Source organism: Aedes aegypti, chromosome 2 (genome assembly GCF_002204515.2).
Source record: "Aedes aegypti strain LVP_AGWG chromosome 2, AaegL5.0 Primary Assembly, whole genome shotgun sequence".
NCBI classification, from domain to species: Eukaryota; Metazoa; Arthropoda; class Insecta; order Diptera; family Culicidae; genus Aedes; species Aedes aegypti.
In genome coordinates, this window is record NC_035108.1 from 82,002,217 (window position 1) to 83,155,649 (window position 1,153,433).

Below are 1,153,433 nucleotides of genomic sequence, written 5' to 3' on the forward strand. Positions count from 1 at the left end.
CAATTTACTGATTATAAGCTTCTAAAGGTTGTAGCCATCATTTAAGTAGAATATTGAACATTTCATTAACAACAAATCGTACAAAAGTTTTAGTGTCTAATACTTAATATATTGACCAGCATGATTAGTAAAACTTAAAAACAATGCGAATAACAGTACCATCAGTGCACCAGATTCCGCTCATTTAAGGGAAGTTATGTGTTCAAATGTTTATTATAAAATAACTATTGTGTCGATCAACACTATTTTTATATCACAGTGTAGCTCCAAGTAAAGCAACAAATAAGCCTTACAAAAAAGGTCACACCATGGCCAAATTTTCGAAAAATGGACAAAATATCCAAAAAAAAATTGGGTTGTATTCCTAATGTATTAAAATGTTCAACTTACTAATATTATTATTATTTATCTTAATTTGAGTGGCTTTTCGCCCTTGGTGAATTCGTCACTCACTTACTAATATATAAAAACATATTGTTTACAATAATAACTGATGCTTTTTCTATACAATTATTCAATTATGTTTAGAAAATATACTGACATAGGATTATTTTGAAAAACAAAGAGAGCACATTTACCATACAACTGATTGAAATATATTTTATATTTGTATAATGTTTACTAGATGGAAAAAGTACGACAAACAATTATAATATTAACCTAGTAAATTATTATACATTTAATAAATGAATTTTAGTATAGTTAGATGAACAATTCAATTAAAGTTTTAACAAGGTAAAACTTATGGAATTCGATTAATCATTTCAGACTGTTTTTACTTTGTGAACAAACTTTATTTTTGAGCAGCATTGACATAAATTTTCTCACTGTGAGCTGTAAATAGCCGTCTGAGTTCAGCTCGCATCAGTACTGAACAGCAGCAGAAGTAATGCGCTTATTCAGTTGTTGATCAGCATAGCACGTGTTGATTAGACATTGTTGAATAGAAGCTCAAGCAACAATCAGCTACAAGAGGTTTATATTGGGTACTGGAAGGCTGATATATCAATTCAAGGATGGCGCAGATGGTAAGGTATACCGCTGACGATGGGAAGGTCTCGAGTTTGAATCCCAGTATTCAGGTAATTATTAAAAGTGGTTATTAATTCATGGTAAAGGTATACACTGCATTTGATATATACAGTGTTAGCTATTTTTAGTCATTTATTTGTTTTCAATCAATGTTGTGGCAGTTGAATAAAAGCTGAGATGAATGCTTATAAAGCGATTTAATGAAGTCAATATACAACGACACGATTTATAACTTCTCCAAATTTGTGTGAACAACGCCTGAACAAAGGCTTCACTTGGAAATAATTAAAATGTTGTTAAACATTATGCTGAATTAAACTGCAATAATGTAGTTTGTTAAACTAGCGTTGTTAAATCAACAGTCCTTATTAAGCTAAGTGACACCTGAATAAACATCATTACAATATATACAGTCACTAAATGATAAGAAGCCTAATAATTTCGCCAGATTTGCTTGAACAATGTGTGCGTAGCAGCTGCAAAGTAATATAATAAAGCAACTATTCAGTATGTAGTTGTGAAAATTTGCTTAATAATATAAAATAGGCAAATGTTTCTTGGGACGCAGACTTCGTCCTTTGGCGGAGAGGCCTGTGTCATCCGAAAACAAGGATTTTTGACATCCCTGAGGTCAGATATTAAAATGTTGTATAATATTGGTCCCAGAATGCTGCCTTGGGAAACACCAGCTCTTACAGGAAGTCTTTCAGATCTGGAGTTCTGATAATTAACCTGAAGTGTACGATTTGACAGATAACTTTAAATTATTCTAACAATGTATGTTGGAAAATTATTTTTTTTTATAATTTTACAATCAAACCTTCATGCCAAACACTGTTGAATGCTTTTTCTATGTATAGAAGAGCAAGACCAGTAGAATATCCTTCAGATTTGTTGGAACGGATCAAATTTGTTACACGGAAAAGTTGATGAAATATCGAATGTCTATGGCGGAATCCGAACGTTCATTCATTGGCAAAAAATGAATTTTCGTTGATGTGGGCCATCATTCTGTTCAAAATAACCTTTTCAAAAAGTTTACTGATGGAGAAAAGCAAACTGATTGGACGATAGCTAGAAGCTTCTGCAGGATTTTAAATAAATTGGAAATTAAGTAAATTGGAACAACCTTAGCATTTCAGTGTATGTGTCTGGCTGTCGATTGTTGCTGTTAAAAATGATAAGCTACTTCCTGGAAGTTTCTTGATGAGGATGTAGAAAATTCCATCATCGCCAGGAGCTTTCATATTTTTGAATTTTTTAACAATAGTTCTCACCTCTTCCAAATTAGTCTCACAGGCATTTTTGAAAACGTTCTCTTGATTTAGAATATTTTCGAAGTCCTGAGTAACTTGATTTTTGTCATGACAACCTATCTCAAGTGATATTCCTCATGGCTCTGGTACGTTTCACTTGATCGTACCTAAGAGATTGCTGAGCTATAAATACTGGCTGCAGTAAGCGCAGGAGAGGAGACTTCCCGGACTGTGGACTGATTAACATATTATTTTATTCTTTATTTACAGGATATAAAAATTTTCAATTGGACTAGTAAGTCCTAAATTAAAATTGTGCGCACTTTCAAACTGAATATCAAGTTTTTGAGCTTTTTCGCAATTAGTTAGTAATAATTTGTTTTCCTCTTTCAGTGCCGGTATTGGCTTCTGAGGTTTTTTCAAAATTTTAGATAATTTCTAAAATGGCTTAGAGTTAGGGTCCAAATGAGAAATCCTATTTTCAAAATTTTTGTTTCTTAATTGTGCAAAACGTTTCTTGATTTCTTTCTGCAAAACCTGCCATATAATTTTCATAGCAGGATCGCGGGTGCGTTGAAATCGCCTGCTCCTTACGTTTTTACGACGGATCAAGAGTTTAAGATCATCGTCTATAATCACGGATTCAAATTTTACTTCACATTTTGGAATTGCAATGCTCCTGGCTTCAACAATGTAATTTGTTAAAGTTTCAAGAGCATTGTCAATATTAAGTTTTGTTTGTAAACAAATGTTAACATCAAGATTAGAGTCATATTTTACAACTTATTTTCGTAAGATAAAAGGTATCTCCAAACGGGATTAAGTTTTAGAAATGCATAGTCATCATGTTCTGGAAATTAAAAATGCGAAATTTTCATACAGGTATGTTTTTCAGGGAGAACACTCCTCAAATATTGTGATTTTCAAGAACCTCAAAACACAAACATCAACCAAACTATATTAAAACTTTCTCCAATCATAAAATCGTGTTTAACAATAGTTCGTAGAATTGAATAAACTAGTATGTAGAGGTATTTCCTATTAGTTTTGGTGTTCCATTCAGTAGTTATGATTGTTCAAAGCTTGAAAATAGCCCAAAAAAAAAAACAAATTTTCCAAATTGTCTGAAATTTTGACCAGTAGTTCATTTCGACAAGAAAAATCAAAATATTGGTTGACTGAGGAGTTTCCAGACATTTGAATGGGACTACTCTAGATGTTACGCTTATATGAGGAATCATGATTATGACTTCCAGGAGCCACGATTTTGGGTCCATGACCTAACCAAATTATGAATTTCATAACTTGTAAATCATGATTTGGGATCCAGCTTTTTTCCGTGTAGCATTCGAAGACATTTATAGTTAGACTCCTGCTCTAACCGAGATGGACTCATCAAAATCATTTGAGATTGTCTATTATTCTTGTTGCTTCAGTTCCTCCAACCATCCTCTAGTTATTGCAAGTTAAAAAAAAAAACATTTTGATTGTATCATTATGTTGGTACTGTTAAGGTTAATTGCAATGCATAGATGTACAGCATAAAAGTAACACTAGAGTGCATTGAACCAAAACTAAAGCAATAACACTTATTTGTATATAATCCTAGTCAATCAGAAAGTAAACATATGAAAAGTTATGAAACTCTAGAATGATTAAGTTGTAACATTTTCTAAATATCAAGGAGAAGGTTTTTAATTGAGGTGAATTTTTTGAACGGACCATTCCTCCTAGGGAAAAGTTTTTCAAATCGGGAGATACAAACGTGAGTGCGTGTTGGGGGTTTGGCATCTAAGTCCGAAAGAGGCATGGATTTGCGAAAAGAGATGTGTTCATAGTTAGTACTCGGATTCAGTTTGGCTTTCTATTCCGCAGAATCATAAGGTGTTCTGTAGCTTAGTTGGTCAAAGCGCCGGTCTAGCGTACAAGGAGTCGTGAGTTCGAGTCTCACTAGAACGGGTATTTTTTCGCAAATTCATGTCTCAATTTGTCAAACAAACATTCTGATTACAAGTTTCCAAAACTATGTTTCGTACATACTAGTAAATCTGGTATATGCCAGTAAAGGACAAACATTCATTTATGTTTACTGAATCTAGTTGATTTTTCCTCTAGAATATCCAAAAGCTCAGGTTAATGTTTTAATTATTCTTCGCGGCATGTATCCAGGATTTTCTTCAAAAGTAGTCCCTGGAATTTTTGCTGAATAACCCTCCCGCAGATACCTACAAGAATTCCACCAGGAATTCCCCACAAAATTGCGAAGGATCCATTCCAAAATCCCTTCACAAATTCTTTAAAAGGTTGTTGGAAAAATTTCACTACCATTTTCTTTAAAATTCCTCATGTAAGTTTTGAATTCACCTTATCACGAATTCTTCTTGAAAAACTTCTATGAACCCCAACCTACCTCAGATCATACCTCCTAAATCACCTCAAATATGTTTCCCTTAATGTTGCTTTTTAAAACTTTACCCAGAAAAGTTATTTCAAAAAGTTTCTGCAGAAACTTTCCTAATTATTTCGAATATACCTCCATCGCAAACTTGTTCCGTAGATAGGCCCGAACCCAAAATCGTGCCACTGGAGGTAATTTTTCATGTTAAATGATAGTAAGAACAGGTAAAAACTATCTATCTCTAACTATCTCGCAGTTGCATCTTGAGGCTTACTAAGGACACCAGAATGCCATGCTATTGTGGTAGTACCCACCACGTTAATTGAATATTTTATTAAATTATACACATTTGAGATGGAGCTTATCCATAAATAAAAAGAGCCACTTTTAAAATTCATTAATCGCATTGTTTATTTTTGGGGAGCACTTCGGGCTCTCTTTTCGTTTTTTAAAAGTCTTAATCCTACAATCCTACAGTCAAGCTCGTAACAAACTAATCAACAATGAATGTACGTTATTCGATTTCGAATCCGAGATTCTTCTCGGGTTTACAGTTTAAATTTTATGTCTCAGTTAAAAACGAACATTATCGACTTTCGTGGTCATTGGAGGGTGGCTGTGTGAGTACACCGCGCATTTGGGTTCTAATTACTGATCTGAAGAAATAAAAAATCTTTCACATTTATCACATTCTGGGCATATTGAGCGGATTGTATCCAGTTAGCTAAGTATTGGGAAACTTGTGTCCCGATAAAGAACTAAAGCATAGCTATTCGCAGCGAAGTAGTATTCTAAAACCATCTGGTGCTTTGCTTGTCGGTTTTGGTTAAAAGTGTCGACTAGACGTTTTTTTAAAAAGTGACGATTCTTAAAAATAAATAGAGTATTTTTCGGCGAGGAAATCTAATGAAACGTTCTAAAAACTAGAATTGCAACGGTGGAATTCAATGGTAGTACTCTTCGCCACCCTCTTCACCACCATAGGACACTTCACCACCTCCGTAGGTCTGCTCTTCGTGGCCACCGTACGAAGCTGGTTCCTCGTGTTGCTGCTCATGTGCCCTTGCGACCTGTTCCTGAGCTTCATGGGCCAATTTGGCCAGCTCTTCCTCGTGCAGTGGTTTTCCATCGATCAACACTTCAGCGTGAAATCCCGAGTGCTTGTTGGCGGTATACTTGACGACTCGCAGCTTACCGTCCGGCTGCTGAACCGTGTATTCGCCGTGCAATTCATCCTCGTGGCGGTGCTCCTTGCGGTTCTGCGAGACCTTGCTCTTGGGGTCCTCAACTCCGTACTCGAATTGGTAGTCCGGTTTGGCCACGTAATCGATGATGTGCCCATGTCCGTGCTTGTCGGCGATGTGTACTTCGTGGGCGGGGCCGCTAACCGGGCCGCTGAACTTGGCGTACGAGAATCCCGGCTGGTGATGCTCGTGGTGTTCCTCTTCAACGCCGTACTCGGCCACGGCCAACGACAGCAGGGTAGCGCAGATGATGGTCTGGAAGGAGGAAGAGCAGACAAAAAAATGTTGAAATAGGTATAGAGATCGTGTAAGTTATATAAAAAGTTCAACGCATCTCGCAAAGGCTTTGTACTCTGAGCCGAAACGTGACGGGATAGTACCATGACCCCACAGTTATGGATCAAATAGTGTGGAGTCCAACCTATGAAATTCAATAAAACGACATGGAAAACGTGAAATTGTAATTTAAATGCATGAATTGAATCGTTTCAAATTGGAACTTCGGTTAGTAAACTGTTTTTAGTGTAATATTTACATAGGATTGCATAGAAATTAAAAATTGTATCGGTTTCTGAAAACCATATTATGGATCAATTTTCATATTATGGATCAAATTGTGACATATTACGGATCAGTGCGCAAAATCAAGAGATTTTCAACTCAATGCATCTGTATCGAATGATTTGGCGAAAGTTAACAATGTGTCACTTATTACTGCACAAAATAGCAGTGTTAGAGCTGTAAACAAGGGTAAAATGTCCTTATTTTGTGATACTGCGTTGTAGTAACTGAGAAATGAACTGTTTTCGCTCCACATCAAGTTTTCCACCCATTTTTGTCTGCTAAAAAAATAAATTTACAAACCTTGATGTTTTATTAGTCTTATCCTTAGTGCGATTGTCCGAAAATGTCGAATCCAATGCTTAAAATGGAAGAAATCTACATTCTTTGGAAGTGATCCATAACCGTGGTAAACAATCATTTCCTGGACCATATTATGGATCACTAGTTAGAAGTGCTAATATTCGGTATTTAGAATCAACAATCAAGAAAAATGTTTTCCAAAGATGAATTCATACTTAATTGAAGCGAATGAGCATGGTTTATGCTATAACATTTGAATTTTACCACCTGTGGGAGCTTATGAATGCTGACGGAACTTCTTACAGAAAACGACCATATAATGATAGCTGTGTGGTACCAACTAAACATTTGTCAAATCCACCATTATTTAGTGGTTGAATGTTGTGCTTAACATTACAAATAGTTTATGTTTTGAGCGAGTTATCCGATGTTAAACGCCAAAGTGATCCGTCACTGTGGGTGATCCGTAACTATGTGGGCATGGTATTATTGATATGATATTATTGAAAGATGGAAGTAGAATTAAAATGGCGTTAAAGCAGAATACCAAGATGATACGATGCATAACTACAGCGGTACAGCGAATGAGAACGATGTGCCAACTCCTAGTATAGGTGGATAAGCCTTAGACAATAGAACAAATCTTTGAGTTATACACACTAGGAAAATCCTAATATTAAACTAATATTAAAGTTGAGGTAAGTCAATAAACTGACGCAATAAACCAGGTCACAAACTAGGAACAGACTTTTTTTGTGTCATAGCTGATGTAACGTCGAATTGATTCAGTTGATATAGTTTGTCTGGTATTTCTACATGATTAAAAGTGTTCTCTTCGAAAATTATAGCACATATCTTAATTTTAAATTAAAAAAGACATAAATTTATACGACGGTAACATATCAACGACCTACGCATTGTTGAAACATCAAGTTTGTTTACAAATCTTAGTCGGATTGAAATCATTAGATTTATGAACATTTCCTGTGTTTCGTGAAAAGTTTATGTAACAACTTTCTTCCTGCAACATTCAACCGTGTAAAGCTATGAGATGCAGTTACAAACTAAATTGGAGAAGAAAGTGTGACACAGCGAAACTGACGGAGGAAGGAAAAACTGACGGAGGAGGAAATTCGAACGACGGAAGAGGAGAATTAAGTATTTTTAATTTTATTGACGAGTGTTAATGGGATGGTAATAGCAGATAAATAAAGAGAAATATATGTTAAGAAAGTGTTTTTTTTCTTATTCTTTCCGGAAATTGGATGAATATGTGGGCAAATTCATTACAGATTGATTGAGGTTATGAACATGCACATTAAAATTACACGCATCATCTGTGAGGTTGTAAAATTGCAAAGTTCCTCCTTTCCATCATCGTGTGAAAATAAGATTAAACATAATTTTGTGTCATTTAGCTCGCTTTGATATGTCGGTGCTAAATGACACAAAATTACATGTAGTGTCAAATTCACCTGTTCATGAATTTCAGCAACAAAAATGCGATTCCAATCGTTTACTGTCTGCTTTATAATCTAAGGCTGTGAACCGTTTCACTGATTTGTTTAACTTTAAGTTGAAATTTAACGGTCCAATAGTTATTTCTCATCCGGTTCAAAAAACCTTGCTCTGGAACATTGTTAAACAGGACAGTTCAAAAGTTGTTTTCTGCTCCCAACAATTTGAGTAAATCAAAAATAAATCATTTGTCAACTGTGTTTTGATATACTACTTGCCTGTCACAATTCTAATATGTCGACCGTGAATTTTATTTTAACCATTTGAGGGGAATGTTAAACGAATCGGTGAAACTGTTCACAGCCTAAGTATACAAAGTTGGTCTTTTTCAGGGCTATAGATTATATAAAACGTGATGTTACTAGTCGCCACTGAGTGATATGATAGTTTTCAATAATTTATTATTTGGAACGCATAATTTTTAAATTACTTATGCACAACATTTATCTAATTCGGTTTGTCTCAAGTTCGGCAATAATCAATTGTGTTCTGGAGTATTTGTTAATTTGAAGAAAGAGTTCAACTGTACATCAATTTTGCCACTATTTTTAGCATGAATTTCTATTGTTTTCCATGTTTTTGAATTCTACTAAGATTTTTCTGAAAGTTCTGGAATTCATTCACAAATTTTGCCATAATGTTTTCAACAATCGAAAACCTCGATTATACCACAGAAATTTTAAGAAATGCTTCAAATATTTCGTTTTGCACCTCTGGGTCAAAATCTTTAATGCATTTTGTCCAATATGTTCCTCATGAACAGAAATTCCGCTTAAAATTCTATCAGAAGTTCGTTTTCTGGTGTTGTGTTTGATAAACATGTATTTAATAAACTGAAATCAGAAATATACAATAGTAGCATATACCAAGCTAAAATTCGTCTCGTAAAAAATAGAAGTGAAATCTCCAAAACGTCATCTTGTTGTCCATTTATGACAGCCCAGTCTCATCCCAGACAAATAACTGTTAAGAAATAATTCAAATTACTGAAGTTCTCTACTTTCAAAATTCACTCAATATGTAGATTAGTTAATATACACATAGAACGTAATATTTATGACTAATACTTACACTCCCGTGCATAAGTTTGGGTTCACCTCCTTAAAAACATGCAAAAGTGTTCAGTCCATATCTCTGTGATTACACGTTCAATTGAAACTCTCCCAGCCGCATTTGACAGGCAAAAAGTTATTCTTACTTCGTATGTATTTTTCCAAAAACATTCTTTTTACTTTGTATACTAAATTTTTACTTAAAGATGTGACATTTTTCACAAAAAATCCCACTGAAAAATCATATCTAATTTCCTCAGCATTGGATCGACCAAAATTTTAAATCAAAGTGTCATTAGAATTGTAATCTTATATTCTTTGAAGAGACCCCACGAAATTTTGGCGGAAAAATCTGGAAAGTATTCAAAATCAATGAAACAGTCAGTCAAGTCATCGTGCAAAAGTTTGGGTTCACCTCTCAGTATGGTCTATCGTGCAAAAGTTCAAGTTCAAGTTCAAATCAGCGAGGCAAAAGTTCTAGTAAAAAAAATTATATTGCCTAAAACTTATATAGTCCCTGGAAATTTAGCTAAAAATGCCTGATCGTGCGTGAAAAGTCAACAAAACTTTACGTTCCATCTTAGTTTTTGGAAAACTAACTATTTTTTTGTGTACAGTTAAGTGTGGCAAAAGTTCGAGTAGAGCAAGACACATTTGGAAATGTGCTGTTAGTAGACGTAAAAATTATAGTTTTCTGTTGAACTTTCATTGCATGGACCAAAATGAAAAGAAAATTTTATCGAATTTTATATGCAAAGGCGTTTTTGGTATTTAAATAATTTGGGTGCATTAATTTTTGCATAAACGCTTGGAAACCGTTTTTGGCCCATAATGAGGCAAAAGATATCAAAAATCCACGTTTTTACTAAGTTTTGCGAAAAACTGCTATTTTGGGCTATATTTTGGGTTTTAGGCAATTTTTTTATAAAAATTTAGTATGTATTTTTCTGCAAGCATAAGATTATGACAAGACTATAAAATATGAATTAGCAACTGAGAGTTTCGTAGAGATTGAAATAATTTGTTGTCACAGATATTTTTTCAAGTAGAAACGAAGCAAAAACAAATATTTCAAAATTGTAAGAAATTTAAGTGAATTTCAACAATTTTATAAATAACAAAAAAATCAAAATTAACGAATCTATGTAAGATTTGAAGTACCAGTTCTTATAAACTAGTGGTCCCGGCGAACTTTATCTTACCATCAAGTAGGTTGTTGATAAACGTCATGTACATAATCCGCCATACAAAGTGAAACAATAGTTTTCTCCCATTTTCCCGATTATTCCGAAGACTTTTCAATTTTTTTTCCTTGCACGATCACGTCACATCCTTTGTCGAGTACAACAGTGAAAAGCTTACGCCAATCCGTACATCCGATCTCAAAACATTTCGTGACATACAAACTCCACTCCATTTTCATCAACTAAGTTAATCACTCATATTCTTGTTTACGCTCCAATGCTCTTTCGATCGAAAATTATGTTGTATTACAGTTTACGTTCAAGTTGGCCATAGTTTCGAACAAATAGAATTCGAACGAATGTTGGATCCGCCATAAACAAGACTGAGTGTAAGTAAGTAACAAGAGCTCTGTTTTCATTGAGATGATGTTACATTTCGTCGGTGACTGACACTGTCATGTTTTTAAAAACGTTATTGACATGTTAAACGTTTAATACTTTTTTTTTCAGTACACACCCTAAATTGTAGGGTGTTTTATGTATTTTGAACAGAGCGTTACGTGTATATAATTTGGCCACCTCCATTTGATTTTACCGTAAATGGCCAAATTATATACGCGTAACGGTCTGTCCAAAATACTTTGAACACCCTATAATATGTATAAAATTTTCTTGGTTTATTTTTACAAACAGTCCTTAAAATTTAATGAAATTTTCTCGGAGACACTTTTCTAATCCAATGTTTTAAGTTATCTTCTTCTTTATCTGGGTTTACTTCCACAGCCTGATTCTCTGCTTAATGTTCTTATGAAACATTAATTGAGAGCTTTCTTTGCTGACACTGCGGAACCCGTTTTTGTCTCAAGCATCAAAATACCACTACAGGGTGTCCGCAAATTATCCGAACAGCATAATACGGGAAAGATGATCTCGCATTAAAAACAATAACAAATCAATGTCCATGTACCTTTTAGAATATATCTATATGTTTACACAAAATACAACTTTAGAAAATTTTGAAATGATTGCTTGTTACTGAGATAGGCCAATTGAATTTTTTTGAAGACGTTTTTCCTGAGGGCCGCTAGTCATACTGGAGATTTGTTATCCCTAAAATCTAAAAGAGATGAATCCAAATGCCCTATTATTATTTGAAGTATCCTACAACTTAATGGCTTCAAGTTAAACTGGAAATAGAAAATTATACGGTTCAAATCCAGTGGTTTCTATGAACATTTCTCTTCCGTCATAGATCACGAAAAACATCTCCCTTTAAGACACCTCAATGCATTTGGCTTGGTTTCGCAAATATTTGAAATAGGAAATGTGTCAAACTTACTTCTTAAGAATATAATAAGCCAATTATTAAAACCATGCAAGATTTTTGAATTTATTATGCTTGATTGTGTTGAGCCATGTCTTCAAAGTTTGTACGGATAATTTGCGGACACCCTGTATTCACTCAATTAAGGATTGCTGAATCCAATGCCGTTTTCAAAAATATCATAGTACGTCTAGTTTTTGAAATATTGACTGATGAAAATGCAAAATTTTACTATTTCAGCCAACTTGTATGCAAGTTTGCTAGCTTGTATGGTAATTTATTCGCTTGATTTGCCACAGAATTCAAACTTCATGTGTTTAAAAATTATTATCAACAAGTATTATTGTTATCATTATCTGTCAAAGGATACAAACTCTAGTGGAATTAAATGGTATAGTACTAAATTCAGTTTTTTTTCAAAAAAAGATGTTGGTCTAAAGTGCCTTCAGCAGTTCATAATAACATGTTCTAAACATTTTCTGAAGAACGCAATCACAAATTACCTCGAACAAAAAAAGTTTAATTAAAAATTAAAGCCGTAGCGGTAGGAGCAGCTTTTCAATGAAGATGCAAAACTCAATTTCTCTGCAAATATCATACGTCTAAAATTAACAAGAACAGAGAAAAAAGTTTTTCTTGCCAAATTGTCAATTCGGATCATTCTACACTAAATAACCCAGCTGTAACCTTTGCGTACCAGACTTACATTTTAGACGATTTCCAAATCTTCAAATGGACGTCTTGGATTTAAATTACAATGTCTGAAGTTGCAATGCAAGGCCATGTTTTGAATGTGTCTGGATACGAATGCGATACGGTGCAATCAAGAATCTCTGGTATATATTTTGGATTCTTATATATTTTGGACCCCCTGGGCAATTTTCATGAAAATTTCCCAGTTTAAATCAAATTAAACACAATTCGCATGGCATTTTGAAAAATTGGACTATTCCGCACTTGCATAACCCGTTTGTACATAGAACATGTTTTTATTTTATCTGAAATTAATTTAATTTAATCGGTTCATCCCAGCAACTGTTACAACAAGTCAGATTTTTTTCAAATGAAAACAAAAACTTTTTTCAAATTTCTGAACTAAAAGCATAGAACTTATTCGGTTTTCCATTGTCAATCGATTGATTAGACTATAGGCAAGCATATTGTACAACCAGTGTCGTGAACTTTGTCGCCAAACGATAAAAAATGTCGGGTGTCCAAAATATATACTTTTAGCGATCAAAATGTATTGGTGTGTCCAAAATAATGTAAAACAGTGCTTCACAATTCAATTATTTTCGGCGTTTTTTGGATCCTACATGACCGTATGGGCAATTTTATCTCGTAGAGGAAGTTTTCCTCTGCATTTTGGCATGTTCTTTGACTTGGTTGCGCTGTGCAATTAATTAATTGGGACAAAAAACTAAAATTACTTAGGGGGTTCAAAATACGACCGTTACCCTATTATGACGTCTATCGTGTGGTACACAAAAGGCCACTCAGCTAATAACTGAGTAAAGCATAGCAATGGTCAAAATAATTTCAAGTAAAAGAGGTTAACTACATTAAAAGTTTTCCATGAAATCCATGTTTGATTTCTTACACCCTGAATGCTCAAACTAAATTGATGATTAGATAATGTTTTAATCTCGATCACTATATCACTAGAAAATCTCTTCTGCCAACCATTTTAAACGTTGAGATGCACAAGAATTTATTTTATTTTCTGATAAGTATTCACATCAGTCCACATTAAGACACTGCACGTTTTGAAACAAGTAATGCCTCATTCAGTCCCAAAACATTCAGCATAGCATTTTGCATAATCACTCAGGAAAACACGTTACTTAAGATAATAAACTCTCACTGACTCCTTCCTTATTGCATCTCAGTCAATTATTACAAAAAACCAACATCCATCGCAATAACGCCGCCCATAAAGTGGTACAAATGTGCGCAGGCACACAGTCGGTAATTATCCGTTCACTTTTTCCTCGGTATATTCTTTCCATCCATGCTGCACTTGCATCGGAAAGCTAAATGTTTTCCCACACGGAAGTCCATTATCTTTTTTCTTCACTTTGCTCCTATCGTCGTCACTTTTTTGAGTGCTTTGCATTGTCTTATCAACTCTCACTTGCGAAAATTGCGAATCCAATATTCTAGTACTTCACAACCGCATTCACTTACTTTGAACAAGAACGCCATTTCTTCTTCTTTTCTTGCGGGGTGGCTCAGCTTAATCGGAGCGCTGACTATTGTTTCTACACCGATGGAAAACTCACGACTATGATTTGCGTAGGCACTAACAACAATATTTATAACCGGGGGCCGCGGTCGGCATTTCTCCACCATCGTCAGAGCGAAGTGCCCCTCCCGCATCGTACCAATGTACAGTGGCGCCACTCTGCGGCGATCCGCTTCAACCGCAAGGCTCAGGTTCGGTCAATCAAACACACAATAGCTAACACTGGGGATGGCGTAATTTGACAGACAGCGCGCGGTGGCCTAAACCGAAGGTACCCCAAGGCCCAGGCTGAGACGAAGCCCATCGAGGGGAGTTGGGTCCGGGGTCCAGGGTCCGAAACAAAATTGAAACAATGTAATCCGGGAGAAGCAGCGTGCGAAAAGAAAATGTGCGAAAATCAAGCTACTGTCGGCTGCACAGTGTTTCTTGAGGACTAAAATCGTGATCGAAATCGTTTTTTTCTCCGAATATTTGTATTTCTCGCTTAATTTATGATCGCGCCCTGAAAGCCATTGGAAACCAGGTGTGTAGTTTGTAGTTACTGAGCAAAGAAATGGATTTATACGCTATTTAACAATTTAACGAACAAGGGTACATCCTCCTATAGTCCCAGTGGTGGTAGTTTTTAGCTTACAAACAACGAGCTACACACTCTGTTATCAATAGCTTTTAGGGCGAGATCATAAGTTATGCGAGATTTGGATAAAGCTATATTATTATCAACAGAAATATTGGTCATTTCTTGTGAACGATCCCTCAAAGTAACTGCCTACACTTTTTATTAAATTTAGACACTGAAGAAGTCTGTTAGTCGCAGGCCTATCTTTCAATATAAGCAACATATTAGAGTTTAAAGGTATTTGCTCGCCTTACTAGTGATTTTAGTTTTTTTTTTTTTTTGCAAAAGTGAAGTGTTAAAGTTAAATTTGTAGTTTTTCTTTAAAATAAGTTTTTTTTTTGTTATATCCCTGTTTGCAAATTTATATAAACATGAATAATCATAATATTATTATAAAATTATTATATAAATGCTTAATATTGTTACTGTTTATGGTTTCGTGTTAACCTTTCTAATGCATTAAGAAAAAGTTACACATATGCATTAAGGGTAAAAAATCACCAATGACTTTGAAAAGCTCTCAAACATCCATTTTGAATCGATTTTTGTTCTTTAAGCTTTATATGAAAGTTATGAAAGCCTGGATATTTTTTGTAGGTATGGCCATGTTGGACAGGGCACCTGGGACCTGTTTCAGAAGGAACTGGTTCATGTCTTATACAGGAGTTTATACGCATGTATAGTACGACTCTTCAAATTTCACGATATTTCATTCCGATTTACAAAATCATCAAGATGACTAAGAATTAGATTAGGCCAAATTTGGTCGGAATATTCCGGAACCAGAGAGCTTTCATTGCCATTGATCATTTTTTGCATGTGTATATCGTGTGGCAAGCACAAAGATACTATATGCCCACGGGAATAGAGAAAATTTCTAATACAAAAAGATCCTCGTCTCGAACCCACGACACTCAGCTTGGTCTTGCTGAATAACTACGCATTTACCGCTAAAGTTATCTGGACTATCACAGATGTCGGACAACAAACATGAAATTCTTTTTTTTTATTTCTGGCGTTACGTCCCAATCGAATAGATCCTGCCTATCAACTCAGTGTTCTTCCTCCATATTATACCCCCAGTTATTTACTAAGAGCATTTTTGGCTAATTGATCATTTTTGCTCGTGTATATCGAAGATACTCTATGCCCCGGGCAGTCGACCAAATTTTCAACTCGAAAAGATCCACGACCGGAGGTCTTGTTGAAAAGTTGTGCGTTTATCGCTATGGTTATCTAGGCCTCAAACCTAAATATCCCATAATATCCCGAACCGTTCCGTTGCGGTCACATTAAAAAAAAATTATGATATGAATCGGCATCATTTGACAACAAGCGAAATTACGTATTATCTCTGACGAATTCGAACTTCTTACCGCAATTGCAATGTCGACCCCAGTTCGAATAGAGTACACACTCAAACAGAGTGTGAGAGTTCGGTAAATAAAATCAACGAACTTGATCTGTAATTCACTAAATTACAGATGTTTCTGTAATCGAGCAGTTTTTGACAGCAAAACTGCTGAATTTCGGTAAATTGACGTAAATCTGCCATCATTTTTACTGAGGCATCTGTGATTCGTCAGTATTACCGACAACGGTGAAGCATTCAACCGATGTTTCGGTAATCAACCTGTTAGTTTACCGAAATCGGTAAACCCGTAAATTGCCAACATCATGCTGTTGTGTGTTTTTTTTTCTAGTGGGCCTTTGCCAACATTTTGTGTAGAACTATTACGATGAAGGTAAGAATGGTAGTTTTTGATTGATTTATAAAGTAACAAGAAAAAATATTTGCAGTACGACTTCTAAGAACCGCCATGCACTAGCATCTTAGTCCAGTTTTGTCCGTCCCGTAGCGTGGTAGCGACGCAGCTAGCTTTCCCCAAAAACAACGACGGCTCCTTCATCAGACTTGCTTGGTTCGTGACCTATCCGTGTCATCAAACGTGAATAAATATCTACAATTATTGTGTAATCATGGCGATGCAATAAAAATTATGGATGATAATGTATGATTTTGTCTATGTTTTTGATATTACTGATAAAATTCAGGAAAAAGAACGGCTCATGGATTACATTTTTTCAGTAAAAATTACCGAACAGTTGGTAGTTTTGACAGATGCGCTCGAAATTACGGTAATCGGTTCGTTTACCGAACTGATTACCGACCGTTCAGCTGTTGAGATTTTGGTAAATAAACTACCGACTTCGGTGATTTGAGCTAAGTATGTACCAGGAAATCAACCTAGAGTTTCTTCAGGAAACATCCAGAGATTCCTTCAAGTATTCCTCTTGAAATATATTCAAGAATATCTCCAGAGATTCCTCAAAGAATTCCTTCTAAGATCCCTCCGCAGATTTTACCAGAAATTTCTCGAATGTAATGTGTATAATAATCCTTACAGCGTTTTCTCCAGAGATTCTACTAGCATTTTCACCAGATATTCCTCTAGGTATTCTTTCAAGAATTTGAAGTAATCTAAATAAGAAAAATCTCTACAGTAATTCTCTTAGAGATTTCGCGAAGAATTCTTCCAGGAATGCCTCTGCAGTAATTTCTTCAAACTTCCCGCCAGTAAAATCTTTACAGGGATTTCCATAGAAAGTTCCAAAGACTCTTCAAGGGATTTCTCCACGGTTTTGTCAGGAGATTTTTCAAGCGGTTTATCCTGATATTCTTTTAGAGATTCATCTGGTCAATCTTCCAGAGACTGTAGGACATATGTAGAAAAATATCTACAGACATTCCTGCAAAGATATCTTCACGGGTCTCTCAAAAAATACCTTCAGTGATAACACAAGGGTACTCTTTTCAAGGATTAGGGTAAAAATCTAGTCTTCGCTCCCCAAGAAATTTGCACTAATCTTTGCCCCTTCATACAAAAAAGTTTAAATTTGTATGAAAGGGGGCGAAAACTAAAGCAGGGCGAAGACTAATACATCTACCCTACTCCAAAAATTCTTCCATGGGTTTCTTCAAGGATACTTGCAGGGATATCTTCTCTCGAGATTCCTCCAGGAATTATACCAGACATATAATTAGGGATTCCCCCTGGGATCACTTCCGGAATTCTATCAGAAATTTCTCCATGGAGGGTTTCTACCAGCAATTTCTTCAGGGATTCTACAAGAAATAACTTCACGAAATACTCAAGGCATTCCTCATGAGTATCTCTCAGAGATATCAACAAGCAGATCACTAGATGTGTTACTGCAGGGCTTTTTTTTTAAATACACGTTAACGCTTCCAGTGGACGATTTATCCTGTGAAAGAAGCACAACACTAGACTACGTACTAGCATGCAACGCCCAGTGCAGTGCACAGTGGGCCAGGAACAGAATTTAGTCAGACAAAACCTCTAGCGCTTTCGTAGCGCATTTTTTCCAATTGATGTCTTCGGAGACTTAACTTGGAATTATTTTTTCTTTAATTTGATGATAAAAGTTAGTTGGAAATTTCGCCGCATAGGGGGCGCAGCGATTCAAACTTTCTTGTTTCGCGCCCTAGAGCTTTCGCGTCTAAGGCAAAGTTTTAGAACACTTTTAAAAATACGACAAATTGTCGAAGATATAATATTCTAAGATTTCAAATAACAAAGTTATGGTAAAAATTGTGAAAAAAAAATTTTACGTTTATTGTATTGTTAACGTCAAAATCGTGAAATGTTTCATTTTAAACACCATTCGTCAATCAAATTCGATAACATGCATGAGCCGTACGAAAAAAAATCTTGTTGTTATTTGAAAAAAATAATCTTCGAACAAATTATTGTAAAAATATCATTATTTTTAATAATACATTACCTAAATAGTACTCAAAAAGTTGCAACTTTTGGCAAAACTTACCATTGTTCCGAAATACGCCATATTTAATCTACCAAATGTCAAAGTTTGACGGATATACATACATTTTGATATATTTGGGATGTCATAATTCAAAATAATCACCTTTTTTATATGAAAAGAATAGATTGATTGTTGTTTTCTTATATAGCTCATTAAATTGTTAAATTTGCATACATTCTGTGAATTGTGATTAAAGTAGACGAAAACTGTCTCATCATGGTCATCACAGGGTATGAAAAATAAAATATAGTAGGCCACAGCTAAGTTCCAATTGGGCTGCTGCTGAAGGAGTCACAAGAGACAATTAAGGTTTCCCCAGTGAAGCTAAACGTTTGGAAAAACCTACATGAGACCTTGCCGAAAAATTCATGTAGGTTTTCCAAACAATATTTTCTGAAGAATTACTGATCAAATTCTGAGTGCTTAGAGGTATCCCAGAAATAAATAAATGAATTCCTGACGTTATGGATCAAATAAAATTAATTGTGAAAGATATATTAAAGGAATACCCAGTGGAATTTTCGAAGGAATTCGAAGGTACTGTTGGAGAAATTTACCAAAGGAAGTCCTTCGAAGAAACCAAGAACATTAAGCTCATTAGCGAGTAATGATATCTATCAACACCGCTACATATGCAAATCGATTAAAAACACTTTTACATCCTTACACTATACATCCGCATCATGAAAATGTACGATGTCTAAAAATACATGAAAAATACGAGATTTGTTAAACTATGATTATTGCGACATATATTAAATCCGAATCTATGACAAAAGGTCGAAAGACAAATTGTCGAAAGGACAGAAGATCGAAAAACAAAAGCTCGAAAGGACAAATGGTCAAAAAAACAGAAAAAGGGACGACAAAAGGTCGAAAATCTTTTTCCAAAGAAGAAAAAATCTGGAGGAATCCCCGAAGAAACATTCGCAATATATTATTCGTGAAGGAATCTACCTGTGGAAATCCCTGCAAGTATAATATCTGGAGTAATCCTTAAATACATTGTCTTGGAGGAATTTCTGGAGAAAACCAGGGATACATCTTGCAGAGATTTTTCTGAAGAAATCCTTAAAGGAGTTTCTGCGGGGATTTCCGGATGAATTTTCGAAGTAGGGGGAAATCCCCCAGTGCCGGACAGCACCCAATACCGGACAAAGTCGAAACATTGAGAAATCATTGTCCAATCAAGATAGTGTTTTAGTAGAAAAGGAAGCTATTATGTACACTAATGTTTGCATAGAATAACACATCCTTGAAATATGCATACCTTTTTAAAAAAGTAGAAAAGTTTGAAATTTTTTAAAAATTGACGTATCGCCTTAATTTTGAGCCTATTTAGTAAATATTTTGAATATGAAAAAATACTTTGGATCCCGCAACCATGTTCGAACATAATCCTAATTTGATAGTATGAATGTATTTTGTACCATAATTGAACTAAATATGGACAAATTACAATTTTGGTTAAGCACCTCCTGTCCCTCAGTTTCGGACAGCTTGATTTGTTATATGATATCTTTGTAATTATTGCATCAGTGTCTCAAAATACTTTCATTTTTCATGGGTTCCGTCGATCATGGTACCGTTTTGATTCATATTACGGACACTTAAGGCCTCAGTGAAGTATAACTCACAAATAAGCATGTAAAATAAATCACTCCGTATGATTCCTCCATGTTATCGAACCTTCAAACCCCTAAACTTTCGAATGGTGAGTGAAGATTTCGATTCCAAAACATGAATAATTTTAAATAAATAGAAATGTGTGGACTTTACATGATTCTTATTCCGGACGCTTCCTTACTTTTGCCTCATAATCCGGACACTTCGATTCGAATTCCGGAAAGGTCAAACAAATCATAAATAGAAAAGTCAAATCATCAAATTGAATAGTTAAACCACTAGAGAGACGCCTAAAGAAGTTGGCCATTATAAATTTTCATAGATGTCTATGGAGAATGCTTGTTAATACGAGCCTTGAAAGTGAGAACTTTTGAACGGCAAAAATTGAAACATTTCGTTTGAAATGTTTCCCATACAAAGTGAAGTGTCCGGAATTTGAAGCTGTCCGTAATATGAATCAAAACGGTATCAAACATACAATAAAATTAAGAAGAATGAACATTCAGAACAACATCGTAAAACGTGCTCTTTTTCATCATATATGAAAGAGGTTTTTGATAGGCATCTTGCAAACTAAGAATAACTCAAATTATTCTTGTAGATGTTGCAAATGCATTGAACTGGTAATTATAAACTATTCCTATAGTGTACACATTCATTGATATTCAAATTTACAGAATTCGAGGCATTTACAGATCGTGTCCGGTATTGGGTGCCACCTTTCAAGATCGATCAATTTGGTACTAAAATTCATCATCAAAATGCAGTGTCAAAATTCATATTTATATTTTCAAATTTATTTTCGTACACTATAAAATGATAATATTTATCATAAATGGGTAACACGAGCCCATAAAATCAATGTTTTTCCAATTATGAATTTAGTGGCTTAAGTGTCCGGTACTGGGGGATCTCCCCCTAATATCAGGAAAATTTACTTGAAGAATCCTTGGAGGAGTATCTGTAGGAATTAAAGCAATCCGTGCAAGAATTTACGAAAGCGTTCCTGTAGGATTCCTTTGAGAAATTCGTTAACATATTTCTCCAGCAATCCTAATAAAGCTTATTTCAAAATTCCTTATGAATTTCTTTCACAAATTCTTCCATTGTTTGTATTTCAATAATTTTCTGTTATTGATCTGTTTGTTCAACCGTGATTTTTTAAGATATATTCTATCGCTGTAGTCTTGCCGCAACAATGCCTGATCTCGCAGATCACAGAAATCGCAGTTATTTAGAGTTTCCTTGCGCTGGAGTTCAGTATTGAGATTATGCTTTCCTAGTCAACTTTAAAATGATTTGAATGAATTGATTTTAAGGAGTGGCCTCCAAAACATAACCCATATATCTTTTCCGGAGAAACCCTCTCTGTATCATTACTTTTGAAGAAAAGTTCCTCATTGCTAGCAGGAACAATCATAAAAATAATACATTCCGAACAATTTCTGTGAAGAAACATTTAAAACCATCTATTCGTAGGTATAACAATTTCGATCACGAACTTAGGCCTCAGGAAGCACTGTGGGTTGGCGGTGCCAAGAAACGATGAAAATTGCCGCAGTTAGCGAAGGAAGAAATTATAGACGTGATATGAAACGATTACGCTCCAGATTAACAACTAGGTAGCTATGTGTAACGTTTGCGGTCTCAAATCTGAGCTTCAAAATGCATCACGCAGTTCGGGTTCGAAGGGGTTGATGCACTCCGTACCATGTAGTACTGACTCGAAATTACCCAAAATTATTGGTAATCAACATCTGACGCAGAACAGAAGAAGGTAAGTCAAACTTTCAAAGTTCAAAATCGGTAATGCACTTCTGCTTCAAATGCTGCCGAAAGCCATCAAATCGATTCGGTCGCGGTCGTCGCGCATTTTCTCCGCATTGTTTTGTGGGTTTTGGACCGTTGATCAGTTTCTCGGACTCAACCTCAACACTTTCGTGCATATGAATTTATTCTTCGGTTACTCCGCTTCCCACACATAGGCAATTTGTGCATGCCAATCCATGTCAGTTCAGTTGGTTAATTTACGGTAACCGAAAAAATAGCGAGTGAGACGAGAAAAACCCGCCGAAGCACAGCTGATTCACCATTGTTTGGCATTAGGTGAACGTTCCCATTGGCTTTTCTCTTAAGCGACGAACGCGGAGTAAAGCTGGCATTTACGTGACCGTCTCCGGCTGTAACGTAAAATGTTTATCTAAAGGAGGTAGTAAAAAAGTTATGATGCACCTTGATGCACGAAAAGCCCCCAAAAAAGCGCGGAAACTTTATGTGATATGATATGGGAGAAGATAAGTGGTCTAAGTACAGATAATACTTTATTTCGATCCCATATTACTTCACACTGAAATTCAATGCTAAACATACCAAGAAAAAAATGCATAACCGTGTGGGATCAAAATCCGTACACATAAGAAACAATCTTTATATTAAACGCCAACTATTTGTATGAAGTGTACAGATTTTGAGCCTGGATTTCGATCGGTATTCTCATATTGAACCGTTAACGCCTAAGGCATTCCACAATTGTGTTTATATCCCGAAATTGTTATCAATAGTTACGTTCCCATAAAATAAATACAGTTTCAGAAAAAAAAATAATGTCTATGGTGAGGATCCAAGAAAAAAAAGTGTGTCGCCGATATCTGATAGCTCCATAGAATTAATTATGCATTATATAAGGACAAAATTTATGCTAGTTGATTCTTTAGAAACAGTAAGCATTGTAAAAAATATTTTCGGTTGGAAACTTTCAACTCTTTTACTACCACGGGGGAGAATACTCAAACTTACAACAAAGGGTTTAGAAAAAGCTAAAGGTCCAAATTTGGCAGTACATATCTCCGTTATTTTCTAAGCGGTTTTCAAGAATTTTGGAGCAATGGATTTCGAGATCAATATCCATTTAACAGCGAGAAAGAAGATTTCTTCCGACCCGTCATTGGAACGGAAAGCCTTCATTCCGTTACCAATGATAATGGCCTGCGGCTAGTAACCTTCGCTGCTGCTAGAGGGATGGCAATCACATGAAAGAATATCCGCAAACACACCTGGCGACACCCAAGTGGCGATGCTTGCTCCCAAATAGACCACGTGCTGGTTGATAGGCGACATTTCTCATATGTCATGTATGTCAGGACCTTCCGAGGCGCTAATATCGACTCAGATTATTATCTCGTTGTAGCTAAAATTCGGACGGGGTTATCCAGCGTCACGAGTTTCACAACAAACAGAACTCTGCGCTTCAATAAACACTTGGAAAAAACTACCGACTTCGGTAATTCATTTACCGAAATCTCAACAGCTGAACGGTCGGTAATGAGTTCGGTAATCAAAAAATTTACCGGTCAATCAGTAATTTGGATCATAAGGACCAACTGTCAAAATTTGCTGATTGATCGGTAAATTTTACCGAAGCAGGTTCAATGGAATGTAATTAAATTTACCGTAAATCTGTAATTTGCAAATCAATGCTGATCTCTGGAATTACCGAAAATCTGTAATTACAAAAACCACCCACATTTTCGTGATATGCTAAAGATATATTCGATATGAAAAAAGACATGATATTCTGCTAAGATGCTCGAGTTTTTATTTTTCACTTATGAGTACGTTTTCATAAATTCACCACGCTCTCGTAGGAAACGCCATGTGCAACTACCTGACAGTATTCGCTCATTTTAATCCATGCTAAACATTCGTTCCGGTTGCAGTTTATCTGTTGGTGCTTGTAATCATTCCGATGAACAAAAAGAACTTTTAGTCGGAGGGATTTTGCGACACATCGGGGACATTGATACATTGAACAAATATGCCAAACGCCTAGTCAAACGCAGTTTTCAAGCCACATCCAACTATCGGACCTCAATGAACCGCACATGCATCAGACACATCCGAAAAATTTTCTTGCATTACCAGCAACGGGGGTTCTTACTCACGAAATGCGCTCATTCTTCACGCGTAAATGTTTCAGCTCTTGCTCCAATTGAAATTGCACTTTTTTGACTTTAATTTTTTGGAAATTACTTTTTCACTACAGGATTTGCACAGCCAGTTGAAAAAAAACGAATAAGACGGATTTGACAGTTCGTGCTGCTACGTTACCGAACTCGGTAATCAGCGCTTTGTTTACCGAAAATTCAGCTTTATATTTCACCGACATCAGTGCTTGGACTTATTTACTGATTTGTCTATGAAAATATTTACCGTATTCGTCAAATTATAAAAGAATCACTGACGGTCGGCAATTTTATTCACAGTCTTCGGTAAACGAGGTGTTGTTTACCGAATCATCTGTATTTTACTAGATCACCGAATCAAATCTGTAAAAAATGTTACCGAACTCAGAGAGTCTGTTTAAGTGTGTATACCGTAATCCGGGGTATCATTGATCAACGGAGTAACATTGATCGGCAAGACTCATCTCGTGAAAAGTTCGTATCATAATTTATTGATGACACATTTCCAAATCATGAATGGTGCTTCTCTTTTTAATATTTATGAGCTTATGAAAGTGAAGATTTTTGCGAAAATTGCGTTCACCTTATGCGTAAATTTGTCAACTTTTCGAAAAAATGATTTAAATGGGTAAGGATGACACTACCGAAGATTCATGTCTCACATAAGTTCTGAAAACGGTATGAGCAAAGAAAATGCGGTTCTTGCTAAAAGTGACATCGCCGAAAACGATTCCGTTGTCAAAACTTTCATAAGTATGCTCAATTAGGCCACATTTACGAATTACTGTAAAAAATATAGAATTCCCTTAGGAAATTGCCTACCTTTAGGCCAATTCTGTGCTTCGAAGTGGTTTTAATTTTGAAATAACTCAAAAAGTGAATTACTTGTAAGCGTTTGGCCTTCATATTCGTATACTTGTTTTTAAAAATATAAAATTTGCAACATTTGCATTTTCGAACGAAATATTTAAGTAATATTCAAAAAAATGATCAATGTTACATCGGATTACGGTACAACGCTTGTCGACTGATAGGGTAGCTGCACAGTACCGCCAGCAGCTAGACGAGTAGTTGGGAAGAATCAACGTTGGTGGAGATGTCGACAGCCTGTGGAACCCTATCCACGAAGCTGTGACAGCAACGGTGCGGGAAGTGATTGGCACTGGTCAAAGATGAAGACGAAACGACTGGTTCGATGAAGAGTGACAGACATGAAGAATGTCGCCAGAAGCCGTATGCTTGTGGCCGGTACCCGACAGAACAGAGAGCGGTACATGGCAGCGAGGGTCGAAGAAAAGTGAATCCACCGCAGAAAGAAAAGGCAGCACGAAGAAAGTGTGGTAGCTGAAGCCCAAAAAAGCATGAACCGGAATGATATGCGGAGATTCTACGCAACAGTCAATGGTACGTGGCACAATACCGTACCAGTGCCCGCCATGTGAAATGATCGAGAAGGGAATTTGCTGACCGATAAAACGGCGGTGACTGCCAGGTGGAAGGAGCACTTTCAGCAAATGTTAAACGGTGAAAATAGAAATGTAGCGAGGAACAGGATGAACATTTATGATGACGATCAAGCTGTGGTCCCACCGACCATTGGAGAGATTAAAAAGGCTATCAGCGAGCTGAAGAACTGTAAGGCTGCTGGGAAGGACGAGATCCCGGTCGAGCTTCTCAAGCACGGAAGTGAGCAGCTTTATCAGTCGATCCACCGAGTACTTCTAAAGGTATGTATGGGAGGACGATGAATTTCCCACCGGCTGGTTGGATGTCCTCATACGCCCAATCTACAAGAAAGGGCACGGACTGGAGTGTACCAATTACAGAGGAATTACCCTGCTGAATTCGTCGTACAAAATTCTGTCGTGCATCCTGTTTAATAGTCTGAGACCGCTCGAGGAGTTCTGCGTCGGCGAATATCAAGCTTGTTTTCGTGAGGGCCGTTCGACAATGGACCAGATGTTAAGCTTGCGAATGATCCTAGATAAATTCCGGAAGCATAACTTGCAGACTCACCATCTGTTTATTGATTTCAAGGCGGCTTACGACCCAGTGAAAAGAAATGAACTTGGCAGATAATGTCTGAACATGGTTTTCCGGCGAAACTAATTAGGCTGATACGTGCTATGCTGGATGATTCGAAATCAAGTGTTCGGGTCGCAGACGAGGTGTCAACCTCGTTCGTGACGTTAGACGGGTTGAAGCAGGGAGACGCACTTTCGAATTTACTGTTCAAAATTGCACTCGAGGGTACTATTAGGAGATCTGGCGTGCAAATAAAAGGCACTATTATCACAAGGTCGCTCATGCCCCTTTGCGGACGATATTGACCTAATTGAAATCGATCGCAGGTCAGCCTTTGTGCCTCTGAAGAGGAAAAAAAACGAAGTACATGGTTGCAAGTTGAGATAGAGTCAGGCTTGGTGGTGTAGGTGCTGAGTGTTTGATGGGGATGTGTTTGAAGATGTTGAAGAATTTGTTTACCTTGGAACACTTGTGACATGTGACAACGACGTTTCCCGCGAAGTGGAAAGGCGTGTTGCCCTGTATAAAACATTGATTCTTCCGGTGGCTCTCTACGGGCACGAAGCGTGGACGTTGAAAGAGTCAGACCGGAAAGCTCTCGAAGTTTTCGAGCGTAAAGTGCTGCGGACAATACTCGGTGGGAAACTCGAAAATGGTATGTGGCGCAGACGCATGAATCACGAGTTGTATCAAGTGTACAAAGATGCGAATATTATCAAGAGTGTAAAATACGGCAGACCTCAGTGGGCTGGTCACTTAGCGCGAATGCCGGAAGAAAGAATTACGAAAATAATATTCAGCAGGGAACCAGGTAGAGGTCGGCGACATCGGGGAAGACCACGAATACGCTGGCTGTACGCAGTGGAAGAGGACCAGGCGACCCTGAACGTTCGGGGAAACTGGAGAAGTTTCGCCCAAGACCGACGTAGATGGAGCTCTACAATAAGGACTGTTTATTTTATTAAGTAGACACTTTGTTCATGCTATATCTTTTTTATTTATTGATAAAATCGTAATCGGTTTTCTGTGCATCGTTCAACTATTATTCTACAATGCTATGAAAATATAAGCTCTTAGAAAATGCTTTTGGTTGAAGAGCTAAATAGTTTTTTCGAAAACTCCTCAGAAAAGCTGTTCGTCAAAGTTAAACATTATTTTTCGCAAAACAAAAATCCTTATTTTTATGAACAAATTGTATGTTTGTATCCTTTACTATTGTACTAAAGGTATAGCTTTAAAAAAATCGATTATATTCCACCATTCTCTGATATTAGGTAACTTTAGTGATTTACCCATTTATGGCCAAATTTGCTGATACACCATCCTTTCACTCTCAGCAAAAGAGAGAAGTAAAAAGCGTGTTCAAAACTAGTTTGGATTACTGAAGAAAATATATTTGTATAAACGAGAGCTAAATCGTGATTTTAAACCACAGTCTTAAGTATAAATTTTACTGTTTATGGTAGTTGTACTAAAAAGTCTCATACTTTTAAAATCATGTACGCATATTTATCGATCTACAGCAAATTGTAAACGGTTCTCTTCGAATTTTTCAATTGATAATCTGAGAATAATATATTATGAAAATAAAATGTGGAAAATAAAATCGATTTTATTACAGCAGTGTTGCCAATTTTGATGATTGTCAATGTTCTTTGATAGATCTTCTAAGAATCAAGCAATTGTGTTTCTGTTGTGCTTTAAATGTGACGTGGGTACATAATAAGTTACTCTATGAATGCGTAAGTTTTTTTTCTATATTATTACTATATAAGCACTTTCGTCAGGACGTACTTTTAACCAAAAAATTCTACTCATGCTAATACCCTTCAAATTTAAAATATTTTTCTTTAAAAATATACGGGAAAAATGATTTTATTATATCTGTAAAATTGTTGCTCCAAAAATAAACTTGATTTTTTCCATCAGGCTTCTGATTGATGATGCTTTCAAAAACCAAGCCAATTTCTAACAATCATTGATTTTGATAACCTCAAAAAATCGACCGTTCTAATCGTTGTTCCATATTCGTGTGAAATTTCATTATTTTGGAGAATTTTTATTATCATAACATTGTACAATACTATTCGAACGATGTGCAAAAAACCGATTGAAATTTCATTGATAATTGAAAAAGATACAGCATGCACAATGTGTCCACTTTTTAAAATGAACAGTCCTTACTCCTGGCAATGGCGTGACGCAACGCTGTAGCCATCAAGGTATTAAGGTAGGTAGATATCCATTTAACATTTATTTAAAAAGATAGTATAAGGACTGTTCATTTAAGAAAGTGTACACGTATTTTTTAAAGCTAACTGTTTATTTTCGAACAAATTCATGAGTTCTCTTGAAATACATGGAAATCAAAGTGATCTCGACCAAATTCACATAAGTTTGAACATTTATTGAGCATTCCTGGATAATGCTCTGGCTTTTCTCTTGATGTCTTCCATCGGGTTCTGCACAACTTTCTTCGTAACTTTTCTTTGTGTTGCTTACCACATTTTCTTGAAAAAATCCATGGAACTTGCTTATCTTCTTTCCTTCTTAAGATGTTGTTTGATTATTGCCCAATATTTCCAAATGGGGCGTAGTTATGGGCAATTCGGTAGAATCTGCCATGTTTCAATAAATTCGACTTTTTCCTTCTTGATCATCTCCAAAGTAGCTGAAGCATAGTGAGTCGATGCCAGGCCTGGCCAAAACAATGGAGGCTTGTTATACTTTCGGTAGATGGGCAGAAGGCGTTTTTAAATGCATTCAGTTCTGTAATTTTCGCCGTTGATTGAACCCGTTGTGAAAAATGTAGTACTTTTCATACCGCAGGAGCATATTGCTTGCCATAAAAAAACTTTTTTCACAATTTTTTCTGTTCGGATGTATTGCACGTCGTCATAAGCATCTGTTTTCGATACAGTGTTGAAAAATTGGAATTTGGACACTTCGCGATTTAAGAAAATTCCCGGGACGACAGGTTTTCCGAGCACCATTTGTGCAGAATAAATCTGCGTGTCGCCATGTTAAACCGACCTATCGCTTGGAATTTACAACTGTTTGATGTCAACTTTCTTCTGCTGTCAAAATAAACACTTGAGTACACACTGAAACGAAATTTGATTTTTTTTTCCTTGGAATTTTCACACCAAAATGTTAACAATCAGGTGTCCACTTTCTTTAATGAACAGTCCTTACGAAAGGTTTTTTAACTAAAGCTACTTTTTTTTGATCCATTTACCCTACCATGGTGTGACAAGTGGATCATTCAACGAAAATTTTCAAGTCCCTCATACTTACACTCAAAATAATCCACACGTCAAGGCTACGTGGAAAATCACGTAGATTCCAAAAAGATGAACTTTTCTCCAGTTTACCTGACGACGGTAACAATCACCTAGACGTAAATATGTATGAAATGAACCCTTAATAACATTTACTGTGGGAGAACATCACACTTACGTGAAAAGAACGTACGGGTGAATGAACCGAAATTTTGACAGTTCAACTTCTAGTTCATTTTTTGTTATGGTGGGTTTAAAAATGGCCGGTCGTTGGGAGAAATTGCAAGTTCGACATCAAGACCTTCAAAACCGCATACAATATTTAAAATATGATGGTAAGTAAACTTTGTTTAAAATAAACTCTAATTCTCTCTAATTTATTAATTTGTTTTTTGTTTCTTCTGATATAGCTGAGCGGAGAGTGCAGTACTTTTAACGGCATCCAAAAGCGAATCACCTGCAAAGTATCCCGTTTCGGACGAAAGGCAATATCGTCGACACGCCAAGATCTATTTTTTGCAAACCCATGTACCGGATTCAACGTTGGAAGCGGATCTGGTGGCCTACAAACGGGTTGGAACCGGATTGAAACCACGATGGCAGACGAAATCCACCAGTTTTCTCAATGATGAGCTAAAGTGTTTTTTTATTTGTGGTTGAATAAATGTGATTAAGTGTGTAATTGCTTGTTAGTTTCATTTAAATTCATTTCCTACAATAAAAAAAACATATTAGAACAGTGAAAAAGAGCCTGAAATATATGTCTTTTCTATCTAAAGGTCCCGTAAAACATACTGGAAAAAATGGAGTCCAATGAAACGCTCTGTAAAAGGTACGCACATCCCTGATAACTGCTACGTGAAACTCCGGTGGATCGCTAAAAGTTCATTAGCTCGTGAGTTAATTCAGTGCCACCTATGATTCACGTAGCTGCTACGTGAAAAGTGAGATGGAAAAAAAAACTACGTATGTTTTCACGTAGCCTTGACGTGTGGATTTTTTTGAGTGTAATACATAACAATCAGGAAAATCGAAACAAATAACGATTTGAAGTCATTAGCGTAACTTGAGCTTAAATCTAGTGGGGGTTTGTCCCATCCGATAAAAAAGAATCTAATAAGCAAGGTGCATACTTAGCATGAGAGTTTGAATATCCTCGAACTTTTCTGCTTAAACCCCCCTAGTCCCTCCGTATTTACGGTATGTTTGGAGTATATCCATCCCTCATTTGTTATCCACAGAAAAAAAAAGTTAGAATAACATTATTCACGTTAGCTGAACATAAAGATGAAGTTAACTATTGATTTGTCTGTATCCACTTAACCCACGATACCTTACTCTTAGAGTCAAACCAAACCTTAAGAGATAATTGCACCGATTTGCGTCGATTTGCGTGTGCAAATTTTCGCTAAAAGACAATCGATTTTTTAAGCACACCCTGCATATCTTAATGCTTCTGTTGATTTGCGCCCAAAAATAATGAAGAAAAATCTATGCACTAGCTCGCGTAACCGCACATGCCAACTTATATTGCAGCAATAATGCATCAAATCGTAGTTATTTTCAGCATACGGTTGGCGGCACCCTGCGACGACGTACAAACTGAATGAGTGGGCAATGCTACGAAGCCATGACAGCCGGTGGCAGTTTAATGGAAATGCCTTTGATGCTTGGAGCTTTCTTCGTTACCAAAAAGTGCACATCGATCAGCTGGCTGAGCCCGGACCGGAGAAGGCAGAGGAGTGCGTGGATTTATAATATTTGCAACACTTATGGGTCTTTTATTGCACAGCCACAGACTTTTTTTCGTTCGGAATCAGGCCTCCTGTGGTAGACTACTTGCAGGTCTGTTGTTACTGGTGCTCCTTCTGGTGCAACGAATGATAGGCACATATTGTCCATGGACTATGTGCATTGTTCGCGCCAAGTGGAGTTTTCCTACGCGATTGGATTGTGTGAGCATTTTCCTTTGATCGAACGCTTCGTAGTGATACGTGCTAGCGACAATTAACGATAATGATTTGGCATTTTTGTTCAATTATCATGATTGGAGATCAACTGCACAATTGAAATGCTTTCGGGTAAAATCATTGCTCAAATTGAGCGAAATCAACGTGTTGAGGGTAAGGTTTTTGCTAACTTTTTAATGAGCATAGCTTAAACTAATTTGGCGGAGATTGGCGATCAAAATGCATTTCTTCGAAATGGCTGCACAAGGCAGGTTATGCATCTTGACTACGGAGAGTGCGATCTATTTGATTTTTGGACAGTAGCGAACCTGGTGATGGAAGGCGTATTGCGAGCATATGTTGATACTTTTATCAATCCTTTTCACTGTACGGATTTTTTTTTTATTTCTTTATTAGTATCATTTCAGACATTACATCTAATTTTTAAATCTAGACAACACTACTATCCGTTTATTTATTTCAAGGCAGTGTACGTTTCCGTGAAAAGAGCTGTGGCAGATTTTGTCTGAACATGGTTTTCCGGCGAATCTAATTAGGCTCATTCGTGCTACGCTAGAAACGGCACTAACATTACACGGTCGCACATGCTCCTTAGAAGAGGCAAAATAAGTGGAGCAGTCAGGGTATTGAACTGCGAAATATCTTGAAGAGCACTCATCAAATTTCCCAACCGATGATAATCATTCGAGTGTCGAATTAATGCTTAACCACACGCATAGAAAATCCCAATCATGTTCTGATAAGCTCGCGTTGCCGACAACGTCTTGTCTCGCCGAAAAAAAAAACGCGACGCCGCCAGACCGACGTCGTGTAACATGAAATAATTTGAACTATTGAATAATCGTTTCACAGCCATAGTTCTTTTCAGTGGCCAGCACAAATTGTTCCCAAGTGCAAATTCACGCCTGACTGATTGGCGGCTGCTGTCCACCGTCAGCGATATGAAATGGTGGCGGTGCGGCGAATCATTGGAATTTTTAACCATCAAACGCCGCGCAATTCCATTCGCGTGCGCAATAATGAGTACATTGTTTGATCCCTCCTAATTGACAGGGCGAAAAGTGTGACTAGACCACCGTCAAGGTTTTTTCTTTCTAGCGTTTGTTTTATCAATCATTATGAGAGAAAATCGATTCGGCACAAGATCTAGAGCTGAACCAGAATCATTTCCCAAGCTCCAGAAGTTATGCAAGTTTCGGCGCGATTTCCCGCAAGCGCAAAGGAAAATGTGCATTTGCAATGTTGGAATTAATTGCAAACCGCTCTCGCGTGAATTAGTTGTGATCGATGGGGGATTAAATGATCCGTTCAGCTTTACATGCGTTTCGCTTCTTGAATGGTTGTGGCTTGTAGACAGCTTGTAGTGTGAAACTATACGCTTTGGGTGTTGCAGGCAGACACTATTGGCTGGACTGGCCGGCCTATCGCTTATTTGATATAAAAAAAACGCGGTATGATATTACCAAACCTAACAACGGTAACTAACGAGTGCAACATATTGTTTTAATAGGCTTCCCTGCTGTTTGAGCGCGAGTTTTACACGTGTCTTGATGATTTTGTTAGGTTTGCAAATTGCAACGGCGATATTGATCGAGCGGCCGAAAATCGCCTGAAAATGATGATTTGTGAAAATATGAAATGCGATCGAGACGAGTGATTAATTTGTTGCACGCTGAGAGGGTGATGATTTTATTGAATTGAATTGTATGATGGACGGATTCACACATTATAACTATCTTTTTGACAATATATTGATAGGAAGAATCTATAATTACTATATTTACTAGAGTGGTTCAAAAAATCGTTTTTTGCTCCACACCGCTCATTCGACTCAAGATCAAATTCTGAGTGTCCTCCCAAAATTTGAGCTCATTTGGTTGAAAATCGAGACTGCACAAGCCCTTCGAAGTTTATATGCGAATTACTATGGGAAAAGCAAGCAAATCATTCAATCGGTCATAGTGTTTACCCATGTGCTCTTAGGGATTAGAGCTATGTTGGCAACGTATGATAAATTCATCAGCTACAACCTTGTCGAAGACCGTTTTCGAATCGGACGTCTCAGTGATTAGTTATTGATTTTTATTTTTATTCGCGCCAGATGCAGCAATGTTGCCTGTTCAGAAGATAAATGAGCACTGTAGAAGAATTTGTGATTGGATATATGTTCGTTCCACCCCTTTTTTCTTGTACCGACCGGATTCGAGGTGAATACCATTTTTGCGAAATTGTTGTCCGGAAATCTCACAACTTGCCCCGCCCATTGTACACTTCCAGCTTTGGCGACTATCTGGATATTGGGTTCTCCGTAAAGCTCGTGGTTCATACTTCTCCTCCAAATGCCATTTTCACATACTCTACTAAATATCGCCCTAAACACCCGTCGTTCAACAATTCCTAGCTCTTCCGATAAATTGGTCAGAGGAAGTTGAGAGCCAGTTTGCGAGATCCGCAACCTCATCTTGCATCGATGTTCTCTTATCGGGCTGAAATTTTCAGACTTGATTCTTTTATATAAGAAGCATTAGCATAGCTAGGAGATGTCCGCAGTCCGCATCGGGTCCCTAGCTCTGAGGGGCTCCAAAATTTATTTATTTATTTATTTATTTATTGATCTCTTTAAACTTAAGACTGTTGTCATTTATGTTTAAGTGCTGAGGATAAGAATAACATGATTACAAAAAAACGCTGAGAAACACATTAAAAATAAACACAACTTCCAACTTACTAATTAAAATGCTCAAGACACGCCCTTTCGAAACCTCATGAGGAATTAATGGTTTGAATACCAGAAGGTAGTTCATTCCAAAAATGTATGTATCTTACAAAAAATGAGCTCCCGTATTGTGAAGATCTAATGACGGGGGATTTGAAACTTCCTGCCACGCTGACTTCTTAATGGTACTATTTTCGAAAATAAATATGGTGGTGTTTTGGATTGTACAATGTTTTGAAACAAAACAACATTTCTAAGTTTCGTAAACTTATCAAACCTGCAATCAATTAAAAAATGCTGTAAATGAGTCACGCTTGCATATCTGTTGAGATTGAATACAAATCTAACACAACAATTTAAAGCTACTCTAAGTCGATTTATAGTATTTGCAGAAGTTTGCGACAAAATAAAATCACAAAATAAAAAGTGTGGGTAGATTAGGGATTTGAATAGCATCAATTTAGTCTTTGCTCCAAGACATTCACCTTTAATTCTAAGGGTTCGCAAGGTTGCATATATTTTGCCGCATTGTTTTAGAATAAATGTATCCCAATCGAAATTGCTTTGAATGGTTATTCCTAAACTAAGAGTTTCGTTCGAAAACTCTATTTTATCGCCATTTAGAAACATATTAGGTTCGTTTACAATATTTCTGTTACGTGTAATAAGCATAGCCTGAGTTTTTCGCGTATTTAGAAGGAGATAGTTTGCCATGGCCCACCTAGAAACATCAGAAAGACATTCGTTGAATAGATTTTCGACTGCTGCTGTTTCTAAACTGGTACAATCAAATAAGATCTGTAGGGTAACGGTCGTATTTTGGACCCCCTAAGGAAGTGATTTTAGTTTTGTGTCCCAATTAATTTATTGCACAGCGTAACCAAGTCAAAGAACATGTCAAAATGTAGAGAAAAACTTCCTCTACGAGATAAAAATGACCAAATGGTCATGTAGGATCCAAAAAACATCGAAAATAATTGAATTGTGAAGCACTGTTTTTCATTATTTTGGACACACCAATACATTTTGGACCGTCAAAGTATATATTTTGGACCCCCGGCATTTTTTTATCGTTTGGCGTCAAAGCCCATGACACTGGATGTATAATATGCTTGCCCATAGTCTAATCAGTCGATCGACAACAGAAAACCGAACAAATTCTACGCTTTCTGTTCAGAAATTGGAAACAAGTTTTTGTTTACATTTGAGAAATTTCTGACGGCTTCAATTTCTGTGTGTAACGGGTTTTAACGGTTGCATGGATGCACCGATTAAATTAAATTAATTTCAGATAAAATAAACACATTTTCTTTGTACAAACGGTTGATGCAAGTGTGGAATAGTCCTATATTTCCAAATGGCATGCAAATTGAGTTGGTCTTTAGATTTAAACTGGGAAATTTGCAGGAAAATGGCCAAGGGGTCCAAAATATATAGGGGTCCAAAATATATTGGTTACCCTACATCATCAGCGAAAAGGTGCACCAAACAGTTTCTTAAAGTTGAAGGCAAATCGTTTATATACAGTGAGAAGAGCAGTGGACCTAACACTGATCCCTGTGGAACTCCAGAACTGATAGGCAGCAGTGAAGAAAAACTAGCATTATGAAAAACAGTTTGGTAACGATTACTTAAATATGATCTAATCAAACACACAGCAGTATCCAAATTGTCGTTCTAATTTACGACAAAGATTAGTGTGACAGATTGTATCGAACGCCTTAGAGAAGTCCAGAAGAATCATGATAACATGATCATTGCTATCTAAGACAGTTCCTAGATTTCCAGATTTAATATCATGTATAGCGTTGATGATTTCAAATTCCTCTATTTCATTGAACTCAAAAGATTGAGACAAATTCTCATTTCCGCTGGAACTGCTTATCGTATTATTCAAGGAAAAATTGTTTCTGAACTGTGCGTTGATTTGATCAGGAGTGTAATCCAGTGGTAAATTTGTTGTTTTCTTTTCGAGACCTATTCTATCAAATTGTTTCTACAAATCTTTAGAAGACATTTCATTCACAAACAAACTTCTAATGTGATTTTCCTTAGCCGTAGTAATTAGTTTAGTTACTCTGTTACGAAGCCTTTTATAACAGACATGATCCAATTCATCTTGGATCACGGTTTATGATTTCTTTTGATATTTCAGAATTGAACCATGGTTTGTATCTTTTACGCCTTTGAAAAGTTTTCAGCGGAACACACGAATCATATAAGTTTAGGACATGCATTGTGAACTCAACGAGCTGATCAGGATTTTCCATTTCAAAAAACCTATTCCAACCAATCGAATTATATAACTGTATCTACCTGGGTCAAGTTGATTATAATCACGGTAGCTGATTGTTTCAGAAGTGAAACAATAATCCATGTCATAAGATACAAATATTAAGTCATGATTCGACATAAAAGGAACACTCACTTGATTGAACTTTAATATTTTGTTACGGCAGTTCGTCAGCATGAGATCAATTTGCGATGCTCCAGTTCTGTGAAAATGTGTTGGTTCACTTCCAATACATTCAAGAGATAAGTTATTCAAAAACCTCTGAAATCGCATACATTTTTCTGAGTTTATGTTTGATAAGTTAGTATTGAAATCTCCCATTAATAGGAAATTATCATACTGATTACTGATGCTCGATAGTTTCTCATTCAGAACAGCGCAGCAGTCGACCTGAGGAGGATTGTAAAAAAAACCGAAAAGGAATTTTTCATCGTTCAGTTTAATCTCTATCAAAATGTATTGTGTTTGTGGGCTCTCAATTTCTGAACCAGACTTTTCCAAGATTCTGTACTTTAGGTCCTTTCTTAAATAAACAAGAATTCCGTCACCTAATCTACCAACACGATCGTTTCTAAGAATTACATAGTTTTCTATGATCAGCACATCATTTGGGATCGTTTCATTCAACCATGACTCACATACGCACATTACATCTACCTTCGAAATCATTGCAATATTACGGAGTTCCTCAATTTTAGTCATTTTTCTGGCACATATACTTTGGCTGTTCATACAGCAAGCGGAAAGCTTTCCATCAACCAATGCAGATTTCATCACAATACCAGGTAGACTCAAATTTGAAGAGACATTGGCACTAGCCATTATCGATATAATTGCTAAAAGTGGGGATCAAAAAAATATGTCGAGGGAGCATTTTATTACTAAAACTAAGACTAAATGTTATCATATGATTTTCCAAATATATTACAAAAAAAAAATCTAATCATGTACTTCGAACAAACTAACATGAAGATAGTATATCGATCAAAAATCCTTCAGCACGTAATAACGAAACTTAATTTACGAACCACAGCAGCAGGTTATGCAACGTTCAGCAACACAGCAACAATCACCGGCATGACTTTCAGGATGGAATCATGGAAATTAAAGGATGGAAAGGAAGGATAGAAGGAAAGCTATGAAGGAAAGGGTTAATTGTGTTGGGTGATACGAAATAAATCCTCCTCCGTCTTGATGACATGATCTTGATCCGAATTAGGAAGCCTGATGTGCACGATTCCCCCTCGGCAATAAACACTGGACAGTAGACCTTGCTTCTTCAACTCGACAGCTTTAGACTTAAGTTTCCTAGCAGACGGTATCAAATTCTCATTGATGAAAATTCTGTTTTCCGACTTAAACCCAAGTTGTGCCAATGTTAATGATCTGGATCGCAAGTATTTGGTAAAGAAATTGTTCCGCTGATTAGTGATAGCGAACTGAACGAGAATGAAACAGTTTGATCCTTCTCGGAGTGGTGATCTGGATAGACGGCGTAGATCTTGCATAGGCACAGTTGAATCGGCGTATCCCAGGACTTTGCACCATATTCTGAAGTACTCTTGCAGATTTTCAGTCATCATAAACGGTACATTGCTGATGATCAAATCGTTGGATAATGATGATCTTGCAATTTCATCGGTGTTATCGGCTACATTCCTCTTCACTTGCGTCAATCCAATGTTTACTTCATCCAGATCACCTCGTATACCATCCAGTCCTTTGTCTCCTTTCGCAGTTCATTCCCAAGTCTGTTGACTTGGTCCTGCATTGTTTTCCCCTGTGCAGCTATCAAGCCTGCTAGTTCATTATTGGACACATCTTTAGTAGTGTCATTCTTCGCCATCCCGCCTATTTTGCTGCGAAGGCTCACTTGACTCATCGACCAATGGTTGGATAACAACAGATACAAAAGCAGGCAGCACTGTTTATCCGAGAAGTGGAATATCGGCAAACAAATTTCGATTTTATACCGACAACGTCTGATATTTTTCGACGGATAACAGCAACTCCAATACGTCTCAGTTTTATCTCAGCAACAATGATCAGCAATAACAAATTCAGCAATAACTCAGCATATATCAACGTTAATTGTTGTTCTTATGCACACTAGCTATGCAACCACTTCATTCTTACCACTGTTGCCAATTGCAATGAGGATTTCTCATAGCATTTGAAGTTCGACATAGCTTGTAGAAAACTGACAGTTTGTATGATCCCAAAAAGAAACTGAGCATAGTAAGCATAAGTTTAGGAGAAGACTTGGATCAGCGATGCACAGGGGCCTCTTGATTATCCCTTATGTTTAATACTGCAGGGCTAGTTTGAGAGTGGCCGAGGGGCCCGCAAGAACCGTGGCTTTGGGTCCCCACATTTTAGGGGCATTCTGAAATATTTGTTTTGTAAATCATTTTCTTTGTGTTAATAAACATATATTGTATGGCGCGTAAAAATCTCAAACCCCACTCCCCCCATAAACCCTTACGTAATTTATTGACGACCCCATGAGATAACTGAGCCTTATGATAGCTATACTTGTAGGCCTCCAAAAATCTGGAGCAATGAGCTTTGAGCTTGTACACCATTCTCATTGTCATTGTCATTCGTTTTAGAAATTTTATAGAGCCTTTCTCAATAGTATATAAATTACCTTTTCATGCACACGGAGGTCATTTTTAAAAAATAAACTTACTACACAACACTTTGCTCCGATCAAGAATTAATTATTGAAGAACCTCTTAGAACCCTAGCTGACATGCCTGCTTCCCTGATTCTGCTAACCTAGCACGTAGTCACAGGTGGGTCTGATGTCCAATCCAGCGTAGTATTTCATGTGGACCGATCGCAATGCTGCTGACTTCACTGTCTCGGTGCATTCATGTTCGGTCTTAGCTGGCCCGGATGCTCCATCAGGTGAAGATTTTTTATCTCAGACCACTTGGAAGGCCCGAGGCGGGGAAAATATTTAAAGTATAATCTTGGGTACATACAAATAAATTACAAGAAAAAGCTATATTAATGTTAGGGGAAGTGGTGGTAAAATGAACAGGGGTGGTAAAATGAACACCGTGCCATTTACCGAAAAAAAAAACAAATTTCGATGAATTTTTAGCACACACGGACGATTTAGAGCATAAATCTGAGCGTTCGAGTTGATACATAGGTCAATTGAAGTGAAAATATCAACGAAAACTAAGATTTTTTCTAAACGCTTGAAAATTAGATCTGACGTAACTTTTAGCTCGGAAGACTTGAGGTTTTTCAGTGAGGTGAATATCGTTATGATATGATGTCAAATCTGATACCTTTAGAATTCTTTTTGATTGGGTTACAATCATTAATGGATGTATTTTCGGTGGGGCAACAAAAATTTTCAGAAATATTTGTTTTGCTCACGTTTTTTGCACCCACATAGTGCAGGTAAAATGAACATTTGCATCGCTTTTTGATAGCGATGAAAATATGTGAAAATTCTGCTATTTTAGTCTGAATCTATATCGCTGCTATAGATTACATCCCTATTTTTGATGTTATGCGGTAGAACTATACAAATTTCTCGTTTTTTATCAGAAACAAGATGATTTCCTTAAGGTGTTCATTTTACCACCCCTTCCCCTACATTTTTTTTCTTTTGAACAGTGACAGAAAAGTAATGTCAGGCTGTTCATGTTTTTGGATTGACCTTGGGGTCGTTGTTCCATGGGGTTGTTTGACTTTGAAAACGCAAATACCCCGATAGGATTGAACAGAATAATATTGTTTTACCCCCTTTAAAATTTTCGAATTTTCGAACGACGGAAACAAATAATTGAATTAGCCTCATCACAAAATCAATCCTTTAGAGATAACTAAAAATATTTTTCCAGCGTTTCTGATATACCAACGATTTGCTGAAATTGGTTTAGGAAGCTTTTTGATGATCCCTCGATGGGTTTCACTGATCATGATCAATCCCCAATAACTCCTCCATAAAATTAATTATAAATCGAAATTCCTTCAGGCAGGTATTGTTTCTAAATCATCCAAAAAATCTTCCAAAAATAAACCAAATTTATTCTAAGGTGACCTTAAATAATTCATCAGCATATTTCTTTGAAAATTTCTTATGGTTATTTAAATGAAATTATGTCATAGGTTTTACTAACATTTTTTTATTAAACATACCCAGAGTTTCTTCCATTTCTTGGCGATTTCTTGGCGAGCACTTGGCCAAGAAATCTCAGGGTTTTCCCAAGTATTCTTGTACCTATAACAATAACAAATTATTTTATACATATCAAACATAAGCCTTGATATTTATTCTTTTGGATACGTCCTTCACTTTTTTTCAAGTAGCTCTTTTTGGATCAGTATATTACTACAAGGAGTTCTTCAAATGGTAAAATCAATAATTTCCCCAAAAACTCCTTAGCGATGCTACCAGCTTTTTTTTTGTAGAATTATTTTAAATATTCTAGCAAGATTTCTTCTAAGGCTTCTTGTACAGAAAGTTTAAAAAAAACAACAATTTAAGGAATTTTAACAGAGTTCCAAGAAAATATTTTAGCTTCAGAAGAATAACTAAATATGTTTAAGGTACCTATATTCCAAAATTTTCTTTAAGGATACCTGTACGAGGTTCACTGAGAATTCCTCTCAGAAATATCAATAATAAATTCAATTATTTTATCTTGATTGCCTCCTACATCTGCATCGGGAACCACTACAAATTTTCACTGGTTTGCGCAATACTAGAATTTTAGAAATTTCTCCAGCGATATCACCAGATTTCCTTTTTCCAATAAATTGTTCCAACATTATTTTCACGACATGCAAAAAAAAAAAAATATGCTGTTAAAACTACCTGGTAAAGTAGATGAAAAATCCGAATTTAGTACTATACCATTTAATTCCACTAGAGTTTGTATCCTTTGACAGATACGCGTATTTCGACCTCAACTGTAAGGCCGTCTTCAGTGTCGTGTACTAGAATATAGATACATGGATTGTATTCTATGTGATATGAACTTCAAGGTAAGCATGGTATTTAGATTAAAAAAAACATCAATTCAAGAAAAACCTTTTACTTGTTGTGTAAAATTAAGGTGTTTCTAAATCCTTGCCAACCGAAAAAAGTAAAAAAATTAAGGTTAAGTAGCCGGTCATTCGTTTTGGCAGACATGTTGATTATACAGCTCGCCATTTCAAAATAATAAACTCAGTCCTCATAATTAATATAGATATGGAAAAGTATCTCTATATGTGCTTTTATGCAGGAAGTATGCTGATACTTTTTCGGCTATTCAAGTGCGAAAGAAACTAATTTTCATTAAATCGAAATCGTGAGGTGTTTTAGCAACAATCATCAGTGACACATACAAGTTTCAATGACGGCTTATATGACGCAAGGCCCTTAACTAGAGAATATGGAGTTTGGAATGAATATATGAAGCACCTGTTTTCGTGGTGGCGTTGCCGAGGAAACTTTCGAAAAAAAAAATCCTCGAGAAAAGCATTGAACAATCTCTGGATGAAGTCTTGGAGTGATCCCTAAAGAAATGCATAGTTATCATTTCTGGGAAAAAAATAGAAGCATATAGCAGTGATTCTTGAGTGAATCTTTGGAGAGTTCCAGAAAGGAACGCAGGCCATAATCCTTAAGAAATGAATCCATGTAGGGATACTTCGAGAAAGCTCTTGAAGAAATCCTTGAGAAATACTAAGAAGTATCCTTCCTTTGACTATCTATTAGTCTAAAATAGAATTATTTTTATTCCTGAGCTATGAAATTATTCAAAAAGTTCCGAATGGTACTCCGGCAGGGTTGGGTATTAGATAGTGAAAATCCTGCAAACATGCTTCAAGTATTTTCCTATTGAAAAGATGCTAACTAACGGAATTTATAGAAAAATCTCTGGGTGAATACTTAACAACTCCTTCAATGAATCCTTGTTAAATTTTTGTTTAATACCTCTGTAAGGGAATCAATAAATTATTTTATGTAGTAAAAATAACTAGAGGGCTATCTGGAGATTGTCATTCCACATAGAATGTTAAGAAATTTTTAGTAGTATCTGAAATTCGCAGAAATCCCCGTAGAACTATTTGGAGGAGTTTTTGGAGCAATTTCAACGAAAATCCCATACAAATGTTTGGTAAAATCATTGAAAAGATGTCTAAATGAATCTCAGGAAAATATTTAAAGGATTTTTTTTTAAATGTGGAAGGATATCCTGGGAAACTTTTGGTGCAAAGCAAGGAGTTATTGTTCCTTGGCAAGTTCTTGGAACAAAATCTGGAAAAAGCCCTTGAGATTTTTTTAGATTTAGAAAAAAAAATATCGCATGATTGTTTGGAGCAATCCCTGGAGAAATCTATTGAATAATTAACGAATTTCTTTTAAGTGACAACTGAATGAAATCGTGAAATAATTTATGAAGTATTTGATAAAGTGATCTCTGGAAAAAAAAAATGTCTGCAGGGATCTCTGAAAAGTCCGGAACATATCTAAGGAGGAATTTCTCAAACAGTTTGTAGTTTGATCGTTATTAAATCCCAGAGAAATATCTTCCAGTAGCTCTTGAAGAAACGCTCAGTGAATGGCCATGATGTTTTTGTGAAGCAATGCAATGTAAAAATCATTTGAAAAATCTCAGAGACATCCTTGAAGAGAAAATTTTGGAAAAAGTTTCTGGACACAAATCGAGTTGGATTATTGGATTGTTGAAGCATCCACTACTTTAAAAATATCTTGAGGGAAGTGCTAAAGGAAATCCTGGAGGAAGCCCTTGGAAAATTTATGATAAAAGTCCTCAAAAATCAATTTTACACAAGAATTACAAGAGAAATATCTGGATAAATTCTTGAAAGTATGTCTGCAAAAATTCCTAGGAGAACCTATAAAGGAATCATGGAGACAATTTTTGATGGAATCCCTGGAATATTTTTCGAAGGAATAAGTATAAGAATTCATGGAAAATATACTAAATGAATCCCTGGAAAACCGTGCCGGCTAATTTCCGAAACAATCTCTGAAGACATCCAAAAAATTGGAACTGTTCAGGAATCAATCCCTCAATGTATTATATAACGAATGGATGAATCGTTGGAGAAATTCTAGGAGGCGTCCCCGGAAAATTCTCGGAAACGATTCTTAATAGCAGCCGTTGAGCGAATTCTGGAGAAATTCATAGAAGTATCTTTTAACAAATTTTTAAAAGAAAACCCTGTAGGAAATCCCAAAAGTAAGCCTGATTATCGAGAATTATTTTTCGGGATAGGGTGTGAACTTAAGCACAACTTTAAGGTATGGCAGTTAGCTTGTAATAATGATCCATAGTTTTAAAATTTGAGTTTATAAAAAAGTAGCTCTTTGATTTGAATTTCGTTCATTCGAGGAAAGTTGGTTAAAATAACCCCTAATGGTGCAAAAATAGAAAACAATCTAAACCCACTGAAATCAGTAGAAGAACATGTATTTACTTGAAAAGTGAAACGAAGGCTTCTACGCTCTTCAAATTTTTCAACTTTTTAGGAGGGAGATGAAGTATAACCAAAGTCTTGGGATATCTGGGGTAATATGCACCTCCAGGGCAACACAATTTTTTGAGGGTTTCTATAAAATTTTGGAAAAAAAGATAAATTTTCCTAGGAATTTTTCTTGTCAAAATTTTGAGTACCCTTACCATCAGTACCTGATAAAAAATGGTACCCGATTACTTCGCAAAAAGCCTCCCCCTTACGCTTCCTTTGATTTTCCAATATTTTGTATGGATAAAAGTTAATCATAAAACTACTCAAGGAAAACAATGATGCGTTTTTCTTAAGGTGAAAATGAATCGAAGCCATACTTCAAATATTCAAGAGCACAAATCTGGAGAACCACACCCCTGTTTGAGTTGAAAACTTAATCGATGGGTCACCACCAGCCAGTGACCAATCGATTGAGTTTTCAGCTTAATCGGATTTTTGGTTCTCCAGATTTGTGCTTTTGAAAATTTGATCTTTGGCTTCGATTCATCTTCACCTTAAAATGCTTCGATAGAGTGGCCACATTATAGTTGATTCTGGACGACTTTGACGAGTTGGTTTGTGGATTTTCCCAGTGTGGTTGCCGTAGAGTTGCTGTTCAAGTTATTTGAATTCAAGTTTCCACCTTTTTTTTCGTCCCTGGAGCTTGGCTCACTGGAAAACCTTGAGTATAATTTTATTTTATTAATTTATTTCTTTTTTTTTGTTTTCTTTTGTTCATCTCATATTTGATCTTGTTGTTATATTGATCTTTTTGTTTCCGTTATGGAAACTGATGGGGATGAGGGGGGATCAAAAGAGAATTCTGTGCATTGTGTCATCACTTCAATGACCAAATCTTTTCGAGTGAAGGTTTACCCTTCTAGTTTCTCTGGACCCTTTGTTGTCTATTTCAGGAAAAAAGAGAAACCTATAAATGTGTTGCTTATTTCCTCAGAGATTTATAAAAATATAAATCTGTGAAGGAAATTATAAAAATTTCTCTGGATAAATTAATAGTAGTTTTTGGATCACGCGATGATGCGAATGCTCTTTTAGAATCCAGATTATTTTTCAATTCCTATCGTGTGTACGCACCTTGTGATGCATGCGAAATAAACGGAATTATTTATGACGAGTCTTTGAACTGTGATGACAGAAATCATGGTTCAGGCTTATTTAAGAACAAGTCCATTTCCCCGGTTAAGATTTTGGATTGTGTTCGTTTATCTATATTATTCATTGATGGAAACAATTCAAAATATGTACATTTAATTGTATCAAGATTACGTTTCCTGAATCTATACTTCCAGATTATGTAATGGTTGATAATGTTATTTTTCACGTGCGGCTTTATTATCCAAAGCTTATGCACTGTGATCGATGCCTTCTGTTCGGTCACACTTCTAATTTTTGTTCAAACAAGCAAAAATGTTTGAAATGTGGAGAACTTCACGATTCTTCCACATGTAAAATCAATCTGAAGTTTGTATTTATTGTAAACATAAACATAATTCTTTAAATGAATGTGTCGTTTATATTGAGAATCAGTCGAAATTTAATCAAAAAATTAAAAACAAAAACCTTATGTCTTATGCTGAAGCTATGAAATCTTCAGATAACATTGCTTCTCTTAACACTTTTGAAATTTTATCAGGTGATGATAGTGATGAATGTCAGGAAAATGTTGATAATTATATTTACAAACCTCCTAGCAAAAGAAAAAGAACCACCAATAAAAAGTTCAATAAGCAGAACCAAATTTTTGAACCTCAACCATCTACCTCGTTTGATTTAATTTTCCCCCCTTTGAATAACTCAGCTTCAACTAAAAACATTCCTGGATTTCGTAAAATAGAAGTTGACGCATCCAATAATAATTGCCAAAACTCAAACAATTCGCCGAATGAAAGACCAAAGGAAAATTCTGATAATTCAATTCTAGGCATTTTAGAAGAAATAGTAGATTTTTAGGATTAAAAGATTTTTGGAAAAAGTTAATCAAATTGTTTTTACCAATTTTGGCTTCCTATTTAAATAAGTTTAATTCATTTCGTCATTGTTTTCGTCGTAATGGCTTCTACCGTTTTGATTCATATTACGGACACTTGAGGCCTCAGTAAAGTATAACCCAGCATAGAGCATACAAAATAAATCATTCTGTATGATTCCTTAGCGTTATTAAGCGTCGGAAGCCCTTAACTTTCGAATGGTGGGTAAAGAATACGCTTCCGCAACTTGAATAATTTTAAATAAATCAAAATGTGTGGCCTTTTAATGATTCTTATTCAGGACGCTTCCTTACTTTTGCCTCATATTCCGGACACTTTGATTCGAATTCCGGACAGCTCATGATAATCATAAATGGAACAGTCAAATCATCAATTGAAATCGTCGAATCACTAAAGAGACATCTAAGGTAGTTGGGCATTATAAATTTTCAAAGATATTTATGGAAAAAGTTTGCTAAAACGAGCCTCGAAATTGAGAACTTTTGAGCGGCAAAAATTGAAACATTTCATGTGAAATGTTTCCCATACAAAGTAGATTGTCCGGAATTTGAAGCTGTCCGTAATATGAATCAAAACGGTATATCCATAAATAGCATGAATATTTTACAATGGAATTGCCGCAGTATCATTCCCAAAATTGATAGATTACAAGTGCTTATTAACCGTCATAATATAGATTTGTTTTGTTTAAATGAAACATGGCTAACTCCATCAAAATTCTTTCGCATTCCAAAATTTAATATAATTCGAAAAGATAGGGATATTTCATATGGAGGAGTACTCATTGGAATTCACGATGATATTGAATTCAAATATTTAGACTTAGCATTGCATTCGCAAATTGAATACGTTGCAACAAAACAAAATTGCGAGTTTTCTATTATTTGTTTTTATATCCCTCCGAATGCAAGTTTTTCTTTGTCACAAATTAAATGTATTTTAAATGAAATTCCTCCTCCATTTTACATATTAGGTGATTTCAATGCTCATAATTTTGCTTGGGGTAGTGATAAAACAGATGGTAGAGGTTCATTAATTATGGATTTATTTGATGATTTAAACTTACATATTCTTAATGATGGATCATTTACTAGGATTGTTGTGCCGCCAAATCATCAGTCTTGTATTGATTTATCTCTTTGTTCTAATAGTTTGTCAATGAAATCTTCTTGGAAAACTATTTATGATCCTAATGGTAGCGATCATTTACCAATTTTAATTGAAATTCAAAATTCAGGTCGCGGTAATTTATTACATAATTCTCATGTTCCTAACCTTTGCCAAAATGTTAATTGGCCAAAATTTTCTGATCTTGCTTCCTTTTCCTTAATTAATATAATTAATCTGGCTTCTCCTATTGAAAATTACAATAATTTTTCAAAATTACTAATTGATTGTTTGCACAAATCTCAAAATAAAAAAAATAGCGAGTCATAACAAAAAAAAGCGTCCTTGCTTCTGGTGGGATAATGAATGTTCCATAGCTCTAAAAACAAAATCTGATGCTTTTAAAAAATTTCGCAGATCAGGCCCCAGAAATCATTATTTTTTATATTGCAAAGCTGAAGCATTGTTCATAAGACTAACTAAATCCAAGAAGAGAAATTATTGGAAAAATTTTGTTCAAAATCTAGATCAAGAAACATCATTATCTACTTTGTGGTCAGTTGCAAGAAATTTAAGAAACTATCGACTGTTTCTACTGTTTTGGAATATTCTGAGAAATGGATAGACGAGTTTGCATCTAAAATTTGTCCTGATTGTGTTCCCAAATCCATTAAGTTTGAAAATAGAAGTCAAGATCATTTTCCTGAACTTTGTAGTCCACTTACATTAGCTGAATTTAATTTAGCATTGTCAATTACTAAAAATACTTCTCCAGAAATTGATAATATTTAATTTATTGTTTTGAAAAATTTACCTGATGATGGAAAGCTTCATTTACTTTCAATATATAATGATTCCTTATATCAAAATATAATTCCCTATGAATGGCGTTTCATCAAAGTCATCAGTATTCTTAAACCTGGTAGAGATCGATCATTAGCTGATAGTAGGAGACCCATTAGTTTGTTATCATGTTTGCGCAAAATTTTAGAAAGAATGATACTGAATCGTCTAGAATTGTGGGCAGAGAACAATAACATTTTTTCATCTTCTCAATTTCGATTTAGAAGAGGTCGTGGTACTCGTGACTGTGTTTCACTTTTGGCTTCACAAATTCAAGTTTCGTTTAATAAAAAACAGGATGTAGTTTCCACTTTTCTTGATGATTCTGGAGCCTATGATTCTGTACTTATTGAATTACTGTTCGAAAAGATGACTTATCTAAATCTTCCAAATTGAATCTCCAATTTCATTTATAATTTATTTCCTTTTAAAATTATGATTTTTTTTCATAATGGATCCTCAAAATTATCAAGATATAGTTATTTTGGACTTCCACAAGGATCTTGTTTGAGTCCATTTTTATATAACTTGTTCACCAGGGATATTGCATCAATTATTCCAAATGGTTGTTATTTGCTTCAGTTTCCCGATGATAATGTTATTTTTATTAGCGGCAAAAATAGAGAAGTCATTAGACATTTTATGCAATGTGCCTTGAATAATATTGATTCATGGGCTCATGAGAATGGATTTTATTTTCAGTTCAAAAAACTAAATATATCATATTTTCAAGAAAACATTTCAATATAACCATTGATTTGTACCTCAATGGAATTGAAATTGAACAAGTTGATGAGTATAAATATCTTGGTATATGGTTTGATTCTAAATTGACTTGGAACATTCATATCAAACAAATTCAAAAAACATGTTCGAAAAGAATTAATTTTCTTCGCACAATCACAGGTACTTGATGGGGTGCAAATCCATCTGATTTAATAACGCTTTATAAAACTACTATCCGTTCAGTTATGGAATATGGTTGCTTTACTTTTGGAAGTGCTGCACAAACATATTTTGTTAAACTTAAAAAAATACAATTTCGTTGTTTAAGAATTTGTTTGAGACTTATGATTTCAACTCATACTCAATCAACAGAAGTTCTTACTGGTGTTGCTCCACTCAAAATTCGTTTTCTAGAACTAAATTGCAAATTTTTGATTAATTGTTTCTCAACTAATCATCCAATTATCAATATTTTGAAGTCACTATTTGAAATTAACCCGACAAGCAACGTACGTACTAAGGATTGATAGTCAAAAGTCACTGGGAGAATATTTTTATCAATTTTGTACTTTAGTCATCTAAAAAACATATATCATTTTATCCGAGTAAGTAGTCAGTTTGATGAACGATTATCTGCATGAAAACGTAAACATTTGGTTTAAACGTAAAAATATCCGAACAAACACTACAAAAAAGGTATCTTTATTCGGATAAGTGGGCGTATGTACTCATCCGCTTTTATCTAATAATTCAAATATTTTCGAACAAAACGTGTTGTTCGCATGTTTAACAAATGTATTATTAGGTAAAGAATGCATAGCAATGGAAAAATACATTTCAGTCATATTGGTGCTTACGTCGACTATGCGAACATGGACATAGAAAGTTATGTTGTCTGTGATTTGGAGATCCATATGACCCCAAGTCACAGACAACATAACATTTTATGAACAGAGAGAAGATGAAAACTTTAAACAACAAACCATATTTTTTTATGCTTCTTTGAATTGGCGGACGCTTCGAAAGCTTAATTAAACGAAATTACGACCTTTTTATTCTGTCGGTATTCATAAATAAAACGACATCTACGTGCAGCGCTTATAAAAATTGACGAAACAGTAAATTTTGGATACATCAATGTCGTTGTCTGGAATTTGAAGCGACTTCGAATCAACACAGTACTACGGAAATACGTTCTCACATTATGCAAAATGCTACCACGTGGACCGTGTGATCGAAACAATCCAACCGACGATCCCTGAATGGGAACGCATGCGCAGTCATGCAATCCTACTCCCCTTCATTCCTGATTCCATTCGGACCTCGATTCCGTCCCGTTACCATGGGAAACTGGTAGTGGCCAAACAAACCCACAAACACAAATTTTCACCTTCCGGACCGTGTTTCGGATAGAACCATGAACTCCCTAATCGAGGACGATATATACGGCGGATTTTCCGGCGTTACCAATAAACTGTTCAACTACGACATCAAGGAGGACAAAGCGTTTCAAAATGCCGTGAAAACCTCCAGCTACGGCAAGAAAACTTCGACACCGAAGTTCTTCTGGGTAAGTTGGCGTCAGAAGAAAGAGATGTCGTTTTGAAATAGTTTTGTGGTTTTCTTTCCAGAATGGGGACAAACTGGGTTCGGCGGACGCTTCGGCCACAATGGCACGTCCTTCAACGGCCATTCGTGCAGTGGGATACTCTTCGCAGAGTAGCAAACTTTTTGATCCACTGAATCAGGCTGCGAAGAAGATCGTCGTGATGGAGAGCAAGAAAGAGGAAACTCCTGAACAGCGCTATAAAAACATGGAAACCAAGATCTACGCACTGCTGGAAGAATCGATCATTGCCAGTACTGGCCCCAAACCAGACATGTTGGCCGGGCTAGCGAAAGCGAAGGAAGCCTCGGCAATGGATCGAACATTGTTGCGTATGCGAGATCAAGATGGTGGAACGTATACTCACAATTTTGACCTGACGTTCTTCGTCCTGTTCAACCTGGCCAACGTGTACGCCAAGAACGAGATGTACATCGAAGCCTTGAACACATACACGTTGATGACCAAGAATAAAATGTTTCCCAATGTGAACCGTTTGAAGATCAACATGGGGAACATCTACTTTCATCTGGGTCTTTACACAAAAGCGATCAAGATGTATCGGATGGCGTTGGACCAGGTTCCCAGCAATCAGAAAGAGCTCCGGCTGAAGATCACCCATAACATTGGCATACTGTTCATTAAGATGGGCCAGTACTCGGATGCTGCGACTAGTTTTGAGTTTATCATGTCGGAGAAGGGCGATCTGAAGACCGGACTGCACTTGATTTTGTGTTACTACGCGCTCGGGGACGTAGAGAAGATCAAGCACGCCTTCCAGTTATTGCTGGACATTCAGATCGATTACTTGGAAGATGATAAGATTTTTCAAACGAATGTGAGTATTGTTAACTAATGTGTTTACTGTGACTAAAATGGATCATTTATTTTTCCAGTCCAATCCATCGTACGAGTACATCAACGAAATGATCAAGTCCGATGAGCTGCACGTCTACGAACAGAAGATACGACACCTGGCGGAGAAGAACATACTGATTTCGGCCAATCTGATTTCGACTATAATCGACGATTACTTCAACGATGGCTACAGTTGGTGCGTGGAAACTATCAAAAACTCCTACTTTTCCTCTCTGGCTGTAGATTTGGAGCTGAAGAAGGCCGTCATCTACCTGAAACAGGACGATATTCAGCAGGCGATCGAAACGTTGAAGTACTTCGAAAAGAAAGAATCCAATATTGCCATCAATGCTGCGATCAATCTCAGCTTCATTCACATTCTGGTATAATATTCTTAATTTTGAACAATGATGATAATAATTAATTACTTCCCACAATTTCAGAAAAAGGACATCGCCACGGCCGAAACCTACGCTGAAACAGCCAAAAAAATCGACAGCTACTGCCCGGCTGCATTCATCAACAGCGGAGTCTGTAACTTGCTCAAAAACGATCTGGAAACGGCAAAGCTTATGTTTTTCAACGCCCTGGACATTGACTCGACTTCGTTCGAGGCACTGTACAACATTGGATTGATCTTCAAAAAGCTTGGTGATCATAACAACTCGCTGCTCTACTTCCGCAAGATCATATCCAACCTGGGTCACGAGCAACATCCGGAGGTTCTCTACCAAATCGCGAGCCTGTACGATCTGCTGGGTGACGTTGGAACGGCCTTAGAATACCACTTGCAGCTGTTGAGCCTGGTTCAACAGGACAACAAGATCATCCAGAAGATTGGCGAACTCTACGAGACGGATGGCGAAAGACAGCAAGCCTATCACTATCACCACGAATCCTATCGCATTTTCCCCATCGAGTCCAGCGTGATCAACTGGTTGTGTTCGCACTACATCGAGCTTCAGGTGGTCGAGAAAGCAATCGGGTTCTACGAGAAGGCCGTCCTTAAGAACCCACAGGATCCCTATTATCTCCTACGGATCGCAGGCTGCTACCGCCGTATCGGCAATCAGCAAAAGTCACTGAACCTATTCAAGATGATCCACGAAATTTACCCGGAAAACGTGGACTGCTTGCGGGCGTTGATCCATCTGACCCAGACCCAGGGCAACAACGAACTGTGCGAGCGGTACATGAGTGAACTGCAGAAGTTGGAGAAACAGAAAGAAGTTCGCCAACGGATCAACACCAGTAGACCGCCAACCACGGCGAGCAGTTCGCGAATCTCCAGCGGTGAGCACAGTGCTCGATCGGGTGCGGGTGGCGGAGGATCGGACAGCTATCAACCGCCGGGTACTGCATCAGGGGGGAACAAGAGTTCCGACGTATCACCAGGTGAGACGGTTTTCTCAGATATTCTTGTAGGATGCCAAAATAACTGATTCGTTTTAGATTACAACGCAAGTGCGTACGGCTATGCGGATCCTTTGGGACCTCCCCAAGAAAGACCACGCACCGGAGTCCGCAAAAATCTTACGCTGGACGATGATTCCGATGAGGATATAAATCCGTACGATTTGTTGCCGGTTTAAGTGTTTAAGTACTGTGAGAGCCTTCGATCATTTTTAAAATAGTGGTTTTCTTCACAATGATTTACCGAGAATATACGATCAATACGATTTGTCTTTTTGTCTAAAACATCACCTTTTTAGAGTTGAAAATTTTGTCACTATCAAGAAGCTTGTAAAACATCTCCAACTTTGAATGCTTTCAAATCATGAGTTATATCTTAATCAATTGGGTTCTATTCTATGAGACGCGTGAAAATCTCTTTAAATCGGATACTTCTCAAATTTTCAGGGATTAAATAACAAGGTGAATACTTGTACATTTCTCTTAACACTGCTCATGAGATCTTGGGCGAGGCTTTGCCCATCTTTCTTACACAATTTCTCCCAGTTTTTCTTCAAAGATTCATCCGTTTTTAATGTTTTTCTGCTTTTCATCAACTTCTTCTCCATTATCGCCCATAACTTTTCGATCGGACGAAGTTATGTTGTATTTGGCGGGTTCGCCTCCTTCGGGACCACATTAACGCCGTTCGCTTCGTGCCAATCCATTACTGGCTTGGCGTAATGGCTCGAAGCGAGATCCGGCCGGAACAGCGTGGGACCACGGTGAGAGCGGAGGAAGGGCAGCAAGCGCTTCTGCAAGCATTCCTCTCGATGAATCTGGCAGTTAATAGTGCCGGTTGTAACAAACGGCATGCCGTACCGTCCGCACTTGCAGATCGCCTGCCACAACAGGTACTTCTTAGCGAATTTGTCAATCTGTCCATCTTTCTCTTCCGGAACCTCCATGCGGGAGGTACCGACAAAAAAAACTCGAGGCCGAGGATTTGTTTGGTGTCCGCCTTGATGTATGTCTCGTCGCCCATGACGAGACAGCCTGGCTTGACTAGCCACTCACGGTACAGCTGCCGCGCACGCAATTTGGCCACCGTGCTTTGCTTGTCGATCAGGTTTGGCGCCTTCCTGACCTTAAAAACACTTAGCTCAGCCCGCTGCATGGTCTGCTGGACGAATCACTTCGACGAATTGACCGTTTTGGCCACGTCTCGGGCGGAATGGTTCGGGTTATTCTTAAAGTACTGCCTTATCTTCCGCGCCTTCTCTGGGTATTCCGTTTTCGGTTTTCGTCCACTCGATAGTCTTCGTCTCCTGGAACATCTTCACAACGCGGGACACGGTGGAATGGTGGATTCCAAGCCTTTTGCCGATCCATCTGTGCGACTGACCAGGATTATCGATCACCGCGCCCAAGAGTTGCTGGCGTACAAACAAAGTGTCACATTTTTTCCGAGTCAAATTTTACCTGGTTACCAATGGTGTTCGAATGAATTTCTGGAAAAAAAAAAAAACCGAGGAGATTGTGGAGAAACTTTGAAAGAATTTCCAGAGAAATCAAGAAGGAAGTAAGAAGATATTCTCGGTAGAACTCCGTAGGAATTCCCAGCAAAAAATCTGAAAGAATTCCTAAAGGAACTACAGAGGAATTTATAGAGAAGCTCTGAAGGAGTTCCTGGGGAAACTCCGAAGCTGATCTGAATGCCCGGAGCAAATCTGAAGAAATTTCCGGAGCAAGAAACTATGGAGGAAATCCCCGGAGGAACTCTTGTAAAAAACACCCGAAATAATTTCTGAAGGAAATCCCCGGAGGAATTCCTTGTAAAAAATCTTAAGAGGACTAGAGGAATTCCTGGGAGGAATTCCTGGAGCAAATCCCCGGAAGAATTTCTGGAATAAATTTCCGGAGCAATTTCAAGAGGAATGTCTTGACGAAATCCCCGGAGGTGCTTTCTGGAGGAAATCTCCGGAGCAATTCCTGGGAAAAGCCCGGAAGAATTTCTGGACGAAATCCTCAGAGGAATTATCACAGGAATTGCTATTGGGAATCCCCTGAGCAATTCCTGGATAAAATCTCCGGAGAAATTCCTGGTGCAAAAGCCTAGAGATATTCCTGTAAATTCTCTAAAAAATCCCGAAAATAATTCCTGGAGAAAATCTGCTGAAGATTTTTTCATGAATTTCTGGATGAAATCTCAGGAGGAATTCATGAAAACCCCTGAAGAATTACTGGATAACACCTCCAGAGGAGTTCTTAGGGGAAATCCCCGGAAGAATTTTCGGAAAATATCTCAATTCCTAGAGAAAATCCCTGGAGGAAATCTCTGGAAGAATTTTTGGAGCAAATCCCCGGAGGGATTCCTGGAGGAAATCCCCAAAGGAATTCCTGAAAAAAAGCACGCGGAGGAATTCCGGAAGGAAATCCGAATAGGAATTCCTGGTGGAAATCTATGGAGGAATTCCAGGAGGAAATCAATGGAGGAATTCCAGGAGGAAATTTTGTAAGACTTCGTCGAGAAATCTTCAAATGTATTCCTATAGAAATTCGTTTTGGAATCCTTGGACGAATTTCTGCAGAAATTGCTAAGGGAATCCCCAGAGAAATGATCGGATGATCGCCTTCCTTCTCAAATCAATTTTAACTTTTGCACATTAATTTAGGAAGTGAAGGACTACTAAGTTTTCCATAGGAATAAATATTGTTTTAAAAATATCAGCAGCGATGGAATATTGCTCCTGTGTTCACTTGCCTCAAATGAGTAGAAACCAGAGACGGTGGTTGTTTCAGGGAGATAAATCTGCACTTGTAAACAAACGTATATTTTTGAAGGAATTCTAGGATTCTCCAGAATTTACATCAGAAATTCCTCCATGAATAACTATAAAATGTCTTCTAAACATTCATCCGGGGATTATTCCAAGGTTCCCCAAAAAATGTTTCCAGCAATAGGGTTCTAAAGCCCTATTCCAATGTTAGTACCAAACGCATAGGCCATAAACACATGTTTTCGGGATTTTGCCACACCACTTGGTTTAAAATTAAAACTTGGATGTATTTTGTTTTCCGCGTCCCTCCCGAAATGTCACATAGGAACAATCCCACTGTTAGGACCTGAAATTTGTCTGGAAGTTTGTCGGCGAAGTGAACGTCAAATATGATCAAAAATGTCAAGGTTGAAATTTGGACCAATTTTGCAAATTGAAGTTCAAATATAATAGAGCCGTTATTGGAGCGGGAAATTTTGCCAACTAAGTAGCGAGGACATGCTTTGTCGTGTTATTTGATAGAAACAAGCTTTTATCAAAAGTTTTAGGACCTAATACTTCCAGAGTGTCTTCCTAAAATTGCTTCATGAATGCCTTGAAGTGTTACTTTAGAAATGCTTCAAGAGATAGCTCCGGCTTTTTCTTCCTATGATTTCTTCAGAAGTCTTTCTGGAATTACTCCGCAGTTTCAGTCAGAAATTCATTCATGTGTTCTTGAAGAGATTGATCTAGTTTCTGTGATTCTTTGAGAAATTTTTCCAGAATTTACTCTTGGAATTCCTCACGAATTTCTGTTTGAGCTTCATCCAGAGATCTTAACTGTAATTTATCTAGTTATTTTCTCCAGTTTCGTCCAGAATTTACCTGTGGGATATGTCCAATTCCTTCAACAATTCCACTCAGAATTCCTCCAGGTGTTTACCTATAAAAATCGTAGAGATTCATACTAAAATTCCACCAGGGATACCTAGATTTATTTGCCAATAATATTTCAGGAGCTCCGAAGGAATTCATACAGGAATTGAGACGGAATTCCTTAAGAAATTGCCGAGGAATTTCAAGAACTACGCTGGAGGATCTCCCGGAGGAACTCTGGATTATTTCCCGGAGCAAGTCCGAAGGAATTATCAGAGACACTCTGAAGGAATTCCTACATGAATCTCTAAAAGTCCTCCTACAAAAGCTACATACTTGGTTACTAATGGTGTTCGAACGAGTTTCTGAAGGAATATCTGGAGGAATTTTAAAAGAATTCCTAGAGAATCCAAGGAGGAAATATGTAGGAATTCTAGGTAAAACTCAGTAGGAGTTCCCAGCAAAAAATCTGCAAGAATTCCTTGAGGAACTACGGAAGAATGTATAGAGAAACTCTGAAGGAGTTCCTGGAGAAACTACGAAGCTAATCTGAATGCCCGTAGCAAATCTGAAGGAATTTCCGAAGCAAAGAACTATAGAGGAAATCCCCGGAGGAACTCTGAATTTCTGAAGGAAATCCCCGGAGAAATTCCTTGTAAAAACCTTAAGAGGACTAGAGGAGTTTCTGGGAGAAATCTCCGGAAGAATTTCAGGAGGAAATTTCCGGAGCAATTTCTGGAGGAATGCTTAGACGAAATCCCGGAGGAATTTCCGCAGGAAATCCCCAGAGATGTTCCTGGAGGAAATCTCCAGAGCAATTCCTGGGAAAAGCCCGGAAGAATTTCTGGAAAAAATTCGCAGAGGTGTTTCTGGACGAAATTCTCGCAGGAATTGCTGCTGGTACTCCTCTGAGGAATTCCTGGAGAAAATCTCCGGAGAAATTCCCCAGAGTTATTCCTGTAAGAAAGGTCCGGGTAAATTCTCTAAAACAAATCCCCAAAGGAATTCCTAGAGAAAATCTAATGAGGATATTTTTAATGAATTTCTGGACGAAATCTCCAGAGGAATTCTTGGAAATCCCCTAAAAAATTCCTGAATAAAATCTTCGAAGGAGTTTTTAGGAGAAATCCCCGGAGGAATTCTTAGTACAAATCTCTGGAGGAAATCTCTGAAAGAATTTTTGGAGCGAATCCCCGGAATTCATGGAGAAAAGAAAATCCCCAAAAAAATTCCTGAAAAAAACCCGCGGAGGAGTTCCTGGAGGAAATCCAAAAAGAAATTCCTGGTAGAAATCTATAGAGGAATTCCCGGTGGAAATCTTGTAAGGTGCACCGGAGGAAATTTGGTAGAATGCCTGGAGGAACTCCCGAGGAATTGCTGGAGGACCTACGAAGAAAATCTGAAGGAATTACCTGTGTAGCTCTGAAGAACATTCCGGAGGAACTCTATCCTAGAGGAACTCCGGAGCGATTCTCAGAAGAACTCCGGAGGCGATCCTGTAGGATCTCTAAGGTAATTTCTTAAGGAACTCCGGAGGTGGAGCTCCAAAGAAACTACCGAGGAATTGCTGGAGGGATTTCGGAACAAATTATGGAAACATTTCGGAGCAATTCCCAGTGGAACTCAGAAATAACTTCCGAGGAATTGCTGGATGAACTCTGGAAAAAAGGTTGGAAGAAAGGAATTCCTGGAGGAACTCCGGTGGCATTCCAGGAGGGCTCTGAAGGAGATTCGGTACTCTAGGAGAAACTCTTGAGAGATTTCCAAAGGAACTCTGGGAAATTTCTCGGAGGAACAATGTAGGATTCCCCGAAAGAAATCTAAAGGAATTCTTGGAATAACTCAAAAAGAATAGAGAGTTTAAGACTAGGGAGGATTTCCGAGCAATTACTGGAGGAATTCCAGGAGAAACTCCGAAGGATTTGCTGGAGGAGCTGCGAAATATTTTCTAGAGAAACTCCAGAAAATTCTTGAAGGAACTATGGAGGAGACCTCAAAGGAACTCTGGAGAAATTTTTGGAGGATCTCCAAAAGAATTCCAGGAGGAACTTTGAGGAATTTCTGGAGAAACTCCGAAGGAATTCCCGGGGGAGCTCCAAAGGAATTCCCAGCAAAAAATTTGAAAGAAATTTTGGAGGAATTTGTAGAGGACTCCGAAAGAATTCCTGGAGAATTGGTCACTGGGTTGACCAATCGATAAGGCTTTCAGCTCAAACGGTTTTGGTTCCAGATCCTGTAACTCTTGAAATTAGAGGTTTGCTCGATCATCTTCACCTTAACAACTAACTCATTGACGGAGCTACCCGTTTTGCATAAAGTCTTATGCATAAAGCCGTTTGGCATAAGCATTTGTTCATGAAGGTCATTGGCGGCATGAATTTGTAATTGGCATAATGAATCGTTTGGCATTCGCCAACGCGGAATAGAAAAAAAATAGTGCTACTTATTAGAAGAGCTATGGATCAAACGATAGTAGTTTGAATCGTTCGATGAATAGCTGTTAGCATTTCATAAGCCAACTGAAAGAAGGCAAAATATGTCATGAAGAATCATGTATTTACACGATGCCAATTACTCAGTCGTTACAACTGTAATTAAAAGAGACGCTATGATCAAAAAATGTAGGAGTGAATGATAATGCGATCCATCACATGATCACTGGTGAACTCCTAGATTTACCTTCCCACTAATCAATGATCTTTAACTGCACAAATGTGAACATGAAGAGTTATTCGGTCTCAGTAGTCAAGGTTTGTCTAGCTAACATTCCTTCCCTTCCCCGATGACCGTAAGGACGTGGCCGGCGCCGTAATTGACTTTTAAAATTAGAGCTCTCGATTTGTGCACATTGAAGAATGGTAAGCTAATCCCAAGCCCCATTCATGTGCAACTTCGATTGCTCTAGTCAATCACGGAGTAGCAACTACGAATTGTACGGTCATATATGCCCATGCTCATGCTCGGAATGCCTGGAGTAACTCTGAAGGAGTTACCGCAGGAACTCTGAGAGAATTCCCGTATGAGCTCTGGAGCATGTCTGGAGGCATTACTGGAAGAACTCTGATGAAGTTCTTGGAGAAATTCCCGGAGCAACTCTGAAGCGGTTCCCGGAGGAAATCTGAAGGGATTCCTGGTGAAACTCTTAAGGAAATCCTGAAGAGACTCTGGACAAATAACTGGTGGAACTCAGGAAGAATTGCTGGAGAAACTGCGAAGAAAATCCTGGGGGAAATCAAAAGATATTTTTAAATTTTTAATGAGGCATTAAGGCGGTTCAACCTGAATGCCTCATTAACCCTCTCTTTCCCACGACTTTGATCGACTATTTCTTTACGAAAAAAGCGTTTTTATCAAAAGTACTTGAACAAACAATGTTGCAAATGGTCTTAATTTTTCGAATTCGGTAAAAAAGTTTTTGGTTGTTTTTCAATAGTAAATTGATTGTTTATCAATAGTTTTAATATTGAAACAGTTAGTTTACTTTTGGATTAATCTGATGAGTATATAAACATATTCTAGTAACTATTACTAAGTATTCATCTAATTCGGGTTGTCTCCAGTTCGTCGAAAACTAGTGGAGCTCTGGAGCTACCATGGGAAAGAGAGGGTTAAAACTATAACCTTATATTCTTCGAAGAGCACTTACGAAATTATGGTGGAACAATTTGAAAACTTCAAAAACATCAATTAATTTGGTAGAAATTTGATTCTTGGTATGGAACTATCTCAGACAATACATATCTCATTTTGGGGTCAAAACGGATCAACCCCTGATTGGTCCGCAAAACAGGAATGATTATTGTACAGCAGCATTAGCACCTTTTGTGCTTTGCTCCTTTTTATTTGTCATAGATGGGCATGAAATTTTTAGCAACACAAAGATCATACAATAGTAGAAGAAATCTAACAAGAAGCCAGTTGTCACATCTGTGTCTTGGCTTCTATAAGCCGATATCGAGTCATGGAACATTATATCAAACAAAACCTGGGCCTATATCATACTTGTAGGCGATTGATAAAGGAGTTCTTTCAAAAATATACACAGCAAACTGTAAAATCGAATAAATAGCCCTTTGTATTCAACCCGTCAAAAACAAACTGCCTAATCAAAATGTATCACTTGGGATGGAATGAAAAATAGCCTACAATTTGTTTTACTCACAAACCAACGATCCGTCGATCGTCGCCAGGTAACTTCTCCACGGTGCAAATAACTCCCGTTCCTCCGGACTGGTTCCAGCTTTCGTCTGCAGCCATCGTTGCATCAAAAGTAGATGCTTCACCTCGTCGCGATAATGCAACAGCAGAGACGGAGTCACGTTGATTTCCTCTAAGATTAATGGCGGGGAATCGCCGCTACTTTTGCAACGGATAAACTGGGTGCCGCTGGTTCGGAGTTGTTTCATCTGACGAGGAAGATCTTTTTCCAGCGCTGTTAGGTTGACGTGATTGGTTACGGATTGGTTCGTGGGCGATGGAGTAGACGCATGGAAATCTGACTCTCCGGGAGGCCTACAGCCGCCTTGAAAGTATGTTTTCAGAGGGAACACCTGCATGTAGGATTTGAAGGCCGTCAACAGAAGGTTCACATACTGAGGTTGACCAATTTCGTGAGATGATTTCCTCTGCTTTCGCTGGTCGAGGAAAGGAAACCTATCGCGTTCGGTTTGAGCATCCCTCTCGGGCGGATTATCTATCCGGAATGCTTTCCACTTGCCCTTGATCAGATGCTTCAGATAGGAAGCAGCGCAAGGTGTGTCCATCGGTAGCGGAGTTAACTTCTGGAGCAGATCCCCAGCCAGCAGCATACGCAACAGTGGTGAACGCATTTGTTCTATGGTACGCAAACAAAGCGACACACTGTGGTAACCGGAAGTCTCCAGATGGCGCATAATTTGCTGCGCAAAGTAGCGGGTGTTCTGTTTGATGCACGGATATTCGACAGATCCGTCGTACTGGATCTCGGTTAGGTTGATGGCAGTTCCGATGATGGATACCAATCGCTGAAAAGAAAAGAACGTCTTATGAGATGATTTTTAGAGTTTGAGGAATTCCAAAGTCCTTACCGAAAGCGTCTCGATGGCATCCTTGGGGTAATGAACTGCAGTTGCGTTGACGTAGAGAGCAATTATACGCTTAATCAATGAGTTCGTTTCACCAACTGTTGAATTCTCATTCCACAAGAGCGCCGCAATTAGAGGCATCCTGTTAGGATTGATCATATTCTCTTTAACATTGTGAGGGTGCCTGGAATGGGAACGATTATAGAACATCAGATATGGTAGCGATTGAGTGTCTTAAAACAGTAACTTTAGAGATCAAGACTAGATGACTAAAAGAAAACTTTAAAGACCTTATAGCCGACAAGACTGCTTTGACACGTCAATGTTAACTTTCTTTTCCCGACTTGCCTAGATAGCCACGTAGTGTCGGTAGCAGTTGTTTTAATTGGCTAAGAATTAACACTACGGACTATCTGCTTCGGTGGTAAAAGTCCACCTCATAGATGACCCCTAATTCATGTGGCTTTACACTTACCGTGCCTAAGAATGAATGGTGCCTACATTTGGATTTATTTCATCATAGTCCTTCAAACAATCTGTGCCTGACAAAAATTGTAACTGCAGAAGCTAGTCGCCAATTGCCGACAATCCATGAGAATCCCTGCTAAGGATTGCAAACGGAAGCTTCCACTCATCGCACCAACCACCACTTCCGGATTGCAGTTGTTCCAAGCGCCTTCGCCGATCCGTTGGATTCCATGCGAAACTACCGTTAAGTCGCCAGTCACCGTCCGGCCTCCATTCACCGTGCACATATACAGATTCACACATAATATTCATAAAAATTATACAAATTATTGTTTTGTTAGCCAAATAATACAAAACTGATGAAATGAAGTAGTTCTGTTTAATAATGAGTTTTCTTAACACTCTTAGTAGAAACGCCAAAAATTCACATTTATCACAGTAACGTTAGAGTATCAAATTTTCTATAATTTCAACAAGTTTTTGCTGTGGATACTACAAGCAAGATGTATTTCATCGCATGAGCAATGAGATTTTATGCAAATTATTTTTTTATTGTGTTTCAGTTGAAACTCAAATGAATGGACCCTTCTTAATATGTATGGTTCCTATTACAGGTCGGACTCGATTATCTGGAGTATCGATTTTTTTTCACTCCGGATAATCGAATCCTCCGGATAATCGAATCACTAAGAAAAAAAAAAGTTATCTTTGATAAAAGAATTTAAATATTATATTTTTTCGTTATTTTATTTATATGATGCGGTGGCGTAGCCAGAAATTTTTTCTAGGAACGGTAGGGGTCTTTACAAGAAAAAATAAAATTTTGACCAGCATGCACAAAAAAACACTTTTTCAAACCCCTTTTTCTTAAATAAGTTCTAAACTGCAAAACCATTCATATTGTATATTGCAATACCAAATTATCTCAGATTTATGCATAAAAATTGGAAAAACAAGAACATCAAAAAACAAATTCCGGATGATCGAGTCTAAAATTCCGGATAATCGAGTCTCCGGATAATCGAGTCCGACCTGTACCGTGTATTAGTGAAAAAGGCATGAAATTATTGGGTGATATCAGATTTATTGTTATGTCGTGATTCAACTACTATATTCAGTTTTTGAACGAATATGGAATGGTTTGGACAATACAGTCAAACCCACTATAACGATTTTAATGACAAATTAATGATTTAGCCATATTTTAAACTTGTCATGGCTTTTATTGAAAATAACGATTTTAATACTCTTAAAAATAAGTGCGCACACTACTAGTGACATGTTAGTTCCACCAACAATGTTCCTTCAAGATACAAAATTAAATCATGCCGAAAACTATACGCACAGTAAATGGTGCACCATCGTGCACGGTGAATGGTGACATAGAACGGTACGAGGCTACCTTAACATGACATTTGTAAACATAGTTTTTGAGTATTTTTTGTTATGCATCACTGATTTTATATTTTTCCCTGAATTATGGCATAATTTTATGCCAAATTATGTAATTTTTTGGAGTGTCTTCATTGTCTTCAATGCACGGTGAATGGTAGCTTGACGGTATTACCATATTTCAACCAATGGTCTTTCTGTTCTGGAGAGCACGGTGATCATGAAGCAGGTTTTACAGTCTCAAATCTATTAGAACAGATGAAGAACGTCTTCACTGGTGCAAAGTTGGCAAGGATCTTTATACGAGGCACTTCTTCGAGGCCTGTTTGTATTCATCCTGAAGGTGCTTTATAACGAAATCTCGAAAACTTAGTCTCAAGTCAGAAAAGTGAACAAACTTACTTTATTGATTTTATGTGTTTCACAGACGAAATTCCACACGTTCCGCTCTTACCCAACTAGATTATTCACTTGGAGAACGTTTAATTCCGGAATTACAAAACGGCGTAAGTAAGAATTTCAACTTTCGCAACTCAACCGCTACTTTCACCGCTCCGTTGTATGGAGAGACAAAGTGACTTAACCACGAATCAAAACAAAACACTACTTGAGCCGATTTTACACTGGTAGGAAAACGTCGAAAGTAACTGAATGAAACGGCTTTTTATTTTGTTATAATTATTTTTGTGGGATATTATAGAAACTACCTGGTTTTTGAACGCGAGCTGATTGTATGCAAAATTTAAGCGATGTACACGGCGAAAAAATGTTAAAAAGATGATTCATTCTAAAACAGTTTTAGAAGACAGGTTGTGATTCTTCCTAATTAATTTTCTCAAAACCGTGTGAAAGTTACTTACGTCGATTTGAAAAAGTAATCGAGAAATGACGATAGCTAAACCTTAATCAAAATTGTTCTTTTCTGAAAATAAACATTATACCTAATTTAGTAATTTACACTTTCTTCCCTGTTTTTTTTTCTCTTGGGTCGAAAACTCCCCTTGGGCGAAATTGTGTTTAATCTTTTACCAACCGTGTCAACTTGCTCCAGTGGTAATGGTAATTCTAAGATCAAGGACTTTTCGAAACCTTCCCCAAACAAGGAACTTTAGATTCTATCAATATTGAGTACCACACATTTCCAGTCATGAACGCAAGAAACAACGCAAGTCGTTGACGTTAAATCAACGGAAATCGTTAACGTCAACGGCTCGGAAAAAATAACGTAAAATTCGCTAATCGTTACAATCAACGCTAACGAATTAACGAAACGACGAAACTGATTCAGTATGCAAAATTCAAAAAATATTTTTGGGAGTATATCTATGAAGTGAGAATAACTCATTGCCTTTCGAATGCGTCATTCTTCTTCTTGGCATTAACGTCCTCACTGGGACAGAGCCTGCTACTCAGCTTAGTGATCTTATGAGCACTTCCACAATTATTAACTGAGAGCTTTCTTTGCCAAAGTTGCCATTTTCGCATTAGTATAACGTGTGGCAGGTGCGATGACTCTCTATGCCCATGGAATTCAAGGAAATTTTCATTACGAAAAGATCCTAAACCGACCGGGAATCGAACCCAGACATCTTCAGCATGGCTTTGCTTTATAGCCGCGGACTCTGACCAGTCGGCTAAGGAAGGCGAATGCGTCATAGAGAGTTTCAATTGGACGAGTAATCACAGAGATATGGACAAAACACTTTTGCATGTTTTTAGGGGGTGAACCCAAACTTTTGCACCCTAGTATTTATGATTGGAGGTATCGACGTTGAAATGCTGAAATCCATCAAAACATTCGTTAAGAAACTATTGGGGGAATCGTTTTTTTATGGTGTGCTCAGCTGGAGCTGCATAACAGCTTCTTTGTCTGTGCTGGACCCCGTAGTGCAAATTTTTACCTCTACTTTTGCCAATATTTAGACGGAATAGGCTATGTTGCCCGCTTTAACACTATTTTGTTTGAATATTGTGCAGAAGTAGTTTTATTAAATTGTTTTTGCTTCAGTTTCCCTCCCGTTGTCGTGTTTGTATAGTCAGCCTTTAGTCCTGGTGAAATTATGAAAAACAGCTGAATATAAGCGTCAATTCATTAAAATACATGTTGTAAATGAATGCATATCTTGGAAATAACATATAAAGCTATGTTGTAGTCTATGTTCACAAATTGCAGCCCAAATGTCATCTCCAAGCATCTTTTGACATGATAGACAGAGAATGTTAATTATATAGATTGCGGTCGAATTTAAAACGATAGCGATTTGATGGAAGAGCTATTTTCCCGAATGAACGTTATTGAAGTGAAAAACATAAAATGTGCTTCCATCTATACGCGAACAAGAACTATCTGAAGTGTCTCGACATTTTTCAGGTCTTGTATGTCATGTATTCTCTAGTATTTTAGTCGTTTATGCTACTAGTCTGTAACAATGTCAATGATGTGTACCAATCTATTCCAATCTATTGTTCTGATCTATCACAAAATATGAGTCAAAAAAAACGTCTCGTAAAATGGACTATTGGCAAAAATCATATGGCAAAACGGGAAATTCATCAATTGCAATGATCATGAAACATTAAAGCTCGTTTTATTGACAATTTTTATGACAAAAGCATTTTATAGCATTTCGAACTTTTGAAATATACTTTGATGTTATAACTATTTTTTGTAAGGATTTTTTTCTATAACGTCGTTCCTTATGGTACAGTGGTTACACTATCATGAGTCACCCACTATTATGGGTCATTCCCATTTGAATTGCATGTAGAATAGAGTGACTAATAATTGTGACAAGGTGACCCATAATAGTGTGAGCAGTGTAATTAAAGGGTAAAATACATTGCTACAATCAATGTTGACTGTATCAGTAGCATCATAAAGAACAAACTAAAGACATTGAACATAAGCAGTGCTGTTAAATGTCAAAATTTTTGAAAAACTAGAATACTCATAGCACCCTCATGTGCGAAATATCTTATCAGTACATAATGCCAACCGATAGTAGTTTGGAAAAAGTCACCGGAAAAATGCTTTTCCGATGACTTTTTCCACGGGGATCGATGATATTTGCAATATTCAAATGTCAAAGTCACGTGAAACTCATGACATTTAACAGCTCTGAACATAAGTACTTATGGAAGGTTTATCGCTGGTTTTTAATGACCCAGATAGCCCTAGCGATAAACACGAATCCCACCGGTCGAGGAACTTTCCAGATTGGAATTTTTCTCGACTTCCCAGGGCATTGAGTATATTCGTGCATGCCACACGATATACACATGCAAAAATGGTCAGCTGACAAGCTGAAAGCTCTCAGTTAATAACTGTGGAAGTGGTCATAAGAACACTTAGCTGAGATGAAGGCTCTGAACAAGTTGTGACGTAATGCAAGAAAAAAGAATGACCTAATTAGATGGATAAGGAGTGTATCGAAAAGTAGTCGCAAACATTCAAAACAGTCTCAAAAATATTGGGTTGAACCCACAAACATTTTTTTGATCAGAAGTACTTAACAATGTATTTAAAAATTATTATGTGGAGATTTTTTTTGATAAAGTGGCATTTTGTATGATAATTTTTCAAATTACTAACAGATGTCGATGAAAATCTTCCACACCTCTGAAAAAATTGATTTGTTGAAAAATGTGTTGAATTTTAAGAAAAAATGATTTTTGTTTATGCTAATATATTCTGTGCCACAACTCTCATGACATAGTGCAAACAATATATTGAAATATACATTAACAAGCATTTGAGAGCAGATACAAAAATCGAAAAAAGTCGATTTTTAAGGACCTCGGTTTTCGATTTTTTCTTTCTACCGTGTACGCACCAAACTTTGCGCAGTTAAGAAATCAGCATCCTATTTTTGCTTCAAATAATGCTAAAATATGTATTTTTTAATTCAAACTTCTACCAACGATAGGCATTTAACCCTTCAGTAGAACACATGATTTAAAAAGAATAGAAATAATTCATAAAAAAATAAAAATATGCAAAAGGTGATACAATATCTTGTGCCTAACATTGCGCACAAAATTTGAATTGTTCCTAACTTTGCGCATGATGTGCCTAACTTTGCGCATGCCTTAAAATGCTCGTTTGCTCCAAATAATGTTACTTCTTTTACTGGTTTTGTATTAAATAAAAAGGGTACAACTAATATGAGTTTCATCAGGAGTTTTTCCATGAATTTCAATATAATTCAATGTTCATCCACCCCAAACATAGAGTTACCACGAATAGGGATTTACACTGTTCTTCATTTTTTATTATAGTGGTCCCGGCAAACTTCGTCTTGCCATCAAGTAGGCTGTTGATAAACGCTATGGATCGTCCTATACAAAATGACAGTTCCATTCAATCTCGTTTTTACGACTTTCCCGTTGAATATCCGGAGATTTTATACACACAAACACGTCGGAACCCTTGACGAACAAAACGGAGAATAAATCATCCAAATCTGTTGACCCGGTCGTAAGTCATTTCGTGACATACAAACACCATTCCATTTTTATTTATATAGATAGATTCACAAGATTACAATCTGAACAATATAGTTTACAGCTGTAGTTTATGCTTATTTGTTTTCGTACCTTGCTTATATAATTTATTCTCTTGTTTTTTTTTAATTCTTAACCTTCTTCATTTACTTGTTGTATCTGTTTCTCGTTTGTCTTATTTTATTCCATCTTTTTGAATAACTATCCAAATTCGACGTCCGTATTCACTGCTAATGGTCGTGAACGATTCGATTTCGCACAATTTGGAAGCTTTTTTAAAGAAAATTCTTCTCTGCTGTACATGTCATCAGTGGAGAATTTCCAGATGAACTTGACGAGTCTTTAGCAGTGATGTGCTTCAATTGAAGCTCAGGTGAGCTATACTCGAAAATTTTCTCGTTTGCAGTACTGTCAATTAGTATTTCAAGCTGAAGGTTGCTTAGGGGCTGTCCCTTAATGGACGGACCCTTACTTTCCACTGAAATCAAATCCATAGAAAGCATCAATTAATTAGGTGATGTATCGTTGATCACTAGCGATTATTTTTTTTTTTTGCCATACGTACCGGATATTCCATAATTGAAGGGGTTTTTTTGCTAGACAACTGGAAAGTGAATCATTGTCCATCAACTGGGAAGCCAACCGCTAATTATTATTTATGTTTACAGTAAACGTCTCCTCCTGCGTCAATACAGTGGGTTTTCCGAGATTTTTCGATGCATACCTTGCCTTTAGCTTCATACAAAAAGTAGTTTCAGGAATATTATATGTAGCCGTTGCCTTATGGATTGAGTGACTCCTGGTAAGATCGACAGCTTTTAGCATTTGCAATGACGTACATGTATTTAAGATCCATTTCGAATTGCTTGAAGTGCGCAAAAATTAGGACCTTTATGTAAAAAATGGGTCCTAACATTGCGCATCGCTTTTTTTCAAATAAAAATTCGACATATTATATGGAACATTAATTGAATTACTAGAATATTACCGTTTTTGCAAATACACCGCAAATATACTTCTCATAACACAGTTTTGTTCAGAGAAATGTTGATTTTTGGCAGAGCCACTCCTTAGTGCTTGTGCTAAGACGGTGTAAAAGTTGAGGTTTATACGTGTGATGATAAGGTTTTTTGGTTATTTACTAACATTAACAAGGGTTTCTTAGTAAACAAATGTATGTCAAATACTTATTTCACATAAACGAACATGTTGGTGAAACAGAAATGTTGAAAAAATCATTGATTAATAATAATTTTTTCATGCTTGTTAAAAATGCGCAAAGTTTGGAACTGCGCAAAGTTAGGTGCGTACACGGTATACGTTAATGGTAATATCGAACGATTGGAACGAATAAAAAAAATGTTTTGATTGGAAAAGTTTCTTTGCATTTTTATGAAGTAAAGTAAGCAAAACATGGTACTTTATACCATAACCGCTGTATATGACAGAGCTTTAAAAGTTGATTATACAAAAGTGACTTTCAAAAACCGACCTTATTCCAATAATTGAGCTTTCTTAGAGCAAAAATTTATTTTTTTGAATTCCGTTTTACATGCAGTATGAAGTAAACATATTTTCCTATATACAGTGATACCTCCATGAGTCGATGTTCCATAACTCGATATCGACTCATGGAACCATACTAAAAACAAAATTCCATGGTTACTATGATGGTCCCTAGAAGCAGCTTTCCAAAGGATTGCTTTTCCATGACTCGATATTTCCATGAGTCGATGGTCCCTTCAATATCGACTCATGGAGGTTTCACTGTAATAAGCTTTTCATCCTATTTTGTTTGATGTAAATTTTGTTCAATACGAATCATCGAATCTTCAAACATGTAATTTTGTGCCAGATTTTATTTTCTATGCTTTATAAACTTTGTTGTATTTATATTAAAACTGCATAAAATTCAATATTTTTTTAGTTGCTTCAATTTTTAATGACATTATGAAGATTTGCGTGAAAGAAGCTTTTAAAAAGATGAATTATGCTCTGAGATATACCGTTTTGAATGTTTGCGACTACTTTTCGATACACTCCTTATCAGAGCTTTTTTTACACAGATTGGACCTGCTAATACCTTTCCAAACGTATAAAACAAAGTTGAGCAGAGATTTTCTCCGTTTATGTTACGTTTGGGGATGTTTTGGGAAATCCAAAAACATTGTTACCTGATAAAATCCTCAATGAACTAGAATCGGAACTTGACTTCATCAAGTTGGCAATCTAAAGTACCATCAGTGCACCAGATTCCGCTCATTTAAGGGATGTTATGTGTTCAAATGTTTACAGAGGCGTCTCGTGGTCTTCAGCTCTACCTGTTCTTTACAACATAGCTTCGCCTACAGTTGAGTGGATATTGAAGAGACCACAGACTCATGGAAATACTGAGTTATAGAACAAAAATGTTTAGGTTTCATTATAATAAAAAAATATGTACCGTAAAGTGCCGTAATTCAGCGCAGTTAAGGAATAAAACGATTCAAATGGTTACTTAAAAAATAGTATTGCATCAACAAAAAAGCTTTATGGGTGGATCGCTAGCAAACCCATTCTAGATTATGGGAAAAATATAAACTAGACTGTATTCATAATTTACATTCGTGAATTTTTTGAAATAGTTCACTCGTTGAAATTGCCTAATTCCGCGCATTTTTTAAACGCTTTTCCATATTCCGCGCAGAAGAATGCCTAATTCCGCGCACTCATAAAACAATCAAATTAACATTAATTTTGATGAGGGGCTGCATCCATTCGTTACGTAACAATTAAAATTGAAAATTTTTCAACCCACACCCCTTCCGTAACACTTTTTGTATGAGCAAACGTAGAGTTTTGTATGAACCGTAACTTTTTAGTCTACGTTCAGTTTTTTTTTTAATTATTTTTTTGTCTATCACATGAAATAAAGATAACCAATACCGTGGCATTGGTACGTGTGAATTTCGTCTAGGGGAAAGTGGGGAAATTTGGCCATCTTAAGAAAAGTCGTTAGTATTGCAATTTTTAGATCAATACACTAGATATGCACGATTTCCGTTGTCTTAAAAAGATCACGAATGAGTATTTCGTCGATTTAAATATTTTATTCACTGAACTGGAAAGTTTAGAAATGGAATACTCTTATTTGGTTTAAATATGTTTCTTATTGCATAGTTTTAGACAATTCGGTCGAGAAAAAAACCCCATCTTCTTCTTCTTGGCATTAACGGGAATCGAACCCAGACACCTTCAGCATGGCTTTGCTTTGTAGCCGCGGACTCTAATCACTCTGCTAAGGAAGGCCCCTGAAAAACCCCCATGCCTATGTGAATCATTCCACCCCATTGGCGAAACCGCCCCGACTATCCCTATTTGATTTCTGCACTGTTCATACAATACAAGGACTAGTTCGCATTATTGCTTGGAATCAATAAGTTTTAAGCAAATCAATTAATGGTATCCACTAATACTACGGGTAACTGAAACTTAATTTTTTTAAGCAAACAAGAAACCTCAGAAGAACCTAAGGGTCATCCATAAATTACGTCACACAAAATATGACCATTTTCAATCCCTCTCCTCCGTATTATCATACTTTTTGTATGGAGGCTTCGTAAATTATGTAGGGATCGTAACGTTTCCGTGAATCATTCCCGAGAATGTGTCGTAATTAGTGGGGTCTTCTACAAATTACGACATATGTTTTTTTTTTTCCAAGAATTCTATATGGATTGTATAATATAAATAAGAATCATAAACAAGTGTACATTGGCAATGTTATGTGTGGTTCATTATGCTAAGTCAATTTTGTGCGCACAGATGTATTGAGCTCTCACCGAGCGGTGTCACGAACACTCGCGCAAATTTGCTGATTGAAAATTCTGCCGTTCGATTTTGCTGGGAACAGCTGATCTTTGTTTATATTTTCAACCAGCAATCTTCAAGTACTGTTGGTGACATGTAACGTGTATGTACACGAGCGCAGAAACCACTATAGACAATTTTTTTGGGGCTGTGCATAAACCACGTGGTATTTTTCCCTATAAGGGACCGTCCATAAATGACGTAGCATTTTAGGGGGAGGGGGAAGTCTACGATTTTGCTACGAAGGGGGAGGGGTGTCAAAAATTGGTCAAAAAATGCTACAGTCGAAGCTTGTTATAACGACATCGCAAGGGACCGTCGTAATAGTGGATTGTCACTATAGAGGATAGTTATAACATCAAAATATTTTTCAAGGGACTGAAAAATGTCGCTATAGATAGCTTTTGTCGCTATAAAAGTTGTCGTTATAACGAGCTTCGACTGTACATCATTTATGGACGCTACCTAAGAGGGGTTTCCCTATATTCCGCTTGTACATGAAACGTATGTATGCATGAAGTTACTTTTCAGAGAAATAGACAGATATCTAGATGTGAAGACGGATATAACATGTTTTACTTGTCTGTTGTTATACGAAGAACAGTGCGCGGAATTAGGGCATTATGGAAAAAAGACGTAGCCTAATTCCGCGCAATACTTTTTTGAATAAAACTCAATAATTATGATAATATTTGATAAGATTTCATAGAAGTACCATGAAACATATTTGTAGCAAGTAGTTCCATGGAATATTGCATAAAAAATAAAATATTTTTGATAAATAAATCACGTTTGTTGTTGTCCTACAGTCTTAGCACGGACGCTAAGAAAATTAGAAAAATGACGTCTACTCCGACGGGCCTTCACTGATTATTTTTTTATGCCGCGAAAAAATGCCTTATTTGCTTTTATTTGTGATTCAAACTTATGCTAAATCAAAGTAGCCTCGAATAACATTAAAAGTTGTTGAAATATTAATGTGTATTTCCATATATAAATAATTTTGTATGAAATGCGCGGAATTAGGGCACTTTACGGTATTTTGCATTCTCTCAACATTTATTTCTTGTGTTTATTTATACAATAGTGGAATGCGTTTTTGAATACGATTGCCAAACAAATTAATAATATTATCAGGGAATGTGCTCCTTTTTTAAAGTTTGTAACAATTCTCCTTTACCAACCATTCGCATCAAATAAAACAAGCTTTCCTCCCCCAAACCGCGGATGCAATCAGGCAGCGTTTTTCCTCCAACGATCTCATAGAAAACGGCTTTGCCAACAAACTTTCAATAACGCAGTAGAGCACAATTTACCATCTCCATCAAAAATAAGTGTTAATTTTTTAGATAGAAAAGGTAAATTGTGAGAGCTATAATTGAATAATATAAAGCAAGTGTAATTTTACCGTTTAAACGATTCACAATTGGTCGGTGTTCAGACAGACCGGACTCAAGAACTCAAACAGTTCTGATCTTTTTGATACTATTTATAAACAGATGATTTATCGAATAGATAAGTTCCAACATAACAGCAAATAATGCAAAAATTCTATTATTCCGTTTCACTGAAATAATTAAAAAGCACTTGGTCCAGTCTGCCTAAACACCGGCCAATTGATCACGAATGAAAAACGTTTTTCAGCGGAGTTGAACAATTTTGAATACAATGTTATTCTGCCTCCTGTTCCAACCTCATGTAGAACCGAAAAAATAACGTGCGTAAGACACACTTCAAGCTTCCATTCATTCATTCTGAATTAAGTTGAACATTTCTGCACACATGCAAGCTTTCAATTGAAAGCAGCTTTTCGTGTACATGTGTAGCTTTGCTACGTAGTGCTCAAAATCGCTCACACAAACCCAACATTTCTTTGGGGTATTTAATGTTTGATATTTAGCATAGGAAACATTGATACACCGTTTACTCTACAATTTTAATTCATAAAAATATGTTTATTTGTTTTAATTTTTTTCTGCTTTTTAACTGCTAAATACTTTACAATCTATTTTGTTTTACACTGCAATCATTGCATACTTGTGTCATCTATCCTTAGCGTCGACGCGTGTCGAGAATACGAACGAGAGGCAGATCATCCAGTAAAATGCTTACATCACTGCTGTTGGTTCTACATAGGCCAGGGGAAGTGGTTCACCTAGAGTGAATTTATGTCAAAGAAAAAGTAGATTTTGTATGAGATTTGACAGAAAAATGAATGACAAGTTCATCCACTTCTCCTGGCCTATTCGAGGAGAACGTATGGAAGATAAACTGGAGTAAAATGAACTTGGATGAATGCTCAATTTAGCGGTGCAAATGCCTGCACAATCTGGTTTTTGGCAACCATTCCTGTTGTTCTGATGAACTGTCGAACGGGTAGACCGAGAATTGCTAGCAATAATGGTAAATAAGAAAGAAGAGCTATGGAGTACCGTACAGACTCGCAACACATCGCACGCTTTTGCTTCATACGCATGTAGTGCTTGTGGTAGATTGATTGACTTTTAAAGGTGGATTCTTGGGATGTTCGTTTTATATTGTTCTCCATGCACATGGAACGGTCAGGGATACAACAAGCGGTCAAGTTTAGGGGATTTGTAGGTATATGATTCCGCTGTACAACTGAGATTGAATACTTATCAGTGTTTATTGTTTATATTCCATATAATTATAATTTCATTTCAAATACGTACCTGTTCCAAGAACAGGTGGAATAGACGCCTCTGAATGTTTATTATAAAATAACAAGTTTAGGTAGGTGATCAGCGGAAAAATAAAAATAATTTGAAAAACTTTCATAAAAAAATATTTAATTGTATTTGTTACTGCATCTAAGTGTTCCTATATCCGCTCATTTTTTGTTTTCACTAGTGAACGGAATTAGGGGCATGAGCTGATACTGGTGCACTGATGGTAAGTTTTATCTTAAATAAATAAAAGTAAATGAACCGTTAAATATCTGAACTGAACTACCTGATATTTTCAGTTTTTTTTTTTTTTTCAGCTAGTAGCTAATTCCACCCCATTGTCCAAACCGCTCCAACTACCCCTAAACCATATGAAAATGGTTGAAAGTTGAGATAGCTGGAGTTTTCACTACAATTTTCACCAGGGTTCACTGCGAGCAGAAAAGGTAAAAAATTGAGACCATATTCTTTATAAAAAAGAAAAATTAGAGTCCTTCCATTTAAAATATAGACTTTGAAAGGACTTGCATTAATATAGTGACCAAGTATCTAAATACATACTAGTATCTACTAACAACCCTGAAACATTATTGTCGAATAAAACATACAAAACTTACCTAAGAATCCACATTGTTAAGTCGTACTCTAAGATTTTGACCAGTATTTGAAGTACCAGAAACAGTCGATCCAGCTTATCGTCTCGAGAAAGCATGTCGAAATCGTACTTTTGAATGTATGCCTGTTCCCACAGGTGAAAATTGGCCATCGATCGCTCCTGGTTACTCAACGTCCTGCTCAAGCTCGCGCCACAATCTCCCGCTTTACTTTCCACGAATTTTTCCAGCAAAAACAGTACCACTTTGAACAGCCCTTCACTCCGATCGTACTTTTCGAAGCACTCCTCTTCCAAAACTCCAAAAATGACACTCTGATAGGCGCGCTTCAGATCCAACCAACATGGCGGAAAGTGGTCCACCGTTTGATCGAGAATGTCCACCGTTTGCTGAAGCACCGACCCGACACTGTAGTTAGCATTCAGCTGATCCGACGGCTCATTGATGGTCAGTATCATTTCCAAAGCCTTCACGAACAGTGGCCCATCGATGAATTCGTTCCGGAGCAGTGCCTGTTCGATGTATCCCAAAAAGTTCAACGGACGATTCTCGATCAGCATCTCTCGGGTGTCCTGCTGGATGCGTTGGTTTACCTACAAAAATACCAAAAGTAATTCAACTGTACAGGGCTGGTCGCATAAAACTTTAGAAAACCATATCAGGAAAAAAAATATATACCTAGATTAAATTTAATGTGGTCGTTATTGACACTGACAGTCACTGTAACTTGTAAAACCGTGATTTAATTACTAGTTTCCAATGTTTAATATCCAAATTTACTTCGTTCGTTTCCCTGACCTGAGATATAGTTTGTAAACTGACAGGGTATCGTAACGTTAATTAATTACAATTACAATTACCTACCAAAATGAGACTAAACAATCTCGGTAACAATTAGAAACTGAACAAGAACAAAGAAATAGAAGTTAGAATCCTCAGAGAATCCGAGCTGACATTCTTCTAAGAATATCTAAGAATTATAGAGTTTTTTGGGAACATCTCTTGCTCTTGACATTACGACAAATATTATTTTTCATCCTTAAAAATTACCAGGAATTCCTCCTAAGATTTTTTCATGAATTTCTGCATACCTTTCTAGCCTGATTGGTCCGCTTGGCGTGCAGCTTGGCGCACCTCCCGACATTCCTCAAGCAGCCCGGAACATGTTCCAATCCAACCCGATTCGCAACATCAAAATAATGCCTTCCCAGAACGTCCCGCAGCTTATTCTGCACTTCCGCTATCTCATCCACGTCGTTCGATTTTGCTCTCTTCGTAGGCTCGTCCGATTCCTTGCCATTTTGCTGCTGCTCCTCCGCAATCTTCCGCTTCTTTCCGGCCACTTCGACTGCCGTTTGATGATCTACGATGTTGGTAATGTTCTTCAAACGTCGGGAGGAGCGAACTTTCTCGTTGATATGCAATTCCGAGCGGAATTTCTTTACCAGTTGCTGCTGTTCCTTGTCGATGTCATCCTCGGACGAATTGTTTTTGTTGACAGACGGGAGAGCGCTGGAGGAACGCTTTCCCAACGGAGTAGGCGCTGCGCCACCACCTTCACCCGCACACCCTGCCGCTGCAGATTCCGAACGTTTGACAGTTGCGGCCTGTGATGCGTTCGAGCGAATTCTAGGCATAATACACACTATTCGAGGGTAACTTTTATCAGCATCGCAAAACGAGAGCACTTCACTTAAAAATCAATTATTTCCCGGTATATATCACTGCACAAATTAAAGTCTTTATCATAAAACTTTTGTTGTTCCACTTCAACATGAAAAAACTCGTTTAGAATTAAAGTGCCGCTTGCTTGGACGCCTGTTTGGTTTTTTTGTTTGCTGCATTTGTAAACAAGTTCACAGTTGATTGTGGTAAACATCGGATATACTGTGAAAAACTGCAGGAACCGACAAAAAACTCACCGAAAAAAGTAAACTTTTTTATGTACACGGTTAAAATCGAAAATACTAGTTAGCGTGTTTATTATCATGTTTATAATATATTCCTCTTTTAATCGTTCTGAAGATTTTTGAATAAGCTTTCAACTATTTTATTCTATACTTTGCCATGCATATCCGTGATTTATATATTGCTAATGATATGCACTACCTAGCGTTATTCTTGAAACTTGTAAAATCAAACTTGTTCTTTGATCACGTTCTTCACGCCATCGCGCCGGACAGCACCATCTCGCCACGTTTTTGCTGAAATCTATTCTTTCAAAATTACTTAATAAGCAACCACATCATCGCAAAAATAGAAAAAGTTTGAGGTTCCAGAACAACAGGCTTTTCATTGATTTAAGTACAGGACAACAGAAAAATTAAAAATTGAGTAAACATGTGTTTCTGCCCTAAACATAAGCGTTTGATACTAAAATTGGGACAGGGCTTTAGGACCCTATTGGCTTGTTTAGTGGTATCCTGTTTTCAACATATTCTGATTCTACGTTAAAAACTGAGCCAGAATCCAAAGTTTCATATTTTTAGTGCCTTGGAACTATTTTTAAAACACGTTCGAATTTAGTATGGAAATCGCGTTTGAATCACCCCTCGGCAAAATTTACTTCGGGACGAGCTGTAATTGTGTAAAATGAAATGTCATTCAGTCAAATCTGTTTTTATCATTTACTATATCAAAATTAAGATATTGAAGCGCAATAAAATCGTGTTACACTTATAAAAATGTGTTCTTTCGATCAAGCTACAAAAAACTGTAAATTTTTCATCACTACCCAGGTAACCACTAAGCACTGTTATAAGCGGTAAATGGGCTGTTCAACGGTATTTCAGTGCCAACTGGCAGCATATAACATTTTTAAATGCTTTTAGGCATTGTGATCCACAAGCCCTAAAATTAGCTGTATACGGGTATATAACGCTATGTTACAGGGCTTGTAAACCCTGTGCCTATTAGCAGTACACAAGGGCTGTGAATGCTTATAAACGGCTTGGTGACATACGTTTATGACAACATAGCCGAAACAGATTTCAATCAAAACAAATTTAGATTCTGTAGGAATTTCTCGGACTCACATTTTCACAAAAACACAAAGCACATTTATTATATTAGGTTTTATTTTTTTTTCACCATTTTTTTCTTTCTTATCCCGCGTCAACAAAACACTACTATCCTCTAACTCGTCATTCTTCAAACTGACTACCCACTGTAGTAGGAATTCGATGATCAAATTTGGTTAAAATGTATTCTGAACAGCAGAATGGTTGCAGAAGAAGTCCAGAAATTCATGAGTAGTGGAAACAATAAGGATTTGAATGCTTCCGATTTGCAGCATTCCTGATAAAGCCAAGTACGGACCTGAAACGTAAATCACTCAAGTAAAATTTCTCCTTTTTACCGAAGTAATTTTGACAGCTGATTCAGTATGAGCGTAATGTCACTTTTACTTAAGGAATAATTGAGCGGCACATTTTTCCGTTCGGAAAAGTGACAGCTCCCTTTGATTTGTACGGCAGGCGTTACCGACGTTATGAAATCAGCTCTACTTCGCAGCAGCGTACAGCTCAAGTAATTTCGGTAGCGGAATCATTCCTTGACCGTTTCTTGTCCTATCCTTTTGCACAGTACTTATGAACAGCGTACCGGCCATAAAGAACTTTCTCATTCCGAACCATAGCAAGAACAGCGAGAGGAAATAAAAAATGAATCATGAAAATGTTTTTGGCGTTATTCCGCGAGATCATCTCATTGAAAAGAAGGATTAGTTGTTAAGGGATTTCACTTCCACTATTATATACTACAATGTAGTCCGCGGCCTCTTCCATGAGCTTGCTAGCATCCTTACCGGGGCTAACTGGATACCTGGGTAATCTCTTACGCTTTAAATACTATCCTGGGCGAACTAAACCATCAATGCATAGGTGGAGCAGTTGGAAAATCTAGGGAAAATCATGTAATAGGAGCCTCGGAAACATAAGTTCGAACCTGGATCACGTAACAAAAAAAAACAACTCTGATTAGGAACATAAAAAGGTAGAAAAGGACGGAAAATAAACAAACATTTTTTTTTCCTTTTTCTTCGACCCATGTGCTATAAAATCTTGACACTTCTCACTTCAGAGACTTGGAACGAGTAGGCCGTTTATCAGCCGAATAATTCGCCAAAAGTGGCTCTATAGCAGCTCTTAATTGCGATATAGTTCCAATAAGCTCTGATAGCCAAGCCTTTAAGTCGACTATAGAACCAACTTGGTGCCGTTTTATACGGCTTAGTGGTTATTTGGGTAAACAACCCAATTTGTGCAGTCGTGAATCGTATTCAATCATTGATGAGTATGTGTAAGCGTGATTCGCGAAAATTCAGTGAGCAGTGAGAGACCGAATAGTGAGCAGTGAGAGACCGAAAGTAACAGCACCCTTGCACTCACACAGTGAAGATTAAACTGTCAAACCAGAATTGAAATTTGTAAACATGGCAAGTGGTGTGGATCGACTACCGCAATCCTTGGACTGCACAAATTTATCGAAAGAGTGGCCAAGATGGAAGCAAAAGTTCAACATTTACATGATTGCGAACAACAAAACTGGCGAAACAGAGAGAAGTAAAATTGCAACGTTTTTATGGCTAGTTGGTGAGCATGGTGTGGAAATTTATAACACTTTGTTTCCGAATAATGGTGACGTCGAAAGTATGTTCGGTGGAGGAGCGGCCGGCGGCGATCAGCCAGCTGGAGGAGGCGAGGAAAACAATCAACCAGCCGCCGTGGATCCTGCTGCGGGAGCAGCACAACCCGAATAAATATGAACCGTATCAGTACTGTTTCTCATACCTTGCTAAACCATTTCCAACAGTAGCTGAACCATTTTGTATAGTATGCTGAATAACAATATATCCACCCTTCGGCAAACGGTTTTAACAATTCGGCAAACAGTAAATAGGAAAATAACAATGTGGGAAATAGGCGGTTAAGTTATGTAACAATTTAGAATCGTCGATTTTCTCGAACAAAATTTGTGATCAACAGTTTGCCGAAAGGTAGAAATATTATCCATTTTTCGCTAAATTTATTATACGACAAACAGTTGCGAAACAGTTGAACCATAAACTTATAAAAAAATAAATAACGTATGTGTAATTGTTTGGTTACGGTTGTTTAGTGTATTTCAACCCAATACTGTATTGTCATGTGAGATTTTATTATATGAAATTGAATAAATTAGAAAATAAAATGAAACAAGGAAATATGTATTCACAATACGAACACATTTTTCCTTGTTTCATTGTGTCTTATAAAGGATACAATTAAAAAAAAACTTTGTTTAATTTGATTATTTCCATTCTCTTCCTACAGCTGGTTTTTATTTGGATTCTTCGGAAATTGTTTTAAGGCTAATCATGACTTTTTGTATTTTCTTCTCACTTTAAGCATTTAAAATAAATCATTTATCATTTGTATCATTTATTTCCTCATTACGAGTTATTACATTATAATATTCATACTATACCTCTTTTCCTTCTAATGATACACCGATAAACCGTTCGCTGACTTTCGGTCGACTAGTGGTTCATTCACTTCGGAGGCTTCGAAGTAATCCATTTTCTTTTCTGCCGTACTTTACCGCTAGAAAACATCTACTACTGGACGCCACCCACCCAGCATGTGGAATTTGTTGGTAATGAAACATCCAGTTGTTGGTCATCACGGGAAAATCCTGGTGGCGCTTCCGGATCGACATTGAGAAGGAGCAAAGTTTGAAAGCAAGCCGTGACTTACGACACAGGAGTAATTTTAGGAATCATCTGCCGGAGGGCTTAGAGGCGCTGCTGGCATGTTTCCGTTATGCAGTAGGTTAATCCATCTGTCTCCGTAAACCTTTTCTAAAATAAACTTAAACTTTTTTCACTTCCACTCTAATCCTGAAGCAACTTCACTTTGGTAACGAAAACAAAACAAAACAAAAAATAAACTGACGAAAATATTACACGCTCCAAAAATTGCTCACATATACCGATGCATGTAGCTATTCGCCAAATTGTTGAGCATTGGTAAAATAAAGTAAAATGCAGATGTGTTAGTATGATGCACAAATTTAAACAAAACTCATTTGCCAAATGGTGGCGAAATATTTTCACCATATCCTTTAAAATGTCATCTTCATATTATTTAACGATATCTCAACAGTATATTATTCTGTTACTGTTCGGTATGGATTATTTGAACAGTTTTGAATAGTAATGTGTTTTGAGATCCATATTGTATTATATCAAAACTACTGTTTGTGGTACATTAACCATTTCAGTTAGAAGAAGTTTACTGTTCTCAATATAAGACGAACTGTTTTTTGCTATGCGGGAAGTACGCACACTTGCGCAGGTGATCAATGCGCTTGATGCTTACTGTCTTCCCCGGAAAAATCTGGCAGTTGAGACGTTCAAGTTTAATTTGATCATGCAGAAAGAAAAGCAACCCTTTGCTGAATTCGAAACAGCTCTTCGCACCCAGCTGGCATATTGTGAGTTTGAATGTGAAGCTTGCCATACTTCGTATGCAGACCGGATGTTGCGTGACCGGATTATCATCGGAATTCAAACTGTTGGATGGAAAGAATGAGCCACTCGCAAACATTCTTGAAATGTGCAAAGTTTACGAAGCCGCTGCCGAAAATAAACAACTGTTGGAACGCAAGGAGGTGCATAACGTAATCGATAAATCTGCAAAGGCGAATGGTGAGATAGCAGCTTTGAAGACATTGACGTGCTACAATTGTGGTCAGCCGTTAAATGGACGTCATCGGCGTTATTGTCCAACTATGTAGTTTGTGACGGATGCGGACGGCGTGGCCACTTCAAAAAGTACTGCAGAACAACCAAACACGACAACAAGAGCGGTAGCCAGTACAGCAGTAACGGAGGAGCGCGTTCGTCAGCGGGATCTAAGCACGACGTGAAGCAGGCAGCAGTCAACACTAATGTGCATATGGTAAACTGGGCTGATGCAGGTATTTTTTTTTTTTGTAGCGGATTCGAATAACAATCATAGTAAATGTAGGTTTCCTGGTAGATCCATCTCTAACTATAGAATAGATTTGAATACAACGTCAAATGGGGAGGCAGGTGGAAAATGGACCAAGCGATATCTAATCCAGGACTGGCCGGTTAATTTCAAGCTCGATACCGGTGCTGACGTTAATTGCATACCACTGAGTGTTATTACCCGTATGAACATCCCTGTTTTAAATAAACTATCTTTCAATGTTGTTGACTACAGTTCTAATGAAATTAAAATACATGGTTTGGTTACGCTAAAGTGTGTGGATGAAGGTAAGGGTTTAACTCATATGGCGGATTTCCTCGTTGTGGATGATTCGTTTGAGTATTATCAGTCCTGTGGATTACCCTATAGATTGGGTGAACAATATGCAGATAGTCGAAAAACCAAACAATTCTTTGCGTATTTGTTTAGATCCTAAACCTTTGAACGCGTGTATAAAGAGAGAGCATTTTCTTATTCCAAAATCTGAAGATCTCCTCAGTCGTTTGTCGGGAAAGCGCGTTTTTACTGTGCTGGATCTACGTAATGGCTTCTGGCAAATGGAGTTGGATCGCCAAAGCTCGGACTTAACTACATTCATGACCCCATTCAGCCGGTTTCGCTGGAACCGTCTTCCATTTGGAATAAGTAGCGCGCCAAAGCTATTTCAAAAAAGAATGGTACAATTATTTGGAGATATCCCAAAAGTTGAGGTGTATTCTGATGATGTTGCGATTTCAGGAGAAAATTTTGAAGAACATGACAAAACGTTAGCTATTGTTCTTGAGCGAGCACGTAAGAATAACGTAAAGTTCAATTCTGTCAAAACGCAATACAGATCTGATGAGGTCAAGTTCATGGGTCATATTATCTCTGAGGGGCAAATACGACCTGATCAATCGTATATATCTGCGATTCTTGATATGCCCAAACCCAAAACTAAATCGGATGTTTTTCGGCTGCTTGGATTACTAAAATATATTGGAAAGTTTATTTCTAATTTGTCCCAGCGCACTGCCGCTCTCAGAGAGCTGTCTCGAAATGATGTCGAATGGTCGTGGACAGACGTTCAGGAACGAGAACTCAAAGATCTATTAGGCTCTATAACTACAACACCTGTGTTAGCCATATTTGATCCAAATAAGTCTGTTACTGTTCAAACTGTTAGTTCAAAGGATGGTTTAGGAAGTGTACTAATGCAAGATGGAAAGGCGGTGGCTTATGCTTCTCGAACACTGTCGAATAGTGAGAAGAAGTGGGCTCAGATTGAAAAAGAGCTTCTTGCTATTGTGTTCGCTTGTGAACGATTCCATTATTTCCTCTATGGTAGAGAGTTCGTAGTACAATCCGATCATAAGCCCTTGGAGTCATTGGTAAAACGTGATATCGATGACGTTACGCCTCGTCTTCAAAGGATGATTTTACATTTGTTGAAATACCCGGGAATGAAAATAAAATACACGCCTGGTAAGGATATGTTGATTGCTGATTGCCTGTCTCGTGCATCACTTCCAGGTGGCAAGGATTTGTCTGAGGAACTTTCCGGTATGATTCATGCCATAACTCGTAGTGTATGCTTATCCCCTGATAATTACAAACTCTATATAGAAACCTTGAACAACGATGAACGTTATCATCGCATTATTGGCTACGTGGATCATGGCTGGCCATCTTATCAGGGATGGTACACAAATTATGTCACGCTAAATTTCAACTTTTTTGACCACCTCCCCCCCCCTTGTCACGTTTTTTGTATGAGTCTTCCAAAATTTTTGTAAGACTTGTCACGCTTAACTTGACCCCCTCCCCCCCTCGGAGCGTGACGTAATTTGTGCATGACCCCTCATCAGCTGGATGATCTTGGTCAGCTTTTCTTTAACATCGTCATTTACTGCATTTCGAAAACGGATTGCTGTTTAAAGAACATCGTCTGGTTATTCCAACATCACTGCAGTCGACAATATCTACGTGGCTACATGCGCCACATTTGGGTGTAGAAAAGACTCTTGCACGCGCAAGAGCTCAGTTCTTTTGGCCTGGAATGTCTAACGATATCACTGAACTAGTCAAAGAATGTAATGTTTGTGAAAAGTTTACTCGTAATATCCAAAAGGAACCTCTCCACCAGGACTCTCCTCCCTGCGACCCTTTTCAACGTGTTGGTATTGATTTGTATGAGTATGCCAGGCATGACCATGTGGTAATTCTAGATGCTTATTCGGGATATGTTATATTCAGACAGTTGAATGAGAAGTCCGCCCGCCATGTGATTGACGTTCTTGATCGAGTGTTTTGTGACTATGGCTATCCTACACAGATTAGGTGTGACAACGTACATTTTAACTCGTCTGCATTTGATTCATATGCTAATGAATGCAACATAGAATTTGTGTTTTCTAGTCCTTGATACCCACAGAGCAATGGTTTGGCAGAAAACGGTGTGGCTATTGCTAAGAACATTCTTAAAAGGTGTTATGAAGCAGGCGACGTGAAATCTTTTCGTTATCGATTGTTTGAGTACAATACTACTCCTGTAGCGAGTATGGGCCTCACTCCAGCTCAACTATTCTTTGGGCGCCAACTCAAGACGTGGCTACCAATATCCAGTAACTTGCTTTTGCGAAATAATTTGAAAGAAAACCATGTTGCGGAAAAGATAAAACGTAAACGCCGGTATCAGAAGCAGTACTATGATCGTTCTTCTAAACCGTTGCCAGTCCTGAATGTTGGTGATAAAGTTATTTTTAAAAAGAACGGTAAAGAGTGGCACTACGGTCAAATTGTGCGTATTGTTAACAGTCGATCATACATCGTTAGGGACGGTTCTGGAAATCATTTCCGACGAAATAGGCGGTTTATTGCAACAACGCAAAATCAAAGCCCAAATGACAATGAGCTGTTTTTTGAAGAACACATTGATCGACACAATCGTCCTGATCGATCAGTTGTTAGGTCACACCATTTTGACAGTTCCAATCCAGATCAGCAGCCTCCTGTTAGACTTGAACTACAGGATGGTGGTAGATCAGAACTACAGTCACCTGATACATCGCTGGAAGTTGATCCCGATAGCTCCTATACAGCAAGTGATTCAGAGTCCCCCATTGACGTTGACTTAACGAATAGTATGTCTCAATCTGATTCGGATGATTCTTCTATAAATGTACCTTATAAGACGCGTAGGGACGTTTTGTGCGCCCTCCGATCAGATTTGATATTTAGAGGTAGATTAGGATAAGTATTTTTTTTTATCATCAAAAGAAAAAAGAGAAAGCGTGTAATAAGTTGTTAAGTTTCAGAAAATCTTTCAACACTTGTATTAAGGCTTTTCGTGTTGTTTCTAGAATGTTCTGTTGTATTTGCAAAGTCAGTTCTAATCTAGCCATCAGGTTGATCGGGTCGAATAAAATTGTTCTCGTTAAATCACGTTGTTTTTCTAATAAGTCCGATACTTATTACAGGAGCTTTAGAGACTTTTAAGAAAACACTGCTGACATATTCCCGCTGGACCTCCAGAGGATCTTCGCGGAGGAATTTCTGAAGGAACACTCAGATCAACTCTGGAGGATTTCCCGGAGGAACTGTGGAGTATTTCTTGGAAGAAATCTGAAGGAATGCTTATATAAACTCCTGGAGGAACTTCGGAAAAAATCCTCGAGGAACCCCGAATAAATTCTTGGAGGAACTTTCGAGGAATTGCTGGGAGAAAATCTGAAGGAATTATCTGAAGGTGAAGCTCCGAAGGACTTCTCGGAGGAACTCTGAAAGAATTCCAGAAGGGACTCCAAAAGAATTCCTGGAAGAACTGCGAAGAATTTGTTGGTGGAACTTCAGATTATTTTTAATATTTTTTAGAGAAACTCTGGAATTCTCATAAACAAAACATAGAGGAACTGCAGATGATTCGGTAAGGGAACTACGGAGCGATTATTAAAAGAGCTCCCGAGGCGTTCTTGTAGGAACTCCACGGTAATTGCTTGAACTACTCCGGAGAAACCGAAAGAATTCTCGATGGTGCGCTAAACGAATCACCTACGAATTGCTGCAAGAACCCCGGAAGAATTTATGGAAGAATTTCGGAGCAATTCCCGGTAGGCCTCCGGAGGAACTTGCAAGGAATTGCTGGATGAAATCTAGAAGAATTGCTGGAGGAACTCCAAAATAATTTCTGGGCGAAAGGAATTCTATGATGAACTTTGGATAATGTGACCATATGTGTCCCGTGAAAAAAATCCGGGACGCTTATTAGACCTCAGCTTCAATGGAACGCTGCCTATATTTGATGTGCTATTTACATTTATATTCAACGTAAGACATGTACTATATACAAATTAAATCGAAATGAAAAGTATTGACACTGTACTGTCAAGTTTAAAATTGTTCTGTCCCGGATAATCCGGGATGTCTGGTCACTTCAACTTCGGAGGGATTCCAGTAGAAAATCCCCGGAGGAATTGTTATTGGAAATCCCCTGAGGAATTACTGGAGGAAATTCCCGGAGGAGTTCTTGGAGGAATATATGGTGGATATCCTCGGAGGAATATTTCAAAAAACCTCTGGAGCTAATCGCCAGAGAAGTTTTTAAAGGAATTCCTCGATGGCATCCCCGGAAAAATTTCTGGAGGAAATCACCGGAGAAATTTTTGAAGAAAATCCCTGGAGCAAATTGTAGAGGAAAGTCCCCGAATAGTTCCTGGACGGAATCCCTAGAGGAATTTCTGAGAAAAATCCCCGGAGGTGTTCTTGGGGGATATCCCAAGCCTCGGAATAATTTCTGGAGAAAATCCCAGGAGGAATTACTTGCCTAAAAAGGTCTAGAAAATCAATTATCTTTGATTGCAGTTCACAGCTGAGACGAAATGTAATTTCAAATGGAGCTCTCTGTATAAAGTTCAATTGACACATTTGTTCAAGATTTTTTTTTACTTTTCTTGTGCGAAACAGCATAATATGCTTTGAGCCTGATTTGCTGCTGAACAGAAATCACTAAAGAAATTTCTCGCCGATTCCATGCAGAAATTTTCTACAGCAATATTGTGAATTTCCTTGGGGCTTATTCACAAATTTCATAACGCTGAAGGGGGTGGGTGGGTGTCTTCATGATGTTACGGCACATACAAAATTTGTAGAATATTCATACAAAAAGTGTTACGAGGGGGTGGGTGGGTGTCAAAAATGGTCATTTTCAGCGTTATGAAATAAATGAATGAACCCTTGGAAGATGGATTTGAAGGGATATTGCTTCAGCTGGTTTGAAATCAGCGGTAAATTTCAAGGGGCACTCCAATACATTCAGGCGGTATGTATATCCTCTAACTTAATAGGATTGTGGCTCGCAGTTACTCACAATTCACATAAAACATCTGTGAATAGACGATTCTAGATATACTGCTTCGCGACTAAAAATGGGTGACCCAACGTGCGAAGTTCCATTTTTGACCAACTTCTCCGTGTCGCGAGTCACTTCGCTATAGTGCGCATCTATGCCCTCCACCGTGTGCATTATGCGCACTATTGAGAATAGAGTTGCGACGCGGCGAAGTTGGTCAAAAATCAAACTTCGCACCTTGGTTAACCCATTTTCTAACGCGAAGCAGTATATATCCATTACATTGAAGTCCAGTTTCGAACACATTTCTAAATATTTGATAGAAATTTAAGTAATTGAAAACTTTACCAAAATAAAATGTTCCAAATATGCATCAAAACGCCCCTCAAAATATGCTTCCCTCCAGCTCGTAGCATGAGCAACATAAAACAATTGTCAAAAGGAATCAAAACAAACCACACAAAAATCGTGGTAGTGAAAAGGCAATCTTGCGTACGTGTTGCACCAACGGCAACGGTGTATACAAAAATGTCAGAGAATCAGTCGATTTCGAATACATCTCTCTCTTTCATCGACCGACGATTTGGACGGCGATTTGTGGAACGGCGGTTTAGAACCGCCGTGTCCATTCTGGAAATCTCCGTACAATAACAGCAAATAAAATAAAAAGATCATTCGGCGAGTTTACTGCTCAGGCAAACCCCTTGCACCAGCACCACTGTTGACTATCGTCACTCGCATTCGACCACAGTAGTTATGAACCATCAAAACCAATCCGTCAAAAAGTTCGATGTTTTCCCACGCACACACCTGCACGTGGACTGTTCCTACACGAGCCCGGAACATTGCATCAAAACAAAACAAGCAAAACCGTTTGTCAGTGTGCGTAATGTTTTCAAATCTCAAACTCACACCAGCATAGCAAAACAAAACATCGCACGACGGAACGATCTTTTCGAGTTTTTGACGCACATCTTCGTTTCGCGTGTGTTTCTGTCGTCGAGAACCGTGGGCCGATTCTCACTTACGGCAGAGAACGCGATTCGTCCGGACGTGCGGATCTCCGTGTTTCGTGTGTGCTTACTTTACGGTTTGTGGCTTCACCTGTGAATTTTGTGTCGAGGACGACGCGCTTTTTATCGGGTGTGAATTCGTGAGTGACGAGTTTTGAGTGCAAATTTCGCCGCCGGGTTTAAATAGCAATCGATTGGTTAGATCCCAGTAGACTGGTGTTCGCGGAAGTTTCCGCCGTCGTCAAGGATATTCTCCAATCGAAGTTGGCGAGTGCGAAGGAAAACATCCGGAGCTGTCAGAATTTTTTGGGTTTCTGAGTTGATCGGACGATTTCCGGAAGAATAGTGTTTCCAAGATTTGAAATTCATTGAATAGAGGGAGATTCGTCTGAAGGGGAACGGATTCAACTGTAGGACATTCCTACGCATTCCGGGAAGATTGGCATTCGGTTGTGTGTTTGTGATTATCCTCGAAAAGTTCGAATCAAGTGCTGATGTTTTTGTGCAATAATTGGTCAAAAAAGTGCATCAAGAAGAAGTGTTTGGCGAAGTGAATAAATTAGCTCAAAAAAGCATTCGGTCGAAGAAAATCATTTCTGAGATTGTTGCGTTGAAGAATGAGTGCAAAGTGAAGCAATAGAAGAGTGGAAGCAAAGAAAAGTGTGGTGTTTGGTCAAGGTGAGATTCGTTTCTTTTTCGAGTGTGGGCAAAAGCAGGACGGCGATATATAAACAAAAGAAGCAAAATAACGTCGCACCGGCAGACGGAGCGAGAGAGCCGTTAAGAACGACTTGAAGAAGGAAGATTCCAGCCCAGAGCCGCATCGATTTTGACAGCTCGGAAATGCGTTGAAAATGTGAGTGTGTTGGTGCGTTTTTGGTTTATTACATCAGGATTGGATTGGCTTTTGTGAAGCGAAGGTGTTTTGTTTACTTTGGGAATTTTGTTTCGCAATGATTGAAAGAGAGGACATCGAAGGATCAAAAAGTTGCTGAACTTCTGCCACCAAAATGGACCGATTTATAATTTTTGAAAATTATTTTATTGCTAATAGTATAACTTCTGTGCAGTAAAGTGATCAAAACTGAATATAAACGAAAGTTTGATTTGGAGTTAGGTGCGGCCAATGGTGCATTGCAGAACTAAACCACGTGTTGAGATGGAGTTCGAACCCACGACTCTTGTATGCTAGACGAGTGCTTTACCAACTAAGCTACTGAGCTATTTGAAGAGGGAGTTGTGGAAAGAATCTACGCGCTAAAGTGTGATTCAAACCCATGGCTCTTCTAAGCAAGAAACGAGTGCCTTACTGTGTGACAGTGAATGTACATGCCATAGATGATCCTTATTACATATATCAACCAACATGACCCGGAGAATATAGCATCAGATGGCACATCAAACGAGCTAGTAGACATTTCAGCTTCTAAGCCGCCCTGCTCCTATAACATCACCAATATTTCAAGTTCTTCTTGGGGCTCTCGACACTGAGCCACTTGATGAAGCTGCAAAAAAAAAATCTTCGTTCCAAGATGGGATTTGAACCCACGTCTCTTGTATGTTAAAGAGCGCTACACCATTCAAGCTACTGAGCCACTTGATGAGGCTAGATTAGGGATTAAGGAAGTGCAAATACATCTACATAGCATCTAAATTAGATGAGTTTGAACCCACGACTATTGTATGCTAGAAGAAGGCTTTATCAACAAAGCTAATGAGCTACTACTTGGAATGAAATCCCATGACTCTTGAAAGCTGTGCTTAACTGATTAAGCTAGTGAGCCAGTTGGTTATGGATTTGTAAAATGAATCCACAAGGTGGGATTCGAACTCATGACCATCGCATGCTGAACGAGTGCCTACTGAGCCATGTGGTTAGGGAGCCTTGAACGAGTGTGTAGGAGCTGTTCTTAAACCACGTGGTTTTTTTTCCGATCCAAAATCTGCTCCCTTCCCCATTTTGATTTTTGTTCAAACAAAAATTTTAAAACTTGTATAGACCGTTGTCTCTCCTACCCCCACAGATGACCTTGTAATTTATAGAAGGCTCCTTACCAAATAAGCTACTTGGTATGGAATTTCGAAAATAATCCCTGGAAGATTCCTTGAAACAACAAATCTTATCAGAGATGCAACAAAAATTCCTTTGGGAGGATTCCTTCGCAGCGATGCTTTACGAAAGAATAACAAAATGATTTTCGTAAAGCATCGCTGCGAAGGAATCCTCCCAAAGGAATTTTTGTTGCATCTCTGATGAGATTTGTTTCTGATTTCAAGCGAAGTCTGCTGATTTCTGGTAGAATTCGCTTTGAACTTGGATTATGTTTCTTGAATTTCGATGCAGTCCAAATTAAATTCTTTATATATTCTCAGCATTACTGTTGCTACTCGGTTATAAGGCTGTTCATACCGCATTCTAAAGAAAATTCAAAAACGTCAATTACCGTGTAAAAAAAATCCTAATTATTTACACACTTTACCAAAGCAATGCTTTTTATATTACGTAAGTGTAAAATATAATTTACCTCAAATCCATTATCTTCGGCCCATCAGATAGCATAATTCAGACTATTTACAGCCTGGTGATGCTGATTTTGCTCAGGACGCCTGGGTTCATTGACTGCATCAATCGTTGGGATGTCTGATTGATTCAAATCTTTATCATCTCCATCACTGTCATCTCTTTTGGACAATCTTCGTTATTAACAAAGGCCAAAATGTCTGCATCTGAATGGTCCTCGATACACTAATCTTCATCTGATGAATTTGATGGTGCCACCGGTTGGAAGATGCTGGATTTTCGATAAAACATGGATAACGGGACATCTTCTTAGAATTACGTCATCACTGGGACAAAGCCTGCTTCTCAGCTTAGTGTTCTCATGAGCACTTCCACAGTTATTAACTGAGAGCTTTCTTTGCCAAAGTTGCCATTTTCTCATTCGTATATCGTGTGGCAGGTACGATGATACTCTATGCCCATTGAAGTCAAGGAAATTTCCATTACGGAAAGATCCTGGCCCGACCGAGAATCGAACCCAGACACCTTCAGCATGACTTTGCTTGGTAGCCGCGGACTCTAACCACTCGGCTAAGGAAGACCCCGACAGGACATCTTAATGTATCAATTTTGAGCCCACAAATTTGCCAATATTTCTCCACGCCTGCTGCAGCACGTGCTCTGACACTTCTGTCCATGCTTCGTGGAGCCAAAATGCAACATTTTTCAGGTCGATAGTCTACAATTGTTTTGCACTATCCAAAGACGAGAAAGTGATCTCCTGAAACAATTTGTCTCTATATTTCAGCTTAATCGTTTGGATTGTATGCTAATCCATTCGACGGAATAAACATTACAGATATCTATCCATCAGCTAGTATTCAAAATGTTGCGCAAAGCCTTAGGATCAATTGCAACACGTGCTGAATACTAAAGCGTTATAGAACTATGATTGAAAAATATCACTGGTCCTTCACGAATTCTTAGAATAATCGTATTGTAATTACAACTGAATGTTCTTGAATGGCCTTGGATTTTTTGATTTTCCAATCGGCTCAATGTTGTCTCGATCACTTGACAGTTTCTCTTCGGATATTTTCAACTTTCGGATGTTGAATCGCTTTTTGAAATTATGGATCCACTTCTTGCTGAACTTGAATTAGCTTGAAATTTGCAGCTTAGAAGAAAATTTCCGAGCTTCAAGCACAATCAAGCTTGTTGTAACAGTTTCATGATTATTGCGCATTTTTAAAAACCAGTAGAAAATAACCAGTTTAGGTTTTTTATGCTTCCCGGAAGAAACATATTTGTTTTTGGAACATCTTCCTCGCATCGAAGACGAATTACGTATAAGTTTCGCTTCATGCAATTTATTTTCTTGATCGTGGCTCTATCTACTTCGAATTCTCTCGCAAGTTCTGCAGTTTGAGGTGTTGCAAAAGTTCGGTCCTTTGTTTTAGATTGAGGCTCCGTCTTCGCTTTTTCTTCTGAAAACTGTCCATTCTCGCAATGAGCTCTATAAATTATTAGCCTAATTTGAGCCGAATATGTTCAAAATAAAAAACATATATGTTGCCACTTATCCGATATCGAAAAACCTCCATTTCTTCTCAAAACATCAATCCTTGTTTCCGAACCGATCCATGCACATCCTTTCGTTTGGACGTTTAACAGAGCTTTGAAGGCCTTATTTATGAGCAGTCAAATGTGAGTAAGTACTAACTAAACAGCTTGAATCCATAGTTATTTTATATTCGGATTATTTTGAAATGCTACGTTCATTTTTGAAGTCCTTAGAAACAAAGGATAGTCATACATTTAATATGATGTCAAAAGAACACTTTCTCTTGGCAATCAAAATTGTTTTCGATCTAATTTCTCGTCTAAATTAAAAGCAATTTATCACAAGGACGTCCCTAGCAACCAACAGCAGTTCGGATATTACTTGATAAGTGAACTCAAAAGTTCAAATAAAGTTGAAATTTGGTTTCATGTAACTTTGTTGCTGATTAAAAAGGAAACGTCTACACTCAGAACTTGATTCTCAAAATAGTACGGCGTTTATTCATTGGAAACTTAAAAGTACTATTAAATTCGCCTTCATACTTTCAAATCAGCACTAAAGTTCACAACTAGTTTTCGAATAACTCGTTAAGAACTCTAGTGCAAAGTTCAGAGAAAGAATTTACCGAATTCAAATCAAACTTTTCTCAGACTTGAAAATAGTAATAAAGTTCGAATGTAGACTTCGCAGCCATTTGTAAAGGTTTCAAACAAACCTGCCTCGCACTTCCAACACTCTGTTCAGTTAAGCTGCTAACCGAACTTACTATGAACATCTTGAAAACTATAATAAGAATAAATAGAAAGTTCACTTACATCTTATAATCTCTAAGAGATCTATTTATTCGTCTACCCAGTATTAATACTGTCGCATGAATAAGTTTCCAATAGTTCTCGTTGACTAATGAAACAAAGAAGGGCAAACAAACGCGAGATGTAATGTAGAGCATAAGTTAGAGACACTTTCTTTTCTCGAGTTTCGGAGATTTTTATCAAACACTTCACGATCCAATATTTTATTTGACCTACTTGCATTGGTAAACTGTGTTTAGATGCAATATTCTTATATTTTGATGGAATCTATATAAATAAAAATGGAATGGTGTTTGTATGTCACGAAATGACTCACGGACGGGGCAACGGATTTTGATGATTCTTTCTCCATTTTGTTCGTAAAGGATTCCGACGTGTTTGTGTGTATAGAAGTTCCAGGATGTTCACCGGGAAAGTAGGAAAAACGGGACTGAACGGAACTGTCATTTTGTATGGGACGATTCATAGCGGTTTTCAACAGCCTACTTGATGGCAAGACGAAGTTTGCCGGGACCACTAGTGTAGAATATTTAGGAGCACCGCCCAATCCACCATCAAAGTGAAGTCCATATTACCGTCGTTCTCCGGCAAAATCCAGAACGGTGCTTTAGGGAACCCTTCAGCTACATAATTTGTCTTCTTTCACAATGTTCAGCACGTGCGTAGCGTTAAGATTTGTATTTTTTTTATGTATTTGCCATTTTTGATCAAATCACTTGCATTTCAGTTGAAAAAGGTAAACTAATGAGAAACAAACATATAAATGTCAAATGATTCAAGTTTGAACTAAGCTCCGTGTGAACTTCTTTGAACTTTCAGGTAGATATTAGGTTCCAAATTTACTTCGAAGAGAATTTAAAGTTCGAAACAAGTTTGAAAATAGAAATGCTAAAGTCCGCACCTAAGAAATCAGCACATCAATTAAATTCATTAGCATTTGCACAACACCTATACGGAGCAGCGGTATTAACTATGATTTCAACGAAGAGAGCTCGAGTTCGAGTATTGCAGCGAATGTATTTATAGAACAAGGTATGCAATAAAAATTGTTCCCCTATTCCACTGAGAGTTAATAAATTGCATGGAAAATGTGTCGGGCTTACAAAGAGTTTTTGTTTCCTTTTTTTGATCTCCATATTGAAATTTATTCTTAAGCTGAATTGCATTCTGTACAGCACCTCAAGGAAACTTTTGGTGAACTGAAGTTCAGATAATTACTTAAAAAGTGAGCAGCATAGCAAGTTCTCCATGATATTTTCATTAGGTGTCTGAGCTTTTGATTGCTTGGGGTTTACTCTAGAAATACTTATCATCACCATGAAGTAGCGATACATAGAAAATTGTTACTTGAATACTGTGAAATTTCATATGGATATATTTCAAACTATTGCCTAGCTGGATTGAAGATTTAGTGTCAATTGGAGCACTGGAAGCCGAGATCCAAGCTGTCTCCAGAGAAAATTACCGATAGATTCCTTAAAAAGTAATTGGGAGCAGCATTACTGCTGGAGAAATTTTTGAAAGAACCTGAATGAATGCCAGGATCGATTCCTATACGAATTCCTGCAGACATATCTGCATGGTTTTATGAGGAGCCTTGATAAGATTTTAAGGGTCGATTTCTTCACCTTGGCTTAGTCGTTAACCACGTTTACCCTTGTATTTAAGGCTAAGTAGCCCGTCATTCGTTTTGGCAACAATGGTGACTTTTCAGCTTGCATTTCAAAGTGATAAAACTCTGTCTTGATATCTTGATAATGACTTGAAAAAGTATCACCGTACGCGCTGACATGCATAAAGTATGCTGATACTTTTTCAGCTATGTCATTGTAAAACCAACTGATTTTCTTTGATTCGAAATCGTGAGATGAATTAGCAACAATCATCAACGACGCGTACAAATTTCAATGACGGCCTTAAGCTACATTTATGCCTTAACGTGGTGAAGAAACTGCTTTCATAGGATTATCATGTGGACAAATCTATCGTAACTTTTTAAAAATCAATAGCACTGCGATGTATATTTAAACGAGAGTCTACAAAATTACGAAAAGATTTGCCAATTCCCTCGAAATTTGTTCGAAGAGCTATATATATATACAGCCATTCCATGAAAAACCGATCTAGTGGGTCACCGAATTCCGTGAAAATTTGCTATTTTGTTCCTTATCCGAAATAAGGATACACGTATTTTTGGATTTTTTTATTAGGGTGACCATTTCCAAAATAGGGTGACCAGAAAAATCGCGATTTTGCAAAATTTTTATTTGTAAAATAATTATAACTTTTGAACCGTTCGACTGATTTTCAATCTTTTTGAATGAAATGAAGGCTAGAGATTTTGACTTTTCAGGAAAAATATAAAATTTCACAAAAATTGTGTTTTTTACATGGAAAAACTCAATAGTTCCCGTTTTTTCGTGTTTTGAAGGCCTCGGGACCAAAGGGACTATTGCTGTTCTCATTTGTTCTTGAAAGTTCAGAAAAGTTTTACGTTTACTGTCAAATTTTCAGCGATGTATGTTTTTTTGTTTTTGAGATATATTTTTTTGAAAATAAAAAATCAGTCATTTTTCATCGGCACACACTGTAGATCTCAGCACATTAAATTTTTAATGTTTAAAAAAAACCATAACTTTTGAACAGCTCAACGGATTTCCAATCTTTTTTTCTGAAATGATAGCTTGAGATTTCAACTTTTCAGAAAAAATAGAAAAAAATAGAAAACTTTGAAAAGTTATTTTTTCTATTAAAATATATGAAATTTTTTTAAAAAAACTAGATTTTTTTATATTTTTTCACGTTTAAACATATTTTTTTCAGATTTTTCAATTTTGTCTGAAAAGTTGAAATTTTAAGCTTTCATTCCATGAAAAAAGATTGGAAATCGGTTAAGCTGTACAAAAGTTATGTTTTTTTTTAAATAAAAAATCTAATGCGCTGAGACCTACAGTGTGTGCCGATGAAAAATGACTGATTTTTTATTTTCAAAATATATATCTCAAAAACTAAAAAACATACATCGCTGAAAATTTGACAGTAGACGTAAAATTTTCTGAACTTCCAAGAAAAAATGAGAACAGCAATAGCCCCTTTGGTCCCGAGGCCTTCAAAACACAAAAAAACGGAAACTATTGAGTATTTTTTATGTAAAAAACACACTTTTTGTAAAATTTTATATTTTTCCTGGAAAGTCAAAATCCTTAGCCTTCATTTCGTCCAAAAAGATTGAAAATCGGTCAAACGGTTCAAAAGTTACAATTTTTTTTTTTTTAAAAGTTTTGCAAAATCGCGATTTTTCTGGTCACTCTATTTCGGAAATGGTCACCCTAATCAAAAAATCCAAAAATACGTGTATCCTTATTTCGGATAAGGAACTAAATAGCAAATTTTCACGGAATTCGGTGACCTACTAGACCGGTTTTTCATGGAATGGCTGTAAGAGCAGGCCTGCCCAACCTTCTTGAATTACGAGCCAAATATCAGATACAATATTATATGGCGAGCATGTATGTAGCAATTTGAAAAGTTTTGGAGGTTCAAATGAAAAATAATTTCTTTTGAAGAGATTGAAAATCTTGCCAAAAATTCTGTGAGAATTATGTTCAGGATTTCGTCAGAATCCAGCCTAGGATTCCTATAAAAAATCTGCACTGAAACTTGTGAGCATATTGTCCGGGATTTTATAAAAATCATTTTCAGAATCCTGTCAGAATTTTTTGAAGAATTTTTGCAGAATCTTATGTGAGGGGCACAAACGCAAAGGGGTGTAATAAATATTTTTGTCGACTTTAAGTTGCATACTCTGAAAAATTCTACTGTTTACTAGCCATCGGTATTTTTAGGCAATTTTTCCACCTAAAAGAAGCAAGCAACATAATTTGTGGAGGATGACGAAAAAAATCACGCAAAACTATGTTTTCGTCACCCCGGTGCTTCTGTATTGCTTTCAATCCCCTCATCTAATATTATTTGAGATCCGTGCTTTTCTTAAATTGATTTTGTAATCCTTCGGATTTCGTCAGCACTCTAACAAACTTCATTTTAAAGCCTTGTTCTGTAATCTGAAGAAGTCTGTTCTGCTTAAAATTCTGGAACTAGTTATTTACAAATTGTTACAGAGTTTCTCCAGCCCACGATAATTTCTCGGATTCGATGACGACTAGAACTCGGTCAAATCCTACTACGGATTCCGTGATACTATTGCCCAACTTTTGTTGAGTTTCATTCCCAAGTTGTTCGTGAAATTTACATGAGAAAGCTGTCTCAAAATGTATAAGCCTTCAATTTGTCTTCATGGTGGAGAGTCTGTGAGAATCCACCTTACTATTCAGTGATATTGTATTTGGCATTCAATTTTAGGTCGACTACTACTGTTCGAACTTTAGTCTATTTAGTAGAGAGGTTTCCTTAACTCAATCCTCTCCAAATTATAGTGTCTTTTTCCGTGAAAATTAAGCGTCTCGACGATTCAATAATAAATCAAACAAATTTGGGATAAAAATAAAGTATACAATCTTTAAAATGAAAATAAACTTTGAATTGAAGAAACCTAAGTTGTAATAAGAGGCATTCACATGTTCAAACATAAAGCTGGAAGAGCAGTAATAGGGTCAGATACAAGAAGGGTCTTCAAGCTTTCCGCGGGCCGTACGTTGGACAGGCCTGATATGGAGGATATATACTAAAAAACTTCGAAAAACTTTTAGTGAGTAGTTTAAACATTCTGTTTCTCAGGAATCAGTAAAAACAACTCGTGGCCAAAACGCAAAAAAAATATAAGTGATCTTGACTGGATTTGAACAAGAAATACGGAAAGACTAGCCAAAATGCCTTCATTTATTCTTAGAAGAAACTCTCTTATGTATCTTTCATTTATCAAGAATAACTCAATAGTTTAGCAAGAAACCTGTTTAGGATCTCAGGATCTGCTAAAAAACTGATTAGGATCTGATCTGCGAATGCACTAAGATAAAAAGCATATGATCCTTCATGGAAGCAGTAAAGAACCTCATGAAGATCTCATAAAAGATTTGGAGAGAATTCTCGAAAAGTTATTCATACAGACTCAAGTCTAAAAAGTATACAAACTTACTTTATCGATCCTACGTGTTTCGCATACAAAATTCTACACGTTTTGCTCTGAACCAACTCGATTTTCACTTTTAGAACGTTTAATTTCCGAATTTACAAAACGACGAAAGTAAGATTTTCAACTTTCGCAACCTAACCACTACTTTCGCCGCCCCGCTGTATGGAGAGACAAAGTGACTCAACCACGAATCAAAACAAAACACTACTTGAGTCGATTTTACACTGGTAGAAAAACGTCGCAAGTAACTGAATGAAACGGCTTATCATTTTGTCATCAAATTTTTGTGTGAAATAAAAGGAACTTCTTAGTTTTTGAGCGCGAGCTCATTGTATGCAAAATTTGAGCAATGTGCACGTCGAAAAAATGTTAAAAAGGTGATTCATTTTAAAACAGTTTTAGAAGACAGTTTGTGATTCTTCTGCATTAATTTTCTCAAAACCGTATGGAATTTATTTACGTCGATTTGAAAAAGTAATCGAGAATTAAAGAATAGAACTGTAAAAAATCGCTCAAAAATGATTGAGATCGCAAAGTTATCAAAAAAGCGTCGATATTCAATTTTATTCTACATCAGATTATCTTCAATGATCGTTGTACATAATCTTAAAGTGGTACAGCCCAGTACTACCTGAAGATGATCAATGGCTTACTGAATAAGTCAAGATTTTCTGACATAAACTCACTAGGAATCTTCAAAAGATGTTATCAGAGCTCAGCCATGAAGCTTTCTAGATGCTATTCAAGGATCTCATCAGTAATGTTGCTTTCCTTAGCCTAGTGGTAAAATACGTACCTACAAGGTACAGCCATGTTGAAGGTGTCTTGAAGGGTTCGATTCCCGGTCGGTTCACAACCTTTTCGTAATCGAAATTTCCTTGACTCTCCAAGTCATAGAGTATAATCGTGCCTGCCACAAGATATACAAATGCAAAAAATGGTAAAATCTGGCTCTCTTGCAGTGAGGACGTAATGCCTAGGAGAAGGAGATTAGTAATCTGACAAGAAATACTATAATAAATCTTTTATCAATCAGAATACAACAATAGTTCTGCAAGAAACCTGATAAGGATTTCAGGAACTGCTTAGAAAACTGAAAAAAATGTCTATGAATGCACTGAAGATATAAATCACATGAACCTATATTAAATCAGTTAAGATACTCAGTACACCTTGAATTTAGGAATAAACCTGGCAAGACACACTCTAGAAAACTGATTGTGATCGCAAGTTATCAAACGTGCGTTGATATTGAAGTCCATTTATCACTTGGTTATCGTCCACGAAAGGTTGACGAGCAACATTTTAATCGTGAACCAATTGGCTGTGAGCTATCGTGATAATTTATCGTTCAACAATCCAGTGTGCCGATCAACGATATTGTGAAGTATCTCATAGGATTTCGGATAGAATACACCATGACTCATATCCGAAATTCTCCAATGTTGATTCATCTTGTCATCATCATAGTCTTACCATTCGAAAGTTAAAATCGTTTTCTTCCACATCAATGCGGTGGATTATGTCGAAAGATTATATTCCAAGTGAAATTTCGTTGTTCATGACCTCATTCTCATGAACCATGAACTCCCAACTCTTGCAAGATCAACCAGCCAAAATCGCTCGCAGCTGGAGTCCGCCAAAAATTCGCGCACCAAAGCTAATCGCTTTTCGCAAAATCCCATCCGTGATTTCCGGTTCTGTTTTGTTCTGCGTTTTTTTTTTGCCCTTGTTGCTTATTTTCAATCATCGCGTTCGATTGTTTAGCCCGCTCCGGTCGTAATTAGGGGGCTATTTGCGCTAATCAGCGCTCGTTTTGCACCCACCTGGTGGCCCCCCTCGTATGTGGTGGTATCAGTTGTTGGATAAGTGACGCCGACAAAAGAGTTTACTCTCCCTCTCTACTCCGGGTACCAGGCACAGCAAAGCGAGTGGGCAATTTTTTTATGTTTCGTGTAGGATGGCATGGTAATGCTCACCGTATGATGGGGTAACTTTGATAGATATTTTAAGGAAAAATATGATTATTGATGCACGCTGTCTTGAAGATTTTAAGTTAAAACATATGAAAATCCACAACCAACTTGGAACTGTATTGCAGAATTCAAATAGAGAACCTGAATTATTTTTTTTTCAATAAAATACAGAATTCATAGAAAACATCACCTACAAAAGGAAGGTATGGATTGTTAAGTATCGTAATAATATAATTGTTTATATTTTCTCATAATCGCATAGGGGGCCTTCCTTATCCGTCTTTCAATGAACGAAACCCTGTTTTCGCGATTTTTATTGATTTCTTGCAATTGGAATGTGCAGAAAATATGGAAATAAAATTTTACAACTTTCGGAAAAAAATCAAAAACCTGTTAAATTTTGTTATTTTTTTTTTAGTAATTTATGGATCCAGCACTATCAAAGATACACCTTTTTACTACACCGTGAGGCGGACGGAGCTCGAGATGAGGTCGATTCGGTAGGGACCGGTTTTTTTTTTCTCTGAGCTGAGTTCGATTTCCGAGACCCGGCCGACGATACGCATGCTGCCTGCCTAGCGTAGGTTTCCCCGAGGAACCGGATCGAGGGTCGGAACGCTTTGCTTTGAGAATCGTAGGAGTTAATCGATCGGAAAACGAAAAGGGCATATTTGCACGTGGTTTCTCGCGGGGGTTGTGTGATGCGATGGAGGCGAGGAGTATAATGGGAAATCGTTTGAGCCTCGAAGCTCGAAGAGATTTGCTACCGAAAGGAACGTAGGTTTCCTCTGGCAATGACTTTGACATTTGAATGGTGGTTAGTCTCGGGCACATATGGAATTTGATTTGCACGTAGAAGGTGAATGATGCGTTTGAAACAATGTTTGGGTGCAAAATTCCTTTATGGTTCGATGGAAAAATCATCTTTCCATGGAAAATCATTCGGATTGAATGATTTGATAGAGATTCAAATCATTTGGCAACTTTCCATGATTATTTACATGATTGTATGTTTATGCAATTCTCGCAAAATATATTTTAACAGTTCAGTCGTCGCGCTGTGGTATTTTGTACAACACTGGTGAAAAAACCTCGCTTTTCGATCACAACAGCAGCGTGGGGCTAACGGTGGCCAACCACGCGACGACTGGAAGGTTAATGTAAAGTATAGACTATATGTTCCAAGAATATTCTTATAGTCATTATTGCAGATGAATGTTGGTATCCTTCGAGGAAAGTCTACAAATGTTTATTCCAGGGTTTAAAAGAAATGCGTTAGGGACTTTTTATTGAATCTAACAAAAGTTCCTTCGGGAGTTCTGTCTTCAATTCTAATAGTTATAAATTAAGCTGAAACCAGAGTAATTTCTTCAAAGGGGAATTCTCCCAAGAATAACTTCAGAATTAAAATCGGACAAATATCCTGCAGCAGCTTCTAGCTGTCCTTCAAGCAGCTGACTTCCCTCCTTTGTACTAAGAACAAGATTTTGATCTTCAAACAAATTTTCAGGCCAGCCATGTTGTCTGCTGTACCAATATGGACTAGTTGTTGTAATGCCAGGAAGAAAGCTCTACAGCGACAAAATTTTGAAAATGATTCTGAAGAATCCTTCCTGCTATAATACCAATGAGGTACATAGAATATCCAATGTCGAAACATTGGAACAAATGTCAAATAAAAAAATAATTCATTCAAGAATTTGCTTTTTTTCTTATGCTGTACGTATATTTGTCTCGCGGTCCATAAGGTCCCATAGAACATGGAACAAGTAGGCATAGAAGGGCAGTGTAGTTCTTCAAAATATTACTTTGTAGATGATCTTCAAGGATCTTCAAGATAATTTTTCAAAATATTACTTTGTGGATAATCTTTAAGGATTCTGCCCTTAATTTCATCGCCAATTTCACCAATGATGATTCGGGCTATTTCTTTAAAGATTGTTGATCGAATACGAGTCTGTCGATTTTCAAGAAATCGCTTTAAACATTTCATCTGCAATTCATTCTATGTATATTATTTCGAATTCTTCGAGGACTCACAAAATATAATTTTTTTCCGTAGATTCCATAGCAATTTCACCAGACATTTTTCTAGGAATATCCCTAAGAACTGTGTACTAAGGAGTCCTCGAGAAAATTTTCCCGTAAGCATCCAGAAAATGATCCAAAATTCACGAGTCTTACAAGATATGGACCAGAACCTATTATACATCTTGAGTGCTTCCGCGAATTTCTTGACAGATTTTCAATATGCTTCGCAAAAGATTTCTCAAGGCAATTTCTTCTGGATATTTTTAATTAGTTCATTTAGGGTACTAGTTATTTCAGTAACCCTTACTATTTTATCTATACAAATTCCTTCATGAATTCCTCTGAGATTTTAAGGGATTCTTCTAGAAAGTTCTGCATTGTCATTATTTATTCAGGCATTTTAATCTAGAAAGTTTTCAAACAAGTGCATTCAAAGATCTTTGTAGGAGTTCTTTACTCCTATTTAACCGGCATTTTTCAAGAAGTTTCATCACAGATTGTTCAAGGATTTTTTTTTTGGAAATTCAACCTGCACTTTGTCTTTTTTTCCAGCAATCCCTCCAAAAATTTTTGAATAAAAATCTTGACAATTCCTTACATGCATTCCTGGAAATATGGCTGGAATACTTTTATGACGAATCTTGACGAAACATCTGAGAGAATCTCAGGAGCAATAACTAAAAATTTCTTCAGAGGAATTCTCGCTTCAAACTATAAAGATACTAGCTTACTCAGCGTGGCTATTCATGTTCCAACAGAATTTTAAAGCGTAAAGCTAATGTATAATCTTTCAAAGATTGATAATGTCTATGTTCAATTGCAAAATGATAACATGAACAGATACATTTCTCTGTTGATAATCATGCAAGTGATGTATGAATAATAAACCGAGAAGCAGACCCATTGGCGATGTAATGGAGATGTAAAATAAGAAGTAGAGGATAATGGTTATAATTTGATCAAAATCGACATGCATGATATTAATGAACGCAAAATTGCCTAAATTTATGCTCTAACCATACTCCATAGAGTACGTTGCAGTAATGCCGTTGTAATGTTCTGAACTGAAATAATTACAGCCTTCAATGCTGTTGTAATGTTTCTTCTGTTGTGAAATATTTCTAATGTTCCAGATGCTTCTATGAATTAGAGAGAAAAATCTTACTGAAAATTATCGAATATTCTTCTGAATCCAGATCAACCTAGATAGCTGTTGCAGTGTTCTATAATTTATTGTAATCTTTCGAAATCACAGTTGTAATGAAAGGACCATTGACTCGTGGAAATATTGAGTCATCGAACAGGAATATTTGGAAAGTTGTTTTGGGGGACCATCTTAGTAACCATAAAATTTTATTTTCAGTTCGTATTCGTGAGCCGATATCGAGCCATGGAGCATCGACTCAAGGAAGTTTCACTATAAATTTAAAAGAAATTCGAATGTTCGGTGCACATTCACAACATTCATGTTTATCTCTTGAAGTTGGTTTGTATACGTTTTGATCACCGACAAAGTTCACAAATCCAAAAACTACAATGAAAAGCTCGAGACTATTCTACGAATTAAGCTAAGTATGCTGTTTCGCTCAAGAAAAGTAAAGAAATTCCTTGACTGAAAGGGTCAAGAAATTTCCTACAGAGAGCCCCCTTTGAAGTGACATTTCTTCTGAACTGCGTACTGCGATCAGAAAAAAGTGATTTTCTTGACCATTTCTTGGGAGAAATTTTCCACGCATCGAAATAGGCGATTTCTTTTCTTGTCAGTAGCAAACCGGCCTTTAGGAAGAACAATGTTCAAAAAAACTCTAGAACAGGGGTTTTCAGCCTTCTTAGCTCGCGGAGCACATTTTGAAATAAAATTGTTGCGCGGAGCACCCGTTCTTCATCATTACTCCGTATGAAATCTTTATATTTTTACACACTTAAATCGATCCCATAATTCCTACGAGAAACTTGAAGTGTAATTTAAGCTGCTCAATCCCTCGTTAATTTAGTTTTTATTATTATATTTTAAATTTTAAACTATGACAATTAGGAATCTATGTAAAACAAAATTGTTTTTTTTTTGCCAAATATTTTGAAATTCATTGTTAGAAAATGTTCCTACTTTTGTTGTTTTTTCGAACAACTGAGCGAGCTTCTGTAGCGAAGTATTTTTTAGGCCTTTCTTAATATGTCTGAATGGCATAACCACAAGTTCATCACTCTCGGAATTATACATAATTTTGATGAAACTCGTAATATATACTTTATTTTATATCACAGTGTCAAAAAAAATGAATTTCTACAACCTTTAATTTTCCATGTTAAATTAAAGAAAACCCTATTTTGCAGCAAAAACTGATCCGTATAAAGAGTACGGGAAAATTTTCACCAACAGAAAATTTTTAACCTTCCAATTATAAAGTCTTAGCACAAAAACTTAAAATTTTCATAAAAATATCAGAGGCAAGTGGAAGTTCAATAATGATCGAGATTTTGTATATGAGACTCGTAAAAACGATGTATCGTCTTTCACCATAGCATTCAAAACAACATAAGGAGAAGATGAATTAAAACTATCTCTAAATTATCGAGAGCACAAACCTAGAGGACAAAACCAAAATGGTCACAGCCAACGGATCAATAATTGATCAAATAATCAGTGTGATTAGTTGTTATGTACTTTAAATTTAATGTCTTGAAAGTTCTAGTTATAACTTTGTTTGGTATACATTAAAATGGTGTTTTAAAAAAAAAGTTGAGATATTTTCAAATTTTCAAAACTGTCCCGGAGCACCTGCTAAGGCTTCGGGGAGCACCAAGTGCTCCGCGGAGCACGATATGAAAACCACTGCTCTAGAACATCCAATCAAATAGTTGTTGTAGTGCTCCACAATTTGAAATTGTAACGTTGTATCATTCAAGTTGACTGTTGTAGTGCTCTTAAATTGTCGTTGTAGAGTTCAATGAAATATTTCGGCGAAACATTTCAAAGCGTTACTGACAGACAGACAACTTTGGGATTTTATATATATACGATTCTAAACCAAAATAGTGAAGACAACATTCAGATTCTCTGAGGAATCATTATAATACACTAATAGTGTATGCACGCTCAAAAAAGAGAGCTGGAAAACGTGAACTGTCAAAAATACACCATGAACTACCACAAACAATCCCATAAACATGATCTAGTTCACGGTGTATTTTTGCTTGTTGACGAGTTCACGTCTGCTGTTCACGGATACGAGAACGGATTTTTTTCTGTGTGCTAGTTTGTTGTCCAGTCTCATTTTTATAGATTCAATTGTTACCAGCCTTTGCAATACTGTCACGAATTACATTTTCTTGTTGAAGAGGCATTAATAGAATGAAGCAGTCCTGCATTGAAACTCAGCTTGCTTTTACGAGCATTTATTTATTGTATTTATTATTTTGTTAATCTTGCTAAAACCAAAGCTATGTTTTTTTTTTAAAAAGACACTACACGTTAATGTTTCCAGTGGGCTATTTGCCCTTTGAAGGAAGCACCACACGGACTAGCATGTAACGCCCAGTGGCATAGCCGGAAAACATGCCTCTCGAAAAGTTTTTCGACCTGAGGCGGGAATCGAACCCACACTCCTTAGCACGATGCGGCTAAATGCCTCGGTGACACTAACCGCACGGCCACGAAGCCCACAAAATGTTAATGCCAAGAAACAGAGAAGTCAACCAATGTCCTATTATATAATTTGGAAATTCCATAATTCAATATGTCGACAATGCTATTACTCTGGGATTTGTTCTTCAAAGCAATCTCGAATGGAAAGGGCACATAAATGCTCAGTGTTCAAAAATATATAAAGGGCTTCGTGTACTTAGAATCACTTCTAGTACCTCACCAATCTCGGTGAAATTAAAACTCTTTAAATCATTGCTTTTGCCGCACTTCATCTATGGAGATGTTCTTTTATTGAACGCCTCTGCCATAGCCATGAATCGTTTACGTAAAGCTTTAAACTCATGCTCATGCGATATGTGTTTAATCTTTCTAGATTCTCAAGAATTTCCCATTTACAACCACATCTTTTGGGTGTCGTTTTCAAGACTTTCATAAAATTCGTAGTTGCAATATGTATTCAAACATGTTACCAAAAGGTCTCCTAAATATTAATACACTAAACTTCGCTCGTTTCAAACCAGTTGGAATCGCAATTTTCTTCTTCCACGGTTCTGCACGTCTCATTATAGGAATACACTATTTGTCCAGGGTATAGTATTTTGGAACCATCTTCCTTCCGTTTTGAAAAACATGAGTGTAGCGGATTTCGACAGGAGTGTGTCGCATTGTTCAGCAATAGGTTAAGATGTTTTATTGTATATCATTAGTTCATTGTCAGTTTCTGATTTGTTATATTAGATTCCATGAATTCAACGTGTAGTATCAAAAAAGTAAGTTCCACCGAGCAGCCATGGTAGACTATAGGTTCTGGTCATATCTTGTAGGGAATTTGCTTGAATTTTTATCATACTATTCAAAAGATTCATCAAATTAATTTTAAAAGAATCATCTTGAGAATTAAAAAGAGGACACCCAAGAATACAAATGAGATAAGATAAACTTCGAGTAACAATTTAAAAGGGAATTCCTGAGGAAATTCATGGAGGTGTATTTAATGCATTTCTAAGATGAATGTTCAAAGATAGCCTCGATAAATTGACAAATCATTAATTCGTTGAAAAATCTTTCAATGAATTCCTGTATAAAGAAGTTTTTGTTTGGAGGGTTTCATTAGCCTAGTGGTAGCGTCGGCAGCTTAAAAGCAAAACCATGTTGAAGATATCATAATTCCATTCCTGGTCGATACAGGATCTTTTCATAATGGCACTTTGCTAGACTGCCCTGGGCATAGAGTATCATAATGAAATCAATGTAAATTGTACTACATTCGCAAAGTAGGCACACAGTTAATTACTGTGAAAGTGTTTATAGAGCACTAAGCCGACAAGCAAACTGCCCGGCGGAGTATTACCAAAAAAGAAGAAGTTTTGTGTTTAAATTATTTTTGGGAAAGGCTTAAATTCCTGGGTGAACTTTAAACAAATTTTGTATTCAAAATTCTATGTTTTGGAAATTTTTAATTTCTTTTTGAAAACCATGTTTCCTCATTATTTTATTGAAACCTAGTACAAGACGTGAAAGCTCAACTAACCCTGCCCTGTTGTTTTCAGGTTGATAACCTTGACGATACAATAGTCAATGCTGCCAGTATCCTTTTTATATGAGTCTTGTGAACAAATTCAAAGGTTAAGGCTCATGTCTTGGTTGTTTCTTGTAAGCTTTATTAATTTAGTGCAATAGAGCGTGTTAGATTTTTTTAAATCAGATTTATATTCAAAACTATCCCCGATTTTTAGAAGATATCGACACAATTTCCATTATGTTGCTCTCAATTAAATATTTTTCATTTATTTTGAGCATACTAGGAGCACAAGCGGTAAACTTATAATCGATTATATATAGATATGAAAAAAACAGATTTTTTTTACAATTTTTGGTAAAAACTCTGATTTATAAACTAGCAACAAAGCCGGACTTGCAGCTTAGTTTGCCAAAACGACCAATAATGGTATTTTTTTACAGGTAATTGGTTTCGTTATTGTACTTTGATCTGACACTTCTTATATTAATCAAATGCTTAATCAAATGCTTAAGTAAATACAAATTTCAAACTATTTTTGTAGCCAAGTTTATTAAAAATCCATTGGCCAGAAAAAATAGGATATGAGCGCCAATATTTCTTCAAAGTTATATCTAAGTCTTCCAGGCGAATTGTATAAGAATGTACACCTGGATCCCAAACATGAACCTGAATGATTTTTCACAATAATTGTAATTTCTTGATCACAAAAGAATATTTGCACACATTCCTACGTTTTCAAAAAAAATCCAAACGAAACTTCCATGTTACCATCTGAACTGAAAAAAAGTGCCAAACAGACCTAATCAACAGAGTATTTAATCAATCGGCTCGACACTGATTGGCGTAAAAACTTGACTAAACAGGCCATTGAACTCTCCGGCGTTAAGAACGTTTCAATTTGCTCGCAATTTTCCACCTTATTTTTTGTCATCGCAAGCACAAACAATCATCGTTAATTTTAATTCGTGAAAAAAGTAGAACACGACCAGAATAAACAACGCCTTTATTGCCTCTCTGTGTTGCGACCGAGCTCACGCGATCGGAGACGCCGGCGTTTCCTGTGCGACTAGGATTTTTTTTTTTGCTGGCTCTTTCATCGTATTCAATTAAAACGTGCCGATTCACCGTCGACGTCGTCGTCGTCGTCTTTGGCTTCGTAGGATTACTCAGCGCGAATTTTCCGCTCCCCCCGAAGCGAACGATGAAAATTCTGCGACTCGAAAAACAGGCAGGCAGCCCAAGAATGCGGGTGGATGATCATATGAAATTCCTGCTTCAAGCGCGCGAACATCACTGAGCTGAGCTGTAAACACATCAAGCGAAAGCATTCACTGTCGACGAGAGTTCGGTTGGCTTGAAAGTGAACAGCGGAGGGGGGTATCGAAGTTGCGAACAAGACTAATCAGACGGAGAATCATGATGGTTCTCTGTCAGACCAACTCAAGGTCGTGTCGATTCGAGATCGGGGGCTGTTTGTCTTGTCGTGTGGGTTATGCGTGTATGTGGAAGGAATGTGCGATGCTGACGAGTGAAGGCAATAATGTGAGCGAGCAAATTTAGCAACAGCAGCAGCGGCAGATGTCGGTCAACGCTGACCAACGTTATGGCTTGTTAGCTCATTTACGATGACGCTAAGCATCTACGAGGGGCGGAGGCCGGTGATCAAGTTTCGAAATTTATTGGGATGAGTATTTTGTTGATAATGTTTACATGAAAGTTATGAAGTGACTGATTAGTGTCGGAATTCGAGAAAAAAAGTACCGTTCTCGAATACTTTTTCAAATTAACGAATTCTGCCCCAGTTCAGAGCGATTCAGGTTTGAATTTCTTTAGGGCTTTTTCTTCCTTATTGTATTTGGAGATTACTCCTCTAATCTCATCCAAAGATTTATCGAGTAATTTCTCAAATAATCTGACTATAAATTCTTCTAACAGGGTGTCGACTACCCAGAAAATCCGGGAAAGTCAGGGAATGTCAGGGAATTTATTTTTGACCTGGAAAGTCAGGGAAAATCAGGGAATTTCACTTGAGGTCAGGGAAAAAATATCAATACTACAACATCAAACGAGTTTATTGTCTGCAAAGTAATTGATCATGCTAAATCAATACACCTTCAGCATGGCTTTGCTTTGCAGCCGTGGACTCTAACCACTCGACTAAGGGACCAGGACCCAGAAAATTCTCCAGAAATTCTGAGGATGATTCTCAAAGTTCCCCGATTATTTTTAGTAATCCAGAAAATCATTGAAACGCAGAAATTTCAGGAATATCATTTGAAATAATCTTGATAATCTATTGACCAGTGCTGGGAGTGGTAATAGTAGTAGGCTTGAATTTCGCGAAAATCACGTGGCTTTCCCAGTACAGTAGTTCAAAAACATGAATCTCATAAAGTAGCCTATGTTGGGTGCATGAATTTTCTAAAACGTTAGTGTCATTGAAGGCTCTTAATGTGGGAAATGCAGCGGAAAATAGAACATTTTTCTACAGTAATTTTGGGTTGCCCTTAGCAACGGGTGTTTTGCAATTTCCAAGGCTTTTTGCCTACAGCAGCGATGGATGTGAGTTTCACTGGCTTCGCTGACTGTGATTGGCTTTGTTTGGCTACTGTTGAGTGAATTTCAGATTTTTGCCCAGCCCTGCTATTGACAATTTGTGATATTACTTAAAGATACTCGTAGATGAATTCTTAGAAGAGTTCCTCGGAGCATTGCTAAAGGTACGACAAGTACCTACAAGAGAAACATTAGAAACATTCTAATCAGCGCATTGTTCAAGCCCTGAATGTATTCTGTTAAGAATATTTAGATATTTTTTTTCGGAGAGAAAAAATAGGGGTAATTCATATCGACATCCTAAAATATTAACTGTAACGAATCATTGTGAAGAATTATCATAGATATTCTAAGAAAAAAAAAAAATGAAAACAATTTGGAAAAAAAAATATGTTATCCTGAAAAATATGTTTATAAGCATTCCTGAAATAGTTCTAGGAAATCCAAATGCTATTTTTAGAAATATTTAAGACTGAAAGAAATTCTCTAACAATTTTCAGAGAATCTTGGAGATGAGGAGCTTCTGGAGGAAATCTTTCAAGAGTTCATTGAGAAGTATTGAATGAATATCTGGAAAAATATCTTAAAAATTTCTGAGCAATCTATGTGGAATTCCTTGAAGCAATTCTCCAAGAAAGTTCTATGGCATTGGCTAGAATTTAGCTTGGAAAATGAAACAGCCAATTTTGAGGATAGCTTTCTTCCAACAAAAAAGTATGGTGGATGATCGTAATAGTGTTGCCTCTTGTATAAAAAAGTTAGGGAGGAGTCCAAAATTTCGTTCATGCCTAAAATTTTAAATTAGGTCTAAGGTAGTTCACTAGCCGAGAACATCTTCGTTCATACGGATCTTCAAGTTTGAAAAGTAAATAAATTCTCAGTTGTTCGTTTTTATCATATCAACTTGAATAAACGTTCAAGAATGTCATCTGGCAGGTACATATATCTCAAACGCTCATAAGACCGGTAGTCCTCTATGGGCATGAGGCTTGGACTATGCTCGAGGAGGACTTGCAAGCTCTTGGGGTTTTCGAACGCCGAGTGCTAAGGACGATCTTCGGCGGCGTGCAGGAGAACGGCGTGTGGCGGCGAAGGATGAACCACGAGCTCGCTCAACTCTACGGCGAACCCAGTATCGTGAAGGTAGCTAAAGCTGGAAGGATACGCTGGGCAGGGCATGTTGCAAGAATGCCGGACAACAACCCTGTAAAGATGGTGTTCGCCACGAATCCGGTCGGAACAAGAAGGCGTGGGGCGCAGCGAGCTAGGTGGATTGACCAGGTACACCAGGACCTGGAGAGCGTGGGTCACAGTCGAGGATGGAGAGAAGCGGCCATGAACCGAGGGAATTGGCGAAATATTGTTGGCGAGGCTTTATCAAGATAATTGATGTAAAGCCAAATAAGTAAGTAAGTAAGTATATCTCAATAAAGTAAAAGCTTTGGATCAGTTTATTCATACGACCTATAACATAACGAATATGTATCTTCTTGTAAAAATCTTACTTATTTCGGTTAAAATTGACCAACTCAGTGGTCTGGAACTTTTCTGGAAAATGACTGGAAGGTCAGGGAAAGTCAGGGAATTTTATTTTCAAAATTGAGTCGACACCCTGTCTAAAGTTCATTTAGATTTTTGAACCTGAAAATGCTAGAGCAATTATTTTCTGTAATTTCTATACAAAATATCTCCAAGGGTTCCACCAGATTTTTTCAGTAATTCCTTCAGAAAATCCTGGAGGATACAGCATTTTTTTTTTTGAATAATAACGTTAGCCAAAGGCGCATCCACGTTCGAAACCATGGGTAGAACAAACGTTGTCAAATATGTTGTACACATTGAAGCTAAGAAAAAATTTAACCCTATGGAATCCTAGAACTTCAAGTGACTGTATTTGAAGGGCTCAAACGACACCCCTTTGCATGACATTTTGGTTGGTTTTGAGTTGAGTAAATTCTTCTGTTTCCAAGAGTTCTAATGATATTTTCAAGTGAAGAAAAATAACATGATTCTAAGAAAACTGGCTTGCTTTTTACCCTCATACAATTTTTACACACTTAAACAGGCTGTGAGTGTTCGGTAAATAAAATTACTGAAACTGGTCGGTAAACCTTCAAAATACCGACGATTCGGTAAACGACCACTTTTTGACAGCGTACCATCACTAAAATTACTGATTTTCGGTGAATCACCCCACCTTACTCTACGTTAATGCCACAGACATAGAGTAAGGTGGGGTAAAAGTTCGACCTTAGTGGTATAATCAATGTTTCCAGAAAAACAATAGCAGTTAAAACAAAACAAATACCATACAGTGAACCTTCAACATATTGGCTATAATTTTGCTAAACAAACTTATGTCAAAATATTTACCCATTTTTAGTTATAACAGTTTCAAAATTAATTGTCTTATTCGAACTTTTGCCCCACCGGTGGGGCAAGAGTTCGAATCTAGTGCGGGGCAAAAGTTCACTGGCTAAAACACAAAATATCAATCCTTTTGTGACAGGCATACTATACACCAGCCGTAAACTTAAGTTTGACGAAAAATTCACACTAAATTTTCATCAAAAATCAATTGCCCAAAACCGGGTTGATTGTAATATATTTAAAAATAGCAGTTTATTGCAAAACTAAGTGGAAATGTAAAATTTTGGTGACGGTTTTCACACGATCAGACAAATTTAATTAAATTTGAAGATAATATGTGGATTTTAGGCAATTCGCAAATTTTTCCGTGATTTTATACATGGGTCGAACTTTTGCCCCGCTGATTCGAACTTTTGCCCCACTATGGGCCAAAAATTGTTTTCAAGCATTTATGCAAAAACTAATACACCTCAAAGCAACCTTATGATAGGCCTAGAAACGCCCTTGCATAAAATATTGAAAAAGATTGTATCTTCAATTGGTTCCATGCAACGAAAGTTTGACCAAAAATTACAATATTTACGTCGAAAAACAACAAGTAAGTAGCCATAACTTTTCCAAATCTCAATCGATTTTTATGATATTCGGATTGAAAGTCTCTTACTTGAATAGCATTCGAACCACTATGGCATTTATAAGATTTGTTTTGAATTGAGCTAGAAATCTTAAAAAGAAACTCTTACCCCACTCGAACTTTTGCCCCACTTTACTCTAACCATCACAATCACTTCAAATGCAATTTCAACAATTTACCACCACTATGCAATTTTTCAAGTATCATTATCACGATACTTTAAAAATTGCATAGTGGTGGTAAATTGTTGAAATTGCATTTGAAGTGATTGTGATGGTTACGTTAATGCCACAGACATAATAATAACAGTATGCATTTTGCACTTATTTCTTCAAACAAAAACACTATTACCTAGCTCTTTACACCTTAACAATGAAAGTGTTCATAATAACAGTGAGTGCAAATGAAGTGATCGAAGTAATTTTTTTGTTACGGTCGTTGTGATAATTCGTAGTTTAATTAGGTAGGTAACCAGTTAAAAAAATAATTTAATGTAATATTAGTGAAACTTGTAGCTGTGATAGTGGAAAGTGATAACGAATGTTCATGAATGATAATCGGTTATAGAAGTGATAGTGTCGACAGCAAAAGTATGGCAATTATGTGACAGTGAATGATAAAATGAAATGGGGAATGAGGACCTTTTAATAAAACTATTTCGTTCTTCACTTTAACCACTCTAGTAGCATTTCAGGCCTTATCATAGTTTGATAGTAGTCTGAACTACTAGACTGCAAAACTACGGTAAGGGCTGATTGCTGCTAGGGTACACAGTGACCATTTGAGCAACATTGTTTAGGAACGTCTGTGTGATGAACGTAATAGAGGCTTATAAAAGCAAATGCTGGGAAGGAGCTTAGGTCAGATTAAAAATGGCAGTACTACCCCTATCGCTACTGACAAAAAAAAAAAAAAAAAATAGAGATTTCTCTTAATATACCTTCTGCAATTGCTCCAGAGATTTCTTCTAATGTTTTTTCAGAAATTCCTCCTATAATACTTTTAAATTTTCTTCAGAAAAATGCCAATGATTTTTTTCTGAAGAATAAATCCGTGAGGCACTTCTAAAGAAAATCCTAAAGTAACCTCATAGAAAACTAAGGACTGTTCACTTTGTAAAGTGAACACCTTGTTTTTGCAACATCTTTTTTATTTATTGATAAAATTGTAATCGGTTTTCTGTGCATCGTTCAACTATTATTCTACAATGCTATGAAAATATAAAATCTCACCGAATGCTTTTGGTTGAAGAGCTGAAAAGTTTTTCTAAAACCTCCTAAGCAAAACTGTTCATCAAAGTTAAGCATTATTTTTCGTATAACAGACATCCTTATTTTTATGAACAAATTGTGTGTTGGTATCCTTAACTATTCTAATATAGGTAGAACATAGAAAAAAACGATAATATTCCACCAATATCTGAAACTAGATTGCTCTAAGGATTTATCCCTTATGGCCAAATTTGCTGATACAGCATCCTTTTACTCCCAGAAAAAAGTAAAGTACAAAGCGTGTTAAAATTTGGCTTAGATTACTAAAAAAAAACTATATTTGTATAAATGAGAGTTAAATTGTGAGTTAAAATCGCATTCTTGTGTATAAATTTTACTCTTTATGGTCGTTTTATCGAAAATTCTCATACTTTTAAAATCATTTTGGAAAATTTATCGATGTACAGCAAATTGTAGGCGTTTTTCTCTAAATATTTGATTGAAAATCTCAGATTGACATATTATGAAAATAATACGTGTAAATTAAATTCGATTTAATAGCAGCAGTGTTGCCAATATTAATGATTGTCGTTGTGCTTTGAGCGGTCTTCTGAAGATAAAACATTTGTTCTTATATTGTACTTTGAATATGAAGTGGGGACTAAATTAACAACTCTATGATGGCATAGTTTATTTTCCATGTTAATACTATATTTGTACTTCCGTCAGGACGTACTTTGAACCTAAAAATTACATTTATACCAGTTACCTTTCAATCTATATAAATAAAAATGGAATGGCGTTTATATGTCACGAAATGGCATTAAAACGGGTCAACGGATTTGCACAATTCTTTCATCTAGGGTTCCGACGTGTTTGTGTAATGAAAAAAGTTGGAAAAGCCTTCGAAATAGTTGAAAAAAATGACGAAAACTTATCTGTCAATATGTATGGGAGAGTACATGCCGTTTTTCAACAACCTACTTGATGGCAAGACGAAGTATGCCGGGACTACTAGTTATTTATAAATAAAATCACTATGATAATTCCTGAAGCTATTTCTAAGGAAATCTGAAACGAATTTCTTGAACAACATGCTGGTCCCGTTATAGTCTCTGAAGGTTTCTCTGCAGCCTGTGCAATTTTTCATGAGGATTTAATGCTAGCAGTACCTATTAGGAAAAAAGGGATGGTACACAAATTATGTCACTCTATATTTTGACTTTTCCGATAACCTCCCCCCCTTTTTGTCACGCTTTTTGTATGAGTCCTCTAAAAATTAATAAGGCTTGTCACGCTATGCCTGACCCCTCCCCCCCCTTCGAGCGTGACATAATTTGTGTACGACCCCAAAGAGACTTGGAGATCATTTTTTCAAATGGAGACTTTAGAGACCTCCCATTAAAAATAGAGACTTTTTAGAGACTTGCATTAAAAAGGGACAACGTCTCTAAAAAGAAAACTACTATCAGCCCTGTGTTTAGGATCATTTATTGTATCAACTTGTGTTATTATTCATATTAAAAAAATATGAATAACCTTTACATGTATATCCTTTTTAAATCAATTTAATTAAATAAATTAGACAAAAGTAGTGCTTGTCTTTACAACCAATCAAACTGTTATTATTTCCTAGATAACAAATTGGCGAACAGCCAAAATTCTGTTAATTTATGTTGTTTTTTTTTCGCACCGAAGTTACCCTAAAGTGACTAATAGGCGGCGATTTTGGCGACGGTTTCAATGGTGATGATTACAAATCGTCGCGTTCGATAAATTCGTCGATAAATTCAGTAATACTTTGATAGATTATATCGAGTCAAAAGTGATTCAGAAATCGCTAGCACTATCACACTCGTGCTGTGTATAACACGATGGGACTGAACAGATGATAAATTGTTTAATTTATTTCTAAAGCTTTCTGCTGATCTTGTTTTTTTTTTGCTAAATCGTGGGTAGGACAATCCTTTGACTGTCCTACCCAGGTGTTTTTGTGCGTAGTACATGTCCTACCTGTCCTACCCACTTCCCACGTCATTGACGTTAGCAATTTTCGTGGCGAATCACCCAAGATTTTCTCAAAAATACAGAAATTTCTTTCAAGATCTTTGCTGGAACTGTATTCTGTATGAGTTTGTATTGCACCAGGAGTTTCGTCAGTGGTTATTTTAGAATTTCGTTTGAAAAACTTTCGAATTGGATCCCGGAATTCTGAAGATCTTTGAAAACTTTCTGGAGAAATTCCATGTTGAATTTTTGGAGAAATCTCTTGAAGAATTTCTGGATAAATTATTTAGGGGCTTCTTTAGGAAGTTTCTGGAAGATTCTGTTCCTGAATTCTTGTGGGAAACTTGTGAACTAGCTAATGAGTAATCTATGAAGGTATCTTTTGAGAAATATCGGTTTCAATTTTTAACTAAACACTAAAAAAATCTCACATTAACTTCTAAACTATCCTTAGAAAAAGAACTCAGCGAGAATTTTTGAGGTATTACTACAATGAGCTTAGTGAAACTAACGACTTCTGGAGGAAACTGAGAAATTTCTGGAAATACCTTTCGAGGAATTTACTAACAAGAAAAAACTGTTATGACTACTTGGGAAATCCCAGGAAGGATCATATTATGAACACCTGAAGAAATTTTTGGAGTGATATTTGAAGAAAACCTCAGGAGGAAATCAAGAGAAATACGCTTTGAGAAATGTCTGGTCGAAGTTTCAGAGGAATTTTTATAAAAGTTTGAGTATTTCGTCCCTATTTGGTTTCTTTTCGGTTCCTATTTATTCCCCTTTTGGTCCCTTTTTCCAGTCATATATTTCCAAAAAAAATTATTCTTCAAAGTAAAAATAGCTTTTCAGTATTGAAAAGGTCTTGCTCAGTGCTGGAAAGCGTCAATGTAAATGGAGTGTGTTGCGCGACTTTTACATATATGCTTCTCTCACTGTCACCAGACGGCGAGACAATGACAGAATTTTCCCTCAAATTTCATTTTTCCGTCGCTACGGCTTGTGACGGAATTGCAAACTACACTATTTCTAGTTTATTAGTTGGTATGATTGTTATTTATATCGCTGGAATCATGAAAGGATATTCATTTTACTTATCGAATACATTTGCTTCCCGAAATTCTCCAACATGAGATAGAAATTTTAAAAGCAAGACAACATTACAATTGCTCTCGTGAGAGCCCCGTCATTGTGACCTGACGAAGTGAGCACATGAAATATAGTTTCGCCTAGTGACAGTGAGAAGACTGTTTTCGTCAGTGTCGCAAGCCGGTCATGATTCTTAACAGCCCTGGTCTCGCTATTAAATCTTGTCCGACGTTTCGTGTACATTCAGGGATTCGATTTTTTACGTTTTTTGTCTAGTGGATAAAAATCTGTAAAAATCTCTATCTGGAAAAAATCCTTATAGTGACCGACACGTCGGGCAAGATTGAATAGCAGTATTTGGATTTCATCAAGAGTAAAATGAAATTCTCATTCTGTATTGAAAAACTGAATGAAACGAGCTCACCATTAGTACGAATACTACAACTTGCAAAGTACTGCTAAGTTGTAACTCACCTGGTAGAAGAAGTTTCTTCGATACATGTAACCTCTTGCAATTATAAGCAAGTTCAATGATGTTATGTCACGAAAAAGATGTAATTTCAAAATGTTGTAGAATTTGGAGAAATATTGATTTATATTTATTAAACTTTTGACCGTCTTTGTCTCTCATCACCAAGAAACTTCCTCCACAAAGTTTTCCGACCCCTTCTGGAAGTGCAACTCCGTCGAAAATCCCCTTTGGCAAACACGTGCGCTCACTTTTTCGTAATGTGTAGCAAATTCCGAAAAAGATCACATTTCCTTCTTCCTTCGTCGTTGCGGTCGTAAAATGCAGAGAAAACGTCTTGCCTGTCCGTGACCGCAACTTCGAGCACATGTCATTCGGGTCTTTTTTTTCTTTCTTGCTCTAGCTCTTCGTTCGATAGGAATTCCTTCCTGATGACGATGCAAGGCCCAAAGCCAAGTCAAAAACTGGCTTCCTCTTGAATCTTGAACACTCTGTTCATAGAGGGGGGATACGAGGAAGAGAATGAAAATAAAGGTCATGAACCCCATAATGGGAGGTGTGCAGAACGGCTACCTGAGTCGAATTGGTCGTATGCCCGCTCAGTGCGGAAAACACGGACATACACAATGACGATGACGACGGACGTAAAGTAGGATTACCCTCGTCTTCGTCACCGTCGTACAACTTCATGGACGTAGCTAGGATTTTCTGGCAAGTGATAGGACGATTTCATGCATTTCTTCTAAGAATTCCTTAAGATAGATTCCATCAGCTATTCTCCAAGAACAACTCCAGAATTTCTCCAGGCATCCCTCAAGTAGTATTCGTTTGAGGAATCTTAAGAATGTGTCTTGGGATTCTTGTACAGATTTCTGCAGCACTTGGTCTTAGTTCTGCCTTCGGGTATTTTGCACTCTTCAAGGATCTCTGCCCTGGAATAAACCTTTGAGTGATTATTTAAGAAATTCCTTGTAGCATCTTCTTATTCTTCTTGGCATTACGTCCTCTTTGGGACAAAGCCTGCTTCTCAGCTTAGTGCTCAATGAGCCTTTGTGCTTCCTTTGCCAAAGTTGCCATTATCGTATTCGTATATCGTGTGGCAAATACGATGATACTCTATGCCCATGGAAGTCAAGGAAATTTACATTACGAAAATATCCTGGCCCGATTTGGAATCGAACCCAGACACATGGCTTTGCTTGGTAACCATGGACTCTTACCACTCGGCTAATGAAGGCCCCCTTGTAGCATCTAATATCTAGAAGGATATAGAGCGAAAGCCCTGCAGGATATTTATGGAACAATTCAGATTCATTGACGAATTCTTCAAAGAATCTCTAGATGAAATCTTTTCCAAATAATTTAGTAGATCCTTATTATGAACTTTTTAGGATTCGTAACAAACCTTCGAATGATTTCTGATAAGAACTTTGGCAAAAGTCTTACTGTTTGGAGGATTTTTCTTAATTCCAAATAGTAGACGCAATTTTATAACAAAATATTAATATTCGTAGCAAACAAGTTGCTTTCAAATTAGTTTTCATCGGTCAGGGGAGGGGCGAAAGGTCTCACTGATCCTCTCTGCCTACACTCATGCACAAGTGTGCTCCGGAAAACCACATTGCGGTTCGTTGAGGGTGGATACTTGACGAAAGGAACAGTAAGGTGTGTGGTGAGCTGAACTTGTGCTCAGACGATGATGATTGGCAGACGATCGAGTTTCCGGCTAGCCACAGTGGCGACAGAAATGGTTCTTAAGGCGATGGTGTGTGTGTTGCGTGAGTGTGTGTGCGTGTGCCTTCAATGTGGAAGCCATCTGGAAAATGAGGATAATGTAATTTAATTGGTTTTGAGAAGGGACACTCTTTGATGAGTCAGTTAGTTCGGGGGTTAGTATTTCTGAGTGGGAAATTGGATTAGTGGGTGATTAGGACACCGGTTCAGGTGAGAATTATCACGAAGCAGGAAAGTTGTGTCTGTGAGACAGAATTAAGTTAATCTGAAAATTGGTTGACACGTCCCAGGCAGACCAGGCAGAAGTAATACGATATCCACAATATAGATGCTCCAATAAAAGTGTCATCGACACCATTTAAATAACATAAAAAACACATTGTTTGGTGCTGTATGGAGCTCTTGTTTCGGCCGGGTTCAAGTGGATTGAAAAAACCAACAGCAGATGAATATAAAATTCTGGTTTACGGCAATGAAAACGTGTCATTACACGGCTGTATAGCTGTGCTGAATGTATTTAAGTCAGGTGCTTTAATACTTATAATCTTCATTATGGTGCAATTCGTTTTATTGATTCAGCTTATGGTGCACAACAAATGGATGTCCTTTTCGCGTTGGAACAAGGATTACAGTGTTAATTTTGCTTCATGAATGGGAATTATATGGATCATTTACTCTATACTGCATAGCCAAATTGAAGAGTACGTTATGCAGGGCTGAAGGCAGGTTTTTTTTAGAGACTTGGTCGCTATTTTAATGCAAATCTCAGAAAAGTGCTTATTTTTTAAGAAAGGTCTTTGAACACTCGTTTTGAGGAAAATGGTTTCTTGAGCAATATTTTTCGTTAGGCTACTGAGACTTTGCCATAGATTCTTCATGAATTCCTCAATAGATTCCTCGAGGAAATGCTTCATGAAATCTGCAAAGATTTGTTCAAGAGTACATTCAGAGACTTATCTAGCAATCCCTTTTAGAAATCCATCTATGGTTCTAGAAATTTTCCCTGGAATTGCCCCAATGATTTGTCAAGGGATGCTTAGATGAAATCATTCAGGATTTGCTGCAAGCAACCCTACAGTCTAACACTGGTATCTCCAGTAATTTCTACAGGTATTATTGCTGCGTGGCCGCCCACACCGTACGCTGACGTAGATGAGGAAAATGCCGGTATACAAGTGTCTAACGCCGAGCTGATAACGGTTGCGAAAGGATTGAAGCTGAACAAAGCTCCCGGACCAGATGGTATCCCTAATGTTGCGCTAAGGGCAGCAATCTTGGCGTTCCCTGACATACTCAGGACAGCGTTGCAGAAGTGTCTAGCGGAAGGCTGCTTCCCAGATGGAAGGTGCAGAAGCTGGTGTTGCTGCCAAAACCGGGAAAACCGCCAGGAGATCCTGCTTCATATAGACCAATATGCTTGCTGGATACTCTTGGCAAACTTTTGAAGAAGGTCATCCTCGGCAGGCTGACGATCTACACGGAAGGCGAGAACGGATTGCCGAAAAGGCAGTTCGGATTCCGTAAAAAGACTTCGACGGTGGATGCTATTCGGGCAGTCATCGCGTGCGCGGAGAAAGCGTCCAAGCAGAAGAGGAGAGGCAATCGATACTGCGCAGTGGTAACAATAGACGTCACGAACGCGTTCAACAGTGCCAGTTGGGAGGCTATCGCCGCAGCTCTACACAGATTGCGGGTTCCCGGATATCTGCGTAAAGTTCTGCAAAGTTACTTTCAGAATCGGGTACTGGTCTACGATACAAACCAGGGACGGATGTCAATTGAAGTCACGGCGGGAGTTCCACAAGGATCCATACTTGGTCCAACATTGTGGAACATGATGTACGATGGAGTGCTAACCTTGTCACTGCCGAATGGAGTCGAGATCGTCGGGTTCGCAGACGACGTCGTTCTTGCGATAACTGGTGAGACTACGGAGGAGGTGGAGATGCTGACGGCGGATTCGCTAAACACCATTGAATCGTGGATGACTGGAGTCAAGCTGCAGTTGGCTCATCATAAAACGGAGGTGGTGCTGGTCAGCAACTGCAAGGCGGTTCAGTAGTTAGAGACGTCGGAGGGTTCGCAATCCCATCGAAGCGCTCTCTAAAGCATCTTGGAGTAATGGTCGACGACAGGCTAAACTTCAACAGCCACGTAGACTATTCCTGCGAAAAGGCAGCGAAAGCTGCTAACACCGTAGCCAGGATAATGCCCAACATTGGAGGATCAAGAAGTAGCACGAGGCGTCTTCTGGGGACCGTATCATCATCTATACTGAGGTATGGAGTCCCGGCTTGGGCTGCAGCATTGGGAAGCAAACGTAACCGAGATAAGCTGGCAGGTTCGTTCCGGCTCATGGCTGTACGTGTGGCGAGTGCCTACCGCACTATATCATCGGAGGCAGTGTGCGTTATCGCCGGAATGATCCCCATCTGCATTACTCTGGCTGAGGACATCGCATGTTACCAGTAAAGGGACACCAGGAATGTGAGGAATACCATTAGGTTAGACACAATGGCCAGGTGGCAGCAGGAGTGGGATAACTCGGAGAAAGCAAGGTGGACCCACAGGCCTAACGGGTCGGCGTGGACGACCAGAAAACATGGAGAAGATAACTTATTCCTGACCCAGTTTCTGTCAGGCCATGGATGCTTCCGGAAATATCTGCACAGATTCGGACACGCAGAATCTCCATATTGTCCGGCCTGTCCAAATATCGAGGAGACACCGGAGCACGTTATATTCGACTGCCCTCGATTCACGGATATACGAAGCGAGATGATGCCAGAAACCGCAAACGTCCTAAATCCGGACAACATCGTGCAGAACATGTGCCAGCATGAAAGCACCTGGAATGCGGTGAACAGGGGAATAACGGCGATTATGTCGTTGCTGCAAAGGAGATGGCGTGAAGACCAGAGAGCTTCAGGTCGCGATCGGAGTAGGCTAGATCCTCCGTCAGGGACTAGACCGAGTAGAGCGGGCGTAGCGTAGTATCGGTTAATAATTGTCGGGGAGCTTGCAAACCGAAAGCTCCTCCAACCGGAATTGCAGAACCGACCCTCAGGCACTTGGCCGACCAATGTCGAGTCGGAGTAGGCTGAGTCCACCGCCGTGTTCCAGCTGAGTAATTCGCGAAATAGCACCGGCAAATGGTCGTCGATGCGCCTATGAACCAAAGGTTTCCCTCCGCCGGAATCGCAGGACACACCTCGGCATCTACCCGGCCAGCTTCGGAGTAGGCTAAGTCCACCGCCGGAGACTAGTTGAGTAGATTGCGTTGTTGCACCGGCAAATGATCGTCGGGGCGCCTGTGAACCGGAAGCTTCCCTCCACCGGAATCGCAGGACCGACTTCGGCATCTGCCCGGATGGCATCGGTTCGGGAGATCTTCCGCCGCCGGGGAAATCTTCGTCGGAGTAAGATAGATCCACCGCCGGGGACTACTCTGAGTAGTACGAAGCGTATCACCGGCTTGATCGACCTCGGCATCCAACTGGTCAACCAGGAGAGCTCGAACAGCAGCAGCGGAGAACGAGTCGTCGTAGAGTAACGAAGTGCACATGAGCGTCCAGAAGAGGTTCAACAGGGCTCTGACGCGAGGCCAGCCCAAGGGAGGTATGCCTTGTCGCACAGAAAGCTGTCCAAAACCCCGGCGAGATGTTCAACCGCCAATTGGGCAAAACGAGTAGCAGTAGCACCGTAGAAATGTCATAGTGAGCAGCGTTTTTGGCGAAATTAAGTTCCAACTGATTTTAAGTTTTTTTTTTAAGAAATTCATTAAGGGGTTTTCCAGGACATCTTACAAGGATTGTGCCTGGTGTCTCCAAGTCGATTTTTTTTTATCTACGGTTTGTCCCAGGCATCGCTTCAAACAGGGCTCTAGGGCTTATTTCATGAAATCCAATACGAATCCTTCCAGAAAATCTGGAGCGCCAAGGATTCCTAATGATGTTACTTAAAAAAACTCTAGAAAATTTATCCATCATTTCATACAAAGATTACTTCTGCTGTTCTTTCAAACATTTATCGAGATATTTCTTAAGTAAAACCTCCATAAACCTTCAAAATTTCAGTTGAGGTCTCACACAATTATGACAGTAATTCCTCTGAACATTCGAATACAATTTTTACAGTGACTTCGTCTGATGTTTTTCTAAAAATTTCATCAGAAAAAATACTCCAATAATTTCTGAAAACAATCCAACAATTCACGATTTTCAAGATTTCTCCCAAGGATTCTTCCAGGAATTTCTCAATTTATTCTTCCAGGGGATATTTTATAAAATCTACTGGAAACTTTTTGATACATTCCTCGAGGAATTTGACCTACGATTTCTCATTTTTCTATCGAATTATGCAAATCTTCCTCAAAGGTCCAGGAGTTTTTGAATTATTTCCAGAAAAACACATTGACTGTGAAAGAAAAAGTAGATTGAATGATATTCATTTCTCAAAATTCCATGAAGAAAGAATGTCGAAATTGTAGTTGCAATGCAATGATCGTTTTTGCGTGAAACTCGTAAATGAACTTCGCAGGTTGCTATTCATTTAGAAATATTTAATCAATAGAAAATCCCAGGAAATCGTCCGAAAATTCCTACAGCAATTTTTCTAGAGATTCTTAGTAGAATTCCTTCACATTCAACGTTACTATCTTCAGCAATTTCCACAGAGATTACTCTGAAAATTTTCTTAGCTCCGGCAGCTTTTACAAAAATTTTTGGGAGAAAATTTTCCAACTAAAATCTTTGTGGCAGCAAATACTGCCACAGTTATTTCAGTTGAACATGATATTTTCCAGGGAATAAATTTGTATGCTTTTTGATGATTATCTCATCAATATAGGAAATTCTTAGAGTCTAGGAGAGAGCGGTTTCAGAAAAGCTTGCAGGAGTCCATAAGGAATTTCTATAGACGTTTCATCAGAGATTAAGATATCTTTTTAGAAATATTTTTCGGATTTTTGCAGATTTTTTTCGTATATGTCTGAAATGTTCTCGTAACAGTTCCCTCAAGAAATCTCTGAAACAATTTGTGGATGAATTGGGCTTACTTGGGAAATTTCTGTAAGAATTTCTGAAGGAATCTTATGATGAATTTCTGACACAATTTCCCTAGGTATCCTTGTAGAATTTGGAAAAACCTGCAAAACCTGAAATTATCAGGGAATTTTATTCAACCTGGAAAAAACCTGGAATTCTCAGGGAATTTCGATCACAATTCAGGGCAAATATTTTGAGGCAGTAATTCATGGAAGAATATGTTGACGACAAAGGATCTTTGCGTCAAAACTTAGAGCAACCATTATTTGCAAGAAAATCGTTTTCAATCAATTCCATTTCTCCAGAATTTGCTTTAGGAAATCCTCGAGCATTTCAGTATTACTACCTCCATTTATTTTCTGAGGGTTACTTTGAACAATTTTCCAAAAAATATCCTAGGACTTCCTCCATATATTTTTCACTAACTTTTCAACCGAATTCTTCAGTCGCTACTCTCTAAGAGATAATCCAATGATTTTTTACAGATTTTTAAGGTTTCTTTTGAATATAACTGAAAATTTGGAATTGTTAGCTTCTTTATATTGGAATAGCATGCGTTAAGAAATGTCTTGAAGTGTTTAAATTGCTTTTAAATCAAAAACACTTTCAAATTTATCGTTATTTTGTTTCAGCCTTTAAAACTTAGAGTTTTTCTTGAACCTGGAATTATTTTGTGAACCCTGGAAAAAAACTGGAAATATCAGTGAATTTCATTTTGGTTAACGAGTAAATCTTTGGGAGAATTCCCGGTGGATTCTCTGGGGTTATCCTTAGAAAAAAAAATCAGGTTGAATTCTTCAAGATATCTTGGAGGGATCCCTCAGGAAGTCCGTAAAAGAATCACTTAATGAATTCTTGAAAAAATCTTCAAAAAAGGATTTGTAGGAGTTTGCCTAATGCAGTGCTGTAAACATGCGACATTCTTCGCAACGTTCGTTTTGCTTCCATGGTCAGCAGTCAAATGATTTCTTTACACTCTACACACACTGCATAAGTGGTAGAATTATCATCGAGAAACACAACAAACCGTGGAATGAATGTCGTTTGACACGATGACATTAACATAAATTATGAATTTTGCACAGATTTCAGAAATGTTCGATCCTAAATAACAAGAATAGTTTAATCTTGCTTGTTATGTCGAATGTGACACACATACAATGAAAGTAGCTCTTATTTCGATAGAATGGTAGAAATAAACAAAACCGTACCATTTTCTGGTGACGCCATCGTGGTCCGCTGCATTCCATTGACATTTTTCTTTTGTACGTTCGTTTGATCGGTTGTGTTGAGAATGCTGAAAACAAAGGCTGTCGAACGTCAATGAAAACGTGTCGAATACCGTGATTGCTAACAACTCCGGCCTAGTGTTTACATGAATTAATACCTGATTAAATTCTAGCAAGAATAAAAAAACACCTATAATTACCCTTTGGTCTCTTTTAGTCGTTGCCTGCTTTGTCCATGTTTTTCATTGCCTTTTAAATCTTATAAAATTAAATCAAATTCACATAGAACAGCAAGTTTTTATTCCGCTCTTATGAATTCTTACAAATTTTCATTATTGTTACGTATATGTTTTCTAGTATACGTTTCAAATATCCAGAATTACGTATTAATATTGCTTCACACATCTTCTAAGTAAGTTTATGCTCATGCATCATGTGTAAATTGCTGTCTAAATTTCATCAGAAATTTAATTTTTTTTGGCGAAAGGGTGATGATGTCTAAGAACGATGATGACAATCAATCACATCGTTTTTTCTTCTCTGGAAAAGCATAACCGTCAGATGTGGTTTTCCTCCGAGATAACGTATACGCTTGTGAAAAGTGCCATAAATTTGACGAACGCGCCAAGTAACTGTCGAAAAAGGATTGCTACATTGCTGATGCGAGCATCATGCTCAAGTTCAAAGGAATGCAATTGCCTAGTTAGGAAACTCGTCAGTATTCGACAGGGGTATCCATTCCACGTTTCACGATCATTTTTCGCCTCGTCACAGCCGAAAAAGTAATCATATCTGGCAGCCGCGAAACCGCGATACTTGTCGTCGGCGATAGAACACACATATGGAACATCAAAGCCAAAGATTCTAGGGGATATGGGAACAAAAATCTTGCCTTGTCATCACCTAACAGCTCATTACACGACATCCGAAAACGATCAGCCGCTCAGATTATGTTCCGTTGATGATAATGGGCGTTGCGTGACGCTTCGGTCTGGAAGCCATTATCTCGTTAACTGGAACTGGAATATGGTCAATCGATTTTGATTTCGATTGCGGTGGGAAAGTGTCGCCGATGAGTTGACGGCAATGGTTTTGGAAGAGAAAAAAATGTTTTCGTATCAAAATAGATGACCAAAATTGTTGTCATCCACATAAGTCCGATAAAATTTCAAGAATGTTAGTGATTGATTTCAAAGAGAAGCTGCGTCTGTATATATTTTTTTTGTAAAAAAGAAATCATTGAGAATTTCCTTGATAAAGATTCTACCCCATTACCCCGAATGCCATTTCCCAGAATGCCACCACCCCGAATTCCATTACCCCCAATGTACCATTACCCCGAATTCCATCACCCCGAATGCTTTTTCCCCGAATTTACAAGTATCTTCACATGATGATATTGATGACATTTCCCCATGATATTGGGATTCGGGGTAATGTCATTCGGGGTGATGGATCATTCGGGGTTTTGGAATTCGGGGTAATGGCGTTCGGGTTAATGGCATTCGGGGTAATGGGATTCGGGGTAATGAGGTAGAATCTCAGAGCTGTAGCAGAAGATGATAAACAGATTCTCATGATGTGTTTCGGATCACGATTGTTACATAGAGCGATAAGCGAGAGATACTATCATTTTTTCCGAGTTCTATCCCTCGTCTCGGGAGAAATGTCTGCTCGGATTCTATTAGGAAAGTTTTTAACTAAAAACCTTGCGAGATCACTTGGAGCAAGGGCAATTTTGTCATAAATTGTTAAGCGGAACATTGAGATGTGTGTAGAACTACCATTCTCGTAATTTTCCTACTAAAAACACAGTACAGATGATAAGAGCAAGAATGTCCTTCTTTTTTAGATCTGGTGTGAAAATAAGGAGTTCGGAACATCTTCATTACAATTGCTACACAAAAAAATAAGTGTCAGTAACAGCTCGGGACTCTAGTAAAAACAACTCCTTTATTTTCGTGATATTTCTGAAAACAAAACATTGCATGGGTAATGCTAATTAGCATTTATTTGTAAAGAACCCTGCTTGAACCGACTATTTCAGTCTTTGATTACCGAAATATAAAACAACCCCACGACCACACCTTTCCCGTATTCGATGATTCATTTCCATTTCGATTCCCATTCCTCTTTTCCATAACCTCGAAAAATAGGTTTGCTCTGAGTTGTCGTGTCCTTCCTACACGTTGCCTGTCGCAACCTGTACCCCCTCTTACGATTCACCCCCTCAATTTCGAAATCCAAACGACCCCAGCTCACGTTCCAGTGAATCATAAAGCACCCACTACCGAATCAACTTTGTAATCCAGACGAGCTATAGGCACTGCTGGCTGAACTGTTCACCAACAACCACCGAACCAGACCCTATGCGGCCGGGTCGTAGGCTGCTATTCATCACCCTCCTCGATTTCTGCCTTCGCGCGTCGCCAGTCTATCGCGCGCTCCAACAAACTGATTATGCTTCGTTCTTTTTAATGACAAGCACATATCCTCCCCGGTATTTTTTTCCATTTCATAATCATAAAAAACCCTCTCCTCTTGCATGGTGTTCCGAATACCAGACGACCGAATTGTTGGGGTAGCAGCTGGCATTTTTATACGGAGGCGCGCGTTGTTTGGATCAAGAACCAGGTCAGGTCCATATCGCACGGGGGCTCAGTTTTCTGAAAGGCTGACCATACTCTAATTCCATTTTTTTCATTAAGGAAAATCTCATGACCCACACTGGACTCCCAGGATCCATACTGGATTCCCAGAAAACACAGTGGAATCCCAATTCCCTCTTGAATCTCAGGATCCACACACTGCAATTCTAAGATACACTCGGGAATTCCAGTATCTACTCTACAGGATCCTCACTGGAATCAAAGGATTTTAACAGGAATCCCAGGTGTTACACTTGAATCCCAGGATCTACACCAGAATTCCTGGTTTTCAAGGAATTCCACGATCCACATTGCAATTCCATGAAACACTCTGGAATCATAGGATCAACTATTGGAAACCCAGAATCCGCACTGAAATCACAGAATCCATACTGGAAACCCAGGATCCACAAGAAAATTCGTAGATCCACGTTGAAATCCAGGATCCACTGGAATCCAAGGATCTACGTTGGAAACCTAGGATCCATACTGGAATCCAACGAGCCACTATAGAATCGTAGGATGCACACTTGAATTTAAGGATCTACACTGCAATCCTAGGATCCATGCTGGAATCCCAGGATCTACACTGGAATCACAGGATTCACATTAGAACCCCAGGATTATTCTTACAGAATTCAGAACAACTAACACACTCTCTTAGGGGGGTCTTTAGCCTTGAGATTACGTTTTCGCTTCATAAGCGGAAGGTCATGGGTTCGATTCCCAGCCCCTCCACAAAAAAACCGTCGAGCCACCAGAAGACGCCTCACGGAGGACCGTGCTTTGGGGGAGCACATCCATCCTCCGTTAGTATCAGATGGTGACTGAGACAAACTGACCCTCTTCGCAGGCAGCTAGCCTCACTAATAGCAGAGCTCTCTCCTACCTGCTCGGTGTGAGAGTAAAAGAGTAGGAGAGCGTGAAACTAGATGTAAATCTCGAAAACTTATTCTAACAGACTCAAGTCAAAAAAGTATACAAACTTACTTTATCGATTCTACGTGTTTCGCAGACGAAATTCTACACGTTGCGCTCTGAACCAACTCGATTTTTCACTTTTAAAACGTTTAATTTCCGGATTTACAAAACGACGAAAGTAAGATTCTCAACTTTCGCAACCTAACCACTACTTTCGCCGCCCCGCTGTATGGAGAGACAAAGTGACTTAACCACGAATCAAAACAAAACACTACTTGAGCCGATTTTACACTGGTAGAAAAACGTCGAAAGTAACTGAATAAATCGGCTTATCAGTTTGTAATATTTTTTTTTGTGGGAAATAACAGGAACTCCCTAGTTTTTGAACGCGAGCTTAATGTATGCAAAATTTAAGCGATGTACACGGCGAAAAAAAAATTAAAAAGTTGATTAATTTTAAAACAGTTTTAAAAGACAGGTTGTGATTCTTCCGAATCAATTTTCTAAAAACCATATGAAAGTTACTTAAGTCGATTTGAAAAAGTAATCGAGAAATATAGATAGGTTGAAAATAGATCTGTATCGATAAAGAAGCTACAGATCAACTGAGTCCGGCACAGTAGTGGCCACGAGCACGGAGTGCCTATGAAAAAAAATAAAATAAAATAACACACTCTTGTTTTGTTGATGCTTAGCATTTGCATCCGAAGATCTCGTGAAGTTTGTTTGCCGGTTGTGAAAATCTCGGTTAACATAAACGGAGATTAGGCATTCTAAATTAAGTGTGTATTTCATGCGTCCAGCGCAACCTAGTGGATTGAATCTGAATTGAACATCCTGGTATTGAGATTCTTGGCAACTTTACCTTTGTCTTTCTTCCAATTTATCAAATAATAACTGTGTTTATTGAAATATTTGAACTCAAAATAGATCACTGGGCGTTAATGGGTTAAGAACACATACAAAAAATTATAATTGGTCTTCTTCATATTGGACTTTATCCAAAAAACTTTTGGACATATTCAAAAAAACTTGTGCATAATTAGCATTTTTTAACCTTATTCTATGCAAATCAAATGATGCCCAAACAAGGTCTGCAACTCTGAAAAATGACCAAAACTTGTAAAATTTCGGGAATGCGTAGTTGTTGCCATCATTTCCTAATCCTAGACCACTGTGCATGTGATCGTCCTCTCGAAGGGGTAGTCGGTGGTGGCAACTAAGAGCTTTAATTTGTATTTCCACTTGCAATGATGGTCCTCGTTGTCGTCCGGATTCGAGGCTCTAAACAAGAAAAATGTGGAACCCGGTCGATGCGCTGGTAGGTACTTGTGGTATTAAAATCCTTCAAGTGTTTCTCTAGCGTTTTCTCTAGCGCCCGGTCGACCACGTGAGGCGTCGTCAGTTGTGGCTCGTGAGAACCTATGCCCGTCACGACCCCGTCACGAACAGAAGGAGATTTTTGTTATGGTATTGTGAAGTTTACCAGAATGCTTACTGAACTCTATCCTGTTTGGTAGAGTGTCGTCTACAAATGTTATTTCAACGTACTCGCAATCCGGCAAAAATAATTCGGAATTCTTCGGAATTAGGAAACAAAAAAATTGGAATTTTCTCAATTAGATCCTGATTTTAATCATTTTTGGAAATTATTAAAATTCAGAAAAAAAAACATCAAAACCCAATTCTGGCGTTGAAATAGGAAAATAAAACACTGCTTTTACCTAAGTTTTCCTCCATCAATGAACATTTTGAAAAGGTCATTTTAAACAGAATGTTGGCCCACGTCAACGAAAATTCAGTTTTTGCCAATGAACAGTTCAGGTTTCGTCTTGCACATTCGACCACTCATCAACTTTTACGTGTAACAAATTTGATTCGTTCCAACAAATCTGACGGCTATTCTACTGGTCTTGCTCTTCTAGACATAGAAAAACCATTTGACAGTGTTTGGCATGAAGGCTTGATCGTAAAGTTAAAAAAAAAACTTTAATTTTCCAACATACTTTGTTAGAATAATTCAAAGTTATCTGTCAAATCGTAAACTTCAAGTTAATTATCAGAACTCCAGGTCTGAAAGACTTCCTGTAAGAGCTGGTGTTCCTCAAGTCAGCATTTCGGGACCAATATTATACAATATTTTTACATCTGACTTACCTGAGTTACCTCAGGGATGTCAAAAATTCTTGTTTGCGTATGACACAGGCCTCTCCGCCAAAGGACGAAGCCTGTGTGTCATATGTAGTAGATTGCAAAATAGTTTGGATATTTTTTCTTCATACTTGCAAAAATTGAAGATTTCTCCTAATGCTTCCAAAACTCAATTAATAATACTCCCACATAAACCAAAAGCTCTTTATTTGAAACCTTCAAGTTGACATGTTGTCACGATGAGAGGGGTCCAATACATTGGTCAGAAGAAGTGAGTTATCTAGGGCTTATGCTAGATGAAAAAATTACTTTCAAAAATCACATTGAGGGCATTCAAGCCAAATGTAACAAACATATAAATTGTCTTTTTTATTTATTAACAGAAATATTCAATAAAATTTTGAGGATGATTCTGAAGCTCCCTCCTTGTACTATACCAAGTACTAACTCAAAAAAGCTAGAACCAACCATACATAGATGGTACAAATCTCAACCGCGTTCTGTACCGTCGTCTCTCATACACGACTGTTTGTTTCTCTGATGTTGATGCTGGTGAGGGCAGCTCAGTAAGGGTACAAAGAAGTTTGAAATTAGTCTTATAATACCAGCGCTGCAGTAGGGCACTCGGCGGATATGGCAGGCAAATTGCTAATCCGATTATATTTGCTTCAAAGAAGGAAAGCAAATTTTTTTCTCGGAAAGAATTCTTATGAGTTGAAGGCTGATGCTGGGGGAATGGGCAATATGATATGACTTTAAGCTGGTGGTTCTATGAGAATCAGCTATTTTGACATGGAAAATTTAAAATAGCAAAGCTTAGTCTTATGTGCGATGTTTCGGGTTAAAAAAAATGTTGTGACAAGTTATAAAGACCACCGTTCCCATTTATATGTTTTGGGTTTACATCTAAGTTAAATCAAAGATTCGTTGCTTTATCTTTCTAGCCAATTTAAAAATTGTGAGTGTCTCTTATCAGCTAAAAATGAGTTTTACCAAAAATCAAATCTCAAGTAACCACTAGACCGCTAATTCGCCTTTTTGGGCTTATAGGGCTATTACACAGCTAATATAGTGCATGTCAGCTGTACAACAGCACTACATTAGTACGCAGGGAATTAACGTGCTATTTGGTAACTTGGGATGCTCATTTAACATATACAGGGAAGTTTTGTCGAAAAAACATACAACTGATTCAGTGTTGATAGACAATCAATAAGCTCTTCCGCGAGAGCAAACTCATTGGATAGCTTCAAAAATTATCATACTTGAGTTTTTCGTGTAAAATCAGTGCAAAATCAAAAATAATTCAGCCATAAAGCCCGCCAAAAACGGTTCTCACCGAATGTTATTGTTTTCGTTAGAAAGGATTACTATAAACTAACAAGAAAGTATTGCTTTGTGTGAGTTAACTGTGGAAATATGAGCCAATGAGTCAAATAGATGAGTCAACTCATCTATGATTTTTTTTTAGTAGTGAGTTGCGTGAGTTTTCACGCATGAAAAAAATCAATCGCAAGTTATGAGAATTTGAGTTTCTCACAACACTGGACTGACTTTCATTTTAAGTTGAAGTTAAAGAGCGCAAATCTGGAGAACAAAACATCCGTTTGAACGGAAAACTTTATTAATTTGTCACTCGCTGGTGGTGACCAACTGTGTCATGCTGTGTCATGCTGTCATGCTATGTCTTTATGTGATGAGCTAAATTGTTTACAGTAAACAACAAATATGCTCAATTTTTCATTATTAAATTTTTGATTTTGATTTTTGAATAACCATGAACTCACTCAAACTTAACAACAATTTTTGTAAACACAAAAGTTCAGCAATAATTTTCTAGAAAACTATCTTGTTTATACATTTTGTCCTGATTGTCAATTAATGTGCCTACAATTCTTCTTTGCTTAATGCTTGTTCAGAAATGCATTAGTTCACTGAAAATTATAGAGAGGACTTCCAGTGAATTGCCATGGAAGTAGAAATGTTAGCTGGCGAAGCAGCTCTGGAAAAAATGATTCATATATAGCTTCAATAGCATATTCTGCTAAAATTTGGACATTTAAAAAAAATGTTTCGGGATTGATTTTGAAATTTTTGATGAAAGAAATTCCTTAAAAATCAATAAATTTGTCCAAAGTTTGCTTCAGATAAATTACCAAATAAACCACAAAGATTTCTTCAGGAGTTAATTTTGTGATTTTCACGAACTTTCTAAGAATTCGCCATGAATTCCTTCAAAGATTCTTTAAGAAATTTGTCAAGAAAATCATAAGTACTCCAGGAATGTTTCCAATGATTTTACTATCGTTTTCTTAAAACATCCACCAAAATTTCCGTTTACAACATCTTCAAGATTGCAACTAGTATTTTCCGTAGGGATTTTCTAAAATTTCCTTCAGCAATTACTCCAGAGATTGTTCCTAAGATTCCTTTCCGACGCGTAGCCATAACCCACGTACATATCTCAGGCTACAGAATTTTTATCGTACTCGTGTATTCACTCCTCGGAATGCTACATTGATGCGAGTATGTTGTGGAAAAATGAAGCAATTTGGTGCAGCCGTCTTTGAGTAATGAGCATTTATGTTAATGAAAACTCTAAAAAACCTCATATCGTAATTTTCAGATTTCTCCAAGAACACTGAACCGATTTGTATGATTATTTTTTTAGAGAAGCTCCTTATTACCTGGCATTTTATAGTATACATTTTAATTTTTTTTGATGAATTGACGAAAAACAAAATGGCCGCCAAAGAAATTTTATATGGCGAATTTCGATCCCCCAAGGAACATTGGAATATCTTCAAAACTAGATCACCAATGATTAATATCGACACGGATTCTGAAACTAGAAGAGTGTTTTGAGATCTTATGAAAAAAGTTGCAAAAATAGCGAGAAACAAAAAAGGTTATCGCGATTTGAATATTTTTTTAGCGGTAAAAAATGAAGCTGCCGGTAGAAGGATTAAGTTTGAAAGTAACCCTCGATGAACTCGCACAAAGTTTTCTGAAAAAACTCCTGAGCTCTTGATGAAGTCTTGAAGAATTTCGTAGACAAATTGCTCAGATGATTTGAATCACTAGAATATTTACTGTAGCTGGTGTGAAACCTCAGATGAAGTTTTGAAGAAGCCATGAAGATTTTTCTTTAAAAAAAATACACGAGAAATTGGTTGGAAGTACTGCAAGAGTAATTTCACATGAAATGTTGGAGAAATCTTTAGAGAAATTTTTGAAATAAAAATTTCAGGCCCGGTGCGGACTGAGTCGGTATGATTTATTCTTGATTCAGTTCTGTTAGTTTCAAATTAAACAAATTTTCCTGCCTGTATTGCATGAATATTATTGTTCCTACCAAACAAAACAGAAAACAGTCGATTCATTATACGACCGTTAATCGACGCCAATATTTCCTTTTCCTGTGCGTGTTCATTCAATGGCAGTAAAGCGAGGCAAACGAGGCAAGTCATAAAACATTGAGTCTCATGAAATATTTAATCGATTAGAAACGTACGGTAAGGGCATTTTCCTGTCCTGTCCTGATTCGACAATGCTTGGAAGTGTTTATCACATTGTGGTACCAGGAAAGGTTGAAGAATATTTCAGCGAAAGTGACTTCCGATAGTTGAGGTTAAAATGGTTAAGTATAGACAGGATTTTATGATAGATAATCAAACAATTCGTAGTTGCTACTCCGTGATTGACCAGATTAATCGAAGCTGCACAGAGATTCAATAAATGTGACTTGGAATTAGCTTACAATTCTTCATTTGCACAAATCGAGAGCTCAGAATTTAAAAATTAATAACGGCGCTGGTCATCGAGGAAGGGAAGGAATGTAAGACAAATCTTGTTACTAGAGACCGAGTGCATCTCTGCATCTCCAAAGTTGTCATGGAAAGGATATTGGGTTAGTGGGATAATTTAATGATCTCTGAGTCACCTTTGATTGGTGATACGATTTACGATATTCAGAATCAGGCATTGCAGAATTTGTTCTCATTTGAGTATGGAGTACGATCAAAGCAAGCAAAGAAAAACATTCCATCTGTTGCAGTCCACGATCGTCAATGTATCGCAAGTTGTAAAAAGTCTGATAAATAGAAGCAGCGAACGAGAACCCTAAAGAAAGAGCGATGATAAAATCCACTTTTTTTCGCTTGTTTACCGTTGAGGGTAGGTGTTTTCCTTACTGGCACGATAAATAATCCACGAACTTCCAATAGCAATAGTGTCCCTCAGGTTTGGAGTTTTATCATGCACTACTATCCCCCCAATCTGATCAAAATTGTAGCAGTATACGATAAACAGTCTCTCATAATGTGCAGCTTATTATGATAGTTACAGAGAGCGATACGTGAGAAATTCTCTCAATTTTCTCAAGATTCAATCCCTGTTCAGAATTATGACTGCGAGAGAATTTTAAAAATCCGATATCCACTTCTCAAGCGAACTCGTGACATACAAACAACATTCCATTTTTATTTATATAGAATGAAAGTAAAGCCCTACACAAAAACTGTATTCACCAAACTTGTTCATATAATCTAAATCTACAACTTTGCTGAAGATATCATAATAGCATCATTTTTGTAAATTATTTTGTAAATTATGGCCATACGTTAAAGTTAGTCAACAAATTCACCTTAGTCAAACCGTCTTTGCTTCTCAACTCGTGATTGGAAAAACACTTCAAAATATATCATTAAATTCAAGTTTCGTGCGAAGGATTGTGAAAGTTTTATTCAAATAGGTCCATAAAGAACAAAGATCTAGTCTTCTAAAGTTGACCATTTTGTATGGAAAATAAAAAAAAAACTTTCAAATGTATTATACAACCATTTTTTGCAAGGTCTATCAACTCTGGTTGAATTTTTTGTAAATTTGCCAGAATCAAACAACGATCAAGTTATTTCCCTAGCATTACCCATTTCTAACTCAGCCGGTTATTGGCCAATTCGAAATGCGACAATTATGACATAACTGAGAACTTCTCCCATTGATTGAACCGACCTGCACTGCATACCACATTTCTTCTTCAGCTTGGTCGTACTCTGCCGCATTCCCAAACGACGACGTTCGAATAAATTATATCCATCCAACAACAACGGCAACGCAACCAACGACCGAACTACGCAGGCGTTGTTCCATCAAATCATAAATGCTGATATAGTTGTTTGGTTGTTTTATTTTTAAGGGGATGGATTGATGGAGCATGGGATGTGTGTGAATGACGTGGGAGGCAAAAGGGGAAGTCGAACATAAAATGTAAATAAACTAACATTCAACCTGTCGTTCCTCGTTTATCGCCGGTAGCTCTTCCACTGCATAGTGGGTTCGAGGGTGGCCAAAACTTCGAAAATAAGAGTAGTTTAATCTGATCAGTAATATTTTGGATCAGTTAACTCTTTTGTGATTTAAATACAAAGTTTGAGATATATTCATTGGATTTTGAATTTCATATCACTCTACAAAACCTTGGGATATATACATTTGTTTGGAAAATATGCCAACTGAATACATTTGATAAATTGGCGATACTTTCATATTTTTGAATTTTTTCAATAATAGTTTTCACTTCTTCAGAATCAGTCTCCCAGTATTTTTTTAGAACGTTCTTTTACTTGAGAATGCTTTCGAAGTCCTGAGTAACTTGATTTTCAATTGGACTAGTGAGTCCTAAATTAAAATTAGGCACGCTTTCGAACTGCATAGCAAGTTTTTGAGCTTTTTCGCAATTAGTTAGTAATAATTTGATTTTTTCTTTCAATGCCGGAATTGGTTACTGCGTTTTTTTAAATTTTTTGATGATTTCCAAAAGGGCTTTGAGCCAGGGTCTAATTGAGAAATTTTATTTTCAAAATTCTTAATTGTTAAAAACGTTTCTTGATTTGTATCTGCAAATGCTGCCATATAATTTTCATAGCAGGATCGCGAGTGCATTGAAATTTCCTTCTCCTCACGTTTTTCAGACGGATCAAGAGTTCAAGATCATCGTCTATAATCACGGATTCAAATTTTACTTCACATTTTGGAATTGCAATGCTCCTGGCTTCAGCAATCGAATTTATTAAAGTTTTAAAAGCATTGTAAATATCAAGTTTTGTTTGTAAAGAAATGTTAACATCAAGATTAGAGTCAATATATGTTTCATATATATTCCAGCCGGCTCGAAAATAATTGATAGTGGAGCTGATAGGATTGAGAATCGCTTCATGGGATATTGAAATGATTAGAATCAAAATCAGTTGGTTACAAAGGTGACTAAAGTTGGTTAAGACCAAATCAATCGTAGAAGGGTTTCTAGAAGTGGTCTAGAAAAGGAAAAACACGTAGGGCTATCAGGGTAATTAATTGAGAATATTCCGAAGAGCTCTTATCAAATAGAATTCTGCCGTTGGAAGTACTTTGTGAATCATTCCATGACCGATGTTTGACATTAAAGTCACCAATGACAGAAAAAAAATGATTTTTTGCAAGTCAACTTCCGCAAGTCAGTTTGAAGCAAATTAACTTGCTGCCCAGTGCATTGGAAAAGCAAATAGACAGCCATTAAAGTATATTTACTATGCTGTGTTTCAACAGAATCATCCAAAGATTCAATTGTTTTGGTTTCAAATGACGAAAAAACTTGTTTTATACGCCTATACATGATAAATACTCCACAACATGCTTCATCCAAGCGATCATTTATTTATACAAAAAAGTTTGGATCCCTTTTAAGTTTGGATCCAGGTTTCTAATTAGTTTCAGTATACTGCTGTATGTTATTAGCTGTTAGAAAATTGAGGTTTGAGGTTTTGGTCGCCATTTGTTTCAGAACGCATCACTATCCACTGACTGTCTGTCTCTGGTTCGCACTGGGCGGATGGAAACGGTTGGTAAGTGCTAACTTTTCATCGTTGTTGTAGGTAGTTCAGAGTTTGGCCGTTTGTCGTGTTTATGTTTGGATACACTTTCAGTTTCCGGTTGTGTTAATTCTTGTTTTTTCGCAAGGGAAGGGGTTTTATGAATTGATACCCCCCTAGAAATTGTCACTCGTGCAGCTGAGTTGGGGAAATTTGCTATATCCTCGATGGAGTTTCAGTTTTTAATGCAAATTTCAATCATCCTACAAGTCAAACAAATTGACTGGATACACGGAGACAAAGTTTTCAGCGTCGGAGTCTTGTCACATAAACCGATGATTTTGTCGACAAAGAGACACATGGTTAGGATGGATACTTGCGCTCGGCCACAAAGCACAGATCCCGTTTTGTCTGGGCAAACAGTAATAATTTGATTCCTCGTTATCTACTCTCCGGGCTTGAGGTTTTTTATTCTACGTCCGGATGCTGGAGCTTTCTGAGTCTGTCTCTGTGTGCAATTGGCACGTATTTGCGCGCGCGAGAACCGGAAAGGATAGTGGTGGGACATTTCCACTTTCAAACTGTGAAGTTTTGCAGTTAGAAAGGAAGAGGCGTACGTGCGACCGAAGCAGTCAGTACGTAGGATTTCGAGATGCGGAAGTGTAGACCAACCAGGAGCAGTAAAATCAAACATCGTTGTTCACGTTCCGTATGAAGATTGCACTGTTTTATTTATTTTGAGAAGTTGTGGCACTTTATTTGAATATGATTATTTTTTAGCATTTAAAAGTGATACAGTTGGATTCATATGGTTTTTTCTTTCTATTTTCAGGTAAGACTTCGAGTGAAGATTTCTGTGGAAGGATACTTTGTTTCAGTATTCAATAATTTCAAAGCCTATCATTTAGTTTGAAAACGGTGCAGTGCCTATCAAGTGAGTAAAACTTATTAAGCCTTAGTTCACGAGAATATTCACCAGCAGCAGCTCTGCGTACACAAATTCTCTCTGCTCTAGGAATTTTTTACACTACCTAAAGCATTAAAACAATACCCTTCAGTGCTACAAAAACAGTACTTTTGGCAGAAGATCTTGAACTCCATTAGGGGAAACAAGGTTTCCTTCCAAATCGCAAAAAAGGAGGCTGTCGCGAATTATCGGAAACCCTTAAAGATCGCGAACTTCTTCTCAAACATCTTGAAAAGAAGAAGCTCAATTTTTGTTTTACTTATGACGGCAAAACTGAACGTTTGGTCAAAGTTTCTCAGACACTTAAAAAGATAAAAAAATATAGAAATGATTAACTTGGATTTTCTCCCGTCCAAAAAATCATTTTGAAAAAAAAAACAATCTGGCACTCTTCGGAAAGGGCTTTCTCAAAAATATTATTTAGTTCACTTTAACAAAAAAGATCTAAATAATATAAAAGCTTTAAAAAAAGCAATACTCATGTTCGATGTCCGTGTGACATGGGAACATTTCTAAAAACTTGGAGGAAATTTCCAGAACCCCACTCAGTGCCGTCGGTTCCAAAAGAGGGGTCATAGTACAAAACATTATCACATAGATGCTAAATGCATGATTTGCGGAGGTTCTTCTCACGCTAAGGACGTCTGTCCTATGAAGGAAGATACCAAAAAGTTTGTATGCGCAAACTGCGGGGCAACCATAAGTCAATTTTTTGCCCTTCATGTAAACGAATCGTCGAGGCTCGTACCAGGCTTTACTTTCCTCCATCAGTAAACTTTTTGAAAAGGTCGTTTTGAACAGAATGATGGTTCGGATTCCGACATGGACGTTCGACCATACATTAACTTTTACGTGTAACAAATTTAATTCGTTCCAACAAATCTGAAAGTCATTCTAGGTCTCTTCTAGACATAGAAAGACAAAGAAAATGCATTCATTAGTGTTTGGCCTGAAGGCTTCACTGTAAAATTAAAAAACATAATTTTCGAACATACATTGTTAGAATAGTTCAAAGTTATCTGTCAAATCGTACTCTTTAGGTTAATTATCAGAACTCCAAATCTGAAAGACTTTCTGTAAGAGCTGGTGTTCCTCAAGGCAGCATTTTGGGGCCAATATTATTCAACATTTTCATCTCTGACTTTCCTGGGTTTCCTCAGGGATGGCATTTTTTTTTGTTTAAGGATGACACAAGTCTCTCTGTCAAAGGACGAAGTCTGCGTGTCATCTGTAGTAGATTGCAAAATAAAGTAGGTATTTTTTCTTCATACTTGCGAAAATGGAAGATTTCTCTAATGCTTCCAAAACTCAACTAAAAAAAAGTCTTCATAAACCCAGGGCTCATGCTGGAATCCTATAAAATCAAGGAAAGTTTTTGATACGGTTCGATAACTCTTCGATAAACACGTCATATACTTCTAGCAGTCCATTCATTCATAAGCTAACTCATAAAGCACCACAAATCAACCTACACCTTGTGAAATTTTATGACTTGCACCATATTTCCCCATCACACGCTTCGCCAACTCACCAACCTAAACGCAATCAAGCAAGAAACCGTCAAACAAAACGCCCATATCCAAAGAACTTTGGTCATCAAATGACATAACTTGGTACACCAAATCCGACGACGACGACCGATAGGAAGCGACGTGCTCACTTCATGCGCTAATCCCTCGCCAAGAGCAGCAGTGGTGATTCACAGAAATGGCGGCTCAACTTGAGCATCAGCAACGTGCCATTCCTCCTGTGTATTGTGTCACACCGCACCGGTCGAAAAAGCCTGCTCCGACAGAGGAATAAACGACCACGTCCCGTAAAATCGTTCTTCCGGGCAGCAGCTTCCACCTCACATGGCAACCTACACAGAAAAAAATATTTAATTTTCAATGTGATGTAAACTGAAGCCTACTGTAAAAATAAATCAAATTCGTGTGTTATTACAGTATCATGTAAATTTAAACTTTTATACATTTAATTTTCAACTAGAAATGGTTGAATATTACATGATCGTGTACATTTAAAGTGAATTCAATTGAAAAATAATGGATTGGTCGTTGAAATTTACGTTTATTTTGATGCTCCAAATATGTGCATGAAAATAAACTTAAATTTACAACATATTTTTAGCTGTGTACTCCGGTCCAACGAATTTATTAACATTCAACGCTCTACGTCGTCGTCGTCGTCGCAACTTTGATGCGAAACGATAATCCAGAACGGCACGACAAATCTCCTCGGTGTTGTTGTCGGATGCCCGACCAGGATCATATAACAAGATTGAAACATATTTATGTCGACAGCAGTTAAGAATCACAGAGTTTAACACCGTTTCTACACCCAATCCCGACCAGAATCACATAATGAAATTATGACACATTTCTATCAACAACATTTTCAATTCATTAGAACAGTGGCATGGAACGAGCTCACCAGTTGACAATCCATCCTCGTCTGTTCAAGAAGCAGCCCAGCAAAACTCAAACTTTCACGCAGGCGATCCCAACAACGATCCCGCTTGCTTAGGGTTTACGAAGCGCACTAACTCTCCAGATATTACCCGAACAATTCTTAAAGAATATATCTAGTGCTTCCATTATTTCTAATAGAGTTTTTCACACGATTAATTTATCCTGCAAGAAGGCCTCCAGAGACTGCTATAGGAATTTCTACGGAAATTTCTGTGTGAGATCTTTGAAAAATTATACTATTTTATGGGAAAAAACCATGAGTATTCAAAATAAAAACTTGTAAAAGAATTCATAGAAGAAAACATGCACAGAATTCTGGTGTTAATCCCTAGATTTCTTCCAGATAATCCTACAAGAATTCCCCTTGTTACATTACAATGTTTCAACCTTGTTTCATCCAGCCAGTCGGGTGTTCTCAGTTGGTCCACACAGCATTCACTCTCAGCGCTTATATAATCCGGAGTTTTTCCCCGTACCACACCGGGACCGGGGTTCTTGTCATCACCGTCGAGGGAATCAAAATTCTCGCACGCTTGAAAGCGCCTTATCGCCGCCGCTAGATCCATTCCTGCTGGACCTGGTCCACCAGAGTGCACTGTTTTGTTCCAAGATTGGGATTATGAGCGCGCGGTGTGGCCTGTGGCCTGCCCGACAAAGACACAGAGCACCGACCGACCGCCGGGACGCATCTGGAACAGGGTTGGTAGTAGGTCTCTTCTCAGGGACTCGGTCTCTAAAAAATATCAAAAATATTCTCAAGTCACTATTTTTCTTTTTCTCCTTTTGATCCAGATTCTTCATATTAGATGCTCCAGAGAAACTTTCAGGGACTTTTACACGATTATATTTCTTTTCAGATTGCTCGGAGGAAAACTTTAGGAATTCTCCTAGATTTCTCGTGAAATACTGTCATCCCTCGAAACTTTAGAGATTCCTCACAAATACTTCTAGAAATTGGTCCAAAAATTCTTCCAGGATTTTTTAAGGAATTATTAAAGAATTTTCTCCATGAAATCCAACGAAAATATCTCCAGTAATTTCCATAGTATTTATTCTTACAATTATCCCAGGATCTTTCCGAGATTTTTCCACTGATTTCTCCAGTTGTTCCAGTAGATTCGATTGATTATTTTTTCATAAAATATCTTGGCAATTTATTTAAGAAACACTATGACTTCCTCAAGAATTAGTAAGCCCTTCGAGCTCTGAAGGGCTTTCAAGAATTCATCAGGACGTTTCAGCAGATATCTCTAAAAAATGGTTTTAGAAATAACTCCAGGGTTTTAGAGGACTTTCTCCAAAATAATTCTTAACAACTCTGTGGAGACATCCTTGGAAACATTTCTGGATAAATTCTTTGTGTACACCGCTCACACTATTATGGGTCACCTAGTCATAATTATAAGTCGCTCTGCTCCACGTGCAATTCAAATGGAAATGACCCATAATAGTGGGTGATCTATAAAAATATGACTACCTTTCGAAATTAATCGTATGTAGAATACCTAGGTAGTAGTACCTAGATTTTCTGAAGGCACCTTGAGAGTAGTCTCTGGTGTAATTTCTAAAACAAACTATCAGAAATTTTTGGTTCAAAACTTGAAAATTTTTTAAGCAAATTTTAAGAAATCTGTGGAAGCATCGCTGGAGAAATTACTGGTTGAACTCCTTCTTCTTAGCATTACGTCCTCACAGGGACAAAGCCTGCTTCTCAGCTTAGTGTTCAATGAGCAATTCCACAGTTATTAATTGAGAACTTTCTTTGCCAAAGTTGTTATTTTCGTGTGGCAGGTACGATGATACTCTATACCGAGGGAAGTCAAGGAAATTTCCATTACGAAAAGATCCTGGACCGACCGGGAATCGAACTCTAACCACTCGGCTAAGGAAGGCCCCGAACTCATTAAGATGTCCTAAACAGAAGTCTTGGACAAAATCATAGATTGCTGGCATTTCTGTGCCAGATTTAAAAATCAGTTTCATTTATATTTCTTCTAACCGTAGTAATTCAAAAATCTGATGCGATACTGGAAACACTATGATTTTCCTCGCAGCGTGCTTTCGAAAGCACCTTTTTGCCAAATTTGTGCTCGAGTATCAACACCGGAACGTGAGCACACTAGAGATAATATTGCTTATAATGTGCAACTCTCACTGATTAGAAGTGATGTCAGTTTCAATTTATGAGATTTCAATTGGATTGTTTAGTGATGAAAAATGTACAATTTTTCTTACCTTAATTGAAAACCCTTTTTTTATGTATAATACAAGTTTTTTGCGCCTCAATATCTTAATTTTTATATTATAAATGATTAAAAAAGATTTCAACCCGTAGACTTAAAGAGATTTCAATTTACATAAAGACAGCTCGTCCAGAAGTCAAATTTGCCGAGGGGTGATTCAAAAGTGATTTCCATACTAATTTCAAACGCGTTTCAAAAATAACTCCAGGGCACAGAAATATTGAAACTTTAGATTCTGGTTCAATTCTTAGCGTAGATTCAGAATATATAATATACTGGATACTCTTAAACAAGCCAATTCTTTGGATGTTCATACGTTAATGATGGAAAAATGACTCCTGAAAAACTTAGGATTTACTTGAGATATTCGTGAAAGATTCTTCGAAGGGCATGGTGGTGTAACTGCTGAAGTTAAATTGTATAAAATCTCTCGTAGGATATTTTGAACGAAATTCATGGCGTATTTCACTAAGAAAAAAAAAATGAATTGGATTACTGTAGATATATTCGGAGTCATACCTGAAGGAAACCTTTGGCTAAAACCTGAATTAGTTTCTGATGAAATTCCTGGAAAAAAAAACTTGAAAATGCATACAGTTCTTTTTATGCTTCTTTCTGGCGTTACGTCTCAGAGCCTGCTACTTACCTACTTGTCGTAATACCACGAGTAATAGGATAAAAAACTATTTGGGCTTCTATGTTTTACTTTGGCAAGGTTTTTTGGCCGATATACCCGAAAATTTGCAATAAGGAGCCCTTTAATGCAACGGATTTTGTGGCATAATATAAGCCTAGTAGTTTTAAAAACCCTACCGAAATGAATGAACAATGTTCCTTTTTGTCCTTTTTTAGTTCGATTTTTTTTTGGTCCCTTCAGTATGAGGTCTGTAAACTTTATGTGTTTAGGACATTATTTCGCTACCAGCCCTGCTTCAAGGATTCCGTCCCATGTTTTTCAGAAATTCATTCAGAAATTTTGCGTGATCTCATATATATTTTTTTTAAATTTATCTAGAAAATATTCTTGGGCTTCAAGACACCAGAAGTTTTTTCAGAGATTCTTGTGATTACTTTAGAAGCCAATCAAGTTCATCAGGCGTAGTTAGGGGCCGTCCATTAATTACGAAAGGGCTTATGGGGGGAGAGGGTGTTCTGAAATTTCTTACTAGCCATATAATTTATTTTTAATTTACATACAATAAATCTTTTTATGGGGATGGGGTAGTTCAAAGACATTGAAAATTGTCTTACGTAATTAACGGACAACCCTTTACGTATCAATTATCTTTAGAAATATACCCCGAATTTTTCAAAATTTCCTTGACTTTTCCCTGGAGTCATTACTAGAAGAATCCCCAGAAAAACTCTTCGAAGACCTCTCTGGATAGTTTGTCAAAGAATTTCTTGAACAATTCCTGAAGGCATTTTAATTAAGATAAGTGTGGAGACGAATTTCATCCAGAATGAGTTGAAATTATTAGAAATCGTGCCTTATGGTCTTCGATTTGGATTGAATTTCGCACATGTTTTCTGCATGGTCGAATAAATGTTTTCCATAGGAAAATCGATAATTATGGCTCTAGAATAACTGCTGATAATGGCCTATGAGTTTTTGAATGCAATTTTGTTTGAGAAATTATAGCTCTGAAACTGTCCGTTTTAAAGAAAAACATTCTATCAAGAAGTTGTAGTGAATGGTTTGGGCTACATGAAAAAGATATACACTGAAAAATATTTTTTTATGATAAAACACATGAAAAAATCAAAATGAAACCACAGTTTTAAATTACACAAAAAGTTTTGGTTTTTGATGATGATCGAATAAGAATCTTGGAACCATAATGATTATCATGACTTGATTATCATCACTTCTCTACAAACAGCTATTTTCGAGTGATTTGAAGTTTAATGCAAAAAATATTAATTAGGTAATAAAATAGGCCACTTTAAAAAGTTATTCGTGATTCTCCATCAAGAACATAAAGTCAGTATAGAGAAAAATTACATATACTCTCGAAAATCTATTGTTCTTGATGGAAAATCACGAATAACTAATGAAAATGACTTATTTCATGATTTATATTGAAACAATTTGCATTAAATTTTAAATAACTCGTAATTGGCTACTTCTAGAGAAGTGATCATGGTAATAATTATGGTTCAGAATAATTTCAAGATTCATATTTGATCATCATCAAAAACCAAAACTATCAAGAACCGAAATCATCCAGAAGTTGTCCTTAAGATGCAGATGAATGGAAGCCAAATCTTAAATTTTCAAGAGCACAAATCTGGAGAACGAAACATCTGATTATGTTAAAAACTTAATCGATTGGTCCCTAGCTGGTGTTGACCAATCGAATAATACTTGTTTTTAATTATGAATCGTGGTTTACGACTAACCAACCGAGCAGAAGTTTAACAACTACCGAAAAGCTAAACATTACATATAATTTGCAATTGGATTAGATGGACAAATTGATGTGAAGATTTGCGAAAAAAGTTACACGTCTTCTCAGTGAGAATCGAACTCACGACTCCCTGATCTCTAGTTAGGGCGCGTTACCCCAACGCCATGAGAGGACTCATGAACGCAGAAGTTAACCTGAATTCGATTTCAGCTCAATAATCACGTGGTTCTTTTTCGCAAAGTGCACCTCTTTCGGAAGAATTAGATGCCCATCCAAACACAACGCTTTCTATTCATATCCAATGCCTAGCCCGAGAGCGCATCATTTTTTAGGTATTGAAATAGCACACTACACTAGCCAGCAACTGTGCTGGCTGAGGTTTCTATTGTGTGGGCTTCCAATGGGTCGCTACGTTCTCAAACGACCGGTAACGGAACATGAGTCCGTTGCTTGATTTTTCGCAAATCTTCACATTAATTTGTCCATCTAGTCCAATTGCATATTTTATGTAATGTTAAGCTTTTCGATAGTTGTCAATCGACAAAGTTTTCAGCTTAAACGGATGTTTGGTTCTCCAAATGATGTTTGGTCGAATGACATTTGGTCGAACGGACATTTGGTCGAACGGACATTTTGTCGAAAGGACATTTGGTCGAATGCCTTTGGAACGTCTAGTCAAACGAAATTTGGTCGACCGTACAATTGATTGAAAAATCATTTTGTAATGGTTCATTAGGAGATAATTTTATCCAAGCTACTAAACTGCTAAACTGGATATTTTCCAAAATTGATTAAAATTGGGTTTTTATCAATAAATAATGAATCTATCTATATGATATTACATACGCTCTACAACTTGGTTAGAATATATGCCATTGTCTATATAGGATTAATATTTTTTGTCAATTATTTTATTTTCAGCCGTTTTGAATTCAAAGACGGGACGTGTAGAACCCTGAACAAAATTTTGTCAAATGCTATCGAAATAGTTTTCCTACGTTAACCAAAATATTCAGCTTCTTAAATCTAGAGTACTTCAACATTGGAAACATAAAAATATGGTGAATTTATTATTCTTCCAGGATATCATCATTCTTGGAAATGATGTCTCGCAAATACTTTCGTTGCTTAGTTATTAAAGTTTCAAGCACGATAGAATACATTATTCTTAAAAAAATGTCATCGTTCTTTATACATAACTGCTGATTTTTATTGTTAGTAATATTTTCGAGTTTCAGGTCTTAAAGCCTGGTCTTTAGACTTGAGAATTTTAAATGTGGTAACCAGACATGAAACGGTTAGGCATAGAACTGTTTTTTCAGCTCGGATTGTCGAAGATACTTAGTTTTATTCTGTGTGGGTGCAGAAGTTGGCTGCTTCCTTATAAGATCTGCTCGTCGCGATTCATCCGAATGGCAGAATAAGCCTGAATGAGTAAAATGTCAGCAAGAAACTTGAAAAGCAAGGAGTCAATCCATGCCGTGGGGGAGTCTGATTAACTGGATCCCCCAAATTTCGCTTGTCGCATAATGAAGGCTTGAAGAAGTTTCAGATTTACAACAAAGATGATTTATTGCACTCGCTCATGTAGTTCTAGTAGTACCATAGGGTGTCCGACCATTTGGCCGAATGCCGTTTGGCCGAATGCCATTTGGCCGAACGGGTCATTTGGCCGAATGCCGTTTGGCCGAATTACGAACGAAAAAATCAAATTTTGTCAATGCTGATGTGTAGCATTCATAAATGTGTCCTCAATAACTGATCAGCTAATTAATTTGTTGATTCTTATGATGTGGCGGGACGTCATGTTTGACGCTATAGAAGTGTCCAAGATGATAATTAATACGATTCTTTCATTCAGGACGAAGTTGTGAACTTGCGTCAAGGCTGTAAGCTGATGGTTGATTCATCTCTGGATTACCAACGATATGCTAGGGGTTGAAGTGTTCTATGATAATTTCATCATGAATTTGAACTTCTTTTAAGGTGAAGATGAATCGAAGCCAAAGTTCAAATTTTCAAGAGCACGGATCTGGCGAACCAAACATCCGTTTAAGCTGAAAACTTAATCGATTGATCACTAGCTGGTGGTGACCAATCGATTAGGTTTTCAGCTCAAACGGGTGTTTGGTTCTCCAGATCCGTGCTCTTGAAAATTTGAACTTTGGCTTCGATTTATCTTCACCTTAAACATAAGCTATTCTTCCGATTTGTACTAGTTTCATTATTATTGGCAATAATTTAGCTTATATTTTTATTGGGAATTTTACCTTCTTTAAATGATCGACAGTTCTTTGTAGTTATACTGATATGACAATTATTTGCATTACACTTGTTTAAAATTTTATAAGAGATTTTTTCTTCTTTTGGCCATATGCTGTTCTTTCAAAACGAGTGAACTGAACTCTGCACCGTTTATTGCGTATATCAGTATACCAAACGACTGGGTGAATACTTTCGTTAAAGATGCTCACTCTTTCTTCGTTGTGAAGAAAGAGCAAAACTTGTGGTTGCTAAGAAAAATAAATTACTAAGCACGATCAGAATGATTGAAGTAAATCGCTGCTACAGAAGGATGAATAAGTCGTAAACCATTTTAGTAACTGTCAAAAGCTGACTACAAATGCAAGGCGAAAATCTATGCTTGCAGCTATTACTGCTAGCAAAGAAGTAGATACTTTCTTAATTTAGGATGTTCTTCAAAACTGTTCTTGGAATTTCAGCTTTGTAATTCATTACAAATTCATGCTATTGTTTTCAATTTCGGCCAAACGGCATTCGGCCAAATGAATCGGAACCGTACCATAGGCAGCATCAATTTCTTACGTAACGCTAAAATTGGAAATTTTTGACCCCTCCCCCTTTTCGTAACGCTTTTTGTATGATTGTATTGATCTCTGAGATAAATTTCTGGTCGAATTCTCGAATGTATCTCAAACGAAATTTTTGAAGGAATTCCTTATAAAGCTTTGAGCAAATATCAGAATTGATTTATGGTGACATTATGAAGAAAATCACGAGAAAAAAAAATACATATAGGAATACGGGCTGTAATACTGGTCGTAAGGTTTCGAAGAATTCCCTTAAAAGTCTTAGAAATATCTTTAAAAAAATGACTGATCAGATTCTTTGAAAAACTCCCATCTTCTGGTTTGTTTTCATGATTTCTATTTGGTCTCTTTTCCCAGAGGTCTCTAAATGGCCTTATTTTCAAGCCACTCAGTCGCTACCAGCCCTGCCCAGAAGAGTTCTGGGTGGGGAAAAAGACCCCTCATTCGTTTGTACCGCAAGCAAACGGTGCAAGATAAATATTTTCATCCAGAAAAAGCACACAAAGCTCTTAGCTGGCACTGCTTTGGTCGGTCGAGCGGGGCGGGAACACAAATGAGCCGCTTTGCTTCCGTTTAATCTCCGGTGACGGGCGACATGACAACGGCTAGTGGAGCGTTAACGTTGAAGAAAGAAACTACAAAACTTGAGGCGCCGTCTCCCGTATTCTTCCCACACATCATGGCAAAAAGGCGCAACCCTTCCAGTTGCCTGTAGCGCGCTATCATCTGGCAATTAATTTATAATTGCCATCATTAATGCATCAAACGTGTCGTGAGTTTATCGCGAGCTCGCGCCCCGTTTATGACTAGCTGGATCAAAGGCTGATGGAGTTTACGCGCCGGGGCTAGTCCGTATATAATTGTTTGCACTGTGATTGCACCCAGCTGGATTGCGGGAAAACCGACAACTTAAAAAGGAATTAATTTGAAAGTGTTCTGTGTGCGTGATATAAGGCAGTTCAGTTGGTTACACATTTGTGTATTGAATCCAGGCTTGGGAACTGTGACCACTATTTATAACAGTTCATCGATTCTACCTGTCAACCAAAACACAAAGCAGCAGCAGCATCAATACCATCAGGCGTTGCGCTGCTGACGGTCCACACACTGCTTGAATGTTTTTGTCTCTCCACTCTGACCGTTTTCGGGCAGCTATCTCGAGGTGAATGATCGAAAAAAATGTTAAATAAGTCAATCGCTAATATTTCACTTGTGTTTTCAAGTAATTGAAATTTATTAGCACTAATAGCAATGATTGTGCTCATTCCGTTGCGATACATATAAACAAGTTCAATATCATGCTGCCTTTATCTAGCAAAAATGCAAAACCCTGAAAACCGGAAAAATCGTGTCACCACTGTGCTCGAGTCATTTCGCATTCGGGTTTGAAAAAACGTTGGGAAGAAGAAGATTACAGTTTTGAAGAGCCGTGACATTTTTTTGTTTTGAACGGTCATGGTTAGCTTTGGATTTTGATGGTCGTGTAGAAAAATGTGAATGTCGAGGTGGTAAATGTTTGCGACAGTACATTTCCCATCCCTGATTGAATCAACCTGATTGCAGGATGAAAAACGCTTAATAAACTTAATAATTGACATTTTTTCTAATAATTATTCCGAGTTTTCATTTTGACAGATGAATTTGAATATATTTTTTCAAAGTCCAGGGTACAATTGAGAAATCTTATTTTCAAAATTGTTGTTTCTTAATTGTGAAAATTGTTTTTTAATTTCTTTCTGCAGATCTTGCCATATAATTTTTATAGAAGGATCGCGAGTGCGTTGAAATTGCCTTCTTCTCACGTATTTAATGCGGATCAAAAGTTTAAGATCATCGTCTATAATTACGGATTCAAATTTTGCTTCAAATTTTGGTATTGCAATGCCCCTGGCTTCAACAATAAAATTTGTCAAAGTTTCAAGAGCATTGCACGCTCAAAAAAGAGTTCTGGAAAACGTGAACTGTCAAAAATACACCATGAACTACCACCAACGTTCACATAAACATGATCTAGTTCACGGTGTATTTTTGGTTGTTGACGAGTTCACGCCTGCTGTTCACGGATACGAGAACGGATTTTTTTTTCTGTGTGTCACTATCAAGTTTTGTTTGTGGAAAAATTTTAATATCAAGATTACTATCGATATACGTTTCATATATATTCCAGTCGGCTCAAAAATAATTGAAAGTGGAGCTGAAAGGATTGAAAATCGCTTCATGGAATATTTTAAATGTAACAGGGACATGATCAGAATCAAAGTCAGAATGAGTAACCAATTGGCTACAAAGATGACTAGAGTAGATAAAGACCAAATCAATCGTAGAAAGGTTTCTTGAATTAATTGAATTAAGAAATATTTTGAAGAACACTCATCAAATAAAATTCTTCCATTGGAATTACTTTGCGAATTATTCCATGAGCGATGTTTGGCATTAAAGTCACCAATGACAAAAATTTTTGACTTATTGCAAGTCAATTTTCGCAAATCAGTCTGTAGCAAATTAATTTGCTGCCCGGAGCATTGAAAAGGCAAATTAGCAGCTATGAAAGTATGTTTACCAAGCTGCGTTTCAACAGAAACACCTTAAGTTTCAAAAACTTTGGTTTTAAAGTACGAAAAAAGTTGGTGACGTATAAATCTATGGATGATGATAGCAACTCCACCACATGCTTCATCCAGTCGATCATTACGATAAACAAAAAAGTTCGGATCTCTTTTGATTTTAGAGCCGTTCCCGTTCATCTGCCTGGTAGTACCAGTAGAACATAATACAGTCGCCTCTCCACATCTCGATATCGAAGGGACCATCGAGATAGGGAGAGATCGAGACATAGAACAAATTTTTAACGAATACTAGATTGAAAACCACTCCGTTGCCAGGAAAATAAAAAACAAACAGATGTCATTTCGTCTTCGCAATTATTTTTTAATCTTTAAAATCTAGTCCAGTAGCCGTTGATAATGGGCATATCGACATACGGAGAGAAAATTGGGAACGAAAATCACATCGAGATAGGGAAATATCGAGATAAGGAGGACATCGAGATATGGAGAGTGAAAATGTATGCAGATTGAAGGGACTGAACAATATCGAGATGTAGAACATCGAGATGTGGAGAGTCGACTGTAGTACGATACTCACTGTTATCCAGATCCGTTCTCACACACGGTGACGGTGACCAAAATTGATTTTTCTACTGCTCCTCGTGTGCCCAGAACAGGCACGGGTGCAGATATCTAGGTCACGGTCTTTTAATTGTGTATCCATGGAGTGGTTATTTTTAGCGTACCCACAGACTAAGGGGAAAATAGTTCTATGCATAACATCATCATCATCATCTTCCGAGCTCGCTGATGTTGGCTGCTAGGCTAACCGGCTGGTTCGCTTCCATAGTTGCTCTCATCGACTGAACAACAGCAACTGCCTGTTCTTCTTTGTTTCTGGCGTTACGTCCCAACTGGGACAGGGCCTGCTTCTCAGCTTATGCTCTTATGAGCACTTCTACAGTCATTAACTGAGAGCTTTCTTTGCCATTGACCATTTTTACATTCTATATCGTGAGGCAGGTACGAATATACTCTATGCCCTGGGAAATCGAGAAAATTTCCGTTGGGAATCGAACCCACGACCCCCAGCTTGGTTTTGCTGAAAAGCTGCACGTTTACTGCTAAGGCTAGCTGAGCCCCTGACTGCCTGTTGTGCTGCTGGAATATCCACCAGAGGGAATAGTCTCGCAATTTTGTTTTGACGGCCGGCACGCAGCGAAGTGGGCGATTGAGTTGTTTTGCACGACGGAGGAATTCTCGGTATGTGATAGATTTTCAACTTCGGGAAAATTTGTTTATCTCTGGTAAATTTGGTTTGGAGTTTCTCAGCTGGAGGGTATTGGTAGGACAGCAGCTATATAAACATTCTAATTGGTTGATAATGGCATGAACGTGTCTATTCTCCTCAGTCCCAAAATCACGAAAATGCTTAATTGGTCAAATATTATTTGACTGAATCATAAGCTAGGTTTCACACACAATTCTGGAAGGAGATTTTTAAAGAGGCCTGGACAGAGTTATCACAAATAATAGGTGGACTTCTCATAAAATGCTGATCAGGATTGTAAGAGAATCTTCGACATGATCTTCACGGAAAATTTAGGAAGGACACACCTTTAAAACTAAACATATTTTTTTATAAATATGTTAATATGGCTTGAAAGAATTCTATTTCCAATGAAAAACTTTTATCACATGAAACAAATTTATGTCAATACCAAGATACTGAATTTCAAATCAAAATTACTCCCATAAATGCATCGAACATAAAGACTCACAATTCCATTACTGCTCTCTACCAACTTCGTCATTTCCCTTGTTTCTAATATGAATACCGATTGTTCCTAAATTGATATGCTTTTTTTCCCCCGCCAGCAAAAGAAATCCAGCATTTCCATTTCCGTTTCCCATTCCTACTATCGTAATAAAATTGCCAATGCATTCAAATCAGAGCGCTTGATTATCGTTATTGGAGAAGACCAAGCAACTCGAACGAGAACGAACGAATTTCACTCCCCTTCCGAGATTATGCAAGAGCAACCCCATCAAGGCTGCTCTGTTCTAGCTCCAATCCTTCCGGGCCACAAAAAAAAACGTGAATCCGGACTGACTTTGATTCTCTATCATATTCCACTGGCACCTCTCGATTTCCTTTTATTCGACTTCCACAAAAAAAAATCCCAGAAACCTTCGGCGAAAGTTCGCTTTTGAATAAAAATCGCATTATTGTGTTGTGATTTATCGAACGACGATGATGGTGGTGATGGTGGTAGTGTTGGCTGCATATGTACACACCTTCGGACAGTCCCTAACTCTGTTTCTGTGTCTTTCATCAACCTTCGGTGTCCGTCCGCACCCACCCTGAAAGGGATCGAACATCAAGGATACGAATCTCGTGGTATGTGAACGGTTACGGGGCCTTGTTGTCAATGGGAAATTGGAAATTATATTTGATTTTTTTTCTTTCTTGGAAAGAAGGATTGCTTCTACAGCGCTTAACAAAGAATGCGTCATAAAAATTTTCTGTTGCCTATTATTTCTAGAATCAAAAATTACACAAGGAACCGGTTCATCTGCACTCCATCTTCCATCACTTTTTTCGATTTGTTCACTATAAAGTCACTATTCACAACGAGATGTTACTAAACTCATTTTTTCATCAATGTGGTCACCAAAGTCAACATTTTAGGGATAAAAAAGAAAAAAATATCTACTGTAGTTTTTTGAATTCAGTTGTCAAGAAATGAAGGAATTCTAGTTTAATTTTTTGGTGGATCGCAAAATTTTTTGTCGGGGACCTAGAAGAAATTTGTGAGAAAAAATCTGGCGATATTTCGAAAAAGATTTTAGGCTGAATTTCAATTAATTTTAGCCGAAAACAGGACGATTTTTGTGTATGTCCTGTTGTGTCCTTAGCAGAAAGCTAGATGGAATGTTCGACCTATCTTATGAAGAAATTTATACAAATACTCCAGAATATAAATCAAAATGTCCCTAACATTCAATCCGAAAAATATTTTAAGAAAGCTTTAGCAACAGGCTAAAGTTTAAAAAAATTACGATCATTGACACACAAGCCATGATTTTATCCCATTTATCCGCCTTCATTCATACAACACGCATCACATTTATCGTTCTTGGAACATTTTCTGTCCTATATTTACAAACGAAAGGCCAGACAATCGTCATCGTCAAATGGAAAAAGTCGGCGGCGAAACTAAAAGAAGCATCGTCATCGTCACTCAACCAGTGTCGGATGACGATTTGCCGCAGAGAACCAGTCACATAGGCTCGGCGTCATGACGAACAAATACGATTCTTTTATTACGGGTGATTCTTCGTTCGGAAGAGCTGAGCCAACTAAAAATATGAATCAAGAGCTTTTTTTTATAAATAAATAAAAACAATAGAACAAAACACGTCTGAAATCGAACAAACGATCTCTGCATCGTCAACTTCACGCGCTTACCGACAGAGCTATTGTAGATTCATGAGGAGATCGGGTTAAATTGTCAATACAAGCAATTATGTGATGGCATTCGTTGATTGGTGCGAAGCAAGCGAATATGCAGTAAACGCTTTCGCGGAATGAAGAAAAATTTGCTCGATAACGGTTTTGGATTGAAGTTAGTCGTTCATTCTTTCGTCGATGACGAGACGACCTGCCAGAGTTATTATACTGGATGACGATGACTTTTTTTTATTTCGTCATCGAACGAGTCTGACGATTGTCTGCCCTGGTTTGATGATCCAATAGATTGAAATTAAATTGTTTAAGAAAATATGGAAGTTATTATAAATTGTATGCAAAACATAAATCATCCGAATGGCTCGATACGGCTGTAGTCTGTGCCAGTTGCTGCTCTTGAACCCCTCTCTCGTCACGTAGCAAACGAGAGAGTGAATAATAACATTCATAATAACATTCATAGGGATTGCGATATGCCACGAATTATTATGGTTCACGAATTGTTACACTCTCTTACTATGGCTCGATCGGTTTATTCGGATCAAAATCCAAATTCCGAGTTTCACTTAAATTAAAATAGAACAGTTTCCGTGCGAACTTATTTAGGAATTTATCCAGACATTAGCAGTTATTTTTAGCGTAAATCGTTTTGCACTTCTACATTATCATTTTCCATTTAAGGCAATAACTTTGTTATAGGGTGAATTATTAAAAATTGCACTAAAACACGCCTCTTACAATCCATTCATAGGCCCTCTCCATAAAACGGCCAATAAACGTTACCCTCTTCATCAAAAGGTCCTAGTTTCGAACACATTTGCAGACTGTCATTGGCCTTAGCAAGGAGAGAGATTCTCTCTCGGCCAATGATTTTCTCTTGTTCATTCGATGTAAACAACGGCCAAGCATTGGGCCAATGCACGCTAACAAAATCAAGTTAGTTTTTTAAAAAGGCCACTGACCATTTTAAAATCGTTAACAAGCCAAAGCTAAACAAATATGCTTTGTCCATCTTTTGGCGGTTGAAAGATAAATTGGATTCTCAATATAGTAACATCAAATCACCGTTCAACAAGAATGGGGTTGTTTGGGCTATCTCCAGAAATCACTCTGAAAATATTCCCAATACTATTCCAGGATTTCCACTAGAGATTTTTCCACCATTCCTCCAATTCATACGCCGAATTTTTCAATACTGACTCTAACAGATATTCCAAAGATTCATACATGAGTTTTTTTCCGAGGTAATCCTCAAAGGTTTATTCCGAAGTTGTTAAAAAAAATCGTTGAAGGATTTTTCCAAGAAACTCTACAACAAATCATCAAGGAAAAACTCATTCTTACGCCAAGGAAGGAAGCTGTTATTCTTCTAAAATTCCTCCTAAAATTATTCAGAAAATCTATAAGAAACCTCTCCCAGGATTCGAAGGTTGAATATCGAAAAGATAAAAGGTCGAAAATATTTCAAATTGAAGGAAAAATCCATTTAGAACATCGTTTTCGACCTTTTGTTCTCTCGACCTTTTGTCTTTCGAACTTTTGTCCATAAACTTTTACAGGAAACCTATTAAAAACTTTCCCTCAATGAAGAACCAGAGATTCCTCATTATGTTCCTTTATTTTTTTATGAATTTCTTCAACATTTCAACCACGATTTACCCCTGCAGTTCTTCCAAACTATTCTCGATTGTCGCGCCAATTTTTGTAACGCGAGTATAGTCTATAGTCGCGCGTTGTACTTTGTACAACACCCTCGGTTTTTCATGCTCAACATGAAAGACCTCGCGATCTAGATTGAATATAGAAAAAACATATTTGACAAAGTTGTTTAGGAGATCAAGGGCTGACATGCGATCTTTAGTCAGTTTCGGAATTCCGCCACCAGGCGTCGCCAGTGTGCATGAAAGTTTAGTTTGGCAAATTTCTCAGGAGCCTGACCACTTAGAAAGATGGCGTCTTCGGCAAAGTTGTTCAGTAGCTCAAAAGCTGTCATTATTGTAGCTAAGAAATGGCAAACAGATTGCGCTAGTGCGCATGAAACTGTTTTGCGGATATCTCAGGAACCTTACCACTTAGAAGATGGCGTATTTGGCAGAGTTGTTCAGTAGCTCAAGGACTTAGGCCTTGAAATTGAAGATTGACTAAAATATTGATAGCTCGTGAGCTACTTACTGAACAACTTTGCCGAAGCCGCCATCTCTCTAAGTGGCCGGGATCCTTAAATGTCCTCAAAACAAAAGTTTCATGCCCACTAGCGCCGCCTGATAGCAAAATCTTGAATCTCTTGGCTAGAATGATGATAGCTTTTGAGTTACTGCACAACTTTGTCGAAGAGGCAATCTTTCTAAATACAGTATCGGACATATAAAATGCACCAAAGCCGTTTTCCCATGCAAAATGGTCAACTTCAGAGAGCTATATCTCCGCCGCTTCTCAACCGATTCTTTTCATTTTTTCTGTGACGAACTACAAATTACCTCAATTTATGATTTATGATTATGATTTATAATTTATGATAACTATTGGAAATATTTTGTGAAAACTGTTGGTTCAAAAGTTACAGTTAGGTTGAATTTTGACATAAAAAATGCACCAAGACGAAAAGTGATGTATCATACAAACTAAGCGTCGTATCCTTTCGGTGTCTTCAGCGCATTTGGTCTTTATCACTCAATGAACAAATGCGCTGAAGACACCAAGATGTTACGACGCGTAGTTTTTCTACTACATCACTTTGTGTTTTTTTGTGCATTTTTTATGTCAAAATTCAACCTATCTGTAACTTTTGAATCAATAGTTTTCACACAACTTTTACAATAGTTTTCGAAAATTGAAGAAATTTGTAGCTCGTCACAGAAAAAATGAAAAGAATCGGTTGAAAAACGGTGGAGATATAGCTATCGGAAGTTGACTATTTTGTATGGGAAAACGGTTTTGGTGCATTTTATATGTCCGATACTGTAGATCCTGAGATATCTGCAAAACAAAAGTAAAAGTTTGATGCACACTAGGGCCACCTAGCAATCAAACTCCGAATTAAATGCAGTATCATCAGATAGTGGGATTCCGTTTTTGGCATGCTCCGTTTTTGGCATGCTCCGATTTTGGCACCCCCCGATTTTGGCAACAAAATGGATCCGTTTTTGGCAACATTTTTCAATACCATTAAAATTTGTATTTTTTTGTAAATATTATCGTGTCTGTTGCTTTAGTCATTTGAATAGCACGTCAACTCCACACCAATTACATTCCAGAGCTCCATTTTCGTCGATATTTTCCCAAATCTCACCAACTACTAATGATTCGGGTACGCGCTTATTTACTTCAGAATGGTCATTGGTTGTACATTGACAACGTTTTATGAGACCAATAATCTCCACCAGTATCTCAACTAAAGACCAATCTTTTTTTTAGGCATTCATATCGAGTGACCAGCCCACTTGAGTCTGCCAGTAGGTGATACAATAAAAACACTTTTCTTCAGATTTGGAACAGCTTGTTTGAACAAAGCACCAGCACCGACATAAGAGCAACAAAAAATCTATGACTCACACAGAGTTACAATCATAAATCTTGTCTCATCTTCTTGGCCCTCTGTCTTCATTATTATGCATTTACATACATTGCGCATGAAATAAAAACCGCAATAATAGATACAAATATGTACAGCAAAATGTCGTTTTTAATAAATTTCATTAAATAACATGACAAATGCGAGTACGGTTAAAACTACAATTTATTCTCAATAATATCATTGAAGCGTGCGATAACTACGGTGGTATTGGTGTGTATATTGATCTTTCTGCGTCAACTATTTAAAGCTACGTTCTCTCTTTTCTATAGGCTCTGTAAGGCGTTAGATATGTTAAGAGACGATCCAGAATTCTGTACAAGATTGTTAATCAAGGATACGGGCCTCAACAACATCAAAATGTTCCTTACGAGCTGAGTCTATGAGTTTCCTAACTGTACCCTGGAGAATCGTTAAGGAATTCTTGGTTCTTGTGGGACTTTTCAGAAATGTTATCGAAATCATGAGGATATCTGCAGATTCCAAGTAGATCCCAAATCTGGATATATAATAAACTTTAAATGTTTTTTTATCGGAGACTTGAGAATTTTCAGCAACATCGCAGCGGAATTCTAAGATATTTACTTCTAGCAAAATCCTTACCAAGATCCTGAGAACTCTATGCGAGATCCTAACGATGCTTGGCAAGATGCTTTAGAGCTCAAGCGTTTTTTTTCTGTAGATCCCTTATGAGAACCTGAAGATTCCTTTAAGGTTCTTGAGGTTTCATAACAAAATCCTGTAAATTTCAGTTGATTTCATAAGGTAGGTGTCAAACATAAATCAAGCTCAATTTAAAATTATTTAAAATAAAAACTAAATTCTACAAAATTACGAGTCACGTTTATGCATCATCTCATATTTATATTTGCCCTTTTGATTTCAGTCAACCATTCATTATAAAATGTTTGACTTTATCAGAAACATAAATTGAAGGAACAATTCTAAACCGCCCAAATTTTTCAAATTTTACGTTAAAGTACAAAAGTTAAACTAATTTAAAATGTTCATAGAATTCGAAATAAAGCTAATGTAACTTTGCAATACCCAGCGCTTTTGATTCATAAATACGTCTTTATAAGAAAACAAATAATTTTTTTTTCGTTTTCTCTCATAGTTTTAAGAAAATGCCCAGTTCTTGAATAAAGGTCACTTACGCGATTATTGGTTTTACAAGGCCCTCTTATACAAAAATTATACTTATAGCTTCTAAAAAATAATTGAAGACATTGAGGCGTAAATACGCCACCAGAAAAACGTTTGCCAGATTTAACATTACGGGGCTATAGATTCATAGCATAGTATAATCCTTCGAAAAAAATGCTTCGAAGTGAACCTTTTCGAAGTCTCAATGCCTTATGATATCATAAAAATTATGTATTAACATTGTAATGATGTTTTCAAAACCAATAGGGTGATGTGCTAGTATCCATCGTATTAAGCATTGGTCAGTGAGAACTGCAATTTTCCCAGTATTGCGGTGAATGATGCTGATACAAACCGATGCCAAACAATTCTTTCTCAAAACGGCTTTAGCATTGTACAATAACATTTTGATAAATCTTGATATCTTTTTGGAAATAATGCAAAGAAAATGCATCTTACCATATTCTCAGTCCGTCGTATCGTTTTCAACTCCGTCGCAATCAGTTTCCAGATTCGTTTCACAACTTACGGCTCACTGTGTGTATTGAATGGTTAAAATACAACATATCAACGCTATAATAAAATGTTTTACTAGAATATATAGATCTACGGGCATCTCCCTCCATTCCTTCAGCATGATGTAACATACTAATTTCCTTTAAAATTAATTGTTCGTCATCATAATTCAGCCCAAACATATGAACACAATACTTTTTGACCGTATAATTATGGCATTTGCTCACAGTACAGCAAAAACAACACAATCAAAGGAACCGTATTTTTACGTCGAGCGTCGCGCACACATTGATGCGCACAAGCTTTTCTTTCTCAGTACGACGGATTAAACTTTGTTTACATTCTCAATTATACGCGGCGGTTGAGGAAATTTCGTAAAATTTGGTGATTTATTGAAGTTTTACGGCGTGTGATTGGAATGAAATCCTTCAGTGAAGAAGTACGAAGGTTTTCCATAGTGAAAATAAGTGCCCGGCAAAGTAAGTCACCCACGGGGGCGGGAAGAAACTTGTATTGGAAAGTGGTGTGGCTCAGTCGATCGCTAAGCATTTTTCTCAAATCGTGTTCGTCCATGCGATTTCGGTGAAAAAGTGCAAAGTGGATAATTGAACTGAAGTTATTTACCGAAATACAGTAGTTTTATTGCATTTTTGGTGTACAAGTGTACAAACCATAACAGCTTTCACAAAATTACACTTAGATAATGAATCTATGTTGCAGGTAAGTTTGAATATCCGCCGTAGTGGAACATTTAAAGTTTGATACGACGAATAGTAGCGCTTACGACGAAGTAGAACAAAACCCTAGTTGAAAAATAAAATTTAAAATATGGGTTCCGGTTTTGGCACGGTTCCGTTTTTGGCAACTGAAAATTTCAACTTTGTTGTCAAAAACGGAATCCCACTGTATTTCAAAATGTAGTCTACTCGAATTGTATACAGTTCGTTCTTTATTATGCGACTTCTATGTACATTTGTTTATTTTAACGCATTATAAAGGGCCATACTGTATACAAAAAAGTTGTTGAATTTTGTTCTTAAGGTGAAGGTGAATCGAAGCCAAACCTCAAATTTTCAAGCGCACGGATTTGGAGAACCAAATATCCGTTTAAGCTGAAAACTTAATCGATTGGTCACTCGCTGGTGGTGACCAATCGATTAAGTTTTCAGCTCAAGCGGGTGTTCGGTTCTACAGATCCGTGCTCTTGAAAATTTGAGGTTTGGCTTCGATTCATCTTCACCTTAAGAAGATTCATGAGGAATACATTTTGGTTTGGTGTCGATAGGTGTCTTTACTGTAGAATGATAGCATATAAATCACAACTGTTGTACAGCGCGACAGCCTGAAAGTTAAGTTCTTCAGGAATTGAATTGAATTTGAAATTTCAATTTAAATTTCACACTAACAAATACTACAGCAAATGATCCCACACGATTTTTTTTCAGGGATTGTGTCTTATGTTTTTCCTTAGAACAAATCCAGAAATTCAATTAATTATTTTTCAAAAATTATCTTACAAGTTCTAAGAAAATTTCCCATGAAATTCCTGTATTTTTTGGAATTACATCCCCATTGGGACAAAGTCTACTATGCAGTGCAGTGTTTTAATAACCATTCTATAGTTTAGAAAACTAATTAAATTTCAACACTTCACTTCAAGGTTAATAAAATAATAAAAAAAAAAAAACACTAGTAAGGTGAGCAAATATCGCTAAACTAGTGTTGTGACGCCTATCTGTCACATCTGCGACTTACAGACTTCTTCAGTGTCGAGTGCGCGACAAGTAATATTTGTCGTAAATAAAAAAAAAATGAAATATTCATACAAAAATGACAAGGCGGATTTTCTAAAGTTTTGATGCAGCACTCTGTACGTTCAAACTACGCTTTTGTTTTACCTACTGATTCATTGATTGAGAATCGTCAGCTTGCAATCCTTCTCTTTTAGGTTTACTCATGTTCCATTGTTGGTAGCACAGGTGCGATATTTGATTTTTATGGAAAATCCCCAACACCCATCACAGGGCTGGTAACAGTTCTCGTTTAATAGATTTGGTCACTATTTTCATGCAAGTTGCCTAAAAAAATATATTTTGAATGGAAGGTCTCTATAGTCACTGTTTAAGCAAAATGGTCCCAAAGTTTTTTTTTTTCTTTTGTGTGTAAATCTGAAGATTCCTACGAGACTAGTCATTCATTCTACCTAATCAACGAATAGAAATCTTTGTGCTTCAATTGTTTTTCATTTATTAGTAAAGTAATTAGGGAAAGTGTACCAGTTATGGCCATAGTAGTTCCCTATTTGGCCATATGTGGAATTTCGAAAACTTACACATTTTTAATATTTTGGAATGTATTAACATCCAGATACATCCTTTATCTTACTCCTGAAACACACAAAAAATTGCAAAATGTGAATAAATTAAAGTTATCATGTATGGCGAAATAGGCAACCCCTATGGCCATAACTGGTACACCTATCCTAAATCAACTAGTAGATGTGAAATTAAGAGTTGTCTCTGATTATTTCACAAATTGCTCTACAGAACTTGTTTCAGGGTTTCTCCAGAGATTCTTTCGGATATCAAACGGCAGTCTTTTCCTAGCAATTTACATTAGTATCAGACCAAATACTGTTGCCGTCGTCGGTAACATCAATATTTTAAATACCTGCTGAGGAAATTCAAATTATGTTTTGATCCATTTTCTCCCCTCTGGGCCATTGTCCCAGCATCGTCGGTACATTATTCTTCTTATTCCTCCGATCCGTAAATTTCTCCAAAGATTCCTGCTGATGTTGTTCCAAGGATTCCCCTAAAAAATCCTGCGGGATTGGGTATCTTTCTGAATAATCCTCTAAAATTTCCGCAAAAGTTCAGCAGTTAATTCAAAGTTTTTTGCAGGGTTTCTTTCCTGCAGTGTTTTATCATGTTTTTCATCTGGAGCCGCATATCTGTTAACTTTAAGATGTCACAATTTCCAATTTGAATCTTGGGAAGCATGTATGGAGTATTTCTTAATGTGCCTTCAGAAAAAAAATCTTTTTGAAGTCTTAAAGGAATTCAGATCGAAAATTTCAAAGGAATCCTAAGAAATTCCAGGTAAAACCCCCTGGAGTAATGTCTGAAGATATCTTAGGAGAAATTGCTTGTCAATTTTTTGTAGAAATCTTAAACAAAAATCTTGGAGGAAATCATAGAATGAATTCCGGGAGTGTTAAGGTCTTCCTATTCTCTATACCTCTAAGAAGAGCATTTAAACTATTTCCTAGACGTAAACAAATTTTGAAGGTATCCTTAGAAAAAATCCTAGTTGATTTCTTCAAGGTATTCCGAATGCAAATCTTAGAAGAATTCCTAAAAAAGTCCGTAAATGAATCACTGAAATAATTCCTGAAGAAATTTTTAGAATGGTATCCGAAAAAAAGTTCAAGCATAAATCTAAAATACACACAATTGAAAATTATTGAAAATACATAGAGTAGACAATAGGTCGTAACCAGTCCTGTCATCATCGAGAGAACAAACCACCCACGCGGTGTGCTGATGGTAACCCACTATTGGAATGGCGCCGCGAGCACAACAGGTATCCCCGCGCCGCCGGGTGGTGAATTTTCTGAGTCATTTAATCGAAACGACCGAACGCCGAAGAAGAAAAAAAACTGTATTTATCGAAAGCAAATTTGCAAGTTTATTTATTGAAATTAGAGGTGCTTATGGTCCAATCTGCTGTTTCATTTTTTCTCGTTTTTCGTTGAATGGATCGGTGCTTCTCGTTTTTATTTTTGGTTCTCGTGCTTTGTGCTTTTTGTCGCCGTGCCAGGTGGAAATATGTTCTGTTCTCTGCACAATGAGACACATAAAAGCATCCGAAATAGCGCGTCGTCATCGACACGTCGGTACTCATATTAGCATTTTGTAGGAAACTGATCGGTTTCCTCCTGTTTCAACGAGCTCATCTGCATAAATAGGCGCTTTTTGCGAACGGATCGGGCGTCAGATGGTCGATAGGATATTGTTGTGGCCATTCATATTTTTTTTGCCAATATTGGATTATAGTATTATGCCAATGAGTACTTTCGATTGAGCAACGGCATAGGCTTTGCGAATAGAATTGTTCACATGGTTTGTTCCAATGTCAGTATTAAAACTTCTCTCTTGCGTTTATTTCTTGTTTTTCAATTGTGTGCTCTCTTACAACCTCTTCGTTTTAACGTATTTCAAATAGAGCAAAGGCTCTCTAATTCTTTTCATATTAACTTGATGGGCGCAGTTTTGAACTTACATTACAACAAGTAATGTGCTGTTAAGTATCCATAGCATCCAAGCAGTTATCCAAAAGCACAGCCGATAAGCAATGTTGAAGGGGAATGATTCGAGTTCCGGTTCAATCAAGTGAGAAATAAGATTTACCACAATTCACTTTACCTGCGCTGAATAAATGCACTGCGCCGAATTCTTCTGTTAATTCTACGTCATGACATAATGATGCTGAACTCAAAAGCCCTCTACGCCTACTTGTCCCATGTTCTATGTAAACCTTATAGACCGAAGCAGCCGTGTTTTATGGTTGCCACATTAGAATGCAGATCAATGAAGGGATATAGAGGAATTGATGTTACATTTAAAACTGGCCCACAGTAGACCTAATATAGCCCTGTATCTACGCCTGTTCATGCGGGAATGTAAAGGGGTAAGGCAATTTTATGGCATAGAAGATTGCTTCTGGTTAGCAGCCTGCCTATGAATCAAGCGCAAGGAAAGGCATGCTAGAATGCTGGAAGAATGGAAGGGTAGGGAAGCGGTTTCTTGTCCGTCTCTGGTTATAGCAATTGCTATGAACGGAGGATAGAAGCAAGTCATAGATGCAACTAACGAAAAACGATTAAAGGGACGGGCTTGGGATTAAACCCATGATCTTCTGCTTATGAAGCAGAAGCGGTAGCCATTAGACCACCAATTCCGTCATACAGTTAGGCATAGGCAATACATATATAATAAATAGATAGCGTTGTGTTTGGATGGGCATTTAATTCTTCCGAAAGAGGCGCGCTTTGCGAAACAGTACCACGTGGTTATTGAATTGAAATCGAATTCTGATTAACTTCTGCGTTCAAGGGTCGTCTCGTGGTGTAGGGGTAACGCGCCCTATCTAGCGAACAGAGTTTCGTAAGATCGATACTCACCGAGAAAACGTGTAAGTTTTTTGTAACGTGTATTTTTTTTTGTTAAAATTTTATTTCAATATATCCATTTAATCAAATTAAAAAATAGTTTTAGTTTTTCAGTAGTTGTTAAAATTAATTATACTCAGCAACACTCACTCATGTATATAGCATGATAAATCGTTTAAACATATCAACAATCTTTCTAGATAAGAAATCAAGTTGTAATAGCGTCGAACAATCCAGGCGTTTATAGCAAACCATTTACACCATACAATCAAGATTTTTATGAAACTATTTCCATCCAGTTTGCGAGCCCGTTTCACGTTCCAACCATTTTTCATGATATCGCTTTATTCCTCCTATAAAGCATCCTCAACCGACCAATCCCCACTGAACCAGCAATGATTTAGGGCCGCTCATAATGAATTTATTCCACCATAACACCCTGCCGCATGTTTGGGCATCGAACCAAGGCCAGTCAGTGTTCGAAAGGAAAAAAAAATAAGGCCCCCGAAGGGGACGTGTATGATTTTGCGAAACATTTTTTTCTTTATTTGTTTTCATATCAACCCACAGACACGCCAGGCGGAATGTGTGTCTTCCGTCTAGCTAGGCCCTTTCGTCCTTCTCGAAAACCGGGATGAACGAAATGAACGAGAGAAGTCCGACTGAAAGAAACAAAAGGACGATGACGCCGTCTAAGATGGGCTCAATAAAATTTATATAGGAATCCAACAAACCATATACGAAATGGTCCCCAGTCAACGGGATTACAGCAGCATAGAGTAAAGTGAGGCAAATTATTCTTATTAAGATTTTCTGTTTAATTCAAAACGAATGTTATAAATGTCATGGTGATGCGAATATTGCCCAAGTAAGAGACCTTGACGTCAAATATTATAGAAATCGTTTGAGATTTGAAAAAGGTTATGGTTATTTGTTAGTTTTAGACCAAAAAATTGGAACTAAATAAAACTAAAACCTCATTCGTATTTTATGTAAATTCGTTTTCGAGCTTATCATAAGAAAGCCTTGAAAAGTATTCATTTTTGCATAAATGTTTAGAAACCATTTTTGGCCTATACTTAGTGGGGCAAACGTTCGAATAAGCGAGGCAAAAGTTCGAGCCACAATTATCGTAACAATTTTTGCGTATGATTGGGATCAAGAACAACTATATTTTTTCTTTACCCGACGTTTCGGTCCTTATTGGACCATTTTCAAGGAGTCAAATCCCAACAGACTGAAAAGCCAACAACATAAAAAATAGCACTAGCAGTCGACACATTAGTGAAAAATCACGTAAAACCTTGAAAATTGCCTTAAAATTTAAGCATTATCTTTCAATTTAGTGGATTATACCTGATGTTTTGTAAAAGTCACTGAAATTCTTAGTTTTACTTAAGTTTTGCGAAAAGATGCTTTTTTAGGTAGAGTGTGTTTTGTAAATTATTTTGATAAAAATTAGATGTGTATTTTTCATCCAATAATAAGTTTATGGTGGATATAAAGTACGCCTGCCATAAAAGTATCGATATTTCGCATTTCAGTCAGCGCAATTTTGTCCCACACTAGTTTTGAACTCTCGACACACCAGTGGGCAAAAGTTCGTTTCAATCAATTTTGAAAATGTAATACTTAAAAATAGGTTAATATTTTTACACAAGTCTGTTCAGCAAAATTGTAGTCAATATGTTAGCGATTCACTGTGGTATTTATTTATTTTCAAATATTATATACGGTAAAAATTTTGCCCCACCCTACTCTATAATAAGAGCATGTGTTCAACAGTATGCGTTAGGCGCTCTCTCGCCGAGGAGGATGACTCGTAAATAACTTCCCCCCAGTTTTTTGGGGACAAGCCTTTTTCCGGAGAAAAGGAACCCGACATCATCGTGTTGGCACCGTTGCTCTGTTGTTGTTGTTCTTTTTGTCACTCCTCGGAAGCCTATAAACAACGTACACAATAAATTATACAACATTGTCGCGATGGTACTTTTCGGGTTTTTGGAGTGTTTTCCTGGAGTGTGAGTGTGTTGATCCGCTTTCTGGTAGGAAGGTGTCTGGCTGGAAAGTCCTTCCGAGAATGTGCGGCTGCTTGTGGCTTTTCGTTTACGTTTTTGATTATTTAAAGACGACTGTTTTGACATATGTGGAGCTGCATAAATTATGGCATTTTTGTAAAACGAGCAAAAACTTTCACTTAATCCTTTGGTTTCTGAAAATCTAGGATTGCACGCTGCACATTATGTAGTGGACCTAAAACGGTCGCTTATTTCGTTCAATCGAAACCACTGCGAAACAATTTTTTCGCTAAAGCACTAAAATATCTCAATTCACATAATTTAGGATTGCTGAGTCCATTGCCGTATTGAAAAATATCACGGCACGTCTAGTTTTTGAGATACTGGCTGCTAAAAATGTCAAATTTGACGAATCCAGTCAACTTGCATGCAAGTTTGGCAGCTTGCATGGCAATCAATTTGCTAAATTTGCCTCAGAATCCAAACTTCAGGAACCATTTCGAAAAATTACGTAGGAATTTCCTCAAAAATTTCAACATCTACTCCTTCAAAGTCCTTAAGCAACGGAAATACGGGATCCTTGAATTCCTGAGAATGGCTGTCACGCTTACCAAATACTTTTTCGATTGAAGCTTCCATTCACAAAATATTTGAAGTTAGATGGCTTTTCCCATACAAAATGAAAAGAGAAAACTTCTGCTGATCAACTGTGGACAAGATCAAAGCAGGTAATCCAAAAATTTCGAAGCAAGATCAAAGCAAACGGAGAAAAACATCGTATCTGTATCAGTCGATGATCGGCAATGTTTCGCAAGTTGTAACTAGCTTGATAAATAGCAGCAGCGAAAGAGAGCCCCAATGAGAAACCTGAAGTTCGTAGACAAAAAAAATCAATTTGAACAAATTGAGGGGCCTTCTTTAGCCGAGTGGTTAGAGTCCACGGCTACAAAGCAAAGCCAAGCTGAAGGTGTCTGGGTTTGATTCCCGGTCGGTCCAGGATCTTTTCGTAATGGAAATTTCCTTGACTGCCCTGGGCATAGAGTATCATCGTATCTGCCACACGATATATACGAATGCGAAAATGGCAACTTTGGCAAAGAGAGCTCTCAGTTAATAACTGTGGAAGTGCTCATAAGAACACTAAGCTGAGAAGCCAGCTCTGTTCCAGTGGGGACGTTAATGCCAAGAAGAAGAAGATATCATGATCCCTTCGATTTATAATCAGAGCTGTAGCAGTAGACGATAAATAGACTCTCATGATTTGTTGCGCATCATGGTTGTTACAGAGAGCGATAAGCGAGAGATATTCTCAATTTTCTCAAAATTCATCCCCTGAGAGCAATACAGTTTTCTGCTGACATATCAACATATGACCTCACTTGATCTTGAAATATCAAACAATCAATTTGAAACAAAACGCATACTTTTTCGATGAAATTCATGTCCATTGGACTTCATGTTCAAAACAAGATAAATCGAAGCCAAAGTTTAAATTTTCAAGAGCACAAATCCTGAGAACTAGACTGCCATTTATGCTGGAAACTTTATCGATTGATTACTCGCTGGTGGCGATCAATGTTTTAACTTCGATCTGCTATCTGCTTCTCTAGATTTGTGCTTTTGAAAATTCGTGGTTTGGCTTCGATTAATCTTCTCCTCAATTGAACAAGATTAAAGTTCGAAACTAAACGCTCGACCTTCAGTATTGCGTAAGAAGCACGGTTTCGGCACAAAGAGGAATTTGCTCAACCCTTTCGCGAAAGAAAAAAAACTTGCTACAGCAGATAAACACTTGGTTGATCCACCTTACACAACATCTCCAAGAAACAGTAATCAAAAAAGCCTTTCCATCCCCGAAGAATACAGCCGAAGAAAAGCATTTTATGGGAAAAGATAACACCCACCACCATGCTAGAATGCCGAAGAAACGTGCGGAGATTGGAGGTAGAATTTTCCTATCGAAAGTTATGTAACACCTACTCCCACCTGCGTGTATTATGTTTCTACTTGGTGGAAAAGAAGCATCCCTGCATTCTCTTCGATGCCTCCGACTGTGGATGGCTTGGTATCTTGCGTAGGTTTCACGATTGGGTCCCGTGATTTTTCCCGCCCGAAGCCATTGAATACATAAGCAGTATCGTAGATACCCACGAACGCTAATTAGCTTGATGATGACTTCCTTTCATCTTTCATAGTCGTCGCAATCGGCGGTCGGTATCGAGAAGGGAAGGAAAACGCTTATCGGGCATTCCTCAATATTATAAACCAAATATTTGCGAATCGATTCAGCGTATGGTGCCCCCTGAAAGCCATCTTCTTACATCACGACCTATCGCCCTATATTAAACCAAGCGGAACGGCTTTTCTCCGGGGGTATTTATCAGCTATCTGTTCCCAAACAAGCGAGTGGATGTGAGGTATGTGTGTATCATAACCGCACACAGAAGCGATACCAGTGTAGCGTGGGCCGTAGGCGTGTTTTTGATATTGAAAAGAAGACACGAAATGTGTTATTATTGACAACAATCTTAAATACTTGATTCGTCTTTGCAACGTTCAAAAACATTTTTTTTTCTGGATTGAGAAATAAAAATTTTGAAAATATTATCTCCCATTTAAATCTAATACTTTTTGAAATTTTTTAAAATTTTTGAAGATTTGCAGAGGTTTTTCTAACGCTCCTTTGAAGCAAGGTACCAAAAAGTTTGCATGCGCAAATTGCGTGGGCAACCATAAGTCTATCTTTTGGGATTGCCCATCGCGCAAACGAATAGTTGAGGCTCATAACAGGCAGATGAACGGCAACGATTTTCGTGGCCGTAAATCCTCAGGCATAATCTCCAACAATTCTTTCGTATTGATACATATTGATTATGAAATATAGGGATACTATCCCTTCAAATAAAATCCAAATACGCCCACGTACTTTCGCGACCTCACTGAACCCCTTTTGCAGAGGATGCATTCTCCTTTCAGGTCAAAGCCAAACGCCACCGAAGCGCATCGATTTCTATAACGGTCGGTCATAACAGCAGCGAGAGCGGTATATCGATAGCAGCATGCATCCCTTCGTACAAGATCGACCGGAACGTTGCCGGCGATGACCTGGTCTACCCACCCATGCTCGCCATTCAAGTGCAATCAACCGTTCCACACTGATATCGGATACATTACCCGTTCGTTCTGTTTATGATTTATTTGGACCAAGCGCTTTCTAAGATCCAACGGTTCTCGGATGCTTTCTCGGTCCAACAACGAGCTTCGGTATGCGATGAAGCATATGTTGGCTTTCCTCATTATAATAGGACTATGTTGCGCTAGCTTGCTTGACTAGTCGCCGCACAGCTGGGACCGACCTTCCCAGAAGTTCATGCCTCTCGTCGACCGAACTCCAGGGCGAACCGTGAGATCAAATTAAATTAGCACCCTTCGCGCGGGGCACTCCAAGGCCCAAAACACATAAAACCCTTTCCGAACGGATTTAATGACTATTTACAAGGACCTCCCACTGATGTTTATGATGACTGACCGGCCGGCTATCAAGTCTCCGAGAGGAAGAACCGGGAGGGAGGAGATAAGCCGATCAAAACCTATACTTTCGTTGGACTGCCTTAATTGCTGTTTTCTTTCTCGATTTGTTGAACTATGTGAATGGTCCGGCTCTCACCGTGTGTCATTTGCTTTGGTTGCGTTCTCACCACCTTCCTTTCCGAACAATTGAGGGTAAAACACAGTGAACATGTTTTGAACATATTTTATCTATGCGATGTAAATTTTTAAAGGGCAGGTAAACATTGAACAGTAACTACTCCAAAAAGAGTGAAAGGGTGCGATTGAATTAAAATTTATAATTTGTTTTAGTATCAGTTAATACTTACTCAATATTTTACTATGAATATTACAGGTGCTGTAAATTCGCAGAACACTTGAACGCCTAATATTGTTCAAATTCTCATACCAATGGAGTAGAGCTTTTTTTTTTCTAGAAAATTCTTGAAGAATGTTTCAGTATTTTTTGTACAAAACCAATCAAACTCTCCACTAAGAGTTTATGTAAAGACTTTTTCAGAAGATCCGCCAATAATTTCAGATTCAGATTCGTACATTAATGGCTCCGAGTGTTCTTTCGCAAATCAAAAAAAAAAAAAAAAAATACTTTAAAAAATCTTGTAGAAATCATTTTTGAGATTCTAGAGACCAATCCATCAACTGATGAAAATAAATAGAGTAACGACTTCTTACATGCTTTTTAAATGCTGACCGTTGGCGCTAGCGGCAAAAAGTACAAACAAAAACCATTCGAACATTCAGTTTCTGTCACTGGCCGCCGCCGCTCGGCCATATATTCCATTCACTGGTCGCGCTCGCTACGCTAGATTCTCCAATTTCTCAAACTTCCAACTCAAGTGCATGGAAGAATGGTAGTAGAGAACTGTCAAAACGTTTGGAGAATAATTAAAAACGTAAATTACTTGCAATAATGAAACTGGATCTAAAAAGTAGAGGATAGACATCAAGTGTAATGTAAATATATAACTTTTTGTGTTTAGTTAATCTCGCGTGATGCTTTCTTTGCTTCACGATTTCGTTTTTGCTACCACTTAAAAAAAAACATCTATTGCCTTTTCAGATTTTAATATTGCTCTGAGGCATTTTCTAAAAGGTTTTGCTGGAATTTCTACAAGAATTTAAGGCGCAAATTTCCTGAAGCTCCTGAGTTCTACAGATGTTTGATATGAAATTGATTTTGAAATTTTGCATCTGGTTCAATAAAAAAAAAGATATCACATATGACCACATCAACCAATTAAATGCTGCTGTTTAAATTTAATTTCATCGATAACATAGTTGCGCCTTGAATAATTGAATTGATATGCTTAATAGCAGTGTTGCTAGTAAAATAGAATTATACAAATAATAGAAGAAAAACAAAATTTAGCAAAAAGTCGCGAATAAATAGTAAAAATTGTCTTAAAACAAGCTATAAGACAGAGATATTAGAACACAAGGTAACTGTTGAGAAAATGATGACGTTAAGATAACTTAATCATTCTTAGTTAATATATTTAATTTTTTTTTCAGTTGGCATATTTTCCTGACAAATGGAAAAATGCTAAGGTTTTACCAATTTTAAAACCAGACAAAAATCTAGCTATCTTCCAACCATTTTGTTTTCCTCTCATCATCTTTTACGTGTAACAAATTTGATTCGTTCCAACAAATCCGAAGGTTATTCTACTGGACTTGCTCTTCTAGACATAGAAAAGCATTCGACAGTGTTTGGCATGAAAGGTTGATCGTAAAATTGAAAAAACTTTTCCAACACACATTGTTAGAATAATTCAAAGTTATCTGTCAAATCGTACGCTTCAGGTTAATTATCAGAACCCCAAGTCTGAAAGACTTCCTGTAAGAATTGGTGTTCCTCAAGGCAGCATTTTGGGACCAATATTATTCAATATTTTCACATCAAGCTTCCTTCCAATGAGGTACATAGAATATCCAATGTTGAAACATTGGAACAAATATCAAATAAAATAATTAATAATTTCAGGCAAAAATCGTTACAATCTTCTGTTGGCACGATTAATGCGCTATATATTTAGGTTAAGTTAGGTTAAGTACATTGAAAACATGTTTTATTTTCTCTTATGAGTAGGTGAAATCAACTCACCTGTAAAAAAATCTGAACTGCTAAGGCAAATGAAATGTAATATGTTGGTACAAGTATAAGTCATACAAATGACTAGAAATGAAAATACGTTCTATCTACATATTGGGTGAATTTAGAATGAAGAAGGTTGCAGTAATTTGAAACATAGGAAGAGAACTCGTAGTTTATCAAATACATGAATTCGGGAAACAACTTGATAGAATTTTTAACGAAATTAATATTTATGACAAAATTAATGGTCAAAATTAAAAATAAAGGCACAAAACGAATTTCTTGGAGCATTTTTAACGAATCTGGGAAATAAATCGAGGTAAAATTTTCTATTGTGGACAACATTGCGACGGATTTTCTAAGAGAATATTTGAATGAATTTCAGAATATTCTTTAAAAACGAATCTCTGTAGAATCCAAAAAAAAAACAAAAAACAAGCAAAACATAAAAACTCAGGCTAAATTTGTGGCAAAATATCTGTAAAATTTAACCCTCAGTGACGACTCGTAACCTCTCGTTTAATCTGTTCTATGATCCTGAAAATGGAGAATTTTTCATATTTTTGTTATACAGAAAACAGTAAACGATTAAAATCATCCTTTTTAAGAAATCTCTATTGATTTGATTCATACTTGTTGCTGAAACTCATGAACATGTGGATTTGATTTTAGGGTATCAACGATGTTAGAGTATTGCATTCGTTATAGAAACGTGTATTTTGTATAGAAATAGTTGACCGAAGTCGTGGAAAAAAAACAATAAGGATTAATCAATGAAGAAGAAAAAAAAAAAAAAATATATATATATATATATATATATATATATATATATATATATATATATATATATATATATATATATATATATATATATATATATATATATATATATATATATATATATATATATATATATATATATATATATATATATATATATATGAATTTTTGGAATGATTTCTAGCAAAATTATTACTGCTTTTTGAAGTCCTGGACGAGTTTCTTTCAGAAGGCATGTTAAAAATTCCTTATATAGCCGCAGATTATTGCTGAAACTTCACTTATGATTTATTCAGCACCCGAATTCTTTCACAAAGTTGGCAAGGATTCCCTATCTCTCTTGACACTTTGATTTTCAAAATACACTATATTTGTCTTTATAATATCAATAATAACAAATAACTATTTCTTGCTGTATGTGTTTGAAAAGCTAACCCAGCATTTCATATCATCAGAAAACAAAAAATAGTGACTTTAGTGACAATTTTTCTAAAAAAAACTTTTAGTGACTTTTTGTTGCAAATAGTGCCTTTTTTGTGACCAAGTCACTGAAGAGTGACTCGCAACCAGCCCTGGGTGTACATAAATCCTTCGTTACAGCACTGCCAAATAAAAATCAAACAAAACTCAACATCTCAGCAATTGAATTATTTTTACCAGTTTGGAAGGACGTTGAATGGTATATCACTCCACTCAATCAGAATAACCAAAATAAAGTGAAGAAAAAGAAAAAAAATTCTAAAATATGAAATCATTACTCAAGTACAAAAAAAAAACAAATAAAATCGACTAGGGTTTTCAAATTGCCCGGGATTTGATATCCCGGGAAACGGGAAATAAATTTGCCATTTCCCGGGAAATCCCGGGATCCCAGGAAATTTTCAAAAACGTGAAAATTAAGCAAATTTGATTATTTTTTTCTAATTATTTGTATTTTTGTTATATTTTTTTATACCAGTAAACTTGTATGGTACCTACATTCTCTTTTTTAAGTAATTTATTGATGTTTCTCAAAAAAATCTATCGATTTCGTTGTGTACGCTAGGTTTCAGAACAACACAAATTATGATATTGAGTCCATGTGGAGATTATTCTTGACACGTCGTATGAAGTTCAAATAATATGTACAGGACGGATTCGATTATCCGGAGTTTGTTCTTTGATATTCTTGTTTTTGAGATTTTATGCATAAATTTAATTTGGTATTGCAATATTCAATATGAATGGTTTTGCAGCTTTGGATGTAGGTAAAAAAGGGGGTTTGAAAAAGAGGTTTTTTGTATGCCGGTCAAAATAATTTCTTCCCAAGACCCCTAATGTTCCTAAAAATAACTTCTGGATACGCCACTGCATTATACAAACAAAACAACGAAAAAATATAATATTTAAGTTCTCTTAATGCAGATTTTATTTTTTCTTTTAGTGATTCGATTATTAGGAAGATTCGATTATCCGGAGTGAAAAAAATTGATACAACGGATAATCGAGTCCGACCTGTACCAACATTAAATTGAACCTTCTAAATACTAGAATAAAAACCAACTAGAGTCTAACGATGGAAAATGTGATGGTTAAATCCATGAAAACTTTATGAGCGTACTCAATTCATGGATGATCCCTCGAAAAATCCTGTATTTTGTATAGCATATAATCTATTTTGGAAAAAAACATATCGTCAAAGAGCTATCAATTTTATCAACAACTATTTGATTACAAAAAAAAACAACAAATCAATATCTAAGTATAGCTAGTGATCTAGCAAGATAATTGCATTGCATTGGTAAGACTGATATGAAAGGATACGATAGTTGGATAGATAGATGGTCAATCCTTTTTCAATAGAACTACCCGGGAAATACAGAAATCTCGGGAAATACGGAAATCCCGGGAAACAGGAAATCATTTCCCGGGAAACGGGAATCCCGGGAAATCTCATTTCCCGGGAAATGTTCCCGGGATTGAAAACTCTAAAATCGACTTCAATATTTATGCACAGATCATTCTAATCTTCTATAGATTGCGTGTCGAATGTACTTCAACGTATCCATTCAATGTTCAATTATTCCTTTGAGACAAGAGACAATTTATCCAGATAATCAATCAGTATTTCTATTGAGATCCCTCAGAGATTTCTTCAAGGATTTCAAATGAAATTTCATCAAGAGTTTTTCAACAAGCTTTTTGAGGGATATATTTCAAAGATCCTTCAGAATTCATTTTAAAACTTGTTCCAGAATTTCAAAAACAAATTCAGTTATTTCTCCTGAGATTCCTGCAGATTTTTACCACAAAATTTCTCCAAAAAAATTTGAAAAAAAAACTCTTTAAAAATATTTTTTAGAAGATTCTTAGTTGATTTCTGTTGTTGATTCTTTCAGCAATGAATCAAAGATTTTTTCCAAAATACTTTAAGCGTTCTAACAAAACATTTCTTAACTTAAATCGATAGATGAATTTTTCCAGAAGGACCTTCTGGAATTTATGCTAAAATTATGGCGTGAATACTGATAAAATTCTACAAGATTTCTTGTGGAAAAAGATTCTTAATTTTTTACTTCCAGGAATTCATCAGAGGGTTAAGTTTTTCCAGAGACTCTACTATATTCTACAAGAAGTTTTCACGAATTGAGGCTGTTAAGATTTCTCCAGAGATTTAATCTGAAAGCAGTTAGTAACTTCCCCAGAAGTTTATGCTAAGAATCAAGCCAAAATTACAGAGGAAAATAGTTCATTAGGCAAGTTCTACAAGTATTCATACAGGATTTTTAGTAGACGTTAGCTATTGTTTTAGAGAGTTATTCAGGAATTGCTTCGGAAATTTTACCTTTAAGGTTCAACCGAAGATTTCTTCAGAGATTTTAGTTGTGGAATTTCTTCAGATTTTCCTATAGAACTTGTGTAATATTGTGAAAATTCTTGCTGGGATACGTTTGCCACATTTTGTTTAGATTGAATCAGAAAAAAATTCATAGCAATGTTCTCAGAATATTCCCTAGCAAATTTTGAATGAATTTCTTTCAATGTTTTTCAAAAATTTATGACGCATTTCTTCAGTGGAATTTTCAGCACAATTTATTCAGCAAATTGAGCATATGAATAATTTTCGTTGAAATCAGGCCACTATCGACACATATCGCTAGAATTTCAAATCAGCTTAAATTGGCAGGTCAGCAAAGTGAATAGAAAATCATTTGGAACGGAAAAACCTGGCAGTCATTTTTAATTTTTTGGTTCTACCCTTTCATTTTGTTGGCACTCATCATGTTGAATTATGAGGCTCCTGTTGAAAAAACAAAAAAAGTTCTTTCATTCTACAAATTTTCGTCTTTGCATTGCGTCCCTTTAGCACGAAGAATTAGCACGTAGGAACGTTACACAGCACCAGGAAGAAGGAAGCAAACAAATTATCATCACTTCCAACATCCAATAAATGCAATATAAATCTAAACGATTTGATACATTACACCACTCGGGTACCTACACGTGTAGCAAAGCATTCATATATTTCACCGGGCTTGCACCGCACACACCAACCCACAGTTCACACGAACGCCCATTTGATGGCTATCTTTTACGTGTTTTGATCCACCCACTTTTGACGCACCGCGTGCTGCGTACCTTTTATATGCAAGGGAGTCCTAAAACCGGGCAGGTATGGGAAGGAGGCTGGCGGCGGAACAGATACAAACACCCAAACGAATCTGAACTCTGAACGATAGTGGATGGTAAAGCGATGTGCTCCATAATAAAAAGATCAACCCACGTAGCATGGAGTTGAAATAGCGACGAGCGGATAGGTAGACGGTGGAATACGCGCGGATGCATTTTATTGCGCCGGGGCGGGAGGTGAAAAAGCGTGGAATTGGTCTATCAAAAGCGACGAGGCTTTTTGGATTTTTTTTCCCTCGCGCTTTGACTGACGGTGCTGGGAGAGGAATGTTTTTGTAATAAGCTTTATATGATTTAGAGAAATGGATATAATTTCGGTGTGCGGTTGATGTGGCGTAGGAGTTAAAACGTGGAAGGGCACGTTTCGTAAGTTTTATGATAATTTCTCTTTCTGTTTGAAGAATACCATATCACAACGATCGGGAGAATGGTAATTTGAAGAACTTTATCTAATGTTTAGATGGAGTGCCACAGATATTTAGGTCGAATTTATCACGTACCTACTACGTTTTGAATTGATCAGGTTAGGAAAGTGAAATTTAATCTAAATGCTCCAAAATTGAAAAGATTGCTACTAGACTTCTCCGAAGACTTTTGTAAAATCTTTTTTTTTAAGTTCTACCCTTGACATTGTGAGAATAATTGTATTAGATTTTCTTAGAACTACAGTTAAACCTCCATGAGTCGATGTTTCATCACTCGATATCGACTCATAGAATCATACTAAAATCAAAATTTCATGGTTACTTTGATGACCCCCTTAAACAGCTTTTCAAGTCATTTCTGTTCCATTACTCGATATTTCCATGAGTTGATGGTCCGTTCAGATATCGACTCATGGAGGTTTTGTATACAAAAAAAACTAGCTGTCTACCAGAATCCAACCCAGTTTCAAATAAAAATTGTACTTAGGATTTTATGAGAATGCTTGCCATGATTTTATTAGATTCCTGTCTAGGAAGTTTTGAGATATATTAGTATAATTCCAGAGAACATCGCTTGTTTAAATCCTGTCCTGAAACTTATAAGAATGCTATTCTGTAAAACTCTGCCTGGAATTTCGTGAACATTATAACATTATGTTCCGGACTCGTTGGTAATCCTGACCTGACTATGAATCTGTAGAATCATCATAAACATATTTGTTTAATCTGCCCAACATTCTTTGAAAATGATGCCCAAGATTTTGTGGTCCAAAAGCACAAAACCAAACCAAGTAATAGCATGAAAGTGAATAATTAATTAGGAAGAATATTCAAATTTTGAAACTTATATCCAATCTGTAAAATATCAAGTCGGATGATCAAAATTTGTCAATCATTTAAAAGTAGTTTTATATTTTATACAAGGTGTTAGAATTTTGAAAGGATGTGAAGCTTGCCCAAGGGGGGGGGGGGGTTAGCTTTGTCAAGCTTCTGGGGAAACTTTGTCAAGCTTCTGCGGAAGTTTTGTCAAGCCTCTGGGGAAGCTTTTTCAAGCTTCTATTAGATGGGGAATCGTTTATGCGTTGTATTGGACTGCTTCTTATAGCAAAATTTTAGACAACTTTGAGATTAATACTAAAAGACTATTTACAAACTATTACTGATTTCAGACGATGTTTTGCTCTTCAAAAATACAACCTCTACAACTGTTTGTCCACCTCATCGTCGGATCGTTGATAATCAATACTTCAACAAATTGTGGACAATCTTTTCGCTAGATTACACCCGACGGAGAAGACATATATTTGCTCACTTCATTTCTCATCTACAATCTTTCCATCAGCCAATATAGTAGCATCGTAACTTATCTGTCGTCGCGAACGTGAACAGCGAGCCTTCTCCATGCCGGTCAGCGCACACGAGCGATACACAGTTCTTGCTCACTCGATGTCGCGACTAAACGTCGTTCCACATCGATAAGGTCACCATCACCACCATCACCGTTCGAGGTAATAATCGGCGACTACAATGAATTTGTTTGACAAGTTCAGGTCTCCTTTTCTAGCAAATGAACAACATTCACCTCATCAATCAATCTATCAATCACATCAATGCGATAGTTAGTGCGTTGACTCTCTTGGTGGTTGCACAGCGAGTTGCAAGTGTGAATAACGCGATGTTGGTTTTTGTGAGTTTTTGCTACTGATACTGAATATCACTCGTTTGACAGAGGAATGCTAGAAATTAATTTTAGTGAGACTACTGGAGGCACAAAGTCCACTTTATTATTTGAACTTTAATTTGAGCTGTTCAATCAATCCGGTAATAAATCGTCAGACTTGCAGGATTGCTATATCTTTTGGATAACCATGACATTTAAACTACTCTGAAATTAAGGTCTTTAAGGCCTATAAGGTCTACAACTACTCTTGGTGGTAATAATTCTCGAAAGCCTCAAATCAGAACAGCAAACAAACTTAGTTTATCTATTCTACGTGTTTCGCAGATGAACTTCTACACGTTCAGTTCTATACCAACTCGATTATTCACTTTTAGAACGTTTTTTTTTCGCTTCTACAGAACGACGTTAGTAAGATTTTCAACTTCCGCAACCCAAGTACTTTCACTGCTTCGTTACATGGAGGGACAAAGTGACTTAACCTTGGATCAAAACAAAACACCACTTTATTCGTTTTTTATTTTGGTACAAAAAAGTCGTATATAATTGAATAAAAGGCTGTATCATTTTGTCATCAATTTTGTGTTGGAAATATTAAAAATTACCTAGTTTTTTTTCAACGCGAGCTAGAAGTTTTTGCCATGTTGAAAAACGTGATTCATTTTAAAACAGTTTAAAAGACAGGTTGTGATTCTTTTTAATTAATTTTCTCAAACCCGTATGAAAGTTACTTACGTCGATTTGAAAAAAAAAAAACGAGAATTAGAATGAAATAATAAATAATAAGAGCACAAGAGTTTACAACGACTTCTCCAGGCTATTATCCAGACTATTCTTCCTTCCTTCTTTAATACAACCCATTTTCTTATGAGATGAAATCTCACAATATTGTTTACTGAAATCTTTCAATTTCTATTTTACGAATTAAATATTTTCACCAGCTTCATCAATTCCCCAGAATCCTGAAACAGTTTAAACGGAATCTTCACCCGTCGTCGATTGGAACGCGTCATTATTGATGGAAGTCAGCCGGTGGAAAATTCGCTTCTCGAGATTAGACTTAATTAACGACTTAAAACAATGGCTGAAGTGACGCGAATAAAAAGAAGAAACCGGCGACGTTGAAAATTAAAAAAAAACCCTGAACCTCCAATGGAGATTGAATGCTTCGGTCCAACAATGCAAACTAATGGATCGAGAAGGCCGCGGCAGGCGGAAACTGTCGATGAAACATTCTTTTTCAAAGAAAATTTCTCCGAAATTTTCCCGGGCTTCTGCTGCCAACCATCCACTCACGATTTTCCACCCGGATGGCCATTTTCAAAGAATTTTTTTCGCTGGGCTGTATGTACTCGCACTCCAAGCACGATGAAGAACCAGCATCAGTGAGAGTAAATTTGCTTTTGCTTTGTTTTTGGTTGGTGGTCCTTGGAGAGTCTCTTCATGGTCAGACTTGGTGGAACCTAGATGAAAGTGACATCGAGCAGAAGAGGGGGTTTCCCCGTTTTTCCTTCGGCTAGAAGCCCTAGAATTGTGTAAAAGAGTTTCCTCTCGGAATGAGTTTTTTTTTTGGGGAAATTTCCTGCTGGGCTGCTTTAGGACTTGTGATAGAAGACACACTTTTGTGGCCATTACGCTTTTTTGTTCCATTAATTATTTATTATGTTTTCTTTGTTCGGCGTATCGAGCGTGACAAGTTACGCCACTTGTTTGAAAAGCTAGAAAAAAGTAGAGTTCAATGGTCGGGTGGAGCTTGTAATTAGTGTTCAAACGGGTCATGCTTTTGGGCAGATAAAATCGAGTAGTTGTAGACTAAATTAAGGATTCATACCAAAAAATGAAACCATTGTGGAAACAAATAATTGAGAAGGTTAATGTGACCTTGTCATACATATCAAATCACCCATATAAAGTTTTTTGGAACGTTCTTTAAAAAAATTAAGTTTCCATAATAGTTCAACGCAAAATAAAAAAAAAAATCAAGTGTCATTTACTTAACGTGTCTGCAGTTTCCATTACTTTTTTACCAGTACTTTAAAACTACCTTTTTGTGTCGCATCTTGCACTAGCCAAACTAAATTTCTTCTCTTGTTTCTTTTTCTTCCAGGTGAGTAATTAAGCGTGACTTTCGGACGCTTGACAACGCGTAACTACCCGGAATAAGTGATTGCCGCATCACTGGAGTGGCAAAGCAAAAGCATAAAAACTATTTCTTCCTGGTTCTCCTTGGTAACGTGCAAATTATCCCGAGTACAAGGAGGATTCGAGCAGAATACTGACCTTAATACGTGATAACATGGTATGCTGTTCCAATTATACAATTAAATAGCAGAAATATCTCGTTATGGAGACTTCGAGTCGAAGCTCCGGGAGACTTTTAGTCGAAGGTCCGGGAGACTTTTAGTCGAAGCTCCGGAAGACTTCCAGTGGAAATAACGGGAGACTTCCAGTCGAAGTTCCAGGAGATTTCCAGTCTAAGCTCCGGGAGAAATCCAGTCGAATTCCGGGAGACTTCCAGGAGAAAGTCCGGAAGACTTCCAGTTGAAGTCCGGAAGACTTCCAGTCGAAGTCCGAGAGGCTTCCAGTCGAAGTCCGGGAGACTTCCAGTCGGAGTCCGGGAGACACCTAGTCGAAGCTCCGAGAGACTTCCAATCGAAGCTTCGGAAGACTTCTAGTTAAAGCTCCGGGAGACTTCCAGTCGAAGTCCGAGAGACTTCCAGTCCAAACCCCGCTAGACTTCCAGACGAAGTCCGGGAGACTTCTAGTAGAAGTCCGGGAGACTTCTAGTAGAAGTCCGGGAGACTTTCAGTCGAAGTCCGGGAGACTTTCAGTCAAAATCCGGGAGACTTCCTGTCGAAGCTCCGGGAGACTTCCAGTCGAAGCTCCGGGAGACTTCCAGTCGAACCTCCGGAAGACTTCCAGCCGAAGCTCCTGGAAACTTCCAGTCGAAGCTCCGGGAGACTTCCAGTCGAAGCTCCTGGAAACTTCCAGTCGAAGCTCCGGGAGACTTCCAGTCGAAGCTCCGGGAGACTTCTAGTCGAAGCTCCGGGAGACTTCCAGTCGAAGCTCCAGGAGACTTCCAGTCGAAGCTCCGGGAGACTTCCAGTCGAAGCTCCGGGAGACTTCTAGTTAAAGCTCCGGGAGACTTCCAGTCGAAGTTCGAGAGATTTCCAGTTCACACCAACCCCGCTAAACTTCCAGCTGAAGTCCGGGAGACATCCAGTCGAAGTCCGGGAGACTTCCAGTCGAAGTCCGGGAGACTTCCAGTCGAAGTCCGGGAGACTTCCAGTTGAAGTCCGGGAGACCTATAGTCGAAGTCTGGGAGACTTCCAGTCGAAGTCCGGGAGACTTCCAGTCGAAGTCCGGGAGACTTCCAGTCGAAGTCCGGGAGACTTCCAGTCGAAGTCCGGGAGACTTCCAGTCGAAGTCCGGGAGACTTTCAGTTGAAGTCCGGGAGACTTCCAGTCGAAGTCTGGGAGACTTCCAGTCGAAGTCCGGGAGACTTCCAGTTGAAATCCGGGAGACCTATAGTCGAAGTCCGGGAGACTTCCAGTCGAAGTCCGGGAGACTTCCAGTCGAAGTCCGGGAGACTTCCAGTCGAAGTCCGGGAGACTTCCAGTCGAAGTCCGGGAGACTTCCAGTCGAAGTCCGGGAGACTTCCAGTCGAAGTCCGGGAGACTTCCAGTCGAAGTCCGGGAGACTTCCAGTCGAAGACCGGGAGACTTCCAGTCGAAGTCCGGGAGACTTCCAGTCGAAGTCCGGGAGACTTCCAGTCGAAGTCCGAGAGACTTTCAGTTGAAGTCCGGGAGACTTTCAGTCGAAGTCCGGGAGACTTCCAGTCAAAGTCCGGGAGACTTCCAGTCGAAGTCCGGGAGACTTCCAGTCGAAGTCCGGGAGACTTCCAGTCGAAAGTCCGAGAGACTTTCAGTTGAAGTCCGGGAGACTTTCAGTTGAAGTCCGGGAGACTTCCAGTCCGAAGTCTGGGAGACTTCCAGTCGAAGTCCGGGAACTTCCAGTTGAAGTCCGGGAGACTTCCAGTCGAAGTCCGGGAGACTTCCAGTCGAAGTCCGGGAGACTTCCAGTCGAAGTCCGGGAGACTTCCAGTCGAAGTCCGAGAGGACTTCAGTTGAAGTCCGGGAGACTTTCAGTTGAAGTCCGGGAGACTTCCAGTCGAAGTCTGGGAGACTTCCAGTCGAAGTCCGGGGAGACTTCCAGTTGAAGTCCGGGAGACTTCCAGTCGAAGTCCGGGAGACTTCCAGTCGAAGTCCGAGAGACTTTCAGTTGAAGTCCGGGAGACTTTCAGTCGAAGTCCGGGAGACTTCCAGTCAAAGTCCGGGAGACTTCCAGCAGTCGGAGACTTCCAGTCGAAGTCCGGGAGACTTCCAGTCGAAGTCCGGGAGACTTTCAGTTCGAAGTCCGGAGAGACTTTCAGTTGAAGTCCGGGAGACTTCCAGTCAAGTCCGGAGACTCCCTGAAGTCCGGGAGACTTCCAGTCCGAGACGTCCGGGAGACTTCCAGTCGAAGTCCGGGAGACTTCCAGTCGAAGTCCGGGAGACTTCCAGTCGAAGTCCGGGAGACTTCCAGTCGAAGTCCGGGAGACTTCCAGTCGAAGTCCGGGAGACTTCCAGTCGAAGTCCGGGAGACTTCCAGTCGAAGTCCGGGAGACTTCCAGTCGAAGTCCGGGAGACTTCCAGTCGAAGTCCGGGAGACTTTCAGTCGAAGTCCGGGAACTTCCAGTCAAGTCCGGGAGACTTCCAGTCGAAGTCCGGGAGACTTCCAGTCGAAGTCCGGGAGACTTCCAAGTCGAAGTCCGGGACTTCAGTGAAGTCCGGAGACTTTCAGTTGAAGTCCGGGAGACTTCAGTCGAAGTCCGGGAGACTTCCAGTCAAAGTCCGGGAGACTTCCAGTCGAAGTCCGGGAGACTTCCAGTCGAAGTCCGGGAGACTTCCAGTCGAAGTCGGGAGACTTCCAGTCGAAGTCCGGGAGACTTTCAGTGAAGTCCGGGAGACTTCCCGTCGAAGTCCGGGAGACTTCCAGTCGAAGTCCGGGAGACTTACCAGTCGAAAGTCCAGGGAGACTTCCAGTCGAAGCTCCGGGAGACTTCCAGTCGAGTCCGGGAGACCTTCCAGTCGAAGTCCGGGAGACTTCCAGTCGAAGTCCGAGAGACTTTCCAGTTGAAGTCCGCAGCGACTTCCAGTCGCAAGTCCGGGAGACTTCCAGTCGAAGTCCGGGCGACTTCCAGTCGAAGTCCGGGAACCATCGCAGTCGAAGTCGCGGGAGACTTCCAGGTCGAAGTCCGGGGGACTTCAGGACGTCCGGGACTCCAGTCCCCCCCCCCTAAGTCCGGACTTCCAGTCAAAGTCGCGGGAGACTTCCAGTCGAAGTCCGAGAGACTTTCAGTTGAAGTCCGGGAGACTTTCAGTTGAAGTCCGGGAGACTTCCAGTCAAAGTCCGGGAGACTTCCAGTCGAAGTCCGGGAGACTTCCAGTCGAAGCTCCGGGAGACTTCCAGTCGAAGTCCGGGAGACTTCCAGTCGAAGTCCAGGAGACTTCCAGTCGAAGTCCGAGAGACTTTCAGTTGAAGTCCGGGAGACTTTCAGTCGAAGTCCGGGAGACTTCCAGCCAAAATCCGGGAGACTTCCAGTCGAAGTCCGGGAGACTTCCAGTCGAAGTCCGGGAGACTTCCAGTCGAAGTCCGGGAGACTTCCAGTCGAAGTCCGAGAGACTTTCAGTTGAAGTCCGGGAGACTTTCAGTTGAAGTCCGGGAGACTTCCAGTCGAAGTCTGGGAGACTTCCAGTCGAAGTCCGGGAGACTTCCACTCGAAGTCCGGGAGACTTCCAGTCGAAGTCCGGGAGACTTCCAGTCGAAGTCCGGGAGACTTCCAGTCGAAGTCCGGGAGACTTCCAGTCGAAGTCCGGGAACCATCCAGTCGAAGTCCGGGAGACTTCCAGTCGAAGTCCGGGAGACTTCCAGTCGAAGTCCGAGAGACTTCAGTTGAGTCCGGAGACTTTCAGTTGAAGTCCGGGAGACTTCCAGTCGAAGTCTGGGAGACTTCCAGTCGAAGTCCGGGAGACTTCCAGTTGAAGTCCGGGAGACTTCCAGTCGAAGTCCGGGAGACTTCCAGTCGAAGTCCGAGAGACTTTCAGTTGAAGTCCGGGAGACTTTCAGTCGAAGTCCGGGAGACTTCCAGTCAAAGTCCGGGAGACTTCCAGTCGAAGTCCGGGAGACTTCCAGTCGAAGTCCGGGAGACTTCCAGTCGAAGTCCGAGAGACTTTCAGTTGAAGTCCGGGAGACTTTCAGTTGAAGTCCGGGAGACTTCCAGTCAAAGTCCGGGAGACTTCCAGTCGAAGTCCGGGAGACTTCCAGTCGAAGTCCGGGAGACTTCCAGTCGAAGCTCCGGGAGACTTCCAGTCGAAGTCCGGGAGACTTCCAGTCGAAGTCCGGGAGACTTCCAGTCGAAGTCCGAGAGACTTTCAGTTGAAGTCCGGGAGACTTTCAGTCGAAGTCCGGGAGACTTCCAGTCAAAATCCGGGAGACTTCCAGTCGAAGTCCGGGAGACTTCCAGTCGAAGTCCGGGAGACTTCCAGTCGAAGTCCGGGAGACTTCCAGTCGAAGTCCGAGAGACTTTCAGTTGAAGTCCGGGAGACTTTCAGTTGAAGTCCGGGAGACTTCCAGTCGAAGTCTGGGAGACTTCCAGTCGAAGTCCGGGAGACTTCCACTCGAAGTCCGGGAGACTTCCAGTCGAAGTCCGGGAGACTTCCAGTCGAAGTCCGGGAGACTTCCAGTCGAAGTCCGGGAGACTTCCAGTCGAAGTCCGAGAGACTTTCAGTTGAAGTCCGGGAGACTTTCAGTTGAAGTCCGGGAGACTTCCAGTCGAAGTCTGGGAGACTTCCAGTCGAAGTCCGGGAGACTTCCACTCGAAGTCCGGGAGACTTCCAGTCGAAGTCCGGGAGACTTCCAGTCGAAGTCCGGGAGACTTCCAGTCGAAGTCCGGGAGACTTCCAGTCGAAGTCCGGGAACCATCCAGTCGAAGTCCGGGAGACTTCCAGTCGAAGTCCGGGAGACTTCCAGTCGAAGTCCGGGAGACTTCCAGTCGAAGTCCGGGAGACTTCCAGTCGAAGTCCGGGAGACTTCCAGTCGAAATCCGGGAGACTTCCAGTCGAAGTCCGGGAGATTTCCTGTTTAAGCTCTGGGAGATTTCCAGTCGAAGCTCTGGGAGATTTCCAGTCGAAGTCTAGGAGACTTCCAGTCTAAATCCAGGAGACTTTCAATCGAAGCCCTAACGACTTCCAATCGAAGTTCGGGAGACTTCCAGTCGAAGTCCAAGAGATTTCCAGTCAAAGTCCGGGACACTTCCAGTTGAAGTCCGAGAGACTTCCAGTCGAAGTTCAGGAGACTTTAGTCAAAGTCCAGGAGACTTTAGGGTAAGTCCAGGAGGTTTTAGTCAAAGTCCAGGCGACTTTCAGTTGAAGTCCGGGAGACTTCCATTCAAAGTCCGGGAGATTTCCAATCGAAACTCCGGAAGATTTACTTGGAGACTTCTGGACTTCTTTTGCTTTGAACTAACATTAAAATTCGATAGAATTTTGCTACCCGAATCGACTCGGGAAGTTCTCCTATCGTGCTCATTATCAATGCAAGTCTTTTTCTGCCGTTCACCGGTCCGACAGTTCTTGTGTGTGTGTGCGCGCAAAGTAAAACAGAAGAAGGTTAAGGTGGTTTTCCGCTTGGCACTTGCCTTTTCGTTTTTCATACGAACACATCGCAACGAGGATAGGATAGGATATAAGCAAGTTGTGTTTGGCTTATGCTTTGCAGAGTAATACATAAAAGAGGGAAACTGCTTGAAAAAGTGGGTTATCAGTTTCTGTGTGAAGTTGGAGCTTGCTTCTCGGCTTTCCAAATTGAACAAAGCGAGTATGTTAAAGGAAGTTTTTTGTTAACAGTTTGCTTTGTGTAAAATACGCCTTTTTCTTGGTGGCGGTAAATGTCATTATGCTCAAAGTATAACAGTATAGACTCAACCATTAGGATCACTTTTTAGGGTGCGAAAAGTTTTCTTTTGAATCATTAAACATATTTGCATTCATGTTTTTGTTCTTCCTAAAAAAAGGATTTTTTTTTCAAACTAGCCAAGTTTCTCCCAGAGTAAGATAGCCATAGCCACTCAGAGATTTTAAACAAATCTTGCCGTGTACCTTCCAGAGTACGATAGCCGTAGCTACTCAGAATTATTCATAAATCTTGCCATGTACCTCCAAAAGTACGATAGCCATAGCCACTCAAAGCTATTCAAAAAATCTTTCCATGTACCTCCCAGAGTACAATAGTCATAGCCACAAAGAGTTATTCAAAAAATCTTGTCATGTACCTTACAGAGTACCCCATGTGTAGACACTTTTGAAGATTTTTATGTGTAGACTTGTAAATTCCTATGGAGATCCTTGTTGAGATTCCTGTAGAAAACTCTGGAGTAATATGTGTGGAGAGCTTTGAGAAAGTTTGGAGACCGCTATTGAAACCGCCGTAATCGTCTTGAAAATCCTTTGAAGATCCAACCTCTAAGGAAACATCCTTAGCGAGGAACGTAAAAAAATGGTTTTACTGTATAAGCAACAGATCAGTCTCAATCTAAATGCTAAAAAGTATTACTTAAGTTTTATCAAGACATTGCAGAATTCGTTCTCAATTGATTGCGAAGCACGATCAAAGCGAGTAAAGATGAACATCGGATCTGTATCGGTCCATGATCGGCAATATTTCGCATGTTATAACAAGCTTGATGAATAACAGTAGCCAAAGAGAGAGCGTTGATAAAACCATTTTTTCCCTTATTTACCAGAACTGTAGTAGTAGACGATAAATATTTAGGCTCTCACGATGTGTTGCGCATCATGATTGTTATAGAAAGCGATAATTGAGGCTTACTCTAAATTTTCTCAGAATTCAACCCCTGGTTTTAACTAAGCATGATTAGTTAAAATTAGAGGATCATTAAAGAATTCGATCATTTACCGTCAAAAATTGTGAACCCAATTAGCTTTCCACTCCAAAGAATACCCCCTTATATGCAATTTCCACCTCCCGTGTGTGCCTTGACTTTCAATTGCACAATTTACAGCTTCGTCAAATGGTTGTAATGCATTTTGTTCGCTCGTAAACTGAAGCGATCTATTCACCGCACCAATCAACACTATAGCACCACACCCAATTCAGATTCTTTCTCGCCATCTTCCAGCTCGTTTCCAGCTAGCTTCGATTTGCACTTGAGCAAATTGATGGCTGTGTGGTTCTACTCAGAAACCGATCAGATGGAAAAACTAAGATTGCAACAAAATTGTATGATTTTTTCATATCAACGGTTGTCATAGTCAGTAGTAAAAATAACTAAAAATTCTAATAAAATTTTAACCAAATAAAAAACAATACATATAAAATCCTATTATAATTATCATAAAATTATTACAGAATGTGTTCCAAGAATGTTCAAATATAATAAAAAAAAACTGTTCATAGCTTTGGATATTGTTGAGTTTGATTGGCCGCCCGTGGTTGCTACTTCAGTATCGCCAGATCGATTGCACTTATACAAGGAAGTATCCAGATGAATGCTTGAGACTCACAGACACCCTCAGTGTATAATTGCTAGTTATCTTCTATTTTTGGACAACAATGGCACCTGCTACGTCAGAATGCAGACCAATGAGAGGAAGGGGGAGGAATTGATTTTACATTATAAACTAGCCCACAGTAGACCGGATATACCCCTGCATCTACGCCTAGTTCACGCGGGAAGGCATAGGGTAATGTTATTTTTATGGCAGAAACGCTTGCTTTATTGGTTAGCAGACTGCCTATGTATCAGACGTATGGAAAGGCGAGGAATAATGATGGAAGAAAAGAAGCCTAGGGAAACAGTAGAAGCATGTGATAGATACAACTCCTAAGTACGAGGAACGGGAGGACCTGTGATTGAACCCATGACCTTCTGCTTGTGAAGCAGAAGCGGTAGCCATTAAATTAGTTACAAAAAATGTTACCAACATGTTGTTAAAACAAAACTATCTTGATAATTAAATTATATCATTTTTAGTAAATTTTAACCACAGACAAACAGATGTCACACTCTCATCGATGTCCATCGACCAGCTTTTTAACGGTCGATTTGAATAAATGGTAGGTGGCCAACTCACCACCCGCAGCGCTCGCGTCGTTTTTGTTCGTGTTTGACGTTTACACACTACCGCCACCTGTTGGCCGATCGGCCAAACACACCGATTTTAGCATTGGGCGTATATGTTCTCGCGACTATGATTTTTATCGAAATTTGTTCTAAGTGTTACGTCTGTTTCTCTGTGTTTTAACTGTTGTCTATAAAAATGTGTTATAATCTTGTTATGCGATCCTGTTCAGGAACCCAATGGAATTGCTGGATTCCTGATCGATGACGACACACCGTCGTCGACGACGTTCATTTGAATTCGATTCCCAACCATTTTTCTGCTGCGAGATTGTTGATTTATGGCGCACAAATTTTTCCCAAAGCATGTTTTTTTTCTGTCCGGGAGGGAACGATCACTTTTCGCGAGGAAATTGAACCTTATCAGTCACATCACCGCGAAGCCACGTCCCGAGATGATGATGCTGTGGTGGCGGTAAGCTGGTGGCTGTTGCTTCGTCTATTCGATATCCGCTGAAGAGTGCTTTTTTGCAGTTCTATACTCTCGAAATAGGGATGTGATATACGAGATAAAAAATAATGGAAACCAAAAACCACATCCACGAAACGGAGCGCGAAACGCGCACTTGAAATGGGAAAGATGTGATTGTTATACACTGCCGAGGAAAAAATTTGGGATTAACGCTGGATTTAAGTTAGTTCAATCTAAATTTAGCTTAGGCCCTCAGCACACTGTTTGTCAAGTGTGCAAATTTTTCCGCACGCATAAACCAACATGCATACATCGGTCTCAAAAATGACAAAACATCTGAAGTGTCAAGTGGATATTGAAGTGTTAGTTTATGCGTGTGGAAAAATTTGCACACTTGGCAAAGAGTGTACTGAGGGTTTGAGAATTTATCAGTCTTGCAGGGCTGGTAGCAGGTCTCTATTTAGAAACTCTCCTTCTTTATGGCGAAAATTATGAAAAAAATACCTACAATACTACGAGCAGTAATACTTGCAATTATGTAACGTAATTACTCAACTCGAAAAACAAAAAAAGAACTTCTATTCTCAAAGTCGTTTTTCAGGTACTAGGTCCATAGTTATTATTTTTAACACATTCGCTACCAGCCCTGGTCTTGTTTTTGAAATCTGTGCTTTTTGATTGTCTGAGCTTTTGTAGGTCCTAAAACATTTGCCCACTGCTGTAACATGTGACCCAAGTGAAAGAGTACTCCATCGTGATACGGAAAATAGAATCCCTTCCTCCGTCTTAAGAAAAACGTCTTCTCCATGTAACGGTGTTATGGTTAGGCGAATCCAGCGATGGTTGTAAGTGAAATATAAACTGGCTGGTGCTCTCAGCCACGCTGCTGCAAGGATATCGAAAGAGCGTGCGGAAGCACGGTGGCAACAATCCTTTCACCGGGACAATGCAAGCCGAAGACGAACCCGGATCAAGACGCTTGGTTCGGGGTTGTCTGGTAACGAGCTAGCTAGTTATTGCCACCGCGCTGTATCTTCTTGGCAGTAGAAGAATAACCTTGCCGAAGAAAATTGGATCCTTTTCTGCAACAAGGTATGTAAGAGCATGGAGAGCCACCTACTCTGATACACACGCATGTTATTAGACACGCGATAATGACTTGTGCTGTATGATGGTTGCGAGCTTGCACATTACAGTATTGGACAATACATTTGCAACTATTTCGATTTTTCATACAAAATGATCAACTTTGGTAGGCAGGACCTCAGATATTTATGGACCGATTTGAATGAAATTATCTCTGCCCTTCAGATAAAACATGAATTTCAACATATATTTTTGAGTAATTTTTCCAATTATGAGTTCAAAAGTAATAACGATTTGACTAAAGTGAAAATTTTGACAAGCAAATTTGTCCAACTAGTCTATATCTGCAGCTGAATCTATAGCTGAAAATATCTTAAACCTAATTTTAATTTTTTTAAATTGTGTCAATTATTAAATTTTGTCAAAAAAATAATCACTTTATGAAAACCTTCACTGCTTTTTAACTCATGATTGGAAAAATCACTCAAAATTTCATGTTGAAATTTGAAAATTTTGTCTGATGAACAGTAAAAATTTAATTTATATCGGTTCATAAATTCCTCAGACCTTACCCGCTGAAATTGACCATTTTGTATGAAAAATCGAAAAAGTTGCAATGCATCATACAATACTGTATCCAGATCGGTAGGAGCACGTTGGCGATGATTACCATGCTCACAATCAGTAGCGATGCTAGTTAACTGAAATTGTCGCGATGTGGGTGGGTTAAGGTGAAGACGTGGGGTGTGCTATTTATAATGGCGACCGGTAAATATTCGCGATAAGATGATGGTAGATAATTAGCAGAAAAAGGTATTGAATTTCCCTTTTTTGTCTTTTTTAATCTTTTCGTTCGTATGATAACGTAGGATAACCTGATTTATATCTATATTGTGGAATAGTTATTTGCATTGACGTAGAATGTAACACTTAGGAATGTAACATCATTCAAAATAATGATAAGTTTCACGATTCTATGTTTCAAGAAATCTCTGCTAGACTTTTCATAGGGGATCTTGGGTATTTCTTTTGCTATAAAAATTATTACTTCTATCAAAAATCTATTGACAGCATAATCAGGAATATAAGAAATAATCTACAGATTTCTTCGGTATCTTCGGTATTCTTTTATCTTTTTAAAAAGATCAGTGTGAAAAATATTCCTCTAAAATTTATTCCAGACTTTGTCAATTCACCTTTAATTTCCTTTATTTTCTTTTCTTACTAGCTTCTTCTGAGAATTCTTCGATGAAATTCTAAACAGAAAAAGATTGTAATAGTGTAATTTTTGCATATTAGTCCTATCGTACTTGTGGTGTACAATTAGTTGGATTGGTGATGAAAAGGTCACTGTTTTTTGTACCTTAGATGAAAAAGTACATTTTTTATTATAAAAAAAAAAAATTTGCTTTTCAATATGCAATTTTGATATTATGAATGATTTAAACACACCTCAATCTATAGATACAATATCATTTCAATTTTTCAAGCAATTTTTAGTTCATTATATGGAACGATTGTTTCTTGTATCGCTGAAACCATGAAAGCATATCCCTTTATGTATTGAATTAATTAAATTTAAGTAATACTTCCAAAAAATTCATCTAAATAGAATAACAATTTCAATAACAAAATTGCTCTCGAGAGAGCTCCGTTATTACGATATGTAGCATACTCTCTAGAAAAAACTTGTTTCGTTAATGTCGTAAGCAGGTCAAGATACTCAAAAGCCCTGGTCGTGACCTTTATCTCTCGGACATCTTACTTCGCTGAAAAAACGGCATTCAATCTTAAAAATGTTTTGTGATGCAACTCAAAAAGGGGTGTGTTAGCTTTTATCTCAAGCAATCCGTTAACGTTTCAAGTGAAGTATTACTAAAAACTGGAAGTAATAATCCAACAATCGATACAGGCTAGAAATCAAGATGACTGAACTCATTATGCCAAACGACTGTTATATTAAATGACTTACTACCTATTTCGTCATTCATGCCTGAATTTGAAAAAAAAATCCTTCAAACATTTCTCATTGAAATTATCTCAGTTTGGGGTTGCATGCGATTCCTTGCATCGTTAAAATAAAAAAAATAAGGACAATTCCACAAGTTCACAATTTACAGAAAACATAAGTGCATTTGTAGCGTTCCCAATGTCCCTTGTGTGGGGAACGACTATTTCAGAGCCCTATGGGATGACGTTTTATTAAAAATGTTTGGGTCCTGGAGTAAATCCCGTCAATACTTTTGTTTTATTAAGGTGGATTGCTTTTAGTCAACAGTTGCATGAACAGTTTCTGTCCTCATAGCTGAAATTTGATCTACACGGCATCGCGGATCTACTCAAACCTGAGTTGTTTCAGCGCAAAACCGTAGTTGAGCTCAATAACCGTAATTTGGCTAAATTTTCAAGTCCTTCAATAGGTACTTTGCCTATGAAACCATAAGAAAAATTTACTTAAATTTGGTTTGATTCAACGCAAAATTGGGTTCATTCAACCCAAGCTTGAGAATAATGCATTTACCCAAATTCGGTTTATTGGGCCGAACTATCCCTATTGGGTAGGTGCAGCTCAATCTATTTTGACAACATTTGTGGGGAAGAGAGAGTATACCGAGAGATTTTGGAATTGAGAGATTAGGTAAACTGTTTTTTCCGTGTAGGATTCCTGAATCGACCCCTTTGGACTCAACAATTTGATGTCTGGGGTCGAAAAGCATTGCAATTGGCAAACATCTAATGGCACACAAATACTAGGTCTTAAATGTATTGCCTACTTTCAGGCAATTTGGCCATGTGCTCTGCTGTTTGATTTCTTCGATAATTAATTAAAGTACTTTTATAATGTTTCATATGGTTACCTTGGAGGACTTCTCTATATTATTTGTTTGTTTCACATCAATAAACATACAGTTGACAAATAACATTTATTGTAACAAATTAGTCGTAACAGCATTTTTCTAAAAATGGTTCCAAGAAATTCCCGTTGGCGTATGAAGACTTTTCTTCTAGAGAGAGCCTAGTGGAAGTCCCAATATGCAAGGATCAATCATCTGTCAAGTAGGGTGTGGCTTATTTTTCAAAAGTTATCAAAACCGTGGTCGTGGATTCGAATCCCGCTGGTGGAGGATATTTTCGTAAAGGAAATTTTCTCGATTCCCAGGGCTTAAAGCAGGGTTTCTCAACCAGTGGTCCGCGAAGCTATTTCAAATAAGCGTCTAGTTGCTGTACAAATATTTCAAAATTGGAACTTATATTATGTAACTTTCAAGAAGGCTAGTGCTGATAAAATACATTCAATATCAGTTTGTTTATAAGAGTTTGTCAGGTTAAATTACTATTTGTGTAGTTGTTCGGAACTTTATTCTCCTTGCTTGATTTTTATTCCAGCGTGAGCTTGAAAATAATTCTAAGCTCGTCTCCAATGAGGTATGAATAGGAATGTCCTTGCATATTTTGGTTTCAAAGATCTTCAAAATTCCTTGGGACTCTGATACATTATTGGAGGGATTGAAGAACTACGATCTCTTTTTAATTTTTTTTCCATAATATTCGTGGAATCCACTTGAATCTATCTTCAGGATTTTTGGGGAAATTTCTTAAGATATCTATAGTATGGCGCGGTCGGCGTGTTTTTTTTCAGTTAGCACTTTATTCGTTGGTTCCCTGTACAATTTCGATGATTCTTGTTAATCACGGAGTAGCAACTACGAATTGTACGGTCATCAATGTTCATGCTGATGCTCATGCTCAAATTTCCTAAGATATCTATAGTAGTATTAATTGGCAGGAACTTCGTCAGATAACCGTCGGGAACCCTTGAAAGATTCTAGATAGATATCTGACAAAGTTTTCGGAGGGTTCCCGGAGATTTGTTCAACGAATTCTATCCACAATAGTTGGCTCTTCAGAACACATTTGTAAATCTTCCACGAAATTTTATTTAGCAAACAATTTTGCTGAATAAAAATTAAGTAACTTTTAAACATATTGTGACTGAACCAACTTTTATAAAGCTTACTAATGTTACTTGGGGTGGGAATATTATCAGCAGAATTTTATGTTGGGATCTTGACCTACGATTTTTTATTCAGGGTTTGGACAAGATACTTTCTTGAGATTCCTTACCAGATTCTTCGAAAGATATTTGTTAAACTCTTGACTAGTCTTAGTGGACTTCTTCCAAGGATGATAGCAGAATTCTTGTATTATCTACTTGTTTTGGGTATGACTGCCAAGAATATCTATGGATTTCAATATCAACCATTTTCAGGGGGCCGTGGGATGTTTGTAAGACTCCAAAGGGGGTCGCAGCCACAAAAAGGTTGAGAACCACTGGCTTAAAGTATCTTCGTACCTGCCACACGATATACACATGCAAAAATGGTCAATCGGCAAAGAAAGCTCTCAGTTAATAACTGTGGAAGTGCTCATAAGAACACTAACCTGAGAAGCAGGCTTTGTCCCAGTAGGGATTTAACGCCAGAAAGAAGAAGAAGAAGTACCGCAAGCGTCTTGAAGGTTAATTTTAAAGTTTTTAAAAATGCCCTTCAGTGAACTCACCATAACTTCGTTATTTTCTAACCAATTTTGAAACTTTTAGCACCATTATCTTCAGAACTGAATGTATTAAAACTTTGTAGAAAATCAAACTTGTCTAAAATTGAAACTAATCTTAGTTAAAAAAAAGTTTTCTCCAAAATTTTCCCCATTTTACTGAAAAAAAATAAACATATTTGTTTGCCTAAAACTTCAAAATACTAAATCGATTCCAAATAGTTTTACATGTTTATGAAGTAAACAACTAATTTCAAACTGTTCATTCAACACATTTTTCTCAAACATGATTTTGACTTCGTTTTTTAACAAAAACATGATTTTTTATCTAAATAATCAATTTGTTTCTGTTTTTAATATGTGTAAAAATAATTTTGTTTCAAAGATATTCAAGAATTAATGTAAATTCCTTTTCAAAGTTCAACAAATGAGAAAAAACAGTTTCATCTTGTGTGATAACGTTTAACTGGCATAAATTTGAATAATCTGCCAGTTTCCGTGGAAAAATCATGTTTTTTGCAGTTTTTGTTGAATAACTTGGTTAAAACAATTGTTTAGTAAAATGTGTTGTATTAAAAGTTTGAAAACAACTGAATTAGCTTCAAAAGCATATAAAATGATTTGAAATCGGTTGAGTATCCATTAAGTTATGGTCAAACAAAAATGATTTTTTTTTAGTGAAATGAGGATAAATTTTGAGTAAACTTTTTTAACTTAGACTAGTTTTGATTTTAGACTAATTTGATGTGCTGCAAAGTTTTAATAAATTAAATTTTTAAGATAATGGTGCTAAAAGTTTGAAAATTGGTTAAAAAATAACAAAGTTATGATGATTTCACTGAAGGTTACGAATGTTTGGTTTTGAAAACTTTTGAAAGATAAGCCACACCATAATGTGCAAATATGTTGATATTGCAAATGTTGGTTAATTCATTACATTGTTTAAGTATAGAGAAGTATTTAACGAAATTCTAATAGAAAATATTTGAGATGTTTTTTTTTATGATTGAGGGAATTATGAGTTCGATAACAAAAAATGTCCATTACAACATGATAAAGTTCTAGCGATTTCTCAGAGAAGAGCTTAAGAATAGTTTGTTTTAATAATGTTTTTTCACAAAGTTTTCTGAGATGCAGCCCACTTTGAAATTCTTCAAGTGTATCTCGGCCTCAATGGAAAATTTTTCGAAATTTCAATAAAATATTAATGACAAAGAAGGATTGATCTGAATTGCAGTCAAACCTCCATGAGTCGATATTCCATTTTTCGATATCGACATATGAAACTGATTTGCCAAATCGAACCTCTTTCCAAAGAACTGTTGTTCCATTGTTTAATATTTCTATGAGTAGATGGTTCCTTCGATATCGTTCGAAAGAAGTTTGACGGTGTAGTCTTTTATTTGGGTTAAACAAAAATTAAAATCAATGTCGGGAAAATAATATTAATTTCCGTAAGGGTCATTTAGACAAGAATAATGATAGTACACCACTGAGCATCTTACCAGAAATCCGAAAAAAAAATCCATAAGGCCCAAACGCAATGATAGCGGAACGGCAACGGAAAGCGGAGCCAGTTCGCCAGCATGAACTATAACATGTCTGTCGATTCAGTGTTGGTTAACTTTCATTCGTTGACAGCTCAATCGAGATGGTGTGATTCTTACTGGCGAACCGGTTCCGCATTCCGTTGTCGTTCCGCTATCATTGCATTTGGGCCTATAGTTTCTGTTCTCGCAAATCTTTGATGTATTTTTCCCAGGTATCCGATAGTAATCTTTCCAGAAACTTATCCAGATTTCCTTAGCAATATTTTGAAGATATTGCCATACTTTATTGTATTAGGTTGGATCAACTGTTTTACAAAATCTTTTGTTCGACAAAAACTTTTCAACGATGGTAGTGACCGACTCCTCTAAAATTTACTACAATAGCGGATATCTGAGACAGAGGCAGAATAGGGTGCAAGCTTCATTTTACCAAAGCATCCTTTTAAATGTTTTCCGTATCATGGTAACACTTGTTGAAAAAAAAAACTAACATATCGTTTGATACCCTAGTATGTGAGTACCTACATGAGAAATACAAAAATATGTGTTGTAATACATTATGAATGACTGCAGAGAATTTTCTTCTGTTCTTCGACTATTATTTCTGCAACTCTCTCATAGGACTCCCGAAGATGGTCGCTCTGTTATAGTTTGGACAAAACTAAATTTAAATTCCACGCGAAAAATTATTCATTATTTATGAATGAATTATAAACAATCGACTGTAATTGAATAAAAATCTCTTTGAAGTTGGAAAAATCTGTTTTTGGAAATTTTGTTTTTGAAAATTAAGGAATTTATTAGAGAAAATAAAAAATCCTTCACCAAAATAGCTGAAAATGTACTTTAAGATATGCTTATTCAAGTAGGTAGCGGGAAAGGTTTTGAAATTTTAAGCTTTGTTACGTGAGAATGTAGCTTGGGAACCACTGTGCCGGAGTTACTTGTGTTTGTGTGTGTTTCATGTTTCTCTGTCTTTCCCGTTCTGTCAACCGCGTCACACAACAAAGTCAGTGGAAACATAAGAAAGAACTGGCGCAGAGAATTCAACCTAATCTTTGTGAAGAAATCACTGTATTCGTATGTGTGTTATATTTATGTTTTATATTTAAAATACGTCTTTTCAGCTTTGTAGCATGCGGCAAATCAATCTTTTTTTTTTTGTTCTGCCTTAATTTCGTTGACCCAATCAGTCCTGTTTTCAATAATATAGCGATCAACAACAACAGAGCAGAGCCAAAAACACCGGGTTCGATTCCCGCTCCAGTCGGTGGAAACTTTTCGTCAAACAAAACATTCATCACTGGGCTACTGGGTATTCAGGGTTGTCCGTTGCCTAATGTCGGTAATTGTTCAGTCTGTGCAGTCTTTGGCTGAAGACGGTGTAAATTGTCTTTTTTTTTTTTAAATGCTCAGGGCTTCATATCACCATTCTCACGTAACATCACAAGCAACAGAAAAGTATCAACTTATTCTGAGATGAAAACACCGCAGCTGTAAGTTGTTCAGCTTTATAGCATGTGGCAATAGAAACTAGTGTGTTTAACAATATTGCCCTGCTGAAAGATCGGTGCCTTTCGCTGTTTGGAACACGCTTGAAAAAGTGGATTCTTAGAGGTCTTTAGGTCTTCGTCTTCAGAGAAAATGTGTATTTTGCTCATATATAAAACTCATCAGAACATAGTAGGCCTGGTAATTTGATATTTTCGTTAATATTGAGAAAAAAGCTAAAAATTCTAAATTTGGTGAGGAAACGTCGAATTATAAAACGTCGAATGTCAAAAAGTCCAAAGGACAAAATGTTGCAAAGAGAGGAAGGAAAAAAAATTCGTCAAAGAATGATTCTCTTTCGAAAGAACAAATAATTTACTATGTGCCAAACGCACATTTAATCTTATATCTTATCTAAATCGCTAGTGAAATTTTACTACTTTCGACGTTTTGTCCTGTCGACTTTTCGTCCCTTTCGATTCGACGTTTTTTATTTCGACGGCTTGGCATTCAATGTTTTATCCTTCGATATTTTGTTCCTAAACTGATTTTTGCCACACGTTCGAAAATGTTATGCTGCCAAATGTGCCAAAATTATACGGTATTTTTGTAGTGCATTCTAAATTGAATTGGAAAGTTATCCTACAATATTAATTTTGATCAAATTGTAGATATTGGAGTGAGTAGATGGAGTCAGAAATGTAAACCGTGATAAACCAGTAGCTGTGAAAATTGTGTGGATAAGTTCAATTGGGTTTTGATGGGAGTTGAGATTATATTGGACGACAAATGAATTCCAAAATCAAATATTGAATATGTTTTCAGCCTCGAAACTATTAAAAAAAAAATATTTCAAAATTTCGAAGAAAATTTTTAATATAGACAACATGGCATTTACAAACTGCTCCATATTTTTACAGACGTAGTGTTCATCCTTGCACCATGGCCTTCTTTTGCAATAAGCCATTTTACGAGACGTTTCGGAACAGCTGATCGTCGCAACGGCGTCAATTAACAGGAGATTTGGGAATAAATCCAGCGTGATTTTTAACAACGCCTCATTTTACCAAATGGAGACAAAAAAAGAGATCCAAAAATGTTCCTTACAGCAACATTACGCCTAGTTATTGTATAAGCTAACTCTTTGTTATCCATATTTCACATATAAAGGCACTTTTGTGATCAGAAATATTTTAATAATTTAACAATTATAATCTATGTTTTCGCCTGACGATAGAAATGCGCACAGTCATCAACCATCATCATCGCGAAAACTTATGACGATCATTGAATTCTCCCAGGTCTCCTGTCATTTGACCAGCTTCGTAAAAAGGCTCATTCGTAAACACACTGTGCACGATAGACAGAAACCACTGGATGTTATGGTAAAAAGTGAGCTGCCATTAATATTGTTATTCGTCTTTCAATGAGTGAAATTTTATTTTTGCGATTTTTATTGATTTCTTGCGATTTAGATGTAAAAAAAATTGAAAAATAAAATGGCAACTTTGGCATAGAAAGCTCTTAGTTAATAACTGTGGAAATAGTCATTGAACACTACGCTGAGAAGCAGGCTCTGTGCCAGTGAGGACGTAATGCTAAGCAGAGGAAGAAGAAGACATGACACTAGACCTGTTAACTAAGTGAATCAACGGTAATAGTGAAAAGGAACGAAGGAAATACTAGCATTACCGGCAGTTGTGCATTAGCATTAAAACATTTTTTTATCCAACAAGAAGACTTGAGACAACGAAATCAGAGAAGCGTATACAGTGCCACTACTCGCCGAAGCGATACTACCTTGTATAAAATGTCACTTAATTATTTCGAATCATCCTTCCAACGAGTTCCAACTAGTTCTCCGTCAAAGCAGTCCCAGCGAAAAACTGCGCTAGCATAAATTTGCTGACTAAGTGTTGCTACACAGCTGCAATTGCATTCCGCAGCAGAACGAACTAACTGTATCAATGAAACTGCACAAACGATGCGCGATTCGCACTTTGTGCCCCGCTTCAGACTCGCACCTAGACCTAGGACGACTCGCAAAATGGTTTTTTGTCTTCGCTTCCAATTACTTTGGATGAACGGCCGTTTGATTCTTTCCTGCTCGACGACAAATGGGCATTGTTGATTGTTGGTCGCGCGCCATATGCCTAATGAACCCAATTTTGTTGCAAGCTCGGTGACTACGGGATGCCGCGATGCTAGATGAGCGTGTAAATTACAATCATCTATTTCTCTTTCGATTTGGAGCGGAATGTGGCAACGAGACGAAGAAGGGTCGCCGTCATCGTAATCGATGGGGCAACATTTATGCTTTGGTTATAGGAGTGCGTGGGTGCTATTGGAAGTGTGGAGGAATGCTTGGGTGAATGGGTTAGTTTCAATTCACACTTCTCCTCAACAGCTCGCACATCATAAATCAAGCCAACATGTGTGCGCTTTGAGGCAGTAAATAAACAGCTATTTGCCGGCTGGTTGGTTCTGAAGTTCTGGATGATGTTCTTGCTTTTTTGTTGCTTTGTCGATAGATGAGCTAGTAACATGAGACTAATCAAGAAGGGGTTTACAGGTATGTTGTTCGAGAGATTATGCTTAGTGATGTGATTGTACGACTTTTTTTTTACAAAAAAAAAAAAAACAAGGTGTGAAATTTAGGTCATGAAAAGCTAAAACTTGTCACTTGAGTTCCTCATCTAGCAACCTTTCTAGGATTGATTTGATCCTATCTGACTCTAGTCACCTTTGTAGTCAACTGATTATTCATGCTGATTTTGATTCTGATCATGTCCCTGTTACATTTCAAATATCGCATGAAGCGATTCTCAATCCTATTGACTCCTACTTTAATTATTTTCAAGCCGATTGGACTAATATGAAACATACATCGATAGTAATCTTGATGTTAGCATTTCTTTGCAAACAAAGTTCGATATTAACAATGCTCTCGAAACTTTAACTAATTCCATTGTTGAAGTAAGAGGCATTGCAATACCAAAATGTGAAGTAAAATTCGATTCGTTGATTATAGACGATGATCTTAAACTCGTGATCAGTCTTAAAAACGTGTTGAGAAGGCAATTTCAACGCATTCGAGATCCTGCTATGATAATTATATGGCAGGATCTGCAAAAAGAAATTAAAAAAAGGTTTTCTCAATTAAGAAACAAAAATTTTGAAAATAATATTTCTCAATTTGACCCTGCCGCTAAGCCGTTTTGGAAATTAAAATTTTGAATGAAAAAAAAAACTCAGAAGCAGATTCCGGGGCATTGAGAGAGGAAAACAAATTATTACCAACTATTGCGAAAATATTCACAAACTTGGCATGCAGTTTGAAAGCGCGCTTAAATTTAATTTAGAACTCACTAGTCTAATTGAAAATCAAGTTACTCAGGATTTTGAAAGCATTCTCAATCGAGAGAACGTTTTCGAAAATTCCTGGGTGACTGATTCAGAAGAAATGAGAACTGTTATTAAAAAAATCAAAAATATGAGAGACCCTTGGCGATGATGGAATTTTTCACATCTTCTTCTTCTATCTGGCGTTACGTCCCCACTGGGACAAAGCCTGCTTCTCAGATTAGTGTTCTTATGAGCACTTCCACAGTTATTAACTGAGAGCATTCTTTGCCGATTGACCATTTTTGCATGTATATATCGTGTGGCAGGTACGAAGATACTCTATGCCCCGGGAATCGAGAAAATTTCCTTTACGAAAAGATCCTCGACCAGCGGGATTCGAACCCACGACCCTCAGCATGGTCATGCTGAATATCTGCGCGTTTACCGCTACGGCTATCTGGGCCCCAATTTTTCACATCCTCATCAACAAATTTTCAGAAAGTAGTTTATTATTATTCGTTGAAATATTTAGCAAATGTTTTAAGTTGGCATATTTTTCTGACAAATGGAAAAATTCTAAGATTGTACCAATTTCACAACTGGACAACATCGTGCATAAGCTTCTAGCTTTCATTGTATTAGCTTGCTTTCCTCTATCGGTAAATATTTTGCAAAAGTTATTTTAAGCAGAATGATGCTACACATCAACGAAAATTACATTTTTGCCAATGAACAGTTCGGATTTCGACATGGGCATTCGACCAATCATCAACTCCTAGTAATATAGTGTACAAATTCAGAACAAATATTTTTGAATAGTAATTACTAGCCAACACAAAAAAACATCACGTTTAGGAGTATTGTCTCAACCATAAAACTCTTTTCCTTCTCCCATCGGAGAACGTCAACACAATAGTCACTCACGTTCTCCGGAATCGAAAAGAATTCCATCCTCAGAGGCTTAATTTTAAGAGCATCGAAAACTAATGATCCGTCACTTCTAGGGACTTCCCTTACCCCTCGGGAATCTCCTCAAAAATAGTACCAATTCAGTCACCCATCATCCAACGGTTCCTCATCGGCTCCACCGATAAAAACTCGTCAGCAATTAAGTGTTCCTGTACGTATGTAAATTACTCGGAAGGAAGCGGAAAAAATGTCCACCGGCATTCCGTTGCATCGTCACATTCTACAGCGCTTGTCGTTATTGGTTTTAAACTGTTGCACAGAAATCCCCCTCTGACTCTGACCTCCACTCGTCCACTTGTGACACATTAGCCATCCAACGTCGAAAAAAAAAAATGTGTGAAACATAATAACGTGAACCGAATGAATTAATGGTGATGGCACATGAAGACACATTCGTAGCGAAAGAAGAATAAAAAACTAAGGAAAAACATCAAGAAGAATGCTCATGTATGTAAATTGAGCATCGTTTCCACGCGACAACGTGGATTTGCAGGGATGGTAGCAAGTCTCTTTTTAGAGACCCTGTCTGTATTTTAATGCAAGTCTCTAAAAAGTCTCTTTTAATTAGGGAAGGTCTCTTAAGTCTACTTTTTTATCAAAATGTCAGAGATTACTGCAGGATTTCATTTAGAAATATTTCCCGGATTTTTCTCAGAAATTTTCTTCAGCGGGTTTAAACAAATCCCTGATAATTTGCTGGATAGAGAAAGAGACATTCTAGGATAAATATTTCAAAATTTTTTAAGGGATTCTCTGGAGTTATGTCAAAGTATTCTTACAGAAATTCCTGACTGAAATCTTAATGGATCCGTGGATCCATCTCTGTAATTTGTTAGAAATTTTTAGAAAATTCCTAATTTGAACTGTTACAAAAAAATCCATAAGAATCCATTTCAGAGGGAATCTTAGATAAAATAACCAACCGAAAGATAAAAAAAATAATCGAAATTGAATTATTGTACCATCTTTGGCGACATCCTTGGAGGAATTTCTTAGGTGCGTAAAAATCAATTTACGAGCCCTTGAAGAAATCTTTGCAGTAAATGAAACTTTTGTTCTTGTTTGGTCTAGTTTGGTTTGGTTTGGTCTTGTTTGGTTCCTCTCTGGTCCCTTTTTTATCTGTTTTGGTTCTTTAAGGCATTAAGTCTCTTGAATTTCTATTTTCAAGACAGTCAGTCGCTACCAACCCTGGACTTGCGGATGATGCGGCAAGAAGTACGGTACGGTTCGACACGGCAATGGCACGTGGAACGGAAGAGCAAAAGCGATAAAGACATGCATAAATTTGAATACAGCTACTAGGTACTTGGTACCGAACCCGAGAGCGTCTGGGACCGAAGTGGACTCACGTTCCTTTCGCAGTTCGCGGGGTGAGGTGTGCGATACAATTAAGAGTTTCTCAAATACTTTGGAAATTTTGATTTGAGATTAGTTTGTTATTTATTTTGCAAAATGGGCTATCTACAATGTGTGGAACACTATGAAACTCAAACTTTCAAATGGAACAAACTGAATTTGAGTAGCCAGTATGCCCAGTGATTCCTCCTTAAGTTTACTCGAAAACATCTCCAAAAATTGATGACCGTACAATTTGTAGTTACTGAATAATCGAAGTTGCACAAGGAACCAAAAGATGTAGCTTGCATCTCCAGTGTACATTTTCAAGAAATCCAAACATGAAAAGTCAATAACGGCGCCGGCCACGTCTCTACGGTCATCGGGGAAGGGAAGGAATGTTAGAGTGATCTACATTGTTACTAGAGACCGAGATCACCTCTGCATCTCCCTGGATGTCATGAGAAGGAGTTTTGTTTGTGGGGAGGAATCATAACTGCATTCATTTAACCTCAGTTCGAGAAATCACCTATCAGTACTCTAAAGACAATGAGAACATACGGAAAGTCGACACTTTTTTTTTTGCGTCGAACCATTCGAAGGCTATTCTAGAAACTTCTTTGAGCACTGCCTTGGAGAATCTCTAGTGAGTTTCCAGAGCAATACCACCATAATTTTTTCAATTGATTCTAAAATAATGTTTTTGTCAGGAATTTTTAGTGGTTCTTCAAGTAATCCGTTCAGGGGTTCTTGGACGAACAACTTCAGGCATTATTAGGAGTTCCGCGAGAAAATATTCCAAGATGTAATTCTATTAAGAGTTGCAGATATACATTCTACCTTCTGTGCAAGTTTTTCGAGCCGTCTCTAGGAAGGTCCTTAGAGTATTTGATAAGAAACTCCATTTAATACACCTCGTTTTGATGACATGAGTTTGGATGAGGATTTCAATGAGCGATGGATTCATCAAGCATTTTATCTTGATTGACTCCTTCCTGGTAATAAGGACGAATTACTACATTTTTTTTCAGTTAAATTTGTTAGTAGTTCTTATTTGGGAATTCGTCAAGCAATTTCATCCTTATTTTCCTATGAATTGCTTCAAGTTTTTTTCTTATATTTTCTAAAAGTACGCTAAGCACACTTCTATAATTTATTCCAGATTTTCTTCTTCAATTCTTACTACAAAATTCATTTAAGAATACCTTTAATGATCAATCAAAAAGAAAAAGAGAAACTTCATATATTATTCTTGGCTTTCAGAAAAAGTTGCGCCAGAAATTTCTGTATAGCTTGTTTTAATTTGTTGTCTTGAAAATCCTAGCAATAAAATCCAATTTTTTTCGAGAATTTCTCCAGATTTTCCATTTAGCTCCTACCTATAAATTCAGCAGGGATTACTCAAGATGCTTGTCTGTCGAGAAAGTAGAATTCCACTTGGAATATCATCAAAATTATCTGACATTTTGTGGTAGGTACTCATCTAAGGATTTCTATAAAAAGTTTGCTGAATTTACAACTTTGATTTCAATAGTAATTTCTACAAAACCTCCACGGATTTTTGCAGAAATTTCGATGCTTCTTTTCATAAATTGCTCGAAAATTTATTCAAAAGTTTCTGCATGAATTTCTTTTAGTATTATTCTAAGGATTTTTTTAAATAAAGAATTTCCCCATGTTTGGCTTGTTCAGGAGTTGTTCAGAAGAGAATATCCATAATAAAATCTCGAAAAATTCTGGTAGATTTTTTTCTGGAGGAATACTGACACAATTCTTGTACGTATTGTCTGGAGTATCCATGGGGTCGGTGTTCCAATAGCCGCACATGTTTACGTTATTTGCTAGCTTTTTATCTTGGTTTTGTAGATAAAATATAAAAACTACGAAAATTCATAGTTTTGTGTTTAATTTCGCTTGTGCCACTATAGAAACACTGTGTCTATCACACCTATTGCGTTATGCGATGATTATTTGTGCAAATTTTCACGTATAAGTGTCGCCAAATAATTGTGCTTATTAAAATCTGGAATGATTCGGTTCCTTGGTACGCTCACCTCAATATCAGAATGAACAAACGCGGATGTCTTCCAAGGCGCCGCTGACCTTCACCTGATTGATGCAACTTATTCTTCCGGCATTCGCTCTAAATGACCAGCCCACTGAAGTTCGCCTAATTTATTCGCTTAATTGTTTTCACTCCTGTTCTCAAATAAATGTTCTTAAAGAGCCAAAAATCAGCGTTTTATACAGGGCAAATTGACATAGAAATAATTGATCTATGAAGCCAGAATGCCTTTATCAAGCAACAGTGTAGAAATAACGTTTTTACTACATGGGAAACATCATTATCATACGTCACAGGTCTTATATGGCTCTTCAACAACTTCTTTATTCTATCCAGCACTGCCTCAGCAGCACCAACACATCCGAACCTGCTTCTTTCTCTTCATACAACCATATTCGTTTGGGTAGAGTAAATGGTATTACAAGCCTAACCTTTATGATTTTAACCTGTTCTACTGCACTGCGATCGATTCCAATAAAGTCATCGTCTGCAAAATCAAGGAGTATATGCGACAAAATGCAATATTGAACAGTAAATTCAGAAAGTCATCTCCTTTTCATTCTATGTAATTAAAAAAAAAACTTAAAATAGGCTTTATTTAGTACTATACCATTTAACTCTAGTGGAATTAAATGGTACAGTACTAAATTCGGTTTTTTCATCTGCTTATAAAATAGGCGCCTCGTCCACAATTCTTACACTTGATTGTATTTATCAGCTTAATCAGCTTCAAGTCTTGAACAGGATATTTTTACGTAAAGTGCTGATGGCAATACTCGGTGGAAAACTAAACGTAAACATCAAGAGTAGTATCAGATGTACAAAGAAGCAAATTTTATTAGGCAAAATAAATACGGCAGACTTTGGTGGGCTGGTAAAAGTCGAAAAAAAGCCTTGAATTATTAATATTTAGCATTGAATGTTACACGTTTATCGAACGTAACAACAATTGTATATTGAAATTTATTTCTTAGAACTAAGTTTACTGGTTTAGGCCATGTAAAAACTTACTTGAGCCACTCTGGTAAGTTAAGTCAGTTGCAAATATTTTTAATTTTAACAACGATTACAGATGTATTCCTGTTGAGAACAATTTGATCAGCTTTTCGAGAGTTTTTGTAGGTTTTTTCAGTGCTATTAAATAATTTTAATATGGATTATATTGAATTTTTAGGTCAAAAACTTCAAATCAAGATTTCTCGAGATTCCTCCTAGGGTTTTTTTAATTGGTTCAGAGGTGCAGAATGACTTTAGGAATCGAGCCCTGTGCTCAGATTTGATGGACATTTTTTTTGCATAATATTGGTCCAATTGGGCACCTTGCGTACCATTGTCCAGCAAAGAAATTCTAGTAGGGAAAGTGTACCAGTTATGGCCATAGTGGTTGCCTATTTGGCCATATGCGAAATTTTCATAACTTTCACATTTTTAATCTTTTTGAATGTTTTAACATCAAGATATATCTTAAATCTAACTACTACGCCACACAAATCAAAAATTAGAATTTGAAAACATTAAAGTAATCACGTATGGCGAAATAGGGAACAACTATGTCCATAACTGGTACACCTACCCTAATTCGCGTATTTTTTTAAAGAAAAACAGAAGTTCAATGGTCCGCCTAGTGTCGCGTTTCATATATAAAAATAATATTTTTATATAGATAGGTTACAGAGAATATTAAAAATGGTATTATTGCGTGGAACAAAAACAATTTTTGGAAAGTGTAGTTAGAATTATGTTTAATGTTTAAGCATAACTAGCATATTGACCTCTTATCAAATGTAATGACTCAAAAGACGAATTCCATGTCAAATCGGTTAGTCGCCGAACTCGATCATTTTCAATCTGCACTAAATTGTGCACATGTCTTCGGTACGGTAGAATAAGTGTTTAACATAGAAAAAATCGATCATTTTGACTCAAGAATAACTTTTGAAAATGGCGTATAAGTTTTTGTATGCAATTTATTTGAAAAATTGTAACTCCGAAACTGTTGATTTTGGAAAGAAAAGTTCTGTTAAGAAGTTGTAGTGAACCATTTGGGCTTTAATATTGTACTTTAAGAATAAATTTATGTAATTTTTTTCACGAAAAATTCAAAAATGAAACTTTAATTTCAAATTACACAAAAACCCCATTTTAAATATTTTTTTTCAGATTTTCGCTATAGAATTCTAGAATCAGTGTTTGGGACAAAGTTTTATAATGGAGAAATTTTTAATAAAAAAGTTTTTCTAAGAACTAATTTTCATAAATTTTAAAATTTTAATATTTTGTCAAAATAAATACCTTCTGATGATACAATAAGAACCTTGAAATCATTCTAAACCATAATGATTATCATGATTACTTCTCTGAAAATAGCCATTTTCGAATTATATCAAGTTCAATGCAGAAAATGATTATTTAAATAATAAAATAGGCCATTTTCATAAGTTATTTGCGATTCTCCATTAAAAAAATACGTTTACGAGAGTATAGCCCATATAGGGTGCAGAGCTACTTGGGCACTTCCATGATTCACTTTGGCATGGAGGGTTTTTCTCGGCCGAATTGTCTGGAGTTTTGCAAAAAGAAGCACTTCAATAGGACGCATATTACGGTCAAATATGAGCTCGATAGATTTCAAAAAACCCCACTGCCGAAGTGAATCAATAGTGCCACGAATAGGATCCGGCTCCCTGTATCTCTACTTTTTTATTTTTATATATGGAGAATCGCGAATAACAATTGAAAATGGCATTTTTTATCATTTATTTCATATTTTTGTATTAAACTTAAAGTAATAATGTAACTCGAAAATGGCCACATCTAGAAGAGTGATCATGATAATCATTATGGATAAGAAGGATTTCATGATTCATATAGTATCATCAAAACATATTAAATCAGACAAAAATATAGAAAACCGACCAAAAGTTATTGAAAAAACTTTTTTACTAAAAATTCCTCCATCATGAAACTCTGTCCCAAACATCTGTTTTCTATCAATATTATATGGTGAAAATTTGAAAAATATAAAAATAGGGTTTTGTGTAATATAAAATTACTTAAATAAATAAAATATTACTCTTTTATTTTTCATAAAAAAATGTTTTCAGTGTGTATTTCTCTCTTGGAGTCCAAAAGGTTCGCCACAACTTGTTCGTAGCACATTTTTCTCTGAATTCTGAGTTACGATTTTTCAAATAATTTGCATGCAATAACGTATAGGCCATTTTCAAAAGTCATTCTTGAGTCAAAATGATTGATTTTCTATAGAAATTACTTATTCTACCATACCAGAAACATGTGAAAAATTTAGTCCAAATCGAAGATTACCGAGCACGATTTTTTTTCGGCTCTGTCTGGTTGGAATTCGTCATAAGGCTTTTAGCGCTCTTTACCATTAGTTCATACATTGGGCAGACGCACCGGTTTTGGCCATACGCCAGTTGTAGCTATAGTCGATTATACACCGTTTTACATAGCCATTCAGCATGAAATCTCTTGTGTACACTAGATAACATTCATATGATTAAGCTACATTCATTTACTCTTCTGAATTGATTCCTAATTTGGCCACTCTCAAAGAAATCAATGCGATTGGCCAATTTGGGAACCGAAGCAAAATCTCTGACCAAAACTAGTGCTGACAACCTATTCTGACCAACGAGATTTTCAAATCGTAAGAAAGGTTTCGGCACAATTCCGATATTTTCCATACTTAACATGGATTGAAAGTTTGCATTTGACATATTTGCAGTATAAATAGGGCTTCCCATATAACTTTTAAAGACATTTTCCCTTAGAATGGCTAAAACCGATGCGTGTATCCTAATAATAATAAATAACCTAGAAGGTCGTCCATATACGAATATAAATACTAATGATTTTGAACTAATTGTACATATTTGCTTTTAGTAGTTCCGCTAGCTTAGCTTAGCTTAGACTGACTACACATATCAATGGTTGCTATTTCGTGACTGACCGAAGTCAGTGAAGATGCATAAAGAATCAACCAGAAGTTCGGCTTGGATTGGCCATCATTTTCTTCAGTGTGCATAATTCAGTGCCTCTATTTATACAGGGTCAATAACGGCGCCGGCCATGTCCTTGCAGTCAGGTGGGATTGGGGGAAGGAATGTTAGTGTGCAATCTTTGCTATTTGGAAACCGTGTTTACCTCTGCATATCACCAAATATTACTGGAATGGATGTTTGTTAATAGGGAGGATCGTTGGGTTATAGGATTCACTTTGATATGCGATTAGACCATGATAAATAATTATTTGAGAGATATAAACATGCTAATAAATATAATATTTTCATTTGATATGAAATATTCCCAAGTAGAAGAAAATAATGACGACAATTAAAGTGACGAACAATTCAAAGTTTGTTGAACAAATAGCTAAACAGAAAATTCTTACAGATGTCAGGACGAAAGCATGTGTTATCATATTTCACTCATCTGAAAAGAAAAGAAGACACTCGATTGGCTGGACCATCATAGAACACTCTTATGCCGACACTTACAGTAGCGAGCCATTTAAAGTTTGTTGTATAAAGTGAATCTTTTGCAAATCTACACTTATGGTGTCGAACCAGTCAAAGTTGTATTTAATTACAAAAAATAAGCGTTTTGGAAAAACAATATTAAACCTAAATAACTTATGGAGAATAGTTTATGCCGACAGTAATCGCAGTAACGATCCTTTCATAGTTTGTTGAAAAAATCATTTTTACGTTCCACCGTTGTATGATGTAAATGTGCAGTCAAACATATTTTACAGATTTGAAATAGAAGCACCATGCAAAAAAGGAGCATGCAAAAGATTGAACGGATCAAACACTACATCAATGCTTTCACAAGTTCCATATGATAAAGGTTGAGAACCTAGGATGCAGTCAGTTCTTCAATCCTGACTTCCGGTCAAATGCACCGGCACGGATTCAGTTGCATATATAGAGCCAGGAATGAGGCGGGATTCCTGCAAGCAGTGCCAGCACCATTAACAACAACAACTCTTAACCGGTGACGATGATGGGGATTACATGTATTTAGCCAAAGTGAAATGGAAAACGATTTTAAATTGCAAATTGGTTGAATAAACTAGTATACCGAGTACATACAAACCTTGCCTCGAAGGTTCTGCAGTGCTGCACTCTTATGCCGAAGCTGCCCATCTTCATTAAATACGGTGCTCTTGTTGGCACCGCACAAGCACTGAGCAGCACATCTGGCCGGGGACTAATGAAAGAATTTCTCCGGAAGGAAGTGAGCGAGAGAAAGTCAAGAATATTAAATTACCATCCCACGCTCCGGTGAACGGGCGAGGGCGGGGTCGATCCGGTCCAAAAGTGAATTTATTATTATCGTAAATTCAGCGTTGTCCGGCGAGGATAAGACAAGTTACGTGAATAGTTAATTTGCTCGGTTTGCTGCAGCAGCACTAAAGTTACAACAATGTGATAACGAAGGGAATTAGTTGCAAGTGAAATGGAATGCAGAAGTCATAAGGTGGGTATTTTCGGTGGAAGAAATCACGTTCAGGATCTGCTGCTTTACTATGTATGGATATTGACATTTGAAAACATTAAGTGGCAGCTGAAAAAGAGTTGATAGCATGTCTGGAGTTTAAACATAGATACCCGAGTAGAAGAAAATAACGACTGAATACCAAATTGAGGTATTGCATACCAGATAATTTCCAATACTTACAACCTGAATGAGGTATGAATGAGCCCTGCAAATGCTTCTGCATTTTCTACAAATACCAAGCTGATAATTAGATCAGGTATTCTTCTTCTTTCTGGCGTTACGTCCCAATTGGGACAAAGCCTGCTTCTCAGATTATTGTTCTTATGAGCACTTCCACAGTTATTAACTGAGAGCTTTCTTTGCCGATTGACCATTTTTGCATGTGTATATCGTGTGGCAGGTACGAAGATACTCTATGCCCTGCGAATCGAGAAAATTTCCTTTACGAAAAGATCCTCGACCAGCGGGATTCGAACCCACGACCCTCAGCATGGTCATGCTGAATAGCTGCGCGTTTACCGCTACGGCTATCTGGGCCCATCAGGTATTGTAATACCTAAATAATACATGATGGATTTTCATATAAAAGTGATTTTTTTCAATAGTAGTTCAATACCTCCAGCAGTCCTCAATAGCTACCGAATACCAAAATGAAGTATTTTTAATTGTTTTAAACATTTTTTTCAAAAACCATTGTTTTGCCCAAATCAAAAATATGTCTCTTTTATACATACAGTCCACCCATGTATTCATTTTATATTCACTCACACAGAACAATTCGAACCATTTTTATAAAAACACTATTTCTTTTAGAATAAAGTGAACTTTCACCCCGAACGGACGCAAGCTAGTTTTCATTCTCGGTCTTCAATCACCGAAACTGTCCATGTGAGCTTTTTGGAGGAACATTTGGTCCATTCGACCGGATTTTTGGAAGGACATTCGATGGTTCCCGACCGGTGTTAACGGGATTTGAAAGTAAACGCGAAAAGTTTAAAATTCGGCGCGAGTGCCGTGCACAAGCGATACGAAACACGTACCCGCGTGTTAACCGTGGACGCCATCTTGGCGAATCGATTGTTCGCGAAACAAAACGGAGCTGCAGCGGGATTGGAAATCCATATCGGACATAAAAGACAGTGGAACACTCAAAGAACAGTGAAAAGTATTGGTGTTCGCGCTGAAATAGTAAAAGTGGCATGCATCGCACACCAATAAAAACGAGGAGTGCTGCCAAAAACCAGAGTGAATACACGGGTTCGGACAGTGACTCCCAAAATCAGAACATACAAAGTGAAGAAGTGGAAAATTCGAATCCGTTCTCAGTGAGTGATCAAAAGAAGCAACGCACGCTTAAAGAAGAAAGAAAGAAAATGGAAGAAAAAATACAGATGCTGATGAAGAAACGTGAAACAGTACGACGAAAGGTGCAGAGGATTTATACGGCTATATCGGAACCGGAAAATGCAAACAACCGGAGTAAGCACTATCTGCAAGTACAAATCGAGATGCTGACACGATGCTACACGGAATACAACGAATTCCAGAATGAAATCTACGATTTGATTACCAGCGACGAACGCCAAGCTACAGAAGAGATGGTGTACATCGGGTTCTCCGACATTACCCGGAAAGCCATTACCCGGAATGCAATTTACCGGAATACCATTACCCGGAAAACCATTTACCGGAATGAACCATTTACCGGAAGACCATTACCCGGAAGGACCATTTACCGGAAAATTATTTTTCTATTTCTCGCCTTTTTTATCACGTCCTTTTAACCGTTTTGCGGTCATTCGGGTCAGTATTTTGTAACGATAATGGACAGGGGATGTTCTTCCTTCAAAATTCCTAAGCATCGAAGAGGAGTCTAAGATATCTTCATACTTGATCATGTCAATATGCACCATCTTCATATATTTGAATTTCATAGATGATTCACCCTTCTTTTAAAAATAAGCTGTTCTTTCAACTTATCTTTGCAGCTTGTCTTGGCTGAACTGGCTAAATTTGGTTACAATTATGTAACTTTACTTTTGACATTCGACCGTCGGTTCTACAAGCGTCCAATTGTTAATTAATGAGCAATGATTAGAGTTTTGAACACGATTAGTTGTGCTCCTTTTCGCCGAGTGTCAATCCACCGAATGTCGTTTCTGTAAACGTCAATAACCGAATGCAAATCCTCCGTATATTCCTTTTGTCTAGAATGACCCATTTCAGGCCATCTGATATTCACCCTTCTTTATTTGGTTGGCGGTTCTTTCGAAATCCACCGATCTTGGCATTTTTGGTGAAATGTGTTTAGTCGAAAATGACCAAATTTATGACAATATGATTGCTTACTGTTCTTTCTAGCATATTATCCTGGCATTGGATTTGGGGTACAGACATTCAGAGTTATGACATTCGTAGTATATAGCAAAATCAAGCAAATTCAAATGAAAAGTAGATCTAATTAGGTTCAATATTTCGGAATCCAAAGATGGACGTCACAATGGCGAATAGTGTCTCTACTCTCAATCACCACTCAGGCATTCTTAGTTTCGTTTTGATGTTTTGACGTTGACGTTTAGATTTCCTCTAAAGGCTCCCTTAAATCAAGGCGATTTTTAACGGTCACAGCAACATGCACATGCGCTGCATGCACAGTTTGATGAGCGTGTCTAAGCCACAGCGACGCAATTTCGCAGCTATTTTCGTCGTGTCGATCTAGATGGTTCCATATAAGAGTGCTTACAGCGACTCAACAACAATCGCGTCGATTTGTTGTCGATGTCGCTTAAAAAATCGTATTGATTTGGGGGAGCCTTAAAGCTAAAATGAGAATAGCACTGTTGTATGTCCCTTCTCTCGCAAGATTAGAGTTTTTTGTGATACAATATTTAAAATGGATTCTAAATTGTTATTTGAAGGGAATAAGAAAACCATCATAAATCCAAACATTTTCAAATGCTGAGATTTTCTATTTACAATAATGCACCCAACTATAAGGTGACTATACATCGAAGCCAATCCTTAAATTTTCAAGAGCACAAATCTAGGAAACCAGGCAGCGGTTCGAGCTGAAAACTTGATCGATTGATCACACGCTGGATGTAACCAATCGATTAAGTTTTCAGCTTGAACGGGTGTTTAGTTCTCTAGATATGTGCTCTTCAAAATTTGAGGTTTGACATCGATGCATCTCCAACTTAATCGTTAGGCAACTTGCGCTCTCGGGCTAGGCATTGGATATATATAGAAAGCGTTGTGTTTGGATGGGCATCTAATTCTTCCGAAAGAGGTGCACTTTGCGAAAGAGGACCACGTGATTATTGAGCTGAAATCGAATCCAGGTTAACTTCTGCGTTCATGAGTCCTCTCATGGCGTAGTGGTTAACGCGCCCCAACTAGAGATCGGGGAGTCGTGAGTTCGATTCTCACTGAGAAGACGTGTAACTTTTTCGCAAATCTTCACATCAATTTGTCCATCTAATCCAATTGCAAATTATATGTAATGTTTAGCTTTTCGGTAGTTGTTAAACTTCCACTCGGCTGGTTGGCCGTAAACCACGATTCATAATTAAAACAAGTATTTATCGAGCAACGGACTCATGTTCCGTAACCGGTCGTTTGAGAACGTCGCGACCCATTGGAAGCCCACACAATAGAAACCTCAGCCAGCGCAGTTGCTGGCTAGTGTAGTGTGCTATTCCTATATCTAAAAAACAATGCGCTCTCGGGCTAGGCATTGGATATATATAGAAAGCGTTGTGTTTGGATGGGCATCTAATTCTTCCGAAAGAGGTGCACTTTGCGAAAGAGGACCACGTGATTATTGAGCTGAAATCGAATCCAGGTTAACTTCTGCGTTCATGAGTCCTCTCATGGCGTAGTGGTTAACGCGCCCCAACTAGAGATCGGGGAGTCGTGAGTTCGATTCTCACTGAGAAGACGTGTAACTTTTTCGCAAATCTTCACATCAATTTGTCCATCTAATCCAATTGCAAATTATATGTAATGTTTAGCTTTTCGGTAGTTGTTAAACTTCCACTCGGCTGGTTGGCCGTAAACCACGATTCATAATTAAAACAAGAATTTTTTTCGATTTATATTGACCTCGTTAATATTTGACATCAGATATACAAAACAAAAATAATTTTCTTCAATCTTTTTATCCTTGCCTGTAATGTTTAGTTCTACAGCCTAAATTTGAAGACATAGTTTTCATAGATCTATAGGAAGCTTTGGCACTTTTGATTCACTTCGGCAGTGGTTTTTTTTTTAAAGCTACTTAGTTTATATTTGGCCACAATGTGCGTCGTATTGTAGTGCGTCGTACTGTAGTGCGTCGTACTGAAGTGCCTCTTTTTGCAAAATTTCAGATAATTCGGTCGAGAAAAACCTGTGGAAGTGCCCAAGTAGCTATACACCCTATCAGGCGATTCCTTTCTAATAAAATCGCAAATAAATGACATGTGCAATTTAATTTTGGTATCGTAATATTCATTGCGGCAAAGTGCAGCTATTCATAATGATCAAGCTAAGGTTGGTAGAATTGAATACCGCCGATTCAAAATTATTTCTAGTTGGCAAATTTAACGACGTTTCAGAGCTAGAGAACTTATATACTTGTCAAACTATGTAAGAATGCAAAAGTGGTCAGCTATTAACTGTAGAAATTCTACTAGAATTGCTTTGTTCCTATTGACTCGTAACGCCGGCAAGAAGAAAAACATATTTGGTCCATAGCTGTTTGAATTTGTCTTTTGAAAAAGTGTTTATAGAAACCGAGGGAGTCAAGAAGGTCCATGGTTAGCGTGACATAATTTGTGCTGAGCATCATTGAAAGAGAATAAAAAAAATATACAAATGTACTGAAAATGGTCGTCGAAATTGGAAGATTTGGCTTTCCGGGTAATGGTGCATTCCGGTAAATGGTACATTCCGGTAAACGGTTTTTCCGGGTAATGGTACATTCCGGTAAGTGGTATTCCGGTAAATTGCATTCCGGGTAATGGTATTCCGGGTAATGGTATAGAATCGTACATCGAATTCGAACGGGTTTACGGACACTTGTTGGCTCGTTTGACTCAAATGATGGAAGATGCGACGGTCAAATTTCCACTGGCCTCCTCTGTCCCACTTCAGGAACAGTCTGTGAACCAGGTTGCTCTACCACCATTGAAAGTACCACTGCCAACTTTTGATGGCTCCTACGAAAATTGGTACGCCTTTCGCAGCATGTTTGAAAACATTATGAACAGGTACAACGCGGAATCGCCAGCCATCAAGTTGTACCACCTACGGAACGCTTTGGTAGGTTAAGCTTCTGGAATAATAGACCAGGACATAATCAACAACAATGATTATGTCGCAGCCTGGAACACACTTCGCGATAGGTTTGAGGACAAACGGCTAATTGTCAACAAGCACATTGAAGCTATCCTAAACCTACCCAAGATGACAAAGGAAAGCGCAATCGACCTGCGTAAATTGATCGACATTTGCAATAAAAACGTCGATGCTCTCACCAATCTCGAATTACCTGTTGTCGGATTGGGTGAAATGGTGATTTTGAATGTTATATCCTCAAAGATGGATTTTGAAACACGTAAGGCTTGGGAACTGGTACAGAAACCGGGTCAGCTTCCTGAGTACGCGAAGACAATGGATTTCCTGAAGGACAGGTGCAAGGCACTGGAGAAGATTCAAGTCAGCACGAAAGCAGTTGGTCAGATCGTAAAGCAAAATCGACCGGCTGTGAAATCAGACGCCAGAGCACATTCGCTTGTCACCACAGAAGGACAATGTTTCCATTGCAACGGATCGCACCCGATTTGGAAGTGCGACACTTTCAAGAAGGCTGATTACAATGCACAAAAAACCAGCCTAATCAAATTCGGAGGATGCTTCAACTGCCTTCAGAAGGGGCACACAGCAGGCGACTGCAAATCAACGCACACGTGCAAGAAATGCAGACAGCGCCATCACACGCTGATTCATCGTGAAGAGCAACAGCCATCTACGTCTGAACTAGAAACGACTAGTCATCAAAAGGTTGCTGTCAACTCCAACTCTGCGTCACCGACTGAAAACACAGCAACTTCTCTTTGCACCATCGGAAAGAAGCAAAATCTAATTGCAACTGCCGTGGTGTTCGTCCATGGTAAAGGTCACTCGAAAGTTGCTTGTAGAGCGGTGCTCGATTCAGCATCCCACTCCCACTTTGTTACTGAGCAATTTGCAACTTTGCTTGGCTTGAAACGGAAATCTGCTTGTTATGTTATCTCTGGAATCAACGGGCAACAAGTACGTATCAAGTTCAAGTTGCAGACGCAAGTGGAATCAAGGATCTGTGAATACACTACCAAACCATTAGAGCTGCTAGTAGTTCCGAAAATTACTGGAGACCTGCCCCTAACGAAATTTGATGCGAAGGCTGTCCATATTCCGGAAGGCGTTGTGCTTGCCGATTCAGCTTTTAACATACCGGACACCGTGGACCTATTGATTGGTTCTGAAGTTTTCTACAAGCTGCTTGAGTCCGGACAACACGATTTGGGAGATAATGCTCCGTTTCTCCAAGAAACCAAGTTCGGCTGGATTGTGAGCGGTCTAGTTCCCACCACACACAACACAGTAGGAAGTAGTTTGACAAGTGTGGTTGAGCAAGATGATTTGAGTGAGATTCTTGCTAGATTTTACGAAATCGAGACGTACACGGAACCACCTCATATTGAAGACGAAGAAGAAACATGTCTGAATCACTTCAACGCGACTCACCAAAGGGGCTTGGATGGACGCTACATCGTGAGGATTCCATTCAACGATCTCAAGGCGGAACTAGGTGATACCAGACAGATGGCGGAAAAACGATTCGCATCACTCGAACGGCGGCTGGATCGAGAGCCGTTGTTGAAAGAACAGTATAAGGCATTCATTCGTGAATATGAAGATTTGCAGCATTTAAGAGAGATAATTCCATCCAGCTATGAAGAATCCAGCGGTGCCTTTTACTTGCCGCATCACTGTGTGCTGAAACCGTCTAGTACTACGACGAAGCTGCGTGTAGTATTTGACGGATCGGCGGAGAGTGCTACAGGGATTTCTCTCAATCAAGCGCAGTACGCAGGACCCACTGTGCAGAACGATCTGATTTCCATCTTGCTCAACTTCAGATCGTATCGATATGCTGTCAGTGCAGACATACCCAAAATGTACCGTCAAGTGGTAGTACATCCTGAAGATCAGCCGTATCAGCGAATACTTTGGAGGGATGACAACAGCCAGTCGTTGAAGGTGCTGCAATTAACAACAGTAACGTATGGCCTGAAGTCTTCGCCATTTTTGGCGACGATGTCGCTGCTTCAACTAGTGAAAGATGAAGGAGACGCATTTCCTTTGGCTGCTCAAGCTATCACGAAATCGTGTTACATTGACGACATGCTTTCAGGCGCCGACAGCATTCCTGAATTGTTGGAATTAAAACAACAGCTGATTGATTGTCTGGCCAAGGGCGGATTCAATATCCACAAAATCTGCTCAAACTCCAACGAATTGCTCGAAGATACTCCAATCCACCAGCGAGAGACTAGTCAAGAGATTAACGACCGAAAGCTGCCCACCAAAACTCTGGGAATAACATGGGAGCCACAGAGTGACGTTTTTCGAATTAGCATTCCATTGCAACTTGGTCAGGAACTTACCAAAAGGAGCATTCTCAGTCAAATAGCCAAAATATTCGACCCTCTAGGATTCCTAGGACCAGTTTTGACTACAGCAAAATTACTAATGCGTGAATTGTGGATGCTTAACATCAACTGGGACGACCCAATCCCGTCGGCTATAGCATCACGCTGGAAAACATTTCGCGAAGAACTGTATTCACTCCAAGACATGGATCTTCCTCGACGTTTCATTGTGGATGGCGCCATAAAGGTCGAGCTGCATGGATTTTCCGATGCTTCGGATAATGCCTGTGGAGCTTGTGTGTATGCGAGATCAATATTTTTGGACGGATCGTCACAACTGCGATTAATGTGCAGCAAATCAAAAATTTTGCCGGAGAAAAAGAAGGGAAAACCGAAATACATTTCCACGCCACGCGCGGAGTTAGAGGCTGCTTTGTTACTCGCCAACCTTGTCGACAAAGTGACCTCTGCACTGGATTACGATTTCGATTCAACAACATTATGGAGTGATTCGCAGATTGTACTTGCTTGGATAGCCAAAAGACCGGAGCAGCTTATGGTGTACGTGGCTAACCGAGTGAGAAAGATAAATAATATCACGAACGTAAAAAATTGGCAATACATCCCTTCGGCGTCAAATCCAGCTGACCTAATCTCCAGAGGGGCTGCGCCGATGCATATCATCAATAGTATCCTGTGGTGGAACGGACCACCAAGTTTGGGTAACATCGAACCTCCATTGCCTCTGAATGAAGATGAACTCCCGGAGATGAAACAAGCATCTTTAGTGGCAACTGCGAAGACTCCTCCCAGGCTGGCAATTTTCGATCGTCTCAGCAGGTACCCGATTATTGAACGAGCAATGGGATACGTGATAAGGTTCACTGACTACATTCGAAGTCATCGAAAGGAAATGACAAAAGGATCGCTTACTGTGGATGAGCTCAGGCGAGCTAAGCTTCTGGTTATTCGATTAGTTCAGAGTGAAGCGTTCCAGCCTGAACTTCAACTTCTTAAGCAGGACCAAATCGCTCGTCATCCATTACGCTGTCTTAATCCTTTCATCGATCCCAACGACGGAATACTTCGAGTAGGCGGCCGAAATAAGCATGCCATTATTCCCTATGATAGCAAGCACCAAATGTTGCTACCCGAAAGGCATCCGTTTACAGTTAGCCTCATTCGACATCTCCACAATAGTAATCATCATCTGGGACAACGAGGATTGTTAGCAGTAGTACGGCAACGCTTCTGGCCTATTAGAGTGAAGAACATCATCAAGAAGATAATCCATCACTGCGTTCCGTGTTTCAAAATGCGACCGGTGAAGGCGACTCAGCTGATGGGCAACCTCCCGGACTACAGGGTTCAGCCAGCACCGATTTTCGCTACTACAGGTGTTGATTTTGCCGGTCCCTTCATCTTCAAATCGTTGACCCAAGCAAGGAAGCCAATGTACACCAAAGGCTATGTCTGCGTTTTTGTGTGTATGAGTACACGTGCTTTACATCTGGAACCTGTTTCAAACTTGACGAGCGAAGCTTTCTTGGCAGCCCAGCAACGATTCGTTAGCCGCCGTGGTCTACCTAGCAAGATGATATCCGATAACGCGACTAACTTCGAGGGTGCATGCAATGAATTGGAGCGTCTTGCGGCACTTTTCAAGGAGGAACAATTCCAGAAAAAACTCGATCAGTTTTGCACTCAACGAAGCATTGAGTGGTCGTTTATTCCACCTCGTAGCCCCCACTTAGGTGGGATTTGGGAGGCCGGTGTGAAATCGGTCAAATCACATCTCAAATTGATTTTGGCAGAGCACAAGTTGACCTTTGAGGAATTCGCCACGGTTTTATCCCAAATTGAAGCCGTTTTAAATTCTCGACCGTTGGTGCCATCGTCAGACGATCATCGGCCGCGAGTTCCAAGCGATACCTGCACCATCGTATGAACATATTCCGGTTGGAAGGCTGTCGCGATTACAATTCTTGCAGGACCTGAAACAAAAATTTTGGAAAATTTGGATGACAGATTATTAGCAAGAACTTCAACGTCGGCAAAAAGATTACAAGATCACACAGTTAAACTGGCGCACTTGTGTTGATTGTTGACGACAATCTTGCACCTCTTCAATGGTGTTTGGGACGGATTATCGATATGCATCCGGGTACTGATGGCCACACGCGTGTAGTAACCTTGAGGACGAAGGACGGAACGACGAAGCGAGCGGTCAAGAAGATTTGTTTGCTTCCTTTGGATGGCGAAGATGTCAAAGAGTGATGTTTAGAAATGAAGCCATTTCAAGGCCCCGGGATGATGTTTTGCCCAAATCAAAAATATGTCTCTTTTATACATACAGTCCACCCATGTATTCATTTTATATTCACTCACACAGAACAATTCGAACCATTTTTATAAAAACACTATTTCTTTTAGAATAAAGTGAACTTTCACCCCGAACGGACGCAAGCTAGTTTTCATTCTCGGTCTTCAATCACCGAAACTGTCCATGTGAGCTTTTTGGAGGAACAACCATTATAATACCAAAATGAGGTATTGACAACTGAACAATACCTGAATATGGTATGATACCAAAATATGGTATGTATAAGTTATTGCGAGTTATTCTTTCCTCCTCGGGTAAATACTAAGATAATATTCAGAAAAAGTTCTTATTTTTGAGGACTGGATAATTTGGAATCACGGAAAACGTTCTATATTATTCATATTGATCTAAATTGCCTAAACTGTCAATGCTTCCATGATTGACGTAACCACCAACATTATCATTGCTGCGAAAATGCCTTTTTTCCATTCTTTAATCTGTTAACAGTTTCAATCAAATAATATCTGCATTTGCTGAAGATTGGAATTGATAAAATGACTGAGGAAAAACAGGAAAATGTTGAAAATTGTTGTAAACTTACGTCCACTTGCGATAAAACATCCTTAAAATACAAAAACACAGATCCCGTCTGCTCGAAAAATGTGTTTATAATGCAAATTTCAATAAATGAATGTGCTTCTATCATTTGAGTTACAAACCAATATCGATTCAACAGACTTCGAAACGTATCCCATCTCAGAATTTGACGAAGCTTCATTAATTATATTGCGGCTCGCTATGTTACGTTGGCGTAAAATCAACGCCGCATAATCACGTCAGTTCCACCGAATGTGCAAACGACAACGATGACGATGGCGGAAATTTTCTGCGCCTACACATGATCCCCAAAAAGCTTGACGAACAAAATCAAAAATAAGAGTCTCGGGTCCAATTCGTGTGAACCCGTCGTCAACAGAAAAAAAATCCCCCTCGCATACCGTGTAGGTATGCTATTAATTGTCTCAAAATGCAATTATTGTTTCATTTGTCTGGTACCTTTTGGAAGTTCATTTTTCTTCGAAACGCAACATGAAAACGATCATAAACCCTTTGCTCATTCCAGCGCAGCATATTGCGACGCAGCAGGAATCAATCCGACGACGATGACGCGGCGGATCGAATTTTGCGTGGGTGTTTACTGCTCGCTTCATTTTTTTTTCTGAGTGTGTCGCCCTGCATTCTCATGTCGTGGCTTCTCGAGATTGAAGTTGTTAGCCGAAATCTCGTACCATAAACATAATTTCTCTTCGGAGATCCATTCGGCGTGGGGATCATTTGACTTTTCGTGCATCCCACACCTTTTTCGGCCGAAAAAAAAATCTCAATCGATTCACTTTTGGGCGACTTAATGTGTCTTATAATAAGATATGCTGTATGATCGAACTGCCGGACGCTTAGAAAGCCGGACACTGGCTGTGATTGATCGGAACTAGTGAGAACTGCACTTCGATCCAAATTAATAATGGGAAAGAGCAATGTTAGGGTGTAATGATTGTTGCTCGTAGAGACCGAGCATACCTCTGCATCTCCACAATCATCCTTCTCGTGTTGATTAGTAAGTGAGGGAAGAGATCTGGGAGACACCTTTGGTCGGTGATGGGATCCATGGATAAGACGCAAAAATACGACTCTAACTCAAAACTAGTTTTGCATTTTTGTCTCGTGATGAAAGTATATTGATAGAGACTGTTAGAAATAAAAAAAACTACGTTGACATTTATAATGTCGAACCAAATAAATGTTATTTGTAGTTATGATAAAAAAGAAAGCTATGAAACAGGAATAACTCTTGTAGTGACGAAACGTCCATATTTTGTTTGAAAATTACATAAATATAACGTTGCCAAAAAAATATCATAAGCATGAAACGAGCTCACCAGTTGGTAATCCATTCTCGACGGATCACGAATATCTTATCGCACTCTAACAACGCGAACCAAACACGATTATTCATGATTCTGTCGCTCACCCACGAGAGCATTCAACGAAATCAATGGATCACTCTTTCAAATCAAATCTGCTAAGTAATTTTCAAGCAGTCCAACAAAAATCTTGTTAGGTCAATACTAATAATCAAATGCAACGAAATCAAATCTGCTAAGTAATTTTCAAGCAGTCCAACAAAAATCTTGTTAGGTCAATACTAATAATCAAATGCAACGATTTTCTAAAATTCCTCAGGAAGAGCATATTTCTTATTCAAACGAAACGCAATACCTTTCATGTTAAGATATCATATCACTTGAACCAAGACGACGACCCACGCTTCCAAAGCGACGCGCACATTATCGATGAGTGGTAATTTATATATATTTTTCTCCCTCTATGTTCTCATCTCCTCGATCTCTGGGTCTTGGAGATCAGTTTTTATGTTGCCATTGCATTGCTCGACGAGACAGGTAAGCCTTAGGAGAGGTACCTACTTAGTTTGGCGTGCACGTAAAAAGTGCTCTCCAATCGGCGCGGGGTGATGATTTAATGCCCGCCTGCCTGCTCGATGATGGTGGCGTTCGAGCTTGAGTGGAAAATGAGTTGAGTTGAGCTCTCTTCAAATAGCTGCAAGCGTTTGTCAGTCGCACTTAACAGTTGGGTATAACTGGATTTGTGAGGTAATTTATGCGGTCCAGAGCTGAAAACCATCTTTGCGTCTTGCGGCTTTACAGCCCACAGAAGTGGGCGCTCTCTGGTGCTCGTTGTAGCTGTCAAATTATCTGATCGGATTCGAGTGAGCTTTCACATCTTGGATTAGAGGTCGGGATTGTCATTGCAGTGAGGATGACGAATTGGTTTGGTCCAGGGAGTGTATGTGGGTGTGCAACAGGTTCGATGGTTCTTGTGCTTGAAGTTGTTTTTACGCCGAAAAAAACAATTTATGCATTTTTGTAGAAAACTATGTAGCGTAGTTCGCCAGAATACAAAGAGATGAACCAGCCTCTGGCTGAAAATCTCTCTAATGAAGATAAAATAAAAATAAAAAATGTAATCTCCAGTTATGAGGTATTGAGTATTCGTTTTGATCGTTTGAATATAATATAACATATCATATTATTTTTATCGGCTTCTCAGATGAAAAAAGTTCAACTTACTAAAAATACACCTACTGATTTAGTGATGTTTCAAGAAACTAGCATCTCTAACTATTGTTGAGAACTCTATGTAAAAGTTATAATTTTGGCATTCGCATATTATGTGACTAGCACAAAAATACTTTATGCCCTGGAAATTTCCTTCAATTTCCCATCCGCAATGGTTTTAGCTCGTAGAGAATTCAGACTCAGACAGCTTCCGCATTGCTTTGCTGAATAGCTACATACGTTACCATTAGGCTAAGAATGACCTCCGAATTCACATTAAATATTTCTTGAATCTCAAACTTATTTCTTTCATAACATAAACCCTAGAATATGTCTATTTACACTGCTTCCAAAATACTTATTACTAATACCTAATCTTATTTTTCTTTACAGGTAGTGAATGTGGTTCTACGTCTACTATAAGGTAAGAAGATTACTGGTGTAGTATACTCTTTAGCGTGTTGAAGCATTTTTTTCTTTTAGGAAACAAGCCTTGATGCATAGTAATTGTATACTTCGGTTTTAAAAGCGCATTCCATTTGCCCATTGAAAATTTCCAGAAAATTCTTTCGAAAAAATTCTAAAAGGTTCCCGGGTTTCGGGGATCTTTAGATGAGTTCCTATTTCTTCTCTGGAGTAATTGCTCACTTGGTTGAATCTTAAGGAATCTTAAAGACCTTAAGGCTAAGTAGCCCGTCATTCGTTTTGGCAACAATGATGATTTTGCAGCTTGTATTTCAAAATGATAAAACTCAGTCATGATAGTTTATATTGACTTGAAAAAATATCACTGTACGCGCTAACATGCATAAAGTATGCTGATACATGTTCAGAAGGGTGCGGCTTATTTTTCAAAAGTTCTCGAAACCAAAAATTCGTGTGCTTTACTGAACTCAAATCACATTGAAAGAGAAACCTCAATATCTGAGCCAAAAATATTTACATTTAGACGTGGCGCAAGCGCCTTGAAGGTGAATTTTCAGGTTATAAAAATGACCTTCAGTGAAGTAAACATAACTTTGTTATTTTTCAACCAATTTCAAAACTTTTAGCACAATTTTCTTCAAAATTAAATTTATGAAAACTTTATAGATTGATGTTCTAAAATTAAAAACTAGTATTAGTTCAAAACACTTTTATCCAAAATTTTCCTCATTTTACTAAAAAATTCAACTTTGTTTGATCAGAACTTCTTAAGTACTCAATCGATTCCGAATCTTTTTACATGTTTTTGAAGCAAATTCAGTTTTTTTAAAACTGTTCATACAACACATTTTCTAAAAAATGGTTTTGACTAAGTTATTGAACAAAAACTACCCAAAAACATGATTTTTAAATGAAAAATAAAATTTCTTTTGATTATTTATTTTTTCGTCGGAAATTGCATTTTTTCTATAAAATTTAAATTTATAAAGCATCTTGCCTTAATTACAAGTTGAATAGTGCATATATTTTTGAACATATGTGAAAATACTTTTGTTACAAAATTATTCAAAAATTGTTGCAAAGTCCTTCTCAAAGGTTTAACAAATGATAAAACCTGTTTTGCTCTAGAAATAATATTCAACTGGCCAAAATTTGAAAAATCTGGCATTTTTTGTTGAAAAATCATGTTTTTATGCAGTTTTTGCTAAATAACTTGGTCAAGACATTTTTTTAGTAAATTGTTACGTATGAAAGGTTTGAAAATAATTAAAATAGCTTCAAAAGCATGGTAAAAGATTTGGAATCGGTTGAGTAATCATGAAGTTATGGTTAAATAAAATTGAATGTTTTTAGTAAAATGAGGAAAAATTTGGAATAAATTACATTTAATTAAAACTTGTCTTAATTCTAGACAAATTTGACTGAAAATTAACCTTCAAGACGCTTGCGCCACCTCTAAATGTTAATATTTTTGGCTCAGCTTTTGAGGTTTCTCTTTCAATGTGATTTAAATTCAGTAGAGCACACGAATTTTTGGTTTTGAGAACTTTTGAAAAATAAGCCGCACCCTAATGTTCAGCTGTGTCAGTGCAAAACCAACTGATTTTCTTTGATTTGAAATCGTGAGAAGAATTAGCAACAATCATCAACGACGCGTGCAAAAATGTTTATCATTACTTCCTCTACAAGTTTTCTGAAAACCATATTCACGTAAAAATGAAAACAAAATAGTTTTACACAATACAATTGATTTTTGGTCCACTTTAAGTTTAACCTCTTAAATTAAAGCTTTCATACTAAGCTCAAATGAATAGTTGGATTAAGAGAATCATCAGCAAAGTTGTTCATAATTACATTTTCTAAAAAGTTGGTAAAGTACCACCAAAAATTCCTTAACACAAAAGTTTGGTTCAAAATTGGAATCTAAATAAGGACCACTCTCTTATTATTATTTTTTTCTAGGAAGATACAAATCCAAATCCAAACAACTTCTCCAAAGAGAACGTAAAATCAACGAGAGCAGGGAAAACACTTTTTTCTTTTAAAATTAATTAACTCATTACGCGTGGTAAGGATGGATAAATTAAGGGTAAAATCATGAAAAAAAATACGTGCTCAGCTGGGATTCGAACCCAGGACTCTAGTTTGCTAGACAGATGCTTTACCAACTAAGCTACCGAGCCATTTGATGACACAGAAGGTAATATGTTTCGAATTAGGGGATTTGAACTCGAAACTTGCAAGTTACTGGGTCACTAAGTGGTTCAATAGCTTGGTTGGTAAAGCACTCGTCTAGCATACAAGAGTGCTGGGTTCGAATCCTAGCTGAATAAGAGGATTTTATCATAATTTCACCCATAATTAATCCATCTTTACCACGCTTAAAGTGATAAAAAACCATGCGGATTGGACTACCGAACAGCTGAATATACTTTTTTTCCTACTAAATTGACGATTCGGAGCATTGTGCAATGGCTTAAGATATCTATGATTTCTTACTACCCGAGCAGAAGAAAATAACTACTGAATACCAAATTGAGGTATTCCATACCAGATAATTTCCAATACTACATACCTGAATGAGGTATGAATTAGCCCTGCATAAGAGGTAAAATACCTCAAATAATATCTCAAGCATATTCTACGAACACCAAACTGATAACTAGATCAGGTATTGTAATACCTCAATAATACTTGATGGATTTTCATATAAAAATGAAATTTTTCAATTGTAGCTCAATACCTCCAGCAGACCTCAATAGCTGTTAAATACCTCAATGAAGTATTTTTAATTGTTTTGAAGATTTTTTTCAATACCATTATAATACCAAAATGAGGTATTGACATCTGAACAATACCTAATTTTGGTATGATACCAAAAAATGGTATGCATAAGTTATTGGGGAGTTATTTGTTCCTCCTCGGGTAGTGTCCTTAAAGAAATGTCTTGTCGATTCTTCGAAGATCCCTTTTAAAATATAACTTTTGGAGTATATTATGGTTCCAGAAAAGACATCAATTTTGTATTCCCATTTGGCCGTTTTATAGTTTTTATCATTGAAAAGGTACCTTATGAGATTCCACAATGACCTACTTCAAGGAATACCTTATGAGAATCCGCAATGGCTAAATCTTCTAAATTCTCTAAGAATTCTCTCATGGGTTTTCTTCGAGCTTTTTTACGGATTCTTGGATTCTTCTGTTATTCCTCCAGGCATTTATCTATTAATCGCTTCGAAGAGTTCTGCAGGTAGAAAACGATTCCTGTAGAAAACACTCAACAATTCTTATGCTTATTTCTTCATGAGCATCTCCAGTTATAGTCTCAAGAACACCTATCGAATACTTGAGCTTGAGCTTGAGCTTGATTGGCCGCCCGTGGATGCACTCCAGTATCACCAGATCAGCTGCACTTACACAAGGAACCAACCGAATGACTGCTTGGGACAAACAGGCATCCTCAGTGTATAAGTGCTGGTGATCTTCTATTTTTAGGCAACAATGGCACCTGCCACGTCAGAATGCAGACCAATGAGGGGAGGGGGAGGAATTGATGATGCATTGAACTGACTCCCACGTAGACCGTATATTCCACTGCATCCACGTCAGTTCATGCGGGAGTGTATGGATTGGGGGAAAGGCATGGCAGAGAGGTTTGCTTTTGTGGTTAGCAGACTGCCTATGTATCAGGCGTAAGAAAGGCGTGCGCGTGGAAGTAGGAAGCGTTAGGGAAACGGTTTCTTGTCCGTCTCTGGTTCTAGCGTTTGCTATGAACGAATAGTTTGAGTGTGATATATTTAGAATGGAAGATAGAAGCAAGTGAGAGATATACAACTACAAAGTACGAGGAAAGGGACGGGCCTGGGATTGAACCCATGACCTTCTGCATATGAAGCAGAAGCGGTAGCCATCAGACCACCAACCCCGTCCCTCAAGAACACCTATCGAATACTTGAGAAAAAATCTCCAGTTTCCCGCACGATTTCCTTCAGTAATATTCTCCTCCAAAAGAAAAAAAAAGTTCATGAATTCGTTTAGGGATGTCACGAACAATTATTACAGGAATTTCTTGTAAAAAAATCTCGAAAGATTTGTTTATGACTTTTTTCATGTGCTCTTTAGAATTTTTAGCAATGCTAAGGTATTCCTTAAAATTGTGGCTGACCAAGAATTGTCCTAGAAGCGAGTTCATTTACTACTACTTTAACATTCAAGGATCTAAAAAAATCCTCTAAGAAATTCTGAAGAAATCCTCTAATGAATTCAATCCTTTAGGAAATTCCTGGAAGAATCTCTGGGGAAATATCTGTAATAATCTATAAGGGAATTTCTGGAGAAATCTAGAGTTCTTAATAGATAAATTGTATAAATGCTTGAAGAAATCTATTGAGAAATGATTGTACAAAAACATTCCTGAGAGAATTTCTACAGCAAACTCTGGCAAAATCCTTGGAAAAACTCTATGAAACATGTCTGGAGAAATTGTTTGGAGGAATCTCTGAAGATAATCCTGCTGAAATCATTGAACCCTAATCACTTTACGTAACACAATCGTTCTTCACTAGTTACAATTTTATCATTGATATCACAAAGCTAATACTGCAGATACTCCTTATAGGAAACGTTCCTATTTTCAACAAAGCTCACCACAGCTTCTTCGTTCCGTAAAATGTGCTTCCTGGCATATATAGCATTATGCCATATAAAGCAGAGAACAAGAGCAATGTTGAACGACTCTCAATATTTCTCTAGAATGCTTCCTAAAATTGCTCCCAGTATTTGTGCAGTAATTTTCTTATAGATTCCCCCTGAAATTCTCTAGGTGAAGTCTAAGATGCACTTTTTAAGGAGCTCCCGAGTGATTTTTTCCATGCATTGATGAAGGAATCTTCGAATTGTCCTAGGAAAAATTATTGTAAAATATCTGAAGATGTCATTAGAAGATTTTTTTTTATTTATTCTTTAAGAAATATCTATAAGAATTCTTTGAGTAACTGTCAAGAACATAGAACTATTCAATAAAACCATACCGAGGGGCCTTCCTTAGACGAATGGTTAGAGTCCGCGGCTACAAAGCAAAGCCATGCTGAAGGAGTCTGGGTTCTATTCCCGGTCGCTCCAGGATCTTTTCGTAATGGAAATTTCCTTGACTTCCCTGGGCATAGAGTATCATCATACCTGCCACACAATATACGAATGCGAAAATGGCAACTTTGGCAAAGAAGGCTCTCAGTCAATAACTATGGAAGTGCTCATAAGAACACTAAACTGAGAAGCAGGCTCTGTCCCAGTGCTCACATCACTGATGGAAATTGACGAACGTGTCTGATGAACTGGAATGGGAACAAAACAAAATGCTCGCGAGCACCAGAGTGCATTTACTCGCATCTGACGTGCTCGCGAGTAAACGAAGCTAAAATGATTCATGAACGTGTTCGGAGCTGCTCAGAGCCAATTGCGCTTTTGGAAAAAAGCTTTTTCCCTCCAAGATTTCAAGTTTGAAAAAGGTTTATTACTACAAAATAGTAGTGTCCCCTTGATAGATAACACCTGAGTCATCTGTCAAAACCATAATAAATCGCACCTTGTTCAGTTACTCGCGAGTCTATGTTCGCGAACTTCTTGCTCTTTCTTGCTTTCTTTTATGTTTACCCGAGCAGACGGGTGCGAACTGTCGTGCTTGATTTGCGTTGGTTTACTATTGTGAGGAGCTTCGTGATGCGAACTTTTCCACTGTTGGTTCACATGATGCTCCGTCTGAGAATATTCTCGGTTTAGATTTCACCGGTATGTGTATCTTCATACCTCCCACACGAATGTGAAATTTTACTCATTTGTCTTCAAAGCTGTTGATTGGCTAATAAAGCTTCTAGCTTAAAACTGTGCTAATGCTTTTAGAACACATAGCTGAGATGTAGTCTCAACATCACTGGGTTTGTAAGAAAATCTAATGATTTTTCGATCTGGGTTGAACACCACATATCGACAGTTTTCCGAGTATTCAAAGGATAGCCTTTTTTAAATGAATGTATGTTGAATGTGTATTTCACTCGTAATAAAAATTCATAACCAAAAAAATCGCAAAGCTCCGCAACAATGTTGCTCTACCTTCAGCAAACACTAATTTTTCATTACATGTTTGTGCAAATTATGACCGGATCGATTCCCATTTCAGCAATCATTAAAACGTAATTTATTCATATCAAAAACGCAATGCTTCCGTAGATGGACCTCCGTGGAGAAAGAAAGCTACCGCAGCAGTAATTATACACTGTTTTTTTTTCGCCGAAAAAAAATCTGTCCATTAATTAAGCTCTTTGAAAGCAGCTTCTCGTTCTCTGCTGGCTTGGTAGCGCCCGAATGGAATTGCTTTGCGGGTGCGGTAATTGCGTAGCATCTGTGGCTCAAAATAGCCTTGTTGGTGTTCGATTCCGCTCAAGAGGGGAGGGGGCTCCAATTCGTAGCACCGGCCCGTGGAAGTGCTGATTGCTTTTTAGGGGACATTCACCGCGGGTGGCAGGGAGTGCCAGTGACGGCAATGGAAATTAATTATAATTTCATTTTGATTGGGGCCGATATCCCTGGAGCTATCATCAGTATCAAACCAAAACCTACTTCTCGCTCGACTGGGCCTCAGGACCTTGCTGAACACTTTCCACTCATTGTGCAGGACGTGTTGTAATTGAGTTGCTCTTTTCGCCCCGAAACAAGTTAATCCCATTTTGATGGCATTTGCTGCGGGCGTGAAGATGTGCAATATGTCTATGAATGGAACTTGTTTGCTCGTTCTGCTGATAACAATGCTGCCCGAGAAATCCGAATCGGCATCCACAGTGATCATCTTTCTTATCAATCAAATCGTCACGTCTTTAATCAGAGCTCTAATTCTCTGGAAAAAGTGTTCAATCAACAACAGACTTCCGTTCGAGTTGCTGTAGGTAGCAAGAGATGCAAGGTTTCTAAGAGGGCTCTATGACACTACCCCGAACGTCATTACCCCGAAAGCAAATTATTTTGAGATTGATATTGTCTGTCTAATGATAAATCCACAACCTTCCATTTATTTTAACCCCTGTTTTAGTGACAACATGTCTACTTCATGATTTCAAATGAAAACTTTTGGCACTTTGGGAGCATTCGGAAAAATCTTCCATTTCAAGTATGAAGAAAAAATACCCCAACTTTTTTGCAATCTACTTCAGATGATACGCAGGTTTCATCCTTTGGCGGAGAGACCTGTTTCAATCGCAAACAAAGATTTTTGACATCCCTGAGTTAACTAAGGTAAGTCAGATGTGAAAATATTGTAAGACATTGATCCCAAATTGCTGCCTTGAGAAACACCAGCTCTTACAAGAAGTCTTTCTGATTTGGAGTTCTGATAATTAGCCTGAAGTGCACGATATGACAGATAACTTTGGATTATTCTAACATTGTATGTTGTAAAATTAAAGTTTTTTTTGTTTTACAATAAAGCCTTCATGCCGCACATTGTCGAATGCTTTTTCTATGGCTTGAAGAGACCAGTAGAAAACTAAACCACTTGGGGTAATGGTCCATTCGAGGTAGTGCCTTTCGGGGTAATGTGGTTGAGCCTTCTACCACGTCCAACCAGAGAATCGATTTCATCAGAAATCGAGGAAATCAATAGCCCTTATACACATCGCCGTCCAATACGTCCAAAGTAGAAAGCAATAATACACTCCATGGGCGGCGAGCTGGACCTCCCACCGGCGTCGTTTGCAAAATTACAGAACGAACTTCTTGCCTAATGGTAATCACATTATGCGCGCCCATAGGCCGTCGTCTCCATCATCGTCATCATCATCATCAGCATCAGAGTCGACGTTGATGGTGATTACCTTAGGGGGGAGGGTCTAGAACTGCGCTAATCTGGTGTGGCCATTCCACAATGCGTGGAATTCCACACGAGGCGGCACAAATCTTCCAAAATTATGTGTTTTTTTTTTAATGCGCCTAATACAACATATTCTTCCGATCCTTGATTAAAATTGCTCTACAATTCAAATTTATTTTTTACTTCTATGTCTTTAAATAGGTTTGAGAAATTATTGTTTATACCAAATTAATTTAAATTTTGTTTATCCACCAGATTTTAACAAACGTGATGAAATACAATCAAAATTTGTGTTTGTAATCAAATTTGATGCAATTAAATACTGTTTAAAAAAAATACGTTATATGTGAACAATCCTTTCCAAAACAATAAAACAATATTAAGAATAGATATTTTATCGATTTAGGCGATAAAACTACTTTTGGCTAAACTTTATGTTTTTCGAAACCATCGTGTGCATTCGTTGTCGGTTCGTATTGTGTGTCTGTTTGCTGAATTTTGTTTCCCTCTTCTGCTATTGCTGTTCCTCCTAAACGAGAGCGCGGACGCCACGTTGCATCGTAATTAGGGGGACTGGGGGTAGTTTGCCCACGTTAAGGAAAACAGCGATTTTATATATAAAAACATTATCTTATGATCTTATGATTTTTAATGATGATCGGATAAACTAACATTTTTACTATCAAATAGTAGAAACAGCTATCCATTTTAGCTTTTCTGGGTTTTATAAATCAATTTTTAAAAAATGCTTTCTTAACTGCATATGTATTTTTTTGCGGGGTAAAACGCCCCGCTTCAGTTCGGTGTTAGCCATGCTGTAAACGTACGCACACTATCATGCTTGTTTATAGGTTGCATACATCCGGACGTTTGTTCAGATGTTATTGTTCAATAATAGTATACATGCTGATGCGAAAAATGCACATTTGTAAGGTTCCAAATTGCCCGTAACTTCAATATGTCATTACGCTTGGTAGAATTTGAATTCAAACGGCTGTTTTGGTGTTATGAAATAGGGGTGGGCGTTTTGCCCCCAGAGTTGATTAAAGAGTAGGTCCTTCAATAAGCTTTTTAAGGACATATTCAACATATTTTTTGCATGTTATACAAACTACGACAGTGCACAAGTTGGCTCTCGGCGCCAGTTTCAGAAATTTGGTTATTTATCGACCTAAAATTTGACCTTGAAGATCGCACAAAATTGCAACGAAAATAGCGAAAAACGTTTTTATACGTTTTTTACGATTTTCTTGAGAAAAACACATAAAAATATATTAAGAGAAGCATTTTTATCCATTTTCTATAATCTAGGATAAAAAAAGTATTCTAAACCACACCGTTCGTCCAAATCGAGGGTGGCGCGTTTTGCCCCCTATGGGCATATTACCCCCAGTTCCCCTACGGACTTCCGAGCTTGCGAGAGACACGAGAGACACACGATAACCGATAACAATGCCTCCAAATCCGATGAGCAGCTTTTGTTGGCACTGATGGGTCCTGATTGTGGCCTTTTATTGTTGCTTGTTTTCTGTGCAATAATTTAATCAACTTTATCAACAATGGAAATAAATGGTGGAATGCAAGATTTGATAGAGACAGTGGGGTACGAAATGCTTCAATGGTCTGCGTGATTGTTGTTCTTCACATTGTTCTTCTTCTTCTTGGCATTGCGTCCTCACTGAGGAAAAGCCTGCTTCTCAGCTTAGTGTTCCTATGAGCACTTCTTCCACAGTTATTAACTGAGAGCTTCCTCTGCCAAAGTTGTCATTTTCACATTCGTATATCGTGTGGCAGGATAATTCGAGCGAGCATTTAGCATCAAAATTTATGCCAGAGTGTCTGTGATTTTTCACCGAGTTCTTAAGAAAACATTTGTGGTGAATATTCTGGGAAAAATCGGTTAATGAAGTTTGTTTCAAACCCAGGATGTATCCTGACAGACCTGTTGATCGATTTTCTAGCAACATTTCTAAATTAATCTTCTACATATAGTCAAACTGGACCTTTAAAAAATCAGAAACAAACTAGATTTGAGTAGTAAAGGTGTACCGGTATTCGCCATGTTCTAGTTATTCGCCACCCTGGATTATATACTGTTTTACGACATATATGGTAGCCAATTGTGTAGTGTTCGCTAAATTGCTTTAAGATGATACAGAAACATTCGTAGAAACTTCAAAGTTTGCTCAGAAAATAATAGAAAAAAATTGATTTTCCTAAAAAAATGCTCCTTTGCACCTTGTTTCGCCATGGTGTCCCTGATTCGCCACCCTCCATAATAAATCAACGTAGGTGGCGTATTCAGGAACCGAAATTAAAAACGTGGCGGTCCAGTATTTGCCACCCCATTTTTTTTTTAAACAAAAACAAAGTTTCTGATTAGTTTTTATGTATTTCCTGCTGAGCATGGATTGAAAGCTTTCGTTTAACATATTGACATTTGATTGACATCTTTTGATTTATATATAAACATTATTATTCCTTAGGGTGGCCAAAACTGGTACACCTCCCCTACCTTATACCTTTTAATTCCACCCTAACTGCTTTATCTACTCGTATTAGTGGATACGAGTAACTGAGACGTTTATGGTAGTATTAGTGGCAGTCGAAATATGCGTATCTGTCAAATATAAGCCATTAAGACGGAATTAAAAGGTACAAGGTACTACAGTGCCTTCCCAATTTTGACAACACCCGCTTTGGTCTACCCCCGAGCAAACCCCATTTTTGACAACATTTTTTTTCAGATTTTGGCAATACATTGAAAATTATCTTCAATTGATAATTAACTACTGAATTATAACATTTTGAACTAAACAAAGAGAAATTACATCAAACTGAACTGTATAAATTATTGATACATAGTTTAATATTCATCATAAATTGGTGGAACGCGATATTAATCTACAGTAAAAGCGACTGTAATAACATCAAATGTTAAGGTGAAGATGAATCGAAGCCAAACCTCAAATTTTCAAGAGCACAAATCTGGAGAACCAAACATCCGTTTAAGCTGAAAACTTAATTGATTGGTCATCACCAGCTAGTGACCAATCGATTAAGTTTTCAGCTTAAAAGATTTCTCCAGATTTGTGCTCTTGGAAATTTGAGGTTTGGCTTCTATTCATTCACACCTTAAGATAATCAGCTATAAAAATGTTGTAAATTTAATTTGGTTTATTTTTAGAGTAGACTTCAGTTTACTCTACATTGAAATTTAGATATTTTTTCTGTGTATGTGTTCGCAAATGTTTTGTTGTTATTGTGATCGTGAAAATGTTTTCAAATTATCTCGTGATTACTGATTAGTTGACCCTTCAAAATATTGTTTAATTGGTGAGTGATTTCTTTTAGGTATTTATGAGCATTTAAACAACAGTTGTTGATGAAAACATTGAGAAACTTTGTTCATAACTCTGGATGACAATTTGGGCAAAATGTTGAGAATGGGTTTTGACGTTGTCTTTGAAAGACGTTTGTGGAGGAATTCGAATAAAAGAACAGCCCATGTTAAATATTATTTGGATATTGTTAAAAATTGTGTGGTTTTTTCCTTTCCGTTACATTTATCTAATAACGACATTTGGAAATTAATTCTAGTAATCTAGACCAGCTTGACACTTCTTCAGCAATAAAGATTTTTTTCTGACCACATTGCGAGAGCTGGAAGGTGGTTTAGGAGAATATTTGGATGTTTACTATAGACATTTGCAAGTGCCTCTACAATTAAAAAACACCTATCTAAATCTATTGTATTTTCATCAAAAGCGTCAATTTATGGAATCCATGAGAAAATTCATATGTGCTAAAGAGAGTTGGCAAGCAGCTTCTTCAAGATTCCGTTAAAAAAAATCTAACGGTTTTCTTGTGAAAAATAAACAAAATGAAGTGAAGAAAATTGGAAATTTCAATAGCGATACTTTCAACAATTTTCACTGATATTTAAGGTGAAGATGCATCGAAGCCAAACCTCAAACTTTCAAGAGCAGAAATAATTTTCTTATTTAGAAATGTATGGGATTTCTGAAAATTATTCGCTCGTTTCCTAAAAAATTTCGTCAACGGAATTCGTGAATAACCATATTTGTTTATTTATTAATTTACTTGTTCAAATCAAAGTAGCATAAGGAAAATTCTTTTTAAAGCGCTGGATTTCTCTCATAAATTCACTTTTAGGGTATAAATATCGTTTTCTTTTATTTTGTTCGAATTGAAAATGTTTAATGCATGAATCAAAATATAACTCTTTTGTGATTTTACCTGAAAATCCCAACAAAATCGATCGAACGATGGCAAAGATACAGAATTTCGAAACTTTGATGTCGGCATCCTGTACTTTAAAGGTTCTTCTATTTTAGCCATATATCAGGCTATATAATTTTCCTCATGTTTTGCTATTTGCTTTTTGAAACAATACTTTGATGTGAATCTCTTTTTAAAAAAAAATGATGCAAATCGGTGTTAGACTGGGTTTGTGGTCTTATGGCCACCGTATTTGCTTCATAATCAGAATGTCTTGGGTTCAATCCCAGGTCCGTTACTTTCCTCGTACTTTGTAGTTGTATCTTTCACTTGCTTCTATCTTCCACTCCTTATCTGCCACAGTTAAACTCTGATTGTTATTGTTAGAAAAACTAGCAAGATATTTGAATGGCGCTAGTCACATTTTTGTTAGTGATGGCGTTCCCGTCTCTTCATGGGTATGTTTTTACCCGATTACATGGTTGATGATACCAGCAGAAGAAAAAAGTTCTTCTCAACCTGCTGATCTTATTGTACTTGAAAGAATTTAAAAAATGTTGAATGAGCTACTTCCAAATGTGGCGCTAGGAAAAACGCAATCAAATGGGCCCAGCGACAAATTTCAAAGATGGTAAACAAACTAAAAACATATGATACGAAACGTCTTATAAAATGGCTTATCGCACTAGGAACTATACATACTGGGGCAGATCGCTGTTTTCGACGACCAAAGCATCTACTACAATGAATACGCATCCTAGAGATTTGGTATCTTCGACAAAATATTTTGAAATAATTTGTACTACATTTTGACTGCTTCGAATTGGATTTAAACATGTTAAAACTGATTTAGGTTAGCAAAAAAATTTCTTCTGTAAAGTTGTTCATTGGGGCATTTTTGACATTTCTTCCGAAGACACTTGTGCTCTGTCACTGACGTAGAAGACGCTTTATGACATTTTAATTAGAACAGTCAAAATATCAAATTCGCCACTTTTTGTGCAAAAAGTATGTTAAAAATATATTGTCATCATACTTTTAAAGCTTAATAATGACAAACTAAATTTATATAATTGAAATTTTCTTATTCTATGATGCTTTCAATAAATAGAGCCCAATAACAGTTTACAACTAATATGTTGTCAACGACTAGTCAAGGTCTTTGGCTCTCATTGTCCCGAAGAAAGAAAAGTGAGACCGCGTGGCGCTTTTTTGCAAGAACAATTTGAGGACCAGAAAATAACTTATTTCAATATGTGATTTAAAATGAGGTTTTTATCATTCAATCTACTTTCAGATTTAAAAAAAAATTGACCTCAAACATTAGTTTATATTCAATGATTTCTTGAAAACAATCAGTCAACATTCAATATATTTTTATTTAAATTTGAAGTATACAAATATTAACATATTTTCATCAAATTTCAAACGGTTACAAGTAAAAAAGCCCTACGAGACCCCACTTTTATTTCTTCGAGGCAATGAACCCAATGTTTCTGATTACTCGTAGACAAAAAATAAACTGCCGCTCTCTTCCGCTTCATTTTGTTAAACACTGTTTTTTGGACTTTCTACTAAAAGTATCATAAGTTCTGATTTTGTTTTGTGAGTGATAGCTGAACCGTCCTAGGCGGAGTGTACCGTAAAGACGCCATTCACCGCTCATTTAACAGCATTTCAACACATTAAATTCTGTCGAAAATCAGGTTTTCGATATTTTTCGCAACTTTTTGCGCTAGACGCAAGTTAAAACATTTGTTTTTGTAGGAAAGAAGTTGAAATGTGAACAACGAGTGCTTCGTAAAGCCCAAGCAGGACAGTTCGGTTTTGCGTCGTCCGATAGATTTAGCTCAAGGTTTCGCGCGTGTTTTCGTCGCCGGAGATTTTTTTTTCCTGTTTTGGAGCGTCTTGCTGGGTAGTGCTTCGTGAAGCCCAAGCAGGACAGTTTTTACATTCAGAAATGGAACAGTGAAAAGTGAAAAATGAAAAAGTGATTTGTGTGCTCAGTACTGTTGGTTTTTGGCTGCCCTAAGTTCACCGAACCATCCGGAAGTGACAGGCAGCACATAAATTTAGAGAATCATCGTTTTTGTCCGCGTCGTGGAACTTCTGATCGTTTCTTGAACGGAAAATGTTATTTTCGGAGTTTGATAATTATGTTCAGATTGCGCATTCTGTCCGGGCGGGTGTTACGCAACTAACAATCGGTTGTGGATGCTTTTTAACCGTTCGATGACCCTGGAGCGATCGATTCTGCTTTTCGTATAATTTTGAGCAGAAAAAAACCGGCTGTGTTATCCTAGGGTGTTTAGTTCGAACGCGCTTCCTTTCGTTTTTCGATTATCTAAAAATACAGTACCACCCAGTACAGTTTTTCAATGGGCACAGTACAGTTTTTCAATAGGCGTGATTTTTTTTTTTTACGCGTATCGTTATTTTATACAATCCGATGACCCTGGAGGGATCGGTTTTGCTTTTTACTGGTTATTGAGCAAAAATATTACTGCACAATCGACAAGCATTTCGCGAAATACTATTTATACTATAAATAAGCTATTGTTTTCCCTTTTGATTGCCGGCATTCAAAAGATTAATTTGAAAACGCTTAAACAACAAATATTTATGGTCTATCGCCAGCTTTCTAGGCGAATCCTGACAATATACCTTCCCCAACCTCCAACTCCGTAGCACTTATGAGGGTGTCGCTGAGTCGGTGGCCTCTCATTAAGTAAGTGCTACATCAACATTTCCTTCCCCTATTCCAAGTTACGGTAAAGATGGGCGTGGCCGGGAATAGCGATATTCATGCTTTTAGTATTCTTGTTTATGATTTGAACAAGGTATACTCCCCTGCCTTGTTCTTGAAAGTAGTCAGGATGAGATTATTAAAAAGAAACATGAATGTTGCTAGTATCCAATCTACGAAGTATACCGTAACTACGCTAACGCTAACGCTAACGCATAAGTTCTGATTTTGTTTTGCAATAAATGATGTAAATTTATTTTATTTTTGTAAGATTTGTTTTTATTTTTGTAAGATTTGTTCTTATCTTTTTTTAGAAAAAAGGTCAAAATCGATTTTTTGCTGTTTTTTTAAGTGTCGTACAGCGGCTTCCATGTTAGTGCTGAAATGTCAAAAATGACTCAATGAACAACTTTGCATAATTGTTGTTAGGACGCTCCTATCAAAAGATAAAACTATCTAGAATCTAGAATCTAGATCCAGATCAAGAATGTTTTAACTTATCTAGATCAAATCCGAAGCAGTCAAAATGTACTACACATTATTCCCAAATACTTTGTCCAAGGCACCAAATCTCTAGGATGCATATCCAGAGTATTAGAGGTTATGGCCGTCGAACACGGCGATCTGCCCCAGTGTGTAGCGTAGATGCAAGGGTATGTCCGGCCTACTGTGAGCCAGTTTTAAGATAAACATCAATTCCTCCCCCTTCCCCTTATTGGTTTGCCGTCTGACGTGGCAGGCGCCATTGTTGCCTAAAACTAGAAGACCACCAGCACTGATGGTGTCTGTTAGTCCCAAGTATTCATCTGGTTGGTTCCTTGTGAAAGTGCAGTTGATCTGGCGATACTGGAGTCGCAATTACGGGCGGCTAATCAAGCTCAAGCTAAAAAAAATGAAGCAAATTGGTGCAATTGTATCTAAATTATGAGTCTTTAGGTTTCTGGTCGCCAATACAATACGCCCGGCAATGGCGTGACGCTACGCTGTAGTCATCAAGGTATAAATCAAGGTAGGTAGGTTTCAGGTCGTATGAAAATAAAAAATAAAAATTATCATTATATGATTTCCATGGAAATCAAATAATGATAATTTTTAAATTTTTAAATTTTGTTTTTCATACGACCATAAAACTGCAGATTTCTTGGAGACAACTCAACCTATTTACATGATTTGTTTAGAGAAGCTCTGTTAAACCTTAATATTTTTAGTCCATTTTTTTTTTAATTTTGATAGTCTAGCTAAAAACAAAATGACGGTCGAAGATTTTTTTATGAGAAGTTGAGGACCCCAAATCAGTTTAGGAATATCTTCAAACATTGACCCGTAACGCGGGTAGATCACCTTTTCGAGGTGCGTTACGTGGTAAGATCTACCATATTGTACTCTTGTTGTATCTGTTCTTGTGAATACTTATAAGTTACAGTCGGAAGAGTATAAGAGAGTAACAAGTCACTAAGACCCACCTATTTGTCCTAGATGATGAGGAGGTTGAAGTGGAAAAATGGCTCAATCAGCATCTGAGGTTGGTTTCAACTCATGGGACAAGTTCTTTCCGAGTTCAAGAGTTTATCTTTCGATATCTAGGAGGGAAACGATTCCGAATCAGTGGAGTAGCAGACCTCCTAACTTCTAAAATAAGCTTCTTGTTTCAAGGAATCTAAATGTCTCATGCGATGAAACCTGTTCACAGATTCAAAAAACGACTTTGAAGCTTATAAGTAGAAGCAATAATTTGATACGCTAGAGTACCGATGCATGGTCAAAATCAGTATCATTCAACCAGCATAGTGGCCGAACCTGGTTAAGGGGCGCGCTTTTGAGAGTTTAATGGTGACAAACTGTTTCCTCCAAAAGGTATAAATAGCGGTATCTTTTTCTAAAGAGGCTCTATGCAAAATGGTAAAGAATGATATTTGTATAAAAAACGACTGCTTCATTATTTCTCAATAGTAATGGAGTAGAACGACATGCACTAAACAAAGGACATGGGTATACCACAAAAGATCAAAGAAAACTGGTCGCAGTGGTTCATCCCGAACAGAAACAGAAAAAGAAAAAAAAATCTTCAAAACAAGATTACCAATAGAAATAACGACAGAGATTTTAGAAATCGGAAAGTTTTTCAGAGCAAATATACGCGTCAATTTTCAAAAATAAAAGAGTCAGTCGTGATTCTATCGGTAGAGGGGTTAATTGATTCATCATATGATTTATAGGTGCACTAAAATTTAACATTATTCCTCTTAATTTCCACATCCTGGATAACCGGGAACCGCATCCTATGTGCTGATTTTAAAACGCCATTCTCATTCGATCCAAAAACACTGAAAAATCCTGGAACTGACCACCGGCGGGGGAGTCAAATTAACGCCTCTGTCAACACACAAAGAGAATGCTCCTTCCGGTCTTTACTGGACCATCCACTGCCAGCGAAGTAAAAAAAATCCTCACTCAATATCGATTCAATTATATTGGTGTAATTATTGCTCCGGTTCCATCACAGCTCAGCGCCAGCATCGCCAGCAGCAACATCATCATAAATAATAATAATGATAGTATTAATCGAAAGCAACCGTTCGTCGTTCGCTACCTGTTATCTGAGGCGGGGAAGGAGCTTTTTTTTTCTGCGGTCGCACATAAATGCACAATCAGACAGAGGGAGTTGGTAGAAAAATTGCACACCCACAATAAAGATAATTGAATTCCGTTTCCGGAGGGCGAATCGCTACCGATTTGTAGGCGACGCCTGTCTGATTGAATTTGCGGTACACTGGTGTGATTTTTAAATTTTTAACAGCTGATGACTGCTGTTGTTTGAACTACTTGTTTTTCGTTACTCATTTTGATGTGAACAATTTGTTCGTGATTTTGCTAGCCTTACGGTGAGGTTTTTACTTTTCATTAGTTATCATTTGAAAAACAGGCTAGATAAATTTTTGAGCAAGGCTTCCTTTAGTTTATTGGTTTTATTATATCGTATATTTCACTAATCTTTATAGTGATATTTGCTCAATTTATTGACTTTTTTCTGCGAATCTGAATTCCTTAATAAGATAAATTTCTCCCACCTAAACTTTCATGCAGTGATGACTTCGTCTAATTAACGCAAAACTTATAGCTTCAAGAAATTTCCAAACACAGGAAAAGTCCAGTGACCATAAATATTTAAGAATATTCTGTTGCATCATGACTGTGAGTGTTCAAGACATTTCTCCTCCGACGCTTTCTAGGGTGGGGGCGGGGGCTCGCACAAACTTCCAAGACGATTTATCATGCATCTCGGGGTAGTAGACCAGCTCAAGCGTTGCAGATTGGACATAATCCCGACGGCAGTTGCCTGTCTGTTCGTTCACTTTCGCATGGTTGAATGGCACCGTATCAGAGATAAGAACTGCATATAAGAAACTGTTTCCAAAGTGTTCCCTCGCAAATGGAGAGGAAGACAACGACGACGACGACGATCCCAGTGTCGATGAGACAGCAGAGCGTACACGACGCACTATGGGAAAGAAACCTACTTTGGTTGGCAAAATTTAGAGCTTAATTTCAGCTGTATTGAATTTGATCTAGATAGTTTATAACTTATCTAGTTCAGATATGTCTTTGATAGAAGCGGAATTTTATTTTTACGATTTGTATTGATTTCTTGCGATATAAAGGTGGAAAATATATTGTCGTGGAAAAAAAATAGTTCAGAAATCGAAATACGTGAAACATTTTCGGTGGTTTTCCAAACCCCTTCCTTATTATTTTTTTAAAGTAAATTTCAAAATAATTTGTATGGCGCGTTAGAAATCTCAACTTCTTTCCTTCTCCAGCAATAACCTATTATGTAATTAACCCGGTAAAAAAGGAAGCTGCCGGTAGAGGGGTTAATGGACGGCCCACGATAATTTGCAGAGAACATCAAATCTTCAGGACGCATTTTCAGAGGATTTGGTCAACCAAAGTAGCTTTCTGCCCCACAGTGCGACGGTACGACACTTCTTATCCGTTTCTTCATCCAGCGCCGTTGTCAGATGCAGACGGACAGATATCTTCTCCCGTCAATCCCGTTCACGTTCAGTAGAAGACGATATCCCAGGCAAGCGTGAGAGCAATCATTTAGAACTCGACGCCCCTGCATACTGTCAAGTGTGAAAATTCATTGCGTTCCAACTCTCTGTGAAGTGACAGAATTCGCGCCCGCCCAGATAGGGGCGTCAAACCCGTGGGGAACATGTCGAATTCTGCCGATGTTAGGTGATTTTGTCTCATCAATTTGCATCAGAATCTGAACGACATCCCCTCCTAACATTATCTCAATCGACGTTTTATCGCTGTTTGACTTGGGTACTTAAGCCCGCAACACCGATTCCATTACCTCAACGGTAAACGTTCTGACAACATTCGTTCTGACCTCATCAACCGACAACTAATCACTTCAACTGCCTCCGTTTGCCCCTGGATGGAACATTAACCTAAATAGCCGAAATCATCGCTTTTTCCTACATTGGCGGAATTAGATTTTTTTAAGGATGGTTAGGGGCAGAAATTCTTGTTCTCGTTCTTAATGAATTTTAACCTCAGATTTTTTTCTGCTAATATTTTTGTAATGCTTTACCCATTTTTCTAGAATTCCTCAAAAATAGCTAAAATTCTTCAGTGATTCCTGAAATTCACTAGACGCTACTTCAAAGATTCGTCTTACCATGGCTTTTTTTTTAACCCTTTGGGGCCTGATGTTTTCCAAGAACTATTATACAGTTTTTTGAACGCCTTTCAATAGTTTTGGTGCTCAAAATGCTAAACATAACAAGAAATGATGACAAATATTTTTTTGGGAGGTGCTAGGTCTTCCAAACTGCTCTTCAGTTCATAACTTGATGTCTATGCTTGTAATAACAACCTTGTTCATCATACAAGGTGATGAACTGTAATCTACCGTATATTCTGAACCTTCTGAGTGTTCAGCATATATTATCAGATCATTTCGAATGTTCTAGATTATCTAACTTGTCGGGATGTTCAGTACATAAGATCTACAACGCGATGAGAGTCAGGATTTAGTGGTAATAAATTAATAACCACGAAACGAAGCACTTCCGAAACATGGTGTATTCGATAAAGTTTCCAGCCATAATTAGCGACATCTATTGGGAAGAATCCATAAATTGCTTTTCATCTTTTGTTTGAGAACAATTTGTGAAAACGTCAGTAGAGTCTAAATGCGTAAACGAGTAGAACACGTTTTGCATATATGTGTTTGTCGACGAATCTTCTTCTTTTTTCTTGGCATATCGTTCCCACTGGGAGGAAGCTGGCTTCTCAGCTTAGTGTTAGTTTAGCACTTCCACTACCTGAGATCCTTCTCAGCTAATGACCTTTTTGCATGGATATATCGTGCGGCAGGCATGCGCCCATACTCTATGCCCAAGGAAGTCAAGACTCTTTCCTTTACGAAAAGATCCGGTAATCGTCGTACAAATCTCGAGCTCTACTTCTTTTTTGCAATCGTGCAACACGACTATCCGTGTAGAGGCGTCACTACTGTACTGTCACAGACAAACAGACGTAACACTCTTGAGAAGCTCATGGTACATGCGTTTAACGATGAATTTGAATTTCATTTGACCGACGCGATCGTTCCACCAGAGGCGCTAGTGTTCGATCGCTTTGACTTTTGATAGTGTACACGTTGCTGAATGATGCGAACAAAACTTACAGGCAATTCGTGTAGTAGTGTGCGTGTTAGGCAAACGTCAACTAAAAATCCATCATGGCAGACAGTGCTTCGCGCGGTTCTTGCAACAGATGGCAGTGTGGACTATAAGACTATCCATGAGGACACTTCGCGATTGGGTTGACAGCTCAAAGTGCAAGCACAGTGAACACTAAACTTACCGAAATTACTAGAACAATTGTAGATCTGAATTTCTGAACTCCGGGGTAATCTGGGTGGCTCGGAATACCCCAAACGTTCCTTGAAACAGCTAATTGATCCGTGAGAAAATTCAGTGAACATGTTAGATTTTATAACTTCACTCAGTTTAGCGAGATAAATTACTTGAACAAGTGCAGACCTGAAGTTCTGAACTCCAGGGTAATTTGGAGGGACTTGGAATATCCCAAACGTTCCTTGAAAGAGCTTATTGATCCATGAATGGTTTAGTGAGCATGTTAGATTATATAACTTCACTCAATTTAGCGAGATAAATTACTGAAACAAATGTAAACCTGAAGTTACGAACACTAGGGTAATTTGGAGGGCCTAGAATACCCCAAACGTTCCTTGAATTAGCCTATTGATCCGTGACAAGGTTCAGTGAACTTGGTAAGTTATATATCTTTACTCAGTTTAGCAAGAAACAATACTGGAATAAGTGTAGACCTGAAGTTCTGAACTCCAGGGTAATTTGAAGCACCTATAATATCCCAAACGTTCCTTGAAACAGCCTATTGATGCATGAGAAGGTTTAGTGAACAGGAAAGATTTTATAAATTCACTCAGTTTAGCGAGATATATTTCTGGAATAAGTGTAGCCCTGAAGTTCTGAACTCCAGGGTAACTTGGAGGGCCCGGAATACTCCAAACGTTCTTTAAAACATCCTATTGATACGTGCGAAAGTGCAGTGAACATGGTAGATTATATAATTTTACCCAGTTTAGCAAGAAATACTACTGGAATAAATGTAGACATGAAATTCAGATTTCCAGGGTAATTTGGAGGGCTTGGAATACCTCAAACGTTTCTTGAAGTAGCCTTTTGATCCGTGACAAGGTTCAGTAAACATTGTAGATTATATAACTTCACTCAGTTTAGCGAGAATAACTACTGGAACAAGTGTAGACCTGAAGTTCTGAACTCCAGGGTAATTTGGAGGGCCTGGAATATCCCAAACGTTCCTTGAAATATCTCTTGAGATTCTCAGAGGTTGGTAGATTCTATTTGAATTTGTAATGTTATTGTTTTTAACCCAAACAATTACTGTTACGGTTGTAGATTTCAAAGAGTGTGCTTCAGGACGTCCTCGAACATCCCAGGACATAGCAAAGCAAGTGAAATAGTGTTTTCGTTAAGCGAGTAATTCTGTATTATCTAGCCTGAACATCATTTATGTTCACAAACAGCATTACACGCTTCATATGTACTTATAGTTCAATTTTCCAAACTTCAGGATGTTCAGGATGTTCTAGGTTGTCAATTAGGTCATAAAGGCATATACTTCATATTTTTCTCTGATAAAAGAGTATATTTGGGACAACTTTGCCGAAGACAGTATATACATTTGTTCATTGGTTCTTTTTTTACAGCCTTTTTTGTACTGCGGTCATATATGACCGCGCCGGCCCCAAAGGGTTAAGGAATCGTGCAAGATTAATTTTGGGATTTTTGTTTCTAAGGGCCATCAGCATTTTATTTTTATTTTTTATTATTTGTTGATTACACTAGAAGTTTCTCGAACAGATGTCGGCCGCACCCACTTAAATTTTTATGAAACTTTCTAGATGTGACTAACTAAGCCACTAAGTATGCAATAGTGTTTTTTCAAAATTTATCTGAAATATTTTTTATTTTTTTTTTTTTTTTTTTATTTTTCTAGTTTTTTTTTTTTTTTTTTTTATTTATTTGTTAGGCACTCCGTGCACTTGGCCACTACTATGCCGAGGATCATATTTACAGAATCTATTTATATCCTAGTTCTTATTGCTATTTCTCTCATACCGAGCAGGTAGAGGAGAGTGCTGCCGTTGGTCCAATCCATATCCATATCGAAGTCCACTGGTGTGCGGTGGTTCATTTTGCCATGTATATGTATCGTGTGAGGCAACAGCCTACAAAGAGGGTCAGTGTGTCTCAGTCACCATCCGATACTGACGAAGGATAGATGTGTTCCCCTATACACAGTCCTTCGTGCGGCGTCTTCTGGTGCCTGGACGGAGTTTTTTGTGTGGGGGGATTGGGAATCGAACCCATGACCTTCCGCTTACGAAGCGAAACCGTAACCTCGAGGCTACGAGACCCCCCTTAAATATTTTGTTTTGAACCAAACTTTTCCACCCGTTTTTTTTTTTTTCAAAATAATGACAAAGTTTTTGTTGGAAAAAAAAAATCTTTTAAAATGTTCATCTCTGGATCTTTGGACGGTGCTCAATGGTCGAGCTCCATATATAGGGGCGGCCAAACGAAGCTTTTTTGAGATTTTTTTTTTCATTTTGAAATATACCTCTTGTTTTATATTATTATGATCCTTTAAATTTAAATTTAATTTAAATTTAAATTTCTTTGACTTTTATGACGTTAAATTGGCCGAAGTCTAAAAATTTAAAAATTTAACAATAAAAAAAAGTACAAAAATTATTTTTTAGGAATGCAATATTTCCCCAAAGTTACGCACTATCTAAAAGCTTTCGATACTTTTATCGGGCATGAGGATGGAAAAAAAATATTGGGTTGAAGTTTTAATACTATTCAATATTACACTTTATTGATTTTCATAATTTTGAACATGAAAAACAACTCTTGTCGCGTCATGTCGCTGCCATTTCGAATATTGCACATCAAAAAGCATCCTTATTACAATAACATTTGTAATGAAAAAACCTTTTTTAAGTTACTTAATATGTGAGTAACCCCTTCTGAAACAAAAAAAAAAACGCCAAATCTTGATTACTTTTTCAAATCGACGTAAGTAACTTTCATACGGTTTTGAGAAAATTATTTAAGAAGAATCACAACCTGTCTTCTAAAACTGTTTTAAAATGAATCACCTTATTAATTTATTTTTCGCCGTGTACATTGCTTAAATTAAGCATACAATCAGCTCGCGTTCAAAAACTAGGTAGTTTCTATCATTTCCCACTAAAATAATTATAACAAAATGATAAGTCGTTTCATTCAGTTATTTTCGACGTTTTTCTACCAGTGTAAAATTGGCTCAAGTAGTGTTTTGTTTTGATTCGTGGTTAAGTCACTTTGTCTCTCCATACAACGGAGCGGTGAAAGTAGCGGTTGGGTTCTTCTTCTTCTTTCTGACGTTACGTCCCTACTGGGACAGAGCCTGCTTCTCAGCTTAGTGTTCTTATTAGCACTTCCACAGTTATTAACTGAGAGCTTACTATGCCAATGACCATTTTTGCATGTGTATATCGTGTGGCAGGTACGAAGATACTCTATGCCCTGGGAAGTCGAGAAAATTTCCAACCCGAAAAGATCCTCGACCGGTGGGATTCGAACCCACGACCCTCAGCTTGATCTTGCTGAATAGCTGCGCGTTTACCGCTACGGCTATCTGGGCCCGTTGGGTTACGAAAGTTGAAATTCTTACTTACGCCGTTTAGTAAATCCGGAATTAAACGTTCTAAAAGTGAAAAATCTTGTTGGTTACGAGTGGAAAGTTTGGAATTTCGTCTGCGAAACAAGTAGGATCGATAAAGTAAGTCTGTTCACTTTTTTGACTAGAGACTATTTGAATAAGTTTTCATTAAATAACATATATGGATCACATAATTCATCGATTAAGGTGATAAAACTAGTTTTGGCCAACATTCATTTTTTTCGACCATTGTGGATTTGTAGTTAACACAATTACCTAGCTTGAGGAATAAATTGAATCAAATTATAAATGGGCATTTATTTTTCATTTTAATTTAAATTTAATTTCAATTAAAACAAAAACTTTGTTTTCAGTGTAAGCCACAAATAAGACACTCTTTATGGAATTCTCGATTATTTAAATTCAACCGTTTAGATTTAATTGACTCGCTTATTGAGCTTCATTGACTTCTGAGATAATTGTAGCTTTCACTTGTTTAGTTTTGTTGGAAAATGACTAGCTAAAAAATTGAATATAAGACAAGACAGAGTTGTTCTAAAACTTTTTTCTTCATAGTTCCCATCTCGCGATGTATACACGGATGGTAGTTAACATAATTACCTATCTTAAGACATAGTTCCATCAAAATAAAAAATTACAATTTTTGAAATCGCCTTTAAATTTTGAAAGCCAATTTTTTCAGTATAAGCCAAAAATCAGATTTTTCAGTATTTTTACTCAAAAATTAAGATAATTAGCACAAGTTATCCATACAACACTTTCCATTGTCCAGATAAATTAAAGAAAAAACTTATAATGCAAGTTGGCTAAGTTAGTCAAGCTCTACATATCCAGAATGTTTCATTGAAATAAGAGAGTGTGCTGCCAGCTCGGAATACAATTTGGTGCGAAATGGATCTATTGTGCCATTGAAGTTCTCTAGAACTATCTCTGAAAATTCATATTTGAATTCTTTCCAAAAATCTTCTTTCACTAGGAATACAAAAAAAATAATAAACATCCATACATAAAGCCTAAAGGAATGCTTTGCGTTGTTTTTCCAAACATGATTTGGCGATTTTTCTTTAAATTCCGTTAACAACTTCTTTAAGGCGAAGTAGGCCGTCATTGAAATTTGTACGCGTCGTTGATGATTGTTGCTAATTCATCTCACGATTTCGAATTAAAGAAAATCAGTTGGTTTTGCACTGACACAGCTGAAAAAGTATCAGCATACTTTATGCATGTTAGCACGTACTGTGATACTTTTTCAAGTCAATATAAACTATCAAAACTAATTTTTATCACTTTGAAATGCAAGCTGCAAAGTCATCATTGTTGCCAAATCGAATGACGGGCAACTTAGCCTTAAGAATATCTACTAAAATTTTCCATCTTAATTCGATCGAGATTTCATTTCAGGATGCGTTCACCAGTCATACAAATAAAAAGGTTGAATCGATCAAAATCCAAACACTGGGTCAAATTCTATGAAAAATCAAACTTGCATGTTCTAATTCCTGTTATAATTTTTTTGTGTTTCGTTTTTTTTTTGCTACTATTTCACCTTTTTTAGCTTCTTTTGGTTCCTTTTTAGTCTCTTCTTTCAGGCTAGAGGTATCTTAAGTTATTTTTTCTTCAAGACATTCACTCCTGCTACGCCTATGCTCTCCTGGCATCCAGATTCCAGTATCCTATGTTGCTTTATTTCCTCAAACAACAATGACAATGGGCACCCATTTTGGCGGTCGCAATCGCAACTAATGGCGCACCTTCCTCTATTAGGATTTGGTCACATTTTTATTATCACCTCACCTTATATCAGTGTGGCGGCATTTCCATCAGAATGGGGGAGATGCCTAGCTATTGACAATGGGTCCTGTGCCTCCTGAACTCTTCTGATTACTATCGCACAACGAAAACGTTAGAATGGGTCTCCCTCCCTGCGGTTTGACACAGTTAGCTGTGCACAGATAGCTATCAGCCTGATGCTGGATGTGGATTAGGGTGCGGCTTATTCATCGAAAGTTTTCAACATCAAAAGTTCGTAAGCCTTACTGGATCTAAATCACATAGAAAGAGAAGGGGGCCTTCCTTAGCCAAGTGGTTAGAGTCCGCGGCTACAAAGCAAAGCCATGCTGAAGGTATCTGGGTTAGATTCCCGGTCGGTCCAGGATCTTTTCGTAATGGAAATTTCCTTGACTTCCCTGGGCGTAGAGTATCATCGTACTCAATTTTAAAGATGGTTCAAATATACTCAAACTTGATTAAAAAATAACAAAGTTATTGGAATTTCATATTTTATAACTAGAAAACTCTCCTTCAAGTCGCATGCGCCACATCTAAATCTTCAAACTTCAAGGTTTTTTTTATGTGATTTGAAATAAGTAGAGCTCTTGAACTTTTGGTGTTAAAACTTTCGGAAAAATAAGCCACACCCTAATGTCAATGCTGTGGTACCGTGCGGCCGTCATAGAGAGGACTCACAGCGGGGACCGCATAGAAATGAGATGGGTTCATTAATCGTAATCGTTGTTGGCTTCATTTCGGGGGGAGAATGGTCGATGGACAATTGAGTGGAATGAGATATTGCTCAAATATTATGTTGATGGTAGGTGATCACGGAGAGCATTATTTAGCCTCGGACGCAGATTAGGATGTGTTTTATGGTTAACTTTATTTGATTAAGCAATGTGAGCGGAATTGACTGTTTCACAAGGTAGATTTGCGTCCTTCCTTAGCCTAGTGGTGATGTCCGCGGCTACAAAGCAAATCCATGCAGAAGACATTTGGGTTCGATTCCCTTTCGGTCCAGCATCTTTTTGTAACGGCAATTTTCTTGATTTCCCTGGGCATAGTCTCCATGATAGAGTGCCATTTATAAATAACGTAACGCTCCAATGGTTGACGAGGGGGTAGGCTCAAGCATTACGACTCATACAAAATAAAAAAAAATCAAGGAAAATGAAGGAATATCGATATGTCTCCATCATCAGAAAGCTAATGGCCATAATCAAGATATATCGTATCGTAAAGTTAGAATAGGTTTTTGTAGAACCCAATCATAAATCAAATAAAGACATTCACTCGAACCTCTAAAGATACAATAATTTACAATTCAAGAATATACCTACTGTTTTTTCTTTGACATATTGGTAATAGATGTTATTAATATCCAAAACATGCACTGAAATCAGAACCGTTAGCTCTATTGCCCTTTCCACCACAAATTCTTTGTTCGCCTTTCAACTTAACCAAACCATCCATCCTCTCTTATCTTACCAATTGCCATAAATTATCGGTTGTTTGGGAAGACAATTTGGTGGCTTCCACTTCCGCTCTTCTGTTTTACCTGGTGTCGCTAAGCGCTGCCATTTCCCACAACATCTCTCTCATATGGTGCTATGCTAACCGGCAGACTCTGTTCTTTTCTACACGTGCTTAGAAAGTTCCGCCACAAACTCTACAAACCGTAGCAGCTATTGTTTATTTTATAACTTTATATTTTGAGTGGGAACCGGGCGGACTGCCATCCGCCTGTTGCAATCGACGTTCAAACATCAACAACCCGAAACCTGGCTGCTGTTGGAAAACATATGTAGGGATTGGAGGTTCTCTATCATTTCAAGGATCCATCCTTCAAGGTTTTATAAAAAATGGCGAATTGCACTTCATATTTTTGTATTGCAATGCCCCTTTCTTAAAAATGGAATTTGTTAAAAAAAATATTGGTTTCTGTATGTTTTTTTTTGTTTCTGTTCAGTATATTTTTAATCTCCTCTGTCAAGCATGAAGTCTCTAAAGTTCCTATTTTTAAGACACTCAGTCTCTACTAGCCCTGAATATATGCCCATGTTAGAATTGGATGATCGGATAATTCACAAATCAACGATGATCAGTGAATTTGAAAAATAATTCTACGAGTATTGGTTGATTGCAGAATCAGTTGTGAGCCTACTCATGGGGTTCTTGCTCTACAGTTTGGGAAACACTGCTCTACACCACATTTCCAGGATGATGATCCTGGAATGGGGAAGTTTGCCGGAAATTTCATAACAATAATTCACTCTAATGGAACCCCAAACTCTGCACTGCGAAGTGGGTTCACACAAGGGGGGGTAGAGGGGCAATTGGTTGTTACGTGAGAGTATGTGTGCGTTTCTCATTGTTTCTAGCCAAGTTTAGTGCACTAAACGACGTCGGAGCATGTGTTCTTCTCGGTTAGATATTGTTCCTTCCTGCATACGATGGCGAGGACGACGACGACGCCATAGATAAGCTACTGGAAAGGATGACGATGGTGATGTGCATACGATGATAATCATACATCTTCAGCAGTCTCAGGTCTCGGAATCGATACAGCAACAGAACCTGCATCTGGGAGAGAGACCGGAAAGCTTTATGGTGCTCCATCATTGGTTGGTCTGACGGTGCTTTCGAAGATGATGGCGGTGGTAACGGCTGTGACGTTAGGAGACTGTCTTGATAGGGTGCTGAGGGTAACGGCGAGAGAACTTGAGTGCGTTGGAGTTTTTTTAGCAAGCATATTTTTATAGAACATAATGTTTCTTTTAGCAGTGCTGATTATGTAACTAATGGAGCCGATAATGCATAAGGAAATTGATATCAGTATAATAGCCACAGCTAAAGTTTGCTACTCTAAAAAAATTAACGGAAATTTGTGTTTTATAAAATAATAGAGATTTCTATAAAACTTTACTTGTAATTTCAAAGGTCAGCCGAAAAAATCAATCTGCCAGATATTCCAGAAGAATCTTCTGGGATTCTCGAAGAAACAGTGCGAGATTCACGAAGAGGCTCGGTATTTTTCCGAACGCAATCTACCGGAATCAACCAAAAACACTTCCGAGTTTACCTTAGAAAATCTTTCCGGGATTCCTAAGGGAATCATTTCCACATTCCCATATTTTCCAAAAAAATCTCTTCGAGATTCTCGAAGAAATACTTCTACCATTCCAAGATATTTTCAAAGGTATATTCCGAAGGAATCTTTCCAAGGATTCCACTAAGCATTTGAAAAATTTCCGCGAAGATAGATCTAGTATTTGCTAGAGGAATTTTCCTTTTATTTTCAATCTTCGAGAATCCTGTGAGAATTCTTTTAAGAATCCTGAGAGAATTCTTCCGAGAGTCCTTCCGGTAAGAATTTTCCGAGATTCCCAGGAGGATAGTTCCGTGATTTCTTAGAGAAATCTTCCGAGAATTTTGATGGATTCATTCGAGATTCTTTGGAGGAATCTTTTGAAATTCCCTCCTAGTAGTATTCTTCCGCGAATGCTAGGAGGAATTTTTCGAAACTCTTCAGGGGAATCATTAAAAATTTCTTGAAAAATTCCAGTCAAGATTTATTGGAGTGAACTTTACAAACACCATAATCAGCTTGTAGAAATCTTTCAAGATCCCTCGAAAGATTTTTTTGTTGCCTTGTTTTGTTTGGAGAAATGTTTCGCGACTCTTTGAAGGAATCTTCCATGAGAGGAATCTTTCCAATATTCTGTTAGGAATTTGTTAAATATTTACGAGGAAAATTCCGAAATTTCTAATGGAATCTTTTTTTATTCCCAGCGAAATCTGTCCGAGAATCCCGGAGGTATCTTTGCGATATTTCATATGGGGTTTTTGGGATTGTCAGTGGAATCTTACCGGAATTTCCAGAGCATCTTTCCGAGATTTTACGTGAAATCTTTCTAAAATTTCTAGGAGAATCATTTAAAGATTCCCAGTAGCTTTTATCTGAGCTTCAGCTTTAGCTTCAGGTGAAGATAAATCGAAGCCAAATTTCAAATTTTCAACAGCACGGATCTGGAGAACCAAACATCAGTTTAAGCTGAAAACTTAATCGATTGGTCACTCGCTGGTGGTGACCAATCGATTAAGTTTTCAGCTCAAACGGGTGTTCGGTTCTCCAGATTTGTGCTCTTGAAAATTTGAGGTTTGGCTTCGAGTCATCTTCACCTTCAGATATTCAGCTTAATATCTTGCAAAATCTTTACCAGGCTCCTAGCAGATTAATTTCGATATTTCCAGCGGATTTCTTTCAAGATTCCCAGTAGATTCTTACAAAATTTTCCAGAGTAACATTTTCAAAATTCGAATCTTATCTAATATATCCCAGGATTTTCCTCATTTTTCGTTTATCAGAGATTTCCTTACTCTGTGTAAGACTCCCGACAAAATCATTCTGTAGGAGAAAATAATCCGAGATTTCCGAAGGAATCAGTTCCATATTCCATCAGTTCCGAGATTCCCGGTGTAGTCTGTTCGAGAGTCATGGAGGAATCTTTTCCAGATCCCAGGAGATCTTTGTAAGATTCCCGAAAAAAATTTTTTTTTCAAAATTCCCGGGAATCTTTCTGAAATTCCTAGCAGAATCATTCCAAGATTACCAATAGAATTTTTAGGAGAAAATAATCCGCGTCATAGCGAAAAATCTTGCAAAAATTTACAAGGTAGCTAGCAGATTCATTTTCCAGCGAAATCTTTCTAAGATTCCCAGTAGAGTCTTTTCAAAAATATCACAGGATTTTTTTCGGGGTCTATCATAAATTCTCTTTATACTCTGTCCAAGACTTCTGATGGAATCTTTCTGAGAATCCCAGAGAAATCATTCCGAGATTTCGGGAGGAATCTTTTCCATGTTTTCGCAGGAATTCTGTGCCTCGGAAAGGTACCTCTGAGATTTTCGGAGGTACCTTTTCGAAATTTTCATTAGCATCTGTCCGAGAGTAATGAAGGAATCATTTCGAGATTACAGGAGATGTTTGTGAGATTTCCGGAAAAATCTCCGAAATTGTCGGGAGAATCTGTTCGAGATTTATGGTTGTGTTTTCCGAGATTTCCGAAAGAATCTATCCGATATCCCGGAGGAATCTTTCCCGAATTCTTCTGGGAATTATGTTTAAAAATTCTGAGATTGCTAATGAAATCATTCTTTGATTCTCAGTAAATTCTGTCCGAGATTCTCGGAGGAATATTAGTAATATTCGCAACGGAGATTCCTAGCAAAAAAAAAATAATCGAGGTTCCCAACGAAATCCTTCCGCGAATCTATTGAGGAATCGTATTGAGAGTTACAGACGTAACCTTTCCGAGATTTTCAGCGAAATATTTTTAAAATTTTCAGTCAAATCTCTCCGAGATTCCCGGTAGAATTAATCCCTATAAGACTTATGGAGGAATCTGTTCGACGTTTATAAAGGAATCTATTTGAGATTCCTAGAGTAATCTGTAACAGAGTCCCTCAGGGATCTATAAAGATTTCCATGAAATATTTTTCAAAATTATCGGCACCAAGGAATTTTTACAAAAATATTTAAAAATTAAATTTTTGGATAATCCAAGATTTGCAGAAGAAATCTTTCAAGATTTTCGTGAACAATTTCCAAGAACTTCCGATTTTTTTTTAAATAAATTTGCCGGAAATTCGAAGCAAGGCTCTTAACATTTTATGGAAGAATGTTTCAATGATTTTTTAAAGAAAACTTCATGAGAATCTTTTTGAAATCTCCTGAAAATTTTTAATAAATCTTATGAGAATTTTGAAAAAGGTATTCCTTGTTTTTAAGGACAAATATACAATCAAGGAACGGAATTAACTTCGCAAAAATTTATCCACGGGTTTAAAAAAAAGGTAGGATAATTTCCGGTTTTTTTTTTTCAATTTTTCAATATGAAAATTTTATAGATTTTAAAAGGTTATCTTCCAAGATTTGTTAAAGAAATCTTCCCAAATTTAGAATTTTACAAGACACTCAGAAAGAAATTTTCTGAAATGTTGGAATGGATCATCGGAAAAAATATACCAAGGATCCCGCAAGAAATTTTTCGCAACGTTTTTAGTAATTCCTCCGATTTTTGCTGAAAAAATCTTCAAAAGAAATTCGGAAGAAACTTTCCAATATTTACATATTTTGGAAATAATCTGATGAAAAAAAATTGAGATATTCGGAAGAATTTTTTTTTATTTTAAAATGAAATTTGAAAGTATTTTGAACGAATTTTCCATCATTTGCTGATGAAACTTTGAAGGGTATTCTGAAATTTATGAAAAAATAACCAAGTATTTCGGAAGAAAATTTATGTAGGAAGTAAAATGAAAATAATAATTTGCTTTTTTCCTTTTCTATTTTTCCTTGATTTTTGAAAGATATCTTCCATGATATTCGAAAAAAAACTAACGATCTCATGTAACCTTCTAATTGTTTGAAATAAAACTAGAGATTTTGCAAAAAAAATCAAGATATTTAAAAAAATCCTTAAAAAAAAATCAAAAAAAATTTTAACTGGTTTGAAAATTTTGGAAGAAATATGCTGAGTTTTTTTAAAGGAATTTTTGGTTTTTTTTAGATTTTAGAAGAAAATTAAATGTTCGGGAGAAATAATCCAAGATGTTCGAATATAATCTTCCATGATGCATATTGAAATTTGCAAACGTAACTTTCCAGAGTTTTCACTGGAATGTTTCTTGAGATAATTCTAAAATTTTCAGCCGAATCCTGAAGAAATCTGTTAGATATTCCCTCAGAAAACTACAAAGATTTCCGTGGAAAATCTTAAATTGAAAAATAGTAGATCTTATAAATTATCTAAGATTTTTAGTATTTTTCAAACATTTAAGACGGAAATTTCGTGAAATATGGGAATGAATTTTGGGAATAAATGTTCCGAGGTTTTTGCAAAAAGTCTTTTATATTTTTAAAAGTTAATTTTCCAAGATATGAAGGAGATATTATTAAAAGAAAATCGGAAGAAACTTTCCGATATCTACAATTTTTTTAGAAAAATCTGTCGAATTAAAAAAAAAATAGATAATCGGAAGAATTATTTTTATAGATAATTTGAGATAAAATCTACAAATAATGTTGATTGAATTCTTTCGTCCTTCTCAGAAATAACTTAACGAGATATTCTGAAATTATTGAAAATAAAAACAAGCTCTTGGAAGAAATTTTCACGGGAAATCTTCAGAGATATTCGGAGAAAATCATATAAAATTATAAAAACAGAAACCTTTAAAAATAATGAGCATTTATTTGATTCTACCCCATTACCCCGAATCCCATTACCCCGAATGCCATTAACCCGAACGCCATTACCCCGAATTCTAAAACCCCGAATGATCCATCACCCCGAATGACATTACCCCGAATTCCAATATCATGGGGAAATGTCATCAATATCATCATGTGAAGATAATTGTAAATTCGGGGAAAAAGCATTCGGGGTGATGGAGTTCGGGGTAATGGTACATTGGGGGTAATGGAATTCGGGGTGGTGGCATTCTGGGAAGTGGTATTCGGGGTAATGGGGTAGAATCCATTTATTTCGCTTTTCCGAGATTTTCGAATGGTATCTTCCATGATTTGCTCATCATCATCATCATGGGAAATCATCCGAGATTATCGAATAGAATCTTTTAGAAGAAATTCTGAAAATTTAAGATGAAATCTTCCCATTATTTAAAATTAGAACTTTAGGAAAAAGTACGGAGATATTCGGAGGAAATTTTCTGGTTTTCAGTAAGAAATCATTCTTAAATTTTATGATTGAATTTCCTAAGGAAAAAGCTTTGTAAAATCTTCAAATTTTAGGGAAGTTTTTCTGCAAATTTGTTATTTTCGAGAGTAATCTTGAGAGATTTTATGAATCGAAGATGTAATGTAATGTAATCGTAGATTTTAAAAATATTAATATGTAATGTATAATAGAAGATTTTCAAAATATATGTTTTTAAACTTCTGAAATTCTCGGACTCCGAGTTTGTTTTTTTTTTTTTTAAGAAATTGAAACTTTCAAAAAAAATTTCCAGAACTGTTTTCTTATGAGATTTTTGGAAGAAATCGCTCGAAGTTTTTTTTTTTAATTTTGAACAAAATCTTTTGGATTGATTCTCTAAAGAATACTTCCAACATATATGAAGGAAATTTTCAGAAAGAATGGAATGGATTTTCGGCAAAAATGTCCCGAGGTTTGCGCAGAAGATATTCCGTATTTTTTTTCAATTCCGAAAATGTCGGAGTAATCTATCCGATAGTTTTTTATTTTGGAGATTTGAGATTGTAGGGAAGAAAACCAATCGTGATTTTTAGAATGTTTTTTTGTTTTGTTTTCTGAGATGAAAGCTACCAAGAATTTTTGAATGAATTCTTTCGTCGTTTCCAGAAAAAAAGCTTTGTCAGTATTCTGAAATTGTTTTTAAATTTTTGCAGGGAATCTTTCGAGTTGTTCGGAAGTTATCATTCGAAATCCTAAAAATATCATTGGGAAATAAATGAGGGAAATTTTCCGAGATTTCCGGAAGATATTTTGGAAATATTTGAAAAAATCCCTTGAATATTTTAGAAATAAAAAACCGTCGATATTTCGATATATCTTTCTTTTTTTTTTCTTTTTGACGTAGAAGTACGTCTTTCTTCTCTATACAGGAGTGAAATTGGAATTTCAAAACCAGGAGCGTTACGTTGGCATGAAATATTTTAAACGTTTATAACTTTGCACTGGCTTAACGGAATTTCTTGATTAGCACCTCAATCGAAAGCCAAGACATCAAAGCTTCATGTCGTTTACTTACTGAATCCCACATACCTGTCTAAATAGTTTAATAACTGTTTTAAAAGAGAACGTTGATTTCAAGCAAATCTATAAATAGGGGTGGTTAGAGAAAATTTGACGTCATTTGCTTTTCACTCTCCGATTGGCTCGCATCTCAGCAGGCGACAGATCGGCTTGCTCTGACCGGACGTGCTTTTCAGGCACAGACATCGATAGCGAAGGACGCCCCCGTTTGTCTTGCTTTGCTCAAATCAAACTGTCGAGCGAGCGAGAGAAGATGCCGTCCGAAGCTAAAGCCATCACCGCTGCCGCCGCCTAGAAGAAGAAGAGGAAGCAGTCCACAGGAGAAATTGCGGTCGAACTGTGAACACGGTCGGGCGAGTCATTCTCGCTTTGTGGTTCACTGCTTGTTTGCGTTCACCCAGCCATCGTCATGCCGCCGCAAATTTCATCGGCCGAGAAGCTGTTGACCCGCGCTTCAAAATTTCGACTCGTGATGAAATCATCATTGGTGGTCAAGAAGCAATCCCGTTAGGAGCAAATACCAGAAGCCCCCTGAGTTTTGCTGGTCCGAGCAGTGTTAGTTATCCGTAACAACATCGAAGCTAACAAAGCCATCGGTTCTTTTCAGAGCCATCAAATTTGTGGAAAAGAGTTAAAAGAGAAATATTTCCGATTTTATTTATAACTTCTAATATTCCTAAATCAATTTCACAGCTTCATACAAAATTTCATTTGTCACGAATAATTTATGACTCAACCATTTGAGATTGTACTCGCGGACGCTGCTGCAGTGCCGTCGGGGTGAGTGCTCAACATTTCACAACGATTGCAAAATAGAGTGGCTTTTCCAACAGCGCCTTTTATGTTCCATATTTTATGGGAACACTTTGATTAGGAAAATTATCCCATGTGACAAAATTGCGACATATTTAGAATGCTTTTGAAAAGACATTCTCATTGAACAATTGTAATAATTTTGGCACCCATGGATCAGAAATTTACCGTCATAATAAAGAAAACTATTAATTATCAATAGCTCGTATTGAATATTTAGGGAATGCCAATCATTCCAACAATTCATGTTCGACCAATTTCTCACGTAATAGTATTCTCCGCAATTTTCAAGTAATTCCAAGCCCAACACATTATTGGCACATACCCATTTCCCAGATTGGTCGTTCAGAAAGCGAAGAGCACAAAAGGGAGGAGCATCATCTGCTATTCCAAGGTTATAAAACATGCTGCCTTCGTTGGATTCAGTTTCATTCCATTTCCGCTTTCGAGCTGGTAAGAGCTCCTCCGAACTTGCTTAGCGAGAAGTACCTCGCTGCTAGAGGCTTGCTGAGCTGTTAATCCAGAATCTGGTTTGTGAAATCACTCAAGATTTCAATATTGAGCTACGTTTCCAGATTTCAACTAAATCCCTGTGATCCGCTACCCTGTTTCTGTTGTGCACCCATGAATTATTCAGCTGGTTTGTTGAATAAACAGAGAACTTATTCACATCTTCTTCTTCTTGGCATAACGTCCTCACTGGAACAGAGCCTGCTTCTCAGCTTAGTGTTCTTATGACACTTCCACAGTTATCAACTGAGAGCTTTCTTTGCCAAAGTTTCCATTTTTGCATTCGTATATCGTGTGACAGGTACGATTATACTCTATGCCAAGGGAAGTCAAGAAAATTTCCATTCCGAAAAGATCCTGGACCGACCGGGAATCGAACCAAGACACCTTCAGCATGGCTTTGCTTTGTAGCCGCGGACACTAACCACTCGGCTAAGGAAGGCCCCAACTTATTCGCATGCATTTGCAACTTTTTTGATTTTCCATACAAAATCACCAACTTTGGTAAGTTAGACCTCCGTTATTATGGAAATATTTTCGAATGAAACTTTCACAGAACATCAGATGTAACTTGAATTTTAACATATATTTTTGAATAATTTTTCCAATCACAAGTTTATAAGTAATAACGGTTTGACTAAAGTGTAATTTTCGACGAAAAATTCAAAACTTTTTATCTTAAAATTTCATAGCCTTACACAAAAACTGTCTTGAGCAAACTTATTCATCTCGTCAAAGTCTACAACTTTGCTGAAGATACCATGAAGCTATTCCTTCAATATGTTTAGTTATGTCAATCATAAAAAAATCGTCAAAATATTCACTTTAGTCAAATCGTAACTGCTTTTCAACGTGTGATTGGAAAAATCACTCAAAAACATATGTTAAAATTTAAGTTATGTCTGATATTCTGTGAAAATTTCATTCAAATCGGTCCATAAATAACTGAGATATAGTTTATCAAAGTCGGTCATTTTGCATGAAAAATCAATAGAGTTGCCTTTTTTTTCTCAGCGTTGCCTTTTTTTACCATCAACGAAAATAGCGCGAAAGCAATAACCAATCGCGTGCGAGTAGCGAACGGAGTGACGAAACAACCAAGCGAGAACCCCACCACTCGCCATCGGTGAACGGAGCTCGAGCAAATAAAACCACTGGTTGTTCTGCTCCCAGCTCATTCACAAATCGAACGGCATAACGAACGGATCAAGCAGCGGAGCAGCAAAGAAGAGCGCGTGAAAGCCACAGCAGTGTGCGAGTAGCGAACGGAACCAGAGAGCAACGAAGCGAAAGCAACAACTGAAAATCATTCAGTGGACGGATTAGTAGTCAGCGCCAACCGGCGACCTGTTGGAAACTAACACCAGCGAAATATACACCATCTGCCTCTCCTTACCATTCATATTCTTGTACTTGATGAATTCAATGAAATGGTTTGGTTTGGCGATGGAGCAAAGAGTTATTAAGGATGATTTTACTTAACAAAGAGTTGTTGATAAATATTCCAATCAATAAGAGTTGTTTTGAAAAAGTTCACTTTTATCAGGATTTTTTCTCGGAAAATTTCTGCTTTACCAAAGAGTTGGTAATGAAATTCCTGCAGTAAAGGGTCGAGTTTCTCCCCACGAATATATCCAGCCAGGACCAGTCATGGAGGACAATCCATCCAGAGCATCACGGCCCCCGCTTCCGAAATTCTCGAGTACGGAAATTGGAAAATGTATTAAAATTGCGACATTAAAATCAATAAATTGTTTCTTGACCAATTGTAATGAGCAACTATTGATCTGAATTGATTTTTCAACATGTTGTCTATTGCGTTAATCTGAGAAATAGGCTATATGAAATTGATTTCTTGGCAAGTGATGTACAAGATGAGCATTATGCTGTTATTGCATCCCGACGGCACTGCAGCAGCGTTCTTGGAACATCCTCAAATTGTCGTATTGTCGATAATTCGTGATAAATCAGATATTGTATGATGCTACGAGATGAATTAAGAGATTATAGCAAGTTTTTGGTAAGCACATTAAGAAATATTACTAGCTATATTATCACGAGAAGTTCTTACTAGCTCGAAAGTGTAAATGAAATGAACCGAATCCTGTTGTTGTTACAGAGGGATTTTAATCCGAAGGTCATTCGTCCCTTAAATGACCGAATCTGTCAAAGATAGTATGTTTTACATAACTTGAATTGCAGACGATGCTCCTCCCTTTCGTATTCTTCGCCTTCTTCTGATTGACCAATCTAGGATAAGGTACATGAAGTTGATGTCTTGGTTAGGGATTTACATATCTTGGAAAATTCACATGCGCGTTCGTATGGACAGTAAAAATATCAACATTATTTTAATAGCTTACAATAAATTAAAATCACGCATGATATTCAATAGTTTTCTTTATTATAACGGTAAATTTCTGATCCATGGGTGCCAAAATTATTACAATTGTTCAATGAGAATGTCTATTCGAATGCATTCTTAAAATGTCGCAATTTTGTTACATGTGATTTGCTAATCAAAGTTTTGTGAATTTTGCTAATCAAAGTTTTCCCACAAAATATGGAACATCAAAGACGCTGTTGGAAATGCCACTCTATTTTACAATTGTTGTGGAATGTTGAGCACTCACCCCGACGGCACTGCAGCAGCGTCCGCGATTACAGTCTCAAAATGTTTAGTCATAAATTATTCATGACAAATGAAATTTTGTATGAAGCTGTGAAATTGATTTAGGAATATAAGAAGTCATATATAAAGTCGAAAATATTTCTCTTTTAACTCTTTTCCACCAATTTGATGGCTTTTTCAGGACGATGGCTTGGTTAGCTTTGATGCTCTTACAGATAAATAACACTGCGGGATGTTATCAGTTGATTGCCATGGTCAAACGGGGAATCCTCAACTCAAATGTATAAATTTGAGCAAGTTATTTGCTTATACGACGAACCGAAAGATTCGTGGCGTGGATGACGCACAACAATAACAGGTAGTGGATCACCGGGCTTAAGTTGAAATCTGATGATGGCGGTGATGACGATGGCTGGGTGAACGCAAACAAGCGGTGAAGCACAAAGCCAGAATGACTTGCCCGACCGTGTTCACAGTTCGACCGCAAATTTTCCTGTGGACTGCTTCCTCTTCTTCTTCTTCTTCTTCTTGGCGGCGGCAGCGGTGATGACTTTGGCTTCGGACGGCATCTTCTCTCGCTCGCTCGACAGTTTGATTTGAGCGAAGCAAGACAAACGGGGAAGTCCTTCGCTATCGAAGTCTGTGCCTGAGAAGCACGCCCGGTCAGAGCAAGACGATCTGTTGCCTGCTGAGATGCGATCCAAGCGGAGAATGGAAAGCAAATGACGTCAAATTTTCTCTAGCCACCCCTATTTATAGATTTGCTTGAAATCAACGTTCTCTTCTAAAACAGTTATTAAACTATTTAGACAGTTATGTGGGATTCAGTAAGTAAACGACATGACCCTTTGATGTCTTGTCTTTCAATTGAGGTGCCATTCAAGGAATTTCGTTAAACCAGAAAACAGTTATAAGAGTTCAAAATATTTCATGCCAACGTAAGGCTCTTGGTTTTGAAACTCCAATTTCACTCCTGTATAGAGAATTTTTATTTTACTTTCAAACTGTGCGGCATAATCAAATGCAAACGCATTCAGTTCCCGATGGTTAGCGCCTGTGCTTTTACTGTTCATAAGTCGCAAGGTGGAACTTTCCCCGAGGTCGTGTACGACTATGACAAAAGCCAGGATCAGCAATTGGTATATGTTGGTTTGTCGCGGGTTACTTCACTGCAAGGGCTATTTTTGACAAACTCTTCCAATTTGTTGACGTTGGATAACATCTTACGGCAACATACTGGGGTACAATTTCGAAAAACAAAAAATCGCTCGCGTCACGAAAAGTTGTTAGATTTTGACTTTTAATAACTTACTAACGCCCGGATAGATTTTCAAGATTCTTGCACCAATCGGTTGGAAATCTTTCGAATCTACTCCAACAATGAAAACTATTGATTATCATGATTAAACTATTGAAAAATTGGGAAATATCGAAGCATGTCTTATTTTTTATAGAAAAGCACATTTTTCTTGTGTATTCCTGACACAGACATCATTGCGCGATATCTTAGCCACTTTCGTCATTCAAAGGGAAACGCCCCTTTCGGTCTTCTTCTTACTTCTCTTTATTATCTCGTGTTCAGTTGAAGCCAACCAAACTCGACTTCACGCGCGCATCAGTCAATCGTTGACCAGCAACCGGAGAAGGACTCATATCGGAATAAAATTTACACGTTCGTCGCTGCTGCTGCTGTTTATTCCCAAGCTAAAAGCTGCGGGTTCCGTGTAATTGCTCATCATGGCCCTTGGCATCCAGCTAGCCCATCGAATTCGTGGAGAATGCGTCCAGAAACCTTGATAATTACCGTCGGAGGAGTGAGCAAACCATCGAATACAAGGATGGACAAGAGAGCACAAAATTACCGACCGCATTTTAATTTAATCGTTTTCGGTGATCTTTTGGTGTGTTTCTGTCTAACAATGGAATGAAAACCCAGTTTGATCGACGGTGACTACCACCAACCGTCCTTTTCAGGACGACAATTTCATTTTAAAAGAGTTGTGAGAATTTTCCACCTTGAAGAGCGACATTACTGATGATTGAATGTGATTGATTCAGATTTTGGTCAGTCATGTGCGCGCGCGGGGCAATCCTCGACAGTGTGTGCATGGGTCGGATAAATTGCGAACGGCACTTGAATGAAGAATTCCTCCCGGTTTGTTTCGCATTTAGAGATGATCGCATAATGCCGTTGTCGCCGTCGCTACCTAAATGATACTAGAGCGATCAGTATCAACTCGTCGAACACAGAGCTAAAACTAATAAGCAACAGCTTTGTTGACGTTTCGATTTGGTAAGACATTGTCGAACGAATGGAAATACGCACACAGAAAAGACTGCTACCGCCGCCCGACCCGAACGACGGGAACCTATGTTAAACTTTGTTTGCCATTTATCTCCGTTGAAAACTAATCATCCGAAACTATAATTGATAACTAAATAAATTATTGAATCAATTGTGGCCCTGAAAAGGGCAGTTGTTTGAAATTGTGCTTCAATGCAATTTCAGCACGTTCGCCACGGATACGACGAGTATCGAAAGGCTTCGGAACCCACTTAAGCAATCAATCTTAGTGGGTCATGCGTGGACCTTCAAGCGGAATATTTGTTTGTTGAGCAAAAGTTATCGCTCATGCTTCTTCTTCCATCGACCGGTTGAAGAGTTAATCGAACCAACCAAATAATAACACAAAATGTTCATAATAGGTCAACAATGGCATGCAACAAATAGTGTGAAAATTGATTAGAAGAGCACTTATTTTCGACCTACAAGAATTCTGTGCCAATTTTCGGATTTTCATACAAAGTAGGCCAAAACCGTATCGAAAATCGGTCGAAAGTTAGTGTTGGGTCGAAAATTGGTGCTGTTCTCTCAGAAATCTTTCATAAGTTCGTGACGGTCTCAAGCCAGGAAATAGAAGATACTAATGTTATCCAACGTCACTTTGGCGGTCGTATCTCGGAAACAACCTCTTACTTTTTAAGTTCCATCACGCCAAAGGCAGCAATTCTCTCAAGAGGGTTGACTTGAGGAATGAGCTGCAGCGCTTAGGCAATCATCGATTAGTGACGCTTTGAGACGAACTGCGTGAAATACTGGATCATAGCGGCCAAGCCTGCATATTGATGAGTATCAATGTACAGAGCCTAAATGCTCAATGGATATTGCTACAGACCAAAGCACTGGACCGATTCTATCGATTCTAACGATCGAAGCACCCGAGCTATCAAACATCTAATCTACTGGAGGAGTTTGGCGAACTACAGCTGGAGCCAGAAACCGATCACCCAACCAAGCAACACAAGGAAGCAACGACCAAAAAACAAATTCAATCATCTGGCATTATTCCTGGAACACCAAACAATGGTTCTCGGAACCACAGAACGACAAATGGTTCTTTTCAGGACTACCAAAATGAGTCCAAAAAGAGTATACTTCTGAAAACTTCATCCGATCAATAACAACACAAAACTAGTACACTTACAAATTCATACACTTGACAAATCAAATTATTAATCATCGTAGTTCTACGTCAACCCCGCGGTAATGTAATAGACATTACCCACCCCAATTTTTCTTATATCTGAAAAATCTTTTTTGAAGGAACTTAGGGAAAAAAATAAATTTTAGTAGGAAATCTTCCGAAAAATCCGAGATTTTTAAATTAAATCTTCCTTGATTTTCGGATGAAAATTTTCACGAAATTTAAAATCTTGAATCTTTCCATCCCAGTTGAGAAAAAAACTTACAAGATTTTCGAAACAGATAATGCAAGACTTTCGGTTAAAACTTTGTGAGATCTTCTGAAACTTTTGAAAAAAAAAAACAGAGATTTTCAGAGCAAATTTAACGAATTTTTGTAGAAAATCTTCGAGGTTTCAGGATGAAGTTTTTCAGGAAGAAGAAACTTTGTAAGGTCTTCGAATTTTTGGGAAGTTTGTTTTTTTCGAAATTTACAAATAAACTCTTCTCATTTTTGGAGGAAGTTTTCTGTGAATTTCTAAAAAAATCTGAAGAGATTTTTTGAAGGAAAATTTCGAAAACCTTCTTAAATTTTGAGAATAAGTGCTCCGAGTTTTTCTGAAGAAATCTTATGAGATTTTCAAAAATAAAATCTTCTCAAACTGATTTTTATGTGTTATTTTTTTTTTTTTTTTTTTTGAAAAAAGGGTTGAAGTTTCTCTAAATTTTGGAGAAAATCTCTTAATATGTAGAATAGAAAGAAATTTTCCAACATTTATGAAAGAAATTTTCTGAAACGTTGGAATGGATTTTCGGAATAAATGTCCCAACGTTCTCGCAAGAGATCTTCCGTATTTTTTAGTGTATTTTACGAGATATGCTGAAGAAATCTTTAAAAGAAAATCGAAAGAATCTTTCCAAGTTCTACTGAAATTTTTGAAAATGCTGGATAAAAAAATACGCTGAGATATTCGGAAGAATTGTTTTGATTTTAAGATGAAGTCTACAAAGAATTTTGAAAGAATTATTTTGTCATTTAAAAAAAAAACTTTGTAGAGTATTTTGGATGACATGTGGTTTAGGACGAAATTTTCGTAGGTAATCTTTCGAGATATTCGGAAGAAATCATTCAAAATTCTAAAAAATAACATATGAAAATTATTGAGCGAAATTTTACCGATATTTGTGAATGGCATCTTCCCTGATCTTTGGATTTCATGAAACTTTCCGAGTTTTCGAAATAAAACTTCCAAGATTATCTGGAGAAATCTTTCAACATTTTATAGAAAAAAATCCATAAAAAAAATATTTAAATAGGAAATCTTCCGAGCTGTTCGGGAAAAATCATCCGAGATTCCAAAGATTTCCATGATATTCGGAAGAAATTCTTACGAGATTGTAGGATGAAAATGATGAGAATTTAAGAAAAAAATGTTTCAAGAATTCCGAAAAAATATATTGCAAGGTTTTAGGATAAAACTTTGTGAGATAATGAAATTGTTGATATAATAATTTCAGAGATATTCGGATGAAATTTTTAGAATTTAAGTAGGAAATCTTCTGAGGTTTGAGAATTATATTTTCCATAAAAAACTTTTTTTTCTTGTTATAAATATGAAAAAAAAATCGTCAGTGATTTAAAATATCTTAATTTTTCATATTTTCGGAATAAATCCTCCGAGTTCATTCTGGAGAAATCTTTTTAAGATGTTCAAAAGAAATATTTCCAAACTTTTGAATAATTTTTTCCTGAGATTTTCGGAAGATATCCCTCGAAGTTCTCTATAAATTTTTAAAGGGAATCTCTTTGATATTTCGGATTGAATCTCCAAAATTTTTTAGGGGTTTTTCTAATACACTTTTTAGAAGATTCTTTCCGATTTTTTGAAAAAAAAACTTTTTTATTTCCGGGAGTTTTTTTCCGGTTAACATTTGTAGGAGCTCTGTACAGAAGACTCACAGTGATCCTTATTAGATTTAAGAAAGATTCATGTTGATTTCATTTAAACAAAAATTTGAAATGTTTGCATGCATTTAGAATTGAGTTAAAATCATCGTGCCAAAGGACAATTCAACTCCAATTTTCCATTTCACAAGTTGGTGTGAATGTGAAGCATCTTTCAATAAACAGTTCCACTTTATCCGACGAGAAACGACACTACATGTATTCTCTGTTCACTTGGCTTGTTGTGTGCTGCAAATTCCCAACTGTCTTTTCGCACATCTCTTTTGGCAGTGGAAAATTTCAAGAGCCCGTTCCTAGTGCCATTTTGGGAGCATTCTTCCGGTCTATTCGCATCTGTCGGTTGCTTAGCTGCCGCCGGGCTGACAATTTCTAGGCGAACAGAAATATGCACGTTTCGGAGCGAAGTACGTACTGACTTCGACAGCACAGCAACAATACAGTATAGCACCTAGAACCAGACAATTTCGAGTCGAAAAAGAGCGTCCTTATGGCTTTATATTGGGTGCACTCTGTCAATTGAATCTTGCTTTCGGGTAAATATTCGCACTTCACAGCCCGAACAGAGGGGAATAAGAAAAGGGAAAGGGAAAGTGTACCAGTTTTCGCCTTAGTGGTTCCTTATTTTTCCGTTCGTGAAATTTCATAAAGTATCATCCTACCCGCCACATGAAACATGAATGCGAAAATGGCAACTTTGTCAAAGAAAGCTCTTATCAAATAACTGTGCAAGTGCCAATTGAACACTAAGCTGAGAATCAGGCTTTGTCTCATTAAGGACGTTATGCCTTGAAAAAGAAAAAATGAGGCCTTTTATGTTCATATTTCAAAAACATTGAGTAGCTACCAGCCCTGGAATCAAACAATTCCTAAACCTAACCGAACATTTCGGAAAGAAGCACTTCAATAGTTACACTGTTGTATTTCGTACAACACAGATAGAAATACATCGCTACTCGCACACACCATCAGCGTGGTGCTTCTGGTGGTGGCCAACTGTGTGACAACCGGAAGGTTATAAAGTTATCTACAATATACTCTTTATATTATGTGGAGTGTGGAGACAATAATTCAACAAACTGATAATTGTTAGATTATATTTATCTCAGCTTTCAATTTGGTATTTCTCCCTGTTCGTGAACATTGGTAGTATCCATTTCAGGAAAGGAAATTGCTCGAAAAACGCCATTGAATTCATAGCATTTGGATATATTAACTTTATTTTCTTCTTTCTGCCATTATTTCTCTGCTGGAATGACGCCTGCTGTTCAGCCTAGTGTTCTATACATACTTGCACAGTTATTAATTGAAAGCATTCTTTGCCAATTGACCAATTTTGCATTGGCGTATCGTGGAGAAAACTTCCAACATAAAAAGATCCGCGACCGGCGTGATTCGAACTCAGCATGGTCTCACGGAATAGCTGTGCGTTTGCCACCAACGCTATTAGTGCAGTGGCTACGATGTAGGTAATTTTCGAATATCTCAATTTAAGCGTCTTGGATATCTGATGTTCTATGTAGACTCGATTAAGCTACAGTGAACGCCTTTCTAATCTCTTTCAATCATGGATGTTGTTCTTCCTCGCCTGGTATCCCGAATCGGACCGCTATCAAAGTGCGGAGGCGAGACGTGTGCAAAATTGATCCCCCAGATTTGTCACGTAGCACAGGTTTCGTACTTTTCCTGTTTCCCAATATCTCACTCAACAGAGAGCCAGCCACTTTCTTCTCGTTTCAAGCCTCACCACACAATCACTACAGCTCAGCCGCAGCTGGTTCTGGCATCGATGACTACTACGTTGTGACAGGGTTGTGGTACGCTAGGTGAAGAGAGCACTTCAACCAATGATGATGGTTGATTGCATTATCCGATTTCCAATCCGTGTCGAGAGGGGAATAGGTATACTACTATCAAGGTTCCGAAGCCGGAAGGTATGAAGGTGGTTGAAGAGGGCCGATTTCATAAAAGTTATGATTGTTCGTTGGAACATGCGGGTGGAATCACGGATGATCGCTTATTGGAAATGTCCATGGCGATGACAATCCAAAGTGACAATGGGATTTTCGTTGTTTGTTTGTGTCGGATGCGGGGCTGAAGTCTCCGAGAATAGAACAGATTTATTTATAGAAGTGGAGAGCTTTGACGTAGATGCATTGAATGTCAAATTCGCGGACATCGTTCATTGTTTTCGCATTGATTTGCTCTTGGTTTTTATTTGTTACATATTTTGATACAGAAAAACATTTGTTCGCAGGTTTATTCCTATCTGGTCTATCTCTGCATCTAATTATTGTGTACCACAATTTCATCCATCATTATTTGATATTTCTTTCGGATTCTAGTGTCTAATTTTGTATTTTATTCTCCTTTTTATTTCAGGTGAGATAAACAAATAAATTGGACAACGGTAAACCACAAATTTAAAAAATTGAAATTTGTCATGCAAAACGCTGTGAAAGAAAATCGCTTCTTCAGTTGGTAAATCTTTACGGACCTAAGAAATCTCTAAAATCTAGCAAATCAATGTTTGCTGGTTGATTTACAGGGCTCTACCAAAATTTCCACATAAATTTTCTTATGACCACGCCACGATGTCCGGGATTAGTTGAGATAACTTTTCAGAAAAACTTCCAAGATTCCTAGAGGTTCCCTGTAAAATCTACGGTTTATTCTCTGTGGATTATCTCGGATACTCCCTGTGTAGTCTCCCAGCTAAAGTGTGTCTAATCTGCGGGAGGTTCCATGTCGAATCTTCTAGAGATTCTGGATAATATCTCTGTCATATCGTGAAGAACCTCTCCGAGATTCCCTATATAATTCCCAGAGATTCCCTGTGGAATCATCTTGATACTATTTATGGAATTACCCCGTGGAGTCTCCTTGAGATTCCTTCTGGAATCTTTTGTAGACCACTTGTGGGACCTACTCGGGTTGCCTTGTGGAATCTATTGTTAATTCCTTGTGGAATCAACTCGAGATTCACTGCGGAATCTTCTTGAAATTATTTGTGGAATCTCCTCGAGGTTCTTTAGGAATCGTCTAGAGATTCCCTGTACAATCTCCATGAGATTCCCTGAGGAATCTCAACGAGATTCCCTGAGGAATTCCTTGAGAAATGTCCATGAGATTCCCTGAGGAATATCCACGAGATTCCCTGAGGAATATTAACGAGATTCCCTGAGAAATCTTTACGAGATTCCCTGAGAAATCTTTACGAGATTCCCTGAGGAATCTTTTCGAGATTCCCTGAGGAATCTCCACGAGATTTCCTGAGGGATCTCCACGAAATCTACAAAAATACCTGTAGAATCTCTTCGAAATTTCATGTAGTATCTCGAGGAGGTTTTCTGAGGAATCTTCTCGAGGTACCGTGAGAAATCTCCACTAGATTCTCTGAGGATTATCCACGAGATTCCCAGAGCAATCTCCACGAGATTCCCTGAGAAATCTGGTCGAGTTTCCCTGAGGAATCTCCACGAGTTTCCCAGAAGATTCTCCATAAGATTCCAAGAGCAATCTCCACGAGATTCCCTGAGGAATCTTTACGAGATTCTCTGTAAAATTTCTAAGAGATTACCTGAGAAATCTCCACGAGATTCCCTGAGAATTCTCCATGAGATTCCTAGATGATTCTCCACGAGATTCCCAGAGCAATTTCTACGAGATTCCTTGAGGAATCGCCTCGAGATTCCCTGAGGATTCTCTACAAGATTCCAAGAGCAATCTCCACGAGATTCCCTGAGGAATCTCCACAAGATTCCCTGAGGAATCTCCACAAGATTCCCTGAGGAATCTCCTCGAGACTCTCTGAGGAATCTTCTCAAAATTCCCTGAGCAATCTCCACGAGGTACCCTGAGGAATTTCTACAAGGTTCCCTTAGGAAGCTCCACGAGATTCCCTGAGGAAGCTCCACGAGATTCCCTGAGAAATCTCCACGAGATTCTCTGAGGATTATCCACGAGATTCCCAGAGCAATCTCCACGAGATTCCCTGAGAAATCTGGTCGAGTTTCCCTGAGGAATCTCCACGAGTTTCCCAGAAGATTCTCCATAAGATTCCAAGAGCAATCTCCACGAGATTCCCTGAGGAATCTTTACGAGATTCTCTAAAATTTCTAAGAGATTACCTGAGAAATCTCCACGAGATTCCCTGAGAATTCTCCATGAGATTCCTAGATGATTCTCCACGAGATTACCAGAGCAATCTCTACGAGATTCCTTGAGGAATCGCCTCGAGATTCCCTGAGGATTCTCTACAATATTCCAAGAGCAATCTCCACGAGATTCCCTGAGGAATCTCCACAAGATTTCCTGAGGAATCTCCACAAGATTCCCTGAGGAATCTCCTCGAGACTCTCTGAGGAATCTTCTCGAAATTCCCTGAGCAATCTCCACGAGGTATCCTGAGGAATCTCCACGAGACTCCCTTAGGAAGCTCCACGAGATTCCCTGAGGAAGCTCCACGAGATTCCCTGAGGAAGCTCCACGAGATTCCCTGAGAAGTCTCCACGAGTTTCCTTGAGAAATCTCCACGAGATTCTCTGAGGGATCTTCACGAGGTTTTCTGAGAAATCTCCACGAGATTACCTGAGAAATCTCCACGAGATTCCCTGAAGAATCTCCACAAGATTCCCTGAGGTATCTTTACGAGATTCCCTGAGGAATCTTCTCGAAATTCCCTGAGCAATCTCCACGAGGTACCCTGAGGAATCTTCTCGAAATTCCCTGAGGAAATCTTCTCGAAATTCCCTGAGGGAATCTTCTCGAAATTCCCTGAGCAATCTCTACAAGGTACCATGAGGAAGCTCCACGAGATTCCCTGAGGAAACTCCACGAGATTTCCTGATGAATCTCCACGAGATTCCCTGAGAAATCTCCACGAGATTCTCTGAGGGATCTTCACGAAATTCTCTGAGAAATCTCCACAAGATACCCTGAGGAACCTCCACGAGATTCCCTGAGGAAGCTCCACGAGATTCTCTGAGAAAACTCCACGAAATTCCCTGGGCAATCTCCACGAGGTACCCTGAGGAATTTCTACAAGGTTCCCTGAGAAAGCTCCACGAGATTCCCTGAAGAAACTCCACGAGATTTCCTGAGGAATCTCCACGAGATTCCCTGAGAAATCTCCACGAGATTCTCTGGAAAAATCTCCACGAGATTGCCTGAAGAATCTCTACAAGATTCCCTGAGGAATCGCCACGAGATTTCCTGAGGAATCTCCACGAGATTCCCTGTGGAATCTCCTCGAGATTCCCTGTGGAATCTCCTCGAGATTCCCTGTGGAATCTCCTCGAGGCTCCGTGAGGAATCATTTAGAGATTCTCTGTTGAATCTCATTGAGATTCTCTGTATAATCTCCTCGTGATTACCTGAGGAACTTTCACGAGATTCCTTGAGCAATCTCCTCGAGTTTCCCTATGAAATCTCTTCAATTTTCGAAAAAGATTTCCAGAATAAATCTTCCGAGATCACCATAAGGAGTTTTCCAATACGATTTAGATTGAATTTTAATTTGAGAGAATCTTTCTAGATTGCTTAAAAGAATCGTTCGATGCTCTCTAAAGTAGTTATCCGAGAAAAATTGAAAGGATTCTTCTAGATTTTCTGAAGAAATCTCCCGAGAAATTGATTAATTTTCGTTTTGAGAAATCTCTTTAGATTTTTATGATGCAAGGTTTTTTTTTTTGAATTCAATAAACTTGATTTGATTTCTTTGAGAAATCTTCTAGATTTCGGGATTCTATGAATGAATCTTCCGAGATTCCTTGAGAAAATCTACCATAATTCCCTCAACAAATCATTCGACATGCTGCAACAAAGTTTTTGGGTATATCTCCCAAGTTTCTTGAAGGATTCCTTCTTGATTCCATTAAAGAATCATTCGAAATTCAGAGAATCTTCCGAAATAACTTGAGACATTTTACCGAGATTGATACAGCGAATCTCACGAGAATTTTTGAACGAATCCTTCGATATTTCTAGAGTGAAGCTTCCCTTGTCTTTTGAGGACGTCTTCTGATATCTCCCTGGGGATTTTTCCTGGATTTCTGGAACGATTCTTCTTGAGACCAAAGAATCCCTGGGAGATTTTTATTTTTTAGATTTCTTGAATAAATATTCCAAGATTTCTTCAATAAATCGCTATGGATTCCATGCGAGATTTCTTGGAAAATTCTCCTCGGGTTTCTTGCAGAAATCTTGAAGTTTTCCATGAGAAATCTTCCGAGAAACCTTTCTAAGATATACTTCGGATGAATCAAGCGGTATTACTTCAGGAAATATCACGAAATTCCTTGAACAAAATATATGAGATTTGAGCAAATCTTTCGAGATTTCTTTGATGGACTCTAGCAAGACTTCTTGAAAGGATCTGCTGAGATACCTTGAGTATCTCTATCGAGATCTTTTGGGGGAATTCTCCAAGTCCTCGAATAAATCTTTTGATAATCCTTCTGGAAATCTTCCGAAATTGTTTGAGAGAATCTTTCTGGATTATTTAAACAAACTTTCCTAAATTCCAAGAGGGGCATCTCCCGAAATTGCTTGAAGGAATTTTCAAAGGTTCGCTGAGAAAAGCTTCACAGATTTCTCAGAGGAAATTATTTCGGAGAATCTACCGAGATATTTTGGGGTAATCTTCCGAGATTCATTTAGAGAATCTTCTAAGATTTCTTAGAGGAATCTTCCGACATTTCTTGAGGGAGCCTTCCGAAATTATTTGCGCAAATCTTCCATGATTTCTTAAATAAATCTTCAGAGATTTTCATAAGTTCCTTAAGAATCATTCGAGATTCCTTCCAAGAAATCTTTCAAGATTCCTTGGAGGAATCTTCCAGGATTTTTTAAGGAACTCTTGATCTCTTGATTTTCCAATCTTTTGAGATTCTATGAAAGATTGTGTCGAAATCTTTTGGAGATTGGTTTTAGTGATTCTTTGAAGGATTAATTTAACCCTTTAATACCTAACCCCGCCTTTAGACGGGGTACACTTTAAAATTTTGTGTATTTTCGTAGCTCGGAAATCAAAATGATTTTATTTTTGGCTTAAACCTTGGCTCATAACACGCATATAAGGAAAGTGTTTTATGTCTTTCAGCACTTTTTTGTATTATAAAAAAAATGTTTTAAAAATTGTATTTTTATATAACCTACTAATGATTCATTTACCGTGTAATTCAAAAAAATGGAAGAATCTTCAGAGGTACCTTGGAGGAATCTTCCAAAATGCCTCGAAGGTTTTATTGAGATTTATTGGTGGAGGATTTTTCGAGATTCCTTGGAAGAATATTTCCAGAATCCGTAAAGAAATATTTCAAGATTGCTTGAAGGAATCTTCTAAGACTTTTTGGACGAATTTTCTGATATTCATTGTAGCAATCTTTCGAGATACTTTGGAGGATTGTTTCAAGATCTCTAGGAGAAATTTTCAAGATTCCTTGACGGAATATTTCATGACTTCATGGAAGAATCTTCTGATATTTGTTGGGGCAATCTTTCGAGATTCCTTGAAAGATTGTTTCGTAATTTCTTTGAGAAACTTTTAAAGATTCCTAATTTCTAATCTACTGAGATTTGTTTTAGAAATCTTGCAGGATTTTTTTATTTTCACTGAAATATTGACATATTATAGAACATTATTCGTATCTCTTTTGTAAGTGGATTAGTAACAAGACAATGTAACATTACTTTCTAAATGCCGATAATGAGCTGAATCGGGGAGGACCAGCCAATCGTCCCCCGCTATTCTACGTCGATTTGTTCCTTCGAACCGTAATCACCGGCATCTGTTGACAATGTGTTGCAAACGTTACTTTTTCTTTCCCGTTCTAAACCCCCCACCATCTTAATGACATTTTCCACTCCAGAAACATTTCGCCCCGACAGCAATCCCGTTAAACAACTATAATTAACTTTCCTCTCGTAGCGAACTTGTCGTCTCGCAACGACCAGCAAAGAAGCATTATTACCGCGGGGTGTCGTTGGGAGTCATGAATGATGCCCACGATTTTTGCCATCCATCGAACGTATCGATCTTCGTCGTCAAGGATGGCTCTCTAGAGCGTCAACGTGGAAAACTTTCGCTCTAATTAAAACTATTTATGGAACTACTATGAAAAATTATCCTTGCGAACGCACGCGGAGAAAAAACATGAAGGATTGACAAAACGTTTCCTACAGTTGCTTTTAAATGCCTGAATTAAATGGTTCCAAGCATAATATTGTTTCTTTGACTCTTCCAGAATAATTCACCCACACGGAGAAAAAAGAATTATCCACTCAGTCATACTTGCTGGTCGATAAATCATATTACTACATTGAATTTCAGTCAACCATATATGATTCAACTATTTGTATACTTGATACAACTATTTTGTATAGTTGACTGAACTATACAAAATATTTGAAACAAAGATAGATTTGATTTAATATTGGATCAATCATATCTAATTTGTTGTATAGTTGAATAAACATAACTATAGTTGAATGAATTATATGATTGATCGATCAGCAAATATGACAGACGGTAATTATTTTTTTCTCCGTGTAAATCAGCATCAGCGACGCCCCCTTTAGCAGTAGTGAGGGCACGTATTGCAGTAATAGGGTACTTAAAAATTGTGTTTTAAGCTTCTATCTTGTCGCGTTCGAACCAACCATGCTCGGCTATAGTTGATGAGGCTTCCCTGCAGCTACCGAAAGAGCAGAAGCATCGAAAATCAAAGTTCAAAAGATCAGACCTAGACGGAGCTGTCTCCTCTCATGCCACGCAACTGTAGTACAGTTGGATGCAGAATACTAAAAAGATAAAGTTTGCACACTGTGACCGATGTCGGGAAAAGTTCTGGCTGTCCCGGTACTTTCTGTACATGATTAAGCCAATAATGATATTATGCTGGGGCGAGGTTGAAGCTGGGAAAGTTTTTCCGGGTGTGTATCTTTGCAAGTGTCGACGAAAGCCGTCTGGTCATCTGTGTATTATTTCTGAGCATTAATGATTCAGCTATTCAATTAGTGACAATTATTGGCGCTCCAAGATTTTTCTTAGATAACTTTTACGGATTTTTCTCGGAAGCAAAGAAAGTGATGCACAGAAAATCTCAAGAGATTTCGTGTCAAATCGGTCAGTAACAGAGTTCGACCGTCTTCGATTTGCAGTAAATTTTGAAAATATTTGCGTATTGGTAGAATATGTGTTTTTCATAGAAAAATAGATCATTTTGACACAAGAAAAATTTCTGTTAATGGACCATAAATTTTTGCATGCAATATATTCAAAGAATTGTTGAGAATTGTTTGATCCTTTGAATCTGTTTCATGCTCCATTGTGGGTAAGCTACGGAATCCTGATAAATTGTGTTCGGCTTGCGTATTGTGGCTACGAAAAGTGTATCGGTCATCTATGTTAGTGTTCACGTATTCATTTCAAATTATATCTTTATCGTTTACCAAAACGGATATCTTTAACAATCGTTCCATCTATCCGAACTCCTGAATTCAAATACCATATGGCGACCGTGACAGAATTCAACATGGGAAAGCAGGCAACTGGCATATCGTGAAGCATACCAGCAGGCAACAGCAGGTACAATATTATTCTCAACCAATTTCAATTTCACAGCTATGGATTATCGCGTCTATAAAATTTAAAAAAAACCGTTTTTTTATATATGATCCTCATCGCTAGAATCGAACCCATCGAGCCAATGCATTCAATTGGAATTCAATCGATTCGCGGTTGAGTAGACATTTTTTCCATCACTGATTCGTCTCGCAGCCTACTGTTGGTCAACCTAATTAACACCACATTAGTTTTCATTAGAGCACCCAGGGTCATGGTTGGATTTGGGGACCGTTTATGAATTACATCACCAAGTTTATTTATATTTAATTCATCTCTGATGTTAATAAGTAATGATTCATACAAACATTGTATGGCTTTGCAATTCTTCCGCTTCTCCTTATTTGTGCGTTATTCTTTTCCTTGTTTTGTATCTTTTTGGCCTCTAACTTGTTACATTACTTTGATTGGAAAGAACTTGATATTTAGAATTTCACCAGACTCATCTTTATCAAGTGTAACGTAATTATTGCACAATCTCGAAATTGATAACCGAGGCAGCGAAGCAACCATCGCCATCATCGATCGCCGATAAAATAGACGATGGCGATGCGATAATTACAACAATTATGATAATCATGATGGCTTAGGGCAGCAAACATTACACACAAATGAACAGTCAATAATTAATTAACGTAGCTGCTGGACCGTAAGCTATTGCACCGTTGGCAGCAAAACGCGTTTCAAGCTTGAAGAGTCATATTTTTTCCCAAACGAGATGTGCATGCTGTCCACTAAAGTTAAACAGTCTAAATCACTCTAGTGGGCCACTTTTCCCGATGGTAGAGGCAACATTTAACATTACCCCGATTTGTGTGTGACCGAAAATGCACACTAGGGTGGTCCATAACGGTCAAATTGCAAAAATATCAATGTTCACAACCACTTTTCGGGAATCCAGTACCTGTGTATTAAGGTGTATTGGAGTAGGCCTGGATCAGCCTTTAAATCAATAATGAAAGAAATTCATCGACTACAGCGCCAAATATGGTCAAAAATGTAATTGGAACCAGTTTTCCAATTTATTTGGTCGGTTTTCTTCATACAAACTTCAAATTTGTTCAATGCCCCGTTTAAGTTCACGGATTCCATTCAAACTTTCAGAGTAAGGACTGTTCATTTTATAAAGTGGACACCTTGTGCATGCTGTATCTTTCTTATTAATCAATGAAATTTCAATTGGTTTTTTGCACATCGTTCGACTAGTATTGTACAATGTTGTGATAATAAAAATTCTCCAAAATAATTAAATTTCACACGAATATGGAACAACGATTAGATCGGTCGATTTTTTGAGGTTATCAAAATCAATGATTGTAAGAAATTGGCTAGAAAATTCGATATTTTATATTTTCTATTTTCAAAAAAGGCTTGTTCTTCGAAAGCATCATCAATCAGAAGCCTGATGGAAAAAATCAAGTTATTTTTGGAGCAACAATTTCACAGATATAATAAAATCAATTTTCCCGTATATTTTTAAAGATTTTTTTTTAAATTTGATGGGAATTGATATGAGTAGCATTTTTTGTGTAAAAGTACGTGCTGACGGAAGTCCTAATATAGTATTAATATGAAAAATAACTTACGCCTTCATAGAGTTACTTAGTAAGTCCCCACGTCACATTCAAAGCACAACAGAAACACAATTGTTTTATTCTTAGAAGACCTATCAAAGTACATTGACAATCATCAAAATTGGCAACACTGCTGTAATAAAATCGATTTTATTTTCCACATATTATTTTCATAATATGTTATTCTGAGATTACCAATTGAAAAATTCGGAGAAAACTGTTTACAATTTGCTGTAGATCGATAAATATGCGTACATGATTTTAAAAGTATGAGACTTTTTAGTAAAACTACCATAAACAGTAAAATTTATACTTAAGACTGTAGTTTAATCTCACGATTTAGCTTTCGTTTATACTAATATAGTTTCTTTAGTAATCCAAACTAGTTTTGAACACGCTTTTTACTTTTCTCTTTTGCTGGGAGTGAAAGGATGGTGTATCAGCAAATTTGGCCATAAATGGGTAAATCACTAAAGTTACCTAATGTCATAGAATGGTGGAATATAATTGATATTTTTAAAGCTTTACCTTTAGTAAAATAGTAAAGGATACAAACATACAATTTGTTCATAAAAATAAGGATTTTTGTTTTGCGAAAAATAATGTTAAACTTTGACGGACAGCTTTTTTTAAGAGTTTTTGGAAAAACTATTTAGCTCTTCAACCAAAAGCATTTTCGAAGATTTTATATTTTCATAGCATTTTAGAATAATAGGTCAACGATACACAGAAAACCGATTACGATTTTATCAATAAATAAAAAAGATATAGCATAAACAAAGTGTCCACTTTATAAAATGAACGATCCTTAACTTCTGAGGGTCAAAATGAACAAATTTGAGTGATGAGCATTGATTATTATGGTCCACCCAAGGGCCCACTCTCTTCTGCTCCCGGGCGTAAAAGTAACACGCTCGCCAAATAAATCCGTGCGGTCCGGAACAAAGTTTTGCTCTTGTGACTGCCGTTGGGCACACTATTTGTCAACTGGCCTAGTACCCGGATCCTGCACTAAGCAATGGCGTCGCGTTTTGCCGCGGTTTGTAAATATTTGGCCACTGAACGCGTACTCTTAGTGCGTGAGTCAAGAGTGGTAGCGATTTCAAACACGTATTTTATTAGAGACCGAAAAACGAGAGCTTTTTCGGAGGTCGTGGTTCTGGCGAAATGGCTGAAATGTACAGTTCCGTGCAAAAGTTTGGAGTCACCCCCTAAAAACATGCAAAATATTTTTGTCCATATCTCTGTGATAACACATCCAATTGTAACTCTCTATGGCTCATTAGAATGACAACGAGTTATGTAATCTAACAAACAATATTTTGATTTATGTTTACTCAATTTTTACTTGAAGTTGTAACATTTTTCAAAAATTAAACCGAAAAAATATGGCTAATTTCTTAGCATTGGAAAGATCAACATTTTAAAACAATGTGGTATTAGAATCCTTTTCTTATATTCTGTAAAGAGCATTTGCAAATTTTTCAGCAAAACATCTGAAAACTATTTTGAATTAATAAAACACTCATTCAAGTTATCGTGCAAAATTTTGAGGTTACCCGATGCACGCAAATCAATTTTAATAATATCTCTACCATTTTTCAATCAATTTACAAAATTTACGTGTTTCAAGTAATCTCTAGTGACACCAAAAATTTTGTACAATTATTATTTTGTTGATTGTAGAAAGGTTTTAAAATTTTTCACCAAGGTGTATGTCGCAAGTGGTCTTAAGAAAATATAAGATTATGATTCATATACCGCATTGATTTAACATTTTGGTCGATTTGAATTAAAACTTTAGTGAAAGAAATTAAAAAAAATAGTTAAAATATTCAAAAAGTAAGTTTAACTCATTACCTTTCAAATCAGTTATAGAGCTTCATTCGAACGTATAATCATAGACGTCACAGAGAAATACTTTTGTATGTTTTTCAGGGGGTGTCCTGAAGCTTTTGCACGGAAGTAAATAGCTGCAAATAGTCAGCGAAGTGGCGTGTCACTCTATTTACCGTCGTAAATTACGGACTACGTGATTTGGGAACTTTACACAGTACCCGTTACTGTAAATGGGCGGCTGTTTGCTTGCTGCTGAGGGATTGTGACTGAATTTGATTTGATAAGTTGCAATCCCTGGTGGATGCTGGTTTGGTTTCCTAGATTACAATTAGTGATTTACAGTGTGTGCCTTTTGATGGAGAGCTTGAACGGGGTTGCAACGTTGTATGAGATCGCGTATTGCTTGTTGCTCGATGATAATGCCACTTTGCCTGTTAAATTTTTGTTACTTTTGAATGTATTATAAGATTAAAAGTTCGAATTTCCTCTTTATTTGACGCTCTCAGTGTCAAAAAATGTTGTGACTATGGCTTCATTGTTAATCGAATGTAGAAACTTTATTGTCAACTCTTCGAACCCCAGCTTTAAATTTAAAATTACAATAATTTTAGATCCCTGATAAAGGTCCCAAATACGGACTGAAAAGTCGGTGAGAGACAAAATTAGTTCGTGACAAATTGTCTTCAATTGTCCATATCTCAAAAACCTTATCAGCTAGAAAGTTGGTATCTCCGGCAAAGCTGTACAGCAGATCCAGGGCTATCTGGCGGTGGTGAGTCTTTTTGGAAATATATCTGTGTCTGAAGATCCTTACCAGCTAGAAGGTTGGTGTCCTCGACAAAGTTGTTCAGCAGATCAAGAGCTATCTAGCGGTGAAAATTCTGATTGAGAATTTTCCGCTAGGTGGCGCTAGTGATAAATTTTCTTCAATTGTCCATATCTTAAGATCCTTATCAACAAGAAACTTGGTATCTTCGACAAAGATGTGCAGCAAATTAAAAGCCATCTGGCTGTGAAAAGTCTGGTTGGAAATTCTAGTGACAAATTTTATTCAAATATCTGTATCTCAAGATCCTTACTAGCTAGAAGGTTGGTGTCTTCGGCAAAGTTGTGCAGCAGATTGAGGGCTATCTAATTTAGCTAGTGATAAATTTTCTTCAATAGTGTTTAAACAGATATTTAAAAATATGAGTTCTGTACCTTGAAACCTACCTGACTCGATGGTATCTTAAAAATGTGTATACTATTTACAAAAGCATCATGCGCTGAGCTGTAAATCAGGCGATGCATATATGCTATTGCATTTCGATTATTTAAGAAGAGAAAAATGTATCTTTATACACAATTTGAGTAAATAAATGTGATTCTCAGTATTAATCTATCATCAATCGTGCAGGTTTTGTAACTCTAAATTCAAACATTTTTCTACAAGTGTTGTCTTCAGTCACAAAATTTGCATTTACTTATAGATTTTCTTCAACTCTAATCTTAGCGAGACTATTCCGTTATTGTAATCCAATCCAAACAATACAATAGTTGTTTAGATAGATACTGACTTATATCTCAATCAGAAGTTGCAACTCTTTTTACTCAAACGAGGTATATATATTTATATTCGTCATACAAAATATCATATTTCTTTTAATAAATCAGCGCATCTAACTATGACGAAGAAAAAAAATCACTAGCTACATCTAGAAATAGATTTAATTTATTCATGGTCAGAAAGATATTGTTCACCTGAACTAAAAGATGTTAGGACTCCATCTAGACTATCTTAAGATACAGAAGTTTGAATAAACATCAAACTACAGTCAACTATCTATTACTATATTTTCAAGAAACTACATAACGAAAATGTTGACATATATCTAAATTACAAAATCAATCCAACTGCGCGTCAAGATACTATTAGGGAAGCCATGGAAACCAACTTTTAATATGGTTGTAAAACTCAATACAAAGATTTAAAATATAAAGCTATGGAGAGATAACTGTATCCATCTGATTGTTTCTCAATCAGATCCCACCGTCGCTCACGAACCCTTAGCTTTGCAGTATTCTGAAAAATGAAAAAAAAAATGTTACTAGCGTCATTTAGCCTTTGGATTCTCAATCTGATTTAGGGAGTCGATGCCGGTTATGGACCCTTTGCGTATTATGGACCCCCTACAGAAAAACATAAAATTAACACTCAAAGCAACCTTAAGGGCCGTCCACAAATGACGTAGCATTTTTTCATTGATTTTTTACACCCCCCTCCCCCCTCGTAGCATTTCGTCACAAATGCCGAACAGGAAACATACGTAGCATATCAAGCACCCCCCCCCTCCTCCTTAATATTTTAAATTGTTTTCCTCAGCGATTGGGCTAAAACGAAACATTAAATTCCAGAAATTCAAATTTTGATGTGACTTACTGACTGAAACGTCAGGATATTTTGACGAATGATAGTTTGATATACCGTTGCGCTCAAACATCATTTGGAAAACAGATTAAACTAACTTATTTCCTGTTTAAGTTACATAATTTTGGTTCGCAGTTTAAATTTGATTTGGTTAAATTTGATTTGTAATACTTTTGATATTATAAAAATCTCTTACAAGTTCGGATTGATAAATCTAACAGCAATTAGTAAGAGTACAAAATATTTGAAAATATATTTAACAGACATTTTGTTATATTAGAGTTTTTATATTTTTTATTTTTTCGTGGTTCAGAAACAGATTTCACTGAATATGATCAACAAAATACCTTAATTTGTTAAGGATCTCCGTAATTATTCGCTAAATTCAAATCCATTCAGTAAACTAGATAGAAAAAATAACAATCGTAATATTTGAAATTAACGATTTTTATATAATCAACTTTATTAGTATTTCAGCTAAACTTCAACATCGCCACCTATACTGAAATATTCTTACACAAATTGAAGACAAATAAGTTCAAGTACACCATTTTTATTGGGAGAATTTGTAAAGAAATACTGGATTAAATTTTTAATGCACAACCTAAAAAAAATCACGAAAATCTTGAAAATAATAGTAAAAGAGGATTCTGGTTGTCCTGGGAAGATAATCCAGATCATTATTATCCAGGCTGTTCCATCAAGATCATTGATATATCAAAACCGAATTGTTGAGTACACTGAGTGGAGCTCTCCTGTAACTCTTAAATATCTTGTTTTACTATAATAACGTTAATATTTACTTAAAATATATTATACTCTTTTGAGGAAATAAAGTTCCAAAAAAAATGAGAATTAAATAAAAACAGTTGATTCTATGTCTTGTTAATAAATAAAAAAAAAACAATATTCTCCAAATCAATAATGCATTGATTTTTACTTAACTTATTAAACTTTTAAATTGATAATTTATAAATAAAACAGTTTGGACACAAAAACAATATAAAATTCACATAACTATTTAAGGATTCATAAAATCTGTTTGCTTGTCAGGAGTATTATGAATTTCTTAGATATTTTTTGAATTTTTAATATATATGTTTTGAATGTTTGAATTTTTAACTTAAATTCTATCTGAATTTTTGTGACAAAAAAGTTTGATAAAATACTGTTTATCAAATTTTTCTATTCTTTTTAATGAAATTATTCAAAATGCTACGTCCACAAGTTGGGACCCCTCCCTCCCCCTCGTCACACATCGTCACAAATTCACGAAGCTCCCCTTCCCCCTAAAATGCTACGTCATTTATGGACGACCCCTTATTCCTATGAAAATCCACCGGGGGAACTTCGATTGCATTGTTAGTCAGCAGTTTCAGGCAAAATATTTGGTTCGAGGCGCATAAATACAGATATTTGAACAGTTTTGTAAATGAAACCACACAAGAGGGTCCATAATACGCATTTCCAGGTGGGTCCATAATAGGCTCGTCGGCAGCGATTACATGGGAATCAAATGGAGGATCCATAATACGCAACGTCAAATTTGTAAACAATCCTATTATGGACCCCGAGACGGTCCATAATAGGCATTCGGACAACAGTTTTTCAAATGTATATTTCTCTGGGAAAATCGTATGATTTTGTATGTTGCATGGGTGTACTGTGAAGTAAAGACATTGAATTTGTTATTAGACTCTACAAAACGTATATCTGCCTGATATATAATTGCGGAAAGGCGTCGAGAATGAATTTCAGCTACTAAGGGGTCCATTACTAGCATTGACACCCTATTTATAACCAGATAGCCGTTGATCAGCTGATAAGTATCTTGAGATACAAAAGATTGAAGATAATTTATTTCTAGCGCCCCCAAGTGGCTGTGTTTCTTATCTGATTTTCCATCGAAAGATAGCCCTTAATCTTTTTAAAGGCTTGGCCGTACACGCCAACCTTCCAGCTGATAAGCATGTTAAGATAGAGAATTAAAGAAAATTTGTTACTAGCGCGCCAAGCAAACAAATTCACAAAAAGATTTTTCACCTTCAGATAGTTCTCAGTCTGCTGAATATCTTCGCGCAAGACACCAAACTTTCACCTGACAATGATCTTGACCAACTATATTGTTCAAATATTGTCGCCGATTTGCTACGACCATGCGCCGAATCAGGTTTTGAATTGCCGTTTCAAATCTGATCAGTGTTTTTATGTAGTCAGCTTTAGGCTATGGCATACTTCATAACTGTTTGAGTAATACATTGGTAATAAATTCTGGTTTGCCTTACATTGCCGCCAATATTTTTAATCTCCTGACAGCCCTTAATCTGCTGAATATCTTTACCGAAGACACCAACTTTCTAACTAATAAAGATCTTGAGGTAGAGAAGATTGAAGATTTCTATTTACTAGTGCCACCTGTCGGATGAAATCCCAATCAGACTCTTCAACGCCAGATATCCCTTCATCTGCTGAAGAGCTTCACAGAAATTGAAAAAAAAATTATCACGCGCGCCACCTAACGGATAAATAGCCCTCGAGCTGCTGAACAACTTTGCCGCAGAAACCAACCTTATATCTGGTAAGGATCTTGATGTAACTCCCAATCAGGCTCTTCACCGCTAGATAGCCCTTGATCTGCTGCACAACTTTGCCGAAGACACCAACCTTCTAGCTGATAAGGATCGTGAGATATAGACAATTGAAAACAAATTGTCACTAGCGCCACCTAACGAAAAAAAATTCAATCAGAATCTTCACCGCAAGATAGCTTTTGATCTGTTGAACAACTTTGCTGAAGACACCAACCTTCTAGCTGGTAAGGTTCATGAGCTACAGATATTTGAATAAAATTTATCACTAGCGCCGCCTAGCGGATGAATTCTCAATCAGATTTTTCTTCGCCAGATAGCCCTTGTTCTGCTGAACAACTTTGCCGAAGACACCAATTTTCTAGCTCATTTTGATATTGAGATGTCCGTTAGAGGTAGGCTTATCAGATGGTATCCTTTGGGAGGACATGCCCTCCTTTTCGTTTTCGATCACATGTCCTCCCGTCCTCCTTTAGACTAATAATGTCCTCCTTTTTCAAAAAAAAAAATAAAATATAGATTTATCTTTTAACATTTTAGTTGAAATGTAATCATTTCTGACTTCGTTAAAAGTTCATGAAGTAAGATATAAAGTTAAAGAAGTATCCACCAGTTTCCTAAACACTCTTCAATGTTTTTCAGAATTTTCAAGCCGTTTAATGTTAAGGTTTTTGAGTTTTTGTTTAACTACAATATTCGTTAATTAAATATACCGTCAGCATACTAAATACCATTTCTCTGAACGAAAATATTATGTACAAAATTATTACATAATTTTAAAAAGGACTCTCACAAAATCCAGTACGAGGCTTAGCAGCAATTATCTGGTTTTCGGTATTTCTAAATGAAAATTGCTTCAATCACTGATTTTTGTCAGATTTTCTGAACTTCATTTCAGATTTCAAGCAAATATTTGTGCATTTAAACATTTTGGCCCGCCACACAAAATTGGTTCTGCGATTTGGCCCGCGGTTCAAAAAGGTTGGGCAGGCCTGTCCTAGAGTGATGCAAATCGGAGTCATCCCGGTGATCACACAGAAGACGCCTCCTACTGCTTCTCGAACCATGAGCATGCGGCATGATCTTTGTAAGTGCGTTGGTCGCCTTTGCCGTCTTCTCACATGCCCAAGTGTCTTTGCCCCCCTATCATCACGCCCAAGTATCTGAGCGACCGCTGTGATGCTATGACATGTACCCAGTATGGACCCTTGCGGAACTCCCGCCGGTACTCTTGAATCCTTTCGGCAGGCTTCGGTTGCATACACCAACACCCCATTCTTGAAGTAGCTCAGCAGAATCCGGCACCAGATAGTCAGGAACCTGAATTCTATGCAGCGCTATGGCGATGGCCTCCTAACTGGAACTATTGAACGATTCGTTTTTGCTTCGATGCCTTCTCGGTCCTTCCCAGGACCGTCTGAATTGCGTCTACCGTTGACTTTCCCTCCCGGATTCCGAACTGCCATTCTGGCGGCTCTACGTACATTTATCTAGACTGATTAGAATTTTCCCAGGGTATCCAGCAAGCATATATGCCTGTATGATGATGGATCATCGGGTGATTTCCTGGCTTCGGTAGCAGTACCATCTTGTAGATCTTCCATATATCTGGGAAGTGTCCGTCCAGGCATTTCTGCATCACCTACCGAACCATATCCGGGTACGCTAGGATCGCCGCTTAAGTACCACATTCAGAATTCTATCCGGTTCAGGGGCCTTTTTCACCTTCAATGCTTCCGCCGTTGCTACCTGACGATCTTCGGCATTTGCTTCTTCCTCGTCGACATACGGCGTGCATGGTCACGGTATCAAATAATGCATTGTACTGCCGTAGTTTTCCGCTGGACAATCGTGTAGCGTATCGCCCGGTGATTGCTATGGGTGTACTCTCCGCTTACCCTCCAGTTCATGTTGCCCGCGACCATCCCCTCTACAAAAATGTTAGGTCGATGATAGACTTCCGTCCGTCTTTCCGAAATGTGCTAACGGTGCCTTTGTTGCATAATCGTACGTCTAGCTTTGCTAGAGCCTCCAGTAGGTTTTAACCTCTGATATTGGTTACCCTGCCACCCTGCTCCATGGCCCATGCATTGAAGCCACTTCCAATCAGCACTGGTTTTCGACCAGCTTGCTCGTGCTTAAACACCTCCAATATCCGACTAAATTCTTTGAACGTCCATCTTGGACGTGGCAGCGGTAAAAGGAGATTCCGTTGATTTTGGCGATCATGAACCCCGCGTTTGAGCTGGCAATCACTTCCTGGATAGGAAAGCTATCCGTCACTTATATCGCCGCTGCGCCTGTCGCCTGTGCTGTCCAGTCCTCCATCCAATTGGCATTATCGAGTGATACTCGATACGGTTCAGCTATTATCGCAACGTCGCTGTTAGTTTCTGTCGCCGGGTTCTAACCACGTTTTATCCGAGGTCCTTCTGGTTCGGCTCGTCTTTAAGGCCTTTTGGTGCGTCATCACAAAATGGCTTCTTCCAAAATCATTAACATATTGTTATGATAGTATTGGTATTTGCAACATCGATGAAATATAACTGCTTATCACCTGATTTAATGGATAATTTATGCGAAGAAAAATGCTTCAGGTGGTATTTCAATATTTAATCAACACTTTCAGATACAGCATTATCAATTTAGCGACAATATACATGAGATTTATATTCTCAAAAAAAAATCTCCGATTTCATGCCGCATTTCATTGCCTCACACAACTACACTTGTAAATAGAAGGTGCTTACCTTTTCGATTGTAATTCAGCGGCAAGCATTTGTGTTTTGGATTCCATATTGCGTTCACTACACTTCCACTAAACAAACATTTTATTCACTTTCCTTAAAGGAACACATTTCCACCGGGATTTCAATATTTATATAATTTTATCAACCGCATCACTCAAAACTATTATGGCGATGGTTTTCACTTGTTGCGGATCGACGCCGCCACCGCACACTGCGACATGCCTGTGTTTATAGTCTAAAATATCCAACTGTTTTTCTGTTGTATTAATTTTCATTGCGGAAAGGTTGGGTAAAGCATGGAAACTTGAAACTCATGCGCTATTTGTTTGCGATTCTCTCAAATTACAGAAACCATCTCTACGAAGCATAAAATCATACCAAGTGTTTATCAATTTGGACCACCCAAAATAATTGAAAAGCTCCACAGTGCGATGCGTCGGGATGCGTCGGGACGCTTCTTTCGTGTGTGCACAATCATCGCGATCGTTGAGCGCAGTGATGTCAAAGTTTCTATCTGTAAAATCATAGCATTTAATGTGGATTGATCACAAAAATCATTAAAATTTTATTAAATCAGTGATCTTGTGATGGAAAACTATTTGCAAAATGATAAGTTTTTATAATTTGCAGCAAATGTTCCGAAAACAAGCATATAACAATTTCTAGAAAAATCTGTCACCAATCACCTGGCAACACCGTCATCCCTTGTAAACATAAACCGTACCGATGCATAACAAAACTATGCGATAAATCCAATAAAAATAGAGAAATTCCGTTGCCTTTCATTAAATTGGAATGTTTTCTTTTGATATGTACGATTGAACAGTTGATTTTGATTTCCAATACTCGTCAATCTACTAAATTTCCCATGTGTTTACATAAAAATATGCTTAACACAAATGTTATATTTTTTGTTTGTTTGTTTTGAAAATATACATGGAAAGGCGACACTACTACTGTTACATCAATGATGATTCTAATGATTCTTTGAGTTACACGCCGCTTCAACTTAACTTTTCGAAGGATATCTACGTACGATATTTTGTCGTTTGCCTTAACATGTATTGTATCTCCTTTCAACCACTCACGCTGCGGGCGTGTCTTTGCTTTTTTCTTCCCGTCCTTTTCCTTTTCCATCGTTTGCGTCCTTTTCATGCATACCTTCTCCTTGGGGTCATCCAAAAATGACGTCCATCATTTAGGGGAGGGGGGGGGGGGTCTATGAAAGTGTGACAGTGCATGTATTAGGTATTGGAAAAAGCGTGACACAGGGGGGAGGGGGGTCTAGGAATCCCGAAAAACGATGGACGTCATATTTGAACCGTCCCCTTGCTCGTTGCGCTGCCTTTTTGGGTCTTCCTCTTCTCCTGGTGACTCTCTGTCTTGCTTCTTCGTAGGTTTGTCACCTCGTACTTTCGGGGTCCTAAGCTTGTCAGCCGCTGCTTGCTCCGTAACCCTTCTCAGTGCCTTTTCGGCAAGCTCTGCTCTCATCCTCAGCGCTTTCTGTTTGTTGATGGCAGCGTTGACAGAGGATTTGATGCTCGTCAGTCTGCTCTTGATCGTTGTATGTACATTGTCAAGGATCGGACGAACTGGATTAATTTCATCGACCTTATTCTTCTCCTCTGTTAACCTCGAGTTTTCAGGTTGTTGCAGCGTTGTTGCTTGATTTCGGTTTGTGCACTCCTCGACTCCTGCTGTGTTGAACTCCATTGTATCGGCATTGTTTTGGATATTCTCCATTTTAGCCGCTCTCCTTGCCTGTCATATGTAGTGGCCTTAGTGATCCCATGGTGATGTTTGCCAGCAGTGACGCCATTCTAGAGTTGACCCGGCCCCTTATGGGGTGCCAAGTTTAGAGCCAGATCGGCGCAAGTTAGGAAAGGTTCAACTGAGCCTATTTCCACCAGCTAAAGTGGCGGGTTTAGAACGTACCAGGCTTAAAAAAAGGTAAGTAGGCCTTTACCGGCTTGGATGGTCTTTTTTCTGCTTGCCATTTTTCAGATACGATTTTTTCAAGAATTTCCAATTGTGTGGAATTACCTGTAAGGACCTGGTAGATTTGGTTGATCGATGTTAAGCTTCTCCTAATAGCTGGTTGGTGCTGGTTTTGAAGCAATATTTGGCGGTGTTTGAAGAAGTGAAAACAATTGGTCTTTCCGGTGTTTGTTGGATTCATTTTGGGTTTGTTAAGTATTCCTTTGTATGTATTTGTTATATGATAAGTTTGTTTTTGTTATTAGTTGAATCCCCGTTCAATTTCCACTATGGAAATTGACGGAGGCTTACAAAATCCAGTACTAATAATGATTTAGTACCTTCTACTTCGAAACCATCTATATAAATAAAAATGGAGTGGTGTTTGTATGTCACGAAATGGCTTGAGAACGGGACAACCGATTTGCAAAATGCTTTCACTGTTGTGTTCTTGAAGGGTTGCGACGTGTTCGTGTGACGAAAAAGTTTGGGGAAGTACTCGGTAAAATAGGTAAAACGGGAGAGTATTAATATGTCATTTTGTATGGGCAATTCAATGACATTTTTCAATAGCCTACTTGATGGCAAGACGAAGTTTGCCGGGACCACTAGTTTCGAATAAAAATCTACCCTGCGACTTTTGCTGGTCCATTTCCTGTTCATTTCCGAAAGAAAGATCGACCCATAAATGTTTTGTTGATTTCATCGGAAGTTTACAAGAAATATAAATCAGTTAAGGAAATTAAAAAAAAATCCTTAGACAAACTCAGAGTTGTTTTTGGAACTAGAGATGGAGCCAATTCTCTTTTAGAATCTAGATTATTTAATGATTCTTATCGTGTATATGCTCCATGCGATTCTTGCGAAATCAGCGGAGTCATCTACGATGAATCATTAGATTGTGACGTTATTAGGTCCCATGGCTCTGGCATTTTTAGAAATCAATCGATTTCACCGGTCAAAATCTTAGATTGCGAACGTTTGTCGAAATTATCATTTGATGCAAATGGAATTTCTAAATATGTTCATTCCAATTGTATTAAAATTACTTTTTCAGCATCTGTTTTGCCAAGTTTTCTGAATATTGATAATGTTTTTTTTTCGCGTGAGGCTTTATTTTCCAAAGCTCATGCATTGTAATAGATGTCTTCTATTTGGGCATACATCTGATTTTTACTCAAATAAACAAAAATGCTCAAAATGTGGAGATCTTCATTCTACATCTGAATGTAAATTAAAATCAGATATTTGTATTTATTGCAAACAAAAACATAATTCAATTAATAATTGTTCGGTATACATATCCAAACAAAAAAAACTTAATGAAAAACTAAAAAATCAAAATAAATATTCATATTCAGAGATTTTGAAAACTTCTGGTGATTTTAGTTCACCAAATCTATATGAAACTTTATCTGATATTGAAAATGATAATACATTTGATAAAAATGATAAATATATTTACAAACCTCCAAGTAAAAGAAAACGTCCTAATGTTTCTGCTGTTTATAAAGATCTAAAACATATACTCATTCTTCAAAATTATTTGAACAAAATTTTCCTCCTCTAAATATTGCATCTACTTCCAAAAATATTCCCGGATTTCAGAAAATTAATGATAAAAATGGAGAAAATAATAATGATAACAATATTTCAGGCAGTGAAAAAAATGATTTTTCCATTTTGAGCATTTTAGAAGAAATATTAAACTTATTAGGTATGAGCGATTTTTGGAAAAATCTAATAAAGAAGATTTTACCTTTTCTTGTGAATCTTTTTGAAGAACTCAACTCATTTGGACCCTTTTTGTCTTCATTATTTTCCTAATGGCTTCGGACAATTTCAAAGGATTGAATATCTTGCAATGGAATTGTCACAGTATTTCCCCAAAAATTGATAGGCTTAAAGCCATGTTGACAAATTATGATTTAGATATATTTTGTTTGAATGAGACTTGGCTCACTAAGGATAAAGTTGTTCGTATTCCATCATACCATATTGTTCGTTGTGATAGAAATGTTCCATTTGGAGGGGTATTGATCGGTATCCGTGATAATATTGAATTCAAATATTTGGATATATCTCTCAATACTAATATTGAATTTATTGCTATTTCCGTCAATTATGATGGTTTTAAGTTTTCAATTATTTGTATGTACATTCCTCCGAATGTTTCTTTTTCATTATCTGAAATTAAAAATATTTTAGATAATGTGCCTTCTCCTTTTTATATTCTTGGGGATTTCAATGCACATAATTTTGCTTGGGGAAGTGATAAAATTGATGGTAGAGGTTCATTAATAATGGACCTGATTGACGAATTAAATTTAAATGTTTTGAATGATGGATCATTTACCAGAATTGCTATTCCGCCAGCTCATAATTCAGTTATAGATTTATCATTTTGTTCCAGTAATTTATCATTTATTTCGTTCAGGAAAACAATTAATGATCCAAACGGTAGTGATCATTTACCAATTTTAATTCAAATTTATAGTTCTAAAAGCAATTCAAAATTTGCTTTAGTAAATTCTCCTGATTTATGTAAAAATGTTGACTGGAATAAATTTTCTGATCTAGTTTCTTTTTCTTTAATACATTTTGATTACTCCACAACTCCACTTGAAAATTATGAAATATTTTTGAAGCTTTTAATGGAAACTTTAATAAAATCGCAAACAAAAAAAAACATGGCTCTAAATCTCCTGTTAAAAAACTTCCGACATTTTGGTGGGATAATGATTGTTCATTAGCTTTAAAAAATAAATCTGATGCATTTAAAAAATTTCGAAGGTTTGGTTCTAGGGATAATTACTTTTTATATTGCAAAGCTCAAGCACAATTTACTAGGATAACCAAATTTGGAAATTATTGGAAAAATTTTGTTCAAAATCTTGATAAAGAATCTTCATTATCCACTCTATGGAAGGTTGCAAGAAATTAAAGAAATTACGAATTTTCAACTCAACCTATTTTGGAATATTCTACAGAATGGATAGAAAAATTTGCATCAAAAATTTGTCTTAATTTTGTATCTCAAAATATTAATTTCAAAACTCATCAACCATACAACTATTTTCATGAAGACATGAATTTAGCTCTATCTGTTACTCATAATACTTCTCCAGGAATTGATAAAATAAAATTTATTGTACTACAAAATTTACCATTTGAAGGCAAAGTGCATTTACTATCATTATATAATTCTTTTCTTCTTCAAAATATATTCCCACCAGAATGGCGTTTTGTAAAAGTTATTAGTTTATTAAAACCAGGTAAAAATCCTTCATTGGCTGACAGTAGAAGACCTATTAGTTTATTATCATGTGTACGTAAACTTATGGAACGAATGATTTTGAATCGCCTTGAATTATGGGCTGAGAGGAATAATATTTTTGCTTCATCACAATATAGTTTCAGGAAAGGTTGTGGTACTCGTGATTGTACTGCTCTTTTAGCATCTCAAATTCATCTTTCTTTCATTCAATAGAAAACAAGACATGGTTTCCACTTTTCTTGATGTTTCTGGAGCATATGATTCTGTTCTTATTGATTTATTATATGAAAAAATGTTAAATTTCAAAATTCCAATTGTTTTATCAAATTTCATATGTATTTGGGTTGGTTTGACTTTATTAACGAGATTTTTAGCCCTGGGCTAGTTCATCTCGGGACCAACGGCTTTACTTCCCTTCCGAAGGAAGTCGTCACTATAACTTTTTATGTCATAAGTGACTATGTCGGGGATGGGATTCGATCCCAAGTCCTCGGCGTGAGAGGCGAGTGTTCTAACCACTACACCAGGTCCGTCCCCCCATATGTATTTTGTTTTCTTTCAAAATTATGAATTTTTTTCACAATGGATCTTCTAAAATGGTTCGTTATAGCTATTTTGGTCTACCTTAAGGATCTTGTTTGAGTCCTTTCTTGTACAATTTATTTACAAGTGATTTAGAATCTATTATACCAAATGGTTGCTATTTTCATCAATTTGCTGATGACAAGGTTTTATCCATCAGTGGCAAAAATAGAGAAGTGATTCGTCATTTTATGCAATGTGCATTGGATAATATTTGTAGCTGGGCACATAAAAATGGTTTTACATTTTCAGTAGCTAAAACAAAATTTATAATATTTTCGCGTAAATATTCTGTTATTAACATTAATTTATTTTTTCATAATATTGAAATTGAACAGGTTGATGAAATTAAATACCTCGGAATATGGTTTGATTCCAAATTAACGTGGAAGTATTATATTCAGTATATTCAACTTTATACAACGACAATACGTTCTGTACTGAAATATGGTTGTTTTACCTTTGGAAGTACTGCTCCTGCACATTTTTCTAAAATTGAAAAAAATCAATATCGTTGTTTGAGAATTTGTTTAAAATTAATGAATTCCACTCATACAAAATCTGTGGAAGTTTTAGCAGGGATTGTTCCATTGAAAATTCGTTTTCATGAATTAAATTGCAAATATATTACACAATGTATTTCGAATAATCATCCGATAATCACAATTTCAAAATCATTAACTGAAATTAAAATTTTAGACTCCTTTAATCATTGTATAAATCAAAATATAATAGCTGATTCGTCAAACTTTTTTTATAAATATGAAATTCAAATCCACTCGTTCCAACCTTTAATTGATTTATCTTTACATGAAGAATTAAAACAAATTTCACACAATGACTATCCTCGGTTTGCTAGTTTGTTTTTTTCATCGTAAATTTATTGGTGTAAATGTTGATCAACTTTATTTTTCAGATGGATCTTTAATGAAGGACATTGCAGAGTTCGGAGTATACAATCATTTTGCAGCACATTTTTTTAAATTACAATCTCCATGTTCTATTTTTATTGCCGAATTAACTGCATTATATTTTACATGCAGTTTGATTAAAAAACGTTCACCGAATATATTTTTTATTTGTTCTGATAGTTTCAGTTGTCTTAAAGCCATTAGATCCGTAAATTTTCATGCTAAAACTCTTCATCTTTTCTAATGATAAAACAATTATTATTTGAACTAAATTTACTAGGATTTATCGTTAAATTTGTATGGGTTCCATCTCATTCAAAAATTTATGGTAATGAACAAGCTGATTCTTTAGCTAAATTGGGTGTTCGTTGTGGTATTACATATAACCGTAGTATTTCTGCATCTGAATATCATACAAAATTTAAGAAATCTTCCTTATATGATTGGCAAACGTCTTGGGACTCTAGTGATAAAGGACGTTGGTGTCATTCTATTCAACCAAAAGTTTGTCTAAATCCATGGTTTAAAAATTTATCAGTTAGTCGAAATTTCATTTGTAGCATTTCAAGACTGATTTCAAACCATTATAATTGTAACAGTCATTTATATCGCATCGACATAAAAGATTCAAATTTATGTAATTGTGGACCATTGTATGAAGACATTGATCGTATAATTTTTCATTGTTCAAGATACATTATACCAAGGAATAAACTTTTAAAACAAATTCAAAATTTAAATCATACTACTCCAATATCTGTTAGAGATATTTTAGGAAATATGTGCCTTCCAATATTGAAACTTTTATTTCAGTTTTTGAATGAAATCTCCTATTATGTATGATATTGTCTTTTTTTCGTACGTTTCTTTTCAGCTTTGAAGAACAGTTTTCTATATGTGGTACCTTAACTATTATGGATCTCTCCTAGGACCTTTCACTTCTTCAAGGATATGGCTCTGCTATGGATCAATACCGCTTGAGCCTTTTATTGTTAAGATTGTTTATTTTGTAATGTTTTTAGAAAAGATGAAGAGGTTTTGTGCCGTTTTTGAGAAAGATTTCGGTAAGAAATCACTCAAAGGGGTTTTTCCCTCTTCTAAAATTTCAAGTTAAAAATAAATAAATAAATAAATAAATAAATAAACGTACCAGGCTTGTCATGGTTTTAATGGGACGGGGGCAACCGTACCATTAACCCACTCGCCGTTTCAGGGAGGTGTCATCCATCCTTACTAAGGGTGTAGAATAGCACGGCTGTCAGCTCTGTAGCATGGTTCCTATGTGTGGTCAGTAGTCGGGTCCATGTTTTATGCTGCCAGTCTTCCATAATCAGGATCTCGCTGGCCTGGATCCTATAGCGTACCTGTGGGGTTGTAGGCGTTCAACAGAGCCCTGCATTGAACCGAATCCAGGGCCCAGTCAAGCCATGTGTAAGACATCTATGCGGAACCGTACAGCTGACAGTCTAAGTTGAATAGTTTAACAAACTTCTTTAACTCGACAAGTTCTGTTTGATGGAATGTTTATTTTTCCACAAGCCAATACAAATAAATTTCGTATCCAATACTATTTTCGATGATTAATCAGAAAGTTAAAGCCAAATAAACAAAAGCAAAATAAAATCGAATCGATTTCAAAAAGATAAGTTTCATCGCAGGTTCAATTGATGGAAAGAATCAAAAGTCTATCAAAATAATTCGAACCGTTTTCAATCGAGTGAGCACAACGTTGCATGCAAATTATCGTTCACATGATCACTCATCTCCCAGTTGACCGGGCGGGCTCTATTTTATTCGACATTATGCAGAGGTGAACTCCATCCGAAAAAATCCTCTATTCAATTGCCTCGCAGCGTTTCATCCACCGGTATCCAATCACCTCCCCCACGCTGCCATCGATGCTTATGCTGCTGATTTATTTCAATCACCATCAACCCAAAGCAAGCGCACCGAAAGCTTTGCGCAAAGGTTTTTTCGTTTCCAATCCATTATCCCTAATCCTGAAAATGGCATAGCGCGAAATGCAAACACAACACTCCATGATACCGGTCGGAAAAAAACCGAGAATGACAGCGTGAAACCTGGAAACCGAAGGTGGCAGCTTGCGAAAAAAAAAATCAACAATCACTTCAAGTAGTGAATCGTCACGCAAAGCCGTCAACCAATTTCGCATCAAATTAAATAAATTGAAATGAGATTTTTCTTCACCCACAAAAACGAGAGTTATAGTTGGTTACCCGAGTAAAAAGCAACGACACAATTCGTGTCACCTTGTTTTAGGGGGGTTGCGTTTCCAATGCTACCAGAACTGTTGCGCTTCCTTGTTATCCTAGAATTGCTGGAAGAACTCACAGTGAAGTGCAGCTGCTTTTCGCTAGATTGCACCGTACTATACTAAAGTGTGGTTTGTGTGGCGGCGGTACACTTCCGAGGGAAAACCGTGTGCTTTGGTTGTTGTTGCACTTGTCTGTCTTATGGTTTATGGAAATTGAAATTTTATTCACCAAACGAGGAAACATCCATCTCGGTTGTCTCTGCAGTTCTGTTTGGGACAGCGAGGGGTGTTCGCATTCGGTTGAGTCTAAAATTATTATTCATTTTATTCGACATTTGTTCCAAAGTTTCAACATTAGATGTTCAATTATAGTACTATACCAATCTTATAGAAAGTCTTTCTGACTTGGAATTCATTAACCTGAAGTGTATGATTTGACAGATATCTTTGGATTAGTCTAACACTGTATGTTGGAAAATTAAAGTTTTTTTATTTTACAATCAAGCCTTCATGTCAAACACTGTCGAATGCTTTTTCTATGTCTAGAATAGCAAGACCAGTAGAATAGCCTTCAGATTTGTTTAAACGTATCAAATTTGCTGCACTTAAAAGTTGATGAGTGGTCGAATGCTCATGGAGGAATCCAAACTTTTCATTGGCAAAAATTTAAATTTCATTTATGTGGAAAATCATTTTGTACAAAATGACCCTTTCAAAAAGTCGAGTCTAGTACACGACACTGAAGACGGCCTTACAGTTGAGGTCGAAATATGCGTATATGTCAAAGGATACAAACTCTAGTGGAATTAAATGGTATAGTACTAAACTCGGTTTTTTTCATCTACCTTTCAAAAAGCTGATCGGAACCTGGAAGCTTCTGCAGGATTTTTGTCTGGTTTTAAAATTGGTACACCCTTAGCAATTTTCCATTTGTAAGATAAATATACTAACTGAATACGTTTGTTAAATATATCAACCAAGAATGATACTCTCTGGAAGTTTCTTTATGAAGATTTATACCAACTTGGACTGCTTCAGCCATAGTAGCGGTTTTGAACATTGCATCAATCTTTTGTTATACCATCAAATACTGTTAATCTCTATGATTAATGATATTTGATATCATTGTAATTTTTGCATGAACATTTCTGTTTATCACTCTAACCATTCAACAACCCCTCGTTCCGGATTCCCATCGTTCACCATCTCCATAGTGCAAAATATGCAAACTAAAACTACCAACAAGGCACCGGTCTTTTCCGCAATGGGTTTGACACGAAAAGAGATTCAACTCGTTTCTGACACATCCACCCTCAAAAAAAAGGAGATCCAAAGAAATAATAACAAACATTTCCGCGTCGTTTCTGCGGGAACGCTACGAATTCTACCGGAGTAGCTGAGTTCCGAATGACAGTGTCACTTCACTCTCGAATTCAAACCTGTTCCTCTACATGCACACAGCTCGTGTCGAAGAGGAACGAGACTTCTACCGGCAATTCTTCACTTCTATTCCGATGAAGCGCGGTGACAGAAGTGGTGAAAATTTGCAATCCATTCTAGTTCTGTTGTGTCCTATACGGAAAACCTGTCAACCGTCTGAGAAAACAAAAACGGAGCCCCGAAGAAAGAGAAATGAGTTTCCATTCGACGCGTTTGGTTACAGCATATAGGTGGCTGCAGAACTTAAAATGGGTAAAGGGGTGCGACTCAGTTTAGTTGAAAATATTTAGGAATAGCTTAATTTCGCATAAGTTGATTATTTTTCACCTCTTAGACAGGTTTGATATTGAAAATAATCACAACGGTAAACCCACATATTTTCTTCTAAAATTGTTTTTGTGATAAAAATTATCGTCAAAAATCGACGTTTCAAGGAAATTTCCATTACGAAATGATCCTGGACCGACCGGAAATCGAACCCAGACACCTTCAGCATGGCTTTTCTTTGTAGCCCATAACATGTTTGCTACAATGTTACCATTTGAATGCGTATGAAAGCATTTGATAATGGAAAATTCGAAAATTGTAACAAAACGCACTTCTCATGACGACACCAGCTCCAGTCATCTATTTAAGTTATCTAAAACTGCAGACATGCGTAAATCCAGGTTTGATATCAGAAATTTTCCAAAGAAAATCTATATAAATAAAAATGGAGTGGTGTTTGTATGTCACGAAATAACTTGAGGACGAATCAACAGATTGACGTAAATTTTTAACTGTTGCGCTCGACAAGAGATGCGACGTGTTCGTACAAGGAAAAAGTTTGGGAAAGTCTCCGGAATAATCGGGAAAACGGGAGTGGACTCAGATGTCATTTTGTATGGGGGATTACATGACGTTTTGCAACAGCCTACTTGATGGCAAGACGAAGTTTGCCGGGACCACTAGTTCTAAAATAAAGTTTATAATCTCATAAATAGCAATCAATTTTTACTGTTTTCATTGTTAACATTTTCATTTTTTTAATGATTTCTATTTTATCATTGGCGTTTTTGGAGTGTAAAGTGCTTAGTATAAATTTTTCATTTGTTTTTTTTTTATCCACCTAGTGCTAATTATTTTTCTTTGAATATTGTTTTATTTTAGTTCTAATTTAATTTTTTTATTGTTTTTTTTTTTGGTTTTTCTATTGCTAAAAATGTTCAAACTTAGCTTAGCTTAGCTTAGCTTAGACTGACTACACATATCAATGGTTGCTATTCCGTGATTGACCGGAGTCAGTGAAAATGCACAAAGAATCAACTAGAAGTTCGGCTGGGATTGGCCATAATCTTCTTCAGTGTGCATAATTCAGTGCCTCTATTTATACAGGGTCAATAACGGCGCCGGCCACGTCCTTGCAGTCAGGTGGGATTGGAGGAAGGAATGTTAGTGTGTAACCTTTGCTATTTGGAGACCGTGTTTTCCTCTGCATCTCCACAAAAGTTACTGGGAGGGAAGTTTGTTAATGGGCAGGATCGTTGGGTCACAGGGTTCACTTTGATAAGCGTTTAGACCATGATAAATAGTTATTTGTCAAATATAAATATGCTTTTATGAAAATACAATATTTTCATTTGATATGAACAATTTCTATGTAGAGGAAAATTATGCCGACACTTGAGGTGACGAACTATTCAAAGTTTGTTGAACAAATACCTAAATGTAACATTCCTACAGCTGTCGGGACGAAAGCAACAAAAAACTAGATTGGTTGGAACATCATAGAACACTCTTATTCTTATGCCGACACTTAAAGTGGCGAACCATCCAAAGTTTGTTGAATAAAGTGAACCTTTCGCAAGTCTACACTTGTAGTGTCGAACCGTTCAAAGATTTTTTAATTACAAAAATAAAGATAAAAAGAAAGGGGTGTTTTGAAAACAAAAAAATGTTAAACATAAATAATTCATGAATTAGAGTTTATGTCGACACTCACAGTGACGAACCATTCATAGTTTGTTGAAAAATCATATTTACGTCCTTCCGTTGTATCGATTAAATGTGCAGTCATACATATTTTATGGATTAGAAATAGTAGCATGAAACGAGCTCACCAATTGATCCGTCATCTTTGACTGAGCAGCAACAATCCACTTCAGCTTAACTCGTTTGCTCGGCTATATAAAAGCACTCATAGAAAATAGGCGCACGACCCGAGAGGGAAAACAACTGAGGACTGCTCGGGCTTTCTTGACGCACTGCTAAGGAGCAAGCGTCAAGGTCGAAGATCAAACAGAACTAACCGATCGCTGCACTGTTTCACTTCACTCGACCGACGCGCGACATGTGATCCTGCCCTCCTATCGAAAACTATGGTATTTTAATACCTAAAAAATAATGCGCTCTCGGGCTAGGCATTGCATATACAATAGAAAGCGTTTTGTTTGGATGGGCACTGTACCTAAATGTCATCATTTTGAGAAGATTAAATGTCCAGAATGTTGATCAGGAAACCTTTGGCATTTGGAAATGGAGGTTCACCTTTAAAAGCCCGAGACGAACCTTAAGTTTTTAAATGACCACAACTCAGAGACTAGTAGATCAATTAATCTATCTATCTATCTATCTATATAAATAAAAATGGAATGGTGTTTGTATGTCACGAAATGACTTACGAACGGATCAGCGGATCTGAATGATTCTTTCTCCGTTCTGTTTGTCACGGGTTCCGACGTGTTTGTGTGTATAAAAATCCTAGGATATTCACCGGGAAAGACGAAAAAACCAGAGTGAACGGAACTGCCATTTTGTATGGGACAAACCATAGCGTTTTTCAACAGCCTACTTGATGGCAAGACAAAGTTTGCCGGGGCCACTAGTTTGAAATACATTTTGAGGTAAATGCAATTAGTTGGTCTTACAGTCTTACGCTTCTCTTGGTAACGGAAAAAGCGTGGACAGGAGGGGTCCAAAATTGGTTTTAAACGGATATATCAACATCCAAATGAGCTAGAAGGTTGGTGTCTTCGGAAGAGATGTTCAGCATATGAAGGACTATCTGGCTGTGAAGAGTCTGATTGAGAATACATCCGCTAGGTGGTGCTAGTAAAAAGAAATGTACAATCTTCTACTTCAAGGTTATTAACAACTAGGCAAAGATATTCAGCAGATTTTGGACTATCTGGCGGTGAAGAGTCTGAATGACAGTTTATCCGCTAGGTTGCGCTAGTGACACATGGTCTTCAATTGTCTGTATCTTTACATCCTTCTCAGCTAGAAGGTTGGTGTTTTCGGCAAAGCTGTTCAGCATATGAAGGGATTTTATGGCGGTGATTCGAAATTCTTGAGATACAGGCATATAAGAAAATGTGTTACTAGCCTCATTACGAGTAAATGATTAAAGTGTAAACAGTTTAAATTGAACATAAGTAAAAATAAATGTATATTGATTTTGTAGAATCGTACCATTGTAGACGTTTCAATACAAATTGATGAGGAGACAATTGATCGCGTTCACAAGATTAAATATCTTGCCGTGATAATGAATCTTAGAGCTGCTTGAAATGTCTATAAATGAATGAAAACCAAATTTAGTACTATACCATTTTATTCCATTAGAGTTTGTATCCAGATACCCTAGTGAACCACGTATCGTATAAGAATGTGCATCCAAAATCACATATTCATACGTCGAAAATCAGAATCGTACAAGATGCCAAATTAAGCGTTATCATTGTCAACACAACTTGTATTCATAAATGACAATCTGCGTTGACATCAAAATATGTCGTAAATAGTGCAACATAGAATCGCGTGAAGTTGTACAAACTGTCAGATCATATATCAATACAGAAAGCATCATTGAAATCGCAATAACTTTGTAACGCAATAACTAATTGCAAAAAAATGACAACCAAACTTAGTATCTGCTGACGATGGGCCTCAAAACACAACAAAGCAAGTGTGGCTGTACATGAAACATGCATTAATATTGGAGAATAATCACCCATTTGTTATGTATCTCTTGGTGGTATAGTGGTAAGATGTTAAATTTATAATCCAGCGATTCCGCATTCGAGGCTTGGGGGTAACTTGTTTTTTTTTTTATTTTCATCTAAATTTTGTGACATCATATTTCTGATCGCAGAAAGTCTGAAAGTCGTGCCAAGAGCGCCTTCACTTTGGTAGGTATATAGTCTTTTCATGCAATCTATACGATTCATATAGAATGATATATAACAAAAAATATACCAACCAAAATGTTGACTGGGACGCGTATTTCGACCTCAACTGTAAGGCCGTCTTCAGTGTCATGTACTAGACTCGACAAGTACGCGCCACTGAAGACGTAGTTATTCCTTTTTGTGTGTAGCCTACAAAGGTTTGAGTCCAGCACGCGATACACACATATAAACGACTATTTGATTAATTATAATTTGAATTGAGTATTTAGGCTGTTGGAAGATTGTATGCATCAGTAGTAAGTTTTCTGGTCGAAAGTCAGTTATTTCTTGAAAATTCGAATGTTACAGATAGGTAGTTTTGAAATCAGCTTCGGGGTTATCAATTCTGGCAAAGTTTTCGATTTTGTTCAACTGTTAAAATTACTGGTGAAGTTTATGAAAATTTGTAGTTGAGACCAGCAATATTTTGCCATTTTTATTTTTGCTGTATACAGGTCGGACCCGATTATCCGGAGACTCGCTAAAAGGTCCGGAATATTTTACTCGATTATCCGGAGTATGTTTTTTTTTTGTTTTTCTGTTTTTATGCATTAATTTGAGATAATTTAGTATTGCATTATACAATATTAATGGTTTAGCTGTTTTGGACTTAGGTAAAAGAATGGGAGGTTTGAAAAAGGGGGTTTCCGTGTATGCTGATCAAAAACATTTTTTATTCTCAAACCCGCAATGATCCTAGAAATAATTACTGGTTACGCCACTGCATCATATAAATAAAACAACGAAAAAAGATACAGTCGACTCTCCACATCTTGATATCGAAGAGACCATCGAGATAGGCAGAGATCGAGACATAGAACACACTTTCAATGAATACTAATTGGAAAACCGCTCTGTTGTCAGGAAAAAAGGAAAAACGATAAAAAATCACACGCCATTCCGTTTTTCTACAGACTCACGAATATTTGGTCTAGTATCCTTAGATAATGGGCATATCGACACATGGAGAAAAAATCAAGAATGAAAATCACATCAAGATAGGTAGATATCAAGAGAAGGAGAGTGAAAATGTATGCAAAATGAAGGGACTGAAGAAATCATCGACATAGGGAGAGATATCGAGATGTAGAACATCGAAATGTGGAGAGTCAACTATAATATCTAAGTTCTAACATCGCAGATTTTATTTTTTCTTTAAATGATTCGATTATCAGAAGTATTTGGTTATCCAAAGGGAAAAAAATCGATACCCCGGATAATCGAGTCCGAACTGTACTATGGAAACTTATAAAGCTATACAATAATCAGACCGTTTATTGTTTGCAAATCTGGTTAAAATGATCAGAATAAATTACCCTTAAGATACATCGTCTTGTTCGAACCTATGTGGCAGGACCATTATCATCATCATCCCAATCACCTAGCGAATAAATTCTCAATTAGATTCTTCACCTCCACAAACCATTTTTTTCGCTGAATTTAGCAAAATCTCGCTAAAAATGTCAGCAAGGCAAAATTGTACTTCACAAATTTACTCGTAATGAAGCTAGTGATACATTTCATTCAATTACCTGTGTCTCAAGAACTTCGAATCACCGCCAGATAGCCCTTCATATGCCGCACAGCCTTGCCGAAGACACCAACCTTCTAGCTTTCAAGGTTCTTGAGAAACAGACAATTGAAGAAAATGTGTTACTACTACAAGTCGGACTCGATTATCCGGAGACTCGATTATCCGGGATTCGATTATCCGGAATTTTAGACTCGATTATCCGGAGTATGTTTTTTGATATTCTTGTTTTTCAGTTTTTATTCATAAATTTGAGATAATTTAGTATCGTCATACACAATATAAATGATTCAGCAGTTTTGGGTGTAGGTAGGAAGAGGGGAGTTTGAAAAATGATTTTTTGTTGTATGCTGGTCAGAAATGTTTTTTTCTTCTCAAGACCCCTAATGCTCCTTGAACAAATTCTGGCTACGCAACTGCATCAAATAAATAAAACAACGAAAAAAGGTGATAGGGAGACTTACGGCTTCGGCACCATTCGACTATTATCGGCAACCAAATTTCAAACGCCAAATACACAGTATTTTCTCTCAAAACACATCAATGAAAATATTCAGATGATTCTTTGTTTTGCCCGCTTCCCGCTGACGAGATTTCAGAGACTAAACAAACAATATCGCCAGAGATGTCATCAATTCAAGTGAAAACGCCTCAAAATGCGACTGATTTGGAGCAGTCGAAGAGATTCACCAGCAGTTGTTATGGGAAAGTTGCCGAAGAGAATGAGGGTGCCGACAATAGTCACACTGACAAGAGATGTTCGCGGCGTTGCAAAAACGTTCCCAAAAGCATTTTGACAAGTCTGTCGATGTGAATCGATAGAGGATTGAGCAACGCATAAATGTAAACAGACAAACACGGAATTTCTCTGCTGATGTCCGAGAAAATTACAAAATAAATGCGGCATCAGCTTAGGCTGCCTAGAATACGTAAGTTCCCCTATTTAAGTTCTTTTATCGCAGATTTTAAGTTTTCTCTTAGTGATTCGATTATCCGGAGGATTCGATTATCCGGAGTGAAAAAAATCGACGCTCCGGATAATCGAGGCCGACCTGTAGCGCCACCTAATGGATAAATTCTCATTCAAGCCCTTTACCTTCAATCTGATGAATAACTTTGCCGAAGACACCAAACTTGTAGCTCATAAGGCTGTTGAGGTAGAGAAGATTGACGATTTATTTTTACTAGCGCCACCAAGATTCTTTACTGTCAGATAGCCCTTGAACCGCTGAATAGCTTTGCCGATAACAGCAACCTTCTAGCTATCCAGGATCTTGTGATACAGCCAATTGAAGAAAAGTTGTCACTAGCGCATTTACTTCAAAATGTATTTCAAATTAATTGATCTACTAGTCTCTGAACTGTGGTCATTTAAAAACTCAAAGTTCGTCTCGGGCTTCCAGATTCGGATGGAATCCTTGAAAAATGTGTTTATGGGTGAAATTTTCAAATAAACATTTGAATAATCAATTGAAGATTTTACTTGAGAAATAACTCGAAATATGCTTGGAAGAACTGCAGCACTAGTTTTTGAATTCCGAGGTAACCACAAGAAACAATTGTAGGCGGTTGATATACATGTCGACTTAAGGTGAAACAATTTGGAATCAACTTCAAAGATTGTACTGAAGTTTCAAAGGCACAAATCTGATGAAGAAAGCATCCAAGAACAGTGCACTTTTTATTTTGGCTTTGTAAGCTTAAAATAAGAAGATCAGAACCGTTTGCCAACTATTTCTCCAGTTTAGTGCCTTTTAAGACGTGAGTAGGGGCACAAGTCGGCCATTGTGGCGGCCATCATTGGATTCCGAGATGTTTCACCTTAACTAGTGCTTTACAGTAACCATGGTGGTTATACACACTTAGATTTTTTACACGAGCTCGGCTGTGCGAATCTCGGTTTTCCGATTTTAACCGAGACTCAGCTAACAATTTGTCCGGTTGCTTAGCAACGAAGCCCGATTTACTGATACTCGGCTTTTATTTACTGAGATCCCAGGAAATTTGTTTGCTGACTTCTCGGCTGTGCGGATCTCGGTTAAAATTAGCCGAGATTCGGCATTCAAATTTAAGTGTGTACGTTGTAAAGTAATGATCAAATGTTGCATGTTCTTAGCAGCGCTTTAGTTCCTCTTCTCTATGGTTTATCAATAGCAAGTTGAACCAAAGTTAAAACAACATTGGTTGTTGTTCCATATGCAGTATGCAATTGAATAACAAGCGTTTTCAATATTTAATAACACTTGTTTCGTCATTTTAACAACTCAACTCGTCAACATTACTTAAATGGGTCAAAATGTTAGTGAAAATACAATAATACCAATGTTTTTGCTGTTTAAATTATAAAAAAAAAAGAAATATCGAACAAACCTCTTTTTGTACTTTTATACATTAATTCTATAAATAATTATGATGTCTAGTTCTATTGAACCAAACACTTAAACAGATTGTGTTCAGCTTGTATTTTTGTTGAACTATTGCTGAATAATGTCTACTGTTTTGAATCATCGTAGTAGTAATGGCATCTAAAACTTTCCTTCGACAATTTAGAAATAATTCGTCATGAAATCCTGTTAAACAAACGCCTAAGAAACATTTCTGGATATTCACTGGCTACCTGATGTATTAAAAGTTGAATAAACATTGCAAAGTCTACTTATAATGATACTGCAGCTAAGGTAAGATCATTGAATAAACATATACCATATTACGTTAGAAAAAGGTTGTTGTTGAATATAATTTCCATTTCTGGGCGAAAAAGGCTTGAATAAAAATTTAATTTTAACTTATTCAATCATTAGGCAACAAACAGTAACTGTTTAATAAAATAGCTCTGAGAAACTTTTCTTAGAGCTAAAATTGTTTCTCAGGATGTCCGGAGGAATTTCATGAAGGATCCTTGGCCCAATTAATTGAGGAATTATTGGAAAAGTTTTCAATAGATTTCGTAGAATAATAAATAAATACTCGGGAGGGATCGTGTGTAAATTTTTTATGAGGAGTCCATATAAAAACGGCTAGAAACTCTAAAATATATCTTTGTAGTTATCTTTCGAAGATCTCCAACAGTTACAACTGGAGAAATCAGTGAAAGTATTAGTAGAAAAAATCCTGGGAATATCCATTGGAACAAATTTCAGAGTAATTCCTGTGAAAACTACTGTAGGTAGTTGCATTGGAGTACTCCAGGACTCTTGAGCAAAATAAATCCTCCAAAAACCGCTGGAGAAATACACCATTTTCAAGCAAACCGTGGCTGTTTCAGAATAAAAAAAAATAATATAATTTTGTGAGATAACTCAAATTTCATTTTCATTTTGCAGCGTTTGGTGGGGCAATAAGAGCGCAAGTCAGTCCAAAGCCGGGGGAAGGGATAGGTAATGGCCGTAATAGTCTATGCGGACCACTTGAACACCATCGGGAAGGATAAGAAGGGTTGGGGTAGGGTATAGGGAATGGAGAAGACTTGACACAGTAATGCGATTAATGCTGCAAAATGTAAATGTGCTGAAAGCAATTTAATTTGAGTTTTGAAGTTAGATTTGACTTATTAAAATTCCAAATAGATCGGCCATTGTACAAGTAAGAAAGAATATGCTGATCGCTTTCTAGAAATTTTATAAACAACAAAATAATAACAATATGAGAGTGATGCTAAGGGCTGCTGATGGCACAATGCGACGCTTTAGGAGATTTTGATACTGATTGAACATTACTATACAGAGCGCAATTCAATCGATGGTGATAACTTTACAAACTTTATCTGTTTTTGCCCTGATTGACGATGCTGATTTATATAAAAATATTTGATATTATTAGTTCGTTTGTTTGTGTGATCTAAGTGTTAATAATGGAAAAATTTTACATACCCTTTATATTAATACTTCCCTGATCAGAAATATTATATTTTGAGCACCCTTTTCGAAGCTGTTCTATCCAGGTATCCATGTACTGCTTTCAATCCTGAAATTATTCTTATTGTGCATGCTCATGCATTATATTAGTGATGATCATAATCATGCAACAGATAAGAAGGAGAGAAAAAGAGAATATAGGAACAGTGATTAGTAATGAGTTAATTATGTAGTTTTGTTAGAATTATAAACAATTAAACAGTAGTAAGGCTGATACAAATATTCAATTTCTTTTATGTCCGAGACAACTTGGAAGGTACGAGGGGGGGGATAAAAATAAATAAGGAACAAAATACTAAATATGAAAAAAAAGTTATATTTTCGAATTTTTATTTTTAACGATAATTGTTAAACTTTTTTCAAACGTCCTCTGGATAATTATTTTACTTGTTTTTTACTTTAAGAATTGAAAAAAATCTAACTGATGTCAAAAAAATGATGAAACTATTTTTTTCTCCCCTTCAAAATTTTCGGATTTTTGAAGGGGGGGGGGTGACATAAAAGAAAATTAATATTTGTATCAGCCTAATGAATAGCTTTTAAAATGACTTTGCAGCATAGCTGAGCCTTTCGGATCGTAAGACCGATGTATAAAAATAGTTTGTTTCGAAATTGTCCGCGTGGTCTTCTAGTGCCCCTATTAGATAAGAATCAGTCATAGACATACATACCGAATGCTCGCCATGACCCTATGACCAACATTTGTATATGTATAGCCTTAGCTGATGTGGCTTTTCTAATAGGTAGTTCTTTCACTCATTGATTGTCTTCAAAACCTTGTCAAGTATAGAAAATTGATTTTATTTCATTTATTACTACATTGAAGCTACATTGTACTTATTATGTATAAAGTATTATTTTATGTTTTTATCACTATTGATATTATCAAGGCCAAAATTCCCAGTGAGTGAAGAATTTTATAGTACTAGAACACCATAGAAGTTCGCTAAACATTACCTAATCATGGAACGGCTTTTTGCTCTATTATTTTAGGTAGATGCTATTGATCTCCCTTTGCTCCTATCCGCAACCCGGTGCACGCGCCCTGTTGGTTTTCGAAAACCTCGTAGAAGATTACAAACCGTCAATGGCATTCCCAATTACTACCCCACATTGCACATTCAAGGGTCTGATTGTGCTCCTAACCCACCCTCAGTTCGTAATCTTCTCGCCAGTTTGAAATTATATTTTCCCGAAGTGAAAGTAATTTTGATGAGTGATAGCCTAGTGCAGCCCAACTGCATAGTACAGTAGTTTAACCAGAATTTTTAGGTCAGAAGATAAAATCTAAATTTTGTAATAAAAAGGTTGCCATTGCTTTGAAATTCACCCAACATCTAATCAAAACTACTAACAACAGCGATCAATTATCAAAATTCATCGCTCCCTGGAAAATATAATCCCAAGCCCAGGGTCTATTGCTAAAAATGTTCAAACTTAAGAAATAGTGTCTAATTATTTTATTGGCTAAAACACATGATTGTTAATTCGGCTGCCAATGTTCCATTGAAGGTAACTTTTGCTGCACTAACCGCTTCAAAACAATGACGCCAGCGTATATGGGAATTATCATAGTGACAGCATTGCTGTTCTCTCAAAAACACAAGACTACGGTGGCGCTATCCATGCTTTTCATGGCTACCGTTTTTGTTATTCCAATGATCCATTTATATTAGTTTAGCTAAAGTACGACTTAGTGCTTCGAATGACATTGCTATTGGTATTTCTTTTGTAAGAAATTAATTGTGTAACGTCTCTAATTAGTTTGCTCTCGCGGAAGAGCTCATTGATTGAGATTGCAGCTTGAATCACTCAATACTGGTTCAAACGTGTTATCGGTATTCTTGGATATTGTTCAAAATTACATACATTTATCTCCTTTTTTACAAAATGACCAGAAGAAATACAATCGTGTAATCGATGTTTACGTATTTCGTCTAAATCTCAGATCATTAAACTATGAATTAATCTAAAACTCAATTTTAAGTCCATTTAACTACTTAACTTCTTGTTTTTGCATATTTTCTTGCATTTACAAATATTAGGGGGATTAGGGGCATAATGAACATACGGGGCGAAATGGCCACCCTCTCAATATCTGATAATACGCATATTTCATCAAAAGTTCATTCACTGCATGAAATCTGTAATGCATTTGAAATGTTTGACGGTATAAAAGTTTATTTTTTGCTTCAATTGTTCTTCAAAATATGACTTAAAATTTTTCTCAGTTTCAAATTGGCATATAAGCAAGACCGTGGAAGAATCTAATTTTTGAGCAAAGTAACGAACCCAGAAAGGTTCTTTTTAGCTATTATGATTGAGGGAGAGCCCTTTTGCATATCGGAATGATTGACAGTCATTGAATCTATTGGAATAACTAAATTTCATGCAGGTGTTCATTTCGCCCCGATACCTTTTTACCAGCCTTGTTTTCGACCCAATTTTCTATCTCGCTTTTCTGACATATGATATGATTTTTATCACTATGAATGAATGTGGCACTTCGTACTAACATCAAACTTGAAAACTAGCCGGGGGTAAATTAAAAATATTGCCATTTAATGGTCTTAAAACGAACATTTGCTTAACGTGTCCATTATGCCCCTAATTCCCCTAGATATTAAAAAATAAAAGACCTTCAGCATTTTAAAGGAATTCAGCCGAAGTTCAGAAAAAAACACCAAATTTATTGAAAAAAAAAAACATTAAAAAAAAATACCTAGATGAATTTCAACAGGATTTCCAGGCTTTGAAAATTTGAACGATCATTGAAACACGAGGCATAATTTTATCCCTTGTGTTCGCCCGCATTCTTTTATCCTGGGTCACGATTAGAGATGGGAAAAACCGACCCATTTTAGAGAACAAATACGACCCGAATCACTCATTGAACCGTATCTTTTAAACGGTTTAGGCTTTAGAGACTCAGCGACTCGAAAAGTAAGAAGGAGCTGAACCGAGCGAACAGAAAAAATAGGGGTTCCCTTATGCTAGATTAATCTGGCACTGTCAGGTTTTTAAGTGAGAAAAAGACAAACTACTATACTGCCGTTATACGCATAATTGTCCCATGTTACTTTTTATGCATTTTGACTTTTTGTCATCAAACAGTTTATTTTTACGTATAGTTTTAGAAAACACTTATCAACCATTAACTTTGTTCGGAAAATCAATGAAAAGCAAGCCAAGTCAATTTGTCCCATTGTTGAATTTCCACGCATAACTATCCCACTACTGTATTTCTACGCATAACTGTCACACTATGCAATTTGCTGCGCTAATCTTGAACAAAATATTCAGTTGTGAGTTTTGAATTAGCTGGTGTTTGTGAAAATCGTTACGTTGACTTTACATCCCATGTGGAACACATTCTTCTTACGTTGACTTTGCATCCCATGTGGAACACAACCCGTTTTATGTGTTTGTATTATCTGGATACATTCGTCATTCATGCGAGTCTGACGTCAAATTTGATTTAAATTTTCAATTTAATAGTATTATTTCCCATCGGTTTTTCAATGAATTTCAGTTGAATTTTCAGGGTCAATCACAATTCTTTTCAATTTTTTTGAACCGCCGTCATAGATTAGAAATTCACCGTAATTTTGGATTTATCACGAGGAGTACTGAAATAATCCCACTTGAAGAATCAGTAATTACTTTAATTTCAAGTCCATGGCTTGCGACAAATCAACTTCATAATTTAGCAAACCAAGTCCAAATAAAAATAGTTCGACCATTTTTGGATGACTTGGCCATATGCTGGGTTGGTCCGAATACCGGTTCACTGGAGGAAGTGGCCATTATATTGGCGAATCTGAAACCTGGCTTGCGACATATCAATTTTCATGAATTTGCAAATTAGGTCTACAGGTGGTTCAAATGTATTTGAATGACTTGACCACATGTCGGATTGTTCTGAATACCCGGTTTCTTGGGGGAAATGGCCTCTAAACTGTCGGTTCTGAAACCTAGCTGGCAACATCAAACTTCATAAATTCCCAAATCAAGTCTAAAGAAGGGTAATTCAAAAGTTCCTGGATGACTTGATAACATGCCAGGTTATTTTGGATACCCTGTTCCCCAGAGGAAGTAGCCTTATATTGGCGGTCTTGAGACCTATCTAGCGACATATCAAACTTGATGAAGTCAAAGTCAAGTCAAAAGAAGAATAGGATGACCTGGCCACATACTGGGTTATTCCGCATAGTTGGCTCTTCGGTACAAGTTGCAAATATTTTGGTGGTTCTTAAACTGTATTTGCGATGTATCAAAAATCATGATATGTATTGCAAACAAAGTCCAAAGAAATGTCAAATCGTGTGAAGATTTGTGCCGTGAATTTTGAGTTAAATATTTACTCGGCAGATTAACCTTGAATTCGCAGATGAGTTTCTGTCAAGCCTGCAGCTGGATGGAAGAGCCGATTTAGGAATTTATTACATCTTATAAACTCTCTTACTTACTCATCCACTCTTTCTTTCCCTAACTCATACATTTTCTCACTATCACACACACAGAAAACTTTGCTTTCCATCCCAAATTTGGAAACTATAAAATCGTTTTTTTTTCACTTCTCCACACGTGGCTCCGTATGGCACATGTCACTTGAGCCTTCATTAGGTGCCTTGACATAGTCTTGAGGATATGCGTCCTCTACATTCGGTACAATCTATATGTAAGAACGGTCATCCACAGCAGTATGTTTAGCACATAATTGGTCACTACTCTCAGTGGGACTGTTATGCGTAGAAATTCACCAAAAAAAACCGTATTTCTAGGCATAACAGTCCCACTTTGAATTTCGTAGCTAAATTTACTTTATTCCCATAATACAAACTCTTGACTCTAATAAACACGCTATTCTTTATACTATTGTGAAGATTTCAATTCAATTTACCACACACCTGGTCAATACGAAGCCTAAATGTGTTAAAATCTTCAAACGCGTTTTTCTCGATTGCATATTTTGGAACATGGGACAATTATGCGTATAACGGCAGTATAAAACTATGCTGCCAATAGAAGGGTTAATGACCAGTGTTGATCAGACTCATTTCCCCGAAATTCGAATTGTGAAGCCATGAACTGTTATAACTGTGCGTTGTATTCCTGAGATGGAGGGGGAGGTGGTTGGGCTTGAGTGTTGCACATGGGATCTGACAGTTTCGTTCTCGGTGGGCCGCAATTCAAGTTTCAGTGAAATGATTCGCACTCATTCACTCACTCATTTCATTTCACCGAAACTTGAATTGTGGCTCTCTGGGATCAATATTGATCGATTTTATGTGCAGTACTCAAGCTTAACCATCTGCTTTTCTATCTTAGGAGGATAGAGCATGGTTGTAGTAGTTCGTGTCTTCGTAGTTCGGAAAATGTTATTTTCGGGGAAATGAGTCTGAACAACACTGTTAATGACTACGTGGTTTATGGACGACCCTAAGAAGCCATTTTTGACCCTATCGATCAAGATACCGATAATATTGAGGGCTCAAAAATAGTTTGCGAATCATAGGAAAGGAAACTAAATACCGGGTAACTGAGCGATATATGAATTTTGCACCATTTAAATATATCATTTGATATTGCGATATATCGATATTTTGAATCAATATCTCGGTGGTATTGTATCGCATTAAATATCGTTACTACGCAATATCGCAACGTCCCTACTTTACAGTAGTAACATATTTACAGTTATTCTAATAAACATGATTGTGCCACTAGGCCTCTGTCTAGTAATCAGGCTACGGAAATACTCTTATTGCAGACACAATATCGAAGTTCCATAAATCTTGTACTTTTGTTTAACCTAGTGACTTTGATTACTATACAGTGATATTTTGGCATTTAATTCCCATTTTTTCCCAAATATTCCCGCGCATTAAACAATTTACGGTTACTTGTTTAAACTATAGTAGATTTCAGTTCTCGTTTGTAAAGCTGATATAGATTTTTGAAAACAGACGTATTTTATAGCGGAAATTTCTCTCGGATTCATCGTTTAGGTTTATTTTTTCATAATTATAAAAATTTTAATGCCCAGAATTATTTGTTAATTACCATAGTTTTCCAATAAAGCTTTAAACATTTAAGAAAAGGCAAGCTGAAGTGTTCAAGAGTAAAAAAGAATTTAGATCATTTTTTCTATGTTGTATATTTTTCTTGTTGTTGCGGTTGAAGTTTGGATCATGTAGCATACCTGCATAATGTTGTCTGCCACATTTCGCAAGACTTTTTATTTTGAACTCTCCAGACATTTTCCAAAATGTACTGGCAACCCTGCATAAGTCGTAACTTTCGTGTCTTTCACTCCTTCATTCTTCCCCTGAAACTCACGATATATTCGACCAATTTCCCCTACCTGGACTAAAAGCGAGAAGCACAATGTGCTTTGTCATTCTAGTGCACATTTTCTCTCTATCTTTCATCAGCCTGTATGCAAGTCCCAGGGGCCTAGATAGCTGTAGCGGTAAACGCGCAGCTATTCAGCAAGACCAAGCTGAGGGTGGTGGGTTCGAATCCCACCGGTCGAGGATCTTTTCGTAAAGGAAATTTTCTCGACTTCCCAGGGCATAGAGTATCTTCGTACCTGCCACACGATATACACATGCAAAAATGGTCAACTGCATACAAAGCTCTCAGTTAAAAACTGTGGAAGTGCTCATAAGAACACTAAGCTGAGAAGCAGACTTTGTCCCAGTTGGGACGTAACGCCAGAAAGAAGAAGCAAGTGGGCGGGGCAAATCAGTTGTTATGCTGTTTATACGGTATATACTGAGAGTGCGCCGCTGCAGTAAACTGTGATTGTATGTGTGCCGTGGCGCGCAAAGCAAGGCACGTACCAAGCGTTATAATAAAGCCGAGAAACGAACGAAGGAGAATAGAGAAAAAGAATTGAATCGTTCTCATTCCGAGTCGCCAAAAAAGAGCCTAGGATCCCTCGCTCGTTTGAGTGATCCGGATCTATTGAACGGCTCCGATTATTTTTGCCCATCTATACTCACAATAGAGAAAAAAGACACACACTTCCTTATGTTTGGTGCCGATCACTGTGTGTCACTACATGTTACATTTGTTGACACTCTCTTATTCTCATCGAGGAACAGAAGCGAATATCTGTCATTATCTGTACAATTCTTACAACCAAAGGGGTGTTACATGAACCAATAGATTAAAATTAAGTTGTTTAGGGGGCCCAGATAGCCGTAGTGGTAAACGCGCAGCTATTCAGTATGACCATGCTGAGGGTCGTGGGTTCGAATCCCGCTGGTCGAGGGACTTTTCGTAAAGGAAATTTTCTATTTTCCCAGGGCATAGAGTATCTTCGTACCTGCCACACGATGTACACATGCAAAAATGGTCAATCGGCAAAGAAAGCTCTCAGTTAATAACTGTGGAAGTGCTCATAAGAACACTAATCTGAGAAGCAGGCTTTGTTCCAGTTGGGACGTAACGCCAGAAAGAAGAAGGGTTGCATTACCAGAAAACATGGAAGTTGTGTTACCAATTTTGTTGTCGTCTATGACAGTTAATGCTCTCGAACGCTCTCTTGTCATGTACCATGCGAGAGAGTGACTATCAACATTCATAGGTCTCTCCGAATTCGATGAGCCACGAACTGTTATTGTTATACTCTCAGAATATGGTTCGATTGGCTCATTCGGACCAAAATCCAAACGCTGAGGAGTTCCTTAAAAAATTTCATGGATGTATTCTCTGGTGCCTAGGGTTGAACATCTTATTAAAAAAAGAAGGCGGTATTTCTGGATAAGCTCTAAGAGGTATCTCTTGAAAGTCTGAACTGATCAATGGAGAAATTCCAAGGAACAAGCGTGAAATAATTGATAGATTTTTGACGCAAATTTTTGACATTTCTTCAAAAACTCCTGGAAAATGTAGTGCTTCGTGAAGCCCAAGCAGGACAGTTCGGTTTTGCGTCGTCCGATTGATTTTGCTGACGGATTCGCGCGTATTTTCGTTGCCGAAGAATTTTTTCCCCTGTTTTGGAGCGTCTTTCTGGGAGAGTTCTGTTTGATCTTCCGACCTTGACGCTTGCTTCTGCGGGAGCGGGTGGCGAGGGCAGGATCAAACATGTCGCGCGTCGGTCGAGTAAAGTGAAAAAGTGCCGCGATCGGTTAGTTCTGTTTTATCTTCCGACCTTGACGCTTGCTCCTGCGGGAGCGGGTGACGAGGACAGGATCAAACATGTCGCGCGTCGGTCGAGTGAAGTGAAAAAGTTCCGCGATCGGTTAGTTCTGTTTGATCTACGACCTTGACGATTGCTCCTTGGCAGTGCGTCAAGAAAGCCCGAGCAGTCGTCAGTTGTTTTCCCTCTCGGGTCGTGCGCCTGTTTTCTCTGAGTGCTTTTATATAGCCGAGCAAACGAGTTAAGCTGAATGTGGATTGTTGCTGCTCAGTCAGTGACGGATCAATTGGTGAGCTCGTTTCATGCTACTATTTCTAATCTATAAAATATGTATGACTGTGCATTTAATCGATACAACGGTAGGACGTAAATATGATTTTTCAACAAACTATGAATGGTTCGTCACTGTGAGTGTCGACATAAACTCTAATTCATGAATTATTTATGTTTAACATTTTTTTTGTTTTCCAAACACCCCTTTCTTTTTATCTTTATTTTTGTAATTATAAAAAAAAAACTTTGAATGGTTCGACACTACAAGTGTAGACTTTCGAAAGGTTCACTTTATTCAACAAACTTTGGATGGTTCGCCACTGTAAGTGTCGGCATAAGAATAAGAGTGTTCTAAGATGTTCCAGCCAATCGAGTTTTTGTTTCTTTTGAAATAAGTAAAATATAATAACACATGCTTTCGTCCTGACAGCTGTAGGAATGTTACATTTAGATATTTCTTCAACAAACTTTGAATGGTTCGTCACCTCAAGTGTCGGAATAATTTTCCTTTGCATAGAAATTGTTCATATCAAATGAAAATATTATATTTTCATAAAAGCATATTTATATTTGACAGAAAACTATTTATCATGGTCTAATCACTTATCAAAGTGAATCCTTTGACCCAACGATCCTCCCCATTAACAAACATCCTTCCCAGTAACCTTTGTGGAGATGCAGAGGCAAACACGGTCTCCAAATAGCAAAGGTTACACATTAACCCACCTGACTGCAAGGACGTGGCCGGCGCCGTTATTAACCCTGTATAAAAAGAGGCACTGAATTATGCACATTGAAGAAGATTATGGCCAATCCCAGCCGAACTTCTAGTTGATTCTTTGTGCATTTTCACTGACTTCGGTCAATCACGGAATAGCAACCATTGATATGTGTAGTCAGTCTAAGCTAAGCTAAGCTAAGCTGTTTTGGAGCGTCTTGCTGGGTAGTGCTTTGTGAAGCCCAAGCAGGACAGTTCGGTTTTGCGTCGTCCGATTGACTTTGCTGACGGATTCGGGCGTATTTTCGTTGCCGGAGAATTGTTTTTCCATGTTTTGGAGCGTCTTGCTGGGTAGGTATTTGGGAAGGCCCAAGCAAGACGGTTTGTTTTCGGGACGCCAAGAAGTTTTGCTGTCAGTGTCAGTTTTGTGTTCAGTCGAGAATGGATTACCAACTTGTGAGTTCGTTTCATGCTTATGATAACACATTTTTTCTTGAAAGCGTAACTTTTATGTAATATTAAAACAAACTTTGTATGGTTCGTCACTATAAGTGTCGGCATTATGCTTTTTTCTTATACAACAATAATATACATATATTTTTCTCTTTTTGACATTATTAAAAATTATCTCTTGAATTGTTCGACATTGTGAATGTTGACTTCTACCATATCGAGACAAAATGCACAGTAATACTCATATGTAATTTTCCAACAAACTATGTATGGTTCGTCACTACAAGGGTCGACATTATTCCTGTTTCATTTAAGTCAAAATATATACATGCAATTTTCAGTTTTCGTCATTAATAAAAACGTCTCTTAAATTGTTCGACATTATAGATGTTGACGTATTTTTTCCAAAAACTTCTCGAGACAAAAATACAAAACTAGCTTTAAATACAAGTCGTATATTTCCCCCTTGTCCATGGATCGCATCACCGACCAGAGGTGACTCCCAGATCTTTTCCTCCCTCACTAATAGATACCCTTCCCGTGGTGATTGTGGAGATGCAGAGGTGTTCTCGGTCTCTGGAAGCAACAATCATTGCACCCTAACATTCCTTCCCCATCCCGACTGACTGTAAGGACTTGGCCGGCGCCGTTATTGATCAATAATATTAGATCTGCTAAAATTGCACTTCGAGAGTAAGCGGAAACTCCCATCCCTTATTCATTTGGATCATAGTGCAATTCTTACCAGTTCCGATCAATCACGGAGTAGCAACCATTGACATGTACAGTCAGTCTATGCTATGCTATGCTATGCTTTCTTCAAAAACTCCTGGAAGAATCTAAAAAATACGTCGTTGAGTAATTTGAGGAGAACATTTTAGAAAAAACCTTTAGAACATATTAAAAGAAACTTCAAACAAAACTTCTTGAGGTAAAATTGCTAGTGAAAGCCCTGCAAGAGTTCCTTGAGATATCCCTGAAAGGAAGCCTGGAGGAACTCTTGGAACAATCTCTGGATGAACTCTTGTCTTCAAATGTTGATCTGTGGTGTAACATTGAAGCTTGCAATTGAGGAAGCGGTTCAAAAGCATCTAAATGAGATAAATAATTACTTTTTATAACGTTTTCTACTTATTCGTTCTGTAAATAAACCGAATTAAACATATTTCTTTTTCATTACAGGTATGTCAAGGACACTGCATGCTGTTACTACAGATATCAAGTGCTTTCAGTTTTTAGGCGTCTATTGAACGTATAAAACATTGGGTAAGCATTCATAAATAGCAAGTCTTTTTTTGTATTTTTGAATTTAATTCAAAGTCTTTCACATACGTTTGATAAAATTGATACAGAAATAATGATAAAAAAAAAAAATAAAAATATATAAGGATTATCAACTTATTGTAAACCATAATAATTTTAATAATCTAGTAGTACCCATTTACGAGTTATTTGAAGTTGAATGCATTTTTTCAAACTTTATAACAAAGATGCAAATAGCAGCATTAGTTATTCGTGATTCTCCATCAAGAACGATAGGTTTTCTAGAGTATGCGTCATATTTCTCTAAACTTGCTTATACTTATTATTTCTTTAGATTAACGGGGGTTTAATAAAACATGAGAATTGTTTTCAGTCATGTAGTAAAATACAATTCTAATGAATTGACTATTGTTTCGTCCAGGGTTGACCAGGCCCTACGTTGTGATTATTTAATGGTCCCGAAGGGGCAGACGAATGAACGAACGACTTCTACTTGTACGATAATTTATTGCCCACCACCGAGAGGCAGTGCTCCTGCTCGGTGGGGGATACTGTACGTTACAATCACAACTTACAACTAACATTACACAGAAACGGTGCCTCTTTTATATGGTGGAGGTAGTACGGAAGATCTTTACAATACAAAGGTGTGATGCGCCATCAGGCTAGCATCACGCAGCCCAATGCAACAGCATGAAAGCAATTGGGCTGCTAGCTGCTAGCTGGGACGAAAGGAGTGAAATTGAATGCACACGGCAGCGCTGCTGCTGTTAACGAGTGCGCCTAGCATAAGGGCGCTGCCATAGTAAACGCGTCGAGCGACGCGTCCGCGTGTGCGAGCCCGCAAAGCAGAATATCAACAACAGGAAATCCTTTGATCGCATCGCGTTCGCGGACGCAGACGCGTTACTATGGCCTCACCGTAAGAGCGAATGGGAGATATCGTTGCGGTGAGACCGAACATACTCCCGCCCGAAAACGAATGTTTTCTACTGTAGTCGGCTCGGCGCGAACGACGACAGCTTGCTGCTGGCAGAGTGCGACGGTACACTTTCAACGGAGGTGATGCGCAGTCAGTTCAGGTAGCATTCTGACTACATCTCCGGATCGCTCGGTTGATGGTGAACGGGAAATATGCTTTGGTTTCTCGTTGATTGATTTTGATGACCAAACGCTTGGATGGGATGATAGTTTCACTTGTTTCGTTGATGACGCTTGGGTCCATTGATGATCACGGTTGGATGATTAGTTGCGGGTGGACGCAGGGGTCCAAGGGTCACACTTCTCTTCGGCAAATCGACACTTCGGCTTTGCACTGATGGACACAGGGGTCCTGGGGATGATCTTCTCTACGCAAGTCGACGCTTCGGCCTTGCTAGTGGACGCAGGGGTCCGGCGGGTGGACGCAGGGGTCCGGATGGACGGCTAAGGTCCCACAGATGGACGCAGGGGTCCGGATGGACGGCGATGGTCCGGTGCATGGACGGCAATGGTCCGGCGGGTGGACACGAGGGTCCCAACAGGTGGACGGCGAGGTCCGGTTGGACGGCAATGGTCCGGAATGGACGCAGGGGTCCGGGAATGGACGCAGAGGTCCCAACAGGTGGACGCAGGGGTCCGATGCATGGACGGCGATGGTCCGGCGGGTGGACACTGGGTCCTACAGATGGACGGCGAGGTCCGATTGGGCGACACTTCGGCCCGGGTTGAGTTGTCCGTTGCCTATCCAGTCTATCACTCGTCGATCGTTCCTCCGGGGTGTCCGATATCCTGGTCACGGCACCAATGTTTCGTCCAGGGCTGACCAGGCCCTACGTTGTGATTTACTTTGGTCCCGGAGGGGCAGACGAATAACGAAGCTACGCAAACTATTACTCTCACGTTGATTTATTACCACCACCGAGAGGCAGTGCTCCTGCTCGGTGGGGAAACTGTACGGAACGATTACAACTTACAACTAATATGAATACAGAAAACATGCCTCTTATATACGCTAGAGGTAGTACGGTTGAGAGTAACATTACAATGTAAGCGATACGCCGACAGCTAGCATCACGCAGCCCAAAGCAACAGCATCAAAGCAATTGGGCTGCTTGCTGCTAGCTGGGAGAGAAAGAGTGAAATTAAATACGCTACTGCGCTGGTGCTGTAGCAGAGTGCGCATAGCAATGAATGGGGAGTCGTTGCGGTGAGCCCGAACAACTATTTTTCATTGAAAACATAGTGTTTATTGTTTAAAAAACATCAATGAATATTGAAGAAGTGATTAAAGTGAGTTTTGAGTATGAATCAACAATAAGAGAAGAGTGAGTTCAAGATAAATTGAGTATTTTTGGGTTAATAGTAAGTCAAGAATGAGCCCAGAATACCTAAACCAAAAATAAGTTGTAAGAAAGATATTTTCAATTGACTTTCAAGTCAAATTAGTTAGATTTTCTACCCAATACTTTCTTCTCGATCACCTCTTTCGCACTTCACTTGCCTAGAGCTGCTCATGCAATTTTGCTTTCACACTCGCACTTTGCGTTGATTGACGAGAGTGTCGTCGACCAGAGGCAGAGCCGTCAAACGGATGTAGAAAGTGTGCGCTCATTCATCACGCAGAGGACGATGATGTCGCCTTCGTCGTTGTTGTTTTCATTGCATTTTCCTCTAGAAGTGTGGGAATTAGGGCGTCGCAGAAAAAAAAAACAATGTCCCAAAAGACAACCATGGACTGTCTATTTGTAGCATTTTTGAAAAACAACAACAACTCTCTAAAAAATCAATTTTCTTTCCCTGGATTGATTTATGTAAATAATATTTTAAGAGCCTAATACCGTACAAATGTCCAATAATACTCATAGAAAAATGGATAAGTATTAGAAAAATAGCAGTAAAATAATGAAAATATTTACACAAGACTTCAAAATATGACAATTTTCATAAAACATTACTTCTTTTTCATAATTTTAGAAATTATTATTGTTTGGATTTTAAGAAAGTTGACTTGATCTAAAATAATGCTATAACCAGGTAGGAGAAAAGCACTAATTTTCGACCTACAAGAATTCTGTGCCAATTACCGGATTTTCATACAAAGTAGCCCCTAATAGTATGGATGGGTCGAAATTCAGTACTCTTCCCCTATATATTCTAGTCTATGATTTTCGCATTTTTTTTTCTGGAACACCCTAATGGTGATGCTGGGAAGCTATGCGACTGTCATCCCCTACGCAGAAACCGAGGGGGAGGATCGAAACAAACCTCATTTCTTTCACAGCAACTTCTGCGAGAAAATGCAGATGCGGTTGACGATTGGCGCAGATATGTGTTTGTGTGCGTGTGTTGTTGCAGAGGTGTTGATATTTATGGCAGCAGGTTTCCACCGATTCTTCCGGTTGATGAATGCTTCTTTGTGTCCAGCGGCTGAGAGCTAGGCAGCTGGTTTGTCGAAGTGACTGATAGGGGGCGATAAATTAATTGGAGAACAGTGAACTAGGTGTTGCTCATTGAATGATTTATGTGTGATTTTGTTGAATGATTTGAGTTCCTTAGAAATCGAATCGAAAGCTTAGCAGGAAAACATATACCACTAAATAAAGGAAAATACTTCCACAAAAGTGAGTTTTAAAACTGTCACTAAACGTAGCAATAATGGATGGGCGTTTCTTCGTAATGCACGCTTTCTTCCAAGAGTAGAATGTATAGTGTTGAACTAGCATTTATAAAACCGAGGAAAAAGCTCTGCAGAAGATTCAAAACAAACTTTGAAAATGGAAGCTTCCCCCTGGTACAGTACTAATGAGTTACACAAAATATCCAATGTAGAAACATTGGAACAAATGTTGATTAAAATTATTAACAATTTTATACAAAAATCTATTGCCACGATAAATGCGTTATATATGTAGGTTAAGCTAGGCTAAGTTATTTGAAAGCGTTGTGTCATGTTACCGAGTCAATCAGTTTATTTTGTTTCATTCGAACTCTGCAATATTGCATTGTTTTCATCACTCTTTGAAGTCATATTTCATTCAAATATGTGCTTTTTACATGTAGTACGATCTGAATTGCTCGATCTAAAAACTGACATTTTCTTTGATGTTGTGATTTGCTTTATTAGTTTCAAAGCTCCATACAAATGATTGAAGTGAAAATAATAGATTCTATGCATAAAGCCTCTTCTTCCCATGCCTGTCGATGTAAAACATATCGGTATTCCCATCAAATGCATCGTCGGATACTGAATCGATTTCGTAACCGCAAATGTTTGATAGCAACAAATAGCGACAAATTGATTTTTCAATCGAATTTCGGTTCCTGATGCAATGGCACTCAGATGGTAAATTCGGTTTTTTCTGCCACATTGACAGCAACTTTTCGATTCGATACAGGGCAACATGTGTTCAATTCGTAGTCAGCCCAAGCGCGTTGTTTTCCGAAAATCATTCATATTTGAAATTAACCTCTCCCATCAGAGTGTCCCGTCGTGTGAAATGTGCGAAACCCCCTCGACTTACCCATCAAAGCGGAAATCGAGTGAAAAGTTAATCTTCTAAATGCACTTTCCAGTGATCCATCCAGAGCAAACAATCCGGCGCTACAAACAGACAAACAACAACTTCAACGATGCGAGGCGAAATAGAAGAAAAAAAAACACGTGGGAGGGGCTTAGTGCTCCGAACAGTGGGTTATAACAAAATTGTATCTCTATTATATTCGCATTTGTTACCAATTACAAATTTTGTTTCATTTTTGTTATGAGCTCTCTGAGGAAAAAAAAAACACAATTAAGTATCATAACTTATACTGTATTGAATTTGTTTTGATTTACAACACAATTTCACTCAGACCTCTTTTTAAGATCGTTATTTTGAATAAACTCGACCTGAGATATCTGAAACACAAATTTTTCATGACCACCGGTGCCATTTGGTGGCAAAATCTCGATTCAACTAGCTCGAAAATGATAGCCCTTTGAGTTACTGAACAACTTTGTCAAAAACGTCATCTTTCTAAGGTCGATTTCAACGGTCGCGGGCTATTCTAAATTTTGACAGTTGAATAGACCAAATCAAAATTTTGCATCTCCACAGTCAGCGTTGCCAACCTTCCAGATTTTTCTGGAATATTCCAGATTTTTTAAGCCCCATTTTACCAAAATCTGGAAGATCCAGATAAAATTTGAAATGAATTTGTAAGGTTCTCCATATATGACATAAGCGATCCAGACTTTTCCAGACAAATTTTCAAAATCTTCCAGATTTTTTAAAAATTGACTTGGCACCCCTGTCCACAGTTCTGCTTCAAATGAATAAAACTGTCATACGGTTTCGTTTCATTCTGCGCAATATTTCGAAATTCCAAATTTTTTGAACACTACAAAAGCAAATTGAAATTTGTTCTCTTTGGCGTCGTTTGTGTTGAATATGTGATTCTGATGTTGATTTCAGAATCGATGTTGTGGGCGGAAATGTATGCTATGTTGTATCTGCGGTTTTGTAGAAAAGCGTTAACTTTGCTGCCAAAGTACATTTCTCACATAACTTATTATCTCGCCCTAAAAGCCATTGGTAACCGAGCAAGAAGCTCGTTGTGTTTTAGCAAATCAATGGACCAAGATAAATATTATCATCACTGGGAGTATCTTCTCCTCATCGTAGCATTGTTAATTAACATGTATCCATTCGTTTGACCAATAACAAGAAGCTACATACTTGGTTACCAATAACTTTTTGGGCGAAATCATAAATTAATCAAGATTTGTCCAATAGTTCCTACTGCGTCGTTGTTGAACACATCAACACAATTGCTGTAGGAGTCCCCAAAGTTCTCCAGGAGGAATGTCCAGAGTGATTACTCAAGGAATCAATGAAAAATTCCTAAGGTAGGATTTCCAAGAATAATCGTAAGAATTATTTCTAGAGCGATTAGGGAGGGTTTTCGAAGGAATTTCTGTGGTAGTGACTTAAAGAATAACAGAAAAAAAAACGAAATAGGAAATGTTGGAGGAACTCTTGTAGGATTCGAATGCATCATTGTGAGTTTTCCTGTCAGAATAACTGTTGGAATTGTGGGAAAGTATTCTACAATAACTACTGCAGAAAACGGTGGAAGAATCTCTGAAGGAAATTCAGTAAGCTTTTCTCGAAAAATTACTGGAGGAGTTCCTGTGCAAATTCCTGCATGAGTGGGTGGATGAGTTTCTTGAGGATTTTTTAGCGGAATCCTTGGATGATCCCGTATATGTACTGTATATCATAAAAATCTTCAACGAATCACTGTAAAAGTTTCTGAAGCTCAACCTCGAAAAATCTGGAAGCAATTTCTGAAGAAAAGTGATGTCATGTAAGAATCTGGAGAAAACTCAGTAGCCGTTTTAATTTACAATTGCATTCTTGCAGAAATTTCATCTTGGTCCGTTACCACGGACTAATAATAACTTTTTTTTATAATTCCTATAAACTTTGTTTAAAACAGAAAATGTTGAAATTTTTATAATTTTTAAAACAAGTACTGGTACCCATCGATTGTTATCGTACACTAAGTTCTGTTTTCTACAAGTTTTGAACATGTTTAAAAATTGTTTCAGGCGACACAAGGAAGCAATGTTCAGTAATATTGAAAATAGAGTATCGAACAATGCTCATTTTTCAGTTAACGATCGCTTGATCATGAATCATACCCATCAGGAAGATCATAATCATGCTCATTCACAAACTAATTTTAATCCGTCGGGTAGCCATTCGAATCTTTCTATTTCGAATGTATCTACCCACGGTAAATCCTTTGCCGATATCGTAGCAGGAAATTCGAACTCCTCCCCTGTTCGATCCATGGGTACCCATTCTACTTGTTTCAAATCAAATGGAAAAAACCCTACCGCCACAGGTAACTCCGCTTCTTCGTCTACCGGAAATTCCAATGGGAAATCACATGACATGTCTGCCTCTGATTTTAATTTTCTAACTGAACAATTGAATCTAATGATTGATGCAATGTTCAAAGCCACCACTATGACTGAAGCAGTCCAAGTAGGTGTAAAATTTACAAATCAAATTGTTATTGGATTACGTTTTTCTAATGGATCCAAATAATAATTTAAATATTTTAAATTGGAATGCTCGTTCTCTGAATGGTAAAGAGGACGAGCTGTTTAATTTTCTTACGGTTAATAACGTGCATATAGCAGTTATTACCGAAACGTATTTAAAACCTGGATCTAACCTCAAAAGAGATCCTAACTTTTTTGTTTATCGTAATGATCGACTTGATGGGGCATGTGGGGGAGTTGCAATCATCATTCATAGGCGTATAAAACATCAACTGTTTTCATCATTTGAAACTAAAGTTTTTGAAACTTTAGGTGTTTCTGTTGAAACACAGTTTGGTAAATATACTTTCATAGCTGCCTATTTGCCTTTTCAATGCTCTGGGCAGCAAGTTAATTTGCTCCAAACTGACTTGCGTAAATTGACTCGCAATAAGTCAAAATTTTTTGTCATTGGTGACTTTAATGCCAAACATCGGTCATGGAATAATTCTCAAAGTAATTCCAACGGCAGAATTTTATTTGATGAGTGCTCTTCAGGATATTTCTCAATTCAATACCCTGATAGCCCCACATGTTTTTCCTCTTCTAGAAATCCATCTACGATTGATTTGGTCTTAACCGACTCTAGTCATCTTTGTAGCCAACTGATTACTCATGCTGATTTTGATTCTGATCATGTCCCTGTTACATTTCAAATATCCCAAGAAGCGATTCTCAATCCTATCAGCTCCACTTTCAATTATTTACGAGCCGACTGGAATATATATAAAACGTATGTTGACTCCAATCTTGATGTTAACATTTCTTTAGAAAATAAACTTGATATTGACAATGCTCTTGAAACTTTAACAAATTCCATTGTTGAAGCCCGGAGCATTGCAATTCCAAAATGTGAAGTAAAATTTGAATCCGTGATTATAGACGATGATCTTAAACTCTTGATTCGTCTTAAAAACGTGAGGAGAAGGCAATTTCAACGCACTCGCGATCCTGCTATGAAAATTATATGGCAGGATTTGCAGAAAGAAATCAAGAAACGTTTTGCTCAATTAAGAAACAAAAATTTTGAAAATAAAATTTCTCAATTGGACCCTGGCTCTAAGCCCTTTTGGAAATTATCGAAAATCTTGAAAAAACCTCAGAAGCCAATACCGGCATTGAAAGAGGAAAACAAATTATTACTAACTAATTGCGAAAAAGCTCAAAAACTTGCTATGCAGTTTGAAAGTGCGCACAATTTTAATTTAGGACTTACTAGTCCAATTGAAAATGAAGTTACTCAGGAGTTCGAAAATATTCTCAATCAAGAGAACGTTTTCGAAAATGCCTGGGAGACTGATTTGGAAGAAGTGAGAACTATTATTAAAAAAATCAAAAACATGAAAGCTCCTGGCGATGATGGAATTTTCTACATCCTCATCAAGAAACTTCCAGAAAGTAGCTTATCATTTTTAGTTGATATATTTAACAAATGTTTTCAATTAGCATATTTTCCTGACAAATGGAAAAATGCTAAGGTTGTTCCAATTTTAAAACCAGACAAAAATCCTGCAGAAGCTTCTAGCTATCGTCCAATCAGTTTGCTTTCCTCCATCAGTAAACTTTTTGAAAAGGTTATTTTGAACAGAATGATGGCCCACATCAACGAAAATTCAATTTTTGACAATGAACAGTTCGGATTCCGCCATGGACATTCGACCACTCATCAACTTTTATGTGTAACAAATTTGATCCGTTCCAACAAATCTGAAGGCTATTCTGCTGGTCTTGCTCTTCTAGACATAGAAAAAGCATTCGACAGTGTTTGGCATGAAGGTTTGATTGTAAAATTAAAAAACTTTAATTTTCCAACATACATTGTTAGAATAATTCAAAGTTATCTGTCAAATCGTACACTTCAGGTTAATTATCAGAACTCCAGATCTGAAAGACTTCCTGTAAGAGCTGGTGTTCCTCAAGGCAGCATTTTGGGACCAATATTATACAATATTTTCACATCTGACTTACCTGAGCTACCTCAGGGATGTCAAAAATCTTTGTTTGCGGATGACACAGGCCTCTCCGCCAAAGGACGAAGCCTGCGTGTCATCTGTAGTCGATTGCAAAAAAGTTTGGATATTTTTTCTTCATACTTACAAAAATGGAAGATTTCTCCTAATGCTTCCAAAACTCAACTAATAATATTCCCACATAAACCAAAAGCTCTTTATTTGAAACCTTCAAGTAGACATGTTGTCACGATGAGAGGGGTTCCAATAAATTGGTCAGATGAAGTTAAGTATCTAGGGCTCATGCTAGATAAGAATTTAACTTTCAAAAATCACATTGAGGGCATTCAAGCCAAATGTAATAAATATGTAAAATGTCTCTATCCCCTTATTAATAGAAAATCAAAACTTTGTCTTAAGAACAAGCTGTTGATATTCAAACAAATTTTCAGGCCAGCCATGTTGTATGCTGTACCAATATGGACTAGCTGTTGTAATACCAGGAAGAAAGCTCTGCAGAGAATTCAAAATAAAATTTTGAAAATGATTCTGAGGCTTCCTCCCTGGTATAGTACCAATGAGTTACATAGAATATCCAATGTTGAAACATTGGAACAAATGTCAAATACAATCATCAATAATTTCAGGCAAAAATCGTTACAATCTTCGATTAATGCGTTATATGTTTAGGTTAAGTTAGGTTAAGTATATTAAAAACTTTTTTTTTTCTCTTATAAGCAGGTGAAATCAACTCACCTGTAAAAAAACCTGAACTACTACGGCAAATGAAATGTAATATGTTGTTAACAAAATGTTAATTAATCTTAAATTTGTTTTACCAAATTAGGATGATAGTGTTGTCAAATAACACAGAACACCTAGATATAAGAAATGAATGTAATGTTTGGAATGATACTAATAAAGAAATTAAAAAAAAAAAAAAAAAAAAAAAAAAAAAAAAAAAAAAAAAAAAAAAAAAAAAAAAAAAAAAAAAAAAAATGTAATATTGAAAATAACGTTACTCTTGTCTAATATTGGCTCCAACAAGTCGCATATGTACAATTAATTTACTTTTTCAGTCATTTAAAATTGAATACACCATGAATTGTGAAATACGTCTAAATGCAGGCAATTTCATTGGAAAATTTTAGAATCATTGTAGTGATGCATTGATTTTGCTAAATACTTTTGATAATGGAGTTGTTTTCAGCGTTAGCATTTTAGATGCTTATATTATTTGCAGCACTCTTGTTTATGCCGCACAATATAATCTTCAATAGTGTCATCCATAAAAATTGAAATCATTGTTTCGAGAATTAAATAAATTTAAAGTGGAAAGTAAAAGATATAAAATAAATGGGGCGTCTGCCTGGAGGAAACTGGACGGATTCTGGGAGAATCCCAAGAGGAATATCTAGAGGAAAAACTTGAAAAAATAATTTTTCTGAAGAAATCTACAATTTCTGGAGGAATGTTTAAAGTAAATCCTGATAGAATCCATTTAATATTGCCTGGAGAAATCTCTGGAATAATAAATGTAGGAATCCCTGATGAGAATTCAGATAGATATTCTGAAGGTATCCTTGGAAGTATAACTGTTGTAAGTCGTGAAGAAGTCCTGTGAAAAAATCTGAAAAATCTTAAGATACATTTCTGAAAAAGACCACTGAAGACTTCCAGAAGCAGTATCTGAAGAGGGCAAATTACTGAGAAAATCTAATTTTTTTGCAGAAACCCTTGGAAGCATTTTTGGTGAAATTTCCTAAGGAAAAACTTGCTGCATTCCTGGAGGACTACCTGGTTATATTCCCGTAGCAATTCCTGTTGGAATTCTCAAAAGAATCCATGGAAGAAAATATGTTGAAATCCCTGGTGGAACTCATGTGGAAACTAGGGAAGAATTTAAAAAAAAATACTGACGGAATTCTTAAAGCAATCCCAAGTAAAACTACTGGACCAATCCTAGGCAGAACAATTGAAGGAAACCTTTTCGAATTTCCTGGAAAATACCTCAAGGAATCCCTGGTGGATTTTTTAGAGGAATATCTGATAGAAATTCTTTAGGAATATCGGGTGGAACTTCTGGAAGAATCCCAGGTACAATCGATTGTGAAATCCTTATGTGAATTACTGTGGGAATCCTTCAGTGACCTCCTGGAAGAATATCTTGCGGCATTCCTTAAGAAATCTTTGGCAGTTTTCCTGGAAGAATTTCTGAAAGACTTACTGGTGGAATTTCTAGAGGAATTTTGGCGATATTCCTGGAGAAATTACACCAGGTGTAATTTCTGGAAGAGTCCATGATAAAATTGATGGAAAAAATTCTGTTGGAGTTCTTGAGGTTTTTGGTGGGATTACTGAAGTTTTCACTGGTGGGTTTGGCAAAATACCATAGTTCATATGAACTTCATACAATGTTCAAGGGAATACTATGGCGAGATTTAAGTGGAATTCCGTAAAGAATATCTGATAAAATCCTTGGTGAAATTTTAGAAGGAAACCCTTGTAGAATTCTTGAAAAAATACATTGAGAAATTCTGAGGAAGACCGTTCTTTGGAGGAATCATTGAAGTAATATTCTGGAGAAACTATGAATTGCTTAGTGAAGGAATCCTTGGCGGAATTACTGGGGAAACTCTGAGAGAAATTCCAGGGGTAATCCTCGGAAAAGTCTCCGGAGGTAGTCCTGGAGGAATTTCTAGAAAATGACTGAATTTATTTCTTGGTGAAATCCTTGCAGAAATTATTGAAGGAAATACTGGAATCCATTGAGAAGCTCTCGGAAATATCTCTTATTCCTTGTCAAAATGATCTTAGAGAAATTCCATGAGAAATTTATTAAGAAGCTTATGGAGAAATTCCTGAGAAAAATTCCTGGAAAAATCCTGAGAATTTTCGGAGGAACCCCTGGAAGATTCTCTGGAGATCCTTAAAGATATTTCTGGAAAATGTCAAGGTGAATTCTATGGCGGAACAACTGAAATTCCTGCAGGAGTTTTGGAACAAAAAATCTCTTTATTACTTTGCGTCGAACTTTCCCTAGAGCAATTCTTTGCCAATTCCTGAAGGAGTTAATGGAATTCTGTGGAGAAATCCCTGAAAATAAAAATTCTGGATCCCTTTTTGAAAATATCTGAAATATTTTATGGCGATTTTTTTGAAAAAAAATCTCTGATGGATTTATTGCATTCTTTGGATGAATTTTCGAAAAAATCATTAAATCGTTTCCTGTTGAAACGCTCCTAAAGATATTTGTTGAGAGCTCCCTGAAGGAGCTTCTGGAGCAATTCATGAAAAAATCCTGGGACGAATTCCTAGAAAAATCGTGGAAAACACGTAGAAAAAATAACCGAAATAATTCCTAGAGAAATCACTTGAGGAATTCTGAAGGAATGCCATGGATATTTCTCGGAGGAATCTCTGGACGAATCCTTGAAGAAATTTCTAGAAATTGAATTCATATATCAGTCTAGGTGAATTCTTCGAATGAATCACTTTAATGTCTGCATTATTTCTGTTGGGGTTCTTGAAGGAAATCAGTGGAGAAATGCCTTTGAAAATTCTTTGACGAAATCTTCGGAAGAATTACTGGAGGTTTCTTTATAAGAATTTCTGGTAAATATCTGAAATATTTTTTGGAGAAAACTTTTTGGGAATTCTTGGATAAAGTACTGCAAAGGCAGTGCTTTGAGAAGTCCCGAGCAAAAAAATCGGTTTTAGCGCCTCTGTTCTCGGATTACGCTCGTTTTGCCGGGCAGTATTTTGATATGGCACAAGCCATCAAGTCGGTTTTTGCGTCTTTGTCGTGTTTATTCGTTTATTTAGCTCGTGTGTGTTAGGCGTGTTGCTGACGAAATTGAAAGTTTCTGTTTTGACGATGGGCTATCAAATGGTGAGCTCGTTTCATGTCTAATAAGTAAAATTTGACTATTTACGTTTTTGTCGGCACAACATTACGAATGTTAAGGATATGAAATTGTTTAAAAACAATGAATGGTTCGTCGCTCCAAGTGTCGGCATGTCGGCATTTAATATTATTTGTCATATTGGAAAGATTATGCATTAGCACTTATTTTTAATAAAAAAAACACAAATGTGGATGGTTCGACACAAGAAGTGTCGACGTTTTTTTTACAGCATCGGTGGTGTAAATATATTTTGTGTTCAGTTTTCATCTATCTAAATGGATGACTATTTGAGGTTACATGAATCGCATCAACTAGCAAAGTGAATCCTGATTGTGTAGCTTCTTTTTCCTTCCCACTAACAAAAACTCCTCCCCGTGACAACCATGAAGATGCAGAGGTATACTCGGTCTTTAGTAACAATGGATGTCACACTAACAGTTCTTCCCATCTCAGATGACCCTAAGGACGTGGCCGGCGCCGTTATTGACTTTAAAGTGTTTGGGATTCTCGAAATTGTACTCTGAAGATGGTAAGCTTGGAAGTCTCCGTCTGTTGGTTCTTAGTGCAACTTTGATTATTCTGGTCAATCACAAAATAGCAACTACGAATTGTACGGTCATCAATGCTCATGCTCATTCTTGGATAAAGCTCTGCAATCCCTAAAGAAGTTTTCAAAAACATCTGCAGAAATGTTAGTAGAGAAAATCATTCAGAAATCTCTGAAAATTGCAAATGGAATTCTTGGAGGAATCTTTGGAGAAATTTCTGGAGGAGTCTCTGGAAGAACTGGAATTCATTTTTTTTTACAGACAACCTATTTTCAAAGGTATCATAACAAATGCTGAATTAAAGTTGTTTTAATTTCATAATCATTAAACACTGGCGCAACCTGGTGGCAAAATTTTAAATCAACTGGCTCGAAATATGATAGCCCTTGAGCTACTAAACATTTTTGTCGAAGACGTTATCTTCCTACGTGGACAGGCGACTCCTACAAAACAAATGTTTCATGCTCACTTGCGCCGCCTGTTGGCAAAATCTCGAATCACTTGGATCAAATAATGGTAGCCTGCGAGCTACTGAACAACTTTTCCGAACATGCCATCTATGTAAGTGGTCAGGTTCCTGAGATATAAGAAAAACAAAAGTTTGATGCTCACTAGCGTCCATATAATTTGATGACTTGTTAAGGTATTGATCATTTATTAAATTACACCAGCGGAAAAAAACGCGGACGAGTTAAACACAAAATTCAATACGCAGCCAACACTTCTTGAACAATACTTTCTCAGATATTCGGAAGTTTTTCAGAAATCCTCGCAGGAGTTCTACATAAATTTCATTAGAGATTATGTTTCAGCATTACTTTTCGGATATTTCCTAAATTTCTTTAAAAAATGGGCCTTGTCTTGAGACATTTTCGAAAATATAGCCGGGTAAATTATTTGTGAACTGTCTAGAAAATTTTCTCTAACAGTTTCTGTTGGACTTTCTAAAGTTAAAATTGGAAAAATCTCTGGAATAAATCCTTAAGGTATCCCTGGACAAATTCTTGGTTGAACTCTTGGAACAACTGAACGATAGTTCTGGACGAAACCCTTAAAGATCACTTGAGGCATCTCTGAAGAAATGATTGTTCGGCTTCTTGAACATGCCCGAAACAGAAATTATGAACGAAATTACAAAATTTGTGCAAGAGGAATTGCTCATACATGGGTAGTTAGATTCTATGTTAGGAAAATAACAGATTTTGTTATAACCTACTGATCGGGACTCCATCCTCCATCGTCGTCATTTCCCCTTGGAGAGAGCCCAAGACGAGGTGCGACTTGCGTAAAGGAGGCCCGGAACGGGAATTGTTTTCCTTGCTTGGGACTTGATGCTCAAAGCATTCTACTCAAGTGCTATTGTTTCGAAGAGCGAAGCATTTCAGTTGTGATTTGATGTGAAGGTACACGTATACAACCACCGCTATGTACTGTCGTCGTATCGTCTCGTCACGATGCGGAACAGGATGAGGTGCATTGGGATTGGGACAAGGATAAATCACAACAGCGCTGAAGATGGAATCCATTGTACATCGAGCCGAATGACGTGGCGTTGCGTTTTACGCGCTTGACAACTGCTCGTCGATGAGGAAGATGAATAGACATTGCAATGGAATGGTTTTCTGTTGTTTTAGGTTCTTTTTTCTACAATAATGAACGTTTGTTCTTGTGATTCTAAAGATATGAGACTAGAAGATTTACATCCAGGGATTGTATTCTGATAGATTTGAGAGTATCTCTCACTTAACGCTCTCTGTAATATTCATAATCCACAACACATCATGATAGTCTGTTTATCATCTACTGCTACAGCATACCAGTGCATCGAAATCAATTGCAAACGAACTGTGAAACGAACGTATCTACTTTGCAAACTGCGTTCTACAGAGGGATTGCTATTATGTACTCCCGAAAATCGTGTAAATTTCCCGCAGGAACTATGGAAATGCCTTACTGCTCACTATCACTACACTACATAATGCCAACTCGTAAATCTTCATTATTACAGCAACACAAAATCACAACATTTCCCACTTACCATCAATTCTAATCTAACCGTGTGGAACCTGTTCGGCTCTCGGATCATCGCTTTAAATCTCAATAATTTTTGATGCACGGCCCATTATCCTAACATTCTAACATGGCATCGACAGCAAGCTTCAACCGTTCTGCCAACGACTCCACGCGCTTACCCCTTAAACACAGCCTCCCTCTTCTAAAGGGCCAGTTTCATTCCGATTCCGAACGGAAGTTCCTACATTGGACACCGCTCTGCATCGGCCAGCATTCATTCGGGTGTACTGTCGTCTCTCGTACCTATGTGATATTTATGCACTTGTTCGAACCCAACGACCCATACCAAATCGTGCGGTCAGTTGGACCTCGTGTCGCGCCGTCCGTCGTCGTTCCGGTTCCGAACTAACAACGGCAGCGGCAACTACCTACATCACATACGGTCAACGAGCGCTGTGACAAATCGTGTACCGATTCCCCCTGTGTTGCGTGGTTCCACCACCTCCTGCGCAACTCACCGTCCACGGGATAACCGACGAGGATAACTCTTCGCCTCTTCAACAAGCCCAATCCATGGACGTAGCCAAAGGAGGACAGGGCGAATAATAGATTTCCTGGATATTCTTTGAACCTATTAATGAGGCCTCTGAAACATATCATATCAGAAATTTGCGAACGATCTTCCAAAAATCTGCCATGCATCTCAAAAAGTTTCTGCCAGCAGAGGCACCAAGTAAATAAAAAATCTATCCAAAAATGCATCCAAAAATTATTCAAGAAATCAATTTAAATAAAGCGTAACATAATTCCCATAAAAATTCTTCTAGAAATCCTTTTCATATGTTTCTAGATATGTTAGCCTAGTGGTAACTTCCACGGCTACAAAACAAAGTTATGCTGAATTTGTTTGGGTACGGTTCCCGGTCGGTCCAGGATCTTTTTGTCATGGCAACTTCCTTGACTTTCTGGGACACATAATCAACTAATGCTAAAATAGCAACTTTTGCTAATAAAGCTCTCAGGCATGCTGAAAAGCAGGCTCTGTTCCAGAGGGCACGTAATGCCTAGAAGAAGGATAAATTATTCAAGAAGTTTCTCAAACTAGTCCAATAAGTCCAATTCCAACTCTGGGGATTATTTCAAAAATCGTTCCTCGTGATTATATTATTTTTTCCAATGAGTGTTCAACAAACCTCAAGGTAGTTTTTTATCTTCAAGAATTTTGAAGGGAGCAAACCCATAAGTTCCTCCATGTTCATGGAATTCTGAAGGAACTTTTCCCACACATTCTAGAACAGAACATACTGGAATGTTTTTAGGTATAGATATCATAATATTCTTGTGTTAGCACGTCTAATATTCTTGTCATGGCACGTCTAGTTTTTGAGATATTGACAGTTGAAAATGCGAAATTTGACTATTTCAGCCAACTTGCATGCAAGTTTTCCAGCTTGTATGGCAAATTATTCGCCTAATTTGCCCCAGAATTCAAACTTCATGTTAATAAAAATTATTACCAACAAAGTTCATGATACTTTCAATGCTCAAAAGTTATTTTTTGATGGCTTCGAAAAGTATTGTATTTTGCCATATAAGAGAAATGAAGAATTATGTATGAAGACTGCAAGCGTGTTGGAAATATCGATTTAAACAAAATTTAATCGTGCAATTTCAACCAAATTATATCTGAAATGAAAGTTTAAGTCATATTTTGCATGCTTAGTGGATTGGATAACAAAGAAGTTTGATAAATCATATTTTAAATTTCATGTAAACATAAATAAAAACAGTGTTTCATACAACTTTGGCGAGTTTTGGCCTAGTTTCAGAGTTATTGAAGAAATCCGATCAGATTTTCCAGGAACCCCCGCTACTTGCATTTCTCAAGGTGTTCCAACTCTTCCAGGAACCCCGCAATTATTTTGACCAGGGCATCATTATCAACTTCCTCAAGTATCTAGAAATAATTCTTGTAGTTCTGTCAAACAATTCCCGATTTTTTAAGTCAAATCTCAATGGATTCCTCGGAATTTCATTGTAAGATTTACACCAACAAAAACTACAACACTTATTCGGACCACTTCTACACAAGTTTTTCCAGTGATTGTGTTCTGTTTTTCAAGAAAACCCCAGGATTTTTTTGAATTGATTATTTTTTCAATAATTTTCATAGCAATTTAACTTGAACAACCGCCAAAATCATTCTCAGAAATCCGGGAGTTTTTCAAAGACCCTTTCATGAGTTCATCAGGAATTTCTACAGAAATTCCATAAAAGATTACTAGAGAATTTTTTTCATCACTACTTTCCGGACTTTTTTTTTAGGTTTTTCCTATGATTTCTTCAAAAACGTTCAAAAAATGTCCATAACAATTCCCTTGAAACCTTTCAGAAACAAATAATCCTGGGTTAACTATTTGTGAACTGCTTCGATAAATTTCTCTAAGAATTTCTGCTGAACTTTATGAAGTTAAAATTGGAGAAACCTCTGTAATAATTCCTAAAAGTATCCTTGGAACAATTCTGGAGGGAATCTTGAATTCTTGAAAATATCCTGAACAGTAATCATGAACGAAAACCTAGCAAAACCTAGCAAATTCCTCCAACTTTTCATCCATTAGTTTCACCATAGATTTGTTCCTTAATATCTGCAAGGATATTATCTTCCACATCCAAGTTTCTAGCAGCCTTCAGAGATTGTTTGAGAGTTTTTAATAAATTTGGCCAGCATAGTTTTCGAGGGATTCATCTAGTATTTATTCTTTGAATAAAACTAAGAATTCTTTCAAAAACATTCCAAGGATTCCATCAGGAATTTCCCCCAAGGTTTCCATAACTAGATACATTCTCCAGGAGTTTCTCTAGGGGATTTTCAACGATTTTACCATGAATTAATTCACAAATTTAAATAAGAAATTCAATTAGTGTTTCCTTTAGAACTACTCTGATATTTCATTTTTGAATTTTAAAAGACCACACAATTTTTTTAATTCCCCTTACATTTTCAGAACTTTTCCCAAATAACTACTGACATTTTTCCAGAGAACATGTCATGACATACTTCATAGATTATTCCATGATTTTTTTTCCAGCGGACCCATGAAAGGAGACCACCAATTATTTCTTAAAATGGTTTCAGAAAAATTCTAAAAATTTTCTCGTTTCGTTTAATGATCAGCTTTTAGGACCTTGAAGTGGGTCCTAGTCTTTAAGAGAGTGTATCAGTGTTTAAGTTGTGAATTTGTTGATAATATTAAACGATTTTTCAAGTTAAAAGAACAATTGTGATCATGAATTAGAACAGCCTAAGAATCTCATCCTAGCGTTTAAAAAAGGATCTTTAATACTATAGAAATTCGTTAAAAATAATTCTCACAAAATTTACGACAGCGTCATGTTTTGGAAGCATTTGATGTGGCTCACACATTTGGCTGAGAACCACTCTTCTACAATTTCTTTCAATTATTTTATGTAAAAACAAAAGTGCCTTTTCTCCCACGAATTTTAACAAATACGTAAAATCAAGCCTTCCCGACCTTTTCAGGTCGCGAGCAATTTTGTGCGGCGTTCCAAATGTTTTTACTTTGTTTTGACTAAAAAAAAATAATAATAATAAATGGTCAACTCCAATGACGGGGTTGGTGATCTAATGGCTATCGCTGCTGCTTCATAAGCAGAAGATCATGGGTTCAATCCCAGGCCCGTCTCTTTCTTAGTACTTTGTAGTTGTATCTTTCACTTGCTTCTATCTACCACTCTTAATATATCACAGTTGATCTATCTCAGTTCATAGCTATTGCCAGAACCCGAGACGGACAGAAATAAACCGTCTCCCTACGCTTCCAATCTTTCATAATCATAGCACGCCTTTCCTTACGCCTGATATATAGGCAGTCTGTTAAGCAAACCAGCAAGCCTATCTGCCATAAACATTATTTCTGACTAACATCTTAATGTTCTGTAGAAATTCATTTCAAATTGCAATTGTATCTGAAAGTTTTATCGTTTTATCCTGCGAGCATAGTGTCAATAATGTCATAGAAATCTCACTTAATTCCTAATGCACTCGGAATTCTGCTAACAATATTGAGAAAGTCTTTTTTGCGAAAAATCTTTTACATTCTAGAAAAACCCAGCAAAAGACTTCCCTTAAATCAATCTCAGGATTGTGTAATATTCATACCAAGAAATTAATGTAAATCCAGCTTATGATTATTTGGACTCCAAATGATTACCAGTGATCGAAAAAATCGAAGAAAATTAATGCTCATAATAACCGAAATGAAATAGAAGCTTGAAACTGCGTTAAAGTGGAAATAATCAGATATTATTTAAGTTAACTTCAAGTTGATGGATTCCTTCAAGGAGTTGTTCAAGTATTTGCTCAGAGATTTTTTCAGGGATTCCGTCAGTTATTATTACCAAAACTTTTTAAAGGCAATACCTGCATGTGTTATTCTCGGACTTTTCAATGAATTCCTTGAACGACACTTCTGACAATTTCTTCATAATTTGCATAGTAGCTTTTTGCAGAGTTTGGAGGAGATTTCTTTATATGGGGTCATCAATTATGTTAGACAGTTTTGACAGTTTTTATCCCCTGGCCTTCATGGTAAGATTTATTTTATTAACATTAAAAATAATTTGTATAACACATAAAAAATCCCACGCCCTCTCTCGATCCATAAACTTTTATGTAATTAAGGTGAAGATGAATCGAAGCCAAACTTTAAATTTTCAAGAGCACGGATCTGGAGAACCAAACATCCGTTTGAGCTGAAAACCTAATCGATTGGTCACCACCAGCTAGTGACCAATCGATTAAGTTTTCAGCTAAAACGGATGTTTGGTTCTCCAGATCCGTGCTCTTGAAAATTTGAAGTTTGGCTTCGATTCATCTTCACCTTAATGGATGATCCCTGTATTCCTGCTGTTCAAGGTTCTTTTTGAATTTCATTACGGGTTCCATCGATATAATCTTCGAACATTCCTGAACCTTCATAGGACTGTTCTAGTTCAAATAATACCTCAAACATTCCTTCAGCTTTACTTTGAATAATTTCTTTTCTGAAGATTCCTGGAAAATTCCTACAATTATTCCAGCAAATATATCTCCTGGTTCTTCCACGACTTTTTCAAATATTTTTCCCTTAATTGTTTCTACTTTTCCTCAAGGGATCATTGAAGGAATTGTCTAACAAATATCTAGAATTTCCCAATGTGATCTTTTCAGTATTTGGCTCTGTTTTCGGAGGTTTTTCAAGAACTCAAAATATAAGTAGATGAAAAAACCGAATTTAGTACTATACCATTTAATTCCACTAGAGTTTGATAACTTCTTCGGCTGTCAATGAGAACGGAGTCAAAGTGCAGTGAAAAAATCGAAGTGCTTTAGTGAAAAAAGTGCAGATAGTGATGTTGTGAAAACCCCAGATTAGCGGATTAGTGGATTGAATTGTGAGGTGAGTGTGGTAAATTACACAGAGGCTGTAAAAATGGAGCTAAAGGATGGGCGGGTAAAAATGATCAAAGTGCCAGGAGATGGTAATTGCCTTTTTTATGCAATTATCCAGCAACTGTCCGGCAGAAAAACCTTCGATACGCTTTTTTACAAAGAAGCCATGAACTTGCGTCAAGCAACAGTCGAGTACCTCAAAGTACACATGGCTGAGATGAGGGATGTGATAATATCCGAGATTATCATGGCAGCCAACGAATCCGTGGACCAGCTAACTGATCTTCAATTTGAAGAAAAAATGAACCAACATCTGCAAAATCTAGCGAGAGACGGAACATGGGCCGGAGCAGAGGCGCTGATGGCTATTAAAGAAATTTTGGGAGTGAATATCAGGGTATATAACCCACACTATCAGCCGTTGGAGCTGATACACGGAAATGGAATGGGAAAAACTATTCAAATTTACTACAATGGAATCAAACATTATGATAATGTAGAACAAGGAGTAGAGATTGTTAACAACGGACATCTGATTGAGGAGACAGTGAATAATGATAAAGGAGATAAAATAGAATCATACAACACTCAAACAAAGGAGGTTTTCAATGAACGAGGACAGGATAAAGATAATGGGGAAATTATGGCATATAATGAAAGGAGGAAACAACCAGGATCAGGGGAGAAAAAGGAAAAATCAGGAAATGTGTTCAATGCAGAGCTAGAGAGAGATGAAAAATTAACAAATCGAGTGTGTGATGAGCAGGATGCAGAAAATGAAGAACTGAGTAAGTCAACGTACAGGTAAAACAGAAAGGAGCGAGAAACAGTTAAAATGAACAATAAAGGGTTGAACGTGGAAAAAGCAAATGATGACCAAACAATTGATACTCAACAAAGTTAGGTGATAAATGAGCAAGATAAAGAAATAGAGTTAATAGACGGAGCAGCGAAGCAAGAAATCAAGGTAGTACAAACTGTAAAAGATCCTACAGTAAAGATTATTAACAACACTACTTGGATTAGAATAAGACAATATAGATTCAAGGTAAAGCAAATCGTAAAGGACAATAAGAGCTATTTATGGGCAGTGAGTCATCAGTTAAGTAAACTTTCTCCTGATTTAGAAATATTTAAAGAACTTCCGATAGCGCTTCGACAAGATATTTTAAAATATCCTAATGAAAAAGTAAAAAACAACATAAGGAGTCCAGGGAAAGAAACATGGCAATTTATAGCAGATTTTTTTTAGCAAGGAGGTTATTGTTTACAGTAAGGAGTCGAATGTGATTAAGTACAGACCAATAGGATTGAGAGATAAAGATGAAATAGAGAAAATACAGTTGTGTTGCAGCAAAGAAGGGAACCAAACACAAGTTGATAGCGTTGAAATTGTAACATTGAAAGGCAGAATCGGAGAAATCAGAAACGGTAAAGTTAGGAGTCTTCTTCTTCTTTCTGGCATTACGTCCCCACTGGGACAGAGCCTGCTTCTCAGCTTAGTGTTCTTGTGAGCACTTCCACAGTTATTAACTGAGAGCTTACTATGCCAATGACCATTTTTGCATGCGTATATCGTGTGGCAGGTACGATGATACTTTATGCCCTGGGAAGTCGAGAAAATTTCCAACCCGAAAAGATCCTCGACCGGTGGGATTCGAACCCACGACCCTCAGCTTGGTCTTGCTGAATAGCTGCGCGTTTACCGCTACGGCTATCTGGGCCCACAGTTAGGAGTATCAACCACAAAAAGAAACAGGTGGAAAAGAAAGAAAATAATGTACAGCAAAAAGAGGAAATATACATAGGGTCTCTGAACGTAAGGGGTTGTTGTCTAAAAGAAAAACGATCAGAAATAGATGAAGAACTCTTTCAGGCTAAAATAGATATTGCAGTTCTACAAGAAGCAAATGTGCAGGGAAATAGAGTAAGCACACTGCACTATAATTGGTTTTTATCAGACAGGGGCAACACAAATAATATGAGAGGGCAAGCTATTCTTACCAGGAAGGACGGAAAAATGGATATTAGAGATATTAGAGAAATTAACAGTAATATCATGTCAGCGATTATGAAACATGAGGATCAAAAAGAGGATTGGGTAATAGTTAATGTACATGCGCCAAATAAAAATGCTAATTCTTTTTATGCACAATTAGGAGCTTTCATTAATGGACATCCTAGAAAGAATAGAATGATTCTTTTAAGAGATTTCAACTCTCAGATAGGTAAAGAAGATTCAGATGAAGAAGAAATAATAAGATTAGGTAAATTTATCGGACACAAACAAACAAATGAAAATGGGGAATTTATGAAAAATTTATTGAAAATTCACAGAATGATCATTATATCAATGAGATTCGATGAATCGGTATTAGTGACCTGGTCTAATGGAAATAGAGAATCACAGATAGATCATGTAATAATAGCCGGAGTCAACTGTGAAAGTGAAGTTTATAAGAGCAGCATGGACAGCTATCCAAAATGATCACAAATTATTGAAAGTTGGTATTTATACGGAGCAAAAAAAAGAACTTGGAAGGCTAAAATCCATAAAGAAAAAATTACAACCAAGTATTTTACAGTACGAAGATAAACATAAGAAATATACAGAAAAACTTGAGAAACACAAGAAAATTGAAATAGACAATATAGATACAACTAAAGCTTATGCAGAATTTATTAAGAAAGTTAATTTAAGTGCAAAAAAGGTTTTAGAAGAAACTAAAACTCCATTGACACCTAATAGAAAAAGAGCCTTGAATAATCTTATGAGGGCAAGGACGCAAATGAGGTTAGCTAAAGAAAGAGGTATAGGCACAGAGTGGTATAGGCACAATATAAATATAAGAAGACCAGAATACAATATAAAAGTAAAAGAGCACCGTGAGAAAGAAGTATATAAGTTTTATAATGAGCTACAGGATTATTGAATAGGAGAAAGGATAAAAAGATCGTATCGGTATCTTAAGCAATTCATTAAGGGAAAAGAGTCCAAGAAACCAAATATTTTGATCAAAAAATGGGATGGAGAATTGAAACTAACAGAAGGACAACCGATTGTGATAGAAGCTGATAGAGAAAAATTGACAGAAGGACCAAGCAAAGAGGAGATAATGGAAATTATCAGAGGATTAGAAAACGGAAAAGCAGCTGGGCGAGATGGACTAAGTAACGAATATATTAAATATGCAAATAATGAGACAGGAGAGGAACTGTACAAAATAATTAAAAAAGTATGGGAAACAAACGATATACCTAGTCAATGGAAACAATCAACCCAAATACCTATACCGAAATGTAAAACATCGAAAGAAACTAAGGATTTTAGAAGAATAAGCTTATGTAACTTAGGATATAAAATATACGCCAAATGGTTAATGCAGAGACTAAGAGAATATGCAGGAAATCCAGATTACTATCAAGCAGCATTCACCAAAGATAGGTCTACAGATGATCAAATGTTCTACGCTAGAAGATTTCTAGTTGAGAGATGGAATGGTGGGGAAACAGCAATAGTGACAGCAATCGATTTAAGAAAAGCATTTGACAATGTAGATATAACAACAGTTCCTAAGATACTTAAAAATTTAGCAGTACCAGATCACATTACAAATAGGGTAATGCAAGCACTTAATGCAGAAAAAACATGTATATTATGGGAAGGGATATGCACAGAGGAAAGGATAAAAGCTAAGGGTATAAAACAAGGGTGTCCATTATCACCTTACATATTCACACTAATTATACAGGACTTATTAAGAGAAATAAAAAAAAAAGTATTTCAAAATTAATCTTCTTCTTCTTTCTGGCGTTACGTCAAAACTGGAACAAAGCCTGTTTCTCAGCTTAGTGTTCTTATGAGCACTTCCACAGTTATTAACTGAGAGCTTTCTATGCCAATTGACCATTTTTGCATGTGTATATCGTGTGGCAGGTACGAAGATACTCTATGCCCTAGGAAGTCGAGAAAATTTCCAACCCGAAAAGATCCTCGACCGGTGGGATTCGAACCCACGACCCTCAGCTTGGTCAGGCTGAATAGCTGCGCGTTTACCGCTACGGCTATGTGAATTAATCTGTTAGAGTCTGATAACGATAAACTACCAGTAATCATAGTATTTGCAGACGACACACTTATTATAGCAAAATCGCTAAAAGAAATAGAGAATATTGTTAAAATACTTAAAACAGAATTGGAAAAAATTGGATTAGAAGTAAATTATAACAAGAGCCAAATTATGATTAGAGAACCAATTTCGGACAGAAATATACCGAAACAAGTGAACATAGATGGAGAAGATTATGAAGTGGTGAATAATATGAGATACCTAGGAACATATTTATCAGATACATTAGATAGGCCACAAACTTCAAGGAAGAGACGTAAATTAGGATAGTAGGAAGTAGCAAAATAATGATAGAATTTTTGAGAAGATATAAACCACCCTGGAGCTTAGCGAAATTAATGTATAAGACAGTCATTTCACCAGCAATCACATACGGACTTAAGACAGCAACATTAATTAAAAGAAATAGAAAGTCAATAACGAAGTATGAAATGCAGATATTAAAAGAAATGATTAAGTATTGTAAAGACAGGCCAAAAGGGAGATTAACTGCATCAAAATTATTAGATGGTAAAACAGCAGTAAAAAAGATAAGGGTCATGAGAATTAACTATTAGGGAAACATAATATACAACTTCATATTTTGAAGTGTAACATTCACACAGCTTTAAAAATATTTTGTTAAATTATGTAATCATATGTAATGATCAACTGCGCTCAATCAGTATTGCTGGACCTGGTCAAATGATTGCATTTGATGAGCATCCAAATTGCGTTTGATGAGCATTCAAATGGATTAGCAAAATGACACGGACATTCAACATCCAAGAAGCAACTCGGGTGGCCAAGGTGCAGTTTGATTACAAAAAGGAATTAAAAAAATGTTATATTAATTATATGTATAATAAGATATGTATGTGATCAAGAAATAATAAAGCACACTTACAAAAAATAATAATAATATTATTAATAATAATTACTATAAAAGAAACATAAAAAAAAGAAAAAAAACTAGAACCGTATTATAATGCTTAAAATTTATGTTATGATTAAATGTGAACAGTATATCTACTCCTCAAATGTCCCTTCATAAATTGCAGGTTGAAACAGGGAGGACGGGAGAACGAATCAAGAAAATAGAAAGATGGAAAGAGAAAGACGAGAAGATTGATCCAACGAATAAAAGAAAGAGGGGAGATACAGAGAATCTCAGAGGAAGCTATCGCATCGGAAAAGGAGTGGAAAAGCAGAAAATGGTGAGATCGATTCAATTATATGAACATGCATATTATCATGAATATTAACCAAATACGCGCCAGGTATAAAGAGGAAATCTTTAAACCAGGAAGTGTGAATATATTGCCATTATCCATTTGATAAAGACAATATATACATGCGGGCCTTATTGTAAGTGAAAGTGACTTTTGAATGGACGTGTCTCTCCAGCCATTCTGAAATGGGTCATGGGATCTGCAATAGAGCTATCGCCATCTAACTCCCGGACTAAAACTTTTTGCAAACAAAGAATGTTCTGAAGTGCAGAAAGTTTTCTTCCATAATACCACTGCCGGACAGTGGGGGTTAGAAGGATTACACACACACACATACCATTTAATTCCACTAGAGTTTGTATCCTTTGACAGATACGCGTATTTCGACCTCAACTGTAAGGCCGTCGGTTTTTTCATCTACCCAATTAATCCAATTGCAAAATATATGTAATGTTTAGCTTTCGGTAGTTGTTAAACTTCCACTCGGCTGGTTAGCCGTAAACCACGATTCATAATTAAAAACAAGTATTTATCGAGCAACGGACTCATGTTCCGTAACCGGTCGTTTGAGAACGTCGCGACCAATTGGAAGCCCACACAATAGAAACCTCAGCCAGCGCAGTTGCTGGCTATTGTAGTGTGCTATTTCCATACATAAAAAACAATGCGCTCTCGGGCTAGGCATTGGATATATATAGAAAGCGTTGTGTTTGGATGGGCATCTAATTCTTCCGAAAGAGGTGCACTTTGCGAAAAAGGACCACGCGATTATTGAGCTGAAATCGAATTCAGGTTAACTTCTGCGTTCATGGGTTCTCTCATGGCGTAGTGGTAACGCCCCCTAACTAGAGATCAGGGAGTCGTGAGTTCGATTCTCACTGAGAAGACGTGTAACTTGCAAAAGACGTGCAAAACTTCACATCAATTTAATCCAATTGCAAAATATATGTAATGTTTAGCTTTCGGTAGTTGTAAAACTTCCACTCGGCTGGTTAACCGTAAACTACGATTCATAATTAAAACCAAGTACAAAAGTTTGTTTATTGTATCTATAACTATGGTTTTACGGTATTTATTTCCTTTATCTAGGTAATTTTTCCTCCACTCATCTGAGCACACAAAAAATCTAGTTTTTATAAAATTGATAGGGTTTCGTTCTAATTCGTCGTAAGCGCTATTATTCGTCGTTTCAAACTTAAAATGTTCCACTACGGTGGTGTTCCAACTTACCTGCAACTTAGATTCATTTTCCAAGTGTAATTTTGTGAACGCTGTTATAGTTCGAACATTTGTATACTAAAAATGCAATAAAATTACTGTATTTCGATAAATAACTTCAGTTTAATTATCCACTTGCACTTTTCCACCGAATCGCATAAACGAACACGATTTGAGAGAAATTGTTTATATGTTTCAGCTGGATTTTGATGGCGAACAATGCATTTTAAAGGAAATAAATATATTTCATCATGCTGAAGGAATGGAGGAAGATGCCCGTATATCTATATGTTCTAGTAAAACATTTTATTATAGCGTTGATATGTTGTATTTCGACCACTAAATATATAACAGTGAGCCGTAAGTTATGAGGCGAATCTGGAAACTGATTGCGACAGAAATGAAAACGATACGACGAATTGAGAATATGGCAAGATGCAATTTCATTGCATTATTTCAAAAAGACGAACTAGATTTATCAAAATCTTATTGTACAATTCGAAAGCCGTTGGAAAAGAATTGATTGGCATCGATTCGTTTCAGCACTGCATTACTGGGAAAATTATAGGTGCTCAATGACCAAAGCTTACATCACCCTACGAGGTTGCACGTAGACATGTTTTTATTGTCTTTTCATGTGTGAAGCTTTCGCTATTAGATATCTATCATTTAAACGGTGAGTATCAGCATCAGCAAAGTCTTCTTTTTGACACTTTTATTTTGCAATGCTTTTTTTCATTAAATTTGTTAGTGATCTTTTTAGGTCCTTCACCCCTCTCTGATGAAAATCCTGTCTACGCCCATGTCCCCCCCTTATTGGATACGTGTGTTTATTTGCATGTTATTCGCTTGCTTATACACATTTCCGAGGCCCGTATTATTGACGTGTATGTTCTGGTCGGTATTCGACCACCGCCTCCGCTTACATCCAGTCGCCATCGGGTGTGTTCCGAATCCATAAAACTCAACGACACGTATCGTACACGGGAAGCTCGAAACAGCAGCAGCATCATGTTTCACCAAAGCTTTCAATATATCCATCCCGTCGCTTCGACCACACTACGCCCCTTCCAGCCCTCCGAGCTAACCAACCGATTCCACACGACACGGTACAGGTTCCATACGTTTTGCTTATTTTGATCATATTGAATTATGGGCTCGGAGCCTGGTGCCATCATTTCTCCGGGAGATGCGACTCTTACTCGAAGGAAGACCGCTAACCACAGCCAACCATGTGGGACCCCGTCGGATGTTTGACGTGGGCACGGATAGCAATCCCTAGTCCTGGAGGAATACAGAAGCTTGGATGCTGCTCTACGGATACGGATATGCCAATGAGATGGGATACACGTGGTTCAATATTGGCAGGTGCCTGTATTTGTAGGTTATATTGAGTTCTGTTGGACGGAGAATATGTTACATGTTAATACAATGTAACTTCCATTGGCCTAGTATCAAGAAAGAAGGGCAAGGAGCAGCTCATTCAGAAGTTCTCCATGACATTAACCTTTGGAATACTGGCTAAAAACTCATACCGTCGATGGGGGTGACAATGGGTCTAGGGGGTGAGATTGGGTCAAAACGGAAAAATATGTTTCGTGAAATATTTCAGCTAATAACGCTGATATTACTAAAACTAATAATTCATATGTTAGGGAACATATTATTACACTTAATTCATAACAATAAACATTTTTAGAAATAGTAGTTTTTGTGTACTACATCAATGAACTTGCATGTTGAAACTAGATAAAATTTACAACATAAAATTTCTCCTGTACAAAGTATCACGCTAGAGTACATTAGCCTCTATTGTTGTATTAGTAGAATGTTGAAAGCCTTTTCATTACACATCACAGGTATTTTCCGGAATCTATTTGATTTTCCCAAAAAAAATCATTTTTTTCGGTACGATGTCTAAATCATTGAAAATGGGGGTGAGATTGGGTCAAGCAAGAACGATAGTAATTGAAATTCCAAGTCCACTTTTTTGACATTTTACGGTGCTGGGTGTTCTCTTTTTTCATTAAGATGTGTTTATTCTTTCTAAATACTGTATCTCTGAAACATCAAACAAGTCTACTTGAGTATTTCGTGCATTGAATAACAATACAACGCATTTTGACAACTTCTCAAACCAGCAACTGTGTTTCGTGCGCAGCAACATCGTAAATTTTTATCAAAAGGGTGATTTTTTTCTAAATTTGGTTATTTATCAGTGTTTTCATATTATAGAAACAACTCACGGAAGTACAAATGAGTTGGATCGCTGAAATACTGGGATTATGACGTCAACTTCTGCTTGAAATTTATTGATCGTGGAATGTCGCACCGAAATTTAACTATTTGCGAAGGTTTAAAATAATCACTGTTTCAGTACACCTTTGGGGAAACTGAATGGGCTTCATAGCAATAGGGATGAGACTTTGAAAACAATTTGAGGGAAAAACCAAGAAAATTTATGTAAACTTGACGATAAATGTTGGGTTTACATATTTTTTCTCATAGCTCTTCAATTTTCAGCATAATCTTTCTTTTAAGTGGGTTTATCATACTTGTGAAACATCTTAGATATCTTTTTGTCTTGTTTGCATCGTTTTTTGTCAATATTTTTCAGTTGTGAATGGTTTTGAAATCATATTCTCAAAAACAAGTTATTTCAATTACAGTGACCCAATGTCACCCCCTCTATGGGGTGAGATTGGGTCATTTTCCATTCACTTGTGGTGCCGCTGTGAATAAATATTTCTCTTTAATTTTTTGAACAGTTGTTAATGTGCCATCAAGGTACATACACACCAAATTTGAAGTTTGTTGGAATTAAATTGCGATAGTTATTCAAAAAATAAATCGCACATATCCGTTTTTGACCCATTGTCACCCCCAACGACGGTACACAGAATAGGCTGCATTTTTGTTGCAGCGGTTCAAAAAAGTTTTAAATTTGATAAAAGTAATCCACATACCTGCTGAATATTATAAAAAACTCAATATAATGGACATTTTTAAGACTGGATGTTTTATGCCATCCATAAAATAATAAATTTGAATGCTTCAAATTCTGCTAAGTCAACAGATCTATACTATATCCCTAATTATTATATTACAGGTTGCTATTAGGTCAGTGTCGGGGGCCTTCCTTAGCCGAGTGGTTAGAGTCCGCGTAAAGCCATACTGAACGTGTATGGGTTCGATTCCCGGTCGGTCCAAAATCTTTTCGTAGTATAAATTTCCTTGACTTCCCTGGGCATAGTGTATCTTCGTACCTGCCACACGATGTATGAGTGGGAAATTGGCAACTTTGGCAAAGAAAACTCTCAGTTAATAACTGTGCAAGTGCTCATAAGACACTAAGCTGAGAAGCAGACTCTGTCCCAGTGGGGACGTTATGCCTAATAGAAGAAGAAGATCATAAATATCTGTATGCAATGCAATATAAGTTTAGAATCGATTACCGTATTGAAAGTCAGAGTTCAGCCTTTTCCACCCGAAGTGATACCCAAAATTCACCTAATTTTGAAATATGAACCACCCAGCGATAAAAATCGTTTAACAACGAAATCCTATTTCATAGCCGACCATAATTTACGGCTTGTTGCCTCCGAAGAATGGCGCTTAAGGTCGTACCGCTGGCTGCTGCTGCTGCCGAGACGCCCGCCATATAATCCAAAAATCAGCAGTAATTTGTCAAAACAAGATTTCTTCCACCGTCCCTTCCAGCTGTCGCGTTTCATTCTGACTACTGTCGATGTAATTCAGCTCTGAGCTCCTGGTGCTTCCATCACATCATCAGTGGTATCATTCAGCGTCCGGAAAAAGCTTCAGCGAAACGGCCGGCGGAGGGTTAGAAGGCAAATACAAATTACCACCCATTTCATTGGGGCCAGGAAGCAGCCTGTGCGTGACAGCTGGGCGAAATCGGAGGACTTTCATACATACATACGCAACAGTGGCAAGTGCGTACATCATCATCGTTGTCGTTATCCTCGTGATTCTCATTTTCTCATCGAAAGACGACGGGCGAAACAAGATTGCCTTTATGGTAAACGAGTTTTCACGGTTTTTTTTTCGGAGCACATTTTCACTGGCGAAAATTGAGTTTTGAGCTTTTTTGTTCGTCCAGAAAGGTTTTGAAATCCAGTAAGTTCACCCGAATAATTGACTTCAAAATGTTATTGCATCATTGTCAAGAGCTTTCATATTATTGAATTTTTCAATTATAGTTCTCACTTCTTCCAAATAAGCCTCCTAAGATTTTTTTTGAAATCGTTCTCTTTATAAAATGTTTTTACAAGAACGTTTTAAAATTTGCTTTTTGAAAATGCTTTCTCGTCATGTTTTCAAGACAAATCAAACGTTAGTCAATCATACCAGTTTCACAAGGTGGATTATTCTTAGGGCTTATTCCCGAGGATAAGACCTCTTCCAGCGAGAGGCAAAAAGCGTGAACGATGATTGATAATCGCGTTCAGAGAGCCTTGCTCCATTGGCTCAACCATTCGCAAGGATCCTCTCCATGGACGACTGGAAAAGCCCTCTCCTGCATGGTCCACACCTCTCATCTGGTGCTCGGTGTATACAATCGCCAAATGTTGCTGACCAAAATCCTGGCCTAATCGCCATAATTGATGGCTTTTCAAGCAGTCGAAAAAGTGCGATAGGTAACCCTCTCCAGCTGTGGGATTTCTCGCAGTTTCTTTTTTTCTCGGGTCTATCGGCCGAACCGCTTACATAAATCAACTTGTCCGAAAGTGTTCTTACCGATGAACACATATAATCGTAGGCCGTCCTCAATCTAGACGAAGTTTTTTTTTCAAGGTTTTTGTTGTAGGGTTCCTTTTCAACCTGTATGAATATAAAATCGTACCGAAAGGTTAACAGCTGATTTAAGATTGGATTGGATTTGGATTTGGATTGGATTTGGATTGGAATTGGATTGAATTTGGATTGGATTTGGATTGGATTTGGATTGGATTTGGATTGGATTTGGATTGGATTTGGATTGGATTTGGATTGGATTTGGATTGGATTTGGATTGGATTTGGATTGGATTTGGATTGGATTTGGATTGGATTTGGATTGGATTTGGATTGGATTTGGATTGGATTTGGATTGGATTTGGATTGGATTTGGATTGGATTTGGATTGGATTTGGATTGGATTTGGATTGGATTTGGATTGGATTTGGATTGGATTTGGATTGGATTTGGATTGGATTTGGATTGGATTTGGATTGGATTTGGATTGGATTTGGATTGGATTTGGATTGGATTTGGATTGGATTTGGATTGGATTTGGATTGGATTTGGATTGGATTTGGATTGGATTTGGATTGGATTTGGATTGGATTTGGATTGGATTGGATTGGATTGGATTTGGATTGGATTTGGATTGGATTTGGATTGGATTTGGATTGGATTTGGATTGGATTTGGATTGGATTTGGATTGGATTTGGATTGGATTTGGATTGGATTTGGATTGGATTTGGATTGGATTTGGATTGGATTTGGATTGGATTTGGATTGGATTTGGATTGGATTTGGATTGGATTTGGATTGGATTTGGATTGGATTCGATTTCGATTCGATTTCGATTCGATTTCGATTCGATTTCGATTCGATTTCGATTCGATTTCGATTCGATTTCGATTCGATTTCGATTCGATTTCGATTCGATTTCGATTCGATTTCGATTCGATTTCGATTCGATTTCGATTCGATTTCGATTCGATTTCGATTCGATTTCGATTCGATTTCGATTCGATTTCGATTCGATTTCGATTCGATTTCGATTCGATTTCGATTCGATTTCGATTCGATTTCGATTCGATTTCGATTCGATTTCGATTCGATTTCGATTCGATTTCGATTCGATTTCGATTCGATTTCGATTCGATTTCGATTCGATTTCGATTCGATTTCGATTCGATTTCGATTCGATTTCGATTCGATTTCGATTCGATTTCGATTCGATTTCGATTCGATTTCGATTCGATTTCGATTCGATTTCGATTCGATTTCGATTCGATTTCGATTCGATTTCGATTCGATTTCGATTCGATTTCGATTCGATTTCGATTCGATTTCGATTCGATTTCGATTCGATTTCGATTCGATTTCGATTCGATTTCGATTCGATTTCGATTCGATTTCGATTCGATTTCGATTCGATTTCGATTCGATTTCGATTCGATTTCGATTCGATTTCGATTCGATTTCGATTCGATTTCGATTCGATTTCGATTCGATTTCGATTCGATTTCGATTCGATTTCGATTCGATTTCGATTCGATTTCGATTCGATTTCGATTCGATTTCGATTCGATTTCGATTCGATTTCGATTCGATTTCGATTCGATTTCGATTCGATTTCGATTCGATTTCGATTCGATTTCGATTCGATTTCGATTCGATTTCGATTCGATTTCGATTCGATTTCGATTCGATTTCGATTCGATTTCGATTCGATTTCGATTCGATTTCGATTCGATTTCGATTCGATTTCGATTCGATTTCGATTCGATTTCGATTCGATTCGATTCGATTCGATTTCGATTCGATTTCGATTCGATTTCGATTCGATTTCGATTCGATTTCGATTCGATTTCGATTCGATTTCGATTCGATTTCGATTCGATTTCGATTCGATTTCGATTCGATTTCGATTCGATTTCGATTCGATTTCGATTCGATTTCGATTCGATTTCGATTTCGATTCGATTTCGATTCGATTTCGATTCGATTTCGATTCAATTTCGATTCGATTTCGATTCGATTTCGATTCGATTTCGATTCGATTTCGATTCGATTTCGATTCGATTGGATTGGATTTGGATTGGATTTGGATTGGAGTGGATTTGGATTGGATTCGATTTCGATTCGATTTCGATTCGATTCGATTTCAATTCGATTTTGATTCGATTTCGATTTCGATTCGATTTCGATTCGATTTCGATTTCGATTTCGATTCGATTTCGATTCGATTTCGATTCGATTTCGATTCGATTTCGATTCGATTTCGATTCGATTTCGATTCGATTTCGATTCGATTTCGATTCGATTTCGATTCGATTTCGATTCGATTTCGATTCGATTTCGATTCGATTTCGATTCGATTTCGATTCGATTTCGATTCGATTTCGATTCGATTTCGATTCGATTTCGATTCGATTTCGATTCGATTTCGATTCGATTTCGATTCGATTTCGATTCGATTTCGATTCGATTTCGATTCGATTTCGATTCGATTTCGATTCGATTTCGATTCGATTTCGATTCGATTTCGATTCGATTTCGATTCGATTTCGATTCGATTTCGATTCGATTTCGATTCGATTTCGATTCGATTTCGATTCGATTTCGATTCGATTTCGATTCGATTTCGATTCGATTTCGATTCGATTTCGATTCGATTTCGATTCGATTTCGATTCGATTTCGATTCGATTTCGATTCGATTTCGATTCGATTTCGATTCGATTTCGATTCGATTTCGATTCGATTTCGATTCGATTTCGATTCGATTTCGATTCGATTTCGATTCGATTTCGATTCGATTTCGATTCGATTTCGATTCGATTTCGATTCGATTTCGATTCGATTTCGATTTCGATTCGATTTCGATTCGATTTCGATTCGATTTCGATTCGATTTCGATTCGATTTCGATTCGATTTCGATTCGATTTCGATTCGATTTCGATTCGATTTCGATTCGATTTCGATTCGATTTCGATTCGATTTCGATTCGATTTCGATTCGATTTCGATTCGATTTCGATTCGATTTCGATTCGATTTCGATTCGATTTCGATTCGATTTCGATTCGATTTCGATTCGATTTCGATTCGATTTCGATTCGATTCGATTTCGATTCGATTTCGATTCGATTTCGATTCGATTTCGATTCGATTTCGATTCGATTTCGATTCGATTTCGATTCGATTTCGATTCGATTTCGATTCGATTTCGATTCGATTTCGATTCGATTTCGATTCGATTTCGATTCGATTCGATTCATTTCGATTCGATTTCGATTCGATTTCGATTCGATTTCGATTCGATTTCGATTCGATTTCGATTCGATTTCGATTCGATTTCGATTCGATTTCGATTCGATTTCGATTCGATTTCGATTCGATTTCGATTCGATTTCGATTCGATTTCGATTCGATTTCGATTCGATTTCGATTCGATTTCGATTCGATTTCGATTCGATTTCGATTCGATTTCGATTCGATTTCGATTCGATTTCGATTCGATTTCGATTCGATTTCGATTCGATTTCGATTCGATTTCGATTCGATTCGATTTCGATTCGATTTCGATTCGATTTCGATTCGATTTCGATTCGATTTCGATTCGATTTCGATTCGATTTCGATTCGATTTCGATTCGATTTCGATTCGATTTCGATTCGATTTCGATTCGATTTCGATTCGATTTCGATTCGATTTCGATTCGATTTCGATTCGATTTCGATTCGATTTCGATTCGATTTCGATTCGATTTCGATTCGATTTCGATTCGATTTCGATTCGATTTCGATTCGATTTCGATTCGATTTCGATTCGATTTCGATTCGATTTCGATTCGATTTCGATTCGATTTCGATTCGATTTCGATTCGATTTCGATTCGATTTCGATTCGATTTCGATTCGATTTCGATTCGATTTCGATTCGATTTCGATTCGATTTCGATTCGATTTCGATTCGATTTCGATTCGATTTCGATTCGGTTTCGATTCGATTTCGATTCGATTTCGATACAATCATAAAAATGTATTGATTGTGATCTCAATTTATTTTGTTTTGATGTCGATTCGGTTTATACATTGTATTGTGTTGTTTATATCTTATTTATTGATTTTGAAGAAATATATTAATTGTGCTCTTTTCCTCTCTTATTTCTTTCAGGTATGCGCTGACAACAATTTAAAATAACAACAGACATCCTTTACCATTTGGGTTTCACAAACGTGTTCAAGGTTCTTCGTAGTTCTCCACAGAGATCTCCAAAAATTATTCTTCAGAGGTCAGCAGAGAGGTCTCCACAGGATAGTTCAATATAGTTACAGAAAAATTTGTTGAACCTAGAAGCTACATTCTAGGAAGATCATTGATGGCTTAGAACATGTATTGAATGCTACACTTCATGAAACCTATTTCTCTAAATCTATTCGATTATAGTTAAACTACGTAGACTTTCAGAGAATAGTTATGTTCACTTTTTGATCTGGATACTATATTCCTGAAATTTTTTGTTATTCAGTATTCTCCATTGCTGTCATTGGTTTTTTCATTCATTCTATTAATTAGCCTATAAAGCAAATCGATGGTCGGTCACCGAAGCAACACGATTCAATGATCCAATGACTGCTGTCACCCACCAAACCGCAGCGGAATTCACTCATTTATGTTTGAAATATGAGTCGGATTTTTCCGGTTAACCGCTCCCGGGCTTCCTGCAGCTAAACTGCGTTATCGATGGAAATCATGCCGGGAGAGGAAAAAAAAGCTCCTCTCAGCTTCAAATATGTGGCTCATAATTTTTTTACGCTCATTAATGGATGCCACTTCGAATTCCTATGCGGAATTGTTATGAATACCAACCCGTAGAGTAATGTGGGGCAAATGTTTAATTTATTGGTCACAATTTTACTAAACAAATATGTGTCAGAATGTTTACCCATTTTTATTTAGTAGTTTTGAAATTGATGGCCTAGCTACAATCTAACATTTGAAAAAGCACAGATTGATCATAAATTACAATAGTCAATAAATGCCATAAATTTTCCAAATCTTGACCGTTCTCCATAATTTTTTAGTAAACGTATCTTTCCTGATTAACATTCGAAGCACCATGCAATTGATTTTTTTTGCCTCATTAGAAATTTTGCCCCACCTTACCATATGGCCCTTTGTAGGGGTGGCAGCTCCGAGCGCTCATTGTGAGTGATTCATCAGAAATTTTAATTAAAATTATGGAAACGCACACGATTGATCGCACTTTGGCCGCTTTGGACATGGCGTCGTCAAGCAGGTGGAAATAATGTTTGACGCATGCCGAGGCCCGGAAAACGCACTTCCGGTTGAGTGACCCGATGAGGCTCCATCGGGTTTGAAATTTTAGTGGTGCTGATTTCTATGAATTAATGGTGCGCCAAAACTGGTGGCGGCGGAAAATGGAATTTCCAGTAGCGCAATTTAATGCTAATAGAATGAAAGTTAAAATGGAATTAGAATGGAATGGAATCAATCGGCGAATTGGACATCAATTCCTTTTTCTAGATTCCACGCTTCCAATCGAATTGAATGAACATTTCAACATTCTGTAGGTTTAAATGAAACGGATTCTATTTGACGAGAGTTATCCAAGAATTTCCGATAGTCCTATTTGTTTTTCCTGTGCCAGAAACTCTTGAACGATTGGTTTGATGTTAACCGACTCAAAATGGAATACTCCCTATAATTCAGATCATGTATCTTTTACTTTTTAAGTATCTCATATAATCCCTTCTACAACGTATATGAAACTTTCAAGTACGGTATATCTTCAAAGAGTATTGTTACATCCCAAAAAGTTTTTATTGAATTTAGAAACCAACATTTTGAAAACAATATCGCTAGATTGGATTTCTACTCTAAACTATTTTGAAAACAATTAAAATTTTGAAATAGCGTCCAGAATTTCAGAGTTTTTTCGGATGGTTCATCCAGTAAACAAGATAATGAAGGCTTCTTGGTAAATGATCCTGTTACAGAGAGCCTGAAGTCTTTTATTTTGTCTCAAATGAACCGAGCTATGCTGATCCCAACAAACTTATGCATCATACAACCTCGGAAAAAAGGATAAGCGGTTAAAAATGTTCCATATCCTGAACTTCCAGACTCTCGACAACGGAATATCCTCTCATAACGAGGATTTCCCCCTCGGGTTGCCAACTAGAGACAACAACTACCCCAAACACGAGTATCGACGTAGAAAACGACAGAGAAACGGCTCGAGAACAAATCCTGTTTTATGTTCTATTAAACTAAGTTCCTACTCTCCAAACTCCGGGCGAAAGCGAATTCACTTATTCTGGGGTCCATCCACCGACAGCAGCAGTGTATAATCTTCTTAGCTCGGCTGCCGAAATTTTTATGTGCGTCTCCAACCCACAAACGAATCGCCGGGTAGTTTCTCTCTCGTGTTTGGATGGACGGTAGTGCAATAAATATGGCTGAGAAATGGTTGCAATTTTTGCATACTAATTCGAGTAGGGGGCTCTTCAGAATGTGCTTTTTAGTTCTGTTTTGCAGTGTTTCTTTCTGCTGGTGAACGAGACACTACTGGATTCTAAATGGGATTATGGAGAATTTATTAGCTCTCGAAAAAAATGTTGCCAAGTGTTGCCGTGGAGATGGTAAAGGTTTGGATGAAATTCGAATAAAAAAACAAGAAGCAACGAACTGAATTTGTATATTGTTTTCGTAAAGAGTATATAAGTTGGAAAACATAATTTTTCAAATTGCGATATTGATGCGGTTGAAATAATCGATACAAAGTTGGTAAATAATTGAAAAGTTTTTTTTTTAATATAAAGAGTAAACAAAAGTAATATAGGAAGAGAACCAATTTTCGACCCATTCATACGATTTTAGCCTACTTGTAAGAAAATCCGGAAATTGGCACAGAATTCTTTTAGGTCGAAAATTAATGCTTTTCCCCTATAAAATTGATAAAAAGTTGAAAGTTGATGAAAAAGAAAAAATGATTCAAAACCGATACAAAATGATATAAATTTAAACCAAAGGAATCAAAATCTACACAAAGTTGGTCCCAAATTATTAACAATAGAATCAAAATAAGGCATAAGCATAAGCATTGATGTTGCTACAGCATGATTGACCACAATAACACTGCGGAGCAGATTTTGTCTCAAGCACCAAAATACCGCTATTTTCTTAATTAAGGGTTGCTGAATCCATCATTTACAGAAACATCATAGCACGTCTAGTTTTTGAGATATTGGCTGTTGAAAATGCTAAATTTGACTACCGTTTTGATTCATATTACGGACAGCTTCAAATTCCGGACACTACTTTGTATGGGAAACATTTCACGCGAAATGTTTCAATTTTTGCTGTTCAAAAGTTCTCAATTTCAAGGCTCGTGTTAGTAAACTTTTTCCATAAATATCTATGAAAATTTATAATGCCCAACTACCTTAGATGTCTCTTTGGTGGTTTAACGATTTCGATTGATGATTTGACTGTTCCATTAATGATTATCATGAGCTGTCCGTAATTCGATTCAAAGTGTCCGGAATATGAGGCAAAAGTGAGGAAGCGTCCGGAATAAGAATCATGAAAAGGCCACACATTTTGATTTATTTAAAATTATTGAAGTTGCAGAAGCGTATTCTTCACCCACCGTTCGAAAGTAAAGGGCTTCCGACGCTCGATAGCGTTAAAGAATCATACAGAATGATTTATTTTGTATGCTCTATGCTGGGTTATATTTCCCTGAGTTCTTAAGTGTCCGTAATATGAATCAAAACGGTATTTCAGCAAACTTGCATGCAAGTTTTCCAGCTCGTATGGCAATTTATTTGCTTAATTTGTCTCAGAACTCAAACTTCATGTGTATAACAATACTTATCAACGAAGTTCATAATACTTCCGATGCTCAAAAGTTATTTTTGTTAGTTTAGAAAAGTATTTTATGTTGCCATATAAGAGAAACGAAGAATTTCGTATGGCTACTGCAAGCATGTTGAAAAAATTGATTCAACAAGTGAAATGAAAGTTAAAGTCCTATTTTGTATGCTTGATAGATTAGATCATAATATCTTTTGATAAATCATTGTTTAAATTTTATGTGAACACTAATGAAACCTGTGTTTTATACAACTTTGGCGACCTGTAGCTAAAAATAGTGACGTGCTGGAACATTTCTGAGAACGGCATCAGATTCAGCAACCCCAAATCTATTAGAGACACACAATTTGTTTCTTGAGACACGCAAAAATGTCATTTTTGTTACGCTGTGTAATCAAAGTTGCACAAAGACCAATAGATGTAGCTTGGGAGTAGCTTTTCATCTTCAATGTATATTTTCGAGAACTCCAAACATTAAGGAGTCAATAACGGTGCCGACCAAGTCCTTACGGTCATCGGGGAAGAGAAATAATGTTAGTATGACATCCAAACGAGCTCACCAAATTGATCATCCATGCTTGACCAAGCCTCTGTGAGTCACTTTAATCTGGATGATAATTTCACAAAAGCAAAATATCTCTCCGGAAACGCGAAAACCTAGAATCGATTTGGTACAACTCATCGGTGTTGTGTCGCTCCTAACAACGTTACTGAGCATGAATCTTTGTACGATAAGGTTGCGTGCCGTTGGGCTTGTGTCATCGCTCGTGTATTGTAATCTAGGAGAAATGAAAAGAGAGTGATCATGGTACAAGAATAAGTGAATATTCTAAACCTTGGAAGACATCTCTTCCTTGGTCACCGAAACTCAACACGATTGCACTCAGAACGTGTGCAAACTAAAACGAGAAAAAAAAACTTCTGTTTCAACTAAAAAAACGATTTTCACCAGCCTAATCCAATAATTTGCGGAGACGATAAAAACGTGCCTCTATGATAAGACAAACCATTTTGAAGAGAAAATTTTGTTTTTTGAAATTCTGCAAGAAAATACCTACAGTGTTTTCTTCATCCAGTAAATCTTAACTGGAATTCTTCCTGGAATTTCTCCAATAGTTCTTCCAGGATCTGTTACTGATATTCTTCCAGAAGTACTTCTACAACTCACAAATTCTTCAAGGGGCTGCTCACGAATTTCCTCCAGGAATTTTTCCAGGGTTACCACCAGGAAAATCGCCACTTTCGGGGATTCCTCCAAGAGATCCTCTTGAAATTCCTCTAGAAATTCTCCGATGAATTGCTGCAGGAATTAAATCATAAACTATCCAAAGAATTTCTCCAGGGATAACATTCCCTTCATAAATTCCTTTTGGAAAATCTTTTCATGGATTGCTCCAGAGATTTGTCCAGAAATTTGTCTATGGATTCCTTCATAATTTCTCCAGAGATGCGTCCAGGAGTCCATCAGTATTTAACTTAGATAATCCTTCAGATACACCTACACAAAATTTTTCAAGAAAATTTTTTTACAGGTATTCCTGCAGAGATTTATCCAGCTTTTTTTTCAGGAATTTTTCCAAAGATTGCTCCAGAAAAATCCCTACAAGGTTGCCTCTAGAAATTATTCCAGGAATGAGCTAGTAAAGAATCGACTGTATACTTTAATGAAATATGCCTTTCCCCAAGTAACCACTAGCCCGCTAATTCGCCTTTTTGAGCTTATAGAGTTGTTAGACAGCCATTCCATGAAAGACCGATATATAGGGTCAATGAATTCCTTGAAAATTTGCTATTTTGTTCCTTATCCGAAATACCGATTTTCAATTTTCTTGGACGAAATAGAAGCTAAAGATTTTGACTTTTCAAGAAAAATATAAAATTTTACAAAAATTGTTTGTTTTCTTTCACATGAAACAATATAAAATAATTCCGTTTTTTCGTGTTTTGTAGGCCTTGGGACCACAGGGTGCTGTCACTAAGGACTATTCTTACACTTTTTTAAACTGCAAATTTTTTCGGGGAAACGGGTCATTCGGGAAACTGGCATTCGGGGAAATGACATTCGGCGAAATGACATTCGGGGAAAAGTAGCACAATCTGTTGCCACAGACTATTCCTGAATTTTATATTGGGATTTTACTCCAAATACCTTAAAAAAAAAATCTGATGTAATTACTTTTGCTCCTAAGATTCCTACAGGAATTCTTTTAAGAAAATAACAAAGGTTTATTCTAAAGTTTTTGGATGAAATCATTCAGGGTTTATTTCAGGTAACCCAACATCTATTAACATCCCAGTTGTCGTGCGGTTTTCCACATACTACAGCAGTTATTGCAGTTAATACTCCGATTCATATTCAAATTTATGTTGGGATTCAATCTGAATTATTTTTAGAAATTTATTCAAAATATTCTGCAGGATGTTATCCAGGGATGAACAATTGGTTCGTTTTGTTTTCAATAAATTTCTAAGCAATTTATCTAGGAAACTTCAAAGATTTTCCCAAAAGCCCATAAATTTCAGAATCGACATCTAGATTGTTGTTCTCCAAAAATCTCTGAATAACTTTCTTACCAGACTTTTCTAGAAAAATTCCCTTCAGCATCCTGTTCAGGATTCAGATTGTCCAAGATTCGGCTCAGAAACCTATTTCAGATTCCTTGTTACAGATTTCCTGCTCAGGATTCGGTGCATATATCCTTTCAAAATCCTGTTCAAGATCCTGTTCAGAATTTTGTCCTTCAGAAACCTATTTAGGATTGCTTTTAAAATTCTGTTCCGCATTTACTTCCGAATCCTGTTCAAGATTCCCTTCAGAATCCTGTATAGGATTTCTTTTCGGAACCCTGTTCAGGATTCCTTTCAGAATCCTGTTCAGGATTCCCCTCAGAATATTGTTCAGGATTCCCTTCAGAATCCCGTTTCAGAAGAAATTTCAGAATCTTTTTCAGGATTCCCCTCAGAATCCTGTTCAGGATTCCCCTCAGAATATTGTTCAGGATTCCCTTCAGAATCCCGTTTCAGAAGAAATTTCAGAATCTTTTTCAGGATTCCCCTCAGAATCCTGTTCAGGATTCCCATCAGAATCATGTTTCAATATTCCTTCAGAATCCTGTTCAGTATTCAGTTCAGCATCCTGTTCAGCTTCCGTTCAGAAAACTTCACGATTCGATTCAGAATCATATTCCGGATTCGGTTCAGATTCATATTCAAGATTCCCTCCAGAATCCTGTTCAAGATTTCGTTCAGAATTTTTCTTCAGGATTCCTTCCAGAATCCTGTTCAGGATTACATTGAGAATCCTTTTCAGAATTCAGTTCAGAATCCTGTTCAGGATTCCCTTCAGAATTCTGTTTAGGATTCCCTTCAGAATTCTGTTTAAAATACCCTTCAGAATCCTGTTCAGGATTTGGTTTGCAATCCTGCTCAAGATTCCCTTCGGAATCCTGTTCAAAATTCTTTTCAGAATCCTTTTCTGAATTCCCATAAAATTCCCATCAGAATCGTATTCAGGATTCGATTACGAAACCTGTTCAGGATTCCGTTATGAATCCTGTTCAGGATTCCGTTATGAATCCTGTTCAGGATTCCGTTATGAATCCTGTTTAGGATTTCATTCAGAATTCCATTCCATTTTATTTAGAATTATGCTCAGGTTTCGGTTCAGAATCCTGTTAAAGGTTCGGTTCAGAATCCTGTTCAGGGTTGTCTTCAAAATTCTGTTAAGGATGCCCTTTACAATCCGGTTTCAGTATCCCTGCAGATTCCTATGTACGATTCCATTCAGAATCCTTTATAGGATTCTAGGATTTTCTTCATAATGCTTTTGAGGATTCTAGAATTTTGATCAGAATCCTACATAGAATTCCATTCAGAATCCTGTTAAGGATTCCCTTATAAATCCTGTTCAGGATTCCCTTCAGAATCGTGTTCATGATTCCTTTCTTAATCCAATTGAGGATTCCCTTCAGAGTCCTGTTCAAAATTCTCTTCAGGGTTCCCTTCAGATTTTCTTCAGAATCCTGTTCAGGATTCGATATAGGATCCTGTTCAGGACTCCGTTCAGAATCCTGTTCAGGATTCCGATAAGAATTCTGTTAAGGATTCCGTTCGGAATACTGTTCAGGTTTCCGTTCAGAATCCTGTTCAGGATTCCGTTTAGAATCATGTTCAGGATTCGATTCAGAATCCATCTTAGGATTCCCTTCAGAATCCTTCTCAGGATTCCCTTCAGACTCCTTCTCAGGATTCCCTTCAAAATCCTTTTCAGGATTCCCTTCAGAATCCTTCTCAGGATTCCCTTCAGAATCCTTTTCAGGATTCCCTTCAGAATCCTTTTCAGGATTCTGTTCAGAATCCTTTTCAGGATTCTCTTCAGAATCCTTTTCAGGATTCTCTTCAGATTCTGAAGGGAATCCTTAAAAGATTTCTAAAGGGAATCCTAAATACCTTTAGAAACCTTTTTAGGATTCCCTTCAGAATCCTTGTCAAGATTTTGTTCAGAATCCATTTAATCATTCCCTTCAGAAAGATTTTCCAAATTGTTCATAAATTCTTTCAGAATTGTCATCTAGATTGTTGTTCTACGGAAGTTTCATCAAACATTACTTTCCGCTAGTAATACCTCCTGGAATTTTGCAAGAATTTCCCCTTCTTCTTCTTCTTCTTCTTTTTGGCGTTACGTCCCCACTGGGTCAAAGCCTGCTTCTCAGATTAGTGTTCTTATGAGCACTTCCACAGTTATTAACTGAGAGCTTTCTTTGCCGATTGACCATTTTTGCATGTGTATATCGTGTGGCAGGTACGGATACTCTATGCCCTGGGAATCGAGAAAATTTCCAACCCGAAAAGATCCTCGACCAGCGGGATTCGAACCCACGACCCTCAGCATGGTCATGCTGAATAGCTGCGCGTTTACCGCTACGGCTATCTGGGCCCCCCCCCCCGTGATTTCTAAATTACTTCTTGACAAACTTTTGTAGAAAAATCCCTGGAAGAATTCCTGAAAAATAAATAAATATTCGAGCTTTATCTTAAAACAAATACCTGATGCAATTACAAAGAAAACCCTGGAGGATTACCTGGATAAATCTTTAGAATAATTCATGTTGCGGTTTTCCTTGCGGTATCCCGAAGAGAAATCCTGAATCAGGAATCTCAAGAGTTAAAGTTATTGTTGTAGAACCCCCAGATGATTTTCTGGAATAAATCCTGATAGAATTTCTTGAGCAATCCTTGGAGGCAATCTCAGAAATAATTCCTGTAGAAATATAGAAATTACTGCCTACAAAAGTTCTGGAAAAATCACTGGAGAAGTATCTTAAGTAATCCTTGAAGAAATTGTCGTAGTGTAACCTGAAGAAAGCCTTGAAGACATCTCTGCAAAAATCCCTAATGAGATTTTTCTGGAGGAATCTTTGGAGGTGTTTCTGTAAGAATTTATGGGGGAATATCAGGAGAAATTGCTTGAAGAATCTTTGGAAGAGTCTTTGAAGTAATCTCTGCAAAAATATCTGAAAAAGTTCCCGAAGGAATCGTTGGAGAAATTCCTGGAATAATCCCAGTAAAAATCTATGGTTGAATCACTGGAGGCACTCCGGCAGAAGTTCCTGGCGAAATTGCTAGAAAAATACCTACAAAAATGCATGGAATAATCCTTGGAGGAATCCCTAGAGGAACTCCTGGCAAAATTCCTGAACGAAATGCCGAAGGTATTTCTGCTGTCCTATGATATTTGAGCTGTCGCATGATGTGACTGTATGATATTGCAGCAAAATCTGACCAAATCCAATTGTTGGTCCTGTTGATGCTCTTGTAAACCGAAATGAAACACCATGAAATTTGAACCGTCGTACAATACATGTGTATTCACTTCGAATATGATGTGCCAGATTCTTCTGAAACATGTTACGGGTGCCTTTGTGCATAGAATGGCCATACCCATAAAAAATGGCTGGAGTTCCATTCTAGGGTTAAATATCTTTCAAATAAAACTGAAACAACGAGAATCGGTTCAAAAATGGATTTTTGAGAGCGTTGCAAAATCGTTGGGGGTAGGTTCGGCTTATTTTTCGAAAGTTATGGTCAAACAAAGATAATTTCAATTTTAGTAAAAAAAAGGAAAAATTAAGAGAAAACGACTTTTAATTACAACTAGTTTTCATTTTTGATCAAATGTGTCTAAAAACTTTTTAATAATTTAATTTTGAAGACTAGAGCTTCAAAGTTGGTTAGAAAATAACAATAATATGGAGACTTTTCTTCATAACATGAAAATTCACCTTCAAATCGCTTGCGCCACCTCTAAAACTTAATAATTTTGGCTTAAAATCTGAGGTTTCCTATTTTATGTGATTTCAATTCAGAAGGGCTCACGAATTTATGGTTTTGAGAACTTTCGAAAAGTAAGCCGCATTCTAATGGTGTTCGTTTTTGACCCTTAATGCATAGCTCGTCACTTTTTTTATAGCGCCGCTCCTAGAGGTCGCTGAAAGTTTCTTTTAACATGTAATGTCGGTTTTCATAAGTTTGGAAAAGTCAGAAAATTTCAGATTTCTAACTCTTTTCTCTGCAAAGCTCCTTTACCGTGCCAGTTGGCTAAAAATTACCGATTGGTCAAAAAAATTGTGCAAAGATTTTTATAATATTAAGAGTTTTTTTGTGACTATTTCCATGTTGTTCTTTTCAAATCAGTTGTTCCATGAGATGTTCATTTCCAAAATTTATAAAAAAAAACTCTTACATAACTTTTTGCTAAGTTTTCAATTAGTAAGGAATATTCTACAAAACTTACAAGATTAACAAAATAACATAGATTTACAAATTTTGCATATAACTAGAAATTGAGATACAGAATATCAATTTATGGATAATATTACTGAAAAATTCACAAGATTTTTAAAATTGAGAGAATGCAAAAAACCTAAAATACTAAATTCAAAAAATAACTGGATTTAAAAATTTGAAATTTTAGAAGGCTTAATAGGATGCTTTTCAAAATTAACGTTTTTTTTTTATTTACGTTATTAACAATATATACGAAATGACCTAAATCTACAAAATTGAAGAAAATCACGACAATTATATTATTTATTTAAAAAAAAATAACAAAAACTGAAAATACTAATACTTACGTCCGTCCACCAAAGTTGCCAAATCTCCTAGATTTTTTTTTAAATATAGTATTGAGATTTTTTTGAATGGTATATTTTCAAAATTAGGATTTTATTGAATATACAACATTTACGAAAATTATTGAATACAGAAACTCTACATAATATACATAATACACAAAATTTGCAGAATATTTAAAGTTTACTAATTCCAAACAATTATTTTAAAACGAAATTATGCTTATCGTTCATGGTCAATGTTTGCTGGCAATTTTTCTGTCGAATCTCCTTCATCGTTCAACTTGACAGATTAACTGGTTGATTCGATTTCATTTCCACATCCTTCGAACCGTACAATGAAGAAGGGTAGTGATTGATCGTTGCATTCTCAAAAGATATTATATCCATCCTGACAGAGGCCATCGCCCACATAATCCATTCTCGGGGGTCGATCCTGGTCGATGTGGACAAAGAAAAAACAAGGCGATATACATATCCGAAACAAAAGGTTGAGGTTATGTTTGACATTTTTAACGCTGGTGTTGTCTTCTGTTTTCCAAGTTGGTTGTTTTTTTTTTCGGAATTTGCAAGATAGGAGCTTTGGTGATAGCTAAAGTGGTATCGAAAACAAAACTCAGTCTTGTGAAACAGTTTTTGGGTGAAAAGGATCTCGCATGGTTTAGGAAATAAATGGGAAACTTCTGTTGTGATGGATGAAGGTTGACACGGAGGGCGACAGTAGAGAGAATTCTTTCAAAATAGTTGCTACGACAATTTAACTTTGGTCAATAAAATAGGCGATATTCATTCACACAAATAAACAGATTTACAAGCTATTTTACTTGCATAAATGAGTAAAGTGAATATCAAAGTTTTCTAGGAATGAAACTATGTTTTGTGATTTAATCAGTGTCCTATGAAAACCAGTATTGAGCAGCTTGTTGAATATTGATAAAGCGAATTTCGATCGACATCTAAACGGCACAAAAACACGAGAGAAGAATTTGCCGCTCGTCAGTATATGCCCTGTTGTACTTTTTTGCTTCCCACTCGCGAACAAATCGAACGTGCCTATATTACCAAATTGCTTTAAACCACCTCCACCGAGATTGCATTCTAGTTATAACCAACAAATCGGCACCCAGAAGGCCTACATCGACACATCGCATAGCGAGAGACAAAGTCCTCGTTGAACGGCGGCGCGGTGAAATGTCCATTTTTGCCATTTTTATTACGCCTATTTGTTTTATTGGCAACTGTGCCGGTAGATCGTGGAACTCTGCCTTCGCGCCAGCTACCAGATGGTGTTTCCCACGACCTAACCCCATGGAGCAGGATTTGATGTAGTCATCGGTACATGGCTGACCATCAGCACGTTTAGTTTATGTTTCTATTCCGATGCAGCGTGAGGTTCCAGTAGTTGGAGGCATGCAAAATCCGTTATTGGAATTTGTCGGTTCTTGTTTGGGAAAAAAAGGATTTCATGGTTTTGCTGCTCGATTTTTCAGTATTGTTCATCAAACGAAACAAAGTGCGTTCAAATTGATTAAGCTCAGCTGAGTTGAAAAGAACTAGGTGCTACTCTGAATCCACTTTCCATATTGGCAGAAAAACATCAAAGATACATACACAGTCAAGAATGGAGTCAAAATTTCGGATGAGTTGCAAAAAATATTTGTTAAATTGAAATTCGACAGCAGTGCTGACAATTTCCTTAAAAATACAAAATTAGGGAAATTAAAAAAACATGGTTTTTAAATTGACATAATTTATAAAAATTAAAAAAATAAATTAAGCTATTTTTCAAATCCTACAAACTTTTAAAATTACAAACATTAAAAAAAATCAATATAAAATTTGTAAATTTAGTGATTGATACCAACATTTTTAAAATTTAAAATACATCAGTTCTGAAAAACATACAACTTTTTTTTGAATTACCCAAATTTTTGGTGTTATTTAAATATTGCTGTTTTTATTTGAAACACAAATATCAAATAATTTTCACCTCAAAAACAAACAGCAATACCAACAATTGATTTACTGCCCATAACTGCAATACAGTCACATTCGACATTTTTGACAAAATGGAGTTAATACCATGGAGAGGCATCAAATGATAAATACTTTCGATCAACTTACTGAAATCTGTGAGATTGTTCTAGAAAATTCTAAAAAATACCAAGTTGTTTTGTCACATTAGTAATTATAACCGCATAACAGTCACATTGTGATTATAAGTGGGCCTCGTAATGTGATAGCAATGAAATTGCTATCAGAATTATTTTCTGACAATTCACCCGGTATGCGATATGAGTTGTACAAAATATCAGCCTCAAATAAGCAATTTTGAGTTCCTGGTAATTTTTAGAAAATTTAGTTTCCTCCCATACTGCCATAAAATGCACACTTGGTGTTCCATTTACTCATTGCCTACTTTTGTCGAATGTTACATATATGCAGTTATGGGCAGTTTACTTATGCGTCTCTTATTGTGTGAAAAAAAAAATGAGTTTCAAATCGTGAATGCACACTTTTAAGCTTTGCTACACGGAAATGGAAAATCATGCTATGCAGTATGAAGTATAATACAATAAAATCGGAATGCAGTGAAGCAAGTGGGGAAGAATTTACCCCACCATCGACAACATCTCACATCCGTTGTCGTCATCACCCATCTATCCTTCGCGCAGAAGAACCATTATAACACAAGATACGATGGAGCGAGCGAAAACTCGCATCTAATTAATTAGAGCACCGGTGTTTTGCTTCGCACCTGTATTATCGCCCGTCTCAGGTTGCGCATATTTTTGGAGGAGCTGGGTCGTGTTAAACAAACACTTCTTGCTGACATTCCGGGCTACCTTCGCTAACCTCCCGAGTAGCGTTGAGAGGACGGGACCGGAACGTGTAAAACATTTTAATTAGCTCTAATGGGGATCTCGTTCGATTTTGCTCGCTGTCGAAACGAGTCCACGAGAGGAGGATGGCGAAAAACGGTCCTCGAATTGTTACTTTTTTGAGGCTCTGGAAGGAGAAGAAATGAGAATAACGATTTGGAGGGGATCGAAACGATCTATTAAATGGTTGTTTTTCAATTTGCTTGTCGAAAAAAAAAAAACAGTTTTCGAAAGTTTTCCCTTCATAACCTTGAACAACTTGTGCTAATTATCTTCGTACAACAATGTTGCTAGCCAATCAAGCGTTTTTCCTACCGTGAGTCCTGTAGGTAAACGTTTTATGCAGACGAGGTTGTGGTTTACATCGTGCATGGTTATTAAAAAAGTTACCAAGGAAATTAATTGCATAGCCCGAGGGAACTGATGCACATCCCGTTGAGTAACTGGTATTAAACAAATGCACGGTAATAAGGTTATGAAATACTCTTTATTATTTGAGAAAGGTTGAATATAAAAATAGATAAAAAAGAATAAAAAATACATTACTAGATTTAAAAATAACTGAAGAGGAATGAATAAAGTTAAAATAAAATCAGAAATATAAATATAGAGATTGATCTTAAATAAAGAATGGTAACTAGACAAAACTAGGATGGAAAAGGAAATAAATAAAACAAATAGTGTAATATGCAGACAGCAAACTTATAACAAGGACTGAAAAATGATGAAGTGCGGATATAAAGCATATTAACACTTCAGTCGTCGCGCTGTTGTATTTTGTACAACACTGCTGAAAAATCCTCGCTTTTCGTTCACAACAGCAGCGCGGTGGTTCTGACGGTGGAACATTGAAAATTCACCTTCAAATCTCTTGTGCCACCTCTGAATCTTAATATTTTTTACTAAAAATCTGAGGTTTCCTATTTTATGTGATTTGAATTCAGAAGGGCTCACGAATTTTGGATTTTGAGAACTTTCGAAAAGTAAACCGCATCCTAATGGGGTTCGTTTTTGAACCTTAATGCTTAGCTTGTCACTTTTTTTATAGCGCCTCTAGGAGGTCGCTGAAAGTTTCTTTTAGCATGTAATGTCCGTTTTCATAAGTTTGAACAAATCAGAAAATTTCAGATTTCTATCTCTTTTCTCTACAAAGGTCCTTTACCGCGCTACGACTGAAAGGTTAAGCTACGATAGAAAAACAAAAATAGTAATAGAAAAAAAATTAAATACATTTGACGATAAAAGTTATGTTAGAAAAAAAATCGAATCGAAATCGAATCGAAATCGAATCGAAATCGAATCGAAATCGAATCGAAATCGATCGAATCGAAATCGAATCGAAATCGAATCGAAATCGAATCGAAATCGAATCGAAATCGAATCGAAATCGAATCGAAATCGAATCGAAATCGAATCGAAATCGAATCGAAATCGAATCGAAATCGAATCGAAATCGAATCGAAATCGAATCGAAATCGAATCGAAATCGAATCGAAATCGAATCGAAATCGAATCGAAATCGAATCGAAATCGAATCGAAATCGAATCGAAATCGAATCGAAATCGAATCGAAATCGAATCGAAATCGAATCGAAATCGAATCGAAATCGAATCGAAATCGAATCGAAATCGAATCGAAATCGAATCGAAATCGAATCGAAATCGAATCGAAATCGAATCGAAATCGAATCGAAATCGAATCGAAATCGAATCGAAATCGAATCGAAATCGAATCGAAATCGAATCGAAATCGAATCGAAATCGAATCGAAATCGAATCGAAATCGAATCGAAATCGAATCGAAATCGAATCGAAATCGAATCGAAATCGAATCGAAATCGAATCGAAATCGAATCGAAATCGAATCGAAATCGAATCGAAATCGAATCGAAATCGAATCGAAATCGAATCGAAATCGAATCGAAATCGAATCGAAATCGAATCGAAATCGAATCGAAATCGAATCGAAATCGAATCGAAATCGAATCGAAATCGAATCGAAATCGAATCGAAATCGAATCGAAATCGAATCGAAATCGAATCGAAATCGAATCGAAATCGAATCGAAATCGAATCGAAATCGAATCGAAATCGAATCGAAATCGAATCGAAATCGAATCGAAATCGAATCGAAATCGAATCGAAATCGAATCGAAATCGAATCGAAATCGAATCGAAATCGAATCGAAATCAAATCGAAATCGAATCGAAATCGAATCGAAATCGAATCGAAATCGAATCAAAATCAAATCGAAATCAAATCGAAATCATAGAAATCAAATCGAAATTGAATCGAAATTGAATCGAAATTGAATCGAAATCGAATCGAAATCGAATAGAAATCGAATAGAAATCGAATAGAAATCGAATCGAAATCGAATCGAAATCGAATCGAAATCGAATCGAAATCGAATCGAAATCGAATCGAAATCGAATCGAAATCGAATCGAAATCGAATCGAAATCGAATCGAAATCGAATCGAAATCGAATCGAAATCGAATCGAAATCGAATCGAAATCGAATCGAAATCGAATCGAAATCGAATCGAATCGAAATCGAATCGAAATCGAATCGAAATCGAATCGAAATCGAATCGAAATCGAATCGAAATCGAATCGAAATCGAATCGAAATCGAATCGAATCGAATCGAATCGAAATCGAATCGAAATCGAATCGAAATCGAATCGAAATCGAATCGAAATCGAATCGAAATCGAATCGAAATCGAATCGAAATCGAATCGAAATCGAATCGAAATCGAATCGAAATCGAATCGAAATCGAATCGAAATCGAATCGAAATCGAATCGAAATCGAATAATCGAAATCGAATCGAAATCGAATCGAAATCGAATCGAAATCGAATCGAAATCGAATCGAAATCGAATCGAAATCGAATCGAAATCGAATCGAAATCGAATCGAAATCGAATCGAAATCGAATCGAAATCGAATCGAAATCGAATCGAAATCGAATCGAAATCGAATCGAAATCGAATCGAAATCGAATCGAAATCGAATCGAAATCGAATCGAAATCGAATCGAAATCGAATCGAAATCGAATCGAAATCGAATCGAAATCGAATCGAAATCGAATCGAAATCGAATCGAAATCGAATCGAATCGAAATCGAATCGAAATCGAATCGAAATCGAATCGAAATCGAATCAAAATCAAATCGAAATCAAATCGAAATCAAATCGAAATCATAGAAATCAAATCGAAATTGAATCGAAATTGAATCGAAATTGAATCGAAATCGAATCGAAATCGAATAGAAATCGAATAGAAATCGAATAGAAATCGAATCGAAATCGAATCGAAATCGAATCGAAATCGAATCGAAATCGAATCGAAATCGAATCGAAATCGAATCGAAATCGAATCGAAATCGAATCGAAATCGAATCGAAATCGAATCGAAATCGAATCGAAATCGAATCGAAATCGAATCGAAATCGAATCGAAATCGAATCGAAATCGAATCGAAATCGAATCGAAATCGAATCGAAATCGAATCGAAATCGAATCGAAATCGAATCGAAATCGAATCGAAATCGAATCGAAATCGAATCGAAATCGAATCGAAATCGAATCGAAATCGAATCGAAATCGAATCGAAATCGAATCGAAATCGAATCGAAATCGAATCGAAATCGAATCGAAATCGAATCGAAATCGAATCGAAATCGAATCGAAATCGAATCGAAATCGAATCGAAATCGAATCGAAATCGAATCGAAATCGAATCGAAATCGAATCGAAATCGAATCGAAATCGAATCGAAATCGAATCGAAATCGAATCGAAATCGAATCGAAATCGAATCGAAATCGAATCGAAATCGAATCGAAATCGAATCGAAATCGAATCGAAATCGAATCGAAATCGAATCGAAATCGAATCGAAATCGAATCGAAATCGAATCGAAATCGAATCGAAATCGAATCGAAATCGAATCGAAATCGAATCGAAATCGAATCGAAATCGAATCGAAATCGAATCGAATCGAAATCGAATCGAAATCGAATCGAAATCGAATCGAAATCGAATCGAAATCGAATCGAAATCAAATCGAAATCGAATCGAAATCGAAACGAAATCGAAATCGAAATCGAATCGAAATCGAAATCGAATCGAAATCGAATCGAAATCGAATCGAAATCGAATCAAATCAATGCAAATCCAATTCAATTCCAATCCGAAATCTTGTTTAAAGCATACATAGCATTGAATAACCATTTCATAATCACACAGATCTATCCTTTTATAAAATATTCTCCATCGTCTCATTTCGTTTCAGATCAGGTAAAACTCATCCGGCAGTTAATGGTTTTCGATAGCTACTCCATTGCAGAGCCTTATGTAGCACCTAAGCGCCACCATCTTTACCAAGGTATGCTTTCTTCACCGTAGCACGCGGCTTTCCAGCGCTGCAAAGCGAAGTAATTAGATTTTATTGAGTGGCATTTAATCCGGATTTATCGATGGTGCCCGATGACTGCTATCCGTGGTTCCAGTGCAAATGTAATTGCTTGATTCTGCCGCCACTTGCTGCTACCATTTGGAACTGGTTTTTCTTTTTTTGGTCCAGTCGGTTGGGTGTTGTGTAAGGTTTGGAGAGAAATTGATAACCAATGACTTTTAGTTGCTTATTGATTCAATTAGGATTGCTTCTAGATTTTTTTTTCCATATCTAGTTAATCTCCATTCAAGTTCAGTTTTACTTCCATGACGGTTTACTATTTCATGAATGGTAGAAATAATTCAATACCAGAAGCCAAAATGTGCTATCCTCAACACCATTTAAGCCCTATCCCAGTTCCAACGTTCGATAAACGGCAACCCTTCAGTGTTTAATACCCTCTTGTCACGAAAACTTTGGACAGTGGCGCAAAGCTCCATCTGCACTGCTGCACTGAACTAGGAAAAAAAAACAGATTCCTTCGACCCGTTTCGTAATGGCAAATGACAGGAAAATAAGGTCGGTCGAATAAATCACGGCCGAGGTTTGCTTACAACGCGGAGGTTGCCACAAAATTCCACATGTTTCCCCTAACAAAATTCAATTGCCGTCGCATGGGATTGGAAATGGTGGCGAGTTACTGACTGGAGTTTCTTTTCTTATCCAAAACTACGACGCAGAAGACCGACGTTGAAATCGAAAATCTGAAGGCAACTGATCGAATGGAGGCCCTTTGATTTCCATCTCCATCCCGAACGAAAACAGCTAGCTGAGTATTTCCAGCTCAAAACGCAAATAAAAATGGCTCTTAAACTGATTGTTTTCACCGTAACTTTGAGCATGTAATTGTAACATCTTATTCAATTTTAGCAAAATTTCCTACACTATGATTTGGAAAGGGCTTAAAAAAAGAGATTTTTTTTCAAATATTAATTCATTGAAATGATCTTTTCAAAAAGTTTCAGTAAATAGAAAAAAAAATAGTTTAGAAAAAGCTTGCGTCTACGCGATTTGCGTTTCGAGTTGGAAATACTCAGCTTTCCAAGATGTGTATCCTCTAAGGAGTTCCGAACCTCGGTGCCTTCGAAAGTAGCTTTTCACTTGCTCCGACGGAAGTTACTTGATGTTTTCAATTCTCGTTACGGATGGAATCGTACGAGTGAAGATATACACTAGGGCTGCTTTCCGATTCACTATATGGACCCACCAGCGTTGAGCGTTACAGATGCTGTGTGATGTACATCCATTTCATCCATCTCCAAGCACAGGGGGGTGAAATTGGCAGACTGATCGACATACGAGATAGACAGACAGTCATAGCCACCACTACCACCGGTTGTCAGCTAGGAGATGTGTCCAACTTCCAGATGTGTCGAACTGTGGGAACTATATTTATGAGCTCGAATGTAAAGATTAGACATTTCAATTTCCCTAATGGTCTATCTTGCTTAGAATGCTTGTTGGTTGCAGGAACCATCGATTTACCAATCTTGGGGATAATGTTAGATACGAGGGGGAATCGAACCATGGGAAGTTGACACGAATGTTAAAATCTTACCTCGAACTCGAGTCTCAATTTCTACAAATTTTGTTTTAAGTATCATTCCATATTTGAACGAAGCTAGAGGCTTCAGTTGGATTTATGTATGACATTTTTTCAACGAATTCGTTAAACTACAAACTGACAACAATCAGTTACTTGCCGAAAACATCCTCTTGATTGAGAATTGATAAATTTGATTATACATTCTTCTGATGACACTTAAACTTAGGTTTCAAACGCTATCAAACTGCTGAGTAAGTTTTTGGGCTTCTTCGTTATTAGTAAATTATGTTTTCATCTTCACTGAAAAAACTGGAGTGAGTTCTTTAGGCGTTTTCAATGTTTGATATTTCACAAAAAGGATAAGAGCTGTAACGTTTTACGTTTATTTTACTTTAAAAACATAATTAGGAAGTCACCTAGTTTGCTAATAATTTCTAGTAAAGTTTTACGAACGGTTACAGAGCCAGGATATAAATATATGATATAACAGGTGGAGCTTGATATAGCGACAATGCAAAGATCGTCGTTTGTCGATGATAATTAAAAAAACAACAACTTTGATTTTCTAATGAAAAGATGTTTTCCCCCAAATTGATTTTCCAAGAAATATCGCAAACGTTCTCTTGATTGAGAATTCTTTCGAAATCCTGAGCAGTTTGATTTTTAATTGCACTGATGAGACCTACATTAAAGTTGTATGCGCTTAAATTCAAATTATTGTCAAGGAATTTGAATTGTGCTTTTTTGCCAATACCGCCGTGCGGGGTGACATTGGGCCTAGGGGGTAACTTTGACCGCCTATTTTGATTCATCTCATGATTAGTAGGAACGACAAAAACTAATCTATGATCATCTACTGGCTATCTATAACGTATTCTTGAAACTTGACACATTGTTTTCAATATTCGGCCATTGGCTTGCTGTAAAAATATTGGTCTAAAGTCACCCTTATGGACCAATGTCACCCCGCACGACGGTACTTAAAAATATTTTATTTTTTGCAGCTTTCTTAACACCAGAATTCAGAAAAAAAATTCAGAAACGCTTTCAGCAAGGATGTACTCATGAGATGTTGTTTTCAATTTTTAAAGATTTGACTTTTCTTTACAATAAAAAAACGAGTATTCCAGTTTAAAATATTTGAAAAATTATTTTGAAACATCGGCCAGGACTGGTAGCAACTATGTTTTCTTTAACAACTATAACTTTAGAAATCTCATGCCTGCAAACGTTTGAGAATTCTTTATTGAAAATCCTGGGAAACTGATTTTAACAATTGTTACAAGAAGCTGCTTTAATCGTTGAAAAACAAATTGAACAATCCATGCCATTTTTAATTATTTTATTTATCGTCTTATACACAGCTCGAGTGAGATGGTGCTAGCGATTTCTGAAAATGCGATAACTATTGACTTGATATGATTTTCAAGGCAATTCCTTTAGACCTTCCGCAATTAGTGAGATCAAATTCCCACTGTTATTTGTGGCATTATTCATAAAAATACTTAGAGCAGATTATGACGATCTTCTGATTTTTTTTTTTTGTTTCGCAGGATTGTTGTAGATATTCCAGTGGAATAGTTGATGAAGTTTCTGCGTGAAGAAACATTTTTCAAGAATCTTCAGTTTCTTATGAAAGCTTTTGCTGTTTGCGGTTTTAGAGTAACTTCTGTGCAAGGAAAACCTACAAAAAATAACAGAATTTTGTCTGTTTATTGATTTGTTATCTAGGAAATTCGAACAACCTGACTGGTTGTAAAGTCAATCAGTTCGGTCTACTTTTGTCTAATTTGTTTAATAAAGCTGATATGAAAAGGATATAAATATAAAGGTTATTCATATATTTTAATATGAATAAATACAAGTTGATAAAGTAAATGATCCACTTTTTTAATTCAAGCCTCTGAAAAGTCTCTATTTTTAATGGGAGGTCACTTAAGACTCTATTTAAAAAAATCATCTCTTAAGCATCTTTTTTCCTAATACTGCTTGCATTAAATCCTGATGCAAAACTGCACAGGCTGCAGAGAATTCTCCAGACACTAAAACAGGACCAACAAGCTTTTCAAGTGTTTCTCATAAAAAAGCTTCAGGAATTATCATAGTGATTTTATTTAGATTTTTCTAGGGTCTCCTACAGGTACCGTTTTGACTCATATTCCGAACACTTAAGGCCAACAGGGACTGCAAAAGCATCTGATTGGCATAAATTAGCTGATATATGTTTAAATATATGTTTAAATGGGCCCAGATAGCCGTAGCGGTAAACGCGCAGCTATTCAGCATGACCATGCTGAGGGTCGTGGGTTCGAATCCCACTGGTCGAGGATCTTTTCGTAAAGGAAATTTTCTCGATTCCCAGGGCATAGAGTATCTTCGTACCTGCCACACGATATACACATGCAAAAATGGTCAATTGGCATAGAAAGCTCTCAGTTAATAACTGTGGAAGTGCTCATAAGAACACTAAGCTGAGAAGCAGGCTTTGTCCCAGTTGGGACGTAACGCCAGAAAGAAGAAGAAGATGTTTAAATTTTAAAGTCTTCGCAAAGTCTAATTGTTAGCTGTTGGGTGTACCAATAATAATGTTGATTTTATTAGTTTTATTATTGTTTTTACTTAAAAGTAAGGAACAACATTTTGATACAAATGCCGAACACTGTGATCATTCTGTCTCATATTCCGAACACCTTGAATCAAATTCCTAACAGCACGAATAAATCGTATTCAAATGAATAATTTGGCATTTAAATTAATCTGAGCTTGTTCTACTGGTCTAAAACTAAAAAATCATCACTACTCCTGCGGTATAAATTACATTGGAGACGTTCAAATTGAATTGCAGTTGACTGCCATTCCCTTGTTATTTGGTGACATATTTCAGCGAAACATTTCAACCAAATCGCCATACAAAAATCGAGTGTTCGGAATTTGAGACAAAACGGTATCTCTTCAAAAATTCTTCTAGAGATTTTTCCACAAATTATCCCAGATTTTCTAAAGGATGGTTAGAAGAATTTCTCCAGAATTTGCTCCAGGATTCCTTGAGAACACCAAAGCTACTACCTCCAATAATTTCCTCCGGTATTATCTTGATTTTCTTCTTCAAAACTATCCTAGTATTTCCAGCAGCTTTGTTTTCACTAATCGTTCAACTGAATTCTGCAGTTGTTTCTCTAGTTGATCTTCCTAAGATTTCTACAGAATTTCTCTTGAGAAAATCCTCAAAGGTTTATTACAGAGATTTTGAAAAAAAAATAGTTGAGGACTTTTCCAAGAAACCCTGCAAGAATTCATCCGCCTGTTTATGTGGATTTCTTCAAGAATTCATCCATAATTTATCCCAAAAATCCAAAATTCCTTAAGGGGTTTTTCGAAAAAAATCATTTTTTTTCTAGGTTCTCCTGTAGTTTATTCAAACACTGTTTAAAAAAATTTTCAAAAAAATCCTAGCAATTTACAAAAGTTTATCTAAGTTTTCACACCAATTATACTGCAACAATTTGCCCAATAATTCCTCCGATCAATGATTTTCGAGGAATTCCTTCATAAAATCCTGCGAAATGCAATCCCGAGATTCGATTGATTTTGTTTTTATATTATCTTAGCAAATTATATAGGAAATCTTCTCTAACTTCCTCAAGAGTCCAGGCGTTATTTCAGAGACATTGTTCATTAAGGGTGACTTTAAAACTTCCACTAGAAATATTTCATTGGCATATTCTTGGAAAAATTCCTAGAAAAAAAAAAATCTCAAAGTATTACAGGAAGAATTTCCGAAGAAACATTAGAAAAATCTCTGGAGCAATTGCTGTAAGTATCTCTATAGATATTTCTAGTTGAAATCTTATACTAACTCTCAAAGACAATTCTATAGGAAACTCCTAGGAAGATCGATTAAGCATTGCATAATATGTTAGAGAAATTGGGACTTTCTTAAAAAAATCCACAAAGAATTTTTGGAGCAAATTTGATTTGTCCTTCGAGAAATTCCATTTCTGTGATTCTCCTTGGGTAAATCCACGTTGTATCCAAAACAAAACTTTTGAAATAAAAAATCCCTAGTAAAACTCGTCAAACTCCTTTAGAAATTTTTGAAGTCTTACATTTTATTCAAATAAATTTCAGATAAAATTCGTGGAGAAAAACACGTTATTCCAAAAATTGACTTGGATTTTGAAATGTCTGCTCTGATGCTACGAAGAATCAAACTCTTATCTCCTGGCTCCTGATAGGTTTCGTTTTGTTTTCTTGGTTTCTGTTTGGTCTCTTTTCAGCCTCTTTCTGGTTCCTCTCAAGTCTCTAATTTCCTATTTTAAGGCACTCAGTGGCTACCAGCCCTGTAAGGACGGAAAGCTTTCTTAGTACTCCCGATTCTGTTTTTGTACGGATTTTTTTACACGGCCGTGCAAAAAAAGTGTCCATACATTTTTTTTTTACCAAAACCTTATTTTTGCATGAAACGCGATTGTGTTACTTTTTTTGCACGGTTTTTAAAAATTTGAACTGAAAACTTGTTTTTGCACTGTACGCATCCCCCGTGCAAAAACAGAATCGGGTGTATTAAGGTAATGAATGGTATGAAAATGTGTGGTTTAGAAGCAAAGGGATATCAGTACAAAAAATCTAATTTTAAGAAAATCTACTTCGAACTTTTACTGCATTTTTTCATTCTATACAAATTATATGAGAGTCAAAAAAACAAGTAAGTTTTTTAGTACACGGTGTGCTAGAAACCATTATTAACAGAAAAAAATGTCCAAGAATTTGGCACCCACCATTCGAAAGATATATCACTCAAGCATCTTCTCTGTGAATTTGAAAATATTTTAACGAGGGAATCGAAAGTTATCGTGATTTGAAAGTTTTGAGCTATTTTGGAAGGGAATTTCACATGCTCATAAACATTCCCCAACGGTGCATCATAATTAGCTTGTAAACCAGCCAAGTTATCACCAGCTTTGCATTAAGCAATCAAAACACGTGATATCCAAGCACCTTCTCTGCAAATTTGAAATCATTTGGTCGAGAAAATCTGAAGTTACAGTTATTTGTATTTTTATGATTATTTATATGAAGTTTAAGGTGAATATGAATCGAAGCCAAACTTAAAATTTTCGAGACCACAAATCTGGAAAACCGTGCTCGTTTGAGCTGAAAACTTAATCGATTGGTCACTACCAGCTAGTGACCAATCGATTAAGTTTTCAGCTTAAACGGATATTTGTGATTTGTGCTCTTGAAATTTTGAGGTTTGGCTTTGATTTATCTTCACCTTAAATTAGAGCTTATTTATATGCCTTTGTTATGAAAGTGTACATAATTTACAAATAAAAATGTCTATACGACTGACCCTCAGCATTCAAAAGATACAGTAGTCAATTATCTCGGCAGTTTGTTTGAGAATATTTTATAAAAATACAACATAACTAGAGTACTTTGAAGTTTTGGAGTCATTAAGATTTTTTTTTTCAATCGTCTAAAATAGTGTTTGCAACACGCATTTAATAATTGCGACACAAATTAACTTAACAGATTTGCATTCAACTTGTATCTTTCATTGAAGAAATCCAGTGCTTCGTTAAATCACAAGCAAATGGATTCGTTTTTGTAAATTTTGTTTCATTTCCAGCGTTTTGCGGGGCATTGTTTCGTTATGGCCCAAATAAGCATATTGGTGAACTGAATAATTTGAAAGTGGCACCTTGTTGATCAGTCGAGTTTGGATTATCAGCTGGTGAGATCGTTATAGGCTAGTATTTTAAATAAGCTAAATATGATGGTTCACATATTATTCATGACAGCGAAGGGGATACGTTTATATATGTGTTTGTTTAATTAATAGTCAGTAGGATTTTATTGTATAAATTAACATTGTTTCACGTTTTGCAAAATATGTGAATGCAACAAGCCTTATATTTTGTTTGGTTCCTTGAATTATTCGATTCGACTTTTCCTTTAGATATTGATAGATTACTTTTTTGGATTGATGCTGCATGATTTGCATCATGCAAAATCGTTGAATGGTTCGTCATCAAAGGTATCGTTATATTGGTTCTTCAGTCTTGTTTTGTGCATATAAATATATATTGAAGAGGCTTTAAAATACAATTCATTCGCCTCCCAACTTTTCATTTTATTTTATTCATTATGTTGATGACTTCATCTTGTTTCGAGGGAGGTATAACAAGGTATAACCAGTGAAAATGATGTGATGATCCCTAGGACTATACTGTAATTAAGCGTTTTGTTTACCAAGACGAATCTGTAATATAACCCCTTCCAATTTTCCAAACTCCCATTGACTTCTCGTGGAAGTGCAGAGGAATCCAACGACTTCCTCAAAGATAGTAACACGTAAATATTTATTCCATAACCCCAATTGACCTGTATTCGGACGCAGCAGGACGCGATATTGCTTAGTACAAGAAATGAGAACTCCATTACTTACACACTAAGAGTGCTGCGGTTAATCCTAAGTAGTATCCGTTGGTTCTTTGTGCATGTATTGCTTTTGTAATAACGGAGAGGCAACAGTAGGTGGTCAATCACGCTATTAAATTACATTGATCAACATATCGATAAAATCTGTTGCAATTAGTAGTGGTAAAAGCATTGAACATGGTAATTTAATAATCGAAATATACTTCCAAAACTTCAAAGTACTTTAGTTATGTTGTCTCTAGATAAAATATTCTCGAATTAGCTGCGAAGATGATTGAATAATACATCTTTTGAATGCCGAGTGTCAGTCGTATGGACATTTTTATTTATAAAATCTGTGCATTAATATAACAAAGCTATAAAAAGGCTCTAATTAGAAATAATGGTAAATATACAAATCACTGTAACTTCTGATTTTCTCGACCAAATGATTTCAAATTTGCAAAGAAGGTGCTTGGATATCACATGTTTTGATTGGTTAATGGAAAGCTGGTGATAACTTGGCTGGTTTACAAGTTAATTATGATGCACCGTTGGGGAATGTTTATAAGCATGTGAAATTCCCTTCCAAAATAGTTCAAAACTTTCAAATCACGATAACTTTTGATTCCCTCGTTAAAATATTTTCAAATTCACAGAGAAGATGCTTGAGTGATATATCTTTCGAATGGTGGGTGCCAAATTCTTGGACATTTTTTTCTGTTAATAACGGTTTCTGGCACACCGTGTAATAATCATGTTCTTCTGATGAGCGGAAAAGACATCTGACAATATCGTTAGGACGCTTGGAAACATAAAAATTCCCACAACTTAATTCCGATAAGAATATCACTTAAACAGCTCTTAAATTTTCAGTCTAGGATTCCATAGAGTTAACATTTTTCTTAGTTTCAATGTTCCAACGTTTATTTTAACCAATGTTTCGAACGTAATCGCCCCTCTGAAAGAGACTGATTAGAACCCCAGAAAACGAAAATAGACCATTGTAGATCCTGGAAATAATATTTCTTCAGATAATCCGACCAGTTGTATAAGATCATTTGTAATATTGCTTTTAAGAATTTTTCGTGACATTATGACAAGTATTACTGCTCATATTATGGTATTTATTTTTAATGTTATTTTTCCTGGAATTTCACCAGTAATTGATTAACAAATTTGCCCTAGGACATGACTTGGATAATTTCATCAGGAGTTCTTTTAGTTATTTTTAAACGGACTATCTTTGGAATTCATTTACAAATGTGGTTCAAGATACTGTCAAGAATCTTTATTTTTAGGTAAGAATCTTTGAGATATCTTTAAGATTTAATAGAACTGCTCCAGAAATTTTTCGAGAAACTTACTAATAATGTTCTTAAATAGTTTTTACAAAGATTTCTCTAGCAAACTCTGTCAAGGTAGTTATTTCAACATTACTGGAGAAATTCCTGAAGATTCCGGGTGATATTACTAGATTGGTTTGGTTTGACTTTATTAACGAGATTTTTAGCCCTGGGCTAGTTCATCTCGGGACCAATGGCTTTACTTCCCTTCCGAAGGAAGTCGTCACTAAAACTTTTTACGTCATAAGTGACTATGTCGGGGATGAATTTCGATCCCAGGTCCTCGGCGTGAGAGGCGAGTGTTCTAACCACTACATCAGGTCCGTCCCCCTGGTATTACTAGAGTAATTTCCTGTAAAACAATAATCTGAAGGAATATCTGGAAGAATGTATGGAATTTTGGGAAAATCTTTCTGAATGAGATCCTGAACATAATTCTAAATCGAATCCAGAATAGAATTCTGAAACGAATCCTGAACAGGATTCTAAACCAAATCCTGATTAAGATTTTGAAGAGAATCCTGAACAGGATTTTGAAAAGAATCCTGAAGAGGCTTCTAAAGGGAATCCTGAAAAGAATTCTTAACGGGATTCCTCAACAGAATTCTGAACTGATTTTTAAACAGAATTCTGAAGGGAATCCTGAACGAATTCTGGATGGAATATGATACAGTGTTCTGAAGGAAATCTTTGAACAGCACTCTGAACCGAATCCTGGACAGGATTCTGGTCCGATCCCCGAATATTAAAATTTGAATGAAATTCCGAACAGGATTGTGAAGGGAAGACTGAACAGAATTCTGGAGAGAATCGTGGACAGGATTCTAGAGGGAACTCTGAACAGGATTCTGAAGGGGATCCTGAACAGGATTATGAACGGAATCCCGAACAGGATTCTGATCGGAATCCTGAACAGGATTTTAAACGGAACCCTGAACAGAATTCTGAACGGAATCATGAACAGGATTCTTAAGACAATTCTTAACAGGATTCTGAAGGAAGTCCTGGACAGGATTCTGAAGAAAATCCAGATGAGGATTCTGAAGAAAATCCTGAACAGAATTCTGAAGGGAATTATGAGCTGAATTCTGAAATCCTGAACAGGATTTTGACGAAAATCCTGAAAAAGAGAATCCTGAACAGGATTCTGAAGGGACTCCTGAACAGGAATCTGTAGAGAATCCTGAATAGAATTCTAAAGGGAATCCTGAACAGGATTCTGAAGGGAGTTTTATAGTAAAGGGTGTGAAGGAAGTTGTTAAGAAATTCTTGAAAAATTCCGGGTGGTGTTACTAACGGAAAATCAAAAATAATCTGTAACGAAATTTCTGTAGAACAACAATCTAGATGTCGGAAAAAATCTTTGAATGAATGTATGGCCTTTTGGGCAATCGTTAAAGCTTGTTTGTTAAAAAATCCCATGGTCTTGAACGAACTCATTGATTGCCGATAGTGGAGACAATATTCCAATAGTGTATTATTATTCACCCAGAGATTTCCCTTCTTTCAAATATAATTTATTATTTTGAGTTGCACTATCGATACAAATTTTGGCTCTGAAGCTTTTGATATATTTTCAACAAATTTACCCTTTTTATGAATATTGGTTGTTCTTTTGAGATATGATGTATCAACAACTAAAATTAATACAATTCTTAATATAAGTTCAGATAAATGTTACCTTCTTTTAAACATAGGCTGTTCTTTGGAGATGTATTGTTCCAATGATTATTGGTTTTGAAGCTGCTATTGAACTCCCTACCCTGAAATAATGGTGACAAATGAATACATTAATCTTCCCAAGTTAGTGAAAGAATCAATAAAGAGAAATTGATCGCTGCAATTACTCCGATGATACTAAATGCAAGTTTTTACTGTTTTCTCGTTTGTTTTCAGCTTACAGTTTGTTTTTGGCGTCTATTCTACTAATCTTCTATTGTTTTCTTAATTTATTTTGCCTATTTTTAAATATACATTGTTTTTTAGAGTTTTATTGTTATAAGACAATATTTTATAAAGTCTTGTTTTTTTTTACAAGGATTAAAAGGAAATTTTAACAAGGATTAAAAGGGAACCGATAGATGTGACAAGTAACAGTTATTATCGAAACAACCGACAATAGAAATCATTTGTGTACGAAGCGGACTAATTTCTATATTTAGCAATAAGCATGTGTCTGAAGGAGCTCTTCACTCTACTTGGATTGGTTCTTGTACTTCATCAGGTGAAAAACCTCTCAACGTCAAATCCAGTTGCTGCCCTAATCACAATTTCCAGAATGCCATATCTTCCCATTAGCTTGTCTTAAATCACAATTTAAAACACATTTCAACTTGCGAACCTGGCCCTAAATATAGTCACACTCCAACTTGCGAACATTCTTTCCCCTTAATTTAAAGTTCGCCCATCTGTGCAGAGCGAAAGCGAACCTTCCAGGTACAATTGAAAAACAGAAAAAAGTTTGTCCGACCCCGGCCGTAAAACTAAACTTTTCATGCTCCCGCAGGCCACTGTAAACACGAAATAGACATTTTTACGAACCAACCCCCCGCAATCTGCTGGCCGAATCTAAATTGACTTCTCAACGCCCCGTGTCCTTGTCCCCACGGAGGTTCAAGAAGCTTTCGCGCTCCTATCCAGCTTCTTCAAATTTATTGTGCTTCGCGTAATAACTCATCAATTGTCGAGGCTTATTAATCCTCGATTTTGCAGAGCATTTCGGTGTTCCCGGACGGTTCGTAGGCGTATGTTTTTGACGGTGTTCTTTACGACCAGACGGGAAACTTTTGTTTCTTTTTTGCCTATGCTGGTTTCTTCCACGAAAAATCTCGTATCCTTCAATCGCTGCCCCGACCGCTTGTGCGTTGTTGGTCCAGCTTGTTCGTTTCTTAGAAATGGAAGCGGGAAAACTTTTCCTATTTGAATGATTCTGGGAATGGCTTTATTCTAGTGGCAGCAGGAAGCTTTTTCCTTATCGAAGTTAAACAAAATTACGATTTAGGAAAATATATAGCGTTTTGTGTTAGAAGTTGCCATTTGTGACCGGATTCAGTAGAGAATCCTGAGAAGAAATCCTACTGGATTCTAACAAGTATTTAGAACAGAATTCTAATGAAAATTAAGAACAGAATTCTGACGAGTACTCTGAACAGGTTTCTTACGAGAACTCTTAACAGGATTCTGACGAGAATTCTGAAGGAAACCCTAACCAGGATTCCTACGACAACCCAAGATAGGCTTCTGAGGGATCCTGAACTTGATTCTAAAGAAAATCCTGAACAGGATTTTGAAGAGAATCCGAAGATTCCGAAGAGATTCTGAAGAGAACCTTGAACAGGATTCTCAAGGGCATTATAAATCTCATGAGCATACTGAATCAGGTTTTCAAGGGAATCCTGATCAGAATTCTGACGGGAATCCAGAACAAGATTTGGATGGCAATCCTGCATAGGATTTCGAGGAAAATTTTTAACAGGATTCTGAAAGGAATCCTGAACAGAATTTTGAAGAGAATCCTGAACAGGATTATGAGGGAAACCCTTAACAGGATTCTCAAGGGCATCCTGAATAGGGTTCTGAAGGGAATCCTGAATAGGATTCTGAGGGGAATATTGAACAGGATTTTGTAGGTAATCCTGCACAGAATTTTAAAGAGTATCCTGAACAGGATTCTAAAAGAAATCCTGAACAGGATTCTGAAGGGAGTCCTTCATACTCTTATATTAACATGGTCTAGTTTTTTTTCAGAATTGCTGAATGTTTTTCTTCAACACCTTTAGAGGAATTCGTCACACGTTCTAAAACCATCCTCCACGAACCTCGGCAGAAACTTATTGTATAGCGATTTGTTAGCCTTTCGGGCAAACGTATAAACTCCACCAAACGGACAATAAGAGTGCCAAAAGCATCAGAGCTTCCCAGAGAACGTTTCCCCCATCGAAACCATAACTTTGTGCGGTCAGGTCAGAGGGCAAAAAAAAATCCTCTAAACCAGATAACTGGAAAAACTCATGTGCCAGCCAGCCATTCACAACCGGCTGCCGTTGGCTCTTATCTTGTTGCGCTCCGGTCAACCACCCGCCAGAGCCAAAAAGTTCTACGATGACATTGTCCATCCCTGTAGCAGCAGCTAGAAAACGGACGTGTTTCTGTTTCGCAGTTTTCTTCGGCTCTCGGCGTGGCTGTGGGACCCAAAGCAATACGATTTGATGAAGTCATATATTTGGCTTCTATGTTGGGGTCATGTCTTATCGGAACGTGCCGTCTACCGCGTCGTCAAATGTAACGATCGGAATTAAGTGGTTTGGGGATGGCATTGCGGCAAAGTCGTTTGTTGTGGGGCTCATGAGAGCTTCATCAGAGCCCAAAGTCCGTTATATCTTCCCTTTAGGATTCTGTGTGGACTTCTCTCAGAGTTCTGTTCAAGATTCCCTTCAGAATCATGTTCTGGACTTTTTTCAGAATCCTGTTCAGTATTCCCTTCAGAACCCTGTTCTCGATGCCTTTCAAAATCCTGTTCAAGATTCCTTCCAGAACCCTGTTCAAGATTTCCTTCAGAATCATGTTCAGAATTCCCACAAGAATCCTGTTCATACCCTTTAGAATTCTGTTCAGGATTCCGTTCAGAACCCTTTTCAAGATTTCCTTGACAATTTTCTTCAGCATTCTCTTCAGAATCCTTTTCAGGATTCTTTTCATAATTTTGTTCAGGATTCTCTTTAGAATTTTGTTCAAGATTCTCTTAAGAATGCTGTTCAGGATTCTCTAAACAATCCTGTTTAGGATTCCCTCCAGATTCCTATTCAGGATTAAATTCAGAATCCTGTACAGAATATCTTGCATTATCCTGTTCAGGATTCCCGTCAGAATCCTGTTCAAGATTCCCTTCAGAATTCTATTCAGGATTCCCTACCGAATCCTGTCCAGGATTCTCTTCAGAATCCTGTTCAGAATTCTCTCCAGAATCCTGTTCACGATTCCCTTCAGAATCCTGTTCAGGATTCCCTTCAGATTCCTGTTAAGCTTTCCCTTCAGAATCCTGTTCAAAATTTCCTTCAGAATATTTCTCAGAATTTCCTTCAGAATTCCCTTCAGAATCCCGTTCAGAATTCTTTTTAGAATCCTGTTCAAGATTCCCTTCAGAATCCTGTTCAAGATTCCCTTCAGAATCCTGTTCAGGATTCCTTTCAGAATCCCGTTCAGGATTCCGTTCAGAACCTTGTTCAAGATTTCCTTCAGGATCCTGTTCAAGATTCCCTTCAGAATCCCGTTAAGCATTCCCTTCAGAATCCTGTTAGGCATTCTCTACAGAATCCTGTTCAAAATTTCCTTCAGAATCCTTCTCAGAATTCCCTCCAGAATCTTTTTCAGAATTCCCTTCAGAATCCCGTTTTGGATTCTCTTCAGAATCCTCTTCGAGATTCCCTTCAGAATTCTGTTCAGGATTCCCTTCAGAATCCTGTTCAAGTTTCCCTTCAGAATCCTGTTAGACATTCTCTTCAGAATTCTGTTAAGCATTCTCTACAGAATCTTGTTCAAAATTCCCTTCAGAATGTTTCTCAGGATTCTCTTCAGAATCCTGTTCAAAATTCCCTTCAGAACGTTTCTCAAAATTCCCTTCAGAATCCTGTTCAAGATTCCCTTCAGAATTCTCTTCAAAGTCCTGTTAAGCATTCCCTTCATAATCCTATTCAGGATTCCCTTCAGATTCCTGTTAAGCATTCTCTTCAGAATCCTGTTCATAATTCCTTCAGAATCCTGTTCAAGATTCTCTTCAGAATCCTGTTCAAAGTTTCTTTCATAATATTTCTCAGAATTTCCTTCAGAATCCCCTTCAGAATCCCGTTCAGGATTCTCTTCAGAATCCTGTTCACGATTCCCTTCAGAATCCTGTTCAGGATTCCCTTCAGAATCCTGTTCAGGATTCCCTTCAGAATCCTGTTCAGGATTCCCTTCAGAATCCTGTTCAGGATTCCCTTCAGAATCCTGTTCAGGATTCCCTTCAGAATCCTGTTCAGGATTCTCTTCAGTATCCTGTTCAAGATTCCCTTCAGAATATTTCTCAGAATTCCCTTCAGAATCCCGTTTTGGATTTTCTTCAGAATCCTGTTTAGGATTCACTTCAGATTCCTGTTCAACATTCCCTGCAGAATCTTTTTTAGAATTCCCTTCAGAATCCTGTTCAGGATTCTCTTCAGAATTCCGTTCAGGATTCTCTTCATCCTGTTCAGGATGCATTTCAGAATTATGTTCAAGATTCCGTTGAGAATACTATTCGATATTCTCTCAGAATCCTGTTTAGGATTCCCTTTAGAATCCTGTTCAGGATTCTCTTCATAATCCTGTCCAGGATTCTCTTCGGAACCCTGTTTAGGATTCCCTTCATATTCCAGTTGAGGATTCCCTTCAGAATCCTGTTCAGAATTCCCTTCGAAATCCTGTTCAAAATATTCAAGAATATTTCTCAGAATTCCCTTCAGAATCTTTTTCAGAATTTCCTTCAGAATCCCATTCTGGATTTTCTTTAGAATCCTGTTCAGGATTCTCTTCAGAATCCTGTTCAGAATTCTCTTCAGAATCTTGCTCAGAATTATCTTTAGAATCCTGTTCAAGATTCCCTTCAGAATCCTCTTAAGCATTCCCTTCAGATTCCTGTTCAGGATTCTCTTCAGAATCCTGCTCAAAATTCCCTTCAGAATCTTTCTTAGGATTCCCTTCAGAATCTTTTTCAGTATTCCCTTCAGAATCCTGTTCAGGATTCTCGTCAGAATCCTGTTCAGAATTCCCTTCAAAATCCTGTTCAGGATTCCCTTCAGAATTCAGAAAGTTGTCATCTAGGTTGTCATGTAATAATGCTGTTGATTCTATTTTGACTTGACGTATATGGAAAATTGAAATATATATTGCAATACGTAATATTCTTTGCACTTCCTCAAAGCTTGTTGTTTGATTTTGGATCAGTAGATTACATTTATTAGAAAAGAAGTTAAATTCAGCTTCCAACATTATTCGTTCTTCAAACTTTGCACAGTTTCTTCGAAAACACCTTCCCCATCGCTATGGATTCCCGCTAGGAGAACAATTTCCAACTCGATTAAAAACTCAATATAGCAACCCTTTCGCTTCGGTGAATCTTCCCGGAAAATTCCGAAATTGATGGCGTACCATCAATCAAAACCACCGCCCGAGTTGTGTGTCTGGTTTGGCTTTCCGGCGGCCGCCGCCTTCGTCGCTCGCTTTTGATAATGACGTTGACTCGATTACTTAATTTCTCTACTGGCTGCGCTTACTGAAGCCCACCTGGCGGAAAGCGCACCTATCTTGTCGTGTCACGTACCGTCTCTGTAGATTTAAATGAATGCAGCAGAATTAACGGGGCTTCCTTCCCCCGCTCTAACAGAGTCTAAAGCAGGGTTTCCTTACCGATGCAGCATGGATTCATAGAACTTCGAAGGGGGACGCAGCTTTAAAGAGCTTGAGAACCACTGTTCTTAAAGATTTATTCATGTTGTAGGGCATTTTACTCGAAGAGCATGCTTTTTCGCAACAACCGCATCAAAGGATCAAAGCTTGGTGACGAGCGGAGACGGAGCTGATGACGGAAACGGCGCGGTAAGTAAAAGGCTTTTATGAGTGAAATGTGAACGTAATTCATCCCGTCGTCACGAGCACCCCGTCCGGCGGCAACGACGGTTGACGACGATAAGAAGAGACAGAGAACACTAGCGCCAGGGTACTTCACTCTAATTAGAGCAATTGCCTGCTTTTGAAACTCATTCCACGAATGCGGTGCGACTCGGTGAGAGCTACGCTGCGAAAAGGATGCGTTCAAAGGGGATGGGGCCCAGATAGCCGCGGTGGTGAACGCGCTGCTATTCAGGAAGATCAAGCTGAGGATCGCGGGTTCGAATCAATTGGCATAGAAAGTTCTCAGTTAATAACTGTGGAAGTGCTCATAAGAACACTAATCTGAGAAGCGGACTCTGTCCCAGTTGAAACGTAACTCCAGAAAGAAGACGAAGACCGGAGATAGGAGGGCCCTCGGGCTTGGGCGAAGGAATCCTGTATGGTCTGTAAATCGAGTGCCGGCGGTTGTTGATTTTGATGTTGTTTCGCGTAAGAAACTCTGTTAGATCGTTTGTTTACCGAGTTTCGTTGCCTTTGCCGGTGTTAAATAGTTAATGAGTAAAGTAAAGGAGATATCGTAGCAGTCAGTAAGAGGACGAAACCGCCACTTCACGAAGGGTACAGCTATCCCCCGATGTAGGGCGTATTTAATCTACGCGGTTGCCATGTAGGACGGCCTGATGATTTGGAAAGTTGGTGTATTCTGTTAGTAGTTCAAGGATTTTCATATTTTAACCAGTAGATTTGAGCTGTTGCCTCAAGCCTGCGCTAGTGAGCATGCAAACTTGTACTTGCAGATATATCTTCTATGTCCAGAAGACACAGAAGATGCCTTGGCAAGTTGTTAAGCAGATAAAGCACTTTCATGTTGTGGGTTTTCCTGTTCAGGATTCTTTTAAAATTCCTGATGTGGTCTGTCTTTAGATTTTTTCAGCATTCTGTTTTGAGATCTCTTCAGAATTCTTTTCATAATTTTATTCAGAATCCTGTACAAGATCCTCTTCAGTATCCTGTTCAAAATTCTCTTCAGTATCCTGTTAAGGATTCTATTCAGAATTCTTGTTCTAGATTCTTTTCAGAATCATATTAATAATTCTTTTCAGAATACGGTGTATCCCAAACTTTTTTGACCTTCGCCCGCTTAAAGCCAATGTATTGTTAGAATCGCCCCCTGTATATGTTTTTTTAAATTTTCAATTTTATTTGAACGTTTTACTTTCAATTAATAATCATAAGTATAACATAAATTGGTGAAGTTATCAAGTTCACGATAATTAAAATGATGAACTGATCAGCCATTTATAATGGGCAGTATCTTACTAATCTACGTGTGATACGGGCTACTCAGTTCTTACAGCAATAAATAGACAAAGATATGGGCCAAAACTTTAATGTAATGCAGTAAAATTTTCGAAAAATCGACCATCTATTCAGCAGGATCACCTTTTTTGAAGAAAATGTGAGGTACGTTCGAAATCCCGCAAGGTATTTCGCAACCCGTTCGGTACCCGCAAGGTGCAAATTTCAACATATTTTTACTGATCGATAGCTCATTCTTATCAAAATTCAACATCCCTGGATGCAAAGTGATTTTTAGATGTCGTTAACCTGAATTAATCAACTGTTATTGTTACAGGTTTATCAAATAGTTAAATTACTGCTTCTCTCTACCGTACAAATCTCCGCCACTCATTACGGAAATATCTTGCACAAACACGCTTTCCATTGGCGTAGGAACAGGGACGGCAAGTGAAGAAGGCCATGAGTTCTTAAGATTTTTAAAAATGATTACATAGAAAAACTATTTCCACAGGTTTTTCTACACTTTACCGGGACCGTTGGCGAAAGATGTTTTCGGAACAGCACTAAAAACTCGCGGCGTAAATTACAACAAGAAACGACCGTTTTATTTCAGTTGCCCTTCGTTGGGCCCACACACAAAACTTTATTGCTCGACCGATTTGATGGTACGCAAATTCTGTCCGATGCGGTACGGTACAGAACGCAGATCGAATGAAACTAAACTGCCTCTCGTATACAGGCGATACGATGGGGTCAGTGGATAGTATTGACGATCATTGCCGATCGATAGCGATCGGTGATCTCTACCGTGATAAGAGATGGGGAGATGATAACGTGTGGAAAAATGGGACGACCAATGCACGCGTGTGGAACATATTAGAATGTTGCCAGACAACCGGAATTCTTGAGTTCAAACATGCCGGCCGCCTTGAAATCGCGTAGATTTCAAACTCAAAATAGAACCTAATCTCGCAGTCTGGTATAGTGCACCTATCGCTACCTAAATCTACTTCAACAATTCTTATTAAACCTGTTGGTGTAAACAAATCTTCGGGTTCAACTATGGGAAACACTGATATTTTGTTGCTGCTGTACTGCTCGATGACCTTGACCGACTTTCGATTGCCGACCGTGCTGCTGGTAGACTGCATCAGCTACTTCACTGGGTGCACCGAGCGTGCAAGACGATGAGCAGCTTGCGCTTGGGAAACTGGAGTTATAGGTGGTTGACGATTCATCTTCGGCCGTCTGTCATAGGCCATGGTAGTGGAACACACTTCGTTGGTTGTCTGTCCTTTGTCGTATGCGTTCAGTGATCCGCTGGTGGGTTGAGGCCTCCGGGCCTGGTGAGAGTGCACGATTCTACGAAACATGGGAAGCTTTTTACGTGGAAATGAACAATTTTAACAGAACTTGCCTGGTGCGGAGGCCCTTGCGTCCGGGCCTCCGCGGGTGCCCACGGCACCTCGATACTGCCATCTTTGGCAGGCGAAATCTTTGGCATCACGCGAACATTTAGGTTGCCAGTCCACGGTTGACTGAGGTCTTCCTGACGAGTGATCAATTCGTCTGATGACCGATCGGATGGAACCAGCGACTCGAGCGACGGGCCCATCGCTCTGGGGATGATGTGTGGCGTTACTGTGATTGCGGAGAATTTGAACAATAGGAAGGCAAAATCATGCACCAAAACCTCGGACGGACAAGCGACGACACAGGACAGCCTTCATGCAGACCGGACGGTTAGCGGACTGGGCTGACCAATGGTTGTAGACGGCTCGATGATGACGATCCCGGTGACCGGGACGTCGATGCAGCTATGGGGGATAAACATTCCTTGAATTTTTTGAATAAACTTATAATACAACTACTTAACTGGAAACGGAGGGCCACTCTGAGGACCCTCCGTGGTGCCAAAGCACCTCATTCGAAGAACTACTGCTCTTCTGATTGGGACTCTTGCTCATTGTCCCGGATGGGAAGGATGCAAATTTTTGAAATGCCCCTCCGAAAGACGCCGTCCTGCGTGCGGACGCTTACGACGCGGACGTTTCCGTCGTCACCGTTGAATACTTCGGAAACTCTGCCCAATCGCCACTTTTGTGGTGGAAGGTTGTCTTCTTTCACGAGGACCATAGTTCCAACGTGGAGATTATCGCGTTTTCGAGTCCACTTCGTCCGATTGTGGAGATCCGAGAGGTACTGCGATTTCCACTTCCTCCATAGCTGCTGGACGAAATGCTGAGTGCGCTGCCATTGGGACAAACGATTTTCCGGAACTTCTTGTAGGTCCGGCTCTGGCACGGCAGTGAGAGGTCTGCCAACTAGAAAGTGGCCTGGTGTGAGGGCCGTGAAGTCGGCGGGGTCGTTGCTGAGCGGTGTCAATGGCCTAGAGTTTAGGATCGCTGCAACTTGGTGAACAACGGTGTGTAGCTCGTCATACGTCAATGTTCTGTCACCGATAGTCTTACGGAAGTGGCCTTTGAAGGATTTCACTGCCGCCTCCCACAATCCGCCGAAATTTGGAGAGCGAGGCGGGATGAACTTGAAGTCGATTCCATCTTCTAGTGCTGCATTGACCAGTGCGTCTTGCTGATGATTCAGCTGCCGACGAAGTATTTCGAGCTCCTTGTTCGCTCCTACGAAATTGGTCGCGTTGTCACACATGACCAGTTGTGGCTTACCACGGATTGCAACGAACCGTTTGAAGGCCGCCAAGAAAGCTTGAGTTGACAGGTCGGCGACGATCTCCATGTGAACGGCCTTGGTTGCCAAACAGACGAAAATGCATACAAAGGTTTTTATCGGTGCACTTCGTCGACCTGGATATCGGATGTAGAACGGTCCGCATAGGTCGATACCTACTTTCAGGAAAACGGCTTCGGGTGTAACCCGGACGGACGGTAAATCGGCCATCAACTGCTCGTGGACCTTTGGTTTACTCCGGAAGCAGGGAACACATCGATGGATGGTCCTACGGGCGACGTCTCGGGCACGTGTTGGCCAGAACTTCTCTCTGACGGAACTGATCAAGAGCTGCTGTCCGGCGTGGAACAGTTTTCGGTGGTAGTGATCCATTATCAGCTGCGTCAGGGGATGTTGATGATGAAGAATTAGCGGATGCTTGCGGCTTTCTGCTATGGGAGCATTATGCAGCCGGCCGCCGACACGAAGTACGCTTTCGGCCAAGAAAGGATTCGCTGTAAGGAGCTTCGACGATGGACTGATAGGCTGATTTTTAGACAACGCAGCTATTTCCGCCGGAAAGCTTTCCGACTGGGACAACCGGACCAACTGTAGTTCGGCTTCTTTGAGTTCCGATGATGACAGGTTACCACTGCGCTTGCAGACACGGTTTCTCGGGATTGCGTTGTGTGCGAACCGACGAATCCATGCAACGAGTCGGACTAGTATCGGAAACGATGACCGGAGCAAAAATATCGAACTAGGTGGCTTGATTTGAGCGGGAAGTGATGTTGCTGGCTTTTCCTCCAGCAATGCCTTGTTCAACTCTGGTTGAACAGCAGTTGACTTGGGCCAAGTGGTTCGATCTTGGCGTAGCCACAATGGACCTTCGAACCAAACCGACTGATATGCCAACTGTGCAGGTGTCATCCCGCGGGATACGATGTCCGCCGGATTGTCAGCACCAGCGACGTGATTCCAGACTCCAGACTTAGTAATGTGCTGGATTTCTGATACTCTGTTGGTGACGAACATTTGCCAACGTGACGGAAGTGACGATAGCCAACACTTGACTATCATGGAGTCCGTTCAGAAGTAGGCATTGGCTGAAATGTGGACGCTATTCCGGAATTTCTCGAAGAGATGACTCAGAAGTAAAGCCGATGAGAGCTCCAGTCGCGGGATCGACTGCTTCTTCTTTTTGCGGGAGAGGTCCTCCAGCTGCGCCACGCGCGATTTCGACGTAATGAGGCGGACGGTAACTGAACCATCCGATGATTCGCACCGCAGATACAGGCAAGCACCATATGCTGCCTCTGATGCATCACAGAATCCATGCAGCTCCACCGATACTAAGCTGCTACTGAAGCCTGTCCATTTTGGACCGAGAGTGTCTCGAGCGCACCAGCATTCCGACGAAACTCGTTCCAGACGGCCTGGAAGTTTTCAGGTAAAGCCTCATCCCAATCTGACTTCTGCTTCCACAGCTGCTGAAGAAATATTTTCGCTTGGACAGTAACCGGACTGATGAGGCCCAGAGGATCGAAGATGCGGGCGGTGTCGGAGAGAACAACCCGCTTGGTGATGGTTGGCTCAGAACTCCAGCATGGTACGGCGAACTTGAAAATGTCCTTAGCAGGTTCCCAAGTGAGCCCAAGAGTTTTAACAATCGACGTTGACGAATCGAGTTCAAGGGTGGAGCGTTCGTCTCGAATCTCTGCTGGAATCGTGGCCAACAGATCGGAACTGTTCGAGCTCCACTTGCGCAACATGAAGCCTGCTGAGTTCGTCAGCGAAATTAGATCTATGGCGAGTGCTTTCCCATCGTCGAGACTTTCGGTACCAGTCAACAAATCGTCAAGGTAAAAATCCTTGCGGACGACTTTCGCAGCTGCTGGGTGCGACGCTTCTCCTTCCGTTGCTAGCCGTTGGAGGCACTTGGTTGCAAGATATGGTGCTGAGGCCGTGCCGTACCTGACCGTTGTCAATTCGTACGTCTTGACAGGCTGATCAGGCGAATCTCGCCATAGAATCCGCTGGAGGGAATGATCGGCTTCTGCTACCTTGACCATCCGGTACATTTTAGCGATATCCGCGACTAACACGAACTTCCAACAGCGAAAACGCAGAATGATGGCGAGCAAGTCATCTTGCACCACAGGTCCTACCATTAATCCGTCGTTCAAGGATGTTCCCGTCGACGTTCGACAGGAGGCGTCGAACACAACATGCAGCTTTGTTGTCGTGCTTTCGGGTTTGAGAACGGCGTGATGTGGGAGATAGTAGGACAGCTTGTCATCTTCACTAACGTCAACCTCGCGCATGTGGTTCATGGACAAATATTCTTGGACGATATCGATGTAAAGAGTCCGCAACATGTCGTTGCCGATAAAACGTCTCTCCATCCCGTGAAGTCTCTTAAGCGCGGTGAGCTTGGAGTCGCCCAAATGATTGATAATATGCTCTCTTTTGGGAAGGGTGACGACAAATCTTCCATCTCCATCACGTATTGTCGTCTTGTCGAACAACTCCTCGCACACTGTTTCTTCTACCGACATCGTACTGGTACTGTTGCAGGACTCCAACTCCCAGAACTTAGCAACGAGATCTCGCAGCTCAACCGTGGAATAGGAGTGGGTAATCGTTGAGGGAATCTTGATGGCGTTCCCGGAAACTCGACCAGATACAACCCATCCGAAGACTGTGCTTTGCAGCGTTGGTCCATCTTCGAACAGTTTCTTCCTATCTTCTAGGAGAAAGTCGTAGTAGTATTCTGCGCCGAGGATAATGTCGATAGGGCCTGGTTCGCAGAAATTAGGATCTGCCAGGATGATTTCACTAGGAATAGCTAGCTTCTCGATGTTGACGGGATGAATCGGCAACTCAGAGGTCAGCTTCGGCAGGACGTGAAGCTGAATGTTCGCAGAGTATGATGAAATGTGGAACGACCGCGCAGCTATAGTGGCGTCCACCTTCTTGGTGGATTTCACAACAGATCCTCCTATTCCGGCCACGGATAGGTAGCTGGATGTTTCAGTTAGTCTCAGTTTTTGAGAAAGACTGGTTGTGACGAAACAGTATTCCGAGCAAGAATCGAGGAGCACTCGAGCTAGTTGAGTGTTTCCGTATCTGTCTGACACGCGAACTAGCGCTGTCGACAACAAAACTTGGCGAGAAGAAGTGTGTATGGTGGCGGGTAGGGAATTGCTTGAAAGTGTGCGATTTGTGGTGGCTGGTGGTAGGGGGTGCGAACTTATGTTTGCGACGGGAAATGATCCCGTGCTAGGTGTCTGAGTCAGTGTTGGTTGGTTCTGGGCTTGTGTCTGTGGTTGCTGCGTGTTCGTCTGTGATCGGTTCTGAATCTGTGGGCCGGAGGAATCGTTTTGAGCGGCGGGAATGGCAGATTTTCCACTGGTACCACCTCCAGAGTGGAGGAGAGAATGATGCTTCCTTTGGCAGTGTCGGCAGACGCCAGCCGTACACGCTCTAACCATGTGTGATGAAGACAAACAATTCAGGCACAGCCCGTGCCGTTTCACTTTCTCGTACCGCTCAGGAATCTTCATCTTCATGAACTTCTGACACTTGAACGCTGAATGCATCTCTTCTGAGCAAAAGGGACACCGATTGACTGGAATGGATGTCTGAGCGTGGCTCACGGTGAACTTGGGCTTCTTCGACTCGGTTTGAGCGGACTTCGCTGGTGCTATCGACTGCAGGATAGCACAATGCTTGCGCAGGAACTCCATCAGCTCTTCGTACACTGGCACCTCCGTTGAGGCATGATGCGTTTCCCAGATTCGGAGGGTTGCTGAATCCAGTCTAGAGCACACCATGTAGACGAGAATGGTACTCCATCCGGAGGTGTCTTCGCCGATTTTGTCCAGCATTTGGAGATTACGGTCATACTCGCTAATGAGATGACACAATGCCTCGTAACTCTCCCGTTTCAACGGCTCAACTGCGAAAAGTGCATCGATATGAGATTTGACGATGAGTTTTTTATTCTCATACCGCTTCTGCAGTTGCTGCCAGGCGATGAGATAATTCGCCGCTGTTATCTCTATTCGTTCAACCTCTTGAAGAGCTTCTCCTGCGAGTGAAGATCAGAGATAGGTGAACTTGTCGATATCAGTCAGCTGGGTGTTGCGGTGGATCAGACTCCTAAACATATCCCGAAATGTCACCCAGTCACGGATGTTTCCATTGAAGCTAGGTAACCGAATCTCCGGTAGCTTGACTGTCGACAGAGCCGCTGAACCTCCTTGGGAACTAACAGATGGACCAGAGGAACCTTCTGAGGGCGGTTTGCTACGTAGGAGCTGTAGCGTTGACTTCAGCTCACAATAACTGCCTTCTGCTTGCTGGATGACGATGCTATGTTCTAATTGCCGCTTTTCAACGAGTGCTTCCAGGTTTGCCTTCATCTCTACTGGATCACCCTTGGTAGCCAGCAACTCCTTCTCATCAGCTTCCTCCGTGAGCGCTTCAATCTTCCGACGCAGACAGTAAAACTTCTCCATTGCTTCCTCCAGGATTTCCACTTGGGTGTCGATTTGAGCCTCATGCTTGTCGCGCTTGAATTTCGCAATAAACTGCTTCACTCCCTCAAACGTGCTCCGAATTTGTCGCTGTTGCGACTTCAACTCTTTCAGTTCACTCATTTTGAAAGTTCACTCTCGAACCACTTATTAAAAATTTCAAAAAAGTTCCACTGTTCCCTATTATTTGCACCGCACTGTAGTCTGTAAAGCGAACCGCACAATGTTCAAGTTCACTTGCACTCACTATCACTCGACAACCGCGATTCGCGACTCGACTCGACGGCCCACAAATTGACAGAGAACAGACCGACCAAATTGACAACGACGAGGGGAGACAACCAGGTGAAATAACGAGCCTCGGAAAAGCCAGCAGAACCAAAGACCAACCGTCAACTGAACTCAGGGATACAAATTCGCATGCAAATAAAATCTAATCTGTAACCACCATTTTATTCATATGATCTCCGACATAGAATCATTTGGTGTGCCTCATGCATGGCGCCACCACAAATCACAAGCAATTGTACTTCCCTTGATACTGTCGATCCTGGTTCCTGCAGAAGTCTCCTTGATGGCCAATCTCTACTCCCAATCCGTTGCTCAGCGTCGATTACCGTCCAGTGAGGTGGCTGGCTAGATGATCATCGGCGGGCTCAGCCGGGTGCAGAAGTAGCGCCAAATTCACTTTTTTCGCTCTATTGAGCCACTTCACATAGGCGCTTTGCGCCTTACCGCCAACAATGGCCACAACTGTTCACACTTTCACTCGCCGACGGGCGGATAGTCCACAGTCCATAAATAGTGTACAGTCCACTATCGATCGTCCAACGGTCATCCGGCTCGAAGGACCAAAATGTTTCTACACTTTACCGGGACCGTTGGCGAAAGATGTTTTCGGAGCAGCACTAAAAACTCGCGGCGTAAATTACAACAAGAAACGACCGTTTTATTTCAGTTGCCCTTCGTTGGGCCCACACACAAAACTTTATTGCTCGAACGATTTGATGGTACGCAAATTCTGTCCGATGCGGTACGGTACAGAACGCAGATCGAATGAAACTAAACTGCCTCTCGTATACAGGCGATACGATGGGGTCAGTGGATAGTATTGACGATCATTGCCGATCGATAGCGATCGGTGATCTCTACCGTGATAAGAGATGGGGAGATGATAACGTGTGGAAAAATGGGACGACCAATGCACGCGTGTGGAACATATTAGAATGTTGCCAGACAACCGGAATTCTTTAGTTCAAACAACAGGGATTATCGATAGATGGCTTCAAAAATTGTGCTACTCTTTTTACATTAGTCAAAGAATTTTGTAAAATTTGTTCACACTCCTGTTCATTCTTCCAGGAAATCATTCATTTCTCTTTATACTTTTTATCTTCAAAAGAATTCCGAAATTTCTCAGATTCAACTAAAAATATTTCTTAACATTTCAAAAGATCTACGATTTCGTTTGCAATTTTTCCAATTAATTAAGTTTAGTAAAATTGTACTGAGATATTTTGCTTAAAGATCTATCATAAAATTGTCTCAAATACTTTTCCCAAAAATATTACTAGAAATTCTTTTACAAAGTTTATCAAAATCCCTCTAGATTTTTTTTACAAAATTCGTTCCAAGTTCGTCAATGAATTTTATGGTAATTCTGCTTCAAATTCCCGGTTTTTACAAGAAAAATCTAAAAAAAAGTGATTGAAATGTGTCCTGAATATTTGCATTCGAATGTTCAGTGAAACTTTCAGTTCAGTTGAAATTTTGTTGAAAACACCCAGGAATACTTATGCTTCCAAATTGAGCATAGTGGTAAAGGTATCTGTGGAGAAAACAATAACAAAATAGCTGGGCAGTTAAATTTTCTACTGGAATTACAACATGAATTTATTATGATATTCTTAAAAAAAAAATGTGAAAAATATTCCTCCAAACAGTTCTGTAGTTATTGTTTTAGCAATTATTGTCAAAATCCATTTTTTTGTGATTGAATCCTTGAATGCCCCATTACAGAGGTTTTAATCATCCTCTGATTTCTATTGAAAAATATCAACAATCGCTAATCTTTCACTAACTTTTTCATCGTTCTTCAACATTTTGTTACTTGTCCTTTCTTTGCATGACTGACGCTTTGTTGAGGAGCTTGTAGGAAAATATTCGCCTTAAAAGCTTAAGGTACTCTAAGGACTTCAACTATGAAAATCCTTAGAAGTTCTACTACAGTTTAATAATAATACTTCAACCTTAACAAAAAAGTTCGTGTGTCATTTCCACAAGTAGGAAAACACTGTTTCTGCAGAAATTTTTCTTGGATGTTCGATGCTAGTACCTTCAGCTATAAATTCATATGTATTAACACCACTGTTAAAATCATGGTTTATTGTGAAAAACTCATGTTTCTATAGTTAGTCTAACAAAATCACTTCAGAAATTTTGTGAAACATATTGGCAATTTCATTTAGAAGTTCCATGAATTCTACGCTTAATTTTCAAATTTTCCGACAGGTATTCAAAAAAGTGTCTGTTTTACTCCAGAAATCTATTAAAAACAATGATATGCCTAACAAGAAGTATTGAGGAAATTTTTTGAAACAATAATGGAAACTGGATGGATTTTTTTTAAAAAGAATAATAGGACAAACGTTCGGTAAAATTTCTGGCGTAGTTTCTAGGGCTTCAAAAAGTATCTGATAGAATTTTGTGAGATATTTTCGAAGGAGTTCAAGAATGAATTACAAAATCTTTTAGTAAATCTGTCGAAAAAAATCCTCAAAAATATCTTCTGAAGAAATAACACTAGCGAAAGAACAAACATCCCTGAAAAAAAAATACTTAGATGCATCTCTGCAGAATTGAAATAATCGTAGTACGAAATTCTAAGGGCGCGGCCAGGGTAGACGCGAATTGCGAAGCGAAGCGAAAATTGCACGGGAAGGAATAACAATTATTAATAATGAAATGTCAAACTCCAAAGGATTTTCGCGCCGCTTCGCGTGACGCGTCTACCCTGGCCGACACCTAAGGAAAACAATAATGGCGAAGTCCGTAAGCAAAGTCTTGGAATTTGTTGATGTATTTTCATTCAAGAGTGTTTGAAAGAACAGCTGAAAGTGTTTCTCGCTAGAAATGTTGTAGCTAATTAGGAATGTTAATTGGTTTTAGATAAGGAATTTTCGAAAGCCTTTTTGAATTTTTCTTTCGAGATAGTTCTATTGGATTGTTAAAGAGCTACCTCTTTATGATTTTTAAAGGAATCTAAAGAAAACCTTGGAGAATTTTAAATTAAAAACTGCGGATAACGTCTCGGAGCAATCGATTTTTTCCAACATTACCCCAATTGAATGCGGTGTAATTGTTGATAATATATCAAATTCCATCTCTAAAACGTCTCTTAACATCTGGAAGATTGCAGGAATTCGTACATAATTTTTGCTGAGAACTTCCTAGAGATTAACGGAAAATTTTGGTTGAATAAATCAGAAGAGAAAATTTGGAGAAAACCTCATAGGCAACGTTGAAGAAATTGTTGAATTTGCAGAGAGAATCCTTGCTAGGTGATCCTGAAGACAGTTATGATGAATACTCCTAGAATTTTTTGAATAAATCCTCAGTTATTCTAGAAATTCATAAAAAATTAGTAGAGTATCGACTTGATGGTATTTTAAACTCACAATTGGAATTTATATGTAATAGTCAGAGTTTCCAAATTTCGAGTGCTATTCGGAAGCCCAAGTATGCAGTTTTGTTTTTGTCTCGCCGCAGGTGTAAATGTTCGGTTTACGCGTTTTGCTGGGTAGTGCAATTCGGAAGCCCATGCATCCGGTTTGCTTTTGTTTTCTCCGCTGGAGTGCGGTTTTGTTTTTTCGCATTCAATTTTTCCATTCACGCGTTTTGCTGTACAGTGGTTTGCTAAGGCGAATCAAGCAATTGGAATCGTTTACACCATCCCGAGTGTAGAACATTTTATTTGGAAGGTCAATTGAACGTTGGATTGCAGACAGGATTCAAATGCAGAATTCGGTGTTTGTTCCAATATGAACCAAAATATTATTCATAGGTACCAGAACGACTGCCAAACCTATCCTATGGCCTTTCCCGTCCCATTAATATTTATCAATATTCCGTAACACCTATGAGAGGTCATAGAGTTCTCAGCATCTTTATTAAATAGGTGTTCAATTAACCATCCGTTCCCATTCGTTAGGATTCGCAAGGCCAGGACAGCTCTCAACTGTTGGAGAATGCGTCAATCTTGTCTAAGAGTCAAGGGTTAGTCCAAAATCTTTGACTTCGGTAACGGACGGGGAGGAGGCAACCCTCATACAACGGTTTAGGACTGTACTACTTACGAATTTGTGCGAATTGCTTAATGTTAATGCTAATAGTTAGAGTTTCCAAATTTACCGAGATTTGACTTCCCGGGAAACGGGAAATAAAATTTAAAATCATTAAAAACGTGAAAATAAAGCAAATGTTATGCATTTTTTTAGAAATTTGTTCTGTATTTCCTGCATATTGTACTTTACACCCGTAAACTATTGAAAAAAATGTAAAAACCATAAAATGACTCTTTTTCTAAGTATTTGATTTATGTTTCTCGAAAAAAATCTCTTGGCTCTATTTTGAACAAGAGGTTTCAATATAGAAAAAGTTTATAAAAATAATCAAAATTTCATGCAATTATAGTAATTTTAAAGCTCATTTTTAACAAATCATATTAAAATCATATTAACCAACATTGAATAAATTTTATCAAGCTCTATAATAAGAACCAACAAGAGTCGTACATTGATATTGTTACTGTTATAATAAACAGAAACCATAAACAACATAATAAACCCTAAATTTTTAAAAGTGATCTCTTGAATAAAAAAGGATTTCATATAATTGGAAAAAAATATCGTCGAAAAGATATACACTTCACTTATAACTATTTGAATATCAAAAATATCAAATATAAATTGAAATATAACTAGTGATCTAGTGAGGACATTGGTTGGTGTAACATGAAAAATAATGATGATTAAATCTTTGAACTGTTTAGCGGAATATCTATAAGTAAATACGTTTTTAGTACTATAACATTTAATTCCAACTAGATTGTATACCCTTAGACAAATTTGCGTATGTCAACCTCAACTGTAACCGTGTACTAGACTCCTAGAAGTCGAGTCCAGAATAAGACACTGAAGAGAGCATTACAGTTGAGGTCAAAATACGCGTATCTGTCAAAGGACACAACTTTTATCAAAGGATACAAACTCTAGTGGGGTTAAATAGAATAGTACGATATTCGGTTTTCATGTACTTCAAATTGTGCGATAGTTTTTGTTTCATTTACTTTAAATTTGCGATAGTTTTGAAAGAATTGACCGTTTTGCTTTAGTGAAATGGAATTTCCCGGGAAATATGAGATTCCCGGGAAATACGGGAGTCCTGGGAATCAGAAAACTATTTCCCGGGAACCGTAAATCCCGAGATATCTTATTTCCCGGGAAATCTTGTCGGGATTGGAAACTCTAGTAATAGATACGTAATTTTTAAAAGAATTTATAAACCATTCTCTAGTTGAATTCTTCAAGAGAATTTTATATTAAACATAATAGAGATACTTTAAAAAAAATTATGAGTTCAAGAAGTCTATTGAAACTCAAAAAAAATCTGTTGAATGAAAACAACTAAGGAACCGAACGAAGGAGATTGCTCTTGTCTAAGTTAACCTAAACGTTGTTTTTTTTAAGTTGAGAGCCACAAAATGTATGAAAAAGAGCAATTTTCTAAGAATTTTGTTCTAGGAGAACCAAATAATTGTGACAATGCCCACAATATAGTCTTCGACCCTTTCCCAGAATCATGTTCTCAAACACTTTTTATGGCTAAAAATAGTAAAAAGTAAGGAATGCGGATTTTCTGCCATGATGTGCTCGCCAAATCGATGTGCACTTGATTCACCTATCTAGATCGCTGCGCTACACGCCTTGTTGTACCAACCGGATCCGAAGCGAACACCATTTTTGCAGGCTTGCTGTTGCAAGCTGCCCTGCTTTGGTCACTTTCTGGACACTGGGTTCGTCCTACGTCTCCACACACCGTTCTCCTGCACGCCGCCGAAGATCGTACTAAGCGGCTGGCGTTCGAAAACCTCAAAAGCTTGTAAGTCCTCCTTTATCATATTACACGTTTCATGCCCGTTCCACGGCTACATAACACCTTCTATCGGTCAACAGGCACAAAACCCCATCACCTTGTCGTAATCTCTGGCAGGATGCACACGAACTAGACTGTTCTCCTGAAATCTTCACACACATTGTCGTTTCTATTAGTCTTGTGAGCTTCCTGGGAAAGCTGATCTCGTCTATGGGTTTCCATAGCTCTATGTGGTCGATACTATCGTATGTCTCTTTGAAATTCATGGGAAAGTACCTGATATTCACGAAATTTTGTAATGTTTTTTTTTTGTTCTTGTATGCTTCATTGTTCTTGAACTGATGAATTGCGTTCTGACCTTCCCTTAAAGTAAGGGTTGGTAGATCGCCATCATCTGCTGTACTGGCATGGACACTTCATTAGTAGTATTGTCCCTCACCTATGCTCTCAGCACTATTCAGATGTTCATAGAAGTGTTGGTTTTTACTTTCGATTAGGATTTCACGTTGGAACCAATTACCCGAAATTTCACAAGCTAAAGGTCTTCATCTACACGGCTCACTGGCATAGACGTTTCTTCTGTAGTATTGATCCTTATTACCTGCGTTCCGAATCATTCAAGTGTCTATCGAAGTGCTGCTGGTACCTTTCGATCAGGATATTCCACGTTGGAACAATTACCCCAAATCCCTCAAGTTACAGGTCTTCATTTACATTTTCTCCGTAGTATCGATCCTCATTACCTGCGCTGTCAGCACCATTCAGGTGCGTAGACATTTTCTACGTAGTATTGACCCTCACCATTGACTCATCACCATTCAGGTGTCCATCGATGTGCTGCTTCCAAGTTTAGATCATCATGGTATTTTACATTGGAACAATTACCCGAGATCCCACAAGCTACAGGTCTTTATCTACACGGTTCACTGACATAGACATTTCCTTCGTAGTATTGATCCTCATAACCTGCGATCCTAGCGCCATTCAGGTGTTCATAGAAGTGCTGCTTCCACCATTCGATCAGGATATTCCAAGTTGGAATCAATTACCCGAAATCTCACAAGCTAAAGGTCTTCATCCACACGGTTTACTGGTATAGACATTTCATTCGTAGTATAGACCCTCATTACTTCCGCTCTCTGCACCATTCAGGTGTTCATCGAAATACTCCTTCGATTGAGATATTCAACGTTGGAACAATTATCCGAAATCCAAAAAGCTACAGGTCTTCATCTACTCGGTTTCCATTTAGGCGGTACTAATTACCGTCCTACAACGTGGAACAGCTGTAGCTTTCACCCGTCCGCCTTCTTGGGTACTGTCGCACGCGCCATCAACACCCATCTCCTTAGCACTGCACTCGTCGTCGTCGGTTAGGTGGCGGTGGGCCATCTCACTTATGGAACGGTAAATATTTTATGAGACCCGAGTACCTACTCGCAATCCGGGATCTGGCTTTACGGGGGAAACAACGACCTGGCTTCGGTGATGGACCCAAGTGGGTCCCCGCTCTTGCCGTTAAATAAATCATCTTCGACGCTTTTAACACACTCCACGCCACGTGCTCTGGGTGGGTTGTAAACGGGGTGACCATCGCCCTCGTCGTGGAAAATGGTATTGACTGTGCCAGGCCCGACCGGACAGTGTCGGATGTCGAAAGGTGGGATGCAGCTCAGTGCCCACATAAAACAGTCGTCGGTTGACGAGAGAGAGAGAGCATCACTCTCGAGGGATTTCAACTCGTTGCGCTCGCTGAGTACCATCCGGGGTAGCGTAGGTGGGTTGCTGGCGGGGGATGAGGAGAGATCACCTGAACACGGTAAGGTAAATGTTTGACGATGTCAATAAAGCGAGTTACATGGCCGGCTTTCCTGGTTCCGACGATGGGGCTTGGTGGGTGGACATGAAATTGGCGGCAATTTGTCCTATGAACTTTTGAATGCGATGAGCGGCAACTGGTAATGGATTTGTTGTGTCAGCATCAGCCTCTATACAAATTTTGTCGAAAAGGTTGACACGCGTGGGTCGCCGGTATCGCGCGGGGTTAAATGAAGTTCGTAAATCTCCGGTGATGCGATGTGACAGAAATTTGAAACGGTATAATCGTAGAGTGGGCAAAATGTAACCAGGACGCCGCACTACGGAAATGTATAAAAACAAACGCGCAACTATTCAGCAAGACCAAGCTGAGGGTCATGGGTTCGAATCCCGCCGGTCGAGGATCTTTTCGGGTTGGAAATTTTTTCAACTTCACAGAGCATAGAGTATCTTCGTACCTGTTCAACGATTACGAAATTATCAATTGGCAAATAAAGCTCTCAATTAATGACCGTGGAAGTGCTCATAATAACGATAAGCTTAGAAGAAGGCTTTATCCCAGTCGGGACGTTACGCCAGAAAGAAGAAGCAACACTACTCTGCCAAATGAATTTCGCCCGCGGAGAGATTATATACTTTTCTTTTATCTGGACCGTTGACTTCAACATAAAATTTTGTGATACTTTTGATTATTTTGAAAAATCTACAATTCTCGATTACTTTTTCAAATCGACGTAAGTAACTTCCATACGGTTTTGAGAAAATTAATTCAGAAGTATCACAACCTGTGTTCCAAAACTGTTTTAAAATTAATCACTTTTTTAACATTTTTTCGCCGTGTACATTGCTTAAATTTTGCATTAAATGAGCTCGCGCTCGAAAACTAGGAAGTTCCCATTATTTCACACAAAAATTTAATGATAAATGATAAGCTATTTTATGCAGTTATTTGCGACGTTTTTGTACCAGTGTAAAATCGACTCAAGTAGTGTTTTGTTTTGATTCGTGGTTAAGTCACTTTTTCGCTCCATACAGCGGAGCGGCAAATGTAGTGGTTAGTTTGAGAAAGTTGAAAATCTTACTTTCGTCGTTTTGTAAATCCGGAAATTAAAGGTTTTAAAAGTGAAAAATTTTGTTGGTTCAGAGCGCAACGTGTAGACTTTCGTCTGCGGAATCGATAAAGTAAATTTGTATACTTTTTTTACTTGAGTCTGTTTGAATAAGTTTTCGAGAATTATTACTCAACTTCGAGGTTTATAAAAAAAATAATGTTAAATTTAGAAAGTGCCTAGATATAGATTCTTAGCACTCTTCATTGATGTTGGATTTATTTCACACATAATGCAAGCTTGAGATAATCGATTTGAAATTCACTATGAGTTAAACAAGAATGATTTCTCGCTTATGACAATCTTCTCTTCTATCGTAAATTTAAAGAAAAAATGTTGCGAACAGTCCGAATTGCTCAAGCACTATTGCATTGTTGTATAGGTTGAATTCTTACATAATTTTAAACTTGAATCATGGAATAATCTAATCCAAACATTCTGGGTTTTAACAAAACTTATACAAAATTTAAATAAAATTTGGGCTAAATTTTTAACAGAATAGAAGACACGAATTTGCCGGAAAATATATATAAGATTTTCACAGAATGTTGCGTATAATTTTCACAACAAGATCCGTTAGATTCCTAGTCTATCTATCAGGTATCAGAAGGCCGGCTCCAAAGGCACATTCCCCACCAGTTGGGAGATTTGTGTCATCGCCATATTTGAGCCTATTTCATCATCTACCCGATGGGAGAGGAAAGGGAAGGGAAAGATGGGAGGAAATAGGAGTGGGGTCCCTTGAAGAGGGAAAATCGCATAAGCGAAATGAGAGCATGTAGCTCCATACCACAATGGGTTCGAACAGCGCCCTAAAAAGGGCACTGCAAATCACATGAGTGTAAAGAGAGTCTATAGCTCATTACCACAGCGGGTTAAGAATAACAGGATGTACTGAAGATTCAGGCTTCTGAATTCAGTTTCACTTAATAAGTGTTTACCAAGTAATTGGAATCGCATTTGCGAAAAAACTGGACAGTTACATATCAGGTGATACGAAGCTCCATAATCGGAGTCACAACTATCACACACAAATGAGTCAGCACGCTGAATATTTGCCATGTGATAGTTGAGTCGGCAGTGGCCTGTCAACGCTCTGACCAAGAGACTGCAATTCTGCTTTGACAGATTTGTTAAATACTTCGCCACCTTTGGAGATGGCTCAGTAATGTACAATTTTGTTTGACGACATGACTCCAAACTATTCCAATATTGCTTGTGCTGAGTTATTGCCCAAGAGTTTATCTTAAGCTTCACCCAGCACTTCGAAATTGGAATAGCCGGCTCAGGGCCAATGAAGTCATGCGATGCTCCATCGCGAGCTAGCTCATCAGCCAATTCATTTCCAGCGATGGAAGAATGGCCAGGTACCCATACAAGGTTTACAGAGTTGACTGAATTCAGTTCCTCAATTTGAGTTCGACATACGATAACAAGCTTCGACCTTGAGTTGGTCGAAGCGAGAGCTTTTATAGCAGCCTGACTATCTGAACAGAAGTATATGACTGTACCCATTACGCGCTGTTGAAGTGCTGATTGCACTCCACACATAAGAGCAAATATTTCCGCCTGAAAAACAGTGTAGTTTCTACCAAGTGAGTAAAACTGATTCAGCCTTAGCTCACGCGAATATACTCCTGCACCAGCTCTTCCTTCAAGAAGGGAGCCATCAGTGTAACATACTATATTGTTTGATAGATTGTACCCCGTTTGGCATAAAGTCGTTTGGCATAAGGTCGTTTGGCATAAAGCCGTTTGGCATAAAGTCATTTGGCATAATGGTCGTTTGGCATAATGGCCGTTTGGCATAATGATTGACTTAAAATAAATATCAGCATTTTTTTAAGCTTTTGCCGAGATCAACACCACCGAGCCCATAGCAAAAAATGTTGGTAGGTTCTAAACAAGCGTGGTGATCGTTCAGAGATTTTCCAAGCTAAGAATTTAAAAACATGTTGTGAAATTAGAGAGCATTACTAACTAAAACTCGTGACGGGTCTCTACATCTCAGAAAAAAGAGTATCTTTGAGCTTGTTGCGATAAACATATTTGAAAACAGTAAATTGGCAAAGAAAGTTCGCAGTTATTCATCAAGGGAACGCTCATAGAATATTTCACTGTAGATCAAGCTCTGTCCCAGTTTGGACGTAACACTCGATGATAATTACTTGATAAAAGAATGGATTTTTTTTTGCAAAATATCAAAAGCTATAATCCAAAGATCTATCAATGCGACTTAATGCCAAAATAGCCTTTACACGAGAGCAGATTATTTTTCGTGTAAAATGTTTGAGGCTTTAACGCAAAAAAATCTTTTCACAGCATAGATCAAATCAACAACACATCTTTCAAACAAAATATATGTGATATTGAAACAAGTTTTATTGATTAACTTTTAATTATTAATATTGAAATTATACGGGATTTCCATCAAATATTACACTTCACGCGGAGCAACACTGAAATTCGTACGGTTGCTTTAATATCTCGCGGAACACTGTACTTCATATCTCTCTTGGATCAGTTCATCACTCGTCGTCCGTCTCTTTTCCCCTTACATCTCGGTCATCCTGAGAGGGATCTGGACTCCAGACCCGATACAGCTTAATATGGGACGCCGCAGTTGTTGTCTGCTTTGGTCCCTCGCCGCTTACCTTCTCTACATCGTATCGATTATTCGCCTTAACAGCCACGATCTTGTACGGACCTAGAAACTCGGATGCATACTTCTTTCCAGGTCCGAATTGGGTACGCTTGATGGCCACAATGTCTCCCGCTGCGTAGTTTGTCGCTGGCTTCGCACGGAGATTGTACGCATGCCGCTGTTCATCTTGCGCCTTTTCGATAGCAGCTCTTGCCTTCTTCCGGATCTCGCATCGTTGGTCGTTGAATTGGGCCATCTTTTTCTCGTCAAGTAGCTCGCTCAGTCGAATATCGCCTTCATGTCGGATTTGAACGCCGAACATTGCTTCAAATGGCGACACACTCGTACTCTGATGAACACTGCCGTTTATCCAGCGTTGGATGTTGCCGACATGTTTGTACCATTTGGTTTTATCGTCAACACACAGCTTTGTCAACATGGCCAAAATCACTTGGTTGACGCGTTCGACTTGGCCATTTCCTCTGGGAACTCCTGTGGTAATCTCGATGTGCTCCACATTCTGTTCCGCACAATACTCCTTGAAATCATGGGACGTGAATGCGGCTCCTTTGTCGCTAACTATGCGCCTCGGGTTTCCGAATAACTCACTCTGAAGTCGCAATCGTTGAATCACCTCTGCCGCATTCGTCGTTTTGGTTGGATAAATCCACACATACTTCGTGAAAGCATCTACTACAACGAACAAATACTTGTAGAGCTTCTCGGTAGCGTCCATGGGTCCTACATGGTCTACGTGATAGGTATCGAAAGGAACATCGCCTTTTGGGATCGGCGAAAGAAGTCCTTCCGTTTTTCCTCTTTTCCGCTCAGCCATGATGCACTTCACGCAGCACTCGATCTGCCTCTTGATTTTTGCACTGATATGCGGAATGTAGTAGTCCCGCTTGATTATGTCTTCCAGTTTTTTCGCACCAAAATGTCCATTTTCATGTGCACGTCGTATCACTTCACACTGTAGTTCAGTCGGTACAACGACTACTTCACGTCCGTCCACAATTTTCATCAGCATATCACTTGTCACCACGTAATCCTCGAAAGGTTGGGATTTCAGCAACTCACCGATCGCGCGTAGTCTTTCGTCACGTCCTTGGGCGGATTTAATCACTTCCACTAGAGGGTCGCCTGTCGTAACCATCACCGGCGCGCGACTCAATGCATCGACGTGTTGCATTGCGCTCGATGTTCCACGGTGTAAGTGTACTCCTCTAGCAACAATGCCCATCTGGCCACTCTCGGACTAAGATGCTTCCCTTTTAACGTATGCTGGAAAGCAGCACAGTCGGTCACAATTTTGAAAGGTATTCCGAGCAAATAAACCCGAAAACGTTGCACTGCATTCACCACCGCGAGCACTTCCAGGTGAAAAGCACTGTAGTTTTTCCCTGCACACTTCGTTTTTTGGCTCATATAATAAACGGGATGGAATCTTCCATCGTGATCCCGTTGTAGCAACACTGCACCATACCCTTCCTTACTCGCGTCGGTGTGCACCTCCGTCTCAGCAGCAGCATCATAAATTTTCAGCGCAGGATCCGACACCAAACTGTCTTTCAGATGCTCGAAACTTCTTCTTTGATTTTCACCGAACACGAACGGCACGTCTTTGTTCAAAAGATCGGTTAGCGGTTTCGCAATGACCGCATAACCCGGCACAAACTTCCGAAAGTAACTGGTTAGTCCCAGAAACCGTTGCAGTTCTTTCTCGTTACTCGGAACACGGAAATTCTTCACAGCCCGGATTTTTTCAGGAGACATCCGGTATTTCCCTTCACTAATCAGGTATCCCAAGTACTCGACCTCTCTTTTCAGGAACTGCGACTTTTCCCAGTTAAATTGAAGCCCGTTTTCACTCGCGACCTTCAGCACTTGTCGCAACGCCGCGACATTCTCTTCCGGCGTGTCGGTCGCAATAATCGCATCGTCAACGTAAATGATCAACACTCCACTTCGAATCAAATCACGAAAAACATCCACCACGAATCGACTAAAACTCGCTGGGCTGTTACACAACCCGAACGGCGTTTTGAGGAACTCGTATTGTCCCATATGCGTCACAAAACTCGTGTATTTTTGGCTGGAAGCCTCAACCGGCACGTGGAAGAATGAATTCTTCAAGTCAAGAGTGGTAAACACTTTTGCACTTTTCAGTTTATCAATTTGGTCCTCTATGTTCCGCATTGGGAAACAATCTTTCACTATTTTACGGTTAAGTTGTCGGTAATCAACACACACGCGCAATGAACCGTTTTTCTTCGGTACCAGTGTCACCGGACTGGTATATTCACTAAGGGCGCTGCCATAGTAAACGCGTCGAGCGATGCGTGCGCGTGTGCGAGCCCGCAAAGCAGAATATCAACAATAGGAAATCCTTTGATCGCATCGCGTTCGCGGACGCGGACGCGTTACTATGGCCGCACCGTAACACTTTCGCGCACGATTCCCGATTCCAGCCACTCGTCGATGGTTTTCTCCAACACTTCTTTCTCCTTTGGCCGATGACATACCGAAAGAGAAGAGAAGTGAAGTGAAGTGTTGGCGAAAAGAGAAGAGAAGAGGTAGAAATGATATGGCATATTGGGAGAGGTTTCGAAAGAGTTTCAATGCGCTCCGTGTTTTCATTGATTTTGTGCTTCGGCAGCAGCATGCTGCCTGCGACCAGAGAGAGAGCGCGCACGGCTACTTTATTCGGTTTCTTCTCCTTTTCCATGTCCCATTCGCATCAACAGAGGCCTGTAAAGGCGACTCTGTAGAATGTAGCAAGTTTGTTAAAATCATTTCTCATCAAGCAGGAAGACTGCTTCTCGATGGCGTGCGAAGAAAACCATTTAAATCACTAAGCATGTTTATTTTTCGTCATCATCCGCACTCAAATCCGCTAGAAATTACAATGTAGGGCCGATACAACTTGGATGAAACAAGCAGAAATAGCAATAAATAGCAATCATAGGCTATCATTCAGAGTATATACCATGACCCCACAGTTATGGATCAAATAGTGTGGAGTCCAACCTATAAAATTCAATAAAACTACATGGTAAACGTAATTTAAAAGCACGAATTGAATCGTTTCAAATTGCATCTTCATATAGTAAACTGTTTTGAATGTAATATTTACAAAGGATTGCATAAAAATTAAAAATTGTATTGGTTTCTGAAAACCATATTATGGATCAAATTGTGACATATTACGGATCAGTGCGCAAAATCAAGAGATTTTCAACTCAATGCATCTGTTTTGCTTGATTTGGCGAAAGTTAACAATGTGTCACATATTACTGCAAAAAATAGCAGTATTAGTGCTGGAAACAAGGGTAAAATGCCTTTTTTTGTGATACTGCATTGTAGTAACTGAGACATGAACTGTTTTCGCTCCATACCAAGTTTTCCACCCATTTTTGTCTGCTAAAAACGAAATTGACAAACCTTGATATTTTATTAGTTTTATCCTTAGTGCTTTTGTCTAAAAATGTCGAATCCAATGCTTAAAATGGCAGAAATCTACATTCTTTGGATGTGATCCATAACCGTGGTAAACAATCATTTCCTGGTCCATATTATGGATCACTAGTTAGAAGTGCTAATATTTGGTATTTAGAATCAACAATCAAGAAAAATGTTTTCCAATGATGAATTCATATTAAATCGAAGCGAACGAGCATGTTTTATGCTATACAATTTGAATTTTACCACCTGTGGGAGCTTATGAATGCTGACGGCACTTTTTGCAGAAAACGACCATATAATGATAGCTGAGTGGTACCAACTAAACATTTGTCAAATACACCGTTATTTAGCGGTTGAATGTTGTGCTTAACATTAAAAATGGTAGGAGACAAATAGTATAACATGGGAAAAATATGTTTTAGGTCAACGTTTATGTTTTGAGCGAGTTATCCGATGTTGAACGCCAAAGTGATCCGTCACTGTGGGTGATTCGTAACTGTGTGGGCATGGTACAACATAAAAATTGGAAAAAATATAACAGAATAAATAAGTTGTTGTTAATCTGATTGAATACACGATTGACTATATTAATTAAATAACCAATGAACAGATTTTCGTAACATAGTTTTTAAATATGAATCACTATCACATATTATCAAAACAACTACTAAGAAGTTAAATTAATTAATTCAAGAGAACAAAAATAAATCAAAACATGTTTGGTACTGGTTGTGTATAATGATGATAGCTATCAAGCCGACTGGTATATATATGGAACATAAATTGACTCTAATCTGTTTACATTTCTTTCGAACAAAACATGATATAAACAATACTCTTGAAACTTTAACGAATTCCATTGTTGAAGCCAGGAGCATTGCAGTTCCAAAATGTGAAGTAAAATTTGAATACGTGATTATAGACTATGATGATAAACCGTCTTAAAAAAAACGTGAGGAGAAGGCAATTTCAACGCACTCGCGATACTGCTATGAAAATTATATGGCCGGATTTGTAGGAAGAAATCAAGAAACGTTTTTCTCAATTGAGAAACAAAAACTTTTGAAAATAAAATTTCTCAATTGTACCTTGGCTCTAAGCCCTTTTGGAAATTATCAAAAATTTTGAAAAAAAAACCTCAGAAGCCAATACCGGCATTGGAAGAAGAAAACAAATTACTACTAACTAATTGCGGAAAAGCTCAAAAATCAAGAACTCTAGGAAGATTTCCTGTTTTTGAGGCATTTTACAAACAGTTACTTATCCGATCGAATTGCCCGGAACCCATAATGGCGTTGTTTTGTTTCACATTGGGCTGGATAGATTATTTGGGAGGTGAGGTTGGGACGGAGAATATTGCTTTTACCTTGAATTTCAATTTTCGATGGAAAATCCATCTGAATATTTTTTTTTCAAATTTAGATGTCAGTATTATCATTCTGTATTTCTGTTTATTTGCTGTCAAATCATCTAACAGCAAACAATCTGCTCTTCAAATCAGCAAAATGGAGTCACATAAAGCCAAGAGTACTCTGAAAATTACACAAGAGTGAATGTTCAAACTGATGAAAGTTTAAATCAAAGCCTGAGCTTACATGATCAACTGATCATATTCTTAAATGTCGAAGAATCTCGATTTATGAGGAAAATGTATACAGGAAACAAGACAAATAGAAATAAGGAATAGATGATTGACGAATTATAATTATTCATGATTGTAATAATATTGTTGAAAAATCTAGATATTTAAAAGAGAGATTAGTGCTGAACAAGCAAAATATTAGTCACCCCTGTTCTTGTTTATATTCAAATGCCGTTTCGATCGAAAACAGTTTTTCATTTTCGCCAACAATACCAAGTAGGGATTCTTCCACCACATTTAATGATAAAAGATGTTTTGAAGTAGTTATCAACTGGAGAAAGCAATAAAATATTATAGAAAACAAAAATACTGATTACTGTGATGCATCAAAACCCGGACACCTAAGATGATACACATATTCAAATGCTTGCATACGATTGGTTAATCGTTATTTTATTATGTATTACTTTGAGATGATAGCTTTTAGGTTAGAACTTGATAATTTTCACCAAATTTACAATGAATTGAATGAAAATTGAGTTAATTCTGCATCATGTCGTGTCCATAAATCCGGACACATGAATCAAAATCCGGACATCGGTGCATCAAATTCCGGACACTCAAAAAATCGCAGTAGTTCTTAAAAAAAAAATAAAAACCATTAAACATACCTTGATATCACGATACAAAGATTCATGGATTTGTAAAATTAATGTTGTTCCTCTGTTGGATTATACAGAAACATCATAAAACGTAGGTTTTGAAGTCTTCAAAAAATACTTGTGATTTGTGCATCGTTCCCCCAATAATTACACATAATTTACAAACATTTTCAGTTAATACTATTTAAAATCACAACGGTTCAACATTCAACGAGTTTTCCAGGATTTCGAACAATTATGTTGTATTTCTTTTTGAACTTTAAAAAATTGTATGCTAACACACTGTGTCAGGATTCGAAACCACACATATTAGTATCCGGACAGTCTTCTTCTGGCAAAAAATTACATGTATTTCATAAATTTCTTCGAAACTATTGACTTTACCGAGAACAAAATACAAACAAATCACTACAGAACATGAATCACATATGATAAGCACGTAACACACGCGTGATGATTCGCCGAAACGCGATGGCGCATTGAGTAGAATTTCTTTGGTTATCGTTAATTTTGAAAGCAAACGCGTCCTAGCGGAACAGACTTTTGTTTTTGTCTTTAATTATGTTTTACAAGGCTAACTTGATGTCAATTCATGTTACAATGGTCAACAATAGTTAACATTAATAGTAGGAATAATATTCTCACACTAGGAAGGATATTTAACATTGAAATGATTGAATTTCACCAGAGTGTCCGGATATTGGTCCTGTCCGGATTTTGATTTATCACGGTAACAGTTTATCAATAAATCAGTTGTAATTATGATAAGTTACTAAACTTAATTCATTTAATTATAAAATTCCCTATTTGTGGATTCAATTTACTAGCAAACGTTCTGATCCGTGCTCCATTTACGCTAAAAACGAGCGCAGTCATATCATATTTCTCTAGCGTTCACTAGCGTTCTTGCGCGTCGAAGCAGCAAATGATTTCCACAGATCTCTTTGAACCTCTTTGCTTCGCCTTCAGTATACCAGGTAAGCGCGTTTTCCATATAGTTTGCATTGAGAGAGTTTTGACTCTTTTCTCTTCTCTCCTTTTATCCCTTCTCTACTCCTGCAATATGTCATCGCCCTATGGCGTCGTATTTAATACAACCCGGCGGGACGACGTAAAACGTCATCGACGGAAATTTATCCACACCAACACACACATCGACGTCCACCGTACCACGAGCTGGTGTTTTCGCCGCACCAAATCCACTGAAGCTCATCATGGTAGGGTGCAGATTTGGTTTTCCCACTTTCACGTACACACTCTCACACAGCAAGTTGTGTCGGCTTCCCGTATCGAATAATGTGCGAAGAGCAGAACCACCAACTTGAATCTTACACACCGGCATGCCGTCGGAGAGCGCATTTACTTCGGCTTTCTTTTTCTCACGCTCACAGTCTTTCGCTCGATGACCGTGCTCTCCACAACCGAAGCATTTCGGGCCTCGCGATTTTGTATCACACACTGAGAAAAATCTACACGTCAAGGTCGTGTGTTTTACTTATAGATTTGCGCAATGAGGTAAACCACATGATTTGAGTGTGGTAGCCATATGGATTTTATCATTGATTTCACGGTATAATAACATGTGTATCAACATTAGGTTGTCATGTGAAACAAACATGAATTTCCAAATATTAAATCATGAAAACCAACTGATTTGCTTATTGAATTCGAAATGTAGTAGCTTTAGATAGTCATGTGTGATAGAACATAAATGTCATGGGACTGAAAGAAGAAATTTGGTAGAAAAACTTTTGCTCCCCAAAATATGGATCCGAGGCTCCTCTGCTTGTCGCAAGCTCTCTTGATTTTTTTTTTCAAACCCGTGAGCCAGCAACAAGCGGGCGCCACAAATCCATAATTTGGGAAGCCAGGGATAAGCATATTCCATTTTTTTCGAAACTGAAAGCCAGGAAAATCTGTTAGTGGAATCCGATTTTTCTACTAAACTATACATTATAATCAATGTTTTCTTATAGAAAGGTAGAATTCTCGTATATCGGTCAACTTCACTAATAAAAGAAAAATCGAATTCACAAATTTTCATCTAACACTTTCAGCTTCAAAATTTGCTTCTTCTCTTTGGAAGCATGATGATGACTGTCGTTCGACACGAGGTCCAACCGCAATTCAGTTCACTATGCATCCCATGGGTTGATCACAAACAATTTAGAAGCTTTGAACATGGAAATCGATAGCATAGCTCATGGATTTCATCATAACAATCTCATTGCGCAAATCAATGAATCGACCAACTTGAACATGATGATTATGACACAAGATAACCATAAGCAAAACACACTGAATCCGTGTTGGGGTGATGATCTATGCGTCCATAGGTTGACACATACGAATCTGAAGAGAAAGCTTCGGGAACTTATGTGGAAAAAATATGGAATCCCTGTTGTCGGTTGATGAATCAATCCATGAAGCAAAACACAGGAATTTAATGTGTAACACACACGAAGTTTGCAAGAAAATCATAGCAAATCGATATGGACGTTCATGAATAAATCCATAATTTTAAACACACAGATCGAGCGTGTGGATTTTTATCAGTGCAGTCATTCGCGTAGTGGCCGCGTTTACCACAATTATAGCAACGCACACTGTCACTCACGTTGGCTGTGCCAGTGGAATCTTTCACACCCGACTTTGATTCCATTTTCTCCTTCTGACGGCCACCTTCTTCTTCTTTCTGGCGTTACGTCCCCACTGGGACAGAGCCTGCTTCTCAGCTTAGTGTTCTTATAAGCACTTCCACAGTTATTCACTGAGAGCTTACTGTGCCAATGACCATTTTTGCATGTGTATATCGTGTGGCAGGCACGAGGATACTCTATGCCCTGGGAAGTCGAGAAAATTTCCAAACCGAAAAGATCCTCGACCGGTGGGATTCGAACCCACGACCTACAGCTTGGTCTTGCTGAATAGCTGCGCGTTTACCGCTACGGCTATCTGGGCCCCACCTGACGGCCACCTGTGTTTGTGTTTTTCACTGCTCGGCTACTCAGTTCACACATTTGAATCTTCATTTTTTCATACTGTTTCACACGTTCCTTCAATTCGGCAACGGCTTTCGCGCCATACAGGCACACCTTGTTTACCGAAATGTCGTTCACTCCGTTCGCCACATATTCACACACGGCTTCTTCTTCAATACGGCCTCGTTTTGCAATATTTTGCATATGGTAAATGTACTGCAAAAACGACTCATCGCTCTTTTTCTTCCTGTTCCGGAGAAGTTCGTGGATCTCAGCACTGGACACTTTGCCACCAAACTCTTCTTGGAGGGCAGCTTTTAACTTTTTACAACTGTTCAAACCACTCGAGCTGTTCACAAATAACTTTGCCGTACCCTTCAATAGTCGGCGGCTGTACACAAATTTGTGCGCATCACTCCAGCCAAAGTTTTCACTTGTTTCTTCAAACTCGTCCAGCCAGTCGTGGACATCTCTGTCGGTGCGCTCACCAGAAAATCGTTCGAGGGAGTCACCAATATCATTGAACGTAAACTGAGGCGCACGCACACTGCCTCGCGAACCCACACTTTCATCTTCACTCGACATCTCTGACTCCGATTCCTTTTCGTCGGCCTTCGGAGTTGAAGTAACGATTCCTTTAGCAGTATGGAGAACTGTTTCCTCCTGACTGTTTTCACTGAAACTCAATAAGCGCCGGATCAATTTCTCTTTTTTGCCGGACGTTGGCAAATTTCTCGCAGAACAAAACTCGCGGAGCTGCGGGTTTGTTAGGGCGATGACATATTGAAAGAGAAGAGAAGTGAAGTGAAGTGTTGGCGAAAAGAGAAGAGAAGAGGTAAAAATGGTATGGCATACTGCGAGAGGTTTCGAAAGAGTTTCAATGCGCTCCGTGTTTTCATTGATTTTGTGCTTCGGCAGCAGCATGCTGCCTGCGACCAGAGAGAGAGCGCGCACGGCTGCTTTATTCTATTTCTCCTTTCCCATGTCCCATTCGCATCAACAGAGGCCTGTAAAGGCGACTCTGTAGAATGTGGCAAGTTTGTTAAAATCATTTCTCATCAAGCAGGAAGACTGCTTCTCGATGGCGTGCGAAGAAAACCATTTGAATCACTAAGCATGTTTATTTTTCGTCATCATCCGCACTCAAGTCCGCTAGAAATTACAATGTAGGGCCGATACAACTTGGATGAAACAAGCAGAAATAGCAATCATAGGCTATCATTCAGAGTATATACCATGACCCCACAGTTATGGATCAAATAGTGTGGAGTCCAACCTATAAAATGCAATAAAACTACATGGTAAACGTAATTTAAAAGCACGAATTGAATCGTTTCAAATTGGATCTTCATATAGTAAACTGTTTTGAATGTAATATTTACATAGGATTGCATAAAAATTAATAATTGTATCGGTTTCTGAAAACCATATTATTGATCAATTTTCATATTATGGATCAAATTGTGACATATTACGGATCAGTGCGCAAAATCAAGAGATTTTCAACTCAATGCATCTGTTTTGCTTGATTTGGCGAAAGTTAACAATGTGTCACATATTACTGCAAAAAAAATAGCAGTATTAGTGCTGGAAACAAGAGTAAAATGCCCTTTTTTGTGATACTGCATTGTAGTAACTGAGACATGAACTGTTTTCGCTCCATACCAAGTTTCGACCCATTTTTGTCTGCTAAAAAACGAAATTGACAAACCTTGATGTTTTATTAGTTATATCCTTAGCGCTTTTGTCTAAAAATATCGAATCCAATGCTTAAAATGGCAGAAATCTACATTCTTTGGATGTGATCCATAACCCTGGTAAACAATCATTTCCTGGTCCATATTATGGATCACTAGTTAGAAGTGCTAATATTTGGTATTTAGAATCAACAATCAAGAAAAATGTTTTCCAATGATGAATTCATACTGAATCAAGGCGAACAAGCATGTTTTATGCTATAACATTTGAATTTTACCACCTGTGGGAGCTTTTGAATGCTGACGGCACTTCTTACAGAAAACGACCATATAATGATAGCTGTGTGGTACCAACTAAACAGTTGTCAAATACACCGTTATTTAGCGGTTGAATATTGTGCTTAACATTAAAAATGGTAGAAGACAAATAGTATAACATGGGAAAAATATGTTTTACGTCAACGTTTATGTTTTAGGCAAGTTATTTGATGTTGAACGCCAAAGTGATCCGTCACTGTGGGTGATTCGTAACTGTGTGGGCATGGTACAACATAAAAATTGGAAAAAATATAACAGAATAAATAAGTTGTTGTTAATCTGATTGAATACACGATTGACTACATTAATTAAATAACCAATGAATAGATTTTCGTGACATAGTTTTTAAATATGAATCACTATCACATATTATCAAAACAACTACTATAAAGTTAAATTAATTAATTCAAGAGAACAAAAATAAATCAAAATATATATAATACTGGTTGTGTATAATGATGATAACTATCAAGCCGACTGGTATATATATGGAACATAAATTGACTCTAATCTGTTTACATTTCTTTCGAACAAAACTTGATATAAACAATACTCTTGAAACTTTAACGAATTCCATTGTTGAAGCCAGGAGCATTGCAGTTCCAAAATGTGAAGTAAAATTTGAATACGTGATTATAGACTATGATGATAAACCGTCTTAAAAAAACGTGAGGAGAAGGCAATTTCAACGCACTCGCGATACTGCTATGAAAATTATATGGCCGGATTTGCAGGATGAAATCAAGAAACGTTTTTCTCAATTAAGAAACAAAAACTTTTGAAAATAAAATTTCTCAATTGTACCTTGGCTCTAAGCCCTTTTGGAAATTATCTAAAATTTTGAAAAAAAAAACCTCAGAAGCCAATACCGGCATTGGAAGAAGAAAACAAATTACTACTAACTAATTGCGAAAAAGCTCAAAAACTTGCTATGCAGTTTGAAAGCGCGCACAATTTAAATTAAGGACTTACTAGTCCAATAGAAAATCAAGTTCTTCAAAATAGACTTCGAAAATATTCTCAATCAAGTGAACGTTTTGGAAAACTCCTGGGATACTGATTTGGAAGAAATGAGTACTATTATTTAAAAATTCAAAAATATGAAAGCTCCTGGCGATGATGGAATTTTTTACAACCTCATCAAGAAAATTCCCGAAAGTAGCTTATCATTCTTAGTTGATATTTTTAACAAATGTTTTCAATTAGCATATTTTCCTGACAAATGAAAAAATGCTAGGGTTGTACCAATTTAAAAACAAGACACAAAACCTGCAGAAGCTTCTAGCTATCGTCCAATCAGTTTGCTTTCCTTCATCAGTAAACATTTTGAAAAAGTCATTTTGAACAGAATGATGGCCCACATCAACGAAAATTCAAGTTTTGCCAATGAACAGTTCAGGTTCCGCCATGGACATTCAAACACTCATCAACTTTTACGTGTAACGAATTTGATTCATTCCAACAAATCTGAAGGCTATTCTACTGGTCTTGCTTATCTAGATATAGAAAAAGCATTCGACAGTGTTTGGTACTGAAGGCTTGATCGTAAAATAAAAAAATAAAAAATTCCAACATACCTACATTGTTAGAATAATTCAAAGTTATCTGTCAAACCGTACACTTCAGGTTAATTATCAGAACTCCCGGTCTGAAAGACTTCCTGTAAGAGCTGGTGTTCCCCAAGGCAACATTTTGGGACCAATATTATACAAAATTTTCACATCTGACTTACCTGAGTTAACTCAGGGATGTCAAAAATCTTTGTTTGCGGATGACACAGGCCTCTCCGCCAAAGACGAAGCCTGCGTGTCATCTGTAGTCGATTGCAAAAAAGTTTGGACATTTTTTCTTCATACTTGCAAAAATGGAAAATTTCTCCTAATGCTTCCAAAACTCAACTAATAATATTCCCACATAAACCAAAAGCTCTTTATTTGAAACCTTCAAGTAGACATGTTGTCACGATGAGAGGGGTTCCAATAAATTGGTCAGATGAAGGTAAGTATCTAGGGCTCATGCTAGATAAGAATTTAACTTTCAAAAATCACATTGAGGTCATTCAAGTCGAATGTAACAAATATGTAAAATGTCTCTATCCCATTATTAATAGAAAATCAAAACTTTGTCTCAAGAACAAGCTTTTGATATGCAAACAAATTTTCAGGCCAACCATGTTGTATGCTGTACCAATATGGACTAGCTGTTGTAATTGTAACCAGGAAAAAAGCTCTTCAGAGAATTCAAAATATAATTTTGAAAATGATTCTAAAGATTCCTCCCTTGTACATATAGTACCAATGAGTTACATAAAATATCCAGTGTTGAAATATTGGAACAAATGTCAAATAAAATAATTAATAATTTCAGGCAAAAAAGTTACAATCTTCTATTGCCACGATTAATGCGTTACATATTAAGGTTAAGTTAAGTTAAGTAAATTGAAAACGCGTTTTTTTTTCTTCTATAAGCAGGTGAAATCAACTCACCTGTAAAAATCTGAACTGCTACGGCAAATGAAATGTAATATGTTGTCAATAAAATGTTATTAAAATCTTAAATTTGTTTTACCAAGTAAGGATGATTATGTTGTCTAATAACACAGAACACACAGAAGAAATGAATGTAATGCTTGAAATGATACTTATAAAGAAATTAAAAAAATGATATCTATCAAGCCTACCGAATATTTTTTCAAAAAAGGTTATAATTTTCGAAAATTATGAAATTGAATGCCTTTTTCCACGCAAAATTAAATTATTAAACTTCTGCTGTTATGAACGAATAATTTCTTTAAATTCACTTAACACTTCAGTCGTCGCGATGTTGTATTTTGTACAACACTTTTGAAAAAAAAACTCGCTTTTCGTCCTCAACAGCAGTGTGGTGGTTTTGACGGTGGTGAACCGCGCGACGACTGGAAGTTTAAACAATACACTAATTATAGATATAATATCATGTTTGTATCTTTGGAATGAAATAGTATGTTAATTGCATACCTTTTCTACGAGTACTGTAAATGTTTTATGGGAATTTTTTCTAAGCTTGAATCATCGATATTATAAACAAGATCACGAATGGTTGCAATTGCAGTTAATTTTTAAGTAAATATTGATTTTCTGAAAGGGTAATAATCGATCAAATTTGAGAGCAATTTCCCGCTTTATTAAAGTAAAAGCTATGGTTTTAATGATTGATAACAAATCGACTCTCTTATTTATAAGTCAAGGAACATTGTGGTTTTCTTTTTTTTTTCTACGGAATGGCCGAGTGATAATTTTGAGTTGGGGAATTTTATTGTATAAGATCAGTTCAGTGGTACAAAGCACACATTTTTTTTTTTTCAAATATAAAAAAGAACTTTTTTTTTGTGTTTGTTAATTTAGTTTACTCCCAACTGTTTTCATCAGTTCGAAATTCACGCGCAATATTAGTGCTGCCAATAATAGTTCAAATTATCTTCAAGCGTTTTCGCGCGTCGAAGCACCACACGAACTGCTTTCACGCTTGACCACACTTTCCATCCCTCTTCGCATCGCTTCAGTATGCCAGGTAAGCGCGATTTTCATACAACATGCATGGAGAGACCTTCAACGCGTACGCTCCTCTTTCACATCCTCGCTTTCTATCTGTACTAAGTAATATAGTTTGAGATCTTATCAAACATGCCTTGTCGATTTTTTATATACCGCATTGACAAGTGATCCACAAGGAGCAAGTTTGTTTTACGTAAGCCATAGTGTTGCACAAAATATCTAGATATTTCACAAAATTTTATTGAACTGGTGCTTGATATTGAATCGTAATCAAGAACTCTAGGAAGATTTCCTGTTTTTTGAGGCGTTTTACAAATAGTTACTTATCCGATCGAATTTCCCGGAACCCATAATGGCGTTGTTTTGTTTCACATTGGGCTGGATAGATTATTTGGGAGGTGAGGTTGGGACGGAGAATATTGCTTTTACCTTGAATTTCAATTTTCGATGGAAAATCCATCTGAATATTTTTTTTTTTTTTTTTCAAATTTAGATGTCAGTATTATCATTCTGTATTTCTGTTTATTTGCTGTCAAATCATCTAACAGCAAACAATCTGCTCTTCAAATCAGCAAAATGGAGTCACATAAAGCCAAGAGTGAATGTTCAAACTGATGAAAATTTAAATCAAAGCCTGAGCTTACATGATCAACTGACCATATTCTTCGACATCTTTTTATCTCGATTTATGAGGAAAATGTATACAGGAAACAAGACAAATAGAAATAAGGAATAGATGATTGACGAATTATAATTATTCATGATTGTAATAAAATTGTTGAAAAATCTAGATATTTAAAAGAGAGATTAGTGCTGAACAAGCAAAATATTAGTCACCCCTGTTCTTGTTTATATTCAAATGCCATTTCGATCGAAAACAGTTTTTCATTTTCGCCAACAGTACCAAGTAGGGATTCTTCCACCACATTTAATGATAAAAGATGTTTTGAAGTAGTTGTCAACTGGAGAAAGCAATAAAATAATATAGAAAACAAAAATACTGATTACTGTGATGCATCAAAACCCGGACACCTAAGATGATACACATATTCAAATGCTTGCATACGATTGGTTAATCGTTATTTTATTATGTATTACTTTGAGATGATAGCTTTTAGGTTAGAACTTGATAATTTTCACCAAATTTACAATGAATTGAATGAAAAATGAGTTAATTCTGCATCATGTCGTGTCCATAAATCCGGACACATGAATCAAAACCGGACATCGGTGCATCAAATTCCGAACATTCAAAAAATTGCAGTAGTTCTTTAAAAAAAAATAAAAACCATTAAACATACCTTGATATCACAATACAAAGATTCATGGATTTGTAAAATTAATGTTGTTCCTCTGCTGGATTATACAGAAACATCATAAAACGTAGGTTTTGAAGTCTGCAAAAAATACTTGTGATATGTGCATCGTTCCCCCAATAATTACACATAATTTACAAACATTTTCAGTTAATACTATTTAAAATCACAACGGTTCAACATTCAACGAGTTTTCCAGGTTTTCGAACAATTATGATGTTGTATTTCTTTTTGAACTTTGAAAAATTGTATGCTAACACACTGTGTCAGGATTCGAAACCACACACATAAGTATCCGGACAGTTTTCTTCTGGCAAAGAATTACATGCATTTCATAAATTTCTTCGAAACTATTGACTTTACCGAGAACAAAATACAAACAAATCACTACAGAACATGAACCACATATGATTAGCACGTAACAAACGCGTGATGAATCGCCGAAACGCGATGGCGCATTGAGTAGAATTTCTTTGCTTATCGTTAATTTTGAAAGCAAACGCGTCCTAGCGGAACCGACTTTTGTTTTTGTCTTTAATTATGTTTTACAAGGCTAACTTGATGTCAATTCATGTTACAATGGTCAACAATATTTAACATTAATAGTAGGAATAATATTCTCACACTAGGAAGGATATTTAACATTGAAATGATTGAATTTCACCAGAGTGTCCGGATATTGGTCCTGTCCGGATTTTGATTTATCACGGTAACAGTTTATCAATAAATCAGTTGTAATTATGATAAGTTACTAAACTTAATTCATTTAATTATAAAATTCCCTATTTGTGGATTTAATTTACTAGCAAACGTTCTGATCCGTGCTCCATTTACGCCAAAAACGAGCGCAGTCATATCATATTTCTCTAGCGTTCACTAGCGTTCTTGCGCGTCGAAGCAGCAAATGATTTCCACAGATCTCTTTGAACCTCTTTGCTTCGCCTTCAGTATACCAGGTAAGCGCGTTTTCCATATAGTTTGCATTGAGAGAGCTTTGACTCTTTTCTCTTCTCTCCTTTTATCCCTTCTCTACTCCTGCAATATGTCATCGCCCTTAGCCTCGTTAGCACTTCGCGCACAAACATAACGATCGTTTTTTCACTCGATGAAAAGTATACTTCCTCAGTTCACCAACACAGAGACACACTCTTCCGCACAAAGCACTGTGGAGAGTATTCTCCAATCTCACGGAAACCACGTTCTCTTTGGTGAGGAAACTTTTCTCTGTCCCCGACACCTCACACAGACTCTGACGCTATGACCGCTCTCGATCTAAGCGAAGATTTTCGGACGCCATTTGTAGAAATTTGCAAATTTAGCATTCACCACTAATTTCACACTCGATTCGACTCGAAATATGATGGAAATCCCGGTTGAGCCCCCATGTGATATTGAAACAAGTTTTATTGATTAACTTTTAATTATTAATATTGAAATTATACGGGATTTCCATCAAATATTACACTTCACGCGGAGCAACACTGAAATTCGTACGGTTGCTTTAATATCTCGCGGAACACTGTACTTCATATCTCTCTTGGATCAGTTCATCACTCGTCGTCCGTCTCTTTTCCCCTTACATATATATGGCAAAACTTTTGAACGGTTCAATATTAATTCTATGAATTGGAATATGAAACACCAAAAACATCGTCTATTTTCGAGAGAAGGGAAATTTTGTGATTTAAATAAAACAACAAAGTATAATAATGGTTAACATTTAGCTTTACAAAATAATAAAATTTGAAACAGTATATATATATAAAGAACAGCCTATTTTTAAAAGAAGGCAGAATTTATAATTAAACTAATAGAAGAATGGACGCCAAAAATTATTGCGGCATAATAAAACGAAAAGACATAGAAAGTGCGTTCAGAATCATCAAAGTGATTGTGCTACTTTTCCCCGAAAAGTGGTGACGAGAAAGAACGATAAACAGTCAAAAGAAGGAAGTATTTTAACATTCTCGGTTATACCCATGTTGGCAAAAAAGCTGAGGACGGTAAAACTCGAAAGAACCGCCAATTAAATAAAGAAGGGTGCATATTAGATGGTCAGTTCGTTAACCACCTCGAAATGTATAAAGTTACGACAATTATGAGTGCTAAAAATTTTCTAGGAAGTGTGCTAGTGGGGGAAACGGGATATTCGGGGAACTGGCATTCGGGAAAACGACATTTGGGGAAAAGTAGCACAACCCATCGAAGTAACTGCAGTAATTGATTTCTCATTTCGCTGATAATTTGAGCAGATCAATGTTATTGATTGTCGCCCTTTTTGTCAGTTGGAAACAAAAAAAAAATACTTAAAAAATATATCTCCAAAGAACAACCTATGCATAAAAGAAGGAAAATTTATTGAAATTTAAATCAACAGTTTTCATACCTATAATTATGGTTAACATCATATTTAGAAAAAAAAGAACGATTAAAAGAAGCGTAAATTTGTGCTAAATGTATATAAATCTTCAGTGCAAAAATTTTTTCCAATAGCGAAACTCAAAAGAAGAATTAATATTTGAAAGAAGGGTAATATCTGGATAAATAATAAAATACTTTCGGCAAATTTATTCAAGAGCAAATGATTGTTGAATAAAGTGTATTTTTGTATCAATTGACTCCAAAAAAAAGCCTGATGTCATAAGAAAAAATCAATAGAAACGTAAAAACGAAAAATTGAGAAATTCTCAGACTCATTATGCCAAACGACTATTATGCCAAACGGCTTTATGCCAAACGACTTTATGCCAAATGACCTACCACCGTTTGATATACTTCTTTCCAAATAGCCAGACGTCCACTCGTCCCGTGATGGGAATTGTGTGGTAAATGTCCTGTAAGGAAAGTGACAAGCAATTGTGAGATCACTTGGAGCAAGGACAATTTTGTCCCAATTCACCTAAAGTGGAAACAACGAAGTGTGTGTAGATCTACGATCCACTGGATTTTTCTCCAGTAGATCCAGTACCCATAAACGGTAAGAGCAAGAAAGTGCTTCGTGTTTAAGATATATGTGTAGTGGCGCAACGTCGAAAATGGCCTTAAGCGCTACTGTGGGAGTTGTAGAGAACGCACCAGACATCGCCATCAAGCACATCCTTTGGAGATGGCCCAATTTTGATTGGATTGTTCTCACTTCGCCCTTTTGCCACCATACAAGACATCCATATGCCAATATTGGTCGAACAACTGTTGTGTAAATCCATTTGATATATTTGGGTTTGAGGCCCCAAGTTTTACCAAAGGTTTGCCGGCATTGACCGAAGGCCATGCAAGCTTTTTTGACTCTGAAATCAATGTGAGATGTCCATGAAAATTTAGAATCTAGAATGACTCCGACATACTTTACTTGATCAGTCACATAAATCTCAGTGCCAAAAAGACGTAAAGGTCGAATTCCATCGCGGTTTCGTCTCTCCGTAAAAAGAACAATAGATGTTTTATTCGGGTTAACCGAAAGGCCATATTGGGGACACAAACTCTCGACTACCTGAAGAACACTTTGCATCAGGTCGAATAGGGTGCTTATGCACATACCAACTATCAGAGCTAGATAGTCGTCGGCAAATCCATAAGTTGGAAAACCGCAATTATTGAGTTGCCTCAATAGCGTATCTGCTACGAGATTCCACAAAAGTGGTGACAAGACTCCCCCTTGGGGGCATCCGCAAACACACATCACGGATGTGATGATCGATAATGCGTTCCAGACATTTCAGAAGAAAAGAGGTCAGACTGATTGGTCTAAAGCTCTCCGCTTCTTCATACGACGCATGTCTTCTTTTCGGGATAAACTTTACAGTGATATCACGCCAGGATCTGGGAAAGTACCCGGTAGCAAAACTGCTTACAAGTAGCTTTTTCAAAACATGTTTGATAAACTCCCAATTCCTTTTGGAGCAGAACAGGATAAATTCCATCCGCTCCTGGAGATTTGAAAGGAGCAAAACTTTAAGTGCCCATTGAATCGAAGTTACGATACTGCGAGCCGAGGCCAGAGAGTCGTAACTACATGAAAAGACATTTGGTTCATCCGTAGATGCTATGTCCACACATCCGGGGAAGTGTGTATTGAATAAACATTCTAAAACTTCTTCATCGGAAGAAGTAAAATCACCATTAGGTCAGCGAATTTCGTTCACTTGGAAATCCTTAGATTTTGCAAGGATTTTGTTCAGCCGACTGACTTTACTCAAACTGGAAACATTTGTACAAAGGTTTTTCCAGCCGGATCGTTCAGCAGAACGAAGAACCTTCTTGTAAGCCTTGCGAGCCGACTTAAACGACTCTGATCCAGCTGAACGGCGTCTGTTCCAACTCCTTCTACATTGTTTCCTGAGTCTAGTCAGATCGGAATTCCACCATGGGGTCCCTTTGTAGTCTTTACAGACCGCAGAGGACATGCTTCTTCAAAAGCTTCCATAATGTAGGATGTTGTAGTATCAACGGCATCATCCAGATCACTTGGATTTTAAATGAACGGAGAATATCCATGAAATTTGGTCGCAACCTATTCAATATAGAGTTCCCAGTTTGTTGACCGGGAATTCCTAAAACGCAAAGTCTGCGCAGTTACATTTGAATGTTCAAAGAAGATGTAGCGATGTTCAGATAATGATTCCTCATCTGATACATGCCAATTCGTCAACTCGTGACTGATTCTATTCGAGCAGAGCGTTATGTCTAACACTTCTTCTCTATTAGAAACCATGAAGGTTGGGCGATTGCCTATGTTAAGTAATCCAAGGTCTGTACTACTTAAGTATTCCATCAGACTGGAGCCTCCCAAATTGATATCTGAGCTGCCCCAGATGATGTGATGAGCATTGGCATCACTGCCCACAATCAGCGGAAGGCTTTTTGTTACGCAGTGTACGACAACTCGTTTGAAGTCATCCGTTGGGGATGGTTCATCATGTGGTAAATATACCGAAAAATAGACGTATTTCCTGTTGAGGTCACCAACAGAAACATCGATTGTGACAGCACATACATCTGTGGTAGTTAACTCAGAAATGAGTGTAGCAACGATTGCTTTATTAACGAGCACGCATGCGCGAGGCATGGCGCGCGAGTTTGCCATTTCAAGTTTGCTGAAAGTAGCAAAAACTGGGTCCACAAGGTTACCTAGATAGAAGTTCCCTCTACGAAAGTAGAGTTCTTGAACTAGCGCCACTTGGGCTGCACCATTTTGCATGAGTCTGAAAGATTGATCGTTGCTGTTCTTTTATGCTGAAGATTGATCTGAGCTAACCTAACCGTAGCCACTACCCAAACTAGGCAGGATTAAGCTTTTTGCAATCTCAGCTCGAAAAAGTCCAGCAACGAAAAAACCAGATCGGTATCTATTTAAAGTCGCCAAAGGCGAGAAAGCACAGAATACACTGTGTAAAACGCATAATGCGAATCCATATAGGTGATAATTTAAATTAAATGTCAACATATTCATAATCCCACCCTTATTGAGCCTCAGGATAGAGACTAAAGAAGGGCAGCCGATTATCTCGGCGAAACACAAGGTCACCTGCACCATTGCTCTGGGTAGCACAGGAAGGGCATAATACTGTAGAGGGCGCCCTGGTATTCCATAGGCTCCGTTTGCGGTTAGGTTTTATTTAGACCCCCCTAACCATTCATTCCCAGTTAGCCGTAGCGGTAAACGCGCAGCTATTCAGCATGGCCATGCTGAGGGTCGTGGGTTCGAATCCCACTGGTCGGGGATCTTTTCGTAAAGGAAATTTTCTCGATTCCCAGGGCATAGAAGTATCTTCGTACCTGCCACACGATGTACACATGCAAAAATGGTCAATCGACAAAGAAAGCTCTCAGTTAATAACTGTGGAAGTGCTCATAAGAACACTAATCTGAGAAGCAGGCTTTGTCCCAGTTGGGACGTAACGCCAGAAAGAAGAAGAAGAAGAACCATTCATTCCTAGGCACGGTACGCATCACACCATAAATTAGGGGTCACCTGTGAGGTGGACTTTTACCACCGGAACAGGCAGTCCGTAGTGTTGATTCTTAGCCAGTTGAAACAACCGCTGCCGGCACTACGCGGCTATCTAGGCTGCTCGGGAAAAGGAGGTTAATATTGATGATTAACTCCTGACGTACCCAAGCAGCCCCTCATCGTGCGACGATGAAATCTACTCGCCGAACGCCGGACATCGAGTTTTGATACCTTCCCGTTAAGCCCATCACAATGGTTTATGGACAAAAGGTCGAAAGACAAAACGTCGAAAGGACTAAAGGTCGAAAGACAAAAGGTTGAAAATTATTTGCTTGGTGGGAAATTTTTCCTTCTTTGAAAATAGATTTTCGATCTTTTGTCCCTCCTTTTTGTTCTTCGACCTTTTGTCCTTTCGATCTTTTGTCTTTCGACCTTTTGTCCTTTCGACCTTTTGTCATAGATTCGTCTCGCAGTACAAATTACCTGCTCTTGGAATTTATTTTCAATGTTAAAGTATATAGCATTTATATTTTCTCTCGACTCTTTACACTTATACTACATTTCAACTTCAATTTTTTTACCCCTGTTTTGTTTTCCCAGTCATCCAAACAGACTTAAGCATGAAGAAACCACCACTCGCCTCGCAGTCGAACCAATTTTTCAGAATTGACTTTATCAGCGTGATTTACTGCCTTGCAGCTATCTCCCAACATGCACTAGTTCTTTTTTATCCAATTTATCATTGCCAAACTAATGAACTGAAAAATCTGCTCCATCCTCAATACCCGCACCACCGTCCTTCCTTCCGGCTGCCGATCCGTGATCAGAGAAACTACACGCCGTATTAGGAACCCCATTGTATTCGTTATCCTGTTTTCAGGAGCTTTCTTTCCGATCGCAAGTAAGATTCCGTCGTACACCATCTTCATAATGCACCTTCGTCTCTATAAACTTCACATTAGAGTGTCCATTTCCCGGCCATTTTGTTCGTCCCGGGATTCGGGACAAAAATCTATGCTTGTCCCGGGAAATCCCGGGATCCCGGGATTTTTCAATTTTTTAATAAAATTATCATTTCGGTTGAAATGGAAGTACCAATTTAACAATACAATGTTTTTTTTTAATGAAATAAACAGATAATGTAACTTTTCAAAATAATATGTTATTTATAGTAAATCACATTTCAGATATTCTGATGAAGAAACCTAACAAAAATCAAAACTTAGCTCAACTAATAACGGGTTTGCTATTTATTTTTTCAAATTCTCTATAATACTTATAAATGGAAGTATGATAAAAACTTAAGTCATAATATTAAAGCAATTTGCTTCAAACATTTGAAAATCCGTTAAAACTAGAGCAAAAGAAACGGTCAAAGATCATTGAAGGTATTGTAGATCATGCTAAAAGTTAATTACTGAAAATTATTTACTGAAGTTTACTGCCGTGAATCGCAAGTTAGTGATATCTGCATTTTGGTAGAAATTGAGTTGATAACAGTTTTTATTATATTTTCGAATGATCTTTCAGCTGCGCTAACAAGAAATCACTTTTTGTTCAGTAAAATTAGGAATGAACACCAAGTCGAATTGTCCCATAATGAAAATTTAGTGATTTCACCAAATTCTACGTACATTTCGGGAATCCCGGGATTCCCGGGATAACAGAAATAAAATCCCGGGAAACGGGAAATCCCGAAATTTGTCAAATCCCGGGATTTTTTGTCCCGGGATGTCCCGGGATGGACACTCTACTTCACATAAATCGTTCATCGTTCCGCGACTTCGCCCTCCACCTCCGGCGCCGGAACCTTTCCATTTTGGGGATTTATGACGGTGCAGTCAAGGCGAGTGCCAGTCTGCGAATCCCACGTCACATCAACCTTACGACACCGGAGAGATGTTTAATCTATCTTCTTTATCGTAGCTAGTCGTCCTCTTGGTGCCCTCCTAAGGCACTTTAAGGCAAGGCCGAAGAAACCAAGTGGATGATGACGTCGATGCCGACACACGGTAGAAGAGTCAGCACTCCGCTTTCATAATTGAATGAATAAATCAATTTTCTTTTGTAGCCTATGCTGTGTTACATCCTTATCGGGATTTCCATGGTCCTTCCTTTATAGGGAAGGATCATAGTTTCCCAAACTGTTGGTCGCGACCCCTTTTCGGAAGGGTGTCTATTAGTGAGGGAGGAAAAAGATCTGGGAGCCACTGTTGGTCAGTGATATGATCCATGAATAAGGAGGGGAAATATAATTCTCACTTAAAACTTGTTTTGCATTTTTATCAATCATGACATGGATTATTGTTTTATTTTGATTTCTCTATATTTTTTTTTGTTTCTCTTTTGGTCTTATTTTTACCCCACTTCGCTTTCTTTTCGGTCTCTATTTTCAAGCATAAAGTATTTAAAGCTCATAAAGACACTTAGTCACTACCGACCCTGCCTTTTGTTCAATTGCCATTAATTTTCAATATATTTTGGAAAAATATGCGATAAGATTGCCGAACATTGAAACTTTTGAAAAATTGAAAACTCCAGATTTGTTCCACAATAAATTTTCAGTAAGATTCTTGGCTGGATCGTGCATTCAGGAAGTTTGGGAACCTTTGATGGTAGATGATGTAGAAGACACTGTGAAAAATCTTCGCGCCAATTGAAACCAGTTGTAAATCTTCAAAATTCGCATCCAATTTCCACCAGTGTGCACATGCACATATCTGTGTGTTATTTTCAACGCCTGATTGGAGACCAGGCCGCCGTGTACTTTCCGCACCGTTCGTTCCGGGTTGATGGCAAAGCGGGCCTTCCTCCTAGCCTTGAGGGGATCGTTATATGCGCTCTTTCTCTCCTTCCTCGGTACGATAAGATGCGTTCCAGATTATATCCTCTGGTTGGTTGGTTGGTTGGTCTATTCACTTGACTACCTTTGGGGATGGGATGATTCCTGCCGTTCGAAGCCTTTTTTCTACTCCTGCTCTTGAGGGTTTGGTACACATCGGCAGTGCATACAAGGCAATCTCCAACACGTGATGGATATGAGCCAAAAGTCCCTCCGGTGGTGTTCCACTTCGTTTCTCATATTTGTTGCATGGTAGAGCATGGTTCGGAACCCCTATCAGTGGTGGTAGCTCTTCTTTCGAAGTTAATCAATACACTAAACGATGGTTTATATCCTATCAATAATGTAGGTTTTATAACGGTTTTAAAGAAGTACTTTAACATATAAGTCAGTTGAAAGACCATGATAAAACCACAAATCACCTTTCCGAATTTACTTAACTTGACAATTGAAAGACTTATTGCACTTTCTTGCACTTGACAATTGAAAGACTTATTGCAATTTCAAATTTTCAGTCAGTAAAAATACCATGATAAAACCTAAATCTTAATTGTGACGGCATGTTAGAAAGAACTTGAAACTATTGAGAATCAGAGCTACAGGTCTAAAGCCCTGATAAAGGTGGATAGTTGTGATGGCTATGACCGTGGTCGCCATGTAAAGAACAAACGAACAATGCTGTATCGTGTCAGAACCGAGGAGGCAGCCCTCTAGCACGATGTAGGTAGCGCAACCCTGGTTAAGTGGCCTATCGAAGACTCTTCACCAACCAAGAAAGGCAAAAGTAGAGCAATCGAAATGATTTTACGGCAACAGACCCGGCAACGAAGAAAGGTCTACGATTGGAAAGCTGGATCTTGGAACGTGAGAACTTTGAATGAACCCGCGCGTGTTAAGCTCCTGACTCGTGAATCACGGAATGTTGGCGTGAACGTGGCCGCTATCCAGAAAATACGCTGGCTGAGAACCGGAGAACGTGAATTCCGAGTGGTGGACCCTATTGCCAACACTTCATTCAAGTACCACATCTACTACAGCAGTGGCGACAGAGCAGGACGTGGAGTTGGCTTCATAGTGATTGGGAAGCAGATGAAGCGTATTATTCGGTGGAAACCGGTAAGTGACCGAATCTGTGTGTTGAGAATGAAGGACAAGTTCTTCAACTACAGCCTGATCAGCACATATGCGCCAACGAACGATAAGCCCGATTACATGAGCCTGGATAAGACCTACGGAGAGTGCACAAAACAAGGTGTCAAAACAGTCATCGGCGACGCAAATGCGCAGATCGGGAAAGAAGATTTCTTCCGAAAGCCTTCATTCCGTTACCAATGATAATGGCTTGCGGTTAGTAACCTTCGCTGCTGCTAGTGGGATGGCAATCAGCAGTACCTACTTCGCACGAAAGAATATCCGCAAACACACCTGGCGACACCCGAGTGGCGATGCTTGCTCCCAAATAGACCACGTGCTGATTGATGGGTGACATTTCTCAGACGTTATGGATGTCAGGACCTTCCGAGGCCCTAATATCGACTCGGATCATTCTCTCGTCGTAGCTAAAATTCGGGCGCGGTTATCCAGCTCCAGAACAAACAGAACGCTGCGTTTTAATATACATCGCTTGTCGAGTGATGGGGTAGTTGCAAAGTACAGCCAGCAGCTAGACGAGCAGTTGGGAAGAATCAACGTTGCTGGAGATGTCGACAGCCTGTGGGACCCTATCGACGAAGCTGTGATAACAACGGCGTGGGAAGTGATTGGCACTGGTCAACGACGTAGACGAAACGACTGGTTCGATGAAGAGTGCCAGAGAGTGACACACAGAATGTCGCCAGAAGCCGTATGTTTGTAGCTGGTACCCGACAGAACAGAGAGCGGTACGTGGCAGCGAGAGACGAAGAAAAGCGAATCCACCGCAGGAAGAAAAGGCAGCACGAAGAAAGTGTGGTAGCTGACGCTCAAGGAAGCATGAACCGGAATGAGATGCGGAGATTCTATGCAACGGTCAATGGTGCGCGGCACAATACCGTACCAGTGCCCGCCATGTGCAATCATCGAGAAGGGAATTTGCTGATCGATAAAACGGCGGTGGCTGCCAGGTGGAAGGAGCACTTTCAGCAATTGTTGAACTGTGAAAATAGAAATGTAGCGAGGAACAGGATGAACATTGATGATGACGATCAAGCTGTGGACCCACCGACCATAGGAGAGGTTAAAAAGGCTATCAACGAGTTGACGAACTGTAAGGCAGCAGGGAAGTTCGAGCTTCTCAAGCACTAGGACAGGACGTGACAGCTCAACAAGGACTGCCCCGTTGTTTTTCAATCGATAACCTTGACGATACAAAAGCCAGTGCTACCAGTATCCTTTTTAAGCAAATCAGTTGAACAAAATCAAGTATCAAGGCTCACAATTTGGTTGTTTCTTGCATGCTTCATTCATTTAGCGCAATAGCGAATGCTAGCTTCTTTTTTAAAGTAGGTTTGATTCAAAACCGGCGTTATTTTTAGAGAAAATTGATAATTGAAAGAATTTCTATTATACTGCACTCAATTAAGTATTTTTGATTTATTTTAGTATTGTAGGAGCACATGCGGTAAACCAAACATCGAATATAGATTGATTTGTAGCAAAAAGATTTCATGAAACATTTTCAAACTTTCAATAAAAACTCTAATTTATGAACTAGCAACACGGCCGGGCTAGCAACAAAGTGCCCTGTTGCAATCCAACTAAACGATGTGAAAGTAGGCCTTTGCCAAAACGACCAATCAGAAGTGGTCTTTTTTGACAGGCAAATGGTTTCAAATTTGCACTAGTACCTGACAAGTCCTGTCCTAGCTCAAGCACGGAAGTGAGCAGCTTTACCAGTCGATCCACCGAGTCTTCTGAAGGTATGGTAGAACGAAGAATTGCCCACCGGCTGGTTGGATGGCCTCATCCGCCCTATCTACAAGAAAGGGCACAGACTGTACAGAAATACCCTGCTGAATTCGGCGTCCAAAATTCTGTCGCGCATCCTGTTTAACAGACTGAGACCGCTCGAGGAGTCCTTCGTCGGCGAATACCAAGCTAGTTTTCGTGAGGACCATTCGACAACGGACCAGATGTTTGGCTTGTGAATGATCCTAGATAAATTTCGGGAGTATAACTTGCATTTGTTTATTGATTTCAAGGCGGCGTACGACTCAGTGAAAAGAAATGAGCTTTGGCAGATAATGTCTGAAAATGGTTTTCCGGCGAAACTAATTAGGCTGATACGTGCTACGCTGGATGGTTCGAAATCAAGTGTTCGGATCGCAGACGAGGTGTCAACCTCGTCACGAACGACGGATTGAAGCAGGGAGACGCACTTTCGAATTTACTGTTCAACATTGCACTCGAGGGTGCTATTAGGAGATCTGGCGTGCAGAGAAAAGGCATTATTATCACAAGGTCGCAAGTTCTCCTTAGCTTTGCGGACGATATAGACCTAATTGGAATCGATCGCAGGTCAGTGGAAGAGGCCTTCGTGCCTCTGAAGCGGGAGACAGCGAGAATATGCCTGACCATTAATTCTACCAAAACGAAGTACATGGTTGCAGGTAGATATAGAGTCAGGCTTGATGGTGTAAGTGCTGAGGTAGTGTTTAAAGTTGTTGAAGAATTTTTTATCTTGGAAAACTTGTGACATGTGACAACGACGTTTCCCGCGAAGTGAAAAGACGGACTACGTAGCCAGCTTAGGTCCCGCAGCTTGCAAACGGAAACAAAATTCGCCCTGTATAAAACATTGATTCTTCCGGTGGCTCTCTACGGGCACGAAGCGTGGACGTTGAAAGAGTGAGACCGGAAAGCTCTCAGTTTTTTCGAGCGTAAAGTGCTGCGGACAATACTCGGTAGGAAACTCGAAAATGGTGTGTGGCACAGACGCATGAATCACAAGTTGTATCAAGCGTGTAAAATGCGGCAGACTTCATTGGGCTGGTCACTTAGTGCGAATGTCGGAAGAAAGAATTGAGAAAATAATATTCAACAGAGAACCAGTTAGAGGTCGGCGGGTTAGGGGAAGACCACGAATACGCTGTCTGTACGCAGTGGAAGAGGACCTGGCGACCCTAAACGTTCGGGGCAACTGGAGAAGGTTCGCCCAAGACCGACGAAGATGGAGCTCTACAATACGCCCGGCAATGGCGTGACGCTACGCTATAGCCATCAAGGTATCAAGGTAGGTACAGTCCAGTTTATATTTCTCCCATAACTGGTATACCTACCCTAATATAAATGTGAACAAAATTTTACTAAATAAAATTTTCTGAGTGTTCCAATTACAGGATGATTGTTGAAAAAACAAACATATTTGAAATATATTTGATTAGTAAATCTTCATCGTTCAATAATAAAATTATTTCAGCTCTTCAAGCACATTGTTCAACAGCAGGTGAGACAAATCATTAATTGAAGCATTATTTTTTCAAGAACCTTTGGATACATTCCTTGTGAAAATTCAAATCCAATCCAAAACCAATCAGAATCCAATCCAAATCCAATCCAAATCCAATCCAAATCCAATCCAAATCCAATCCAAATCCAATCCAAATCCAATCCAAATCCAATCCAAATCCAATCCAAATCCAATCCAAATCCAATCCAAATCCAATCCAAATCCAATCCAAATCCAATCCAAATCCAATCCAAATCCAATCCAAATCCAATCCAAATCCAATCCAAATCCAATCTAAATCCAATCCAATCCAATCTAAATCCAATCTAAATCCAATTCAAATCCAATCCAAATCCAATCCAAATCCAATCCAAATCCAATCCAATCCAAATCCAATCCAAATCCAATCCAAATCCAATCCAAATCCATCCAAATCCAATCCAAATCCAATCCAAATCCAATCCAAATCCAATCCAAATCCAATCCAAATCCAATCCAAATCCAATCCAAATCCAATCCAAATCAATCCAAATCCAATCCAATTCCAATCCAAATCCAATCCAATCCATTCCAATCCAATCCAATCCATTCCAATCCAAATCCAATCCAAATCCAAATCCAAATCCAATTCAATCAATCCAAATCCAATCCAAATCCAATCCAAATTCAACCCAAATCCAATCCAAATCCAATCCAAATCCAATCCAAATCCAATCCAAATCCAATCCAAATCCAATCCAAATCCAATCCAAATCCAATCCAAATCCAATCCAAATCCAATCCAAATCCAATCCAAATCCAATCCAAATCCAATCCAAATCCAATCCAAATCCAATCCAAATCCAATCCAAATCCAATCCAAATCCAATCCAAATCCAATCCAAATCCAATCCAAATCCAATCCAAATCCAATCCAAATCCAATCCAATCCAATCATCCAATCCAATCCAAATCCAATCCAAATCCAATCCAAATCCAATCCAAATCCAATCCAAATCCAATCCAAATCCAATCCAAATCCAATCCAAATCCAATCCAAATCCAATCCAAATCCAATCCAATCCAATCCAATCCAAATCCAATCCAAATCCAATCCAAATCCAATCCAAATCCAATCCAAATCCAATCCAAATCCAATCCAAATCCAATCCAAATCCAATCCAATCCAATCCAATCCAAATCCAATCCAAATCCAATCCAAATCCAATCCAAATCCAATCCCAATCCAAATCCAATCCAAATCCAATCCAAATCAATCCAAATCCAATCCAAATCCAATCCAAATCCAATCCAAATCCAATCCAAATCCAATCCAAATCCAATCCAAATCCAATCCAAATCCAATCCCAATCCAAATCCAATCCAAATCCAATCCAAATCCAATCCAAATCCAATCCAAATTCAATCCAAATCCAATCCAAATCCAATCCAATCCATCCCAAATCAAATCCAATCCAATCCAAATCCAATCCAATCCAAATCCAAATCCAATCCAATCCAAATCCAATCCAATCCAATCCAAATCCAATCCAATCCAATCCAAATCCAATCCAAATCCAATCCAAATTCATCCAAATCCAATCCAAATCCAATCCAAATCCAATCCAAATCCAATCCAAATCCAATCCAAATCCAATCCAAATCCAATCCAAATCCAATCCAAATCCAATCCAAATCCAATCCAAATCCAATCCAAATCCCAATCCAAATCCAATCCAAATCCAATCCAAATCCAATCCAAATCCAATCCAATCCAATCCATCCAAATCCAATCCAAATCCAATCCAAATCCAATCCAAATCCAATCCAAATCCAATCCAAATCCAATCAAATCCAATCCAAATCCAATCCAAATCCAATCCAAATCCAATCCAAATCCAATCCAAATCCAATCAAATCCAATCCAAATCCAATCAAATCCAATCCAAATCCAATCCAAATCCAATCCAAATCCAATCCAAATCCAAATCCAATCCAAATCCAATCCAAATCCAATCCAAATCCAATCCAAATCCAATCCAAATCCAATCCAAATCCAATCCAATCCAATCCAATCCAAATCCAATCCAATCCAAATCCAAATCCAATCTAAATCCAATTCAAATCCAATCCAAATCCAATCCAAATCCAATCCAAATTCAATCCAAATCCAATCCAAATCCAATCTAAATCCAATCCAAATCCAATCCAAATCCAATCCAAATTCAATCCAAATCCCAATCCAAATCCAATCCAAATCAAATCCAAATCCAATCCAAATTCAATCCAAATCCAATCCAATCAATCCAATCCAATCCAAATCCAATCCAAATCCAATCCAAATCCAATCCAAATCCAATCCAAATCCAATCCAAATCCAAATCCAAATCCAATCAATCCAATCCAAATCAATCCAAATCCAATCCAAATCCAATCCAATCCAACCCAAATCAATCAAATCCAATCCAAATCAATCAAATCAATCAAATCCAATCCAAATCCAATCCAAATCCAATTCCAAATCCAATCCAAATCCAATCCAAATCCAATCCAAATCCAATCAAATCAATCCAAATCCAATCCAAATCCAATCCAAATCCAATCCAAATCCAATCCAAATCCAATCCAAATCCAATCCAAATCCAATCCAAATCCATCCAATCCAATCCAAATCCAATCCAAATCCAATCCAAATCCAATCCAAATCCAATCCAAATCCAATCCAAATCCAATCCAAATCCAATCCAAATCCAATCCAAATCCAATCCAAATCCAATCCAAATCCAATCCAAATCCAATCCAAATCCAATCCAAATCCAATCCAAATCCAATCCAAATCCAAATCCAAATCAATCCAAATCCCAAATCCAATCAAATCCAATCCCAAATCCAATCCAAATCCAATCAAATCCAATCCAAATCCAATCCAAATCCAATCCAATCCAATCCAATCCAAATCCAATCCAAATCCAATCCAAATCCAATCTAAATCCAATTCAAATCCAATCCAAATCCAATCCAAATCCAATCCAAATTCAATCCAAATCCAATCCAAATCCAATCTAAATCCAATCCAAATCCAATCCAAATCCAATCCAAATCCAATCCAAATCCAATCCAAATCCAATCCAAATTCAATCCAAATCCCAATCCAAATCCAATCCAAATCAAATCCAAATCCAATCCAAATTCAATCCAAATCCAATCCAAATCCAATCCAAATCCAATCCAAATCCAATCCAAATCCAATCCAAATCCAATCTAAATCCAATCCAAATTCAATCCAAATCCAATCCAAATCCAATCCAAATCCAATCCAAATCCAATTCAAATCCAATCCAAATCCAATCCAAATCCAATCCAAATCCAATCCAAATCCAATCCAAATCCAATCCAAATCCAATCCAAATCCAATCCAAATCCAATCCAAATCCAATCCAAATCCAATCCAAATCCAATCCAAATCCAATCCAAATCCAAATCCAATCCAATCCAATCCAAATCCAATCCAAATCCAATCCAAATCCAATCCAAATCCAATCCAAATCCAATCCAAATCCAATCCAAATCCAATCCAAATCCAATCCAAATCCAATCCAAATCCAATCCAAATCCAATCCAAATCCAATCCAAATCCAAATCCAAATCCAATCCAAATCCAATCCAAATCCAATCCAAATCCAATCCAAATCCAATCCAAATCCAATCCAAATCCAATCCAATCCAATCCAAATCCAAATCCAATCCAAATCCAATCCAAATCCAATCCAAATCCAATCCAAATCCATCAAATCCAATCCAAATCCAATCCAAATCCAAATCCAATCCAAATCCAATCCAAATCCAATCCAAATCCAATCCAAATCCAATCCAAATCCAATCCAAATCCAATCCAAATCCAATCCAAATCCAATCCAAATCAATCCAAATCCAATCCAATCCAAATCCAATCCAAATCCAATCCAAATCCAATCCAAATCCAAATCCAAATCCAATCCAAATCCAATCCAAATCCAATCCAAATCCAAATCCAAATCCAATCCAAATCCAATCCAAAATCCAATCCAAATCCAATCCAAATCCAATCCAAATCCATCCAAATCCAATCCAAATCCAATCCCAAATCCAATCCAAATCCAATCCAAATCCAATCCAAATCCAATCCAAATCCAATCCAAATCCAATCCAAATCCAATCCAAATCCAATCCAAATCCAATCCAAATCCAATCCAAATCCAATCCAAATCCAATCCAAATCCAATCCAAATCCAATCCAAATCCAATCCAAATCCAATCCAAATCCAATCCAAATCCAATCCAAATCCAATCCAAATCCAATCCAAATCCAATCCAAATCCAATCCAAATCCAATCCAAATCCAATCCAAATCCAATCCAAATCCAATCCAAATCCAATCCAAATCCAATCCAAATCCAATCCAAATCCAATCCAAATCCAATCCAAATCCAATCCAAATCCAATCCAAATCCAATCCAAATCCAATCAAATCCAATCCAAATCCAATCCAAATCCAATCCAAATCCAATCCAACCAAATCCCAATCCAAATCCAATCCAATCCAAAATCCAATCCAAATCCAATCCAAATCCAATCCAAATCCAATCCAATCCAATCCAAATTCCAATCCAAATCCAATCCAAATCCAATCCAAATCCAATCCAAATCAATCCAAATCCAATCCAAATCCAATCCAAATCCCAATCCAAATCCAATCCAAATCCAATCCAAATCCAATCCAAAATCCAATCCAAATCCAATCCAAATCCAATCCAAATCCAATCCAAATCCAATCCAAATCCAATCCAAATCCAATCCAATCAATCCAAATCCAATCCAAATCCAATCCAAATCCATCCAATCCAATCCAAATCCAATCCAAATCCATCCAAATCCAATCCAAATTCCAATCCAAATCCAAATCCAATCCAAATCCAATACAATCCCAATCCAAATCCAATCCAAATCCAATCCAAATCCAATCCAAATCCAATCCAAATCCAATCCAAATCCAATCCAATCCAATCCAAATCCAATCCAAATCCAATCCAAATCCAATCCAAATCCAATCCAAATCCAATCCAAATCCAATCCAAATCCAATCCAAATCCAATCCAAATCCAATCCAAATCCAATCCAAATCCAATCCAAATCCAATCCAAATCCAATCCAAATCCAATCCAAATCCAATCCAATCCAAATCCAATCCCAAATCCAATCCAAATCCAATCCAAATCCAATCCAAATCCAATCCAAATCCAATCCAAATCCAATCCAAATCCAATCCAAATCCAATCCAAAATCCAATCCAAATCCAATCCAATCCAAATCCATCCAAATCCAATCCAAATCCAATCCAAATCCAATCCAAATCCAATCCAAATCCAATCCAAATCCAATCCAAATCCAATCCAAATCCAATCCAAATCCAATCCAAATCCAATCCAAATCCAATCCAAATCCAATCCAAATCCAATCCAAATCCAATCCAAATCCAATCAAATCCAATCCAAATCCAATCCAAATCCAATCCAAATCCAATCCAAATCCAAATCAATCCAAATCCAATCCAAATCCAATCCAAATCCAATCCAAATCCAATCCAAATCCCAATCCAATCCAAATCCAATCCAAATCCAATCCAAATCCAATCCAAATCCAATCCAAATCCAATCCAAATCCAATCCAAATCCAATCCAAATCCAATCCAAATCCAATCCAATCAATCCAAATCCAATCCAAATCCAATCCAAATCCAATCCAAATCCAATCCAAATCCAATCCAAATCCAATCCAAATCCAATCCAATCCAATCCAAATCCAATCCAAATCCAATCCAAATCCAATCCAAATCCAATCCAAATCCAATCCAAATCCAATCCAAATCCAATCCAAATCCAATCCAAATCCAATCCAAATCCAATCCAAATCCAATCCAAATCCAATCCAAATCCAATCCAAATCCAATCCAAATCCAATCCAAATCCAATCCAAATCCAATCCAAATCCAATCCAATCCAATCCAAATCCAATCCAAATCCAATCCAAATCCAATCCAAATCCAATCCAAATCCAATCCAAATCCAATCCAAATCCAATCCAAATCCAATCCAAATCCAATCCAAATCCAATCCAAATCCAATCCAAATCCAATCCAAATCCAATCCAAATCCAAATCCAATCCAAATCCAATCCAAATCCAATCCAAATCCAATCCAAATCCAATCCAAATCAATCCAAATCCAATCCAAATCCAATCCAAATCCAATCCAAATCCAATCCAAATCCAATCCAAATCCAATCCAAATCCAATCCAAATCCAATCCAAATCAATCCAAATCCAATCCAAATCCAATCCAAATCCAATCCAAATCCAATCCAAATCCAATCCAAATCCAATCCAAATCCAAATCCAAATCCAATCCAAATCCAATCCAAATCCAATCCAATCCAAATCCAATCCCAAATCCAAATCCAATCCAATCCAATCCAAATCCAATCCAAATCCAATCCAAATCCAATCCAAATCCAATCCAAATCCAATCCAAATCCAATCCAAATCCAATCCAAATCCAATCCAAATCCAATCCAAATCCAATCCAAATCCAATCCAAATCCAATCCAAATCCAATCCAAATCCAATCCAAATCCAATCCAAATCCAATCCAAATCCAATCCAAATCCAATCCAAATCCAATCCAAATCCAATCCAAATCCAATCCAAATCCAATCCAAATCCAATCCAAATCCAATCCAAATCCAATCAATCCAAATCCAATCCAAATCCAATCCAAATCCATTCCAAATCCATTCCAAATCCAATCCAAATCCAAGTCCACCGCAATGAAAAAAACTCTTTTCTTCTGTTGAAATGGAATCAAAGCTACGCATTGACGATGTCCGATTTGATCTCAACTCTTTTTGCATGAAATTTCTCACCTATGTGTGATGGATGATGCGTCGTCTCAAGCATCACTCGAAATGTTAGCTTTGTGTAGGCTATATTTCTTGTAGATATCGTTCATCGTTCGGATCTCCTTCACAACGTAATTATGCCAAGTGGGAGGTAAATACGAACCAGAGCCATAGGCACAAGATGTCCAGAGAAAAGCAAGACAAACAAATCAAATCTCGGTTTGTGTTTTTTTGCCCGAAAGCTTTCGTTCCCCATGCTTGTTGTTCATCCATCTCGGCACATTAGGAGGAAACGATTGCATGTAGTGGATTCAAGTTGAAGTGCGTTGAATCTGTTTCCGGAGAATCCGCTTTTTTTGCTTGTATATTCATCGTATGGAGATGGGAATTTTCGACTCGGCCAAGCACGTGAACTGATTTTTGCCCGACAACGCATCATCGTTCACTCGAAAGGGACCTGGTGACTTCCGCTCGGGAACGAAGGAACGGAATTCTTTAGTGCGGTCGTAAATTCCCAGATCTAAGCAATTGGCCGTCCGACGATTGCAAAGGGTCCAAATGTCAGCCTCTGTAAATTGATACTCCGTAGTAAAGATGTCAACCAGGAGACCATTCTTCCCATTAGTTGGTTGGGTGGCAGGAATTGAATTCTCATCGGAGCAGATTACGGTCCGCAGCAATTTTCGACCTCGTAGCTCGTTATCACCGAAGAAGGACCGAATGGAAGCCGTAAAGGAAGCCTGTCAGACGAGGGTATATTTTATGATTTCCGGCTGCTGCAGCGATCCTTAACTAGGGGAGCAATCGTTTCAGTGGCGAAGTCAGGGGTCAGCTCCAACGATCTCAAGAAATCGCCACCAACCTTTCTACGACCCCCGGCGAAAACTCGAAGTCGGAGAGGAAATTATAAGCTTCTTCCATCCTATTCGCCGTCGTTATCTTTATCGCCGAACGAAAGAACGCCTATCGGTGCCGTGCAATCTCGCAACACCCCGATGGAATCCTAAGAGTGCGGCGCTCCGGCTCAAAGCGATTCCATGTTGGTTGGACGGTTGGTCGGTATGAGCGTCCACGGTGCTCTCCAGATCGTTATTATCAGAAAAAAATCTCCATAAAATATGTGCTAACAAGTCGATTTCTATGCAGTCGTTGTCATGAGCACACATTGGATGGAGATTTTTTTTCAAAATAATAACGATTTAGGGAGCACCGTGCCGCTTCTTGTCTTAACAAACGCCCGGACGAACCGCGGCAACAACTTGATTTCTCGCCGGATGTGATCCAAAGCGGGCCGGGGTGGCTGGTGGGCGGCCAGCAAACTTTTTGCCACCCCTCCTTAGAGCGGGAATTTTTCCGACTTCGAGGGTTACGAGCTTATTTCGCACCCTTCTTATCTGTGCTGTTGCTTCGTCGACGTTCCGCATACTTTAACTCCTCGCGTTTTTCCATCCTCCTCCTAGAGATAGCAGGAACCTCCGCAGGGCATCCGTTTTGAATATTTGAAATTGAGAAACAATGTGAAAATCATAAATTAAGTTTTTATTCGTTCAGACAGTTTTTGTAGTACTGCTGTTTTGGAATGCCTCTTGGGGGATAGCAGTTCAGAACGATGAGAAAGACGACGACGACTCTGTACAACCTCGTGAATGTTGTTTCATCCCTTATCCTGATTGAAGTGGCGAGCGAGCAAAAGTTGAAAGGAAAAAGCGAAACGAATTTCCTCCATCGTCGTTTCCTAGCGTGGATTCGAGGAACGGTCGTCCGTGGCTGGGAACGAAACGGATTGACCGGAAGCGAGAAAACGCTTTCGGAATTGCTTTTTTCCTGGGAGTAAGCTTAGCCGACACGATCGATGATGATTTTAGTGGGCGCACGGTTTTCGTTTCGGATGTGAAAGTGTACCCATCAATGTACTGCAATAGATGCCTTTCGGGATTGTTGAATGTCTGATGATGACGGGAACTGATATCGATATGGCTTTACCGTTGAGCCCTAGAAATGGAATCATTCGGAACGCTCTTCCTCAGATTGGCGTTACGTCGCAATGGGAACACAGAACCTACGGTGACAATTATTGAGTTTCCATCATTCACAGGACACGGACATCTTGAAATGCAAATATTTTCGAGTTCGATTTCGATTCTCCATTCTAAATTCTTGATTCATCATTCTAGACTCTCGATTATCTTCTATTCTTGTTCCTCAATTTCGGATTCTCGATCCTTATTTTTCGATTCTTGATTTCATTTCCGATTTCTATTTTTAATTCCAGATTTCGATTCTCGATTTGTATTTTTGATTCTTGATTTGGCCTCTCGATTTCGATTCTCGATCATTTCCGACTTCTATTCTCAATTTCTATTTTCGATCGAATTTTGATTTCGATTCTCGATTCTCGATTTTGATTTCGATTCTCGATTTAGATTCTCATTGAATTTTTAATATAGAATCTCGATCTTGATTTATATTCTCGATTTCGATACTTGATTTTGTTTCTTGATTCTCGATTTCTGCTTTTGATACTCAATTTCGATTATTGTTTTAATTTTCGATTCTCGATTATTGTTTTTGGTACTTGATTCTCGATTTTCGATTCTTAGTTTCAATTTTGGATTCTCGATTTAGATTTAGATTCTCATATTGATTTTTGATATTGAATCTCGATTTTGATTTTCGATTCTCGTTTCCGATTATCGATTTCTGTTCTCGATTTTAATTTATTTTCTTAATTTCGATCCTTGATTTCGACTCTCGTTTCGACGTTCGATTTCGATTCTTGATTTCTTAAAAACTCATAAGAAGTTAAAATATGTTTATTCTGGAAAACCCTTATATTTTAAATTCTGGACAGTTTCAACTTCCGGACACTCTAATTTGTGAGCTAAATGTTTAAATTTAAATGTTTCAACATATGTCATTCGAAAATTATAACTTTGAAGGCATAGATTAGTGCGATCATTTTATACTTTTGTTACTTTTTATATATTATTCATGCTTATTAATAAATTAAAGTCGATTCTTTTGTCGTATCGTTAGCTCTAAAAGAGAATCAAATGCATGAAATAGAGTGAAATCTTAATTTCTCGATATTAACTTATGAAACTATACCTTAATCAAAATTTACGGCTATTTGTGGTAGTCGGTTCAAACGGATTTAAAAAGCTAATTCGATATATGCTTGATTCGTTACCGTCAAAATCAACTCATGAATGGCCGGTCGCCTGCTACTTATCTTTCAAAATGTAATGCTTTATAACTGGTTTTCTTATGAGAAATTTGATGTCTTAGGTTCGTGCTGAACACAAGCTGTAATAAGTTCTCTGCTTCAATCCCTAGTGTTTCGATTAATAGTTATTGAACTTTAACTCCAATCTCCACTGCAAAGTCATTCATCACCATTCCGCATATCCCCATCCTAGATTGGGTACCTGTTTACTCAAAGTTCGACTGCCGCCGTTTATTCCCCATGAATGCTCGGGCCAACAAAAACGCATCCACCGGACCAGAAGTTGCTAATGAAAATTTTATTCAATTTCCATGGTGCAGTAAACACAGTAGGTACATTGAGCTGAGGATCCCATTTTCAGGTGTGCGCCCAGCAGCAGCAGCAAGGACCAACTTTCCCGTCAGGTATTGTCGGTATGCGTTTTCGGGGGTTAGATGTTATTTTCTGCTCTCTTCAGCTCGTCGCTAGTCCTCTATAAAGAGTTTTCCCATTTAGTTAAACTGCGGTGGCCAATGGACCGAATGGAAAGTGATACTAAGTCAATAATTTGAGTAAAAGTATCTTCCGAAAACAATTATGTCAAAAGAAAAATGTTTGTTGAAAGTCATCAAAAATTAAAAATGAATGTTCTGTAACACTTAACGAGAATTAAAATTATTGAATTTATACTGAAACATATTTTTAACATGTAATTAACGTTAAAAATAGGTTTCAATTAATTTAATACTACCCTGCTCTTCTTATGCGGTTGATTGTAGAAACTAAAAACGCATTCAATGAGACTCAAACATTTATAAATTATAAAATGTCGAATTGTCCAAAAATTTGAGAATTACAAAGGTGGTTTAACTTATGTATTTTAACTTTCCTGATAAGCCTATTACAGGGCTGGTAATAGGTCTCTTTTAGAGACTTGGTCTCTATTTTGATGCTGAGTCTGAAGTCTGAAAAGTATCTTTTCTAATGGAGGGTTTGTGAAGTCTCGTTTTTAATCAAACTGGGTTTTTAAGCCATTATTTTCCTCTTCCTTTTGAAGTGATTTTTAATGTATAATCTAGAGGTTCTTGCTGGATTATTTTCCAGGAATTTCTTTTCAGTGCTTCCAGTGATTACTAAAGCAGTTACTCTGAAAATTTTCCCTGATGCTATTCCAGGATTTATTCCAGAGATTTTTCTCCTATTACTCTTGTAGCTACTCTAGCAGATCTTCAAAGAGTTCACGAGAAAATCCATAAATATTCATTCAAGAATTTGAAATGAAACCCTACGAGAATTACCCAAGGATTTCCTACGTAGATTGTCATAGTTTTGTTTCAAGTCTTTTTACATGGATTCCTCCAGGATTTCATCAACAATGTGTCTCAATGAGCAGTTGAAAGTTTTATAAATAAATTAACGAACGAACAACGATGTGTCTCGGGAATTGATCCAAAATTTCTTCAGGAAATTTATGTAAAACTTTTTCAGGAATTTCTCAATCAATTTTACAAAGAATTACTTGTTGTGTAACTCCAATTTTTTTCTTAAAATTTTCCCAACATTTCATCCGTGAATTACCCTTGCAGTTCTCTTGCATATAACATCTTCATGGATTCTTCAAAACGCGCAGCTATTCAGCAAGACCAAGCTAAGGGTCGTGGGTTCGAATCCCACCGGTCGAGGATCTTTTCGGGTTGGAAATTTTCTCGACTTCCAAGGGCATAGAGTATCTTCGTACTTGCCACACAATATACGCATGCAAAAATGGTCATTGGCACAGCAAGCTCTCAGTTAATAACTGTGGAAGTGCTCATAAGAACACTATGCTGAGAAGCAGGCTTTGTCCCAGTGGGGACGTAATGCCAGAATGAAGAAGAATTAATATACCAGGATGAACCTTGGGATTCCTGTGTTGATCTTGTGTTTCCAGTGTGGATCGTGGGATTGGAACATGGATCCTTAGTTTCCAATGTGAATCCTGGGATTCCAGTGAATTACAGTGTAAATCCTGCGAATCCAGTATTAGTCCTGGGTTTCTGGCGTGGATTCTATGAGTTCAGTGTGGATATTGGGATACAAGTGGGGATTTGAAATTCCTTGGATTCCAAGGTGGATCCTGGGAATACAGTATAGATACTATATTTCTAGTTTGGATTTTAGGATCCCAGTGTGGATTATGGTATTCCAGTGGGAATTGTTAAATGATAATCCTAGGATTCCTGTAAGAATCCTAAGCTTTCAGTGGCAATACTGTGGAAATCCTGTGAGAGTTATGTTGAAATACTGTGCAAATGTTATAAAAAAAACTGCGGAAATCCTGCAATAATTGTCAACGTGCTGTGGAAATCAAGTGGATATTTTTAGAGAATCCGGTGTGAGTTCGGAGGGATTTCTGTGAAAGTTATGTTAGAATACATAAGAATCATGTGTGAATTCTACGGGAACTTTATACAAAACCCTAAGGAATTTTCTGGGAATAGTGAATGAATACTGCAGGAATTATGAGAATCCTATGGGAATTCCGTGTGGTTTCTAAGGGCATCCTATAGAAATTTAAAGGAAATTCTGTGGGAATCCGGAGGATATTTTTTATAATCTTATGGGACTCCTGTTGGATTCCTATTGGAATTATGTGAGAAACCTCAAAGAGTTCTGTGGGAATAATTTGGAATGTATAGTTTTTAAAATACTTGTGTGGTTCGAAATTTATTGCAAATGTGGTGTTGGAGTCAATTTTGAACGACGTAATCCGTAAATGAATTAATTTCAGCACCCCAGCTTCTTGTTGTAATAACAAAAAACCTTGAAAGAGATTTTAGAAGTAAATATTTAAAAAAAATAGTGAAGGCATCACTGGAGATATTACTTGTTGAATTAATGAAGATGTCCTAAATTTAAATCTTGTACAAAACCCCTTTCTGTATGGTCTCTATTTGGTTTCAGTTTAGTCTCTTTTGTTCCTTTTCAAGCTTGAAATCTCTAAAGTATATATTTTTAAGGCCTTAAGGACATTTGGTCGAATGGCATTTAGAAGAATGACGTTTGGGCGAATGGAATTTTGACGAAAAAATATGAAATATTATATCGAACAGCATTTGATCGAATGACGTTTCGTCGAACGAAAATTTGGTCGAAATGGTTTATTGGAATGCAACTTTTACTTAGTTTTTTGAACATTTGATTTAAAATTTAAACTTACATTTCAATATTAAAATAATATTTTTTGCATTAAACTCGATATATTTCGAAAATGGCTACTTCTAGAGAAATTATTCAAATAATCATCATGGCTTAGAATCATTTAAAGATGCTTACTTTATCGTCAGAACGTATTTATTTTGACAAAAAAAATCAAAATTTTGAAAATCAACCGAAAGTTGTTCTTAGAAAAACTTTTTTATTAAAAATTTCTCCATCATGAAACTTTGTCCCAAACATCTGATTACTATCAAGATTCTAGGGTGAAAATTTAAAAAATATAATAAATGGAGTTTTTGTGTAATTTTAAATTTAAGTTTTCCATTTGATTTTTTTATGAGAATAAATAAAATATTTTTTCAGTGTATATTATTTTCTAATAGTCCAAATGGTTCACTACAACTTCTTCATAGAACATTTTTCTCTAAAATCAACAGTTTCCGAGTTAGAATTTTTCAAATAAGCTGCATGCAAAAATTTATAGGCCATTTTCAAAAGCGTTAGCGTTAGCGTTAGCGTAATTACGGTATACTTCGTAGATTGGATACTAGCAACATTCATGTTTCTTTTTAATAATCTCATCCTGACTACTTTCAAGAACAAGGCAGGGGAGTATACCTTGTTCAAATCATAATCAAGAATACTGAAAGCATGAATATCGCTATTCCCGGCCACGCCCATCTTTACCGTAACTTGGGATAGGGGAAGGAAATGTTGATGTAGCACTTACTTAATGAGAGGCCACCGACATAGCGACACCCTCATAAGTACTACGGAGTTGGAGGTTGGGGAAGGTATATTGTCAGGATTCGCCTAGAAAGCTGGCGGTAGACCATAAATATTTGTTGTTTAAGCGTTTTCAAATTAATCTTTTGAATGCCGGCAATGAAAAGAGAAAACAATAGCTTATTTATAGTATCTAGCTTTTTACGCTCGCCATAAAAACAATATGCTATAAAATATTTGACAGAAGCTTGCAACCACCACTGAACTGTAACTTGGAAATATATCCTCAGCAAGCCATGACAAACAGTTAATTTTTATAGTCTTCATTATTTTTTTTTTGTCCCTGATTGGGCGGAACTACGAAACGCTAAATTGAAGATTTGGATTTGGGTTGCGGGCGATGAAGCGACTAGAGAATTGAAAAGTGATCGTGAAAGTGATCCGCAAAAGCATCTGCAATGACGGTTCGGTTTTTTGTGGTAATACCATCGATTTTGAGTGCCATGCCTTTTCCCTTGAATGCTATTAACCCTGTTCCAAAGGTCGGATACTGATTGATCATTGTTGATTCCATGTAGGAAATCGGACTACGATTTTTCTGGGGAAAATAATATAAAAGGCATTGTTATATTTCCATGAGTTCTGAAGAAATACCTCCACAGATTCCTCCAGAAAACGCTTCACGCTGCAACGCTGATATCTGATACCCCAGGGATCCTTCCATAATTTCCTCCACAGATGCCACCGGTAATTCTTCTGCCAATTTCACCCTAGAGGAATTCTTTCACAAAAACCTTCAAGGAATCCTCGGATAGTTCCTCGATTTTTAGCCGATTACTTCAAGCATTATTGCTTGAGGTCTTCCAGGAATTCCTACAGAAATGTCTCATGAAAGTCTTAATAAATTCGTTCGATGTTTCACTATGAACTTCCTCCAGCAATTTTTTACATAGATTTTTTTTGTCACAGTTAAAGACACCGACACGTTCATGCTTCTATTGGAAGATTTGCCCTTTGAAAGAAGCAACGCTAGAGTTTCCAATCCCGGAAGAGATCGTCAATTGCTTTTAAATAAAAAAGATAGTATATATGTAAGTCATTGTTTATCTATTTTTGTTGAGCCAGAGGTTGTCCACCGGTTCCGGTACGACCAAAACTTCCGCACCGTCGGGCCCTGACTGCTCGGACAGTCTGTTGGGAATTGTGGGGAATAGGTACTATGTTCCTTGTGCGTCAGTTCCGATGGGAGCTCAAAGAGGACTTGATCTAAATGAAACCTAAAAAAGCAAAAGGCGATTAAAGAGTTATACCTACATGCGAATCGGAATTAGATTTTAGTTTGAGTTGTCACTTAGCAATGAAAATTATCGTTATTATTGATGGGTTACTAAGGATTTATTTTCGAGTTTCAGTTCAGTGGTGTAGTGTGCTTGTGTCAAATATTTTATAGCATGACGAGCGTAAAAAGCTGGATAAATAGTATTTCGCGAAATGCTTGTCGATTGTGCAATAATATTTTTGCTCCATAACCAGTAAAAAGCAAAACCGATCCCTCCAGGGTCATCGGATTGTATAAAATAACGATACGCGTAAAAAAAAAAAAAAATCACGCCTATTGAAAAACTGTACTGGGTGGTACTGTATTTTTAGATAATCGAAAAACGAAAGGAAGCGCGTTCGAACTAAACACCCAAGGATAACACAGTCGGTTTTTCTGCTCAAAATTATACGAACAGCAGAATCGATCCCTCCAGGGTCATCGAACGGTTAAAAAGCATCCACAACCGATTGTTAGTTGCGTAACACCCGCCCGGACAGGATACGCAATCTGAACATAATTATCAAACTCCGAAAATAACATTTTCCGTTCAAGAAACGATCAGAAGTTCCACGACGCGGACAAAAACGATCCGGAAAGCTCACAAAAGAAAAAGTATCATACTGGAACAAACTCACCGGATTGATTCTCTAAATTTATGTGCTGCCTGTCACTTCCGGATGGTTTGGTGAACTTAGGGCAGCCAAAAACCAACAGTACTGAGGACACAAATCAAACAAATCACTTTTTCATTTTTCACTTTTCACTATTCCATTTCTGAATGTAAAACCGAAAGTTGTTCTTAGAAAAACTTTTTTATTAAAAATTTCTCCATCATGAAACTTTGTCCCAAACATCTGATTACTATCAAGATTCTAGGGTGAAGATTTAAAAAATATAATAAATGGAGTTTTTGTGTAATTTTAAATTTAAGTTTTCTCTTTGATTTTTTTATGAGAATAAATAAAATATTTTTTCAGTGTATATTATTTTCTAATAGTCCAAATGGTTCACTACAACTTCTTCATAGAACATTTTTCTCTAAAATCAACAGTTTCCGAGTTAGAATTTTTCAAATAAGCTGCATGCAAAAATTTATAGGCCATTTTCAAAAGTTACACTTAGTCAAAATGATCAATTTTTCTATGGAAAACATTTATTCTACCACACCAAAAACATGTGCAAAATTTAATCCATATCGAAGACTATCAAGCACGATTTTTATTTTTTTCGACTCATTCTGGATGGAATTCGTCAACACGGTATGATTCAGGTAACAAAAAAACGGCTTGCTTCGATTTGGTATCAGCTCTTCTCGACTTACAACAAGGCTGAATGAAAAAGCAGTATGCAAGCAGCAACGCCAAAAACGCAAGTACAACATTTCTCGCGAAACATTACTAAAGGACCTATGTACAAATGAGAGACTCTCTTTGTTTACTTTCTCTTTGATCAATAACTGAGTCACATTAACCTCTTCTGTTGCGTTTTCTGTATGAAACGCTAGTCAAGGAAATTGCCTTTCGATCTGTAGTGAAAAACTTCCCAAAAGCTTTAGTATTCCACTGTTATAATCGAAAGAGAGCGAGAGAGGAGAGAATCTCTCATATGTACATAGGTCCTTTAGTAATGTTTCGCGAGATTTCAATCGATCCTCGCTCAAGTGATGCCCAATGGCGAAATGAGCTTCCAATTAGAATATAAGTGACTTGAGAGTAAAAAAAATAATAACTCTGTGTATTAGCGACAAAATGCGAATTGAACTTAAAACATTGTATCCAAAAAACCGAATTTAGTACTATACCATTTAATTCCACTAGAGTTTGACCTAAGTCGAGTCTAGTACAGGACACTGAAGACGGCGTTACAGTTGAGGTCGAAATACGCGTATCTGTCAAAGGATACAAACTCTAGTGGAATTAAATGGTATAGTAATAAATTCGTTTTTTTCATCTACTCATAGGTATTCTATTAAACAGCTCGAAGATTTATTATCATTGTATCCAAAAACTATTAAGATTCGACCAAATGTCCTTTCGACGTTGGAAATGTTGGATCGATCACATGTTTAATTGCAAAAGAATGGATATGTTATTTTGCAATTAAACGTTTTCGACGAAAAGTCCCTTCGACCAAACGTACTTTAGACTAAACGTCATTTGACGGAATGTCATTCGAGCAAATGTTTTTCGACCAAATGTCGGATTCATTTTTAAGACATCAGTCCTGCTATGGTCCTCCCCTAAAAATTTCTTTTTATCTTTTTAACGTGATTTTTAGCCCTGGGCTAGTTTATCTCGGGACTTACTTCCCTTCCGAAGGAAGTCGTCTCTATGACCTTTACGTCGTAAGTGACTATTTCGGGGATTCGATCCCAGGTCCTCGGCGTAAGAGGCGTGAGTTCTTAACATTACACCAGGCCCGTCCCCTACAAAAAAATATGTTGTTCTAGCTTCTAAAAATACAAAATATCTTAAAAGATGGATAAGCTCTCCCCATTTTGATATTCAACAACGTTCGGGGAAAAGGCACAGTTCAGAACAGGAACTATATTTCATCTCATTTTGGGACAATTTTCATTTTGAAACTTCGACTTGTGTGTTTACCGCTGTCGCCAGCCAACTACCCGAGAGAATCTATTTTGTTGTAATCATTTTTCGGGCGATGATGCGGGAGAGTTATGGGTCCAGTTATCCAGCGGAAACCACATAACAGCAACGTAAAAAACAGGTACTCCGCTGTCTGCCCCGAAATAGTGGCCACATTTTTCCAAACTTTTTGGCCCTTGCCGGTCTGCTGCGCTGCGATGATAGCATGCCCCGAGCGGTGTCGATTACGATAGTGTGTGTGTGTGTGTGTGTGTAACGGCTGAGGGTGGCGGGACTTCCTGGTTAGGGCGCAAAGGTCCCGAAAGGGCGTTCAAACTTTTCCAATTACGAGAAACGTGCGATGGTCGTCGAGGAGCAGTTGGGCACTTTCGAAAAACGTTTGAAACCTGTCATATAATGGCGATGGGGATTTGTGTTTTTTTTTTTCTATCGTGAATGGGTTAGGATTGGTAGTGATGCAGTTAAACCTTCAAGTGATGATATTGAATGGACCAGATGTCTCATTTCATGTGTTTTCCCGATTTATTTTGCGATTTTGACATGAATGATTACTGTTTGAACTACAGTGATACCTCCATGAGTCGATGTTCCATAACTCGATATCGACTCATGGAACCATACTGAAACCAAAATTTCATGGTTACTACGATGGTCCCCTCAAACTGCTTTCCAAAGCATTTGTTTCCAATACTCGATATTTCCATGAGTCGATGGTCCCTTCAGATATCGACTTATGGAGGTTTGACTGTATTAATATTCAAAACCTCTATTCAATCTATTCGTTTCTATCTCTTTTAAATTGAATTTGTTCTTGCACGTTTTCTTGCTCTCGTTTCAAATTATATTGTTGTTTTTATTTTTAGTTGTACATTTTTTTTTAATTTTCACAAAAACAAATGCAGTTTTAATATTTGGATCTTTGTCATATTTTTGTCTCTTTTACTGTTTTTCTGCTTTCATGCAATTTCTGGCTTTTTGACTGCATTCTGCTCTTATTTGAAAATATTTTATGATTAGTTATTTGTTTCATGTATCGTTTAAAATCTCACGATGATTAGTCAAATTTCAACTCACAGCTTTAATTGAAAGCAACACTAATTCAGCATGTCTTTTTCTCCTTTCAGGTATGCATTCACACCCAAAATGGGATGTAATAGGAATGCCAATCAATGAAATTCCAGGTAGGCTCACGCGCAAATTTGTGGGAAAATATCAATTACCTGGCAAACGCTTCCCATTAGAAATGGATTTGATCCAGCTTCCCTCTCCACATCCTAATCGTGTCCTGTTCACTCTTCTGGTTGCCTGAAATCGTCCAAACCGAACGTGGATTCAAAATTAATTGAAATTTTCAGCTAGCTTCGGTTGGTAATTTCGGAATTCCAACTTTGCGCTCGCTCACAGTCAGTTGATAGTAGGGTGCGGCTTATTTTTCCAAAAATCTCAAAATCAAAAGATCTTGTGCTCTTCTAAATTTAAATCATGTAAAAAGAGTAACCACAATGCTTGTTTGATCGTAATTTTATGAAATTTCTAAATATATTTACATGCTTTTACTCTAATAAAGAAAATATTATCGAATTACTACTTCAATCATAAAACAAAAGTGATATTCCACAAACTTTTAATAAATTTAATTTATTAGATAATAATGATAAAGGATTCAAAATTGTTTTAAAAACAATATAGTTATATAAACTTCTCTGGAAGTCGTATATCATATCGAAAATTCACTTTTAATTTGTTTGCGTCACTTCGTTATCTTAATATTTTTTGCTCAAACTTTTAAGTTTCTCTTCTTATATGAGTTTCATCCTGAAGAGAACACGAATTTACGTCTTTGAGAACTATTGAAAACCAAGCCGCACCCTAGTGAGTAGTAGGTGAGTGAGTATTACTTCGCCCCAGTATCGCTACACTGACTCAATTGATCGTCATAAATTGGGGGCGCCACCAGTCGTTTGAAATTTTAATCTATTTTGATCCTTCCCGGATTCCCGGCAGTTTTACGGGGGCAGCCGAGGTTGGTTCTGGCTCCCGTTGCGCAGATCCAGGAGAAAATGATTAACGACCGAACCGGATTGCAGTTGATGGCAAATTGCTGCTGCTGCTGCTGCTTCTACCGGTGCTGGTTACGACTTTTGCCACTGCTGCGCTGACCCATGTTGGGTGTCATGTTCTACACCCGCGTCGTATTCGTCGTCCTCTGGATGCAGTGCAAAACCAGGTACAGTGGATCCTCAATTTACGAACGAGTTCGGGGGTTCGTGAATTGAATTGGAGTCTTTTTGTAAGAAATTGTGAAGAAAATTTTTTTATCATTTAAAAAAAAGAAAATGCTGCTATAATTCATTTGCGTTCTACTATAGTTTTATGACAGTAATTGAAAATACCATCGGTAAATGTTTCGTGGGAAAGAATATTATTTATTAATGTCTCAGGTACCTTTTTAAAAGCATTTTTTTATTACATTTTTTTAATTATGAATCGTGGTTTACGGCTAACCAGCCGAGTGGAAGTTTAACAACTACCGAAAAGCTAAACATTACATATAATTTGCAATTGGATTAGATGGACAAATTGATGTGAAGATTTGCGAAAAAGTTACACGTCTTCTCAGTGAGAATCGGGGAGTCGTGAGTTCGATTCTCACTGAGAAGACGTGTAACTTTTTCGCAAATCTTCACATCAATTTGTCCATCTAATCCAATTGCAAATTATATGTAATGTTTAGCTTTTAGGTATTTTTTTATTGTTTTATGGCAGTTATCAATAACCCATCGATAAAAGTTTCATTGTATACTTTAAGCGTTCTTATAAAACCATTTCAAAGCTAATTGATACAACATCCTTTTCGATTTATCAAAGGTTACATTATGGTTGTCAAGAGCGCCATCAAACGCCGTCAAAAACAGGGTGTCGACTACCTGGAAAAACCTGGAAAGTCAGGGAATGTCAGGGAATTTATTTTTGATCTGGAAAGTCAGGGAAAATCAAGGAATTTAACTTGAGGTCAGGGAAAAATATCAATACTACAACATCAAACGAGTTTATTGTCTGCAAAGTAATCGATCATGCTAAATCAATAATACAACAGTTATTTTTAATGGCATTACGTCCCCACTAGGACATTTTCGCATTCGTATATCGTATGGCAGGTACGATGATACTCTATGCCCAGGGAAGTCAAGGAAACTTTCATTACGAAAAGATCCTGGACCGACCGGGAATCAAACCCAGATACCTTCAGCATGATACCTCGGAGCACTGCTGAAGGTATGACAAATTCAAGGGAAACATCAGAAAACTTCCAATTAGCGCATTATTCAAACCCTGAATGCATTCCGTTAAGAATATTAGGGGAAAGGTATTCAATATCGGCAGATAGAGATATGTTTGCCAAATTAAGTGTAATTGTGGTAACATTGTGCTAAAAGATTATGTAGCCGGCGGGACTTGAACCCACAATTTCCATTCTGTACACGGACGCATTACCAATTATACTACAGCTACGCTACGGTAAACTGAAGTATTTGGCTAATGACCTTTGTAGCATCCCCAAGCCCCACAATCTTGCTAGTCCAATATACCACACTTATCCCTCAAGATTGTGGGGCTTGGGGATGCTACAAAGGTCATTAGCCAAATACTTCAGTTTACCGTAGCGTAGCTGTAGTATAATTGGTAATGCGTCCGTGTACAGAATGGAAATTGTGGGTTCAAGTCCCGCCGGCTACATAATCTTTTAGCACAATGTCTCTATCTGCCGATATTGAATACCTTTCCCCTAACAGTAAAAATAGCTGACTGCAAAAGTCGAAAATAAAAAAGTTAAGAATATTTAGATAAATGCTTCGGGGAGAAAAGCTAGGGGTAATTCATATCGAAATCCTAAAATATTACCTAAAAAAATACCTCTACCGAATCATCGTGAATTATCATAGGTATTCTAAGAAAAAAATTGAAAACATTTAGGAAAAAATCTATGTCATCCTGAAAAATATTTTTATAAGCATTCCTGAAATATTTCTAGAAATTCCAAATGCTATTTTTGGAAATATTTAAGACTGAAAGAAATTCTCTAATAATTTTTAGAGAACCTTGGAGATGAGGAGCATCTGGGGGTATTGAGAAGTATTGAAGGAATATCTGGAACAATGTCTTAAGAATTTCTGAACAATCTATGTGGAATACTTTGAAGCAATTCTCCAAAAAAGTTCTATGCCAATGGCTAGAATTTTGCCTGGAAAAAGAAATACCGTCAAACGGGGCTTCTTTTGACATTATATCCACATTCTTTAACTTTGAGGATTTGTAACTCTTAGAATTATGGATGGATATTGATAATTTTTGCCTATATTTAAGTTGTATATGTACGTACCAAATGTGCAAAATATGAGGCAAATCCATCAAGAAATAACAAAAATACTTGAATAGCGAAAAAAGTGTGTCCTTCAAGACAAAAAAGGGGCTACTTTGGACATTTTCACAATTTGCTAATGAAATGATTTTTCCTTATAACTTTCAAACTGATTCAATAGATTGTCGTCCGCTGTGATGTTATTGAACGTTTTTCATTGATAAACTTAATGTAGAAAATCGCAAAGCTAGAATCAATTACACTTATATGACAAATTTCAAAGAAACATGCCATTCACTATTCTCAGTTTGAAGTATGAAATTTAAATTTTCAACTTCCTCTTAAATGGAACTATCAGTTACGAATGCTCGATTTTCAAGTTGACATAAACGAACGATGTAACTACTAGGTACTGCGATGATAAATGAGTTATGTACAAAAACTCTTTTTTTCTATTCTTACTGTTATATGAACGATATGTAGAAGGATCACATTAATACCGGTAACTTATTTACTACCAGTATGTAATTTTCATTAAAAACGCAATCTATGAAGTAAAGTTTCGCAAGATCGTAAAGAAGTAAGTTTGCTTATGTAATATGCTTTTAGCTTCTTAGCAGTTTAGAGCTGACTTAAGAACAGTTTAATTTAAGCATTTGAAAGATGCAACTGTTCTGTACTACAAATTCATGTAAAATATGACGAAAAATAGTTTTTTAGAGATTATGCTGTGAATTTGGCATTGGTACGTATTGAAATATGTGTGTTTTATGTCTATTCACTTGAACAAACATTTATTTATTTTTTTTTCATTTTGTGAAATACACAAACCAAAACATTATAATAAAATAAAAGTCGCAAAAATAAGACCTTTGATCAATTATTTTAATGAAACAGCAATTTTAAGCAAAATAATTCACAAGATTTTCATGAAACACGACGATTTGATAGTTTTGTGATGCTCCCAATAAGTTTCCACGACATGGGTAAAATTCAAACAATGTTTGTATAGCCAATGTTTTATACCTTGTGAATATTTATTCGAGCATTTTTGAAATGTTTTCTTGTTTATCCTGTTATTGTTGATGTTGTTCCAAGAAAAAAACTTCCACTATTGTAGTATTGCGTCTTGTATAAAAAAGTTATAATCAGGAAAAATTGTCGTTCATGCCTAAAATTTTAAATTAGGTTTAAGGTAGTTCACGAGCCGAGAACATCTTTGTTCGTACGGATCTTCAAGTTCGAAAAGTAAATAGATTCTTAATTGTTTAGTTTTATAATATCAACTTGAACAAACGTGCAATAATGTTATCTAACTGGTACATATATCTCAATGAAGTAAAAGCTTTTGATCAGATTATTCAAACGACCTATAACATAAACATCATGAAAATCGTCGAATATGTTTCTTCTTGTAAAAATCGTACTTATTTCGGTTCAAATTAACCAACTCAGTGGTCTGGATCTTTCCAGGAAAATGACTGGAAGGTCAGGGAAAGTCAGGGAATTTTAGTTTTCAAAATTTAATCGACACTCTGAAAAACCAGCTTCTGTCCTTTAAACTATATTGAGTCCATATCACGCACAATGTATGGAACCTTAAATGTCCCTTGACAGCTTCAGTAAATCTTTCTACTTTTAAATTTGTTTTTCATCCGCCATGAAACAATTTTCCGTTTGCGTTCACTTTTCAGCTCTTCTGAGTTCAAATTTTTGAACTTATCAATGGTCAAGCCTACTTGATCTCTCGTTCAAAAATTTGAACAGGAACGCAAAATGAACGCGTTCAAATGCAACACTGCAATAAAGTCAAGAACTTATTCTTTATATAATTGTTACCACTGAAGAAACGTCTTGCGAAAAGTTTTTCATATAGTTTCATAAAGCATGTTAGGGCAGGAAAAAATCTCGCAGCAGCGTTAGTTTGGCGCAGCTCAAAGCTGAAAAGATCGTAATTTTATTTTAATCCGTTTAAAAACAAGTATCTTCCCCTTACATTTGGTATTGTCTACCGGCTTAGAACTCTACCCGATGACGATTCTGGGCTGTGGCTTCTAATCCATATTTTAAAGAACAATTCACTTAATTATTGTAATCGTAAATAGAACAGTACTCATACCTTTCGCCACTAAATTGGTGATTAGATTGGAGCGATAAAAACTGGTTTAGTATATATTGCATAATTTCCGTATCTGTAGATTACAAACCTAGTGTAACATAAGGGGACTCTAATAATGACTCGTGACGTTCTCAAAGAATTCCTACCGATATACTTTAGTTATGTAGTTCACAATGATAGCAAATATAGTCGACAAGTTAACAATGCCGTAAACAACTAGAATTTCAGAGCAATAGATCAATAAGATAGCAAATAATATTCGACACTTTCAATAAAGTCTACGATCGTGATTTCACTTTCGCAGTTTCAACAATAGCTGTTGTTCTCCTATCAGTCCCCTCTGGGCATCCTACGCTCGATTGGATTCTACACAACATCTGAACCCGTGTTGCCAGAACAAAGCATTTAACGTTAAAAACTACAATGTTTAGATGTTATAAATTTCTCTAAGCTAGCTTGCAATTCACTAAGATCAAATTAAATGCGTTTACAACCTTTAATATTCATTGATGATTTGCCATTCGCTTCTGGTTTGAGCTTAGTAAAAATAGTATGAAATTCTAATTCATTTCAGATTGACTGTTATTTTTTATCAGAAATAAGGCCGGAACAAATCTTAAAATCATCATTTATCACTTTCCATCAAAATGCGTTGAGGGGGCGACAATAAATAATAAAATGGAAATTCAGGTAAATAGACCATTTCCGTCAGATCTAACCCCCAGTTTTTGTATTTTTCTTCGAAAGACAATCATTTTTAATGAATATTAACGCTTTCAGATTTTGTTTATATGCACTCCCGATTTTCTTACAAATTTTTGAAAACATGAATACTCACCACATTTTGAAAAATAATTCGAGATGCGGCACAGTTTGTTCAACCCTATGGGTATCAGCGTGGTGATTTTTCAACGGTTTTTCGATTCCACCCCTGCATTGGGATGCTTGTTTACATTTGCAAACGTCAAATCAGGTGCGCGCTCAAACTGACCGTGATCCTGGTCAGGGCGCCCCAAACAGGAGCGCCACCGAAACTGCGCATACAAACGTTTTTAAACCAGGTTGGAACTGGCGCAACCCGTTCTGAATCACAGTTCCAACTCCAACCCGATTCAAGTCTTCCTTTAGGAAAATTTATTTTCCTCCACAGATTCAAAATTCAAAACCACCCGCTAACAACAAATCTCTCATCCACCCAGCAGTTACGGTACCGCTAGTTCTATTAGAGGCTATTTTTTTACTATTCATGCCGACAAATACCTTAATCTATCTGTTGGCTGTTGATCCGGAAGATTTCCGCCTTGATGCAGCAACAGCCGCGCAAGGAAATTTTGAGCGGATGTTGCTGCCTCTAGGCGGGAATCTTCCGGCATATTCAATCCCTTCAATCCTCGTCGGCACAAAGCAGAGAGATCAGGCATCTGTCGACTACAATCCTTGCGTTACAGAACCGTGTGCGGTCATAACCGGCCGAAGCGGTGAAGGTGGTTTCCGCGGTGATTACGGAGACTTCAGGAGCCGTGAAGGAAGGAGGGAGCGAAACCGCAGCGGAGCCCATTATGATGAATGAAAACATAAACAAAAATCATCTGGTCATGCCAGCTGATCGTAAATTCACCACAACGTGGTGGCAACACCATAGGGGAAAAAGGGGTCTGCATTTTTTCGAGGTGAAACAAATTGTAGGGGACCGAGGGGTGCACTAACGTGCCGCAAGTTTTTCATTGTTTTCGTACAGTTAAAGGCTCCAAAACATATCGGTTCCTTAGGAAAGTTTGTTCAGTAAATTGACAGGAAGCATATAAGCCAATAAAATTTTTTCACGGAAATGGTATATTTATATTTTTTTATTCTCATATGCTGCAAAACCATGTTTTTGCAGCGTATACCTACCAATCAAAACTATTATCACGCATTTTTTTCATATTTCATAACATTGATCGTATTACAGTTTTATAATTAGAATTTCAATAACAACAATCTCCAAGTTTTCCACCCATAGTCTTGTTTTGGTGAGAGAAAATACTAAATTGATAAAATCAACCATAACAACTTTAAAATTGTGTTTCAACTAGTGACCATTTTAGGAAAATTGCGAAAATGTTGCACTTAGAACTTGAAATTAAACTTGGATTGTTTCAATTTGATATAACTTGTATGTTATATCCTAGTGGTTGTAAAAATATTTCACTAGATTTGAAGAAAACTGCCAACATATTTCCCTTCCACGCCCACTTGTGTGAAGTTATTTGGAAACATTAGCGAATGTGAGATAATATGTTCTGAAAAGCAGCTTTGATGACAACTATTCTACATTCAGTTTTATATTTATGAAGCATTTTTCCTCATGAAAATGATTTTATTCTTTAACGAAAAATAAATTCATACCGTTTACACAACGCAATGAAGACAAGGTATAGTAACACATTTGATACGCAGCTTGTGGATGATGATTACGCTTTCAGTATTAAAACATTGACAAGATCTTCTTGGAACATTTATAGAAATGATAATTCATGGAAATCACTAAAATGTTTCATTCTGTAAGGCTAAACTGTTAAGGTAAAAATAGCGAATACATAATTTTAAAAGAAAATTGTTCAAGAAAATTTATTAGCATTAACAGATTTAAAACCAGCAAACTGACAAAAGAAAAATTTCAAGTGTGTTCCGGCCTAATTTCCCTGAGAAAATATTCTAGATTTGTAGGGATAAAACATAACAAAAAATTGTATGCTGATGACCATGGAACGAAATGTTGACAATTGATAAATTCATTCTTATGTCTACCAAATCTGTGTCCATTTAAAATTTAAACTATGATTCATTCAAAGATTGGCTTGATCCCATCATATAAACAAGGGTCAACCTTTTTTTTAACACTGAACTTTTTCATAATAAATTCTTCGATTACCGTAATCTGGGGTAACATTGATCATTTTTTTTGAATATTTCTCAAATATTTCGATTAAAAATGCTAATGATGCAAATTTTATATTTTTAAAACAAGTACTGCCACTCATAGCTCGTGACTATATACTGCATTTTGGTTTTTGAAAGGTTTAAGCATGTTTAAAAAAATGTTTTAAGTGATTTTTTGATTTAGCTGATATGGGGTAACATTGATCACCTATGGAAACAACGTTCGGTAATATTGAAAATATCGTTACTTACTTAAATCATGGCCCCTGAAGCCGAATATGAAGGCCAAACTCTTACAAGTCATTTACTTTTTGAGTTATTTTAAAATTAGAAACACCTCGAACCACGGAATACGCCTAAAGGTAGGCAATTTTCTAAGGGAATTCTAAATTCATTACAATAATTCGTTAATGTTGCCAAATTGAGCATACTTATGAAAGTTTTGATAACGGAATCGTTTTCGGCGATGCCATTTTTAGTAAGAACCGCATTTTACTTGCTCATATCGTTTGCAGAACTAATGTGAGACATGAATCTTTGATAAGGTCATCCTTACCCATTGAAATCATTGTTTCGAAAAGATAACAAATTTACGCATAATGTAAACGCAATTTTCGCAAAAATCGTCACATACATTAGCTTTTGAATATAAGAAAGAGAAGCACCATTCGTGATTTGGAAATGTTTCATCAATAATTTATGATACGAACTTTTTACGAGATGAGTCATTCCGATCAATGTTGCCCCGCTGATCAATGATACCCCGGATTACGGTACTTAAAATGACCGTCGCAAATATCGTTTCATAGATCAAACTGGAATTCAGCAGAATCAATATAAGCCCAGAAAATTTGAATGCGCAGCAAAATATCTAATTTCCGTCTACCCCTAATAGAAATGCTTTGGTTTATGACAAAAAAAAACTCGTACTTAAAAGCCGTTTGAAATGGTAAAAAGTTCACAATAATGTTTCTTAGCATATCATTGAACCGGGAATATTTTTAAAATACCGGGAAAAAACGGGAGAAAACCGGGAATTTGAAATTGACTTTTCACTGCCCACCCTGATATTGTAAATCTTATGTCCAATCTTTCCGAAATTTCTTGTAGGGAGTAGTGTTTGTTCCGTTGAATCTGTTGCATGCTCCTTTGAGAGCGAGCGGCGGAATCCGGATCAACTGTGTCCAATTCGCATTTTTCGGAAGAAAAAAAACGAAAACAAAGTGTGCGAGTGAAAATAAAAAGAATCGACGCGTCAGTAGTGTTTGATCCGTTGAATCTGTTGCATGCTCCTTTGTGGGTGAGGCACGGAATCCAGATCGTGTCCGGTTCGCATAGTAACCGCACTATCGGTATCGATCATTCGTGTATATGTTCACGTATTCATTTAAAAATATATCTTTATCGTTTACCAAAACGAATCCTTTCCCATATCCAAACTCCCAGTGTTTTCTTGTGGAAGTGCAGAGGACTCCTCGGCTTCCATAAAGCAAGTAACACGTCAACATTTCCCTCCCATTCCCAAATTGACCTGCATTCGGACGCAGCCGGCGCCGTTATTGTTTGTTATAATAATGGGAGCACCAGTACTTACACATTGAGGATGCTACTGATCCCGAGTAGTGTCTGTTGGTTCCCTGTGTAAGTACAGCTGTTCTTGCAATAACGGAGTAGCAACTGCGGGCGGTCAATCATGCTCATGCTCATGCTCATGTCCAATCTTTCCGGAATTTCTTGTAGGTTTGAAAACCTTCATTTTGAGAAGTTCTTGGATCAGTAAATTCTCCACAAACAAATTTTCTAAAGATCTCTATTAAGAGATTTTATGAAGCTTAATACATTGAATTACTAAGAGCACGAACTGCATCAATAATCGACCGCTATGTCACCTATTATGTATGTAATGTAGATTCTAAGCCCTATATTCCATGGAGTTCTTGGATGGCTCAGAACATCTCTTTACTACAATACAACAAGATTCAAATAAAAAAATATCTGAACTTCTTTGTATATCTGAAGATTTTCAAAGCTTGTATTAGTGTAGCTCTGGACTTTATGCCAGAGTATTCTGGAGCTTAGAGTTAATACCAATAATGTGTATTAACATTCCATAGATGCTTAGTCTAAATTGAATTCACTTCGTAAAACGAACTTTCAGTGTACCATGGTGGTGGTTCAATCAAACGAGAGCTTTCCGCCTTTTTTGCTGCGGTACGGTCTCGATGATGACGATGATGATGGTGGTTGCCAGTATCGGAATCAGAATCAACGGTTTGGTCGGTCGGTATCATATCTATCTCTTTCCCAATGATGCTGGTCGTCGTCGTGTTCCACTTGTCGGATTGGTTATCGCACATATGCAGAGGATCGTTGGGCGCCACACCGAGTGAAACTGTCAAAGGAAAATTTATTGCATTTTAGTTTTTAACGTCCTGCACGGGTCGAAGGAGGGACTCCAACAGGACTGGACACGTCAGGCAGGCCAGTGTTCAGGACAAGTGTACTGGAGTGGTTTTTAATTTAGACGCGGTTAGTTGGTTTCAGTGTGATTTATGGTGCTTGCCGTCGTTGTTGGGGCGGTTTTGATCACTGGGAATTGATGGGATGCAAATAGTTTAGTGTTTAGCGCATGTTTATGAAGGTTTTCGATGTTAACATGGTTTGAGTCTCGAAAAGTGCTATAAAACATGATTGCTAATTGAAAGTTTTAAGTTTTCATCAAATTTACAATCTGTTTGATTTACATTTCTTTGGATTCAATGTTTATTATATTCAAAATTTACACACCTTGCAAAAAATTACAAAAGTTTAAATATTTACAAATTTTACAAAATTTATAGACATCTTATAAAATTTACATAGATAGAAGATAGAGAAAATATGGATAGATAGATAGATAGAAATTCGTTCTAAAATTGGTACAAAACTAATACAAATGTAAATAAAATTGTCTTGTATTAGTCCACTTCAAATAAGAAATCAATGAATAATTTTTAAATTTTGAGGGGTCTCTCCACGACAGGAAAAGGAAAACGGCAGAATTATGCTTATCTCGATTCGATCCGGCTTGTAACTGCCGATTGACTGAGATTGAAATTGGCATTGGCAGTTTTACCATACTATCAAATGGGTCTACTCGACTGGGTGGTATTTCCGATGCGGTGTGTCCGTTTGGCTTCAGATGTGATTGATTGGGTTCGGTTGGTAGGATGTAGGTGGGCAAATTACATGCTGCCGAGGATCGGACAGACACCAATCCGGTGCCAGCAAATGCCGATTGGTTTGGCGAAATGATTGACTGGCAACAGCAACAGGTGAGCAGAAAGGCGTGAAAACAGGACTGCGATTGACGGTTTGGCACGGTTCGGAATGAAATTACTGGATGGATAAGGAATTGAGGTTAAGTGGGTTGATTTTTGACGGGATATCTTTCTGAGAGTGGGCTTCTTCAAAACAATGTAGAATTTTAAGATTTCAAATGTTAAGCTGCCATATTTTTAAATGAGATTACATTTTTTTTTAATAATTTGGCACCCAACAGAAGTTTAATTCCGTAATTGTAAAGTACTAGAAAGTATCTTTAAGCAAATAAGTTTGATCGGTCTTAATGAGTAGAACAGACAGAGCATCTTTTCTGGGTGAGAATCCAACAACGATCTTTAAAATGGCGTCTCAAAATAAAAATGATTGAATTTTTTATGTACTCTATCACTTATTTTAGTTTCAATCCTCCATTGAATATTTTAATGGAACTGTTTTGAACCGGTAGATTCACCTCAAATACCCAACTCCCAACTCTTTGATTCCATGTAATATGACAAAGTCCTTGCTAAAACAGCCTCTAACAGCGTCATTTAAACAAAATTTAATTATTCATATCCCTCTACATCGATCAAGCTCACATCAATTCATGTCACTTGGTAAAGCCTGTCGTCCCCATCGATTGCTTTATTGAATTTCGATGGCACTCCATCATTCAGTCAACCGGCCGCCCCGCCATTGGGGAAGTTTTCCACGCGCATACTAATTCCTAGTAGCTCCCCTGTGATGACTTCATGTGCCGATATGACAGTCAAAGACCTCTGAAGTACCTGACGTCCTTTTTCATCATCGTCATCGTTGTCGTCATCAAAATTTTCCGCAGTACTAGTCTCACTGACATCGAAATAGGCTTTCATACCTGATTGATTGCGCGATGCTAAAAAATATACTGAGGACGATGACTTTCCACGCTGTGAGTTCTCAAGTAAGTTCTAAGAGGGTTTGGTACCCGACCATCGAATTACGACATAATTGATACACTTTACATTCTAACAAAATATGTTTTAATTTTATCTCTGGTAGTGAAAATAACATAAAATTAACAAGTTTTCCTCTACATATTTAGAACAAGATGTGTCATAACTCAAACATACATTTAACTCATAATAGTGTTTTCTCTAGCTTCACGGCTGGTAGTAGGTATCTTTTTAGAGGCTTCGTCCCAATTTTAACCTATTAACGCCCAAGGTATCCCACAATGGGAATCCAGCTCCATAGTTATTATTCATAGTTAGATTCCTATAAATAAACCTTATTTTATAGTTGGTAAAGCACTCGTCTAGCATACAAGAGTCGTGAGTTCGAATCCCACCTGAGCATGTGGATTTTTATATCTATTCACTGGACTGAGATTTAAACGAATGATACATTTGCCTACTTGCGTTGTTTTTCAAATATTTCTTATTTCTTATTGATTTGATAAACTTTGTCGAAGACACCAACTTTATGTTTAATAACTGGGCTGAGATAATGCAAAAAAAAAAAAGTTTGACGATTAGCGCCATCTTGAGGGAACTTATAAGGTTCTATGCAAATAGGACTCATTTAGGTGATCAATTTGTCGAAGACACCAAATTTGTTTCTCAGCACTGGACTGATATGTAAATTGTTTGCCCACTAGAGCCACCTAGTGAGAATTTTCTGAATAATAAAGTTTCATGCATATAGGTCTCAATTAGTTGATCAATTTAGTGAAGACACCAATTTTGTATCTCATCCCTAGAGTGAGATATAAGCGAAACAAATATTTGTACGCCGAAAATTTATTTCTTCAAGCTAAATGCGTCCTTACTCAAGTAACAATGAAAGCTGAACAGCAAGAGTATTTGCTGAACATTGGCTGATTAATGGTGTACAAAGCTGAACAGTTTGACAGCTGATCACTAATATGAAGAAGAGCTTCTTAAGCGTTCTTATTCAGCAATACACTCAAAGCTGAATATCAAGTTGAATAAACTATTTTTCATCTATAGTTTTCCACTTTTGTTCAGCCATAATATACACACGAAAGTATGGGTCGTACACGAAATTCATTTTTGTTGAAAAACGGTTTCATCAAATTCTTCGAATAACAAATCTGCAAATCGCGAAGCGGACAATTATTGTGATAGAGCCCATATCATCAATTGGTTTATGAATAATTTGCATTTCGAACAGCACACAGTCACTTAGATATTTTAAACGCCAACAGGACTATCATCAGTAAAACAAACTTCTGACTTCGGCATCGATGAGCTTGTATGATAATAGATGAAATCACTAGCACGTTACACTTTTAGTTTACTGAACGAAATGGTACAAATAACTTATTTTCCACATTAACCATAATTATTATCAACTTGCGTTGACAACAATTAAAAAACGATAATCGAAAGTTATCGGAGATTCTGTTAGAAAGCAAAAATCACAACACACCTTTGACAGCTAATTTAAGAGTTTTCGCATAGTATCACTTCTCCAGCCTCAAAGCAACCTTTAATATAACCTTTATTCAGACAAGTCGAAAAGTTATTCTCTTGCTTTAAGTGATGTTCATGCAGTCTCATGTGGAGCAGATGTCAAGGTAAGTGGTTATAAATCGGTGGATCCCAGTGAGAATTGAACTGTTCATAATTTATATTCTTTGTCTATAAATTACACCACATATATCCACTATGTGTTTAAAATTGGTAGTGTCATTGATAAGTTGCAAAACCATGACCCTGTAAATATTTTTTACATATTTTGGTTTATTGTTGAATAAACGATGAATAAGCGATCGTTAAGCTTTCGAAGGTTGACAGCTGCTCCAAAAATAGAATTATAGTCATTCAAGGGAGCTTGGATAAGCGCATGCTAAGCCTTTGTTCAGCCTTCCATCAAGCTTCAATAAAGCCTAAGGCTGAATAAAATCGCCAGAATTAGATGTATAAAAGCTGAACAAAAGTGTGTGGAGACTATGAACAGCTTTTGTTCAAACAAAGGCTGATTTAAATTAGTTGGAAAAGCGTTTGAGCAGCATCAAATTGTTACCTGGGTAGTTGATGTCTGTGAGCCGCCTGGTGAGTGAACATGCAAACATTCACCTTTTGAAAGTTAGCAGTCCTGTGATCAATTTGCAGTAGACAGATTTTTCCTTACTTTTTATTTTCAAAATCTTGGCCCTATTTTAAGGACGCTGGGCGGACATGGGTAGAGATGGAAAGTGACAAATATGTTTGCTGAACTGGAACAAGAACAAAACAAAATGCTCGCGAGCATCAGAGTGCTGATTTACATGCATCTGTCAATCTAGCGAGTAAACGAATCTGAAGCTATTGGGAGCTGTTCAGAGTAAATTGCGCTATTGAAAATAGCTAGTAGTTTTGACTACAAGCTGGTTGTTTACTGTCAATTTGATGGATATTCAACCAAAACCATAATAAGTCACAGCTTGTTCGTATCCAAAGATGGCTGCCACAATGGCCAACTTGTGCCCCTACTCACGTTTTCAGAGGCACTAATCTGGAGAAATAGTTTGCAAACGTTTCTGATCTTCTTATTTTAAGCTTTCTGCTAGTGCACAAAGCCAACATAAAAAGATCACTGATGTTGGATGCTTCCTTCGCGAAATTTGTGCCCTTGAAGTTTAAGTGCAATCTCAGAAGTTGATTCCAAACTTAAGGCCCAAGTAAAAATGGTGCTAAAGTCTAAACTGAAAAAGCAGTTTTCTCTTTTTAAATAGACAAATCGAAGAAAATAAAAACACACAGCTCTTTCATTTACCAAATAAAAAGGCGGTGTGTTCTTATTTTCATCAAATAACTGTTTTAAAAGGAGAAAAGTGCTTTTTCAGTTCTGACTTTTGAGTCATTTTTTCTTGCACCTTAAATATCCGCAATCTTTTTGCTATTCCTTTTGGTACGTTCTCCCGAGCAGGCGGGTGTGAACTTACTCACATCAAGCTTGTTCGCGAGTTTGTGATGCTTGTTTTGGGTTGGGTAACACTCGTGAGTTACTTCGTGATGCGAACATTTCCACCACTGTATATGGGTTAATGCAACTCTCTAAAGAGTATCAATTTTCATTAGGTCTCTAAACTTTAGAGTCTAAAGTCTTTGTTTCAAGACTATCTAGAGTCAATTTTTTAAATTACAATTTTCCTTCGATATTTTGTAGGGTAGATAAAATAATTTCAACTGCATTTTAAACCCAAATTCGAGGACAAAAAACTGCCATTATAATGAGCAAACAAGTCCAAAACGGTACAAATTATCGGTAGTACACGCCATTGGTTTGCACCAATTGATTGAAAGAAAACAGTTAAATTGATCGGTATCGGTCCCATTAACAAATTAACAAATCACTGCTCTGGGCAGTTGGATTATTGCACCGAATTGTGTCGTAAATCCAAAAAGTATCGCCTCATTCACTGATTTTTCGTGAATTCCTTCAAAAAATCCTGGAGCAAATGCTTTTGGAATTTTCTCAGTGATTCTTCCAAAGATTCCTCCAGAAATACGTTCGGGGCACACCTAGGGATTTCAGCGCAGCTACCTCCAGTATTTTCGATAGATGTCGTTTGCGAAAATTCTCTCTGGGATTCTCTTATATTTTCTTCATGAACTAGTCCATCCGTCATTTTTTCAAAATCAGATAATACAAAAAAAAACTTCTAGGAAGGTCTTACACCGATATTTTTTTCCTAAATAAACCTCTAAGAATTTCTAAATGGTCTGAATATTCTTTTGAGATCCTTGTATAAGTTCTCCTCTTGATGATTTCATCAGATATTTCTCAAGGGCTTTTATTGGAGTTCACTGGTATCCTCCTATTATTTTTGTTTATTCTTAAATTTTTATTGTATAAAAAAATCTTGAGGACTTCCTTTGGAACTGTCAGGAGGATTTCGGAACGAAAATCTTCGAATGTATCCCCAGAAGTATCCTGAACGAACTTCCTGGTTGAAATCTTAAATAAAAATATTGGAGGAAATCTCAATAAAAAAAATAGTTGGGGAGGCTGGAAAGATGACGAAATCTCAGAAATAAAACATGGAAAAATCATAATGCACATTTGTGAGACTTTCTGCGGGAATTTTTGAAATAATTGCTGGAGTAATTTTGGATCAAATTATAGGATTAATTATTTAATTATTGAAGGAATCCTGAATGAAAATTTTGAAGGGATTCCTAAAAAAATGACAGAAAAAATAATGGACGAGTTCTTGGTAAAAAATATTGAAATCTGTGGCCTTAAGAAATTCACAAAACCTCTGGAAAAATATCAAGAGATATTCTTGAATAGATAATGGGAATTTCCACGGAATAATTATTGATTACATTCTTGGAGATCTAAAACAGTTTCTGCAGACATCCTTGAAAAAAAAAACGCTGATAAAATTTAACTTGAACTTTATTATACTTCTCGTTGCGAGAATCTCGTCACAAATCACAGAAAACAGCTTTAGGTAGAACTGACTGAAGCCGAATGCAAGGCTTACTACACTCAAATAGCATTAGCAAACTGAGCAAACAACGCGTTGCTACGGAAGAAAAAAAACAAAACAAAACACAATGATGTTGCAGCCTACTCGTGACGGTGTACTGTGCGGTTGTACCGATTTCTAAACATAGGTTTGAACTTTGGTACTCCAAACATGAGTTCGGGTTGGGTAGGGAACCGGATCCTATTCTTGGCACGTTTGATTCACTTCGACAGTGGGGTTTTTTGAAAGCTAGTTATCTCATATTTGGCCACAATATGCGTCCTATTGAAGTGCTTCTTCTTGCAAAGTTTCAGACAATTCGGCCTAGAAAGACCCCCCATGCCAAAGTGAATCATGGAAGTGCCCAAGTAGCTCTGCACCCTACTGGTTCGTGAGCTGCTTCGTGGTTTCGGTTTGAATACGAGGACAGGGTTCGAGGCGAGTACGAAAACACCAGTACAAACGTATTTGATTTTTGTTTGGAAGACTGGGTAAAATTGTTGAGAAATCTTGAAAAAAATTCATTATAAATTTACTCTTTCAGTATATTTCTTGATTGTTGTTTGATCGAGTTTTTTTTTCTGAATGGTCTCTCTTGGTTTCGTACTTGGTTCTTTTTTCAAGCATCGGGTCCTTAATGTTCCCATTTTGTTCCGCTATCAGCCCTGAGTTTTACAAAAAATGATATTTTCTTAACCTCGAAACCGTCATAGTAATTCTCTATGGTTTTTTATATCAAGTATCGAAATTATGTTTCATTTCGAATTACCCCGCATTGAAAGACTAGTGTCCTAACAATGTCTTTCAACAGTAAATTAGTTCATCGGTCTATGGCTTCCTCTACTGCTGTCAAATTGTGATGTTATAACTACAATATTGCTTCTATAAACTGATCTAACTGATTGAATGAGTGCAGCTGACACCTTTGCTAACTATTTGTAAATCGCATGTAGTTGCTCATTACCTGAACTTTCCTTACCTGAACTGCCCTCTGTAATTTTTGTAGTCCTTTGCCCTGGTTATATTCCTGCTTCCTGAGAAGTGCTGTCAATATGATGCTGTATTATTGCGGTATCTCCAAGACAATGCGAATTTGGCGCCTGGTTTGGTTTGCAGTCCTATCGATCCTACTTCACTGGCTGAAACTTTAGGTTTCTAAAGTTGCCAGCGATGTGAATACTTAACTGTGTCCCGGCTCTGGGAGGACGTGACTTCGCGTTTTTGCTGGAATCATCTTGTCTCGTTTCTATCTCCTAGACCTAGACAGTAGTTCTGTAGTTAGCTAGCGTTCTGCGGTGCTCCTTCGACTCATGATTTGATGACATGCAGCGTACGATGATGTATCGGCCCTGACCTCCGTTGACGCCCTGAGCGCCGATTGTCGTTAAACAATAGCTGACGTAATCCATTCGCTGGAACTTCCGTGGTTCAGTTGCCTTACGACATAAACAAGTGTTTTTGTAGATTCTATACCATTACCCGGAATACCATTACCCGGAATTCAATTTACCGGAAGACCATTTACCGGAATGTACCATTACCCGGAAAAACCATTTACCCAGATGTACCATTTACCGGAATGCACCATTACCCGGAAAGCCAAATCTTCCATTTTCGACGACCTTTCATTGATGCGCAGTACAAATTATGTCACGCTAACCATGGACATTCTCAACTCCCTCGGTTCCATAAACACTATTTCAATAGACATCTCAAAACAGCTATGGACCAAATATGTTTTTCTTCTTGCCGGAGTTACGACTCAACTGGGACAAAACCTGATTCTAAGCTGTTCTAGGAGCATTTCTACAGTTATTAGCTGAGAGCCTATGTCAACCGACCATTTTTGCATTCGTTCATAGTTTGACAAGTATGTAAGTACTCTAGCTCTGAAACGTTGTGAAATATGTCAACCAGAAATAATTTTGAACCGGCGGTATTCAATTCTACCAACCTCAGCTTATTCTTTCTGAATAACTTCACTTTGCCGCAAAGTAAGCCTTAAACTATTAACGAAGATTCTATACCATTACCCGGAATACCATTACCCGGAATGCAATTTACCGGAAGACCATTTCCCGGAAAAAACTTTTACTGGAATGTACCGTTACCCGGAAAAACCTTTTACCGGAATGTACCATTACCCGGAAATACTTTTTCGACGACCTTTATCAGTGTATTTCAATACAATTTCTATTTATGTTAGGCTAACCATAGTCATCCACCACTCCATATGAACCAAAAATGTTGTTCTCCTTGCCGGCGTTACGACCCGTCTGGGAAAAAGCCTGCTCCTCAGTTCAGTGTTCTAAGAACATTTCTACAATTATTAGCTGGGAGCCTGTGTCAACTGACCATTTTTTCATTCGTTTATAGAGTGACTAGCATGTAAGTACTCTGCCAACCAGGGTAGCCACATATACAGATTTATCTGTATTTTACTGATTTTCGCGAATATTATATGACCAAGAATCTGTTTATTCAGATTACAAATATTTTGCAAAAATACAGATATACAGATTCTGCATACAGATTTTTTTTCCAAAATTATACAGATTTGTACAGATTTTTGAGAAAATATGAAAATAAATATTTTTGAAACCCTTAGAATTCAAGCTGTGTTGTGGCTATTCTGCATTTAAGCTACAAATGATTAGTATTTTCTTGAATTTCTTGTTAAATCTCATGATTATATCAAATTTTAGGTATCCAGTTTTAAAATACAGATATTTTTCTCCAGGGTACAGAATACAGATATTCCAAGGAAAAAATACATATTTTAATGTGGCAACCATAAATAATTAACAACCGGCGGTACTCAATTGTACCTCCCTCAGCTTGATCTTACTGAATAGCTACCATTTACCGCTATTTTTTTCTTTCTTTATTATTGAGACTTTCAGCCCTAGGCTGGTTCATCTCATTTTTACCACTATGAATATGTAGGTCCTAAGTAATTGACAAATATCACGATACCAAAATTTGATTGTACATGTATTTTGTTTGTGAATTAATATGAAAAAATGCCTATTTTTTATTGGGAAACTATGTTTTTAAATTTAAGGTCATTAAACTAAACATTACAGGCAAGGATAAACGATAAAAACAATGAAAAGTATTATAGTTTAGTTATTTTGAATGTCTAATAATAACGAAGTGAATATGAATTGCCTATCGAATAATGAAGGGTGTATTTCAGTAAATCGGACAATTCAGCATTTGAAAATGTTTAGAGTCGTAACGTTTTTTTATTCTCCAAGTTCAAAAAGTTTTGAATTATATTTTAATATTGCATCAAAATATCAAAACATTAATAAACATACTAAGCGACATACAACAGTGCAATTCTTAATTTTGCTTTGTGACTTGCACAAAGCTCAAAAATAAGATCGAGAATAGGTTTAGTGCCTTGGTAATCGAGAGTGGGAACACAATTCGCCGTTGTGAAGTCTATCTTTTGGTTCCGAGATGTTGCACCTCAATAGATCAACTTTTCCCTTGACCTTTGCTTGATCATGTTATTTATTTATCTACGATTTTCATGTCTCTGAGCGTCTGTATAAGGCAATCTAACGTTTAATCTCCTTTCTCTTGCCTACACACGTACGCATATTAATTGTTTTCATACAGAAACCATTTCCGTATGAAAACAACAAACAAAAATCCCATTTGATCCAAGTTCAGCGTCTTATAACTAAAATTAAGATAAGTTATCCTAAGGATAAGATATTTAATCATTTTCGACTAAATACATATTGCCAAAAAATCCAAGATCGCTGAAACTTCAAAGAACCGCCAATTAAATAAAGATGGGTGCATATCAGAAGACGGGACGACATCTTGGAATGTATAAAGTTAAGAGTGTCAAAACTTCTCGGGAAAATAGGTAATTTGGGGAAAAGGGGTATAGGCATTTGGGGAATTGACGTTTGGGGAGATGACACTCGGACAAATATTGCACATCCAATCGAATATTCTGAACATTGCTCTTTTATTGACATTCACCACTTGAAGAACCGTCGTTCAAATGTTAATGGGAAAGTTGCAAAGTTGAAGTAGTAGCTGGCTAGTTCAACAATCTCAACAAGGGTTCAACAATGCCAAGCGGCACAGATAGATTGAAAGAACAGCTTATCTTCAAAAGAAGGGTGATTCATCTATGAAATGCAAATATTTGAAAATAGTGCATATCGACATGATTAAGTATAAAGAAATCTTAGACTCCTCTTCGATGCTCACATAATTTGAAGGAAAAGCCTTTATTGTCCACAATCTTTGGTGATTATTTCAAATATTTTTTAGTCAACATTGTAGAAAAATAAATTTCCGGTGAATGTTCCTTCCGGGTAATGGTTTTCCGGGTAATGGTTCATTCCGGTAAACGGTGTTCCGGGTAATTGCATTCCGGGTAATGGTTTTCCGGGTAATGTCGGAGAACCATTAACGAATATCACGATACCAAAATTTGATTGACCATGTAATTTTGTTGGCGACCTAATTAGAAAAAAAATGCCTGATATAGATCGGAAAACTATGTCTTCAAATTTAGGCTATAAAACTAAACATTACAGGCAATTGTGAATTTGTTTATCGGCATATCGGTCTATTTTGCTCGAAGTAAGAGGGAGCATGGAGAAGAAAGCAATGAATACTAGATGGATAGGTACCGTAAGGGAACGGCGAGAGAAATTGGATTAGATGTTGAAGAGGGCATACCATATTAAACAGTATTACTTGAAACGTCACTTCCTTGTGGCTAACGTCCCCTATGGGAACGGCTTGGGTGTGTTTTGAGAATGACACTACCAAGACAGCCAAAAGGAAGGAGGTGTAGTATTCATTGCTTTCTTCTCCATGCTCCCTCTTACTTCGAGCAAAATAGACCGATATGCCGATAAACAAATTCACAATAAAATTATCACGGTCGATACCTTTGTATGTAAAATAACAAACGGCTAAAACAAAAAACGCAGTTCATAAATAAATGATCATGTGTGTGGCTTATCGGGGAGAAATACACATGATATGGACAAACCATCCATGATTGTGTAATGATTCCCCAATAATATAAACCATCGATCGATAGAACCTGCTTGATCGCCAAACAGTATTAGGGCGCTTGAAACCTCCTTCCTTTTGGCTGTCTTGGTAGTGTCATTCTCAAAACACACCCAAGCCGTTCCCATAGGGGACGTTAGCCACAAGGAAGTGACGTTTCAAGTAATACAGTTTAATATGGTATGCCCTCTTCAACATCTAATCCAATTTCTCTCGCCGTTCCCTTACGGTACCTATCCATCTAGTATTCATTGCTTTCTTCTCCATGCTCCCTCTTACTTCGAGCAAAATAGACCGATATGCCGATAAACAAATTCACAATAAAATTATCACGGTCGATACCTTTGTATGTAAAATTACAGGCAATGACAGAAAGAATGAAAAGAATTTTTAATTTTCTTTTATGTCTGAGACCACTTGGAAGGTACCATCACTATAAATAGAAATCAAAAAAAGCCTAACAAATAAGATAGGTTGCATTTGAGTAAATGGAACATACCAGCATTTAAAAATGTTTGGCGTTTTGATGGTTTTCTTACTTCCTTACGTTAAAACAGATCAGAATCCAATTTCAATATTGTATCAAAATTTAAAAAAACGCTTAGCTTACGAGGGAAGCAATATACAACAGTTGAATGCTCATGTCAGCTTTATGGTTTGGGGAAAGCTAAAAAAATCAAGACAAAAACTAGGAGTGCCTTAGTGATTTAAAGTAGAGACACTATTCGCCATTGTAACGTCCATCTTTGGAACCTCAATAGATCTACTTTTCCTTTGATTCTGATTGATTGTGCTATTTTTCTCCGAATGTCATAACTCTGAATGTCTGTACCCCGAATTCAATGTCAGTGTAATAAACAAGAAAGAACAATAAGCAATCAAAATAATAAGATATTTGGTCATTTTCGACTAAGCACATTTTACAAAAAATGTCGAAATCGGTGGAACTCGAAAGAAAATAAAGAAGGGTGAATTACAGATGACCCAAAATAGGTCATTCTAGAAAAAGGGATATACGGGGGATTTACAATCGGTTGATTGTCGTTTGCGGAAACGACATTCGGCGAATTGACACTAGGCGAAAAGTATTAAAAATTCTAACCATTGCTTATTTATTAACATTTAGACACTTGGAGAATGGACGGTGGAATATTAAACGTAAAGTTATATAGTTGGAGCCAAATTAAGCCAGTTCAGCCAAGACAAGCTGAAAATAAGTTGAAAGAACAGCTTATTTTTTAATGAAGGGTGAATCATTTATGAAATGCAAATATATGAAGATAGTGCATATTGACATGATCAAGTATGAAGATATCGTAGACTCCTCTTTGGTGCTTAATGACCGTTAAACGGTTACAAGGACGGTAATGAAACAAGTCGAGAAATGGAGATATAATTTTCCGGTAAATGGTCCTTCCGGGTAATGGCTTTCCGGTAAATGGTTCATTCCGGTACATGGTTTTCCGGGTAATGTCGGAGAACCGTTTTTGTATTAAAGTTAGTTTAAGGAAGTGTGCCCCAGAAAAGAAGTTTCAGCACAAATGTTATCAAATTCAAAGTTTATTTAAAATACACATTATTTCAAACTCACTTGTTCTTCGTCTCGGCTGTTTCTCATTACGGCCGTGCGATCCTATGCAACTGACTCTGAATCATTTTCTTTCATCTTCCATTTCGCTTCGTGATCCAAATCGGTGTGCAACTCGGCGTGGTGCTTTCCGTTGCAATGCATGTTGCCGGTTTCGGACACTCCTTTGTTGTATGCCGATGATTCAAGCAGTTTTGGCATAGCAAATGGCCGCGGACAAACTCCAGCCGATCTTGAGGGATTTTCTGCTTAAAACTGCCGCTGCGGTAAAGAAAATGTCGATCCTTGCACAGGTAACACTTTGGAGGCTTTGGTGAGACGTCGTTTTTAGCTACCGTTGTGTGGTCCTTCCTTGCTGTTGATGGTGTTTAAAACCCATTTCCAACTTCAGACTGACAGGATACAGACAACGTTGCTGGCTTCACTTGTTCTTCCGTTTGGGCGTGTATTGACTTCGTTTCAGGTTTTCTCTGCGACTTGTGGGCCTTGATCAAAGGTTGAATAGAACTGAAGCTGGTATACTCTTCCATTTTCAGCTTCCGCTTCATTTCGGCGGCGCTAGAATCCTACAGTCGACAGTCGTCCTTGACACGTTCGCGAAACTCGTTTGCCAGTTCGTAAAGTGCTTGCGAAAGCCGGAACCGGAACCCGGAACTAGCACCGAATGCTTCCTGCATTATTTGGATGGTGAATTTCCGATCACATCCGAAATGGAATAACGCGAGCCAAACTCCCTGCACAAGAAGCAGATGAACGGAGTACAAATCAAAACAACAACGTGGCTGTTGTCAGTGCGCATCGTACCTTCGTGCTGTGCGTACACGAATTCTCTCTGCTCTTGGAAATTTTCTTAAAAACTACCTAAAGCAATAAAACAGTACTTTTCAGTGCTACAAAAACAGTACTTTTCAGTGCTTAAATTAAAAACGGTACTTTTCAGTGCTACTAAAACAGTACTTTTCAGTACTATTTTTCTACTATTAATCCCTTTACGATCCTTGTTTGGACCCGTGCCTTCGATTTTTCGTTGGACCCGTTGGCGAAAGCTAGCGGTGGTAATCCTTCTTGGTCACCGTCTTGGGAAAAAACCTTTCGAAGGTCACGTCTTCTTTCGTTTATTAATTAAACATGGTATCAACAACAAACAAAAGGAAGGGTGAATCTCTGAATTCACTACTTCCTTCCAAAAAAGTGGGTTTTAAAACTGTCACTACACGTGGCAAGAATGGAAGAAAGGACGTTTCTCCGGAATGCGAACTTTCTTCCAAGGGTGAAATGAATAATTGTATCGAAATGAGCAATCAGTTCGATACTCTAGACAAATTTTCCGAACACCAAATCGAAGCAGCCTCTTTGATTCAAGTGAGGAAGCAAAGAGTGCCGCCTATCGTGGTCAGTTTTTCCGAATTTGGGGGATTTAGGCAGGAGATCTTGAACTCCATTAGGGGAATCAAGGTTTCCTTCCAAATCGCAAAGAAAGGAGACTGTCGCGTTTTGCCGGAAACTCTTAAAGATCGTGAGCTTCTTCTCAAACATCTTGAAGAGAAGAAGCACAAATTTTTTACTTATGACGACAAAACTGAACGTTTGTTCAAAGTTGTCTTGAAAGGTCTCTCAAGTGACTATAAATCACCTGAAGAGATCAAAAATGGAATAAATGATTTACTTGGATTTTCCCCAGTCCAAGTAATCATTATGAAAAAGAGAACCCAATCTGGCATTGTTCGGAAAGGGCTTTCTCAAGAATTTTATTTAGTTCACTTTAACAAAAAAGAACTAAATAATATTAAAGCTTTAGAAAAAGCAAAACTTTTGTTTGATGTCCGTGTGACATGGGAACATTTCCAGAAACCTGGAGGAAATTACCAGAACCCCACTCAGTGCCGTCGGTGCCAAAAGTGGGGTCATGGTACAAAAAATTGTCGCATGGATGCTAAATGCATGATTTGCGGAGGTTCTTCTCACGCCAAAGACGCCTGTCCAGTGAAGGAAGATACCACCAAATTCATATGTTGTAATTGCGGGGCTAACCATAAGTCCAATTTTTGGAATTGTCCTTCACGCAAAAAGGTCATTGAGGCTCGTGCCAGGCAGATGAAAGATAATATCCGTTACGATAACGGTCGTTTCCGGAATTTGCCTGGTAGAGTATCGAACAATGCTCATTTTTCAGTTAACGATCGCTTGATCATGAATCATACCCATCAGGAAGATCATAATCATGCTCATTCACAAACTAATTTTAATCCGTCGGGTAGCCGTTCGAATCTTTCTATTTCGAATGTATCTACCCACGGTAAATCCTTTGCCGATATCGTAGCAGGAAATTCGAACTCCTCCTCTGTTCGATCCATGGGTACCCATTCCACTTGTTTCAAATCAAATGGAAAAAACCCTACCGCCACAGGTAACTCCGCTTCTTCGTCTACCGGAAATTCCAATGGGAAATCACATGACATGTCTGCCTCTGATTTTAATTTTCTAACTGAACAATTGAATCTAATGATTGATGCAATGTTCAAAGCCACCACTATGACTGAAGCAGTCCAAGTAGGTGTAAAATTCACAAATCAAATTGTTATTGGATTACGTTTTTCTAATGGATCCAAATAATAATTTAAATATTTTAAATTGGAATGCTCGTTCTCTGAATGGTAAAGAGGACGAGCTGTTTAATTTTCTTACGGTTAATAACGTGCATATAGCAGTTATTACCGAAACGTATTTAAAACCTGGATCTAAACTCAAAAGAGATCCTAACTTTTTTGTTTATCGTAATGATCGACTTGATGGGGCATATGGGGGAGTTGCAATCATCATTCATAGGCGTATAAAACATCAACTGTTTTCGTCATTTGAAACTAAAGTTTTTGAAACTTTAGATGTTTCTGTTGAAACACAGCTTGGCTGCCTATTTGCCTTTTCAATGCTCTGGACAGCAAGTTCAAATTGCTCCAAACTGACTCTCGTAAATTGGCTCGCAATAAGTCAAAATTTTTTGTCATTGGTGACTTTAATGCCAAACATCGGTCATGGAATAATTCTCAAAGTAATTCCAACGGCAGAATTTTATTTGATGAGTGCTCTTCAGGATATTTCTCAATTCAATACCCTGATAGCCCCACATGTTTTTCCTCTTCTAGAAATCCATCTACGATTGATTTGGTCTTAACCGACTCTAGTCATCTTTGTAGCCAACTGATTACTCATGCTGATTTTGATTCTGATCATGTCCCTGTTACATTTAAAATATCCCAAGAAGCGATTCTCAATCCTATCAGCTCCACTTTCAATTATTTACGAGCCCACTGGAATATATATAAAACGTATGTTGACTCCAATCTTGATGTTAACATTTCTTTAGAAACTAAACTTGATATTGACAATGCTCTTGAAACTTAAACAAATTCCATTGTTGAAGCCCGGAGCATTGCAATTCCAAAATGTGAAGTAAAATTTGAATCCGTGATTATAGACGATGATCTTAAACTCTTGATCCGTCTTAAAAACGTGAGGAGAAGGCAATTTCAGCGCACTCGTGATCCTGCTATGAAAATTATATGGCAGGATTTGCAGAAAGAAATCAAGAAACGTTTTGCTCAATTAAGAAACAAAAATTTTGAAAATAAAATTTCTCAATTGGACCCTGGCTCTAAGCCCTTTTGGAAATTATCAAAAATCTTGAAAAAACCTCAGAAGCCAATACCGGCATTGAAAAAGGAAAACAAATTATTACTAACTAATTGCGAAAAAGCTCAAAAACTTGCTATGCAGTTTGAAAGTGCGCACAATTTTAATTTAGGACTTACTAGTCCAATTGAAAATGAAGTTACTCAGGAGTTCGAAAATATTCTCAATCAAGAGAACGTTTTCGAAAATGCCTGGGAGACTGATTTGGAAGAAGTGAGAACTATTATTAAAAAATTCAAAAACATGAAAGCTCCTGGCGATGATGGAATTTTCTACATCCTCATCAAGAAACTTCCAGAAAGTAGCTTATCATTTTTAGTTGATATATTTAACAAATGTTTTCAATTAGCATATTTTCCTGACAAATGGAAAAATGCTAAGGTTGTTCCAATTTTAAAACCAGACAAAAATCCTGCAGAAGCTTCTAGCTATCGTCCAATCAGTTTGCTTTCCTCCATCAGTAAACTTTTTGAAAAGGTTATTTTGAACAGAATGATGGCCCACATCAACGAAAATTCAATTTTTGCCAATGAACAGTTCGGATTCCGCCATGGACATTCGACCACTCATCAACTTTTACGTGTAACAAATTTGATCCGTTCCAACAAATCTGAAGGCTATTCTACTGGTCTTGCTCTTCTAGACATAGAAAAAGCATTCGACAGTGTTTGGCATGAAGGTTTGATTGTAAAATTAAAAAAACTTTAATTTTCCAACATACATTGTTAGAATAATTCAAAGTTATCTGTCAAATCGTACACTTCAGGTTAATTATAAGAACTCCAGATCTGAAAGACTTCCTGTAAGAGCTGGTGTTCCTCAAGGCAGCATTTTGGGACCAATATTATACAATATTTTCACATCTGACTTACCTGAGCTACCTCAGGGATGTCAAAAATCTTTGTTTGCGGATGACACAGGCCTCTCCGCCAAAGGACGAAGCCTGCGTGTCATCTGTAGTCGATTGCAAAAAAGTTTGGATATTTTTTCTTCATACTTGCAAAAATGGAAGATTTCTCCTAATGCTTCCAAAACTCAACTAATAATATTCCCACATAAACCAAAAGCTCTTTATTTGAAACCTTCAAGTAGACATGTTGTCACGATGAGAGGGGTTCCAATAAATTGGTCAGATGAAGTTAAGTATCTAGGGCTCATGCTAGATAAGAATTTAACTTTCAAAAATCACATTGAGGGCATTCAAGCCAAATGTAATAAATATGTAAAATGTCTCTATCCCCTTATTAATAGAAAATCAAAACTTTGTCTTAAGAACCAGCTTTTGATATTCAAACAAATTTTCAGGCCAGCCATGTTGTATGCTGTACCAATATGGACTAGCTGTTGTAATACCAGGAAGAAAGCTCTGCAGAGAATTCAAAATAAAATTTTGAAAATGATTCTGAGGCTTCCTCCCTGGTATAGAACCAATGAGTTACATAGAATATCCAATGTTGAAACATTGGAACAAATGTCAAATACAATCATTAATAATTTCAGGCAAAAATCGTTACAATCTTCTATTGCCACGATTGATGCGTTATATGTTTAGGTTAAGTTAGGTTAAGTATATTAAAAACTTTTATTTTTTCTCTTATAAGCAGGTGAAATCAACTCACCTGTAAAAAAAACTGAACTGCTACGGCAAATGAAATGTAATATGTTGTTAACAAAATGTTAATTAAATCTTAAATTTGTTTTACCAAATTAGGATGATAGTGTTGTCAAATAACACAGAACACCTAGATATAAGAAATGAATGTAATGTTTGGAATGATACTAATTCGAGTAAACGAAGGTACGGTGCTGCCATCTGGGAAAAGTTTGCTCGATGCGTGAAGGGTCGAAAATTTTACCCGGCAAGGTATAGGAAGCGAAATTTCAAATGCTAATATAAAATTAACTACAATAGTTATTTAAAATCTTTTCAGTATATGTTGATTTACTTTTGATGGGCTTTTGATAGGCATATTAATTTTGAGTTTTATATTTATTTCTCAATATGCTGCTGATTCTATAGTTGATCAATAGTCTAACCCCGTACACTTAACAGAATTTAATTCAAAAGTGTTTTGATTTTTTTAGAAGCATTTGAAAATTGACCTTCTATGCTTTGCCATGTAAAATAATCGGAGCTTCACGCATAGGGTCAACTGTGGTAATTACCTTCGTAGACGCGAATAAAGAAATTAAAAAAAAAACGTGGCTGTTGTTCACAGTTTGACATACTGATTTATGTGTTCGCTTTATTTCGCCACAAAGGTCACAGCATCGTATCTTGGGCCACAGTTGATTAGCGCTTCTGCTGCACGCTTATAACTTACTAATCAAGTTGACGATGTGACATCCATTTCGGTGGCAGAATAGAGAGGGGTGATTAAACTTCAGATTGGCTAGTTGCAAAGTTGTTCTTCAGAATTTTCTGTGTTTCCTGACCACTCGAATATAGGCCCGAAACCGTTCACGGCAACTTTTCTTAGTGACGTTTGGGTGTTTTTAGACCGGATATTTGGTCCCACATGAATCTTCTGACCGCAACGAACGACACACCGACATGATCCGGATCGAAGGACCATTTTATGTTCGCACACATAAGAGCGTCGGTCGAGTTGTCGGTGGAGTTCCACAAATGATAATCACTTGGAAGTACGTGGTCTAAATGTCTGATAACTGGGGTTTATTGATCTGTTAAGTCAAGTCTGTAATACACGGATTATCTGAACAACTACACAAATACTTAACTAAACTCTTGGACATATATTTATTGACTTTCACAAACTATCACAGAATTAATATGATCAGACGCGAGATTTGTACTATTGTATACTATTTTAATACTGATTTGGTCTATAATATGGCTGGGGTTAAATACTGTTCGACTGATTATTCAACCTTACATCTCATTGTTCTGTTTGAAGAAAGTGCTTATGTACATGATCAATTATTGCATACTGTTTCAATTGTCACATTGTTACATTTTACCGCACGTACAGTCAAACCTCTCCAATGCGGATCTAAATTCAATTTAAAACTTCAACAGAGCCCATCTCGCGTTGTATGGGCGGTTGGTAGTAAATATAATTACATATCTCACGACAAAATATCATTTTAATGAAAAATGACAAAACATTTTTTGTTTTGTAGAAGTTTCCATTTTTCGGTTACATTATCTTGAAAAAAGAAAAATTGGGTGAACAAGTTTGGCCCTTCCCAAAAGATAGTATTTTGAAAAACAAGGTATGCAATGTGCAACTAGGTATGTAACTTAGTCAAGGTCTACACATCCAGAAAGTTTCATTAAAATCTGAGAGGGGGCTGCCAATATTTGTTCGAATTGGCGCGAATTTAGTCTCTCGGTTAGGCACTTTTTGAGTTGATTTGGCGCCATAACAATTTATGTTTGATGAATTTGCATCTGTTGGGCTAGACAAATTATAGGCGGGTTGAAATTCCCGATCAGAAATAAACTACTCAGTTGAATCACGATTTAATAACACTTTGTAGTTCATATCAAAGTCATATTGACAATTTGCGTTTGAGAGATCTGGAATTTGTTTATCTTGTTTATAACAAATTATATTATAATTGCTCAAAGAAGCTTAGTTAATTGTATCACATTTTGTTATACATTAGTATAACTAATGTATAACAATCCTTGATTCCAAACTCCGATTCCATGAACATATCGCCACGATGACAGCCAAAGCCAATGCAATGCTTGGTTTTCTACGCCGCAATACACTGCTTTTCGACGATGCTTATGCACTTAAGTCACTTTATTGCGCCTTAGTTCGCAGTGTGCTTGAATACGGAGTGCAGATTTGGGCTCCGTATCATGCTGTTCATGTCGAAAATATCGAAAGAGTCCAAAAGCGTTTCATAAGGTACGCTCTTCGAGGTCTGCCATGGAATGATCCAGCTCACCTGCCTCCATATGAGCATCGCTGCGCGCTGATAGGTGTGCAGTCTTTGGCTAACCGTCGAACTCTGCTGCAGAGATTATTTGTCTTCGACGTTATCACCGGCAACATTGATTGCAGCAGTCTGCAGGCAAATGTGCAGTTTCACGCGCCAGCTCGTCAGCTCCGGAATCGACAATTGCTTTGGATACCTTCCCATCGCTCGCTCTATGGGTATAATAATCCGCTCGATTCATGTTGTAGATTGTTTAATGACGTTTGTGATGTTTTTGATTTTAATATTAGTAAATTTGTGTTTAAGAATAGAATTAAGTAAACCTAAGCTCAGTCTGTGCGGCATAATGTCGAAGATGTTGTAAATAAATAAATTAAATTGTATTTAAATCTGTAATAATTGTGATACCAGTCGTATAAATTTTGAACGTAATTCTGCATATGCTTCTTTTCGATTCTTGAATACAATTCTGTCCGAATAATGAACAGGAACCTAATGAATTTCTGAAAAGTTTCTGATCGTGAGTCGCAGAAGTCTTTCAAGATTTTTTCATTTATTTTGGAATTCACGAACAGCGCTATGTTTAAAAATCAATTAGTTTCCTGTTCATAATTCCGACAAAAATCTATTTATGACTCCGACAGAATCATAATCAGAATTTCGATCACATCCTGCTCACCGCCTCGTCAGATTTTTTACGATTCCAAACGAATCCTGTTTAGAATTTTAATTCTGTCAGGATTTCGTCAGAATCCTTTTAAGTCTTCTTTTAAAATCAAATCTAGGGTTTCGTCAGAATCTTGACAAGGATTATAGCAGAATCCTATCCAGTATTTCGACAAAAACATTTTTAGATCCCGATAGAATTATGCCCAGGGCTCCGTCAGAATTTTGTCTAGAACTCCGATAGAACCCAAAACTTCCAAGAATCCCGACAAAATCCTGTCTAGGATTCCGAAGCAGTTCTGTTAAGAATTTAGAAGGAATTCCGACAGACTCCTGTCAAGGATTCCGACAAAATCCTGTTAAAGATTCCGGCAGAATCCTTTTAAGGATTCCGCATGATTCCTGTCAAGGATACCTACAGAATCCTGTCAAGGATTCCGACAGAATCCTGTCAAGATTCCTACAGAATTCTTTCAAATATTCCTACAGAATCCTGTCCGGACTCCGACAGAATCCGGTCCTAATTCCGACAGAATCCTGTCAGAATTCCGACAGAATCCTGTCAGAATTCCGACAGAATCCTGTTAAAGATTCCGGCAGAATCCTTTTAAGGATTCCGAATGATTCCTGTCAAGGATACCTACAGAATCCTGTCGAGGATTCCGACTGAATTCTGTGAATGGTTTCGACAGAATCTTGACAAGGATTCCGACAGAATCCTGTCAAGTATTCCGACAGAATGCTGCCAAGGATTCCGACAGAATTCTGTTAAGGATACCGACACAATCCTGTCGAGGATACTGACATAATCCTGTCAAGGATTCTGGTAGAATCCTGTCAGAGATTCCGACAGAATTCTGTCAAGAATTTCGACAGAATCCTGTCAAAGATTCCACACAGTTAAAAATAATGAAGATTACACGTCATGTAAACTTCATTTATGCGATGTAAACATGACGTTATGTAAATTTAAGTCTGAAATTACATGACATATAATTGAATTTTACATGACATATCATGTAAATATCCATGATATTTAACGCTCCAATTATGTGCATTATATGTCTCAGAAATTTACACGTTTCGTTCGAATTGTGCAACAGAACCCTGTCAAAGATCGCGACAGAATCCTGTCAACGATTCTGACAGCATCCTGGCAAGGATTCCGACAAAATCCTGTCAAAGATTCCAACAGAATCCTGTCAAGGATTTCAACATAATCTTGTCAAGCTTTCCGACAGAATCTAGTCAAGGATTCCGACAAAATCCTGTTAAGGATTCTGACAGAATCCTGTCAAAGATTCCAACAGAATCATGTCAAAGATTTCAACAGAATCCTATCAAGGATTCCGGCAGAATACTCTTAAGGATTCCGACAGAATCACGTAAAGGATTCCGACAGTATCCTGTCAAGGATTCTGGCAATATTATAATTAATTTTGTTTAAAACTGATGAACGGGTTACTTATAGTGAAAATAAATTGGCCAAAAAACCATACCTGTGTCCCATTCCATCAAATATAATATATGCAATTGATACCGCATCCCTTTCTCTATGAAAACCCCAAAAATCCTCCGTGCAATATTTGCTTTCGTTTCGTTTTCCCATATCGAAAAAGAGAGCTTTATTGACGTCGTTGAATTGATTCGTTCCGCTCTGATGGTTCTACGATTTCCAATTTTTGTTTTTGCCCACACTGCTTTGATCTTCAAACAGTCAGAGCGCACGTCGAAAGGAAAACAGCAAATCGGAAATATGCATATTGCTGCTGCACTACGTACTGCAATGAATCACATCCCTCGGCAGGCACCTGACCGCAAACAAACAGACGAATCTCATCGATAAAAATCAATTTATGCATTTGATATTGGAGGAGTCGCCTTGTGGGATTTTTTTTCCCTGGCATGGCATAGGGTTTCAATATTTTTGATGAGTGCGGAAAGTAGATTGAATGGCAAATAATGGCAGAAATCGGTCCGTGACCGCAATTGAGTGGGATGCTACTGGACGTTTACGTTCGAGTGCGGAATGGAAAAAAATGGTGGGTCAAATGAGATTGAGTGCTGGATTTTTAATATGGAAGTTATCAATTAAAGCAAATAAGTTCGATAATCCAATAAAAAATGAACTTATTTAGCAAAAACATTACCAATTAGAGGATCAATAAACAAATAAATAGATTCAAACTCAAACTGACAAGCTGGCAAAATAAAGAAAAAGTTGTAAGAATATAAAAAGGCAAAGAAACATACAGAAAAGAATGACTAACAAAAAACAACGATAAAAGCTCAGAGACATATAGAAAAAGGAAATGAAAATAGAATAAAAGAGTACTTCCAGATAAATATATAAAGAGATGTTCAGGAACAATAAAGAAGAAGAAAAAAGGAGAAATGAACTAAAACTCATAGAAGTAAGGAAAGACGAGAACTGAATAGGTAGCCGAAAAAAGAAATGGAGATTGCAGAAAGAAAGTACGACAGGTGAATAATAATAAAAAACGGCTGATTTAGATTGTTATAACTTTTGACCTTAGCAAAATTCGAAAATGATATCAAAGAACCTCAACAACCAAACAGTTTCCTTCAATGAAGCGTCGAAGCATTGTGGTTTCCTGTGCACCTGCACCGTCGGAAAGATCACTTTCTATGACATAAAAGCTGGAATCAAAGCCAAAACCATTTCGTTCATCTGCTTTTCCCCGGGTTCCGAAATGGAGGCAACAAGCTAGCTAGGGAAAGCATCCAAGGAAAACCACGCTTCTCAGTGGTTCTGCTCGTCTTTGCCGCTGTGTATTGAATGGTGGTGGTTCCGTAGACAAGACGGATAGAATACTGACCACTGTTGCTGTTGAGTGTGATTTTGAAATAGTTGAAATAGAGTGGAAACCGTAAAGTTGGACTCTGGAAGCGGTAAATATTTTCCAGGTGGGAGTGAAAGTGGCCACGGTTTTCTTGGTTCAATCTGCTGTATTCCAACAAGCAGAAACAGAACAGAAGCAAACTCTATTATGGTGTTTGGAAGAGCATCAGCCGTCATTTTAACTGGTTCAGATCATTGGCTAATATCTAGAAAGTGAGAACAATTTGAGAGAGTTCAGGATCTATAAATAACGTAGAATAATTTCTGGTGAAAGTTCTTAAGAAGTTTCTTAAAAAAATATAGTATGTTTGACTAAATCTTGTCGAATATTCCGACAGAATCCTGTTAAGAAGTGCTACAGAATCCTGGCAATGAGTGTGACACAACCATGACAATGTCAAAGATTCCGACAGAATCCTGTATTCTGATAATATCCTGTCAATGAATCCGACGAAATCCTGTCAAGAATTTCGACAGAATCCTGTCAAGGATTCCGATAGAATCCTGTCAAGGATTACGACAGAATCCTGTTGAGTATTCCGACAGAATCCTGTTGAGGATTCCGACAGAATCCTGTTAAGTATTCCGACAGAATCCTGTTGAGGATTCCGACAGAATCCTGTTCAGGATTTCGACAGAATCCTGTTGAGGATTCGGACAGAATCCTGTCAAGGATTCCGACAGAGAGAATTCCTTTAAGGATTCCGACAGAATCCTATCCTTGACAGGATCCTGTCAAAGATGCCGAAAGAATCCTGTCGAAAAATCCGACAGAATCCTGTCAAATATTCCGACAGAATCTCATCAATGATTTCGACAGAATACTGTCAAAGATTTCGACACAATTATGTCAAGGGTTCCACCAGAATCCTATCAAGGATTCCAACAGAATCCTGTCAAAGATTCCGACAGAATCCTGCCAAGGATAATCCTGACACGGATTTTGACAGAATCCTGCCAAGGAATCAAACAGAATCCTGTCAAGCATTCCGAAAAGGATTCCAACAGGATTCGTCAAGGATTCCGTCAGAATCATGTCAAGGATTCCGACAGAATCCTGTTGAGGATTCCGACAGAATCCTGTTGAGGATTTCAACAGAATCCTGTTGTTGATTTCGAAAGAATTCTGTCAAGGATTCCGACAAAATCCTGTCAATTTTTTTTTTTTTTTTTTTTTTAATTTCTTTATTAGTATCATTCCAAACATTACATTCATTTCTTATATCTAGGTGTTCTGTGTTATTTGACAACACTATCATCCTAATTTGGTAAAACAAATTTAAGATTTAATTAACATTTTGTTAACAACATATTACATTTCATTTGCCGTAGCAGTTCAGTTTTTTTTACAGGTGAGTTGATTTCACCTGCTTATAAGAGAAAAAAAAAATGTTTTTAATATACTTAACCTAACTTAACCTAAACATATAACAAAATCCTGTCAATGATTCCGACAGAATCCTGTCAAGGATTCCGATAGAATGCTGTCAAGGATTCCGATAGAATCCTGTCAAGGATTCCGACAGAATCCTGTTGAGTATTCCGACAGAATCCTGTTGAGGATTCCGACAGAATCCTGTTGAGGATTTCGACAGAATCCTGTTGAGGATTCGGACAGAATCCTGTCAAGGAATCTGACAGAATCCTGTCAAGGATTCCGATAGAGAGAATTCCTTTAAGGATTCCGACAGAATCCTATCCTTGACAGGATCCTGTCAAAGATGCCGAAAGAATCCTGTCGAAAAATCCGACAGAATCCTGTCAAATATTCCGGCAGAATCCTGTTGAGGATTTCAACAGAATCTTGTTGAGGATTCCGACAGAATCCTGTCAAGAACTCCTATAGAATCCTGTCATGGATTCCGACAGAATCCTGCCAAGAGTTTCGACAGAATTCTGTCTGAATTGCGTTATAAATTTCTTTCCTATCTTGGAAAATGATTTTCTCTAGAATCCTGATAAGTATTTCATTCAGAATCATGTCTAAAATATTGTCAAGAATCCCTTTTTTCAAATCCCTCTCAGGATTCCATTTAGTTCGAGTTTTCCGGAACAATCATAAACCCTATTAATCCATCATTTGTCAAACATTCCATCCTCATTAAAGCCTCTTTGTTTCCAGATTGAATTCAAAGTGCGTTTGTTCGTTTGCACACGAACATAAAACCCCTATTGAAAAACATGATTTCCATTTTCCAACCTGTCAGAACCAGGTGTTCTGATAAATTAACCGGAAAGTGCTTTCATCTGCTTTACACACTAAAGAAACCTGTTCGCACTGAATGACGGACTGACAGCAAAGGGGTTTGGTGGAAAATGCATTTTAGTGTCCCCAGAGCGAAATGTGTGACATGATTTGTACGTGTAGAAACATGAAAAAAATACTGAACCATTTGACTGTGAAAATCCATTAGCATTCGAATGTCGCACTTCTGACTGTAGTTGATTGAAGGTTTTTCCTCCACCAAAGTCCATTATAATTAAAGCTCCGCGCGGGAGTGTTGGTGGTGGTGGATTTGAATCGCAAATTAGTTCGGTTGCCTTCTCGCAGTTTCATTCCGAGAAGAAAGCTACTTTGTTCATAATTTATTCGATTGTCCTTTCTTTTCGGAGGTTTTCGGCTGTGGGGAATTTCGCTGTTTTTCGGACCATCTGCGATCAAATGAGCCAAAAATTTCCGGACTAATGGACTGGCTGCCTGTTGGTGTAGTTGAATTTTCCTATCGTGCGTAGGAGGAATCCCCACCTCAATGAAGATTGGGGCGAAAAAACGGGCAGGAAATGACCGATCCTACTAAGGGGGAAAAGTTAATTTTTCAACTTGATGGCTTCTTGACGGAAACTGGTGTTGTAGACACGCTACCAAAGGTGGTGGTGACAGCGCTTTTATCGAATTTGCGTGGACTTTGGCACGCACTCAACCAAAGGAATCAAGTGAGATGGAAAGAGTGGACTTTGTCCGGTGAAGTCGTAAGTAAGGATTAGCATGGATTTGGAATTGGTTACTGGAGCGATGACCTGCCAGAGTACTTAATAGGATTAGTGAACATAGCGATGGCAAGATTCTTCGTTGAAAACTGTCCCATAGAGTTTTCATGGCATAGTATGTTCATAAAAGAAACAGTTATATTAATATTTAGTACAAAATGTTCTGAGCAAGATTCTGAACGAAATCTTGAACAGGATTCTGAACAGAATCCTGAATATTATTCTTAACGGAATTCAAACAGGATTTTGAACGAAATCCGGAACACAGTGCTAGCAACAGTTTTTTTTAGAGATTTTGTCTCTATTTTATTGGAAGTCTCTAAAAAGCCTCTATTTTAAATAAAACGTTTCTAAAGTCTCTAAACCTGATGAAAAATTTTATAAATACCTTAAGAGATTTCTACGCGACTATTACACAGGTTCTTCATGATTTGTTCACGCATTTCTCGAAAAATTGCCTCTTGAATTTTTGTCCAGGATCTCTCCAGTAAAATTTCTAGGGATTTCTCCACCAGTTCTCTCAAGAATTCGTTTAGAAATTGTTCCAGCGATTTCTTAAAAGATGCTTTGAAGAATTTCTCACGAATAGTTCTTCGGCACTCCAACGCTATCATCTTTAGTAATTACTCTATTCAATTTCCCAGTTATCGTTTTAAATATTTCCCTAGCATATACAGAGTTAGTAGTGTTTGATCCTTCGACCTTGATGCTTGCTCCTGCGGGGGGTGGGCGATGAGGGCAGGATCAAACATGTCGCGTGTCGATAGTACAGTAATGAAAAAGTGATCGGTTCGTTAGTAGTGTTTGATCTGTTGATCGTGTCACTTGCTCCTGCGTGGACGAGTGACGAACACTTGTTCGGCGTACAGTGCGATTATTAATTTATTTCACGAATCTGGTTAGGCGTGATTATATCATGGATCGCATCATCAAACGTTGGTGACTCCCAGATCTTTACCTTATCCCACTAACCCAATATGCTTTCCATGACAACTGTGGAGATGCAGAGGTGATCTCGGTCTCTAGTAACAACGGTTGTCGAACTAACATTTCTTCCCTTCCCCGATGACCGTAAGGACGTGGCCGGTGCCGGTATTGACTTATAAAATTTGAGCTCTCGATTTGTGTACATTGAGAATGGTAAGCTAATCCCAAGCCCCATTCATAAAATCTCTGTGCAACTTCGATTGTTCTAGTCAATCACGGAGTAGCAACTAAGAATTGTACGGTCATCTATGCTTATGCTTATGCTTACATATTTCTCTAGTATAAACAGGAGAATATTTTTTTGAAGAAAAACAGTTGTTTATTTCAGTTTTATTTTCAGAAATTAGTTTAAAGATTTTTCTAGGGAACCCAGTTAGAATCTCTCCAAGAGTTCCTACGTCGATTCTTTCAGTTTTTCATAGATTTGTTTTTTTCAAGAATTCCACCGTTTTTCTAAGAAATCTATAGTTTCATCCAATAATTTATTTAAAAATCCGCCAGAGTTATTCTAAAAATGTATAAGGAAATCATCCAGGTTGTCTTCACTAAATTAGATCATGGATTCCTCTTGATATTACCACAGGCCTTTCTCAAAGAACTTCTCCATACAGGAACTACTCCTCCAATCTTTCCAAACATTAATTGCTATAGTAAATTCGGAAACATTAGCACACTTACGCATTTTACATCAATAGACAAACTCCTCGAGGACTTGGAACTTCCTTGAGAAATTTTTAAAAATAATTTTGCATGATTTGCTTAAGCATTTTTTGGAGTTATATTTCGAAATTGCCCTTGTAAAAAAATCCAGATTGAATTTTTATGGGTAGCTTGTACGAAATTCTTGGGGGACTTTGATAGGAAGTCCATCGAAAAAATCACTTTAAGAACTCTTGAAGAAATCTTGGGAGTAATGCATGGAATATTTTATTTCTGATGAAATTCCTGGAAAATCATTAGACAAATTTATTTTGTTTATTTCGTCAAGCATAAGAGACTACAAACAATAATTACAAAAACTAATGTATAGAGTTATATGAGAAGTTATACTTGTTGTTATGTCACGAGAAATTCTCAAAATATGTTTGAATTATCATTATAGCAACGTCTAGTTCGATTATTTGAAAAACCTCTTCAAAATATTCGAGTCTTGTTTTCCTTCAGTTTTGTATATTCTTGTTTGGAACCCTGAACAGGATTCGGAACGGAATCCTGATCAGGATTCTGAAAAAAAAATATGAAGGGAATCCTGAACAGGATTCTGAAGGGAATTCTGAAGGTAATCCTGAACAGGATTCTGGAGGGAATCCTGAGCAGGATTTTGAGAGAATCCTGAACAAGATTATGAAGGGAATCCTGAACAGGATTCTGAAAAGAAAATCTGAAGGGAATCCTGAAGAGTATTCTGTAGGGAATCCGGAACACCATTCTGTAGGTAATCCTGAACAGGATTCTGTAGGGAATCCTGAACAGGATTCTGAAGGGAATGCTTAACAGAATTCTGAATATGATTCTGAAGGGCTTTCTAAAGAGAATCCTAAACAGGATTCTGAAAAAAAAAATCTGAAGGGAATCCTGAACACGATTCTGAAAGGAATCCTGAGCAGAATTCTGAAGGGAATCTTGAACAGGATTCTGAAGGGAATCCTGAACAGAACTCTGAACAGGATTCTGAAGGGATTCCTGAACAGGATTCTGAAAGGAATCCTGAATATGATTCTGAAGGGATTTCTAAAGAAAATTCTGAACAGGATTCTGAAAAAAAAAATCTGGAGGGAATCCTGAACAGGATTCCAAAAGGAATCCTCAGCAGAATTCTGAAAGGAAACCTGAACAGGATTCTGCAGGGAATCTTGAAAAGAATCCTGAAGGGAATCCTGAACAAGATTCTGAAGACAATCCTGAACAGGATTCGGAAGAAAATCCTTAACAAGATTCTGAAGGGAACCCTGAACAGGATTCTGAAGGAAATCTTGAACAGGACTCTGAAAGGAATCCTGAACAAGATTCTGAAGGGAACCTGAAAAAGATTATGAAGGGAATCCTGATCAGGATTCTGAAGGGAATCCTGAACAGGATTCTGAAGGCAATCCTAAACACGATTCTGAAAGGAATCATGAGCATGATTCTGAAGGGAATCCAGAGCAGGATTCTGAAGGGAATCCTGAAGCAGGATTCTGAAGGGAATCCTGAAAAGGATCCTACAGTGAATCCTGAGCATGATTCTGAAGGGAAATCTGAACAGGATTTTGAAGCGAATCCTGAGCAAAGTTCTGAATGGAATTCTGAGCAGGATTCTGAAGGAAATCCAAAGCATGATTCTTAAGGGAAATCTGAGCAAGATTCTGATGGTAATCCTGAGCAGGATGTCCAAGAAAATCCTAAGCAGGAATTTGAAAGGAATCCTGAACAGAATTTCAAAGGGAATCCTCAGTACGATTTTAAAGGGAATCCTGAGCAGGATTCTGAAGACAATCCTGAGCAGGATTATGAAAGGTATCCTAAGCAGGCTTTTGAAGGGAATCCTGAATATGATTCTGAAGCGAACCCTGATCACGATTCTGGAGGGAATCCTGAACAGGATTCTAAAGAGAACCTAGAACACGATTCTGAAGGGAATCCTGAACAGAATACTGAAGGAAACCTGAACAGGATTGTGAAGGGAATCCTGAACAGGATTCTGAAAAGAATCCTGAAAAGGATTTTGAAGAGAACCTGAACAGGATTCTGAAGGGAATTTTTTACAGGATTTCTGAAGGGGCCCAGATAGCCGTAGCGGTAAACGTGCTATTCAGCTATTCAGCATGACCAAGCTGAGGGTCGTGGGTTCGAATCCCACCGGTCGAGGATCTTTTGACGTAGGACTACGTCTTTGTTTTCTATATTGGGGTGCACTTTAAAAGTACGGAAAATGAGACATGTAACGAAATTAGGGGAGGTTTTGAGCGTTAATAACTCAGTTGTTTATGAACCAATTATTACGATTTTAGTATCATTCGATCAGAAATGTATCTACGCATCGTTAGTAATATATCCGATAAGTGAATTTTGTTGTTAAACTATTGAAAATTTGATAAATGTTGACCCCTTTCTTATCCAACCAATCACGTTCGAGCACTTTTCGACGGTGTCGCTTCCCACTATAAAAGCAAATGGTCCCTGCTTCTTCCCTCAGTCTTCTTTTTGCGGTCGGACTGTGAACACGGTCGGGCGAGTCATTCTCGCTTTGCTTTTGCACCCGCGTCACAGTCCAATTTGTGTCGTCGGAAGAGGAAGACGCAAGATTGATTTGCGGCGGCGATGACGATGGCTTGGGCGCTTCTCCGAGCGGCAAACTACTACTGCTCGAAGAAGCGTTCAAGCCATCGTCGTCGCCGCCGCAAATTTATCCGCGCTCCCAAATTTCGACCCGTGATAAATTCAGCATCGGCTGTCAAGAAGCAAGCCCGTTAGGAGCCAATCACCAGAAGCCCCCAGAGTTGATGATCCGAGGAGTTGCTGCTAATCGAGCGTCGGAATCGCTCGAGATTCCAAGAGTGAGCATCGTTTCCAGATTTCGACTTGTGCCCGGGGATCCACTACCCGTTGTTTGCGTGGAGGATTTCCCGTTTGACCATGGCAATCAAGTGATAACTTCCCGCAGTGCTATTTATCTGCCATCGGACCTTGTCAGGACCATCAAATTTGTGGAAAAGAGTTGTAGGAATAATATTTCCGACCTTATTAGATCTTATATTTCTCAATCAATCTCGCATTTAATTTGTTATGAATAATTGACTATTCGTGGACGCTGCTGCAGTGCCGTCGGGATGAGTGCTCAACATTTCACAACGATTGTAAACTAGAGTGGAATTTCCGACAGTGTCTTTGATTTGCTATATTTTATGAGAACACTTCGATTACGAAAATGATCACATGTAACAATATTGCGACATGTTTAGAATGCTTTTGAAAAGAAATTCCCATTGAACAATTTTTATAATTTTGGCACCATGGATCAGAAATTTACCTTCTTATTAAAGAAAACTATTGATTATCAATAGCAAACTATTGAATATTTAGTAAATGTCAACCCTTTCATTCATGTTTGACCAATTTCTCACGCATTATCATTTTTCTCAATTATCAAGTAATTCTAAGTCCAACTCATTATTGGCACATATGCATTTCCCAGATTGGTCAATTAGAAAGAGAAGAGCACGAAAGGGAGGAGCATAATCTGCTAATCTAAGGGTATATAGCATGCTTCCTTCGTCGGATTCGGTTTCATTCCGTTTCGACTTCCGAGCTGGCAAGAGCTCCTCCGATCCTATGCAGCGACGTCCGCACCTGCTGACCTCCAAGCTAGCGTTCCAGCGTCTGGTGATGGGTGGTCAAGAAGCAAGCCCGTTAGGAGCCAAATACACAGAAGCCCCCAGAGTTGCTGATCCGAAGAGCTACTGCGAATCAAGCGTCGGACTTATGAAATCGTTCAAGATTTCAAGAGTGAGCATCGTTTCCAGATTTCGCCTTGTACCCGGTGATCCACTACCCGTTGGTGTTGTGCGCCATCCACGGACCATGGCAATCAACTGATCAATCCCGCAGTGCTATTTATCTATGATCGCATCGAGGCTAAGAAAGCCATCGGCCCTTGTCAGGGCCATCAAATTTGTGGAAAAGAGTTGAAAGAATAATATTTCCGACCTTATTACATCTTATATTCCTCAATAAATCTCACAGTTTCGTACAAAATTTAATTTGTCATGAATAATTGATGGCACGACAACTTGAGACTATTCGTGGACGCTGCTGCAGTGCCGTCGGGGTGAGTGCTCAACATTTCACAACGATTGTAAACTAGAATGGAATTTCCGACAGTGTCTTTGATTTGCCATATTTTATGAGAACACTTCGATTACGAAAATGATCACATGTAACAAAATTGTGACATGTTTAGAATGCTTTTGAAAAGAAATACCCATTGAACAATTTTCATAATTTTGGCACCATGGATCATAAATTTACATTCATATTAAAGAAAACATCATTTTGGCACCGATTAATTAGAAATTCACCTTCATACTAAGGAAAACTATTGATTATCAATAGCTGTCTATAGAATATTTAATAAATGTCAACCCTTCCAACTATTCATGTTCGATCAATTTCTCACGCATCATCATTTTCCGCAATTTTCAAGTAATTCTTAGCCCAACACATTATTGGCACATACCCATTTTCCAGATTGGTCGACTAGAAAGAGAAGAACACGAATGGGAGGAGCATAATCTGCTAATCTAAGGGTATATAGCATGTTTCCTTCGTCGGATTCGGTTTCATTCCGTTTCGACTTCCGAGCTGGCAAGAGCTCCTCCGATCCTGTGCAGCGACGTCCGCACCTGCTGACCTCCAAGCTAGCGTTTCAGCGTCTGGTGATCGGTGGTCAAGAAGCAAGCCCGTTAGGAGCTAAATTCCAGAAGCTGATCCGAAGAGAAAAGAGCAGCGAATCAAGCGTCGGACTTATGAAATCGCTCAAGATTTCAAGAGTGAGCACCGTTTCCAGATTTCGCCTTGTGCCCGGTGATCCACTACCCTTTGCTGTTGTGCGCCATCCACGGACCATAGCAATCAACTGATCAATCCCGCAGTGCTATTTATCTGGGACCGCATCGAGGCTAAGAAAGCCATCGGCCCTTGTCAGGGCCATCAAATTTGTGGAAAAGAGTTGAAAGAATAATATTTCCGACCTTATTACATCTTTTAATCCTCAATCAATTTCACAGTTTCGTACAACATTTAATTTGTCATGAATAATTTATGGCACGACAATTTGAGACTATTCTTGGACGCTGCTGCTGTGCCGTTGCCGTCAACATTTCACAACGATTGTAAACTAGAGTGGCATTTCCAACAGTGTCTTTGATTTGCCATATTTTATGGGAGCATTTCGATTATGAAGATTATCACATGTAACAAAATTGCGACATACTTAGAATGGTTTTGAAGAGAAATTCTGATAGAACAATTTTCATAATTTTGCCACCATGGATCTGAAATTCACCTTCTTATTAAAGAAAACTATTGATTATCAATAGCTAACTAGAGAATATTTAGTAAATGTCAAGCATTCCTACTATTCATATTTGATCAATTTCTCACGCATTTCCATTTTTCGCAATTTTAAAGTAATTCTAAGTCCAGCACATTGGTCGACTAGAAGAGAAGAGCACGAATAATAAAGCATGCTTCCTTCGCCGGATTCGGTTTCATTCCATTTTTGCTTTCGAGCTGGTAAGAGCTCTCGAACCTGCTTAGCGAGCAGCACCTCGTAGCCAGAAGCCTGCTGAGCTGTTGATCAGCATCTGGTTTATGAGATTTCGGCTCGTGATAAACTCATCTGTGGTGCAGTCAAGAATCAAGCCCGTTAGGCATCATTACTACTTTTATTAGACAAATCGAGCGTCCGGCTTGTGGTATCGCTCAAGATTTCAAACTTAGGCTACGTTTTCAGATTTCGACTTCAGCCGTGTGATCTAATAGCTGTTGCCGATGTGTGCCATCCACACCACGAAACATTCAACTGGTTGGGGATTCTTTGTTTAACCATGGCAATCAACTGATAACATCCTGTAGTGCGATTCATCTATGACAGCATCCTAGATAACAAAGCCTTTGGCTCTTTTCAGGGCCACCAAATGTGTGTAAGAGAGTTAACAGAGTAATATTTCCGACTTTATTTACCACATTGCCAAGCAATGAATAATATTTCTCTCAAACCATAAGATCAACAAAGCGATGACTGATATAATATACTAATATAATTTCAAAATGATCATACAACCTGAAGTGAAATTTCACATTTTCATAGATAAATATGACGAATTCATCGAATAAAGATAAAGTATATTTGGGACATGATTAAACGTACACTTGGCTGCAAATCGTTATATGCATAAATATTTACGAAAGTTTCGAGAACTGAAAACAGTATGAAGTCAAAACGAGCAACAAGAACGACATCAAATTCAGTTAAATTAACCATCGTGGTCCTACGTCACCAGTTCGTACAACCCCATAGGGATGTACCCTTATAGTTTTTGGGTTGGAAATTTTCTCGACTTCCCAGGGCATAGAGTATCTTCGTACCTGCCATACGATATACACATGCAGAAGTGGTCATTGGCATAGTAAGCTCTAAGTGAATAACTGTGGAAGTGCTCATAAGAACACTAAGCTGAGAAGCAGGCTCTGTCTCAGTAGGGACGTAGCGCCAAAAAGAAGAAGAAGAGGATCCTGAACAGGATTCTGAAGGGATTCCTGAACAGAATTCTGAAGGGAATCCTGAACAGGAATCTGAAGGGTATTCTGAACAGGATTTAAAAGGGAATACTGAAAAAGATTCTTCAGGGAATCCTGAACAGGATTCCGAAGGGGATCCTGAACAGGATTCTGAAGAGAATTCTCAACATAATTCTGAAAAGAATCCTGAACAGAGTTCTGAAAAGAATCCTGAACAGAATTCTGATGAGAATCCTGAACAAGATTCTGAAGGGAATCCCGAACAGGACTCTGAAGGGAATCCTGGACATTTTTCTAAAGAGAATTCTGAACAGGATTCAAGAACAAACCAGCAATAAGTTAAACTGCCACAAATGACATCCCTTCCATCAACCCATATAATTTCTTCCGTCTGTATGCGACACAATTACGGAACATGTGTGCAAATGGCAAAAGCTCTCTGATTATTCCACCCGTATGTTCCCATCATGAGCAAAAACCCCCGATGCAGTTACACATCCAACTTCGTGCAGTTACAAGGTGGCCCCGTCCTCTTTGTTTCTAAATAATGATCCCCGAGGCCGTTCATCAGTCTCTGCTCTGGTACATTGTAGTAGAAAAAGAAGCCCACAACATATGCAGTATTGAACAATACATTAATAACTTTTTCATTTTTAATACAAAAATACCAACTTTGATCGATTAGATCTCAATTATATAGAAATAGATTGGAATGAAATTTTCACAACACTTCAGGAATAGCTTGAATATAGATACATATATTTTTGAGTTATTTTACCATTTGCGAGCTCAAAAGTGATGACAGTTTGCTAAAATTATTATTTTTCTACGAAAAGTGATGAACAATTGATCTCAAAATATGAAAGACCAAAAAAACGTCTTTATTAAACTTTTTCTTGGCATTGTCCTCACTGGGACAGAGCCTGCTTCTCTGCTTAGTGTTCTTATGAGTACTTCCACAGTTATTAACTGAGAGCTTTCTTCCAAATTTACCATTTTCGCATTCGTATATCGTTTGACAGGTACGATTATACTCTACGCCCGGGAAGTCAAGGAAATTTCCATTACAAAAAGATCATGGACCGACCGGGAATCGAACCAAGACAAATTCAACATGGCTATGCTTTATAAACTCATTACGCGTATTAATTATGGATAAATTATGACTGAAACTATGAAAAAATCCACGTGCTCAGGTGGGGTTTAAACCAACGACTCTTGTATGCTAGACGGGTGCCTTACCAGCAGAGCTACCTAGCCACTTGGTGACCGAACAACTCAGAAGGTTACAAGTTTGGAATACAAATATCAACAGTTCACGCAGACTCTTTCATAACCCATAACCATCCATCTCATATATACGCATATCTTGTCCATCTTGTCCATCTTGTCTGAAGACAACTTTGTTGTGGTTTTATTTCATATTTTTTAATTTTTTTAATTAAGTCAATTGTTTAAATTTGTCGAAAAGCTCATTCTAGTCCGTGATTTCTTTTAAACTGTTCAAATGATGTACGTAGTGCTGTGAAAACATAATTAAAATGATTCAGATCGAACCCAGATCTAACTTTGAAGTTGAACATTTTGTATGAAAAATTGAAAAAGTTTCCAATGTATTGGCCAATACTGTATGGAACTCCATTATGATAATTTTACGTTGTTACCGAGCCTCCCCAAGTAAGTCGCACTTCATTCGCGTAACAACGCGACTCACACGCGATTCAGGATTTAACAGTCGCAACCACCTCCCTTACCATATTTCACTTCATTTGATTGTGTGATCAGTTTGTGAGTCGCTAACGCACTGTGGAGCAGACACCTATTTTTGTTGGCCAAAACCTCTAAATAAATCCTCTCTACTTTGTTGGCATATAATTTGATCTATTTGTATATAGTGCGGCAGGTCCGATGATACATATGTCCAGAAAAGTCAAGAAAATTTCCATTACAAAAAGATCCTGGACTGACCGGGGATCGAGCCCAGACACCTTCAGCATGGCTTTGCTTTGTAGCCGCGGACTCTACCACTCGGCTGAGGAAGGCTCCAATCTAAAACTTATGCTTAAAACTTTCTTTTGCAAAGATCACTATGAAAACATTTGAAAAAAACATTTTCTTCAATAGGTGTTTGGCCCTTTTTTACGTGAAAATATTCATTCTCAAACTGTTTGCTTCGAATTTCAGTATAATTTGCCGAAGACATCAAACATCTAGGAAGCATCCCCAGAGCACTAGAAGTTTTGACCAACCAATATGAATTTCTGTCCCATAGTGATGCCGTAAGGATATTGCCCGAACGCATGCAATCGCATTTGACGAGAATGGTTCCGCGAGTAAATCGTTTCCCATACGATTTGTACTGTTTCCCCTCTAGTATGAGTCGATAAATCTCTGGTCGGCCCCCTCACTCGAGGGGATTCCATTTGGTTATTGGCTCCGTAGTCCTCTCTCAATTCTTTGGAACTAAACGACTGCTGCAGTACCCCGACACCGATTTCACGGATTTTCTGGTGAAAGATGTACTCTTTCTTCCGCCTTTCGATGGGGTGCTTTTAGCACCCGTCGTCAATGGAGCTTATGTTCCATCTTTACGGCGAATTTCCCTTTTACGATTATGGAAGTGATTCGGCTCCGTGTTGTTTTGTTTTTATTTCGGCGGGGAAATTGACCGTTTCCAATTTTGCGGCAAATAAGTTTATATGAGATCATTTGAGAGAGTTGATTTGAACGAGTCAAATGAATGTATATTACTGTGATTGATTTTAGTGGTAGAAATATTTTGTGAGAAAATGATTTCAGTTTTTGAGTAAGCATGCCAAAAATTGGAGTTGTCATAGATTACCTGAACCCTCAGATTATGGTAAAAAGTAGTTTTATCTGCGATAGTCACTGCTTTTATCCCAGTTTCAGTAGTTAAATGACATAAGAGAGCATTAATTGTTTGATAGTATTTTCAAAGAGCAAGAAAAAAATGAATAAAACGAGCTCACCAATCCTATTTTACTTTTTGACTTTTATCGTTCTTAACCTTATTATATGAAATTCTTACCGTAGCAATGAACGATTGCAATGGGTATTAGGACAACTCTTCCTCTTTTGTACAATCATGCACCTAGAGTTTAGTTTTTAGGAACACTAGTCAATACAGGAAGTATGTCAGACTTGAGTTTTGATAATGAACCCAAAGTGTATGATTTGATAGAATAACTTTGAATTATTCTAATAATGTTCGTTGGAAAATGAGATTTTTTTTCATTTTATGACATTGAAAACACTGTCGAAGCTATTTCTAAATCTAGAAAACCAATACCTGTTGAGTAGCTATTTGTTTGGATGGCACAAGAATTTCTTAGTGATTCCTATTAGGGTTTGCCCAAAAACTTTTTCTATGCAATTATCTTTATTTGTTCATCCATTTTTTGGAAATTTTCCAGTGATTTCTTCATGAATTTGTTTACAGGATTTCCGGTGGGCTTTTCCAAATAAGTTTCACCAAGTAATCTTTCCAAGTCATTATTTAAAATCATTATTATTGAAAAGATCCCATAATAATCTTTTTTCGAAGTACAGGTCGGACTCGATTATCCGGAGTATCGATTTTTTTTTCACTCCGGATAATCGAACCACTACGAAAAAAAATGAAATCTTTGACAAAAGAACTGAAATATTGTCTTTTTTCGTTATTTTATTTATATGATGCGGTGGCGTAGTCAGAAATTTTTTCTAGGAAGAGTAGGGCCTTGTTACAAGAAAAAAAAAATTGACCGGCATACACAAAAAAACACTTTTTCAAACCCCCCTTTTCTTAAATACGTTCTAAACTGCTAAACCATTCATATTGTATATTACAATACCAAATTATCTCAAATTTATGCATAAAAATTGAAAAATAAGAACATCAAAAAACAAATTCCGGATTATCGAATCCCGGATAATCGAGTCCCCGGATAATCGAGTCTCCGGATAATCGATTCCTTCCAGAAATCTTTCAGATTATGTTTTTGTTTAGATTTCTTCTGGGTTTTTGAAAGGTACCATCTTAACCCTCTAATACCCAACCCCGCCTTTAGACGGGGTACACTTTGCAAATTTATGTATTTTTTTGGAGCTCGAAAATAAAAATGCTTTTATTTTTGGCTTAAGCCTTGGCTCATGACACGCATATTAGGGACGTTCTTTACGACTTTTGAAACTTTTTTGTGTTTTTGAAAAATCTTTGAAAAATTGTATTCTTTTATTTCCTACAAATGCCTGGGGTTAATTTAACGTGTAATATAAAAAATCGTATCTCTAATATTTTTCTACAATCAACCTATCACAGAAGAAGAGCCTGATGGTATTGAAATAATTTCCAATCTGTTTTTCCGTTAGTTACACGGAAAATAAAATATGCTTCAGAAAAAAATATAAAAAATAGTATTTTCAAAAGTACCGTAAAAAAATGATTTTTTATTATTGCCAAAAATCAGTACTCAGGAGGGGCTTCAAGAAAAAATAAAAAAGGATAGGGATGTTCAAAAATAAAAATTATAAAAATCAAAAACCAAAATTAATAGATTTGCGAATAAAAATAAATCATTGCCCAAAACGTGTTTAAAACGATTTTAGATAACAAAAAATGATATTTAGATCGAAAATAAAAATTTGGGTATTAGAGGGTTAAATTTCTCCAAGGATTCTTTCATATATTTTACAGGAGTCTTTGTGGAAAACAATCAAGTAACAATTCCCTAAAATTTTCCAAACAAATCCTGAAGGTATCCTTCTTCAAATCTGAGCACAACATGTCCTCCAGGGACTTCACAAGAATTTCTTTAGGAATTTCGTCATAAGAATAATTCTTCTTCTCCGAAAACTCCTCTATGAATTACTCCAACTTACCTTTGGGAACTCTTCCAGAAATTTCTCTAAGGAATCTTTCAAATATATGACCTCGTTCTCTTCTAGGGGCACGTTCAGTGCTTCTGTCAAGAATGTTCCAAACATTTCTTTGGAAATTTAGGCTCGCTGTTTCATTTTGATCAGGAATGCACAAGGAGGCCTCATGAATTAGTCCACATTACTCCTTTACTGTAGAGCCTATTTTAACCACTGCGTCCATTATTTAGGAATATTGTGGTATGACCCATAATTGATTTGGTGCTTATCAAATATCCTGTCACAACTGAGATGTGATTAGTCCACATACTGAAAGATTTACTCTGTGTATTTCTCCAACGTTTCTCTAAGTTTGCCTCCAAGAATACCTCATATGAAAACCTTCCAGTTATTTCTTTTTGCAATTTTCGTTAACCAGCCACTCTGCGACTTGTTCCTTGTTGTTTCTTCAAGGATTTTCCAGGCATATTGCATAGTTACACCATTGTTTTTTTTTCTAGAGTTTGTTATATGCTTTTCTCTGGGGATTCTTTCAAATATTTCTTCTGCGATTTTACCAGGAATTTCTTCTAAGGTATGCTCTAAGGACTTATCCCAGGACTTCCGAGTAATACTCAAAAAAGTTTTGTATGCATTTTTGTGGAATTTCTCCAAGGATTTTTCCAGAAGATCATCGAGAAGTTTCGCAAGCATTTCTCCATATTTACATGCAAACTTTTCCAAGGTTTTCTTTTTCATGAGTCTCGCCGAGATTTTTCTAATACCTGCAAGCATTTTAAAGGCATTTGTACTAAAATATCTACAAATATTCTACCAGCCATTGTTAAACCAATCTGCAGGCATGCACTATAAATGCAAGCAAGAATCTGTCAAGAATCATTTCTGGCCCTTTGTAACGGTTTCTTGCTTTTATTCAGAGACTGTAAAAAGAATATTGCAAAAAAAATAAGAACTACTTCATACATTACATTAAGATTTCTACCTCTCGTGTAGAATTCCTAACCAGAATATTAAAGGAGATCTCTCAGTTTTCTTTTCTCCTGTTTCCTGTTTGGTTTTTAGAGGCCTGAGACCTAGGCTTTATCCCAATGGTGACGTAATACCAAAAAGAAGTACCAGTTTTTGTATTATGTTGCATATTCAGTGAATAATAATTCTGCTTGAACATTGTAATCACAATAAATATTTTACCGCAAATATTTTCTTATGAAACTTATGATGACTGTACTTGCCAACCTGGCAATGAAGTAAATTTCTCAAGCATCGGTAACATCGGGAAGAACACATAAACCTGTTGACATTCAACATCTTGTTGAATTTTAGTAAAGATTGTGTGTTTCTGTACCCCTCTTCTCACCCAACAGAAATTCAAGAACATCCTGATCAACCACCATTTGCGAAAGTTTTTGGCCCAAGTTCAACCACCCACTCGCTCTCAAACACACACACACCGAAACAAACTCAATTTCGGAAATTAGTTCACCCTTTTCCCTAACTGCAAAGTTTTACTCCACTCCACTCGAACCAAAGCAATTCGGCAGAAGGTATGGAAGTATCCCGTTTGACGACAAATTGCAATTGCCACATTAATTGGAATGGAAGTGTGAAAAGTTCTTGTACCCCTCACCTCAATTGAGTTCCTTCCGCCATCGTCGTCTACGACGCCTTAACGAGAAACTTGTGTCTTCTCGTGAAGTTTTGTTGACTGACTGGGGTAAAATGGGAAAATGTGTAAATATGGGTCGTACCGAGTCGTCATTATTGCGCCATCATTTGACAACAATTCAAGAAACGATTCAACTCCGGCCCCACTGGCACCGATTCATCGTGGATCGTAATTGTTGAGGCGTTGTTGGTTGATGTCCTCGATGATGGTCCGGTGATTTCTGAAGTTATGTTAGAGTTCCTCCAGAATTTGGTCATGCAAGAATCAACGATACTTCCAGTAATATTGGGCCTTCCTTGGTCTAGTGGTAACGTCCTCGGCTATGCAAAAGATCTCTGAGTTCGATTCCCACTCGTTGCAGGATCTTTTCAAAATAAAAGTTTCCTTATCTTCCTTGGGCATAGAATATTATCGCACCTGCCTCCAGATTTACGAATGCAAAAAAATGGAAACAAAGAAAGCTCTCAGTTAATAATTTTGTAGTAAGCTTGAGAACTTCCTCTGAATCATTGAAAAGCTTTTTATTGAAAGCTTAAAGAGCATAATCTTCAAAATTCTTCGTCCTAAATCTTGAGGAGACTTTTACCGGAAGCTTGAGGAGGATTCTCATGAAAGCTTGAAATGTTTTCTATTAGAAGCGCAATGAACTACTTTTTGGAAGCTTCAAGAGTAGACTGGTCCTTAAACAGAGTTCTGTTTGATCTTTCGACCTTGACGCTTGCTTTTGCCGGAGCGAGCGACGAGGGCAGGATCAAACATGTCGCGCGTCGGTCTCGTAAGTGAAAAAGTGGCGTGATCGGGGAGTTCGGTTGGAGTAAGTTAAAAAGTGCCGCGATCGGTTCGTTCTTTTTGATCTTTCGACGACCTTGACGCTTGCTCCTGGGCAGTGCGTCAAGAAAGCCCGAGCTGTCGTCCGTGTTTTTTTTTTTTCGAGTCGCGCGCCTTCCTTTTTTTTTTTTTTTTTTTTTTTTTTTTTTTTTTTTTTTTTTTTTTTTTTTTTTTTTTTTTCTGGGTGCTAGCCGAGCAAACGAGTGAAGCTGAAAATGGATTGTGGCCGCTCAGTCAAGGATAACGGATCAATTGGTGAGCTCGTTTCATGCTACTATTTCTAATCTATAAAATATGTATGACTGCACATTTAATCGTTACAATGGTGGGATGTAAATATGATGTTTCAACAAACTATGGATGGTTCGTCACTGTGAGTGTCGACACAAAATCTGATTCATGATTTATTTATGTTTAACATTTTTTTTTTTTTTCAGAACACCCCTTATATACCTTTATTTTTGTAATTAAAAAAACTTTGAATGGTTCGACACTACAAGTGTAGACTTGCGAAAGGTCCACTTTATTCAACAAACTTTGGATGGTTCGCCACTGTAAGTGTCGGCATAAGAATAAGAGTGTTCTATGATGTCCCAACCAATTGAGTCTTTTGTTTCTTTTCAAATGAGTAAAATATAATAACACATGCTTTCGTACTGACAGCTGTAGGAATGTTACATTTAGGTATTTGTTCAACAAACTTTGAATGGTTCGTCACCTCAAGTGTCGGCATAATTTTCCTCTACATAGAAATTATATGAACAATTATATTTACGTATAAGCATGTATATATCTCACAAATCATTGTTTATCATGGTCTAATCGCTTATCAAAGTGAATCCTTTGACCCAACGATCCTCCCCATTAACAAACATCCCTCCCAGTAACCTTTGTGGAGATGCAGAGGCAAACACGGTCTCCAAATAGCAAAGGTTACACACTAACATTCCTTCCCTCAATCCCACCTGACTGCAAGGACGTGGCCGGCGCCGTTATTGACCTTGTATAAATAGAGGCACTGAATTATGCACACTGAAGAAGATTATGGCCTATCCCAGCTGAACTTCTAGTTGATTCTTTGTGCATTTTCACTGACTTCGGTCAATCACGGAATAGCAACCATTGATATGTGTAGTCAGTCTAAGCTAAGCTAAGCTAAGCTAAGCTTCAAGAGTAGACTGGCCCTTAAACAAAAAAGTTGTAAAACTCAACGGGGCACCCCCTAGATATGAGCCTTAGGGTAAGAGAAACGCTCTCTCAAAATTTCAACTCAATTGGTTGCTCCACCAGCTGGCGCATTCGATTTGAAGTTTGTATGGGATATTCGTCTCAAATATATTGGAAATTGATCCTATGTCACTGTTTCGTTCCGTATACTATTTGTTCACGTTCAAATAAGCCCAGAATGACAAATACACTAGTTGATACCCTAATGAACATAATTGCAGAAGGTTGTATCTGGATTTAATCTCATTTTCATTAACCTTTCAGTTGTTGAAAGTTAGGCTTAGATCAGCACTCCCGTACAGTCACTTATATGCATGCGACATGTGCCTCAGCTCGCCCAGCGTCATAGGTGGCTATGATGCGCTTAGTGGCTACCTCCAAGCTATGTTGAAGAAATACAAGCAGTATTGCATGATATACTTCAGATGGTTAAAACACAAACTTTATTAATTTTGATCATGGTACAATCTTCTACAATATTCTTCGCTATTACATCAAGTAGTGTTTTTGACATTCTGGGTCCAATTGAACGCGATCATTAATTTTCCTGAACCAAACAGTAGATGATGTGCTGTTGCTCATATGTTTGAGCTGAAAATCCCATATTAACTTCAATTAAAATGCGCCAGCTCATGGAACGACCAAATGAGCTGAATTTTTCAGAAAGGCTTCCTCAAACCCCAAGAAATAATCCTGGGGGGTGCCCCGTGGAATCATAAAACTTTATTTTTCTCCCATGCTGAGCTGGGCCAGTCTATTCAAGAGCTTGAAAAGCTTGTTGAAAATTGGGAAGCTTTGTATTGGAAGCATCAAAAGCTTCCACCTGGAAGCTTGAGGAGCATGCTTCTGAATGATTTGGGAGTTTCCTTCTAGAAGCTTGATGAAGTTTCTCCTAAAAGCTTGAAAAGCTTCTGAAAGCTTGAAGGGGCTTTTTCTGGAAACTTGAGAAGCTTCCTCCTGCAAGTTTGAGGGGCTTTCTCCTGCAAGCTTAAGGAGTTGTAACGTTCTTCTCTGCTCCTCAAGCAACGGCTTTAGCGCCACCTTCGACTTCCGATGGACCGTTACTCTGTCTAAGCCCGGTATGAGACCACCCTTCTCAGGGCAGGTCGCAAATAGTTTAATGCAGAAGCAAAAACTCCAAAATGGCACACACGAAAGGACAAATGAACGGAAATTTAACTACAAACCAACTGAAAACCGGAAACTAAACCAAAAAAGAAAAGAAAAAGTCAACCAGAACTGAGCGGCAGAAAAAGTCTTAACTTAAGGAACCAACAAATCTGACTAATAACTAAAAATAAACCTAAAAGAAAAGTAGAGTAGTTTTCAATCCGAACTCGAAATAAATATTATGAAACAAAGTAAATTTAAACGAATTTATTTTAGAAAAAGAATTTAGAGAGTTATTTGCATAGGACCTATTGAAAAAATATGCAAGCTCTCAATTTATTGTGAATATTCATTAAAACCTAGTATTTAGTCTGGTGACGTCACGCATTTAACTTTCTTACTCTATATACACAATTTTCGGATACTATTAATCAGTTCAAGAGCTAGTGTGGATCTGACCTTAGCTGCATCGGTGTGGTGCTCCAACGGCGATGCTTGATCGTCCCTCGACGGCAGAAAAGCTTCGTCGGAATCTAATTGGAACGTGTGCTAGTAGTTTGACTCGCGCGTGGGCACGATCATCAGGGTAGATGCGTCCCTGGAGGTTGGTGGAGTGAGAGCGGGTTGCGTATGCTCTACGCCTCACGCTTTGGCGAAACGAGTCCAATCGTCGAAACACTGCTCGATTTTGGATCAACGACTCGGCCACACACTTTGGGCACAAGCTCACGTCCGAGCTTATCGAACCAGTGGAAAGCTAACTGATTTTCCACCCACAATGGCCCACTAGTCGGAACAGTCTTCGATCACACGCAGGAAGGGACTTCGCACGGGAACACGTGGTACTCAGGTCAATCCAGGAAATCTTGCACCAGCCTGGACAAGCTGCCCACGTTGGATGGGCTTGACGCTGCCTATTCAACGTGATAAATTCTCACTAACATGAATCTCATAATAATTCTTCACTAAAGGCTTACCTGACTAATCACAATAAATTATTCACTTTATTCAATTTACCGGTCAAACTATTTAAACTCTGAAAATTCAAAATACTGAACCACTCGATTAAACAATTTATTCGAATAATTATGGAAAACTCGCGAACTTACTTCGAGTTCGAATTCAAAGCTCACAAATTAACGATAAGTTCACTTTCGAACAAAGACTTTCACTTTTGAAGAAAAGCTTACTACTTCGGAAAATGATCCGTTCACTTTAACTGACTCCACCAGAATAAAATGGAAAGCGCACAATAAACTTGTTCGAGCCTTAAAGCTACGACGTAATTTCCACCTAATCGTGTACAGTCTTTTTTGTACGATCTTTTTTATTGGTCAGCTCTGGAGGACTCAAAATAATCTAAAAACTTTCCACTGAATCGCTTTTCCCGATTGGTGGGTTTTCGAATTTCAAAGGACCAGGTACAAGTTAATTTGCGGAAAATTCCATAACTTATCGATTGTTTCCTAAGCGTCCAGTTCATTCGCCTTTGGTTATGCACCTTGCGCAACACTTACTTAAGCTTTACTCTTTTGGGCACAAAAGCTACTCTTGAAGCTTGCTGATCTTTTGGTTACGAACAAAAAGGAATATTATTAGACTGGCACAAAACATTTAAGTGTTACAGAGTTGCCTCCTGGAAGCTTGAGGAGCTTCCTCCTGGAAGCTTGGAGAAGTTGGAAGTTTGAAAAGCTTTCTACTGGAAGCTTGAAAAGCTAACTCTGGAAAAATTGAAACCTATCTCTTGGAAGCTTGAAAAAAGCTTCTTTCTGTAAGCTATAGGAACATTCTTCTGAATGCATTTAGAGAATTCACTTAGAAGATAGAGTTTTCTTCTAGAAGCATTCAATTGGAAGCTGCAGAAGTTGACTTCTGAAGCCTTCTCCTTGAGAATCTTTCTCGTGGATGCTAGACAATCTGAATCTTTAAGCGTATCCTCCTGGAAGCTTTGAAAGTATCCTCCTGGAAGTTCAAAGACAGCTCTTCTGGAAACTTGTCCTCCTGAAAGTTTGGCGAACCTTCTTCTGAAAGCTCCAGAAACTTCATCCTGGAAACTTGAAGAGCTTCTAGAAGTAGAATTTTCAATGCTACATCTTGGAAATTTGGAAAACTATTACGAGAAATTTGCGAAGCATCCTTCTGAAAGATTGAGCTTTCTATTCTTAAATTCCTCCTGGAATATGGAGAGCTTCTTTCTGGGAGCTTGAGCAGCTCTCTACTGGAAGTTTTAGAAGCTTTCAACTCGAAACTGAAAAACTACCTTTTAAAAGATTGAAAACCTACCTCCTGAAGACATTCTTGCTGGAAGCTTTAGGAGTATCCTTTTGAATGCTTTAGGAGGGTTCACTGAGTAGATGGGGAGCTTTCTCCAGAAAGCTTGAGAAGCTTTCACTTAAAAGTTTAAAAAGTTTACTTCTGGAGCCTACTCCTTAAGAATCTTTCTCGTGGATGCTAGGAAACCTTAGAAGCTCTAGGAGCATTCTTCCAGTAGCTTGATAATTATCCTCCTGGAAGCTAGAAGACAGTTCTTCTGGAAGCTTAAGAAGCTTCATCCTGCGAGTTGGGTGAGCTTTCTACTCTTCAGAAAATTTATCTTGGAAACTTGATGAGCTTCTTTTTGAAGGCTTGAAAATTTGTTTTTCCTGGAAGCTTGCGGAACTTTTTCTTGTGGACTTCTGGAGCTTCTTTCTGAATAATTGAAGAGCTTTCTTTTGACTGCTCTTAAAGCTATATCTAGGAAGAGTGGAAAACTTCTTCAAAAAAAAAAATGTCGGAAGACAAAACGACGTAATGACGGAAGGTCGAATGACAAAATGTAGACAGACCAAACCGTCGAATCGACACAGAAGATCGAAACTCCTTATTCAAAAATAGAAAAATATCTTACCAAGCAAATTCTGGAAGCTTGAAATATCTTGCTGGAAGCTTGAACAGCTTTTGGATGTGTGAATCTACGTCTTAAGTATAAGCTTGAGCACTCTTTTCAGGGACATTGAAAATGTTTTTTTTTTTTAATGCTTGAAGAGCCTAATCATAAGAGCTTGAAAAGCTTTCTCCTAAAAGCTTAAGGGGATTATAATAGGAAGTTTTAGAAAATTTCCCATGAAATGTTTTTCATTAGAAGCATGATATATTACTTCTTGGTAGCTTTAGGAGCTTCCTTGTGGATGATTGAGTAGCTTTCTATTCTTAATTTCCTCTTGTAAGCTTGAGGAGCTTCCTCCTGAATGCTTAGAAAGTTTTTTTCTGGGAGCTTAGGCTTTTAGGAATTTTAGACGATTTCTACTCAAAGCTTGAAAACTACCTCTAGGAAGAGGTAGGTACTTGGAAGCTTCTTCTTCTTCTTTCTAGCGTTACGTCCCTACTGGGACAGAGCGTGCTTCTCAGTGTTCTTATGAGCACTCCACAGTTATTAACTAAGAGCTTACTGTGCTAATGACCATTTTTGCATGCGTATATCGTGTGGCAGCTACGTAGATACTCTATGCCCTGGGAAGTCGAGAAAATTTCCAGCCCGAAAAGATCCTCGACCGGTGGGATTCGAACCCACGACCCTCAGCTTGGTCTTGCTGAATAGCTGCGCGTTTACCGCTACGGCTAACTGGGCCCCGGAAGCTTGAAGACCTTTTTTTCGAATATTTTAGGAATGTTACTTCTGAAGCCTTCTCCTTGAGAATCATTTTCGTGGATGCTTGAAAATTATCCTCCTGGAATACAGTTCTTCTAAATGCATGAGAATTTTCCTCCTGGAAGTCAGAAAGCTTCAGAAAAAACTTCATTCTGGAAGATTCAGAAGATTTCTATTCTTAACTTCTTTTTTTAACTTGCAGAGCTTCTCTCTGAGAGCTAGAGCAGCTTCCTACTGGATGTTTTAGGAGCTTTCTACTCCTTTCTTTACGATCTACATATAGGAAGATTGAAAACCTAACTCTTGAAAACATGAAGCTTTTTTTCTTGAAGCTTTCGGTGAATCCTTTTGAGTGCTTTAAGATCATTCACCTGGAAGGTGAGGAGCTGGGAGGTGGTAAGCTTTCACTTGGAAGTTTGAGGAGTTTACTTCTGGAGCTTTTTTTTCTTGAGAATCTTTCTTGTGGATGCAAGAAATTCTATCTCTTGGAAGCTCTAGAAGCATCCTCCTGAAAGCTTGAGATTCATCTTCCTGAAAGCTTGCGGACAGTTCTTCTGGATGCTTGTGGACAGTTCTTCTGGAAGCTTGAGGAGCTTCTTCATGGAAGTTTGATGAGCCTTTTCCTAAAAGCTTCAGAAGCTGCATCCTAGAAATTTGAGGAGCTTGTTATTTGAAGCTTGAAAGAATTCTTTCTGGAAGTTTTTCGAGCTTCCTCTTGCTGACTTCAGTATCGTTCAAGAGCTTCATCCTGAAAGCTTACTTTTGACAGCTTTAAATGCTACGTCTTGGAAGTTTGGAAAGCTTCCACAAGAAGTTTAAGGACCTTCTTTCTGGAAGATTGAGAAGCTTTCTATTCTTAACTTCCTCCTTGAACTCGGAGAGCATCTTTCTAGCAGCTTGAGCAGCATTTTACTGGCTTCTCTCTGGAAGATTTAGGAGTATTCACCTGAAAGATGAGTAGCTTTCATTTGGAGGCTTAAGGAATTTACTTCTTGAGCCTTCTTTTTGAGAACCTCTCTCGTGGAAGCTAGAAAATCTATCTCTTGGAAGCTTTGAGAAGCTTGACAATCATCCTCATGCAAACTTGAAGACAGTTTTTCTGGATGCTTGGGAAGCTTCCTCCTGGAAGTTTGACGAACCTTCTCCTGAAAGCTTCAGCAGTTTCATCCAGAAAACTGCTTCTTGGAAGCTTGAGAAGTTTCTTCCTGGAAGTTTGTGGTTTGGCTTTCGTTTGGCATCTTTAAAAGCTACAACTTCAGGAGCTTCCTTTTGGATGATTGAGTAGCTTTCTATGCTAACTTCCTTCTGGAAGCTTGAGAAGCTTCCTTCGGGAATCTTGGATAGCTTTCTTCTTGGAGTTTAAGAAGCTTTTTATTGAGAGCTATCTACTCGAAGCTTGAAGAACTACCTCTTGGAAGCTTTAGAACTTCTCCTAGAAGCTTTAGAAGCTTTCACTTGGATGCTTCAGAAATATACTTCTGGGGCCTTCTATTTGAGAATCTTTCTCGTAGATGCTAGAAAATGTATCCCCTGGAAGCTCTAAGATTATCCTCCTGGAAGCATGAATACAGTTCCTGTGGAAGCTTGAGGAGCTTTCTTCTGAACGTTTGTTGAGCCTTCTCCTGAAAGCTTCAGAAGCTTCATCCTGGAAACTTGTAGAGTTTCTTCTTGGAAGCTTGACAAATTTCTTCCTGGAAGTTTGCGGAACTTCCTCTAGCGGACTTCAGGAGCTTCTTTCTGAATCCTTAAAGAGTTTCATCCTGAAAGCTGAAGGAGCTTAAAAGAAAGCTTAAAAAGCTACTTCTTGGAAGTTTGGAACGAGCTTCCTTCTGGAAGATTGAGAAGCTTTCAATTCTTTACTTCCTCCTGGAGCTTGGAGAACATCTTTCTAGTATCTTGAGCAGCTTTCTACGAGAAGTTTCAAAAGCTTTTTACTAACATCTTGTAAAACTACCTTTAGGAAGATTGAAAACCTACCTCTTGAAGAGTTCCTTTCTGGAAGCTTTAGGAGCATCGTTTTGAATGCTTTATGAGCATTCACCTGGAATATGGGAAGATTAATGTTGCTAGAATCCAATCTACGAAGTATACCGTAACTACGCTAACGCTATTCACCTGGAAGATGGGAAGGTTTCTCCTGGAAGCTTGAAAAGTTTTCACTTGGAAGCTTGAGGAATTTTCTTTTAGAGCCTTCTCTTTGAGAATCTTTCTCGTGTATGCTCGGAAGCTCTAGAAGTATTCTCCTGGAAGCTTGACAATCACCTTCATAGAAACTTGAAAACAGTTCTTCTGGAAGCTTCGGGAGCTTCCTCCTGGAAGTTTGACGAGCTTTTTTATGAACGCTTCAGCAACTTCATCCTGAAAACTTGAGGAGCTTCTTTTTGGAAGCTTCAGAAGTTTCTCCCTGGAAGTTTGTGAAGCTTCCTCTTGCTGGCTTTAGTAGCTTCTTTCTCAATGGTTTAAGAGCCCCATCCAAAAAGCTGCTACTGGAAGCTTTCTTTTGACAGCTTCAAATGCTACATTTTGGAAGTGTAGAAAGCTTCCACTAAGAGCTTAAAGAGGCTTCCTTCTGGAAGATTGAGAAGCTTTCTATTCTTAACTTCCTCCTGGAACTTGGAGAGCATCGTTCTAGGAGCTTAAGTAGCTGGAAGTATTAGATGCCTTCTACTCAAAGCTAGAAAAACTACCTTTAGAAAGATTGAAAAGCTACCTCTTGAAGAGCTACTTTTTGGAAGCTTTAGGAGCATTCTCTTGAAAGATGGGGAGCTTTCTCCTGGAAGCTTAAGGAATTTACTTCTGGAGCATTCTTATTGTTAATCTCTCTCGTGGATGCTAGAAAATCTATCTCTTGGAAGCTCTGGGAGTAAGAAGCTTGTCAATCATCTTCGTGGAAACTTGAAGACAGTTCTTCTGGAAGCTTTGAGAGCTTCCTCCTGGAAGTTTAGCAAGCCTTCTCCTGAAAGCATCAGAAGTTTCATCCTGAAAACTTGAGGAGCTGCTTTTTGGTTTAGAGCTTTTTTTATGAATGGTTTGAACGCTTCATTCTGAAAGCTGTAGGAGCTTTCTTTTGACATGTTCTAAAGCTACCTCTTGAAAGTTGGGAAAATTTCCACTTGAAGTATACGCCAACAAGTTCGCTGAATAGTTTCGAATCTATGACAAAAGGTCGAAGGGCAAAACTACGACACGATAGAAGGTAGAATGACCAAAGGAGGACATCGAAGTGGTGGGTAGGGACAAAACGACGAAAAGAGGGGACAGAAGGTTAAAACTTCTTCTACAAAGATGGGAAAACTTCTCACCAAGCAAATCCAGTTCAACTTTTTTTTCTGAGAAGCAGGCTTTGTCCGAGAGAGGACGTAATGTCAAAAAAAAAGAAGAATACTTCCAATAATTTCACAAGAATCACTCCGAAATTCCCCTGGTATTCCTTCGAAGATTCTTCCAGTAATTCTCCTACCAAAATCTATTGGGAACTCTTCCATCGAATGTTGAAACTATTGACCCATGAATCCATATCAAGCATCTCTACCTATGAATTTCCTGCAACATTTCTCCAGGAATTTCTCCGGCATTTCATCCAAGAGTTACTTCTGCTGTCTCTTCGAAGTTTTCTCGTATAATTCTCAAGTATTCTTCAAAAGTTCATTTAGGATTTCGAACCATATAATGTTACAGATATTGTTCCCAAATTTCGATTATTCCTACATTAATCTCTCCAAGGATTCTGCCAGAAATTTTTCAGGGATTCTTCCAGAGAATTAAGCACGGTATACTTCTGGGTTTCGTTTGGTTTATTTTCAATAACTATTTTAGCATTTTTTCAAAACATCCTTCCATGATTTCTTCGAACGTTTAGTAGTTCTTTGCTAGAGCTTAGTCCTGGAGAAGGTTATTGTGTATTTTAACATGATTTTCATCAGAAATTACTTTAGGATAACTTTAAAATGCTGGAATTCCTTCAGAAATTAATAAAATTTCTGGAGGAATTCCTTGATTAATTCTTTGTGATTTGAACTGGGGAAATTGTGGACAAAAATGGCTAAGGAATTCGTAAAAAAAAATGGTGGGAATATTTTTAGTAATTTCTGTTTAAGCCTTTAGAGAAATTTCATGTTGAAATATCGAAGAAATCCGGGCCGAAATCCTTTACAATTTCTAAGGAAATCTTTGTAGTTATTTCTGAACATATTTTTACTGGCAAATCACTAGTTGAATCTCGTAAAAAATGTGGATATATCTGTAAAACAAATTGAAGGAATCTATGAAGGATTTTTTGGAAAATCCTTGAAAGAATCTCTGGAGTAAATTATGAAGAAATCTTCTGAGTTATACCTAAAGAAAACTTTAAGCAAATACCTGAAATACATTCTAATGAAGTTTCTGGAAAAATCACGAAGAAAGTTCATATATTTTAGACGCTTATTTACTTACCGGCCCTGTGGTAGACAAGTAAGCCAAACAAACTGGAAATAGAACAAAATGTGATCCCAATCCATCGATTCAAGGAATTGTGACCATCCAATGGGAACGCCATTCCGCTTTTTGCTTCTACACGGAATAGGTGTTTCCGCAAACAGAACAGAAACGGGTTCAACCTGGAACGGACACGGGACAACAGATTCCTCCGTATGTTTGCATAATGTTCTTGTGCCGGTGAGTGTTGTATACAGTAGTGATCCCCTTGTTGGATGTTGGGTGTGTATGTTTAGCCGTTTTGTTTCAACGTCGCGCCGTTTGTGTTCATGTCGTTTGTTACTGTCACCTGTTTTTTCCGTTTTTTTTATGTATTTGCACTTTTCCATCCGAAGGAAAAAAAAAACAACAAGAATGCCAACGAATGAATGTTCCGTGTTAGGTCATTTGTGCGGAACAATGGATAAGCCTTTTGTCCAACAATTACCACAGCAGTGGTGGTGCGGTCGGTGGCGGCAGTGGTTCGGTGAGATTGAACAATGCATTGACAAACAACACAAAGACGGTGACAATTGAATGCCAGCATTATTACTGCAACCGATGTCGATGGTAATGCTTGTGTAGGAATGCAAACAATAAACGCTGAAAGCCTTTTTGCGGTGCACTGAAAATGAAACCTGACCAAGTAAACTTTACTCAAACAAATGAAGAGCTCCAATCATTAATCTACGAATTCAAATCTGCTCAAAACTTCATCCAAATTTATAAGTAATACAGGATTCTAGTAGCTACATTTAACATACCCGATAACAAAAGTTAACCTTTGTTAACTTGCATTAAATTTGCTCAGAATTTCCTTTTCCATCGTTGACCAGCATTCTGACGTAGAAGGAAACATTGCCGCCTGTAAATACAAGAACTCTTACACTATGTGTGATTCCACTGCTACACTGAGCAAGAAATGACGTACGAATTTCATAAAAGAACGCTTGTGTAGCTTAAGTAGTCGTCATATGAATCAAAATAGTATCTTGCTCAAATGATGTTTTATGTCTAAGGAATCGATTGAAAAGCGATATATTCTTGCCTAAGTTTGCCTAAACATGGTTTTGAAAAAAATTGTGAGCCTCAAAATGCATGGAAAACAGCATTCATTTTAAACTTTGTTCTACGATAACCAAAGAAATGGTGACAAAGCCTAAGACAATATACAACCCTGAAACATATTCCACAACACCTGACATGATCAAAACGTATAAAATATTAGGAATGCATTATTGTTGCCATGATTTATGTATACCTGAGCCACTGTGTGCCATTCACATTGTCCGCGAAGCAAACAATATGATTGGATCTTTAGAAAATCTTTCCTCGGCTGTTTCACCATGGTCTCGATTTGACAGATTACAGCAGTAATTGCAGAATTCGACCGGAATATTTTCATAATATATTGCTCAAATCAGTTCTGTGAGAATATACCGACATTTATTCAGCTGTATAGTAAAGTATGATCTGGCATCTCTGTAGCTCTTGATGGCTAGTTTATGCATTGGAATAGGGTATACGCGTACTTCGACCTCAACTGTCCACAGTGTCTGTTCTTGAAGTGTTGAACGATATCCTCCATTTTCCAGATCGCTGTCTGCTTCGACGAAGACATTCCGTTGTTAACATTAGATTCTGGTTGTAAAGTTTATGTCACCCATTCGATATCATAAAAAGCAAAGGAACAGCATGTTTCTAACACGTTCACCAACGAACCTTTCCTTTTGCTATGTGTCACGTCGCAACCCAGCTAAAAGTATCAATTTCCAGCTGACATTACGTGATTGCAAGTGACATTAGTGCAAAGCATCCCTTCTTCGAGCTAATTATGTGATGCAGAAATTCGTCCCACTCGACTGTCCATCAGCGCGTGCCATCACCCGAACCCTCATTCAAAGACGAGAGGAGCCCGGATAGCCGTAACGGTAAACTCGCAGCTATTCAGCATGACCAAGATGAGGGTCGTTTGTTTGAATCCCACCGGTCAAGGATATTCTCTGATCTTCCCAGGGCATTGAGTGTCCTCCTGCTTGCCACACGATGTACACATGCAAAGAAAGCTCTCAGTTACTAACTGTGGAAGTGCTCATAAGAACACTAAACTGAGAAGCAGACTCTGTTCCAGTTGGAACGTAGCGCCAGAAAAAAGAAGAAGTTTACACCATTTCAGTAATAAACAGAGAAAAAGTTCTCTGTGGCCGGTGAGGACCGAGGGTATGCTCCTGAAAGCTCCTTTGAAGCCCGCTCTGCACCTTTGTTCGCAAGCTCTTTCTTTTACACGCTTCACGGTTCGATACGTCTTTTGGAACTGGAACCAACTGGTGGAAAGTGGCGTATGTCGTTGCATTGTACTTCAAAAAAAAAAAATGTGTGCACCTTTCCTTTGCGCGTTTGACACTGGTGTTGTTGGTCGTTAAGAGCAAGTAGAGGGCATCTCCTGAGAAAGCGATTTCCGACACGTTGTTGATCCGCTGGAAGAAAAAAAAAGAGCTAACTTTCAAGTTGAGCATTACCGGGTGCAGCATTGCGACAAATGTCTTTTCATCTTCGCCTTTTTGTTCTCTTGAGGAGATGGCGTCTAATGTCCAAACGGGGGGAAAATGTGCAGTAGGGTGAGGCTTGTTTTGCAGAAGTTCTCAAAACCCTATGTTCGTGTGGTCTTCGGAATTCAAATCACATAAAACGAAAAACGTCATAGTTTGAGCCAAATATATTAGAATTTGGGGGTGGTGCAAACGACATAACGTTGATACTTTTCAATTACAATCAACTCTCCGTTACTTGATATTCGATACCTCGATATCGAGATAGAGAAAAGTTTGTTTTCGTGGCTATCTTGATGGTCCCTTGGATAACATTTGCACTGGTTTTGTTTTCTACAAATCGATGCATCCCTAACTCAAACTTTGAGATATCTCTTTTTTCTTGTGATTTGAATTCAGAAGAGCACCCGAGCTTTTGATTTTGATAACTTTCGAAAAATAATCCGCACCCTAATGTAAAGCCATCTACAGTCGGGTGCTTCTCGTGGCAGAGGAGCACCTCGAACCGAATGCGGCCATCTGGTTAAAGTGGTGCTAACATTATTAGACACATTTACCCCAAAGGATGAGCAGTTCGTGTGTCCTCTTTTTGGAAGGTTCCATTTCGAATCTGAAGACGGTGACATCGACCAAACTTGGGAGCGTGTGTGAGAAACCTGGAAAATGCATTCCACCTGTGTTTGTCTCAACCGCATACTTGGGCCTTCTGTCTCCGTTCCGACTCAACAGAATGTCTGTTGAGGTTGGTCGATTTTCCGAGACGCTCTTTGGGGTGACCTAATAGCACTCTCAGGGTACTGTGGGAACGTGCACTAACAAGCTGGGACAAGTGTCGCCATTTGGGAGCCATGTGGAGGAGCAATTTAAGAAGGAAGGATATTCTTTTCGAATTATCGTCGTCACCTTGCTGGATGCGGATGCGGATGACAACCTGGACAGTGCGCTTCGGACATCGTCGGCAGGGTTTTGAATTCATTTTCTATTTAATTTGAATTCAATCGAAATATGTCAGGAATATACTTAACCTTGCGGTAACGTTCACGGCTGTTCGTAGAAAAGTGGTGCAACAGTTTAAGAGCAACAAAATATTCTTTTTAAGATTTCAACGTCTATTCAGAATTGATGTTATAAATGACATTGTGGTTAGAATTTAAACGTACTCGAGATCCAGAAACAGAGATTGAAAACGTTTTCTGGCAAAAATGTAAGGCAGGACGTTTCTCCGGAATGCGCGCTTTTTTTCCAAGGGTGAAATGGATAATGTTGATAATTGCATCGCAATGAGCGTTCAGTTCGATGCTTTAGACAAATTTTCTGAACACCAAATCGAAGCAGCCTCGAGCCCAGGCTCTTTCTAGTGAGTAAGCAAAGAGTGCCACCAACCGTGGTCAGTTGTTCCGAATTTGAGGGATTTAGGCAGAACATCTTGTACTTCATAAGGGAAATCAAGGTTTTCTTCCAAATCGCAAAGAAAGGAGACTGTCGCGACAAAACTGAGCGTTTGTTCAAAGTCGTCTTGAAAGGTCTCTCAAGTGACTATAAGTCACCTCTCTTTAGGTGGAATAAAGGATTTACTTGGATTTTCCCCAGTCCAAGTAATCATTATGAAAAAGGGAACCCAATCTGTCATTGTTCGGAAAGGGCTTTCTCAAGAATATTATTTAGTTCACTTTAACAAAAAAGATCTAAATAATATTAAAGCTTTAGAAAAAAGCAAGACTTATGTTCGATGTCCGTGTGACATGGGAACATTTCCAGAAACCTGGAGGAAATTATCAGAACCGCATGTCGCATGGATGCTAAATGCTAAGGATGTCTGTCCAGTGAAGGAAGATACCGATAAGTTCATATGCGCGAATTGCGGGGGCAATCATAAGTCAAATTTTTTGAATTGCCCTTCGCGTATGGTCGTCGAGGGTCGTGCCAGGCAGATGAAAGATAATATCCGTTACGATAACGGTCGTTTCCGGAATTTGTCTGGTAGAGTATCGAACAATGCTCATTTTTCAGTTAACGATCGCTTGTTTAAGAATCATACCCATCAGGAAGATTATAATCATGCTCATTCACAAACTTATTTTATTCCGTCGGGTAGCCGTCCGAATCTTTTAATTTCGAATGTATCTACCCAAGGTAAATCCTTTGCCGATATCTTAGCAGGTAATTTCAACTCCTCCCCTTTTCATACTACGAGTTCCCGTTTGAATTGTTTCAAATCAAATGGAAAAAACCCTGCCGCCACAGGAAACTTCTACTCCGCCTCTTCGTCTACCGAAAATTCTAGCAGAAAATCATCAGATAATGTACCCACTTCAAGTGATATGTCTGCCTCTGATTTTAATTTTCTAATTGAACAATTGAATCCAATGATTGAAATTGAAAACCATCACTATGATTGAAGCAGTTTAAGTTGGTGTAAAATTAACTAATCAAATTGTTATTGGATTACGTTTTTCTAATGGATCCAATAAATAATAATTTAAATATTTTAAATTGGAATGCTCTTTGAATGGTAAAGCGGACGAGCTGTTTAATTTTGTTACAGCTAATAACGTGCATATAGCAGTTATTACCGAAACCTATTTGAAACCTGGATCCAAACTCAATATAGATCCTAACTTTTTTGTTTATCGTAATGATAGACTTGATGGGGCATATGGGGGAGTTGCAATCATCATTCATAGGCGTATAAAACATCCACTGTTTTCGTCATTTGAAACTAAAGTTTTTGAAACTTTAAATGTTTCTGTTGAAACACAGCTTAGCTGCCTATTTGCCTTTTCAATGCTCTGGACAGCAAGTTTATTTGCTCCAAACTGACTTGCGTAAATTGACTCGCAATAAGTCAAAAAATTTTGTCATTGGTGACTTTAATGCCAAACATCGGTCATGGAATAATTCTCAAAGTAATTCCAACGGCAGAATTTTTTTTGATGAGTGCTCTTCAGGATATTTCTCAATTCAATACCCTGATAGCCCTACATGCTTTTCCTCTTCTAGAAATCCATCTACGATTGACTTGGTCTTAACCGAATCTAGTCATCTTTGTAGCCAACTGATTACTCATGCTGATTTTGATTCTGATCATGTCCCTGTTACATTTCAAATATCCCATGAAGCGATTCTCAATCCTATCAGCTCCACTTTCAATTATTTTCGAGCCGACTAGAATATATATAAAACATATATTGACTCTAATCTTGATGCTAAAATTTCTTTACAAACAAAACTTGATATTGACAATACTTTTGAAACTTCAACAAATTCCATTGTTGACGCCAGGAGCATTGCAATTCCAAAATGTGAAGTAAAATTTGAATCCGTGATTATAGACGATGATCTTAAACTCTTGATCCGTCTTAAAAACGTGAGAAGAAGGCAATTTCAACGCACACGCGATCCTTCTATGAAAATTATTTGCCAGATTTTGCAGAAAGAAATCAAGAAACGTTTTGCACAATTAAGTAACAAAAATTTTGAAAATAAGATTTCTCAATTGCACCCTGGCTCTAAGCCCTTTTGGAAATTATCTAAAATCTTGAAAAACCTCAGAAGCCAATACCGGCATTGAAAGAGGAAAACAAATTATTACTAACTAATTGCGAAAAAGCTCAAAAACTTGCTATGCAGTTTGAAAGCGCGAGCAATTTTAATTTAGGTTTTACTAGTCCAATTGAAAATCAAGTTACTCAGGACTTCGAAAATATTCTCAATCAAGAGATTGTTTTCGAAAATGCCTGGGAGACTGATTTGGAAGAAGTGAGAACTATTATTAAAAAATTCAAAAATATGAAAGCTCCTGGCGATGATGGAATTTTCTACATCCTCATCAAGAAACTTCCAGAAAGTAGCTTATCATTTTTAGTTGATATATTTAACAAATGTTTTCAATTAGCATATTTTCCTGACAAATGGAGAAATGCTAAGGTTGTTCCGATTTTTAAAACAAGACAAGAATCCTGCAGAAGCTTCTAGCTATCTTCCAATCAGTTTGCTTTCCTCCATCAGTAAACTTTTTGAAAAGGTGATTTTGAACAGAATGATGGTCCACATCAACGAAAATTCAATTTTTGCCAATGAACAGTTCAGATTCCGCCATGGACATTCGACCACTCATCAACTTTTACGTGTAACAAATTTGATCCGTTCCAACAAATCTGAAGGCTATTCTACTGGTCATGCTCTTCTAGACATAGAAAAAGCATTCGACAGTGTTTGGCATGAAAGCTTGATTGTAAAATTAAAAAACTTTAATTTTCTAACATATATTGTTAGAATAATTCAAAGTTATCTGTCAAATCGTACACTTCAGGTTAATTATCAGAACTCCAGATCTGAAAGACTTCCTGTAAGAAATGGTGTTCCTCAAGGCAGCATTTTGGGGTCAATATTATACAATATTTTCACATCTGACTTACCTGAGTTACCTCAGGGATGTCAAAAATCCTTGTTTGCGGATGAGACAGGCCTCACCGATTCGATTGCAAAAAAGTTTGGAAATTTTTCATTCATACTCGCAAAAATTGAAGATTTCTCCTAATGCTTCCAAAACACAACTAATAATAATCCCACATAAACCAAAGCTGTTTTATTTAAAACCTTCTAGTAGACATGTTGTCACGACGAGAGAGGTTCCAATCCAATAATATCCAATAATATTACATGTAACATATTTATAAAATATCTTCAACCATTTATTGATTCCAGAATGTCATTCAATATTGACCGCAAAAGATATACGCAAGATATTTTTTTTCAATCACCTTTATTATTTCTTATTCCTATTATAAGGTATAATCCAAAGAATTTTGTCTTTAATATAGTTGTGCTATATATTACTTCTTCTTCTATTCCTTTTTCCAGGAATATTTTGGAGAATCTCTCAAGATTTTCCATAAGAGATCAAGTTGTTCTGGCAAACATTGCTGCAAAAACTTACGAATTCAAAATATTTTGCTTGATTTCCCTACAAAACATTTCTATACAGATTACTGTAGGATTTTTATCTATAGTTTTTAAAATAAATCCACTCTAAATATTCTTTTAGAAATTCTTACACCTCTTGATCAATAACTTTTTCATAAATGCATTAGAGGTTTTTTAAGTTATCTCTATCAAAATGAATCCATATGTATTCCGGAGACTCATTTCGAAATTGTTCCAAAAAATGTTTTGAAGAAATCTACAGAAAAATATCCTCCATCTCTAAGGCAGTATATTTCACGTCATTGCTCAAAGAATTCTTCCAGGATTTTGACAGATTATCTTCAAAATTATTCTTAAAATAACTATTTTTATAGAAGAAAAGGCGTTATGCCGAATGCCAATAGGCCTAAAATGTCATTAGACCTCCTTGAAGCTTTGACAGCTCTGCTCCGCAACCCTTTTCAAAATGCTATTTAGGTTGTCAACTGCTTGTTTGGTAATATTCTACAAATTTCGTCAAAAATTAGCACCACTTGTTTTTTTTTAAGAGTACAAATCTAGGGAACAAACCAATCATTCTATAGATCAGAATCCCTAAATCATGATTTTTACTTATGAGATCTTTTGAAAATATATCATCATCGACTCATGATTTAGATTGCCGTATTCAACTCACGCGCTGTGTTTTTGTTGATGATTGTTCGGAAGCATGAATTAAATGCATGACAGTATGACTCGTGGATCCATTGGTTTAAAAAATGAAAAATGAAAAATTCCAGAACGGGGCTTGAACCTAGAACCTTCTGAATGCGAGCTATATTCTTCGTCATGTTGGATTATGGATACTCATACAAATGAGTTGATTCGAAGCCTACCGCTCAATGTTGTCACTATCAGTGGTGAAAATATTTGTATCACGAGGCACCTCACGGATCTAAACCAACGCAGAACAAACATGACAGACTCGCGAACAGACTTGGTGTGAGTAAGTTCGCACCCACTAGCTCAGCAGATCATACCAAAAGATCATACCAAAAGAAAAATTTTCAATTTCATTCACGAATAACCGAACAAGGTGTGATATATTATGGTTCTTCTTCTTTCTGGCGTTACGTCCTCACTGGGACAGAGCCTGCTTCTCAGCTTAGTGTTCTTATGAGCACTTCCACAGTTATTAACTGAGAGCTTACTATGCCAATGACCATTTTTGCATGTGTATATCGTGTGGCAGGTACGATCATACTCTATGCCCTGGGAGGTCGAGAAAATTTCCAACCCGAAAAGATTCTCGACCGGTGGGATTCGAACCCACGACCCTCAGCTTGGTCTTGCTGAATAGCTGCGCGTTTACCGCTACGGCTATCTGGGCCCCCATATATTATGGTTATGACAGACAAATTTATTGTATATCCATCAAATTGACAGTAAACTACAAATTTGTAGTCGGGTTATTGACTTGAGATTCAGAGTTCTAGGACAAGAAAAGATTTTTTTCCCCCTAAAGCGCATTTGTCTCTGAGCAGCTCCAAACACGTTCACGAATTACTTTACTATCATTTATTCACGAACAGCACTCTGATGCTCGCGAGCATTTTCTTTTGCTTTTATTTCGGTTCAGCAGGCTTTCCATACTTTCCATCACTGATTACTATAGATGAATCATGAGTATGACTCCCGAAAAAATCTTTTGATTCAATCATGATTTGTCGTCATGATATCATGACCTAACCAATTTATCGAATTCATGACTTGTAAATCATGATTCAATAATGAGGTTCCTATCAGTATATTTAATTATTTTTTTTTTGCTCAGAGCATTGTTTGATTCTCAAGATTTGTACTCTTGACAACTAGAAGAGCTTTTCTTCGAATCATTTCCACCATAAAATATCCGCAATTATAAAAAAAAAACAATTTACACAGCCAAAGGCTGCTCAGACTGAACAGTCACGAAGATTAGGCAACGGGCAACACGAAACACCCAGTAACCCAGTGATGATTTTTTCGTGAGACGAAGACTTTCCACTGATTGAGGCGGGGATCGAACCCACGCTTCGTGGCATTCACAATTCGCGTAAAAGACTGATGCCGCTAATCGCACGGCCACGAAGCCCATTTATCTGATAAATTGCTCAGTACTTGAACATGCGCTCCATGCAAACTGTTTGTTGCGAATTTTAGACAAAATTAGGAACTAAACATCATAAAAGTAGCAATTTTGACATTTGTAATTAATTTCAAAATTTGTGGCAAAAAATCATATAAAATTCCATTTGAGTGTCGATTTGACGCAATTTATGTACGAAAAAAGCAGTGAATTTTCTCAATTTACAAAAATAACCTCCCAGTTTTGATAATAAATCTTCGAGCTGTTTAGTAGAATACCTATAAGTAGATGAAAAAACCGAATTTAGTACTATACCATTTAATTCCACTAGAGTTTGTATCCTTTGACAGATACGCGCATTTCGACCTCAACTGTAAGGCCGTCTTCAGTGTCGTGTACTAGAGTCGAGTCTAGTACACGACACTGAAGACGGCCTTACAGTTGAGGTCGAAATGCGCGTATCTGTCAAAGGATACAAACTCTAGTGGAATTAAATGGTATAGTACTAAATTCGGTTTTTTCATCTACTCCCAGTTTTGACAGAAAAGAATGCACTATGTATGGCCTTTCGAACGCCGCTAAAAAAATTTCATAGTTATTCTCTTAAATTTGCTTATTACCTCAAAACCACCAGCACTACAAACTCTTCTGAAGGCATTTCACGTAAAACTTAAAACAAAAAAGTTAGGCATAAAAAATTTTTCGGGTTCACCAGAACAGCCACAAATTTCCTCAAACAAAAGAGTTGGAGCCAAAATTTAAACTGAATAAGGTTGACCCTATTCAACTTTTTTTTTCTTGGAAAATGCAAAACTGACTTAAGGCTCAAGAATCCATCATTCAATCATCAGCAATCATCAAAAATTAAAAACCAGTTTTTTCGTTCAAATTTCAATCAATCCTTATAAAAATCTATCATCGTATTCCAGATACCAAGTGTAATGCAATGATAGGTTTTCTCGAAAATTGGTTCAATTTTGAGCAAAAAAACTGGTTTTGAAAATTTGTAAAACGATGATGGTTATTTTCCTCTTAAGAATACTTTCTCTAAAGTGTCTAAAATCGTAGAAAACACTTTTTTTCTGCTGAATTGCCGGTTCGGACCATTGTGCATTGAATAATTGGAAATATCCCAAAAACACCAAAATATACCTCTCTGAAGTTTCCACATTCGTTTGAACTAGTATTGTTTTATGTTGCCTGAAAATTTGAGCCTACGATATTTAGCGTTTTTGGAGTTATAAAAGTTTAAAAATTGCACTATTTTCAGTTTTTTGTTGATGTTTTTTATTATTTATGCACATATTAATAAAATTTCTTTATTAGAGTGTGTGTTTGTCATATTTTTATAAGCAAAAAAAAAACTGTCGTGGTTCTTCATAAAAATGTAATGTCAATGTTTGCTTATAATTCGAGAACAGTAGGCTGTGGAATTTTAATCATGATTAACTTAACGCTTGGTTTTGCTGCTTTGAAGTATGCGTTCCAATCCCGTTCCAATTGTCAAAGCTTTTCCTGAAGAAAATTTTTAGACTGTGGGCGCTACCTGTTAAAATATTGTGGTATTTCTTCCAAAGGGCAAATTGTCCTGTGCAAGCATGAACATTTTGGGGGTGTCAATTAATCACATGGAACAATTTCGACGATTTTACGACCTCTTTCACCCCCACAGTAGATGCGAATGATATAGGGCCATTTAATAACTCATCAATATAAAAGTAGCAGTTTATCAGCACTGTGGTTCGATATAAGGCTCATTTGTTACCTACGTAGGAAAAAATACGAATTATTAGACAAGCAATTCGAAGCGTGTAGAATGAATGCAAGACTTTATGTATATTTACATAACTCGTTTCGGAAAATTACATGACAATAATGAAATCTTCTCTCAAATGACAAAACATGAATTTGAAAAAAAGTGTTATGATTCAGGGTTTTCATTGTTTCATTGGCTGATTCTGTGATGTTTGGCATTCCCTGATGAACGGATAATTTTACGTTGGACATTATGTAAATTGATGTCCTTCGATTTTCAGTATGTTTTTACTAGCACTTACAAAAATATGCTCAACCTTCCAATTCACTTACCCACTTCTCGCACTGGTCCAGGATTCAACAAGCTCCGTCAATTTGGCACAAATCCACATTGAAATCGAGAGCTACTGAATCGAAGCAATAAAACACCCCATTGCCAAACAATATTTCGACTAAAAAAAGAAAAACTTCTTTTTATTGCCGGCAGACGTCTAGACACAGTCTCTTAGTTTGAATGGAAATGTGTTCGTGGAGACTTTGAGAGGAAAATTCGATGGAAACCTCACCTCCGCACGCACACGATTTACAAATGTTCCGTTGTTTTTGAGACAAGGTATTCATAGCTATTTTTGAAGGTGCAAAAACCGTCGCCGAGCAGAGATTTATTCCGGGAATCTTCTCCTGTTTTCCCAGGATCCGAACCGTAAAGTCACCCTTTCCGAGCAATTTAATCTCGAAAGGCTGAATTTTCCCTTTCCGCGGGAGTCAAATTTCTTGTGGATCATCACAAACACCGAAGTCGGAAGCAGCTCCGGGGTGTATAAAAGGTTTTCTTCGGAATAATGGCAATCCCGGTCGTCGGCGTCGTCATTAATATTTAAATTGGCACTTTTCTCTTTGCGGCAGTCAGTGTACAGTACACGAGGAATAAGTTTCCTGCTTTTCAAACACGAAAGCTTCCATACAAATCCGAGCCGGGAAAACGAAAGGAAGACGAGAAAATCTCGTCTCGACTCGAATTGAGCGTTTTCACAATAAATGGTGGAAATGTAAAGGGATCCTCATTTTATATAAAGGGTTCATGTTAATGAATAAAGACTTCCAAAATGTTCTCTTAAAAGAAAATAAAAAAAATATCAATTGAAAGAATTATTAATAAATAAAAAAGGAACGTAGTTGGAATCAAAACACAGTTGAAATCAAAAGTGACCATAAGCCGTTTTTGCCAAACTTAAGGTAGATTGAACACTATCCATATTTATCAAATTTATTTTTTTAGTAAATTAACAACTTTCCCTTTTTTAATGAACATTCATTCCTCTGCATCACAATGCTAGCAAACTGGAGCTGGAAAGCCATTCTTTATTCTCCATCTGGAAATGGGATTCTCCTCGGCTGCCAGGAAACGGCACTATTCGGAAGACATAAACTATAAGATCCTGCTCTAACCGAGACCACTAGCACGTCGGAGATAGAGAAGGGCATCGCGAGGGGAGTCGGCATTGTCTGGAGCACTTTTTAATCGTGTTTGGGTCAAGTTTGTGCCTGGCAGCAGGCAGACCATTCCCTTTTTTTGTGCCATTGTTGAGTGCAGCCAGGAGTTGTCTTTTCGATTAAATGCTAGCCAGAGGAAAAGTTCAAGGATGCTTTATTATTATTGCCCAGGAAATGGGTTTGGGGAAGTAATTCATAGCGAAAATGTTAGGGTACATTGTATCCTAACATGTTGAACAAAAATATAGAAAAGATGTCATCTTTTCTAGATTTCAGACTTCTGTGCATTTTTCCATTTTTTTAATGAATCTTCTTATAGTTTGAACATTTTGCAAAACCTCTAAAATTGTCAAAATTTGTCACAATTTTTGATTATTGTTTCTCAAATTTCGTCATTTTTCCAATCTCTATACTTTTTTATCAGTTCTCTGCATTTTTATTATTTTTGTTCCAATTTTTCTTATATATCTCAGTTTGACAAAGATTAATTATTGTTTCTCAATTTTCCTAATTTTTCCAATCTTTATATGTTTTTAGCGAATTCAAAACAATTTTCGCAATAATGTTATCTTTAATTTCATAATCCGTTTTGGTTATAATTTTTTCGTCATTTTTGTCATTATTTTGTCTAAGAAAATATTAATCGAGTCAATTATGTATGATACGATTCCTGATTTCATCGCTTTCCAGAATTTTTTACAACATCATTCTATCCACACGATAATTACCTCATTTCGCTGGATTATCACACCCATTATCATACACGCCATCACTTAATTTTCCATTTACCCTGCGTCATTGCACAACTGCTCGAAGCCCTTGAAGGACGGGGTGAAAGCGAGTTAATCGATCGCCTCGTAACTGTGTCAGAATTGGCAAAGAATTTCTTTCCATTCATTGGCACTCCCTCACTCCACCATTGCCCTCGTTGAAACCCTTGAAAGCCGTAAAATCCATCCAAATTATCCTTTAATCCGATTACGACATACGCTTTTGCACTCTACTGATGGGGGTTATGGTGGTGTGAGTGTTTCACGCGTTGTTTTGTCCCTCTGCATTACCCCAGTTTTTCGTTTGTAGAGGGGATGTTTGTATTTTCGGACTATTGATTTATTTTTATAACGAAAAGTTTTCGTTTCGATTCGGGTTAAAATACGACCTCGACCAACTGCAATCCAATAAATTAAACATTATATCTATATCAATTTTGTCCATTCTGACAAAACTGACGACAAATTACAGATAAAATTGACAAAATTTATGGGAACATTTGCAATGATATTGAAAGAATAAATTTCAATAATAACAAAAATGAAAAAAAAATATCAAATTGACAAAATTGACAAAATTGACAAAATTGACAAAATTGACAAAATTGACAAAATTGACAAAATTGACAAAATTGACAAAATTGACAAAATTGACAAAATTGACAAAATTGACAAAATTGACAAAATTGACAAAATTGACAAAATTGACAAAATTGACAAAATTGACAAATTGACAAAATTGACAAAATTGACAAAATTGACAAAATTGACAAAATTGACAAAATTGACAAAATTGACAAAATTGACAAAATTGACAAAATTGACAAAATTGACAAAATTGACAAATTGACAAAATTGACAAAATTGACAAAATTGACAAAATTGACAAAATTGACAAAATTGACAAAAATTGACAAAATTGACAAAATTGACAAAATTGACAAAATTGACAAAATTGACAAAATTGACAAAATTGACAAAATTGACAAAATTGACAAAATTGACAAAATTGACAAAATTGACAAAATTGACAAAATTGACAAAATTGACAAAATTGACAAAATTGACAAAATTGACAAAATTGACAAAATTGACAAAATTGACAAAATTGACAAAATTGACAAAATTGACAAAATTGACAAAATTGACAAAATTGACAAAATTGACAAAATTGACAAAATTGACAAAATTGACAAAATTGACAAAATTGACAAAATTGACAAAATTGACAAAATTGACAAAATTGACAAAATTGACAAAATTGACAAATTGACAAATTGACAAAATTGACAAAATTGACAAAATTGACAAAATTGACAAAATTGACAAAATTGACAAAATTGACAAAATTGACAAAATTGACAAATTGACAAAATTGACAAAATTGACAAAATTGACAAAATTGACAAAATTGACAAAATTGACAAAATTGACAAAATTGACAAAATTGACAAAATTGACAAAATTGACAAAATTGACAAAATTGACAAAATTGACAAAATTGACAAAATTGACAAAATTGACAAAATTGACAAAATTGACAAATTGACAAAATTGACAAAATTGACAAAATTGACAAAATTGACAAAATTGACAAAATTGACAAAATTGACAAAATTGACAAAATTGACAAAATTGACAAAATTGACAAAATTGACAAAATTGACAAAATTGACAAAATTGACAAAATTGACAAATTGACAAAATTGACAAAATTGACAAAATTGACAAAATTGACAAAATTGACAAAAATTGACAAAATTGACAAAATTGACAAAATTGACAAAAATTGACAAAATTGACAAAATTGACAAAATTGACAAAATTGACAAAATTGACAAAATTGACAAAATGACAAAATGACAAAAATGACAAAAATGACAAAAATGACAAAAATGACAAAAATGACAAAATTGAAATAAATTGACAATTGTTTGAAACACTTCTATATGTATGAAATAGTTCAATGCAATTAATACGTTGATACCTAATGGTGCATAAAGTAATTCAATAAATTTTCATTAATCGCATCAGTTATTTGAAATGAGAAATTTATCATCCCCTTCGTTTCACACTGAAACCCACTCAACGCTCCCCAACTCCCCCGCATTGTTAATGTAATTAATTAGGACCATAACTGAATGCAATAAACCGTTAGCTTTTGCATCCCGTTCCCATTCGTGGAAAATGGAAATCTTCTCCGGCTAGCTTCTCAATCGGCATACCTAGTCCTAGTCATGGGACGTCTCTTGATGACAGAAGGGAGCGTGGCTGGTCTCCCTACCCCATCCCCCTAATGGAACTAATTTAACTTGACACTTTGTTGCCACGGGGCAGTGCTGCTCTTTGGCGACTCAAAGTCATTCGGAAATTGTGTAAAGTTTTATTAAGATGATAATCACAGTTGGATGAAGTTTTGTTTCTCAGCTGGAAGGGATGGCTTTCGATGGCTCGGATGGAAGTGATTTTTCCTCCTAGAGTTAAAAATAACTTTGTAATTAGCAGTTTTGTTTTCGATAAGTTAGAGAAGTATAAAATTGTTTACAATTACAAACTCGATCCCAGTCTCTAAAAATCGTCTGAAAATCAGTTTCCAGGATAAGTCTGAATCCCTCTCTGGTATTCATTTAAATCCCAGTCTCTAGTATTCGTTTGAATCCCAGTCTCTGAAGCTGGGATTTAACCAGTCTCTCGGATGGGTCTGAGCGTCGGTCTCTGGAATTTGTTTGAAATTCCAGCCTCTGGTATTTGTTTGAATCCCAGTCTCTGGTATTTGTTTGAATCCCAGTCTCGGGAATTTGTTTGAATCACAGTCTCTAAAGCTGAGATTCAACCAGTCTCTCGGATGCATCTGAATATCGTTCTCTGGAATTTGTTTGAAATTCCAGCCTCTGGTATTCGTTTGAATTCCAGTTTCTGGTATTTGTCTAGTCTCTGAAGCTTGGATTCAATCAGTCTCGGATGCATATGAACATCGGTTTCTGGTAATCCCAGTCTCTGGTATTCGTTCGAATCCCAGTCTTTGATATTGAATCCCAGTCTCTGGTATTCGTTTGAATCCCAGACTCTGGTATTCGTTTAATTCCCAGTCTTTGAAACTGGGACTCAACCAGTCTCTCGGATGTTGTATGAATCCTAGTCTCTCTCTGGTATTCATTTAAATCCCAGTCTCTACTATTCGTTTGAATCTCAGTCGCTGGTATTCATCTAATTCCCAGTATCTGGCATTCGTTTAATTCCCAGTCTCTGGCATTCGTTTGCCAGAATTTGTTTGAATCTCTGTCTCTGGAATTTGTTTGAATCCCTGTCTCTGGCATTCGTTTGAATCCCTGTCTCTGGTATTCGTTTGAATCTCAGTCTCTGGTATTCGTTTAGTTCCCAGTCTCTGGGATCCGTTTAATTCCCAGTCTCTGGCATTCGTTTGAATACCAGTCTTTGAAGCTGGGATTCAACCAATCTTTCGGATGCATCGGTCTCTAGTATTCGTTTGAATCCCAGTCTCTAGTATTTGTTTGAATCCCAGTCTCTGGTTGAATTTTCATTCCAACCCCAGTCTCTGGTTTTGAATCCCAGTCTCTGGTATTTGTTTAAAACCCAGTCTCTGGCATTCGTTTGAACCCTAGTCTCTGAAGCTGGGATTTAACCAGTCTCTGAAACTCTCTCGGATGCATCTGAACATCAGTCTCTGAAATTTGTTTGAATCCCAGTCTTCAGGATTCAATTTGAATCCAATTCTGTAGTAATTGAATGAATCTCATTAACATATGCCTGATTCGCTGTTGTAATAAATCCAGTTTATCCAAGCGTCTGAAACTTCTCTTTGATATTCACTTTGATTACATTCTCAGAATGTATCTGAATCGCAGCTTCTGGTAACTGTATGAGGGCAAATCTCAACCTCTAAGAATTCTATTACATTTTTTCTAACATTATATCAATTGTATAACCATTTAATTTTCTTTTCTTTCAGGTAATACTCAACTCCAAAGTATGATCCCAGAAGTATTCTGATATAGGTAATGTGAATGAATTTCAATTTTTCAATCCAATTCTTATTTGGGTTTTTGATTTTTCCAGAAGTTGTCAATTTTTTTTTCCGAGCACAACAGTATATTTTTGAAATTTATTGGACCTTCAAATCAAAAGAAGTCAACAAAAATTTCAAAAATAAAATTCCACTCATTGAAAGATGGATATCATAATGACAGCTCTCAGGTTTTACCATACTTTTGAGTGATTTCGGTATTCAGTTTGTTTACGATTAGGCCTTTTCAGGTGACAGCTCCGTGTCTGCATACACGTTACCGTCATTTCCATAGAAAAACTGTGAGAGTGAGAGTGAGTCATTTCCATAGAAAAACTGTGAGTGAGAGATCAGCTGATTTGTAACGTCCCGTGAAAAGGCCTATACACGAGACTGTCATTTTCATAGAAGAACTGTCAAACGGATTCCTGATCAGCTGATTTGAAACGTTTTGTGAAAAGGGCCTATTGCAAAGGAGGCCATGGTGCAAGGTTGAACACTAGGATGGCAGGACAAATATTTTACAGTTTTTTTATGTCATGTTGTCTAAATTAAAAAAAAATTAAACTCTGTCAATTTTTTTTTTGTTTTTTTTTTGAATAGTTGCATGACTTTAAACGTATTAAAGATTTAGTTTTAGTGTAAATTTCGAAAGAAAAATCTGAGCAAAACTAATCTCAATATTTCTCACAAATCCAATTAATTCAAATGTCAATTGACACCGTCAACTTTTTTTTTAATTCGACCATATCAAAACGCTCTGAATTCCTAATTGATAATTTCCCCCTCTGACCTTGCTTCACTGACGGTGGGGTGGCTTCCAGCTTTTTCCCATTTTTCTTACTAATGTCGATTTTGATTTGTGACCTGAATTCGATTATCGTGGACGTCGCTGTCATCCGAGCTTGCGATGATTGATTTGAATAAAACTGGAAGGATTGCTTCTCTTCCTGGGTACCGGGAATGGAGAATAAAATCATCTCTATTTCTAATGATCCATCCTAGATTGAAAAATTAAGTGACAATAATGAAACTTAATTATTCATTTCAACATGGCAGTTATTATACAATTGATATTACTCTACTCATTTCAGGATGGTTGGGTCATTTTGTTTAGGTTATAATAGAATCTTTGTGCAAAATAATTCGATTGTATTAACACTAATTAATACTAAGCCAATAACTTTCAATTCGCTCTGTTATCTTCTTAGGCAACAGCTTCTGAAAATTTTGTCATAAATTTTAAGTAAACGTTCGACTTATGCCTATATGAAATTAATACTTCAAACTGGCTCGATCATAGTTTTATAATTGACTTGATACATCTTTTCCAGTTATTCACACAAAACGTAAAATCAATTCAACCGCCTTTCAAGCAAGCTTGCAAATTTGAATCCACAATTACCCAGACTTCATCCTCCAAATTGAACCAATCCCGATCCTACCATCCATTCATCGGTCGGCTACCCGCTGACCGCCCGATGGTAATTTAGAATTATTTACAGTTTCCACGTCTCTCACTTCGGGGGGCGGAGTGGCCAACGAAAATCCATTGTTTAAGCCACCCACCCGACTTGATTTATTACTCCCAAAGTGCATCCCCCCCATTCCCATCTGAATTTCCCCCGGTCGTCGTAATTCAGTGCGATTCAATTCACCACAAACCGGCCAGAATGAACTGTTGTTCTCCTGTACCGATGAAAGGATCGACCGTTGGAGGTTGAGGGGGGACGATGCACGCAATCCATTTCAGCTTGCACACACGGAGGTCAATATGCACTTCGAAGAATAAATCATTTGCATGGTTGGAAGTAGCGCCGAGTGGGAATGGGTTGGTGGAGGAAGAGGGAACACAAATGAACCCTATTGCCGAGCAAATTGTATGGATTTTGTTCGATATGGCGTCACGGCAAATAGAGTGGTGGGAAAATATTAACGGTTTTCCAAACAAGGGTTTTCAAACTTATACAATTGACTGAATGACAAAATTGACAAGTAAGTTGATATGAAAATTGGAAGCGAAATTGGCAAAACTACTAACAAAATTTAAAACAAAACTTAAAACAACAGTCACAAAATTGACAAAATTGACAAAATTGACAAAATTGACAAAATTGACAAAATTGACAAAATTGACAAAATTGACAAAATTGACAAAATTGACAAATTGACAAAATTGACAAAATTGACAAAATTGACAAAATTGACAAAATTGACAAAATTGACAAAATTGACAAAATTGACAAAATTGACAAAATTGACATAATTGACATAATTGACATAATTGATATAATTGACAAAATTGACAAAATTTACAAAATTTACAGAATTTACAAAATTGATAGAGTTGACAAAATTGACAGAGTTGTTGAAATAGACAACATTATGTGCAACAATATTGGTAACACAATTGGTTATAACAATAGTAACAATATAAGCATTATAATTGGTACATAAATAGAAAACTAAACAAAGTTGACAAAACTGAGCACCTAACATGTAACCAAATACAAAACTGCCCAAATTGACAGAAATAGCTAGATAAACTATAAAATTTGCAGCAAATTTGACAAAAGACGACAAATTGCCCAAATTAAACAGTATTGACCAAATAAAAAAAAATATACAAAGCTGATAAAATTTTCAATAATAATAGCAACAAAAATGGCCATGATAACAACAAAATTAACAACTAAGTTAAAAACATTCGCAACAATATGCAACCAAATAAGCAATTAAGTAAGCAACGAAATTTACAGAAAATGTGTAACCAAATTAACAAACTAACAATATCCAGAGACAAATTAGAACCAATTGGAAATATAACTCTCAGCAACACAATTGACAACAAAATTTGTAGCGAAATGAGTAAAAGTGAGAGTCAAAACAAGCAAATAAAACATTGATTTTAATTGGCAACACAAATCGAAAAAAAATTGACAAAACAATTAATATTGTTAAATGGTGTGAAACAAAATAAAAATAAGACAAAATTGTATTGTACAAACTAACAAAATCCATAAAACATTAGAAGTACATGATTTTCCAATCAAAAACTCTCAGCAACATAATCGACAACAAAGTTTGCAGCGAAATATGTAAAAGTATGAGACAAAATTGTCAATTAAATGGAAAAAAATATAGATTTCAATTGGCAACACAAATTGAAAGAAAAATGGATCACATGATCACCAAAAAAAAAAAAAAATGTTCAACGATGTGCGAGAAAAAAAATTGAATGCAAAGTAAGCAAATTAACAATGTTCAGAAAAAAATATAACTTATTGGAAATAGAATTGTCAGCAACACAATAGACAACCAAATTTGCAGCGAATTGTGTAAAAGTCAAAATTGGCATCATAATTGGCAATGAAATTGTCAAAAAACATTGTTTTTCATTGGCAACATAAATTGAATGGATCGCAAAACATACAAAAATATTGTTTATTAATGTGAAACAAAATAAAAAAAAATGAAAACATGACGCCGTTCACAAATTACGTAACGCTCTGAGGGGAGGGGGGGGCGTAGCCTCAAGCATAACGACTCATAAGAAAAATTGAAATTTTTCATACAAAAAGCGTTACAGACGGGGGTGAGGGAGTCGAAAATTTCAAATTTTAGCGTTACGGAATAAATGGATGCTGCCCAAAATAAGCAAACTAACAAAATCCTGAAAAAAAAATTAGAATCAATTGAATAAAATTCTCAGCAACACAATTGACAACAACGTTGGCAGCAAAATGTGTAAAGATTTGAGACAAAATTGACAAAATTATCAATAAAATTGGCAACAAACAAATATTTCAATTGGCAACATAAATTGAAAAAAAGAAATCACATAATTACCAGAAGAAAAAAATATGCGAAACAAAATAAAAAAAATATATGACTGACGAAATCCAGAGAAAAAATAGAACTTATTCGAGATAGAATACTCAACAACACAATAGACAACAAAATGTGTGTAAGTATGAAACACAATTGGCAACATAATTGTCAATAAAACATTGATTTCAAGTGGCAAAACTAATTGAGAAAAATTACCACAAAATTGACAAAAAAAAGTTAAATTATGGAAAATAATAAGCAATTCAAAATTGAAAACAAAGTAAGCAAACTAGCAAAATCCAGAGAAATAATTGGAAATAAAATTCTCAGACAATACAGCTGACAGCAAAATCGACAATGAAATGAGCCAATTTTTTTTTAACAAAATTTGCCAATATAATGGAGGATAAAATGTGTAACTGTACATGAAACCAAATTGGCAACAAAATCGGCAATAAAATTACTTATATAGTGAAAACAAAATTATAAAATTTGTATCAAAATAGACTACAAAATTGATAATTTAATTGACATGGGTTTTATATGGCAACACAAATTGAAAAAAAAAATATAACAAAATTGACAAAAAACAATTCTTGTATTATGTGAAACAAAATTTAATAAGCAATATAAAATGGACTACAAATTAAGCAAACTAACAAAATCCAGAGAAAATTTGGAACTAATTGGATGGAAAATTCCTAGACAATACAGTTGACAACAAAATTGACGATGAAATGTGCCAATAATGTTTTACAAAATAGCCAATATAATGAAGAACAAAATGTGCAACTATACATGAAACCAAATTGGCAACAAAATCGGCAATAAAAGTAAGAAAATTTAGAAAAATTGCCATAAAACTTATATTAAATTATGCTACAAAATTGACTAAATGTGCTACAAAAATGTCAAGAAGTTGGCCATAAAATGCTCAATGCAAATCGCCGTCCATAAATTACTTAATGCTTAAGGGGAGTTGTATACTCAAGCGTTACGATTCCAACAAAAATTTTAAAATTTTCTTACGAAAAGCGTTGCGAAGAGGGGAGGGGTCAATTTTAGCGTTACGTAATAAAAGGACACTGCCCAATTGGTAATTAAATTGACAAAATTGGATACCAAATGTTTAACAAAATTGGCAGAAAAATGTGCAATTAGTAATCAAGTTGACAATACAATTGAAAATAATAAATTGGCAATCAAGTTGGCAACAAAGTTGGCAACAGAATTGACAATAAAATTTTTGTCAAAATTAACAAATAAATAAATAACAAATAAATTTACACATAACGCACCGAAGCAAAAAAAAATCAGTGAAAATTGGAAGCTTATTGGATATAAAATTCTTAGACAATATAGTTTACCACAAAATTGGCACCAAAATTAGTAATGAATTTGACGAAAATTCACAACGAAATTGGTCATAAAACTAGCATCAAAATTGGCAAAAAAAAAATGTACATAAATTGCAACAAAATAGCAAGAGATTGACAACAAATTTGGCAACTAAATGTGCAGAAAATTCGTGGCGTAATTTCCACGAAAATGAGTAACATAATTTGCAACCAAATGTGCAAAACAATTAATAACAATATTGGCAACAAAATATAAAACAATATTTGATAACGAAATTGTCAATAAAAGGGACAGCAAAATGTGCAACACAAAAAGCAACAAAATTGATAAAATTAACAAAAATGTGCAATAAAATTGACAAAAAGTACAAAAACTGTGAAAAGATATTTGGCTACAAAATGTGAATCAGAATTTGTATAGAAATCGGCAACCAAATTAGCAACAAAATGGATTACAAAATTGGTAACAAAATTGTCAAAACATTGGCAATAAAATTTACAACAACATCGGCATCAAAATTGACAAAATTTATAGGAAATTGGACATAAAGTTTTCATGACAATTGACAACAAGATGTGCAGAAAATGTGTAACATAATTTTCTACAAAATTAACAGAACTTGCAACATATTCAACTGAATTGCCAAAAAAAAAATGTGCAAATCAATGTGTAACAAATTTGGAAATATAATTAAAAATAAAATATGGAAAAACGGCAACAAATGGGATAGCAAAATGTATAACACATAATAACAATTTGCAATAAAATCAACAAAAAGTGCATTTGCATTTGCAATAAATCAAAAAAAAGTGCAAAAACTGTGTAACAAAATTGGCAACTAAATGTGCAATAAAATGTTACACAGAATTGCCATCGTAATTGGCAACCAAATTAGTAACAAAATTATTAACAGAGTGGCAACAAAATGGATTATAAAATTTGGAATGAAAGAATCAAAACATTGACATCAAATTTGATAAAATTTACATTACAATTGGCAAGAAATTGGACATAAAATTGACAACAGAAGTGACAGCAATATTAGCAACATAATTAACCTTCCTTAGTCCCTAACAAAAAGTTACAAATCGTGACTTAGGGTCGTTTTCGACCCGAAAATTCATACAGCTCGCAAAAATCAGTGTGTTGACCGAATTTAGTTCTGTTGGGCTTAAATGAAGGGCACATATGTCTAGTTTCAGAAACCCTCCCGGAGATCCGGATTTGATCACTGTGGCCACCGGGAACCTGCTACATATGAAAAAAGTCCCTTTAGAGACCCTTACTTTGACGACCTGTAGTTTCGTAACTAAACAAGAAATCTGAATTGTCCTCATATTGTTGAACAGGTATTCACGTGGACTGTGAATAGAGATTCTCAAATCACTTAGTTATTCATACCTGGTTCCGGAAACCCGGAACATCCGAAAAGTAAGTTTCCATCGCAGTTCTGTATATGTAATTCATATCGGCACTATTCGGTTGATGGATATTTTGGCATATTTTTTTTCTGTAATAAGGGACCAATTGCCGGCGCACATTCCCTGAAAAAATCGGTCCAGTATGGTCCCTGCGGAACCGGTTCCTTGAGTCCCGGGAGGTGGCCAATCTGGACAATTCGATGAAATTACTCAGATTTGAATCCCAAAACCAAATGAATTGTCTCCAATTCTTTACGATTTTTTATGTTTGGATGTATTTTGTCAAAATAATGAATGGATGGTTATTTTGGTCCTTTTGGAACACCGGAATGGCCACCGGGAAACCCGTAATATGGGACCACAAAATTTTAGCACCAAAAGTAGGCATGCGACGGCTCATTCTTCATGATTTTGCATCCCTGTGACTCTGCTAGTTCAATTATTGATAAATGACTAGTTTGGTTCTTCTGGCCCACCAAAATAACCCAGGAATGGCCACCGGAAATACCCGTATTGTGGAACATTTCAGTTTTTGTGCCAAAACTAGGCATGCGACGGCTCAATCTTCATGATTTTGAATACCTGTGACACTTCTAGTTCAATTATAGATGAATGACCACTTTGGTTCTTCTGGCCCACCAAAATAACCCAGGAATGGCCACCGGAAATACCAGAATTGTGGGACATTTCAGTTTTTCTACCAAAACTAGGCATGCGACGGCTCAATCTTCATGATTTTGGGTACCTGTGACTTTGCTAGTACAATTATAGATGATGGGCCACTTTGATTTTTCTGGCCTTCCTAAATAACCCAGGAATGACCACCGGAAATACCCGTATTGTGGAACATTTCAGTTATTGTATTGACGGCTCAATCTTCATGATTTTGAATACCTGTGACACTTCTAGTTCAATTTTAGATGAATGACTTCTTTGGTTCTTCTGGCCCACGGAAATAACCCAGGAATGACCACCGGAGATGGCCGTATTGTGGGACATTTCGGTTTTTGTACCAGGACTAGGCATGCGACGGCTCAATAGTCATGATTTTGGGTACCTGTGACTCTGCTAGTACAATTATTGATGAATAACCCCTTTGGTTCTTCTGGCCCACCAAAATAACCCGGGAATGGCCACCGGAAATTCCCGTGTTGTGGGACATTTCAGTTTTTGTGCCAAAACTAGGCATGCGACGGCTCAATTTTCATGATTTTGAATACCTGTGACACTTCTAGTTCAATTTTAGATGAATGACCACTTTGGTTCTTCTGGTCCACCATAATTACCCAGGAATAGCCACCGGAACAACCTGTATTGTGGGACATTTCAGTTTCTTCATGATTTTGAATACCTGTGACTTTGGTTGTTCAATTATTGATAAATGACCACTTTGGTTCTTGTGGACCACCGAAATAACCCAGGAATGACCACTGGAGATACCCGTATTGTGGGATATGAGATTTGTTGTGCCAAAACTGGCTCTTCGCGACTACCGAAATAATTCAGGAATGGGTAATGGAGATACCCGTATTGTGAGACATTTCAGTTGTTTACCAAAACTAGGTATACGACAGCTCAATTTTCATGATTTTGAATACCTGTGACTTTTCTTGTTCAATTATAGATAAATTACCGCTTTGGTTCTTCTTTACAACCAAAATAACCCAAGAATTACACTTTAGATACCCGTACTGTGCGATATTTAAGTTATTGTACCGAAACTTGGCATGCAAAGGCTCATTCTTCATGATTTATCGCATCCGTGAATCGCAAGTCAGTCCCATCTGCATTTTTGTCAAATTTGAGTTGAGTTCAGTTTTCAACATCTCTTCCAATGCTCATTGATCTCTATATTTTTCTCGGAAAGATTTCGTAGTGAAAAGCAAGTTGTGAAAGTTTCATTAAGATTGGAACATGTTCTAATCCTCTGAAATTTTTTGAATATTCGTATGAAAAACGAGTTTGATAACTTCACAGCTCATTTTCTCAATGACTACTTTTTACAAATGGGACTGACTTTTAATACTTGTATAACAATACTTGTAACTCTTCTAGTTCAATTATAAGTGAATGACCACTCTGTATAATTGTTACCACCGAACACCACAGGAATTCCCATCGGTGTTATCTCTATTGTGGGACATTTCAGATTTAGTTCTTAACCTAGACATGTGACGGCTCAATTTTCCTAATTTTCTGAGCACGTGATCCATCTCACATAATAATGAAAAGATGGCCAGTCCGGTCCTTTGCTACCTCTGGAATAACCCAGGAATGTCCACCGAAAAAACCCGTATCGTGGGGTACATTAGATTCTGTACCAAAACTAGGCATGCGACGGCTCAATCTTCCTGGTTTTTCGAGCATGTGACTTTTTTCACACAATAATAAATAAAAGTCATCTCAAGTCCTCAGGTTTCAAGTTGGGCGACTACGCTGTAGAATCGTTACCCGTTCTGTGGCGTAGTTGATTAACGCGCCCAGTCTAGCGTATTGGGGGTCGTGGGATCGAAGCTCACCAGAATAATTTCATTATTTTTCACAAATTTTACATCTCAATATTTCCAGATTGACTTTTGTGTCTGCGTACTTCAGGTTTTATTTTCGGTCGCAATTAGCCAGAATGATCATACGTCTATAATTGAACTAGAAAAGTCACAGGTATTCAAAACCATAAAGATTAAGCCGTCGCATGCCTAGTTTTAGTACAAAAACTGAATTGTCCCACTATTTGGGTATCTCCGGTGGTCTTCTTTTTCTTCCTCCTCTTTCTGGCATTACGTCCTCACTGGGATAGAGCCTGCTTCTTAGCTAAGTGTTCTTATGAGCACTTCCACAGTTATTAACTAAGAGCTTACTGTGCCAATGACTTAACAATGAGCCAGAGTAGTCATTTATGTAAAATGGAACTAGAAGAGTCACTGGTATCCAGAATCATGAAGAATGAGCCGTCGCATGCCTAGTTTTGGTAAAAAAAACTGAAATGTCTCAAAAAACGGGTATCTCCGGTGGTCATTCCTGGGTTATTTCGTGGTAACAATGAGCAATTGTGGTCATTCATCAATAATTGAACTAGAAGAGTCACAGGTATTCAAAATCATGAAGAATGAGTCGTCGCTTGCCTAATTTTGGTACAAAAACTGAAATATCCCACAATACGGGTATTTCCGGTGGCCATTCCTGGGTTATTGCGGTGGGCCAGAAGAACCAAAGTGGTCATTTATCAATAATTGAACTACCAAACTCACAGGTATTCAAAATCATGAAGAATGGGCTGTCGCATGCATAGTTTTGGCACAAAAACTGAAATGTCCCACAATTCGGGTATTTCCGGCGGCCATTCCTGGGTTATTTCAGTGGGCCAGAAGAAGCAAAGTGGTCATTCATCTAAAATTGAACTAGAAGTGTCACAGGTATTCAAAATCATGAAGATTGAGCCATCGCATGCCTAGTTTTGGTACAAAAACTGAAATGTCCCACAATACGGGTATCTCCGGTGGTCATTCCTGAGATATTTCAGTGGGCCAGAAGAACCAAAGAGGTCATTCATCTAAAATTGAACTAGAAGTGTCAAAGATATTCAAAATCATGAATATTGAGCCGTCGCATGCCTAGTTTTGGTACAAAAACAGAAATGTCCCACAATACGGGTATCTCTGGTGGTCATTCCTGGGTTATTTCGGTGAGCCAGAAGAACCAAAGTGGTCATTTATCAATGATTGAACTACCAAACTCACAGGTATTCAAAATCATGAAGATTGGGCCGTAGCATGCCTAGTTTTGGTACAAAAACAGAAATGTCCCACAATACGGGTATCTCTGGTGGTCATTCCTGGGTTATTTCGGTGAGCCAGAAGAACCCAAGTGGTCATTTATCAATGATTGAACTATCAAACTCACAGGTATTCAAAATCATGAAGATTGGGCCGTCGCATGCCTAGTTTTGGTACAAAAACTGAAATGTTCCACAATACGGATATCTCCGGTTGTCATTCCTGGGTTATTTCGTGGTAACTATGAGCCAGAGTAGTCATTCATCTTAAAATTGAACTAGAAGGGTCACATGTATTCGAAATAATGAAGAATGAGCCGTCGCATGCCTAGTTTTGGTACAAAAACTAAAATGTCTCACAATACGGGTATCTCCGGTGGTCATTCCTGGGTTATTTCAGGGGCCAGAAGAACCAAAGTGGTTATTCATCACAAATTGAACTAGAAGTTTCACAGGTATTCAAAATCATGAAGAATGAGTCGTCGCTTGCCTAATTTTGGTACAAAAACTGAAATATCCCACAATACGGGTATTTCCGGTGGCCATTCCTGGGTTATTTCGGTGGGCCAGAAGAACCAAAGTGGTCATTTATCAATAATTGAACTACCAAACTCACAGGTATTCAAAATCATGAAGGATGGGCCGTCGCATGCCTAGTTTTGGCACAAAAACTGAAATGTCCCACAATTCGGGTATCTCCGGTGGCCATTCCTGGGTTATTTCAGTGGGCCAGAAGAAGCAAAGTGGTCATTCATCTAAAATTGAACTAGAAGGGTCACATGTATTCGAAATAATGAAGAATGAGCCGTCGCATGCCTAGTTTTGGTACAAAAACTAAAATGTCTTACAATACGGGTATCTCCGGTGGTCATTCCTGGGTTATTTCAGTGGGCCAGAAGAACCAAAGTGGTCATTCATCTAAAATTGAACTAGAAGGGTCACATGTATTCGAAATAATGAAGAATGAGCCGTCGCATGCCTAGTTTTGGTACAAAAACTAAAATGTCTCACGATACGGGTATCTCCGGTGGTCATTCCTGGGTTATTTCAGGGGGCCAGAAGAACCAAAGTGGTCATTCATCTAAAATTGAACTAGAAGTGTCACAGGTATTCAAAATCATGAAGATTGAGCCGTTGCATGCCTAGTTTTGGTACAAAAACAGAAATGGCCCACAATACGGGTATCTCCGGTGGTCATTCCTGGGTTATTTCGTGGTAACAATGGGCAAGAGTGGTCATTCATCAATAATTGAACTAGAAGAGTCACCGGTATTCAAAATCATGAAGAATGAGTCGTCGCTTGCCTAATTTTAGTACAAAAACTGAAATATCCCACAATACGGGTATTTCCGGTGGCCATTCCTGGATTATTTCGGTGGCCCAGAAGAACCAAAGTGGTCATTTATCAATAATTGAACTACCAAACACACAGATATTCAAAATCATGAAGAATGGGCCGTCGCATGCCTAGTTTTGGCACAAAAACTGAAATGTTCCACATACGGGCATCTCCGGTGGCCATTCCTGGGTTATTTCGGTGGGCCAGGAGAACCAAAGTGGTCATTCATCAATAATTGAACTAGCAAAGTCACAGGTATTCAAAATCATGAAAATTGAGCCGTCGCATGCCTAGTTTTGGCACAAAAACCGAAATGTCCCACAATACGGGTATCCCCGGTGGCCATTCCTGGGTTATTTTGGTGAGCCAGAAGAACCAAAGTGGTCATTCATCAATAATTGTACTAGCAGAGTCACAGGTACCTGGTACGGGTATTTCCGGTGGCCATTCCTGGGTTATTTTGGTGGGCCAGAAGAACCAAAGTGGTTATTCATCAAAAATTGAACTAGCAGAGTCACAGGGAAGCAAAATCATGAAGTTTGAGCCGTCGCATGCCTAATTTTGGTGCTAAAATTTTGTGGTCCCGTATTACGGGTTTCCCGGTGGCCATTCCGGTGCTCCAAAAGGACCAGAATAACCATCCATTAATTATTTTGGCAAAATACATCCAAACATAAAAAATCGTAAAGAATTGGACACAATTCATTTGGTTTTGGGGTTCAAATCTGAGTAATTTCATCGAAATGTCCAGATTGGCCACCTCCCGGGACTCCAGGAACCGGTTCCGCAGGGACCATACTGGACCGAATTTTTCAGGGAATGTGCGCCGGTAATTGGTCCCTTATTACAGGAAAAAAATTATGCCAAAATATCCATCAACCGAATAGTGCCGATGTGGATTACATATACAGAACTGCGATGGAAACTTACTTTTCGGATGTTCCGGGTTTCCGGAACCGGGTATGAATAACTAAGTGATTTGAGAATCTCTATTCACAGTCCACGTGAATACCTGTTCAACAATATGAGGACGGTTCAGATTACTTGTTTAGTTACGAAACTACAGGTCGTCAAAGTAAGGGTCTCTAAAGGGACTTTTTTCATATGTAGCAGGTTCCCGGTGGCCACAGTGACCAAATCCGGATCTCCGGGAGGGTTTCTGAAACTAGACATATGTGCCTTTCATTTAAGCCCAACAGAACTAAATTCGGTCAACACACTGATTTTTGCGAGCTGTTTGAATTTTCGGGTCAAAAACGACCCTAAGTCACAATTTGTAACTTTTTTTATGGATGCTCCCCTAGGGGTCATTCAAAACTTTTGTTTCCGCAGAAACAAAATTTCTTACAAAAAAAATAATTGTCAGAAAGTTTCAAATTGCTAGGTTATTTTAATCAAAAGTTACATTGATTTGAATTTTGAAATGGGTCAAAAAAGACCCAAGGTCCTTACTAAGGTTAATAAAATTATCAAAATTAGCAACAAAAATGAAAAAAAAAACTGTGTAACGAAATTGGCTGCAAAATGTGGCACAGAGTTGACATATAAATGGATTACAAATTTAACAACAAAATTATCTAAACATTGGCAATAAAATTATCAACAACATCGACTTCAAAAATGCAAAAAAATACAATAAATTGGAAATAAATTTATTACCACAAATGACAACAAATGTGTAATTTTCAATAAAACTAACATAACTTGCCACAAAGTTAACAAAATTGGCATCAAAAGGGACAAAATTAGCAATAAAATTCACAAAAAGTACAAAAACTGGGTAACGAAATTGGCAACAAAATGTGCAATAAAATGTCAAACAGAATTGGCATCGTTTTTTGACAACCAAATCAGCAATAAAATCAATAACAAGATGGATTATAATATTATAATAATATAATATTGAAATTATGAAAACACTAGCAAAAAAAAACTTACAGCATCAAAATTGACCAAGTTTTTTCAAAAAAATATTGGCAATAAATTAGACATCAAGTTATCATCATAACTGACATCAAAATAAACAAAAACAAACTAATTAAAATACAAACGATAACGAAATTGGCAACAAAAGAAAACAGCAAAATGTGTAACACAATCAGCAAGAAAATTGATAAAATTTACAAAACAAAAACAAAATTTGCAATAAAATTGTTTAAAAAATTGACAAAAATATTGAACACATTATTGTCAACGAAATGTGCAAAAAAATGTAACGAAATTGAGAACCCATGTAATATTTCTGATTTTATCATTGATTTGAAGACAATATTTGCCCAAGAGGGGAGAGACCTATAAAACCTCGATAAAACCTTCCATATTACTAAGGAAAATCACCCCCGAAATAATCATAAATAATAAATCGATTCATCCAGTAATTCACACCCTATATTTTCCACATGTTCCTGACACACCAGGTTCAGCAAACACACTTCAAACAGGAAACGATAAAAATATCCCCATGGGATAGCAAATAATACTGTTGTTGTTGTTGATGATGATGATGATGAGCACGTTGATACAATGAGCCCATGGTTCGATGTTTCGCAATTTGTAATAAATTGTATCGATTTTGGTGCATCTGTGATCCTGCCTCTCTATTGTGTGAGCATCTGTGTGTGACTATGTGTGTGGATTTGACTTGGACGTGTGCTTAACGTTAATTGATGCAATTGCGATACGTTGTGTGCTGAATTATGGGAAAAATTCCTTTGCCTGTGTGTGCCTTGATGCGATAATAATGTTCTGAGCGGTTCTAAATGGGGTTAATTAAGTGGCTTTTGGTGCTTTAAGGCGATTAAAGGCTTCTGGAGCAAAGATTTAATGTTCAATAGGTGGAATGCAGATGTGTTTTATTTGATTGGATTTAGCTTAAACATATTTGGATTAGAAGATATCATCTATTTAGTGAATTATACTTAAAAAGCCTAATAATTAAACCTAATTGAAATCAATTGCTTCTGGAATCCGCTCCTTTTCAAATACTCAAACTGTAATCGATAAAGGCTTCTCGACCAAATATTTAGTGCTGAATAATTGGAATGCAGATGTGATTTTATTTTTGAATCGATTCATACATATTCTGATGTGAAGATTACACTAATTCAGTGAATCCCTATCCCTTAAAATCAGTAATAAAACCTATTTAAACTATTTTATTTTTTAAGAAAATTTACCGTTAAATGGGGTGTTAAGGACTCGTGGGGTTTTAAGGGATTAAACTTCTCAATCAAGTTCGACAAATCACAGAAACCTCGAAAATCGATATATAAGTCATCTGAAATGCTCGATTTGTTCAGAGCATTGTGAACTGCATTGTGTAATAGGAGCTGTCTTTTAATATGAAGTATTGTGGTAAGGTTATTTCCGAGCTTTTTTTGGAAAATATATAGTGTGAGCGATTCCGCTCTGTATTGGAAACTTTTCGTTAGGATTTCTCCTATCATTCCACTGGGTGTTACATGCAAATCCGTTATTTGGTGTATTGCTTTATTTAAAAGGCACTTATTTTGGACACTTATCCTTTTCACACTTAAAGCTTGTTGAAATTATCCATCTTTTGACAAGTCATGACAAGATTGCTCTGCACTGTTCTAGAATACGAATACTGCATATAATTATAAAAATCTTTTCAAGGCAATTGTGCGATGCACTGATAACTTGCTTGAAAATAGAATCAATAGGTATGAGAGATTTACCAGTTAAAATAAAATGATAAGTGTTTTCAGGAGTTCCAACTTGAATTATATTGAAGTAATATCATCTTTAGATTTAACAAGACCTTTAGAGTTGAATGGACACACAACGATGTTGACCAAAATAATATTTTTTTGCTGTTGGCAAAATATAGTTTTAAATACAAAGCTAAAATTCCTTAACACCCCATTTTGCATTTTCGTCAAAAATCACACATTTTTATGATTATCTCAGAAATCAGCCATAGGATCGTCTTCATTGTAATTGGCTTTTGATATACACGCCGGGAGAATGGTAGGACTGTATTTTGTTCAATTATTGGCATAGGGTAGGTGTACCAGTTATGGCCATAGTGGTTCCCTATTTCGCCATACGTAATAATTTGAATGTCTCCACGTTTTGAAAAGTTTTGTGTGTTTCAGCAGTAAGATATAGGATATATCTTGATGTTAAAACATTCAAAAATATTAAAAATGGGAAAGTCATCGAAATTTCACATATGGCCAAATAGGGAACCACTATGGCCATAACTGGTACACTTTCCCTACTAGAAGTTGCTCGAATTTTAAGTGGATTTTTTTTTCATCCCTTAACACCCCATTTTACGGTATTTCCTTTCAAAATGTAATCGATTTTGTTCAGAAGCTATAGTGAAAAGTCGGTATGAGTAAATCTTCTGCTAGATTACAAATCCTAGACACATACTTAGTTTTATCATGGTTTTATAAACGATATAAAACCATGGTATTCCCATAAAATTTTATAAAAGACGATTTTCTTCCGGAAACGATTTTGCTTCGCTTAAAAGTAACACCAACAAATGTATCGATTTATCTATCAAGTCCTATCTCTTGATAGCTGTCATTTCCTCCTGCCAGAGGTCAGGAAAAGTGCAATAAATCAATTTCAGTGCCACGTGCTTCGTAGGAATAGTTTTTATCGACCTATGAAAATCTCTGTGCTGCATTCAACTGGCTGACAGGAATTGTGAGTCTTACCAATTGACAAACGACGATGGCGATGGCAATGAAGACTAGCTTCTCTATGCGCAGATAACTAACTATATTGCAAACCATGCGATCAGAGGTCCTTCTCCCTTTTTTCCCTATCTCTGGAGTACGAGATAAAATCCAACTCTTACTGTTTATAGTAGTGCCCTTTAAAGCATGTGGCATATCGTTAAGTGGGACAAAAGTTTATCTTGCGGCCGCTTCCCGAGCAAAGTCGAATAACAACCGCATAACATAGTGATAACAAGATGTACATCATGATTTAATTTTGTTATTTTTTGTTATCAATACGAAGACTCTTGTTATCAACGAATTTTGAGCTGTCAGATCGAGGATGCCACCGACGGGTGAATGACGTCAAATATTTGTTATCATAGTTCGATCTTCATAACTAATTGATAACATAATGAGTTAACAATGAGGGAAATTGGCTGCATAACAAAACTTGTTATCAATGTGTTTCCAATGATAAAACAATGAGATATTTATATGATATCTTTAGTATAAACTTTTGTTATCACGTTTGTTATGTTGCCTGCTTATTCAACCAAAATGAAAACAAACTATGTTATCAAATGCTTGTTATCGGATAACACAACTTGTTATCTTTTTGTTACCCAACTTTGCTCGGGTTCGGCATCTCCTGTTGCATCTTTTCGTCCTGTTTCCCAATTTATTTTTTAATGAGATTTTAAATTTTGGAAGCGCAATTCCATCACTGTGCATAATTTCACCACTTTCGCAATCTTCAATTTATACTAATTTAACTGCACTGCAAAGGCTGCCAAAATTAAGAACATCCATTAACTTTTCTTCCAAGAAGGAGACGAAGATGGCAGTGACAGCTTTTCTTTCCTTATTATCGCATATAACATAAATGAGTGAAAGGAAAAATTGTAAATGGTACCAAGAAGAACTGCTAATTTAAATTTGCTAAATCTACAAAAAAATTTATATCGCAAAATTTTTGCAAGTATGTTAAACAAAATTATGAGGATTTTTAAAATTATTCCTTCTCAATCAATAACAACTTAAAAATTATTGAAATTGATAAACATGTAAAAGATATCGCCATATTTCAAATTATTATAGCAAAAAAAAAAAATGAAGTTTTCAAAATCTTTGGATTTTGAAAGTTTTAGTACATATTTTTCAAATCATTAAATTTATTCAAATTTCCAAAGTTTACCATACACACAAAATTTGCAAAATTATCTTAATATACAAAAATCATCAATAATTGTTGCTCTGAATTTTCTTCTGTTTGACTTGAACAACATTTCCTTTGGTGGAAACGAGAGCGCCACTTCAATGTGGAAACATCACAATCCCATTAAACATGTGCCTGTGGCACATTTGGCATTCCGTGCACGTAGCTGTCAGGATCCGTTTTCTCCAGAAAGCTGCAATAACAGGGCGAATAAGCGCAGTGAGTCAGGAGTAGCAAAACAAAAAAAAAAACACCGAAAGTTTTCGCAGATAATGACAACTATGGTGGCAGCCGGGGCTGGGCTGGTGTGCCATGTCAGTGACAGTACTTTTTTTTTCCGAGAGATACATATAATAACGGCAATGGAGTATAAGGAACATGTTATCATCAAAATGAACATAGGTTAGTGGAGGACACTTCAGTAAAAAGGCGGGGTTTTGTTGGGGACGATTAAGAAGATGGTGTTCATTGTGCCTCATCAAGATGCCACGTCTATGAAAGCCAGATGGTACACGATGACGATTGTGTTCTGAGAATGAGAATTAAAATATTTTTAATTATATTTGAGCTTGATTTTTGGGATTGCTTTGGGCTGTGTGAACACGGGAGTTTCTTTCTGTCAGAGTAATGAGAAAATTGAATTTAGCTGGAATTTACTTGTAAATCAGAATGTAAAATTTTCTAATACTTTTATTTGTTAAAGTTTAGAGGGCATCATCAATATCAATATCGGCTATGAAAGTATATTTAACCAGATGTGTTTCAACAGAAACAATCGGAGATTCAAAAAAAATGGATTGAAATGACAAAAAAAAATTGATGTTCCGTATGTCTATTAGTATCTCCACCTCACGCTCCATCCAGGAGATCATTTCGATAAACGAAACAATTTAGATCTGTTTTGAGTTTGGGTTCAGGTTTCAGCCAGGTTACATTTGCAATTTGTACGTTATCATCTGTTAAATAATTAAAAAACCTTATCTACTATACCATTAAATTTTATATCAGCTTGAAATATTCAAAAATTCATTTGAATTAATTTCATTTCAACACTAGTTCTTTTTAATTATTTTGCGTCAAATTTTGTTTGAAAAAAAAAAATTGAAGTTTTTGAAAACTTCAATTTATTTTTCTTAAATAAATTATTAAATTGATGCTATGAGATTCATTCTTCTGATTGTTCGTGGTAGCAATCATATTCATAGATGAGTCGTTAAAAGTTTTTCTAAAATTACCATCGTTAACGAAATTTTACTCCATCTTACAAAAAGAACGATGGTACGAACTTTAACAGTATCAAAAAGTACTGGCAAAATTGTGGTGAAAAATATCATATTGAATAACAATTAATATCTTCGTATAGTTTTATTAACATTGAAAGGAATCGGATTAAAAATGGCCTATTTTATTTGCGACTTTAGCTGGAAATGCTTAATACCCACCATTCCGTTTTAATTCAGCATAACTCATCCCTTTTGTGGTGCAATCCATAAATCTATCTTTCATTTCGCGAAATTCCCACCATTACCGTTTACATTGGTCTAAGTGCTGTCATTTAACTTTATTGAGGATAAAACAGTTTTCCAAATAAAAAGCACAAACAGCATCGCCACCGAGTCGTAACCGAGCATCATCCCACACATAACAGTTTTCAACACTGACAGACAACATGCACTAAAATTTTATCGCTCGACAGCATGATGCTGACTGGTTGTTGGTTGTTATTCCAGCTAGAGTGAGGGAACTGCTACGGTGGCAACGTCAGTTCTGAAACTTTACCACAAACAACAGCGCAGTACTATATCGCGACCGTCGACCGACGACCAGATGGAGAGCATTTTTCATTTCACTAGGACGGACAGTCCATGTCATGCTGCGTTCATAAAGTGAAACTAAAATTGCACACACCGCCCATCAATGCGCCGGTGGCCATTCCTCAAGTCCGATCAGGAATCCTGCCGGCAATGTTTTATCACGGTCCGCCTTCATATCAATTGCTTTATTGCCAACCCATCACCCGCTTTCTCCTACTTTCCTCGTTTAACTAGCTGCGCTGATTTGCACTAGGGTATCCGTCCTATTATGGAGGACTTAAGCACGGTGTTGAAATTAAAATCGTATTGCAGTGTCCAAAATCTAATTATTATAGTATTTTGCAATGTTAAGTGGTAAAACTATCCTTTATCTGGAGTATAGTGAAGTAAAAAAGTAATTTGTGGAATCATACAGACATTTTCTTGACATAAATCTGAAGCTCTACCTCTGTCCTATTATTGCGGTATTTTATCCTATTATTGCGGTAGTGCCGTCCTATTATTGCGGTATACCAAAAATCATAGATTTTATTACATTCTGGATACATTCAATACCACACAATGTTCGAGCATTGAAATTATGCTCCCTCCATGTTAATGACACTGCACGGTACTGTCAGTTTGTGTGACTTTGGACATATCTATGAGGAAAACTAATTCATTACTTTATGTCACGATTCGAAAACAAATCAACAGAATCGAATGATTTTCTGCCGGTTTCGTCTCCTCTTTCGTCGTAGGTGGACAATGTTAAAATGAATAGACAAGGTTCTTCCATCTGAGACCACTAGTCGCTATATAAGAAATGAATTTGTTGACTTAAGTATAACCTACAATTTTGATGCTTTTAAAAATATTTTCCAGTAGCAACACAATTCCAAAGAATTGCTTCCTTGCAATCATCTTATATCTTAGTTTTTTAACATATTTTTGGCATTTGTTCCGATTTTCAGTCAGTTTACGTGATTTTTTGGTAAAACTTTGTATTTATTTGCAAAATATTTGTAAATACGAGGAATTACACGGTAAAAATAAACATAAACCTTTTTTTGACTAAATAAATGTATGAATAACTCAAAATTCTGTCCCAAATTAGTTTCCTAATAATATAATTAATGTTTCCAGCAATTACATTTAAAATGACTATTGAAATATCGAATTTTTGAATGAGATTTACAGATACCGCAATAAAAGGCAAAACGCTATTTTCATTGTCCTATTATTGCGGTATATGCTTTTTCTCAAAAATATAGAACTTTTATTCAAAATTCAATATCTATCATGTAACTACATCTATACTGAACTGATATACCCGCTACATATAATTGTTTTGGTTCTAAACTTAAAAATTTAAGCTTATGAAAACAGGCCCGTAGATAGAGAGACTGGTTAAAAATATAGGCTTTGCTTGATGCATCATCTAAAACTGTTCTTCCAACGATCAAAATCGTTTAATTTTTAAAGCATTTATCTGGTACAGCTTGGGAATACTATAAGCTTTCATCATCATCAATAATATCCATAGAAAATAGAGTTTTCGATTAATAATGAGGGTTTAATTCTTATACCGCAATAATAGGGAATACCGCAATAATGGGCAAATTACCCTATGGGTCAGAAATCCAAAATTTGCTACAAAATTTCAAGCCAAAGTCGCGATTTTTCTGGTCACCCTAATCAAAAAATCCAAAAACACGTGTATCCTTACTTCGGATAAGGAACTAAATAGCAAATTTTCATGGAATTCGATGACCCACTAGATCGGTTTTACATGGAATGGTTGCAAAATTTTTTTTTTTTTTTAAGGCACTCTGCTCGTGGCCACTACTGTGCCGGAATCAGTTGATCTGTAGCTTCTGCTTTACCGCTACAGATCTATTTTCAACTTATCTATATTTACATCTTATTTTCACTCTCTCCTACTCATTTACCTCCCTGAGGGAGGCTGTGATGTCTTCAATGACAGATTCCTCCGGGAAATTCCGGTGGTCCCAAAAGTGATAGGTTCCTTAGGGAACTATAGGAGGTCCCCAAAGTGGCCATTCTAGTTAAATATCCATTTTCGATCTAAAGTTGACCTATTCATGACTAAACATGAAGAATGAGCAGTTGCACGATGAGTATTGGAGCTCAATTCCAATTGTCCCTAATCATAGGTTCCCTAGGGGACACCCGGTAGTCCCAAAAGTGGCCAATTCAATTAAATTCCTATTTTGAGTCTACAGTTATTTTATTTACGACAAGGCATGAAGAAAGAGCCGTCGCATGATATGTTTTGGTGTAAAAACAGAAATGTCCCCAATGACAAGTTCCTCCGGGAAATTCCGGTAGTCCCAAAATTGGCCACTGTAGTCAATTATCCATTTTAGGTCTACAATAGCCCTATTTAGCACGAGACATGAAAAATGAACTGTCGCACGATATGTATTGGAGTTCAATTTCAATTGTCCCTAATTATAGGTTCCCTCGGGGACATCCGGTGGTCCCGGAAGTAGTCACTGTAGCCAACTATCCATTTTGAGTCTACAGTTGCCCTATTTACGACAAGACATGAAGAATGAGCCGTCGCATGATATGCTTTGGTGTCAAAAACGAAATGTCCCCTATGCAAGGTTCCCCCGGGGCACTGGGCGGCGCCATGAGTGGCCAAATCTGTACAAGACTCATTTTCAACTTATAATTGGGTATTTTAAGCTAGGGAGAAAAAAATATTGCGCGACATATTTTGAGTGAATAAATTGTTTGATCCCAATTCGGATCCACTACCGGCACCGATTCCGGGGAAATGGCCATATATTGGTTGTTTCTGGACCAATATTAATACTTGGCGCACCAATCGCTTCAGAATTAGATCTTCTATCTTCATGTGTAGTAAAATTTTGATTTTTTAGCCGAGATCTTTGCTAAAAACACGTCATAATTTTACTGCATAAGACATGCTTCCGGAAATCCGGATTATCACCGGTATCCGGTGGTCATAGTTCATCTTCGTGGATGCACCTCAAAACTAGATTAGTTGACCCGTCCATTACTTCTTAAAGAATTTTTGTCAAATTTTTGTCAAAGTTACAGCATTCCAAAGTTGGCCCAATTTTTGCCTGTCCCAGTTATTTTGACAACCCCCTGTATATCAAATATTCCATCATTTGCGATACTTTAAAAATGGGGAGGGTACAAAAAAGGGGGGAGGGCTCCCTGCAAATCTTATTACAACTCTTCATATTGTATTTAAAGTTGAAAACATTATATGGCACATGAATTCCCCTGTCCTGAATATAAAACACTGTGTCGGTTTATTGATTAGATTAGATTTTTAAATAAAAAATGCAAAAAGTTCAAGTATATTTTAAAAATGACCTGGGGCAGACACGAACATTCTGAAAACGCCATTATTTTTGTTTATTTTTATACTTTCAAGCCCGGGGTGTCCGGTCTCTGTGAATTCATATCGACTTTTTTTGTCGAACAGTGTATTTTTTACGAAATATGAAATCAACTTTCAAAGATATCATGTAGGGGAACTTACGTATTCTTGGCAGCTTAAGCCTATGCCGTGTTTCTTTTGTAGTTTTCTCGGACATCAGCAGATAAATTCCGTGTTTGTCTATTTACATTTATGCGTTGCTCAATCCTCAATCGAATCGCACCGACAGACTTGTCAAGCTGCTTTTGGAAACGTTTTTACAACGCTGCGAACATCCTTTGTCCGTGTGACTATTGTCGGCAGCCTCATTCTCTTCGGCAACTTTCCCATAACAACTGCTGGTGAATCTCTTCGGCAGCTCCAAATCAGTCGCATTTTGAGGCGTGCTCATTTGAATTGATGGCATCTCCGGCGATATCGTTTGCTTAGTCTCGGAAATCTCGCCAGCGGGAAGCGGGCAGAACAAAGAACCACCTGAATGTTTCCACTGATGTGTTTTGATAGAAAAATACTGTGTATTTGGCGTTTGAAATTTGGTTGCCGATAATAGTCGAATGGTGCCGAAGCCGTAAGTCTCCCTAGTTCAAAATATTTACAGTTTGAAGTATCTCAGAATACTTTAAAATGTTTGATAATGTTCCTGATCACAACTTTGAAGCAGGTCGTTAGGCCGAAGACCATTAGGCTGAATGTCGTTAGTCAGAGAGTGTCGTTAGGCTGAAATAACATTTGACCATCAGTGTTTTTCCTTCTCTTAATCAAAGGCTGGTTTTTTCTGGTTATACTTTACAGTGGATATTGTGGGCTTCTAGGTAATGTAAGCTATCCTGATTTAACAACTAACAATCCATTCAACCTAAACATTTATTCGGCAGCTTCTAGGTAATGCAAATTATCCTGACCTACCTTTGTTAGTTACCCATTCGACTTTACGATTAATTAGAACTGTCGGTCATTTTCGGCCGAAGACCCTTTCGGCTTAATGGCATTCGACCTAACAACATTCTGCCTAACGGGAAAAAAAGTCAAAGTATTTATATTATGAAGCTTCTTAGATTGCTTTAACCCTTCAATACACTACCCCGCCTTTTTTGAAGCTTTGTGTATATTTTCTTAGCTCGGAAATCAAAATAATTTTATTTTTGGCTTAAACCTTTGGCCATTACACGTATATTAGGAATGTTTAAGACGACTTCTGAAACATTTTTTTGAAAATTTTTTGAAGAATTGTATTAAAAATATTAAAGCCTTCCTATATCTATGCAATTCGCAATACCTTGCGCAGATGCATAGACTCCACGGTCTGCAGTGGGCAATATTCAATGCATCTTCTCCTCACTGGTCTGCATTCTTACGCGGCAGGCGTCATTGTTGCTTGAAAATAAAGATACTTATAACCAAAAATGATTCAAAATGGCATGTACGATAGACGCAAGTATTTTTTTTTGTTATGATTCTTGCGGTACTTAACTTTGTCCAATGGCGTTGTTCGGGGCCCGGTGCGGAGTTTAATTCGGAGGCCTTTTAAAAAGGGGTGCATTAAGATTTGTGATTGGAAATTATCGGAATTTTTGTTCATCTGTTGTTGAAGTCGGTTTTACCGTCAAGCTTCCATTCACCGTGCATTGAAGAAAAATCTGCATTTCAAAAAATTATAATATTTTTCCAAATCATTTAAAGCAAACTAGAATACCACTACGAGGCGTACAATTATACCATAAGTCAGGGAAAAATCTAAAATTAGCGATGTATTACAAAAATATACTCAAAAATTATGTTTACAAATGTAATGTTAAGGTCGCCTCGTACCGTGCTATGTCACCATTTACCGTACACACTGGTGCACCATTTACCGTGCGTATAGTTTTCATCATGATTTGATTTCGTATCTTGAAGAAACGTTGTAGATGAAGCCACTATGGTGCTAGTAGTGTGCGCATTTACTTATTTTACAGTGAAAGCCATAGAAAGTTGAAAAAATGGCTAAATCATTATTTTTTCAATGAAATCGTTATAGGAGGTTTGACTGTATTGTCCAAACCATTTCATATTCGTTCAAAAATTAAATATGTAGTAGATAAATCACGACATAACAATAAATCCAATATTACCCAATAATTTCAAGCCTTTTACACTAATGCACGGTAATAGGAACCATAAATATTAAAAAGGGTCCATTCACCGTGCATTTGTGTTTCGACTGAAATACTATAAGAAAATCCAATTTGCATAAAATATCATGGTTCATACGATGAAATACATGTAACTAGTAGTATCTACGGCAAAAACTGATTGAGATTTTAATAAATTTGATGCTCTAACGTTAAAATGAAAAATGTGATTTTTCGGCGTTTCTAATAAGAGTTTTAAAAAATCCCATTATTGAACAGATTTCACATGATTTGATTACTAGAACCAGATTTTTCAGAAGGCTTTGTGACAAGAACTACTTCATTCTATAAGTTTTACCTTATATTGCTGACAATAGAATAATATGTGAAAATTGTATGAATATTCTGTAGGAATTTGTATGTGTGCACCAGGCCGCACGGTGACTGGTGACTTAACGGTATTTGTTTATTTAGAAATCAAGATGACAATAAATAAAGGGCAATATGCCGATACGACCCACTTGGGGCTGGAAGCGGATAAGCTTCTCAAAGTATGAGCTTTAGAGATCTCATGCATCATCATCTCATCATCAAAAACGTGACCAAAAAGAGACTGAACAGGAACCACGTTTCAATAAGCATTCTTTAGAATATCCAATAGGATGTGGCTTATTTTTCAAAAGTTCTCAAACCCACAAATTCGTGTGCTCTTCTGAATTCAAATCATTTAAAAAGAGAAACTTCAAAATTTGAGCCAAAAATATTAACATTTAGAGATGGCGCAAGCGAGTTGAAGGTGAATTTTCAATTTATAAGCAATGTGATTTTACGCCAAATATTACTATATGTATGTAATATTTTTTTTTCTGAGAATGAAATTAAGGTATTTGTTTGAAGTTTAAATACTTCTGTCATCATTTCGAAGATTTGTACAGAAATTCATTGAGCGATTCTTTCACAATTTTCCCAAGAAATTCCTCCCAGATTCGTTCGGGATACCTTGAAGATTCCTTCAGAACTTTTTCTGATTCCTTCAAGTATTCGTAATCCAAGGAAATTATTTTTTCCCGGAACTCATCCAACAATTCTTTCCCAGAATTCAGAAGTAACTCTTTTTTTAATTTTTGAATTTCCCCTGATTTTCGTTCAGAGATACTTGAATATTGCAACTAAAAATTTATCAAGATACTTTTTTTTCAGAAATAACTGAAAGAAATTCCTGAGAAAAACTGGGGTAGATTTCTAAACTGAATCCTAAAGTAACATGATTCTGATGAAATGTGTGTGTGTGTGTGTGTGTGTGTGATACAATCCACCTCCCACTGGCCGGCAGTGCTTTTATGGAAGAAAATTGTATGCATGTATTTAATAATACCCTTCGATATCTTTATATCTGCAGACAATTTTAGCCCAGGAGATGAAAGGTGATAGCTCTACTGAAATTCCAACGACCCATTTCAAGAATGGCAGTAAATACACACACATTCTGAGGTCATTTTCATTTACAGTAAGCCCCGCATAAAAACATCCAGATATCAAATGGATATATGCAATGTTTTTACACTTCCCGAATCGAAAATTATATTTTCGACCCTGGCACGTATTTAGTTTGAATTGGTAATAAGTGAGTAAAGTAAACAATAATAAAGAACGATTTTACCAGGATGTGAAGCAGTTTTTCTCCGTCGCCGCACTGGGGTTTCCGTAAAATACTATACACTTTTTCACCGCACTCCACGCGTAACACGTTCGATCCTGACCGCATCACCCGCCCCGCAGGAGCAAGTGTCGTAGTCAAAGGATCACACACTACTGAACCGATCCGCGAGTCACGCCACTTTTTTTTCCCTGCACTTCGCGCGTAACACGTTCGATCCTGACCGCATCACCCGCCCCCGCAGGAGCAAGCGTCGCAGTCAAAGGATCACACACTACTGCAAAACAGGGGAAAAAATTCTCCGGCAACGAAAATACGCGCGAATCCGTCAGCAAAATCAATCGGACGACGCAATACCGAACTGTCCTGCTTGGGCTTCACGAAGCACTACCCAGCAAGGCGCTCCAAAACAGGGGAAAAAAATTCTCCGGCAACGAAAATACGCGCGAATCCGTCATGCAAAATCAATCGAACGACGCAAAACCGAACTGTCCTGCTTGGGCTTCACAAAGCACTCAACATGATTCTGATGAAATGTATGACAAATTCCAACAAGAGAGAAACCTTTCAAAGATCTTCGGTTTTTTTTGGGCTTTTGACGAAGTTTTGTGTCTCGAGAAAAACTGATAAAATAATGATTTGGAAATTTGACAAACAAAATCCTGTATAACTGCATGTAGAATTTTTTTTGCAGAAAATCTCGAGTGGAACTCTTAATGGAATTACAGAAATAATTGCTGTACCATTATGCGGTCTTAAACCCTAAAAGAACTTCAAATTAAAGAATCCATTGAAAATTAAATTAAAAATATTTAAAAAATTTCTGAAAGAACTTATAATTATATAAAAGTATAGAGTAAGGTGGGGCAAAAGTTCGACCTTAGTGGTATAATCAAAGTTTCCAGAAAAACAATGGCAGTTAAAACAAAACAAATACCATACGGTGAAGCTTCAACATATTGGCTATAATTTTGCTGAACAAACTTGTGTCAAAATATTTACCCATTTTTAGCTGTTATATTTCAAAATTGATTGTCTTATTCGAACTTTTGCCCCATCGGTGGGGCAAGAGTTCGAATCTAGCATGGGGCAAAAGTTTATGACAGGCATACTTTACACCAGCCGTAAACTTAAGTTTGACGAAAAATACACACTAAATTTTCATAAAAAAATGGCCCGAAACAGGGTTAATTGTAATATACTCAAAAATAGCAGTTTTTCGAAAAACTAAGTGGAAATGTTAAATTTTGGTGACATTTTTCGCACGATCAGACAAATTTTGCTAAATTTGAAGATAATATGTGGATTTTAGGCAATTTGCAAAATTTTCCGTGACTTTATATATAAGTCGAACTTTTGCCCCGCTGGTTCCAACTTTTGCCCCACTATGAGCTAAAAATTGTTTCCAAGCATTTATGCAAAAACTAATACACTTCAAAGCATCCTTATGATAGGCCTAGAAACGCCCTTACATAAAATATTGAAAAAGATTTTATCTTCAATTGGTTCCATGCAACGAAAGTTTGACCAAAAATTACAATATTCACGTCGAAAAACAACAAATAGCCATAACTTTTCCAAATCTCAATCGATTTTTATGATATTTGGATTGAAAGTCTCTTACTTGAATAGCATTCGAACCACCGTGCCATTTATAATATTTGTTTTGAATTGAGCTAGAAATCTTAAAAAGAAACTCTTACCCCACTCGAACTTTTGCCCCACTTTACCTTAAGAAAGTTAAGTTTGTAAAATAATCACTGGTTGAATTTCTGGGACAATTTTTTATGATAATTAGTGTAGTAATTCCTGAAGGAGTGGTTCTAAAACTGACACTAGAAAAGGAGATCTTTTCGAGGATTTCTTGTTTGATTTTTCGGAAAGTTTTCTGCACGATTTTTTCAACCGTACCCTACCCTATGTTTAATTTATCTGAAGTAGTTCTGTAGCGCCGCTAAACGATTTCATGGAGCAAATTCGAAATAAATTTCTCTTAGTTTTGCTTGAAAATTCATTTGAAAATTCTCGAACAGAATTCCAGAGAGAATCACTAGAGGGTTCTTTATAATAATTTCAATTGGGATCCTTTTATGAGTCTTTGTGCGTATTCCTAAAAACAGTTCACAAAGAGAATTTCTAGAGCTTTTTCATGAGGAATTTGTAAACCTATGAAATAATATCTGGAGTAATCTCTGGAGTACAAACATTGATTTTGAGAGGCTTGAAGGCAGGCTTGGTTTAGAGAATGGCTCATAATAGAAATGAAACTGTGATCTATTATGTTTTGAGTTCAACGCCGATCTAAAGTACTCATTTGAAATCAAATCTTCAGAACTACACGCATGAACTTCGCATGAATTTTTCTTGGTGTATTAAATAAGATTACATTCAATAAAATAAGTCCTATGAAATTTTGAGTTAAACGATTGTTTGTGGTTAGCTAATCAAAATTAGCTTAAGTTAAGTTGAATTAAGTTAAGTCTAGTTAAATTGAGAAATTAACTTCTTTGAGTCAAGTCAAGCCGAATCTACAGGCAAATCAGATATCTCTCAGAGTTTTACGAATAAGGTTCATACTCAAGCATACTCAATCAAACATATTCAATCCTAGGGTTTCCCAATCGGTAGTCCACGGAACCCTAGGGGGTCGTAACAATTTCTCAGGGGGACGCAAAACTATTGAAAGTAAGTGTCGTTTTTCTCGAGTGATGAATTAATTTGAAAAATCTCTTATATTGTTTGGTTTTCTAGAAAGCATTATTATCCAGCGATATTTCTAATATTTTCTAAATGTTCTTTCTTCAAACCAGTGTTGTGAAAAACTCAATTTCTCATAACTCACGCTTTAGATTTATCATGCGTGAGTTGTCAATCACGCAATTCAGCAGTCAAACAATCATGGATGAGTTGGCTCACCTTTTTGACTCATTGTCTCGTATTTCCACAGTTTAATCACACACAACAATAATTTCTTGTTAGTCTGGTAAAATTATAGTAATCCTTTTTAACGAAAACAACAACATTCGGGTTTCACGAGTTTTTGACGGGTTTTGCGTCTGAATCATTTTTCACAGTTTGAGTTGATCGAGTGATTTTGCATCAAAATCTCAAGCGTGAGATTTGCGAAGCAGATCTCTAATGAGTTTGCTCTCACGGGAGAGTGTATTGATTGAGATTTGAGTGTGAGTCTATCAATACTGCTTCAAACTAAAATAATACAGATTAATTACTTGCAATGACAATCTTTTCATAAGAGATTCCTAGCCAGGTACAATCACTCACGAACATTGCTTAGCTCTATTAATATCATACCAGTGCGAATTTGAAAGCAAAACTAAGAGCATTCCAAGAGGTATTCGTAGGAAAATGTAGACACGTTTTGAACTTAAAACTGGGAAAATTTCGCCAGAAATCTTTCACGTCAATATTCTGACTAGATCTTGGAAATTGTTGAGTTATAGGTGAAATTGTAGCATTTCGATAATTTACAATGATTCTGATAAATCCATTCTTTCAAACTGTTTGATAAAATCAGTAGGATGTTTGGTGTCAATTTCAGCTCATATAGTAATTGTTTATAAGTTTTAGCAAAATATATTATTGGATATTTGACAAGGTTTCCCAATAGTTGCTGATAAAAATTTTAACGAATTCATCCTATGTCCCATAGTTGGCTGCTCAGAAGCCAATAGGCAATATTTTGGATTCCAAAGGCGAATAGAAGTAATATTGCGTGTTGGATTGCAGACATAGTTCTGTTGGTTCATTTTATGATTCTTGACAGATTTAGGCTGATATTTCGATCAAGTTTATTCGCTAGATCGCTTTTGGGTATCGAACGATATCATTGGTGTAATCCTTTAGACATTCTTGTTAGATTTCTGAGAATAACTGTGAAACCTGATGAGATGTTGTAGTCATTTCAGTCAATTCAGTTTGATTTACTTATTTTGAGGTGTAAACGGTCTTAGTATTGAGCTTACAATATGATAAGCAAATTATTGATTTTCATTAACTATGGTATCTACAGTATTTAGTATAACAATATTTATTTCCAGAAGCCCGCGAGATTATTGTAGAACTGTAAAGGGGGTCACAGCTTCAAAAAGATTGGGAATCACTGTTCTATCAATTCCTTGAATTTAGTTACTGACTAGGATAATCCCTTGAACACTGGATTTCGCTTTACATTCATTTGGGCTCACTGTGGCCTACTGTGTTGAGAAAATTTGTTAATCTTGTCTAAATCTATAACTCTGCTGAAGCTATTCGCGCAACTTTTTTTGAATGTCATTAACGGTTTGACTACAGCAAATGTCAAAACATTTACTGCAGTCAAACTGTTATTGGTTTTCAACTCGATCACTGTAAATTATATTGAAATTTGAGGTTATGTTTGAGACCACGGTGTCGGTTATTTGCGAAGTATGAACCTCACTACTGTCAGATTTTTGTCTCTACGAGATTGAAAACATTATGTCGAGAACAATTGGATGTCTTGATTTTGAAAGTGTCAAATTCAAGAAACCCAAATTTTCCAGCTAAAGCTGTCCCATACAAAATGTCACAAAATCTTAGCCTAAATGCTGAATGTTTTCGTAAAAATTTGCTAGTAAGATGAAAATTTAATAATAATCGAGATTTTGACACCGAGGAGAGCTGTGCCTAAACATATCTCAGATCCAGCTCTCCTTGTTTGACCGTTTAGTATGGAAAAACGAAAAGATTGCAAACATTTTGTCCGATACTGTGTGTAAAGTTTACTAGGTTTGCTTTTTATCTAGGGAGCCGGATCGGCAGTGAGGTTTTTTGAAAGCCACAGATCTCGTATGGCAAGAATTTGCGTCGTACTGAAGCGCTTCCTATTGCAAAGGTGCACACAATTCGGCCGAGAAAAAAAACTTGTCAAAGTGAATCACGGAAGTAACTCTGCATCCTATGTACACAAAATATCAATTCTTGCCATTTTTACCACAAACAACATTTTCTTAAAATAGAGTGTAAAGGTTTTTTTCTTCTTAAGCTGTAATAAATCGAATAAAATTATCGGTATTCATCTCACATCTTCTTCTTTTTGGCATTACGTCCTCACTGGGACAGAGCCTGCTTCTCAGCTTACTGTTCTTATGAGCACTTCCACAGTTATTAACTTTGAGCTTTCTTTGCCAAAGTTGCCATTTTTGCATTTGTACATCGTGTGGCAGGTACGATGGTACTCTTATATCCAGGGAAGTCAAGGAAATTTACAATACGAAAAGATCCTGGACCGACCGGGAATCGAACCCGGCCACCTTCAACATGGATTTGCTTTGTTGCCGTGAACGCTAACCGCTCGGCTAAGGAAGGCCCATCTCACACAATTCATTTTTATTAAACAAGTTTTTAGAAAAATTTTGATTTCTGGCCCATAGCGTTCTCCGGAAAATTGATTCCTCCCAGAGTTCTGTTGATGCGAGAAATTGTGTTGACTCGAGCGACACCGCTCGTTGTTGCCACCGGTATAGCATTGGTCGCAGCAAATCAAACATGCAATCAGAATTGATCTGCGTGCCTAATCCTGAATGTATGCAATTTTCTACACGTTCGCCGTGGTTCTAATCATCGCGATGTTGTCGCGACATTCGTGTTGGGAAGTCCTCCCGCTACCTTCCTAGCATTTCGCGTCCGTTTTTCATAATGATCGTCGATCGACAACCGGTACGATTTTCATACGGGGTACATTTCCCGAAAATCCAAGCAAGGCATGGCAACCGCGCCGCATTAGTAAGCTAACATCTATGTTTTGAATACACTTCATTAAAAGCGTGGCGATGACGTTTGCTTGCGTCCAGGTTCCCGTGTCATCAGACTGTGGCGGTTTTTGCCATAGGTACACCAAGCCGAGTTTAGAAATGCTTGGGGTTCTCTTTGCTCGCTGATTGCAGCTTTTCGACAGAACGATGCATAGAGTTGCACATGTAGATAGACATAGAGTTAAGCTGTTGCACGTGTTCGTTTATTGTTATTACAGGACTTGATTTCGGTAAAAAACTGCAATTATTGTCGTTGTATCTTTGGAATCAGGTATTAGTCGAAAGGAATCTCCTGGGTTGATGAATTCTAAACGTGAATGAGTGATTTCTCCAAGAGTATTACCTATGTACAAAAAATCTTAGTGCATCATTTTGTAGCATTGTTACAAACCCAATACCACCCCTGTTTTGAAAACTGAATTTCGCATCTACAACTCACGACGGATTTTCAAACAAGGTTCATACTCAAGCTAACTCAAAAAAACATTTTCTCACAAGTTTTGAGTTAAACGATTGTGTAAGGGCATCCAAGATCCTCATTCGATTCGTCTAAAGATACCTCCAGAAATTTCACCATTCAGGGACTTCTTTGCAAATTCTTTCAAAAATATAATAATATATAGAAAAAACGAAACCGATTCCAGAATTTCTGGAACACTTTCTTGGATCATAGTTGGTAGCTGACTCCGAAAAAAAATCCTGGATTTATCCTTTTGAAGGATTACTAGTAGAGGGAGATGAGCTTTGTGAAGGTTCTGGTCAAACTTAAAAATTCCTAAGATAGCATCCATTTATTACATAACGCTAAAATTGGTAATCTTTGAATCCCCTCCGTAACGCTTTTTGTATGAAAATATTCATAATTCTGTTTAAGTCATAATGCTTGAGCCTACTTCCTCCACCCTCGAGCGTTACGTAATTTATGGATGGTGCCTAAAGTGTTATATGGACAACTAACATTTATTTCCTTCGCCGATGATTGTAAGAACGTGGATGCCGTTATGGACTCACAAAGTCTGAGCTATCGATGTTTGCACATTGACTATGGTTAGGTAATCCCAAGCCCCATCCACTGGAGCCGGTGTAACTTCAATTCTGCTGGTCAATCATGGAGAAGCTATTATGAATCGTACCTTTCTTGAACTTCCCGCGAGTGCAGAGTTTGCCATCGTAATTTGCCAGAGTATCATCTAAGACTTTTTCAAGAGAAATTACCAGGAGTTTCTCCGGAGATCCTTGTAGGATTTGTAAGAAGATTTTTATAGAAGTTGCTCCTGAGTTCCGCCGAAAATTCTTCTATCGATTTTCACCGATTTTTTAGTAATTTGTTTCTTATTTCTGTAGGATGCTAAAATTTGTCAATAATTCTTCTTCGACTGATTTTTCCAGTAAATTCTTTGAAGCTTAATGGTCCAAAGCTCCTCCGATCCTTGCAGAATTTGTCTCAAGGTTTTCTGTAAAAGATTCTACAGTACTCAATGACTGACTAGAGTTAGTGTTACTATGATTCTCATTGTCATTGTATGTGTTCCAACGACTTAAACTATGGATAGTATAATAACGTCGCTGGCCACGTTCTCACAGTTATGTGTAAAAAATCAAGAGATATTAGTGAAAACCAGTTTCTGTTTGTAAAACGCTTTCGTATCTCTTAAAAGTTGAAGGAAATTAAATTTTGAATTGGATTTGGTTTACATAAAAGTAGCAAAAATAACAAAAAGGCACTCGTCAGTTCATGATTTACACACAAAATATGTACCAAAAAAAAAACGCCACTCCATCATTCCTACTTAGCATGGTTGCCATTTCTTTTCCATCACAACCATTCACTTTGTGCAGTAACTTTTCTCGAGCGCCACCGCAAAGAATTCCGCTTGTTTTGCATGATCCAGCAACAATTTGCCGTTGCTACTTCCACAGCCACTACTGCGAGACGAACATTTTCCCTCCACGAGCCGCTGGATGCATAATCGGAAAAAGCGCGCGGGAAAATAAAAAATAAAAGGAAAAACTTCACTCCACCAGTAATGGAAGAAAAATTAACTTGCAATCCACTGTTGGTCGGTCGCCACGACGACGGCACAATGCAATGGAAATGCAGCAGCGGTGGTGGAATTTGCATTAACTTGCTTGTGCGTTGGTTTCTTTCCGGAGCAAGTCATGAATTCCATTTGAGATTTTTCCCCCAGCTGTCTCTGTGGCTGTGTCCTATCCCTATTGGAGGGCTAGTAGCGACGTACTTAGCTTAACTTAGCTTAAACTGACTATCAATGCACACTGGTCCAGGGAGCTAATTTAGGCGGACATGAGGTTTTCGTCAAGATTTATTGATTTTAGAGCCATAGTTTATTCTGAGAATATGTTCAGAATTTTCAGTACTACAAAATGTACGGAACAAAAATGTTTTTACGGTGATCGCAATAGTGACGTATACGCCAACTTTTTTATTTTAACGAATCGAAAGTTGGTATGTTCAGCAAAGTTGTAGCAAATGATCATAGAAACAACTTTGCCGAACAAACTTTTTCTCGGTTTTGCTTCAGAGCTGAGATAATTAAGTATTTTTAATAAAAAATCGTTTTTTGCCCTTAAGTGTTTTATTTTTTAGTTTTATTGGCCTACTATGTTCTACAAGGTTTTTATACTTATCATTTGCCACAACTTTGCTGAACATACCAAAGTTATATTTCTTATGGTTTTCTTGTTATTTGAGTTTTTCATCTTAAAATTAGCTATTTTGTATGCCTTGTATCTCAACTATGAGCACCTCAAAAAAATATATCTTTCCACCAAATGATTTTGCAGTCTTTCAAGTACTTGTGAGCAAAATTTGGAGAAGATGATATTTTTCTATCTCGTTTAAAATCGATTTTACTAATAGACGATATGAGATAAATCCATATTTATTGAATATTAATACATGCTCAACTCACAAAAGTCATGGCTACCTAAGCATATCAAACCAAAGGTAACACGTGTATTTATATAGAAATATAAAGTACATCGTTTTTCAGCTGTTTTCGATTAACTTGGAAGCTTCTGCAAGAAATTCATCGTCTTTTCCTCTACCAGTATTTAATCTATTCCTAAGCAAGATCACCGGGTTGGAAGTCAACATAAGCCGTATAAAATACATATACAAAATTTACAGTCCGATTGAATTCTGTGGCATGATTTTCCCAGAATCTTCTGATGGATTCCACGTTTCATGTTTTTCTTTGGTAATGCGGCATGCCGGACAACACCACTTCCGTGCAATAGTTGTAGACGTATCAGTAAGTGTAACAGCATTCTAAAGGATCGCCACGAAAAGCCCTCAAAGGAAGGTTAGGGCTGAGATTGTACGAACCTCTTCCAGCTGGTAGGAACTCAAATGGCCGTAACACGGCATGCCGTGGGAAGTAGATATTGTGTATTTCTTTCACTACTGGACTGCGAAGTGCGGCCTCATAAGTCCGAAAGTGTGAATAAAAGTGAGGGATTGCATTGAATCAGAAATGAGCACTTATTCTTCGATTTACGAAGAATAAGTCCCCCGAAGACACCTACCCGATTTGATTCAATTGCGCACTTTTGTTAGCGTTTCCGTACTTGTAATAACTTCTTTTCGCGGATCTCAATCATTTTAAAAGTAGTCAACTTTAATCGGAAGATTAACGAGGAGGCATTTGAACAGTTTTTGTCAGAAACATACTGTTAGTATCGCCAGTTCTACGATTGGTACGGTGCAAAAACTACTTTCGCATGTAGTAATGTTGTCCGGCAGTGCAAAAACTACTTTCGCATGTAGTAATGTTGTCCGGCAGTGCAAAAACTACTTTCGCATGTAGTAATGTTGTCCGGCATGCCGCCGAAGAAGCATAAAAAATGCGGAATAAATCCATCAGAAGATTCTGGGAAAATCATGCCACAGAATTCTATCGGACTGTAAATTTTGTATATGTACTTTATACGGCTTATGTTGACTTCCAACCTGGTGATTTTGCTTAGGATAGATTAAATACTGGTAGAGGAAAAGACGATGAATTTCTTGCAGAAGCTTCCAAGTTAATCGAAAACAACTGAAAAACGATGTACTTTATATTTATATATAAATACACGTGTATCCTTTGATTTGAAATGCTTAGGTAGCCATGACTTTTGTGAGTTGAGCATGTATGAATATTCAATAAATATGGATTTATCTCATAACGTCTATTAGTAAAATCGATTTTAAACGAGATAGAAAAATATCATCTTCTCCAAATTTTGCTCACAGGTACTTGAAAGACTGCAAAATCATTTGGTTGAAAGATATATTTTTTTGAGGTGCTCATAGTTGAGATACAAGGCATACAAAATAGCTAATTTTAAGATGAAAAACTCAAATAACATGAAAACCATAAGAAATACAACTTTGGTATGTTCAGCAAAGTTGTAGTCAATGATAAGTATGAAAACTTTGTAGAACATAGTAGGCCAATAAAACAAAAAAATAAAACACTTAAGAGCAAAAAACGATTTTTTATTAAAAATACTTAATTATCTCAGCTCTGAAGCAAAACCGAGAAAAAGTTTGTTCGGCAAAGTTGTTTCTATGATCATTTGCTACAACTTTGCTGAACATACCAACTTTCGATTCGTTAAAATAAAAAAGTTGGCGTATACGTCACGCTTGCGATCACCGTAAAAAAAAAATTTTGTTCCGTACATTTTGTAGTACTGAAAATTCTGAACATATTCTCAGAATAAACTATGGCTCTTAAATCAATAAATCTTGACGAAAACCTCATGTCCGCCTAAATTAGCTTCCTGGACCAGTGTGCAATGGTTGCTATTCCGTGGTTGACCGAAGTCAGTGAAGATGTGCAAAGAATTAACTAGAAGGACGGCTGGGATTGGCCTTAACCTTCTTCAGTGTGCATAATTGAGTGACTCTATTCATACAGGGTCAATAATGGCGTTGGCCAGGTCCTTGCAGTCAGTTGGGATTGGGGAAAGAAATATTAGTGCGTAACCTTTTCTAATTGGAAACCGTGTTTACTTCTACATCTACATTTCTACATTTCGTGTTTCGAAGGCCTCGGGACCAAAGAGGCTATTGGTGTTCTATTTTATTCTTGAAAGTTCGGAAAATTTTACGTTTACTGTCAAATTTTCAGCGATGTATGTTTTTTTTAATTTTTGAGATATATATTTTTGTAAATAAAATATCAGTATTTTTTTATCGGCACACACTGTAGATATCAGCGCATTCGATTTTTTATTTAAAAAAAATCATAACTTTTGAACAGCTCAACCGATTTCACTACGGAACACGGTTTTGTCTCAAGCACCAAAATACCGCTATTTACTTAATTAAGGATTGCTGAATCCATTGCCATTTTCAGAAATATCATAGCACGTCTAGTTTTTGAGATATTAGCTGTTGAAAATGCTAAATTTGACTATTTCAGCCAACTTATATGCAAGTTTTCCAGCTTGTATGGCAATGTATTTGCTTAATTTGCTTCAGAACTCAAACTTTATGTGTAAAACAATACTTATAAACAAAATTCATAATACTTCCGATGCTCAAAAGTTATTTTTTGTTAGTTTAGAAAAGTATTGTATTTTGCCATAGAAGAGAAACGAAGAATTTTGTATGGAGTTTGTAAGCATGTTGAAAAAATCAATTTATTCTAAATTTAACCGCGCAATGTCAACCAAAAAAATACAAATACAAATACAAATACAAATTATATCTGAAATGAAAGTTACAGTCCTATTTTGCATGCTTGGTGGATTAGATCCCATTTTTTTTTTTTTTTTTTTTTTTTTGATAAATCATTGTTCATTTTTTATGTAAACATCAATAAAACCAGTGTTTTATGCAACTTTGGCGACCTGTAGCTAAAAATTGTGACGTGCTGGAACATTTCTGAGAACGGCATCAGATTCAGCAGCCCCAAATCTACTAGAGACACATAATTTGATCCACGCAAAAATGTCATTTTTGTTACGCTGTGTTTCTAATTTTTTTTATGGAATGAAAGCTTAAGATTTAAACTTTTCAGAAAAATTATAAAACTTTGAGAAAAAAAATATAAAAAATATATATACAGTCGACTCTCCACAACTCGATGTTCTATAACTCGATATATTCTATAACTCGAAGAATTTTGCGGTCCCTTCAAATTCCCATACATCATGCTCTCCATAAGTCGATATTTCTATAACTCGATGTCTCCATTAGTCGATGCCACGTGGGAGGAAAATTTCCCTCCATAACTCGATATCCATCCAAAAACCTCTGTTATACAGGGAGATATGGACCATTTCTGGTGTGGCAGTGAATAAACGACTTGCAAGTTGTTTTAAAAGTTTAAAAACATAAAAATAAAAAATAAAATTTTTGTAAAAATAAGGGATTTTTCAAACATTTTGAAAAAAGTGTCTAAAGATATTTTTTTCAAAATGCTATCAACAAAATGATATTGTTTTCTTGCAGATGTGATCATAAAACTATTGGAAATTTGAGCCTTTGATTTTAAAATTTTTTGTATTGGTATGTTCTATAACTCGATAATTCTAAAAGTCAATGGTCCCTTGAATATCGAGTTATGGAGAGTCGACTGTATAAAATAAAAAAAATATGTAGAACCGGTTGAGCTGTTCAAAAGTTATGATTTTTAAAAAATATAAAATCTAATGCGCCGAGATCTACAGTGTGTGTCTATAAAAAATAACTGTTTTTTTATCGGCAAAAAAATATGTACCAAAAACTAAAAAACATACATCGCTTAAAATTTGACAGTAAACGTAAAATTGTCTGAACTTTCAAGAAAAAATAAGAACAGAAGAAGCTGCTTTGGTACCGAGGCCTTCAAAACACGAAAAAACGGAAAATTTTGATTTATTTTTCATGTAAAAAAAACATTTTTTTGTGAAATTTTATATTTTTCTTGAAAAGTGAAAATCTTCAGATCTCATTTCGTCCAAGAAAATTGAAAATCGGTCAAACGGTTCAAAAGTTATGATTATTTAAAAAATAAAAATTTTGTAAATTCGCTATTTTTTTGGTCACTATATTTCGGAAATGGTCACGCTAATCGAAAAATCCAAAAACACGTATCCTTATTTCGGATAAGGAACAAAATAGCAAATTTTCACGGAATTTGGTGACCCACTAGATCGGTTTTTCCTGAACAACCACGAGTGGAATCCTTTAAAAAAGTTTATGTAGGAGCTATCACAGGTATTACATAATTAATTGCTGCAACATTTTCTTACGCTGTGTTTCTAATTGAATGCTGATATGACCTTTTGAAGAATCTTTGAAAAATTTAATACAGAAATTATGACTGCAGGAGAAATTCCTAGAGAAATTTCTTAGAAATCCTTAGATATTCCTTGAGAAACTGGTAGTAGGTTTCTTTGTTGAGACACGGTCGCTAGTTCAACGTAAGTTTCTTGAAGTATCTGTTTTGGAGTAGTGTTGGATCCGTTGAGTCTGTTGCATGCTCCTTGTGGGCGAGCGACGGAATCCGGATTCATTTTGTCCAGTTTGCGCTGTGCGGAAGAAAAAAACGAAGTGGGCAAAGTTTCTTGAAGTATCTGTTTTGATTGAAAAGTTTTTGAGGTTTCTTTTACCCATATTTTCCTTCCATTGTACAAAATTCTTATTTTAAATTGCTAATCAGGAATTTCCACAGGAATCACTCAGAATTTTCCAAAACACTATTCCAGGGTTTCCTCCAGAAATTATTCCACCAATTCTTCAACCGATTTTCCAGTAGTTACTCTAGCAGATCAACGAAATATTCCTAAAAGAGTTCTGCCCAGAAAACCCCTGGAGGTCTTTTTCCGGAATTTTTGTAGAAATTCCTTAAGGGAATCTTTACGAGAATTTATCGTGGAGTTCCTAAACCGATTTTTTCAGTTATTTATCCAACCATTCGCATATGAAGTTCTTCGTGACGGTAAAGGCGATTTCAACTGGGTCTTGAATGCTTTTTTTGGATGGCTTTCTCAGTCTGGATGTCGAAAAACGATGTTTTTTACATTCTAGACGTTTCGGCCGATGGTTTTTTTCGCCTTTTTCATGATCGTAACTGGCCCGATTTTGTCTGCCCTCGATTTTGTTTACCACCGATGTGGTCAGCTTTTTGACCCGATTTTGTCGGCCTATTTAGAATATAATATTTTTTGTCATGTTTTACCATGTTAACATTGAAAGTGATCCTATATGATGATATTTGACGCCAAGAAACGTCCATAAATTACGTCACGCAAAATTCAGCTAGAGAATTTGAGACTTCACAAATTGGTATGGATCTTCAAGTATCGCTGATGAGCGTAATGTATGTAATGAACAATCCCTCATGTTGGATATTACGTTGAGTTTTAATATACACTAATATTATTAATATTAACTTGAACACATCAAATATAGTTCAAAATGGGTAAACATATAAAAAATGTACATTATTTTCTAAAAATCGCAATAACTTGATAACGGTTAGGCATAGAAAAAAATTGATATAACATAAGGAAATTTGGTTTTGATATCAAATACCGTTAAGTCTCAAATTTCGAAAAGACTCGTATTGCGTACACTTGATTTTGTATGGAGATTTTGATATAATATTTCACTAAAGTATGTTTAATTTCCTGGAAATGGCGGTCACTCAGTTTCTTTTAGCTATTTTACACACTGAAAGTACCGTTATGCGTCAAATTCCTAACATGACTCATATTTCAAACATTCGACTTTTCAAAACGACTTTTCAAGAAGACCAATGAAATTTCCTCAAAGAACAGTCAACTCTTCTATGATTCACGTCCTCTACATTAAACAAATGTGAAAATATCGATTGCTACCTTTGAAATCGCTCCTATTCGGAATATGAGTCAGGTTCGGAGTTTGAGTCAAAACGGTTCAGAAAATGTCTTAGCTCAGGTTCGATTCTTCCAAAGATTATTCCAATAAAACTATTTATAAGTCTTCTGGGAGACTTTCCAATATATTGGACCAGGGATTTACCATTAAGTGCATGCAGAATTTTATCAAGGAATTTCTCCAACATTTAATCCACGAAATATTCTTGTAGGTTTTTTAAACAATTCTCGTGTATTTTCTCAAGTAACATCTTATTTCAAGTTATTTAGCAAATATTTCATTTAAGGTTTTAAACCAGCAAATACTACAGCTATTATTCCGACCATTTTTTCAACAATTTTCAAACAATGCCTTCTGAAAATCCTGCAGGATTTTATCCAGTGATTTAACCGATTTTTTTTTTTGCAAAATGTATGTCAGCAATTCATCTTCATAAGCCTCCAAAATTCGTCAGATGTAAGGAAGTTTTTTCCTTACAGAATTTTCTTCACAGCAATGCTTTCCGGATTTTTGGGAATTTCTCCAAAAGTTTCTCAAAAATATCCTTAGCCCTCCCCTAGAGACATAAATTCTTTGAGAAGTTGCTTGGAAAATTTCCCAAAGAATTTCCACAAGACTTTTAAGAGAAATCATAGGAAGAATCCATTTCTGAAAGCATCCATAGAGAAATTCTTCTTTGAAATCTTGAAGAAATACTGCACTACAATGCAGGAGGAAATACTAAGTAATCATTGGAGGAATCTCTGGAAAAATTATTGCTTGAGTTGTTGAAAATGTTCTAAACGTTAATCTTTTGACTACATCCTAGGGAAATGGATAGAGCAAACACTGGACGAACTCCTGGAAGACTTGAGATTTTCTTGATTAATTTGAGAAAGAACCTTTTGAAAAAAAAAATCATGGTGAGTAAGACGAGTAGTAATTTAAAGTTCCAATTTGCAGGCACTCAATCGCTACTAGTCATGAATATTTTTTAGTTATATCCTTAGAGGAATCCATGAAGGAATCCTTGTGTTGAAAGCTGAAGGAATCAATAAAAAAGCGCCAAAGGAACTCCTCAAAGAATATATGTAGGTTTTCGTGGAGTAATTCCACATCGAATTTTGTCAACCTTTGAAACGGAATTGGTGGTCCAATGGCTACCGCTTCTGCTTTTTAAGCAGAAGGTCATGGGTCCAATCCCAGGCCCGTCCCTCTCCTCATACTTTGTAGTTGTATCCATTTATTACGTAACGCTAAAAATGTTAATTTTTTTTTCTGGAAGAATGTTTGAACGAATTTCTGAAGGGATCTCTGGAGAAATACCTGAATGCAATTCTGAAAAAAAAACAAAAATTCGAAAAATCCCAGGAGCTTATTGACGATGAATCTGTGTTTAACTTTCTAAAACAAACTATTGAATAGTCTCTTAGGAATCTCTGAAGGATTGAAAGTTTACTACAGGATTAACTACAAGGCGAAAAAGGAAAAACTTAGACCGTTTAGTTTAAAACTAGAGACCTCAGAAAGCTTCCATTGAAAACGGAGACTTTTTAGAGACTTGCATTTAAATATTGACCATGTCTCTGAAAAAAGATCCGCTACCAGCCCTGCTATTGGACTCCTTTTCTGCCGGTCAGCACTTCAGGACACGACGGTGACGGTCATCATTCTGTTCCTGCTGGATACACCGGCCAGCGATCAAGGTGAAATAAATGCGGTTTTCAAAAGTGCATTTCGTTGAGTTACTTTCGACAAAAAAAAAATAGAAAAAAGTAAGAAGGGAAAAAACTTGCACGTAATTTAAGTTTATGCTGGTGAAGAAGAAAAATGATTCGGCTTGTTTTTCATTCTAACGAGAAAGTTGCTCCCCGGGTCGGAACGGAATGAAATCGAATCGACAGTCATCACTTTCTCGAGCTCGAGTGTCACTTTTCAGGTTGATTGTGACGAGGATTGCAGTGTTCCTTTGGATTGTTTGGACGCGTATGAATATTGCTTTCAACGCTTATCCTTATTGTTTGTCATTCAAAATGTGTCCTTAGGTTGACTCAAGGCCTTATATTTTTCCTTGCAACGAACGTTTTGCACAATTTGCCTTATGCTCTGAGAATCCGAAAATAACTGCGAAAGCAATAGACTTCAAATCACGATCTGATTGAAGTTTTTTCATGGATGGATTATTAAAAAAGTCTTCAAGCTGATTGTTTAAATCAACAATGAATGAAATTGCATACAAGTATCAAGATCGTTTAACACCCCCAGAAAAATTCTTGGTGGAATCTTTGGAAGTTTTCGTAATGAAATCCAAAGAAGAGCTTCTGGAAGAATCTCTAGAGGAACTTCTGCTGGAATCCCTGGAGAAAATTCTGATTCTATCTCTGGGGAACTCCTGATGGAATTCCTGAATGAATTTTTGATGGTACCCCTGAAGATCCTTCTAGTAAAATACCTAGAATTCTATAGAAATTCCTAGCGACAAATACCTAATGAAATACCTGCGAGAACTCTCGATGAAATACTTGGAAGAATTCAGGGTGGAATTTCTCAAAAAAATTCTGATAAAAGTCCTCTTAATGGAATCCTTGGAAGTACTTCTGAGGGAATCGCTGAAAAATACTCCTTATGGAATTACTGGGGACACTTCTATTGAAATCCTTAGAAGAACTCCTGAAACAGTCTCTGAAAGGATTCCTGATAGAATCCCTGGAAGGGCTTCTGATGGAATCCCAGAAGAAACTCCTGATAGAATCTCAGCAGGAGGTCCTAATGGAATCCCTTGAAGAACGTCTGATGGAATCTCTTAAGGCACTCCTGAAGGAATCTCTATACGAGCTCCTGATGAAATCCCTACAGGAAATTTTGACAAAATCCTTAGAAAAAGTCTTGTTGGAATCTTTGGAAGTTCTCGTAATGACATCCACAGAACAACTTCTTAAGGAATTGCTAGAGAAACCTCTGATGACATCTCTGGAGAAATTCTTGATTTAACCTTTAGGAGAACTGAAGAAACTACCGGTAAAATACCTTGAATCTACAAATACCTAATGAAATACCTGCAAGAACTTCTGATGGAACACCTGGAAGAATTCTGGGTGAAACTCCTACAGAAACTCCTGATGGAATCTTTAGAAGCTCTCTCAATGGAATCCTTGTTTGAATTTCTGATGAAATCTCTGAAAAAGCTCCTGATGGAATTTCTGTGGGCACTTCTGTTGAAATCCCTAGAGGAACTCCTGAAGCAATCTTTGAAAGTATTCCTGATAGAATCACTGGAAGAACTTTTGATGGAATCTCTAGACAAACTTCTAATGGAATCCTCCTGATGGAGGAACTTTTGACACAATCCTTAGAAAAATTCTTGTTGGAATTTTTGGAAGTACTAGTAATGGCATCCACAGAACAACTTCTGAAGGAATCTCTAGAGGAACTTCAGATGAAATCTCTGGAGAAATTCCTGATGGAATCCCTGGAGGTGCTCCCGATATAATCCCGAAAAAAATCTGATTCAATCCCTGGGGGAACTCCTGATGGAACCTTTGAAGGAATTCTTTATGGTATCTCTGAAGAAACTCCCGGTAAAATACCTAAAATCCTATAGGAACTCCTAGCGACAAATACCTGATGAAATACCTGCAAGAACTCCTGATGGAATACTTGGAAGAATTCTGGCTGGAACTCCTACAGAAAGTCCTGATGAAATATTTAGAAGCTCTCTTAATGAAATTAATGAAATCCTTGGGAGAACTTCCGATGGACTTCCTGAAAAAGCTCCTGATGGAATTTCTGGTGGCACATCTATTGAAATTTTTATAGGAACTCCTGAAGCAATATCTGGAGTATTTCTGATAGAATCCCTAGAAGAACTTCTGATGGAATCCCAGATAAATCTCCTGATGGAATCTCTTAAGGCACTGCTGATGGAATCCCTAGACGAACTTCTGATGGAATCCCTAGACTTAACTAGTGAAATGAATAACCTGAAGGGAATATAGCTTATTCAGAATATTTCAACACCTCATTTTAAAGCAAGTATGAAAGACGACTTTCCACGACTTATGCGCACACCATTATTTTCATTTAGGAACTCATGATCTAACCATACCATCCCATGTGTGACATGCTGCTCAAAATTGTGATGATTTCCCCAAATCAACAATCATCAACTGTTTCTCATGTTCACAAACGTATATTTCCGCTTCAACACTCTCGGTTTCTGGTGAAACTCCGGAGAAAAACTGCTCCATGTTGCAAGCAACCTTTCCCCCAAGCGACAAACTCATAATTTGAACACCTTGTCTTGCAGAGTTTTATCATTCTACAACAAGCAACACACAGAGTCCCTTTGGCCGGTTGTCGGAGTTTCTCCTAATCCCAAAGATCCTTCCGAAGGTAGATAGGTGGGAGTACAGGAATATAAACTCTCCGGTGGCAGCAACATTCCGAAGCATGGTTGTGACTGACTGCATCCAACTCTCTAGCTATCTACAGTTGTGTTCAGAATAATAGTAGTAAAAGCCGATTTTCATAGAAAATTCAAAACTTTGGCTTTAATATATATAAAAAATTAATATGGAATGGTGTTTTTATGTCACGAGTTGGCTTGAGAACGGGCTAACGGATTTGCATAATTCCTTCACTGTTTTATTTGTCCAGGATTCCGACGTATTTGTACGTAGAAAAAAGTTAGGGAAAGTCTTCGGAATAGTCGAAAATACAGTATGAACTAATTTGTCATTTTGAATTGAAAATTGCATGTCATTTTTCAACACCCTATTTAATGACAAGATAAAGTTTGCCAGAACCACTAGTTTTACTATAAAAAAAATCTGAAACATTTGCTAAAAAAAGATGTACCTAGGGAAATTACTCAGAATAATAGTTGATTCTAGAATTTAAACTAATCTCGAATTGTGGACTATAAAATTGTATCAACAATTTAAAAAAAAATGTTGCTGAACCATTTTATTTTCCAAAACAAAATATATTATTTTGAGTGATTTCATCTGGTCTTAACTTTTTATCGGGTTGTTCGAAAAATTTCAAATTTCATGCTTACTTTTTTTTCTATCTTTATTAACGAGAGTTTTAGCTCTGGGCTAGTTCATTTCGGGACCAACGGCTTCACTTCCCTTTCGAAGGAAGTCGTCACTAAAACTTTTTACGTCATAAGTGACTATGTCGGGGATGGGATTCGATCCCAGCTCCTCGGCGTGAGAGGCGGGTGTTCTAACCACTACACCAGATCCGTCCCCATCCATGCTAACAAAATTGATGTAATATTTGGGAAAAATTGTTAAAAAGTCTTGATGAGAATTAAATACAAGAAAACAATAGATAATCGTAACCTTGAAAAAGACTCCAAACGGGTCGAAACGTCGAAAAAAAAATTAAACCTTATTATTAATTCCCAAAACTGTAGCCAAAAAGTGAATCCATACCACAGTTGAAACAAGCATTGAGAATATGTTTAGTTCTTATAAACATTTTATATCACTTACTTGTAACAGCACAAAGTTACAACTCGTCGAAGTTGAGCATTTTGTATATAAAATCGGCTTTCACCACCATTATTCTGCACCCAACTGTACATTCTGCATATCTGCTGCAACAATACGTGCAAATGTTGTGTGTCTCGTTGTTAGATAACAGCTCTCGCCAACATCTGAAAGCATCAGCAAAGGCAACAACAACAGCATCCAGTAGCAAATTGCAACCATCAAACATATGTGCAGTCGGGTGGACCTTTTGCTTGGACTCAGGACTCCTCCGCCAACATAACACAGGAGAGGGGGCCAGATGGGAAAACTATTCTTCCGACCGAATACCTTCGCCAGTTGGTTCGGTTGCTAGGTTAGTTAGTGGGTTGGTTCGTCTGTGTGTTGAGGTTATTTAGATTATCATTGCATGTTTATGAATGCTTCCGTCTTCTCCCGGACGCTTGCCTGTTTGATAGTGCATACGGACTTTGTTGAATGAGATGCTATGGGGAAAAAATTATCATAAAAATGTACTGAGTAAAATGTTATACAGTAAGAAGATTTCTATAGTTTGTGACGTAGGATAGTTTTTTATGTACCATTCTGAAATAAGCTTCTAATCTAAAAAAAATAGCCAAACTGGTCTAAAAATAACACAGTGTAGTAGAACAAAACACATTTTTGTAACAAGAGCTTAACAGTACTTATTGTAAGCTGAAATTTTAGGGTCATATCTTATATTTGATGAATAGACATGTCAGACATGCAAAAAAACGAAATCTGATTGAAATTTCATCACTACTGCATTATGAGAATCATGAATAATCTCAATGTGACTGATATGCGACTATATTTAGCAATGTGACAAAACAATTTGGTAAATTTTTCGAATTATCTAGAACAATCTCACAGATTTTATAAGAATGGTCGAAAGTACCTATTTATGATTTGATGATTTTCCTTGGTACTAACTCGAAATTGTCAAAAATGTCGAATGTGACAAATATGCAGTTATGAGCAGTAAGGTCACTCTCAAAAATGTTCCAACACGACCCAATTTTGAGCTGCAGGTCGCCAAAATTGTACGAAACACTGTTTTTATTAATATCCACATGCAATTTAAAATATTGTTCATTGTATGCAAAATAGAACTTAAACTTTCATATACAATATTATTTGTTTCAAAAAGCGCGAAACAATTTCGATTAAATCACTTTTTCAACGTACCTACAGTCTCCACACAAAATTCTATGATTTTTTTTTTGTATACGGAAAAATACAACACTTAGCTAAAGCTTCAAAATATAACTTCTTTTACACATAAAGTTTGAAACCCCTACGGCAGAACCCACCCCTCCCCCCTACCAGTTTCGAATTCTTTTGTTTTTCTGGTGAAAATCATGTCAATTTAATGAGTGTTTATCAATTTATGTTTATTTATCAAATTGCCATTAAAAAATGACGTTTATATATTTTTTGAGATTTTATGTGATGAATTATGAAAAAGGGTAAAAAATAACGCAAAAAAAGTTTATCCACCCCCAATCGGATACTAAGATTTAAGTGTGTATTACAGTGTATTTAGTGTGTATTCTGCAACTTTCTCGAATGTAAACATTGTGTCTAGCATCCATTTTGTATTTCGTGTTAAAATTGGAGGTTTTTTGTTGCAAAATGCCCAAAAAAGCACAAATTTCGATCAGCATCCGAAATTTGATTGTTGAACACCACAAAACTGACAAAAGCTACCGTGATATTGCCGGAATTGTGCAGCTCCACAAAGATACGGTCGCTAGGAATGTGCAGATGTACAAAAAGCGTGGTTCTATGTTACCAGCTAAGCGATCGGAACGTCCTTCAAACAGTATTCACTCGGACGTCGATGCGTTAACACGTGTTTGTCGGCAGTACTGAGAATTGTTTTTTGTCGCACGTTTTAGTGCATATTATCTTCCTTTATTTAAACGAAATCTATTCTCCGAATAGATTATTAAAAATGGACAAAGTGCGAAAGAACACGTTGAAGGTAGTTTGTGCAAGTGGAGTTCGGGCACCTGCTCATCTGGACGTAATTCGATTCACGGCAAATGTTCTGAAAATCCCAGCACCAGAAGTACATACCATTTACAAGGACGAAAACGACCGATGCTTTTACATCAAATTTCTGGATGAGCCAGATTTCAACTGTTTCGTGTCTGGGATAGAGGAGCAGTATCGCTTTGAGTATGGTGATGGAGAATCTACGTTTGTGAAGCTGGAAGTGGCCAGTCGATTGTTTCGGTATGTGAGGATCTTCAATCTCCCCCCGGAGGTTGACGATAAGGACATAGCTGCAGCTCTTGGCCAATTCGGATCAATTAGGCAATACATTCGCGAACGCTATACTGCTGACTATGGCTACGCGGTATTCAGTGGGATCCGTGGAGTCCATATGGAAATCGCAAAGGAAATTCCGGCAAACATTTACATCAGCCATTTCAAAGCACGCCTTTACTATGAAGGCTTGAAAAACAGGTGTTTCTTCTGCAAACAGGAGGGACATCTAAAAGCCGAATGTCCCAAAATGAGAAGCATGAAGGTCTCAGCTAAACCAGGATCATACAGCGGAAGAGTTGTAGGTGCGGTGGCAAACAATCTCACGAAACCCAGTGAAGACACATCTAGGTTGAACATGACGCCATTGCAGTCGAGAGACAATGGAACCGCTTCGAAAATGAACGACCAATCCGTAACTCAGCCTGGAAGCTCAACAGGAACAGCTCCAAACACTACGAAGAAAAGTTCATCGGAATCTACTCAGCAGGAGAAACCAAATGGAAACGAGAGAATGGATATCAACAACACTCTATCGTCTACGGAGACATCGCAGGATGATGGTGATTCACCCAGCAAGGTATCACCACGGAGAGGACGCTCCCGGAGCAAAAAACAAAACGTGGAACGTCGAATGGAACAATTGCTTTCGTAGCTATCTGGCAGATCAAGGTCCCGTAGTGGGGATAAGCGTGGAAATAAGAGAGAAGGTAAGGGGAATGGAGATCAGGTATAGTGCTTGTCTCTATCGATCCGTGTATCAGCCTTTGTATCTTAAATGACTAATGCTCTGCATAGTGTCGGTGAGTGCAATTTGTTAATTTCGGAACTCACCACTCAATTTGTGAAAAACCAATGCCGTTCATTCGAAGATTAGCAACCATCAACTTGAATGCAATTAACACCCCGGTAAAAAAGTCACTCTTAAAAGATTTCATATGGAACAACGATCTTGACATAATTTTTGTCCAAGAGCTTGCCTTCGAAAATTTTTGCATTTTTAGCTAGTCATACCGCAATAGTCAACATCAGCGAGGATAGAAAAGGCACCGGAGTTCTTTTGCGTAATAACTTAAATTATTCTAACGTCATTTTGAATGTTAACGGCCGCATCACCTCGTTGACTATAGATTCAGTTAATTTTATAAACATCTACGCTCATTCGGGGAGCGGATTTAAAAAGGAGAGAGATACGCTTTTCCGTGAGGATATTCTCATGCATTTGGCTCATGGCAAGGAAAACGTAATTCTGGGAGACTTCAACTGAGTGTTGAATGGGGATGATATGATTGGAACGGTTAAAAATTTTTGTGGTGGCCTAAGATCTTTAGTCGAGTCTCTTGAGTTGAAAGATGTCGAAAAAGTAATTTTGAAGAAGCAAACAAACTACACTTTTGTAAGGGGTGCATATAAATCTCGATTAGATCGATTTTACGCTTCAGAACGTATTATTCAAACAGTGCGAGAGATAAGAACGATTCCATTATCATTCTCTGATCATCACAGCGTTTGTCTAAAACTCGATATAATTCCCAATCAAGAAGCGATATTTACTGGTCGAGGATATTGGAAATCAAATCCGTTTTTTTTTTTGGCTGACGATGACTTTGTGGGTAGATTCGAAAATTTGTATAACTGCTTGAAAACCCGAAACTCATACAATAACCTAAATTTTTGGTGGAATAATGACTTTAAATGTAGTGTGAAAAAGTTTTTCAAACGCGAATCATTCTCGCGAAATCAACAAATTAATAGAGAAAAGAGCTTTTACTACAAATGTTTGAATGATTTGTTCGTAGAACAAACAAACAACAAATCTGTGGATAATGAAATGAAAATCGTCAAATCGAAGTTAATGCAGATTGAACAAAGCAGTTAGCCTTTTACAAGGGGACTTTTCATAGCGATAACATTCTGCAAGATGAGAAATTAAGTTTGTTCCAAATTGCATCTCGGTTGAAAAAATCAACCCCGTCATCAACTGCAGCATTGCGAATCAACGGACGGTTAACTACGGAAGCAAGTGTATTAAAGGCAGGAATATTCGATCATTTCTTGAATACTTTCAAAAAACAAAACAATACATCACTCGATTTTAACAATGTGTTGAGTTGGATTCGAACGTCCTTATCAGACGTAGACAAGGAAAGCTTAAGTAAACCAATTGAGTTGTCAGAGCTCGATCAGGTTGTGCGATGTGCGTCTAAAAATTCTTCTCCCGGTCCGGATGGACTGTCTTATGCATTTTACAGAAAATGCTACGATTTGATAAACATGATTTACTTAATCTGTTCAATCAATATCTAACACAAGGTGAATATCCACCAGCAAACTTTTCAGCTGGCATCATAACTTTGATTCCTAAGAAGGGTGATAGTCACGATTTGAATAACCGACGCCCGATAAGTATGGTCAATGTGGATTACAAGCTGTTCACAAAAATTTTGTGGTCAAGAATACAGCCTTTGTTAAGCAAGTTACTTGGACCAGGGCAGTCTGCCTGTGTTTTGGAACAATCTTGCATAAATAATCTACGTACTCTGAGGAATATTATGCTAAAGGCTAAACAATCAAGACATTTCAAGGGAAAAGCATTTGATCGTGTAGATCACGATTTCCTATGGTTAGTTTTAGAGAAGTTTAATTTTCCGGTAGTTTTTATTGACTGCATAAAAAGACTCTACAAGAATGCCACATCCAAAGTATTATTCAATGGTTTCCTTACAAATTCCTTTTCAATAGAAACATCTGTGCGGCAAGGGTGTCCATTGAGTATGGCGCTTTTCTGTGTATACATCGAACCACTAGTACGCTGCCCATAACTGCATATTTGTAACATTCGACAAAAGTAGGCATTGAGTAAATGGAATACTAAGTGTGCATTTTATGGCAGTATGGGAGGAAACTAAAATTCTAAAAATTACCAGGAACTCAAAAATGCTTATTTGAGGCTGATATTTTGTACAACTCATATCGCATACTAGGTGAATTGTCAGAAAATAATTCTGATAGAAATTTCATTGCTATCACATTACGAGGCTCATTTATAATCTCAATGTGACTGTTATGCGGTTATAATTACCAATGTGACAAAACAACTTGGTATTTTTTTTCGAATTTTATAGAACAATCTCACAGATTTCAGTAAGTTGATCGAAAGTATTTATCATTTAATGACTCTCCATGGTATTAACTCCATTTTGTCAAAAATGTCGAATGTGACTGTTTTGCAGTTATGGGCAGTACGCATGCTGTATGATGCTGTTGGTGGTTGTCTGATAAGTAACTACTTCGTTAAGGTAGTTGCGTACGCGGATGACATCAATGTCCTAATCCGTAACAATCACGAGTTTGACAAGGTCTTAGAGTTAGTCAACTACTTTAGCATTTATGCTAAAATAATTCAACCTTATTGTTAAATCTAAATTCATGCGGTTTAACAATTGCAACTCAGGATCTCATCTGATAGAAGAGGCCGACTACCTTAAAATTCTCGGAGTTAAACTGTACAGAACATTCAATTCGACTGTTGATATTAATCATAACGACTTGATTGCCAAGATAAAATACTCAATTGGCATGCACGAACGACGAAACTTGAATATTTTTCAGAAAACCATAATACTCAATGCACTTGTTCTATCTAAACTGTGCCCAGTCAACATTTTGGTTGGTATAATTTTTGTTATACATCATTCTACATGAACCAATTCAATCGTATAGAATGCATGAAAAGGCTATATACCTATCAAATTGGAGGCTATATGCGTACTTGGCTCGACTTTTTCAGACTTTCTGCGATCAGATATACGATCCCACAAAATTTTGATGAAAATTAAAAAAAAAGTTTCCAGCGAGTCTCGAACACGGGATCAGACACCTTACCACTGTCCCACTAAGGGTTACACATTAACCGGGTGATTATTTGCCAATATTAATACATGTTTCATGTACAGCGACATATACTTTGTTGTTCTTTGAGGCCCATCGTCAGCAGATACAAAGTTTGGGTGGCAATTTTTGCTAAGTTATTGCGATTTCATACGATGCTTTCTGGATTGATATATGATCTGTCAGCTTATATAAGATAACGCGATTCTATGTTGCACTATTTACGACATGTTTTGTTGTCAACACAGATTATCGTTTATGAACCGTATTGGGGATTTATATACAACTTGTATTAACATTGATAACGCCTTATTTGGCATCTTGCGCGATTCAGATTTTGGATGCATGAATATGTGATTTTGGATGCACATTCTTATACGATTCGTGGTTCACTGGGTGGTAGATATCCCAAATTTTTCCGCCAAACAATAAACACATTGCTCAAATACGACAAATTTGCTTCAGATTTTTGTGGAAAGGACATTTTTATTGTGTTTCCAAACACCAACTTTATCTTCCGGTGTACAAAGCTGGATTATCACTAGAAGATGTTGAATGCAAAGCTAAAAGTCTTTTTGTAAGAAATATTTTGTACACACAAAAAGAACAAATTCAAAAACTAGATCAATTCATGCTTCAACAAATTCACAACAGATGCATCACAAGGAATACTCGTGAATGGCTGCTCACTGCTGAGCGACTACAGCAACAAACTATCTTAAATACTACTAGCCTAATTTATGCTTATTTGATTAACGAAAAGAACATAAAACCAAATATTGAAAATAAGATACCAAATGTTGACTGGCACACCGTCTGGCAAAATTTGAACAAACATTTTTTATCAACATCGGCCAAATCAAACTTGTTTTTAGTATTAAATGATCTTATCCCAACAAGAAGTAAAATGTTCAGGCACAAAGTATCTGGAGTCCAGGACTCCCTTTGTGAGAAATGCCAAAGATGCGATACAATGCAGCATCGTGTTGAAATATGCTGTGATTCTAAAAATACATGGAACTGGGTAAACCACATAATTCGGAATTGACTGAACATCAATATCGAAAATCCTGATGAATTGTTATCATTAAATATCGGAGAAAAAGATTACAGAAGTAAAGCAGCTTTATGGCTTGTAATTGAGGTCATAAAGTTTAATTTAAAGACCTTTGATAAAAACGGTAAGGCTTGTCTAAGCGAATTCCAGAGCGTAATACGTGAAGTAAGATGGAACAATAAGGCAAGTTTCGCTAAACAGTTTAAACATTATTTGGACTTATGTTAAAAGAAAAGTGTTTGTAAATAGAATAGACTAGTTATTTGTTAAGATGTATTGTAAAAATTATAATTAGAAAAGAATAAAAAAAAAGACAACTGGCCGAGTTGACAGAGCTATCGTGAAGAAGGCGAAGCTGAACCGGGGACTATCAGCTCCGAAAATTGCGAAACAAATTGAAAGCGAGTTTTCCATTCAGTTGACATCACAATCCGTACGAAATCGTCTTCATAAGAAAGGTCTTAAGGGCAGAGTAGCACTTAAGAAGCCATGGTTGTCCGCAAAAAATATCAAAAAAAGATTGAATTGGGCCAAGGACTACATTCCATGGACCAGTGATGACTGGAATAAGGTGATTTGGTCAGATGAGACGAAAGTAATGCTATTTGGATCTGATGGTATCACAAGAAAATGGCGGCGAACCTGTGAAAGTTTGAAAAAGCAGTGTTTGCGGCCTACAGTCAAGCATGGCGATGGTGAGTTACTTTACCAACATTGATTTTTCAACCAACTGAGCATGTTTTTGATTTTTTTTTTCTGCAGGTAGAGTCATGGTGTGGGAATCTATGGCTACATTCGGCGTTGGAGAACTTGAGTTTATCGATGGAATTATGACCAAGGAGGTTTACTTGGACATTTTGAAGCGAAAACTACCAGCCTCTGCCCAAAAGCTTAAGTTAAGGCACAGATATACGCTCCAACAAGACGGAGATCCGAAACATACCTCAAAGCTGGTTTCGCAGTGGTTCAAGGAAAAGCGTATTAAGGTTATGGAGTGGCCAGCACAGTCTCCTGACCTTAATCCGATAGAACTTCACTGGTCAATCTTGAAAATTAAGGTCCAGGAGCAAAAACCAACAAGCATCCAGCAATTGCGGAAGGTAATCTCAAGTGAATGGGACAAAATCACCCCGGAAACAACTGCTAAGCTTGTTGAGTCAATGCCCCGGCGATGCCGAGCAGTTATTGAAGCCAAAGGTCACACAAAGTACTAAAACTATGTGTGTCAGAGAAAATATATAAAATCGAAAAAAAATTTGTTTTACTTGAAATAATATAAAAATTTCCTAAAAAACTAGAAACTTTCATATAGTTTCATGTATTTTTTTTCAGTGTTTTATATTTTATCTGAAAAATTGAAATCGTAAGCTTTCATTCCATAAAAAAAGATTGGAAATCGGTTGAGCTGTTCAAAAGTAATCATGTTGTTTTTAAATAAAAAATCTATTGCGCTGAGACCTACAGCGTGTGCCGATAAAAAATGACTGATTGTTTTTAATTTCAAAGTAAAAATATTTGAAACTTCTCAAAAATTGTTTATTTTTACATGAAAAAATAAATCAAATATGTCCCTTTTTTCGTGTTTTGAAGGCCTCGGTACAAAAGAGGCTATTGCTGTTCTCATTTTTTTTCTAAAAATAAAAAAACCAGTCATTTTTCATCGGCACACACTGTAGGTCTCAGCGCATTTGAAAAAAATATATAACTTTTGAACAGCTCAACCGATTTCCAATCTTTTTTTATGGAATGAAAGCTTAAGATTTCTACTTTTCAGAAAAAAATTAAAACTTTGAAAAAAAAATTTTACATAAAAATTTTATAAAAAAATTTCTAGTTTTGTAGGAGAAAAAATTGACAGAAGTGTAACATACGAAGAAAAGAAAAGAACTGACGAAAATTTAAAATAAAAAACAAACATAGAAAAAAGATAACCAAAGACAAAAAATAAAAATACTAAATCAGTAAAACAGCAAGGAGCGTTAAAAACATGAAAAACTGACCCATAAATTCTAAATTGAACGCACAACAGCAACCCAACAAATCCTCGCCTACTTATCTGATAACCAAAACGACAACACGAAAGCCACTGATGGTTAATGGCGTAATCCAGCGCACAAACAGTAAAGAGTCACAAAACTCAATTTCGAAAGCGCCACTTTCGCCACCATTGTGTGATCCATTTTCAGTTGAATTTCAGCACGTGCAATGAAAATCCTGTTCTAAATTTCAGCTGGGTAAAATGTGCGTTGGCGTTGGTGTTAGCCTCTGACCAGCACACAGCTGTGGCTTCAAGCACATACAGTCGACTCTCCACACTCTCGATATTCTAAAACTCGAATGGATTTTTTGTCAATAAAGGCCACAATACTTTCAATGCTCAAAATTTTTTTTTGGTTCAGAAAAGTATTGTATTTTGCCATATAAGAAAAACGAACTAAACTAAATTATATCTAAATTGAAAATAAAGGTCATAGTTTACTTGCTTGGTGGATTAGATCACATAAAAAGTTAGTAAATCATACTTCAAATTGCATGCAAATATCAATGAAACCGGTGTTTTGTACAACTTCGGCGACCAGTAGCTAAAAACTATGATGTGCTGGAACATTTCTGAGAACGGCATCAGATTCAGCGACCACAAATTAATGACACATAATTTAATCCTTGCGACACGCCAAAATGTCATTTTCATTTCGCTGTGTCCCTTTGGATATCGAATTACAGAGAGTCGACTGTACCGCCTATTAGAGCAGCTTGGGTGGTCTGGCGATACGATAAGCGCGCACATCTCCCACCAGTCTGGGTCGAATTGGTTAGTCGATTGTTCATTTGGTTTGGTGCGATACTGGCGGCGGCCAGCGTCAGCGGTCTACGAGGGCTTAGTCTAATGGACTTTGTGACCTTAGGAGCAGAAGGAGCGACTCCGGACGACATTGGTTTGAAGGGAAGAGCGTTTTGGTCGCACCAATAAACACTATAAGCCCCTTGGGAATTATGATTTGCAATCCTATTAGTGCAGGTCCAGAGGGTCGGAAATTGGCACGACTCGATGTTGGATGGGGATGGTTACTTCTTGAATCGATTGTATATTAATTATTGGGTTTAGGCTTCTGGTGACACCATGCACACAAAACCGGGCTTTTGAACACGAGTCCTAGGATATTTTTATAAAATTTGACAAGTTTCGATTCAAGAAGCAAAAATCTATATAATTTTGATATTATTGTAAAAAAAAATAAAGAATTTCCTTTTTTATGAAATATGTTATATTATGGTATATGTATATCTTATATCATAATATAACTTATTTCATGAAAAAGGGAATTCTTTATTTACTTTACAATAATATCGAAATTATAAACTAATAAGAGTAAACTTCAACGTGGTGTTGTCAAATTCACATTCTCTGTCTATCGTAGCTCTCATTCAATCTCGTTCATAACCTAAAAAGTTTATAGAGGGAAGTCGGTTTATTCTTCAGTAGAATGAAAATTACTGTCGCAGGACTGATAAGTAGTGATTAAGTGTCTTGAAAATAAGAAATTTAGAGACCCCTAGAGGGCTGTGAAGCCTTCTCAGGACCCCCCAAAAACCGTTTTTTAATAAGTGTTAAATTTTTATTGATGAATAAATGAGAGTAATTTTTTACCCCGCTTATTTTGCAAGAGTTCATAGTCAGGCTTGATATGAACTCCTCTGCGATGCAAAGATGAGGCGATTTTGCCACTGAACTCAAAATTTTCAACACAGATCCTCAAGCGATTCGAGTGCGAGTGTACTCTCTTTCTCTTGTTGTTATTCTTACCTTTACTCACACTTAAAAAGAACTCTTGAGTGGGCCGCCCGAACAGGGGAATTGTGAAGGCATTCTTTGTTGATGGAATTATACTCTGTTGTGTTTTGTGCTGCATCTTTCTCGCTCCTTTTTCTTTGCCTCTCTGCTTAGCATTTTTTTCGCTCCCTCGCAAAGAGGCAAAGGCAGCACGCTGCCATAGAGTATGTCACAGAACTCTGATGATGATGAGGAGTATTATCAAGCCTGTTCATAGTTAGTGGAGTTTTATTTTCAATATTAGAAAAAAAAACTTTTTATTTACGTAATTACTGATAAAATAATTACAATGTAATTATGTCCTTATGGTGTTGCAAGCATAACTCAGTGCAAGCCATTGAACAAAATTAATATCTTTCCTAGCGATAAACGTGAGAAATTCCTGGTATTTTTCAGGGCTCAACCTTGACATATTCCACATAATTTCTTTGTGAGATCCTCAAAAAGTTTTGGGAAATTCCTTAGGGAATTATTCACGGGATTGAAAAAAATGGAAGTATTCACTGTCATAACTCAATCTATTGACTAAATCTTCTTGAATTCATCAGCAGGATTTTTAGTAAGATTTTCTTAAGTTATTCATAGAAGTGATCCTTAAAAAAACTATGCAGATTCTCAACGAGATTTTCGAAGAGTTATTGGCAATATTTTGTCTGATATCTCAAAAGCTCTACAGAAAAGTTATTTAAAATATTCAAAGAAACTCGCAAAGGTCAAATCGTAGCATATTCTCGAAAAAATATTTAAGAGGGCTACGTGGATTCTGTTGCAAATTTTGCTACAACCGAAGAAATTTTTCAAAACTAGTAAAAAAATTACTACGTTTCTCGGGTAAATCTTCATTGTGGGCCTCCGGGTATATTTTTTTTGAAACATTTCTGGAAGAGGTTTTTGTTGAAATCTTCTCAACCAACTGATTTATGGTAGGGTTTTTTCTTTCAGAAGTTTCTGTCAAGAATATCTGTTGATTCATGAATAATCTTTGAAAAGTGTGAACTTTTGTTAAGAGATCAACTTTAGGGGTCGCGGAAAGTGTGTAAAACTTTAGAGGGGGTCACAGCTTCAAAAAGGTTGAGAACCACTGCTCTTGCCTTTAAAAATAGATTAAAAAAGGACCTCTAAGTATATTTCAAAGATGTTTTTAAGAGTTCCTCATGACATTACGACAAGTATCAATGCTCGTATTACTGTATATTTCATTATTTTTTCCTGGAAGTAATTCAAGTATTTGTCTTAAGTTTGGCAGATAAAACTTCAAGGATTTCTTTGGGAGCCTATTAAGTTTTGTTTTAGAATAAATTGATTTCACCTAGATTGTTTCTAAAGATAAACACAGCCCTCTGTGATTTCACCAAGAATTCATCCAAAAATTCTTTCAGAATTTTTTCAAGGAGATCCTAATACCCCCAGGAATTTCTCAAATTATTCTACCATACCGTTTTAATTTTTTTTTAAGTTGAAATATTAAGCTTTTATTCCATAAAAAAGATTGGATTACGGTTGAGCTGTTCAAAAGTTATGTTTTTGTTTTTAAATAAAAATCTAATGCGCTGAGACCCACAGTGTGAGCCAATAAAAAATGACCGATTTTTTTATTTTCAAAAAAATATATCTCAAAAACTAAAAAACATACAGCGCTGAAAATTTGACAGTAAACGTAACATTTTTTAACCTTCAAGAAAAAATGAGAACAGCAATAGCCTCTTTTGTCCCATAGACTTCAAAACTCGAAAAAACGGATTTTTTATTCATGTAAAAAAAAACAATTTCTGTGAAATTTTATATTTTTCTTGAAAAGTCAAAATCTTTAGCTTTCATCTCGTCCAAGATAATTGAAAATTGGTCAAGTGGTTCAAAAGCTATGTAATTTTAAAAGATAAAAATTTTGCAAAGTCGCGATTTTTCTAGTCACCATATTTCGGAAGTGGTCACCCTAATAAAAAAAAATCCAAAAACACGTGTATCCTTATTTTGGATAAGGAACAAAATAGCAAATTTTCACGGAATTCGGTGACAGACTAGATCGGTTTTTCATGGAGTGGCTGTATATGCACATTTCTTTGTGTTCCAATTATCTTTTATTTTCCATTTGAATTGTTGATCAATCTTCTATCAAGGCGTTTTTAAGTTTTGATTTTTATAATTATTCTATAGTGTTTCTTTTTCTGTAGTTTTATTTGTCAAAAAATAGTTTTCTGTTTTGTCCCTACTTTGAAAAAGCCCTAGTCGTCGGTGAGCAACTTTAGGGTTATTGACGAAAATATTTTTGCTAATTTACTATTGTTGCATTTGCATGTTCTTGGAAATCGATGATTTGTAGTTTTCAACCCTAGAGCAGAAATGTATGTCGTTCCCAGAAAATTAGCAAATTCACGAACGACCATTCCAGTGCATCACCTGCAGCAGCAGCAACAATGGTCATAGAATTACCATGTTCACCAAAATTCCTCTACGACAAGCTTTGGCTCCACACGTAACTTCGACGAATAACGACGGTGATAGTTTTAGGTCGATTCGCTGGCATGTGACAAATCGCCTACTGCCTGGTGTTGGTGTTTCATCGTCAGTTCGAACCGGTGACGGACAACCATTTCAGCTCTTTTCCCCCAAGAGAATCAAGTCATTAGGAATTCAAAACATCTGTCGAGGTTCCCGCGCGAATATGTGACCCGTCGCGACACGACGTCGACCATTCGTCGACGCTTGATTCGAGCTCTAATGGGATGCAAGAATTTGGCAATTAAAAACGCGTTCGGTAGCTTCCGTGTCGTTGAAATTAGGGATGGCTTCTGGTGGATGTCAACAAAGTTTGAATGTGTGAAAAATTAATTTGAAACCAATTTAAGAGTAATAAATCAACGATTGATAAATTTATATAGGTACTCGTTTGATTCGTTTCAAAAAATCTGAAGGCTATTCTACTGGTTTTACTCTTCTAGACATAAAAAAGCATTTGACAGTGTTTGGCAGGAAGGCTTGATTGTAAAATTAAAAAAATAAACTTTAATTTTCCATTGCATCCAAAGTTATCTGTAAAATCTTTCTTATATCTTCTATCTGGTGTTACGTCCCAACTGGGACAAAGCCTGCTTCTCAGATTAGTGTTCTTATGAGCACTTCCACAGTTATTAACTGAGAGCTTTCTTTGCCGATTAACCATTTTTGCATGTGTATAATCGTGTGGCAGGTACGAAGATACTCTATGCCCTGGGAATCGAGAAAATTTCCTTTACGAAAAGATCCTCGACCAGCGGGATTCGAACCCACGACCCTCAGCAAATCTTTCACTTCAAGGTAATTATCAGATCTCGAAGTCTGAAAGACTTCCTGTAAAAGCTGGTGTTCCTCAAGGCAGCATTTTGGGGCCAATATTACACAATATTTTCATATCAGACTTACCTGAGTCGCTTCAGGGATGTCAATAATCTTTGTTTGTGGATGACACAGGCCTCTCCACCAAAGGATGAAGCATGCGTGTCATCTGTAGTCGATTGCAAAAAAGTTTGAATATTTTTTTTCATACTTGCATTGCATAAACCGAAATCACTTCTAAAGGTCCTTCATTTCATAAAAAAAAACGAAAAACGAAATCGGCCAAATAGTTTCTCAGTGGAAACTTAAAAATTTGAATAATCTTAAGTTTTCGGATGACTACACCTCTAAGTCGATTCTCCATGGCGCGGCAGTTTGCGTATTTCATCTTCAACTCCTTCGATGACAACCCAGGCGATTATGGCGACACTTTTAACTGCCAAAAGCGAAAACCGTCAGCAGTTTTTATTTGCCTGCTTGAGAATGCCATTGAATCGATTAATAGGTCGTAACAAATGGAATGTTGTGGGTGCTGTCCAAATCTGATCGTGGGTGATAATCAATCAAGCTAATTGATGATAGGTGAAACTGGGAATTAATTCCACCGGTGCTTTGCTAGTCGATTTTGGTGTCTGGGTCTATGATGATTTTGGGATTAGAACGTGGTATTTGCAAGAATGACGACGTTGGGAATAAGTGAAATGGGAATTATTCGAGCTGAACGGAGAAGCAACTGAAAACAAAGCTTGCAAACTTAGTTCAACAAGAAACTTGATCAACGCAGGTTGTTTTGCAGTCAGTTGTTAGTGTTTTGCTCAGTTTTGTAAGTTATTCGTCAACATTATGTAAGTACATACATTTTAAGTGGAAGCATTTAGCTTCACAGTCAACTCTCCGTAACTTGATATCGAAGCATTGTTCATTTATACATTAGTATGAATTAAACCAGCTTAGCGCTGAAAATCTGAGGGGCCTTCCTTAGCCGAGTGGTTAGAGCCCGCGGCTACAAAGCAAAGCCATGCTGAAGGTGTCTGTACTCGAATCCCAGTACTTTACGGGTTGGAAATTTCCTTATTTCCCGATACATGAAGGCGAAATCGCTACTTTGGCAAAGAAAGCTCTCAGTTAATAACTGTGGAAGTGCTCTCGAACTCTAAGCTGAGAAGCAGGCTCTGTCCCAATGAGGCCTTGATGGCAAAAAGAGAGAGAGTGTTGAAAACCTCTTAAAAAGATAATAATAATAATTATTAAAGTACAATTCACACCAATTTGAAGCAGTTTACGATCATTTACAACAATTTTCAACCATTCAAAACAATTTATTTATTTTTTTAAACATCGGACCAAGTTCTTGTTTCAAGCACCAAAATACCACTATTTACCTAATATGAGGTCGTTGGATTGATTGCTGTTTTCAAAACTGTCATAGCAAATTTGGTTTTCGATATTAGTTGATAAAAATGCACTATTTATCACTTTCAATGTTCAATGCAGCTTATATGCTGATTTATTAGCCTAATTTGGGGCTGAAAAATACGAATCAACGAAGTTTTAAATACTTATTCAAAAGGTTATTTTTGATTATTTGGAAAACTATCGTAATCAGCCATATATTAGAAACGAGCATGTTAAAAAAATCGATATTATATCGTCCAATTCAAATCAAAAATATCTCATAAAAAAGTTTAAATCATGTTAAGCATGCAAAGTGGAAGGAAGTTTAATGAATCATAGTTTGAATTTAATTCAAACATCAATGAAACAGAATTTCACACAACTGTGACAACTTTCTACGCAACATTGCAACGTACTGGAATATTTTTAGACAAATAGTTTGATCTTTGAGACACGCGAAAAGGTAACCTTTGTTCCGCTGTGTTACGATTTATGGAGCCTTCCCTAGCTTAGTGGTAATGTTCACGTTTACAAAGCAAAGCTATGGTGAACAATTACAACAATTTCGAACAGTTTACAATAAATAACGACAAAGTATAACAGTTTACTACCATTTTTTTTAAATAAGTATAACAGTTAACGACATTTTTCAAAAATTCACGGTAATAGATAAATATTCAAAGTAATTTAAAACAAAGTACTACGATTTGCAACAATTGATAATATTTACAGCCATTCGTGGCATAATTTGAAAAAAAAAACAAATCAAAAGAGTTCTCTACAATTCACGATTATTCATGATATATTTCAACAACTTATAGTTGTTAACAGCAATTTACTGAGATGTAATAAACCATTAACTGTTTAATAAAATTTCCCACTATTGATAGCAATTACAATTTACTGCAGCCTGTACGACAATATGGGACGCCATTGAAAACAGAAGTCAGATCAGACACTTATACATACAACAAAAAGCAGGCTCTAAATCCTTGAAGAAGGCGAAATATATGTACGCCGAAACGTCGGAAAGTTGAAGCAAAACTCGTTTTAGCTATTCAAAGACTGGTAGAGCCGATAAAATCCACAGAGATATATTTCAAAAAAAAAATCTGCTTTGTAACAACTATCATCAATTCATAATAAATTATAACCATTTATAGTAATTTACGAAAATTAACCCCTCTACCGGCAGCTTCATTTTTCCCGCAAATCGCGATAACTTTTTTGTTTCTCAGTACTTTTTCACAAGTTCTCAAAAAAATCTTCTAGTTCAAGGAGCCATAAATACGATACTGATGATTGGTGATCTGGTTTTAAAGATATTCCGATGTTCCTTGGGGGACTGACATTTTCCATATAAAATGTTTAATGGGGCCATTTTGCTTTACGTCAACTTATTGAAAAAAAATGTGGGCTATACAATGCCATGCAATAAAGAGCTACCGTAATCCGGGGTAACATTGATCAGCGGGGTAACATTGATCGGGATGACTCATCTTGTTAAACGTTCAAATAAAGATTTATTGATGAAACATTTTCGAACCATGAATGGTGCCTCTGTTTCGTATATTCATAAGCCAATGATAATTAAGGTTTCTGCCAAAATTGCGTTTAGTTCATGCGCAAATCTGTCAACTTTTTGAAACAATGATTTCTATCATTTTCACTGACACTACCGAAAATTCATGTCTCATATGAGTTCTGCAGACGATGTGATCAAGGAAAATGCAAGTGTTACTAAAAATGGCATCGCCGAAAACGATTCCGTTGTCAAATCTTTCATAAGTTTATTCAATTAGGCAACATTAACTAATTACTATTACGAATGTAGAATTTCATGAGGAAATTGCCTACTTTTAGGCGTATTCCGCGGTTCAAGGTGTTTTTAATTTTGAAATAACTCAAAAAGTAAATGACTTGTAAGAGTTTGGTCTTCATATTCGGCTTCAGGGGCCCTGATTTTAGTAAGTAACGACATTTCCAATATTAGCGAACGTTGTTTACTTGGGTGATCAATGTTACCCCATATCAGCTGAATCAAAAAATCACTTAAAAGATTTATTTAAACATGTTTAAATCTTTCGAAAAACAAAATAAAGTACATAGTTAGGAGCGGTGGGTGCCAGTACTTGTTTTAAAAATATGAAACTTGTAACATTTGTATTGTGAAATGAAAAATTTAAGAAAAACTTAAAAAAATGATCAATGTTACCCCGGATTACGGTACTCTGAAAAAATCACACAAATTGGTTAAGTATTCTTAAAGATATATGAAAATTACGAAATATTGTTTTTTGAAGTTTTCAAGATCTTTATTTGGCCAACGTGGTACCGGCAACCAAGGAGAAGAAACATTAATCAAAATTTTGATATCGGCCTTCGTAATTGTATGTCTTTCTGAAAAGATATGTTCTGCCACCTTAGATTTGAAATCGTATGTCATCCCCTTGTCTATCGTCTTCTGAGCTTTTCCTATTTCCGCTAAGTGTTCCTTGAATCTAACCTCGAGAGACCGCTTTGTTTGACCAACGTAGACCTTGCTGCCGTCTTCAGTGTTGTGTACTTGACTTGACTTGGTTTGTGTTGTTGAAATCAAAATAAAATATTTCTGGAATGGAGAAACACGAAATATGTTTGAAAAGGGCCTATTTTACTTTTTTTATTTGAACATTTTATATAAATATGAGTATATCTCGAAATCGATGCAACCTAGAAAAAATTTACTCAAGTACTTTTCGATTGCAATTTTTCTGTACTTTGAAATAATCACATAAAAAACTATTGTTTTCCTCTATTTCAATTTTTTTTTTTCAAGATCTGTAATTTTTTAAAAAATCATTACTTTTTTGTCCATAATTCTTCTATTTGAAACATTGAGCAATAAATCACATAAGTTGTCCCCTAAAACATATCCAAAAATAAAAAAATTGAAACTGCGTTTCTGGAGAAAATCGATTTTAAAATTTTGTTTTTGAAATAAAAAATAATCTGCAACTTTTTTTACAGTGCATATTTTTCTCCATATAGTCCTTAGCAATACCTACAACTTTGTAGAAGATCTCAAATCGATCGGACAAACCGTTTTCGAGTTACAGTTTTTAAAGATTTGCTATGCATTTTCCGATACGCCCTTCTCAAAAAGAAGGCGAGGTTCAAAATGGTGGTCTGAAGGTGCAAAATGGCATTTTTGGTCATAAAGAATCTGTATGCAAATTTTCAGGCGACTCAAAAAATACAAAAATTAAATTTAAAAACAAAATCGTCATGTTCGGTGGAATTGCTCAGATATATTCCAGTTTCTTGGTCTTTCCGACTTCGCTGAGGGGTAGAGTCTGCATCCTGTGGATCATGTGGTGAAACGCTGCCATCTTTTGCTGGAACGAATAATTCGATGTGTAAGGGATTACTCGCTGGGTGTTTGTAGGCTTCCTGTAGATTTCGAAGTTGTAAGTTGAACTTTCTTCCCTGGTGACAAGTAGATCCAAAAATGGTAGTTTTCCATCCTTCTCCTCCTCGTGGGTGAACTTGATATCCTTGTGTGCGCTGTTGATTGTATCCAAAATTTTAGCCAGATCGTTCCGCTTGATAACGCTGAAAATGTCGTCGACATATCTCCACCATTTATCCGGTAATACTCCTTGTTTCTTTACCTCAATATTCGCCATGAATAGTTCGCACAAAAACGGGGAGATAGGGTTTCTCATGGGGGCTCCTTTCGTCTGTTTGTAGGAATTTCCTCGAAATTGAAAGTAGTTTTTGTCCATGCACAATCTTGCCAACCTCATGTATGTCCTGACCTTTCCTTTCCATGCTGCATCCGTCCTTTGGGGTAATAACTAGTCCTCGAGAAGATTTAGGGAATCCTTTACTGGAACGCTGGGGAAAAGAGCTGCTACGTCGAAAGAAACCATCATCTCGTCATCCTCGATGTGTCCTGACTCTAATAGTTTCTGGGAGAACTCCTGAGTGTTTTTAACTGACCTATTGGGGAATGGATTCGGCAGACTCTGGAATTCCTTGACTAACCATTTCGCCAGTTTATGAGTGGGGGATCCGTCGGCCGAGATGATTTCTCGCATTTCCTTTCCTGGTTTGCGGATCTTCGGTAGTCCTTTAATCCGTGGAAGAATGGGGGTTGACTCTTTCAAACGAGCTTCGCCAATAATCGCCTTGCAATCCTTCAGGGTTTTGTCCGTGAGCTTGATGAGTCCGGGTAGTGGATCCACTCTCAAATGTCGGTAGGGGCCTTCGTTGATCTTTTTCGCCATTTGTTCGTCGTTATCCGTCTTGTCCATGATGACGACTGCGTTGCCTTTCAACTCTAGTTTTTTAATATTGGGTTTTCGTCAAAGCCGTCTATGAACGACTTGAAGAACTTAACAAAACACAAATATTGATGATATCTATTTTAGTTAGGGGCCCAGATAGCCGTAGCGGTAAACGCGCAGCTATTCAGCAAGACCAAGCTGAGGGTCATGGGTTCGAATCCCACCGGTCGAGGATCTTTTCGGGTTGGAAATTTTCTCGACTTCCCAGGGCATAACGTATTATCGTACCTGCCACGATATACGCATGCAAAAATGGTCATTGGCATGGTAAGCTTTCAGTTAATAACTGTGGAAGTGCTCACAAGAACACTAAACTGAGAAGTAGGCTCTGTCCCAGTGGGGACGTAACGCCAGAAAGAAGAAGAAGAATCTATTTTAGTTCAAAAGTTATTGAAGCTTTTCTGCTTAAAATTATTTATTTTTCAGGGCATTTTATTAGAGTTACAAAAATAACACATCTGTAATTTTGTGATGAAATATACAATTTTATTTTGTCTTTTGAATGCCGTCAAAAGATATTTTATATAATTGCCCCAATCAGATATATTCACAACCAAAGTAGGCATGTTTTCGAGAGAAAAACAACAATAACTCCTAAACGGAAGGAGATAGCGAGTTTCTTCACTCACCAAATTACGCATTTTTCAAAGCTCTAAAAGTTTTTCATAGACTACTTTGATGAGAAATTTGAATTGAAAACTATAGAGCCAGAAAATCAATTTTGTTCGGACCACCTTATGCCATCGTAGGAAAAAAGCTTTAAATCGGCCAATTTTAAAAACACAAAAAAAACTTTTTTTTTGCGAAGTTGCTTGAATTTGAATGGTCTACAACTTTGCTGAAGCATGTATAATATAATTTCTACAAATAAGAAAGTTAGTTACACAATTTTTATGAAAATGTGGTCCTCCTTAATTTTCAATAACACCAAACAAAGGGCCTCACTAATACAAACAACTTTGTAGAAGACCGTTTTTGTCTAATGTTCCATTCTAAAGCTCAAAATGCATCTTTCCGCGTAAAACTGATTCCTGGACCACTGTGCATTGGTGTTGTTTAAAACCAAATGAAATCAAAATGAAATTTCCAAGCACATCTAGAAATTAAGAAAATGAATTTGAACTAATATTGTAATAACCACTTGACACGCACATAGAACCCACTGTGCATACCTTTTTGTAAATAGTACCATAAGTAAATAAAGTCAGTTGAAATCGTCATCCCGCCGCGTTTGCACACACAATTTGTTCGTTCGGTTTTGTGGTGTCCGAATAGTTCCCGCGGGTGAATTACCTACGTTGTCCGTTCGTGTAGTGCAGTGGTGGGTGAAGTTCCCCAAGAAATTGAACCAGGTTCGAAAGAAACCTCGTTTGCGCTGGGAAACATTCCCACGATCATTTAGAGCAAGAAGAGTTGTTAAGTGCTAAACATAATTTGGTCCTTCGAACCGGATTTTGGACCGCCGGTGTAGTGAAAAGAGTCCACCGAAGTGCCTAGAAGAGGCAATAAATAACGTTATTAGGCAGTAAATAGTGCGCGGAAAGTGATTCCCGGTAGCGTCTAAGAACCACCATTGCAGTGCTAATTGTAACAATAGTGAGTGCGATTTCCCCACAAGAATCCCCATTGAAAGATTTAATGCCGTGAAGTGTTAGTCAACTAGCGTAGTCGTTCACTTCGTCTCCGGCGTATGATCACCGACGGCTGTTATACACTGAGAACAGCGTTGCGGTTGAAAATACTATATCAGAGGGTTAAATTAAATACACAACGCCACTTGATTTGTGCAGACTAAATTCGCATTTATTTAGAATATTTTGTGCATTCAATTTTACCATGGCATCATTTGTATAGTAAAAATTACTATATCATGGTTAAAAACTTGCAGCAGACAAGAATCGAACCGAGGATCTGACGATTGTCAAGCGCGAACGCTAGCCGCTCGGCTATCGACGCGGTTGGATAGTGAGGGAACAAAACGCAAATAAAAAGCGTTCATGATAGCTCAATCGTGATTGGAATAGTAAATTTAAAAACACGTTCATGGTTCTCATTACTGCGACGCTTGTTTCAGTGTAGTGTGTAACTCTCTGGTGCTGATCGCACAGTGGGTCAATTTGGCAAAAAGGATCGACTAAACTCAAAGTTTCGGATCTTTTCCGAATTCATTGTGGAAACATTTTTTGGCGTCTTAGTGGTGGAAAAGTGCATAAGTGAAGTTAGCCAACGCTACCGGTGAGTTAAAATGGCGGAAGAAGCGAAGACCATTGATGAGTGGCAGCAGAAAAAACAGAACGTAGTCGACTCCGTAGCCTTGTTGGAGTACTACGTTAAGAACTTCGATAAGGATGAGACCCGAAAAGAGCAAGTAGAGGCTTGGGCTGAGAAGCTTGAGCGGTTTTACGAAGACTTCCATCGTATGGCCGTCAAAATTGAGGCCTTGTCTTCGGAGGAGAACCCCATCGATCTGAAAGGTGAGCGTCAGAAGTTCGATAGTAGATATTATGCTTTGCGTGCTTTCTTTCTTAAGCAAAAGGCGAAGACCACCGCATCCTCATCTTCCAATCCTTCCCAATCCGCTATGTCGATTAATATTCGGCTTCCCGAGATTAATCTCCCGACATTCAGCGGCCGTTTGGAGGAGTGGTGTGTTTTTCGTGATTCGTTTGAATCTGCTGTCGGTTCCCGATGCGATATTGGTCCTGTTGAGAAGCTGCATTACCTAGAAGGCCTAGTTCAAGGTGAAGCAGCAAGGATTCTCGACCCGATAAAGGTCAGCGAGCAAGGTTACAAGGACGCATGGAGGACACTTAATCTGCGCTTTGAGAATAAGCGGCAGCTCATCAAGTGTCACATAAAAACGCTCTTAGATACGCCAGCAATGCACGAGGAATCATCTGAGGAGCTCCTGGCCTTGGTCGATCGCTTCGAGCAGCAAATCTCCGTACTGAAGAGTTTAGGTGAACCATCCGATAAGTGGAGTTCTCTGCTGGTCTACCTACTGACGATTCGTCTCGATCCTTGTACGCTCCGGGAATGGGAGAACTACTGTACCAGGCTCGATACCGACAACATCGCTTCCGTTCTGGGAGGAATCGCTTCGACATCCAGCACTGATGAATCGACTTCCATGCCATCGTATGTCCAGATGGTAAACTTCCTCCAGAACTATTCGCGAGTCTTGCATGCAGTCTCCTCAGCCACGTTCGATTCACCTTTTCACCCAAACATCAAGCATCCGACATCACTCCCCTTCGCCACGCCACCGAAGCAAGCATCTAACCCGATACCTGACAGCTCCAGTCCCAGCAAGCCAGAGAAGCCCTGTGAGATGTGTGGTCAGAGTCATCATCTGTACCACTGTACGCAGTTCCAGAACTTGGACGTTAGCCACCGGACTGAACTGGTAAGGCAAAGGAACATGTGCATGAACTGTTTGCGTTCCTCCTCTCATTTCGCTCGAACGTGTTCGGGCACTCGCTGCCGTGTCTGCACTCGGAAACACCACACACTGCTTCACACGGACAGCAGCGATACCAAGTCCACTCCCAGCACTCTAGTATCTGCTGATTCTACCTGTTGCGTCGCTCTCGAACAAGTCCATTCAAGTCATTCAGGTATGGAGTCATCGAATACCGTTCCACAACACTCAAGTCAGCAACCGTCAACTTCTACTGCTTCCATCAATCGTCATTTCCGTGTTCACGACACTTCCGGGAATCCCCAGTGCGCTCTGGTCTCGCAATCCCAAACCGCGAGTCCAGGAACCGTTTTTCTTCCAACTGCGCTCGTGAACATCCGGAGTAGTAGAGGCCGTATCATCACCGCTCGTTGTTTGCTGGATTGTGCTTCCCAACGAGACTACGTGTCTGCCGAACTGTGCGACAAGCTACAACTGCCTCAAGTTCAACTACCGCTACCGATCACTGTCAGCGGAATTGGTAACACTACCACGCTCGTCGAACATGAAGCTAAAGTGACCGTTTTCTCACGGGTGTCGTCAATATCCGTGGACAGTTCGATGCTGATTCTCCCGTCGATCACCACGAAGTTGCCACATTGTTCCGTTGACGTTCGTCAGTGGTCGATACCACTTCACGTTAACCTCGCTGATCCAACCTTCACTATTACTAGTAACGTCGACATCCAGGATCATGCTGCCCACTTCTTCCATGTTCTTCGTGACGGTCGAATTCCTCTCGGCAACGGTCTGCCCTTGCTCCAGAACACTGAATTCGGATGGGTGGTCTCCGGAGAATATTCGCTGGAGAATCATGAAAATTACAGTAGCTGTTGCATCAACAATCCAGGAACTCTCGGAGAGCTCACCGAGAATGCTCCTCTCTGGTCGAACGGACCGCCATATCTTAGCGAATTGGACCACTCGAGACCACCCAAGCAAGTTTCGGCCAAATCAATCGCTCTGGAAAACTCCGATGACTGCTCAATCGTTCTGTCATTGACTGAGAAGGTTTATCACAAAATGAATCTTAAGTTCTTGCACCCCCAGCTTGCGAACGACGATAAAGCTTGTCTCGGCGGCCGGCTACACCACGCTAGCATTCGGATCGACGAAAATTATCCAATTCTTTCGATCAAGCTTCTTTCGACAGAACGCATCGTGACGAGAGAGCACCATGTTGATTCTGGCTTACCACTGTCGTCCCTTCGGCAGAAACTACAGTCTCTTGGTGGCCGGAACCTCTGGCAAAGCGTCCACCGTTGCATAATTCCCATCCACGTAAAATCACCAACACTTGGGCAACTCCTGAATCAACTTCCTCCGATGCGAGTCACCCAGGTGCACTCTTTCGAATCCATCGGCACCGATCTTAAAAGCGCGCTTATGTTCACCAAGGTATTCAACGCCAGCCTCAGGCAACGCAATCGTCGCAGGAGAAAGTTCGCGCGCATTTACTGCGACAAGCAGCAAATTGTCCGCCAGAAGATGGCCCTCGCTCAGGGAACAGAGTCGCTGGACAAGGTCCCGGCCCTTGCTCAGGGTATAGAGCCGCCGGACGAGTTCCCGGCCCCTACTCGGGGAAATGAGTCGCCAGACGAGTTCCTGGCCCATGCTCGGGGGAATCGAGCGGTTCCTGATTCATCTGTAAAGAGTTAAGCCTTCCATGTGGGTTCGCCCCATGGACCAGACTTAACGCAAGTTAAGTACCACTTCTATCATTTGTATCCAACAATCTGGCCACAGATGTTCCGCTTTTTCAGCAACCATCCTACGTCATCCCGGAGCTGGAGAGTGGCCTGTGCCAGCCGTATCTTGCTAGAACCTGAAGTGTTTTTCCACGAAGAAGCTCAATTCAATCAGAAGTTACTCCGTCAATGACTGATGAAATCCAGAAATTTCATTGGCGGCCGGCATGTTTAAAACCAAATGAAATCAAAATGAAATTTCCAAGCACATCTAGAAATTAAGAAAATGAATTTGAACTAATATTGTAATAACCACTTGACACGCACATAGAACCCACTGTGCATACCTTTTTGTAAATAGTACCATAAGTAAATAAAGTCAGTTGAAATCGTCATCCCGCCGCGTTTGCACACACAATTTGTTCGTTCGGTTTTGTGGTGTCCGAATAGTTCCCGCGGGTGAATTACCTACGTTGTCCGTTCGTGTAGTGCAGTGGTGGGTGAAGTTCCCCAAGAAATTGAACCAGGTTCGAAAGAAACCTCGTTTGCGCTGGGAAACATTCCCACGATCATTTAGAGCAAGAAGAGTTGTTAAGTGCTAAACAGGTGTCTTCGGCAAAGCTGTTCAGCAGATCAAGGGCAATATGGTGGTGAAGAGTCTGATGGAAAAATTTTACGCTAGGTAGCGCTAGTGATAATTTTTTTTTCAATCGTCTGTATCTCAAGATCCTTATCAGCTAGAAGGTTGGTGTGTTTGGCAATGCTGTTCAGCAGTGTGTGGCAGTAAAGAGTCTAATTGATAATTCATGCGCTAGGTGGCGCTAGTAGAAATAAATCTTCAATCTTCTCTACCTCAAGATCCTTTTTAGCTAGGAGGTTGGTGTCTTCGGTAAGGGTATTCAGCAGATTGAAAAACCGATTGAGAATTTCAAGCGTGTGCTAGAATAAGGTCGTAAGTCGCATGATCGATTTCTCTTCATCGATCCTCTCTTCTGTGAATAAATGTGGCAAGATGCAAGTTTGTCACCATTTTTTCACACCAGAACGCAAGATTGAATTGCTGCCTGCCAAGCGGTCTGAATTGAAAGAATGCTGACAAACTTGCACCTTGTCACCTTTATTCACAGCAGAGAGGATCGATGAAGATAAATCGATCATGCGCTTACGCCCTTATTCTAGCACACGCTTGGTTTATCCGCTAGGTGGCGCTAGCAACAAATTTTATTTAATTGTGTGTATCTTAAGACTCTTATCAGCTAGAAGGTTGGTGTCTTCGGCATAGCTGTTCAGCAGAATCTGGCAGTAAAGAGTCTGATAAAAGAGACACAAAATCAATGCAACTGCGCTACAAGAGACTATAAGGAAAGCCATGAAAACTAACTTTCAATATGGTTCAAAAAAATTAAGGATCATGAGATAATGAAGATTTAAGATTTATTTTTACTAGCGCCACCTAGATGATGAATTCCCAATCAGACTCTTCGCCGTCAGATAGTCCATGATTTTCTGAACAGCTTTGCCGAAGCCACCAACCTTCTAGGTGGTTAAGGTCTTAAAATACACACAATTGAAGAAAATGTGTCATTAGCGCACCCTAGGGGACGAATTCTTCATCATATTTTTCATCTACAGATAGCCCAATCTGCTGAATATCTTTGCCGAAGACACCAATCTTCTAGCTGATAACCCAGGGGACACACATGTTATAATTGATGCAGATTAACTCTTATAAGACTATATTTAGTCATATATCAGTTGATATATCTTAATTATAACATGTGTGTTACTCGGGAAGGATCTTGAGATAGAGAAGATTGAAAATTTCTTAAAATCAGCGTCACCTAGCGGATGATTTTCCAATTACACTCTTTATCGCCAGATAGTCCTTGATCAGTTGAACAGCTGTGCCGAAGAAATCAAACTTCTAGCTGATAAGAATTTTGAGACATACATGATTGAATAAAATTTGTCATTAACACCACCTTGCGGATGATTTCTCAACCATATTTTTCATCGTCAGATAGCTCATGATCTGCTGAATAATTTTGCCGAAGACATCAACCTTCTAGCTAATTTGTATGTTGGGATATCCGTTACCTAGAAAAGGGGGAGGGGTCAGGAGGGATGTCTCACCAAGCATTTGCTTAAAAAAAATCATCTGCTGGTCTCCGAAGAGTAACCATTGCAAAATTCAAGGTTCGTCCCGGGATTTTAAAGGTTTAATATATTTCATAGAATTCACTTCATTTTATAACGTTAAAACAATCATGCCATGTATGCAATTTGCAAAAAAATGTATAAACTTAAAACAGTTATAGGAATAACCAACAATTACTGCATTGTTAAAAATAATTAATATTACACGTCATATAAACTTCATGCATTTTAAAGTACGTGATAACAATTTACAACAATTTGCAACTACAATTGTCAAATAAAGATCTATCTAACAATTTACAACTGTTACAACAAAAGACAACAATTTTCAAAAAAAAAACTGTAAACTTCAAGAATATATAGCAAAAAATAACTCTATAATATTTTCACAACTTTAAAAAATCTACAGCTACTTAGAACCATTTTTTTTTCAATGATGTACAACATTAGGGGGAAATCACTCAAGAAATCTGTGTCAATTTTCTGATTTTCATGCTATTATAAAGATTGACAACAGTAATCAATAATGTACAACAGTTTACAAGGATCAGCCAAATTTACAGCAATTATCTTTAAAAAATTTGAAAAAAAAAATGCAATGAATTACCGAAATTTTTGAAAATTGAAAAAATCAATAAATGTTTCAATGTTCATATAAAAACTTCAAACTCTTCACCAGTGATCTCCCTTTCTTAAGCTTCCTACCAGCAAAATCCCTTATCAACCAGTTGTATGCACCTTAAGTTCGAACTATTGCAACCCCTACAGATGAATCTCGCATCACATTTCCGAAGGGCTCAGCGCAGGACTTAGGAAAAAAAAAAGTTATTTATTTGCACTTTTGCAAACAAACTCCGTCGTCGCATGTTTATTGCAGTTTTGTTCCGCTCGGTCACTGCAGTCCACTTCTTCCGTTATCCTGTCTATGTGTGTGTCTGATTGTTGAATTGTTGCTGTCCACAGTGGCCTGCATTTCATTGCCTTCCTGTTCTGTCCGCAGCTTGGCAGCAGATGTTTCCTGCTTTTTATCCCCTAAGTTGAATAAGAGTTGAGGAGTAGGATGAATTGGGGGAAAAAACTTAGTTGACAGAAAGTAATAGTTGTAGAAGCAAACAAGTTTTTTTTTCTTTCGATGTTACAGAATAAAATTGCAAAAACATCTAATTTGGTTTAATACAAATATAAATAGTGATCTAAATAATGATAATAATGATTGCAATAATAAAAATGTAGACAACACCTCAAAAGAGAGTGATTTCAAAGAATTGAACAGTTATGAAAGAACGATTCAAAAATATTAACTAATAACATGCAGAATTAAATAGCAAAAAAAACAATCTAGCTTAACCTAAAATAAACAGAATACGAAAATTAAGATAACCACATTGATAAGAAAAGAACATATTAAATGAAAATAAGAAAAAAAAACAAAGAGATAAAGAACAAAAAACAACAGCAAATGAACAATACAAAATGAATAGTGTGTAAGACAATGAAGAAAAAAACAATCTCTATAACATGTGATAATATTTCAATAAAATTACCCAGAATTTGAACAACGTCTGCCCTACTCTTCTAACAAGATTCCATCACTTTCTTCTCTGTTTTTCCCCACAGGCCAACAAGTTGTCAAAAATGGACGACATAGTTTGGAAGAGATCCCACCAGCCACCAACCCTTTCCAGAAGTGAATCGACAGCAGTGGAACCATAGTTTGAACTAGATCAGTGGAAAAAGTTTGTGAGCGGAAACCAGAAGGAATCAAGTTGCAAAAACATTGCCAAAAGGAAGCGTGAAAACAGAAAAGTGTGAGTTTGTTTTCTTCTGCTGCTGTTGTTTATTTCCATTTGGGGAGAAAACGTGTTGAAAAGAAATCTGACAATAGAGGGTGAAACTTTTAGCGGAAGTGGTCGCCTTATCGCGCAGCGAAGAATGCAGCACTTCAACCCAGTCAGAGTAATTGACGGTGGTGTGAGCGGGACGTAAAACTGTGCTGCTTGACACTGTGAAATTACGGATCACGCGAAATTCGACAGACGAACAAAAAGTGCAAGAGATTCGACTGGTGAAGTTTTTCCGGTTCAATTTGCTGAAAGCTGTTTTCTAAACACGCCTCGCGGGAGCAGTTTTTTGTTCGGTAGTGTTTTTGAACTGCCACAATTCCGGGAAAGGTGTGCCACGTCGTTAGGTAATTTTATTGTTTGTTGAATTTATAAGAACTGTTTGAGACAGTTAGGTGAATTGCGCCAGTGAAAATGAATTCATAATGAATTTCGGCCCCGTAGTGCGTTGCAAGCGATTGAGCCTCAACTAAATGAACTGGGAAGAAAATGATTAATATCGACTTCGAAATCGATTTCGATTTCGATTCGATTTCGATTCGATTTCGATTCGATTTCGATTCGATTTCGATTCGATTTCGATTCGATTTCGATTCGATTTCGATTCGATTTCGATTCGATTTTTCGATTTCGATTCGATTTCGCTTCGATTTCGATTCGATTTCGGTTCGATTTCGATTCGATTTCGATTCGATTTCGATTCGATTTCGATTCGATTTCGATTCGATTTCGATTCGATTTCGATTCGATTTCGATTCGATTTCGATTCGATTTCGATTCGATTTCGATTCGATTTCGATTCGATTTCGATTCGATTTCGATTCGATTTCGATTCGATTTCGATTCGATTTCGATTCGATTTCGATTCGATTTCGATTCGATTTCGATTCGATTTCGATTCGATTTCGATTCGATTTCGATTCGATTTCGATTCGATTTCGATTCGATTTCGATTCGATTTCGATTCGATTTCGATTCGATTTCGATTCGATTTCGATTCGATTTCGATTCGATTTCGATTCGATTTCGATTCGATTTCGATTCGATTTCGATTCGATTTCGATTCGATTTCGATTCGATTCGATTCGATTCGATTTCGATTCGATTTCGATTCGATTTCGATTCGATTTCGATTCGATTTCGATTCGATTTCGATTCGATTTCGATTCGATTTCGATTCGATTTCGATTCGATTTCGATTCGATTTCGATTCGATTTCGATTCGATTTCGATTCGATTTCGATTCGATTTCGATTCGATTTCGATTCGATTTCGATTCGATTTCGATTCGATTTCGATTCGATTTCGATTCGATTTCGATTCGATTTCGATTCGATTTCGATTCGATTTCGATTCGATTTCGATTCGATTTCGATTCGATTTCGATTCGATTTCGATTCGATTTCGATTCGATTTCGATTCGATTTCGATTCGATTTCGATTCGATTTCGATTCGATTTCGATTCGATTTCGATTCGATTTCGATTCGATTTCGATTCGATTTCGATTCGATTTCGATTCGATTTCGATTCGATTTCGATTCGATTTCGATTCGATTTCGATTCGATTTCGATTCGATTTCGATTCGATTTCGATTCGATTTCGATTCGATTTCGATTCGATTTCGATTCGATTTCGATTCGATTTCGATTCGATTTCGATTCGATTTCGATTCGATTTCGATTCGATTTCGATTCGATTTCGATTCGATTTCGATTCGATTTCGATTCGATTTCGATTCGATTTCGATTCGATTTCGATTCGATTTCGATTCGATTTCGATTCGATTTCGATTCGATTTCGATTCGATTTCGATTCGATTTCGATTCGATTTCGATTCGATTTCGATTCGATTTCGATTCGATTTCGATTCGATTTCGATTCGATTTCGATTCGATTTCGATTCGATTTCGATTCGATTTCGATTCGATTTCGATTCGATTTCGATTCGATTTCGATTCGATTTCGATTCGATTTCGATTCGATTTCGATTCGATTTCGATTCGATTTCGATTCGATTTCGATTCGATTTCGATTCGATTTCGATTCGATTTCGATTCGATTTCGATTCGATTTCGATTCGATTCGATTTCGATTCGATTTCGATTCGATTTCGATTCGATTTCGATTCGATTTCGATTCGATTTCGATTCGATTTCGATTCGATTTCGATTCGATTTCGATTCGATTTCGATTCGATTTCGATTCGATTTCGATTCGATTTCGATTCGATTTCGATTCGATTTCGATTCGATTTCGATTCGATTTCGATTCGATTTCGATTCGATTTCGATTCGATTTCGATTCGATTTCGATTCGATTTCGATTCGATTTCGATTCGATTTCGATTCGATTTCGATTCGATTTCGATTCGATTTCGATTCGATTTCGATTCGATTTCGATTCGATTTTGATTCGATTTTGATTCGATCGAGATTTCGGTTTTGTTTTCTTAATTTTTCGAATTTCCGAGTTCGAGATTTCGATTTCTAGGCTACGAATTCGCGATATTGATTTTGATATTTCGATTTCAATTTCGGTCGCGAAATTCTGATTTCAAGATTTCGATTCGATTTCGTTTTCGATTTCGTAATTTCGATTTCGAGATTACATTCCAACATTTCGATTGATTAATGAAGTTCCTAAAATAATGTGTGTATGTCGTCAGAATTGTTTTGCGTATTTAATGACAGCCTCATATTTGAAAATTCGATATCCATCCATATTAACTCTTATCCCAATTCTAATTCAATTTCGTCTCCTTATCTCATTTCAGTCATCTTGTGACATCAAACATCGAGAGCCGAGCAATTAATTAGTCAGAATGTTATCCGAAATAACATCACGTTCGTTGGATTAATCACCTCTGTAGGTTATCGACGGCTTATGGTTAGTGGTGCGTGACATTCGTTCCGTTTCCTATCCACTGTAAAGTACACACTGAGAAAAACATCACGCCGGCGATTGGTTTTCCCGGGCAACGACTCGGACGTCACCAGGTCACAAACGGCCACCGGTGGCCATCATGAAAGGATCCGACTCGAGGACGAAACTATGGAGCACCTCATCCACCGGCAGCAGTCAGCAGGATCTAGCGACGACTCCAACCGCGACAACGAGCACGACTACGACTCCATACAGTGTCCAGCAACAGTTTGCAATGGAAAACGGTCGCTACAGTACCAACAACGGCCTCTACGACGAAGACACCACCTCCAGGACGGGATCTACGGTGAATCTCCTGCTGACAGGTGGCGGTGGAAGTCCTGGACCCGGAGCCGGTGGTGGAGGCCTGAAACTGACGGCGACTGCAGCTGACAAAACGAACCACATCCCGCCGACCGGAAGCGGATATGGGACCGTGCGGTCTGGTGGCGGCTTATCCTGCACGATCCATGGCTTCAACGGTGAATCCGACACCGGCAGCTGCACTGTAAATAGTCATAGTCATAGTAGTCATTTCACGAATGGTGGAAGCACCACCTCCAGCAGCAGTAGTAAGGGCAATTATTTTTTCGGAAGCAGTAGCGGGAATTCCACGGGATGCCATCATCACTCGCAGCAGCAGCAGCAGTATCATCATCATCATCACCCACATCACGGGTCGGGCGGTGGAAGTGCCACGGTTTTCGCCCGGTGTTGTCTGTACCTGACCAAGGGACTGAATCTGCGGTTATGTGCCGGGGCGCTAGTGATAGTAACGATAGTTTCCATGCTGTGCTACAATTACTATATGGACAGTTCGCCGATTGCAAGGTAAGTGAACTGGGTGATGCTTTTTTTCGTGGGTGAAGGAATAAAGTTTTTTCTGTGGAATGGAATGAAACGTATGGATTAGATTTCACGAATTAATTAATAGCAGCTGAGCTAGGCGACCATTGATATAGTACCAGTGTCAGCCTTTGATTTCAGTGCCATCAACAGTTCTAAAGACGGTTTCTCACTCGTTATTTATTTTTAATTTTATCACAATCAAATAAAATCTGAAAATTCCAAAACAATTTCCTTTTTTCTACAAGTGCTTTAGAATGTTAGTTCGTTCTGGAACAAATTCTGAATCAAAACTGCCATCATTGGGCCCATGATTGGGCCCTGGTAATGTTTCACTATTATCATTTTTGAATAAGCGAAATGTTTTTACTTCTTCTAATTGGTTTTCAGTCGATCACAATTTTCGCGTCCGAAAGTGGTCTTTTTATGTACTGTCTCTTGTGTCAAAACACTCAAAACCCATGTCTGAAGAGAACATCTAAGCCTCCGATCTACTCAAGTGATGCGTGCTGAACGTGTGTAGGAGACTAACTGTATCTTGAATTAATTTAATGGAATCAAATTAGTCGTCTCCTCGCAGCACTAATCACCGAGCCGAGCCGAGCCTAAGCTCCTTACTGGACATCCCATTATTTCTGCCAGTAATAAACCCTACCATGTTCGCAAACGACCCACTTCGTGACCATTTTCATTTCTGGAAATGCTCCATTTGCATTATTAACTACTACTACTCAGATGGATACGACCGATGATGATATCGGCTCGCACCGGCAAATTGACCAAAGCTGTCGCTGTCAGCTCCACCACAAATGTCAACTCTCCGTCCTGGCCGCATAAAACAATTCACTCAATTACACGCAAACGCAAAACTACCTCCCACTGTCTCCATCAGTGCTGGGTCTACCCGATGATTAGAGTTTAACAAAATTATAATTAAACGGTGCATTATTTTGTCATTAAGTTTGTGTGGTACTGAATGAACATTGTCATAGATCTTGTCTTCCAACCCTGTTATGATGGCTGACAATCAAAAGCCTGTTGAAAGATATCCGAGAATGTAGCAGCGGATCGAACATCAAACGATCTAGTAGGCATGGCACAACTTTGACGCCTCACTCCTATAGTAACGTCAGAATGGAATGAAAGGTTTTTCGTGGGGCTCCCGCTTGCCAACATCGATTCTGAGCTTCACATTTGGCGATCCTGCCAGAATTTTAAATAATATTTCGTGTTCCTGGAGTGCCTGAATTCGTTAACAAGCGGGAGTGTCCACTAGAAAATGTGTTTGTGTCGAGTGCTTCTTAAATCGCGTGTGAAAATATGTGTTCAGAGTGATTGTGGAGTGAAGTTTGAATCTGATAAAAAGGCATATATCTGTAAGTAAACAGCAATGTGGTTTTTTTTTTCTATGAACAAGAGAAAACTGATTGAAGAGGAAATATGACATGAATATGTATTAGCCGCTTCACTACTCGTTGAAGCAGCAATGTTTCTCTCTGTGCTTGTTGTTGTTCTTATTGAATACCAGCATCACCTCAACTATTTGAGTTGCGCGATGCAGGCTTTGAGGTGAATATTTTGTTTTGCTTTTAAATTCAAACAGATTACTTCGATAAAAATATTTGAATGTAAAAAAAAAATGGAGAAAGTGTTTCATCTGTTTTATATAATTCAAAGATTTTGTTATATCGAACTGATTCATCTATGTTATGAAGTGCGCATTCTGCTTTTATCAAGGACCTATTTTCTGCATAAGTTGAACGGAAGAAGAATAACGTTAGAAACTGAACTATTTTTTGCAGAAGTCAGTTGAACATATCCGTGCAAAATGTATAATAATATGTATAATTTGTATAATAATGCAAAAGAGAAGAGAAGTGTTAAAGTTCTATTAGTGGGTTTCTTGAATGTTAATCAACTTGTATAACTTATCATTTAGTTATATCAATCGTACAAAAAAAAAACGCCCGTAACATTTATCAACTCTGCAAATTTCTATATAAACAATAATAAAATTTCGCTTTGTTTGTATGTGATCATTTTATCGTTTCTTCTGTGATAATACGCACATTTCTATATTTTATCTCTCCTGCTTTCAAATGAAAATAAAATAGTTTTAATCAAGTAAGATAGAGTGAAAAATGAATGTTAGTGTGTGCAAATTTTCCTAGCCATGGGCGATTTTAAATTGATGTTCCAAAAGTAGATTTTTCGTTCCAATTAATCGATTCAGTATTATCGATGTTTTGGTCAAATTTGCCCAATAGTGCACATGATTGTTTTCTTTCCTATTTGCTTCAGTACATTGTGTATCCAGTAATGTTTACAAGTTAAGTGTGAAGCATACTGAATCGGTTATTTTTGTGAATTTTGTGTCGATAATCGGTGAGATCCAAACTATTCAAATCTGCTCAATTCATTATTAGTTCTAAATAAATGCCATGTTAAATAACATGTATGAATGCAAAAAAAATGTCCTTGACGCGACTGGTAGTTGCAATGGAAAAAATGTCCTTAACACAACTGGTGTTTGCAATGCAAAAAAAAAATGTCCTTAACGTGACAGGTGGTTGCAATAAAAATAAATATTCTTGCCGCGATAGGAGTTTGCAAAAAAAAAAAAAAAAATGTCCCTAAAAGCGACTGGTGGTTGCAATATAAAAGTAATGTCTAACGCGACAAATGGTTGCAAAATATATCCTTAACGCGACTGTTGGTCTCAAACTTGTTCCTATCAATCAATGTTATTGATATTGCTAGCGCGACTGGTGGTCGCATATTTGTTCTAAGCAATGGTGGTGTACACTGGCCTCCGCGACTGGTGGTCGCATGGTCGTTTCTATGAAGTGCTATTGATGGTGTTAACTCGACTGGTGGTCGCATACTTGTTCCATTGTGGTGTACACTTGCTACCGCGACTGGTGGTCGCGTATTTGTTCCTAATAACTGCTATTGATGTTGTTAGCTCGACTGGTGGTCGTATACTTGTTCTTAGCAAGTACAGTCGACTCTCCATAACTCGATATTCAAGGGACCATCGACTTATAGAATTATCGAGTTATAGAACATACCGACACTAAAAATTTTAAAATCAAAGTTTCAAATTTCTATATTTCCAATATGCTTGTGATCACTTCTGCAAGCGAACAATATCATTTTGTTGATAGCATTTTGAAAAAATATCTTTGGACACTTTTTTCAAAATGTTCAAAAAATCCCTTATTTTTCCAATTTTTTTTTTTGAATTTTATTGTTCTTAAACTTTTATTACAACTTGCAAGTCCTTTATTCACTGCCAAACCAGAAATGGTTGATGTCTCCCTGTATTAAAAAAGGGTTTTTAGATGGATATCGAGTTATGGAGGGAAATTTTCCTCCCACGTGGCATCGACTAATGGAGACATCGAGTTATAGAAATATCGACTTATAGAGAGCATGATGTATGGGAATTTGAAGGGACCGCAAAATCCATCGAGTTATAGAATATATCGAGTTATAGAACATCGAGTTGTGGAGAGTCGACTGTATTATTGATGTTGTAAGCTCGACTGGTGGTCGTATATTTGTTCTAAGTAATTGAGGTGTACACTTGCTACCGCGACTGGTGGTCGCATGCTTGTTCTTAGTAACTGCTATTAATGTTGTTAACTCGACTGGTGGTCGTATACTTGTTCTTAGTAACTGCTATTGATGTTGTTAACTCGACTAGTGGTCGCATACTTGTTCCTAGCAATAGTGGTGTGTACTTGCTACCGCGACTGGTGGTCGTATACTTGTTCCTAGCAATTATTATAATTGATGTTGTTAGCTCGACTAGTGGTCGTATATTTGTTCTAAGCAATGATGGTGTACACTTGCTACCGCGACTGGTGGTCGCATACTTGCTCTTAGTAACTGCTATTAATGTTGTTAACTCGACTGGTGGTCGTATACTTGTTCCTATCAAGTATTATTGATGTTTTAAGCTCGACTAGTGGTCGTATATTTGTTCTAAGCAATGGTGGTGTACACTTGCTACCGCGACTGGTGGTCGCATACTTGCTCTTAGTAACTGCTATTAATGTTGTTAACTCGACTGGTGGTCGTATGCTTGTTCTTAGCAAGTATTATTGATGTTGTAAGCTCGACTGGTGGTCGTATATTTGTTCTAAGCAATGGTGGTGTACACTTGCTACCGCGACTGGTGGTCGCATACTTGTTCTTAGTAACTGCTATTAATGTTGTTAACTCGACTGGTGGTCGTATACTTGTTCCTATCAAGTATTATTGATGTTGTAAGCTCGACTAGTGGTCGTATATTTGCTCTAAGCAATGGTGGTGTACACTTGCTATCGCGACTAGTGGTCACAAATTGGTTCCTAATAAAAGTGATGCTCACATGCATGCGCGACTGGCGGTCGAAAATGTATCTATAGAATAATATATGTAAGCCCAATGATGTCTAGCAACTTAGTAGATCAAGGTATGTTATACCAAAACAAGTAACAACAGCCAAACAAGTCTTCGAGTGAGTATTTCCGTGAAAGTACGGTGGTTTGAATGTACAACAAGATGAGAGTCAAAGGCTGATGCTACTCTGTTCAACATGTATATGTCAGTTTATTAATAGCAATATTTTGTCCAAAATTAGTTCGTCTTAGAGATGTCATTGCATAGAATTAGCTTGCCGTTTCTAATGAATGGAACGACATTCAACCGATCAATAAGTTCAACACCGTATCCTACAGCGGAAAAAATGTTTCCAAGTCGCATGTACAAGTGAACAGTTGAGATATGAGACAGTATACATCGGGAAAGTTCTTAGCGATGTGAAAGATATATCCTGAATTCCTAAAAGCTTTCGTGATGACGAAAACGATGTGAAAACTCATCACTTAAAACTTTTTTTTTCCTGAGAAGAAGGAGGATGTGTGGTACTGAATGAACATTGTCATAGATCTTGTCTTCCAACCCTGTTATGATGGCTGACAATCAAAAGCCTGTTGAAAGATATCCGAGAATGTAGCAGCGGATCGAACATCAAACGATCTAGTAGGCATGGCACAACTTTGACGCTTCACTCCTATAGTAACGTCAGAATGGAATGAAAGGTTTTTTCGTGGGGCTCCCGCTTGCCAACATCGATTCTAAGCTTCACAAAGTTTTTACGGGACATGATAGTAAATCAGATTTTTTCGCCGCGTTCTGCTGTCATGTAAAGTTTAAAAAATACACGTGAAGGAAAAATGTCAAAATTTCGTTTTATTATAAAATAGACTAAGAAATGAGGTTTACATTTTTCTTATTTTTTCCTCCACATTGTGTGAAATTTTTTTACATAGATTTGAAAAAGTAACCGATAATTCATGATACAATTGCAGATATAATTGTGTTATGCATTTCCGATCGGGCATCGGTCGGAGGGCTGCTCGTCGACTGTCGAAGGGGTTGTTATCTATTCACACTTTTAGCAGCGGGGCGACATCATCGCCGTTGTGAACCATGAGCGAGGGGGCGATCAAGCAACGGTCAGTCCATTGGTCCGGAGCAAGTGTCTGCCCATTATAGCTTTCCGGAGTTGATAAAATAATCAACACGCTTCGGAAGGAGGGGTGATGGTCATTTAGTGCGAGTCTGCACTGGACGTGGGGTTCTAACCGTTCAATCTCCGAGAGAAAGGGGGCTGGAATCGCGCGCGCGAAGCAAACGACCCTAACTAGAACGAAAACTATTATTGCCAGGCCCATGCAAAACGTGATTTGCTCGGTGCAGAATCAGTGGGGGCCATTAAGTGCACTGAAAGTTCTCCTCCCACCACGAGATTCTCCGGCATGGGAGTAGCCAGGAAGAGACGGTCACATTCCTAACCATTCAGTATTCATAAAATATTTACTTGTATCAAGATAGATTTGTTGGAGAATTCCAAGAGTTCATCATACAATCAGGCTTCTGAAAACATGTTGGAAGAAATTATTCGAAGGTTTGCTCAACTTGTTTTTTATCTGTTTACTATTTGAAACAAAGTCACTTTTTTGCATTGTGATTCGTGAAGAATTCGGGTGAATATTTTGTAGAAATTTTCAATGGGAAATTTGAAAGCTTCACAGAAAACTTTTTCGAGAATGTTCTACCAAATTTTAGGAAATGATCTAGGGCTGAATTTTCTGGCCGAGATGTTTAGAAAAGTTTTGTGAAACCCAGAACCAATATATGACAAATCTGTTGAATCAATCTTGGAGTTTGTCATAAACTCGTCCAGAACTTACGTAAAAATTTTAGTTAGGTGTTCACTAGAATTCGTGTTGTAATGTTGCTAATTTTTTTCAGGAATTGCACTAGTAATTTCAACAAATGAGCTATAAACTTCTCCGCTGATAAATTATCTATGTTCATGTTCACGTATTAATTTTAAATTGTATCTGAAACGTAAACCAAAACGAATCCTTTCCCATATCCAAACTCCCAGTGTTTTCTTGTGCAAGCGCAGAGGATTTCTCGGCTTCCATAAAGTAAGTAACACATTAATATTTCCCTCACATCCATAAATTGACCTGCATACGAAGGCAGCTTGCGCCGTTTTTGTTTGTTATAATAAGTACAGCTATTTTTGCAATAACGGAATAGCAACTGCGAGCGGTCGATCATGCTCATGTTAAGACAAGTTTTTATAACAGGCTTTGGAAAATTTAACGATCATTGACACACGAGCCATAATTCCATTCCATTTAACCGCCTGCATTCATACAACACGCATGACATTTATCGTCCGTGGAAGATAACGAGCCATGAACGAAAACAAAACAGACACACACCGCCCACCGTTTGGCGCCGATCACTGTGTGTCAACATTTGTAACATTTGCTGACCCACTCTCATTCTAATCAAGAAACCGAGGCGATTTTTTTTTTACTTTCTTTGCTATGTTTGCAACCAAAGGGGATTGAACACCCCTCCAATAGATTATAATTAGTTTGTTAAAGACTGCATTACCAGAAAACATGAAAATTATTACCAATTTCATGCAAAACATAAATCACCCGTTTGGCTCGATACTGTTGCAGTGTGTGAGAGTGGCTGCTCTTGAACGCTCTCGTGCCACTTACTAAACGAGAGAGTGAGTGTTTACATTCATAGGGCTCTCCGATTGCGATGTGCCACGAACTGTTATGGATCGCAAACTGTTACACTCTCCGAAAGTGATTGGATCGGCTTATTCGGATCAAAATCCAAACACTGCTTTATAATATAAGTATGCCGAATTGGCAATTTTTTGGTTCGTACAGCAAGACGAACGTAAGTTTACGAGTTTTTCCGAAAACTTTCTCTCGAATAATTCTTTCAGGTAAGGCAGCGTCCATAAATGACGTTTTTCAGCCATTTTTTACACCCCCTCTCACATCGTAGTCTATTTTCCCATACCTAATACATGGTTCATCACAAAATCATAGACTCCCCCCTTCCTCCTAAGCTACGTCATTCATGGACAGTCCTTAATTCGGTTTGCAGTAAGTCTCTCATGAGCAGGATTTCACAAAAAATAAAACTACCACGAACTATTTCTTCGATAATCATTGATTTGAATATATTGCGAATTCTCTATCCACTGAAGGAATCTTTGATGGAATTCATGGACTGTTCATGTCAGAGTCCTACAAAAATTACCAGTTATGACTGAAGGAACATCTTGAGTATAAGGAATACCGAGTGTTATTCACGAACGAGTTCAAGAGATTGAACATGAAGGAATCATGTATCATGCATGAGTGGTACGCTTAGAAAAATACTTAGTGAAAAAAGAGTTTTTGTAAATTTTTCGAAATCAGTCTATTTTGTTAAGTTGTTTTTTAATAGTAAATTGATTGGATGATCAATAATATATAATATAATAACAATATTGGGGGACGGACCTGGTGTAGTGGTTAGAATACACGCCTCTCACGCCGAAAATCTGGGATCGAATCCCATTCAAGAAATAGTCCCTTATGACGTAAAAACAAGTGACGACTTTTTTTCGGAAGGCAAGTAAAACCGTTGGTCCCGGTAGTTCATCTCGACCCATGGCTGAAAGTCATTAATAAAGACACAAAAATGTTTTACTATTGAAACAGTTGATTGACTACTGGATCAATTTGTTGAGTATGGAATTGTATTCTATTTATTGCAAAGTACTCGTTTGATTCGGTTTGTCATTCTTCTTCTTTCTGGCGTTACGTCCCCACTGGGACAGAGCCTGCTTCTCAGCTTAGTGTTCTTATGAGCACTTCCACAGTTATTAACTGAGAGCTTACTTTGCCAATGACCATTTTTGCATGTGTATATCGTGTGGCAGGTACGAAGATACTCTATGCCCTGGGAAGTCGAGAAAATTTCCAATCCGAAAAGATCCTCGACCGGTTGGATTCGAACCCACGACCCTCAGCTTGGTCATGCTGAATAGCTGCGCGTTTACCGCTTCGGCTATCTGGGTCCGGTTTGTCATAAGTTTGTCGAAAATCAGTAGAGGTTCCATGGGAAAGACAGGGTAAAATATGTTTGTAGGATCTTATGTAAGTAATTCATTGAAGAATCTTGTCTTAAGGGATGGTACCGTATTCCGGGGGCAAATTGATCACTGGGGCGAATTTGATCAGGTCGGTGCTAAAAAACATTTCCTTTCAAGGATGCTGAAGATTTCATTGGCACCACAGACATTCCATGTTTTCTAGTTTAAAGATGTCTAATGATGATTTTGAACTATTTCGTTTTTATTTGGGCCAGTTTTGCATAGAAATATTTACATTTTTTTAATACAGTTAGAAATGTCTGTTCTAAACTGTGCTGTGTAAGCTAAAGTATGAGCTACTGAACTTATTTTTGATACCATACAGCATAGCAAATATAGTTTTTTGCTCGTAAAACCGTTTGATCTCGAATAATGTGCTTATTTCAAGGGAAATTGTCCACATTTAGGCGTATTAGGCAGATTTTAAAAGTTTAATTTTGCAATAAACTCGAGTTGTAAAAATGGAAATGATGTTATTCCAGATTTAGAAGACACAAATTTAGTAGATACGGAAATTTTTTATTTCCAAATCTGGTTTTTTGATATGGTGATCAATTTTGCCCCAGTGTGTCATTTAATTTTTTTTTATATTGAAACTACTTTTAGGTATGATATGTTAAATATTATTTAGTGAAAAATCGACTTTATAAACTGATGCCATTTCAAGCTTGGTATTTTTTCTATTATTGTTTAGAATCTTCAAAATCCACTTGATTTCAAGAACTATCCAGAAAACTTTATATTCAAAATTAAATATACGCAAAGCTAGATTCTAAGAACGCTGATTTGAAATTTTCAATATTCTAGGAAATGTTTTACTCAATGGTCTAGCTAAATTAAATCTATAAAGTTCACAAAAACAATCTTTTCAATAATTTGATCAATTTTGAAAAGATTACAAGAAAAAAAAAATCTCCCATAACTTTCCTCACTATCTGATAAACAAAACTGAATTTTTATTATTTAACACAATCACGTTGAATCACAAGCAAGACTCTCTCTCTCTCTCTCTCTCTCTCTCTCTCTCTCTCAGAATCCTGGGCATAAATTTTATACAATCTTGAGAACATTTATCAGGGAAAAACCTGAGGAGTCAGGTAATCCAATTTTTGACCTGGAAAATCAGGTAAAGTCAGGGAATTCCACTACACGTTAGGGAAAGATTGTCTATGACATTCACATTGAATACGAAAAATATTCTGGGTGAAATGGGTAATCAAACTTTATAAATAGCAGTTAACCATTGAGAAAACGCCAGGGGGGGCATACAACTCGTATGATGTCCGACAAAAATAATTGAAAAGTAGGCAAATACACGAAAGATTGCAGGAATTTTTGGTGAAAAATAAGACTTAATTCAAAACAAATGTCTTGAAGGAATTTCAAAAATTTAACCTCACCGTGAAAAAGTTCAACAAAATTGACCATAGCTTTTTAATCCAGCATGTAATCCTTTGTGGTTCTGCTTCAATTTTTGAAGTATTATTCACATGATTAAACATATTACTTAAACCCTAAACTATGTTTTTTAACAAGAAAACTTATTATGTTTTAAATTTTACTGACGTATTTATGCTATTTGACTGATTTCTAATACATTTGTAACTAAATGTTTTAGACCACCCTTAGATGTTCCTTGAAGAATTTTAGCATTAGCTTCAGAACTTTTGCTACAAATCTCTTGGAAATAAGTCAAATAATATTGTGAAATTTTAAATACTTTCAACGTGAATTTTTCCATAAGGACAACCATTCCTTGTTTGTCTACTTTTTAGCCACAAATGAAGTCCGGAATATGTTATCGGATTCCCGGGACTAACATAAATTTCCTTTCAAGAGTGCCAAATTTTCCGTCGAATTTGATTTCTTCAATTTTCAGACAGGAATTAAGCAAATTTTTCCGAATCCAATTCAAGCTGAAATTATCCAACAAATTGTTCAGAAATTCTTTCAAATTGTTTTTGTTTGTATTACTCTGGAAATCTGATACAAATGGGACAAAGGACATCCCTGAATAAATTGCTCGGGAATTTTTTAAGTATTTTCGCGAAAGATTTTTTGAAGAATAATTGAGCGAACTCCGTTAAAAACTTTATAAATATATTTGATTTTTTGAAATTAGCTTGAAAACATTTTAAAATGTTTTCTTGAGAGAGCTTTGAGCTTCGGCAAATTGATTTTTAGAGCAATCTGAAAAAAACACATAGAGAACTATCTGTGAAAAATTGCAGATAGAACAGCGGAGAAATTGTCTGAGAAATCGCATAATACATTTTTCCAATTGAATCCTGTTCAATTGCTTATTAAGCTCCTCGTAGAACCATTTATTTTATTTTATTTTTCGAATAAATTCGTGAATAATACTTGCAGCGGATTTTTTCAGCAATCCTTAAAGAATTTTGGAGAGATTTTGTGAGAGATTTGTTGAAGGAATCTGAAGAGAAACTTTAGGAATAATTTCATAGGTAAAGTTGAAAAAAACTTTGGTTGGCTCTCAAAAGAATTTGTGGAAAGAATCCTTGCTTGGTGATTTGAAAGAACATTTTTATGAGACTGTTTAAATTTTTTATACTAGTTCTTGGAGAAATTCTCAGTAATTCCAGAAAATTCCTAACAAATTATTAATGAACAAACGGAAGATAGTTTAAACCGATCTTTGAAATGTATATGTAATAAGTAGTTTTTTAGTAGTTTGATAGAGATTCGAAAACATTCTGGTAAGATCAGGCTAAAGAAACTTCAGAAATAAAATAAAAACTGTTGAATAATAATTTCTAACCCCGCGAATGATTTTCTGTAGGAGTCCTTGGGAAAACTCAGTAAAAACTGGTAAAATAATTTTTGGTGAAAGCACTGAAAAAAGTACGGAAATAATTCATAAAGAAATCCTCGAAGGTATCTTAAAAGTACATGTTTGAATATCTGAAAAGTTCTTTGGAAGAATTATTGATAAATTGTTCACTGAATTCTTGCTCTAATCAGTAGTGAGGTTTGAAGTGAAAATGTGCAGCGATATGAGACAACATCCCAAACAAAAAGAAAATCAACACAGAGCTATGCTAACTACGAAATTTGTTCAAATAATGATTACATTGCATTACATGGCCAATATTACTTCTGTGAAACCAGCTAGGCCCCTAGGCCCCTCCAGAAAAAATCCCAGCTACGCCAATGTGATACGACAAATTTAAGAAAGACGTCAGACAACTTATGATTAGAGCAATTTATTTTTGGGAAAAAATGTCTCAAGAATCACATTCTTCAAAACATCTTTTAAGGTATTCTTGAAGAAATTATTTTACAAAGCTTGTGAAAGAAATTTTAAAAGAGTTCCTCAAGAAATATCGGAAAAATACCTGAACGAATACGTTTAAGAATTCCGAGAAGAAAATCGCTGTTAAATTATTTGAAGCAATTCTCCGAGAAAGTTCTTCGGCAATACCTGGAATTTCACCTGGTAAAATAGCTGGCTGATTTTATGGAGGACCTTTTTCCACTAAAAAGAGTATTCTAGTTCTAGTTTGTGACTTGTATAAAATATAATTACTCAGGTGTCAACATTTTCATTTATGTCTGAAATTTGTGAAATCATTCTGCGGTAGTTCAGTACCTAACTTCTGCGCTTGAAGGATTCAACTAAGTGTCTATTCAGGTTTAACCATTTTATTCATAGGAATCTTCACTTTAACTTTAAAAGCAAAAAAAATCTCAAATGCTCAGTTCAATCATACTAACTTAAAAAAAATCTAACAGCTGTAATAGCTTTGGTCAGTTTACTTATATGCAAAATAGTCAGATATGTATCTTCTTGTGCATATCGTTCAACATTAGTACTGTTCAAACAAAGACAAAATAAACACCTCCATGTTTCGTGTGCAAAATGCAAAATGGTGTGAAAAACTTTTTTATTAAAAATGTCTCCATCATGGAATTTTGTCCCAAACATCTGTGTACTACAGTAAGGACCCGATTTTGTCAGCCTCTCGATGAATTTTAGGCTGACAAAATGGGGAACCTGACAAAATCGGGTCATTTTATTTTGTTCCTGTTTTTCAAATTTTGACGTGTTACATGGTTCAATGGACTTTTGAAAGGGTGATGGACATGTGCGTAGCCAGTTTTTTTTTATCAGGAGCTCCCCCTCCCTTATATTGATAATATCGATTTTTAACACTTAATAAAAAGGCATTGCCATTGCCCCATCTTGCTACGCCCATGCGTGCATGACATCGAACATCATCATCAATTTTAATGTAAACGTGGTAAAACATGACGATAACAATTTTTTGACAAATTTAAAATAGGCTGACAAATCGGGTCAAAAGCTGACAAAATCGGGGGTAGACAAAATTGGGGGCAGACAAAATCGGGGGTTGACAAAATCGGGTCAGTACTGTATTACCAATATAAGGGAGGGGGGAGCCCCTGATCAAAAACAACTGGCAACGCTCATGTCCATCACTCTTTTAAAAGTCCATTGAACCATGGAACACGTCAAAATTTGCAAAAACAGGAACAAAATAAAATGACCCGATTTTGTCAGGTTCTCCATTTTGTCAGCCTAAAATTCATCGAGGGGTTGACAAAATCGGGTCCTTAGTGTAGTACACAGAGTTTGGGACAAAATTCCATGATGGAGACATTTTTAATAAATTTTTTTTTTCTGAGAACAACTTTTGGTCGATTTTTTAAAATTTTATTTTTTTTAAATTGATACGTTCTGATGATACAATAAGAATCATGAAATGATTCTGAACCATAATGATTATACAGTGGGATTCCGTTTTTGGCATGCTCCGTTTTTGGCATGCTCCGATTTTGGCACCCCCCGATTTTGGCAACAAAATGGATCCGTTTTTGGCAACATTTTTGAATTCCATTAAAATTTGTAAATTTCTGTAAATATTATCGTGTCTGTTGCTTTAGTCTCTTGAATAGCATGTCAACTCCACACCGATTACATTCCAGATCTCCTTTTTCGTCGATGTTTCCCCAAATCTCACCAACTACTAAGGACTCGCGTACGCGCTTATTTACTTCAGAATGGTCATTGGTCATACATAGGCAACATTTCATGAAACCAATAATCTCCACCAGTATCTCAACTTAAGACCAATCTCTTTTCATAGGCATTCATATTGAGTGACCAGCCCACTTGAGTCTGCCAGTAGGTGATACAATAAAAAAATACTGATCTTCAAATTTGGAACAGCTTGTTCGAACAAAGCACCAGCTCCGACATAAGAGCAACGAAAAATCTATGACTTACACAGAGTTACAATCATAAATTTTGTCTCGCTGTCTTTATTATTATGGATTTATATACATTGCAAATGTAAAAACACACCGCAATAATAGATACAAATATGTACAGCAAAATGTCATGTATCATAACTTTTTTTTTTAAATTTCATTTAATAACATGACAAATGCGAATACAGTTCAAATTACAATTTATTTTCAATAATACCATTGAAGCTGTGATAAATACGAGAGTGTTTTTACTTTTTGTCTCTGGTATTGGTGTCTATATTGATCTTTCTGCGTCAACTATTTAAAGCTACGTTCTCTCTTTTATAGACTCTATAAGGCGTTAGATTTGTTAAGAGACGGGTCTCAACATCATCAAAATGTTCCTTACGAGCTGAGTCTATGAGTTTCCTAACTGTAACCTGGAGAACCTTTAAGGGATTCTTCGTTCTTGTAGGACTTTTTAGAAATTTTAACGAATTCATGAGGATGTTTGCAGATTCCAAGTGGACACTGAGAGCTTCTTGAGGGATCTTTAGAGTGTATAACTGGTTATGGAGTATTATGTCCAAAAGCTGGTGATTCCTAATAAACTCTAGGGCGTCCTGTAAATTTTAAGCGGGATAATGTGAATTTATAGTAGTTTTTTTTAATATTTCCGGCGAAAGCTTGAGGATTTTGAAAAGGTTCCTAGCGGAATTTGAGGTGTGCTAGTGGTAGCCTAATAATAATAAACTTTTAATTTTTTTCATCGGAGACTTGAGAATTTTCGGCAACATCGCAGCGGAATTTCAAGATGTTAACTCATAGCAAAATCCTTAGCAAGATCCTGAGAACTCTAAGCGAGATATGCTTCAGAGCCTAATATGCTTCAGAGCTCAAGTGTTTTTTCTGTAGATTTCTTATGAGAACTTGAAGATTCCTATAAGGTTCTTGAGGTTTCATAACAGGATCCTGTAAATTTCAGTTGATTTCATAAGGCAGGTGTAAAACATATATCAAGCTGAATTAAAAATTATTTCAAGTAAAAATTAAATTCTACACAATTACAAGACATTTAGGCATCTTCTGGAGGACCTGGAGAGCGTGGGTCACAGTCGAGGATGGAGAGAAGCGGCCATGAACCGAGGGAATTGGCGAAATATTGTTGGCGAGGCTTTATCAAGATAATTGATGTAAAGCCAAATAAGTAAGTTATGCATCTTCTCATGCTCATGTTTGCCCTTTTGATACAGTTAGCCAATCATTATAAAATGCTTTACTTTATCAGAAACATAAATTGAAGGAGCAATTCCAAACTTACCGAATTCTTCAAATTTTACGCTAAAGTAAAAAAGTTAAACTGATTTTAAATATTCGAAAAAAAAAGCCATGCCGTTTTGCAATACCCAGCGCTTTTGATTCGCAAATGCGTCTTTAAAAGAAAACATTTTTTTTTTGTTTTCTCTCATAGTTTTAAGAAAATGTCCAGTTCTTCAATAAAAGTCACTTTTGCGATTATTGGTTTTACAAGGCCCTTTTATAAGTACAAAAAATATGCATAAAACTTCTAAAAAAAATTGTTGACGTTGAGGCGTAAAAACGCGACCAGGAAATCGTTTGCCAGATTTAATATTACGGAGCTATAGATTCATAGCATAGTATAACCCTTCGGGAAAATGCTTCGAAGTGAACCTTTTCGAAGTCTCAACGCCTTATGATTCCATAAAAATGATGTATTTACATTGTAATGATGCTTTTAAAACCAATAGTTGAAAAATAAAATTTGAAATATGGGTTCCGATTTTGGCACGGTTCCGTTTTTGGCAACTGAAAATTTCAACTTTGTTGTCAAAAACGGAATCCCACTGTACGGATAATTTTTCTAGAAGTAGCCATTTTCGAATTATATCGAGTTAAATGCAAAAAAAATATTATTTTAATTTTAAAATAGGCCATTTTTATTAGCTATTCGCTATTCACCATCAAGGAAAATAAGTAAGTAGAAAGAAATAAGGTCTTTACTTAGGAAAACGCATCAATATTGATGGAGAATCGCGAATAATTAATGAAAATGACCTATTTTAATATTTAAATAATATTTTTTGCATTAAATTCGATATAATTCAAAAATGAGTACTTCTATAGAAATTATTCATATAATCATTATGGTTCAGAATCGTTTCAAGATTCTTTTTGTATCATCAGAACCTATTTATTTTGATAAAAAAACATAATATTGAAAATCGACCAAAAGTTGTTATTAGAAAAACTATGGTGAAAATTTTATAAAATATTAAAAATTAGGTTTTTGAGTAATTTAAAATTTTAGTTTTATTTTCCAATTTTCCATGAAAAAACATAAAATACTTTTTCAATGTATATTGTTTTCTTATAGGCCAAACGGTTCACTACAACTTCTTCATAGAACATTTTTCTCTAAAATTAACAGTTTCAGATTTAGAATTTTTCAAATAAGTTGCATGCCAAAATATTTTCATAAGTTATTCTCGAGTCAAAATGATTGATTTTTCTATGGAAAACACTTATTGTATCATACCAAAAACATGTGCAAAATTTACTGCAAATCGAAGATGGTCGAGTTCTGTGACTGACCGATTTGACATGGAATTCGTCTTTAGTAATTTTGATGATTTTGAACATGAAAAACGACTCTTGTCGCGCCATGTCGCCGCCATTTCGAACATTGCACATCAAAACTCATCCTTAGATCCTATAAAAAACGTTTAAATTTTTGCAGCTATTTGCTGATTTGCAAGTTAGAGCTTTTTGAACAATTCAATATTTTACATATATTTTGACGATATTTTTCATACAAAGTTTATTTAAAATATATTGTATCACTGTTCATACACATTTTGATCAGACTCAGTCAAATACAAATAAAATTTGTGCTTTCAGCCCAGTTTTATAACATTTTAAAGAAAAAAAAACTTTTTTCAAAAAATTACGTAATTTGTGAATAACCCCTTCTGAAACAATAAAAACGCTGAATAATATATTCAGATTACATATTTCATCGATTAAGGCGATTTAACTAGTTTTGGCCGAACTTCATTTTTTCCGACCATTGTGCAATGGGCTTAGACGGTTTTCATTAATTGAATTCATTCATTCATTATCCTCGAATTCAGAGATATGTCGAAGAATCATTCGGTTATCAAAAACGCATTATAGCAATCCTTTTAAAATTCCTGTTTAATAAACTATTTATATTTAAGTTGAGAAGCAGGCTCGGTGTCAGTAGGGACGTAACGCCAGCAATAAGAATAAGAGTATACGTAACCTGTTTCTAGTGGTAGCCTCGAAATTCAACATGTTTAGTGAGAGTGAGGGGCCCAGATAGCCGTAGCGGTAAATGCGCAGCTATTAAGCAAGACCAAGCTGAGGATCGTGGGTTCGAATCCCACAGGTCGAGGATCTTTTCGTAAAGAAAATTTTCTCGACTTCCAAGGGCATAGAGTATCTTCGTACCTGCCACACGATATACGCATGCAAAAATGGTCATTGGCATAGTTATCTCTCAGTGAATAACTGTGGAAGTGCTCATAAGAACACAAAGCTGAGAAGCAGACTCTGTACCAGTGGGGACGTAACGCCAGAAAGAAGAAGAAGTGCGAACAAGGTGAAATACTCATTCTACTACTTAAAATCAAGATGGCGTCAAAATCCAAGAAGGCCGCAAGATTTTTTCATTCATAATAATACTCTTATTCTTTACTTGACTCGAAGAAAACACCTTCGATTGAAAGCTTGTTTCTTTGTTGTATGAAAATCTATGTTTACAGTTTTACGTCAAAAATGTAGAAAATGAGCAAATGCCAACAGTTTCTAGCTTCAAACGAAGGCTACATCCTTCTTCTATACGATGCCACTTAGTTCGTTATGTATTCCAAGGGAAACATAAAGAAATACCTAAGATTTAATAAAAAATGGGATTGTTTACAAACTGTTTAGCTAGCTGGCTTACGAGGGGTCCACCAATGTTAAAAACCGAAGCGATCAGTGACATAAAATTGGAATTCAAACGATATGTGCCGATGGCGGCCTGGTTTCAGCGAGAATTGCTCAAGATCATCTATTATGCAAACTTTTCTGTTCGGTATTATAGAGTGTTTTATGTATTTTGGACAGAGCGTTTCGCGTATATAATTTGGCCATTTCCATTTGATTTTGCCGTAAATGGCCAAATTATATACGCGTAACGGTCTGTCCAAATTACTTTGATCACCCTATCTGTATACCTAAACGATTTTTCTATCAATCATTACAAACTAATCTTTCGACGAAATGTTCTAAAGCCATTTGGCCAAATTTGCTTCCGACCAAATGTCCTAAAGACGGGTGTAGGACAGATTTCCGCCCTATAAATGTCAAACCAAAATATTTCCAATTATACGCTGAATAATGTAGTTAGAATGCTGAAATTGTCAATAACGCTTACCTCGACCTTGCGAACATGCTCCCTAGAGATTTTTACTGGATCTATACAGGGTGCTCCGCAGCAATTCAATTTATTCAAGTATTTAACTCATCAACTGATTAACCAAACTAGCTCCCCCTAAGTAAATCCAGTATACACTCAGGTTTCCCTGTAGCGCTTACTAACAGGCGATGTACTATGCAGAGTTTTGCTCGGTATATTATTGTGGGCTGTGTATTATTTCATGGCGTTCTACACCCCCACTCGATCATAAATAGGGCAGACACAGAAATCATCAAAAGTGAAATGGCATGAGGGGTAAAAGAGTGTGGCTGGCGCGGAGAAAAAGTTCACAACGCAAATAAATGACCGCCGTTTGTTTTTATTTTACAACCGACCACGATTATTCACTAAGCGTGATGAAAAATTGGTTCAACTCTGTCGGCCTCGACCTCCATGTCTCCCCGCCCCTCTCGACATCGACTCAAAGTGGCATAATGGTGCGAAACAAATGGGGCGGAAAAAATGGTTCGAATCGGAAAATATTTATTGTCTGTCCACGTGAAGCTCATGGGAGGTATTTTTTTCCATGCCGATAAATTGTTGCTAAAAGGGGCGTTGTGTGAGTCCAGGATACATGATGTTTGTTAAGTTTGCGTGATTAATTGATGGACTCGCAAGTAATTTGTACGGCGTTTAAGGGATTACATGAAAATGACTCGTGACACGAGGTTTTTGTTTTTATTTTTGGGCATGGGATGGCCACTTTAAAAAAGTACATACCGTTTTTAAACATATTTGAGTTTTAACTTATGGGCATTTTTCTATTTTCGAGCAGATTTGATCCAAGTTATGGAAAGTTGACTGTAATACATAAATCTAAACCAAAGATTACATTTTGGAATAAATAGTCTGCGTCTATGTCCAATGAACAGACCACAGAATATTTTAAAGACAACACAAATCTTATCATATAACTATCTCTGGCAAGCAGAGATATGTGCGGAATGAAATCTTAGATCCCATGCAAGCAGACAATAAATGTACAACACTAAATTCTTAGTTATGCATCTCTGCTCGATTGCACCCTCACATGTGCTCGGGGTGGAACTGTTACGAAAAATTCGAGAGGACATCATGCAAGAAACCGGTAAAGAGCGCATACTTCCGATCCACCGAAAAAAAGAGCCAGCTCCCTAGGAACTATTTCCGGAAGAGAACGGTGGCGGGCAACAGGCTGGCTCCTGCAAGTTGTATGCAATAAATGTTCTTTATGTCTTTTTCGCTAAGCATTCCGCTTCCTCCCGCCGACAGTTCGCCCCCCAGAAAGATATTGTAAATGAAATACTAAACGGAACTGCTTCTCCGGGGTTTCGCACATTTCCTCCAAAGCGAACCCCGAATATTGAAAAATGGATGCAGGCAGAGACAGATCGTTTTGGGGCGGGTGAGGCAAATCGTAGGAATATCGCAGCACAATGCGAGAGTGGGTGGAAAGCAAAGTGAATGAAATAAATAATACATGTGCAAATTTACATTATGTCCGGAAAGGAAGGACCGCTTTCGCAAGGCAGCCATTCAACATTCAGTTTCTGCCGAAAAGAAGGAATAGGTACGGGAAAAATCGTGGAAAACGGTTGCATCTCTCTGCTGCTTCCTGGGAAAAAGCTTTGAACGAGCAGCTGCTGCAGCCAGCGGGAATACCAGAGCTCGATTGGAACTCCACATGATGGAGGTACTGTATAACTGGGTGATTTTGATAGTGTTTTTTTTTTTTGAAGAAAATCTAATTATTTCTGCACTCTGTGTTGAAGATTTGTTTTTTTATACTTTCAAAATAAGTACTGGTATAGAATCTTGATTATGGATTGCAGTTTAATGATTGCAAAACGATTCATTCATTCTATATCAAATCTTTATGCAATCATTAATAATGGAATATGGTCCTGAAGGAAATGCCTGGAGGAATCGTTGGTGGAACTCCTTCAGGTACCGTAAATTCGGGTGAAATTGATCAGTAGGGTGAGATTGATCACCGTGTCACATGATTTCTTTCCGACTCATAGAACACCAATATCAATGCAACCTGTGGTTAATTTACGTTGTTTGTCTCAACTATTGTCAAATTGTTTGTTTTGAAGTTTTCCGTGTTACAGAATGATCATTTCTATGAAAATAATATAAAACTCTAGAACTATGTTCGGTGTGGTATTGGCAGACATCCATAAACTTTTAGTCCTGGTGACAGCCTGAAATTTTGTGATAATGCTTAAAATAAATCCCCAATACAGATTGCATCATCCAAATTCGTACCAATTTGCTCATTTTGTAGATTTTTTGTTAAATATTAGGTAATTTCTTTGGACATTGCCTACATTTAGGCGTTTTCCGAGGTATTCTTTAAATTTAATCATTGATTATTCCAGTAAATATGGTATTGTTAAGAATTTGGCAAGCATAATCGGATTCAGGGACCCCAAATTAGTTATGTAGAATTGTTTTCAAAACAAACATTAGTGGCATTGATAAGTGATCAATTTTAACCCGAAACAGGATATCTTGATTTTTTATTTTAAACATGTTTTTTAACACTAAAATCACATTTATTAGAAAACTTTGGTATATGAGCCAATGAAGTTCACCATCGTACTTGTTTTCATGCATTCAGTTGTTTGGCATTGACAAAATTATAGAAACCACTCCTGAAAAATCGTAAAAAATGATCAATTTCACCCGAAACTACGGTATCCTTGGTGAAATTCTTAGAATCTTCTGAAAAAATTCTTGTTAGAAGCATTGGAATTCCTGGAAAAATCTCTAATCCTTAGGATGTCTTTTTTTGGGAAATCCCTGGAGAAGTTAAAGTGGGTTCTTTTTGGAATTTTCGGATAAAATTCTGGTGGAATTCCTAGTGAAATCTCTAGTAGAATTCATGGAGCCTAGTACAATATCTTGACTCTTGAGGAATCCCTGGCAGAAATCCTTTTCTGGAATTTCTGGCAGAATTCATGGAGGAATCCGTTGTGCAATTTATGGATTAAATCCTAATGGTAATCCTGGAGAAATCCTTTACAGAATTCTTGAAAGAATCACACATGTAATTACTGAAACAATCTTTGGAGAAAATTTAAATCGGAATCAGCGAGTGATCAGTGAGTTAAATTTTCAGCACAAACGGTTTTCTGATTCTCTAGATTTGTGCTCTCGAAAATACGAAGTTTGGCTTCGATGCATCTTCACATTAACTTAGTCACAGAAATTTAGTAATTTCATCCAGTAAGTAGTTGTAGTAGTTTTCGTTATCCAAGGCACCCCGTTTCACGGCATACATCTTGTTGCATTTGTGGAGATTTGTGTCATCGTTTTCGGGGAAGGGTTTTGTGGTGGGTGTGTGCAGTGCATTCTTTTTCCAACGAATCTTCGGTATCTCCGGGTGACGTCCCCTGTTCAGTTCGGATGTTGCCCAGGGATTTCGCCTAAGGGGGCAATCTCGGATTTATTATTCATCCGCCACGGGGTTATTTACGACGACGGATGAACGGCCAGGGCTCTACATGGTGAGGCAGTGCACAGTGTACTATTTTGGGAGCGAAATTAAGAAAAAGGCTTCGAAAAAAATCTAAGAAATACTGTCGATCACCAAAAACTAAAGGAATCAATAAATCAGCTACTTGAAAAGCATCTCCATCAATACCACAGCCAAGCAGTATCCGAAATAGTTTGGCAATATGATATAAACAAATCCTTTACGAGTGCTAAGAAGAATACAGTCAACTTTCCCTTACCCGATATGCTGTGTTTTTGTCCACAGCTCGATAGAATGCGCAATCCCTTCAATATAGTGTGCTTTGACCCCTTTATCTAAGTCCATACTTCTCCAAATTAATGTCCTGAGACTCTATGTTGTCTGTTTCAGTGCCCCATACAAGTTTACATTGTGTTGAAATTTCACTACATTCAAAGTAAAAATGATCTTTTCGACTGTATTTTGTCAAAATAACAAAAAGCTCCAAAGTTTAGAAAATATGTGTTCTTTAACTCGATGTCTTCCATACACCATGATCCGTTCAAAATCGTGTTAGGGAGAGCTTACTGTACCTAGTTTTGAACCAGCTTCACCAACGGATTGCACTTATGTTTTTTTTTTATTTTTATAAAATTCACATTTTACTTGAGCTAGTTCTGACTCGTCTCAATATGTAATTTATCACACATTGAGTTTATTTATTACGCTTACAGAAAACGTTCAATAACACTGTGGAACATGTTTTTGTCTCCATCATCAAAATATCTCTATTTACTTAATTAAGGGTTGCTGACTCCATTGCCTTTCACAGAAATATCATAGCACGTCTAGTTTTTGAGATATTGGTTGTTGAAAATGCGAAAATTGACTATTTCAACCAACTTGCATGCAAGTTTGCCAGCTTGTAAGGCAATTTATTTCCAAACAAGGCTGCCACAGAATTCAAACTTTATGTGTATAACAATACTTATCATCAAAGTTTATAATACTTTCGATGCGGAAAAGTGATTTTTTGATGGTTTAGAAAAGTAATGTGTTTTGCCATATAAGAGAAACGAAGAATTTTGTATGTAGACTGCAATCATGTTAAAAAAATCGGTTTAATCTAAATTTAATCATAAAACTTCAACCAAAATGTATCTAAAACGAAAATTTAGGTCCTCTTTTGCATGCTCCGTGGATGAGATCACAAAAAAAATTGATAAAATATACTTCAAATTTTAGGTAAACATCAATAAAACCAATGTTTTATACAACTTTGACGACCTGTAGCTAAAAATTGTGTCGTGCTGGGAAATTTCTGAGAACGGCATCAGATTCAGCAACCCAAAATCTACTAGAGACACATAATTTGATCCTTGAGACACGCAAAAATGTCATTTTTGTTGCGCTGTGTAATCATTGATACCAAAGGTAGTGCTTCGTGAAGCCCAAGCAGGATGGATCGTTGTTGCGTCGTCGGATAGGTTTTGTTCTCGGTTTCACGCGTGTTTTCTGTCGTCGGAGATAATTGTTTCCCCTGTTTTCAATCGTCTTGCTGGGTAGTGCTGCGTGAAGCCCAAGCAGGATGGATCGTTGTTGCGTCGACGGATAGGTTTTGTTCTCGGTTTCGCGCGTGTTTTCGTCGTCGGAGAACTTCTTTTTTCCCTGTTTTCGCGCGTCTTGCTGGATAGTGCTTCGTGAAAACGGTTTGTTTTCGGGACGCCAAGAAGTTTTTCTGTTCGCACTGTGTTGCGAAGAGATATTTGTGTTCAGTCGAGGATGGATTACCAACTGGTGAGTTCGTTTCATGCTTATGATAACACATTTTTTCTTGAAAGTGTAACTTTTATGTAATATCAAAACAAACTTTGTTTGGTTCGTCACTATAGGTGTCGGCATTATGCTTGTTTTACACAATTTCAATATACATATATTTTTCTCTTTTTTACATTATTAAAAATATCTTTTGAAATGTTCGACATTGTGAATGTTGACGTATTTTTTAAAAATTCTACCATCTCGAGACAAAAATGCACAGTAATACTCATATGTAATTTTCAAACAAACTATGTATGGTTCGTCACTACAAGTGTCGGCATTATTGCTGTTTCATATGATTTAAAATATATAATGTAATTCTCAGTTTTCGCTATTAATAAAAACTTCTTTTGAATTGTTCGATATTATAGATGCTGACGTTTTTTTTTTTTTTTTTTGAATCTACTACTAAAAACTTCTCGAAACAAAAATACAAAACTAGTTTTAAATGTAAGTCGTATATTTCCCCCTTGTCCATGGATCGCATCACCGACCAAAGGTGACTCCCAGATCTTTTCCTCCCCCACTAATAAACACCCTTCCCGTGGTGATTGTGGAGATGCAGAGGTATTCTCGGTCTCTAGAAGCAACAATCATTACACCCTAACATTCCTTCCCCATCCCAACTGACTGTGAGGACTTGGCCGGCGCCGTTATTGATCAATAATATTAGATCTGCTAAAATTGCACTTCGAGAGTAAGCGGAAACTCCCATCCCTTATTCATTTGGATCCCAGTGCAATTCTTACCAGTTCCGATCAATCACGGAGTAGCAACCATTGACATGTACAGTCAGTCTATGCTATGCTATGCTATGCTGCTGTGTAATCATTGATACCAAACAAATCGGAGTTATATTTTATTACTACCATGACAAAAAAAAAACGATAATATATAGAATGGTCCGAATTAGATCAGGGTTGGTCTAATTCGGACCTTCTGGAGACATCACAAAACTCTCAGAGAGAAAAGTGTGCGCGCTGAACCAGGCTTTCACGAAAACATAAAACTTTCCATGTATATCATCGCACTGAATAAATATGGACAAAAAACTGTTGCTAGGTCCGAATTGGACCATGTTACCTTATCTTTTTGATCAAATATAATCACTGTTCTTGTACAATCATATTTATTACTGAAAACTACATGTCATTGCTTTCAAACTCGATTATAAAAAGTTATAAAAAATAGTTTTTTCCGTATTTTTTTTGTGAAATAAATTTAGGGTTTTTTATTGCGATTTTTTCACCACCTAGACTTTAGTGATCTGGATTTCGTCTTTCTCAAATTTCGCCTTCGATTTCACTGCCCCTTTTCGATCAATGCAGTTATCATGATGTTCATGACAGTTTTCTCCGGCCAGCTAAATGTTTACAGTCCTCGTCATTGTTTTCTTGCTCCAACTTTTCTTTCCCCAAACATGCTCATTAAATTTCTACACGTGAGCTCAAACAAAAAACATAAATTCCATGGCCTTATATATTGATTTAAAGGCAGAGGGGTTGAAAATCAGAGGCACGTCCACGTTCGAAACCATGAGTAGGACAAATGTTGGCAAAAATTTTGGTGCACAATGAAGCTAAGAAAAATTTGAACCCAGGACTTAAAATCGAAAGTTACTATATTTGAGGGGCTCAAAGGGGTATTAGTGACATTTTGGTCGGTAACTCATTTCCTAGGGAATTTTCCCAAGAATTTTGTTTAGAACAACTCAAGAGTTCAACCTGTATTTTCCCACGGGGAACCACGTAAAGGAAATTTCTCCGAAGATTATTTCAGAATTTCTCCAAAAATTCTTTGTGAAGTTTTTCAGGAAAGTGCTAACCCCTCCAAGATTTTATCCATCGATTTCTTTTGAAAATCCTCCAAGATTCCCGATTGAAATGTCTCCTAAAATTCAATCAATAGCTTCTCCAGAAATTTCTATGGATTTCCTTTAAAATTGTCCTTCAGGATTTGTATAGGATTTCAACTAGGGAGCCTCTCTAATAATACCTTTAGTAATTTTTCCAGAGATTCTTTCTATGATTTCTATAGAAATTTAGTAACTTGTAGTACTTTCCAGTACTTTGAGATTTCCTAAAATAAGCTTTGAAAAAAATCAGATTTTATCTAGGAATGTCTTCAGAGAAATGTCCAAGGATTTTTTTAATTTTAAACAAATCCGTGAGGTATTTCTTAAGAAAATCTTAGAGTAACCTCTGATAAAAGTTATGTATGGTTCAAAAGTCACCTTTAATAAACAAGGATCTCTGAATTGACTCTTGAACTCTCTAGGATGTTTAAGAAGATAATTTTCCTAGATAATTTTCTAAGATAATCGAAAAATCAATCGAATCTCGGGATAGTATTCCGAAGGATTTTCCAAAGAAAATTTTCGATAAAGTATTTGACAGAATCTCTATAGAAGTGTGTAGGAATTATTGGAAAAATTGCTGTTTACACTGGTGTGAAAACTTAAATAAACTTTTGAAGATTCTATGGGAATTTTTTTGAGAAATTTCTTAAGAAATATTTGGAAAAACTGCAGGAATAATACTTGGATGAAATGCTGTTCCTGTTCCTATTAATCCTATTAACAAACTGGAAATATTTTCGGCACTGCAGTCTTAAAAATAAGCTAACACGTGTGTTGCTCCTACGTCCGACGTTTCGGTTATTTTATTCAATAAATTAAATAAAATAATCGAAACGTCGGACGTAGGAGCAACACACGTGTTAGCTTATTTTCAAGACTGCAGTGCCGAAAATATTTCCAGCAAGTTAAACCATCCAGTCGTTAACAATAACCCCCTATTAACAAAAAAGATTTGTTCGATGATCTCCTCAAAGAATTTTGGATTTCGGAGAGGAAACGTGGATGAATTCTTGAAGCAACCCAGATGAACGATGGCTATTCAGCCTCAATGGAAGTTGATCCTCAATATCAGCTTCTATACTCGAATAGCCTAGATAACCATGTAGTGTCGGTAGCCGATGGCAACAAGGCTAGAAATAACACTACGGATTGCCTGTTCCGGGGGAATAAGTCCTTCATACGGCTAAAAGCATACCGTGCCTAGGAATGAATGGTTAGGGGGGGTCAAATGAAACCTAACCGTGAACGGTGCCTATGGAGTACCGGGGCACCCTCCACAGTATTGTGCCCTTACTGTGCTACCCGGAGCAATGGATCAATGCACAAGGCTGCACAAAGTCCTTTCAAAAGACCATTCAAATGGTCTAGGTAGCCTTTAAAAAAGAAGGCAGTTGACTCTTCTGAAACATTTTATGTAATGATGAGAACTCATTTCCCTGAATCGATCCCATCTTCGGATGAAGAACAGGTCTCATATGAGGCAAGACGTGTATGGTCGATAAAAGCCTTCTCAGAAAGCTTGTGGAATCATCACGCCTTCAAAGGTCGAATGGGCATTAAGTACTTTTCAGCCTTTCAAATCTGCCGGGAAAGATGACATTTTCCCAGGTTTACTGCAACAAGGAAAAGAGACGCTTTGTCCGTTCTTAACCGAAATATTCAAAGCATGTGTTGCGCTTTCATATATTCCAAAAGCGTGGTAAAAGTTTCGAGTTGTTTTCATCCCAAAAGCTGGAAGAAAGCATAAAACAACTCCCAATGCCTTTAGACTTATAAACCTTTCCTCTGTTCTTTTAAAGACAATGGAAAAAATAATTGATGACTTCATCAAGTCAACAAGTTTAAAAGATATGCCTCTTACCAATTTGCGTATCAATCAGGTAAATCTACCAAAAGTGAAAAGTGCACTATCGATTGCCTTGGATGCCCTTCTTAATATACTGCCTTTGCATCAATTCATCAAACTGCAAGTTGCAAAAAATGCCTTGCAGTTTATTCGTTATAATAAAATACTAGATGGTGATTTGATTGGTCACATGAAGATCATCGACGAATTCAGTTTGAATTCAGATATGGAAACAAAAGAAGATTGGATGACAACGAAGACCAACTATAATGTTCCCTTTAAAGTGGTTAAACCAAGCCGCTATATTTGAGATTCTGGTAGGCCAAGTTTACGTCCAGGTTCTATTGTATTTTATACCGACGGGTCAAAGATGGGCGACAATACCGGAGCTGGAGTTTTCGGCCCTGGTATCAGGAAGGTAATCGCTATGGGGCTTAGTCCCACTGTGTTCCAAGCTGAAATAAAAGCCATCATTGACTGTAAAAATGTTTGTCTCAAAGGAAACTAAAGGTTTGGAAAGATCTGTATTTTCTGGGACAGTCAAGCAGCTTTAAATACTCCAAAGGCATTCACATGTAGATCAAAGTTAGTGTAGGAATGCATTCTTTCTCTGCAGCAATTGGCCAGTAGGAACGAAGTTACATTGTACTGCCCGGCCATTGTCGAATTGAGGGGAAAGAAAACGCCGACAATCTAGCAAAACAGGGTGCAGTTCTCAACGATTTCCAGAAGCAAATTCTGGAGAATTTCTTCTAAGCATCCTTTGTAGAATCCTTGAAGAATTTATTAGAGATTTTGGTAGAGAAATTTCTTGAAGAATTTCTGGAGAGATCGCTGTAGGAGACCCTGGAGGTATTCAAACAATATCGCTATTATAATTCCTGAAACTTTTCCTCGGGGAATCAGAGACGAAATTCTTGAAGAGTCTTTGAATCCCGTTATAGTATCTGAAGATTTCTTTAAAGTCTGTAAAATCTTGGATTAGGATTCAATGTAAGCGAAATAAGGAAAAAAGAGACTTTAGAAACCATTTTGGTTTATTTGGATTTTTTACATAGCTTTCATTGAAAAATGACTTATTGAAGAATTGCATTGAAATTGAGACCATATTCTATACCAATTTCTCTAAAAATCGTCAAGGGATTCAACAATGTTTTGATAGATCTTATCAAGAGTGATCACACGTTCAGTTAATAGATTAATCCATTATTTTATCCAAAGGTTCTTCAATAATCTTCTGATAGTTAGCTTTGGATGTTTCAGAAACTTCTCAAGATTTACTTCCATTTATGCTCACGGGAATTTGTTCCAAAACAAATGCAGGGTTTTCCATGGATATTTTTAAGTTTATTTTTGGATTTCGGCTTGCAGTCAGAATCAAAAGCGTTGATTGGGACTGCAAGCCGAAATCCAAAAAAAAGTTTACAAAATGCTAGTCAAGATTACTAAGATTTTTTAAGAAACCATTAATTGATTAATTCAGGAATGCCATAGAGGGTTGCTCTATTTGTTTTTCTAACGGTTAAAGAAGTTTCTTGTAACAATAATTACATTTAGAACCCCAGGATTTTCACTATAAATATGGTCAATCGTTCTTCTCGCGAACGAGAACTTTTGGAGATCATGTACAAACAGAGTATCATCGTACTTGTCATACGATATACGAATGCGAAAATGGCAACTTAGGCAAAGAAAACTTCCAGTCAATAACAGTGGAAATGCCCATTGAGCACTAAGCTGAAAAACAGGCTCATCCTAGTGAGAACGTTCTTGGAATTACGTGAAGATTTTTGTATAGAAAATCGAAAAAGTTGCAAATGTCTCGTCGAATACTGTATATGCAATAAAATTATTGGATATGGATAAACTGTACAAAAGCAATACTCAAAATATTATTATAGAGGATATTTTTTCTCCCAAAATAGTACACTGTGCTGTGATGGGGCGCCCCATGATGCATTCCGAGCTCGTCGTCATCTTGCCATCGGAATTGATCGTAAATTTCGTGCTGAAAATGGCCTGATTAAAGCTTTATCGGATATTGTCGCCGAACGCGAGCTGGCGGAAAATGATGGAAAATGATAACTCGTAAATTATTTTTTCTCCGGCAGATATGGCGATTTGTCGGCACTTTTCAATTACGTGAAGATCTCGTTAGATGCAGAGTGATATTTATTACGGTGGCATTTTACGTCGATGTGTTGTCTTTAATCTTTAAAACAATCACCGAAATGCCAAATGCGAAAATTACGCTGCGAAAGGACACTCACCAACAGAGTGGCGATGATGATGGAAAGCGAAAATTAAAAGCCATTTCCCGCCTTCAAGTCGTTGGCAGTCTTTATAAACCTCTTTTTTAATACACTCTCCAGTTAATTATTCTTGCTGCGCGATTCTGATGCACTCTTTCGAGGCTAGCTGGTCCTCTTGTCCGAACCGGAGTCTGAAAGACTGATGATGGGTTCAGGGAGCCCGCTAATTGCTCCGATCACGACGGGCCGCCAGCCACTGGAGTCAAAGAGTGGAATATGAATATAAACTAATTATGCCGTAATCAAGTTGGTTCCACCCCTCGCGGAAAACGCGAGCAGCAAACGAGCAGCGTTTTCAGCGGAGTGGACCACAGTGCGTAAAATGGGAACGCTTTTTGCGGCCACTTATTTGCAGATGTCGATGGCAGGCGTTATTTATTGCGCACATGGACGAAATTTTACTCGTTATGAGTTTTGAAGGCGAGTGGAAACTTTGGAATAGTTGCTTTCCGGTTGAAAGCGTGGATAAATAGCAAAACATTTCTGTGTGCTAATGGGTTTTCAATAAATTATTGAAAACTATTTATCTGAATGTGGTTGACTGAAGTTGGGAAGATTTTTTTTCAGAGAACGCTGTTAAATGACATAATTTAGTGGAAAGGCTGTGAAATCAAATGGAAAGAGACTGGCCCATGATGTTTCTAAGTATCCCTGGCAAAATAACAGATTATTTGTTCAAAGTTTGCTTTTATTTTAGCGGATTAGTGAAGAGATCCTTTTTTCTATTCCAGTGTTTGCAAAGATCTGTGGGAGACACTTGGTTGAAATTTTGCAAATTTATCGTAAGATCGAAGCAGGTTTTTATCTGCCCAAGAAACCTCGCCTTTTTGGGCTTTTAGGACTATAATAGGTTAATATAGAGCGTGTCAGCTGTACAATAGCACATAAGGGGACATGGGGCAAGAGTGCTACGCCCAAATTTTACGAAGAAACAAAACTACTACCTCGCCCGCCAAACCTGGAATTATCAGGGAATTTTGTTCAACCTGGAAAAAAAATCTGGAATTCTCAGGGAATTTCCGCCACAATCAGGAAAATTATTTTGATCAGTAATATGTCGTAGAATTTTTTGTGACACAAAATCTCATCAATTAAAATAAATTTCGGCTGCATCGATGTTAAAACGTTACTTGAGAAGTTCAATCTTTAATTTTTAGGTGATTGTTATTTATTCAGCATAAAACATGTTTAGACAATTGCTTCCTTGCCAGATTAGCAAGTTGGTAAATGCAAGTTCAGATCCCAGTTCCAGTTGGGTTGGACTGATTTTTTTTAATATGTTTTGCCTATTCTACAAAAATGAAAAAAATGTATGAAAAGAGCAAATATTACAACAGGTAAGCAAAATAGTAAATTTCTCAGGTAAGAAGGTCTCTTTTCAGAGTTTTGGTCACAATTTCAATGCAAATATCTGAATAATTTTTAGTTTTATGTAAGATTCCGAAAGTGACTGTTTTCATCAAAATAGTCTCTAGAGTCACTTATTCGCCTTAGCCTGCTTCCAGTAAATCCTGGTGCAAAAATCTACAGAGACAATCACACTACAATTTCATAAGATATTAATGATACTTTTCTCAGATCCCAAGAAATGCTTCGGGAGTTCTAATGAATTGCTTCAGAATTTCATCAAGAAAATCTTAAAGTATTGCAACATTACTTACTTCCTGTAATTTTGACATGGAATATTTTGGAAAAAATTCTAACGATTATCCCAGGATTTCCTGTAGATGTTTTTTTTTTTCACTGATTATTTCATCGATTTTTTCAGTTGTTATTTCCAGAAGGTTTATCACAGATCCTACAGGAATTTTTCCACAACGGTTTACCTCAGAGTTTCGGCATTTTCCAAGAAATTCTACAATAATACCTAGGTGGATTTTTTCATTTTTTTTATTAGGATTCATTTGAAAATTTATCCACGATTACTCTCAGAAATTGATCCAAAAATTTATAATTCGATAAAATCTATTATAAACTATGTATCACAAGAATTCTTGCGGTTTAAACATTTCCCTAATATTTGTTTCAAATAATACTTCCGAACCTCCATGGAGATTTATCCAAATAAAAAAAAAAATAATTCAAGGTTCTACAGCAATTATTACAGGAATTATATCGGAATTTCTTGAAGGAATTTCATCATAGAAGCTTTTACGACATTATTAAGAGATTCGAGTGTTTTGTTTTCAATTATCTCCGCGATTTATTAAGAAAATTGTACGAGTTTCATTAGAGAATCTTGTTGGAATTCATCAGGTTATACTTAGAACTCACACCAGAATGTCGTGGTTCCTGTTAGATTTCTTTTTGTATTCATAATTCATGTTTGTTTTTCTAGACTAGAGGTATTTTAAGTTCATATTTCCAGCCCTGATTTCCCCAAGATATCTCTCCAAGATTCTAAAGTTATGTTAAGAACTCCATCTCATCTGATTTTTGCTATTATGAAACAGATTTATCCTCAAATAGATAAGTTCCATTATTACAGCAAATAATGCAAATATTTTGATTTTTCGAATGCCTGGTGTCAGTAGCGCAACCAGGATTTGGCTCTAGGGGGGTTTTGTAAACTCAAAGTAATGTTTTTTTTTTTTTTTTGAGAAAATAAAACAATTAATATACCTAGGCTAACATTAAAAAAACGAATTAACTTTTGCAAACTGAAGCTTCTCTCTCCAACCCTATGCATACTTTTTTATAAACTTATAAGGAATCTGTTGTAGGATGAGATGTATTTTCGGTAGAGCTCCGAAGCGAACAAGGCTTGGGTTTTGTTTAAGTTTTCGAGTACAAAATTTAAATCAATACTTTTAGCATAGAAGCGCATCTTATTTTCGATATTCAGAAGATTTTTCCGACAAAAACCCCCCCTGGCGAAGAGAACAAAACATCCAAAAATATGAACAAATGGCCAAGAAGGAGCTCTATCTGGTAAAGTTTTCCAATAATTTTCCGAATTTCGTTTGTGGGGGATAGAATAATCTTCAGGTTCCATAAAAAATAGCGAAAGGTTTTATTTTTGAAATATGGAAGAGAACCATCATCTCCCTTGATCTTTTGTGGATTTTTTTTTGTAATCATTAAAAACTACAGAATTTCTTCTCCGGAAATTCACGTGCTCTCTGAAACAAGATTTTTGAAGCGTATTTTGCTTCAATCCGCTGTGTAAACGGTCTCAATATGCACAACGCATACATATCTGCATGTATGTTTGACAAACTTCTCGTCCAAAACATTTATCAAAATAGCAAGATAATTTCTTTTTTATAAAACTATTCGGGGGTCTTGATGAAACACCTGTATTAAAATAGTATCGGAAAAATCATAATTGACGAAGTCTTAAGTTACGAGGCCAATATATGATCTAGTCCGGTCTGTCTGAATATCGATCAAATTGGTAACTCTTGAAAACAAATCTGCTCTGGGGGGAGGGGGGTTTGACCTCCGAACCCCTTCCCCCTACCTTGGTTGCGCCACTGCACTATAGTCCAGAAAGCATTTTACGTAGAAAGATGCATTTTGAGCTTTAGAATGAAACATTAGACGAAAACGGTCTTCTACAAAGTTGTTTGTATTAGTTAAGCCCTTTGTTTGGTGTTATTGAAAATTAGGGTGGACCACGTTTTCATAGAAATGGTGTAACTTACTTTCTTATTTGTAGAAATAATAACTAAGAATAACTAAAAACGTGGTTCACCCTAATATTAAATAACACCAAACAAAGGGCTTAACTAATACAAACAACTTTGTAGAAGAACGTTGGGGCCTTCCTTAGCCGAGTGGTTAGAGTCCGCGGCTACAAAGCAAAGTTATGGTGAAGGTGTCTGGGTTCAAATCCCGGTCGGCCCAGGATCTTTTCGTAATGGAAATTTCCTTGACTTCCCTGGGCATAAAGTATAATCGTACCTGCCACACGAAATACGAATGCGAAAATGGCAACTTTGGCAAAGAAAGCCCTCAGTTAACAACAGTGGAAGTGCTCATAAGAACACTACGCTGAGAAGCAGGCTCTGTCCCAGTGAGGACGTGATACCAAGAAAGAGAAGAAGAAGAACGTTTTCGTCTAATGTTTCATTCTAAAGCTCAAAATGCATCTTTCCGCGTAGAACTTATTCCTGGACCACTGTGCACTGCCTGGGGTATATTTTCCTGAAACTCAGAACAGAATGCCCTGTACAGAAATTTTCTGATGTCCTTAAATCTGAAACCTATTTTAAGGGAAGGGTTTCCTTAAGTTTGAATAGACTATTTTTTCATATCTGGTATTGATGATTAAAGGTACTTTAATAATAAGCATAACTGGTTTTCATGGAAAAGAAAAATGAAAATCGCCATTTGTTTTAATTTTTTTTATATTGTTTAAACATATAAAAAAAAAACATGTTTTTTATTGAGTGAAAAATACTGATTGAAATTTATTGATATATTTTTTTTCATTTTCAAGTGTTTCAAAGTCGATCTACATATCTTTGTAATCTTTGTAATTTGAAATTAATTATTCGTCAATCATTTATGTATTTTGGAGAACTTCTTAGACCTGGAATTACTTTTAAAACCTGAAAAATCCTGGAAGGAATTATGTTCCTGTAAATGAGTAGGCAGCATGTGAACATCTTTCCCAAGCAACGCACATGTTATAATAGAGTATTTTAAAACTATATATGACCAGAACTGGTCATATATCAGTTCGTAATACTCAAATATAACATGTGTGCTATTTGGGTTGATATATTTGTTAAGAGCAAGCTTTGTACAATTATAGGGTTTATTCAAACCCTAATTTTAGATTTTTGAGGTATTTTAGACACAATCTGAAACGATTGCACCTCATTGGCATAAAGTCGTTTGGCATAATGACCGTTAGGCATAATGAGAGATTTAGAATGAATATCGGCATTTTTAGGCTTTTACCGAGATCAACACCAACAAATCCATGGCAAAAAGTTTTCGTAGGTACTCAACTAGCGTGGCGTTCGCTCAGAGATTTGCTAAGTCATGGATGTCAAAAATTGTTGTGACATTAGAGCGCAAAACTAAATAAAACTAGTGACGGGTCTGATGGAAGACCTTTTCAGGAAAAAACATATTTGCAAGAGCACAATATTTTTCGTTTGAAATATTCAAGGCTTTTACGCAAGATAAATCTTCTCACAGCATAACTCGAATGAACAACACATTTTTCAAAGAAAATATTTGTGGCCAAAGTTTTGAAAGATTCAATAATAATTTTAATATTGGAAGTGTTAATCAAATATACCGTATATTATCGAAAGAAGAGAAATTTGTAATTGAAACAATATTTTTCCCAGTATACCTCAGAAGGAGATCATGTGCTTTGTTTAAAACAATCATTTATGTTGAAATATTAGCAGGTTCTAAAGTAATGCTCAATCTAACAGCGCGGCTTGCAAGAATTGATAAAACAGCAAAATATAATTTTTTTTAACATTTAGCTTTACTAAATTCAATCTTATAACTGTATAAATATAACGAACAGCCTATTTTTAAAAGAAGGCAAAATTTATTATTCAAACAATAGAAGATTGAACGCCAAAAATTATTGCGGCGCAATAAAGCGAAAGGACATAAAAAAATGCGTTCAGAATCTTCGGGTTAACTGCAGTAATCGATTTCTCTTGCGCAGATCAATGTTATCGATTGCCGTTCTCATATCAGTTGGAAACAAAAAATATCTAAAAAATATAGCTTCAAAGAATAGTCTTTGTCTAAAAAAATAAAATTTATTTAAATTTTAAATCAACATTTTTTATACCTATTATCATGGTTTTTTTTTTTTTATCTTTATTAACGAGATTTTTAGCCCTGGGCTAGTTCATCTCGGGACCATGGTTGCATCATACTTAAAAATAACATCTGATGTTCGAAAGAAGGGTAAATTTGTGCTAAATATATCAAAATCTTCAGTGCAAATTTTTTTTTTCAATAGCGAACCTCTAAAGAAGAATTTATGTTTGAAAGACGGGTAATTTCTAGATAAATAATAAAATACTATTGGCAATAACTTTCCTACTATGCTTTAATTGATTCAAAAGCATATGATTGTAAGTGTCATATTGATTTGGATCAATTGGCTCCAAAAGAAGCTTGATGTCGTCAGAGGGGTTTAATAGAAACGTAAAAACGAATGTCATCTTAAAAAATCTTTAGTTTCAGATCCATTTTGCCAAACTACTATTATGCCAAACGACCATTATACCAAACGACTTTATGCCAAACGGTTTTATGCCAAACGACTTTATGCGACAGTTTTAACGAGACTCTCGATCATGATTTAACTTTCATGTACCGTAAAATACCCCGTTTGATAATGTGAGTAACTTTGATAAAGTGGAATCCAAACCATACTGAACGAATCTTAATGCAATCTATTAATTGTTATCGATGACTAAGGTGACTGGGGGCCCAGATAGCCGTAGCGGTAAATGCTCAACTATTCAGCAAGACCAAGCTGAGGGTCGTGGGTTCGAATCCCACCGGTCGAGGATCTTTTCGGGTTGGAAATTTTCTCTACTTCCCAGGGCATAGAGTATCTTCGTACCTGCCACACGATATACACATGCAAAAATGGTCATTGGCATAGTAAGCTCTCAGTTAATAACTGCGGAAGTGCTCATAAGAACACTGAGCTGAGAAGCAGGCTCTGTCCCAGTGGGGACGTAACGCCAGAAAGAAGAAGACTAAGGTGACAGTACTTGTTTTAAAAATATAAATCTTTCAAACATAATGCAGATATATTCCGAATTTATTACAAAAAAATATCAAAGTTACCCCGTTTTGCGGTACCTGGGATATTTTAAGAAAACGTTCAGTATTTGGGATAAGATTTCGTAATTGGAAGGTAAAAATATTCTTTCGGAGAAAATTTTCCCATACATTTTCTATGTGACAGTTTTAACTGCAAATTTGAGTTTTCTTGAACTCAATATGAAAAACAACCCTTAAAGTTCAAGAAATTCCCAGACATAATATTATGAAGCTTTCAGGGTGTGGAAATTTTGTTGGTATGCTTATCCTCGTATTGAAAAAAAAACTAAGGTACAAACAACTTCGATAATAATTGAAATTTTGCCATCGTGATACAAAATAAGAAATATATCTAGAGCATCATCAATATATGGATATTATATAGAGTTTAGACACAATATTTAAAAAAATATATTTCACAGAAACAAAAATAGCTACAGAAACTCGCTTAGCAGTTCAGACTAACAGCAAAAGTCTGAAAATTTTAAAATATTTGTCGAAAAGTCAAATACAGTTTGATTTAGTTGCTTAATTGTAAGCTTTATTTAGACGCCCTGTTGAACCTTGAAATAACATAGTTAAAATTATAAAAAAATAAATAAATATAAATCACTTTGTGTGGTAAATATGGATAAGTTATGAGTGAATTATGAAAAAAAAATCAAAATTAAGGAAAGAATGACTGACATAAATCGTACGTCATGATTATTGTAGGAATTATAGGATCGATTTAGGCGTGTAGAAAAACAGATTTCAAACAGAGTGGTGATCAAAAACAGCTGCTCCGCGCAACAACTTCATTTCAAAAGGGCTCCGCGAGTAAAAAAGGCTGAAATCCCCTGATTTAGGTAAAAAATTAACTTAAATTAATTTAATCATTTGAAAAGAAAAAATCTTGATCAACCATCGAAAAAGGGAGGTATCGAATTACAGAACCTAAAACCAGAGCAACTGCGATCCAAGAGACCATAGAATTAACCATGGAAATCATTTTTTTCTTTGGTTTTTTACTCGCTATCGAGATACGGTATATTGAGTAAGGGAGAGTTGATTGTAGTTTTATGAGTGCAACACTATCCTGTAACAAATTTCATTACTTTCAGACAACACACATTTTGTTTTGTGCTTATCTTCTATAGAGTGCTTTCGATGATATTTCACAATTACACTAAATTGTCTTGTTATTGACGACCTTGTATCGATTCTTTGAAATTTGGTTGACAGGCTTTTCTTTACGACGTATTTCAAATGTGATTCAGGACCATGTGGAAAGCTTGTTTTTATTTATCCTATAAAACTTTTATAGCTAACACTACAAGTAATTGTTGCATCCAACTGTTTGAGATACCATGCCTTTCTTATGAGTCATCAAACTGTTAAACTATCAGTGAGGAATTTAACACATTAAAAATGAGATGTCATGTTACTTTCTCCGGAAGGCACTGTCAACTTAATATTACCTCGACGAAGACCACAAGTCATTCAAAACTTGAAACTTATCTTCAATGTTTGTCACATAGACGTTCGTGCTTCAATATGTTCATCACTTCATCTTCATTTAGCATTTTAAAACATCATCCTCAGCAGCAGATTACACCTCACCATCCGCCTTATTATCCACCACCCGTTCCTCCAGCTTACGTACACTCTCGTTCAACCGCCCAACCACATCCGTAAGCTCTCGATTGTCCTGTGCCAGCTTCAGCAGCTGTTCCCGATCGTGACGCAACTCCTGGCCCTGCATCTGGAACAAAAAGTCCAAAACCGTCCGATAGCAGCAGATATCGCCCACCCAATTGTGTCGGCAAATGGCGTCCTTCCGGGCGATCTGGATGCTCCGGGCTTCGATGTGACCCATGGCGAACTCCAACCAACGGCAGTTCCAGGGATTTTTGCGTAGGGATATGGCGTTCAGGGCGGGGAATGATTCTACAAAGTACGGGATGAAGTTCAGCTTGTTCTTGCTGAGGGACAGGGTTTGCAGGTTGGCGAAGCGTAGGCCCAGTTTGGAGTCGAGCGTTTTGATGAAGTTGTCGTAGAGGGAGAGGACCTTGAGGGAGGTGGCGTTGGTGAACATCTCCAGATCGACGTACTCCAGGGAGTTGTTGTAGAGGAAAAGCTTCTCGAGCCCTTCCAGGTAGCGGATGTTCTTCGGGATGACGTTAATGGCATTGTGGACGATGGTTAGCGTTTTCAGGTTTCGACTTTCGGTGGGTTCAACGTCGAACTCGACGAGACCGTTCCGTTGGAGGTTAATTTCTGTTAGATTGCTGACAGCGATCATGAATTTCCGGATGGCGGTGTGGTTGTACATGTGAAGCAGTCGAACTCCAGAAAGTTGGGCGTAGATATCCTTCGAAAAGTTCGGGATGGATCCGGATTTGATGAGTAGGATCTGCTGTTTAGGGAATTCTAGGGTTTTTGCACTGGCGGGATCGCCGATAACTACATTCTCCAGGAAGCAGAAGCCAGCTTCGTTGATCACGGAACATTTGAAGCTTTTGCACAGTGATTGCGACAGATAGGCGACGATGAAGATTGATGACCACCTAGAATTAGGAATCCGTTTTGATGATAATGAATTTGATAATATTGTTGTTCAACACCTTACCAAATATTCATGACTGAGCAGAGTGACTTCAGCACACAGAACTAAGCGACCCGTTGCAATTGATAACTCGAGCAAGACTGAAAGATTGGAATTCTTTACACCAGACGCGTGGAATCCGAACCGTCTGGTTCTTATCAGCAGTCATACATTCTACCGAACTTCGATAAACTTTGTAGTAGCTGTGTGATGTTGTAGTAGCAGAAACGGAGAAAGCGGAGAGCAAAAGGTCCATGCAGCATCCGGTTATGTTGTTCGACGCCTCCGATTCCGATGTGGTTAACGCCCTTTTCCGAAAACACAAACTCATTATTGCCACCAAGGTCGACGGTTTCTGTGGGCTATCAGGCATCTAGGCCGAGTATTCAAACTGCGACCCGTTCGATGTGATGCATTTAGTGCAGTTGAATGAATTAATCAAAATGCGATTGCAGGAAGGGTACGGTGGGGCGAAAGTTCGACCGTAGTAGAAAATCAATATTTTATATAAACTATATTGGCTGACCACAAATAAATACACACGGTGAATACAATTTTGGTGAACAAACTTGAGTCAACTCAGAAAATCTCAATCGATTTCTTTAATATTTGGAATGCTAGTCTTCTTCTTTTTGGCATTACGTCTTCACTGGGACAGAGCCTGCTTCTCAGCTTAGTGTTCTTATGAGCACAGTTATTAACTGAGAGCTTTCTTTGCCAACGTTGCCATTTTTGCATTCGTATATCGTGTGGCAGATACGATGATACTCTATGTCCAGGCAAGGCAAAGAAATGTTCATTGAGAAATGATCCTGGACCGACCGGGAATCGAACTCAGACACCTCTAACCGCTCACTCTAACCACTCATCTGAGGAAGGCCCTTTAGAGTGCAAGCTTCTAACATGAAAAGCGTTCAAACCAACATGACATTTGTAACATTAATCAGTTTTCGTTTCAATTGAGCTAGAAATCTCAGAAAGAAAATCTTTTGCCCCATTTTACCCTACAGGGACAACCCACAGTTTTACACCAGAAGGCAAACGAAGAAGGGGAACATTCTACGAAATCTCTTTGATGTCCATTACTGCTGGGAAGCCAACACGGGGGAGGCGTCGAAATATGCAATTTAGTGATTGGTACTGATTTGTGCATTTTGAAGGCAAGCTCATTGTTAGCATTACTGACCATGCTGAATAATTAATGACACCCTATAGTAGGTCACTGGGAGCCGCTTGATGCTTGTGGACATCAAGCCATTTGACAAGCGAACGTGCGGAATGCTACTATTAGTTCCGGATTTAAATGGGTCGTTTCTAGTGAAACAAACTATCTGTTTGAGTAAGAAATTGACTACAAAGTGATCGAATCGAAATCGAATCGAAATCGAAATCGAATCGAAATCGAATCGAATCGAATCGAAATCGAATCGAAATCGAATCGAAATCGAATCGAAATCGAATCGAAATCGAATCGAAATCGAATCGAAATCGAATCGAAATCGAATCGAAATCGAATCGAAATCGAATCGAAATCGAATCGAAATCGAATCGAAATCGAATCGAAATCGAATCGAAATCGAATCGAAATCGAAATCGAATCGAAATCGAATCGAAATCGAATCGAAATCGAATGAAATCGAATCGAAATCGAATCGAAATCGAATCGAAATCGAATGGAATCGAATCGAAATCGAATCGAAATCGAAATCGAATCGAAATCGAATCGAAATCGAATCGAAATCGAATCGAAATCGAATCGAAATCGAATCGAAATCGAATCGAAATCGAATCGAAATCGAATCGAAATCGAATCGAAATCGAATCGAAATCGAATCGAAATCGAATCGAAATCGAATCGAAATCGAATCGAAATCGAATCGAAATCGAATCGAAATCGAATCGAAATCGAATCGAAATCGAATCGAAATCGAATCGAAATCGAATCGAAATCGAATCGAAATCGAATCGAAATCGAATCGAAATCGAATCGAAATCGAATCGAAATCGAATCGAAATCGAATCGAAATCGAATCGAAATCGAATCGAAATCGAATCGAAATCGAATCGAAATCGAATCGAAATCGAATCGAAATCGAATCGAAATCGAATCGAAATCGAATCGAAATCGAATCGAAATCGAATCGAAATCGAATCGAAATCGAATCGAAATCGAATCGAAATCGAATCGAAATCGAATCGAAATCGAATCGAAATCGAATCGAAATCGAATCGAAATCGAATCGAAATCGAATCGAAATCGAATCGAAATCGAATCGAAATCGAATCGAAATCGAATCGAAATCGAATCGAAATCGAATCGAAATCGAATCGAAATCGAATCGAAATCGAATCGAAATCGAATCGAAATCGAATCGAAATCGAATCGAAATCGAATCGAAATCGAATCGAAATCGAATCGAAATCGAATCGAAATCGAATCGAAATCGAATCGAAATCGAATCGAAATCGAATCGAAATCGAATCGAAATCGAATCGAAATCGAATCGAAATCGAATCGAAATCGAATCGAAATCGAATCGAAATCGAATCGAAATCGAATCGAAATCGAATCGAAATCGAATCGAAATCGAATCGAAATCGAATCGAAATCGAATCGAAATCGAATCGAAATCGAATCGAAATCGAATCGAAATCGAATCGAAATCGAATCGAAATCGAATCGAAATCGAATCGAAATCGAATCGAAATCGAATCGAAATCGAATCGAAATCGAATCGAAATCGAATCGAAATCGAATCGAAATCGAATCGAAATCGAATCGAAATCGAATCGAAATCGAATCGAAATCGAATCGAAATCGAATCGAAATCGAATCGAAATCGAATCGAAATCGAAAATCGAATCGAAATCGAATCGAAATCGAATCGAAATCGAATCGAAATCGAATCGAAATCGAATCGAAATCGAATCGAAATCGAATCGAAATCGAATCGAAATCGAATCGAAATCGAATCGAAATCGAATCGAAATCGAATCGAAATCGAAATCGAATCGAAATCGAATCGAAATCGAATCGAAATCGAATCGAAATCGAATCGAAATCGAATCGAAATCGAATCGAAATCGAATCGAAATCGAATCGAAATCGAATCGAAATCGAATCGAAATCGAATCGAAATCGAATCGAAATCGAAATCGAATCGAAATCGAATCGAAATCGAATCGAAATCGAATCGAAATCGAATCGAAATCGAATCGAAATCGAATCGAAATCGAATCGAAATCGAATCGAAATCGAATCGAAATCGAATCGAAATCGAATCGAAATCGAATCGAAATCGAATCGAAATCGAATCGAAATCGAATCGAAATCGAATCGAAATCGAATCGAAATCGAATCGAAATCGAATCGAACGAAATCGAATCGAAATCGAATCGAAATCGAATCGAAATCGAATCGAAATCGAATCGAAATCGAATCGAAATCGAATCGAAATCGAATCGAAATCGAATCGAAATCGAATCGAAATCGAATCGAAATCGAATCGAAATCGAATCGAAATCGAATCGAAATCGAATCGAAATCGAATCGAAATCGAATCGAAATCGAATCGAAATCGAATCGAAATCGAATCGAAATCGAATCGAAATCGAATCGAAATCGAATCGAAATCGAAATCGAATCGAAATCGAATCGAAATCGAATCGAAATCGAATCGAAATCGAATCGAAATCGAATCGAAATCGAATCGAAATCGAATCGAAATCGAATCGAAATCGAATCGAAATCGAATCGAAATCGAATCGAAATCGAATCGAAATCGAATCGAAATCGAATCGAAATCGAATCGAAATCGAATCGAAATCGAATCGAAATCGAATCGAAATCGAATCGAAATGAAATCGAATCGAAATCGAATCGAAATCGAATCGAAATCGAATCGAAATCGAATCGAAATCGAATCGAAATCGAATCGAAATCGAATCGAAATCGAATCGAAAATCGAATCGAAATCGAATCGAAATCGAATCGAAATCGAATCGAAATCGAATCGAAATCGAATCGAAATCGAATCGAAATCGAATCGAAATCGAATCGAAATCGAATCGAAATCGAATCGAAATCGAATCGAAATCGAATCGAAATCGAATCGAAATCGAATCGAAATCGAAATCGAAATCGAATCGAAATCGAATCGAAATCGAATCGAAATCGAATCGAAATCGAATCGAAATCGAATCGAATCGAATCGAAATCGAATCGAAATCGAATCGAAATCGAATCGAAATCGAATCGAAATCGAATCGAAATCGAATCGAAATCGAATCGAAATCGAATCGAAATCGAATCGAATCGAATCGAAATCGAATCGAAATCGAATCGAAATCGAATCGAAATCGAATCGAAATCGAATCGAAATCGAATCGAAATCGAATCGAAATCGAATCGAAATCGAATCGAAATCGAATCGAAATCGAATCGAAATCGAATCGAAATCGAATCGAAATCGAATCGAAATCGAATCGAAATCGAATCGAAATCGAATCGAAATCGAATCGAAATCGAATTGAAATCGAATCGAAATTGAATCAAGTATGTTTAGTACTTTTTTTTTATCAATAAACAACTTTCATGTCTGTCCTGTACTTCAAGTGCCCGTATTATCGATAAATTACAAAACTCAGGTAATCCGAAATTGAGAAAAGCTACTTATGCAGAAGTAAATTGCCCGTATCTGCCTCTGTTCACCAGACCAGCCTTCTCATCGGAAAACTTTTGATGCGGTTGACCGCACTTCGAGAGAATTATTACCACCCTTTCCCAGTTCTTTGAATGTTTACATCCTTAGAAATTCCATTCTACCAGGACCAGCCCGGAGGAAGTATTTTTAATTGAATTTAATACCATTTTGCAAGCATTCTTCGTTCCGGAAACAAAACTAAGAATCTGCCCGTTTTGTTTGCCAGTGAGGATGAAGGGGAAAACTTTTCCATTTTCGAGTATAACGCTACTACACACAAAAGTGCAAGAGTGTGCAATCTTTGCTTCCCTGACCGGCCCATCCTTCCGTTTCTCTTTGGCCTCGATACTGAAATTACATTCACTGCTCCGGTATTAAAAAGCCATATTCGTTCTCGAGTAAATCAGTGCCCGAGAGCTGGGGGTAAACAAAAACTAATTCCATCCGGTTGCAGCCGGCAACTCTGAGCTTGCCTCTTAGCCCCTTTATTTCCAGAACGAGCCCAGGAAATCTTTCCTGGAAAGTTTTTCCACGTTGTGATGTGAAATAGGCTACGGGTTCTGAAAATAATTCGGTTTTGGCCAAAACCACAGCAAAGATCTACTGGCGGGAAAGCGATAATGGGTGGAAGTAATTTTCGACTTTTTCGCAATGCCACTCACGATCTTGAAGATTAGGTTAGCGAGTCAGCTTGCGGTGATTTTGATTTATGGTGGAAAAGTATTAGGGGAGAAAAAGCAGTTCTGGGGATTTCTAGGAGATGTCCTGAGAACTTCTAGTAGAAGTCCTGTTGACTTCTAGAAGAAGTCTTGAAGACTTTTAGCAGAAGTCCGTAAGACTTTTAGCAGAAGTCCGTAAGACTTGTAGCAGAAGTCCTGAAGACTTCTAGCAGAAGTCCTGAAGACTTCTAGCAGAAGTCCTGAAGACTTCTGGCAGAAGTCCTGAAGATTTCTAGCGGAAGTCCTTAAGACTTCTAGTAGAGCTCCTGTAGACTTCTAGCAGAAATTCTGAAGACTTCTAGCACAAATGCTGAAGACTTCTAGCTGAAGTCAAGAAGACTTCTAGCAGAAGTCCTGAAGACTTCTAGCAGAAGTTCTGAAGACTTTTAGCAGAAGTCCTAAAGTCTAGCAGAAGTCCACAATACTTCTAGCAGATGTCCAGAAGACTTCTAGCAGAAGTTCGGAAGACTTCTAGCAGAAGTCTAGAAGATTTAAAGCAGAAGTCCAAAAAACTTCTAGCAGAAGTCCTGAAGACTGCCAGCAGAAAACCTGTAGACTTCTAGCAGAAGTCCTGTAGACTTCAAGCAGAAGTCCAGTAGACTTCTAGCAGAAGTCCTGTAGACTTCTAGCAGAAGTCCTGTAGACTTCTAGCAGAAGTCCTGTAGACTTCTAGCAGAAGTCCTGTTGACGTCTAGCAGAAGTCCTGTTGACTGCTAGTAGAAGTCCTGTTGACTTCTAGTAGAAGTCCTGTAGACTTCTAGCAGAAGTCCTGTAGACTTCTAGCAGAAGTCCTGTAGACTTCTAGCAGAAGTCCTGTAGACTTCTAGCAGAAGTCCTGTAGACTTCTAGCAGAAGTCCTGTTGACGTCTAGCAGAAGTCCTGTTGACTGCTAGTAGAAGTCCTGTAGACTTCTAGCAGAAGTCCTGTAGACTTCTAGCAGAAGTCCTGTAGACTTCTAGCAGAAGTCCTGTAGACTTCTAGCAGAAGTCCTGTAGACTTCTAGCAGAAGTCCTGTTGACGTCTAGCAGAAGTCCTGTTGACTGCTAGTAGAAGTCCTGTTGACTTCTAGTAGAAGTCCTGTAGACTTCTAGCAGAAGTCCTGAAGATTTCTAGCATAAATCCTGAAGACTCCTTGCAGAAGTCTTGGAAACTTCTAGCAGAAGTCCTGAAGACTGCCATCAGATGTCCTGTAGACTTCTAGCGGAAGTCCTGAAAACTTCTAGCAGAAGTCCTGTAGACTTCTAGCAGAAGTCCTGTAGACTTCTAGCAGAAGTCCAGAAGACTTCTAGCAGAAGTCCAGCAGACTTCTAGCAGAAGTCCAGCAGACTTCTAGCAGAAGTCCAGAAGACTTCTAGCAGAAGTCCAGAAGACTTCTAGCAGAAGTCCAGAAGACTTCTAGCAGCAGTCCAGAAGACTTCTAGCAGAAGTTCAGAAGACTTCTAGCAGAAGTCCTGAAGACTTCTAGCAGAAATCCTGAAGACTTCTAGCAGAAGTCCTGAAGACTTCTAGCAGAAATCCTGAAGACTTCTAGCAGAAATCCTGAAGACTTCTAGCAGAAGTCTTGGAGACTTCTAGCAGAAGTCTTGGAGACTTCTAGCAGAAGTCTTGGAGACTTCTAGCAGAAGTCTTGGAGACTTCTAGCAGAAGTCTTGGAGACTTCTAGCAGAAGTCCTAAAGACTTTTAGCAGAAATCCTAAAGTCTAGCATAAGTCCTAAAGACTTCTAGCAGAAGTCCACAAGACTTCTAGCAGAAGTCCTGCAGACTTCTAGCAGTAGTCCTGACGACTTCTAGCAGAAGTCCTGAAGACTTCTTCAAGAAATCCTGGGAATTTTTAGCTGAAGTTCTGCATACTGCAAGAAAAATCTTGAGTCTTCGAGACTTCTTACATAAGATTTGTACCTAATCAATTGCGTTTCTGCCCTAGTTTGATGAAATCTTTTTGATTTCATTTTTCCAATTGTAGAAGCCCGTATCGACCTGATTTAACCGAGCCCGTTTCTTATTCAATTTTATAAACTCTCATCTCGCTCCCCTATTGAGAAATCCTCGGCAAATTGCATTGACTGTTGATACCACCTTCATTTGCAATGTAGCACTTCGCATCTCCCCATTTGGCACCGATCCAATCTGAAGGAGCTGGCGCTGCTACCAGTGATGGAAAGTGGCAAACGCTTCATCTGAACTGGAACAAAAACAAAACCAAACGCTCCCGAGCGTCAGAGCGCTGGCTTACTCGCATCTGTCGACTCCCGAGTAACTGAAGCTAAAAATGATTCGCGAACGTGTTCGGAGCTGCTCAGAGTCATATTGTGCTTTTGAGAAAAAAGCTGCTTACCCTCCGAGATTTATGGTTTTCAAGGGCTTTTGACTACAAACGAGTAGTTCACTGTCGATATGATGGTTATACAATTAATTTGTCTGTCAAAACCATAATAAATCACACCTTGCTCGGTTACTCGCGAGTAAACGCTCGCGAGCTTGTTGCTACTTCTTTTGACATGTTCTCCCGAGCGGACGGGTGGGGGCTTACTCACACCTAGCCAGATCCCGAGTCTGTGATGTTTGTTATGCGTTGGTATACACTCGTGAGCTGCTTCGTGATGCGAACTTTTCCAGCACTGGCTGCTACACAGGACTTCATTATCTCTACGCCGTACATTGGCGTTAACAGCGAGCAGTGAGTGGCGGAAGAAGAAGAAAATGAACGAAAAAAGCGCATTCCACCTAATATGGAAATCGCGGAACCAATTTCCTAAGAGGATTTCCAATGTCGACAACGGCGATCAAACGCGAACGACGATGACATTGTGCCGCGCAGACTTTCAGTTTCGATGACTTCTGCCGGCTGTTTGTAATCAGTTGCTGCAGCTAACCTGCTTTTTTGAACGGTGGCCAATATTTGACTTTTTTGTAGGAACCAAAGCGGCAGAAAAGGGGTAATGTCAGTTAAAATTATTGTAGTTTGAAAAAAGCATTCCTTTTTTTATGTTAATGTTATGCCTTGAACTATTCAATGACTAACGAATCTACAGGCTTAGAGGCAAAATTTGGAAAGGATCTTGTGACATGTGAATAATTTTCTCTTTTTTTTTGTCCTGGGGGTTTCTAGTACAAGCTCTGAGAACTTCTAGTAGAAGTCCTGTAGATTAGTTGCAGATGTCCTGAAGACTTATAGTTGAAGTTTTGGAGATTCTCAGTCCTGCAGTTTTCCAATTTATGTTTTAGGGACTTCGAAGTCCTGAAGACTGTTATCCACACAAGTCTTGAAGAGTTTCTTCAGAAATCCTGAAGACTTCTAGAAGAAGTTCTGGAGATTTTTGGTCAGGCAAACTTCCAACAGATATTTTTGAGACTTCTAGCAGATGTCCTCAAGGATCCTGAGAACTCCTTGCGGAAGTCCTGAAGACTTGTAGCAGGAATCCGGAAGACTTCTGCAAAAAGTCATGAACGTTTGTTTTTTGCCCTTTTTTCAATCATAAACTCGTTAACTAACCATACAAAATTAGTTAACTAATTTTTCGCTAGGTGGATTATTCAAGGATCTCTTTTTCCACTCTTCACGTGCTTCCTAGCAGAAGCGCAAGAAGGAAATTCAACAGGGGACCTCCTCCGTCCGTTTCCTTCGTAATGGCCTGCACCGGAAGGGTTATTACGGCAAGTAAGTTGCCAAGTAAAGTGGATTTTAAGTTTAATTTTTGGAGAGATTGCTCCACTTTTGGGCCCGGCGACCGTGTGTTCGGTGGGTAATTGCCTTTTGCGAAAGAGGTGTTCTATGCAGGGCGACTAAGGGCATAAACGGTTCGACGAGAGGCTACCATAGTAAAACTGGAACAGAGACAATTTTGTTCAATTGAGATGGATGGGAACACTTAGGAAATTTGAAGCGATGGGAACGCGAAAATTCGAAGTGAGAATTGTCCTAAAGATTGGAAAAATATGAAACTCACTAGCGGACTTTTGAGAAAAATTGTAATTATCAAAGGTTATAAATAATGAAAAAAATTATAATTTCCAAGGTTTAAAGTTAACTATCACGCTTCTGTAAAAAGTCTTTAAAATTTGGGTTATGTTTGAAAAAAAACTGATGTTTTGAAAATTGTTCGCAGAAGTTCTTCATGTTTTCAATTGAAGTTTTAGATACTTAATTCAATTTCCTGAAATTTAAGGTATAAGTCCTATAATACTCAATAAAACAATTTCCTTCCACTAGGAAACTACGGGAACACTACAAAAAAAAAATCCAACACTTATACGAAAAAAATCGCCTACGGTTATTCAGGATAGAAGTCCCAAGACGTATTCAACTAACGGCCCTGAAAATTGTTAGATATTCTAGAACATTAGCTACGAAAATTCAAGTCAAGGACTGCCAGTAGCAAGTTTCTAAGACTTCTAGCAGAAGTCCTAAAAACTTCTAGCAGAAGTCCTAAAACTGCTAGCGGAAGTTGTAAAGACTTCTAGTCCTGAAAACATCTAGCAGAAGTCCTAAAGACTACTGGCAGAAGTCCTAAAGACTTCTAGCAGAAATTCCAAAAACTTCCAGCGGAAGTCCTAAAGACTTCTAGTAGAAGTCCTAAAGACTTGTAGCAGATGTTTTGAAGACTTCTAGCAGACTGCTAGCAGAAGTCGTAAAGACTTCTAGCAAAAGTCCTAAAAACTTCTAGCGGAAGTCCCAAAGACTTCTAGCAGAAGTCCTAAAGACTTTTAGCAGAAATTCTGAAGACTTCTTGCAGCAGTCCTGTAGACTTCTAGTAGAAGCCGTGGAAAGTTCTAGCAGAAGTCCTGAAGGCTTCTAGCAGAAATCCTAAAGACCTCTAGCAGAAGTCCCTAAAAACTTCAAGCAGAAGTCCCAAAGACCTCTTGTAGAAGTCTTAAATACTGCTAGCAAATATTCTGAAGACTTCTAGCAGAAGCCCTGAAGACTTCTAGCAGAAGTCCTAAAGAATTCTAGCAGAAGTCCTAAAGACTTCTTGCAGAAATTCTAAAAACTTCTAGCAGAAGTCTTAAAACTTCTAGCAGAAGTCCTTAAGACTTCTAGCAGAAGTCCTATAAACTTGTAGCAGAAGCCCTGAAGACTTCTAGCAGAAGTCTTAAAGTGTACTAGCAGAAGTCCCGAAGACTAAGTCCTGGACTTCCTGGAGCACCAATGGAATATTTTTGCACCATGTCCTGAAGTTACTTTGATTGCAGTCCTGAATTCTCAACACTACTGTAAATACTGGAAACCTGCACTGGATCCTAAACTTGGTATTGGAAGACTAGAAAACTACTCTAATCAAAGTTCTAAGACTTTTCTGTTTGTATTCTTGAAGACTACACTAATTGAAGTCCAGGAAACAACTGTGCTGGAAGTTTTACGGACAAATCGTCTGGAAGTTCTAGAGACCTCTAGTGCTAGTTTGGAAAAGTCATGAAGGTTTATCTTCTAGAAGTGCAAAACGCTCTTGTACTGGAACTTTTGGACATTTCTCTACCAGAAACATATCTGACTTATCCAATTAATTTCTTCTGTAAATCAAATGGCTTGCACAGTACCTCAAGTAGTACTTATCTGGAAAATTCTATTGGAATTATAGCGGATTTTCACTGGAAATAGAATACTAGAAGTACTAGAGATTTCTTCTGGAAGTCCTGCCGACTTCTGTTGAAAGTACCGGCGATTTCCAATAGAAGTTGATCACCCTGATCAAAATTTTAACAGTTATACAGTAAAACCTCCATTACTCAAGTGTGGAAGTCCTGGAGACTTCTCCCGGGGGACTTCTTCCGGAAGTCCAGGAGACTTCTCCCGGAAGTCCTGGAGACTTCTCCCGGAAGTCCTGGAGACTTGTCCCGGAAGCCCTAGAAACTTCTCCCGGAAGTTCTTGACACATCTTCCGGAAGCTCTGGAAACTTCGTATGGATGTCATGAAGGCTTCTTCCGGAAGCGAAGCCTTGGAGACTACTTCTTCCGGAGGTCCTAGTGCAGGCTCTCAAAACTTATAAATTCAAAATCCTGGAAATTTCATTACCGTTCAGGCTTCTGTAATGGGAGTCTTGGAGTCTTCAAATGCTACATTGACCTTCTACGGCAAGTCTGTCGTACTTTGTAATGCCCTTGTTCTAGAAGTTTATATCTTCAGAGATTCTAACAAAGTAATTTACAGGACATCCCAGAAACTTATACTGCATGTCTAGGAATTTGTACATTTCTACTTAAAATGGGATGCGATTATTCCTGAAGATATGGTAATTGGAGACTACAATTGGAAGTTCTGGAAGCTTCTAACCGGAAGCAGGTACTATATAATCGGCAGAATTCTTTGTGAAGCCTAGATCATTTCTCTTAAGGATGCACAGGACACTTATCTAATAAATCTCTTAGGGAATTTTCTACTAATATTCCTAGTGATTGCATTGAAGTAAGTTCAAATTTCCTTAGAAAACTGTTTTGGGGGATCATCTTTGATAACCGTATGGTTATATGAATCTACTTCCTTTTCTTCTTCTGAGTGGATTAACGTCCCAGTTGAGGCAAAGCCTGCGTCTCAGTAAAGTGCTATAATAGCAGTTTTACCGTTATTTACCTTCATCTAGCCTACATATTTTTTACATGCTGAAATACGCACTAAAATGTGCATAATTTTTATTTCTGGGTGGATTTTGTTAAACTATTCTAGTCTGGTCCGGAAAACTTGTGAATATGGTCTAAGTGGTCTCAAGTCTCAACTAGATATTTTACTGCCAGATAGCCCTTGATCTACTGAGCAACTTTGTCGAAGACACCAACCTTTGAAGGACATTCGTTATTAGGCCACCTACCGGAAAAATTCCCAATTAGGTTTATTACTACCAGTTAGCCCTTGATCTGCTTAGCCACTCTGCAGAAGACACCAGCTTTCTAGCTCATCAGGGTCTTAAGATATGAAAGACAGAAGAAAACTTATTACTAGTGCCACCTAACGGATAAATTCTAAATTAGTTGTATTACTGTCAGATAGCCCTTGATCTACTGAGCAACTTTGCCCAAAACACCAACCTTCTATCTCATCAGAGTCTTGAGATATGGATGATCTGGCCAATTTTGATACCCCAAGACAATCCGAAATCATTACGACCATATTCACAAGTTTTCCAAACCATAAACTATGAGAGTTTTTTCTCGGGAAGTTCTGAAAATTTTAACAAAATCCATCCAGAAACAGAAAAGTTATGCACATTTTAGTGTGATTTTCGGCATGTGAAAAGTATGTTGGCTGGAGAGACTTATCTTAGAGATTGGTGAACAAACCATTTATACATTGATACATCGTATAGCAAGCACGAAGATATGCCCAGGGTTGTCAGCCCAGGGACGTCAAGGAAATTTGCATTGCTTATACCGAAGGTCCTGTCGATTTCTACCCGAAATCCTGGAAAATACTGCTGGAAGTCCTAGAGAGTGCTTCCGACAGCACTCTCCAGGACTTCCTGCAGAATTTGGAGCAGCTCTGGATAATTCTACAGGAAGCCTTCAATTCTCTTCTTGAAGTTCTGAAAACTTCAGTACTGGAAATTTTGAAGACTTTGGTATTGGGAGTCCTGAAGACTTATCTGCTGAAGGTTTTAAAGACTTCTATGCTGAGAATTCTGACGACTTCTCGCTTGGAAATTCAGAAACGAAACTTATTTCCTGCAATTTATATAAACTTCTTCCAGACTCCTTGGGACTTCTAACGGGTGTCTTTAAGACTGCACTGAACTTCTAGTTTCTAGGTTTCTACTTGTTCTAGTTTTTAGACTTTTAAGTTAATGAATATATTTTAAAACCTGGATACTAAAACTCTTACTTAAAATTCAACCAAGAAAACTCATCCATGCAATTGTTCCGTCTTCTAGCATGTTCAGATGGCCATTATATCTTCTAAAGCAATATAAATTAACCGTTGTGAAAGTCTGAATGGAGCAACAAACGAAGAAAGAATCAACAAAAAAAGCTTCATCAAAAGCATTCTTGACTATATCAAATGCACATCCAAAACACGTCAGTGAGTCAGTCAGTCGTTTTCTCGCATAGCTGCGCTAGCAAGGGTAGAAGTCCCGGTTTTGGCCATAGTGCTAATTGTAGTAGATTAAACAGTGCTCTACAAAAAAAAAATCAGCATGAATCAATCCAGGTTTAGTAGACCACATTCACACCATATATTTAGTCGTTTGAATTTGTTGAAAATAAATAAGAAATATCCAATTTTTTTTTTCTTAAAATTCAAGCTACCATACACCTAATTTGGTCAGGGTTTTTCTCAGTTTGGCACTCTCGTAAAAAATCAGATTTTTTGGCCAGTTTAGGAAGCATTATGGCTGAAACTGGTTCTGGTGGCCTCTACATGTTAACCAACGCAATAGCCATAGCATAGCCATAGACTGATTGTACATACCAGTGGTTTGGAATGATACTAATAAAGAATTAAAAAAAAATAAATAAATAAAAATGGTTGCTACTCCGTGATTTATCGGAACTGGTAAGAATTGCACTTAGATCCAAATGAAAAAGGGATGGGGCTTTCCGCTTACTCTCAAAGTGCACATTTTAGCAGCTCTCATATTATTGATCAATAATGGCATTGGCCAAGTCCTTACAGTCTGTTGGACTGGAGAAGGAATGTTAGTGTAATGATTGTTGCTTAGCTAGAGAATATTCTCTGTATCTCCATAATCACCACGGGAAAGGCGTTGATTAGTGAAGGAAAAACAAGATCTGGTCATCTTTGGTAGTTGATGCGATCCATGAATAAGGAGAAAAATACGAATTTTACTTAAAACTAATTTTGCATTTCTATCTCGTGGTGAAAAGATATTGATAGATGATTTAAAAAATAAGTCGGCATTCATAATTTAAAAAATAAGTCGGCATTCAAAGGTTATTTTTAATAATGAAGAAATACAAGGTATATTTATACTCAAATTATATGGAACAAAATAAGAATTTATAAGTAGACAGTTTTTCATCTACTCATAGGTATTCCGCTAAACAGCTCGAAGCTTTATTATCAATAATTTATATATATATATACTTGTAGTGATAAACCATACAGAAATTGTTTGCAAATAACAAATAGCATGAAACGAGCTCACCAGTTGCTAATCCATCCTCGACTAAACGTGAATATCTTTTCGCACTCGCACAACGCGAACCGGACACGATTGGTCTTGATTCCGTTGCTCACCCCACAGGGCTATATTAACCAACGTGGTTTTTAAGGCGATAGAGGGTTCCTGCTCGGTTCGGATATTTTTCGTACATGATCTGAAATACAAGCTTTCATTTGAAGTTTTTGCAGTACGTTTAGGGAACCCCAAATTTAATTTTTCAATATTTTCTCTTAGGCTGACACAAAACCGATGCTTCTACCCTAAAAGTAGTTTCCATGGCTCGTTTTGCATTTCCCTGCTGTGATCCAAGATAAACCGGCAGGAGAAAACTGATTTTGTTGTATTAAGAATTCTTTCTCGACCGTTGTGTTACGTATTTCGGAGTGTTTTAAAAAACTCGTGGATGTGAAGAACTTTCACAATTTCCGAAATCAGTGTTCCACACAGATCTCGGAAAGCTTTTCTCCCACCTTGTCCGTGGCTGCAAGCAAATTTAAATTTGCACTAAGCCTCTGCCCGATTACTTAACCAGGTTTGTTCTGCAGTTCTCGTGCTTGTTGCTCGGCGAGGTGAATAGCACTTGGACGAACCGGGCTAACTCGTTGCTGGCAGGGTTGGCCTAGTTGTATTCAAACAATCGCTTTGAATCGTGTTTCGGTGAAACGAACGAAGCAAAATTTAATTTTCTCCTAAATTGAAAACTCTGATGAAATGCAAGACGAGGTGGACGTATCTGGAAGTTGCTATATGAAGACGTCCGCTTCAGGTTGAAAATATTTTTCGACCTAGTTGGAATTGAATGATTCTCTAGATACATAGTTTAACAATTTATATAAAATCTTTGAAGCTATATTTTGCTTTTTTTATTGAAGAACTAGAAATAGAATTCTTGAATTTTCTTTAACCATCAATATGTTTCATATTAAAGCATCTCATCGTATCAGAATTGCCGGACCTTCCCATACAACCCGAGCTCATCCGAATGCACTGCAAACGTATCGGAATTTAATTAAATTTATCACACACTTTACTCCACTTAAGCTATCAATTTTGATTAAAAACCCCCGAAACAAGATGCAATGGAATTTCATCGGCCGGTCGTCATCGACCGGGTTGTTTCGATACACAACCTTGCTCAGCAGTCTACCCCGACGACTATCTACTCCGTAGAGGGTATGAAGTCTAGAAAGTTTGTTGGAAGTGCATCGCCGATCGGCCGTTGAAACCGGAGAAGGCCGGACCGGAACCACAAGCCGGCCAGACCACACCAACGCAACAAGCACCGTTCTAACCGATGATGATGATGGTGATGGAACAGAGGTTTTCCATCGAGATGACCCAATGGGCAGGAGGGAGACTTGCAAAAGTATGCTCGAAAGGGTTCAAGAGGTCTACCTGTAATTGAAAGCGGTTTCACAGATGAAAAGGTTGATGGCAAAGTGGTGAATCCTTTCGATTTCGATTTCGATTCGATTTCAATTCGGTTTCGATTCGATTTCGATTCGATTTCAATTCGATTTCGATTCGATTCGATTCGATTTCGATTTCGATTCGATTTCGATTCGATTCGATTTCGATTCGATTCGATTCGATTCGATTTCGATTCGATTTCGATTCGATTTCGATTCGATTTCGATTCGATTTCGATTCGATTTCGATTCGATTTCGATTCGATTTCGATTCGATTTCGATTCGATTTCGATTCGATTTCGATTCGATTTCGATTCGATTTCGATTCGATTTCGATTCGATTTCGATTCGATTTCGATTCGATTTCGATTCGATTTCGATTCGATTTCGATTCGATTTCGATTCGATTTCGATTCGATTTCGATTCGATTTCGATTCGATTTCGATTCGATTTCGATTCGATTTCGATTCGATTTCGATTCGATTTCGATTCGATTTCGATTCGATTTCGATTCGATTTCGATTCGATTTCGATTCGATTTCGATTCGATTTCGATTCGATTTCGATTCGATTTCGATTCGATTTCGATTCGATTTCGATTCGATTTCGATTCGATTTCGATTCGATTTCGATTCGATTTCGATTCGATTTCGATTCGATTTCGATTCGATTTCGATTCGATTTCGATTCGATTTCGATTCGATTTCGATTCGATTTCGATTCGATTTCGATTCGATTTCGATTCGATTTCGATTCGATTTCGATTCGATTTCGATTCGATTTCGATTCGATTTCGATTCGATTTCGATTCGATTTCGATTCGATTTCGATTCGATTTCGATTCGATTTCGATTCGATTTCGATTCGATTTCGATTCGATTTCGATTCGATTTCGATTCGATTTCGATTCGATTTCGATTCGATTTCGATTCGATTTCGATTCGATTTCGATTCGATTTCGATTCGATTTCGATTCGATTTCGATTCGATTTCGATTCGATTTCGATTCGATTTCGATTCGATTTCGATTCGATTTCGATTCGATTTCGATTCGATTTCGATTCGATTTCGATTCGATTTCGATTCGATTTCGATTCGATTTCGATTCGATTTCGATTCGATTTCGATTCGATTTCGATTCGATTTCGATTCGATTTCGATTCGATTTCGATTCGATTTCGATTCGATTTCGATTCGATTTCGATTCGATTTCGATTCGATTTCGATTCGATTTCGATTCGATTTCGATTCGATTTCGATTCGATTTCGATTCGATTTCGATTCGATTTCGATTCGATTTCGATTCGATTTCGATTCGATTTCGATTCGATTTCGATTCGATTTCGATTCGATTTCGATTCGATTTCGATTCGATTTCGATTCGATTTCGATTCGATTTCGATTCGATTTTCGATTCGATTCGATTCGATTCGATTTCGATTCGATTTCGATTCGATTTCGATTCGATTTCGATTCGATTTCGATTCGATTTCGATTCGATTTCGATTCGATTTCGATTCGATTTCGATTCGATTTCGATTCGATTTCGATTCGATTTCGATTCGATTTCGATTCGATTTCGATTCGATTTCGATTCGATTTCGATTCGATTTCGATTCGATTTCGATTCGATTTCGATTCGATTCGATTTCGATTCGATTTCGATTCGATTTCGATTCGATTTCGATTCGATTTCGATTCGATTTCGATTCGATTTCGATTCGATTTCGATTCGATTTCGATTCGATTTCGATTCGATTTCGATTCGATTTCGATTCGATTTCGATTCGATTTCGATTCGATTTCGATTCGATTTCGATTCGATTTCGATTCGATTTCGATTCGATTTCGATTCGATTTCGATTCGATTTCGATTCGATTTCGATTCGATTTCGATTCGATTTCGATTCGATTTCGATTCGATTTCGATTCGATTTCGATTCGATTTCGATTCGATTTCGATTCGATTTCGATTCGATTTCGATTCGATTTCGATTCGATTTCGATTCGATTTCGATTCGATTTCGATTCGATTTCGATTCGATTTCGATTCGATTTCGATTCGATTTCGATTCGATTTCGATTCGATTTCGATTCGATTTCGATTCGATTTCGATTCGATTTCGATTCGATTTCGATTCGATTTCGATTCGATTTCGATTCGATTTCGATTCGATTTCGATTCGATTTCGATTCGATTTCGATTCGATTTCGATTCGATTTCGATTCGATTTCGATTCGATTTCGATTCGATTTCGATTCGATTTCGATTCGATTTCGATTCGATTTCGATTCGATTTCGATTCGATTTCGATTCGATTTCGATTCGATTTCGATTCGATTTCGATTCGATTTCGATTCGATTTCGATTCGATTTCGATTCGATTTCGATTCGATTTCGATCGATTTCGATTTCGATTCGATTTCGATTCGATTTCGATTCGATTTCGATTCGATTTCGATTCGATTTCGATTCGATTTCGATTCGATTTCGATTCGATTTCGATTCGATTTCGATTCGATTTCGATTCGATTTCGATTCGATTTCGATTCGATTTCGATTCGATTTCGATTCGATTTCGATTCGATTTCGATTCGATTTCGATTCGATTTCGATTCGATTTCGATTCGATTTCGATTCGATTTCGATTCGATTTCGATTCGATTTCGATTCGATTTCGATTCGATTTCGATTCGATTTCGATTCGATTTCGATTCGATTTCGATTCGATTTCGATTCGATTTCGATTCGATTTCGATTCGATTTCGATTCGATTTTCGATTCGATTTCGATTCGATTTCGATTCGATTTCGATTCGATTTCGATTCGATTTCGATTCGATTTCGATTCGATTTCGATTCGATTTCGATTTTCGATTCGATTTCGATTCGATTTCGATTCGATTTCGATTCGATTTCGATTCGATTTCGATTCGATTTCGATTCGATTTCGATTCGATTTCGATTCGATTTCGATTCGATTTCGATTCGATTTCGATTCGATTTCGATTCGATTTCGATTCGATTTCGATTCGATTTCGATTCGATTTCGATTCGATTTCGATTCGATTTCGATTCGATTTCGATTCAATTTCGATTTCTATTATGATCCTAAAAAGAGGTCGGACTGTAATTTGAGAACACCTGTGTGACGGTATTTTCGATAAAACTCTACACACGTTGTTGTCTACACTGTTTCGTACCATAAGAGCCTCTACATCAGCTAAGGTTATAGAATATGCATCGCACACATTTATCCGATCCTGCAGATGATGAGCTTCGGTCGTTCAGTTCCATGCGTACCTCGGAAGCAGTTCAAGACTTCCGGTCTGGTCATCCCTTCCCCCTTCACCCCACCCACCCGGTGGAAGTGAAGACAACCGAACAAAATGCAATTAGACGACATGATGCGGCAGGAATTTGAGTGTGACCGAGAAACTGTGAAACTGAGACACTTGAGCTCTTGTATCCTCTGGTCAGTGCTGGTCGTCGTCGTGCTCCTGCGGTTTTGTTCCAGAACCGTCCAAGAAGCAGAAGCCTCTCCGACCGGCAAAGGTCGATGAGTTGTAAATTATTCCCAACATGCATTTAATGTCAGGTAGGAATTTAATTTTCCGCTTACCTCACACCACCAAGGATGATGACTCCTGCTGGTGGCAAGACGCCTGTTTCTTAACCAATTGTTAGCGTTTATATGTTCGGCAAAGTGTTCGTGGAATTTTATTATTAGATAAATTGCAGCCTGCCTGCGGTGATGGAGTTCATATATGCCAAACTCAAGCTTCCATTGTTCAAACGACGGCACGATGAACTGCATCTGGTTCTGAGGAAAGACTATTCCACTTGTCTCTGAGCATCATTGGCGTAAACTAGGGGGGACAGGGGTGGCAAGCAGGCAACTGGGAATGTCCCTCTAGAAATGTTTGAAAATGAAATGACGAGATAGGTAAATTTCATGATGAGTATATCTACCTTGAAACCTTGAAAACTACAGCGTAGCACACGGGAATGTATATTTTTATTTCCATGAAAATGACCAAAAGTTATAGAAAACATTTTCTATCTACCACCTCCAATGCGAAGAGGACGTGCCCCCCTCTTAAGGCTATTTACGCCTATGCAGAGCACCACTGCAGCATTTGACTGTTCCATTGCATGTGAGAGAGCATTTAATTGGCTGGAAACGAGAAAATCCTTGCTCGTGACAAATTTGCTGTCGGTAATCATGTTCCGAGAGACGCTAGAAACCCACTGCTATTCTGATTTAGTCATATTCACATCTGACAAAATTTCACTTCTAAATTAACAATTTGCTTTAAAAATTTCCTTCTCTTCTTTCCAGTTTTATGCATCGGGACACCCGGCCGGCTCCGCTGATCCACTGCCGGATGTTGAACGGGAAGGCGGCCATCGAGGCGAGTCCAGCGCCGGACCACAGGTCGGAAGCGCGGTTACGGATCGACCCCAAGGTGCTGGTGTTCGTCGAAACGACCTACTCCCGGCTGGGAAGGGACATCGCCGAGCTGTTGGTGTACAATCGGATCAAGTAAGTGCGAGAATCTGTGTAGTGTCTTTTATATTCCACGGTTTCAACAATGTTTGCAATAAGATTGAAAAGCTCGCTTCTTCTTATTCTTGGCAATTACGCCCCACTGGGACAGAGTCTACTTCTCAGCTGTGTGTTCTTATGAGCATTTCCACAGTTATTAACTGAGAGCTTTCTTTGCAAAAATTGCCATTTTCGCATTCGTATATCGTGTGGCAGGTACGATGATACTCTATGCCCAGGGAAGTCAAGGAAATTTCCTTTACGAAAAGATCCTGGACCGACTGGGATTCGAACCCAAACACCTTCAGCATGGCTTTGCTTTGTAGCCGCGGACTCTAATCACTCGACTAAGAAAAGCCTCGCTTGTCGTACACTATGGAAATTACTATGGAGAAATTTTGAAAAAGTCTTCAAACTGATCATCCTATAGTAAAAAATCATTCTTTTAGTCATAATAAAGAAATTTGATGAAGAGAGAAATTCAATCCGATAGATAGCAAAAGAGATATTCATGAGTTTGTTTGCTATTATTTGGCATAATATGGGATTATAGCCCTGTAAACATCTACAAAAATTCCAAACAAAATTACCTCAAAACAGATTCGTTTCTGCAGCAACATCCTTCATTAAGGTTTGAAGGATGAGTTTTCACTATAGAATGACAAGTTTGTACTTACATTACAATACTAGCGTATTTGTATTTTTTCAGACTTTCTCTATAGTAATTTCCATAAAAACCTACATTGTCTTTGGGCCACCTTTAAATCACCACCAAAAAAGCTGAATATTTCACAGAACTCTATTTTGTTGGTAAGGATGGGCTGTTTTCTCAATGCTTACTTTCTCCATATGGGAAAATTATGCTTTTATGGGCAGTATTGTGGTGTATAACACTGATAATTTAGATAATATTCCTATTAAACCCAAACAGGCAAAGCACTAAACGCGCAGCAAGATCTTGCTGAGGGTTTCGTTTTTTTATTGGCGGTGTGTCTCTACAGAGACAGATCCTGCTGCTCAGCTTAGTGTTCTTAGTAAGCATTTTCACAATTATTAACTGAGAGCTACGGCCGTCTGGATTCCGATGTAACTCAAAAATATCGCGTAGATTTGAAGTGCATTCGATTGAAAAATAATCGGTCGGTCGTTGAATTCTACATTTATTTTGATGCTCAAAATATGTGCATGAAAATAAGATTTGAAAACAATGAAATAATTACGTATGACAAAATAGGGAACAACTATGGTCATAACAGGTACACTTACTCTATATATTTCAATTTTTAAGCCAACACCTTGACACCAGAAATCTCTAACAAGACTAGCTACGTTAAGCTACGTTTGTTTATGTATGCTGGAAGAAATTCTAAAGTTACTCTTCGAAGAAACGTTGGAAATTTTTAGAGGAACCAGATATCTTATTTAATTCAACAATAGTGTACTATAAGAAGTAGCTTAATCCCTCTACTAGCAGTTTTTTTTTTATTACAATGAAAAAAATATTCACATCGTGATATTTTTTTTTTGTTTTTCAATATTTTTGCACCATTTTTCACAAGTTATTAAAAGTCTCTTCTATTTTTAGGATCTGTGTAGATTTTAATTTTTTATTTTTTTCTATTCCAAAATTCCTTGGGGGCTAACGTGTAGCCAAAACCCACTTTAATATCTTAGGCTACAGTTTTCTTTTCGCGCTCGGTTATTCACTTCTCAAAACAATTCGTTGACGAAAGTCTGTTGTGACAAAATTAATCGATTTGGTGCAACCATTTTTGAGATATAAGCTTTCATGTTTGTTGTATCACTTTTTCCACAGAAGGATGTTCAAAACTTCAAAAAACATTATATTATCTTAAGATTTCTTGGAGGCAACTCAACCGATTTGTATATTTTTTTCAGAGAAGCTCCTTATTACTTAAAATTGTAAAGCCCACATTTCATTTTTTTGATAATTTTATGTTCTTCCAAGAAACATCGGAATATCTTCAAAATCAGACAACCAATGATCAATATCGATGAAAATTTCGATAATATAAGAGTTTTTTTGAGAACTTGTGAAAAAATGGTGCAAAAATATTGAGAAACAAAAAAGTTAGAACGATTTGAATATCTTTTCATGATAAAAAATTGAACCTTCTGGTAGAGGGGTTAATCCTGGATCTCTATCTAGTCTGATCTGAATCTTTGATTGATGAAACCGTCACTAATCGAGTCTTCGGACTTCCAATCATAAATAGTCGCATTTGGACTCACTTTAATCACTGTGAAAGAAAGATTAATTTTTTAAACATCATCAGTATACTGGCTTGATATTTTGTGCTCTTCTTACGATCGGTGTTTGGAGAATATTTGTCGTTGTAATTTTGAGATTTCGTCAGGTTCTTCCTCTTCTTCTTCTTGGCATTACGTCCTCACTGGGCCTGCTTCTAAGCATATTGTTCAATGAGCACTTTCATAGTTATTAACTGAGAACTGTTTTGCCAAAGTTGCCATTTACGTATTCATATAGTCAAGAAAGTCAAGAAAATTACCATTACAAAAAAATCTTGTACCAACCGGGAATCGAATCCCGAAACCATCATGGCTTTGATTTGTAGCCTTAAGCTTTACCATTAGGCTAAAGGAAGACCCCTAGTCGGGTTCTAATTCTAAATGGCTGTAGCTCAAGGGAAGAAACTTAAAATAGAAAAGCACAAACAAAAAAAAAATTGACGGGCATAGGATTTTACCGCTTTTTAATTACTGTGACAATTAATTAGAAGAGGTAAGCTCGTCAAAAATCTATCGCCTCTAGTTGTCATAGCGAGAAACTTTTTACAGCCTTTTGATCCAGATAAATGGTTTACTCAAAAGTTATCTAAGACGAAACGTGAAAGACGTAAGATTTCCGCACAATTCACTCACAAGTTGAATTTTCCCATTAATTCAGTCGCACAAAGATTCCGAAAAGTTCTGACTGGACTTATTCAGCTGTCATTACAGTCGTAATCGCAGATGGATGAGTAATTTATTATATAACTTTATTAGCACAATAATATATATTTGGATGAGAAAGGTATCAGTCCTCCAAATTGTCCATATATCCAATCGATTGTAATATTTTGGGCAATTATCAAGTGTAAATCATTTCTTAGTGTTCAGTCATTATAATAGATACACCGTCTGATTTAGAAATATCTCATTTTGTGCGGCCAGTTTCTAAGTGAAACAGTAATCAAAGTCTTCAAAACATTCAAAAACTGCTCTTGATCGTTTGAGTTTCAAATTTTCTGATCTTCAATTTTGTAGGACAAACTATATCATCATATCTTAAAAAATTCTCTTATAAGGGTCACTCTTATTTTTTTTAAGATAAAAAAATGCGTTTTTTTAATAGAAACAAATTTGTAGAACATCAATTTTACTTAAAATCTGAATTGAAGGCGAATGTTACTTCTCGGCTCCTGAACCCCCTAAAACTGTTCGTACACTGCAGATTAATTACCAGAACTCCAAATTTGATAAACTTCCTGCAAAAGCTGATGATCGAGGCCACTGCATTGTACAATATTTCCATGTTTGATTGACCTGAGTTACCTCAAGGATGTCAACAATCTTTTCTCCTCTCCGCCAAATGATAAAGTTTGCGTGTCATCTGTTGTTAATTGCAAAGAAAATTTAATATATTTTCTTCATACTTGCAATAGGGTTTCGTTCTACTTCGTCGTATCAAACTAAAAATGTTCTTCTGCGGTGGATATTCAAACTTACCTGCAACATAGATTCATTTTCCAAGTGTAATTTTGCGAAAGCTGTTATGGTTCGTACACTTGTACACCAAAAAAGCAAAAAAAATAGTCTATTCCGATAAACAACTTCAGTTCAATTATGCAACTTACACTTTTTCACCGAAATCGCATGGACGAACACGATTTGAGAGAAATGCTTGGCGGCCGACACCAGTCACACCTCTTGTACTGTAAAGAGCTCCTTCCCGCCCTCCTGTGTGGCTTTCTTCGCCCGGCACTTATTTCCACTATGGAAAACCTTCGTACTTCTTCACTGAAGGATTGCATTCCAATCACACGCCGTAAAACTTGTGTAATTCACGAAATTTTATGAAATTTCCTCAACGATCGCGTATAATTGAGAATGTAAACAAAGTTCAAACCGTCGCACAGAGAAAAAACCTTGTGTGCATCAATGTGTGCGCGATGCTCGGCGTAAAAAAAAACGATTCCTTTGATTGTGTTGTTTTTGCTGCAATGTGAGCAAATGTCATGGTTGTTCGGTCAAAAGGAATTGTGTTTGTTTGTAAGATGCTCGTAGATCTATATATTCTAGTAAAACATTTTATTATAGCGTTGCACTGTGTTTTATTTCCTCGATTTCATGCGCTTTTTGAATAGCGCCCAAACCGTTGATTTTAACGATATAGTTTGTTCGGAGAAGTTTCTTGGTATATTAAAGCGCAACTTTTGACGAAAAAAGTTTTGTGATCAATCCACCTAGCAGTGAGATAGAAAAACTATTTTTTCAAAACATTCAGATAGACATATGATGTCTTCGGCAAAGTTGTAGAATTGGCAATTTGAAACAACTTTGTCGAAGACATGATTTTTCTATCTCTTATACTTTTTGAGATATATGCCGTTGTATGTGAATGACCCCTAAAAATCATACTTTTTATCATAACATTTTTCCAAGATTTTTAACATTTTTTGTGTTCTCGACAAAGTTGTTTGTTATGAAAAAACCCGTGTTTTTGCTGAACATATCATCACTCTATCTTTTGACGTAACAAAGTTATTCATGAATTACTCTTTTTTCAAGGGGTAGTTTAGGCCTCTATAACTGGCTTCGGCGCAAAATGGCGCAGACAACTCTTACAAATCATGAAAGTACCATATCTCGCCTTTTCGCATTTGATAAAAACTTTTGTCTATAAGCGTCTTTGCATGGGTTTTTACTATCAAACAAATAAGCCTTATTAAAACAAATTCGACTGATAATTCTTTTACTTTAAAAGATAGAGAGGTGCGATGTTCAGCAAAAACATGCGTTTTAAGGTATTCAACAACTTTGTAGAAGACATGAAAAATCTTAAAAATCTTGTAAAAGAGTTACGATTTTTTTAACATAAAGTACAAAATTTGTATGAAAAAACTAGTTTAAAATCGTTTTTGCTCATAACTTTTTATATAAATTTTTAACATTTTTTATGTCTTCTACAAAGTTATTAAACACCTTAAAACGCGTGTTTTTGCTGAACGTCGCACCTCTCTATCTCTTAAAGCAAAAGAATTATCAGTCTTTTTGTTTTAATAAGGCCTATTTGTTTGATAGTAGAAACCCATGCAAAGACGCTTATAGACAAAAGTTTTTATCAAATGCGGAAAGGCGAGATATGGTACTTTCATGATTTGTAAGAGTTGTCTGCGCCATTTTGCGCCGAAGCCAGTTATAGAGGCCTAAACTACCCCTTGAAAAAAGAGTAATTCATGAATAACTTTGCTACTTCAAAAGATAGAGTGATGATATGTTCAGCAAAAACACGGGTTTTTTCATGACAAACAACTTTGTAGAGAACACAAAAAATGTTAAAAATCTTGGAAAAATGTTATGATAAAAAGTATGATTTTTAGGGGCCATTCACATACAATGGCATATATCTCAAAAAGTATAAGAGATAGAAAAATCATGTCTTCGACAAAGTTGTTTCAAATTGCCAATTCTACAACTTTGCCGAAGACATCATATGTCTATCTGAATGTTTTGAAAAAAAAGTTTTTCTATCTCACTGCTAGGTGGATTGATCACAAAACTTTTGTCGTCAAAAGTTGCGCTTTAATATACCAAGAAACTTCTCCGAACAAACTATATCGTTAAAATCAACGGTTTGGGCGCTATTCAAAAAGCGCATGAAATCGAGGAAATAAAACACAGTGCGTTGATATGTTGTATTTTGACTACTCACTATATCATAGTGAGCCGTCAGTTGTAAGACGAATCTGAAAACTGATTGCGACCGATTCGGAAATGGGTACGACGAATTGAGAATACGGCAAGATGCAGTTTCATTGCGTTATTTCCAAAAAGACGATCAAGATTTATCAAAATCTTGTTGTACAATGCGAAAGCCATTCTGGGAAAGAATTGTTTGGCATCGGTTTGTATCAGCATCATTCACTGCAATACTGGGAAAATTGCAGGTTTTCACTGTTCAAAGCTTAATGCGATGGATACTAGCACATCACTCTAATGGGAGATTTTTCCTTATGCTTCTCTTATAATATTCCAACAAAAGCTCTTATTTGAAACCTTCAAGTAGATATATGTCACGATGAGAGGGGTTTCATCAAATTAGTCTGATGAAGATAAGATAAGTCTCTCACTCATGTTCTACATATAATTCACTTTCTGTTTGCAAACCCGATTGTCTTTCTAATGTTGTGCGTATAATTTATTGTATACATAAGGCTGTGTATATTTCATAATATAAAACGAATTTCCTTCGTTTCAAGAAGCAGCACAAAACTTCTTCGAATGCATAATTCCCTGCATGTGACCCGAATCCCGTTCGAGCAGAAAATATGGTTATTTAATCCTGACCCGTTATTTGCATTGAGCCCTCGGAAGTAAGTTACGACCACAGAATCCTTCTTCGCCATTGTCCGGTTCCTAAACAGAGCGTCAGTATTTGCCCGGTTACACTGCCGAGTCAAGGCCACTATGGGCAGTTACCATTACATATTGGCGGCAAAAAATAATTGTTCACGAGCTTCTAGTTTCATTTTAAAGTAACCTTCGAAACAAATTCTAGCCCTTGAAAACTTGGGACAAACAAGTATGGGATGTGTAAAGTTTCAATAAGAAATCTCATCTAAAATACGAATTTTCATTTCATTTGAGTTACTAAGAATGCTTTACGGGTAAGCATTCGAACAGTGTATAAAGATATTTACATAACATTACGTATTCCTTGTGTTTGCATTGAATTCTTTAATTCTAATTACAACTCTAATTTTGACCAACAATTTTAATGGAGCTACAAAAGATCTTGCTCTGATATTTTACTATGGAAAGACCTACAAGAAAAACCTATAAAAACAAGTCATTTTCACGATTGTTGCCGACTTGATCGCCCATAGTGGAGCCCGAGCAATAGTGATGGTGTTTGTCCGTCCGGTGCTAGTCGCTCTGTAATAGTCTCCGATGGCCTCATCTCAAACCTCCAACCTCTTTCTTTCGATGGCCAATGGAGCACGTTGTTCCTATTGACTCAACCGACGAGGAGGACAACGTCGACGACAACGACCGGCGGCGATTCCGTATGTTGTGAACCGGGGTCTTAGTGTGGCTCAAAATAACGTCATGCAACTTCCAGCTGGGCTGCAGCGCGACAATCAGACATCCCCAAGGGAACAGGGAGCAGGGAGAACAAACTCTCCCCAGCAAAGATAAAGAAAATTTACCCACGCAAATACCGGGGACCACACTACTGGCTGAAGACCGGGAGCTTGTTTACTTGTTCCCAGTTCATTGGTGAGGACATTGAGTACAATCGAGGACTCGAGTCCTAGTCGAGCGTACAAAGTTCCTGGATCAACACAGAACGAAACGAGGACGATGCACCACTGCTCGACTCTTGTGCCATTACCCGGAAAAGCAATCAAGTCCATTACGCAAACAGGGGGAGCACAAGTTTTCCGAAGCTCATTTGGACCTGCCCGCATGGGCGTAGCCAGGTTTTCCATCAGAGGAGGACGAGCTAAAGTTTATTCATGCAGTTCCTCCAAGACGTCTCTATGATAGATTCTGTCAGCACTTCATCCAGTAATTATTCCTGTATTACTCCACCTCTCCCTCAGAGAATTTTTCAATGCGTTCCATAAATCAGACAAAAATCCCCCTAGGACGATTCATAATGTTTCTCTTTTAAGAGACTTGGCCACTATTTCAATTTAAGTTACTAAATAAAGTTGATCACCCCTAAACCCAGTTGCATCGACTGTAACCCCTTAAGGGAACTCAAAATTCTTTTTAATCATTAAAATTTGTGTGACGTTACATTATTTGGTAATTATTCTAAATTGCCAATGCATCGTTTGAGATTCAAATTAGCTATACCTACCATAAAAAATAAAGCGTTTTGAAAATGTTTGAAAAAATGTTCAAAAATTCTTATCCAAAAAATGATCATTGCCAATTTCGTGCAAAGGTGCCATCCAAAAAGAAACAGCTTGAAATGCCATTTTCTGCCATAAACAGGTTGCCAGTTTTGAAGAACATTGTCTACCTTTAGGCGCTTTATGTGGTATATTCAGTAATTCACAAAAATGTACCGAGTAAAAAGTCAATCGTAATAGTTTAGAGTCTTGATTCACATTCAGTTACTACTCTACACTATTACTACAACTTTGTGTCGGGCCTTTGATTACTTACTCCGATGAACACCATATCGTACAGGGTTTTAAAATAATTCCATGATTATATATGCATTCTACCAGAGTTTATAAAACAGAATCGCTCAAAAGTGATAAACTTCCCTCCATTTTTACGGTATCTAATTTTCATAATATATTCAATTTTTACAACCAAAATTCATGCACCAAAATCCATGTACACAAAATTGCTTTAAAATAGGATTTTCGGGCTGATAATTATCATCAAAATAAAATTCGATTTCTCTCATTTCTGCATGAAATTGATCACTCGTTCAATTGATGAATTTTTGTTTAAAAAAAAGTATTTGCGCCTAATGTGGTGTATTCACAACCAAATACACTTGCAGAATTTTTACCATTTTAATATTCATGAGAGTATTCTATCATCGAGCATCAAGAATTCTACCTAAATGTAGGCAATTTCGTATGAAATTTCTGAATATATCATAGAAAATTGTGCATTTCAGCAAAATAAACAAGTTTCGGTGACGGAATCTGCATCGAAGATTTCTTTTAGGCATGCTAAAACTTTCAGGCTGTCACTATAGGGTGTCCCAGAAAGTATGGGTACGAATTTACCATACTGCTATTTCGAGACTATTGCAGATAAAAATCTGATTTTTACATATTACATTCTCGCACTTAATAAGAGCAGATTTCGTATTTTGAGCAATTTTAATCGCAACCTGTTTTTTGATGGTTTTACTTTTCTGGAAGCTCCTCTTGTCACTTTTGCACAAACCATGTTGAATCAGAGCGACTTTGTTGTACGATATTTGTGCTATGTCATAAAGAACGTAATGATTAGACTCTTACTTATTTTATTGAAAATCATAAAATTAAGTATATGAAATTTGAAAAGAAACAAAAAATCCGATTTCAGCTGTGGTCGATATTCAAAAGATTCAAAACCACGTCCTTGTATATCCGTTAAAACATGTAAAAAAATATGATTTGTGTTGCCTTTCTCAAAATATAGATGTTTGGCATAAGTAATCTTGAAATGAATAAATGTTATTCATATCAAAAATACTTGAAAAGCTAAGATTTCGTGAAGATATCTTATGTGGGGAGAAAAACTAGCGATTTTTTAGAAGTTTGCCATTTTGTCAAATGTTTCCTAGCAAAGCCAAACAAAAATTCTTGTAGATCATCTTAGATACGATGTACTTGAACTCACCACATCGAAGAATTTTGATAAAAACATTCATAACTAGTTAAGTTCCAACAAATCACAAAAGTAGGGTCTGTGCTGGCTAGATAAGAATTTATCGAACAAAATTTTCACAGGCAGTATCTAAAATACCTCAAGAAAAAATACAAAAATATATATTTGTTTAACACCCTATATGCGTGAATCCATGTTGGGATCTTAAACTGTAAGACTATCTTCACATACCATATCGAACATGGTTCAATGTTATAAGTATTTGCACGTATTTGAACATTTGTTAGCGCATCAAATTTCACTAACTATAAATCGTTAATAGTTATAACAAATTATGCTCATATGGCATAACTTAATTTTCCAAGGAATAGTCCAGCAAATTTTCCCGTGTTTTTTTCGAGGGATTCTCCATTTTTTTTTCCAGAATTTGCTCTGGGATATCTTTAAGCACTCCAAAGCTACTACCTCTATTAATGTATACAGGGATTGCTCTAAACATTTTCTAATGATTCCAACAGAATTTTTTCCAAGAAAATCCACTAAATGTTTTTGAGAGTTTTAAAAAAAATATCAGTCAGAGATTTTTTCATGAAACCCTACAAAATTTCTTACGATGATTTTTTCAGTTATTATTCCAGCTTTTTTCAAATGGATTCTTTTAAGAATTAATCAACAGTTTCTCTCTGTAATTGCTCACAAATTTCCTTCCGAGATTATTCCAGGCCAAATTCTACAAGGAGTTCCTCATGAAGTGCCTTCAGAAATTCCTCAATAAATTTCTACTTATGCATGAATTACTCAGGCAGTTCATTCAAACATTTATGGAAATATCCCATGAACAGAATTTCCACGAAATCTTCAAATATTCATTTATGGAGTAGTGTTCGACCTTCGACCTTGACGCTTGCTCCTGCGGGGCGGGCGATGAGGGCAAGATCTCGGGTTGCGCGCCTATTTCCGCTGAGTGCTATTGCCGAGCAATCGAGTGGAGCTGAAAGTGAATTGTTGCTGCTCAGTCAAGGATAACGGATCAATTGGTGAGCTCGTTTCATGCTACTATTTCTATTCTGTAAGATATGTATGACTGCACATTTAATCGTAAATATGATTTTTCATCAAACTATGAATGGTTTGTCACTGTGAGTGTCGACATAAAGTCTTGTAATTCTTTCATGTATTATTTATGTTTAACATTTTTTTTTCAAAACACTCCTTTTTTTTTACTTTTATTTTTGCAATTAAAAAAAACTTTGAATGGTTCGATACTACAACTGTAGACTTGCGAAAGGTTCACATTATTCAACAAACTTTGGATGGTTCGTCACTGTAAGTGTCGGCATAAGAATGAGAGTGTTAGGGATGTTACATTTAGGTATTTTTTCAACAAACTTTGAATGGTTCGTCACCTCAAGTGTCGGCATAATTTCCCTCTGCATAGAAATTGTTCATATCAAATGAAAGTATTATATTTACATAAAAGCATGTTTAAATCTCACAAACAATTATTTATCATGGTCTAATCGCTTATCAAAGTGAATCCTTTGACCCAACGATTCTCCCCATTAACAAACATCCCTCCCAGTAACCTTTGTGGAGATGCAGAGGCAAACACGGTCTCCAAATAGTAGAGGTAACATACTAACATTCCTTCCCCCAATTCCACCTGACTGCAAGGACGTGGCCAGCGCCGTTATTGACCCTGTATAAATAGAGGCACTGAATTATGTACACTGAAGAAGTTTATGGCCAATCCCAGCCAAACTTCTAGTTGATTCTTTGTGCATTTTCACTGACTACGGTCAATCATGGAATAACAACCATTGATATGTGTAGTCAGTCTAAGCTAAGCTAAGCTAAGAAATCTTCAAATATTCATTAATGGTTTACTTCAGCATATGCTACTGCAATTATTCCTGTTACTCATCCGATCTTTTCCGACGACATTTTTTTTCAAGGATTCTGTCCTACGTTTTTCAAGGAATTCCTTCAGAAACCCCTGCAGGAGTTCAACTTACTATTGATTTTGAAATAATTATCTTGGCATCCTCCTAGACCTTTTCAAGATTTCATAAATTTCATCAAATATTTCTCCGTAATATTGTTTCTGTGGCATGTCTCTATAGATTCTTAATCAAATATTTTTTTCTTCTAAATTTCATTAAGAAATGTCTCTGCCAAGATACTTAGAATTTCTCTTCGATCACTGAAATTAATATAGAGGCTGTCTTGGTAGTGTCATTTTCAAAACACACCAAGCCGTTCCTATAGGGGACGTTAGCCACAGGGAAGGACGTTTCAAGTAATACTATTTAATATGGTATGCCCTCTTCAATATCAGAGGAATCCATGGATTGGCCGAAATTGAAAACTAATAGTGAACTATTGCTAGCATGCATTTGTGATGAATTTCAAAGCACAATTTCAAATTATTTAGTTTATTCTGAAAGTAGGATAAATCATCATCGATACACAAACAATAAGCTTTTCAGTGTTTGTTCAAGAAACAGTCTGTGTTGAAAGAAGAACATCCTCAATGTACGCAATCATTTGCTTCTCTGCTAGCGGTAATAGCTGCCAGCAGAGGGTTTTACATTGTATTTGTAGTCAGCTTTTGACAGTTACTAAAATTGTTTACGACTTCTCTTGTGATCAAAAGAAGGAAAAATCTCTTAAGAAAATTTAATCAAGTGTAATGCAAAAAAAATATTATGTGAGACTAACTAAACAGAACTGCCGATGATTTAAAACATTCATGTAACTAGTATAACTCGAAAGAATAGCCTATGCTTAAAATAAGGAACAAATTCTAATTGAATTATTAAAAAAACACTTGAAACCCAGAGACGATTGCAGAGGCGGCGCTAGTGAGCAATGAGTTTTTGTTTTGCGCATAACTCAGTAGCCTGACCACTTAGAACGATGGCGTCTTCGGCAAAGTTGCTCAGTATCACAAGGGCTAACATTATTTGAGCCGAAAGTTTCCTAATTTTGCCACTAGGCGGCGCTAGTGAGCAAAGAATTTTTGTTTCGCGGATAGCTCAGTAGCCTGACCACTTAAAACGATGGCGTCTTCGGCAAAGTTGCTCAGTATCTTAAGGGCTAACATTATTTGAGCCGAAAGTTTCCAAATGTTGCCATTAGATGGCGCTAGTGAACAAATAATTTTTGTTTTGCGCATAGCTCTGTAGCCTGACCACTTAGATAGATGGCGTCTTCGGCAAAGTTGCTCAGTATCACATGGGCTAACATTATTTGAGGCGAAAGTTTCCAAATTGTGCCACCAGGCGGCGCTAGTGAGCAAAGAATTTTTGTTTTGCGCGTAGCTCAGTGAATAGAAGTGCCTAGATAAAAATATATACATTATTTTATACAATCGGATAAAAGTGTGGCTAGTATCCTGAGGATTCCTTTACTACTCAAATGTGTGATCGTTTGCAATTTATATGAACCAAAGAAAAAATATGTATGTTTATTTTTATTTTGTCATTGCATGAACTTTTGTTAGGTTGGAATGTCAGTCATTACTAATCAATTGGGAAATCCATTCGCTAACAATCTCAATGAGATAACTAGGATTGGCCTTATCTCTTTAGTTACACGAGACTCTTGTTTGAATATTTTCAAAATATAAACCTTCTCTTTCATAACGATAATTCAATCCTATAAAAAAACTTTTTCTCCCGATTTCTACGCATATATAAATTTTGAAGCTATCGGCTTAAATAATGTTAGCCCTTGTGATACTGAGCAACTTTGCCGAAGACGCCATCGTTCTAAGTGGTCAGGCTACTGAGCTATCCGCGAAACAAAAATTCTTTACTCACTAGCGCCGCTTAGTGGCAAAATTTGGAAACTTTCGGCTCAAATAATGTTAGCCCTTGTGATACTGAGCAACTTTGCCGAAGACGTCATCTTTCTAAGTGATAAGGCTACAGAGCTACGCGCAAAACAAAAATTATTTGCTCACTAGCGCCGCCTAGTGGCAAAATGTCGAAACTTTCGGCTCAAATAATGTTAGCCCTTGTAATACTGAGCAACATTGCCGAAGACGCCATCTTTCTAAGTAGTCAGGCTACTGAGCTATCCGCAAAATCAAAAATTCTTTGCTCACTAGCGCCGCCTAGTGGCAAAAGGCCAAAATTTTCGGCTCAAATAATGTTAGCCCTTGTGATACTGAGCAACTTTGCCGAAGACGCCATCTTTCTAAGTGGTCAGGCTACTGAGCTATGCGCAAAACAAAAAATTCATGCCCACTAGCGCCGCCTGTTGGCGTAATTCCGTATCAGAATGACCACCGCATGTCAGCCCTTGAGCTACTGAACAACTCTTCCGAAGACACCAACCTTCCAAAACATCAGGATCTAGAGATATCATATGTTACACAATATTGCATTCTTATCCCTCATGGTTCATATAGTGCAAATCAGAAAAAGCGCCCCTACCGATCAAGTTCTCAACTAAAAGGATGATCCTCAACTCATAAAGGTAGATCGTACTTAGCACTGAAACTTCGCCGAAGACAGTACTGCGCCATCTCTTTTGGCATACGAGATATTCAACGACACCCCCAAAGTGATGAAATCCCATAAGCCCTGGGTCTCCTATAACGTTCTGGTTTGTCTAATAGGAGTGAGCGTTATAGGAGTGCACGTTATAGGAATGCGTTTAATAGGAGACCCGACTGTAGTTTATGCTCACTAGCGCTGCCTGGTGGCAAAATTTTGAATCAATCAGCTCAAACAATGATAGTCCTTGAGTTACCAAACAATTTTGCCGAAGACGCCATCTTTCTAAGTGGTCAGGATCCTGAGATCTGCGAAACAAAAGTTTCATGCTCACTAGCGCCGCCTAGCGGTAAAGTCCCGAATTTCATGGCTCAAATAATGATAGCCCTTGAGCTACTGAACAATTTTGCCGAAGACGTCATCTTTCTAAGTGTTCACACTCCTGGGATATTCGCAAAACCAAGGGTGTTGTACAAAGTACAATGCGCGACTTCTCGCGTTACAAAAATTCGCGCGACGACCGAAAGGTTAAAAACCATTTCCGTTTGACCATAACTTCACAAATCCACAACCGATTCCAAATTGTCCAAATTTTTACATGCTTTTGAAGCAAATTTAGTTTTTCTCGAACTGTGTATACAATACAATTGCATGAAAAAAATGTTTGACTTGCGATAATTTTTTATTATTTTTTTAACAAAAAAAGCATGTATTGCTTAAGTAGTTATAGCTAGATGCTTAATTAACATCAGTTAATTAGTAAAAATGTATTACCTGGCTAAAAAACTTGAACAAACCAAAGAAATGATTTTTTCATTAAATAAAATCATGTTTTTGTGAAATTTGTGTTGTTTAAAAAAGTCAAGACAACTTTTTAGATAAATGTGTTGTATATGCAATTTGAAAATATTGTATAAATTAACTTTAAAAGCATGCAAACATATTTGGAATCGGTTGAGGATTTAGTGGATTTTTTAGTGATTTTAGTGGAATGAGAAAGAAATTGAAGAAAACTTTCATTAACTAAAACCAGTTTTGATTTTAGACTAATTTGAATTGCCTCAAACCCTTCATAAATTTATTTTTGAAGAGAATGTTGCTAAAAACTTCAAAACTGACTGGAAGATGACGAAGTTATGAAGACTTCATTGCTGGTCATATATTATAACTTGAAATTTTGCTGAAGAAACTCCTAGATGAGTTTAGCCAGAAATGAAATAAGAATTATTAAGACAATTCCTTTAATAAATATAATCACTTAATAGGAAATTTTTATATAATTCCTTCAAATGGGGTTGCATAAAAATTTCTTGAAGAATATGTAAAAAAATCTCAGAGATGGCATCTTGGACGAATACTTGAAGGAGCCTATACACTTAACAGTCTGTTCTTTGCTATATTTCTTGGGAGATTTCAAGAAGTTATTCTATTTTTTTCTCGAGTTACATTACAATTTCTTAACTTAGTTTTTTGGGCAGTCTTGAGAAAAATTTTCTGAGCGATTCATACATGATTCCTTAAAAATCCTTAAGGCTTTATCCTTTCTTAAGACTTTTAGGAAACAAATCTAGTTTCTCCTAAAAACGATTTATCAAATTATCTCTGAAGCAGTTATTGAATAATATTTGAAGGAATATAAAGTGGTATCGAAACATAAATTCGCATGGAAATATGTTCAATTTTCTCTTAAGTGATTTCTGGACGAATTCTTCAAAGAATTCATAGATAGAATTCATTCATAGATGATGAATTTATTGACCATATCTTTGATAGAAACCATTTGAGCTGCATAACAGATTTTTGATAGATTTTTTACCAGATTCATTGCGAAATGTTGATCAAACCTTCGAATATTCTTTGGTAAGATCTTTCACAAATACTTGATTGTTTGCTAGACTCCATTTTTTTTTTTTATCAAAAAGTCCTCCCTCTGGCGACGCCCATGCCTGCCCGTCTTGAGCCTCATGCCCCCATGTGTCTTTTCGCAATACCATACAGCCCGAATCTACCCGATTCAAACATAATGAAGGCAATGGAAGCGAAGTATTTAGAGTGGGGACATTTTGGCAGGGATTGCAGGAGCAACGGCGTAAAGAGCTCATGTCCTTTATTAATTTGAAACGATTTTGCGACGAGAAATGTGAAAGTTACTTTGGATTTCGGTTCCGGGTTTTGAGGCCCGGTCAGACCAGTGCTGACGTTGCATTTTCACTCTACGGAGGAATTTGGGAAACTTAGTTGCACTGAAGAAAGCATCCGAAAAGCTTTGTGGTTGCAGTTTAAACAATGGTAATCTGGTGCCTTTGTTAGCGTTGTGTTCTCTCGGGGGAGAATTAGACTGTCTGGACCGAGGATTACAGAATTTTATCGCTTTCGGTTCGGTTTTAGAATGCGGAAGAGAGTTTCCTTTCGTGTAAGGATTTGGAGATGGGATCTACGAAAACATCTTCAGGCTTATTATGTTTTCATGGAGTTACGACGTTATGCTTTCCGAAAGAAGCTGATTACAGCGAAAAGCTGAATTGTTTATAACATATCTTAGGGAATGGCATTGAAATACAGAGCGTAGTGTTTCAATACTCCAATTGCAAAAAAAGGTTTTATTCTTTTTGAAAAAAATAGCGTTTTTATTTATTTTAAAATTATTTTTGTTACAAAAGTCTTTCTATTTGCTGTTCAACTGCGAAAATGCTTCAATATAGAACAGTCTTGAATTTCCCTAAAAAATAAAAGAACGATCGAAAAAAATTTGCTGAGAGAAAGTACACCACGAATCAATCCACACCCAGATGATGCTACAGATGATAGACAAAACACACATTAGTTTTGTGACGCACATTTACATCCATGGCATAAAATATCAAATTCATAATGATGGGTTTATAAATAGTTAGCATCGAACGATAAATCTTTCCTTCGATGAATTTGACCATCACGAAACTGTAAGTTACATCGAAGCCCACATGTAACCGGTACTCGAAAAGCCAGCTTCCAGAGAACAAAGTTTGCACTTATTTGCAGACAACATTGTTGAATCGGATCAATTAACGGCCATTAGTGCTACCAGTTGTGTGAACGAACACTACTGCAATCGATAAACTACCGATTAAGAATGGGATGGGACCTGCTTTAGCCGAGTGGTTACAGTTCGCGGTTACAAAGCAAAGCCATGTTGAAGGTGTCTGGGTTCGATTCCCGGTCGGTCCAGGATGTTTTCGTAAAAGGAAATTTCCTTGACTTGCCTGGTCATAGAATATCATCGTACCTGTCACACGATATACAAATGCGAAAATGGCAACTTTGGCAAAGAAAACTCTCAGTTAATAACTGTATGCACGGCTGAGAAACAGGCTTTTTCCCAGTGAGGACGCAATGCCAAAAAGAAGAGAATGAAATAGGCATAGAGGTAGGTACTACTCTTTCATAGACAAACGAAAAATAACCTACTGCCCATTGTGGGTCCATTATGCACTAATTTGAGTCAATATGTTCGGAAAAAGCAGATAACTTCCATTTACGATGTTGGCCAGCATGAGGATGAGGACGATGTCGATCCAGACCCGTTTCGGCAGGATGAGATTTTACATTAATCAATAGACTGTCCGGAAATGGATCCCCCCCGGTTGGATTCTCGGCACATTCGGCATTAGAGGGAGGTGTGAGGAATGGTTGATTGATTAATACCCGGTAGGAGGGGAGGGAGCCTTTCGATTTGTTCGACAGAATGATGGAAAAATATTTTCGAAACTAAAAGCATCATCGGTAATGCAAATACCGAGCCGGATTTCGCACGGGCGTCTCTAATCGGATGAAGGGTGGGGAAGACCGTTTGCATATTTATGTAACAGAGAATTGGATGCCAGGAACAACATGATGGAAGAGATTGTCTAGTTCAATATTTGAATTAAGCTCGGGAGGACTAACAGGGCAGTGCGGTTAAACGAAGGCAATCGACCATCGATGGATGATTTACCGTTGCATTGCATGAGCTTGTCAGAACCAATTAAATACAAATAGCAGTTTGAACTCGAAGTCTTCCTTGACCTTGTGATAACGCTCATGACTATAAAGCAATATCACACTCAACGTATCTTTGTTCGATTCTATATACGGCTTAGAAATTCCTTGACGGAGAGAAGTCTTGAAAGATCCATAGAACCTTTCCGATAGTTGCTTTGTCAAATAATTAATATATTAAATGGATTAAATAATTTCAAGCATATTGTTTCTTCTACATTATCAATTTTTTTCTTCCAATTTTTAATTCTTTTGTTTCTATCTTTCAACACATCAATAATTCAATTATATAATTTTTGAAACGGGTTTCTTCACATGATCACCTTAAAATGTTATGAGCTCATCTATAAATAACGGTCTTCTGCCAACAAGCGGATTTGTAGTAGATGTAAGTTAAAAGGTTCTCACTTCGAAGAAAGTGGTTTGTATTCTTGCTTTTATGTCATTTTTGCAGTGTCAATGAAGAAGATTCGCACCGGGTTTTACACATCATCAACAACATGGCTGTTATTTTTAATGTATTTGAATATTTCATAGAGTTGAATCAACTACAGATATGGTTGACTGAAATACAAAGCAACGTAATGTAACGTCCAAAAAATATGATTGACTGGATAATTCTTTTTTATCCGTGTTTCCACGACCACTTTAACTATCAAAATTTAACTTTTAACTAACTTATTAAAACACAAAGCTGATTAAAAGGCTTGTATTCCAGTAGGGATAGAATGCTAAGAAGGAGTAAAAAAATAGTTCACATACAGGGATCCTAAACTATTTCAATTAGTATCGATGATCGTTGGTCTGCTAAAACGGTGGCATTGCAGTCGTTAGAGACTTTTCCGACCCAAATTCAGCTTGATTCCTAGAAATCGTTGAGCTTTCCAAAAGCCAAACGTAAACGGTTGCTTGTTTTTCGCTTGACTTCCGGAGAGGGCGAACATATGAATGTTTGTGACAATCGGAGCACTGGAATTGAACGATTATTTCGTGTGTTAAACAATCACCCTCTACTACTGCTCTTCCTGGATAGACTTTTCCCGTTTCCCTTATCTTGAACAACCGAAAGCATATCTCTGCTCCCTGCACGGTTACAGCTTTCCGCAACTGCCTGAGGAAGGAAAGTGGGTTGAAAACGAGGAAGCACTCAGAGCTGTACATTGTTTACAACAAGAACAACTTCCTCATCGTTTTGGTTCTCAGGTATTAAGAAACCGAGAGCTTCTGACGATGACGGTTGTACCGGCAATGGTACACGTGTTCTCTGTCAAGGTGCTCCATATGGTTAGTGCATAGAGGGTAAATTAAAGAAAATTATATCAAAATTTTGGACCGAAACTATAATTTCCGAATGCATGAACAAAAATTGACGAACATATATTATAATTCGATACAATTTGATTCTCACTCCATCGTGTTTCCAATAGGAAACACTTAATTGAATATAAAACATCTAACTCCGTGAAGAAAACATGCCTTCATGTAACTTCTGACGTATTCTATCGCATGTGCTTTTGGTATCTCATGTACTTATCTTCGTATTATCTTCTGAACTTTTGTTTGGTCTATAGTTATTCAAATAATATTTAGAAAAAAGTATTTTGTCAACAGTATTACTATTTTATCACTTATTCTTTTTAAAACTGCTCAAAGGGGTAATTGCAATAGTAGTTTACCTAAATTTTGCGAAACTCAGGTGTCTCTCTTCCCTACAGTAGTTTTAAAGAGCGGATCTCATCAAATTGTCTATGTTGGATGCATGAATTTTCTGAATAAATCGTACTGTAAATAGCTAAAATGCGGGATGTGCAAGGGGGTAATTTTTGGTTGCCGTTAGCAATCGACATTTTTCTACAGCTCGTTGGTCTCAAAGCCATATCTGAAAGACAAAAATGTTAAAAACCATCAATTTTATGTACACGGTGTCTTCAGGAAAGTTTCCTCATATTTTCAGATATTTTTAGTGATGTAGAACTAGTGTGGCCCACATGGTTACATATATATATATATTTTAGGGTTCATGCATCATGCAATGTGTGTCATTTGTAATCAGATGATACCTTACCTTGATACCTTGATGGCTACGGCGTAGCATCACGCCATTGCCGGGCGTATTGTAGAGCTCCATCTTCGTCGGTCTTGGGCGAAACTTCTCCAGTTGCCCCGAACGTTTAGGGTCGCCAGGTCCTCTTCCACTGCGTACAGCCAGCGTATTCGTGGTCTTCCCCGAAGCCGCCGACCTCTACCTGGTTCCCTGCTGAATATTATTTTCGCAATTCTTTCTTCCGGCATTCACACTAAGTGACCAGCCCACTGAAGTCTGCCGTATTTTACACGATTGATAATATTCGCATCTTTGTACACTTGATACAACTCGTGATTCAGATGACTGCTTGGAATTAACAGACATCATCAGTGTATATGTGCTGGTGATCTTCTATTTTTAGGCAACAATGACGCCTGCCACGTCAGAATGCAGACCAATGAGGGAAAGGGGGGGAAGGAGTTGATGATGCACTCAACTGGCTCCCACGGTAGACCGTATATACCACTGCGTTAACGACAGTTCATGCAGGAAGGGTGAAGGGGTGGCATTTTTTATGGTAGAGAGGCTTGCTGGTTTGGTTAGCAGACTGCCTATGTATCAGGCGTAAGGAAAGGCGTGCGCTATAATGATGGAAGAATGTAAGCGAAGGGAAACGGTTTTTGAACCACCAACGCCGTCAATGTTGCAAATGAGCTGAATAGTTCGAAATCTGATTAAAATGTTTTGATTGTTTTTCAATGTTAATTTGATTGTTTATCAATAGTTTTACTATTGAACCGTTTAGTTGACTACTGAATTATTATGAAGAGTATGGAACACCGCTAGCGCATGACGGCTCACCAGAGCTACAGGTCCAAATCTACTTTTTTGTTTCTCTATTGAGATTCTGCTCAGAGGATTCGAATACATTAAAAAAGTTGAAAAAGTGGTTTTATTAGAAACGAATTTATTTTTTTACAATCCGACCTATTGTGCAATGTACAGTATGGCCCATAAAAAAATGCGAAAATCGTCATATCATATTTTTTGGTAGTTTTCACATGGAAAATGTGAATGGAACATAGATATTATTCATTACTTGTATTCTTTAAGAGGAAAATAACCATCATCGTTTTCTAAATTTTCAAAATCAGTTTTTTTGCTCAAAATTTAAGCAATGTTCAAGAAAATATACCATTGCATTGAACTTGCTATCTGGATTGCGATGATAGATTTTTATGAGGAATTCTTTAAATTTGATCGAAAAAACTGGTTTTTCATTTTTGATGATTACTGATGATTGAATGATGGATTCTTGAGCCTTAATCTATTTAGATTCAGTTTTTCGCTTTGTACAAGATTTTTATCTGTTACTTTCACCTTACCAAAGAGGAATTGGAAACATCCATATAAATTTTATCATGCGGACATCGAGTTCTATATCTGTGTGATGAAAGCTTCTAAAACATCAACGATGGCGTGAGATTCTTCACAGGCCTTGTATCCAGCATACGCCCATATCAAATGATAGAATTTGTTCATACCTGGGTCATTGGAGACTTAAACATATTTTCGAAAAAAAAACGGCTCATTTTGGTGAGCTTTGATTGAACCTTCATATAAGTGTGATAAGCGGCTCCGTTTTGCTCAAAATCTATGAAAAACACGTTCTCTAAGAACTCATCCATCCTCTGAAACCAAACAAACTAAAATTTCCAACGATAAAGTGTGATTTTTGAAGGTGGAAAGTTTATCACCAGAATACACGACAATCAGACGCTTTTCTAGCTTTTGGCGGACAAAACCTTTGAACTTTTTTGCTTTATTACATTGTTTAGGACAGTAAGAAAAATATGACAAAAATTGTTCTGGATAGCGAAGTTATGTCAGAATACACTACAATAATTAGAAATTAAATTTTTTAGCAAAAACAATGAAAATTACGCTTGTTGATGCTAAATTTACGTTCAGATAATTTTCGCATTTTGTTTATGGGCCATACTGTACTGTGTACCGGCGTTTGCTTCTCCCTATAAAGCTTCCTACGGTGGCATGACAGAAACAGCTGTGAAATTCTCCTCACCCCAATTCTCATCTCTTGCCTCGTTGAAAGGCTTAAGTGTGATTGGAGAAAACCACCGGTTCTTGTCGTAATTAGAAACGAATGCTGGAAATCTGGTTTCGCAGAATAGTGATACCTAACAAACGAAATGTAACCAATCGCAACTAATAGTAGCTTCGGCACCCGAAATGAGCAACTTTTACATCACCCTCATCGGAAGTAGCTCATACCGACCGACAGAGCTATAGTCTGTGATCTCATCAGGAAACTATCTCCGTAGAAGTTGTTCCACTCGAACACATTTTCGCTTCAACGGAGATCAATAGTTTTGTTTGCTTTTAGAAACTTCGCTTGGTTTGTATAGGACCTAGGACGATGTAGGATAATGTGAATCAACCGAAGCGAAAAGAAACTGTTGATTTCCGCTATTGGACAAGGATTGGATTGACGTTCGGTGAACTATCATACAGTATTGGACAATACATTTGCCACTTTATAGATTTTACATACAAAATGGTAAATTTTAGAGGGTTTGATCTGAATTATTTATGGGCTGATTTGAATTAAATTTTCACAGAACATCAGAAATAAATTAAATTTTAACATACATTTTTGATTTTTTTTTTTATTATCGCATGTTGCGAATCTTTACTATCAGTCCCTGATCCAGCTTTGCCCTGCTTCAATCTGTATAATATTATCTGCCACATCTCATTACTTTTCACTGAATCGTACGTCACAGCTTCATGATGACTTTTAATGCACTTCGATAGCGAGAATTTAAGGAATGCTAAAGGAGATAAAATTCTTACCTATATTCCTGTCCTAAACAAGGAGCGATAAAATAGTTATATGTGAAACTTGTACATAATGTTCGTTTTTATTCAAAGCTATCACAGTAACTTCTGTCATCATAAACTATGATGAATAGATATGAACCAACTAATACCCGGCAAACATTTTCCTGAGGCGCTTGCAATAGTAAAGCACAAACTTGCAGCTTACAATCCCGCACAGGATGCTTTTCATGTATTTTCCCCATTCTTCATAGTTCAGTTCCCACTCGGGGCCCAACTGGAAGCGCAAGTTTATTGAATGTGCAGCTGCATGAAATGTGATGTAGAAGTTGCTACCGCAAGCTAGAAAGCGATTCCGCCGAATCTTGTTTGTAAAAGTTCTTTCGCCTTCTTGCCTCGCCGAACTTTCGACGATGCTTAAAGTTTGATTTACCGACTCTTGAAAGTCAAATTATGTTCTCAATCGCGTTTTTTTTTCTCTCTGCAACCTGTTTGAGACTGATTCCGGGGAAAACTTTCAACCACCAGCATATTTTCGAATTCGACCCATGATTGACTTATGGTTCTCAATTTTAAATGAACTCAGTGTAGACTTTGTGGATGGAAATTAGACGAAGTTTATCCTAAGCTAATTCCTACATTTGTTCACCACCATCAACTGGTTAATGTTTCTTCTGGGTGACAATATACACTAGCCCCGGGAGGGATGGGCGGTGACAACCATATTTACAAGCTCGAAAAGTCATCCTCTAAACCGAACCAACGACTGGATGTGCATCAAGCAAGGCATTCATATATCCATTCCTCTCGGCTCTAGTCAACAGCTTGCTAGACGTCGTCATTTTTAGAGCTCCTCCGGGTTGATTGTCTCTCTATGCGAATATCTTGGCAAGTACGGAACACGAACCGATCCGCCTGTGCCTGTGCATTCGAATCCGTAAACGGACATCGTCATAAATCTTCGGTTACTTGCCCAGAAGCTTAGAAGCAGTGCGGGGCAGAACGAGCCTGATGAAGTCGGAGGACAAGGCTCCGTACAATTGCCACTGGGCTGGTTGTGGATGGATTAAATGGTTCTGTTGCGGAAGATATTGTTAAAGAAACGACCGTGATCGACACAGGGATGTAACACTGTAATATTTACAGACCACCTAAAGAAATATTTACAGACCATCCACAAGATACTACAGAGCATTTATAGAAAATCTCCAGAACATTTACGGAATATTCAAAGGACATTTAAATACCATTTAAAGAATACTCACAGAAAATTTTCAGAACAGTTAAAATACATTTACAAAACAATTTGTAGAACATATACAGACCATTTACACTACACTTACAGAACATTTACAGAAAATTTGTAGAACATTTACAGAACATTTACATTAGATTTACAGAACATTTACAGAACATTTACAGAACATTTACAGAACATTTAAAGAACATTTAATGAACATCAAAAGGACATTTATGGAACATTTACAAAACATTCACAGAACATTTACAGAACATTTACCAGACCTTTGCAGAACATTTACAGAACCTTTATGAAGCATTTACAAAACATTAACCTTTACAATATTGGGTGCTGACATCGAAGTTTAAAAATTCTGTATATTCACAATCGTTCGATAGATTTTGATTTAATGTTCAGGGAAAATCACAAATGAGCTATATAGTTGATTCAGGCATTTAAAAATTATGTGGTAAATGCAAGAAACCTAGCCGTTAACTTTAAAAAATCAATGTAATATTTATTTACTTGACAGAATGTTTCAATGTTTGGCCGTTCTGGTAACATGGTCACCGGATATCGATTTCAGTAGGAATAGGAATTCTAGAGGGACATTTCCAAAATAGCATGAACTGACAACTTTCACTGGCTCAAAACTCATGATTTTCTACCCAGAAGTGAATAAATGCCATGTCACGAATTATGAAGTGGTTCTAACCATTTTCGGACATTCGGGGACAAGTTCCAACAGGGCTTCAAATGGCCACTCTTGGGACTTCTTGAGCAGCTGTCGTGTGACGGCTTGATTGCATGATTTTTCGTTGATGATTTTGATTAAATGTTCAAGGAATGCTGGAAAACACAAATTATTATAAATCTGCCTTTTGTCTTTGGCCTTACGACGCAACCGGTATAAAACCCTCTTCTCTACTTTGTGTTTTACAAGCTCTTTAACATTTAACATGACCATAGACATTCAACCAACATTCAACATGACCCTAAAGCATTAAATCCACCATTTGTAGTATTTGTATGTAATATTCTCCAAACTCCAAACAGTTCATACATTCGGCAAAGCAAATCAATTTCACACAAATTTTATAAAATTATTGATAATGTTTCTTGAATTTCCAATTCGATGTAAACTAGGTATCCCAACAAATTCGAGCCTTAATCTAAAACCATCACTGAATTCCAAATTCTCAATGCATGAATCAAAAATATAACTCATTAGTTAATTTTCCCAAAAATGTCATCAAAATTGATCCGGACGATTGTGAAGTTACAGAATTTTTAAACGACGATGTCGGCACCTAGTACTGTAATGGTTAACGAAACATTTACAGATCAATTGCAGAATATTTACAGAACATTTACAAAATATTTCAGAACATTTATAGAACATTTACAGAACATTAACAAAATATTTACAAAAAAATTACAGAAAATTTACAGAACATTTCTAGAATATTTTCAGAACATTTGCAGTACATTTGCAAACCATTTACGGAACATTGAAAGAACATTTACAAAACATTACAGAACATTGGAAAAACATTAACAAAAGATTTATAGAACATTGAAAAACATTGGGAGAACATCTACAGAACATTGAAAAATCGTTTGCAAAACACCGTTCACACAGACAAGAAGAAACAATTTAAGAAAATCTATAGCAAATTTAGAGAAAGTTTCCATTAAATTTTACACTAACATCATATACACTGAACATTAAAAAAAAAACAGAAAAATAAATGCAAAAATCCATGGTTATTTAAAGATTTAAAAAGGTGACAATGTACACTAAAGATAATTTAAGTTAACAGGATATTCACAGAAAATTTCCAAAACTTAATTGAATAGTTTTGAAGGATTTGAAAGGATTGATAGAAAATTCACAGATAATTGACGGAAAGTTAACAAAAGATTTTTAGTAAAATCAGATGCTCCATATAATATGTATAAGAAATCATGAAATCTAAGCTAAAATTTATAAAAATTAGTCAACAGATTTTTTCCACTTTTAAGAAATAAACAAAAGGTTTAAAAATAAATCAAAGATATCACAGAACGAATTCATTACATTTACAGAACATTTACTAAGCATTTACAGATCATTAACAGAACATTTACATAACATTTATAGAACGTTTACGGAACATTTACAGAATATTTACAGAACATTTACAAAACATGACAGAGCATTGGAAGAACATTAGAAGAACATTAACAAAAAATTTACAGAACTTTTACAAAATATTGAAAACATTGGGAGAACATTTACAGAACATTGAAATTTCGTTCACACCGTTCACAAAAAAACACCAGATTATCTGTAAACGATAATTTTCAGAAAAGTTACAGCTTTTACAAAAAATAAGGCAAATCATAAAAATAATACTAATAAGCAAAATAACAGAAACTTGTTTAAAACTTCAAGCAATCAGCATCTACTTGAACTTTACAGAAAACATATTAGAAAAAATGCAACAAAATCCTGGAACTTTACGGGAAACCGACTGAAAAAAATCCATTGTGATTTACAGATTTGAAAAATTTTTAATTAACAGTATGTTTACAGAAAATTTTCAAAACTTCTTTGACTGTTCTTAAATGTTTGTGTTTGAAAGATTGACAGAAAATTGACAAAAAGTTAACATAGGATTTATAGAAAAAAAACAGATGATTTATATAAAATGTATAGAAAATTCATAAAAGCTAAGCGAGAAATTATAGAAATTAGTTTAACAACTAAAGAGATTTTTAAGTTATAAGAAATAAACAAAAGGTTTAAAAAAATTCATAAATAAATCACAGAAAATTTATCGATATCATAACATTTATAGAATATTTACAAATCATTTACAGTACGTTCACAGAACATTTGACAGATTGACAGAAAATTGACAAAAAGTAAACATAGGATTTATAGAAAAAAAAACAGATGATTTATATAAAATGTATAGAAAATTCTTAAAAGCTAAACGAGAAATTATATAAATTAGTTTAACAAATAAGGAGATTTTTAAATTATAAGAAATGAACAAAAGGTTACAGAACATTGCAAGAACATTGGGAGAACATTTACAGAACATCGTTTACTAAAACACCGTTTACAAAAACACCAGATTATCTGTAAACGATAATTCACAGAAAAATTACAGCTAATATACGAAAAATCAGGAAAACTCATAAAAAAATACTAAAATCAACAGAAAATTTAGAGAAAGTTAACATCAAATTTCAAATTAACATTATATTTACTTGAACTTTACAGAAAACATACAAAAAAAAATGCAAAAAACGCCATAAACATAAAAAAAATCATAGAAAGTTAAAGAAAAAACGTTGAAGTTTAAATGTTTTTGTTTGAAATAATTGCAAAAAAAAAATTCACAGAAAATTGACGAAAAGTTAACCAAAAATTTACAAAAAATACAGATGATTCATATGAAATAAACAAAAAATTCATAACAATTAATCGAAAAAATATAGAAATTTGTTTAGTAAGTTCACAGATTTGTTTTATTTATTAAAATTACACAAAAAGTTCAATCACAGAAAATTTAACGAATTCAGAACATTTACAGTACATTTACTGAACATTTACAGAAAATATACAAAACATTTGCAGTCTATTGAAAGAACATAGGGAGAACATTTAAAAAACGCTTACAAAAAATACCGTTTAAAAAAGGCGAATTATCCGTAAACGATAATTTACAGATAAGAAACACATAGAAAAATAAAAACAAAAATTCATGGAAACAACAGAATTCAAAAAGTAACGATATACGCTGAAGCTGATTGAAGCAGGATACTTACAGAACAATTCAAAAAGTTCTATAAATATTCGGTGAATTTTTACTCAATATTGAATTGTGTAAAAAATCACCGAATATTAACGAAAAGTTACCAAAACATTTACAAGAATATACAGAAGAATTATTAAAAATGTACAGAATATTTGTAAAAACTATAAGACAATTTATAGAAATTAGTTCAGCAAGTTCATAGACATTTTTTTTATAAAATTAATAATAAATAAACAGGATGTTAGCAAAAAAATCTATAAAAATATCATAGAAAACTTACCAATAAATTAACGGAAAATGAATACAAATTAACAGAATTGTTTTTCATAAAAAATGACTGAAAATTTACAACAAATTCACAAAAATATACAAAACGTGAAGAAGAATTTTCTGAAAAAATACAGAGATTTTACGACAAAAAATTAAAGAAAATTTATTGGAAAAATATAAAAAGAATACGAATAGAATAGAATAAAAAATGGATCTATATTTGAACCTTGACACCTTTGATTAGGTTTGACGTTCACTTTTAGACAAAAAACGCCACATGGGCTTTACTTTCTAACACTGGGCTTTACTATTTAACACTGCTCCTATCTGACAATTCGAAAGGGACAAGGAAAGCGAAATACACTCACAGTTTGAGTTTAAAACAAGGGGTGTAACAAAACCTCAAAAAACCGTAAATAAAACTGTTTTGGACTTGAACTAATGTGTTTCTAACATAAATTTAAGCGTTTGGTATAAAATTCAAACAGGGAAATAAATAAACATTAATTCACAAAAAATGCAAAAAAAAACATTTTTTGTTCACAGAATTTGGTTGGTTGGTTTGACTTTATTAACGAGATTTTTAGCCCTGGGCTAGTTCATCTCGGGACCAACGGCTTTACTTCCCTTCCGAAGGAAGTCGTCACTATAACTTTTTACGTCATAAGTGACTATGTCGGGGATGGGATTCGATCCCAGGTCCTCGGCGTGAGAGGCGAGTGTTCTAACCACTACACCAGGTCCGTCCCCTTCACAGAATTTAAACAAATTAATAATATTGTGGAACACGTTTCTGTCTCAAGAACCAAAATATTGCTATAAATAAGGGTTGAGAAGGATTCACTTCGCTGTTTTCAAAAATATCATAGCACATCTAGTAAGATTGAAAATGCAAAATTCGGCTATTTAAGTCAACTTGGATGCAAGTTTACTGGCTTGTATGGCATTTGTTTTTTCTCAATTTGCCACAGAATTCTATCTTCATGTGTAAAACAAAAATTACTAACAAAATTCATAATACTTTCGATGCTTAAAACATATGTTTACGGTTTACAAGAGTATAATATGTTTCCATATAAGAGGAACATAGAATTCACTATGGAATGTTGAAAAAGCGATTCAATCAAAATTGGATAGGGCAATTAAAACCAAATTATATCTTAGATGAAAATTGAAGGTTCATCCACCTGTAGCTCAAAATTGTGACGTGATGGAATATTTCTAAGAACGATTCAGCAACCACAAATCTATTAGAGACACATGAATTTATCCTTGAGACACGCTAAAATATGTCATTCTTGTTACGCTGTGTTATACATACATAATTCTACAGTGATACCTCCATGAGTCGATGTTCCATGACTCGATACTCATGATACTCATGGAACCATACTTAAAATCAAATTTTATGGTTACTATGATGGTCCCTAGAAGCAGCTTCCCAAAGGATTGCTGTTCCATGACTCGATATTTCCATGAGTCGATGGTCCCTTCAATATCGACTCATGGAGGTTTCACTGTATTTTAAATCTCACTTAAATACAAACGAAGAAAAGTTTTTTTCTGATTCAGTAATTGATACAGTAGTTTTCTTACAAAGTTCTCAGAAAATGAACAGTAATTTTGCAGACTTCACTTGGAAAATTTACATTCTTTCTAAATCCACTGTAAATTTTTAGAATTGGAAACAGAAAGATGACAAAAAAAATGAAGAAAACATTTCAAAAAAATATATAGATAGGTGAACTTCTGAAGATTTACAGAAAGTTAGCCAATATCTACAAAAATTTTATCAAAATATCTTGTACGTTTCCAGAAAATTACTTGTTATGTTGCTAATCTGCAGAAATTTCCACAAATTTTGTGGAAAAATAGAAAAAAGAATATTGAGATACAGAAATACAGCCATTCCATGAAAAAAACCGAACTAGTGGGTCACCGAATTCCGTGAAAATTTGTTATTTTGTTCCTTATCTGAAATAAGGATACACGTGTTTTTTGGATTTTTTGATTAGGGTGACCATTTCCGAAATAGGGTGACCAGAAAAATCGCAATTTCGCAAAATTCTCATTTGTAAAAAAAAATATAACTTTTGAACCGTTTAACCGATTTTCAATATTCTTAGACGAAATGAAAACTTAAAGTTTGGACTTTTCAAGAAAAATATAAAATTTCACATAAATTGTTTTTTTACATGAAAAAAAAACAAAAATTTCCGTTTTTTTTTTGTTTTGAAGGCCTTGGGGCAATAGGGGTATTGCTGTTCTCATTTTTTCTTAAAAGTTCAGAAAATTTTACGTTAACTATCAAGTTTCCTGCGATGTATGTTTTTTAGATCTATTCTTTTTAACATTTTTTTACAAAAAAAATATAAAAATATCTGAAACAACTAGAAAATTAATGTATTATTTTATGTAATTTTTGTTTTCAGAGTTCTACATACAAAAAAAAAGATGAAATCTTAAGCTTTTATTTCATAAAAATGACTGGAAATCGGTTGAGCTGTTCAAAAGTTAGGATTTAAAAAAAATAGAAAATCTAATGCGCTGATACCTACAATGTGTGCCGATAAAAATGATCGATTATTTATTTAAAAAAAATATATCTCGAAAACTAAAAAACATACATTGCGTAAAACTTTCTGAACTTTCTATAAAAATAAGCACAGCAATAGCCCTTTTTGTCTTGAGGCCTTCAAAAACCTTTTTTTTTCATGTAAAAAAAATATTTTTTGTGATTTTTTTTTTTTTAAATCAAAATCTTTAGCTTTTATTTCGTCCAACAAAATTGAAAAACGGTCAAGGGGTTCAAAGGTTATAATAAAAAAAAATGAAAATTTGCAAGATCGCGATTTTTGTGGTCACTCTTTTTCGGAAATGGTCACCTTAATAAAAAAAATCCTAAAACATGTGTATCCATATTTCGGATAAGGAACAAAATCACAAATTTTCATGGAATTCGGTGGCCCACTAGATCGGTTTTTCATAGAATGCTGAATAGATATTCATCTGACGAGTTATCAAAATTTTCAAAAATTTTACATATTAAAAAATAAAATTGACAGAAAAATTAGATAACACAAAAAAATCATTAAAATATAAAGTTTATGAGACTTGAAAAAAGCCTTTTATGAAATTTCAAGGAAGTTTACAAAACTTCAAGAATTTACACAATACTATGCAATATGCTTTACATCCCTGACCGACACCATCCGCAAAGCCAGATAGGAAAAGCATGACCACAATCAACTTGCGTCTGGCAAAGAAGAGTAGGTATACAAAATTGTCTCGTAGGTTCAAAACTTTACTCTGTCTCTATATTGAAGCAGGCAAATAATGTCATGTAGATTGAGGTCAGATTTGAGCGAGTGAATCGTTTCCCAGTTAGAGAGCTTGTGTCATTTTTTTGCTTGCAGCAGAACGCAAAGCTTCCAGATAACCAGCAGGATAGTTCACCAACAGTAGAGTACCATAATGACACGACAGTCAGTCAATAACAATTACATTAAAGGTCTCTCTGTCCCTGTAATGAACGCTGATGCGGTGGTGATCTTCCTTGTTTGGTCCAGCAAACTATGCTACGAAGCAGAAACGTGACCCTGCTGCATCTTCGCCCTTAATGATCTCTTCGGTTTGTTGTCCTTCCACATCACCGTATAAATGTCCCCACGTGAAACGAACCCAAGAACGTATGTTCAAATTATCTCACCAAGCGTTAAGTTCGGTTCGGTTCACCCGGTTACAATAACATCGCATTATTAGGAGGAAGCGGTCGGCGACAAAACGGACAAGAAAAGCGAACAATGTTCACTAGGGTGCGGTTGAGTTTTCCGAAAATTCTCAAAACCAAAAGTTCGAATAGCCTTCAGATTTGTTGAAACGAATCAAATTTGTTACACGTAAAAGTTGATGAGTGGTCGAATGTCCGTGTCGTAATCCAAACTGTTCATCGGCAAAAAATATTTTTTCTTTTTTTTAATTCTTTATTAGTATTATTCCAAACATTACATTTATTTCTTATATTCAGGTGTTCTGTGTTATCAGATAACACTATCATCCTGTTTTGGTAAAACAAACATTTTGTTAACAATATAGGGTGATCATAGCATTTTGGACAGACCGTTACGCGTATATAATTTGGCCATTTACGGCAAAATCAAATGGAGGTGGCCAAATTATATACGCGTAACGCTCTGTCCAAAATACATAAAACACCCTATTACATTTCATTTTCCGTAGTAGTTCAGATTTTTTCACCTGCTAATAAGAGAAAAAAAAACACGTTTTCGATTAACTTAACTTAGAAAACTTCAGAATAATTTTCAAAACTTTATTTTGAATTCTCTGCAAAGCTTTCTTCCTGGTATTACAAAAGCTAGTCCATATTGGTACTACATACAACTCGGCTGGCCTGAAAATTTGTTTGAATATCAAAAGCTTGTTCTTAAGATAAAGTTTTGATTTTCTATTAATAAGGGGATAGAGATATTTTACATATTTGTTATGTTTGGCTTGAATGCCCTCAATGTGTTTTTTGGAAGTTAAATTCTTATCTTGCATGAGCCCTAGATACTTAACTTCATCTGACCAATTTATCGAAACCCATCTCATCGTGTTACACGTAAAATTTGCTGAGTGGTCGAATGTCCATGTCGGAATCCGAACTGTTCATTGGCAAAAATTGAATTTTCGTTTATGTGGACCATCATTCTGTTCAATACGACCTTTTCAAAAAGTTTACTGATGGAGGAAAGCAAACTGAATGGACAGTAGCTGGAAGCTTCTGCAGGATTTTTGTCCGGTTTTAAAATTGCCTTTACCTGGTTTTTTTTTTCATTTGCCAAGAATTAAAAAGTTAAATAAGTGAATGTTTGTGGGAAATGAATTGAATTCCGTACAGTTACCGTTTTGAGAACTTTCAAAAAATAAGCCGCACCCTAATGTCCACCTTGAGGTACTTGCGGGGTCGAGTATGTTATATGTTGTAAGACAAGAAGTACTTTGCTTTCGCTACCATAGATGGTTGCCTACCAAGCAACGCGAGAACAATCTTCGGCGTGGCGCAACAGACGATGAAGTGCAGTGGAAGTAGTGCATCAAAGTTCGTATAATCCGAAGGCGTATGGCTACTGTCTTCTCCACCGCAAGATGTTGTAGGTGGTCCCCTTAATGGACACGTTGTTGTAAACAATTCAATTACATTTTGCTTCCGTTTTTTTCGCTTTTCTGCGTCGTTTATGTTGTGTGCCGACTCTTTCTTCCTACGCTTCTTCGGTGTGTATCATTATCGGTATTTATTGCGTTTGGATAAGGGTCATTCCACGCAAAGGTTATGCAGCACTTGTAAGATAATAGATGTATTTTGGCTCAGATGCCACATTATGTTATTGCGCCATATAGAATTGGGAATAAATAATGTTAAACAAATTTCAATATGAATAATGATTCATTTTTCCCTGATTTCTTATAAGAAAAACTACACGTCTAATAATCTTTATGTCTTCAGCGCATTGGATCATTGAATGATAAGGACTAAATCCTCTAAAGACACCAGAAAGATACGACGAGTAATTTGTCTGCCATCGTTTTTTGTCTTGGTGATTTTTTTTCTTTTGTCAAAATTCCAAATATCTAACTTTTGAATCAATAGGTTTTACACAAATGTTTTAGTAGACATCAAAAATTGAAATAATTTGTAGTGTATCAAAGAAAAATGAAAAGAATCGGTTGAGAAACGGTAGAGATATAGCTCTCTGAATTCGATCGTTTAGTATGAGAAAAAGGCTTCGGTACATTTTGTTTGTCCGATACTGTATTTCAGATTATGGTTTGGTCCAATGACACCTAAAAGACGGTACATATAGCGTTTTCACATATTGGTCTTAAGTTCATACTATTTAAATCTCCTTTTCCATTATCTAATTGTTAGTTTCGTTGAATCTGATTGTCGCTTACAGTAAACCCCTCAACGTTAAAAGGTCTTGACAGTCTGTTGGTCCTGACAGCTCCAAAACACATCCAATCTGGTTAAACGCACACGTCTGTTGGTGCAACAACCAGACAACCACCTGTCAACCGCCCGCATTCTGACTGCTCGCAAAGCCACGCGGTTCCATTATCGTCATCCCGTGAGGTGGATTGTTGAACGTGACAGAAGGCATCCCTAACCGCACGACACACTTTGCGGCGTCTTGTCAAACTTAGTCAACTTCCCCAGGGACAAAACGCTTCCACCTAAGCTGCTAATGCTAATGCCTTATCACCGAACAATTTGCACATGGTCCGAGCGCAAATGTGAGCGAAACTTGACTATGCAGACAGTGACGGATTTAGGCCATTGACGAATAAAAGTTGGATTATGTTTCCGAAAATTTGAAAACTGAATAAACTAATTCTGACTTGTAGTCGCCTAAATGATGTAAAATTTGTATGGATTCAAATAAAAACCTTTTCCTACGCTTTCATAACAATTTAAGTTGTCTGACTAACGCCAATTTTGAGTTTTCCAAATAGATTTAGCAAAATTTAACCTTTAACGTCAATGATGAGTCTAGTCAGATCTCAAGAAAAGTCCCTAGATATAGAATTAAGCATTTTGTCATGCCATGAACTGACTTTTTACTTAAATTTTTGAAAGGGATGCTCAAAAATATAAATTAGAAAAACCAAAAACCAAAATTGATAAATTTGCGAAAAAAAAATCATTGTCCAAAACGTGTTTAGATCGATTTTAGATAGCGAAAATGATACTTAGAACGAAAATAAAAATTTGGATATTAGAGGGTTAATAGATATGTTTTTTTTTTAAAGTTAGATATGAACCTTTGCCCCTCATTGCTCTGATAACAGTTTGCTAGGTCTGTTAGTAGGTTGTTCTATTCACTGATAGATGTGAACCACTCGGTTTGAACATTACCAAGATCATTAAGCGAAACCATTGTGTTTTGTGTAGTTCGACGAACGTAAGTACATTATTCTTCATATTAGATGAATACCGCGTGCCGTTTTGTCTCGCACTCCGAACATGACTTATATTTCGAACAGTGGATTTCAGAGATAAGCATTGATATTTTCATAACTTTTAAATGTAGAGAACTTGAATCATAGTACGATTTAACATCTTGTGAAGAAAACCTAGTATTCGGAATTTGATACAAAACGACAGCTTCACACCACAATCGAACGCTGCAATAGACTTCATATGGGAAGGTCTGATTCTGAGTACACGGTCCAAACTGTACCTACTATCGGAAATTAATTATGTGCTGTGTTTCATAGATCACTGCTAATACAACATATTATCATGCGCTCCCATGGAAGTGAATCATCGATGGCAACGCAATGTGCTACAAAATTGCTAGAGAGAACTGCCATAGATAGATTGGATATATGGTAGTCATACTGACAATCATATCGGATGAGATGTGTACGTTTTTGGATTTATTTCTGCTGGTGCATTCATTTCTAATAAGTTTGTGGCTAGTAGTACAAATATCCAACGTACACAACGACTACTTCTGCAACGAGTGGCGTACATTTTTGGTATTTCTGAAATTTTTCAAGAGTTGCTTTCGAGATCTTTCTCCAATCATGTTAAATTTTTCTATTTTTTCCTCAGAAGTTTTTGAGTTTATTATGATATATTTTTCAAGATTTTGTTTTGAAATTGCGTCTAGAGGTCTTTCTGGAGTTCTTTCTTTTTATACAACTTTTTTTTCATTTGTTTCATCATGATTTTATTATTCTGAAATTTCGAAGAATCTCTTGAAATTTCTCTAAAAGTTGCTTCCAGATTTGTTTTATTTTTAAACTTTTAAACTTCCTTCTTACTTTCCTCGTTTTTTTAACTTTCTTAAGAGTTTTCTTATGAAAATGTCTATTATTTTCGTAAATAACTACTCCAAGGCACTAATTAGGATCCTGTTTTGAATTAGGGGTAAGGTTATTTTATGGCAGAGAGGCTTGCTTTTTGGGTAGCAGACTGCCTATGTATCAGGCATAAAGAAAGTTGTGCTATAATGATGAAAGAATTGAAGCGTAGGGTTACGGTTTCTTGTTGTTGTTGTTGTTTGAGAGGGACTTTAACCCGAAGGTCATTCGTCCCTTGACGGTTTCTTGTCCGTCTCTGGTTCGTAAGGACCCGATTTTGTCAGCCCCTCGATAAATTTTAGGCTGACAAAATGGGGAACCTGACAAAATCGGGTCATTTTATTTTGTTCCTGTTTTTCAAATTTTGACGTGTTACATGGACTTCTAAGAGGGCAATGGACATGGGCGTAGCCAGATTTTTTTTTATCACCCTCCCCTTATATTGGTAATATCGATTTTTTTCATCTATCTATATAAATAAAAATGGATTGGTGTTTGTATGTCACGAAATAACTTCAGAACGGGACATCCAATTTGCACAATTCTTTCACTGTTGTCTTCTTGAAGGGTTCCGACGTGTTCGTGTGACGAAAAAGTCTAGGGAAGTTGTCGGAAAATTTGGTAAAACGGGGGAGTACTAATATGTCATTTTGAGAGATTCCATGACATTTTTCAACAGCCTACTTGATGGCAAGACGAAGTTTGCCGGGACCACTAGTTTTTAATAAAAGGCATTGCCATTGCCTCCTCTGGCTACGCCCATGCGTGCATGACATCAAACATCATCATTAACTTTAATGTAAACGTGGTAAAACATAACGATCACAATTTTTTGACAAATTTAAAATAGGCTGACAAAATCGGGGCAAAAAGCTGACAAAATCGGGGGCTGACAAAATCGGGTCAGTACTGCAGTTTGAGTGTAATAAATTAAGAGTGGAAGATAGAAGCAAGTGAAAGGTACAACTACAAAGTACCAAAAGCCATTGGTAACCATGTGTGTAGCTCGTTGTTTCTAAGAGTTTAAATGGATCTACACGTTATTTAACAACTCCATGGTGAAAAAAAGGATCATTCTCTACCTGCCAGTAGTGTTGGTTTAGATGCTTATTCATTCTTTTGCTCAGAAACAACGAGCTACACACGTGGTTACCAATGGCTTTTAGGGCGTTTTCTCAGCTTATGTGAGAATTGTACCATGATTTGTTTTTAATTCTTTCTTGAATTACTCCCAAACATTAACCCTGAATTTCCCAATGACGTAGAAATTTTTTTAAGAAATTCCTCGATTGTTAGATAAATTTCTACTGAACTATTCAATGTACTTTACCAAAAATATTTTGCATTTGTCAATACCTTCGTGATTTTTTTTTTTTGTTTTTTCAAGGATGCCACTTGAAGCTTTTTAATATTTCTCCAAACGTTTTAACACTATATTATTCTAAGTACCCAGCCTAATATTAAGTGGGAAATCATTGAAAAATATTTTTTTTTTTTCGAGGTTACACAAGAAGTTTTCATTAAGAAGCTCTGATTTACGCCAGAAGAAGTTTCATGAGAATCTTTAAAAGCAGTTTCAAAGCAATTTCTGCAGTTAAGCATTGCCCTAAGCATTTTTCAGGAATTCTTCCAAATTTTCAACCAAATATCCTCTGAGGCTGCGTTTAAAAGTTCCCCCTACTTGTTTTCTAGGACTTCCCCACAAGTTTACAAGGAGCTTATTTAAATTTTCTTTATAATTGAAATGTTTTTTTAAAGAACTTAAAACAAAACATTTCTAAAATATCTTACTAGGAGTTATTTTTCATAAATACCTAAATCAATCAGTTTAGGCATTCATTCAAATTTTTGCAGTCACTCTTCCAAAGAACATTAATGATCAATTTGAAGTAGGGTTTTGCTCGACAGGTGTTTTAAGCTAGTGGTAGTCGGAGCAGTTTCGCGAATGGAGTGAAAGGAGCACCTGCATTGAACAAACTGTATACATTCTTGAAATTTCATCAGAAATAGCATGCAGCCCCAACGCTGACAAGGAAATGACGCAATAGATAAGTAATATTCTCGCTGTCTCCTGTCGCAAGAAGGCCACCTCCACTGACCTGTGATCGATTCCAATAAATATCGCCCGCAAAGCCAAGGAGCATGTGTGAACGTGTGATGATAGTGCCATTTTTCTGCACGCCAGACCCTCGATTGAAATGTTGAACAGTAAATTCGAAAGTGCGTCTCCCTGCTTCAATCCGTCTAACGTCACAAAAGAGGTTGACACCTCGTTTGCAATCCTACACAGTACCAAAAAATCATGTGATTTACGTCTTTTGGGATGCACATAAAAGAAGCGAGCCAAATGACGTAAATTTGAGTCGAATTTTAAATACGTTAATGTCTGATTCTGGAAATGTCGCTCACACTTCTATCGTTTTCGTGTCCTTCAACATGTAAAATTACATTTTTGGTTAAATACATCTTCAAGGCCACGTTTTTGTGTCGTTCCATCACTTACATCATGTGCCATTCAGTCACAACTAGAATTACGTCCACAGTAATTTTCATTATTTTTAAGAGTGTAATCATCCAGCGTAACTCGTATCAGCCTAATAAGTTTCGCTGGAAAACCGACGAACGACTCATCGAGCGATCTCAATATGTTAAACAGGATGCGCGACAGTACTTATTTTAAACGCCGAATTCAGCAGGGTAATTCCTCTGTAATTGGCTTACTCCAGCCTATGCCCCTTCTTGTAGATTGAACTTTGAGGCCATCCAACCAGCCAGTGGACATTTCTTCGTTTTCCCATACCTTCAGAAGTACTCGGTGGATCGACTGGTAAAGCTGCTCACTTCCCTGCTTGAGAAGGTTGACCGAGACCTTGTACTTTCCAGCAGTCTTACAGTTCTTCAGCTCTCTGATAGCCTCCTATGGTTGGTGAGTCCACAGCTTTCAATGTTCATCCTGTTTTTCGCTACATTTCCATGTTCGTAGTTGAAGCCACTGCCGTTTTATCGGTCAGCAAATTCCCTTCTTGGTCATTGCACATGGCGGGTACTGGTACGGTATTGTGCCGCAAGCCGTTTCATAAAATCGTCACATATAATTCAGGTTCATACTATCTTGAGCTTCAGTTACCATCAAGGATGGAAATCTAGTGATCATGACAAAATAAACAATGCATCGCGGTTGTTCTTTATCGTGCGATCATAGCAACAACGATTAATCATTAGTCGTCAAGTCCTAACAACAAACTCCGCTCTGCGAAAAATGAATCGCTCGGCATGTGTGCTAACGATCAATTGTTCGCAAAACAAAGTCATAACTTTTGGGGGATTTTTACGTTTTTATTCCGCGATCTGCCTTGTGGTATGTCATTTAAGATTCAAATGCGTATCGGGTATGATCTGAGTGAAAAATTATGCCGTGAACGCGTTCTGATTCATGTTAATCGCGACTTGTAACAACATCCGACAAACAGTACATCGGATGCTCCATTTATCCTTACTATGCACGCGTGATGAGCTGTTCGAATCATGCTTTTGCAAGAGCAACGGCCCTCTTAGACCATTCAAATACTATGTTGTTAGTCGCTAGAGGCGATTTTTTTTCCATCCTTGGTTACCATACTTTCTTCGCGTTGCCTTTTCTTTCTGCGGTGGATTTGCTCTTCTTCGGCTCTCACAGCCCTGTATCGCTCTCTGTTCTGTCAGCATACGGCTTTTGGCGACATTTTTCACGTCTGTCACTCTCGAGCATTCTTCATCGAACCCCAGTCGTTTCGTCTTCGTCGTTGACCTGTACCATTGTACCGTTGTTATCACAGCATCGTGGATAGGGTCCCACAGGCAGCTGACATCTTCAGAAATTGATTTTTCCCAACTGCTCTCATCAGTCGACAAGCGTTGGGAATTCAAGGGCATCGTTCTGTTAGTTCTGGAACTCGTGACGCTGGATAACCGCGCGATAATAATCCGAGTCGATATTAGGGCCTCGATAGGTCCTAAAACCATGACATCTGAGAAATGTCGCCCATCAACCAGTACGTGGCCTATTTGGTAGCAGGCATCGACACTCGGGTTTCGCCAGGTGTGTTTGCGGATATTCTTGCAGTACTGCTAATTGCCATTCCTCTAGCAGCCTTGAAGGTTACAAGCCGCAGGCCATGCTCTCTGGTAACAAAATGAAGGCTTTTCGTTCCAATGACGGGTCCAATAAAGTCTTTTTTCCTGATCTGCGCATTTGCGTTGCTGATGACTATCTTGATATCTTGTTTTAGGCACACTCCGTAGGCCTTATCTAGGCTCTCATAGAACTCATCCTTCATATCATCGGGCTTATAATTCGTTGGCGCATATGTATGCTGATCAGGCTGTAGTTGAAGAACTTGCTTTTCATTATCAACACACAGATTCGGTCGCTTACCAGTTTCCGCTTTATCTGCTTCCTAATCACTATAAAGCCAACTCCTCGTTCTGCTCTGTCACGGCCGCTGTAGTAGATGTGATACTTGAATGGAGTACTTGGAGTGCTGGCGATGCAAACTACCACTCGGAATTCACGTTCTTCGGTTTCAGACCTGCGTATTTCCTATATAGCTGCCACGTACACGCCGGCATTTCGCAGTTCACGAGTCAGAAGCCCAAGACGCGCGGGTTCATTCAAAGTTCTCACATTCCAAAAACCGACTTTCCAATAATTGTCCTTTATTCGTTGTCGGATCTGTTGCGATAGTAGAAGCATTAGCCGTAGAATGCTAATGTCGCGACTGTTCGTGTGACTAACATCTAGTTTGCCACGCTCTGACAGCTTGAGTACCGGGTCTATAAGTGTCAAATCAAATTTTTCAACCATAATAAAACATTCTATACAACATGGCACTAAACAAACAATCAAAAAGTTCAATAGTAAGTATTAATAAAATAATTCTGTTTTGTGATAACAGCGCCACTAGCGTTCTATTACTTATATTTCTTATATTTCCGCCTATAGGCCTATTCACTTGACGTTTCAAATCAGCTGATCGGGAAACAATTTGACATTTCTTCTATGAAAATGACAGGCCCGTGTTAGCACCGGTCCTCCACTGATGGAAACAAATGCATAGGCGGATCTGTCGCATGAAAAGGCTTATTCTACTTTTGCATTTTTTGGCTGGTGAAGAGTCTTCGATAGGCCACTTAACCAGGGTTACTTTACCTACATCGTACTGAAGGGGCTGCCTCCTTGGTGCTGACATGATACAGCGTTGTCTGTTTGTTCTTTACATGATGACCATGGCCATAGCCATCACAAACATCCACCTACATCAAGAATTTAGACCTGTAGTTCTGGTTCTCAATCGTTTCAAGTTCTTTCGAACATGCTACTATGATGAGCCGTCATGCACTAGCAGTGTTATTGAAACCCGTATATGGGCCTATGATTTCAAGCTTTCTATAAAGCATCTTTTTCACCGATTACCTCATCAGCACCAAAGTAATTAAGCTTGCCTCTGTTTTTATCTGCAACCTACTTAGTTTTTACCTGAATTGATATAATAATTTGCAGATGTTAAAACTGAGGGATTCCACGGAGGCATGCAAGTCGATTCTGATCGACCATTTCAAAAATATCTGAAACTTTGCACAGTTTTTCAGTTCCATCTAAATCGTCATTTTCCGATATCAAATCTTCAAGTTGAGTCACGACTAACCTTTCAAAAGGGTGTATATGAAAATGGTTCAAAAATATTCAAAAAGCTGCACAGCAAAAACGGTTCGTTCGATTGTTAGACAACTAAAGAAACAAAGTTAGACAACTAAATAAAGATTCCAAAAAAAATACACACAGTAAAAAATTTTTTTTTTGCATTAAAAAACATCATTTTTGTCACAAAAACTCAAATATCTCAAAACCCTATCGGAATACCAACGTAATTTTTCGAAAACGGTCCATTATATTAGCTATCTACCATAAAAATTTGGTGATGGTAAGCCAATAATAAAAAAAGTTATGACATTTCAAATATTTCACAAATTTGACACTTAGTGAAAAAAATTTTTTTTTTCATTGTTAATTTTTTTTAGGACCGCAGTTTGTTGCTGAATTTTTTGTTAAGGGTACCACATGAGGTTAACAAGTTGTTTTCATGATATTTTATTTAATTATTCATAACTATTATAGCATCTATTAGAAAGTTAGACGCGATCCAGTGTTGTGATCTAAAGTCTTGATAGTGTCATATTTTTTATTGTACGTAACTGAAGAAAAATTCTCTCAATAGTGTTGAAACCTTTTGATAAAAGAAACCTATAAGAAATCTAATATTGAAGACAAAAGCTACAAAAAAAGTTTTCTATACAGGTATACGACTAGTTTACCTGCAAAAAGTTTACCTCGTAGAGAACAAGGCGGGTCTATACCCAGGTGATCTAGTATACGTAAAGCAAGTCGGTTTTCTCGGCGCTGGTTTTCTCCACAAAGTTAAAATCTGATTACACCTGGGTATAGACCCGCCTTGGTAGAGAATAGACTTTGTTAATCATATTTGGGAGAAAGCGAGTAACTTCAACAACATCAAAAACATGATAGGTACATACCATGAACATACTCACGAAAAAGCTAAAAATATACTACCACTATGGTTATAAAAGATTTAATTGTAAAATTTTTCTTCAGTCAAGCAAACGACACCAAACTAGTCAGTAAAAACTTAAAAGTGATTTTGTTTATTAAAATCTAACGAGCAACATGAGTAGTCGCTTTCTCAACTGTTGCAGGCTGTTTGCAGAAAAAAAGTGTTCGAAAGAGCTACTAAATCTCACCGAAAGCACCATAGATAAACTGAAAGCGGCTGGTTATGCTCCAATGTCTACATTGAATACAAATTTACGCATTTGTACGTCCTGCCGTTTAAACGTTGACAAACGGGCAATCTGTACATCATCGGTGGATCAGGTTGCAGGAAGTTCGAAAACAACAAAAACTGAGGAATTACTAGATGCACCGACAACAACTGAGGAGTTACCAGAAGTACCAAGTGCAGATAGTCTTGCCACGGTACCATCAGCGACATCTGTTTCAACAAATCAATCAGAAGATGAGTGCATCCAGAAGGTCAACATCGAACGCTTCAACGAAGGGATAGCTGGAATAAAAGTGACTCCGATTAAATGGACGAAGATGGGTTACGTCAATTATCCCGAGAAAAAATACCGTGAAATCAACGAAGCTGTACGAAGAAACCTCTTCAAATTAGGACCTGAGGATGTGGAAAATACAGACTACGATGAGGTAATTATGAATATGAAGGAAAGGTTCTCGAATCTAGCCACGACAAGGAAAGAAAAGTTATTGATTTTGTCGATGCTGCCAAGCTCGTGGTCTATTCAAGACGCCATTGATGAGTTCAAAACCAATAGAAATACAGCAAAAGAGGCAAAACAATTCAAAAATAACTGTCTTGCAACCAAAAATGCTAGGTCGAGTACTTCATTAACAGATGAGACGATAGAAAAAATAATTCAATATTTTGAAGACGATGAAGTAAGTAGAGCTATGCCTGGCCAAAAAGATTATGTATCTGTAAAAAAAGATGGAAAGCGTCAAGCAATCCAAAAACGATTAATGATGACTACTTTGAAAGAAGCGTATACACGCTTCAAGGAAATTAACGAAAATATTAAGGTAGGTTTTTCCTCATTTGCAAGCCTTCGTCCAAGGCAATGCAAGCTTCTATCCAATTCAGGAACACATAATGTTTGTGTGTGCACAACACACGAAAATATTAACCTAATCTTACATAGTTTGAAAAGAATCAATTTATCAAAGGATATTAAAATGTTAACTGGTAGTCTTTTGTGTGAAAATACAACATCAAATTGCTATCTACGAACTTGTTCGGATTGTCCAGATTCTTCATCATTGGAAAATACTTTATTCGCTGAGTTTGAAGAAAATTATATTGATCAGTTATCATTTGAGCAATGGGTGACCACGGATAGGTGTGACCTAGAAACTATTGTAAAACCTGTAGATGAGTTTGTGTTATTTTTTTGCTTGAAATTAGAAAGTTTAATTCCTCACGACTTTATTAAAACAGAGCAATCCCGCTTTTTAAAAAATACGAAAAATACATTACAAGATGGTGAATTTTTAGTCATTTGTGATTTTTCTGAAAACTATAGCTTTGTATTGCAAGATGAAGTGCAGTCCCATCACTGGAACGTACAACAAGCTACAATTCATCCATTCGTTATTTATTTCAATGGAAGTACGCAAATTGAACATTTTAGTTTTATTGTAATTTCCGAAGATTTAAGACACGACTCAGTATCTGTAAATTTGTTCATTGCCAAAATGATTAACTTTTCACGCGTTGATAAGGATAAAGAAATCAGAAAGATATATTTCATGTCTGATGGAGCAGCATCGCAGTACAAAAACCGTAAGAATTTTTCGAGCCTATGTCAATTTAAATCAAAGTACGGAATTGATGCAGAATGGCATTTCTTTGCTACGTCACATGGCAAAGGTCCTTGTGATGCTATTGGAGGAACCATAAAGCGCATGGCCACAAGAGCAAGTTTAGCCAAAGAACGTGAGCATCCAATTAAAACTGCAAAAGAACTATTTGATTGGGCGAATCGCAGAAAAGAAGAAGATTTAACAAAATTATCATTTTGTTTTTCTACTACTGAAGAGTACGAATTAACGGCATCAGAGCTCAGCGAGCAATATAATAACGCGAAAACGATCCAAGGAACCCTAAAATTTCACTGTTTCATTCCATTGTCAGAAAATAAAATTAAAGCAAAACTATACTCGAACTGTACTGATAATGATGCAAAAGTGTTCGATATTGTAAAAAAATTGAATAACAATAAATAAATAAATAAGTATTAATAAAATGTTTTCATGATCTCATAACGCATACCCAAATCCAAAACTTTTAAAGTTTATATATAACATTTAGAAACTCATCAATCATACTCTAAAAAAAATATCCTGGTAAAAAAAAATTATTTTCGTGTAATCTGTTAATTCATTTTAATTTATACATATATACATATACATATAATATTTATACATATACATAATATTTATACATATAATATACATAATACTAATGAATACATGAAAACGACTTGTTTAATTCACGCAAGGCCCTTAACAATAAAATCAGCAACAAACTGCGGTTCCCGTAATAATTTACACCGAAAAAAAAAATTTTTTTTCTACTAAATGTGAAAATAGTGACATGTTTGAAATGTCATAACTTTTTTGTTTATTGGTTTACCATCACCAAATTTTTATGGTAGAAAGCTAATATAATGGACCGTTTTCCCTCAAAAAATTACGTTGGTATCCCGATAGGGTTTTGAGATATTTGAGTTTTTGTGTCAAAAATTATGTTTTTTAATGCAAAAAAAAATGTTTTTTTTTTACTGTGTGTATTTTTTTGGAATCTTTATTTAGTTGTCTAACTTTGTTTCCTTAGTTGTCTAACAATCGAACGAACCGTTTTTGCTGTGCAGCTTTTTGAATATTTTTGAACCATTTTCACATACACCCTTTTGAAAAGTCACGACTAACTCAACTTGAAGATTTGATATCGGAAAATGACGATTTAGATGTAACTGGAAAACTGTGCAAAATTTCAGCTCAATAGAAAAAAATGAATTAAAAAATTTACCAAATTTTGGTGCTGTTACTTGGAATTGGACAACTACAAAATAGAGGCCGGAGTACAAGTTTTTGTATGAAACCCAAAGGATCTATCTGCAATAAGTTGATCTGTTCTAAGCACTAAAGCATGAATAAATAATACTCAGCTCAATAGTGACACAAGTTAAATTATTTGATCAATCATTCCAGTGCGGTACAAGCATGAATCAGAATGGCATAGCACAGAACAAACTAACCTCTCCGAATCAAAAGTCACGCACCCGATAAATTGCTCTTGCCCGTTGGAAATCGAAACTCCGAACAGGAAAGCTGACTGTGAGCGTGCGAAATACCGACAGTTCGCCACTTGGCCACAAAGCTCACAAGTTTGCCCTTTTGCTATTCATCTTTTGGGTCCAAAGACTAAGCATAAGTTTCCGAAAGGAACATCCTGCCGACCGCCACCACAGTTATGATGTAGTTTGGGCGAATCAACTCGGAAAACTTTCTTCCAATCGAACCTAGACTCTGCTATCTGAGGGAAGGCCAACCGATTCCCTGTGGCCACCACCATCATCATCGGTTCGAACCTTCTAAAGGTGGTGGAGGAAGCAATCAAAAGATAGTGTGTGCGGTTCGTTACCTTGCCCTCTTGGAAGACGTATGGCCTCTGGCCCCTATAATGGAAAACTTTTGATTTATTACATTGTTAATTGAGTGAGGTCAGAATGAACTTCGTGACCGTTAGTAGTAGGACTTTGTCGTTTTATCGCTAATGATTTTCAAATTTTCTTCTCGTTTTCACAGATACAAAGTGGAAGTGGCCGGTAAGAGCGTTCCGGTGTTGACCATCCAGGACAAGGGCCGGTACGGGGTGATAGTGTTCGAGAATCTGGAAAAGTATCTGCAGATGGACAACTGGAACAGGCAGCTATTGGATAAGTACTGTCGTGACTATTCGGTGGGGATCATTGGGTTTGTGGCGCCAAGCGAAGAAACTCTGGTGGGAGCACAACTTCGTGGATTTCCACTGTTTGTACATACGAATCTCCGACTGAGGGATGCTAGTCTGAATCCAGGCTCGCCAGTGTTGAGGTTGACCAGAGCAGGAGACACTGCATGGGGACCGCTGCCCGGTGGGGACTGGGCTGTCTTCCAACATAATCACAGTTCGTACGAACCGCTGGAGTGGGCCCAGAGGAATACGCAGGACTATCCAACTGATGGAGTTCAACCGCCATTGACAACGGTTATTCAAGATCATGGACGGGTTGACGGAATCCAGAGGGTGTTGTTCGGATCTGGTTTGAAGTTCTGGTTGCATAGGTTATTGTTCCTGGATGCATTGTCGTACTTGAGTCATGGTCAGCTAAGCTTGAACCTTGAGCGACGGATACTGATCGATGTCGATGACATCTTCGTTGGAGAAAAAGGCACCCGTCTGAAACCAGATGACGTCCATGCTTTGATTGCTACCCAAAACCGGATACGTGGTATGGTTCCAGGATTTCGATTCAATTTAGGGTTTTCTGGAAAGTACTTCCATCACGGAACTCACGATGAAAATCTAGGGGATGACATGCTGCTACGGAATGTGGAGCATTTTACATGGTTCTCTCACATGTGGAATCATCAGCAGCCGCATCTGTACGACAACCTGACCACATTGATGAACGACATGATTCTCAACAAGGATTTTGCGAAAGAAAAAGGCATCCCAACTGATTCTGGATACTCGGTTTCGCCACATCACTCTGGAGTCTATCCGGCTCACGAGCTCCTGTACATGGCCTGGAAGAAAGTCTGGAATATCAAAGTGACGTCCACCGAGGAATATCCCCACCTTCGGCCAGCAAGACTTCGCCGAGGATTTATCCACCGAAACATCATGGTCCTGCCTCGTCAAACATGCGGACTCTTCACTCACACCATGTACATAGATCGGTATCCCGGTGGTCGCGACAAGCTCGACGAATCCATCCAAGGCGGTGAACTCTTCCAAACCATCGTTTACAATCCCATAAATATCTTCATGACCCACATGTCCAACTATGGGAGCGATCGTCTCGCACTCTACACCTTCGAATCCGTCATCAAATTCCTTCGCTGCTGGACTAATCTCAAGCTAACGTCCGCCCCACCGCTTCAGCTCGGCGAAACCTATTTCAAACTCCATCCGGACGAAACCGACCCCATCTGGGGTAACCCGTGTGACGATCCTCGCCACATCAAAATCTGGTCTCGCAACAAGAGCTGTGACACACTGCCCAAATTCTTGGTCATCGGACCGCAGAAAACCGGAACCACTGCCCTGTACACCTTCCTGAGTTTGCATCCCTCCGTGGCCAGCAATCTCCCGAATCCGGACACCTTCGAAGAGATTCAGTTCTTCAACGGTAACAACTACTACCGCGGTCTGGATTGGTACCAGAATTTCTTCCCGGTGCAACCGAACGGCACCAACGGTCGGTACATGTTCGAAAAATCAGCCACCTATTTCGACGGGGAACTGGTCCCTCGCCGAGCGCACGCCCTACTCCCCCATGCCAAACTAGTCACGATTCTCATCTCGCCGGCGAAACGTGCCTACTCATGGTACCAGCATATCAAGGCCCATGGCGACCCGATCGCCAACAACTACAGCTTCTATCAGGTTTGATTGCGACTCTCGATTCTCATAACACAAATATAAAACCATCCTATTTCCAGGTCATCATGGCGAGCGACTCGGCACCGAAACCGCTACGGGATCTGCGCAACCGGTGTCTCAACCCGGGCAAGTACGCCCAGCACCTGGAGCGGTGGTTGGCCTACTATCCGCAGCAGCAGTTGCACATCATCGACGGCGAACAGCTCAAGTCGAACCCGGTCGAGGTGATGATGGAGCTGCAGCGCTTCCTGAAACTGTCGCCGACGTTCGACTATAGTGAGCACCTGAGGTTCGACAATAAGAAGGGCTTCTACTGCCAGATTGTGAACGAGAATAAGAATAAGTGTCTGGGGAAATCGAAGGGCCGGCAGTACCCGCCGATGGACGACAAGAGCGCCAAGTGGCTGCAGAGGTAAGAGTTGTTGGGGATTTAGGATTTTGGGATTTTGGGGATGGAGGAATTCAGTTACACGATGTAAACTGCACGAAACAGTGCATTCTCGTAAACTACATTCATAATTCCAAGATTCTGACAATGAAAGGCTTTTTGTAAGATTCTTGATTATCTATGCCAGATACCTGGCAAGAGAATTTAGGTATCTTAGTAGGATCCTTCCTTGGGATAATATGTTGGCAGTTACTTTCAAAATATCTAACGAATTACTTGCTAGATATTAGTAAATATCTGGCAAATTATTCGATGAATTATTTCCGAGATTCTTTTGCATATTTTCTGATGATTTTTGTGATGGAAAGTAGCGGGAATCCCATTCCGCAATATCCATTGCGAGGCATCAGCTATCTAATGCCTTGCACTTAGAGCTACATATTCTACATATTTCTCAGGAGCCCATAAATGTACTAACGAGTCTCCAACTAAACCGTCTGTCAGCTCATCGGAATCGCAGTGTATTGCGCTAGCTAGAGGCTAACGAAGCGTGCTAAGTGATCTTGGTCCGGGGAGACTCGTCTCATGCGCTGCTCGGCGCTACAGCGAGCCATCGGTATCCAAGCTGTGAAACAACTGCTTAGTAACGAAGAGCCTCTACAACTATTATCACCTCATCATGCAGGTATCTAGATGGTCTTCTACGTGATATGGTTGAAGACTCGCGATCCAAGAGTTACAATTTTGATTCTTGTTGGAAAATTTTGTCATCACTTCAATTATTGCGCTGACTTTTAAACAGCACATGTGACGGAGCGCATGAGACCGCTTTGAGACACATCTGAAGAAAAATGTGGCGCACCAAAAAGGGTATCACAATGTACAGCGCGCCCATTTGAGAATGTGAAGAAGTGTATAACATAGAGCTCCTTCAAAAATAAGGCATTTTTTTTCAAAGGTTGTGCAAGATATTTAGGAAACGCTCTAAAATGATTATTCAACCCTCAATGTGTGGCAAATATTCTATAGTACCTATTCGATGTACTATGGCTTCACTTGCGCTTTTTTGTGCCAAGATAAGAAAAAAAAATGTTTTAGTTACACTGCGAATCAGCCCATTAGACCATCATACTTGTTATAAATATCGCATGTTTTTACATTATAAGCTCCCGAACAGATTCAAAAACCACCTCGAGCTTGCCCACGATATTTAACTTCAAATTGGTATCGAAATATTGACGTTTCATTCGATTTTGATCTAGATACGGATTTCATTGATTGAATTAAAAAAAAATGTCCTATTTTAAACTAATTCTATCAAATGTACCGGAAATATCGATTTTCTGTTTCACCGACTTCTTCTTCTTTCTGGCGTTACGACCCAACTGGGACAAAGCCTGCTTCTCAGCTTAGTGTTCTTATGAGCACTTCCACAGTTATCAAGGGGACACGGGAGACCGTGTTATTTTCCCTATCTTTTGTCTCACTCTAGCAATTATCATCAAAACTTTGTGGAAGCAAATCTCGATTTTTAGTGAACCGATAAAGCTGAAAATTAATTGGGTTGTGCACTACATTTATAGAATCATAGTGATACTTTTTCGTACCGATATATGGAGTGGTTCTTAAGATTTGCTTCTTCAAATGGATAGGGTGATTATGATGACGTCCCGTGCGGCCTTATCTGAGTGCTTTCTTTGCCAAGTGACCATTTTTGCATGTGTATATCGTGTGGCAGGTACGAAGATACTCTATGCCCTGGGAAGTCGAGAAAATTTCCAACCCGAAAAGATCCTCGATCGGTGGGATTCGAACCCACGACCCTCAGCTTGGTCTTGCTGAATAGCTGCGCGTTTACCGCTACGGCTAACTGGGCCCCTGTTTCACCGACTATTTCTATCAAATTACCTCTAAAAATCATGTTTTCTCAAATAATTTGCATTTTTTAATGTTTTGAGCGAGAGTCGTACTTTTGGCCAGCATTTGAATGGGATGCGGCCACTGTGTGATGTCTTCTGGTCTGAACACCATCTCTTTTGAAAGATGAATTAATCTGTGCAATCCCTTTGTTCACCACAGAGGCACATTTCCTGCACGATGCTGACCGGGTTTATAACGCCTGCGATTTCTGGCAACATCTCGTTTCGTATATCCCTGAATTGAGCCAGTCAAATATAACGTACTTCGGTGTCTCCTCGTTTTTTGGGCAGGCCGAACAATTCGGAGATTATGAGTGTCCGGAATATTTTTGGAGGCATCCGCGACCTGACCGGAATTCGATAATACCCCAACTAACATTTTGTGCAAATGTAAACATTCTCTAGGCCCTCTTTATACGGCTTTATGCTGAGTAAAGGCGCTGTACATACGAACGAAAACTTCTAAGCAATCCTTTTACCAACAAATCTGGCGAATCTACTCAGCTACTTTTGAGCGGTGTTGGCAGCTCTTATTCATACCGATCATTGCTCTATCTCGACAGTTATACGACAAGTAGCGGACTTTGGGGCAAGTGTGCCACCCCTGCTTTTTATAAAAACTACAATATATATTTTCTTTTTGAGCTTAACAATATGTCCCCTTATAGCTCACAATACAATGATCAAAATATGATGAAAATTGCTCTATTTTTCACGTATTTACAGCGACTTGTGCTAAGACAACCAAATTTGAGTGGAATTTTATAAGATTTTGTTGTTGCTAAATAGCATGGTGAAAGGTCAATTATTAACAGATTTTTCTAACGTACTGTACATCATGAAACTATTTAAATGTGTAAGTTATTGTGGCATTTTAATCAAAAAAGTATTTAGTTTTACCAACGAAATCCAGTTTGGTTGAAATGTATACCTATTGGGGCAAGTGTGCCACCTATTTAGTAAACAAAAATTGTTGGAGTGAAATTTATAAAAATGTAAACATCTTCAACAGAATCATAATAATAAACCAAAATGAGGCACCAGTAGTAATTTGTGAAGTATAGTAGGGGAATAACTGACATGTTTGCCCCCTAAAGTGATCTTTTCTCAGAATATTTAATATTCAATACGTTTTTCGGCTTATTAAGTACAGTTTTACATATCTACATCAATATTTTACCGTTATTTAGTGCTGATCTAGACTAATATTATACATATTCGCCGTAATATAAGGGTAATACATATATTGTATGGAATGGAGACAAAAATAACCATTTTAGTTATTCGGATTGAGTAATAGGGAGTTACGCATGTTTTGAATCCTGTTATAAAGCATCCCCTTATTACGGTAAACTAAATTCTTGTTTTTATTATCGATTAGCGTCTGCTTTGTAAGTATTATTAATAGGAAATAAAGAAAATTTCATTACAAGTGGAATTATATACGATTTTCATATGGTGGCCGTCTTGCCCCATATGGGTGGCACACTTGCCCCATAGCAGGGATGAGAAATGTACTGTAGCAAACATTTACCATCACGACATTCACATTTTTCTACACGACCATCAAAATCCAAAGCAATCCATGACCGTTCAAAACAAAAAAAATGTCACGGCTCTTCAAAACTGTAATCTTCTTCTTCGCAACGTTTTTTCAAACCCGAATGCGAAATGACTCGAGCACAGTGGTGTCACGATTTTTCCGGTTTTCGGGGTTTTGCATTTTGGCTCGATAAAGGCAGCATGAAATTGAACTTGTTTATATGTATCGCAACGGAATGATTGTGCTCTTGCTGTTAGAGCTAATAGATTTCAATTAGTTGAAAACACAAGCGAAATATAAGCGATTGAATTATTTAACATTTTTTCCAATCATTCACCTCGAGATGGCTGCCCGAAAACGGTCATAGTGGAGAGACAAAAACAGTCAAGCAGTGTGTGAACCGTTGGCAGCGCAACACTTGATGGTATTGATGATGCTGATGCTTTGTGTTTTGGTTGACTGGCAGAATCGATGAACTGTGGCAAATTGTGATCACAGTTCTCAAGCCTGCCCCATAGTGTCGAAAAATAGGTTATTTTGGATGATATTTGAGAAGCTCCAAAACTAATACTTTTTGAAGTTATTTTCTTTTTAAATGGCACAGTGGTTATGAAAAGATGTAAAACTAACATCATGAGGATAAATGGTGGATTCTATGAGCTTTAGACAAAGTTAGAGAACAATTTGCTTAAGGTGGCACACTTGCCCCAAATTCCGCTAGCTGTGTAACATCTTCGGAAGGCGCTTTCTCAACCATTTCGCAACTGTTGAATAATTATTATACAGCTCCGCTGTATTATCGATTAAATATTATTTTCAAGCTGTTTCACAGCTTCCGAAATTCATATCATAAGTATCTGAATTTAATGTTCCCAACGTTACCTGCCACCGCTTGGAAACGAACTCACGATCTCTGCATCCACAAGTCTCGACGCTGTCCTTGTTGCCACCACAGTCTATATCGAAAGGCAAAGAAAACACACCGTTTTGTTCTACATCGAAAACGGTTCACACAATATTTTATAATGATCGTAAAAGATGCCATAGCCGCGCTTACACCACTTCATCAGGCTGTAAAAGGGTGCGAAACGTCAAACGCAATGTTTACATTCAACAAGCTGAGTAGATGCGCCACAAGTTGTTGTTTTACAGCATACTACTGTATGCTCGCTGTATAACTAACGACAAAGCGCTTCTGAAATATATATTGAGCAGCATAACAAATCATATTGTATAGAAGCAGCCGGATTGATGATGGCGAGTTTTATTCCACATCATTAGGTTGCTATCCTTCATGGTGTTGAGTTACAGCTCAGTGAAAGCAGCAAAAGCGATAACTGACGAAATTAATTCAGCTAAGATTTGTAGCTGCAAAACGTTTGCGTTACAGCTGTATTAACGCTAATCGTTCTATTTTTGACAGCTTTCATTTTTCGCTGCTTCAATTCAACTGTTATACAGCGCAAAGCAAATAATCTTGGCTTATAGCGCTAAAATTGTTAGTTGGGAAGAGCTGCCAATACAGCTTAAAAGTAGCTGAGTAGATTCGCCAGATTTGTTGGTAAAAGGATTGCTTAGAAGCTTTCGTTCGTATGTACAGCGCCTTTACTCAGCATAAAGCCGTATAAAGAGGGCCTAGAGAATGTTTACATTTGCACTAAATGTTAGTTGGGCGCGTTGAAAATTTTTCCCATTGGTCACCAAAAGCAAGCAAGCAATTTGATTGGTAAAGACTGATTTGCTGCTGACAAGAAAAGTAATCGCCTATCGTGATGCGTGGGAAATTACTTGCCTGAAATGGTCAAGAAAATCATTTTTTTATCGCAGTATGCAGCTGAGACGAAGTATAATTTCAAATGGAGCTCTCTTTATAAAATTTCTTCCATTCGGTCTAGGATTTTTTTTTACTTTTCTTGAACGGTACAGCGTACTATGCTTAAAAAGTGCCAAGACTCAAGAGTAGAAACTATCCTATTGGCTCAATTGAGGGGGTTAGCAGCAAAGGAGTATAAGTGACTGAAATATACACGGGAAAAAATTCTGTGGTAAAAATAACTATTTTAGCTGACTACGCCCATTTTTAAAACTACCATGGAAATCCAGACCAATTTACTATGTTTACGGTACACCCCCCCGTATTGCTGGTACGTTTGACAGAAATAATTTACAGCAATCTGATTCCAACTACAGACATGGTAAAATCAAGCGCATTTCTGGTCTGCTGAAAATTGCCGGTGCGAGCGCTTAAGTTAACCCCCTAAAATGGTAGTTTTTACCGCACAATTTTTTTGCGTGTAGTTTTCAGCATTTTTTCATTCCATTCTAATTGAACCAAAAATAAAAAAAACAAACCAATCTTCTACGAAAATTATTAATTTTCTTATTGGACGAAAAAATCACCTAAAATTCCATTGGAAAGCTTGAAGTAGAATTTTTGGTATGTATAATAAAAAAAACAACCAAAGGGTCATTTTATGCGTCTGGGCCCCTCAATTAAAACCGGGAAAATTTTGAAAATTATACCGGGAAAACCGGGGAAAAAGCGGGAATTTCAAAATGGATATTTGGTGGCAACCCTGCTTTACAACACACAATTTGGACATACTTACGATAAACAACGTTCATTCACTGCAGGTTACATTGATATTTGTGCTCCATTAGGAAGAAATAAAATCGAGTGACACAGTGATCAATTTCACCCTACTGATCAATTTCACCCGAATTTACAGTACTTAGTGATTCCCGACAAGGTTCTTGACGAGATTATTGTTAGATTTATATTCAAATACGTGGCATTTTTTTTAATGAGATCTTTACTGGAATCCTAACGAGAATCGAATCGATAATTGACCAGGTTCTTGAAAGATCTTTCTGAGAGATCACTGAATTTGATATTAGTAGATTGCAAATAAGGTTTTTTTGTGGATTTTAGAAAAGATCCTTGTCTAATTCTGCTAGGAATTTTTAGTAGATTCTTGAAGGTTATTGAAAAGCTAAGCGAACAAAATGGCTTATTTACTCATGGGGTTATTTATTCTTGATTAAACCTTCTCTGGGTAAGGTACTAGTTTGACTATGACAAAGGGGCCTCGACGAGATTTTGTCGTTTGAAGGAGATTTTGAAAATCTCATCGAGTCCCCTTTGTCATAGTCAAACTAGTACCTAACCCAGAAAAGGATTAATCAAGAATCAATTTCATAAATAACCACAGAAATTCTTCAAACGGAACTTGGGATTTTTGCAGATTTACAACGAATTCTTCCAATCATTTTTAACAAATTTTATGGTAAGATCTTCGATGAATAAACAGCAAGGTCCTTTATGTACTCATGGCCAGTTTTATGTTGAGTTTTTGGCGAGATTTTTGACCAAATCTTTCAAAGATTACTTGGAAAATTTATGTCAACCGTTTCGCCAATTTTATGTAGTAACAATAAAATATGTTTAGAGAAACGATATTCTTTTAAAAAAGCCATTCCATGAATCCAACATGAATTTTACTAGATCAAGAATTTCTCTAGGAACTAGCCCTGGGCCATGGCTAACGCATTATTCTGAATGCATTTTTCAAAGATAAGGGGCTGTCCATTAATTATGTAAGGCAATTTTGGCGATTTTTAGACCCCGCCCGGTTAGCACATCTATCATCTAATCTAAGTGTACTGCTCCGCTGTCCACCTAATACGAAGGCTCCGTTGATTTGAGCTATCACTAACCTTCTCTTCTCTTTCTGGCACCCAATTGCCATTATCAAAAGAAACTCGATACGGTTCTGCAATTATTGTGACGTAACTCCTCGTTTGTGCTGTCGATTTGCACACCTCATGCTGTGAGGTGTAGCAATGGATCATTGAATGTAGTTTTTGTCAGTGCTCACCGCATCAAAACAAAGGCGCCACTGTTTATGGGATTTAACATTGTAACAGCATTGCTGTTCTGTCAAACCAGCGCTGCCAGATGATTTGATAGAAAATCTGTATCCACGAGGTTAAAAAATCTGTGTCTCATACAAAAAAATCTGTGTCCATACAAAAATTGTTGAAAGAAAATCTGTGTTCCATACAAATTGAATCTGTGTCAGAATAAAAATATCTGTGTAATACAGAGAAATCTGTACATCTGGCAGCCTTGTGTCAAACACACAAGGCTACGGTGGCGCTATCTATGCTTTCCATAGCGGCCGTTTTGGTTATTTTAATGATCCATTATTGAAGTTCATCTGCATTTTTTTGGTAACTCAGTCGGTGTGTAATACTACTACTAGCAGCGGATGCCTGTGGTATCACTGACTATGCACTTTCGCGCTTCTTGCAATTGATCATTTGCTCCATTAGATCTGATCCCCTTTGGGCTACTATCTTCTTGTCGCTGTACAAAGTCGCCTTTTGTAATTCTATGCAAGCAGAAAATTATGTTTAGGGCTGGGTCGGCCTAAGTCAGAAGTAAGGCCCTTTGAACGTAGCGCTTGTTCGGAGCTACATGCAGACACGTGAATTTTTTTAGAGATTCAACTTAGCCCACTGTTAAACCGTCGCTACATCCTGATGGTGAACATTCTGCAGAAGCTTGGCCACCTCCCGAAGAAAGTTCCAGATGACGTCTATGAGTGTTCAAGAAGTTTTATCATTTTAAGACAGTAATTATCAATCGGTTTTAACGATCTTGATTACATTCGAAAGGCAAATTTTGTCCTATTGTTGTTTATTGAACATGATTTAGGATCGATTGAAGAGTTTTTGGTGTAATGCATTTGAAATATGCAAGACCAATACCGTAAAAAATGTCCAAATATGAACAAAAGCTATTTTCGATAATTTGAATAATGATGGCTGGTCATTGCCTGACTGATACAACATCAACTTCCGTATAGATTTTTATCGTTATTGTGAGCTTCTCCTATTCAGGTTCTAAACGCTTCATTTTAGTTTGTTCCAAGTTTGCTGCTTGTATTCTCAAATCAGCAGACTCTGTCCAGTATCAACCTATATCATGTCTCAAATTGATTCCGTGCTGTAATCTTGCTATCACAACCTGCGCTATCATAAAAAAAATTCGAACATTTTAAAAGTATGGGCCCACCTGTAAATTCTTCGGTGTTTTGAAGAAACCATTATTTTTGAAATAGAGTTTCAAGGTTTAACATGTAAAAATTATTAATTAATGAGCTAAACAAACTCAAAAGTCTCATACTTTCGCATTTCTCCTCTTCCAGGTACTACCAGAACCACAACAGCGCCCTGAACAAGCTGCTGAAAAAGCTCGGCTCTCGCCCCATCCCGCAGTGGTTGAAGGACGACCTGTCGACGACATCCTAACAATTACGGCACCTGCAGCACCAGCGTCCGGTGGAGGACCCAGAAGAACCGGACGAAGACGGCGAGAACGAGGTGGTAGCCTCGGCAGCGCTGGAAACGCCACAGAAACGGCCGGAGCAGCAGCAGCAGCCACTGATGATGATCCAGTGCATCCAACGGCGATAGTATAGTGTCCTCCCCCGTTGGACAAAGATGAATCACATTCTAGTTGAATAGATACTAATCTAATTGTATATGTACTACTAATAGGAAGTAAGTGGAGTCCTAGGGCAAGCCCTCCCTGCTAATGCCTGTGTACAAAGTTGATCGAAGTATGAAGTTCGAAGCTGCTTCATCATGCCTGGGTCAGGATGGCCTTGTGGCAGTAGGTGAGCATCGCATCTTGGAAGAAGGCGATCCATTCCCGGAAGTTAGGATAAGATGTAAGGCTTATTGATAGTGGTTAGATGTGTAATTCGCTATAGGTTCGAGCTTAGTTTGAGATGCGATTCAAACGAAATCAAGTATTGTTCTTTTTAGTACTGTGCTAACGCTCTAGCGATTAAGCGTTTTCGCGACTCTTGAAGTGAGAGATTGAAGTCCTCGCTAGGCGGTGCATTCAATGCGCGCCAATAGATGGACATTGTAAAGAGGAAAACGCTTAGACGCTTCATCAGGAGGGATGTACATTATGTCCCTCTTGGAAGTTTTAAATAGTTAATGAGAAAAGTTTAAAAATTATTAGGGCTTATCCTTCACGAAGAACGGGTTCAGTTTAGCAATACGCTTATTATTAGGGAAGGGATTTGTTTTAAATCGATTAGATCGGACACTAACTTCTTTGTTGCTGTCGCTAAACAACATGTTTTTTAGAAAATAAACGTCTTGTGTTTCTCTCATTTCCATTTCAAATGAGATGATTTGAAACTTCGGTTGCCATATATTTAAACTTAGGTTAGGATGTTTCCCTAAAATAAACAAAATTGTACTTATTCTAAAAAAAGTCATGGAAATCTGTGCAAATCGAAGCGAGATCTAATTGTGTACTTACCATGCAAATCCGATTAACGTTAAGAAACCTTGAAGCAAATTACGGACGCAAAGGAAAAGCAAAATTCTACATATCTACAAAACAAACAAAGAAAAATAACTATTGAACATTTGGTCCCAGCGAATCTTGACCCCACAAAAAAAGGAAAGCAAATTAACACTATTTTTAAACACGAGAATAACAAGTTGTAAAAACGTTAAGGAAACGCGAGTATCGAGAGGGCAGCTGGTGGATTTACAAACGCTTTAATTTAATTCTTCAAACTTTACTCAAATTCCTACTAAGGCGGGCATTGTTGGATAATTAACTTGTTGGTATTGATTCGTGTAAATATGAGAAATAAGAAGCCAGAGCTACAACCAACAGTGTTTAGACAGTAAGAAACGAACGATCTAACGCCTGAAGCTGCACGCAAAATCGAAACACAGAACAACAGTGATGAACGGAAACGCCGAAGCGAAGCAGAAAACCGAGCTAAAATATATCTAACATGTAAAACTATGGTGGACTTATTTATGAGAAATCATTCCTTGCTACGCGCTTGTACGAGTTGGTTGACAGGCTACCCGGTCTCATCGCACCAAACTTTCATTATGTTAGTCTCTGTGAGTGTTTGGATGCTTGTAAAAGATGATGGATGATCCTCAATGAAGTGATCACTAAGTGAGTCGATTTTACACTGGTACAAAAACGTCGTATGTAACTGAATGAAACGGCTTATCATTTATTATCATTACCACAAAAATTGTGGTAAACGATAGAAACTACCTAGTGTTTGAAACGCGAGCTGATTGCATGCAAAATTTAAGCGATGTACCGTAAAGTGCCCTAATTCAGCGCAGTGCATAATTCCGCGCATTTCATACAAAATTATTTATATATGGAAATACACATTAATATTTCAGCAACTTTTAATGCTATTCGAAGCTACTTTGATTAAGAATAAGTTTGAATCACAAATAAAAGCAAATAAGGCATTTTTTCGCGGCATAAAAAAATAATCAGTGAAGGCCCGTCGGAGTAGACGTTATTTTTCTAATTTTCTTAGCGTCCGCGCTAAGACTGTAGGACAACAACAAACGTTATTTCTTTATTAAAAATGTTTTATTTTTTATGCAATATTCCATGGAACTACTTGCTACAGATATGTTTCATGTTGCTTCTATGAAATCTTATCAAATATTAGCATAATTATTGAGTTTTATTCAAAAAAGTATTGCGCGGAATTAGGCCACGTATTTTTTTATAATGCCCTAATTCCGCGCACTGTTCTTCGCATAACAACAGACAAGTAAAACATGCTAAATCCGTCTTCACATCTGTCTATTTCTCTGAAAAGTAACTTTATGCATACATACGTTTCATGTACAAGCGGAATATCTGGAAAGCCCACTTAGGCAGCGTCCATAAATGACGTAGCATCTTTTGACCAATTTTTGACACCCCTTTCCCCTTCGTAGCTTATTTTCCCATACTTAATACATGGTTCGTAGCAAAATCGTAGACTTCCTCTCCCCCTAAAATGCTACGTCATTTATGGACGGTCCCTTACAGGGAAAAATACCACGTGGTTTATGCACAGCCCCAACAAAATAGTCTATACACACTTAGATTTTTTTCACGAGCTCGGCTGTGCGGATCTCGGTTGAAATTAGCCTAGATTCGGCATTCTGAATTAAGTGTGTACATCTGTGCGCACAAAATTTACTTAGCATAATGAACCACACATAACATTGGAAATGTATACTTGTTTATGATTCTTATTTATATTATACAATCCATATAGAATTATTGTAAAAACAACATATCGTTCACATGTTCAACAGGTCGTAATTTGTAGAAGACCCCACAAATTACGACACACTCTCGGGAAATGATTCACCGAAACTTTACGATCTCTACATAATTTACGAAGCCTCCACACAAAAAGTATGATAATACGGGGGAGAGGGATTGAAAATGGCCATATTTTGTGTGACGTAATTTATGGATGACCCTTAGGTTCTTCTGAGGTTTCTTTTTGCTTAAAAAATAAGTTTCAGTTACCCGTGGCATTAGTGGATACCATTAATTGATTTGCTTAAAACCCTTTGATTCCAAGCAATAATGCGAACTGGTCCTTGTATTGTATGAACAGTGCAGTTTGCTACAAAGCAAAGCCATGCTGAAGGTGTCTGGGTTCGATTCCTGGTCGGTCCTGGATCTTTTCGTAGTGGAAATTTCCTGGGCATGAGGTATCATCGTGCCTGCCACACGATATATACGAATGCAAAAATGGCAACTTTGACAAAGAAAGCTTCAGTTAATAACTGTGGAAGTGCTCATAAGAACACTAAGATGAGAAGCAGGCTCTGTCCCAGTGGGGACGTTAATGCCAAGAAGAAGAAGATGGGGTTTTTTTCTCGACCGAATTGTCTAAAACTATGCAATAAGAAGCATATTTAAGCCAAATATGAGCTCAGTAGATTTCGAAAGAGTATTTCATTTCTAAACTTTCCAGTTCAGTGAATAAAATAATTAAATTGTTAGATTCTATGGGATAATTTCACATCATAAAATAGGGTGCTCATATCACCCCATCAACAGAAGAATCGACGAAAAATGCATTCGTGTTTTTTTTTAAGACGACGGAAATCGTGCATATCTAGTGTATTGATCTAAAAATTTCAATTATTACGACTTTTCTTAAGATGGCCAAATTGCCCCACTTTCCCCTAGACGAAATTCACACGTACCAATGCCACGGTTTTGGTTATCTTTATTTCAAGTGATAGACAAAAAGTTAATAAAAAAACCTGAACGTAGACTAAAAAATTACGGTTCATACAAAACTCTACGTTTTCTCATACAAAAAGTGTTACAGAAGGGGAGGGGGTTGAAAATTTTCAATATTAAGTGTTACGTAACTAACGGATGCAGCCGCTTATCAAAATTAATGCTAATTTGATTGTTTCATGAGTGCGCGGAATTAGGCATTCTTCTGCGCGGAATATGGAAAAGCGTTTAAAAAATGCGCGGAATTAGGCAATTTCAACGAGTGAACTATTTCAAAAAAAATCACAATTGTAAATTATGAATACAGTCTAGTTTATATTTTTCCCATAATCTGGAATAGATTTGCTAGCGATCCACCCATAAAGCTTTTTTGTTGATGCAATACTAATTTTTAATTAACAATTTGAATCGTTTTATTCCTTAACTGCGCTGAATTACGGCACTTTACGGTACACGGTAAAAAATAAAAAGGGGTTTCTTTAAAAACTGTTTTAGAAGACAGTTTGTAATTCTTAATTAACTTTCTCCAAACCGTATGGAAGTTACTTACTTCGATTTAAAAAAGTAATCGAGTCTTGTCCATTGTAACCTTCATCAGAAAACTTTGTGAAAGGTCAGAAAAGCTAACTCTGGTTCCTCAAGACCTTACTAAGAATATCGACTCTCATAAAAATGCATCATCGTTAGCTTCATTTATCAAATAATTTAACTCTTTCCCACCTTTACTCATCCAAAGGTCCTATGATCCTATCCTAATAAAATTGATTTATTTTATTTAATTTATTAATTTAAACGTCAAAATTGTAGTCACTACATTCTAATCAATCTTCACTGCTCCGATCCAATCGGCCCGACTGGTTGATCCATCTGCTTGTTGCAAAATTTAGCAACCCTCGAGTACTGTTGAAAGCACTCGTACGAGCAGAACTTCCGCTTCATTTTTTGACCCCATGATTTCACCGTGTTGTACGAGGAATTCGTCCACCCGCGTATTTTCTCCATCATCCTATCGATCATTCCGTTGTCCATGTGCTGATTTGGAAGCATGTCTGTCGAGTTCACTGGCACCGGTGTCCAGCGATCGAAATCCATCAGCGTCAGTTCCTCGACATCCGTTGATGGAGCCGTTCCGTACAGCAGCATGTCATCTTGTTCTTCGTAGTTTGGAATGGGGTTGGCCTTCAGAACTTGACTTTCTACTAGTAACATGACAAAAATAAACAGACAAGCTTGTGCGAGGAGCGCCATTTCTTCGATTGATTATTGGATGAAAGTCAGAAGCAAACTGAAATAGTGGCGACGCGAAGAACCGTAGACGCAGATAAGGATTTACATTTTTATTGTAATGATTCATCTGGAAAACGTCTGTAATCAAATGAGCGTTCTTTCCACGTGATAACGGCTCATCTTAAAACATGAAGCTGAACTTTCATTAACCCTTTCTTTCTCACGACTTTAATCGACTATTTCTTTACGAAAAAAAGCGTTTTTATTAAAAACTGTTGAACAAACAAATTTGCCAATGGGCTTGATTATTCGAAATCGGTTTTACCCTTCAATACTCAATTTCTTGAATCGAACAAAATATCATTTTTTGTTATCTAAAATCGATCTAAGCACGCTTTGGCAAACGATCAGAGCAGTAGTGTTGCCTTTGGCATGCCTACTTTTGTGCGCCCCTCAATCAAAGCCAAGCTCAAAAGCTTATCTTTGTTTTATAAAGCTAAGTACTCAAGAGAAGTAAAGAAATTCCTTGACTGAATGGGTTAAGAAATTTCCTACAGGAGGCACCCTTTGAAATAACATTTCTTCTTAACTGCGTACTGCGATCAGAAAAATGTGACTTTCTGGACCGTTTCTGGGGAGAAATTTTCCACGCATCGAGATAGGCGATTCCTGTTCTTGTCAGTAGCAAACCAGCCTTAAGCCTGATTCGCTGCTGACAAGTAATTTCTCGGCCTATCTATGCATGGGAAATTTCTGCAAGGAATCGATCAAGAATGCGCTTTTTCTGATCGCAGTACCTACGCAGTTGAAAATAACTGTCACTTCAAATGGGAGTCGCTGTAAAAAATTTCTGCAAGGAATCGGCGAGAAATTTCTTTAACGATTTCTTTTCAGTAGCAAATCAGGCTTTAAGGATAATTATTCTGGTCATTGTTGTTTTTATTTCTCAATTAAAATAATATTAGGGGGAATTTACGTATTTTTGGCAGTCCAAGCCGATTCCGGGAAGCTGAAAGAACAAAGCATCATCAGAATGTTTTTATTAGTGTATTTTGATAGAAAAATACGGTGAATTTGGCATTTTAATTTTGATTGCCGATAATATTCGAATGGTGTCGAAGTCGTAAATTAGTTTGAAACAAATAGAAGGCTTTTAATACCGTCGGCGCGGTAAAAGTTAAAAACGGTTTCTCACCAAAGTTGATTTTTTCTCAAAATCTATGCGAGATACCTACCTTCAGTAGTGGTGCATAGACCTGTGCGTCGCCACACCACGCCGCCGCCGATCTGTTTTACGTCACGCCGACGTCGAATGAAGAATCAGCGGCGTGCCTTATTAACACTACGCCGATGATTTTGTATTTTCACGCCGATGAATAATTCGGCTTGTAAAATTTGATACTTTTACAAAAAAAAGCTCTACATAATAATTCAATGTTGCTGAAGATATTCCTATAGGGATTGCTACAGAGATTCATCAAGGAATTTATCCAAGTAATTCTTCTATGTATTTCTCTAGGGACTTAAGGATTTTCTAAAGATGATTAGATTTTTAACCATCTTTGGATTTTCTCTATCAACTCCATCTTCAGTGCGCATCGTACCTTCGTGCTGTGCGTACACGAATTCTCTCTGCTCTAGGAAGTTTTCTTAAAAACTACCTAAAGCAATAAATCAGTACTTTTCAGTGCTACATAAACAGTACTTTTTAGTGCTAAAATTAAAAACGGTACTTTTCAGTACTATTTTTTCTACTATTGATCCCTTCACGATCCTTGTTTGGACCCGTGCCTTCGATTTTTCGTTGGACCCGTTGGCGAAAGTTAGCGGTGGTAATCCTTCTTGGACACCGTCTTGGGAAAAAACCTCTCGAAGGTCACGTCTTCTTTCTTGAGCTTGAGCTTGAGCTTGATTGGCCGCCCGTGGATGCACTCCAGTATCGCCAGATCAGCTGCACTTACACAAGGAACCAACCGAATGACTGCTTGGGACTAACAGGCATCCTCAGTGTATAAGTGCTGGTAATCTTCTATTTTTAGGCAACAATGGCACCTGCCACGTCAGAATGCAGACCAATGAGGGGAACGGGGAGGAATTGATGATGCATTGAACTGACTCCCACGTAGACCGTATATTCCACTGCATCCACGTCAGTTCATGCGGGAGTGTATGGATTGGGGGAAAGGCATGGCAGAGAGGTTTGCTTTTGTGGTTAGCAGACTGCCTATGTATCAGGCGTAAGAAAGGCGTGCGCGTGGAAGTAGGAAGCTTTAGGGAAACGGTTTCTTGTCCGTCTCTGGTTCTAGCGTTTGCTATGAACGAATAGTTTGAGTGTGATATATTTAGAATGGAAGATAGAAGCAAGTGAGAGATATACAACTACAAAGTACGAGGAAAGGGACGGGCCTGGGATTGAACCCATGACCTTCTGCATATGAAGCAGAAGCGGTAGTTATCAGACCACCAACCCCGTCATTTTCTCGAAGGTCACGTCTTCTTTCGTTTATTAACTAAACATGGTATCAACTAACAAAAGGAAGGGTGAATCTCTGAATTCACTACTTCCTTCCAAAAAAATGGGTTTTAAAACTGTCACTACACGTGGCAAGAATGGAAGAAAAAACGCTTCCCCGGAATGCGAACTTTCTTCCAAGGGTGAAATGAATAATTGTATCGAAATGAGCAATCAGTTCGATGCTCTAGACAAATTTTCCGACCACCAAATCGAAGCAGCCTCTAGCCCAGGCTCTTTGATTCAAGTGAGGAAGCAAAGAGTGCCGCCTATCGTGGTCAGTTGTTCCAAATATGGGGGATTTAGGCAGGAGATCTTGAACTCCATTAGGGGAATCAAGGTTTCCTTCCAAATCGCAAAGAAAGGAGACTGTCGCGTTTTGCCGGAAACTCTTAAAGATCGTGAACTTCTTCTCAGATATCTTGAAGAGAAGAAGCACAATTTTTTTACTTATGACGACAAAACTGAACGTTTGTTCAAAGTTGTCTTGAAAGGTCTCTCAAGTGACTATAAGTCACCTGAAGAGATCAAAAATGGAATAAATGATTTACTTGGATTTTCCCCAGTCCAAGTAATCATTATGAAAAAGAGAACCCAATCTGGCATTGTTCGGAAAGGGCTTTCTCAAGAATATTATTTAGTTCACTTTAACAAAAAAGAACTAAATAATATTAAAGCTTTAGAAAAAGCAAAACTTATGTTCGATGTCCGTGTGACGTGGAAACATTTCCAGAAAGCTAGAGGAAATTACCAGAACCCCACTCAGTGCCGTCGGTGTCAAAAGTGGGGCCATGGTACAAAAAATTGTCGCATGGATGCTAAATGCATTATTTGCGGAGGTTCTTCTCACGCCAAGGACGTCTGTCCAGTGAAGGAAAATACCATCTAGTTTATATGCTCGAATTGCGGGGGCAATCATAAGTCAAATTTTTGGGCTTGCCCTTAGCGTAGGCGAGTCGTCGAGGCTCGTGCCAGGCAGATGAAAGATAATATCCGTTACGATAACGGTCGTTTCCGCAATTTGCCTGGTAGAGTATCGAACAATGCTCATTTTTCAGTTAACGATCGCTTGATTAGGAATCATACCCATCAGGTAGATCATAATCATGCTCATTCACTAATTTTAATCCGTCGGGTAGCCGTTCGAATCTTTCGATTTCGAATGTATCTACCCACGGTAAATCCTTTGCCGATATCGTAGCAGGAAATTTGAACTCCTCCCCTGTTCGATCCACGGGTACCCATTCTACTTGTTTCAAATCAAATGGAAAAAACCCTACCGCCACAGGTAATTCCGCTTCTTCGTCTACCGGAAATTCTAATGGGAAATCACATGACATGTCTGCCTCTGATTTTAATTTTCTAACTGAACAATTGAATCTAATGATTGATGCAATGTTCAAAGCCACCACTATGACTGAAGCAGTCCAAGTAGGTGTAAAATTTACAAATCAAATTGTTATTGGATTACGTTTTTCTAATGGATCCAAATAATAATTTAAATATTTTAAATTGGAATGCTCGTTCTCTGAATGGTAAAGAGGACGAGCTGTTTAATTTTCTTACGGTTAATAACGTGCATATAGCAGTTATTACTGAAACGTATTTAAAACCTGGATCTAAACTCAAAAGAGATCCTAACTTTTTTGTTTATCGTAATGATCGACTTGATGGGGCATGTGGGGGAGTTGCAATCATCATTCATAGGCGTATAAAACATCAACTGTTTTCATCATTTGAAACTAAAGTTTTTGAAACTTTAGGTGTTTCTGTTGAAACACAGTTTGGTAAATATACTTTTATAGCTGCCTATTTGCCTTTTCAATGCTCTGGACAGCAAGTTAATTTTCTCCAAACTGACTTGCGAAAATTGACTCGCAATAAGTCAAATTTTTTTGTCATTGGTGACTTTAATGCCAAACATCGGTCATGGAATAATTCTCAAAGTAATTCCAACGGCAGAATTTTATTTGATGAGTGCTCTTCAGGATATTTCTCAATTCAATACCCTGATAGCCCTACATGTTTTTCCTCTTCTAGAAATCCATCTACGATTGACTTGGTCTTAACCGACTCTAGTCATCTTTGTAGCCAATTAGTTACTCATGCTGATTGATTCTGATCATGTCCCTGTTACATTTCAAATATCCCAAGAAGCGATTCTAAATCCTATCAGCTCCACTTTCAATTATTTACGAGCCGACTGGAATATATATAAAACGTATGTTGACTCTAATCTTGATGTTAACATTTCTTTAGAAACTAAACTTGATATTGACAATGCTCTTGAAACTTTAACAAATTCCATTGTTGAAGCCAGAAATTTTCAGGCCAGCCATGTTGTATGCTGTACCAATATGGACTAGCTGTTGTAATACCAGGAAGAAAGCTCTGCAGAGAATTCAAAATAAAATTTTGAAAATGATTCTGAGGCTTCCTCCCTGGTATAGTACCAATGAGTTACATAGAATATCCAATGTTGAAACATTGGAACAAATGTCAAATAAAATAATAAATAATTTCAGGCAAAAATCGTTACAATCTTCTATTTCCACGATTTATGCGTTATATGTTTAGGTTAAGTTAGGTTAAGTATATTTAAAGCGTTTTTTTTTTCTCTTATAAGCAGGTGAAATCAACTCACCTGTAAAAAATCTGAACTGCTACGGCAAATGAAATGTTGTTAACAAAATGTTAATAAAATCTTAAATTTGTTTTACCAACTTAGGATGATAGTGTTGTCTAATAACACAGAACACCTAGATATAAGAAATGAATGTAATGTTTGGAATGATACTAATAAAAATAAAAAAAAATCAATCTTGAAACCCTCTTTAGGTATTTATCCTAGAATAAATACACGGATTTCTCCTTGAACTCTTCCAGAGTTTCCTGTATGAAACCCTTCAGACATTATTTCAGAATGCCTTCAAGACCAGACCTAAAAATGTTTGTAAAGATTCCTTCAGTAATCACTCCATGGGTCTCAAAAGATTCCTCGATAGAAATCAAAGTTCCTCCAAGACACTACCAATGAATCTTCATAGGAGTTCCATCATATTATATTCCTCAAATATTGGAGTAAATGTATGCCCAAGAATTATTGCCAAAGAAATTTTTTCAAGGTTTTTTTCTCATATGTTTTAAGGAATCTTCCAGTGGTTGCTTCACAGATATTTCTAATATTCCTCCTTTTCTTATTTCATAAAAATATTCGCTCATAAATTACTTTCGGGATTCTTCCTTCAGTCAGCTTCTGCGCGAATCATTTATCTAAGAAATGCTTCAAAAATTCCATTAGTAATAACTCCGAACGTTGTTACAGGGATTCATCGAGAATTATTGCAAAGATTCCTTCTAGAATTCTGCAAGAGATTTTTTTTCCTTGTATTCTTCATATTTTTTTCAACAGGGAATTTATTTAATATCCTTGTTTGTGTTTTTTAACTAAACCAGAGATTTGTTTAAGAGCCACCCTAAGAACTTCTCAAACAATATTTTAATGATACTTCAATATACAGTGAGATTCCGTTTTTAACATGCTCCATTTTAGGCACCCCCCGATTTTGGCAACAAAATGAATCCTTTTTTGGCAACACTTTTAAATATCATTACAATTTATATTTTTTTTGAATATCATCGTGTTTTTTGCTTCAGACATTTGAAAAACAATCCCGAAATCCAAGCAACTATTTGGGTTCCCGTACGAGCTTATTTACTTCGGGATAGTCATGTATTCACAACGTTTCACGGTGTCAATAATGCCGAAAAATAGTTCAAAAAGAGTTCCAACATCTTTTCTCAGGCCCTCTTATTGTGTGACCAGCCTACTTGAGTCTGCCGGTAGGTACACCTAATAAGAAACACTTTTCTTCAGATTTAAAACAATACGTTCGAGCAAAGCACAAGCATTGCATTGTCTCGCCGCAATGCATATATTTAGTCTCGGCTCTTCAGCCCAGTTTTTATTAGGTACTATAGTGGGCCCGGCAAACGTCGTTTTGCCATCAAGTAGGCTGTTGATCGTCCCATACAAAATGACAGTTCCGTTCACGCTCGTTTGTCCGACTTTCCCGGCGAATATCCTGGGATTTTTATACACACAAACACGTCGGAACCCTTGACGAACAAAACTGAGAAAGAATCATTCAAATCCGTTGACCTGTTCGCAAGCCATTTCGTGACATACAAACACCATTCCATTTTTATTTATATAGATTGTGGAATAGGGTCCAAAGGCCTGTCACAATTTTAGTGCCAAACGCTCAAGTTTAGGTCAAAAGCACATGTTTACTCAATTTTTTTGATGTTTTTGGTGTGTTTAAGTTCAAAATTTTTTTTTAGATTTATTTAAGATTTTGTCACACCCCTTGGCTTAAACTCAAAATTTGGGTGTATTTTGTTTTCCGTGTCCCTTACGAAATGCCAGATAGGAACAACCCCAGTGTTGAAACTAAAACCCCTGTGGTGTTTTTGCCGACTAAGCGAACGTCAAACATGATCAAAAATGTCAAGGTTCGCTTATGGACGAAATGTTAAAATTAAAGTTTAAATATGATATAGCCGTTATTTGAGCGGGTAAAATTGCTAAAGTCGTTACAGTTACATGCTCTTTCATGTTATTAAATAAAAACAAGATTTCATCAAACATTTTAGGAGCCTATTACATGCTCTGCGTTTGTAAAAGCATACCGCTGAAGTAGAAACAAATTGACCCCTCTACCGGCAGCTTCATTTTTTACCGTCAAAACAATATTTAAATCGCGATAAACTCCTCTAGATTAAGAATCTGTGTCGATATTGATTATTGATTATCTGGATCCGGAGATATTCCGAATGATATTTTCAGAGTAGCTCCTTGTTAACTGGTATTATATAGCCCACATATTATTACTTTGATAAATTGACGTAAAAAAAATGGCCGTCAAAGACATTTTATATGGAGAATGTCGGACCCCAAAGAACATCAGAATATCATCAAAACCAGATCACCAATGATCAACATCGACACGGATTCTTAAACTAAAAGAGTTTTTTGAGAACTTGCGTAAAAAGGAGCAAAAATATCGAGCAATAAGGGTTAAGCAAAAAGACGAGTCTCTTAACTTTTATGGACTTTTATGAAATAGATTGCGTTATTCAAGTAAATTTCAGAAGTGTCAACATAAAAACGTAACTTTGTTAGTCTTCGCCCTGCTCTTCGTCCCTTTCATAAGATTTTTGATTTTTTTGTATGAAGGGGTAATAGGGTGCGGATTATTCTTTGATTGTTCTTGAAACCAAAAATTCGAGAGCTCTTCTGAATTCAAATCACATAAGAAGAGAATCCTCTAAGTTTGAGTCAAAAATAATAAGATTTAGAGGTGCCGCATAGAGGTCCAGTTTTCTAAAAAGTTGGCCCAATTTCCAAACATGATTTTCGTTGAAGAACAAAGTCGAACAGTCATCTACAATATCAAATAGTTTGGAATACATACAGCCATTTCAAAAGAAAATTTGTTTTCTTCGTATTATAACCACAAATAAGTGTACATGTCCAAAATCCTTAATTTTTGCTTCGTCTGTCGTTAACCGCATTAAATTATGAGCTATTATTGTACGTACGTAAAATAATGATAGGATAGCTTCTTCATATCATAAAAACTGCTCTCTGCCACTCCCCGCAGAGATATCTTGCCCAAATGCTCTCTTAAGTTCAAGGAATCAAATAGAGAAGAAGAAAATTTCTAAGTTTGCCTTCGTTTTGTGAAAAAGTTGAAAGCCTCAAAATGTACGGAAAACCGCAATTTTGTTGAAAAAATTCTATGAAAACCAAAATATGGTGAATATGCCCTAAACAGGGTCTACAACCCTGAAACATGTTCCACAACACTTGTCATGATCAAACTTGTCAAATATTGTAATTTTTGCCACGATTTTTTGAATCTGGACCACTGTGTGGCGCAAGTAGAAGGTATATTTTCAAATTATAAAATATGATCTACAAAAATTTGTTATTTTCAACTAATTTTGAATCTTTAAGCATCATTATCGTGAAAATTGAATTTATAAAAAGTTTGTGGAACAACATATTTGTAATAAATCAAGACTTTTTTTTAAATAGTTTTTGTTTCATTTTTTTCTTTATTTATCCCAAAAAAAAACATCTTTGACTTCATGAACACTCAACCAATACCAAATATTTATACTTGCATCCGAAGATAATTTGGTTGTCTTTTTAAAATGTGAATCAAATTTAGTCAAAAAAAATGTTTTGACTTAGTTATTTAACAAAAACTGCCCACAACATGAATTCTTAGTGAAAAATAAATAAATTCAAATGTTTGCCATTTTAACGTTAAAACTTAAGCTCTCGTTTCAGCTTTATCTTATTTTAAATATCTTTAATTAGGTTATAACAACTTATAACTAAGGTTATAATGGCTTTAAACAATTCATCTCGAACTCATTCAGGAATTTTCCGAAATAAGGATACACATGTTTATGGATTTTTTATTAGGGTGGCCATTTTCGACATAGGGTGGCCGGAAAAATCGCGACATTGCAAAATTTTTATTTAAAAAAAAAATAATAGCTTTTGAACCGCTTAACCGATTTTCAATTTGATGGATGAAAGCTAAAGATTTTGACTTTTCACAAAAAAATATAAAATTCCACAAAAATTGTTTTGTTTTCATGTAATTTCCCAAAAAAAAAATTTTTTTTACATGAAAAAAAATCAAAAATTTCCGTATTTTCGTGTTTTGAAGGCCTTGGGACAAAAGGGGCTATTGCTGTTCTCATATTTTCTTTTACGTTTACTGTCAAATTTTCAGCGATGTATGGTTTTTTGTTTTTAAGATTATTTTTTTGAAAATAAAAAATCAGTCATTTTTTATTGGTACACACTGGAGGTCTCAGCGCATTACATTTTTTTATTAAAAAAAAATAACTTTTGAACAGCTCAACCGATATTCAATCTATTTTTATGGAATGAAAGCTTAGGATTTCATTATTCAGAAAAAAATATAAAACTTTGAAAAAAATGTCTTTACAAGAAAAAATATGAAAATTTCCTAAAAAACTAGAAATTTTTATATTTTTCCATGTAAAAAGAGAGTTGACTGTAAATCATTTAACAAAACAATATTTTGAACTTTTTGACAAATATACTCTTTATTCAACTCGTAGTTATCACGAGATACTTTATCAACTTCATTATATCAGTAAACAAGTAATTCCTGGTGTGAAAATTCATACAGTACAAAAGAAATAATTGTTTAAAAAAAAACATTCTTTTGAGTAATATTTGTTGAAGTAAAAGTCGAAACAAATTTAACATTTAACTGAGACTAGTTTTAACTTTAAACTAAATAAATATCTTACAAAGTTTTTATAATATATATTCCAATTATAATGATGCTGAAAGTTTCAAAATTAGTTTAAAAAACTAAGTTATGAAGACTTAGCTAAAATTTATATTTTGTAACTTCAAGTCGCTTGTGGCACCTCTAAATTTTAATATTTTAATATTGGCTCAAACTTTGAGGTTTTTCTTCTTAATTGAATTAAATTTAAAAGAGCACACGAATTTTTGATTTCGAAAACTTTCTAAGAATAAGCCTCACCTTAAAAGAAAAAGATTAGTGCAGTTTTTTTGGTTGTGAAAATTAGGTTTTTACTCTATTGTTACAATAAAACCTATTGTATTTTAAGGTGGTGATGAGTCGAAGCCAAATCTTAAATTTAGCATAAATCTAGAAAATCAGGAGAACCATACCTGAGAAGTCACGGAAATTTCTATTACGAAAAGTTCCTGGACCGGATCGGGAATCGAACCCAGACACCTTCAGCATGGCTTTCCTTTGTAGTTTCGGACTCTAACCACTCGGCTCCTTAGTCTCCTACATTTGAACAAGCTGAAAATTTGGTCGAGTGACCAATCGATCAAGTTTTAGGCTTGAACGGATATCTGGCTCTCCAGCTATGGGGTTTGGCTGCAATTCATCTTCACTTTAGTATTTTTTTTATCAAGGCCTACATTAAAGATTAGCTGTGTGTATACTGAATATCCGCCTAATATCAAATAATGTAATATTAGATTACATAGAGTGAATTGCTTGTTTTTTTCAACGTTTCGATAGCGATTCCCCTGCAATGATTACTTTATTGTGCTCCCCACCAGTCTTTCACGTCGTTCCATTTATCGACGACCTTCTGCTTGATCTTCTTCCAGAGGTTCTGCTTCCTCGCTGTTTCCTCCAGCGTATCGTCAATCGAGTTTCCTGCATCCCCTTCCTTCTGCCCAGCGGTGTATTGCAAGTTAGTCAGCAGATGGTCATTGAAGTCCTTCAACTTGTCCACGACGACTCCGATGGCCTCCATTAGGGATGCCTCCTCCTCCGTAACGGTGGGCTCCGCATTTTTGGTGGCGTTTTCGGCATTTGAAGGACTGATGAGAGCTGTCGTCGCTACCACTAAAGTACAGACGCAAACTATAGCGAGTGTGGGTGTTTTCAACAGCATGGTTGACTGATGTGAAATCAATTCTGTATAGTCGCAAGAGAAACTGAACAAGTCCGCTGTTGGTGTCGAAGGTTTTGAGCGACTGTTTATAAAACTGTTTGTTTCGCTAAGTGCGAAAAAGCAATCTTAGGATTCGGTATGGTACAGTGATTAGTGGTTTTCGAGTCTTCAGTCATATGGGAATGTTCAGTTTACTTTTTAAGTCGTGGATTTAAACTGAAACAAAAGCTATAAGCTTATCGGAAGCTTGTACTGCAAAATGCTGTTTCTGAATATCTTCAAATGGGACGAACTGCCACTGAAAAATACGCGTTGTTGATGGAATTACTACCGGATGAGCTAGATTATATTTCAATTTATAGACGGTTTTCGTTTAAAAACTCTTCAAACAAAAATCGTTGTTACTATTTTTCACCATAAACAGAGAAAAAAATAATCCTCCTAATGGCGACAAAAGATTGAGAATCCGTTTGCGCCTTTCAAAGATATCGACATTTGAAAACAATCATTTTATTCGAGGAAAATCTCTGACAACTCTGTAACTATAAGAGATAGATCAATAGTTTTTTAGGGGAAAAGTTGCTCAATCAAAAGTTCTAAAAGTGCTCGGAACAAAGATTTTGTGAGAAATTATCGTATAAAAAGTTATCAAGAAAAAAATGATACCACCCTAACTTATTTGTTCAAAAAAAAAAATCATATTTCGCGAACCATAAGAGAACGAAATTTGAGTTCTTCGGCAAAGTTGCTCCAAATCGGTTGTTCTAAAACATTGAAGAACATTGTATAGGCCTAAATGAGTCAACAAAAAAGTTTATATAAGCAATTCTCGTTGAAACCAGGCCGCCAACGGCACCCATCGTTAGAATTTAGTTTGCGAAAAAGCTCATTTTTTTGATAAATTCTGGGTATTTCTTCACGTGATATGTCTCATATTTTGCTTGGAACACATTACAAAATTATTAGCATCGTATAGAGAAAGTTTAATAAAAAATGGCGGCCATTTTGAATATGGTCGCCATCTTGAATTTAGTTAGAAAAATAGTTTTTTTTCACCATTAGCGCACCGCTCGTTTTGAATTCTGAGATCACCATCAGAAAGCTGATACAAATTGCGTAAGATAGGTTACAAAAACTAGGTGAGCAATGCTATTTACCCTATTAAATGAACGATTTTCTACGACTTTGACGTATATGGCGTGCAATCAATGCAAACATTATTTTTTGTACAACAAAGAAACAAGTTTTCAATCGTTGGTGTTCATTGCAAGTCGAGTGAAGAATAAGAGTATTATTTTGAGTGAAAAAATCTGGCGGCCATCTTATATTTTGATGCCATCTTGATTTTAAGTAGTAGAATGAATTTTTCACCTTGATAGCACCCAGCATGTCGAATTCAGAGGCTACCAATACAAGGTTACGTATACTCTTCTTATTATTATTCTTTTTTTTCCTGACGTAACATCCCTACCGGAACCGAGCCTGAAACTCAGATTAAAAAGTTATAAATACACTTTATTAAATAGGAGTTTTCTTTCATAGTGCGATTTTTTATAACAGAAAATTTTTTTGACACATCTTTGAATTCTGTAATAATGAATAAATAAATTCAATAAATGGAAACCGTCCAAAAACATTGATTGAAATGACAAACACTTTTTTACCATATGCATTGTTGTTCATTGAATGAAGTTTATAGATTGAGCGTTGGGACATTAGTATGTTTTGTTGTAATATATGTAGTTTTAACGTAAAACATTGCCAAAAGTGCATTAATTTATAATGGAAATTGTAAAGTTTTAAGCAAAAAAAAACCCTTGATTTTCTGAGCCATAAAGTAATGTTTTTACTACCGCCCAACATACATGTGATTAATATCGAAATTGAAAGATGAAAAGCAGACTTTGTTCTAATGTGGACGTAATGCCGAAACGCAGGTGTATCATTTTGAGATTGGAAAATCTGGCGCCCATCTTGGATTTCGACAACATCTTGGCTTTCAGCAGTCGAATGATTTTTTAGCACCTCAGCGCTCATCATGTTGAATTATAAGGCCTCCGTTAAAAAAAATCAGATATTTTCTTTCTTTTATTATCTTAGCTGTTCAACTGATGTTCATTTCTATAAATGGTCTTAGATCAAATAAATCCAAGATGGCCGCCAGATATTTTCACTCAAAATAATATTTCTATTCCTCATCTGACTCGAAAAATTGACGGTTTAGGCGCAAACATTTTTGTCTTCCTAGATTTGGCCTTGGGATCAAGGTGCGCTATTTACCTCATTTGAAGTTGTTAGATCATTGCCGGTTTTTTTTTTAATATCTTGGAACGTTGATATGTTGGCTGCTGAAAGTGCAGAACTTGACGTTTTCATGCAAATTGCATGGAAGCTTACCAGCTAGTATGGCGATTTATTTGCTTAGTTGTCCTCAGAATTCAAACTTCATGTGTTAAACAATGCTTATCAACGAAGTTCATAATACTTTCAATGCTCTAAAGTTATATTTTGATGATTTAGAAAAATATTGATGGGTTAGATCACTGAAAAGTTTGATAATTCATACTCTTAATTTCATTTAAATATCGATAAAACCAGGTTTTTTCAAGTTTGGTGACCTTTTTCTCAAAATTGTGACTGGCCAGAACATTTCAGAGAACGGGAACATATTTAGCAACGCCAATTTTCTAGACACACATAATTTGAGAAACAAAAATATGTTATTTCTGTTGTGTAATAAATAACTAACCACTTGGAGTTGATCATTTTGCATGGAAATCAAAAAAGTTGCAAAAATATTGTCCAGAGAGCCAAAATTGTTATTTGTTACAAATTATGAAATATTTGTTTTTCAATTTTGTTGATATCCACAGAAAATCTAAGTTTGTATTAAAAAACAGCTTTAAAGCGAATTTGCAAGCCGGCCATATTATATGCAAATTTGACTAGCTGTTGTAATACCAGGAAGAAGGTTCTGCAGAGAAACTAATTCTGAACCTTTCTCATTGGTATAGAAGGTGTATTAGATAAGATTGTTACGTAACGCTAAAATTGAAATTTTTTGACTCCCTCCTCCCGTATGTAACGCTTTTTATGAAAAATTAAATTTTTGTGTGAGCCGTAAAGCTTGAGGCTACTCCTCCCCTCTCCCTAAAGCGTTGCGTAATTTGTTAACGGCGTCATATCCAATGTTGAAACAGTGGAACCCAAGGTGAATAAAATCATCCATTAATTTTGGACAAACATCATTGTGAACTTAAGTGCAATACACATTTAGGTTAAATTAGGTTAAAAAAGGAATGGACATGCCTAATTATTTCGTACGTAAAGAGTAACCGATTGTTCCTACTGAATCAAGTTGTAAAAGTTAGTATTGGAAGCAAATTTTACTCGTGCGCTCTACTTCGGATGTTGATACATATACCTAAAAACGATTCCTTTTCCGATAAAATGTGTTACAGTTGTTGTTCGTTACAATTTTTATTCGTTACTAATCGTTACTACTTGAATTGGCGTAACGGTGTAATGTAACGGTATGGTTACATTATATGGTGGAATACAAAACCAACTGAGGGTGTATAAATGGCTCACTTATATATCTCCTCAATAGCCGTGATCGTCTAGTTACCATAACCCCACTCAGTCCCGTCGGTGCCAAAAGTGGGGTCATGGTACAAAAAATTGTTGCATGGATGCTAAATGCATGATTTACGGAGGTTCTTCTCACGCTAAGGACGCCTGTCCAGTGAAGGAAGATACCACCAAGTTTATATGCTCTAATTGCGGGGCCAATCATAAGTCCATTTTTTGGGAATGTCCTTTGCGAAGGAGAGTCATTGAGGCTCGTGCGAGCCAGATGAAAGATAATATCCGTTACGATAACGGTCGTTTCCGGAATTCGCCTGGTAGAGTTTCGAACAATACTCATTTTTCAGTTAACGATCGCTTGATTAGGAATCATACCCATCAGGAAGATCATAATCATGCTCATTCACAAACTAATTTTAATCCGTCGGGTAGCCGTTCGAATCTTTTAATTTGGAATGTATCATCCCACGGAAAATCCTTTGCCGATATCGTAGCAGGTAATTTGAACTCCTCCCCTATTCGTACTATGAGTACCCATTCTACTTGTTTCAAATCAAATGAAAAAAAAAAACCCTACCGCCACAGGTAACATCTACTCCGCCTCTTCGTCTACCGAAAATTCTAATGGAAAATCATCAGACAATGTACCCATTTCAAGTGATATGTCTGCCTCTGATTTTAATTTTCTAACTGAACAATTGAATCTAATGATTGATGCAATGTTCAAAGCCACCACTATGACTGAAGCAGTCCAAGTAGGTGTAAAATTTACAATTGGGTCCTAAAATGTTTAATGAAATCTTGTTTTTATTTAATAACACGAAAAGGCATGTTACTGTAACTACTTTAGCAATTTTCCCCGTTCAAATAATGGCTATATCATGTTTAAACTTTAATTTAAAAATTTGGTCCATAAATGAACCTTGACACTTTTGATCATGTTTGACGTTCGCTTAGTCGACAAAAACACCACAGGGGTTTTAGTTCGACCACTAGGGTTGTTCCTATCTGACATTTCGTAAGGGACACGGAAAACAAAATACACCCAAAATTTGAGTTTAAGCCAAAGGATGTGACAAAATCTAAAAAAATGTTATTTTGGGCTTAAACCAACGGAAAACATTAGAAAATTGAGTAAACATGTGTTTTTGGCCTAAACTTAAGCGTTTGGCACTAATATTGGGTCAGGGCTTTAGGACCCTATTCAAATTGTTATTGGATTACGTTTTTCAAATGAATCCAAATAATAATTTAAATATTTTAAATTGGAATACTCGTTCTCTGAATGGTAAAGAGGACGAGCTGTTTAATTTTCTTACAGCTAATAACGTGCATATAGCAGTTATTACCGAAACGTATTTAAAACCTGGATCTAAACTCAAAAGAGATCCTAACTTTTTTGTTTATCGTAATGAGCGACTTGATGGGGCATGTGGGGGAGTTGCAATCATCATTCATAGGCGTATAAAACATCAACTGTTTTCATCATTTGAAACTAAAGTTTTCGAAACTTTAGGTGTTTCTGTTGAAACACAGTTTGGTAAATATACTTTCATAGCTGCCTATTTGCCTTTTCAATGCTCTGGGCAGCAAGTTAATTTGCTCCAAACTGACTTGCGTAAATTGACTCGCAATAAGTCAAAATTTTTTGTCATTGGTGACTTTAATGCCAAACATCGGTCATGGAATAATTCTCAAAGTAATTCCAACGGCAGAATTTTATTTGATGAGTGCTCTTCAGGATATTCCTCAATTCAATACCCTGATAGCCCTACATGTTTTTCCTCTTCTAGAAATCGGTCTACGATTGATTTGGTCTTAACTGACTCTACACTGAAAACAGCATTGTGGTAAAAAATACCATGTTGGTGGTTTAAATTAAATGCACAGCACCACTTTATTTGTGCAGACTTCGCAATGCATTCATTTCGAACACCTTGTGTCGTTGTTTTTACCATGGCGGCAACGCAAGACTGAAACAGTCAAAATTACCATGTTTCATAGTTATATTGATGACGAATAAAAGTTATTTTTTCAACCATCTCTTGCATTAAAAATCACTACAATCGTGTAGTAAATTTTAATGTTGGTCCATGGTAACTATAAACGCAGCTATAAGTGAAATTTTCTACCATCATTTGCATTTAAAATAATAAGAGTTGTGTAGTAGGTTCAACTGGACGCTTCTTTTATTGAATATTATCAAGTGCGATGCCGAGGTCCACGCATGATGCATACAGAATTGTAAATTTGTGTAAAATAATAATTAATTTGAACTTATCATTGGTAATTTGTACAAATTTCAATTCTAAATAAATAATGAGTATACGCAAATAAATATACATTTTGCGTAAATAAAATTTGCGTTTTGTCAGTTTTGAAGTTCCATTCCATAGAATGCTGATCCAGGTTTTGGAGATGATCCGGATACCACTGAAGGCAGTTGACCATCCATGGTCGCCGGCATGACTCTTGGCTGACCTTCATGTACAGTGACTGGTTGTCATGTTCAGACTGATACGATGATGAATATGGTCTGCCTTGAAGAGCGCTATTCCCGGCTCGATGAATGCGTTTTCCGTCAGCTTGCAGAAGCGATGTTAAATCAGGAAGAACGCTGGTTAACGCTGATCTTACGTTGCCTTCTTGGTGGATAATTCAATGAAGATGCCAGAGCATAAAAATCGATCCGAGGGATTTCTGTATTTCACGATAAAGCAAACGAATTCACAACATAACACCAATTCTCTTAAAATAACTATTTCAAAACAAACAAACCTGCAACATGCATTCAAAAATAAAGAAAACGAAATGCATCCAACAGCAACTTCTCAGCTCGATCTTAAAACTATTGGTTCATGAACTGGAAAACAAATCACCATAAATTTGTTGTTGTATTGTTAAATATTTTCGATTATTTTTCTAGTTTGCTTCCAAATAGCTACTGTCTTCGTTACTAAATCAATGTACAAAATGGCGTCCTCCAATGGGAGTGAGTTATGGATATAAATGCACGGTAGTAAAGATTACACATTCTCTGTTTTTATTTTTACCATAAGCATGGTTAAATCGAGAACATTTGCTGTTGCTTGTTACTGAACATGTGGTCAAGTCAACTTCAAGAAGAATAACTGTTGACTACATAAACACAGTTGAAAGTGCACTGCTATAGCTTTGTGAACATGGTAATTTGAACAACATTGTTTTTATTAAAATGATTATTTCATTCAATTTCACAATATTTCGGAATAGTTGTGGTAACAACAATGTCGTGATTAAAGTTACTACAACATTATTTTCAGTGTAGTCATCTTTGTAGCCAACTGATTACTCATGCTGATTTTGATTCTGATCATGTCCCTGTTACATTTCAAATATCCCATGAAGCGATTTTCAATCCTATCAGCTCCACTTTCAATTATTTTCGAGCCGACTGGAATATATATGAAACATTTATTGACTCTAATCTTGATGTTAATATTCCCTTACAAACAAAACTTGATATTGACAATGCTCTTGAAAGTTAAAATTTGAATCCGTGATTATAGACGATGATCTTAAACTCTTGATCCGTCTTAAAAACGTGAGGAGAAGGCAATTTCAACGCACTCGCGATCCTGCTATGAAAATTATATGGCAGGATTTGCAGAAAGAAATAAAGAAACGTTTTGCACAATTAAGAAAAAAAAATTGAAAATAAAATTTCTCAATTGGACCCTGGCTCTAAGCCCTTTTGGAAATTATCTAAAATCATGAAAAAACCTCAGAAGCCAATACCGGCATTGAAAGAGGAAAACAAATTATTACTAACTAATTGCGAAAAAGCTCAAAAACTTGCTATGCAGTTTGAAAGTGCGCACAATTTTAATTTAGGACTTACTAGTCCAATTGAAAATCAAGTTACTCAGGAGTTCGAAAATATTCTCAATCAAGAGAACGTTTTCGAAAATGCCTGGGAGACTGATTTGGAAGAAGTGAGAACTATTATTAAAAAAATCAAAAATATGAAAGCTCCTGGCGATGATGCAATTTTCTACATCCTCATCAAGAAACTTCCAGAAAGTAGCTTATCATTTTTAGTTGATATATTTAACAAATATTTTCAATTAGCATATTTTCCTGACAAATGGAAAAATACTAAGGTTGTTCCAATTTTAAAACCAGTCAAAAATCCTGCAGAAGCTTCTAGCTATCGTCCAATCAGTTTGCTTTCCTCCATCAGTAAACTTTTTGAAAAGGTTATTTTGAACAGAATGATGGCCCACATCAACGAAAATTCAATTTTTGTCAATGAACAGTTCGGATTCCGCCATGGACATTCGACTACTCATCAACTTTTACGTGTAACAAATTTGATCCGTTCCAACAAATCGGAAGGCTACTCTACAGGTCTTGCTCTTCTAGACATAGAAAAAGCATTCGACAATGTTTGGCATGAAGGTTTGATTGTCAAATTAGAAAAGTTCAATTTTCCAACATACATTGTTAGAATAATTCAAAGTTATCTGTCAAATCGTACACTTCAGGTTAATTATCAGAACTCCAAAGACTTCCTGTAAGAGCTGGTGTTCCTCAAGGCAGCATTTTGGGACCAATATTATACAATATTTTCACATCTGACTTACCTGAGTTACCTCAGGGATGTCAAAAATCATTGTTTGCGGATGACACAGGCCTCTCCGTCAAACGACGAAGTCTGCGTGTCACCTGTAGCCGATTGCAAAAAGTTTGGATATATTTTCTTCATACTTGCAAAAATGGAAGAATTCTCCTAATGCTTCCAAAACTCAGCTAATAATATTCCCACATTTATTTGAAACCTTCATGTAGACATGTTGTCACGATGAAAGGGGTTCCAATAAATTGGTCAGATGAAGTTAAGTAGGGAAAGTGTACCAGTTATGGCCATAGTGGTTCCCTATTTGGCCATATGCAAAATTTGGAGAACTTTTATATTTATAATCTTTTTGAATGTTTTAACATCAAGATTTATTCTTTAATTTACTGCTAAAACACAAAAGATTTTTCAAAATGTAAAGGCATTCAAAATATCACGTATGGCGAAATAGGGAACCACTATGGCCATAGCTGGTACCCCTACCCTATCTAGGGCTCATGCTGGATAAGAATTTAACTTTTAAAAATCACATTGAGGGCATTCAAGCCAAATGTAATAAATATGTAAAATCCCCTTATTAATAGAAAATCAAAACTTTGTCTTAAGAACAAGCTTTTGACATTCAAACAAATTTTCAGGCCAGCCATGTTGTATGCTCTACCAATATGGACTAGCTGTTGTAATACCAGAGAATTCAAAATAAAATTTTGAAAATGATTCTGAGGCTTCCTCCCTGGTATAGTACCAATGAGTTACATAGAATATTCAATGTTGGAACATTGGAACAAATGTCAAATAAAATAATTAATAATTTCAGGCAAAAATCGTTACAATCTTCTATTGCCACGATTAATGCGTTATATGTTTAGGTTAAGTTAGGCTAAGTAAATTCAAAGCGTTTTTTTTCTCTCTTATAAGCAGGTGAAATCTCACTTGTAAAAAATCTCACCTGTAAAAAATGTGAACTGCTACGGCAAATGAAATGTAATATGTTGTTAACAAAATGTTAATAAAATCTTAAATTGGTTTTACCAAATTAGGATGATAGTGTTGTCTAATAACACAGAACACCTAGATATAAGAAATGAATGTAATGTTTGGAATGATACTAATGAAGATATTTAAAAAAAACTGGAGCTGGGCGAGCAACGGTTAAGGATTTAACCACGCAATAGGTCTATGACCTTAATGTGAAATTTCTGAAGAAATTTATGAAGTGTAAGATGAGTATCTCAGAATTTGTTTAATATATTTATTACAATTCTATGACAATTTTCCCTAATCTTTGTTTTGTTAGATTTTTTTTATTAGCTGCACCAGACGAGGGTTTAGGTTCAAGTCCTATTCTGTGACAGAGGGATCGGGCGTAGCCAACGACGTACACCACCAGCCACCCTCGCAACCAACGGTGATAACCGAAGCCGGAATTTCAATTGGGTCCTAAAATGTTTAATGAATTCTTGCTTTTTTTTCAATAATACGAAAGAGCATGTTCTTGCAACTACTTTAGCAATTTTTCCAGCTCAAATAACGGCTATAACTTATTTAAAATTTAATATAAAAAATTGTTCTAAATATGAATCTTGACACTTTTGATGGTGTTTGACTTTCACTTTGTCGACAAAAATGCCACAGGGCTTTTAGTTTTAACACTGCACTCTGAAAAAAATCAAAACTAAATAGTTTAGAAGTCATACTAAATCACTACTCTCCTGGTTGACCCCAGACCTGGATTTAGCGCCAACAAAACGGGCTTAGTATAACTTTGGTGAAATCGGCCTGAAGATTAGGTTGCTTTCATCACTGTCTAGATTAAGTTAGCCCGTGCTCTAAAATGGTGTTTCATTTTCATTTCATTTTAAAACAACTAAAGCGATTTTAAGTTCATACAAAAACTACTTTATTTATTAACAAATTTGCTTTACTTCTTGTAACACTAGGTAAAACATCAATCATGATAATTTAACTGCTACTGAATCCATCGTTGCAACTCTAAATTTGCAGAAACTTCGTTGAATCCGGGAAATCTTCCACGTACTACATCCGATGGCCTGCACCAGTAGACAGTGATCCCCTGGTGAATATTGCTGATGCCGATCTTACCCAGCATTCACAAGGTCGCACGACTTCTGGGTAAACCGTTAAAACAAATGTTCTCCGCATAAAACTCCTCCTGCGCTGGTCACCACGTGCCAATAGGGTTGATGTTATTCTTTTCTCAGCGCTGGAATGCCCGGAATGCAACCCAGTAGGAATTTAGCGTGCACACCACTCCCATTCGCTTGACCAGATTTTGATGTTGACTGAGCACAAATTGTTGTTTTCCTGCTGGCCGGAAGTCCTGCATCTCGGTGCCTTCATGTACAACTGCACCGTGTTGATACCCAGGATCATATGACCCACATACAAGAGCATATTGGCCGCGGATACAACGGCAGCTTCCGTAATTCCTGTAGTTGGGTCACCGTTGGGTTTTTCACTTGCGTTCATCGGAAGTTATCGTTCGTTTCCAAGCGTAGCATTTTATGCTGGATTCCATGGTTTTGCACTTCTTTCGCTTGCCATTTCCGGATCCACCGCCGTTGACGATTCCGAATCGAAGCCAGCCTGCTTGTCCCGTTCATCCCGTAGAAAAACTGGATGGTCCAGGGTTGGTAGCGACTGAGCGTGTTAAAGGAAAAAATAAGGAATAAAAAATAGAAGATAGGGTTTTTAAAATATTTTTCAAATAGGGTAGGACAGGATGAGCACCCCTCAATTTTGAGTCTGATTGAATAAATATTATTAAAGCAACGTCTTATACCGGTTAATTGAAGTTCGTCCAACTACTATCCTTGGTAAAAGTTATATGAAATCAAAATAATAAGAAATCATAAGAATCCTTGAAAATATGGGTAAATTATCATTACCATTATCATAACTTGTGAAACCATTTAATTTAATTATAACAAATGACAAGAACCAAATAAGACTTTTGTTGACTAACAATACTTTGGTCATATTTCTGTTTCTCTGCATATATTTCAAGCTTTTTGGAGATTCTTTTACTAAATATATAAACTTTATATATTATAAAGTAAAAAATTATCAAAAAATCCCAACAGATTTCAAGTAATTTTTACAAGTTGTGCAATATAAGCACCTCTCATGGAAATTAGAAAATTATTTCGAAATAATTCAAATTAAATTAAAGTGCTCCGCTCTACCCTAATCCGATCAGGCATTTCTCTAATGATATTTCTTCCGGGATTCCTCCAGGAAATTCTCCGGGTTTGTGCGGGATTCCTTCAGGAATTTTGCCCGGGACTCCTCCAAGAATTCCCCCGAGATTTTCCCAGGATTTTCTCCAGAATTCTTCCAGGAATTTATCCGAGATTCGTCCAGGGTATCCTCCAGGATTCTCCCAGAAGTTTTGTCCGGAACTCCTCAAAGAATTTCCTCGAGGAATTTAACCGGGATTCCTTCATAAACTTCACCGGGATTCCTTTATGAACTCAATCGGGTTTTCCTCCGAGATTACTTCACGATTTTCACTACGAATGTCTTCAGGCATTCCAACAGGTGTTCCTCCAGAAATTCCTCTAGGAATTATTACAAGAATTTTTACAGAAATTCCACCAAGAATTTCTAAAAGAAAATTTCGCAAATATTTTCTTAGGAATTCCTCAAGGAGTTTGTCAATAGATTTCACCAGGGATTTCTCTAGAAATTTATTCAGGGATTCCTCCAAGAAAATCATTGAGGGATCTAAGGATTTCACCAAAAAAAAACCTTTAAAAACTTTGTCCAGTCATTACAACAAGAAAACCATTTATATTATTACCTCCGGGAATCCCACCAGAATTTGCTTTAGAAATTCCTTCAGAGATTCTACCATAAATTCCACCAGGATTTCCACCAAAATTATCTCAGGAATTCCACCAGGAATATCTCCGGGAATTCCTCCATAGATTCCAAAAAAATCTGCAAAAATTCTACAAATTCATACAGGATACCCATAATTTTTCCAGAAATTTCACCAGGAATTCCTTCAAGATATCAACCTGGAATTCTTCCACAAATTCAACCAGGAGTTTCTCCATGAATTTCACCAGGAATTCGTCCAAAAATTCCACTAGGAATTCCTCCAGTAATTATTACAAGATTTCTTCCAGGAATTATTCCAAGAATTTCTCCAAAAATTTACGAAAGTTCACGCATATATTTTCTCAGGAATTCCTCAAGAAGCTTCTCAATAGATTTCACCAGGGATTTCTCCAGTAATTTATTCAGCGATTCCTGCAGGAAAATCATTGAGGATTCTTCTAGGGATTTCACTAAAAAACCTTCAAGAACTTTGTTCAGTAATTATTTTCCTTCAGAAATCCTACCAAAAAAATCCTTCGGGAATTTCTCCAGAAATTCCTACAGTATTTCCATCGGGAATTTCTCCAGGAACTCTAATAGGAAAACATCAAGAAATTCCACCAAGAATTTTTCCAAAATTTAACGAAAGTTTGCGCTGATATTTTCTCAGGATTTCCTCAATAGATTTCACCAGAGATTTCTCCAGAAATTCCATCAGGGATTCATTTTTCATTTTCATTTTGCAGCGTTTGGTGGGGCAATGAGAGCGCAAGTCAGTCCAAAGCCGGGGGAAGGGATAGGTAATGGCCGTAATAGTCTATGCGGACCACTTGAACACCATCGGAAAGGATAAGAAGGGTTGGGGTAGGGTATAGGGAATGGAGAAGACTTGACACAGTAATCCGATTAATGCTGCAAAATGTAAATGTGCTGAAAGCAATTTAATTTGAGTTTTGAAGTTAGATTTGACTTATTAAAATTCCAAATAGATCGGCCATTGTACAAGTAAAAAAGAATATGCTGATCGCTTTCTAGAAATTTTATAAACAACAAAATAATAACAATATGAGAGTGATGCTAAGGGCTGCTGATGGCACAATGCGACGCTTTAGGAGATTTTGATACTGATTGAACATTACTATACAGAGCGCAATTCAATCGATGGTGATAACTTTACAAACTTTATCTGTTTTTGCACTGATTGACGATGCTGATTTATATAAAAATATTTGATATTATTAGTTCATTTGTTTGTGTGATCTAAGTGTTAATAATGGAAAAATTTTACATACCCTTTATAATAATACTTCCCTGATCAGAAATATTATATTTTGAGCACCCTTTTCGAAGCTATTCTATCCAGGTATCCATGTACTGCTTTCAATCCTGAAATTATTCTTATTGTGCATGCTCATGCATTATATTAGTGATGATCATAATCATGCAACAGATAAGAAGGAGAGAAAAAGAGAATATAGGAACAGTGATTAGTAATGAGTTAATTATGTAGTTTTGTTAGAATTATAAACAATTAGACAGTAGTAATGAATAGCTTTTAAAATGACTTTGCAGCATAGCTGAGCCTTTCGGATCGTAAGACCGATGTATAAAAATAGTTTGTTTCGAAATTGTCCGCGTGGTCTTCTAGTGCCCCTATTAGATAAGAATCAGTCATAGACTACATACCGAATGCTCGCCATGACCCTATGACCAACATTTGTATATGTATAGCCTTAGCTGATGTGGCTTTTCTAATAGGTAGTTCTTTCACTCATTGATTGTCTTCAAAACCTTGTCAAGTATAGAAAATTGATTTTATTTCATTTATTACTACATTGAAGCTACATTGTACTTAGGTTAGGTATTATTTTATGTTTTTATCACTATTGATATTATCAAGGCCAAAATTCCCAGTGAGTGAAGAATTTTATAGTACTAGAACACCATAGAAGATCGCTAAACATTACCTAATCATGGAACGGCTTTTTGCTCTATTATTTTAGGTAGATGCTATTGATCTCCCTTTGCTCCTATCCGCAACCCGGTGCACGCGCCCTGTTGGTTTTCGAAAACCTCGTAGAAGATTACAAACCGTCAATGGCATTCCCAATTACTACCCCACATTGCACATTCAAGGGTCTGATTGTGCTCCTAACCCACCCTCAGTTCGTAATCTTCTCGCCAGTTTGAAATTATATTTTCCCGAAGTGAAAGTAATTTTGATGAGTGATAGCCTAGTGCAGCCCAACTGCATAGTACAGTAGTTTAACCAGAATTTTTAGGTCAGAAGATAAAATCTAAATTTTGTAATAAAAAGGTTGCCATTGCTTTGAAATTCACCCAACATCTAATCAAAACTACTAACAACAGCGATCAATTATCAAAATTCATCGCTCCCTGGAAAATATAATCCCAAGCCCAGGGAGATTTCTCCAGAAATTCCATCAGGGATTCCTGCAGGAAAATCATTGAGAATTCCTCTAGGTATATCACCAGAAAATTGATTCCCCAATAATATAAGCCATCGATCGATAGAAACTGCTTGATCGCCAAACAGTATTAGGGCGCTTGAGACCTCCTTCCTTTTGGCTGTCTTGGTAGTGTCATTCTCAAAACACACCCAAGCCGTTCCCATAGGGGACGTTAGCCACAAGGAAGTGACGTTTCAAGTAAGGTACCGTGGGGTAAGTGGATACAGAAAAATCAATAGTTAACTTCATTGTTATGTACAGCTAACGTGAATAATGTAACTCAAACTTTTTTCTGTGGATAACAAATAAGGGACTATTATACTTCAAATCGTCATTTATTTCGATTTTTCTGATTGTTATGTATTGAGTATGGGAGACTTAAAAATTTGCGCCAAATGATCCACTTGCCTCACCATGGTGGGGTAAGTGGATCATCATTAAAAAAAATCTGTTCTCGAAACAAATGTAGTGTGATTATGTTTAATAAGAATTATATTACCCTCGTTTTTGTTATTAGTGCTAGTAATGTTACATTTTAATACTTTAAAATTAAAAAATATCTTTATTTAATCAAGATATAATAAAAGGTATGTATGTATTAGTTCATACTAATTTAAACAAAAAAAAAAAACATTGTAACTAGAAAAATTTGGAGAAAATTCATCCATTTATACGCATAAGTTAAACAGAAGTATTGTAGGATTATTCCTAACGATATTTTCGAAAAACACTCTTGGTTTAAAATATTAGTTACATTTATTTTTGAATACCAAACTGAAATCCTTCTATTTTATTTATGAATATATGTGTATCATCTGTCTAGAACAATTTATATGGTCAAATAAGGTACGATACTATGCTTTCGATTGGAAAATTAGTATATTTTGATTTTTTACAACTAAGCTTAGATAAACCACAAAAAGTTTCGTGTATATTTTGAAATTATTATTCGTTTTTATATTTTTTTTATACCAGAAAGGTTAAAAAAGCTTTTAGGTTGATTAATTCAAATTTTCTATTGTCAATTTGACAAATTCAAGCTGGGAACGGAACAAAATAAAGGAAAACAACATTGTCGGATATTAAAGCTTATTAAAATTCACGTAAGCAGTCTGCCAATAGATGATAATTATTCTTGATCCACTTACCCCACCCCATTAAAAAGTAGGGGTAAGTGTACCATGTCCAATATATTTGTATTTATTTACATAAATTACATATTTTTCATTGTGAATCATTCAATTAGAACTGAAATGCTTACCATGTGTCGAAAAAAATAATAGAATTTGATTTTAGACAAAGATACAATGGATTTTTGATTGATGGAAAACAATTTTCAAATAAATTACTTTTTGCAGCTAACAAGTTTGCTTGTGTTAGTGTACGTGTAGTACCAGTTTTGCAATAGTATCAGTGTGGGTGTAAGAATATAACCTAAAAAGAAGCAATGGTGCGAAAACTTTCAACATGTTCAAGTATTTATGCTTTATATTGACAAATGATCCACTTACCCCACTGATACACTTCCCCCACTGTACCTTAATACTGTTTCATATGGTATGCCCTCTTCAACATCTAGGGTAGGTGTACCAGTTATGGCCATAGTGGTTCCCTATTTGGCCATATGTGAAATTTTGATAAGCTTCACATTTTGTATCTTTTTGAATGTTTTAACATCAAGATATATCTTAAATCTAACTACTACGACACATAAAAATTTTCAAAATTTTCTGACTTTAAAGTTATTACGTATGGCGAAATAGGGAACCACTATGTCCATAACTGGTACACCTACCCTAATCCAATTTCTCTCGCCGTTCCCTTACGGTACCTATCCATCTAGTATTCATTGCTTTCTTCTCCATGCTCCCTCTTACTTCGAGCAAAATAGACCGATATGCCGATAAACAATTTCAAAATAAAATCATCACGGTCGATACCTTTGTATGTAAAATAACAAACGGCTAAAAGATAAAAACGCAGTTCATAAATAATGATCATGTGTGTGGCTTATCGGGGAGAAATACACATGATATGGACAAACCATCCATGATTGTGTAATGATTCCCCAATAATATAAGCCAAGGAGTTCCTCCAGGAATTTCACCAGGAATTTCTCCAGTAATTACTACAAGATTTTTTCCAGGAACTCCTCCAAGAATTTCTCTAAAAATTTACGAAAGTTTACACAGATATTTTCTCAGGAATTTCTCAAGAAGTTTCTCAATAGATTTCACCAGGGATTTCCCCAGCAATTTTTTCAGGGTTTTCAGCAGGAAAATCATTGAGGATTCTTTTAGGAATTTCACCAAAAAACATTCAAGAACTTTATTCAGTAATTACATTTCTTCAGAAATCCTACTTCATCGGGGATTTCTCCAGAAATTCCTCCAGGATTTCCATCGGGAATTTCTCCAGGAATTCTAACAGGAACACCTCCAGAAATTCCACTAAGAATTTCTCCAAAAATTAACGAAAGTTTGCGCAGATATTTTCTCAGGATTTCCTCAATAGATTTCACCAAGGATTTCTCCAGCAATTCCATCAGGAATTCTTGCAGGAAAATCATGAAGAATTTCTCTAGGTATTTCACAAAAAAAAAACCTTTAAGAACTTTGTGTAGTAATTACACCAAGAAAACCTTCACGATTTTTTGTATTACCTCCGGGAATCCCAACAGGATTAATTCTAGAAATTCCACCAGAAATTCCTTCAGAGATTCTACCATAAATTCCACCAATTCCACCAGGAATACCTCCAGGAATTCCTCCATAGATTCCATTAAAAATCTGCAAAAATTCTACAAATTCATACAGGAATTCAACCCAGAATTTTCCAGAAATCTCACCAGGAATTCCTTCAAGAATTTAACCTGGAATTCATCCAGAAATTCAACCAGAAGTTTCTCCAGGAATTTCACCAGGAATCCGTCCAAAAATTCCACCAGGAAGAATTTCTCCAATAAATTACGAAAGTTTACGCAGATATTTTCTATGGAATTCCTCAAGAAGTTTCTCAATAGATTTCACCAGGGATTTCCCCAGCATTTTTTTCAGGGTTTCCTGCAGGAAAATTATTGAGGATTCTTCTAGGGATTTTACCAAAAAACCTTCAAGATCTTTGTTCAATAACGACAATCCTTCAGAAATCCTACCAGGAATTCCATCGGGAATTTCTCCAGAAATTCCTCCAGGATTTCCATCAGGAATTCCAACAGGAATACCTCCAGAAATTCTACCAAGAATTTCTCCAAAAATTAGCGAAAGTTTGCGCAGATATTTTCTCAGGAATTCCTCAAGGAGTTTCTCAATAGATTTCACCAGGGATCCTCCAGGGCTATCACCAACAAACGCTCAAGCACTTTGCCCAGGAATTACCTCAAGAAACCTTCAAGATTTTTTAGGATTACTTCCAGGAGTTCCTCCAGAAATTCCTCTAGGATTTCTATCAGAAATATCTCTAGGAATTTCACCAGAAATCTTATCAGAAATTCCTCTAGAATTTTCACCAGGCATTTTTTAAGGAATTCCAACAGGAATACCTCCGAAAATTCCTCCATGAATTCCACCACGAATTTCTCAGGATTTCCTCAATATATTTCACCAGGGATTACTCCAGCAATTCCATTAGGGATTCCTGCAGGAAAATCAGTGAGGATTCCTCTAGGTTTTTCACCAGAAAACCTTTTAGAACTTTGTCCAGTAATTACACCAAGAAAACATTCAATATTTTTTTGGATTACCTCCGGGAATTCCACCAAGATTTGCTCTAGAAATTCCACCAGGCATACCTTCAGAAATTCTACCAGGAATGCCACCAAAAATTTCACCAGGAATTCCTCCAAAGGTTCCATAAAAATCCTACAGATATTCATTTAAAAAAATCCACAAATTCATACAGGCTTTCCAACCAGAATTTGTCTAGAAATATCACCAGGAGTTCTTCCAAGAATTCAATCAGGTATTCCACCAGCAAATTCACCAGCAATTCCTCCAGGAAGTTATCTCACAAAAAACATCCAAGGATTTACGAGGAAAACCTCAAGTGATTTCACCTAAGATTCCTAAAGGGATTTTCTTAGAAATACTTTTACAGAATCCACTAGTTTTTATCAGGGGTTTTACCAGGAATGACAAAAGTATCTCCAAGTATCCAAGAATTCATCCATAGGATTAATCAGGAAAATTTAATTCTTCTAGGGATTCAATCAAAATATCTATGCAATTTCTATAAGGACTTTACCCCATTTTTTCATAGGGACACCACCTTAAATTCCTTCAGAGACTTTATCAAAAGTTTCGTCGATTATTCCATCATTTTATTTATTTATTTATTTAATCATTTTTTTTTTTTAGATTCTACCTTTTGTTCTTCTAGGGATTTTAATCAGAAACTTTTTCAGGCATTACACAGGAGGAATTCCCCAGAAATTTCTCCTGCAGTTTCAACATAGAGTCCACTACAAACTTCTTCAGGAAAAGGATCAATATTTCCGTGAGGGACTCCCAAGAATGCCTTGAAGTATTCAATGAGAATTTTTTTCATTCTTTACTTTAGGGATTCCACCATAAATTCCTCAAACAATTCCAAAAGGCATTCCTCCAAGGATTCCACCAGTAATTCTTCAAGGGATTCGACGGAGCATTGCTGAAGCTTAAGACAGGTTGAAACCATGAAGAAAACATGGAGAAATTTTTTGAGAAATCTTCGCGGGCCACACAAAATGAAGGCGCGGGCCGTACGTTGAGGTTCATTCAAATATTATGTAACGCAAAATTTGGCAATATTAGACCCCCTCCCTCCCCCACGTAACAGGCTTTGTATGGGAAATTTTAAATTTTTGTATGGACCGTAACGCTATGTAAGACCCCCTCCCTCCCCCTAATGCGTTACGTAATATTTGAACGATCCCTTGGGCAGGCTTGCGTAGAACAATAACTGAAAAAAAAACTGAAGGGAACACTGGGATACTACCATTGAAAGTTATGAGAGTTATTCCTTTGGAAATTATATAAGGTTGATGTGCTGAAGAATTTCTTGTAGAAAATCTGGTTAACTTTCTCTAAGTATATTTTGAAAAATCACTGGAGAAATTTCTGAACAAACACGTGCAAGAATTTTAGAGAAATCCCTAGAAGGGGGACGGGGTAAGATGAGAACCCCTCACTTTCGAGACAATTTGAATGAATTTCATTAAAAAAAAACGTTATACACTGTTAAATTGAGGTTCATCCAACTACCATCCTTGATAAAAGTTATTAGAAATAAAGAGAATTTGAAAAGATGGGTAAATTATCATAATTTGTGAAGATATTGAATTTTATTATAACAAATTACCAGAACACAATAACAATTTTATCGTCTAACAATATTTTGACCAAATTTCTGATTCTCAGTGCTTTACTTGGTTAAAGTTATTTTTATAAGTCGGGGCAAGATTAGCACCCCTTATGGAAATAGAGAAATTATTACGAAATAATTCAAATATGCTTAGTAATGCTTGGAGTAGACGCCTTAGCTCTATTACATTCGTTGGTTAGTTTGTATTCATAAAATTGAGTTATTATATAGACGTTTCCCATCTTTTGCTTCAATTTCTAGTAAAATAAAACAAGTAATGCATTTATATCTCAAAATTGAGAATGGATTCAAGAATTTTCTGCCCGAACAAAATTTGAAATGCATAGGTTGATGCATCAGGGGCCCAGATAGCCGTAGCGGTAAATGCGCAGCTATTCAGCATGACCATGCTGAAGGTCGTGGGTTCGAATCCCGCTGGTCGAGGATCTTTTCGTAATGGAAATTTTCTCGATTCCCAGGGCATAAAGTATCTTCGTACCTGCCACATGATATACACATGCAAAAATGGTCAATCGGCAAAGAAAGCTCTCAGTTAATAACTGTGGAAGTGCTCATAAGAACACTAATCTGAGAAGCAGGCTTTGTCCCAGTTGGGACGTAATGCCAGAAAGAAGAAGAAGAAGGTTGATGCAAAATACACAATGCTTGTGAATGATAAATTATTGGTAATTAAAATATGTAATTTAAGAGAGTGCTCTCCTTGTCCCGAAGGGGTGCTCATCTTGCCCCGTAGTGTATTTAAGCCAACTGATAAACATCTATTTTGTTTAGTCATTTTATACAATTAAATCTTTATTTATTTTTTTAACCCGTTATGTTTATGGATGATAGAAAACATGTTTATGTAAATGATTCCATGTCATTTGAAATAAAAATTATTGGTCACATACAGTAAAAATCGGTTTAACCTTAAGGTGTTCATCTTGCACCACCCTACCCTAATGCTGCAGAGATCCGTAGAATAGTTCCTGAGAGTATTCTTGAAGAAAATGACTAGAATAATTCTTGACGTATTTCTTTGAACATTCCGTGTAGAAATTTCCCTAAGAACATGTGGAATAGTCGCAAGAATCTTTAAAGGCATCTCTGTAGATTCATACAAGAGGAGAAAAAGGGAAAAAACTTTTACTGAAAAAAGAAACTGTTTGGAAACTAGCTTTAAAATAAAGACCAAGCCATTAAGTAAAACGATCAACGGGATTGGTTGAAAGGAAATGATAGTAACAATTCCATCGGAATATAATAGAAAGCTTCTTCATACTAATTATTATCATTTAAAGGAAAACATCCTAAAATCTTACCTCGATTTTGTCGAGAAATCTGGATGTCAGGTACTGGGCGTATTTGGCAATGGTGGTATGCGATCAGTGCGAAATGCATCGACTGCTTCCAGTTTTCGTCCGCCACCTCTGTTGACACTTCGATGCTGTGGCCACCTTCTCCGTCTTGGTCGAGAATGCATCCTGATCCGGCTTAAGTGCCGCACTCTGTTGCCGTACAACAATAATCTGGTGCTTCAGGCTGAATTTCTCGAGGAACAAGCTTCGATGATTGTAGCTGTTCGCGGAGATCCCGATGACGAAGGTCTCTAGACAGTGCCGAACTTATTACCACGTCTTTGAGATCGGAATTCTTGGCAGATTGCAGTAGCTTGTTGGTTGTCTTTATGATGACGAGTTTGTAGCATGCCGCGGACAGTTATTTAATCCTAATTACCGATTCTAACTTGATGTCTGGATGCCGCTGTTGAAGTGGCACTGCTGGACGAGGTAGATTCTGCTTTGATCGAGGACGTTTCCTGCCGGTCGGGACAAGGATGAATCGACAGCCAGTACGGTGCCCTTATGCTGTTGCTGATCTAGTTTTAAATTAAATTAAATAAACAATGTCCTGGGATGGCCAGATCGTCGGAACCGAACTGTTTTAGGAGCGTTTCGGGAAAACGTTTGAAAACGAATCTGCATGTTTACATCCGCGCGCGGCTGATCAACTCGAAGGCGAATACACTGATAAAAATTGTCGCCGGTTATTCACGCCTAGTTTAAATTGTTATACCGAATAAGTTTAACTGTTAAACTGACCTATGTTTATATTTGATAAAGTACAAAACAGTTTCATATTTAAACTTTTTACGTTTGATATTATTTCAGAGTGTGGGGTTGTTTGGAAGGGACACGGAAAACAAAATATACCCAAAAATATGAGTTTAGACCAAGGGGTGTGACAAAATCACAAAAACAATTAAAAAAAACATGTGTTTTTAGCCTAAACATAAGGGTTTGGTATCAAAATTGGGACAGGACTTTAGGACCCTATTGCGATTAATGATAATGAACAGCCCTTATCCAAACGCAGAGACGCTAGGAAGATCAAGAAGCCGCAAAGATATCTCAATGCTGTGAACAATAAGATTTTGTAATGATAATCAATATTGTAAACCATTATAATGTTATCCATGCTAATTTATGCTATTATTAAAGGGGAGGATGTGGTATTCGGATTTGAGTATGAACTGAGAGCGGTTTGGTGGTTTCGGATTCGAAGATGGCGGTGTGGAGTAAAAGCGAGAAATATAGAGTGAGTGCTACTTTGTATAATTGGAAAACATAGTGATTTTAATTATTAATAATAACTGATGACCCTAAGAATATCACACTACGATTGTTATACGCTATACATGTTCAATAATGGGTATATATCTTTATTGTAACTACCAAAATTAGCATTAAAATTATTTGTCTTGTTGAAACATAACATACAAATTGATTGTTTTTCTTTTGCATTACCAAAATTTTAGCCACCCAAAATATTTTTGGAAGAACGAAATCTTCTTGGTGCTGGTTATCACTGCGCTGGCTGCAGTTGTCATCGGCGGAATGTAGTCTCCGTTGTCCACGTCTGCTGGTTGGTATGTCGTGGTATCATAATATGGTGAATCGGTTCCGTATTCTTCCTCAAAGACCGCAGGATCAGCTGTGCGTACGCCGCTTCCACCGAATCGAACCGCCTCAAGTGATTGCACTAACAACACTACAAGCAAAATGCATAATCCAAGTGCAAATCTTTGAACCATTATGGTGGTGTTCTGCAAACGACTTGTTAACTTGTAAAGTATTGTTGAGTGACTGAAACAAACTGAAGCAATATTTCGGATTGGTACGAGTGGGCTTTGCACCGTACCGAGTCTATCACATCAGTTGACCTCTTAGCCATTTTATAGATTAAGAGGGAAATCCCTTAATTTTTAACCAAACACAGAATGTGTCCTACTTTTTAAATAAAGACATTATACTACCATGCCCACACAGTTACGGATCACCCACAGTGACGGATCACTTTGGCATTCAACATCGTATAACTCGCTCAAAACATAAACGTTGACGTAAAACATATTTTTCGCATGTTATACTATTTGTCTTCTACCATTTGTAATGTTAAGTTCAACATCCAACCGCTAAATAACGGTGTATTTGACAAATGTTTAGTTGGTACCACACAGCTATCATTATATGGTCGTTTTCTATAAGAAGTGCAGTCAGCATTCATTAGCTCCCACAGGTAGTAAAATTCAAATATTATAGCATGTTTTATGCTCGTTCGCTTTGATTTAGTATGAATTCATCTTTGGAAAACATTTTACTTGAATTTTTATTCAAAATACCGCATATTAGCACTTCTAACTATTGATCCATAATATGGACTAGGAAATGATTGTTTACCACGGTTATGGATCACTCCCACAGAATGTAGATTTCTGCTATTTTATTCATTGGATTCGTTATTTTCAGACAATAGCACTAAGGATAAAACTAATAAAACATCAAGGTTTGTAAATTTCTTTTTTAGCAGACAAAAATGGGTGGAAAACTTGGTGTGGAGTGAAAACAGTTCATGTCTCAGTTACTACAATGCAGTATCACAATAAAAAGGACATTTTACCCTTGTTTCTAGCTCTAACACTGCTATTGTTTGCAGTAATATATGACACATTGTCAAATTTCGCCATACCATGCAATACAGATGCAATGAGTTGAAAATCTCTTGATTTTGCACACTGATCCGTAATATGTCACAATTTGATCCATAATATGAAAATTGATCCATAATATGGTTTTCAGGAACCGACACAATTTTTAATTTTTATGCAATCCTATGTAAATATTACACTCAAAACAGTTTACTAACCGAAGTTCCAATTTGAAACGATTCGATTCGTGCTTTTAAATTACAATTTTACGTTTTCCATGTCGTTTTATTGAATTTTATAGGTTGGACTCCACACTATTTGATCCATAACTGTGGGGCCATGGTACATTCGCATTGCGCATTGTTCGATCGTGCTGTGCGTACACAGATTCTTTCTGCTGACGGAAGTTTCGAAACTACTGTTTACAAATACGTTAACTTTGAGCATAGAGCATCAGATATTTGAACCTGAATTGTCCTACATATCGAACACAACTGAATAAAAACCTTGGATTCTATAATCCGTTCATGATTTATTGTTTGTAAAAAGGCGTGAAAGTTTCCAATAATCAATCGAATCAACCATGAATATCGATTGTGGATGCAAATATCGTTACAAATAAAAAGCGAATTTGACGCTCGATAGCTCTAGCTCACTGCATTTGTTACTTATCCACTGCTTGGGATTGGATAGTTTTTCACGTTTTATCATACTGCAATGTTATCAAAAATAATATCAAGTCTATTTTTGGTGGTTTTCATCGTGGTGTTTTTGACGATGGCTGTGGCCTTACCGCAAAACTACGGCAATGGGAATAAAACGCCTCCTTCGGATTGGATGCAAAAAGTTGGAAGCTGGTACCAAACGCAGTTCGTACCGGTGCCCTAGTTTACATGAAATGTGACTTGGCGATGGAATATTAACACAACAATGTTTAGGAGCTGATTCAAAACGATGATAACAGATTATTGATAAATAAACTTTAGTTGTGCATTATGGTCGTCATTTTTTGTACAAGCATGAATTTGTCCCGATCCCTGTAAAAATAGGTGAAAATAGTCACTTCGAACGAGGCCTTTCTTAGCCGAGTGATTAGAGTTCGTGGCTACCAAGCAAAGTCACGATGAAGGTGTCTGGGTTCGATTACCGGTCGGTCCAGGATATTTTCTTAATGGAAATTTCCTTGACTTCCCTGGGTATAGAGTATTATCATAACTGCCACATGATATTCTTCTTCTTCTTCTTCTTGGCATTGACGTCCCCACTAGGACAGAGCCGGCTACTCAGCTTAGTGCTCTTATGAGCACTTCCACAGTTATTAACTGAGAGCTTTCTTTGCCATATACGTGATATACGAATGTGAAAATGGCAATGGTAAAGCAAGCTAGCTCTCAGTTGATAACTGTGGAAGTGCTCATTGAACGCTATATAGCGGTTCCACGCCGTTTCGCAAACCCGATTATTTTTGTATCTTTTGAATTGCCTGAAAATTTGCATACAGATTCTTTATGACCAAAAATGCCATTATGCACTATCAGACCGCCATTTTGAACCTCGCCTTATTTTTGAGAATGGCGTATCGGGAAATGCATGGCAAATCTTTAAAAATCTGTAACTCGAAAACGATTTGTCCGATCGATTTGAGATCTTCTACAAAGTTGTAGGTATTGCTTAGGACTATATGGAGAAAAATATGCACGGTAAAAAAAATACAGATTATTTTTTATTTCAAAAACAAAATTTTAAAATCAATTTTCTCCAGAAACGCAGTTTTGATTTTTTTTTAATTTTTGGATATGTTTTAGGGGACAACTTATGTGATTTATTGCACAATGTTTCAAAATGGAAGAATTATGGACAAAAAAGTTATGATATTTAAAAAAAAATACAGATTTTGAAAAAAAATCGAAATAGAGGAAAACAATAATTTTTTTATGTGATTATTTGAAAGTACAGAAAAATTGCAATCGAAAAGTACTTAGGTAAATTTTTTCTAGGTTGCATCAATTTCGAGATATACTCATATTTATAATAAAAAAAGAAAAATAGGCCCTTTTCAAGCATATTTCGTGTTTCTCCATTCCAGAAAAAAAATTATTTTGATTGAGCGAATCGTAGCTAAATCGTTTATCGTTTGATCAAAACATTTATGCTTAAGTATTGAAAAAAGAGTGCACGGTAAAATATATAAACGAAATTTTCAAATGAAAATTTGAAGCTAATACAGTGAAACCTCCATGAGTCGATGTTTCATGACTCGATATCGACTCATGGAACCATACTGAAAGCAAAATTTCATGGTTACTATGATGGTCCCCTCAAATAGCTTCCCAAGGCATTTGTTTCCACGACTCGATATTTCCATGAGTCGATGGTCCCTTCAGATATCGACTCATGGAGGTTTGACTGTAGTTCTTAAAAACCGCAACATTGATGTTTTTAATTTTTGGATATATTTTGGGGTTGTGGTAGGTATTGTTTAGGACTATTTGGAAAAAAATATTCACGGTAAAAAATAATGACAGATTTTTTTAATAAAAAAAATTAAAATCGATTTTCTATGAAAATGCATCTGTGATTTTTATTATTTTTGGACATGTTTTAGGGGGCAACTTATGTGATTTATTGCACAATGTTTCATAATGGAAGAATTATGGACAAAAAAGCTATAATTTTATAAAATATTACAAATTTTGAAAAAAATCGAAATAGAGGAAAACAATATTTTTTTATGTGTTTATTTGATAGTACAGAAAATGCATTCGATGCATGCGATTTTTTTTAAAAATTACAGATTTTGAAAAAAAAATCGAAATAGAGGAAAACAATAATTTTTTAGGTGATTATTTGAAAGTACAGAAAAATTGCAATGGAAAAGTACTTAAGTAATATTTTTCTAGGTTGCATCAATTTCGAGATATACTCATATTTATATAAAATTTTCAAATAAAAAAAAGAAAAATAGCCCCTTTTCAAACATATTTCGTGTTTCTCCATTCCGTAAAATTTTATTTTGATTTCAACAACACAAACCAAGTCAAGTCAAGTCAAGTACACAACACTGAAGACGGCTTTACAGTTGAGGTTGAAATACGCGTATCTGTCGAAGGATACAATAGTAGAATTAATAGGAACAGTACTACTCATCTTTTTGTATATTTACAGGCATTCCACTAAACAGGCTCCACAAGGGTTTTCATCACTTTTGCCTGTGTTAGTAGGTATGATGAACAAACACGTTTTTCCCACTAAACGCACTAAAAATATCGTTTTACATAAATTTGTTTTATTTATTTTTAAATAGTTTATTTTTTATCCAAAAACTTTCCGTTTTGAGGCATTGTGCAAGAAATTACAAACAATATGCTGCAAAACATATCCAAAAATTAAAAACATCAATTTTGCGGTTCTTAAGAACAATGAACTTCAAATTTTCATTTGAAAATTTCGTTTATATTTTTTTACCGTGCATACTTTTTAAATACTTTAGTATATAGGTTTTGATCAAACAATAAACAATTCAGCTACGATTCACTCAATCAAAAGGAATGGAGAAACACGAAATATGTTTGAAAAGGGCCTAATTTACTCTTTTTTATTTGAAAATTTTATATAAATATGAGTATATCTCGAAATTGATGCAACCTAGAAAAAATTTACCTAAGTACTTTTCGATTGCAATTTTTCTGTACTTTCAAATAATCACATAAAAAATTATTGTTTTCCTCTATTTCGATTTTTTTTTCAAAATCTGTAATTTTTAAAAAAAATCATAACTTTTTTCTCCATAATTCTTCCATTTTGAAACATTGTGCAATAAATCACATAAGTTGTCCCCTAAAACATATCCAAAAATAAAAAAAAAATCAAAACTGCGTTTCTGGAGAAAATCGATTTTAAAATTTTGTTTTTGAAATAAAAAATAATCTGTAATTTTTTTTACCGTGCATATTTTTCTCCATATAGTCCTAAGCAATACCTACAACTTTGTAGAAGATCTCAAATCGATCGGACAAACCGTTTTCGAGTTACAGATTTTTAAAGATTTGCTATGCATTTTCCGATACGCCCTTCTCAAAAATAAGGCGAGGTTCAAAATGGCGGTCTGAAGGTGCAAGATGGCATTTTTGGTCATAAAGAATCTGTATGCAAATTTTCAGGCGATTCAAAAAATACAAAAATTAAATTAAAAAAAAAATTGTCATGTTCGGTGGAATTGCTCTATAGCTAAGCTGAGAAGCAGCCTCTGTCCCAGTGAGGACGTAGTGCCATTACATAACTGTGTGATTCTTATAGACAGGCGGATTTCGAACAGGATTGGAGATGTTCTCACGCAACGCCAGGTCAAATTTTGATTAAATCTCGACCAAGGTTTGGATGATATTGAAATTAGCACAGTAACCTAATAAGGATTTTCAAAGAAATATATAACGTTGAAATAAAAATAAGGAAAAAATCAATGAATTTCACATTATTTCTAATAACAGCAATATAATTTATTGGCCCATAGGAATGCCCCACATAGACTTGGATCCTACATTGATAGACGATTGGTTTTATTTTACGAAACGGTTATCAATAGAAAGATTGATTGTTTAATTGATTGTTTTTTTATTGTTTGCATCAAAACTTTGTAAATTTTTCATCCAATCATTTTGTTTCAAATCTATTAGTATTCGATGTTAAGTACAAAGCATGTGTCCATGCAATACTAAAACATATAAAAAATACCTAATTGAGAACAATATTATGGAAATTGTGCCAATTTTCTCTAAAAATATCGCTGGTTTTGAATTTCAACCTGAGTTTTAAACAATATAACATCCTCTATTGCAGTTAGTATATGAAGCGTGCAAGAAACAATCAGATTATGCACCTTGATATTTGAATTTGTTCACAAGATTTGCTCAAAAAGGGTACTGGTAACACTGGCATTTGTATCGTCAAGGTTATGGGCTGAGAAACAACGGGGCAGTCTTTATTGAGCTGTCATGTCCTGTCCTAGAGTGAAAGTAGCGGTTGGGTTGCGAAAATTGAAATTCTTACTTACGCCGTTTTGTAATTCCGGAATTAAACGTTTTAAAAGTGAAAAATCTAGTTGGGTGAGAGCGGAACTTGTGGAGCTCGCCTGCGAAACAAGTAAGATCGATAAAGTAAGTTTGTTCACCTTTCCTACTTGAGACTCCCCGGTATTAACTCGAAATTGGCAAAAATGCCGAATGTGACAAATATGCAGTTATGGGCAGCGCAGCTGCAAAACAAATTCAGTGAAAATTATTGACATTTCAATCAACAATCTTAAATCATTGCCTACTAGACTGAACTATAAAATTGGTAGGCAAGAAATGTTAAAGTCAAATCACCCTCCGTTGTTTTTTTTCCTTTTTTTTAGCTAGCGTAGCTTTTGCTCACGAATCAATTCGTAACAGCTGTAAAATCAACAATATTCACGGTGTGCTGGAATCGTTTTTGAAAATTTTCATTTATTTTCGGCGTTTTGATGGGCAGTGATTATTTATCGTTGTTGCTCTGCCCAGCATGGATTATCGACTGGTGAGATTGTTTTATGTTACTAATCTAAATGATGGTTCATTATTTATTTAGACAGCGAAGGGGATACAAATATAAGTTCAAATAATAGTACGTACCCAAGTAATCAGTAAGCACGATAATGCGGCACGGTAACAGCATTATATGCCCATATAGGGTAATCATTTGATGCATGTAAGTTTTATATACGCATATAATGCTATTATAATGCCAGAAAAGGCGAAATAGCGTGCCATTAGAGTGCCAAGATATAACCGTGCTTCTCTGCACCACTAATGCTGATATAAGACCACGTGAGAAACGTCAGTTGTTTTCGCCAGGTTTTTAGGGCGAATATTTTGTGCTTTCGCGTACGCAGCCAGAGAGCTTTTGCGTGTACGGCCAAGCAACTGGTACACGAGGTAAATAAATGAATGAATGAAAACGGAAACCTCTAATAGTATGCAAACAATGTAATAAAATGATACAGATAGTACTTCTCCGTATCAGACATATTCGTTTTGGTTGTTTTCATCCTTTTAAGGGCTTGCAATTGCCACATTTTGATCCTCGTTATGATGATGAAATTCCTCATTTTACGTCTCGAACCTGCGGCACCTGTATTGTTGAGTTGTTGAAGTTCTGCTCCTTTGCACCTTCGCCCACATAAGATGAATAGTATTGGAAAGAAAAGTGACCAATTTAAACCACCACTTTTCCCCGTCATAAAACCTGCAATTGTAGTAGTGAGAAGACTTATGTTTGACTCCCTCTCACCACTATATGTAAACACAAAGCACGTGGTATATCTGTCAAAACACTGGATGGCATTTAAACAGGCCCTGTATGCGAATATAGAGCCAATATAGTGCTTATTTAATGCCCGTATGCATCAGGCTTAGAAGCATTAATGATGCTGTAATAGGGTTTCTATGCAGCGGAAGTGCTGTTATAAGGTGTGTAAGCATTTGTGGTGCTATTATAATGCATGTACGCATCTATGATGCTGATTAAGGGCTTATTATTAGTGCTTATGGTTACTTGGGTAGTTGTTATTGTCGAACTTAACCTGGTTCCATGGTTCCCACATATTTGAATACAACAAGCCTTATATTCGATATAGTTTTACATAATAACACAAGATCCTTGTTTTTTTTTTGATACTGTAAACACAAGTGTCGACTCTTCCTTTAAATACTGAATCAGTCTTCTCATGAACAGAACCGATGTGCAACTTTGTTACTTACTTATAGCACAAACCATTTAAAAAAGAAATCATAAAATTATGTGACAAAAATCAGGTGCAAGCGTTGAAACTAATAATTACCGAAGATGTTAATCATGCAACTAAAAATACATTTGACCAGGTTTACCTCCAGGTTTTAATAAAAACATATTTTTAAACAAAAAAACATCACGTTATGTTTCATTTAGCTAGACAATGGAATGTTTTTTTTTTGATTCCCCAATGTTTTTTTATGTTCTGGAAAATTAAAAAGCTATTTATTACACAAAATTTCTGGAATTTGTTTTCACAATTTCATACCGATTTAATCAATCCAATTTATAGTTTCGAAATTCAGAAAGTCAGCCAAATTTACTTAGTACACTGAAAACTCGAAAAAGTAGCCTGTAATTCACTTAGATTAGTATGATGCTTGCTATTATAAATTGTTGAAACTCTAAACAACACCCGACAGTCAACCAGAACCTACTACAGGATTTTCGTGTGATTGGGAAAAAGATACTATTAAAAAAAACTACAAGGGGTCGGACACTACCTTTCTCCTAACATAAATTACTTACCAGTCCATTATTTTCATAATTGTCGTTTATTGATATTTGGGAAAATATACCACGAAAGTATTCCAAAAATCTGCAGATAGATTTGATGATACAAAGATATCAATGAAAATGAAATGATATGATTAAGTATATAATGGGTGATATGAATAAAAAACTTTGAACTTTACTACATGTAGCATCTACTCAAAAACAAAATCCACAAAGTTTACTACACTTTTGGTATGAATAAAAAACTTTTCGAACATGTAGTACTTACTACTTTCGAACATGAGCAGTGACTGAAGCTGCACGTTAAGACATTTCCATTCAGAGTGCAGAGTGATTCTGCACGTAAAGAATAATCTATTCAGAGTGACGCTTAAAATTAATACAATCATGCATATGAAGAAAATGCATGGAATCTAATCGATTACGCGACAATTTGCACAAATCATGAAGGTGCTGTTATTTGACAAGATTTGTAGTGTAATTTTGCGATTAGTCTGGTATTCTCTCTATGTCTATGATTTTATGATGATGGTACATCAAATAATATTCTGGGTGGTTTTCGGCCTTCGCCAACGCCGATGATTTTTTAAATACTAGCTTAACATTTATGAAGAGATCTTGAGATTGCAGCTATCAAATTTGGAACCACATATTTTCTAGCACCTTCTAGTACTGAGATTCTGGTGAAATTGCGGTAGAATGTTGATGCTCCTCGTGTGTTTCATGCTGTTATGTTGAATTCCGATGTTCTAAGTATTTCTGTGATATTCTCGTTATTTTGGTGTGGTTTCTGATAGTATCCTTGGAATGTCTAGGACTTAGAATGTAGAGATTTTTATGAGAATTGTAGTTATTCCATTGGTAGTCGTTAGAATTCAATAAGGGTCTCCCCTAAAACACCAGGGTTCCCTTTGAAATTATTAAAATTCTAAACGATTCCACAGAAAATCCCATTGAAATCTATAAAATATTTACCGACATTCAAAACGTTTATATTAAAGCTTTACTTTGAAATTCTAACGGAACTGGAGATCAACGGAATCTTAAAGGTTTTTACAATAATTACAAAGATTGATTTTCGGAATTACACATATTCACACAATAATTCGCAGGAATCCCACCGCAATCTCATAGATTCTTACAGAAATGCCGTCTCAAAGATACCCACAGAATTCCAAGAGATTAATATTCGGAATCCCATTCCCACCCCAATTCTAGAGTTTTTACCAGATTCCTAATATTTCCGCAATACTCCTAGAATGGTATTTAAATTTTCAGAATTATCATAAAAAATCCGACATCCCTATCGGAATCTCAAAGTTCCTACAGGAATTCCGAAATACAAAAGGAAATCTGAGATGTCAGAATTTACACGTAAAATTCAGAATTACTTTATCAATATCTGAATCCCTACCGACATCCTAGAATTCCTAGAAAATAACATAATTATCGTAATGCCTGAATTCACAAGGATATTACAAATTGCTACTGCCGGTAATCTTACCGGAATATCAGAATTGGCGGAGCGAAAGTTTTCGTAACCTCAGAATTCCTTTGCAAAACTCAAAATATCTTCCGATACATCAAAACTCATATCGTTTTCCCATGATTTTTACTCAAAAGTAAATTATTCCATTCAATTCCGCAAACTCAAAGCATGTGTAGCAACCTCTGAAGCAAACTACCAGTAGCTTTGTAGTAAATGCTACCTTTATTCATAGCAATGCGTTGTTTGTAGTATGTTCGAAAGGTGTAGAAAGGAAAATGACACAAACATGTTCCACTCGTGTTCCACATATAGCGTTTACTACCGAGAATGTAGTAAACTCAACTTTACTACATTTTATTCATACGACCCAATATGTTTCAAAACCACATATGTTTAACATATTTACATAAGTAAACTTGATAACTTAACCAATCTTTGATTACCTATGGTAATATATTGATCTGAATTTTAGCATAGTAGAGCGACAAATAGAAATATTTTAAAAACATATCAGGGGGGCTATTCCAAGAATATATTGGCTTCAAGGGGGCGAAAGCCAAAAAAGTAATTGTAGAACAGGTTGTTCGTAAACGTTTCGAAATTGCTGATGTTGCATCAATTTTTAATATTCGTTTATTAAGTCACAAATGATCTCGATTCAAATGCAAATAGCTCTGACATGAAGTGTCTTACTAATATAATATTCTTCACTTATGCATTCGTTTTGCTTAACTGATTAACGACTATTATCTTATTTCGTTTAGTATTTATGTGATGGGTCCCGCACTATCAAAGTTACCCGCATTATCAAAGATGCACCGTTTTACGGTACGTACTTCTGGTTGAACTGGGGAAACCCGAGTTTAGTACTTTACCATTCAATTTAGTGATCCTTTATAAGAGAGATTCGCGTAAGCTGACATTTCTTTCAAAGTGTGAGCCAATGGTCTAATCCACCGGCGTACTAAATTCACTCGGTTCAAGAATTGTGACACTTGAGCGGGGCACGCTCCCGTATGATCCCCACGTGATCTGGACCCGCTCTAGTGTCAAAATTCTTCGACCGAGCTAGTTTAGTACACCAGTGGACTAGACCATCGAGCAGCGAGAGCTGTCAAAGTGTGAGCCAAACGAACATGCGTTATGTTTGTTTTGAACTTTACTTGAGGGGTAATATAATCATCCACTTGAAATTATTTCGGTAAAAGTTGTTTTGCATAGAGCAAAATATATGAAATATTTTCCTTTTTTAATTTTTGTCAATGCAAGATTTAGTTGTTGACTTTTTCTGCTGTTTATTAGTTTGGAAATGGAGCTCAAAGATCCATGACGAAACAAAATGCACTTTTTAACAATGACGAAGTCATGTCCGTGTTACAATATTATTCTCGACGCCTAGCAAACTCAGCACTGCTGTTCTGTTGCCAAATCATTCAATTTTACTTCCAATTTCTCTCAATTTTGAAATAATTGGCAATTAAAATTGTAAGTTCTTAATTTTATTGTGTATTTCTTCCAATACTGGACTGCGAAGTGCAAATATGTAAATAAAAGTGCAGAATTGCATTGAATTATGTTGGTCTCTTCAGAGCACTTATTCTTTGGATTGCGAAGAATAAGCCCACTGAAGACACTGACTCAATTTAATGCAATCGCGTGAAAGAAATGCGCAATAAAAGGGTACGCATTTACCACATTTTCAACTTCGATATCAAGCATTTAGATTTAGAGAGTTGAATTTTTAAGTTTAATGGCAGATACACTTTTGAGAAAGATTATCCAGTTACGTTAAAAGGATATTTCCCGTTAATTATTGTAGAATATTATGGGGCCCTTATAAGGGCCGTTGTATACAGTAATATAATATGTATTGAACTCCAGTCAAAATATCGGGCTTCTCTAAACTGAAGCTCACCGACTGCCGTTTTGTTGCTGCTTATACTGTGAGGTTCCTCAAATCAACGCGATTTATTTGCAGCAACGAAGAATTGTTATGATTTCGTTACTGTTTTGATACATGCACAATTTTAGGAGCGTTTCTAAATCACGGCGGCGTGGTTCTTCATCGATTTTCATCGCGTCGATTATGCTTGTATGGACACAACGACGAGATCGCGGTATTTTTCATCGCAGTTGCTGGATCAAAGTACTTCACTGTGGGTCCTTTGCGTGACCGGCGACGGATGTGGCGCTTCGATCCGATAATGATCGCGCTAGCAGTATTGTACTTGAATGTCGAATCAACATATATTTTAATTAAATATACAATTCAATTCAATAAACAAATTAATTATATTGTTATTTATATTTGGTGTTATACCTTAAAAATTTGATCAAATGCTTATTTTCGTGTAAAATAACTATTTATTTTAACATACCGCAAACATGTACCGTAAAATGGAGGACTCGTGGGGTTTTAAGGGATTGAACTTCTCAATCAAGTTCGACAAATCACAGAAACGTGGAAAATCGATATATAGGGTAACCAATATATTTTGGACCCCTATATATTTTGGACCCCCTGGGCCGTTTTCCCGCAAATTTCCCAGTTTAAATCGAAAGACCAACTCAATTCGCATGCCATTTGGAAATATAGGACTATTCCGCACTTACATTAACCGTTTGTACATAGAAAATGTATTTATTTTATCTGAAATTAATTTAATATAATCGGTTCATCCATGCAACCGTTACAACACGTTACACACAGAAATTGAAGCCGTCCGAAAATTTTCAAATGTGAACTAAAACTTTTTTCAGATTTCTGACTTAAAAGCGTAGAATTTCTTCGGTTTTCCATTGGCAATCGATTGATTAGACTATGGGCAAACATATTATACAACCAGTATCGTGGTCTTTGTCGCCAAACGATAAAAAATGCCGGGGGTCCAAAATATATACTTTGAGGGTCCAAAATGTATTGGTGTGTCCAAAATAATGAAAAACAGTGCTTCACAATTCAATTATTTTCGACGTTTTTTGGACCCTACACCACCGTATGGGCATTTTTATCTCATAGAGGATGTTTTTATCTACATTGTGGCATGTTCTTTGACTTGGTTACGCTGTGCAATTAGGTAAATTGAACAAAAAACTAAAATCACTTCCTTAGGGGGTCCAAAATACGACCATTACCCTAAGTCATCTGAAATGCTCGATTTGTTCGGAGGATTGTGAGCTGCATTATGTAATAGGAGTTATCTATTAATATGAAGTATTGTGGATGCTAGATATTGAAAACTTTTCAAAACATTTTTGTTCGATTGTTTTGGGCTAAATACATTCATCTACAAAACCACGAAATATATTTGAGAAAAAATCGCGAATAACGTAGAAGAAAACTAAATTTAATTGAGATCATAGTCCAGACAAAAACTTCTTAAAATTAAATCTGGGTTTCGATTTTTAGAAACTTTTATGAAAAAAGTCTCGTTTTGAAAATAAGTGGGGTGTTAAGGGATTATCTATTCTAACTTTTCTAAGTTACAGTGGGGATTCGCTCGTTGGGGGTCCGCTACATGGAATGACTCGATGGTTGGATGTTGGCTGGTTGGAAAATATTCCAACTAAAAAGCACTCAAATGTCAACAAAAAATGTCAAACTGACTTTGACGTCCGAGTAATGTCGCATTGCATTCTCCATATATGCCATATATAGAACAAATGCGTATGTATATGTGCGTTTCGTGACGATTTGCTCTCCAGATGCGTTAGTGTGGAGCATTTTCACCAGCTGTCAGTTGTTCCAACTAACGGATAGGATTCGCTAGATGGAAGGCAGTCGTGTTCCAACCAGCGAATCCCCGCTGTACTAAACTCATTCAATTTATGCCGTTATGTATTTCAATATAGCTTTGGATTGTTCCGTGAAGTTAACCTGCATGGAAAGTTAAGGGATCTATTTCGTAAGTCACTGAATATCACCAGAAAACACTTATCTCAAAATTTGGTAAAATTGTTAGGAAAATGTAGATTAAAACTGAATTGGGAATACGATTTTGATAATTATGTTCTAGGTTATGGCTTTCAGTCTATTATGCTCAAAAACGGATTTTGAGTGTTCATGTCCGAAACGTTGGATAAAAACTTAAAATTCGTTTTGAGCATAATAGACTGAAGGCCATAAAATAAAATATAAAAATTGATTAATGTGAATATGGGGTTTTCATGATAGTATTTTCAAAAGCTGTTCCATAGCATTGGTGAAAAGTTTGGAAATAGGAATGGTTATCTTATATGAGATGGTTTTGGAGCTATTGATTCTTTTAAGCACTACCTACGTCCTAGATAAACAATAATAATATAAGGTTATTTCCGATCTCTTTTTGGAAAACTTTTAAGGCTTCGTGGTCATGTGTTAAGTGTAGTCGAGCATTGAGTACATTGTAGTATAGTGTGTGCGATTTCCGCTTTATATTGGAAACTTTTCGTTAGGATTTTTTTTTTCGATTATGCCATTTGGTGTTACATGCAAATCCGTTAATTGGTGTGGTGCTTTATTTAAAAGGCAAATTGGACATTTACTCTCTTCAAACTGAAAGCTTGTTGAAATTATCCTTCTTTTGACAAGTTATGACAAGGTTGCTCTGCACTATTCTAGGATACGAATACTGCATATATATATATACAAATCCTTTCAAGACAATTGTGCGATGCACTTATAGCTTGGTTGAAAAAAGAATCAATATGTATGAGAGATTTACTGCCGATAACTGCAAAACAGTCACATTCGACATTTTTGACAAATTGGAGTTAAAACCATGGAGAGTGATCAAATGACAAATACTTTCGACCAACTTACTGATTGATTGATTGACAATTAAGTTGATCGAAATTATTTGTCATTTGATGACTCTCCATGGTATTAACTCCAATTTGTCAAAAATGTCGAATGTGAGTGTTTTGCAGTTATGGGCAGTTTGGCAGGTAAAATAAAATGGTTAACGTTTGCAGGAGTTCCAACTTGAATTATATTGAAGTAATATCATCTTTAGATTGAACACATCATCGATATTGACCAAAATAATATTTTTTTTTGCTGTTGGCAAAATATAGTTTTATTTACAAAGCTCCAATTCCTTAACACCGCATTTTGCTTTTTCGTCAAAAATCACACATTTTTATGAATATCTCAGAAATCTGCCATAGGACCTTAATTGTAATTGGCTCTTGATATACACGCCGGGAGAAAGGTAGGACTGTATTTTGTTCAATTATTGACATACTAGAAGTTGCTCGAAATTTAGGTAGATTTTTTTTTCATTCCTTAACACCCCATTTTACGGTACAAAATTTACTGCAAATCCAAAGATTGTTGAGTTCTGTGACTGACCGATTTGACATGGAATTCGTGACATGCTATAAACACAGACGTTGGATTTTAATGAAATTTGTTCTAAGTGTCTGTCTGTCTGTGCCTTAAGGTGATTATAAAACAAAGTCAAACTTTGATTTTTCAAGTGCACAAGACTGGAGAATCTGATATCAGTTCGCGTTGAAAATAAATAAAATTACTTGCTTGCTGGTGGTGCCCAATGGGATAAATTTTCAACGCGGAGCGCCTTTTGGTTCTCAAGTCATGTGCTCTTGAAAATATGAGGTGTGGCTTCGTCTTATAATCACCTTAAGTGTCCGTAATATGAATCAAAACCGACATTTAATGTCCTGTCATACCAATTCTTTCATTTTATAATGCCAACTAAAGAAGTTGGGTCAATACGACTCATCAATCCTGAAAGGGCTCATGAACGACTTCTTATAAGAGAACACTGTTAAAGTCAAAAAACAAAACTTCTTATTTAGACTTAGTTAAGTTATTCTGTTTGATCATGATTGCCCATTTTGCTCCTGTGTGGAACGTGGCAGCCTTTTTAGTTTAGTTTTATTAATTAAATATATTATTTTTATTATTATTTTTTTATTTTATTAAATTTTAAAGCCCTATTCGGAAAGTCCCGTTATCCGTTATACACAATTCCGACGACTGCCGGCTAAAGCACTGTAAGCTACACTCCAGCCGGACATCAAAACCAGAGTGGATCTAGATAAGAGTGGCGTCAATGTCAAAATTGGAATAGCGGCGAACTGTCATTTCCATACAAATCCGCGTTCCAATCGAGCAGGAGACCTGTCAAAACTGGAACATGACGTCACTCTTGTTTACAGGCACTCTAATCAAAACAAATTGCGCGAGATATCACGCACACATTCACTCCAATCTGTCAAACACGCACCGCGGCATCAAAACATCAGCTGGTGGTGGGTGACAAACCTTCCGTACTCGGGCACCGACATCGCTACTAGTGGATGAGCTCACCATCAAATCAAGCGCGTGCTTTTCGCCGTCGTCTGTTTCGCGTTCCCGTTTGCCATTCTAGGCTAGTGTTGGTTAGTATCTGAAGTGGACTAGCTCAGAGTGTTGGTCGGTCGGTGCTAAATCCGGGAGAAGAGCAAAACAGAACCCCCTGTTGGGAGAATCCTCCGCCGGTCATCCTTTTGTATCCTTCAATATCGCTCTCCTAGAAAAGGTTCCTAGGAGCGAGAGCGCCACCAAGTCTGTGCCAAGAAAGGGCCCTATCCTGTGCTCCCCGCCGAAGGTGAGTTTCAGTCTTCTTTCGGATTCGGGACTCGCGTGAGCTTTCAATCGTCCATATCCGTGGTCAGTTGCTGTTCCTATAAAGTGAAGGAAGGAAGGGTGCGCCGTCGTTCCTCCGTGCCGTGTCCGTGTCCTCTCGAGTGGTCGTGTGAGAAAATTCCTCCGGTTTTTGGAAACCGTGTGACGTCCTGTGGAAGAATTCCTAGAAGGTGAATTCCGTCATTAGGTGCGTTAATTAACCCACTGATTGTGGTTGCGGTGCCTGCTTGGATAGGCGGCCTACTTTCTGATCCCACTGTTCAGCCCCCCAAAAAGGTGTGACAAAAAGTGTTCTTTTTCTGATTCTTTGCTCTGAGGAGGCGAAACGAAGATTGAATGGTGTGGTTCATGCCCAGGTCGAATAATCGGCATTTTATTAGTTGAGTGATTTTGCGTGTCGCAAATTGAAGATCTGAATTGCCAGGAGGGCAGATTTTGATTTCGAGTGCTTCTCGCATCAGAGAAGGCGAGGCGACGACGAAGAAGGCCGTGAGAATTGTGCAATCATTATTTTTTGTTCTAATTAGAATCCAAGCAAGCCGGAGAAAGTAAAGTGTGCGGCGATTCCCCGGGGATTAATCTCCCTATCAGTGTGCTTTTGGTTTATAGTTGGAAAGATGCTGTGATCGCTATAATTGTGTGATTTTTCCTATTTCCCCCCAGTAAGTAAGTGAAAGAGCGTGAATCGAGAATCGTAAGAAAAACGCTCATCACCCGCATAAGTTTATTTTTGTGTCTGCCAGTGAAGTAAAATTTCCTCTGGCCAGTCAGTCCGCGTTTTCGGTGTCTTGTTCCGTTTTGTTGTTTGTTGAAGCCAAGAAGTGCGGAAGAATATGGCGCCCGGTGTTGTCTGCGTGCGAAAGTGTCAAATGCTGCTGAGACTGGATCTATCTCGGGGAGGATTAAGCCGGAAAACGTTCGCGGCCAGCTTCCACCAGCTGCTGAATGATGAACCGCCTCAGCAACGTCAGTTCCAACACGGACAGATGCTGAAGTTTTGCAATCAACGGAAGCAGAGCGGGTTCGGAATCGTAGTCGGCCAGGTAAGAGCTTTTTAATGATGAGGGGGAAACAGGCTTGGGCAGGTGGGCGCCTACTATGACTGATTGTTGTATTGTTTTATGGGGGGTCCTTGTTTTGAAGATTACAGATTGTCAATGCAATAATGGGACTGATAAGAAGAATTGACAGTGATATGGTTTTTTTAGAGCTAAATATTTTAGAGACAATGATTGTCAATCAATTTATAATAAGCTCTAGTGGTCAACAAACGGATCTATCTTGACTGTTGATATAGGTTTGAAATAGGCTTCAGAACTGCAATATGTACGTTATTATCTCGATGAATTATTTGCTCATTTTACATTATGAATATTTTGCATTCTACATTAGGCGCCGTTGGCAAGGTTAAAATTTTAGTTGGCTCAACATTTTTTTAATTCTTAGTACTTATACGTTGATGGACGAAAAATTTACTGGATAGCTGGGTCATTCTCCAGAATATCCTAAGAATTCATAGATAACCAAAATCATACTCGAAGAATTTCCAACATGCATCAAACAGGCAATTCAATTAAGTTTGCAGAAATATTTTACAAAAATCCCTAATTTACATCGATAATCCAATGTTCTCTTCAAAGTATGAAATACATAAACAACTTGTATATTTACTTTTTGATCTGTCTTCGTTTGATGTACCATCAGTGCATAAGTAGTCGCTTATGTCCCTATAGCCGCTCACTAGTATAATCACTGATTTTTCGTGTAAAAATACAAACTTTTTCTTTTAACAACTCCAATAATTTTCGAATTAAGTCTTGTGACTTAATTTTCATATGTTAAAATAATTCTGTTGGATCAGTAGGTATTTTTGTGTGCTACACACTAAGCTCATTTTACCGGAAATCGGTGAATTTCATCGTTCAGCTGTTGAGATTTCACAGGAATCCGTATAATAATTTAAGTGTGTACAATAACCGAAAATGCTAAATTTTTTTTTTTTTAAATTGTCGATATTAGTATACAACCTTCTTTGTTGCTGGTGTAGAAATAGTTTGAACATTAAAAAATAGAAAGATAAATAACTAAATTCGAAATAATGCATATTTCAATATGTTCGACATCAAATCTGTTAATCGTGAGCAGAAAATGTACAGTTAGATGTAGTACCAAACGCAACTTAATATTTTTTTTATGAAAGTTTTTCAAATTTGCTTGATTTGCATAAAAATAGAATTAATCATTTATTTACTTGTTTATTTCGTCAAGCATAAGTAGACTACATACAATTCATTACATGCTATGGATAGTGATGCTAATGAATTCGCAATGTACATCATACCGAAGCATCATACCGTTAATTTATCCATTTTGAGTATAATGCGTTCTGTATGATTTTTTTTTTTTGAAAATAATTTTCTTGTTCGTAAATGCCGAAAGGGTGTGTAGAAGACCAATTGAGAGAGAAGTGCAGCTGAGTCTACACGGTTCGAAATATTGTTGTTGATAAGGAGAATCATTGCGAATTCCCGGCGATGCTTAAGTGTTTCCAAGTTGCTGAGTATGCAGCGTACTTCATATGACGGAAGTGACTGTACAGTCCAATTTAATTTCCGAAGGGCGTATAAGCGGAAATGCTTTTGTCTTGATACTATGCGTTCTTCGTGTATGACTTGTTACGGGTCCCATACTAGGTGACTGTATTCCAGGATTGATCTTACATATTTAATATACAATAGTATATTAGTATAAGGGTATGGAAAATTGTTGCTGAATCTCTTTACCAGGGCCGTACATTTTCATTTCTTTGGAAGCATTTTTAGTCCCCAACTGACTGACTCAAGCTTAACTTTAATTGAAACTCTGCTGTTTCGTTTCAATCTGACAAACCTTTCCTTGCATCGCAGCAAGCGAATAGTCTTCCATTTCTTTCGTGCTGCTTGTGCATCGTGCGTCATAAATCAGAGCCTCACCTCAGCGAGTTGGTCTTTCAATCAGTAGTATCTAACTTTAGGAGCTGATTACCGCCGTGCGGGGTGACATTGGGCCTAGGGGGTGATCCATGACCATCCAGTGGCTAATTATAACGTATTCTTGCAACATGCTGCATTTTTTCATTATTGTGGTTTTAGTTTGCTGTAAAAATCTTGACGCAAAGTCACCCTTATGGACCAATGTCACCCCGCACGACGGTAATTCAAATGAACGACGTTGTGGCCCGCATAGTTTCTCTATTTATTACCTAACAAGTTCATACATTAATATTGCAAAAAATAGGTAAAATTCAAATTCAAACATTTTTAAAAGATTTCAATGAAATCAAATGGAACGAAATTTTTACTCCTTCATTTCACCTTTCTTGTTCGTCGCTTTCAATCGGGTAACGAAACGAATGAGTGTGGAACGAAGCGACACAGTTGTTCGTCACCATCGAGATGACAAAACTAAGTCTTCGTGTTTCACAAAATGTTTTCGAAAATGCACAGCCCTGCTCTTAATCCCTCTTCCGGCAGCTTCATTTTTTCACCACCAAAAATATGGAAACAGCGATAACTTTTTTGTTATTCGATATTTTTGCACCATTTTTTCACAAGCCCTCAAAAAACTCTTCTGTTTTGAGAATCTGTGTCGATATTGATCATTGGTCATCTGGATTCGGAGATATTCCGAAATTTCTTGGGGGACCGACGTTTTGCCATAACCCACGTGAATATCTCAGGCTACAGAATTTTTATCATGTCCGATCACTCGCTAGTCTTCAATGAGAATCTGTTGTGCAAAAATGAAGCATTGGAGAAAAAGAAAAGGAATCGCGGTCGCGGTCATCTTCGGAGTAAGTTCTTGGAAGAAATCCGTAAAGAGTTTGCATATATCCGAAGAGTTTTTACCTACATTTCTGTCAAAATGCATTCACGAATCGCATCAATAGTTAATTTTAGAATAGAAGTTTCCAAGTAGGAATTTTCTACCCTTTTGATTTCTGGCAAAACTCGTTGACGAATTCAAGGAGGAACTCTGAGAGATTTTTTTAAGGAACACTCAAAGCTGTTTTTTTTATCAAAAAGTTACCAAAAAAAATCAGAAAAGTGATATTTGATGGATCTTTGGAAATCTCAGAGAAAGGACCTTGCAGAAATTCATGGATGGCAGAACCCTACAAAAATTATCTGAACCAATTTATGAAGAAATATTTCGAAAACTCTGTGAAAAACTTAAAGTGATGCGAGAAATAGTGTCTAAAAGAATTATGAGAGTAATTCCTGCACGAGTTTGAAAGTTTCTTTGAAAATATAAAAATTCTTCCAGGAATTCCCAGTTCCCCCCTACCGGCAGCTTCATGTTTTAACACAATAAAAATACTAAACCTTTCTTGTTTCTCGATATTTTTGCACCATTTTTTCACAAGTTCTCAAAAAACTCTTCTAGTTTAAGAATCCTTGTCGATATCTGTCATTAGTGATCTGATTTTAAAGATGTTCCGATGTTCCTTGGGACATTCTCCATATAATATGTATTTGGCGGCCATTTTGTTCTACGTCAATTTATAAAAAAAATGTGTGCTATACAAACCTAGGTGATACAGAGCTACTCTGAAAAAAAAACATACAAATCGGTTAAGTATACTAGGAGATATCCGATAATTACGATATGATGTTTTTTGAAGTTTTCAAGATCTGTATTTGGCCAGCTTGGTACATGAACACATGAATGCTCATTACTCAATGACGGCTGCACCAAACTGCTTCATTTTTTCACAACATACTTTCATTTTGTATTGTTCCGAAGAGTGAATATCTGAATACGATAAAAAATATGTAGGCTGAGATATTCACGTGGTCCTACGCGTCGGTCCCCCAAGGCATTTCGGAATTTCTCAAGATCTAGTTGATCAATGACCAATATCGACACCAGTGTCTGCATATTTCAATATACAGTCAACAACGCCGACGCTTAGTAGAATCCGTCATCGTTGATTTCTTCTTTGTGTGAATGTAGTTTTGACAATACATGCACGAATCTGGTAGAACGTGCATTCAGTTTTCAATAACGTTTTCTACACTGATTCTCATCTACTTACTGACATTTGGTGGCAGCAAATTCAATTTCGCTTGTGAAAAAAATAATTTCCATCAATATTCCCCACAAAAACATCCGTAAATTGCAAAAGTTGCATTTTTTTCTTGAAAGACAATCATGATTCATCAACTGGAGGCATCACATTGCCGTTTTCTTACACCAGTAATATAAAATTTATTTGTAATTACTTATATTATATTTTCAATTTCAGTGTCTCTAGGTGAAATTGAATTTTGAAATGACACCAACAATGGGTGAAACTGAACGCGTGCGCGTGTTGCACCCACTCTCTTTCTCTTCGCATTCGCACTCATAGTCAGATTGGCTTCGTGCTAGCGGAGTTTGTTTTTGTTCGTTTTCGCACTGATCGAGAATCATTCGGCTAAATTTTTACGACACTGATCGACAAAGGTTCTAAAACTAGAAGAGCTTTTTGAGAACTTGTGAAATTAGGGTGAAAAAATATCGAGAGTCAAAATAGGTATCGAGGTTTGAATATTTGTTTTGCGGGAAAAAATGAAGCTAGTGGTAGAGGGGCTAATTATTAGAATAAATTATACCAATTCTGAAATCGGTGCTGGACGCAATATCGAGAAAAAAAATGTCGATTTTTTTAGCATTAGATTTATCCAATTCATAATCATTGTAGGTAGCACATGATACCGTGAGGCTCCCAATTTGGCATCGAAGAACAATATGACTGTGTTTAAAATAATCACCCTGGACTTTCCAGATTGGATGTTCTTTCACAGGAAGTGGCTCGTTTGCCAAATAGACATCCCATATTCCAGACAATTCAGGAGAAAAGATGTCAGACTGATAAGTCTCTAGCTCTTTGCTTTTTCATAGATCTCTTTTCGGGATAAACGTCACATTAATATCACGCCAGTGTCTGGAAATCTCTTCATAGACCGTAGACGACAATTTTCTTCAAATGATTTAGTTCAATCCAAGCAATCTACATCGATCGCAGTAACCACTGTCTGCGACCAAAGAAGAAAATTTTTCATTCGAAATGTAAATGTCAAATAGAATAAACGTATTTGTACTTAGCTCTAACAAGCTCTAGTTATTTTCCGGATGCATCTGGAAAAGTACTTCCGCTGATTTGGAAGTACCTGGAAGAACACTTCAGATTTCATAATGGAAGGCATTGTACGGCATCATCCAAGTCACATGGAGTATCTATGGGTGGAAAGTATTTGTCAAATTTGATTGCACCCGAATTAGTAATACCCAGTTTGTTGACCTGGGGTTAGTAAAACGCATAGTTTGCGAAGTTATATTGAAGTATTCGAAATAGATGTAGCATTGATCAGATAATGATTTCTCATCTGATACAAGCCAATTCGTCAACTCGTGGCTGATTCTGTTCGAGCAAAGCGTTATGTCTAACACTTGGGTTGGGTGATGCCCATATTAAGTAATCCACGTCTGTACTACTTAAGTATTCCATCAGACTGGAGCCTCTCAAATCAATATCTGAGCTGCCCCAGATGATGTGATGTGCATATGCATCACTGCTCACAATTTGCGGAAGGCCTTTTGCTACACATTGTACGGCAACTTGAAATCATCCGTTGGGGATTGTTCATCATGTGGTAAATATGCCGGACAATAGACGTATTTCCTGATGAGATCACCAACAGAAACATCAACTGTGACAGCACATACGTCTCTGGTTGTTAACTCAGGAACAAGTGTAGCAACGATTGCTTTATTAACGAAAGGCATGACACGCAAGTTCGCCATTTCATGTTTACTGAAAGTAGCAAAAACTGGGTCCAAAAGGTTGCCTAGATAGACGTTTCCTTTACGAGAGTAAGGTTCTTGAACTAGCGCCACTTGGGCTGTCTCATGCATGACTCTGAGATGGATCTGAGCTATCCTAACCGTAGCCATTACCCAAAATAGGCAGAATTAAGCTTTTTGCAATCTCAGCATGAAAAAGACCAGCAACGAAAAAAAACCAGTCGGTATCTATTGAATGTCGCCAAAGATGAAAAAGCTCAGAATACACTGTGTGAAAAGCATAATGCGAATCCATATAGATGGTAATCCAAACTAAATAACAACTTATTCATAATTCCACCCTTATTTGTTGAATCAAATTGTCATCAAAACAGACAAAAAACAAACATCGAAGCGAGCTCGCTCACAACGATTTGTCCCAACTTTTGCGGATAGGAATACAATCAAAAGCAAAATTGTCATAACAATCACAGGGTGCAATATTGTTGCAACCTTTTCAGCTCGCGATTAATCAGTTATTTTAAACACAAAACCAAATTTGTTTATGAATACTGTTCGATAGTGTGTCAATGTTTACCGACACGGAAAAAGTTCTCGAAAAATATGCAATGCGAAGCCCAGAAAATCTCTGCGCACGTGGTGATCGATCATTGTCATATTCTGTTCAAGTGGTGTTGCGGAATAAAATTGTTGCAACGAGACTAGGAGGTGACAATGTCTTTGTTGCTCCGTGTTGGGTAACAATTTATTCACTGATAGAAACCCTATGAGAAATACCTACACGAACCCATAGTAAAATTCTTGAATAATTTATTTGGAGGTTCCTTAGAAGTATTTCAATATTATTTCAAGGAGGATTTTTTGGAAAATTGTTTAACAAGATTAATGGAGAAATCACTAAAACTATCACTAGAATGATTCTTAAAGAACTTTCCATGAAAATAGTCCTAAACTGGTTGAATTGCTGGCGGTATTTTAGAAGAAATCTTTGGATGAATACTTGATCAGTTTTAACAGAATTCATGGATCCCATTTGAAACAAAGCGGGTAAACTATGCCAGGCCAACTCAGAACACAAGAGATTCTCCGCAACCAGGGTCGGCTAGCTACTAGGTAATCAAAGGCTTTTCGCGAATACGAAAACTAAACTAAAACTGAAAGGACAGTACGTGTGTAAGGTATTGGAAAAAGTGTGACAGAGGGGGGTGTGTGGGGGTGGGGGGTTCTAGTAATCTCGAAAAACGATGAACGTCATATTTGAATCGCCCCTAAGCGAATATTTAAACAATTACATGGAAAAATCACTGGAAAAACTTTCTTAAGAAATTCCTTGTTAAATCAGTGGTGAATTTGCTTTCACATAAAATCCTTGAAGAAATTTAAGTAATTCATAGGATGGTTCTTGTATTTTTGGATTGCTGGAGATATCATTGGAAGATTTGTTCAGATTTTTGCAAGAATCTCTGCACGATTTTTTGTAATATATCTTATAAACATTCCATGTTTTTTAAAAGAGCTCTGAGTGGTGGTAAAATCTTGATAAATGTTTTTTTAAAGTTCATCAATTACGTTTATAATTTCAACTAAAAAAATCGGAGTCATAAAAATTAATATCGAGTTACGTTATAAAGAGCAGGGCTGGAAAGCGTCAATGTAAATAGAGAGTGTCGAGCGCCTTTTACAGTGGAGAGCATCACACTGTCTTCGGACTGCGAGACAATGACGGAGACTTGTTTTCAAATTCTGTTTCGTTATCTTGATAGTTTATTATCTGAAATGATTGTTATCTGTATCGTTGGAATCATGGAATGATATCCACTTGATTTACCAAACACATTTACTTCCCGAAATTCTCCAAAAATATATAGAAATTTTAATAGCAAAACAACAATAAAATTGCTCTCATTGGAGCTCCGTCATTGCGACTTGACGAAGTGAGCACGTGAAATGTAGCTTCGTTTAGTGACAGTGAGAAGACTCGTTTCGTCAGTGTCGCAAGTCTGTCATGATACTTAACAGTCCTGGTAAAGAGGTTAAGTTATATCATGGTACGACTGTAAATAATATTCGATATATTTCTGTACTTACCTTTGGAGAGATTTCCGTTTGAAGCCTTGAAAAAAGCAGATATCAGAGATTCCTACGGAAATCGCTAACTGGATTCCTGTAGATTGTTGTTTGTCCAAAATTTGAACTGAGTTTACCTCAATACAGGGCTGGTAATAGATCTCTTCTTAGAGACATGTTCTGTGTTTTAATGCAAGTATCTATAAAGTTTCCATTTTTAATAAAATGTCTCTAGAGCCACTATTTTTCTCCTTTTTGTGAATTGTGATTCAAAATAATTAACCAGGAATTTCCACAGGCATTAGTTTGAAAATTCTCTCCAAAATGCTCTTCCAGGATATCGTTCAAAGATTTAGTTAATGATTGATGATGACCAATCGATCAAGGCTTCATTATCATCAAATACAGGGTTGCCATATTTAAATCTGTATTTTTTCCTTCAATTATCTGTATAACTGTATCTTAGAACAAAATATCTGTATTTTAAATCTGTATGCTTCAAAATTTAGATAGTAGTTAAAATTTTGCAAGAAATTCATGAAAATACCAATCATTTGTAACTACATTGTGAAATTGTCACATCAAAGGTTGAATTCCAAAGTTTCCAAAAATACAAATATAAAATGAATATTTGTATTTTTGGAAACTTTGGAATCTGTATAAATCTGTATATTTTTGCCCAAATTCTGTATACAGAATCTGTATATCTGTGTTTTCACAAAAAATCTGTAATCTGAATATGCAGATTCTTGGTCACAAAATATTCGAGAAAATCTATAAAGTACAGATAAATCTGTAGATGTGACAACCCTGATTATATACGATTTTGATTTATTATGTTGGTTGGTTCTCCAGATGTGTTCTATTGAAAATTTAAGGTTCGATTCATCTTCAACTGAAAGTAGCAAAACAAAAAGCTCATTAGGTTACTTCGATAGAAGCGCCACTTGAGCGGTGTCTCTTTGCATGAGTCATTGCCGTTCTTCTAGGTTGAAGAGCTACATGACAATATAATGCTTTTTACAATAATGAACGAACTAGCAGAATATCCATCCATACCAGCATATGTACTTACCATTTGTCCATTACCATTTGGTACTGAAGAGCCCTGCATAACAGGTAAAATCCCTTAAATAATATCTCAAGCATATTCTACAAATATCAAATTGATAATTATATCAAGTATTGCAATATGTATACTAGTATGGGACAACATTTAGATTGTCGCTCTAGTCCACTTGTATGCTTCAATATGAAGCAATTCCAAGTGAAATTTTACAATAGTTATGCAATATCTCATGCTGTTGTCAATAGCTGCCAAATACCTCATTGCAGTGATGCATTTTGAACTGAACGTGAGCCAAAACTGAATGGAGCAAGTTCAAATTTTGCTCGAGAACGCAGTAGACAGTGATCTCCCGAGCCGGAGCCCACTGCTGCTCTCGAACGCCCCGTTCAGATCGCAATGCACTGCAATGTTAATCAAAGCATACATTTAGGTTTTTAACGAGAAAAGATTTCCTGAATCAATAGTGAAACCAATTAAGTTTGAAATAAATATATTATGTCTTGCTTTGAGTACCTTTTAAACAACTTTAGCGCGGTAAGATGCCGTGAATGCTGGCAGCACAATCTACGTTCAGTTTTTTGCTCACTAGCGTTCAAATTTTTGAACTGAACAATGAGCAAGCCTACTTGATCACTCCGTTCAACAAATTGAACTGGAACGCGTACTGAACGCGTTCAAATGCATCACTGCCTCATTGAGGTATTTTTGACTGTTTTAAGCAATATTTTGAATATCATTATGCGCTTGAGCTTAATTGGCCGCCCGTTGATGCTACTCCAGTATCGCCAGATCAGCTGTACTTACACAAGGAACCAATCGAAAGACTGCTTGGGACTAACAGACACCCTGCTAGTGATCTTCTTCTATTTTTAGGCAACAATGACGCCTGTCACGTCAGAATGTAGACCAATGAGGAAAAGGGGGAGGCATTAATGATGCATTAAACTGGCTTCCACAGTAGACCGTATATACCACTGCGTCTACGCCAGTTAATGAAAGAGGCATGGCAGAGAGGTTTGCTCTATGGTTAGCAGACTGCCTATGTATCAGGCGTAAGGAAAGGCGTGCTATAATAATGATAGAGTAGACGCGTACGGAAACGGTTTCTTGTCCGTCTGTGGTTCTAGGGTTTGCTATGAACGAATAGGGTGTGATTACGAGTAGAAGATAGAAGCAAGTGAAAGATACAACTACAAAGAACGAGGAAAGAAACGGGCCTGGGATTGAACCCAGGACCTTCTGCATATGAAGCAGAAGCGGTAGCCATTAGACCACCAACCCCGTCTTAAAACAATGTTCTAAAAATTATTATAATACCAAACTGTGGTGTGGACAATATCTGAACTACTGTATAATTCCTACATAATTATGGTATGGTACCAAAATAAGGTATGATACACACAAGTATGTACTAGTTACACGTTCTTGCTGAGGTAGAACAACATCAAAAGATTTAGGTAAATGTTAATTGAAAGACGCCAATAGTCAAAGGGCGCAGAATACACTGTGTAAAACGCGTAAAGAAAAAAATCTATTAGCAATGTGCTTGTAATAGTACTGAATTATTTATACTGAAAACAGGCAAGCTCGGGACTCTTGAAGAGACTGAAACGATAGAATAAAACAAGAGCTACAAACATGGAAATGAAGAAAGACAGTCAATAAGAAACTTAGAAAGAAAATGATAAGTTTGAACAAAAAACTGTAGAAATAACCAACAAAATGATGATAATTGAAAAAAAAAGAAAAAAAAAACAGACGACAAGTTTGATAACAATAGGTAATAGGCATCCCAGAGGATTCCCTCACCTATTGCCAGTAACTCTGTGGGAGAACTTTTGCTACTACACCCAAGACATCTAATCAATTACACTACAACGATCGTCACCCGGCAAATCCACCAATTCAGTAAGCACCTTATCTTTGTGTCACCACAATAGACACATCTATCACAAATCGCATTTTTCTATGATACACATTATCGACAAACAGAGCCAAAGAGACAGAGAGCCCGTAGCAGAGCGAGAGAGCCGAAGAGCAACGACCTCGTGAGAGACATGTGGGAAGCGGCGCCGCATACCACCAAAAGTCGTTCGGTGCCAGCAGTTGCTGAAAATTTTCGCGTTGCAGATACGCCGTCGTTTGCCCTGTGCGCGTGGAACAGAATAACCGAAGAAAACACCACTTACTTCCTTCGTCCATTACCGGCACCCGGTTGTCGCCACCCGGTTCTATCCACGAAAGAACTAGGCAGTAAAAACAGTAAAACTGATAGGAACGACTTTGATATCACCGACAAAACCGAAATACGAAAATGGGACCTTATGTGAGGGTTAGGGTGTGACTTATAAGTTCTTAAAACGAAAAACTCGTGTGCCCTACTGAATTTGAACCACATAAAATGTGAAACTTCAAAATGTGAGCCAAAAATATTATGATTTCTCGATTTCTTTTTCAAATCGACGTATTTTTCATACGGTTTTGAGAAAATTAATTAAGAAGAATCACAACCTATCTTCTAAAACTATTTTTCAAATAAATCCCTTTTTAACATTTTAAGCTTGCGATCAAAAACTAAAGAGTTTCTATTATTTCCCACACCAAATTGATGATAAATGGACCTACTCAACTCTGAGAGGCTTTTTTGTTTACTTTCTATTTAATCAAAAACTGAGCCACATTAACATCTTCAGTTGCGTTTTTTTTGCATGAAACGCTAGCCAAGGTATGCAGTATTATAATCCAAAGAGAGCAAAAGAGGAGACAATCTCTCATTGTTAAATATGTCTTTTAGTAAAGTTCAGCAAGAATTACTTACGAGGTTTTTGTACTAGTTTAAAATGGACTGATGAAGTGTTTTGTTTTTATTCGTGATTGACACTTTGTCTCTCCATAACAGAGCGATGGAAGTAGTGGTTACGTTGCGAAAGCTGAAAATCGAACTTAAGTCGGAAATTTAACGTTCTAAAAGTGAAAGTCGAGTAGGGTTCAGAGAGAAATGTGTAGAATTCCGCCTACGGAATTCGATGAATCGATAATGTAAGTTCGTTTACTATTCGGAGATAAGGCTGTCTGGTCAATTTCTCGAGGCTTAGTGAGGGCGCAAACGCAGGGTTGGTAGCAGGTTCTTTTCAGAGACTTTTTTAACCCTAAAAGGCGTGAACGACTTTTTTGCACTCTCTTAAATAAATTATTTGATCAATTCTCAAAATTTAAAAGTTTTGGGTCGGAGTGCACCTTTAAATGTATCCACTAAGATTTGGATACCGATGGTTAATCCGGACCATGGCCTAAAATTAGTACCTCCAATTTCGTCAGAGATTTGTGTTAATATTTCCATATATTTCGAATGCATTTATGTGAAAGTATATGAAAATAGTATGCATCAAGTCTTGCGAGGTCATGTGGATCTTTTTTGAACCACTGTAATCACTTGGATATTTGACATGTTCAAGATACAAGTAACCGGAAGTCTTAGTATGCAATATAGGAGGACCAACTTAAATCAAATGCTGATTTCCATAATGAGTCATATAAAACATATTTACTCGACAAGAGATGAGAATCGGAAACCTTTCTGGTCATTTTGAACACCAGTAACCATATTAAGTTTAGTTTTATTGCCCGTTTTTTGGTGAAAAAAGCCCGATTTCTATCATTAGGAAACAGTAATGATGCAAAACATCAAATGACAATGTTTCAGCCAATTGAAACGTTTAGAGGTAAAGTTGGAACATTCTGGACCTAAAGGAGCCATTTTGAGTTTTATTCAGCATCTCCGGTATTTATTGCCGGAATGTTAATTCATATTTTAAACAAAATATGAATTTCTACATAATGGAGACTTGAAGAAAATTCTCATCACGGGAAATGAAAAACCTAAGTGTTTCGTGAAGATGACACTATCTGGAGCTAAATTTCAGTATTTTGGATATATTCGATCATTGTACTGAAACTAAGGTTTAGTAACAAAGTTTCAATAATTCATTTTTTCAATTTTGATTCTATTGAGAAGGAAGGATAAAGTTTCTGATAAATCCGGTCAGAGATCTGTCAGAACCCTCATACAATTCTCATCACTATCCTCTCAGGATTTATATTGAATTTGTCACAGGATTCACAAAACTTTTTTTTTTCAACATTCACATCAGCTTCCTTCCAGGATTCTTATCAAAATTTTCTCAGGATCCTCATCAGAACCATCTAAGAATTCTCATCAGATTCACAATAAAATCCTCTTGGGTTTCGCATCAGAATCCTTTTAGGATTCTTATTAGCATCTTTTAAGGATTCTCATCACAATCTTTTAAAGATTATCTTTGAAATTCCTTCCGACATTTCATCAGCATCCTCTCAGAATTCTCATCTGACTAGTCTCAAGTTTAGTCTTTTTCATAAGAATTCTTTTTGGATTCGATGGAAAGATTTAAGGATTCTCATCAGAATCCTCTCAGAATTCCCATCAGAATACTCTCAGGATTCTCATCAGAATCCTCTCGAAATGCTTGTCAGAATCCTTGCAGGATTGGCATAAGAAATCTTCCCAGGATTCTCACCAGAATCTTTTCAAAGCTCTCATCTAAACCTCACACAATTATCATCAGTATTCTTCCAGAATATCATCAGCATCGATGCCGAGTTCGAATCAGCACCGTTCCAGGAATCTTATCAGAATCGTTAAAGGATTCTCATCTCACCTTTTCAAATTTATCTTCAGAATGTTTCTCATTAGAATAGTTTCAGGATTCTCATCAGAAGGCTTCAAGGGATTTCATCTGAAACCTTTTTAGGAAAAAAACTAACTAAACCGCGACTATTCAACAGGTTCTTTCAGATTTAGTTCTCAGATTTCTCGAGAAAAAGAAAACTCTAACGCTATTACCTCCAGTAACTTGCTCAGGGATTACATTGTTCTGTTTTGAAAGACTATTCTAGAATTTCCTACATATATTTTCAAATGTTTTTTCCAGTTCTTACTCTAGAGTATCTTCCGAAGTTCAATAAGAAATTCTTCCAAGACAATCCACAAAAGTGTATTCGAAATTTTGGAAGAAATTCGTTTTATGATTATTTCAAGAAACCCTGCTAGAATTTCTTCAAGAATTCAAGAATTGTTCACAGAAATTGGTCCAAAAATCCTCGAGAAGTTTTTCGAGGAAATCTATTAAGAATCCTTCCAGGAATTTTCCAAACTGGGATCTAACAGAAAGTTCTTGTATTCTTTTTTTCTGTTAGAAGTTCTCCAGAATTTTAACCAAAGATTAGTCCTGCACTTCTTCCAAACATTTCTCAATGAATTTCCGAAAAAATACTCTTAGAATCTTCAGTTTAACACTTCAACAATTCCTCAAATTATTCATCACTAATATCTTTAAAGACTCCGTTCAATATTTTTCGGGAATTATTTACAGGTAATATTGCGGGACATTATCGAGAAATTTGATTGATTGTTTTCTCCAATTATCTCGGCAATTTCTGCAAAATGTTGCTTGACATTTAGCTAGGTACATTCTTGGAAGAACTGGCAGAATGTCCGACACAAATCTTTGAAGACTTTCTAGTGAAATATCTTAGAGAATTGCAGAAAAAATCCTAGGAGGAACCTCCAGAATAATAACTGTAGTTATTCTTTAAAAAATCCTTGTTGAAATCTTAAAGCAAATCTGAAACACAATTTCGTAGAAAATCAATGGAGGCATTTTAGAAGACAGGTTGTTTTTTAATATTCTTAACAGGAATTTTCTAGGATGTTCTAGATAAAAATCGTATTGTACAAAATTCTGAAAAAATCTTTGGTAACTTTGGTGGTTACTCTTGAAAAACTCCAGGTTGAATTCTTGAGGTATTCAATATAAAATTCTTAGAGAAATTCCTTTGGAAAATTCATAGATAAATTTATTTGGAAATAATCATTAAATGAACTCCTGTTCAAAAAAAAAAAAAAAAAACCTTCGGAGAACTATAAGCTTTAGGAAAAAAAATTGAATTTCTGATGAAATCCCTAGAGATGACCATGTGGAATACATACAGTAATACGAGCAGTCATCCCCTGGGATGAAATTTCCGAAGGAATCTCTGGAGGAAATGCCGAAGGAATTTCTTAATGAAGAAATTCATAATGAAATCCCCAGAGAAGAACTTTAAAAAATCCTGGAAGAACTCCGGAGGAATTACACGAGGAACTGTGGAGCAATTACCGGAGAACGTCTAGAGTAATTCACAGAGAAACTCTTGAGATTGTTTTGGGGAACTTTGGAGGATTTCCCGGAGGAAATATAGATAATTTTCCGAAGTAACTCCAGTGGTATGGTTCGTATGGTCTTCCGGAGATTTTCAAAGAACTACTATGGGAACTCTGAAGAATTCCTGTAGAAATTCCGAATAAAAAAATCCGGTGTGAAAAATATAGAGTTTCGAGAAATTTATGAAGGAAATCCGAGGAATTTCTGAACGAACAATTAAATAATTCTTGAGAATATTTTATGGAGAAAATACCTAAAGGAATTTAGAAATGAAATCTCCGGGGGAATTCCTGCAGGAAATTCTCGGGGAAATTTCTGGACGAAATCCCTACAGAAATTCCTGGGTTCCTGAAAATACCCGTGTAAATTTTAAGGAAAAAAAAAGAAAATGCCTGAAATCTCCGAAGTAATTCTTGTACGAAATTATCAGAGGAATTCCGGAGGAAATTCCTGGCGGAAGTCACCGGAAGGATTTCCGGACCAAATCCCCGGAGGAATTCTTGGACCAAATCCCCGAAGGAAATCCACGAAGAAATCTCTGAAATACATACCCGAAGGGTTTCCTGGAGTAAATCCCCGGCGTAATTCTTGCAGCAAATCCCCGGACGAATGTCTGAAAGAAATCTCCAGAGGAATTCCTGAAGGAAATCGAAGGAGCTTGGCTGTTTCAGGGAGAAAAATCCAAACTGGTAAACAAACGTGTGTCAAACCAGCTAGAATCTTGGTCCAAAACCGATTAAAAATGGATCAGGCAGTTAGCCTGTTCCAAAAAAGTAGACCAGAAAACTGGTATGAAATAAAATTGGAACATCTTATGCAACATCGGTGCAAGCTCCATTTTTTAACATGGTTCAAAAATTTGGAACAAACCAGGGATTTGGACCACCGGTGAAGTTGCCTTAACGTTCCTATTTTTAAGATACTTTGTCGCTACCAGCCCTGTAAGCGACTTGAAGAAGAACTGACTTCATATTATAAAATATTACATTTTAGCTTACATAACTAATTTTATTTTTTTAACAAATTTTGAACCTTTCAGTTCAATTTTCTTCAAACACAAATTTATCAAATTTTGGCGTAAAATAGAACTAGTAATAATTAAAAGTAGTTTTCTCCACACTTTTTCTCGTTCTACCAGTTTCTCATTTTTTTTTCAATTTTCTTAACATGTCCTTCTCATCTTTGACTGTCTTGCTCTTCCGAAGTTCCCGCTTCATTATTGCCCAGTAGTGTTCCACCGGGCGCAGCTCCGGACAGTTTGGCGGATTCATGTCCTTTGGAACAAAATGGACAGCATTGGCCTCATACCACTCCAGGACACTTTTGCCAAATCTAGCTAAAATAGCGGAGCTTCGTCATGCTGCTGCAAGAACGGAAAAAGGGGCTTCTCGAGAAACTCAGATTTGTAGATCTCGCCATTTACTGTGCCCTTTGTCACGAATGGCTCACTCTTCAGTCCGCAAGAGCAGATGGCCTGCCAAATGAGATTTTCGTTCACATCGAACTTGCTCTTGCCGGTGTAAAACCCCGGAATTTGCTTTAAATCGGCTTTTACATACGTTTCGTCGTCTGGACGTCGCTCTGCGACATGCCGATTTTTTTAGCCAAATCACGGCTTGAGACGTTGGGATTTGCATTAATCATCCGCTTCACCTTCTCTGTCTTTTTGTTCTCCGGTCCCGGTTTTCTTCCAACTCCTTTGCCGTGGTCCAACGTCAACCGCTCCTGGAAACGCTTCAACACTCTGTAAACGGTTGAATGGTGAATGTTCAACATTTTTCCCAACTGCCGGTGCGACAGGTCAGGAAATTCCAGGTGTTTGGAAAGAATTTGTTCTCTCGACTCGCGTTGGTTCACCTCCATTTCGTTGAATCGAAAAACACGACTTCGAGTTTGACAGCATGTAAACAATACACATCAAAAAGAAAGTGTGCAAAATTTGGTTGATTTTTACCCAATGGTAGAAAAGTTATGCCCTGTTGAATAAGTCGCAATAATTTCGCGTTCGCCCTTTGATGCATACAATTGCTGCAGTATACAAAAATACTTTTGTTTTAAAATTAATTTAAAATCATTTCAAAGGTTTAATAAATGAGAATAAACACTTTTGGCCTTAGTTTAAACGTTCAATGCGCCAAAGTTTCAAAAATATAGTGTCCGTGTCATTTTTTTCATATATTTGGGTGGTTTTTGTTGAATAAATAAGTCAAAACGACTTTTAACCATATAATTTATTCAGATTGTTTAAAAGCAAATCGGATTCTTCAAAAGCATGTAAGAAGATTTTGAATCCATTGAGAGTGCATGGAGTTATGGTCAAACAAAGTTAATTTTTGGGTAAAATGAAGAAAAGTTTGGCGAAAGCTACTTTTAAGTAAAAATTTGTAACTCTAGACAAGTTTGATTGTCTTCGAACTTTTCATGTTGACAACAATGATGTTAAAAGATTCGGAATTGGTTGAACAGTAACAATGTTATGTGAACTTTTTTTTTTCGAAGGTCATATTTCTTAACTTGAAAATTCACCTTCAAATAGCATGCGTGTCACCTCTAAATCTTAGTATTTTTGGCTCAAACTTTGAGATTTCTCTTTTTTATGTGATTTGAATTCAGACGATCTTCTGATTTTAAGAACTTTCCAAAAAGTAAGCCCCACCCTAGTGAGGAGGCTCTGCGAAGAAAGCACCGCTCGATTACGTCGTCTTGGCGTCTGCTGACGAAGGTGAAGCGTTTTTGGAGGCGTCCTTGTGTCGGGCAATCAAGGTAGTGTGTGGTCTTCCGATTCCATGGCATGGAGTTGTGTTTGATCTTCCGACCTTGACGCTTGCTCTTGCGGGGGCCGGCGATGAGGGCAGGATCAAACATGTCGCGCGTCGATCGAGTAAAGTGAAAAAGTGCCGCTTTCGATTAGTTCTTTTTGATCTTCCGACGTTGACGCTTGCTCCTGGGCAGTGCGTCAAGAAAGCCCGAGCAGTCGTCAGTTGTTTTCTCTCACGGGTTGCACGCCTATTTTCTCTGAGTGCTTTTATATAGCCTATTAAACGAGTGAAGTTCAAAGAGGATTGTTGCTGCTCAAGGATGACGGATCAATTGGTGAGCTCGTTTTATGCTACTGTTTCTAATCTATAAAATATGTATGATTGCACCCTTAATCGTTACAACGGTGAGACGTAAATATGATTTTTCAAAAAAATATGAATGGTTCGTCACTGTGAGTGTCGACATAAACTCTGATTCATAAATTATTTATGTCTAATTTTTTTTTTTTTTTTTTTTATTCAAAACACTTTCTTCTTTTTACCTTTATTTTTGTAATTAAAAAAAACTTTGAATGGTTCGACACTTCAAGTGTAGACTTCCAAAAGGTTCACTTTATTCAACAAACTTTGAAACGTTCGTCACATCAAGTGTCGGCATATTTTTTCTCTACATAGATGTTGTTCATATCAAATGAAAATATTATATTTACATATAAGCATGTTTATATCTCACAAATAATTATTTATCATGGTCTAATCGCTTATCAAAGTGAATCCTGTGACCCAACGATCCTTCCCATTAACAAACATCCCTCCCAGTAACCTTTGTGGAGATGCAGAGGCAAACACGGTCTCCAAATAGCAAAGATTACACACTAACATTCCTTCCCTCAATCCCACCTGACTGCAAGGACGTGGCCGGCGCCGTTATTGACCATGTATAAATAGAGGCACTGAATTATGCACACTGAAGAAGATTATGGCCAATCCCAGCCGAACTTCTAGTTGATTCTTTGTGCATTTTCACTGACTTCGGTCAATCACGGAATAGCAACCATTGATATGTGTAGTCAGTCTAAGCTAAGCTAAGCTAAGCTAAGCGTCCTTGTGTCGGGCAATCAACCGGCGGCGGAAGGGACGTCCGAAAGAATCGAGTGTATCGGAACGCTGATCCCATCGTAACTCTCCGGTTCGGAATGGGGAAGGCAGTAATGATTGGTCACATCAACGACACGACACAGTCGTATCGATATGGCCAAAGCTGGCGTGGATCAGCCTCATCAGATTGCGAACCGACGACGGAAGGAAACACGCCCGGAGATTATGGGTGCTTATGGCTGCCAAAATTCCGACTGATAACAGCAGCAGCGACCGTGTCAATCAGGGTGGCTCATCGTCACGATTTGTCTTCCATTAGAGCAGTGTTTCCCAAATTTGATAAGATTTTGCCCCTTTCTTCTTTTTGGCATTACGTCCTCTCTGGGACAGAGCCTGCTTCTCAGCTTTTCCACGATTACTAACTGAGAGTTTTCTTTGCCAAAGTTGCCATTTTCGCATTCGTATATCGTGTGGCAGGTACGATGATATTCTATGCCCAGGGAAGTCAAGGAAATTTCCATTACGAAAAGATCCTGTACCGACCGGGAAGGATACAAACTCTAAGGAAGACCCGAAAGAAGAACTATATGGAAACTGCTCATTTTACATGGGGGAAATTTCGTCAACTTTAGGAATCGCTGCCTCAAGAGGAAAATGGTACAATGTCGTTGGCGTGGACCGTCGTCATTCTCGAAAACGCTGACGGTGTTTTCTCGGCTCGGCCAGATGATGAGACATCTATTAATAGCAGCTTTACTTAGTTTTAGCGCGCCTTGAAAACATTTTTGGGTTCTATCTCGTCGTTTTGTTGAAATTGCCTTCGATAGAATCATATCTTGTTGGATGTGATTCTTGCATTTACTTTTGTGTGTCGTTTCTCCATCAGCAAATTTCATTGTCTTCTAAAATTCTTCTTGGTAATGTTTAGGGTTGAAGAAATTGATAATGTCGTTCGTCACGGTATCAAATAACCTCCATTCCTCGAAGCAAAAATGCAATACATCACCTTAATCTCTGAAACCGGTTGAACTGAATTCAGGAGGCTCGTTTTTTTTATTTGTTTCATAATTCTTAAGCGGCTTACCTACAGATGGTTTTTATTTTTGCCCTTTATATTCTGAACGAATAACCGCGCTCTCTGTCCCCTGAAAGCCGACCTTAATGAGTGCTGATAGCACATGAACCTCAATAAAAATGGTTTATGTTTCGAGGCCCCGGATAATACCAGCTCGGGAATGTCGCCGCCACGTGTTTGGTGGGTTTTCCATTCTCAGTGCGACACCGGGCTTTCGATTTTCCACGTCGGAATGCGTGCCCCGTCTGTCCTTGATAGCGCTGCCCACAAAAGCATAATTGTCCCATATGTTAAATTAGGCATAGAGAATATAAGGCTCAAAGTTCGTAGTTTGTCTTCTCATACAAATGCTCGTAATCTTCTAGTACATTTCTGCACGGCATATTCATTAAGCACAACCGCACAAATTATTTATGATGCTCCTATTGATCAGCAATAAATATAAACTCGAACATAATTCACGTTTTGCAGAGGCTATTGGGGTTGAATGTTCATATAGAGACGGTTGTGCCCTTATATTTCTAAACTGGACTACTATAGTCCCATAACTCTAGCAACAGAACGTACACAGAAAAATATATTTAAATTTCAATGTAGTGTAAACTGAAGTCTACTGTAAAAATAAATCAAATTCGTGCGTTGTTACAGCATCATGTAAACTCCAATGAATATACATTTAATTTTCAACTAAAAATTCTTGAATATGAATATTACATTATCGTGTAAATTTAAAGTGAATTCGATTGAAAACTAATGGATTGGTCGTTGGAATTTAGGTTTATTTTGATGCTCCAAATATGTGCATGAAAATAAACTTAAATTTACAACATATTTTTAGCTGTGTAGCACTAACTTCCATATTTTTTGCATTATTTTCAAACTAAGTGTGTTAATTTTTATATGCATGGTAATGTACAAAATTAATGTTGCGTTCGAAAAAGGTGTTGGTTCGAAAATCAATATGGGACAGTTATACAATTATTAGCAGTGTAGTTGCTCATTAAGCCGGTTGGAATGTTTCGAGTTACATTGCGTTTAGTTTTTAGCTCATGATGTAGTAATCGATACAAGGGAGAAGAACAGCAGGTGATAAACAGCGGTGGGGAGCTTGATAATGTTGCAATGTCCATCAATTCGACAGATGTTCTCTTGAAGGGTCTGTTTTAAAGCTTGTCCGCAAATTCAGTGTCTGGCGCTGGCACAACCTGTCAACCAAATTAACATTGTCGAAAGCTTGTGGATTGTGATCCATTTGTGAGTTTACGGGAATTCCATTGGCGTAAGGACAAGGGGGGGCCAGGAGGAGCTAAAGATTTTACAAACATTGTTTTTTACCTGAAAAAAATCACAAATTTCCGTTTTTTCGTGTTTTGAAGGCCTTGGGACAAAAGAGGCTATTGCGGCTCTCATTTTCTCATTTCATTTCAAGTTCAAAAAATTTTACGTTTACTGTCAAATTATCATCGAAGTTTGTTTTTTAGTTTTTGATATATATTTTTTTGAAAATAAAAAAATTTTCATCGGCACACACTTTAGGTCTCAGCGCATTAGATTTTTTATTTTTCAAAAAATCATAACTTTTGAACAGCTCAACCGATTTCTAATCTATTTTTATGGAATAAAAGCATAAGATTTCAACTTGTCAGAAAAAATTAAAACACTGAAAAAAAAAATTGTTTTTATATGAAAAAATATTAGAAATGCTAGATTTTTAGAAATTTTTTATATATTTACATGTAAAAAAAATGTTTTCAGTGTTTTATATTGTTTTTTGAAAGTTGAAATCTTAAGCTTTCATTCCATAAAAAGATTGGAAATCAGTTGAGCTGTTCAAAAGTTATGATTTTTTTTTTAATAAATATGCGTGCCGATGAAAAATGACTGAATTTTATTTTCAAAAATATATATCTCAAAAACTAAAAAACATACATAGCTGAAAATTTGACAGTAAACGTAAAACTTTCTGAACTTTCAAAAAAAAAAAATGAGAACAGCAATAGCCCCTTTTGTTCTGAGGCCTTCAAAATACGAAAAAACGCAAATTTGTGATTTTTTTTTCCAAGTAAAAAACCATTTGTTTTGTGAAATTTAATATTTTTTCTTAAAAGTCAAAATCTTTAGCTTTCATTTCGTCCAAAATAGTTAAAAACCGGTCAAACGGTTCAAAAGTTGTATTTTTTAATAAACATTTTGCAAAATCGTCACCCCATTTCGAAAATGGTCACCCTAATCAACAAATCCAAAAACACGTGTATCCGTATTTCGGATAAGAAAACAAAATAGCAAATTTTCACGGAATTCGGTGACCCATTAGATCGGTGTTTCGTGGAATGGCTGCTTGGGAATGATTTTCCGTTGGAATCCCAGGAGGAACTCAGTGAAATCTGATAAAGTACAAAAATAATCCATGACGACACTCCCGTGGAAATTCTCAGAGGAATCTTATGAAAGTAGATGGATGAATACCTTAAAAAGTTGAAATTTTTCAAAGGGAAATTCCTCGTGAGTTCCTTGGAAGAATTTTTCAAGGAATTGTTCACTGGATTAGACTAAGAATGAATATTTTCCGTAGTCAAAATTTAAATTTAAAATTATCACTGATGTACACCGATATGAGACAAAATCACGAACAAATAAAATCACTAAAAATCTAAGACATTTCAAAATCGTGATTTTTGCTACGGACATTACTACGGTAAACCCCCTCCAGAAAAAAATCCTAGCTTCGCCAATGGGGAATTCTAGCGTAAATTTGAAAAAAAACTGTAAAATGAAAGGAAACTCGATTTTTCATTTCGTTATTCGTAACAAATTACCCTTACGTACTCTCACCAGCATCTAAAACACATGTATAGAGGTGGTTTAATTCAAATTTGGGGAAGGATCACATGAAACTGGACATAAGGCGGCATCCATTTATTACGTAACGCTAAAATTGGATATTTTCGACCCCCTCCGTAAATTTTGTATGAGTCGTAACGCTCGAAGGGGGGGGGGAGGGGCGAGGCGAGGTAATTTGTGGATGCCGCCTAAGTGGGCCTTAATGAATATTTCCATCAATATCATACTGGCCATTTCGTTCATTTGTTTTTTTTTATAATACATATTTTGCCATTATATTGATTTTTTTTTCACATAGCCGTTTGATTCTTTTCAAGACTTATGCAAATCATTTCAATAATCAATAAAATTAACAAATTGGAAAAGGGCCTATGTTTAACAAAAGGGCCAAACTAACTTCATTAATTTATTTCTCGTCAATCAAACGTAGACTAATTAACCGGGGCTGGTTGTGAGTCACTTTTTATTGACTTTTTGTTTTGTCTTTATTCAAGTGTTTAAAGTAACGCTAGTTCAACACTTAACAGAAATTCTAGAGCAATCTTCGGAAGAAAGGTAGAAGAAATCTCCGATCCATTTTGAGAAATCTTAACACAACTCTTTCGAATTCCTACCAAAATAATTAAATAAATTTTAAACCGCTTCGTATATTTTGTCTCATAGCTTTATTTAATAATTGTTTATTAATTTCGTTAGAAATAACTTCAAAAATTTAGAAATGCTCCAGCGAGAAAATTGAACAGGAAAACCTCGTAGGGACGGGCCCGGTGTAGTGGTTACAACTCACGCCTCTTACGTCGAGAACCTGGTATCGAATCCCATCCCCGAGATAGTCACTTATAACGTAAAGGTTATGATGGCGACATTCTACGGAAGGGAAGTAAAGCCGTCGGTCCCGAGATTAACTAGGCCAGAGAACACCTCGTAGGATCCTTTGTTTAGTTTTGCAATGTTGATTTCTGACAGGTTCCGTTGATATCTCTGAAAAACCTCAATGGATTTTTAAGTATTTTACCAAACTGATTCCACTTAAACCGTTCCACGATTGTGTCTAGAACCGTCAAAAGGATTTTCCCAAAAACATGTTTCACACACCTCTACGACATCTGAGAAATCTTCAATGAATTCTTGCAAGAATGTTCGGTGTAAGCACCTCAAAAAATATTACCAGAAGATCTGTTTTCCGGGGTTTATAAATTTGGTATTTCCAAAAGTTTTCTACCGCATGACATCTACTTAGTCTTCTCTAAAATGTATGCCCGATTCCTAGCTCGTATTCGGCCCGAAGAAAAATAAGCGAGGAAGTATCCAATGTAATATCTTTTAGCCATACTTTTTCCTGTCATGATGCTCCATGTATATTGTGCAGAGTGTTCACTCATCGGGAAATCCGAGAAAAGTGGGAAAATCCAGGAATCATAAATGACCAGGTAATATCTGGAAATTTACAGCATTGACCGAGCAAATATGTATTTCAGACATGAGAATACCAGTTTGTTTCATTCGGAGTGTCACAAACGAAATTAGAAAATTTCGTAAAGAAAATTTTGATGTGCGACTGTCTGACAACTCGCATTTCGCATCATGACTAATTTTTGTTGAGTTACTACAGAGATAGCTAAAGGTTTTAGCGAAGAACAATCGTTAGTTTCCTGCATTTGGCAAATTTTTCTCACAATTTTCTAACAATTTCTTGTGAAATGCTTTGAAGGTTTCTGGCGGCAAAGTAAGGTTTGTAGTAGATTCAAAAACAGATCTTAGGCTGATTTTTCTTGCGCAGATTCGTAGAAGTGGTTGTATAGCTATGCAAAAAAGGAAGTTCCAAAATTTCTTGAAAGATTTAAGTGGTTTCCTTTTAAAAACCTGGACAGTTTCATTAAGAATTTCGTTTGACGGATACCTGGAGATACTGATACTGATTCTTGGTGAATCCTTGTTCTTATCACTAGCTTGACTAGTTCAAAGTAGTACCCGACCGGTGGATTCCAACAGAGTTGTAACAGTTTTTGTTACTCAGTTAGCACGTTTTTTTCTAACAAAATATGTTATAATTTTGGCTGGTAAGTAGTTAAAATAACATTTTTTTTAACACAATTTCCTCTACATTAAACTAAATTGAAACAAAATAAATAATGTTATAATTCAAACAAAAATTTAACTCATTATGTTTCAAATCAAACAAATATAACTCTTATTGTTATTTTTCATAACTGAATTGTAACAAAATTTGTTATAAATAATTGCTTTCAAAAATTGTATAACATATTGAGTTACAATTATGTTTTAAATTGCAACAAATTTAAAACAGCTTTTGTTAGTATAGCTGATTTTGTTTTAATTATGTTAAAATTTCTTTCATCAACTAAAAGTGCTTCTAACAAATATGAAACAAATTTTGTTATTTTTAACAAATCTTGATATAATTGTGCTACAATTTTGTTGTGATCCACTGGTCGGGTAGCAGTAGTAATAAAGTTGTTATGAAATTCTTGATGAGATTTCATATGGATTGCTACTGATTTACCGTGGATTCTCCCAGCCTTTTTCAACGAATTTCTTGTTAGATTCTCCCTGAATTCTTGGCAAGAGCTTTGAAGGATGAAAAAATGGTAAGGTCGTTTAGGTATTCTTGTGAAGATTTTTGGTTAGTTCTTGACGAAATGCTTCTTAAAATCCTTGATGGATTACTAATATGATTTTTTTTTGGATTTATGTAAAACTTTTTAGCCACAATTACAGGAGAACTTTTAAATGTTGTTTGGAGAAATATACTGCCCATAAAGGCATAACTGTTCGATATGGAAAAAGTAGGTGTTGAGAAAATAACGCTCAAAGCTTGAAGTATGCCATCTCATACAAATCTTTATAACATCCCTGCATGCCATATTCATTGAGCACCAATGTACAGAGTACTCATTTTGCTTCTATTGATTAGCAAAAAATATAAACTAGAACATAAATCAAGTTTCGCAGTTGCTATTTGGGTTGAAAGTTCATATAGAGACTTTTATGCCTTCATTTTTTCAATATGGGACTACACTAACTTCATATTTCCCACAATATTTTCTAACAAAGTTTGGTAATTTTTATATGTATGATAAAATCGATATGTTAAATCGTGAATGTTGCGATGAAAAAAGGTGTTGGTTCGAAAATCAATACAGGACAGTTATGCTTTTATGGGCAGTATAGTTCCCATCAAAAATCTTATTTGATTCAAAACGAGTTTCACCAGTTTAAAACTTCTTCCAGTATCCAGCCATGGGCATTGTCTAATTCATAATTCCCAAGGCATTCTTAGAAGGAAACTATTAAACTTTGCCTTTTTGTGGAACTTTGGTCGGTTGAATACCTACCACTTGATGCATCAATTGATACATAAGTTCATATTTAGTGCACGGTAATCCCTGTAGTTTTGCCTACCCGACTAAAAATAAAAACTAATCTACCACTTACTGTGCCTTCTGATTTCAGGTTTCCCAGTAGAGTATTTCCTTCATAAAAAATAAATTCTTCAACGGGTCCAGCAGTTATAAGCGGTGTTTTTCACCAGGAAAAAAATAAGATTTAGATATCTAAAATATCGACGACCTATTCTCAAGTAACCTTAAATAATCTTCAGTGCTAACAATCCATAAAAGTTTGTTAAAATATGTTTAGTGTTGGTCTATTGGATATTTCAATTTATAGTTTATATCTGTAAATAAAAAAATCGAAATTCAAACCGTTTTAAATCCCCAGTTTTTGGAAAAAAAATAATCAAAATTAATTCTTAGGTAACTTAGATTAAGTCTTTCTAATTGAGCCATTTGGTATGAAGGAACTTAAAAAATGTAGCCCAAGCAGAATCGTCAATTTTTCAAGTTTTAGACACCCTGACTACCTAAAAAAAACCTGGAATTATCAGGGAATTTTATTCAACTTAAAAAAAAAACCTGAATTGTCAGGGAATTTCGATCACAATCGAGGAAATTACTTTAAGGCAATAATTCATAGTAGAATATATTCCCGACAAAGGATTTTTGCGTAAAAATCCAGAGCTACCACTATTTGCAGGAAATTTTCTTAAATTGAAAAAAAAATCGGCTGCGCCGCTATTAACACGCTATTTGAGCAGTTCACTGAGGATCATTTCGAATGTGAAATTGTGTCGACTTACCAAAACATGGTGATGTTTTCAATATCTCTATGCTGCCCATAACTGCATATGTGTCACATTCGACATTTTTAACAACTTCGAGTTAATACCGGGGAGAGTCATCAAATGACAAATACTTTCGATCAACTTACTAAAATCTGTGAGATTGTTCTAGAAAATTCGAAAAAATATCAAGTGGTTTTGTCACATTGCATTGGTAATTGTAACCGCATAACAGTCACATTGAGATTATATATGAGCCTCGTAATGCAGTAGGAAAGAAATTTCTATCAGAATTATTTTCTGACTATTCACCCAATATGCGATATGAGTTGTACAACATTTCAGCCTCAATTTAGAACTTTTGAATTCCTAATGATTTTTTGAAATTTTAGTTTCCTCCCATACTGCTATAAAATGCACACTTGGTATCCCATTTACTCAATGCCTACTTTTGTCGAATGTTATAGATATGCAATTACGGGCAGTATATTTAATCGGTAATAGATTAACGTAACAGGTGGGTAGCAGGTTTTTTTAGAGACTTGGTCTCTATTTTAATCAAGTCTCTGAAAAGTTTCTATTTAAACCAAAATGGTTTCTAAAGTATCTTCTTTACTTATCTTGCTCGCGGATAATTATGATGCAAAATTTCTTGTCCTATTTCACGAGATCAGCTTCAGGAATTATCCTAGCGGTTTCTCTAGAGATTTCATCTGAAATACTACCAGGAAATAATACAGGCTTTTTTCCAGAAATTCTTCAAGAAATGCCTCTAACAATTCTTTCATCATTTTTTTAATTGAGGCTTAAAGGAATTTCTCCAGAATTTGCTTCAGGAAATCCTTGAGCATTTCAACGCTGCTACCACCAGTAATTTTCTCAGAGATTACTTTGAAAACAAAATCCAAAGGCTATCCTAAGACTTCCTTCAGATATTTGTTCACTAATTTTTCAACCAATTTGTTGTTACTTTAAAAGATCTTATAAAAATTCTCACATAATTTCATTCATGAAAACCTTTAACGGTAAATTCCAGAGTTTTTGGTAAAATTCGCTCAAGGATTTTTTTTCCAAAAGCCCCAACAAGAATTTCTTCGTCATTTCATCTCCGGTTTTTTGAAAGAATTGCTCCAAAAATTCCTCGAGTGAAACCATTGAGAACATTTTAAATAATTCGACCTGTTTTTCATTATTCCTCTAAAAAATAATCTGGGGATTTCTCCAGCATTTCATCCAAGGATTACACTGCGGAACACGTTTTTGTCTCAAGCACCAAAATACCGCTATTCACTCAATTAAGGGTTGCTGAATCCATTGCTGTTTGGGGTCGTCCATAAATGACGTAGCTTTTTAGGGGGGAGGGGGGTCTTCACGAATTTGTGACGAAGTGTGACGAGGGGGAGGGAGGGGTCCTAGCTAGTGGACGTAGCATTTTAAATCAAGTCCGTAAAAAGAAAGGCGCTGAAAAAAATTGCATACAATTATTTTTTATGAAACCTTCTTTTTTACTTATAAACTTGGGTTATAAAATTATGATTAAGCTTCAAAACATTCATATGACAAGATTGAAAATTCTATGAAACTTTAGATTTTCTTGATAAATGCAATCAAACAGATGTTTTGAAGCTTTAAAAAATTATGTAAATATTATATTATATTCGCGTCTAAATTAATAAATTTATAAATAAACAAAATAAGTTTAATAAATTGAATACGAATCAATGCTCTAACTACTTGGAGAACTTTGTTTTTGCCATTTGTTAACATGACATAAAGTCAGCCGTTTTAGTGTTATCCATATTTTCTATTGGGGCTTTATTTCTTCAAGAAAATAAAATATGCTCTTCTTGGCAAATATTACATTTAGCATTTAATATCAATGCTCTTGATGGAATAGCCTGAACATAAATGAGGATAATAGATTCGAGTGTTAACAAAATTGCCCTATCATTAAATTTTGTTAATAACTCGGTAATTTGAAGATTTTTTATTATTTAACGGTTTCATTATAGGTTGCGTAAGATTATTTCAGTATGGAAACGATAATGAAAATCAACTGAAATATTAATAGAAGTTATTGTATTTGTATAATTTTCTAAACATTCCAAATATTTCAAGTGTAATATTTTATGTATCTGGCCACTGTTTGCTAAAAAGATTTTATATTGGATAATATTGACGATGATTAATTTCAAATTAATCTATTTTCTTATTCATCTTCATTGAAATCTATTTCCTAACAACGAATAATTAAAAAAAACTATCCCCTAATATAACGAAATTTTTGTTCAATATATTATAAAATATATTGGACCCTAACTCGACAGTAACGAGCTTCATCAATCCAATCAATTTTTTTCACATATTTTATAGTAAACTTGTTTTTTATGGTAAGAACAGCAATAGTAATATAATTTAGTCTATAAGAAACTATTTAAAACTTTTCCAAATTACTTTTGAGCGCTACTGTATATAAAACTGTTAAAATAGATTATCCTTTCATTTCAGTCAGTTATTAATATCAAACTTTGTATTGAACTTCTCAATTCCATTTTTTTTTGTTTCAACCCAGTCACTAAGGAAAACAAATAAAAAAATAGGGGGGGGGGGGTGCTCGATATGCTACGTATTTTCCAGGGGGAAGTACCAGCATTTGTGATGAAATGCTACGAGAGGGGAGGGGGGTGTAAAAAATCAGTGTAAAAATGCTACGTCATTTATGGACGGCCCCTTTTCAAAATTATCATAGCACGTCTAGTTTTTGAGATATAAGCTGTTGAAAATGCAAAAATTGACTATTTTGGCCAACTTGCATGCAAGTTTTCCAGCTTGTAAGGCAATTTATTTGCTTAGTTTGATACAGAATTCAAACTTTATGTGTATAACAATACTTATCGGCAAAGTTTATAATGTTTTCGATGCGGAAAAGTTATTTTTTAATGGTTTAAAAAAGTATTGTATTTTCCCATATAAGAGAAACGACGAATTTTGTATGGAGAAAGCAAGCATGTCGAAAAAATCGGTGTAATCCAAATTTAATCGCGCAATTTCAATCAAATTTTATCCAAAATGAAAGTGCAAAATAGCATGCTTAGTGGATTAGATCACAAAAAAGTTTGATAAATTATACTTTAAATTTAATGTAAACATCAATAAAACCAGTGTTTTATACAACTTTGGTGACCTGTAGCTAAAAATTGTGACGTGCTGGAACATTTCTGAAAATGGCATCAGATTCAGCAACCCCAAATCTACTCGAGACACATAATTTGATCCTTGAGACACGTAAAAATGTCATTTTTGTTCCGCTGTGTTACTGGAGTTTTTCCGAACACTCTTCAACGAAATTCTTGAATAATCCCCAAGGAATATTCAAAATTTCATTCAAAGCTCCACACCAGTTAATACTACAGCAATTCTTTTCCAGGATTTCTCCGATCATTCATACACAGAGATTTCGTCCTATGTTTTGCAATTTTTCCTTCACAAAATCCTGCGGGATATTATCGTAAGATTCAATTGATTTTATTTAATTATCTTAGCAAGAATCTACAAAATCTTCTGGAACTTCTTCAAGGGTGAGTTCTTCTAGAAATCCTTATTCATCAAGGTTGACTTAATAATTTTCACAAGTTACCCTAAGATTTGCTTTAGGAATACGCCAAGATTTTTGTTTCACGTTTTCTCTGCTTTCTGGAAGTTGCGATGGCAAACTTCTTCTTCAGAAACTCCTGGAAGAATTTTGAAAAAAAAAAATTTAAACTTCCTTGAGAAATTTCTCAAAATTTGTGGACGAATTTCCAAAGAAATATCTCTGAAGTAGTTTTGTGATACTTTTTGAAAAAAAGGTTTTATTTTGAAATACCCAAGCAAACATTTTTTTAAGAATTCCTTAGGAACAATCTTGGCTAGATTTCATGGGAAATATTTACTTAAAAAAAACTTCTTTTGAAAAATAAAAATCTGTAATAAAGATTTCTATCCATCCATCTAACCTGAAGAAATTATTTGTGATAATGTCAGGAGAAAGTAATAAAAAAAATTTTTTTCGGTTACTTTTTGATTCTTGTTTAGTTTCTTTTTTCAGGAAAGAGGTTTCTAAATTTTCTATTTTCAAAATAGTCAGTTGCTACAGCCCTACTTGATACATAAATTTCTAAAATTATTGAAAAATATTTTTCGGTAAAGTAATTTGGCACTTAAACAATACTTAATTTAGTTTATTTTATTTTAGTTTTCGAAAAATATTTTTTGAATTTTGTGTGCTACATTTTTACTTAAAGTAATGACATTTTTCAAAAAACATACTGAAAAAACATATCTAATTTCCTCAGCATTGAATCGACTAAAATTTTAAAATAAGGTGTCATTAGAATCGTAATGTTATATTCTTTGAAGGGCGCTCACGATATTTTTGCGGAAAAAACCAAAAAACTATTCAAAATCAATGAAACAGTCATTCAAGTCATCGTGCAAAAGTTTGCGTTCACCCCTTTGTATGGTGTATCGTGCAAAAGTTGGGGATCACCTGAACTTACTTAAATCTGAAAAATCTGTGAAATCTCAAACCAATCATGTACGCGCCATTATTTGCATTTGAAAAAGCTATGAATAAATAAAATCGGTTGAAAAATGGCAGAGATATTGACAAAAATGATTTTCCTGCGGCTTAGGTGAACCCAAACTTTTGCACGATTTGCATCATACTGAGAGGTGAACCCAAACTTATGATGACTTGAATGACTGTTTCATTGGTTTTAAATAGTTTTCATATTTTTCCGCAAAAATATCGTGAGCGCCCTTCAAAGAATATAACATTATGATTCAAATGACACCTTGTTTTAAAATTTTGATCGATTCAATGTTGAGGAAATTTGGGGCCCAGAAAGCCGTAGCGGTAAACGCGCAGTTATTCAGCATGACCATGCTGAGGGTCGTTCAATCGGCAAAGAAAGCTCTCAGTTGATAACTGTGGAAGTGCTCATAAGAACACTAATCTGAGAAGCAGGCTTTGTCCCAGTGGGGACGTAACGCCAGAAAGAAGAAGAAGAAATTAGCTTTGTTTTTTCAGTATGTTTTTTTTTTTACTATTTCACAACTTTAAGTAAAAATTTAGTATATAAAATTAAAAAAATGTTTTTGGAAAAATACATACGAAGCAAGAATAACTCTTTGCCTTTCGAATGCGGCTTAAAGAGTATCCATTAGACTTGTAATCCCAGAGATATTTACTGAACGCTTTTGTATGTTTTTAAGGGGTAAACCCAAACTTATGCACGGTAGTGTATGTATCAATAAAGTGTAATTAGTTCGAAAGTCATCGGCCTACATCAATCAATCTGTCGAAGATTTCGGAGCATGCCGAATCTTCATCCGCGATCCGTATACTTGATTTTGATCCTTTCAACGTTGTGCAAAACAGTTTAATTAGTTTCGCCGGAAGTCCATGTTCTATCATTATCTGCCACTCGTTTCTCTACACTGAATCGCAAGCAGCCCTAAAATCAATGAACCACCAGTAGTCCGACTTTCGTTGCTTTGCGTTTAAGGTTCTATCACCGTTTCAAATTTTCTCCCACGATTTTCTATGTTGTCCGCGTAGCAGACAAACTGACCGGATCTCATGAGAATCGTATCCGATTGTTGAACCTGGCTCTCAGTATGACAACAGGGACCTGATATTCATGAAATTACTGGAGAATTTGCCGCACGGAAAATATCCAATCCGTTGTCAAGCGACCGTCGGTGAAACTTGATAACTTTTCACAAACTCGTTTGCTATATGTGATAGACTACAGATCTGGAGCAGACAATTTGTAGGTGGCGTTTAAGATAGTGATTGAACGATAGTTTTCGCCCTTTTTGTAGAAACAGCATACAACATAACACCTCCCAGATTCTGACTTGCGGTCAATGCAGTAAAGCGGCCAATCTCCCCTGGCTCATTTTGATGAGTTAGGCTCCGAAACCATTATAGCAACACCTTCGCTGTCCTCAAATTCTGTGTCTGTGTTCTCTGCGTCATTCAGGTGTTCATTGCAGGGCTGCTTTCATCTTTCCATCATCTTGCGACCTTCCGTCAATATCCTTATCCGGGCTCATTTTAGCTCACAATACGATGCTTTTGCGAGATGCGTTGAGATTCTGGTAGAATTTCCTGGTTCCTTGGTTCAGTTTGTATTCTTAAGTCGATTTTTCATTTTCTGTCATTCCCAATCGTGTAAAATCATCAATTCATTAAAACTTATCCAATTTTAATCTTAAACAAATAATAAGAGTACGCGAAAGATAGACGACTTCATCATTTAAACTTGGTCCATCTCTTACGGAAGAACTTAATTACGTCTAGACCTCGCTAGCAGTTGTTTTCTTTCGCGTGTAAGGCTAAAGCTTGCTCCTAAATAGTTTAGTGCAGTTGTGAAAAACTGAAAAATAAACAAAAACAAGCTGTCGTTGCGTGTTTGGGAGGAAATTTATTTACCACAGATTTTCGATGCTATGTTTACCTTCAGGTTACCCATATCGTTTAACATTATATCAACGGTTGAAGGAAAAAAATCCCAACTGCACACTTTCCAGGTGATGATATCATTCCGATGGCGTTCGCACTGACGACGTTCCAAAGCATCGCGTTAGTTGTGTCATTTAGTACGAATCCGGCCAAGGTATGACGCAGAGTTGCTCTAGATGCGAGAGCATAGAGTCTCACAACAGCTAAAGGTTTAATTGCAGGCCGTGAGATTGTAGCCCGAATGCTGATATCGATCGGGTGGATGTTGTCGTGATACGTACCGTAAACTGGTGACATTGACTTTGGGGTTTGTTGTAAATAACATCCAAAGTTATGAACAGTAACATTATTTTAATTTCTTATATTCTTGATTTATTTTGTACAAATATTGTTAGAATTCTTGTTACTACAAACGATACGTTTTTTATAACAACTGGTAATATAAAAAATCATAATCTTGTTTCTTCCGTTTGGTCGGGTATCTAAAAACCTGTGAAGTATAAAAATAAATTTGAAAAGAATTTTAATTCGATTCTGAACTGATAAAATTCGCCCAACTGATCAATTTGCCCCCGTATTACGGTATTTACAACGTAATGCTTGCAAAGCGTAGAGCAGCATTTGCTTCACGACGTCACCCTTTAACAGTAGAACGCAGCTTCGCTAGGAATGCCAACTAAGCCGGTTTTGCTCGATTCCTCAGATAAGACCAGCTACGATTTAGATAGCAAATTAACGATCTTTTGCGAGTGTCGTTGAACTTTCCGCTTCAGTGGAAGGCCCTATCAAATCGGTATGCGTCTCTTTAAGCCGCTGAGAAGGAATCGACAGAGATTTCACGACCATCGACATCTCGAAAGCTTCGTGAATGGCGAACTTAACTAACGTTACAGAGAGGGGATATTTTACATTCCTAGAATGACGACATTTCGCAAGCAAAACCGGCTTATTTCGCATTCATGAAACATCCATTGAGACGATTTTGTTAGCACAGCGAGAGTCGTGATTCTCAATATACGCTTGCAACGCTGAGAATGTTTGTCGCTAAACAATTTCTCACTAATGAGATGAGCAATAATGTGATAATCAGTCGACTTGCTCTACCGATGCGATGATGAAAGAAATGGCGTTCCGTTTTAATTATGATATCAATGAAACACGTTGGGTTACACGAGATTTTGCGAAAAATTCATAACAACGAATTGCATTTTCACAAACCTTTTTTCTTTTCTGGCTGAAATATGTATGCAGACGTGAATTTAGTGCTATTAATAAATTTACGATTGCCAGTATAGCAAGAATTGAACTCAACAGTTTTGCTCTTTCTCTTTCACAGCAAGTCAATGTTGTGCGGTCAATATATTTCCTGCCCGAGCAAACATCATTCGTCATCTGGAGTGAACAAGTGGGAGGTGAACCTCTAGGTTTATAAAAGATAGAGCGATATACATGTGGTTATTTGAAGCAGTAAATTTGCTTTGGCTGATTTACTAAGTTTATCATTTTCCATAGAGAAAATATGTTTGCGCTTCAATCATGAGATCTACAGAATATCGAATACATTATAATTATTAAAATAATTATTGACCTTCAAAACGTTCAAGTAATGAATGGATTATTTGAAATTTACAGTCAATATACTGACATGACCAGAGTTGGGAATGGTAATAGGAGTAGGATTGAGTTTTTTCGAAAATCACGTGGTTCTTCTAATACAGTAGTTCAAAATTATGAATCTCATCAAGTAGCCTACGTTGGGTACGTGATTTTTCTAAATCAGTAGTGTCATTGAAGGCTGTAAATGCGGGAAATGCAGCGGGACATTTTTCTATAGTAGTTTTGGGTTGCCCATAGCAACGGGTGTTTTGCTATTTTCAAGGCACTTTGCCTACAGCAGCAATAGGCGTGAGTTTCACTGGCTCCGCTGACTGTGATTTGCTGCGCTTGCCTACTGTAGTGTGAATTTCAGAACTTTTCCCAGCTCTGGACATGACTGCTCGACTAGTGCACTATGGTCCAGATCCAGAAAGCAGTTTTACGCGGAAAGATGCATTTTGCACTTTAAGCTAAGTATGCTGTTCCGCTCAAGAAAAGTAAAAATTTCTGCGGAAGAAATGATCAAGAAATTTTCTACAGTGAGCTCCATTTGAAATGACATTTCTTTTCAACTGCGTACTGCGATCAAAGAAAAATGCTTTTCTTGACCATTTCTCGCAAGAAATTTTCCACGCATCGAGATAGGCGATTACTTTTCTGTTGAAGTGCATACCGTCAAACGGGGTGACTTGCAACGGCGGGGTGACTTGCAACACATTGTAATTTACAACTAAATTTCACTATAAAACACAATTTTCAATAGAAAATTCGTTTTAAATCGGTGCTTCAATACGTGTGACTCACAATTCAAGTAGGGGCCACGATTAAAACTGTTATTATAAATATGTTTATACAATAAACATAATTCTTTTAAATGTCTAGAAAATTGATACTTGATGGAGGTTCGAAATCGTGACCTGAAAACATGAGATAGATTTAATGTACAAAAGTAATACTCTACATGTTGTTTCTATAACTAATAAGTGATAATATGACGAACTTTATTTTACGAAATTGTAGCAACAACTTTTTAATATAAATAATTTTTATACACATGTACCTATGCGGGGTGACTTGCAACACTTTATTTCTAAGCAATTTAGAGTTTTATATAAGTTAAAAACTTTTGTGTTAGGTCTACTTTATAATAAAAAGAGTAATAATTCATCAATCAACTACAAACACTCGTTAAAAATATTGTTCGGTTAAGATATTGGACCTTGATGATTTAACGCCTCTTTTTCCCATACAAAAATAGCTCAATTATTTTCTTACAAAAATGTATTCTAAATGTTCTTGTACTGGTTCGAATGCTTTAAATACATGAATAACAATACTTAACAAGTGTGACTAATAAAAAATATCAACATTTTGTTGGAAAAAACTAAATTAGCAGTGAGTGTTGCAAGTCACCCCGCACAAGGACATTTAAAAAATTTCACCTTTTTGATGACTTTTGATATGACAAAATAATTCGATTTAATTTTCTATCATCTCATTCTGTAGGCGAGCCGGCCATTCAAAGTTCTACAAGGAATTTAGATTTTTAGATTACGTTTAGATTATGGTTTATGTTGATTGAAGTTGAAAAGTGTTGCAAGTCACCCCGTTTGACGGTACTTCGCTTTAGAATGAAACATTAGACAAAAACGGTATTCGACAAAGTTGTTTGTATTAGTTAGGCCCTTTGTTTGGTGTTATTGAAAATTAGGGTGGTCCATATTTTCATACAAATGGTGAAACTAACTTTCTTATTTGAAGAAATTTTAGTATGCATGCTTCAGCAAAGTTGTAGACCATTCAATTTCAAGCAACTTAGCCTTAAAAAGTTTTTTTGTATGTTTTAAATTGACCGATTTAGTGCTTTTTTCCTACGGTGACATAGGGTGATCTAAACAACTGGTTTCTGGCTCTATCGTTTTCAATTCAAATATCCCATCAAAGCAGTCTAAGAAACACTTTTAGAGCTTTAAAAAAATGCGTGAAGAAACTCGCTATCTCCTTTCGTTTGGGAGTAATTGTTGTTTTTTTTCACAAAAACATACCTAATTTGATTGTGAATATATCTAATTGGGGTAAACATAGAAAAATATCTTTTGACGGCATTCAAAAGATAAAATGAAATTGTTCATTATATAAAAAAACATAACAGATGTGTTATTTTTGCAACTCCAATAAATGCCATGAAAATTAAATAAATATCAACAATCTTTTTGCGTGTAAATTTGCGTTTTCGTAAAAAAAAGTTCTGTTTTCGTAAAAGTCGTTCATAGACTACTTTGACAAAAAGCTAAAATTAGGAAAATTAGAGCTTAGCTTAGCTTAGCTTAGACCACTACACATATCAATGGTTGCTATTCCGTGATTGACCGTGGTCAGTGAAGATGCACAAAGAATCAACTAGAAGTTCGGCTGGGATTGGCCATACACTTCTTCAGTGTGCATAATTCAGTGCCTCTATTTATACAGGGTCAATAACGGCGCCGGCCACGTCCTTGCAGTCAGGTGGGATTGTGGGTTAGTGCGTAACCTTTGCTATTTGGAGACCGTGTTTGCCTCTGCATCTCCACAAAGGTTACTAGGAGGGATGTTTGTTAATTGGGAGGATCGTTGGGTCACAGGATTCAATTTGATTAGCGATAAGACCATGATAAACAAGTATTTGTGGGATATAAACATGCATTTGAATATAATATAACAATTTACAAGTAGAAGAAAATAATGTTGACACTCAAAGTGACGAACCATTCAAAGTTTGTTGAACAAATATCTAAACGCATCATTCCTACAGTGGTAAGGATGAAAGCATGTGTTATCGTATTTTACTCATATGAAAGGTATAAAAAAACTTGATTTGCTAGACAATAACATAACACTTTTATGCCGACACTCACAGTGGCAAAGTTTGTTGAATAAAGTAAAACTATGAGCGTAGTGTCGAATCATCCAAAGTATTTCTTAAATTACAAAAACAGGTAAAAGTAATGGGTTTTTTTTGGAAAAAATATGTAAAACGTAAATAGTTTATAAATAAGAGTTTATGCCCACCGACACTCATAGCGACGAACCATTCATAGTTTGTTGAAAAATCATATTACCGTTTCACCGCTGAACGATTAAATGTGGTTATACAAATTTTACAGATTTGAAATAAAAGCATGAAATGAGCTCACCAATTGATACGTCGTCCTTGACTGAGCACCCACAATCCAGTTTCAGCTTCGCGTAACGTAACAATCTGGCGACACAATGAAAAAACTCTTACTCGCTCGGGCTCTTCAACCCGCACTGCCCGGCAAACGTGAAAGCCGAAAACAAAGAACCAAAACCGGCGACGCAACGAAAAAAAAAACTCTTGCTCGCTCGGGCTTTCCAACCCGCACTCCTTTCTTTGAATACCTTCAGGTTGAATCCCTTAAATAACATTTGGAAATTTTTTTTGGACAATTTCTGGAAAAAAAAAACATGGAGAATTTTTCCAGAGAATTCCCAGGAGATAATCCTTAATATATCCCTAGAAGAACTTTTGAAGCAATCCCTGAAGGAGTTCCTAAATGATTCTCCGGTGGATTGCTTGGAAACAATCTTACAAGAAATACTGGAAGGAGTTTATGGATAAATTCCTTTAGGAATCCTCAGAGGAACTTTTGGTAGATCTTGAAGTAATAACTGAATAAATCCCAGGACATATGCCTTGTGGGGTCCCTTCAGGGAAACCAGGAAAAAATTTTGAAGGAAAATTGGAGGAATTTATAAAATAGTTAGTTGCAGATTCCCTGGAAGAATCTCCGGATGATAACCTGGGAAAACCTCTCAAAATATTGCAAGCGGAATCTCCAAAGGAATTCCTGGTGACATACCGTGCAGGAAGGTTCGATGAATTCTTTTGCCGTATTTCTTGTGGAATCCCTGAAGGCTTCCTGGTAGAATCATTGAAGGATTTTTTGGTGGAATCCCTAGAGGAATTTTTTTATGCATCATTATGATTTTCTGCATTAGGGTGCGGCTGATTTTTCGAAAGTTCTCAAAACCAAAAATTCTTGTGCTCTTCTGAATTCAAATCACAGGAGAAACCTCAAAATTTGAGTCAAAAATATTAAGATTTAGAGGTGGCGCAAGCGATTCGAAGGTGAATTTTAAAGTGATGAAATATGACCTTCAGTGAAGTCTTCATAACATTGTTTTTTTTTTTTCAACCAATTTTAAAGCTCTTGGCATCATCCTCTTCAACATTAAATTTATGAAAAGTTTGTAGAATATCAAATTTGTCTACCGTGAAAACTAGTCATAATTAAAAATACTCTAAATTTTACTCTATTTACAAAAAAATCATCTTTTTTTGACCACAACTTCACGAATACTCATCCAATTCCAGATCTTTTCACATGCTTTTGGAGCCAATTTAGTTGTTTTCAAATTGTGTATACAACAAATTTAATCAAAAATGGTTTTGACATAGCTTTTCAACAAAAACTACGCAAAAAAATGATTTTTTTTCATGATAAAAAAAACAAGATTATTCGAAAGTTGATTTATGTTCGCAAGAAATTACATCTTAACTGTTTAACTGAAGTTTATAGAGCATATTGTTATAACTACAAATTGAATTGTGCATATATATATATTTTTTTTAGTTCAAAAATATTTATGTTATACAATTCACGAAAAATTGCTTTTGGGACCCATTTTGAAAGTTCAACAAAAGTAAAAAAAAAACAATTGCAGCTTGAATACTGACATTTAACAGACAAAAATTTGAAAAATATGGTATTTTTCGTAGAAAATTCATGTTTTTTTGCAGTTTTTGTTAAAAAAAAACTAAGTCAAAACTATTTTAAAATTAATTTGTTGTACGCACAGTCTTTCTTATTTCAGATTTCTCGTCAAAGTAGTCTATCAACGACTTTTAGAAGTTAAGAAAACGCAAACTTTTATGCAAAAAAACCGTTCATATCTCATTGCATTTCATTTATTTAGTTAACATCTGAACAGATAACACTGAATAACAATTTCACGCTCGGTTCGTGGCCGCATCTCTCCATCCTCGGTTCTGCCCCACGCTCGCCAAATCGATACGCACTTGATCCGCCCATCTAGCTCGCAGTGCTCCACGCCTTCTTGTACCAACCGGATCCGAAGCGAACACCATCTTTGCAGGGTTGCTGTCCTGCATTCTTGCAACATGCCCTGCGCATCGTATCCTTCCAGCTTTGGCCACCTTCTTGATACTGGGTTCGCCGTAGAGTTGGGAGAGCTCGTGGTTCATCCTTCGCCACCACACACCGTTTTCCTGCACACGGCTAAAGATCGTCCTAAACACCCGACGTTCGAAGACTCCAAGTGCTTGCAAGTCTTCCTCGAGCATCGTCCATGTTTCATGCCCGTAGAGAACTACCGGCCTTATGGGCGTTTTGTACATGATACCTTTGGTGCGTGTGTGAATCTTTTTCGACCACAGCTTCTTGTAGAGGCCATAGTAGGCCCGACATTCACTGATGATGTGCCTCCGTATTTCACGGCTAACGTTATGGTCAGCTGTCTGCAAGGATCCAAGGTAGACGAACGCGTCGACCACCTCTAACGTATCCCGTCTATCGTGACACTGCTGCTTAGGCGAGCCCTGTCGCGCTCGGCCCCACCTGCTAGCATGCACTTTGTCTTGGTCGCATTCACCACTAGTCCAACTTTTGCTGCCTCGCGTTTCAGGCGGGTGTACAGGTCTACCACCTTTTCAAATGTTCAGTCGACAATGTATATATCATCCGCAAAGCAAACAAATTGACTGGATCTCGTAAAAATCGTACCCCGGCTCTCCGCATAACACCTTCTAGCGCAATATTGAACAACAGGCACGAGAGCCCATCGCCTTGTCGTAGTCCCGGCGGGATCCAAACGAACCTTCCATCGTCGCTCTTATCAGTCTCGTGAGCTTCCCGGGAAAGCTGTTCTCGTCTATAGTTTTCCATAACTCTACGCGGTCGATACCTACTATCTTATGCCGCCTTGAAATCGATAAAAAGGTGATGCGTTGGGACCTGGTATTCACGCTTTTTGATATCACGACTCGTTTTCGCGACAGCTATACCCATATGATCTTTCATGTCTAAGGAAACGAATAGAGAAGAATGTTCTTGCCTAAGTTTGGCTAAAAATTCGTTATGTGAAAAAGCTGAGAGCTTCAAAATGTATGTTAAAATTTTGTTCTATAAAAACCGTTATTCCGTAAGTATATTGGACCGATTGCTCCTACTGAATCAATTGTCAAAGCAAATTCTACGCATGCGCTCTACTTTGGAAGTCGATATATTCGTAACGGTGTAATGTAACGGTATGGTTGCATTATATGGTGAAATACAAAACCAGCTGAGGATGTATAAATGGCTCACTTATATATCTCTTCAATAGCCGTGATCGTCTAGTGGTTAGGACCCTACGTTGTGGCCGTAGTAACCCAGGTTCGAATCCTGGTCACGGCAATGCTCCACCTAATAGAACATTGTCACGGAGAGGATTTTCTTTTTTCTCTCATAAGGTTGAACTTTGGAGCGTTGCTTGGCTTGGTGATAACGTTCGCGGTTATATGCTGAAGGTATTTTTGTGTTCAATTCCCGATTTCGTTCAGATCTTTTCGTATTGAAAATATCTTTGAATTGTCACACGAATGGTTGTTTTAACAAAAAACGCTCTTTTTTGAAAAATGTGGAAGGACTGTTAGACTCTATTTCAAGAGAATGGTGATGACAACGAGAAAAAGCAGAAATTAGAGCTTTTAGCATCAGTAAATATATTACCCAATCAAATCTCTCAACACTCTGGCATCACCCGGTCAAATGACAATAAGCGAAAAAAAATCTATTACATAATACAAAAAATTTATTATTAATACAACTCTAACTATAACTAAAAATAGCAAAAGCATTATTGGTATAGCATTTGAATATTGGCTTATATAATCCAAATCGAACTAACGCAGCAACTGTCTTATATGATTACACCATACAATGAAATACAGAACCAACTGAAGATGTATGAATGGCTCTCTTATATATCTCCTCAATAGCCGTGATCGTCTAGTGGTTAGGACCCTACGTTGTGGCCGTAGTAACCCAGGTTCGACTCCTGGTCACGGCAATGTTTCATGCAATAGAACATTGTCATGGAGAGGAGTGAGTTTTTTTTTCACTCATTACTTTTATCTTTGAAGCGTTGCTTAGCATTCTGATAATGTTCCCGGCTATATGCTGAAGGTATTTGGGTTCAAATCATGGTTTTGTCCAGATCTTTTCGGACTGAAAATATTCTTGAATTCTTTCAGTTGCACATGATTGCAAGAATGGATGGTTTTGCACCTATTTGATAAATGTGGAAGGACTGTTAGACTCTATTTTAAGATAATGGTAATGCAATGAGAAAAACAAGACATTGGTACTTTTTACATGGCCATTATTCAGTAGAGATCTTTCCCAATCCATTATCTAAACACTCTAATAAGACAAAACATCGTTCTTAACATATTTAAGGCATCTGTTATAACTTTAATTAAAAATAACAAATGCATTATTTATAAGTATAGCAGTGAAATATTGGCGTAAACAATCCAAATCTAACTAACGAAACAACTTACTTGTATGATGAGAACATATGATGAAATACAGAATCAACTGGAGATGTTTAAATGATTCAATGATATAACTCCTCGTTAGCCGTGATCGTCTAGTGGTTAGGACCCTACGTTGTGGCCGTAGTAACCCAGGTTCGAATCCTGGTCACGGCAATGTTCAATACAATTAAACATTGTCACCGAGAGGGTTTTTTTTTTCGTTTTCATAACTTGAAGCTCTAATGAAAGCTCTTTAGCTCAGCCAGATGACTGGCTTTGAATTGGGTTGAGGCATAGAGTAATATGGGGCAAAAGTAGGTCCTCCGATTTAGATAATCGATATATTCAAAAGAACTGAAACAATTGAAATAAAATGAAACGGCACAATAAACCTCTTATCTAAATCGGTGATAGTCACAATATGTTTTAAACTTAACTTCAGAGTGTTACCCGAGGAGGAAAGAATAACTCGACAATAACTTATGCATACCATATTTTGGTATCATACCACAATTAGGTATTGTTCAGTTATTGATACCTTATTTTAGTATTATAATGGTATTTGGAAAAAGGTTAAAAATACTTCATTTTGGTATTCGTTAGCTATTGAGGACTGCTGGAGGTATTGAACAATTATTGAAAAATTTCACTTTTATATGAAAATCCATCAAGTATTATTTAGGTATTACAATACCTCATCTAATTATCAGCTTGGTATTTGTAGAACATGCAGAAGGTATTATTTGAGGTATTTTACCTCTTATGCAGGGCTCATTCATACCTCATTCAGGTTGTAAGTATTGGGTATGGAATACCTCACTTTGGTATTCAGTAGTTATTTTCTTCTGCTCGGGTAAAGCTTCTGAAAAAAAGACCAAAACTTAACGGTGGAGCCAAAGTAAACAAATATGGGGCAAAAGTTTGCTGATTATACGATATATTATTATTTCTGTGGTAGCCGATCAGACAGAATAAATATTTGTATACAATCGGAAAATTGGGACAGCGTTATTATTTTCACGGCATCTGCATAAACAGCTTCCAGCCCTGTTGGTTCTGTAGGAAAAATATAAAAAACTTCGGAAAATAATATGTCTCCACTTAATTTGTGTCACTATAGGAACACATGTGCCTAGAATTATTTATAATTTCTTTTCCAGTAGTGGAACTAGCTTCACGGCGCTGGGGAAAATAAATAAAACTATATTTTTACAATGCCTTCTACATTTTTCATATGAAGAATAGATAAAAAGCTTTGCATTGATGTTGATAATTTCCTAATGCTTCCTTCATTTATTTTATTATTCTTTTTGTGCTGCTATTGCAAGGTGCAAGGGAGCTTGAATTTTTACATACATTTATTATTTGAATTTTTTATTTTTATTTTTGGACAAAATCGTGCTGTTAATGAATGGTACTTCGATACAGGAAAATGGCCGTAGAAATCCACTAGTGCGACCATAGGGGATTTTTTACAAAGGGAACACACACACCTTAGAAATACTTCGAACCAGGGTTGATAATACTCTTCAACATCGCCAGAGTTCGGTAGCATGCTCTAGAGCACCGTGCTGTCTTTGCCTCTTTGTAAGGGAGCGAAAAAATACTAAGTAGAGAGGCAACAAAAAATGAGCGTAGACGATCCACAATCAAAGAGTGCCATCATAACTCCTTGAGGCGTGTTTTGTTCGAGCGGGTCACTCAAGAGTTCTTTTAAAGTATGAGTAGTGGTGAGCATAGAAGCAAGAGAGAAAGAATACTAAAAAAAACTTGCATTTTGATACACTCTCACTCTAATCGTTTGGAGATTCATGTTGTGAATTTGGAGTTCAATTGTTACTTCTCAGAAAAACCTCAAAATCGCATCATTTATGCATCGCAGACGAGTTTCTGTCAAGCCTGCTCTGAACCAGGATCATCGATTGACTAGAGCAGAGATTCGATTAATGGAGTTTTGGATTAGCTAACCATTCTCAATGTGCTAAATTCGAGAACTCAAATTTTTTAAGTTAACAACGGCGCTGGCCACGTCTTTACGGTCACCGGGGGAAGGGAAGGAATGTCAATTAGACAACCATATTTACTAGTGACCGAGTATATCTCTGCATCTCCACCGTTCCCATGGGAAGAAGACTGAAGTAGTGGGATAAGGTAAGGATCTGGGAGTCCTTTTAGTTGGTGATGTGAATCTTGATACATAAATGCCTCACTGGAATCGGGATTTTATTCGATAACTGCCGATATACGCATAACTGTCCCATGTTACTTTTTGTCATTTTTTGGTTTTTGTAGCCAAAAAGTCTATTTTAACGTATATTATTAGAAAACAATTCAAAAAAATATACTTTGTTCGAACACTCTATGAAAAGCATACCAAGTCAATTTGTCCCACTGTTGAATTTCTACGCATAACTGTCTCGTTACTGAATTTCTACGCATATCTGTCCCACTATGTATTTTCCAAAATCAGTTGCAAATAAAATACATAATTTATAGGATTCATTGAGTTGTGTCAAATCGATTAATATCATCTTTTTTCTTTGGCTTTACATCCCATGTGGAACACTGCCTGTTTCACACAATAGTGTTCTAAGAGTGTTGTACAGGGGATAGACTGAATAATTGAGTTAGGCGAAATTTTTCCTAAATACAAATGCTTCAAACTTTTTGAAAAATGAATGCAATTTGATGCATCCAGGAGCATTCGATGGAAAATTTAATCTAGTTTCAGCAACATGCTTGACCATGTATATTGGTTTGATGTTTCTGGTTTTCTGAGTGCATGTCTTAATCACATTTTTTCTGTTGCTTGTATTTTTGTGCGGTCTGAAGTTGTATGCATGTTAAAGATTTTTTTAGAAACTACAACTAATTGAAAATTGAATGCCACATTATGGTTCGTTTGGGTGGTAAATACTGGCAAGGCGTACCATTGTCAGTGGCGGTGGCTGATCATCGTCCGAGTGCCAGAGTATAACTCTAAGCTAAACTGTGCTCTATGGCTCTCCAAACATTAGGGGGAATGATCCTCCGGAAATCTATGGGGTTTGTGTCAGGCTCTGCAAGCCTCAGCACAGGAACATTTATAATTGGAGGCTATGAACCACTCAGAGGGATCTATTTTATTCTTTCAGGTACACAAGGAACCAATCCCGAGCTGAAGAAAATAACTACTGAATACCAAAGTGAGGTATTCCATACCCAATACTTACAACCTGAATGAGGTATGAATGAGCCCTGCATAAGAGGTAAAATACCTCAAATAATACCTTCTGCATGTTCTACAAATACCAAGCTGATAATTAGATGAGGTATTGTAATACCTAAATAATACTTGATGGATTTTCATATAAAAGTGAAATTTTTCAATAATTGTTCAATACCTCCAGCCCGAGGAGGAAAGAATAACTCGACAATAACTTATGCATACCATATTTTGGTATCATACCACAATTAGGTATTGTTCAGTTATTGATACCTTATTTTAGTATTATAATGGTATTTGGAAAAAGGTTAAAAATACTTCATTTTGGTATTCGTTAGCTATTGAGGACTGCTGGAGGTATTGAACAATTATTGAAAAATTTCACTTTTATATGAAAATCCATCAAGTATTATTTAGGTATTACAATACCTCATCTAATTATCAGCTTGGTATTTGTAGAACATGCAGAAGGTATTATTTGAGGTATTTTACCTCTTATGCAGGGCTCATTCATACCTCATTCAGGTTGTAAGTATTGGGTATGGAATACCTCACTTTGGTATTCAGTAGTTATTTTCTTCTGCTCGGGAGCAGTCCTCAATAGCTAACGAATACCAAAATGAAGTATTTTTAACCTTTTTCCAAATACCATTATAATACTAAAATAAGGTATCAATAACTGAACAATACCTAATTGTGGTATGATACCAAAATATGGTATGCATAAGTTATTGTCGAGTTATTCTTTCCTCCTCGGGATGGTACGCCATGCCCAGCATTTACCAACCTGTATAACCACATTGATTCACATACCCATGTACGTTTCCACTTTGCTACATGCCACATGAGCCTTTGTATGGACCTTCAATATAGGCTTTACAATACACATCGTCCATTTTCGGTATTGAACTCTCGTCAAACCAACCATCAAGAGCAAAGTGATTGGTCAAAATCGGTCTGCTATAATTAGTGGGACTCTTATGCGTAGAAATTCCCCCAAAACGCGGTATTTCTAGGCATAATCGTCCCACTTTGAATTTCATAGTAAAATTCAAATTCTTTCGCAAAAACCAATTCTTGACTATAAAAAACACCCATGGCCTCATATTATTATAAAAAAATTATTATAATTTGTCATAACCTTCACCAATACGGAGCATTAATTTGCGAAAATCTTTAATCGCGTTTTTCTCGGTTTCATATTTTGGAACATGGGACATTTATGCGTATAACGGCAGTAAACGTATTGTAAAAAAAATCAAATTGAGTAATACACCATTTACGGGGCCTTCCTTAGCCGAGTGGTTAGAGTCGCGGCTACAAAGCAAAGCCATGCTGAAGGTCTCTTCTTCTTCTTCTTCTTTCTTACGTCCCCATTGGGACAGAGCCTGCTTCTCAGCTTAGTGTTCTTATGAGCGCTTCCACAGTTATTAACTGAGAGCTTACTGTGCCAATGACCATTTTTGCATGCGTATATCGTGTGGCAGGTACGAAGATACTCTATGCCCTGGGAAGTCGAGAAAATTTCCAACCCGAAAAGATCCTCGACCGGTGGGATTCGAACCCACGACCCTCAGCTTGGTCTTGCTGAATAGCTGCGCGTTTACCGCTACGGCTATCTGGGCCCCTCCATGCTGAAGGTGTCCGGGTTCGATTCCCGGTCAGTCCAGGATCTTTTCGTAATACAAATTTTCTTGACTTCCCTGGGCATAGAGTATAATCGTACCTGCCACACGATGTACGAATGCGAAAATGGCAACTTTGGCAAAGAAAGCTCTCAGATAATAACTGTTGAAGCGCTCATTGAACACATTGAACAAGCTGAGAAGCAGGCTTTGTCCCAGTGGGGACGTAATGCCATTGAGAAGAAGAAGAAGAACCATTTACGACACGACACTACGACAAATTTTATCCTCAGCTAAATACGCGTATTTCGACCCCAACTGTAAGGTCGTCTCCAGTGTCGTGTACTGGACTTGGAACTGGACTAGAATCGAACTCGAGTCCAGTACACGACACTGAAGACGGCCTTACAGTTGAGGTTGAAATACGCGTATGTGTCGAGGGATACAATTTCCACTAAACAGTCCGATGATTTGATAATATGAATTTTATTTTGTTCATTAAATTGTGTAATACTTGAATACAACCAAAAAAATAGGAATAACTGTATGCATATTCGAACTGAATCTGATTTCGGAATTCGATGAAATTGATTCAAATTTTGTTTTTCTTAACATCTTGATAACAGTTTTTGATAACCATTTCCTAGATCAGGATCCGACTTTAAAATATTATTTCGTTTTCATATTCCTAAACTAAAATATTTTATATATTCATCAAATCTCACAGAAAATACATGATATTATAGTACAGTGAAATCTGATGAGTCGATATCCCAAGACTCGATATCCACTCATGGAATCATACTAAGGCAAATTTCGTAAGTACGTAAGTACGTATTGTTCCCTGAAATATTTTCATAAGTCGATAGGATTTTTAATGTCACCTCATGGAGGTTTAACTGTATAATAGGGTGCGGCTTATTTCTCAAAAGTTTTTAGTTCCAACAATTCGTGTGCTCTTCTGAATTCATATTACATGAAAAGTGAAACTTCAAAATTTGAGCCAAAAATATTAACATTAAGAGATGGCGCAAGCGCCTTGAAGGTGAATTTTAAAGTTATAAAAAATGAACTTCAGTGAAGTATACATAATTTCGTTATTTTTCATCCAAATCTAGTTTTCATTTTTCATCCAATCTAGTTTTCATTAAAAGTACCGTAAAATGGGGTGAAGTTGATCACTTTTGTGCCCTTGTGTTCTATAATTCCATGTATTATCATCAGAATATTTTTAAAACCTGTACTGGTTGAATCTTTATCGAATAATACAAACGTATTTTTTTTTTAGATTTTTTGGTGTTTTTTTTTTGTTCGTTCTGGGACCAAAGAGGGTTCACTGTTCTATTTTTTTTCTAGAAACTTCAGCGTTCTCATTTTTTCTAGAAATTTTCAGCGATGTATGTTCTTTAGATAGTCTTTAGAGATATATTATTTTGAAATTTAAAAATCAGGTATTCCGCAATCAGACACCAACATCAAGGGTTTTTTCCTCAATACCTGGTACCTCATGCAGCTTTCTTTTCATATGTTTAGTTCAATCATTTAAGAATTTAATAGTTCAGGTATATATAGGGCACTATTCCTTGCGTACGTTGCGATACATGATGTAGGTATGGTTTAAGATGACACATAGTTTTGAAGTTGTTGAAGGATTTTTACCTCCTTTCATTTATTTATGAATTTCCTAAAACTCCAGTTGATTTATAAATACAAATCAGTAATAGCTGTGTTTCATCAATGTTCACTTGAATTTTAAATAATCTATCATTGTGGAATACCTGATGTTTTAATTTAAAAATATATATCTCAAAAACTAAGAAACATACATCTCTGAAAATTTGATGGTATACGTAAAATTTCTGAAGTTTTTAGAAAAAAAAATGAGAACAGTAATAATCTCTTTGGTCCCAGAACCAACACCAAAAACACCAAAAAAGCTAAAGAAAAGTTAAAAAAATAGAAATTTATATATTTTTTATGTAAAAAACATTTTTTTTTCAGTTTTATATTTTTTCTGAAAAGTTAAGCTTTCATTTCATAAAAAAAGGTTGAAAATCGGTTGGGCCGTTGAAAAATTATGTTTATTTAAAAAAAAAATAATAATGCGCTGAAAACTACAGTGTGTGCCGATAAAAATGACTGTTTTTTTTTGTTTTCAAAAATATATATATCAAAAAGTAAAAAGCATACATCGCTGACAGTATTTGACAGTTAACGTAAAATTTTTTGAACTTTCAATAAAAAATGAAAACAGCAATAGCTTTATTGGTACCGAGGCCTTGAAAACACGAAAAAACGAAATTTTTTGATTTCTTAGTGATGTTTTGTATTTTTTTTTATTTTTCTTTATGAGTCAATATCTTTAGCTTTCATTTCGTCCAAAAAAATTTAAAATCGGTCAAGCGGTTCAAAAGTTATTCTTCCTCTTGTTTCTGGCATTACGTCCCCACTGGGACAGAGCCTGCTTCTCAGCTTATTGTTCTTATGAGCACTTCCACATTTATTAACTGAGAGCTTACTGTGCCAATGACCATTTTTGCATGCGTATATCGTGTGGCAGGTACGAAGATACTCTATGCCCTGGGAAGTCAAGAAAATATCCAACCCGAAAAGATCCTCGACCGGTGGGATTCGAACCCACGACCCTCAGCTTGGTCTTGCTGAATAGCTGCGCGTTTACCGCTACGGCTATCTGGGCCCCTCCATGCTGAAGGTGTCCGGGTTCGATTCCCGGTCAGTCCAGGATCTTTTCGTAATACAAATTTTCTTGACTTCCCTGGGCATAGAGTATAATCGTACCTGCCACACGATGTACGAATGCGAAAATGGCAACTTTGGCAAAGAAAGCTCTCAGATAATAACTGTTGAAGCGCTCATTGAACACATTGAACAAGCTGAGAAGCAGGCTTTGTCCCAGTGGGGACGTAATGCCATTGAGAAGAAGAAGAAGAACCATTTACGACACGACACTACGACAAATTTTATCCTCAGCTAAATACGCGTATTTCGACCCCAACTGTAAGGTCGTCTCCAGTGTCGTGTACTGGACTTGGAACTGGACTAGAATCGAACTCGAGTCCAGTACACGACACTGAAGACGGCCTTACAGTTGAGGTCAAAATACGCGTATGTGTCGAGGGATACAATTTCCACTAAACAGTCCGATGATTTGATAATATGAATTTTATTTTGTTCATTAAATTGTGTAATACTTGAATATACACACACAACCAAAAAAATAGGAAGAACTGTATGCATATTCGAGCTGAATTTGATTTCGGAATTCGATGAAATTGATTCAAATTTTGTTTTTCTTAACATCTTGATAACAGTTTTTGATAACCATTTTCTAGATCAGGATCCGACTTTAAAATATTATTTCGTTTTCATATTCCTAAACTAAAATATTTTATATATTCATCAAATCTCACAGAAAATACATGATATTATAGTACAGTGAAATCTGATGAGTCGATATCCCAAGACTCGATATCCACTCATGGAATCATACTAAGGCAAATTTCGTAAGTACGTAAGTACGTATTGTTCCCTGAAATATTTTCATAAGTCGATAGGATTTTTAATGTCACCTCATGGAGGTTTAACTGTATAATAGGGTGCGGCTTATTTCTCAAAAGTTTTTAGTTCCAACAATTCGTGTGCTCTTCTGAATTCATATTACATGAAAAGTGAAACTTCAAAATTTGAGCCAAAAATATTAACATTAAGAGATGGCGCAAGCGCCTTGAAGGTGAATTTTAAAGTTATAAAAAATGAACTTCAGTGAAGTATACATAATTTCGTTATTTTTCATCCAAATCTAGTTTTCATTTTTCATCCAATCTAGTTTTCATTAAAAGTACCGTAAAATGGGGTGAAGTTGATCACTTTTGTGCCCTTGTGTTCTATAATTCCATGTATTATCATCAGAATATTTTTAAAACCTGTACTGGTTGAATCTTTATCGAATAATACAAACGTAATTTTTTTTAGATTTTTTTGTGTTTTTTTTTTGTTCGTTCTGGGACCAAAGAGGGTTCACTGTTCTATTTTTTTCTAGAAACTTCAGCGTTCTCATTTTTTCTAGAAATTTTCAGCGATGTATGTTCTTTAGATAGTCTTTAAAGATATATTATTTTGAAATTTAAAAATCAGGTATTCCGCAATCAGACACCAACATCAAGGGTTTTTTCCTCAATACCTGGTACCTCATGCAGCTTTCTTTTCATATGTTTAGTTCAATCATTTAAGAATTTAATAGTTCAGGTATATATAGGGCACTATTCCTTGCGTACGTTGCGATACATGATGTAGGTATGGTTTAAGATGACACATAGTTTTGAAGTTGTTGAAGGATTTTTACCTCCTTTCATTTATTTATGAATTTCCTAAAACTCCAGTTGATTTATAAATACAAATCAGTAATAGCTGTGTTTCATCAATGTTCACTTGAATTTTAAATAATCTATCATTGTGGAATACCTGATTTTTTAATTTAAAAATATATATCTCAAAAACTAAGAAACATACATCTCTGAAAATTTGATGGTATACGTAAAATTTCTGAAGTTTTTAGAAAAAAAAATGAGAACAGTAATAATCTCTTTGGTCCCAGAACCAACACCAAAAACACCAAAAAAGCTAAAGAAAAGTTAAAAAAATAGAAATTTATACATTTTTTATGTAAAAAACAATTTTTTTCAGTTTTATATTTTTTCTGAAAAGTTAAGCTTTTATTTCATAAAAAAAAGGTTGAAAATCGGTTGGGCCGTTGAAAAATTATGTTTATTTAAAAAAAAATAATAATAATGCACTGAAAACTACAGTGTGTGCCGATAAAAATGACTGTTTTTTTTGTTTTCAAAAATATATATATCAAAAAGTAAAAAGCATACATCGCTGACAGTATTTGACAGTTAACGTAAAATTTTTTGAACTTTCAATAAAAAATGAAAACAGCAATAGCTTTATTGGTACCGAGGCCTTCAAAACACGAAAAAACGAAATTTTTTGATTTCTTAGTGATGTTTTGTATTTTTTTTTTATTTTTCTTTATGAGTCAATATCTTTAGCTTTCATTTCGTCAAAAAAAATTTAAAATCGGTCAAGCGGTTCAAAAGTTATTCTTCCTCTTGTTTCTGGCATTACGTCCCCACTGGGACAGAGCCTGCTTCTCAGCTTATTGTTCTTATGAGCACTTCCACATTTATTAACTGAGAGCTTACTGTGCCAATGATCATTTTTGCATGCGTATATCGTGTGGCAGGTACGAAGATACTCTATGCCCTGGGAAGTCAAGAAAATATCCAACCCGAAAAGATCCTCGACCGGTGGGATTCGAACCCACGACCCTCAGCTTGGTCTTGCTGAATAGCTGCGCGTTTACCGTCACGGCTATCTGGGCCCGATAGTTATATTTTATTTAAATACAAATTTTGCTATTTCGGAAATGGTCACCCTAATAAAAAAATCTAAAAGCACGTGTATCCTTTATATTTAAATTTATCATCATTTTGTTTATTTTCATAAAAAAGGATCTCATATTCTGTTATGATTGTTGGTAACTCGATCAAAATATTATCATATTGAGTTTTTATATTCGATGATATCACAATATCATCATTAGTTTGCAATTTGTTCTCATTCCCTGATCGGGTATCTCGTAAAACAAATTGTGTGCGTTAAAAATAATGGTGTTGCAATGCAATGTTGATTCAGAGCTGACTGTCCTCTAGAAATAACGAAGAGAGGTTTCGTACAAACCTGCAAGTGTAAGTTGTTTTCCTCAATATGCACCCCGTCATCACATAAAAAATGCTCTCATCGGACCGATGTTTCAATATTGAGCAAATGAAGCACATTGCTCCGACTTCCCCACACAGTATCGACGAATGCATGTGCGAAAATTTCCATTGACGCTTTCAACTTGCACCAAATCAATCATCACATTTTCACCGAACCCCCGCTAGCCGTGATCGTCTAGTGGTTAGGACCCTACGTTGTGGCCGTAGTAACCCAGGTTCGAATCCTGGTCACGGCAATGTCGATACCGAGGCATTGTCACGGAAGGGGGTGATAATTTTTGCTGTTCCTCAACCCGACAGGTGAAGAAAGCAAAATTTGCAAATAAAAAAAGTGAATTTGTCGAATTTTGCTCGTGTTGTTGTGGCGAACAGCTGCTCCACGACTGGACTGACTGTAGCAATCGCGAGCTAAATATAAACTTTGCCAATAATTGTGAAATACTTGCGCAAGCACTTCTCTCCCGCTCAATATGAATGTTGTTTTTGTTTGTAGAAACATATATGAAAGTGTCTTGTTCGTTAATATTTCTAGAGTTGAATTGAACTTTTACGATGTTTGCAATCATCAGTGACACAAATGATGGCATCTAACGGTTATGTTTGGGAAGAAGTCAACTCGCATTACGAAGTGTTACACATATGGTAGAGTTTTGCTTCAACCGATATGGGACTGACAATTCCATTATCGCCATATCGGTTGCCCTGTTTTGGACGTTCACTTTCGTTATCATCCAACGTAACCGAATGTCGAGTCTGGTTTGTTGTGCTGTGCTGATTTTAACTCTGCGCTCGAGTGAAATGTCTTCGGATAAATTTAACAGTGATAATTGCGTTCGATGGTGAAATGTTTTTGAAAGTGTACAACTTTTGCGAGATTGAAGAAATATCTCCTCGAAAGCCGTGATCGTCTAGTGGTTAGGACCCTACGTTGTGGCCGTAGTAACCCAGGTTCGAATCCTGGTCACGGCAATGCTCTACCAAATAGAACATTGTCATGGAGCGGAGCAATTTTTTTATTAGAATGAAATATGGAACAATTGCAAAAACGGCAAAAAAGAATTCAGACATTTTAAACCTTCAAAATATTCAGACGGGAAATCGGAGGAAAACTGATATTTTTTTCTAAACTTTTTAATATATTATTTTAAGGTGAAGATGAATCGAAGCCAAACCTCACATTTTCAAGAGCACAAATCTTGAGAACGGAACACCCGTTTGAGTTGAAAACTTAATCGATTGGTCATCACCAGCTACTGACCAATCGATTGAGTTTTCAGCTTACACGGATGTTTGATTCTCCAGATTTGTGCTCTTGAAAATTCAAGATTTGGCTTCGATGCATCTTCACCTTAATGATGTAAGATCAGGGTTGTTATGCGATAAATTGGCTTCTAATAACCCAATACTGACAATCTATTATTATTATCTTCATTATCGAGATTTTCAGACATATGCTGGTTCATCTCCTAACGACAATCTAGTATTATTAGTGTCTTTATTAACGATACCTTCATTCCTCGGCTGGTTCTAGAACTTGAGACATTAGCAAATGTTCGGGTTGCAAAGATCATAATCGTTTGAAACTTTCATCATCATCATGAACAAATTTACAAATGAAAGTCGGCAAGGAACCCAAGGGCAATTGCTAATGTAATTTTACTTGGATAAGTCTTCCCAAAACTTTATTGAATAATACCTGGAGAACTATTAAGTTTTTGTACAAATAATCCAAACCGTTAACTGGACCTTAGGATGGCCCATAATGATCAAACATCGAAAATTGTCAGTTACACCAACTCCCACCCTCGCACAAATTTGTTCATTTGGACCCCCAGAAGCTACTGTGAAAATTTTAACGGATTCCGTCAACTCTATGGGGGGCTAAGCAAACTTGAAGTTTGTATGGGTAATATTGATAAGATATATGGGAAAACACGGTTCCAATTACATTTTCGACCGTAGATGGCACAATACTCGATGAATTTCTTTCATTGTTAATTTGGAGATAAAAATGCCAAAAACCGGTAGTATTTTTGTTAAAAAATAAAAACGACATACATACGTGTGAACGGTGTTACATTGGTCGTTTTTGCGTGAAAAACTTTTGAAGGTAATAAAAGTAAGTTACCTTCTTTGGAAATACTTTTGGTTAACTGGAAGTTTGCGTTTGACTGTCACAATTTCAGAATTATCGGTATGTTGTTTTCAGCAGAGTTGTGGGTGTTAATAAGATCTACAGATTTTTTATACTTTTATTTTCGGTAAAAAATAGAAAAAAAAAATTGGAGCTACCTAATAGTTACAATACAATTGAATAAGAAATAACAGCAACTACAATGTAATTGCCCATAGATTTTTCGTGCATTTCCAATCAAGAATGTATCCACCCAACATATCGGGACATTTGGCAAACATTTATGTAACAAGTGTTCTGATTTTCTTCCGAGGCAATCTGGAAAAGTACAAGATTAATTATAATGAAGCCCTGGAGAAGATCCAAACTTCGGATAGCAACGTCGACGTTGATATATGAAAATCAACGCATAGTTTTATGTTCTAAAGTTTATATTATTTGACTTACATTTCAATATTGTTATCATTTTTTTGTTTCGCTTTTTTGAAGAGGGAAGGGAAGTTTTACATCAGTTAAAAAAAAGAAGTTTACTAAAGACAGCATGTCTGTATTGAAGATTTTATGAGTTACAGTCAAAATTCAAGTTTTAAACGATATTTTCAAATTTGATTTTTCGAATGCAAATAATATATTCGTGCAATTTTTGCAGTAAAAGTAGTCTTAATAGGCTATATGCCTTTGAAATGTCGCTTGTCCATTGTCTAGTGTTAAGTTATACAGTCTGTGCAGCTAAATGGCCGAAGACAGTATCCGTGTCTTTTTTTTAATCACATATAACCTCAAACGGAAAAGTTATTGAAATAATTTAAACCAAAAAGAACAACTTCTCAAAAGATACCATACCAAGAAATCCAGGAAAGGCGGGAAAAAACCGGGAATTACTGATGACCAGGAAAATACGTGAAATACCCGTGAATATGGAGAACACACCGGGAAATGTAGTGTTTCAAACCGGTGTGTTTCAATTTCAAGCACTATGGGCATAACTAGAATATTTTGCCGAGAGATGCACGACCACCTTTCAACTTGTACTTTGCATCATGACTTACTTGTAGTGAGTTGTCAGAGAGGTAGTTATGGATTTCTAGTATTTTTTTTTATCAAAATTCTTCAAGTTCTTCCTGGGAAATTATTTGGCAGATTTTTATAACAATTATAACTCGTTTTAATCAACATTTCCCATAAATATATATATATGTAAATTTATAACGCTCAAATTTATAACTCAATATTATTATTGGTATAGGTATAGATATTGAAAAAATTAAAGGAGATCTTATAGATTATAAATTAGTTCCTTGAAACCAATTCTTGAAGGATTATTAGGGATTCCTTGCAAGGTTCTTGGTGAGATATTTGATAGATTTAGATTCATGGTTGTTTTTATGAAATCACTGCAGGAATCGAGGCGATAATTGACCAGTTTCTTGGAAATTTCTCGAGAGATAAATATAAGTCGATTGCGGTAATAAGGTTTTTAGTGGGTTTAAGAAAAAATCTTCAATTATTTTTTCTTAAAATGCTTAGAGATTGGCGAACCATCGATTTAAAAAAAAATTCTTGGAAGCCCTATTGAAAACCTGAACAGATTCATTGAGAATTTGTTCGGCGGATTTCTGACGTTACTGATGATGCAGATTCATAATGAAGCCTTGAGTTGCTTACTAGTTTGACTTGACTAGTCCTAGGGTATATGACAAAGTTCTTACGAGGTCCCTGCGAGATTTTTATAGATTTCTGAAGCTTTATAGCGAATTTTTCCAACCATAGGGTGATGTGCTAGTATCCATCGTATTAAGCATTGATCAGTGAGAACTGCAATTTTCCCAGTATTGCAGTGAATGATGCTGATACAAACCGATGCCAAACAATTCTTTCTCAAAACGGCTTTAGCATTGTACAATAACATTTTGATAAATCTTGATCTGTTTTTGGAAATAATGCAAAGAAAATGCATCTTATCGTATTCTCAATCCGTCGTATCGTTTTCAACTCCGTCGCAATCAGTTTCCAGATTCGTCTCACAACTTACGGCTCACTGTGTGTATTGAATGTTTATATAATTTCAAAATATATATGACTTTTCAATGAATCTTGTGAACTTTAAAATATTTCAACAAGTTCAGTTTGTATTTTTTTGTTTAAAACTCTTTTGGAATTCAAACTGTTTTAAGCTCGCAGTATATCATAAATTTTATCAAAAATCATTCATAAATAATTATGATTATCCTCCAAATTTAATTATTGAGTAGAAAAAAAATAGCAAGTCGCATGATCTTTTTGTCTCACGTTTTTTAAAGGAATCTGAGGAAAATGGAAGATTCGGAAAACGGATTTTGAATGAACAACCCTGCCCCTTACGTCAAAAATCAACAGAGATAACAAGATCTAAATCGTTGATTCGAACCATTGTGCATGACTTACTTAGCTTTGCTTAGACTGACTACACATATCAATGGTTACTATTCCGTGATTGACGGAAGTCAGTGAAAATACACTAAGAATCAACTAAAAGTTCGTCTGGGATTGGCCTCTATTTATGCAGGGTTAATAACGGTGCCGGCCACGTCCTTGCAGTCAGGTGGGATTGGAGGAAGGAATGTTAGTGTGTAACAATTGCTATTTGGAGGCCGTGTTTGCTTCTGCATCTCCACAAAGGTTACTGGGAAGGATGTTCATTAGTGGGGAAGATCGTTGGGTTAGAGGGTTCACTTTGATAAGCGATTAAGCCATGATAAACGACTATTTGTAAAATATAAACATGCTTATAAATATAATGTAATTATTTGATATGAAAAATTTCCATGTAGAAGAAAACAATGTTGACACCTGAAGTAACGAACCGTTCAAAGTTTGTTCAACAAATAGCTAAACGCAATATTACTATAGCTATTAGGACGAAGGCATGTGTTATCATATTTTACTCATAAGAAGAAACAAAAGTATTTGCTGCACCCTCTCAGAACACTCTTATGTCGACACTTGCAGTGGCGAATCATTTAAAGTTTGTTGAATAAAATGTACCTTTTGCAAGTCTACACTTATAGGTGTCGATCCATTCAAAGTCCTTTCTTAATTTCAAAAATAAAGGTAAAAGAAAAGGGTTATTTTGAAAAAAAAAATGTAAAATGTAAATAATTTATGAATAAGTCAATAAATAAATAATGTTGGGGACGGACCTGGTGTAGTGGTTAGAACACACGCCTCTCACGCCGAGGACCTGGGATCGAATCCCATCCCCGAGATAGTCACTAAAAATTTCAGTGACGACTTCCTTCGGAAGGGAAGTAAAGCCGTTGGTCCCGAGATGAACTAGTCCAGAGATTCTTAGCTCGTTAATAAAGATAGAAAAAAAAAAATAAATAAATAAATAAAAGCATGAAACGAGCTCACCAATTGATCCTTCATTCAAAACACAAGTCACAATCCACTTTTAGCTTCACTAAACGCGTACAGGCTAACTAATGATGATTGACTCTTTATTAAGGGGAAATTCAGCCCAAGGCTGGTTCATCCCCGTAGGCTAACTAAGAAAGAAATCATTCTGGAGACGCGAGAAAAATAATACTTTTGCTTTTCATGCAAAAGATCGCTCTGATGACACAAAACAAAAACACGAACACTTGGGCTTCGACGAAGCACTGCCCAGCTAAATGCACGTAAGCCGAAAGAACAAAAAAAAAACAACAACAACGAGACACGAGACCTACTCGTTTGCTCGGGCCATATCAAAGCACTCAAAAATAAAAAGAGACAGGGAAAAAACTGGGATTGCTTCGCGATTTCTCGACGCACTGCCCGGCAAAAGAACGCGCAAACCGAAAAGGAAAAATTACACTTGCTCGGGCTTTCTCGTCGCATTCATAATGATTAAAACCATGAAGCATTTATAAAGTCATATGCCACAATTTTCATATATTTCATGGATTCCTTGAACTTTTGATTTTAATAACCGAATTAAAATATAGCAATTGATACACCAATCTGCGTACTTTCTTGTAAGACTTCCCTATTAAACAATGCTGTTTCAATTAAACTTTCATCAACAACGAGCTGTTTAAGTTATCGCGAAGCGAAGATTTCTTTGTGATATGTGGAAATTAAGAAGTTTTTCAGTTTACTTACGCTTCCTTTTTGATTCAAGATATCTGCTAGATTTGAAGAAGAGATTTGATCTTGAACCAATTAAGATTTTAATGAGCTTATTATAAATTACAGTAGATATATTATTAATAACTGATAGCTATTCGATTGACCAACAAGGAGAAACACAGACAAGTTGACCAAGATTTTGATAATCGGTAGCAAAAACTAAGAGATCTGAACCCTGTCATTCAGAATTTACAACATGAACGGGCCACATGATATTAACATTCAAAATCCTATCGCCGCATGTGGGACACGGTATGCAGTTTGGTGACCACTGTATTATAGCATCAAAATTATTTTCTGAAAAAAAAAAACCCTTATAAGACTCTGGCCCCGGGGCTCCCACCTTTCCAAATACGGCCCATTGTCACCCCCAGGCCCAATATCACCCCAACTACCGTACTTTTCATTCATGCTGCACTGCAGTTTTTTATTGCTATACCTCCATTCCACTTCAACAAAAAAGAACTCACTCCTCTCTGTCACAATGTTTGCGTCGAACATTGCCGTGACCAGGATTCGAACCTGGGTTACTACGGCCACAACGTAGGGTCCTAACCACTAGACGATCACGGCTATCGAGGAGATATGGGAGCATGCTACCCGCACACTTTGACATCCATTTATTTCATCATAGTATGAAATTAGCAATCAAAAACAAGCAGTTGCACTTCTGTTCTGTTAGATTAGATTACATTATGCCGTTTAAGTTGTATCTATTTCGGTAAAATCCATAAGTATCAGACTTGGTGAGCTCGTTCCATACTCTTTCACTTTGATTGCCTATACGTGCGAATATATTTCCAAGTTTAAGCTGGGATTGTGGCTGGATATATGTAGAAGTACTCTTAGAACACAAATCTAAGAAGAAGGCTGTGTGTCAGTGCCTATATAACGTAAATAAAAGAATCACCGTGCTAGCATATGATTGTGCTTAAGGATTAAGCGATAAACCAGAGGTAGAGTGATCGACTGCTTGAACGATACTGAAAATACTTGTAATTCAATGTGTTGATAGTTTGGATTTGGAGTTACAGTGTTTCAAATACGACAAACTATCGGGAATTTCGCAATCTTCAGACGCAATGTTCTTAATGCAAACGGTACATCTCTTGTGAACATTTTTTCATTGTGTTTTTTTTTTTTCGCATATTTAGGGTAATTCATTAATTGTTGGACGGTCTAATTGCTCGCTAATTGTTGAACACGCCATAAGTAATAATTGCCCTAGCTATAATAAATGAATAGTCGTTAATGTAGCATTGCTGTCTTTCTGAATGCTGGGCACGAAAAACGAGGTATAGTATCTAATAAGTATCGATTGTAGGCTATGTTAGGTAAAAGTTCAGATAAGCTGTCTGTTTTTGTTGGAGGTATGTTTTCATTGAACCGTCTAGACTCTAGGATGTGTTGTAAATACTGAAAAATATATTTTTCATAAATTTATGAACCATTCATATATTTTATGGTTCACAAATTTATATGCAATTTATTTTTATAATTTGCTATATTTTATTTTATTCTTTTAGATCCTGCCTTTTTTATTTGAACTTATACTACACTACTTCAATGTATCAATCTAATGAACATCTTCTTCTTCTTCGTAGCTCTACGTTCTTATTAGAACTGGTTATTTCTCTTCAATTTAGTTTTCTTATAAGCGTCTCCACAAGTTTAATCTGTTATAGCTTTATTTTGTACATTACATTATTAAGTTCTGAAAATTGAGAAAACATTCATCCGACAAAAATACGATGGGACTAGGAATCGAGCCCGGTTTAGCAATCTCAAGCCTTTCTCTCAAAGTTTGTGACATTTTTTATGTAGGTAAAAAAATACTTCTCTCCGTGACAATGTTCCATTGTATTGAACATTGCCGTGACCAGGATTCGAACCTGGGTTACTACGGCCACAACGTAGGGTCCTAACCACTAGACGATCACGGCTATCGAGGAGATGTGGAAGCTACCGAACTGTACGACCTTAGCTTACATTGCATTTCACCACCGTGTGTAATAAGCACTCACAACGAAACTGTTTCGCCACATTGCTTTCAACTGTAACGCTCAGTAACGCAAGCTAACTAAAGCGTAGCTTGAAGCAATATGTGCATGTGCATGTTTTGATCGAAGGGAGTTTCGAAAACATTTAAACTGACACAACCATTTGCTTTGATTGCATTTCGCCATGAATGGTTATTAAACCCTGGATCAAATCACGCCACAATCCTTTTAATCCGAAGCAAATCCGTTCACATAGCCAAATACCAAAAAAAAAAAAAAAAAATGGATGCAAACAAACCAATCCAAGCGTCGATAATCCCCTCCACAAAGGTTGGATCTATTTTCGTCGCTCTACGTCCGGGTATTGCATTCAATCATATCCACTCAATTATGGAGCATTGCAATGCGGCATCTGCAGCGCAGCGTTTCTTCTCTATCTCCATTCTGTTTGATTTTATTTAAAAACGGTTATCCAATCACGTTTTCCGACGACTATGGTAATTGCAAATTATCCTGCCTAAATTGTTCAATAATTGTATCACTTTATTGTGCTCGAACAAGTCTTGTACTATGGACGGTTTCCACACAGTGAAGAGGCCAAAAATATTCTTGTCGTTTTGTATCATACCTACTTATCAGTTTTGTGAGAAGTGTAGAATAGAAGAAGACTGTAAATATATGACATTTTATATTGAGATTACAAGATCCGTATCACTTACCAAAGTGAATCCAGACTGTGTAGTTTCGGAATCCTTCCCACTAACAAAAACTTCTTATGTGGCAACCATGAATATGCAGAGGTATAATCGGTCTATCGTAACAATGGATATCACATTAACATTCCTTCCCTTTCCCGATGACAGTATGAACGTGACCGGCGCCATTATTGATTTAATAATATTTGGAATTCTCGAAAGTATACACCGAAAATGGTAGGCTACTGCCGAGTTCCTTTTGTTGGTTCCTTTCCTTCTTCAATTTTGATTATTCTTTTTTTTTTGTGACATGAGTTTAATGTTGTTTTCAATAAAACAAGGTTTCGGAACAAACTTATTTGGTAATTATTTTAATGCAAGTCTCTATGTTTAACGGAAGGTCTTAAAAGTCTCTTTTTCAACCAAAAGGATCTCTAAAGTCACGTTTTTCACAGTCGATCCTGGTGCAAGCTCCAGAAAAACCTCCAGAGCAGAGTGTCCATCCATCCGGGAAATCCGGGAAAAGCGGGAAAAACACGGGAATTCCAATTGACCGGGTAAATACGGGAAATACCCGGGAAATTGTAAAACATATGGGCGAAAGATGAAAATATTTCCAGGAGATGCACGAGTGCCTGACAATTTGCAATTCACGTCATTATTAATTTTTAATGTTTTTTCCTGAAGAGATCTTTGGTAGTGTTTTTCTCCATAAAATGCTTTGTGAATTTCTGGATGAAAATATCAATTAGATTGATCGGATAATCAGATCAGCGGGATCCTATTTTTTTAATTGAGTATTTCTTTCTTCTTTCTGGCGTTACGTCCCAACTTGGACAAAGCCGGCTTCTCAGATTAGTGTTCTTATGAGCACTTCCACAGTTATTAACTGAGAGTTTTCTTTGCCAATTGACCATTTTTTTGCATGTGTATATCGTGTGGCAGGTACGAGGATACTCTATGCCCTGGGAACCACTAAAATTTCCTTTACGAAAAGATCCTCGACTAGCGGGAACCCGCGAACCCACGACCCTCAGCATGGTCATGCTGAATAGCTGCGCGTTTACCGCTACGGCTATCTGGGCCCCTGAGGGATACCTGAGGCGATAATTGTCCAGGTAATAGACTAGGTAGTTAGTTCTTCGGAAAAACACTGAAAATGGAGTGGATGGATTGCTAATAATATTTTGATTGGGTTCTATCAAAGATACTTTGCTGATTTTTGTCAAGATTCTTTATAATTTGTAGTGGTTGGTAAAACGTTAAGCTTAAAGATTTTTTTTTTAAATTTATGGGTTATCTGAGTGGCTGATGATAAATCAGGACTGATTCATTGAAAATTCATTTTTGGCAGATTCCAGGTACACTGATACTAATTCTTGAAGAAGCCTTTTTTGGATTGCTAACTTGACTAGTCCGTGAAGTCTTTGTGAGATTTATGACGAGATTTTGTATGCGTTACTGCAAATTTAAAGCGGATTTTTAATGTAATTCTCCACGAATTTCTTGTGAGATCCTTAAATTTTGTTTAGTTTTTATTACATTCATGGCAACATCTTTGAAGGATTCCTAGGAGATGCTTGTTATTTTTATTCCAATTTTTTGAGCAAGGAAGCAATCACGTGTTTTTGGTAATATACTGTCATCAAGATCTCTCTTTGGGTCCATTGAGATCAAGATTTTTTCCTAAAACCAGCCATGGAGCACATCTAATGCAGAACTTTGAAGGCGCTATTATGAAGCGAATGGATTGACCATTTTTATTTTAAATTGCCGTTTTTTGGAACCATTGTTTCAATTTAAAGACACAGAGATTTTTTTTATATAATTTCAAAATCTCTCAGAATTTCATAAAAAATGAAAGAATGTTCTGATGTTATCAAACTGCATTAAGTTTTTTAATTATGAGAAAAAATATTATGTATTTTAAGATACCGATACTAGCTAGGGTTTTTGGAGCCCGGTGCGTAGTTCGATTAAGAGGCCCTCAAAATTAAGGTTAACGCCATCTGCAAGCTGCTAATGTTGAAATAAATATTGAACAAATATGATGGAACTTATGTTGATATGTTTTATAGTAGTTTAATGTCAAAAATGCCAATTAATGAGTCTACAGTTCTTCTTTGCTTAATTCTTTTTCAGAAACACATTAGTTTTCTGAAAATTATCGAGAGGAGTTGCAGTGAAATGACATGAAAGTTGAAATATTAGCTGGCGAAGTAGCGCTAGAAAGCAATGATTCATTATTGCTTTAATTAGGTATTCAAAGGAAAGTTTGGACATTTCCTCAATTTTGTGTTTTTGAGTTGGGATTTATTTGGATGTTCTTGATGAAAGAAATGCCTTTAAGGTCGATAAATTTGCCCAAGGTTTGCTTTAAATAAAATACCAAATGAACTCCAATGATTTCTTTAGGAGTTCATTTTGTGATTTTCATAAGCTTCCTGAAGATTTCGTTTTAGATTTTCAAAAATTTAACGTACAATTTTTCTAAGGCAGGGTTTCTCAACCGGTGGTCCGCGGACCCCTAGGGGGCCGTGAATGGTTCCCAGGGGGTCCGCGAAGCCATTGAGAAAAAGTGTCGTTTCTCCTAACTGATGAATAAGTCTCGCGTAAAAAAATAAAAGGGTAAATCCTCAGATCATTGAACCAGAGAAAATTTGGTGTGAATATGGATCACCACATTTTCAATTCATTTTCCTCTGTATTCAAATAAATCCATATGATATCTTGCTGGTTGATTGACGATTTACTATTTCAACTCGTAAATAAAAGATTGCATTCTGAAAACTGCCAAAAATGTGTATTACCCATGTTCGATTATCAAGCAGACATTGGCCTATTTATGAGTTTTGTTAGCGTGCCGTGGCTCAAGGATAGGCCCTTTGGGTTTCCAATGAATGAGCAAGAGAGAGTCATTGGCCTCTCAGCCTACTAAGGTAAATGGCAGTTTGCGAATTTTTCCGATTGTAGGCCATCTTGATGGAGAAAGGTCCGATCATCGGCCGTTTTGAGCAGTGGACCAATGAATGATTTGGAAAAAAAGGGTATTGGCTGATTTGAAAATCGAGTTTATAATGTTTTATAACGAGTTTTACGATTATGTTAACAATGTTTGCATAGTTTGTGTGTGTTGGGAGATACAATCGAATTGTATCAAAGCCCGTTTTTTTTACAATTGGATCGTTGGCCCTTTAGAATTGTAATGCAAAAAATGTGATGAATCTTTAAGGCCCAAGTAAAAACGGAGCAAATGTCAAAAATGAAAAAGCAGTTTTCGCCGTTTAAATCAACCAATCAAAGAAAATAAAAACACATAGCTTCTTCATTTTTCAAGTAAAACAGCTATGTGTTCTTATTTTTTTCGATTTGTCGATTTTAACTGCTCTTTCTTTTTTGGCATTTGCTTCATTTTTACTTGAGCCTTAATACAGCTTGGTTTCAAGAAAAAATTTTACCGAGTTGTAAATAAATGATCTGTCTGAAACTTTTTTTGTTCAACGTAAATTCTTGGATAGCCGACAACCAAGAATTTACATTTCAACTTTCAGTCGCAACCAATAGATGTTTTCAACTATGAAAATACTGAAAAATATCATCAATATGATCCTGCCAGTTAGTGGTTGCAAGTCAGCTATAGTTACTCAACGCACAGCCATGCAAATTCTATCCAGTGTGATCTTGAAAAATTAAAAAGTATGATAATTTCTGGAGGTAGCATTAAAAAATATCTGGAATATTTGAAGATTAGTGCTTAGTAGATTCAGACAATTCAGCCGAGAAAATTGCTCCTATCAAAGTGCATCTGGAAGTGCCAAAGTTCTTTACTTAATTTTGAGTCGTACATAAATGCAGCTTAGTGTTTTGTTTCAGAAATAGCATGGTGAAAAACCCCACAGTGGTTTATCATTCTTGCTCTGCATAAATTGCTAAGATTTGTCATATTTTTGGAAAATACAAGTTGAATTCCTGACTCAACTCATAGTGGACTCCTCCAAAACATTACAGCAAGATTCTTGTATTGACGATTACAGACATGATTTGTGGGAGTGCCTTTCCAGTACATCAGATAACACTTCAATAGTCTCCTTGTGTATATTGTACAACATAGTTGAGACACAGTCACAGCTTTGTGCTGTTGGCAATGGTCAACAAAAAATATTGGAGATATTCGGTATTTCCTTAAACATCGATTTTAAGAACATCCTAGGGGTCCGTGAGACGTTTATAAAGCTTCAAAGTGGGTCGTGGCTCCAAAAAGGTTGAGAACCACTGTTCTAAGGGTAACCATAGAAGTGACCTCAGAGATTCAATCATGAATTTCTTCAAAGATTCTTTCAGTAAATTGTCAAGTGAATCATAAGTGCGTAAGGAATGCATCCAATGTTTTTGACTTTTTTTAAACTTCCAGTATAATTCATGTTTACAACATCTTCGAAATTTCAACTATTATTTTCTCCAGAGACTTTCTAGAAATTCAATGAAAACTATCGTTCAGATTTCAACCAGAGAATTGCTTCTGGAATTACTCCAGCGATTCTAGAAATTATAGACAAATTTCCCAAAGATTTCTTCTAAGATTTTCCCCAGTCATTTTCTCAGAAATATCTCCAGGAAGAGATTAAGGATTTTTTTTTCAGAAATTCAAATTATTGGTGATTTTTTTCAAAAATCCGGGAGATATTTTAAAATTAAATCTGAAAGTGACATCTGATGAAACTCGATTTAGTTTCAAAGTAACCCTTGATGAACTCCCACAAAGTTCCCTGAAAGAACCCTTGGGCTCTTGAGGAAGTCTCGAAGGATTTCGTAAGTGAATTTCTGATTGACGATGATTGGAATTACTAGAATACTGTAATATTAGTTGTAGCGTCGAACCTTAGATGAATTTTTAAAGAATTCATGAAGATTTTACTTGGAAAAATACATGAGAAATTGTTTCAAAGAACTGCAGGAGTAATTTTGCTAGAAATGTTGAAGAAATCTTTAAAGGAATTTCAGAAGGAGCTTCATGAGGAATCTCGGGTCAAATTTGAAGAGGAATTCCTGGAGGTGTATTAATCATATACCCTCGGATAATCCCAGGAGGAAGTTTAGGACCATCTCCAAGGAGCAAGGAAAATGTTGATGAATGCTTGAAGGAATCTATTTAATTCCTGAAAGGATAATTGAAGGAACTGGCATAGGAATTCTCGTAGATCTTACTGAAAAAAAAAAAACAAATTAATTTCTTATTTTTATAAGATAAGTTTTGTAGGAAGCTTTGGAAGATCTTCTATTGTTACAACTGGTGAAATCAAAATAGTCAAGAAAAACGTTGCAATGGATTTCCTGGAGCAAATTACGAAAATACCCTCTAACCATCCCTTGAAACAACACTGGAAAATTTGGTGGTGGAATCAATGGAGATATTCCTGAAGGAGATTCCAGAAGTATACCTGAAGACATCTTTGAATAAATCACATTTTTCCTCGAGTAATCTGAAAAGAAATTCCTGAACCTGTGAAAAAATCGCGTAATATTCTCCGAAGGTATCTTTGATTCCTCTTAAAGCAAGATTCACTGCAAGTAGAATAAAGAAAAAAGTGAGTTTAAAGACAATTTTGCCTAAAGTAGAGACTAGACTTCTGAAATGAAATCTACTACTAGTCTTGAATATGTACAAAACATGTCCCAAAGATGGTAACTGATTTATTTGTTCTACTATGATTGAAATGAAAATTTGCTACTTTAAGAAAGAACATACCTCCAAATCAGTTCTAGATACAATTATGGTCCTCGCACATTTAGCTATAGATCCGTCTGAATTACAAAATAAAACCGAGATAACGAGAATGAATTTTGAATAGGTATTTAGGCTACTCTAATCACCAATAACATTGATCATGGAGCCCCTGCTAATTGCCGATCAAAGTCACCTTCAAACTGAATTTTTATCTGCTTGTTTACGTGTTAGTTTTCTAGAAATCAATATCATAATGTGAAATGAAATTTTTACCACAATTTGGGGGTCCCTATGAACTCGGGGCCCAGTGAAGACCGCATCCACCGCATTCCCCTAGCTACGATACTGCTTAAACCCATAGTTTAAAAAAGATTATTTTTAAAGACAAATCAAATATTTAAAACATCTGGAAACCATGGAGTCGTGGAGCTATGTTGCCGTCGAATTTTAAATTTTTACGCACCTGGGAAAAATCCGGGAATTAGAAAAGTGATTTTGAATGGACACTCTGCTCCAGAGGCTCAAACGTGTCTGTCAGATTCTTCAGAAATTTCTTCTGAACAGTAAAAACGAATCCGATCAAGTAATTTCATTAGATTTTGACCACCTGATTTCCCACGATGGGCTGTCGTCCGAGATGCACACCGAGCTGCAGCCAACCATATCGTTCCGTCCAGAAAGTTCAACCGCTTGTTTATTGATTGGTATCATGATTGAATGAGATTTTTAATTAAACATTTCCCGCCTCGGAAAAAAGGAAGCTTTTTTCGGTTTCCACCGAAAGGGGAAGATCGATATCACGAATGCAGCGTCACTGAGTCCGATAGAGTTTAGTACTCTGATCGGAAAGGTCATTAGCTAGACTGATTGATTGATGGATTGCTTGCCGGCTGGGGATTGTTGTTCAAGATAAAATTTCGTTTCAATGCCGGGGAAATTTGGCGTACGCAATGCAGTGCACTAAAAGCAAGAATCGATATTAGATTTGATTTATTGATAGTTTGTTAATGTGTGTTGATTTACGCTCATTAGAATATATATTACTTAGTACTACAACATAGATGATTAATGAATAAATTTTATCTGCTTACCATATTTCCAGATAGTCGCTAAAAGAGCACTACTGGTGTCGAGCTCGAATTCCGATCCGGTCAAGAAGCTTTTCGGGTTGGACATTCTCTCGACTTATCAGGACACAAAATATCTTCGTGCGCGTCAAACGATATACAAATGCAGAAATCATCAATTATAAAATCTAGTGTACTGTTACTTCGTTCCGCTCATACACTCTTTTTATTATTAATAAACTATGCCTTTGTCAAATTTTGAATAGTGTTACAACATAAGTTCCGTTTTTCAGGAACTATACAAAAACATTGCAAAAAGATTTATGTATTACAAATTGGCATTTTGTTTCTTCTGACTGTAAGGATATGGAAGAAAGTGTGGTGAGATCATTCCATACATATGAAAAACTATGTATGAAATGAACGCAGTTTCATGGTTCTGGTTTTTCAAAGTTCATTGAAATCATTTATTTTTACTAACATTCTTCTGCACAGATTAACATTTTTCTTTTTTTTTTGTTGTCTTTTCAGGTATGTCGCATGTCACCGATGTTTACTAGAACTGTCCTAGGTAAATTTGGAAATTTCGATCCTTCCAACGTTGAACGAATCAGTCTTATCAGCTTCGTCGGAAAACCATGTTCCATCATTATTTCCCACAACTCGTTTCTTTTAACTGAATCGTACGCTGCCTTGAAATCAATGAACAGATGATGAGTTTGCAAGTTGTACTCCCGGAATTTATTGAAGATCTGTCGCAGGGTAAACATTTGATCTGACGTCGATCGGCCCTCACGAAAACTGTCAACGAAAGACTCTTCAAGCGATCTCAATCTGCTCACTGCAGTGTAGTAATTAAGTAGAGTAAGTTACAACACTTCTCACAATGGTACACTATATACTGATCATAGTAGTCATTGACATTTGAGTATTGACTGACGTAGGGAAGAATAAGATTATTCTGTAATAAACCATCAAACAGATAAGACGTATTATTATTTGCATACCACATATCAGAAGTGGGATTTACCTAAAACGTTCCTGATCCACCTTCCGTTGATTCGTCATATTGTTGCTGAGTAGCCATCCGAAGTCAGGTCTCAAAATGCTCGAGGATATCGGAAGAAATCTTCCTTCTCTGGCAGGAGAAAACCAATCTGATTTGATGAATTTCCTTGATTTGAAGAAGAAGAACTTGGACGAGTTTTCGTTATGGAGACGCACCTGGAAACCGAATTTCAAAACCTAGAACCGAAGGGATTAGCCGAATCGAGAATTCAAGTTACTATGTAAAACTAGATGATCTTCGAATTTCTTCCAAGTTTTGCGGGAAAAGAAGAAGAAAATGTGAATAATTTCGTCAGAAGCATTGAACATGTACGAACAACATTCGATATCAATGAAGAAATAATGAAGCTGATCGTTTTCAAGAAATTACACCGAAATGCCCAGAAATGGATGATGTCATACGAAAACCGTTTCACCTTAAATTTTCAAGAAATTTTGAGCCTGTTGAAGACAACTTTTACCGAAGCACAAGCAACGCCTGAACTCCGAAAGAAACCTAATTACGAAGATGGAAAATCTGTGAAACATTTCAAGAATATTTTATTTCAAAAAAGATCCTTGCTTCACCATTGAACCTTGAAGAGAACGAGTTAATTGAATACATTATTGAAGGAATCCCGGATAAAAATTTGAAAAATTTCGCAAGGATATCAAGATTTAAGTCTGTTATTGTTCTTCTCCAAGCTTTTTCAAACATTCTACTTCAATCAAATAAAAATTTCAAGACAATTAGATGTTACAACTATAGTTTGCCCGGTCATGTTGTTGCCCGATGTCGTGGATTGAAAACCTACAACGATACGAACTTCAAGCATTCCAATCATTCATTGCAAGATCGTATGGAGCCTAATGCGAGGATCGGAGCAGTAAAAAAACAACAAAGCTGACCAAATGGTAGACTCTATGAGTAATGGACTGGTAGATATACTCTTTACAAATTTTAACACTAAATTTAGAGCATTGTTAGACACAGGTAGTCCGGTTTGTCTGATACGCCGTATCATAGTAGAAAAACACAAAGCAAATATGATAGTAGTATTTCGTACAAGGGTATCGGAGGAACCAGACTTCATATTGTGGGATGTTTTGTAACTAATGTTTTAATCCAAGGTTTAAAATTGAAAATTGTTTTTTTTAGTGATTCCCGACTCAGCAATGTACTCGTATGACGTTATTATTGGTAGAAACGTTATCATGAAGCCAGGAATGCGTACAGTAATAGAAAATGGCCATATAAAGCTATCCAACATACCAGTTTTTGAATGTGCGCAAATTGAACCAGATAAAAGGATAATAAAGACTGTGAGTACCGTTGATCTTAATAATTTGTTGAAAAATACAGGTAATATTAATAAAGATCATTTGGAAAGTTTAAAACATGTTCTCAAAAAATACTATTTTGAATTTAAACGACCTACAAAACCACAGTTAGAATATGAGATGAAAATTGTTTTAAAATCTGGAGCACCCTTTCATTTCAAACCAAGAAGACTTTCACAAAACGATAAATTAAAAGTAAATCTTAAAATAAATTAATAACTCACGTCTGGAATTATAAAGGAAAGTGATTCTCCTTTCGCGAGCCCAATTGTAGTGACTCCTAAGAAAGATAATGATATAAGACTTTGTGTAGACTATAGGAAGCTTAACAAAGACACTTTTCGTGATAATTATCCTCTACCTTTAATAGAAGATATTTTTGATAAATTGAAAGGGAAATGTTACATAGGGATTTGAATTCTAAACTTGTAACCAACTCATTTATTTGGGTCACCAAGTGGCTCGGTAGCTTAGTTAGTAAAGCGCTCGTCTAGCATACAAGAGTCCTGGGTTCAAATCCCAGCCGAGAACATGGATCTTTTTCATAATTTCACCAATAATTTGTCTATGTTTACCATGCCTAATGAGTGAATTAATTTAATAACCATGCGGATTGGATTACCGAACAGCTCAATATAAGCGTCAATTCACTTTTAGAAGTTATTCTTAAGTCAAAATGCTTGATTTATCTATCCGGGAATTCGGAGAACATACCGGGAAAAAACATATTTGAACCTTAAGCATATCTTTTTGTTTTAATTTCAAGTACTATGGGCGAAATTGAAAAGTTTTGCCAGGAGGAGCACGACTGCCTGACATTGAGAACTCGTACTTCGCATCATGGCTAACTTATTGCTAATAAGGGTTTCAATGGGATTCAATTCTTAGTAGATTCATAGAGGTTGACAAAAAAATGAACCAAACAAAAAATATTGAACATTTTTTAGGGAGATCTTCTGAAATCCTGGACGGATTCATTAGGAATTCTGCTTGGTAGATTTCTGGAATAAGTGATAGTGATAATCGGCTTCCGCGCCATGATCATTGTTCTATTGCCTATAAATAAGCCAGTAGTATATAAGACTAAGGAACGTGTAACTAGTGGAAATATAAGCCCAACGTACCTGTTAAAAAGTTGAGTGTCTGTTGTTTAGTGTTCCAATAAACTGTTCGATCCAGCCGTTCGGTGTTCACCTTCTGTATCCGGGAGGAAAGTTCATCGTTCTTGTGTTCCTTTCGAAAGCTGGCCACTTCACGGCTTTGACCTCGCAAACGCTGGAATGTGCGTTAAAAGTTTGCAAGGTGTTCAATTGCTAAAAAAGGCGGTGGGTTCCATTCCAGATGTATAAAAATTTGTTTTTTTTTTTGACGTCTTTGACTCAAGAGAATAACGCATTCAACCGAATGATAAAACTTATACAATAGCATCCTACTGAAATGCTCCGTGTTCCCATATAGACTTAGTGGGTCCATGCGAATAATAAAAAGTAGTTGAGCCATCGTGTATACTGTTTAGTTTAGGCAAACACTTGCATCCATCTCGTCGTCTTCATGTTCGCAACGACAAAAGCCAACCGACATCGTAAACAATTCTGCGCTGCTGTAATACCTCGGAGAATGCACTGCTGCTGACTACAGTTACGGTTACGCCGGAGAACTAAAGTGGACCATTTTGAATGAGCAAGATGTTGTTTATCTTTCCTATTATATTTGTGCCTCGTCTGAAGAATAATTCAGTTTTCTGGTTGCAAACATTTCTCTCGGTCGCTACTCTTCTCATGGTTATGACTGCTACAAACATTGAAGTTGTAGGACTGCCTTTTTGTGTGGAAACGTTTTTCAACGTATGAATTCTCTGAGCAAATGTGTATAGTGTTTTGAAAATTCTAGCATAAGAATAAAACATTTTCAAGAATTCAGAAATTCCAACTACGTGGATCGACCCTGGTTTCCCATTTTCGTCGCCTCCCAAAAACTAGGTTATGTTCACTGTCATCGCCGTCGCCGTAAAGACGAAGTCAGCAAATTATGCAGCAAGTACAGTCGCCCCACCGTTATGGATCAGTGTTTAACCGAACTCAGAATTTCTAAGTGATAGATTTGCAGTAACAACAAAATATTTTTCCTACTTAAATTAGTTTTCTATACAGATTTACAGATAGACATCGTCTTCGTCTCTAAATCCATTTCTAATCCATTTCCTTGAAAGCGTTCATATTGAAAACCATAACAAGGCGATTTCGATAAATTGCTGTTATTGTGTTCTGATCCATAATAAGGCTCCTTCTTTTCACTCTAGATCTGTGTGATGATGTGCAGTGTTTTGAAATTTTATTAGAATCAACACTGTTTCAAAAACAATCACACATTTCGAGATATATGCTTAGAAAAAATAATTTCTGAAGTGTCAGGGTGATAATTGGGCTTTACAATCACCATAAATTTTAATCATACTTTCTTCTAAAAAGTGACTCTGAGTTGATTCATATCTGTGACCTGACTGTACGATAACGTCGCAGCGATGCTATTCTAAGAGAATTGAGTCGCCTTATTTTTTAGGGCATTTCCGAGGGGAGAGTACGCGGTTGTTATTTTTTGCTACAGCACACAAGGTTGTTCGCTCCAATTTCTGAAGGTCACTTTTGAGAAGCAGAGCAGACCCTTATCTATACAGCCATTCACTCGACCATAGTTAGCGTCGAGCAATTGCTGGTTCTCTTTTATTGCTGCACCATTGGCAAGACTTCTTTAGGGCCTGCTGCCGTCGAATTGCATACATTCAGGCGACAGATAAATTTTTGTGGCCCATCGGCGTGGAGTCCGGATGGGTTTTTATTCACGTAAGTATCGGATCGGTTTTGCTCGCTTCCTAGTTTCGGGACGAATGCATTTCCTCCCTTTTTGTGCTGGGAAATGGACGGCTCTTAAGAGTTCGGTGGTTTTTGTATGCAGTCTTACACAGGAAGCACTCGAAAATGGGCATGTACATTCGAAATACGTTCAATGAGGATGAATATTGAATGGGCAACTATTTTTAATACAGATCGATTGTGTTGAGCACTACCGTGGGTCAATTAAAATGGAATGTATATCGAAAAAGCTGACCACGTTATTTGGATGCAAAGCACATGAAAGTTCACACGTTGGATATTTGAATCATTTGTGACACACGAAATAAAATCAATGAATAAAATCGACTAATTTGAAACATTAAAAAAACATAATTGAGTGCTTCATAGAGCAATTTTTAGGTGTATAATATTGTTTTGGGGGCCTTCCTTAGCCGAGTGCTTAGAGTCCGCGGCTACAAAGCAAAGTCATGCTGAAGGTGTCTGGGTTCGATTCCAGGATCTTTTCGTAATGGAAATTTCCTTGACTTCCCTGGGCATATAGTATTATCGTACCTGCCAAACGATATACGAATACGAAAACAGCAACTATGGCAAAGAAAGCTCTCAGTTAATAACTGTGAAAGTGCTCATTGAACACTTAGCTGAGAAGAAGGTTTTGCCCCTATGAGGACGTTAAGCTAAGAAGAAGAAGACTGTTTGAAATTATACTTAAACAAATGTTTCAAGAGGTTGAACCCAAGCTTCTGATCAAACGGAAATATTGCAGAATATCTTCCAAAATTCTGAACAATGTATAGCATTCTAAAAATCTTTAAAGAAGCCCCGCATAGGAATGCATACCGAGAAAACTCATTACTCCAGTCTAAAATGCAAATACTCATCCGGTGACTTCAGGTAGATGCAAATTTCCATTTATATACCGATTCACTGCTGCTGTCAGTTGCGAGATCCTGCTGTAACCATATTATATCAGTCCATTGTACCTAACTCGTTGGTCTAGCTTTGTAGCTTTCCTCCTCTATCCCAAAGCGTACTTACAACACAACTAACCAAACCATCCGGGGCAAATATGTCATGCAGCCGAAAAGTTGCATTACACACAGTGTCACTACTCACTAGTATTTCACACCGGAGTCGACGAGGACACTGCCAGCAGGACCACACCGCTTTAGGTAATGATGGTGGTGGCGGTTCACGTCTAACAAGCATTACTTATAGATATCTACCAGCAGCTCCCGGAGTTGGTTAATCCTTAGTCATGACGAGAGAAACCAGCAGCGCCAGGAGCAGGACTTGGCACGATTCGTGGTGAAGGCGCGGTTGGATGCATAAATAACTCTCCGTGCCGGGCGGGGACCTTTACCACCCACACTTTCCACACCGCCCAGCAGCGCCGCACAGAAGAGTGACCGTAACGAATTCATGGACATAATTTTAGTTTTTAAAAATAAGAATTTTGATCCCGCTATATATTTTGAACATTGAAAACATTATAAGATGGCAAAAAAGTGCTTATTCATCTTTTCGAGTTATACATTTAAAATTAATGTTTTTCTGATGATGATGAATTTTCTTGAATCTATACAATTTTAACACCAAAGTTTCAAAACTAGCTTATGTACAAAGCTTCCAAAAAAATATTTTTCTTATTTTCAAAGGATTTTTTTAATACGGTACATAGGAGCAAGTTGAAATGGCTGGTTTTTATTAAAATGGAAAGGTTTTATAGTTAAGTTTTTATGCGAAACTTACTAAAGAAACATAAGGTTAATAAGTTCAAATAACTTTTGGGAAGAGAAATATTCTAACTTGTATTGACACCATATTCAACACTCCGTATTTTACCTTGCCCCACCCGTTTCATCCCGGTGTTCCTTAACAGATTTTAATGCATTTTTAATATTTTTTTTTATTGAAAAAGTAACCTTATATAGCAAGATCGAGCAGTTTTTCGGTCGTAATGTGAAGCTTGAATCTATTATCTATGAATGTATGAATATGAATATGCTATCTACCAGTTTAGCATAAAACTCAACAGCTTCTTTCGCCTTTGAAATTAAAACCTTTAATTTTTAAATTTGTTTTTCGCTGTTTTTAACTGTGTATGTTTTTATAGACACATTCGTGAAATGCGGAAAAAATATCATCAACGCATATTTTTTTTGTTTGAACATCTGAAAAAAGGTTTTGCTCAGTTTTAAAGCAAACTGAAATGCTTTGTATGAGTACAGTACAATTGTTCAAAACTTCATGTCTTCTATTGTAACATGGGCGAGTTACTCATCACAGGAATAAGTTTTTAGGAAAATTAAGTTAATTTTTGAACTTGTTGCTTTTGCTTCATTGCCGTAAGAAGCAGTTGTCATTGTTTTCAAGTTTACTAACATAATTCTTTTTTCTGGCGTTACGTCCCAAGTGGGACAAAGCCTGCTTCTCAGCTTCTTGTTCTTATGAGCACTTTCACAGTTATTAATTGAGAGCCTTCTTTGCCAATTGACGATTTTTGCATTTGTATATCGTTTGACAGGTACGATGATACGATGATACTTTATGCCCTGGGATTCGAGAAAGTTTCCAAACCGAAAAGATTCTCGACTTGTGGGATTCGAACCCACGACCCTCAGCATGGTCTTGCTGAATAGCTGCGCGTTTACCGCTACGGTTATCTGCTGCATATGATCTACCTCTTGACTGCTGCTTTAGACTGATATTTTTTCTATCCTCCAAAATTTTCTACTTTTCGAGGTGGCTAATGACCTTAAAAAGTCGAAAATATTAGTGGATAGAAAAAAAAGAAAGATTTATTTTTTGTAGATGTAAAAGGTTCAATTATTAATTGATATACCTCGGAATGTTTATTGTTTGTTCCGCATTTAAGATTATTGAATCCAGTTTTCATTTACAAATCATGGGGTAAAATAATACGATGACAATATTTTGAAATCTATGGATCCGATATGGATGTCATGGATTGGATAAAAATGATTTACAAATTTTGGAAACCGTTCTGATTCCAATACCGGCAGCTTGGAATGGTGGACACTCAACTTGTATGGGAGGTGTTTCACTTGAAATGTTCCAAACTTAGCCCAAATTAGACGGCTGACTGAGTTTAATTAAAGGTAAACATTTATTTTTGTTTGAAGTTATTCGAGTTGCGGTAAAGATGTTTACCCTCAATTCTAAAGTTTACTGTTTTCAAAGCTTTATGTCATACAAAATGTTTTAATCTATATGCTTTACTGTAACTTTAAGTGTCCGTAATCAAAACGGTACACACAATTTATATCAATTAATTAATTATAGATAAACCATCAAGTCTATTGTTCCATTAAATAAGAAATTCTTTTTCAGTCAGAATTCCACATGGTATGTTTCAATGCGAACATCTGGAAACAAAACGGTTTTCATCGGTTGTAAGAATATTCTAAGGAGAAATCGTCAAAAATAAGCTAAACAGTTTGACAATAACATCACACGCAACAAGGGTACAGTATGGCCCATAAAAAAATGCGAATATCGTCGTATCATATATTATGACAGTTTTTACATAGAAAATGTGAATGAAACATAAATATTATTCATTACTTGTATTGTTTAATCTATTTAGACTCAGTTTTTTGCTTTGGACATGATTTTTATTTGTTACTTTCACCTTACCAGAGAGGAATTGGAAGCATACCTTCAAATTTTATCATGCGGACGTCGAGTTCAATATCTGTGTGATGAAAGCTTCTAAAACATCAACGATGGCGTGAGATTCTTCACAAGTTGTCTCTAACTGAAGGATAAAATTTTATCCTCAAAAATCTGTTATAGGCCTCCGTATTTATTTGTTACTAGTTGTCCCGGCAAACTTCGCCTTGCCATCAAGTAGGCTTTTGAAAAATGTCATGAAACGTTCCGTACAAAATGATAGTTCCGTTTACCTCCAATTTTTTAGACTTTCCCGTTCAATATCCTGTGCTTTCTATATACACAAACACGTCGGAACACTTTAGGAACATAACTGTAAAAGAATGTCTGAAATCTGATAGCCCGTTTTCCAGCCATTTCGTGACATACAAACACCATTCCATTTTTATTTATATAGATTCAACCTTAACAAAAAAATAAAGGCATATCAAACCTATAAGACGCCAATGCCCTCAAAACTATGACGCAGGCAAAATATTTTATTGTGATCATGAACAACACGTTCCCTAAGAACTCCTCCATCCTCTGATACCGAACAAACTAAAATTTTCAACAATAAAGTGTGATTTTTGAAGGTGGAAAGTTTATCACCAGAGTATACGACAATCAGACGCTGTTTCTAGCTTTGGGCGGACAAAACCTTTGAATTTATTTGCTTTATTACATTACTTAGGACCGTAAGAAAAATATGACAAAAATTGTTCTGGATAGCGAAGTTGTGTTAGAATAAACTACAAAAATCAGAAATTACATTCACTATCAAAAACAATAAAAATATCGCTTGTGGATGCTATATTTACGTTCAAACAATTTTCGCATTTTTATTTAGTGTTGAAACTATTTGCCTATCATACCATACGACAACAGTATTATAGAAAAGTAAAGATGCAGGAAGGCTATCTTTTTTACAGTTTTTTTAGCCAAAATGGTCGGGGTTCTGCTAAACCGCACCAAGTGCCAAAAGCATTATTTTGAGATATTTGACTTTAAAGTTCACTCATCTGCGAGTAAATCACATATGACTCTTTTGAAAATTTCACCGTTCACAAATAACTAACAGGGGCCAAGAAGTAACTCAAGATAGAATATTCATAAAAATCATTAAATATTTTCCATTTAATTAGATTTGATTTCAAATCAAGAGGTACTCAGTTCACTCTAGCTGAACAAAAATTGAAGAAAATGGTTTTCAGTTCGGTATGGCTGAATGTGTTTCATGATTTCCAGGAGAAAGAAAGAAATAAAAAGGGTTCGTATCATCGCCATGCATGTTGGAATGCTTGTCACAAATGTTTATGCACTGTGAACGGAAAAGATTTGTAATTTTCCATAGAACTGGCCATAATGTAGTGGTATGAAGAAAACCATGAATTTGTTCTGCCAAAGCGCACCAAGTTACTCGCATTTAATACACTTTGGCTGAACAAGTTCACGATTATTAAATTTTATGTGAAGTGGATACCAAGAATGGCATGTGTTTCATCATTCCCGTTGTACATGAAACTGCTTGTGCTTTATTGTTCAAAAATAGTCATAAAAGCTGAAAGTTGATTGACTTTATATGACTCCCTGTTAGGGACAACGTAAAAAAATATTATTCGGGATTCGAATTCGTGTCCTTCGAGTGGTGATAAGGCGTGCTACCTCTCGGTCATTTAGAACTGTTGAATTGAGAGCGAATAACGCGAAACAAGCTGTGCGTGATCTGATCTAGGAGACTCGATGATGAAAACAGGTGGAAACGTCATTTTCTGAACAGCTAAAGCGCACCAAGTGCTTCCAAATTATTCAGACAACATCAAATTTAAATGTCTTGTTATTTCATCACGGCTCCTGCATGGACCCATCGACATATTATATATAAAGCGAAGATAACTGTCTTGCGAATGTTGATATCTCTTCTTCATACAAAAACACGATTTTTATATAAATGGTACTTGGTGCGGTGTGGCTGAACAAAATTTCAATGATATTAGATCAACACCACCGAAACAATACTGTATTTTACAAAGCCGTTAACTTACATGACATACTAAAATCCTCTGGTGTTGTTACTGTATGTTGTCCGGAATGGCCACTTAGCAATATTTAAGGAAGAATTAAAAAAAAAATGCCGTCTTTAATCAGAATACTAAATAATCTCCAATGACAAGCTAAGGTTTATGGTTCGCTCTGGTTGGATACAATTTCAGTTTTACATATCCTGCTAGAGAAAATTTTTGAATTTACTCAACGAGGGATGGTTTAAATTATTCGATATCTTAAATGTAGATAGGTTATGATAATCTGAATCCTCTAGTGTAAATAACTCATTTTTGAAAAAATGGTGTTTGGTGCGGTTTAGCAGAACTCCGACCAAATGGTCTCGAAAATCACTGTTATTCATTTTATCCTTGTAGTGAATCCTGGTGCAGAAGTCTAGAGGCGACAAAGAAACCTTCAGAGACTCTAACGCGATAGGAAGGACTACTACTGGAACGCTACTGGAAGGAAGGAAACCTTCAAGACTTCTTCTTGTGATTACTGTAGAGCTTTTTTCTGAAATAGTTTCAGGGTCAACCCTTCATAAATTTATCTTGAGGTTACTTACGAATTCTCTCAGTGATTTGCCCACAAAATCCTCTGGAGATATTTTAAGAGTTGTTCGAAGGAATTTCTCTAGAATTTGCTTCGGAAAATGCTTTGAAATTCAAGGCAACTTCCATAAAGACTTCTCTGATGTTTTTCCAGATGCTATTTCAGGATGTCCTTCTTCTTCTTCTTTTCTGGCGTTACGTACCCACTGGGACAGAGCCTGCTTCTCAGCTTAGTGTTCTTATGAGCACTTCCATAGTTATTAACTGAGAGCTTACTATGCCAATGACCATTTTTGCATGCGTATATCGTGTGGCAGGTACGAAGATACTCTATGCCCTGGGAAGTCGAGAAAATTTCCAACCCGAAAAGATCCTCGACCGGTGGGATTCGAACCCACGACCCTCAGTTTGGTCTTGCTGAATAGCTGCGCGTTTACCGCTACGGCTATCTGGGCCCCCTGATGTCCTTCTGTTCCCAAATATTCTTCTCCCGATTGCTTCAGTAGCTTCTCTAGCAGACCTTTGTAGGATTCCTACAGGAGTTCTCCGAAGAAAATTCTTCTAGAACTTTTGATGAAATTCGATGAGATATTTCCAGGAAACTTTACAAAAAATGCATCAAGAAGTTCCCTCACTGATTTTTCCAGTTATTCTTCTATCCCTTTTGATATGAATTTATCCGCGGTTTGTTTCAGGGTTTGCTCCAAAATAGCTAATAAGTACACTAAAAACAGTGGTTCCCAACCTTTCCAGAGTTGCGGCCCTCTTTGAGATTCTACAAACGTTCCGCGACACCAGAGAAAAATTGCTCCTACTGTTTTGGAATAAAAATGTGAATTTATAAAAAATAAAGTTTTATATGAATTATATGGTGTTCAGTCCGGTTAAAGATTTGCAAATGTTTCCAATAGCTCTGTTTTTTATGATTTGTCAACACAAACACTTTTTTACTCCACGCTAGTGGTCTCTGCCAACTTTGTCTTGTCATCAAATAGGCTGTCGAAAATCGCAATGGATCATCCCATACAAACTGACAGTTTGGTTCACGCTCGTTTTTTGAATTGTCAAGTGAATATCCTGGGCTTTTTATATAAGGTACCCCGGGGCAAGTGAGAATCCGGGGTAAGTGGGGCATTTCGTCATAGCTCAACTAGGAAAAGTTTTTCATGGGGGTATTCTTCTAGAAAGTGGAAGATACAATGACAAGGAATGTATTTAGTACTAAACATATTGTTATTTTTATTACCATATAATTCATGTAACAGTTGTCAGTTTAGCGCCATTTTCAACTTGCATGACAAATTGTGACACGTTTCACGTCTTGCATTGACTCGCAAAAAATAAATGTGTTTTAAATCGAGTTTCCATCAGTAAGCTATAATTTTTAGTATTATTACAAGCTGCTAACGATAAACCAGTATTTTGTTTTCATTTCATATGAAATTTTCGATGGTCAATCTTACCCCAAAATATATTTGTACCTGGGGTAAGTGGGACCTATCAAAACAAAAACCAGAATCTTAACTTTTCGTACACGTTTCATACATTTTGCTAGAGAGTAGCACTAAAACATTCAAACAAATGATTTTTATCAAAAAAGATCAACCTCAAATTACGTAATTGCATAAGAGGGAGAAGAATTAATTTTTTATTTTTGAAATATGACTTCAAAACCGCAGCTGAAATTTGAAATGCATCATGAGAACGATAACTTTTCTATGTTATTTGAACTTCATTTGTTATTTCTACCAAATTAAATAATGATGGAAAACAATTCCATCCCATAAGGTGGTTTTCTGCCATGCATATAAATAATAACAAAACATATTTATAATTTCGTCAATTATTGATTGTTTATGTGCTACATTTTAATTGATAACTTATAAATGATATATCTTGAACATGTTTAATTCCTCTTTACGCTTTTATTGAGGAATTTTCAGTTAATATTAAATGTGAGGTGACACACTATTAAATAAAGGGTTTCTTCCTAAAACGTAACGTATTTTATGGTTGATCCCTTATGTACATCAAATATGTACTTAAAATTAAAAATCTATGACTTATCAAACCTATTATTGTAATGATTGACTTACTGATGTGGATTGACGCATGAAACTGGATGTGTCCCACTTGCCCCGCTTAGCGAGGTAACTGCGTCCATTGGCTCATTTTAAATTTTTCTTCCAAAGTTTTCACAATTTCGAAATTATTCGATTAGTTTCATGCGCACACCAGCAAATATGTTGCCAAAACGTGATTGTGTTGTTGGATTTGAAAAATATTGACATTTGAAAATTTTATTGAACAATTTGTTTGAATTATCGTTTTTTTCGTTCCCACTTGCCCCGCGGTACCTTAAATAAACTCGTCGAAACCCTTGACAAACAAAACGGAGAAAAAATCATTCAAATCTGTTGACCCGTTCGTAAGCCATTTTGTGACATACAAACACCATTTCATTTTTATTTATATAAAGTATTGGACAAAACATTTACAATTTTTTCGATTCCATACAAAATGACCAACTTTGGTAAGCTATATCTCAGCTATTTCTGAATCGATTTGAATGAAATTTTGGCAGGACATCAAACATAACTTGAATATATATTTAAGTGATTTTTCCAATCACATGGTCAAAAGAAGTAACGGTTTGACTAAAGTGAATTTTTTGACGATTTTTTATAATTGACATAACTAAACATTTTGAAGGAATAGCTTCGTGGTATCTTCAGCAAAGTTGTAGCTGTTAACGAGATGAACAAGTTTGCTGAAGATAATTTGTGTGTGGAGCTATTAGATTTTGAGATAAATTGTTTTGAATTTTTCGTCGAAAATTAAACTTTAGTTAAACCGTTATTACTTATAAACTCGTGATTCGAAAAATTATACAAAAATATATGTTAAAATTCAAGTTATATCTGATGTTCTGTAAAAATTTCATTCAAATCGGTCCATAAACAGCTGAGATCTAGCTTACCAAAGTTGGTCATTTTGTATGGAAAATCGAAAAAGTTGCAAATGTTTTGTCCAATACTGTAGATAGATAGGTAGATAGATAGATAGATAGATAGATAGATAGATATAGATATAGATAGAAAATTCATAAATTACAGCAAACTTTGCGATCGTTTTGTATCTTACATAATCAGAAAACGTTTTTCTTTTTGAATCCAAAAAAAAAAAAATATCTGACTCAACATTGGTCGGGCTTTCTAATTAAAAATCAAGTTGTGTTTTTTTAATATCAATTTTCAGAGAAAATTTCAATAGGTGAGGTCAAATATTTCGAAAATACACGTATATGTTCGAAAATATAAAGTTTCCTCGAGAACGCACCCAGTTTTTTTTCCGATGAGAGGAAGAGATCTTTTTTTCAAAGCCTGATCCAGAATTGTTCATAAAATTTTACCAGGCGCATATCAATAAATACTTCTTAATTGCACCAATAATCTTAGAAATCAAGAATTGATCAGGATAATCCGTCAGGATTTCTCCAATAATCTAATAAGGCATGGAAAGAAATCGACTAATAATCACTTAATCCATTAACCCCTTAAAAAGGCAGATATTGCGCTATGAATCTATCGAAATTTTATTATTTTGCAGAAAAAAAATAGAGTCCACCAAACAAAACCTTAAACCGCCATTTGTGTTGTACCGTGCCTGATGATAGCTCATATGAATTCTTCAATACATTAGCAATTGCAGTGGTTTTTAGAGGAATCTGACGAAAACCTGAGCAAGAAAACATCTGAAATTTAACCATGAGAGATTTAAGAAATTCTTTTTTTTCACAGATTTCCCCGCAATCTACGAAAAAAGTAAACACTTTCACATATAAAAATATTCAATCAGAGAGATGAAATAAGAACAACACTACATCGTAATAGTAGTATACGGAACAAGATGCAGAATGATGATTTTTACAGCACGAGTCGTAAATTTATCCAACGAGATTTGCTGAGTTGGATAATAACGACGACTGCTGTAAAAATCGAGTTCTGCAACGAGTTACGTACAGCATTTTTTGCAATTTGGTAGAAAACCACTTGAGGGTATCAGAAAGCATTTTTGGATGCATTCACCACTATTTTGTCATTTCTGAAAAAAATGTAATGTAATGATTCATTACGCAACTAAAAACAATTGCGTAACGAGAAGGCGTTGCGTAATATTGATCACGCAACTGATTTTAGTTGCGTAATGACTATTATCGCACTGCATACCTCAGAGCAGGAAAGTAGGTCGTTTCATGACAGATTGGCGTGATGAAAAGCAGCCTATTACATTGCACTATGGTCCAGGAATCAGTTTTACGCGGAAAGATGCATTCTGAGCTTTAGAATGAAACATTAGACAAAAACGGTCTTCTACAAAGTTGTTTGTATTAGTTGAGCCCTTTGTTTGGTGTTATTGAAAATTAGGGTGGACCACATTTTCATAGAAATGATTAAACTAACTTTCTTATTTGTAGAAATTATATTATACATGCTTCAGCAAAGTTGTAGACCATTCAATTTCAAGCAACTTTGCTAAAAAAAGTTTTTTTGTATCTCTTAAATTGACCGATTTAGAGCTTTTTTCCTACGGTGACATTGGGTGGTCCGAACATAACTGGTTTTCTGACTCTAGAGTTTTCAATTCAATTTTCTCATCAAAGTAGTCTATGAAACACTTTTAGATCTTTAAAAAATGCGTAATTTGGTGAGTGAAGAAACTCGCTATCTCCTTCCGTTTAGAAGTTATTATTGTTTTTCTTCCAAAAATATGCCTACTTTGATTGTGAATTTCTCTGATTGGGGCAAACATAAAAAATATCTTTTGACGGCGTTCAAAAGACAAAATAAAATTGTATATTATATCAAAAAATTACAGATGTGTTATTTTTGTAACTCTAATAAAACGTCTTGAAAGTCAAACATTTTTTATCACAAAAACTTTAATAACTTTTGAACTAACATAGATATTAACAATCTTTTTGCATGAAAATTTGCGTTTTGTTAAGTTCTAAAAGTCGTTCATAGACGACTTTGGCGAGAAAATAATATTAAAAAAACTAGAGTTAAAAAACTTATTTTTGTTGGACCACCCTGCGATGATTAGGAAAAAATGCTCTAGATTGGTCAAATTTTGAGCTACAGAAAAACTTTTTTCGGCAAAGTTGATCAACATTTCAAGTTCTACCGCTATGCCTAAGAGCATATACCAGTATTTTTGCAAATAAAAAAGTTGATTATATGATATGTGTGATATTGTGGACCACCCTAGTTTCAAATGATACAGTATAAAAGCTTACATTTTTAGAAACAATTTGGTAGAAGATCATTTTTGTCTAAAATTTCATTTTCATGCTCAAAATGTAAAATAATAAAGAAATACAAACCATGAAAATTATCAAAATAGTTTTAGAGCCCTATCTTTCTTATTTCAGATTTCTCGTCAAAGCAGTCTATGAACGACTTTAAGAACTTAACAAAACGCAAATTTTCATGCAAAAATATTGATGATATCTATTTTAGTTCAAAAGTTATTAAAGTTTTTCTGCTTAAAAACCTTTGTTTTTCAAAGTATTTTATTAGAGTTACAAAAATAACACATCTGTAATTTTTTTATATAATATACAATTTTATTTTGTCTTTTGAATGCTGTCAAAAGATATTTTTTATGTTTGCCCCAATCAGAGATATTCACAATCAAAGTAGGCATGTTTTTGAGAGAAAAACAACAATAACTCCTAAACGAAAGGAGATAGCGAGTTTCTTCACTCACCAAATTACGCATTTTTTAAAGCTCTAAAAGTGTCTTATAGACTACTTTGATGAGAAATTTGAATTGAAAACTCTAGAGCCAGAAAACCAGTTTTGTTCGGACCACCCTATGTCACTGCAGGAAAAAAGCTCTAAATCGGTAAATTTAAGAGATACAAAAAAACTTTTTTGGCAAAGTTGCTTGAAATTAAATGGTCTATAACTTTGCTGAAGCATGTATAATATAATTTCTACAAATAAGAAAGTTAGTTACACAATTTCTATGAAAATGTGGTCCACCCTAATTTTCAATAACACCAAACAAAGGGCTCAACTAATACAAACAACTTTGTAGAAGACCATTTTTGTCTAATGTTTCATTCCAAAGCTCAAAATGCATCTTTCCGCGTAAAACAGATTCCTGGACCACTGTGCATTGAGAAATTGCAAAAAAAATGACTACTCCTTTTATTGATAGAGCATTATATCTTACTCCGACAGTTTTGAAGAGTTTATTTGAAAATGAACAGGTTGAAATATGTTCAGATACGCTTCGCGGACCTTCTGAGAGTTGGTCACGGACCACTACAGGGTGCCCGTAAACTATCCGAACAGCAAAGTATGAAAAATATGATCACGCATTGAAAACAATAACAAATTAATGTCCATGCTCATTATTTAATACATATATATGTTAACTCCAAATACAACTTTGAATGATTTCGAAATAATGGATTCATACTGAGATAGGCAAAATTTTTTTTTTCGGAGACGTTTTTCCTGAGGGCCGCTAACCAAACTAGAGATGTTCTCTCCCTAAAATCTAAAATAGATGAATCTAAATGTCGTATTATTATTTGAAGTAATCAACAGTCTAGTGGCTTCAAGAATGGCTGGAAATAGTGAATTATACGGTTCAAAAACAGTGACTTCTACGGACGTTTCTCTTCTGCCATTAAGCCTTAAGGCCACTCAACACATTTGGCTTGGTTTTACAAATATTTGCAATCATAAATGTGTCAAACTTACTGCTTAATAATATAATATGTACATGTTTTAAACCATACAAGAATATTTAATTTATTCTGCTTGAATGCATAGAACCATGCCTTCAAAGTTTGTACGGATAATTTGCGGACACCCTGTAGGGTGTTTCCAACGGTTGGGAAACGCTGCTCTAGAAGTTATTATATAAGTTTGTCCAACGCTGTATCAATGAATTACTTCTGCATTGTGCAGCTTTTCCTCAAGTAAAATCGACATTGATTTTTCAAATCTCAGTTTCACATCAGAAAATACTGCAATTATTTTGATCATTCTTCTTTAAGCAGCAGAAATTTCCGGGGTAATACCTGAAAGAAGCTCACCCACCGGATGACGAACGAAAACGGCTTACGACTAGACTAATTGATTTCGCCGCCTCCAAGAATATGACCACTCGTAGCACCTACTTCCAGCACAGCTTTACATATCGATACACCTGGAGATCACCACAGCAGACAGACTCACAATTCTACCACGTTCTGATTGATGGACGGCACTTCTCCTACATTATCGACGTCAGGACCTATCGTGGCACTAACATCGACTCTGGTGGTCGACGATAGTGGTCTCTGGTGATGGTTAAACTGCGCCCAAAACTCTCCGTCGTTAACAACGTACGGTACTGACGGCCGCCCCGGTATGATCTTTAAGCAATTGGATGTCGCAACTGCAGCACTTCGAGGCTGCATTCCAGGAAGTGGGTGAACTGGGTGAAGTTCCTCTTGAGGACTGCTGGAGAACAGTGAACGCAACCATCAACAATGCAGCTGAGAGCAACGTTGGGTACGCGGGACGGAGTCGACGGAACAATTAGTTCGACGAGGAATGTAGGCAGATCCGGGAGGAGAAGAATGCAGCGCAAGCGGTCATGCTGTAGCAAGGGACCCGGCAGAACGTGGAGCGTTATAGACGAAAACGGCAACACCAGACCCGCCTCTTTCGGGAGAAAAAAACGCCGCCTGGAGGAGACGGATTGTGAAGACATGGAACAGCTGTACCGGTCTCAAGAAACACGCAAGTTCTATCAGAAGCTCAACGCATCCCTCAACGGCTTCGTGCCGCGAGCCGAGATGTGCTGGGATAAGGATGGGAGAATTTTGACCGACGAGCGTGAGTTGATGGAAAGGTGGAAGCAGCACTTCGACGAATACCTGAATGGCGCAGAAAGCATAGGCAATGAAGATCGGTACAATTGAGGAAATACCTTCGTCAGTACTGCGAACGATGGAAATCAACCAGTTTCCAATTTGAGAGAGGTTAAGGATGCCATTCACCTGTTTAAGAACAATAAAGCTGCTGGCACGGATGGTATCGGAGCTGAACTCAAAAAGATGGGCCCGGAGAGGCTGGCCATTTGTTTGCACCGGCTGATAGTCACAATCTGGGAAACAGAACAGCTACCGGAGGAGTGGAAGGAAGGAATAATAAGCCCCATCTACAAGAAGGACGACGTGTTAGATTATGAGAACATTAAACAACGCATTATTCCAGATCATCTTCCGTCGTCTGTCACCTGTAGCAAACAAATTCGTAGGAAGTTATCAAGGCGGCTTTGTTGACGACCGATCGAAAACGGACCAGATCTTTACTGTACGACAAATCCTCCCAAAATGTCGTGAAGACCAGGTCTCAAAGCATCACCTTTTCATCGATTTCAAGGTGGCAGACGATAGTATCGACCGCGTAGAGCTATGGAAAATCATGGACGAGAACAGCTTTTCCGGGAAGCTCACGAGACTGACAAGAGCGATGGAGGACCTGACCCAGTGATGCATCGGAATAACTCCGGCCACCAGAATATTCCCAAGTTCCTCTGGCCACTTCAAGAAACTTGAACATGTACCAATATACTGACAAAATATTATTTAAATCCGTTGAGCGGTAAGGGTTTTAGTATTTTTTCCTTTCACCCTGGCCTATACGGGTTAAGGAGCTGAAAATAATTTTGGTCACTATTGATCCAAATTACTCCTGTGTGCAGCACCCCGTTTCACTCTGTGCCGTGAAAGTGTGGGAAAAATTTCGTTTTCCGTAATCTTCAGGCTAAGCATAACCGTCTCAAGCTGTTAGTGAGGGGTTAAAAATTGGTTCCCATTTCCTGGAGACACATGGTCATTTGTTCCAGTGACGATGATGATGATACAATCCTTCGGTTGCTGGTGTTGTTCGCGCGGTTGTTGTTACATCATAAAGGCACATACAGTCGATTCTGGCTTTTGAAAAGACCGATGGCTTTGAGTCGGCCGACAACTTGTCGGAACTAGTTACACACTCGACAGGTGAAAATGGGTTTTTAATGGGGAAAACACGACGAGCCGGGTAGATTTCCCAAGTGATGGTTGCACGTTCTGGATCGTGTTACGTCGAGAAAGAATCGTGCTGCTGCATATCGACCGGTTTATTGGCGGAAAATTGGATTTCAATTATAGCATTGAACCGGAAATTGCACTCGGCGCTTGTTTGCTTACCGGAATGGAAATTGATTATTAGCTTGGGAATGAACAAACGAGGGATGTGTTGATTGAAAATAACCACTGTCAGGCCAGGCACGCGAACTGTACAATTTACAATGTGGATCATTCCAAACGAAGTGCTTACACTTCTCAGGGATTCCGACCAAATTATAGTAAAATATGTATTTACTTGTGAATTTACCAGGACTAGGTAATAAAACGTATATTATCAATAAAAACGATTCAAGTTGATTTTTGCTTCTAGTTCAATCGATTTTTAAAATTTTTGCTTTTTATTTTACAAAATCTTATAAATAATCCTGTAGGGTAAGCGACAGAATCAAGATCAATCATGTTCGGTTTGTGTTTGCGTTGTGCAAAATGCAAAACTCCCCGATATTTCCTTTCCCTACTAATAACACCCTTGCCGTGATGATTGTGGAGATGCAGAGGTATTCTCGGGTATTAGAAGCAACAATCAGTAAACACTAACATTCCTTCCCCATACCAACTGACTGCAAGGACTTAACCAGCGCCGTAATTGATCAATAATATGAGAGCTGCTAAAATGTGCTAATGGACATTTTGGACATACCGTTGTACAATTATAACGATTTTGCTTTTCAAATGTGTATCGGATCAGGCATGTTAGGTGACTGTTTTTTATTATGAATATTAAATATTATAATAATTTAAAGGGAAATATCATCACTATATTTTTTATCAAAGAATTATACATTTTTTCGAAAAATCGACTCAACTGTTTTGAGACGTATCAAATATATTTCCAACTTATTTCCGATAAAGTTCTTAATATAAAAATTGGGCTTGTGAATAAATAGTTGCTCTAAAAACATGCTTATAGTCTTTTCGTTTGGAATGACGAAATGTTAGATAGAGCGTACACATCCTTCACTATTGAAGTTTTTTTTCGTTGTCACGCCATGTAACACCATCATAGAGTTGCAAGAAGTTCAAAAGAACTTTACCCTCAAAAGTGGCACTGAAGTGAGGTCTATTGTGTTATAGTGCTTCATATTCTCCGCCCGGAATTTGGGATTCTCGGTCGTAAGCGATGAAACTGCAACAGCTTCGTTCATAACTACATTGTGGTGCGAATATCGTCGTTCAATTTTTCGGAAGAAAAGAAACGCTTTCTTTCATGTTTGATGCTCTGTGCCATTACAAAGAACTACACTAGAAAATACCCTTTTCCAATTTTCCGCTTTCCTCAGTTCGGTGCTATTGGTGACGATGACGGTGAAGACCGTAAAAGACGGATAACAACAATGGCCGTCTACCGTCTGAGATTGCTACCAACTATTGAATCGTTCCGAACCATTGATTGGAGGAGATTACGAAACGAAGGAGTTGCCGTTGTCTGATGCTGCTGAAGTGTGTCATCGACCGTTCTCACTTTGAGCTGGGGAGTTGACAAGTATCCGAAGGCGGAATAACAGACAATTGGATGCCGGTATTGATCTGCTGATGTTGGACATATGTACAATATGTATTGTTGTTTGTTCAAGTTGCTTTTCGTATTATCGTGTTTGTTTGAATAGGTTTTCTAACTTTTTACATAGAAGACTGAACACTTTCAAATAGTTGGTATCTTGGTGGTAGAAAAAATACTATTAGTTAAATGTGTTGACAATCACATAATTTCTAAAACTGACAAGGGAAGGTCACGATGGTGTTACACGGGGTTTTCAACCAGACTATTTTTGTTAGACTCTACGTGTTGAAATATGAAAAACCCCAAAGCCTTTCGGGTGATGGACCAGTGGTGTAGCCAGGAAGGGCTTAGAAAGGGTCGATTTTGTACGAATACAATATTATTGAGTCAATTGAAAATTTGTCAAAAAGAATTAGTAGTATTTATAACGATAGTAATGAACAAAATGGACATTAATGTATGTTTTTAATGTATTTTTATGCCATTGGCGTAACTAACATAGAATATGGACACCAAAACAAATTTGGTTTTATTGAAATAGTATACCAACAAGAAACCCATCCCAATTGCGCCTATGGCATGGAAAAAATACATTTTAAACATACATCAATACTAATTCTGCTTTTTACCATCATAATAATTACTAAAAAAATTTTTGCCGAATTTACAATAAGCTTAATAATATAATATACGTACAAAATTGCCTCTTTTAGAACCCCTCCTGGCTACACCACTGGTCCATCACCCGAAAGGCTTTGGGGTTTTTCATATTTCGACATGTAGAATATAACAAAAATAGTCCGGTTTAAAACTCCGTGTAACACCATCGTGACCTTCCCTTGTGAGTAGAATTTTTTTGAAACGAGCTCACCAATCAGTTTGATAACACTCCATGTCCACATTTTTTAATCGTAGATTTATTTCTTTGCTTCATAGTTGGAATTACTCTTGACATCAATTGGCATCCCTAAAGGAGCTGTAGATGATAGAATTTACTCCTAGAATATATATTGATACTAATCTAATTACTTCTATCATTCTTTTCCTTTACAGGTAAGTTGAACATCGCTCAATGCTTTAAAGGTGAAACCCAAGGGAGCCCAAGGGAAACTTTTCGCACAAAACCTCGGCGTGAACAAACCCTTCTCGTGCCAAGAACAAGTTACTGAACGGATGAGTGAGTGATAAATCGACGCACGATATTTCCCCGCACAACGAACGAAAGCTCAATCTCCTTCCGTCGACCGGAATGGAAGTTCCCTACCGTGTAGATTACTACAGCTCACGATACAAACTCGAACCCAAGGGTATTCTAAGCCGTCGGCAAACGTACAGCAGAAAACTGATGATGAAAACACAAACACGAACACGCTTGTTTGCGACTCCGGCAGCTGTCAGTCGGAATTTCGCCGGTCGGAAACTTTTCACTTCTCCAGCCAGCGAAATCAAACAACAACGGAGGAGCGATTATTCAATTGTCGGCAGCGAAACGTACGTACCTACCATGCCCCCAAAGTGACAAGGAAGTGGCACCACCCGGCTCTGATCCAGTTTTCCGTCTTGTGGGACATGTGCTTCCTGTCTGCTGTGGCGCACCTTTCCGGCAGACATAGGCGGTGATGGAATACAGCTATCCCCCGATGTAGGACGGTAATTGATATATATTTTTCAACATCGAGTATTTTGTATTTTGACGGGATTGGTGATCTAATGGCTACCGCTTCTGCTTCATAAGCAAATGGTCATGATCAGTTGATCTATTCATTCATAGCATTTTCTAGAGACTAGAAACGAATACAAAAACGTTTCCCTACGCTTCCATTCTTCCGTCATTACTGCACGCCTTTCCTTACGCCTGATACATAGGCAGTCTGCTAATCAAAAAGAAAAAATCATTGCTATAAAATTACCACACTACATCATCCCGCATGAACAAACACGCCATGGCGTAGATGCAGAGGTATATTTGATCTGCTGTACGCCAGTTTTAAATGCATCATCTATGTTAGCCTATGGGTACTTTAGGAACGGTCTCGACGAGTAGGTCAATATGCGATACCGTTTTGGAAAACTTATGGCTTGTGAATATCCAAGGGAAACTTGCACACACATTCGCGCGAACTGTTCGAGGTTCTGTAAGTACGAACTGTTCGCCCAGGTATGACAGAGTTCAAACAAACAAGTCTTTGATTTCATGACTGTTGGTCGTAACAACCAATCTGTGGTGTATTCATTGTTCGTCAAAATGTCACTGCTGCTGTTGCTGTTATCAAAGTATATTACAAGTCGGACTCGATTATCCGGAGTATCGATTTTTTTTCACTCCGGATATTCAAATACTCCGGATAATCGACTCACTAAAAGAAAAATTAAAACCTGCGATAAAAGAACTTAAATATTATCTTTTTTCGTTGTTTTATTTATATGATGCAGTGGCGTAGCCAGAAATTATTTCTAGGAACATTAGGGGTCTTGAGAAGAAAAATAAATTTTTGACCGGCATACACAAAAAACCCCTTTTATTACCTGCGTACGAAACTGCTTAACCATTCATATTGTATATTGCATTACTAAATTTTCTCAAAATTATGCATAAAAATGAAAACAAGAATTTTAAAAAATATGTTCCGGATAATCGAATCCCGGATAATCGAGTTACCGGATAATCGTGTCTAACCTGTATTAACCTTTGCGTCGTCGCGCGGTTCGCTACCGTCAGAACCCCCATGTTGCTGTTGTGAGCGTAAAGCGAACTTTTTTCATCTGTGTTGTACAAAATACAACAGCGCGACGACTGAAGTGTTAACAAACGATTTCCCTCAACTAATCCTTTACTTCCAGATATTAATTTAAAATTCTGCTATGAATCCCTTCAGAAACACTAGCAAACATCAATACACGAATGTTAAAAATTGTCTGCAGGAATGACCCAATAAAAATCTAGAAGGAAATCTTTTGAAAAATTTCGTCGGAAACTGAAGAACTACATAGTTTTGAGAATTTCCTCCCGGATATCGTTTTTGAATGTTTTATCGATTCCTTTTGAAACCCATTAGATTCCTCCAGTAAGACCTATGTTTCGGTACCAAATTTTCTGGACCGGTTCCAATAGGGATCCAGAAATACCTTCAGCAACTCGTTCAGAAATTTCGCCAGGAGTTTTTCATGGGATTCCTCCAAGGATTATTCCAGGATTTTTTGAAAGGATATTTCTACAGGGATTCCTATAGTTATTTTGCCACGAGTTTCTGCTGAAATGCCTCCAGTGATTCTACCATGGATTCACCCAAATAAATCTTCATCGAACCAAAGGATCTATCAAGAAACTTTTCCAGGAATTGTTACTCCTTCAGAGGCTCTTCCAAAGATTCTTCGAGCGATTTCTTCTTATATTCATTCAAAAATTCTTCCAGAAACCTGAGAATTCCTCTAGGAAAATCTCTATAGCGTTTTTTTTTTTAACATAGAAGTTTTCAAATTTTATCCAGGTTACCGTACGACAATTTCTTAAATGATTACTTCAAATATTTCTCCAGAATTTTCTCAAGTAGTCCTTTTGATATTTTTTTTAATTATTTCTAAGGACTGTTCATTTTATAAAGTGGACACCTTGTGCATGCTGTATCTTTCTTATTAATCAATGAAATTTCAATCGGTTTTTTGCACATCGTTCGACTAGTATTGTACAATGTTGTGATAATAAAAATTCTCCAAAATAATTAAATTTCACACGAATATGGAACAACGATTAGATCGGTCGATTTTTTGAGGTTATCAGAATCAATGATTGTAAGAAATTGGCCGGAAAATTCGATAATTTATATTTTCTATTTTCAAAAAAGGCTTGTTCTTCGAAAGCATCATCAATCAGAAGCCTGATGGAAAAAATCAAGTTATTTTTGATGCAACAATTTTACAGATATAATAAAATCAATTTTCCCGTATATTTTTAAAGAATTTTTTTTTAAATTTTGATGGGAATTGATATGAGTAGAATTTTTTGTGTAAAAGTACGTCCTGACGGAAGTCCTAATATAGTATTAATATGAAAAATAACTTACGCCTTCATAGAGTTACTTAGTAAGTCCCCACGCCACATTCAAAGCACAACAGAAACACAATTGTTTTATTCTTAGAAGACCTATCAAAGTACATTGACAATCATCAAAATTGGCAACACTGCTGTAATAAAATCTATTTTATTTTCCACATATTATTTTCATAATATGTTATTCTGAGATTACCAATTGAAAAATTCGGAGAAAACTGTTTACAATTTGCTGTAGATCGATAAATATGCGTACATGATTTTAAAAGTATGAGACTAAAGTATTTTACTAAAAAAAACTACCATGAACAGTAAAATTTATACTTAAGACTGTAGTTTAATCTCACGATTTAGCTTTCGTTTATACTAATATAGTTTCTTTAGTAATCCAAACTAGTTTTGAACACGCTTTTTATTTTTCTCTTTTGCTGGGAGTGAAAGGATGGTGTATCAGCAAATTTGGCTATAAATGGGTAAATCACTAAAGTTACCTAATGTCATAGAATGGTGGAATATAATTGATATTTTTAAAGCTTTACCTTTAGTAGAACAGTAAAGGATACAAACACACAATTTGTTCATAAAAATAAGGATTTTTGTTTTGCGAAAAATAATGTTAAACTTTGACGGACAGCTTTTTTTAAGAGTTTTTGGAAAAACTATTTAGCTCTTCAGCCAAAAGCATTTTCAAAGATTTTATATTTTCATAGCATTTTAGAATAATAGGTCAACGATACACAGAAAACCGATTACGATTTTATCTATAAATAAAAAAGATATAGCATAAACAAAGTGTCCACTTTATAAAATGAACAGTCCTTAAGATTTTCTCCAGAGATCGCTCCAGGAACTGTTTTGAAGATTCCACCAAAAATTCAACTAAGGGTTCTTCAAGAAATAACTTCATAAATTCCTACAGAGATTCCTCAAGAGTTTCCTTCAAGAATTCTCCCAGGAAATTCATTACATGATGTAGAGTTCCTCGAGAGTTTCCTTTAGAAATTCTCCCAGTAAGTTCACTACATGAATTATTCTTATGATTTTTGCAGGTAATCCTTCAGGGATTCCCTTTAAAATTTCTCCAGAGAGTTCTGGGCCTCCACAAAATCCTTCGGGGTTTCATCTAAGAATTCCTCTATAAATTCCTACAGAGATTCACCCACGAATTCATCCATCGAATAAAATAATAAATGCTTGGAGCGATTCCTTGAGCCATCTTTGGAGGGACCTCTTCAAAAAATCTAGAGTAATCTCTAGAGGAATCTTCTGTAAAATTTCTAGAAAAATCCTGGTGAAATTATTGCATGAGGCTATGGAGTGATTCCTGAGGAAATCTTTGGAGGAATTCCTGAAAAAGTCCCTGGAATATAAAACATGCTTTTCGGCTACTCAGTCTTTATTTTTTTACGTTTTTTCTATAACAAAGACTACGTACACAAAAAGCATATTTCATTAAAATGTACAATCGATTGGCTACCAGCTCATTCCTGGAACAATTTCTGGAGGAAACCATTAGAGATTTTATGGAGCCTTGGAGGAATTCATGAAAAAAAAATGGAGAAATCTCTGTGGGAATCCCTGTAGCGATTTTTCTAGGGTAATCCCTGGAGGAGTCTCTGGAGAAACTTCCGTAAAAAGGATTATCTAAGTTAATTACTGAAGGACTCCTCGAGGCATCTTTGGAAGAATCCCTGGAAAATCCTTAGTGGTATCCCAGGAAGCACCACTGTGAAGATTTTGCTGGTGGAGTCCCTAGAAAAATCCCGTGTGAACCCCAAGTAGAGATTTTTCTGAAGAAAACCCTGGAAGAGATTTTCCAACAGGAATAGATGTAGAGATTTTACTGGAGGAGTTTTGTATAATTTTCCCTAATGTATTTCCTGGAGAAATTGTTAGGATAATTTCTGATGGAATTTCTGCAGGATTAAATCTCTGCGGAATTCCTGGTAAAATCTCTGGAGCAAGTTGTGAAAGAATCCCGGAAAAAAATCTTCGGAATAACTTCTGAACGAATCTTGAGATGACAACTTGGGGCTATCTTTGTAAGTATCCGTGGAGGAATCCACGGAGGAAACTCTGGAGAAATCACTAGAGAAATATCTTGAGTAATGTTTGAATAGATTATCCTAGTGTAAATCCTGGAACAATTCCTGGATAATACATTGAAGATATCTTTGCAAGAAACTTTGTAGAGTTTCTCTAGAGAATCGCCTGAGAAATCCCTGGAGTAATTTTCGTAAAAAATCTGGAATATTCCTGAAACAAATCCTAGAGGAATCCTTGGAGAAATTGTTGGAAGAATTCAAGTAAAAATTTTACTGGATGAATCTATAAAGAAAGCACTGGAGGCATTCTTGCAGGAACTCCTTGCAAAATCTTTAAATTAAGAAATCTCTGTAGAAATATTTCTGCAAAAAATCATAGAACAATCCTTGGAGGAATTGCTAAAGGTAATCTTGAAGCCCTATCAGAAACTGTCTAAAATGTATCATGGTGAAATCTCTGGCAAAAGGTAAATGGAATCCCTGGTGAGATTACGGGAGAGATTATCTCGGAAGATTTTCTGGTAAAATCCCTGAAAGAATCTCCGAATGAATTCCAGAGAAATCGCTGGGAGTGCTGTTGCAGTGCAGTGCAGTGCTGTTAAAAGACATTTTTTTTGTAAAAATTTAAATGCTTATACCACCTTTCCAGTCAAAATATAGCAAAAGAAAGAATTGCCAACCGATGGTAATTTAGAAAAAGTCACCGGGAAAAACATTTTCCGATGACTTTTTGCACAGGGAAGCATGATATTAGCAATGCTCAAATGTCAAAGGATATTCATGACATTCAGCAGCCCTGTTCTCTCGAGATATTTCGAGAGTTTCCAAGTCATGGGTAATTTTTGATTGTTTTTATACCATCAGACGTAAAATAAGTTTTTTTGCAATTTTTCATCGTTATAGGCTGCTTTTCATCACGCCAATCTGTCATGAAACGGTCTACTTTTCTGCACTGATATTTGCAATGCAGTAATAGTCATTACGCAACTGAAATCAGTTGCGTGTTATGAATATTACGGAACGCCTTTGCATAATGTGTAACTTTTTTTAATGCATTAGGAAGGTTAATAATGATAATGATCTTATACAGCAGGGATTTTTTTCGAGATCTCTTTCAGATCCCTTCCAATGTCCCTCCATAAATTTATTGAGGACTTTCACAAAAAACATCTCATGGGATTTCATTTTGAACTAGATGACTAACGGCTAACGTTGTATTGCCACCCAGTAGATCGCTTTATTATTCATATCTTCTCAAAATCTCTATAGTATATAAAAATATCTCTAAGTATTTCCTTGGAAAGAACATTCAATCACAACCATATTTTCTTCACCAGTTACGATAAAGCTTTATATATAAGGTGACCAGACGTCCCGCGTTTCGCGAGACAACGCAATTTTCAACATGATATTACTGCGTCAAATCTAATTGTTTGACTAAACTGAGCAATTAGATCATGATTTAGACCTACAATGTTTGTAGAATACACATCCAGTACGAATAATGTTTGATTGGGAACGAGATCTGACAGGGTGTCCCGCGTTTCGCGGGACATATATGGTCGCTTTATCTATTTAATTACTCCAGGGATTTCTCTATAGAGTGCTTCCAGAGACTCCACCGGTGATACCTCCAGACTTTTCCAGGTAATTCTCCATAAATTTGGCAATTTGTCCAAGGGTTTTTCTAGAAAAATATAGACAGAGGTTTCTCCAGCAAAATCTCTACAGTAATTCTCCCAGAATTTTTTCCAAGGATACTCCAGGAATTTTCTTCAAAAATTTCTCCAAAGATGTATCCAAGAATTCCTTCAGCAGCTTACCTAGGTAATCCTTCTGAGAATTTTCATGCTATTTTTTCAGGATTTTCTTCAGAGATTACTCCAGAAACCAATTTTACGTTTCTTCCAAGAGTTGTCCAAGGGATTTTTCCAGGAATTCCTCCAGAGATTTTCCTGGGTATTCCTCCAAAAACTTCGGCAAGAATTTCTCTAGGGATTTTACTAAATATTGTTTCTATAGGCTCCTCTTGAAATTGCTCCTACGAAGTATTTTTCCAGGAATTTATCTACGGATTTAAAAAAAATCATGAAAGGAGTTTCTGCAAACATTCTTGAAAGAATCCTTAAAAGGGATTATTTCTGATGTAATTTCTGGAGGAATTTATCTCTGGAAGAATTTCTAGAGAAATTCTTGGAAAGATCCCCGAAGGTATTTTTTGAGGCCCAAAACAATTCTCTAAAATAAACTTTTAGGTAAATCCCTGGAGGATTTGTTAAATTAATTGTGTAATTGTAAACATCCTTAAATTCCTTCCTTTAGCGATTTTGCTAAAACTATCTCTAGGACATGATGAGGAATCGCCGAAAAATACCCGGAAGAATCTCTGGAGGAATCTCTGGTCCTATCCTTGAAGAAGTTTATGGAGGAATTCTTGGTGATAATAATGGAGGAATCTTATTAAACATGTTACTCCTGTTACTACTCTTTAATAAACTCGTTGCGAAATCTCTAGATGAATTCCTGTAGAGGTTTTTCTTGAGGACTTCCTGGAATATTCACTGGAGGAATTCATGGCAGAATTTCTGGAGGAACTGCTGAAGGTGCTCCTGGAGCCCTGTCTGATCCGGTCCTTCAGAATCTGGTTGCGATCGAAACTTCTTTGTGATGGAATCTCCGTCGAAATTGTTGTATAGATCACTGTAGAGATTATCTTGAAAAACTTCTGGTAAAATCCCTGAAGAAATCTTCAAAAAAAATTTCTGGAGAAATCTCTGGAAGTGCCTTTGGAGAAATTTTCTTCCAACACCAATGTTTTCATTCTCAATCTGACCAGGACAAGAGAATGTTTTGGTTTCCTTTCCTACTACGAATCCTGTATTCGAATATGGCGTTGACGACATAGACATTATGTGTCGTCGTTAGCAAGATATCCCATGTTTGAGCTATTCAAACGAAATCCCATAAGCTACGGGCTTCGTCCTACATGGATATCGCGTAGATGAAGAACGTCGTAGATCGGAGAACAGCTGTACTCAATAACACAGACTCGAATCCCTCGCCTTGGAACACCGGACTGATTGTCATCCATCCATCAATGCCTCTAGCGAACGGTTTCCCAATTCCTTCGCACGTGGAATAAGCCGTCGCATCAGAGACGAATATTTCGTTTTCGGTCGCATTATCGTCGCTTACCTGCCTTACCGCCGTGCGACATTCGCGACCGGATCCGGGAATTCGATATCCTTGCCATCCCCGGAGCAAGGCATCTGCAAATTTGATTTCTAACAAATCTAATTCGTTGAGTGAAGCTGCTGCCGAGAAAGTAGGGTACCGAGTGGTGGGTCGTCGCATAACTTACTCAAGGGGCAAATTGTTCTCCCGTTATTAGTGGAGGAAAAATGTTTGTTCTTTAAATTAGCATCCGCTGTGCGTGGGAACCTGTGCTCAAAAAAGAGATTCGGAAGGGAAAAGGAAATTCACATTTTTTTCTCTCTTTCAAAGTGGCAACGGGGGTTACCACCCTGGGAACGAACAACTTCTTTCATCTCCAAGTTTAAATAAAATTGCCTTCTGGATGTGATAAGGACGGAAATGGCAGAGGAAACCGGTTTTCGGTTCAGCGGATTCCAACGGCTTTGGCGGAGCTTCTTTGTAGCGGGGGAAAAGTAAGAAGACGGATAAAAATGCTCGACAGGAATGGAGTCGAAGCCTAACAACGGTCGATAAGGATTCTCTGCAACAAAATCTATGGCTATTGCTGCTGCTTATACTGCTACGCGTATTCACATGGCCGGAGGAAAATTTGCTACGGGAAATTGGCAGGATTTTGCTTTTTCCTTGGCATTGCACCACTACTTGTCTTTATCTTCGGTGTCCATGCCAGGTTGTGGCAGAGGAAAACGAAATGTTTCCAAGAGGATTAAGCCGAATGGAGATAATTTGTTTTCCTATGAGAATTTTCCCAATACGTATTATAACTAAGGATAATACCGTTGATTGGATCGTAATGAGTTTGATATTTAATTTTCGAGATTTCTGACGATAGTTTAATATTTGTTGTGTAACTTTTGATGCAAGAGACTTGCTCCCCTAGATGAGAAGGTGATCTTTCAGATTGAAACGTACCGTTCAAGGCTGTGGCATGGTGTCAATAACGTGTCAGGTTTGAGCAATGAAAAGAAATCAAACTCTTTAAGCAGTCTTCTTCTTCTTAGCATTACGTCCACACTGGGACAAAGACTGCTTATCAGCTTGCACAGTTATTAGCTCAGAGCTCTCATTGCCAGAGTTGTCATTTTCGCATTCGTATATCGTGATACTTTATGCCCAGGGTAGTCGAGGAAATTTTCATTACGAGAAGATCCTGGACCGACCGGGAATCGAACCCAGACACCTTCAGCATGGATTTGCTTTGTAGCCGCGGACTCTAATCACGCGGCTAAGGAGGGCCCTAAGAACATTCTATCGCCTTGTAGATCTTAAGGTATATCTTTCCGAAAATTCTTGAATGACTTAGAATGATCAGTGTATTCACCAAGAATTGCAGTTAAATTTTCCAAATATTTATGCAAATTCTAAATTCTGCAATATGTAACAGATCGTAGATTTGATTATCTATATTCCTCGAAGCTTTTGGATGATCAAGACTGCCCACAAAATTTTTTTCGCCGCATTTATTTTTTTTAGATTTTTTGACGTCATTCAGCTTACTTTATTTAATTACCAAGATCACGCAATGAATCAATATTCGTCACTGTGGCACTTATTAAATTTGTCTTTTATTCCAACAAGTTTTTGAATAGCTCAGAACATTTCTCAAACACGACACTACAATACATCAACATAAGCAACATATTGCTTTTAACTTCTTTGTATATGCGAAGATTATCAAAGCATCAGGGATTACGCTTGTAGACCTGGAGAGTTAATTCCAGAATATTTTGAAGCAAAAAAATAATCTAGATGATAATACAATTTTGGGACCAGGAAACCCCCCAGAAGTTCTTTCAGGATAAGTAATCATTATATACTTCAAGCATTTTTTTCCGATATGTCTCCAGAAAATTCTCCAGAGGCATTTCCTGAAATTTCTCCAGAAGTTCCTTCGAAGATCTTTCAAGAGATTTTACTTGAATTCCTCCGAGATAATCTATAGTAATCTCTACAGCGATTTATCCGGGGATTCATCTAAAACTTTTGGAAGAACTTTTAATCACTAAGATTTTTGAGACCAGCCCCGATAGGGCTCCAGGCATACTTTCAGCAATTTCTACAAAAAATCTGCCAAGAGTTCCTGCAGGGATTCCTCCAAGGATTTTAGCAGTAATACTAGATAATTTAGGAAATTCCCTTTATGGATTCCTCTTAATATTCCTCCAGAAATTGCTCCATGAATTCCTCCTAGGATAATGCAGGAATTTCTCTAGAAATATCTCTGCAGAGATTTCTCCAGGGATTCCTCCCACATAATCCTTTCCTACGAAGATGCCTCGAGGGATTCCTTCAGAAATTAACCCAGGTAATCATTCAAAGATCCCTTCATCAATTAATCCAGGTAACCTTTCATTGATTCATTCAGCAATTCTTCAATGTGATCCTTCAGAGATTCCTACACAAATTTCTACAGAGACTTCTCCAAAGATATACTTAGCAATTTCTCCAGGAATTTGTTCAACAATTATTCCAGAATTCTTTTCGTTCCTCTAAGGTCTAAGCAATGTTCCAGAGATTTCTTCAGGAGTTCCCGAGATTTCCTCGGGTATTCATTCAGAGACTCCGGCAAGATTTTATTCTAAGGACTTTCCAAGGAAACTTCCAGGGATTAGTCAAGGATTCCTCAAGGGATTCTCCCAGATATTCTTTTAGAGTTTACTCTAAGGATTCCTTCATGTAATACAACAGAGATTTCTCCATATTTTTTGGAGGAGATTATCCAGGGATCTCTAGAGATTACTCTAGGATTTCATCATCATTTTTTTCTAGAGGTTCCTCCAGGATAGCTCATAAAACTCCAGCGTGTCGTTCATGAACTAATCGAAAACTTCTTGAGTATAATAGTTTCTCGAGCAATTGCTAGGAAAAACCTTGGAGGAATCCCTGATGGCACTCTTAGGGTAATTACTGATTAAATCCTTGGAGGAATTCATGAAGGAACCTCTAGAGGAACTAGTACAAGAATTTCCCGGTGGAATCCCTGGAGGAGTCCCTGAATACATCTCCGAAGTTAATTCCAGGAGGAATCTCGTGAGGTCTACCTAGGGAATTTTCTGCAAATGTGCTGGGAAGAATTTCTGCAGAAATCTCTTTAGAAATAACAAAAGTAATTCTTTAATATCACTGTAGGTATTCCAGGATAAAGCCAAGAATTTTTGAGTAGATTTTCCTGGCGGAGTCCTTGGAGGAGTCTCTGGAAATATTTCTGGAGGAAGTTCTATAAAAAATAAACGTTTGAAGAATTCTTGAAAAAATCTCTGAAGGAATCCCTGGAGCAATCCCTAGAATAATTGCTTGTAAAGTTCCCGGAGAAAATCCTGAGGGAATCTCAGTAATGATTATACTGGAGGAATCACTGGAGTAACTCCTGCCAAAATCTCTAAAACAATCCCTGCAGATATTTTCCTACTTAAATCCCTGGAACAATCTTTGAAGAAATCTCTATAGGAACACCTGACAGAATTCCTGGAGGAATTGCTGAAGGTATTCCTGGAACCCTGTCCAAACCATCCTAAAAAATCAAGTAACGATCGAAAATTCTCCCTGGAAGAATTCTCTGATGAATCTCTGGCGGAATTCCTAGAAAAATCGTTGTAAGGATTACGGTAGAGATTAACTTGGAGAAATTTCTGATACAATCCCTGGTGGGATCTTCGAAGAAATTTCTGGAGAAATCTCTGGAAGAGTGTCCGGGGAAATGACTGGTGGAAACATTGGAGATATTTTGGGAGGAACTCTTGAGGGAATCTCAAGCGGTTTTCTTGAAAGAATTCCTGGCGCTATGTTTAAACTGGTCGTTCGCGTTTGCAGTTCCTCTATACGTCAGTGATAAAACGTCATTTTACTTATAGGTTTGAAACATGATTTTTAGTATCAACGACACTTTACACCAGAAGGGTAGGAACATGAATAACTTTTTTTTTTACTTATTTGGCCTGACGAAAACGGTTATGGGTATTCGGATATGATAATGTTATGTTTGTGAGGTCAAGATAGCCATAGCGGTAAACATTCAGCTTTTCAGCAAGATGAAGCTGAGAACATGTATTCGAATCCCATCGGTTGAAGATCTTTTCGGATTGGGAATTTTATCGACTCCCCAGAGCATTGTACCATTAAACACATTTTGCATGTGTTTCAATTTCAATCGACAAAGACAGCTCGTAGTAAATAACTGTGAAAGTTCTCATAGCAACTGAAAAGCAGGCTCCGCCCCGGTTGGTACGTAACGTTAGGGACAAGAAGAAGAATTTTATGTTTAGTATTTGGCATGGTGTCTATTTAGATCTGGCTGAAAAATCACGAATTTCGAGATGTCGCATGATGGGACTTATATGATGGTCTATAAATGTCCACAACACAGCCTACCGGAACCGGTTCCGAATTTTTCGGACCAAATTCGGCCAAATCTAATTGTTGGTTTGGTGGTCTTGTAAATTGGAATGAAAAAAAAGTGGTATTAGAACCGTCGCACGCTATGTCTGAACCAGACGATCATAAAAATCGAATGTACATCGGATTTTTTCTCGCTAGAGATCAGTATTTGGTCCATATTTTCATAATCGAAAGGTTTTAAAATACTCTATCGGTGAAATTTTTTCCATACGTTTTGTATGGGCGGAAATGCGTCGAAAACTTGATTTTCATGGAATTTAGTATGAAAAATGGCTAAAAAGAGGAAAAAAATTAAAATTTCACCGATGGAACATTTTAAAACTTTCCGATTATGAAAATATAACCCAATTACTAAACTCTAGCGAGAAAAAAATCGATGTACATTCGATTTTTATAATCGTCTGGTTCAAACTAGCGTGCGTCGTACAACACATGCGTATGAACTTCTGGATATAATATGTACCAGTTTCTTCAGAAACAGGTTTCAGGTGCCCATGTGTCCAGAGCTTCCATAGTTACAAAAAACGTCCAGGGTTCCATTCGCTGGTTTCATATCTGGCATATGGGGCCCAGATAGCCGTAGCGGTAAACGCGCAGCTATTCAGCAAGGCCAAGCTGAGGGTTGTGGGTTCGAATCCCACCGGTCGACAATCTTTTCGGGTTGGAAATTTTCTCGACTTCCCACGGCATAGAGTATCTTCGTACCTGCCACGCATGCAAAAATGGTCATTGGCACAGTAAGCTCTCAGTTAATAACTGTGGAAGTGCTCAAAAGAACACTAAGCTGAGAAGCAGGCTCTGTCCCAGTGGGGACGTAATGCCAGAAAGAAGAAGAAGATATCTGACATATAAAGCTAAAAGAACAAAAATTGGTTAAAAAATGGGGTTTCGAGTTTTACCTTCAGTAGGACAGTGAAAGATACCAACATATAATTAATCGATAAGATTGTGGATATTTATTTGTTTAAAGCATTTGAAAACCCCATAATTCATCAATAAATAAAAAAGATACACAGTATTGAACCGATTATGTCAGCCCCTTTTTGCGGAAATATTTGTGCTCTCACGACTTTGTAGTCATTTTTTTTTTTCAAATGTTAATTAGCTCTGTTCAAATACTTATGAATATGCATAACATCGAAAATAAAAAAGAATTCTGATAATTTGTATACATTCTGAAGCAGGAGAAGGTTGATCAGATTTCGTTAAGTAGTCTTAAATATGAGAAAAACTCTAGTTTGGAATGTGTGGTTATATTTAGAATGAATTAATTTTCATTTTTTCAATGTCAAATAATCAAATTCAATATTACTGAGGGGAAAATGTTGGACAGTTGAACGGTATCTAAATTATTTACTTTAGATCAGTGGCTCCCAAGATTTTCAGTGTTGCGGCCACCTTCAAGATCCTACAAACATTTCGCGGCCCCTAAAACAATACTCTTGAAGAGTTTTCAAAATATGTTTTTTTCTTTAATTTATCAAAGTGGCCAACATAATATGTAATGTTTCAATATAGATTTCCAGAGCAATTATTTTAAATGTCCAATAAGTGGTGTTTGAAAAATATTGTAAAATATGTAATTATCTAGTTCTAGTATTAACAGATGTTTCCGTCAAAGATTTTGGACGCATTCAATGCAAAATGCTCAATGGAATCATTAAAATAAAATTCCTCGAAGATAAAAAAAAAGATTACTACAACAAAAGCTTGTCAAAAAATCTTGCAAGAAAGCCTTCAAGATCTTACCAAGTATTGTTCAAAAATCTTGCACTGCTTTATGTTTAGGATTAGGTTTGGAAAAGAACATTACGTTCTTAAAGGAATTTCGTTCTTAAAGGAATTTCGTTCTTAAAAGAACATGCATTACAAAGAACATGGATTACGTTCTTAAAAAACATGCAAAGCAAAATTAGAGGAGCCTATCGAATAGATTGGCTGGGCATCGAGGAAATATTTCCAGAAAAAAATGGACAACCATCGAAAATCCAGCAGAATGTCACCGAACATATCAAAAATGCCGATAAATTTATCAATAATTTCTAATTAAGCTATACACTTTGTCTGGGTATACACCCTTATTCTTATTTACGGCGGGTCCAACTTTCGATCAAATCATGTTCGTTCGAATCCATGGCCATGGCCATGGCCATAAAAATATGGGTGATGTATGTATGTATGTAGATACCCCACCAAAAGTGACCAGAAAAATCGTGACTTTGCAAAATTTTTATTGAAACAAAATATAACATTTGATCCGCTTGACCGATTTTCAATTTTCATGGACGTAATGGAAGCTAAAGATTTTGACTTTTCAAGAAAAATATAAAATTTCACAAAAGTTGTTTTACATGAAAAATAATAGGAATTTCCGTGTTTTGAAGGCCTCGGGACCAAAGGGGCTAATGCTGTTCTCATTTTTTCTTGAAGGTTCAGAAAATTTTACGTAACTGTCAAATTTTCAGCGATGTATGTTTTTTAGTTTTTGAGATATATTATTTTTAAAATAAAACTCAGTCATTTTTTTATCGGCGCACACTGTAGGTTTCAGCGCATTAGATTTTTTATTTAAAAAATCATAACTTTTGAACAGCTCAACCGATATCCAATTTTTTTATGGAATAAAAGCTTAAGTTTTAAAATTTTCAGAAAAAAAAATATAAAACTAATATTTTTTTTCATGAAAAAATACACATTTCTTGAAAAACTAGAAATTTGTATGTATTATTTATTTTTATATATGTAAAAAATATGTTTTTCAGAGTTTCACATTTTTTCTGAAAAGTTGAAATCTTTCATTCCATAAAAAAAGCTTTCATTCCATAAAAAAGATGAAAATCGGTTGAGCTGTTCAAAAGTTATGATAATTTTTAAAATAAAAAATCTAATGCGCTAGGCCTACAGTGTGTGCCGATAAAAAATGACTGATATTTTATTTTTTTTAAATATATCTCAAAAACTAAAAAACATGGCATAGAGACAAAATGTCGAAAGAAAAAATGTCGAAACCCAAAACATCGAATGCCAAAACGTCGAATCCCAAAACGTCGAAAGCAGTGATTTTTCAAGCGAAGGTTTTTGTTATTAAAGGTAACTAGCGTTGCTAAAAAAAAAAAACAATGGTTGCGATGCGAACGGCGTTGAAAACAGCGAAATTAACAATTTTCATCGAAGTAAGCATGGAAGAAATTTCCAGAAAAATGTCAATCGATTTCTGACTAGAGTAGAAGCAGATTAGCATTTTAGGAAGTATGTTGAAATTGAAGACTGAAATATGTCAACCGCACAAAACTACTGATGTATGGAAATCAATAGCAGTGCACAATTTTACTTTGATCTATCATTCGTGCAGAATGAGTCGTAAATTTATCTTAAGAGGCTTGTCGAGTACGACAATTACGACGAATGCTGTAAAAATCGAGTTTTGCAACGAGTTACGTACTACATTTTTTGTAATTTCGTAGAAGAACACTTGAGGGGATCAGAAATTATATCGGAAAGTATTCACCAATATTTAACAATTTCTGAAAAATTGTTGGGTTTTGATTCATTACGCAACTCAAAACAGTTGTGTAATGTGAAAACGTTGCGTAATGAATCATTACAGCACTGGTTTCAGTTGCGTAATGACTATTCCCGCACTGCATACTTCAGTGCAGGAAAGTATGCCGTTTCATGACAGATTGGCATGATGAAAAACAGCCTATTACTATGAGAAATTGCAAAATTATTATTGAATTATTTATTCTTTAAAAATTTACTCATTCTCTCATTGAATTAGTAAGTAATGAGTCGATTTATTGATTTGCTTTTCAAAAACAACTATTCTTCATCAAAATATCTATACTTTTGTATATATTGAGAATTGAACAGTCTTCTATACATTGAGTTTTTTTTTGCGTTGAAACTGCGTATAGTTTTATCGTACAAACACCAAATAATGAGAACAATACAAGGATAAATTGATAGTTTTATTTTAAATCACGCTCCTCGCATCCTCTTTCAATGTTTGACTATAAGTAGCTCTTCGATGATAGACTCCGATCGCTGTTTTATAGTCTGAAAATTATGAAAACAATCTTACGCACTTTCGACAAGTGTATCCCTTCAAAAATCAGCTTAGAATCAAGGTATCACGGTGATTACATAGGAAAAGACTATATATTGCAATTTCTGAACTGTTCAAATCCTTGTTTAGTTTCTTGATTTGACGTTCCTTTTTTTTTACATTCCTTATTAATTGAACAGTTTGACGTTTAGTCAGATATACTCGCTTTTTTTTTTTGTTTTCGATGTGTTCTCTTTTTCGACGTTTTTTTGTTCGACATTTTGGCATTCGACGTTTTGGCGTTCGACGTTTTGGCATACTACATTTTGGCATTCGACATTTTGTCTTTCGACGTTTTGTCACCCAACCAAAAAACATACATCGCTGAAAATTTGACAGTAAACGTAAAATTTTCTGAACTTGAAAGAAAAAAAATAGAACAGCAATAGCCCCGAAGCCTTTAAAACACAAAAAAAATGGTTTGTCTTTATTTATTTTTCATTTAAAACATTTTTTTTTTGTGAAATTTTATATATTTCTTGAACAGTTAAAATCTTTAGCTTTCATTTCGTCCTAGAAAATCGGTCAAGCGGTTCAAAAGTTAAAATTTTTCAAAAAATAAAAATATTCTGAAGAGGAATTATTAAATACAACATATATAGAAACATACACTTTTGGTTGAAGTATACACATTTCATTCAAAATTATTCCATTACATGTTTTATCGGGTGAAATCTGTAATTTAACAAAAAATACAAACTATGAAACTCTTGCAGAATCTTCAGGATTTATATGGACAACAATTGATTTATTAAGTTGACAATTGACTTCTGTTAATTGTCAGCCGAATTCTAAACTTGCAACCAACTGAGTTATTGGGTCTCCAAGTGACTTGGTAGCATACAAGAGTCCTGGGTTCGAATCCCAGCCGACCACGTGGATATTTGTTTTTCATAATTTAGCCCATAATTTATCCATCTTTACCACGCGTAATGAGTAAAATGAATTTAATAACCATGCGAATTGGATTACCCAACAGCTCAATATAAGCGTCAATAAAATTTAGGTATAACATTCATAGCCTACACGATATTACGACGTTGAATCATACTCCTACTTCAATTCAAAATCCCAATTACGTTTAGTGGCAAACTAATACTTTGCGTAACCAGGCTATTCTATCCTCGTAAATAATATAATACCTTAGGGTATTTCTATGAAGATAACGGTTTATTTTTCAAATGTATTGTAAGGGTATTTACGAGCTCAATGAACCTTTTCAAATATTATGGAGCTATTTACAATGATTTGCGTCCACGATCAGAACTTAAGATCCTACTGTGAATTGAGCAGCCATTAACTGACGTTGACTTTTACAATATCGAAACTAAACAGCGTGGCTGCCAATACCCCCCTTCAAGATGCCGTCATAATTGATCCCCGACATTAATGAAGATAAATGCCAATTTACCTCCATCTTGGCGCCAATTTGACGAAAAGTTAACTCAAATGACACAACCCTGTATAACGCCAAAGTAGAAAAAGTTTCTTTGTTCCCGAAATTTATGCCACAGTCTCCAGTCCATCCATCGTTCCCCGGCCCTGATTCATTGTCTGGACCCGTGGTTACGTATACGGAGCCAGCACTGATTTCCATGAATATTTATAACCTGTCATAAAGTGTTGTGCATAAAACCGTCCGTTCTGCCGACGGGACCAACACCTGTGTCCGTTTAATATAGGGGTTTTCAACGTACGGGCTACGGAACGTTATGAGATCCTTCTCATAACCGTTAACCTTTAACCAGTTAACTGTTCTATCAACTTGAAGTTGTATTCTTGGCAGAATTTTGAAAAGCTAGACATAATTTTAAAAAAAGCTGGCAAGGCTTTTTACTTACTGATTCCTGTCAGATTTCATGCAAATATTTAGGTTAACGGCAAGCCTGCAACTCAAAGTTGTTTCTACGATTTGGCCCGCGGTTCGGAAAAGATTCGGCATGTCTGGCTCAAAACCTCCAGATGGCGCTTCAAAGTCCAGTAGTGCGGTATCGCTGCACCCCATTCCGGGATTAATTAATAATTGAGATAAATTTCTTTGTAAATTTCTCTAGTGGTATGAATAATCGACCCAAAAAGGATCTCCCTTCTCTTAATTTACTCAATTCAATATGAGAATTTAATACCGGCCTTGAGGCCAAAGTTCAAGCAACTTGAAATTGGACAGCGTTAAGTACACAAAAGTGTTCCCCTCGATTGAATTCCGGAAACTGAAAATGAGCTTTGAGTGATTGCATTTGGGGCGCGCCGTTTGCCGGAAATGCCATCGGCATATTTGAACAAATACACCTTTTGCTCCCAGTGGTGTCCTTTTCCGAACCTCTTCTTCGCCAGTCCGCTCGTCTGACCACCGACGAGTTGGGATGATTGAAGAGAAGAGCTCACCCGGGCTTTATGGGGATGAAGATTCCCACGGCAGTCATTGTATTGATTTTTCTCCACGGGTTCATCCAGATCATCCTTAGGCGGGGTAAGGACTGGTCGGAAGTCGGATGAATGATGGATTCAATGTGAATGATTGTTGCTGCCTATTGAAAATCATTTCCGAATCAATTGCTCGATTGTCGACGATTCCATTCAATTTGGGATTTATAATGGAGTGTGGTAATTGTGAACAGTCATGGAGCATTTGTATTATGGTGGATAAAACGAGCTCGATTGAAGTGGTCGAATGGGGCAAGCCATGGATTCGCTATTTAATTGTATTTCGAGCATTCGGCACATTGCGAGTAGGAGAAGAGATTTCGAAGCATTTGAAGAGAATCATTGCTTCTATGAAAAGCATACTAAGCTTCTGAGAAGAAGCTTTCCAAACTTCTATGAAAATCTTTTCAAACTTCCCAGGGGAAGCTTTCTAAGCTTTGGAGAAGAAGCTCTCTAAGCTTTTGAGGAAGCTTTCTTAGTTTTTGAGGAATAGCTTTCCAAACTTCTAAGAAGAAACATTCCAAGCTTTTGAGGGGAAGCTTTCCAAGGTTCTAGGAAGATGCTTTTCAAAATTTTGAGAAAAAGCTTTCCAAGCTTCTGAGGAGAAATTTTCAAAGCTTTTATCCGAACAGCAGCTTTCCAACCTTTTATGTTATAGATTTTGAAACTACTAAGAAGTTTTACAAGCTACTAAAAAAAATCTTTTTAAGTTTGTATAAAGACGCTTTGCATGCTTTTGAGAAGAAGCTTTCGAAGCTTTTAAGAAAAGCTTTTTAAGCTTCTTAGCAGATTCTTTGAAGGCTTCTAAGGAGAAGCTATTCAATCTTCTGAAGAGAAGCTTTCCAAGCTTCTGATGATTACCTCCCCAAACTTCTGAGGAGAAGCTTTCGAAACAAACAACTTTGAAAAAAGCTATTTAAAACGAGCTAGCTTCTAAAGAGACGATTTGTATGCTTCCGGGAGAAATTTTCTTTAGTTCATGAGAAGAAAATTTTAAAGCTTCCGTGGAAAAACTTTTCAACCTTTTATGTAGAAGAATTTAAAATTTCGTATGAGAAGGTGTTCAAGGTTCTGATGAGAATTTATCATGTTTCTCAGAAGAAGCTGTCTTAACTTCTTTGGAAAAGCTTTTGAAGCTTCTGAAGAGAAGCTTCCCAAGCTTCCGAGCTTCCGAGCTTCCGGGGAGAAGCTTCCCAAGCTTCTAAAGAGAAGCTTCTCAAGCTTCTAAAGAGAAGCTTCCAAAGCTTCTGAAGAGAAGCTTCCAAAGCTTCTGAAGAGAAGCTTCCAAAGCTTCTGAAGAGAAGCTTCCAAAGCTTCTGAAGAGAAGCTTCCTAAGCTTCTGAAGAGAAGTTTTCTAAGCTTCTGAGAGAAGTTTTCTAAGCTTCTGAGAGAAGTTTTCTAAGCTTCTGAGAGAAGTTTTCTAAGCTTCTGAGAGAAAAAAGCAGAAGCTTTCCAAGCTTCTGAAGAGAAGTTTCCCAAGCTTCCGAAGAGAAGCTTCCCAAGATTCCGAGCTTCCGGGGAGAAGCTTCCCAAGCTTCTGAAGAGAAGCTTCTCAAGCTTCTGAAGAGAAGCTTGCCAAGCTTCTGAAGAGAAGCTTGCCAAGCTTCTGAATATAATCTATCCAAGCTTCTGAAGAGAAACTTTCCAAGCTTCTGAAGAGAAGCGTCCCAAGCTTCTGAAGAGAAGCGTCCCAAGTTTCTGAAGAGAAGCTTACCAAGCTTCTGAAGAGAAGCTTTCCAAGCTTCTGAAGAGAAACTTTCCCAGCTTTGAAGAGAAGCTTTCTAAGCTTCTGCAAATAAACTTTCCAAACTTCTGAAAAGAAGCTTCCCAAGCTTCTGAAGAGAAGCTTGCCAAGCTTCTGAATTTAATCTTTCCAAGCTTCTGAAGAGAAGCGTCTCAAGCTTCTGAAGAGAAGCGTCCCAAGCTTCTGAAGAGAAGTTTTCCAAGCTTCTGAAGAGAAGCTTTCCAAGCTTCTGAAGAGAAACTTTCCCAGCTTTGAAGAGAAGCTTTCTAAGCTTCTGCAAATAAACTTTCCAAACTTCTGAAAAGAAGCTTCCCAAGCTTCTGAAGAGAAGCTTGCCAAGCTTCTGAATAGAATCTTTCCAAGCTTCTGAAGAGAAGCTTCCCAAGCTTCTGAAGAGAAGCTTCCCTAGTTTCTTAAGAAAAGCTTCCAAAGCTTCTGAAGAGAAGCTTCCCTAGTTTATGAAGAGATGCTTCCCAAGTTTCTGAAGAGAAGCCTCCCAAGCTTCTGAAGAGGAGCTTCCCAAGCTTCTGTGAGAAGCTTCCCAAGCTTCTGTGAAAAGCTTCCTAGGTTATATTAGGTTTCGATTTTCTGAAGATAAGCTCTCCAAGCTTCCGAAGAGAAGTTTTCCAAGCTTTTGAAGAGAAGCTTTCTAAGCTTCTGAAGAGAAGCTTTCTAAGCTTCTGAAGAGAAGCTTTCTAAGCTTCTGAAGAGATGCTTTCTAAGCTTCTTAAGAGAAGCTTCCCTAGTTTGTGAAGAGAAGCTTCCCAAGCTTCTGAATAGATTTTTTCCAAGCTTCTAAAGAGAAGCTTTCTAAGCTTCTGAAGAGAAGCTTCCCAAGCTACTGAAGAGAAGCTTCCCAAGCTTCTGAAGAGAAGCTTTTCAAGCTTCTGAAGAGAAGCTTCCCAAGCTTCTGAAGAGAAGCTTCCCAAGTTTCTGAAGAGAAGCTTCCAAAGCTTCTGAAGAGAAGCTTCCCTAGCTTCTTAAGAGAAGCTTCCAAAGCTTCTGAAGAGAAGCTTCTCTAGTTTAAGAAGAGATGCTTCCCAAGTTTCTGAAGAGAAGCCTCCCAAGCTTCTGAAGAGGAGCTTCCCAAGCTTCTGTGAGAAGCTTCCCTAGCTTCTGTGAGAAGCTTCCTGGGTTATATTAGGTTTCAATCTCCTGAAGAAAAGCTTTTCAAGCTTCTGAAGGGAAGCTTTCCAGGATTCTGAAGAGAAGTTTTCCAAGCTTCTGAAGAGAAGCTTTCCAAGCTTCTGAAGAGAAGCTCTCCAAGCATCCGAAGAGAAGTTTTCCAAGCTTTTTAAGAGAAGCTTTCGAAGCTTCTGAAGAGAAGCTTTCTAAGCTTCTGAAGAGAAGCGTTCTCAGCTTCTGAAGAGAAGCTCCCCAAGCTTCTGAAGAAAAGCTTCTCAAGTTTCTGAAGAGAAGCTTTCTAAGCTTCTGAAGAGAAGCTTCCCTAGTTTCTCAAAAGAAGCTTCCCAAGCTTCTGAAGAAAAGCTTCCCTAGTTTGTGAAAATAAGCTTCCCAAGCTTCTGAATAGAATCTTTCCAAGCTTCTAAAGAGAAGCTTTCCAAGCTTCTGAAGAGAAGCTTTCCAAGCATCTGAAGAGAAGCTTTCCAAGCTTCTGAAGAGAAGCTTCCCAAGCTTTTGAAGATAAGCTTGTCAAGCTTCTGAAGAGAAGCTTCCCAAGCTTCTGAAGAGAAGCTTCCCAAGCTTCTGAAGAGAAGCTTCCCAAGCTTCTGAAGAGAAGCTTCCCAAGCTTCTGAAGAGAAGCTTCCCAAGTTTCTGGAGATAAGCTTCCAAAGCTTCTGAAGAGAAGCTCCCTAGTTTGTGAAGAGAAGCTTTCCAAGCTTCTGAATAGAATCTTTCCAAGCTTCTAAAGAGAAGCTTTCCAAGCTTCTGAAGAGAAGCTTTCCAAGCTTCTGAAGAGAAGCTTTCCAAGCTTCTGAAGAGAAGCTTCCCAAGCTACTGAAGAGAAGCTTGTCAAGCTTCTGAAGAGAAGCTTTTCAAGCTTCTGAAGAGAAGCTTCCCAAGCTTCTGAAGAGAAGCTTCCCAAGCTTCTGAAGAGAAGCTTCCATGGCATCTGAAGAGAAGCTTCCCAAGTTTCTGAAGATAAGCTTTCAAAGCTTCTGAAGAGAAGCTTCCCTAGTTTGTGAAGAGAAGCTTTCCAAGCTTCTGAATATAATCTTTCCAAGCTTCTAAAGAGAAGCTTTCCAAGCTTCTGAAGAGAAGCTTCCCAAGCTACTGAAGAGAAGCTTCCCAAGCTTCCGAAGAGAAGCTTTTCAAGCTTCTGAAGAGAAGCTTCCCAAGCTTTTGAAGAGAAGCTTCCCAAGCTTCTGAAGAGAAGCTTCCCAAGCTGCTGAAGAGAAGCTTCCCAAGTTTCTGAAGAGAAGCTTCCAAAGCTTCTGAAGAGAAGCTTCCCTAGCTTCTGAAGAGAAGCTTCTCTAGTTTAAGAAGAGATGCTTCCCAAGTTTCTGAAGAGAAGCCTCCCAAGCTTCTGAAGAGGAGCTTCCCAAGCTTCTGTGAGAAGCTTCCCTAGCTTCTGTGAGAAGCTTCCCTAGCTTCTGTGAGAAGCTTCCTAGGTTATATTAGGTTTCAATCTCCTGAAGAAAAGCTTTTCAAGCTTCTGAAGGGAAGCTTTCCAGGCTTCTGAAGAGAAGTTTTCCAAGCTTCGGAAGAGAAGCTTTCCAAGCTTCTGAAGAGAAGCTCTCCAAGCTTCCGAAGAGAAGTTTTCCAAGCTTTTTAAGAGAAGCTTTCGAAGCTTCTGAAGAGAAGCTTTCTAAGTTTCTAAAGAGAAGCGTTCTCAGCTTCTGAAGAGAAGCTCCCCAAGCTTCTGAAGAAAAGCTTCTCAAGTTTCTGAAGAGAAGCTTTCTAAGCTTCTGAAGAGAAGCGTTCTAAGCTTCTGAAGAGAAGCTTCCCTAGTTTCTCAAAAGAAGCTTCCCAAGCTTCTGAAGAAAAGCTTCCCTAGTTTGTGAAAATAAGCTTCCCAAGCTTCTGAATAGAATCTTTCCAAGCTTCTAAAGAGAAGCTTTCCAAGCTTCTGAAGAGAAGCTTTCCAAGCTTCTGAAGAGAAGCTTCCCAAGCTTTTGAAGAGAAGCTTCCCAAGCTTTTGAAGAGAAGCTTGTCAAGCTTCTGAAGAGAAGCTTTTCAAGCTTCTGAAGAGAAGCTTCCCAAGCTTCTGAAGAGAAGCTTCCCAAGCTTCTGAAGAGAAGCTTCCCAAGCTTCTGAAGAGAAGCTTCCCAAGCTTCTGAAGAGAAGCTTCCCAAGCTTCTGAAGAGAAGCTTCCCAAGCTTCTGAAGAGAAGCTTCCCAAGTTTCTGAAGATAAGCTTCCAAAGCTTCTGAAGAGAAGCTCCCTAGTTTGTGAAGAGAAGCTTCCCAAGCTTCTGAATAGAATCTTTCCAAACTTCTAAAGAAAAGCTTTTCAAGCTTCTGAAGAGAAGCTTTCCAGGCTTCTGAAGAGATGTTTTCCAAGCTTCTGAAGAGAAGCTTTCCAAGCTTCTGAAGAGAAGCTCTCCAAGCTTCTGAAGAGAAGCTCTCCAAGCTTCCGAAGAGAAGTTTTCCAAGCTTTTGAAGAGATGCTTTCGAAGCTTCTGAAGAGAAGCTTTCTAAGCTTCTGAAGAGAATCTTTCTAACTTCTGAAGAGAAGCTTCCCAAGCTTCTGAAGAGAAGCTTTCAAAGTTTCTAAAAAAAGCTTTTCAAGCTTCTGAAGGGAAGCTTTCCAGGCTTCTGAAGGGAAGCTTTTCAGGCTTCTAATTAGAAGTTTTCCAAGCTTGTGAAGAGAAGCTTCCCAAGCTTTTGAAGAGAAGCTTCCAAAGCTTCTGAAGAGAAGCGTCCCAAGCTTCTGAAGAGAAGCTTTACAAGCTTCTGAAGATAAGCTTTACAAGCTTCTGAAGATAAGCATCCCAAGCTTCCGAAGAGAAGCTTCCCAAGTTTCTGAAGAGAAGCTTCCCAAGCTTCTGAAGAAAAGCTTCCCAAGCTTCTGAAGAGAAGCTTCCCAAGCTTCTGAAGAGAAGCTTCCCAAGCTTCTGAAAAGAAGCTTCCCAAGCTTCTGAAAAAAAGCTTTTCAAGCTGCTGAGTAGAAGCTTTCCAATCATCTGAAAAGAAGCTTTGTCTGCTTCTGCGTAGAAGCTTTTCTAGTTTCTGAGGAGATGATGTAAAGAGAAGCTTCCCAAGCTTCGGCAAATAAGGATTCCAAGCTTCTCAGAAAAACTTTCGAAATTTCTGAGAAGAAGCCTCTTATTTTTTTCTAAAATGGAGCGTTATTCTGAAGACAGGCTTTGCATGCTTCTAAGCTTCTTAAGAAAAGGTTTCCGAGGTTCTGAAAAAAAGTTCTCAATGCTTTTTTAAAAAAACCTATCAAGGCATCTGAATAAAAGCTTTCCTATTTTCTGACGAGAAGCTTCCAAATCTTGTTAAAAGAAGCTTTTCAGCTTTCGAGAAAAAGTTCTCAAGCTTCTGAGGACAAATTTTCATGTTTTCCTAGCTTCTTAGAAGCTTTCTAAGATTACCGCATATGTTTTTAAAGATTCTATGAAAAAAACTTTTCAAGCTTCCGTGGAAAAGTATCTCCAGCTTAAAAATAAATGATTTCTGATTATGTGGAGCTTTCCATTTTTCTGAAAAAATGCTCTTCAAGTATCTGAAAAGTCTCTTCAAGCTTCTGAGGAAAATATTTCCAAGTTTTTGCAGAAAATCCTTCCAAGCTTCTGATGATAATTGAAAGCTTGCATCTATCTGAGCTAATGCTTTCAAAGCATCCATCTGAGCAGAAGCTTTTGAAGCTTCAAAGAAGAAGTTATCCGAGCTTCCTAGGAGAAGCTTTTCTAGCTTCTGAGTACAAGTTTTCCTATTTTTTAAGCTTCTGATGAAACGATTTTCTAACTTCTAAGGAAAGCTTTCTTTGGAGGAAAAACATTTCATGCTTCTTGGGAGAAGCTTTTATAAACTTTTTATAAAGAAGAGCATTACTTAGGAGAATAAGCTTTCCAAGCTTCTGAGGAAAAACTCTCCAAGAATTTGGGGAAAAGCTTTCCAATTATTTGAGGAGAAGTTGTTGAAGCTTCTGAGGTGAAGTTATTAAAGCTTAATAGGAAAAGTTTTCGAAGCTTCTGAGTAGAAGCTTTCTAAGCTAGTGAAGAGAAGCTTTCCAAGCTTCTGAGAAAAAACTCTCCAAGCTTCCGAGGAAAAGCATTTGAAGCTTTTGAGGAGAAGCTGTCCCAGCTCTTTAGGACAAGCATCCAAAACTTCTGCAAAAAAAGCTTTCCTAACTTCTGAAGAAAACTTATGATTACGAGGAGAATTATTTCAAACGTGTGACGAGAAGCTTTTCAAGATTTAGGGCTAATGCTTTCTGAGCTTCTGAGGAGAATCTCTTCAAGCACTGGATAGACCACCGGATTTTTCAGGCTTCTCAGGAGAACCCTTCTAATGAGAAGCTTTTCGAGATTCTGCGGAAAAGCAGCCACTGAAGAGTGCTCTTTTTGGAAACTCTCGGAGACACTCTCTGTCCTTTAAATGATTCCATAGGTCAGAATTCCAAGCTTTTGAGTTGGTGCGGTTGAAGCTGCTTAGGAAATGCTCGCCAAACTTTTGAAAAGCTTTAAAGCTCTTGCAAAGAAATTTCCCAAGCTCCAAAACGAGTAATATGCCTTTTTAGGGGAGTGAATATCTTGTTGGATAAATACCAAAACGTCATGAATTTCACTCAAATGAATAAACAGTATTAAGCGCCCAGTAAGTCTTTTATCGATCGACTTTTATACCTTTCAGAATTTGAAACACTCTTTTTAGGTATTCATTCCCACAGAATTAATTTCTGCCTTGACGACTTGATATTCTTATGAGAATTTTATGTAATTTTTCGTTTTTCAATATTGTGAAGTTTGCCTTCAAACTCTAGAAAATTTGCCTGGATTGAGAATCGAACCTCTCGTCTCCGGATAGGAAATCCACCATCTTAACCCACCTAACCATCAGGAAATCGCACCTGCCAACAATCTTCAAAGCCAAAAGCACATCCATCCAGATGAAATGGAACTGGTAAACCGAGTAAAAGGATTCTTTACATATGCGACCGCAACATTCACGGTTGAAACGGCGCGCAACATTCCGACTGCGTGTGGATGGTGAACCGCAAAAACGGGGTGACTCACGTACCTATAGATGATAAGGCATTCCGAGCACAGGAGCACTTTTCGGGAGTGCCACCGATGCGTGGGTGCGCTTCCTCTACCGGAATATAAATCGTTACCGGATAGGGATTCTCGGTGATGGTATTTGAACTATGGGATTGATTCCTTTTTGATCTTCGTTTCATTTCTGTACTACGGGTTTACGTTTCTATTGGAGCTCGTAGAGCTTTCTACGGATTTTTATTTGTTATCTTGTATACATTTAAAAGGACTTGAGACCAGGAATAGTATAGTACAACCGGTGAAGTGCTATAAATGCCTTCAGAAATGTTTCTTTCAATTTCCTCTTAGAAAATCGGAAAGCTTACTCTCAGAAGTTTGATCATGCTTACCTTTTCTGGGTAGCAGGAAAATTTTTTCTTGAAGTTTTTTTTTCAATATGTTCAAATTTACAAACCTCGTTCTTCTTTCTAATGAATGAATTTCCCAGCATTGCTGCTAAAATTGTCTGGGTGAGTGATACAACATTGTGATAACACGATGCCAAATGAAATGGAAATGTTAGCAAATTGGTCCTAATCTAGATATCCCGCTGTCATCAGTTTGAAAAAAATAGCGAAAAATTTGCATTTCATCCACCTGGTGGAGCTCCCTCATTGTCTTATCCGACTTTTTCATCAATTTTCAAGTAGGCCTGAATCCTCTCCACCTGAATCACAGCTGATAAGCAACGTCTGCCAACCACCAAGAAAGCGGTTTTATTGCCGGATCTCTAACTTCTAGCGCCCATCCAAATTCGAGGCGGATCGTTTTTCTTCGAGTAAGGTTCCTTCGAAGTGTAAAACTTTTTAGCGAATCGTAAATCTTTCCATCCTGAGAACATCAAAATGCTCCTAGTCTGACCTTGGGATGTCCCCTCCCGTACTCGTTGACGAGCTTTACCTTTCCCGCAACGGGATTTGATGATTGACTGAAACGTCTTCGGCGTCCGAGATTGCTGCCTTTAATAAACATTTATTCTCATGAGAGTCGTGCCAAGATCCGCTCGTTACAGTTTGAGACTAGAGGCATTGGATGCTAGGGTGTGGCTTATTGTTTGGAAGTTGTCAAAACCAAAAGTTTGTGAGGTCTTCTGAATTCAAATCACATAAAATGAGAAACCTCACAGTTTGAGCTGTTTGACTTTGGTCGAGGGTGAAAAAACTGGTGAGCTCGTTTCATGGTTGTGATATCAGTTCAGTAGAGCTCAAAAATGGTTGATTATGAGAGCTTTCGAAAAAATAAGCCACACCCTATTGAACACGCAAGCACGCACGTAATGCCATCGTAAAATGGGATGGCCTAGCAAGCTCGAGCAAGCAAACCGAAGCAATTTACTACCAAACAACAACATCATCGGAAAGTGGAGGAGAAAATCCAACTGCTTTCTGCTATCCCCGGTAACATCTCATCATCGCCATAGGGAGATCCTTTCTGACACATCATTTCTGCTTCCCCCGATGGCTGTGCAATAATGTCGGAACACGTACAGTTGCCACCATTTAGCCACGGGTTGGATTCATTGTCTGTGAGAGGCCATCACAGAAGGCTCAGCAAGCAGAGGAACATCGTTTTACGTGATAACAGCACAAGTTATGAGCGCAACTCTAGCAGTTTTGGCCGAACGCCATTTTTCTAAGCAACAAAAACAGATTACTGTTGGATTGTTACCGATATGGGTTTGTGGAAGGGAAAAGAAGTTGTTTGGAGGTATACGTCTGACGAAAATGAAGGAAACCAGGTAGCTTGTTGGAATTGTCAAATAAACGATAGGGAAAACGAACTATGTCTAAGAAAAAATACCAAAAACCAAAAAAAACACAACAGAAAAAGAAAAAAGACGACAAAGAGATAAAAAAGACAAAAAACACAAAAAATAAACAAACATAAGACAAGAAAAAAAAGGGATAAAAAGACAAGGCGTTGAAAACTTAACGAATTTACTAGAAGATAGCAAGAAGACGATAATGAAGAAATAATACAAGAAAAATATGAGTGAAAAAAAGACACAAAGGCAAAAAGACAAGAAGACAAAAAGACAGGAATACAAAAAGACAAGAAGACAATAAAACAAGAAGAGCAGAAGACGACAAGAAGACAAAAACACCAGAAGACGATCAGAAGACGACTAGACGACGACCAGAAGACGACCAGAAGATGGCCAGAAGACAACCAGAAGACGACCAGAAGAAGACAAGAAGACAAGAAGAGCAGGAGACAACCAGACGACGATAAGAAGACGACCAGAAGACGACCAGAAGACGACAAGAAGACGACCAGAAGACGACCAGAAGACGACCAGAAGACGACCAGAAGACGACCAGAAGACGACCAGAAGATGGCCAGAAGATGGCCAGAAGATTGCTTGAAGACAACCAGAAGACGACCAGAAGAAGACAAGAAGACAAGAAGACAAGAAGACAAGAAGACAAGAAGACCAATCCAAATCCAATCCAAACCCAATCCAAATCCAATCCAAATCCAATTCAAATCCAATCCAAATCCAATCCAAATCCAATCCAAATCCAATCCAAATCCAATCCAAACCCAATCCAAATCCAATCCAAATCCAATTCAAATCCAATGCAAATCCAATCCAAATCCAATCCAAATCCAATCTAAATCCAATCCAAATCCAATCCAAATCCAATCCAAATCCAATCCAAATCCAATCCAAATCCAATCCAAATCCAATCCAAATTCAATCCAAATCCAATTCAAATCCAATCCAAATCCAATCCAAATCCAATCCAAATCTAATCCAAATCAAATCCAAATCCAATTCAATCCAATCCAAATTCAATCCAAATCCAATCCAAATCCAATCCAAATCCAATCCAAATTCAATCCAAATCCAGATCCAATTCCGAAACCAATCCAAATCCAATTCAAATCCAATCCAAATCCAATCCAAATCCAATCCAAATCCAATCCAAATCCAATCCAAATCCAATCTAAAGCCAATCCCAATCCAATCCAAATCTAATCCAAATCCAATCCAAATCCAATCCAAATCCAATCCAAATCCAATCCAAATCCAATCCAAATCCAATCCAAATCCAATCCAAATCCAATCCAAATCCAATCCAAATCCAATCCAAATCCAATCCAAATCCAATCCAAATCCAATCCAAATCCAATCCAAATCCAATCCAAATCCAATCCAAATCCAATCCAAATCCAATCCAAATCCAATCCAAATTCAATCCAAATCCAATCCAAATCCAATCCAAATCCAATCCAAATCCAATCCAAATCCAATCCAAATCCAATCCAAATCCATCCAATCCAAATCCAATCCAATCCAAATCCAATCCAAATCCAATCCAATCCAAATCCAATCCAAATCCAATCCAAATCCAATCCAAATCCAATCCAAATCTTATCCAAATCCAATCCAAATTCCAATCCAAATCCAATCCAAATCCAATCCAAATCCAATCCAAATCCAATCCAAATCCAATCCAAATCCAATCCAAATCCAATCCAAATCCAATCCAAATTCCAAATCCAAATCCAATCCAAATCCAATCCAAATCCAATCCAAATCCAATCCAAATCCAATCCAAATCCAATCCAATCCAAATCCAATCCAAATCCAATCCAATCCAAATCCAATCCAAATCCAATCCAAATCCAATCCAAATCCAATCCAAATCCAATCCAAATCCAATCCAAATCCAATCCAAATCTAATCCAAATCTAATCCAAATCCAATCCAAATCCAATCCAAATCCAATCCAAATCCAATCCAAATCCAATCCAAATCCAATCCAAATCCAATCCAAATCCAATCCAAATCCAATCCAAATCCAATCCAATCCAAATCCAATCCAAATCCAATCCAAATCCAATCCAAATCCAATCCAAATCCAATCCAAATCCAATCCAAATCTAATCCAATCCAATCCAAATCCAATCCAAATCCAATCCAAATCCAATCCAAATCCAATCCAAATCCAATCCAAATCCAATCCAAATCCAATCCAATTCCAATCCAAATCCAATCCAAATCTAATCCAAATCCAATCCAAATCCAATCCAAATCCAATCCAATCCAAATCCAATCCAAATCCAATCCAAATCCAATCCAAATCTAATCCAATCAATCCAAATCCAATCCAATCCAAATCCAATCCAAATCCAATCCAATCCAAATCCAATCCAAATCCAATCCAAATCCAATCCAAATCCAATCCAAATCCAATCCAAATCCAATCCAAATCCAATCCAAATCCAATCCAAATCCAATCCAAATCCAATCCAAATCCAATCCAAATCCAATCCAAATCCAATCCAAATCCAATCCAAATCCAATCCAAATCCAATCCAAATCCAATCCAAATCCAATCCAAATCCATCCAAATCCACCAATCCAAATCTAATCCAAATCTAATCCAAATCCAATCCAAATTCCAATTCCAATCCAATCCAATCCAAATCCCAATCCAAATCCAATCCAAATCCAATCCAAATCAATCCAAATCCAATCCAAATCCAATCCAAATCCAATCCAATCCAATCAATCCAATCCAAATCCAATCAAATCCAATCCAAATCCAATCCAAATCCAATCCAAATCCAATCCAAATCCATCAATCAATCCAAATCCAATCCAAATCCAATCCAAATATCCAATCCAAATCCAATCCAAATCCCAATCCAAATCCAATCCAATCCAAATCCAATCCAAATCCAATCCAAATCCAATCCAAATCCAATCCAAATCCATCCAAATCCAATCCAAATCCAATCCAAAATCCAATCCAATAATCCAATCCAATCCAAATCCAATCCAAATCCAATCCAAATCCAATCCAAATCAATCCAAATCCAATCAAATCCAATCCAAATCCAAATCCAAATCCAATCCAAATCCAATCCAAATCCAATCCAAATCCAATCCAAATCCAATCCAAATCCAATCCAAATCCAATCCAAATCCAATCCAAATCCAATCCAATCCAAATCCAATCCAAATCCAATCCAAATCCAATCCAAATCCAATCCAAATCCAATCCAAATCCAATCCAAATCCAATCCAAATCCAATCCAATCCAATCCAAATCCAATCCAAATCCAATCCAAATCCAATCCAAATCCAATCCAAATCCAATCCAAATCCAATCCAAATCCAATCCAAATCCAATCCAATCCAATCCAAATCCAATCCAAATCCAATCCAAATCCAATCCAAATCCAATCCAAATCCAATCCAAATCCAATCCAAATCCAATCCAATCCAATCCAAATCCAATCCAAATCCAATCCAAATCCAATCCAAATCCAATCCAAATCCAATCCAAATCCAATCCAAATCCAATCCAAATCCAATCCAAATCCAATCCAAATCCAATCCAAATCAATCCAAATCCAATCCAAATCCAATCCAAATCCAATCCAATCCAAATCCAATCCAAATCCAATCCAAATCCAATCCAAATCCAATCCAAATCCAATCCAAATCCAATCCAAATCCAATCCAAATCCAATCCAAATCCAATCCAAATCCAATCCAAATCCAATCCAAATCCAATCCAAATCCAATCCAAATCCAATCCAAATCCAATCCAAATCCAATCCAAATCCAATCCAAATCCAATCCAAATCCAATCCAAATCCAATCCAAATCCAATCCAAATCCAATCCAAATCCAATCCAAATCCAATCCAAATCCAATCCAAATCCAATCCAAATCCAATCCAAATCCAATCCAAATCCAATCCAAATCCAATCCAAATCCAATCCAAATCCAATCCAAATCCAATCCAAATCCAATCCAAATCCAATCCAAATCCAATCCAAATCCAATCCAAATCCAATCCAAATCCAATCCAAATCCAATCCAATCCAAATCCAATCCAAATCCAATCCAAATCCAATCCAAATCCAATCCAAATCCAATCCAAATCCAATCCAAATCCAATCCAAATCCAATCCAAATCCAATCCAAATCCAATCCAAATCCAATCCAAATCCAATCCAAATCCAATCCAAATCCAATCCAAATCCAATCCAAATCCAATCCAAATCCAATCCAAATCCAATCCAAATCCAAATCCAATCCAAATCCAATCCAAATCCAATCCAAATCCAATCCAAATCCAATCCAAATCCAATCCAAATCCAATCCAAATCCAATCCAAATCCAATCCAAATCCAATCCAAATCCAATCCAAATCCAATCCAAATCCAATCCAAATCCAATCCAAATCCAATCCAAATCCAATCCAAATCCAATCCAAATCCAATCCAAATCCAATCCAAATTCCAATCCAAATCCAATCCAAATCCAATCCAAATCCAATCCAAATCCAATCCAAATCCAATCCAAATCCAATCCAAATCCAATCCAAATCCAATCCAAATCCAATCCAAATCCAATCCAAATCCAATCCAAATCCAATCCAAATCCAATCCAATCAATCCAATCCAAATCCAATCCAAATCCAATCCAAATCCAATCCCAAATCCAATCCAAATCCAATCCAATCCAATCCAAATCCAATCCAAATCCAATCCAAATCCAATCCAAATCCAATCCAAATCCAATCCAAATCCAATCCAAATCCAATCCAAATCCAATCCAAATCCAATCCAAATCCAATCCAAATCCAATCCAAATCCAATCCAAATCCAATCCAAATCCAATCCAAATCCAATCCAAATCCAATCCAAATCCAATCCAAATCCAATCCAAATCCAATCCAAATCCAATCCAAATCCAATCCAAATCCAATCCAATCCAAATCCAATCCAAATCCAATCCAAATCCAATCCAAATCCAATCCAAATCCAATCCAAATCCAATCCAAATCCAATCCAAATCCAATCCAAATCCAATCCAAATCCAATCCAAATCCAATCCAATCCAAATCCAATCCAAATCCAATCCAAATCCAATCCAAATCCAATCCAAATCCAATCCAAATCCAATCCAAATCCAATCCAAATCCAATCCAAATCCAATCCAAATCCAATCCAAATCCAATCCAATCCAATCCAAATCCAATCCAAATCCAATCCAATCCAAATCCAATCCAAATCCAATCCAAATCCAATCCAAATCCAATCCAAATCCAATCCAAATCCAATCCAAATCCAATCCAAATCCAATCCAAATCCAATCCAAATCCAATCCAAATCCAATCCAAATCCAATCCAAATCCAATCCAAATCCAATCCAAATCCAATCCAAATCCAATCCAAATCCAATCCAAATCCAATCCAAATCCAATCCAAATCCAATCCAAATCCAATCCAAATCCAATCCAAATCCAATCCAAATCCAATCCAAATCCAATCCAAATACGTAACTATGATATCGATTCATGGCTCTTGTCTTGTTTTGTGACAAAATAAAGTCGTTTCAATGCATCATCTTAATTTGCTTTATCAGTTCTCCATCTTGCTGCATGCACTTGGAGAAACTGTTTGCAATCATAATAAAGACGCTCTGATTTCTACATCTTCGTCTCATTGCGCCAAAATGTTCGTCGTCCGCTTGCTTTTTGGGAAGGGAACCGAAAATCAAGAAATACCATTGCCGCATTTCGGCCCTGCCCGTGTCATTGCGAGCAAATGTATGCAAATGTATACTTTTCGGATGAATGAACTTTCCGAGGTAAATAGTTCAGCTAGCTCTCTAACATACTTCGGCCAAGGACGATAAGGACGGCTCCACGGATGTCACACAAAGCCCTCGGTCGTTTTTTGACTATGTACTTCCGTTCGAATGGGGCATTCGACTCTAAATGGTTTCATTAGGAGGCTTTTCAGTGTTTTTTTTTGTAGAGTGGAATACAGGCCACGATTTTTGCATCCCCTTGTGATGCGAAATGACCGAATCGCAAATCCTACCGTGAACATTTGCGTCGATCGTCAACACATTCTACTGACTTTGGTAAATGCACTTGTGCGAGTCGTATAAAAGTTTCGAGTGCCCATTGAATTGGATTTCCTGCTGCTAGTGCTTAGTGTGCTTAGAAGGACCCCACTATGAGAAGTTTCCATACAGTTTGATGGTGAAAAAAAAAACAATCCCAGGTCCGTCTCTTTACTCGTACGTTGTAGTTGTATCTTTTACTGTTTTCCACTCTATCACATTTAAACTATTTGTTCATAACAGTCGCTAGAACCAGAGACGAATATATAACCGTTTTCCTACGCCTCCATTCGTCCATCATTATAGCATGCCTTCCGTTACGCTTGATACAATGATACATATGCAGCCTGCTAACCAAAAGCAAATCTCTCTTCCATAAAATTGCCTAGGGGTAAGGCCTGAACTGGCGTAAATGCAGAGGTATATCCGGTCTACTGTAGACCAGTTTTAAATGCAACATCCTATCCTCCCCTAATTGGTCAGTATTATGACGTGGCAGGCGCCATTGTTGCCTATAAATAGAAGATCACCAGCACTAATACACTGAGGGCGTCTGCTAGTCCCAAGCAGTCATCTGGTTGGTTCCTTGTGTAAGTGCAGCTAATCTGACGGTACTGGAGTAGACTAATCCAGCTTAAGCTCAAGCTACAATCATGAACACGAATAACGAATAGAAACAAGTAATCTTTTTCGATTTCTGTCCACCAGACTGCCCATAGTTCTACCCCCCTGTGGCGTTTGGTCGTTGAAATGACCCGCATCGGAAACGGGAGGAAAACTTTTTCATTTCGCAGGTTATTTCGGTGGTTTTCTTCGAGGGTCGTCGTCACGTCATCTCTCCGTCGTTTGCTGGGAAATCGATCCGGAATTAGACATGATGCTGTGCTGTGGCGGATGGGCGCCACAGGAAACTTCGGAAGTAGGCACCTGGCGGGAGTTCTGGTTCTGATGGCGCTGGAACTTGAAAGGAAATGGTGACAACTGTTGCGAAAAACTGCTTTGCTGTTTGGTGGAAAGTTTTAGGTCGATCCTCTGATGTTTTCGTTAGACAGTTTTGCGTATTAAACAGGAATTTATCTACTTTATTATATCTTCTATGGTTGCCTGGCCTGAAAGCAGAATTTCATCACTTAATATTTCTTCGATACTCAGAAATTCATTATATAAAGTCATGCACCACTGGCATCAGTCTATGTGGTGCGAAAAATCGACCCTTTTAACCGGTCATCCATTTCCTTCGGTGTCGTTTGGTCAGATTCAACCCGTATAAAGTCGTCGTCGTCCCTTTGGTGGTGATGCTTTATAGATTCACTTGGGCACCATCGAAGAAAAACGCCCTCAGCTTAGCACACAACCTTTCGATTGTGGTCGTCTCTTGGGACAGACATAAAAAGGATTGTAAATTATGCTTGGCAAATTTCTGCAGGCCTTTAATCTATATTGTTGAACCCATTATGGGGATTGGTTCTGTATTGGGGTCATTTAATTTGTCAACCCTACAGTTATGCTGTCTCGTCAATCTTGAAAGCTAAAGCATTTATCTTAGCAGTAGGAAACAAATCAAAACTTGTAATACGAATTTGAATTAGATTCCTTGATAGAAATGGAAATTAATTGAAAGAATTAGAAAGCGGTCCTTAAGCCCAACACCAAGCTGTGTTCCAACAGAAACACTCAAAGTGTCAAAAACTTTTGTTTCATATGCCGATACTACATTGACGTGTTGCTGCTGTTCGTTGCTTTCATCTTGAAGTTTTGGTTTCACCTTAAGATTAAGTTGGTTCAACATGAAAAGGAATCAATGATGGAAGATTATATCTAATCTTAGATTAAGACTGGGATTGAAACTAGTGTTCAATGAATGTAATCTATTCTAAATTATCGCTCTAAATAAAATAGTAACTCTATTCTAAAGTTAAAATAGTAATACGAGCAGCAGCAGAATAAAAAAAATATGCAGGAAATAAATGGAAAATAGAACAATGGAATTCAGAACGGAAGTAGAAATTGCATTTGTGAGAACCGTTCAAACCCCCCAATTAATCGAAAGATTATCTAGCACGTATCCATAGACGTAACACTGAAACATTCATTAAGGATCCCATAATTAAATAACCCCACGATCATAATCAACCTTGTGTAATAACCAGGGTAAATACCAAGGTAAATATATGCGCACGGGAGTTCAAGTACCGCGCTGACACCTTCAACCTGCTCTCGATGCGGAAAAGGATAATTTGAACCTTCGACCTTGGTGGTCCGGGACCCGTCATTAAAGCAATCACTCTCTCCTATACGCTCTCCCACGCCAACCAATCCCTGGGTAAGTCACACCTGAATGAGGGATCGGTAAGCAAGCCCCGAAACCGCCTGAATGTATACTCTCCCGGCCGACCAACTGTAGACGATGACGCGCAACGGAACACGACGAAGGCACGTTCGTTGAATTATGGATATGGAACGATGAACGACACTCGGCCGCCGCCGCCGTCGCACAGTGGCGGGATTGCACACAAAAGTCGGATAATACCTGAACAAATGTTCAAAATGGCTGTATAATTAATCATTTGACAATATTGGTATGCTGATTCCATTTTGGAGAACATTTCATGCGTTTTTTAATCTAAGATGTAAATTGATTGGTTTCATTTTATTTTTTTAATCTCATTGATGAAGTAACAAACGAAATATGTTGAAATTTTCAGAGCTTTGTCTTACATAACAAGGCATATTATTGATAAAAAAAGCAAAATTTGAAGTTTGGTTTCATATTCTAAACTATTGACGTCTTCTAATGCAGTTCTAGTGAATTAAAAAAATGCCTTTACATATTTTTAAATATATTATTATTATTATTATTTTTTAAGGCACTTCGTGCTCGTGGCCACTACTGTGCCGAAATCAGTTCATCTGTATCTACTTTACCGATACAGATCTATTTTTAACTAATCTATATTTACATCTTCTTTCACTCTCTTCTACTCTTTTACTCTCACACCGTGCTGGTAGCAGAGTGCTCTGCTGTTTAGTCCAATCGATTTCCATAAGCCATAGTCCATTGCTCTTGCGGTGGTTCATTTTTGCCGTGTTCCTAAGTCATTTGTGGCTAACTGGCTTCGAAGAGGGTCAGTTTGTCTCAGTCACCATCTGATACTGACGGAGGATGGATGTGCTCCCCAAAGCACGGTCCTCCGTGTGGCGTCTTCTGGTGGCTGGACGGGTTTTTGTGGAGGGGCTGGGAATTGAACCCATGACCTTCCGCTTACGAAGCGAAAGCGTAACCCCAAGGCTACGGACCCCCCTTACATTATTTTTTTTTTATTATTTTTAATTTTTAATCGTGAATTGTCAGTTCATATAAAAAGATAGAACCAAGCTCGTTTGGAGGATATGAATGTCTTTATAGACTCTGTTTTACGAAGAATTCAAATATATCAGAAAAGTGTTTAACTAATAGATTGGGATTGATTTATGTGTATTAGTCATATTAGACATGGCAAAAAGGTGGTCATTCTGAAAATGTTAGAATCCTTTGGAAAGCTGCTTCTAGGGACCATCATAGTAACCATGAAATTTTGTTTTTAGCATGATTCCATGAGCCGATATCGAGTCATGGAACATAGACTCATGGAGCCATCACTGTACTTGAAAGAAGCTTGCATGCAAATCTATTCCTCAGCACACATTTTCTATATGTACTGTTAAGCTTTGATAAACTAGGGAATTTGGGTATTTTCGGCAGTCTAAGCCTATGCCGCCCTTCTCGGACATACGCACACAAACTAGGGGTTCTTAGGGTAATATACACTATTGGACAGAACGCACCTAGCCAATTTATCTGAAATAAACAAGTTTTGAGTGAAAACCACTATGCTGATTGATGAAGCGTTGCAAATTTTTGACACGCTGCTTTTGACTGGCGGCCTTTCATGCAAAGGTCGGACAAAACCTCAAATACATCCCAAATCGCTTGAAAATGGATACTTGATATCATCCCGTTGGAAATAACTGTCAAGTTGAAAATTCGATTTTCTAGTGAAATTTGTCAAATTTAAAACCTTTAAATCGAATATTACATTATTTAATTCAAAAAAAAAATGCTTTTATGCAGAAACTAGAGATACATATTTAAGTTCCTTGTAGTTATTTCAGTAAAGTTTAAAACGATTTATGACACATTATACAAATTTGAATTTGCTACTTCATAGTGAGTGACTCATTTTCTCGAAACACTTCACGTAAAACGGACAAAGTTTTGAAAATTTATCAAAATTTTGAAGAAATATCGCAAAAAAATTTTTTTTTGCTGCAAATAACAACTTAATGTGTTGAAATTTATGTTATTAAAGCCAAGTCAAAGGCTTGAGACTAAACCTTCAAATGAAGCCTATTGAGCTTAAATCGGTTATGATTTCGTTGAGATACAGCTATTTGAAGTTTGTTAGGTGAACCATAGTTGATGAATTTGAAGCAGTCCAATTTTGCTGATTTTCCCGCACTTACGATGCTGCCAAAAATCGAAAACAAAACAGATCAATCTCTAATTTTGGGCAATCATGACGCAATTGTATAGAAGTCTAAAGAAAATATATAGAAAATTTTTATTTTGTGATCTTTAATTTTTGAGGTTTTTTTCGAGCATGTGCCAATGTGCGCTGAATACAATGATACATTAAAAAAACAAACCGGAAAATAGAACAATAAATTCGAAAAGCACGATTCTAATTCAACTTTCTTGATCATTTCCCTTGTTATTTTAAAAGTGATAAATTGAGTTTTCTTACAACCTTAAACCATAAAACAGATATTAAAGACTGTGTTAATTGTTGATGAGATAATTTGGCAAAATTGTTATTTCAACGATTTCTATTTGTATAACATTTTCTGATGACCTCCCGGTTGGAGCAACATGCACTCCATTGGTCGGGGAAGAATGATCCACTCCAAAGTAAACTAAACTGTATAATCATGAAAAATAGGTTATTTGAAGTACTCGCCAACGTATTTATGTACAAATTATCCAAAACTCTAAGATCAAAACTCGCTCAACACCATGTAGTGTATTAAAACACTTCATACATGTTGTTTAGTTTTTATTTCGGAACATCTTCATTCATTTATTTGTCAATGGTGCATTTTATGTGTTTGCATTTATGCGCTGCTCGATCCTCTATCGATTCACACCGATGGACTTGTTAGAAACTGTTTGGTTTTGGCCCATGCTCTTCAGATCTTGTTGCATCTGATCAAGCTCGCAGTGCTCCACGCCTTCCTGTATCAACCGGATTTGACGCGAACACCATCTTTGCAGGGTTGTTGTCCGGTAGTCTTGAAACATGCCCTGCCCAACGCACCCTTCCGGCTTTTGCCGCGTTTTGGATATAGGGTTTGCCGTATAATCACACACCGTTCTCCTGCACGCCGTCAAAAATCGTCCTAAGCACCCCTCGTTCGAACACTCCAAGTGCTTGCAGGTCCTCTTCCAGTATGGTCCATGCTTCATGTCCATAGAGGTCCACCGGTCCTATAAGAGTTTTGTATATGATACATTTGGAGCGGGGGTGAATCTCTCTCGATCGCAGCTTTCTCTAGCCCAAAGTAGGCGCGACTTCCACTGATGATACGCCTCCAAGACTAACGTTGTAATCAGCCATCAACAAGGATCCGAGGTAGATAAACTCATCAACCACCTTAAAAGTATCCCCGTCTATCGTAACACTACTTCCTAAGCGGGCTCTGTCGCGTTCGGTTCCGCCTATCAGCATGTATATTGCTTTTGACGCATTCACCACCAAGCCAATTTTTTCGCATCACGATTCAGGTGGATGTATGTACAGATCTGCCACCGTCTCAAATGTTCTGCCGACAATATCCATATCACCTGCGAAGCAAACAAATTGGCTGGATCTCGTGAACCTCGTATCTCGGTTGTTAAACTCGGTTCTCCGCATGACATCTTCAAGTGCCATGTAGAACAGCAGGCACGGCGGGGTTCTAACGAACTGGAATGTTCGCCCAAAATCTTCACGTTATTCTACACATCGTCCATCGTTGCTCTTATTATTTTCCATAGCTCTTTGTGGTCGATGCTATTGGTGATGTGTTGAGGCGGCATTTCTGGAGGTTTTGCCGTACAGTGTCGAGCAGTCGTTGATGAAACCAGCTTGATAACTTCCTACAAACTCATTTGCTGTTGATGATAGATGACGGAAGATAATCTGGAATATCACTTTTTAGGCGGCATTCAGGATAGTGATCGCACAATAGTTTCCACATTCCAGTTAGTGCTTCCATTTCTCCGGCAGCTGTTCCGTTTCCCAGATTCTGACAATGAGCCGGTGCAGATAGGCGGCCAATCTCTCCGGGCCCATTTTGATGAGTTCAGCTCCAATGCCATCCTTACCAGCTGCCTTGTTGTTCTTGAGCTGGTTGATGGCATCGTTAACTTCTCTCAATATAGGAACAGGTTGGTTTCCTACATCTGCCGTGCTGACGTAGTCACTTCCTCCGTTTTCGTGACCCTCTGCGCCAGTGTGCTCCATACCATTCAGCTGTTCGTCGTAGTGCTGCTTCCGCCTTTCAATACCTCACCTGGGTCAATATAGGCCACCAGAATCAGTTTCGACTAGAATTTTGGCTTCGATTCCTCAATTTCTTATTAGAGAGGCAAGATTAGAAGTACCCTGGTCAGATTAGGTGTATGAGAAAGGAAATATGGGAAATAAATTATTCTTTCTCGCTTTTTTAATCAGTTCGGACGAGTGACTTAATGTAGTCTACTAAACAGGTTTTTTTATGTTGATTGGCTATGTAAAACGATATATAATCTATGGTGATTACGACTGAAACAACAGCCAAACTGGTGCCCTTACCCTATGCTGATTCGATTTGGGCGGTGTTATGAACATATCATGCGTATTTTCAGTCTCAAGGGTAAGATTAATGATTCAATATGAATTTTAATCTCATTCATGAAGTAATTAACTTATCATGCTGAAATTTTCAGAGTTTTGTATTACGTGATTTAGAAAGCACCATGGTCAGAAAGTTTCCGGAAAGCAAGCATTAAAAAATATACAGTACTGACACTGATAAAATGCCCAACTGAAAAAAAAATGATTTCTCGGAAATTTGAACCAGCAGCTTCATTTTTACCACATAGACATTTAAATCGCGATAACTTTTTTCTCATATCTCTTCATCTGGTTGTGCGATATTTGCCAGAAAACCATTCGCCAGAAAACTATTCGCCAGAATGACATCCGCCAGAAAGTACCATATGCCAGAAAACCATTTGCCAGAAAGTACCATTCGCCAGAAAACCATTCGCCAGAATGTACCCTTCCCCAGAATGGACCATCCCCTAGATTTTTTTTTTCAGATGAATCATGTTTCAGGAAAAAATAATCGAGCCAGAGCGATAAAAAAAATGTGAGATTGTTTTTGTTAGTTAGGAAAAGTGTACCAGTTATGGCTATAGTGATTCCCTATTTGGCCATATGTGTTTCTAGAAAACTTTCACATTTTGAATATTTTTGAATATTTCAACATCAAGATACATTTGATATCAAACTACTTAAACACACAGAATGATTAAAAATTGAAGAAAATAAATTTTTCCCGTGTAGCGAAATAGGGAACCATTATGTCCATAACTGGTACATCTACCCTACTTAAAAAAGTACAAGGTATGTTGGACAACATCTAAAATTGACTTAGTGAGCCAGCTTCAAATTTCCGTTTTGGGTATTGTGGTTCTAGTATTCTACTTGTTGGACTAGGAACACATGACTTCCTTACGGTTAAAAAAAAATCGATTTCTCGGTGGTTCAACGATCAACATCAACAGCTGAAGCATTATAAATATAAATTGAAAATACAGCACTTAACCCTTTGGGACCGTGGAACTAGAAAGAAGAAAACATGCAATAGAATCACAATTCCATTCATTAGACGCTGTTCCACTATGTATAAAAGATGCTGCTTACTGATGTAAAGATTTGTAGAATCTTTACTTTTTAGACAGGCACCTTCGGCAAAGTTGTTCAGAAGCTCAGGGACTATCATTATTTTACAAAATCTTGAACTTTGAGGATTCAATAAATAAAGAATTTGAGCTACTGAACAACTCTGCCGAAAACGTCATCTTTCTAAGTGATCAGGCTCCTGAGATATTTGCGAAACAAATGTTTTATGCTCTAAATTTTGAATCAACTAACTCAAACAATGATAGTCCTTGAGTTACCGAACAACTTTGCCGAAGACGCCATCTTTCTAAGTAGTCAGGATAATGAGATCTGAGAAACAAAAGTTTCATGCTCACTTGCGCCGCCTAGTGGCAAAATCCCGAATTTATTGGCTATAATAATGATAGCCCTTAAGCTAATGAACAATTTTGCCGAAGACGTCATCTTTCTAAGTGGTCAGACTCCTGAGATATTTGCAAAACCAAGGGTGTTGTACAAAGTACAACGCGCGACAACCGAAAGGTTTAACACACATGAACAATTGTTTCGGAAGCAGTTTAAAATAAATGTTATTTATTACTCTTTAGTGATACAATTGTTTTGGATACTTCGACTACTGAGTCATATACAATTATTGTAATGAGTAATTATCTATGGCACAATAATCACCTTATTCAGTTTGTCTCGAGTTCATCAAAAATAGATAAAGCTTCGAAGCCAACTTGTGAGAGAGTAAGAGTTTTGATTTTCAAAGAAATCGTACCAGAATTTGTTCCTCTTAGAATTTTAAATTCTCGATTCTACCGAAAACTCTACAAGAACGCGTCCGTAAATTAAGCTACCAGCAGTGCACCAGTCATGCCCCTATTTCCGCTCACTAGTGTAAAAATTGGTTTTTCGTGTCAAAAACCAGATTTTTTCGCAGAGATATATTATAGCAATATTAACGACTCTCAAATGAATTCCGCTGACAGTATTTTCATTTGTCAAAATAATTCTTTAAATTGAAAACACAAGACCTCGTGAGCGGTTATTGTTTGTTCCAATAAACGCTCATGCAAAAAAATAAACAACATTTTAAAGAAAAATCACATTTTTGCGTGTCTTAAGAATCAAATTATGTATCTCTAGTAAATTAAGGGTTGCTGAATCTGATGCCATTCTCAGAAATGTTTCAGCACGTTACAATTTTTAGCTACAGGTCGCCAAAGTTGCAAAAAATACTGGTTTTATTGATGTTTACACACAATTTAAAGAATAATTTATCAAACTTTTTTGTGATTTTATCCACCAAGCATGCATAATAAAACTTAAACTTTCATTTTAGATATAATTTGTTTGAAACTACTCGATTAAATTTAGATTAAACCGTTTTTTTTTCAACATACTTGCTGTCTCCATACAAAATTTGTCGTTCCTCGATATTTTTGAAAACGGCAATGGATTCAGCAACCCCCAATCGAGTGAACAGCGGTATTTTGGTGCTTGAGTGTTCCGCAGTGTTACCTATACTTGGAACTACAATGTGAAATAAAAATAGTATTAATCGATACAATAGTTATTTTATGTTAAATATTTGAACACATAACTTCCCTTAAATAAGCGGAATCCGATGCACTGATGGTACAATTTTTGTAATTAACGCTAAACATTCCTTTTTTATCAACGTAAATTTACTCTCGAATTCTTCATGAGGTTTCCCAAGAAATAAATTTAAATAAATAAATTTCAGATGGAATTCGTAGAGAAAACCAAGGTATTCCTAATAGGTCTTAGATCTTGAAATGTCTGCTCTGATGATGAAAAGAATCAAACTCTTATCTTCTGGCTCCTATAGGGTTTCGTTTGGTCTCATTACGGCCTTTTTCTGGTTCTTTTTAGGTCTCTTTTACTCACGCAAGAGGTTTCCAACTTCCTATTTTCAAGGCACTCAGATACTACCAGCCCTGTAAAGATGGAAAGTCTTAGTCTTGTTGTAACGTCTGACATGAAAATGAGGGGATTAGAAGCAAAAGAGTATCAGTGAAAAAAAACTAGTTCTAAGAAAATCAACTTTGAACTTTGAAGTTTTTCAGAAATTTTTCATTCTATACAAAATGTTTTAGAGTCAAAAAACAAGCCAGTTTTTTTTAGGAATTATGATATTTCTTTTGTTGAGCGGAAAAGTTACCTAAAAATATAATTAGAACGCTTGGAAACAGTAGAATTTCCTCAACTTAAAACGGGCACAACCCTTTGAGTTTGAGCCCCTCAAATATACAAACTTTACATTTGCAGTATGAAATTCCATAGGGGTTAAACTTTTGTTAGCTTCACTGTGCACAAAATATTTGCCAACGTTTGTCCTACCCATGGTTTCGAACGTGGACGCGCCTCTGCATACATTTTTGAAATTTGATTTATTTTTGTACTGCTCTCCGCAACCATCAGAAAGATAAATGATTTTTTCAAGCTCCGGAAATTTGTTTTTCAATCTTGAAATTATTTTTTTTTTTTTAAAGCATAAACTGATGTCGGGTTATGCTTTTTAATGTCAGCAATTACAACAAAATTTAAGACTTTGATCGAAGATTTATCTTTGTAATAAATTATAAATGGATGTATTGTTACTTGAGGTCGTACGGCTTTGAATGGAATCTTGTATCACGCACGAATAATTTTCCGCAAAATCCATCTGGCACATTATTTCTTTTGTTTCTACAAGTGATTCCTTTTTAGATCTTATAAATTTATTTTGTTTTTCTACTTTAAATTGATGCACAAAAAACTTCTCGGTAAGATTTTGCAAGTTTTCAATAAAATCATTTACATTTTCCTCTTTGTTGATAATTTCACAACGAGGAGAAATAATGCAAAAACAATACTTAACTTCATCAACGTTATTTTCATCTAAACGATTGGCAACAAAATCTAAATTTCTTTAATTTACAATCCTCACAGGACCTCAAGTAACAATCATCTGTACTGTTTGGACAAATAATTTGACTAGTCAAAAAGGTGTTAAGTTTCTTATCTGTATTATGAACTTCAAAGCAATTAGTTTTTTTCAATGCATCAACCATGAATTTCATATTCTCATGTATCATGCAAACACATACATTCATGGCCGATGAATCCTTTGTATAAACACATTGTTTTGGTTTAAGTTTCCAGAAAGATGTGAATGAGACAGATTCCTGTTCACTCTTACAGGATTCCAAATATTGTTTATATAAAGTATCCAAAGGGTCAAGCCAAAGGCGTTTTTGGAAATTTTGGCGCACTCCGTTGGGTAACTTAACGGATATGGTATCTTTCAAGCCAGGAAATGGCCGACTGATATCATCCCTTAGGTAAAAATTTGAAACTTTATCTTGGACATCCGATCCATGCGAGGGTCGTCCTACTTTTGAAAGTGGTTGAATCCCTAAATTGTTTTTTTTTGATTCAGTTATAACGTATATATTTTTGAAAGTTTTCCACTAATTGGAACATAGTTTTTCCGGCTTTTCTTTACGAATTTTCTCAACGGTGGAAAATTTTGTAGAAAACTTTTTCCAGTTAATATATTTTTTTTTTATTCCTGAGAAAATTTGCTTTCATTTTCATAAAAAAAAACTTTGTTTCTACGATGCTTCTTTCTTGAGTTATGATTTTTCAAAGAAAAGGCTCAAAATGGCACATTTGCACATTTTTCACAAAATTGGCCATAACTCAAAAACGAAAAAAAAAAATACCATTTCAAAAATTTCAGCGATTAAAGCTTATGAAATTATCTTTTCAAAAATATTTTTTTGAACATTTTCCACGAGTTGGAGCATAGTTTTTCCGGCTTTTCTTTACAAACTTTCTCAACGGTAAAAAATTTTGTGGAAAACTTTTTCCAGTTAATTTTTTTTTTATTCCTGTGAAAATTTGCTTTCATTTTCATAAAAAAAAACTTTGTTTCTACGATGCTTCGTTCTTGAGTTATGATTTTTCAAAGTAAGTAGTGTCAGGGGAATTATTTCCAACTGAGTTTTCCGAAATTTCCAACTGAGTTTTCCGGGAAAATAGGCGACCATGAATTTTTCTCAATTTTTTTTATTCATATATTGATGAGCCCTGCCTGTGGAAAAAGTTTCATGAAAATCTGAGACCTTTCGGCCCAAACCCGTACGGAAATAAAAAAAAAATCGCCAGTAGTGATCATTTTTTCAACTTATACTTAAGAGATAGCTGTTTATATATCGAAGATGATTTGTCCTTCTTAAAGAAATGGGCTTTTCTTCCAATTGATAATTTAAGAATAATCATAGACAATATCCACATATCTGCTTGAAGATGTCGGTAGTATGTTAGCTTAGGCAAGGATGTCATTCTTTTAGAAGACTCACAGACATGCTCTATGTACATAGTTTTTCATTTTTATGGTTTTTCAGCCAAATGACTCTTTCGTCAAAATGGCGTTCGGCCCCGTTGGACCCGTGATAGAAAGCAAGCGGTGGTAATTCTTCTTGGACACCGTCCAAACCTCTTAGAAGGTCACTTCTTCTTTCGTTTATTAGCTGAACATGATTACAATGACGCACAAAAGGAATCTCTGACTTCAAAACTTTCTTCAAATGTTGATAATTACATCGAAATGAGGATGCATTAGAACATCAAATCGAAGCAGCCTCTAGCCCAGGCTCTCCGATTAAAGTGAGAAAACAAAGGGAGACGCAATTCGTGGTCTTTTTCTTCTTGGCATTAACGTCCCCACAAGGACAGAGCCTGCTTCTCAGCTTAGTGTTCAATGAGCACTTCCACAGTTTCCATTACCAAATCGAACCCCGACACCTTCAGCATGGCTTTGCTTTGTAGCCGTGGACTCTAACCACTCGGCCAAGGAAAGGCCCCAATCGTGGTCAGTTGTTTCAAATTTGGAGGATTTAGGTAGGTGATATGAAACTCCAGTAAGGATTCAAGGTTTCCTTCCAAATCGCAAACAAAGGAGACTGCCGCGTGTTGCCGAAAATTCTTAAAGATGGCGAACTTCTTCGCAAACATCTTGAAGAAATGAAACATATGTTTTACTAACGACAAAAAAAAACTGAACGTTTGTTCTTGTCGTCTTGGAAGGTCTCTCAAGTGACTATAAAACAAACGAAGAGATCAAAAATGGAATAAATGATTTACTTGGATTTTTCCCAGTCCAAGTTATCGTTATGAAAAAGAGATCCCATGGCAGTCGTCGTTAAAGGCATATCCAGGAATAAGATTTAGTCATCATGTCCATGTGACATGGGAGCATTTCCAGGAACCTGGAGGGAATTTCCAGGATCCCACTCAGTGTCGTCGGTGCCAAAAGTGGGGTTATGTTACCAAACATTGTCGCATGGGTGCTAAGCGCTAATTTGAGGAGGTTCTTCTCACGCTAAGGACGTCTGTCCTGTGAAGGAAGATATCAAAAAATATGTGTGCGCAAATTGCGGGGGCAACCATAAGCCTAACTCTTGGGATTGCCCTTCGCACAAACGAATCGTTGAGGCTCGTACCATAGGATGAACGGCAATGTTATTCGTAGCTGGAATTTCCCAGGCAGAATCTCCAACAATTCACAAATGTCAGTTAACGATCGCTTGCTCAATAATCATACCCATCAGGCAAATTGTATTCATGCTCATTTAAAAACTAATTTTCTTCCGTCGGGTAACGGTTCGAATGGAAATACACAAGAAAAATTTCTATGCCAATGCTGTTGCAGGTAATGGAAATATCCATGCGTAAGCCGACCTAGGTAACTTTTTCTCCGTCTTTACATCAATGGAAAATCTGAACATAAGATCATCAGAAAATGTACCTACTTCTAGTAGCATGTCTTCCTCTGACTTTGATTGTTTAACTGAGCAATTGAATCAAATTATGGATGCAATATTCAAAACCACCACTATGGCTGAACCAGTCCAAGTTGGTGTAAAATTTACATATAATCGGATTACGTTTCTCTTGTGGATTCAAATCATTTGTTTTTATTTTTCAATATTAATGTTCATTCTTTAAATAGTAAAGAGAACGAGCCGTTCAGTTTTCTCACAGCTAATAACATACATATAGCAGTTACTACTGAAACATATTCGAATCCTGGTTCCAAACTCAAAAGGAATCCAAACTTATTTATTTATTATAATGATCGACTGTATTATGTATTTAGTAGAGTTTCTATCATCATTCATATAATAACAATTCATATAAACAACTGTTTTCATCATTTGAAACCAAAGTTTTTGAAGATTTGGGTGCTTCTGTTGCAAAACAGCTCGGTAAATATGCTTTCATGCCTCAATGTAATACCCATCAGCCCTACTTGTTTTTCCTCTTCTAGAAACCCTTCTACGATTGATTTGGTTTTAACCGACTCTAGTCATCTTTGTAGCCAACTGATTACTCACATTGATTTTGATTCTGATCATGTCCTTGTTACATTTCAAATATGCCATGAAGCGATTCTCAATCCTATTAGATCGACTTTTAAGACATCCACATGCCCCTTGCTTCAACAATGCATTTCATATGTGATCCAGAGCTGACTGGAACACATATGAATCCCATTGTTGAAGCAAGGGGAATTACAATACCAAAATAAGAAGTAAAACTCGAATCTGTGATTATAGACGATGATCCGTCTTTAAAACGTGAGAAGAATGCTATTTCAACGCACTTGCGATCCTGCTATGAAAATTATATGGCAGGATCTGAAATAAAAAAAAAAACAATAAAAACGTTTCACTCAACTAAGAGAAAATAATTTACAAAATAAATCTCTCAAAAAGTCCGACACGAATGCACTCAGGTGTAAAGTGTCGTAAATAAATAATCAATCAATCAATCTCAAAGAGCCAGGTTCTACTCTAATCTGAAAAACTGACCACTTTCTAAGGGCTGCACAGTATGAAACCTGTACGATCGGAAATACATAATATCGAGATTTTAATTCAGACGACTTGCAAATAATTGCAATTACGTCTTAAATTCCACCCACTGTGCACTGTGGGTGGGCGGTTGCGTGCGTGCTTTCTCCCCGGTTAGGCTCCCCCAGTATCGCACGCGAGAAATGATGAAATGAATAATTCGCCGGAAGCGTACGAGAGGAAGGTATGGGCACCGTGTGGTTTGGTGGAAAATGCCACCCACTCTGCTTCAGATATGGAAATGCCCCCGAGCGCGTTTTCCGCCGAAGAAAAGCGCGAAGAAATGTTTTCCACTTTTTTTGTTCATATCGCTGAAAACGGTCCGCTACTGTCGAAATTGAGTTCTGGCTTTTAAAAGACTGTTTGCTGTTTTTAGCGAAAGTGGCTGAAAGACAGTTGTCGCTCCGTGAATAGAAGAGGTCTTTACGCATAGACGCAGCTCAGCGAGAGATGAATGGCTTCTAATGAAAACACGTTCCGCCGCAGGATTGATGCCGCCAAGGACGTTTTTGATGGCGGTGGGATACTTTGCATGCTGCCTTTGTGATTTGCTGATGGGACTTGAGGTGAGATTCTGGTCTGTGGTAGGGAAGCTTTGCAATGGGTTAGGCCCGTTGTGCTTTTCGGTTGGTTTTTCAATTTCGCGCTACATTTCAATTCATTGTGTACACAGTTTAATTGGAAGAATGATTCAAGCGGTTCATTTCTTCGTAAATGTGCGTAATTTATCTGGGAGACTTATCGGATGCCAACGATGGTTTCGACAGTAATTTAACTATTTATTTTGAATTTTCTCCAAACTGTATATCCTAGGGGCCTTTCTTAGCCGAGTGGTTAAAGTGCACGGCTTCAAATCGAAGCCATGCTGAAGGTGTCTGGGTTCGATTCCCGGTCGGTCCAGGATCTTTTCCTAATGAAAATTTCTTTGACTTTCCTGGGCATAGAGTATAAGCGTACCTACCATACGATATACAAATGCGAAAATGGCAACTTTGGTAAAGAAAGCTCTCAGTTAATAACTGTGGAAGTTCCCATTGAACACTACGCTGAGAAGCAGGCTTTGCCCCAGTGAAGACGTAATGCCAAGAAGAAGAAGACAAAGAAGACAGAACTTTGTCGAAAGTTCCGACTTTGAATAGATTTCAGAATTGACTTAGAATAGTTACAAACAAATAATCAACCGAAGACGTTTACGTGATGTTCATAATCATTATTATTTGCCTCTTATTTAAGATATGTAACGATTCGTTAGAGAAGAAAACATAACGGCAATTACGTTCTTATTCTCGTCGATTGTCGCGGCAGTGCCCTTCAATTAAAAAGCTATCCCATGTCAAACGGATGTGCATATATAATTGGAATAAGATTTTTGAAATTTGTTACGTGGACATTGATTGCTGTAAATTATGTGCTAGACAAAATTACTTGTTTTCATTCTTTTCAATTGGTGTACAGTAAAATTAAAGTGCTTTTTTTTTTCAACCATGTCCTAGTTTTCGAAAGTCGAACTTTTGGTCTATTTTACTCTGCATGATTGAATACCATCGTTCGGTACAGCTTCAATACATTTAACGAATGCCACCATTCAAGAGTTCAAGTTTTCTTGGTTCGAGTTTGATCTACCGCTTTGGGCACCCATTCGCATTTTTGCCTTCAGCTTTCTAACAATCTTCAAAGTTCTATCATCTCACCATTCGAGTTTCGCCTTCTTAGTGCAGAAAATTTCCCATCGGTTTCGGGGGCGTCGTGACGAACGAGTGCAACTTCAGTTTCCGTAACGAGAACGACGAGTACCAAGCTCTCGAAAAATTTCAAGGAGCAATCTGACCGAGCGACCTACCGACCAACAAACCGACCGACCGACGGAAGAATGTTGAGTACCGAATATTCTAGACATGGCTATTTCATAAACTAAAAAGTATTCTCGTACACGTTTTGGGGGGCTCCGGTGCTTGTTGCGAGCGCTACCCGAGCAGAAGAATGTTGCAATTTGTAAATACGTAATAGGAACAAGGTATGCATAAGAAAATTTTGAAGGTATGACGTCTTCCTTAGCCGAGTGGTTAGAGTCCGCGGCTACAAAGCAAAGCCATGCTGAAGGTGTCTGGGTTCAATTCCCGGTCGGTCCAGGATCTTTTCGTAATGGAAATTTCCTTGACTTCCCTGAGCATAGAGTATAATCGTACCTACCTCACGATATACGAATGCAAAAATGGCAACTTTTGCAGAGAAAGCTCTCAGTTAATAACTGTGGAAGTGCTCAGAAGAACACTAAGCTGAGAAGCAGGCTCTGTCCCAGTGAGGACGTTAATGCCAAGTAGAAGAAGAAGACGTCTTCAAAGAAAATGAGTATTTTGAACATATATAAAACTCTTCAGAACATAGTAGGCCTGGAAAAATGATTCTTTTGTATTAACTCTCAAAACCCCAACGTCTGACTTTTCATTAAAAATGAACTTTAAAAAATCATAACTTGGCCAATTGTTAATCGATTTTGGATCTTTTGGTCTCACACAAACCGCATACTCCTCAAGATTTATTGTGTTCCGGAAGAAATGGGATTGGCCACTTGGTTCCGGAGTTATTCCGGAATCAAATGGGGTATATTCGTTCCGGAAGTGATAGTTCCCTTAGATTTTTCAAGATTAGCGGTAAGAAAATGATTCATTGTGTACTTTCTATAAGTAAAAAGCTGCCAGAAGGTCGAATGACATTGGTTCTCATTGATTCTGGCCATTTCGGATACCTGGTCACCTGGCACCGGTTCCTGAATGTACCCAGAGAGGACATTTTCTGAAACTCAAAGAATACTACCGTGCGACAGCTCAAAAATCGTGATTTTTTTCTCCGGAACATCATAGTTATAATGCCAAAGACTAATATGAGGTTCTGGCCACATCCGGATACTTCGGAATCCGTTCCGGGAGGGCCTCAGTAGGACACTTTCGTAATCCTACTCACTCATATCGTGCGACGGCTCAAAATTAATGATTTTTCATCCGGAACATCATAGATATAATGCCAAAGACCAATATGAGGTTTTGGCCACATCCGGATACGCCGGAATAGGTTCCGGGAGGGCCTCAGTAGGACACTTGTGTAATCCTACTCACTCATATCGTGCGACGGCTCAAAATTCATATTTTTTTATCCAGAACATCATAGATATAATGCCAAAGGCCAATATGAGGTTCTGGTTACATTCGGATACCCCGAATTGTTTATCTAACAGCTTCACTCCATAAAACAATATAAAGGTTTTGTCCAGATACTTGAAATCTTAGCGAAATGCTGAAGCTGGTTCGAAGGAAACAGAACCTCTTCGTGGAGAAATAGCCTGGAGGATGAGCTGTAGTCTGGAGTTAGCATGGACGAAAATCTAAGATAGATTTGAAGGTCAATACGCGATGAACAAATTTAGCGTGAAGCGAATGCTGACTCATCTAAGGAACTGGTCAACCGTGTTGGAAGGAACTTGGTAGTCTAGAGAAATTGATGCTAGGTGAATTTGGTTGGGAGGAGCTCACGAAAGAGCTTGGCAACTAATTTCAATACTGTCGTCAGCAACTATAATGAGGGATAAAGGTGTAAAAAAATGGCTTCATTTTAAGGACGAATACAAATTAATAAAATGATGTAGTTTATGAACCAGCATCAAAGCTTAACAAATGATATAGAATTTCATCATATGACTTTCAAAGACATATTCAAATTTCTTTATTATTTAAATTTGAAGCACTTCTGCCACTAGATTAACTGATATTCTAAAAATAAAATTATACTTAGCTCTAGTCAATTGCATCAAGATAAACAAAAAATTGTATAAGAATGTATTTAGCCTTGAGAACGAATTCCAAAAAAACGACATGTTGTCATAAACATTTATGAAAGGGACTCTATAAATTTTGATAAGGTATAGTGCCGTTTGATTTTGGCAGAATTCTAAAAAAAACATGTTGCCAATATCGAACCGTATCAAAATCAAACAGTTGTTTTTAATCATACTTTTGTATTTATAAACACGGATTAAATTTAACTATTTTGAACATGGTGAGCCTCAAAAAGACCTAAAGAAACATTAAGATAACCAAGATCGGGGACTAACCCATGATACATTTTTTTGTGTATAAATTTCAGTACAAGTCGGACTCGATTATCCGGGATTCGATTATCCGGGATTCGATTATCCGGAATTTTAGACTCAATTATCCGGAGTTTTAGACTCGATTATCCGGAGTACGATTTTTGATATTCTTGTTTTTCAGTATTTATGCATAAATTTGAGATAATTTAGTATTGCACTGAATCCGGATCCGGATAATCGAGGTCGGACTCGAGTACGAATAGATAATTCAGTTGCATTGTGTAATGAAAATCGAACTAAACTAATCATAATATGTCTGTAGATTCAAATACAGGTCGGACTCGATATTCGAATCGCTAAAACAACATTTAAATCTGCGATAAAAGAAATCAAATAAAAAACACGGTTTTTTATCGTGTTTTTTTTTATGTTGACAAAAACGGTTAGCCAGAAATGTCTCATGGACTTATCGATATGGATCCAACGCTATTTCAATGGATTCAACAAAGATAGTTTCCATATTGAAACCTCCATGAGTCGATAGGATTACACAAAGTGCATATGAGCCTTATCAGAACAATTTCTGGAGTAATCGCATGTTACCATGCGCGGTAAATGGCTGGGCATGGCGTACCATTGGTACCTCGCGTACCTGCAGGAATAAAATAGACCCCTTTGTGCGGTCCTTAGCCTCTTTTGCCCAGCAACTCCTATCCCTACCTCCTCGTGGTACTGGCCGGGGTACGAGTAACCTTGGGGAAGATCGGGTAACCAACCCCCGGTGGGAACTTTGGTCGTATGCTGACAGGGAAGGGGGGGATGCTTTTGCAAACCTGGAGCGTCTGTACTCCACGTTAGGAGCGGCTCACAACAGCGTCTGTTCCCCATGTCAGGGGCGGCTGATCATCGTCCGAGTGCCAGAGAAGGACTCTAAGCTAAACTGCGCACTATGGCCCTCCGAACATTTAGGGGGAATGGTCCTCCGGAAATCTAGGGGGTTGGTGTCAGGCCCTGCAAGCCAACCGTAAAAACACATCAGCACAGGAACGTCAACGAGAGAATACGGACCGGAACAATCGGCAAAGACCACAGCGACGAAAATGGACTAGCGATTGGAAACTCGGTACGTGGAACTGCAAATCTCTCAACTTCATTGGAAGTACTCGCATACTCTCCGATGTACTGAAGACCCGCGGTTTCGACATCGTAGCGCTGCAGGAGGTGTGCTGGACAGGAGCATTGGTGCGAACGTTTAGAGGTAATCATACCATCTACCAGAGCTGCGGCAACACACGCGAGCTGGGAACAGCTTTCATAGTGATGGGTGATATGCAAAGGCGCGTGATCGGGTGGTGACCGATCAATGAACGAATGTGCAAGTTAAGAATCAAAGGCCGATTCTTTAACTTCAGCATAATCAACGTGCATAGCCCACACTCCGGAAGTACTGATGATGACAAGGACGCATTTTACGCGCAGCTCGAACGCGAGTACGACCGCTGCCCAAGCTACGACGTCAAGATCATCATAGGAGATTTGAACGCTCAGGTTGGCCAGGAGGAGGAGTTCAGACCGACGATTGGAAAGTTCAGCGCCCACCGGCTGACGAACGAGAACGGCCTACGACTGACAGATTTTGCCGCCTCCAAGAACATGGCCATTCGTAGCACCTATTTCCAGCACAGCCTCCCGTATCGGTACACCTGGAGATCACCTCAGCAAACAGAATCGCAAATCGACCACGTTTTGATCGATGGACGGCACTTCTCCGACATAACCGACGTCAGAACCTATCGTGGCGCCAACATTGACTCCGACCACTACCTGGTGATGGTGAAACTGCGCCCAAAACTATCCGTCATCAACAATGTACGGTACCGACGCCCGCCCCGGTACAATCTCGAGCGGCTGAAACAACCGGATGTCGCCAATGCGTACGCGCAGCATTTGGAGGCAGCGTTGCCGGATGAGGGCGAGCTCGATAGGGCCCCTCTTGAGGACTGCTGGAGGACAGTCAAAGCAGCCATTAACGACGCTGCCGAAACCGTTGTCGGATATGTGAAACGGAGCTCAAGAAACGATTGGTTCGACGAGGAGTGCCAGGAGGTTTCAGAGGAGAGGAATGCAGCGCGGGCTGCAATGCTGCGGCATGGTACGCGGCAAAACGTGGAACGATACAGACTGAAGCGGAAACAGCAAACCCGCCTATTCCGGAACAAAAAGCGCCGCCTGGAAGAGGTGGAATGCCAAGAGATGGAGTTGCTGTACCGTTCTCAAGAAACGCGAAAGTTCTATCAGAAGCTCAACACATCCCGCAAAGGCTTCGTGCCGCGGGCTGAGATGTGCCGGGATAAGGATGGGAGCATCTTTACGGACGGACGCGAGGTGATCGAAAGGTGGAAGCAGCACTACGATGAACACCTGAATGGCGCAGAGAACACAGGCACAGAAGGTCAGGACAGCGAAGGCGATGGCTACGTCAGCACAGCGGACAGCGGAAATCAACCAGCTCCCACGATGGGGGAAGTTAAGGATGCCATTCAACAGCTCAAGAACAACAAAGCCGCTGGCAAGGATGGTATCGGAGCCGAACTCATCAAGATGGGCCCGAACAGCTACCGGAGGAGTGGAAGCAAGGCGTTATATGCCCTATCTACAAAAAGGGCGACAAACTGGAGTGTGAAAATTATCGTGCAATCACCATCCTAAACGCCGCCTATAAAGTGCTATCCCAGATTCTCTTCCGTCGTCTATCACCTATAGCAAACGAGTTCGTGGGAAGTTATCAAGCAGGTTTTATCGACGGCCGCTCGACAACGGACCAGATCTTTTCCGTGCGGCAAATCCTCCAGAAATGCCGTGAGTACCAGGTCCCTACGCACCATTTGTTCATCGATTTCAAGGCGGCATACGATAGTATCGACCGCATAGAGCTATGGAAAATCATGGACGAGAACAGCTTTCCCGGGAAGCTCACAAGATTGATCAGAGCAACGATGGACGGTGTGCAAAACTGCGTGAAGATCTCTGGCGAACACTCCAGTTCGTTCGAGTCTCGGCGGGGACTACGACAGGGCGACGGACTTTCGTGCCTGTTGTTCAATATTGCGCTTGAAGGTGTCATGCGGAGAGCCGGACTTAACAGTCGAGGCACGATTTTCACGAGATCCGGACAATTTGTTTGCTTCGCGGACGACATGGATATTATTGGGAGAAAATTTGAAACGGTGGCAGATTTGTTCACCCGCCTGAAACGCGAAGCAACAAGAGTCGGGCTAATGGTGAATGCGTCGAAAACAAAGTACATGCTGGTTGGCGGAACTGAGCGCGACAGGACCCGCCTAGGAAGCAGTGTTACGATAGACGGGGATACCTTCGAGGTGGTGGACGAGTTCGTCTACCTCGGATCCTTGTTGACGGCTGACAACAATGTTAGTCGGGAAATACGAAGACGCATCATCAGCGGAAGTCGTGCCTACTATGGGCTCCAGAAGAAACTGCGGTCAAGAAAGATTCACCCCCGCACCAAATGTACAATGTACAAAACGCTCATAAGACCGGTAGTCCTCTATGGGCATGTAGCGTGGACTATGCTCGAGGAGGACTTGCAAGCTCTTGGGGTTTTCGAACGCCGAGTGCTAAGGACGATCTTCGGCGGCGTGCAGGAGAACGGCGTGTGGCGGCGAAGGATGAACCACGAGCTCGCTCAACTCTACGGTGAACCCAGTATCGTGAAGATAGCTAAAGCTGGAAGGATACGCTGGGCAGGGCATGTTGCAAGAATGCCGGACAACAACCCTGTAAAGATAGTGTTCGCCACGAATCCGGTCGGAACAAGAAGGCGTGGGGCGCAGCGAGCTAGGTGGATTGACCAGGTACACCAGGACCTGGAGAGCGTGGGTCACAGTCGAGGATGGAGAGAAGCGGCCATGAACCGAGGGAATTGGCGAAATATTGTTGGCGAGGCTTTATCAAGATAATTGATGTAAAGCCAAATAAGTAAGTAAGTAAGCATGTTACCAGAATATTATATTGATCCATGGCATAATAGCTATGATGTGCAGCATAAAAATCATGAATTTTGAACCGTCGCACGATATGAAGGAGAAGATTTACAAAAGTGTGCCACTGAGGTCCTGACGGAACCGTTTCTGGGGTATCCGGATGTGGCCAGAACCTCATATTGGTCTTTGGAATTGTATCTATGATGTTCCGGAGAATAAATCACGAATTTTGAGCTGTCGCACGGTAGTATTCTTTGAGTTTCAGAAAATGTCCTCTCTGGGTACATTCAGGAACCGGTGCCAGGTGACCAGGTATCCGAAATGGCCAGAATCAATGAGAACCAATGTCATTCGACCTTCTGGCAGCTTTTTACTTATAGAAAGTACACAATGAATCATTTTCTTACCGCTAATCTTGAAAAATCTAAGGGAACTATCACTTCCGGAACGAATATACCCCATTTGATTCCGGAATAACTCCGGAACCAAGTGGCCAATCCCATTTCTTCCGAAACACAATAAATCTTGAGGAGTATGCGGTTTGTTTGAGACCAAAAGATCCAAAATCGATTAACAATTGGCCAAGTTATGATTTTTTAAAGTTCATTTTTAATGAAAAGTCAGACGTTGGGGGTTTGAGAGTTAAGGAAAACCCGATTTTTGATCATAATATTCTAAAGTGACTTATGATTCCCAAATTATTGAAATAGAGAAAATGATTTTCTACAAAGTGTTTTTATTTTCAGTAATCTAAAATATTTTAGAACATTTTGTTGTGCTATCTTTTGAAATAAAAATGTTTGAGAGCGAATTTCGAAAGCATATAACGCGCCTTGAGCAAACAAACAAATATGAACACACCAAAACGCTATCTCTTATTTTGTTTCAAATTATTAATTTTTTCCTCTTATTTTCGTTCCGTAGACCAATGTGCACTGAAATCCCAATATACACATAGAAAGCACATTATCCACAATCTACACTAGAATCCCAGGATCCACACTGAAATTCCACACTGTGCTAGGGCATTGCAATCCCAGAATCCACACTGCATTCCCCGACCCCAAACCTGAGATATTTTTTTTATCATCGGGGGTTTCGGGTTTCAAAACCCGAAACCAGACCATTTCTATTAGATTCCTAGGATTCCTTGGAGAAAACGTGGTTAGAACGCGACGCACCCAGAAAGAAGAGATACTGTTTGAGCTGAAAAGCGATCCAGCGATCAAGAGCTCGGCCTATCAGGAGCTAGTCACGAAATCTTTGGCGAACGAGGCGGACGTAAGAGCACTTACTCAGGAAGCAGTTGTTGAGTGCAGGCATCTGGACGAGATAACAACCGTGGACGAGGTGAGTGAGGAGCTGCGTAAGCAATGCAGCCCTGGTGAGGAGGCCATGGAAGTCGTACGTCCGCACACTGTCAGCGACAATTCGGCTACCAGTTGACACAACAAACAAACTGGTGGAGAAAGGCAAGATGAGAATTGGCTGGTCGATATGCCCTCTGAGACTCGTCACACGAGCAGATAGGCCACTGATGTGATGCTTCAAGTGCATGGACCTTGGACATCCGGCGGTGAGCTGTAAAAATTCGGAAGAACCGAACTGTGCAGGAAATGTGGAGAAAGATGTGACTTTGGGAAAGACTGCAAGAATCGACCAAGGTGCTTGCTCAGCTCGCCTGAAGAAAGAAACACCCTTTCGACGGGCAGTTTTAATTGCCGTACGTACCAAAAGGCGATCACAGCCCAACAGTAATGGAGGTAACGCAGATCAACCTGAATCCCTGTGACACCGCACAGCACGACAACAGAAACTAAGTGCGACGTTGCGATAATAGCTGAACCGTGTAGAGCGTGTAGCGGATAGCACAGGCGCAGCGGCGATACGAGTGATGGGTAGGTTTCCTGTCCAGAAAGTGGTTGCCATCTGAAACGCGGGACCTACTTATGCAGCTGCTACGCGCCTCCAAGATGGACGCTAGAAGAATTCAGCCGGATGTTAGAGAAGTTGACCGACGTTCTAGTTGGTCTAAAACCAGTGCTGATTGGAGATGATTTCAATACATTGACCGTGAAGTGGGGTAGCAGGTTAACCAATGCCAGAGGTTGCAACCTACTGGAGGCACTAGCAAAGCTAGACGTAGGATTGTACAACGAAGGCACCGTTAGCACATTTCGGAAAGACGGACGGGGTTTCGATCATCGACCTAACTTTTTGTAGCCCATCACTGGCGAGCAACATGAAATGGAAGGCCAGCGAAGAGTACACCCATAGCGATCACCTCGCGATACGCTACAGAAATGACCAGCGGAACACTGCGGCAGTGCAGAGGTACACAATTGTCAATCGGCAGTTGAAGACGAAGACATTCGACAAAGATCTCTTCGTTGAGGCACTTCGCGCCGACAGCGATGCCCTGAACTTGGATACGGTAGGGCTGACAACAGCGATGGCGAGGGCATGTGATACAACAATGCCACGAAAACGGGAACCCCGCAATGATCGACGTTCCGCGTACTAGTGTAACGAGACACTCAACGCCCTCCGCGCTGCTTGCCTTAAAGCCAGGGGGCGTTACCAGAAAGAACGTAGATGTCAAAGAGGAGCGAAAGGTCGTATTCCAAGCAGCCAGAGCTGCTTTCAAACGCGACATAACGCTGAGCAAGTCCGAGTGCTACAGGGAGCTGTACCGAGCAGTTAACGCCAACCCCTGGGGAACGCTTATCGAGTGGTCATGGCGAAAGTCATGGGTCCATCAATGACGGTTGAAACGTGTGCTGAAAAGCTGAGGCTTATTGTTGAGGATCTCTTTCCAACGCATGATCTGACATCGTAGCCAACCACACCGTATGTTGAGTCACAGTGCAGGTAACGCAGCTGAACCTGAACCACTGTGACGCAGCTCAGCAATTGCTGCATCAGGCAGTTGCTGAGTGGGGGACGGATATCACCATCATATCGGACCCATACCGAGTACCCGCCGGTAAAGGCAACTGGGTCGCGGATGGATCCGGCAAAATGGCGGCGATATGGACGACCCCAGCAAACACATGATCGTATATGGTATGATATAAGAGTACAAAAGAGGAGGCGATATACGTACACTTTGCATGCAGCCTTATGGCACATGTACGTATATCGCCTGCACATTTGTACTCTTATGCGCCATCGTATACGAGTTTGTGTTTACTGGGACGGTTAAATACCCCGTCCAGGAGTTGGTGTCTACTACTTACGAGGGTTTCGTGATCGCCAAGGTAAACGGGGTCTTCTTCTGTAGCTGCTATGCGCCTCCGCGTTGGTCGATCGAGCAGTTCACGCAGATGCTGGACTGTATGACGACCGTGCTGACAGGGCGAAGGCCAGTGGTAAAAGCGGGTGACTTCAATGCCTGGGCCGTGGAATGGGGAAGCCGTCTCACGAACCAGCGGGATCAGATCCTGCTAGAGGCACTGGCCGTGCTAGATGTCGACTTGGCTAATGTTGGTACTAAAAGTACCGAACCGAAACGGAGCGGAGTCGATTATCGACGTTACTTTTTGTAGTCCTGGCCTAACAAGTAGTTCGAACTGGAGGGTAGACGATGCCTACACTCACAGCGACCACCTGGCGGTTCGCTACAGTATTGACTACAACAACAGCAGGCAGCGGGTAGAGGAAGCGGCGGCTAGGTCAAGGCCAAGCCCTCGTAGGTGGAAGACATCGTATTTCAATGACGAAGTATTTAGAGAGGCGCTCCGCCGTGAGCGTAACCTACTCGGCTTAAGCGGAGACGAACTGGTAGCGGTGCTCTCGCGTGCATGCGATGCGACCATGCCTAGACAAGTCCACCCTAGGAATGGGAGACCACCGGCGTACTGGTGGACTTAAGCGATTGCGAACCTGCGCCGAGCCTGCCTACGGGCCAGGAGGCGGATGCAGCGAGCACGTACTGAGGAGGAACGAGATGAACGACTGGTGGTATTCACTGCTGCCAAAGTCGCGCTGAAATCCGAGATAAGGGTAAGCAAAATGGCCAGCTTTGAGAGACTTTGTCAGAGTGCCAATGCGAATCCGTGGGGCGATGCCTACAGGATCGTTATGGTAAAAACAAGAGGTGCAATGGCTCCTACAGAACAATCTCCAGAGACGCTGGGGGGATCATCGAGGGGCTTTTTCCGCGCCATAACCCTAGTCCTTCTTTCGTAGGACAGCTGGGGACTAAGGCTGGTGATGAGGAGAGGGTAACCGATGAGGAACTTGCAGACATTGCAAAATCCCTTAGAATAGGTAAAGCACCAGGTCCGGACGGAGTTCCAAACCTGGACTAAAAAGTCGCAATTGCGGAGGCTCCCGGGATATTCAGATCTGCCATGCAGAAATGCCTGGACGAGGGAGTTTTTCCAGAGGTGTGGAAGCGGCAGAGCCTGGTACTATTGCCAAAGACCACCCGGTGACCCGTCGGCATATAGACCAATATGCTTGATCGACACGGCAGGGAAGGTGCTCGAGAAGATCATCCTCAACAGACTATTGAGGTACACCGAGGGTGTAAACCGCTGAGATAGCACTCCAGCGTAAGAGGACGGGGATTCGCTACTGCGCAGTGGTGACTTTGGATGTAAGGAACGTGTTCAATAGTGCTAGTTGGGCGGCTATTGCGGATGCGCTCATGCGTCTGGGGATACCCGAGTAACTGTATAAGATTCTCGGGAGATACTTCCTGAATCGGGTACTAGTCTAAGATTCAGAGGTGGGTCGGAAGTGCTTTCACATAACCTCAGGAGTCCCTCAAGGTTCCATCCTGGGTCCGGTGTTATGGAATGTCATGTACGACGATGTGTTGAGATTAAGATTCCCAGCGGGTGTGGTCATTGTTGGCTTTGCCGACGATATTACACTGGAGTTCTACGGTGAATCGATCGAAGAAGTGAAATTGACTGCAGCTCACTCGATCGAAATTGTGGAGGAGTGGATGAACTCCAGGAAACTGGAATTGGCTCACCACAAAACTGAGGTGGTTGTTGTTAACAACCGAAAATCGGTGCAGCAAGCGGTGATCAGTGTAGGCGAAGCGCTCCGTCAATGTAGTCCTGTCTGCTGCTTTGCATGTAGTAAACGGTCCCCAACCCCACACTCCTGGACCTTCAGGGTCCGGGTGTTTGTTGAGCAAGTTATCCCCCGTCGAGATTGTCGGCTTTGCTGATGACGTCGTCCTAACAGTAATAGGCGGAACGCTGGAGGAAATGGCAGTGCTAGCCACGGAGGCAATGGGAACGGTCGAGAACTGGATCAATGGAGTTATTCTGTAGACAGCCCACCACAAAACGGAGGTGCTGCTAGTCAGCAATGGCAAAGCGGTTCAACACGCTTAGTTTACCGTCGGGAGACATGTTATAGTATCACAGCGGACGCTCAGACATCTGGGCTTGATGATAGACGATCTGCTAAACTTCAACAGCTACGTCGACTATGCATGTGAGAAGGCAGCAAAGGCGACCAACGCACTTACAATATGATCCTTGTAAGTGTACGGTCATGGCCAGAGAAGCAGTCTTCTGGCAGGCGTATCATCGTCGATACTGAGAGACGGAAATGTAACAAAACTGCTGGGAAATAATTTGGAAAAGATTCTGGTAAAACATAAAAAGCTCGGGCTGAATTTTCTATTTGAATAAATTTAATCGAAAACCAGGACCAATGTCTGACAGGCCTGGTGAATAAACTACAAGTAAACTTTATGCAGTAAGCTGCGGCCACAGAAAGAATCTTAAATCTGCCTTCTGAAAGAACCTCATCTCAACTTCACCGGAAGATAAGCAAGAGACGGTTAAGAATAACAACCTAAAATTCAAAATTATTTCAGAACTTATATTAGAAAATTCCAACAAATGAGTTTTTCTTTCAGATTTCTTGAAAAAAAAGATTTCAATCGTTTACTGTTTTGCTTTACAATCTAAGTATACAAAATTAGTCATTTTAGAGTCATAAAACAGGTAAAAAGTGAGGTTTCGAGTCGCCACTCAGTGATATGATTAAATTTGACCAGTAAGTTTCACATAAACAGGTATTTCACTATAAACTCTACCACGAGTTTGTTTGCCGGACTTCATCTTCTTCTTCTTCTTCCTGGCATTCACGTCCTCACTGGTACAGAGCCTGCTCCACAGCCTAGTGTTCTTATGAGCACTTCCACAGTTATTAACTGAGAGCTTTCTTTGCTAAAGTTGCCATTTTCGCATTCGTATATCGTGTGGCAGGTACGATCAAGATTAATTGAAGGGAGGTTCAGTGATCTAAGCAGTCAGTGGGTGCGAGGTGTGGTCAGCTGCGAGGGGGTAAAAAGTGACAGCTGGTGAGTCGGCGAGCTGGCCAATATGTTTATGTATTTTCTCCACCGATGGTTGTTGCGTGTGACTCAATAGTGAAGGTAAGTGGAATAAAGTTTAGTTATTTTCTGTAGGTAAAATTTATTTTGAATTTCAGATGTCATCATTTTGTGCAGTGAAGTATTGCGGGAATACGATTGCGAACACAAAAACCCGTGGAATTGTGTTCCATCGATTTCCAAAAGATGGAGAGCGACGCCAATCGTGGGTCGCGTTCTGTGCCCAACATGATGGTTGGTCACCACAGCAGACCAGGCAATTTGTTCGAGTCACTTCACCAGATATTTGTTTTTGGTGACAGTCCTCATAATCTGAAACTCATAAGGAACTGGTTTATTGGAGAAGGAATATTAATGAATAACAAAGTTATTAATTCCCGTCTAATAGGCATATTGGTTGAAGAAAGAGCACAATGCGAATTAACCCCTCTATTTGCGCTGAACAACGGACATATCGAATTGTCATCTGCTGAAAAGCAAAACGTAGCAAAAGCAGCGAAATTATTAGCTCATACGACGGCTACCGTACTAAGACAGCGCCAAATATCAGGCATAGTTCGCTGGTGTACTACACAGCGCACCTTACTCGACTTAGTTCCTACGCATAGATTTGGAGAAACTCCATTTTTTCGTGTCGAAAATCCGATTTTCAACTGTGTGAATGATATTTAATTGAAACCATTTGACACGATGTTGAAACAAATTAACTGTAGAACTCATACAAGTGTTTCAATTGAGGCTGCTTTGGAAGATTCAGTATACGCAACCTCTGCACAATTTTGCAAACCCAAAGCCTCGATATTCTGAGGTCCGTTGGTTAGTCATATATCCAATTTCGTTGTCTTCTATTTTGTGGTCTTGTTCTGAACATGCTTACGATTTGAGGCACCCCAGGTTCATTACTCATACATATTTAAGACCATAGAACCATTCAAACGAAATTTCTTTCCTTTTCCATGGTCTGCTTTTAATGACATTTCAGTACACGTACGAAACAAAACAAAGTGGTCGGTGAAATAGTGAATATCATTTCATGGCATGCTGGTTCATTTCATGAAAACAAAGTGGCCAGGTTTCATATTGTTTTCCAATATGGCGGATCAACCAATTTGACACATCGTATTACCTCCCTTTTAGATACCTTGGGTACGATGATACTCTATGTCTTAGCCGTCTGACACAGCCACCGCAAAGAAAAAAAAGGAAGTCAAGGAAATTTCCATTACGAAAAAAATCCTGAACTGACCGAGGTCGAACTTTATGGATTCGGTAAACTAAGAGATTTCTTCCGACTGAAATCAGAAATTTGAAATAGCCTATACTAAGCTAATATCTTATTGATCATTTATGCCAATCATGTCTTATTCTGGATAATTGCTGAGAAATATTTTAAATAACTACAAAATTCACCCAATACGTAGATAGTTCAATATTCAACTAGAGCGTATTTTAATTTCTAAATATTTTTATGAATGATAGTTGCAGATGTAAAGTCGCTTTTTAGTCACTATTTTGGTCATTTTGATCAATTTTATGTTGTTGTTTGAACGCTATCAGCCCTGCTAGTGGTGGAATTCCTAAAAAAAAATCCAGTTATAATCTCTGGAGTGATTACTGAAAGAATTTCGAGAGCACTACTTCGGGAAATCCTTGTAAGTATCCTTGGAGGATTCCATAGAGGAATTTCTGGAGAAATATTTGGAGTAATCCTTGGAGGAGTTCTTGGAGAAATTCTTGGGGACATCTCGGCAAGATTCTCTATGTAGGTTTCTCTAGAAGAATCCATGGAGGAGTCTCTTGAAGATGTAAAGTCGCTTTTTAGTCACTATTTTGGTCATTTTGATCAATTTTATGTCGTTGTTTGAACGCTATCAGCCCTGCTAGTGGTGGAATTCCTAAAAAAATCCAGTTATAATCTCTGGAGTGATTACTGAAAGAATTTCGAGAGCACTACTTCGGGAAATCCTTGTAAGTATCCTTGGAGGATTCCATAGAGGAATTTCTGGAGAAATATTTGGAGTAATCCTTGGAGGAGTTCTTGGAGAAATTCTTGGGGACATCTCGGCAAGATTCTCTATGTAGGTTTCTCTAGAAGAATCCATGGAGGAGTCTCTTGAAGATGTAAAGTCGCTTTTTAGTCACTATTTTGGTCATTTTGATCAATTTTATGTTGTTGTTTGAACGCTATCAGCCCTGCTAGTGGTGGAATTCCTAAAAAAAATCCAGTTATAATCTCTGGAGTGATTACTGAAAGAATTTCGAGAGCACTACTTCGGGAAATCCTTGTAAGTATCCTTGGAGGATTCCATAGAGGAATTTCTGGAGAAATATTTGGAGTAATCCTTGGAGGAGTTCTTGGGGACATCTCGGCAAGATTCTCTATGTAGGTTTCTCTAGAAGAATCCATGGAGGAGTCTCTTGAAGAATTTCTGAATTTCTGGCAAACCATATATTCATATATCTTGCAGAAGTCCTATCAGTTTTTTTGTTCAAAAATTCCTTCAGGAATTTATTAAGCACACTACCATAGATTTATTCAAGTGATTCAATTCCAGCAAAAACTACTCCACAGTACCCTTAAGAAAATCCTTTGGGGATGTCAATTAATCACATGGTCATTTTTGCGTATTTTCAGACCCATTCCCTCCTCCCTAGTGGTTTTTTACACAATAATTTTAAAATTTGTTTGGGCCGAAATCATTGGTGAGACCTCCACCCCTTAAATGTCAACGTCTTTTATGGACGACCCCTCTAGAGATTTATGCAAGACAATCTTCAAGGAGACCTTCAGTAATTTAACAAGAATTGTTTTTAGAGTTTTTACTAGAAATTCCCTCATGGATTCTTTCGCCAAATCATACAGTAATTCCTCCTACAATTTAATAAATGGAAAATCGAATTTAGCACTATTCCATTTATTTATGGGTATTCCATTAAACAGTACGAAGATTTATTATCCTACAAGAATTGTTTTCATAATTCCTAAAAAAAACCTTCGGAATGATTCCTGGAGGAATTTCAAGAGTACTACCTGGAAAAAACTCTGCTAATGTCTTTGGAGGAATTCGTGGAGGGGTTTCTGGAATAATGTCTAAAGAAATACTAGAAGAAGTTGTTCTGGTGTAATCCTTGTAGAAATTCCTGAAGAAACCCAGAAATATTTTTCGAGAAGAATCTTGGAGCAGTCTCCGGAAGAATTCCTGGAGAAATCTCTGAGGAAACATCATGAGAAAACGCTTGAAAAATCCCTAGAAGAATCCATGGAGGAATCCCTGTACAAGCTGCTGGAGGAATTATTGATCAAACTTCTAAAGGAATCTCAAAATATTAAATCTATGGAGGAATCACCGGAGGTATTCCTGCAGGAATTCTTTGTGTCACATCTAGAGGAATTCTTGTAGATATATTCCTGGAGGAATCTTTGGAATAATCAATCCTTGGTGAAATCCGTGAAGGAGCTTCTGGTATAATTCCTAGAGGAATTACTAAAGGTAAACCTGGAGCCCTATCTGAGCCGGTCTGAAAAAAATTTGGTTATTAAATGTTCTTTTTAGAGGAATCTCTGGCAAAATTCCTAGTGGAATCCCTGGAAAATCGCTGTATGGATCAATGTAGAGATTATCTTGGAGGAATTTCTGTAACTTCCCTGGAAAAATCTTCGAAAAAAATCCAGCAGATATCTCTCGAAGAGATTCTGTAGAATCTTTTTTCCTACACCAATGTTTTCATTATCAATCTGAGTAATTTCGTTTTCCTTTTCTATTGAACAACATTCTACGGATGTTATGCAACGCAAGTTCGACGAACCAACATGTTTGAATGCACGAATATGTTCCTATACAATGTTTGGTAGTAATTCGTGCACATATTACACAGTTCGCGCAAACATTCGTGCAACTTGCACAAATGTTCGTACATTGCACGCACTGTGTAATCAAAGCTTAAGATTTACACTTTTATTAAAGAATCTACACTGGATACACACTGGAATCCCAAAACCGACACTGACATTTTGACACTGACCACAATCTCAGGATTCACACTAGAATCCTACGATCCACACTTCAACCCCAGTATCCACACAGTAATCAAAGGATCCACATTAAAATGCCAGAATTATTCACACTGGAGTTCCAGGATCCACATCCCAGAATCGACACTGAAATTCTACGATCCACAACACAATCTCAGAGTCCACACTTAAATCCTACAATCCCAGGATCCACACTGAAATACCAGGATTCATACGAGAGTTCCAGGATACACATTGGAGTTCCAGGATCCAACCTAGAAACCTGGAATACACACTGAAGTTCTGCGATACACATTACAATTGATTGTACCCCGTTTGGCATAAAGTCGTTTGGCATAAGGTCGTTTGGCATAATGGTCATTTGGCATTATGGCCGTTTGGCATAATGATTGACTTAAAATAAATATCGGTATTTTTTAAGCTTTTACCGAAATCAACACCACCGAGCCCATAGCAAAACATTTTGGTAGGTTCTAAACAAACGTGGTGTTCGTTCAGAGATTTTCCAAGCTAAGAATTTCAAAAAATGTTGTGACATTAGAGAGCATTACTAAATAAAACTCGTGACGGGTCTCTACATCTCAGAACATAGAGTATCTTTGAGCTTGTTGTGACATACATATTCGAAAACAGTAAACTGGCAAAGAAAAGTCGCAGTTATTCAACAAGGGAACGCTCTTAAAATATTTCGCTGCAGTTCAAGCTCTGTCCCAGTTTGGACGTAACACACGATGAAACTTACTTGATAAAAGAATGGATTTTTTTTTAACATATCAAAAGCTCTAATCCAAAGATCTATCAATACGACTTGATGCAAAAATAGCCTATATACGGGAGCAGATTATTTTTCGTTTAAAATGTTTAAGGCTCTAACGCAAAAAAAATCTTTTCGCAGCATAGTTCAAATGAACAACACATCTTTAAAAGAAAATATTTGTGGCAACATTTTTCAACGGTTCAATATAAATTCTAATATTGGAAGTGTACATCAAAAACACTGTCCATTATAGAGAGGAGGGAAAATATGTGATTGAAATAATATTTTTTTTACCAGCATTTCTCGGTAGGAGATCACGCGTTTGCCCCAAAAAATATATGTTGAATTTTGACAGATTCTAAAGTAATTATCATTCTAACAACGCATCTGGCAAAAATTTATAAAACAGCAAAATATAAAAATGGTTATCATTTAGTTTGACTGAATAAAAAAAATCAAAATAGTATAAATATAAAGACCAGCCTATTTTTTAAAGAAGGCAAAATTAATAATTAAACCAATAGGAGAATGGACGCCAAAAACTATTGCGGCATAATAAAACGGTAAGACATAAAAAAGTACGCTCAGAATCATCGAAGTAATTGTGCTACTTTTCCCCGAATGGCTGGTTTCCCCGAAAAATGGTGACGAGAAAGAACGATAAACAGTCAAAAGAAGGGAGTATTCTGTCATTCTCGGCTATAGGTACACATGTTGGCAAAAATACTGAGGACGGTAAAACTCGAAAGAACCGCCAATTAAATAAAGAAGGATGCATATTAGATGATCAGTTCGTTCACCACCCTGAAATGTATAAAGTGACGACAATTATGAGTGCTAAAAACTTTTCGGGGAAGTGGGCTAGTCGGGGAAACAGAATATTCGGGGAACTGGCGTTCCGAAAAAAAGGAGCACTATCCATCGAAGTAACTGCAGTAATCGATTTCTCTTTTCGCTGATAATTTGAGCATATCAATGTTATCGAGTGCCGCTCTTTTGTCAGTTGGAAACATAAAAAAAATATAGCTCCAAAGAACAGCCTATGCATAAAAGAAGGAGAAATTTATTGAAATTTTAAATCAACAGTTTTCATACCTATAATTATGGTTACATCATGTTTAGAAAAAAATAGAACAATTAAAAAAAGAATAAATTTGTACTAAATATATACAATAGCGAAACTCAAAAGAAGAATCATCATTTGAAAGAAGGGTAATTTCTGGATAAATAATAAAATACTATTGGCAAAAACTTTCCTAATACGATTGAATTTATTCAAGAGCGAATGATTGTTGAATAAAGTGTCATTTTGTATAAATTGACTCCAAAACAAGCCTGATGTGATCAGAAAAATTCAATAGAAACATAAAACCGAAAAATTGAGAATATTATGGTTTCAAACTCATTATGCCAAACGACTATTATGCCAAACGACCATTATGCCAAATGACCTACCACCATTACAATTACAGGATCCACACTGAAATCTTACGATCTGCATCACAATTTCAATTCCAGTGATCAAAATATCCACACTGAAATACCAGGATCCACACTAAAATGTTACAGTCCACATTTCGCTCCGGAACCCACACTCAGATACGCTTAAGGAGAGGCGATTTCCTAAGGAAATTCTGAATTCTTCACGTACCGTAATCCGGGGGCAAATTGATCACTATTTCACAACTTTTTGCCATGTTTTTCTTTGGAATTCAAATATTGTCAAATTTCTTTCGATAAAACCAGTACTTCATTGATCTCTATCAGATTATGTAGTCATTTTTTGATGAAATAAATTTTAACATTTCATAAAATTATTTTTAATATCAAAAATTGGAAATGACACATTGGGGCGAAATTGATCACTATATAATTGAGCATATTTTATCCCTATCTACTAAATTTGCGTCTCCTGAATCTGAAAATGATGTAAAAATTCTTGCAATTTGTGTATCTCATCATTTTATTGCAAAATTAAACTTTGTAAATCTGCATAATACGCCTAAATGTATGCAATTACCCTTGAAATAAGTACGTTCTTGAACAATACATGCTTTTAGAAGCAAACAACTATTCTTGTAATGCTGTACGATTTCACAAATGTGAATATTTATATGCAAAACTGACCTTAACAAAAATGAAATAGTTTAAAATCATCATTAGACATCTATAAACTAGAAAATATGGAATGTTTGTTATGCCAAGAAGTATTAAGCATCCTCGAAAGGAAATGCTATTTGGTACCGACCTGATCAAATTCACCCCAGTGATCAATTTGCCCCCGGATTACGGTACCAAACCTTTTTTAAATTTTAGAATGGGTGAAAAAGGCTCGGAAACCCTTAAAAATTTCTTACGTTTTTAATGGACTGCCCCTAAGGTATAATACCACAATATTTGTTGTATTGTTATTCATATCTGCTCGGGTACCCAGAGTAGCCCCCCCCGGTAGTACGGTTACGACCAACGGAGGAATTTCATTTGCATAAATCTGGGTACGAATTTTTACGTCCAACTTGCCGCAGGATTTCTGTTGTTTTGGCAAAATGGAACAATAGTAGAGTATATTTGCCTAGAATCGCATTTCCTCCACCGTCATTATATATGATTCGTCGTTGTCCTCCATTGCATTTGATTATGGGGGCGGCGGCACATGGAAATGCGATTGCATTTCCATAAGGAAAATTGTGCGAAAGTCGTCGCGTGATTGGTTCATCGATCGGGGGCACGCTCCATTAAATATTGAGCAACTCGGGGAACCAATGAGGCACCTGGGGCGCACAATCCACCGGAATTACAACAGTTGGATTCGGTTGGATTTTTCGGTAATGAAGTGGTATTGTCGTTGGCGTGTAATACGTGTTGAGGACATTTACCGAGGCTTGCGACATTGTAAGAGTTGTTTTTCGGTAGTTTGTGGCAATTGTGCCGAGTTTTTCCCTGTGTCAACTGCTGTGCTTACAAATGCGTGATTAGTTGACATGAATGGTGCCTCCATTAAAACGTCCATTACAGTCAGGAAACTGGTCCAAAATGACTCTTCCGTTTAATAGACCGTCGTTTTGATTCATTGTGGTCTATCAAACAAATGTCATTCGATTATGTTGAAAAGAACATGGACAATTTCCGTTTGCATGTTCTTTGAATATATTTCACATGCATTAAGACCTTAACTGAATGGTTAGAGTCCGCGGCTACAAAGCATAGCCATGCTGAAGGTGTCTGGGTTCGATTTCCGGTCGGTCCATGATCTTTTCGTAATGGAAATTTCCTTGATTTCCCTGGGCATAGAGTATCATCGTACCTGCCACACGATATACGAATGCGAAATGGCAACTTTTTCAATGAAAACTCTCAGTTAATAACTGTGGAAGTGCTCAAAAGAACACTAAGCTGAGAAGCAGGCTTTGCCCCAGTGAGGACGTTAATGCCGAGAAGAAGAAGAAGAAGAAGATAATTGAAATTATCAAAATTCCATGGATCACCATTGAAAGAACTCAACATATAACACATATGACATAAACAGCCCCCACCAGCTGCGATATAACAACCACCATCTGGCGCCACCGCAGATTGAGTTTCGCCATGTACAATTTGATTTATTTTTTGTTTTACTCAAGTCTCCAATTTGCAAACAAAACATGCTCCGACGGCACTGGCGTCGAAAACGACGACACACATGGGAACCGTAATTAAATGGGATTTTTACATCATCAATTTTTCACCGCCAAATGGTTCCGGCTCCAGCTTCTGGGGAGCTTCGGGGACTGAACGGGAAATGTCTGGCTGTTTTCCAATAAATAATTTTCTGATTTTTGTCTTCCGTTCCAGGATCCATGGCATCGAATAGCAACGAGAGGATATTGTACCAGTAGCACTTCGTCCGGGCAGATTGTCAGCAGTAGCAGCACCAGTAGCAGCAGCAGCAGTAGTAGCAGTAGTGTCAATGAAGGTAAATGATAAATGAAAGCATGGACACTATGGGCGATCAGTTGGTCAACAATTTGAAAAAGATGACTTATTTATATGGGTCATCGTTCAAAACTTCTTTTACGATATTTTTGTAGTATCAGGGCAAGATCTTTAGTAGTTTCATTGTCGTTGATGCTATTAAAAAAATCGTACTTCAGACCGGGAAATCATAAGGAATACACTGAAACAGTAAGTTTTGCAATAAGTTGCGTACAAATTTTTACTTGTTTTATTTTGAAAAACAAAAGTCAAATCTGTATATTAAAATTTATAAATATGACATGAGATGGCAAACATATTTTTGGCCGAATATATGGAAACTGTCCAAAGTGTGATATGACGAGGGCATTGGGATGCACTTTGATTGGGAGGATTTCGATAAACTGTGAACCGTAATTGCGCGGAAGCACCCAATGGGACTGGTGCAGATTTTTCTGTATCCTGGTCATTAATTATCCCGCCGTTGATCGGTCTATTGTTGGAAAATGGACCAAAGTGCTTCATCCTTCCCCATTGCGATTATTGAATCCGTGGGAATGTGGGCCGACATTGTATTTACCCCGGTAATAATGATTGCTGTCTGACGATTGAACTGGAAAGTTGCCGATAAAGAACGGTGGAAAATTGTTGCAGCTGACGGGTGAAATTGGTTGACTGGAAAATTATAATCAGATTTCAATTGGCTCGAATTTGGGACATTCGTAGATGTCATTTAATTTTAAAGTGATGAAGTCATGCATTTATCTACAATCGTTTACGAAAGACATGGACCCATAAATGCCGGACGATTACAGACTGTATTATTTTTTGAAGTCATTTACAATAATGGAGGCTCATTAGGCTTAACAAGCTAGAGTTAAAATTGTTCAGGCCATTAGAAAAATAGAAATTTAGCATAATATTGCATCTCAATGTAGGTGAAGACTGCTTGGTCATCAGTCTGATTACCAGAGGTGTCCCGTGAGGAATTTGATTACCTGTGCACTGACTCGCACAAACCGTTTATTTTGAATTATGAATACGAATTTTTCATTTGATTTTTTCAAATGTATTTCAGCTTAAAATGTAATTTCTTATTATTAACACCTTAAAATGTAATTTCCAATACTGTATGCAATCTTGAAGTGTCTGGAAGCTATTACCGTTTTGATTCATATTACGGACAGCTTCAAATTCCGGACACTCTCGTTTGTATGGGAAACATTTCACACGAAATATTTCAATTTTCGCCGTTTCGCGATGCGATCAAAGGATTTCCTGTTGTTGATATTCTGCTTTGCGGGCTCGCACACGCGCACGCATCGCAAGACGTGTTTACTATGGCAGCACCCTGAGGCAAAAGTGAAGGAGCGTCCGGAATAAGAATCATGAAAAGGCCACACGTTTTGATTTATTTAAAATTATTCAAGTTGCGGATGCGTATTCTTCACCCACCATCCGAAAGTTAAGGGCTTCCGACGCTCGATAACTCTAAAAAATCATACAGAATGATTTATTTTGTACGGTCCAAGCTAGGTCATACTTCACTGAGGCCTTAAGTGTCCGTAATATGAATCAAAACGGTATATTTGTTGCTCATTGGACGTATTTTTTGTTTGTTTTCTTCGTTGCAATCACTAGTTGTAAGTTTTAAGAATTTTGGATGATTCCAATATACAATGTTTAGGGACAAGACAAATTCTCAAAATTTCGCTGATATCAAGGCGATGAAAGAATAATTTTGCGTATTAATCGCGGTCCCATAGTTTGATAATATTTGACATAAAAATGTATATTTACAGTAAACATGACCTTTATGCGCGTAAATTTCAAGCATTTTTCGTATTTTGCGAACTGAGATAATAAGTTTAATATCATATTATCGATATAAAATTTAAAGCAAGAAGAAAGACGTTTAACTTGAAACTAAACGATTAGCACATTTTTTTATATGAAAATCGGCTTACAATTAAATAAACCATTCTTATGAGCAAAAATCTGAACTTTTCTGAGATTATCATATAAACGTTCAGAATTCAATTATTTACGCGTTATTTTCTAAGTTTCGCGATGAAGGATAAATTCCGTGGATTTCGTGGCTTTCGCGAAATTCCGACTCTTCATTATTCCTTACGTTGTTATTCTATATAATAATTCTCATTATTTACAGCTTTTCAATTGTATCACGATATCTTAGCTTTTCGACGATGTCCAGCGCTGGTACATCTCTTTGTATACTTTTGTTGATACATCAAAGCTTTTAAGTGAAATGATGACTGACTGTTGAACGCTCAAACCCAGTTTATGCCCACCGCAATTTATCAGTTGTCGGTCTATTGAGCAAGAAAAACTATATTCACACATAGTTTATAAATCCATTCAAAGCCACATAAATTTTGTGTATTTAATAAGATAAAACATAATCAATTTGGCCAATATGTTTATAACATCTAGTTTTGGTTCCAATCAATATTGCGCCTACTATCACGCGACACTTGGAAGCTCCATGCAACATACATACACACAAAGCATGTATGGCGTTGACGCTTTCTCTTCCAACAGCAGACGTCGTGGCGCCAGTTGCGCGCGCTTTCTCAATTCTTGCAAACCAATGCGAGCGTCATGGGCAATTTCTCTTGGGTGCACAAATTGGAGTGAACCAGATTTTACCTATACAACGTCACTGTTGCTCTAGAAATGCCAATACAAATGCACATTCCTGCTGTGTCCATACACGCTATTTTCGTGCACAAGAAAGAGTGCAGAGTGATTCCAAGCAACAGCACCAAAATTTGGTAAATTTTTTAATTCATTTTTTTCTATTGAGCTGAAACTTTGCACAGTTTTCCAGTTTCATCTAAATCGTCATTTTCCGATATCAAATCTTCAAGTTGAGTCACGACTAACTTTTCAAAAGGGTGTATGTGAAAATGGTTCAAAAATATTCAAAAAGCTGCACAGCAAAAACGGTTCGTTCGATTGTTAGACAACTAAAGAAACAAAGTTAGACAACTAAATAAAGATTCCAAAAAAATACACACAGCAAAAAAAAAATTGTTGCATTAAAAAACATAATGTTTGACACAAACCCTATCGGAATACCAACGTAATTTTTTGAGGGAAAACGGTTCATTATATTAGCTATCTACCATAAAAATTTGGTGATGGTAAACCAATAAACAAAAAAGTTATGACATTTCAAACATGTCACAATTTTCACATTTAGTAGAACAAATTTTTTTTTCGGTGTAAATTATTACGGGAACCGCAGTTTGTTGCTGATTTTATTGTTAAGGGCCTTGCGTGAATTAAACAAGTCGTTTTCATGTATTCATTAGTATTATGTATATTATATGTATAAATATTATGTATATGTATAAATATTATATGTATATGTATATATGTATAAATTAAAATGAATTAACAGATTACACGAAAATAAAATTTTTTTTGACCAAGATATTTTTTTTAGAGTACGATCGATGAGTTTCTAAATGTTATATATAAACTTTAAAAGTTTTGGATTTGGGTATGCGTTATGAGATCATGAAAACATTTTATTAATACTTATTTATTTATTTATTGTTATTCAATTTTTTTACAATATCGAACACTTTTGCATCATTATCAGTACAGTTCGAGTATAGTTTTGCTTTAATTTTATTTTCTGACAATGGAATGAAACAGTGAAATTTTTGGGTTCCTTGGATCGTTTTCGCGTTATTATATTGCTCGCTGAGCTCTGATGCCGTTAATTCGTACTCTTCAGTAGTAGTAAAACAAAATGATAATTTTGTTAACCCTTCTTCTTTTCTGCTATTCGCCCAATCAAATAGTTCTTTTGCAGTTTTAATTGGATGCTCACGTTCTTTGGCTAAACTTGCTCTTGTGGCCATGCGCTTTATGGTTCCTCCAATAGCATCACAAGGACCTTTGCCATGTGACGTAGCAAAGAAATGCCATTCTGCATCAATTCCGTACTTTGATTTAAATTGACATAGGCTCGAAAAATTCTTACGGTTTTTGTACTGCGATGCTGCTCCATCTGACATGAAATATATCTTTCTGATTTCTTTATCCTTATTAACGCGTAAAAAGTTAATCATTTTGGCAATGAACAAATTTACAGATACTGAGTCGTGTCTTAAATCTTCGGAAATTACAATAAAACTAAAATGTTCAATTTGCGTACTTCCATTGAAATAATAAATAACGAATGGATGAATTGTAGCTTGTTGTACGTTCCGGTGATGGGACTGCACTTCATCTTGCAATACAAAGCTATAGTTTTCAGAAAAATCACAAATGACTAAAAATTCACCATCTTGTAATGTATTTTTCGTATTTTTTAAAAAGCGGGATTGCTCTGTCGTGAGGAATTAAACTTTCTAATTTCAAGCAAAAAAATGACACAAACTCATCTACAGGTTTTACAATAGTTTCTAGGTCACACGTATCCGTGGTCACCCATTGCTCAAATGATAACTGATCAATATAATTTTCTTCAAGTATTTTCCAATGATGAAGAATCTGGACAATCCGAACAAGATCGTAGATAGCAATTTGATGTTGTATTTTCACACAAAAGACTACCAGTTAACATTTTAATATCCTTTGATAAATTGATTCTTTTCAAACTATGTTTAGGTTAATATTTTCGTGTGTTGTGCACACACAAACATTATGTGTTCCTGAATTGGACAGAAGCTTGTATTGCCTTGGACGAAGGCTTGCAAATGAGGAAAAACCTACCTTAATATTTTCGTTAATTTCCTTGAAGCGTGTATACGCTTCTTTCAAAGTAGTCATCATTAATCGTTTTTGGATTGCTTGACGCTTTCCATCTTTTTTTACAGATACATAATCTTTTTGGCCAGGCATAGCTCTACTTACTTCATCGTCTTCAAAATATTGAATTATTTTTTCTTTTGTCTCATCTGTTAATGAAGTACTCGACCTAGCATTTTTGGTTGCAAGACAGTTATTTTTGAATTGTTTTGCCTCTTTTGCTGTATTTCTATTGGTTTTGAACTCATCAATGGCGTCTTGAATAGACCACGAGCTTGGCAGCATCGACAAAATCAATAATTTTTCTTTCCTTGTCGTGGCTAGATTCGAGAACCTTTCCTTCATATTCATAATTACCTCATCGTAGTCTGTATTTTCCACATCCTCAGGTCCTAATTTGAAGAGGTTTCTTCGTACAGCTTCGTTGATTTCACGGTATTTTTTCTCGGGATAATTGACGTAACCCATCTTCGTCCATTTAATCGGAGTCACTTTTATTCCAGCTATCCCTTCGTTGAAGCGTTCGATGTTGACCTTCTGGATGCACTCATCTTCTGATTGATTTGTTGAAACAGATGTCGCTGATGGTATCGTGGCAAGACTATCTGCATTTGGTACTTCTGGTAACTCCTCAGTTGTTGTCGGTGCATCTAGTAATTCCGATGATGTACAGATTGCCCGTTTGTCAACGTTTAAACGGCAGGACGTACAAATGCGTGTAAATTTGTATTCAATGTAGACATTGGAGCATAACCAGCCGCTTTCAGTTTATCTATGGTACTTTCGGTGAGATTTCGTAGCTCTTTCGAACACTTTTTTTCTGCAAACGGCCTGCAACAGTTGAGAAAGCGACTACTCATGTTGCTCGTTAGATTTTAATAAACAAAATCACTTTTAAGTTTTTACTGACTAGTTTGGTGTCGTTTGGAGTTGTGTTTGATCCTTCGACCTTGACGCTTGCTCCTGCGGGGGCCGGCGATGAGGGCAGGATCAAACATGTCGCGCATCGGTCGAGTGAAAGTGAAAAAGTGGTGTGATCGCTTAGTTGTGTTTGATCCTTCGACCTTGATGCTTGCTCCTGCGGGGGCCGGCGATGAGGGCAGGATCAAACATGTCGCGCATCGGTCGAGTGAAAGTGAAAAAGTGGCGTGATCGCTTAGTTGTGTTTGATCCTTCGACCTTGATGCTTGCTCCTGCGGGGGCCGGCGATGAGGGCAGGATCAAACATGTCGCGCGTCGGTCGAGTGAAAGTGAAAAAGTGGCGTGATCGCTTAGTTGTGTTTGATCTTTCGACCTTGATGCATGCTCCTGCGGGGGCCGGCGATGAGGACAGGATCAAACATGTCGCGCGTCGGTCGAGTAAAGTGAAAAAGTGCCGCGTTCGATAAGTTCTTTTTGATCTTTCGACGTTGACGCTTGCTCCTTGGCAGTGCGTCAAGAAAGCCCGAGCAGTCGTCAGTTGTTTTCCCTCTCGGGTCGCGCGCCTATTTTCTCTGTGTGTTTTTATATAGCCGAGCAAACGAGTGAAGCTTAAAGTGGATTGTTGCTGCTCAAGGATGACGGATCAATTGGTGAGCTCGTTTCATGCTACTATATCTAATCTATAAAATATGTATGATTGCACCTTTAATAATTTTTCAACAAACTATGAAATGTTCGTCACTGTGAGTGTCGACATAAACTCTGATTCATAAATTATTTACGTCAAATTTTTTTTACTCCAAACTCCTTTTTCCTTTTACTTTTATTTTTGTAATTAAAAAAAACTTTGAATGGTTCGACACTACGAGTGTAGACTTGCGAAAGGTTCACTTTATTCAACAAACTTTGATAAGTTCGTCACCTCAAGTGTCGGCATAATTTTTCTCTACATAGATATTGTTCACACCAAATAGAAAATTTTATATTTACATATAAGCATATTTATACCTCACAAATAATTATTTATCATGGTCTAATCGCTTATCAAAGTGAATCCTGTGACCCAACGATCCTCCCCATTAACAAACATCCCTCCCAGTAACCTTTGTGGAGATGCAGAGGCAAACACGGTCTCCAAATAGCAAAGGTTACACACTAACATTCCTTCCCCCAATCCCACCTGACTGCAAGGTCGTGGCCGGCGCCGTTATTGACCATGTATAAATAGAGGCACTGAATTATGCACACTGAAGAAGATTTTGGCCAATCCCAGCCGATCTTCTAGTTGATTCTTTGTGCATTTTCACTGACCTCGGTCAATCACGGAATAGCAACCATTAATATGTGTAGTCAGTCTAAGCTAAGCTAAGCTAAGCTTTACTGACTAGTTTGGTGTCGTTTGCTTGACTGAAGAAACATTTTACAATTAAATCTTTTATAACCATAGTGGTAGTATATTTTTAGCTTTTTCGTGAGTATGTTCATGGTATGTACCTATCATGTTTTTGATGTTGTTGAAGTTACTCGCTTTCTCCCAAATATGATTAACAAAGTCTATTTTCTACCAAGGCGGGTCTATACCCAGGTGTAATCAGATTTTAACTTTGTGGAGAAAACCAGTGCCGAGAAAACCGACCTGCTTTACGTATACTAGATCACCTGGGTATAGACCCGCCTTGTTCTCTACGAGGTAAACTTTTTTCAGGTAAACTAGTCGTATACCTATATAGAAAACTTTTTTTGTAGCTTTTGTCTTCAATATTAGATTTCTTATAGGTTTCTTTTATCAAAAGGTTTCAACACTATTGAGAGAATTTTTCTTCAGTTACGTACAATAAAAAATATGACACTATCAAGACTTTAGATCACAACACTGGATCGCGTCTAACTTTCTAATAGATGCTATAATAGTTATGAATAATTAAATAAAATATCATGAAAACAACTTGTTAACCTCATGTGGTACCCTTAACAAAAAATTCAGCAACAAACTGCGGTCCTAAAAAAAATTAACAATGAAAAAAAAAAATTCACTATGTTTCAAATTTGTGAAATATTTGAAGTGTCATAACTTTTTTGTTTATTGGCTTACCACCACCATCACCATTTTTATGGTAGATAGCTAATATAATGGACCGTTTTCCCTCAAAAAATTACGTTGGTATTCCGACAGGGTTTTGAGATATTTGAGGTTTTGTGACAAAAATGATGTTTTTTAATGCAAAAAAAATTTTTTTTGTACTGTTTAGAATCTTTATTTAGTTGTCTAACAATCGAACGAACCGTTTTTGCTGTGCAGCTTTTTGAATATTTTTGAACCATTTTCACATACACCCTTTTGAAAAGTTAGTCGTGACTCAACTTGAAGATTTGATATCGGAAAATGACGATTTAGATGGAACTGAAAAACTGTGCAAAGTTTCAGATATTTTTGAAATGGTCGATCAGAATCGACTTGCATGCCTCCGTGGAATCCCTCTGCACGGCTGAAATGAACATTCTCTGCAATACGATGGAGACGCATGGCAGTTTGTCATGTTTGCTTGGCTGTTTTCGCTTGCTGGTTGAGCAAGACCATGGGGAGAGAATCAAACGGTTTGTTCACTGAGGGCGATGCACCAATTGAAGGTGAAGAAATCAAACAACATTTTCAAACAACTACACATTATGAATGTTAGGAGTATTGAGAATTATAATATATATATTTAATTTGTTAGTTTGAAATCTTTGACTGTGCAGTGCACCAAGTGCACCTTAGGACGAGACGCCACTTCTGATTACAATAGTTCTATGCTTATCTTATTACAATAATGCAAGGCTTTCGATATAATGAACAGAAGGCATAATCATAATGTCTCATTATGTTTGTCATTTGACATGTATTTGCATATGATGAAATACACGTGATATGACTTATGGCTAAGTAATACTTAGCCATAAGGGTGCGGCTTATTTTTCGAAAGTTCTCAAAACTAAAAATTCGTGTACTCTTCTGAATTTAAATCACATAAAAAGGGAGACCTCAAATTTTAAACCAAAAATATTGAGATTTAGAAGTGGCGCAAACGAAAATAAAAGGTAAATTCTCAATATATGAAATGTGACCTTCAGTAAAGTCTTAACTTTGTTATTTTCCAACCAATTTCGAAGCTCTTAGCATCATTCTCTTCAAAATTAAATTTATGAAATGTTCAGAAAATATCAAAATTGTCTAAAATGAAATTAGTCTTAGTGTCAGTAGTGTTTGATCCTTCGACTTTTATGCTTGCTCCTGCGGGGGCGGGCGATGAGGGCAGGATCGAACATGCCGTGCGTCGTTCGCGTAGGGAAATGAAAAAGCGCCGCGGGTCGTTAGTAGTGTTTGATCTATTGATCGCTTCACTTGCTCTTGCGGGGGTGAATGATGAACACTTATTTGGCGTACATGCGAATATCGAATTATATCGCGAATCCGGTTATGCGTGATTATATCTTGGATCGCATCACCAAGCATTGGTGACTCCCAGATTTCTACCTTATCCCTCTAACCCAATATCCTTTCCATGACAACCGTGGAGATGCAGAGGTGATCTCGGTCTTTAATATCAACGGTAGTCACACTAACATTCCTTCCCTTCCCCGATGACCGTAAGGACGTTTTTGACTTTTAAATATTGAGCTTTCGATTTGTGCACATTGAAGAATGGTAAGCTAATCCCAAGCCCTATTCATTGAATCTCTGTGCAACTTCGATTGTTCTGGTCAATCACGAAGTAGCAACTACGAATTGTACGGTCATCTATGCTCATGCTCATTGTACAACTTTATTTTTTTTTTTTTTTTCATTCCTTGCTGTGCGCTTGAACAAGCCAGTTCAGTTTTTGGCAGTCGGTAGTTTTTTGGTTTTTTCTTCCACCGCCCGTGTGGTTTTTACCAGTGCAGTATTGTACCGTAGTGCTTTAAACCGCGCATCGTGAAGGAAGCGAACCAGATTGGCAAGGGTCAACTGGTATCGTGCCACGAGAAGATATTGTCACCATCATCCCCTGGTGATTGGATTCCCCGTTTGCATCAGCAGCAAAACGACGACACGTTTTTTCTGCCTACCTACGGTGTAGAAGACCAGCTGCGGTCATCGAACGGGAACGGATAAGTATCAATTGTATACCTACTCCACATCCTTTTGAATTGCTTTCGCATCTCCGAACAAACAAGGTCGAGTTCAAGGTTGTTTTTCGGTTCACTTCTGTCTCTCTCCCGGTGCCAGTTTTGCCCGAATAGGGGAGGCTTGTACAAAACAGCCCTAATCGGTTAAGTTTTTTTTTTCTCGATATATTTTTTTTTTTTTTTTTTGGTATTATTTTTTTTTTTTTTTTGCCCGTATAGGGGAGGTGTGTACAAAATAGCCCACTGATAAGTTAACTTTAAGCATTTTTTGTTTTTTTTTTTTTTTTGTACTTTATTATTATTATTTTTCTTTTTTTTTTTTTTTTTTTTTTTTACTTTATTGTTTTTTTTTTTATAATTATTTGGTTGCGGTTGATTTTTATCCCGCATGGACGAATCGGATGGAGGCGATACGCCTCCTAAAGATCTCGTTGCTCGAACGCGGTTTTATCAACCGTCTTCGGCTGGGCCTTGGGTTGTCTATTTCCGGCGCAAAAATAAGATTTTGAATGTGCTCTCGATCTCTAGAGAGCTGACGCGTAAATATCCTGGGACCGTTATTCACCAAGTGAAGCAATCCAAGCTGCGTGTAACTGCACCTAGTTACAAAGCAGCGAATGAGATTGCTCAGCATGAGGCTTTTACTGTGGAGTATTTTATCTACATACCTGCCAGAGAGGTCGAGGTGGAAGGGAAAATTATCGACGCGAGTCTGACATGCGAAGACATTAAGACTGGCAAAGGTGTTTTTGAGAACCGGTCCATTCCTGATGTGGCTATACTGGATTGTAAACAATTACAATCAGTTTCCATGGAAGGAAATAAAAAAGTGTTTTCGCCGTCAGCCTCGTTTCGTGTAACTTTTCCTGGTTCCGTTCTCCCGAAATTTGTTTGCATTGATAGTGTTTTTTACCCAGTGCGCCTTTACGTGCCGAAGGTATTCAATTGTACCAACTGCAAACAGCTTGGTCATAGTGCTAGCTTTTGCGACAACAAGCCCCGTTGTGGCAAATGCAACCAAGCTCACTTGGAAGATGATTGCACACAGGAAGCTGAAAAATGCAGCTACTGTCGTGAGGATCTTCATGATTTGCAGAAGTGCCCGGCATACAAAAGGCGCATTCGAAATGAGAGTCGCTCCATTGTGAAGCGCTCCAAGAAGACGTATGCGGAAATGGTGAAAGCTTTAAATCCGCCTGCAAAAGAGTCTTCATCAGCCATCCCAGTTGGTAACTCTTTTCAAGAGTTGTCTTCCGACGAAGCGAACGACGACGAAACCGATGGGGGAGATTCTTCGGAGGTACACGCACCCGGAAAACGAAAGTCTCCATCTTCTCCGGGACTGCGCCGTAAGGTAATGAAATCTTCCCTCAAAAGTTTGCCGAATTCTAAAGGAGGTGGGGCAAATTTGAAAATCCCGAAGAAACAGGTCTTTGATGCTTCCGTTCCGTGTTGCAGCAAAGATCTGCCGCCCCCGCCTCCGCCGATTAAATATACTTCGAAAAGATGCTCTAGACAAGATAGCAAGAAAAAAGCTACTGAAGTTCCTCGCTCTTCCTCGAAAACCCCCCGGGCCAAGCGAGGACTGATAACTTTTACGGCCCTTGTGGATCGCATATGTGATGCCCTCGGAGTTTCAGACTCATTCAGAGGCATACTCGACCTTTTTCTCCCCGCAATAGAAGAGTATCTCAGGGAATTGACTATCTCGTGGCCCCTCCTTGCTTCGATCATATCTTTCGATGGATAATTCATCGAGTGAGGTACAAGATATGATCACTGTGTTACAGTGGAACTGTCATAGTCTAAAACCTAAATTAGACACATTTAAGTTTTTGCTTCACAATTCAGATTGTGATATATTTGCACTTTGTGAAACATGGCTTTCTTCTGAAGATGATCTTAACTTCTACGATTTTAACATTATACGCCAGGATCGAGATGATAATTACGGGGGTGTGCTTTTAGGGATCAAAAAGTGCCATTCATTCTACAGAATCCCCATCCCGACTCATCCAGGCATAGAAATCGTTGCTTGCCAAATAAACGTAAAGGGTAAAGATCTTTGCGTAGCTTCTGTTTATATTCCTCCAAGAGTTTCAATAAACCGCCGTCATCTTTGGAATGCAGTCTCTATGCTTTCATCTCCAGTTTTAATACTGGGTGATATGAACTCACATGGTACTGGATGGGGCGAATCTTATGACGATTATAGAGCGGCTATTTTCTATGACTTATGCGACGATTTCAACTTGAACATTTTGAACACAGGTGAAGTGACACGTATTTCATCCGACGGCAAAAAAAGCCGTCTTGACCTGTCTTTAGGATCAAGTTCACTATCATTCGATTGCATGTGGAAGGTGATCGATGACCCCCATGGTAGTGATCACTTGCCCATAATAACCTCTATCAGAACTAATTGTGAAAGGTCAGAACAGTCAATTCAGGTTCCTTTTGACCTCACTAGGAATATCGATTGGCAAAAATTTGCATCAGCGGTAACTTTTGGTATCGAATCATTCAACACTCTCCCACCGTTGGATGAGTATCGATTCCTAACAGAATTGATTTATAAAAGTGCATTAGAATCCCAAAAGCAACGAGTTCCAAGTGCATCCTTCAAAAGACGACCAGCCACACCTGGTTGGGATGATGAATGCACTCAGTTGTATCGAGAAAAATCTAATGCCTTTAAAGCTTTTCGTAGATATGGTACCTCAGAACTTTATTTAGAGTACTCGAAGCTCGAAAAAAGACTGAAGAATCTTATTAAAGCGAAGAAGCGTAGCTATTGGCGGCGTTTCATCGATGGCCTCTCACGAGAAACTTCAATGACGACGCTTTGGAGAGTGGCTCGCAACATGCGAAACCGCTCATCCTCAAATGAGAGTGACGAATACTCCAATCGTTGGATATTCAACTTCGCAAAAAAGGTCTGTCCAGACTCAGTTCCAGCTCATCCGCCTTTTTGGGAAACTCCAAGAGACGATGCTTTGGATAGACCATTCACTATGCTGGAATTTTCTATGGCTCTTCTTTCATCAAACAACTCCTCTCCGGGAAGCGATATGATTAAGTTCAATCTTCTTAAAAATCTCCCTGATATCGCTAAAAGACGGTTGCTTGACCTGTTCAACTCATTCATGGAACACAACATTGTTCCACCTGAATGGAGACAGGTCAAAGTAATAGCTATTCAAAAGCCTGGGAAACCAGCGTCTGATCATAATTCGTACCGCCCGATCGCTATGTTATCATGTTTAAGGAAATTGTTAGAAAAAATGATCCTATCCCGACTCGATCACTGGGTCGAATCAAACAACATGCTTTCCAGTACACAATTTGGCTTTCGCAAGGGCAAAGGAACAAACGATTGTCTAGCGTTGCTTTCATCAGATATTCAACTAGCCTTTGCGGACAAGGAGCAATTGGCTTCGGTTTTCTTGGATATTAAGGGCGCTTTTGATTCAGTTTCCATAGAAATATTGTCAGAAAGCCTGCACAATAGTGGATTACCTGGAATATTGAATAATTTCTTGTACAATCTGTTGTCAGAAAAACACATGAGCTTCACTCTCGGTCAACTGACAACTTCCAGAATTAGCTATATGGGCCTTCCCCAAGGCTCATGTCTGAGTCCCTTGCTTTATAATTTTTATGTTAAAGATATTGACAACTGTTTGGAAGAACCATGCACGCTTAGACAACTTGCAGATGATGCTGTGGTCTCTATGAAGGGTCCACGAGCGGAAATCCTGCAAAGACCATTGCAAAATTCCCTTGATAATCTATCCACTTGGGCTAGAAACTTAGGGATCGAGTTTGCTCCGCAAAAAACTCAACTGGTTGTATTTTCTAGGAAGCGGAATCCTGCCCAACTGAAGCTTAAGCTTTTGGGAACAGACATCGACCAGTCTTTGACTTCAAAATACCTTGGGGTCTGGTTTGATTCAAAAGGCACTTGGCGAACCCATATTAGGCATTTAACGGAAAAATGCCAACAAAGGATCAATTTTCTACGAACAATTACCGGAACATGGTGGGGTGCTCACCCGGAAGACCTCATAAAACTCTATAAAACAACCATTCTCTCTGTTCTAGAGTATGGCTCTTTCTGTTTTCTCTCAGCAGCAAACTGCCACCTGATTAAATTGGAACGAATTCAATATCGTTGTTTGCGTATCGCCTTAGGGTGTATGCACTCAACACATAATGCGAGCCTAGAGGTTCTGGCAGGGGTTTTACCGCTACAGAACCGATTCTGGGAGCTCTCGCTAAGAATACTGATTAAGTGTGGAGTGAGCAACACACTCGTTATCGAAAATTTCGAAGAATTGCTCAAACTGAATGCTCAGTCAAAATTCATGAGAGTTTATCTCTACTACATGTCATCTGACATTAGCCTTCCATGTTACAACCCCCCACGTGTACGCTTCACCAATGACAGTTCCTCTGTTGAATATGATCTATCCATGAAACAAGCTATTCATGGAATTCCAGATCAACTTCGATGTATTACTATCCCACGTATTTTTAACGCAAAGTACCAGAATGTCGATTCCTACAGGAGATATTTCACTGACGGGTCCCGTATAAATGGATCCACTGGCTTCGGTGTCTTCAATGAAAACTCTTCCGCCTTCCGAAAACTTCAGGAACCTTGCACGGTTTATGTTGCTGAGCTGGCAGCAATCAACTTCGCTTTGGGGATGATCTCAAACATGCCCGCAGACCACTTCTTCATCTTCTCGGATAGTCTCAGTTCTATTGAGGCTCTCCGATCGATGAAACCTGTAAAGCATGCATCTTACTTTCTTACAAAAATAAGAGAGCAGATGTGTGCACTGGTCGAAAGATCATATAAGATTACCTTTGTATGGGTCCCCTCACATTGCTTAATTTATGGCAATGAGAAGGCGGACTCTCTCGCAAAGGTGGGCGCTGAGGAAGGTGAGATTTATGATAGACGAATTTCACACGATGAATTTTTTCATTTAGTACGTCAAAATTCTCTTCACGGTTGGCAAAGCGATTGGCTAAATGACCAACTGGGACGGTGGTTACATTCCATAATTCCTAGAGTTTCCTTGCGAGCCTGGTGGAAAGGTTTGGACATAAGTCGAGATTTCATTCGCGTGATGTCAAGACTTATGGCCAACCATTACTCGCTAGATGCACATCTACATAGGATTAACCTCGCGCTGAGCAATATTTGTAGTAGGTGTGGTTCCGGTTATGATGACATCGATCACGTAGTTTGGCAGTGCCCGGATATGGACGCCTCCAGAGCGCAACTTTTGGATACCCTTGCGGCCCGAGGTAGACAACCCTATGTTCCAGTTAGAGATGTGTTGGGCACCCGCGATTTCACTTATATGGTCGCAATTTACGATTTCCTTCGCTTGTCTTGTATAAAAGTTTAATTCTCTTGTGTTCTCTTCTCCAGTTTTTTTTTTCTCTGTGTTGTCCCTTTTGTGTTGGATTGAGGATCCTGGCCATCCGGCAGACGAATACCGGCAAGAAATTGGTACCAACGCCATGACACGATAATAGAGCTACCACGCTATACCTCCCGGATGAGCTGCAGAGAACCCTAAACCCAATCCTTACCATGTCCTTCCCTTTCAAAATTGTGACCATTAACCTCGAGTTGCCACGAGTACCCTGGCTCCATCCCATACTAACTTTGGTAATGAAAATGTAAATAAATTGTAAATAGTACAAAAATGAACTTCGGCTCCGTAAAGCGTTACACGCATTTGAGCCCCAAATAAACGAACTAGTAAAAAAAAAAAAAAACTTTATTTTTCTCTCATGCTCATGCTCAGCAATGAAAATGTTTCCAATTCTTGGATGATTATATATAGAAGTAGATTCCGTAGATCCTTAAGTATCGAATTCCAGAAAATTTTGGAAGACTTTCAAATTCAATAGTTGTGTGCATGTCTGTTAATTTAACTGGCCCAGCTCAGTATGAGAGAAAAATAAAGATGTACAATTCCAAGGGGCATCCCCCAGAATTATTCCTTAGGGTTAACGGAAGACTTCCTGAAAATGTCAGCTCATTTGGTCGTTCCATGAGCTACGCAATTGAATTGAAGTTAATATGGGATTTTCAACTCAAACATATGGGAAACTGAACATCATCTCCTGATTGGGTAACGATAATTGTTGATCGCGTTTAATTGAACTCAAAATGTCAAAAACATTACTTGATACCATAGCGAACAATATTGTAGAAGGTTGTATTATGATTAAAATGGAGAATGTTGATGTTGTAGCTATCTGAAGTAGATTTGCAATACTGCTTAGTATTTCTGCCGCATAGCTGAGTGGTAGCCACGAAGCGCATCATATAATATATCATATAAGCTATAGCCACCTATGACGCTGGGCGAGCTGCGGTACAAGGTTCATGCATATAAGTGATTGTACGGGAGTGCTGATCTTAGCCTAACTTTCAACAACTGAAAGGGTAATGAAAACGAGCTTAAATCCAGATACATCCTTCTGCAACTATTTTCGTTAGGGTATAAACTAGTGAATTTGTCATTCTGGGCTCAATTGAACGCGATTAACTGGTACACGGAACGAAACAGTGACATTGGGTCAATTTTCAATTTATTTGAAACGAGTTGAAATTTTGAAAGAACATTTTTTTTTACCCTAAGGGACATATCTAAGGGGTGCCCCGTTGAGTTTTACAACTTTTTTGTTTAAGGGCCAGTCTACGTTAAGGCTAACCTTAGACATCATATTCTCGAAATAATTCATGAAATTCTGGAGTTTTTGTCCATGCTCCTGAATTTTCTGGATACCTTAGCATTACCGTAGGTTATTCATAGATTTATATAGGGCAAATGTTCCCTTAGTTGTGGGTGTTCCTATAGTTGCAGTAGTGCCGTTTTTACTGATTTTATTGCATTAGCCACAGAACCGATACTGCCAATCGACGTATTGGCTTGTTGATACACGGAATAGCTGAAAAAGCGTTCAAATTGCTTTAAAACTGATGAAAATCACTAAATTTGCTAAAACTGTTCTTGCTTGTACCAATAGTTGCGGTAAAGTGTTCCTATAGTGGAGGATCGCATAAGAAAACAACGGATAATTAAAAATATACCGCAACTAAAGGAACAATGTACCAATAGTGGAGGTATTATTTTTCACTGACATGCCGTGGATTACTACGATGAAATCATTTTTCTCATTAAGTCAATGGTCGTTACTTCCCGTTACAACATAAACATGTGCATTAATTGCGCTTCTTGAATTAAGGCGGTTAAATGAAGTTCAATCGTGCTAAGTACCTCCACTATTGGTACATCTACACTATTCCGTCGTCCATCGTAACTTATCGCATCACAATTTTGTACACTTTTTCAACAAAATCATTTTAGTTTTCAAATGATGAAATTGTAATAAAAGAAAGTTTCTATGATTTCCCCTAGCTAACTTTGTTCACAATACTCAAACTCCACTTAAAGTCTACTACAAAGCATTAACTATAAAAATGAAAATAGTGATCCTCGAAATTTCATGAAAACAATTGACTTATGCTCAAATACGAGTAATTTGGCTGATCTAAACAAAATTTCATCATGTCAGGTCGAAGCTTGGATTGAATTGGCTCAATGGTATTGGAGATATTTCGATTTATTTTTATCCAATATGATTTTGTTGTTTATTTTGGCAGTTTATTGGTAGCGTCAGTTAAAAAGACACTACACGTTAATGCTTCCAGTGGGCTATTTGCCCTTTGAAGGAAGCACCACACTAGACAACGGACTAGCATGCAACGCCCAGTGGCACAGTTGGAAAACATTCCTCACGAAAAGCTTTCGGCCTGAGGCGGGAATCGAACCCACACTCCTTAGCACGATGCGCCTAAATGCCTCGGTGACACTAACCGCACGGCTATGAAGCCCACAATTGTTATAGTTATAATGTCATTCATATATATGTTATAATGTCATTCAAAATACAACATTACACAAGTTAAGATAGAGCGTAGTGGAAACTGCATGAAAATCTGCTCAAAACATGAAAACATGAGCATACCCACAGTGTCGGTTTAACCCTGATTTCCCCTATTCGTGTTATTTTATTGTATACAACACATTTGGTAAAACCGTTCTTTTCATACACAACATCAGCGCAGTCCTCCTGACGTGAGCACTGGAAGTTAGAAGCACTTTCAAAATATTAATCAAGAAGTCATCCATCAGGGTTTTGCTACGAATTACTTTAGCTTTTTTTTCACAAATCCTCATAAAAATCTAGTCAGATTTTTCTTTAAATTTCTTCAAATTTGTGTTTACGCATTTTTTCTTAAGAGGCTTGCGAGGAAAGGAAAGTATTTCTTTAGCGATAATAGATTGCAACAAAAACTCTTCTAGGGATTTTTTTTCAATATTTCGTAGCACTATATTGAATCTACAATATATTTTTTCAAGCATTCTTTAATGCACGAGGGCACCACAGGCACCTTATAGATATCAAATCATATTATTTGCAATAAAACGCTGAATAATGTACTTAGAATAATGTACTTAGAATGATGAAATTGTCAATGACACTTGCCCCAACATTGCCAACTTCGGCAATTCAGCTAGAAATTCATCTGATTATTTCTTCAAGGTCTTATTCCTCTAGGGAATCCCCCAAGTATTTTTCAGAGGATTCCTTTAAAAAAATGTTCAACGAACCTCTGGAAAATCGTCCTTATCGAAGTCTTGTAAATAATTTTAAGCAGTCAATGGGGATGCGCTGTGGCAGAATCCCTCAAACCATTTCAGATAAAATCTCTGGAATCCTTGGAAATAGTTAAGAGGGAGATATTGGAGCTATAGCTTAACGTATACTTGGAAGAGTTCATAGGGGAAAAGCACTAATTTTCATCTGTGCCAATTTTCGGATTTTCATACAAAGTAGGCCAAAATCGAATGGGTCGAAAATTGGTGTTTTTCTCCTATTGGAATATGTGGACGAATTTTCAAGAGAACCACTATGAAAATTACTGAGGAAATCCAGCAAGTTCCTTGAGAAGTTCTGGAAGAAACTCTGAAGAAATTTTATCAGATATATAAGATTCAAACACAGAAATACCATTACGACTACTTGAAGGAGTACTCGAAATATTCCCTGATAGAACTTCAGAGGAATCTCTGGTGAAATAATAAAAACTTAAATTCCTGAAAGATTAATCTGGAGAAATTCCTTCAAGATTTCTCGGGAATAATGTGTAAAATTTATATGGAACATTATGTGTGAGGGTTTTGAAGGCATAATTGGAGGATATTTTCATAAAAACCCTTAAGCAATGCCCGGAATATTTCTTAATACATCCGTGTAAACCTCTGTAAATGGAACTCAAGAGAACTTTTAGAATAAAAAAAAGGTCTATTTTGGATTAAAGAAAATATCTTGAAGGAATAGCAAGAAAATATTTTTGAAATAATTCCTTGGGGAATTTCTAATTGGGTTTGGTGAGGTTCAGGTTCAGGTTCAAATATTGTATAATATCTTTGGGTGTACAGAAGACGTAATGTGTTTTTCAAGTATTTGGTTTAAAACCTTTTTTTTTCTAGGAAAATCTCACAATTTCTACTTACAGTATGCCCTAAAAAATGTGAAAAATTTACGAACTTGAATTCGACTCACTTAAGCGTTATTTGTATGTATTGAAGGTCAATGTAATTTTTGATTACCGTAGAATACTCTGACATGATATTGGAATAAAGTATCTTTGTTTGTCATATTTTCTAGTAATCAGGTTAGTGTACTAGGACAAAAAAATGTTTTGTTTTGTGAAATTCAAAATTCGTCATATATTCTGGTGAAAAACTTTCCACCTTCAAAAATCGCGTTAAGTTACTAAAAAGGTCTTAGTGAGCGTGTTATTCATGGTCACAATAAAATAAACGGCTAGGGTCATGGTGTTAGAAGCAATTATATCTTATTGGTTCAATTTGCCTCGATCATTCGTCAAAGATTAATACAAGGAAATACTGAGTTATATATGATTTTTTTCATTTATTAGACACACTTTTTTTTTCATTTATTAGACACAACTTAAATGAACACCGTTCCATTTTACTAAGCAAAACAGAGCCACACATATTAAACTACTATATGTTTAAGGCCGGTGAAGAATCTCACCCCATTGTTGATGTTTAGAAGTTTTCATCTCAAAGATATGGAACTCGTTGACTGCATGATCAAATTAAGAGGTACGCTTCCAAATCCTCTCTTGCAAGAGGAAAGTTACAGACAGTGACATGTCCAAAACGTAAAACAGTTTCTGGACAGATTAAACAAATCAACTAATGTATAAATTTTTTTATTCGTTTTTATTTTCTGTTTGATAAATACTACGATAAAACATGATAAGTTATTTTTTTGCATTATACTTTTGGCCATACTGCATGTTACGATATGATTCAATATTTGTATAAGATCTTGATTTTGAGTGAAAATAGTGTAGTGTTTCGCATTGTTGCTGCAGGTCAACCATAAAGTGGACATGACAACCTGTAACGGTATAATCAGACGTATTCCAAGAAGACAAGGTAAACATACGAAAACCAAAGAAACCGGAACGGTTACAATTCACGGAAAGCAATATGACAGTCATAAACACCGCCTTCCATAGCGCCAACTTTAGCGAGTAAGTCTGCTTTCTCATTGCCCGATATCCAGCAATGTGAAGGGACCCATACCAAGTACTTTACCGAACTCATAGAACGTATAGCCTCAATGGAACTGAGGCTATCCGTAAAAATGAAAAATCGATCAGAGGGAAGAGATACATAGCGTACAGCCGCTAATTCTGCGACGTATACTGAACATGGGTTCTAAAGTTTATGGGCGGCAACATGAAATTCGTTATAAACACCAAATCCAGTGGAATCATTAATTTTTGACCCATAAGTGTAAAACGTTTGGTCGTTGCTGACATGACTGAACTTGTTCGCAAATATTAGTGGTATATACCTAGCGGAACATATCTGGAATTCCATGAGTTTCTTGCTTCATGGTTAGATCGAAACCCACAGTAGAACTGGAGAAGTCTACGAAGTAACTACGATTTAGAGCATTCAATGACAGATTAACTTCTAGACTACAGTACAGTACAGTGTCATAAATTTTGTTTGAGGATTTCGTTCGATGAGCTTTTCAAAATTTCCAATCATCAATGGATTTAACACCTCACAGCGGATGAGTAAGCGTAGCTAATATTCCACAAAACGATTCGAAGAAGGCAGTACTTTTGCTAAAACCTCTAAACTCATCGTATGAGTTGAGGACATGCATCCGAGCGCGATCCAAAGACGCTCCAGTTTCAAGATATGTGGCGGATCTAAAACAAAAGCCACCGTATTCAAGGACCGACAGATTCGTTGTTCGATATAGTTTTAGCTGATGGGCTCCCCGCCATGTTCCAGTGAGTATACGCATGAAGTTGATTCGTTGCTGGTATTTCTGATACAAATATTTGATGTGCTTTCTTCAGGTGCATTTATAGTCGAACCAGACCCCTAGAACCAGATACAAATGCAAAAAATGACAACTTTAGCAAAGAAAGCTCTCAGTTGAGAAGCAGGCTTTGTTCCAGTTAAGACGTAATGCCAAAAATATAAGAAGAAGGCTTGGCTGAAGACACCAACCTTCAGCTGATAAGGATCTTGAGATACAGACAAACACTAGCACCACCTAGTAGATAAATTCACAATTAGATAGTTTATCCCTAGCTTCTAGCTGACAAGGATCATGTGGTAGAGAAGATTGAAAATTTATTTTTACTAGCGCCACGTATCGTACAAATTCCCAATCAGATTCTTCGCCGCCTTGATAGATCTTGATCTGCTGAACAGCTTTGCCTAAGACACCAACCTTCTAACTAATAAGGATCATGAGAAACAAAAAAATGAATAAAAATCGTCACTAGCACCACCTTGCGGATTAATTCTCAATTTTTCATCTTCAGATAGCCCTCAATTTTCTGAACAACTATGTCGAAGATATTAACCTTATAGCTGATAAGACCTTGTTGTAAAGAAGATTGAATATTTATGTTTATTAGCGCCACCTAGTGGATAAATTTTCAATCAGACGCTTCACCGCTAGATAGCCCTGAACCTGCTGTACAGCTTTGCCGAAGACACCAACCTTCTAGCTGACACGGATCTTTAGATACAGACAATTGAAGAAACTACCGCCACCTAGCGGGAAATGCTTCAATTAGACTCTTCACTGCCAGATAGTTCTTGATCTGCTGAACAACTTTGCCGAAGACACCAACCATCCAGCTCATTTGGATTATCATTTGGAGATATACGCTTGAGGCCAACTGTGGACTCCTCTTGTTTCCGTTACCTAAAAAAGGGGGAAGGATTAGGGGGGATGTCACACAGAAGGATCATAAGACCAACTAACCACATTTACTTCAAAAATTATTTCAAATTAAGTGATCTACTAGTCCATACAAGCTGTTTTTACTGTAAACACTAACCTTCAAAAAATTTATAAAAAGAGATTGTGGTCTTTAATACCTACATTCCACTAAAAAGATCGAAGATTTACTATCATCAACTTATCAACAAATTTCGATATATGAGTATGATATAAGTGAGGCTCATTAGCGTTTCCTAGTGGCAGTATGTTAAACTTGTCGGTAAAGTAAACAATTTGTGGGAGACATTGGCTTAGTAGTTGATCAAGATGCATATTGATGTGTTGCTAGCACCTATAGCCAAATATCGAACCAATTAAACAAGTACAGCATAGCACTAGGCATAACAAACAAGTTTGTCAAAAATGCCGAAAAAAATCTCTTCGGCGTAAAATTGACCTAAGTAATTGTTAAGGAGTTAAGCGAGGAAATGTCATCAAAGCAATTGAGAAAATCACCCACACTTGACTAACAGTTACATATATGTATTTCAATTCTACAGATAATAAGTACACAATATAATACTCTAGCGTCTAGCTTGGTTATTCGTAACAGATATAAATACCGAACTCACATTCTTCTTCTTCCAACCGCTTTCCTCCCCCATCCTCATTGAAATCCTCTCACTTTCCGCTGTTCAAACTATCGAAGCACTCGCTCTGCTCCAATTGTTCCTGCTGCTCCTGTTGCTCCCTCTGCTGCTGTTGTTCCTTCGCCAGTTGATTGTTCTTGCCCGCCGCACTCGTATCCAGCACCTCGAACTCCTCGAACTCCATCTCGTCGTACTTGCGCTTCTCGATCAGCTTCTTGTCGTTGGCGAAGTACTGCCGCTCGTCAAACTTCCCCAGCGAACTCCAGTTGACCAACTTCGGCGACGTCAGTTCGTCCGCCTTGCGCTGCTCGGCGATGACACTCGGCTTGAGATTCTCCTGCTCTTCCACTTCTCCGCTGTTGCTGTGGATATTGTTGTTTTCATCGTCTTTGAACGTCACCATCTTGGGACCATTGGAAGGCGGAAGGGTTTCCAGCGAATCTAACGTGTCGACCGAGCTGCAGGTGACCAGCGAAGATTTGCGCGCCAAATTCTCCTTCTCCTTGGCTGGCTTGTTGTTGGCCTTGGTGATCGTTGCAGCGAACGCCAAGTCGACGTTCTTGTTCCGGCAAACCTTCGGTCGATCAGTCGTCGATTGATTGTTCTGAGGTTTGACAGGGGCTTTCTGGTCCTTCAACAGTGGCGGAATGATCAGTTGATTGGGAACAGTTATGTGATTGTTGATGGTTACCGCTGAAGGCTCCTCAACTGGTGGTTGACTCACTTTCACTGTAGGCACCTCGATGACCTGACTGTTGATCGTGATCGTGGGTTCCACTTTGGTTTCCTCCATTTTCTCAATACACTTGGATTCGATGATGCGGGGTTTGTTGCGGGTGTTCAACGTGTTGTTGCTCTCCAGTCGACTGACCAGATCGCGCACGGACTCTTCAGGTTCCTCTACAGTCGGAAGGTCTCGCAGAGTCGGCAGGTCGTTGTTATTATTGTTATTGCTATCTATGGTCGAAGCGGAACTTGGCTTTGGAAGTTTGGGTCGGCCTGAAATAATGCTACTGCTATTACTATTGCTGGAATGGTTGCGATAGTTCTTCATGAGGTCCGGTGGAGTTTTACCGGTTCCTGCTAGCTCCAGTCGACTGCTGCAGCTGTTTGATTTGACCAGCTTGAATTTCACGCCTAGAAATGGAGAGATCAATGGTTAGCATGGTTTGCGAAATGTAATGATCGAGAAAGTGCATTGAAAGCATGGAATGGTAAGCATGGTATGGTTATACGTATATTTGCGATGACCTTTGGATAGAAAGCGCAGATTGATGATGATCAATTGTCCAATCTTGCTTGTTCCCATAGCCGCTGGTTATTTACATAAACTAAACCTACGGATACAGGAGTGCGGGAACTCGATTTACCTTCAATTTTGATCGTGCTTCGGTAGGCTATGAGCTATGTTCTGTGGCTGTGGCTATACTACACACACATACTCATACTCCCTGGTTGACAATACCTTACTTCTACCTATCAACAGTCACGCAAGTACGTATTCACAAACAACTACCAGCTTGCCAATCCAGCAGACTTGCACACGACTCTACAGTACCTAATCCGTCCAGTTTAGCACTCTGACTACCGCGACGTTGCTCGATCATTTGCCGACAACCGTGCGGCTGGCAAACTTGGCAGGTCTTTCGTTCGAGACCACGAATCTCCTTCATGATGGCTTTGGTCATCGTATTCATGTGCTCACTCTTCTTGTCTACCACTCGGCCACCGTAGTACGTCACCGTTGAACCGCATTCTCGTATCTTCTCCAAAACGTCCTGACTAACATAGTGCGACTCCAACTCATCATCTCCAATCATATTCTCATCTCCGGAGTCACCGTCCATCTCGTTCTCACCGCACTCACATGGCGAGCTCAAATCTCCACTGGATACTCCGCTGGACAAACTAGCCGAATCCCATTTGCGAATAGCTGCATGAGAAACTAGATTTAAATGTCTTAAGACTGTTCCACTAACCATAAAAGAATACTCACCTCCGCTGGTTTTGGCGTCCTCGTAAGCTTGCTTCGCCGTCGTTCCCAGACGCAGGGTACCCTCAAACAGCTTCCGTACATTCCTCACCGTATCAGGACTTGGCAGCTCCTCGTCCAACAGTTCCTTGTTCACCCTTATCGGATGGTAGAAGAAGTGCTTCTTCAAACCCGGCCCCCGCTTCGGATTTTCTCCGGAACCATTGTTGGACAGTGCTCCCGTAGTGATCCGACAGGTGGTTGTGCTGGCCTGCGGTGGTTTGTCGGAGATCTTCTCGATCTTGGTGCGGACCGGCTCAATGATTACAACGTTATTGTGCGCGAGCAACTCCTGAAAGCTGTAATCTTGTAGGTACTGCATCAAACCATCGAATTGAGCCGCTTTTCGATGGTTCACCAGCAAGTTTTTTTGAAACATCTCCGATTTCATGACCTTGTAGCGCACGTGGTCAAAGTCCAGGTTTTGCGAATTCTTCGGTTTCACCAGTGCAGCCTGCTTCTGTCCGTCGAGCTCAATAATCTCCACCGTTGGACTAAAGCTCTGAAGTTCAGCTCCTTCGTCGATTTGGTAGGTGGAGTACTTGTTCCGGGAGGAGTTCTGTCGCGATGCGGACTTTTTTGGCTGCTGCTGTGGCAACTGTACTGGCTTCAGTTGTTCCGCTGAACTAGAACTCCCGGATTTCTCATCGGCTTTTGCTGGCTGCACCACCTGCTCGTTTTTTGACTCTGGCAAACTCCCCGAATCCACGTGATCCTCTGCCTCTAGCTCCTCTCGTGCGTCTGCTTCATCCATCATCTTGGACCAATAGCTTCTTACCGAATCAACCTTATGCAGGAACTCCTTCTGTACCTTCTGCCCGTCTTGAGCACCCTTACGAAGTGTTCCTGCATCCTGTTTCCCGACCTGCTTAGAATCCACAATCTGAATCACCTGTGGTCGAGGCATCTTCTTCTGTTCGCGTTTCTTCTCGTTACCGCTTTCCACAATCAACGAATCAAACGATTTGGTCTTCACCTCATTGGTTTTGATGAAGTTGTTGAAGGTCTTCGTCACTATGATCGGTGCCGAAGTGTAGATGTTTTCCGTCGAGTTGAAACGTCTAACGCCTTTGAACAGAGGGCGATCCACCACTCGGTTCTTCACCTCACGCCGGGCTTGCTCTTTGAATGGATTCGTATCTTTGAACAAACTGGAATGGTCAACCTTGGGACTACCTTCCTTGGGCTCCGGAGGTTTCGGATCCGGCGGTCTACTGTTAACGATCGGAATTGGTTCTGGTTTGGATTCTTCCTTCTTAGCCGGAGCTTCCGGAGTTTTCTTTGGTATCGGTTTCTTTACAACCGTATTGTGCTTGTCCTCGGCTTTAACGCTCTTCTCGTATTCCTTCTCTCGTTTGGCCGCCTTGGCAGCTACCTCATCAACGATAACCTTCTTTCCGCCTAGTTTGACTGTTGGAGCTAGCGCTACCGGGATCTTCGGCGTAGGATCTACAACCAACGGAATCGGCTTGAGTTTGGTTTTGATCTCAGCGATTGCTTCCGGTTGTGGCCTCGGCTTTTCCTTGCTCTCGAAGTTGATCCGATTAGTGGTCTGCTTTCCAACGGTGCTAGCAAAGGTCGAATAGATTACCGTGTCGTTTTTCTTCGTTGTGGGTTTCTCCGCTGGAGTCACGACGATTGCTGGAGTTACCGTGATAGCTGGGACGGTCGGAGATTCCTGCGGAGCTACGATCGTTATGTCACTATCCTGATCGCTGTTGGTCACCACGGAGTTTTCGTAATCTAGCTCTAAACCGAAATCCTTCAAATAAACCTTGGACGAAGCGTGACTGAGTACTTCTCTGGTCGGAGTCTCGACAACTTCGATTGACGGCGCACCTTTGTCGGATTCTTCTAGGGAACCGTCCTCATCCGAGGTGGCCTGCGTTAGATTAAGGCGGGACTTGTCCAACCTCGGTAACGAGTCGTAGTGATCGCTATCGGTGCGGGTTGATCTTCCGGATTGGTCGTTGTCGCAGATTCGACGAAGCTTGGCGTCGATTCGCTCCGAGTTGCGAAGGATCTTGCAGACGTCGGCTGCGTCCGGAAGCGAGTTGTATTGGTGATCGCTGTCGAGCAGAGGCTTTTCTTTGGTGGCAAACTCTTGCCGGAGCTTGAGATTGGAAATGATCGACAGACGCTCGATGGTACCGCGACTAGTGTTTTTGATGTAGCGCTTGAGGGAATCGTTTGGTTGAATCTTTGGTTCTACAGCAACAATCTTTGGTTTGGGTTTGGTGACCTGTCCGTACAGGGTATCGATGGTGCTTTCTGCCTTTTCTAGATCCGTTTCCTTGAACAGATCGTCGTAGTCTTCGATCTTGATGTCGATCAAGTCGTTGTCTTCGGTGAGTCTAACTTCTGGGAGTAATTCGTCGAGGACTTCCTTGTCGTCGCTTTCCGAGGACAGGTATATGGAGTCGTAAGAGATTACGCTGGAGCTCTTGGCCGACACTTGACTGTCTTTGATTTCGATGATAGTTATACCGCTCTCTACCTCATCCTTGACGGCGAACTTGCCCTCTCGAGGATAACGGTTTTTGAGCGTTTCTAGTGTAGAAGTCTTGCTTGCAGGTCTGGGAGGATCGTCTCTCAGTGAAATGTCGTCTAGATGTTTGAGGTCCGCTTCGATGCCCGTTTCCGACTTGGAAGCCCCGGAGTATTCGCTGTGGACTTCGACCTTGGATACGAACTTGGATGAGTCGCCACTGCGGATCGAGTTGTGCCTGCTGCCTTCGAAGCTACTCTGTTGATGAAGTGAATGCTTGAAGATTGACGAGTCAATGCTGTCCAAGTCGCTCTTGTCTGTGTGCCAAGGGAACGGCGGTTGACCTTGGGCTGCGGAGAATCTCCGCGCTAGTGTGTAGTGAGTGTCGTTTTCGACTGGCTCCGTCGGTTCGCCGTCGTCGTAGATAAAGTTGTATCTGGGAAGATAGAATGTTAGATTGGAGCGTTTTGAAGAATACGAGGCTGAGTTACCTGTCTTTGAAGAAGTTGCGATCGACGAGTTTCGCCCTCGGGATGAGCTGTGATCGTCGCGCGCCACGTCCGTGCAAGTGTAGATCGTTGTAGGTTTCCTCGCGGATCACCGCCAAGCTACGGGTTCGTCGCAAGCTGCAGGCGTCGTTACCGTCCGCGCTGTAGAACTCCTGATACCGATGGTGATGGTGGTGGTGATGCTTCTGTCGCTGCTGCTGCTGTTGATCTTTGTCTTGAGCTTGCTGTTCGCGGTGGTCCTGCTGATCGCGTTGCTTCTGCTGATGTTGCCGCTGTTTGCTGCTGGCGTTGCTTGCTGCACGGGACGCCTTGGGATTCACGCCGTACAGATCATCGTACTCCTCCCGGCGACTGTCTATGCGCGAATATAGATCGTACAGTCCTGAGTCATAGTCGCGGTAGCGAAACTGACCAGCACCAACCAGGCCACCGGTACCGGCCACTCCACCGGCAATGCCCCGATAGCTCGTCGGGAGATCTATATTCGAGAGGGACTTTTGACGCCACCCGGATCCTCGGCCCGGTCCGCCGAATGAGCTGGACGAGTCACGGATGCGCACCCGGTCCACGTAGTTCGATGCGGAGTCGGAGTTCCTGCGAAGAAACGGATGGAAAATGGGTAGAAGAACGGATTAGTTTCAAGATTGTCTTGATCCACGTACATATAACTTTCAAAGGACAGTTTCCAGAGCTTTTTTTATGGTTTTCAATGGCTTTTACGATTTTGTCAAATATTCCTAGAGCTAGTGGTTAAATTTTCGGGAGCTTCTGCCTAAGCTTCCTATAACCTGCGGCTGCTTCCAGTTACACTTTCTAAAAATTCTGGCTTAGCTTTTAAAGCTTCTAAGCATATGGATAAGCTCAATGGCGCTTCTTGTACCACATCATCGATTTCTTTGGGATGTTTGGATAAGCTTCCTGAAGCTCCTAGCTAAGCTTCCTGAAGCTTCTAATTAAGCTTCCTAAAGCTTCTAGCTAAGCTTCCTGGCAATTCTAGCTTAGCTCTCTGAAGCTTATGGCTAAGCTTCCTGAGGCTTCTATCTAAACTTCCTGAAACTTCTGGCTAAGCTTCCTGAAGCTTATTGCTAAGCTTACTGAAGCTCCTAGCTAAGCTTCTTGAAGCATCTGGCTAAGCTTCCCGAAGCTTCTGGCCAACCTTCCCGAAGCTTCTGGCTAAGCTTCCCGACGCTTCTGGCTAAGCTTCCCGAAACTTCTGGCTAAGCTTCCTGAAGCCTCTGACTAAGATTTTTGAAGCTACTAGCTAAGCCTCCTGAAGCTTCTAACTAAGCTTCCTGAAGCTTCAACAGGGGATAGGCAAAATGATTGAGATAGGCAAAATTTTGCCCAAATTCAAATGCTTATAACTTTATGAAAAATGAATGAAATTGGATGCATCTGGAAGCAGTCGACGGCAAATTTGGTCCAGTTTTAGGAACTTCCTTGGCCATGCATATTGGCCACTGGACACCGGAGATGTTCCGGATTTTCTGAGGTCATGTCCAAATGTCATTTTTTCTGTCGCTTGTATTTTTGTGCGGTGTAAAGTTAATAGATGTTTGCAATTTTCCTAGAAACTAGAACTAATAGGAAGTTGAATGCCACCGGACGCATTAAGATTGGTTGGAAATCTTCAGAAATATGACCATTTCCGTAAAACTGGTTCCGGAAAGCATGGTCAGTCATGTTTGTATTTCCAATCATGTAAATATTATCCGGAGCTATATCCAAGTGGACATCAACCTTAAAAATGATGTTTCCTGCAGCGTATTCAGAACCATTAGATGCACAGACCACTCTATAGAAGGTTCCAGGTGCCCTGGGGAAAGTGGTCAATTAGGAACATATCTGGAACCATATCAATATGGGCATCAAACTTCATGATTTTCAAAGGTTATGCTTTCCGAAGCATTTCCAGCACCACCGGCTGCCATGACCACTTTATAGTAGATTCCAGGTGCCCCGGGGATGTGGCCAATTCAAAACATGTCCGAAAACACATCAATATGGGTAAAAACATCAAGATTTTTGAAGGTGATGCTAATAGAAGTATTTACAGCGCAACTTATTTATATGACCACTGTATAGTAGGTTCCATGGGCCCTGGGGGATGAGGTCATGTTTCGAGTTGGCCACATCTCTAGGAGCCCCTGGAATATACTATAGAGTGATTATTATATCTTGTGGTTCTGAAAATGCTCGCCATTTTCCAAGTCACATGGATCTTACTGTTTATGGTAGAATGTGATTCTAAACAGATGAACGGACATGTTCCGAATTGGCCACATCCCCCGGGGCACCTGGAACCTACTATAAAGTGGTTATGGCAGCCGGTGATGCTGGAAATGCTTCGGAAAGCATAACCTTTGAAAATAATGAAGTTTGATGCCCATATTGATATGGTTCCGGATATGTTCCTAATTGACCACTTCCCCCGGGGCACCTGGAACCTTCTATAGAGTGGTCTGTGCATCTAATGGTTCTGAATACGCTGCAGGAAACATCATTTTTAAGGTTGATGTCCACTTGGATATAGCTCCGGATAATATTTACATGATTGGAAATACAAACATGACTGACCATGCTTTCCGGAACCAGTTTTACGGAAATGGTCATATTTCTGAAGATTTCCAACCAATCTTAATGCGTCCGGTGGCATTCAACTTCCTATTAGTTCTAGTTTCTAGGAAAATTGCAAACATCTATCTAACTTTACACCACACAAAAATACAAGCGACAGAAAAAATGACATTTGGACATGACCTCAGAAAATCCGGAACATCTCCGGTGTCCAGTGGCCAATATGCATGGCCAAGGAAGTTCCTAAAACTGGACCAAATTTGCCGTCGATTGCTTCCAGATGCATCCAATTTCATCCATTTTTCATAAAGTTATAAGCATTTGAATTTGGGCAAAATTTTGCCTATCTCAATCATTTTGCCTATCCCCTGTAGCTAAGCTTCCTGAAGCTTCTGGCTAAGCTACTTGAAGCTTCTGGCTAAGTTTCCGGAAGCTTCTAGCTAAACTTCCCGAAGCTTCTAGCTAAGCTTTCTGAAGCTTCTAGCTAAGCTTTTTGAAGCTTCTAGCTAAGCTGTCTGAAGCTTCTAGCTAAGCTTCCTGAAGCTTCTAGCTGAGTTTCCTGAAGTTTCTAGCTGAGTTTCCTGCAGCTAATAGCTAGGCTTCCTGAAGCTTCTGGCTAGGCTTCCTGAAGCTTATGGCTAGGCTTCCTGAAGCTCCTGGCTAAGCTTCCTGAAGCTTCTGACTAGCTTCCTTCATCTTCTAGCTAAGCTTCTGGCTAAGCTACCTGAAGCTTCTAGCCAAGCTTCCTGGAGCTTATGGCTAAGCTTCCTGAAGCTCCTGGCCAAACTTCCTGAAGCTTCTGGCTAAGCTTCCTGAAGCTTCTGGCTAAGCTTCCTGAAGCTTCCTGAAGCTTCTGGCTAAGCTTCCTGAAGCTCCTGGCCAAGCTTCCTGAAGCTTCTGGTTAAGCTTCCTAAAGCTTCTAGCTAAGCTTCCTAAAGCTTCTAGCTAAGCTTCCTGAAGCTTCTAGCTAAGCTTCCTGAAGCTTCCTGAAGCTTTAGCTAAGCTTCCTGAAGCTTGTAGTTAAGCTTCCTGAAGCTTCTGGCTAAGCTTCCTGAAGCTTCTGACTAAGCTTCCTGAAGCTTCTGGCTAAGCTTCCAGTAAAGCTTCCTGGAGCATTTGGCTAAGCTTCTGGCTAAGCTTCCTGAAGCTTCGAGCTAAGCTTCCTAAAGCTTCTGGCTAAGCTTCCTGAAGCTCCTAGCTAAGCTTCCTGAAGCTTCTAGCTAAGCTTCCTGAAGCTTCTAGCTAAGCTTCCTGAAGCTTCTGGCTAATCTAATTGAAGCTTCTGGCTAAGCTTCCGGAAACTTCAAGCTAAACTTCCCGAAGCTTCTAGCTAAGCTTTCTGAAACTTCTAGCTAAGCTCTCTAAAGCTTCTAGCTAAGCTTCCTGAAGCTTCTAGCTGAGTTTCCTGAAACTTCTAGCTGAGTTTCCTGAAGCTTATAGCTAGGCTCCCTGAAGCTTCTGGCTAAGCTTCCAGTAAAGCTTCCTGGAGCATTTGGCTAAGCTTCTTGAAGCTGTTAAATAAGCTTTCTGAAGCCTCTAGCTGAGCTTCATGAATTCTCTAGCTAAGCCTCTTGTAGCAGCAGTAAAGCTTCCTAATACTTTTAGCTAAGCTTCCTGAAGCCTTTAGCTGAGCTTCTGGCTAAGCTTCCTAAAGCTTCTAGCTAATCTTCCTGAAGCTTCTAACTATGCTTCCTGAACCTTCTAGATAAGCTTCCTGAAGCTTTTAGCTAAGCTTCCTGAAGCTTCTAGCTAAGCTTCATATAGCCTTCAGCTAATCTTCTAGCTAAGCTTCCTGAAGTTTCTAACTAAATTTTTTGAAGCTTCTTGCTAAGCGTCCTGAGAAAATGCATGCATTCTGAAATTTATGCATATTTCCTTAAAAGAAGTCAATTATCCAGCACCAGGGTTCTGAATTTTCGTATCAATGATGCGAAATCTACGATTTTTCGCACGTAAGGAGAATGCTTTTTTCGCTTCCTCGCGTGAACATCTTTTATCGCTCACACTAATTTTCCCTGGAGCTACGATGGTGGATAACCGAAAATCACTCCACTCTGTGGATAATTTGTTTTTCACTCCATCATATTTTCGCTCACCAACCGCTCCGGAGAATTATCACTATGTGGATAAACAAAAACTAGTGCCGGCGACGGGATTCGAACCTAGAACATTGCTAAAAACAACCGCGATGCGTGCACGCTAACAATGCTACCACACCAACTTGACGAAAGGAGTGGTTAATTTGGTGCATAAAAGCAACTGCTGCTCGTGGCGTTGGATACAGGAAAAATTCTCCATGGATCGGAGAAAGAGAAAACAAACTTCTCACAGCTGCGGAAATGTGCAATTATCTATTTTCGCTTTGTTTTGTGGACGGATAAAATCGCAAGGCAGCTGATCGCTGAAAATTGCTGTGAGGGATAAATCCATTATCGTGAGAGTGAGTGAGAATTCGGAAGCCTGTCCAGCACAATTGATATCTGTAGACCACCCTATAAATCAAATCTCTAATCATGACGTCAACTGGTGCATCCCAGCATCATCGAACAGGGGAAAAACTTTCTTAAGCGGAGCTCTATGTTCAAAAACCCGTCACCGACATCACCGACAGTCCATCAATGTCAATCTCCGGAACAGCAACGTGACAAAGTGATTATCACCTAGCTGCAGCAGCTATGGCTTCGAAAACCCCTCCGAAACACCACGTAAGCTAAAAAAATCTCACACGCTACGGATTTCGCTCGAAAAGTCGGGACGTGCATTTGACACGATAATCCACCAGTGACAAAACACGGTTTTGATTAGTCCTTGTCAGTCTGGGAACTAGCTTTATTGATGCACCGACCGTAGAGATATGCATCCGACAACCATCAGGCGAAATTGACGCCCAACTCGTGATGCAAATATCGTGTCAACGATTTATGGGAAATGGGAAATGTCAACAGACTAATAGGTAAATAGGCGTCATCCCAATTGGAAATGGAAGCCGCGTGATCCACATTCGGATGCCGGCAATTAGCGAGTCTATGGTGAAGATGGATGTTGGTTTCGTTGGGGAAGTCGTTCGGAATTCGCTGAATAAGTAATAATGAGGTCGTATAACCTGCGAATGGCTTTATCTCTCGAAGGCGGTATGATATCATTTTATATCGCTGTAAATGTGAACATCAAATAGCGAAAGTCAACAAGGAGGGTGTTTGCATAGTAGGGCTGTTTTCGAAGCGGAAAACGCTAATATTACGTAGCACAAGAGTATAATTTGCGTCGTTATGGGATCAGTTGTTTATAACAAAATTGTATGATATTCTATTCAAATTTGTTGGCAAACAAAAAAATTTGTGTCATATTTTTTTAAGCATCCTTAGTTGTTAAAAGAAACAAAACAGCTAAGCGCCTGGAAGCTTCTAGCTGAGCTTCCTGAAGCTTCTGGCTAAGCTACCTGAAGCTTCTAGCTAAGCTTTTTGAAGTTTCTGGATAAGCTTCCTGAAGCTTCTAGCAAAGCTTCCTGAAGCATCTAGCTAAGCTTCCTAAAGCTCCTGGCTAAGCTACCTGAAGCATCTAGCTAAGCGTCTGGAAGCTTCTAGCTAAGCTACCTGAAGCTTCTAGCTGAGCTTCTTAAAGTTCTGGCTAAGCTTCCTGATGCTTCTAGCTACACTTCCTGATGCTATCTATCTATTTTTTTCTGAAGCTTCTACCTTAGCTTCCTGAAGCTTCTTGCTTAGCATCCTGATGCTTCTAGCCTAGCTTCCTATAGCTTCTAGCTAAGCTTCCTGAGACTTCTAGCTGAGCTTCCTAAAGCTTCTAGCTACGCTTTCTGAAGCTTCTAGCTAAGCTTTCTGAAGCTTCTATCTAATCTTTCTAGCTTTCTAACTTCTAGCTAAGCTTCCAATTAAGCTTCCTGAAGCTTCTTGCTAGAAGCTGATGCTTCTAGCTAAGCTTCCTGAAGCTTCTAGTTAAGCTTTGTGTAGCTTCTACCTAAGCTTTCTGCAAACGATCTATTCTGATCTTTCTGATCTTCTGATCTTTCTGAAGCTTCTAGCTAAGCTACTAAATGCATTAGGGGAAAATTGGGCTTATTTTGGGTCAAGTCTGCAAGGAATAAATTGACCCTTTTCTTAATGCTTGACAAAGCTCAACCAAAAGTGAAACTGTAGGTGACGTAGCGAGAAGCTCCATGATGTTTACTCAAAGCTTCTTTAAGCAGAATTGGAGAATATATCAATGAAGAAGAGATAGACGTTTTATTTTTTTTCTTTCGAGTTTATGACTTTGTGGAAACAAATCGGCTTCATCAAAAAAAAGTCTTCAACATACTCGGAATTCGTACACTTACAGGCTTCTATGTTGATTGATCATTTAAATCACGTTTCATTAGTAATATCGAAAGGCATTTGAAACCGTAATCATAAATTCATCGTTCGTATCCTGAAAACACCCAAAAATTTCACTGCATTTCTTGCTAATTTCAAATTTTGTCAACCGCTTCAAAACAATAGCTGTTTCGAACCTCACGTTCTTTCCCATGCCAATCAACAGCCAATTTCCTTTCGGCATATTTCATCACCATAAACCAAGAGCTCGACTAACCATGGAATCCACTTCATGCCATGCCCCTCGTTCCCAAATCGTTCATTGAATTCATAAATCACCATTAAATGCTTTTTAGCTATACCACCAGCACCGCGACATCGAGCGCGTAATAACTTTTGATTTCGTTCAATGGCTTTTACCTATGCTCAACTAGTCGAAGTGTAGCACGTTATGACCAGCTATGCCAATCACCACCCCACCCCCATACTCAATCAGCTCCCGGACAAATAAAAACAAAATCGCTTTCCAATCATTGTTTCTTGTCGACAATGCGCACAGTGGTCATACTCCATGCTAATGGTGGTCAAAAAAACTGAATAAAATTAAAAAAAAAAAGACTTGGTGCGTTGACAAAACAATTTGTAACAATAACAAAAAGAAGCCATAGTACAATAAATACTATGGAGTATTTGTGACATATTGAGGGGAAAACGATCAATCTTGGACGTTTCCTAGTTTCGAATGAAACCAGTTGAGTTAGATTTGGTTTAGATTTAGTACAGAAACAGGTTTCAAAAAGGTTAATTTCAGCTGATATCTCTACTTGCCAAAAATCGAAATATTCTTAAATTGATCAGAAATTTTGAGATACTGGTATTCAATTCTCAAGAAATCTAGACAAAATAACAGTGAAATAATCTGGAAAACAAAGTTGTTTGAATTTTGACCATCTCTGGGCCACTATGCACCGACGTGCGTTTGTCAATTGAGGTTTGGTAAATGATATTGCGGCTTGATTGCTGCTTTTTCTAGCTAACTATTTCAAAGGAGGCTTGATCGATTCACGTGGTTCCCTCCCTCAAACGAGGGGCTGAGGGGTTGCCCAGAGTCAATTGAGTTTCAATGGAGCGGAAAGAGGTGTGAAATCGGTACCTTTTTGTGTGTCATAGTTTGATACGGTCTGAGGAGTTGGTCGAATGAAATCCAGAGGTCACCACTTGGTGCTGGGCACCGGTTGAGGTTTTTCAAGTTTCAACGCATCGAAAGCGAAAAGGAAATGCGGTTTGCGAGATAGATCTGCGGTAAATTAGCTAACATTTGGTTTTGTGAGGGGCAAATTGGTCTCGATGTTGGTTGTTAAGACATGAATCGTGGTTTCTAGACTGAATTTCGAGGTTAAGACTATCTTGAAGCCCACTACCCAACTAGTGGATTATAACAGAATTGTAACAGATTTTGCTACTCAGTAAGCAGTTGTTTTTTCTAAAAAAATATTATACGATTTTGGCTGGTTACTACCCGAGGAGGAAAGAATAACTCGCCAATAACTTATGCATACCATATTTTGGTATCATACCACAATTAGGTATTGTTCAGTTATCAATACCTCATTTTGATGTTATAATGGTATTTGAAAAAAATGTTTAAAACAATTCAAAATACTTTATGTTGGTATTCGACAGCTATTGAGGACTGCTGGAGGTATTGAACTAGTATTGAAAAATTTCACTTTTATATGAAAATCCATCAAGTATTATTTAGGTATTACAACACCTGATCTAGTTATCATCTTGGTATTTGTAGAATATGCAGAAGGTATTTTTTGAGGTATTTTACCTCTTATGCAGGGCTCATTCATACCTCATTCAGGTTGTAAGTACTGGAAATTATCTGGTATGGAATACCTCAATTTGGTATTCAGTAGTTATTTTCTTCTGCTCGGGTAGTCGTAATAATAAATTAATACAACATTTCTTGTAGAATTTATACAAAATTGCATGTACAATAAACAACAACAGGGCTGATAGTGAATATCTCGAATATAGAAACTTTAGAGACCTATTGCTTGAAAATGAGACCAAACAAAAACAAGCAGGTTTTTTTTTGAAAAAACAATCACTCAAAGGGGCTTTTCCCTCTTTCCAAATTGAAAGTTAAAATAAATAAATAAATAAATATACAGGTTTTTGCCCAGCAGGAATCAGGAGTTTGATTATTTAACCTGACCAACCATTTCTCTTAGAAAGTTTTTTTTCAGCATTGTTGCTGCTCGTACTTTTGAGTGGCTATACTTTACCTCGAATCTATCTGCCCAACAAATAGATTTTTTTTTATATTTCAGCTAAGTAAATATTGGAAATGACAATCTCAATTTTTTGCAATATGTTTCATATTCCAAATATACTGCAAACGTCATTTTTACAGTTACTGAACAAGTAAAAAATGAGTGTTTTTATGAATTTTACCAGGAATTTGGTCAGAAATAAGTTCCGGTATATTTTTGTTCAGTTTCTTTCAAATTTACCCCGAAGATTTATTTTTAGGAGCTCATTTAATTGTTTTGACGGCCTTCGATTTTTCATTAATTCATTTTACCTCCAAAAATTAAAACAAGAGAATTTATCCTGGATTTTTTCTAAGAATAATTACACACTACAAAAACCAAGTACTTTTAGGATTCAATCAGGGATTCGTCCAAAATATATTTGAGTCCTAAATTATCCAAGAATTTATCCTCTGATTCTTCCATCGACTTCCTCATCCAAGGTTTACGGTTAGAAAATCTTAAAGAATTGAACCGGTAAACTGTTAAGAAATGCCCCTTGAGATTTCTTAGATTTAAGATTTAGAATCCTTAGACGCCAATATTGTAGTCGTTGATCCAGAACGATCGGTTTTTATCAGATTTCTTAAATAAAAATCTTTGATAAATTTTCCATCAAAGTCAACAAAGATTTTTCTAGATGTCTTCTAGGAAACGTTAGTGATTTTTTTTTTGCTGAAATCACAAGAAAAGTCTTTGAATAAAACCGGGAGTTATTTCTAAAGAACATCGTTATGAAACCTCTAATCAAACTCTATTTTTTCACAGTAAATCTTGATGAGTTCCTTCAAGAATCTGTGAAAAATTCCTTGACGTTTGAGGAAGTGTTAGTGCATTCTTCGAAAAGTTCTACAGTGGTTTCTACCAGGCAATGCTATAGCAATTTATCCAGTAATTCCTCCAATGCCATAGGATTAGTTTTTTCCAGTGATTCTGATTGAGATTTTTAAGGGATTAAGGGAAAATGGCTAAGGAATGTTCAAAAGAGTTTCGCTTGGTAATTTTACCAATAATTGATCCAGAAATTTATCTAGAATAATCCTCCAAGACTGCCACATTTCTTACAATAATTCTCTGCTGTATGTATTTATCAAGTATTCTGAAAGAAGATTCATCAGAGACAACTGTAAAAATCAAATAATTTCGACAAATACCTCGAATAATACCTTGAGAAATGCCTTGTAAAATTTCTGAAGAACTTTTGCAGGACTTTCTGAAAAAAAAACCCCGGCCAAATATTTTTCTTCTTCTCTTTGGTATTTCATTACTAAATTCACAGCTTCACAGCTTGGTGTTAACTTAGATTAGTTAATGGAATTCTCAACAAAATCCTGAACAAAACATATTACTTGGAAATTTCTTGGAGAATCTTTTGAGGAATCAATAGAGTCAATTGTTAAGTAATTTCGAGAAAAAAACATTCCTGATTTTTTATGATACCTTGAATGAAAATGTTAGACGAATTCTTTTGGAAACGCTTGCCAACACCACTGGAACGAATTCTCGATGAAATCATTGGAGCAATATTTGAAGAAAATTCATTATTTTTTGATAAAATACCTGGCGAAACCTTTTTTTTAAAATACTTGGAGTAACAGCTAGCGTTATGTTAAGAGGAATTTACGATACAAATCTTAGAAATGTCCACAAAGCTGAATCTATTTTAACATTTTTAGAATTTTCACTAAGCTGAGAAGCAGGCTCTGTCCCATTAGGGACGTAATGCCAAAAATAAAGAAAAGGAAGATATTTCATTGCCAATTCTTCATCCTTTTCTTCCTAAAGATTGACTGAAATTTAGGAATGGATTCATCCAAAAAACAACTACAGGCTTCCTCGAGGAAGTCCTCCAAGGCTTTTTTAACAGAATTCCCTGCTGTAATGAATCCAGAAGCCTTTACAAGGAACTCCCGAATATTTTGGATTGCTGGGTCATAAGCCGAAGTTTATCAATAGGCGATTCCAGCAACAAATTGTTTCTTTGATTTTGTTTCAATTCTTTACAGTTGTTGGGGAGGGGAAAAGTCACCTTTGGCAGAATCACGCAAAAATTGACAGCAGCTTTCATGCTCGCAGCTTCAATGCTGAAAATAGTTTTATTCATTACAAATATTTCCAAATTATAATTATTATAACTACATACATTTTGGTGTTTACTCCGCACTACCAAAGAAACGGCCTCCCGAACTCTTCTCTTCCATAAAACACAACTGACCATTCCTTTAATGCAGTGTTGCCAGTTTCACAAACAATTTCCGTCACAATGACAGTTATTTATTCCGTTTAATTTTTTTAAGAACTTCCAAAAATATATTTAACTAATTATAAACAGATGTGTAGCAAAATCTTTGAAGCCTTGAAAAAAAATTAGTGTAATCATATTCCTCAAAAAGTATCAAAAAGTGGTGATCTTTTGCTACAAATCTCTTGGAAATCAGTCCAATAATATTGTGAAAATTACTTACCTTTACAAAACTTCAAAATTTTCCCTCGCAATTCCTCCAATAATTCATAACAGAGACTATGACTTATACCGATATTTTTTGCTGAAAGTTCCAAAAAAGTTCCAAAATTTTTATAGCAAATTCTTTCGCGAAGTTCATCAACAGTCCTTCGGGGTTTTTTTCCTGGATATTTTGCTTGAAATCCTTGAATTGTACAAGAATTATCTACGAAAATGTTTTTGAAATATACTTTGTCGTCGCATCTCCATAGGAAATTTGTTAAAAATCCCTACGGACACTTTTGCTTTCGAAATTAGCATAGCAGTGAAGAAACATTTAGTAAAAAAATGGAAAGGAGAAAGCGATTTAATAAGACATTTATAAAGAAATGTGTAAGGATCTCCCTGAAACATTTCTTTTGAAATAGTTTTATCAGTGTTGGCAGAATTCATATTCTGGGATTAAATTCTTCTGCATTCTAGGGAGGAATTCATAACGGCTTTCTGTCAGAATTCTGCCAAATTTTAAGGATATTTTATAAAGAAGACTCTGATGGAACTTCTTGGGACTTTTAGAGAATTCATTAGAGAAGTTATAATAATCCTGTAATCATTCACATCCAGAGAAAAGATTAACTTATCACTTTCGTTGTTCTGTTGTTTCTACCTGCTTCAATATTTTATTGTTTCTACTTCCTTTTTATGACGCATTACTTCACAAAATACAAAAATTGTTCCATACTCCAAAAAACTTAAGAAAATCAAAAAAAAAATATGGTTTTGAAAAATTTCAAAATTTTTATACGCTTTTTTTCTGAAAGTCCATCTGAAATTCCTCATCAAATTTTCCAGGTAATGTAAAAATTTCATCCAGGATTTAAATATACTAAAATTTAAAATTACGAATTTTACCATAAGACATCTGTGGCAATGTTCTTAAAAATACCGCCAATATTTTCGCGTTCAACTTCTACAGTTCTACCCCAAAAATTTAAAATAGTCAACCTGCAAGCCATAGTTTCACGATACACTTTGGAGTTCATGCGAAACATGCAAATTTAAGATACAAATTCCACACTTTTAATGCTTATGATTATCCATTATAAAAAAAAAACGAAGAAAAAAGAACTTAAAATAACTCCTACAAAACCTTATGCTTTTCTTTGAGTTATATGGTCAAGAATTTCGTCGAAAGGTTTCAGAAATTCTACGGTGAATTTTAAAATTTAATTACAGAAATTTAGTATTTTTTCCAAATTAAATTTAAGCTAAAATTTCTTGGCAAGTTCTTCCAAAACTTGTTTTTATGTGTAGCTCCACAAATGTGATATAAATTGGAATATGTAATGACTCGTAGGTATTTTTTTAAGAAACCCCTTTAAAAATATTAAGGTTTATCTGGATTTACGACTCCAGATGCGGTAATAATTCATGAACAAACTCCAGTGAGAATTCTTAGAGTAATGTCTGGAAAGCACATGGTTGAATACCTGAAAAATTCGTGGAAAATCTCGTGGGATCTTTTTAGGAATTCTTGAATGATTTTTTTACTGGATTTAACAAATCATGAAAATTGAAATTTCCGATTTTTCAGCTATATAAGACAAAATCACAAATAAATAAAACTGAATCTATCAAACAACGAAATAAATGATAATCGTGATTATTGCGACCGATATTCTGGAAAACCCCCTTAGGACTCCTCCAGAAAAAAATCCTAGCTTCGCCAATGAAAATTGCAACGAAGCACTATAAGTGCTAAACATGAGAGAACATTATTGAAGGAAAAAGAAGAAGTCACTGAATCACATGACGATACCTGGCGAAAGGAACAAGGATTGTAATAGCAGTGTACAGTATGGCCCATAAAAAATGTGAAAAACGTCGTATCATGTTTTATGGTAGTTATTATGAGGAAAATGTGAACGAAACATTATTGTTATTTATTGTTTGTATTGTTTAATCTATTTAGACTCAGTATTTCGCTTTGGGCATGGTTTTTATCTGTTACTTTCACCTTACTAGAGATAAATTGGAAGCATTCCTTAAAATTTTAGCATACAGGCATCGAGTTCAATATATTTGTGGTGAAAGCTTCTAAAACATCAACGATGGGGTAAAATACTTTACAAGCCTTGTCACCAGCATTCGCCCATATCAAATGGTAGAATTTATTCATACCTAGGTTATTGGAGGCTTAAACGTATTTTCGAAAAAAACGGCTCATTTTGGAGATCCGTAGTTGAACCTTCATATGAGTGAGTAAATCGGCTCTGTTTTGCTCTAAACCTATGAGCTAGTAATGATATAAGTTGTCTCTAATGGAAGGAACAAATTCTTCTTCAAAAAACTGTGATAGACCTCTGTGTTTATTTTTTATTGAACTTTAACAAAAAAAATAAAGGCATATAAAACCCATAAGACGCAAATGCGCTCAAAACTGTGACACAGGCAAAACATTCATTGCGACTATGGAAAACACGTTCTCTAAGAACTCCTCTATCCTCTGATACTTCTCTGCTTTATTACATTATGTAGAACAGTCAGAAAAATATGACAAAAATTGTCCTAGATATCGAAGTTATGTCAGAATATACTACAGTAAGCTGAAATTATATTTACTTACAAAAACAACGAAAATAACGCTTGTAAATGCTAAATTCACGTTCAAACAATTTTCGCATTTTTTATGGGCCATACTGTAGAGCCCACTGTGTTTTATTTTCTCGATTTCATGATCTTTTTAAATAGCGCCCAAACCGTTGATTTTAGCGATATAGTTTGTTCGGAGAAGTTTCTTGGTTTATTAAAGCGCAACTTTAGACGAAAAAAGTTTTGTGATCAATCCACCTAGCAGTGAGATAGAAAAACTATTTTTTTTTTTCAAAACATTTAGATAGACATATGGTGTCTTCGGCAAAGTTGTAGAATTGGCTATGTGAAACAACTTTGTCAAAGACACGATTTTCCTATCTCTTATACTTTTTGAGATATATGCCGTTGTATGTGAATGGCCCCTAAAAATCATATTTTTTATCATAACTTTTTTGCAAGATTTTTAACATTTTTTGTGTTTTCTACAAAGTTGTTTGTCATGAAAAAACCCGTGTTTTTGCTCAACATATTATCACCCTATCTTTTGAAATAACAAAGTGATTCATGAATTACTTTTTTTTTTCAAGGGGTAGTTAAGGCCTCAACAACTGGCTTTGGCGCAAAATGGCGCAGACAACTCTTACAAATCATGAAAGTACCATATCTCCCCTTTCGGCAGTTGATAAAAACTTTTGTCTATAAGCGTCTTTGCATGGGTTTTTACTATCAAACAAATAAGCTTTATTAAAACGAATTCGACTGATAATTCTTTTACTTTAAGAGATAGAGAGGTGCGATGTTCAGCAAAAACACGCGTTTTAAGATGTTGAACAACTTTGTAGAAAACATGAAAAATGTTAAAAAATAAAGTAAAACATTTTTTTTACATTTTTTATCACTTCTACAAAGTTGTTAAACATCTTAAAACGCGTGTTTTTGCTGAACATCGCACCTCTCTATCTTTTAAGGAAAAAGAATTATCAGTCGAGTTCGATTTAATAAGGCTTATTTGTTTGATAGTAAAAACCCATGTAAAGACGCTTATAGACAAAAGTTTTTATCAACTGCCGAAAGGGGAGATATGGTACTTTCATGATTTGTAAGAGTTGTCTGCGCCATTTTGCGCCAAAGCCAGTTGTAGAGGCCTTAACTACCCCTTGAAAAAAAAAGTAATTCATGAATCACTTTGTTATTTCAAAAGATAGGGTGATGATATATTCAGCAAAAACACGGGTTTTTTCATGACAAACAACTTTGTAGAAAACACAAAAAATGTTAAAAATCTTGGAAAATAGTTATGATAAAAAATATGATTTTTAGGGGCCATTCACATACAACGGCATATATCTCAAAAAGTATAAAAGATAGGAAAATCGTGTCTTCGACAAAGTTGTTTCAAATTGCCAATCCTACAACTTTGCGAAGACACCATATGTCTATCTAAATGTTTTGAAAAAAAAAATAGTTTTTCTATCTCACTGCTAGGTGGATTGATCACAAAACTTTTTTCGTCAAAAGTTGCGCTTTAATAAACCAAAAAACTTCTCCGAACAAACTATATCGCTAAAATCAACGGTTTGGGCGCTATTCAAAAAGCGCGTGAAATCGAGAAAATAAAACACAGTGGTGCCCTTTCAATTTCAACAGGAAAACGGAGAATCTCCGATGGAAACATTTCGTTCATTGCACTTAACTTCATTGAGGAGAATAGATATTCTCCTGGAGTAATTGACGGCCACCTATTTTTAAATCCCTAATAAAATAATGTTTTCCTTGTTGATTACCCAACATGCTGAAAAAAAAAACATAAATGAATCATTGGTTTCGGCCAGGCTAGACAGAAACTCCTCTACAATGCAAAAATGAGCCGATTTCGAATTTTTTCTGAGGAGTTTAAACTGAACTCAAAATTATCAACACAGATCCTCAAACGGTTCGAGTAAGAGTGCAAGGAAACGAGAAAAAAATATGGTACTCTTTCTCTCTTATTGCGATGCTCACCTTTACCCACGCTTCAAAAGAACTCTTGAGTGACCCGCCTGAACAAAACAAGCAATGGGGAGTTGTGATGGTACCCTTTTTTTGATGAAATTTTGCTCTGTTGTGTCTTGTGCTGCATCTTCCTCGCTCATTTTTCGTTGCCGCAAGCAAGCAAAGGCAGCACGCTGCTCTAGAGTATGCCACCGAACTCTGATGATGTTGAGGAGTATTATGAAGCCTGGTTTTGGTCTAATGACCCATTCGGCCTGAAAACCATTTCTGCCTAACGCATTTCGGCTAAACGTCTTTTGGCCTAATGACCAGATACCATATTTTGGTTACATTTTCTGAAGATTTTGGCTATGTTTCTTGAATTTTTGTTTGAACTACAGAGACATCTTGAGACTCGAGGGTTCGACACTGAAGAAGGCTGTAAGCAGGCTTGATAATACTCCTCAACATCGTCAGAGTTCGGTGACATACTCTATAGCACGCTGCTGTCTTTGCCTCTTTGCGATGGAGCAAAACAATGTTAAGCAGAGAGACAACAAAAATTGAGCGACGAAGATGCAGCACAAAACACACCAGTGTAAAATTCCATCAAAAAAGATTGCCAACACAACTCCCCGAGGACCGTCTTGTTTGGGCGGGACACTCAAGAGTTCTTTTGAAGCGTGGGTAAAGGTGAGCATCGCATCAAGAGAGAAATAGCACCAGCACCTCGCATTTTTTTGCGCTCTCACTCGCATCGCTTGAAGATCTGTGTTGATAATTTTGAGTTCAACTTTTTGTCATAAAAAAAAAATCGGCAAAATCGCTTCCTCTTTGCATCGCAGAGCAGTTTCTATCAAGCATGCTGATGATAATGTTTGAATGTCCTAAATTTCCTCTCAGTTTTCTGTAAAAGAGGGAAATTACAATTCAATATAGGACGCTCACTTTCAAGAGCTAAGGCAGTGTGTGGATGATTTGGAATATCCCTTGATGTAGTCTCTCACGAATACGGCACTCAGTCTCTGTCAATTCTTACACCGTGGAACTGAAAGCGAATCCCGCCGTCGTTATGGTTCCCTATTGCTTTTGGCAATGTTTTTTGAATTTTTGGTTAAACATACTGAGACTTTTTACTAGCCCATCTAGACAAAAGGTAAGTGAAATATCATTATTAAACGGAATTTGCTCGTTGTTACTGGTGATTATTAAAAGTTTTTCATTTTGTTTCGCTCTTCATTTGTAAAGTGAAGTGTGAAAGTCAATTAGTGTTTTCAAAGCTTCTTCGTTCATTAGGCAATGTTTTTTTTTTTTGAAGATTTTGACTTACTATTATATGGCAGGTTCTGGTTAAACTGTCTGAATGTTCAGAGTGAACCTTTGAAAGCCTTCATGAAATCGTCTAGCTACATAAGCTTCCAGAAGCTCCTGGCTAAGCTTAATAAAAAAAACTTGTTAAAGGCTTTCGCATGAGCTTTTTGTAGTTCTTGGCACAGGCTTATGATGATTCAAGTTTTACTTCTTGAGGCTTCTAACAAAGTTTTGGGGTACGCTTCTGATATAGAAAAAAATGTTACTGAATAGCCAAGTTTAGCATTTAGTATGAAAATCAGTCTTCACTACTATTATTTTGAACACAACTGCTTAAGTATATCCAGCTTTGGATTGTTTTCTTTTACAGAATTTTTCAGTCATCTCTGTACAAGTTTCATTTCCATTACTGTTAAAATAATACTCTTCAAATATGTGCTAAAACAATCATACCCGCGCAGAACTACTCGCAATAAGATGATTTTTAAATTTTCTAAATCAGTAAAACCTAATCGAAGTTGTTTATCTAAGTCCGATAAGGGGAGATGTTTTGAAATAAAATTTTCTCCCCGCCCTTCTCTAGAATGAACAAGGATGAATCTGAAAAATCTCTTCCACGAAAATTAATAAGTCGCATTTGAAAGGCACAGTTGTTAGCTTACATTCTCTATTCGTCCGAAGAAACATCCCTGTCTCTTTTTGAGTTTGAAATTTAATGCAGGTGACCTGATCCTAAACGAATATAGGCCAGCTCTGTGCGATAACAGTCTCGATACGGCCATCGGACAGAACCAATCGGTCAAAATACAGTTCCGAGCTAGTTGCTGAAAATGATTATTCGAATCGGGCTACTTATGTTGAGCAGTATTGTATGCATGGCTCATTGCATGTCGCACACAATACACAGCAGCAGTAGATCGGTTCGTTAAAGTTTTACAGAAGCGGAAGAGCGTGTGCATTATTGTGCGCACGAATAGTCTTCTGCGAATAGTGGTTCCCAAACCAGTTTGTGCCTTTCGAAAAAACAACTTTCGAGGGACGAAAATAGTGTCAGTCAGTCAACACCTCAAGTTGAAGTGGGAGATTGGACATTCACCGATGATTTTCAGGCACGATTTCTGAAAATTTGGACTCACTTCGGATGAAATATGTCTAACACTCAATAGTTCAGCGGTCAGATCAATCAGATGAGGAAACACCAAGCTACCACCACTACCGGTAACATTCGCTGCTGATTTATTAGAATAGTGGGTGGCGAAAGGGGAAGTCCACTTCGGAAATCCATTGAACTTATTGCGTGTGCTCGAAGCTCTACTGCCCGTTTCGTGCAGAATAGCAACCCAACTGAATGAGTAAGCTCTTTCTACTCGGGAAATCGTCATAGCGCACTGCTTTTACGCTAGCTGATCGTTAGAACTGTTCATTTTTTAAGCTTGGGTGCTGCCACATCAAATTCTGAACTTATTCATTATAAAAACAGTATTAAATCCAAAAATTAGCCAATTTGACAAAGTTTTAAACATTTATCAAATCGATTTTGTGTTTTTCGAACATTCGTAACAAAATATCTACCGAAAAAAAGGAATTTGTTATTATAAGCATGAAACGAGCTCACCAAATCGGCTAATTTTGGGAATACTTTTTGGTAAATAATTTCAGAATTCACTGAAAAGGAGCGACGAGGGCAGGATCAAACATGTCGCGCGTCGGTCTCGTAAGTGAAAAAGTGGCGTGATCGATGAGTTCGGTTAAAGAAAGTAAAAAAATGCCGCGATCGGTTAGTTCTGTTTGATCTTTCGACCTTGACACTTGCTTTTGCCGGGGTGAGCGACGAGGGCAGGATCAAACATGTCGCGCGTTGGTCTGGTAAGTGAAAAAGTGGCGTGATCGGTGAGTTCGGTTGGAGTAACTGAAAAAGTGCCGCGATCGGTTAGTTCTGTTTGATCTTTCGACCTTGACACTTGCTTTTGCCGGGGCGAGCGACGAGGGCAGGATCAAACATGTCGCGCGTCGGTCTCGTAAGTGAAAAAGTGGCGTGATCGATGAGTTCGGTTAAAGAAAGTAAAAAAATGCCGCGATCGGTTAGTTCTGTTTGATCTTTCGACCTTGACACTTGCTTTTGCCGGGGTGAGCGACGAGGGCAGGATCAAACATGTCGCGCGTTGGTCTGGTAAGTGAAAAAGTGGCGTGATCGGTGAGTTCGGTTGGAGTAATTGAAAAAGTGCCGCGATCGGTTAGTTCTGTTTGATCCTTCGACCTTGACGCTTGCTCCTGGGCAGTGCGTCAAGAAAGCCCGAACAGTTTTTTTTTTTAATTATTTTTGGGTCGCGCGCTTATTTTTCTTTTTCCTGAGTGCTTTTTTATAGCCGAGTAAACGAGTGAAGCCGAAAGTGGATTGTGGCTGCTCAGTCAAGGATAACGGATCAATTGGTGAGCTCGTTTCATGCTACTATTTCTAATCTATAAAATATGTATGACTGCACATTCAATCGTTACAATGGTGGGATGTAAATATGATTTTTCAACAAACTATGGATGGTTCGTCACTGTGAGTGTCGACACAAACTCTGATTCATGATTTATTTATGTTTAACATTTTTTTTCAGAACACCTCTTATATACCTTTATTTTTGTAATTAAAAAAACTTTGAATGGTTCGACACTACAAGTGTAGACTTGCGAAAGGTTCACTTTATTCAACAAACTTTGGATGGTTCGCCACTGTAAGTGTCGGCATAAGAATAAGAGTGTTCTATGATGTCCCAACCAATCGAGTTTTTTGTTTCTTTTCAAATGAGTAAAATATAATAACACATGCTTTCGTCCTGACAGCTGTAGGAATGTTACATTTAGGTATTTGTTCAACAAACTTTGAATGGTTCGTCACCTCAAGTGTCGGCATAATTTTCCTCTACATAGAAATTGTTCATATCAAATGAAAGTATTATATTTACGTATAAGCATGTATATATCTCACAAATCATTGTTTATCATGGTCTAATCGCTTATCAAAGTGAATCCTATGACCCAACGATCCTCCCCATTAACAAACATCTCTCCCAGTAACCTTTGTGGAGATGCAGAGGCAAACACGGTCTCCAAAAAGCAAAGGTTACACACTAACATTCCTTCCCCCAATCCCACCTGACTGCAAGGACGTGGCCGGCGCCGTTATTGACCCTGTATAAATAGAGGCACTGAATTATGCACACTGAAGAAGATTATGGCCAATCCCAGCCGAACTTCTAGTTGATTCTTTGTGCATTTTCACTGACTTCGGTCAATCACGGAATAGCAACCATTGATATGTGTAGTCAGTCTAAGCTAAGCTAAGCTAAGCTAATAATTTCAGAATTCACTGAAAATATTAATTTTTCTGAACAGTTCTACTAGCCATCCATCGTCATCGACGCGTCCCTCTTCACGGTTGGTTGCCCTAGCAAAGCCGAAGCTGGACGTGTTTGCGTGACGACCATGCACTTGGGCCACCAACTTCGATTGAAACCCGTTCCGTGTATGCAATTAGCTTGAACCAACAAAAGTGTACCAAACGAAACGAACCAGAATCCAACGGCGAAATGGATCGAATTAGGGGGTTCGTGAAATGCCCCTGGGTTCCAGGGTTCGGAAATTGGGACCGAGATTTCACTTTCCCATGGAACAAAATGCGACGACCTTTGACACCGGCAACTGCACGACATCCGAGCAATAGCAGGATTCCCCAGAGGGTAGACAGCCCAACGACAGGCAATTATCCCGGACTTCGGCGAGCACTTAGCTGAAGCAAAAAATCTGTGTAATCTTTTCGGTAAACACACAAACAGGCCTCGCTACCGAAGCACTATGGGTTAGATGTTGGAATTTTTGCGAAAAAAAAAATCAAGCATTTCAAAGAGAGCTAAAATCAGCGTAGAAGTAATACACCTTGCCGATTTTGGCAAAAAGGCATGATTTTTACGTTGCCAAAATCGAGAATTTAGAAATGCTCATGATTTTTATCATTTTAATCTCTAAAAATATCAGAAAATGCATGGCAACTACTACGAATGATGCGAGCAATGTCTGGGAGCCTCCTTCAGTTCATTTTTTGGCCCAAAAGCATAGACATCATGCACTGATTACATGTACCATCTGAAAAGTACACTTTTTGTACACAGTACACGCGTGGTATTACTTTCAGTGCCCATTTGCTACTGTTCTAGAGTGCTAATGTGTAACTTTAACGAAAGACCATATTGAAAGTAGCAGATTTCGAATACAGTATCCTTTCGAGTGAGTTTATTTTTCAGACATCTTGAACAAAGAGTGCAATTTTGGTTACCACAGCGCTTATAAATTACTATGTTAAAATCAATGTTGAAATGTCATGTCAGGAATGAATAGAAAGAGAGAAGATGAAAGATATTCATCAAATATTTACAGTAAATAAATTACAAGCCTCTTTTGGATCATGGCACTTTTTCAATTCTCTTTATCGAGACCGTCATACACCCAGAAATAGAGTTAATGATGAGATCTCATCAAGCATTATGTTCGTATTTTGCTCAGAGGATTGTTGTAGGAGTGATTTACGCTGAAATTGTTGAAGCAACATTAGGAGTAATTTTCGAATTAAATATTAGGAAATTGTTGAAAGTTTTACTGCTGAAATTTCAAATTTTGTTCATTTAATCGAGCTTCTTACCATTAGATTTTTTTTAACGAAATCTTGAAGAAACTGCTTGCGAAATCTTTTTGGCAGATATGAATTGATGCTTCTGTGAAAATACAATCAATACGATAAGAATACACTTTTCGATTTATTTTTCTGCGGGATTTTCTGTAATATCCGTGAAAATAAAAACGGATTGTAGACAAAAAATGAAGCCTGGATTTTGCGGAATCAGTAGAAAAAATTGTTATCATTACTTCTTACTTGTTCTTGCAGAATAATGTGTGAAATTTAAGGTTTATTTTTGATAATAATATATGTTGGTGATCTTTTTAATTGTAGAGGCACCTGCAAATATCTATAGTAAGCATCCAAATATTCTCCTCTATCACCTTCCAGCTGTCGCAAGGATGTGGTCAGAAAAACTTCTGACCGCTGAAGAAGCGTCAATCTGGTCTATAAATTATATAGAAATAATTTCCAAAAGTTTACAAAGAATAAATGTGACGGAAAGGATGAAATCGTGAAATTTTAATATTGTCCAAAGAATTTTGAACATGTGCTGTTCTTTTATTCGCTCTTACTCTTATTTAAATGACTACGTCAAAGTCTATTCTCAACATTTTGCCAAAATTCAACTAATCAATAATCATGAGAAAATTTGAAAATATTTTCAGACTCATCAGACTGCCACATATAATCCGATTGATATGTTAAAAAATATACAAGCACAATATCACCAAAACATTTTTGATCACACAGTATAGCTGATCATCTAAATATTTGAAACTTGTCGATTACTATCGTTTTCCACCAATTTATGATGCCTATTAAACTATGTAGTAATAATTTACATAGCTTGTCTGTTTTATAAGACATCTCCTATTCGTTAAACAATAACTTTGAAATATGCGAATTTTACTCATAAGTATTTATTAGCTCGCAATGATCACCACCATTTTCATTTAGATTATTTTTTATTTTTTTTAACCCAGAATGTGAGGTTTCTGCACCTAATAATCAATAAAAAATAATTATCATTTTGTTGCCAAATTCGGGAAGACTACCCTTTCCCATATCCAAACTCCAGATCAGTGTTTTTGTGTGGAAGTGCCGAAGTGTTACTTGTCTTTTCAACCCTTCCTTCTCATCCACAAATTGACCTGCATTCGGACGCAATAGGCGCAGTTATTGTTTGTTATAATGATGAGAGTACCAGTACTTACCAGTACTGTTCTTGCAATAACGCTGTAGCAACTGCGGGCGGTTAATCATGCTCATTCATCCTCATGAAAAAGTCGTATTAGATGCATATTGATATTAACCCCTCTACTGGCAGCTTAATTTTTCACCCCTAAAAAAATATTCAAATTGCGATAACTTTTTTGTTTCTCGATATTTTTGCACCATTTTTCACAAGCTCTCAAAAAACTCTTCTAGTTTAAGAATATGTGTCGAAATTTCCTTGGGGGAGCGACTCGTAGCCGTAATCCACGTAAATATCTCAGCCTACAGAATTTTTATCGTATTCGGATATTCACTCCTTACAATGCATGAGATATTCCAAAATTCCTAGGAGGACCGATGCGTAGCCATAACCTACATAAATATCTCAGGATACAGAATGTTTATCCTATTCGGATATTCACTCCTCGGTATGATACATTAATGCGAGTATGTTGTGAAAAAATGAAGCGATTTGGTGCAGCCGTCTTTGAGTAATGAGCATTCATGTTTCTGGTAGCACTCTGGACAAATAAAGATCTTAAAATCTCTAAAAAACCTAATAACGTAATTTTCAGATTTCTCCAAGAATATTGAACGATTTGTTTGATATTTTCAGAGTAGCTCCTTATCACCTGGCGTTGTATAGTCCAGATTTTATTTTTTTGATAGATTGACCATAAACAAAATGGCCGCCAAAAACATTTTATATGGAGAATGTCGGTCCCCCAAGGAACATCAGAATATTTTCAAAACCAGATCACCAATGATTGATATCGACACGGATTCTCAAACTAGAAGAGTTTTTTGAGATCTTGTGAAAAAATGGTGCAAAAGTATCCAGAACAAAAAAGTTATCGCAATTTGAATATTTTTTTAGAGGTGAAAAATGAAGCTGCCGGAGAAAGGTTAATCGATAACAATTGTTAGGATTATGATTTTTTAAACTGTTATTCGTGATATTTTATATCCAAATTCGCTTATATTTCATATTGCGAAACACATATCAAATGTTCAGAGATATCTCTCAATCAAATTAATGTATTTTAATTAACTTTCTCAGAATACTCTAAAATGCAGGAAGTTATTTTTTATTGTTTTGAATAAAATAAGATGGTTTATATTTATCGATATTTTACAGTTAATTTGCATTCCCTGCTTCAGAGAATATCATAGTTTTATAAATTAATAACGTAATAACCTATGACCAAGCTATAGATCATATACTACAATAGATCAAATATTGGTCGCTGTGGTTTATGTTCCGAACAGAAAAAAAAACTATAGATCATAGAATCATTGACAAAAATAGTTACTTTTTCTACCAGTACTCAATCACAACGTGTTTTTCGGCGTGTTAAGTACTTCTTAATTTAACTACATCAAGATTTTACCTTTATTCAGTGCTGATCTAGGGTAAATCATACAAATCTATACTTCGTATGGAATAGAGACAAAAATAACTATTTCAGTTCAGTATTCGAATTGACTAGTAGAGAGTTCCGCTCGTGATAAACCTTGTTATAAAGCATTCCCTTTTGACGGTAAACTTTAAAATTTGTTTAAATTATCAATTCGCCTCTGCTTTGCAAGTAATACAAAAAGGAAAGAGATAAATTTTCATTCCTTTTTTTTTAATTTTCTGCAATTATAGTCTCTTAACTTGCCATCTAGTCATTCTTGTTTTATTAATATCTTTTATCCTATATTTTGTTGGTATCACTCTGGAACAAGTTTATTTCGCAAGGATCAAAATACTTCTATATACATAGTATGAGGTTGCCGAATCGATTGCCGTTTTCAAACATGTCATAGCATGTCCGGATTTCCGGATTTGACTGTTAAAAATGCATTATTCGTCAATTTCAGTTAACTTGCAAGCAAGTTCATCAACTTGTGTGTTTATTTTTGTGCTTAATTTACTACAGAAATTAGTTTTTATCCAGCAAACACACAATCGTATGTGATATTAGGGCGATTTAAAATTCAGAATAACTCCAATCTTGCATATCCATATCATTTTTTTTTGTTACGGTTTGAAGAATGAGTTTTCATCATGGAATGGTCCATAGTAGTTTCCATATAAAGCCACCTTTAAATCACCCTAGAAATGGCTTAAAATTTTACAGAACACTACTTTTACCATAACGGTGGTAACAAGCAAATGGGACGTACATTTTGTATGCATTCTTATGGCTCATGTGTGTATATAGCCCCCAATTTAGTATCCATATTCACTAACGTATACGATTTTATGTTTACTGGGTAGGATCTGAAAAATATGAATCTTGTGATATTTTTTAATTCAAAAAAGAACTTTTTGATGATTTATCAAAACATTTTAACTGGTCATGTCAAAGAAAAACCGAATTTTCTATGGATGCTAAAAGCATGTTTCGGAATTCGTAATTTTCAATCAAATTACGTCAAAAGCCTAAAGTTTGAGGGTTCAATTTATAGATTATAGTTCACATTTCCTTCAAACATCTATGAAACGATTAGTTTATACAATTTTGACGTAGCTCAAAATTGTAACATGCTGCAACATTTCTGAGAACTGCAAAAGACTCAGAAAGCCCAAATTTGCTCTGGATACACAAAATTTGGTCTTTGTGACACACGTTAAGGTTATTTTTGTATCGCTGTACATTATAAATTAACATAGCGTTAGTGGTACACGACATAGACTTGATTTATATTCTTAGTAAATATCCATTCACTCTAACTAGACTTTCAATTTTGAATGTGGGCAGGTTTTGTATTTTGTTTGGTTATTTTTCAGATTTTTCAAACTCTTGGATTATATTGTATCCCCGTAAATTTAGCAAAAAATTTCTACTAAATGTCTTTTAGAAATTTATACCATTGCGGTTATGAAGAAACATATGGATTCACAATAATTCTTCGCAAGTCTTATCTTTACTTGAAGTTTGTCCATAAATCACAAATAAACCCCTATTTTAAGTACCGCAAACAGATTACCAGTCGAATTGCTTCCATTGCACAGCTGTCCAAATCGACATTTTAACCTTCCAGCCACCGTCAGAATCACCACGCTGCTGTTGTGAACGAAAAGCGAGGTTTTTCCAGCAGTGTTGTACAAAATACAACAGCGCGACGAATGACGTGTTAAAAGGAAATAAGTGGTTTCTCCGTTCTCGTAGATTTTAGAAGTTTAGAAGACATCAATTCGACAATGTTGTTCAACCTTTTTTGTTTAAGAAAATTTGTGGCTACTGAGCTAAGTAAATTGATTCTGAAAGTTTTAACTTATGGTGGATCCGAAAAATCAGATTTTGTATCTAATTTATTTGCTTTCAGTTTTACGTGAACGTGATCTTCAGAAGTGTTATAAAGGAAGTAATTATACACATTTTCGCTGAACATTGCAAGTTTGCAATTTCTATGTTATAAGCAAATTTAAGTGAAAGAATATGAAGTCTTAAGATGGATCTCTTGGAGTTGGTTCGATAATTTTTAGGCAACTTTTGCTGTGAAAACTGTGAGAAAGCCATTTTTGTATATTAAGAACATACACTTCAAACACACACCTTAAAAAAAACTCGAAATTCACCTGTAACTCACAAGTTTTAAACTTATCGGCGTGCTGCCCACAGCAAAGTTGTAGATTTTAACTAGATCTACAACTTTTCCATACACAACTTTTAGAAGAAATGTGAAACAAAAATATACAACTCTTCTGAATACAACATTCACGTAAAAGTTAGATGAAAAAAACTGATTTTTCAGGTTCACCCTAATTTTAAACTTTCAGAATAAATTTACTTAATTCAAATGAAGAGCCAGATCATAAGTGTCTTCGACAAATTTGTTCAGAATGACATCTTCAAGTTCGCATTAGAATGCAGCCACAAATTTATTCAAACAAAAAAAAGGGTCAAAATTAAAACTTAAATAAGGGCAACTCTATTAAACTTTTTTCTTACAAGATTGATGAATAACGATGCAACAAATTATGGTAGCACATTAAATTGGGAAGTCCTGGCTTCGATCACAGACTGGTTGCAAGCCGAATACGGCGGAATATTTTATATTTCATATCGAAGTTGTAAAAACATATGGGTCCAATCGATGCAAAACTTAAAATCAAGTGTACTTACAATGAACATTCTAGCCATAATTTGTTAAAATTTGCCTAAAATTAAATTTTCCGTTTGAACAATGAATAACTTCATGAAGCGTATTGAAATTTTGTAATAAATCGATTCAAATCGGTGGTCAGACGATCACACATGGGGATTTTTTTTTATTATCGTACAAATTGGGCCGAAGGGTCTCAGATTTTCATGAAACTTTTTTCCACAGGCAGGGCTCATGGATATATGAATAAAAAAAAATTGAGAAAAATTCAGGGTCGCCTATTTTTCCGGAAAACTCAGGTGGAAATTTTTTGTTTTCCCTTGATACTACTTGCTTTGAAAAATCATAACTCAAGAACGAAGCATCGTAGAAACAAAGTTTTTATTTGAAAATTTAAGCAAATTTTCTCAAAAATCCAAAAAAATATGAATTGGAAAAAGTTTTCCACAAAATTTTCTACCGTTGGGAAAATTCTTAAAGAAAAGCCGGAAAAACTATGCCCGAACTCGTGGAAAATTTTCAAAAAAATATTTTTGAGAAGGTAATTTTATAAGCTTTAATCACTGAAATTTTTGGGATGCACTTTTTTTTCGTTTTTGAGTTATGGCCAATTTTGTGAAAAATGTCCAGATGTGTCATATGAGACTTTTCTTTGAAAAATCATAACTCAAGAACGAAACATTGTAGAAACAAAGTTTTTATATGAAAATTTAAGCAAATTTTCTCAGAAATCCAAAAAAAAAATATGAACTGGAAAAAGTTTTCCACAAAATTTTCCACCGTTAGGGAAATTCATAAAGAAAAGCTGGAAAATCTATGCCCGAACTCGCGGAAATTTTTTATTGACATATTTTTGAGAAGGAAACTTTATAAACTTCAATTCTAGTAACTTTTAGGATGTACTTTTTTTTTGTTCCTGAGTTATGGTCAATTTTGTGAAAAATGACCATATTAGCCTTTTCTTTGAAAACAAATCTTTGCATTTTTTTACAAAATTGACCATAGATCAGGAACTAAAGAAAAGTACATCCTCAAAGTTACCAGAATTGAAGTTTATAAAGTTTCTTTCTTAAAAAATATTTTAATAAAAAATTTCCGTGAGTTCGGGCATAGATTTTCCAGCTTTTCTTTATAAATTTCCCCAACGGTGAAAATTTTGTGGAAAACTTTTTCCAGTTCATATTTTTTTTTGGATTTCTGAGAAAATTTGCTTAAATTTTCATATAAAAACTTTGTTTCTACAATGTTTCGTTCTTGAGTTATGATTTTTCAAAGAAAAGTCTCATATGACACATCTGGACATTTTTCACAAAATTGGTCATAACTCAAAAACGAAAAAAAAGTGCATTCCAAAAATTTCAGTGATTAAAGCTTATAAAATTATCTTCTCGAAAATATTTTTTTGAAAATTTTCCACGAGTTCGGGCATAGTTTTTCCGGCTTTTCTTTACGAATTTTCCCAACGGTGGAAAATTTTGTGGAAAACTTTTTCCAGTTCATATTTTTTTTGGATTTTTGAGAAAATTTGCTTAAATTTTCATATAAAAACTTTGTTTCTACGATGCTTCGTTCTTGAGTTATGATTTTTTAAAGTAAGTAGTGTCAAGGGAAAACAAAAAATTTCCACCTGAGTTTTCCGGAAAAATAGGCGACCCTGAATTTTTCTCAATTTTTTTTTATTCATATATCCATGAGCCCTGCCTGTGGAAAAAGTTTCATGAAAATCTGAGACCCTTCGGCCCAAACCCGTTCGGTAATAAAAAAAATCCCCACATGATTTCCGTACAATTCGTAGTTGCTACTCCACGATTGACCGGAATAATCAAAATTACACAGAGAATCAACAGAAGTAGCTTGAGAGTAGCTCACCATCTTCAATGAACAAGTTCGAGGGCTCCAATCCTAGTAGAGTCAATAATGAGCTTTGTTAGAAGGATATTTCAAAAGCTACATGGATTCACCTTGGTAAGTGATGCAATTCATATAGACACTTATAGTGACAAACCATCCATAGTTTGTTGAACGATTGAATAAGTGTAACATTGCCACGACAATCTATTTCAAATTTGCGTTATCATAAGCATGAAACGAGCTCACCAGTTGGTAATCTATCTTTGAATGAAGTCCCAATCTTGACATCAACACGCATAAGCTGGGATAGGAAATCACTCCGATGGCGCGCAAAAATGAACTACACTATAACATGCTCTTAAAAATTAATAATAAGAAATTAATCTGTACAATTCATTTATAAAAAAAAAAACTTTTTTTTGTACTTTTGTCGAGAAATTATGTTTTCTAGCCCATAGTGCGAAGTTCCCACAAAAAGCAATGCACGGGAGCAGGGACTCTAGAATTCGAACTAACTTCCTAAGGGAGAAAAAAAACTCACTGTTGTGCAGTCAGTTTTCAGCACACTGGGAGTCGTGATTGCGGTAAACGTAAGTGGAAAATTGTAACAGTTTAGCGACGGCGGCGGCGACAGAGACAAGTGCTGAGCAAACACACGCGAGGGCATCACGCGGTATCAGACGGGTAAATAGAATACTTCTGAAGCCGAAGTGTTGTCAGATGCTTGAACGGTGCTCATTTGAAGATGCCAGTTGGACTCGTGTGCCTTGCAAGTGGCAAGAGTTCAATTCTTTTTGAAAACTTTAAGTCTATGGATATTTTTGAAGTATTGAAGGACTTATTCTTTGAATGGTTTTGTGAAAAGCTCAAATAGTCTATTGGTTTTCAGACAACACTGTTTTTATTTTCTCTATTGTCTATTGTTTGTTTAGTTCTTAATCATCCCAGAATACCTCAACTTTGCATTAAGAAGTCTTATTTTGTTGGTTTCTTCTTTTTCCTGGCATTAACGTCCTCACTAGGACAGAGACTGCTTCTCAGCTTAGTGTTCTTATGAACACTTCCACAGTTATTAACTGAAAGCTTTCTTTGCCAAACTTGCCATTTTCGCATTCGTATATCGTGTGGCAGGTACGATTATACTCTATGCCCAGGGAAGTCAAGGAAGTTCCTTTACGAAACGATCCAGGACTCTAACCACTCGGCTAAGGAAGGCCCCTAATTTTGTTGGTTTACTGGTTCCATAACATCTTTTGATCCAATGGACCACTGCAAAATCGTTTCGATTAAACCATAAAGGCCAGGAATAAATTTTATGATTGAATGGTTCCTGCTCTTTATCATTACAATGAAAATCCACTTCTTGATTCTAAGCCCACAGATTCAGCAACCATGAAAGCTATCCAACTGCACTGATTTTCCATTCAAAGCCAGTCTAATTAGTGTTTTCAACAATCGTCAGCTCGTCAAACCCTCGATCTAATCATATCCCGGTTTTTATACGCTTCCTCTTGTGTTGGGGCTAATAATGTGTCAGTCATCTCACACGCCGCCAATCATGGCGTAAACTTATAAGCCCCTCCGTTCAATGATTGGCAGTTTCAACCCCCCATATCGATTGCCTCGAGTTGTGGACGGAACTTAAAACAATACCATTTCATCAACGGCAGGGCTGCCCATTAAAACCCTGTTGGCCTATTGACGATTTCTCCCCGCGTTGCAGTTCCCGTCATATGTGTAGACAGGTTTTCTATGAGGTTCAAGTTTCATACTTATGTTTACTTGCTTTTTTGGTTTGAATCAAACCAAAAATTTTGATTTCAACCAAAAAGTTTGAATCGCACCAAAAATTTTGGATCCGACAACAAAGCTTGGATCCAACCATTTGTCGACAAGCTATTGAAGCTACATAATTACAAAGTATGTTGATAACATTTGCACAAAAACTTTTGCGTTTTTTAGCAACGTTTTTTGTTTTCTTTTTTTATAAAGTACCGATCAGCTTTATCCCTCCCGCCCTCTCTGGCTTCGCCCTGTTTCCGTCATTGCCCATCACAGTCACTTCCATAGGTCGGGGACAACCTTGGATTAACCCCCGGCCACCACCTCAAAAAACACATTCGACTCACTCTCGAAGCACAACACCTCACTGGGCACGTACCGTTAATTATTTCGATTTTCGCTTTTTTTTTTCTTCAGTTTGTTTGGTTTGATTTGTGTTCTGAAAACCGAAACTGCTGCCACTAATACCCAACACTGGCAGCACTGACCTCTCGAAACACGCTAATGAAGTCACTCTTCGCACCCCCACGTGACGCTTTCCTCGCACACTTTCAGTCTTGTTCTTCTGACTGGATTTTTTGCTGCCACAAAATTCAATTAAAAAATCTCAACAACTCTCTCGTCGGACATGTAACAACTAGCACTTGCACACTGCGCCAACATAACTCGAAGTCGAGGACGATGGCAGATCAGGATGGGAGGGAAATTTTGCTCGCAATTTTAATTGCTAGCGCGCCACCCCCTTCTACACGCTCTGATCGGATTTTCCTTGCACAAAAAATTAAAACACTTGTGACGCCTCCACCGAGAAAGCATTTTGTTAACTAAAATCGTGGCTACACGTTAGGGTGCGGATTATTTTTCGGATGTTCTCAAAACCTAAAGTTTGTGTGCTCTTCTGAATAAAAATCACATAAAATGGGAAATTTCAAAGTTTGAGTCAAAAATATTAAGATTTCTAGGTGACACAGGGACTTGAAGGTGAGCTTTCAAGTAATTACATATAATTGTTACGTTGTTATTTATTAACCAATTTCAAATCTTTTAGCAACGTTCTCTCCAAAACTGATCGTATATAAAGTTAATAAAACAACAAATTTGTCTTAAATTAACTCTGGCTCTTGTTAGAAATAGTTTGCTTCCAATTTTAAAAAATCAGTCATTTTTCATCGGCACACACTGTAAGTCTCAGCGCATTTGATATTTTATTAAAAAAAAATCATAACTTTTCATAAAGTTGAAATCCTAAGCTTTCATTCTTCAAAAAAAAAAGATTGGAAATCGGTTGAGCTGCTCAAAAGTTATGATATTTTCAAAAATAAACCATCTAATGCGCTGAGACCTACAGTGTGTGCCGATGAAAAATGACTGATTTTTTATTTTCAAAAAATATATCTTAAAAACTAAAAAACATATATTGCTGAAAATTCGACAATAAACGTTTTTCTAAACTTTCAAAAATAAATGAGAACAGCAATAGCCCCTTTGCTCCCAAGGCCTTCAAAATACGAAAAAGTGGATTTTTTTAAAACATTTTGCATGTACGAAAAACAATTTTTGGTGAAATTTTATATTTTTCTTGAAAAGTCAAAATCTTTAGCTTTCATTTCGTCCAAGAAAATTGAAAATTGGTCAAACGGTTCAAAAGTCATGATTTAAAAAAAATCAAATTTTTGCAAAGTCACTATTTTTCTGGTCACCCTTTTTCGGAAATGGTCACCCCAATCAAAAAAATCCAAAAACACGTATATCCTTATTTCGGATAAGGAATAAAATAGTGAATTTTCACGGAATTCGGTGACCCACTAGATCGATTTTTCATGGAATGGCTGTATTACGAGCATAAGTCGGAAGAAATTTTTGAATCTTTTCATCTCTTTTAAATCTTGAAGTTATCTCCTGTTGGTGAATTGTGCTGCCAAACTCTAGACGCTCCAAAGAAATATTCAAAAGTCTCTTACCACGATTATTTTTCAGGAATTTCTCCTCAGATTCTTCGAGAAGAAGCTTCAGGACTTCTTCTAGTGATATCTCCAGAGATTTTTCCTGGACTACCATCAGAGCCTTCTCTAGGCATCCTTTCAGAATTTCTGCTGAAAGATTTCTGACAAATTCTCTCAGGAATACATCCAGAAATTCCTTCAACGATTTTCCAAGATATTTTTAGAGTAATTTCTCCGGAATTCATCCCGAAAAATACTGTGAAAATCTAACTGACGCAACTAGCTCCAGAAAATTTCACAAAAATTACTCTGACAATCTTCTTAGATACTTTTTAAGAATTTCTTCGCATGTTTTCCAAAGATTCCCTTATGAGTTTTCCCAAAAAAAAATCATAGGTTAATTCTAGAGTTTCTGAAGTAATTCGTTTAGGGATTTCAATTTACAAAACCCTACAAGAATTTTATCAGGAGCTCCTAAGCCGATTTCTCACATAATTTTTGAAGCAATGTTCATGTGAATTCTTCCTTGGTTTCATCCACGGGTGTTATTGAAAATGGCTTTAAAATACATGCAGGGATCATTCTTGGAAAAACTTTTAAAAATTCCTTCAACAATTTCTCAATAAATTCGATCAGGGGTTCCGCATTGATTTCTTCCATTTTTTTGTCTTATTTCATCCATGAATAACATCTGCAACTCTTACAAACTATTCTGGACTAATTACTCAAGTATTTTCCCCCCGAAGTCTACAAAAGGTCTCAAACCAGCGAATACTGCCACAATTATTCCGATAATTTCTCCACACTGTTTATTATCAACAAATTATGTAACATTATCAGGAATTGGATTGCTTACTTTTTTTTGTTAATAATTTTCGTAACAATTTATCATTAAAACACACCAAGACTTCCTCAGAAGTTAGAGAGTGAATTTTTGGTTCTTGCAAAAATTATGTAATTTCTACAGAAGCTTCATCAGAAGGCTTGATAAAGACTCCTCTGCGTAGAAAAAATGAGACGATTTCAAGTTTTTTTTAAAGGAGTAAATATTTAACTCAAAATTCCCATCATGAATCCTCAAACAATGCAATTGAGAGTGCATTGAAATGCGAGGATTTTTTCAGGCTCTCTTTTTCTCTTGCTTATATGCTCACCCTTACTCATGCTTTAAAAGAACTCTTGAGTGACCCACCCGAACCAAACGGGCCTCGAGGAGTTGTGATGACACTTTTTAATTTTTCTCCGTTGTGTTTCGAGTCGCATCTCCCTCGCTCATTTTTCGTTTCCTTTCTGCTTAGTAGTTTTTTGCTCTCTAACAAAGAGGCAAATACAGTTCGCTACTCAACAGCATGCTTCCGAACTTTGATGATGTTAAGGAGTATCATCAAGCCAGATCATTAGTGATTGTTATGGTTTAAGTACAAAATGTCAAAGAACAGAATGTCGAAAAGACGTCAAAAGAGACAAAACGTCAGAAGGATGGAAGGTCGAAATATTTATTCTTTCGGAAGAAAATCATTCTTCCAAGAAATTCTCGTCATCTTTCAATTCTCTTTTTCCAACAATTTGGCATTTGACGTTTTGTCCTTCGGCGTTTTATGACCCAACCGATTATTATAGTGTTTATTTTAAAAATGCCTACTGGATTCTTTAAAAAAAAATGCTAAAGATTTTTGAGCAAAATCCTAAAAAACTTCCTGAAGTTATACTTTGACAAAATATTGGATGAAATCTTCGAGTTTTTTCTTGGAAATTCTCTAAAAAAAATTGTTTTGTTTGTCTCTGGAGAAATTTCTTGGAGATATTTCTGGTTGATATTTTTAAAGAATTCCTGAAAGTCAATGTGGAATCCCTAGACAAATTACTGCTTGAATTCTAAAAGATGTCCCAAACGAAAATCTTGGACCATATCATAGCGACATCGATGAAATAATCACTGGACGATCTGCTAGAGATTAGTTTTGAGAGATTTTTTGGAGAAATTCATGGTGGAGTAATTTCTGCAGTAAAATAAATCTAGATTGAAATCTTGAAGGTATCTTGAACGTTTATGGAGGAATTTCTTGAAAAACCCATTATAGAATCAATGAATGAATTCCTGAAGAAATCTTCGGAGTAATATCTCAAAGAAACTTTGGGCAAGTTTTTAGTTGAGAGAATTACTGATGAAATTCCTGTAAAAAATCTTGAAAAAAAATCATACAGTAATACGAAAAAAAAACTTCATCAATATTCATAGAAGATTTAACTACGTTTACTTGGTTTTCTCAGCTTTGCAAAAAATCAAAACGGTTTGCCCGACGTTTCGGCTCTTTTACTGACTCTTTTTCAAAGGTATATTAAAAAATAGAAATCATTTTAAAGCTTATCACCCAACATAGAGTAAAGTGGGGCAAAAGTTCGAGTGGGGTAAAAGTTTCTTTTTAAGATTTCTAGTTCAATTCAAAACAAATCTTATAAATGTCATGGTGGTTCAATTGCTATTCAACTTTCGTTGCATTGAACCAAATCTTTTTCAATATTTTATGTAATGGCGTTTCTAGGCCTATCATAAGGTTGCTTTGAGGTGTATTAGTTTTTGCATAAATGCTTGAAAACAGTTTTTGGCCCATAGTGGGGCAAAAGTTCGAATCATCGGGGCAAAAGTTCGACCCATGTATAAAATCACGGAAATATTTGCAAATTGCCTAAAATCCACATATTATCTTCAAATTTAGTTGAATTTGTCTGATCGTGTGAAAATTGTCACCAAAATTTTACATTTCCACTTAGTTTTGCGAAAAACTGCTATTTTTGAGTATATTATAATTAACTCGGTTTGGGCAATTTTTTGATGAAAATTTAGTGTGTATTTTTCGTCAAACTTATGTTTACGGCTGGTGTAAGGAATGTCTGTCATAAAAGTATCGATATTTTGTGTTTTAGCCAGCGAACTTTTGCCCCACACTTGATTCGAACTCTTGCCCCACCGGTGGGGCAAGAGTTCGAATAAGACAATCAATTTTGAAACTGTTATAACTAAAAATGAGTAAATATTTTGACACAAGTTTGTTCAGCAAAATTATAGCCAATATGTTGAAGGTTCACTGTATGGTATTTGTTTTGTTTCAACTGCTTTTGTTTTCCTGGAAACTTTGATTATACCACTAAGGTCGAACTTTTGCCCCACCTTACTCTATGACACAATTTTTCACTCTTAAGCTGTCAACTGTTTTTTTTTATCAATACCAACCATAATTTCCGTTTTTTGATATCTGGAAGCTATCTTAAAACGGATAATATAGATACAATTGACAAAAAGACGCTTGACAGCATGGCTGGTAGCAAGTCACATTTTAGTGACTTGATCACTTTTTTCGATCTGCTCACTAAAAAGTCACTATTTCCAGCAAAAAGTCACTAAAGTCACTTTTTTTTCAGAAAAATGGTCACTCAAATCACTTTTTTCTTAATCTGATAATAATGAAATTTCAGACTGGGTCAGCTTTTCAAATACAAATAGATCTTCGTTAATATAAAGACAATATTCCGTAGACATTTCCAATGGAAAATGTAGAAAATTTTCTAGGAAAAGTTTTGGAGATGATTCGGGCAAAACTTAGAAAGAAATTTGTTGGTGAATTTTTGGACCGAAATATTTTAATGCATTTTGACAAAAACCACGACCAATATCTGAAAAAACCTGCTGAATAAATGAAACATGAATTTTCTGAGATAATGTACGGTTATAGAAGGAATCTTAAACCTGCCTTCTGAAAGAACATCTTCAGTTGAAATTTACATATTTTAAGAACGCATGGAATCGTTTTTCTGTTCCCTATGTTTTCTGGAGTTGATTATTTGGAAGAAAGGGTTTAATTTTACAGAAATTCTTCCCCAAATTTTGCCTGAGTTTCTATTTGTTGTAACACACTCAATCTGTTCGGTAAAATTAACTGGGTTTTTGAACTACCGAAAAAGTCAGTAAACTAAAAACAAATGTCAAAAATCGAAAAACAGATATTTTTCACTGAAATTTTGCAGAGAGCATTCTTTCTATATCATATATCGATAAATATAAAACATGGTGAAATTTGCTTTTCAATTACGCGTGGCGACAGTTTTTATTTTACTGACTTTTTCGGTAGTTACAAAACCCAGTAAAACTTTACCGACCCCAGTAATTTAATCTAAGTGTGTGGTTTTAGAATTTTGAATTCCGCCAGGATTTTTTTCAGAATATATTGTTATTTGTTCGCGATTTTCAGTTTTATATACAACCAACAATTTTCCTTCGAACTATTTCATAGAATTGTTAATAAATGTTTCAAGACATTTGTTTAGTTTGTATCTCTCCTTCAAAATCTTCAATGAATTTTTGGTATAAGCTCCTCATGAAGAGGATTTTTTCTAGAAAATTTAACACGAGTTAGTTTTCCGGAGTTCATGTTTTTGATGTTTGTTTATTTTTTGTTTATTTATTCGACTGAAATATAAAATAGTAACCTGCATCAAGCTAACGTTCATCTCTTGTAGCTTTGAAGTCACTTTTAGGGCACATTTTGGTAACTATTTGGATCATTTTGGTCATTAAAGTCACTATTATTTTGCTGTCTGACCGCTACCAGCCCTGTGACAGCGTGAGAGATAAACTTTGTTTATATGTTGTGTAATAAGTCTTTAAAATGTTCTCTACTTTATAGTATACCCTTGAAAAAGACCCAAAAAGGAGACGATACGTCAGTCAAAGCAAAACACACCTTTTTGATTTTTCCTAAGACTGAGAAAGCCAAATAAATTTAGTTAAATATTTATAGAATAATTGGGCCTTCCTTAGCCGAGTGGTTAGAGTCCACGGCTACAAAGCTGAAGGTGTCTGAGTTCGATTCCCGATCGGTCTAGGATCTTTTCCTTGACTTCCCTGGGCATAGAGTATCATCGTACATGCCACACGATATACGAATGCGAAAATGGCATATTTGGCAAAGAAAGCTCTCAGTTAATAACTGTGGAAGCGCTCATCGAACACTTAGCTGAGAAGCAGGCTTTGTCCCAGTGAGGACGTAATGCCAAGAAGTAGTAGAAGAAGTAGTAGTCTGGCTGGACTTTAAAAATAATTTATGAATATTCGTATCTCCTGGTTCCTCTTGGCTCCTCTTCGATCCCTTTTCGATCTGTAACATTTTTCAGTTCTTATTTGTAAGACACTCACTTGCTACCAGTCCTGTATTCTTCGATCATTTATGTATTTAAATGTATTTTTGGTCCTTGATTTATTTTGCAAATTCTCTAAATACCTAGATATATCAGGGATTTTATTTCTATAAATGAAAAGACGCCCTATTAATAACAATCAAAATATTTTTAAAAGCTTGTAAAAATATTCAGTTTGTCTCAGTTTTCATAAAACCATGATCAAACATAGTTCATTTTTTTTTGTAAAATAAATAAAAATTTGGAGAAAAACTGCTTTTAGTCAATACCTGTTTTGATATTAGACAAAATTGATGTTTTTTCAAACTAGAAGATTCGAAATTGGTTGAAAAATATCAAAGTTATGTAAGTTTCACTGAAGGTCATATATTCAGCCATTCCATGAAAAACCGATCTAGTGGGTCACCGAATTTCGTAAAAATTTGCTATCTTTTTCCTTATCCTGAATAAGAATACACGTGTTTTTGGATTTTTTGATTAGGGTGACCATTTCCGAAATAGGGTGACCAGAAAAATCGCGACATTTCAAAATTTTATGAATAGCCTTTTTTGTCCCGAGGCCTTCAAAACACGAAAAAACTTTTTTTTTTAATTTTTTTCATGTGAAAACAAACATTTTTTGTGAAATATTATATTTTTCTTGAAAAGTCAAAATCTTTAGCTTTCATTTTGTCCAAGAAAATTGTAAATCGGTCAAGCGGTTCAAAAGTTATGATGTCTTAAAAAATCCCAATTTTTCTGGCCACCCTATTTCGGAAATGGTCACCTTAAGCATAAAATCCAAAAACACGTGTATTCTTGTTTCGGATAAGGACCAAATTAGCAAATTTTCACGGATTTCGGTTACCCACTAGATCGGTTTTTCCTGGAATTGCTGTATTATAACTTGAAAATTCACCTTCAAGTCGCTTGCGCCACCTCTAATTCTTTATATTTTCAGCTCAATATTTGAGGTTTCTTATTTTAAGTGATTTGAATTCAGAAGAGCACACAAACTTTTGGTTTAGAGAACTTTCGAAAAATATTCCGCACCCTACTACACATGTTACAAATGTAAGTAACTGCTGTCCGATCGAAACATACTTTTACTCCTGGACGACGATGACGGCGAGCGAGCTGCAGTGCGATTCGACGTTTGTTCCGATCCGTCGCACTCCTAAGCACTAAAAGCGGAGTCCTTCACGCACAGTTGGGCAACAGCTATTTTCCGCGCACCGACGCCTCCAAACTAGCGCAGCGCAGGAAATGTATCCTTTCTCCGATCGATCACCCAAGCCGAGACTTTCCCAGGTGCGTTGATCGATTCGATGCTCTGCTCCACCCTCGCTTCGTTTTAAGTCACACGTGATCACCCGTCGACGCGCGATTTTTTTCTACCGAACAGTTGAGTTACTGCCTATTACACTAGTAGAAGGCTGTGACTATCTCGCGATCGCGCCCTAAGCGCTGATCGATCCGTTCCCGGTAAGTGTTGATCAAGTACTGTTGAAAGCTAGGCACCGGCGCTGCTTCGCCACCCGTCCAATGGTCGGTTGTTTTGGGCTATCTATTCGGCGGCGACGGATGGGGCCCTTCTCGAACCGGACGAAGTCATGTGAGAGTGAGAATAAGGGTGTGCGTTACTTAATGCAAAACAACGCTTATTGGATAATTCACAAAGCAATTCCAACGGCATTATTTGATGAGTGCTCTTCAGGATATTTCTCAATTCAATACCCTGATAATCCTACTTGTTTTCCTCTTCTAGAAACCCTTCTACAATCGATTAGTCTTAACCGACGCTAGTCACCTTTGTAGCCAACTGGTTACTCACGATGATTTTGATTCTGATCATGTCCCTTTTACATTTCAAATATCCCATGTCGTGATTCTCAATCCTGTCAGCTCCATTTTCAAGTTTTTTACAGCTGACTGGAATACATATGAAACATATATCGAAAGTAATCTTGATGTTAATATTTCTTTGCAAACAAAACTTGATATTGACAATGTTCTTGAAATTTTAAAAAATTCCATTGTTGAAGCAAGAGGCATTGCAATGTGAAATAAAATTCGAATCCGTGATTATAGACGATGATCTTAAACTCTTGATCCGTCTTAAAAACATGAGAAGAAGGCAATTTCAACGCACTCGCGATCCTGCTATGAAAATTATGTGGCAAGATCTGCAGAAAAAAATAAAAAAAAACGATTTTCACAATTAAGAAATAAAAAAATTGAAAATAAAATTTCTCAATTGGACCCTTGCTCTAAGCCCTTTAGGAAATTATATAATGTTTAAAAAAAAACTCTGAAGCCAATTCCAGCATTGCAAGAGGAAAACAAATTATTGCTTACTAATTGCGATAAAGCTCAAAAACTTGCTATGCAGTTTGAAAGCGCGCACAATTTTAATTAAGGACTTACTTGTCCAATTAAAAATCAAGTTACTCAGGACTTCAAAAATATTCTCAATCAAAAAAACGCATTCGAAAATTCCTGGGAGACTGATTTGGAAGAAGTGAAAACTATTATTAAAAAAATCAAAAATATGAAAGCCCCTGGCGATGATGGAATATTTTTCATTCTCATCAAGAAATTTCTAGAAAGTAGCTTATCAATCTTGGTTGATATATTTAACAAATGTTTTCAGTTGGCATATTTTCCTGACAAATGGAAAAGGGCCAAGGCTTCTAAAAGACAAAGACCGTACAGAAGCTTATAACTATCGTCCAATTAGTTTGCTCTTCTCCATCAGTAAACGTTTTGAAAATGTAATTTTGAACAGAATGATGGTCCACATCAATGAAAATTCAATTTTTGAATTTCTCCAAGAACAACTATTATTAGGAATCTAGCTTCAGGTTGGTTCGTTTCCAAGAATCATCGACGGAATCGTTCGAAATATCGCATACTATTAGTCAGAACGCTGGAAAAACAAAACCGACCGTCGCGACACTTCCTCCCCTCGCGTTATTAGTTGGACGTCGCGCTCTGTAGTCGCCGTCATATCACCTGTGCGCATTCGTTTCGAGCGGGCGTTGGATATCTGCATTATAATAGCTGGGCGGGTGGTGTGTTTATGTTCGGACGAGTGATCGAAGCACGATTGTCGATCGACGAGGGGAAGAGGGGTCAGCCAGGGGGAAAAGTTTAGCGCGCATAACATTGGGCAGTCGAACATTCGGCTCGGGCTCAGGTCGCGTTGTGAGTGAGCGCGAGAAAGGGCCTTTTTCTGCTGGGCAATTTGAACAGGTGTGCATGTTGGCTGAACGGACGAGGGGCTTCCAAATGGATCATTCTATATAGGTTTTTATATTTTTGCTTAAAAAAGATAGCAATCATATTTATGCTTTTCTTAAATTATGATTTATTGTTTACGGCTAATTAGCCGAGTGAAAGTTTTTAACATGTACCGAAAAACTAAACATTTCATGTACTTTGCAATTGTATTAAATGGACAAATTGAAGTGAAATTTGCGAAAAAGTTACACAACTGCTCAGTGAGAATCGAACAGACTACTCTCAATTCGCTAGATAAGGCGCGTTACCACTACGGCACGAGAGATCCCATGAACGCAAAAGTTAACCTGATTTTGAATTTAACTCAATAATCACGTAGGCTCTTTGTACTTCAAACGCAGATTGTTATGGGGTATCAAAGTTGACAACGAAGAGCAGTTGTTCTCAACCTAACTGTTTATGTGGGCCACTTAGGTACCCTCAGATCAAGATGCGGGCCGCAAAGCTTTAAACTTTGATTAGGGTAACTTTTTCTATTTTCAGTAACTTTGTTTTCTTCATCATGGGTGTTTTTCTCAATGTTATTTTGCTCAAAATATGCAACAATACTTTTAGCATATGAGCGCATCTTACTGACAAATTTCAGGAGATTTGGCCGACATAAATTTTTCTTCTTGTTACAATTTTTGGATACTTTACTGGTTTCTTCCCCGTTCAAAGTCCAGAATCGCAGGTTGTCTAGACCTAGAAGACATCAAGGTCACTAACATTCCATCATTTGAAAGGACGAAAAGCGAAAACCGCAAAAACTTTAAAGATTAAACTCGCATGGAAAAACTTCATTTTCGACTATGTCTTTTACTGACATGTATAAACTTAACACCAACAAAATTTCTATGAAACCTCGAATCCAAAAGCAACAATATGAAAAGAAATTATCGATGTCCATTTCACGACTAAGATAATTTGAAGACTTTCAAAGTTAAACTCTGCCATTTTAGCGCCAAGAAAAAATCAAGATTCCAGAAAATGTTCAGCCCATTTCATTTCGATCTTTTCAATTATGGGTAAATAATGTTCAACATTAAGTAAAAAATAATGTAATGTACATGAAATAATGTCATGAAGGACCCATCACACTTATATTCAAAATCCACGGTCCACGGACCGCAGCTTGGTGATCACTGCAGTCTACTGGCGTAGAACGTAGTTTATGCAACGGCTAACTCGAGAATTAGCTAACCATGCTCGAAATAAAAAACAAGTCTCTAACGGTGAAGACCATATCCTTACGATCATCGATAGAATGTTATATAATCGGGGTTCTGCTAAATCGCACCAAGTGCCAATTTTCCCAAATTGAGTTTTTTACACCAGAGTACTCACATAATCATAACCTTTCTACCATAAAAATATCGAGTAATTTGAACAGTCCCTTATAAGATAAATAGATTCTCTTGGAGGACATTTAAAGCTGTTATTTTGTTCAGCCTGAGGGAACCATGAACCAATGCACAAAATCAGAGGGAATTCATTTTTCTGATAGCAAGATTTTGTTCCAATATCCATACAATTAATCCATTTCAAGCATCTCATAGAAACAGAGACCAGTGAAATTGGGCAGCATTTGACTAATTAGTTTTATCCAACAAAAAACACTGTCTACTGTTTATCTGAAAATCACATTTTGACATGAAGTAATGACATTGACATGTAATAAATATTTACATTTGCTTATTAAATAATTTGTTAATTAATCCACACAGGAGCCTAATAAAATAACTAAATAATTAATCTGATATTGTGTGAATAACTGAGGTGGACTTGATGCGCTTTAGTTGTTCAAAAAATAGCGTTATGGCCATCAAACTTCGTCAAGGCAGAGTGAACATGACTTGTTCCAACTTGGTACTTCCAAGTTTATCACCCTTCATTCAAGATGACTTAGACCTAGCACCAGTGAATCAATTGTCACTCAATACGCAGCAACAAAGACATTATCATCTCCTATCCTTGTTGCAACAGTTCTGCTACGCAACAACAGTTTATCATCACTTGAACAGAATATGACAATGATCGATTACCACATGCGCAGATTTTCTGGGCTCGCATTGCAATTTTCCAGAACTTTCTCCGTGTTGGTAAACAATGACACATTATCGAAAAGCGTTCATAAAAGAATTTGGTTTTGTGTTTAAAATAACTGATTATTCGCGAGTTGAAAAGGTTGTCAAAATGTTGCGCCCTATAATTGTCATGACAATTTTGCTTTTGATTGTAATCACTATCCGCAACAGTTGGGACAAACGGTTGTGAGCAAGCTTGTTTTGTTGCTTGTTTTTCGTCTGTGTTGATGACAATTTGATTCACTGCCTAGCACACAAGATAACCACTCAGAAGGCACGAGTTCGAATCCCGATCAAACTTCTTTTTCAATGGTAATGAAAATCAATCAACTTTTAGATTCTGTGGTTATTTTTATATTGCAATTAATCATCAGCAGGTTAATGCACAGCTGAAAAGATGGTCATTACTGGTGTACACTTTCACATTGAACTGTGAACTTGTTCAGCAAAAGTGCACCAAATGGGAGCAACTTGGTGCGTTTTGGCGTTTTCATGGTTTTCTTCGAACATCACGAGCGATACAAAAGTTTAAATTAATCGTCTGCGCTCAACTAGTACACTTCAAAGTCAAATATCTCGGAATAAAGTTTTTGGCACTTGGTGCGGTTCATCAGACCGACCATATTGTGTAACGGCAATCATTGTTTCTAAAGATCGAGTAATCCAGAATTTATGTTACTACACTCTCGAGTTAAATTTTTGCAAAAAAAAAATCCATGTGGAAAATTATTAAAGGATCATTTGTTTATGTAGACAAATTCTATTCTTTATTCCTGTTAAAATTACTGATATGTGTAATAAATTCTAAGAGGAATCGCTGGTGACGCTTCTAAAAAAATCCTGGCAATACTTGTTAAGTCGCTTTTTGAATCCCATGTCAGATCTCCTACAGGCTTCTGAAAAGCTGCTGACTGAATTGACTTTAGAATCTTTAGTGTATTTCTTGCGATGTGTTTGACAAACTGACAGATAGATTTCGAGTCGCTTTTCGATTTCCTCAATTTCCTCAAAATTTCAACAGATTTTTGCAATGGAATAGTTGGACCAGCAAATGCATCCACATGTGTTTGTTGGGATAGTAAATATAAGATTTCTGAGAGGAATCCTTGGAGTTATTATTAGACACTTATTAAATATTTTTTGATAAGCAAAAAGTTTATGCTGGTTGCGGACTTTTCAAACACATTAAAAAATTTATATACCAACAACTGGAAGCATTAACTTCCAGTGGACGATTTTGTCCTGTGATGGAAGCATCTTACTAGACAACGGAAAAAAATGTCATCCCATTCCCAAAAATGACCTCAATGCACAGGAGTTATCCCATTCTCTTAAAAATACCCACCAAACAGAAGTTTAGTCAAAGTCTCCAAACGGATGCCTTACTAACTAGAAAAGATAAAACCTACAGGTTAAATGCATTTTTATTTGATGTCCTTTGTTCTACTTTTAACTAAAATTTCAATATAAATTGACACTTATATTGAGCTGTTCGGTAATCCAATCTGCATGGTTATTAAGGTCGCACGGGACGTCATCATAATCACTCTATCCATTTCAAGAAGCAAATCTCAAGAACCACTCCATATATCGATGCGAAAATGTATCACTATGATTCTGTATATGTAGTGCACAACTCGATAAATTTTCAGCTTCATCGGTTCACTAAAACTCGAGATTTGCTTCCACAAAGTTTTGATGATTATTGTTAGAGTGAGACGAAAGATAGGGAAAATAACACGGTCTCCCGTGTCCTCTTAAATTAATTAACTCATTACGCGTGGTAAAGATGGACAAATTATGGGTGAAATTATGAAAAAAATCCACGTGCTCAGCTGGGATTTGAACCCAGGACTCTTGTATGCTAGACTAGCGCTTTACCAACTAAGCTACCGAGCCACTTGGTGACCCAATAACTGAGTTGTTTACAAGTTTAGAATTCAAATCCCTACAGACCACGCGGACCCCTTTCATAACCCATATCCATCCATCTCATGTTCCTACACACGCGGAGAGAGCGAGTGCGATTTATTTTTAGTGTTGAAACTGTTTGCCTATCGTACCTACAACGCTTCCACAACAACTGTATTGCGGAAGAGATGGATGGATATGGGTTATGAAAGGGGTCCGCGTGGTCTGTAGGGATTTGAATTCTAAACTTGTAACGAACTCAGTTATTGGTCACCAAGTGGCTCGGTAGCTTAGTTGGTAAAGCGCTCGTCTAGCATACAAGAGTCCTGGGTTCAAATGCCAGCCGAGCACGTGGATTTTTTTCATAATTTCACCCATAATTTGTCCATCTTTACCACGCGTAATAAGTTAATTAATTTAAAATTTCAATGTTTTTGTTGCCTCTAACTTTTCTAAGATTATTTATTTTTTGATTATGAATTTGAATCGAGTTCTTTAAGCAGCCAGACTCTACGCAACCTTTTTTATTTCTGCAATATACGTTATAAATTGTTTACAAAAAAAAAGAGATGGTGGTGAGAAACTGTTTTCTAACTAAATTTGAAGAAAAATTGCTGCATAAAAATCGAATTCGTTGAACACAGCTCAATTGAGCTTCAAGCAATTGAAGCAAAATCCCGATAAATATTTTCATAAAATCCTAAGTATTAATTCAATACCATCTTGGAAACAATTCAAACAGAATCCTAGGCAGGAATCTTACAGTAAATTCGATATAGTTGTTATCAACTCTTCTGCAGTAAAGTCACGAATTAAGTGTTGATTGTTTTAAATAAATCATTGCCTTTTTTATTTGACAGTCGACTAATGGCGACTAACTCACGCACATCATTTTACACATTAATCAGTGAACGACAAACAGTCCAACTCATGAAAAGCTAAGCTAATAACAGCACATTAAACAACAGGCCCTGAAGAAGATCCCAACACCTGGATCGAAACGTGGGCAATGATTTAAAATAATGAACGCTTAATTCGTGACTGAAAGCCGAAATCTCCAATTATCACCATCAAAGTCCAGTCAATCTTCCTTAACTTCTGCAGTAGTCTGTCATAATCCTAACCAGGAATAGATTCTAATCAAATTTTGGGCGATTTATTACAGGACCTTTATGGTGAAAGTTGATTGACTACGTAAACATAATGTTGCCACCCACTCGAACCACCCACTAAAGCACCTTCTCGAGCCACCCAACAAGACGGAGCACACCTCTATCCACAGAATTAAGTTGAAAGTATTATTTGTACACGTTCCATACAAATCATCCATAGTAAATTATTTCATTTTGTTGTAGAAATATGTTTTTTGTCCAAAATTATATGAATTTTTCGCAATCATGCGTATTTTTGTGTACCTTTTTTGACAGTTTTCTCCCTTCTTCTCTCGCTTCTCACAGACGAGTCGGGGTTGGTGGTTCAATGGCTACCGCTTCTGCTTCTGCTGGGTTCAATCCCAGGCCCCTTTTTTTCCTCCTACTTTGCAGTTGTATCTTTCACATGCTTCTATCTTCCACTCTCAACCTATCACTTTTACACTATTCGTTCATAGAAAACGCTAGAACCAGAGACGGACTAACCAAACGTTTCCCTATGCTTCCAATTTCTCATCATTGTAGCACGCTTTTCCTTACGCCTGATACATAGACAGTCTGCTAACCAAAGAACAAACCCCAACCCATACACTCCCGCATGAAATGGCGTAGATGCAGTCGGACTCCACGGTTTACAGTGGGTCAGTATGAGTGCAACATCATTTCCTCCCCCTTCCTCATTGGTCTGCATTCTGAAGTGGCATGCGCCATTGTTGCCTAAAATAGAAGACCGCCAGCACTTATACACTGAGGGTGTCTGTTAGTTTCAAGCAGACATTCGGTTGGTGCCTTGTGTGAGTGCAGCTGATCTGGCGATACTGGAGTAGCAACCACGGGCGGCCAATCAGCTCTTCTCTCGCTTCTCACAGACGGAAAAAGTTGCCATCAGTATGTATTTGAATTGTACGGTCAATTGTAGTGTATAATATGCAATATTTATTTTTTTCTGTCTAATTGCGTCCTATATTGTTTTTCTCACGCATAAAAATGTTTTTCAACACTTGCGGCATTGTGTAAACCTTATAAGTGTTTCGAAGTTGTAGAATACCGGATACCCCCGTTGGTTTTTCCACATTTAATCTGAACACTTTTCAATTTGTACCCCACAGTTCTTATGCGAATCCTTAAAATGATACTGCTGAGAATCTTGGCAGAACTATGATGAGAATCCTAGAGAAGTTCTGATTCTTGATTCTGATGAAAATTGCGGAAGTATTCTGATGAGAATCCAATCCTCCTTTGGAAATCATGAAAGTATTTTAATGAGAATCCTGGTTCAAACATTGAGACGATTCTGAATGGATTTTTGAGAGCGTTTTGAAAAAAAATAACGAAAATCATGAGAGTTTGTGAGAAGAATCCTGAGCGAATTTTGACGGTATCTTGAATGGTAATCATGAAGATAGATTTGATGGATTCCTGTTGGATTTACTCAAAATTTCAGCAATTTTTTCTTCTTTCAAGTTCTTCTTCTTCTTCGCATTTACGTCCTCACTTGGACAGAGCCTGCTTCTTAGATTAGTGTTCTTTTGAGCACTTCCACAGTTATTAACTGAGAGCTTTCTTTGACCGACCGAGATTCGAACCCAGACACCTTGAGCATGGCTTTGCTTTGTAGCCGCGGACTCTAACCACTCGGCTAAGGAAAACCCCCCATTTTTTAAAGTATCCTTGGTAATATGCTTGATCTGGACTTGTTAGTGCATTTCCTGGGAACTATTTTAGCATAATGATAACAATCGCGCTTATTATGCAAAGCCATACGAAGGGGCCTTCATTCGATTCAGATTTTTTTCGTTGTGAAAACTAAGAGGAATTGGAAGTAAAATGAACACCATGCCTCTTACCGAGGAAAAACAAATTTCAATGAAATTAATTAACTCATCACGCGTGATAAAGATGGACAAATTATGGGTGAAATTATGAAAAAAATCCACGTGCTCGCTTCATAACCCATTAATTTAATAACCATGCGGATTGGATTACCGAACAGCTCAATATAAGTTTCAATTTATATTAGAGTGTTACTGCCTCTCTGTAGTAGTCATGTCGTCACTTGAGTGAGAACGACCCGTTGATAGCCTTCCCACATCTTTACTCTTCCACAATACAGTTGTTGTGGTAGCGATGTAGGTACGATAGGCAAACAGTTTCAACACTAAATAAATCGCACTCGCTCGTTTCGCGTGTGTAGTAACATGAGATGGATGGATATGGGTTATGAAAGGGGTCCGCGTGGTCTGTAGGGATTTGAATTCTAAAACTTGTAACCAACTCAGTTATTGGGTCACCAAGTGGCTCGGTAGCTTAGTTGGTAAAGCGCTCGTCTAGCATACAAGAGTCCTGGGTTCAAATCCCAGCCGAGCACGTGGATTTTTTTCATAATTTCACCCATAATTTGTCCATCTTTACCACGCGTAATGAGTTAATTAGTTTAACAACCATGTGGATTGGATTACCGAACAGCTCAATATAAGTGTCAATTTAATTTTCAATGATTTTTTAACACGCAGAGGCGATTTAGAGCATACGTCAGAGTGTTCGGGTTGATACGGAGGTCAATTAATGTAAAAACATTAACGAAAACGAAGATTTTATTTAATCACGTTAAAAAATTAGAACTGACGTAACTTTTAGCTTGGAGGTCTTGAGGTTTTTCGGTGAGGTAAATATCGTAATAATATGATGTCAAATCTGTCAAACTGTCAAACTGTCTGTTATGGATATATTTTCGGAAATGCAATGGAAATTTTCAAAAATATTTGTTTTGCTCACTTATTTTGCATGATGTTCATTTTACCCACACAAAAAAAAGGTGAAATAAAAATAAACATTTCCATCATTTTTTATTTAGAATTTCGCTGATTTAGATAACATCTTTATTTTTGATGTTGTGCAACAGAACTATACATATCCGTCGTTTTGTATAAGAAACAAGATGGTATCATTAAGGTGATCATATTACCACCCCTCCCCTATTATTGTACCTGCCAGTCATAGACAGCTCAGTAAATAGCTATAAAAGTTTTATTGATGGAAAAGCAGGCCTCATCCCAGAGAGGATGTATTCTAATTTCATTGAAGAACCCCCCGTTCACATCGATTCTCACTTTATCCCCTTGTAACTTCAACCCTAGCCACAATATCGCGACGATATGCGTCCGGTGTTGTGCTGCGGCGCATCAGTTGAACCACATGACTCACACAATACAGTCAGCGTTCTCATCTTTACGAATGACGACGACGGTGGGTAAATCGCACTTGTTACTGCAATCAACCATATATTACAACTGCAGTGGCAGCTCATCATACGTACTCGCAACAGTCGACATCAGCCGGCACCAAAACAATGTATGTAAACCGAGTTGACGTTTGGATGCGCACACGCGATAAATTTATGCCTCTAGGACTGGAGGAAATCTGTAGTAGGGTGCTCCAAATAACAGAAGAAGTTTGAACATATTATCTCCCAAGCAGGTATTGCAGCATTCGTTTTCAATTGATTTCGAAGCACGATCAAAGCAAATAAAGAAACTGTCGCGTTTGTATCGGTTCATGATCGGCAAATGTTTCGCAAGTTGTAACAAGCTTGATAAATAACAGCAGCGAAAGAGAGCTACAAAGAGAGAGCGATGATAAAACCCTTTTTACTCGCTTGTTTGCCATTGTTTTACTTTACTGGTGTTCCCCAGGCTTGGAGCTTATTTAGATGTGTTTTATCATGCACTATTATTGCCTCGATCTAATCAGAGTTGCAGCAGAAGATGAAAAACAAACTTTCATGATGTTTTGCGAATCATGATTGTTACAGAGAGCGATAAGTGAGAGATACTCTCAATTCTCTCCTATTTCAATCCCTGGTTGTGCTCTAGAAAATTTGAGGTTTAGCATCGATTAATAAGTTTAACAGAACTCTATGACGAACTGGGAGAGATTTTCAAACTTTGTTGCAATGAGAACCACCCTAATCCGCAATGTGTTGGGGGGGAGTAAGGGTGCAGTGTGTTTATGATTGCTGTTATTATAATTTTAATTTCACCGTCAAAAATGATGCATCTTGTTTCCTTTTCGCAAAATGCGGTCTAACGCAAACGAGTTACACACCCTTGAGGGCATAATTGCACGTTTGCATCGACACCGAAGGACTTCTGGACGTTGACGACACTTGATGTGAGCTGACATAGTGTCGCAAAGAAGGGAAAACTTGTTTGCATAATTGAATGATTTATTTTTGAACAAATTAAGTGATTTAATAAACTTTCCCTTCCACCGAGTTCAAATTGATCGGCAATTTCTAGCTCATAACCCATCATCCATCACGTATCACTACTCCATAAAAGCAGTTTACGACCTTTCTCTAGCTCTAGACCAGACCGTCATAAACGAGATTGAGAGACGATTTCCGAAAGTACTCGGCAATCGTCTGACAGAATCATGCTTCCGCTTTACAACTTCACAATGGTCGAATAATAGGAACACGTGTATGTGAATCACAGTCTGCTGAAGTGACATTATGGCAATGACTCCAACTACTCGTATGCAAATTCGTCATCATCATCACTCACACGACACCGACCGACGAAACGACACACGGTCACTACGAGAAACGATAGTAATCAGAACATAAAAGTTTAGTGGCGTCAGATATATAAAAGTTGACGGACGAGATTTGCCATTGCTTGCAGATTTTACTTCAATCCGTGAAATGAATAAGATTTGAAATTTGTTTTTAATCCATCAAACGTTGAATTTCATGGCTTTCGTAGTTATCAATTTAAAAAACTTTAAAAACATTATTTTTTTTGGGAAGATTTAAAAATTTTGGCAATTTTGTCAGCTTTTGGTTAATTTTGTTAATTTTGTCAATTTTGTCAATTTTGACAATTTTATCAATTTTGTCTATTTTTCATGTTTTTTCAAACACATTTATCAATTTGTCGAAAGTGAAACTTCATTATTACCAACATGTCTTGTCATTGCCATGCTTACTGTCTTACTCATCTCGAAAGTGAACATACAAATTGCAGTCAGGTGACGAACGTCAGCTCTTTAACCCATCGTGCTAGTTTCTCTCCATCTCCGTCGTTTCTGTGTGGCTTCGCCTTGCGTACCCGTTCCTTGAACGTTTATCACCCCTTTTCCGCTCGGAATCGTGACAATTCATATCTGTGATGTGATAATAAATCTAGTCATTGTACACCCGAGATGAGTCTTTCGACAAATAGACTCGCTCGGGTAATAGACGGTTTACTTACTCGAGTCTTTATCTGTTTCTTTCGTATTTTTTATCGTTGCAGGTAAATTGTGTCACGCTTGAGGCGTGTTTTTTTCCTGGCCATAGGGAGCAAACTACGACCATGATGGAAATAATTATGCATCGTTTAATGGTAAGGTATGACCTACGAGAACAGGTGATTCCATCACTTTTTGTATGTACAAATTAATCAGCAAATGAGGATTTAGATGGAAAACATCAGTACGATAGTCAGTGCGATTAAATTGGATTGGATTTGGATTGGATTTGGATTGGATTTGGATTGGATTTGGATTGGATTTGGATTGGATTTGGATTGGATTTGGATTGGATTTGGATTGGATTTGGATTGGATTTGGATTGGATTTGGATTGGATTTGGATTGGATTTGGATTGGATTTGGATTGGATTTGGATTGGATTTGGATTGGATTTGGATTGGATTTGGATTGGATTTGGATTGGATTTGGATTGGATTTGGATTGGATTTGGATTGGATTTGGATTGGATTTGGATTGGATTTGGATTGGATTTGGATTGGACTTGGATTGGACTTGGATTGGATTTGATTTGGATTGGATTTGGATTGGATTTGGATTGGATTTGGATTGGATTTGGATTGGATTTGGATTGGATTTGGATTGGATTTGGATTGGATTTGGATTGGATTTGGATTGGATTTGGATTGGATTTGGATTGGATTTGGATTGGATTTGGATTGGATTTGGATTGGATTTGGATTGGATTTGGATTGGATTTGGATTGGATTTGGATTGGATTTGGATTGGATTTGGATTGGATTTGGATTGGATTTGGATTGGATTTGGATTGGATTTGGATTGGATTTGGATTGGATTTGGATTGGATTTGGATTGGATTTGGATTGGATTTGGATTGGATTTGGATTGGATTTGGATTGGATTTGGATTGGATTTGGATTGGATTTGGATTGGATTTGGATTGGATTTGGATTGGATTTGGATTGGATTTGGATTGGATTTGGATTGGATTTGGATTGGATTTGGATTGGATTTGGATTGGATTTGGATTGGATTTGGATTGGATTTGGATTGGATTTGGATTGGATTTGGATTGGATTTGGATTGGATTTGGATTGGATTTGGATTGGATTTGGATTGGATTTGGATTGGATTTGGATTGGATTTGGATTGGATTTGGATTGGATTTGGATTGGATTGGATTGGATTGGATTTGGATTGGATTTGGATTGGATTTGGATTGGATTTGGATTGGATTTGGATTGGATTTGGATTGGATTTGGATTGGATTTGGATTGGATTTGGATTGGATTTGGATTGGATTTGGATTGGATTTGGATTGGATTTGGATTGGATTTGGATTGGATTTGGATTGGATTTGGATTGGATTTGGATTGGATTTGGATTGGATTTGGATTGGATTTGGATTGGATTTGGATTGGATTTGGATTGGATTTGGATTGGATTTGGATTGGATTTGGATTGGATTTGGATTGGATTTGGATTGGATTTGGATTGGATTTGGATTGGATTTGGATTGGATTTGGATTGGATTTGGATTGGATTTGGATTGGATTTGGATTGGATTTGGATTGGATTTGGATTGGATTTGGATTGGATTTGGATTGGATTTGGATTGGATTTAGATTGGATTTGGATTGGATTTGGATATTCTTGTCTTCTTGTCTTCTTGTCGTCTTCTTGTCTTCTTGTGTTCTTCAGGTCGTCTTCTGGGCGTCTTATGGTCGTCGTCTGGTCATCTTCTGGTCGTCTTCTGGTAGTCTTCCAATTGTCTTCTGGTCGTCTTCTGAATGTCTTCTAATCGTCTTCTGGTCATCTTCTATTCGTCTTCTGGTTTTCTTCTGATCGTCTTCTATTCGTCTTTTAGTCGTCTTCTAATCGTCTTCTGATCGTCTTCTAATCGTCTCCTAGTCGTCTTCTAATTGTCTTTTATTCTTCTTCTAGTCGTCTTCTGGTCGTCTTTCGAATCGTCTTCTGGTCGGCTTCTAGTCGTATTCTGATCGTCTCCTGTTCGTTTTCTGGTTATCTTCTGATCATCTTCTGATCGTTTTCTACTCGTCTTCTGATCATCTTTTGATCTTATTCTGATCGTCTTCTGGTCGATTGCTGCTTGTCTTCTGGTCGTCTCCTGATAGTCTTCTAGTGGTCTCCTGGTAGTCTTCTAGTCGTTTTCTGATCAACTTCTTGTCGTAAATTTCTTTTATCTTGTCCTCATTTTTTAATCTTATTTTAGGCTTGTTGTTTGTATCTTTGTTTTAGCTTCTAGTGTTTTTTTGTATTTTTATCGCGTCTTTTTTGTTTAAAATATTGTTTCTTTACAGCAAGAAGCTGATCGGTATTCTATTTTATGTTCATCTGCTCCAAGTCTATTATTATCGTTCAATGCGAAAACAAAGCTTCCAATATGTGGCCTCATGACCCGTACCGTTTCGGTTCTTTTTTTTCAACTAGGAAGTCCCAAACCACGCTGGAATCACCGGACCGTGAACTTGAACCTCTCGCCGGGGCACTGCTGTTGGTGCTCGTCGTCACTAGGAACAACCTTTTCATTTTGCATGCATGCATATATCATCGTTGTCGTGCTTCTGCTACCGCTTTTCGATGGCGTGTCGGACCGCAGAATACGAACTTCACGTTTGAGTGATTCTCTTTATGGTCTCGGTGGCATCATTCTAGGATTGCCCTGGTCGGAAAGTGTGTTATCGAGTTTCAAGTGTATTTTTGAGTTGTTGAATTATATTGAAGAACACTTTTTAAAGTCAGATTTTCGGAATTCTTGGCCCTATATGAACAGTTCAACATCCACTTAAATTCCAATATTTTTTTTTCGGTCAGTAGTTTTTTGCTAGAGGTGGATTACTCAGTATTCGTCCCATAAAATCCCAAATTCCTATGAGAGTCGATGGTCCACTCTGCAACGCTTCCATGCTATTGAATTGAATTGTTGGCTGGTCGGTCTCCGGTCTCTGGTTGGTAAATACTGGGAAGCAATTTATCCCCAGACACACATCCCAACTGCAATATGTATGTTGAATGGGGGAAATTCTCGGCAGAAAAAAAAAGAGGAACACACTCACTCAGCCACTACTGGTGTTGCAGTTTTTATTGCCGCCCGCAGGAATTCATGGGTGCTTCCGAGGCTTACGCTAATAAAACTGTCACCATCGATTTGGTTCTTGTGGTTGGGCGGTGGTGCTAGAATACGGTGGATTTGGTCGGTTTTATATCAGTGCGGATTTCGAATGGTGGTTCCAGTGCTCCATGACGTTCCCCTTTGTCTATACTATTTCAATTATATTGCATTCGTGCCTGCTAGGTTTATCCTCTAAAGCTTTTTCTTTTTTTTTTTGTCTTTTTTAAGAACAGTTTCAGTTTTTATGAGTATTGCGTAATGAGCCATATTTAATTTCAAGCTTGTCAAAAATGTCGTTTTTTTTGTTTGTATTGTATGTACTACACTCTAATTAGAATATACTATACCTTGACATACTTGTTTTCACGATTATCCAAGAACTTAATGAAATATTAATATTGGACATGATGTTTATCCAAAATTGTCATGACCAATTGGCAAAACGGCTCATTTTAGTGAACGGATCCTATCCGAATCATTCATTTTATTGAACCGGATCTTTTGAACGGTTCAGTGGTACAGCGGCTCACAAAGAAAGAGCGAACTGATCCGAGCAAACGAAAAAAAGAGCGGATATATCCCTGATGCGCGACATGCGTCGTACCTTCAGTATCTTTCACGACTCTCTCTCATTCTCATTCTACCTTCTTCCCCGGAAACTCACGATATACTTGGCCGATTTCCCCTACCCGAACCACAAGGAAGAAGCAAAATGTACTTTTCCGTAGGCCAGGGGAAGTGGTTCACCTAGAGTGAATTTATAGCAGAGAAAAAGTAGATTTTGTAAAAAAAATTGACAGGAAAATGAATGACAAGTTCATCTACTTCTCCTGGCCTATTGCAGTGAGCACTTTTTCTCTTTATCTATCATCTGCTTGTATACAAATGGGCGGAGCAAATGTGTCTGTCTATGCTGAGCGCGCTGAGAGTATTGAGCGGCAAAAAGCTGTGCTTGCCTGTGTGGCGTGGCGCGCAAAACAAGGCACGTGACAAGCGTTATAATGAATCCGAGGAACAGGAAAAATAATCGGTTCGTTCTTTTTCATGATCAATTTCCGTCTGATCCATGCTGATCAAATGAACCAACTCTCGCCAAAAAAGAGCCACGGATCTCTCGTTCTTTTAAGTGACCCGGATCTTTTGAACGGCTCCGATTCTTCTTGCCCATCTCTAGACCATACTATGAATATTTTTGAAGTTATAGATCATACGATACGATCCTTTGAAAGTATTGCCAATAATTCTTTAAAATATTCTTTGGAAAATCTTCAATTATTCCGAATAAATTTCTACAAAAAATCTTTGATCATTTTTCTAGCCAATAAATTTTCATAATAACATTTCAAAAAGAGTTAAAAAAACATGTGTTAAACTTTCCGAAAGAATTATTTTAGAAATTTAATCAATATTTTGTCTTGTTTTTTTCCTTGGTAAAGCCTTGCATAATTACATTCTCCAAAATTACCAACAATTTTTTTTTTCGTCTGAAAAATGTTTTGAAAATTCTGACAGACATTCTTATAAAAGAATCTTTTTGAAATTTCTGGAAGAATTTTCCATGCTTTTCCCGGAGCCAAAATCTTCGATAATACCCAAGAAGATTTTAAGAGCCCTTTAAATTGGAAATATTTGTAGAGTGAAGAATTTTCAAAGTGATCTTAGGAGTGTTTCTTGAAAAAAAAAACTGCTAAATGAATTTTTGGATGGATTTTTATCTTATAAGATCGTCACATAATTCTTGCAGGAATCCTTGAAAAGGTATTTGGAAGGCCCACTAAGAGATTTGTTAATAGACGTAGAAATTTTTTTTTATGATTATGTTGAATGAAATATGTAGTGAAATTTCAAGGAATTATAGGATTGATTTCATGCAGCAAATTCTAGAAAATGGAGTTCGTAAGTTTCTGGAATAATCTGCATTTTCCAGAAAAATATTGAGAGTCGGCCTTAAATTATCCTGAATCCTTTATTTCTGAAGGTATGCTTGACGAAATATCTAGAAAAATTAAAAAAAAAAACAATTTCTTTGACAATTCTTGTACGGAATCAAAAATTCAAAAGACGGGGCTGGTGGTCTGATGGCTACCGCTTCTGCTTCATAAGCAGAAGGTCATGGGTTCAATCCCAGGCCCGTCCCTTTCCTCGTACTTTGTAGTTGTATATCTCTCACTTGCTTTTGTCTTCCATTCTAAATCTATCACACTCAAACTATTCGTTCATAGCAAACGCTAGAACCAGAGACGGACAAGAAACCGTTTCCCTAACGCTTCTATCTTCCACGCGCATGCCTTTTCTTACGCCTGATACATAGGCAGTCTGCTTGGTAACCACTAAAGCAAACCTCTCTGCCATGCCTTTCCCCCAATCCATACACTCCGCATGAACTGGCGTAGATGCAGTCGGACTCCACGGTCTACAGTGGGCTAGTATAAGTGCAACATCATTTCCTCCCCCTTCCCCACATTGGTCTGCATTCTGACGTGACAGGCGTCATTGTTGCCTAAAAATAGAAGATAAAGATCACTAGCACTTATACACTGAGGGTGTCTGTTAGTCCCAAGCAGTCATTCGGTTGGTTCCTTGTGTAAGTGCAGCTGATCTGGCGATACTGGAGTAGCATCCACTGGCGGCCAAACAAGCTGAAGCTCAAGTTCTTGTACGGAATTAAAAATTCATTAAGTGCAAGGAACGGAATTTTGAGATTAGGCTTCTATTTATCACCACCTTAAAGAACCACTACAGAAATTCCTTTGAAAACACCTTAAACAAACTTCTTATATCTCAAACATCTTAGGAACATTATTCAACAGATATTATTCTCATATAAAATATAATTGAAAGTGTGTGGTGAGTTTAAAATATAAAATAATAGATATGCGGAAATCACAAAAAAGTACAATAACTGAAAATTCTCGTAAATACGAGGTTTATGAAAATTATGATTATTCCGACGGAGAATCGATGACATAAGTTTGAAAGACAAAAAGTCCAAAAGACAGAAAGTTAAAAGTTCAAACAAAGAAAGGACGAAAGGTCGAACATCTATTCTCAAAGAAGAAAAAAATCCCACCAAGCAAATCATTTTCGACCATATTTCAATCCGTTTGACCTTTGTCTTACGGTCTTTCGACTTTTCATCCTTTCGACGTTTTGTGGTTCGATCTTATATACATGAACCTGCAGAGACTATTATATGACTGATTTCATTAGATATTTCATTAGATATTTCCTCTTCGGTTCAAATATTTTTTAAAAGGCTGTTCAAAGATTCCTCCATTTGTTCCTGCAGAGAATACTCCTGGAATTATTATTACGTTGTTTTCTCCTGGGATTCTTCTGCGAGTTTTCAATGAATTCCTCTTCATATTCATTAAAGTAGTTTCCCACGATTTTTTCCTGAGATTGAATTCTGTGTTAAAAGCACGAGTTATGAAATCAGTTTCGCTCTGTGATGTTCTGTAATCAACTCGTCAAAAAATATTTTGTATTTTTGTGTTTTTGGCAGTAGTATTCGTCATGGGGTTTCAAAATAAAAGCTACAAAATATTTCGAAAGCTGTCAATTTGCAACAGCGATTTGTCAATTCGACGTTTTGTCCTTTCGACGTTTTGGCATTCGACGTTTTGGTATTTGACGTTCTGTATATCGACATTTTGACACCCTATCGTTTTCTTCAACCTATTGGGTTCAAAATTTACATCGAGAGAGATGGTTAATGGTAAAGAGAAGTATAGTTCCCATATGAGTGTCGTTCATGAGCATATGAAATATGGTTGATAACATTCCCAATGTTTTAAGTCTATTCCACAAAACCAATAAACTTTGTAGGAACCGAAAATTACAACAATTACGAAAAATGGTACATTTCCCAGGTAAACAGGTCTCTTTTTATAGTCTTGTTCATCATTTTAATGCAATTCTCTCAAAAGTCTATTTTTGATGTCTCAATTTTAAACGAAAAGGTCTCTAAAGTATTTTTTTGCCTTAAACTACTTGTAGTGAATCCTGGTGCAAAATTTTAGAGGCTTCAAAAAAAAACCCTTCAGACACTACTTTACGACTGTTCAATAAGTTCTTAATGATATTTTTTTCAGATCCATTTTCCTCGGGAATTTTAGTTATTTCTCCAGAGATTCCTTTTGGAATAATTTTTAGGTACTATTTGAGGGTTGCTACTAGCAATTTCTCAAGGGATGCTTAGAAGAATTTCTTCATAATTTGCTCCTGAAAATCTTAGATTGAGTGTTCTACTACTACACTGCTATAGGGGGGTCTGTAGCCTTGAGGTTACGCTTTCGCTTCATAAGCGGAAGGTCATGGGTTCGATTCCCAGCCCCTCCACAAAAAAAACCGTCCAGCCACTAGAAGACGCCTCACGGCGGACCGTGCTTTGGGGAGCACATCCATCCTCCGTCAGTATCAGATGGTGACTGAGACAAACTGACCCTCTTCGCAGGCAGCTAGCCTCACTAACAGCAGAGCTCTCTCCTACCTGTGAGAGTAAAAGAGTAGGAGAGAGTGAAAGTAAGATGTAAATACAGATAAGTTGAAAATAGATCTGTATCGGTAAAGAAGAAGCTACAGATCAACTGATTCCGGCACAGTAGTGGCCACGAGCACAGAGTGCCTTAAAAAAATACTACACTGCTACCTCCAGTAATTTTTACAGAGATTACTATGGAAAAAATCTAAAAATCTAAACGATTATTCCAGGATTTCCAGCATACGTTTTTTTACTGGTTCTTTCGTCGATTTTTCTAGTTGTTACTTCTAGGTGGTTTCGCACAGATACTACAGGAGTTCTTCCTCAAAGGTGTTAATTGCAGAGTTTATGAAAAATAAATGGTTCGACTTTGTTTCCAAGAAACCCTTCAATGATTTCTACGCCCTTTTTGCATTTATTCCAGACATTTTCATGAGGATAATTTTAAAAATTAATCCACGCTTGCCCTCAGTAATTGCTCCAAAAATTCGTGACATTATTTGATAACATGGGTGCTGGTCGTTAGGCAGAATGCTGTAAGGCCGAAGGCTATTAGAATCAACGCTGTTAGGCCGAAATGACAGTTGAGCATTTACTATTGTTTCAAATGGCTAATGAAATAATGAAAAAAGTGTGATGAATGTGTTCATCACACTTTTTTCATTATTTTAATCAAAGGCTGTTCTTTCTAGTTATATTTCACAGCGGATATTGTGGGCTTCTAGGTAATGCAAATAATCCTTATCTAACAACTAACAATCCATTCGATCTGAAAATTCATTCAGCGGCTTCTAGGTAATGCAAATTATCCGGACCTATCCTTGCTAGTTACTCATTCGACCTTACGATTCATTAGAACTATCGGTTATTTGCGGCCTAATGACCCTTTCGGCCTAACGACATTCGGCCGAATGGCATTCGGTCTAACGGGATAGAAGCCTTTCAGCATTTCTCCAGCATTGTATCCAAATATTTTTGCTAGGGTTCAAACATTTCTCGAATATTTTTTTGTATCAAATTTCCAAATCTCCATTGGTTCTTCACAACTGTTTTCATGATTCCGCACTAGTTATAACTACAACAGTTCGTCCCCTTAATGCTACAACTAGATGATTCGAAAATCAAAATTTTAGGATGTGCGAATTTGAAAATATTTTACAAGACGATGGTTAGTCGTAGAGATTATAATTGAAAAGGTGGTAGGTCATTTGGCATAAAGTCGTTTGGCATAAATCCGTTTGGCATAATGAGTATGAAACCAAGAATTTCTTAAGGTGAAATTCGTTCTTACGTTTCTATTGAATCTTTCTGATGACATCTGGCTTGTTTTGGCGTCAATTGATACAAAATTACACTTTATTCAACAGTCATATGTTCTTGCTAAACTAAAGCATATTAGGAGAGTTATTACCAATATTATTTTATTATTTATCCAAAAATTACCGTTCTTTTAAATATTAATTCTTCTTTTGAGTTTCGCTATTGGAATTTTTGTTTTTGCACTGAATATTTTGACATAGGTATAAAGACTGTTGATTTAAAATTTAAATAAATTTCACTTTCTTTTATACATAGGCTGTTCTTTAGAGCTATAATTTTTAGATATTTTTTTGTTTCCAACTGACAAAAAGGCGGCAACCGATAACATTGCTATGTTCAAGTAATTGGCGAAAAGAGAAATCGATTACTGGAGTAACTTTGAAGGGATATGCTACTATTCCCCGAAATAATTTTCCCGAACGCCAGTTCTCCGAATGCCAGTTCCCTGAATATCCCGTTTCACCGAAAAGTTTTTGGTACTCATAATTGTCGTAACTTTACACATTTCAAGGTGGTGAACGAACTGGCCATCTAATATACACACTTCTTTATTTAATTGGCGATTCTTTCGAATTTTACCGTCTTCAGCTTTTTTGCCAATATGTGTATAGGTGAGAATGACAGAATAACTCCTTCTTTTGATTGCTTATCGTTCTTTCTCGTTCACTATACAGCCACTGAATTCGGGGAACCGACATTCGCAGAAATAACATTCAAGGAAAAGTAACTTCTTCTTCCCAACTGGGACAAAGCCTGCTTCTCAGATTAGTGTTCTTATGAGCGTGCTTCCACAGTTATTAACTGAGAGCTTTCTTTGCCGATTGACCATTTTTGCATGTGTATATCGTGTGGAAGGTACAATAATACTCTATGCCCTGGTAATCGAGAAAATTTCCTTTTACGAAACGATCCTCGACCAGTGGGGTTCGAACCCACGACCCTCAGCATGGTCATGCTGAAAAGCTGCGCGTTTACCGCTACGGCTATCTGGGCCCCTAGGAAAAGTAGCACAATCAGTGAATAAAAACCCGAATTTAGAACTATACCATTTAATGCCACTAGAAATTGTATCCTTTGACAGATACGCGTTTTTCGACCTCAACTCAAGGCCTACACGTGTCTGTCAAAGGATACAAACTCTAGTGGAATTAAATGGTATAGTACAAAATTTGGTTTTTCATTTAATTATAGGTGTTGCTGCCAGCACTGCCACAAACTGTTAATAATGACAGTGAAGGGCAGATGAAGAATAATGCCATAAATTTTATTGTGTCATAAGTGTCAATGCAGCATTACTGTGCGATCAAAGTTATGAGCAATAGGGAAGATTTAGTAAACTCTTAGTTATTGAATTATCAAGAATATTTACAGTCAAATCTTAAAGCTAATTATACGATGAACTTATGGGGCCCAGATAGCCGTAGCTGTAAACGCGCAGCTATTCAGCAAGACCAAGCTGAGGGTCGTGGGTTCGAATCCCACCGGTCGAGGATCTTTTCGGGTTGGAAATTTTCTCGACTTCCCAGGGCATAGAGTATCATCGTACCTGCCACACGATATACGCATGCAAAAATGGTCATTGGCATAGTAAGCTCTCAGTTAATAACTGTGGAAGTGCTCATAAGAACACTACGCTGTGAAGCAGGCTCTGTCCCAGTGGGGACGTAACGCCAGAAAAGAAGAAGACGATGAACTTAAGCCTACTTAACCTAAGTGGGTATCACAGATTTAATCACAGACCGTAAGTTGAACTTAGAACTAAATAAATCATATTCTAACCTAAATCTAAATCACAGGTGAATAAGCACAATTACGGAACAAACACAAACGAGCTCAAAACCGAATTTTGTAAGTAAAATCATGTTACTTCATACTGTTATTATATAATAAAATATACTTCAGCTTATAGCTTACACGCACCTAAAAATTGAGTTTGCGTTCTGCTCAAAGAATTCGGCTACGAGCCTCTTGTTCCCGTAACAAACTATAAGAAAATTCGATCCGATGAGCGCTGAATCGAATAGAACATTTTCGGTTTCGCCGAAATCAGAACGGACGGGAGACTGCGGCAACTATTCGCGCCCCGCCAAGTACGATCAATTTAATTGGGCTCACAGTAGTCGTACACCAGAGAGTGTTAAATCTAAATCCAGTCGAAGCTCTACTCGTATTGTCCTCCGGCTCAAGCAGCTCGAAGAAGAGCGCGCAATCCAGCAGCGCGAGTGGCAGGCCGAAAAAAGGGCAATAGAGCAGGAGAAGTTTGCATTAGAAGCAAAATATAAACTGCTACAGCAGCAGTTCGCAAAGCGACAAAAATCTACTAGTTGTTGTTCTGACGTCGTAGGTAGAGTGATTTCTGTGAAGCACAATGGTGAATCCGATGGCCTAATACACTCCCCCGATGGTAATAAGCCATATTCGAATGGACGAGCAGCTGATGCCCCATTGGAACAACAAGAAGTGCTTGTTGTACAGCCAGTCACACAACGAAATCAATCGATGCAGCTGGCATGGGTCAGTTTACAAGTTAATCGATTACAATCGGATGGATCTCAGCAGCTACATATCAGCGCGTTATCCGGACCTGTACAGAAAACACCAAAGACAGTCGATGATGATACCGTAAAAATGATCGAAAGTTGCCTTTTCCCTTTGGCGCATGTTGTTAGACCTACACTCACAAAGGGAAGCAAACAAATTGCAGCTAACGATAGAGTGCTTGAACCGAGAATCGAGCTATTTCAATCCGTTCCAGACAATTCTGAACGACCATGGAACATCATCGACAGATATCAGGAATCGATGCTTCATCATTATCGTAACCATTGTTTTGCCGTCTCGATGTTTTGGGAGACAGCCGTTTATAGAGTTATAACAAGCAAGTCGTATACTCACTGCAGTAAGTTGGATCCAGATACTGGGCAGAATAAAGTAAAGATTGACCTACGAACTGCTGTGAAATGCATCGTAGTATTAATATTGTTTATATACTATCGAAACAGCAACGACACGTACAAGGCCCACCAAGCAATACTCTGGATTGTCAACCCGGATGATGACCATCAACACATAATCGTAGCTGCGACCGACGAGTTTCTTCTCATTTATTTGCTTTCCATTGAGAAGATCGCTAACGTTTGGATCAACAATATCGTGAATGACTCACACGGAGTGAACGATGAATTATTCGGGTCGTTAAATGATGTCTGGGAAAACCTTTCCATCGCTCAGTATTTTTTCATCGAAGCCGACAGCAAGATTTGCAACGAAGAAAAGCGAAATTTCAGAAGCGGTTGCTATTATCACAAAAATGATTTAAAACATGACACCGAAGATCATTCTCATGACTGTCACAATCTGCCTGATCCGGTTTACAGTTCGTCCCCCCCTGGTGACATGTGGATCTGCTCGCTCGTTCTCGTTCTTTACAGGAAAAAGGACTCCATCAAGGTCAACATGGATTGGGCTCAAGAGCCCGTCAAGCTTGAAGTCGTCAAGGTCAAAAAGCTGAATTTGACGATGCTGAAAAAGATAATCCAACTGCAAGGCGCTGGAGAACCGTTCCAAGAGATGGACATCCATCGAAATGAGAAGCTAGACACGGTTGTAATTGGCTCGTGTGCAGTTTTGCGACTAGGCAACCACATGGACAATATCAACTGTTATAGCGATTGGGGCGTTGGTAATTCAATTAACCGGGATGTAATCGCCAAGGATACACCGGTTTTGACCACCGTACATGATGTACAAGTGTATGACACACAGCCGGAAAATCTTTTCAATAGCTACGACCTGTCTCTCGACTTGATTGTCATATGGACCGAGGTTGTCTGCCAGAGCAAGCTGATGCCACGCTCTGCGGGCATTGAGTTGAAGTTATTGTCATCGAGATGCCTGGTAATCGTTCAGGCGCTGAACTGCATCAAGGAGTTTGAAGAGCAGTCCGGCAAAGAAATCGATTTGGAAGCCGAAGACACCGATGTTGAGAATTACCTACAGAAATTCCGTCAGAACAAACGTTCATTTCGACGTAACCAGTCAGGCCAACGACGTCACCGTCGGTCAGACCGGCGAGTGAACGAGAAGCAACAGAACAGGGATGCTGATGGTCATGACGGGGAAGGTGAGAAACCCGAAGGGGAAGCAGCTAAAAGTAGCAATCAAGGTGGCGATGGTCCACAGTGAACTAATCATTATCGCAGGTATACTCGCAATAAGGATAACGGGTGAATCAGCTGTGGAGAATTCAGAAAGTCTCCTGATGATCCATGCCTTTGAGATTGGGAATAGGTATGTACAAAGCTCGTGAATTTAGGGTAAAACTGGACCAATTCTTGACCAGTGTTACGGGGGGGAGTGTTGCTGCCAGCACTGCCACAAACTGTTAATAATGACAGTGAAGGGCAGATGAAGAATAATGCCATAAATTTTATTGTGTCATAAGTGTCAATGCAGCATTACTGTGCGATCAAAGTTATGAGCAATAGGGAAGATTTAGTAAACTCTTAGTTATTGAATTATCAAGAATATTTACAGTCAAATCTTAAAGCTAATTATACGATGAACTTAAGCCTACTTAACCTAAGTGGGTATCACAGATTTAATCACAGACCGTAAGTTGAACTTAGAACTAAATAAATCATATTCTAACCTAAATCTAAATCACAGGTGAATAAGCACAATTACGGAACAAACACAAACGAGCTCAAAACCGAATTTTGTAAGTAAAATCATGTTACTTCATACTGTTATTATATAATAAAATATACTTCAGCTTATAGCTTACACGCACCTAAAAATTGAGTTTGCGTTCTGCTCAAAGAATTCGGCTACGAGCCTCTTGTTCCCGTAACAATAGGTATTCCAATAAATAGTTCGAAGATTTATTATAATAGCACAATCACTTCGATGATTCTCAACGCATTTTTTATGTCTTTTCGTTGTATTATGCCGCAATAATTTTTGCCGTTGTTCACGTTATTCGGAGCTCTTGAAGCGAAACTCGCTTTTGCAGTAGGGTAAAGCTCAAGCTGAAATTTTATTTCAATCCATTATATCACCGGTTTGCATGGATATATTGTTACTTACAATTTAGTCTCCTATTTAATTCAATCGTGAACAAATTATAGTTTTTAAGTCCAATTTAGCGTTTAAGTTCAGATTAGCCTGTAAGTTCAATTGTTTTAGAGTATTTAAGGTATAGTAAATTAATTTTATCTTACAAATCCTTTTCAACCTTCCGATGATTTTAAGCGATCTGGATAACTGTTTCATTTTTCCCTGATAGTGATCAGAACGTCAAACGTCTGCCACTCACAATTTTCTGTCAAACTCCACAATGTTCATTCTCGTACGAGGGGCTTGCGCGCAACATCCTCCCCCTCATGTCGCCTGAACTTCCGATCCGGCGTCATCCTTCGGTTCCACGTCTAATAGCGCAAGCTTAGCAACAGCTCGACTTAGTATACCACCAGTAGTCATCACATCAGCCTTCCGTACTGTTCCGTCTTTACCTGGATATACACGCGCCACCCGACCCCTCAACCATCTATTTCTGACCTTCTCATCAGCAATAACCACCAAATCACCCTCTTTGATTGTTCGAACACCTTTGAACCATTTTGTTCTTCTTGCAATCGTTGGAAGGTACTCTGTGATCCAACGTCGCCACATCCGATCCAACGTGCGTTGAATCATATCCCAACTGCTTCGCAGAGCTTGTTTTTCGTCCACTGGCAGTTTTACTGGCTGTTGAACTCCACTTGAACTAAGCAGCAGGAAATGGTTCGGAGTAATTGCTTCATCGTCGGACGTTGCCAGGGATACAAACGTCAATGGCCGCGAGTTGATCATTCTTTCAGCTTCCAAAAACATCGTTGCTAATGATTCGTCGTCTAGCTTGCGGTCGATTGGTATGACTTCAAGTGCCGTTTTGATGGACCTCACCATTCTCTCCCAGCATCCTCCCATGTGTGGTGCTGCCCGAGCTGAAGAAAATAACTACTGAATACCAAAGTGAGGTATTCCATACCCAATACTTACAACCTGAATGAGGTATGAATGAGCCCTGCATAAGAGGTAAAATACCTCAAATAATACCTTCTGCATGTTCTACAAATACCAAGCTGATAATTAGATGAGGTATTGTAATACCTAAATAATACTTGATGGATTTTCATATAAAAGTGAAATTTTTCAATAATTGTTCAATACCTCCAGCAGTCCTCAATAGCTAACGAATACCAAAATGAAGTATTTTTAACCTTTTTCCAAATACCATTATAATACTAAAATAAGGTATCAATAACTGAACAATACCTAATTGTGGTATGATACCAAAATATGGTATGCATAAGTTATTGTCGAGTTATTCTTTCCTCCTCGGGTGAGGGCGGATTGAACCTCCACTTTGTGTAAGTGTCCGTTATAGAATTGCCGAGCTCTGAATTGATCTCTGCGAGTTCCTTTGCAAGCTCCCTACTAACGCCGATGAAATTAGTTCCGTTATCGGAATAGATTTCTTGAGGCGCTCCACGTCTTGCGATGAATCTCCGAATCGCTTTTTTGCAAGAATCGGCCGATAAACTACAGGCAACCTCAATGTGTATTGCCCTGATAGTCAGACAAGTGAAAACTACTCCCCAGCGTTTGGCTACACTGCGGCCAACCTTGACTAGATATGGGCCGAAGTAGTCTATACCAACGAATGTGAATGCTCGTACAAATGGTGTTAAACGAACTTTAGGTAGTGGTCCCATTTTCGGCGGCACCGGGATACTCTTGTGAACTCGGCACCACATGCACCGCGACTTCGTCTTTCGTAGGCTTGCTCGAAGTTTCGATACAAAAAACTTTTGCCGAATCTCATTCAGTATAGTCTCATCATTGGCGTGCCGGTACTTATCATGATAGCAGTTTATAACAAGTTCCGTCAGGCGGTGTTCCCTCGGAAGTATAACTGGATACTTCGCATCAAATGTCAAACAATCTGCAGCATCCAGACGACCATCTACTCGGAGAACATCTTGATCATCAATCATTGGTGGGAGATTTGCTATCTTGCTCGAGCTCTCAATTGACAATTTCGTTCCCTTTTCCTTGTTCTGCTTCAATGCTGCGACTTCATCAGGATAGGCTTCTAACTGTGCAAGTTTCCATAACGTTACCTCAGCCTTCTGCAGCTCTTCTTGTCCTAGATTGCTTCCAGTTTCACGTGGAACACCAGTAACAACACGACGTAAGTTGTCCATGTATCTATGAACATAGGCTACAGTTCTCTTCAATCGTTCAAACTTGGAAAATCGCGCAAAATCAATCATTGGTTCTGCGAGGAAATGTGCACATACAAATGATGGTCGAAGTTCTTCGGTAGTTTCCGCACATTGCTCATCCCGCCAGTCATTTCCAGGTTCATACAGAAAAGTGGGTCCACGATACCATCGGCTATCGGGGTAAACCGAAGGCCCTTTACCCCACTTTGTTGCCTCGTCGGCGACGTTAGCTCTCGTTCCTATCCACCTCCATTCATCTACTGAAGTCAAACTGAGTATCTCGTTGATTCTAAATGCCACGAATTGACGATAACGCCGAGAGTCAGATTTTATCCAGGCCATCACCGTTGTGGAATCGCTCCAGAGAATTGTACGACTGATTTTTAGGGAGTGGTTTTCTTCGATCGTTTTTCTTAAACGAGCTCCGATCAAGGCTGCCATCAACTCAAGACGCGGGATTGATAAAGCTTGAAGAGGTGCTACTTTAGTTTTGGAAGAGACTAGCGAACATCTTATTTCTCCTTTGTCTACAATCCGAAAGTATGCGACTGCAGCGTAGGCTTCTGTACTCGCATCAACAAAAATGTGCAACTGCAACGAATTGTAGCTGATCGGGTCATAGCCCGGAAAATAACAACGACTGATTCTCACTTTAGAGATCACTGCCATCAAGTTCAGCCACTGCTTCCACTTTTGAAATATTCGGGATGGTATTTTATCATCCCAACCGATGCTCTCTCTCCAGGTATCCTGAACGATTACTTTTCCGTGAACTATGAAGGTAGCCACAATTCCAAGTGGGTCATATAGACTCATAACAACACTTAATACTTCTCGTTCTCGATCAGGTTATGGACAATTTGTTCTGGTCTACCAAATAAGGTTTGCAAGGTAGACATAACTTGAGGGACTGTTGAAGGATGCAGCAAAAAACTGCTAACTGCATCCTTAGCTGCTCCCTTCAAGGCGCGTTGTAGTCTTAGAAGATTTTCAAAGTCGGAGTAGCCACAAGCTTGCGTAGAGTGGTGGTAACTGCTATGGAAAAGTGGCCAGTCGACGGGGTCCCCAGTGAATGTGGGCAATTCTTTGGAAAGTACTTGTCTGGCGGCAAGATGTTCCGGCGATGGGCGGAAAACTTCCTGCTGTACACAGTTCCCACGTATGTTGCTGGGCATTGCTGGCTCGAACTGGTGATATGCGTAAGTTTCTGCATTTTGGGTGGTTGGGATGTTGTTAAATGAGGTCGAACGGCCTCCACGAGGTGTCGAAATATTCAAGGGTTGATGGTCATAATGGGTATGTGGCAACAGATTATCGTTTATTGAACCACCAATTGGTAGCGAGGTGTTAAGAAATTGGTGGTCGTGATAAGGGTGTGGTTGAGGGGTTTCATTTATTTCATGAGGAGAAGCTGGGGTGGCACTTACCAGATTGGGATTCACTGTAGATTCTTCGTTAGGAAAGCGTGTTGAGTTGACGATGAGTTCTTCTGGATGGGGACAGATAATTTGTTGGAATCGATCCTGGCCCGGTGGCACCGCGTGTGTAACCATTTCCCCGGCATTCCTGTTCTGCATTCTGGAGACGTCCTTTTCTTGAAGAGCCAGGCTTAGTGAGTGAAGCTGTATCTTTAATGAATGTTCCGTTTCTCGCAGATGATTTATTTCGGCATCCCTCTGCTCCAGACCACGTTGTCGTTGTAGGTCTATAGCGTTCTGTCTGTCATTAAACAGTTGCAGTTGTTTTTTCACATCAGCCTCGTACTCGTTACGCTGCTGTATGTCCGCCTCTTTTTGTAGTTGCAACTGTCTGATCTGATCGACTAGTTCCAACTCTCGTTTACGCCGAATTTCATTCTCTTTTTGATGACGTTGTTCGAGTTCTTTGGTTTTGCGCAGAAAACCAGTTTCATTTTGCCATTGGCTGTATGGCAAGGCCAAACTTTTCGGAGCCTCCGGCCTAGTCCCGTGGTTTGAAACGATTGCTTCCTGCTCTTCTAGCATGTTCTGAAGTGGTTTAAGGTCCACTAATGAAATGACAGACGAAACTCGGTTGCTATCCGCCGGTAAACTTCCTCCAATTGCTTCGTCGAGTTCGTTATCACCAATCGTGATACTACCGGTCGTTCGGGCAGCGGAAATAAGATCAACGTCAAAGGGCTCGTGTTTAATAGCGAAGCGCTTGTTTCCTGGGAGTACGTCTCGAACGGGAGTTGAACTACGATACTGAGTTCGATTATCTATCGGATTTGCGGCTACATGATGCATTGGATCTGCAGATGTCGACGTGTCTTCGGCTACAGCAGAACCAAGATTGCTTGTCGTCTGTTTGACGACCCAATCTTCAACTCTTCTTGTCGACGACCGAATAGAATGGTTACTCCTCAAGCTTGCAACTTCATCTACCTCATCTTGCTGGTTCAGAAGCTCTCGTTTTCTCGCCAGGTACTCCTTGTCCCGCTCGATCTTCTCCCTAGCTGCCTTCTCGTTAATTTGTCTCTCGCGTTCTAACTTCTCCCGCTGAGCATCTTCTTCTAACTTCCTTGCTTCTTCCAACAATTCGAGTTCACGGGCCAATCTAGCTCTCCGCGTACTCGAAGTATCTGACAGTCCGGTTATCGAACTTGTTGTTGGGCCAGTGTTCCGGGGAACACACGACGTGCATAGAAACGTATCTTTATTACCCTTCAGTCCGCTACATCTCTGAGCACAATCGAAATGGTACGAATTGGTACACTTTCGACATTGTACCATGCATTGGTCAGCATTATTTGGCTGATCACAAACGACGCAGTCATAACGATCATCGCATTCAACATCAACGCCCGCTGCTGCAAATCTCACTTGAGGCATACGGGCCAGGGATATATTTTCCTCTGGGTGAACTAGGTCACTCACTGCAGCACTCAATGCATTGTTGACATCGGGAATATCGTTTGTAGCACGTGTATCGTTGTCTCGTTGCCAATTTGCTGCCGACACCTTCGATTTGCTCTTTGTTTGCGAGCGCGTCTTTCTAGGCATGATGTATTATTAAATTCTTGAGTTTTGTTCACGTTATTCGGAGCTCTTGAAGCGAAACTCGCTTTTGCAGTAGGGTAAAGCTCAAGCTGAAATTTTATTTCAATCCATTATATCACCGGTTTGCATGGATATATTGTTACTTACAATTTAGTCTCCTATTTAATTCAATCGTGAACAAATTATAGTTTTTAAGTCCAATTTAGCGTTTAAGTTCAGATTAGCCTGTAAGTTCAATTGTTTTAGAGTATTTAAGGTATAGTAAATTAATTTTATCTTACTCTTGTTGCGCGCAACAGCCGTCCAAGCTTTTAATGGTTTAATAATAAATTTTGCCTTTTTTTAAATAGGCTGTTCTTTATATTTATACTGTTTTAAATTTTTTTTTTAGTAAAACGAAATGTTAACAATTTTTATATTTTTCTGTTTTATCAATTCTTGCTAGACGTGCTGTAAGAATGATAATTACTTTGGAACCTGCCAATGTGCAACATATTTTTCCTATCGAGATATGCTGGAAAAAATATTTCAATATTTTTTTTTAATTTCTGACGGAATTATTTTAATAATTTATGAGCTTTCCCTTTATTAATACTTGCCAATTTACTATTTTCAAATATGTATATCGCAACAAAAGATACTCTATGTTCTGGGATGGATTAGACTATGTGCATATTCAACCAAATCATTTATACAGTTCTGGTCGAAATATGCGTATCTGTCAAGGGATACAAACTCTAGTGGAATTAAATTGTATACTACTAAATTCGGTTCTTCCTCTACTTATAGATACCCCACTAAACAGCTCGAGGATTTATTAACGTACAGGACTGCCCATAACTGCATATTTGTAACATTCGACGAAAGTAGGTACTGAGTAAATGGAATACCAAATATGCATTTCATTGCAGTATGGGAGGAAACCAGAATTTTCGAAGATTTTTTTCAAAAACTCTTCCACGAATTCCATGTATTTATGCGGAAACTTTTTCTAAAATTTATGTGTAACAATATCTTCAGGAATTTTTGCACATTTTTTTCAACATTTTTAAGATTTTTCTTTTTTAACAATTTACTACAAACATTTCTCAAAATATGTTCTTGGATTTCTTAAGAAATTTTTCTGTATATTTTGCAAGGATTTCTGGATTTTTTTATAATTTCTGTAGAAATTCCAGTGAAATTTGAGAGAATATAAAAGATGGGATTAATGAAATTTGAAAAGGAGCTTTAAGGGGAAATTATACAAGACTATTTCTTTAAAGAATTTGTTAAGTAATCTTTGAAATAATTATTAGATGAGTTTATTTATGAGGCTCATTTTTATTAAGAAGGCATTTTTAGATACCTGTAAAAAATGTTTTGTGGGAAACCCTGAAATAAATATTATAGGTATTATCAGTGGCTTTGAGGGATATTTGAGAAGTATTTAGATGTAATTTGTCAAGCATCTTTGTAATATTTTCTGTGAACAGGGATTCGTAATGGTTTCTCTTGTGAAATGGAATGGCCATAGTATAACTTATATCACAATCTCAAGAACAAGAAATTTTTCGAAAACGTCAAAAAAAATTATAAAAATATATATCTATGAATACAACAACTCGTAAAAAAAGTTGGAGTTATTCATGGAATAAAAATCATTGAATGCTTGAAATGATCTTTAGACAGATTCCAATTTGTTATCCGAAAGAAACTGGTGTGAAAATAACCTAAGTAAAAAAATCTGATCCCAAGAAAATCCTTCAGGTGGCATTAAAAAAAATGATTGAATATATATCTTAGGTTACTCTGGCATCACCACCTGGTCATCTCACGGATTCGGTGCGCCCGGGGAAGTGACTAGTCGTTCTGAACCAAACCCTAGCATGTGACCCATCAAACTTCATGTATTTTAAACACCAATTCATTAATGATCAAAGCAACTAAATCTTTACATGCTTGGAACCACCCGGCCATGTCTGGGATTTGAAGCCCCCGGGGAAGTGGCCACTTTTCGACCTGGAATAAGCATGTGACATGTGACCCATCAAATATCATTAGTTTTCAGCGCCAATTTATTAGTGGTCAAAGCCACTACAGTTTTTCATCGCCATCGTTCGGTCGATTTTGATGAGATTTTCAGGAAAAATTATAAATAAATAGGTACCTATATTTGTTTCAATCAATTTGAATTTTTGACTTCGATGGTGGTTCTGAAGTTAGGTCCGAATTTGTTGAGGTGCCTAGGGTATTTCGAAATAGAAATTATGGGCAAAAATGCAAGGAACCTCAAAAAAACTTTCAAAAATCTATGAAACATTATTCTATTTGATGGAATATATCACCTGTTTCAGTTTGGACGCTAATGTGGTCATTTCGGGAATATAGCCACCGGATATCAGTACCGGTAGGAACCCTAAAGGGGCACTTCCAGAACATCATGCACTGATCCCTTTCGACGGCTCAAAATTCATCAGTTTTCACCCAAACGCGATTTAATATCATGTCATGAATAATTAAGTAGCTCTGAACACTTGGTGACAAACTCCGATATAGCTCCTTATGGAAAATTTTGGAACTTCTTCTGTCGTTCTTGTATGAAGAATCGATTGTACCCCGTTTGGCATAAAGTTGTTTGGCATAAGGCCGTTTGGCATAAAGTCGTTTGGCATAATGGTCATTTGGCATAATGGTCATTTGGTATAATGGTCGTTTGGCATAATGGCCGTCTGGCATAATGATTGACTTAGAATGAATATCGGCATTTTTGAAGCTTTTATCGAGATCATCACCACCGAGCCCGTAGCAAAACATTTGCGTAAGTTCTCAATAAGCGTGGTGGTTGTTCAGAAAAATTCCAAGCTGTAAATGTCAAAAATTGTAGTGACATTAGAGAGCATAACTAAATAAAACTCGTGACAGGTCTGGAGGAAGATCTTTTCGGAATATTTTTTTTTACACATCCCAGAACATACAGTATCTTTGAACTTGTTGCGATATACTTATTAGAAAATAGGAAATTGGCAAAGAAAATTCGCAGTTATTGATAAAGGGAACGCCCATTCAATATTTCCCTGCAGATCAAGCTTTGTCCCAGTTTGGACGTAACACTTGATGAAAATTACTTGGTAAAAGAAGGGGAAATTTATTTGCAAAAAATTGAAAGCTCTTATCCAAAGATCTATTATTGCAGCATAATGCAAAAAATAACCTATATACTAGATTTTGATAGAACAGCAAAATATAAAAATGTTTAACATTTAGCTTAACTAAATAATAAAGTTTTAAACATTATAAATATAAAGAACAGACTATTTTTAAAAGAAGGTAAAATTTATTATTAAACCAAAAGAAGATTGGACGCCAAAAATTATTGCGGAATAATAAAACGAAAAGACATAAAAAATTTCGTTCAGAATCATCGAAGTGATTGTCCTACATTCCCCAAATGTCGGTTTCCCGAATTCCAGTTCCCCGAATGACCCGTTTCCCCGAAAAGTGATAAAGTTTAAATAGGTGCTATAATAGTATTCAATGGCTGGATGGTGAACGAGAAAGAACGATAAGCAATCAAAATAAGAAGGTATTCTGTCATACTCGGCTGTACACATGTTGGTAAAAACGTTGAGGCCGGTAAAGCTCGAAAATAAACGCCAATTAAATAAAGAAGGGTGCATATCAGATGGCCAGTTCGTTCACCACCCTGAAATGTAAAAAGTTACGACAATAATAAATGCCAAAAACTTTTCGGGGAAGTAAGATATTCGGGGAACTGACATTCGGGGAACTGGCGTTCGGTGTGACGACATTCGTGGAACCGACATTTGGGGAAAAGTAGCACAACCCATTGAAGTAACTGCAGTAATCACTTTATTTTTTCGCTAATAACTTGAGTAGCTCAATGTTATCGATTGCCACCCATTTGTCAGTTGGCAACAAAAAAATTTGTGCTAGATAATCCTACATTAGATAGTAGTAGTAGATGATATCATAATCCTTAGTTCAAAAATTTATTCCAATAGCTGAACTCAAAAGAAGAATTAATATTTGGATAAATGATACAATACTATTGGCAATAACTTTCCTTATACGCTTTAGTTTATTCAAAATCATATGATTGTTGAATAATGTGACATTTTGTATCAATTGACTCCACAACAAGCCTGTTATCATCAAAAAGGTTCAATAGAAACGTAAAAACGAATGAATCATCTAAAGAAGAAATTCTTGGTTTCAGGCTCATTATGCCAAACGACCATTATGCCAAACGTCCATTATTCCAAACGACTTTATGCCAAATGACCTACCCCCTGAAGAATCATTTTCAAATTCAAATTCACTTTAGAGATTTCTTTTGGGTTGAAAATTGGCAGTTCAGTCTACTGAATTAATCAAAAACAACTATATGTTTTCGTTATCCGACGTTTCGGTCCTTATTGGACCTTTTTCAAGGATTCTGTAATGTCAATTTATTTAGAAATGTTCATAAATGTTGTATATAGTGATTTACCGAAAGTTTTGTTGTTTTATCGTAAAAATGTTTGTTTGAACGTTCAATCGTCATTTAGGGTTGGCTGTAATAGAAATTTTTGTTGGTATTCGTTTTTTGTCCCTGATTTTCAACCTACTTACTTTTCTCTATTAATTTTGTTTGGAAAACTACTTAGAGTTACTTGTTTTAATTATGAATCGTGGTTTACGGCCAACCAGCCGAGTGGAAGTTTAACAACTACCGAAAAGCTAAACATTACATATAATTTGCAATTGGATTAGATGGACAAATTGATGTGAAGATTTGCGAAAAAGTTACACGTCTTCTCAGTGAGAATCGAACTCACGACTCCCCGATCTCTAGTTGGGGCGCGTTAACCACTACGCCATGAGAGGACTCATGAACGCAGAAGTTAACCTGAATTCGATTTCAGCTCAATAATCACGTGGTCCTCTTTCGCAAAGTGCACCTCTTTCGGAAGAATTAGATGCCCATCCAAACACAACGCTTTCTATATATATCCAATGCCTAGCCCGAGAGCGCATTGTTTTTTAGATATAGGAATAGCACACTACACTAGCCAGCAACTGCGCTGGCTGAGGTTTCTATTGTGTGGGCTTCCAATGGGTCGCGACGTTCTCAAACGACCGGTTACGGAACATGAGTCCGTTGCTCGATAAATACTTGTTTTAATTATGAATCGTGGTTTACGGCCAACCAGCCGAGTGGAAGTTTAACAACTACCGAAAAGCTAAACATTACATATAATTTGCAATTGGATTAGATGGACAAATTGATGTGAAGATTTGCGAAAAAGTTACACGTCTTCTCAGTGAGAATCGAACTCACGACTCCCCGATCTCTAGTTGGGGCGCGTTAACCACTACGCCATGAGAGGACTCATGAACGCAGAAGTTAACCTGAATTCGATTTCAGCTCAATAATCACGTGGTCCTCTTTCGCAAAGTGCACCTCTTTCGGAAGAATTAGATGCCCATCCAAACACAACGCTTTCTATATATATCCAATGCCTAGCCCGAGAGCGCATTGTTTTTTAGATATAGGAATAGCACACTACACTAGCCAGCAACTGCGCTGGCTGAGGTTTCTATTGTGTGGGCTTCCAATGGGTCGCGACGTTCTCAAACGACCGGTTACGGAACATGAGTCCGTTGCTCGATAAATACTTGTTTTAATTATGAATCGTGGTTTACGGCCAACCAGCCGAGTGGAAGTTTAACAACTACCGAAAAGCTAAACATTACATATAATTTGCAATTGGATTAGATGGACAAATTGATGTGAAGATTTGCGAAAAAGTTACACGTCTTCTCAGTGAGAATCGAACTCACGACTCCCCGATCTCTAGTTGGGGCGCGTTAACCACTACGCCATGAGAGGACTCATGAACGCAGAAGTTAACCTGAATTCGATTTCAGCTCAATAATCACGTGGTCCTCTTTCGCAAAGTGCACCTCTTTCGGAAGAATTAGATGCCCATCCAAACACAACGCTTTCTATATATATCCAATGCCTAGCCCGAGAGCGCATTGTTTTTTAGATATAGGAATAGCACACTACACTAGCCAGCAACTGCGCTGGCTGAGGTTTCTATTGTGTGGGCTTCCACACTTTTTCGCAAATCTTCACATCAATTTGTCCATCTAATCCAATTGCAAATTATATGTAATGTTTAGCTTTTCGGTAGTTGTTAAACTTCCACTCGGCTGGTTGGCCGTAAACCACGATTCATAATTAAAACAAGTATTTATCGAGCAACGGACTCATGTTCCGTAACCGGTCGTTTGAGAACGTCGCGACCCATTGGAAGCCCACACAATAGAAACCTCAGCCAGCGCAGTTGCTGGCTAGTGTAGTGTGCTATTCCTATATCTAAAAAACAATGCGCTCTCGGGCTAGGCATTGGATATATATAGAAAGCGTTGTGTTTGGATGGGCATCTAATTCTTCCGAAAGAGGTGCACTTTGCGAAAGAGGACCACGTGATTATTGAGCTGAAATCGAATTCAGGTTAACTTCTGCGTTCATGAGTCCTCTCATGGCGTAGTGGTTAACGCGCCCCAACTAGAGATCGGGGAGTCGTGAGTTCGATTCTCACTGAGAAGACGTGTAACTTTTTCGCAAATCTTCACATCAATTTGTCCATCTAATCCAATTGCAAATTATATGTAATGTTTAGCTTTTCGGTAGTTGTTAAACTTCCACTCGGCTGGTTGGCCGTAAACCACGATTCATAATTAAAACAAGTATTTATCGAGCAACGGACTCATGTTCCGTAACCGGTCGTTTGAGAACGTCGCGACCCATTGGAAGCCCACACAATAGAAACCTCAGCCAGCGCAGTTGCTGGCTAGTGTAGTGTGCTATTCCTATATCTAAAAAACAATGCGCTCTCGGGCTAGGCATTGGATATATATAGAAAGCGTTGTGTTTGGATGGGCATCTAATTCTTCCGAAAGAGGTGCACTTTGCGAAAGAGGACCACGTGATTATTGAGCTGAAATCGAATTCAGGTTAACTTCTGCGTTCATGAGTCCTCTCATGGCGTAGTGGTTAACGCGCCCCAACTAGAGATCGGGGAGTCGTGAGTTCGATTCTCACTGAGAAGACGTGTAACTTTTTCGCAAATCTTCACATCAATTTGTCCATCTAATCCAATTGCAAATTATATGTAATGTTTAGCTTTTCGGTAGTTGTTAAACTTCCACTCGGCTGGTTGGCCGTAAACCACGATTCATAATTAAAACAAGTATTTATCGAGCAACGGACTCATGTTCCGTAACCGGTCGTTTGAGAACGTCGCGACCCATTGGAAGTCCACACAATAGAAACCTCAGCCAGCGCAGTTGCTGGCTAGTGTAGTGTGCTATTCCTATATCTAAAAAACAATGCGCTCTCGGGCTAGGCATTGGATATATATAGAAAGCGTTGTGTTTGGATGGGCATCTAATTCTTCCGAAAGAGGTGCACTTTGCGAAAGAGGACCACGTGATTATTGAGCTGAAATCGAATTCAGGTTAACTTCTGCGTTCATGAGTCCTCTCATGGCGTAGTGGTTAACGCGCCCCAACTAGAGATCGGGGAGTCGTGAGTTCGATTCTCACTGAGAAGACGTGTAACTTTTTCGCAAATCTTCACATCAATTTGTCCATCTAATCCAATTGCAAATTATATGTAATGTTTAGCTTTTCGGTAGTTGTTAAACTTCCACTCGGCTGGTTGGCCGTAAACCACGATTCATAATTAAAACAAGTATTTATCGAGCAACGGACTCATGTTCCGTAACCGGTCGTTTGAGAACGTCGCGACCCATTGGAAGCCCACACAATAGAAACCTCAGCCAGCGCAGTTGCTGGCTAGTGTAGTGTGCTATTCCTATATCTAAAAAACAATGCGCTCTCGGGCTAGGCATTGGATATATATAGAAAGCGTTGTGTTTGGATGGGCATCTAATTCTTCGGAAGAGGTGCACTTTGCGAAAGAGGACCACGTGATTATTGAGCTGAAATCGAATTCAGGTTAACTTCTGCGTTCATGAGTCCTCTCATGGCGTAGTGGTTAACGCGCCCCAACTAGAGATCGGGGAGTCGTGAGTTCGATTCTCACTGAGAAGACGTGTAACTTTTTCGCAAATCTTCACATCAATTTGTCCATCTAATCCAATTGCAAATTATATGTAATGTTTAGCTTTTCGGTAGTACTTAGAGTTATTGAAAATCGGAATTCGTTCCACTGTTCTTGTCACTGATGCAATTTTTCAAAATGACTGTTTACGTTCTATCTATCTTATCTGTGTTGTGTAGATATTATCATATTGGTGTGTGTACATGGGAGTTGTCTGAGTGTTTTCATTCGTTCTGTTTTGGTCTCTTCGTTCTGTTTTCCTAATATTTTTAATGGTGTGTAGAAGTCCAGCATATACTATACTAAGATTGTCTGTGTCTGTTCGTTTGTTTACAGTGTTCGTAGTATTTTTTATGTGACAACTTTCAAGTATTGGTAGTTTGGCTGATCTGCTCGCTCTGTCTATAATTTTTACATCGTTTAGTTTGAATTTGTGGTTGTTTTCTGCTGCATGGTCAACTAATGCCGTTTTCTCTCGAATCTCCATAACCGCTGCGTCTGCATTCGTGTATCCTGCCTCACATAGACTGTGAAGCCTCCTTACATTCGATCGGTGTCCCGAGATGCGTTGTTTTAGTTTGGTGGTTGTCATGCCGATATAAGAGGCTTCACAGTCGCCGCAATCGATCTTGTAGATCACGTTTGACTGTTGCTCTTTAGCCGTCTTATCTTTCACCAGAGGTAAGAGTGTGTTCACCGTTTTTGCTGTTTTGGTGGCTATTTTGATGTTTGGATATTCCTGTTGCAGTGTTTTGGATATTCGACTTGAGAGACCGTCGATATTGGTGAGCGAACGAAACAGTTTTCCCTCTTCCTCTGTGATGGTTTCATTCGCTTCCATAGTTTTCCAAACAAAATTAATAGAGAAAAGTAAGTAGGTTGAAAATCAGGGACAAAAAACGAATACCAACAAAAATTTCTATTACAGCCAACCCTAAATGACGATTGAACGTTCAAACAAACATTTTTACGATAAAACAACAAAACTTTCGGTAAATCACTATATACAACATTTATGAACATTTCTAAATAAATTGACATTACAGAATCCTTGAAAAAGGTCCAATAAGGACCGAAACGTCGGATAACGAAAACATATAGTTGTTTTTGATTAATTCAGTAGACTGAACTGCCAATTTTCAACCCAAAACATCCAATATACAGTCGACCAACCATTTAGAGATTTCTTCTTGTTATTACAACAGCTAGTCCATGTTGGTGTAGCATACATCATAGTCGGCCTGAATATTTGTTTGAAGATTCAAAGCTTGTTCTTAATACAAAGTTTTGTTTTTAAGAAAAAATATCCAAAACTTTTTGCAATCTACTTTAGATGACACGCACACTTCGTCCTTTGGCGAAGAGGCCTGTGACATCCGCAAACAAGGATTTTTGACATTCCTGAGGTATCTCAGGTGAGTCAGATATGAAAATATGGTATAATATTGGTCTCAAAATGCTGCCCCAAGGAACACCAGCTCTTACAGGAAGTGTTTTAGACTTCGAGTTCTGAAAATTACTCAGAAGTGTACGATACAGAAAACTTTGGATTTTGAGAAATTACATTTTTTTTTCAATTATACGATCAAGCCTTCATGCCAGACACTGTTGAATGCTTTTCCTATGTCTAGAAAAGTAAGACTAGCAAAATAGCCTTCAGATTTGTTGTAACGGATCAAATTTGTTACACGTAAGAGTTGATGAGTGGTCGATTGTCCATGTTGGAATCCGAAAACTGAATTTTGGACCTTCATTTTGTTCAAAATGACCTTTTCAAAAAGTTTAGTGATGGAGGAAAGCAATCTGATTGGTTAATAGCTAGAGATATATTCCATGGTATTTTGGATTACACACGCTATTTCACTGCTTCAACAATTTCAAACTATTTCTGACTATACAGATGTATACTAATTCAACTGGTGCTGGAAGGCAGTGATCCAAACTGTTGAACTTACTAAGGTTCTGTATGCTCTGTTTTGACTCCAGCTGACCGCCATGGCGTGACTTTTGTAGGGCAATAATATGACACACTAAAAGCCTGTAGAACCGAGCTTTCCATCGCCGCCGTCACTACATCGTACAAGCAGTTGCCGAGAATCTATCGTGATGAAGATTATAGTTATAGCCATCATGTAGTACTACTATTACTGGAACACGAGAACCCCCCCTAGATGATGATGGATGGCGACAGGGAAGGGGTTCACCTCACGGTTGAGTTATTGCCTTTCGGGTGAACAAAAGTGAACCTTTTTTTCCTGCCCTGTGTATGATGGGAATCGGGCTCGGCTCTGTCTAGCGTGTTGCTTTGAACTGTTGCTCGCTAGTGCTTTCCGAGCAACTGGATGGGACAGGGTTTCAACAGAATATGATATTTTAATATTTTTTTTTTTATATTACTACCAGTTGCTATTGTACCGTGAGTAGTTCAACAATAAAACATTCTAACAAAATTCTCACTAAATTAAACAAAACAAGCTTAAAGCAAAACAGTTCTGATAACAGAAGCAAATTATCTTGTCATTTGACATTGATAGAAATGAGTTATAATCTTGCTATGTAACCCTGCTCGGGTTTGCTACCGTCACAAGTGTAGTTTACAAGGGGCAATCACTCGGGCTCGGTTGAAGGTTCCGGAAGTTGACTCATACCCTCGCGGGGAGCTTCGAAGTCGGGTGGCCTCCCTGCCTGCCTGGGGGGAAGCATCGCGCTCGTGTCGTGTGAGGCAATTCAAATTATAGCCCTTCTATATCGCACCGCGGCGGCATATCGTAGTTACATGTGAATTTAATAGAATTGCAGCACGAAAAATGAGCTGCTGATTGGCGGGCAACAAGTTGGGTCCGTTGAATACAGGTGTTTTGGTAACGAGAGTGGTAATGCAACAGGAACGACTATTGATGGGTAAGAGTTGTGTATGAATGGCGAGTAGTTTCCCTTGTCCAGTGTGCATTTTACTCTCGTGTCATTAGAAACAAGTACTTATCATTGTGAATATAAATCGTAGATTTCCGATGTTAACACTTAAATTTATGATTCTCATGACCCCTTTTTGGTGTTGATGTCTCCTCAATAATAGCCACTTCTAAGCAGCAATTAACGAAAACTCCCCTCGGCTTGAGGGGATCAAATTAAATTCTCGTTGTCCCCGTTTTCACACCTCACTGCTTCAGGTCCCTTTTTGCATCGGAACTCAGAAAGTCACAGTCGTCTTCCACCTAAGATACTTCTCGACCCATACAAAATAGACGAAAACAACAGAAAGTAGATATAGACCGACCAACGGCGACGACTTTATTAATGAAGCATTCTTATCTGGTCCCGGAGTCGTTATCGTCATTTTTTATTGCCAACATCAACAAACTGTGCCTGGTCGTGACCTACCCCCTCCCCCCCTAAAAAAAAGCGTTCACTTTCGCTCGAGTGGCCGTGTTATTGTTCATCTGGTACTCTTCTCCCGACCGACGGCACTGTGGGCCAGATATCAGGATTTCGCGACGAAAATCGAAGCATGATTAACAAAAATCAACCAAATAGTTTTTACTAATTCAAATATACATACGAAAGTCATTTTTGAAGTAATTAAGATGCATTGCAAATTGAATTGAGGATGATTGTTGAAATAATAAATTTAAGGAAAAATATATTAAACGTAGAATTTGTCATCAAAATTCGCATGTATTGTCGCGAAATTTAGATCCTTTGTGGGCGAGTGACGGAATCCAAAACGTGTCTTGTTCGCAAAGTAATCGCTGTATCGATCATCCGTGTATATGCTCACGTATTCAAATCAAATTATACTTCATCGGTTACCTAACCGAATCCTTTCCTGTATCCAAACTCCCAGTGTTTTCTTTTGGAAGTGCTGAGGACTCCTTGGCTTCCATAAAGCAAGTAACACGTCACCATTTCACTTCCATCCCCAAATTGACCTGCATTCGGACGCAGCCTGCACCGTCGTTGTTTGTAATAATAATTAGAGCACCACTACTTACACATTGAATATGCTGCTGATCCTGAGAAGCGTCTGTTAGTTCCCTGTATAAGTACAGCTGTTCTTGCAATAACGGAGTGGCAACTGCGGGCGGTCAATCATGCTCACGCTCATGTTTTTGTCGTTAAATTTCTGTTTTTGACCCATAGTGCATCGACGACAGAGCGCGCGTCTGGAAATTTATTACGAAGCGGCGACAAACATTAGAAAAGGCAAAAAAAAAAATCGCGCACCGACGACGTTAGAGTTGAAAGCCATATTAGCTTCTCTTTCTCAACTCAACTCAACCGTTCCCAATCGGAGCAGGAGGGCAACGATCGTATTGTTTTCCCGTTGCAAATATAAATTTTCTGTTTCCTTCCGGCCGGGCAACGCAACGTCGCTCTCCAAATCTCCCAGACCACCCCTCCAACAATGAATTGGTATTGGAGGTATTTACGCTAGGTGTTTGGATGAGAAGACACCGTCAGATTTGTTTTCCGGACTCAGGAACAATCAGTCAATTGTAGGTCAGTGCAGAGGAAACAGAATGGGGGAGAAAGGTCTGAGTTATGAGATTTTCTATTTGTTCCGGTTGTCGCTAATGGTAGACAATATATGATTCGTTGATGCACTACGGCGTGAAATGATGAAATATGAGTTAGTAAATGGAAACCAACTAGAGTTTGTATCCTTTGACAGATATGCGTAAATTGACTTCAACTGTAAGGTCGTCTTATTTATTAATTAATTAAAATGATCAGGTCCTAAATTCGGTTTTCATAAAATTTTAGGTATTCTACTAAACGGATCGAAGATTTATTATCACAATTATGGATGCACTCTGATGCACTCGGAATCAGTGGCTGCTCAGTTAAGGATGGAGGAACATTTGGTGAGCTCTTTCCATGCTATTATTTTAAATGTAAAACGACAACACACATTTCTTTTGTGAAAATAGATAGCAATGTTAGTTTTATCTATCGCAACACTCGCTAAGGTGATTCCAGATCATTCCTTGCTGTGCGCTTGAACAAGCCAGTTCAGTTTTTGGCAGTCGGTAGTGTTTTGGTTTTTTCTTCCACCGCCCGTGTGGTTTTTACCAGTGCAGTATTGTACCGTAGTGCTTTAAACCGCGCATCGTGAAGGAAGCGAACCAGATTGACAAGGGTCAACTGGTATCGTGCCACAATAAAACATTGTCACCTTCATCCCCCGGTGATTGGTTCCCCCCGTGCAAATCAACAGCGAAGACGGCGATACGATTTTTTGCCTACCTACGACGTGGAAGGCTAGCTGCTTTGCGGTCATCGAACGGGAACGGATAAGTAGCAAATTTCTATACCTATCCATACTCTATTGAACTGCTTTCGCATCTCCCAGAACAAACAGTGTTGAGTTCAAAGTTGTTTTTCGCTTCGCCTCTGTCTCTCTCCCGGAGCTATTTTGCTGGCTCTGTTAGGGGAAGTGTGTACAAAATAGTCCACTGACTGTTTTTTTTTTCTCTTCGAAAGTTTTTTTTTTTTTTTTTTTTTTTTTTTTTTTTTTTTTTTTTTTTTTTTTTTTTTTTTTTTTTATTATTATTATTTTTTTTTGCCCTTATAGGGGAGGTGTGTACAAAATAGCTCACTAATTGATTAGTTTTTCTGCTCATTTTTTTTTCTCCGCATTTTTTTTTAATTTTGTTGATTCGGTTGCGGTTGGATTTTTCCCGCATGGACGAATCGGATGGAGGCGATACGCCTCCTAAAGATCTCGTTGCTCGAACACGGTTTTATCAACCGTCTTCGGCTGGGCCTTGGGTTGTCTATTTCCGGCGCAAAAATAAGATTTTGAATGTGCTCTCGATTTCCAGAGAGCTGACGCGTAAATATCCTGGGACCGTTATTCACCAAGTGAAGCAATCCAAGCTGCGTGTAACTGCACCTAGTTACAAAGCAGCGAACGAAATTGCTCAACATGAGGCTTTTACTGTGGAATACTTTATCTACATTCCTGCACGAGAAGTCGAGGTGGAAGGGAAAATCATCGACGCGAGTCTGACATGTGAAGACATTAAGACTGGCAAAGGCGTTTTTGAGAACCGGTCAATTCCTGATGTGGCTATACTGGATTGCAAACAGTTGCAATCAGTTTCCATGGAAGGAAATAAGAAAGTTTTTTCGCCGTCCGCCTCGTTTCGAGTGACTTTTCCTGGTTCCGTCCTCCCGAAATTTGTTTGCATTGATAGTGTTTTTTACCCAGTGCGTCTTTACGTGCCGAAGGTATTCAATTGTACCAACTGCAAGCAGCTTGGCCACAGTGCTAGCTTTTGCGACAACAAGCCCCGTTGTGGCAAATGCAACCAAGCTCATTTAGAAGATACTTGCACACAGGAAGCTGAAAAATGCAGCTACTGTAGCAAGGATCTGCATGACTTGCAGAAATGCCCGGCATACAAAAGACGCATTCGAAATGAGAGTCGCTCAATTGTGAAGCGCTCCAAGAAGACGTATGCGGAGATGGTGAAAGCTCTAAATCCGCCTGCAAAAGAGTCTTCATCAGCCATCCCAGTTGGTAACTCTTTTCAAGAGTTGTCTTCCGATGAAGCGAACGACGACGAAACCGATGGGGGAGATTCTTCGGAGGTACACGCACCCGGTAAAAGAAAGTCTCCATCTTCTCCGGGATTGCGCCGTAAGGTATTAAAATCTTCCCTCAGAAGTTTGCCTAATTCCAAAGGTGGTGGGGCAAATTTGAAAATCCCGAAGAAACAGGTCTTTGATACTTCCGTTCCGTGTTGCAGCAAAGATCTGCCGCCCCCGCCTCCACAGATAAAATACACTTCGAAAAGAAGCTCTAGACAAGAAAGCAAAAGAAATGCTACTGAAGCTCCTCGCTCTTCATCAAAAACCCCCAGGGCCAAGCGAGGTCTGATAACTTTTACGGCTCTTGTGGATCGCATATGTAATGCTCTCGGAGTCTCAGACTCATTCAGAGGCATACTCGACCTTTTTCTCCCCGCAATAGAAGAGTATCTCAAGGAATTGACTATTTCATGGCCCCTCCTAGCTGCGATCATATCTTTCGATGGCTAATTCATCAAGTGAGGTACAAGATATGATCACTGTGCTACAGTGGAACTGTCATAGTCTAAAACCTAAATTAGACACATTTAAGTTTTTACTTCACAATTCCGATTGTGATATATTTGCACTCTGTGAAACATGGCTTTCTTCTGAAGATGATCTTAACTTCTACGATTTTAACATTATACGCCAGGATCGAGATGATAATTACGGGGGTGTGCTTTTAGGGATCAAAAAGTGCCATTCATTCTACAGAATCCCCATCCCGACTCATCCAGGCATAGAAATCGTTGCTTGCCAAATAAACGTAAAGGGTACAGATCTTTGCGTAGCTTCTGTTTATATTCCTCCAAGAGTTTCAATAAACCGCCGTCATCTCTGGAATGCAGTCTCCATGCTCTCATCCCCAGTTCTAATACTGGGTGATATGAACTCACATGGTACTGGATGGGGCGAATCTTATGACGATTATAGAGCGGCTATTTTCTATGATTTATGCGACGATTTCAACTTGAACATTTTGAACACAGGTGAAGTGACACGTATTTCATCCGACGGCAAAGAAAGCCGTCTTGACCTGTCTTTGGGATCAAGTTCACTATCATTCGATTGCATGTGGAAGGTGATCGATGATCCCCATGGTAGTGATCACTTGCCCATAATAACCTCTATCAGAAATAATTGTGAAAGGTCAGAACAGTCAATTCAGGTTCCTTTTGACCTCACTAGGAATATCGATTGGCAAAAATTTGCATCAGCGGTAACTTTTGGTATCGAATCATTCAACACTCTCCCACCGTTGGATGAGTATCGATTCCTAACAGAATTGATTTATAAAAGTGCATTAGAATCCCAAAAGCAACGAGTTCCAAGTGCATCCTTCAAAAGACGACCAGCCACACCTGGTTGGGATGATGAATGCACTCTGTTGTATCGAGAAAAATCTAATGCCTTTAAAGCTTTTCGCAGATATGGTACCTCAGAACTTTATTTAGAGTACTCGAAGCTCGAAAAAAGACTGAAGAATCTTATTAAAGCGAAGAAGCGTAGCTATTGGCGACGTTTCATCGATGGTCTCTCACGAGAAACTTCAATGACGACGCTTTGGAGAGTGGCTCGCAACATGCGAAACCGCTCATCCTCAAATGAGAGTGACGAATACTCCAATCGTTGGATATTCAACTTCGCAAAAAAGGTCTGTCCAGACTCAGTTCCAGCTCAACCGCCATTCTGGGAAACCCAGAGTGACGATGCGTTGGACAGACCATTCACTATGCTGGATTTTTCTATGGCTCTTCTTTCATCAAACAATTCCTCTCCGGGACGCGATATGATTAAGTTTAATCTTCTTAAAAATCTCCCTGATATCGCTAAAAGACGGTTGCTTGACCTGTTCAACTCATTCATAGAGCATAACATTGTTCCACTTGAATGGAGACAGGTCAAAGTAATAGCTATTCAAAAGCCTGGGAAACCAGCGTCTGATCACAATTCATACCGCCCGATTGCTATGTTATCATGTTTAAGGAAATTGTTAGAAAAAATGATCCTTTTGCGACTTGACCACTGGGTCGAATCAAACAATATGCTTTCCAGTACTCAATTTGGCTTTCGCAAGGGTAAAGGAACAAACGATTGTCTAGCGTTGCTTTCATCAGATATTCAACTAGCCTTTGCGGACAAGGAGCAATTGGCTTCAGTTTTCTTGGATATCAAGGGCGCTTTTGATTCAGTTTCCATAGAAATATTGTCAGAAAACTTGCACAATAGTGGACTACCTGGAATATTGAATAATTTTTTGTACAATCTGTTGTCAGAAAAACACATGAGCTTCACTCTCGGTCAACTGACAACTTCCAGAATTAGCTATATGGGTCTGCCCCAAGGCTCATGTCTAAGTCCCTTGCTTTATAATTTTTATGTTAAAGATATTGACAACTGTTTGGAAGAACCATGCACGCTTAGACAACTTGCAGATGATGCTGTGGTCTCTATGAAGGGCCCACGAGCGGAAATCTTGCAAAGACCATTGCAAAATTCCCTTGATAATCTATCCACATGGGCTAGAAATTTAGGGATCGAGTTTGCTCCGCAAAAAACTCAACTGGTCGTATTTTCAAGGAAGCGGAATCCAGCCCAACTAAAGCTTAAGCTATTGGGAACAGACATCGATCAGTCTTTGACTTCAAAATACCTTGGGGTCTGGTTTGATTCAAAAGGCACTTGGCGAACCCATATTAGATATTTAACAGAAAAATGCCAACAAAGGATCAATTTTCTACGAACAATTACCGGAACATGGTGGGGTGCTCACCCGGAAGACCTCATAAAACTCTATAAAACAACCATTCTATCTGTTCTAGAGTATGGCTCTTTCTGTTTTCTCTCAGCAGCAAACTGCCACCTGATTAAATTGGAACGAATTCAATATCGTTGCTTGCGTATCGCCTTAGGGTGTATGCACTCAACACATAATGCGAGCCTAGAGGTTCTGGCAGGGGTTTTACCGCTACAGAACCGATTCTGGGACCTCTCGCTAAGAATACTTATAAAGTGTGGAGTGAGCAACACACTCGTTATCGAAAACTTCGAAGAAATGCTCAAACTGAATACTCAGTCGAAATTCATGAGAGTTTATCTCTACTACATGTCATCTGACATTAGCCTTCCATGTTATAACCCTCCACGTGTACGCTTCACCAATGACAGTTCCTCTGTTGAATATGATCTGTCCATGAAACAAGCTATTCATGGAATTCCAGATCAACTTCGATGTATTACTATCCCACGTGTTTTTAACGCAAAGTACCAGAATGTCGATTCCTACAGGAGATATTTCACTGACGGGTCCCGTATAAATGGATCCACTGGCTTCGGTGTCTTCAATGAAAACTATTCCGCCTTCCGAAAACTTCAGGAACCTTGCACGGTTTATGTTGCTGAGCTGGCAGCAATCAACTTCGCTTTGGGGATGATCTCAAACATGCCCGCAGACCACTTCTTCATCTTCTCGGATAGTCTCAGTTCTATTGAGGCACTCCGATCGATGAAACCTGTTAAGCATGCATCTTACTTTCTTACAAAAATAAGAGAGCAGATGTGTGCACTGGTCGAAAGATCATATAAGATTACCTTTGTATGGGTCCCCTCACATTGCCTAATTTATGGCAATGAGAAGGCGGACTCTCTCGCAAAGGTGGGCGCTGAGGAAGGTGAGATTTATGATAGACGAATTTCACACGATGAATTTTTTCATTTAGTACGTCAAAGTTCTCTTCGCGGTTGGCAAAGCGATTGGCTAAATGGCCAACTGGGACGGTGGTTACATTCCATAATTCCTAGAGTTTCCTTGCGAGCGTGGTGGAAAGGTTTGGAGGTAAGTCGAGATTTCATTCGCGTGATGTCAAGACTTATGTCCAACCATTACTCGCTAGATGCACATTTGCACAGGATTAACCTCGCGGTGAGCAATATTTGTAATAGGTGTGGTTCCGGTTATGATGACATCGATCACGTAGTTTGGCAGTGCCCGGATATGGACGCCTCCAGAGCGCAACTTTTGGATACCCTTGAGGCCCGAGGTAGACAACCCTATGTTTCAGTTAGAGATGTGTTGGGAACCCGTGATTACATGTATATGGTCGCAATTTACGATTTCCTTCGCTTGTGTGGTATAAAAGTTTAATTCTCTTGTGTTTTCTTCCCCAGTTTTTTTTTTTTTCTCTGTGTTGTCCCCTTTGTGTTGGATTGAGGATCCTGGCCATCCGGCAGACGCATACCGACACGAAATTGGTACCAACGCCATGAGACGAAAGTTACGATATACCTCCCGGATGAGCTGCAGAGAACCCTAAACCCGATCCTTACCATGTCCTTCCTTCAACAATTGTGACCACTAACCTCGAGTTGCCACGAGTACCCTGGCTCCATCCCGTACTAATTTTGGCACTCAAAAAGTCAATACATTGTAAATAATACAAAAGATGAATTTCGGCTCCGTAAAGCGTTAAACGCGATTGAGCCACAAATAAATGAACTAGATAAAAAAAAAAAAAAAGGTGATTCCAGATCATGGAGCTTTCGAACTTTAGAATCCAATAACAAAATCTTTCCAGTGAGATTCTTGATGAATTCATGGCTAGATCTTCGTCGGGTGAATAAATAACGACGACCTCTGCAAACTTTTCTCATATCTGAGATTTCTGTGGAGAGAATTCTCATTAGTTTATTGCAAGAAAAGTGGTGGGAAATCAAGAGGACATTTGCGTGGGATTGCCATTGAGAAATCTGATTGGAAGATTATTCATTATTTTCGTTGTGTTCAAAAAAATGTCAAAAGAGCCAGAAAAAAAAAAGATCAGAATCATCTTATTTATTCATATCATTCAAAAATAAAACAGATTCCACCTTTTGATCTATCTTATTCAATCAAATTCAAACAATTTGCTTGCATTTATAAAAAATATATTTATAGATATACTGCTCAAAAAAGTTACATATTATGTGAACAGTCCTTAAAAAAACATAGCTTATATGGACTAGATATTTTCTCGATGTAGAATGTTTTGGCCATATTTTTTTTTTCCTTGATGTGTACATCTTAACCTAGACAGGAAAAAAATCCTGTTTGTGAATAATCTCGCAATTTCGATCTCATTTTTCACTTTCCTAGGTTCAAAAACCAATTCCATCGTAGAGATTGCATATAATATATCTTATCTCTACATAATCTTTGATCCCCTACATTATCTTTTCCTTTTTGTTTCAGTTGTTTTTTTTTTTTCAATGTAGTTTTGTCAGTTTTTATTAATTTTGCTGGTTTTGAAAATTGTACTACATATTATTTTTTGTCTTTTTTATGGGTATCTTTATTTTTTAATTTAGTTAAATATCTTTATTTTTTAATTTAGTTAAATTTATTTTTTAAATTAGTCAAAGTTCGTTAGTTTGGTTAACTTTGTTAATTTTGTAATTTTGGTATTTTTGTTAATTTTATTAATTTTGTTAGTATCGTTAAATTTGTTATTCTGTTATTTTGAAATTGTTTATCGGCATGTCGGTCTATTTTGCTCGAAGTAAGAGGGAGCATGGAGAAGAAAGCAATGAATACTAGATGGATAGGTACCGTAAGGGAACGGCGAGAGAAATTGGATTAGATGTTGAAGAGGGCATACCATATGAAACAGTATTACTTGAAACGTCCTTCCTTGTGGCTAACGTCCCCTATGGGAACGGCCTGGGTGTGTTTTTAGAATGACACTACCAAGACAGCCTGTTATTCTGCTAGTTTTGTCAATTTTTTTTTGAAATTTGCCTCAGCTTTGTCTAAATTTTGCCTTAATTTTGTCAATTTCGTCAATTTTTCAATTGTATTAAATTTTGTCAATATTAATTATATTTTGTCCAAACATTATCTAACTTTTGTCTCGATTTTGTTTTAATTTTGTCTCAATTTTGTCAATTGCGTCCATTTATTCATTTTCATTGAATTTTGTCTCAATTTTACCTCAATTTTGTCTTGATTTTGCCTCCATTTTGAGTAAATTTTGTCTCGATTTTGTATCAATTTTGTCTCAAATTTTGTCATTTTTTTTTAAATTTTATAAAATTTTGTCTCAGTTTCGTTGTTTTTGTTTTTCAATTTATCAAACTTTGTTATTTTTTTCTCAATTTTGTTTCCATTTTGTCTCGATTTTGTCCAAATTTTTCTCAATTTTGTCTCAATTCTACCTCAAATTGTGTCTCATTTTTGCCAATTTCGTCAATATTATTGAATTTTGTCAATATTTTCTCAATTTTGCCAATTTCTTCATTTATTTTTGCAATTTTATAAAATTTTGTCTCGATTTTGTCTAATTTTTTTTTCTCAACTTTGTCAATCTCGTCTTTTTTTGTTAGTTTTGTCTCTATGTTGTCTTAATTTTGGCTCAATTTCGACTCAATTTTGTTTCAATTTTGTCTCAATTTTTTCTCTGTCACTTTCGTCATTTGTTTTAAATTTTAATAAATTTTGTCCTATTGTCTCAATTTTGTTTCAATTTTTCTCAATTTTTTCTCAATTTTGTCTTGATTTTTACTCAATTTTGCCTCAAATTCTGCCGATTTTGTATTTTTTACATAAAAAAATTTGCCTTAATTTTGAGTCAATTTTGTCTAGATATTGTCTCAATTTTGTCTCAAATTTTTACCTTATTTTGTCATATTTTTAATATTATTACATTCTGTATATTTTGTCTCAATTTCGTAGTTTTTTTTTTTTCAATTTTATCAAACTTTTTTAATTTTGTCATTTCGTTAATTTTTTCTCAACTTTGTCAATTTTGTCATATTTTTTATTTTGTCTCAATATTGTTTTAATTTCGGCTCAATTTTGTTTCGATTTTGTCTCAATTGTGTCTCAATTTTTTGTCAACTTTGTTAATTTTGACATTTTTTTTTAATTTAATGAAATTTTGTCAATTTTGTCTCAATTTTATCTCAATTTTGTCTCATTTTTTTCTCAATTTTGTTCCAATTTTGCCTCAAATTTTGTCTCAAATTTTGTCTCAAATTTTGTCTCACTTTTGTCATTTGTTTCAATTTCCTCAATTTAACAATGTTATTAAATGTTGTCAATGTTTTCTCAATTTTGTCTTAATTTTGTCGATTTCGTATTTTTTTTTTTAAATTTTAGGTTGCGATTTTTCAAATTCAAAATAATTACTACATAGGTTCAAAATTAAGGAGATACGTAAATTTTGTTACGATTTTCAAGCTTTCCTACTTTTTTAGAAAGGCATGCATATTTCATGGATGTTTTATTATACGCAAACATTAGTTTCCATTATATCTTTCTTTTCTACTAATAGAGTAAAGTGGCGCAAAAGTTCGAGTGAGGCAAGAGTTTCTTTTTAAGATTTCTAGCTCAAATAAAATCAAAACTTAGAAATGTCATGGTGGTTCGAATGCTATTCTAATAAGAGACTTTCACTCCAAATATCATAAAAATCGATTGAGATTTGAAAAAGTTATGGCTATTTTGTTGTTTTTCGACGTAAATATTGTAATATTTGGTCAAACTTTCGATGCATGGAACCAAATAAAGATAAAATATTTTTCAATATTTTATGTAAGGGCGTTTCTAGGCCTATCATAAGGATGCTTTGACGTGTATTAGTTTTTCCATAAATAGTTGGAATCAAATTTTGGCCCATAGTGGGGCAAAAGTTCGAATCTGCGGAGCAAAAGTTCGAAGGAAAATTTTTCAAGTTTCCTGAAATCTACATATTATCTTCAAATTTAGCGAAATTTGCCTGATCGTGCGAAAAATGTCACAAAAATTTTACATTTTCACTTAGTTTTGCGAAAAACTGCTATTTTTTGGGTGTACTCCAATTAACCCTGTTTTAAGCATTTTTTGATGAAAATTTAGTGTGTATTTTTCGGCAAACATAAGTTTACGGCTGGTGTAAAGTATGCCTGGCATAAAAGTATTGATATTTTGTGTTTTAGCCAACGAACTTTTGCCCCACACTAGATTCGAACTTTTGCCCCACCGGTGGGGCAAAAGTTCGTTTAAGACAATCAATTTTGAAACTGTTATAACTAAAAATGGGTAAATATTTTGACACAAGTTTGTTGAGCAAAGTTATAGCCAATATGTTGAAGGTTCGCTGTATGGTATTTGTTTTGTTCCATCTGCTATTATTTTCCTGGAAACTTTGATTATACCACTAAGGTCGAACTTTTGCCCCACCTTACTCTACACCATCTTGATTAGAACATGATTTCTCAATTTTTCGACTTTGTCCGCTATTGGGTGCTGTCCGGTACTGGGGGATCTCCCCCTACTAAATTTTGACAATTTGCCTCTATTTTGTCTCAATTTTGTTTCAAATTTGCTTTAATTTTGTATCAGTTTTGTCAATGTAGTCTCAATTTTGTCTCAATTTTACCTCAATTTTGTTTCGATTTTGTATCAATTTCGTCTCTATTTTGTCTCAGTTTTATCTTAATTTTGTCTATTTTTTTCTCAACTTTGTCAATTTTGGCAATTTTTTCAAATTTTATCAAATTTGTCTCAATCTGTCTAAATTTTGTCACAATTTTCTGTAAATTTTGTCTTAATTTCGTCAATTTTTCAATTTGATTGAATTTTGACATTTTTTCTCCATTTTGTCGATATTTTCATTTTTTTTTTTCAATGTTGTCAATTTTGTCGCAATTTTGACAATGTAATCAATTTCGTCATTTTTATAAATTTTGTCGATATGATAAGAAATAAACCTCTTCAAAGAGTGGAAAGGAATGGAAACTTATAGAAATGAATTCAATTTTGTCAATTTGTTCTCAATTTTATCTCAATATGGTCTTTATTTGGTCTCAATTCGGTCTAGAATTGTTTTCAATTTGGTCTCAATTTGGTTTCAATTTGCCTTCAATTTGATCTGAATTTGGATTCATTTGGTCTCAATTTGGTCTCAATTTGATTTCAGTTTGAACTCAATTGGGTGTTGTCAGTTTTGTCGGAATTTTGACAATTTAATCAATTTTGTCAACCTCGTCATTTTTTTTTTTTAATTTTGTCGATATGGTAAGAAATAAACCTACCCAGCAGTACCCTTCTCTTCAAAGATTGGAAAGGAATGGAAATTTATAGAAATGAATGAAATAATGGAAAAGAATATAATTAATTTGTCAATTTGGTTTCAATTTGATCTTACTTCGATCTCAATTTGGTATTAATTTGGTCTTATTTTGGTCTCAATTGGATCTCAATTTGGTCTCAATATTGTCAATTTCATCAATTTGTTGTCAATTGGGTCTTTATTTGGTCTCAGTTTGGTCTCGATTTGGTCTCAATTTGATTTCAATTTAGCCTTAATTGGGTATCAATTTGGTTTAAATTTGGTCTCAGTTTGGTTTCAGTTTAATCTCAATTGTGTCAATTTGGTCTTAATTTGACCTCAATCTGGTCTGAATTTAGTTTCAATTTGATCTCAATTAAAGCATAAGCATAAGCATAGATGACCGTACAACCAGAACAATCGAATTTGCACAGAGATGTTATGAATGGGGCTTGGGATTAGCTTACCATTCTCAGTGTGCACAAATCGAGAGCTCAATAATAAAAAGTCATTAACGGCGCCGGCCACGTCCTTACGGTCATCTGGGAAAGGAAGGAATGTTTGTGTGACTACCGTTGTTACTAGAGACCGAGTTCACCTCTGCATCTCCACGGCTGTCATGGAAAGGATATTGGGTTAGTGGGATAAGGTAGAGATCTGGGTGTCACCAATGTTCGGTGATGCGATCCATGATATAATCACGCCTACCAGGATTCGCGATCTTATTCGATACCCGCATGTACGTCAAACAAGTGTTCATCACTTGTCCCCGGAAGAGCAAGCGACGCGATCAAAAGATAAAACACTACTAACGATTCGCGGCGCTTTTTCATTTCCCTACGCGAACGACGCGCGACATGTCGAGCAAGCGTCAAGGTCGAAGGATCAAACACTACTCTTTGGTTTCAATTTGATCTCAATTTGATCTCTATTTGGTATTAATTTGGTCTCAATTTGGTCTTATTTTGGTCTCTATTTGATTTCAATTTGGTTTCAATTTGGTCTCAATTTTGTTAATTTGGTCTCAATTTAATCTCAATTTGGTCTTAATTTGGTCTCAATTTGGTCTCAATTTGGTTTCAATTTCGTCAATTTTGCTAAAACATAAATGACCCGATTTTGTCAGCCTTTTTTGCGAAGAATTCTTATAATCACATTCGATTTTAAAATCTTAGTCGTGTATCTTTACCGTGAAAATGCACTTCATAGGAAAGAAACATTTCTCATAAACTGTTTACATTTTGAAGGGGAGCTGCAAGTACTGAAAGCTGAGTCAGTACTATATTGCTAATTTTGTTAATTTTGTTAGCCTTCTTATTATTGCTCGTATGGTAAATATGTTAATTGTGTAATATTAAGAAACATAAGAAGCAAGGAAAGCAACATATATACCGAACGGAAAAGAAAGAAATATGGTCCGATAAAAAATGGAAGTGCTTCTTTTCAAGGATCGGAAAGCAATGGGAATGAATGGAAAGGAATTAAAAAAGGAATGGAAAGGAATGCACAAAATTTCGTTAACAGATTTTTTTAACCAAATAATTTTTCTAATATTATTTATATTGTTAATTTTAAATATATTATTATTATTAATTTTTCCAATTTTGTTTATCAACTGTTTTAAATGGAACTTTTCTAACTAAGAATGGGAAGGTCGGAAAATAACAGTAGGCTGGTACATATCAGAGTTGCTTGCTGTCACTATCAATGCTTGAAATTTGCTGATTTGTACAGGCCGACTGCGATACAATTCGGATCATGCCATATCACATCAACATCATGCTCTCTACTCCATCACCAGTGCATTGATGGCGATACACTATGGATATCACTGATAGCTCAAGTTTAGCCTTAAATTAAGCAAATAAAATGGCAATTTATCAGTACGATATTCTTGATGATGCTGCAGACGGATTGAAACTGTGTGTTGGTCACTGAACAGCATTAATAGCGTGGGTAATTACCACGTGATCACTCATTCTGCAGTGATTGTGATCTAGAGCGCGATGTCGGATCACAGCTGTTGGTTGTCAGATCCAGGTGATATTGATAGTTCGCAACTGATATTGATAGTTTTAGTCCATCAGCCATCAGCTGATATAACCGATATTGTGCAACTCTGGTACATATACAGCCATTCCATGAAAAACCGTAAGTCCAAATTTTTTGCTTTCATTCCGTACAAGAACATTAAAAATCGGTCTAGCGGTGCAAAAATTACAAATTAATTTTTTTTTTTTTTTTTTTGGCAAAAACGCAAATTTTCTGGTCACTCTATTTCGGAAATGATCCCCTAATCAAAAAATCCAAAAACACGTGTATCCTTTTTTTGGATAAGGAACAAAATAACAAATTTTCACGGAATTCGGTGACCCACTAGATAGGTTTCTCTTGGAATGGCTGTATATGAATTTTCTTTTAAGTCCGAAACCACTTGGAAGGGACGAGGAGGTGGAATGAAAATAAAGCAAAAAAAAAAAATGAAAATATGTTAAGTTTTAAAAGCTTTTAACGATATTTCTAACGTTCATTTTTTTCACATTTTCAATCGACCTCTGAATCGCCATGTTACCTGTTTTTATTACTTTAACAATTTTGATTACCTTACAGAGGTCCAAAAAGTAATGAATCTTTTTTCTCCCCTTCAAATTTTTTGATTATTCGAAGGTGACATAAAATAAAATTAATATTTGTATCAGCCTAATGAGGTACGATAAAAATATAACAGGAATGGGAAGAAATGGAAAGGAATAGAAAAAATGCACACAATTTCGTTAATTTTTTTTTTTAATCTAATTCATTTTGTCAATTCGGATATTTTTCAAATTTCGTTTATATTGTTAATTCTGACAATATTGTTAATTCTGTTATTTTTGTTAATTTAGTCAGATTTGTTAATTTTGATTGTTTTGTTAATACTGTTAATATCGTTAATTTAGCTATTCTTTGTTAATTTTGTTAATACTATTAATATAGTCAATTTTGTTAGTTTTGTTAATCAACTTATGTAAATGTTGTCAACTTGTTAAAATTTTCAAACAAATAATGCGAGGGCCTATAAAATAACAGCTATTAGTAGACAATGAATGAAATGAAAAATGAAGAGGAATGGAAAGGAATGGAAAGGAATGGAAAAGAATGGAAAGGAATGGAAAGGAATGGAAAGGAATGGAAAGGAATGGAAAGGAATGGAAAGGAATGGAAAGGAATGGAAAGGAATAGGAATGGAAAGGAATGGAAAGGAATGGAAAGGAATGGAAAGGAATGGAAAAGAATGGAAAGGAATGGAAAGGAATGGAAAGGAATGGAAAGGAATGGAAAGGAATGGAAAGGAATGGAAAGGGATGGAAAGGAATGAAAGGAATGGAAAGGAACGGAAAGAAATGGAAAGGAATGGAAAGGAATGGAAAGGAATGGAAAGGGATGGAAAGGAATGGAAAGGAATGGAAAGGAATGGAAAGGGATGGAAAGGAATGGAAAGGAATGGAAAGGAATGGAAAGGAATGGAAAGGAATGGAAAGGAATGGAAAGGAATGGAAAGGAATGGAAAGGAATGGAAAGGAATGGAAAGGAATGGAAAGGAATGGAAAGGAATGGAAAGGAATGGAAAGGAATGGAAAGGAATGGAAAGGAATGGAAAGGAATGGAAAGGAATGGAAAGGAATGGAAAGGAATGGAAAGGAATGGAAAGGAATGGAAAGGAATGGAATGGAAAGGAATGGAAAGGAATGGAAAGGAATGGAAAGGAATGGGAAAGGAATGGAAAGGAATGGAAAGGGAATGGAAAGGAATGGAAAGGAATGGAAAGGAATGGAAAGGAATGGAAAGGAATGGAAAGGAATGGAAAGGGAATGGAAAGGAATGGAAAGGAATGGAAAGGAATGGAAAGGAATGGAAAGGAATGGAAAGGAATGGAAAGGAATGGAAAGGAATGGAAAGGAATGGAAAGGAATGGAAAGGAATGGAAAGGAATGGAAAGGAATGGAAAGGAATGGAAAGGAATGGAAAGGAATGGAAAGGAATGGAAAGGAATGGAAAGGAATGGAAAGGAATGGAAAGGGAAGGAATGGAAAGGAATGGAAAGGAATGGAAAGGAATGGAAAGGAATGGAAAGGAATGGAAAGGAATGGAAAGGAATGGAAAGGAATGGAAAGGAATGGAAAGGAATGGAAAGGAATGGAAAGGAATGGAAAGGAATGGAAGGAATGGAAAGGAATGGAAAGGAATGGAAAGGAATGGAAAGGAATGGAAAGGAATGGAAAGGAATGGAAAGGAATTGAAAGGAATTGGAAAGGAATGGAAAGGAATGGAAAGGAATGGAAAGGAATGGAAAGGAATGGAAAGGAATGGAAAGGAATGGAAAGGAATGGAAAGGAATGGAAAGGGATGGAAAGGAATGGAAAGGAATGGAAAGGAATGGAAAGGAATGGAAAGGAATGGAAAGGAATGGAAAGGAATGGAAAGGAATGGAAAGGAATGGAAAGGAATGGAAAGGAATGGAAAGGAATGGAAAGGAATGGAAAGGAATGGAAAGGAATGGAAAGGAATGGAAAGGAATGGAAAGGAATGGAAAGGGATGGAAAGGAATGGAAAGGAATGGCAGGGAACTGAAAGGAATGGAAAAATCGCCTCATAAATACACATTTTTTATCCCTGCAGGGGAAGTATCCATTCAAAGTCTTATTTTAAAACTTTTGCCTAATTGATGCCAATTAGCACATTTGCACCTGCCAACTATCCGCACTCATTCAAGTGTAAAAATCTACCGCACCAGCATGGCACATCCAACGAAAACCGAGGAAAACCCGGCACCAGCCAGGGAGGGTCGTAACCTCACACGACTCGGACAACTGTGGTTGTTTTTACTTTTCCGAGTAATGAGCTTGGCTACCCGAAGCAAGCATGACAACTTCCCCACTGCAGTTGGACGACCAATTATTACGAAAGCTCGAAGTTGTTGTTGCTTTTCGGCCGGGAACAGATTTCGTTTTCTGTTTGGTCTGGTCAGGTTGTGTAATGCAACTGATGAACTTTGTTGGAGTTGATTTGCTTCGCTCCTCTTTGATGGGAGAACTACTCCAGGCAAGTTAGAATATCCCGACCAGCTGAAAGAAACATGTTAATAACAGAATGTGCTTCCCTGATATGACTTTTTTTATATCACAAGTTGTTATAAGACATGTACCGTTAGTTGTTAAAATAACAAAAATTGTAATGAAATAGAACAAGCATGTGACGAATTCTGCCATAATTAAAACAAAGTTCATACAAATTGTGTTTCAAAAATGTTAGGAAATTACAATTTTTTTTTGCAAATTAAGTTGTTGTTCATTATTTTGGATGCTATTCCCAAGTAACATTTTTGGTTTTGTCATGGTTTTATTGCTGATATTTTCAACTGCTGCTCATAAAAACTGTATTAGAATCTTTTCATCTGATTCTGATCGGGTACCTATGATATTACCGACAATCATCTGCATGCCATACAATATTAACGTTCACACTACCAATTGAACCGAAATGTAAGAGGTTGTTGACCAATTTGGATCGTTATGGGCAAACCGACGACTACGAGAAGGGCATGAGCACTCCGACATGGATTGCGTGTGCATCGTCAAGATTAGGCACCTGCCATAACTTTTCACACAACAACTGGTTATGGTCTACTCGACAGCGGAGGCGCCAATTTGTAACGTCAATTACTTTGCTGCCCAATAATCGAGCAAAATTTTACACCCTTGCGGAATGGTAACCACCTTTGTCAGCAACCACCCACGCTACCTAATTTGGATGCGTTTTTTGACGCTTGGGCGTGTTGGAAAAAATGAAAGGCTTTCGCTTGTACTGCGAGGGCGATGGCGTTGTCGATGATTGACTGGCTTCGAAAGGTGTCGTTTCAAGTGGTAGTCCTCTTTGTAACGATTAGCAACGATTGTTGCGGTTCTGGTAAAGTTGTTATTGATTATTATTAATTTATTAGGGAGCTTATAATGTAATAACTTGGGAAAAATCTAATGCAATGAATAAAAACAATTGTCGTTTACCTCTGATAAATTTCAAAGTAGTATTACTTATTCTGGAAAGTCAACAGAAATCTGATAAACTTCCAAAAGGCATCTAGAAAACTACTGTCGTAAATGTCTCGAGGAATTCTCACAAGAATCTGGGGACGAATTTCTTGAAGGGTTTTTTGATGAACTTACGATGGATGTATTTTTCCAAGACGATGAATGGATGATTATTCTGGTCCTTTTGGAGCACCGGAATGGCCACCGCGAAACCCGTAATGTGGGACCACAAAGCTTTAGCACTAAAAGTAGGCATGCTACGGCTTAATCTTCATGATTTTCAATCCCTATGACTCTGCTAGTTAAATTATAAACAATTGACCACTTTGGTTCTTCTGGGCCACCGAAGTAATCCAGGAAAGACCACCGGAGATCACCGTATTGTGTGATATTTAGGTTTTTGTACCAAAACTAGGCATGAGATGGCTCATTCTTCATGATTTTGAATATCCGTGACTCTTCAAGTTCAATTATAGCTAAATGAGCACTTTGGCTCTCACCGAAATAACCCAGGAATGCCCACCGGAGATACCCGCTTCATTGGTGACATTTTCAGTTTTTGTATCAAAACTAGGCATGCGATGACTCATTCTCCATGATTTTGGATACCTGTGACTCTTCTAGTTCAATTATTGATGAACGGCCACTTTGGTTCTTCTAGACCACTGAAATAACCCAGTAATGATCTCTGCAACATTTCATGATAGAAACCATGGAATAATGTTTCACTTGTTTAATGATTAACTTGAGAAATTACTCGAAACCTTTGGTACAGACTACATGAGTATTCCCTAGATGAAATTCTAAAAAAATCATGGAGAAATCTCTGGACGAGCTTAATGAGAAATCTCCAAACTAATGTATGGAGGAATTCTGGAAAAATGTCTAAAACAATTCATTGAGGAATTTATTTAAGGGTTTCTTTTCTTAAACAAAATCCTTCGAATACTTCTTGAGAAATGCCTGGATAATATTGAGGTTTTCCTTAGAAAACATTGTGGTAATTAAAAAGTGGGAGTCGCACTACAATGAACACTTGAATGACACGAAATTCTTAGAAATATTAAGACGATAACCTTCGGAATTCAAAAAACTGTTTGTTTTTTCGAAATCTTGAGTCAAGTTGTTCGAAATTTCGAAACAAGATTACTGGGAGAATAAGTAAAGCTATATTGGGCCTTTAAAAAAAATCCTTCGGAAACTTCAAGAGAATTGTCTGAAGATTTTTCTGAATTTATCCTTGGAAAAAGAATTAAACATCCATTGCATCTTCCATGGTTTGCCTCAGGATTTCATTCGGCAATTCCTAGGAAGCCCTCGTGAATTTGTCAATGAAATCATTATTTCAGAAATAATCTAAGGAAATTGTAGATCTCTGATGACAGTTCTGGAGCACAACTCCTGCAAGAATCTCTAAAATAATCCTTAGATCTCTGAAAAAGTCCAGGATTCTACAGATAAATTACTAAAATAGTTTTTGAAATAACTACTAACCGAAACACTTAATAATATCCCACAAGAATGGCTTAAAAATCTCGGGAATAGTTTCTGATTGGAAAACCTTTAGGTTAATTTATTAAATGAAACCATGGAAGATGAACTAAAAAAATTTCAAAAATCGCTCGAAATATTTTGACGAGACCACAGAAACAACTCCTACTTAAAAATCTGAAGAAATTCTTAGAGAAATTTCTGGGAGAACTTCATGAGAAATCTCTAAAAGGATTTATAGAAGAATTCTGGAAAAGTTTCTAGAACATTTCATGAAGGAATTTCAAAAGCAGTTCCTCGAAAAATTTGTGAAATAATAATATCAAAGAAGTTATCAAGGTTTGAATATTTTTACTGCGGTAAAAAAGAAGCTGCCGGTAGAAGGGTTAAGAAACATTTTCTTGAAAACAGCCTTTGAAAACTTCTTGAGAATAGCGTAAAAAATTTTTCTGAAGTAATCCTTAAAAAAAAATTACTGAATTTCTCAAGAGAATTCTTAGAGGAAGCTTGTGGTGATTGAAAAGTGGGAGGTGCACTACAATGAACACTTGAATGGCACGGAATTCTTCTAAATCTTAAACCGATAAAGTTTGACATTTTTAGGAATCTTGAGACGAGTTTCTTCGGATTCTCGAGACAAGATTCTTGGGTGAAAACGTAGGCCTTACTTGTTTGATAAAAAAAATCCTTAGAAACTTGACTACAACATTGCCATGAACATTTGAATGACACGAAATTCTCCGAAACATCGATCAACTTCGGAATCTCTAAATGATATTTTTTGAAATCTTGAAACCAGATGCTATGAAATCACGGAATGAGATTCATCGAAATTTCGAGACGTGATTCTCCAAAATCTCAATATTTCGATTCATCGAAAACTCGAGATGAGATTCTTCGAAATTTCGTGGAAGATTCTTTGAATTATTGCAACCGCCAATCTTGAAGTAAGATAATCTTGATGTGAAATTCTTCGAAATTTCGAGGCGAAATTCTACGTAATCTGGAGAAGATCGGGCGGAGGAGTCGTAGTTGCAATATCATCAAATTTCAGTTCTGAAATCATTGCTTCACCTAAATTTCAAGAATTTGAGTATGTTTGGGTTAAATCAAATATTGGTAACGAAACTCATATTTTTGTATCAGTTTACTTTCCCCCAGATCAGGCTTGTAAGTCAACATATGAGAGTTTTTTCCTGATAGCAGAAGAAATCATAACTCAACTTCCTCCCGAAAACAAGGTGCATATTTATGGCGATTTCAATCAACGTAATGCAGATTTCATTCCTGATTTCGAAAACGAGAGTATTCTACTCCCTGTTGTTGGCGATAATGAAACATTGCAATTTATTTTTGACAAAACTGCATCCTTAGGCCTTCATCAAATAAATCACGTAAAAAATAAACAAAACTGTTACCTAGATTTTTTATTGACAAATATGCATGAAGATTTTTGTGTGAGTGAGTCAATTTCACCATTATGGAAAAACGAAGCGTTTCACACGGCAATAGAATATTCTATGTTTATGCATATTTATCATACTCCTCACGAATATGTGTATGAGAATATTTTTGATTATAGTAGAGCCAATTATACTAATATTAGACTTAAATTAGATAACGCAAACTGGCAATCTGTTTTGAGAAATCAAGATAATATTGAATGTGCAATAGAAATCTTTTACAATTTATTGTGGGAAACCATTAGGGAGGAAGTACCTGTTAAGAAGAGACGAAGGAATCACAACTCAAAAAATCCAATTTGGTTCATCAAGCAAATCATAAATTTGAAAAATCGAAAACAAAAAGCTCACAAAGTTTACAGAAGATATAAAAAACCAGACGATTTAGAAAAATATATGATTATTTGCGACCAACTCAATTTAGCCATTTCTACAGCACTTACCGAGTACAACATAAAAACTGAAAATGAAATAAGGTCATGTCCAAAGATTTTTTTCAATTACGTTAAAACTAAACTCAAATCGTGCAACTTTCCATCAACAATGACTTTGGATGAAAAAGTAGGAAATAATTCTGAAGATATTTGCAATCTTTTCGCAAAATTTTTTCAAGAAAATTATTCAACATTTTCGGAAAACGATCGAGATTATTCTTACTTTTCACATTTTGCTGACTTTCCGAGTGATGTTGGCGTTAATTCTATAAATGTTCAAGACATTTTATTTGGTCTTAAAAATTTGGACGCCACTAAAGGATCAGGGCCAGATGAAATTCCACCCGGATTCATTAAAAACTTAGCAACTGAACTCACAACTCCATTATTTTGGTTATTCAATATGTCTCTTCAAACTGGTCAATTTCCAAAGGTATGGAAAAAATCATTCCTTATACCTATACATAAATCAGGTAAGAAATCGGACATTCGAAATTATCGCGGTATTGCTATTATGTCATGTATTCCAAAACTTTTCGAGTCAATTGTAAACAAAAATATGTTTGCCCAAATAAAAAATCGTATAACAAACGCTCAACACGGCTTTTTCAAAGGTCGTTCGACCACTACGAACCTTCTGGAATTTGTAAGTTACTCACTGAGTGCAATGGATAAAGGTTACTTCGTAGAAGCTCTTTACACTGACTTTAGTAAAGCATTTGATAAACTTGACATTCCAATGTTGACTTTCAAGCTTGAAAAAATGGGAATCGAAATGAGTCTCCTAAAGTGGATCAAGTCCTATTTAAACGACCGTCAGCAAATAGTAAAATTCAATGGGAAAAGATCAAATCCAATACATGTTACATCTGGAGTACCTCAAGGCTCACACTTAGGCCCTCTTCTTTTTATTTTATATGTTAATGACGTTTCTTATATTCTAAACAAACTGAGGGTCCTTATATATGCTGACGACATGAAGCTATTTTTAGAAATAAAGAATGATGACGATCATAATGTTTTTAAGAATGAGATACAGATTTTCTACACGTGGTGCTGCAAAAGTTTATTGGAATTGAATATAAAAAAATGTAACCTCATAAGTTATAGTAGAAAACGAACCACACCAAATATGTCTATTGTTTTAGGAAACGAACATGTAAAAAAATGTGATAAAATAAGAGACTTAGGAGTTATCTTAGACTCAAAACTATCATTTGTAGATCACTATAATGCAATAATTCATAGAGCAGGAAATATGCTCAATTTCATAAAACGATTTGGCCAACACTTCCGTGATCCTTACACATTAAAAATACTTTATGTTGCATATGTAAGATCAATATTAGAATATTGTAGTATTGTTTGGTCACCTTACACAAAAAAACATGAAGAACGTATAGAATCGATACAAAAGCAGTTTTTATTATACGCACTACGTAATTTAGGCTGGTCAGTACTTCCTCTACCATCATATGAATCACGATGCATGCTTATCAATATGAAATCACTGAAAGTGCGTCGTGATTATGCTATGGTTTCTTTTGTTAACGATATTGTTTCACAGCGCATTGATTCTGCTGATATACTTTCAAAACTGAATTTTTATACTCCAACTCGTCACTTGCGCAATCGTTACTTGTTCACAGTAGGTCATCATCGCACAAACTACGCTAAATTTAGTCCGTTGAAACAGATGATGACTATATATAATCAGCATTGTGAAATGATTGATGTTAACATGTCTCGAACAAAACTGAAAAAATACTTTTTTGATATACAAAACAATAGTAACTGAGGAATGTATTATGAATCGAGTATACTCAACAAATTTATAGTATATAAACAAATAGATATTAAGAACACAATGTAATTTAGAATGGTCTACAAAATGCTTGACGTCAAATAAATAAAAAAATATAAACGAAAGCAGGAATTTTATTCAGTAAACGTTACGCGACGAATATATCAAATCACAAATTAATCTAGATTTAACTACGTTGAGCGCGTGTTTTACAAAATTTCGTTGACGTGTAGTGTCTTGCCTTAAAAAAAAAAAAAAATATACTTACTATCCAACATCAAATATGCACGCCTAAATGCAGACTACCATGGAAAACAAATCCGGCTAGAGTACATCAAACACAGATCCGCAGCCCTGCAGGGCTTTTGGAGACGCATCCATCCAACAACGCAATGGCACAAGTAACGACGACGACGATACACCACCGCAACGAACTAATTACCCCCCGAGCAACGTTCTCATGAATATGCAACTCGATTCATAAGTTAATGCAGTGCACAGTGCTGCACTTACAGCCAGCAGCAGCAGCAGCTTAATAAATTGCTAATGTTCAGCTCGCAACTTGCGATAGTGCTCCTGGATTCCTACTCTACATAACCCACAGCATTTTCGCGCCATTTCAAGGTCCCAACAGCATGTAACTTGAAGTGGAAACTTTTCTCAAGTTCATTTCCATGCAAAAGAAACGCTTGAGCATAACGATTCGCGAGGGCGCGGCAGCAACTTCTCGACGTCGCGACGTGGAAAGCTTTTTCCACTTCGTTAGACACATCCGTCCGTTCGACGAGCACTCGTCGAAGGCATTTCTGTGTGCGATGAGGTGTCTACATCTAGGCGCGTTCCGACCGACTCGACTTATTCACCACACGGGCATTAATATTCATTACTTTGAGTTCAAATTTACGACCCGCGCTATCCGGATTTTGTAATTTTCGGTTCCATTTGACAAAAAGTAATTTATGAGGCGGCAAAGAATTCCCCGAGGAGTAGCAATACCACCGACTTGTATGAGGAGTTGTCTTCCCGTTGTCTTCGCCTGAAGTTATGCTGCCATCGAGTCGGAGGACATATTCGACCTACAAACAAGAAAATGTGCGATTACAAGCGCTCGTGACAACGAAATTGGATTACTTCGTCGCATTTGAACGCAGGGATGCCAGGTTGGAAGAAATATTCTTATATATCTTCTTCTTAATCTTCTTGGCATTACGTCCTCACTGGGACAGAGCCTGCTTCTCAGCTTAGTGTTCTTATGAGCACTTCCACAATATGCATTCGCATATTGTGTGGCAGGTACGATGATGAATGGTGCCTCGCAATCTTATATTTATAAGGTAATAAAAACTGAAGTTTGTGCGAAAAACTGAAAGGTTTAAGCGAAAAAACGAATTTTTTCAAAGTAATGATTTGCATGATTATGTGTTTTGAAAATATTATTATTGTTATATCTACTAAAAGTGGAATCGCCGAGAACGATTCTGTTGACCTAATTTTCATTAGAACAATTAAGCTAAATATGTGACTTACTGTAAAGAATGCAGACATTCCTCATGAAATTGCCTACACCTAGGCGTATGTTGCGGTCTATGATCTTTTTATTTTGATAGCAACTCAAAAGGTAATATACTTTAGAGCAGTGATTCCCAAAGTGGGCGAATTCGCCCCCCGGGGGGCGATTTTCAGGCTCAAGGGGGCGAAAATTTGTCAAACAGAAATTGGGGGGCGAAAAATCTAGAAAGGGGGCGAAAAGGCTAACACGGGATCATTTTAAAATAATTACGCATAACCTTTGGAGGACACACATCTGAAGGTTAATCAATTTTAAACTTAACTAATTCCAGGAATATTATATCTTAGATCGATATATCTTTTATCATGGTCATTTCAAAATTATGATAGATAACACTTGATAATTGTCGAACCCAAAATGTTTGAGTTATGCATTCAGGTTTTTTAATATCATTTGAGTTTTTAAAATGGTCGATATTTGAGATTTTCACAAGGTCGGTTGGTAAGTCACAGATAACATTTACAACACAACATATTTTAGATGTACAAAAGTTCCCAGATACAGAACTTTTAGTTGTTTTTTGCAAACGCCCAATATTTGATACAAGATTTTTTTTTTGTATGAGAACTTTGAGGTTGGGAAGCAATATTTCTTTTATTGGCATCCATCTTTTTACGGAAAAAATCTACAGTACCCATTTTGAAGTTTCGGTTACATTAATTCTTATCATTTCTAATGGTACAAATCATTTTAGAGACAAATTTTGAAAAATTTAGCAGACAAAAAATAGGGTTCCAACGGCAAAACAGTTTAATGCCGAAGACGAATTAAACTCTATTTAAAAATAAATTTGAAGAAATATCAAAGATGCGTCGGGTTTGAACGTCCAAAAAAATCTGAGTTTTTCTCGATGTTACAAAAACACCCTTTTTATATATTGTATCTTTGAAAAATGAGTGGAAAACCATTCTGGATTTCCTTATATTTTTTCAGTTTTTTTTAAACTAGATAAAAAAGCGTTCCCAGAAAAATCGAACATTATTGGAATAATTTTAGAAATAGTAGATAAATCCGTATAAAATCACAACTAACGAATCATCCCCCAATTACGCCACAAGTTGGCGCCTTTGCATATATTACATTCAAAGACTTTAAACTGGGTCGAACTTGTATCGAAAACTGATTCAGTAGCCTGTAATGCACGCAAAATATTGTGAAAATTGCTATTATAAAGTGAAGTCTAGTAAATTATTCCTAATTATTGGGGGTTATCGATATTAAAGCAAATATTTTTAAATGTGCTTAATAGTTATTGTATTATGATTCTATGGATATGCGAGTCGAAGTCATTTTTTGGTGTACCGCGCTTAATAAAATATTGAAATCACACATCAGGGGGGCGATTCCAGATAAATATTGGCCTCAAGGGGGCGAAAGTTGAAAAAGTTTGGGAAGCACTGCTTTAGAGCTTGGATTTAAATAATCGGATTACTGTGCTCTTAATCTTTTATCTATTTTTTCAAATTTCGCTGATAGAATTTTCGACAGAATCCGTGAAATATTTTAAGATACTCATGAACAGAATCTGATTGAATCAATCTTAGTAAAAATCATCGAGAATTTTCAAAAGATTTTGTAAATTAATGCTTATAGAAATTCGTGACGGAATTTTGCTAAAAAAAAAAAACAATTATGGAGATTTTTTCTTGTAATTGTTGACCGAATTTTCATAGGAATCAAAAGACTATGATTACGCCACGGATCTGCACAGCAAAACAATCAAATAAACCAAATCATATCATATATATTTTTTTAAAACTCCCACAATTTTTTCAGGAATATTTTTAAAGATCCGTTTAGAGACTCTCAGCGATTTCTTTTGAAAAATCTTAAAAACCACTTCAATAATTCCTTTTAAAATTCTTCATGTAGCGTTAGAAAAACTATTAAAATATATTACCAAGGACCTTGATTCAAAAGTTTCTAAAAATATATATTCCTAGGACTTCTTTAATATTATTTCAAAAATTTAACTTACCACAACTTTGGTAATTGCTCTATGGGTTATTCGAAAAAAAATCCTTCAGGTATTTCGTTTTGTCTTCTTCCAGGAGTAACTCCCACAATTCCTCTAGGGAATGTTTTAGAAATACAGTCAGGAATTTACCAGAAATCACTCTAGTAAATCATAAACACATCCTTAACCTCGTACCAATTTGCATGTCCTTCATTAATTTCTCAAAATATTCCTCCAATGGATACTGCCAAAATATATTTTACAATTAATTCCGGTACCCAGAGATTTTTTTTCAAAAATTTGTCCATGGATATTATCGAGTACACCTCCATGAATTCCTATACAAATAATCTTCCTGGCATTTCTCTGATAAAATTGTACTAGAATTCTTTCAGGACATACACTAGCAACAACTAGATTTCCATTCAAAGGTTTCCCAAGTCTATATTTCCAAAAGTTTTAAGTGATTAGCTCACCCAATGTAGAAAACCACTTCTACAATACAATCACAAAATATTAAAATTTCCAACGAACAACAAATTTTGTTTAATTTTTATTAGAAGCAGTTGATCGAGGAAATTATAACATAATTTTTAACAAAATGAGTTATAATTTTAAAGGTTGTTTTTTTTTTCAATTTAAAGCATAATTATAATAAAACTTGTTATTACAAATCTGAGTACAATTTTTCATACACATACGGTTTGATTTCATATCAAGAAAATAATGAATTTTGTTATAATTTAGTTTTGAATTGAACAAAACAACTTATATTTTTGTTTTGTATTAAACATAATGGGTTAATTTTTTTATAGCAGAATTACAGCATACTTTGTTTCAATTTTGTTTATTGCAAAGAAAATTGTTTATTGTAGAGGAAATTGTGTTATAAATTTTGTTATATAACCTAATCATTCAAAATTATAACACTTTTTTTTTTCGAAAAAACGTGCTCACTGAGTAACAAAATCTGTTACAACTCAGTTGTAATTCATTGTTGGAAAAGAGTTCATTTTCATTCAGATTTAAGAACAAAATATGTTTGATAGATATCTTCGGGTTCTATCTCGTTAGGGCGAATGCCATTAGGCCGAATGCCTTTAGGCCGAAAAGGTTTTCAGGCCGAAAGCGTCTTAAGGCCGAAAATGGTAGATAGTTCTGTCGAGTCCTAAGGTCGAATGGGTTGTTGTGTTTGGTCAAGGTTATCTGTATTGCCTTGAGGCCAAAATATCCGCTGTGAAATATATCTAGAAAGAACACTCTTTGCTTAAAAGAATGAAAAAAAAAACACTGATAAATGTGTTAGCCGTTTGGAACAGTAGCTTGTATTTTTAACCTTAAATAATCATATGTTTTTACGTGCAAACGAAATAAAATTTTACGGCATTCGGTCTAACGGCTTGCACTCATTTCATAGTTAAATTGATAATAATTATGAAGTCGAAATAAGCTGTAAAATTAAAGGAATTGACCTCAAAAGAAGTGTAAAAAAACTTTAAAAGCTAAGCAGAAGAAGAAATACCTGGAACAGTTTCTGAAAATTCGTTTGAATGATATCTCCAGACGAGTTTTTGAAGGGCTCTGTATAGTTATCTGTAAAGAAATATCGTTGAGAATGATTGTACCCCGTTTGGCATAAAGTCGTTTGGCATAAGGTCGTTTGGCATAAAGCCGTTCGGCATTTTCGAACCACCTAGCTCATAGCCAAAAATTTTGGTAGGCTCTCAACAAGCGTGGTGTTCAGAGATTTTCCAAGCTGTGAATGTCAAAATTGTTATGACATTAGAGAGCATAACTAAATAATACTCGTGACACATCCCAGAACATAGAGTATGTTGAGCTTGTTACTATATACATATTTGAAAATAAAAAATTGGCAAATAATTTTCGAACGCTCAAAGAATTATTTTTTTCTATCTTTATAAACGAGATTTTTAGCCTTGGGCTAGTTCATCTCAGGACCAACGGCTTTACTTCCCAGGTCCTCGGCGTGAGAGGTGTATGTTCTGCTCAAAGAATATTTCGCCTGCAGATCAAGCTCTGTCCCAGTTTGGACGTTACACTTGATCAAAATTACTTGGTAAGAAAAGTGAAAATATATTTACAAAATATTTAAGACTCATCCTAAAAAAAATCGCAAAAAAAAATCTTCTCACAGCGTAACTCAAATGACCAACACATTTTTAACTAAAAATAAAAAAACTTTTGAACGGATTAATATTGAATTTAATTTTGGAAGTATCCATCAAAAACACCGTCTATTATCAAAAGAAGGGAGAATTTGTGGTTGAAATAATATTTTTTCCAACATATCTCTAAAGAAGATCATGTTTTTGCAAAAAGAAATAGTTGAATATTGGTAGGTTCTAAAGTAATTATCATTCTAATAGCATGTCTTCCAAAAATCAATAAAACAGCAAAATAGATGAATGGTTTACATTTAAAATTTAAACAGTATAAATATAAGGAACAGCCTATTTTTGAAAGAAGGCAAAATTTATTATTTAATCAATAGAGGATTAGGTGCCAAAAATTATTGCGGCATAATAAAACGAAAGACATCACAAATTGCGTTCAGAATCAAGAAAGTGATTGTGCTACTATTTTCCAAATGTCGTTTCTTTGAATGTCGGTTCTCCGAATGATTCTTTTCCATGAAAGCCATTTCCTCAAATGAACCGTTTCCCCGAAAAGTGGTGCAGTTTAAATAGGTGCTATAATAGTCTTCAGTGGTTGGATGGTGAACAAGAAAGAACGACAAGCAATCGAAAGAAGGAGGTATTCTGTCATTCTTGGCTATACACATGTTGGCAACAATGCTGAGGACGGTAAAACTCGGAAGAACCGCCAATTAAATAAAGAAGGGTGCATATTAGATGGCCTGTTCGTTCACCACCCTGAAATTTATAATGTTACGGCAATTATGAGTGCCAAAAACATTTCGGAGAAACGGGATATACTGGGAATTTGCATTCGGGGAACTGGCGTTCGGTGAAAAGACATTCGGGGAACCTACATTCGGGGAAAAGTAGCACAACCCATATGCAGTAATCGACATCATTTTTCGTTGACATCTTGAGCAGATCAATGTTATCGATTGCCGCCCTTTTGTCAGTTGGAAACAAAAAAATATCTCAAAAATATAGCTCCAAAGAACAGCCTATGTATAAAAGACGGCGAAATTTATTTAAATTTTAAATCAACAGTTTTAATACCTATAATTACATCATATTTAGGTTTTTTTTAGCTATAATTACATCATATTCAGAAAATAAAAACATATAATGTTTAAAAGAAGAGTAAATTTGTGCTAAATATATCAAGAACTTCAGTGCAAAAAATTATTTCAATAGAAAAACTCAAAGAAGAATTAATATTTGGAAGAACGGTAATTTCGGGATAAATAATAAAATACCATTGACAATAACTTTCCTTATATGAGTCAGTAATAGACGAATGTAATCTTTAAAAATACTTGATTTCAGACTCATTATGCCAAACGACCATTATGCCAAACGATCATTATACCAAACGACTTTATGCCAAATGACCATTATGGCAAACGACTTTATGCCAAACGGCTTTATGCCAAACGACTTAATGCCAAATGACCTACCACCGTTGAGAATTACTGCTGGTATATAAAGTAAAACCAAAAAAGAAATGCAGAGAAGAACTTTAAAAATATTATTTGAAATTTTCAAGGGTGTTTACTAAGTAATTTTCAAATAAATGGGTGGCAGGTCGTGAGGCCGAATGCCGTTAGGCCGAATGTCGTTTGGCCAAATGTCGTTAGGCCGAATGAGGCGTTAGTCCTAAATAACGTTTGATCATTTACTAGTGTTTCAACGGGTAAACAAACGGCTAATCAGTGTTTTTTCCCTTAAAAGTCCGAGACGAACCTCGAATTTTTAAATGGCCACATTTTGAAAACCAGTACATCAATTATTTTGAAATAATTTTTTGTAGTAAATGCAATTAGTTGGTCAAACAATCCTTGTGTGAGACATCTCCCGTGTGGACACGACACGCTCCTGTATCTCGATATACTAGAAAAAAAGGTTCGTGTCTAACGGTTGAACCTAATTCAAGCGTGTACTAGAATTAGGGCTCCTCTCTTTTGTGAATAAAGGTGACTAGATGCTATTTTGTTGGCATGGCAATTAAGGAACAATCCGATAGATGGCGCTACAGTCATATTTCTATAACTTTATATTCATAATCTTTAATATTGAATTATAGAACCATATTAAAAGTTAGTTTTCATGACTTCTCTTAAAGTCTCTTGAAGCGAAGTTGCATTGATTTTATGTTTTATTATGTATGTGGCACACTTCATAAATGTTTGAGTAACACATTGGTAATCATTTCTGGTCGGCCATAAATTGGCGCCAATAATTTTCTCCTCCAGATAGCCCCCCCCAAATCTGCTGAATATCTTTGCCGCAGACACCGTGAGGTGAGGAAGATTGAACATTTCTCTTTAATAGCCTCACCTCACGGATGAATTCTCAATAAGACTCTTCACCGCCAAATAGCCCTTAATATGCTTAGCAGCTCTGCCGAAGACGCTAACCTTTTAGCACACAAGGGGTTTGAGATACAGTTGAATAAGGAAAAAAAATTCATTATCGCCACCTAGCGGATAAACTCCCAATCAGATTTTTCATCGCCAGATAGCCCTTGTTCTTCTGAATAACTTTGCCCAAAACACCAACCTTCTAGCTGATAAGGATCTTGAGATAAATACAATTGAAGAGAATTTGTCAGTAGCACCACCTAGCAGACAGATTCTCAATCAGATGTTTCTTCGCCAGAATAACTTTGCCAAAGACACCAGCCTTCTGCTCATTTGGATATTGGGATATCCGTTCGACGACAATTTTGGGCCCCTCGTGTCCACACTTTTTCCGTTACCTAGAAAAGGGGGAGGGGTCAGGGAGGATGTCCACCAAGGATTGTAAGACCAACTAACCGCATCTGCTTCAAAATTCATTTTAAATTAATTGATTTACTGATCTCCGAATTCATGTCATTTCTAAATTTAAGGTTCGTCTCGGGGTTTTAAGGGTTAATCAAATCCTGTTCTTGCAGTTATATTTCACAACGGACATTATATGCTTCCAGGTAATGCAAATTATCCTGATCTAAAAACTAACAATCCATTTGACCTAAAAATTCATTCGGCGGCTTCTAGGTAATGCTAGGTAAAATCATGACCCACCCTTGTTAGTTACTAATTCGACCCCATTAGAACTATCGGTCATTTTCGGCCTAATGACCCTTTCGGCCTAATGGCCTTTGACCTAACAACATTCGGCCTAACGGGATAGAAGCGTCACCTGCAATCGATTCAGCACATCTTTATATCATGAATGGTTCAATCCGTAGACTAAACCCGTTGCGCGTCATTTACTCATTCTGAACGAAACAGTTGCATAAACCCAAAAAGTGGATTGAATTAGCGAAAGCATATCGATTTAACCGAAAGTTCTAAGAGCTTTCAAATTAGAATATTTGATCTAAAACGGAATAAATATGAACGGAATCCATTGGAATGTATGAACTAAATCAGTTATTTCTTGAAATCAGGAGCAAAATCTCTGAAAAAATCTGGAGAAATTACTGCGTTCTTGGTGGAATTTTGAAGCATTATTATAAAGAAATGTTTAAACAAAATCAAATAATTAATAACATTTTCCATTCTCTTAGGAACCACTGAAGTAATACTTGTAGAAGAACTTCTACATATTTTTTGTAGATATCATTGAAAACATAGTATTGAGTAATTCATGTGCAACTTCTTTGTGCAACATTTGAGAAATTTCTGGAAGTGTCCAAGACAAACTTTTGGATAAGTTTTCGAAAAAAATGTTCAAGAAAAATTGTTTGTGGAGGATGTTCTAGAAGAGATTGTGAATATTCCTGAAATATTTCTTAGCTATTCCTGCAAGCATCCTTAAAAAAAATCATAAGCATCACTTAGAAGCATTCCCAGATAATTCTTCATGAAATTTTTAATATAATTCTTGAAAAAATTCCTACAGCTGTTTCTTGAAATACCCGCATTATTTTTGTAGCACTTCTTGAATGAGTCTATTGAATAGGGTCGGTGTACCAATAGTCGCATAGCTAAGAACAAATATTCCTACACTCAGGCAAATGGATTATCGAAATACATAAAAACATCTTATGAAAATTCGCCACAAGGAATCGGGTTGAAATTCATAAATTTACCTTTTGAAACCAAAATTTGAAAACAAAAAATGTCTACGTTGCAACCTAGAAACGAACCAAGAACCTCGCGATCGATAGACTACGCACGCCTTGATGTGGGGTATGCTAGAACGGTACATAAAGCACTCGCATTGCAATAATCGTTCCACATTTCGCAAGGCAAAATGTATGAATTTCGATAGTCCTGTTCGCTGCGTGTATGTAATCTAAAAATAAAGCCAGCGGAATTACTTTTACATCATCTGAAGGCATTGTGTCATGGTTATGTGGAAAAAAAATTTACTATCGCTTGGGCCACTATAGAAACTCATGTGCCTATAGTAGCACTATTTCTAATTTCTGTTCCTATAGTAGCACTAGATTTACTGCGCAGGTTAATTACAAATCAAACCCGTATATTTCCAAAAAAATTATATTTCTCCTGGCAGGTGTGGATCAAAAGCATTCGATTGATGTAAAAGAGTTATTTATTTCTTCAATTATTTTGTTTAATAAAAACATACTTACACTAGTGCTACTATGGGAACAATAGGTTTACTATAGGTGCAAGGGAGTTTACATTTTAATCAAAACTATTTGTTTAGATCATTTTTTGATCTACTTAGATAAATAGATCCTGACCTTTATTTCACAAATTCTTCTGCAACGGTTTATAGCAGAACGCGAAAAAAGCCGCTAGTGCGCCTATAGGGGACTGACTACTAAGGGAATACCAACCCTAATATGATAGATTTTTTTTTTTATTTCTTTGATATAGTCAAACATCATTTAGGAATGTTCAGCTTTTTCGCAATTTTTAGAGTTGTTTGCAAAAATAAAATAAAAAATTAATGTATTAGATATTCTATTGTCTCATCCAAGAAAAAATAAACAGTAAGTTTAAAAAAAAACTTGTCTATGGGTTTCTTTTCCTGAAGTTCTCTTCAAAAGTCAATTCTTATCCAAAAATTTCCCATAGATATATAGAGAACATCGACAATTCTCCAGAATCTACAGCTTTTGTGTGAAACGTATAGTTTCCACCGGATCCATTTGAATTCCTACTATTTTTTTAATCATCAAATCCGGAATTCTTCGATTAACAGAATTATGAAGATTGGATCACTGAATGAAGTTACCCTAATATTAGAAAATTTTGGTATAAAAGGAATTAAAAGATATTTTTCCATGTAATTATAAGACATTGAAATAAATCAACTGGCATCTCTGTATCTACGCGAACGCAACAAAAGCAAGCCGAACAGCGGAAGGACTTCACCTATACATGGTGACTTTCGTGCCGAGTATCAAAAATAATACTCAACTGACAGGCGAAATAATAAAACTGTCAGCACAAATTTGCGGCTTACCCCGGAAAGCTTTCCGAGGCAAAGGAAGCAATGCGTGCGTCAACCCCCGCCGCTTTCGAAGGATAAAATTAGGACGAATGGTTGATTCCCAGAAATCTCCGGGGATGGCGGGATGTGGCTTGATTCCCTCCTTCGAGGAGTGTCATAAATCTGTCCCGAGCTGGGGATATGATTGCGGGGCTGGCTGATTGAAAAATGAAAACGAATGAATGCCACCGGAATTGTCACGGAGTTTTTCCCAGTATTTGTCATGATTGTAGGTGTAATTTGATGTTGTTGAAAGTGTTTTCACGGAGATGGGAATTTTTCATCTTCAGAGCTTTTCAAGGAAGGATTATCATTCATTGCACTGAAAACCTTTACGATCCTGCGTTGTAGAAACGTCATCAATCATTTATTCTTTCAAAGTCATAGGAACATGGCAAAATTGTTTGATATTTTGCCTGAAAGGAAATGATTCAAATAAAAAAAGAAATAGTTCTAAGTTCTAAAAGGCACCAAATGCTACGTAGCTACGTAGAAGTGAAAATGGTCTGATTTTGTCTACCATTGAAAATGTATGGTCATTTACGCTGTTTTAGTTTAGAGATCTACCGTTGTCTTTGAAGTAGCAAAACAGCAATGTTTTTGGATAATAGATAATATGACACGACCAGCAATGATCCCGAATATGTTTCTCACGCAATCCCGTGGCACGGAAAATCCTTGTCCAACCGAATTGATGAGCTTCATGTTTGATAAACAGCGTTCGTTCTGTGTCCCTTCCGGGCTATAAACGGAGCCCCTGACACACGGGCTGTGATTGATATGTTATGTAGACTTCCGGCTTTTCCCCCCATCCAAGGCAGAAGGCAGTTTAACATAACGACGGAATGCTACGTTTGCTCCGGGCAATCCTGATGACGTGATAAATGGAAATGCCACTGATCGCATTTTGCCTATGGAAGGAGACGTTTACCTGAGTTGTCATGCGGAGTTTCGATGAGCCTAGTGGACATCATCATTCGCTGTGTTGGTCGATGATGATAAGCATTTTCTGTTGTTTGGTAATTGAAAACACTTACCTGGAACGGGAAATAAATTGAAAAACATGGTTATGAAAGTATCAACTATTAAACATATTGAACATAGACATAGCAAATAATAAAGATATTACTGCAGGAACATTGAAGCTTTTTCATCCAGGACTTCCACTGTCTTTTGTTTCTCATTTTCTTGTCTTCTTGTCGTCCTTTACTCGTCTTCTAGTCGTTTTGTCTTTTTCTTGTCCTTTGTCGCCTTCCTTCCATCTTCTTGTTATCATCAAGTCCTTTTGTTATATTTTGTCTTCTTGATGTATTTTGAGTTATTTATCTTCATCTAGGCAATTTAAGTTTTTTTTCTCCGATTTGCGTCTTTTAATCTTCTTCTCGACGTCTTCTAATTGCTTTGTAATGTTCATGTCCTTTCTCGTCTCCCTCTCGTCTTTACGTCATATTTTCGTCTTCTTGTCACCTATTTGTTGTTTTCTTGTTGTCTCCGTGTTGCCTTCAAGTGTTTTGTCATTTTCTTGTCTTTTCTGCTTATCATCTTGTAATCTTTTTGTTATTTTCTTCTTTTCTTGTTTTCTTGTCGGCTTCTGATCATCTTCTTGTCGTGTTCTAGTGTTTTTAGGATTTCATTGTCTTGTTGTCTTCTTATCGTCTTATAGTCTCTTTGATACTTTCTTGCCTTGTTGTCGTATTTTTGTCGTTTTCTAAGCATTAATAAAACCTTAACTGCTGCTTGAGATTTCCTGCGACAAAACTAACCTTTTTAGACGATTAGACGTCTAGGACAACTCTTAGTAGCACTCCAAAGGAACCCCACTCTGTTTAAGTTCCAGACTTAACCCTCTCAGCAAATTGGCCATCACTCAAACAATAAATCTGTTTGAGCAGCCGGGATAACCTTTTTCATCGGGGACATCCACACTATCTCCTGTTTCCTTCTCTGCTAGACTATAAACCGACCGACCAACAACACTTTATGTGTATGTGTATGTGTGTGCAAATATTTGCACAATATTAGTACCCTCTTCCTGCTTGATCCTTGGTTGCAAAATTTTATCTCTCGCCATAGAACCGGAAACTAATGCACACCAGCTGGAAACTTACTTCTGAGAGCACATGGTGCAGCACTAGTGGATGGGAAGTGCGCTACTACTCTTCTTTTCAAACAACCAGACACTTCAAAGCCACTCTGGTTTGCTGCTGTACACGGTCACTCACCAAGCGGCAGAGAAGAAAAGGGATAAGTAAACGTTTGAGCAAATATTTTGCATGCTCGTCGACACACAAAAAAGGAGATTGTGTGAAAGAGATTCTTTAGTCTCGAACGGAGAGATGCCGGGACGAGATGTGACGAGATAAACTTATTAAATTTCATAATAAATTATTTAGAAACTTGTATGAAATTTCTAGAATGAGAATTGAGATCAAATTGAGACCAAATTGAGACCACATTGAGACCAAATTGAGATCAAATTGAGACCAATTTGAGACCTTATGTACACCAAATTGGGACCAAAATGAGACGAAATTGAGACCTAATTAAGACCAATTTGAGACGCAATTGAGACTAATATGAGACCGAATTGAGACCAATTTGAGATACCAAATTTGAGGCCAAATTTGGTCTCAAATTTAGACCAATTTGAGACCAAAATGAGACCATTCTGCTGAAAACTTTTTTTCCCTGATACCACTGCCGGGCAGTGAGGGTTAGATGGATCACACACATCACACACACAATTTGATACCAATTTGAGACCAAACTAAGACCAAATTAGAAACAAATTGAGACCAAATCGGGACCAAATTAAGACCAATTTGGGTCCAAATTGAAACCAAATTGAGACCAAATTGAGTCCAAATAGAGACCAATTTGAGACCAAATTGAGACCATTGAGACCAATTTGAGACCAATTTGAAACCAAATTGAGACCAAATTGGGCTCAAATAGAGACCAATTCAAGACCAAATGTAGACAAAAATGAGACCAAATTGAGACCAATTTGATACCACTTTGAGATCAAATTGAGACCGAATTGAGACCAATTTGAGACCAACTTTAGACCAAACTGAGACCAATTTGAGACCGAAATGTGATCAAATTGAGACTAAGACCACATTGAGACCAATTTGAGACCTTATTGAAACCAAATTTTTCCCAATTTGAGACCAAAGGAAGATCAATTTGAGACCAATTTGAGACCGAATTGAGACCAATTTGAGATACCAAATTGAGACCGAATTGTGACCAATTTAAGGCCAAATTTAGACCAAATTGAAACCAAATTTAGACCAAATTGAAACCAAATTTAGACCAAGACCAAAGGGGACGGACCTGGTGTAGTGGTTAGAACACTCGCCTCTCACGCCGAGGACCTGGGATCGAATCCCATAAAGTCAAACCAACCAACCAAACCAAGACCAAACTGTGACCAATTTGAGACCGAATTGAGATCAATTCGAGACCAAATTGGGACCAAATTAAGACCAAATTGAGACGAAATTGAGACCAATTTGAGACCGAATTGAAACCAATTTTAGACCAATTTTAGACCAAATTGAGATTAAATAGAGACGAAATGGAGACCAAATAGATTCCAAGTTGAGATCAATTGAATACCAAATTGAAATCAAATTGAGATCAAATTGAGATCAAATTGAGATCAAATTGAGATCAAATTGAGACCAAATTATGACCAAATGAAGACCAATTTGAGACCAGATTGAGACCAAAATGTGACCAAATGAAGACCAATTTGAGACCGAATTGGGACCAAATTGAGACCAATTTGAGACCAATTTGATACCACTTTGAGACCCAATTTAGACCAAATTGAGACCAAATAGAGTCCAAATTGAGACCAAATTGCGGCCAAATTGCGACCAAATTGAGATCAATTGACATCAAATTGAGACGAAATTGAGATCAAATTTAAAAGAAATTTAGATCAAATTGAAACCAAACTGAGGTCAAGTTGAGATCAAATTGAGACCAAATTGAGATCAAATTGAGACCAAATTGAGACCAAATTGAGACCAATTTGAGACCATATTGAGACCATATTGAGACAAATTTGAGACAAATTTGAGACAAAATTGAGACCAAATTGAGATGAAATTGAGACCGAAACCAATTTGAGACCAAACTAAGACCAAATTGAAAACAAATTGAGGTCAAATTCAGACGAAATTAAGATCAAATTGAAACCAAATTGAGGTCAAGTTGAGACCATATTGAGATCAAAATTCAGACGAAATTGAGATCAAAATGAGGTCAAGTTGAGATCAAATTGAGACCAAATTGAGACCAAATTGAGACCAAATTGAGACTAAATTGAGACCAAATTGAGATCAAATTAAGACGAAATTGAGATCAAATTGAGATGAAATTGAGATCAAAATGAGATCAAATTGTGACCAAATTGAGACCAAATTGATATCAAATTTAGACGAAATTAAGATCAAATTGAGATCAAATTGAGACGAAATTTAGATCAAACTGAGACCAAATTAAGACCAAATTGAGATTAAATTGAGACTAAATTTAGACGAAATTGAGAAAAAATTGAGACCATTTTGCTGAAAACTTTTCTTCCCATAATACCGCTGCCAGGCAGTGGGGATTAGATTGATCACACACATCACACACAAATTTAGACCAATTTGATACCAATTTGAGACCAAATTGAGATGAAATTGAGATCAAGACCAAATTGAGATCAAATTATGATTAAAATTAGATGAAATTTAAACCAAGACCAAATAGAGACCAAATATAGTTCAATTTGAGATCAATTTGATACCAAATAGGGATCAAATTGGATCAATTTTGGACCATTTGAGACCAAAGTGAGATTAATTTGAGATCAAATTTAAACCAAATTGGGATCAAGACAAAACTGAGACAAATTTGAGACCAAATTGATATCAAGTTGAGACCAAGACCAAACTGAGACCAAATTGAGAACAATTTGAGACAAAATTGAGACCAAATGAAGACCAAATTGAGATGAATTGAAACCAAGACCAATTTAAGACCAAATTGATACCAAATTGATACCAAATTGATACCCATTAAGATCAAATTGAGACCAAATTGAGATCAAATCGAGACCAAATTAAGAACAAATTAAGATCAAATAAAGATAAAATAGATCAAATAGAGACTAATTCGAGACCAAATTGAGACCGAATTGAGATTAAATCGAGACCAAATTGAGAACAAACTGAGATCAAACTGAGATAACATTGAGACTAAATTTAGACCACATTTAGACCAAATAGAGATCAAATTGAGACCAAATTGGGATCAAATTTATACCAAATTAACAACAGTTCCAATACATATCAAATAGACAAGAATAGTTCAAATCCGTCCCAACCTAACTCAAATTCCATTAACTCCGAACCATCTGAGTCAGCATTGCTCCAACACCATCATTTAATTGGTGTCATAAATCCGAAAAGCCTATGCCAACCATGCTTTTCCATTTCACCACCACCCACAGCTGCTGCAGAACAGTCAGTTTCCGGCTAAATCTCACATTCCAAATCACACCAACCTACCCAACCACTACGCTGACCGTCTCTCCAGTCCATAATGGTACAGAGCGGTTCGAAACAAAGTTTTTTGGCTGAACATCAGTGAACCAACCGATGTTCAGTTCTCATTCGATTCTGAGTCTGTCCTGCTTCCTGTTTCGGAAAATTTATGACATCGGTGTCTGCCCATTCTGGTCTGTTATGATCATGTTTCCCGAAATGCCTTTTACACGACTGCGGAGAGCAGGAAAGGTTCTTTCCAGCCTTTGTATCTACTCTAGTGCTGAGGAAGGCAGATGGGAAGACCTATGGTGTCAGTTGTTTCCGAAGGGAAGATAATTGAAAATCCATTTGGTGGAACAAATGGTGCATTGTCGGCTTTGAAGAATGAAAAACGAAGTTTTTTTGAATTTCAACATGACAAAAAATCTTGCAGAATTTCAGCTTTTCTGGGAATATGTCCTTTAATCTATATACGAATAACACAAAAAAGGAGTTTTTTCTCCAAGTTTCTTCATTTTCTTGGTATTACGTACTCTTTGGGACAGAGCTTGCTTTTCAGCTTTCAAAATGATCTAAGTGCACTTCAAAAGTTATTTACTGAAAAGTTCCTTTGCCTGAGTTGCAATTTTTGCATTCGTATATTGTGTGGCTTGCACAATGGTACTACTAGGCTTTGGGAGCTTTCCAAGCTCTTTGACAATTAAACCGATCATGAAATCGTTTGCAGCTGCCTTCCTTCATTTATTGCCCTTTTAAGATTTGTAATGAAATTAATGATTATCCTCCTTTTCATCCAAACCACTCTACTGTAAGACTCAATTCTCTTTAGGGCGTATTCTATCCTTCTCCATCGGCAGGTATATCCGTACAATCCACAGTTCAAGATCTATTCCAGTATACTAACTACTCGATTTCAACCATATAGCACCTCCCCGACCAGTAAATTACAACATAATTGTAACAAAGTTAGTTACTCAATTAGTACGTTGTTTAACAAAATATTTTGTTATTTTGGCAACAAAAAATAAAGCAAAACTTCCTGTAGGTTAAACGAAAGGAAAAAAATAAATCTGTTCAACTTTAAACAAAAATTGTACTACCTATGTTTGAAATTAAACATTTTTTTTATTGTAACAACATTTGTTATATTTTAAGTATGACATAAAACTGGTCATGTAACAACTGCTCTCATATGCTTCCAAAATAAATTGTGTTATAATTATTTTTTTTTTTTTTTAATTCCTTTATTAGTATCATTCTAAACATTACATTCATTTCTTATATCTAGGTGTTCTGTGTTATTAGACAACACTATCATCCTAATTTGGTAAAACAAATTTAAGATTTAATTAACGTTTTGTTAACAACATATTACATTTCAGTTGCCGTAGCAGTTCAGTTTTTTTACAGGTGAGTTGATTTCACCTGCTTATAAGAGAAAAAAAAACGTTTTTAATATACTTAACCTTACTTAACCTAAACATATAACGCATTAATCGTGGCAATAGAAGATTGTAACGATTTTTGCCTGAAATTATTTATTATTTTATTTGACATTTGTTCCAATGTTTCAACATTGGATATTCTATGTAACTCATTGGTACTAAAATTGTGTTATAATTATGTTTTTATGAAAACATATTGTGAAACACCTTCGGTTCTAATAACTGATCTCCATCAGCAAACTAGAGTACTTTTAACAAACATGTATTTTGTTTTCAGTTTGAAACAATTTTGTTCTAATACACTGCTCGGGTCCCCCATCCATTCTAAAGTGTTCTCACCGACCGCACCGAACGAGATGAGATTAAATCGAGCCGTACTTCAGCCTTTCGCCTAGATAAGTAGGACGAGAACCCTTCCCAAGCCGAACAACCCCTGATAGTCCAAGACGAAGAAGGGATTGGTCCACCTGCATAATTTATAGTTATTTGATGGCGAACAAAAGCTTCCCGTCTTGACTGTTTCTGCTGGTATCCCGTCCAGTAGATTAATACGGAATTGTAACAGATTTTGTGAATAGGTTGTCATGTTTTTCTGGATTTTCTTGGATTTTGGGTGAAAACCAAAACCGTCGAATAATAAAACTTGTTATAACAACTACCGAAAAGCTAAACATTACATATAATTTGCAATTGGATTAGATGGACAAATTGATGTGAAGATTTGCGAAAAAGTTACACGTCTTCTCAGTGAGAATCGAACTCACGACTCCCCGATCTCTAGTTGGGGCGCGTTACAACTACGCCATAATGTTAATATAATAATACATAAACCACGATTCATAATTAAAAAAACAAGTAAAACTTGTTATGCCAATAAATTTAGTTTGTATTTCGGCTCTCATGTTTATTTACATTTTGTCGCATTTTTGCAGAGTCGATAATGAAAATTTTTGCCGATTTTTATAAGCTTATTGCGTTTCGACTGTAATATCGATTTAATCTTTGAAGAAAATGACTTAGCAGTCTTTGTGATAATTGAAAACAAGGTTTTTTGAATCTTTCCCGACGGTTCATGGTTGAATTAACTTACAAGATAATTAAACCAACCATAGCTATGGTTGAATCAATTATAATATATAGTTAACCGAAATTCAATGTACTAAACCATTTTTTTTTCTTCGCGACAAAAATTTTTTGTTCTCCACTAGTCGGGATAAACTGGTCTTCTGACTTTCTGGCGTTCGCACCTGCTGGTTTGCTTCTGGGAAAAGGAAGCCGGAAGCGAAACCATCGACTTTAAAAGGAGCTTTCGCAGACCATCTCAAAGAGAAGCGCATCGCTGATGGCGGAGCTGAATTTATTGCCCAGATATGGACACGAGGGAGGGGATGGTTTCTTAGCTAGCCAGGACTGTAGAGTGATGGAATCGAGCGAAGTCGTCCAATTAAAATGAGCAGTGGCGAGAAGAAAAGTTTTATTAAATTCCGAAGTTGATGGAAAACATTCCGAGAGAATCAATCTTTTATACTCCAGTAGTGTTGAATGGGTAAGAAGATAAGATGCAGCGAGATGCAACGGAAAGTTCCAAATGGAAAATCAATTGTTAAAAGATTTTGCTTGCCTTGTGATGAGTTCTAATTGATTTGATTATAAGAAATAATCGATACTGCATTGAAGAAATTGTTTGAGACAAGTAAAAGACGATAGCAGTTGATTGGAAATGATTTCCAATATATTTTAATTAATTAATTGCGGTTATATTGAATAAGATAAGAATTTGGGATTGGATTTGGATTGGATTTGGATTGGATTTGGATTGGGAATTTTGGATTGGATTTGGATTGGATTTGGATGTGGATTTGGATTGGATTGGATTGGATTTGGAATTGGATTGGCTTGGATTTGGATTGGATTTGGATTGGATTGGATTGGCATGTTGGATTGGAATTTAGGATTGGATTTGGATTGGAATTGATTGGCATTGGATTCTGGATTGGATTTGGATTGGATTGGATTTGGATTGGATTTGGATTGGATTTGGATTGGGATTTGGGATTGGATTGGATTGGATTTGGAATTGGCATTTGGATTGGCATTTGGATTGGATTTGGATTGGATTTGGATTGGGATTTGGATTGGATTTTGGATTGGAATTTGGATTGGATTGATTGGATTGGATTGGATTGGGATTCCTGGATTGGATTTGGATTGGTTGATTGGATTTGGATTGGATTTGGATTGGATTGGCATTGGATTTGGATTGGAATTGTGGATTCCGGATTTGGATTGGATTTGGATTGGATTTGGATTGGATTTGGATTGGATTTGGATTGGATTTGGATTGGATTTGGATTGGATTTGGATTGGATTTGGATTGGATTTGGATTGGATTTGGATTGGATTGGATTTGGATTGGATTTGGATTGGATTTGGATTGGATTTTTGATTTGGATTTTTGGATTGATTTGGATTGGATTTGGATTGGATTTGGATTGGATTTGGATTGGATTTGGATTGGATTTGGATTGGATTTGGATTGGATTTGGATTGGATTTGGATTGGATTTGGATTGGATTTGGATTGGATTTGGATTGGATTTGGATTGGATTTGGATTGGATTTGGATTGGATTTGGATTGGATTTGGATTGGGATTTGGATTGGATTTGGATTGGATTTGGATTGGATTTGGATTGGATTTGGATTGGATTTGGATTGGATTTGGATTGGATTTGGATTGGATTTGGATTGGATTTGGATTGGATTTGGATTGGATTTGGATTGGATTTGGATTGGATTTGGATTGGATTTGGATTGGATTGGATTGGATTTGGATTGGATTTGGATTGGATTTGGATTGGATTTGGATTGGATTTGGATTGGATTTGGATTGGATTTGGATTGGATTTGGATTGGATTTGGATTGGATTTGGATTGGATTTGGATTGGATTTGGATTGGATTTGGATTGGATTTGGATTGGATTTGGATTGGATTTGGATTGGATTTGGATTGGATTTGGATTGGATTTGGATTGGATTTGGATTGGATTTGGATTGGATTTGGATTGGATTTGGATTGGATTTGGATTGGATTTGGATTGGATTTGGATTGGATTTGGATTGGATTTGGATTGGATTTGGATTGGATTTGGATTGGATTTGGATTGGATTTGGATTGGATTTGGATTGGATTTGGATTGGATTTGGATTGGATTTGGATTGGGATTTGGATTGGATTTGGATTGGATTTGGATTGGATTTGGATTGGATTTGGATTGGATTTGGATTGGATTTGGATTGGATTTGGATTGGATTTGGATTGGATTTGGATTGGATTTGGATTGGATTGGATTGGATTTGGATTGGATTTGGATTGGATTTGGATTGGATTTGGATTGGATTTGGATTGGATTTGGATTGGATTTGGATTGGATTTGGATTGGATTTGGATTGGATTTGGATTGGATTTGGATTGGATTTGGATTGGATTTGGATTGGATTTGGATTGGATTTGGATTGGATTTGGATTGGATTTGGATTGGATTTGGATTGGATTTGGATTGGATTTGGATTGGATTTGGATTGGATTTGGATTGGATTTGGATTGGATTTGGATTGGATTTGGATTGGATTTGGATTGGATTTGGATTGGATTTGGATTGGATTTGGATTGGATTTGGATTGGATTTGGATTGGATTTGGATTGGATTTGGATTGGATTTGGATTGGATTTGGATTGGATTGGATTTGGATTGGATTTGGATTGGATTTGGATTGGATTTGGATTGGATTTGGATTGGATTTGGATTGGATTTGGATTGGATTTGGATTGGATTTGGATTGGATTTGGATTGGATTTGGATTGGATTTGGATTGGATTGGATTTGGATTGGATTTGGATTGGATTTGGATTGGATTTGGATTGGATTTGGATTGGATTTGGATTGGATTTGGATTGGATTTGGATTGGATTTGGATTGGATTTGGATGGATTTGGATTGGATTTGGATTGGATTTGGATTTGGATTTGGATTGGATTTGGATTGGATTGGATTGGATTTGGATTGGATTTGGATTGGATTTGGATTGGATTTGGATTGGATTTGGATTGGATTTGGATTGGATTTGGATGGATTTGGATTGGATTTGGATTGGATTTGGATTGGATTTGGATTGGATTGGATTGGATTTGGATTGGATTTGGATTGGATTTGGATTGGATTTGGATTGGATTTGGATTGGATTTGGATTGGATTTGGATTGGATTTGGATTGGATTTGGATTGGATTTGGATTGGATTTGGATTGGATTTGGATGGATTTGGATTGGATTTGGATTGGATTTGGATTGGATTTGGATTGGATTTGGATTGGATTTGGATTGGATTTGGATTGGATTTGGATTGGATTTGGATTGGATTTGGATTGGATTGGATTGGATTTGGATTGGATTTGGATTGGATGTGGATTGGATTTGGTTTGGATTTGGATTTGGATTTGGATTGGATTTGGATTGGATTTGGATTGGATTTGGATTGGATTTGGATTGGATTTTGATTGTCGTCTTCTTGTCTTCTTGTCTTCTTGTCTTCTTGTCTTCTTGTCTTCTTGTCTTCTTGTCTTCTTGTCTTCTTGTCTTCTTGTCTTCTTGTCTTCTTGTCTTCTTGTCTTCTTGTCTTCTTGTCTTCTTGTCTTCTTGTCTTCTTGTCTTCTTGTCTTCTTGTCTTCTTGTCTTCTTGTCTTCTTGTCTTCTTGTCTTCTTGTCTTCTTGTCTTCTTGTCTTCTTGTCTTCTTGTCTTCTTGTCTTCTTGTCTTCTTGTCTTCTTGTCTTCTTGTCTTCTTGTCTCTTGTCTTCTTGTCTTCTGTCTCTTGTCTTCTTGTCTTCTTGTCTTCTTGTCTTCTTGTCTTCTTGTCTTCTTGTCTGCTTGTTCTTCTTGTGTTTTTGTCGTCTTTTTATTTCGTTTCTTACATTTAGTTTTTTTTTATATTTCTGGTTTATTTATAATGGAGTTATCTGCTATCAAACATATAATATTCCTTGTCAACATTACTTTTACGTCACATTACACAGGCCTGGTAGCGAGTCACTTTTTAGTGACTTGGTCACTTTTTTCGACCTGGTCACTAAAACGTCACTATTTACAACAAAAAGTCACTAAAGTCACTTTTTCAGAAAAATGGTCACTAAAGTCACTATTTTCGTGACAAATCATAGATAATCTGGATCAGTTTCTCAAATAAAAATAACTGGACAGTAATGTTTTACTGATTTTTTATTATTCAAAAGCAATTTTTTTTTCGATCAGCATATCCAAGTCTAGAGAGGAAAGCATTCTTTGCAAACTTGCTGAAAGAATTCTGATAATAATTGCACAATAATTTCTGGACGATCTGGAATTTATTTGTTGGGTTCCGTGATAAAGGATCGGCGAATTTTTAAAGTTCAAATGACGGCATAATTCCTGACAGACCTGCTAAGTTTATTTAGATGAATTTCTAGAGAAATCGACGAAGAATGACCTGAAGGGATATACCTTTGGAAGGAAGCTTAACAATTTTTGGATTTTTTGCCAAACCATTTTCCTATATCACCGAAAATTTAATCTTGGCCTTGAATTAAATGGTATAGTACTAAATTCAGTTTTTTCATCTACTTATAGGTATTCTACTAAACAGCTCGAATAATAATATTAAGATTTTAGTGTTCCAGGATTATACCAAAACACATTTTTGCAGTGTATACAAACTATGACGTTTTCATGTCCGTAAACGTAAACGAACAGTAGCTGCTAAAAGTTTTTTTTTGACAAATTTAAAATAGGCTGACAAAATCGGGTCAAAAAGCTGACAAAATCGGGGGTAGACAAAATCGGGGGCAGACAAAATCGGGGGCTGACAAAATCGGATCAGTACTGTATTACCAAAAAACAAAAAGTGTCCGGGCATAAAGGACTTCCCCCTACGATTGTTTTGGATATTTCGAGTATTGAGTAATATCTAGATTATTGTAATAAGTCTAATTCGTTCTCTAATTACCATGGCACAATAATCATCTGATTCAGTTTTTCTAGAGTTCATCGAAAATAGATAAAGCTTCGGAACTACCGTGTGAATGAGTGAGGATTATAAGGTACCGTGGGGCAAGTGGGTAATGGAATTCGCATAGTTGAGATTCTTCCAATTCTAGAGACTTTAAATTGAAACAAATGAGGTTGTGTATATTTTTTAGCTTGACTCCCACCATGGTGTCCGGCCATTTGGCCGAACGCCGTTTGGCCGAATGCCGTTTGGCCGAACGCCATTTGGCCGAATGCCATTTGGCCGAAAGGGTCATTTGGCCGAATGCCGTTTGGCCGAATCATGAACACAAAAATCAAATTGCTACAACGCTGATGTGTAGGATTCATAAGTGTGACCCAATAACTGATAAGCTAATTAATTTGCTCATTTTTATGATATGACGGGACGTCATGTTTGTCACAATATAAGAGCTCCAAGAGAATGATAACATCGACCCTTTTATTCAGGACGAAGTTGTGAACTCCACACTTCACGTTAAGACTCTGAGGTGATGATTGATTCGCCACTGGATTACCAATGTTGTAATAAGGTCTCAAGTGTTTTTAACTATTTCATCAGAAATTTTTCCTTCTTTTAAACATAGGCTATTCTTTCTAGTTACACTGGTTCCATTACTATCGGCAATGATTGACCTTATATTTTAATTGGGAATTTTTCCTTCTTTAAATCATCGGCAATTCTTTGTTGTTGCACTGGTGAATTAAATTATTATATGCATTGCACTTGTTTAAATTTTCATAAGAGATTTATCCTTCTTTTGTTCATAGGCTGTTCTTTCAAGAGGGAAATATTTTCCATAATTAATTTAATTAAAGCTTAAAATACGTTCTTTTCAAAACATTTTTTTTTTTTTTTGCTTAAGGGTTAACTTACACACTCCGAAAAAATCATGCGATTTTACGTCTTTTGGATGCACATAACAGAAGCGAGCCAAATGACGTGAATTTGTGTCTCATTTTAAATACGATGGTGTCTGATTCGGGAAATGTCAATCATAGCGGCATCGTTTTCATGTCCTTCATCATGTAAAATTATATTTTTCTTTCAATACATCTTTCAGAACCCATTTTTACGTCATTTCATCACTCACATAATGTGCCATTCAGTCATAATGTGAATTACGTCCGGAGTGATTTTCATTATTTTTAAGAGTGTAGATGAGATGTCATTCTCCTCCAAGATTAAAATTACAACTTGGGAACTGAACACTGCACCGTTTCTTGAATATAGCAATAAACGACTCGTTGAACACTTACGTCACAGAAGTACACTGTTTCTCCGTTGTGAAAAGAAGAAGCCAAGACTTGTTGATGTCAGAACTATGACATATAATACTTAGTACGATTCGAGGGATCGAAGCAAGCCGATCCAGCAGAAGGACGAATAAGTTTTAAACTGTTTCAGTTACTGTCAAAAGTTAACTACAAACGCGATGCCAAAACATCTGCTGGTGGCTTTTACCACTAGCATAGCATTGAACAACTGCTTAAATTTAGGATTTTCTTCTTTCAGCTCTGACTGTTTCTTCAACTAACACTGAACAGCTTATGTATATCAATGATGATATTTTCTATTTTTATGAATAAGCTTAATAAGTTCTTTGAAATTCATAATAAACCCATGCTAACTGTAGTTCACTTTTGTTTTCAATTTCGGCCAAACGGCATTCGGCCAAATGGCGTTCGGCCAAATGACCCTTTCGGCCAAATGGCGTTCGGCCAAACGGCATTCGGCCAAATGGCATTCGGCCAAATGACCCGGAACCCCCACCATATATGAGCAGCATGCTGAAATTGATTTTTATGAAAAATTGAAGAAAAAAATACAGAAAAAGTTTTTGAAAAATGTCTCTTTACTTTTCACAAGTGAAAAGTTTACCGTTTTTAACAATAAATTCAAAAACAACGCTATTAATGCTGAAGAATTTTGCCATAATTTCTGTCTTCAGAGATGATAGATTTTGAATTTCCGGCTGATTTCCTCTATGTACTGACTAAAATGCGAGATTTAAAGTTATTCTATATGCCTTGCTCTGTAGTTTCATGCTTAATTATACATGATGTGTAGGCTTGTCAATATTCCTGAGACTTTGCTTCCATTTCTGAACTTCTTTTTTGGACTAATGTTTTTAGTTTTGAAGTCACTTTTTAGTCACTATTTGGTCACTTTTTTGATAATTTTAGTCACTAAAGTCACTATTATTTTGCTGTCTGACCGCTACCAGCCCTGCATTACAGCATTCAAAATCCATTTTGCAGTAGCCTAGAGCCTGCCTGATTTTTCTGACTCCCGCCATCAAACTAGGTCACATTCAGTGTACTCAATCGTTAACCAGTATGCCCGCCATCATGCTTTCCACCGTCGCACCGTTTCCGGAAAAATAGATTCTCATCTAAAATACATTTTACTGCATCGTGTGCACCTGGTTCCGACTTCACCTGGTGGTGTACGGCTCGATGGTAAGCGACAGCTTCTCGACAAAATTGTTGAATAGCTGACGGTGCAGCGGCAACTTTCAAGGGAAGTTCGAAAGTACCTTTGAAAAGCATGCGGAAAACTGTGTTGCATCCTTCTTCGCTTCTTGCTCTGTGCTCGAGGATGGAAATAATGTTTTCTTTCTCCCGTCGTATTGTGGAAATTTATCAAAAGGCTTTGAGAAACTGGGTTCTTTGGAAGCAGCTGCCTGAGCTTTTCACATGAAGGCAGTTACGGGTGTAACTTCTGTGTCCAATGGAAATGTTTTTAAATTCTCTGGAAAATAATCAAATCAGCTACTTCGCGTCAAACCTTCTCCAGAAGTCGTGCCATTTCCTAAGGACTCGTTTATCAGCACTCACCGACGACAGATCAGAACCTCTTCTAACGAGGTCCCTACCCTAATCAACGTCAATCGATTTTTCCCTGCCTGGCAAAAATCTCATCAACTTCACGTCATGCGCCATTGCCTCTAGTCTAGCCGAGTCTGATCCTAATCCGACAGCGACATCGCAAAGTGGCAAAAAGTTTCCTAATTGCCTTCCTTCTTCCGGATATCAATCGATCAGAACACTTTCGCAAAACAATGCCGCCATTTCGGTCTCGGTCGAGAGAGTTTTCCTCCTCGATGAGATGACTAGGCAAAATTTAATTGGCAGTGAAATTTCCCAACTCATTCCAAGCTGGCTGGCAGCTAGATGACTGACTGACTGACAGAAGTACCGTGAAGCAGCGTTACATTGATAACTTTTTGGATGAAAATCTGGTTCATTGTACATTCCTCAAGATTTTTATTTTTATTTATAAAACCAGTACTGGTATGTTTGTCATTACTTGCAAAAAAATGTATTTAATTTCAACAAATATGACAAGCGACGCCATGACTGTTCTATAACCCAAGTACTATTAATGTTCTATAAATTGCTTCCAGGGTACCGTCGTTGGGGGTGTCAATGGGCCAAAACATAATCTGAAATATCTCTTTGAATATTGGGAATATTGATATAAAATTTTAATAAAATATTCTTTGTATTTATCAACAGCTACTATCAAAAAATAGTTATCGGGAGATTTTTGGTATCATTGAAGAAATATTGCTATTTAGGCCTATTTCAGAGTATTTGATGTCAGTTTCAGGTGTACAAATACTTATTTTTTTGTTTATCAGGTAATTCTAGAAGTTACCTCACGGATCCGACCTGATATTTTTAAGACAATCGTCTAAAAACCTGTAAAAAAAATCATTAAGGGTTTCTTTCGAAAGATTTATACGGGAATATTTCTGAAAATTGTATGACATCAACATCATGACAACATGTAGTATCATGTAGCATTTCTCATATACAGAATATTTTATAATCTGGTGAAAAGTTACACAAGTAAATTTTTTAGGTATTTCTGATTCTTCATTTTTTTTCTAAAGTGGTCTCCAATGCTTCATGTTGTTGTTGTTTCGATCGTACCTTCTGGAATTTCTTCAAAATATTTCCGAGAATTTAATCAAACATTTCTCATACTTATCCTAGCCGTTGAAAAATACTGGACTATTCTAGATATTTGTCTACCATAATTTGAATACCACTACCATGCTTTTTACCAAAAATATCTACAGGAATTTTTCTTATTTCAGTTGTGGAAAAACTGCGTCTGAAGTTTCGATCATTACGATGACAGATTTTTACATTTGTTCTTCTCATTCCAACAATCTACAATTGTTTTCTGGAAGCCTTTAAAAATTGTCCATTTCATACATACTTCTAGCAATTCCTTAACTAATTTGTCTATACATTCTTTAAATATTTTCAACAATTTCTCGAGATTCCCCAAAAAGATTCTTTGGCACATATAAGATGAATATTCCAGAGATACCACCAAGACTTTCTCTTTGAATTATTGTGATTTATAGCCCAGGCATTTACCTATAGTGAATTCGTAATTGGTTGCTCTACGAATTTTTCACTGGATTTTCTCAAGAATTTCAGCACATGTTTTTCAGAGAATTTTATAGGTCAGGTGTTCCAATAGCTGGATTAGTTCTAGGAGAAGCGGATGTGTCTCCGCTAGGAGGTAATTTCAAAACGAAATCGGGAATGGAGGAAGTATTCTCTGGAAGATTTCTTGAAAGGACTCATAATGAATTTCTGGAGTTATTCTAGTACAGGGCCTGTTCACAAATTTCATAACGCTGAAGGGGGTGGGTGGGTATCCACAAAATGTTACTGCTCATACAAAATTTTCAAAATATTCATAGTGTAACGAGAGAGTGTGAATGTCAAAAAATGGCCATTTTCGGCGTTATGAAATTCGTGAACAAACCCTAGACATTTGTTGAGGCAAACCGGGGAGAAGTTCTCGTTGAACTTCTGAAACAACACTACTTGAATGAATTACTTAAATAATAGTAGAAAAATCTCTGGTGTGATTCATTGTGAAATTCCTGAAGCATACGAAATTTAAAGTAACCTACTAAATTGTAGAAGTTCTCACATTGGAAAAAAATCATTTAAAATTTTTGGATTAATTTAAGAAGGAATATTTGAAAGAATCCTATCATGAGTTCCTGGAAGAATTCAAGTTTGTACGTGAAAAATAATAATGAAGTCATCTTAAAGTATAGCTAATCATAATCAACTCAACAAACCCAAATAATTTTAAATTTGAAAAATTGAAGGAATTTCGTTCAATTGAAACTCTGGATTGATTCATGGGTTTAATTTGGAAAAGTTATTTTCATAGCTTCATTTATTCTTCTGAAAACTCCTTCATATAATCTTCTGAAAAGTACTCTAAAAATCGAAAAATGTTCTTACAAAAGCTTTTCGAAACATTGTTTAAGATTCTACTCAAGAAATGCCTCCAGCATTTTCTTTAATTTTTTTTTTCGAATTTATAAAATTTTTCTAGTGACTGTTTTAGGAACTATTCAGATACTATTCCAATTTTGCATTATTAAGTAATTCTATCAAATTGTCTCTTAATTATTTCTGCAGGGATTTTTTCAGGAACTCTTTCAGATGCCTTCAAATGTTTTTCCATAAATTTATGGAGGATTTTTACGAACCTCCCAATATTCCGTTTCCGACTAGTTGAACTGACTTAAGTTGTATTGCCACCCAGTAGGTCGGTTTTTTTTTTTCATTCATAATTTTCTTTAAATCTCTACAGCAGTTATTTCTCCAGGGATCCTTCAAAGAAATTTTTTATGAAATTTCTCCAAAACAAATTCTAGGGATTCAATTAGGAAGAACCTAAATCACAACCGTATATTCTAGACAAGGTCCAATAGAACTCCATTCCATTACTCCAGGGTTTTCTCTAGTCAATTCTTCTTATTAGGTCCTCCGGTGATTTCCCAAAGAAATTTTCTACTAGGCTTTTTTTCAAAGATTCTGCCAGATATTTCTCCAGAAATTTGACAATTCGTCTAAGGATTATTCCAGAGTTTTTTGTAGCAAAATCTCTACAGTGATTCTTCCAGAAATTTGTCTAAGAATCCAGTAATTTTCTCCAGGAATTTCTCTAAATATGTCTCCAAGGATTCCATCAGCAATTTTCTCAGGTAATCCTTCTGAGATTTCTCCAGCTACTTCTTCAGGAATTTATCCTGAAAACCAGTTTTTATGGTTCCTCCAAAAGCTGTTCTAGAGATTTTCTCAGGGATTCCACCAAAAACTCCGGCAAGAATTTTTCCAGGGATATATCCAGAGATTTAACCAGAGATTCCTCCAGAAATTCTCCCAGAAGTTCCTCTAGAACAGTGATTTCCAACCTTTTTGAAGATGCGACTCCTATTCGATTTTTATAACTTTCTACGGACCCCTGAAAATATTGGTTTTTTAAATCAAAATCTATGAAGACAAATGGTTTTTCTGAACTGTAACCATTGAGTTAGTTGTAACAATATTAAAATTGTATTTTTTTGAATTACTATAATCATCCCCAGACATCAAACTTGTGCTGAGAAATTCAAGAAAGATATTTAAGAAAATGCGCTAGTGATCTTGTCTGATATGACAAGAACATCCTTACCAGGCACAAGTTTTTTTTAATCTTCCACAAATCATCTAATAAAAAAACAAAAACTCTGGAGGAGTTCACCAATGATATTTTGAGATGACTATATGTAGTATCTTCCATGAAGTTCACTTAATAATTTTCAAAACCGTTCTTGCCAAAAACCAATCCAAATTTTATAGATGTTGTTCATGAGAAAATTGCAACAACATATCTTGCCAAACATTGATCAGACATTTCCAGGATTTAGTTGACAGTCACCTCAGAAATGTCCCCAAAAGGTCTTCGAAAGACTTGAAATATGTACTCAAGATTTCTACTAAAGATATTATTAGAAAACTACAGAATCCTCTAAAGATTTTGACTGAAATATATAAGGTATTTTCTCTTGAATGAGCTATAGATGTTTTTAGGAATGTTAATAAAATTATTTAGAGCTAGTAATGGGACTTGGGGAGAAACCGTTAAAAAAATCCACTGGAATTGTATACGGACTTTGTCGAAACATCGTCCAAAATCATTTTAAAAATCTAAAAAGAATCACTGTTACAGATGTGGAATGCTTCCTGTATGATACGAATTCTGCGAAGAATCTGCAAAATTGTTCCTGCTTTTAACTTAAAAAAAATCCGCCGTTCCGATAGAATCAGTCAAAAATTTCGGAAATAAATAATCTGGAGACTCACTATTGCTTAGGCAATGATCCGCCCAGGATTTTTTCAATGATTTCATTAAGAATCTGATAAAAATATCTGGTGAAATCTGTAAATTATTGAGCCAAAAAGTATGTTAGATATATTCAGTGAATACCTTCAGAAACGATCTTAGTAATTACTTCTAATCGAAAATCACAATAGTAATCTCAACAATTTGAGTAAATTTTTGCAGTGGCTTCGTGGATCCCCTGAGAATGCTTCACGGCCTCCTAGGGGTCCGCGGATCACCGGTTGAGAAACCCTGCTCTAGAAATTTATTCATAAAACCTACGAAATTTATTTATTTTTTTTTTCTCTAGAGGTTCCTCTAAAGCCGTGGTGGCCAAAGCGTCGTCTGCATCCCCTGAATGTGACAAACAATTTTTCGTTAGGAGGCTGTACTACCCCTAAAGTTATCGATCGATTCGGAAAACTATATTCGATCAGAAATACAGGCGATTGAAAAATGAGGCTGAGCATTGCTCTAAAGAATGCTCCTGGAATCCCTCCAAGTATTTCTCTTGGAATTTATCTTGGGGTTTCTACAAAGATTTCTACAGAGAAGAGGTTCTGGGAAAAATTGAACGAATCTATGGAAGAATTTTTGGTAGAATCTCTGAAGGAATTTATAGAGGAATTCTTGGAAAGATCATCAGAGATATTTTTTTAGACCCAGAATAATTCTCTGAATAAAATTCAAAATTCTGATAAATCCTTGTAGTTATTTAGCTACAAGACTTCGGAAGCTATCTGTAGAAGAATAGCTGGAGAAAAGTCTTGAGAAATCCCTTGATGAATTCGTAAAGAATTACTTGTAGCATCCCAGGACAAATTTCTGGTGGAATCCGTGCAGGAATTCGTGGTAGAATTCATGGAGAATCTCCGAAGAAATGAAGATATCTCCAAGAGGACTACTTGGGGATTACCAAGAGAGTATCTTCGAAAAAATTTCTGGAGAAATATCTGGAGTAAGACAAGTTATCTCCATGTAACCGCAGGAGGAATCTCTGGAGAAATCCTTGGAGACACCTTAGAAAGAATTTCATTAGATATTTTTTTCAAGGAATGCTTGAAGGAGTTCCTGGAAAAAAATGTGGAGTAAGCTCTGAAGAAATATTCAGAAATCGCTTGGAAACTGCTTGGAAGAATCTCTGGAGGAATCCCTGAAAAAGTTCATGGAGGAATTCTTAGAGAAACTCCCGGAGGAATTTTATTAAAAATATTACCGAATGATTCTATGAAGAGATTAAAGGAGTCATTCCTGTTGGAACTCTTTAAGAAGCTCGTTGCGAAATCTCTAGAATAATCCGTATAGAGATTTTCCTGGAGAAATCCATGCTGAAGGCATCCTGGAGCCCTATCTGATCTGGTATGAAAAAAATTGGTTGCGATCATAAGTTCTGCATGAAGCAATCTCTGGCGAAATCTCTAGTGGAATCCCTGGAAAAATCGTTGTATGGTAGAGATTATCTTGGAAGAATTGTAGGTCCTTCGAAAAAAATCCTGGAGAAATCTCTGGACTCTGGATAAATTTTCCAAAAAAAAATTCCAACTGCAACTTAAGTTGAATCCCTTGAAGGTATTCATAGAAATACTTTGTTTGATTCTCTGAGTAAATATCAGTGAAATCCCAAGAGGACTAATGTTTTGGAAGTAGAGTAGAGATATTCACTAGCGTAAATATTGTTGGTTTTTCAGAAGAAAAAAATCTTGTGGACTCTTTGAAGTTTCTGATAGCCCTGACAAAATTCCAAGAAAGGAAATTCTAGTGAAACATTTGTTTAAATTCTGTTGATATTCCTAAAGTAAACCCTGGAGCAACTCCTAGTAAAACTCCTTAAAAAACTTCTCTGTCGAAAAATCACTGGTGAAATAATTAAAGAAATTACTGGTGAAGTCTCTGAAGTAAGTACATTGTTTATTGGAAATTGTGGTCGAATCCCTTGAGAAATTCGTTGTGGGATCCTTGAAGATCATCTTGACGGAATTCTTGGAGGTTTTTTTTTCAGAATGTTTTGGGAGAACCTCTAGAGGATATTGGTGGAGTTTCTGAAAGAATTTTTAGTGGAATCCCTATGATAATTTCAGCTGAAATTCTTGGAAGTTTTCCTGATGGAAATCCTGGAGAAATACCTGGGAGAATTCCAGACGAAATCCATGGAGGAACCTCTTCTTAGTGGAATCCCTGGAGGATATTGGGGAATTTTCGAAGGAATTTCTAAAATAAGTCTTGGAGGAATCCCTGAATCCCAGGAGGAGTCACTAGTGGATTCCCAAATTACTGGTGAAATCCTTATAAGAAATTTCTGGTAAAATTCCTGGAGGAATTCCCGTGAACCCCCAAGATCCTTGGAGATATTTCGCGAGAAACCCTTGAAAAATTCCGCAGGAATCCTTATTTCTTATAACAGGGTTTCTCAACCGGTGGTCCGCGGACCCCTAGGGGGCCGTGATGAGCTCTCAGGGGGTCCGTGAAGTCATAATAAGTGTTGTTTCTCTTGATATGAGGAATCTGTTCCTAATATATTAGACGCCGTCCACAAGTTACGTAACACTCTAGGGGGATGGGGGAATGAGGGGGGTAGGCTCAAACGCTATGACCCATTAAAAAAAAAAATATTTTCAAACAAAGAGCTTTACAGACGAGGGTCAATAATTTCCAATTTTAGCATTACGTTAAAAATGGTCGCTGTCTTATTATCCAGTTGCAAATTTTGCGCCTTTCAAATTTTTTTAAGCCGTAAACTTTTTTGTTTCTTTCAACTGTGAAAATACTGGAAAATCACCTTCAATGTCATTCTGTCGGCTAACATAGCAAGCCAGAGATGATTACTTAACGCGGATCCGTGCTAGTTCAATTCAGTATGATCTTGAAAATAGTTTAATTCTTGGCAGATTTTTCCAGCCTTTCCAGGAAGGTCCTCCAAAAATGTCTCACTTGTTGGTTATTGGAAGTAGTGAATAAAGCAAGATTTTTCACAGCTTTTGCGAAAACCATTCATGGAAGTCTTGTGAATTTTTCATTAAGTTTTCAAGTAAAACATATTTTTTGCTTTTGATCTTTGATAGATTTTTGCGAACATTCCTCACGGATATTTGACTAAGCTTTCAAAGATTTCCTGGCGAAATAATTGACAAAGTCTCCCCACAGCAGAATATAGCAGAGCTTAGAAGCCCATTACAGTCGACTTTCCACATCTCGATGTTCTATATCATGATATCTCTCCTTATGTCGATGATTTCTTCGGTCCCTTCGTTCTGCATACATTTTCATTCTCCGCATCTCGATATCCTCTATATCTCGATACCTCCCTATCTCGATGTATTTATGGTTGATTTTCGTTTCCGATTTCCTCTCCGTCGATATGCCCATTATCAAAGGTTACTAGACCCGATTTTATTGATTCAAAACCATCCGGGAACACGAAGTGACGTCTGTTTGTTTATTATTTTCCTGGTAATGGAGTGATTCTCAATCTAGTATTCATTAAAAATGTGTTCTTTGTCTCGATCTCTCCCTATCTCGATGGTCCCTTCGATATCGAGATGTGGAGAGTCAACTGTAGCAAGTCTTTTAACCCTCTAATACCCAACCCCGCCTTTAGACGGGGTACACTTTGGAATTTTGTGTATTTTTACGTAGCTCGGAAATCAAAATGAAAACCTTGACTCTCATATAAGAAAAGTTTCTTATGACTTTTGAAACTTTTTTGTATTTTTGAAAATTGTTTAAAAAATTGTATTCTTATTTAACCTACAAATGCCCGGGGTCCATTAACGTGTAATATAAAAAATCGTACCTTTTATATTTTTCTACGATCAACCTATCACAAACGAAGAGCCTGGTGGTATTAAAATAATTTCAAACCTGTTTTTTTCGTTAGTTACACCTTGAGTTACACGGAAAATAAAATACGCTCCGAAAAAAAAAATGAAAATTTAATATTTTTAAAAGTACAAAAAAAAATATTATTGCCAAAAATCGACAACCAGAAAAGGCTTCAAGAAAAAATGAAAAAAGCTAAGGATGTTCGAAAATAAAAATTATAAAATTGACGATTTCTGATGAAATTTTCAATTGGGCCCTAATTTTTTTTTTTTATTAAACCTTATTTTTATTAAATAACACAGTTGGGCGTGTTTTTTTTACTACTTTGGCAAATTTTCCCGCGCAAATAAAAGTAATACCTATCATATTTAAATTTTAATTAAAAAAGAGGGTTTAAATTTGAACCTTGATACTTTTGATCGTGTTTGACGTTCACTTAGTCGACACCCAAAATTTTAGTATAAATTAAGGAGTGTGACAAAATCTCATAAATCACGAAAGTATGTAAGCCGACGCATTTAAATATTGAGTAAATATGTGTTTCTGGCCTAAACTTAAGCGTTTAGTACTAAAATTGTGACAGGGACTTTAAGTACTGACTCCTGGAAATATTTTTGTTGAGAAGCTAGTGAGATTTGGAATGTTGAAGAATGTATATTATTCTTTACACTTTTGTTGCACGTCGGCGGGATATTTTGAAAGCTACTGAGCTCATATTTGGGCTAAAATGCGTTGTTTTTAAGAAACATTTTAATTGCAAAGTTTCGGCCGAGAGAAATATACCATCTTAAAGTGAATCGTTGCTATCCCAAGTTTTTCTTTACTCTATATTTGGACATAAATGCGATTTACCGCAGAGCTTCAGACTATCGGATGGGGAAACACTCACAAAGCTAAAGTGAAAGATGAAGGTGCCCAAAGGGTTTATCCTACTTGCCCTGCATTATTTTTTGTTGGATTTTGTCAACATTGTTTATGGAGGTTCCTTATCATACTTTTGAAAAGATGGTAGTAGCCAGAAATCTACATTCCTGACTTAATTATTAGTAAACTCCTTCAAAGATCATAGCATGATTCTTGCATTTGGTTGATTGCATTTGATTTCAAGAAAATTTACCTTTGAGGGTCCGCGAGGCGTTTATAAAGCTTCAAAGGGGGTCGCAGCACCGGAAAGGTTGAGAACCACTGTCTTATAAGAATTTATCTTATCTTATAAGAATTTAAAATTTCCAGAGGACTCCCTTGAAGGAATCTTTTGAAGTATTCCGTAGAGAAACTTCTGAAAAAAAAATTTGGTAGAATCCATTAATAAATTTTGGGAGGAATTCACTACGGAGCCTGATGGCACCTAAAATAACTAGAGAATTCCTGAAGGGACCTTTAGAAGAACTCCTGATAGAATCCCTGTGCAACGACCGTGAAGGAAACTTGCTGACGGATAAAACAATGGTGGCTGCCAGGTGGAAAGAGTACTTCGAGTCATTGTTGAACGGAGATAACGGAAGTGGTACTGGCAGCAGAATCCAAATCGATGACGATGGACAGGATGTGGAACCTCCAAACGCTAGATGCGGTAAAGAAAGCTGAGCTGAAGAACAACAAGGCTGCTGGGAAGGATGAACTCCTGGCCGAACTTCTCAAACACGGAAGTGAGCAGCTGCACGAACTCGTTCTGCGTATCATTTCGAAGATATGGGAGGAAGAACAAATGCCTACTAGTTTGTTTGGTTGGACTCATTTGCCCTTTGTACAAGAAAGGGCATCGACTGGAGTGCGCCTATTACCGAGGGATAACAGTCCTTAATTCGGCGTACAAAATCATGTCTGGAATTCTGTTCAACAAATTGAGATCGTATTAGTAGTCCTTTGTCGGTGAATACCAAGCTGGTTTTCAACGACGGATCAAATGTTTACCCTGCGTCAAATCCTAGATAAATTCCGGGAGTACAACTTGCAGACTCATCATCTGTTTGTAGATTTCAAAGCAGCGTACGATTCAGTGAAGAGAATCGAGTTGTGGCAAATTATGTCCGAACATGGCTTTCCGGCGAAGCTGATTAGACTGATTCGTGCAACGCTTGATGGATCAAAGTCATTTGTGCGGGTGGTGGACGAGATTTCGGCATTGTTCGTAACCTTAGATGGATTGAAACAGGGTGACGCTCGTTCTAAGCGCTCGAAGGTGCTATCAGGAGAAGCCGGTATGCAGAGAAGCGGTACCATTAGCACACGTTCTCATATGCTCCATGGCTTTGCGGACGATATCGACATCGTCGAGATTGACCGTCGGGCAGTGGAAAAGGCATTCATGCCTTTCAAGAGCGAGACAGCGAGGATCGGGCTCACAATGAACACCACAAAAACGAAGTACATGGTAGCTGGTGGTCAACGTGGGTCCGGAACTGGTGCTAGGTGGTGAAAAGTTTGAAGTGGTGGAGTCATTTGTGTATCTTGAAGGAGAAGGACTTAAGGGCACCTAACGTTCAGAGCGACTGGAAGCGATTGGCCCAGGACCGGCCCAGTGGAGAAGACTCATCCATTCGGCGCAAATTCATCGTGGCGAATTGTAGCCCATCAAGTATCAAGTAAGCTCATAAGAACACTTAGCTGAAAAGCAGGCTCTATCCCAGTGAGGACGTTATGCTAAGAAGAAGAAGTGCAACTAGGTTGACGAACACTTTAAAACTTCATCAAATAGTGATCTTGAATCCAACTAAAACAGCTCTGACATTAAGCATAATACTAATACTTTTCGCATTTGCATTCGTTTCGCTTAACTGATTAACAGAATTTTCGTTTGCTCCATTTAGTACTTTGTGGGTCCCGCATTATCAAAGATGCCCCGTGGTACGGTACGACCGGCAAGCAAATCATCATTCCCGTCCAATTAGTGCACTAAAAGCTCCGTCCGTGCTTTGATCGATTTGCAGAGGAGAACTTAAGCCTCAACTTATTACGTGCATCCATGGGGTGAGGGATAGTGGCCCCTAGACGGAAATTGGAAATTAATTCGTTTCGGTGGTAGCTGGAGTGATGCTGCTCTAGCTAGTGCCTACAAGAAAAGCCATCATCATGTGAGGTCGGGATACGTGATAAATGGTTCCTATTATTGGTCGGGGCTTCCGGATGGTCGCTTTTTGATGGCGGAGGAGGAATTTTGGCTTCACATAAGATGAGTTCGATTGCACGGACACGCAAGAAAACGGCGATGTCATGTCGATAATTGTAAGTAATAAGGACATATCAAACGGAAATGATTACGATTGGTTTTCCCTGGATGAGAAGCGGCAGAGCAAATTGATGAGTTGCAATTTATATCGCTTGACATGACATGCCGTTTGCGGAAGCCTGAATGTATGCAAATATGTGGCGTAAATTTCCTCTTTGCAGCATGATCTATCTCATCCATATAACGGGACGTGATGTTGGTACTGAATGGATTCGGATATAAGATTCTAAGCATAGGTATTTATTGGAACGTGATTGGGTTTCATTTCTCTTTTGAGAATATACTAAGGTAAGAAATTTGAAGGATATGGGGGGTGATTCAAGGTCAACTTAGAAGTTATTGAAAAATATAGAGAGGGTACGAGAAAATTATTTTTATCTTGTCTAAAACGCTATACGCTTCTAGGTAAAAATGCTAGAAACCATAGTGATAAACGTGCAACTATTGAAAAGTACTAAACTGAAGGTGACAGGTTCGATTCTCGGTCCCAGTTTTTTTTTGCTTAAAAATTCCGAAATACTTTGTTTATATTGAAAATTTTGTTTATTTTAAAACTATATTCAATTTGAAAATTTGGGTTTCTTCGAAAACTTTATTACTTTTGTTTGTTCAGAAAATAATGTCGATTTTAATGTAAATTTTGTTAATTTTGGAAATTTTGTTAATTTTTACCCGTACCTACAACTGAAGCTATGATAGCAGAAATCGTACCACTTTCAAACCACGAAACTATTATCAGCTCATCACAATCCAATCAATCAACTAACGAGCACAAAAGAGCAATTATGCTAATCCTAGCTCTGAAAGTTGCTTTGCACGGATTCTATGTGGCAGTGCTAATGTAGGCTTCCATCCAATAAAACCCAACTCCAGTGCTTCCATGGTTCCCAATACCATTAATTATTCCAGATGCTTATCATCCTGTCTGGGCTTGACATTCAGTCTACAGAAAAGGAATTTTGTTTGCATACACTCGTGTCGACATTAGCGGTTCCCATAGTCTTTTGATTCGAAACTAGACGAGGAAATTTCAAACAGGACCGACGAGAATCAAAAGCGTAAATAATCGATTTCGCCATGAACTTGAATGAACTGCGGCAGGCACGTTTATATGGCTAACCCTAGTGGTCATTTTCCAGCCCAATCCCACGGAAGACGCATTATTTATTAAAGCCGAGCACTGATAAATGTTGCACAGCTCTCGGAAGTGTACTTTTCCGGTGCCTCGAAGTCACGCTTTGGACGTTGCGGAAAAGTTTTTTTTTCCTTTCGGTTCTGGAATAGAGTGCGGTTAATTTTTCGAAAGTCATCAAACCAAAAATGTTTGCTCTTTAAAGTGCATATCACAATCAAGAGAGAAACCTCAAAGTTTGAGCCAACACATAAAGGTGTAGGTAGCGAAAGTTACTTAAAGGTGAGCTCAGAGAATTTAAAAAAAACTATGCTCATTTTTTAAACCAATTCAACCAAATTTCTCTTAGCAAAATTCTCTTCAAAATTAGGTTTATTAAAAGTTAGTAGAACATGAAATTTGTCTGAAACTATAACTAGTTTAAATTAATAGTAGTTTTTAATTCCAAAAAAATCCTCATTCTACTAAAAAAACTTAAAAATTTGTTTAAATTGTTGAAGAATAATCGATTCGTATTCAAAAGCATGTAGAAAAGATTTGAAATCGGTTTAATATACAAGTAGTTATGGTCAAGCAATTTCCATTTTTTGAGGTTGGGGAAAATTTGGATAAAACATTTTTTTACTGGTTCAAGATAAAGCAAGAAGAAAAAGATAAAGTTTTAGACACATTATATGCTCTACAAATGTTTTTGTTAATTTAATGGTGAAAAAGATGCAAAATTGTTTTAAAAATGACGATGTTTTATAACTTCATATATTATTACCTGGTATATTAAAATCTGAAAAATTCAACGACAAGTCGCTTGCACTTCCCCTAATTCAAATTTGAGATTTCTTGTACTATGTGATTCAACTTAAAAAGAACACAAGAATTTTTGTTTTTGAGCACTACCGTCAGTAAGCCACACCCTATTGAGACAGAGCTTCAACCTTAAAATCCACGTCTGGTCTAGGAGCTGTTAGTTCAGTGGTTTGGCCACTAAATGGCGGATCTTCGGAACTGTTGGTGGGTTTTTACCTCTTTTTTTCTTTTCAAGAACTAAAACGATGAGAGGCTATCCCGAAAAACTCGGCTGGGAGTTTTTCCATATGGAGCACGAGTTATAGCGCTGACCTTCACTTGGTGCTTTTTTACGTGGCTGTTTCAACTGTAACCAACATCTCTATCCCGTTTGGGAAACTTTGGCCCGACCATCATGGAGGAAAAAAACCAACTCTTTGAATTTAGTGCCTCGTTTTCGATGTCGGTGACGGCAATGCATAAATTTGCGAGGAATTCAAGTGGAGTAAATTGGGATTTATGGCTTTCATATCCAGAAGTGGATGTCTTTCGACGGAATGGTTCGTTATGATTTGTGTGTGCCAGGTGATAGTTTGAAAATTATTTCATCAGGTCACTTGTGCATTGGTATCATTTCTAGACAAACGACACAGTAATGAAGCTTCATGAACTCTTCCATTAATTCTTTTGGCGATTCTTCCAAGAATTTCTCCAAGTGGAATTGTAGGAATTCTTTCAGGAAGTTTCTAGAAATTACTCAATAACTCTTTTCAAACAATCTTTTTGAAATATCTCCAGGGATGCCTCCATGGGATTACCGCTATGAATTACTGCAGTAATTTCTTCAGTGTTATCTCCGAGAATTTTTATTCGAATTGCTTAAAGAACTCTATTAATACGTGCTGTAATTGTCATACAGAGAATTCTCCACGTATTACTTCATGTTTTACTCAGAAAAGAATCCTTTCATTGTTTTCCATGAATTTCATCAATGATTCATGAAAGCATTTATTTACTTCAAATATTTAAAAAAAAAATCCTACGCAATAACTCGAAAAAATCTCTAGGAATTACCCAAGGAATTCTTCGAATATTTCCTCACATATTCTATCTACTATCACTCTAGAAAATTCTACCAGAAAACTTCCATGATTTTTTGCACGGTTTCATCCATGTGCACCTCCATCATTTGAAGCAAATTACTACTTGAAATCCTCCAGGAATTCAATGATGGATGCTCCATGGGTTTCTTTCGTTAGTAAATTTTTCAGAGATTTCTCTATTGAATCTCTCATGAAATTCTCCCAAATACTTTTTCTTAAATAGCTTGAGAATCTTTGGAGAAATCTACGAAGCAATCCTTAAGAAATCTAAGGACTCTCAAAAAAATTATTACTGGAGTAATTGAGAAATCCTAGAAATGTAAGCTGACGAAATCTCATGGGGAATACCTTGACAGAACCCTGGGAAAAACTTCTGGCTGGAATTCCTGGAAGAATCCCGCTAAACACTATCTACTGTTCAAGGAATCGCAGACGAAACCCTTGAAAAAAAAAAATGATAGAAACATGTAGCACTTTTGAAAGAGGAATCTCTAAACAAACCTCTGGAGGAAGTTAGATACTGGCAACCCTGAAAAAATATGGAGTAATTTATGGAAAAAATCCCCGTTAAAAATAGAGAAATTCCTAGATAAACTCCTTAGAAATTTTTGACTGTATGCCTAGAAGAATTTTCGGAGGAATCCTTGAAGAAACCACTGGAGGAATTTACGAAGAATAATTCCTGAAGTAATCCCAAGAGCATCCTATGGATTAAACCCTGAGAAATTTCTTGAAGTAATACCAGGAGGAAATTTTGGAAGAACACAAAAATTCTTGCAGAAATCCTAAAATTTATTTTGGAGAAATCCATGTACGAGTATCTGGAAGAATTCCCGGAGTAATCTCTGGAGGAACGTCTGGAATATTGTCAGGAAAAGAAAACTTTAGAATAAGAAATACTAAGAAGAATTACCGAAAAAATTTATGAAGAAACCATTTGATTAATTCCTGGAATCTTTGCAAGAATTTTCGAATGAGTTTTTGGAGAAATCTCTAAAAACATGGAGGAACGCCTAGAAGTATCAAGAGAAGAAATCCCAGAAGGCATAACTAGAAAAAGCTCTTGTGAAATTCTTGAAGAATTTTTTAGAGGGCGCATTCATGGAAGCATTTTATGAGAAATACTTGGAAATATTACTAAAGGCATTTCTGTAGGAATGTTACAAAAAGAAGTTTTGAGGTATCTCTGGAGAAATCCTTGAAGGAATGCCAGCAGGTTTTTTTTGGAAGATTTCCTGAAGAAAACCTTAGCAAAACTCCTGGGGATATCTTTCAAAAAATCTTATGTTTAGCAGAAATTCTTGAAGTAGATGAAAAAAACCGAATTTAGTACTATACCATTTAATTCCACTAGAGTTTGTATCCTTTGACAGATACGCGTATTTCGACCTCAATAATCATAAATTTTAAGTTAAAAAAAAAAATAAAAAAAATAATAATAATGGGTAGGGAAATACGTTTATACCTAGTGTTAATGTATAATGTGTGCATACGATGGTTTTCTTCAAGTCGAGTCTAGTACACGACACTGAAGGCGGCCTTACAGTTGAGGTCGAAATACGCGTATCTGTCAAAGGATAAAAGTCGAGTCTAGTACACGACACTGAAGACGGCCTTACAGTTGAGGTAAGGCGTATCTGTCAAAGGATACAAACTCTAGTAGAATTAAATGGTATAGTACTAAATTCGGTTTTTTTCATCTACTTATAGGTTCTACTAAACAGCTCGAAGATTTATTATCAGAAATTCTTGATTATTATCTGGAGGAATCTCTCAGAAAATTTTAAAAGTAAGATTTGCAAGAATCCTTGGAAGTATCCCTAAAGGAATCCCTGGTGAAATTCTCGAAGGTGGAAGTATTGGAAGAATCTTTGGTGGAATCCCTGACGAAAGTTTTGAATGAATTTCAGAAGAAACTCCTGGAAATTGTGGAGGAACTCGTAAATAAAACTCACACAAAAATTCTTGCAGACATCCCACAAAAATCTTTTCAGCAACCCCTGGACGAATTTCTAGAGGAATTTCTAGAAGAAAACCTGCAGAATAAAAAATTCTAAGAAGTTTTACAAGAGAAATGTATGTATGAAATCTTATGTTTGCAAGAATTTTCGAATGAATTTTTGGAGAGATCCGATGAAGAATCCAAAGAAGAATCTCCGAATAAATTCCTGAGAACTGTAGGAAAAACAGCTCGAACAACTCCTGGCAGAATCTCAAAAATAAATCTTGAAGCAATGCCTACAAGTATCACAAGAAGAATCCCTTGAGAAATTTTTTGGAGGAAGCATTTCATCCCTGGAAATATTATTAACGGCATTTCTGCAGGAATCTTAGAAAAAGAAATCCTAGGAATCTGAAGGAATCCTTGAATGAATACAAGGAGTGGTTTTGAAAGATTTCCTGAAGGAATCCCAAGCAAAACTCCTGGAGATATCCTTCGAAAAGTCTTATATCAAGAAGAACTCCCTAATTAATGTCTGGAGGAAGCTATCTCAATTCTTAATAGAATCTCACGAGAAGTTTTGCAGGAATCCTTAGAAGTATCACTAAAGGAATCCCTGGTGTTATTCGTGGAAGAATCTCTGGTGGAATTATTGGAGGAAACTTTGGCGAAATCTCTGTAGAAATACCTGGAGGAATCCCTGGTGAATATCCAAAGAAACTCCTGAAGGAAATTCTGATGTAGTTTCTAGTTGAATTCCCTGAAAGAAAATTTCGTGGAATTTGTTGAAGATAGTTTTGTTGAACTATCTGGTGGAGTTTATGGAGAAATCTTGGTGGACTTTCAGAAGAAATCTTCAGTTTAATACCTAAAGAAATTCATAAAAAAGGCATATTCGATTTCCTGTTGGAATCCTTGCTAAGGAGTTCCCTGAAAGAATTGCTACAGAATTTTCTGTTGGAGTTCTTGGAGTTATCTCTAGTGAAATTTCTAGAGGAACCCCTGTAGAATTTCTGAAGAAATTCCTGGTGGAATCTCTACTGGAATCCTTGGAGGAGTATCTATTGGAATTCAAGGTCAAATCCTTGGTAGAATTTCTTGATGGAATTCCAGGAGGAATCCCTCGTGGAATACTTGGAGGAATCTCTGGTAAAATTCTAATTAGGTTTATTATTGGAAACATTGGTGGAATTGTAAAAAAAAATCCCTGGTGAAATTACTTCAGAATTCCCTTGTGGAATTCTTCAAGGAATCCATGGTTGAATTTCTGCAGAAATCCGTGTGAGGTTTCTTGGAGAAAACTTTAGTATAATGTCTGGAGAATTTTTTGAAGGGAACCTCCAAGAAATCCTTGGAGGAATTTTTGGGGAAATCTCGGAATTATTTCTTTAATTTAATCCCAGGAAATGTCCTTAGTAATCACTATCCCGCTAATTCGCCATTTTGGTCTTATAGGGCTATTATACGACTAATATATGACATGTCAGCTATATGATAGCACTATGTCAGCACGCAGAATGTATTGTAGTGTTGTTTGATTACTTGGGATAGATGGGTAAAACCCCAGAGGAATCCTTTAGAATATTCTGAGATACTTCTAGTAGAAATACTTGAAGTTATATCCAGAGGATTCCTTGAGTTATTGAATGAATACCTAAAGGTATGCATAAGAAAATTCTTGGTAAAATCCCTAAAGAAACACTTGAAGGAATTTTTGGAAAAGGTTTTGGAGGAATTGCTACGTGAGATCTATTAGAAATCCACAAAGAATGTAATAGAAATTAAATGATAAGTTCTTCGAATTATAAAAATGGAAATTCTGCAAGAACTCGTAAAAATATTCTAGTTTATAATTCTGGTGTAAATCATAAGGGCTTCTGAGATTCCTGCTTCTTGGAATAACCAACAATTCTTTCAATAATTCTACGACGATTAGCTTCAGGAATTCTTACAATGAAACCTCTCAACATTTTCCAGAAATACGTCAGAATCTCTCCTAAACATTCCTCTAGATATTTTTTCATCGATTTACCAAGGGATTATTGAAGAAATTTCGTAAGAATTTTCTCCAGAAATGTTTTCTGCAGTCTATTGTTGATTTCTCCAGTTATTTACTCAAAATACATTTGAAAATTTCTTAATTCGAGATATTTTCCAGAAATGTTTCCACCCATTTCACAAATTATTTGTGCAGGAATTCCTCCAGTTAATATTCCAAGTATTCCTACAAATTCTTCTACATCAACAGGATGTCTTTAGTCAGTTCGTCTGAGATTTCTTCATGAAGCTCTTCCAGGAATTTTTTACGGATTTCTTTTATTATCCTTCTACAAATTTGACCATGGATTTTTCAGAGGAACCCTGATTTATTTTATTTAGGAATCCCTGATATAACTTCCTTTACATTTTTTTGACAACTCTCTGGGGGCATTCCTATAGAAATTCTTGGATTTTTTTAAATAAATTTTCTCAAACCTTCTGTAAATTAATTCTTGAAGAAGTTCATGAAGAAAGCTTTCTAAAAAGCCTTAGAGAAGTCTCATCTTGGAGAACTGAATGAAACCCTATTCAGATGTTTTAGAGTAAATTGTACGATTTTTTTTTAAATTTACAATCAAACATTCGGACAAATTTTTAAAGAAATTTCTGTAGTATTTTTTGGAGTTGTAATCTGTAGTTATTCTTTGGGTGTAATTTTCGCAGAAGGCTTAAGCTTACATCTTGAATTTCTGGGGGAATTCCGGAAGCAATCTTGGAGGAATCTTGGGGTAATCCGTAGAGTAAACGAAAAGAGTTCTGGATTATTAAAGTCTTGTTTATGATAGAAATTCGTTGACTACAGCGCCATGTATGACCGAAAATGTAATTGTATCATCAATATTTCCCATAAACAAATTTATTGCAAAAATGTATTATTTTAATAATATAATGAATTGTTTTCGTTACTTTTTCGTGGTTCTCCATCAAAAACAATAGGTTTTCAAGAGTATAGGTCATATTTCCCTCTACTGAAATACTGTTTTTGATGGAGAATAACTAATGTAAATGGACCCATTTTATAATTAAGTTATTTTTTTGGCATTAAACTTGAAATTGCTCGAAAATAACTACTTCTAGAGTAGTGATCACGAAAATCATTGTCGTTCAGAACGATTTCAAGTTCTTATTGTATCATCGAAACGTATTTATTTTTAAACTTTATTCGTCATGAAACTTTGTCATCTGTTTTCATTCAAGATTCTATGGTGGAAATGGATTTTTTTTTTAAATGATGATTTTAAGTAATTCAGAAATAAAGTTTCAATTTTGAATTTTGATAGAGAATACAATATTTTTAACTGTGTATATTTTTTTCTTGTAGCTCAAACGGTTCACTTCATACAACGCTTTTCTTCACAATCAAATGTTTATGAGCTAGTATTTAGTCAAATGAATCTCCATTGTGCATAATTCAGTGCCTCTATTTATATAGGGTTAATAACGACGCCGGCCACGTCCTTGCAGTCAGGTGGGATTGGGGGAAGGAATGTTAGTGTGCAACTTTTGCTATTTGGAGGCCACGTTTACCTCTGCATCTCCACAAAGGTTAGTGGGAGGAATGTTTGTATAAAGTGAACCTTTTGCAAGTCTGCACTTATAGTGTCGAATCATTTAGTTTTGTTTTTAATTACGATAATAATACTAAAGGAAAGGGGTGTTTCGAAAAAAAAATAAATAAAATATAAACAATTTATGAAATAGAGTTTATGCCGACACTACCAGTGATGAATCATTCATAGTTTGTTGATAAATCATTTTCACGTCCCACCGTTGTAAACATTATACGTGCAGTCATACTTATTTAACAGGTTTGAAATAAAACATGAAACGAGCTCACCAATTGAACCTTCATCCTTGCCTGAGCAGCTACAATTCACTTTCAGCTTCACTCCCGCATACAGACTAACTGAGAACGATACCACTTTTGCTTTTCATGCAAAAAATCGCTCTGATGACACAAAACGAAAACACAAATGCTTGGGCTTCCACGTAGCACTCTGCACTGTCCATCAAAACGCAAAAACCGAAAAATAAATATTCACTCCGGCGGTGAAAAAACGAAACCGCTTGCATGGGCTTCCGAAGCGCGCTCTAGAATTCAGTCAAATGAATTGCATGCAAAAACTCATAGGACATTTTCAGAAGTTATTCTTGAGTTGAAAAGATGGAATTCGTCATGAGTTGTCGTTGTCCGACGTTTCGGTGCTTATTGGACCTTTTTCAAGGATTCAATAACGATGATAAACTTTTTAATCCTTGAAAAAGGTCCTATAACGACAGATACGTCGGACAACGAAAACATATAGTTGTTTTTAAAGAATTTAGAAAACTGAACAGCCACTTTCAATTTAAAACATCCAACAAGCAGTGGACCAACCATTTATTTAATTACCACGGAAAACAAAAGTTCTCCCCTGACAGTCTGTTGAATCCTGCTGAAAAGCAGTGAAGTGAAAAACTTTAATTGTATTTATATCCTCTAACTATACTGCAATATCTCGTCCTCGATGGGGGTCAAGAAAGTAGTTTGCTCCCATCATCCACCTTTATACCATCATCTTTTTTTTCCTACGAAAGATGAAACCGCCAGCTTAAACGTCCGACTCAATTTTAATCCACTTTTAACAATGTTCTTTTCCTTCGGTCTGTTTTTTTTTTCAGGTAAGAGCTTCCGTTTCCGAATCCAGAGACATTGCATTGTGCAACGTGATTGTGATGGTTCAACCGGGGTAAAATAAATCACGGTGCACGGGTTTCAGCGAGGAAAATGCACTTTTCCAGGGGATTTTCTCGGTGCTGCTATGTTTTCCTGTTTTCCGGTTTGTCGGAACGTGCCTTTTCGGTTGTGTATGAAGTGAGTACCGTAAAACGGGGTAACTTTGATAATGCGGGTAACTTTGATAGTGCGAGACCCACAACATATTAAACGAAATAACGAAGTTTCTGTTAATCAGCTAAGCAAAACAAATGCAAAAGTAAAGAGTATTAGTATGACACTTCATGTCAAAGCTATTTTCATTGGAATCAAGTGCATTTGAGGCTTTTTATACGAATATTAAAAATTGACACAATTTTAGCATTTTCGAAACGCTTACAAACAATCTGTTCTACGATCACTATTTAATGTAGTTTTGAATAGTTGGCCACTTATCTTTGACAGCCTAGTTATCATAGAACTTGAATACGGTCTCAAATCTCTTAGCGAATAGCATTTTCACAAACTGGGACCATTTTTGTAATCTAAGTCAGAAATTTCCATATAACGTTAAACGCCTAGAGGTATGCAATGCCCTACAAATGTTCGTTATTCATTCAATTTTGTTCGATTCATACTCCATTATCAAAGTTACCCCAAAACAGAAAACCAACTTTCGATTATATGAAAAATTATATATCCATTCATAATAAATCTTTTGGAAATCTATCGACTGCAATCGATAGCTAGGATCCCAGTACTTGTTTTAAAAATATAAATTATTATTCCTTGAAACAGCATGCATAAATATTCAAGTTTTCTTCGAAAAAACTATCAAAGTTACCCCGTTTTACGGTACCCTAAATATAGTTTGACGAGATAAGGCAATGACAGCAGACTAAATTTGATTTAGAAGAAGATTAGAGACTGTTTGTTTTTTTTTCAGAGCATCGAATGATGGCTTGTTTAGCTGCTAGGTGTCCTCTTATAAACGTTCTATTAAATTTTAGATGATATGGTCTGCAGCAGTACATTACACATTTGAGTCCGTTGAAAGCCACTAATGTGATCTTCTTTTCTTTTTTTGGCTTTACGTCCAAACTTGGACAGATTCTGCTTCTCAGCTTAGTGTTCTTATGAGCACTTCCACAGTTATTAACTGAGAGCTTTCTTTGCCAAAGTTGCCATTTTCGCATTTGTATATCGTATGGCAGGTACGATGATACTCTAAGCCCAGGGAAGTCATGGAAATTTCCATTACTAAAAGATCCTGGACCGACCGAGAATCGAACCTAAACACCTTCAGCATGTTTTTGCTTTGTAGCCGCGAACTCTAACAATTTAGCAATGTTTGAATTTGTTAAAATTTTCTCCACCATATCTCAACTTAAAATAATTTCTACCGAAAGAAAATCACTCTCGCTTGCCAAACACGCAAGAAGCCGACTCATCGCATCTGTTAAACGCCTCCTTCAGCGCCAAGACACACACGACGCGACACCTTAAAGATCCAAAAGTGCATTGCACAGGTGTTTTGCTTGTCTATGGCGGGGGCGAAGTGGTGATGGGTGGGACGATCAGTTTTGTTGCCTCAATTAACAATTAGCTCTCGGGATTGTTGCAGCGCCCCCCGGGCAAAACGGATCTGCGGAATGTTGTTCCGACAAATTGTTGGCAAAAGAAGCATAAACACGCCAATGCGGAGTGAATCACACATACACATGTAGACAGAAAGGCGAGGTGCTTGATGGCCGGAAGGGGGTCTTGGGTGGGTGGGTGTGATTCATTGCCGACGATGGGTATCGCGCCAAATGGAAGTCGCTTCGTCGAAGGTGGAAAGTGCTATTTTCGCGCTCGCGGAGGTGTGAAACGATTGAAAGTGATGGAAGATGCTCAGTGGTGGTAATTGGCTCTAATGAGAGACGGTTTAGACGCCGAGAAGTATTGGGTTTTAAATTTGGATTGTTTTCAGAGAATTTTAAATAATTGTTATGACCATGAATTTGGCTCGGAAACAGGTCTACAATGTACTTTGATATTTTAATATTTCAAGCACCCTTTAAAACTATCATATTATGTTGATGCTAGCTTGAACTATGGAATTTTATAAATAAAGCTTCAACGAAGAATGTTGCTGAAGACACATCCCAGATGTATGCAAACAAAATACGCAAATTCTATTCAAATTCTATCACAATTCAATTTCCATCTGTTAACGATCTACCGCAGAAGCCATTGGCCCTTCAAACATTGCGCGGCAATCTATAAATGTAATAATACCAAAAAACGAACCATTTGCTCCAATGGAATGCACGCTCCGCGTGGCATGTAATGAAAAATTGAATCCAATTCGAAAGCACACACGGTTTGATCTCAATTTTCCCCCAAAATTTCCATGCTCTCCCGCTTAGATGATCCTCTTCATCGATTGTGACGACAGTATCGTCGTTCGACTGTTCCAGGCAACTCAGTGGGGATTGTGTGGGTTGCATACATTTCGGCGAAATGCAACTTTCATGCGCTCGAGCGGGCAAATCCGCTTGGCAAAGGAAATTGCAAATCCGATTTTCCGACGGTGGCTGTCTGTGTCTGTCTGGGGGTTGGCTGTTGGCTGCCGAGATTGCCGAGAGTGAAAATCGATTCCTCTTGCAGTTGATTGGAGTTATTAGAATTTGAACAGATGGGAATGGGACTGCCAAAATTGATTGGTGCTTATCCCTGGTAAATGGGAATTATTCGGTGGATGGTAGATGGGGCCTTTCTTTGCCAAGTTTTTAGAGTCCGCGGCTACAAAGCAAAGCCATGCTGAAGGTGTCTGGGTTCGATTCCCGGTTGATCCAGGATCTTTTTGTAATGGAAATTTTCGTGACTTCCATGAACAAAGAAAGCTCTCAGTTAATAACTGTGGAAGTGCTCATTGAACACTAAGCTGTCCCAGTGAGGACGTTATGCCAAGAAGAAGAAGATGATAAATTGGACAAATCAGTCTTAACGTTTGATATTGAATCAAAATGATTGTCTTTCGTTTCATACGTAACTTCAGATGGTAAATTGGTTGCATAATTGGAACGAAGATTAGCCATTCGAAAATGTATACACTAATTGAAGTTGATGTGTTGCGTTGTACCATGTCGATGTCGTACCATTATTTGGATAACGAGCAATATCGTACAAATTTATATGGCAATACGGATTGGTGCGATGCTTCTGATTCGCACATAATCTTCTCCAAACCGTACAATATGGCACAGAAGTGACCATTGTATACATAAGGTACAACCGCGCTCATTGTGTTGCTGTCAGTTTGTGATATTGTAGCTGACATTTATTTCAATTTAATTTAATTCAATTCAAATTCTCATTCATTTGAAAACAGTATGAAATCTAGTCGAAGAAATTTCGGTTCCCCGGAAAGCCGATTCCTCAAATGTGATTTATCCAAACACCACGATTCCGCCGAAAAACTTTTGGAGGTGCTCAAAAACCGGAAAGATATATGATTACACTCTTCTCTATTTGATTGCCGAGTCTTTTGAGTTATATTATTCCCTGCATTTTAGCTTCATATTTTCCCTCGATAAGTGCTAAATATTTCCTTGTTTTGATTGCTTTTTGAGACTGATGATTCTGGTCTCTTTGGCGCTTACGAAACAGTGTTTGGATTTTGATACGAATAAGCCGATCGAACCATATTCGGAGGGTGTAACAGTTCGCGAACCATAACAGTTCGTGGAACATCGCATTCTGAGAGCCCTATGAATGTAAAAAATCACTCTCTCGTTTGGTACGTGGCACGAGAGCGTTCAAGAGCAGCAACTCTCACAGACTGCAACAGTATCGAGCTATTCGGGTGATTTATGTTTCGCGTTAAATTGGTAATAACTTTTATATTATCTGGTAATGCAGCCTTTAACAACCTAATTATAATCTATTGGACCGTTGAACACCTCTTTAGATGCAAACATAGCACAGAAAATAGAAAATATTCGCCTCTATTTCTTGATCAGAATGAGAGTGGGTCAGCGAATGTTAAAAGTGTTGACACACAGTGATCGGCGCCAAACAGTCAGTGGGTGGTGTGTTATGTCTTGTTTTCGTTCATGGCTCGTTATCTTCCACGAATGATAAATGTCATGCGTGTTGTATGAATACAGGCGGATAAATTGGATGAAATTATGGCCCTAGTATGATCGTTGAATTATCCAAAGCCTGACGAATCCTATCATTTTTTTTGATATGCAATCTAGTAAAGCACGAGGCTATTTATTTTTACATAATTTGATCCCGCATCAGTTTCCAGAAAGCCAACTCCTGAAAGAAAATTTTGTTCGCTTAAAGAATTGATCAATTCTTTAGCTAGAATAGGAATCTAGCACGCAAAGTATTGAATTCCATTTTTTTCCAAAACTAATTATTTAACCTCAGTAAGATCGCAGCAAGCCGTGTGCAAGGGCGTCTGTGTTTTGAATTATCTGTCACGTTTACTTCGGTTCCGCGTTTTTTTTTTTGGATCGGCTGATAGCAGAGTTGCTTGCTGTCACTATCAACGCTTGAAATTTGCTGATTTGTACAGGCCGACTGCGATAAAATTCGGATCATTCCATATCACATCAACATCATGCTCTCTACTCCATCACCAGTGCATTGATGGCGATAGACTATGGATATCACTGATGGCTCAAGTTTAGCCTTAAATTAAGCACATTAAATGGCAATTTATCAGTACTATATTCTTGATAGTGCTGCATGCGGATTGAAACTGTGTGTTGGTCACTGAAAAACACTAATAGCGTGGGTAATTACCACGTGATCACTCATTCTGCAGTGATTGTGATCTAGAGTGCGATGTCGCATCTCAGCTGTTGGTTGTCAAATCCAAGTGATATTTATAGTTCGCAACTGATACTGATAGTTTTAGTCCATCAGCTATCAGCTGATTTGACCGATATTGTGCAACTCTGGCTGATAGTGCTATGCCACCTGTCGATGTTCTACGTATTTTAAAAATACAGGTATGTTCCGTTTTTATCAACACGATCGGCAATTTTCAGTTGTTAAAAACGGAACCGTGACAAAAACGGAATAATTTTCTTAGACAAAATATTTGAAAATTAAATTACAGTTTTGCCAGGATAATACACAATTTCATCATAATAATTGACAGAATTGATGTTTAGAAGCTGTGACTAGCATTAAAATTTTTTATTCGCATAAGTTCGTAAATTAAGTGGATTGAAGACTTTAACCAATCAATATGATAAATTAAATGTGCTTTGCATCACGAGATAGGACATATTTTTAAAAATAACTACAAGGATTGGGTCACGTTGATCATGGTCTTATTTTTTTCAAGAGAGATTTAAAAAGAAACTTTTTTTCTTCTCTTTATCATCATCCTTCTGCTTTTTATATTCTTCTTTATGGTATTACATTCCAAGTGAGGAAGAGCCTTTTTCTCAACTTACTGTTTTTATAAACACTTCCGCAGTTATCAACTGAGAGTTTTTTTTTTGCCAAGGTACATTTATTGCAATTTTGACACCCGATTAGCGATTAAATGTGGGGTTATGTTGCAAGAGTTTTGCAAGCTAAAATGAATATTTACGGTTTTCTGTGCTTTGGATTGTCAAAATCTATTCTATAAAATGACTGTGGTGATTTTTCTTCTAATGTTATCACTACCAACTTCGACTAGGATGCACTAATCGCCATTCTAGAACAGTGCAACCTTCACCTTTTAGCTCTGCGTTAGATCACGAATAGGCTAGCACTAAATTAAACTGAAGTTCATGTGCTTTGATTAGTAAAACAATATTGAATAGTTTTATGAATAACACAAAAGTGTACAAACTCCAGAACAAGCACAACCAAATTAGATCTTTTTGGTTAGAATTTCGTTTGTTAAGTTTTATGAATAAGCGTATTGGTATAAGCTCTGAATTGAAATTTTGGTCTCCGCGTGAAGAAGAGGTGCGTGTCTGCACAAAGATCAAGATCCCAACAAATTTGAGGTAGGAAAGTGCATGACGTGGGACCATCCAGTATCAACAGTTTCTCAAATTGTCACCCATTTCAGTGCCTTTCCCTCTTCCTTGATGCAAACTAATTGTATGGAGATTCCAAATATTTCAATAGATTGCTGGAGCTTTTCTCCTATCCTCCAACAGGACCTAATCAATGGCTGTTGCTATAATCTATGCAATGTTATAGAGTTTAAGAGATAAAAGATAGGTAATGTACCAAATATGACGGGGTCGATAGTCTTATCAAAAATAAAATGTACTCGACCAAGACCATTACTACAACAGTCTTGATCTCATTCTCAGATTCATCCCTTGACCCTTATAACAAAGAACTGATAACTCATTGATAAATGTCTATCCCATGCACATCGAAAATTCTATTATGCTATGTTAAGAAAAAGGAGAGATCTCTACAACTCTCTTAAGTGCGTATCACAAATTCCAGTTGTTGCTAGCAGGCTTGATAATACTCCACAACATCATCAGAGTTCGGTGACATACTCTATGAAAGCGTAATGCCTTTGCCTCTTTGCAAGGGAGCGAAATAAATTTAAACAGAGAAGCAACGAAAAATGAGCGAGGAAGATGCAGAACAGAGAAAAATTCCATAGAAAAGAGTGCCATTACAACTTCGCGAGGGCTATTTTGTTCGGGTGGGACACTCAAGAGTGCTTTCAAAGTGTGAGTAAATGTGAGCATAGCAACAAGAGATAAAGAGTACCAGAAAAAAATCCTTGTACTTTTTTTGTACTCTCACTCGAATCGTTTGAGGATCTGTGTTATAATCAAGATCTGTGCTAAAACATCAAAATCGCTTCATTTTTATGTCGCAGAGGAGTTCTGTCAAGCCTGGTTGCTAGGACGTAGCCAGAGCAACTCTTGACTGTTGAAAGATGCGTCAATCTTGTCCAACAGCCCATGCTAAGTTTGAAAACTCTAATTGAATAGCGGATAGGAAGGAGTCAAACCCTATTGAATCGTATATGACTTGACATCTATTATGTATCGTAAGTGATCAACACTAACATAAAGCCGAAATATCAACCCTGAGGCTGTTGTAAAACTTTAGCTTTAAAATAAGTTTTTAGTTTATATTTCAAGCATTAAAAAAAAAAAATTTTTTTCGGAACGTGATAAAATCGGAACGTGACAAAATCGGAACGTGATAAAAACGGAACATACCTGTAGTTTGTGTTGTTCTGCGTACTAGATTGTTATGTGATTTTGCTGGTGGCTCGGCCTGTACTACGCCACCCGTTTAGTTTTTTATCTTTCGTTTGTGATAAGTGTAATTCCGTGTTCTGCATTGGTAATGTTTCGCAGTTTAGCTTGTGCTTTAAACAATTCCAGCCGAAACAAGGCTTTGTGTAGTAAACAAGACTTAATAAAAATGATAGTTAAAAAGCAAAAAATGTGTTTAGGTAAAAGTTGAAAAATGTGCACCTGACGTATGATTGATCGTGATTATTTTCTCGCGTGAATGGGGATAGAAGCGCAGTACATGGAAGCTTACATGCCCCGTGGCTTTCGATAAACTTGGTACGATTGTTCTGATTTTTTTAGGTTATTTTCACATCAAAATAAATAGTGGGAAAGTGGTCCAAAATGCCACTTTGATGATTTGTGGCGTTTTCGCGGGTGTTCATAGACAAAACCAATTGCCAGTGCAGTGGTGCAAAGTTGACAAATTTTTATTTGCTTGCTGTGTGAACTATGCTGCCGAGACTTCTCTTCCTTGTTGGATTGATGTTGACCGAAAGCGCAAATGACATTGATACGTTTTCATTCTGAAGAAATCGACATGTGTAAGATTGATCGTGCAGTGGTTTTCGTGGCAGTTCAATTGTATCTCTATATCAATTTATATCCACACACATTTATTTTTTATTTTAAACACGTTTTATGAAAAGGTTTCATTTATTCAGGATACACACATTATAGATTTCTGTCAAACGGGAGGGAGATCAGAGTTACTACTCGTTGCAGTGAGCGAGTGAGGGCGATTAAGCCAAGGCTTCAGAGCCAGGACATACGGGAGAAATACCTGTGTCCCATCATCCATGTCATAGGAGATTCGAACGATCAGGTTGGCCAGGTGGAGGAGTTCAGACCGACGATTGGAAAGTTCAGTGCCCATCGGCTGACGAACGAGAATGGCCTGTGACTGATGGATTTTGCCGCCTCCAAGAACACGGCCATTCGCAGAACCTACTTCCAGCACAGCCTCCCTATCGGTACACCTGGAGATCACAAATCAACCACGTTTTGATCGATGAACGGCACTTCTCCTATATAACCTCCGTTAGAACCTATCGTGGCGCTAACATTGACTCTGATCACTATCTAGTGCTGGTGAAACTGCGCCCACAACTATCCGTCATCAACAATGTACGGTATCGACGCCCGCCTCGGTATAACCTAGCGCAACTGGCCCAACCGAACGTCGCCGCCGCATTCGTGCAGCATCTCGAGGTAGCGTTGCCGAAAGAGGGCGAGCTTGACGAAGTCTCTCTTGAGGACTGCTGAGGCACCATGAAAGCAGCCATCAACAACGCATCCGAGAGCATCGTCGAGTACGTGGAAAGGAGGACATGTAACGATTGGTTTGACGAAGAATGCAGGCAGGTTCTGGAGGAGAAGAATGCAATGCGGGCTGCAATGCTGCAGCAAGGAACGCGACAAAATGTGGAGCGCTACAAAACGACGAAAGCAACAATCCCGCCTATTCTGCGACAAAAAGCGCCACCTGGAAGAAGTGGAATGCGAAGAAATGGAGCAGCTGCATCGTTCACAAGAAACGCGATAGTTCTACGAGAAGCTTAATGCATCCCGAAAAGGCTTCGCGCCGCGAGCCGAAATGTGTAGGTATAAAATGGAAGCATCTTGACGGACGGACATAAGGTGATTAAAAGTGGAAGCAGCACTACGATGAACACCTGAATGGTACTGAGAACACATGTGCATCGGGTTACGACAGCGGAGGAAGTGACTACGTGAGCACGGCGGATGAAGGAAACCAGCCTGCCCCCACATTGAGGGAAGTTAAGGATGCCATCAACCAGCTCAAGAATAACAAGGCAGCTGGTAAGGATGATATTGGAGCTGAACTTATTAAAATGGGCACGAAAAGACGCCTGTCTGCACCGGCTGATTGTCAGAATCTGGGAAACGGAACAGCTGCCGGAGGAGTGGAAGCAAGGGGTCATATTCCCCATCTACAAGAAGGGCGACAAACTGGAATGTGAAAACTATCGTGCGATCACTAACCTGAATGTACCAAAGTACCCAGATTATCTTCTGTCGTCTATCACCAATAGCAAATGAGTTTGTGGGAAGTTATCAAGCTTGTTCCATCAACGGCTGCTCGACGACGGACCAAATCTTCGCTGTACTGCAAATCCTCCAGAAATGTCGTGAATACCAAGTCCCAACGCATCACCTGTTCATCGATTTCAAAGCGGCTTATGATAGCATCGATCGCGAAGGAATCTATGACATTTGGTCGAATGACATTTAGTCGAATGACG

At 37.3% G+C, this 1,153,433-nt stretch overlaps 8 protein-coding genes, 3 long non-coding RNA genes and 7 other non-coding genes across 27 annotated transcripts in view; 9 read left to right on the forward strand and 9 right to left on the reverse strand.

The window, feature by feature from the left end:
* Nucleotides 1-5,077: 5,077 nt before the first annotated feature.
* On the reverse strand, nucleotides 5,078-14,152 carry LOC5579980 (cuticle protein). The gene is made up of 2 exons (XM_001658557.2): nucleotides 14,060-14,152; nucleotides 5,078-6,185 (listed from the first exon to the last, which is right to left on the reverse strand). Exons 1-2 carry the CDS (start codon nucleotides 14,075-14,077, stop codon nucleotides 5,631-5,633), a joined length of 573 nt encoding a protein of 190 aa, XP_001658607.2. The 5' UTR covers nucleotides 14,078-14,152; the 3' UTR covers nucleotides 5,078-5,630.
* Nucleotides 14,153-49,953: 35,801 nt separating this feature from the next.
* Nucleotides 49,954-52,777, forward strand: LOC5579976 (intraflagellar transport protein 88 homolog). The gene is made up of 5 exons (XM_001658558.2): nucleotides 49,954-50,204; nucleotides 50,266-51,078; nucleotides 51,137-51,481; nucleotides 51,542-52,493; nucleotides 52,551-52,777. Exons 1-5 carry the CDS (start codon nucleotides 50,052-50,054, stop codon nucleotides 52,688-52,690), a joined length of 2,403 nt encoding a protein of 800 aa, XP_001658608.1. The 5' UTR covers nucleotides 49,954-50,051; the 3' UTR covers nucleotides 52,691-52,777.
* A 7,400-nt stretch (nucleotides 52,778-60,177) lies between these two features.
* On the reverse strand, nucleotides 60,178-76,540 carry LOC5579981. Its single transcript, XM_001658559.2, has 4 exons — nucleotides 75,793-76,540; nucleotides 74,705-75,294; nucleotides 61,192-61,372; nucleotides 60,178-61,128 (listed from the first exon to the last, which is right to left on the reverse strand). The coding sequence occupies exons 1-4, from the start codon at nucleotides 76,336-76,338 to the stop codon at nucleotides 60,280-60,282; spliced, it is 2,166 nt and encodes a 721-aa protein (XP_001658609.2). The 5' UTR covers nucleotides 76,339-76,540; the 3' UTR covers nucleotides 60,178-60,279.
* Nucleotides 76,541-87,955: 11,415 nt separating this feature from the next.
* Nucleotides 87,956-741,220, forward strand: LOC5576444 (bifunctional heparan sulfate N-deacetylase/N-sulfotransferase). Of its 4 annotated transcripts, none has more exons than XM_021841347.1 (9): nucleotides 87,956-88,891; nucleotides 225,775-225,805; nucleotides 228,474-228,478; nucleotides 618,671-618,861; nucleotides 621,671-622,650; nucleotides 681,841-682,044; nucleotides 728,684-730,529; nucleotides 730,586-730,938; nucleotides 739,590-741,220. In XM_021841347.1, the coding sequence occupies exons 5-9, from the start codon at nucleotides 621,920-621,922 to the stop codon at nucleotides 739,690-739,692; spliced, it is 3,237 nt and encodes a 1,078-aa protein (XP_021697039.1). In that variant the 5' UTR covers nucleotides 87,956-88,891; nucleotides 225,775-225,805; nucleotides 228,474-228,478; nucleotides 618,671-618,861; nucleotides 621,671-621,919; the 3' UTR covers nucleotides 739,693-741,220. The 4 variants fall into 4 exon arrangements, with proteins under 4 accessions (XP_021697039.1, XP_021697038.1, XP_021697041.1 ...); XM_021841346.1 differs by having other exon boundaries at nucleotides 87,985-88,891; nucleotides 618,671-619,241; XM_021841349.1 differs by lacking the exon at nucleotides 618,671-618,861 and having other exon boundaries at nucleotides 87,985-88,891.
* Nucleotides 660,221-661,724, reverse strand: LOC5576455 (leucine-rich repeat-containing G-protein coupled receptor 4). Its single transcript, XM_001662592.2, has 2 exons — nucleotides 661,578-661,724; nucleotides 660,221-661,515 (listed from the first exon to the last, which is right to left on the reverse strand). The coding sequence occupies exons 1-2, from the start codon at nucleotides 661,586-661,588 to the stop codon at nucleotides 660,558-660,560; spliced, it is 969 nt and encodes a 322-aa protein (XP_001662642.1). The 5' UTR covers nucleotides 661,589-661,724; the 3' UTR covers nucleotides 660,221-660,557.
* Nucleotides 741,221-744,242: 3,022 nt separating the features above from the next.
* LOC110675699 lies at nucleotides 744,243-744,794 on the reverse strand. The gene has a single exon (XM_021841350.1). The coding sequence runs from the start codon at nucleotides 744,743-744,745 to the stop codon at nucleotides 744,326-744,328; it is 420 nt and encodes a 139-aa protein (XP_021697042.1). The 5' UTR covers nucleotides 744,746-744,794; the 3' UTR covers nucleotides 744,243-744,325.
* Nucleotides 744,795-761,496: 16,702 nt separating this feature from the next.
* Nucleotides 761,497-762,408, reverse strand: LOC5576451. The gene is made up of 2 exons (XR_002501039.1): nucleotides 762,108-762,408; nucleotides 761,497-762,029 (listed from the first exon to the last, which is right to left on the reverse strand). It is a non-coding gene; the product is annotated as an uncharacterized LOC5576451 (long non-coding RNA).
* Nucleotides 762,409-766,436: 4,028 nt separating this feature from the next.
* Nucleotides 766,437-777,777, reverse strand: LOC110675702. The gene is made up of 2 exons (XR_002499726.1): nucleotides 776,927-777,777; nucleotides 766,437-766,608 (listed from the first exon to the last, which is right to left on the reverse strand). It is a non-coding gene; the product is annotated as an uncharacterized LOC110675702 (long non-coding RNA).
* A 16,888-nt stretch (nucleotides 777,778-794,665) lies between these two features.
* The window catches only part of LOC5578225 (calcium uniporter protein, mitochondrial), a 472,328-nt gene continuing 113,560 nt past the window's right edge, over nucleotides 794,666-1,153,433 (forward strand). The window contains exons 1-3 of one of the 5 annotated variants that reach the window (XM_021841354.1): nucleotides 794,666-795,225; nucleotides 795,566-796,081; nucleotides 961,472-961,592. In XM_021841354.1, coding sequence (XP_021697046.1) covers nucleotides 795,872-796,081; nucleotides 961,472-961,592 — 331 coding nt within the window. In that variant the 5' untranslated portion in view covers nucleotides 794,666-795,225; nucleotides 795,566-795,871. The remainder of the gene's footprint in view (nucleotides 795,226-795,565; nucleotides 796,082-961,471; nucleotides 961,593-1,153,433) is intronic. The other 4 variants (XM_021841357.1, XM_021841355.1, XM_021841358.1 and 1 more) reach the window with 4 other exon arrangements.
* Trnah-gug lies at nucleotides 837,670-837,741 on the forward strand. The gene has a single exon. It is a non-coding gene; the product is annotated as a tRNA-His (tRNA).
* On the forward strand, nucleotides 838,325-838,396 carry Trnah-gug. Its single transcript has one exon. It is a non-coding gene; the product is annotated as a tRNA-His (tRNA).
* On the forward strand, nucleotides 838,968-839,039 carry Trnah-gug. Its single transcript has one exon. It is a non-coding gene; the product is annotated as a tRNA-His (tRNA).
* Trnah-gug lies at nucleotides 849,664-849,735 on the forward strand. Its single transcript has one exon. It is a non-coding gene; the product is annotated as a tRNA-His (tRNA).
* Nucleotides 850,397-850,468, forward strand: Trnah-gug. The gene has a single exon. It is a non-coding gene; the product is annotated as a tRNA-His (tRNA).
* On the reverse strand, nucleotides 856,287-856,358 carry Trnah-gug. The gene has a single exon. It is a non-coding gene; the product is annotated as a tRNA-His (tRNA).
* On the reverse strand, nucleotides 857,657-857,728 carry Trnah-gug. Its single transcript has one exon. It is a non-coding gene; the product is annotated as a tRNA-His (tRNA).
* Nucleotides 952,756-953,435, forward strand: LOC110675703. The gene is made up of 2 exons (XR_002499727.1): nucleotides 952,756-952,892; nucleotides 952,949-953,435. It is a non-coding gene; the product is annotated as an uncharacterized LOC110675703 (long non-coding RNA).
* LOC5576452 (protein javelin) lies at nucleotides 984,368-1,029,314 on the reverse strand. Of its 3 annotated transcripts, none has more exons than XM_021841353.1 (5): nucleotides 1,028,884-1,029,314; nucleotides 989,507-990,118; nucleotides 986,492-989,451; nucleotides 986,054-986,428; nucleotides 984,368-985,632 (listed from the first exon to the last, which is right to left on the reverse strand). In XM_021841353.1, exons 3-5 carry the CDS (start codon nucleotides 987,432-987,434, stop codon nucleotides 984,527-984,529), a joined length of 2,424 nt encoding a protein of 807 aa, XP_021697045.1. In that variant the 5' UTR covers nucleotides 987,435-989,451; nucleotides 989,507-990,118; nucleotides 1,028,884-1,029,314; the 3' UTR covers nucleotides 984,368-984,526. The 3 variants fall into 3 exon arrangements, with proteins under 3 accessions (XP_021697045.1, XP_021697043.1, XP_021697044.1); XM_021841351.1 differs by having other exon boundaries at nucleotides 986,054-986,440; nucleotides 1,028,884-1,029,313; XM_021841352.1 differs by lacking the exon at nucleotides 1,028,884-1,029,314 and adding an exon at nucleotides 1,021,044-1,021,427 and having other exon boundaries at nucleotides 986,054-986,440.

Bases quoted from the DNA above. Each gene is read 5' to 3' on its own strand.
- LOC5579976 (XM_001658558.2), top strand. From the start codon at position 50,052: ATGAACTCCCTAATCGAGGACGATATATACGGCGGATTTTCCGGCGTT. The intron at 50,205-50,265 runs GTAAGTTGGCGT...TTTTCTTTCCAG, and splicing joins CGACACCGAAGTTCTTCTGG to AATGGGGACAAACTGGGTTC. The intron at 51,079-51,136 runs GTGAGTATTGTT...TTATTTTTCCAG, and splicing joins ATAAGATTTTTCAAACGAAT to TCCAATCCATCGTACGAGTA.
- LOC5579981 (XM_001658559.2), bottom strand. From the start codon at position 76,338: ATGCCTAGAATTCGCTCGAACGCATCACAGGCCGCAACTGTCAAACGT. The intron at 75,295-75,792 runs GTATGCAGAAAT...GTATTTTTGTAG, and splicing joins GGACCAATCAGGCTAGAAAG to GTAAACCAACGCATCCAGCA. The intron at 61,129-61,191 runs GTAAGGACTTTG...TTTTCTTTTCAG, and splicing joins ATGCCATCGAGACGCTTTCG to CGATTGGTATCCATCATCGG.
- LOC5576444 (XM_021841347.1), top strand. From the start codon at position 621,920: ATGAAAGGATCCGACTCGAGGACGAAACTATGGAGCACCTCATCCACC. The intron at 730,530-730,585 runs GTTTGATTGCGA...TCCTATTTCCAG, and splicing joins ACAACTACAGCTTCTATCAG to GTCATCATGGCGAGCGACTC. The intron at 730,939-739,589 runs GTAAGAGTTGTT...CTCCTCTTCCAG, and splicing joins AGCGCCAAGTGGCTGCAGAG to GTACTACCAGAACCACAACA.
- LOC110675699 (XM_021841350.1), bottom strand. From the start codon at position 744,745: ATGGCGCTCCTCGCACAAGCTTGTCTGTTTATTTTTGTCATGTTACTA.
- LOC5576452 (XM_021841351.1), bottom strand. From the start codon at position 987,434: ATGCCTCGACCACAGGTGATTCAGATTGTGGATTCTAAGCAGGTCGGG. The intron at 986,441-986,491 runs GTGAGTATTCTT...ATTTAAATCTAG, and splicing joins GGACGCCAAAACCAGCGGAG to TTTCTCATGCAGCTATTCGC. The intron at 985,633-986,053 runs GTACTGTAGAGT...CTCCATTTCTAG, and splicing joins TGCTAAACTGGACGGATTAG to GCGTGAAATTCAAGCTGGTC.